The sequence below is a fragment of the Vulpes lagopus genome, chromosome 10, assembly GCF_018345385.1.
Source record: "Vulpes lagopus strain Blue_001 chromosome 10, ASM1834538v1, whole genome shotgun sequence".
Taxonomy (NCBI): Eukaryota; Metazoa; Chordata; class Mammalia; order Carnivora; family Canidae; genus Vulpes; species Vulpes lagopus.
Window position 1 is genome coordinate 33,553,230 of NC_054833.1, and position 1,066,424 is coordinate 34,619,653.

General features: G+C 47.8%; 8 protein-coding genes across 25 annotated transcripts; 3 read left to right on the forward strand and 5 right to left on the reverse strand.

Annotated features, from left to right (window-relative positions):
- Positions 1-235,049: 235,049 nt before the first annotated feature.
- Positions 235,050-775,994, forward strand: KIRREL3 (kirre like nephrin family adhesion molecule 3). Of its 2 annotated transcripts, XM_041772894.1 has the most exons (17): positions 235,050-235,344; positions 652,096-652,173; positions 683,066-683,215; positions 688,131-688,280; positions 732,209-732,366; positions 742,873-743,023; positions 748,801-748,906; positions 754,489-754,637; positions 755,865-755,992; positions 757,434-757,560; positions 761,335-761,435; positions 763,296-763,494; positions 765,021-765,056; positions 768,647-768,754; positions 770,630-770,739; positions 773,658-773,744; positions 774,374-775,994. In XM_041772894.1, the coding sequence occupies exons 1-17, from the start codon at positions 235,290-235,292 to the stop codon at positions 774,818-774,820; spliced, it is 2,340 nt and encodes a 779-aa protein (XP_041628828.1). In that variant the 5' UTR covers positions 235,050-235,289; the 3' UTR covers positions 774,821-775,994. The 2 variants fall into 2 exon arrangements, with proteins under 2 accessions (XP_041628828.1, XP_041628829.1); XM_041772895.1 differs by lacking the exon at positions 765,021-765,056.
- An 8,466-nt stretch (positions 775,995-784,460) lies between these two features.
- On the reverse strand, positions 784,461-816,016 carry ST3GAL4 (ST3 beta-galactoside alpha-2,3-sialyltransferase 4). 7 transcript variants are annotated; one of them, XM_041772018.1, is made up of 11 exons: positions 815,943-816,016; positions 793,240-793,315; positions 792,853-792,937; positions 792,376-792,456; positions 791,660-791,757; positions 791,364-791,424; positions 790,749-790,844; positions 790,464-790,653; positions 789,644-789,787; positions 785,424-785,567; positions 784,461-785,135 (listed from the first exon to the last, which is right to left on the reverse strand). In XM_041772018.1, exons 2-11 carry the CDS (start codon positions 793,253-793,255, stop codon positions 785,049-785,051), a joined length of 1,002 nt encoding a protein of 333 aa, XP_041627952.1. In that variant the 5' UTR covers positions 793,256-793,315; positions 815,943-816,016; the 3' UTR covers positions 784,461-785,048. The 7 variants fall into 7 exon arrangements, with proteins under 7 accessions (XP_041627952.1, XP_041627950.1, XP_041627947.1 ...); XM_041772016.1 differs by having other exon boundaries at positions 792,853-792,961; positions 815,943-816,008; XM_041772013.1 differs by lacking the exon at positions 815,943-816,016 and adding an exon at positions 810,975-810,993.
- A 3,894-nt stretch (positions 816,017-819,910) lies between these two features.
- On the reverse strand, positions 819,911-863,875 carry DCPS (decapping enzyme, scavenger). Of its 3 annotated transcripts, none has more exons than XM_041772076.1 (7): positions 863,642-863,875; positions 861,889-862,063; positions 836,389-836,534; positions 830,737-830,850; positions 825,540-825,650; positions 823,512-823,535; positions 819,911-820,301 (listed from the first exon to the last, which is right to left on the reverse strand). In XM_041772076.1, exons 1-7 carry the CDS (start codon positions 863,840-863,842, stop codon positions 820,257-820,259), a joined length of 816 nt encoding a protein of 271 aa, XP_041628010.1. In that variant the 5' UTR covers positions 863,843-863,875; the 3' UTR covers positions 819,911-820,256. The 3 variants fall into 3 exon arrangements, with proteins under 3 accessions (XP_041628010.1, XP_041628008.1, XP_041628007.1); XM_041772074.1 differs by having other exon boundaries at positions 819,911-820,312; XM_041772073.1 differs by lacking the exon at positions 819,911-820,301 and having other exon boundaries at positions 823,123-823,535.
- A 3,681-nt stretch (positions 863,876-867,556) lies between these two features.
- Positions 867,557-888,622, reverse strand: LOC121501005 (TIR domain containing adaptor protein). Of its 5 annotated transcripts, none has more exons than XR_005990476.1 (5): positions 879,085-879,367; positions 877,991-878,149; positions 875,757-876,353; positions 875,041-875,167; positions 867,557-867,614 (listed from the first exon to the last, which is right to left on the reverse strand). XR_005990476.1 is itself a non-coding variant. In XM_041773112.1 (4 exons), the coding sequence occupies exons 2-4, from the start codon at positions 878,055-878,057 to the stop codon at positions 875,148-875,150; spliced, it is 684 nt and encodes a 227-aa protein (XP_041629046.1). In that variant the 5' UTR covers positions 878,058-878,149; positions 887,965-888,622; the 3' UTR covers positions 873,062-875,147. The 5 variants fall into 5 exon arrangements, 3 of the variants coding, with proteins under 3 accessions (XP_041629046.1, XP_041629044.1, XP_041629047.1); XR_005990477.1 differs by lacking the exon at positions 867,557-867,614 and adding an exon at positions 869,474-869,530; XM_041773112.1 differs by lacking the exons at positions 867,557-867,614; positions 879,085-879,367 and adding an exon at positions 887,965-888,622 and having other exon boundaries at positions 873,062-875,167.
- A 2,701-nt stretch (positions 888,623-891,323) lies between these two features.
- Positions 891,324-898,763, reverse strand: FOXRED1 (FAD dependent oxidoreductase domain containing 1). Its single transcript, XM_041773104.1, has 11 exons — positions 898,615-898,763; positions 896,440-896,660; positions 895,439-895,549; positions 895,009-895,127; positions 893,840-893,934; positions 893,470-893,571; positions 893,059-893,135; positions 892,714-892,874; positions 892,469-892,598; positions 892,181-892,285; positions 891,324-891,972 (listed from the first exon to the last, which is right to left on the reverse strand). The coding sequence occupies exons 1-11, from the start codon at positions 898,697-898,699 to the stop codon at positions 891,718-891,720; spliced, it is 1,461 nt and encodes a 486-aa protein (XP_041629038.1). The 5' UTR covers positions 898,700-898,763; the 3' UTR covers positions 891,324-891,717.
- A 233-nt stretch (positions 898,764-898,996) lies between these two features.
- Positions 898,997-904,692, forward strand: SRPRA (SRP receptor subunit alpha). Its single transcript, XM_041773102.1, has 14 exons — positions 898,997-899,224; positions 899,721-899,804; positions 900,068-900,231; positions 900,381-900,541; positions 900,784-900,943; positions 901,056-901,209; positions 901,422-901,513; positions 901,614-901,732; positions 901,873-901,959; positions 902,249-902,421; positions 902,522-902,735; positions 903,133-903,296; positions 903,384-903,482; positions 903,611-904,692. The coding sequence occupies exons 1-14, from the start codon at positions 899,108-899,110 to the stop codon at positions 903,737-903,739; spliced, it is 1,917 nt and encodes a 638-aa protein (XP_041629036.1). The 5' UTR covers positions 898,997-899,107; the 3' UTR covers positions 903,740-904,692.
- Positions 904,693-904,941: 249 nt separating this feature from the next.
- FAM118B (family with sequence similarity 118 member B) lies at positions 904,942-951,304 on the reverse strand. 5 transcript variants are annotated; one of them, XM_041773107.1, is made up of 9 exons: positions 951,210-951,263; positions 937,315-937,479; positions 929,353-929,445; positions 924,728-924,980; positions 916,001-916,228; positions 913,145-913,273; positions 911,244-911,529; positions 905,723-905,782; positions 904,942-905,472 (listed from the first exon to the last, which is right to left on the reverse strand). In XM_041773107.1, exons 3-9 carry the CDS (start codon positions 929,436-929,438, stop codon positions 905,459-905,461), a joined length of 1,056 nt encoding a protein of 351 aa, XP_041629041.1. In that variant the 5' UTR covers positions 929,439-929,445; positions 937,315-937,479; positions 951,210-951,263; the 3' UTR covers positions 904,942-905,458. The 5 variants fall into 5 exon arrangements, with proteins under 5 accessions (XP_041629041.1, XP_041629042.1, XP_041629040.1 ...); XM_041773108.1 differs by lacking the exon at positions 951,210-951,263 and adding an exon at positions 941,731-942,416; XM_041773106.1 differs by lacking the exon at positions 937,315-937,479 and having other exon boundaries at positions 951,210-951,304.
- Positions 951,305-951,399: 95 nt separating this feature from the next.
- RPUSD4 (RNA pseudouridine synthase D4) lies at positions 951,400-963,308 on the forward strand. Its single transcript, XM_041773117.1, has 7 exons — positions 951,400-951,602; positions 951,993-952,158; positions 954,533-954,734; positions 959,762-959,855; positions 959,932-960,076; positions 961,409-961,506; positions 962,069-963,308. The coding sequence occupies exons 1-7, from the start codon at positions 951,411-951,413 to the stop codon at positions 962,306-962,308; spliced, it is 1,137 nt and encodes a 378-aa protein (XP_041629051.1). The 5' UTR covers positions 951,400-951,410; the 3' UTR covers positions 962,309-963,308.
- The last annotated feature ends 103,116 nt before the right edge of the window (positions 963,309-1,066,424 follow it).

Sequence of the window (1,066,424 nt, forward strand, 5' to 3'; positions counted from 1 at the left end):
GCCACCACCCACACTTTCTCCCCCAGGCTCTTATTTTCTGGTTTCACAGGAAAATCCAGCTTCCTTCCCCCTAAAAGCTCTCATTTGGTCTCTTCTCCTGATTAAAGTTCTCCATTGTTCTGGGATAAAATCCAAACTTTAGGCCAGGCATGCATGACCCTTTACCATCTGCCCCTTATACCATTCTGTAGCCCACCACCACCCCCCTTTTTTTAAAGATTTTATTTATTTATTTGAGAGAGAGAGAGAGAGAGAGAGAGAGAGAGAGAGAACACAAGCCAGGGCAGAGGGAGAAGCAGACTCCCTGATGAACAGGGAGCCTGACCTGGGGCTTGACCCCAGGACCCTGATATCATGACCTGAGCTGAAGGCAGACAGACAGTAACCGACTGAACCCCCCGGGCACCCCTGCCATTCTCCAGCCTTACCATCTATGTCTCACCTGGAGACACAGCACTGGGCATGCGGTGCCCTTTCAATCTGTCACCTCGATCCAACTTGTCTTCTCTGCTGGAAATACTTCCCCTGCCTCAGACTGAGGTGGAGGTTGTCTTATATGAGCTCGTTGCAGCTTTTCAGGTTCCACATGGTGGTGGCCTCTCTCTCTAATCTTAAGGATGGGATATTTGTCTTATTCACACCTGTATACTCAAAGCCTAGCACAGAAACTGTACATGGAAGTATTATGCGTGCACTCGCAGCGCACGAGCATGCATGTGTGTGCATGCACATACGCATACCGTACACACCAGTTAATTTGGATTAAATCATTCCTCCTGTCAAGTTGTAGACATATAAGACCTTTTTCAAATGTCACATCTTCTGTGAAGACTTCCTTATTCCATCAGGCATCCAGGTTTTTTTTTTTTTTTCAGGTCTGTATTATTTAACTTGCTACACTGCATTATTATTCTTTTTTAAAAAAAAAAATTCATCTACCACCAGAGTTCCAAAGGGATAGAGAACAGCCTCCCACACTGTCACTGGTTCAAGGTTGAGATTCAGACATTATCTGATGTTACAGGAAGGAACTCCAGGGTTTGGAGAAGTTGAGCATCTCGTGAAAAGCCAAACACTGGTAAATCTGGGCCTAAAACTCTTGGCTCTGGGTTCATAGATTTTTTTTCCTTGAAATCCCAAACTAGCATCCTGATCCCATCACACAGCGCCAGCTCTGCAAAGCCTCTCCACAAGGCATTACTCTTTTTCCTTCAGTGGCAGACTCTCCAACGGCACACAGGGCAGCCAGCCATCTGCAGCCTGGGGCACCTGCTAGTGACAGCCTTCAGAGTTGTGGGACAAGTTTTCCAAGTTCCTCTTAGGAAATGGTGAGCCTCCTAACAGATACATGGAGCCACAGCCTGGGCTTCTGATACTGAGTTGAAACCACGATTGACTCCAGCTCCGCCCTTCACCAGCTTTGTGACTTTGAGCAGATCACACATTACACTTGTATTTCCCCAACGACAGGAAGAAACATGACTACCCATCTCAATTGTGCAGAAGCCAGGTAACAGTATCAGTGATAGATACATTTTTCATGTACCTTGTTATTGAATCTTGTTTATGCCTGATAGCAGGAGCCAAACAAATGCTCACCACGAGTGGCATCAAGCTATGCTTGGTCTGTAAAACAATCTGTTCTCTTTTCAATAATTTTTTCTGAGCCCTGAATCCTCCTTAGCTCCCTAGGTTGGCCTCCTAGACCTTGACAGTGCATGGAAGAAGAATTCAAATCCAAATAAAGGAAAGAATTAGAATCTCCTCCGATACACTGTAGAACCACCATGGTCGTGTTTTGCGTAGCTTTTGTGATCCATATTGCGGTCATTTTTTGCAAGATGCCTTTGATAAACTCAGGGGGAAAAAAACATGCAGAGAAATCCCAGAGTAACGATGGGTAAAAGAAACCTACAGAAGAAGGTTCCTGGAGGATTCAAGGCATTTCCCCAAATGGACCCATGTTCATTCCACGGTTATCATGCTTCTCTTAAAGAAAGGGCCAGTCCACTGCTGGTATTAGAAAGCCAGCCAAATGGTCTAAGTATCCATTAGGTCTATTTCTAGGTCTATTTCATGTTAGGTCTATTTCTTGGGATTCCCACAGGTTTAGTCACCCCAACTTTTACATGCCTCCCATTACAATACAAAAATTTCCAACCGATGTGCCAATCCTTGAAGGATGTGTGGAGGTAACTGTAGGCAGTTCCAAATCTGAGCGTGCATTAAGTGTCCTCTCTCACCTACAAAAGATTAGTGTGTTGCAAATGAATCACAGTTTTTAGAATTTTCAACGGTATTTTTTAACATTATAAATAAATATATATCCACATAAGGCCATTTCTGAATTTATAAGAGCTGTTTGTCATTGTGCATTTCCCTACGAAATAAGTATTAAAAGGATTAATAATAACTTCAAATCTTATTGTGGAGGAATTGGCAAAGGGTGTGTTTTGCAAAAGGCTTGACATAAAAGGCAACGGCAGTGCCAGAAGTGTCTAGGAATTGCTCTTAGAAGTCAGAATCCAGGATCCAAGTGGACCTGGAAGGCAGCTTTCCCGAGCAACTCAGACATCTGTATGTTGCAGTGACCTTGAGAAAGATCTATCTGCTCCCGAAGATGGAGCTATTCGGGTCTCTCTGCCAACCTAATCCACCACACAGCCCTGGCACAAGATGCAGGGAGAGCTAATCTTTCCTCCTTCCATCTGGGGGGCGCAGGGGGTAGCACAGCAGCAGCTGCCAGCCAAGGGCCAACAGGAACATGAGCGGGGAAAGGGCAACCCAGCACCACCCAGGCAGACGAGCATCTCTCCTCTGTTCCTCCCGGATCCCTCTCCAGCAAACCCCCTGACAAAGTAGCAGCAGAAAGTAAGTCAGCCAACACGTGGCCGGGAGAACACGGAGGTAAAGAGCAAGGTGACTAACCTCATCAAGCCATCACAAATTAAATACTGTCTGTGCAGGAGAGTTCACCTCCCAGCTTGCTTTGGGAACAGGAAGCTGAGATTTTCTGTGCTCCGACCAGATAAGAGGCTGCAGGCCAGCTAGCCAGCCTAGGAGGGAACCAAAGGGGGAACTACACACATAGCAGGTGTGTGTCAGGTTGGCGACTAATTACCAGCAGTACACATGGGTCACCCAGGCAGGTGGCTGCCTGCCACGTCAGGTGACACAGACCCAGACCCGGAGAAACCGACCGAGGGCTCCCTTCTTCCCCACTGACCAGTGGTTCCAGAGGAGCATGCCACTGGACGAGCCTTTGTTTCTGTGCCAGACAAAGGGTGCTATTAATACCTGCTCACCTTCCACAGGGGGCCGGGAGCCTTAATTAAGTGTGGTTTGTGAAGTGCTCTGAGGTTGCCGGATGAAAGCCGAGCTCTGAGTGCAAACTATTATTGTTAATTAATTATTGTCAGCAGAATTATTTACTCTGTGTTTTCTGGTCCAGGAGCCCTGGTTTACTGCTAAAAGAGTGCTTTTGTTGTAATATTTTCCATCCTCCTCTCTCACCCACATCTGCAGCCTATGATCCCTCCAGTTCTCCTCTTTTTTCCCCCCTTCTCTTTTCTCCTGGCTCTGGCTGGGGAGCAAGGTACGTGGCTTCCCCCTTGCACCCTGGACATAGCAGCCTTTCGTAATGAGAGGGCGAGAAATCCTTAGGGATATAAATGTAAAGTGTAAACTCAAACATAAGAAGGGATCTAAGGCAAAATATGCGTAGCCTCGGCGGGGAAACACAGAGTCCCTCTGGGAAAAATATGCAATTAATCCCAGACAGAATATAGAACTGAAATATGGAGGTTTTTCTGCTAAGATGGTTTCTGCTGGTGCATGATTATGACCTCTGAGGGGCAATGATACGCATGATCAGAAGAAGGCATCGGAAATTCTCAGAGCAGTGAGCCTATCGGCAGGACCAGGAAGCCTCCTTTCTACAACTCCCTTCCCCTCCGAACCCCAACGCCCTCCCCACCCGCAAAAACACCACCACGGCTGGCTCAACTTTAATTTCTGTCTTCAATTAGTTAGGATAACAATCCTATAGAATTTCTAAAATAAAACGCGCCTCTGAGATTAAAAAGAGGGAGACCAGAGGCACGAGGGGGAACAAAGCAACCCGGATAAAACAATGCGTGTCTTCCCATCTTGGCTGCCACCTGGCGCTCGCCAAGCTGGCCTCTGAATCAAGGGCATTGTGGATGCAAGACAAGAGAATCCCCAGTGAACTGTAGCTTTTATGAATAAATTGTACTTGCCAAAATTGGTCGGTTGTTTGTGGACATTGATTTATTTTCTCTGATTCTTTCTGATTGTTATATTTTGGCTGGTGCTTACTGATGTGAAAAAGCCATCTCGTATTGCTGATAAATCTAGAGATAACGGCAGAGGTCAAAAAAGTGGGAAGGAGGGAAAAGAAGGTGTGCTGGCCATAGGACGGTGAAACTTTCTTACGTACAGAGCAGGTCTCTTAAAGAGCAACTCTCTAATGGCCATTTAGGTACCATTGCACCTTATTTCTTAATTGTGTAATTGGTCAGGTCACTGGATTTTTTTTTTCTTTTTCTTTTCCCTTTTGGAGTTAGGGATGGAATAGAGGGCAGAGTGGGAGGGCTTTGTTTTTATCTGAGCGTCCAGACATTTTGTTACATTTGACATTTGTTACTCCTTCTCCTCTCCTTCCTCTTCGAGAGAGAGAGAGAGAGAGAGAGAGAGAGAGAGGGACTGGTGGGGAAGGGTAGAGAAAGAAGCAGAGAGCAGGCTTTCAGCATAGTAACAGCACCATTGGAGACGGGGACGTTTTCCCTTGTTCTCCTTTGAGTGTGCACACCTAACATTTTCAAGGTCATGCGGATACGCACGTTCCCTGCCTTCAAGGTGAGCCCGAAGCTCTCTGATTCCCTGGGTCTGAGCGCTCTCTACACTGGAGTCCTAGTGCCAAGCTTGCATCTGGCGGGCTTTCTAAAAAAAGAGCATTGAACTCAGTTAAACTTCCAGGTGGGATGGTTGGGCCCTGAAGGAAGGAAATCTGGGGAGGAGGAGCAGAGAGGGAGTGGGTGGCAAGACGCCGCTGACCCACTCTGTTTCCACCTTTGTATCACAGCTCTTCAAACCTTACACCTAAAAATAGGTCGACGGGGATTTGGGATAAAGTGGGATAAGCTTTACTTAATTATCCCAATGTGCAGAATGCCTGCTTTTAAATCCTGAGTTGGATTTCATCTCAGAAGCTCAGAAGATCGCCCAACATCCAAACGCATTTGAAAATTGACCAGGGGGGCACTCAGCCCAAGGAGAGAAGCTTGTTCAGTAATAGTGTCACAAACGTAACAATCGCACGGAGACAGGAGCCTCCAATGGCTCATCTGTGTGCTGGCTCCTGGTGTCATTCAAACGAGCAGCGCAGCAGACGGGATTAAGGAGTGAGGCCCGGCTCTGATCATTTTTCCACATCCTCCCTGTCAGGCTGGGTCTCCTCAGCACAACAAACCTCAAATTCAATCCAACAGAGACACACAGAAAAAGACAAGGAACGTCTGCAATCAATAGGTGGAGAGATATTAATAATAGAGACGTGGAGGATGAGGGAGGGGAGATCCTTTAAACTTTGCTTTTTAGACCCCCATTGTAGTTTCAGTTATCTTTACTTTTCAGTGATCTTGCAGGGATGCGGGTGGTGCCGCGGTTTCTTCGTTGCAAAGAAGAACACAAGCCCTCTGGAGGTAAACTGTCACTAAAAAACACGAATTTATTCCCCTCCGTCTAACAGCAAGCTGGTTCATTTTGAGAACACGGAAAACGGTTTGGATTACCCTCCCCTGATCGCTTTTTAAAATCATCTTTCCACGCCCTTAGTGGAGCAGACGGATCCAGAACATAGCTTCCCACAAACTCTTTCAGGACCACAGATCCATCCTACGCCCTCCTCTCACGAAGGCATCGCCCGTGGGAGGGCTGGTGCTAAAACTCTACCATTAGATCCCACATTAAAGGGTTAGCTTTATATTTTAAATTTTTTTGTCATTTTGCTGTCACCTTGCTAAATGTCCAAAATCACATGATTGCACAGGGCAAGAATTACATCCATTTCAGTTTTCGTTGTCGGAAACCTCAAATACTATCATTTTGCAAAGAGCTGCAATATGGCTGATGTTCAATAAATGGTGATCCAAGACGCCCTTATTGAGAACCGAATATGCATGAGGCATGGCAATGTCTGCAAAGCCTCAAGAGTCCTTCCCCTCGGGCAGTTTGCAAGCTAACAGGAGGGAGGGCCATAAGCAGAAGACACTTGAATACGTATAACTGAGGTAGAATAAAATGGGCACAAATAGTACACTGTAAAGATACAGAACAAGAAGGGATCTGCCTGAGATGACCAGGTGAGAGGCCTCACAGAAAAGCCGACACATGAATCAGGTTTCTTAGAAAATTAGGATTTGGGTAGAAAAGGGCAGGAAAGGAGCTTGAGGCTGAGAAGCTGGATGAGTCCCAGCTCGGATCAAAGCGATGGTGAAGCCCAACCGTGTGGCATATTAACCTCTGCCTCCACAAGGGTGCCGGACCAATGTGGTGAGCTCAAATTCAAGTTTCCCTGCAGAATTACTTCACTTGCCTGCTTCTAGAATTAAGGAATGTTCTTCAATACCCAGGAATCAGATAAACCAGGTGGCTTGCAAAAATCACCTTCTTCCCGAAGGGCAGAGTCCACAAAGCGACCATGGGGTTCTGATTCCCAAATGTCAGACAGATGAGGGAGGGTCCTTGGTTTCCCAGATGTCACTACCGTGAAATTTCCACCCCGACCCCCCATGCCCACACGGACAGGTCATGTGAGAGGCCTCACACACTGACAGATGCAGAGCTTTCTGCCAGACTTTAGAACAAGACTTTCACCTCGGAGGTGAGAACGGATATGAGAAATTTCAGCCTAAAGAGTGATTTTTTTTCCCTCCAGGCTGTCATGAGCACCTGAAAACAGGGGTTTATAATGGAAGTGACATTGCAACTGTGACTACCTGTCCTCAAGTAGAAGCACTGTAATAAGAAGCAGCATTTAAATGGTGCTCGGAAGGATGGACAGAATAGGTGCTCATCTTTTCTAGATCATCACCACTCCTAATCTCTTCCATTTCCAGCTAAAAAGACATACAGGTTTCACAGGGGGAAAAAAAATAAAAAATAAAACAAACTTAGTGCAAGAACAGGAAGTTTGGTAACCGGAGAAAAATCAATTATGAAGGATTCTGGTCTCTGACTTGAGGCAGTTGTCACAAGGAAGCTGTGATAACCGCAGGGCTCTGGGAGAGTTCACCAGAGTTCAATTCCCTCCTGGCCTGCCCGGAGCCTCTCTGGGCAATTCCCAGGTATCGTCCCAGAGCCCATTACCTTAGCATTCCATTCGCGTGTAGAATCAAGGTGATGGGATTGGGCTCCATTAGCACAACATACACTGCAGCTCTTTGCAAAGAAGCCATAACCAATATGAACACAAAAGGAGGTTCTTTCATCAACAGTCATATAAACTAGTCCGTCGATCTGCTTCCACATGCTGAGCTCATACGGAGTATCATCAGATTATTAAAAATGTCCCAAGACACAGAAGGGAGAAGTTGAAATTCACATGGAACATCAGGTTAAAAGAAGGAAGAATGAAAGAAAGAAAGAAAGAAAGAAAGAAAGAAAGAAAGAAAGAAAGAAAGAAGAAAGAAAAAGAAAAAAGAAATGAAAAGAAAAGAAAGGAAAAGAAAGAAAAGAAAAGAAAAGAGAAACCAACCTAGCATAAAATAAAAATCGCCCACTCCGCATCAGAAAGCCACATGGGTGCACACACATACATCATGTATATATGGTTTGAAGTTATAAGCAAGTTTTTATGCGCCTCTGCCTATATAAATATCCTTTTGATACAACAGAACACTGCATCACAAGCTGTGAGTCTCTCTTTCCCTCCCGTGAAATGGGGGCAATCTAGCTGATTTAGCTTGACTTTCATTCTGTTAGTAGTTTTAACCCTCTTGGGTTTGCTGGTTTAATAACAAAACCCTTCCTCCACATTTAACTTAAGACAGAATGGATCAAGGTGTGTTTGATGCCCACCCCCCGGGCGGGGAAAGGCACACTGGTGTGGGGAAGCCTGTGTATTCGAACGCTGAGATATCCGGTAAAAAAAAAAAAAAAAAAAAATCCTCAGATTTTCCGAAACAATTTCCCCATAGTATTTAATATTAAATATTCCCCTGCTGACCTTAATTATTTTCCTAACACGACGACTATCTGTAGGAACACACTGGCCGATTCTGACACAAAGTCAGTGTGCGTCCTATATAGAGTGTGACATAGATTAGAGGCCACGGTCACCAGGATGGGCTGAGGGTCGAGGAGGCCATATCCACGTCCCAGGCTCATGTTTCTAGGCGGAAGTTCTTGCACAAGAGAGACGCATCTGGCCCCTACTCTCCCCTCACTGGATCTTCCATACTCCTACTAGGGGCAAAGACTGGAGGGAAGGGGAATTACGTCTGTCTAGCTCTATGCAGAAAGTTTCAGCAATTGTCCTTGGCAATAAGTCTAAAGTTACAGCCTCCAAACTGTTCCATCTCCAAACACGAAGTCTTGGAACTTCATCTCCGACTTCTGTATTGATTGTTCAAATGGTCCTGAAGTTGGGAGAATGGAAAGGTACTTTATTGACTCTCCCTAAATTTAACTAGTAACAAAAGGGCTTTTCCACCCACTATGCTCAGTAAATTGATACTACAGAACTGAGCTCACGTCACTGGTGCACCGTTCACATGGTTTCTTTTCCAGTCCACGGAATACTGTCAAGACCAGCACAGTGGCCTGTTAACGCTTAAAGTGAATTATTTGACTTAAAGCCCTTTAAACACTTTCAAATGCACCTGTGAAGAGTACATATTAAGTTGCACAGACATCCTTGCCGTGAATGAGCTGATCAGATCCCACCTTAGAGCAGGTCTAGGGCACGAGGAGAAAGCCACGAAGCCCTAAGCAGAGGTTTGGATGGTGGGATTCTGGGGGCACTGACATCGATAACGCTCCTCAGCAAGGGGACAGAGACAAGAGCACTCAAAAGAGGTGGTTGACCCAGGCAAGCCACAAGCCGACGCCCATTCCTGATCACGTGCCTGTGAATGCTCTGGAGAGAATCCATCACTACTTCTTAACTAGATGCCTGGGGTGCCTACTGTAGGGATGATGGCTCAGCAGGTTCATCTCTACATTCAAAAGTAGCATTAAGTCCATGCTTTGCAAATAATTACTGACCATCTACTACGTGTACCACACACTGTTTACTGCTTTATGTGCATTCGCTCATCTCATCCTCACATTGAATTAAATAATATCTATGACCTAGGTATGATTATTACTATTATGCCCAGTCCACAGGTGAGGAGACCAAGGCCTGGAGAGTTTAAGCAACCTATTCAAGGCCTACACTTAGTCTGCGAAGAGGAACGTTTGCCCCCAGGAAACATTTGGCAATGTCCTGAGACATCTTTTCTTGTGACTGGGTGAAGGAGGGTACCACAGGGGGGGAGGGCACTCCTGGCATCCAAGGGTGAGCACAGGGATGCTCAAAATCCTCTAATGCACAGACAGCCTTCTTTCCCCAAACAGAATCATTCGTCCCAAGGTACCAACAGTGCTCAAGTTTTGAAGCCCTCCACTAATATGTTATTCTAGAAACCTAAGATATTTGTAAAGCACTTCAAAATTTACAAAAGGCTTTTGACCATGTTTTCTCATTTGATCTTACAACATTTCTCTGCAGTAAGGAGAACACATTGCGCCGTGTTTGTTCTGCAGACACAGAATGACTCTCAAGTGGTGGCGACTTGCGTGAGGTGGTGCAGATGGGATGCCAACACAACAACCCGTGGATCCTAACATCCAGCCTATGGCATCTGGTGAGGAGCCAGGCTGTCAGACACATTACATGTGATAAGGCTGCCTCTTCCCAGGACAGTTTATGTCATTACAAACTCTTCCGATAGCCTATGAAAATCACAGGGACCAAAGGTTTATTTCCCTCTCATTGCTGTGATAGATAATTTGAAGTTTGTGAAGCACATCTTACGGAAATAAAAGACTACAATTTATCAATGACTACAGCCTGAGCAGTAAAGCACACACCATTTCCTACTTCCTTTCTTCTTTTGCGAGTGCTCAGTACCAGCAGGTGGGAGAAAGGAGAGTCATCTGTTCATCGGATTTTTAAAAATACCTATCTGCAAAAGGACTTTTAGTTTTAAAAGAAACCCAAGTACGTGACTTTTGTGATGACAGCCCACTCTCCAGATTCTTTAGTCAGCCTGCACACATCCTACCTGAATAGGTGGGTGACAACATGGAGAGAGAATCATGATATCGCCTCATTACCCTCAGCAGAACAGGGCTTTTCTGAAAGGGTTCCATAATTCTCATACTCTCACAGCCCATGAGACAGTCATGCAGAGGCATCCCAAGGGGAGAAGGGGAGCATAGAGGGACCCACAGAGCTCACCTGGAAGTGGAAGTGCAATGTGCACCTGTGGCTGGAGGATCTGCCCTGGGGATGGTCTCCAACCAGAGAGAACTCTCCTTCCTCAAGACTCTAGTTCCCATACCACTTTGTCACCTGTCTCATCTCAGATTTTCACTTTTAAGTAGTTCCTGAAAAAAATCATCACTCTTTCAGAGAAGAGGGTCATCAATTTAACGTTCAACAGAACCTAACACTCACGATCGTCTGTATTAGACAACTCACAGGCTTTTCAATCAAAGAGACCTCAATTCAAATCTGGTGTCTCCCACTTTGAATGAAAATCAAATTGCACACAGCTTGAAACAAGTAGGGATTGTGTGACGACATGTGACTCTCCACTCCAGAACATCGGAGTGAACGGATACATTAGGTCACCAGGCTCAGTGCCCCATCTTTCTCTCATCCTAGATTTAAAAAAATCTCTCATCCTAGATTTAAAAAAAAAAAAAAGCAGAAAAGGTCAAGCCCACAGGACCAGTTGGAGGAGCTCTCAGTGGGGCAAACAGGAGAGAGTCCCCGGTGAGCGCTCTCTGATAGGAAGTCCAAGCCCTACCCATCTCTTTCAAGACTCTGCCTACACAAATTCTGACCCATAAATGAATTCCTACCCCTCTGGCCACTAGGTCTTTTCTTAGGATGCCCAAGAAGGCTGTGAAAGGTATAATGACCAGTTCCAAACCCAACTCTCAGACACAGCTAAATATGGCCCTGTGCCCAGGCGAGCCAGGCCCAGCCTCAGGGCCGCCCTCCAGCTCCAGAACCTGGCCCATAGTGCCGTCAAGGACAGCAACAGCCCCGTCATAGGCAAGCATCACTTGCTTGCAGTGTATGTCACTGTAAGTCTGCGCCATCTGTTCTGGGCCCTCATTACAAATTCATAATGAACATATGTGACAATTACATCTGTAAAAGGAAAAATGGGATTTTTGTGATTTAGGTTCAAGTAAATGCTCTGTGTGCAAGGAAGCATGTATTTGAGGGCTTTCTTGATTTTCGTTTTGTTCTTCCTCCTAAACTTGAGAAACTGTTTTGCCACAGGTAAGTTTGTGTTCTAGGCTCAGCCATTGAGCTTAGAGTGACCAACAATAAGAGACAACAAGCTCCCTGCCCAAGAATAAAAAATGAAATGAAATGAAATGAAATGAAATGAAATGAAATGAAATGAAATGAAATGAAAACTAGGTTTCTCCCAGGAATTACAATCAAGTCAGGGCACAGTAAACAACCGTACTGCAGAGCATGGGCCACGCAATCTGATCTCTAGGGCTGAACCTTTGCTCAATCGCTTGTCCACTCTGTGACCTCAAGCAGGTTGCTCTAAATCTTGCTGTCTCTGCATGATGGAAATAATAGAGTCAGGAGGAGTAAGGAGAGAAGCACACAGAACCATCAGCCCAGTGCCTGGTACGCAGGAAGGGTACAGGGCACAAGGCACACAGGTGGTTTTATTATTGGTCCTCAGTGTCCCCTAACCTTCAGGTGGGAGGAGGCTTGATTTTTTTTTTTTTTTTTGAGAGAGAGAGAGAAAGAGAGAGCAGGGGAAGTGGTGGCAGGCAAGGGACAGAGAATCCCAAGCAAACTCCCTGCTGAGTATGGAGCCTGATATGGGGCTCAATCTCACAACCCCTGAGATCATGACCTGAGCTGAAACCAAGTCGGACATTTAACCCACTGAGCCACCCAGGTGCCCTAAAGCTTGACACTTTATAGACATATAACTGGGAGGAGGACAGCTGAGTAGTTCAGTTAGTTGGCCGTCTGCCTTTGGCTCAGGTCGTGATCCCAGGGTCCTGAGACGGAGCTCCACATTGGGCTCCTTGCTCTCCGTCTGACCTCCCTCCCCTGCTCATGCTCTCTCTTGTTATCTCTCTCTCTCTCTCTCTCAACTAAATAAATAAAATCTTAAATAATAATAGTTGGGAGTAGATCTGGTCCTCGCTCTTCAGAGGGATAGAGTCTTATAAGGATAAACTAGAAGCTTTAAAACTGAGATAGTTATTTTTAATCGTGTGTGCAGAGATAGATGGGAGAGAGAGCGATGACAGACATGGGGAACACAGGAAAAATCGGGGACCATATTTATCATTCTAATAACAATTTTCTCTGATAGTGTGATTAGAGAGTCCGAGAAAGGAGAAAGTTTAGAAAAACAAACAAAACAATAACCCAAACCAGGGGCTGTATATGAAGACCTTAGAGACTGTGTTCTGAAGCATTAGGAGGTCAACACAGAGATGAATGTAACCAAGGGGGGTCCTCAGCTCCTGGCTGACAGACAGCACAGGGAGCTATTGTAGAATGCCCTGGGTTTATTTGCATAGATGCAAGCCGGGTTAGGTTAAAATAAAATAGTTATGAAATGTGGGAAACAGAATTCACCACCTGCCTCACCTGCTCCTCAGGGGGGTTTGATAATTTGAAAAAAGCACAAGTTAATCCCCTCCTACTGACAGGCGCGGGCACCACGAGAGCGGCTGGGAGGCTGTCTGCACAGCCCACAGCAGCAGCAGTAGTCAGAACGCGCAAGAGTCCAGGAAAACACCTGTGTGCAGAGCCAAGGAGCTAGTTAATCCTATCTGAGCACTGCGGAGGGGGGAGACGGCTGCCCCCAGAAAGCAGGTAGAAAAAGCCCCATAACATGCCTGTACCACATGGGGTAGATTTAATGAGCTTAACACTTCAGTCAGTTGCTTCTTGCCCCTAAAAGCAAAGAAAAAGCTTAGGGCCACCTGGTGAATGGTAATTGCTAGCTCTCCATCCGGGAGCAGATCAGGCCTAGCAATAATAGATTTCTTTTTTCCTAGAAGAGATAGTAGTGGACAGCCAGCAATGCTCGGCCAATCCAAGCTCTGCTTAGTACGGGGCTCTGAGGCACCCGTGAGCCCAGAGGAGCACCGACTGCCCAGGCACAGGGGGCTGAGATGCCTCTCTGGCAATCAATGCACCTGAGGCAATGCATGGAGGGTTTGGAGGTGTACTCAGCCCCGTTTGGTATCATCTGGCAGATGAGGGGTAAGGGCGGGGGCCAATCCAGGAAGAGGGGGGAGTGATGTGTGTTAGTGCTTAGATGTCTCCTACTTACCCTTCACCTTGTTCCCTCTGGAGACACCACAGATCACCAGCCAACTGAGAACTAACTCAATAGCCCCTTTGGCAATCTGGGAAATTACCCCATAGCTCCCACAATGTCAGGCTTTGGGTAAACCCCACCGTATAACACAGCTTTTTTCTTTCTGTTGAGGTCAAAATGTGGTATCCTCCTTCCCACCCAATGTCTATCCCTTGTCCAGGTGTGTCTGCCTTGAAGAGGGAGGAAATGAGAGCACCCACTGGACCTAAGCCCAGAAGACCACCCTCAGGGAAAAAGATGCTGCTGGACTGATTCCTGACATCAAGGTATAGAACTCCATCCACTGGCAAAGATGACCTCCAGCACTAAACATTTGGCTTGACCACTTCTCCTGCACAGGGAGAGGGAATAGACAGGGGGATTGGAAGTGACTTCTCCAACATTTCTCTGGGGTGGGAGGAGGCAGGAAATGTTTTCTCCTTTCTAGAAATGGAAGGCAGGAGAATGAGACATGGTCACCCCAACAAGTGGGCAAAAAAGATAGGGGTTCACTAAGTCTTCCTTTCGTCTTGGGCCTCCCCAGGAATGGGATGCCGAGGGTGGCTTTGCTGCTCATAGAGCTATTTCAGGACTCTGTGCATTCTGACCTCCTCTGCAAGCCTGAACCCCTCACCTCCTTCTGAAGTGCTTTCATTGTGCAGCCAAGAAAAGGTGAGTGCGGGGAGAGGAGTCTGCAATATACCCGGGCGGCGCTGAGAAGACTGAAATTTTAAAGTAGCTCTGGTTTGTTTGGGAACCAATTCAAAGGTTAATTTAGAGAGAGCCTCCTGGTAGGCACACCTGCTCACACACAAAGCTTGCACCATCTTTTATGTTTTAACTTGAAATTGGGTGATAGGGCTACAGCCACGTCTTAAAGATCTTCTGGTTCAATCCTCCTCCCTCATTTTATATAGAAGAGAAATGAATGAATCCTCCAAGATGCAGGCTCTCTAAAGGCTGTGGAGTGTTTTCCCTCCTGCCTTGTCAATCTCTGTCTGTACCTCTCTCTCTCTCATTATTACCTTTCAGTCTGTAATTTCCCATTCTTGAGAGATTAAGTCTTGCTTATTTCAGGATGTTTCCCAATCATCTGCCCTCAAGTTCCTGCCCCCTACTTGGCAGTAATCCTCCTCACATGGAAAGGCTGGGAGGGGTGTAGCTGGATTAACGTGGGGTGGGGTCTTGGGGAGAGAGGATTACTGTTTGCACTCAATCACATTTTAGGATGATAGCAGAGATGTACTAGAAGGAGCCATGGACTGGATGGTTTTCAACCTCTTCCGTGCCTCCGGTACCCCATCCCCACAGCCCATGCAGATCTGATCCTGCTGGTCCCCTGTTCATTGACCTTTCATGGCACCCCCCCTTTGATACCTGACTCTTGGGAGTGGGGGGTTGGGTCTTTAGACATAATTCAGTAATGGGGGATGTTTCTAAGGTAAGTTTTCATCTCTGATAATATAAAAATTAACAGACGCATTTTCTGGGTCACTAGGATGCTCACCTCCTAACAGAATACTGCCAAGCAATTAAGTGTTTGTGTTTGTGTTTACGACAGTGGTGGTGACAAGCTATACTTGTTTAATACTGGAAGCTAATGAGAAAAGAGCACAGGCCAACCAAATACATACATCATGTTTTCTTTCAAAGTGAAGGTCAAATGACCTCAACGTTCACCGTATGAATGAAGATTTCCCAGTCACTGGCACAGAAGGTGTACCGGAAGAGCTCAGTCATCACACGGTGCCCAGCAAAAGAAGTATGAGAAACATATAAAGTCTATGCGGTGGCGGTCAGTGCCACACGACTACACAGACACACAACCCAGTGTATCACATCAAACTCTTGTTAATTCGTATTCTCTTGGCTTTTAGTTTCGTGCGTAGTTATCGTTTCTTTTGATTTTTTTTTTTGAGTTTTATTAGAACTACAAAGACTGCATTCCATACATCTGCACATATAAAGTTATGGTATAATAAAGATATTTCAATCAACATTGAGGATTGATGGGTATATCGGTCACGGGCCCTACAGGGAAGAGATGGCACTTAACTGAAGAAGGACTTAAATGAAAAGAATTTAGTGAAGGGGTGTGAACAGGGTTAAGGGAACGAACAAAGATCAGTTAAGGAATCGAAGAATTAGCAATGGTGGGCTGAGGAGCAAGCGCAGGTCTACTGGAATGCAGAAGGAGACAGAACATCTGGAAGAGGGGACGCTTGATGGGAGCTATCACCTAGAGAGGCTGAACTGCTTCCAGAACGTGGCTTGGAAGCAGGGAGGGAATAGAAGAATAAGTATCTGTTCTCTCTTCCCACCACTCTCGGATCACCCCAGTGCCTCCCACTGTCCCAACCACCTAGAAGCAGAGGAACCTGGATGGTGCAATCCACAGAGGACAGCCTTCAGTCCATAGGGAAAAGGCAAAGAAGGGTAGAGATGCAATGTGGGGAGGTAAAGAATAACCAGAATAATAGGGATTTGAATTTCTTCCTTTTAGAAGTGGAACATACACTATTCAAGTTTAGAGACACTGTCCTGAAAGTTGACATCCACAAGGTTACTGCGAAGATACTCCCTCACCTGAACTTTGCCCACCTCTCCATCCTAATCCCTAGCCACGTGAAATCAGCAATCCCAACCAACTTCAACCATGTTTCAAGCCTCCATTCCTTCTCTAGCATTAAATTCCCTGCCAAATCTTCATCCCACCTGCTTCTTTACCTTCAATCTGAAAACAGCAACTCAATTTGCAAGATTTAGCACACATGTCAATCTTTCAATAAAGCCCTTCCTGACTCCCTTTATCACAGATGAAACAATTACCTATCACTCCTCTGGACTCTTAGTCCAGCGTCTGCATCCTTGTACAGCAGCCTTTGAGATAGCACAGTAATGGTTCTCGTTAGCATAGACTCTATGTTCATAAGGAGCAAGGTATGGGTCTTATCTTTCACCCATTAAAAGAGTCTGTCATAAAACAGAACTCAGTAACTACTAGGAAGGAAGGAAGAAGGAAGGAAGGAAGGAAGGAAGGAAGGAAGGAAGGAAGGAAGGAAGGAAGGGAGGAAGGGAAGAAAGGAGGAAGGGAGGAAGGGAAGAAAAGAGGAAGAGAGGAAGGGAAGAAAGGAGGGAGGGAAGGAAGGGAGGGAGGGAGGGAGGAAAGGATGCATTATATAAGACCACATGAGCATCTGCGTTTTATCAGTATATGATCTTGGGCTTCTTTATTGGTCTCAACATTCTTATCAATAAAATGAAGAGACTAATACCAAGGTCCTCACGGATCCTGAGAACACTACATGAGGAAAGATAAGTACAAGCGCCTGACTTACTGAATAGAAGGAGGAATATTCTATTCTTACTGAATAGAACAAGGAAGAATATTCAACTATGCCACCAGTCTCCACTTACCCACTGTCTTTCAGGAAATGAAAACACTTGGAACTCTGATCCAGCCAGGTTTCTAGATCTACTTCTGAGCCTAATGGAATAAGTATGTGCCCCATGGACAAATCCATCCGTGGGTGCCTGTACTTCCTCCTAGGCACGAAAAATGCTGCTTGGCTGAGTAGGAAGGAAGAAAGTAAATTGTTAAAGATCTGTGGATGGAAACATGTGTTCTTCAGGGTGAAGAACAAAAACCTAGCAGATTTTTTTTTTCTTCAGATGACTGAATGACTGACTAAATGGATCGCTGGATGAATGGATTTTCTTCAGTAAGTGACTATGCTACTTGCATGACTGGTGTCCCTGCTACCCAGCTGATTTTACTCCTGGAGAGACATTTTAAACCAGCGCAGAACCCACAGGAACCCCCAACGCTATGAAAGAAAGAAATCAACACCCGCTGTCTAATATCAGCTCAAATCAACTTAACCATTAAGTTCTTAACTATAAGGTCATTCACTGCCAGAAGATAGCATCCTATTGATAAACCCAAAACCAAATTAACATAAATTGAAAACAAGAAGTATTATAAGAGGCTCTAACATCTTTCATGAGTTTTGATTTTCCACATAAATTCCCAGATGTCCAATGGACCTCTATTCACTCTTGCATTTCTGCCTCCAGGTCCTAAATGAATGTCAAGCATCATATCAGCTGATAGAAAAAGATTTGCTCCCAGGCTTGTTCTGTTGGAGACTTGGAGCCAATTTTATGAGTCTCTGTTTAATGAGGCAATTCTACAAATACCAATGTTATTTTTTTTTTTTTGTAGACTCAACATATTACAACTTTGCATTGTCGCAGTAGAAAACTTATTAGTTTATTTAACTTGGGTTTCAGAGGTGTGTAATCTACGGGTGAGCCAATAAGTTCAACAGTGGCCCATGTTGGGTTAGCATTCTGCAACTCAGATTTGCATGTACTCTTGTAAATGACAAGAGAAAGGGAATAAATGATCTGAGCAAGAGGGTTGAGTTGAGGACTCTCCAGGGTGGAGGAAATCCCTCTGACTTCCAAAGACATGTGAGGTTGCGACTTTTAAAATCTTCTCCAATTTTTCTGTCTCTGATTTAAAATGCAATATGTAAAATCCTAATAACATAGGGCAAGCTCTTGTGAATAGATTTCCTTAAGATTTTACAATATCCTAGTACTTTTATTTCCATCCCACGGTAGTGTCTTCTTGCTGCTTCATCTGCACCTTGTGCTTCAGTGTGTTCTTCAGATCTTTCCTTTGATACTTCCCTGTTTTACCACATCTTGGGTGTTTGGGTTTTCTGGATTCAAGCGTACTATTTTGTACCTCTTCAGTTTGAGTTTTACACAGCTTGTCAAGGTTATGTGAATGACTTTCAAGGTCGTTTTGAATTTTCTCTCTCTTTGCCATAAAGTACATGTTAGGCTTGTTTTTACATTTTCTCATTCTGTACTTGGAACCTGCAATGGTTTGACTATCGTCTAGGACCTCTCTTTGAAATGCCACTTGAAATGCACCTCTGGTTTGCTTACAAATTGGCAACAACTATCTTTTTGGCATGGTGCTGAAAAGGACCATTCATCCAACTAACAAGATCATAGTTTTTACACAATAAGAAACCATTATTGAGATTAAGAGACATCATTGTCTATTTCATCTGAGAATCAAAAGAGGAAGCCATATTGGTCTAGAAGCCTCACTTGTCAAAGTGTGGTCCATGGACAAGCAGCCTTGGCAGCATCTGGTAACTTCTTAGAAATGCAGAATTGTAAGCCCTACTTGAGACCTCCTGAATAAAAATCTGAATTTAACAAAACCTTGGTGATGCATATGCATATTCAAGTTTGAGAACCAGTGCTCAAGATGATTTATTTTTTTGATAAAGTATCCCATGTTTTCTTAGGTGATTGTAAATTGATAGGTTAATGATTTGCCTTATGATTGCCCAGATATGGATGGGGCTGCAATTTTCAGGGTAATCATTTTTCAAGGATGGCACCACATGTGCCCTCTAGCAGTCCTCAAAGAATTTCTACCTAGATGATTGCTTTATAGAAATATTTAGAAATTGCATTACCACCTCAATGTATTTCAAACTTTGCTCTTTCCCACTCCTCTCACACTCAAAGGAACACTTTGAATGGTTGAACAGTTAATATAAAGAAAAAATAAGATTACTGGCTTTCTTAGCAGGTACCAAGTGCTACATTCTTAACTGATTAAAAAATGCAATGTTTTGAGGGAAAATATAAACATAAATGCGCATACTCACATTTACACACAGTAATTTGGTTCTGAAGACACTGGCTCTTCAAATAAGCTGGTCTATGATCTCATGGGCAATTGTTCTACTTCTCTGGACCATCAGACTTCATTCACTGTGTAATGTAGGACGTGTGGGTTTGGACTGAGAGTCGGATTGCAATACTAACTCCATTACTAATTATGTGATCTTTGGCATGTTGCTTAATCTCCTTCAGTTTCAGATTTATCATTTGTAAAATGTCTCATATGCACTTATGAGAAATGAAATAAGGCACGAAAAAAAAGCATCTTCTGGACTATATGGAGTACACAACAAATAGTTGTTTTGTTGTTGTTATAGTGATAATCAAATGTTATCAAGTTTCCAAAGATTGAGACCCTCCCTCAAAGTCATCCAATATATTATCTCCAGTGCCTCATACAGGTTCATTAAATATGGGTTAAATTAATGACCAAATAAATAATAGATGGATGAATGGATAGATGGGTCTAGATTTCCTAAACTGCAAAATGAGAAAATTTCACTAAGTAATTACCAAGTTCTCTTCTAATTTTGAATTTTTGACAGATATTATACATAATCCCTAAATTTGTATTTAGCACTGATTTCCAGATAAATTCCAATCTTAAAAGCAAAAATGTGGGCATGTTCAGGAGAAAAACTTTGCTATGGCCAAGGATAAAGTTACTGAGCATGCTAGAGGAAGCCAGGGGACAAAACTGTGATATCCAAGGGAACACGTTCAGCCAGTCATTCTGGTTGTGAATGTCATCCATTGTTGCTTTCAGCAAACCAGGGATCCAGAAAATAGGTAAGTGCTAATGACCCCAAGGAAAAAGCAGCCTATCTATTTTCATACGCACACCTAGAAGAAATTACACCTTCCTGACAACTTGATTTAGATGAAATGTCATGAGAAAAAGAATGTGCTCAATTTTTCACAAGGGAAAAAAAATCCAGTAGGGAACTCTGTCAGGTCTTGGGGGTGAGATTTTCTTGATATTAAGCTGATGATGCCCTGTGTATAATTTCAAACTCTTGACTTTTATTTGTATAAAAATAGTTTTCTTCACGGGTTCAAGCATTTGTAATCATTGTCCATGCTTGGAACCTGATCCCATCAGGGCAGGAGCTTGGAAAATATTTCTTGAATGGAATTAACCCTCACAACTATAATTCTTGACAGTAGATAGAACAGGTTTGGGTATTTTTACTTTACGGAACAAGATATCAAGGCTTTGAGGGGTGAAAAAATGCTCAAGTGCACTTGGGAAACAGTAGTAAAGTTAGATCTTGAACCACTGACCATTGCCCCAAAGTCAATGCACTACCAGGACACCACACTACCTTTCTGTGGCTACAGAAGCTGGATTGGGACCAGGATCATTCAAACATGCTGGATATCAAATAAATATATAATGATAAACAAATCAAGCATAATCACCACCTCAGATAATGTTGTCGGGAGCAACTTAGGCTGGTAAAGGACAAAGATATATTGCCCATCCCCCACCAGGACTATCCTTTGGCAATTAGGTAACCCATTTTAAATATTTTGAAAAACCTATAAACTCTCAAAAGACCTGATAATAGACTTTCAAATGAAAAGGCTTTGTGACCACGGAGATATCCATGTAAATCTGTCTTTTACTGCTTGTTGGCTGAACAACTTGGGAACGGATGTTGGAAGGTTCACTTTTCTAAACATCAGCTTTGTCACCTGCAAAAATTGGGATATAATGCACATTTAAAGAAGTCATGAGAATTAAGTGAACTATAATGCAAGGAAGCCTGGGTGGTAGGCCCTCTCCTATAAGAGGAGCTCATAAAACTTCATTGTCCTCCTCTTTTTTATTTCCTATCCTAAAAGTCAATGGCAAACACCCTGTTTTTCTTCACAGACATAAAGTCCTATGAAAAGCAAACAAAAGAGGAATAGAAAGGAGAAACAGTGATTGGATACCTAAGCAGAATTTCAATTGCCTAACTGGACTCCACGTTTTAGCAAGAGACTGGATGAGATCTTACTAGCAGTCCCTAAAATATCCAAATAGGTGGCTCAGAGCCACTGAACATGTGGCTTATCTCCCTGCAAGAGCTTTAGCACAGGGGTAGCCATAATTGCATATATAAGAGCCTTAGGAATGGCTCTCACAAGAAACCAATGAGTGGAGTGGGCACTCACCATGGATTTCTGGCTCCAAGCATTCTGGGTGCCTATATAAAACACTGAGCATCTTTGATGAAAACGTGATTATTAAAAACTATTATGGTGCTTCTGTGATTTGTTTCCAATCTGCCTTTCTATTCTGTTCCACTATTCATTCCTCCTTAAACACCAGGCACTTAATCTAAGCTGAAATATTTGATTTTCCTTCCATTTGTTCTGAGTTTTTATGACTTGGATCATGCCGTTTTCTTCCCCATGGAATGACGTTTTCCCCTTTGAGACTTCAAATCTTATCTATCCAAGAAGACCCAGGCCAAACATTCCTTTTCCATCAAGCTTTCCCTGAACTACCCACCTCTTGTCCCACTGCCATCTGGAATTAAACTCTGTCTGTCTGGTCTCTCATGTACTTCATATCTATTTCTTGCTGTACTCTCACTTTCTATCTTGTGTTATTGTTATTTCTGTGTGTGTGTCTCATCTTCCCTTCAAGACCTGAACTTCTCTGAGATGGGAACCACACAGGATTCCGTTTTATATCCTGATGGAACAAAACACAGTGACCGACATATAATGTAGGCTAAACAAATACTCTGAAATGAGTGCAAATAATGGCAGCAGTGATGATGATGATGATGATGATGATGATGATGATGACAATGATGATGATAATGAGGAGCAACTAACACTAATTAAAGGTAACTTTGTGTCAGGCCTTCTTCTTGGGTTCTTTATATGTCATATCTGATTGAATCCATTTACTAAACCTATGTAGTGGCTATAGTTATGATTGCCACAACTGCAGAATTGAGGATCAGAGATACAGAGTCATCTACTGAAAATCCAAAGCTTGGAGCAAAAAGAAGTAAGATTAACCAAATTCTCCTCCTTCAGAAATAGTATTAAGAACTATAATAATTACTGTGATAGTTAATTTTATATGTCAACTTCATTGAGCCACAGGGTGTCCAGATTCAATATTGTTTCCATGTATGTGTCTATGAGGGTGTTTTCGGATGAGTAAGCATTTGAATCTGTGCACTCAGTGAAGTAGATGGTCTTGCTTGTGGGCATCCTCCAATCCCTAAAGGGCATGAAGAGAATCAGAATGTAAGGTAAGAGATGAGAAACATCTCATCTCATGTTCTACTGAGCTTGGACCGGAGTTTACACCATCGGCTCCCCTCGTTCTCAGATCTACAGACATGGACTAGAATTATAGTTTTCCTGGATCTCTGGCTTGCAAATGGAAAATTATGGGGCTTCTTAACCCGGACAATTGCAGGAGTCAATTCCTCATAATAAATTATATAGATATACATAATAGTTGATGGTATGACTAGATATAGATACATAGATAAATAGATGATATGAATAGATATAGATACAGATAGAGATCAAGATAGATGATGGATAGATAGATAGATGATAGATGATAGATAGATAGATAGATAGATAGATAGATAGATAGATATCCTATTGGTTCTGGTTCTCTTTTGCTGGAAAACCCTGACAAATATAATTACCTGGCTCACCTCCTCCCTTGTTCTTATGTTCTCATAATTTTAGGAAAGCATTCCTGTAATTTTAGAATTATGTAGCTTCTGAAGAAAACTTTCAGACTCATTCCTTCTTTACGTTCTTTTTCCCCCTCTCTTTCAAAAAATGAGGCTTTTAACAACCACTTAGTGAAAGGATATCTGTGGTTTATTCTGACCAGAGCAGAACTGAAAGGACACCCCCCACTGAACAGACACGAACCTTTGATGCATACTGAGTCCCAGCTGAATCAAGTGCTTTCAACTTCTTTTTAAAAGGAGTTATTCCCACAGGAGTCTATTTAAAGCCCTGTAGATATTAACAAAAGCAGACAGCATGGAGGAGCACTACATCCATTGAGAATGGTGAGAGAACGGGGTGGGGGGGGTGGATCCCCAAGTTCCTCCCTCATCCCACAGGTCAAGTTGAGGTGGTGAGTCTTCTTGCAGAGTGTGCATGCCCTTAAGAAGTGTGTCTATCTTCACCAGTTAGCACTCTAATGAGGAGATACGTGGTTACATATGATCAAGGGCTCAAATGTGTGACTGCCATATGCTTCACGCAGAATAACTGGAGAAGGGGAGAGAAATAATAAAAAAATATCCTGGGGTCTGGAACAAGTGTAAGGTGTGACAGCGAGAGAAGCAGGTGATGGGATCCCAGAATATCTGGATTCTCTACAGTTCATCTTTCCCTCCTGAATCATCCTCAGGGGTTCAAAGGCAAGCGGAAGCAGTACCAAGTTGGGGGTTCATTAAAGTTGGTATGGGCTTCATCGCTACTAAAGCTCTTAACACATGGATGGAGAATAAGGATCTCAGTCATTTCTCAATTTCACCCCCACTCTTGAATTGCCATAGCCCATCATTTTACTTTGCACTGGGCTCTCCGTCTAGTCCAGGGCACCATTTTCTCTGTATTCTGAATTTCCTCAGCCATTTCTGCTTACACCCTCCATCCACAAACACAACAATGGCCTTACACTTTATGGATATTCAAGAAACTTTTATGTGGGAGGGTTATTTTACAGAGTTAGTCTAGTCTTTTTATCTTTGGCACTTAGCACCTGATCAATAAGTGCTGGCTGGCATGGAATGAGGGGTGTGTGGCCAAAGAAGGGTCTTTTGAAGCTCAATGAGCTCAGTTGCCTGATTTCGGATAGCTGTTGTGCCTTGGCAAGAAGGTATCCATTTCCAAATTTGAAGCATAAATTCCATTTAATTAGTGACATGAACTAGGTACCCACAGCTGCTGTTTCTTGTGGTGGCCAAGGGCCTGGAGGGGGAATAGCAGCAATGAGTGCAAAATGAATCAAATGGGCAGGGAGGGAAGAGTGGGCACAGATGGGCTCTGCAGACCTCTTCCTACTCCACTGATTTTGACCCGATGGCAGTGCCATCAGAGATGCAGAGACACATAGCTCCTGGCACACTGGCCTCTCAATATCTCCAGTAGGGCTCTTGGGTGCCCAGTAGCCTTTCACCTTTTTTATTCTCATACAAATATACCAAGAGAAGCTACGAAGCAGCATAGATTAGTGGACTAAACATAGAATTTTGAATCAAAAGACTGTGTTTAACACTTGACTCCATCTGAAGATGTTAGCCTCTTGTCATTAAGCAACTCCCTCCCAGGCTTAGAGACTTAGTTTTCTAAACTGCTAAATGGGAATGACAATTCTGGTCCTGCCCATCTCCCATGAGTTCATTTATAGCAAGTGGTAAGTAAAAAGCATCATATCAATGCAAATGAATTAACACTTACCAAACAAGTGACCGTGGCCTATTGCCCTATTAGGAACTTTTCTGCTCAAAAATCTCATCTACTTTCAACAATACTCTTATGTAGTCATACTGCCCTCAGTTTGCATGGGAGGAAACTAAGGATAATTTTTATATTTGCCAGAAGTCAGAGTTCACACATCTCGATTCACAATCCCTTTCAACCCACTAACTCTTTTCATCTGTCCCTACTTCGACATAAGTAGTGCCACTGACCTTGACTTTAATTCCCCTGTGGCTCAGGTCTGGGCTTAAAACTTTATTTTTTATTTCAAAGATTTTATTTATTTATTCATGAGAGACACACAAAGAGAGGCAGAGGGAGATTCAGGCTCCCTGCAGGGAGCCGGATGCAAGACTGATCCCAGGACCCCGGGGATCACAACCTCAGTCAAAGGCAGAGACTCCACCACTGAGCCACCCAGGTGCCCCTGGGCTTGAAGCTTTATAGTGCAATATAGTTACTACCCTCTAAGCCTCCAGATTCAGGTGTGAGATTCACTCACACAATCCACACAATCAAACCTTGTGTAAAGCATTATTTTAGGTTTTATGGAATGTTTTAAAATGTTTTAGTTGTAGTTTTCTCCTTCATGGAGCTTGCACTCTAGAAAGAGAGACAAACCAGGAAAAAGGATTCATAATAGCACATATCAGAGACAGATGACAACCAATGGTATTGATTATTTACTATGTTCAGTATACACCAAACTTCTGTGCAGTTTACATGTACTAGTTCTGGAAATAAATGAAGACCATCCAAATGAGGAAAGGCAATTTATTCAGAGCTTACTATAGTAAAGAGAGTCAGGCGCCATCACCTACTTGTCAGAGCCTCCACTGCAGGCAGAGGAGCAAGACAGCTTTATAGAGGACGGGAAGGAATGCTGCAGGTGCTCCCCAACCAGAAGTTGTTGGTGTGGGAAGCTGGAGATTGGTGAATCAGAAGTAGGACACCTTATATGACCAGGGAGGGGAGCATATTTGGTTTTCTCCATTTGGTCCTAGGTTGGAAGTGTGAGCAAAAATCAGGGAAGCTGGTAATTATTGATAACTCTTGACCATTAGGGGCTGATGGTTTAATTTCCTGAACTAGTCACTGAAGATTGTGGGGTGTTCTATTTTTATATATATGGTCTGATCATTGTCTGCTTCTCTATTCAGCCTAATTCACTTAATCTCACAACAATCATGGGACATAGACACTGTGTTGGCCAGAAGAAACTGAGGCACAGAGAGATTAGTTAACCTGCCCAGAATCACATAACTAGTAAGAGGCAAAAGCACAATTCTAACCAGTTTCCTCCAGCAGCTGTGCCTGCGCCCACTATGCTAATTCAGTTGAATAGGAAAAGATCAATAACACAAAAGGAAATGGGCAAAGAACCTGAGCAGAGAGTTTACAAAAAAGAAATGCAATAACCCTTAATACAAAAAAGGATGCGCAGCCTCAATCAAATTAAGGGAAATAGAAACTAAATTACAATCAGAAACCCTTATTATTTACCTATCTAGTTGGCAAATATCAAAATTTTGATGATATACATTGTCGGTGAAATTGTAAATTGAAAAATCTGTGAAGGGGAATTTGACAATATCTATCAAAATTACAAAGATACCTCTCCTTGACCAAACAGTTTTATTCTTGCATATTTATTATACAGATATTAACCCATGAGTGAAATGACATACATACAGGGATATTCATTGTCACCTTTATCAGAGAAAACACTGGAAATGACCTAACATGACCACCAACAAAGGGATGGCACGTCCCTAACAACATGTGCACTTCTTGTTCCGGATGCTTTATGTGCATTAACTCATTTAATCCTGATAATAGTCCTATGAGCTGGGTACTCTCATTATATCCATTTATTAAATGAGTCAAGTCAGTCAAGGTAATGAGAGGTTAAGCAAGCTGCCCGAGGTCATCCAGAGGGCTTAGACTCAGGCGGTCTGGCTGCAGTCTGTCCTTAACCCTATGTTATACCCAACACCCATTAGGATACTGGGTAGGGCAGCCCGGGTGCCTCAGTGGTTTAGCGCCGCCTTCAGCCCGGAGTGTCATCCTGGAGACCCGGGATTGAGTCCCAGGTCAGGCTCCCTGCATGGAGCCTGCTTCTCCCTCTGCCCGTGTCTCTGCCTCTCTCTCTCTCTCTCTCTCTCTCTCTCTCTCTCACTCTCTGTGTGTGTGTGTGTGTGTCTCATGAATAAATTTTTAAAAACCTTTTAAAAATAGATAAATAAATAAATATTTGATTAAGTATTTAATTAATTAACTAATTAACCCTGTTGTTCACATAGAAAGAAACCCAGTGTGTATGGGGATTTAAAGGACAGGATATCCAATTTCAGCCTACACCATAAGTAGGAGACAGGAGGCTTTACAGGAACTGCTCCAGCCACTTATTGAAAGCATCTCCAAAACTGTTGAATAGAAATTGTTGTATGATCTGTGGGGGGAAGATAAATGCATAAGCTTTGAAGTTAGATAGGTCACCATTCAATTTATGTCTAGCTGCACATTCTGTGACTTTGGGTGAAAATCAGTTAACATCTATGAGCTCGAATTGTGTCACGTGCAAAATCGAGGTGGTAGAAATGTTGTGAGGATCAAATAAAACAAGAGCATCCATCTTGGTCCATGGTAGTCCCTTAATTATTGGTAATTATATGAATGCCACCTCCATCCCTCTCTTAAATGCACAGATGCCTTCAGGAGCCAGAGAGAGACAGCAGCTACTGACGGCAAAGCATGCTTGAAGGAAGGCCAGGCTTTCCTCAAAGTCTGGAAGGAGGGTCCTTCCCCCAAGCCTACTCTTACTGCTCTTTCTCTGGGCCTAGTGACAATGACGATGATGATGGGACAGTAGCAAACCCTAAAGCTCCTACCCTAGTCCTCACTATCCTGGACCCTGGTGTACTCTCCTGGCCTGGCGGCGCAGAGCTGCATTTCCATACAGTGTGGTGTGTCCCTGCCATTTGCCATTTCATTAGTATTACCCAAGTTCTGATTAGTAATAAATTTGGAGTACAATGGCTGCCTGCCAGGTCCTTTCAAATGCTTTGATGAAGGGGGATTTGGATGTCATTATTTTTCGTATTATTCCACGTCTCCTTGGGCTGTGGAACCAAAGTTGGCTGGATCCTGTGAAGCACCAAGGTTATCACCGACCTGCCTTTCCCCTCGGTCCCAGGAGATCAGAGAACTCGAGTGCGCGGAGGGGCAGACTCCTGGACTCCAGGCAGGGCCAGGCCCCAGCGGGAAGCTGTGCCTTTGAGGCCCTTGAGCCACTTGCACACACGTCACGCTTCCCCATGCCCGTCAGTCTGTCATGACTCACAGGGGTGATCCCAAGGAGCTCACCTGGCAGTGCCCTTGGAGATGGCATCCTTCTAGCCCACCTGGAGGGGTAGTCAAGATGAGAAGCTGAAGCCTCCTGAGCGGCTTTGTGCAAGGCCAGAGGAAGAATGTGGATGCCTGGCACACTGTTTTCCTGCGACACACTCCCAGGCCCCTCAGACTTCTTCCCACCAGCCAGGAGGACGAGCTAAGTTAAGCAGCTAGCCAGAGAAAGACAGACCTCTGCCAGCCAAACTCATCGGCCTGTCTTCGGGCTCTGAGAGTGTGAAATGGAAATGGATGGTATCCAGGGAACCTGCTCTGATTTTATTATTTCGAAATGCTCTGGACACAGATTAACTCTCTTTGCCCAGTGTTTGGCTCTTTTCTCCTCTTTCTTCTTCTAGGGGATGGGGAACATGAGGCTCAGTGATAAATCCATGGGACAGCAGAATGTCTCCACCGCGCCCTCTCGACATGCCTCTCTCGTCCCTTCTGGACAGAGATGCTCCATCTCAGAGCCATGGACCCACTGAATCAAAGCAGACACATTCCTTCAAGGCTGCCCCAAACAGCCCAGCTGCACTCGTCAGGGAGAAGGGAGGGGGGAGAGGGGCAGGGTGGCTATTCCTCTCTGTGCGGGGCTGGAGGGCACACATCAATCTCCCAGCGGTCGGCTTCCCATCCTTAGAGGGTTTCCATTCACTGTACAGTGATGCAGGCGGTCTTTCTCTGGCAACGTTTAAGCTGCTTGGCTTCCAGCACCTCAAGGAACCCTGGCAGGAGGTGGGTCACCTAGAATGAGTGATGATGTTGGCCTCCACCAAGCTGTAGCTGGAGAAAGTCTCATGAACTACTCCAGGAGCCATCTGTGCAGAACACAGACATGCAGAACGCAGGCAGCTCATCGCAGCCTTCGCAGTTTTGCAAGGGTTAATCTGCATAAGGCAGTGCTGGCCATGAAAGCACCTGAACCCCCACCCCCTACCCCAACCCTGTCTCAAGAATAAACACTCTTCATTCACTGCACACTTTTATCAGCCTTAGTTTTTCCATCTGTTCAATGGGATGACTCCTAGCTGAAAGAATGATGTTCTTTTTTTTCCCACATTTCTCGTACACTATTTTTTAAATCCTTTGGCCCCTTTGAATGTGTGCCATATCTTCTCTTCCAAGGCAATATGGTACAGTGAAGAAGCAGAAAGGTTACAAGAGAATACCAGCTCAGCTTTGTTTTCCGACATTGGGTAAGTTGCTTAACATCTCTGGTTCAACTTTCTCATTCATAAATCGAGGATGAACAGGGTCTACTCATGGTGAGATGAGATAAAGATGTGAAATAGCTTAACTTGGGTACTCACTCCATCAGTCGCGGCTACTACTGCTGTTACTAACTGCTGTCCAGGAATGCATTTTAGGGGAACGTTCGCTCCCCTTCCATGCCTCATACACAGGGTTGGCACAGAGTACGTAGACATTCAGTAAATATCTGCTAATTGCTATACTTTCAGGCTTCAAGACAGAACAGAACAGAACAGTATCCACTAATGGTGTTATTCTTGCAGAATGATTTTATAACCCCATTAGTCCGAGACAGCGGAATGGAGCTAAAAATGTTCACGTCAAGAGTTGTAGTAGCCAGGCCACTAAAACATTTGATTTTCTTCCTGTCTCCATCAAGTGCCAACATGTGAGTGAATTCATCCTAACTCTCCATTTTGATGTCTGTCTTGATGCGAAACACACTCTGGGAATGAGCTGATGACACCCAACCCGTATCCTATTAACACATCTTCCTTTCGGAAGCTGCTGCTATTTTACAAAATGCCTTTGGGTGCGTTGCAGAGAAAACGCCTGTGACAAAGGAATCTGGGCTTTGATCAGAATTGTTTTCCTTTGCACTTCTCTGATTTGGGGGCACTGCAGAGAGTTTCCACTAGCAACAGATTGACACAATTATCAGTGGTTCTCATGAAAATCAAGGTGAAATATCACTTCTGTTGTCCCTGGTCCAAAACACTGTTCTTGAGACCAGCAAGCGACACAAGAGCTTGTGTCCTGGCACATGTGTGGTCCAGCTCTGACCACCTTGCAGCTGAGGCTTTGACAGGTTAGTAAGGGCTGTTGTACGTACCAGGACCTGAATACCCCTTATCTGGGAAGGTAGGATCATTGTGCCTCCATTTGCAGGTTCAGTCCAACCCTAGCCTGTAAGATTGATCCTGTCCCCAGGCAGGGACAGTGCGAGTCCCCAGAATCAGAGTTTCTGCAATTCCTATTCTTTTTTTAAAGATTTTATTTATTTATTCATGACAGACACACAGAGAGAGAGGCAAAGACACAGGCAGAGAGAGGAGGCTCCATGCGGGGAGCCTGATGTGGGACTCCATCCCAGGTCTCCAGGATCACACCCCAGGCTGAAAGCGGCGCTAAACCACTGGGCCACCAGGGCTGCCCTGCAATTCCCTTTCTACCAATATTTATGAAATCAGACAGGCTGCATTATCTCATTCATTTTTCTCAACAGCCCTGTAAGGCAAGTACTACTGTGATTCCCTTCTTACTTATGAAGAAACAGAAGTGCAGAAAGGTTAAATCTCTTGTCCAGGTCCAAGAGCCAGGAAGTATTGGAGCCAACTGGTGGGGGACCTTTGTTTTTAACCCCTTACACACTACTATCTTCCAGCTCTGCCTCTCCTTGTCCTGAGGCCTCATCTACCCGATACTGCAGTCTTCTTCAGGATGAGGCTTCTTGATCTTGACCTCTAGACAGAGCTTCTCCAACTTGAATGTGCATGTCAACTACTTGTGAGTGACCTGGGGAAGGGGAGGACTTCACAGAGAAGGAGGAAGGGCATTCTAGACAGAGAGAACAGCAGAAATAAAGAATTATAGATAAGAGCAATGCCATTGGGAGACCTTCAAGTAGCCCAGCCCATCTGGCATTGAGTCAGTCTCCCTGGAAGTTTCCATTCTAATGACATCCTATGTTGCCAGGACCAGACTATCCAGATGAGGCAAGAGATACAGACGGGGACTTACCACCAGGACTGCAGGTGACAGGAAAAGAAACCAGATGTGGGTTACCTGAGAAGCATACATAAACCTGTAGGGAAAATTGCATGGACAATCTAGACATGAATGAAATGGACTAGAAGAAGAATGGAATAAGAACTAGAGTCCAAAGAAGAATGGAATAAGAACTAGAGTCCAAAGGTCCAAAGTGAATCCAAAACACAGCGTGTCTGTCCTTGCCAGCATCAGCCAAACAAGGTGCTAGGTAGCACGTCCTCCTGCCAGGGAGGCAATTGTTAGTTGAGCTTCTGGAAGTCAGCCTCGGTGTCCAGGCCTGCGTTCACTAGATTTTTGCTACTCAAAACATGGTGGGGGACACAATACCACTTCTGTCATATTTTTGCCAAAAATAAGTAACCTGAATCTAATTACGGAACATCAGTCAATCTCAAATTTAGAGGGATTCTACAAAATAAGTGGCCTATACTATTCAACATCATCAAGGTCAAGAAAGACAAAAACAGCTGAACACTTGTTCCAGATTATAGGAGACTCAGGAGACACAACCACCGATGCAACATGTGATCTTGAATTGTATCCTGGACCAAAGGGGAAACATTTCTGTAAAGAACATTCTTGAAATAATGAAAGAATATGGTCTGTATTAGATAATAATATTGATCAACCTTAAGTTTCCTGATTTTGATAAATATAAGAAAATACTCTCATTCTTAGGAAATATACCTATACTGAAGATTTTAGAGGTAGAGGGGCACAATGTCAGCAGCTTCCTTCCTTATAGTTCAGAAATATATTGTGATATAAATATGTGATGAGAAAGGACGTAGGGCAAAATTGATGAATTTTAATTTGGGTAAAAGTATATAGTGTTCTTTGCACCATTCTTGCAACTTCTGTAAATTTGAAATTAATATCAATTTTTTTAAGTTCCAGAAAGGAAGAAAGAAAGAAAGGAAGAAAGAAAGGAAGAAAGAAAGAAAGAAAGAAAGAAAGAAAGAAAGAAAGAGAAAGAAAGAAAGAAAGAAAGAAAGAAAGAAAGAAAGAAAGAGCAAGCCTGAGATAGAAGAAGACAGAATGGGTCTTCAACCAGGAATTTATTAGAATGGCTGACTCTCAGGCCCCATAGGGGACCCACAGAATTAGAATCTCCATTTTAACAAAGTCCCCATGTGATTTATATCCATAGACAAGTTTAGGAATCTTCATCCTTTTACACCCCAGACTGGCCACCTGGTCCTGGCTGTCATATATCTCAATCACAAATTACCTCTAAGCTATATCCCAAACTCCTATTCATCCCTCACAATACAGTTCAGAAATCATCTTCTGTATGAAAACGGTTTTCTTTTTCCCTTTGTCTACAACTCCCTTCTAAGATACTGTGCTGTATTCAGTGCTTTCTAAGGACATTTTTTATTGTTTCCCCATTTTCCATGTTACATTGGAATTCAGTTTAATTTTCCTATTACAATAAAATACTTATTCTTTGTGTATCCTCAGCCCTGAGTCAGGTAAATGCTAGTTTTAGGGAACTTTTGAGAGTATGAATGAATAAATATGTAAATGAATCGATACAGCTCCGTGTTGTCACCCCCTGTGCTAGATATTTAAGTTTCCAGGAATATACTGCTGGAGTCTCGGAAGAAACCAGAGGTAACTTAGATTTGAGCAGACATGGGGCATCTCACCAGCAGGGAACAAAGGAGTTGGTAGGAAGAGAAGTTCCAGCGTGTAGACATCCAGCCTCTAACCCAACATTGCTCCAGTGCTCACTGAAGATAACTAGTTTTTAGTTTCCTCACAACCCTTAGCAGTTGTATAAATTGCCACTGGCTTTATGACCCAGTAACACATTGTTATAGTAACAATTCATTGGTAATGCCCACTTGCCACAAGATGTGTGGGAGTTCCAAAAATACAATAAATAGCAAAAGATAAGCTTAGCCAATACAACGGTTTAATCATGGTTACTGGGGGGAAAAAAGAAACCCAAAGAGGCAGATATTAGGACGCCCTTGTTTGAAAGCCTGTAACATTGTTATCCTAATAGATCTGCGCCTTTAAGAGACAGCCCTTTCTCTCAGCTCCAGCAGGCGGAATTCAGGACAGAACATCAGAAAACTCAAATAACAGAAAGGAAAGCCGAAGCTTTGGTTTGGGAGGCATGATCTCCCCCTCTTGCCTTCAAATATACCATAAAGGATGGATTTATAATGAGCAGCTCCTATCCAAGAAGTAAAGCAAATTTAAAAGGACCTACTAGTTACAATCAGGCCTCCCCGGTGTTTTCAGTAAAAGGATAATTTCGAATATCAAACCGAAGCATCCTAGGGCATGTAAGGCGGTGTGGACTCCAGGTCTTTCAATACAGACAAGATCTGCTACCATAGCACTTACAGAAGAAATATTTTATTTCAACTCAACGTGGGACTTTTTAAGAATTCCCCTGGGAACAGGGTTTCGCCAAAAACTGGAGCTTAATTTAATGAGGGTGAAAAGTTTAAGAAAGAAATATAAAAGGAAAGTCTTGAAAGCACAGAAGACACTTGGAGCAGGAACCTGTGCCCAGCTAGTTGAAACGTATCAGCAATGGCAGTGAGCAGATTCAGCCCTTATGAAGTTCTGAGCCTCTCTAGGGATTTTCACTGAAACTCTCACCAGCCTGCTGTGTGTGCCAGAAGCTTCTCAAATGAGCAAAGAAGAGTCATGTAGAATTGCTTGACGAAGTTTATTTATTTTAATACCTACTGTGTGCTAGATAACTTCATCTGTGTCTTTGGGGGAGGCAGCCTAACCTCCATTTGGCTGATACAGAAGCACAGAGAAACCACAGTGGCCCACCCAAGATCACACAGTCTTCAGAAAGGTCCCATCTTCCAACTTGAGTGAGGCCACAGCAGCCCTTTAAAAAGCTGTCTCTGTTTATAGAGCAATCAAGTTACCTCTCTCGCACCTCTTCCTACTCAGCCTCTGAACCTCCCAGCCCTGCGTGTTTGCTCTCATCTTCACTTGGGACCCAGGTGCATCTGCTGGCCCCCAAGAGATGTATCATTTCAGTCCCCTCCTTTGATTCAAAGGCCATTTTAACTTATGATGTGCCTTCAATCCCTTCTGGTTCTCACTATAACAGCCCTGAGCCCATGTACCTGGCAACTTTGCCCATTCTTGGCTCCCAGAGTGCCAGCCAAGAGAGCACAGGTTCCTGAGCTACAGAAGAACTAGGATTGAAATCCAGATGTCTAACTCCAAGCCCAGGCTCATCCTCCTACACCGCAAAGCTTCTTCATACAGAAGACTTTGTTTCTGGACACAGAGAAAGTGATGCCATAATGGCAAGGAAATCACACAGGCTATAGATTCTAATGAAGTATTGAGACCTTAAATCTGGACTCCATCGATTAAGAATGTGACCTTGCGTTCCCCTTAGAATGGTCATCGTAAAGAAGACAAGGGATAACAAATGGGGGCATGAATGTATGGAAAAGGGAACTCTTCTGTCCTGTTGCTGGACATGTAAATTGATGCAGCCACGATGGAAAACAGTGTGGAGTGTCCTAAAAAAATTAAAAATAGAATTACCATATGATCCACCAATTCCATTTCTGGGAATATATCCAAAGGAAATGAGAACACTAACTCAAAAAGATATTTTCACCCCCGTGAACATGGCACCAGTATTTCCAACAGCCAAGACATGGAAGTAACCTAGGTATCCATTGAGACATGAATGGACAAAGAGGTTGTGGTATGTATATATATATATATATATATATGTATATATATATATATATATATATTAGAGTAGTATTCAGCCATAAAACGTGAGGAGATCTTATCATTTGTGACAACAGAGATGGACCTTGAAGGCATGATCTTAAGGCAAGTAAGTCAGAAAGAGAAAGATGACTACTGTATCTCACTTATATGTGGAGTCTAAAAATCAACAAACAAATAAAAACCACCAAACTCATAGAAAAAGGGATCAGACTTGTGGTTACCAGAGGCAGGTGGGAGGAAAAGGGGAATTGGAGGAAAGCAGTAAAAAGGGACAAATTTGCAGTCACAAGACAAATAAGTCCTGGGGTAGCAGATACCACATCATGACTGTAGCTAACATGGCTGTAGATACATAGCAAGGCACTAACAGAGTGCATCCTAGGAGTTCTTACCACAAAGAGAAATTTTCCTTTCTTTTTTTTATTGTAACTATATGAGATGATGGATGTTAACTAATCCTATTAAGGTACTCATTTCACCGTATATGTAAGTCAAACCATCATGCTGTTTGCCTTAAACTTATAGTGATGTACGTGAATTATTTCTCAATAAAACTGGCCGAGGGGGGAGAGACTTCCAACTGAAAACAAAAAGAACGTGTCATTACTCCATTGTTGACAGCCCTACAAATTTCCTTGATACCACATTTGAAGAAAAGACTGTATTAAGCAAATGAATGATACCAAGGGAATCAAAGGAAAGCTGGCAGGAGGGCCTGGGGGACACTCAGCCTGTTTTACCAGGGAAGGGCAATCTGGAAGCGGCCAGAATGGACTGGAGGAGTAAAAGGGCCCACATTAGAGTCCCATCATATCATAGATGGGGTGATGAAAAAGCAGGAAATCACGAGTAACTTCTTAACCTATTTCAGTGAGACAGATTCTCAAATATTGTGCATTCAGTGTCATAATTATTCAAATATTCTTTTTTTTTTACTTTTTTATTTTTATTTTTTTTATTTTTTTTAAATTAATTTTTATTGGTGTTCAATTTACCAACATACAGAAAAACACCCAGTGCTCATCCCGTCAAGTGTCCACCTCAGTGCCCGTCACCCATTCCCCTCCAACACCCGCCCTCCTCCCCCCTTCCACCAGTCCTAGTTCGTTTCCCCGAGTTAGGAGTCTTTATGTTCTGTCTCCCTTCCTGATATTTCCCAACATTTCTTCTCCCTTCCTTTATATTCCCTTTCACTATTATTTATATTCCCCAAATGAATGAGAACACACACTGCTTGTCCTTCTCCGATTGACTTATTTCAAATATTCTTTTTAAAATTATTAGTTCTAGGCAAGTAACTGAAGATTTTGATTTACACAGTTATTCTGTTCTGACATACGTGGGTGTCCCTCCGTGTCTACCATGCCCGTGGGACTAAGAGAGAGCCCGTATCTAGAGCGCTCACAACACCACAACGTGCCTGGCAAACAGCAAACACCCAGTGAGTGTGTAGATTAACACATGCATCATGCTTTAAGCTATGTATTAGTAATCATGTTGTTGATCTGATTATCTTCCTGTCTATATACCAGGCTGTAAGCTTCACAAAGTGAGGGCCCATGTCTTATTGGGTTTACCTCCCCAGAGCCAGCCAGAGTTACTATCTAATATAAAAACTATTTGTCTTATGTGCCAAACCCCCAATGACTGAGTCTGGCATTCATGATACTCAACAATCTGACCTAATCCAGCCTCACTAACATAATTGCTCACTAATCCATGACCCAAGTATTGCATTGTCCTCCCCCCAAAGTAGTGTTAGTATATGATGTATACTTAGCCCCCAAGGATATCACATATTCACAAGCATTATACTCCAAGGTAAGGGGCCATTTCCCTTACATTCTGTCCAGCAACACTCTGCTTTTTGAGTTCTACTTCCATGGGCTTCCCTGGACCACTCTTTTCAACATGACTTTGCAGCTGAGCTGTCTTTGCCACTTACTTTAACCTGATTTGAAAATTTCTTCAGCCTTTATAGCACTCTGGTCTTCTCAATGCTAATGGGAAGAAATACAGAGGCAAAAACCATGTCTTATATTTCTTTATACCTAACCATACCTGAAATAATAGAACTAAGCAAACAGTAAGGACTCAATAATGCTGTAGGGTTGAAAATGATAATAATACAACTATATTTATGTAATCATAAACTCAGAATGTATTGTGTCTAATGTATAAATAAGGACACCTAAGTGACTGAAAATTACCCCATGGTTCTGAAGAAGGACTAGCAGTTAGACCAGAGAAAGTTACTTATACTTCTGCTCATTGTTTAAATATACACGTTTGTTAGTTTTGGCTTTCTTAAGTTCCACATTCCCCTTTCTGTTCTCCTCAGTGTCAACTGAGGATGTTCTGTGCTCTCCTGTCTCTGTGGCTGGACAATCAAACATATTGATGTATCCATTTCTCTGCTCTCAGGAGGAACCCGTCTTCTAAATTGAGAAGCCTAATTCTTTCAAGATCCACAAATCAAATCCAAGAATTCTCCTGCTCATATCCCATTGTTCCACAACCAGTTTAAGAGCTAAATGATGCTCTGTCAGAGATAATGTAATATTCCATTTAATCTAGGCCATGACACAGTTAAAGTCTGTGAGAAAAGAAGATATATTCATCTCTATCAAATAATTTAAAAAAATGAGTGCATGTCCTTTGACACTCATGGTGTGAAGTAAGCAATTGGAAAGTGAGGCATTCACAGAATGGGAGAAAAACTGATGGTTCAGAACTTTATGAGTCAGTTTTTGTTTTCCAATGAACTCAGTGCAAACAAGCTTAGGCAGAATGAGAAAGCCATTGGCCCATTATAAGACCATATAGATAGGAGTATGTTTGGCAGCTGATCTAAGTAAACTCATATAAAGCCTAGATGCTGACTGGGCTCTTGCTCTCACCTTATTTCACTGTGAATATCACCTTCAATTTTTCATGCTAGACTTCTCCATGAGGCTGGACCCATGGCCATTGTCAGTTCTAGGACTCATGTCTTTTCACCTTTACTCACAGGTGTGTAAGGCTCTTTCTTTGGATTCATTTCAATAGATGGTCCCAGAGAGATTCTGATTGGCCTGGTGGTCACATGATCAGCCCTATGGCCAGTAAGACTCAAGAGTATAGTTGTCCGTGGATGGAATTTTAAATAAGCTTCTCAGGAGAGGAGAAGCAAAATGCTCAGAAAAAAAAAAAAATTGGTCTCTACTGTATGCTTAAAGAGAAAAAAAAATTAAATCCACAACAGTTGTTGGTTGGAATGAAAGAAAAAAAAAATTGATAATGTGAATTCTTTCCTCTGGTGAGCCCCAATACAGAGAGAAGTACTTTGCTATAATCAAAGAAAAGGCTGAAATCAATATCAACCAGAGCCCCCATCACATTACATTATAATTTCCTGTACAAGATCATTTTCCCAATGACAATTGAGCTCCTTATTTATTATACTCAAGACCCTATTATATCATTATTCCTAAGGCCAAACCTAGCACCAGAATATGGTAGAGAATTTTTGGCAAATTTATAGCATGGAAGAAAAAAGGAGGAGAGGGAGAGAAGGGATTCTTTATTCAAGTTTCCCACCACACACTGGAAGATTAGACATGATGCAAGCAACTACTACCCAAGACAGAATAATTAATACTAAGTAGAATTTCAAAGGCATCACTCAGTAATTCAGAAGAAATGATTTAATCTTCTGAGGAAAACCAGATAAAAATTCATAAGGAAGTTAACTTTTGAGTATTCCCAGAAAAACTCAATTGAGTGACCCAAAAGAAGAGATGGTGTTCAAGTCATAAACAACTCATGGAGACACTGCATTGCAGCCCTATATTGCTAACAGACAGCTGTCTTTTTTGCCTTATACATACATAGGGGGACTTCCGGGGTCCAAGGAAGATCTTTTCCCCATATCTTCGTTAAAAGATCACTTTCAACTAGTCATATTGCCTAAGAATTATTTTTGTAAGGAACGAAGCCTTTCCCTCCATAACTAGGGATACAATTTTATTTTATTTTTTTTATTCAAGTTTGATTTGCCAACATATAGCATAACACTCAGTGCTCATCCCGTCAAGTGTCCCCCTCAGTGCCCATCATCCACTCACCCCAACTCCCCACCTACCTCCCCTTCCACTACCCCTCGTTAGTTTCCCAGAGTTAGGAGTCTCTCATGTGCTGTCTCCCTCACTGATATCTCCCACTCATATTACTCAGCCATTAGAAACGACAAATACCCACCATTTGCTTCAACGTGGATGGAACTGGAGGGTATTATGCTGAGTGAAGGAAGTCAATCAGAGAAGGACAAACATTATATGGTCTCATTCATTTGGGGAATATAAAAAATAGTGAAAGGGAATAAAGGGGAAAAGAGTGATATGATTTTAAAATGCAAATATTCCTTGGCCCATAAGCAAGAGTTGTTTATGGTAAGGAGTAAATGACTGATAGCTCAGGCTTTCTTAGAAGCTAAATTGTACCAGAAGGATAAAATGGACACCCAAGGCTCTACAGATCAAAAAGACATTGCTGAGTGAAAGGAGATGAAAAAGAAGATAAAACCAATCCCAGGTGGGCAATCCTGCATTGCATATTGGGCTGGAAATGCACAGTGGCATTCTTCTGATGCTTGACCTTCTGCTAGGAAGTAAAACAAGCAATCACTGGCTTTGTTTTAGAATGTCTGAACTTTAGTAGATAAAACAGATAGGAGCTTGGCTCACCACTAGACTCTGCTGCACCATGTCAGTGGGAATCAGCCTTTTAATGAGAATCGAATCAGCCCATAAAAAGTAAGGAAGAGGAGCGCAGAGTCAGTTAAGCATCTGACTCAGTTTTGGCTCAGGTCATGATCTCAGGATCGTGAGATCAAGCCTTGAGTTGGCCTCTGCATTCCCCACCGAGGTTGCTTGATATCCTCTCTTCTCCTCTCCCTCTGTTGCTCCCTCTCCCGTCCTCCCCCTGGTCACCCATGAGCATGCACTTTCTCTCAAATAAATAAATAAATAAATAAATAAATAAATAAATAAATATCTTTTTTTAAAAAAGCAAGGAAGAATTTTGGTATAGTATATCAGCTATATTGGTCAATGTCTTAATAACAAATTCAGGAACTTAAAAATAAACTTCAATCAATGCTTACAGGACATGATATGATGGTTAATTTTATTTGCCAACTTGGCTAGGCTGTGGTGTCCAATTGTTGATCAAACCCCAGTCCAGATATTTATAGTCTCTAGGCTTTAAATAAAGTAGATTACACTCCATAATATGGGTGGGCCTCATTTGAGCAGTTGAAGACCTTAAGAGCAAAGACTGAGGTCCCCTGAGGAAGAGGAAATTCTGTCTCAAGACTACAACATACTACCTCTGCTTGAGTTTTCTCATCTTCTGCCACACCTCATAGATTTTTAGACTCAAGACCACATTATCATCTCTTATTTGCATTTCCAGCCAGCAGGCCTGCCACACAGATTTCAGACTTGCCAGCTGCCACAATCTCATGAGCCAATTCCTTAAAATCTCGCTCTCTCCACAGATGGATAGAGAGATGATGGATAGATAGATAGATGATAGATAGATAGATAGATAGATAGATAGATAGATAGATAGACAAATAGGTGGATACTCTATCTTTCCATAGAGTCCTAACTAATACACATAACTGGATAGGTGGGCAATTCTTTGGGTCCGCACCTCCACTGGGTTCTCTCACATGTGTGGGTGTCCAATACCTGCAGGCTTTTCTTTCCTGTTCTGGCAGACGAGCCTGGGCTTGTTCTCAGGGTTGTGTAGGCATGTCCTGCACAGCGAAGGTAAAGAAGTGAAAGAGAGAATGGAGGACCTTCTAAGGCTTAGACTTAGAATGAGCACCTCAACTGCATTCTATTGGTCAACACAAGTCACAAAGCCGGTATGAATTCAGGGGTTGAGACTATAGACTGTTTACCTTGGTTGGAAGAGAGGCAAAGTCAATCGTAATAGATGTGGATCCAGGGAAGCCACTAGTTGGAGACATTGATGTCATCAACTCAACATTCTTAGAGAACAGGTCTGCCAAGTCTTCATGATGATGCAGCTATGACTCATGACCTACCTTGATGACTACTAACTCTCTCTAGTTTATTTCAGAAATGTGGCTATTCTCTAGGTTTTTCTTAATATTTTCCCAAGCAGCCTGGAAGTTAAAAGGAGTAAGTGCAGTTAGATCAAACTATCCCGAACATAATAATCCACAGACTTTATAGTTCTGTATATACAGCACTCAACAACTTACAAAACATTGTTACATTCAGCATCAGTTTGGATTCATAAGACTTGGGAAATGCTAAGGGTATAAATGGAATTTAAAAAAATAAAGCAAAAAGGAGAGGAAGGAGTGAAGAAAGAAGGGAGTTGGAGCTTCAAGGCATTTCTGCCTCAAGACAAATGCAACACACAGTACTTCTGAGGGGAGTTTCTGGAACCTAAGGGACAATTCTGAATTAGATTTGGAGATGGATAGTGAGTCAACCAAGATGACAGATGATATTAGGAGGGATATATGGCACCAACTCCGGGAGCAAGAGAGCAAAACAATATCTTTGAAAGATGAATTTAGAGAAGAAAGTCTTCCAAGGTGTAAACAAAAGTATATTAAATGTGGATATGTTTTTGTTTGTTTGAAACACACTTCTTTGGACTACCTTCCCTCTCTTAGAAAAGCTAAGCAGTGGCAGGGGAAGAAAGGGGCCCTGAGAAAGAGTGCAGGAGAGGGAAAGAGAGGGAAAGACATGTAAAGGTTCCTCTGCAAATTACTTCCAAGGTGCATTAGGGAGGCTGGAGATGGAGCGGGCCTGTTGCCATGATCCATGCAGGTGGTACTCAACGTCGGAGCTCCAGTGAACATGCGAGCTTGGCCTGGCAAGACTAGGAAAACAAAAGCAGCCCTGAGACATTTACAGCCAGGCTTCACTGCGAAAAGACAAGAGATTTAGGCAGATGTGCTAAGAGTTTGAACATCACTGTCCCTGTTGGCACAATGACAGAATTCCCCTCACAGCTGTCCCTGGAGTAAGGTCAAGTGTTAAAAACATACCCAGGATTGAACGGTCTGATCACAGCAAGCAGACCTTTTCAACTGCTCAGGGATATCGGGGCAGCAGTTTGATATTTATTAAACATCAGTGGGGTCTCGAGTCGAGTACCAAACCCTGTGGAAGCTCAGGTCCCAGCTCAGAGGAATTTTAAAGGCATAGAGGAAAAGAGAGGCCGGGTCTGGGCAGTCACCATGACCATAGACTCAGGCTGAACTTTTATAATCTAGCCACTGTGAGAGGGAACGAGTCTGCTTTTAGCATGAGATGTTTTATTAATCTTCTCCCTCTTGGAAACTTTTCGACAGTCAGCCATCAGAGAAAACCCTAGATGATCAGGAAAGGCTGGAGTACTTTCTCCAGTGCAGAGTATAAAAAGAGATCAGAATAAATGATAGCAGAAGGCAGGAACAGCCACAATCCATCTGTTCCAGCATCTTTGCTAGTCACATCCATCAAAGGAAGTGGCTAGGGTAGAAGGAAAGGGTCTGACTGGGGACATGTAGAAGAAAGGAGACTCTGCTAAGTGAAATCAGATAAGGAAGTTTATGAAAGAATGTCCAAAGAATGAAAAGTAATTTTAAAAATGATATCCAATACCACAGATCAAAATAAATGTGAATCCAAGATGATTCTGCGGAAAGAGCACAAAACTGGAAATTTGAAGAAATTGGTTTAGCTGCTGTCTCAGCCACTTACTGGCTGTCACTTTATCTCCTCCAGTCTCAGTTTCTCCCTAGTGAAAGGGAGAGTAATCCTAACTCAAGTGATTTGGGGGAGCATCATGGAGAGAAGGCCCAGGAAGGTGCCTCCCAAGCTATAAATGTAGCTATTCAAATGTTAATGTCCATAATTGGCATTATCCTCCTGTTTGATAAAACGGGGATTCTGGTATGTAAATTTGCATATTCATTAAATGCTACAAAAATGCTGATGTTATAGCTGTAGTCACTGTCAAGGACTCTATAGTCATCTAGATCTATCAAAAGGAAAATTATAGAAACATGACTGAAGAAGACTGGCCCTCCCTCGAATGCTGATAAGGAAAATGAAAACCGGACCATATCCTTAGCAAGAATGTCCCTTTCACCGTCTTCAAACTACATATTCATTTGTGCCAATTCTCAAAGCTATTCTGAGACAAAGCAAAGATCAGTTTCTCTCTTGGGCTTTTAATAACTCCCATTTGTATGGATTGAAAAGTTGAGGCACATGGAAATACAAGACAGCTCGCACCAAATCCATGTCTGTTGGACATGGTCCAGGTCTTTCCTCTCTGAGAAAATAGACCCTGCAGAGAACCCAAGCTTCAGGCAAAGGACAAACCGCAGAAAAGATGTAAAATATTAAACAAATAAAGACCAAGTAGGGAAAAGAGAGAGATCATATTCTGAGACATACTTTTAAAATAAGAAAGATAAATTCTAAGAGGGAAACATGTCGGGAGAACAAGACAAATGTTGAAATAAATATGAAAAGGAGACAAATTTGGGCCATATAGAAAGTAACACTCTAAAATGTTAAACAATGAGAGAAGAAAAGGTAAAACTGGGAGAGTAAGATAAACACCAAAGGGCAATAAATCATAGAAATAACACTTCTGAGAATTATTCTGAAGACAACGCATCCCACAAAGTAAGTTGGGGAGAGTAAGACAAATGCAGTGTGACTCACAGATACAGATATCATGACAAGGATGAAAACCACTGTTGGGAAGATAAATGCCCCGAGTTTAACACTGACCGCCCTGGCCATCCATGGGGAATCCAACTTGTAGGCATTTCCCTAAACTCCTTCTCTTGGGTTCTTCTTCAGTCTCTGTCTTTTCAGGGCGGGAGTGGAGGTCACCTCTCCTTACCTGCTAGTGGCTCCCATTTACTTTGTTAAGTGACAGCTGGACTCAGTCTTAGCTGTGTCTTAGGAGAGATGATGTGCTCCTCCACCGCTGACAACCTCTCCCTTGGGAAAAAGCCAGAACACTGTTCTCTGATTCCCAGATCCAGGCGTTGTCACATGGACGTCAATGACCAAAGATGGCATTTGTCATCACACAATTTGCTCACCTTTTCCCAAAAACTCTCTCACTGCCTTCCCAGAGGGCTGTCAGGATCAGGGTTTTGGATTTAGACTCATCACCAGATTCTACTGTGAAAATCCTTGGACAAGATTGTTTCTTGTGATGAAATCGAGACAGGCTTTGGAATCAGACTAAGACTTGAAATAGTACGGGAGAGTAGATCCGCTCTGTGGCATGGGCTAATGAGTTAAAGTCTCTGAAGCCCCTGTTGCCTCCTCTGCAAAATAGAAATAATGCTTAATATTTAGGGATGGAGACAAGCATGTATTTTACATAAAGTATCTAGCTGCTCTTAGGACTCAACATCAGTAGCTTGTGGAATAATTACAATTCATCATAATCACCATCATTCCTACCTGCTTATAGGATCTGGGTCCAGATGGACTGGAACCTGGTCACCACAGAAAAGCCTGGAAATGGTGGAGATGAGGATTGGAAGCTTCGGCATCTCATCTGTGAGAGCAGGAATGAGTCAAATTAAGGACATATGAAACATCCAGAACACAGTGATAACCAATATATTGAACAGCTGTATCACACATTACAGGTTTATCAAGTGCTTTCCCTCTGGAAGGGGCTTAAATTTGGGTCCTGGGCAGAAATGACAGGAGGGTAAAGCCTACTTACTCTCTTTATAAAACACATTTTTGACTTTGTGAAGTAGTTTCACATCCATAATCTAACATGATCACTTCCACTCTGTAAAAGCAAATGGGTCAGGGACTGACCATCTCGTTCTCACAATGAGGAACAGAGGCCTGGAAAGATGGTGACCCACCCAAGGTCATGCAAGGTAATGCAACCAGTAGGTGGCAGCTAGTTAATGGCTCCAGCCGCACAGTGATGCTTGCTCCCAGCCTTCTCCAGCCCCATCCTTCTGAAAAGAGAAACATTGCTACTTAGGCTGCATCAAGAGGGCCCTCTAAGCTAAAAATACCTCATGCAAATGAATTCTCCTCTTCGGGGGAAGAGAATACACAACCAAACAATCAGTAAGGGAGTAAATGCAGTTAACATGAAAATGGAGACCAGGAAATTGGCTCTCCCTTTCCCACTCAAAGGCCTTTCTTCAAACCAGACAGCCCAGTGTCACTTGTTTGCTTGTAAGAAATGTAGAATTATGTGTCAATTATACCTCAATTAAAAAAAGAAGAAAAAAAAAGAAAGAAAGAAAAGAAAGTTTTTAAAAAATTCAGAATCTGGGGATCCACTGTAGACCCATCAAATCAGAATCTGCATTTTAACAAGATTCCCAGGTGATTCATATGCAGATTATCATTTGAGAAGCACTGATATAGAGTAATTCAGACAGGAAATCATTTTGCTGATGATAGAGTCCTGAATTCACCTTGTCAGGGATGAGCTCTGTTTTGCACTGCTGGACCAAGAACACTTTTAGGATCTACGAACCTAATTGCCTGCCTTCACTCCCTCCCTGAGCACATCCATCCAATTGCCTACATCAATTTGTCTTATCTCAATCCCAATTGGCTCTTACCGTGACAGAATGTATCCAAAGAGACCATAGTTGGGGGAAATTTTTGCTTCAGAAACAGACTTCATAGAGCAGGAAAGGGAGTGAACTTGACCTAACCTGATGATCTCAAAAGTCTCTTGCATTCCTAAAATCCCTAAAATCCCACAGTCAATGTTTCTATATCGAATTCTTGGTTTAAGCTCCTTGTTCTATGCAGGTTTCAGAACTTTTGCTTGCCCTGATATCAGACATTTCCCTGCCCTTTTAACCTATTTACCTGGAAATAAATCGACTTGCATTGCTGACTGGTCTCCTAACCTCTTCTGGCCTATCTTACCTGGAGTGTCACCCAATAGTAATTGTCTCTATGTGGTCAGTAGTAGAACTGTTACTTCTGGGGTCCAGAGGAATAGTTTTCTCATAATATTCTTGGGAGAGGCATTCTTAGTCCATGACCCATTTTCATTTGTTTTGCAAAAATAAGGCAGCTATACCTGACTCTTTCCCTTGGAGATGTGGGGACATATTACATCATGCACAGGGAGGTCTCCAAGGGTCCCACACAATGATGTACCATTATTGAACAGTATTATTATCCTATTGCCCCTCAATTAAAATAAGTGGCACTTAAAAATGCAGTAACAGCTGCTCCCAGCAGTGTCTCCTTGCAAAGCATTTGGGTTCTCAGTTTTTGCTTTTCCCTACAGCCTTTTACATCTTTGTTTAAGCTGTGCTTCACACTCACCATTGTAAAATCCACAGGAATCCCAAACATGAAATGCCAGATTCAATCCAAAACCAAAAAAGAGCTCAAGGCTCAAGAGAATGCTATACCTGGACCCTGAAGACCCTTTGCCATAAGAGCATTTTGTAGCAGAAGCTTAATGGGGTCTCCTTGTGATGCAGTCAAATCCACAGGCTTCACACTTGGGTCCTATAAGAAGCTAGTGGCATGCAGCGAAAGGAAACACAATATGTCAACTACATATGTTTACCACTGGGAAAAAAATCCAAATGCATCTGACTCAAAAGAGAAGGATTTTCATGCTTTTTTTCTAAGGTATATGTCATGCCATAAATTAATCAGTGTCAAATATAGAAAATGAAAAAATAATCAACAGAAATAAGTTAACTCTTCATATCTTCTACTGTCTTCTCAAACTTCCAACAACTCCTTCCTTCCTTACTCTTAGCTAATGACTTTCCTTCTTTCTCTGAGAGCTAGTGAAGACCTTCCATAAAGCTGTATCTACTTACATCTGAGCCCTTATTCTGACTTCCCTTATGTTAATCATTGAGGAACAGAGTTTACTACTAGCTCAAACCAGCTCCTAACCCTGGGTACCAGATCTCCTCACCTCCCCGCACTCATGAATATCCCTACACAAATTCTCTTCTCTCTCATTCAACACCCCTGTTTCCTCTCAACTACTGAACTATTCCCATGAACATCCAAGCATACTATATTATTTTACATTAAAAAAAAAGACTTTTTAAATTACACCTACGTCTTCTTCAACTTACTGGTCTATCCCCCCCCCCTTTTTTTTTACTATTCCATTAAACAAGACTCCCTGCAAGTATTGTCTGTATTCACTGTCTTTGATTTATTTTTTTTTCTATGCCTTATTGAATATTTTCCAGTCTGGCTTTCACATCCTCTGCCTATTTCCAATAAAACTGCTCTTATCAAGGTCAACAGTGAGCAAAATAAAGTTACATCAACTTCAAATTTTCAGTCCTTATTTCATTTGATCTATTAGCAGCATTTGATAGGATTGATCACTTCCTCCTTGATATATTCTCTTCACTTGACTTCCAGGATTCAAACATTTTGGATTTTCTTTTTACCTCACTGGTAGATCCTTCCTGTTCCTCTTCTCTGGTTCCTCCTCAGTTCCCTGATTTATTTATTTATTTATTTATTTATTTATTTATTTATTTATGATAGTCACAGAGAGAGGGAGAGAGAGAGAGAGAGAGGCAGAGATATAGGCAGAGGGAGAAGCAGCCTCCATGCACCGGGAGCCTGACATGGGATTCGATCCCGGGTCTCCAGGATCGCGCCCTGGGCCAAAGGCAGGCGCTAAACCGCTGCGTCACCCAGGGATCCCAGTTCCCTGATTTTTAAACATTTGAGTGTCCATTGTCTGGAGCCTTAGTCCTCTGCATTCTCTGTCTACATTCATTCCTTGGGTGATCCTATCTGCACAAGGGCTTTAAATGTCATGTTCATGTAGATGACAACCAAGTTTATATACCCAAACATGACATCTACTTTTAACTCCAAATATTGGCCATCTAATAGACATCTCAAACTTAGCATGTCCCAAACTGATATCCTTATGTTTGCCTTTTAAGCCACTCCTCCCTCAACTGTTTCCATGTCAGTTAAAGGCAACTCCTTTTTTTTTGTTCAGGCCAAAACCATGTTTTCATCCATGATATCTTTCCTTCTCTCATATCCCACAGCCAACTCATCAGAACTTTTGTTTTATTTTGTTGTGTTTTACCATAACTTTTGTTTTATTTTGTTGTGTTTTACCATCAAGCCATTGAGAACATGACAACTTCTCATCAACCATCTGTTCCAACCTTGGTTCAAGCCACTACTATTTCTCACTTCCTAAGCAGCCTCTAGTTTCTGTTCCCATTCCCTACAGTCCATATAGCAGCAAAACACATTAAAATATATTAATAGATGTCACTTTTAAAATAAATCAAATAATGTGACTATTCTGCCCAGCTTCTAAATGGCTTCAAATCTTGCTTAATGGCTAAGTCAAGTTATCATTTTTAGTATTGCATTTATGCACTTATGAAATCATGACCAGAATGCTACCTACCTCAACAGGATAATTGTGAAAAGTGAATACAATGATGTTTGTAGCTTGCTTAGGATAGTTCCTAGAATGTTCTAAAAGCCTCCAAATATACACTATCATCATCATCATCATCATTATCATCATCATATATGTATGCATATACACTGATAATAGAATCAATAGTATCATATGTCTACAAAATATAATAAGATTTAAAGATACGGGACACCAGGGTGGCTCAGCAGTTGAGCATCTGCCTTTGGCTCAGGTCATGATCCTGGAGTCCCGGGATGGAGTCCCACATCAGGCTTCCCTGTGTGGAGCCTGTTTCTCCCTCTGCCTGTGTCTCTGCTTCTCTCTTTCTGTGTTTCTCATGAATAAATAAATAAAATCTTAAAAAAAAAAGTTAAAGATAAAACTAAGAATTCTGTTCTACTTTCTGTTCAAGTATTCTAAAGAGCCAGACTTAACATCAAACACATCATAAGCCCTCTTAGGCATGGGGATAAATAAGATTGCTCAGCTGGCAATGAAAATTTCTAGTGGAGACAAAAAGGTGATGACACTAATAACAAAGCCAGTGAGGTAGAGAAAGTCAGTGACAACCCCCAAGAATTCGGACAGGAAATCTATCCTGGGCACATCCGTCCATGGGCATTCTGTCTCCCTGACTTTTCTTCTGCCAACTCTCAACTCTGCAGCCCTGCCTCTTGAACAGAAGGCAGTCAGACATTCATGACAATCTGCAACTGAACCTTTCAAGTCCCTCATGCTACCTTCCTGCTCCCTCTGGGTTCTGACATACCCATTTCTGCTCCTTCCCCAAGTCCTCCCATTGGGCCCCTCTCTAGCATTTCTTGAGGAGAGCTGTGTCAGCTCTGTACCAGCTGGCAGAGAGACCCGCAGGAAAAGGTGAGTGCATCTTTGTGCTAGCGTCTGGTGATTTTTCCCTGTGTGTGTGGTTTCTTTTTTTCCTCTAAATTGACTATTACCATTTTCCTATTTTTTTTTCTTTCCTATCTGAATGGTTCCACTAATGCAGTGAGAGAGAAAAAGAAAAAGAGCCAAAGCCCATTAAAATATAACAACAAAATAACCTAAGGCTCAGAATGCTGAGGTGGCTTCAAGGAGTCCTCCTTTCCTTTCTCATTATCTCTCTAATTCAGCCACCTTCCCCCCAAATCAAGGCCCTCCCTTCTCACTCTCCCCTAATGTTTTTATTTTCCACATTTGGCCTCCGAATCTCCCACATTCTCATTTCTTCCCTTCCATTGTCCCATCCTACTTTTCTCTTTCCCTCCTTCCCTGGAAGATTTCCCTTTACAGTCTCAGCCTCTTTTTTCAGCCATTCAGAAGCTATTGTTACAGGGTCCCTGTGCTATTCTCACAAGAGCAACATCCTGAGGACACAGTGAGGATGGGGGTGAAGGAAAACCAAAGGATCCAGAAGACTAGCTATTCCACCTCACAGCAACCCATTAGCAGCAGATGATGAGAGACAGGTAAAAAGCAGAACTGGGGACCCTGCTGGGGAGTGCAAAGATCACAGGGCTCTGAAGCAGCAAGTTGTATAGAATAAAATTTGGACCAGGAGAGAAGACAGGCTCTGCCATTGAGTTGCTTGGTTAACTATATACAGGTGATTAAACTTGTGAGCCTCACCTGTAAAATGGGCTTCATGAACTTAACCTACCTCTTAGCCTTTGTGAAGATCAAATGAATGGTATGTAGAAGAAATTAGTATAACTACAAACTGCTCTACAAAATGGGGTGGTTCTTATTATTCCATGGGAATCTCTTCTGAGGACAAGATGTGTGTTTATTTATCCTTGTGGCCCCAGAATTAACAGACAACCTTGCCCATGGTAGACAGTCAGTGAATTGTGGAATACAATCAAATTGAATTCCCATTCTTCTCACATACTCTGGAAACTCCCTTAATGTTTATTTCAACAATAGCCATTTTTTTCTACTTCTAAAAATTACCAAGACTAAATAAAACACATTATTGCGCTATCATTAAATAGCTCCTATGCAGCCATTAAAAATTACCTGTTTTAATGAGTTTGAATACTCTCACAAAATGCTCCTGTTATTTTGTTAAGTTTTAAAAACAAGATACAAAACTGTACATATGAAAACTATACATCAATTATTTGTGTCTCATATGCATATACTCCAAATATTACTATTAATATCCAAAATACTAATATGCTAAAATGGCATTACTCTAAAATATTGATAGCAGCTATTTCTGGATTGCCAGGTTATATTTGTTTTGGGTAACTTTTCACCCTTTATCAGTTTTCAACAATGATTAAGTCATATTTTCATATTTTAAAAAAACATAAAATGCTATTTTCAACAAAGATTACAACGGCCAAGAACAACTATATGTCCCTTTGCCCACTCCCACCTTCTTCATAGTTCTAGGTTCTCCCAAGATGATGAAAGAATGTAGGGTCAGAAAATTCATAAGACCCCAATGAGCAGATGAGTTACTTAATTTTTGGGATATCACACTTAACAATTTCATTGTTTCAAGTACCAAGAACTTCATCTCTCTTTGTAGAAAGTTTGAAGTGGAGTTTCATGTTGCTGAGTCCAAAGATGATTTACCATGAAATATAAGGCAGAGGAAGTAGGTGTCCATAGTCATAATGCCTGTGAACGTCTTGGGGTCTTCTCTCAATCATCTGAGGTCATTCAATTCTACTTCTCCTTGGAGATGTGCTTCTGATCACTGAGGGAGGGTTAGCCAGTTGTTTTAACCAGTGCAGAATCAACGGGGCTAGCGTATCAAGGCTTTGTTGGTGGTGTGCCACCTAAGGTAACTTAGGTATAATAGGGCACTTGATAATGGACAAAGAGGAGGTAAGATTTATGAAAAGCACCACCTTTCTGTGAAAAATCTGTATCTTGATGTGCTCACTCCTCTTCTAAAAGATATAACATCTATCCAAATACCCATGTATCCAATACCAAGCTCCCAACCTTCCCAAAGGCAGTGTGGAGCGTTTCCTCGCAATTGTTTTATATTTTTATATACTAAAGGCTTTACTCCTCTTAATCTAACCATCTTGGTCCTATTATTTGTTGGAGAGGGCTTGTATCCGCTTGTCTGGAAACTTTCCTGTGTTAAGTGAGGCATACCAAAAGTTTCTGCTTCAAGAAAACTAAACAAAGGTATCACCTTAAAGAGAAAAGTTAAACATTTCAACCTTCCAGATATTGTAGTATGAATCAGAAGGAATTACATAATGCAAAATCAAGGTCAAAAACTAGGTCTTCTATGAAGCTATGACTTGAAATTTAATACAACTACCTAATGGGAAACTAATGATTGGCAAAGTTAAGCAAGGACTCGGAAGATAAAGGGAAATTTCTTGGGCTCCAGGACTGAAACTGTTCCCCAGAGGTAGGATCTGTGCAGAGAAAGTTCCATTCCTGGAGCAGACTTTTTTGGAACTCTATCCCTGGAAGACAGTTTTTTAAAGCATCTAAACAAAAATGTGCTTATCAACTCTATTAGCCCTGGACTCATGTCTTCTAACTGGAAAAACACCTCCAAATGAAAGAATCTCAGGTAACATTCTCCCGTGTATGCAGACATTTCACAAATTTTAGTTTCCTAAAAGAATTTTATAAAGAGGATATAAATTTATAATATGGACCTAGAATTTATCCTAGGTCTTCTTTATATTTACAGAGCACATTTTCGTCTGATATGGCTGCATTTCACTGGACATTCCACCTCACCTGATCCTTTTCTTACACTGAATTGATGTATGGGAAATCAAATAAATATCTTATGCCAAAATCCCAGCCCCCATGAAGATAAAAGATATGGTGATCATTTTCCCTTAGGTTAATCTGATACCATATATCTACACACTACTCCCAGTATGTTATTTTTTACTTCAAACTTTTACCTGAGTTAACTCAGCTCTCACTAATACCTGAGTCATTTATCTTAGCATGGACTCTAAAAAAAATTTTTTTAAGCTTATAAAGCTTTCAAATTTTGGTTGAATACTGCTCCTTGGACACTTCTCAACCTTCATAATAAATCTTTCTTTTTGATATTGGGTCACTGGGTGCTTCATACCTTCTTACAAAGCCATTTATCTTAACCAACGTATTTTCTCATTGGCTGTATAAATACATATATGTTTTCTTGTTTTATTCACCTTGCAGTAGAGGGGGAAAAAATGAACTCTGACAATATAATGTGGTTATTCCTCTTCTGCCACAGTCACAGGAAGAAAAAGTAACACAGAGAATGTCAAAACCTGGAGAATGCCTGAAGTGCAAAGCCTTTTATAACTAGATTTCACAATATAAACCACTTTGAGAAGCTTCCAGAATGGCAAGCACAATAGTAAATCGACAGTGCCATCTGCCAAATGGCCTGGAGATGCAGAGAACCACTGGACTCATTAATTATTGATGACAATCAGAGTCAATTTGACTTCATTATGGGCCAAGAAGAGGAAATCATTAGGAGCTTGTTCTTAATGGACCTAAGTATAATGCGGGGTATTATGGGGGTGGGAGTGTCCATCTCCCCACCTCTTCTAGTCCGTCTCCTTGAAAGTAACATTGTAACCAGAACTATGTGGAGTGTCTAAATAATTTAGGCAAAAGTCAAGTGGCAGGAGGCCCTAAATTTCCAAAACCTAACATCTACCTGCATGCATGCATGGTTCACAGTTCATCAGATAATCATATTATTCTCTCTTGCAGGAGGGGCACTGTTTAATCAAAATTGGGTTTCTTCCATAATTTTTACCTGTTTTTATTTCATCTCTTCGGAGGATGATGCAAACCACCTCCTTGAAGCTAAGAATGAAGAAGTTAGGTCATGCCATTCAAGTATGGGGAAGCAGGGGTACACTGGGGCTCTTGGTCACACATACTCAGCTTCCTGGCCTTTTCACTCACTCTTTGCATGTAGCCTCTATTTATGATAGCACAGACTTTAGAAAAGAAATGAAGCTGAGTACCATATCTGATTGGAACTGCAGGGGGCTTTCGGTAGACAGGATGCAATTACCCAACTTGGATTTCAGCCAGAGCCAACACTCCTGTGATCACTCCGATTCCTTTGTATTTCTCTAGCACCTTCTCTAGCACAGCTCATTGCAGTTCTCCCATCTGAGCTTAAGAACTTCAGTGCTTCCCCAGCAGCTTTTCTTTGAAACAATTCACTTCAGCTAAACAACACAGAACCTGTGATATTCCCCATGCCGTTCAAGTCATTCTGGGAGTTACAAGCAAAGTGTAAGGCACAATATATGTGATCAAGAAGTTTAGTCTATTTGTGTGAACAAAATCCAAACCAAAAAAATAAATAAATAAATAATCAGAGAGCAAAAGAAAACACAAGAAAGTACAAAAACAAGGGGCCCCAAGCTAATGTAATTGTTATGCCCAGGTGGAAAAGGAAACGTGCACTCTCTTCTTGGCTCAGGGAACACAAAAGCTGATTTTGAATCTAGTTAATTTGTTAATGGACATATCTAGACATTGGAAAATTAATTGGGATAGCAGAGATGTGGTTTGATCATCTATACTATCCCACTTCATTTCTCAGTGTGTAGACCTGGATTTTGCCTCCATTCTAAAACAGGGGGTTTTGGGGCATCTGGGTGGCTCAGACATTGAGTGTCTCCCTTTGGCTCAGGTCATGATCCTGGGTTCTTGGGATCAAGTCCCACATTGGGATGTGTTCAGAGAACCTGCTTCTCCCTCTGCCTATGTCTCTGCCTCTCTCTGTGTGTGTGTGTGTGTGTGTGTGTGTGTGTGTGTGTGTGTGTCTCATGAATAACTAAGTAAAATCCTTTAAAATAAAATAATAAAATAAAATAAAATAAAATAATAAAACAGGGTTTTTTTTAAACATATTTTTCTAGAATATGGCAAATGGCTTGGTCACCATGATATTCCATACAGATCATCTTCACTCAAAAATAAATGTGTTTTGAGCTTCTAGCAACACAGATGCCCCTTGATCCTTAGCATGGTGTCATTTTACTCTTAAAATCTGATATATATGTATATATATATATACTCATGTACCTTTCTCACTAGAAACTATAACAAATTAACTCATAAAAATCTCTTCTGCTCATTTTTGAAATGTCCTTTGCAGTTCACTTATATTCATTCTTTAAAATTACTACTTCAGAATTTTAAATGGACATGAAATTTATTGTACATTATTATTCAGTCTAATAGGAAGCAAATCAAATGCAATATTGAGAAATTTCCATGATTGTTAGTGCCCAAAATGCAGCTAGTGTGGTCCTTCCCAAAATCTACATGAGAAAAAGCATGTTTAACTCTACATCTGGCACTAATGATGTTCTATATGTTGGCTAATTGAATTTAAGTTTTCAAAAAAAGAAAAAATATGTTTATTTGAAGAGTATTTCAGGAAGACTGATATTTTTCAGTATAATAAAGTACCTTCATGACTATTCAAAGTACTTGCACACACAATCTCATTTTTTATTCTTACAGAGATACTCTGAGGTAGATAAAGCATGTTTTATTATTCTCATATTCCTGGCAAAGAAACTGAGGGTTAGTATGCTTATGTGACTTGTCTAAAGCCACATTTCTAGAAAGTATCAAAACTAGCTATTCTGACTCCTGGTCCAATGCTCTCTTTGCTGCAATCTCTTGTGACATTCTTAGATTCCAGATGTCAAAAATGGAGAAATTAAATGAGACAGATTTTACACTATTTGTAAACTGACAGATTAGATTGCCACAGTTTCATGGATGATGGCAGAAAATATGAAACTCCTGTTTCGGAAACAAAGGACTACTACTCACACCAATCATCACAGTGAGAATAACAGCATTTTATCCTCAGTTGCCATAACCCAGTTCCCTCCATGTACTGGGCCAGATGACTCCTGAGCATGCAGAAAGCTCCATTATAGGAGAGTAACCCTAACTGTTGGGAACCCAAGGCTTTTATAACATGCACTAAGCATGTTTGACCTTTGCTCTAGAAGGAAACATTATCTCCATTATGCTAGACAGTAAGAAACCTCCCCTTCCCTTCAGATGGATGTTTGTTATACATAAATTCTTCTAAAAAAGAGTCTAGAACAAAGGTATCCAGAACCTACCCTTGCAAGCTGTGCAGGAATATAAGAGACTGAAGAAAATTGTCTCACAATACTAAGTTGTGCAGGAATTATGGTTGGTTCCAATTTAAGCAGCCTATTCTAAGTGACAGAAACTGGTAAGTGGTTGAGTGGCATAGGATTTCAACCTATGTCTTTTCACTCTGAGTTCCATATTCTATTGTTCTCTGCTGCCTGTCCCAGGATAAGGCAATATTTGGGGACAATGATTATCTCTACATGTGTTAAATCATACCTTTTGGTCAACCAAAAGGTCTTCAGTCCTGGTGTAGTGGAAATACGAAACATCCCCTTCCCATACATATATTCTACACTCTATATGTAGCAGAAAAATATATTATAACTCCAAAGAAAATAAAGATAGAAACAGATGGACTTTTGATTCTTTGAGCTACTTGTCAAAAGTGTAAGTCTAAGATTTGGAGCCAGAGAGAAGGATATTGCATTGAATTAAAGGGTAAACAGACATTGAAGTGGGAGGAGGTGGTCTAACATGGGAGAGAGAATACCCACCCACAGAGCCTGAGGGTTAAATGGAGCAAGGGCAGATAACTTAACATATTTATCTAATAGGAAGTTCATGCTTACATTGCACCCTAATTCTGTTAGAGGAGTAGCATCTTTGGGATGCTCAGCACTTCCGAGTTTCATTTCTGGGTCTCCATGGTTTAGGGACAGTGTCAATGAAAGTGTTCTGAAGGGAAGGGAACCAAAAGATCTCACCACTCCAGAAATTTTCCAAAGTCTCGGGAAGGCTCACAATGTTTCCGGAGATGCTTTGTGCTACAAAATGTTAACCTGTATGGCCTACATCAATTGTCTCCCGTATCTTCCAGTTTCTAGTTGGGTTCAGCAAATGGGATGAAGCAACCAAAGATCCAGAGTGCAAGAAGAGACTGTCCTTAGAGTATTAATTTCTCCAGCTCCTTCCACAGTTGACTATCTCCCTCTACCTAAGTTCACAGTTCTCATCAGGCCATCGTCTCCAGACACCTACTCTCTCTAGCTTCATATCTTGATCTCAAAGTCCAGGTGCCATCATGATAGAGTAAGGGGCCAATTCTTGTGTTCTTAATTAAGCTTCAGTACTTGCTCCCTGTGTAACTCTAGGCAAGTAATTTCTCTGTGCCTGACTTCTTTATGTGTGAAATTAGGCTAAAGATACTTCAGGGTGGGGGTGCCTGGATGGCTCAGCTAGTTAAGTGTCTGCCTTTGGCTTAGGTCATGATCTCAGGGTCCTGAGATCAAGCCCAGCATCGGGCTCCCTGCTCAATAGGAAGTCTGTTTCTCCCTCTCCTTCTGCCCCTCCCCACTGCTTGTGCTGTCTCTTGTGTGCTCTCTCTCTTTCTCAAATAAATAAATAAAATATTTTAAAAAACTACCTTAGAATGATGTGTGAAAACTAAATTAGAGAGTCCTTACCGCTGGCATTTAGTAAATATTGGATAAGCATTAGGTCATTTTTAATCATTTTAATTGTTGTTGCTGTTGTTATTGTTATTTTTCAACATCAACAGTGTGGAAAAGAAGAAGGAAGTTCTGCTCTCAAAGGCCCATTAACTTTTAAAACTGAAAGACCTAGCTAGGGACCCAGTAAATGTCAGTGAACATATGGCCCTCCTAAATAGAAAAATGTCTAGAACCTATCATATTCATAGCATATTCAGAGCATAGGTTGCAAATATTTCAATTGGTATGTCAAATATTAACAGCCCATGTTTGAATATGTTCATTCAGTTCTAGAAAGATGTCATCTCCATATCAAGGGATTAAAATCATTGTGTGAATGTTTCCTCTAAGCTGAGAATTCTTGCACATTATAGGATTCTCTATTATTAATCATTTTCTTTAATATCTTAATAATGTGATAGGAAAATCAAATTAGGCTGGTAGAAATTTCCCATCAAATCATATTAACTGTCTACTAAAGACTTCAGTTTTCTTCCTAATGAAAATGCTAACAGCCAGCTTAGTCTGCACATTGCATGGATTGGACAAGCTCCCAACCCCTCTTTTTTGGAGAATGTATCAGAGCCATCTTGGAATTTTTCTTCTTTGTTGCCGTTTACAACTGATCAGTTTCCAATGTTTGTCAATTCTGCCTTTATGCCAACTTCCCATTCTCTTTCTCTGGACAGCTGCATAGGCTCCCACTAAATCTTATCTAGGTGACTACCAGAGCCTCCAACAATGGTCCCTACCTGGTCTTTTAATGCTCAAATCAATCTTCCACAGTGTTGCCATATTAATTATCTAGACATATCACTGATTATGTCATTTCCCTGTTCAAAAGTCTTCTGTGATACCCCATTACCTACCAATGGAAGCAGTAGGACACATTCTTAGCATTTCAAGCACTCCACATTCTGGTCTTAAATTACTTTTCCAACCTCATATACTCTCTTCACTTTCTTTGATAGCCCAACTGGGTTTTTAAGCTATGCTGAACATTTTCACTTTGCATATTTGTTCAATATTTCCAAATTCACCCTACCTTTTCTGCCCTGCTCTGTGCACCAGGAAGCTAACCAATGGTGGCTTTCTTGCTCTGTAGTTTCTAACTGGGTTTGGCATTAGAAGCACAAACCAGAGATCAGAGAGTTGGGGGAAAATTAGTATAAGGTCCCTCTAAAAGCCAGAGGTGCTGTCAGGAAGCTTTCCCCATATGGCTTTCTCTATTGGTATTCTAATAACTTCCCTCTCCTTGCTCTCTAGGCAAGACTCCAGATAACTAGACTAGCCTTTGTTGGTCTCTCTAAAGCCTGTTCACACTTTTGTAGACAATTCCTTTATTAAACTCTCTTCAACTACACATTTCAGTATTTGCATCCATCTGTTTCCTGCTGGCACCCTGGATGATACAGTAACAGGGACCAAGAATGACTCCAAGAAATCAACCCTCAAGTGTGATTCAGGGGATGGATTTGAGGGGCACATGGATAACCTGGAACCAGGAAAGGGGACACTGGTTATCTGGATATCAGTGGCATTTAAATTTCTCAAGTTAATAACCACGATAGCATAGGACAGGTAACAATCAGGAAAGTATGGCAGACAATAGCAATTCTAAAGTTGTGAGATCAGATGACACCACTCCTGCCAGCCATAGAGAAAGTTCTCTGGGAAAAAAGATATATTGCAGTCTGATTTCCAGCTTAGTCCTTGAATAGAAAATTAGAAAGACTCCAGACAGCTTTGAAGGAGGCCCTTATCCCTTTAGTTGCAGGGCAGATATGGCTGAGCAGGGTCACAGTGACAATTAAACATCAAAATTTGCCAGGTATTTCCTGTTAAAAAAAAAAAGTTAAGGGCACCAGTGGAGAAGGAGTTGAATCCTGTGAAATAAGGTGAGGACATTTAGGCAGATGAATCAGAAGAGCCTGAGAACTCAACCAGGTAAATCCCCCTGTACCTCCCTTATCAGTAGAGGCTGCTACCCCTCATTCCCATCTTTCTGATAGAATCCACTTTTCCCTGTATACAAAATTGTAATGACTTACATGAGGCCACTACTTCAGAAAACAATTCTCCCATCACCACCACCTGAATTGCCTCCAGGACCATACAGAGAATCAGAGATCAGAAGGAGAAGCGCAAGGCCCAATTCAGGAAGGTATGGCCTGTGCAGAAAGAAGAGTTGAGGACTTTGCCTGCTAGTAGTGCACACGGTATAGAAATCTAAGACGGCAGGCTCTAAGGATATTAGGTCAAGGTTGCCATGGGTAACGCCATCCATCTACAGAAAGTTAGAGCTCCTGTCAGAAGAACCTCTCCCCCCAGCTTCTTTCCCTGGGTTTCAGTATAACCACTTCCTCCTCTTCCCCTTCAGACTCAGTGGTTGTAATGGCTCCCCATTGTTGCCAGCCCCAAGGGCCTGCTTTACCACCTCTTTGACTTCACTTAGTTCTGCCCACGACACTGAACTTCCCTTAATTACCCTGGCCAAGTGGGCTGATTCCTGCCAGGACCCTGGCTGATCCACTTTCTGGTTTCATGCTTTCTTGCCATGGTACTTCTTATTCATGCCATCGCCTCTGCTCAGAATTTCTGCCTACTCATCCTCCAAAGCCCAACTTAAAAATCAGTTTTGAAATGATGCCTTCCTGAAAGTGCTACTGATTTATTCCTCCCTGAAACCGTATTTGTCTTCCTATATACCTCTTTGATGTTTCTTAGCAATTTCTTCTTTGCACCGTTGCTATTTCTGAACATGACGTAGTTCCTTTCTCCATCAATAAGCTTCCTGCAGGCAGTATTCATGTTTAATTCTTGTTTTTATCCTTAATTGGCCTTGTCGAGCTGCTGATAAATAATAACAACCTTATCTAATTATTCCTGTGTTTCAGGCACTGCTCGATGCCCCTTGGATATATTAACTGATGTCATCCTCCAACAAACTCTAGAAGTGACTACTGTTATAATGTCCATTTTTTAGAGTAGGAACTGAGGCTTGAGCAACTTGCTCAAGGTCATATAGCCAGTCAATAGCAGGACAGGCTTCAAGCCTAGCATATACGTTTAACCACAGGAATACAGCCTTCATTCAAATGAGCAGACACAAGAAGGAAAGAAATTCTGACACACATGACAACATGGATGAGCCTTGCAGACATTATGCTAGTGAGATAAAGGATTCACAAAATGGCAAATAGGATTTCAGTTATATGAGATCAAAATCACAGGGAAAGAAAATGGAATGGGTGGTGTCTAGGGGCTGTGAGGAGAGAGGAAAGGGGATTTCTCACTTAGTGGGTATGGAGTTTCAGTTTGGAAAGGTGGAACATCCTAGAGACAGATAGTGGTGGTGGTGGTGGTGGGTTGCACAATAAAGGAAATGTACTTAACGCCATGGAACTGTGTTCTTAAAAATGGTTAAAGTGGTGAATGTGATGCTATGTTATAGTTTACCATGATTATTAATTAATTAATTAGTGAATTAATTTTAAAAAGTGAGTGGAAGGAATACATGAGTCAATTAACAGACCAACTAATTAATTAGTAATGAGGTAGCTTGTGGAGTAGACAGCAGCAAGCCTGAGAAGGTGAGTTAAGACCATCTCTCTGCATCCAGTCTCATCCCACAATCCAGGGTCAACATTGCTCTGGGTTAGGTTTCCATATAAGCACTAACGTTTATCATTTGGGGACCCTAAAAATAATCACATAATCACATAGCCTGAGGGAGAACCCCACCATTCACCCCTAACCAATTAAGAAAATGGTTAATTGTCCTAAACTGTGAAAGAACTAATTATATCAGATTTTTCTAGGAAAATTGTCTTATGACTAGGATCATCATGAGTAGGTTCCCTTAGAAAAAGGGAAACCACCAACTCTACATAATGGAAGTCCAGGTCCCACATTCCTTCTCCTTCTCTTGTTATTTACATTCTCTCCCAGAGTGTTAACTACCCTCTACATGCCAGGGATTCTCAAATCTATATCTTCAACCTTGACTTCTCCCTAGTTCATTCAGATTTCAACTACTTACTTGACACCTCCACATAGACATCTTAATACCTACCTGTTTTGGTCACAAAGTGACCAAACAGAATTCAGTTCTGCCCCTGTATCCTTCCCCTTGTGGCAGTCTGCTCCTCACCCCAATCCTCCCATTAACACAAATGCCGTCACTCCCTAAGCAATTGCTCAACCTTTAAAACTAGAAGTTATTCTAAACTCTTTTATTCACTGAATCTACTTGCTTCTATATTGTATCCAGGTTCTCTCTACTTCCAAAATTATCCAAAACTCTACTATTATCGCCTTTATCCAATTCACCTCCTGTTTCTCCCCCACACTACTGCAGTAACTCCTAACTGGTCTCGCCTCCACTCTGGGCCCCTGCGGATCATTGTGTACACAAAGAAGCCAGAAATGTAATTTTAAACAACTTAAAGAATACCATGGCAGTCTCATGTCTAAAATCGTCCAACCATCTCCATTTGAATTTAGAATATAATCCAAATTCCTAATGCTGCCTTACAAAACCCCATGTAATTCGGCCCCCACCAACAGCTCATACTTCACTTCTTATCACTTTTCTACTTGCCAATTACACCACAGCCTAGCTGGCCTTCTTATTATTCTTCAAATAAGATAAGCTTATTCTTGTTTTATAGCCAACTGTTCCCTCTACTCATACTAATCTTCCCTGTGATTATTCCATGCTGACTCCTTTAAGTGACTCAGACTTTGGCTCAAATATTACTTCCTCAAAGAGGCCTTCCTTGACCACTCAATCTAAAGTAGCCACTGACTTACTCATTAGTCTTAATTAATTTCATTGTCTCCATAATATTTTTCCTCATCTCCTTCCTTCCCTTTCTTCACTCTCTTTCTTTCTTTTTCTCTTTTCTTATTACCTATCTTCCCAAGTAGAATGAAGCTCTGTAATGAATAAAGACCATTTCTATCTTAGGTGTATTCTCCACAATATTAAACAGTACTTAGCACATAGTAAGCACTCGATATATATGTGTTGAATGTTGATTGTATATGGCATTGTCATTTCTAGTAAACCAGTTGTCCAAATGGAGTAAGACATTCACTTACACTTAAAAGTTTATTTGAATTTCATTGGCCTTCTAACCTGGGAACAAAGCAATAGGTTAAATTCCAGTGTAAGATGTTAATCATAAAAGTCAAACATGGAAGCAACCTATGAATCTACCAACTGGTAAATGGATGAACCAAATGTAACATATCCATGGAATGAAAAATTATTCAACACTAAAAAGGAATGAGATACTAAAACATGCTACAACATGGATGAAGCTCAAACATAAGATGCTAAGCTTGAAACATGAAGCTAAGTTTAAACATGAAACTAGTTACAAAGTGCCACTTACTACATAATTCCATTTCTACCAAATGTACAGGCAAATCTATAGAGACAAAGAGTAGATTAGTGGTTGCCTGGGGCTGTAATAAAAATGGGAATTAACTATCAATGGGCATGAGCATTCTTATCAGGGTAATAAAACTATTCTAAAACTGGGTTACATTGATGCTTCTACAACTTGGTAAACTTACAAAAGAAATCATTTAACTGTGCACTTAACATGAATGAATTTTGTTCCTCAGTAAAATTTTAAAAGAATAAAAAGAACTACTTGCCACTCATCCCTTCACTCCCTCCGGATCCCTCTTCCTCCCCCAGAAAAACCCCAGTGAAAGCATTTGAAAAACCATTCCCAAGTATTGCCTGTTTGGGGATATAGATTCTTTCCTATTTTTAACTAACTAAATTGATTTTTTTTTCAGTCAGAAATCTACAGTTTTTCCCATTTACAGTGGCATCATGCTTAGCTCATCAACTTTTTTTCAGCTCTTTTCTTTCACTGACACTTGGCACCTCTATTGCTGTAACATAAACACGGAGTAATGAGTTGTAGTTGCAATTTATAAGGCCCACAGGAGGAGCAAGAGATTCCCAGAAACAGAGATTTTAAGCAATAACATGTAAAAATATCTCACTCATAAACGGCACTTTTCTAATCTTATACTTACCAAATTGGTAAAGAGCTATTTTTTATTGCCTTTTTTTTTTTTTACCTTAAATAACAAAGATAAATTTTAGAGGGAGCACATCCTCTGTTAACACACACCTCTCCACCCCTCTCCACGATCAAACTCTAAATAACTAGACAAAAGTTTCCTAAATGCAGCTTCCCAGACTTAAGTAAGGAGAAGTGAGAGTGTCAGAAGCACATGACATCAAGCTATCCTGGAAGCATAGATAGCCTTATGCCCTGGGGATAATGTGATGGAAGGGCGAAAGGCTTTTAAGGTACATGGAACAAAAGAATCTGGAGGCTAGAGATTACTTTAAAAGTCAAGAAACAAGAGTTAGTCGTGAAAGAGAATCCAAGGTTATCGTTGGGTATTATGGTCCTTGTATATTACATTCTTGTTTTTTAAATCATAAGATAAATAGATCCTTACCAAAAGATTTCAACTCTGTCCATTGTTCATTCACATAACAAATATACACTGTGGCCCTACTACGTGTCGAACAATAGATCATGGAAAGCATAATGGTGCCCCATAGGGGAAACAAAGTGGCATGTTTGCTGGGTACAAGTTTCAAGGCAAGATTCCTCAAGGTCAGTTCTGGGCTATTCCTTTGATTAACTATAAGAACTGAGGTAATTTACTTAGCCTCTTTAAAAGCCTCATTTGTAAAGTGGTGATGATATATGACCTACCTCCCAGGAATATTTACGGAGTAAAACAAGAGAATATATATGAAAGTCTCAGCACAGTGTCTGGGAAATAAGCATTCAGTAAAAGTTACCTTTTATTTATTTCCTGAGTGTATGAAGAATGGCATTATTTTTTCTGTAAATGTTCAGAGAAATAGCCAATCTGGGCCTGGAGTTTTCTTCATGGGATAATAAATTGAATTGCTTTAATAGGTACAGGGCTATTAAAATTTTCTATATTGTGTTGCATCAACTGGTAATTGTATTTTTAAAAATATTTTTTTTTCTTTGGGACACCTGGGTTGCTCAGTAAGTGAAGCATCTGAATCTTGATATTGGCTCAGGTCATGATCCCAAGGTCATGAGAGTAAGTCGGGCTCTGTGGTGATCATGGAGCCTGCTTAAGATTCTCTCTTCCTCTGCCCCTGTGCACTCATTTGCACACTCTGTCTCTAACTCTTTAAAATAAAATAAAATCTTTGTTTCCTTCAACTAAGTTGTGAGTTTAATGACATTAGTTGTTTTTAATATTCCCTTATTATATATATATGACATGTTTTACATATGATACATATGTAATATCTATTATAATATTATACATTATATATTATTATATATCATATATTATATGTTTGTGTGTATACATGTGTATATGCATAAATATCCGTGTATTCCTGTTGTTTTTTTCTTCTTGGTGAGTCCAGCTAGAAGTTTATTAGTTTTGTTGCTTTTCTTCGTAGAATCAACTTTTGGCTTTGTTTTTCTCTGTGATTTTCCTATTTCATTGATTTCTGCTCTTATCTATTATTTCTTTTCTTACACCTATTTTGGGTTTACTTTGATCTTTTTCTATTTTCTCAAGATTAATCTTAGACCATTGATATTATACCTCTTTATTTTTTTTCTAGTGGAAGCATCTTAGTGTTATAAATTGACTTCTAGGCACTGTTTTAGAAACAAATTCTAATATGTTGTATTTTCATGGTCATTTACTTATATTTTCTAATGTTCTAGATGATTTCTTCCTTGACTCATTTATTATTTAGAAATTAGTTGTTTAACAAACATTCAAGTTTTCTAGCTACCTTATTACTGGTTTAGAATTCAATTCCATTGTAAAGAACATGTTCCGTATGATTCCTATCTTTAAATTATCGAGGCTTGATTTATGGCCCAAAATATAGTCTATCTTGGGGAACACATCATATGCATTTGAAACGAATGTTATCTGCAGTTATTGGGTATAGTAGTTGATGAATATTAATTAGATTAAGGCTGTTGATTGTGCTGTTCAGATATTCTATATCTTCAGTAATTGGGCAGTGGTGGGGGGCGAGTTTCAATAGTTTTGCCAATACTGAGGAAAGGATGGTAAAATCATCATCTGATATTCTGGATTTTTCTGTATCTCCTTCAAATTCTGTCAGTATTGTATTCATGCTTTTTAAAGCTGTATTGTTAGGTGCATAACCCTTTAAAATTGTTATATGTGTGTGGTCCTTTATATGGACCATATGTGGTCCTATATGAATTGATCCTTTTATCGTTATGAAATGTGTTGTTTTATCTCTGGTAATACTCTTTGTTTCGAAATCTACTTTATTTGATATTAATATGGCCACTCCAACTGTCTTATGCCTCCTCTATGTTATATCTTTACTGATCCATTTTCTTCCAACCCATCTGTATCTCTACATTTAAAATGCATTACCTAGCAAATAGCATATAACTGCACCCTGCTTTTTTTAAAAAATCCATTCTGCTACTCTCTGCCTTTAAACTGGAATGTTTATAGTCCACTTACACTTAATGTATATATTAAGTTGGTTTTAAATTCACAATATTATTTATATTTCCTTCTGTTGATATGTTTATTTCCTGTTTCTCACTTACTTCTCCCCAGACTTTTTATTATTTTTGTTTTAGACTCAATTTAATTTGTCTACTGGTTCTTTAAATTATGCCTCTTTTCATCTTATAAAAAATATTAATATTGCAACTATATGGATGTACTTATAACCTGTGCTATAAATACAGGTTATAGCGCAGTCCTTTTTGCTGCACTAAAGGACTGGTCCTTTTTGCTTTAATTGTCATATATATTATAACTACATATGTCATTAACCCTACAATGTAATTTTTGTTTAGTGACATGAACTTTTTATAACTATAGATCCAACTTTTATATTTATCATGTATTTAGCATCTCTATATCCTTCAATTCTTCCCGAAAGTCAAGTTTTCCATAAGATGTAATTTTCTCTCAGTCTGAGTAACTTCATTTAGTATTTTTTTGTCATGCAAATCTACTGGTGATAAATTCTTAGTTTTTGTTCATCTGCAAATAATCTTTATTTTGTCTTCATTTTAGAAGGATGTTTATACTGAAGGTAGAATTCTGAGTTGGCAGGTTTTGCCTTTGGCACTTTAAGGATGTCATTTATCTGACCTCTGGCTTCCATTGTCGTCTTAATTGTTATTCTCTCTGAGTACTATGACCTCTTTCTCTGGTTGCTTTCAAGATTTTCTTTGAACTTTTGGTTTTTAATAGTTTGTCTTGTTATATAGAGGTGTGATTTTCTTGATCTTTACCATCAGAGTTTTCAGAGCTTCTTGAATCTGTAATATATGTTTTTATCAAACTTGAATTTTTTTCAGTCTTTGTTTATGCAAATAGTTTTTCTTTTTTTTCTTTTAAAAATATTTTGTACTTCATTGGGGATCCCTGGGTGGTGCAGCAGTTTAGCGCCTGCCTTTGGCCCAGGGCGCGATCCTAGAGACCTGGGATCGAGTCCCACATCCGGCTCCCGGTGCATGGAGCCTGCTTCTCCCTCTGCCTAAGTCTCTGCCTCTCTCTCTCTCTCTCTCTCTCTCTCTCTGTGTGACTATCATAAATAAATAAAAATTAAAAAAATTAAAAAAAATATTTTGTACTTCAAATTAGATAATTTCTACCGACATATTTTGAAGTGTACTAACTCTTTATTCTGTTTTTCTTTTTTCACTGCCAGTATGCTCTTAGGCTCATTAAATGAAATTTTTACTGTAAAATTTTATCTTACTGTATTTTTTAATTCTAGAATTTTCATTTTCTTAATTTTATACTTATAGTCCCTCTCCTGAAACATCCTACTTATTCATTCATTATTTTTTTACACCCTGAGCTCTGTATCCGCTAAATAAAATATCTGGATCTATCTCTTTTAATTGCCTTATCTCTTTAATATAAGTTGCTACATTTTTCTGTTTTGTCCTATGTCTAACAAATTTTATTTTTATTTTGTTCCAGGCTTACTGAGTTATGATTGACATATAATATTATGTAAGTTTAAGGTATACACCATGGTGAGCTGCTAAACTTACATATAAAATAATCACCACCATAGCATTAGTTAACACCTTCATCATTTTACTTAATTGCCATTTCCTTTTTGTGTTGATTGCATTTAAGATTCTCTTTCAAATATATAATACAGGATTATTAACTATAATAACCATGTTGTACATTAGATACTCAGAAGTTATTCATCTTATAATAGGAAGTTTATATGCTTTCACCAACATCTTCCCATTTCCCCTACCCACCATCTCCTGGTTATAATGACCAATCTACTATTTTTGAATTCAGCTTTTGTAGATTTTGCATTTAAGTCATATCATACAATATTTGTTCTTTCTCTGTCTGACTTGTTTTACTTAACTTAATGCCCTGGAGGTTTATCCATGTTGTTGCAAATAGCAGAATTTCCTTATTTCTCAAGCTGAATAATATTCCATTGTACATTTATACATCTACTTTATTCATTCATCTGTTGGTGAACACATGTTTTTTTTTTTCCCATATTTTAGCCACTGTGAATAATGCTGCAGTTATCATGAAGGTACAAATCCTCTTCTAGGGTCTTTTCATTTCCTTTGGATATATACCCAGAAGGAGGATTGCTGGATCTTATGATAGTTCTATTTTCAATTTTTTGAGAAACCACCATAGAGTTTTCCAAAGTGTGTCTTGTCAAATACTTTTTCATCTATTAAGATGATCATATGATTTTTATATTTTATTCTGTTGATGTGGTATACTACATTTATTGATTTGCATATGATGAACTACCATTGCATTTCAAAGATAAGCTCCTCTTGACCATGGTGTATGTTTTTTTTTAAATATTAACTGTTAAATTTGGATTGTTAAATTTTGTTGAGAGTTTTTACATCCACTTTTTTTTTTTTTTTTAGTTTTTATTTATTTATTCATGAGAGACACAGAGAGGTAGAGACATAGGCAGAGGGAGAGGCAGGATCTCCACAGACAGCCCAATGTGGGACTTGATTCCAGACCCGGGGATCACAACTCGAGCCAAAGGCAGATGCTCAACCTCCGAGCCACCCGGACGCCCCTACTGGGGAAATTTTCATCAGGGCTATGGATCTATAATTTTCCTCTCTTGTGTCTTTATCTGGCTTTGGTATGTGGGTAAAACTGGCCCTTTAAAATAAGTTTGGAAATGTTCTCTTCTATTCAATCTTTTTGAAGTTTGAGGATTGGCATTAATTTTTTAAATGTTTGGTAGAAGTCACCACTGAAACCATCTGGTTGTGGGGTTTTCTGTGTTGGAGCTTTTTGTTTACAGATTCAATCTTCTTACTAATTATTGATCTGTTCAGATTTTCTATTTTTCCATGATTCAATCTTGGTAGGTTGGATTTATCTATTCCTTCTAGATCATCCAATTTGTTGACAAATAATTATTCATAGCAGTCTCTAACAATCTTTTGTATTTCTATAGTATCACTTGTAATGCCCCTGGTGTCATTTCTGATTTTAATTATTTGAATCTTCTCTTTCTTAGTCTGGCAAAAGTTTTGTCAATGTTGTTTATCTTTTCAAAAAATAACTCTTATTTTTGTTATTTATTTCTACTGTATTTCTGGTCTGTATTTCACTGCTTTGATCTTTGTTATTTCCTTCCTTCTTTTGATTTTGGCCTTAGCTTGTTCCTCTTCTACTTCCTCAAGGTGTAAACTTGGGTTTTTTTAATTTGCCATCTTTTTTGTTATGTAAGCATTTATCACTATAAACTTCCCTCTTAAAGCTGCTTTTTCAGCATCCCATAGGTTTTGATATGTTGTCTTTCCATTTTCATTTGTTTCATAGTATTTTTTATTACCCTTTTAATTTCTTTTTTTGACTCACTCTTGTTATGATTTCCAGTTTCATACTATTATGGTCAGAAAAGATACCTGGTATCATTTGAATCTTAAATTTGGCAAGAGTTGTTTTGTGGCTTATCTTATGGTCTATTTGGAGAATGTCCCATGTGCACTTGAGAAGAATGTATTTTGCTGCTGTTGGATGAAATGTTCTGTGTATTCCTGTTAGGGTTATTTGGCCTAAGATATTGTTTAACTTCAATATTTTCTCATTAATTGTCTGTCTGGATGATCTGTCATTGAAAGTCGAGTATTAAAGTCTTTACTATTATTGTACTATTGTCTGTTTCTTCTTCATATCTTTTAGTATTTGCTTGATATATTTAAGTGCTCTGATGTTGGGTGCATTTATAATTACAATTGTATCTTCTTGATGAACTGAATGCTTTATTACTATATACTGATTTCTTTGTCTCTTTTAAGCATTTTTGGCTTAAGATCTGTTTCATCTGATATAAATATAAATATAAATAATGCTACCCCGGCTCTCTTTTGGTCTCCACTCACATGGAGTATATTTTTCAATCTCTTCAATTTGATCCTATATGTGTCCTTAATGCTAAAGTGAGTTTCTTTTAGGCAGCAGTTAGTTATATCTTGGTTTTCTTTTCTTTCTTTCTTTTTCTTTTTTTGGTGTTTTGGGGTTTTTTTTTGTTTGTTTGTTTGTTTGTTTTGTTTTGTTTTTTAGACATCTAGTCACCCTGTGTTTCGATTGGAGAATTCAATCCATCTACATTTGACATAATTATTGATAAGTGAGATGTTAATACACCATCTTACTGTTTTCTGGCTGCTTTGTAGTTTTTTTCTTCCTTTCTTTCTCTTTTACTGCCTTCCTTTGTGAATTGATGATTTTCCATAGTGCTATGCTTTGATGTTCTTCTCTTTGTCTTGAGAGTACTTACTATAAGTTTTTGCTTTGTGGTTTCTTGCACAAAACACCTGACCAATATAATAGTTTATTTTACACTGACATACTTGTGATCACATATAAAAACTCTTCTCTCTCCTCTCTCTTTTATGTTGTTGATGTCACAATTTATGTCTTTTTGTATAATATGTCCATTAACAAATTATTATAGCTATGGCTATTTGTAATACTTTTGTCCTGTAACCTTTATACTAGATATAAGTGGTTAACACACTACCACACTACATTATTACAAATATTACTTTATTTGAGAATTCTGAATCTGACTATATCCTTACCTTTACCTTCACATTGTATATTTTCATATGTTTTCATGTTACTAATTAGTGTCCTTTCATATCAGCTCAAAGAATGTCTTTCAACATTTCTTGTAAGGCAAGTCTAGTGGTGATTAACTGTCTTAGCTTTTGTTTGTTAGGGAAAGTCTTTATGTCTCCTTTATTTATGAAGTGTAACTTTACTGGGTAAAGTATTCTTGTCTGGCAGTTACTTTCTTTTAGCACTTTGAATATGCCATCCCATTCTCTCCTGACCTTCAAGTCTCTGCTGAGAAATTTGCTAGTAGTCCTATGGGGATTCTCTTGCATGATATATTTTTGTTTACTTGTTGCTTTTAAAAGTCTCATTTTGCTTGATTTTGGACAGTTTTGTTATAATGTATCTTAGAGAAGATTATTTGGGATTAAACTTTTGAGGAGAACTATTAATTTCATGAACTTAGATGTTCAAATCTATTCCTGGGTTTGGTAAGTTCTCAACCATTATTTTTTTTTAAATAACCTTTCTAAAAAAATAAATAAAATAAAATAAAATAATAAATAAAATAAATAAATAAATAAATAAATAAATAAATAAATAAATAAATAACCTTTCTACCCTTTTCTCCATTCTTTCCTGCTGGGATGCCCTTTGTTTCTTTTAGTAGTGTCTTTAAGTCCCATAAGCTTTCTTCATTCTTTTTCATTCATTTTTTTTCCCTCCTCTGGAAAATTTCAATTGATGTGTCTGCTAGCTCATTGATTCTTTCTTCTGCTTGGTCAAATCTGTTATTGAAGCTCTCCATTGAATTCTTCAATGGAGGCATTGTATTTTTCAGCTCCAAAATTTGCATGGTTCTTTTTACTTTGTTGAATGTCTCATTTTGTTCTTGAATTCTTTTCCTGATATAGATAAATTATTTATCTGTGTTCTCTTGTAGCTCTCTGAGCATCTTTAAAACAATTATTTTGAATTCTTTGTCAATTGATTTCTGGACCCCCATTTATTTGGGGCCAGTTACTTGAGGTCACTATATTCCTTTGACAGAGTCAAGTTTCCCTGATTCTTCATCACCTCTGTAGCCTTGTGTAGGGATATGCATATTTGAAGAAGTCACCTTTTCCAGACTTCATGGACTGACGTCAGTAAGGCAAGACCCTACAACCTGTGGGTTGTAGCATTGTGAAGCATGTTGTTGTCCTAAGTTTAGTAGTGCAGGGCACCAAGTGCAGAAATGAGTGCCGGCACTGGATCAGAGGGGCAGTGGGTATGATACTCTTTGGCTCAGGACATTGTGGTCTACAGCATCAACAACTGTGTAGTAATTAGCAAGCATTGCAAGGTTCTGCAGTACCTGCAATGAGTGTTGGGATCTTCAATGGCAACCCCAAGTCCTGGCACAGGTGCAAAGGAAGGCAATAGTGATGGTCAGAGTTACTGGTGCACATACATTCAGATGCAGGGTCCAGCTGCAGGTGGCTGTGTAGTTCCAAGGTTTAGTTGCAAATAACCATGTAATGGTAAGGTAATGCCCAAGGTGGGCAGCAAGAGCAGGTGGCTATCTACAGGCTCATTGGTAGCTGTGGGGGCCTCTGCTATCAAGGTGCATTATCATGGCTGCTAGGTCTCACTGTGAGCACATGGTAGTGGAGGTCTGTAACAGAGGCCAAGCCTGGATTGTGCTGATGTATAGTTTTGCATGGGGTGCTAACTGCAGATGAACAAAATAGTGTAGGCCAATGACAGGAGACAGGGCCTGATCAGAGCCTACAAGCATCTCTGGAAGCCCTAGCTATTGGTGTGCTCTCCCATGACTATATATTCTTCCCCTCCCCCTTCCCCTTCCCCCACCCCCATGCATACTACAGTGGAGGCTGATAACAGGTATCCAGGCCAGCAGCATACAAGAGAATTTAAGAGGCCAGCCCCAAGTGCACATCTGGCAGTGGGGATCTAGATTGATGTCTTACATTGGCACAGCTGCAGAGGTCTGAGCTGCCTGCTAAGGCAATTCTAGGGCTAACGTAGGGGGGAGCAGGGACTCAGATGGATGGCATTAGCACATGCAAATATCTATGGGGTAAAATCTGATGAAATCAACAGGGAGTCCACAGCAGCTTGGATGGCCACTGACTTCTTTGGTGGTGAAATATGCTGGGTTTGTCTGCAAAACAGATCACTGGAAACTGCAATTGCTGTGATTATGTTTGTTACTGGTAGCCCTGCTCTCCTTCCTTGCTCCTAGTCATGTCTATACATCTCAGCTTTGTTGGTCTGGGTTAGGTGAAACCAAAGCGGGGCCTTTGTGCAGTGCCAAGAAAGGCTGAGGAAGCCAGTTGCTCACCCAACTCTAGCAAGTGGAAACCTTTCTAGCTGGGAAGTTCCCTCTTGGCACTGAACAATACTGGCTTGAGGGGTGGGATGATGCTGGCAAAGTGAAGTTATCTTCCCTGTACTATCCTTCCAGGGATTCCTCTCTTTCTTTCTTTCTACCAGCTAAGAATGCCCTAAACCCCATCCTCTGATTCTTTAAGACAGCATGATTATAGTCTTCTCTCTAAGCTTCTCTCACTTTACCTAGTACGTACTTGGGTCTGTGCTTAGTAAAAACAAACAAGTGTAAAAAAAAAAGTCATTTGAGAATCGATTGCATAACATTGCAAAAATTAAATTGAAAAACCTATCATCTAATTAGCAATAAGGGAGTGCGGTAGAAATCAAAGATATGCACAGTGCACACAGCTTCTCTTGCCTAGAAAGCCTCCCTGTCCTTCTGCACACATCAAAAGCCAATCCATCCTTCTAGGCACAGCTCAACCAGCCATGCCTCATCCACCATCACTTATTTCCACAAGACATCAAGGGGGCCTTAGATTGTGTAGAGCTGTGTGTGGTATATACCTCACACTATCCAAAGGGATTTCGAGCTCTTTGAAATTAAAAAAAAAAAAAAAGCTTTATTCATCACTGTATAGTCATAAGGCCTATCACAGAATAGGTTCTCCATAAATACCTTTTGATTAATTGATTCTCCCACTAATCTCACCTCACAGTGTCCCTGATAATAGAGAAATAGCTCCTAAGAATCTTTAATCCTCATCATGACTTCTTAATACTTGCTAAACCTCCTCTCAGAAGGAATTGCTACTCTTGCTATCAGATTTGCTCATCACTTTATAGTATCATGCCCATTTTAAAAGGACAGAAGAAATACTGCACTGAGAAGAGGAAACTATTCTTTTTGAGTAGCTAAAGACCTGAGGAAATATACTAGGCTGGTAAATATGTCCCTGTAGAATGACTCTAGCAGTGCTATGATTGTCTTTGATCAGAAAGAAAAGGAACACAAGGAAAACATTGTCTGTAGCCATAGGGCACTCCCTTTGGCCTTTACCTGTTGATACCAGTGCAAAGAAATTCCAACTCTTAAAAATGTTGATGCATTACATTGTAGGCATAATAAATGTTAATATGCAGCTGCTCACCCAAAGGCGTCTCAGTATAAATAACAAATGCAAAATTAAAATAAATAGAGGTCCTGTACTTCTAGAAAGTTCCCAGAGGGTGGCAAACTGAAACAGCACAAACCCCAAAGCAATAGTAACAGAAAGGAGAGCCAAGGTGCCTTGGGTCACAAAGCCCTCAAGAGCCCTAGCAAGGCCAATGGAGAGAGCAGATGGAATCTCGTATGAGAGAAGCCCATGACTAGCTGACAATTTGATGGAGCCTGTTTTAAAACTACGCACACACACATGCACTCACGCACCACGCACGCACGCACTTCACCCCTCCTGTAATGAATGGAAAGAGGCAAGTCCTGAGATACAGAAAAGTCTCCAAACCTTATTCACTTTATCTCTACAGTGCCAAGATTGGTCTGATTGAAGAGAATGAATTGTTTGGAAACTTCCATATTAGAAGGATGAGATTTAGGAGGCAAAGCAGAGATAAAGTAGGACCAGAGTAGAAGTAGAACAGACCAGAACAGAAGCTAGTTACTGCCCACTCCCCTGCCTTTACCACCACAGCTCTGCTTTCCACACCTCTCCTGGGTTTACAGGTGACAATGCAGCATAATGTGCCCTTCAGCCTCTCCTGGAATTTGACTCAAGAGCCCTGTATCCATTCTTTATTAAATAGCCCTGCAGTAGCACAGGTGCTTCCGAATCCCCTGAATCTTAACATCCCCGAAGCCTCCATGACCCTGGCCTGGGTCAGGGATGTAATTTATTTCCTAGTCTCACTCTGTTACTGGATTATGAGCCCCTTGATGATAGAGATGACACCCAAGTCATTCTTGCAACCCTCATGTTTAGGAATAGTGAGCTGGCACATAGCACACAATACATGCCTCTTGCTAGCTTTGTGCTTTGTTTCCTCATCTTTAAATAGGGATAATTAAAATACTTAACCCACAGTATCTCATTGTTATGAGATATTAAATGAATTTAAACATTTTTTTTTGAATTTAAACATTTAAAACATCAAACCAATGCTGGTCCATAGTAAATATCCAATAAGTGCTATTCATCATTATAATACTTGTTATCATAACATTAAATTGAATCATTGCAAGTGACCTAAAAAGACCTCTCATTTTGATATATTTTCCTTACTGGAATAAAAATTCCACATATAAAGATTCCATATATAAAGATTATATGTCTTTTATATGAAAAAAAAAGTTTCTCCTTTACTTACTGATCTTTTTGAACATAAAACCTCTGGAAGAACACCTTAAGCTCCAAGTTTGAGTTTTTAATACGGTTTTTCCCCAGGCAGAATGGAAGCGCTGAGAATCTTGGAAGGAGCCATGGAGCAATGCAAAGATAGAAACCACGAGTGCAAAAGAAGAAGAAAGACAAACTTCTCTGGGGTTCAATTTTTTTTCATTTATAAAAGTGCCTGACCTACACAATTTCTAATGTGCTTTAATTTCTAATAAGCCATAAGCTCATTTAATCAGCTAACCTGGTTGAACTTAAAATTTCTTCTACCCTCAGACTTGCCAGTTAGGATAAAATCCAGCTCTCCTGGCTTTCCTTCAGAAGCTAGCCTGAAGGGGCTTCCATTTTTTTTATCTTTAAAATGGGTTGAGCAGAAAGACAGGGAGCCTCTCTTACAGTATGGGTCACAATGAAGAAGGACAAGAGCTGTTCCCAGTCTCAGCAAGAGCCCCACACTAGGAATTCAAAGCATAACTACTACTATTATAGTCAATCACCTGCAAACCTCTGCCCATCTGTTCTTTCTTAGATCCCTGTACCTTTGGTGTTCTCTGTAGGCAAGTTCTTCAATACAATATGACTTTGCTCCTGCACTGGTTATATACGTGTGCACATGCATGCATGCATGAATGCAGACAGGCATGGCACATGCAGAACAATGTTACCTAAGAATGTATTTCCAAACATAGCTTTATGAAGACACGATGCATTATGCCCATTTTACAGATAGAGAAAGTTATCTACAGAGTCCTACCCAAACATTTCCCCAAGGGCCAATCCTGAAGATACTAGTTACATACCTGTGAATGGGTCCTTACATTCTTAGGAGTAGGCTTTCCACAAGAAGCACTCAGTAACATCTTGGGAATGAAATACGTATTCTCTTTTTTTCTTTTTAAGATTTTATTTGTTTATTTATTTATTTATTTATTTATTTATTTATTTATTTAAAAGAGAGAACACACAAATGCAGATCAGTGGGGAGGCAGAGGGAGAGGGAGTAGATTGCTTGTTGAAAAGGGAGCTTGTTGAGGGGCTCAATCCCAGGACCTTGAGATCATGACCTGAACCAAAGGCAGAGGCTCAACTGACTGAGCCACCCAGGTGCCCCTGAAGTACATATTTTTAAGGAGTAGAGATTACAGGGCCAACATAAAACTAATCAGAGCCTACATTCCCATCAATCCTAACTCAAGAGAAAACTTAAACTGAACTATAAAATATTGCACACTCCCCAAAGAGCAGTTCAACCATAAAGGCCAGAAATCCTCTGAATAGGAAAGATTTAAAAAAAAAAAAATCCCTGGGAGGGGCAAGATGGCGGAGGAGTAGGGTCTCCAGGTCACCTGTCCTCAGCAAATTACCTAGAAAACCATCCAATCATCCTGAAAACCTACGAATTCGGCCTGAGATTTAAAGAGAGAACAGCTGGAACGCTACAGTGAGAAGAGTTCGCGCTTCTATCAAGGTAGGAAGACGGGGAAAAAGAAATAAAGGAACAAAAGGCCTCCAAGGGGGAGGGGCCCCGCGAGGAGCCGGGCTGAGGCCGGGGCGAGTGTCCCCAGGACAGGAGAGCCCCGTCCCGGAGGAGCAGGAGCTGCACTGACCTTCCCCGCGGAAAGGGGCTCCCCGGGAATTGGAGCAGGATCCCCAGAAAGGCGGGGACGCCCTCGGGCTCCCTGGGACAGTAACAGAGGAACTGCGCCCCGGGGAGATGCGCCGAGCTCCCTAAGGGCTGCAGCGCTCGGCGGGACCCGGAGCAGCTCCGAGGGGCTCGGGCGGCGGCTCCGCGGAGGGGGCTGCGGGGCTCCGGGAGCAGCTTGGAGGGGCTTGGGCGGCGGCTCCGCGGAGGGGGCTGCGGGGCTCCGGGAGCAGCTCAGCGGCAGCGGCTCGGGCGGAGGAAGAAGCTCCGCGCGGAGGGGGCTGCGCGGCTTCGGGAACAGCTCGGAGGGGCTCGGGCGGCGGCTCCGCGGAGGGGGCTGCGCGGCTCCGGGAACAGCTCAGCGGCGGCGGCTCGCGCAGAGGAAGAAGCTCCGCGCGGAGGGGGCTGCGCGGCTCCGGGAACAGCTCGGAGAGGCTCGGGCGGCGGCTCCGCGGAGGGGGCTGCACCGCCGGGAGCGCGAATCCAACAGCGCAGGCCCCGGAGCACAGGGCGCCGGGACACAGCCCAGGATCCGGCCTCCCCCGGGACAGGCAGAGGCCGGGAGGGCCCAGGACAGCAAGGACGCTCCTGCCTGGAACTGAGCAGATCAGCGGCCCCGCCCCGGAGCCCCCAGGCCCTGCAGACGGAGAGCCCCGGAGCTACTGCGGGGGCTGAATCCAGGGTCCCAGAGCTGCCCCCGCCACTGTGGCTTCCTCACGGGGCCTCACGGGGTGAACAACCCCCACCGAGCCCTGCACCAGGCAGGGGCAGAGCAGCTCCCCCAAGTGCTAACACCTGAGAATCAGCACAGCAGGCCCCTCCCCCAGAAGACCAGCGAGACGGACCAGTTCCAAGGGAAGTCAAGGGACTTAAACTACACAGAATCGGAAGATACTCCCCCGTGGTTTTTTTTGTTTTTTGTTTTTTTGTTTTTTTGTTTTTTTTTTGTTTTGTTTTGTTTTGTGCTTTTTTTTCTCTCTTTCTTCTTGATTTCTGATTGCTTCCCCCACCCCCCCTTTTTTCTTTTTTCTCCTTTCTTTCTTTTTCTTTCTTTTTCTTCTCTTTTTCCCCTATTTTTTTCTTCTTTCTCTTTTTTCTTTTTCTCTTTTCTTTCCTTCTCTCTCTTTTTCTCCTTTTCCCAATACAACTTGTTTTTGGCCACTCTGCACTGAGCAAAATGACTAGAAGGAAAACCCCTCAAAAAAAAGAATCAGAAACAGCCCACTCTCCCACAGAGTTACAAAATATGGATTACAATTCAATGTCAGAAAGCCAATTCAGAAGCACTATTTTACAGCTACTGGTGGCTCTAGAAAAAACCATAAAGGACTCAAGAGACTTCATGACTGCAGAATTTAGATCTAATCAGGCAGAAATTAAAAATCAATTAAATGAGATGCAATCCAAGCTAGAAGTCCTAACGACGAGGCTTGACGAGGTGGAAGAACGAGTGAGTGACATAGAAGACAAGTTGATGGCAAAGAGGGAAACTGAGGAAAAAAGAGACAGGCAATTAAAAGACCATGAGGATAGATTAAGGGAAATAAATGACAGCCTGAGGAAGAAAAACCTACGTTTAATTGGGGTTCCCGAGGGCGCGGAAAGGGACAGAGGGCCAGAATATGTATTTGAACAAATCCTAGCTGAAAACTTTCCGAATCTGGGAAGGGAAACAGGCATTCAGATCCAGGAAATAGAGAGATCCCCCCCTAAAATCAACAAAAACCGTTCAACACCTCGACATTTAATAGTGAAGCTTGCAAACTCCAAAGATAAGGAGAAGATCCTTAAAGCAGCAAGAGAAAAAAAGTCCCTGACTTTTATGGGGAGGAATATTAGGGTAACAGCAGACCTCTCCACAGAGACCTGGCAGGCCAGAAAGGGCTGGCAGGATATATTCAGGGTCCTAAATGAAAAGAACATGCAACCAAGAATACTTTACCCTGCAAGGCTTTCATTCAAAATGGAAGGAGAGATAAAGAGCTTCCAAGACAGGCAGGAACTGAAAGAATATGTAACCTCCAAACCAGCTCTGCAAGAAATTTTAAGGGGGACTCTTAAAATTCCCCTTTAAGAAGAAGTTCAGTGGAACAATCCACAAAAACAAGGACTGAATAGATATGATGACACTAAACTCATATCTATCAATAGTAACTCTGAATGTGAATGGGCTTAATGACCCCATCAAAAGGCGCAGGGTTTCAGACTGGATAAAAAAGCAGGACCCATCTATTTGCTGTCTACAAGAGACTCATTTTAGACAGAAGGACACCTACAACCTGAAAATAAAAGGTTGGAGAACCATTTACCATTCAAATGGTCCTCAAAAGAAAGCAGGGGTTGCCATCCTTATATCAGATAAATTAAAATTTACCCCGAAGACTATAGTGAGAGATGAAGAGGGACACTATCTCATACTCAAAGGATCTATCCAACAAGAGGACTTAACACTCCTCAATATATATGCCCCGAATGTGGGAGCTGCCAAATATTTAAACCAATTAATAACCAAACTCAAGAAATACCTTGATAATAATACACTTATACTTGGTGACTTCAATCTAGCTCTTTCTACCCTGGATAGGTCTTCTAAGCACAATATCTCCAAAGAAACGAGAGCTTTAAATGATACACTGGACCAGATGGATTTCACAGATATCTACAGAACTTTACATCCAAACTCAACTGAATACACATTCTTCTCAAGTGCACATGGAACTTTCTCCAGAATAGACCACATACTGGGTCACAAATCGGGTCTGAACCGATACCAAAAGATCGGGATAGTCCCCTGTATATTCTCAGACCATAATGCCTTGAAATTAGAACTTAATCACAACAAGAAATATGGAAGGACCACAAACACGTGGAGGTTAAGGACCATCCTGCTAAAAGATGAAAAGGTCAACCAGGAAATTAAGGAAGAATTAAAAAGATTCATGGAAACTAATGAAAATGAAGATACAACCGTTCAAAATCTTTGGGATGCAGCAAAAGCAGTCCTGAGGGGGAAATACATCGCAATACAAGCATACATTCAAAAACTGGAAAGATCTCAAATTCAAAAGCTCACCTTACACATAAAGGAACTAGAGAAAAAGCAACAAATAGACCCCACCCCCAGCAGAAGAAGAGAGTTAATTAAAATTCGAGCAGAACTCAATGATATCGAGACCAAAAGAACTGTGGAACAGATCAACAGAACCAGGAGTTGGTTCTTTGAAAGAATTAATAAGATAGATAAACCATTAGCCAACCTTATTAAAAAGAAGAGAGAGAAGACTCAAATTAATAAAATCATGAATGAGAAAGGGGACATCACTACCAACACCAAGGAAATACAAACGATTTTAAAAACATATTATGAACAGCTGTACGCCAATAAATTAGGAAATCTAGAAGAAATGGACGCATTCCTGGAAAGCCACAAACTACCAAAACTGGAGCAGGAAGAAATAGAAAACCTGAACAGGCCAATAACCAGGGAGGAAATTGAAGCAGTCATCAAAAACCTCCCAAGACACAAGAGTCCAGGGCCAGATGGCTTCCCAGGGGAATTCTATCAAACGTTTAAAGAAGAAATCATACCTATTCTACTAAAGCTGTTTGGAAAGATAGAAAGAGATGGAGTACTTCCAAATTCATTCTATGAGGCCAGCATCACCTTAATTCCGAAACCAGACAAAGACCCCACCAAAAAGGAGAATTACAGACCAATATCCCTGATGAACATGGATGCAAAAATTCTCAACAAGATACTAGCCAATAGGATCCAACAACACATTAAGAAAATTATTCACCATGACCAAGTAGGATTTATCCCTGGGACACAAGGCTGGTTCAACACTCGTAAAACCATCAATGTGATTCATCATATCAGCAAGAGAAAAACCAAGAACCATATGATACTCTCATTAGATGCAGAGAAAGCATTTGACAAAATACAGCATCCATTCCTGATCAAAACCCTTCAGAGTGTTGGGATAGAGGGAACTTTCCTCGACATCTTAAAAGCCATCTACGAAAAGCCCACAGCAAATATCATTCTCAATGGGGAAGCACTGGGAGCCTTTCCCCTAAGATCAGGAACAAGACAGGGATGTCCACTCTCACCACTGCTGTTCAACATAGTTCTGGAAGTCCTCGCCTCAGCAATCAGACAACAAAAAGACATTAAAGGCATTCAAATTGGCAAAGAAGAAGTCAAACTCTCCCTCTTCGCCGATGACATGATACTCTACATAGAAAACCCAAAAGCCTCCACCCCCAGATTGCTAGAACTCATACAGCAATTTGGTAGCGTGGCAGGATACAAAATCAATGCCCAGAAATCAATGGCATTTCTATACACTAACAATGAGACTGAAGAAAGAGAAATTAAGGAGTCAATCCCATTTACAATTGCACCCAAAAGCATAAGATACCTAGGAATAAACCTAACCAAAGAGGTAAAAGATCTATACCCTAAAAACTATAGAACACTTCTGAAAGAAATTGAGGAAGACACAAAGAGATGGAAAAATATTCCATGCTCATGGATTGGCAGAATTAATATTGTAAAAATGTCAATGTTACCCAGGGCAATTTATACGTTTAATGCAATCCCTATCAAAATACCATGGACTTTCTTCAGAGAGTTAGAACAAATTATTTTAAGATTTGTGTGGAATCAGAAAAGACCCCGAATAGCCAGGGGAATTTTAAAAAAGAAAACCTTAGCTGGGGGCATCACAATGCCAGATTTCAGGTTGTATTACAAAGCTGTGGTCATCAAGACAGTGTGGTACTGGCACAAAAACAGACACATAGATCAATGGAACAGAATAGAGAACCCAGAAGTGGACCCTGAAATGTACGGTCATCTAATATTCGATAAAGGAGGAAAGACTATCCATTGGAAGAAAGACAGTCTCTTCAATAAATGGTGCTGGGAAAATTGGACATCCACATGCAGAAGAATGAAACTGGACCACTCTCTTTCACCATACACAAAGATAAACTCAAAATGGATGAGAGATCTAAACGTGAGACAAAAGTCCATCAAAATCCTAGAGGAGAACACAGGCAACACCCTTTTTGAACTTGGCCACAGTAACTTCTTGCAAGATACATCCACGAAGGCAAAAGAAACAAAAGCAAAAATGAACTATTGGGACTTCATCAAGATAAGAAGCTTTTGCACAGCAAAGGATACAGTCAACAAAACTAAAAGACAACCTACAGAATGGGAGAAGATATTTGCAAATGACATATCAGATAAAGGGCTAGTTTCCAAAATCTATAAAGAACTTATTAAACTCAACACCAAAGAAACAAACAATCCAATCATGAAATGGGCAAAAGACATGAAGAGAAACCTCACAGAGGAAGACATGGACATGGCCAACATGCACATGAGAAAATGCTCTGCATCACTTGCCATCAGGGAAATACAAATCAAAACCACAATGAGATACCACCTCACACCAGTGAGAATGGGGAAAATTAACAAGGCAGGAAACAACAAATGTTGGAGAGGATGCGGAGAAAAGGGAACCCTCTTACACTGTTGGTGGGAATGTGAACTGGTGCAGCCACTCTGGAAAACTGTGTGGAGGTTCCTCAAAGAGTTAAAAATAGACCTGCCCTACGACCCAGCAATTGCACTGTTGGGGATTTACCCCAAAGATTCAGATGCAATGAAACGTCGGGACACCTGCACCCCGATGTTTCTAGCAGCAATGGCCACAATAGCCAAACTGTGGAAGGAGCCTCGGTGTCCATCGAAAGATGAATGGATAAAGAAGATGTGGTTTATGTATACAATGGAATATTACTCAGCAATTAGAAACGACAAATACCCACCATTTGCTTCAACGTGGATGGAACTGGAGGGTATTATGCTGAGTGAAATAAGTCAATCGGAGAAGGACAAACAGTGTATGTTCTCATTCATTTGGGGAATATGAATAATAGTGAAAGGGAATATAAAGGAAGGGAAAAGAAATGTTGGGAAATATCAGGAAGGGAGACAGAACATAAAGACTCCTAACTCGGGGAAACGAACTAGGGGTGGTGGAAGGGGAGGAGGGCGGGTGTTGGAGGGGAATGGGTGACGGGCACTGAGGTGGACACTTGACGGGATGAGCACTGGGTGTTTTTCTGTATGTTGGTAAATTAAACACCAATAAAAGTTAATTAAAAAAAAAAAAAAAAAAAAAAAAAAAAAAAAAAAAAAAATCCCTGGTGTTACATCTAAAGATGCAAATGAGACCTCGTATATAACATCGTGCCTGGCTTCACTGATGGTATCCAGACTTCTGCTTGCCCATTCCAGCTGGTGAGGACCAACAGCACTGCTCCAGGCTGAGCCCTCCTTCTTTGTTCTAACCATTGGGAAGATGAAGGTACCCGGTAGATATTTTCAATCATGCAGTTTCCATACCTCCAAACTTAAGGAAAGGATGGGGGTAGGGAGAAGGTCAAAGTGTCAACCTTTCCTCTCTTTTCATTTAGCTTTTCAAATGGAAAGAAAGGGTAAAGGGGAGATGTTTTGGCTGACATCCAAGCCAGGAAAAGAAAGATCGGAGGCCCTGCTCAGGAGAGTAAAGAAAAAAGTGTCTTATACCTAGAGGTGAATAATGAGGCATTTCTGCTTGCCAATAGACCCTAAGGAAAACCCTGGAAGATGCCCAGGCCTCTGGGCTTCTTAAGTGGAAGAAACTAGCTCACTGACCTCCCATTGGCTGTTCTGGATAATTTAGAGAATTCAAACATGGAGGTGCTGTAAGTAGGAAACACCCCCTTCCTGGCCTGTGCCTTCCAGAAATGGCAATAAGAAACGGCTCCTGAGTGCTGGGGGCATGGAGCTTTGGGCCCCTATCATGAAGTATGTGAGGAGCATCTCCACAAGGAAAAAAACCGGGGACCTTAGGAGAGGAGAAAGTCTTGCTGCAATCCTTGGATGAATGGCAAAGCCCTGGCCATGACAGCAAAGGTGAGTCCACACTGAAGGGGATTCCAGACAGGCCATGTAGCTCCTGGGCTCCCAGAAAGTTTTATAGGGCTAGAATACAAAGTCACAAATTAATCTGGAATGGAGATGGCAGCAGTAGTGGAAACTAAGCCATTGCCCTGGAAGATCAGGGAGAGAAGGGACTCCATTCAGATGATAGCTGGCAGTGGGGTTGCTGCGGTAAAGAGAGGAGCCACGGACTGGGTCTCCAGGATACAGCTCAGACCAGAAGCTCTTGGATAATTCTTGGCAACCAAACACCCATGTAGAGTGAGCTCAGTACCTTGCCTGGAACCTTCCTCCAGATCAAACTGGCAAGGGAAAGGAAGGGATTTGGGATGTAGAATGACTTTCCAGAGGAAAGATACTATAGGGAAGCTTTTTAAAGGCCATAAAATTTGACTCTGTTCAGTAGATTCTTTTCAACAATGTGGTGACAAGCCACACCTTATTGAATTCAGGCGAATTAAGTAGATTTCTAATGCTGGAAAGTAAACAAACATGAGTGTCTATTTAATAAGTAAATTTTTTTATAAATTTATTTTTTATTGGTGTTCAATTTGCCAACATATAGTATAACACCCAGTGCTAATCCCATCAAGTGCCCCCTCAGTGCCCGTCACCCAGTCACCCCCACCCCCCGCCACCTTTGGGATGACACTGTTTCCTTGTAGACCAAGCCCTTGGTGAATGGCCCAGACCTGAATGAACTTTTCCATCTGAGGCCTTCTGACCTTTCCTGTATTCATCCAGTTCCACCAGGTGGTAAGAAAGGTAAAAACCTTTCTTACCTTTCAAAGTGTCAGCCTCTTCTCTCTTCTGTTCTCCCAATTCATCACCGTATCCTCAGTTCAAGTCTATTACCTTTGAAAAGATCATGAAGAATTATTTTCCTTTTGTCAAATCTAAGTTGAAGCAAATGCTCTTATTTAGGCTTTGCAACTTAACTGGCTTAATCTCCAGTATTACCTGCTAAATACCTATCATGGCAATTAATTACTGTCAATTTGTCAAGAGTTCATTTTTTTGTTGCTGTTAATTAGACAGTTGTTACCTTGGCACCCTTTACCACTCAAAATTGAAGGTTACTTGGACCAAATGTTATAAAAATGGGGCTTCCTTAAAGGGCTTCAGACATGTGTCCATCAGTCCTAAGGACCACTCAATCATGGAAGCTTTCAGAGAATGGCAGGAAATTTGCCTGAATTTCTGATCTTCCAGATTCTTCTATGGGTGCCTCCATTATTTGATCAAACACAAACGCTATCAAATGACATCTTTTTTACAAAAATGAATGTGTAATAGACTGAGTGAGTGAGTGAAGGAGCACATACATGAATACATAAACAAATAGAAATAGCAAACAAAGTGGATTAGACTAGAAGCATTTGAATTGTTCAAACTGTCCATTCCAGGGGCATCTGGATGGTTCAGTCAGTTAAGTGTCTGACTCGGTTTTGGCTTAGGTTATGATCTCAGGGTCCTGGGATCCAGCCCCATGCCGGGCTCTGAGCTCAGCGGGGAGTCTGCTTGAGAGTCCCTCTCTTTCCCTCTGCCCCTACCCCATTCATGCACACAGGAGCTCACCCTCTCTTTCTCTAAAATAAATAAATAAATATTTTTAAAATTGTCAATTCTATACTCTTACAGTTTAGAGAAGAAAGGGGTTGAGTATTGCTTGGGATAGTCCAAGAACTTTATTTCAGGAAGAAAACTTAGAATTTAAGTCATTCTCTTCTCTGTAGCACCATGTCACTTGATATTTTCTAGTGCTCTAAATTAAAGTCACCCAGACAAGACAGAAAACAAGGAAAGCACCCAGGTCCAATGCATTCACCACCACCACTCTCCCTAGTTAGAAAGGTGTCCGGGAATTTTCAAATATAGCAGTGTAAGGCGTTCCAGAAGCTACCTTACAGCTCTTTTTTTTTTTTTTTTAAGTACTCATTTATTTTTGTTTCCTAATGTGGATGCCAATCCACGAGGGATAATGCACCTTTTAAACACAAATTTTGCCTGACACTATATTCTCGGAGAACAGTCAATAAATACACATTTCTCTAAAACACATATAAATGGCAAAGAAAAAAATGATTATCTATCAAACTGGGTTGACATCAAGAAGAAGGGTTTACATTAAGCCTAACGGTCAATAGCCTGAAGTCATTCAAAAATCTAAAACTTGGACCTAAACACTGTGTTCCTGGAGGGAAAAAAAATACTGTTCAAACCAGTAGGTCTGATGGCAAGGTGCAGAGCACAGCGATGTGATTTGAGCCACACGTGTTCCTGAGACTGAGGGATGGAGGAAAGCAGGGAAAGGTGATTGGCCACTTGACAGATCAGGAAGGAAAGTTAAAATTATTGAGGGCATCTGGTCCACTGATTGTTGTGGGCAAATCCTATTCGCCGCCCACCAACTCCAGAAAGGCCGCTATGCACTCAGAGGCCTTCGATCAGCCTCGGCCAGCTCCACCACACCTTCACCAGAACTGACAGCTTGACAGACAGATGGCTCACATAGTGACAGCACAGACACCCGGCCCTGCCGCCTCACTGGTCAGCCATCAGCACTTTTAGAAAGGACGCAGAATGTCTCTTAAAGGAAACAAAGGAAAGAAAAGAGGGAAGAACACATCTTTAAAAAAAAAAAAAAAAAAACACAGTCATAGAATTTGCTCTGGTTTGAGCCCTACCCTTCCCTTCCCTTTTAATGCCAGTTAGATTTGGGCCCTCCTGCTAGCATGACCTTGACCAAGGGCTGTTTTACAGTTTGCAGGCCAGCATGGGCCGGTTCCTCATCCAACCAGTCATCCTGTGGGTGGCTCGAGTCTTCACCGCTTCCTGCCTTCTCCCAGCTGACCCAGGCATGCCCCAAAGCACGATCTTCACCACGATCTTACGGTCCGGACTACTGAGCCGTGTTCCTTCAGCCTGTGGCTCATAATTCTGCTCCCTGAGCCAGGAACCCTCACGATCCCAAGAGGCAGTCTGTACTTGCCGTGTTCGGTTATAACCGTGGTTAAAAGACTGTAAACACAGGCCAGATACTCAAATATTTCTTGAATGAATGACGGAATGAGTAAAAATGTCTGTGACAGTCAACTGCAAGACGGTCCAGAAGTCTTGAATTTACTATCTCACAATTCAACTGGGTCTGGATGGAATATCACCCCTTTGAACCCTCACTTCGTCTATCCTTTATAGGGCAGCTGCCACTCTGATTTATTATGGCAAGTTATTTTTAACTTAGTAATGAGCTCTTTAGAGCAGAATCTGGGCTTGCTTCATCTTATATCATGCATTCGACACATGTTTGTTGAATACTAAGTATTCTAAGAGTTCTAGAGAATAAAGAGATGAAATAGGTCTGTATTGTTTTCTCCAGCATGGATGTTGGTTGGAGGTACTAGAGGGAAAGGAGGTATGCCTGAGTTGAGAGATACGGGGAGTGGGTAGAAATGGATGAAAAACCGATAATTATGTTTACTGATTCGCAAGTATCTTGCAAAATGCTTTACAAGAATTTCCTCAATCCTTTACAAGACCTTCATGACATAGGCATTATTATTATGCCCATTTTACAGATAAAGAAACTAACCCAGGGTCACCCAAAATGTTTAAGTAAAGGGCAAGGCAAAAGAGCCAGGAAGACCTTTCTGATTGTAGAACCAATCTCTCTCTTGTAGAACCAATCTCTCTCTCTCTTTCTCTCTGTCTGTCTCTCTCAGACACACATACACCACATACACATTGGGGGTGAATTTATATTTTAGTGACAATAACTTCTCTATTACTTGAAAACCAGTCTCACATGTGGAACTATTTTATTAAATGAACTGGACTTAATAAAGTACATCCAAAAGAGCAAATTTATTCTTTCTTCCATAGTCCCTACCAAATCACTCTGGATTAGTCTTCTCTATCCCTGGGATAAAATTTCAGGGAAGTCTTAAAGCTGCCCAAGCTCCTTTTAATCACAAAAGTAGTCTCAATCCAGTAATTGAGTCCCCAAACATCCAGTGCATTGTACTCATCAAAATGCCCAACTTCATTCAACTTTGGGATTCTCCTTAAGCCCCAGTCTGAGTCCTTTACGGCTGGCAGCCTGAAGCGAGGCAGTGGGTGGTGCATTTCTCTACACCCCATCCCCACTGCTGTCTCACTGCTGTCCTCCTCCTCTCCCAGCCCCAGATCTTGCAAGACAAGAGGGAATTAGCAGGAAATAATGCCAGTTTTTACAGAAGGGGAAGACACAACTATAATCTGGAGATTATACCTGGGTATAATACCCATACCTGGGTATCAGAGGTATGGTTGGTAGTCTTTTTTGCTGTATTTGTTTTCTTTTGTTTTTAAAAGCCTCCTACTGGGGCTTATCACTACATCTCCTTGATATGAGCAAAGTCTCTCCTCTGGGGACCATATAGGAAGTCCCTTCCAGAAATCCAGCTCACCAACTCTAACTGTGTGTGTGTGGGGGGGTGCCCCTTTTAAGCAAAATCCCATTGAAACATTCTTAGGGCAGCCCCCTATCCTCATCTCTGTGGAGTCCACATCCAGGCCCTGGGACACATCTCTTTTTGTACTGGGAGAAGAGAAGTCACTCTCAAGAGCCTGTCTGTGCTGGCACCAGGCCATAAGCCAGATTGCTGGCCAAGGATAGTCTTCCCTGGCTAGAAACTGAAGACCAGTCCTTAGATTTTCCAAGCTCCAGAGGGCTCCTGACAGGCTTTCTGAGTAGCCCCTTTGAAGTTTTTCTCATTTGCCTTGAGATAAGAAGGAAGAATATTCCAAAACTCCCTCCCAGCCTCTCTAACCATTACTGCTCCTATGTGCTGGATGAGGTGGCCCCCTACTAATGAGGAAGCAGCTTTAGAAACTCCTAGCAGGGCCTTTGTAGGTGATCTAGCACTCCCTTCTGGAAGCAGAACTGTTTGGCCCTTATGGTATGATTCTCAGACTATAGGGCATCAGGAAAAATTGAGCCAGAGTCACTTTACCATCTTGTCACTCATTTCCATGTAAGACTCCCACATACCCCCATACAAAGATTTAAGCACTGGTAGCAAAACTGTCTCACCTTTACAAATAGATGCCCTTGCACTACCATGGTCCAGATTCTTAATATTTATTCTCAAGCCAGTTTTCCACAGGTCACAAAGGTCATTCCAACATGCTGAGTGTGGCGCCCATGCTCTAATAATGTCATACTAAGACCCAACTCTGGAGGGCTCTCCAGATGAGGCTGATTGTCTTCACATGGGCACAGGCAGTCCATGCTTCTAACCACCAACCAGGTGAGGTAGGGGTTACCAGTTTATAATTCTGGAATCTAGAAGGTGGACAGACATGAGAAAGGAAGAAAACACAATGAACAAGTATCTCGGCTAAGAAGGCCAAAATAACTAGGGGAGGAAGTTCAATAGAGGAACCATAGAGCAAAATAACCATAATAACTGACTTTAATCAAATATTTGTTTACCAGATATTGTTCTGGGCACTCTATGTGCTTTGATTTCTTTATCTCTTTGTCCACTCCGTAGAGGTCTCTACTACTAACTCCATTGTGCAGATGAGAACACTGAGGAACAGAATCTACCTAACTTGTCCCAAGTCACACAGAGAGTAAATGGAGAACAGGCCAGGGCTGGCTCCAGAACCCATTCTTGGAAGAGGTTCACTCATTTGCCTCTCATAGATAAAGTAGTGGGAATTCAGAGGCAGACAAGGTGTGCGGAATGCCGCTTGTGTGTAAGATGTTTAGAGTTATCCTCTGTAGGTGTTGGCAGATGATGGACTATTTTTGTACAGGCCATGAACTGATAACGGATCTTTATATTGTTAAGGGATTGTGAAAAGCAACTCCAATAATAATAACAACAAGAATATGTGACAGAATGACAGATAGTATGGTTATTGGCCGGCAAAGCCTAGAACACTGACTATCTGTCCCTTCAGGAAAGGTTCACTGAACCCTGGCTAGACAATGGTTCTCACATGTATCGTGCTGAGTTTGGGGTTCTGCTAGGATCTCAGTGAGCACTACCAAGGCAGAAGATAGGGAAGGCTACCAAACAGGAAATACTCCAGATTTCTCCCTCAAAATCCCCTAAGTGGAACAGCTCTGTATTTTTAAAAATTCAAGTTCTGCACTCATATATTTCTTTTTGAGGATACTAGCACAAAATGAAAACTGAAAACCAGTGCCCTGGCCTACAGGAAGCCATTGTTGGCCTGTACCTGGGGAAGGCGGCGACAAAGCAGAAAGAAACAGAGGCTGGTGGTGGTGTTCAGGACAGACTAGAGCAGGAAAAACTCAAAACAGGAATTAGAAAAGAGTTAGGAACCTATTTTAATAATACTACCTGAGCCTCAGGATAGGACAAGAGTGGCGATGACAGACAGGAAGGGGAGGGCCTGGGGGACGCCATGCAGGAGGAAAGATAGGCTTGTTCCTGCATGGAAGAAGATGGAAGTCTCAAGGCTGATGCCAAGATTTCAAATGTGAGTCCTTGGAGGAAAAGAATTCTGCTGATAGAAGTAGTATGACAAAAATGTATGGTGAGGAAGACCTGAGCTGGTTTGGGTGAAAACATGGAGCAAAATCCATGTGTGCGCTTCCTGACAGACCCTTGGAAACTTGGTGGTTGTCCCTTCTGTTGCCCAACCCGAGGCTCACAGGACAAGAAAGAAGACCTCGTGGAAGCAAACTAATTCTGCATTCAAAATCCAGTCAGCACAGGGAATTCACAGATATCCCAGCTCTAAGAGGGCTGGCCACAAGCATTCCCTCTTAGTCAACCTTTTGTGGAGGAAGACCTGGGATGGGCTTTGGTTGCTTTCCTTCATACCCTTTTTTCTCTTCCAAGATATGTTTCATCAACAGATAGTAATGCACAACGAGATCAGATTTTTTTTTTTTTTTGAGATCAGATGTTTTGTTCGCATATCTGAAGTGGCGTTCAGTGTGATGTGATCTTAGCCCTCACTCCCTCCAAACAATGAGCCTTAGAACTTTCTCTTCTTTCAGGGACACTCACAAGCTGCAATGGGTCCCTAGTCCTGGATTCAACTTCCGGTAAAGAATATAAACTTTGAGCCAGAAGACTTTAATTCTCTCCCATTCCTTCAGAGGAGTACTCTGTCAGCAGGGTACTATTACAAGAGACTTTATTACATTTTATCCAACTGTTGGCAAGTTCTGAATCTTAAAGAGAACGGTTTTGTAGTACAAAGATTAGAGTGCTCCATAGAATACTAAAAAGAAAAAGAGGAAAAAAAACTAAGTCATCAAGAAAGTTTCTAAAAACCTTCTCTGCATATGCTTATTTGAAGAGCCTGTATTATGCACTTGGAATTTACTTTAATTATTAACAGTGGAGGAAAACGTTCTTCTAAGCATAGAAACTTCAAAGGGTAAATAGTCATCAGGGTTCAGGTACCTTCTCCTTTAAGTGTCGCCTTATGGAGACAGCTATTATTAGCTGTGGCAGCGAGGAAGCTATTTGGAACTTTGGTTATTGTTATTGCTGGGTTTTGTTTTCTTTTGTTTTGTTTCACTTGGTGATTGCAAAGTGCTTTATAAGGAAAAAAAAAAAATCAATAGGGCTTCTACCTAGTTGGAGTAACTGAGATACAAGCTATGACTTGGCCCCAGGTCCTTCTGCCAGTCCTCAGAGAATGCCCTGTTCTCTACATTCATCACCAGTTGAGGAGCTAGCTTCCAAGGGGATGGTAAAAGAAGGGATGTATGTGTGACAACCTGCATGTGAGTATCTGAGACATGCCAAGGATACCAATGCCAGGAGGGGAGGGATTGATCAGTGAGACTCAAAGTCAAAAGGATGAAAACTGCTGTTGGAAACTCACAGCATCCAGCTGGATATACACACATGACCTTGGATGTCCTGTAAATGGCATGTAGTTCCCTAAAGCAATCTCCACCGTTGGTGTGGTTTAAACCTCAACTTGAGGACACGCTGGACCTCCTTCCCCAGGGACAAGAAAATGACCGACTAGCCTCTTTCAGTTTCACATCTAGTTACTAGGTAGCAGAAGTCCGACACTGGTGTGAAACCATGGCTCAAAAGTCAGAGAAGAAGTCATCGAGGTAATAGTGATCTCTTGAAAAAGGCCATTATCTCATGACCATTTTTCTAGTTAGGGAGCAATTATTTTCCCATCTGGCTCATATTTTTGCCCAGCGTTCCCTGTGCTCCTTAAACAACCATTTTCACCTAGACTGCCCTTCACCTTGTTATCCTAGGCTGAAAGAGTTCTTTTCAGCTGTAGTCTCTTGACCTTGTCTCAGCCAATTACATTCTATCTGTGTCTCCAAAAGTAACCTATATAGGAGAATGTAGCATTTATGCTCATATATCCCTGCAAGTTGCTAAGAGACCTGTCACTAGAAATCCACAAAGTCACCTATTTTTTATTTTTTGTTGGGAGACACACACACACACACACACACACACACACACACACACATACACACACACAGTACAACTCAACATTGGTGTTTTTCCAATGGAGTTTTTCCATGTGGATGTTGATGGATTATTTTGAACGTGGAAGAAGAATAAAGAAGAAATCAAGGCACAAGCAACACTGATTTGCTCACTAATTAATTCATTTAACAAAAATTTCTTGAGTTTGTAAACTTTAAATATTCATTTGTACACCCTTGTTCCTCAATGAACTTGTTTCTACACAGAGTTCGGCAGAACCAATTATCTAATGAAATCAAGCCTCACTGATTGACAATGTCAGCTAAGCCAACTCTGTCCTCTCTTTTCTTGAACATTTTGTCTTCATTTTTAGAGAAATGTAGACTCCTAAGGCCAGCTCTACTTCCAATAATTATCACACATTCAGCCTAATTTCAGGTTTCTCATCCCTAATAATGCCCATTTAATTAATGTCATCATTGCCACTGTCATTGTCATCAATAAATATTTATGGAGCAACCACTGGGTATCTTGTACTAAACCAAAAACCCTTAAGGATTTTATAACCCAGAGGATGTGCAGTCCCTGCTGTCTAGAAGCTTAAAGCAGTAGATGTTAAACAGATTAGCTAATTAATGGCAGACAGTTGTTGAGAAGCTATGGAGCTAACCAAACTTGAAAAAAAAAAAAAAAAGCCAAACACATTCTCATGTATAATCAGTTATTTTGGATTTGTGGAAAATATTCTCTCTTCCCTTCTCATAACAAGCAGAGAAATAGCTAGTTTCTGTTTCGCCCATAGGGATCTTTGCATACAAATAATTCAAACAAAACTAAACTTTCAAACTTCATGCTTTCCCAAGGGAATCATCTTTTATTAGAAATAGTCACTTCAAAGGTTTGAGTAAATGTGGGTTTTTTTTTAAGCACTGCAAGCAATTTACATTTTTGTGTGCACATTCACTAAATGATGCTGATCAGATTCAGGGAATTTATCCTGCCAGGAGTGCTGTGAAAGTGTGAAACTTCATAGCACAGCGATATCAACCAATTAGTGACAGAAATTGGCGGGGTGTTCAAATCCCCCAAATAAACTTTGGATCAGATGAATTTCTGACCCAAACTCAAGAAATGGTAGTAGGAGTGTGTGTGTGTAAAACCTCATCTGCAGCCATATCAAGGTCTTTTATTTTTTTTTTTTTTATTTTATTTATGATAGTCACAGAGAGAGAGAGAGAGAGAGGCAGAGACACAGGCGGAGGAAGAAGCAGGCCCCATGCACCGGGAGCCCGATGTGGGATTCGATCCCTGGTCTCCAGGATCGCGCCCTGGGCCAAAGGCAGGCGCCAAACGGCTGCGCCACCCAGGGATCCCTATATCAAGGTCTTTTAAAGACCTGCTAGTTTCTGACAAATGTCATTTATAACAATAAGAACCTGACACATTTTTAGCACCTTACCAAAGTTTACAAAATGTTTTTTCACCCAGTATTTTATGCATACCCTCTTTAAACAATTCCATAAGTGTAATCTTATTATTCATCTCATTTTACGATCAGAAAACTAAAGATTGAGCTCGACAAGAATTGCACAGCTAAAACATAAAGGAACAAGATCTTGAAGCCAGATTTTATTTTAATATATTGGAATCTATCCTAAGCTGTTTGGGCCTGAAATTTTCAGATGGTTTTATATCAAACAGTATAGGGAGAGTAATGGTGATGGTAAAAGGAATCTAAATTACCCAGAATGACAGTATATGCATTACAAATATTCTAGATTAATGGTGACCTTTTACATCCCTTGATGCTAAGCTGAACCACGTCAATAAAGACTTAAATCAAATTGCTAACTAGTCCTGTCTCCCTAACCACTAAAATCATGCAATGTGGATAAACTAACAAAGACCTGAGACTCAATTAATATCCAGAGCTGATAATAATGGGTACATGTTGGTACAGCTAGGCTAGTTCTTAATGACTAGCATCCTTTCTGATTAATGAGTACATGCAATTAAATCCTAAGTGCTTTATATAAGCCTGACTCTAAGTTGTGTTTTGAAATTATGGCTCCTAGAACACTTACAACACCACTCTGTGATAAGCATCAGCCTAATGTTTTTGTTCCTCTTTTTTGGGGGGCTACATCTTAAATTGCAAAATTTGTGATGATAATATTCTGTAACTCATGCAGTCTGTAGCTATAGGGACACACACTAAGAAAAGCAGAAGTCAGCTATATTTAGATGGAGGGGAGTGGCAGTAGGTATTTCATACTAGGGGCAATTATAACCTATTGTATAGTCATAGTAGGAGAAATGTGTTTTTTTAATCTGCTTATCTTCCACTTAGGCTTTACTTGCCTTTGACAAGACCTCTCTCTTAGCATAGTCTTGCATAATATACAGCAGAATGCCAGTGAAGCATGGATAGTTCTCAGTCCTAGAAATCCTTAGGAAATCATCAATTCCCCACAGACTGGAGTCATTGGTTCCCTCCTGGGAACTGCCTTTAGAAAGAATGATCTCAGAGGAACTTAGAAGAAGCATTAGCTCTGTCAGTGAGCCCAGAGGGGAAAAGTAGAGACAAATTCTACTTTCAATTCAATTCAATTCAGCAAGTATTTATTGAGCCTAACATAGTCTTCAGGATGTGAAAGTAGAAGGCAGTGCTTGACCTCAAGGAGTTTGCCATCTTAGAGGAGGGGGTTGGGAGGATGATCCCTACTCAACCTCCTTGAGCCTGTTTCCTACAGAGCGAACCTATGTTGCCCCCCAAACAAGTTTTCTGCTCCCAGTTGATCCACTGGATGAGCTCCTTACACACTTGCCCACCATGTTTTCCAAGCCTTTGCCCTCATTGGCACATCCCTGTAAGCGTTTGGGGCATATCTCACCATGAGCCATTGATACTTTCCAGCTCTCTCTACCTACATCCTCCCTCTACTCTGTTCATGATAATTTTTCAGCTCCCTTTTGTATATTATGCACCCTTGCTTAGCATTGCAAGCCGATAACCATCTCACTGTGGTCCCTGAACACTGCTTTTCTCATTGGCTTCTCTCTTTTTTGTTTTTCTTGGAAAGGGCAGAAAGATCAGAGTTGCTCTTTCCTTTGCACCTGTTTTAACTCTGGTTTGTGTTGTATCTACATACGAATCAAATTTCCTAAATAAATAAAGCTAATAAAGCTTCAGTAGAACAAAAAAGACCTGTCAGACTGGAAAAGTGCATTGGAGAAGAGGCTTATGGACCGATTAAGAGAATGATTTGGAAAGGAGGAAAAAATGACAACTTACTTTCTACCAATGAGTGTAAAATGTATGTGCAGGTCAGAAAACACTAGTCAGGGGTGCCTGGGTGGTTCAGTCAGTTAAGCATCTACCTTTGGCTCAGGTCATGATCTTAGGGTCCTGGGATCAAGCCCTGCATCAGGCTCCCTGCTCAGCGGGGAGTCTGCTTCTCCCTTTTCCTCTCCCTGCTACTGCTCACTCTCTCCCTCTCAAAATAAAAAAATAAAATTTAAAATAAATAAAATCTAAAAAAAAAACACTAGTCAGATAATTAAATCTATGTCAACTTCACATGCACACCCACATTCACATATACTTACACGTGCAAGATACAAATTCTATCAGCTGAAAGTACTCCTGCCTCTCTGCATAGTGGGGTTTATGTGAGAGGAGACCCAATACATGTCTAAATATTGAAAAGCTTTAAGCGAAATAATAATCTGAGTAAAATCTGTGCCATTTTCCTACCGTAATTCATAATGACCTGAAAGATCCGATTTGAATTTCAAATTGTGGCACTCCTCCAGTCCTATGTGCAACCTGGCAGCAAGGAGAGACCCCATGCCTAGACTGTACCCCTTCTCTTCTCACCTCTGGCTCTGATCCACAACATGAAGGGCCTCACACATGAGTCTGTGGAGTTTCTTTGAGTCAAGAAACTCAAAGGGGTCATCTCATGGACCCCTTCATGAGTCCATCAGATGAACCTAATGAACAGTGAGGCTTAAAAAGTGCTGCCTTAACTTGTGGAGCCCCAAAGCAGCCTATATACCCCAGGCTATACACCCAAGCATCATCCCTACCCACTTCCAACAGCCTCCCTTGGTTCCCCCGACCCATGCCTAGTATCTGCACATCAGTGGCAGAGTCCACCCTCAGAAGGACAGAGTAGGAAAGAGGCTCCATTCAGATGCAGTAAGTGAGCTAAGAGCCTTTTGGGAGGATCTGGGGATGCTGAGTAGCAACTAGATTGTATTTGGATATAAACCTGAATGCACTGTAATCTTAGCCCTGTTTCCCTCCATTAAAAGCCAGATGGCGCAAAAGGGTTTGGAGGGGGAAGAGTAATAAAATAATTGATAAAATGGCAAGTGGTTCCCTAAAGCCTTATCGGTGTGGTTTAAACCTCAACTTGAGGACACGCTGGACCTTCTTCTCAGGGACAAGAAAATGACCTGCTGGTCTCTTGCTGGTTTCACATCTTCCCATCTGCAGTACTAGATAGCAGAAATCTGACTCTGGTGTGAAACCTTGGCTCAGAAGTCAAAGAAGAAGTCATTTAGGTAACAGTGATCTCTTGAAAAAGGTCATGATCTCATGGGTAGCCAAACAATGATCTTCAAAGGGGACAAAGGCTTAGAATATGTACAACTCCTTTACCCCCGAGAGTCCTTCCCCATGGGGAGAAACAGGACTTTCTACTACCTCAAAAATTGAACCAGAGATTAACATCATCCTCATCACCTGGGAGATTCACACTGCATTTTCATGAGTCCATCAGATGAACCTAATAAACAGTGAGGCTTAAAAAGTGCTGCCTTAACTTGTGGAGCCCCAAAGCAGCCTATCTTGCCTTGGACCTCAGGTCAGCACTGACCATAAGCAGTGTCTGTTCCTCTCGTACTCTCCCACCCCAAAGATATACACAGAGTACAGAATCAATGGTCTGGGCTTCTACTCTCATTGCCTGACCACCTCCCCATACTGGATAATGGCTAATGGTAAATCTTGATCTCAGCTATGAAGCATTCAGCCACAAATGAGGCTGCCCACTTATTTCAAGTCCACTTTCCTGACCCTCAAATGCATGTGGGAGAGCCTCGGAGATTGTCACCAGAAACACAACTTCGATATCAAAGAAAGTGGCTTCTTTTGTGACCCCAATGCAAAGTAGGTCAAGAAACTCAAAGATAATCAACACATTTTAAATTGGAAATCAGCTCCCAGATACCCCATAATGGTTTGCAAATACAGGCTTGTCTCTTTCCTGTTTAATTCCTTTTAGTGGGTGCAGGTAACAAGAGTCTCCTTTATTCCAAAACATTCTTGAGCCAAAGCCCCTGGACTCCAGTTACCGCAAACATTACAACATTGATCAGAGCTATGATTTGGAGCTAAAGGGTGTCTATTATTGGAGGGCCTTGCTGCTAGGCAACATTAAGAGTGCTAGAGGGACTTTAGAAGGACATTAAGAGGCCCTAAGACAGGAAATGGTTCCCCTGACTGTCATGACTCCAAGAGATAGATCCCTGAGTGAGGAAAGGCAGAGAGAGAAACAAATGCGGTGTAAGAAAATGAAGACACAGGGCACCTGGGTGGCTCAGCTGGTTAAGCATCTGCCTTCTGCTGGGGTCATGAGCTCAGGGTCCTAGGATGGAGCTCAGAGTCAGGATTCCTGCTCAGCGGGGAATCTGCTTCTCCCCCTGCCCTTTCCCCTGTTCATGCTTTCGTGCTCTCTCTCTCTCTCTCTCTCTCTCATAAATAAATAAAATCTTTAAAAAGAAAAAGAAAATGAAGACACTAACTTGGGAGTTCCCCTATTTCAGGTAGTTTCCTTCAACCTGTTGAATTCTCAATGTTCCGGTTTAAAGAAATATCAAAAGGAATTGACCTCAGGTCTTAGGAAAATTTCTTTGTCTGCTGGGAATACCTCTTCTGATCTAGGTAAGGCAACAAGGCTGTTTTTGACACTTTTGCAGTTTTATCTTTATAAGGACTTTATATATGTTCCCCCAAATTCAGGATTTGTCATCTGCATTTTCCAACTTATCACCAAATAGAGACATTTGGAGGATGGGATTTTTGTTCTGATATTTAAAGTGGGAAGACATGTTCCAGAAAGTCCATTTTTAGGAAAATGACTAATTGATTAGAGTCATTACTAATAAAACAGGTTGACATAACTCAAAGTGGAAAGCAGGGAATTATCAAGATAATTTATAATTCAGCCCAAATGTGAGCTAGAATGTCTGCCTTAAAATCCCAATCCACTACATCACTGGTTTTCAAAGTATGGACCCCAGACCAGCAGCAGTGATACCACTTACTGAGAAATTATCAGAAACACAAATTCTCAGACCCCACCTCAAACAGGATCAAAATCTCTGGCCACAGAGCCTGATAATTTGTGTTTTTACAAGGTGATTCTGATGAACAATAAATTTCACTGTACTGGATCACTGGTTGTCAATCGTGGATGCTTATTAGGATTACTTAGGAAGCACTTAAAAAGTACCAATGCAGGGCCCACCTTAGATCAATTAAGATACATGGGGTGAAGCCCAAGCTTTTTGGTAGCTTTTAAGCTCCCCAGATGGTTCTGGCATGCAGCCAATGGCTGAGAATCCCTGTGCTGGATAATTTTAGTTTGATAGACCTAACTAACATGTACTTCTAAGCAAACTTTCAACTAAGAATTGGCAGGCCATTTACAAACAGGGGCATATTATAAAAGACCTATGCCACCAAGGTATGATCACAAAGTCCACCTGGGCTTTAGATATACCTCGCTCAAAACTCCTCTATTCCAGGCTACCGAGCATCATTTGCACAGCTACAATTATTTCAACCGTGGTTAAAAATGAGAAGGGAATTAAATTAGCTTGCAATCTTTTTACATGTTTCTGGAGAACATGTCACCTGTCACTCGGAATGAGATGTGCTTCTCCCTCTCTCAGGATGTGGTATAATGAGGTCTCTCTCTGAGCTCTGAATGCAGAAATGTATTTATGGCACAAAGGGAGATTTATGTATTTTCTAAAAATCCTGGCAGCCAATAATAGCCTTGACTGACTCTCTAGGGCTCCAAATGCAACTAGATTGTATTTGGATATAAATCTAGATGCATTGTAATCTTAGCCCTGTTTCCCTCCATTAAAGGCCAGATGGGGCAAAGGGGTTTGGAGGGGGAAAGTAATAAAATTATTGATAAAATGCATAAGAATAAAATACTAAGCCAGAGAAGGCCATTTCGGTATAATCTGTGCAAAATTCTCAGAGATATCATGCGCAAGTACCATCTTAGTGACTATGCTAATGAAGTCTGGGATAACAAGGATTCTATACAATCACAGCTTGGTGGGTAACATTTTTTTTCCCTTAATGTCATCGAAAGTTGTAAGGAAAATGTATTCAGTAAAGAATTTGTCCCAGGGTAGGGAAGAGATTCCAAAACTGTTTAACATCTGCCATCTGATATTTCCTCTCTCCTCAATCATTTCATCATTCAAGAAAGTATTAATAAGAGAATGAAAAGTGAGGAATAACATACTTGGTGCCCAGTCTGCAATTGATGGGATGGCCCTCAGTCTCAAGAAGGCTGGGAGTGAGGCAGGTGGAAGACAGTTCGAGAATCACTGGCTCTGCGATGTGACATGGATTTCAGCAGCTAAATATTAGTGCTCAGAAAAAAAATAACAACAACTTAGAGTTGTCACAAGGCAATCTCTGAAAATGTGCTAAATAAGTAGCATAATCACTATAAAAATTCAGACAAGGACATCTCAAGCTGTGTCCTAAATGGTACCAGAATCTGCCAGTTCCACGAGACCTAGCCCCTTCATCAGGACAGAGCATTCTTGGAACTAATTTGTTTTTAGAACTAAGAATCTTTCTGCACTGTTGAATCCTGATGAATTGTATTCATGGCCCATGAGTTGGAATCAGCTATAGATTCATGACCACACACAAGGACACCAGCAGAGGCCCAAATCTGTGGAAGCTGGGTGACAGAAGCCCGAGGGCCATTGTAAGTGCCCCAACAGAGAGTAGCAGGTCAGCACTGCCATAAACTGTTACCCTGGATGGTGACCTATATTAATTTTGGCTACTGCCATTTGGGGACTTGACTAAAAAAAAAAAAAGTATCTGTCCTATCTGTCCTATAGAGCTGAACCAAGAGTAGCACAAATGCCCTAAAGACATTTTTCCAGCTAAATTACATGCATTTATTTTTCACCATGGGGGTCAGAATCGAAAAAGCTAACAGGCTCCAGAGGGACAGTGCATGCTAATTCCACTCATGGTAAAGGTCCTTTAAAATGCCACTCATGCCCGAAGCACTGATGAGTTTGCGAGTTGCCAGGCTTGAGGTATGCTGCGCACGCTCCCATTGGAACCCATTAGATGGCCTACAGATAGATGAGCTCTGCACAACCGCGTGTGTATACCCACCATTCAAAAGTTTTTTAAAAAATTACTAAGCAATTACACAGATTTTCCAGCTCTAACAACAAGGCTAATGGCAGCCCATTTGCAATTGAGTACAGTAGATTAGTATGGCACTAAGAGAGCTAAACTGTTTAGCATTGAGCACAAAGCTCCCATGGACCATGTAAATTATATTCAATTGCAATTCATAGAAAATAACGGGAGGGATTGTGTTTGATGTCGAAAACTTTGGTTCCTACCCTTACCCATGTGGAAGCAGACCATCAGCAACCCCAACTGGAGCACACCAGAAGCTACAGAGATAGATGCTCTCCTAAACATCTTCTGGAACATATAGACTCATAAGCACGATCTTCAGGTACTCATAAAGTAGCATAGACATGCCAAGCTGAAAGCAAATCTAGTTTCCCTACCCTTCATTTTACAAATAAGGAAGACAATGAGACTTCCAAGTTTATACATTTGTATACATACGTGTGTATATACATACACATACATATATATAGACACGTGTACACACACACTCACACACACATGAGGGTGACTAACGGTCTCACTTGGTCCCAGGACTATCCAAGGTTCTGCATTCACAGTTCCATATGCCTCTCAGATCTGGGCAAACTGGGACACTTGTTTACTGCAACATACCTCTCTAATGAGCCCTGTCTAATGTAAAAAAGCTTAAAAATCTGAGTACTGTCAGAGACTCTCCCAAAGAGGTATCATGCCAACAAAATTCTCTTCATGGGAAACCTAACCCAATTCCCCAGGTTGGGTCCCTCTGGGAGCCAAAAGCACGAAATGCAGAGACACTATCTGAGTTTCTACCTGTCGTCACATAACTCAGGGCACTTACTACAATTGTAATTAATGATCTACTGCACAGCAGCTTGTTTAATATCTGCCACTTGCTGCTATAAATTCACGAGGACAAAGTGTTTGTCTACTATCTTGCGCCCAATGCCTAGAACAGTCTCTGAGCCATGATAGGCATTCTATAAATATTTGTAGCACTAAAATGAACAAATTAAGAAAAATCAGTGGGGGTTGTGGTGGGGTCATGAGGGGTGCTTACACTGGGCAATCCCACCAATGTATTTCTTTTCTTTACAAATGAGAAACCCAGAGAATATGCAGTTGCTCTTTCACAGGCAAAAATGGCCTCATCTCATCCTGCAGCCCTGATCTTAATCTTTGATTGCTATTAATAACACTATTACAGCTAATAGTACTAATAATAACATAGCAAGAAGGTTGAGTGTTTTCTACATATCAGTTAAGTATAAGGTACAAGTTTCATCCTATCTCAGGGCAGAACCACCATTCTCATGATGCAGGATATTTGAGGAAGGCTTTGTCACCCTCCACTGTGCCATTAGTCATTGGAAGGGACAGGCTGGACATATTTCAGGGAAGTTAAATCTATCACTGCCCACCTATCAAAGGGGTGGTGGGCAACGTCAGGCTGAGCTCTTCTCAGGGCGTTTGAAGAGCACCAGCACTGGGTAGGAGTTCAAGAATGTTTACTGGTGGAGAGTGGGAGGGGGGAAGGAAAGGTAATAATTAAACAAAGAAAGTGAATGATGACAAGGACGATGTCTTGCTTACTTTGGGTCTCCATTTCTACCGGAGAACTGGGAAGTTCGCAATGATAGAAAGGGAGAGTAGGGGAGATTTCCATTTTAAGCTCAAGCACAGCTTCCTGAAATCTGAAGAGAAGAATCCAAAGTGATGAATGCTTTGTTTCTTCAAGGAAAATTACCTGGTCCATCAGCTCAGCAAAAGGAGTGAAGTGTCCTGATGTAACATGCCTTGCCCATTGGACCCTGCCATTCCCTCCATCCTGTTACAAGAAAGCTCAGCATCCTGGGGCCGCCTGTCTGCTCTGTGTCTCCTCGTCTGTTTCATTTCCTCCTACAAGACCAGCTGCAGCTCAGTTGTGGACCATGTAATTCAATAGATTCACAGATACGTCTCGAGTCAATTTTAATTCTATTTAAAGGACAGTCGATAGAGTCATCTCTGGGGCTTCCTGAGATGAATTTTATATCCCATACGCTGAACGAAATGAAAGGGAAAAACACTTCTCTTTAAAGATATAACGACTTAAGTTTCTAAGGTGTTCCGTGTTGGTCCCACTTCTCCAATTCATCAAGACCCTGGTCACACTTAGGAGGTTATGCAGGGAATCTGAATGGCAGAGGGCGCATGCATGATGTATCCATAGAAAGTTTCGGGCTGGCCACTGTCCTTAGAGTTTGCCAAAAGGGAACTAGTAGTCACCGTTTTTCTCAGGGATTTCTCAGCCTTGTACCTTCCCCTGAATTGATGCTGTTCTTTCTGTCCAGGATGCCATTCCTTCCCTTTCTGTATGTTCTCATCCTTCCATGCTTCATGATCCAGCTCAAATGCCACACCCACCTCGAACTTTCCCTTGTCCTCCTCCCTTACCCTCATCCTCACTCCCATGCTGGAAGAAACCTCCCATGAGCATTGCCTCTTGGGCACTTACTCATGCTGTATCTCACACTTTCTCTATTAAATATATTTGTTTTATTTTCCGAGGTCAGCTGTAAGCTCCCTGAGGGCAGGGTTTATAGATTTGATTTACTTTTGTATCCTCCTGTATTAGGTTTCCAGGCTGTTCTGATGATGTATAGCAAATATGCCCAAAGTTTCACTGGCTTACAGCAAACATTGATTTTCCTCACTTGTGAGTCCAACAATCAGCTGGGGCAACTTTTCTCGAGACCGAGTTGAGGTCTGCACCAAAGGTCTCTCAGTCTGGGACCCAGGCAGGCAAAGCAGCAGGTACCTGGGGCAAGCTTTTCCTTTGGTGAATAGCAGGGGAGCAAAGAGTCAGGCTAAGCCACGCAAGTATATTTAAAGCCTCCACTCATGTCACATCAGCTCCCGCACCATTGGTCAAAGCACATCATGTAGCCAAACCTAAAGGCAGTGGCAAGGAAATGTATACTCTGCGCTGCAAAGTCACATGGATGCGTAAATCTACCCCATTTACCTCACTGCCACAGCCCGCCAGCTTCTCGTGATGCTTGTCTGAGTACCTGGGAAGCCCAGGGGATGTCCCACCTATTCCTAGGAAGCTTTTACCCACTGCCTGTACTTGGCTCTCCACAAACCTGCAAGTTGTTTGGGAGTTCAACACATAAGCATGCGAGTAGGACCTAGAAAGTGACTTTGTATGTGACACAGACTAGCCCTTGGTGACCTCCTAGCCCAACGTGAATATGCAAATAGGTAAAGGGGTGGCAGGAGAAGGCAGAAGAGCCATTCCTAAGTAATGGTGGAAAAGTTTTGGGGAAAAAGTAATCCATTGTAAGATATGAGTACCAGCAAAAATATTGCCACTGGCCCCTGTGGCCGGAATTCAGGAGATGAAAACAAGATCTTTGCTATTTAAGATTTTCATATGCTCCTGCTGCTTCTCCCCACCTGAAGCGTTAATCCTCTGCTGGCCTAGTCGTCACCATCTCTGTAGCTAGACTCGCTGCGGTGTCCAAATACTCGATTGTGGGTTCAGGTGGCGAATGACCAGCAGGGGTGTTTGAAACAGACAAACAACTATAATCCCAAAATCTCTAGGACTGTAAAAAAATAATAATAAAATAAAAAGAGGGAAAGACTCTTCTCTAGGGAAGAGCCTCTTGCATATACTTGACTTAGCCAAGTTCAAAGTGTTCTCCCTACATTAATTCATGAATACTGAAGAGGAAGTAGAATGGAAAGAAAGTTCACACACATCTGCTCTTCCTCAAAGGATAAAAAACAAGGCCCCAGAAGAGGCCAAGTCACTTCGGGAGGTCAGGGGGATTCAGTGGCTGGACAAAGGTCTAGCATGTCGAGATGGCGGATCCCAAAGGTGCTGTGCTTGTCGCCAGACCACACTCTGAAAACCCTTATTTTTAAGGCACTTATTTTGCTATTGGGTGTCATTCCAGCCAGTGTTCAAGCAAGTTGTTGACTGTACGATAAAGTCCATTTGTTCAACCCGCGATCTCCGCTTTCTAAGTTGTGTGTGCTCCTGTACACTCTAATGCACGCCGCTCACCGCTCAGCAATTAGTCAAGGCGGTCCCAGCCCTTAGTGTAAATTAATGAGCAACTACCAGAATGGGCTTCTTGAGGTTTTGATGAGACATGAGAATGGTTCTCCCTGCCCTCCTCCACTCCCATGATATATGATCAATTTATTTAACTCAAATTGCATTTTCAATAGCCCTCTCTTCCCAGAGTCAGCACGTCTGCTGTAACTTAGACTTGAGGAAGGGAGTGACAGGGTGGTGTGGCTGGAGAGAAGCCGAGTAGAAAATAGGAGTGTTTTCCCGTATGCTGCCTTGGAGAAGCACAGTGACACTTTGAGCACAAACAAGAATGTCAGTGGCAGCCACCGTCCTCCTCAGCCAGGAACAATTACCTGGGGAGCAAGGTGTTGCTTGGGCTTTCTGCGAGATCTCCCGATGTGATGTTATTGGAATAATTAATGGGGATCAAAGTGGAGCCCGGCCCAAGTGGATATTTAAACAGTACACCATGTTCCCTTGTCAGACGGTTTACTTTTAACGGCGTGGAAAGCCCAAGTGAACATTTACTTCCCTATTATGCCTTAGAAATGAACTTAAACGTCACTAATAATAGCATCACTTTAAAACATAAAGTCGCGAGAACATAGTCTCCAGTGTCACCACCACGGCATATTTGTCTTCTGCTTAATTTGCCCTCACTGTGTATTATTAGGAGTTAACACTGTAGTTTTGTTTAATAACTGGCTTCACCGCCCATGGCTGACTCCAAACTGATCACTCAGGCCTGCTGATGAAAGTCCTAATTCATCCTTGTTAGAGCAATTAGAGGGAAATTGGATAACCATGCCGCTTCTTGCAAAGGTCTACGTGCAGCTATAGCCTATCCCCCAAGAGGTTAAACAAACGCTCACTTTGGCTGCAAGTGGAATAGATACTTTCCTTGTAAGTGAGATAGTACCAAATTAATTTAGACTTCAAGAAGTTTTTAAGTGGGAGCTGGAGCTCGACTTCTATTCTCCTCCTTCCCCCGTTCCTCTCTCTGCACACAGCCAGGTTAAATGTTCTCTGCCATTAGAAATCAATTATGATTCCCTGCTATATTGCATATGCTGTTGTGGCATGAGCTACATCTCAGCATACTGCCTTCAGCTGCCTTTTCTTCTTGCCCTTGACATTCGAGGAGTAATTTGAAAGTGGAAAACTTCTCAGACCATTACGACACATCCTGTCTCAGACTGATTACATTTGCCCGATGGGAATGTAGCCGTACACGGCTTTGTCTCTGACTGGGAAGGTGGTGTTTCTGCTGCAGATGGATGGAACCAGGTTGGAAAGTTTCAGGGGTTGGGGAGACGGTTATGAGAGGCTGGAGACTTGGAACCAGAGTGGAAAGGTTCAGGGGTTGGGGAGAGGGTTGTGACAGCTCGAGACTAGGGATGGGAGAAGAAATGCAAAAGTCAGGTGCGGTGTGAGGAGACATGTCTGCTGGGTCGCGGCAGAGTTGGTGTGGACACAGGGCACAAAGAAAAAACAAGAAGCAAGTGCCACCAAAGTTTCATGAGGTCTCGAATCCCTGGGCCAAACTTGCTGCTAATTTTGCTGTGAGCCTTGGGTATGTCATTTAACTTCTTGGACCCAAGAAGTCATCTGTTTTCTTATCTGTTAAATGAAACGCTTATGATCTCGAAAGTTCCTACTGAATCTGCAACCATTAGGAATGCGTTTTGCCACAAGTTATAGAACAAATAGGTTGCTTTGTTTCACATCATAAGAAATCTAGAGATAAGTGGCTCTTGACATTAGTTCGGCGGTTTGTAGTTTACCAAGTTCAGCACCTCTGTGCTTTGGGGCTTTTTGTCATCTGGCCATCTGATGGTCACCCAGGTGGCTGCCGCCTTTCAGCTGTGACATCCAGGCTCCATCCACACAAGAATAAGCGAACAAGCAAGGAACCTCCTCTTCCTGAGGCTCTGTGTTTTTTAGGAAACAGATGCTCTCCCAGCAGATTTCCACCTATATCTGGTTTCCCTAGAACATGCGCCTGGCCATCCCTAGGTACAAGAGAAGCTAGGAAATGTTCCATTTTCCAGTCTCTGCAGAAAAAGAGGCAAAGTAGAAGGGTGTTGAGATGGGTGCTACTCAACCTGCAGTATCTGCCATGGGCTTGGACGGTGCCACCCCACCCCAGCTTGCCCATCACTTTGCCTGTCTCAGACACATGGAGTAGGGAGTGAGTAAGCATTGTTACTGCTCCGAAACATTCCCGAGTCTTCTTCCTTTCGGGCCACATCAGAGACAGGTGCAGCCAGGTAACTTGTTCTGGCCAACTTGTTCTGGCATGTGTGCAGACAGGACATGCGTCCATTCCGGACAGAAGCACTTGTGAGCCAGGGTGTCTTCTTAGTTGCCCCTCACCTCCCTACCCCTACATCTAAAGACTTTCCAGATGGCAGGGGCTCCCTCGGCCTGGGTCTGAGGCAACGGTGAAATGGAGCAGAGCCTCTGAGGTCACATACGGGATGCGCAGTAGGAGTGCGACTCAAGGACCTGCTAGTTATCGTAGCACAACCTAGGATGTCCCAACTGAAACAGCTAGACAGGGAAGACACGCTTATTCTCGAAAATTCCACAACCGCTGTCAGGCCCCCGTCTAAAGCCCAGCATCTGCAGCTTGTCCCCATGTGGATCCTTTCCTTGGCTCCTTCCTTCACTTCTGCACTGCAACCTTCAGAGCTCCCCAGGTGACCGAGGGCCCCAGGAGCCACGGAGACACAGTGACTGGCAGTCGGCCAAGATGCATGCCTCTCAGAGCCCTGCAGCTTTGTGCCGTGGTGGCGCCACACAGAGGCCTTCCTCTCGGCAGCTTTTTTGTGAGATTCCTCGTGGGCTCCTCGAAGCAGGAGACACTGGGGCTGTTTCCCAGGCCAGAGCAATTGAAATCGTTTTTGCACTACAGCAAATCAGATGATGATGATGGCAATGGTTTTGGAGCAAAGTTGAGTGTGATCCATTACCACCATCACCACCACCACCACCAGCACCATCATCATCATTATTGTCGCCTCTAATGGCAGTTGACACTCAGGGAGCATACCCACTGGGCTGGGGGACTGGAAACATACAATCTCTTCCCACCGCACGTGCATCTTTAAGAAGCCACCAGGCTAAGCAAGTCATCCAAACCCCAAGGAAAATGGATATTCCTCACTTCTAAGTGCAAAAAGAGACAGAAGGGCTGTGGGGATGGGGTGGAGCAGGCATTCAGGAAATCCATTCCTCACTCATTTGTAGACTAACCTCCGTGATCTAAACAAGGCTCTTCTCTTTTTTAGAGTACTATTTGTCTACTCTGCTATTAAAAATAAAGAACACGTCTATGCACTCAAGTCCCTCCTGTATTTCAATGAACCCAGAGAGGTCAACTTGCCAAGGCCAAGTGTACGGGTGCGGGGAGTGACATCACGGGCTCCTATCACCCTAGTTAGTGGAAGATGTGAGGCAGAGTCTGCTCGCCCTGCCCTGTGGGAGCTGTTTGCTTATTTGGAAGGAGAGAAGTGAACGGGCAAGTAGGAAATGGCTAAGTAGCATTTGGCTATTTATTTGCAAATATGAACAGTCCTGTGGTGTGTGCTATGCGGGAGCACGTTGGATGGGAAAGACACAGCAGGGCTGGCCGCAGTAGGTCACTAGCCTGGAACTCCTCATCTCGGGCTACAAACTGCCACACATCAGAGGACACATTAACACTTCACGGCCTTCCCGAGGCAGCTTGCTAACTGAGTGTGCTTGGCCCAGGACTTACATCTGCTCGAGGCAGGCTCTGTGGCCTCAGAGCACTCTGATGAGCTGTGGGCCTCTCCCCCCTTCCCTGTGCCATGGGCATATTTCGTGGGCAAAGAGACCACAAGCGTGCTCAAGTCCCCTCAGGGCCTATCATTTGGAGGCCAGCCTCCCCTTGAATGGAAGTATGGGCATCACGATGCCTTCCTGGGATGCTGCTTCTCTTAATCTGCTTTCCTTCACCGGTTTTTCCGTTCACATCATTTTTTCCATTCAAAGATACCTCACTGCATTTAGTTGTCATGTCTCCTTTGTCTCCTCCAACCTGTGATAATTTCTCGGTCTTTCTTGTTTTTCACAACTGTGGCAGTTTTAAAGAGCACTAGCAGAGGGTTCTATGGAATGGCCCTCAGTTTGGATTTATCCGAAGTTTTCTCATGATTTGATTGGAATGATGGGTTTTCATGACGAATAGCACTACAGGTTAAGTGCCCTCCCATCACGTGTCAGGGGGATACATGGTATTAACATGACCTATCGCCGATCATGTGAACATTGATCACGTGCTTTATATGGTAATGGTTTAGGTGGTCCAGTTTCTCCGCTCTAAAGTTATTATTGTTCCGTTTCTGCATAGTTGTCTGCTCTATTCTTTGGAGGTTCAGTCTGTACTCAAGAAGGGAATTAAGCTCCATCTCCACTTCCTAATTTACATATACTATTCAAAATTCTTTGGTAAGAAAGATCTGTCCCTTTGGCACCATTCATTTATTTATATTAGTATGAACTACATTTGTTTTAGCCTTTGGGTTATAATTCAATCCTTTGTTACTTATATTCTTGCTCAAACTATTCCAGCTTTGGCCATTGGGAGTGCTTTTGGGATGACTCCTGTGTCCTTTTGATAATGCCTCCATTTTTCTTCCTTTCTTCCTGCTTTCTACTCCCCTTGATCCCTCCTTCCCTCCTTCTGTCTCTCTCTCTTTCTCTCCATTGAATATTTTCAGCATTTCCTAGCTGGCACTAGAACATGCTCCAAGCTCACCCTGCACTATCAGCAAGCATTTGTCCAAGGAACCCTAGTTCCTCACACTGGAGAATGATATATAGAAACCAAATCTTGTCCTGAGTGTGCTCCTTGCCACTGGGATGTCATTGCCTTTGGACCATCTCTGCAAACTGAGCCTGGAAATATACATACGCACACTAATGCATGTATCCATGCACACATAGATCTGTCTGTATTTACACGTGTGTATGTAGACAAACATGAGTTAATACTGATGCCTCTGGCATGAGCCCAGCACCACGGGATTTGTTCTAGCCTTCCACCCTGACTTACTGGAAACTTGTTTCTCCAACAGTTATTCCCATTATCTAAAATCCATTAACTTATTTGTCTAACTCTTAACCTCATTTTAAGTCTCTCTAATCCTTCCCCCTCAGTTGGGTTCCTACATCTAACCTCTCAGCATGCCATTCATATCTTACTCATAATATGTGGCACAGAGTGACTCCTTGTTTGACATCTGCCTCCCTGCCACGTTGAATTACCTCAATGGCAGGACCATGCTGACTTGCTCTGTGCAAGAGTTTACTAAATGAATGAAAGAGTAAGGTAAGAAGCCTAAGGTGATGGTTGCCTTTACACAGGCCCTCCTGGGCTATAGTCCCATTGTATAGATGGAAGGATTCGTGACCACACTTCACTGGATCACATTACCATTTTCCCATCTTCAGAGCATTTATCTCCATTACCTCGATTGTTTTCTGTCTCCCCCTACTAGACACTAAGCTCCTCATAGGCAGAGACCTTGCCTGTCTTATTTACCTCTATATCCTAGAACAGTACATGATCCAAAGCAGATTCTTCATTTCAAAAAAATTGCTGAATTTGGGATACCTGGGTGGCTCAGTGCTGAGCATCTGTCTTTGGCTCAGGTCAACATCCTGGGGTCCTGGGATTGAGTCCCGCAACAGGCTCCCTGGCGGGGGGGGGGGGGGGGGGCTGCTTCTCTCTCTGCTTATGTCTCTGCCTCTTTTTCTGTGTCTCTCATGGATAAATAAAATCTTTTAAAAAATAAAAATAAAATAATAAAATAAATGAACAATTGCTGAATAATGAAAAAACTGCATTATTAGCCGTAAGTAGGAATGTTAGTAAGATTATTGGTTTTCTTAAATTATATCAATGCAGATATTCACCAGATGTGGTTAGTATTGTTATTTTTGAAAACTGTTTTGGTGACCTTATATCATACAGCCATGTATCATACAAACAACAACAAAAAAGACCTAAACAAAGGAAGATAAATAAAATAAAACAGAAGAAAGGAAAAATAAACAAAAGCCCTTAAGACCAATGTTAGGCTTTGATAAGAAAATAACTTTTTACAGATTGCAGGTTTTAGAGGTCAAAGTTCAAGTCGTTTACAGCCGGGTTGGGGTTTTCTGACATTTTTCTGTAATGCTCTTCATATTTATTTGTACAACATTGTGCAAACTGCTGGTTTATGCTCTTTCCCATTTCCCCTTCATCATCCATCTTTCCCTCTCACAAAACTTGCGAAACTTATGAAAAAATATAAATCATTCAAAACACAAACTAACTGGAGATGTGTTGGCTGAAGTAAAACAAGAAAAGATTTGCCCAGGGTGGCAATGGTGGTCAGGCTTGCAGATGTCCCCCGCTGATGACTTCAATCCTGGGTTCTACTCCCAAGTCCTTGATCTGCAAATGAACTCACTTTTAGAATTGAAGCTTATTAAACTGGACATTTTTGAATCAACTTTAGGAAATTTTGGAAACATGCCAAGAAAACCTTTACCACTCTTTGGAAAAATTGTTTTCTGCTCATGCTTCAGGGTCACCTGAGATACTCACTAAAATACAGATTTCTGGATATCACCCCAGACCGAATGAGGCCGACTCTGCAGAGATTCAGCCTCAGAACAGAGGCTTTAAACCCACTCCCTTAGGTGATTCCTATGCCGGCAGCCCAGACGTAGGCTGGGCCAACTACAGATAATAATACTATAAATGAGTTTGTAATAGTACTGCTTAAACTAAATAATACAGCCTGTTTTCAAGAAATGAAATTGTGTTTCTTCAAACCTCTAATTAATTAATTTTTAAATATTGTTGTTAAATAAAGGAAGCCAAATTGATTTTTTACTACAACCTACAGGAAGAAATATATTTCACTTTGTGTTCCACTATGCACACACATACACGCATGTGTAAGTATGTATATAGACCAATAGAAAATTCACAAAGTAATATAGAGCAAAAATGTGATTAATGCTAATTATGATTTTGATGTGATCAAATTTCAAGTGTCAAATAAAATACAGAAATAATCCCAAATAAACAATATAAGAATATTCTAGTTAAAAAAAACCGTAAATACTGATTTTGTTACCCACTAAGGAGATTGATTCTGTGGTTTGAAAAACACTAAACTAGATGTACCTGTGTGGCTCAATCATTTAAGCATCACATTCTTGGTTTTGGCTCAGGTTATGATACATCAGGTTCCATGCCCAGCAGGAAGTTGGCTTGGGATTCTCTCCCTCTGTCCCTCACCCCACTTATGCTCTCTCTAGCTCCCTTGCTCTGAAATAAATAAACAAAGGGCACCTGGGTGGGTCAGTCAGCTAAGCATCTGCCTTTAGCTTAGGTCATGATCTCTCAGGGTCCTGAGATTAAGCCTCTTGTGAGGGGTCCTGAGATTAAGCTTCTTGTGACGCTGGGCTCCCTGCTGAGCAGGGAGCCTGTTTTTCCCTCCTCTTCTGTCCTTCCCCCCTGTTCATCCTCTCTCTATCACGCTCTCTCTCTCTCTCTCTCTCTCTCATACTTTCTCTCAAATAAAAAAAAAAAAAAAGGTCTTTTAAAAAAAATCAAATAAATAAAGTTTTGGGGTTTTTTTAAAAGAAAAAGCACTGAACTAATCTGTATCCCCAGTATCCCTGTATATTATTCCAGGCATTACAAAGTACTTACAAACATCAAAACTGCATGTAAATAAATTTAAAATTTGGAAAACAAGCTCAAATTCTGAGGTGGTCTTGGATTTATGAAACTACTTCAAGCACTTTTGATAAAGAGAAACACACATGTTATGATGTTTGTTCAAAATACTCTTACCTTTTTAACTCTAAAAACTCACTTAGAGTTCTCTCATTTCCCATCATGGTTTTTCTGCTACTTATTACATTTCCTCCCTCAGTTTGGACTCTCAGTTTTCAGGTTATCATTTACTCTGTAGAGACCAGAGTAGAAGTGACTCCAGCCCTACGTCATAGACACACGCTGTCATAAACTGTTCTCTGCCAATGTTCATTGCAACTTGTGCTTTCTTGTTGGTGACTCATTTCTGTGAAACAGGCAGCAATATCCCTTTTGACGTCACCTATTAGCTCCAGAACTCCGCTGAATTCCTACCTTCTCTGCACAGTCTTAATCAAACAAGCTCTGTCCAAAGCAACTACCCTGGCCACAAATCTCTTCATTTTCTGTTCGAACACTGTCTTGTGCTCCTGAATGCTGCTAACTGTGTTCATCAGCCTGCTGGCCCTTGATTCTTCAACCTGCCCTTCACGCTGCAAAGTTCATGGCATCAGGGACAATCACTTCACCTTGTGGACTAATAATATCAGAGATGCTAATACTGATGATGATACAGTATATTTATTTCAATCCCTCCTCCAGCATCTTGGGACATCTCAAGCTTGCAAAAATACTATACACAGAGATTCGTTATTTTAGACTAGAGGAAATAGGGGGAAAAGGAAGCGTTCTTTAAAAATCTGAATTTTAAAAAAAATTTAAAATTTTTTTTAAAAAATAAAATAAAAAAATAAAAAATAAAAATCTGAATTAAAGGGACACCTGAGTGGCTCAGTGTTTGGTTGAGCATCTGCCTTTGGCTCAGATCATGATCCCAGGGTCCTGGGATTGAGTCCTGCCTGCATCAGGCTCCCCACAGGGAGCCTGCTTGTCCCTCAGCCTGTGTCTCTGCTTCTCTCTCTCTCTGTCTCTCATGGATACATAAAATCTTTAAAATAAATTAATTAAATAAAATCTGAATTAAATACATACAACAAAGAAGTTCAGCTTAATTTTTTAATACAATTAATAACAAAAACCAGGTTGAAAATTACTGTTGAATATAAATCCTAAGGGATTCGCTTTAATATAAGTAAATGCTATATGCTTGGCATTTCACATTTGATCTTAAACCAATGTTAAGTGCCAGTTTTCATAAGTAGTAATGGAAATAGCTGTTAGCAGATGCTCATTGCGAATTGCTTTATTTAAGCCTGTCTACAGTGCACTACAATTATACCCACTTACAGACTCAAGACTGAGATGTTAAGATCTAACCAGCTCAGGACACCTAGGTGGCACAGTTGGTTGAGTGTTGGACTCTTGGTTTCAGCTCAGGTCATGATCTCAGGGTTGTGGGATCGAGCCCCATGTTGGGCTGTGCACTAGGCACGGACTCTGCTTGGGATTCTCTCTCCTTTCTCCCTCTGCTCCTCTCTTGTTCTCTCTCTCTCTCAAAATAAATAAATACAACTTTTAAAAAAAATTTTAACTTGCCCAGCGGTGCACAGCTAAGACATCCGCTAAGACATCCTGGGACACAAAACCTAATTTCAGAGCCCTTGCTCTTAATCTCACTTCCTAAAACTTTATTTATTCTGTTAAATTTCTTTGAAACCCCTGTACAAATAGGCCAAGTTCCAAAGCTTTATCCAAATCATGAAGACTTTGGGAGAAGAGTGGTCACAGTTGGTGACAGGTTTCTGTAACCACCTTGGGATCTAGGAAATGAGGGACTGAATTGCTAAAAACAGCTCAATCCTTTCAGGCTTTGAAAACAATTCCTCTGTGCGCCTTTGTTTTCAACTCTTATAAATATTACCAGATCAATTCTGTGGGGATGCCGCTTGCTCCCGCCTCCCTTTGACTCAGAGGAGAGTCATTTTGGAAAGTTCCAGCCAAAGCGGTGGTGCCCTTTGTGAGTTATAGGCTTGAGAAAAATTAACGTGTTTGGGTTTGCTTGTTTTGTTTTGTTTTTAAAAAGTCAAGGCCTTTTTTCCCCCAGCTCCCCATAAGTCACAAATAGCTTTTCTTTCAAAGTTCAACCTTGTCAGGCCGTTAATCCTCCATGAGGAAAAGTGCATGTGATAGGTTTGGAAAGGTTTAGCTTTCAAATAAGGAAGTTATTAACTTTTACATTCCTGTTTGGAGCCTTCTCAATGGTTCTAGAAATCTCTTGGGGACTAAATATCCCAGAAGCTCCTGAACTGAGGCAGCTGCAAAAAGCTTTTCCCTCTATGACCACCTGCTCTTCGCTCTCTACTTTCCCCATTAGGAGAGAAGGCGTCCTGGCAGGAGAAGTCACCGCAGGGCACAGGGCAGGCCAGGAAGAGGACAAGCTTCAGAAAGGACCTTCAGGGGCTGGCCAGCCTTCCCGGATGAGACGCATAGCAGGTGGGTCTCAGGAGACTTCTACTCATGGAGGCTGAGGAGTGTGATTAGGCCTTAAATATCTTCGGGCACATTCCCCTTCAGCTTCATCATCCAACTGTTCCTAAGGATATTACTAAACCAGACTTTCCAAGGCTACTCTGGAAGGCATGTGGAAAACAATAGGGACTTTCAATCAGAAGACCTGCCTTTGGGATCCCTGGGTGGCGCAGTGGTTTGGCGCCTGCCTTTGGCCCAGGGCGCGATCCTGGAGACCTGGGATCGAATCCCACGTCGGGCTCCCGGTGCATGGAGCCTGCTTCTCCCTCTGCCTGTGTCTCTGCCCCTCTCTCTCTCTGTGTGTGACTATCATAAATAAATAAAAATTTAAAAAAAAAAAAAAAAAAGAAGACCTGCCTTTGAAACTCAGCTCCAGTTTCAGGTAAATCAACACTCCTGAGCTGGTATTTCCTTACCTATAAAAAGGGTATAATAAGTTTTTTATGAAATTAGTAATAGTTGGTGTTTATCGAGTGCTTACTGTGTGCCGAGCACTGGGGGTTTTTTTTTGCTGTTTTTATTTAACCCTCCAACAATCCTAAGAGGCACACACTGTCATTATCCTCGCTTTCCAGCTGAAGAAGCAGAAGTTCACAGAAAGAACTGTTTGCCCAAGAGAACAGAGAGCCTTTCCAGAATAGGGCAGTTGAGCCCATTCACTTCGCCATGCAACATACAGCCTCCTGAGGTAACGAATAGGAGAGTGTCTTGGACATTCTAGAAGGCTGCACAAAACCATTATTTTTCAATAGGTGGCATCCTGAGTAGAATTCCAGACTCTTGAAGTGACCTCAGATGAAACCCAGCAAGGCAGGAAGAGCCATGAAGCCCTGGCAAGTGATTTTGTGTAACGTGGTGCTTCTTAAACTTTAGCATACTTCCAAAGAATCACATGGAGGGGTTCCTAAAATATAAGTGATTGGGCCCCAAGCCCAAAGTCTCTGCTTTGGTAAGTCTGAAGTGGGGCCCAAGAATTTGCATTTCTCACAAATTCCCAGATGGAACTGATGTTGCCAACCAGGACTCCACTTTGGGCACCACTGGCATAGTGGTTTAGAACATGGTTCTTGGGACTAGGAGTCCATTTTGCTCCTTGCTGACTGCAGTTCTCCAGGTCTCGATCTTCTCGTCTACAAAATGTGAAGAAAACTAATATTTACCTTAGTGGTGAGATAAGGGTGAGGATAGAAAGCATATGACACCGTTAGACTCAGATCTAGAGTTTAGGAAGCATCATGGTGGCTGTTGTGCATGGGGGCCCAGCTTTGTATTCTTTACGGAATTTAACCATCAAATCCTGAAAGAGTTAATTAAATAGACCATTGTAGTTTTGCCTTTTAAGATCTGTAATTTCATTTTTCATTGAAAGGGGGACGAAGTAATATTACCATGTTGTATCAGTCAGGGTCTCAGCAGGAAACAGATGGTAGACTCAAAATAGGAAAGCTCCAGGAGGGTTTATTTACAAAGGGGCTTTTTCTAATGTGTGGGTTTTGGGGAACCACAAGGGATAGTACAGTAACCTGGAGCTTAATAGTAGGTAAGCTGATATCACTCCAAAGCCAGAAGGAATAAGGAGGGAAGAAGCAGTTATTGGAGCCATGGTGTGAAAGAGCTCTTTAGAGTATGCTGCTTGAAAGCAGTGATCTTGGATCAAGGAATACAATGAGTAGACTGCCCAGCAGGAAGAGAGCCCAGAGAATTAATATTCACTCTCCTCCCTCCCTCCAACACCTGCCAGAACTCCCAACTAAGTGCAAAGGTGGACTCTTTTCAGTCCAACAGAAACCAAACTCAACTGCAAGCTGGAGGCCATGGGAACTAAAGGAATCCAGCAAACATGTGTTGGCATGTATTATATCATTTAATCCTCCTGCCAGCCCTATTTTCTGCCCGTTTGACAGATGAGGAAACAGAGTCAAACTAGTGTTAAGTAACTTGACCAGTGTCACACGATTTGGAAGTGGCTGGGTACTCAAAGCGAGACAATCTTCTTCTGGAACCTGTCCATTCAGCAACTACAGTAGATGAAGCTTCTGGAGAAAAATAAAAGAAACGGAAATGTTTATTCTTGGTCAGTACAAAATCAAATACTGTAAATGGTAGATATTATCTAATAGTGGAATCTAGGGCCTCAGTGACCTCATCTGTCTTGTTCAGCTTTAAAAAGAAAAAGAAACAACTTTTTCTGTATACCACTATTATAGGCTGGTAAAATATGCATATGGCAATTGATAGAGTTGGCAATAATAGGACATTAGGATGATGAATGATTTTCTTTTTATTTTCCCCATTTCCTGGAGTTCTGTAACACGGCCAGATTGAACTTCTATATTTTAGCCTAAAAGCAATCAAATAAAAATTTTAAAAATAAGGTAAAATGAAGGCTGAACCAGACAATTGCTAAGTTCCCTTGAATGTTTTATGAGCCTACAATCTTGATGTCAATCTTTCTATCTCTCCTCTTTTAATATTAAAGCCATCCCACAAACATGAATAAAACTCCACAGAATCCATGTCAAGCCTGTAGGTCTGATTGTTTAAAAAATAAGATAAAATAAAATAAAATAAAATAAAATAAAATAAAATAAAATAAATAAAATAAAACAAAACAAGACAAAACAAAACTAGGGTGGTAGGGGTGAAATGAAAGAGGTAGGACAAAAATGCAATGAAGCCACCCAGAGTAGAAAAAGTTGTTTTTGTCCTCTGGCTACCCCTGATCCGTCTTCTGTAAAATTTCTGTGACTTTTAGAAAGGTCATAGAGATTTACAATAGGACTGGACAAAAGTAATCTGGGGAGATAGAGTGCTGTTGAGGCATCCCCAGTAGAAGCTGCTGCTGGAAGCTTAGTTCTTGAAATGGGAATTGGAGTGTCCTGAGATGGGCCTCTTGCTTGGCACATGGGCATCACTAACCATGGCAATAGGTTCTGGAAAGGCATCCGGGGGAGGTCTGGTTTGAGATGGACCTGAAGGGATGGATCAAATGTTGTATGACTGGTACACAAGTAAGAGAATTCCAAGTGGCAAGACTGCTACAAATCAAGAAAGGACTGAAGCCAGAAGCTTGGGACAAAGATTAGCTGGACTGAAATAGCTCATAAAATGCTTGCAGGTCATGCAAGGGAAACAAAGTCAGAGAGATTGGGTGGCACCGTGTTGTGGAGGAGCCCGAAAATCACAGCAAAGAATCATTGGAGGTGATTGAACAGAAGATCTGCACTCCGAGAAGAAAATTTGGACAAAATGTGAAGACCTGATCTATGTGGAGACAGTTAGGAGGCGGGGGGATACCAGGCAAGGTTATCTCACTGATCTTAGCAGGAAGTGGTATGTCCTGAACCAAGCAGACAACAATTAGATAACAACTAGATGAAGAGATCAAACCTAGGAGCTTTGACAGCCTCTGTATGTTTCACCATATTGAGTGACATCTTCTGACAGTCTTAAGTGGTCGAGATGTGTACATGGAGCTTACCAGGTAGAACTCAGCCCACGTTATTCTCAGCGTGGTGCGAGGTGAGAGAACATGAGCGAGTTGCTAATGGACAGGTATGTAAATTCTCCCCAAAGAAGTTTGCACCCACAGAACCAGTGACACAGTAGGTGACCACTTAATGACAGGCTTCTGATTCCCCACAAGGTGATCCCTAGGTGAAACTGACTGGGAGGTAGAGCAGAAATCCCATGTATATTCCTCTTCCTTGACACTTATGGTTGCTGGTATCTGTGAGGCTCCCATGAACCACCACTCACTTGGAATTCAACCATCTGCAAACCCGAAACCATATTTGAAATTGCTCCCACATAGTACACAAACAGGCCCTTAGAGCGATTAAAGTCCTGGGCCTCTGCTCTCTTGCAGACTAATTGGCCAACGTGCAGCATGCAGTGTTGTGAATCTAATTGCTCCGGGGGCAGCAGGCTCTTTAGGCCTCCTGACCTAGATCTACCGCATGGAGATTGCTCACCCACCACCATCTCTGGTGAGCACGTCGCCCCGGAGAGGTCCCGTACTTCATCGGTCAGGTGGAGACCTTGCCGCCCCGTGCTGTGGCAGGCAGCTGTTTTCCTCTTTAATTGTTGAAGATTAAGGTTTGCAAACCGAAAAATAAAAACACCTCCCCCAGGCAATTATAGCCAATCAAATCACAGGCTTTGGGAAGATGATGCATATACATGTATACCCTCACATTTCCTTGCGAGTCAGTAGCCCTCCCCTGAGTTCACCTGTCTACCGTGCGTCTGCGCTTCCTTCAGCACCTTGTTATCCCTTTATCTCTTCCAAAACAGCCAGGGAGGCTGGGGACTCTGTCCTCAGGGAATGTGTGTTTTTTCACTCCCTCACGTAGTCAAAAAACCTATATCATTCCAATGTCCCAGTGGTTAGCACCGTGTTAGACACAATGATGGATAAAAGTGGAGATTCAAGTGTTAGATCACTTCTAAATGAGAGGAATCAGGGAAGTCAACTTTGAGCTGCATTTCAAGACTAGGAAAGATTTTAACAGGCAAAGATGAAAAAGAGGACACTCTTTGGTGGAGAAATAGTCTACTTAAAAAAATGTCAGGCAAATAATTACAAGTCATATTTGGGGCCCAGTATGGTAAGCCAGATTGGGAGCATCACATGAGCAATTACATGCAGTTTATGCCTGAATTATGTGAATAGATGAATAGATAAATCTTGGATTGTTTGCATGACTGATAGAACAGCAATAACCCTTTTTATATTTTGTAGAAAATGTGCATGATCTAAAAACACTTCAAAGAGTTAACTTGGTTGCAGAACAATGTGCAAAATCAAATTAAAATTTAAAACACACACACATACACACAAATTCTAATTGTCCTATAAAAGGAAAGAATTGATTTATCAGCAATTGTTCCTAATTAGACAAGTCCACTCCACTGTCTGGCTACCCAGCTGGCAGACACAATAATCTTTATGCATCCACACTTGGCAAAAATGAGCTACAGTTCATTTTCAATTTCCAAGTTTGATTTGAAAATATATACACCCCTTTGGATCTAATGAGATACAATCTGAATGATAAATATCAGTTGATTAATGTATACAGGGCTTCGGTTTAATAACAGTTTAACAAAAAATTATTTGGTTATTGTTAAATCTTAATAAATGTTTTAAATAATAAATTGGCCCATATTAACGGCTGGCTATTAGCTCTGTTATTTGTTATTATCTGGTCGCATAGCGCTTTAGATTTAATACAGCATTTATCACTGTTTACTTTCACAGTTATTGCTTACACCTAATACTGCATTTCTATCCTCCAGATTTTCAGAGTTCTCTTCTAATATTAACAATGACTTCTCTCTTTTCCTAAACCTCTGATGACTGCCACCCAAACACAGCTATACCACCGGGCTTGTTCAAGTACCTACCTACTCAAGTGAAGAATCTGCTTCCAGAATTCTATCAGACTCTTATCTTTCTAGGTCATGGTTTTGACTTGGTTTCCATTTCAATGATGCTTCAGGATTTACTGCAACCTGCGTCTCCTTCTGGAGATAGGCGCCTCTTGAAAGGACTTCCTGCATGATGCTCACCGTGAATGCGAATTCCTCTTCTGTCCTCTTATTGTGATGAGGGGGTTGAAGGGCACATTTAATGAGAAAGAACCTGTGCTATCACAGCAGAGAAAAGGGCCCATCAAACACATGACGCTAGATCTGATGGGACTAGATCACAGCCCTCTACTGGAGCCTCTTTCTACTTGAACCCTTGGAACAGGTCTCTGTTCCTTTAAGAGCCTCCAGTGAGAATTCAATAATTGTCTCTGTGGAAAGTACGAGTTCCCCCTAGTGCAGCATGATAAATCTTGGATAATAATAGCTCTTTCCAAAATAATCCTTAGACAGAAGCAAAATCCAACTGAGAAGGTTGTTCAGAGTCAAAACGTGGGACCTGGATCTGTATTTTATTTAGCTCTATAAATACATTGAGTGTTTCTTTTGTCACTGCTGTTGACATAATGTATTATTATTACTATTCTGCTATTATTCCCTTAAATGCCTATATTTTTGTGTGTGTGTGTGTGTGTGTGTGTGTGTGTGTGTGTTTCTGTTTTTCTATTTCAGGTCTTCGTTCAATAGACCAACTGTCCACATTTACCCTTAGTCCTCTGCTGGCCAGATTGTAGTTCTAAGCCTCTCCACTTTTACTACCAAGAGTCAATAACAAATTTGGGGAGATTTCTAGAAACATTATCCAAAGGAGTGGTGGAGCAGACCCAGGTTTCAAAATTGCCCTGATTTTCACTCCATGATGGTGGGAATTATTAGGGACAGGTGTCTGATTATTTTCAGACATAATCTCCATATTTGTTATGTCATTTTCACAGTATAGAACAAATTGAACTTCTTGTGTCTATACACAGAAACCCTCAGAATGACTTCCAGCTCTGTTCTGACTATAACTCATTGTGATGGTTCATTTTATGTGTCAGTCTGACTGGGCTAAAGGATAGGTACCTGGTGAACGTTATTTCTGGGTATGTCTGTGAGGGTCTCTGGAAGAGATTACCATCTGAATCAGTAGACTTAGTAAAGATCTCCCTCACCAATGGAGGTGGGCATCATCTAATCCCTTGAGGGCTCAAACAGAACAAAAAAAGGCAGAGGAGGAGCACATTTTCCCTCCTCTTGGGCCAGGGCGACCATTTTATCCTGCCCTCAGACATCAGAGGTTCTCAAGCCTTTGGACTTGGAGACTTGACACTGTGGCCTTTCAACACTCAGGCTGAAGCCTTAGACTGAATCATATGATCAGCTCTCTTGGTCTCCAGCTTGCAGAAGGCAGACTGTGGGACTTCTTGGCCTCAGTAACCACATGAGCCAATCTCTATAATAAATCTCCCCCCATTGTATATCTACATGCATACTATTGGGTTTTTTTCTCTGAAGAATTATGACTCATTATCTTGGATTGGCTGGGATTGGTGATACTGTGATTTACTTGGCAAAGTTATGGAAGCTTTACCAATGGAGTGTGCAAACAGAGGGTGACTCACCATGCAGTTCACAATCACGATGCTCTGTGGATACGACAGCACCTTGAGGAAGACCAGGCACCCCATGCCGAAGACTTCATGTCTCTGACATTGCTATACCAAGATCCCCCTGCTGTCTCAGGGGGCACCGCTACCCATAACTTACCAGGTTAGGTCCCATCATCAGACACATTAAGCATAAAACCTAAGTTTCTAAGACCCTGGGTTATTACCTCATCTACAAGTTCATACTTTGCCTCTTTTTTATTTATGGGACAAACCAGAATCATAATTCTATTTTAAAATATCATAAGGCAGATTGTTTCATTTTCCTTCTTTAGAGTGTAATTATTCCTAATTCCACAGTTACTTTGCAAAGTGACAGTGTAGTGATTAAGAACACTCACTTTTAGAAAAATTTTTCCTATCACCAAACTCTATAAAAATTTAACTTCCTCCCAAAAATTATGACGTTGTTGGGTAGTTTTTATTAGACAATTTTGGGGACTTGAAAATTCTTTGTGACTAGTTCTCCCATACTCCAGCACATATATAATTATAATTAATTGCTTCTCTGCTCATTTCCTCTTTCTCTGGAAGGAAAGAAATAGTTTGGGGGAAAATAAGAACAGTAGGAAAAGCAGGGAGGGGGCCTTTTCTTTGTTAATTGTATGGGGCTGACTGCCTGTCTAGTGTACAATAAGCATTTCAACCAGTCCATCGTTTCAAATCCTGGCTCTACACAGCTGGACTGTGCTATGAGACACAAACTAGAAGAAAGGCCATGGTATTGCATGGCTTCAAAACTAGCAATCTGTGTCTCCCACTCTCTGTCTCTCTTTCTCTCTCTCTCTCTCTCTCTCTCACACACACACACACACACACACACACACACACACATACAGAGTACACACACGGATTAGGAATTGAACTATCCCAGAATCTGTCATGATGCTGGATGATATGTGCTTTATAAGCATGTGCGTTGGCAGGCCCATGCCCTTGGCCTTCTCTGAATCTCAAGTCAGACCTGAATCTGAAGCCAGGCAAAACCTTAGAAAACTAGAGGCTGATCACTACGTTGTGTGTCCCCTAGCAGCCCTGGGATTGTGCACACTCATGGTTTGGAAAATCAAGCTGCAGGTCTAGAGCTTCACCCCAGTGCGAGCCTGTGAAAGAAGATGAGAGCTAAGATTCAGATGCCCTAGGAGCTCATGGCCTCAGATGAATAGACTTACCTGGTCATCAGCTTACTCCCGTCACCACAACAGAATCAGCTCTGTTTAGGGGCAGTTGTCCCAGGTTAAGAAGAGACCAATAGGCCTTATTTATCTAATGCAGTAAAAGGTCTATAGAAAAAATACATAGTCTGACATTAGATGGAGACCAGAGAGATGAATACTTCCCCCTATTTGGGATTCTTAATTATCTGAGGCTCAATCAGATTTGGTTAACCCTCCCTTCATTATTTCTGACCCCAGCTTGCTGACTTCGGACAATGGAATTGGAAGCTGAAAGCTGGATGAAAGGCAGGGGTACATATCCTCAGACTATTTCTAGGAGGAAGTGCCAGGGAGAGCTTGTGAAGCTTCCGTTTTAGCAAGCCCAAGAGGTAGGATAATAATAGCTCACGGCTCTGTGTGTGTGCGTGTGTGTGCCAAATGCGCTGAGTGCTTCTTAGACATTAGCTCATGCAGCCTCCTGGTTCCCCTAGTGCAGCAGGTGAAAAGTTCTGATGCCTCTTCCACATGCATTGAACATCAACATCCAAAGTGGAAAACCTCAGAGAAAGTCACCAGTGCCAAGCGAGCTGTTTCCCTCAGCAACACCAAGATCTAATTAACAAACACGGATTAAATCTCTGCTCTGTGCCTCAAATTGCTCTAAGCGAAATAGACACACTGGGAAAATGGGAGATATAGCCCTTCTTCTTGATAATCCAACTCTTTGAGGTCAGGAAAGAAAGCAGTATATATATGTCAAGCATCTAGGGAAGAAAAGAAGACAACATGGCCCCATGTAGGAGAGCTGGGGTATGGGCTATAATTGCCTCTGAAATCCTCATGCTTTGGGCTTCAAGGGCGGCCTTGGTAGGAGACTGTTGTGTTTCTTGTTTGAATGCTACAAATAAGCCATGTGGGACCTGTGGGCTCCCGTGTAGAACTGCTATCATGACTTTGACTAGAGTAAGACTTGTGTGGTTTTGTTTGTGAGACTCCGAAACTGCTCTCAAGACTTGGTCTCCCTTGAAGTCCTCCAGCCCAGCTACCACAAGGACAAATGCACGTCCTGGAAACTGCTTATGGCCCCTCAGAGACGCAGTTGGAGCTCCAAATGTTCCGGGTGGGCAGCTGATGGCCTCCGGTTGGGAGGGCGCACGTCTTCCCGTGAACTTGCACGCCGCGGTTCTTCCATTAACGAGCCCGTGGGTCAAACCGGGAGGCAAAGGTGGAGCACGACTCTGCACCGCCCTGGCCTCTCGCCTTAGGGGTGCGGAGGGGAGCCCCAAGGGCCCAGCTGGGCGGGGAGAGGTGTTCCCCCCCTGTCTCTCTGTCAAAAATAAAATAATAATAATAATAATAATGTTGATGATGAAAAGCCCATTATGGCTTGAGGGTGAAAATAACATTTTCATTCTAAAGTCTATATGAGGCATCAAGACATCTTCCCGCAGAAAATGATGAACTTGCACATCGGGAAGTGCAAAGAGTATTTAATCAAAGCCTTTAAGAAGATCAAACCTAATCATGAGATGTTAAAAAAATATACAAAAGCAGATAAGAAGAGGTTTTGGCTGCATGACCAGAATCTAAAAAATCAGAAAAGAGCCTTTTAGGTTCCTCCATGAAGAGGGAAATATGTCATTTTTTTTTTCTCACTCAGCAATCCAATTTACTCACTACAGTGGGGACGAGATAGGACTTAAATAGCATGGCCAGCCAGACAGCCTGGAAAACTGAGATGCTCTCACCAGGCTCTTGTTCTCCACATGGTTCATTATCAACTGTCCCCCTTTCCCTATTTTGATTCATTTTATACATAATTCTTTAAAAGAGGGAAAGATAATAGAGACATTCCACAAGCTACCAACCAATGAGTAGGCTCCATGAAAAGCGTAAGCAAGGTCTCAGAAGGATGTGGGGGCCCATCCTGCTGGCCCCTAGAGAGGCCCCAGGGTTCAGGGCTTCACCTTTAGGACCAGACCAGGGTCAGCCTCACAGAAGACCCAGTCTGGACAGTGGGATACAGAAGCACAGAGAAAGCCTATGGAGCAACCAGGGGTGGAAACACCACCACGAGGACAAGATCAAGGATTTAGGGTAGGCCAAGATGTTAATGCAGTGATGTGTGGATTTGTTACCATTATTCATATGTCAGCGTGATCGAAGACCATTAGTACAAAATGAAGTGTACCAGGGACGGTTGTACAAGGGGGAACTATACCAATAGCTACCATCGAGCATTTACGATGCGCCGAGCATGACCTCAGCACTTCTGTACATCACATCTGATTCTGCCAACAACCTCCCAAAGTAAATGCCCTTTAACTCATTTTGCCCAGAATTAAAAAGTTTAAATTACTTGAATGATCTAAGTCATAGCTAGGAGAAGCAAGACCTGGAATCCACCGCAGATCTGCATCATTACAAAGGCTTTGCTCTTTTCCTTCCTGAATAATGCCCACCTCTTTTAAAACGTAAACATCTCTTTCTCTAACCACCTCCAAAACCAATTCTAGAAATTTTACAGAAAAGTAGTTGCACTTTCAAGCATACAGTCTGCAGGCAATACTTGATATGCATTCACCTTCATGGCCCTTAGCAATCTCTCTGCAGCCCCAGAGGCTGTCATTCCTCATTGCAAAGGACTGCTATCAGAAAAAAAAATCCTGAGGAAAGCAAACATGAGCAATGGGCAAGGCTTCACACACTCTGGCTCCCACGACACCGCTGAATAGAAGAGAGAAAGAGCGTCAACTAGCAAGTAGGCTACAAGATGTAGCAGCAACCTCCATCCCTCCTGGCATCCCCTCAAGCTCCTTACCCTTTTGTAATATCCTCTTCTTCCAACATGTGTTCCTGACAACTGCTTTCCTGCCATTTACTCGCCAGCCTTCCTTGATTAAGACAGCTGCTGTAGTTTCTTCTGGTTTTATGATCAGAAAATCATGGGGCGATTTCTCAGGCTCCTCAATCTGCTAGGAATGGCTCTGCGTCCAGTCTGGTGGACAGGTAAACACATAAAGTGCACACACGTAAAATCAGTGCGTATAAGGAATTTATAAACATATAGATGTGTGAATAAATAGAAACATATAAACCATATATGATATAAGCACACACATACATATATATTAATAGTACTAATTACTATAGCATAAAAATGTACAGAATTACATGACTAAGAGTATGGGGCAAATAGAAGAATGGAAGCCACATGAAGTTACTCAGAGAGGTTTTACTTATGGAAGGAAATGAGTTACGAGCAGATTTTGAATGGAAGAGAGAAGATAAAATGAACACTCTCACAAGTAAAAGTAATCACGTAGCGATTCAGGGAGAACGTAGAACATGAGTTTTGTTTTTTGTTTTTAATTTTATTTCTATATTTGAGAGAGAAAAAGAGAGAGAGAACACGAGTGATGAGAATGGGGAGAGGGATAGAGAAGCAGACCCCCCGATGAGCAGAGAGCCCGACTCAGGGCTGGATCCCAGGACCCTGGGATCATGACCTGAGCCTTAGGCAAACACTTAACAGACTGAGACACCCAGGTGCCCCAGAACATGAATTTTGATTTAGCTGAGGACAAATAAATAATCCACATTAATAGAAGAAAAATTAAAGGAAATAATATAAGGAATCCTATAAAATGCCCCTAAGTTTTGTTCTCTCCATGACCTCTTTCTTTCTGACCACCTCCCAGGGGAAAGACTACTCGATGGGGGTGAGGGAGAGGGGGGCAAAAAGCCCCAGAAAGAAGGCTGGGCTTTCGCCCTTCCTTAGCTTCCTGTTCCATCTTCTTCTGAGCCCAGGTCATCCCAGGGAAGGCCAGCAGGGCACACGATTTTTGACCCAACATCACTTTGGAAGTCACAGATGTGCCCCTCCTACTTGGAAAAGGGTAAAGGTGAACACAAGAGGAAGCACGTCTGCACGTGCCTCCATCCCTCTCCTGCTCACCCTGACACCTCTGAAGGAAGTGAAAACAGGCAGCAAGCAGCCTTTTGGAAGGAAGTGGGTGCTGGTTTGGCTCTGCCTTCTGAGAGCAGCAGGGTGTGACCCTGGTGCCTGAGCTCCCTGGAAGGACACAAGCCCCTGCAACTTTGAGATAGCTTTTTTCACTCTCCTGAGAACAACATGATCTTACAATGAGCATGATTTTATGATCAGAAACTATACCCGAGGGCTAGCACGCTCTAAAACTTTCATCGAGAAGCCTCCTACCACTTTGGGGAAGTTGCCTTTAATCTTTTCATATCATATATACAGACAGAAGCACTTAGAGATTAGAGACCCAAATCCTGGGACACTGGTGACCAGATTGGGGAGTTCTGGATACCAGGATATTTAGAAACTTGTTATCTCCACATTGCTTCTTGCTGCTTTCTCATTTCGGTAGCCAGATCTGGCTTGGGGGGAGAATTCTACCCAGGTTCACTGAGTGCCTCTCCATTAAACCCCTCCCACAGCCACAATCTGCCTTCAGGGGACACGGTACTACAATCATTATTTTACCAAGGAGGAAATGAGGGTACCTAAAGTCAAAACAGCCCACAGGAGTTTGATTCAAGGGCAGATGGCTCTGACCCACACCCCAGATTCCCCACCACAAGATGCTGCAAAGACGAGAACACAGCATAAAGAGGTGCCTCCTCTTTAGAAGGCTCATTGGATAAAGGGATGTCCAGAAAGCACAGGTTTGAGGAGTCAAGCATTTAGGATAGGTTGATCCACATTGTGGGAGCAGAACAGGCCGTTGAGTTGTTGGAGGGGACAGAGTGGTTAGGCTGGTGCCAGCAGCGTCCCAGGAACCATACAGTGCCTTGTTGGGTCCCATGGATGCCACCTGGCTAAAGACCCAGTCCCTTAGATCTTCTGCAAAATAGCAGAGCCGGAAACTGGCCTTGGTGTGTCCTTCCATCCACTTCACTTTCCTCTCCACCTTTACTTCCTCCCCCAATATGGATTTCAAACTCTTCCCCTATCTTCTTTCTCTCCACATTGAATTTCTTAGATGTGCATGGCCTTTGTTTATGCTCTTCTCCTAACCTTGGGTCTTCTAACTATTGCTCCTTTCCCATTCTGTAATATTCCCTTACTTCTTGCTCTCATTTCCCATCCATTTTTCTCTCCTAAGATAGCAAAAGAACAAAAGAATGAGAATGGGAGCGAGCCTTTGCATCTCCCTGAATGATTCATTGTTTGAGGTTTTTTATTACATTCTTTGAATGAGCTTCATAAGATCTATGGTAACTAGATACCCCATTTGTGTCAAATGTTCTTTTGATATGTTAGCACTGTCTCAATGAGCATTTCAGAGCATCTTCATCCCCCTTTTCTCTCTGTCACAAGTCCGATGGTTAGGCTTCCAGCTAGAGAGAAGAGAAGAAAGGAAAGAGAGAAAAAGATTTACAGAAAGGCCAGCCCATTCAGAGAGCAGGCCCTTGTATGCCCCAGGCTATTCAGGCCTTTGTATTCCTTTGGGAGGGCAGGTGGGTAGGGAAGAAGGTCATGCCACCCCAAAATATGGCACTTTAGTATATTGATTACTTTGAGCTGAAGACACTTGAGAAACTGCAAGTACAGGAAGGGCTCTCTGCCCTCCCCTTTTCTACCTAAAAGCAGGTCGTAAAATTTCCCATGAGACAGATGCCCTCCCTGTTCCAAGAAAAGAAGAACATTCTTATCGCCAGAGACAGGGAGTCAGCAACAAACTGGATCTGCCCAAACAGACCTATAAGAATAACCCTGATCTCCCATTAGTTTCTCCCACATATTTCCTAGTCACTGTGCCACAATTTTCCGCCCCTAAAAGCTTAAATCCCTTTTCCTTTGCCTTGCCACTTCTTCACAAACTTATCTTTTATTGTTAAAAAGGTATATAAACGCTCTCAATCCTAATTGCTCTTACCAGTCTTCATTCTTCCCATGAAGGTTTCCAGGTGCATGTAAAAGTATTTAATAAAATGTGTGTGCTTTTCTGCTCTTAACGTGTCTGTTGTCCGTTCAATCCACAGGCCCCAGCCATGGGATGAAGAGGGTAGAGGGAAATTCTCTTCCTCCCCTACAGCAGCTGTGCGTGTGTATGTGCACATGCACGCACACGTACTCCACAGAGTCTGAACATGTTGGAGTTAGAAATGTACAGAATCACGTGGATCAGCCCTTTCATTTCAGAGCTGCAGAAACTGAGACCCAGAGAAGCAAAGTGACTTGAGGGAGATCACACAACCAGCTTATGTTCACACTGGGACTGGAATCCGAGCACTCTGCCTCCCGTTGTTCAGTGTTCTTTCCACTGACTGACCCATCTAGAGATGGAGCTCGGAATCCTTCTGACTTTCCCTTCAGTAATCATTTTTGGCTCTATTATCCATGAACTTGTCTGAAGTCTTCTTGAAGCTATTTCTGTTTTCAGTGTCATGCTCCCGAGCAAGAGCCTGAAGCCACTGGGACAGAGGAAGAAGGGAATATGAAGGGTTTTATTTTCATACTCTCTCAGATCCACGGCCTCTTTCCTTCTGAGAGAGTCAGAGGCCTTGCAACTTAGGAGACAGATCTAGAGGTGAAGCACTTTGTTTTGGGGGGGGCCTCAGTGCAAGCTGTTAGAATTTCCCAGGAAAAGAGTTACCATTCATCCTGCAGGTAGAGGTTGGCAGCAGATAGTGATACAAGGGGTAATCTGGTCTGACTCTGCTCTTGGCTCCCTGTCTGGTTCTTACATTATAACCATCAACAAGCTTAGGGTCACAGTGGCTTGTCAATGGTTGCCTCAGCTGGGGACCCAATTTACATCAAATCTTTATCAGGCCCTGACAGACATGGGGCCAAACTACCCACACAACTAGCCTCTAAATACTATGAAAACTATCCAGTGGGAACCAGCTGGTTCTTTTTTTGGTACAAGATCCTGGAAGAGGCAGGAATACAACTCCAAGGTCCTGATTCCCAGGCAACCAGAGCAAGGAGGGCTTTGTTAGGGAGAGGTCTGCTTTGTCTTGGTCAGTAGAGAGATTTTTCAAATGTCTCTTAAAAATCAAAAGTTGGGAAAGGTCTCCTTTTTAATGATCTCAGCCTCCTCCTGTTAATTTCCAGGCAATGTGGTCTTTCATCTTAACTCAGGTTCAATATAAAGGGGCTTCAGATGGATGGAGAAAGAGATAGGAAGAAGATAAACCACAGGACCAGGATCTGGATTCTTTCCATTTAAACTATGAAGATCCTGGTGGCTTGGGAGACTTGTATAATTAAAGGACCCTATGGATCCAAAAAACTGGGGTGACCAGGGTGACCAGGGAGGAGGAAGTCTACCTAAGGGGTGGGGGTGGGCGGGTAAGAGACTGCGGCACTAAAGAGAGATGACAGGTCTTGCCACAGGTAAAAGAACCAAATTGTTCCCTTTCTTCTTAAGGAAATTATCATTTCAACTTTGCTCTGTCTTCTCTGTGACCATTTAGAGGGAGGAAGGCTCCCAATCTGCATTTAAATGGAATGATTTCAGGAAGCACAGAATAGAGTGTAGGCTTTTCACCCACCCCTTCAGGAAAGGGCCTTAGTCGCATTAAAATTGACAGCTGCTCTTTGCAAACGGAGGGCAACACTCACCCATTTCCAGTGGCCCTGACCGACCACAGGCTGTTGTGATTTGGTTTTGAGGATGGAAAAGGTCCTTTGCTCAAAGGAAAAAAAAATCGAATGCTGTCTGGAATCCCACCATTTAATTTAATTGAGCTTCCTCCTATGTTGCTTTGATCTGGTTTTAAACAGCAGATGTTCCAGAAGGGGTAAAACTCTAACCTGTTATCAGCCATTTACATCTAGGTATGATGGGGGAGGGGGTCGGGGGGTGGCTTCCAGAAAAGGTTTTCATTCCTTTCACAAATGTGTGAGAAGCAGCTCAGCCAGGCAGGCGTTGCGCTAGTTGCTGAGAATACCGAGGTGAGCAAGGCAGGCCCACAGCCAGGTGGTGGGCTTTGCTGCTCAGGGTAAGGTGAGAAAGGGAGTCTCAGCTCCATGGCAGGAAACGGGGAGCAGGAAAGGGGATCTGGGGAGCAGTGAAGACACACGTTTATGAGATTTTTATGATTTTTCCATTTTTGGCATGGGTTAGTGTTGTCTCTGATAGATGGCTCCCCGCCCGACTTCTGGGGAAGTAAGGCACCTGTCCTTACCCTGCTATCCCTGAAAGGAGAGCAAGGAGGGAGGGACAGCAGCTATTCCCATAAGCTAGGATTTTCTTTCTACGTCTCCTCCCTTCCCCCACCCTCAGGGCCAATTCTCTGCCCAACGAGAGTCCTGTCCTCTTATTAAAATCTCCCCTCCAGTTTGCTTGGTCAGCACGTGAAGGACCAAGGAATGTGCCTTTTCATTAAGATTATTTCTATTTCTGACAGGCCCCCGGGTGGGTCATGGGGACAGAAGCCTCTGTCCAGCACTGACGGATGTCCTCCTGCCACCATCGCTCTCGGTAATTACTTTCGGAGCTGGCACTTCACACACCTGCAGTGCCTGTGGGCCCGGGAGGTCCCGCAAAGGCCTCCGAGCGGCTGCTGGTGACACGGAGGCAGCGGTGGGTGGAGGGCTGTGTGGAGGGGCACGCACTGTGCGGTGCCAGCGTGAGGGCAGGGTGAGTAGGGGAGCCCAGGCAAGCACCGCATCCTTGGCTCCCAGAAGAGATGAGTCAGGGCTCCCTGACTCACACGACTAAAGGCCTGGAAAATTCAGCACAGAAACTACCTTTCAACAGGCCGGGCTTCTCATTTGCCCCCTAGAAAAGATCTTTATTCCATTGTTTCCTCCCAAGGAAGGAATTCTGAGCTCTGGCTTTGCTACTCAGGCCTGGGGAACAGTTAGAGGCGTATTTCAGAGTCATGCGTGGGGAAAGGCGGCTGGGCAGGGGCTGCTGGAGTGTTGGGGACAGGAGTCCATTCAGAACCGCCCAAGAGGGTCGCCATCCTTGCCCCTCGCCATCTGGTAGGCCATTGCAAGAAGTTGGGATTGGCCAGATAGATGAGTAGAATTTCCAGGGTCCAGGTTGACGGTCATGTGGATCAACATCTAGGCCAAAGCACGCCTCACAGCCTGATGACGTTGATCGGGGCCTGCGTTCAAGCAGGAAAGAGCTTTATTATGATTATTTTTCTTTTATAGCTGAGTTACGTAAGATCCCAAGCAACTACATGATTTTCCCAAGGCCTCTCCAGGTGGAAGAGGGGCTAGAATCCAAGTCTTCCACCAACCCCAGGACTGGGATCCTATGAAGCCCTCGCCTGTTTAGGGCTTAGATGATGAAGAAGTTCAGGACAGAGGAGCCAGGGCCGCTGAACAGCCATGCTCAGTTTCTGGGGAGGAGGAAGCCCCCCGAGGTCCTGCTCTCTCGGACCTGCAGCGTCCTACTTGCCCTCATTGGGCTGCAGTCTGTGGAGGCTCTGCGGGGAAGCAGGCATCCTCAAGTGAAGAGCCATGACGGAGCTTCTGCAACGCTCCTCTTGGGAACCAAAAAAGACATTTTTCACAGTTGTTTCTCCTCCTACAAATGATCTCTAGCTTAAGACAGGTGCCAGAAACTCACGGCCGCCAAGCCAACTGTGTTGGTTATCCATACGCTCATTTTTGAGCACTCTGGGGCGGAGGACAGCTGGGGGCCACCATGGGAGCCTCATGGGGGACCTAGAGATGAATGGGAGCAGACCCAGCCCACCAGGAACTTACCAACCAGCAGAGGTGATGGCATCACCTCCCTCTCTCTCCGGGAGCTAATCTTTTGGGAGCAAGCTCCCATCACAGACCGTCGTCTTTCACAGATGTCACGTCCTAACTCAGCTCAAGCCCACGAGGTCACACGATGTGCCCGAGCGGTGATGCAAAGCTGGTTCTCTGCTGGCAGAGCCTGTGCCTTTAGCCACCACACTGCACACAGGCAACCAGGCGATGCAGTGGGGTGGGAGCGTCAAGAGAGCATCGTGGTGTTCAGGAACCGGAACTATTTCTCACTCCCCAGTCTCCTGGGAGAGGACGTTGTCCCTCCTCTCCTTCCAGGGAGGAGCATCCCAGGTTCTCTGCCTCCTAGAAGTAAGACAAATATTTAAACTGAGAATGGGCCTTAGAGGTGGACTAGTCAACAAGACCACTCCCACCCCCAAGTTTACAAGGAAGGAAACTGAGGCTCAGCTCAACTTCTCACAGTCACGGTCAAAGGCAAAGCAGGAACCCCAGCCCAGCCCTCTGTGTTCCAGCTCCCTGCCATTTCCCCACTGGAGCTAAACCAGGGAAACACAAAGTCAGACTTCTTACGGAGACTGGCTGGCTTTAGCACGTGCCATCTAGTAGGTCAAACCAGGGATAAATAGAGAAGCAGTGATTTGGGAGTCTTAGCTTCTGTCAATCTCACCTTTTTCCCAAGCCTGACACTCGCCGAACATCAGATTCTGAAAACTCCCATTTAAAGGAAATCTCTCTCGGCTGATTAGCGCTGTGCTTTATCCTAACCAACAGCCTTTATTGAACACACCCTGCTAAGCTAAAGGTCTCTGGAGAATTGATTGTACAGTCCTTGCTCTCCTGTTCAAGGGAATGAGTCTTTGGGAACACCTGGACTGGAATTTCTCTCTATGGTCTGGTTTCCACACTCCCTCTTGTCAACCCATCAATGAATGTGTAGGGATGAGCCACTTGGGGATGCTTTGAGACCCACCAAATCTGGCAGTCTGGAGTGTGTGTGTGTGTGTGTGTGTGTGTGTGTAAAATTAACTCCTGCAGCCACAGGTTTTATGAATGGGGACCCAGGGTCATGCTGGATTTTGAGTTTGGAAAGGATGTATTATTACCTAGGGTCGCGTTCTCAGTAGGAGAGGTTGTGACAATAGGAGGGAATGTGGAAGGGACAGAGGTGGTGGAGATAACATCTCCACCCCGAAGAGCAAAGAGGATGATTTACAGGCCAGAGAGTCTAGTACCTGATTCAGCAGAAGCTCTTTGTTTGATTGCACCCAGTGAAATTCAATCATTCCCCGGACGGGCCTTTGCCCAGGAAAGGTTGGGGGTGGGGGTGGGGGGAACCAGGCTCTTGTTAAGTTAGGATGAAATTGCTGATTTCAGCAAATGAAAACTGAAGACCAATACTGGTCTCTCATTTGTGGGTGGGGAGCTGAGGTAATTCAGCCTCCCCAGTGAGGGGGGCTTCAGCGGGATAAGGGTCTGGCTGAGCTTCTGGGGGTGGTGATGCTTCAGGGCAACTCAGCCTTACCTCTTGTACTCTGACATTTCAAAGGACAGGTCTCTTGCTGGGGCTTATTTTCTTTCTGAGTCGGCACAGAGGGGAGAGAGAGGGTAAAGATGTGAGCCCAGGTTTCTGGAACTGTTCCCCAAGGGGTGTCTTGTGCAGGCTTTGGCACAAGTGGCAAATCTGTTAACTCTGGCCGTGTGCATTGGTGTCACCTCATCGAGCTTCGTTTTTGGAAAGCCTGGAAATATGTCTACCCCCTCCCAGCCCCCCAGCAGCAGATCCACCCCACACCACCACCACAAGGGCAAGGGCATGTCCAGGATCTGGGGTCCCCCTCTCCCGGAAGAGCAGAAGACGGCTGCCCTAGTATAGGGGCAGTATCAATTTTCTGTCTTCAAGGATCTCCATCTCAAACCCAAATGTAGCTTAGGCCAATGCCTCAGCAGGCAACACACTAGCTTGGCTAATAACAATCAACTGATATTAAAAATGAGGCTTAGCATCCACAATAATGATATTATCCATCGAATAATTATCATGTGCCAGGCACTATGCTAAGCTTTCCACAACAGTATCTTTCTTCCTTCTTCCCTTCCTTTTTTCCTTTCTTTTTTTTTTTTTTTTTTTTTACCCTCACCACAGCTCTGAGGCCGGTACTACATTTTATACTGGGAAAGGTTCTGCAGGACATCTGGGCTCACACACCAAATAAGTTGGAATCAGGATCGAGACTTAGGTAGTCTATCTTGCCCTTTGCTACAGGCGCTGAGTGTTGCAAAAAAAAGTTGGGGGGGGGCGGAGGCAACACCAGAATTGGGGAAATTTTGCCGCAAGGAGACAAGGAAAGGAACAAAAGAGAGCGTGATGTGATGGAGCAGTTAATGCGCTCAGGGTGGCACAGACCCTGATTCGAATCTCAATTCTGACATCCTTGTTTCTGCTTTGTGTGATCTTAGGTGACTGGCTTGTTCTATTGTCAGTTCCCTACCTGGTAGACAGGGATATTGATGCCGCCTTCCACCCACCTATTCTCAGGTCTCTGCTTAGGGGTTTCTTGCTCTTGGAAGCTTCCCTGACCTTTCACCCAACACCCATTTTACCCTCCTCTGAATATATGATCCATGCAGTAGACACATCACGCTTCCTCAAGCACAGTCTGTGAAGACAGGGAGTGGATCCTGTTCACTGTTCTACCCTCAGTACCTCCTAAACATGAATGAATGAATGAATGAATGAATGAATGAACTAACAAACAAGAAATGGGGCATAAAATAACCTGAAACACAGAAGACATTCAGGAGATTAGCTCCACCTGCCCCTTGGCAATTTTGCCTTCAACTTCAATGTCAAGGCTGAGAAATAGTGTTGCAAGGGGACAGCCATTAGGACAAAGAGACTTTCATTTTTGACGTTTCCCAGTGTTGGAAATTCTGGTTCTGGGACTGGGGCAGAAGTGTCCGGCACAGTGGCGATGTGGCACTCAGAGAATGGAGTTTCTCAGTGCCACCAGTGTCTTCTTCAGTCTTGCCCTTGACAAATCATTCCATGAATGTTGAGTTGACTGAGGTGACATCCCTCCCTTGGTGTGTGTGTTTACCAGGATGCTAAACTCATCTTGAGGCCAGAGAGGAGTCTACATGGTTCAGAGTTGACAGGCCACAGCTCATGTGTGAAGGAATAAGCACAGCCCGGGGTGCAAGGGGGTATCTGTGGAAGTGGATACAGGTGAGTTGGTGGGAAGGGTCTGACACACACAGACAACCAGGCCTTGACACTTTCTGAACCTGAAAAGGAAGAACCTACAGGTAGCACCCCAGGAAGGTGTGTGGGGCAGGTGGATAGGAGAGAGGATCAGGGCTGAACAGGCCCATCCTGCAAGAGCCCATGCTGCCTCCACGCAGGCAGAGCAACCTCATAAGGACCAATCCCTCTTCTCCACCTCCCTTTCCTTCCCAAATTGCCCCTCCAACCCCCAACTAGTTCACCTCCACATCATATGCTACCCATCAGGCTCTTGCCTCCACAAAGCGCTATGTGGTAGCAAAAACAATAAAAGCTAACATAGAGAAGAGAACATAATGTGCCATGTCCTGATCTGAGCTCCCACAATAACTCTCTGAGGTAGGTACTATTATTCTCCCCATTTTTACAGATGAACAGAAAACTGAGGCACTGAGAAGTTAATTAAGTAGCTTGCCCAAGGTCACACAGGTGGAGAAACCTGAAATCAAGCCCAAACAGTCTGGCTTGAGAGTCTATGTTCCCAGAAGATAGAGGAAGAGGGCACAGGAAAGGAGAGAGGAGATTATGTGTAAACAAGTAAATGAAGACGTCCCTGGGAGGGCAACATGGGTCTTTAAAGGGATGCGCACCTGTGTCTCCCACCCACTACCAGGGTCTTACGGTGGTGAGGGAGCGTGATGTCAGAAACGTGCTTTTCACCTGGAAGGCAGCTGGTGGTATGCTCTGTCCTCCAGGTAAGTGTCGAACCTGTCCCCTCCCCTGGCAGACCCAGGGTATAGAGACACCCCTCGGCCAGTTGGTCCAGGGTTCTTCAAAGATGATGTAAGTGAGCTGAGACAATGAACCTCCCAACACCCACCGTTCTTCCTCCTACACACACACACATGCCTGTGCACACATGTGCATACACATACACACGCACATGCACACATGCAAACACTTCTACCTTAAGCCTCGCCACAGGTGTCAGCGGCTCACCTTCACAGGGAGTGGAGCTGTTGCCGTGTGTCACGGGGACAGCCTCCCTCCCGTGCACCTTCCTCACCCGAGTTGGCTTTTTGACAATCAGGCAGATATTTTTCAAACCACTTTTGTTTTTTACTGAACAAAGAAAAAAAATGTTCCTGTCATTGTTCACTGTGCTGTTCCTTCCTCCTATTAGCTCTGCTGAGATGCACCCAAAGAAAAGAAAATACAATTGCATACAATTAGCAATGGAAATTATTAATAGGAGCAAGAGATTCAATCCATTCTACAAGTAATTCTGTAGTGATTTTAGTAATTGATAGTAATTAAACACTAATTAATTCATTTCCCAACTAATGTATTTACTTTATTTATGGGGTATTCACTTTAATTACATTTGTTTGCATTCCTTGGGTTAAGTAATACAAATTTGCTCTTTTCTGAAAATATTTATTTGGGCTTCTTTAAGTCATTCTTTGAGAACATGTGGGAGCAAAGACTAATTGCTTTGAATTGCAGCAAAGCACATTGATTTCTTCCTTTGGAATGTGGAGCTAATGGAAAGTGAGGCTTGCGGACTCCCCCTACCAGATGAAGCCTCACCTCTGTTCTCCTAATTTGCGGTCCAGCTGTCCAGCCACATTCCCCGTGAGTTCTCCTCAGAAAAGACCAAAATGATGTGGAAATGTTCCCCCAGGGAACTGGAATGCCAGGGAATGAAAATCCCATCCCTGGGCCTCATGTTGACATGAGTAGGATGACCCTACATAGCCAAGGCAGGCATGAGTCTGTTCTTTGGATTGAGTGGCTATTAGCTGTGTTGGCGAGTCTCCCAGGACCAGAAGTACAGCACAAGCACCTGCTGCCCATCCAGCCACTCGGCCGATGCTCACATGTCTCTATCAACTGGCCATATCTCCTGTGTGGACAGTTCTTCTGAGGGGGCACTCTCCCCACTCTTCTGTTTCTGGACAGCTCTAGCTATTAGAAATTCTCCCTCACACTGACCTCAAATCTGTTACTTGGAAAGTATCTTCTTCCCTGACTACCCCCTGACCCCCAACTATTCAACCCACAGGCCACAGAGAGTAAATTCAATCTCTTCCAGAGGTCAGCCCATCTGATGCTTGACAGTTAACATGACAGCACCAGATACTCCAATTCATTCAACCATTCTCATGTAGAATGTGTTTATAACCCTGCAGGATCCTGTGGACCAAAGGAGGTCTAGCCTCTTTTCATCTCCCCTAAAATATGCAAATGGCTATGGTCTGACGCTTACAATGGAAAATGGAAATGACCTCTCTTAGTCAAGATTCTGTACTTCTATTAATGAGGGACTTAGCTTGGGTTGGCCACATAAAATAATGACCCATTTGAGTTGTTGGCCCTGCTAAGAGCAAGAGTAGTGTGCTGAGTGTTTCTGAGGACTGTTACGAATACTGGCGAGGTCAAAGCGTGAAAGAGGCTCCCAGTCACAGAAGAGGTTTGGAAAGCCGAGCCCTGGCATCAACCATAGAAAAGAAGCTTGTCTCATTGCACCTTTTCATACAAACCATGTTTTACGTCAGACTGGCCGAGAGCAAAGTAGGTGAGAGGTCACCAAGGTAGACAAAACATGTAGGATGAGGCAGGCAAGCAGGCCTACACTCACAGTGCATTATTTTGGCAGCAGATTTGCCCTTGGAATCCTCATCATTCTGCACCTCAACCTCCCCTCTGTCCTGGAAGAGAAGGAGGATGAGGTAGGGGGGCAGCAGCTGAAGTAGGAAGGGATTGGATGGCTGGAGGAGGGGGATATGCCTTCTGAGAAGCCTTGTGTTGAATGAACGTCTGTGAGAAGTACATGACGCTGATAAGAGGTGAAGTCCCAAATACACTTCCATCCTACACTGAGGGGCAGCCTCATAAGACCATGATGGGATGTGTCTTTTTTTTTTTTTTTCACTAATTGTTCTGGATGGGGACAAAATGAAAAGCTGAGGCTGCACAACTGGCTCATTGCTCATTCACTGGCCCAGGGAGGCATTGGGCCCCTGCACCTCCCCCTGGAGCCTGGCTGCAGGAAGGGAGCTGAAGCCCTGGAAAGGCTAGGTCAGAGGGTTCAGCCCTGAGCTGTCCAAAAGAGAGTATGTTGCATCAGTCCTCACCGCTGAGCAAAGAGGGTCTGCGGCAGCTGCTGTCAGGATCTGACTTCTGGCAATTCACCTTTTTGCGGAGGGCAAGATGTGGTGGAAATAACCACACAACCAAATTATGACAGAATTATGATTGGGGTTTGAATTGCTAAAAGAATTGTGTCGGGTAGGGGATCCCTGGGTGGCTCAGTGGTTTGGTCCCTGCCTTTGGCCCAGGGCATGATCCTAGAGTTCTAGGATTGAGTCCCACGTCGGGCTCCCTGTGTGGAGCCTGCTCCTCCCTCTGCCTGTGTCTCTGCCGTACCCCCCTCCCCCGTGTCTCTCATGAATAAATGAATAAAATCTTAAAAAAAAAAAAAAAAGAATTGTGTTGGGGGGGGCGTGCCTGGGTGGCTCAGTCAGTTGAGCATCAGACTCTTGGTCTCCACTCAGGTTATGGTCTCATGGGTCACATGGGATGGAGCCCGTGTCTGGCTCCATGCTCAGTGGGGAGTCTGCTGGAGATTCTCTTTCCCTCAGCCCCTTCCCCCTTCTGAAATAAATAAATAAAAAAAAATTGTGTTGGATAAGGGGTTGAGGGAAAGTCCTCAAAGAAAGCCCCCTTCCTGGCCTGGAGAAACACATGCACGTGCCTAATAAAGAGCCATCATTCCCCTCCATGCCTGATCCAATGTCTTTTCCAGTGGAAGAGAACCTTAGACTTCCAATTCTCCCTATTATTGCTCCTTCTCTTATAAACCCCTTTCATCCTATTAAATCACTTCTGCCTTTTTTTTTTTTGAAACTGCAAAGAGGATTTTCAACTATGTAGAAGTGAATATATCAGAAATGTGGATGTATGGGATCTTAATGAAAATTGGGTGTGTGTATGTGCGTGTGCATACCATCTAGAGATACACACTAAGTGGGTTAGTTTCACCCACATGCAGTGTAGGATTTGCATCTGCTAATCAGTTCAGGATCCAGAAAAGTAGCTTCCGATAGAAAAATTCCATTACTAGTCAGCCGGCTGTGAAATACTGTACCTGTTCCATACCTTATAAAGAAAGGCCTGTTTTCATCTCCTGCACACACACACACACACACACACACACACACACACACACACACACACCACGTTATCCTGACATGCCACAAGGGAAATCAGCCAAGAATTCATGAAAAAGTCCATGAAAGGGAAAAAAAAAAATCAAGGTTCTTTGAATTTAGTTTTTCTATGAACTGGAATGAGATTTCAGGACCAGAATCTTTAACATGCTGTTTTATAATGAGGGAAGGAAGGGAGGGAGGGATCAAGGGAGAGAAGAAGGAAGGGCGGGAGGGAAGGAGAGAGAGAAGAGAGAAAGAAGAAGGGAGGAATGGCACTCTCACAGACACAGAGGAGTGAGAGCTCAATAAGAAGCTGCTAAATTGAAACAATAATTATGGGAATAAAGTGCATCTGACCAATAGAGGTCAGATCCCCTCATCCTTTTTCCATCCCTCGTCAGCTTTGGAGAAGTAGCATTTAAGTATTGACTGGAGTTGCATCCCCTAGGCCATTGCTCACTGGGATTTGGCTCTGAGAGTGTAATGTTAACTAAACTTTAAGAAAATGAGAGTATTAAAGAGAAATCAGATGGAATATAATGGGAAAAAAAAAATAGGACATCATCGAGGATGAAGTCTATTATCCTATTTGCTGCTCCTAATAATCCTTTGCCTTAGCTGCCTCTTTCAAAAATAGACCCTCCCACCCCGCCCCCCACATTCACTATGAGTTGTGCATTTGACTAAATTTAGGGAAGGAGATTCCCAGGCCCAAGAAAGTAGGTGGAGCACAGCCACCCCTCTTTAAAAGGAATAATTCAGGCAGCCCCAGTGGCTCAGCGGTTTAGCGCCGCCTTTAGCCCAGGGTGTGATCCTGGAGACCCAGGATTGAGTCTCACGTCAGGCTCCCTGCATGGAGCTTCCTTCTCCCTCTGCCTGTGTCTCTGCCTCTCTATCTCTCTCTCTGTGTCTCTCATAAGTAAATAAATACAATCTTTTTAAAAAATTATTTAAAAATGTTTTTAAAAAGGGAATAATTCAAATTGCCAGAAGAGCATCATCCCCACCGTTCAGCGTCTAGGCTGGAACTGGTGAAAGATTCTGACCAGCTTTCTATTTAAAGCAAATTGCATAATCAAGAGGCTAATTACTGAAAGGCTCTCGTTGACATGAGACGAGAACTGGGGCAAAGCAAGTGACCTGACAATTTTGTACCTAATAAAAGACGAGGAGCTGAAAATGAAACAAACCGAGCTGAGTCAAGCAGACAGAACCTAATCAAGGTTGGGAACCCAGTTGAGGGTTTGGGGTATCAACATAACAAGAAAACATTCAGTTAGATATACATTTGTTCTGATACGTGATGATTCCACTGAGTGCTCTCCACGCCCCTCATTACCAATCTCACCCCATCTCTTTCCTATTCCTTGCTTATATAATTGTCCCCCGTCCAGATGCCTGGATGCACACCCACACCCGTGTATGTGGCTGTACCCCTCTGAGCACACCACCTCCACCTGTGAAACCTGCTGTTTACTCATCCTCATGTGTTGCTCTCCTGCATTTCACACTGTTGATCATCCCTTTTCCCTTGATTACTGGCTCACTGCCTTTCCTGTTTTCTTTAAACTCCATGGAGTTGAATGTACCAGTGACCCAGGTGTGCGTGCATTTCAAACTCAACTGTGTACATGTGTTCATGTGACCTAGAGATACTCCTCATCCTCTTTCTCTGCCTTTTGCTTGAATATAAATATTTACCTCTACAGGTGCTTGAATTCTCTCCTGTGTGTCCTCTCATAACAATTGCATTCATTTGCAAGGATTCAACTATCACCTCTATAAATACGATTGTCAAACTTAACTTCCGTCCTGAAATCATCCTGAGAACCGCTTCCAAATACTCAGTGGTTTGCAGGACTTTGCCATTGGACTGTCCTCACCAGGACTTCACGCTCAATGCACCCCAACCTAAGTTCACTATTCCTCCTGTACCACCTTAAAAGGGAAAGCAGATTTTGAGTGTCTTGCCTGTGTCTGTTGTGACACATCCACCATCTCAGGTGCCAGGCCCTCATCATCCTCCTTCCTCCTCTACTCTGCAGCAGGTCCAACTTTGAGCTTTGTCGGAGTTGGCTTCATGATATTTCTTTTATCTGCCTCTGCCACCACCCTATTCAGACACTCATAATCTGCCCTCAGGTTCTTATAATAGCCTCTTAACTGCTTTCGATGCCTCTAGTCTTCCAAATCTTTAATTCATTTTACAAATCCCTGCCAGAATGATGTTCCTAAAGCCCTACTCTGATCACCTCACTTACCTGCCTGAAAACGTTCCACGTCTTCTGATTCTCGCTCAGTCCAGAAACAAACTCCCTAATCTGCATCCTCAGCCCTCGCCTCAGGTCCTCAAGATCTAGCACAAGCTGACCACATCTCCCAGGGATCCCTTCACCCACCCTGAGCATTTCAACCTGACGGAACCACTTACTATTCATTACCCACTACCATTTCTAGGCCTGTGCCTGCCTTCCTGGGGCTCACTTGGCTGGGGAGCTGGTGTCCATTTCTACAGATATGAATCTCCTACTCAAGTGCCATCTCCTCCTAGACAGAAGTTGTTCTTGGTCTCTGGCTGAAAGCATGTTCTATTCATCTGATCTCATCTACCTGTTTTGCCATGCCCCCCGTATAGAATTGGTATTAAAGTTGCAAAATTGTATCTTATCTCTCTCTCTTTTTTTTTTTTTTTGTATCTTATCTCTTTTAGAAAACTGAATCTCTTGAAAGTAGAGCGGACATGTTTACCCACACAGCAGTTGTTTATTGCTCAACACTTACCTGTGCCTTCTACACAATGAGTGCTTAATAGGCACTAAATTAATGCATACATGTACGAATAAATACAGATTTATAAATGCTCACTAAACATGTAGCCATTCATGGCGACAAAAATATGAATCAATCACAGCACAAATCAATCACTTGGCCACAAATTTACAACATTTCTGCCAGGTGTATATAATTGCATGCCCTCACGCACTCATGCTTAAAAAGAGAAAAACTAACTCTTCGAACAAATGGGCAATGACTCTTTCTCCGAGTACTGCAAGGCATCCTAGCATGAGCACCTGTGCAAAAGAAAAAGAAAACACTGGTGTTGCTCTGGAAATGCCAGACCAGGTGAGAAAGAGGCTGGGAAGGGAACAACTCCACACACACTGGATAGATCTGCAAGCCAGGACTGGGACCAACCCAAGCTGCCGCTGATGGGGTGAAGAACCCCAGCACAAGAATGCGATTATGGAAAGAAAGCTGAATTCTGCACACAGTCCCCAGATGGCTCCATGTGACACACAGCCTCCCAGATACACAGCAGACCACATTGACATGGCTGCATATGGGTGTGTGGATGGGGTGGGGAGGGATACGGGAATGAATGAATGAATGAATTCAGGGCACCCTGATAAAATCCCCCTGGGATAAAATCCAAATGTCTGCTTCTAAGAGATAAACAGAAAGCTCTGCTCCTCAGAGGCATGGCCAGTGGCTGAACACCACGCTAATCTCCTCTGCACCAGGTCCCAGGCACCACGGCAAATGTGTGTCAAAAGAGAGAGAGAGAGAGAGAGAGAGAAAGTGAAAGAAAAAAAGAGAAAAAATGGAGGCAAAAAAGAGAATCTCACTAAAGGCAATAATGTGAATTCAAATACTCTTTGCAGTCTGGATGAAAGCAACCAAAATTGATGTTGTTTCAAAGAGGGTATAGGAGCAAGAGCAGAGAAATAGATTAATTTGGCCACATAGATGAAGAGGACTCCCCAGCTAAGGGGTGGGGCCAGGCCAGCCGCCAATGAGCATAGAAATACCATACATTTCCCAAGCACTTTGTACTCTTCAGAGCACTTTCCCATTTATTGTGTCATTTGATCTCCCAAGCGCCGCAGTGAACAGCAGCACGGGTGCTATTATCCAGCCTCCCACCCTATGGAAAAAGTTAACTGAGCCCCAGAAATCCCCCAGACTGGCATCCGTCTCCTTTGGGCCGAATCCTGGGCTTTGGCTGGTACTTCTAAGGCTTTAATGTAAACATCACCCGGAGAATGAATTGAAATTCAGATTCTAACTCCACGAGTCTGAGGTGAGGCCTGAGACTCTGCACCTTATCACACTCCCGGGTGAGACCGAGGCTGCTTGTTCGGGATCACACTTCCAATAGCTTGGCTTTGGATGTCCTATCAGGGGGACTTGAAAGACTTGTCTCAGGAGAAGTCCAAGTATCGGCTCTTCATTTGGTAGGATATCATTTAACTCACTCTACTGAATTCTTAGCACGGATGTCACAAATAGCTCCGAGTGAGGACTGCGTGGCCTTCAGCTCTGACGTGCATCATCAGCTGGAGAAAATGCCCTCCCCTGCCAGATCGGGGACTCTACAAAGGTCATAGGCCCTCTCTAGGTGTCTGTTCTCCATGTGAACAAAACCACAGCACATCGTCTGCTGTACCTCAGGGATCACTCGGCAGAAGGAGCCCAGAGAAGACTCCCTGTTCTGATTGAGTTGGCTCTTGAGAAGCCCTCAAGATGTCCCACCAACACTGTGACTCCAAAGGAAGCTCGGGGCACCATGACACAAAGCACATTTGATCCTGCTTCCCTTTTTTGTTTTTTTAAGATTTTATTTATTTATTCATGAGAGACCCAGAGAGAGAGGCAGAGACACAGGCAGAGGGAGAAGCAGGCTCCCTGTGGGGACCCCGATGTGGGACTTGATCCCGGGACCCCGGGATCATGACCTGAGTCACTCAACTGCTGAGCCACCCAGGTGTCCCTGATCCTGTTTTCCTTCAAGAATCTCAACACTTCATCACCATCTTCATGCTCCTTGTAGGGTGAAAGCAGGCAGGTATCATTACTCCTTTCCCCTTTCCTGAAGAAGAACACAAGGAGGGAGTCCCCTGGAGCAGGGTCAGGCTAGAACTCTGATGCCCTGATTTCTAATTCTGTGCTTTTAGATCAAAGAACAGAGGAAAGGCCAGTTCCCTCACCTTTCCTTACTGACCAAGCACCATACCTGCATTCCATCATTTAAAACATATTCTTTTGGGATTGTAAGGGTTGGGGTTTTTTGTTTGTTTGTTTTGTTTTGGTTTGGTTTGGTTTTTGTTGTGTGGGTTTTTTTTTTTTTGAGCTTCAGAATATGGTATAGATATACAACAGAATGTTTTTTTTTTTATTTTTTAAATTTAAACTCTATTTAGTTAATATATACTGTATTATTAGTTTCAGGGGTGGAATTTAGTGATTCATCAGTTGCATAGAACACCGGGTGCTCATTACATCTCATGCCCTCCTTCATGCTCATCACCCAGTTACCCTGTCACCCCACCCACCTCCCTTCCAGCAGCCCTCAGTTTGTTTGCCCTCAGTCTGTTTCCTACAGTTAAGAGTCTCTTATGGTTTGTCTCCCTCTCTGTCACCATCTTATTTTTTCTTCCCTTCCCCTACGTTCATCAGTTTTGTTTCTTAAATTCCACATATGAGTGAGATCCTATGGTATTTGTCTTTTTCTGACTGTCTTATGTCACTTAGTGCAATGCCCTCTAGTTCCATCCACATCATTGTAAATGACAAGATTTCATTCTTTTTGATATTCCATTGTGTGTGTGTGTGTGTGTGTGTGTGTGTGTGTGTGTATACACACATGCCACATCTTCTTTATCCATTCATCTGTTGATAGACATCTGAACTCTTTCCATAGTTTGGCTATTGTGAACATGGCTGCTCCCAACATTGGGGTGCAGGTGCCCCTACAAATCACTATGTTTATATCCTTTGGACAAATACCTACTAGTGCAATTCCTGGGTCGTACCTTCTATTTTTAATTTTTTGACGAACCTCCATACCATTTTCCAGGTGACTTCACCACTTTGCATTCCCACCAACAGTGCAAGAGGGTTCCCTTTTTCAGCATCCCCACCAACATCTGCTGTTTCCTGTGTTGTAAATTTTAGCCATTCTGACCACTATTAAATGGGGTCTCCTTATGGCTTTGATTTGTATTTCCCTGATGCCAAATGATATTGATCATTTTTCACAGCCATTTGTGACACACAGTGGAATATTACTTAGCCTTAAAAAGGAAGGAAATTGTGTCACATGCTGCCACATGGATGAACCTTCAGGACACTATGCTGAGTGAAATAAGCCAGACACACAAAAAAGACACATACCATATGATTCCACTTCCATGAGGTACAGAGAATCCTCAAATTTGTAGAGACAGCAAGTGGAATGGTGGTTGTCAGGGGCTGAGGGAAGGGGAGTTAGTGTTTAATGGATACAGAGTCTCAGTTTTACAAGATGAAAAGAGTTCTGTGGGCAGATGGTGGGGATGGTTGCACAACAGCGTGGATGTGCTTAATGCTTCTGAATTGTACACTTCAAAATGGTTAAGATAGTAAATTTTATGTAATGTGTGTTTTATCACAGTAAAAAAAGGGGGGGAGCATTTTTTTCTGAAACCATAAACATTTCTGGGAGGAATGTTTAACACCTCCAAACGCTAATCATTTGACAACACTGGTAGGATTCATATGTTGGATTCCTTGCGACAAGCAGCAGGCACTAAGGTCCTACTAGAATGAGATGCGGGAGAGGCATCCCGGGGTAAGGGAGCAGTGCCACAAGCCGTGCTGAGAAGCCACCAAAGGCTACCACTGCCTGCCTCCCAGCCTTGCAGAAAGCCGGGCAAACAGGATCCAGCCTTGCCTGCCCCCAGGACCACATGGGCCCGGTTCTGGGTGCCCGGACTGACCTTGGATGTCTCCCCAGCCGGATGCGGTCCTCACCCCCTACCCCCACACTGCACCCACGCTGGGCCTGAGCTAGGATGGCTTCGGGCTGTGGGGCCCTGGGGCCTCCACGCTGCGGGTGGGGGAGAGACTGTTGCTCCACGGCGGCGTTTTGGGTCGGAAAGACTGGGTTCACTGATTTTGCAGCAGCTCCAGCCAAGCAGGCCCTGGTGGCCCGGCGCACTCTCAGCAGGCTCGCTGAGAAGATGACAAAGAAGGAGAACTCCAATATCTTGATTCCCCACTCTCGGGCCTCCTGCCTTGGCCTCATCACCAGCCCCAAATGCCCTTCAGAGACAGCAAACCTCCAGGAAAAATTAAAACCTCACCAAACACCCTTTAATTTTATCCACTTGGCTTAATGAAGGTTCCGGTATTAATGACCTCGGAGGCTTTCTGTCTGACAGTTCTGCTGGTAACTAAACCCTGTGCTATTTTCCCCCCACCCTGCAGCCTGAAATCTCAAGCATCGCCTCTAATCTTATTTTCTATTTCTGGGCTATATTGCATTAGCACCTTTTTATTTCTCCTGGCATGTTTGACAGTGAGTTCAGGCTAGTGAGAATCATCTCTTTGTGCTGGCAAATGGGGATTGCATCGGTTGTTTTAGAATAATGACTTATAGTTAAAATTACCCCCAGGATATCATAATTACATGGTTGCAGCTTTCTTCTTTGACAAGGTGGAGGGGAGGAGCTCAGGTGGCCTAGGGGAGGTTGCTTGGGGTAGAAGAGAGAAGGAGGGGATAAACACCTGTGTTTGCCGAGGCCCCCAGGAGGCCCGAGGGCAGGGAACCCCCATGATGGGGAGAAAGCTGTTCGTGCTCCCCAACCATATGCCTTCTGCCCATCCAGATGGAAATGGGAGACCCACAACCCCGGCCTCATGGAGGGCAGCACACTTTATAGGATCCCCCAAATCCCCCATAAGCACGGATATCACACCCTATGGGATGCACCAGGCTATCTAAAATTTACAAATGAAATTTCCATTTGACCTAACTCCTTAAACAAAAGGCCTCTGCAAAGAGGGAAATGTTATTCAGGAGGGGCCCCATTATTAACATTAATAGTTCAGCCCAGATTAATTCATGGATACTCTACAGCATTTTTTTTGTTTGTTTTTTTTACACACGGCTTCCAGTTGTGAGATAAACATTATTTTACGTGAACCGTAGAGTTGAAAGTCGTGGCTCTACGGTGCTGCGGAGAGACATCTGTCCCCTCAGCCCTCCACCCCCAGGGGCCTCTCATCTATGAGGAAGGGTGATGGGTTCCCACCTTGACAGCCATCACTCTGCTAAAACTTCTAGCAGGGTCCTGAGGGGGTGATGATATCCAGAGACCGGGAAAGAGAAAGGTTGAAAAAGCCGATTCTGTCCAGGTAAGAGGTCCAAGGGGAAGTCAAAGGTCTTGGCTTTGGCCTTGGCCAGGATGAGGAGGGTACGAGACCCAGGGGAGAAATGGCATTGGGCCAGAAAAGGAGCAGAAATGGGACCAGGGATAAGGTAGGTGCATCCCAGGAAGGGACAAGTCACACCAAGGGACCAATACAGCCTGCAGATCTGGACTTCGGAGGCGGACCTGGGATCTGGGATTATGACCCGTGCTTCAGGGCAGATGACCTAACTTCCCTGAGACTGAGTTTCCTCGTTTCTAAAGTGGAAACCATAATGGAACCTAAGAAAATAGAACCAAATACGTAAGTACAAGGCAACGTGCTTCAAACAGCACGTGGCTCGTGGCTTGGCCTTGACTACCCAACGCGACCCCATCCATGTGATTACTTCCATGTGGCTACTGTTAGCACTGGACCCCTCATGTGCCCCCCACAAATTGCCGTTATCTTGCTCTTCTCATTTACAAGTCCCCCAAATGCTGCTTTCAGCCCCTGGGAAAGGGGGTCAGGAAACTATCCCAGGGGAGAGGTGGAAGTTGAATTTGAGTCCGGACTCCTGCCAGAGTGAGGGCTGACCCCTCACCCGTACCCGGGGTGTATTTAGTTGCTCAGGAGGGTGAGCAGGAGCCCAACGAGTTCCTAGCAAGTGAGGCAGGGGCCCATGAGAAAGATGATTTTTTTTTTTTTAAACACGACTTCTAATCTGTGTAATTACTTCTAATCTGTGTAATTACTGCCACTGGGCCAAGGCACAAGAGAGGAGGAACCTTGTAGACCATCTTCTCTTTTTGTTTTCCTCTCCATCAGAGAGACCTTGAGACCTCCCCAAGGTTTTGAAACAAAATTACATTTTTCTCCTACCGCAGGGCAGACTCAGCCTGCAGGAAAGAGCGCGGCGGCCTCCCAGATTGCCAACTGGGGCTCCAGCAGAAGCAAGTGTGCAACGGGCCATTCTTCAAATGACACTAATTAATATGGGATTATTGGAAGAGCAAATCTACTTCTGCTCCTTGATTAAAACCCTCTGTGCTCTCCAGTGACCCCCGTCTGTCCGATGGGCTTTGGCAGCACTTGTGCTGAGGCCGCTGCCTGCGGAGGGAGGTGCGCTGTGTGATCCCGGGTCTCCTGCCCGGGTCTGCAGCTGGGGCTAGTCTGTCACCTGAGAGTCTGGCTCAGGTTTCATCTGGCCTCATGAGAAGGAGGGTGTGATCGGCATGGAGGATGGTAGCAAAGAGGCTGTGTGATCTCATGCAAGGACCCAGAAGACCCAAGTTTAAAGCCAGTTTGTGTTTCACTGGTCAGGCTCCCGAACCTTCGTGTCCTCCACGGTGGTGATGCTGGACACTGTCCTCCCTTCTGCTGGGGGTGATGGGTCCTAACCAGCCTTCTAAACCCCAAAGCCTGGCACAGAGTGATGCTCAGGATGGTACTCAGAGACCCAGGAGGAGTGGAAAATCCATCCAGAGCCACCATCATGTGCAGTGTAAGTCTCAGCACAGCACACTTGGGGGGGGGGGAGTGTCCCCGGCTAGCGGGCCAGTCGGGTTCACCATGAATCTCTCTGGCAACAGCTGTACAGGTGTGGCATAAGAAAGGGCTCCAGGCCCCTCAGATCCCTTTTCTGACTGAGGATGCTGCCCCTGAGAGATCCCCCTAAGCCCTGCGCCTCTGAGATGCAGCCCTGAGGACCTCAGGGCACAGGGAGCTCCAGTGCTCCCAGAACTGACTGCCCACCAATGGACTGTCCCTTCTCTTTCTTCATGTGGACGTCTTGCCTCTTCACCACACAGAAAGGTCTTCGAGACTGTCTGCAGTACCCTTGGCAACTGCGTGCCCTCATGGCTCGGTGCCCTTGGCCTGGTGCATTTATCGGCTCAAAAGCAGATAATTGACCAATAGAGCTGAGTTCTTCCCCAGTGATCTCAATGCCTGGCTTTGTGAGGACCCTCCTTGACTTCTTTGTTTTAGGAGTCAGGCTCCTCTCTGGCTGCAGGAGCCTTGCTGAGGCCCAGAGCCCCTCCGCGGTCAGGATGCCTGTGCTCCATCACCGTAGGGCCAGGCTGGAAGGCTGAAGGGCTCCACACACATCCTCTCCTCCTGAAGAGAAGTGGCACCTTTCCCCAACTGCCCACACCCAGCAGGGAAAGAACCAGGACAAAGCTTTGTGGTGCAGACATGAGAAGAAGCTGTCATAAAATGTGGCATCCTCAAGTCAGCAGAACTAGATTAGAATTCTCTTTATCATTAGCTACTATTCTTTTTATCTGTCCTGGCCTTGATTTCCGCATCTGTAAGGTAAAGGGCCTGGACCAGGTGGCCCTGCAGTCCCTCCCACCTCTAAGACACTAGGGCCCAGCTAGAGGACAGGAAGGCAGCCAGGATTTATATGAAAGAGGTAAGCCTCAGAACAGCCCAGAGTCTGTTCCCCCACACAGGGGTTTCAGTTCTGGAGAGTTCTCCATCCTACTCTCTTTCCTAACCACAGACAAGAAGAGGAAATAAGCAACTACTTGACAACGGCTGAGCATCTGGATCTAAGCTTAAAGGGTGAATGTGCTTTTATGTAGAAGGATCACATCAGCCCATGCCTTCCACATTGACCTACACACACACACACGCCCTATATTGTGTCAATTGTACCTTAATAAAATTGGTAAAATTTGAAAAAAAAAATTCTCAGCTTATCCGAGAACATCTACTTCTCTCTCACCACCTTTGCAATAACATTTTGCTGTTTCTCTACAGGAAAGAAAAAAAGAGAGGATTGTGCAGGAGGCTTTGTCTGGGTCCTGTTTTCTTGCTGTGCTGTAGTTCTGGAAAACAGTGCGTGTTATTCTAGGGGTGAAAAAAAAGAACATTAAGCCCTTTGATTTTAGAGTTGGCAGCCTGCATTCAAATCCTAACTTTGCCTCTTACGAGCTGTGTGATTTGGGCCCAGTGACACCTGCCCTGATCCTCAGTTTACTCATCTGTAGAATGGATGAGAGGTATGCTGTCAAATGTTCCTATGCTAATGAGGAAGTCATGCCCTTGGTGCCTGGCATATTGTTGGTACTCGAGCAGTAGTTGCGGGGGCAAAGCCGGGGTCTGCATGGGAAAGTCACACCCTGCTTCCAAGTTCCAGCCTGTTACTGTGAAATTTTTTAGGTCATTTTTTTTTAACTGGAAGAAATCTTCAAAATTACTCTTCAGGATCCAACATTATGAGACGTGACATATTGGGGTCCAGTGTTAGCGAGGCTGGCTTCTGTCTGATATCCTAGGGCTTCTTCGTGATTTTTTTCCCCCTCACACAAGTTCTTACCCTATTTTTTTTTCTACCGTGGCACCTTAAGCCCTGCCTCTTCCCAGTCTTCTGAGCCATCCTGCCTCGGAGGTACCAGCTCCCGGCGGCAACCCCCAATTCCAGGGTAGAATGCAAACAGTTTGATTTCTTGGCATCTTCAAGCTGTGTCATGCCCCTCTCCTGAGATGGCAATTTCTCTTCTGTTGTTCTGTTGAATACATTTTTTAAAAAAGATTCCCTTGGCCGCCGCCGCCTCGCTTTTCTTTGTGGTTAGGATGCAATGACTAGAATCTTGCACGTACTTACAAGTCAATTTTCCTTTAATGATGATTTTACCTGCTCTGAAGCTTATCAGAAGGAGGGTTCACGCACCCGGGGTCTCGGCTGGAAGCTTTCAGTGGGCCTCAGCAGCTGTTCTATAGGCAGTGCACCTGTTTTGAATGTCATCAATGCAATGCTAATATGCAAAACGATTTGTGGTGCAGGAAACCGGAACCAACAGCAAAAGACACTGTGTTTGGGATTATAAATCACTTCCCCATCAGCTGCTGAGCTTTCTTTTGGGATCCAGAGGAGGAGGTGCGGCGGGCAATGGGACCCTGTGACATCCCCTCTCCTGACTTCTGTTCTCAGAGAGAAGGATCCAGAGGGACATTGTTACATCTGGCAAGAAGGGATTAGAGGAGGTTACAGTGGAGGAGAGGTCTTTGGCAGAAGGAGGGAGCAAGGAGGAAGGCGTTTATTAGGCAAAAGGAATCAGACTCCTGCTTAGCTCTGCTTCGAGAGCTGTGGTCAGCAGCTTTTTCAGAGGTTTCGCATAGAGCATTCTGAAAGGGCTGCTCTATATCCTACCAAGAAGAAATGGTGCCATTAGGGTTCATTAGAAACTAAAGTTTATAATCCCCACCCCAGACAACCTTCCACTTCAAAGAGTTGCTCTTGTGATTTTGAATTAACCTACTCCCATTAGCCAAACAGGAGAGTGACAGCTCAGGTCCAGCGAGTGATAGAGATAGCCTGGCTCGTTCCAAAGCTGAGCATCCCTGAAATGCCGTCAGGGCTTGGCTGCCCCAGATGGTACATCTGTGAAATGGGTACAAACCATCTATTGAGGTCCCAGGCTGAAGGGTCTCTCTCTGATGAGAGCCATGCAGATTAGGAGGGCCGAGCTCACTTCCTCTCTTGTTCTCAGAAATTATGTGGGTACAGTAGAAAACAGTACCTGACCACGGGCCATAGCTCTAAAGACAACCGCTGCCCTTTCCTTGTCACTTAATGCGCAAGCTCATCATAATTGAAAACAAGTTTAGGACTAGGCTACAATTCTTTATACCAAGCCATAGAGTTCACACTGGGTTTGGCAATGCTGGCAACTGAGAATTTTCTAGAAAGTTGCAGAGGAGGTGTAAGTTTGGGGACCAGAGTATGGTAAGCTGGGGGTGGCAGCGGGTACGAGGGGCCACTTTATATCTAGGATGTTCCTATCTCTAGGATTAAATTGAAAGTTGCTGGAGGATGTCAGCTCTGTGGGATAAACAAGCCTGGGGCATCTGCTCCATGCAGGACGCCAGGCAACCATCCACCCTCAAAGAGTTTACATAGCCATAAAAAGCTAAATGAAAGCACAAGGTGGCATATCCCAAATGTAAGATCCTTAAATGCTGTAGGATTTCGAGGGAAGAAGAACTTATCACAGTGTGGGCAAAGAGATGAAGAAACTCAATCTGGAGCATACAGACCTGGCACGGAAGTAGTGGAGATCATTCTGGGCCAAACGAGTGGCAGGAGCAAAAGTGTGGTGATACATGAGCATCAGGGGCAGGGCAACAGGGGTGGAAGGTGAGGCCTGAGGAAGCAGCAGAGGCGAGGCTGCAGAGCAAGGGGGGCTGGTGAAGACCCTGTGTAGGGGGAAGCAATCAGGGGCAGGTCAGCAGAAGTGGAGTGGGTCAGCGCGGGACACCGAATTCTGACTCCCCGAACTGCTGGCCTCACTCCTGTGCGCCCGAGACACTGAGGACAAGGGAGCAGGTGGGGAACCCACCAGAAGTCCCATCACCCCAGCAGGCAGGTTGTGTTTTCACAGCTGCAAATAGTCTGTTTTCATCAACACTAGAGGGGGTTAGCTGGCAGCGTGAGAACCCGCAGGTGTCCCTGAAGAGCCTCTCCAGCACTGCTCTCTCCAGGGCCCAGCTGGGTCTCGTCCACCTGAGAGCGAGGATGAGAACCACCCAGGACAGTCAGAGTATGCACGTCCCCTGCTCCCAGTCTCAGTATCAACGTTTTCAAAGCTGCAATAGTACTGTGGTCCCTCTGGATTTTCTGGGAGAAAATAGTTATTTACTTCTGGGTTTATTAAAAATGCACCCATTACCTGAATGCCTCCAGGCAATAGAACAAAAAAAAAAATCTTTAAAAGGATGAGGATTCAATTAAGCAGGGATGCAAATGCATCCTCCAGCAAGAAGGCCAATGAGGCTGTCCCCCACCTCAGATGGATGGCAGCCCAGAGATGAGACATCCTCAGTATACTGAGGCTCCCCGAGCCACCACAAGGGGAACAGCCATGCAGATATAAAGGCCCACCCAGGTGGTTTATCACCTTCCGCTCTTCCCCATTCCAACCTGGGGCTTCTGCAGTGCTTCTCAGCCCAGATCTAGTGTCTTTAAGGCCGGGAAGGGATGGGAGGTCTCAGGGAGCTCAGATAGAAATGTCTAGGGATGGGATTTGGAAAATACTGTCTGTCCACTGCCTGTATATTATTTTAGCCTTCCTGCTCAGCCATAATCTGAACCAGGTTTGTGGAAAGGCTGTGGCCATTCCTGCAGAAATCTTGTGAGATAGGAAGTAATCTTTCTAAAACTCAAAGATGATGTCCCTAAGAATCTCCGTAGGTCCCCAACGTGTTAGGGTCCCTAATGCAGTATATGCAGTACTTTATGATCTGACTGCTGGCTGACACCCCTCAAGCCCCCACTCCCAGTCTCTCACAGCTCTTTATAGATCCTCAAACTATATTCAGCTTGTCTGCACCTCCAGGTTACTGAAACTCTCACATCTCTCTAATATCTGGGATGTGAATGTTATACTTCTGCAGCCAGGTGATTTCTCTCCTCTCTCCGTCCTTCAAATCAGTGGAGACATGTGCTCCGGGAAGCCCTCCCTGGTCTTCCCTTCTGGGATAGGAGCTCCTTCCCACACCCTGAAGAGCCTGCATCACACCGTATTGGGACTCTTTGCTTACCAGTCTCTTTCCCTCTAGCCTGAGTATGAATTACTCAAAGAGAAGATCCATCTCAAGATGTCACTCACCTTGTCTTCCATCTCAGGTGTCCCAATATTTGGCACCTCCCAGTTGAACATCCTAGTGAAAATCGAGGCCTGCCTCTGACCCTTGAAATCTCTAAACATGAGGCCCTCTTCTATGAAATGGAGGTGATAATAGTTTTTACCATATTTAAAAAAAATAAATTGTGAGGATGAAGTAAGACACTACATAGGACAACCCAGCTCCAAGTCTTGTACCATCACCATCCATGACCAGCGTTGACAGACAAAGGTAACAGAGCCATAGTTTATGTCCTTAACATTTTCAAAATAGGAGATGAAGGCTCAGAAAAGAGAACTTACTTGCCTAAAGTCACAAGGAAGGTAGGGAGGTGGCAAAACTGGAATACAAACCTAGGCTTAGCTAACTTCCAAGGCCCTGCCTAAACTTTGCATCACCCTCCCACCCCACCTGACCCCCTGCTCTGTACACCAGAGATACCACCCTGTGACCAGTCTCCACCCAGATGACAAACCCATCTCCCTGACAAGGGAAATGCAGACCTCTGGGTTCTTCAGGCTGAAGAATTCATGGAAACTTCTTCACCCTAATCATCTAGGGCAGTGATTCTGAGTTAAGTTGGCTGTAGACTTATTTGTGTATATCTGGAAAACATGATAGTTTAATGCAATGAGCAATGGACCCAGGTCAGCTGCTATCCATTGAATAGTGTTATCCTATTTGTTCCTTTCTAACCCTTCTTTTCTTCATTGTGAAATAAGGATTTTGAGGGATGCCTGGGTGGCTCAGTGGTTAAGCGTCTGCCTTCAGCTCAGGGTGTGATCCCGGGGTCTTGGGATCGAGCCCCACATCGGGCTCCCACAGGGAGCCTGCTTCTCCCTCTTCCTGTGTCCCTGCCTCTCTCTGTGTCTCTCTCATGAATAAATAAACAAAATCTTTCTAAAAAGAAAATAAGGATTTTGGAATAAATTACCTCTATCGTCCCACCCAGCTCTAATTTTCTGTGCCATATAAGTGAAATAAAAGAGCTAATGCATCCCAAAGTCAAAATTGGCCTTGGGTTGCCCAGTCTTGGATAATACAATGCTTCCATCCTTGAGTTTGGATAATCAAAAGCTGGCAGCGCATTTCTGCTGTCCACCAAGGTGAGTTCATGGCAGTGAGTGTGCCACCGGGAGAAAAACATTCGTGTCAAACAAAGATGGTTCAAACCTCCCTGAGTTCCATCAGTCTCTTGAGGAGAGGGAAGCAAGTGCCAGCTCCAGGGCCTGTATTGTCTCCCAGCACCCTGCTCAGAGGCCAGTCCATATCTGTCCCTCTGATCCAGGGAGGGACTTATCCTGGAGATAAGATAACTTCAGAAAATTGACACTCCCCCATCAGCTGTATGCAAGAGATTGATGAGCTGCTGGCCGAGCAGTTGCTACTAAGAGACCGTTCTCCACTGAGGATCGCAGCTGTGTTTACATTAACTGTCTAGGGTGACCTGCCTTCCCCAGAGGCTCCCTCGCACACTCAGCCCCACGGCTCAGCTCAGAGAAGGCTTTGCTTTCAAGGAAAGGCGCATGTTTACCATCGATGTGATCACGCAACAGGGAGCCTGAGACCTGCTTGGCTCTTGCTGCAGCTGTGCAAATGGCTATCATAAAGTTTTCTCTGTCTGGCCCAGATCACCTAAAGCTATTAGATGACCCTCCCTACTTAGCAAATGGTTAGGGTCAGGGAGCAACCATAAAGATGTCATCTCCACCATAGGCTGCCCTTGATTGACCCAAAGAGAAAGCCCCTGAGTATGAGCCCTGCCCTTGGAGCTGCAGGCAGATGGTGCTCAGCTGGCTTCATCTACCATCATTTCATTGCCATTTTATCCCCAATAGAACCTACCTCATAAGTTTGTTGCAGAGGTAAAAGGAATTAACACATAGGTGCCCAGGTGGCTCAGACAGTTAAACTTCCCACTCTTGATTTTGGCTCAGGTCGTGATCTCAGGGTCATGGGAAGGAGCCCTGTGTCAGGCTCCATGCTCAGTGTGGAGTCTGCTAGAGTCTCTCTCTCCCTCTCCCAGGGCCCCTCCCCCTGCTCATAATCCCTCCCTAAATAAATAAATAAATAAATAAATAAATAAATAAATAAAATATTTTTTTAAAAAGGAATTAATACATTCAAAGCCCTTAAAACAATGACCGGCACAGAGTATGTTCTGTGCAAGTATTAATTCTTATTTTCATTCCTTCAGCCCAGTGAATATTTAGGGAATACCTACTATGTGCCAGGTACCGACCGAGTCAGGTACTGGAGATAGAAAGTGGGAAATGAAGACCTATTTCCTTCCTGCCCTCGAGATGCTTAAACTCAATGGGCAGCATCCTCAAGAACCTCCTCCAGAGCACAGAAACCTGCCCTATGGGGAGGGAAGAGCGGTCATTCAAACTCCTGCTTTCCAAGGTCATATGTGAGAAAAGTCACTCACACTGACATCTGCCTTTGCAGGCAGAGGAGATTCCCACCTTCTGAGCCTCCCCTCCCCAGGGCCCTCTAAGGCACCAATTGTCAAAGCTGGTCCCTTAGACCTAAATCCTATCCCATTTTGTCTCAACCCTGTATTTATCTACTGAAAAACTATGTTTCGTCAAGGCTTTCAGATTTCATTTCCTAGCAAATCCATTCTAGTTAGAATTAATCCCCAACCCAACCCTGTCAGTTGTCCTTTGTCTATAAGAAACAGGCCAAAAAAAAAAAAAAAAATTAACACTGACGAATTCTCCCATAGGCTGTTTTAATCATCTAATTTTTGGTACAGCATAAAATCTTATTGTTAGGTGATGATGTGATGTTAAATGGCCAATCTCCCTACGGTAGCTAAAATATTTCAGCCTGGTCTCCTTCTCTGCAGACATGGAAAGTAGCCACCAGTGTCCTCATTGGATAACCCTGGGGGCGGTGGAGGTATCCAACTCTCTGAAATGCCAAGGACGTATAGAGGAACACCTAAGATTCCTCTTAGGAATTAATTTTAATTGATCCATTATTCAACAAATATCGACCACATAGTATATACCAGATAGAGGTAAAAAGGTTAACAAGAAACTCTCATTCAAGGAGTTCACAATCCTATAGGAGACACAAATATGGGAAAGCTACAATACAGATGGATGAGTCTGATGATAGAAATATGCGCATGGTGGCTACTTACTGCAGAGTCATTTGTTAAAAATGTTATTCTATTGCTAACAGGCTTTCCATCCCCAACAACTATTCTCATCTATCCTCTAGAAATGCCTTGGGTATGCCATGTTGATTAATTCCTTCACCTGCCATGCCCTTTCCTCCCACTCCTGGTTCATAGGACAAACTCCTATTCATCCTTTAAAACTTTCTTCAGACTATCACACGCGTTTTAAGCATCCCCTTCCCAATACCACTTCTCTACATTTTTTCATATTTCTCTTTTTTGCACATATTATTTTAGATTCTAATTAATCATTTGCACATACTTATTCTTTACTGGAACCTATGTTTCTTCAGGACTTTAATACAGTGCCTAGCCTGTACTAGATATTCTTAAATGTTCGTTGAGCTGAACTGTGTATAACAGTATAATGATATTAATACAATGGCCAACATCCTAACTCCTATTTTGAATATTTTTATGAATCAGATATTATGATAAGTCCTTTCCATACATTCCTCAATTTTTCCTCAAAACATCTTTGATGGTAGGAAGTATCACAGATGGTTTCTCCAATAAGCCATGCCTAACACCAAGAGTTCATTGTATGATTTGTTACTTTTCCTTCATTATTCCCTTCTCTCCTTCTCTGTCTCTCTCTTCCTCTCTCTCTCTCTCTCTCTCTCTCTCTCTCACACACACACACACACACACACACACGCAATCTGATAATCTTATACTATTTTGGAGTTGATAATGTGACTTGGAGATCTCATTTCTGTATTCCCATAGTGCCCTTCCTATGTCCATATAACACATATTAAGCTAGTACAACTATGGATTTGGTTGTTTGCAAGTCCTTCTTTAAATTATAAATTTTTTGAAGTCAGGCGTGCCTCATTCTTTTTTTTTTTTTAATCCCAAATAAACATCATGGTGACTAGAAAACAGTAAGTGTTCAGTGAGTATTTATGGTTAAAGAAAGGAATGAAGGAAGGGATGGAGAAAGGGATGAAAGATAGGAGGCAAGGAGGGAGGGAAGGAGAGAGGGAGGGAGGAAAATCAACATCTGACACATATCAGATGAGTTACCTAGGTAGAAAATACTATTTCTCATAAAATCCAAACACTCTTCATCTAGGCAAAGGAGAATCAAGATCAATGAGCACACTGGAGTCTGGAATTACTGAGTTGACCAACCACTTGATACAGGTCACTCCTTATAGTGCCCTCATTTTATAAAGAGAATGCTGGTGAAGTAAAAGGCCTTCAAATCCTCAATGGACTTTGGAATCTTTAACTTCTAGCCTGATGCTTTAACTATGGGACCCAACAGTTTTCAAAGACAGACCCATTGGCTTCTTGCATGCTCTAGCTCCGCAAGCAAAAGTGAGAAAGAATTGGAAATTGTACATCCAGGTCTTTAATAACATTTTTGTCCACCCATTCTGTGCCCAGTTGTCTTCCAGGCACCAGGGACACAGAGCCTGTCCTCTGAGGGCTCCTATTTCTAGACCCAGCAACCATACCACCATTTCATGCATGCTACTTACTACTCAACTCAAATCATCCAAAGTTAGCAGCCCAACATGTCAACATCTGTGTACTCAACTGGCCGATACAAAGTTTAGGCCTCCTTAATGGGTAAGAGACAGAAATAATAAATATCTGACGCTGCGTTGGACTCTGACTTTAGCCTAAGAATTGGAGTGACTTGGGGAGAAAAGTTATGTATAGCAACGAAATGTAAAATGTGCCCACTTTATTCTTTTCCTGCATCATATCTAACAATTATTCAGATGGTTTAAAAAAATAAAATTAAAATAAATGAGTAATGGAAAAATAATTATCTGTGAAAAATACTTCTCCAGAAGAAATACCTCCAGATTCATTCGAAGTCACCTGTGGACTAAAGGCAGGCAACCTGCCCTCCCTCCCCCCGACCCCCACCCCCTCTATTCTGTTATCTGACTTGCAGGTACAGCTCATGGTCACATGCCAAAACTCATCCTTCTCCTGAGATGGGGTGGGGTGTTGTTTGTGTGAAGAATTCTCACGGATGGGGATGCTCAGAGTAGTCCACCACCCTCCTTGATCTCTTTTCCTATCTTCTTCACTTTTCCGACTTCCATAGGAGAGTCACTCAAGGTCAGTCTAGATTGTCACCCACTGCCTCTCAGGTGGTAATAGTTTGAAGGATGAGCCAGATTCCCACATAAGCTGAGGAGGAGGAAATCCAGCTCCTTTGAGGTAGAAACAAGCACTGTCTCCCATGCAGAGACTGCGGCTCACTTTATCCTTCACCTTGCACCCTCCCAGCCACCTGTGGCTACAAAGCCCGTGGCAAGTGTTAGGTTGTCACACCAAACCTTGATGCCCAAAGTGCTCCCCACCTACCAGGGCTGCTCAAGCAGCGGGAAGGCGATTAGAACCTGTAATTTCTCATCTCGGTTAGCAGGTGACAGGCTCCGATAACATGGCATCCATATGGTGTCACCCCTTCTGTTGAGCACAATTTTAGGGCAAGATTCATACCGCTTCTCTCTGTGCTCAAAATAGATGCCCAAAATTGGGATAGAATTTACATAAGTTGGCTGAAGAGACTGTGTTCAATTAAAAAGCTTTTGTCGCCAAGAATTTTTTTTAGTTGATACATATGCTCCTTTATTGCAGTCCTATGGGGGGAAAGATTTTGGTTCTCTCTCTTCCCTCTTCCTTCCTCCCCTTCTCCTTCCATCAATTAATAAATTAAGGAGGGCGTGGTTATCTGACCCCAAGGCTAAGTGAGCAGCAAATGAGGATGCAACCCATATGGAAATAACAGAAACCTGGCCCAGGAGTAAAAGAAGCAAGTGGTGCCCTCCTGCCTAGCCCGGGGCAGGGCAGGCTGCAAGGCTCTTCTCTGTGTGTCATCTGGGCTCTGTCCCAGAGAGAATGGGTTGTCCCACTTTGCAGTCACCATAAATTCAATGAAATGTGTTTTCAATTGCACTGACGCTGAGGCATGAATTTAAAAATATAAAACATGGGTATTTTTTTCCCCATCCTGTAATAATAGCGTTCTTGGGCAAAAAAAAATTGGGAAATGGAAAAATATAAAGGAGAAGAAAACGCATTGGTGCTTTTACTTTTCAAAGATGAAACTCTGTTAACGTTGAAGTCTACTTCCTTCCAGCCTTTGCTACAACTGTGTTTAATCATACAAACTAGAGATTCCAATATACAAATCCTTTTGTATCTCTGCACTTTTGTGTTACATTGTACATTTCTAGGACACAGCATCACTTTTAATGGACATACCATCTATGTTTTGGATATTGATATCATTTCCAATTTTGGAAATCATCCTTCTACAAATTTTGCTGCAATTAGCAGCCTTGACTTTGTATGCACCTCCGACTACTTACCTAGGATAAATTTACATGGGTTGTGATTCCAGGTGTCTATTCCATAGTGAAGACAAGTTGTACTGAGCTTTTCACATGCTTTGGGACTGGTTCATCTTATGATTAATGCATGCATTTTTTTTTTACAATGCCTGTTTAGCATCAGAAATGAAATCAGTGTTTAAGAAAGTAATTTGTTTCGAGTGTTTTCCTATGGAAAGCTAAATAACTCTGGATGGGACATCTGTTGTTTTTGCCTGTTCAGCATCCACCCTCTTCCCTCCTTTTTCTACATAAGGAATGTATGTACAGTTGTCTCCAGTCTCCATTCTTGTGGCTCCAGTGGAGCTAAGGACCAATCACCTTTGGATTCAGCAGTGGCCAATCAGACTTGCAATGAGGGGCAGGCCTTGGGCTTTCATCAAAAATTCTCTCTTTCCTCTGAGTTTGATTAGTGGGTGGAATATATAATCCTAAAGATGCTAGGACGCATCTTTGTCCCACCATGGGAATGGTCCACCCAAGTATCAAGTTGGCATAGGAAAAAAGAAAAAAACAGAGATGGAAAAAAAAAAAATAGATTCCTGACAACATTTACAAATTCTGATCTACCTGTGCCTAAAGCTGAGGAAATTAATGCCACTGATTTTTCAGTTCTGTGAGTCAAAAAGTCCTTTTGATACTTAAAATGATGTCAACTAGGTTTCCATCAGGTACAACCTAAAATGTCCAGCTAGCAAAGGCCACCTTTGGGGAATCAAACTTAGAGCCTTGGGTTCATCATACTTATGTCCTCTGCCAATACCCTCACTGGCGAACTATACGATTATCTAACACCTGCTGTGGGTGGAGCTGTATGCTAATATTCACTGGCAAAACTCCAGTATGACCAGCTCCAGGCTTACAACAAACTACAGGGCAGGAGATAAAATCATGAGGGAGGAACCACTGGGGAGTTCAGAGGATGTGTAGGTCATGCCTTACCAAAAAGAATAGAAATCATTTTATTTTGATGGGATTTAACTTGAGCCTTGGGACATTGGTAGAATTTTCATGGGTGGAGCTTAAGAATGAGGAAATAACACACCCAATTAAAACAGTGTGGGTAGAAGGTCAGAAGCAGGAAAGCATTCATGGTAGGGTGATGGTGAGCTTGGAGATTTGTCCGTACTTCCTGAAGTTAATACACCATTAACTGAAGAGGGAGCTAACCATTACTTGTAGTGCTATAATTATGAATGATAATTACCCTGAATTACATCTTGCAATGATATATTCCAAATGTTTTTTCACCTACTGAAATGAAGGCTACTTGAGGCTGGGCACAGCCTTTCTTCTGTACACCAAGCTCTTAGCATATTGCCCCATTGTACTGCACTTATTCCCAAAAGACTCATTGACCAAAAAATAGCTTAAAGCTAATTGCAATGTTCGATTGAACATAATCTATTAGACATTGAGAGATAACATCCTCACCTGGTGTCAGTACCCTTCCTTGGAAGTAGGTCAGGCAAGTGAGTGCATTCATTGTTTTAAACCACTAAATGCTCTGCAACTCTGATAACTGGCTCTTTTGCTTTCCATGACATTCTCGACCTGACATGTGGGACCTAACAAGGCACCTTGCTCATAAATAAGAACTCAATAACTATTTGGAAAATTGAATTAATAAGTCCCAGACTTTGTTTGTTCATCTGGTCCCTCCAGCTAGCTATACTCTTCGCCTTCCCCCTCATGACCTTATCACATCTTCTGAAAACAGCTATTCTGATATTGGGGGCAGAGCTGACTAGTGAGGTTTCTTGGCAGAATTTTCTGGCCCAACATTTATTTCCCAAACTATTCTGATCACGAGAATCAGCTGAGGTGCTTGTTAAACACACAGATTATTGGGTCTCTCCTCTGGGAATGCAGGTTCATAGGCCTGGATTGGGGTCCAGAAATCAGGGTTCTGGACAAGCACCTGAAAGATGCTTTTGGCAATTTGGGGGAACCCTGCAAATCAACAGAGCTCTCCTGGCTCTGTTAACTAACCATAATCACAGCAGCTAGTTAGCATGTAGGAAAGCAGTCCTGTGAAGTAGAGAGACCACTATCAAGGGAATCCAATATCTTGGACTCCAATCCCAAAGCTGACACTTTCTAGTTGGGTGAACTTTGAACAAATTATGTAGCCTCTTTAAGTGTGTGCTTCTGCCTTTGTAAAATAAAGAAGGCGCTACTTGCCTCTTCCCTGCCAAGCAATCTAATTACATGATGCATGTAAAAGTGTATCATGTATAAGAAGAATTTTTAGTTTTATGTCTTGACTGTAGGCAAAAGCCAAAGGATGATCTGTCTGATGGAGGAGATAACGCTTGCCCCATTCGCCAGTTATCTGTAAATATTAGCTCCACAAAAGCACTCATTGCATGCTTGTTTGGTGCCAACACACCAAAGCCGGAAGGTCATTTCAATAAATAACAATTAGCATTTATTGAGCACTTACTCCATGTCAGGCATAATCCTAGATGAATTATTCAGACCGATCAATTTAATCCTTACAACTCTGTGAAATAGGTGCTATTTTTATTGCCATTTTTTTTTAGTTGAAGAAACAGAGATGTACTGAGGTATATTTAAATAATCTACCCAAGGTATAATTGGGGTATAGTTAAATAATGGGTGAGAGGTGACGCAGCTATTAAGAAGCAGAGCTGGGCTTTGAATGCAGACATTGTGACTCTATAGTCCCTGACCCACTAAACCACATGGCTTCTGAAGACGACGGGTGATCCCCATATTGATACCCAGAACATCCAAGGTCTCCACGAATTTACTTCATTATCCCTCCTTTAAAAGAAATGCAAAAGGGATCAAGGAAAGAGATAATTGGGCAGAACACAGAGGCTTTTGGGCACAGTGGCATACTCTGTAGGGCACGGTGGCAGTAGATACATGTCATTACTCATGTGTCCAAACACATAGAACGCACAACACTGAGAGTGAACGCCATTGGGAACTATAAACCGAAGATACTAATGATGTGCCAATGTCGGTTCATAGATTGTAACTAAGTCTCACTCGGTGGGAGATGCTGGTTGTGGAGGAAGTGATGCCTGCGTCAGGGCAGAGGACATAGGGCAACTCTCTGTCCCTTCCTCTTAATTTCACTGTGAATGGCTCTGGGAAAAAAAAAAAGTAAGTATTAAAATAAAATGCAAAAAAGTCATAGTTTTCCTACAGACCACTCCACTCCATCGGCCAAGAGTCATTATGGAATATTAGCATCTGATGGCATGTTGGCAGACATTGAATCTGGGGCGGAGGGCGGGGGGTCTCAGACTAGAGGCCCGCGTACCAGATGTGTCCCCACAACTCTGAAGTGCTCTCGAGTTCAGAAATGCCTTTCGGGACGACACACACTATGCGCTTGGGCATTGGCCACACGTGGCCATGCACACCTGCGTTACCCACCCGCCTAGCCCCTGAAGGCACTTGAGTTTGCTCCTTTAATCCAATCACATCCCTCCAAGGGGGAAACTAAGAGCCCAGACAAATGAAATGGATTGCCCAAGTTCAAAGCAAATTAACAGCAGCGTCTGGAATAGATCCCAGCTCTCCCAGTTCCAAACCACAGCAAAGGAGAGACCACAGCAACGTCCTGGCCATCAGAAAACACAACAAAATAAAGGAAGCATGAAGCACAGTGAGAAAGAGTGTGAAGATGGCTGGAGGGAACGGAAGCCACGTAATGGTTTCCAGGACTGCCCGGCTCCCTTCCGAGTGGACTTGTCCTGGCAGGGGCGGGGAGGGGTGAGGACAGGACAGGTGCCCAGAGAGACCGCTCTGCCCCCACAGCACCAGTGGTGGCATGTCCCCCCCACACCACCACCCCATTGTTTATCACAGCCCCAGGAAGGTGGGAGCACTGGGGAGGGCCCCTCCTTCCAGCGAGGCAGGAAAGGCCAGGATGCACTTTAATTGAAGCTGGCAAAGGAGGAGTCTGGGGCCTGGGCCTCTTCTCTTTGCCCGATGAAGAAAGGCGGGAGGGAGAGAGCAGCACAAAGCCGTGCTCCCTGGGCTGCCTTCGGATTGCCGCCTCAGAGCGGCTTGTAGCTCTGGAGAACTTTTAATAGAAATCTGCCGAGTGAAATGGGCTACAGCTGTTTGCCTTGATAAATATATTTTATGCTACATGCCTCAGCCGCCATCTGTTTGCTGATATGAGCACTTCTTCGTGGCAACTAAGGAGAAGTCATCAAAAGGAGTAGCAGGGGATGGGTTTCCGAGCAGGTAAAGAGGGTGAGGCCGGCAGGCCCGGGAGCTGGTTCCAGGCCGACAGGGACCAGCCCGAGGGTGAAGGAGGCAGCAGGGGGCAGGTGTGGAATTGAGGTGCACTGGGAAACTCAGAGAAGCCGCTCCCCATCCTCTCTCCCAGGATTTTCCAGCATGTTCTCCCAGAGTCCCCAGTCTCTCTTCCCTCCATCTTCCACCTGAGGTCTCGAAAACCCAAAGCAAGATGATGACAGGAATTGCAGGGTGTCCCCCAGGCCTGGCCCGTGGGAAGCACGCCCAGTGGCACCGACGTGTGGGCCGCTCACCCAAGTCACTCCTGGCCGGCAAGAGGCCTGGGGCCCCTGCGCCGATCCCACTGCCAGTGAGTCTAGCTCCTGAGCTGGGCTGGAGGGCAGGCCAGACCTGGAGAAGGTTCCAGGCTGGTGCCTCGAGAGTTCTATCACCCATTCGGGGACCACCCGAACCCGGGAGTAGTGGTGAAGGACCTTTGCAAAGCCCTGGGGACACACAGCCACCCAGCCCGGGAGCATCAGAGAAACCGATCCTCAGAAAACCATGTTTGCTTAGAACAGATATGAGGGAGGAGGGATTTACCTGATCCGGGTCTCTCAAGTATTTTGGTGAAAGGCAACAGATTTGTTTGCTCTCAAACCATCAAAGCAAGAGAAGACAGGAATGTCCTTAAGAGAAACCAGCATCTACAGGGACAGGCTTCAAGAGTTCGAGATTTCCGATTTCTGAATACCTCTGTGAACTTGTCTGTCTTCCTTCCTTCCTTCCTTCCTTCCTTCCTTCCTTCCTTCCTTCCTCCCTCCCTCCCTCCTTCCCACCCTCCCTTCCTTCCGTGCTCACGGACATATGTGAGAAGCCCATACGACTCACCGCTGTCCTCAGTGGCTCCTATTTCTGGCATCTCGTGGCATCACCTCTGTCTCCCACCCACCAGCTCTCCCGTTGCTCCACTAACAGAAAGGCAGCCTGGCTGGGAAACAGAGTGAGCACCACACGGGAGCAACCCCACCCCCAGGGGTGTCCATGGCCCCCTCTCCTTCTTCCACCCCTACCTGAGTCATGGCAGGGAGGACACTGCTCTGACCTCTCCCACCAGCAATAAAGGGGCCAAAGTATCACCACCGGCTGCATCCTGGCACCTCCCTCCGTATCCTCATGGGGCCTCGGAAATCCAGAACGGCCAGGTGGGAGTCGGTTTGGATGCTGCGGGGGAAGAGCAAAGGAACCACCCGGAGACAGGCTGGAGTGAAAGGAAAACGGGACCTGTGATCATGGAAAACAGGACACAAGCTTCCAAAGCATATTAGTCAAAAACAAACTGGACCGAGCACCTGCTGCTCAGTGCCACCTCCTCCCAAGGACGTGGGCAGGGTGACTGCTGGTGACATGCTTTGAGACACTCTGACAGAAGGCACTAAATCATTGTGTATTGAGGATTGTGATTTTCGGTCCAAGAAACCAAGTGCTTTGGACGCACTTGCAAACTGCTGGCTGTTAATCGGAGCCAGAGTGAGCCTCCGGCTCCATCGGAGCACCAGCCCCTGGTATTAATAAGTGTTTCCATGGCACTTGATATTTTACAATTATCTTTGCTGACACGTCTGCCTTAGCAGAAGTCGCTGGCCAAATGTAAATCCTTCTGCCCTCCCTGGCGCCTGCCAGCTTTGGGGGAAGTGGTCCCAGCTCGCTCATACACCTTGAGAGGAGATTCGTGGGTCCTGCCAAATCCCCCAGTTTGCAGCCCTTTCCGTTCACACCCGCTTGCTGGCTCCACACTCGCTTCTTCCACTCCTCTGTCCTCATTTCAAGTCCAACTCAAGGCCAACTCCATGGATCCATTCATTCATCCACTTCCTCATTCTGCGAATATTTGCTGAGCACCTACTGCGCGACCGGCATTGTTTTAGGCCCTGAAAGTACAGCAGTGAATGAAAGGAAGACAAAGTAAGCCTGTCCTTGTGTGACTTAACATCCAGACAGCAGGTGGATAGACAACAAGCAGGTAAGTATGTAGTGAGGGGTAGAGACTGATTGGGAAGGATATTGTCACAGATCTCGTGATCCGGCAGCCTGGCATCTGAGCAGGAATCTGGATTAAATGAGGGAGTAAGTCAGGCATCCAGGGAACAGCATTATAGGCAGAGGAGCCAGCAGGTGCAAAGGCTCTGAGGCGGGGACACAATGAGTGTTGAGAAACAGCAAGGAGGCCAATTAGGTTGGACTGGAGCCAGGGCGAGGCCTGGGTTGTCATGGTAATGTACGCAGTTGGGGACGGAGCCTGGCTCTGATCAGAAGCCCTGTCTTCTGCACTCAGTCCAGCCCCACTGGCTCACCGTTTTTGGGAATTCTATGTTGGCCCTGCCTGAAGTGGCTCCTTTGGACCTCATCAACACCTGTTTTATAGCATCACTGTCTTATGCACTTGTGTTTTCTGTACCCCCAAAGCACATGGAGGTTCTCCAGATTTCCTTCCAGACTCCTGTGTCTTCCCCGAGCCCCACGGTCAGCCTAGCCATTCTTCCTTTCTAACATCCCGAGCATCTTCCCATCGCCCCCTTGAAACCAGATGTTGTGAAAGAACCTCATGTCATCAGTTGTATGTTTCCAGGAACCCATCCGAATACTCCATTAGCTTTTTTTTTTTTTTTTAATCTGTATGCTAGACACTGTGTTAGATGCTGGGGATGAAGAGATGAGGTTTGCTCAGTAAGCACCAAGCCTAGTGGACACATGAGTCATAAATTAAAGAAGTAAACACTAACAAAAAAAGAAAACAACACAAAATAAAGGGCCCTGAGAGCCCAGAGGAGAAAGAAACTAGTTTTTAATTCTTCGTGGAGAAGACAGGGAAGGCTTTACAGTGGGGAGACCATATTGGCAGGCCCTGAAGGGTGAGGCAGTGTTTCAGAGAGAAAAAGGAAGGAAAGGTGTTAGAACAGGCGTTCTCAACCAGGGGTGATTTTACTCCATGGGGCATTTGGTGAGGTCTGGAGACATTTATGGTTGTCGTGGCTGGGCAGCGGGGCAATGCCTCTGGCTTCTATCGAGGTACAGAGCAGTCCCCCCAGCAAAAAAATACCCTTCCCCAAATGTCAGTAGCACCGAGGTTGAGAGATCCCCTAGTAGAAGCAAAGGGATCGCCATGAGAAATACAGAGCAAGTGAAGGCGGTGGCAGGACATGATGCCAGAGATGTAGTTTGAGCCAGAGGAAGGAAGGCCTCGTATGCCAAACTATGAAGTTTCACTCTGTAGACAATAAAGAGCCAACGAAAGAGAAGTCTGAAAGACACAAAAATCACAGCTGCTAGTTACTGAGCCTGTGCTCTGGGCCAGGTGCTTTACCGCATTACCTCTGATGAGAGAGAGAGAGAGAGACCCAGAGAACAGTCATTATTCTCTCTACTTTACAGGTGAGGAAACAGGGAAACCAACTCACAAAGGGGAAACTGCTTGCACAGAGATAGTGACAACAGATGATCCCGATTTGAGTGAGATCCACCAGTTCCAGAGCCAGGGACACTGGGACAAGCAGCCTCTTCCGAGCTGACCAGGAATCAGCTGACCAGCACCAGGAATCCACCCTGGCTACTCCGTGGACAGCTGCTCCCACCCGAGGGCTGCGCCCACAGTGCTCTGAACACAGCGGGCGCTGCATAAAACCCTTCTGAAGGAAGGGGGGCACTGGGTAATATGTAAATCTCCTTGGGAAACATGTGGCATGCTTCCATTCTTTCTACTCATTGGCATATTTTGTGGGTCTCTGGAAAAGTGCTTTGATTATTTCTAGAGAACAATTGGGGATTTGCTGATCTTTTCCTCCCTCCCTCCCTTCCCTTCTCTGTGTTGAAAGGATGTGCTTGGCAAACTATGAATATTCACTAAAATTCATTTCTGTTTCCTCCTGAGCACACCACCAAATGACATTTCCCAGCTGCCTTTGAAGCCGTGCGATGGAATCCCAGCCAACGAGACCTATGTGGAAGTATCGTAGTACTACTGACACAGCCCAGAAAGATCACCCACATGCTATTCCTGCTCAATCTCCCCACCCGCTGCCTGCATAGAGAGGACACAGAGCATATATAGTTCGGCAGAGAAGGATGTCTGGGGAGGCCTGCTTGCCAATCCCTAAGTTGCTGCATTAGGCCTGGTGTGAATGACGCCTATATTGGGTGAAGCCAGTAAGATTTGGAAGTGTGCTTGTCATGTAGTTGGATTTACCTGCCCCACCTAATTCAGGGAGCATGGGTGGGAGGGGAGGTAAATAACCTAGAACTGAGTTTCCCACATACACAGAAAATTCAAACAAGTGGTTTCTTAGGCAGAAGTCCCAAAGGTAAGTACGGGCAGTTGTAACAGCCACCCGGAAATCAGCGCTCTCGGGCAGCCTGGGTGGCTCGGTGGCTTAGCGCCGCCTTCAGCCCAGGGCATGGTCCTGGGGACCCGGGATCGAGTTCCATGTCGGGCTCCCTGCATGGAGCCTGCTTCTCCCTCCACCTGTGTCTCTGCCTCTCTGTCTCTCTGTTTCTCATGAGTAAATAAATAAAATATTAAAAAAAAAAAAAAAAAAAAGGAAATCAGCGTTCTCCTAAACGTCTGTCTCACTATCTCCAGGGATGTTATTCTGTGCTCATACAGGCCTCCAGATCCAAACAGATGTCACATTTCGGGCAGAAAGAAGGAAGAAGAGCACACAGGTGTCACACCCAGCTGAGTCAGAGCCCCATCAAAGGGCTCGCCTCACAGCCCCACCTAAGGGCTTCTGCTCAGGCCCGACGAGCCAGGCCTCCTTGCAAAGGAGGCGTCTTGTCACCTGGTGTCGTGTCACTCAGGATGAAATCAGAGTTTCTGAAGGAATAAGGGGAATGCTTACTGTGTGGGAAACTAAGAGGCTTTATTAAAAGAAGGCAGAGGGGCGTCCGGGGAGCAAAGGCAGGTAGGCCTCTGACTCTTGGTTTCAGCTCAGGTCACGATCTCAGCGTCGTGGCTTCAAGCCCCACGTCCAGCTCTGAGCTCCACACAGGGTTTGCTTGAGGTTCTTCCCCTCCCCTCACCTCCCCACGCTTCCCTCTGGCTCCTGCTCTCTCTCTCAAATAACTCTTTTATAAATGAATGAATGAATGAATGAATGAATGAATGAATAAATAAATAATAAATAAATAGATAAATAAAAAGATAAATAAATAAATAAGAGAATAGTGGTTTTGAACCAGAAGTTACTGCCCAGGCTGGCTACGTGACTGCTGGCCTCCCCCTCTGCACTGGGCCGTCTCTGGTGTCAGTGGCCCGTGGGGTAAACGTGTGGGTGTCTAAACTGGCTCTGCCCTGGAAAGGCCCACCCTCACCTCCCTTCCGTGACTGCCGCTGTGACAGGTTGCTTTCCCCGCTCAGCCCTTTGCACTTGGCCCACACCCCTGGGAGCCCGTCCTGCCTCTCAGCACCCCTGCCAGCAGATTCTCTCGTAGCGCAGAGCACCGGGGCTCTTGGGAAGCAGCCTCATTGGCGCTCCTGAGCACTGGCTGCTTTTCACCCCTTCACAGTTAACACCATAAAAACACACAATCTCCTGCCATCAGACGAAGCCAATTTCCAAGTCCTATGCGAAGTTAACGCTGCTCTCTGCCTCTCCCGCTCGGTGTTGCTAAACGCTGTTCCCTGTGGCACTCGGAACAGGCCTGCAGGGAGAAAATAACACAGAATTAGCCTTGAACATAGGTGTGGGGGAGAAAATACAGCTTTACCAAGAGGTGGATAATAAAGGGCCAGTAATCACCCCTTTAACGTTAGTGCTTTGGGGTGCCGCATGGAAAAAAATCATGCTGGATTTTTGAATTTTATAATAGGACTTACTGAGGTTGATTAGTCCCTCTTCTTCCCACCGGTGTGCCCGAGCAGCAAGAGCCAAGAGGCAAGCTGGAGAAATGGAAGTAACCTGCCCTGGCGTCTGTTGCCCAGGAAGCAGGCATAGGAGGGGGGCCACCTGACTCCCCGTGCAGCGGGTCATGGACCAAGGCTGACCCCCGTAGCCTGGGCTCTGATACCAGTGTGCTGGGATTTTAGAAACAGACTTTACATAGTTTGGTATAGTTCCATGATTTAAAAAAAAAAAATTAATGCCTCTTGTTTCCTCTACATCTATTTCCTTGATTCTAATTCCTTTCTCTCCCTCTTCTCTGAGGAATACCCCCATTCACCCATCAAGGAGACCTTGGTAATCCGGGATGGTGCTCCTCAAATGTGAATGTGCATATACATCACATAGGAGATCTTGTTAAGATGTAGAGCTTGGGGTAGATCTGAGATTCTGAATTCTGACGGGCCCCCAGAATGCAATGCTGCAGGTCCAGGGACCTTACTTTGCTTTGGCATCACTGACAAAGAAACTTTGACTGGTTTAAGCAACTGAGATATTAGAGGTATGTGTGTTAGACCATGGTCTAGAGCACAATCAGAACCTTGGATAGAAGACTCTATGTTTTTAAGTTTTTATTTAAATTCCACTTAGTTAACATACAGTGTAATATTAGTGCCAGGTGTAAAATAAAATACAGTGATTCAACACTTCCATACATCAGCCTGTGCTCATCACAAGTGCCCTCCTTAATCTCCATCACCTATCTCCCCCATCTCCCCACTCACCTCCCTTCCGGTAACCATCAGTTTGTGAAGACCCTATGACTTTTAGAATTGCTGATCCCTACACCTCAAAAGGTCACGAATCTAAGACTTTGAGGCATATTTGAAGTCAGAGCACTCTGACAAAGAACCGTTCACAATACCAAGGTACATAGCAGACAGATTCATTGTTTCCAAGAGGCACCAACTGACTTTACATAGACTATGAGCAGGTAACTCTTCGTTGTATGGTAGAGCACGCTGGAGAGTTTGGCTTATAAGTAGCCTCCCAAGCAGAGGGGCCAAAGAACCTTATGCTTCTTCCTCTACTTTGAGATCAATAAATGACTTGGTCAATAGCACCCCAAAGACTGATAATTTTGGGGAAACTAAGGCAGGACACAAGGTATTCATCTGGAGGTGATTTCCTTTTAAACTAGCCTCCTAGTGACCACCTGACAGTGTGAGCAATAATAGTGCCCAGCTCGGCACTGCTTCCCAGAGTGTCCGTGACCGTCTTCCAAGCATACACCGGGCACCACATGGGAGGGTCTCTCAAGTCTAGAGAATCCACAATGATAAACTGAACCGCTTTGTCCACCTAGCTCTTTGCCCCTCACCTGACCTTCTTTCTCTTCTCCTGGCCACATAACTACCTCTGTCTCTCCTTGGTTCTTCCAACTGTGCTTTATGTTGTCCTTTGCTTTGCTCTTTGAATAGGATACAAGCTAGTGCCTTTCCAATTACAACCGTGTAGCTTCCATTTCTCTTGTCTCCATTGCTGACTTTGAGGTGGGAAATATGTCCTTTGGCAGTGTCAGGTCAGACTCTTCCCCCTCCAGGTGATCCCCTCCATCCATGGTTTCAGTTCCCGTCCGTGTGCTGAGACACCCCAAATCTCCATCTCCAGACCAAAGCTATTGTCAGCGTCTCAGACACACATACCCACGGGCACATCAAGTTCAAAGTGTTCTGAACTGTGCTGATCTTTAGGTCTGAAAGAATAAAAGAAAGAAGCAGGGAAGGAACCTGTTCTTTTAATCTTCTGTCTCCTGAATTGACACTGTCACCGTCCCACCTGCTCTGGACGCCTGGGAGGCCCCCTTCACCCCTCTTCTTTCTCAGCCTCCCACACAGCTCAATCAATGGTTAAGCTCTGGAACTTCTTTCCTCCACATTGCTGGAGAACCTGCCATGTTTTTTTTTTTTTTTTTTATAATTCTAGTGTCTTCACACAACCTTTTCTCTCTGTTTGGGTACTTTTCATCCTCGTCTTAAATGGCTTATCGTTAGCCACCTGGAGGACTATAACCCCATCATCTTCGACTCACCTGGAGTGCTTTACTGTCTGTTACAGAAAGAATGGCATGAGAACACGAGGCATGAGCGACTGAGCTAGGAAAGGCTCTTGGGATGTCGGGAGTTTTACCTGGAGCGATATTGTCCTTGGCATTCGTGTCATCTCACCAGCACTGTCAAGGACACTGTATTTCCCGCAGGAGAATTATTCCCAATTATTCCAAGAGAGAAGAAATCACCCCCGTGACTCAGCATAGAACAGCAAACTCTTGTCCACTCGTGATGCTTTTTTTTTTTTTTTTTTTTTGTCTCCAGAGAGCATGTCCCAGCAGGTAAAAGTTTATTGCACAAATTCCCCTCTGACTTATTTCTTGTCCACAGAGAGATAGGGGAGATTAGAGGCTGTTTGGAAGAGGTTAATGAGTCCACGTGCTGGCTGTTCCAGGAGCATCGTCTTCCTCCCCTTCTTTTTGCCTCTTCTTCTGTCTAGTGCTTCTCACAAAAGGGTCCTCCTAGGCTCTCAGCTTTCTCCAATGCCTCCTTCACTCCATTCCCCAAATGCTTTGCAAAAGCTGCTGAACGATGCAGACAAGTTACATAATTTTGTGCGAACTAGAATCTCAAAATGATTTCAAAGCTCCGGGTCTGCCACTTGCCTGTGACACACAGGAGGGCAGGGGCACCTAACATCTCCAGGCCTCAGTGTCTTCATTTATAAAACAGATCCCTGCCCACCTCAGTTACTATGCTAATTATCACAAGTATTATCAGCATTTCACAAATTCTAGCGCATGCTGCAAAAATAAATGTTACTACCACTGATGACAGTCATAAGTTATAAACAGGTTTTTATTTGTGGAGGTGGTTACAAACTGCTCCGAAAGCATTAAACATTTCGAAGAGAAGAATAAAGCAGAGGGAGGATGAAAATAAATCATAAACAGAGAGTTTGGTGATGGGAAGGGGCCAGCACTTAGATTCTGGAAATTGACGGTGGCAGGAGGTAGGTGTGGGGGTTCTTGCAGACCTGTGGAAGCCACGTTATGGAATTGAGATGTTTTTCTGGAGAGTCAGGGAGTGATAAAAGTGTTTTAAGGAGCAGAGCATCACGAGGAAGTTTTTATTTAATAAAGTCTTTTGTGCTGCGCTGTGGATATTGGACGTGGGTGGGTCAACACTGAAAGTAGGAAAACCAACCTCGGGACTCTGGCAGTGACCCAAGTGAGAGGTGGCACTATCAGGGCTTGGAGAGTAGCAGTGGGGTTGGAGAGGGATGGATGGATTCGAGAACTGATGGGCAGTGGGACACCTGAGTGGCTGAGCATCTGCCTTTGGCTCAGGGCATGGTCCCAGGTCCTGGGATTGAGTCCCACATTGAGCTCCCTGCATGGAGCCAGCTTCTTCCTCTGCCTGTGTCTCTGCCTTTCTCTGTGTCTCTCATAATTTTTTTTTTAAACAACTATCTTAAAAAAAAAAAAAGAACTGATGGGCAGTATCGTCCACACATCATTATCTCATCTGAAATTTCAGCTCAGCAACTACAAAGGGGGCTGCCCCTAGGAAGGAAGACACTGGACTTCTAATCAAAAGATCTATGTTGGATCCCTAGACTTGCAGGTCATTAGTTAATTAATAATTAGCATCTGCTTTGGGGATTTGGGCAATCCACTAACAAGCCTCAGTGTTCCCATCTATAAAATGGGGATAATCATGCAGGCCCTGCCTCGTTTGTTGCATAGCTGTGACACAGGACTCAAATGTGACACGTGAGAACTGCTTTGTAAGTTGCCAAGCACTGGGTAGTTGTAAAGCAGCCACAGCATTCTCCAGAGACCCACACCAACCAAACACAAACAGGATAGACAGGAGAGGAAAAGAACATTCAGCTCCTCATCTGGGCCTCCTGCCTGATGCTTGCTTGGCCTACCTTGACTTGTATTAGGCCAGGGCTTATTTCCATCGTTCTTTAAATTTTATAAAGCCTTTCGTAATGAGAAAACTTTGCAAGAATCTTATTAGACACAGCAAAGACCGAAATCAGCACAAAGCTCACATATACAAGCTTTAGGAAAAAAATAAGGATTTCTCTAGAGGCTCTATATGTGCTTAAATGGCGCAGAGAGCTAAATTGCGAAATTACAAATGAGATGCGGGATGGCATATTTGATTATACGGAGTCATCTGCAATGCCTCATAACATGTAAGAAATTTGAGAGACTGTTTATGTGGCACTGAGCTCTGGGAGGAATCTGCAGGAGAACTGAATAAGCTCTAATAGGGCATTCAGAAGACAGAGGGTGTGCTTTGAGGAGGACCACATGGGTTCATCTTCCCAACCTGGGGCCCCAGATCCATTCCCCCTGCCAAATTCCAAAGGCTCACATGGACTTTATTTGAAATGCCACATTTAAGAAGAAATGGAAGGATTATCCCCGTTTCACAGGTAATGAGCCTATGTCTTAAAACAATTATAAGGCACGGTCTCTACTCTCAACCAGTTGACAATCTAATAGGGTCCATACGATAGGGGTCTGATACAAATAACTACCCTCCACGGCCCAGTGCTAACAAGGTGTTGTACATGCGGTGGCAGACAGGAGAGCAGAGGCTCCGAAGCCAGGCAAACCTGCAATTACATCCCGACTGCTGCACGCTGGCCTTGAGGCCTTGGATGAGTTGCCTTAACCTCTCCGAACCTTGATATCGTCTGCTGTGAAGCACAGAGAGCAAGGCCTTGTCCTGCAGTGTTGGTGGAATTAAATAACATGGTCGTGGAGGGTGCATACCCAGCGCCCCCCTCACTGGAAGGGCTCAATTAACATTCCGTGTGTGTCCTGGGTTGTTACTACTCTACTGATGTAGTGGAAAGCCAAGCAGAGAGCCAGAGACTGCACAGAAGGGAATACTGGGCCTTGTCTGATGCCTAGATCAGCACCATGCTCTTCATCAAGTCCCAAAGATCATTTAGGAACCTCGCTCGGGGCCTAGCTACGGTATCCCAAGATGCAGAGGTTACAGTAACAAGCAAAGGTTCTGTATTCCTCAAGCGCAAGGCAACAGGATCAGACAAAAGCAGGTGCCCCTGCTGACCCAGCTTCCGCTGGAGCACCCAGACCCGGTCTTGTCTCCCCACCCATCCAGGCCTCTGAGAGGCCCAAAGCTGTTTGGCCCAGCTGGCTTTGGAAGACTAGCTTCCACGGCTGCTGATGCTGCAACCAGTGCCCAGCAGGCAGGTGCGCTGGTGGGAGGCGCTCACAGGAGGGAACAGATTGAGAAGGGCTTCGGGAAGTCTCTGGCACAGATGCCAAGGCAGAAGGGAAACTCTTTCCTGTGCTCCATCAGCTTGCCCCTCCCAGCAATTCAGGCACAGGGGGCAAGGAATTTGAGATTGGAGCTGTTTGGATTCAGCAATGTCTGGTGGCTTCTCTTCAAATCCCGGGCAGCAGAGGCTGTGACCCTGGAGGCCAGCATCAAAGCACGTGTCAAAGCCCACGCGTGGAGGTCCACACCATTCTCAACCACAAGGATTTATAATCTGACTACAGAAAGCACAGATGACAAACAGGTAATCTGTGTGTGTGAGTGAGTGTGTGAGTGTGAGCATGTACTGGGATAGAGAGGATGAGAAGATAGGACACTTGCATATTTTAATTTGACTTAATTCTTAATCGCCATTACAAGGATGAGGATGGGACTCGGAGAGAATAAGGAAATAGGACAAAGGCATAAAGAGAAGGATTTTTTCCTGTGGGACCCTCTCATTTTCCCTCAGGCCATAGCTACCTCTCAAGGGGAGTCTATCACGGCATTTCCTAAAATTATTCCATGTTATAACTCACACAGACATAGGAGCACACATACAAGATTTAAGGAACATTTCTCAGTTTGGGACACACTGTTTGTTTAACCTTTGGCCTTAGAACTTGTCACAGAGGGGCACCTAGGTGGCTCAACCAGTTAAGCATCTGCCTTTGGGTCAGGTCATAGGATCCAGGGTCCTGGGATCTGCCCCGTATGGGGCTCTTTGCTCAGTGGGAAGCCTGCTTCTCCCTCTCCCTCTCCCTCTGCCCCTCCTCTACCTTCATACTTTCTCTCTCTCTCAAATAAATAAATTTTTTTAAAAATCTTGAAAAAAAAAAGAACTTGTCACAGAAGTATACTTTAAGAAACTTTGGCTGTAAGGTCATCCTGGATAATCAGACCGCACCCCTTCCTAGACTCTGCTGTTCCCCCCCAACTCAATCAACAGAGAGACGTTGAATGCCCACCAAGTGTAGTGTCCTATACAAGAACTTCCAGAAGATACAAGAAGGTCTGAGAGTATTTTCTCTGCAGCTATGATCAATCACAAAGCTCTCCTGACCTGCTCTGCTAAATGTATCTCTGACCTGCCAATTCCTCCTTGTTCCCACCGCCCTCATCTTCCTCCCAGACCTCCACCTGCTCAGCTCAGTTGCCAGGTCCTCTAAGGAACCTTCACCAACCCAACCCCTGGCTTTGTTCAATGCTCCTCGTGTGAGTCCTCAGAGACCTTGAGTTTACATTTTTGGTAGCACTTACCACATGATATTAAAATACAGTGCTTTTGGATCCGCCTCTGACACTAACCTGATCACAACCGCTGGAAGGGCTTTGTAACCCTTTAGGGTCTAACGCAGCGTCTGCCACTCAATGGATGCTCCAGTGATGCCTGCTTGCCTCTGTCACGGCATGCGTCACTGTGTCATAATTATGTAGCTGGCTGTCTCACCTAGCCCCCTGTGGGCCCTGTAAGGACAGTCGGGACAGATCCCCATTCATGGTGGAATCCCCAGCACCTAACACAAGGCTTTGTGCCTTATTACAAACAAATGGACAAATGAATGAATTACACATGAATGAACAAATCTCCAGATTATGATTTCTCCGTGGCTCTTCCTAATTCTAGAATAAGAGTTGATGTGTACCACATGAGTGCACAGACAAGAAGCACTATTACATTTCTCAGGAGGAGAAGATCACTTTCAGCTAGAACGATCACAGAAGATCTCAAAGAGAAAATGAGATTTCAGCTGGGGCTGGAGGTTGCATAAGATCTGGGTGTGTTGACGGGGTATGAGAGGGGGAACCTTCCAGGAGGGAGGAAGAGCAGGAGCAAGGGTGCTGAGTGGAGAAAGAACAATCCCAGTAGCCACTGGGTTTGTTTTCTGTGTCCCACCTGTATGGAAACTGGAGAAACATTTCCATTGTTGGCTATGCCTCTGTATGTGCTTCCAAGCTAGCATGTTACCTGATTTGCTCTTCACACTTGATCCTGCTTAACTGAAGTTCCTGGCGTGTGGGGTCGGGAGGGTCATAGGGTGACCATCTGTCCTATTTGTCTGGGATTTGTGGCTTTCTAGGACTCAGGACCTCCAGTGCTGAAGCTGGAAAAGTCTCAGGCAAAGAGGGATGAGGTGATCACCCCAGCCCTGGTGAAGATACAGAGGTAACTGGGAGCCACATGAAGCTCTTAGAACCTTTCCGCACCTCTCCCCCTACTGTAGATCCTAGCTCCCAGTTCATTTTCTCCCCTGAAGACAAAGGGAAATGGTTTTACAATTGAAGGGAAATGTTTTACTCTCTCCAGGAAACTTTCACACCTTCCCCTCCTGAAGCATGGGCACCACCTCAACACTCCTATAGGAAAACGGCTATCATGCATTTACTGGCTATTATGTGGTGGTGATCTGCTGTCTACGTTTGCCCAAAACATCAGAAACTCCTCGCTGGCATGGAACATGCCCATTTATTCTTGCAGCCTCAAAATACAGCGCCATACAGACCATCCAGTGCCTGTTTGTTGAGTGGATGAGTTTATTGGTTGGCTTATTGGAGGGCTAGATGATTGTGACTCATGATTTGAATACTCCACAGAAACCAGTGGATCCATCCTACCGTGACTAGTGTAGGTCTTCCTGGAAACAATAAACTCTACCTGCCATCGTCCATTTTAAAGGGAAGTCTAAGGCAGCTTTTGCTGTTGAGCAGAAATATGTGTTACACCAGCTCATAGTCTTAGGGACCAGCTCTCTGAGGCTGACGAGCCCAGCAAACCTTGGGCCACCGAGGCCCTATAACTCCCCAGACACTGTGTTAGGTTCAGTGATGAGCCCAAACAGCCTTCATAATGGTCCCTGCTGGTGTGGCAGCACACGCCTGGGGTGGCAGCCAGTGGCCAGCCCTCTCTGTTGACTTGTTGGAAGCCTTGTCCCCAGTGGGCCATGAGGCTCCAAGCAACTCTTGCTACATCATGCTAAGAATTGGGGGAAGGGATGAGCTGCAAGGGGAGGAATTTCAATTTGGATACAAGAAAAAGAGGATTTATAGATGAACTAACTTCAGCTAAGCATATCATCCCCAAGTTTTTATTTTTAAAATTTTCAAACCTCTAGAAGGTTGAAAGTATAACAGAAATGAAAATGCATATACTTTCTTTCCACTCCATTCACTAATTGCCAACATTTTCCTGTATTTGCTCGAGATGGCTCTTAATGTTTTTGCTAAACCATTTGAAAATTAGTTAAATTAGATGTTTTGAGATTTGACCCCGGAAACACGTTAGCACGTACCTCCTAAAAACTAGCCATTATCTTACATAAACACAATGCGTTTTTTTTTTCACTCCCAAGACATTTACCTCTAAGACACTGATACAATAAAATCATCTAATAGATTGCCCATATAAAAATGTTCCCACTCGCCTTAGTTAGTAACAGTCTTTACAACAGTTTTTTCTGATCCAGGATCAAATCCAGAACCATCTGTTCCATGTCATTGTCATTCTCTTTAGCCTGGTTAGTCTTTTGATCTAGGACAGTCTCCCACTATTTTGTTATTGTTGTTTTATGATGGGCAGTTTTGGCATCCAGGATAGTGTCTTGTAGAAGACCTTGTAGACTAGATCTGGGTGCCTCTTTCTTCACTATCAAATTTGAAGCAGATATCTGTGGTGTAAGTACTACATAGGTAATATTGTAGCCTTCTCGACGTCTCTGTATCCAGAAGCTCATAATATCATTTTGCTTCAGTGTTGACAATGATCCCACAAGGCATGAAAGCCTCCAGAGCAAGAATGAGAAAGGCATCAGTCAAGCTATTCTTTTTCTGTCACTTGGTTAAGGTGATGTCTGCCAGATTTTTCCACCACAAAAGATCCTCTATTCTTTGTAGATAATGAGTAATCTATGGGGTAAGACCATGTGAATAACATATTCTCTTAACAGCGTGCCCCCAATGGATTTATCATTCATTCATTAGTGGTCTTTGTTTCCACTAGTGATTCCAAGTGTTGAATCTTCAAATCCTATCACTTCTTCTATTTAGACAGGCTAGCATTTTTCTGTAAAGAACACCATCCCACCGTCCACTCACAGACATGCTTATCTGCTAACTTTTGATCTCAAAATAATGACAAACCTACGAGAAGTTACAAAAACATTACAGAGGCCCCATGTACCCAACACCTAGTGTCCCTCAGTGATAACATCCCACATAGTATATTATCAAAACCAGGAAGTGGGGATGCATGGGCAACTCAGTGGTTGAGCATCTGCCTTTGGCTCAGGTCATGATCCAGGGTCCTGGGATTGAGTCCTGCATTGGGCTCCCTGAAGGGAGCCTGCTTCTCCCTCTGCCTATGTTTCTACCTCTGAGTGTGTGTGTGTGTGTGTGGGTGTGTGTGTGTGTCTCATGAATAAATAAATAAAATCTTAAAAAAAAAACAGGAAGTTGACATTGGTGCCATGTGACTAGCATTACAGATGTCACATGGATCATGCTACTATATTTTAATTTTTTTAAATTTTATCTGAATTATGCACCATCACTTTGGACTCATTCTTTTCAAGATATTATAATCTATTACCATTGTTATTCTTTTCGACATTCAGACTGTCTCAAGTTTGACCTGCAAGAACCCCTTAGAGCCAGTTCATGCATCTTATCGTGAGCCACCTCAGTCTTTGAACTATATTCTTTGGTTTCTGGTACAAGATGTCTCAGGCTCCCAAGACTTGTAATTAGCCATTTCTCTAAGAAGCCTTGGTTTTTCCTTTCTTTTTTTTTCTCTCAGAAACTTGGTCCTTATTCCAAGCCTGGGTTTCTTTCATGGGGAAATGATATTTAGGTAGGGTAGTAAGATCTGGTTGCCAGGTGAGCTAATTGCTACTGGACTTTGGTCTTCGATGGGTAAACCCAAGTTCACACTGATTCCTCCTCCATCTCTCTCCATGCTATATTTGTATACCCCCTTCGGCTTGGTTCCTATCACCATCAATATGTTTAAATCATTCATTTAGTCCTACAATATACTCAAAATTACTGGACTTACTGTACTAATATATCACTGAAAGCAGACCTACTAAGTAAATTTGAGGTGTCCTTATGGATCTCTTTTTAAATAACCTACTCAGAATATACAGTTGGAACACTGTGCTTGAGTGTTTTGAATTAATGATTTATTTTCTGTAAGTTTGTGCTATCAATTTGATATGTGGTTGGCTTCCTTCATGTCATTACGTATTCTGTTTTAAGGCTTGCTTTGTATTTATCTCTACTGATTTGATTTTATTTTAAAATATAGGAAACATTTATGTGATTTATAAGTCAAAACTGTATGAAAAGATGTATTCCAGGAAGTCTCACTATTGCCTCTAATAATCCCTGCTCCCTTATTCCCACATACCTCACGTTTTCATTAGTTTCTGGCTCATGCTTCCTGCATGATATATATATATATATATATATTCATATATTCATTTATTTTAGAAAGGGCAGGAGGGGCAGAGGGGTAGTCTTAAGCAGACTCCCCATTGAGCACGTACCTGACACGGGGCTCAATCTCATGATCCTGAGATCACGAACTGAGCTGAAACCAAGACTCTACTGCAGCACCCAGGCACCACTCCTGCATTACTTTCTGGAAAAAACAAGGAAATAAGTACATGTTTCCTTGTTTCCCTCTTACATAAAAGGTAACATACTCTATTTACTCTTCCACGCCTAACCTTTTGCTCTTCACATATCCTGGAAATCATTCCCTATCATTTCGTAGAGAGCTTTTTCATTCTCTTTTACATTGTGCGTATTCTCTAGTGTGGATATACCATAGATTATTCACCATATCTTCTAGAAAAGAGCATTTAAGCTGACTCCAATGTCTTCTTACAACAAACAGCATCACAATAAATAACCTTATCACAAGTGGTTCATATTTGTGGAAATGGATCTCAGGGTAAATCCCAACAAGAATAATTGCTAGCTCAAAAAGCAAATGCAGAGTTTTGTTCAGTATGCCAGATTTTCCTCCATGGAGATTGATCATTTTATTTTCCCATCTGCAATTTATGAGAGTGCCCGTTTCCCTGCAGCCTCGTCAAAGTGTGCATTGTCAACTCTTTGAATTCTGTCAATCTGACAGATAAAAAATGGCATCAAAGTGTACTTTTATTTTGCATTTCGCTTATTAACAGTAAGTTTGAGCAGTTTTTAAAAATATGTTTAAAGACCCTTTGTGTATATTGTCCTCTGAAGTATCTGCTTCTTTTGCTCATGTTTCTTTCTAGTTTTTGGACTTTCATTTCTTGATTTTCAAATATTCTTTAATATTACAGAGGTATTAGCTCTTTCACTATGATATATATTGCATATACTTTCTCCAAGCTTGTGGTTTGTTCTTTTGGCTTTGTTTGTGCGGTTTTGTTTTGGGTTTTTTTTTCCTGCTATGCAAAATCTGGGTTTTTAAAAAAATATTTAAATATTTTTAAAAATATGTGACTTTTATCAATCTTTTTTCATATGAAATATGGATTTTTATTCATAATTGGAAGTACTTGCTCCACACTCAGATTATAAAGAAATTCATTCACTTGTATCGTTTCTTTTCTTTTTTTTTCCCCCACATTTAAATCTCTGATCCATGTGGAGGATATTTTAGAAGATGGTGTGAGATACGGATCTATTTTTATGTTTTCCCAAATGGCTATCCAATTGTCCAATCCCTTATTAAGAAGTCCATCTATTTCTCAGAGTTTCTTGAATCTAGAGGCCTTCTGCATCCAAGAAGTCCCACAGCCAATACTAGGCATATCAAAAACTAGGCATATCAAAACAGAAATTGAGGGGCACCTGGGTGGCACAGTTGATTAAGCCTTGGACTTTCAGTTTCAGTTCAGGTCGTGATCTCAGAGTTGTGATCTCAGGGCCATGAACTCAGGGTGCTGAGATCAAGCCCCATGACAGACTCTATAGTCAGCGGGGAATCTGCTTAGGATCCTCTCTCTCCCTCTCCCTGTGCCCCTCCCATCGTGTGCACTCTCTATCTTTTCTCTCTTTCTCACTTTAAAATGAATAAATAAATCTTAAAAAAAATAGAAATCAACAGAGAATTTTCTTTCTGTGTCTATTCAGTGTGATACTGCCAAACCTTGAAAGGAAAGGAAGATGCTGGAGATGGGGAAAAAACTGAGGGTTAGGAACTCAAGAGTTTCTAAATTATATATTTTGCTTAATATTTTTGAGAGACATATGCTAATGACAAAAATTTCAAGTTGAACAAAAGTTGTACATGGAAAGTAAAATCATCCTCTTATATCAGATCTCTTTAGAAGTCATGAGGGCTGCCAATTTTCTCCATATCCGTCCACATAGTATATGCCTGTGCAGGCAAAGAAAATGAGAGTGAGAGAGAGAGAGATGCTTTTAATGAAAGACGAGGAAGGTGAGCTCATATCTATTGAAAGACTCTTAAGTGTCAAGCATGGACAAGTTATAACTCTTTATCGGCAATCCATACCTTCCAACAGTTGTGTATTTTCTTTTTGTTGTTGTCAGAGATTTTGTTTATTTATTCATGAGAGACACAGAGAGAGGTAAAGATATAGGCAGAGGGAGAAGCAGGACCCCTGCGGGGAGCCTGATGTGGGACTCGATCCCAGGACCCCGGGATCAAAGGTAGATGCTCAACCACTGAGCCAGCTAGGCGTCCCAACAGTTGTATATTTTCATTCCACTTTGCAGAGGAGAAATTGAGGTTCAGAGTACCTGTCCAAAGAGCTAGTGGGGAGGAGCCGGGTTTGAACTTCCACTGTCCTCTCTGTACTGTGATGTGCATATGCAGGGAAGGGGTGGTCACCATAGGTAAATGTCTGCTTGGAACTCATAGTGGCACTCTCAGTAGCATTCACAGCCCTCAACAATGACTTGGCAGTAGGAGCAACGATTGCACCAAGAAATGAACATGTCATGTCATATTCACATGCTCCTTGACTGGGTGGGAGCTTCCCATTGACGGTAAGGGTGGTTCATGTATCATAGCAAAATCTCTCATCCCCAAACACTGAAATTTTTCTGTAAGCTCTGCTATCAGGAAAGAAAAAAAAAAAGTCAAAATAAAACTGGATCGTGTCAAGAAACGTTAGCAGCTATGACTCAAAGATACATGGGGGGCAGATCTGTTGACTCAGAGGGTCCATTTCTTAGTCACTTAGCAGCTTTTACCACACTTTAATCTTTTAGAGAAAGAAAGTGATTTGCAAAGTGGGGGGAGGTAAAAATAAAGGACTGCAACAGAAGGATTTGCTTCTCAACAGCAGTTCCGTGGCAGCATGCAAGGAAAATATAGAGGAGAAAGCATTGTTATTCTATTCCAGAGAGAGTGCTTTTGAATACCGAAGTAGATGGGTGTCAATTTCTGTATATTAAAACATTCAAAACACAACTCCATTCTCACAAAAGTTCCCTCTATTGTAGCAGAAATGTATTTTTTTCTCATCTTTATGGATTACAACTCTGTAGACGTGAACACGCTAAAAGGGGCTTGGGGGGCTGGAGGAACAGCTCTCCTGGAAAGTGCACAAGCTGTTTTCCATTTCCCTGGGGATTTTACCGCTTCTGGACTAAGACTTTTGAGCTGCTCCATTCCTTGAGATACTGCAGTATTGATTGGGTTGGGGCTCTCTGATAGGCACTTCATTAGTACACGGTAGAGTTCTAGTTCACGATCAGTTCCACCTCATCCCATCCCATCTCCTTTCCACTGCCCGCAATTGTCCCCACCAAAAAAAAAATTGGAGGTACTAGGACTCTGGATTCTGTACTTGAGCTAGACATATGTATATTTTATCTACTTTTTGATCACTAACAGCATACCTGCACTTCTCTTGCAAGAACAATGTAGGCCTTGCTTGGATGCCCATTCTTGCATGGATGCCCATTCTTGTACACATGCCCATGCATAGATGCCCATTCTTGCATGAATGTGCATCTTTGGATAAACGTTTATACAATTAGCTGTTTGCTTGAGAACAAGTTTCGCTCTAGAATCTAACCTCTGATCTCCCAGCTTTGCATTAATTCTCCTCCTTTTCTCCATCCTTTACCTAATTCCCTTCAACTTGTACTCTACTTGACTCAGATTCTAGCCAAGAAAATGTGCTGTTCCCACTCATCTCTATAGTCAGGAATATTCCTCTGCTCTTCCTAGCAGTTCTCCACATCCCTTCCCATTTAAAAATTCTACTTAAAATCTATGATTTATAACAAACCTCCTCTGAGTTTTTCAAAATGTTTCAAATAACTCCATTCTTACCCTTTAGCATCTGTCTATCCATCCATCAACTAGTGCATTTATTAGACATGTGTTATGCACTAGACATTGCTAATATGATGGAAAACTACATTTGTATAATGCTTTACAGTTTTCAAGGCAGTCTCACATCTGTTTTCCTATAGGATCTCCACAATAACCCCTAAAGTAGGAAGGGCAGACTTAGTTACTAATCCCATATTGCAGATCAGAAAACTAAGGCCTAGAGAGGTCAGGTGGGCACCTCAAAGTGACAAATCCAAAATTTCCAACACAGATTTTGTTCAAAAGCTTAGGTGCTTTGTATTAACCATAAAGATTATGTACGTGGCATCCACACATCCCTCCCCAAAGACTGCACACACCACAAACACACACAGAGTCTATCTTCGTAGCTCCAATTTGCTGTAAGCATGTTTTTCTGTTTTTCTTTTTCTAATGTGTTTGTTCTGTCTTCCCTTTAATCAATAAGGTCCCCACAGACTGGAGCCCAGAGTGGCTCTCTGAGCCTGGTGCTGAAAGGGGTAGGAAAAGTCACATAAATCCCCAATACTTAAGAGCAAAGCTGGATAAAGGTTTCGACTTCACAGATGCTGTCCCATCTGAAATTGCAGCTAGAGGCACCAAAAGCCCATCCAGGTGGGCTCCCTGGTGTTTTACCCATTTAATAAGTATTAGCATTTTTTTTTTCAAAGCAATCTCCATTCTGTCAACACAGCTTAGGATGACTCAGCTCTAACATCCCAGGCATACTCCCTCCCCGAACGCAAAAGCCAGTGCACAAGAAGAACCCCCAAGGTGGGCATATATCTACCATCAAACTGCACACCCATTTCTCAAGGATCCTTTTGCACTGCTAGAGACCGGGATTAATCAGCACAGGCACAATGGTTTTTGCATCTCTTAATTTACTACCAAACACTCCTTCTCTCCTGAGAGGAGATGTTTTGTTACGTGTAATTAGACCATGTACGCAATCCTACGTGGGACCTGTTATTTTGGCACAGGAGGATTACAGAGCTGTCTCCAGGTGGGGAATGGTGACACGCTGTATGAACAAAGGTATGCTGCGTGTTCATTTGCAAACCTCCTCTGGCTTGGCGCAGGCTAGAGTGGGGAGATGTTAGGGCTGGAGGCACACGTGAGCTCAGCAACTCTGACTAATTATCTGGGGCCTGGAGGTTCAGAAGATAATGGCTGAAGCATATGGTTTCCACTGCTTCTAAGGTTTACTGCCTCCTGAGAGCCAGGCCGGCAATAGCCACCTCAAGGCTGAAAGGCCTGGCAGTGACTTCAGAGCCTCTCCTTTGTTGGACACAGGCTGGGGACAAGGAAATCTCTACGCAGAGCTCCATCGGCTTTTAGGGAACCAAGAGGTGGCTGGACTTCAGAGAATGAGTGTCCTTCAGGGTCTGGAGCCCTGATCTTGGGGCTTTTCCTTGTGAAAGCCTGAAACTCATAATTCCTGGGATCACCTGAAATGAAACTCTCAAAGCTTTGCCTTATACCAGAAGCAAAATAAAAAGAAAGCAAGCACTGTTTCAAAAATTCTTCACTAACTTGCTTGGAACTTCCACTCATAAATTGTACTAGGAAAAGCTGTTCAGAATCCGAGTCAGTCAGGAAAAAAAACATACCACATTTGCATTTGTCCTCAGCTATCTTTTTTTTTTTTTTCTGTTAATAATGGGGAAGCAATACCTGTTGGAATGACTTAAGGCCAAGTATTTCACAGAAGCCAGAAGCATGCTGGTCAGATGGAAGGAGGGAGGTAGTTGCTGCCAACCACCAGACTCATGGCTAGGAAGTCCTAGAGCATGGGGATGCTTCGGACCAGAGGTTCTTGGTTCCTGCTTCATCATGTACTAGCTGTGTGACCTTGGTCAAGTCATTGAGCATATCTGAGCCTCCATCTTCTCAGATACCTGAGGGCGATGATAGCAATAACATCTGCCCTCCCTCCCAGGGCCTTGGTGAGAATGAAATGAGAAAGTGGCCATGAAAGAGCTTGGTAAACCATATTGTGCTGCACAGAGGGAAGGCCTTGTTATTAATAACGGTGACTCTTCCCGCTGGTGATAGCTCTAACCTGGGAGCTGGGGAGGCAATTGCTCTTCCAGTGCTGTCTGGCTCAATTGAGTCCCTTTGTGGAGGAACAGCACTGAGGAGCCACGCGTGTGCCCGTCACTCACCAAGGGACTGCTGCTGGAGGAGAGGAACCGAGGCCTTGTGTTCCTCAGCTTTGACACGGCATAATTGTTTTGACATATGATGGAATTTGTCCTCGCATGGGTCAGAAAAAAGCCCAATACTGATGCTTTTCATCTAATTTCAATTACAGTCATTAAAACCCTTACTCCTGAGTCAAACCTTCCAAAAAGCCATCAATGACAGCCCATTACAGATGAGTTATTTATAGCAGCGCATGTTAATTTTACAGCACCACAGACCAATGATTCATGGCTTGGCATTCGTGAGAGACATCATTCACTGGACTGAGTGATCTCTGACATCACAAGCACTTCTCTGTGTCTCTGCAGGGACAATTCAAGGCCTCGGACTCAGAGGCCAGACCCTGCACAGAGCAGAATAACCGGAGCATCTTGGCCTTGACCCATTCTACCCATGGAGAACGTCTGCCTTAAGTGGGGAAGAATGATATAATCTGCTTTGGTATTGGAGTGTAACATCTATAGGATTCTGGCCGACATGATCCTTGGCCTGGGCCAGAGTTTCTCTTTTCTTTCTCATAATCACAGCTATTAGTACAGGCATTCAGTAGACCTCATAGTATTTGCTGCTATTCAGTTACTCTTGGGGGATCTGATATTCACCTGGATTTGATGGAAAAAGATGGCTCTGGGGCCATCGAAAGCCCAGCATCCTTTTATCCAAACTACTTCAACCTCAAGTTTGTAAGTGCCACTTTGACCGATCAATATTGGGCCTCTTGATTCTTGGTCTATTTGTAGCTGAAATTCTCCCCCTTGATTAAAAATTCACCAAGAGGCTGCCTGATGTGACATTTATGAGTTCCTGGAAGTCCATAAATGTTGAATGTTAAAAATTAGCACCGAGTTGCTTAGATGATAAAAAGCAACAAGCAAGCAAGAGGGCTAATATTCAACACTCCTATATTTTTATTGTCTGTCTGTGGAAACTCGTGGCAAAGTGGAACAACTAGAGCTTCCTACAAAGCATTTCTGTATTTGATGAACCTTTGTACCAGTGCCTACCTCTAAACGAAGTCCCCTTCCAGTGAAACTGAGTTAGTCTCCATGAAACTGACTACCCTATTTCCTTCTGACTTCCTAACATTTTGGCAATGGGTAGCCTGCCCAAGTTCCCTGATCTGTTCTAATATGGGCCGTCATAAGCACTGAAATGAATTACTTTTGCTCTTTCTTCATATAATAGTAGCTCTGAAATCATTGGGAGGATAAGTTAGTTGGTAAAAATAAATCTGTGGAGGGGAGGGGCAAGATGGCGGAGGAGTAGGGTCTCCAGGTCACCTGTCCTCAGCAAATTACCTAGAAAACCATCCAATCATCCTGAAAACCTACGAATTCGGCCTGAGATTTAAAGAGAGACCAGCTGGAACGCTCCAGTGAGAAGAGTTCGCGCTTCTATCAAGGTAGGAAGATGGGGAAAAAGAGATAAAGACACAAAAGGCCTCCAAGGGGGAGGGGCCCCGCGAGGAGCCGGGCTGAGGCCGGGGCGAGTGTCCCCAGGACAGGAGAGCCCCGTCCCGGAGGAGCAGGAGCTGCACCGACCTTCCCGGGGAAAGGGGCTCCCCGGGAATTGGAGCAGGACCCAGGAGGGCGGGGACGCCCTCGGGCTCCCTGGGACAGTAACAGAGGAACTGCGCCCCGGGAGATGCGCCGAGCTCCCTAAGGGCTGCAGCGCTCGGCCGGACCCGGAGCAGCTCGGAGGGGCTCGGGCGGCGGCTCCGCGGAGGGGGCTGCGGGGCTCCGGGAACAGCTCAGCGGCGGCGGCTCGGGCGGAGGAAGAAGCTCCGCGCGGAAGGGGGCTGCGCGGCTCCGGGAACAGCTCGGAGGGGCTCGGGCGGCGGCTCCGCGGAGGGGGCTGCGCGGCTCCGGGAGCAGCTCAGCGGCGGCGGCTCGGGCGGAGGAAGAAGCTCCGCGCGGAGGGGGCTGCGCGGCTCCGGGAACAGCTCGGAGGGGCTCGGGCAGCGGCTCCGCGGAGGGGGCTGCGCGGATCCGGGAACAGCTCAGCGGCGGCGGCTCGCGCAGAGGAAGAAGCTCCGCGCGGAGGGGGCTGCGCGGCTCCGGGAACAGCTCGGAGAGGCTCGGGCGGCGGCTCCGCGGAGGGGGCTGCACCGCCGGGAGCGCGAATCCAACAGCGCAGGCCCCGGAGCACAGGGCGCCGGGACACAGCCCAGGATCCGGCCTCCCCCCGGGACAGGCAGAGGCCGGGAGGGCCCAGGACAGCAAGGACGCTCCTGCCTGGAACTGAGCAGATCAGCGGCCCCGCCCCGGAGCCCCCAGGCCCTGCAGAAGGAGAGCCCCGGAGCTACTGCGGGGGCTGGATCCAGGGTCCCAGAGCTGCCCCCGCCACTGTGGCTTCCTCCCGGGGCCTCACGGGGTGAACAACCCCCACCGATCCCTGCACCAGGCAGGGGCAGAGCAGCTCCCCCAAGTGCCAACACCTGAGAATCAGCACAGCAGGCCCCTCCCCCAGAAGACCAGCGAGACGGACCAGTTCCAAGGGAAATCAAGGGACTTACACTACACAGAATCGGAAGATACTCCCCCGTGGTTTTTTTTGTTTTTTGTTTTTTTGTTTTTGTTTTTGTTTTTTTTTCTTTTGTTTTGTTTTGTGCTTTTTTTTTTCTCTCTTTCTTCTTGATTTCTGATTGCTTCCCCCACCCCCCCTTTTTTCTTTTTTCTCCTTTCTTTCTTTTTCTTTCTTTTTCTTCTCTTTTTCCCCTATTTTTTTCTTCTTTCTCTTTTTTCTTTTTCTCTTTTCTTTCCTTCTCTCTCTTTTTCTCCTTTTCCCAATACAACTTGTTTTTGGCCACTCTGCACTGAGCAAAATGACTAGAAGGAAAACCCCTCAAAAAAAAGAATCAGAAACAGCCCACTCTCCCACAGAGTTACAAAATATGGATTACAATTCAATGTCAGAAAGCCAATTCAGAAGCACTATTTTACAGCTACTGGTGGCTCTAGAAAAAACCATAAAGGACTCAAGAGACTTCATGACTGCAGAATTTAGATCTAATCAGGCAGAAATTAAAAATCAATTAAATGAGATGCAATCCAAGCTAGAAGTCCTAACGACGAGGCTTGACGAGGTGGAAGAACGAGTGAGTGACATAGAAGACAAGTTGATGGCAAAGAGGGAAACTGAGGAAAAAAGAGACAGGCAATTAAAAGACCATGAGGATAGATTAAGGGAAATAAATGATAGCCTGAGGAAGAAAAACCTACGTTTAATTGGGGTTCCCGAGGGCGCGGAAAGGGACAGAGGGCCAGAATATGTATTTGAACAAATCCTAGCTGAAAACTTTCCGAATCTGGGAAGGGAAACAGGCATTCAGATCCAGGAAATAGAGAGATCCCCCCCTAAAATCAACAAAAACCGTTCAACACCTCGACATTTAATAGTGAAGCTTGCAAATTCCAAAGATAAGGAGAAGATCCTTAAAGCAGCAAGAGAAAAAAAGTCCCTGACTTTTATGGGGAGGAATATTAGGGTAACAGCAGACCTCTCCACAGAGACCTGGCAGGCCAGAAAGGGCTGGCAGGATATATTCAGGGTCCTAAATGAAAAGAACATGCAACCAAGAATACTTTACCCCGCAAGGCTTTCATTCAAAATGGAAGGAGAGATAAAGAGCTTCCAAGACAGGCAGGAACTGAAAGAATATGTAACCTCCAAACCAGCTCTGCAAGAAATTTTAAGGGGGACTCTTAAAATTCCCCTTTAAGAAGAAGTTCAGTGGAACAATCCACAAAAACAAGGACTGAATAGATATGATGACACTAAACTCATATCTATCAATAGTAACTCTGAATGTGAACGGGCTTAATGACCCCATCAAAAGGTGCAGGGTTTCAGACTGGATAAAAAAGCAGGACCCATCTATTTGCTGTCTACAAGAGACTCATTTTAGACAGAAGGACACCTACAACCTGAAAATAAAAGGTTGGAGAACCATTTACCATTCAAATGGTCCTCAAAAGAAAGCAGGGGTTGCCATCCTTATATCAGATAAATTAAAATTTACCCCGAAGACTATAGTGAGAGATGAAGAGGGACACTATCTCATACTCAAAGGATCTATCCAACAAGAGGACTTAACACTCCTCAATATATATGCCCCGAATGTGGGAGCTGCCAAATATTTAAACCAATTAATAACCAAACTCAAGAAATACCTTGATAATAATACACTTATACTTGGTGACTTCAATCTAGCTCTTTCTACCCTGGATAGGTCTTCTAAGCACAACATCTCCAAAGAAACGAGAGCTTTAAATGATACACTGGACCAGATGGATTTCACAGATATCTACAGAACCTTACATCCAAACTCAACTGAATACACATTCTTCTCAAGTGCACATGGAACTTTCTCCAGAATAGACCACATACTGGGTCACAAATCGGGTCTGAACCGATACCAAAAGATCGGGATAGTCCCCTGTATATTCTCAGACCATAATGCCTTGAAATTAGAACTTAATCACAACAAGAAATATGGAAGGACCACAAACACGTGGAGGTTAAGGACCATCCTGCTAAAAGATGAAAAGGTCAACCAGGAAATTAAGGAAGAATTAAAAAGATTCATGGAAACTAATGAAAATGAAGATACAACCGTTCAAAATCTTTGGGATGCAGCAAAAGCAGTCCTGAGGGGGAAATACATCGCAATACAAGCATACATTCAAAAACTGGAAAGATCTCAAATTCAAAAGCTCACCTTACACATAAAGGAACTAGAGAAAAAGCAACAAATAGACCCCACCCCCAGCAGAAGAAGAGAGTTAATTAAAATTCGAGCAGAACTCAATGATATCGAGACCAAAAGAACTGTGGAACAGATCAACAGAACCAGGAGTTGGTTCTTTGAAAGAATTAATAAGATAGATAAACCATTAGCCAACCTTATTAAAAAGAAGAGAGAGAAGACTCAAATTAATAAAATCATGAATGAGAAAGGGGACATCACTACCAACACCAAGGAAATACAAACGATTTTAAAAACATATTATGAACAGCTGTACGCCAATAAATTAGGAAATCTAGAAGAAATGGACGCATTCCTGGAAAGCCACAAACTACCAAAACTGGAGCAGGAAGAAATAGAAAACCTGAACAGGCCAATAACCAGGGAGGAAATTGAAGCAGTCATCAAAAACCTCCCAAGACACAAGAGTCCAGGGCCAGATGGCTTCCCAGGGGAATTCTATCAAACGTTTAAAGAAGAAATCATACCTATTCTACTAAAGCTGTTTGGAAAGATAGAAAGAGATGGAGTACTTCCAAATTCGTTCTATGAGGCCAGCATCACCTTAATTCCGAAACCAGACAAAGACCCCACCAAAAAGGAGAATTACAGACCAATATCCCTGATGAACATGGATGCAAAAATTCTCAACAAGATACTAGCCAATAGGATCCAACAACACATTAAGAAAATTATTCACCATGACCAAGTAGGATTTATCCCTGGGACACAAGGCTGGTTCAACACTCGTAAAACCATCAATGTGATTCATCATATCAGCAAGAGAAAAACCAAGAACCATATGATCCTCTCATTAGATGCAGAGAAAGCATTTGACAAAATACAGCATCCATTCCTGATCAAAACCCTTCAGAGTGTTGGGATAGAGGGAACTTTCCTTGACATCTTAAAAGCCATCTACGAAAAGCCCACAGCAAATATCATTCTCAATGGGGAAGCACTGGGAGCCTTTCCCCTAAGATCAGGAACAAGACAGGGATGTCCACTCTCACCACTGCTGTTCAACATCGTTCTGGAAGTCCTCGCCTCAGCAATCAGACAACAAAAAGACATTAAAGGCATTCAAATTGGCAAAGAAGAAGTCAAACTCTCCCTCTTCGCCGATGACATGATACTCTACATAGAAAACCCAAAAGCCTCCACCCCCAGATTGCTAGAACTCATACAGCAATTTGGTAGCGTGGCAGGATACAAAATCAATGCCCAGAAATCAATGGCATTTCTATACACTAACAATGAGACTGAAGAAAGAGAAATTAAGGAGTCAATCCCATTTACAATTGCACCCAAAAGCATAAGATACCTAGGAATAAACCTAACCAAAGAGGTAAAAGATCTATACCCTAAAAACTATAGAACACTTCTGAAAGAAATTGAGGAAGACACAAAGAGATGGAAAAATATTCCATGCTCATGGATTGGCAGAATTAATATTGTAAAAATGTCAATGTTACCCAGGGCAATTTATACGTTTAATGCAATCCCTATCAAAATACCATGGACTTTCTTCAGAGAGTTAGAACAAATTATTTTAAGATTTGTGTGGAATCAGAAAAGACCCCGAATAGCCAGGGGAATTTTAAAAAAGAAAACCATATCTGGGGGCATCACAATGCCAGATTTCAGGTTGTATTACAAAGCTGTGGTCATCAAGACAGTGTGGTACTGGCACAAAAACAGACACATAGATCAATGGAACAGAATAGAGAACCCAGAAGTGGACCCTGAAATGTACGGCCATCTAATATTCGATAAAGGAGGAAAGACTATCCATTGGAAGAAAGACAGTCTCTTCAATAAATGGTGCTGGGAAAATTGGACATCCACATGCAGAAGAATGAAACTGGACCACTCTCTTTCACCATACACAAAGATAAACTCAAAATGGATGAGAGATCTAAATGTGAGACAAGATTCCATCAAAATCCTAGAGGAGAACACAGGCAACACCCTTTTTGAACTTGGCCACAGTAACTTCTTGCAAGATACATCCACAAAGGCAAAAGAAACAAAAGCAAAAATGAACTATTGGGACTTCATCAAGATAAGAAGCTTTTGCACAGCAAAGGATACAGTCAACAAAACTAAAAGACAACCTACAGAATGGGAGAAGATATTTGCAAATGACATATCAGATAAAGGGCTAGTTTCCAAAATCTATAAAGAACTTATTAAACTCAACACCAAAGAAACAAACAATCCAATCATGAAATGGGCAAAAGACATGAAGAGAAATCTCACAGAGGAAGACATGGACATGGCCAACATGCACATGAGAAAATGCTCTGCATCACTTGCCATCAGGGAAATACAAATCAAAACCACAATGAGATACCACCTCACACCAGTGAGAATGGGGAAAATTAACAAGGCAGGAAACAACAAATGTTGGAGAGGATGCGGAGAAAAGGGAACCCTCTTACACTGTTGGTGGGAATGTGAACTGGTGCAGCCACTCTGGAAAACTGTGTGGAGGTTCCTCAAAGAGTTAAAAATAGACCTGCCCTACGACCCAGCAATTGCACTGTTGGGGATTTACCCCAAAGATTCAGATGCAATGAAACGTCGGGACACCTGCACCCCGATGTTTCTATCAGCAATGGCCACAATAGCCAAACTGTGGAAGGAGCCTCGGTGTCCATTGAAAGATGAATGGATAAAGAAGATGTGGTTTATGTATACAATGGAATATTACTCAGCCATTAGAAACGACAAATACCCACCATTTGCTTCAACGTGGATGGAACTGGAGGGTATTATGCTGAGTGAAATAAGTCAATCGGAGAAGGACAAACAGTGTATGTTCTCATTCATTTGGGGAATATGAATAATAGTGAAAGGGAATATAAAGGAAGGGAAAAGAAATGTTGGGAAATATCAGGAAGGGAGACAGAACATAAAGACTCCTAACTCGGGGAAACGAACTGGGGGTGGTGGAGGGGGAGGGGGGCGGGTGTTGGAGGGGAATGGGTGACGGGCACTGAGGTGGACACTTGACGGGATGAGCACTGGGTGTTTTTCTGTATGTTGGTAAATTAAACACCAATAAAAGTTAATTAAAAAAAATAAATAAATAAATAAATCTGTGACCTCATTATTTGGGAGTTTTCAACCACAGAACTGTTCCACACTCCATCCATAATTATTTCTTTCAAATTATCTCTTACCCACATCCCAGCACTTTTCTGAGACTCTGTTCCCTTCTTTTAAGCTACTTCTGCAGACATTTCTATAATGTCCTCCCTGTAGGCCCTTCTGGGCCATCGATCATGGTTCTTGGAGCTTTGCACACTTCCTAGGAGGCCTTGTCTAGTCGAGGCTGAAGTCAATGATGACACGGAGAAGGTTAAATGACTAAGACTCTAATCACTACCCTGAGTACCATTCTACTTTTACTGCATGGCCATCCAGAGAGTTTGTATCTGGAATTTCAATTCCGCCAGGTTGCTGGCACATTTTACAAAATATAATGAGATGCTCTTCTTGACTCCCGAATGGAGAAACCTAGAAATGTGCTATATTATGCATAGATGCAGGAAAGTGCAATGGGAAGAGGATAGAACCTAGAGCCAAGTTGTTTGACTTATCTCCAAGCTCGACCATTTCTGGGGTTTGTGACCTTGTTCTTTACCTTCTCTTTGCATCAATTTTTGTCTTCCATAAAATGAAAGTAATAATGGTACCTGTCTCAGAGGGCTGTTATGAGAGAGTAAATGAGCTAATATTTGAAGGCATTACCTAGCACATAGTAAATGCTGGGTAAGTGTTGGCTAAATAAGAGATTTTTTAATTTAAGAAATATTTATGGAATACCCCTATATAATACGGAGTTAAGCAGTGAAGAAAGGTAGAAAATGAACAAAGTATGTTAGCCTCTAAGGACAATTTGGGGAGGGGCATAGAAGTATACTCAAAAAAACAAGACAGTAGGGCTGAGACACTCTATTTGCACACAAAGGTGATGAGGGACATACAGTGGAAGGTGGGACCACTGTACCTGGGGGGGACACAAGACGAGATGATATTCAAATCGTTCTTGACGGAATGAGTAGTATTTCCAAGGGCACTTACTGTGGAGCAGTTGGCAGAAGGCTATCCCACACACCTGGCACCAGCGCAAAGCCAAATTGCTACCCTCTGTGTTCACTGATCCACTATTTGTCTCTCCTGTGTGCTTTGTTTCTCCAGGTCTACCTTCCTTTCTTCCTCTTATTCAAGCCCTCTCTCCCCTTGCAAAATGTCTACCACTGGCTTGTTTTTTTTTTTTTTTTCCTCCAAATGCTTTCTCCTTATTTTATCTCTATTTTAACCTCAAAAGTAACACAAGCAATTTTCAAATACATCAAGTAACATAAAGGCCATAAAATGAAAAGCAGAATCTTCCTCTACCCCCTACTCCCTAGAGATAACAATGGTGTGATGGTTATGAAATGTGGCCAAGAATTCTCGATACTTCTCCCTCTGAAAGGGAGAGTTTGGTTCCCACCTTGGGAGTTGGCTTACAGTGATTTCCACCCATAGAGAAGAACAGAAGTGACAGGGTGTGTCTCCCAAGGCTAAGGCATAAAAGCCATGGGGCATCCCCCTTGTTTATCCAACAGTCTCTTAGAGCCATGAGCTGCCCCCTAAGAATCTCGACTTCCCTGAAGTAGCCCTGATAGAGAGGCTACATTTGGATACTACGTTGGACACAAGCAATACTCTCGGCTGGGTTGGCCAATCTCTCAGCTTTCTCCAGTACTTACACAGCTATGTCTCTTAGTTAATGCACACCATTGCACAAGTTAACCACAATTTAACTTCACTTTTAAGGATAATGTTGTAGTAGCTTCTAGTTTCTTGGCATTACAAAAAAATCTGACAATGAACACTCTTATCCATATATCTTTGTGCATCATATGGGTGTTTCTGCAGGATAAACTCCAAGAAATAGAGTTGCAGAACCAAAGAGTATGTGATCTAAAAAAAAAAAAAATGTTTTGGTAGATACTACCAAATTGCTCTCCAAATAGGCTGTGCCAATTTAGACTTCTTCTGATGATGAATAAGAGTATCTGTTTCCCTGTAACCTCACCAACACTGAGTATTATCAAACTTCTTCATCTCTGCCATTCTAATATTGTGTCTGCCTTTGTTAGAATGTGCCCTGGCCATATACAGAATAAGCAAGCTATCCCAAAAACGTGTCTTGCCCAAACCTGCAAATTCGAGGCGCTGAGGTGCATGCAGAAATAGGGAGAGGGCATTCAGGATGGTAAAGGACAAAGATAACACAAAAGTGTAAGCTATTAATAACTTAAGGAGGGGAAGAACTAATTTAACATAAAGGTGAGCCACAGAACATCACAGATTTGCAGAACAAATGTGTCAGAACATAATGAAATTCAGCTCAATGACATTCTGCTAATGGCAGGTGCTATCGGAGGTCCAGAATGACCCAGTTGGAAGAAGAAGGTTGGGGGCTTATGAAATGAGGACAGAGGAAAAACAAAGTTCTCTCAGTTAATCAAAGTGCTCACTGGACAGCTGACTATAAATGGAACACTTTATAATAATTTATTTCAACTTGGACAATTCCACAGTGCAGTCAAGAATAGTGGTTCCCAAACCTAGCTGCCTAGCAATATTACCTAGAGTAGTTTTTAGAAAAATATTGATATTTCATCTTTCTTACCATCAACCCCAAACACATACACAGTCCTCATGGATTCTGATTCAGTTGGCTTGCCCTTTTGACCTACCCATCAGGTAATTCTGAGGCAGAGCAAAAGTGAGGACAAGTTTTCTGGAGCAGAGCTTCTTAAACTTAACTATAATCAGAATCACTCAGGGAGTGGTTATAAAAACGGAGATTCCTAGGCCCCACCACAATAGCTTCTGATTTGATAAACCTGCACTGGGCCTGAGAATTTGCATTTCTGACAAGCTTCCAGGTGATGCTGGTCCAGAGCCACAACTTGAGGACCACTGCCATGGTAGCAGCACCAGCACCAGCCACACTTGGGAGCTTGCTGGAAATGCAGAATCATAAGCCCCTCCCCAGAGCTAATGAATCCGAATCTACATCTAACAAGATCCCCCAGTGATCTGTGAGCTTATCAAAGTTTGGAAAGCAATTCCTTGTAAGTATTACTTCTATTGCCTTGGATACTGTCCAAAGGAGAGGAGGTCTGAGGGAGTAGAAAGCTGCAGGACAGACCTAGGTTCTGGTTCCAAAACAGATCACTCTATCTCTAATGGTTTCTAATTCCTTATAAATAAAATGGACATATGGGGCTAAGTGATCTTTTAGATTCCTTCCCTCTTCCCCTATGATTCTAATTTAGTAATTTACCCATTGTTATGGATGGAATTGTCTACTCCCAAATACATAGGTCATAACCCGCGGTACCTCAGATTATGACCATATTTGGACATAGGGTCTTTAAAAAGGTAATTAAGGTTAAATAGAAGTCCTTAGGTAAGGCTGCAATCTGATATGATGGTTCTCCTTACAAGAAGAGGCAATTAGGATGCAGATATGTACAGAGGGAACATCATGTGAGAACACAGTCAGAAGTTGGCCATATATAAGCCAAGGAGAGAAACCTCAGAGGAAACCAGCCCTGGCTGAGACCTTGATCTTAGACTTTTAGCCTCCAAAATGGTGAAGAGATAAATGTCTTTTGTTTAAGCCACCTGGTCTGTGGTTCTTTGTTATAGCAGCTCTGGCTGACTAATATACACATATTGAGCTTTGTAACTAAATCCAGATTAGATTCTAAAAACTGAAGTCCAGTTTCTTATTACAGCTCATTTTCCCATCAAACTGATGAGCTTCTGTAGGCAGGTTCTCTAAGAATGCCAGGGCTTTCCATATGCAATCCCTCAGGTTTTCAAAGCAACACCAGCACTGGTGGAAATTCATTTCCTTGGATTCCATATCCAAGAATGATGGGACCCCATTAACACTGAACACTCATCCCACTTTCCCTGATCTACTTGTCACTACCACACCTGCTCCCACCAGCCCTTCCTACTCTGCCTGGAATTAGCTTTACATTTTGATCTCTGACCTCTGATCTCCTTAAACTCCTCTTTTCACAAATCAAGCAAATGACACTACTAAGCCCTAATCCTGGCTGTTCCATCACACTTTTACCCAAAAACAGATTGATATTTATTGCATTTTCATTCAGATCACTTGTTTCTCTGCTAAACCAAGGTATTCTTACAGTGTACATAGAAATGAGAAATATGATGAGGACATGAACCCTCCAGTGTCGGGCTCCACTTCATTTTAGTTCCTAGAATAATGCAGTTAGAAATAGGGATTCTAGAATTTTTCTACTCAAATGCAAATACGAGGCATCAAAACATTAATAGAAGAATTGCCATTGTTTTGAGAGCCCTAACCATAAGGCTATTTTTCATAAGCAAAATATGTAGGTACCTTGGACATCTTTCAGTAGACACAAAATAGTCCAAGTCCCACAGAAACAAAAATGTTTAGTCCTTTTCTTAGCAGTGGGGAAAATGTCAAAACATTTTGTTTTTTTGTTTTCCCATCAAGATAGTCTAGAGCTGTGCTTCTCAAATGTAAATGTGCATGGCCATCTGAGGGTCTTGTTCAGTAGATCTGGGGTCTGAAAGTCTAAATTTCCAAGAAGCTCCTGATGGAAGCCCACACTGCTAGTCCATTGATTATACGTTGAATAGCAAAGACCTCATGGCAACAAGATTGGATCCATGGCTTTTGCAGATTCATTGACAGCTGAAGTTTAAATTCTAGGATTTTCTTCCAATGAGTATTACCACCTTACCTTGATAGAGGTGGGTGTTTAGAGACACAAAACCCTGACTCCATCATCTCAGGTTCTTGATATCACCTGAACTTTTAAGAGGCCAGTGAGACTGAAAGAAGGCATCCAGTTTGGTGGCTACTATGATAAGTGGTCTGTCCCAGCTCATGCTTCTGCACTGACATGAATAAAAGGGAAACAGATGATAAAGGCAACCATAAATTTAAGTTTTAGAACCTAATAAACATCCTTCCCTACCTTTCCTTGTCCTTGGAGACACACCCGACGCCTGGTTATAAAAGCTCAGGAGATTTCTCACCTGATCCCAGAGGGTAAAGGGACTACACTGCCATAACTAGAGGTACCCACAAGAAAAGGCAATCATAGATGCCCTTTGTAATTTACCGGGTTTCTTAGTAAACCCATAGAGCAGTTTTCGAAAGTTGTCCGTACATTGGGGTTACCTGGGGATATTCAAATATTGCTATTATCTGGTATAGCCCCAAAATATTGTGATTTAATTGGTCTGGAGTGTGTCCTGGGCCTTAGCACTTAGCACTTAGCACTAAAAAAAAGAATTTTTTAAAAGATCCCAGCCCCAACCCCAAGGTGATTCAAATGTGCAAACAAGTTTGAGAATCACTGCTATGAGTATATCGATTTGATATCCAATGATAATTATTTTTCTTTGATTGACTTATTTCACTCATATATGGAATTTAAGAAACAAAACAGGATCATAGAAGAATGGAGGTAAAAACGAAATACGATGAAATCAGAGAAAGAGACAAACTATAAGAAATTCTCAACTACAGGGAACAAACTAAGGGTTGCTGTAGGATGGGGGAGAGGGGTAACTGGGGGATAAGCATTAAGGGGGGGCATGTGATGGAATGAGGACTGGGTGCTATATGCAACTGATGAATCACTGAACTCTACCTCTGAAACTAGTAATACACTATGTTAATTAAATTTAAATACAGTAAAATTCAAACAAAAATTAAATTTAAAAAGAAGAGTATACTGATTGAGTGCAAGGATTGAAGTGAGAGAGAAATTAGTTTTCTGAAAGATTCAAGACAGCTGCCACTGAATTGTTCATTCATTCATGCATTCATTCATACATGCATGCAGGCCTATATGCAAGAACTAATTAGTGAGAACAGACTTTGCATCGGTGCTACGCTGGGTCCTTAAGATTCAAAGAGAAAACGCATAGCCCCTGTCCTTGAAGGGTTGAGAGTCAAGGTGGGAGAAGTAGATGAGTAAACAGACAACCAGATACAAAGTGAGATATCTACACCAGGGCCGCGGAATATCTGAGAGATGGGCACCTATGACACAGAGCGATGTCTCTTGTGCAATTACCTCTCTCAGGTTCAGGCAACCAGGTAGCAGTTCTGATGGGAAGAGCATGCTACATTCACTCAGGCAACCAATATTTAGTGAGCACCTATCATGTACCTTTCTTGGGAGTAGTTGCTCAGGAGATGATAAATGAAGTAATAGACTCAACAAGCACAGAATCTCATGCTCCTCTCAGAATTTCTGGATTTCATAGAAGGGCAGGTATCTCTTGCCTTTACCTGCTTGCCATCCATTCTCCTTTCCACTACCAGCACTCAGAACTTCCTCTAAGGAATGACTGCTCCACTAGTCTCAGTCCACGTTATCTGGGAGAGCTCCTCTTCTTTCTGTGGAGCATCAACTCTCCCTGGCTCTGATTTTCTCCTTGGACTTAAACCAGGTGTGTATATAGACATGAAGCTATTGGCCTCCATCTTGCAATGAAGGGATAGAAGCTGAGGATGAAGCCAACCTGGTGAAGAGAGCCAGGAAGTAGAGACTGCATCCGACTACACTGTTTGCCTGCATAGAGCCATGCCTTTATCCCTGCTACATATGCTCATAAATTCCCTCTGGGGCCTAATCCAGTTTGAGTTCGTTTTTCTGTTATTTGCCACCTAACGTGTCCTAGCTGCTACAGCTAAAATGGATTTTTTCAGAAACATTTCCATTTGTGATTAAAAAAAAATAAACAAACCCATTACTATCTGTTCATGAATTGCTCAGTTTCCTGTTTTGTGAAAATGTGTTTTTTAGAGATTCTATTCTAATATGTATTTAGGAGTATAAATGGAACTCTGTAAAGTAAGTCAGATCATGAGCTCAAGATGTTCTTCTGAAAGTATTTAAATGATGCTATACCTAGTCAGTGGCTGCCAACTCAAGACTCAAAAGAGCAGATGGAGAGAAAAACTTCAGGTTGTTCTATTCATCTTCTAACAAGTACCTGAGAAACCTTGGTTGAAGGGGTTTTTACTGTCTGGATAGCATTGCTGTGGGATTGGAATCACAGAGGAAGAGGAGCTGGAGAGTACCAAGGTCCTATGGCCAATCTAATCCACTTGGAATCCCAGAAGAGGGTGTGCTCAGCTCATAAAGGGTCAGGATGTCCCGAGCCCCAAAGTACACTGTGGTCCCCATGAAGGTTGCAAAGATTGTGGGATGAGCTGGAGGCTAGATTGCTGGACTGAGTTTATCTCTTCACCGAGTACTACTGGTCCTTCCAAATATCTCTAAAATTACAGTCTTGATTCCAAACATACTAACATTTTGTCCAAATTCTCATCATCATTAGCCTAGACAAATACAACCATCTCTTAATTGTTCTTCCTGTCTTCCATAGCACAGCCCACGTCCATCCTTCACCCTGCTGCCAGAGCCATCCAATCACACTACCTACTTAGGAACCTCCATGCTTGTCCCATTACCTACAGAATAAGGTCCAAGATCCCTGCCAACGTATATTTTGTCTCTACCTGCCTATCAAGGCTCTCCATTTGGTTCCCAGCATGTGCTGGGCTGTTTTAAGTATTTATACCTATGTCCTTCACATTTATCCTCTCTTCAAACCTACTTGGAAAACTCTTCTTCATCCTTCAAAACCACTTCCTTCTTCAGGAAGCATTTCTTAGAATCCTCCAACCTTTAAAGCCAATTCTTCCAACCTCTATACTAATTTCTAATTACTTTTATCCTCTAATGTTCTATTATACTTCTGTCTAAATTTGAGCCCCTTTAACATAGGACCAGTATTTTATTCATTTCCCTATCTCTACTAATAATCCAGGACAATGCCTGCCAGATAGTAAGCACTCAATAAATGTTCAATGAATTAAACTGATTGCCTTTACCGTCAAGTCAGTGTTGAGGGTAATTTAGAAAGAAGCCTCCTGATAACTAAGGATAAGATCCAAATTAGGTTAAGATGTGATATGTAATAGCTAAGAGATAATGTCAATATCTTTTCTTAAGCATTATCCAATTTAATATGTAAAACTTGCCATAGTTGTCTGTTGCATTCAAAGCAATATATTGTGACTAATATTGAAAGAACATATATTTATAAACTGTGTAGGTTTGAGTTGAAATCTCCATAGAAATCTCAAACACAAATACTTTTACCCAAACACCTTCTACTTCACTCTGGGAGAAAATGGGATTCTAATTACCTACCCTGAATTAAGTAAAAATGTCTAGGAGAAGAAGGAATTCTTTAAAAAAAAAAAAAAAGACATTCCCTAATTCCTAAATATGCAAAACTAAAATTAAATAGTTGAGCCAATCTAGGCTGAATCCCAGAGGGTCAGAGTCGGCAAAGAGAGAGGACAAATCCCCATCACCAGCCTGCCATCCCGACTCAGGCAACTGGGTCCCTGAGCAATGATTTCCAAACAACCTGGCCCAGAGCCAGGGGCATGAACCAGATGGCCCCTCAATTTGTTTTTCTGAGTCTGCATTCACCCTTCCTGGAGAAGCCTTGCTGGATGTGGGTTGTGTTTATTCCTAGTAACCATTAGAGTTACAACATCACTTCAAACTAGCTGCAGTAAAAGAAGAAGGGAAAAAAAGCAAGCAAGAGGGAGCCAGAGATTGCCTTGTAAAATTGGCGAAGTCTTTCACTTGCTTTTTGCTGGAGCTTTTAAAGTCAGGGCTAGTTTTCATGTTCTGTTTTGTTAAGGACTTACACTCAGCTGAAAAGATAGGGAACTAGGGCTGATGGGGGGGGAGGACATCCACCCCCACGCCCACCCCCATTTTACCTCTTTGTTCACATCACAATTTCCTTGTTAACACACAATTAGTCTCTCCCCACAGTACACATGGCTTCCTCCATGCCAAGGACACAATCGAGTTCATAAATACATTAAATCCTTTAAAAAAAAATAAATCAGCACTCAGGAGACAAATGTAACAATGTGGAATTTCTGGATTCTCTACCAATCTAATTACAATGGCCATGAAAGGACATGTGCCTAATTAAACTGCCAATCAAGCCAAAATTATACGTATCCTATTTATACAAATGTTTACTCGCGTGACTTGAACCAGTCCTTTTGATAGAGGAGGCGGCAACCAGTTAATGATTAAAAAGATAAGCAAGAGCAGGCATCTCCACCAACAAAGAAAAGTAACTCAGCTTTCCTTAGAGGCTCAAATACATCAGATTCCTTTTTATTCCTCTAGAAAGATCTTTTTATTGAAAATGCGAACATCATGTGTGTAGTTTGCCCAATGTCCCCTGATCAAACACATACATTTCTTCACACCAATCAGAGAACATGTCCAGCACCCCCAAAGTCCACCACTTTCCTCTTCCTGTAACTCTCATCTTCCCCCCAGAAGTAGCCACTATCCTCACTCACAGAGCTTAGTTTTGCCTGTTTGTGTCCTCTGTGTAAATGGAATCATAGAGAATATACTCTTTAAGTGCCTGCCTTCATCCCTTAGCAAGATGTTGTGAGAGCCACCCAAAAGGCTGTGGTCACATTGTTCACTCCTAGTGCTAGGTGGGGTGATTGTGGGACTGTACCACAATTTCCTGATCCAGTCTGTCCCAGTATTTGAGTTGCTTCCTGTTTGGAGCTATTATACATACAAGTTGACCCTTGTACAACACGGATCTGAACTGTGCGGGTCCAAGTCCATGCAGATATTTTTCAATAAATATACTGGAAAATATTTTTGCAATAAAAACAACCTCCCAGATGAACCACATAGCCTAGAAATACTGAAAAAATAAAGAAAAAGTTAGAGATGTCATGAGTGCATAAGCTATATACAGATATTGTCTATTTTATCATTTATTACCATAAGATATACACAAATGCATTATGAAAAGTTAACATTTATCAAGATTTACACACACAAACACTTACAGACCACACATCATCTTTTAATTTGTGATGTCTAGTGTTAGTAATGCATGTAACATCTTGCAAGGCTTTGTATCACATTAGTATTAATGTAGGTACTGACAGATGATTCATCTCGTAAACAAATGATGTAAACTTACAGTATTGATAAATACAGCACAGCACCACAAGTATATTTTCTTTACCTTATGATTTTCTTAGTAATATTTTCTTTTCTCTACCTTACTTGATTGTAGGAAGACAGTATAAAATACATATAATATACAAAGCATGTGTTAATGGACAGTAAGGCTCTGGTCAGCAATGGGCTATTAGTAGTTAAGTCTTGGGGGAGTCAAAAATTAGATGCAGATTTTCAACTGCGGGGGAGGTTGACACCTCTAACTCCTTTGTTGTCCAAGGGTCAACCATATTGCTGCCATTAACATTCCAGAATACGGGATGCCTGGGTGGCTCAGTGGTTGAGCATCTGCTTTTGGCTCAGGGCCTGATCCTTGGTGTGGGGATGGAGTCCCCCATCGGGCTCCCTGCATGGAGCCTGCTTCTTCCTCTACCTGTGTCTCTGCCATTCTCTATGTGTCTCTCATGAATAAATAAAAAAGAAAGAAAGAAAGAAAGAAAGAAAGAAAGAAAGAAAGAAAGAGAAAGAGAGGGAGAAAGAAAGAAAGAAAGAAAGAAAGAAAGAAAGAAAGAAAGAAAGAAAAGAAAGAAGAAAGAAAGAAAGAAAGAAAAAAAGAAAGAAAGAAAGAGAAAGAAGAAAGAAAGAAAGAAGAAAGAAAGAAAGAAAGAAAGAAAGAAAGAAAGAAAGAAAGAAAAAAAAAGAAAGAAAGAAAGAAAAGAAAGAAAGATGTTGAAGTTATAAGCCACTAAGATTACGGAAGGTGGCAGAGGGAGTACTTGTCACCTAGCATAACCAAACCCATTCTAACTGATACAATGAGAACATTTAGTTTTGCAAATCTAGTCATAACATATCTTGACAGTTCCTAAATTTTACCTCTTAGCTGATCCTAAGCCCCAACTCCAAGCCCATTTACCTTACTATCTTTTCTAAATTCTCTCCTGGAAAACTAATATATATCTCAAAATTAGATGTGTCCAAAGTGGAAGGCCTGATCTCCACTCTCCCCGCAGCCTGAACCACACATAATCTTCCATATCACCATGAATAGCAGCTACAATATTTCCATGACTCAGGACAAAAACCTTGGGAATATTCTTGTCTCTTCTCTTATACCCCACATTGACTCCATCTATAAATCATGCATGCTAACTCTCCTACCAAAATATATGCAGAATCTGACCCTCCCTTGGTTATATAATTTAGATACCATGGCCTTTCCAAAACTGCATTCTCCTGGATATTAGCATTTTTACCCCCCTTCCTTTGAAACTTCTCATAACACGCCCTCTCACCCTGTCCCCAACTCATTTGCCATGACATCACACCCTCTAGGTCTCCTATACTTCTTCCCTTGTAGTTCTCTAGCCATGATCTGTCCCCTACTTGAGCTTCTTGATCTTTCTACTCCTCTATTTCTATGAGAAAATCAGAGCTTCTTAAGGCTTTAATTTTATTTTTACCCATGTTTCACAAAGTGTACAAACCATGTGTAACAATGATGGTCCCGGGAATGATTTTAGGCGGTATATGAATGAATATTTCTATTTTAACAGTTAGTTTATTTTAATGTGTATTAGACAAAATATAATAAGCACATAAAGCCTGAGATTTCACAGATATTACTGCTCAGCTGAAGCCAAATAATTCAGCTCAAGTCAAATTAAAGTAAAATATTAAATAAACAATACTATAGGAGGTATGAAGTAGGGAGAGCTGTATGTATGCACATGAAGTTTAAAGAACAGAGTATGGATCCTCAAGTAATAAATGCAGTCAGTTCTCTTCCATGGATGAACACTTCTCCACCTGGAGAGCTCCATTTGCAGAAAACCACCATGCCTTCAAAATCACTAGATAAACCTCAACTGGATCTCTCCCTAAAACCGGTTCCCCTACTTCTTCAATGATACCCCCTCTTCCAGCGAGCCAAGCCCAATAACTGGACATTATTTTTCAATCATTTCTATCTTTATTCACTAGATTTTAAGATCCTCAAGTGACTGTCATGTTTATCCTTTCTCTTTTATTTTCATTAACATCATTCCAAGCCATGACCCAATTACCTCATAGCCAGATTACTGCAATGACCTCCAAACTTGTCTCCTGTCCATGTAAATTCAATTTTGTTCCGCCGCCAATGACCTAAAATCATCATTCCCACATTCGCTACCTTTGGTAGCATCCCCCAAAGGTAATGTTCAAGATCCGTAACTCTGTGCTAATAACAACTAGCATTTACTTAGTTTTCTGAGCTAAAAGCCTTACCGGAATGCTTTTTTTAAATCCTGACAACCCCATGAGGTTGGTCTTACGGACAAGGAAATGACTTACCAAGAGCTGGTAAGACTCCCATCCCCAGTAGCTTCCTGCAAGTAGCTTTAAACAACCACACTACATTGCCTGCTGGCAAATTTAAAATTATTTAATCATATACCAGCTTGGTGTCCTCTGTCCTCTTTCCTTTCCCCCTCATTCCTGCATAGATTGGGGCTTTATCAAGACCCACCTGGGCCTTGGTATTCTTTCTGCTGCTCCCCCCACCAGTGCACACCACCTTCTGACACAACATTCAAATGTACCTCCATGTTATTTGGGTCCCAACTCAAACTCAACCCCATACATGTCACTAAAGCCAGAATTATCACTGAAAGAAATAGATGGCTGTCTTTCCTGGTCTAAAACTCCTTTGCCTGGGATCTGAATGTCCGGTTCCATTGCCCATGTTAACTGGCATTATGGGCAAATGGCCATAAGGAAAAAGCCAACACTCCCACCCCATCCCATGAACAGGAGGTCCCTTCATCTCTGATTTGAGAATATTTCAAAGTAATGCAAGCAGACACAGTTTGAGGCATTGTTTTTCTTTTCTTGCTTTTTAAAGATTTTATTTACTTATTCAAGATAGAGAGAGAGAGAGAGAGAGGCAGAGACATAGACAGAGGGAGAAGCAGGCTCCCTGTGGGGAGCCCGATGTGGGACTTGATCCCCGGGCTCCAGGATCATGACCTGAGCCAAGGCAGAAGCTCAACCACTGAGCCACCTAAGCGTCCCCAACGCATTGTTTTTCAGTGTTTTATGTGCACAGGACCTTTGTCGGCTCCCTATTCTTTGTATTTAATAAACACTCAGTAATTATAATAATAGGCTGATTTCCAAATGTGCCAGGGTTTCAGAGAACAAAGAGTCCAGATATGCGTCCTGCCCAGAGAAATCATGGACTTATTGAGCATTTGGTCCATCAGGATATCTTCTGCTCACTGAGCTTTCTTCAGTTGGTCAGCTTGAGTTGCTGTGTTCTGCAGAGAGCAGGAAAAGAAACAAAGTTGATAAAGACAAGCTGTCTCTTCTGTTCTTTTTTGTATAATGAAAGGCCAGCAAAAAGCAAAAAGCAAACAAACACACAAAAATTTCTTGGAATTGGAAAGGAATTTAGACATCATCTAGTCCCACACATTCATTTCGGAGATAACAAAACGAAGGCTCTGGCAAGAAAGTGTTGCACACAGAGTCACACACACACATTCACACAGTGGCAGATCGGTTTTGGAACCTGGGACTTTGAGTTCCAGTGCAGATTTTATTTATTTATTTTTAAATATTTTATGTATTTATTCCTGAGAGACACCGAAATAGAGGCAGAGACACAGGCAGAGGGAGAAGCAGGCTCCCTGCAAGGAGCCTGATGCAGGACTTGATCCCAGGACCTTGGGATCATGACCTGAGCCAAAGGCAGACGCTCAACCACTGAGCTACCCAGGCATCCCCAGTGTAGCTTTTAAATTCCAGTTCTACTTAATGGGATTATAGGCTTATAAACATAGTTTAGCCACGTACTATTTCTGGGATTCTGTGTTCTTAATTTCGCAATGCAGAAAACAGGAATGATTACATCTATTTTGAAGGATTGTTGTAAAACTCAAAGTCAAATGGGAATAAGTAGTAAGAAAGAATCTAACACATAACAATTGCTCAGTAGAAGTTTATTTATTTGCTCAAGTGATTAAGTCAGCTGATATGAAGGAAGAATCTAGAAAAAACATATTTTAAGAAATAACTGAAAGATTGGGTATCTAAGCACACAAAGTTTCTGAGAAGCTGAGAGAGCTTTGGGATCAGGGTGGGGAGAAGGGGAGGGAAGAGGGGTATGTTAAATGGTAAAGGTGTCTCAGCTGTTTGTTTTTTAAAGAAAAGGTGTGTGTCAGCTGGGTGACTCATGAAACACTAATTAAATTTTTGCTTCTTTTTATCCCGCAAAACAAAACAAACCACTTTTAGCAATGCCAAGCTTTCTGGAGACCCAAGAAAATAATTGCCTGAGTCTCACATTAATTGCTTTAAAAATTAGTTCTAAGTTTTAGTTTTGGCTTTGTTTCTCAAGATGTTAAATGAGTACTAGAACCGAGTCGTGGGTTAGGTGATGACACCTAATCCAGAAGGAGGAGAGGCAAAACTGTGGGGACTTCTTCCCAATCCTGTCACCTTGTCTGAATATAAGATCTTGTCTCCTTGCTGGGGGTCTGTGCAGCACTGGTGAGTGCCATTCCTGGTCCCGGAGCTGAGATGTCACACCCAGCTCTACCCTAGATCTGCTAGAGGCCCTTGGAAAGCAGTTTCCCTGTTTCTCTTTCTGCCCTTGTCTGTTTGCTCTGGAGACTGTCAGGCTTAGACCAAAGTTTGTGAGTGCTGATGTTAAATGATCAGGATAATTCTGATCTTGCAAAATGTTCCGAGATTTTTAATTACGAAAAATGTATATATGCAGAAAAGTACAGAGACTCATTTAACAGATGACTCATGTGTCACTCAGACCTGACATGGTAAGGGATTTTTTTATTCTATCTACTTTAGAAAAAAAATAATTGAAAGCAAAAATTTAGATAACGCTGAACCCCCCACGCATCCCATCTCCCTCCCTCCCCGAAGATAATCATCTTGCAGTTGAAATTCAGCTCTATATTGTTTATACTTTCACTGTTTATACTCACGAACAATATAAGTATTAATTTATTCTTAAATTTTCTATAAATGATATCATCTGCACATATATTTTTGTAACTTGCCCTTTTCACTCAGCCTTCAGTGCTGGAGATTTATATGTGTTGACACATTTGAATCTAATTCGTTTTGTTTCAGCTACTAGAAAATATTTCTTTGTATGTACAGACTACACTTCACCCGTCACATTATTGATGGACATTTAGCTTGTTTCCAATTTCTACAATGACTAATAAGGCTGAAATGAATATCCTTGATCATATCGGCTGGTGTACATGTGCAAGATTTTCCCTAGGATATACATCCAGAAGTCAATTCCTGGATCATAGGGCATTCATATTTAGCTTTACTAGATATTGACAAATTGTTGTCCAAAGTGGCTGCACTAATTTATGCTCCCATCTCCAGTTTATGACAGTTCCTCTTTTCTTTTTGGTACTCGATATTACAAGAACTTTAATTTTTTTCCTAATCAAATTGGCATAAAAATGACCTTTCTTTGTTTCAACAGGTATTTTCTTTTTTACACACAAGTTTACACATCCAAAAATGTATATCAGCTATTTGAATTTCTTCCTCTGCATATTTTTTGTTTGTATTTTCTTTCAATTTCTCTCTTTTTTAAAAATATGCTTGTAGAAAGATATTTTCAATATTCTGGGAAATAATCCCTTCTTGGTCATGCAATAATGGTTTCCATGTTCCTGGATCTCTGTTATTTCTGCTGGACCCAAAGAGTCAAATGTGAGAGCAGCCATGGATTAGCCCTCATGTTCAGCTACCCAGGTACAGTCTGTATGGAATAATCACAAGAGATCTCTAAAGCAATATGGCAGAGTGCCTACAGCACTGGGTCTCAGAAGCCCTGGTTTTCTAGATTCAGTTTGACCCTTGATAATCTGAGAGTTTTCAGGCCACTTTTTTTCATCTATAAAATCATAATATTAATGCCAGCCTCAAGGAGTTTTGTGAAAAAAAATATAAAATATGCAAAAGTTAAAATACAAATGTTAGCCATTATTAGTAGCAATCATTCAAATACAAGGTCATTGTATTAGTCTGTGCAGGCTGCCATAGCAGAATACTATAGGCTGAGTGACTTAAATAATAGAAATTATTTCTCTAGAGCTTGAGAGGCAGGGGGTCTCAGATCACGCTGCCAGCATGATCTAGTTCTAGTGAGAGCTCCCTTCCTGGCTTGCAGATGGCTGCCTTCTTGATGCATCATCACACAGGGAGGAGTGCAAGCTCTGATGTCTCATCTCCTTCTTACAAGGGCAGCAGTCCTATCGAATTAGGGCTCCACCATTATGACCTCAATTAACCTTTATCTCCTCTTCATAGGCCCTATTTCCTCCAAACACAGTCATCTTGGGGGTTAGGGCTTTAGCATAAGAATTTTAAGGACATAATTCAGTCTATAGCAGTCATGGTACACTGATACCCACTCACTTATTTCCAGATGGACCTAAGTTTCTTAATTTTTCATCAGGACTAGTTGGGAACACCATTAATTTTGTGAAGAAGTTTCCTCTGGCTTTCTCTATTCAAAAGCATTACTGTTATCAAAGCAAAGGTTTGCCATTTCTGCGACTGTCGTCCATAAGAGACAACCCATGCCTGTCAGCTTAAAGGTGGTTGGCTAAACAGCAGAGCAGCATTATTCACAATAACGAAGATATGGAAGCACTTCAAGTGTCTGTCGATTGAGGAATGGATAAAGAAGAGGTGGTGTGTGTGTGTGTGTGTGTGTGTGTGTGTGTGTATACACGCACACACATATAATGGAATATTATTTAGCCATAAAAAGTAATGAAATCTTGCCATTTGCAACAACACGGATGGAGCTAGAGCGTATTATGCTAAGCAAAGTAAGTCAGACAGAGAAACACAGATACTATATGATTTCACTCATAAGTGGAATTTAAGAAACAAAACAAATAAGCAAAGGGGGAAAGATGAGAAAGAATAAACGTAAGAAACAAACTCTTAAAGAACAAATGTATGGTTACCAGAGGGGAGGGGGGATGGGTTAAACAGGTGATGGGGAGTAAGGAGTGGACTTCTTGTGATGAGCACTGGGTATTGTATGGAAGTGTTAATCATTATATTGTACACCTGAAACTAATATCACACTATATGTTAACTAATGGAATTAAAATAAGTAAAAACTTTTTAAAAAGTGATTGGGTAAAAATACTAGATCAGTACTCTCCAAGAGAACTTTCTGTGATGTTAGAAAGGGCCTATAAAACCTATACTCACACAGTAGCCACTAGCCACACATGGATCCTGGGCAGGTCACATGGGACTAGAATCACTGGAGAATTGTAATTTTGATTTTATTTAATTTTAGTTAAGTAGAATCAGACCAATAAATACAGAGAACAACCCGATGGTTGCCAGAGGGAAGAAGGATAAAGGGATGGGCAAAAAGGGTGTTGGGGAATGGGAGGTGCCAGCTTCCAGTTATGGGATGAATAAGTCACAGGAATAAAAGGCACAGCACAGGGAATACAGTCAATTTTTCTCGTAATAGTGTTGTATGGCGACAGATGGTAGCTATACTTGTGCAGAGCACAGCATAACGTATAGAGGTGTTGAATCACTATGTACACCTGAAATTCATGTAACGCTGCGTGTTGACTATACTCAAATAAAAACATTAAAAATAAGTGAATGAATGAATTCAATGTAAAGAGCCATACGTGGGTAGTGCCTACTGCAGTAGGTAGTGCGGATCTACGTCATTTGTACTCCCATTGTGAAGTTACTACTGCAGCAGCTGACTTTTCCTCCCTTATCGCGTGCTCTCAGATCCTGGATCTGGTGCCAAATGGTGCCTGGTGTCTCCCTGTTATTTAACGGGAATATCTGATGGCCTAAAGGAGCAAGAACAGAAGTTTGGGGCTCACAGAATTCCAAACTAAGGTACAGATGTGCAAGGGCTGAGGCTTAGAAGGTCAGGAGCAGTCGGAAGGAAGGAAGAAATTCTAAGGGGCACAGTCCCACCCAGAAAGTACAACACTGACGTGTGCCTTGAAGGTCAAGCATTTGCTAAACATCAAATTTTTACCTTTCTCAATTTTTCTTCTACTTTCAGGGAATCTGTGAAATAATCCTTAACCATAGAGGGTTTCCAGATTCATAATGGAGAGGCCCCCTTGCAGCCCCTCAGGACTAAAAATCTGATGCGCCTGAAATGAGAATAGAAAAAAAAAAAGAGTCACTCATTATTTCAAGTTTTCAGCTTTTAAAATGGCTTTCCCGGAGATCCCTGGGTGTCTCAGTGGTTTAGCACCTGTGCCTTTGGCCCAGGGCACGATCCTGGAGTCCCAGGATCGAGTCCCATGTGAGGCTCCCGGCATGAAGCCTGCTTCTCCCTCTGCCTGTGTCTCTGCCTCTCTTTCTCTCTCTCTGTCTATCATGAATAAATAAATAAAATCTTTTAATAAAATAAAATGGCTTTCCCTGGGTCTCAAACAGAAGAGGAACACAGAGCAGAGACAAGTCAGTCACCAGACCTGCCATCCCCAGTCCCTTCCACCTCAGGCTCCATAATCTGCTCCCAGCTCTGGTTAGGATGCCGCATGGAAGGTTTGCAAGTGCAAGTCTCCGGGTATCTGAAACCAAGAGCAATCAGTTCAAATGAGCAAGGTCCCCTTGGTTCATTCGTAAGAGAGAACAATATCCTAGATATTTATGGAAGCTGTGATTCCAAATCGTTAGTCAAGATGGAAGATGGGCTGGTCCAAATCTGGTCTTGGAGAGCAGAAAAGAATACCAGCTTTCTGACACAGTGTTTAGAATCTTGAAACCTACCTCTCCAAACACTGAGGAACCTGAGCTCCACCCCCCCCATCTCTTCTCTTTGGCACACACACACACACACACACACACACACACACACACACCCCAACACACACACCAACACACACTCCCAAATTGTATTTACTGGGTTCGTGATTTGGCAAATGCCTTTGTGTGCCTGACAACACAGGCGTTCGAATTATGAGAACTATCTATTGCGTTCAGATCAATAGGAAAAACCCACACTTATTTTTTTTTTAGCTCAGAAAAAGCTTTCCATTTGCTCCCCTAATAGCCTTGAACATTTGTGCCAATAACCGGGAGGCCAGGATGAACTGTCCCACAGACTGAGCAGGGAGGTGGGACAGGAGCCGCGGGTACACCTTCGTACAAGCCACCAGAGACTTAAAGGTTCGGAGGTCCCAGAGGAAATCTCCCCTTCCAAAGTGTCCACTCCCTAACGAAGTCACCCACACACTCCCTCCTGCATTCCAGGCATTTCCGAGGGCCACCAGGTGGCCTTGCCCAAGTGCCCTCGCTCATGGCTGGGGTTCTCCAAGGAGGTGTCAGGATCCAGATTACTACAGTGACATGATCTGGGCCATTTTGGAGAGTAACAAAGCCTGGAGAAATCCCAGTGAGTTTTCCAGAGTCTTATTCTCACCCTACTATTGACTTGGTGAGCCCCAATCGCTGTTGTTATGCCTCATGATATGTTCTGGCCCCCCCGCCCAAGAATAAGAATAGCCAGCCACATCTGTAGAGCCTGTACAGTTAATAACACGCTTTCCTGAGAATGGAAAGTGCCCTCTCCCACCAGCCAGCCCCACTTGGGCCTTGGGAACATTCCTTAACCTGCCTCAGCCTCCTATGGCAGGAGTCATAACAGTAACCCCTCTCATATGGTTATTGGGATATGTGAGGGAGAGTTCTCCTTCCAGGGGCCTCCACAGGCACGCGCAGGCGCTGAATGTGATTCCCTGCCTATATTAAAACTTCCAGAAGGTGAGGTAGCACTGTTTCTCACCACCTCTTCTCTCACCTAGACTCAATAACAACAAATCATGATGGGTTTAACACTATCCATGGTGGCATTTGGCCATGTCTTGCACCTGTAAGTTTGAAGAAAAAAAGAAAAAGAAAGGAAAGAAAGAAGAAAGAAAGGAAAGAAGAAAGAAAGAAAGAAAGAAAGAAAGAAAGAAAGAAAGAAAGAAAGAAAGAAAGAAAGAAAGAAAGAAAGAAAGAAAGAAAGAAAGAAAGAAAGAAGGAAAGAAAGAAAGAAAAGCAACGACCTCACTTGAGCCGAACCATGGAGTGAGTGGAGAAGAGCTCAGGGTGGCACCGTCTGTCAGCCGAGCCCAGTCTGGGTGCCTTTTGCAGCTCCCCATCACCTTATTAACTTGCTTTTTAAAGTCACCTGCACAACAGTGTGGGCCTCTGAGGGTCCAGCCTTGGGGGTCCCCAGGCCTCCTCGTGGCTGGCAATGACTCCTAAGCCTGGCCCTAAGACCCAAGGTGTCCCTGTCTTACCCACAGAACCACATTCCCATGAGCACTTCCAGGCTTTGTCCCCATGCCTGGCTGACCCCATAGCAACAGGCAGAGGCAGCTGGGAGCAACAAAACTGTTTTTAATTCAGAAGACTTGGCACATGTCCTCCCGGCCTCCTATCATGGCCTTTGGAGGTTACTAATCAACGGCCCACTTGGTAATTCTTCCTGGAGGTTCCTAAGACTGCATAGGGCATCCTAGTGAATATGCTAGAAATCCTATCTGTGCTGAGCAGGGCCGCGTCCACCTACTGGTGAAAAGCAGGAAGAGACCCTCAAAGCAAGGCCAACTCCGTGCAGGAAACAGCCAAGAAAACCAGCCCCGGATCATCAGAAGAGAAAGAAAACCAGACAGAGAAAGGCACTTTTAAAAGGAGAGATGCGATGCTTAGGGGTAAAATTCGCTTCCAATTATCATTGCACATGGGAGGTGTAGAAGTAGAAGGAGTTTCTTTCCAGAGAGGCCTGAATTTAAGACATCAGATTCAAATGTTAGAAATAAGGGGAGGTGCGGGGCGGAGGGGACGTGGGAAAATCAAGCAGCACAAAATAATTATGGGTTGTAGACAAGCTGATCCTTACTGTCTCCTTAGGTTTTGTTTTTTTTTTAATTGAAGAAAAATCGGGTCCAACTTTGTCTTTATGGGAAAAGGAAAAGTCTGGCCAGCAGCAAGGATTTACAAGGGACCAGTCCAAGGGACCTGGTGCCCTGTGTGCTGTGTGTCGTAACCCCAATCATGACACCCTACCTCGCAGGGGCCCAGCCCGCTCCCCACCGCAGATCTGCAAGCAGGAGAGCTATTTTTCCCAGTGCATATGTTGATATACAGAAAGGAGGGCAGCGCCACTCCTGCAACTCCTGCGACTCCGTGCAAGCTGTCCTATTGAAGCTCCGTTTCCTGTCAATCTTCCTTTTTTTTTCCCCCATGAAGCTTTAATTTTTTGCCACAGCACTTTCTGCGTTTTAGTTTCCTGCAAACCTCAGGAAATAGCCTGAAATTAATATCGTCAGATGCTTCTAAAAGTGCTGGCTTGGCGGCATCGCAGAACGCTTTTGGATGCCGGGTTTTTTTTTTTTTTTTTGGATTAAAATATACCAGTTATGCCCCCATTGTTTGTAAGAGAGGTCTGTGCGTAGCATTGTGTCTGGGATGGGACCGCACGGAAATGCCGGTTTAGAAAAGTGGGAATGGAGACCCGGCTTCTCAGAATGGGCAAAGGCGACAGGTATATAAACTGGAAGAGCCAGCCGAGGAAGACACACACCTTCTGGGGGGTCAGAGGGCGTTCTCAGCACCCCAGCAGTGGGGAAACTGAGGCCGGGACACCTTACTCTCATGTTCATGTAGAATTTTTAAGCCTTGGGTACGACCCTAGTGCTCTTGTGCTGCAGATCTGGCTCCAGAGGGAAAAAATGTGTCATGAGAAATAAAAAGAGTAAAGAGATCATTTATTAGCCCATATATTCTGGAGCTAGTATGGAGCTGGAGGCGGGTGCACCCAAATCCTAGCTTTTCTCACTTCTCGCAGGCCCTGGGGGCCAGGTTAGCAGTTGTGAGAGCCAGCCCAGCCCCTGTCTCGCCGGCCGTGACACTTTAACCACATCCCTGCTCCCTCGGACTGTAGTTTCTCTGCCCGTCCACTGGGGCGAGGTGACATGGTCTTCCCACCTCATCGTGCAAGGACATCACAACCATGAACTTTTCACAGCCGTGCAGGCATGCTGTGGGTTCTTGAGGGGGAGCGTGTGGCATGAATCGAAGTTATTTTTATTATTGTTGGCTTCTGTGTCTATGACTTCCTAAGAGTGTTAGATGAGGTCACACTATTTCAACATGTCCAAAAAAATCTATTTTGAAACCTTTGTAATATTGAAGAATACTCAGTCTTTTTACATCCTTTGTGTTTTATTCACCTTTCGGATCAGCCAGCTACAGCTTCTCCCTCTCCGGGACGCAGCCTCCATCCAATCAATCTGGGAGACCTATTGATTGCACAACCAACTCTTTGTTCTGTGTCTCTATGCCCCTGGTTCAAGTCCTCACTGCCTTCTTTCTCTCCAAGTGTAGAAACCACGTAATTGGCTTTCCTGCTCTGGGCTCTTACTTGTGTGGGCAGTGTCCACATTACCTCCTGCCATCTTCCTAATACATTGCTCTAGTAGGGAAACAGTGGGGCTCAATGGTCCTTCAGAGAGCTTCTAGGAAAACCCGTATATTTTTAAAAATGAGGACACTGTTCCCAGAAAGGCTACATGAATCACCCTGAGTCATCTTGCTAACCAGGGGTCAGAGCTGGCTGTACTAAAAGCAAAGTCCCCCTAATACCAGGTCCAGACCACTTCTTATCAGCCCTCGGTGGTGCCACATACCTCAGAGGATAAACTCAAGCACTCAGGCACTGGACTAGTACATATGCATCTTCATGTAACAGAAATAGGGTTATTGGGGCTTAAAAATCAAGGTTCACTTTTTTCACATAAAAGGAAGTTTCAGGGTGCCTTGGATGGCTCAGTCGGCAAAGCGTCCGACTCTTGAATTCAGCTCAGGTCATGATCTCAGGGTCGTGGAGATCGAGCCCCATGTTGGACTCTGTGCTGGTATGGAGCCTGCTTAGAGTTTCTCTCTCTCTCTCTCTCTCTCTCTGTCCCTTCCCACTGTGTGTGTGTCCATGCGCACACATGCCCTCTCCAAGCATGGGCTTTGCTTCATGGTGACAAGATGTCTGGTCCACCTTCAGGCCTCAAGTTCACAGTCTAGATGGGAAGAAGCAGAGGCAAGCAAAGGGCTAAAGGCATGAGCCAGATGAGTCCTATTTGATCAGTCCTACACTGGCTCTCCCAGAAGCCCAGCTAGTGGGCTTCTACTGGCCCATTGTAGGGCAGACTTAGGTCACGTGATGCTCCTCTAGCTGCAAGCAAACTGGGGAGTTTCATGGTTTTAAATGGAAACAAAACAAAATTGGGTTCTGTTAGTCAGGGTACGAGGATAATGACCGCTCAGCAGGTAACTGGCCATCCCAGCCCCAAATACGTTACTGCTGTCGCTCAGATATTCTCCGGTTGCACCCCCACCGACTTCCTTGGTCCCACTTCTTCCCATCCCTCGGCACCCGCTCCGTATCCCAGCCACCCCAAGGCTTCCCTGCCCCTCCCCGGCAGGTGCCGTGCCTTTCCCACCTTTCAGTTTTCTCTCACCGTGTTGCCCACCACTTCTTTAAATTCACCTCTCCTTTAAAGCCCAGCCAAGACGCCGCTCCACTCTTCCTAATGCTCGCAGGTGCAGTCAGATGTAACCTCCGACTTTTCTATTCTTTCGTAACATATTGTATTTATCTCTACGAAAGCACTAATCACATCCCACTTGGAACTATCCTTCGCCGTGCGCACATCTGCCTCATCCAGCAGAATGTAAGGCTCAGATGAACCAGGATCGTATCTTGTTTATCTTCCGCACAAAGTTTTAAGACACTGTGTCCCACAGTAAATGGCTCAGTGTTTATAATTGAAATAGTTTTTCCCCCCATTTTGCTTGCTTAGCTAATGACAGGTGCAAATGAACAGCTCATAAAACTGTCTAAATAAAAAAAAAAAACTGTCTAAATAGAAAGGCTGGGGCCTCTCGTCCCCCTGGGATAGCCTAGCACTGCCCTCTTGGAGGCAAAAGGGTGAATTCTGGAATTCTTGTCCAGCCTGTGGACTCTACAACCCTGTTGGACTCTACGATCAGGACTCTACAATTCAGTGACTGGTGGCTTATTCTGCATTCTTCAGGCTCTAAGCTCATGATGGTGACATGGACCACCGTGGCTTTGCCCTTTTGATTTGATCTGAGCCCTTGAACCTCTGCCAGGTTTTTCTGCGGTGACCTGCTTTCATTTCCAGTCTGAATCTTTATTAAGCTAAGTGACGGCTCTTCCCTGCATCCCCTTCCCACCATCACACCACCGGGACTCATTCTCTGACCTTCCTCACTTTGCTCTGTGCCCTGAGGTGCTGACTATGTGGCATTTATCTCCAGATTCCTTTTCCTCCTGATGTCCAGTTGGATTCAGCCATCAAGAGTCACCAGAAAGAGATGAGAGTACAGGAGGGGAGAGAGAAGGGACAGTATTTCTTCCTCTGCTTGCTTTCTTCTTCGGGGCTAGGTCTTGGTACTGGCAGCAGCCTGTCCCTCTAGGACTAGAGCTCCTGCCAAGTGGCACTCCCCATGCTTCGGTTGTCAGAGGCTCCAGTGACACTGGTTCCTCCATTCAATACGTCAGGGCTAGAGCAGTAATGGCTTCACCACTATTCCTCACCCCTGAGAGCCCTAATACCAGCTCTTACTGACTCCCTTCACCCTGCCCACACCTCTACACATAGTCTATGAAATTTCCTTTAGATTCCCAACTAAGCTATTTAACGCCAGGTTGCAGGCTAGTATGACTGCCTAGGCCTTTGCTCCATGAGTTGCAGTAAACTTCTTCAACATAACAACTAACCTGAATTTTTTTTTAAAGGTTTTAATTAGGGATCCCTGGGTGGCGCAGCGGTTTAGTGCCTGCCTTCAGCCTAGGGCGTGATCCTGGAGTCCCAGGATCAAGTCTCACATCAGGCTCCCTGATGCATGGAACCTGCTTCTCCCTCTGCCTGTGTCTCTGCCTCTCTCTCTCTCTCTCTCTCTCTCTCTGTGTGTGTGTGTGTGTGTGTCTCTGTGTGTGTGTGTGAATAAATAAATAAAATCTTTTAAAAAATAATAAAATAAAGGTTTTAACTATTTATTCATGAGAGACACAGAGACTGAGGCAGAGACACAGGCAGAGGGAGAAGAAGCAGGTTCCCTGCGGGGAGCCCAATGCAGAACTCTATCCCAGGACCCCAAGATCATGCCCTGAGCCAAAGGCAGACACTCAACCACTGAGCCACCCAGGTGCCCCTCGACTAATCTGAATTTTGAACTGGCTCCACAAACATGCTTTCAATGATAGTCTCCAGAGAAGCCCTGGGCAGTGTTTTCCTTGCATTCTCCAAGGACTGAGTGAAGCTTCACCGAAGACTCGGATCAGATGTTTGCTTCTACAACTGCACTATAACTTGCATATCCAAGAATTAACCTCCTTCTCTGATCAAAACAAACAAACAAACAAACAAAAAAAACGGCACCTGTCCTAGGATGGGGAGCAGAAGATATGTGCCCAATGGATATTAAAGTCTCTGGTTAATTGGATCTAAAAGCCAATGAATTAAAGAATGTTTTCCCAAAGATTTCATCTCTCTCCAGAGTCGAAAGGTTTGAATGTGGAGAGCTGATCTAATAAGCATCAGATGGTCTCTCTGAACTCAGGACAAATCCTTTTCTGCTTTGTTTGTGCACTCCTGGGTGGGCTGAGAGAATGGAAGATTCTCCCCCCGAGGGGCACCTGAGAAACTCAACCTCAGGCACGTAGAGGGTAGAGACAGTCTTTTTTTCTTGCCTCTCTCTCCCTCCTTCTCTCTTTCTTTCTCTTGCTCTCCTCCCTCCCCCCCACCACTCTTTCTTTTTGCAGAAAAGGGGCAGTGGTAGAAAGAATATGACTAAAGAACTTTGTAAAAAAAGAAAGAAAGAAAGAAAGAAAGAAAGAAAGAAAGAAAGAAAGAAAGAAAGAAAGAAAAGAAAAGAAAAAAAGAACTTTGTTCATTTTTGTGCATAGAAAGTGATGAATGATTCTGGGATTGATCATGATGAGTTCGAGGTGAAGGCTGTCTCGCTCCCTGAGGCCTGCTGATCATTGTTTGCCTGTGTGTTTCAGGAGTTAATTTTCGGTCCCGTTTTCATTTCTTATATTTTGGGCCAGATTTAAAAGCCTGGAGTCTCAGTCTGGCTCATATTTTCCCCTGCGCCTTCATCCTTTCCCTTATGCCCCCTCTCCCTGACCAGGACAACGATTGCCGCTTCACTGGGAGCCTGGATCAGATATGAATGAAAGAAGCAAGTCTTCCCTTGGAAAGCAGAGAACAAAAGGAAATGAACACTTCCATTTCTGTTTCCTTGAGGCATATTAAAGCAGACTACTATCTTTGGAATCTAAGAGATATATTGTTAAATACAAAGAAGACATAATTGCAGAATAATGTATATCATGAGTGGTGTCATTTATGCATGTGTATATCGAGCACTTGTTCTTAGATACATATATAAGCACAAAACAAAAGACTAGAAGAGACTACACAAAACAGTGGTTATCTCTGGGAGTAAATTTGGGGTGAGGATTGGTGAAAGAAATTATTCACATTTTACTCTGTATGCTGTAATATTTGATGGCTTAAAATGAGATTGTCTTTCTTAGCTTTTGCTTACATAAGTAATATATGACTTCAATCACCAGTGGTGCATTCTTTAAAAAAAAAAAAAGTTAGGTCTTTTCTCTTTTATGTTCTACAAGGAAGAACCAAATCAATTTTTTTAAGTTAAAAAAATTTGAGATTTCTTCACTTGAAATACATTCTCTATCTTGTTGGGGTGTCACCGTGCTTCCTGGTGATGATTTAAAATAGATAGTAATGAATCATCTTCCACAGCAAGTTTGACTCAGTCAAGTAAAAATGATTCAAAGGAAATCAAAATTAAGAATTAATCTCATTCTCTATTACAATTTTGCTTCACCTACCAAGTTTTCTGGCTTGTGTTCTGGGAGATGAAACATGAAGTGGGGAATAGGGGGCAGTGGGTATCAGTGTCTCTAACTTTAACTGGAATTCAGGTCACACTTGAACCCCGTCCCCTCCTGCTCCAGCTGAGGCCTTTGCGACACTTCCTGTCCACCCTGCCCACAACAGACACTCCCTTCTCAGAGCATCCGTGTCACTGGATGACTGTCAGTTTACCTCAAAAGCTCATATTATTGGCCTCTATGTCTTACTAGACTGGAACAGACTCTCTGAGGACAGAATGCAAATCCTCATCATCTCTATGCTCCACCACCTGCATCTAAGGCCTGATGCAAAGCAGGTGTTCAATAAATGTGCCACTTGAATATTTGAATAAGTAAATGGTTGGATGAACAAAACAATATGTCTGATTTGTGTCTCCACTTGTATTGGAAGGTACTTGTGGACAAGGACCAGTGTCTTCAATCTTCCAAGTCCTCTATAGTGTCCTAAAAGAGGTAAGCATTCAACAAATATCTGTTTATCAATCCCTCCTACTTTATTTTAAGATTTTATTTATTAATAGAGAGAGAGAGAGAGAGAGAGAGAGAGAGCAGGTGGGGAAGCAGGGGGGTGGTAAAGGGAGAGAAAAGAATCTCAAACAGACTCTATACTGAGTGCATACGGAACCTGACGTGGGGCTTTATCTCATGATTCAGGGATCATGACCTGAGCTGAAACCAAGAATCAGATGCTTAATTGACTGAGCCACCCAGGTGTCCCAATCTTTCCTGTTTTAAAGCACAATAAGAAACATTCACAGTGATTTATATTTCAATTTTTTTGGCCAACCTATTGACAAGCAAGAGAAAAAGAGATGTATTCTTTCCCTCATCGTAGATAATTCAAACGAGGTACGGAAGAGTAGGAAATGTTGACAAAAGAAGAGAATGGATATTCACCTCCTGACCTTTTCAGGCTATTGTCTCAGGACTTGCCTGTTCCCCTCAAGGCCTACTGCTTTCTTACTGTGTACTTTCTCCTCCCTTTCAGGAAGCATGTTAAAGCTCAGTAGAGAGCCTGTTGCTGAGTGATCTCTGAATTTCAGGTAGTTAAAGTAGAAAGTGGCACTTCATAATTATATAGTAATGGCATAATTATCTGAAGGTACCTTATAATTACATCCCTTCTCCCCAAGCTCCTTGAGCTACTTCAACTGGGATCCATGGTTCCTGTCCCCTTCCTGTCCTGTGTCAGTGCAATGCCACTGGGCCAACAGTAAGCATTTAGCAGGGATGGTTGTATCTTAATAAAGGGGGAACCCTCCAGTGGATTCTCTCAACAACTCAGAACTCATGGGCTATCATGGCTCCTATGTGGAAAATTTCATTTCAAGTCATTCTGCACATGGCGCCAGATAAATGAGATGGGAGGTTGAGAGATCATTGCGAAGCCATTAAATCTAGATGCTTCTTCAGTATTATCTCAAAGGGACTCTGTGACCTCAGTACAGCATCCTGAAGAGCACCCCCGGACTGCCACATGCAATTTGTCCTTATTTGTGATTTCTAATCCCTTGACAATCAGATTTCCTATCCGTTTAGCTTTGAAAGAAAAGAAAAAAAAATCACCACCATTCTCCACCAAAGAAAAATATCTACATTTTTCCTTCTTCCTGAGGTTGGAATATAGCTCCAAACTGACAACCTCTGAGCAAGCAACACACCCAAATATAAGGGCAGAGAGTGAAAACAATCAGCTCAGGGGGGAATAGCAAGGGAAATTTCAGTCAATAGCATACATCACCCGCTTTGAAAAATGGCTGTCTGAATGAACACCCCGTCTCAAGAAAGGAAGGGCCAAGGGAGTCATTAATGAAAGCAAAAAACTCAGTTTTACATCTCATTCAAAAGATGGATTCACTGTACTCCTCTCGATCCAGGTGGGTGAGTTAGTTTAGTGTGGAATTTGTCTGCCCTCGCTGAAAACTCCGGTTAGGCAATGAATTATTCCAAGTAAATTAAGTGTATCGATCCCCTCCCCTTTCTGACACTTTGCAGATATTGCTATCAAATCATGCTCCATGCAAGTGTCAGTTTTTGCCACACATCTGAAAAGGGGAGCAAATATTCTCTTGAGTTTCTCAGAGCCTAATAAGTACTCGTGAGTCACGATAGAAGTGGAGGAAGGACCAGACAATGAGATTCCCCCTATGAGGAGACTGGGTGGTTAACCATGGAAGGGTAGAGCATTCAGTTGATAAGAACAAGGTCATGGGTATACTCCCATACTTCTCAGGTAGTACCAGGCCCTGGGCATGGGTTGCATCTGGACTCTGGCCCATTTTCATGCAAATGCAAGTGGAACCATAGGGGAAGATCAGCCAAAGAATATGGAGAGAAATTGAGACTCTATCACAATTCTGGGAGAACGATCAAACCCCATAGGCTATGAATAGGACATAGCCTGAAACTTTTACCAACTGTTGTAGTCAGCCTCTTTCAAGGTGAAGGCGTGAATCATTTCATTAGGGGCCTCAACTAGGGTTTGCTTCTTTGATGATAATTTTTCTTTCCCATCATAATGACCAGACTCATCCTTTTCTGAATGATAAATTCTTAACCCAAAAAGAAAAAAATATATATATTTCTCTGTCTTATCTAGTTGAGCTGTCTTTTTTGGCCAAGAGCTACCATACAAAGACTGTGGAATGTATTTCAAGGATGAATTGTCTAAAGATGAATGGTCTGGCTCAGATATCTAACAAATGTATACTATAAAGTATTATTTTCATCCACATTAAAGTCCCTTATCGTGTTATGAAATACTTATGGATGAAAGAATGTGATGTCTGAATTTGCTTCAAAATAATCCAGTGAGATGGGAGGAAGCAACGAGGAGAGATGAAACAGAATTGGCCGTGGCTTGATCATTGTTGGGGCTGGGTGATGGTCCATGGGAATTCTAATACCAGTGGTTCTCAAACATTAGCAGGCATCCGAATTATCAGAAGGCCTGTTAAAACATGGATGGCTGGGCCCCCACCCAGGCATTCTGATTCCAGAGGTTTGGGGTGGGGCCTAAGGATTCGCCTTTCTAGCAAGTTCTGAAGGGGCTGCCGATGCCGCTATAGCACCCAGGAAACTCACACTGAGAACCCCTGTATTATACTATACCTTCCATTTCTATACAATTAAAAAAAATTAAGGGGGACTGAACTGGGCTGGCACAACAAAAAAGCCTGAGAAGGAGTTTCTGCGTTTTCCTGCTCTCACTCTCAGACAGACAGCAGCCTAAAAGAGACAGAAAAGAGACACAGACAGCAGGAAACAAAAAAACACTGAACAATCAACTTAGTTAAAACTGACTGAGTTTGGAGAAACCCATGTTGGCTTTCTTCATATGCTTTGAATCTGTGTCCATATAATTGTTATGGAATGTGCTAACCTCTCCACTGGTTTGGGACCGTGCAATTAAGTAGTCTGAATAACCAGGAATTCTAATTGTTCTTTTAGTACAGGAGCTAGAGTTGGACTGTGTTTTATACAGAAGGATGGCACCACTTCCCGTATTTGCCCGAGACTTGGGTTTAAAATGTATAGTCAGAGATCTTTCCCTCCGGTTTTTCAGATGTTGGTTATGTTCCAGATAGTTCTAGATGATGGATACGGAATCCAGCTCTCCTTGGGTCTAAAAGCATCAGAGGATGAAGAAAGAAAATCTCAAGCTTGAGATTGGACAGTCATAGGAAATACACTGGGACTTTTTCAGCCTACCTTCATTTATTTATGTTTTTGAGATCTTATTTCTTTATTTTAGAGAGAAATAGGGAGTGCAAGTGGGGGGAGTAGTAGGGAGATATGAGCGGGAGAATCTCAAGCAGACTCCGTGCTGAGCATGGAGCTCGACATGGGGCTCAATCTCATGACCCTAAGAAGCATGACCTGAACTGAAACCGAGAGTCGGATGCATAACCTACTGAGCCACCCAGGCCTCCCATTGGCCTAACTTTATTTTGTTTAGAATCAATTGCTGTGTGCCAGGCATGGAGCAATATAGTCTGCAAAAATAAATCTCCCCAAGTGGTCCTTGACCTTGAGGATCTGACGTATAGTGTCCAAGGTAGATATTTAAGTAAGTAACTCTGTTAATAGTTCTATAATAAGAGCTCATAAATGCTGTGGAAACTCAGATGAATCAGCTGCTCATTTTTGACTGAGGGGAGGAGGAGGGGAGCAAACTTCTCATGGGATGAGAGTCCAACTGATCCTCGAGCAATGGGCACCTATTATTAGGCAAAGGGGCCAGTGAAAGAGGAAAGGCATGCCAGGAGAAGAAATGGCATGAGAAAGGTAGATAAAAGTTTAAAGTGGCTTCTGCCTCTAATTCATGAAGAATCGTCTGACTTAAGGGTGGGTGGTGAAGGAACGGGCTGGCAGTGAGACAGAAACAGTATGTTTGTTTGACAAACCCCACATCACGGGATGGAGACTTTATCTCCTTTCATAGGGAGCACGCACATTTTTAAGCACAGGGAAGATATTACAGAACTGAATTTCAAACAGACATATGTGGTAGAGCAGTGGGTGAGACTAGGCAACGAGCTGAGGGGGCTATGGATTCAGGCAGAGGTGATGAAAACTGGATCTCGGGCTCCAGAGTTCAGAATATTTAGGGTAGGAGACCCATTGTGAGCATGTTAATAGGAAATGTGTGTGTGTGTGTCTGTGTGTGTGTAAAGGTTTGAACATCCATAAACATACATAACTTCATAAAGATGGATGTGCGACTTTTATATCTATCTATAGATAGATTTTTTTTTTTATGGACAGAAGGAAAGAAGAAAAGGGAGAGAGGAGGCAGAGAGAAACCCAGGAAGGGAGGGAAAATAGTGTACACAATAAGCAAACAAGAGAAAAGAAAGTTTGTCCCCAGGGAAGGAAGCTGGACGGACCTTTCTAGTGAGGTGCATCTGTTCCCCCGGCTGCTGTAAAGGTTTACTAAATTCTAACATCGGCCCAGGGGGTATGGGCATGTTTGTATGGGGAGGGGGTCATGAGATAGAATAATGGGGGAAAAGAATAAAAAGCAGCATAATTTCTGAGACTTTGAATACCACAAATGAGTCATCAAGTGGAATTTCACTTTGTCTTTCCATATTTCCACAATTAGCCTATTCATGTACACAAAAAGAGCACACGGCACATTCCAAAATGACACAAGACTTGTTCCAGGCACTGAAGAGGGATGCTGAGACTCGCCTTCCCTGCCATCCCTGGAGCATGGACAGAGGTCCTGGCCTCTGCACTCAGCCGGCGACGAGACAAGGCATGGGGGCACCACCACCTCCTTTCATAACGTTTCTCATATCTTTTCTTCCCTGTAAATTATACTCTCTAGGCGTTTGCTGGGAGAGATAATGCTGCTCCCATGTGAATTGAATACCCAGTGCCCTGCATGCATGAGTGTGTCAAGGCTAACCAGGTCTATTGTTCTTAAACAGTGCTGCCAGAGAATTGTCTCCTTGTGCAGAATGATGCTGAGGAGATAAAAATATCTTTCATTTCTATAGTGCTATGCATCTTAAAGTGTGTTCCACATTTTGCAAACTATATATAGGCTCAATTCATTACCCATCCCCATAAAATACAGCCAGAGCAGTGGCAGGCACATGCCAGATGTTTGACAATGGTTTAATAATGCAGCAAAGAATAAGTTAAATTGGATTCAGAAAACAGGAAATAGGATGTGGGGCACTAGGTAAAACTTTGCCATTCATTCACCATTATGTGTTGAGTGCCTACCACCTGCCAGGGCAAGAGCTGGTACACAGTTGTGAACTGGGGAGGCCCCGCCCCTGCCCTCTTGGACCTTCCTATCCAGGAAGATCCACGAGCAGACACATTTTCTAGTTAAGTATGGTTTGTATTAAGACCGAGTTAAAAATTCAAGGTGTCATGGTCCTTACTACCTTTAAGGAGAGTCTTTACAACTAGCCACCCTGGCACCAGCATTCCCTTCCTTTGATAAAAGGTTCACACCCAATGTAATTAAGGGATGTACGTTGAAGAAAAGCTGATTCTGGGACCCAGAATCCTGGCTGGATGTGGGGCACGGTTCTGGGAAAAATAAGGGGAGGAAGGAAAACACCAATTGAGCAAGTTGCAGAAAGACCTGAGGACAGAGTAAGAGGAACTTGGAAGAGTCTGGGGAAAAGCTGTACCCAACCCGAGCAGAGGGCTGTCAGTAGATTCCACGGTGGCCATTTGTTTGCTCATGGGCGAGGATCAGTCACCCCCAATCACTTGCCCCGACACTGAGGGCACTGTGCAAGTGCCTCCAAATCTCTCCAGCCCGAGAGAGGTAGCCTCTGGAGAGCAGGCAACAGAGTTTCAGGACCAGGAAGGATCCTAGAGAGCCACTGTCTCAAATCCGTCATTTTCATAGATGAAGAGAGACCTGCCAAGATTCATTAAGTGGCTGCAACAGTTCCGTGTGTCCAGGCCAGACAGAGCCCGGTCAATAGGCCCGCCTCACTTAGGATCCCCTCACTCAGGCTCGGTCTTAGGTGAATCAAGGGAGACAGTTTCATCGTGTCCTTGGGGGATGTTTTCAAAAGCTGCTGACCTGGTCCTCTGGGCCCCTCTGCATCCCTGTGAAGAGACTGACCACAGGAATCAGGGTTTACCCTCTTATAATCCACCTCCACAGATATTGTAAAGAAATCTGGCTCAGATAATGAAAAAGAAATCGGCTAGAAGATTGTGACTGTCCAGCTCAGGCAGGCTGCCACCCAGGAAGGACCCCTGAAGACCACTTGGTCTCTGGATGTATATGCGGCTTTGAGCTCTTATTAACTTACCCAGGACGGAGAGTCAGATTACCCTAAACTCCCAGAAGAGGCCTGCTCAAGATGAGTTTAAATCCCCGGACAAGAAGGTATTAGCCAGTACTGGCAGGATATATGAAAAACAAAGGGAAATGTGGTTTATAATGTATCTGCGCAACAAATATTGTGAAGAGGCATTAAGCAGGAAATTCTCCCCTCATGATGATTGCCTGTCTCGTACAACAGCCTCCCCCTCTTCACCTCTTTATTCAGGGTAAAGGCACCTCGAGAACACAAGGAGACAGAGAGAGAGAGAGAGGGTGCCCTGCCATCAAGAGCAGTGGTGGGAGAGCGAGGAGGGCAGAGCCGTACAAATACAGGACCCAAGGTTGGGGGTGCTGTCTGCACCTCAGCCCCGCAGCTTCCTGTAGGACCTCAGGCAAGTGGGCCTAGGCAGACGGACCTAGAAAGGATCCCGCCTGACAGATGACCTCCAGGGCAATTTCTGTCTTATTAAAAAGCCAATGAGATGTTTCATAAATTTTCCCCCAAAGTATCCACCTGTGTTTACTTCTTCCAGCTAGAAGACAAACTTCTTCCCAACTACAAGACATCTGTGTATTCATTCCACGCGTCTTTATTAAGTCCCCCCCACCCCTGCAGGCCTTTGCCCAAATGGAAGTAATAATAAATACTACAGATACTACAGACATCCAAGGGAAAGAGGTCCCTGGAAAGTAGTGACCAGCTAGGGTGTGCAGGGTCTGTAATGAACTCCGGCCTCCCGGGCACCGAGCTGCAGCACCTCCCACCCCCGCACTGCTGCACCTGGACCCCCTCCTGTCTCCCTCTCTTTGTCCCAGACCTCAGAAAACTCTGGGGGCACCCGGCTGCCAGGAGAGCAGGGCTTGGAAGCAGTCCTGCGGAGACTTGGCCCTTCCGAAGCTTCTTGGCCGGCGAGCTGCAGAATCTGGAGCCAGCCCCCGTTCCCTGCAGGCTCCGGCCTCCGCTAGCTCTCGGCGGCCAGGGCCCGGCGGCTCAAAGGACACAGGACTGGGCACCGAAGGCCGGGAGGGGGGTGGGTGGGGGCTGGGGCTGCTGGACTCGGCCTCCCGGGCTGCGGTCCAGGAGCGGAAACGCTGGAGAGGATGCCACCTGCTGGTGAGGGCCCTCGGCTCGCGCGGTGGGCGCCGCGGAGGCCGGCGCCGGGATGTGCAGAGCCAGAATTTGGGCAGTTTTCCAAGTGCTTGGTTTTCTGCCGTCCCTTTAGGGCTGTCACCTCCACCGGCCCTGCCCCGAGCCCCGCTGCCTCGAGTCCCGCGTTCGGGACGCGCAGGGTCCCACAAGGGGGTAGGTCTTCCTCCTCCCTTCCCTCCCCTCCTTTCCCCTCCCTGCGCTCCCCACCCCTCCCCTCTCTCCTCTCCCCTCCCTCCGCTCCCCTCCTCTCCTCTCCCTCCGCTCCCCTCTCCTCCCCTCTCCCCTCCCCTCCCTCCGCTCCCCTCCCCTCCCCTTCCTCTGCTCCCCTCCCTCTGCTCTCTTCCCCTCCCCTCCCCTCCTCTCCCCTCCCTCCCCTCCCCTCCGCTCCCCTCCCCTCCCCTCCGCTCCGCTCCACTCCCCTCCTCTCCCCTCCCCTCCGCTCCGCTGCCCTCTCATCCCCTCTCTCCCCTCCCCTTCCTCCCCTTTCCTCCCCTCTCTCCGCTCCGCTCCGCTCCCCTCCCCTTCCTCCGCTCCCCTCCCCTCCCCTCTCTCCCCTCCCCTTCCTCCCCTTTCCTCCCCTCTCTCCGCTCCCCTCCCTCTCCTCCCCTCCGCTCCGCTCCCCTCCCCTTCCTCCGCTCCCCTCCCCTCCCCTCTCTCCCCTCCCCTTCCTCCGCTCCCCTTCCCCCGCTCCCCTCCCCTCGGCTCCCCTCCCCTCGCCTCGCCGCGCGCCCGCAGGTCTAGGACTCTGCCCTCCTCTGCATCAGGTGGAGCCGTCCGCGCCGCCCGCCGCCCGCCGCCCGCCCCGCCCGCGAACCGCGCGCAGGCACCTTGCAGCGCCGGGAGGTTAACCGAGGCCCCGGAGGAGGTGAGGCCCCGGAGCGGCGGGGCGGAGGTGGCCGCGGCCGTCGGGGCTGGCGCCAGGGCCCGGCCGGCGGTGGGTCCCGCAGGTACCGCTGTCGTGCTCGCCGCCCCACGTGGTGGCTGCCGAAGGTTGCCGTGGTTTTTCCGGCACTCGGGCTTGAAACGCCTCCCGGTCCTTTTAGAGGCAGGCGGCTCACCACTTAATTCAAGCTTTTTTTTTTCTTTTTTTTCTTTTTTTTTTCCCTTCTGCCGGGGACCGGAGGCTGCGGGGAGGGGGCGGAAGGGGGTTGGGGGGGGGGGCTGGGAGGGAACAGGCCCAGCTGGCTTAGTGGGGATTTGAGCCAGCTGCAGGGTCGTGAGGCCAGTCTCAGGGACCCGTGCGAGGGCCAAACAAGGTCCTGCCAACCCCGGGTTCCCACCATCCCTCTCCTGTCCGAGACTGAGTGTGTGTGTGATGCGCACACGCCCCTACGTGGGCCTGATTTCCGTGTGTTGCACAGTTCACTAGCTTCACGACCCTGGTTTTGTAATATTTCCCTGGGGCCTGAATTAAGCAAATCTGGGCCCCAGGCCACTTAGGAATTAACAGACAAAATGAAGCAGCAGCTTAAAAGATAAATGGTAGTTAAAACGTCCGGTGTTGCTTTGCGAGGCACAATCTACATTCTAATATTATGAGTCTCACCCAGTGCAAGGCTTGCCTCAGGGCTGGTGCCCAGGGCTTCCATCCGCCCCCCCTCCCCCACCCACCCGGAGACTTCATGGAGAGCTCCTACTAAAGTTACAGCGCTCCGCATGCCATGTTCTCACTCTTAATATGTTGTCTGGCATAGGTTGTTAAGAATCATCCTCCGTCTTGTGCATGTGTTTCTGATCTGCCCCTTTTGTTTCGCTCTATTCTCTGTCATCGAAGCAGCGGGGCTGAGGCTGTGCTGACACTTTGCTTCTGTACCTTGTTTGCTCATTTAGCGGATGGGGGCCTCTTTGGGGTCCTCTTTAGTTTCTGTTGCTCAGCATTTCTTTTCTCCCTCAAAGCTTGCCTACACGTTTCCCTTTGATATGTTTAACAGCCTCGAAGGGATGCAGTTAAATAAACTATTAAGTTAAGAATAGAAAAGTCAACAAAGCAGACACCTACTAATTTGTAGATCTTTGATGTCAACTACCAGATGTAAGCTCCTACCAGCGCCCGCTTTCCTCACTTTTCCTCGTGGGGTCCTACTTCTCTTTTTCTTGTTCCTCACTACCAAGGGATACATTTTTAAAGTTAACATCCACATGGAAACTTGGAGTTGGAATGTGCCTCCAAGTCAGTAAAATCCCCAAAGTATGTAATAGTGGATGGAAGGAAGGCTGAGAGTTTCCCAAAAGACCTCCCCAAGGTCCAGTGAGTGAAGAAAGCAATGACTGATTGTATGTTGAAAGGCACACATCAAGAGGGCATCTTTCATTTTCCCCCCTTACTCTTTAGTCCACCCCTTTCTTCTGTAAAATGCTGCATATTATATGCAGTTGTAACTATCCTTATAGTTTGTATCTTAGGTGTATTCTCTGCTTCCACACCAAACTGTGAGCCCCTGAAGACATGGTCTGTTCCCTGTGATTTTCATTACCCCCAGTGCCTGCTTAACTCAAGTATCTCTATCTAAACATCCATCAAGGAAATAGATGTAGATAAATTCACTTTGTTACCCTTTAGGAAAACAGAGTTGGATTTGAGTGTGGGCTTCAGGACAGGGGACAGACCTGAAGCTTCTTCCCAGGCAGTTGCCTATGACCTTGGCCTCTCCTTCGCAATAGGATTCACAGCACCTCTTGGAGAAAAGACACTCTGAGAGTGATGGAGGGCTTATTAGAGGAGAGGCTGCAAACGCAAAGACAGACTGCTCCCCTCTCCTTGTTAGGAAATGCACAACCCAGGATGGTAATAATAATAAATGGGCATGTGTCACAAACCTGCTCTATTTCCCTCCTAGTTCCTTCATTTTGTTTGGGAGGAGTGGTGCAAGGCGAACCAAGGTCTAAACGTGCAGGCTTTATTCCCTTACCTCTCCCCCTTCTAGGAAAGTCTCCAAAAAAGGTAAAAAAAAAAAAAAAAAAAAAAAAAAAAAAACGTGCTTATCTCTTCCCCCAACTCCCAGACTCCTGCTGCACACATTGGCCAAGTCCTTCCTTGAGAGGGATGCATCCCACCCCCCCACCCCACCCTACACACACACACACACCCCACACTCGCCGCTCCGCTTTTCCCTTTCAGCCGGTTTCCAATCCACCACCCTCACCCCCCCCCCATCCCCGTGCAAAGGCAGGGCGTGCATATTTATAATATGCATCCTTAACTTCACTCCCGCTGCACAACAGTGTGTGCTGTGGACAAAAAGTCACAGTGGGCTCCCCGTGCCAGATGCCTGTGGGTCCATCATGGTGACAAAAGCTGAATTTCCCCCTCTTTGGGGGCGAAAGGGAGCAGGGAAGGGAGCGCGCAGCCTCCCCCCTCCCCTCCCCGCCCTCCGCGCTGCATAGATCTCCTTTTCTCCAAGTGTTTCCTCTTTAATTATGACCTGTTCCCCCTCCCTCTCCCCCCCCCCCACCCCAGCGTCAGTGAAAGGAGCCCTTCTGTCACTCGTCACTGGCTCCCTCGCCCGCCCGCCCGCCCGCCGTGGGAGGAGCCCGCCGGAGGAAGCCGTGCGCCGGGGCTGCACAGAATGGATCTGCTCGGAGCGGGGACGTCGCTGAGCAGCCCGGCTTCCCGCGGCGGCTAGGAGCCGGCCACTGGCCTGGGCGGGCTGCGGGGACCGGGCCCCGGGAGCACCGAGGCGCGACCCGGGAGCATCGCGGCCGAGGCTGAGCGCGGCCAGCCCCCGGGAGGACAAACTCACGGCCACCCCAAGTTGCGCCGCCGGCCCCCCCTCGCTGCGCTGAGGAATGAGACCTCTCCAGCTCGATCTGCTCTTCGTGTGCTTCTTCCTTTTCAGTCAAGGTAGGACCCCCCCACCCCACCCCCACCGCGCGGGCCTGAGTGGCCGGGACCGGTCCACGGGGCGGCGGGGAGCGCAGCCGGGGGCGGGCAGGCTCGGGGAACCGCGACCGGTCCTTTGCGCCCGGGATGCGCCGGCCGCGCGCCTTCGCGAATGCAACAAAATGGTCCCGTGTCTTCTCCTCCGGGAGCTTGGGGTGCGGGAGGGGTGGCTTGCTCCTCTCACTTGTCAACATCCAGCTCAAACTCTCCGATGCAGATGAGTTCTTTATGCTCCCGGAGCGTGCGGATGCTCCCGGTGCGTGCGGGAGGCAAGCCTCCCGGCGGGGACAACGCTCTCAACTTCTGGGCGCCTCCTCGCCTTCGGACTCGGGTGGCAGGAGGAGAGACAGCTGGGTCTAGGCGGCTGCTCCAGCTCCACCGAGGTCCGCCTCGCACGCACGGGTGTAGTCAGTTGCACGGCTGCAGAAGGGGCCGCGACTCGCGGATGCACCGTGGGGGTCGTTTGCAGCGGTTTGGAAAAGCGTGTAAAGAGTTTCATTGAATTGAGCCGGGGTTGTCTGAATAAGGCTGCATTCTGAATCCTACACAGCCCTGGATTGAGAGCCTAAAGTGAGCATTTGGCCGCTGGTGCTAATTGTTGACTTTGTGCAGCCTGGCAGGGGAGCAGAGCGGCTGGGGGGACTTGCCCTAAAGAACTTCGCTACCTCTGGGATGGCTCCCTGCCCCCCTCCCGGGAGCCCTGGAGCTGGCAGTGCTGGAGGGATGGGGAGAGAAATCTGGGGAGGCACCGTGAGTGCCTCCTTAGCCAAAGGCATCAGAAGTCACCTGTGGAATTGAGTTCGAAAGGGGATGAGTAAATCGGCTCCTTCCCACTCCTTTGGAATGCCCGAGCTGCCTCTGCCATCTGAGACAGCACTTGTGCCAGCCAGCACAGCTCTGAGAGGGACAGGACTCTCAGAAAAATCCACAACAGAGCATGTCCATCTGTTGATTAAATGAAGGGTAAAAGTTTTCAAGGAAGCAGAGCACCGCCATGGGTGGCTGGCTCTGCAAGCAAACAGCACGTCTCCTTTTCTTTCCCTGTCAGGGAGAAGCCAAATGTAAGCAGAAACCCACGCCTCCTTCCTCTGCTCTGCCATTGGTACTTGTGGTCACTGCAGATTTTCCCCTTGTCAAACTTTGCTCAGGGCCACCCTGACGAAACCGGAGGGGCCTTTCCCCCATAGCAGTGTGTGTACACCCACGCCTGTATGTAATTATAATGTGTGCACACACACACACACTCATGTATTCATAGGGTAGTGTGCATCTCACCAGGGCTCCCTACAACAGCAGGAAGATAAATTGCCTTCCCTAGAGTTTTCAGGCTGAATGAATAAGAACTATCTGAGAACACTGGTACAGAAACAGTTTGGGTTATATTACCATTTTTGTGAGATCACTCTCCTTGGATGCCTGTATGCTTGCTTATGGGCACGCGTGCGCGCACACACACACACACACACACACACACATGATCTCCTTTGCCTTTTTCCAATTTACTCAGGAAGTTGCCTGCAGAATCCCTAAAAGGAGGAGCCCGCCATCCCCCCCCACCAGCCGCCGCCCCGCTCCACAAATGTTCATGGGACCCATGCACATTTTAATCAGCCCATGTGTGGTTGGAAAGCTTGAGCTGTGATTCTCCTCTAGATTGGCATAAGAAGCCTTTGGTGTCTTAAGTGCCTCTCTGCCTGTCTGAATCATCACAGTGTGCATCTTCTGCTTTTCTTATCCCTTTCTCAGTACCGAGCTGTTTCTTCACTGTCTCATAGGAGTCTTTAAATATTTACCTATGGAGGTTAAACGCTCCGTTTCATCTGCCCTTAGCCCTGAGAGCCCTAGGAAGAAACCACCGCGCCCTGCAGTGCCTACTTGCCTGTTATTCCTGAGTGTTCTGAGCTTGGCCAGCACTGCCCACCCTACCAAATGGCAGATGTCATGGCCCACGAGGCTCCAGAAAGGGTCTAAAGAAAGACGATGGGACAAAGCGGAGGCAGGCGGTCCAAATGCCCTACAACACCGGACGCTGTGGGTTTCGCGCATAGACAGCCCCCGATGACCGGAATTAAGGGCCAAGTGGGATGATGTTTCTGGACTTTTGTGATATGCTACCTCTTGACTTGATCCATAAACCTGTGTTTTACTGTGGGTGTTGTTTTGAGTATCGTGAATTCCCCGGATGATTCCATTTGATGCTACACGTACGTGATCAGTTCGCGTGCTGTGCCCGCCCCTGCCTAGCGCCATGCATTTCTCAAGTCATCAGTTAGGGCGCATCCACTTCCGAGAGGTCGTGAGAGGACCAGCCCGCAGGCTCTAGGTGACACCCACACACGTCCCCCTCACCAAAGTGGCACCCTGCCTGGGATGCCCCGTCGAGCCACCCGTTTGACCCTCACATCCCACAATGCTTCCTCCTGGGATACTTTCCAAGGAAATGTGCAGAGACTCTGGGATGCCCCTCCTCTCAGAGAAAACAAATGTCCAGGGTTCTTTTTAAGCCTTTATCTGGCACTCCGGTGACACATCCATCTGCTGCCCAGCACCTCTCCCAGTGGGAGCCTATGTGTCATTTTAGAGTTTCTGGAAACACAATTCTCATGCTTCCTGCTCCCGTTGTCTTCGTTGCCTTCCAGAGAGTGAGCTCCAAACAGTGCTCTGAAGACTTGCGTGGCAAAACCTTTAAGGAAGAACTCTTAAAGTCCCTTTCACTTGTCTTTTCTCTCCTGACGTGTCCAATGTTTATTTACGTTCCCTTTTTCTTGTAACCCTTTAGAGAGTGAAATGCACGTATAAGTACTGTCAGTGCTGTGCTGTGTCCCCTCTCCCTTTCAAGTTTGGGCTTTGCGTGTAGACTGAGATGAAATATTTATTTATCTTTCCTAAGGTGGCAGTAGAAAGGCCAAATGGCATCCCTCCATTTCCGCCCCTGCCAGCGTCCCTGGGCCACAAAGAAATGGAGAGCTGCCAGTGTGTGCTGCTCGTGGGTTTCTCTCTTGCTGGGGATGCCTCTTCCATCAGCTGGCAGGACCCATGTGCTTTGTACAGAGAGGGATAATGTCACAGCACAATTTGCCTCCTGCAGAGAAGAGGCATGTTCTCTGCCCCTGGGTGAAAAGGAATCGATTCTCTTGTCATCCATAAACTTAGAACTTGCTATATTTTTTTCCCTTTATCATTTCCATTTGCCCACAACTATTTCCCTCTGTGCCCTCCTTCATCTTCAAGAGCCATGCCAGCCAGCCTGCACATCCACATCTTAAGTAGCTATGAAGGACTAGTGTTCCCTGCTTCCCGGCAGATCTCAGTGTTGAGACAGTCTGGAGGGTGTGCGGTGATAACGGAGTTGGTGCCTTGAGCTCAGACACTCCTCAGAAGGGTGTTCCCCTCCTGGCTCACTAACATTTTCCTCTAGCACTCCCAGACCTGGCCTGTCTGGCCTCATAACCTTGTGGGGTCTGAAAGCTTTAATCCCGGTGAGCCCAGATCTCTTGGATTTACACGTACTCCAGGCTGCTCTCGAACATGTTGGGGTGATAAACAAAAACTTATGCTTACCTGTCAATGACATCTCTGAGTTGAGGATTAATCTGGGGTGTCACCTCCCCATTGGGAAGAATCTGAGTGACTTGCTCTCCTGACCTGCTGGCAGGAATCACCGAAAGGGCTGTCAGATGGCTCCCAGAGGGGCAGAGGTTCGTGCTGACATGACTCTCCAAGGGAATAGAAGAACCTGAGGCAGACACCGGGCAAATAGCTTGTGAGTGGAGAGACCCAGCTAGGATGAGGGAAGCCACAGGGATGGCAGGGAGCTTGGAAAGGAAGGATCAACTGCAAGACAGCCTGAACTTGCAAGAAGCTCCTTTGGAGAGGGAAAGGAGGGAGAGGGAGAGGAAGCAGAGCACCAGAAGATACCATGAACACATAAGAGACAGCTAAAAGAATGGAAGGATCATAGGGGGTATAGGCTGGGAAGGCATTAGAACAAGGAATTGGGTGTGAACAGCAACTTAGCAAACAGTTAACCTTGCCCAGAACTGTCCTATAACAAAAGATGAGGCAAGTAATAAGGGTGTTGCTCCCCACACTGGCACCCCAAGTGGTATGACGTCTTGTGGAGGAGAGGAAGAATGGTTTCTTTTGTCCTGGAAGGTCAGTGCACAACTGCCAAGGGTGTGGAACCACTTCTTTAGCAACATCCTCCGGGTGAGGGGAACTGGGATGTGTCTGTTGGGCATGGGGGTGGTCTCTGTGTCTGCTGCCCAGCAGGGAGCTCTCTGTTTGCCAGCCAGACCTATTGAGGAGGGAAGAGAAACTCCCCAGGGGGAGAGGGGTGCAGGGTGAGGTCAAAGCCCACACCCTACACTTAGAGGATGCAGTGGGGGCCTCCCTCTTGGGTTACAAAGGAGGATCGCACTTGGAACATGGCAGCAGTGAGCTAGGCATGGTACCAAGGAGCAGCTCTCCCTGGTGTGCCTGTGTTGGTAGGAGCCAGGGCCAGCAGGAGACGGGGTGGAGCAGGGGATTAGGCCTGAAGATGCAATTTTTCTTTTTTGTTCAACCCAGTGGGGGTGACTTAGGCGGCATTATATTGCAGACCCAAAAAAGCACATGAATAATCCAGAGTGAATTCAAGAGATTTCAATAGCAAAATAATAACAATACTAATGATACCTTTGATTCGCAGGGTACTTTTCTTCCAAGGAGATAAAAAGATAAACTGTTTTGGAAACATGAACAAGGAAAAGAAAATTGCTTGTGATGGAGGAGTGGGAAGGAGGGCCAACAGCATTCATTTTAGGGTCTCATGTAAATCGGGGGTGGCCGGGATGGGCGGGGAAGGGGGATGTTATATGGGCATAGGCATCGTTTTTTCAGCTACAGTCCTTATCCTTCTAAAATGGTGAAATAACTTTTAGGTGAGAAACCGGCGCAGGCATTTTTAATAGGGGCCCACCAGAAGGAGCCAGGCCCGGTACCCGCCCCCTCTCCGGCCTGGGAACCGCTACCCTCTGATGCGCCCTCTGGTTGGGCAGGAAGATCACAGCAGGCCCGAACCTGCACTTGCACTTGGACTCTCAGGAGGGCAGCAATCCTGATTTTAATGGTGGTGCTTGCAGCACAGCGATTGGGGCCCCCATCTTCCCGCAAGGTCAGTGGACACCCCGGTGTTCATGGAGCAGAGTCTGGTGGGGGCTGCTGCCCTGGGGGACGTCTGTTCCCTTGCGCGTCGCATCACTGCTGTCCGCAGGGAGTGAGGAGCAAAACCAGGTGGGAATCCCCTGTCCGGCCACACTAGCTTCGTCCTGCATTCCAAATCGAGGGGGGTTTATTTCCAGCGAGGGGAGTGTTACGGCCCCCCCCTCCATCTGTGGAGGCACAGATGCCATTGCATCGTGTTTCCTTTTCCCAGGGGGACACCCAGAATGGACAGTTCGGTGTGCACGTCCAATATGAATGTAGCTACCGCGGATGATTGGGATCCTTCTCTCACCTTCACTGCAAAGAATGCTGCGTCCCGCTTTCCGCCCGGGCTTGAGGGTGCCGGGGTTTGAGGATGCTCTCTCCGCATCCACACTGTTGCCATAGAGGGAGGATCTCCACCACCATACTTAACGTGAACTTTCATTAACTTTCTGCTTCTGAGCTGCTGAAGGAGCTAGGGATCAAACATTGTGCTTTTCCCGCGCCCCCCCTTCCTCTTCTGATTGTGAAAATGAGTACTCTGGCTGTATATTTCTAGAAGTCAGTAAATGTCAATATTGGATAAGTGTTTCCTTTATATCACTGCAATTTAGCATAAGCTGCTTGGAAACAAATGTCTTCCGTAAGCATACAATGTTTCCGTGAGTACACAGTCAACACCACTGCAAGGATTAAATAAATGTCAGCTTTCCTCGGGTACACTGGTAACAAGTCAAAGCCCTGGAAGTAGTGGCCAGCCTGGGTGAATCCTGCTCCCTGCAGAATTATCCTGTTGCAACCCTGGCTGGGGCTTGGAGGGTGAGAGGTGCACGCTCCTCCATCCCATCCCATTCCTTGACAAGGAGGCAAGGAAGTAGCCAGACGTAGATGCCTGCCACAGGCCATGGGAAGGTTCCCTGCCCGCCCCCACGTTATCATGCCCTCTCCAAATCTTTCCCATCTGTGACCCCTCTTACTGCTGAAACGCAGTCCTGTCTAGAACTTAGAACAAATCCACCATCTTCCTCAAACAGCAGGTGAGAGCTCACCGGGTGTGGGTGTCCTCCTAGGCAGAAGGAGGTAGATTTACCTGAGGCCGTTTTTTTGTTTGTTTGTTTGTTTTTTCTTTTCTTTTCTTTTCTTTTCTTTTTTTTTTTTTTGAACTTTGAAACCAAAACTGCAATGGCACAGGTGGTCAGTATTAAAAAGATGCGTGACTATCAGGCTGAATGATCAGGACGGCCTACTTACTTGGCCTTGTTACCTGGACGGTTGTTGTAAGTTCATTGCTTTCTAACATATGCCTAGAAGACAGGAATTTGAAATCTGACCCTGACTGGCGGCAGTGACAACCAAGGCTGGCATTCATCATTCCACACGTCCTCCTCAGGGGCTCCATCAGAGGGCCACATTCTCTTGTCCGTCCTTTGTCATCAAATAGCACTTGAGGACACCAAAGCTCAGCCTTGGCCTGTCGGCCTGTACTCACTATAGGCCTACTGTGTGGTGGGCACCACACCAGGGGCTTCTGATGCAAAGACCCCTAAGACTGTATTTCTGCCCCTGGGTGGGGGGCTCTCCATCTGGTTAGGGAACAGACACTTTGACTCATGGTTCCAACATGATGGGCTCAGAGTTGTCAAGAGTATTCTTAGAGCAGCTGAAATGACCGAGGGCATCAGGACACGCTGCACAGAGGCAGTGACTTGAAGTCACAGGATGTCTGGGAGCCCTCCTGGGGAAGCACAAGAGCAGTGTTCCCAGCTTGCCTTGGAGTGTATGCAAAGGAAAGAAGGCAGGACAGAAAGCCATATGTTCAGAAGCAATGGGTGGTGTGGGTGGCTGGAATATGAGTGCGTTGAGGATAGTGAGAAGCTTGGGAAGGGATGGTCAGCTTGTCATAAATACCATGCCAAATGTTTTGATGATGGACTATCAGAGTTAAGTCTGTTCTTCAGAAACATTGCTAGTGGCTTATGGGCCAGTACTCCTCTCTCCACCCTGGGTCTTCTGGATAAAAAGAGGGAAGAATCCATATGTTACTCATTTTTTTTAGTTTGCCTTGTTTTTTTTATGTGGGGCTTTAAAAGTGTGGAAATGGATGGAACTATGCCCCTCCTTCCAGCCCATCTGCCTTCATAGTTGGTATGTAAAGGGGTGGGAAGGTGAGCAAGAGAGTAAGTGTGCAAAAACTGACCTTCACTGTTGGTCTGCACTCCAGAGGGAGGCAGACGAGGACAGCAGTTAGACGTATCCTTAAGGACGATCCGCCGGATAAAGAATGTGGAGAGGAACCCAACACACAGGAGCAAGGATGGCTGAGGTCACACTGGGTTGTTAGTTGGATGGTGTGTGCTGAGGAATGGGATTTACCCATTTCAGGGGTGCAGGGAGGCTGGCCTGACATTGAGGACGAATGGTAAACCTGGAAGGGAGTCAAGAGCAAGGATGAGATAAGTAAGAAATGCCTAGAGACATTTCGCTGATGATTCTTTGTTGTTCTGAAGAGGAAGCTAAGGTATGCTGGCTTTGGGGAAAACAAGGTTACAGCTACGTGACTCTACTCAGAGGATGTTAGACATGTTTATGAGTCTCTAGCATCAAGAGTAAAGAACGTCATCTGATCTACTTAATGTGTTCCGCGCTTGGGCCTGTTCTCCCCAGGAGTTGGTGAGGACTGGCAGGACAAGCTCAATAGTGAAGCAAAAACCTGCACTGCTCTGCAAGAAATAGGCAGCGACATGTCCAAGACCGTCGATATTTGATTCCAGCATCTGAGGCTAGCCCACTGAACAGTCTCCCATTGCTGAAAGTGCTCTAAGAGTAGAATTTGGGCCACCAAGATTAGAAGAGTCAATTCCCAAGCGGTGGATCAAAGAGTAGACAGTAGACTAGATGTCTACTCTTTTATCCAAATCCTCACCACGCCTACAATTTGCTGAATATTATCTATTAGCAACAACCTATTGATTTTAGATAATAAATCCCTAGGAGATTCACAGATGATGTGAAACAGATGTTTTTGTCCGGCACATACTCTTGTAAGTGCTGGGCAAATCCTTTCGGTGGTTGATTATGGTAGTGGTGGCAATAGTAATGTTTTAATCATGATGACGATGATGATGATGAGCACTGGGGTAAAGTTTCACAAGCTGTAGAATGCCCTGCACAAGCACTACTTCATTTCATCACTCTGATAGCATGCGAGGGAGCTATCATCACTGTCATGCCCTCCAGAAGGTCATGTCACTCAACCAAAGTCACTCTCATCTGGTTCACTTTTTCGTGTGCCTCGATGCTTCTCAAGATGCTGGTAGAAGCAGCTGCTCCAAATCATCCGCACTGAAAAATACATGAGAGGGATCCTAAGCTGTGGCATAAGATGGAACATGTTCTGATAGCTTGTGGGGATCCTCGATGTCTAGGCATAGCAAGGGATTTTAAGGATTTCCTGTGAAAACCAGGGAGCTGACCTTCAAACCACGACCTAGCCTTGCAGCTCTATCTTTTGATTCCAGACTCTTTCTGAGTTGGTTCCGTCATCTGTTGGCATTCAGCTCTACCTTGAGGGCACAAGGTTTCCAGGGGGGATGACAGGCCAGCCTCTTGGGCTGAATAGCAATCAAGAGGATGTTGCTTGGGTAGTTATTTTTGTGGCTGTGTTGACAAAAAAAAAAGAAAAAGAAAAGAAAAGAAAAAAAAGAAAGAAAAGAAAAGAAAGACAAGGGCAGGAACTTTTATTCTCTTAATTAGTTGATTAAACTATCCATTTCTTTTATCCACCACCCTGGTGCCAGGCATGCTACTCCGCACATAGAAGACTCTGAGTAAATGTTGAAATATTGAAATGAATGGTGAGAAACAATGAAAGGAAGAGAAAGCAGTGTTTCTGACATCACACGTGCGGGGGCTGACAGGCTCCCACAGGAGGGCAGAGGAAAGATCCCAACTATTCAGAGTGGGAAGTCGTTCCTGTCTGAGGGAGGCCTTGAATGACCAGTGGGTCACCAGGGACTCTGCCAAGAGAAACGTCCTCTGGCGAGCCACCCACTCCTCAGTTTCAGCAAAAAGGCAGCCTTGTCCTTCTGTTCTTTAATGCATGTCAGTGCCCATCTCTGTCAATCATCTGCAGGTGTCACAGGTGACTCGGTTCTGATGCAGTGTGACAGTCCACCTGTCACCCTTGGCGATGCTGGGAGCTATGACAGCTTCAGAGTAATGCTGGGACTCGGCTGGCTCATCATGCAGGCAAACCAAAGGACAGAAACTTAGAGCTTTCTCCTGGACTCCCTTCCAGGGTACCACGGGAGAAGGGAGCGCCACCCTCCCTGCCTTCCTGACCTCATGACAAAGAGAGGGGAAATTGCCAGTTAACTTCCCAGTGGCTTTACCCCCTATATTGTAGGACTGGCACTTTTCTGCGCCTCCCTGAGGGGTGCGAGGTCTACCCCCACGTTCACAGGGACTCCCATTTCATCAGAGAGCTGGGCCTTGGAAGCCTGTTTCTTACAGAGGACGCTACACCTGTGTGAGGGGCCACGGGAGCCAGAGGGCCTGCTCTTCCCTTAGGTCCCCGTAAGGCAGGAGCAGGTGCAGTGTTTGGGGATGCGAGACCCTGCGAGCGCTGCAGTTCCCGCAGCAGCCTGATGGTGGCAGCAGCAGCGCTTGCAAAGCCTGAGCGTGAGCAGAGCTAGGCAGCCTCCTCCTCCTCCTCCTCCTCCTCCTCCTCCTCCTCCTCCTCCTCCTCCTCCTCGGAGGCTGGTGGGCCTGGGGCAGCTGAGCCTGGAGCAGGCAAAAGGCATGGAGGGAAAGAGCAAGCCTTCGGATGGCAGCAGCCCCCCCCCCCCCCACAGCCCCCTAGGAGACTCAGGTGCTTTCTGCTTCTTTCTGATGGACGTGAGGGCAGAGTGCTAGGGGGCATGTCCCAGAAGAGGTAGGTGGGTACAATTTAAAATGCCCAGGGGTGTGAAGAGCTGCAAAGAGAGAGAGCAGGGGAGACCCCAGCCAGCCGTCCATTACCGTGTGGCAGGTGCTTTCCCATGCTGGCCTCTCTCCCGTGGGTGATGAACGCGTTCATCCCGCAGGGGCGGCGGGCAGCCAGGACCCTGCTCCCTCTCCCCAGCCTCCAACCTGGGCCCACTGCTCCCTCTCCCCCGGAGTCGCCTCTTTCATGATCCGGGAGCCAATATTTCAGCCTGCACCCCTCTCATGCTGCAAGAGCAAAACAAACAGATACTAAAATTAGTCCTCATTATTCCTGATATCCCGGGCAGGCTGAAGAGGTGGTACTCTGTTTTCATCTCTGGACAGAAACAGACACCATTACAACAAATCACCGTCAGCCGTGGTGGTTTGTTGCAGAGCGCCAACACCAGGCAAGGTAACCAGATCCTAATGGCAGGCCCTGGAAGCCCATGCCTGCCCCACTGGGGTGGCAGCCTGCCTTCTTCACCCTTTGAAGGTTGCAAGTGAGATGTGGCTCAGGCCCTGGCATCCATCTGTGTGCAGCATGGACCAAGATAGTGGGTCAGGGGGTAAGGGAAGGGTGAGGCTATCACCAAAGCTGCCCCTTTCTTTGTCTTCTCTGTGTGGCTCAACTGGACAGTAGACTAGCCGTTTATGTTGCCCGACATCACCAGATTCTGCTTGATATCCTTTGGGTCTAGGTGGCCTGTGGGACTTTGGATAAGGCTTGCTTAAACCCAAGCAGCCTCCCACACCTGACTCCCCACCAGAGCCCTTTGCTGCTGTGTCGCTAGCAAGGTGAGTTGCCGCTGGCCCGTCTGTCCATCCTCACCCTGTCTGTCTTCCCCGGGGGGTGGGGGAGTGGAGGGGGGTGCGCAGTGGGGTTGGAGAGCAAGTAGGACTGCTCTGTCCCTTTTATTAACGGAGCGCCACTGGCACGCGGCAGGTGACTTCTTGAGCATCTCACGTCAGAGAAGAAAACTCTTTTGCCTCAACTGTGCAAAACCTTATTTCAGACTGTAGATTTGATGCTGCGCAGGTCAGCCAGGCAGAATAGAACCGCAGGATTTGAGAAGTTGCTAAAAGTAATGGAGATTAATCTCCTCCCGGTAGAAAAGGATGTGATGCCAGCGAGGTACGTGCTGTCATTTCGGCTGCTTTCCTGGCCCCTTGGCTTGGCCACCTGCGCCCCATTCCTCCTTCACAAGCGTGACCTGCGTTACGGCTTTGGGAGTCCCCGGATGGACAGCTGAATGGGGGAGGAGGGGAAATGGTGAGACTAGAAGAGAATGGACCCCTGTGTTGGTCTCTAGGTGCCCACTTCCCAGTGGGTCTCTCACCACTACTGAAGCCTCACAGTCGCTGACATCAAGCCAGCCACGGGGAGGTGTCATTGAGACTTAGAGCTTCAAGTGCATTCCCTAGGTTGTCTTCCAAGCAACCCAATAGAGCAGGATTGTCAACCCACCTGCCAATGAAAACTACTGAGGCCAAGATTCCATAATTTGCCCACAGATTCCTTACATTGCCTCTTCCATGGGGAGTGATGGGACCGCCGTTTGGACACCTGTATGTACATCCCTCGTCCCTTGCTGCTTCCCTCTTGGGGATGAGTTCCCCTCACCCTGGTGGCTCCACAGCTCTGTGACAGGCAGTGGGCTGCAGACCCCTTGGCCTGGCCTATGATCCTCCTCTGTCATGACTTGTAGGACTTGGGAAGAAGAGCTGAGCAAAATGGGGGAAACTGTCTCCCCAAAGACAGAAGCTGAGTAAGGATTCATGAAGCCCTGCTCTGTGGCCGGCGGGTACTCGTTACTTTCCTAACCCAGCTCAGTTTAGCTGAATGTTTTGAAAGGCAAAGGCTGATTTCTTAACAGGAACTCATCACCACCTAACTTTCCGGCGGGGGATTTAAAGAAGAAGAAGAAGGAGAAAGAGAAGGAGAAGAAGAAAGAGGAGGAGGAGGAGGAGGAGGAAGAGGAGGAGGAGGAGGAGGAGGAGGAGGAGGAGGAGGAGGAGGAGGAGAAAGAAGGAAGAAGGAAGAAGAAGAAACCCCATCCTGCCCAGGGAGAGGTTAGCCTGGTGTTAGCTCTGCCGTGTAAGAATGGAGCTACTCTACATGAAAAGGCATTGCAGGACATCAATACCCTCCTTTTTGTCACATCTAGAATCGTCAAAATGTCAGGCGACCGCAGGGTTCTGAAGTGATTAACAACGGTCCTCAGGGAGAGGTAGGAAGGACTCTGGGAATGTAGGAGAGTCTGAGTGCCGCTCAGGCTCGATTCTCCTCACTTACGCTCCAGCAGGTACATCTTACCTGGTGACAGGAATCATTTCTGAATATGGCATGTATCTCCCTAGACCATGCTCAGGATCAGAGTATTAGTTTAAGATAGACAAGATAAACCAGCAAAACAGAAAAGTTCCTTGACGTTTTCAAAGGTCCTTTAGATTGAGTCGGAGGAACACGGAGCAAGAATGCAAGGCAGATAGATCTCTGCATGGAAGACATAAAATTCCTTCTTTTTATGCCACAATCTGAGCCTTTCAGCAGAACACACGGATCATGTCAGCAGGTGCATTGTCCGCTGTTGCCAGGGCTCCAAATCCACGTGGATGCCCCTTGCTCTGAGCATGAACTTTGCTTTGGGTTTTCTCTTCATCAAACCAGGGCAGGGGGATTCACAGATAGAAATCCATATTTTTATAAGTGAAAACGCTGAGCTGATCAGACTCAGAGAAATGCCATCCAGAAAACCTTCTTCTTCCCCTCCCCTGGGCTCCTGCTAATAATAATAGGAAATCTGCATTTACCTCTCATTATCCGCAGATATTTATTAACAAAGTTCCATACCACCGAATTCTTGCCAAGGAACGTGAAGCTATATGCACCGCTGTATTTTTTCAGTTAAATACTTCTTGTGGTGCATGGTCTGCCTTAAGTATTTGCTCAGTCAGGGCAGGGATGCTTAGATCATTCCTAAGGGCTGTTGCAGCCATATGAACCGAAAGAAATCTTTCTTAGTCAAAATAGGAATACCCTTTGCAGCAGGCCAGTTTGCCCCTTTTTACGGAATAGTATTTGGAGTATTTGAATGCTCACCTGGCACGGATGCATGGGGCTTGGAGGTCGCGACTTCCTTCGCAGTAAATGTTGAGATGCTTTAAAACAACTGCTTAGGAGAGACTTGTCCAGAGAAAGGAAGAAAGAGTATCTGGTGGGTGCATTTCTGGCATAGGAATCACTGGAAGCCCCTCTACACCCCACTACCCCCCATCCCGCCCGGCCTACCCTGCCAGTGCATACTGCTTATATTTAATTTGGCTGCACAAGCACGCCTGAGAGCAGTTTTATTTTATTTTATTTTATTTTATTTTATTTTATTTTATTTTATTTTATATTTTATTTTATTTTATTTTATTATTATTTTTTTATTTTTTATTTTTTATTTTTTTGAAAGCAGTTTTAACCAGAGGAGGTTAGGTGGCTCATGGGAGGTGCCTTGAAGAGTTTTCATGTCACATTACCTTAGGATGACTCAGGAATCACTGTGGGTCCTGAGCATAGGAAACCAAACAAATGATAAGGCCAGGAGCATACCGTTTGGAACATGATGGCTTTGCCAGTCTCTCACTGACGTCACCACTTTCCTCACTCACCACCGACAAGAGTGCGAGTCACTCCTCTCCGTGTGACTAGCAGCTTGTCCCACCTTAGGCGGGCCCGGGAAAGCAGTGTGACCGTCTGTGCTGACAGGGAGAATGTGGCTAAGAGCGGCCATAGATTTTCTTGCATCTGTACTTCAGAAGGTTTATTTTACAGTCAACGCTGCACCCCAGAGATGCTCATGTCCATAAAGGATGGATTTTCTGCTTTGCACAGTGAAGAGATTCAGAACGTATATAATAATGCACTCCGAGAATTCTTGTTCTGTTTTTTTTTTTTTTTTAAATCTTCAAGGTCAATACAACCACAGACATTGATGTTCACTTCGTTGTGAGCTGGGATCTACTAGCTGCATACTGTCATTTTATTTTTCAATTCATAAAAAAAAAAAAGAGAGAGAGAGATGTTCTCATCACTAGGCCTCTGGGCCTCTTTATTCAGCCCAGATCACCGGTGGGAAACCAAATGCAGGAACTGAGGAATCCAGCGAGGGAGAGGGGGAGGCAGAGCCAGCACCAGATTTGAAGCCGCCCTTGACCCCCGTCCTGGCTGCTGTGTACACATTGTGCATATTCCCGGATGGATGGTGTAGTGAAGGAAGAGAAGAGGAGGAGCAGAGGTGCCTGTGGCTGTCAGGCTAGCAAGGAGAGACAGATGGACAGACAGACAGATTGAGCGAGCTGAGATGTGCGTAGAGGACAGACATTTTCGTCTCCTGGAGACTGTAAGGCTGTCTTGGTCAGAGCTCCGACTCTCCCCCATCCAGATGGGGACCATGAAGGCACACTCTTGTACACAAGAAGGTTTTGAAGTTTCCATTCATCCGCTTAACCATGAAGATAGCCAGCGTGCCAGATTTCAGGGACACAGAGGGCTCTGTCTTTGGATGGTTGCCTGTTCCTTTGACGACGTCCCAGCACCTTCAGGAGAAAGCTCTCTCTTCTCCTCCTTTCTCACACACCCTTCGCTCCAGCCAAGCCGAGCTGCTGGCATCTCTGAGTGTGATCTGCTCCCTCATACCTCCCGGCTTTCTCACCCGTCCTTCTTCCCTCTGGAAGGATCTCCACTCTCCGCCATGTCGGTCTAGCTGACTTCTACCCTGGGGATCAGCTCACTTTGCCTCCTGGAGAAGACTCCTCATGTCTCTCTCCTCAGAAGCCAACTTAAGTGGCTGCCTCCTTCCTTCCACAGCCCTCTGGAAACCCCCTTGTAGAGCTTGTAACAATAAATTAAAGTGGCTTTTTCCTATCTCCCTTCCCTTCTAGACTGTGAGCTTCTGGGAGGCAAGGGCTGGGTCCTGTCGAGCTCAGTATGTGCAGGACCTGTGTGACTGGGTGCCCAGCCAGCACGTGACCAGTGATCCTTGGTGGCTTCTACCTTCTGTGCCTGGTATTTCACTTGCCAAGCTGTGAAAGTGCTTTATCAGAGAATACATCCTACTTACCATTAATATTGCCTTCTGCAACTAGAGTACCTATGAGCACAAAGTAATCCTTGGGGAAAAGGTGATAATAATTTAATCCCTCCTTGCATTTATATAGCACTTTATCCCTTCCCAAGCCCTTTCACATTTATTATGGGCGACTCTCATCCCGATTTTGAAAAATAAGAAAAATGAGACCAAGTGATGTTAAGTGGCTTCTCTTAGGTCACAGAGGTGGTAAGTGTCAAAGTTTAGACAAAAACCCAGGATTTCCCAATCCAGGCCCTGGATGGTTGTCCTAGCCCTTTCCCCCATCCCTCCCCCCGCCCTGGGTTCTTGCCTCTGAAGAGCACAGGCTTAGAGGGCATGGAGTGGGCCCCCAGGGGTGTTTCCTGCATCATCCCATGGAGCGGGATGGGGTGAGTGACTCTATTGAGAGGCAGGATAGCAATTTATGAGAAGCTCAGGCAGGGATGCTGGTGAAGTAGTGAGGACTAGTGGCACCTAAGGGACAAAGGTCTCTATGCAGAGTCTAGCAAAACCAACTGACCTTGATTGAGGTTCTCTCTTGTAAATGAGGAATAATAAAAAGAACAGTAGCTCCACTAGAGTAAGGACTCTACCAGTGCCCGGTAGTAGCCTGGAAGCCTCTTCCAGGGCCACCTTTCATTGGGCACTTTGGCTGTGACACTCCTGCCATGAAGTGCACCTGCCATGAAGTATCAGCCTGTCAGCTCTGCTGAGTCACCCTCCACAGCCCCTCATCCCAAGCCCATGACACAGGCCCTGCACCGGAGGCCAGGAGGCCATGGCCTGTCACATACCTGGGGCATGGCCCTGAGCATGGTCTCCAGGGGCTGAAGGGACTCTGGCTTTGTCCGCTACCTGCCTCACAAAGGAGTTAACTTACTGAGAGGTGCTTGGAAACATCATGGAGGAAACATTACAAAACACTCTGTGGAGGTGAGGTGCTTCCAGATGTGGTGAGCTGGTGCCCAAGGACAGAAGAGAACCATTCATCGTCTAGAGTGTCTGTTCAAGGTGAGAGACTGTGTGGCTTTCCAGGGGAGCAGGTGAGGCCAGGCAGCCTTTCTCAGCACGGTTCAAAGGATGAATCTCTAATGCCCTCAAGGCAGCCATCGTTTTAATGAAATAAACTGTTGGTTATGCATCTAAATTGATACCAGTTATGTGCTCTCCTTGAGAGAAGGAAAAAAAAAACCAGTTATTTGTATTATTTTCTGGGTTCTGTGGTTCAGAAGAGAAACTCTAGTTGAGTTTCTCTGCTGTGGCCACAAGAAAACCTACAGTGGCCTATGATGACATTTGTGTCATCCGGGTGTCAGAAGTCTCCAATGGGTCTTACTGGGCGGAAGCCTAAATTGGTTCTTTCTGGCAGCTCCAGGGGAAAATTGATGTCCTTGCCTCATCTGGCTTCCAGAGGCCACCTGCATTCCTTGGTTTGTGACTCCCTCCCTGCATCACTGCGACCTCTGGCTTATGCCACATCTCCTACTGGAGCTGGCCCTCCTGCCTCTCTTTTCCATGGATTTGTGATTACACTGGCCCATCTGTATAATCCCGGATAATCTCCCCATTTTGGGATCCTTTAACTTGACCACAGATGCAGTCTATTTTGCCTTGTAAGGTCACATCTTCACGGATTAGGACATGGACATCTTGCTGGGCTCATTATTCTGTCCATCACAGGAAGGAACCAGCAACTCAGTGGAGCTGAGTGGCCCCTTCCTTTCAGGAGAGTTGTAGCCATTCTTATCCTGTCTCTAGAAGAGAAATCTGTGCCTCCGTCTCTCTCTCTGTAGACAAGATGCTCTTTCTGCCCACTTATATTTATAAAGCACTTTGGGATTATCAAGTAAAAGGTGCATAGTATGAGATGGTTATTATGATATGATACTATGATTTGGTGTACATTATGGGTACATTAATCAGTGGAGCTACTACTAGATGCAACTATTGTTGGGTCCCGTGGGGGAGACATTAGGGGGAGCATCTATTAGATTCTGTAGTTAAACCTCACTAAATGATTCTTAATAGCAATTTACTTTGGCTTCATTAGCATGGAGTATGGGAACTCTCCTTTAAAATACCATATAGCTCAGCCTCCTCCTGTCTTTGGAGTAATTGAAATGAAACAGAGATAAACAACAACAACGATAGTGCAAGACAAAGAAATAGGCACTGTGTGTGTGGTTGAGTTTCTGGCTTTTGACTGAGGATCTGGCTAGGAAGGAGGCACAAGGGAGTGGATTTAAACTGTGTGGCAGTGAATGTAGGGCTGCAGGCTCAAGGATGAGTTTGCGTGTCCCACCATGTGACAAAGCAAAGAGGAGCGTATCTTATGATAGTATTGGATACTACTTTGGATCATTTAGGTCGTAAGATTCGGTTGACATGCTTTCAAGGCTTTATGAGGTCTCTCTCAGGTTACAGGTTGAAGAAATTTGGAAGCATAGCCCTTCTCTGCCCCCCCACCACCAGATGCCTCAGGATCCTGTGGGAGGTTTGGGACAGTGAGACTCCCTCCCTTGATGTAAGGGAAGGGCCAGACTGACTGACCCTGCTGGAAGCCAGCTCTTGGGCCTCCAGAAGTAGCAAAATGTGAGGCCCCCAGACAGGTGTCTGAGTCTGGCCCCACCCATCCCGTACTCACCCTGCCAGTTCCCCAAGAGTGTGCCTTGGAAGCCCGGGAAGAGACACAATCAGTGGATGATGATAGCATCTTTAAATAGATTTATAAAATGTTCAACCCTCGAAAAGCCTGTGTCCAGGAAAGGTTATGTTGCTGCTAAACAGTCCCAGGGAGAGCATCACAGCCAGCTCTGGTCCTCAGGGCTCTGGGGAATTAAAGGAGAGAGACAAGCCCTGAGAATGATTATAATCCCATTATGCAGAGCTCCCCCTATTTATTTCTTCATATGGATGAATTTGTATATATTTGCATTTTGTTCTATCTGATAATATGCATAGAATTCAAATTGAAATGACTTGAATAGATTTGAATATTAATGAGGCGTTTAAAGGCTGCCATCCCTGGCAAAGTCCCTGCAAGGGAGTGTGTGGCACAGAAGCTCAGAAATCTCCTCAGGCACCAGCACCACCAGGCAGTGCCACCAGAGGCCCAGCTGGGCCCAGGGCGTTAGAGGCGGAACACCCTCTGGGGTGGAGTTAGAAGTCTCCCCTACAGCTCCCAGGCACCAACCGGGAGCCTACTCCACTGAAGGAATGTGTTGAAAACAGCACCCCTCCCCCCAAGTGTACGTGGCTTGAGGTCTTTTCAGACATATGGTTTTAATAGTGCCATAAAATATAAGATGTTTTCCCATATTAAGAAAAGCCTAATTGCCTTCCCCTCATAACATTGGGTAGAAAAGGGCAGAGTCATGTTTCACCAAGAGGGGTACAGGTGTGGAAGGTGCTGGACTCTTTTCTGCCTGGAGTCCTATAGCTATAGTATGCCTAACACCTCCTGGTTGTTTTTCTGCAGGATCATGGCAATTGGTCAACCTACTCTCAGTGGGCGTGGAGGCCATCAGTCCTTGACGCCCTAGTAAGGAAATCACTTGATGTTGGTCACTGCAGCCCCTCAATATTAACATCTGTAGCATGCCTAGGCCCTGGGCTAAACTCTAAGAATAAATAAGATAGAATGGCTTGCAAACATGAGAAAGACCCACTGAGATTCAACTGGCCATCGTTTTCTTTTTATCAAGAGACTTCGGTAATAGCTCATCCTCTTAGGGCCTCTTAACTGGGCCTATGGTGAGACTTCAGATTACTTAGCCTGAAAATATGTAGGCCCATCATGTAAGAATACTGCTTTGTAGCAATTTCAGTTGGGTTACCAGTTGTCCAAAGTATAGAGCTCTAAACCCACCATCATTCACTGCTAAAAAACTAGGGATTAGCATTTCTAAGTGACCCCAATTGTTTTATCTTGCCCTATCGAATCTTGGTAGTACCAAGTTTACTCTCCTTGTACCCATTCTACTGGCCAATTAAGAGAGCAAGGAACAATGAAAATACACTTGTGAGTCATTTGGTTTCCTGCTCTATGAGAGTCTCGTGTCTACTCATTGTCACTTCTAATTCAACAATCTGAAAACTAAACTCCTCATTTTATCCCCCAATGTAGTCTCAGTCAAGAGGAGCCCCATATTCCCAATAACTAGTTCTGAAACCTGAGGCATCACCAGTCCCTCCCCTCCCTCCCAGTTCCTACACAATACATTTCATCTGCATTTTTCTCTATTGCCCTACTCATCCTCATCATTTTCTTCCAAAATATTAGAGCCTCCTATCGAGTCCATCACTTTTTCCCAGAGTCATCCTTCACCGCTGTCACTCCTCACTACTTGTGTCTTCCTAGGTCACCTGTCAGATTCACTTTTCCACATCTCACCCAGGTTCATGGGGCTAGCGTTGGCCTATAAACCAGGACCCAAATGCTTCCGTCTGGTATCTAGGGTCTAACCGTCACCCCACATTTAAAGTACTCTATAATCTGGCACTGACTGTCTTTCCAGCATCATCTCCTCTCTGTTCCTCCTGTTCTCCAAGCTTTAGGAAAAAAAAAATAATAATAATAAAGAAAAGAAAAGGAAAAAGATATTCCCTGGATGTACTATTCGTGACTTTATTTATGCTGTTCCTTGGGCCTGGAATATTCTTTCCTCATCATTTATTGAAATACTCTTCGTATTTCAAGGCTTGGCTCAAGCGTCTCCTCTTCCAAGAAATTATTTCCTATTTCCAGCTCAGAGTCGCTCTTTTCTTTGTCTTCCTGTGACATGATACATGTATTCTGTTGTATCACGTGTTCAATCCTGTCCAGCTTGTTGTTTACTTGATAGCTCACCAACTCAATTGCGAGTACCATAAGGAGAGAAGAAGCTAATGTTTTAACGCCTTCCATACATCTATGATCATCTATCATGGTGCTCAACAAGTGTTTAATGAGTAAATAAAATGAACATGTGGGAAAGTTTCGGTATTGCTTAGGGCATATCCAGGTCTCCACAACATCCTGTGAATTCAGCCCTTGCCCTTCTAGAGCCCAGCCATCTGGAAAAGACACTAACATTTATTTTTATTTTTTTAATATTTTATTTCTTTATTAATGAGAGACACAGAGAGAGAGGGGCAGAGACATAGACAGAAGGAGAAGCAGGCTCCTTGCAGGGAGCCCAATACTGGACTCAATCCCAGAATCCTGGGACCATGACCTGAGCCAAAGGCAGATGCTCAACCACTGAGCCACCCATGCATCCCGACACTGACATTTATTAAGCACCTGCTACATACACCAGGTGCTTCCCTTATGATCATTTGATTCACCGCAAAAAAACAGAACAAAACAAAACAAACAAATAAACAAAAAAACACTGTGCAGAGACCCTTCTTTCCATTTTGCAGGTGAGGAAACGGAGTCTTACTGAGGTTAAGAAATTTGCTCCAGGTCACAGTGGGTACTAGAGCCAAAGGGAAAGAAAGCTCAGGCCTCCTGACTCCCCATCTCCGGGAAGTCTCCCCATCTTGCCGGCACCTGGAAGCTGCTTGGCATCAGCCAGAGAGCAGCCAGGCTCTCCACTTCCCCAGACTCTGTGTCAGGCTTCAGTGCTCTGGGAGAATGAGTTTCCCTCAAATCAATCCTGGATGCAGTTATTATTTTATAGGGATGTTGTAAGTTGATAAGGTAGCTGTTATATGTTAATAGCTATTGTAATGTTGTTCTTAAGGCCTATTACTTGTGCTAGTTTGTATTTTAATGTGTGCAAAAGTGATTACAACTTTAATATGAATGTTAAACAGATTAGCTGATTTATATGTAAAATAAATAAATAAAGGAAACTCATACTCTCATTTCTATTCATTCCTCTGCCCTTCTCTATCCCCCCTCTGTCCAAAAGCAGATGTGGTCTGTGGAGCATTGACAATGGAACAAAAAGGGAGTGTTTTCTGGGTGATAAATAATGGTTATAGACGGGTCTTTTGTTCCAGGTGAATTTGGACTTTCTGTCCTTAATAGCTACTTGTCGGAGACATTGTGCTTTGGACAGTGTTTGGGAGTTCAGTGTTGTCTGAGAGGTGTGCATTTGCCATTCTTTCCCTTAAATCTTCTCTCCCACTTCTGCTAAGCTCCTGTTGTTTTCTCGTGCCCGCTGGAAAGTGTGCCAAACTTCCAGAAAGGCGCGTGTGTGCTTGTGCATCCCAATGTATCTGGGGGTGCAGGGCACAGAAGAGAAGACAGATAAGAACACAAACAATCAGAGTGCAAAAAGAAGGGGGGCAGGGGAAGGTCTGCACACAGTTGTTTCTGTGGGAGCAGGCAGGAGGGATGCTAACCTGCCTGGTGTGGGGAAAACGTCTTCCATGAAGCAAAGCCCCAAGTATGAGTTGAAGGTAGCTAAGAAAATGATCAGAGGGAGGGGTGGAGGTCAGGGAGGCAGAAGCTGCTTAGGGGAAGGAAAGGGCATTCCAGCCAGAGGGAATGGCATGTGCTAAATCAGGAAGCATGAGAATGCAGCCCATTCAGGGATGTGCACGGATCTCAGTGTGGCCCCAACCAGGGCCATTGGGGCCATTGGTTGCACCAGTGAGTTAATATACCATACACAGAACCAGAAGTCAAGAAGCCTCCCAGCCTGGGGAACTTGAAGGAAGATGAACACTAATCTTAGGAGTTATAATAAAAACAGACGCTGGGCGTGATCAGCTACCTTTCCTAGGCTGCAGGTCTATCGCTGAAATCCATAGAAAGAAAAGATATTTAAAAAGATGCGTGATCAAAAGAAAAGGTGGCTACAGAAAGATGGGAGCTTCAAACAACAAAACTGACTTTGATAGTACAATGTACATTATCTGATGAAGGCAAGGAGGCAGCATCTGAGGAAGACAGCATGGCGTCACAGACAACTGTCCAAGGAGCTCAGATTGTAGAAAGACATGTACAAAGGATGGAAGATGGGGCATCGAGCACAAGGTGAGGATAAAAGAGGAGAAAGGGGTCTGTAACAAAGGTGCCAGGTGATATAAAGAGCCAAGGTTGCAAAAGAAAGAAAGAAAGAAGATGACCATAAGAAACGACAAAATGGAGCTCTTTAGACTCTAAGAAAGAAGCATAATATGAATCAGTTGCAAGGAACTTCTCAACTTCTCCTGTGGTACTACACCTCTATGATGCTTTTCATGTTTGAGGGAGAATGACTTTGTGGAGAAAAGGAAAAACCTAGGATGGGCATGTGATAATAAGAGGCTCTTTAAGGCAATGGATGGGTCACCTGGATCAATGGTTAGGTGTCAGTAGTAACCCCTCCTGGCTCAGTGTAAACAGAGATAACAAGTATACGTAAGTCAAATGTTTGTTGAGTGGATTGAAAGATATGATGCAAGTAAGACACTCTATGTCTGACATATTAAAAAAATTCAATGAATGGTAGCTATCATGTTGTTGACGATGATGATGGTGAGATGCTTAAAACAAATCTGATTACCAGGTCCAGTGTAATTAACCTCCCAACATATTGAAATAATTTGAAGATAGGATCCAGGAACCATTCTGGGTGAGCAGTAGTCAAGAAATACAGTAGTCAAGAAAATAGGAGAATCTGGGGGAAAAAAATACAAAAGTTTCCTTTAAAATAGTGGTATAGATGGGAGTAGGTTCTAGAAACAGTGGACAGGTGGACTTCATATAGACCTCCATAGGAAAAAAAAATCTGCAAGAGACTAATTTCATGGTTCATAAAAACCCTGAATGTCACCCATGGTCATTGGAAACCACCTTGGGCTTACTCAGAGCAAATCATGCTAACATCTCATTTATGAAAAAAGAGTCGGCATTATAATTTCATAATCTGCCTCTCCTTTGTATGTTGTATTATTCACAGATTTGATAAACAAATCTTTCTCTGTCAGGTGTATTATGGAGTCTTAATTGAAGAAGGTTTATTTATTGAAATCTCAATATGAGTCAGCAGTGTGACATGGTTACAAATAATGGATGCTTTGGCTTTGTCAATAGAAAGGGCTGTGTTCATAGTGGGGACACTGGCAATCCTATGGTGCAGTCTGCTGATTTGACCACATCTGGGATATAAAGAAGGCATAGAGAGCCAAGATGGTAAAAAGCCTGGGAGTTATGTAATCTGAGGGAGGGTAGAAGAATTTAGCATTATTTGCAGAGAAGGCAAGACTTAGGGGTTCTCCAGTTTCATTGTGCATGAGAATCACCTGGGGTGTTTGTTTAAATTGCAGATTCCAGTGACTCCAATCCCTAGATTTGTAGAGATTCCGATTCATTAATCCCAGGAGGAGACCAGGAAATTACAATCGAATAAACATTCCAGGTGATGATTCTCATTCCAGTGATCTAAGGACCATATTTTAAGAAACATGACTTCGAAGGAATAAAATAACCATTCTCAGATAGAAAAGTTAGAGTCCCTGATGTATTTGGAGGACAGAAGCCTAACCAACAAGTAGTCAACTCTACTGTCAGCCATCAGAGGGTAGGAACATGGTGCTTTCATTTCGGTATCTCCAGTTCCCAGTGTGGTGTCAGGACTACAATAGGTGGTCAGCAAATCCTTGTTATTCGAAATTCTAAGAAGGTCAGAGAAAGAACCTTGCAAGAATGAAAGCATATTGAAAATGAAGCAGGTGGCCTTGCTGGGCAGCCAGCCTGCCCTCAACAACCATCTTTCTGGGGAGACTGGATAATCATGGGAAAGAGACAGCATAAAAGAGCTGGCTTTATTGGAAGAAGGGTTCACTAAGGTGACCACTGGCACTTGCCACACTCTTAAAACTCAGTTGAAGAAATAGAACAGATTGGAAAAACTCTTCGATGGCATGGTGATACAGGGATAATGGAGTCAGAGAGGTATAGATAAGAAAGAAAGAAAACACGGTGACATGCAAGATAGAAGAGTAAGTAAGCAAACATTTCAAATACAAAGAGATGATGGCGTCTGAAGAAGCACTGATCCTTTCAGTTGTGGATGTGGCACCTGCAGTATTTTACATCATATGTAACTTAGTTCAACTTCAGGCATTCATTGGGCACCTACGATGCACAGGTAGGAAGCAGAATGAGCTGGTCTCTGCCCTCGAGGAACTCATAGGATAAATGAAGAGATCGTGAGCCCTGGTCTGCCTCCAGGATCATAGAACATGAACCTAGGTCTCCTAGTAGGAAAAGACAATGGGAGTACCACAAGGGAAGGTCATTATCTGTCCTATAAATAGCCACACTCCCAACACTTAGAATGTACCTGGCATATTGGGGGCATCAATAAATATTTGTTGACTGAATCAGTGAGCCAGCGAATGAATCAATGAGTGAATGACACTAGTGTTTATTGAATCCCGCCTTGTCAGACAGCGTGTTGCACACTGTGTATGCATCATTGCTCTTAAGTCTTCCAAACTCTGCAAAAAGTATTACTATCCTTCTTTTACAGATGTCAGGAGGGAAGCACTGTTGGGTTATGTGCCCAAGGTCAGAGACTTCTAAATGACAGCTGAAGTTCTTGAACTTGAGCAGTCTACCTCCTAAACTTGTGCCATTCTCCTACACAATCCTAGTTTAGACTCCTTCTAGACCAGAGAATTGAGGCTCAGAGAGATGAAATTACTTCCTTGGGGTTATCCTGATAGTGTGGAGTAGAAGCGGGTCTGGCCCGAAGCCCATTGGTTTCGGGAGCTGCAGGAGCTCATCACATGGCAGCAGCTGAGCCTGCTCTACCCACTGATGTTTTTCCACTGACCTTCCAGACCCTCGGCCTTCTCATAGAGGACTGTGTGCTTTAGCCAGCTCTCTCTTTCAGACTGACTAGATGCACCCGAGGCTGCCTCCACATTGCTTGGGTCAGCTTGAACTTGGCAGGGGGAGGCTAGTAATATGGCAATGTAGAATTTCTAAGAAGACTCCCCCACCCTAAAAATGAGCAGATTTTTATGCTGGGGATGTTCAGCTTGTTACCCAGAAGACTGTGACTAACACACTCATGCAGATTGGCCTTGGGACTCCATTTCTGCCTCCGTTTTTTCAAAACTTTGAGTTAGCAGTGGGATAAGTTTGTATACTAAATTGTTCTCCAGTCTCTGTGGGTTCAGCTCCGCCCTTACTTATATAAACGTATTTCCCATTGACTTTGGCCAGCGTCCTCCTTGAGTGAAAGGGAAGGCAGATTTAAGGCTATCAACTCAATCAGTAGCATATTGTTCCTTCTTCTCTGTCACTTTATATGTAGATGATGGGGGGAAATGAAAAAAAGCCTTTTTCCCCTGCTGCTGTGCAGTTGTTTTCAGCTGGCTGTAGCATAATGTTTTTTCAACTTAAGAATAGGCAAGGAAGAGAAGGTGCAGGTGGTGTGGAGTGTGTATCCACAGACATGCATGGATATGTTCACACTGTATCGGTCAGGGGCCTTAGTGGCAAGCCACGGGAGCCATCTGGCTGGTAGAAACAAGCAAGAATATCAATCAGGTCATGTACTTGTCAGAACAGCTGATAAATCGGGCCCTGAGGTGGCCTAAGGAAGACCCTAAATCATCCTGCCAGCACACAGGGCTGACCCATGCATGGGTCTTGCCGCAGCAGCCAGCTCTGCTGGGAGGGATTCTCTGCCTGACCTTTTCTCAGCATCACTAAGTGTCCAGGGAGGCTGAGTTTCAGAAATGGGTCAAATTAACAGTGACTAGGTCCTGGGCCTGCCCTCTAGCTGCAAGGGAGGCGGGGAAAATCAGGACCTTCAATTTTGCACCTATTACCTGGAGCAGGAAGGAGCCTGTTTCCCACTGAGACTCATCAAATCATGAATTGCTCCCCTAGTATAAGAAGGGCAGACAAAAAGAATAATATCCACCATAGACACACCTGATGGGGCTTTTACTCTTACCTTTGGGCGAAACACAGTGTGTGAAGGAATATGTTTGCGCAATCCTCTCTACTAGGCCTTTTCTACCCAATCCTAGGTTTAGGAGATGCATACAAATTAATTAAAACCCTGTGATATATTTCAGTGAGAAAGGAGATGGGGTGTCATACACTCTAACTTATCTGGAGTTCCAAACTTTCCAAACAAAAGAAACCGGATTAGCTTCTGTGTCACTTCCACGCCATAGGTTTATAATCATAAATTGGAGAAAGGGTTGTATGAATTCTCTACCAGGAATCTGTCTATCCTAGACTGATTGAATTTTCATAAGTCTCTTATTCTGTGGGCTCCATTTCTGGCCATCCTGTCTGTACACTAGGACCTGGGTACAAAGCCCAGGTCATGCAGAACAGGCATGTTTGGAAGGATCACTGCAAGTGTATCCTTAGAACGTTTTCAAATAAATCACAAGATTTCCCTACCCCTTACCTACAAGCCTTACAGGATGGAGGGTAGGGAAAAACACAGAAGGACTTCCTTGGTGCCCTTTGCTCATTTGGGTTAGAGATGTTCATTTATTGTTAGGTGCCTTCTTTTATAACACCTTCAAGCTGAGGTCAAAGCAGAGAATCAGAATGATGTTTTCTCACTTCCATGGTTCTGTTGAAAGCTTTTACTACAGTAACACCCCCTTGTAGGATTTCTGGGTTGAGGCAATGTGATCCTATTTTTATGGGTGCAAAAGAGAAAGAGTCTCAGTGCTATGCCAAAGGTCAGATGACAGCTTAGAGAGACAACACCCAGAGCAGGACAGAAAAAGCCTGTCTGGCTCCCAGTGGCTTCTGACTTTCACTTTCCCATCTAGCTGCTATCTTGAGACTTTCCAAGCAATTTGTAATGATTACAATCTTTTTGATAAAGATCATTATTTCTGAGGTATAGCTGGGAAAAGTGGGATGCTGAATGGGTTGCCTCTGCAACCTTTTTCATTCAAGAATCAGAAACATACCTTGATGATTTTTCACTAATGGTTTAACCTCCCCCAAAGAGTGTACTTTTCATGATGTTTATTCAGTTTTGTTTCTGGGATTTATCTCACCAGAAATGTAGATTATACATTCAGTTCATAAATAGTCAAATACCACGTAAATAAGAAACTGCTTCTTAGAGGGACATGACAAAGAAGAGATACAAAGGAAGACAAAGGCTGTTGTGTTTGGGGGATAAACAATAAAGAAAAATTGAAAAGCATTATCTGTTTAATATTTCACATCCTAAAACTACCTGAGCCTTTCACAGCCACTGTTAAGTGAAGGAGGTAAGGGACCCTTGAAACCTAGGTAAAGGCCACAGCACCACCACAGTGTCTGTCTGCCCTTCCATCACTGTGTAGACACCTAATAGATACTCCTCAGATTCTAATGCAGAAGCATTTCTACTATTCCTTAAATATCACTCATTTGGAGCTCAGCAAACATTGTTTGCAGGGAAGCAGTGTTCTAAATTAAACTGGATTCCTTAGCCAGTCCATAGGTTCTTACCTAACTAGGAATGTGGTTGAAATTCTGTATGTTCATAATTTTAAATAAAATAGAAAACACTCCTGTCACATTTTCAGTAAACTCATTCACAGTTCAGTAATTGAATAAACAATAATGAACTCAAAAACAGTGTGTGATTTGGTATTTAATAAAAATCAGAATTTGTTATATGATAATATATTGGTGCAATATATTCATGACTTTTCTGGACCTTCTGAGAGGTTGACTGGCACACTTTTAAGGGTTTTAAAGATTGATGGTGATGGTTTCTTTCTGTATGATTTTGCTCCAAACCTACGGTTTTCTGCTTAATTGATAGAGCTCTATCCCTTAGCTTTGGACGTATCTGTCTGTAATTATTAGAATGCTGTTTAATAAAGACAATGGGAGAGAACAGAAGAAAGGGGAAGAAAAGAAGAAAAGAGGAGAGAACTTTCCAGGGAATTAAATGAAGAAAAACAAAAAGGGAGCTAAAGAGAAATGTGTATAACTACAGAAAACACAGTGACCGAGTGGAATTAATTGAGCTGTGAAGAGTGAAAACCAGGAAGAAGAGAGGACTTGTTAAGTGCACAGTATCCCTGAGGACACAAGGGTGAAGGCAGAGAAGGTGTTTTTTGTGTCCCATCCCCAGTTGACAGTGTCAACCTAGGGCATCTTGGCTTTCTGTGACTTGGGTAGAAGGAGGCTCTTTTCAGCCAACTTTTGTTTTGTATTGTGTTGTCTTAACTCAGGTAGAGTCTTACGTTCATCACGTTGACACAAAACTCTCTTTGTGTCCCCTCATCGGTTTTGTTGGAATTAAATGCCAATCCTCCAAAATTATTTTGTATATGTGTTGGGGCCCCAGCCTTTTGCAGTCCCTGGATGTCGATACTAGGGAAAAGGTAGAACAGGAGAAGACTTGGAAAGACTCTCCTGCTGCCTCTTTTTTCCACCCAACAAGAGAAATCCTGGAAAGAACTCATATCCAACTTGGAGTAGATCCGCCAAAGTGAGCCATAGTCAAGGATGTCATGTCTCTTCCTCAGTTAACTCAAATTAGCCTTGTACCATCAATAGTTGGGAAGAACATCAAGGCCACCCTGACACTTCACTGAAGATTCTTTCTCTACTTAAACATTTCTTCTCTTTATTCCCATAGGTGGGATTTGCCTAGGTGGACATCTCCATATTCTACTATGGGATTGGGTGCACTGCCATGTGCGCCATGCTGCATTGTCACCCTACTCACAACCCCCGAGTCCTGACAAGATGTTCTTACTCTCTCTGCCCTGATTCACCTCAGATCATTCTCCCAGACTCTGTACCTCCTCCGTAGATTTCTTCTACTCCTTCTGAGAGTCCCCAGAGCAGCCATGCTTCCCTCCATCTTAGTGCTCACCACACCACACAGAAGTACTAATACCTTAGCCCCAATGGACAGCCTCCTCTCCCTGGAAGACTAGTGTTTCTAAAGATAGACAGCTTCTTCTCTCTCCATCCCTGGTGCCTGTGGGAGGCACTCAGCAAGTGTTTACTGAATAAGTGAATGAAATGAATCTCCCTTGACCACAGCGATGTCTCCTGACCCTTTTGCTCCCAACCTGTTTTCCATCGTTTCGAGGTCGCTTACTTGGCCCCTGCAAGCCCTCCGCTGTCCAAGCAGAAGTTTGCTGTGCCGTGAGCCTGGCTCTCTGATGCATGGGTCACGGAGCACTGGTCTTCAGAAGCAGCCTGAAGCTGTTGCCTCCCTTCAGACATCCATTCAAGGATAAGGTAGTTTTTTTTTTTTTTTTTTTTTTGTATCTGATAAGACTGTCACAATAACACATCTAATCGTCACCTGTTAGAGCTGGAGGGACCACAGAGGTTGTCCAGTCACACCCTCTCCTTTTACAGAGGAGGGACCCAAGTCCCAGAGTCACACATCGAGCTTACCTGGCAGGCCTGTGACAGGAACTTTCGTTTTTCACCTTGTCTCATTTCTATTGCAAGGTCCTGGTGGGCCCAATTCCTGATTCGTGGGCTCCCAAGAGCCTTCCCTTAGGATAAAGTGAGCAAAGGAGTGCCGTCTTAGAAATGGACTAAATAATAAATATGGCAGCTTACCCATCTTCGAGCAGCTTTCTTCAGGAGGAGCCCAGCGCATTTAATAGGGTGCTTGTAAACAGGAGCAATTTGAATAGTTTCTCTGGCACACTGTTAACATTTATATGGGCCCCATTTCATCTGTAATCTGTTTTTACAAGGCGCTGGTGAGCCTTTGATGGCAGCACCGAATGACCCAGACGGCTTCATCCCAAATGTTCAAACCGAGCTAAAAATTTGGGAGAATCAAAGGTATTCATCTCCGTTAAAAAAAAAAAATCCAAATACATCGGCTGAAATTGCTCTTCTCCATCCAGATACATTAAATTTTTCTTCTTTTTCCCTTTCTTCCTCTTGCATTTTGCCATTACCATGTTCTGGTTATTGCCCACATCTGGAGCATGGCAGCTGTCCTGTAATGTGCAAGCTGCGGTATGTAATTTGGAGAACTTGAATACAAATATCTGTTAATTAAAAAAAATACAGAACCATGTTTGTCAGCTTGTAATTATGTAAAGAAGAACACCAACTCCCAAACTAATTTGAAAAGCAAAATGAAAATAACTTTACCAGCGGCTTTATAAAATCCAGCAACTCTACGCTTCGAGATTAACTTTCTTCTGAGCATCCCAAAGTCCTTGGCCGACGTCTGTAAAGTTTCTTTGGGGAGGGCAGGTGAGCCCAACAGGGCAGCCAGGAGAACTGGACTGGGGCTGACAGGCCATTGGATTTTGCTATTTGCCCCTTTCTGACCTTCTGATTAGTCTGGGGTAGGGTTTCTCCATCTTGGCACTGCTTTTACTTTGAGCTGGGTAATTCTTGATTGTGATGGGCTGTCTTGTGTGGTGTAAGATGTTTTGCAGCATCTTTGGCCTCTACTCACTAAATGCCAGTAACCAATAGATGCCCTCCTCCCCAACTTCTGACAAACAAATATGTCTCCAGACATGAACCCATGTCTCTGGAGAAGGAGAGAGTTATCACCCCCAGTTGAGAAGTGCGGTCATTTGCATTTGCTGTATAATGAAGGAAGGAGTCCAGGCCTTGGCCTTGAAAGACAGACTGAAGTCACCATCTCCCAATTCTAAGGATGTGCCCCTGACCAGATCCGCTGGCACTTCTCTACACCTGCTTCCCCATCTCGGAGGTGGATTGTCGTGGGGATCAAATGAGATGTGGCATATTTTCAAATATAAAAAAGGTCATTATGAAAATAAGTTTTATCATCATTATTATTGCAAGGTGGCCCCTGAAGTGAAAGGTTGGAGGGAGATCCTAAGACAGGTTTGCCCCAAGGGAAGCCACACCCTTTTAGGACTTGGACCTCATCAGGACAGAGCCCTCTGCCTTCAAGGCTTGAGAGGCAGGTGGAATGTGGCAATGGTCTGTGCAGACGTCTGTGGGCATCGAGGATTCCCTCGATCCTGAGGGAAATAAAATTGCTGAGGGCCAGCTCATAGCAGTGGAATAACTATGCACACAGGAGGGATTGAATGAGGTGCCCCAATCTCCTCTACACCTACTCTTCTCCCCAGACAGGTCAGGGGATGTTTGACTTATTCAGGCATCCATGGGGTTGTGTTAAACTCTAGACTTCAAGTCAGAGAGAATGTCAGAATCTTTTCAGTGGTCTCTTAAAAGTAAATAGATTGTCAGCTGTCTGGGCTGATGGGAGGGCAGGTGGATGGATGAGGTTGCTTCTTGAGGGCCTTTCCAGCCCAGGAACTCCAGGATTCTGGGTTTAGGGCTCGGTGTTCTAGAATCCAGGCCCTCCCTTAGTTAACCCACAGATTTCTGTAGAGAGCACTGATAGTAGCGGCTGCCACTCACGGAGTATCACTCAGTGCCAGACAGCATGCCAGGTGCTTTCCCTTTATTGTCTCATTTAATCTTCCAGATGGTTCTATAAGGTGGGTATTGTCCCCACTTCACAGATGAGAAGGCTGAGGTGTTGGCATGTGAAGCAACTGGTCACAGAGCGTAAGTGCTGCGTGCAAGAGCATGTTGGTCAGTATCTCATCTGAACTCGTTACAAGAAGGGCCTGTGCCTTGCCTCTGGACACCAGGCACACAGGCCCCTGAGGGAGGACCCCGAGGTGGGTCGAGAGGAGAATCACCAAGCTGCCACTCGCAGACAAAACCAGCACACCCAGGCATACCCAGGCCTGCTCCACTGACCACTCCCCTCGGCCCCACGGCCTCAGGTTTGAAGGCCAAGTGGTAATGTTTGGGTTTAGCAGGATGCTGTGATGTTAAAAATAAAAAATAAAATAAAGACAGGAGGGAGAAGCTGACAGCTTGACTGGAGCACACACAATCAATACACCCAAGATAACAATTTCTGCAGAACAGTGCCTTGCTTATCCAGACCCCCAGGAGACACGTGCAGCTCTGACAATCGGCAGAAATTCTGACTTGCTACAGATCTTTTCATCTCCTGCCTGCTCTTGCCGACTTTTTCATTTTACATTATTAAATATTAAACCCTGTAAACACTTTCGTTTGTCTGTACCACACTGTCAGTCAAATTACCCTCTTGTAGCAGTATCAAATCATATTGGTATCACTTACTTCCCCCAGTAATTCCAAAATCTTTTTGCAGGATGAAACAATGATGCGCCTTAACTGCTGGGGGTCAGGGATCCTAAGTTCTCTTTTCAGACCCTGGCATCAGCTAACGGTTTATAGCTCTTCAAGTCAAATTGTTTCCTTTCCAAGTGAATGGAAGGGACATGCTATTTAGACTCCACTCTTTCCCTCCAACTGATTTGAAGGCGATTGAAATAACTTTGAAAATTCAACATTCTAGAAGTTGAGCCCCATCAACTCAAGTACCTATCTGTGGATTACACAGAGCACCTCATCAAGGCTACTGTCTTGATACCCAGAACATGTCACATGCTGTCGCTTCTCTGTCTTTCATTTCATTTCCCTTCCTGGGCTCTGGAATTGCTCCTTATTTCCCCGTGTTTAAATATCCAGAGAAAAACAAAATGAGGCCAACTTGGGAAAATAATACATTCCAATGTCAAAAGGAGATAAGATTGTTGAAGTGGCTGCTGTTTCAGATTATCCATGTCTCTGTCCTCTCCAGTAGCAGAGATAATCAAAACTTTATAATATTTAAAATTCAATTTTGAGAGAGTACGAAAGAAAGGATAATTGGATCTGTGTGTTCAAATGCCAGTTACTTGCATGTTATTATTTTATGATGTTTCTCAGTACCAGCATCCCAGGACCCTACTGTGAAAGCCAAGGAAGTCTGGAGAATTGGAATCTGATGATAACTGCTGTACAAATAGAAGAATAGTCCATGAATCCATTCCCTCCCAATGACTACCAATGTGCTTTCCTTGAGAGTTGGGTACCAGTGTTCAAAGGGTAGAGCTTATGATATGTAAATACCTAAAATCATTCTTGTAAATAAGCAATAAAGTGGATCATCCTAAGTGTATTTGTCTACATTGGGAAATAAGTTGCCCAAATTGAAGTAATGAAATCATGTGGATTCCTGATTTTACCAGGAACTTTAATGAAGCACTGCCCTGTAGATCTTTGCTAGTTCCCCCACAACTCCTAACCCCTCCCCAATTGATCTTCCCATTCTTGTGCTTTTTTTTTTTTCTGTAGTCTAAGTAAAATTATTTAACCTTTTCTTGGCTTTAATGATCCATCTGTTGAGTTGGGAGAACAAGATGCTTATACATCTGGCAGAAGATGGTGCACTTTAATGAATGTTTGGAAAGTACTTTGAACATGAGTGCTCAGTATTAATAATGCTTTCCAGTGCCCTAGACAGTCTAATGAAATGGTGTCTTAATCTATGCCACAGATAATTCATTTTGGAACTGAGTCTACTGAATACAGATCTTAGTTTGGGGGTCACTGGGAAGATTTATCTTTCCTTGGGGCAAATATTGACCTCCTGAGCCTCCATTAATATTTACCTCCTGGGTCAATAAATCTCAGTGTTGACCTTGATAAAAGTCAACATCTCCCCAGAACCTCAGGGTCTTCTTGGTCTGTGATGCCTTAGCTCCAAGTCTGTCACTTGGCTCTGTTTCAATAAATCTTTATTTGCAGGACTTTATAACTCAAGCTGTTGGCATGCCCTCAGGGGTAAAGCTGTTGGGTATATCTCTGGGCACTAGTGTAGAAATGCTGAGGTGAAGCTATCAGAGTGCTTCTAAGAGAATTCCTGATTGTGAGCTCATCCTCTTCTTCTCACAGGGACAGATTTTCCAGGAGGGTGTACCTAACGTGCAATAAAGTGCATACGTAGACAAGCTCACAGTAGAGTCTATGAGATTGGATAGTTCCATTCACTGAATATCTGAAGCCTGTCCCTGTATTGGGGAGTAGAGGGCACTATGCAAATGCGACCTGGCCTTGGACGTTAATCTGGATACGCTGACTGTAATCAATAATGGCCTTCTTGACCAAAGAGTCCATGTAGCTCTTACTCCAAAACCAAGAGCATGGCTGGAGTCATCTCTTGGCTGGACTAAGGTCTATTTTTTTTACAGTGCAGATTTGTCGTCAGTAGTTGAATTTGTTGACTATTTTTCAAGAAATACTTTGCACAAAGAAAACTCTTGCCTCCTCTCAGCTTCCACACATACCCACTACCTACTAGGGGCTGAGAATACAAAAATGCATGACACGTGGCACTCACACTGAGGGAATTTTTCTCTAGGACACGGTTGGAGGTGAATGGCTTCCTCATTTTTTCTATAGCTCACCTCATGCGAATTCTCGCCCCCCGTGCCTCTCCCACTGTGAATGCAGACTGGGGAGCTGATGCACGTGTAAATCTTTAGCATTGGAGTCATGTGCTGACAGGACTGAGGAAGGCCATTCACTCCAGGGACCGCTCCAGGGACCGCTCCTCTAACCAGCTTTGGACATTTTGCCAGCATCACATCATCTTCAGTCTTCAGGGAATGGTTGGGGAATTTGCCTTAGCTGAAGCATGAGAAACACATTTTCTAAGAGTAGGAGGTGTCTGCCTTGTAAGGCCTGTGGAGGTGGGTGACCTGTGAAGGGGGTAAGGGCAGTGTGAAATGCCACGTGAGTAGTGTGGCTGCTGCATTCATCACGTATTGTCTTTGGGGTTTGAATTTCATTGCTTTCCGTGTAGATTTCAAGCAGAGAGGATGGTTCATCACAAAGTATTTTGTTCAGAAATGTTGCACAGATAAACAGATTTCCAAAATAAATGTATGTAAAAAAACCTCAAAATTCTGTCCAACGTGTCTTATGATAAATGAGACTTTTTAATGCATTTCCCATTGATTTATCTGCTTTTAATGGGCCCATTTGTAAACAGCTGTGCTTCCAAACTTTCAGGGATGAGGTATGTGTGTGTTTGGTGAGAGATAGTAAGGGAGAGGCTAGCAGATCATTCCTATCAGAAAGCTAACGTTGGATCCCTTCTATAACTGTTCTCCATGATTCTGTTGATGCTCTCAGTAACTCGATCTATCAAAGTCAATTCTTGGATTTGCCTAGACATTTCTAAATAGCTGAGGAAAATCGACTGGTGAGGAGGTGAAAGGGAAGGAGACTCTGGAATTGTTCACAAGTAGGTTCTATGTAATCTGCCTTTTTACCTTTATTTGCAGCTTTCCATCCTATGCTTTACTGGTGTACTGGCTGCACCATCTCTCCAGGAGCCAGCTCAGCAGTCTAGCCTCTGGACTGTTAGCAGCTGCCTGGAACCACAACTCAAATCAAATCCATCTTGATGAGTTTGATTAATTGAACTTCAGGAGTTTGCTCTGTGCTGGTCCTTTGAATCGAAGTCTTAAGATCCCAGGCGGCGTCTGTGGGGAGAACTTTAAATATACCCTAGGGTCTGTTTAGAGAGATTGGGTTTGCTTCGGTGTCCTAGACTCCATTTCTGAAAATGGCAAGCAAAAAGAAAACCAAAACCAAACAAACATAACCTCTGAGAGCAGAGCTTGTCTTATCCCACAGGGGGTACGCAGGATGTTAGCTATCTTGCTCTTAAGATAACTACTTGTTTTTGTTTTCCTCATTTCACATTTAATCAAGGAGAATTTGCCTTTTATTTATTTTTGAAAGTTAAATGAACTTCTTTTTCCCTTTCTTGTTTCCTGAGTCATGCCAAGCTCTTATCACATGCTCTACCTTCCTTCCTGCTTCCCATAGACTTCCAAGGGAGGTCTTTCATTCATTCAATCAATCATTCATCCTCAGACAATAGTCATGCCTTAAGTATCTGATAATTGTTGAGTACTTTTCTGGGAATTGAGGGGGGAAAAAATCAATCAGGATTTCTTCCCAGAAGGAAAAAAGAATCTAGCATAGAAAGATAGGTCTATTCAAACATGTGTAGGACACAATAGAAGAAATGATAAGGAATGACCTGAACCGGGACTAATGGACATTGAAGGTAGAGTTGAGATGTGAGGGGAGTCAAGAGGTTAAGGAGGTTAAGGGTACTGTCCTTGACTAGCTGGATTTAGGGAGTGTCAGATGGATGGCCCCAGAGTGGGAGGCAGGGCCTCTCTGAAATAGGGACCAGTGCAGTGAAGGTTAAGTCTGTGTAGACAGTGCTGCCCTCTCCTTTGGCTGGGGTGGGGGAGTGTGTGTAGAGACCTCCAAGGAAGGAGATTAGGGTGATGATTGAATATATGATATTAGAGCTGGAGCTCAGGAGGGATCTGGACTAAAGAGAAAGGTTTGCAATTTTTCAGCATATGGGTGGTGGGTGGTTGGAGACTTGGGAGTGGGTGAGACTATCTGAGTACAGCATGTGGAATGAGGAGAAAAAATGGTAAGACAAAGCCCCAGTAAAAACCAACATTTAGGGGCATAGTAGGGTTCTCCACAGAAACAGAACTCCACATATATAGAGAGAGAAGGGAAGAGAGGGGAAGAGAGGGAGAGATGGATTTATTACAAGGAATTGGCTCACTTGATGATGGAAGCTGAGAAGTCCCACAATCAGCCATCTGTAAGCTGGAGAACCAGCAGAGCCAGTGGTCTCAGTTCCTATTCAAAATCTAGTGGGAAGAAACCCAGAAAAGCCAATGTTTCAGCTGCAGTCCAAAGGCGGAGAAAGGTGATGTTCCATTCAAGCAGTCCGGCAGGCAGAGTTCCCTTGTACTCTTGAGAGGGTCAACCTTTTTGTTCTAGCCAAGCATTCAAATGATTGGAAGAGGCCTACCCACAGGAGGGGGGGGGTCTGTTTTACCCACCCTACTGATTAAAATATTAGTCTCATTGAGCAGTACCCTCACAGACACACCCAGAATACTGGGTTTGACCAAATATTGGGGCACCATGTGAACCCATAAAGTTGGCACATAAAATTAACCATCATGTTAACCATGCAGAGGAGAAGGGGCAGCAGAGACAAAGAAGGTAAGAGAAATAGAAGAAATGCTCTAATTTTTATGAATAATCCTCCAAATACCTTAAACCACTTTCTGCTAGACAGATTTTGCATGACTATTTGCATTCATGTGCACACATTTTCATGACTGAGCAAAAAAAAAAAAAAAAAAATGTGAAAGGCACTGGTAGGCCATCTAGGTATTGTAGGAGACTTCATAGATCCAGAGGATTCCATGCCACCCAATTTAGTGAATGGGGTAGGAGTGTACCCATAGGTAGAATGGAAAAGCAAATGAACATGCCCATGGGGCAGGGATGGGATTGATTAAAGTGCTGAGTGAGGGGCACCTGGGTGGCTCAGTGGTTGAGCATCTGCCTTTGGCTCAGGGCGTGATCTAGTACTGCATTGGGCTCCCCACAAGGAGCCTGCTTCTCCCTCTGCCTGTGTCTCTGTCTCTCTCTCTCTGTGTCTCTCATGAATAAATAAACAAATACAATCTTTAAAAAAATTGCTGAGTGAGGCTGAATGTCAGGCTACCAGGTGTCAAGCTCTTGATTGTGGGTCCCTCCTTGACCTCTCTATGTAGCAGTGGGGGAGTGGACCCCTGATCCAGATGCCAAGAGCTAGGCTCATGTGGAGGAGCTTCTCATAGACTCTTAACCAATGTGAAAAGGAGGATATTTCCATGGAACACCAGTCCGTGTGAACTTCATTTAGGATCTGGCCTCCTCTGGAGACCATCCCAGTGTTTTTAACATGCTGTCTTTGCGCTTGATGAATGGTTGTGATCACACCTTCATACTCACATTCCCAGAAGCCTTTTTATTTTATTTATTTTTAAAAACTCAAAACCATAACTACTAGAAACTAAGGTAAGTTAACATTTGTTAGGTGCCGGGTGCTGTGTCCCATGTACATACATGATCTCCTTTGTCTCTTGGAGCCATCCTTTGAAATAGTCCAGCAAACCTAAAACTCAATCCACTTGAGATCACGAGAAGCTTTAGGGCTTAAAGACAACAGAGACCTCTATTTGTTGTGCTTTGTAAACTGCAAAGCAGCACACAATTGAATAGTATTATTACCAAGGGAGACACAGCAGCCTTTGACAGAGGTGGCACCCTGCCCATTTTATAGAGGAAGAAACAAAAGTTCCTTGAGACTGATCAGCTCTAGTGAGTGTTAAGCTGGCACCAGACCCAGGTCTTTAGACAGCTAGGGCTGTTGATATAGCCTGGCCCTTCGAGTGACCCTATGGTCCTTCAGGTTGCTCACATAGGAAGAGGCCAAGGCTTGGCCTCAAATCTCTACTGTCCAAGCAGAAGTCAGCACTGACTCAGCAGGCAGCCTGAGACCTGCCACAGAGCCAGCCTCTCCTCTTGCTTCTTAGAAACTTCTCCCATCCAAGGACTCACTAGACTGCCACAGTCCAGCCTTCCTCTGCATCCCGTGCTGTCAGCCTCAGAAACTGCAGTGCTGGACGCTCTAGCCTTAGATATCCTGACCATCGAGGAAGGTGGGTCTGAGGTTACACCTTCCTCTGGCAACCTTTAAAAAGCCCTTGCCATAACAAAATCACATATTAATATATGACGATTAATCTCTGACTTGAAAGAGCCATATATACCATATGTGTAACCTCTGGACATTTCAATTTCCAATCTGCACAGTGAGATAACGTCCTGAAAATGGAATGTAATCATCAATTAGCAATGTTCCTGAGGACAGACCGATCTGCAGGAGTGAGCAGATTTCCTGATCTGAGCAATGGCCGATTGATTATAAGCAAGGAGCAGGACAGTGGCAGGAAGAAAGGAGAGATGAGTATTTGGGCCTTGTGATCAGTCCCAGAGGCCAGAAGGTAGAAGAACTCCGAGCTGACTCTGTCCTCGTGGGCCTGAGCTCTGTAAATTCATGTGAGCCATTGGCTTGGTCACAGTGGGGTTACCAGAGAGGGATGTCAAAGAAGCAGAAAATGTGGCCCCTGCCATGAAGATGCTGAAACTGTGTTGCAAAATCAGATCATATACGAGATGGGTTAAAACCACTGCCCAAGTTAGCACACACATGAGTATGAATTGATACCTGGCCTGGTGGTCAAAGGCCTGTTTTCTTGCCTCTGTGTCACCAAGGATGACACCTGGAATCTGCCTGGCAGCCGTTGTAAAAAGTGCTTGTAGATCCTTGGTGAGAAGTCAGCAGCCCGGAACGGTGCATTGTGTTTTCTTATTATATTTAATGGAAAATTGAAGCACTCGGATATTTCCAAAGTGTAATTTGTTCTGATGGGTAGGCCGACAGTGAATTGGGCTGCTTCACTAGGGGAGAGGCAAAAAAATAAATTAAACAAATTAATGACTGTGACGCATTCCAGGGGAAAGAAAATGCTGTTGACAGTCCGCCCCCACTGCCACCCCTAACCAAAACCATCATTTTTATTGCAGTCACATCTCCTTGGGCCGCCACTTCTTGTGGGTATTTTTCAAGAAAACTTCCCCTCCAGTTCTTTCCTTTAGCCCAATAAGCACAGTTGCTAATTTTCTCTCATTTGGAGATTCCCCCCTGGAACCATATGCCATTAAAATGCTTAGACATGTGGAAATGGACTGATGAAGATATGAGGAGACAGGGAGTTTCAGACAAGGAGAGACTTTGTCAGATGAAATGACTCTGACAGCAGATGCGCTAAGCAAAGGAGAAAGATGCCGCCACGGGAGGGCAAGGAGGAGAGCCATGCGTGTCTCTGGAAGGGTCCAGAAGGTGTTCTGTTCCCAGGGCGCAGCTCAGTACCTGGCCTCTGGCCAGTGCTCATGGGCTGAGTGAGTGAATGAATGAATGAATGAGTGAGTGAATGAGACAGATGAGCATCTGAAGCAGAGAGGCAGACCGGAGGGGTCTGGGAAGCTGGTCACAGTGGGAGGCCCAACCCACAAGCAGTGGGCATATGTGGCCTCAACAGCAATGGGCGACCCAGAGCACGGTGCAGAAGGTTTCCCATAGGCCTCTGGTGCCATGTGCACCTGCAGTTCCCTGTCCCCTTCTTCAGAGAACTTTTTTTTATTTTTATTTTGCATTTAGTTGTGTAGTGAACCAGTTTGAGTTTCCTGGGTAATATTCAGACTCAGGAAGGACCAGGGTAGTGATGGCATCAACCAACCAGAGTGGGTATCATCATTGGAGTGGACGCGGGCAGCCCAACACCTGGACAGACGGCCATCCCAGAGTAGATGCCCTCGGGGTGTCTCTCTCACTGGGCCTACGCTTTCCAAGAGGGGGTGTTGTGTTCACTTTTATATTTCATATGAAGTCTCGGTGCCTAGCTCCAGCCTTTGATAGGAATAGAGTTCCTCGGTGTAGACGCCGTGCCGGCTCTGTGTGTAGTAGCCTCTCAATAAATCCTGGTAGAAAGAGTGAATGTGTTACGTGAGGATAGAATGGACTGGGGCGGGGGGTGGTGAGGGATAGTAGAATGAGATGTAGCCTGGCCTACGGTCTCCCAGGCCTCCCTACACTGCACAGCCACCTGCTCTTCCCCGGGGGACCCCCTGGGACCACCCTAGGGCCCGGCACACGCAGAGAAGGAGGGCAGAGGCAGATTCAAGTCTAGGGGCGGCGGCCAGGGCACTTCCCGAAAAGCACCTTCCTCGATGTGGGTAAGTAAATCTGTTAATGCTCTCCTACTTTCTCCCCTTTGTTAGGGAGCCCAGTGTATTAATTAAAAACTGCAGGCAGCTGTAAGTCTCTCCAGAACAAGGATTAAGCCAGCTTTCTGTCAATTGCTTTCAAAGAGATTGCTATTTGCTAGAGAAATGCTTTCTTTAGGGGTTAAAGCAACTTGTTTTCTCTTTCCCATGTCCTCCATTACCTCGTTATCCTGCCAGCCCCTTTCCCTAATTCCTGCTGCAAACCACTGCAGCTGGAAGACCGGAGGGAAGTGGCACCTCTCTGTGGCAGTCCCCGCTCGGACACAAATGGCTGTCTGGGTGCCAATGTCATCAGAGAGAGGCCAGAGCAGTGAGCAGGTCAGTGCCCCTGCTCCTATCAACCCCTCAGCCCCGTCGGCCGGCTTAAGACACTTGGGACATTTCATTTCAACCGTGTTTAGGATGCCAGTAAGGGGGAAAGCCCGAGACAGGGTTGTCTCCTCCATAATGTGTCTCCATCAACGCTTCCTTTTTGCACCCACTCCATTAGAGTTACTTACTCTCTGGCAGTGAGCACATCAAGAGGGACATTTCTGCCTCGTACGAGGAAGAACTTCCTGATAGAGCCCTTTGATAGAGCCAGGCCATCTACAGAGATGAAGGCTACCATGGTAAGGCCTCAGTAATGACTGTTAAAATGAACTGCCCATGAGATTCAACTAGATGACCTTTAATGGCCCTTCCTGGGTTGAAATATAATGTTGTGAATCAGGCTGTCCCAGGAGGTTTTTGTGGAGTTGGGAAGACTATCTCCCCTCCTCCCTAGACCACAGACAGGGTTTTGCACTTTCTGGGCCATCTGCTCTGTCTGGCCTGTATTAAGGGCTGGAGGGGGACAGGGCGATGTGGGGTGGGAGATAGACAGGAGAAAGCACAAGAAAGGGCAGAAGCAAGCATTTCTGAGCCCCTCAGACAATTTGTAATTGCAGGATTCATGTAATCAGCAATGAATATCAAGTAAATCAATAAATTCTCCATTGAAGTAATAAATAATTGGCTATAATAGCACGAAATATGTCTGAACTCAACTCTAATGTGACTATAAAATAAAACGTCAAATTTGAGGCATGCTTTTTTTTTTTTTTTGAGAGAGAGAGAGAGAGAGAGCGAGAGAGAGAAATCTGATATGAACTTCCCAAAATGCCCTCTAATCTTCACTTGGGTACAAGCAGTGGCTGACTGTCCATCCTCTGGGCCCTATGGGGAGGACTTCGGTACCTCAATCCCTCTCATTTGGAAACCTTGAGAAATTATATATGATACAAGAGATGTTCACGACCCCTGGTGAGGATCCAGACTCTGTGTGCACACGCACACTTGCACACACGCACACGCACACGCACACGCACACACACGTCTGACAGACCTGCATCTCCTCTGTGTGCCATTTAGCAGATTGTGCTGTGAAACCTAGCCTCAGCAAAGAAGGAAAGGGGAAAAGAAAAGATCTAAATCAGGATAACATAAATAAGCCTGTGGCAGGCAGAGAAAAACCCAAACAACTAATAACACCAGGGAGAAGTCACTGCAGAATTTATATTTTTAAAAAAAGTGTATCAGAAAAGCTGTTTGAGAGACCTCTGAGAGGCAGAAATCATGAAAACTCTTTCCTGCTAGCCTGTGGCTTAAATGTGTAAGAATTACTCTTTTGTGAAAAATCGGTCACCAACTTGATTGTTTTCTGCCAACAATCAGCCTTTTTGTTTGTCATCATACTTGGTGGATTGGCTCTCAAATTGTGTGTATACACGTGCGCACGTGTGTGGTGTGTGTGTAGAGGGGGGTGTTTTTAACTCACATTTGCATCTTTGGTCTTCTCTTTGGTTCTACTCTTTGGATTGTCATCGTGTTTAAGTCTTGAACAAATAAATAACTGTTCCTCTCTTGTCTTTTTTCCACCTTTTACAAGACAAATGTGTAGGATAAATATATAGATAGTTGTTCTAGAAAACTTTGTTCTTAAAGCATAATTTTGGTTCTTTATTCCCTTTTCCTTTGGTCGATTGCTTTTTTCCTCAAGAAGAGCTCATCGCTACAGACTTCAATAAAGCAGAAAGGCTGTCCAGGGAGCATTTGGCCAATTCCTCTGCTTTTCTGCAGGATTGATTGGACCAGTCGATCTGTGGTTCCTGCTTTTCCTTCCATCACTCTGAGGCTTAGTTTTCCTTCTGGTTGCTTTGTCTTCAGTGTCTCATATGCCAACATAATGATTGGCACAACTGTCTTGACACTTTGAGTACAATTTCGTCCTTCCCATGAGGAGGAGAAGGTAGGCATGTGTTCCTCCTGACATAATCCAGTCTTTTCATTCAAGATTGTCTACTAGTTTGAGCCATTCCTAAGTAGGATGCACCCATCTACCAGTAGTAGATACCCCCGGCAGCTTCCTTGTTATGTCTAACACCCACATTGGTCAGTAAGGCATTGTTGAGCATCTGCTGTGTGTTCTACAGAGAGCCAGATGTTATGGGCAACAAACTAACAATTGTAAGACATGCTTTTTGCCCCTTTGATGCTTATGTTCCCCCCCCCCATTTTTTTGATGCTTTTGTTCTAATTAGAAAAAATCCAAAAATGTGAAAGCCCATTATCAAATGCCTGAAGTGTTTCTATTTTTTAAAAGATTTTACTTATTTATTCGTGAGAGACACAGAGAAAGAGGCAGAGACATAGGCGGAGGGAGAGGCAGGCTCACTGTAGGGATCCTGATGTGGGACTCGATCCCAGGATCCCGAGATCACGCCCTGAGCCGAAAGCAGATGCGCAACCACTGAGCCACCCAGGCATCCCACCCAAAGTCTTTCTGCTTTTAAACCTCAAGTTTCCAGATTATTAGGCCTTTTCTGTTTCTTTTTATTTTGTCCTGTGTAGCAAAAGGTATATGTGCTCCTCTATTCCAAGGTTATTCTTAGCACATGTGCTTTGTCTCTTGTAGTAGACAGATGATAACCCCAAACATGTCCACATCCTAGTCTCTTGAGCCTGTGAGTACATTACCCTATATGTCAAAAGTGACTTTGCAGGTGAGTTTTGGTTACAGATCTTAAAATGGAGAGCTCATCCTAGATGATGTGGGTAGGATTAATGTAATCACAGCAGTCATAATATAAAAGAGGGGAGGGCAAGTGGCAACAGAAGCAGAGCTTGGAATGATCTGACGTCATGAGCCAAGGAATGCAGGCAGCCTCTAGAACTTGGGAAAATCAAGGAAGTAGACTGTCCCCTTGAGCTTCCAAAAGATACCCAGCCCTTCCAACTCCTTTTAAAATTTTTTTATGTAAATTCAATTTAGTTAACATATTATTAGTTTATGGATTTCAGGAGTAGAATTTAGTGATTTATCAGTTGCCTATAATGCCCAGTGCTCATCACATCAAGTGCCTGCCTTAAAGCTCATCACTCAGTTACCCCTTCCCCTCACCCACCTGGCAACCCACTTTTTTACTTCTGACCAACAGAAATGTAACATAATAAATTGGTGTCTTTTTCACCTACTGAATTTGTGGCCATTTGTTGTAGCAGCCGTTGGAAACTCATAATACCAATTGAGTCGTCCCTGGTTACCTGACCCACATTTGCGTCTTTGGTCTTTCACCTTCTTTTCCACAGGCTGTGGGTGGCCAACAAGTGTAGGTTATAAATAAACACAGTTCCATTTGTTTTTAAACTTTCATGGTTCCTCTTCCTTCAATCCTTTTTCAACCTTTTACAACCAAGCTACTTTAAAAACAGTCTGAGGCAATGATTCTCAACTCTTATCACCAAAATCACCTGAAGAGTTTTTCAATAGTGCAACTGCCCAGGATCTTCCACAGACCCGCTGAATTGGAACTCTCTCACCCCATCCACTCGCTGAACTGTGGCACCTACCACACCAGTGAGACAATTCATGAGAAAGGGAATGTTTCTACTCTTGCCCCCCATCTTCATAATCACCAAATATTGGCACCAAATTCAGTCTGCAGACTTCAAAACTCAGCTTCATTTAACTGTACCAATATCTTCTTTCCGGAGATTCTTTCTTGGCTTCTAGGTCCAGAGGTCATATGTCCCTGTGAACCAGATTCAAAATGTACCCTCAACATTCACCAGAATTCTCAATTCTTCTTTTGACAAGTTTTCAAAATCTGTTTATATAGGGCACTTCTTTTGGAGGGCAAGGGGGCTCTGAGGGTCTAAGTCCATTACCATGCTTATGTTTCTTACTAAAGCAAAGAGTGAATATATTTAAGTGTGTACATCTCAAACATGAGCTGTCCATGAGAAGATATCAGCTTTTCTTGGGTGAAGTACTTATTTCTCTGTGTAAAAATTTCCTCAGTGCTCAAATGAAATGCTCATGAGGTCTCCTAGACCAAGCTCACACAGAAGAAATTGCCCTTTTTCTGCACTGGGGATTTTCAGGACAGGGACTATATAGAAGCATTTATGTCCACACCCATCCCAGCCCCAGGTATCTGGCAACATGATTCTAGGGCTTTGTCAAAGATGATTTGAGTGTTGACACACTATATAGAACTTGGGAATAGTTTGCTCTGCCATCCAGAAACTGGTTTTTCTGACCAGGACACATATCTTGGAGCTTTCTTATACCTCCCAGTAAGAAAGCCCTCTTGGGGCAGGAACCCTCTCTCTAGACTCTAGACTCTAGCCTTGGGAACTCCCCTTTATTGGGAGGATCAATCTTTCCTTCCCCAAGAAGCCTTTCAGGACAGGTCTGGTTCGTCATTTTTTCTACCAAGAAGTCTAGTGTCTATGCAAATGGAATGTCTTAGTATCCAGTCCTAGCACCCCAGAATTCCAAAGATAAATATGCAGATGGTGGCTTCCCCCACCCTTCAGTGTAAGGTGAGATGAGAAAAGAGAGAAGTCAGCCCAGATCAGCACCAGTTGGCAAAGGCACCACCAGCAGGACCTCAGAAAAGGATAGACCTTTCCACATGGAGGAAGCAAGTGGAAGCTTCCTATGTAATGCATCAAGCAAGAGTAGAGAGCTGCAGAAATAAGAATGCAGAATGGGAGAAAAGGGGCCACAGTGAAGAGACCACCCTGGTTGAGCTGGAGCATTTAAAAGACATGAAATTAGTTGAGTATCCAAGCTCAGATTCCAAAGGATCTTAAACACCAGCCGGTAGAGATTAGCTTTGGTGTTAGGGACACTAGGGATCTTTGTCTCTTTTAAAGCTGGAAAATGATCTAATGCTTAGGTTTCCATAAATAACCAACCAAAAGGAAGAAGGAAAGAGTGGCCAAATGTCTTCAGTTCCTCTTGGGCCTATTGCCTGATTTATCTTGGACCCCAAACACACAGACATGTGCAGATTTTCTTGGATTATTTATTTTGGTTTTAATGTACACAGTGGAGAACTCGATGTGAGCTTGGCTGGATGCTTCAGAGAAAAGGGCTGTGTTGTGTATGCATCTGTTGATGCAACTGGTGCAGACCATCTGTGGGTGGTTCCTGCCATTCTTAGCAGCCCTCCTTCTCTCTTGGAGAATGAAGGCTCCTACGCTGAGTCATTTGGTGGCCACTGAATTTTATTTTAAGAACGTGTCCTCAATACTGCAGGCTTCCCACTCACTATGCAGAAGAGAATGCCTTTGAGAAGAGGATTCCTATTTGTCTAACAACAGCTTGCTGCTGGGGCGATTTCTCTCTTTTGTCAACAGCTGAATGGGTAAAATGCTTAGCCTTTGATCTACAAGGGTGAGAGCATTTGGAGAAGAAGTTTAGCATCCCAGAATGGTTTGAGTCTGAAATACATCTTTATGTCGCTCCACGTGCAGACGCATGTGGATCACTATTGCAGTGTTCCAGAAGAATCAGAATCATAAAGCTTAAAAACTGGAAGGGACCCAAGAGTCCCAACTGCCTACAAATCACATGAAGTCCCTTTACAGCAGTCCTAGTGAGGGGTCACCCTGCTTCTTCTTGCTAGCTTCTTGTGACAGAAGACTCACTACCTTGAAAAGATTTCTAACCCGTGGTACCCAGGAAGTTCATAGACTGTTTCTGTAAGCACTTTTCAAGAGATTGAGTTATACATGTTAAAAGCACACCAGAAATCATCCCTGCAGAGCCTGCAAATTCATACCTAGGGATGTATCTAAGGAAATAAATGAATGAATGAATCAACATATAATGTTCCTCTCTGTGTCCAGTAGTAAGGAGATTAAATGAATTAAAAACCATGTTGTAGAATAATAAGTATTAATATGCAAAAGTGGTAATAGCTATCATTTTAAGTACTCGTTCTGTGCCATTTCTGAGAACTTTCCATGTATTATTTCACTTATTACTCATTTAGCCTTGGTGTTTTGTGGTGTGTGTGTGTGTGTGTGTGTGTGTGTGTGTGTGTGTGTGTGTGTTTGGAGGTTGGGAAGGTCAGGGATTCTGTGAACACTTTAGAGTTTATGAGGACGAGCTGGTGGTGTCTCCCCCAACACCTAGGCTAGCTTTTGAATTGCCATCCCTTTCCCAGCTGTGTGCCTCCCTAGAATTGAACAAGACATTTCCCCACTTTGCTTCTTATCCTCTGGTTGGTTGGGGTCAGTCACTTTTCTCCTCCCACCCAGATAAGACAGGTTCCCTGAAGAGTTAGGATTTTTTGGAAGACTTTGAAGAAGGCAGGGGAATATCATTGGGTAAAGCTCTGAAGAAGGGAAACTGAATAATGATGGGTCTTCTAAACGCATGCTAGTGCTTAATTGTTTCTGATGGTCTTGGGCATCCTGAGACTCTCCTAATTTTCTTGATCTCTCACCGCTGGGGAAGTGCTACATTATCTGTCACAATGGACCATGAACCTGGCTTCCTCATGGCAGTTCTAGAATGACTCTACTGTCTTTCTAGCTATGAGCTATGACTTTCCTGGACCTTAGCTAATATCACAATGGTTGGAAGAGGCTTTGGGTTTCCCTGGGCTCTCGTTTGCACAGAGAACCTTTGATAAAAGGGGCCAGATTGGTGCCAGAGAGTTTTTCTCATGTCTTGTTTGAAACTTGACCAGTTTTTTTTTATGATAAAGTATAATTTCAATAATATAGAGTTGGTTTCTTATTAAATCAAAGGAGAAAGATATCAAGCGTGATAGGTATTGTACTTTAAGTTGATTACAAAAAAGCATTTATTGAGGGTTAACCACTAGACAATGGATAGAAAATCAATTACACGGTAGTTAAACATCCAATAATATGTGTTTTAATGAACAATTCATATTTAACACCTCTTATGAAATAATGAACTGTGTTGGAGTTTTAGGGTAGCCAAGCAGCAGCTGGGCTAGAGGAATTAACTCTTGAGAAGCCTGACACCATGTTTTATCAAATAGCATCTTGTGGCATCATGGTATATGAGGGCCGTTTCACTTCCCACTCCAGCATCTTGCTTCCCAACAGCTTAAATGACCACATAGCTTGTTAAGAGTCACCCATCTGGACTGAGATCCAAGACTGCACTGACATCAGATTGGTATAAAAGAGCAGGTCATTATTTTGAGCTCACTAAGATGATGCCATGCATTATGAAATTAACATTTCTGTATTTCTTTAGATAATATTGAGTCAGAGGATCCTTTTTTCTTCCTGTCCCAGTCTATAGAGACCCATCTCTCTGTTGTCTGCCATATTGTCTGCCCCATGTAGGTGAGAACCTGACTCAGGACTCTATCTTTTTTTTAAAAAAAGAAAAAGATCTTATCTATTTAAGAGAGAGACAGAGAAAGAGAGAGAAAGCATGAGGAGACAGGGAAAAGCAGAAGCCCTGATGGGCAGGGAGCCTGATGCAGGATTCAATCCCAGGACCCTGAGATCATGACCTGAGCCGAAGGCAGATGCTCAACTGACTGAGCCATCCAGGTGCCCCAGAACTCTTTGTTTTTAAATGAGATTTGCGTGGACTGTGTTCATGACTAATTCAATTCAGTTGCTATTCATACTTTTCCTTCTTACTACGCTGCCCAATCAAGTATGATTTCAAGATAGGAAAGGGCCATCTAGTTTCAAAACCTGCCAAGCCACCCACACCTCTGGCTTCATTGAAAATTGTTCTGGAATTCCCTGTCTCTACTTCTGCTCTGGGTTCTATAATGCGCAGCTAGCATTTTCAAAGGAGTTCACAGTTTGTGCCTCTGGAATCAGACCATGGTAGTGTCCTTCGGTTTAGCCAATTCACAGATGTTTTGCAGACTTACAGGAGAGGTGAAGGAGAGAGCAAAGAGTAGAAGACAAGAAGGAAATAGCAGTGTTGAGGTGGCAATTGAAAACCAGAACCAGTGAGGCAGGGAGAATACAAAATGGCTATTTCATGGGTAGAAGAACACTATGGGGATGGTTTGCTCATGAGTAGAAGCTGAGTGAGAAAAGGACAGTAAGAGTGTGTAAGCTATTGACTCAGAAAACACTGGCTTTGGCTAACATTATGAGACTCAGAAAACTCAGCTGAGGTAAGTAGAAGGTTATCAGTTAGGAGCTTAAGCTCTAGAGCCCAGCAGACTAGATTTCTGGTTCTTTCTGACACTTGCTAGCTTATGTGGCTAGGAAGTCCTTTAACCCCTCTGGGTCTGGAGGTGCAAAACCTGGACAGTCATACCACATACCTAGTACAATGTCTGCCACATTCTAGTCACTCAGAACATATTGAACAACATGTGTACAGTCACTTTCTATGGTCATTTTATCCAAATAAATTGCAAAAACCCAGGTAGGACATTTAATGTAGGACATTTAAATAAGTTATTTACATTATTTACATTAAATGTACATAAGAAATAAGTTATTATTTAACTTATTTTCTTATAATTATGTATAAGTATTGTTATACTTATGTATAAGCATACGTAAGTATAACAATAATGAGAATTATAATTGTACCTATTTTTAAAAAATACAAACACTCGATTTTCTGTTGCCATCTCATCTTATTATGCAAATGACGTCTTCTGTTATCAATATTGGGACCTATTTTGTGAGTTCTTATCATAGTGACTGACATAAAACATGTTTTAAGATAGGTCAATTAAAGTAATCAATTGTAGAACTATAGAGTGCGAGGTCACGTTCCTGAACATCGAGTCTAGCCTCTAGATTTTATAGGCACAGCCTGTAAATCCTTTTCTTCCCACAGTAGAAATCCCTATTAGCAGAATGGCATTTGGTTCATGAGGATCCTGAGGCCCACAGAGGCTAGGTGGTTTGGGCTAGGTGATCAAACCAGAATTATATCCCTGATCATGCAGTTCCCAGTGTGGCAGCAACCAAGTCTTCCCTTCTAGGAGCAAAGGTGGCCACCAGTCGTAGAACCTGGAGGCCACTGTCTGAGATGTGACAGTGCCAGGGGCCTCACCCTCAATTCAGAGGAAGAACTATGACTTAGAGCCCCCGTGAGACCTGGTATCTAAGTTTGAGGTTCTTCTTCTCACAGGGGGTTGAACCCTGGTACTAGGGCACTGGGTTCCAGTGTCGAATTCTTGGCAGCTCTGGGTAGGATTCTGGACTCCCATCTGAATTTCTAAAATGCCAGCTCAGGCTCTGAGGTCTGAAGAGGCCCCAGTCTAGCAGCAGCTGCCATAGGTTGTGGGAAAGGCACATGACATGTGCCAGGAGTGAGCCAAAAAAGGTGTCAAGTAACAAGGTCCTTGTAGCAGGATTAAGAATCAAATTGAGGGACACCTGGATGGCTCAGTGGTTGAGCATCTGCCTTTGGCTCAGGTCGTGATCCTGGGTCCTGGGATCAAGTCCCGCAATGGGGGCTCCCCAGGAGGAACCTGCTTCTCCTTCTGCCTGTGTCTCTGCTCTGTGTCCCTCATGAATAGATAAAATATATTTTAAAAAAAGAATCAAATTTACATGAGACAGATTAACAGGAGAAAATCAAACAATAAGCGTATATATGGGGAATTCACATAGACATGGAAATTCCAAAGACCATCAGGCAAAATGAAGTATACATGTCATCTTGAACTAAGAAGGGGGTGGGGGGAAGGGTCTGGGACTTCAGAGAAAAGGAATGCACTTCATGGGACTCTAAGAACAGATGTTTGGTAATTAGATGTTTGCCTGATGTATAGATGGGTCACTCAGCTAAAATACATCTGTTAATAGCTCTTATTCTGGGAGAGACCCCCAATTTAGATTCTTCTGTGTGGTTACAGGAGGGACCCAAGTTTCTCCGGAGCCTTCAGGGTCTAGTTGCTTTCTGCTTAAAATAATCTACTTGCCAAAGTGACACACTCCACGTGGGGGGGCTGAACCCCATCAGAAGTCAGGGCATTTGGGGAAGGAAGTAGTAGTTATGTTCCTTAGACAGTGCATCCCTACTTTTTATGGCTGGTGTGCTGGCTTGATCAAAGGGAAATTTGCCTAGAAGCAGGAACTGGGGAGAGATTTGGTGCACAGAGCACAAAGGGAGAAGGGTGTGTGAGGACTTGCATCCAAGAAGCATTGGGTCCTGGTTTCCTGTAGCCGTTCTCCCCATCCCCCCCCCCCCCCCCGCCCCGCCTTCCTTCAGGACTTCAATCCCAGGACCTCTTAGCCAAAGTCCTGACACATGACCAGTACTCAATATGTGTCTGATGAATAAATGAATGAATCCATGCATGAAAAGGATTTTAGAGCTAGAAGGGACCTTAATGAACTTTGAGTGATGATTATAACCAATATCGTTGCAATTATTAATTCTGAAAAAACAACTCCTCAAGACCTAACAAAAGCTTGAAAATGAAGAGTTTATGATCATCAACATGCTTCTTGTTGTCACAATCATGCTGGTGGCCTGCATGGGACTTTCCTTCCTCTTTTCCAGATGTTTCAAGTTGATGGGAAGGCTTCAGTGTAGGAGCCCAGGGCAGGCAGTGACGTCTGTTGTGAGTCTCATGAGGCTCTTAGGCAGCAGTAGGGCAGCAGCTTCCTCTGACGGCACCAGGGGAAAACCTGAGCTCTGTTTCCCCACAGCCCAGGGGAGCATATCTAAAGATCTGCTACTTCTTGAATACAGATTTAAAGATCCTGAACAGCCCCAGGCCATATTCCCCCAGGGACCTTGTGGGGACTTGCAGGGTTAGGGGGACAGTGGCTTCTTTCCAAAGGACCAGAAGTGCCTGGTGGAAGGAAGGTGGAGGGAGCAGGAGCAGAGATGGGTCTGCAGTCCCTCCAGGAAGTGAGGGAGGGCCTCTCCCGCCCCCGAGGCAGCCCATCACATGGCACCTGGGCCTGAATGTCGCTGATAGTGGCCGAGAAGCTGCAGGCTGCAGACACCAGGATGCCCGAGAAGAGATAGTGGTGGCCTTGTCATTACAGAAATCACACCGGACAGCAGCAAGGTGGTGGGGGCGGGGTGCAGCAGAGAACAGGGCCCTGAGAATCTTCGAACGTGTCAAAGCAGTTTTGTCATTGTGAGAGCAAACCCAAAGCGAAGCATAATGGAGAACTCGAGGCAGATAGAGTCTGTCAGTGAGATTTAATTTGTTTCAGAACTGAGAGAGTTGCGAGAGCCCCCATTCTTGATTGGAGTGGACAGCAGAGAGGTGGGAGCATGCAGGGCTGGAGCTATTCATTCCAGATAGGACTCGGGTAAACCAATCGGATAAATCTCTTCATTAGGGTCTTGAGTAAAAGGCAAGTGGAAAGAGGGCAGAGCACAGCCTGTAGATTAAATTTGGTCAGAGCCAATATCTGACAATCCCCCATGCTGTTATCCAAATGAAAGCTAATGCAACTATGAATTAGCAGCCCCAGGAGCAATGGAGGAGGGGATTTGATTCTCTCCAGCTCTGCTCTAGTCTAGACTGAGAGGAACCATGGGAGGCTGGCGTCTCGCTCCTTCAAGACATGCAGGTATTGGCAGGGGGTGGCGGGGTGCAAGGTGCCCCACTTGGGCTTCCCCGCTCAAATCTCAAGAGTGTGGGCCTCCATCACGCCTTACCTGGGCTCAGCCAGCTCCGAGAAGGCCCAAGGTGAGCCCTACCTCTTCTGGAAGGTTTCAGCTGCAAGGGAGCCCTTCCCCTCTGTGGGAATTTGGTCATTCATCCTCTCACCTTCCTCTTGCCAACCTTGAGCATGACTCTCCCGCCGGTGAGCCCTGGACAGAGCTCTCTGGCTGGCACTTGAGATCTAAATCAAGAAGTCCCCCTGACGGTAGCTACACTTGTGGCGAGCACCGTAGAAGGTACAGGATCATCCGATCATTGCTTCGCACGCCTGAAACTAATGTAATGTTGTGTGTCAACGCTACTGCAATTAACAACAAACAAAATTAAGGAGTCCCCACCCTGCTTGAATCAGTGATAGTGTATCACCCTCCCCTGGTAACCTTGAGAGCAGCCATTCCCCCACTTTGTTTTCCACAGAACAGAATATTAATGAAACTAAGAGGACATAGGGGACCACGGACGGCCTTCCCTCCATTTATGGAGATTGCTCCACAATGCTTCCCTTAGAGGAGATGCCTGCCCTTGACCCCTCACATCTGTCATTCTGGTCCCATTGACCTTGCAGTCATGCCCTTTCCCCCGCCTTCCAACCCACATGACACTTACACTCAGAAATGTATTCGATATGAATGCATTATTATTCATTTATCTTTTAGTCTGTTGATTTAATCTTGTCCTGGGCTCGTCCTTCACCCGTGAGCCATGGTATTGTGTAAATAGGATCTTAGGTTCCTAATAGGCAAAGTCAGCCGTGTCTAGGCAATTCTGTTTGTACAATGCAATCTCTAAAGGAGCCTTCTTTTGATGATGTTGGTGATAATGATATCAGATTGTACCGAGAAGGGCAGAGAAAAGCCATGATTAGTTCCAAGAGTGAGGCATTCAGTGGCAGAGATGGAATGTCCCTCCATCCCTCCCTGGGACAGGGCTTTCACTCTCAGGGAGTGGGTAAAAGAAGAGAAAGGATGAAGATGAATGTTTTACCATGACGGCTGCTCAAGGCCCAAAGCCATCTCAAAAGCCAATCCCTGAGAACCCCAAGGGAAAGGCCCAGTGGAGCAGCACCAGGGCTTATGGCATTGATGGGAACATTTATCAGAAATCTGTGCAAATGAGAGCACTGGAGCAGAGGCTTGTCCCAAGAGACTTTGTCTACAGTGGGTGGGGGTTGGGGGATATCTTAGAATAAAATCTTTTAATGTTCCTCTCCACAGCAATATAGGCTCCATAATATGACAAATCGGAGCTCCTGCCGTACTTTACTGCCTGCATGTTAATGAGCCAATCCCATGTAACAGAGCCATGGGGAGGGGGGGCATTTACAAACAACTTGGCTTTGAGAGAGAGAGAGAGAGAGAGAGAGGAGATAAGATTGCATTGAGAGCAGCAGGCCTAGAGAGGAGGCTGCCTCCTTGTGATGCCTGGGACTTACAGAGAGCCCCCTAGGAGAGTCTCTGCTCCTGGAGTGGCCACATGGCGAGGGCCAGGGAGGGCTTCTGAGACTCTGAGACTGCATTCCACTGAAGGACCCCATTCATTAAAATAATATGCAAAACACCCTCCAGCACATGCCACCAGGCTCCCAGGATGAATGCAGGTCACTGTCGCCAGCCAGCTGCCACTCTGCAGTGCTTGAGTGACCCTCTCCAGCTTGGGAGAGCCAGGGAGGGAATGGGACCTAGGCTTTTCACAGAAGGGGTCAGCCCCTGTTCAAAAGCAGGTTTAGGGTTATGTCCAGATCCCTTATTAGTAGGTTCTCTTGGGGTCACTTTGTTACCTCAATAGGGTGATACAGTGGCCAGTGGGATTGGGCCCTTTGGAACACTAGAGATCTTGTTATAAGGACAATGATGATGGTGATGATGATGATGGTGATAATACATACTCAGTGCTTGCCATGTGCTGGGCTTGGCACCGGGGGTTTTAGATGCATGGATCATTTAGTCCTTATGCTTTTTTTTTTTTTTTTTTTTTTTTAAAAAGGAGCTCTTCTTTATTTATTTATTTATGATAGTCACACAGAGAGAGAGAGGGGCAGAGACACAGGCAGAGGGAGAAGCAGGCTCCATGCACCGGGAGCCCGACGTGGGATTCGATCCTGGGTCTCCAGGATCGCGCCCTGGGCCAAAGGCAGGCGCCAAGCCGCTGCGCCACCCAGGGATCCCAGTCCTTATGCTTAATACTTGTTAATACTGGGATGCCTGGGTGGCTTAGCAGTTAAGCATCTGCCTTAGGCTCGGAGTGTGATCCCGGAGTCTCAGGATCCAGTCCCACATCGGGCTCCCTGCAGGGAGCCTGCTTCTCCCTCTGCCTGTGTCTCTGCCTCTCTCTCTCTGTGTCTCTCATGAATAAATAAAATATTTTTAAAAATGCTTGTTAATAATGTTATTCCATTTTTATAATGAGTAAACTAAGGCTCGAAGACATTAATAATAGCTTGATCACAATTATAAAGCTCCTCCGTGATGTAGAATGCAAATGTATTCCTCATGGGAAGAGCCTGAATGGAGCTCCCTTGGAATATTCACATCACAGAATACTTGAACTGGAAGTTAATTTGGACATCATCTGGCCCAACCTTTCTCATTACTCAGGTGAAAAAAACAGCAGCCTGGAAAACACAGGCGATCTCTGCCAGGCGAAGCCACCAGGAAGTGGCAAAGTGGGTGTTAAAGGCCACTCTTCTGAATTCTGGTGCTTTGTTCTGTTCACTTTCACACATTCATTCTCTTTCAGTTTGGCGTATTGCGGGATTTTCGTTTTTAGGTAACAAGTTGATGGCTGGTGGTGATGTCAGTGCACGACAGAAATAAAACACCTAAAATTGGGAAATAACCAAGGGGACAGCTCATGTCCATTGAGCAGCTATTGTTGGCATGAGATAGAGACCTGGTATGCCTGCCGTCTCCCCAGGGACACATCACCTGAGATGGGAGCAGCCCCCTTGGGGCTGTGAGAGATGGAGATACTTGGGTCTGGTCCTGGGGTCCTTGTTCATCCAGGCTTATACCTGAATACTCAAGGAAGACCAAGGCCACAGAACAGGGAAGTGCCCAGAGATGGGCCTCCTCTCTTGTCCACCTGAGTGCACACAGCCTAGGCTCTGGGCTGGAGCGATGTAAACACCAGTTTATATAGCACCGTGGGCCTGGCTGCCTAAGGATCACCATGGAGAGTAATTTAAAGGCAGATTCCTAAGCCCTACTCCCAGACCGTCTGATTCAGTAAGTCTAGGTTACTATTCATCTCTATTTTTTAAATTGCCTCCCAGGTGATTGTGATTATCAGCCAGAGTTTTAGCCACTACTGAAGGCTCTGATGCCATCGGGCAGGAACACAGCAGCAGGCAGAAAGATCAGCTAACAAGGATGGCCAGCTAAATGAAAAAAGGTGGCAGAGGGTTTTGGGGGAGGTTTCTTGGTTTTGTTTTTTGCTCTAACCTCTGAGCTCCTGCCAACAATGATGCTGAGCATGGTTCTGATGTTGAGGAACCAGAGAAAATGGACTTATGAGTAAGGTCCATGATCTTGATGCAGATGAAATTTTCAATAATTACAACTTCTTGTCAAACATGAAGGCTCAATTGAAAGGAAATCATGGACAGTGTCTGAATCGTCTCGATCAATTCGCCTATGTGTGTGTTATCCCCGGTCGTCAACAGATAAAGCACCCATCATGCGAAGTAATTATCTGGATAAGTGAGGCAGCTAATAATAGCATAATAGCAAAGACCAATTCGGCAGTAACCCAGCCATGAGTGAATTCCATGGGACAACTCAGGCTGATGTAGCTGGAGGAGACGAGGGCAGAGCACAGTCCAAATAGCTCCATGACAATCATAGCCTCATTTGGTGCCATCAGCCATAATAAAGGGCTAAGTCACTGCCTATGGGAGCAAAGAGGTAGAGACAAGGGTGAATTAGAAGAATTGTGAGACCATCCCTCAGGTCTCCGGCTGACAATGTCTGTAAGGAAGGCTTTACGAGCCATGTGACCAGAAGAATATGGCAAACTCAATATTAAGAACATGGCCTTAGCACGTAGAATGAATGTCTGGCTCCTCTTGGTGAAGCAGAGGAGCATGAACATGCACATGCACGCATGCACACGCACACGTGCGCACGTGCACACACACACACTCTGTGGAAACGGGGAAAAGTTACTTCTCTCTGCTGTAAATTTAAATGAAGTCCGGAGTAGTGAAGGCCATTTGTAAGGTCTGCTGAGCTAATGGATTCATAATGACTTTTAAAGCTTCACTCGGGTAAGAAATACTGTTCATTTTTTAATTGCATATAATTATACTTTTTCATAATCTAGGGCAGCATAGCAAAAGTAAATCTACTGGCTTAATTATAAATCTTTTTATTATCTGGAACCCTGCTGAAATAAAAGGAAAGAAACAACTATTGTTTTATATATATATATATATATATATATAAAGTAAAAAGAATTTTTAAAAAAATACCCTTAATGTTAAATGAGTTACAATGCTTTTGACGGGAGAACACTGGTTTGTTTCAACATTTGATACTCCTTTGGGGGAAGGCTGTTTGTAGAAGTGCCAGGGCATTCTGACCTGCCTGTGGTCCAAACTGCTTCTTGTCCTAAGGGAGTGGGCATTTGCTGGTCTGTTCAATAAGCTAAAAGAGTCCCTTTTTATCTCTAGAGGCAGACTCTGGGAAAAGCTTCAAGCTTGAAGGGGCAGGAGGGGGGGCAGTGCAGTGCTCTGGGAAGAGGTGAAAAGTTTGAGTAGCTGAAGCTCCCAGGAGCACGATCAGTTTACTCTTCCCGCTGGGTTTCCCCCTCATCATCTTCCAAGGCCCTCATAGGAGCCTCGTAGGACCCTGTGGCTCACTCACAGTGACCCTGGGGGAAAAGATGCACCTCTGAAGGACACAGGATGAGAACTTGGCCAGGAACATTTACTGTCCTCATGGAGTTAAGATGTGCCGCACTCTTCATTTCTGGTGCAGTGGAAATGCGGAATCGATCCCATATAGGATAAGAGCACCATCTGGGAAGAGAGAGCAAGTTTGGGCCTACTCACCTGTGTCTGAGGGAGGGAGAGGAGGCTCACAAAAAACACAGGGAGGTTCCCCAAGTTCAGCTCTCTGCTATGTCCTCCCACAGACAGGTCAGAGGACCTGTGTCCAGGAGACAGCCATCCGGGTGGGCGCTCGAGCTCCCCGGCGGCACCACCTAAGCCCTTTGCTGAATAGTCCTGAGGACTTGGCTTCTCCTTGACCCAGAACTCCATGATCCCTTGAAAAGGCATCAATCCTTGGGTGCCCCTTGTTTAAGGGACTCGGTTATTCAGCCGTTGTTGGGGAGGCAGGGAACCCACAAAGAAAAACTAATGAAGCTCTTAAAGGCTGAGGAACCCATCTGGGCCGTGATAGAGACAGATGGTGGGGCAGCCCATCTCAGAAGGGGGACCTGACTTTCTGAACGGAGCCAGCAGGCAGCAGTTAACATGTCTAAATCCCTCTGAACTACTTTAGACAAGCCTGCCCCGATTCCAGCCCCCACGCACAAACCCCCATGGCCCCTCAAGAGCCCTGCAGGCTACCCTTCCCGGCCTCAGAATGACGAGCACCACTGGGGATGTGCGGCATGTGTCTGGTGCTGCACAAGAACTGCTTCTCTCTCGGAAGTCTGTGCCCCGGCAGCACCCCCGGGCTGCTCCTGGCCCCCCAACACGTAGATTCCTTTCTCCTCCTGCTTGCTCCAGGCTCCACACTGCTGTCCTCAGGCCTGAGCTGCCAAAAAAGGGGTGCTTTCACTTGAACCCCTCTCTGGAGAAAGAAGCAGAATGTCACCTCTCCTGGGGAGAACTCCCTTGACACCCTCTGATGCCTGCAATTGCTGTGGGTTTCCTGGAAGAGGTGAACTTTAGGGTACAGAAGTGGTCACGCACAGTGAAAGGACCATGGACAAGCATGTCCAGAACGTTTATGTTATCGTGTAAAGTAGGACCTTGGCCACACCCATGCAAGCACAATGAGTTTTGCTAGCCAACCTGAACCCCACTAGGAATCGCCCGGCCCCATTTCCTGGCATATCAGGCTTTTAATCACTGCTCACTTAATCCTGGGGAGCGTGCTTTTATTCCTCTAGGCTCATACCCGACAAGACACATGCCAGTTGCACTCATTTGGGCAATTTTCTGGGTGTTCCCAACCTCAGTGTGCCCATCCATAAAATGGGTGTCATCATACCTAATTTGCAGAGTTATAGGAATTAGAGAAAAGTCAAGTACCTAATGAAGTCTGAGGCCTGGCACCTACTCAGCACTCCACGGGTGGTTCCTGTTGTCGTCCCCGGTGGTTACCACGTTACTAGATTCAGAAAGCCAGGTAGACACACTTCCTGGCAGTCTGACCTCGGATGAGTGGCATAGTTTTCCAGAGCCTCAGATGGAGCGTCTGCAAAGTGCTCCTTATGATTTCTATCTTACCAGGTAGCAAGAGGTTTGGCAACAACAAACCAGACCCACGCGCAATGATTGAAACAAGCAGTGAGACTCATTCATCTCACTTAACAAGTCTTGTGGGGAGATGCTGCAACAGTGGGTTTAGCAGCTTCACCGTGTCAGGACGAGCATCTTCGGGACTCACTGGGGCTCTTAGGTCCTTTCGTATGGGCTCCTCCCTCCATGGCCCCAATATGATTTGCTGTCCTGAAAAGGTCCCATCCTTGTTCCAGGCACAGGGAAGGGGGGAAGAGGAAGGGACAGAGGACTTGCCTCTTGTGTCAGAAGAGCCAACGCTTTCCCCAGAGCCCACCCAGCAAATAGATGCTCACATCTCATTGCCTGCAACAGGAGGCGGGTCGGGCCAGTCCACCAACAGCGTTTGCCGCACAGCCACTGATGGGGCTGCTGGGAGAACAGATGGGCTCGTGTATGTTCAAGCATTTTGTAAGAGCTTTATACACTAAGTTATTATCCTTACTCTGGCTCTTGTACAGAGGAGAGGCCAGTCAACTGGTAAGTGATAACTATATTGGTCAGGCCTTTTAACCCCCACTGAGATAAATGGAAGGCATTCGGAAGGCAATGGTTGTTTTAGTACTAGCCCATAGGTCATATCCTCTTTCTGACCAAGCTGGGGGTTATCCTGTCTCACTCTGCTGGTGAGATGATGTTTGAATTGGGCTTGGTGACTTCAATTGTCTCTGCTTGACATAAGTAGGAGGCTCTGTCCTAGACAAATAGAGCGACTTTCTGGTACCAGCAGGAGGTATTCCTGAAAGGCTCGTTCGCCAGTAATGGGGTGATGTTAAATTAATCATAGGTAGTCTCCTTAATGTGTGCCCTCCCATTCACGTACCCTCCTGACATCCTTAATAAGGATCTGCTATTTTTAACAGCTTTATTGAGGCATAATTTACATACCATAAAATTCACTATGTGTACAATTGAATGATTTTTAGTAAATTTACACAGTTGTGCAACCATTCCTACAATCCAGTTTTAGAATAACTGAGCCTCCCCTGAAAGGTGTCCCCTGCCAATTTGCAGACAATCCCCACGACCCCAGCCACTCCCACCCTGCTCTAGGTCAACTACCAAGCTACTTTCCATCTCTGGATTGCCCTTCACTGGACATTTCACGTCAATGGATGGAGTACAACTATGTACTCTTCTGTGTCTGGCTTCTTTCACTCAGCGTGTTGTTGAAGTTCATCCACGAAGTTGTAGCATGCGTCAGCAGTTAGTCCCCTTTTGTTGCCAAATAACATTTCATTGTAGGGATAAACAGTGATAAACATTTCAGTTCCTTCCATTTTTTTTCTAATTATGACTATGAGGCTGTGAACGTTCACGTATATGACATTTTGTGGACACACATTTTCATTTCTCTTGAGTAGATATCTAGGAGATGAGTTGCCGCATCATATGATAACTTTATGTGTAACATTTTAAGAAACTATCAAGCTGTTTTCCACATTTTACCAGATTTCTGCATTTGTTACCATCGATGAACCTTCCTGGACACACTATTACCTAACATCCATAGTTTATGTTGTAGGGTGATCTTGGTGTTGTACACTCTATTTATGAGTTTTGAGAAACGTATAAAGACATGGATCCACCATTAGGGAATTATACAGAATAGTTTTGCTGCTCCAAAAATCCTCTATGTTCTACCTATTTATCTTTCCTTCTTTTCAACCCCTGGAAACCACTAATCTTTTTACTGTCTCCAACAGTTTTGCCTCTCCCAGAATGTCATGTGGTTATTCATAAAATATGGAGCATTTTCAGATTGGCTTCTTTCACTTAGCAATGTGCACTTAAGTTTCCTCCATATCTTTCCATGGCTTTTTCAGCTCATATCTCTTGATCCCTGCATAATATTCCATTTTATGGATGTACATTTATTTATCCATTTATCCATTCCTACTGGAGGACATCTTGGTTGCTTCCAAGTATCGCCAGTGATGAAGACAGTTGCTACGATAAAATAATCTAGGTGCAGGTTTTTGTGTGGACATAAGTTTTCAATTCCTTTAGGTAAATATGAGTATGCTTATTGGATCATAAGTATATGGTTAGTTTTATAAGAAACTGCCAAACAATCTTCCAAAATGGTTGTGCCATCTTGTATTTCCACGAGCAATGAAAGAGAGTTCTTGTGTCTCCACATCCTCCCCAACACTTGCTATTGTTAGGGTTTTGGACTTTGACCATTTGAATAGCTGTATAGCGGCATCTCTTTGTTGTTTTAATTTATAATTCCTTAATGACATATGATATGGAACATCTGTTTATAATTGTATTCACCATGTGTGTATCTTCTTAGGTGAAGTATCTCTTCAGGTGTTTTGCTTTTTTTGTTTTGTTTTGTTTTGTTTTGCTTATTTTTTAACCAGGTGTTGACTTTCTTATTGCTGATTTTCAAAAGTTCTTACTGTATTTTGGATAACAGTCCTCTATCAAATATGTCTCTTGCTATATGTTCTTTCAGTCTGTGACTTGTCTTCTCATTCTCTTTTTGCCCATTTTTAAATTGGGTTGTTTGCTTTCTTATTACTTTTTAAAAGAGTTATTTCTATGTTCTGGATACATATTATTTATCAAGTATATGATTTTCAAGATGTCCTCCCATTGTGTGGCTTATCTTTTCATTTTTGTAATGATATCTTTTCAAGTGCAGATGTTTTTAATTTTGATGGAATCCAGTTCTTTAATGTATTCCATTATGGATCATGCTTTTGCTGTTTATCAAGAAAGTCTGCCTCACCCAAGGTCACAATCATTTTCTACCATGTTTTCTTTTAAAAGTTTTATAGTTTTAGCTATAACACTTAGGTCTGTATCAATTTTGAGTAAATTTGTGTGGTGTGAGGCAGAGGTCTAAACTCATACTTTTGCATGTGACTATCCAACTATTCTAACACCATTTGTTGAAAAAAAAAAAAAAACTATGCTCCCATTGAATTGCCTTGACATCTCTTTAAAATGTCAGTTGGCTGTAAATGTATGGGTTTACTTCTGGACTTTGAATTCTGTTCCATTGATTTAAATGTCTGTCCTTATGTAGGAACCACACTGCGTGGGCTACCATAATATGTTTCAAAATCAGGAAATGTACATTCCATAGTACTCCAACTTTGTTCTTTTTCAAAATTGTTTTGACTCTTGTGGGTTTCTTGCATTTCTGTATAAATCTTGAGGTTGAGAGGTCATATTGCTGAAAAACAAACAAACAACCCTGCTGAAATTTTAATAGGGATTGTGTTTCTAATTAGAGTGATTTGGGAACAATTGTCACTTAATATTTTTGAATCTTCCTATCCATGAACATGGAATGTCTCTCCACTTATCTAGAACTTCTTTAATTTCTCTCAATGATGTTTTCTGGTTGGCACTGTATGATTTTTTCACTTCTTTTGTTAGATGTATTCCTAAGTGCTTTATTGTTTTTTATACTATTAAAAAGATTTTCTTAATTTTTGGATTTGGATTACTGCCAGTATGTAAAAAGAAAATTAATTCCTGTGTCTTGATCTTGCGTCCTGTGAGCTCAATGAAATCATTTATCCTAGCAATTTTTTTTGTAGACTCTTAGGATTTCTCACTGTAGAATGAGCTACAAGTAAAAAGTTATCCTTCCTTCTTCCTTCCAGTCTGGTTGCCAAGTATCTGCTATTCAATTTGGAATTTCATAAAACATTCAAAGAAAGTGTAGAGGAGGTCTCCAGGGAAGACCAGGTGAGGACTAGGGTGGGCGACAGGGCCTGCAAATTGGAACTGAGTGGCAAAAGATACAGGGAGTTTCTCATTAGGCTGCAATGAGTTTAGAATCCCTACTCATTTCCCAAGGAGCTAGCATGAAGGAACTGCCACACACAAGGCATGCCTGGGTTTGACGATAGGGACTTCGATGAAAAGACAGAAGACACGTTGTTGTCGAGGCCCTTTCAGCAAAATAAAACTACTCTAGGATTTTTTACTTTGTTCCATGAAGAAATGATTCATTCTTCTCCCCCATTAATCTGAATCTCCTTCTCTGCTAAGCAAGGGCTGGCTGGTACCCCATCACTTCCAAATAGAGATGGAGAAATAGTGACACAAAGGTGGCCAAAGAACAGTCGAGAAGACCTTGTGTATGTGAGTCTATCTGCCACCACAACAGTAATTCCAAACTCAGAACAGCCATGCTTCCTCCTCTCCAGTGGAGTGCCTTTTAAATAATCTCTCATTATTTAACATGCAATGGCTATTACTGCTATGTGAGCTGTTATCTATTTATGTTGACTATTAATAAATTATTAGACCATATTGTGTGGGTTTTAATAACTCCATAGGAAGAGAAGCGTGGCCAGGAGGTGAAATCTCAGGCAATTACAAATTCATAGGTTGAGTTAATTTTTTTCTAACACACAGAAGCTGTTCACTTACAAGTAAATTAAATACAGAAGCCTGTTGCCCTTACTTAGAATTCTGGTCATGCAAAGAGAAGAAACTCACAGCAGATGCACAGTTCCTGGTGGGGAGAACCTGCGGGGAGTAGGCCAGAGCAGGGACTGCCCAAGGCAAGCCCTGATGCTTGTTAGGTTGCATGCATTGAGCCTTGCCCTTCTGTGTGGTCCGAAAACCTCCATCAGGACATGAATGTTGATGGTCGTGGTCATATATGTGTGAGACCAGGCAGGGCTTTTAAAATGTATTCTTCTAAATCAGCCTTGAAATAGGACCCCCCAAATTGGCCCGCTTGACTGCTTCCTAGATGAGACCCAGGACCCCACTCACACACATGTCCGTGCTTATTCTAGACAAACCATGGAGAGGCCATTTGAAAATCAGGATTAGAGTGTCAGCCAGGGAGATTCTTGATGAACTCTGCTCTGAGAGGTCAGACAGAGGCAGAGAAAGCACCATGCTTCAGCCGCAAAATGGAAATGGACTCAAATCATTTTCTTGTCAGCCAGGATTTTAAAATCAATACCCAGCCTCCTTGATACATTCTTATTCTTTTTCTTCTTTTCTTGCTGTCTGCTGAGGGTGATGATAGATTTCCTTTTCCAAGTAGCTGTGGAAATAAAATCCTTCTCCTCTCCTTGGGACAAGTGTGCTGTGTCCACACCCATGGAGGTGAGAGCAAACCTACTTTCACAGCTCTCCAGGTGGTGGCATGCCTTGGCTGGGCACACCACTTGTCATCATCTTTCCCCCTTGCTGGGAGGGGCTGACTCTACTTTGCCTCCCCCGTTGCTTCCATCTGGAAACCGGTGACCATATTTCCTAAGATATCATGAGGAAGAATTAATACAGGAACATGGCTGTTTCCATTCCACACTCGAGTTATTTTGACAAGTGGTTCTACTCAAAGATCTTCACTCTTATCCTTTTCTGCTAGAAAACAGATTCGGCAATAACATGGGTTCATTCTCTAGGATAGCCATCCTAGGGTGTCTATGCAGGGGTACGTTTGAAGAAACCTATTAGAAGGTTGTCCTCGGCCTGGATCCCACAGGGACATGGGCTCCTGGAAAATAGGGAGGTTCTTTTTTGTAACCCCTTTCCTGTTCACAGAACAAAGTGAAAGTTGCAAAGTGATTGACAGGAAGGGAAGGAGGAAGGGAAGATGGGTAAGAGATTCTAGTCTGTCCATTCATTCACTCAGTCTTGATTGCAGGACACACCATGTGCCAGGCACTGATAGATAGGTGCTGGACAATACAGTAGCACCCAAGACATGGCCCCTTCTCTCAAGAAGCTTATTGAAGAGCTGGGGAGGCAGACAACAGAGGCAAGCAGACAAACATAGGTCGTACACCTCAGCTCTGTGCTGGGATAGCCATGGAGGGCTGCGGGTGCTCAAAGGGAGGGCATTCAGCCCCTCAAAGGTTTCTGACATCTACACTCGTCATGTGTGAGGGTAGGAGATGAGTGTGTACAGAAGCCTGGAGAAAAATGATTGGCATACCCTGGCAATTTCGAGTTGTGCAGTGTGGCTGGGAAAGAGCATGGAGAAGAGAGTGACAGATCATGAGGCCAGTGTGATACGCAGTCTGTAGATCATGAAGAGCCTGGTTAAGATGTGAAGGATTTGGAACACGGTTCTGAGAGTAAGGGCCATGGGGGCTCATAACAGGGGGAGTAGTGACATGGCCAGATAACTGTGCAGTAGGACCTCCAACTGCGTTGGGTGTGGGTAGAGAGAAGAGAGGTGGGAGGCTAGTGTGAAGGAGGAGAGTGGCCTGGACTGGGTGGTGGCCTGGGAATGAAGAGAATCCAGGGACCCAGCCCTCATCCTCAGTGAGATCCTGGGCATGGGGTCCAGACAGTCAAGGTGGGGAAGAACAGAAAACTTAAACCAAGCAACTAGATGTGTCTGACAGAGACAGCTTCTATACTTGGAGGAACTTTGAGGGAGGAAGGGGAGACCCCTGCCACGGGGCTCTGGGGAGCTCAGGAAAGTCAAGAGAGGCTCACCCCAAATGCTGGAGTAGAACAAGTAGGTCATGGGCACCCAGCATGGACTTGGAGACAGTTGGGAGTGGCCCAATTCCAAGGCACCGAGCACAGGGCTCAACAGGCAAGTGTAGGATCCAGATACTACAAAGACTGGAGGGAAAGAAGGCTTCGGAGAGCACAATGGGTTTCATTCATGAACTTACCAGGTTGCTCCTGTTACCACAGTAACATGTCAAGGGTTTTGCAGATCTAGGAGAATAAAAAAAAAAAAAATCCCTGAGTTACAGTACTCAAAGCAAATTAGGTCACTGTTACGAGTTATTAATTTTAATGTATTAAGAAAAGGGTATGGGGGGAGTCAAGTGTGTGTTTTTTTCAGACACAGCAAATGGGAAACAGCCAAAAGTACAACAATAATTATGCTGCAAGCAAGTGAAGTGTTCCATAAAATGTAAGGAATGAAGAAATTGTACACCCCTCCTCCCACCTCCCCCAAGCGTGGCTCGGATTCGGTGCGGGAGGTGAGCCACTCTCCTACAGCCTTCCCCTCCCAATGCAGTGACAATGAGCAGGAGCACTCATTTCCCTTCTTTGTGTGATGTCGCCAGGCGTTACTCAAGCCCAGCAGAAATGCAGGCTGGAAAGCAAGTGCACAGGGGCATTCTTCTTGGCTGAGTCATGTTGAGTGGGATGGCTCTCAGGCAAATGTGCTGTCTGATGAGGGAAACTGGAAGCCGTACATAGACTCTCCAGGAACTTGGGTGCCCACGGGGATTTGGGGTGAGCTAGGGTTTTTGGCTGACTTGCTCCCCTGATGAAGCTCTGCTCTGGGCCTCCCAGCTGCAAAACTGGGTCGTGCACTGCACCAGCTTGAAGAGGCGGCCTTGTGTGGTTTGGTCCTGTCTTATTGACTTCCTTTTTCTGCTGTTGTCTCAATGGACTCTTTTCTACCTGATTGGTTTTGCTTTTCAGTTTTGGAGACAAGTCAGAAACTCCTCCTTCCAGATGGTGTCGTGTGTGGAATCAACATCTTTTATTCTAGACACGGAAGGTCTTCCTCCCACCCCGGCCCTGCACCCTGCTTCCTGAGCGTGTCCTCATCACCCATGTGCCCACATCTCTCCCCCCTCGCTCCCCATATGGGTGCCCTTCAGGTCCTTGGGTGCATGTTAGGCTTGGGAGGAGAATCTAGGCCTCCGCGCTGCATCATCACTCCTGACCTCGTGGGGACTGAACACTCTGTCTTACTTCAAAGACTCTTCTCCTCTGCCTATAAGGAAATTTCCTCTCATGTGCCTTTTGTCGTCTCCCAGGCCACACTGTGCTTCCTCCCCACCCTTGGACTCCTGCTCCCTGTCCAAACTCTTCAAAGCCCCAAAAGGGATCTGCAATCTGGACTCAATGCCTCCCAACCCCCAACCTCCCAACCCCCATCCCCTTCTCTGTTTGCTCCTGCTTCCTTCCTTCCTGTATTCATTCACTCTCTTTACCAGACAGAGATTTTCTTGTGACTCGCAAGCCCCTGATTGGGCCTTAACCTTTGACCTAAAATCAGAAGAACCAAGGAGGTGCCACCATCCACTACAAAACCACTTGTTTTGAGACTAAACTTAGCTTCCCCTCTCCTCAATGGCCTTTCCTCCTCATTTTATCCTCCCCCAGCAAACAAATAAAACAAAGCAATATAAAAAAAACAATGACTTATCTTTTATTTCTTACCATCATTCAAAAACAGCCTCTCCCACCCCATTGCTCAAGTGACAGGCTTTGAGTTTAGCTGCGATTTCACTGCTCTGTGGGCACATGGATAATGTTTCTGAAGTGGCCCACCACCCTCCCTGGTCCCCTCCTGCCACTGTCAGGTCTGGGTTCCTGTCCTCACCCTCTCTCAGCCCATTTATAGCCTCTCTCTCAGACAGAGTCAGTCTGTAGGGCCTCCCATCCCTGAGCCATTCTCAGCACTAATTTCAGAGTTTTTTTTCCAAAACCTGGACCTGACTGGGGCATTCCCTGCCTTTGGGCCTGGAATAGCTTCCCGTTGTCTAAAGATGAGGTAGGAGGCATTGCCAGGCCCAGGGAAATCTGGCTTCCACCCGTCCACCTCCCCATTCTCATTTCTGGCCACTCGTCCCCACCGCATGATCTAGTCACACACCTGCTCTTCCCTAAATGCCCTGTGCGTGTGCATATGTCTGAGCCCTTGATCCCCATCCTCCCTCTGATGGAATCCATCCTGTCTCGAGGATGAGTACGTAGAGAACTAGCAAATTCTTACTCATCCTCAAGACTGCATGAAGCCCCTATGAAGACTGAGTCTCCCTTCTCCAGACTCTTGCAAAATACCTACACTATAGCACTTACCACAATACTTCGTGTGGGTGTACATTTCTGGCTCCCCCATTAGATGGTGAACCCCTTGAGAAGCACTGCCTTTGAACCCTCACCCCAAATGGGAACACTTAATTCTTAGTTATTCTTTATTCATGTCTTATTCTTTTCCTCAACTAAGATCTCCGCTTATAATGGAAAAGTTGTGAGATTTTATCATAACCTACTTAAGACTGTTGATCCCAAAGGTGGCAAGACCAAAATGGAATGAGAGACAGAAGGATTGGAAGTATGGCTTGGGTGGTCTCCTTCTGGATGACAGTCTCTCTCTAAGGTCACATGTTCTAAGAATGGATACTCTGAGATTCTGAGAACATGTGAGAGCTCCAGATGGGTGACAAAGCCATTTCCCGTGCTTGGCTCTTATGTGACTCTTGGTGGAAGTTCAGGGTCTGGCGGGTGAGGGAGTGAGGGGGAGAAAGCACTTGAAATCCTGGCTTCTCTCCTACTCTGTTCTTAAGTGGCTGTAGTGAAAGGCATGTCCACATTTTTCTGTAGAGTCACCCAAGGAGAGGGTGGTCAAAGGAGAACTTTCATTTTTCATTTATTAAAATAATGCATTGTTTTTATGACAAAGGCAGCAAGAAAAACGTAAGTTTGGTAGAAACTCACAGAAGTTGGATGGATCTCACGTCTGGCATTGCTGAATGGGAACAAATAGAGAATGGTGTATGCAATTGGACAGTACATAGAAATATATCTGTGTGTACACACGCAATCAGAAATCCACCCAATATTTATTGAGTAACCACATGATGAACCAGGAATGTAGTGTGTGCGCACACCTGTGTACATGTGTGCCCATGTGTGTGTGCACGCCCGCATGTGCTCTTCCTTTCATTGATTTGTACGACCCCATCTCATCTGTCTGGCACATTCTGGACACTGGGCACGGGGGAGCAGATTTTTATTTTTTCAGAAGCTAATTCACCTTCTGAGTGGAAAGCTCCATTTTAATTGATCTTATCTCTCAAGATCCAAGTAACCTATAATCTCAGCTCAGTTGTCAATATTTTGCCCGCATCATTCGTCGGCCTTTAACATGCAGATCTGGCAGGCAGAAAGTCGCTGTCACGGCTCCCAATGAAAAGCAGGAGCGGCTCAGGGTAATAATCTGCTTTTGATTCTTTTTCCCCTTCCTTTTCCTACATCCTCTCTCAAATCCACTAAAACGGAGGGGGGGGTGGATCTATAGTGATTAGAAAAACTTCTGACTGAGACATCGTTCTCCTTCCTCTTTCATTTTTTTCTTCCTGCCCTCGTTAGTATTCAGGAGCCTCCCAAACATCAGAGGTTTCCACGATGCTGGGCTGTGCTCGGCATCCCAACCAGAGCAGGAAAAGACATTCTCACTGGACATTTCGCAGTTCCTTCCAGGCTGGTGCCAGGTGCCTTCCAGCACACTCCTAGGTGAGGTTCTGGCAGCAGGTCACTGGGGTAGTGATGACAATGGTCCAGGGCCTTCTGTGGAGGCAAAGAGGGCATGTAGGGTTAGGAAGTCGGTGGGGGGTGGGGGACAGTCCCTGACTGTACACGCTACTCGGAGAGGGTCTTTCAACAGCCCCTCAGATCCATGGCTCAGTCTGGGCAGATCCTGAAAGGTGAGCCCTCAAGGTTTGGGGTGGCTTCACGGAGAACCACACAATCACCTATGACAGGGAAAAAAAAAACTTGGATTAACAGAGGAGGCTCTCTAATGATACCGGGTATGTGCTAGGAATGCTTAATGTTAACACGCATCCTCAAAAGCCACGAGCTAGACATTCGTCTCCCCATCTTCCAGAAGAGGAAACCGAATTGCTTGGCTGCAGTGGCACAGCTAGCACGTGGCTGATCCAGATTTCAAACCCAGCTGCACCAGGCACCTGGCCTTTGTTACGGGCGGGGCAGCGGGGGCCTCCACTGTTCTACTAAGCAGTCTCTCCTCCGCTGCTGGGGCGGTGGGCTGGGGCCTGTGATGTGTGCCGGGAAGTTTCAGGTAGGAGAAGGGGAGGGTCGTGCAGGGCTGGATGCCAGGGAAGAGAGCCAGAGCATCTCAGCACCACGACTGCCCGGCACAGGACAGGTTACACTTCTGGAAGTGCATGTCCCAGCTCCAGGCGTGTCTGTTTCTGTCAGCCTCCGCCTGGCAGAGAGCCCTGTTCTCTGATTGCCGTGGATACAGCAAGGAGGGGAAGTGCTGGAAACACACAGCGGCGGAAGGGGGAGGAGAGGACAGAGTCTGCCCTCATGGGACCTTGGCCAGGCAGCAGTGGAAGACATGGGAGGGAGGAGGGGGAGCTGAGAGGACTGTAATGCTCTTACCTTAGCCAAGTCCCTGGTGGAGGAGACTCTGGGAGGTTGGCCATCCTGAGCACTGTGAAGAATGAAGCTGGGAGACTGGCGGTCATTGACGCCGGAGGACTTAATGCCAGGGAGGAGAAGGCAGACCGGGCAAGCTCCCAGCCACTGGCACCTGCTCTCCAGCTCAGCCCTTATGCTGAGCTCAGTCCAGCCCGATGGCCTCTTGCGTTTAATCCATAAGTCCCCCTGATGGCTCAGGTGGCCTCTGTGACTTCTTACCTGCATCATGGGGCAGCCCCTGAGTTTTTCTGCTCCCCACTCCATCCCTTTTTCATTCTCAGGCTCCCATCACTGACTTGCATGCTGGAGAAAAGCAGATGCTTGCTGCTGCCCGGCAGACACGTCATGAGCGTGTGGCCTCCACTCACCTCTCAGGACATGTGCACATGCGCCGCAGATCCCGCAGCATTGACAGCTTTGGGAAAGGGCAGGAGAACCTCCCAGTTATCAGTGGGTTGTAATGGTGTGTGGCAGGGGGAGAGATGGCAAAAGTACCTTTGCAAGGGCCCACGTGATCCTATAAACCCTCACACTTTTCTTTGTGGAAGGAGGGAGCTCGGTAAAGCTGCACAGCTCTTTCTAGGACAGTGCCTTTCAAGACTGTGTGCACCCCCTTTTGCTTCCCCCTAGAGCATAACCCCTAGGGATTTCCTGTTATTCTTTTGCTGTCTCCTATGCCACACCAAACACACACATGCACACAGAGCCATAGCCTCCATGAATGTCCTTGCTGTTGCGAAGTGAAACCTGCTAACAACACTTGCATTCTCAACATCCAGAGAAGCAGACCAGGAGGGGTGGAGAAATGAGGTGAGCCTGTCAGTGGTACAGGGATGAGCACACAGCCGGTATCTAGTCAGTCACCAGAGTCGAACAATGGCAGGCGTGAGGGGGAGCATAAGGGCAGTCACATTTGCTTGGGGATTTTAGTGAAGCATAGCTTCTGTTTTTTTCTTTAACCCTTCTTCAAATCCTCAGATGACCCTGCCTTTAAATAAATGCTGCTCTGGGCCAGTTTCTGCAAGAGAGTAAACTGAAGCTGAAGAGTAGTCTGTGGGTCGGGCTTGTGAAGCCAAATATGTTCCTTATGGCAGAGGAGTAAATACAATAATGACATAACATTAATGGGCATTGGACTTCCTGTGTTTCTGGAAATTCTCTTATTTTTAGATCCAGATCATTTTTTCACTGAACAAATATTTTTGGAGCACTTGATAAGCATCTGGCACTCTTTTGGGTGCTAGGGGAAAACTCTCTGAAGGATATAAGCTGGAGAGTTAGAAGACCTAATTTGTGTTTTGAAAGGTCATTCTCTCTACCCTGAGGAGAATGGATGAGCCAGAAGAGGAAACTAAGGCAGGAAATCATTTCGGTGGATTCATCCCAGTGAGAGATGATGGTGGTCTGAGCTAGGAAAGTGGGGAAAGAATAGAGAGGTAGAGTCAAGAGGTGTCTAATCCACCAGCCACCAAACTATTTGATGACTATCTACTATCTATAAGGCACTGTGACAAATGCTTGGAACAGAGAGGGAGCAGTATTTATGAGTACAATAAGAAGAACGTAGTGATTGATTGGCCACAGGGAAAGGAAGGCATAGACACTGGGTGGACAGAAGAGCCACCCACGGTGATTGTGATCATGTGAGGAGGAAAATGTTTGGAGCAAAGCTCTGAGTTTCGTTTTGGACACATTGAACTGGATTTGCTTATGGGACCTTTACTAGAGGTGTCCAGGAAAAAAATTGGCTTTGTGGGGCTAGAGCTCAAGAAAGAAACCTGCTCTGGGCTTATAGAAAGAAATTCAGCAGAATTCTCAGTGAATGCAAACATTTAAGAAAGGGGTTAAAAAAAATAGGGGTCTGCAAGGCAGACTGGGAAGAAACATCCACAAAGTAAGAGGAAAGCCAGGAGAGCGTGCTGTCGCAGAAGCCAAGGCAAGAATGTTTCAGTGAAAGAGAAATAACTCTAGTGATACTGAGACAACTGGTGGCCATTGGAATTCAGGGCAATGAGGTCATTAAACCTCAGGAAAAGATGTATAGGAGGAAGGGTGGATATGGACTCCAGAACATTGTGAGTTGAAGAAGGAGTGGTGGTAAGAAATGCAACTCTTTCAAGACATCCAGTAGTAAATAGAGATGAGAAAATAGGGAAGTGACTGCAGAGGAGTACAGTGTGAAGGGACAGTTGTCGCTGCCCTGTTCCTTGGATGGGAGAGATTTTTCACATATATTAATCCTATGGAGAAGAAGGAGAGAGAATAAAATTGACAGGACAAGTGCCCTAGAAGTTGGAGGAAAGAGAATCCACAGCCTGGATGGAAGGATCAGCTTTATATAGACAGTGGTACACTTTTTTCATATAATGGGAGGGAATGTGGGAAGGATGAGTACAGGTAAAGTCAAGATGATGGGTTTGGATACAAGACGTTGAGAAAGTACTTATCTGTTGATGTCTGCTTCCCCTGGGAAGTGAGGAGAGGCCCAAAGTTTAAGAAGAGTGGAGAAGGTTTGATTCAGCCTTTGTGGGCAGCGACAGATCTGACCACAGAAGCACAGAGATGTTGAAGACAGTGTTGCAGGGGCCAGTGGAGGTTGCAGATCGTACATACAAAGGGGCCAATCTGAGTGTTGGGGTGATTATGTCCAGTTCCCCTCAGCTTTCCAGACTTAGGCACAGAGAAGGGAAATCATCAAGTGACCTGGAGTTGGGATTTTTCTAGGAAGGTAAGATTAAGGACAAGCCACTAGTGCAGTGGGCGAAGTGATAGACCAAGGGATCTGAGCTGGATTGGGAAGAAAGTGAATGCACAGAGGCCTGCAGGGAAGGTAAAAAGTAAGGAGGCCACAGAAGGAAGTGGTGACAAGAACATATCTGTCTTAAAACTTATTCTGAGAGGGGCACCTGGGTAGCTCAGTTGGTTAAGCGGGCTAAACATCCAACTCTTGACTTCAACTCATGTCATGATCTTGGGGTCCTGGGATCAGGCCCTGCATTAGGCTCCCTGCACAGCGGGGTGTCTGCTTGTCTCCCTCTTCCTCTGATCTCCCCCTTCCCCTTCTCATTCTCTCTTTCAAAAAATAAATAAATAAATCTTAAAAAAAAAAAAAACTTATTCTGGGAAATAGCCAAGTGAGATCAGGAAAATAGGAAAGTGTGAACAGGAAATAAAATGTCTGCATTTATCCTTCCAGAAAAAAAGGCCAAGGCACTGCCCCACAAGAAAAAAAAATGAATCCCAATAGTATATCCTCACATGATAACTTCTCTAATGGGAATCCCAAATCCAGATAGCAAATGGATTAAATTCCACAGTGAAGTGAAGAGGATCTTTTCATTTAGAGAGATTTAACTGCATTTTTTGTTTATCAATGCAATGATTCCATAACATTATAATGCTGTGCTTTTATCTTTGTCCAATCAATAGGTTTCTTGGGATCTATAGAGACATGTTATAGTGATTTAAAAAAAAAAAAAAGACATTTTATGGATGAGCCAGCAGTGGGAGATCATATAAGATTGTGGAAAGCCAGTTAAACATGGTAGTTACGAGCAGGAATTTGGGGGTCAAATTCCTAACCTGGCCACTTATTGTCACTTTGACTTCAGGGAAATGATTCAACCTTTTAGAGCTTCCCTCTATACAATAGGGAGAAAGAGTGCTTTATGGGATTGATACGAAGATTAAATGATATAACTATCATGAAAATAAATAAGAGAATTTTAAACACATTCAGCATCATGCCAGGTATGTAGTAATTGTTCAATAAGTGACAGTCAGTGATAGCGGTAGTTTTGTCACTGCTTACGGCAGAAGGAAGGGTAAGTTAGAGTCCAGCTGTCAATATCATGCCTGCGTTTACTGTTGCCAACTAAGCCAGGCCACACGTCCTCTACAATGCCACTCCTGCCTGCTCCAACAGCTCCTGCCTGCCCTTTCTGGAACCCTTACATTCCCCAGCAACCAATCCGAAAGTCACGTATTCCTGTTTAGTCCATATCGGGCCAACTGTTTCTCTTCCAGACCACAGCCAACTGTGTGAGTTCAAAGAGCTTCTGCACAACTGGCTTCGCAAAACTGAAGCCTGTGCTCGGCATGACAGGTTGAACAACCAACTAGCCCCATCTCAGCTCTGTTATCTGCTCCAGCCAGAGAAGCGGGCCTGCTGCTGTGTTGAGACCTTGGGTGGTGGCTCTACATCAAGGATCTGGGTATCAATTTTTCTAATTGTTATTCCACACCATGGCCAGAGCTGCCAAGGTTTAAAGTAGCTTCCATCCTCCAGATCCATAAACTTGCCCTTGGCTTATTGAGCCAACCATACTAGTTTAACAGAAGTGATTTTAATTACTCAACTGGAACTACAGAAAGGAGGAAGTGAGGAGAATATGTGGCTGTGATCAGTGTTTAACCAAAGGGCCTGGAGTTTCCCATCTTGAGAGTGAAGGCATTAATGATGGCTACACCACCCGCGGTGTTAGGTCCCACCCACCATGTGTGGGCATCCTCACCGAGGCATTGGGACTTATGGAAACTTCACAAAGCTCTTGTATCTCGATTCTGTAAGTTACACCACGTTATTTATTATTTGGAAGATGTGAAAACCTTAGTGCTTGCTATAAAACCATATTTCCTTTGGTCTGTAACAATATACCTCTTCCCCCCAGCTGGTGTCCTAGGAATGTCTTCCAGTTCTAATTCCCACTCTCTATATTGAAAGTAGACCAGGAAGGGCTGGCACATGCTTGCTACAAAGTAATCGGTAGTGCCTGCCTGGCGTTAATGTAGAAAAGGATGCTGATAAGGAAATCTATACTCGATTAGTAATGTCTGCCTTGGGCACAGGAATGAGAAAGGAGCAATCTTTAGCTTAGGTTATAAACTCCTTGGTGGCAGGGAATGGATCATCTTAGTTCTCTGTGGAATGTGCCTAACATATGTCATGAGTTACTGATGATGATGGTGAAGAACATGTATGCAGAAGTACAGTAATTTCACTAGTTAGCTAAAATCTGGTGATTTTAGCTCCAAACCATAAGCTTGTTCAACATCTTATAAGAGAATAAGCAAGTCCATTTACAAAGACGTCTCTCCTTACACTAAAACTACTTCAACAGCCTAAGCACTGTCATAAATATTAGACACCAAATTGTCAACATAAATGAAGGGGGAAGTTTTGTGGTGTAGCAAATTCTTCTCTTCTACTATTAAATCATGTTTATTTGCTTACTTGCAATTCACTGGATGTCCCCAGCTTCCAGTGATGTTTTGGAGGCTCAGCTGGACACATGTAGGAGAGAGAGCAGCATTATGAGCAAATGAATGACAAACATTCCTTTTGCTTCTGTACCATCCATCTCACTCAAGTTGTGTGTCCTTCAACAGCTGGGCCGTGGGTCTCTGTCTCTCCTCTGAGAGGCATGTATATCATTGTACACTAACCTCATATTTCTGAGAGTGCACAAGATCAGTTTCCCAGACAGCCATGCCAGAGATCCGTGTGGACTCTTACGGAAGCCTGGCTTGAGGAGATGGGTCACACAATCTAAATTCTTCCCTGGCCCCATAAGCTGCGTAATCCCACACCAAATGAGATAGAGGGTTCAGCCATTACCAGAGGCACAGCCCAGCTGGAAGGAGGAATAGATATCCCACTGCTTCTGTCTTCCCATTCTCCAGAAACTTCACCCTGAGTCTGAAGACAATGCCTAAGCTTAGGAAATTAGGGGAGGGCACAAAGTGAATATCTGTTGCAACCAGAAATCATGGAAACCACCAAAAATCTCATCGTGGGAGCTGGATTTTTCCAGATCATCATTTTTTTATCACCACAAAACTTCCATCTGTGTGGTGATCCATTGTCCCTGTGAGAGCAGCTGCTAGCGCAGCCCCGTCTGCTGTCTTCCATCATGGCCTGTAGCAGAAGCATCAGACGTCAGGAGAACCTGGCACTTCCAGTCAAGCATAATCATTTGTCTTCATCATCCTTTTTACAGGTGTAAAACTGAAAAGGTTGGATCAGGTGGCCACTAACATCCTTTCCAGTTCCAGAATGTCCATTCAAGACCTAAATATGTATTTGGAAAAGTCTTAGCTAACATTCATTCTAAGTTGGAATCCCCCATTCTGTGATCTACATTAGTAACTTTGTTTTACTTTTTAATGAAGAAGAAAACGCCTCCGGCAATTAAATTTCACAACCCGTTTTTCCATACTGGTCAGTTGAGTGTGATAACTTAGTCATAGTCTCAGAGAAGGTTCAGAAATGTCTGTCTCTCTCATGGGCCTTTGTTTTGCTCTTGAGAGGATATGACCTTGATGAGTCATTTTTCTATAGGATGCTCCCAGGACCTGCAGGATCAACATCACCTGGGAACTTACTAGAAATTCAGATTCTGGTGCCTCCCCCAAGACCTGTGAATTGACATCCTGGGAGCACTCAGCAGCCCTTGTTTTCATAAATCTTCCAGGTGATTTTAAGGCATGCCAAACCTTCATAAACAGTGACTTATTTGAAAAAAAAAATAGCATATGTTGAGAATCAGGTGACCTGTTTTCCCATTGACAGCCACAGGATCTTAAGTTAGGATACCTGGCCCTCAATTGCTTTGTAAGTAAACTAAGGGTGACTTTGCCTTTGTTACCCACTCAGAATATCAGCAGACTACAACTTGTCGGTAGGTGTGGAAGTGCAGTGAAAGGTTGAATATATTTTACATATGATTAGACTTTCATTCGTTCGTTCATTTAACAAAATATCATTCATCATCTATCTGTGCCAGACACTGTTCTAGGTGTGAAGGACGCTCCATGAAGAAAACGGATGAGCTCCTTGTTGTCATGGGGCCTACATTCTAGAATGGATCCTTTGTGAAACATTCTGATATCTGCAAACAGTTATATGATCCATTTTGAGATTAGGTTCAGAGCTCTCAAGGGAATGAGAAAACATGAAATGCACTCACCTAAGAAGAGTAAGATCAGATTATGTTAGGCATAACAAGGAACGAGTTGGCTACACTATGACTTAAGCAATATCATCCGGATGGAACACGGGGAGTGATTTAACACTAGTCAAGCTGGGCCTTGCCTTGATGACGCAGGAGACTTGGATGGATGGTACTCTAGGTTCCATCTAGTTTGTGATACCGCCATTTTACCCTCTCCTTGCGAGTCAACAATGCTGGCTTGTCTTGCACAAAACTGTATATTACAAAGTGTAGAACAAAGTGTATAGATAATTCCTGAGTTCTTTTCCAGAATCATAATTGGCCAGATCTCTACCATCTGAGCTATGAGCCCAATGAGAATACACAAATGTTCATCCAATGGATGGACCCCAAAACAAACTTTTAGAATTATGGTTTTAATCCTTGGCTACTATCATTGACAAGCAGCTTTTTTTCTTCTTCTTCTTAAATCCAGAGCTAAAATTCAATTTCCTAAATTTTCTGAAAAGAAATGAAAAATATGCTTGGGGGAAAAAAAGCGGCTCAGGAGAGTTTTTGGACTTCAAAACCCTCAAAAATCTTTTAATGATTTAACTGTAAAGGAATCAGAAACATACTGATGAAACCTCCCTTGATATCCACATGGTGCTTACAGATTCTGGAGGGAAGATTCCAGCAATGAAATCTGCTGTTTTTTATCAAACCCAAACCATTTGAGATGCCTGGTGAACTCCAATATGATGTAATCTTATCTTTTTCATAACAATCACTTCTCCCCAAAGGCAGAAGGGGAAGGAAAGGCCTAATTAAGGAACGTTGGTTTTTAAGGTCAGAGTCTTCGGGGGGTGTCAAGTTATCACATGCTGAGTTGCTTGTGATGTTTACACTGACCCGCAGATGTGCCATGAATCTACAAAATTAAAATGTTAATTGTCTAATCTTGTGCTACTTTTCAACATACATTTGGCAAGACTTGTTGCATGTTAAGTTGGAAAACAGTAAATTTCCAAGCTGTCATAATATTGAGGTCTCATGTGTATTGCTTGCTCTGCATAATTAATTGTAAAGTGATAATTTGTACACTAAGATATTTCCATTCAAACACGAAAGTGAAATCTCAGCATCTTCGCCTCCAGCAGGCAGAAGAAAAAGTGGGGTGGCATGGGGTTCCCCCCGGCTTTTGCAACACCCTTCCTCTCACTGAGGGCGGCTGATGAGGTGAGCGGGGAATCTGCAGGTGCTCAGGCCTTGGCACCTGTTGTCAACCCCACCACTTTCTAAGGCTTATACATTTTTGAAGCTTGTCCAGCTAGTGTGCTCACCTCTGGTCTCCTCTCTGAATTCTGGAGCCCCCGTGATCTGTGTGTGAGATGTCCCCAAATTCCGTACTCTATAATCCTTTCTGGTGCTTCCTGTGTTCGTAAACTCGGAGAGAACAGAAGCCGTGCTTCCTAATTCTGCATCTGCCGTATCACTTCATAGGGTCCTAAGAATATATCCTGCATTAGCTTGGCTCCCATAACAACTCCAGAAGCCCAGTGACCTGCAGCAAGAAAGATCTCCTGCTGGGTCATGTCACAAGTGGGCTGTGGGGCAGCTGTGGCTCTCCACCACATGACTCTTCATTTTAGGGCCATGGTTGAAGGAGTAGCACCTTACCTGAAATGTTCTTTTCTTACGACGAAGGGCAGAAATTGGCCAAGCCAAACTGGACAACCTGTCTTCAGAGTGTCTGCTCACAGGTGGCATGTGGCAGGCATCATGTTCACTCACATTCCATTAGCTGGAGCAAGCTGCAGAGTAAACACCAATGCCAATCTGACAAGCAGGCCAGGAAGAAAGCTTTGCCTAGAGGGAACACTACCAAGTCATATGGCAATGGCAATGGTTGGGAGGGAGGTCAAGTAGTTGGGAAGAGAATACAGTCTGCCCTAATCCTGCTGAATCAGTGTATTTGAGGTAGAGAGGGCTGACCTGTTCTTCATGAGCCTGGATTAACGTGCTGTTTAGTCATGAACTCCCTCTGATGCATGTCTAAAGGTATCAATCACAGAGAGAGACCCTTCCTCTTCTTCTCAGAAGTTCTCACAATCTGTGTGCACTCTGCTTTGCCAGACACTTCCAGTGCTCCTACATGATGGTTTTTTTCCCAAGCCAAGTTGGGAGGAAGTCCTTTTTCTTGGGAAGAGGAAAGCATACTTTGGGCTTCAAATAGTAAAATATTTAAATAACTCTTGTTGCCTATAGCCACAAGAAGCTTTGTTGGCTAACAAACCAGAAATCCAGATCTGGGTACTGTTGAATGAAGGCACTGGGCCCATTCTTCTGTCTTTATCTTAGCCCTTCTTCATGGAGTGCCTTTCCCCCATGCTGGCCTCTTTCATGGTCACAAGATAGCTACTGAGAACAAGTTAGGTGGTATGCTGCTAGATTTACATCCATCACTCTGCAAACACCCTTCAGCAACCTTGCATCTTATTGATCTGAATAGGGTCACTAGCCCAGTTTTGAACTGATTGCTGAGAAGGGGCATTGGAGACCCCTTCAACCAATCAGGCTCATTCAAGGAGCTGGCCATTTTTGTAAGCAATATTGCTGCTATTCAATGGAGGAGAAATGGAATGAATTTGTGGGAAGAAACTATATCCCTCAACCATTTGGAAAATCTCGTATCATCCGCAGTCACTGTTGGCCCCAGGTATCTCATGGAGAAGGGATATTATAGGAAGATGGGAACTATGAGCCCAGACTTCCCAGCTCCCGTGACAGGTGTTCAAGAACTGTACATTCTGATCTCATTGGCTAGGTAAGGCCAGAAGTGCATTTGAAATTTCACCTGCCTACCAGTCACTTCAATGAACCACATTCGCTTGGCTGAGAGCCTCTTCAGGAGAGCCAGTGATTCCCAAAGGCATTGCCTCTCCTGTCTGTGATGACTGGTACACCCCAGATGTCACCACTCAGCACCCTCTTGTGGATCATCCTGATAAATTGGCATCGGTAATTATAATAATGGGTGAAGTTCATCACTAGTTTCCATTATCCCATCAAGTCCATCTTGGCTACGCTTCACCTGCCAAGCCAGTGAAATGAAGAGAGAGGCTGGTAATTAGGTTGATACAGCAGGATACTTTGTGGAGCCTCGGATTCAAAACAAAAACCCTGGAAACATAATGAATGGCAGTAGCAGGAGCCCCATAGCTACACAGCATGGCCTCATGGAGGAAGGCACTGTTCTTCTCCCTTCCTCTGCTTATCAGGATCTTATTCCAAACTAATGGACGAAATGAGTTATTTCTATCTCACAGCTCATGGTGGGGTGCTTGGTGTGTATGTGGCGGGGGTGGGGGTGGTGAGTGAGATATCTTCTTGGTTGATGCCTAATGTGAGAGATGCCCAGGCCTGGAGCCACTGAAAATCTTAAAACAAGCTCACTGTAGCTGTGTGACATGCAAGGGCATGATTGATGTGGAGGGAAGTAAAGAGATACTTTGGAAGGCACCATAGATCCAGAAGACTGAAGACACAGAGGGTCTGAGGAGGGAACACTAGCTCAAGGCTAGTGTGTGAGCAGCACCTTTAGGTCCATAGAGCCACTCTGGGCCAGGTGAACTTGCTTGAGGGTACAGATTGTGAGCACATCTCCAGGGAGTGTGTCCATGCGTCTAAGACTAGTGCTTTTGCCCTATCTTGACTTTCTGAAAGGAGAGTTGGTCCCCAGACTCACCTTCCAGAAGTCTAGATTCACTTTGCTGGGCCTCCAGACTTAGCCTCACTCTTGCCAGTGGTCTGAATGATTATTTGGGCCTCTCCAGAAGCACCTGGGGCTGGAAGAAGGTCTGTGGGGTTCTTCCTCTATCTCTACTGAGTTGTCCCACATGTCATCCCTATTAAACATTCCACCATCCCCAGGGGGCTGGAAGAGGAAACTCCTTCATAATAGCCCCCTTGCCCCCCATCCCCACCTCCTACCCTTATCACTTCCTGGGGGTTTGTCCACATGTCAAATTATTTCCCTTGTGGGGAGAAATCTGGGCTGAGCCTTCCCTTTTCTGGCTGCCAGTGGCCAGCAAGGCCATGGAGGTAATTTAATGGCTGGGCAGCTTTAATACCAGAGTGCCCTTCTCTGTCTCTACAACAGCCTACATATTGGATCGGGCCATATGGAGACTTTATCAGCAGATGCATTGGCCGCTTCCTCTGTCTGCAAAATCTCCATTAAGTTTTTTTAATTAGGCAAATGTCAGTTTTTTATTCGAGGTGAGAAATTGTTTTCTGAGTTTGACAACAATGCCATTTTCAAAGAAAAATCTCAGTACCAACACCCTCTCTTTCTGTCATCTCTTGGAGTTTCATGCTTTGGGCTCCTTCCTCTCCTTCCCATCTCCTTCTGAACAAACTAACTTTCTCCCCCACCAAAGATAAAATACAGGGAGAATCACTGTGGCCCAGGGCAGTGGCAGAGAGGTATTAAAAAGCCTGCCCTTGGGCAGTCCTAGTGGCTCAGTGGTTTAGCGCGGCCTTTGGCCCAGGGCGTGATCCTGGAGACCCTGGATCGAGTCCCACATCAGGCTCCCTGCATGAAGCCTGCTTCTCCCTCTGCCCGTGTCTCTGCCTCTCTCTTTCCCTGTGTCTCTCATGAATAAATAAATAAATAATTTTTTAAAAAAAGAAAGAAAGCCTGCCCTTCTTTACTCCTGGCAGTTGGAACATGTATCTTCCTGTCTTGCTCACTGTTAAGCCCAAGGGGCTGGTCTAGAGTCACTGTTGGGTCTGTTCTGCTATTGACATCATCTGATTGTGAGGATATCCAATGGTCTCCTCCATCAGGCATGTTGGCTTCTGCCAACTGAATGTAACCTAAAGGGTTGACAATTTACTGTATTCTCTCAGAGTAAATATACTGTTTCTTGGGAAGAGAGGCATATTCTGGCATTCATGTAGATTGATTTGTTGGGGTTTGGGCCCTAACACAGCTGTTCTATTAGCCATCTGATTTTGGAGTCTTGGAGACACTGAGAAACATGTCCAAGTCTTCCCTCCAAAAATGGGAGAATCGATGTGATTTACCTCATGGGATTATGTAAGAATTGAATGGATTATTTTATGGAAATCTGTCAACATGGGATCTGGGCCTTAGTAAGTTCTTAGTAAATAGTAGGAAGATTTATTGTTAAAATTACCCACTGATGAGATACCACCTCACACCAGGCAAAATGGCTAAAATTAACAAGACAGGAAGCAATGAATGTTGACAAGGATGAGGAGAAAGGGGAATTCCTCTGACATTGTTGCTGAGAATGCAAGCTGGTGCAGCCACTCTGGAAAACAGTATGGAGGTGCCTCAAGAAGTTAAAAATATGTCCCAGCAATTGCACTACTGGATATTTACCCAAAGATACAGATGTAGTGATCCGAAGGGGCACCTGAACTTGTGTCCACGGCCCCAATGTCCACAAGAGCCAAACTGTGAGAAGAGCCCAGATGTCTACATCTACACACAATGGAACATCACTCAGCCCTCAGAAAGGATGAATACTTATCATTTACATCAACATAGATGGAACTAGAGGGTATTATACTGAATAAAATAAGTCAATCAGAGAAAGACAGTTTTATGGTTTTACTCATGAGAAATATAAGAAACATTGCAGAGGATCATAGGGGAAAGGAGGGGAAAACTGGGAAGTTATCAGAGAGGGAGAAAAACCATGAGAGACTCTTAACCATCCGGAGACAAGCTGAGGTCTGCTTGGAGAGGAGATGGGTGGGGGGATGGGGTAACTGGGTGATGAGCCTTAAGGAGGGCACGTGATGTGATGAGCACTGGCTGTTATACACAACTGATGAGTTATTGAACACTACATCTGAAACTAATGATGTACTATATGTTGGCTAATTGACTTTAAATTAAAAAATAAAAATAATAAATAAATAAATAAATAAATAAATAAATAAATAAATAAATCCATCCACTGTCTCAGGAATCTGACCATAGTTCTTCTCAAATCCTTGTTCTGCCCCTTGTCACTGCAAAGTCCCAATTAAGGATTTAAAGACCTCTTCTACTTGCTCGCCACCAACCCCAAAAAGGCCTAAAGATTTCCCAGATGATCCATGCTCTCGAAACAGACAGAGTGGCTCCTTGGTTGACCCCTCCTCTTCTTTTAAATGAGAGTCTTTCTACCAGGGGCTGTGTATGCATCAAATAGCTGCCTCCTTCTCCTTCTGAAGCACACAAAGTTCACCTCCTCCAGGAAGGCACGAGATTGGTCTTTTCAAAGCCTGGATGCTCCTGGGAGTGGACGATTGAAATGTGTGCCAGGTGTAGGGGAGTCAAAATACTATAAAGAAAGTGATGCCTGGTGACAGACTCAGGACTGAGTTAGGTTTGTTGCTTTGAGTTCAGATAGACAATTTAGGATGGTTTTAATGACTCTGAAATGTTTTATCTTTTACAACCTCTGGAACTGCTGCTCTGCAACCTTAACAAATTGCTGGCTTTCCGTTCCTCGCTCCCTGTCATCTTCAGTTAATACAGGCTCCATTAGGAGTTGAGAAACTTATTATTGCAATAAAAAAATATATCCCATCCATATCACAGACCATATATCTGAATCTTGCATAACACCCTCCCAGGGATTAATCCATATTTTAACCAAGTGTTTTATAATGGCGGTGCTTCGGCCCATGCACGACTATTCCCGTGAATGCCGAGAGGATAATAGCCAAAGGTCATCTCTGAGGTCTGGATACTGCCTCTGCTAGGTTTATGGAGAACGAAGAACATTTCTCCTTCCTCTGGCAGGCTTCCCAGGAGGCTCTTCACCTGCTGGAAGAGTGGAAGGCACCGCAGAGATGGGTACTATTGTGACCCCAGTCCCCACAGCCCATTTCCGGTTGTCAACTACCCCTGGATGCGGTATGAGAGGGGTGCTTACCTGAACTCAGAACACCCTCTCGTTGGCAGAGCCACACCCTGTGAGTTGGCACTTAGCAAGTGCTGAAGGAGCTGGTACTACCTTCACCCTGTGGGCATCTCTTGGGTGCACTTACCAGACATTTCTGTAATACAGTGGTCCATGAAAGAGTCCTTGCTCTCCTGCCTTGAAGAAATGTCAGGCTAGTGAAGAAGCCCACATTCAATCCCATGGCTATGGTCCTGGGATGTAAAAAGCTCTAGACTGAGAGACAAGTTTGGGTTCCATGACTTCCATTAACTCCTTCCTCTCCAACCCCACCCCTGCCCTGCCCAAACTTAGCTAGTGTATGCTCGACCTTCCAGTCTCCATAGGTATGCCATTTCTCCAAGGATGCCTTCCCACATCTCCTCAGCCTCTTGAGATTATGGATTAGGTTTCCTGTCCTTCAAGGTCATGGTGCCCCTCATGGCTCCCATCTAGATTGTGATTATATATTTAACCTGACTCTTTGTTTCACATCCATTACCCTACTTAGATTACAGGTTCCCTAAAAGCAGGAACTATCCTATTGAATCTGTTGCAGAATCCCCAGTGTCTGGTATATAGGAGGCATTTAAAAATACTTACTTACAAAAAAATACAAAAAAACAAAAACAAAAAACTTACTGAATGAATGAATGAATGAATGAATGAGTGAGTGATTTTGAGCCAATTACCTCTCTCTTATGGGCTTTGATTTTCTTAATAATTCTCATAATAGCCAGTTTCTATAAATGCTTATCCTACACCATGCTTCTTGTAAGTCTTCTATAATAATTATAATTATTAAGTTATTATAATTTATAATAAAATTGTTACAATAAAATTATCATAACTTAATCATTATAATTAATCTTCACAAGAATCCCATGGGAGGGTCTCTGTTATTTCCTCCATATTACATATGAGAAAACTGAGCAGAGGTTAAGTTATTTATTGAAGTTCACACCACAAGTAAAGCATTGTGCCCAGCTTTGAATCAAGGCAGTCTGGCTCCAGAGCCCCTGCTTTGGTTGCACTAAGATCTCCTTAGCTTTTGGTGTTTAGGAATTTAGAAGCAACCAATAGGAATGCCCACCTAGATTCATTTAGTTAGTAAATATTTCTTAAATGTCTATTCTGTGTCTGGAAACTGAAGGGAATGCAGTAGAAACAAAGATTCCTTGCTGTCATGAGACTGACATGGTCGTGGGAGAGGGGGTGGTATGGGGAGAATGGGATAAAGTAAACAATAGATCTGGTAGGTTAGATCCTCTGTGCTTTGGAGGCTGGAAAGAGGCTTGGAGGGTCTTGCAGGTGGTTGTGTTATTTCATATGTGGTGGTTCAACAAAGACTGTTGAAAAAGTGCCTTCTAACTAAAAGTCTGAAGACACAGAGTGAGCAGGCCCTGCGAACACTTGGGGGGAGAGCATCCCAGGGAGAGATAGGAGCAGTGCAGACACCTTCAAGAGGGATGGGGCTAGGGGCTCCTGGGTGACACAGTCATGAAACATCCGACTCTTGGTTTCAGCTCAGGTCCTGATCTCAGGGTGGGGAGATCCAGCCCCAAGCCCAGCTCTGTGTTCAGCAAGGAGTCTGCTTAAGACTTTCTCTCCCTCTCCCTTTACCCCTATCCACATGCCCCCACATGCTCAAACTATCTATCTCTGTCTCTCGAAAATAAATAAATAAATATTGAGAAAACAAAAAAGTTTTGTTGGCTGAAGGTCTCTTAATGCTTTTCAACCTGTCCTTCCAGTGAAATACCTGGCCTGGCGTCTGCAAGATGTCTTTTTCTTATATTTCAGTGTATTATGTGCCATTGGAAATGACCTTCCATTTCAATTTCCTCTCTATTGCAGTTGGCACAGAGTGCTGGGAAAACTCTGATATTCTTTGGTAAAAAGACTCATAACTATATTTGACACAGATAATGATTTGATAAAATGCAGACAGGCCCTCCTCCCCCACCCCAGGAGGTAGCACCGTGTTGAGGGCATCTTTGGCAGACGTGGGAGGCATGGGGAGCACGGGCTCCCTCTTTCCATGTCTGGGGAAAGAGTTCGGGGACATTTCTTGCTGGAAGAGAGGTGGTTTCACATTTTGACCAGGTCGCAGTCAAGTGCCCTCAAAGCAGTAGCAGTACTAAATGGTCACACCATTTCCTGATGCTTTCATTTGTTGGTTGCATGCCAGGCACCACGTGGAGTGATACTCATGCATGAGAGAGGTACCTGCGTTTGTACAAGACAAGGAAACTCCAGATTCCTTCTTAGGTTTGCTTCCTCTTCCCTTTGGGTGTCCAAGTGATGAACCTTCCTTCGTGCTTTTCCTCTGTCGAACAGAATAACTCAGAAGCAGAAGATTGGCGGGGTTTCAGTCAAACCACTCTGACTCCCTCCTGCGGATCTCAGAAGGGCAGAGCAATCCACAGTGAGGCAGACCCACCGGAAGGAAGCCAAGAGCTGCCTCATCTGGGGGGACTGCCCCCGAGAGCCTCAAGGTCCGAAGGGATTGTCAACTTCAGGATCTCATTTGTTTTGTAATGTGTGCAACGCACATCTTCTTTTTTTAATACTCTTCCTGATTTTTAGTAAATATAACGCTCCCCAAAGTGCTCAAAACAGTGAAAGGAAATGGTATTGGAAGCAAATAAAACAAAAAACAAAACACACACAAAAAAACACCTGATTCCTGGGGCAGGAGAATCTGCATAAACTTATCTGCGGGAAGGAGATCCAAGTTATTGGTCAAGGCAGCAAAGAAATCATTATTCGGGTCCTTGCCATCTCGTAGGGTCTACAACTCGTCTCTTTGGAGGTAATCTCCTTCTCTGGGCCTCAGTTTCCCACTATTGATAAAATACTAAAGATCTGGGTTCTCTTTCTTTATTTTTTTAATTTTTTTTAAGTATCTGGGTTCTTTCCCCACTCCTCCCTACCTTTTCACATGCTTCTCTTTAACAAAATTAACACCACCAAGGAAAAGCACCTCTACAGCCATGCGTGCCTGGCAGGATAACTGATTTCAGAGCCTGGAAGTCACGTCTTTGAACCTCCTGACTCTCCAGTGGTCAGCAGCAGAAAGAGGGTCTGTCAAACAGTCTTTAAAGGAAACAGAGAGCATGGGGAGAAAGAGGGCCAGGGTCTGCAGGGAGAGGATCAGGGAGGAGCCCACAGCAGCGTAAGTGGAGCCCAGGGCTCTGCGCACCTCCCAGCCTTGAAGTTGGCCTGGCATTTTGTTCTACAAAGTATCTGGTTTAGTAGATGAAATGATTTTTGACCTGCAGACCTGAACTGACAACTTTGTGTACAAGCCCTAAACAGAGTCGCTCTGCCTGTCAGCCTGTTTTGTTTCCCCACTTGCTCGGTTGTACCAGGAATTTTGCACCTGTTAGGTGTGGACAAGGGCCCCTCTAGAGCACGTTGGGGAGACACACACCCCACTGCAGCCACTCACCAGTGCACTCCTTAGCCACCCAGCCTTCACTGACAGTCGGCAGGTAGGGCTCCCTGTCAGGCCAAGGAGGTGGGCGACAACTCCATTTCATGTACATTCTCTGGGGTTTTGTTATGGGTTCACATCCAGGCAGGTTAGACAATGGAGAGATGCCTTTCAGCACACTGAAGCACATGCCAATCCAGTGCATGAGATGAGGCTTTCGATATGCTTGCACGTCACACGTGGGACGGGTCTGATAAGGCCCCTAAAAAAAGACACTCTCCCCACCATCTGGCCCCTGAGCAATGAACAGTAAATGCCACACATTCTTTCCAAGTTTTTGGAATCTCCGTGAAAAAGAGAATTATGGAAGCACCTACTTAGAGCACATGACTCTCAACTGAGTTGATGAATTGCGGTTCTCTAGGGCCACTTACCCTAGGGTGCCATTTTGAAAATGAGAAAACAGGGCACTTGAAAGTTAGAGATTTTGCATTTGTCTATAGGAAGCCAGTATACCTGGTTTGGAGTCTCAGGTAGCAACCCCCATATGAGCATCTCCTTTACTAAAAACATTAGCACCTCCCCGCCCTCCCCCTTCCACCTGCTCTTGGCAGTTTACTGGAAGCCAAGTCCTGCCTTCAAGGAGAAAGCACTCTGAGTCAAGCCTGCATCTTCTTCTGCAAGCTGAGCAGGGTGGCATCAGTAGAACCTTCCATGAATGATACAGGGTTGCTGTCTTCAGGACACTTCATAGCCATGAAGCCTAATACTGTCCTTTTTGCCAAACCAGGGAATGATCTAGACTCCCCCAGGTTATTTTCTTCCCTGAAGCATTTCCTCAAACACACCCAGCTGAAGATGGGTTTCTAGGTTACTTACTGTTTCTTCATCATCATAGCATCATCACCATCATCTATAGCCAAATATTTATTATGTAATTCTAGCTATATTGGGAGCTGTCTTAGACACCTTCAAAGAACATTTCATAGTTTCTATTCCCTGGGGTCTTAATGTCTCAGAGGGATAGCACTGATGCTTACAGACGCAAAGAGAATGTTACAAATATTGAGTGAACATGGAATGAAAATAGATAAGGCAAGATTAAATATGTACATTATGCATGCCTCCTCTCTTTACCCCATTCCCCCCAAGCTATAGATGTGCTAAGCAGTGGCAGGGGACAGATTTTCTGGGTCCAAGTAGGAATAGTCTTAAAACAGATTATTTCTTTGCCTGCTGTCAAAAACATATATTTAAAGTCATCAGTAGAAAGCTGTCAGCAGCTGAGCTAAGAAGTGTGGTTAGGAAATTCTAAGGACATGTTATTAGGAATGACCCCTTATTCATAAAAGGTTTCGTGACCAAAAGTCAGCTACATTGATGTTGCTCCAGACCTGGTCTCTTTTATCAGCTGTAATATCCCTACCAGTAACCAATCTGATTGGAGTTGGAACTGCAGTAAATATCAAGGCACAATTTAACCAGCAACAGCAAAATATCAAATAATCACAAGCATGGGGGCTTTTGGCCATAAAGATGCAGACATTTACCTTGAATGTTGATTTAAACCACCTAGATTTTGTGCCAAATGAAGCTTGAAATGTATCATCCAAAGTACAATGTCCACTTGATAAAAACAGTCCTAAAAGCTTTACCTTTGTATTAAAAAGAGGTTCCAAAAGGTATGGTCCTCTTAAAGCCAGGCAATTTGCTCACTGCTGTCTTCATCAAATCATAGCAAAAGACTTTCAGGGTCTTATAATCCAGCCCTCTCACAATGTGAAAATCCCTGCTTGAACATTACCTCCACGCCAGGTTGGAAATATGCTGCCTACCCAGGCCAGGGTCTTAGGGTCACCTTGGGGAGGATCCGTTTTGTTCCAGGGTGAACCAAGGGACTGCGCTCATGGTTGGGCACCGAAAGCCAATGCAAGCTCACCAAGCAAGATGCCCAAATAATCCAGTCTCTCTGGAGGAGATGGTAGTATGACTTGGGGTATATTGAATTTTCTTTCCTTTGGGACCATCCTCTTCTATCTTTAATAGACAGCATCCATTGTAATGTCGACCTATTAAGTTGACTCTGGGAAGCATTGGTGGTCCAACGTATCTCATTTTCATAATTGCCAGCCACCTGCAGTTGCAACCTTTTGAACATGTCATAAATCCAATAGACTGAATGACTTCAGGAGCTCAGCAAAGAGGCTACAGCTTTTTTGTTTCCACTGAGGCCAGGGTTATGAGTAGTAATAAACCCAGCAGTCGAGGTCAGAAACGTGATTATAGGGGGAAATGAGAAGAGGGACAAAGAAAGAAAAGCAAGGCCAGAAAAATGCTCAGCTCTCCTTGCTTTGCTGAGTTTTCAAATTCATTAGCAACCTCAATTATTCAATTCCTCAATTTTAATCTGTAATTAAACATTGCCACAGACACTGTATCTACCGAGGGTGGAGTTTGAGTGGCCTCTTAACAATCGTGCAACTATGATCCTTGCATTGTTAACCCAGGGGGGAAAAAAGAAAAACAAGTTTATTTAAAAAAAAAAAAAGAAGAAGAAGAAGAAGAAGAAAGAAAGAAAAGAAAAACATGAGTGCATAAACCTCATACCAAATGGTAATTGTAGAGGGATGTTATTTTCCCTCTAAATATAGCAAAGATGACTACAAGGCTTCCAGCATTTTTCTATAATAATTTCTTAAATCAAAAGCATATTTGCCGATAAGAGGGTGCTTTACCATAGCTATTCTTTTTCGAATAATTAGACAAGCAAGAAGCCAACAAGCAGAAGTAAAATATGTTGCTGGATGAATGTTGGTACTATTTTTTGCTTATTTCACAAGGTCAAAGAATCCTGGGCTCCTTTTTTAAAAGATTATTATTCGAATGAAGGAATGAAGTAAATATAGCAAAGACGTTGGATGGTAGCATTTTGGTAACCAGATTTCTGTTTATTTAATGCAAAGAGAGAAGGAAGTCACATCCACATATCCTCCAAAAGAAATGTGATTCAGACACAGGTTGGAGGAAAACATAACACTAAATTGCATCTCCTCCGTAATTAGAACTAGATTTTTCTGTGCAGAATATTGGAAGGAAACCATGTGCTGGTCCTTGCCCAGCTTTCCATCCACTTCCTCCCACACTACATCATTTCCGTTTTCTCGCTCACCTGCCCCAATAGATTGTGGATTCGTAAGGAAAAGTATGTCTTTCCCTTCTGTATCCACAGGAATTAGCACTTTACCTGACAACTGAGCAAGTACCAAACAAATGTTTGTTTAAAGAATTTGCCCCCTTGGGGTGGTATAGTTATGAGCACATTCTTTTAAATTCCCTTTTGTAAACCCATTGCATAAAAAATACATAGTTTAAAATTGATGAGCAAATCACATTATGTAAATACTGTGTGTGTGTGTGTGTGAGTGTGTCTGTGTGAGCGTACGTATTTCAAATAGAATAATTCTATCCAAAGAATCCAACTAAGAGTGAGCCAGAAAATTTTGAGCAATGGGAAGGATCCCCTTCTACTCTAGTAAAGACACAAAAATCTCTTTTCATCTGCCCAGGAATTGAGTCTCTTCGTCAATTATCTAGACCCGTCTACACAGGGGGTGTTCCCTAGCCAGTGTCAGCCACCGTACCTTTAGGTGGCACAGGTGGTTGGCCAAGAGGACCCAAAGCCCTCTGCATGTTCCACCATGGTCATGCCACCAGAACAAGGTTCTGTGGGTGTTCCTGACCAAAGGGTGATACCCAGAGTCCAGGATGTGCACTGTAGGCCAGACTGCTGGGCCACTGGAGGGTGTTATTCACTGTGCTGTGGAAGAAAAGAAGGCTGCAGAGGCTCTGCTACTCGTGAGATATTTCACACTGCAGTAGGGGTCCCAGAAGCCAGCTGTCAACCAGTGGGGTTCACTTGAGCTATAAACTCTAGGATGGCACCAGGGCCAGGTAAACTCATTGGTTGTCTCTTTGGTTCCCGAAGGACGGTGGGGTAGGGGGTCACTCGAGAAGATTACAGTTCCGTAAGGGAGATGAATTGAAATTACAAATCCATGTTTGGGGCCAGTCATCCTCTTGTGAGCATCATAGACAGTGGCTTCAGACACTCAGGTTGTGACTTCAGTAGGAAGGGCTGTGGTTCTCATGATCAGGTGTGGTATCGAGGGCTTTTAGCCCCATGAAGAGGTTCCCTTGCAGAGTCATGACTGTCCCCAGCCATCCCCTTTTCTTCCTCTGGTCACTATCCTATTTCATTACTAATTGAATTATCCCTGGGATCCTCCTGACTCTTCATGCTGCTTCCCAAGAGAATGGGGCTGCATTTGCTGAGACTGCACATTTTCCAGACTAGCAACTGAACTGTCTCCTCTTCAAGAAGCCACTCCTCCCCAAGGGAAAGGGGACAGCTTCTCACTGCAAGGGTGGCAACGAGTCCTTTGTCAGCTCTTCCCACAGAAGATAAAAATGATGAGAGCAGAACACTAAAAAAACTCTGTAACTAGAAGCGGGTCCTGTGTCCTGGTTTGAGCCAATATCCCGGATCCCGGTTCTTGGTTCCAGATTTTGGTCTCTGTCCCTGAGTTCCATATTGAGGCTCTTCCGGGTTCCTTTCTTGTCCTCTACCTCTCCCAACCCGCCCTCTTTCCCTACAGCTCCCAAGTAAAAGCAGTGGCTCCGCTTACCCTGTGACTATTTTGAAAGCGCCTTTAAATAAGTGCAGTGCATTCCCTCCAACAGAATACTCTGAAAGAGCTCAGACAGCCCTGAAGATATACAATCAATACTTCGCCTGAACCATTGATACCCTTGCCCATCACTTAAATATCATTACAGGAAAGATTTCAACAAGATCACGGCACATTATACTTTAAAGTTTGACTTTAAAGGATGCCTGGGCTTTGCTGAAAGGCATTAGTAATGGAATTCTTTATCTCTGAGCTTAATTTATTCTAAGGAGAATAGGGCCATTATCTTAAATCTATTTTTTTTTCCAACAGAGAAAACAGGCCTCAGAAGTCCAGCACTTATAAAGAAATCATTGTTTAATTACTTTTCTGTTTAACCCTTTGCAGAAGAGAGTGGGAGTGCGTTATAGGAAGATGAATGTGCATTCCTGTCGGGTCGCCATTGACAGACTTGCAGTATGCCTTATTTTTTTTTTCATTTCTATTCCTCTGCTTCTGTACATTTTTCACATATAAGGACCCTGCAGTCAAGTCGTTTGTGTAGTTCTGGACCCCAGCTGAGTCCACTGTGCCCCAATCATCAGTGATGGAGGGCTCTTGGGTTTTAAGAATGCAGGGATGGGTAACCAAAGGAGTGGTGTTCTGGTATTTAGCTACTTGCTATACATCAGGCGCACGAGAACTCTGTGTTTGCACACATGGGAACAGATACACTTGAATTTAGCCCCTTGACTCTGGCAGTGTGTCTCCACTGTGCAAAACAACTGGTTTGAAGGGTAGAGAAAATGATCTATCAAACGACTATTCCTTTTACAAAGCACCAGCCACCAAGCAATTAATATGACTCATTGTTGCTTCTCTCTACCAGTGAATCTGCAAAAACTGAAGAGTGGTTATAACTTTGTAGGAGGTTTGTGCTCTGGGAGTGTCTCTAAGAAGATGCCATATGTCTGTGACTACTTCCGGGGCCCCTACTTGCTCATTTTTTTCTGTTCTAGTGTGTAAAACTCTGCCACCAGGTCTCCATGACACATCTGGGGCCAGGTTTGGGGATGACCTGTGAACTAAATGATGTATCCAAATGTTATAGATCAGGGACAGCTGTTTCATTAGCCTTAGGCTTAATCAATATCCCTGCTCAACCCTTTGCTTGGTAGCACCTTTCCCTACCGTTGCTTCTGGAACCTCAGCCCTAGGATTCTTCTGCTTGGATACACCAGTTGGTGAGAATGTCATGGTTTTCCAAAGGCTGAAGGTGATCCAGCTTTGAGGAAGTTTTGTCTTTCACTGCATTCTTGCAAATTGGTTAGTGGGGGGAGAAAAGTAGGCACCATTATATTTCCAGGAACAGGAAGCGTATCACTGTTCCACATCTGACTTCTAACTCCTTCCTTTCCTTTGTCAGGATAAGTGACACTTTTCCCCCCTGTTATTATCAGAGATTTTGTGTTTAATGGTTACTGGGTCACATTTTCACAAGTGCAAATAACTGCTGACCTCCTTCTACTCGGCTGTCTTCATGTCTGCAAAGAGTGAAAGCCTATAAAGAATTCAGACAGGTTCCTGTTTTTATCAGTATTTCCAGGTGATCATTACACCCAAGTCAAAAAGTCAGTGCACTTCCCAAATCAGAGCCATATATATATATAGGAAATCTCTGTTCTACAAGAGTGTAGTGCTTCTCTTGGTTTTTTTCCATCTTGGTGGGTCAGTTGGTTTTTTATTGTCTCTAATTGACCTTTTACCTACTGTTAGCCTTTATTACCTCACTCACAGGGAGCTCAGGAAAGGGAGAGGATGTTCACCTGCTTTTGAATCCCCTCATCTCCTAGCATCCCCACTGATGGACCAGATACATAGATTTAGAGGACAGTTGAAAAAAGTGATCCTGGATTGTAGCCATCAGAACCACCATTTATGTTGGTATTTACTCTGTGTTGTAAGGTATCTGCTATTTGGGGTGGGATGGGGGGGGGTATGTGCTATTTTTAAATTGAATGTAAGTTGCAAAGACTTGGGTTAATCGTATTTCTCAGCTTATGGCACATTATCACCCATCTAAGAACTCTCTGCTCTAGATTTTTCTACCTTTATCTCTGGTCTTCATACCTATGTCTCTTCTCCTTTCTGCAGGCAACTGTTCTATGCTTGACATATGTCTTTGAATACATGTAAATGTATGAACAAGTGTAAAATATGTAGCATTTTCTATGTGAATGACTAACTTCCCTAAATAACACTCCACTATATATATATACAATATATATATGTAGTGATATATATATATATATTGTGTGTGTGTATATATATATATATATATATATATATATATAATTGCTTCTTCTTCCACCCAGCTCTGCTTTTAAGAATTGTTCATATGTTTAGATTTTTACTCGGTTATTGTCTCTAATTGATGTATTAACAAAGTTTTATTTAGCCATTCCCTTTTGTTGGATCTCTAGGTGGCTTCTAGTCCATTTTCCACTCCCATGAAACTATTTGACAATTCTGGCATTCTTACCACTGGATAAGATTTTTGCATCTTCAGATACCTGATTTCATTAGGTATTGCCAGGTATATTCTAAAATAATTGCTCAGTTTACATCCTTGCCATCAGTTCGCAAAGGTGCCAGGTTCCCCACGTGCTCATGGACCCTTGGCATCCATCCCCCACTTCTGTAATCCTTGCTAACCTAATTGGTACACAGCAGCCTTTCATCATTATCTTTATTTTCCTCATTACTACTCAAATAGCATCCAGGGATGCCCGAAATAAAATGCTTGGCTTCATAAGGCAACTCTTGGAGCTTCCCAACCTGTGTGAACTGCAGGGCCTCCTGAGAACAGCTCAGCTTCTGTAGGACATGGGGAACCCAGTAGTGTCTGAGAGGCTTGACAACCCGAGCATCTCCCCCTGCCTGAGCAGAGGCAACGACACGGCCTGCCCGTCCCAGCTGCATCTCGAGGTGTCATCCATCAGTGGATATGGGCACACTCACTTGGTTTAACGTTTCTGTCGAAGTGGCCCACAAGTGCCATCTTATCAGAGGATCAATTTTATATCAGAGGGTCATTAAATTCTTTTTCATGAGAATAAAATGGGCTTCTGCCGCTGCATGTTGTACCGCTGCTCGTCAGAAACTAAAGAGGAAATCACAGTGGAAGAGATTTAACCAAATTATCCATCTTCAGAAAATAAGCTCCACTGCAAATGTATTTTTGATGTGGCATTGTGCAGCACGGAGAGAGGAGAAATAAAAACACCCTAATGGGCCTGTTATACACAAACGGGAGGAGGCTGTGACTTTAACCCTCTGTGGCCGCACGGGGTTTCCCTCTCCTTCCCACTGGCAGCCGGGGGAGGTTCAGGTGGGGAGGACTTGGCTGCATGAAAGGCACGACTCTAAAGCTCCAGGTGGACTGAGGTCCAGGTGGTTTGCACGGTCATTTGTTGTCTTTGTTCCAGAAGCTGAGAACACTTGGGGGAGGCTTTTAATCTCCTCCGAGGGTTGCAATAGCTGGAGGGTCGCTGGTCCTTCCTGAACTGTGTGATCTCCCCCCATGGTCCACCCGTGGTCCACCATGAGCCTTTTCATCAGGGATTCCATGGGACCCTGGGTGGGAGCACCGAGCAGCCTCCCTCCTGCACCCACTGGGCCGCGCCCAAGCCCCTGTTCTTCCCAGCAGAGCCTTGCACTCAGCAAACCCACTATGGCCAAGCAGAGGAGTAGGTTTGGCGGTGGTGATGTTTGCAGTCCACATTCGTGAGATCGTTTTCTTTCTTCGTCAGTCACTTGGGGAGTTGCAAGAGCAGGGAAGAAAGACATTGAGACTCAAAAGGTTGGGGCAGCCTATTTGAGGGAGTTCAGCACAAGGCAAGCACTTGGGGGACACCTGGGGGGGCTCAGTCAGTGGAGCATCTGCCTTCAACTCAGGTCATGATCTCAGGGTCCTGGGATCAAACCCCAGGTTGGACTCTGTGCTCAGCAGGGAGCCTGCTTCTCCCTCTGCCTCTGCTGCTTCCCTTGCGCATTTTCTCTCTCTCTCTCTCTCTCTCTCTCTCTAGCAAATAAGTAAATAAAATTTTTACAAAACAAAAATCCAGGCAGACACTTTGGGCGCTGTATCCAGGGAAACAGGTACTTCCCTGACCGCCTGCTCCCAGGTGCCCCAAGACCCCGCGGGCGTGGAGGGCTGACCAGCAGTGTCTGCAACATCAGGCTGAAGCTGGGCAGCGCCTGTTCCAGTAGCCTCCGCTCGCGGGGTGCAGGTGTGATTGGGTTAGCCAAGGGTGCGAGCCATGAGAAAGGACAACATGTGTTTGGATAAGACCTAAGGTGGCAAACAGTTACACAGATGAGACCTTTGGTGTCAGAGGTGGCCAGGGTGAATGCAGGGTCACGCTGCCCCTCGCCCAGGCTCCGAGAAGGCCCTGGAGCCTCCCCAGCTACGCGGTCTCCCTGCGCTGGACGCGGGTGCTGCAGCCCAGAGGGGCCAGGCCTTGCATTCTCCGCTTCCCCAGGTTCTCGGGGCTGGGGTCCCATCCCCTGGGAGGGCCCTCAGCTCTGCCTCCTGGATGTTTGATGTTTTCTCCATTCCAGGTGAACAACAGAAGTCTTTAAAAAGCGTGCCTGGCCTAGGTTCTGTGACAGACACGGGTACGTGGAGCGAAGGTGAAGGAGAGCCATGAAGCCTGCGTCAGGGCCCCCAACCTAACCTTGAGGGGACTGTGAGAAGTCTCCTGACCAGCTCAGCTTGGCTCGCACGTGCTGCTCCTGCCCGGGGATCAGCCTCCTCCTTGCAGACAAGCCAAGGGGCAGGTCTGCCTTGGATGGTGCCGTGTTGGTTTCTCAGATAGGCAACTACCTGGCAGTGGATTAGAGGGCTCACAGTGTCCTGGAGAATGACTTCTCCGTGATTAATGGTCGCCTTGCCTTGAAAACAGCCCAGCTACATTTTCTATTTGCCATAAGCCGTGCATGTGCTCTTCAGAGAAAACAAGAATAGAAAAAACTATTTGCAAGATAAGTAAAGAGAAATGTAATCCCTGAGTGGAATGAAGGGTGCTTTGAAATGAATGGGGGATAATCCTTTTGTTGTCTATTACAAATGCACTTTATTTTTACATTATCTGGCTATGAGAATGTGCCATTCGCTCTAGTGACAAAGCCACCGCAGTTTCTTCTCTTTATGTCATATTAAGTGTGTACTGCAAGGGGCGTTTAGTGCCTGGGGCCTGAGGCCGCCTGCCCAACGCGGGCAGCGGAGCCATGTGGCCGCCGAGACTCCCGACAGAATGAGCTCTGTATCAGGCTCAGGATGGCAGTAAAAAGGAGGCTTAGGGCAGTGAAGGAACGAATGTCCACCCCACCCCCAACTGCTCCAGAGGCTGGAGAACCCAGCGCTCTACTCACATAGGTTTTCAGTAACTGGCGGAGTCATAACTCAGTCCCTTCCTCCGTCTGAGACCTGGGACTAATCTCTCCGTTTCATGATCTGACATTCAGTACCCTTAAAGGGACACCAAGAAAATTCCAGGGCCTTGTGAGACAGCATTGCTTTGGAGGGTCCTTGCTTCCTTCCCCCTCTCCCAGCAGCCTGTCTGCGAGGAACAAGCTGCCACACGTGAGAATGTCTGTCGCCGGGAATGACTTTTCAGAAGCTTATTTTTGGGGATGCCTTGCGTGGCTCAGTGGTTGAGCATCTGCCTTTGGCTCGGGTTGTGATCCCGGGGTCCTGGGGTCAAGTCCCGCATCGAGCTCCCCACAGGGAGCCTGCTTCTTCTCCCTCTGCCTGTGTGTCTGCCTCTCTCTGTGTCTCTCATGAATAAAGAAACAAAATTTTTTTATAAAGAAAAAAAAAGCTCCTTTTCCCCCTGTGCTGATCTGTTGATTCTTACAGAGTGCCTTGGAGTCCTGGACCCTGCACATTCCCAGAAAATGGGGCATATTATGAATAATCTTGATATATCTCACACTTTTGGTGGGTAAAATGACTCCTACGTTAGTACCTAGAACACTCGAGAGCTCATGTGATCACTGGTCAGGAAAATATTATGGGGAGGGCATAAGTTATCATGTCACTGTCCTGTTGAAATCCTTCAGGGCCACCCATGGCCAAGGACACACATGGAGGTCTGTGGCATGGCCTGCAGAGCTCTGCATGGTCCAACCCCAGCCTGACCGGATGGGAGCTCCCAGGGCCACCGTCCTCTTGTTCTTTCAGCTCTTTGCTACTTTCTGTCCTGGGGCCCTCACCCTTGCTACTCTCTCCCTACCAAGACTGCCCTTCCCTCCGTGTTCGTCTTGGAATCTTGACTCATCCCCCAGAGCTCAGCTAAAGCATCACTCCCTGCAGGAGTCCCCTGCACCCCACTGAGGAGGTCAGGCTATAGCCTAAATTTGACTTCACATGATTAAAAGTAAAGAATCGGGGGCACCTGAGTGGCTCAGTCAATTAAGCATTTGCCTTCGGCTCAGGTCATGGTCCCCGGGTCCTGGGATCGAGCCCCACATCAGGCTCAGTGGAGAACCTGCTTCTCCCTCTCTCCTGCTCGTGTGCTCTCTTGCTCTCTCTCTCTCTCTCTCTCTCTCTCTCTCTCCTCTCTCTCTCTCTCTCAAATAAATAAATAAAATCTTCAGGAAAAAAAAAGTAAAGAATCAGTTGGGGCATTGGCTGCTTGCTATGGTCTCCCCATCCTGGAAAGTAATCTCAGGAGATGGAGATCTTCCCACACGATAGACACTCACCAAGTGACTAAAGAAATTAAGACAACTTAGCTTTCTCCAGGTTGTGCATATACCCCTCATTTCATCACTCCCTTCACTCCCATAGAAGGAAGACAGGAAGGCTGATGCTCACCAGTGTCTCTCAAAACCACCTCGTCCTGAGGTCACCCCCAACATGATGGTTGGGGCGTGAAATATGTTTTGTCATGTCTTTCAACTGAACCTGGGGAGATTTCTGCTCAGCAGGCTGCTTGTACCTCATCATTGACATCTCCACCATCCCATTATCTACAGCAGTATCCAAAAGCCCACCCAGAACCACATGTGGCTGAGCCACATGGGGGCCGGGGGTAGCAGCTTACAGACACCAGCTAGTGGGTTCACATTCTGCCTCCCAGGAGCTTACAGTTTCGGAAGCAGAAACTCCATTTCAGCAAATACATCCCAAAATATGCTGACCGCATAATGGAAACATGAAACTATGGACGTGAAGGTACTTATAACATACCTAGTTTAATAAAATGATGTTTTTCTAATCGAGAAGAAGCAAGTTTAAGTGCATTTGGAGGTGGGAAATGAAAGTTGGCCAGCCAAAAAAAAAAAAAATTTTTTTTAATTTAAAAAAAAGGAAGTTGGCCAGCCAAGGCAATTGAGTAAAAAGGATGGGAGGCTTCCAAGTCTAGGGAAAAACAAATGATTTTCTAGCAATAACCCAGAGAGCCTGGCCTTAGAGAGGGTCGATCCCACTCCTAGACCTTCAGGTGGCTGGTTCACTGGTTCCATTTAAGGCATGAGCTCAGCAACAAATTAAGTAAAGTGTCCCCAATAAATGCTAATAAGCCCCAAGAGGAAACAGGGGCATTCCCATGCATACCAAATATACTCATTAGCATCCCTGCTATTATGAAGAATAGCAAAATGACCTTGCAATCATTAGAAGCTTAAAATGCTATGACTTAAGTTTAGAGGGACACATATTACATTGTAAAACCTAATTAGTGTTACCTTTGCTAATTGCCACCTAGCACTAAGCTAGATAAAATAAATGCATGATGGACGTTTGGGGACATCAGAGATAACCCCATCACCATTTTTAAAGGAAGTGAAATTATAGGAGAAGAGCCGTCTGAAAAGACGTTTATCTGAATTGTCGTGGGTGGTTTGAGGGAAGTGGGGGAAGCCTGTGCAGTCCGTATATTTATTTGTGTGAATCCTAAATGCTGAAATTTTCTCCCGAGAACACTGTTCTTCTCCTCCACTTCTCTAATGTGAATGCCGGGACGCCAAACAATAGGAGGAAATTACTCCAGCACCAGAATCCATCCCCGGCACGAAAACAGGTGCACGGGGATACAGTGAGGTTCTATCTCACAGGCAATCAGAAGATTCAGCCCTTTCCCAGCCCAGCCCTGCAGCCAGGAGGTCAGGCCGCACTGTGTCCAGGGGTGGATTTGTCCGCTAGACGAGCTCTATTTAAGTCTCCTGTTCAGCCCGGAGGCGGCTCAGGGAGCTCCATGCACTTGTAGAAACTCAGAGCACCTTCCCAGCTCAAGGTCCTTGTGGCCCTACGGCCAGAGGCACAAAACTCAGGTCAGGCCCTAGTGTCTCTTTACCCTGCTGCTGCAAACAAAACCAAAAATAGTCAGAAAGGTTGAACCTCTGGCCACGCCCGCCCACCCACCAGAAGCACACACACACACACACACACACACACACACACACACACATAGCTGTGCCTTCCAGCTGTGTTCAACATTCATAATAAGGCTGTGAGAGGGAAATTATTTTCCCAGGGTTGGCAGGGTTTCTTTCCTCCTTCGGAAGAAATGATAGCTGGTTTTTTTCCAGAAACTAGTCTGTCACTCGTGCCTCTCTCAGGGGCCCTCCTGAGTGTATCCTAAATGGTACAGATTAAAATCGAGTCGTAAAGTTTTACAGCCAGCCATAGTCGTAAAGTGAGTTTAGAGCTTTGTTTTCATGCTAGGTTCTGAGGAGGGCTGGGGGTCCTCTGAGGTCCCTCTGCCTCTGCTGGGGCAGGAGGGAAGGAGGGAGACAAAACCAGAGCAGGTCAGGCCTCCTTCCGTCCTGGTGTAGCCCCTCTTAGCCACTTTAAATATTGAGTTTTCACGTCCAATTTCATTTGGAGAAGCAGAACTTCCACTGCTAAAAATAGCTAGAAAATCTCTGAGAGGCCGTGGAGCACCAGGGAGGCTATGTGACCTCCCTCGTGTGCACCCGGATGCTGGCAGGGCCAGAACCAGAATTCGGGCCTCCTGGGTCCCCTGTTCTGTCTCAGAGGTCGGGGTTTGAGGAACATGAGGAGCAGCAGCTGCTCCCAAAGTTGGTGGTGCCTTCGAATCCACAGTGATGGACTTCCTGAAGGACATCACACTCCAGCCTCACTTTAACAGATAGTCTTGAGCATTCTTTTTTTTTTTTTTTTTAAGATTTTATTTATTTATTCATGAAAGAGAGAGAGAGAGAAGCAGGCTCCATGCAAGGAGCCTGATGTGGGACTCGATCCCAGGACTCCAGGATCACCCCCTGGGCTGAAGGCAGGTGCTAAACCATTGAGCCAGCCAGAGAATCCCAGTCTTGGCCATTCTTAAATAGGATTTCCTTTCACGGGGATCAATGTGCCAAGGATGGCAGGGACCTCACTTGGTGAGGCAGGGAGTCGTATTTTGCATCCTGTGGCCCCAACATCACTTCCAGCACTGCCCTAGCTCTGGGGATAGCAGATCCGGGTAGCCTTTTTTCTTTGACGCAGCTCCTCAGGGCTGGATTTTAGAAACCCAACCGGCTTGGTGTGATTTCTGGAGTCGATGCATTTACCTTGATTATTAGGCCACCTGGCTTCTCTGAGCTAGGCTCCTGTCAGGTGCTGCCTGACAGTGTTAGTACCAGCAGGACAGATGAGCAGCTTCCCCCTCAGCCCCAGAGGGCCTCTGTACAGGGAAGGCAGGACATTGTCCCGGGAAGCCCCGACACAAGACTTCGTAGCATTGCCCCTTCACCCTCCTCTTCCTCCTCCTCTCTGTCTTTCCTCCCTCCCCCCGTTCCTTTGTAATAGCCGAAGATTTTTTTTTAATGGAGCTGCTGATAATTAAAATTATCTTTATTCCACCAATATATGAAACTCTAGGAAGTCATTATCAGAGTCAGACAGTGATATTTTGATATTCTAGAATCTTTTGATATAGGGAATAAAGTTCTAAGGCATGAGGAGATAGAGCGCCATGCTATTTCTTAATCGCCCTTTATAATTTGCAGTATCTTGGGATGCTTCTCAGATGTTTCCACTGTGACTTCCATACACTTCAAACCCATGTGCCGTTAAATGCAGAAGCTAGGTACTGAATTAATGAAGGCAGCTTCAAAAGCCCACCTCTTTGGCAGGCTGAAGATCTAAGAGCAAACTCAAAGAGGGTGATGGGGCTTTGCAAAGTACTAAGCATAAACAATAAACCTCATTAAATAAAGTCAGCAGAGTGGGCTCAGAACTGTAATCAGGTAAGTGGGGGACAGAAGAGGTGACAGCCTGACGATTGACTGTGTCCAGGAGCTGCGGGCCGGGGGAGGGCTGGAAGGAGGGGACACTTGTGTTTGGGACACAAGTAGAAGCAGGGCTAAGGGAAGCAGTCAGAAGGGTGCTGGGAGACCACAGGGCATAGGCAGGCCATCGTGGTGACCGGCTGGGGCTGGCCTCCTGGCGGGAGAGGGACCTGTGGGCCGACAAGCACCCCGAGTCCAAAAATGGGGTCATTGGTTGCCCTTCCTTTACTTACCTCAGTTACTTTAGTAACATCTCAAGAAGACAGAGCATTTGAGCAAGGCCTCCAGAGGAGGAGAGAAGCTGACAGAAACTGCTCGGCCATCAGAATGAATTCCCCGAGACCCTGTGCCAGCACATGTGGTCACTCCGTCACACAGAAGTGGAGCAGGGGCTTCTACAACTCTCAAGGGACCTCTGCACACAGCCAGGGAGTAGGCACATTGGGGACTCAATCACTGCTAAATGGGAAAATTCTTCATGGGATTCCGTCGACAGCTATCAGCACAGCACGTTGGACAGTTACAGCGCCAGACCAGTGTGTGGGTTTTCAGCAGTGGGTTGTGGGGCCGCTGGGTGCATAAGGGGAGATTATATTAGGACACAGCAGAGGCAGGAAGAAGAGCTGTTCAGGGTTTGGGCCCCATGCTTTTCCCTCTAGACTCCTCCTGCAGAGAAGCAGACGGCCCTGCCCCAGCCAGGGCTGGCCCACTGGGATGGCCACTGCAGACCCTTCCTGGCCATCGCTGTCCCCAGGGCTGCCCATCCTAGGTACAAGGCGCTCTCTGAAGGCTTCTCCATGAGGAGCCTGGTTCTCTTTCGTGGACCTGCTGAGCACCACATCATTCACCTCCTGTTCCCACCCCAGTTGCCTCTAATAACTATGTCTCCGTTTTAATTCAAGAATTTAACTATAGAGATTACACTGACCCTTCCCCACAGAATGAAAAGGCATGGGATCCTCCACCAGATAGTTATTTGTGACTGCGGCTGGGGGTTTATTTAAACTAATTTTATTATTCATGACACTGACAATTTATTGCAGTGAATGCAATTATAGGCTACGATTGGCTGCCGCAGCTAAGGGCTAAAAGGCCACTTCCTGGGATATGCAAAAAAGAAAGGCAAAGGATATTAGAAAAATAGTCACAGCAATATTTTTTTATAAAGTGTTCCCCCCAAACCTTCATTTTAAAAAAAAAGTTAATTTCCCAAACACCCTGCAAAAGATATCTAATTATCCGCTTCTAAATTGCTTTCATAATTTTTCCAAAGTTCTCTATTGTTTATGCCTTTGTGATTTCGCCTTGTCTACAAGAAGTGAAGCTGCTGTCTCACTGCACGGGTCCCAACGTAACCTACTCGAGATGACTCCTGCCGATGCTGTGCTCAGAAGTCCTGATGCTGCTTCTAATTTGTTAGCTCATTGAATCAGGAAATATTTGCAACCTAAGACTTGAATTGTCATCATCTACAGTTGTAGGAGGCATGGAAGGAATTGACCATTAAAAAAAAAATTACTTTGTTCTAAGAGGAAAACTTTATTGGACCTCAAATCAGAAAAAGTTGTGGTACATCCACACAATGGCATGGTCCTGAGCAGCAGCAAGGAAGGAAGTCCTAACGCAAACAATAATGCAGACAAATCTCAAAATAGTTATGCCAAGTGAAAGAAACCAGCCCCCAAAAGGAGTTTCTACTATATGATTCTGTTTACATAAAGTACTCGAAGAAGCAAACTTGTTCTTTAAAACAGAAGGCAGAGGGGTGGCGCAGGTGGCTCAGAGGTTTAGCGCCGCCTTCGGCCCAGGGCCTGATCCTGGAGACCTGGGATTGAGTCCCATGTCGGGCTCCCTGCATGGAGCCTGCTTCTCCCTCTGCCTCTGTTTCTGCCTCTCTCTCTCTCTCTCTCTCTCTCTCTCTCTGTCTTTCATTAATAAATAAATAAAATATTTTTTAAAAAAGAAGGCAGAAAGTTGCTTGCCTGGTGGAAGGCTTAATTAAAAGGTAGAGATTACAAGAGTGCATAAGAAAACTTTGCAGATGATGGATATGTTCGTTATCCTGGTGACTGTGATGGCTTCGTGGTGAACTCAAGTCACAACTTCTAAAATTGTGCACCTTAGACAATGTACAATTTGCTGTAAGCTGATTATCCTTCAATAAACCTGTTAAAACAAACACACACCCTTCATTAAGTCCTGGTTCCACCGTTTACTAAGTATGTGACCGTAACTTCTCTGGACAATAGTTTACTCACCAGTAAAATAGGAAGGATAAGGCCTGCCCCACAGGGGTGTTAGGACCATCAACATGAGAAAACAACAATCCAAGTGTGTGTGTATATATATATATATATATATATATATATATATATACAGGTATGTGTGTGTATATATGTATACACACATCCGTGGACTGTTGTTTTATTTTAGTAGTGTATTATACATTATATATTAGCATATATACGTAATTCATTATATATATACACGCATTAGTATATATTACATATATTAGTATAGATTATTAGTATATATTGTTTTATTAGCATATGTTAGTATATATATTACATATTAGCATAATATATTTAGTATATTATATAGCATATTATAGTGTGTGTGTATATATATACATATATACTAATAAATTCATGAATGGCCTTCATCAGCTTGAAACACAGTAGAAGTAAAAGGATTCAAAGCGATTACTCCAGGGCCTAGCCTATTACCTTGCCGAGAGCCAGTACTCCCATCTTTGTTTAACTGAACTGAAGGACATGTAACACATAATAAACCTCAACTGGCACCACAGAGTCTAAATATTATCTAATCATTGAACATCTGATAGGAAATCATGGAATCCTGAAATGATACATCGCAAGATACAAGGGAGACAGGAGAGCCCCTGCCCCACATCTGGCTTCAGGTAGACGAGATGGAATAATGTCTAGCGCCTGATTCGGGGCCCCTGGCCTTGCCTTTACAAAGGATGCTCAATGAAGGAGAGAGTGGTGAATAGGTGATGGAGACGAAAGTTCTGGAACGTCTGCTGTGCTCTCCTTCACGCTTCTCTATTGTAGGAATTGATCTGTAGAGAGCCTGGTAAGAGCCCTTTAAATTCACAGCACAGCAAAGTGGAATTGAGGTGAGGGCTGAACTGAGCTCCCTTGCTTCAAAGACTCTTCCAGGCCCCAGTGAACTCTGAATTGTAAATTGTCTGATGCCAGCTTTTGTGGCTGCTGTCTGGATTAGCAGCCCAAACTCTCAGAATTTTCTCCCCAGCTTCCCGGCAATCAATTCAGCCCACTTGATCACACACCTGCCTCACTCCGGCCTGTACTCTGTTCGTTTATGTTGCCTTTTGCAGATTCCAAAATACTTTCACAAAGTTATCACATTTAGTCCTCACCTTTGTTCAGTGGGGTAGCTAGAACAGGCCCTACAGGATTCCTGTTTACAGTCAGAAGCATCAATGCCAGTGTCAGTACAAGATGTGCTCAGGATCCCTCAGTGAAGCCAGGAGAGAGAAGAGTCCCGTCTCTACCATCTCTCATCTGTTCCTGTGCTCTTTCTCCCGTCACCAGGGAGTTGAATGACATCACCCTTGGCTAACTGATTCTGAAGGTAACATTATGCCTGCTGCCATTTTTCAGATGTGGCAGAGAGAAGTCATGTGACTTACATAGGGTCAGGCAGTGACTGAGTCAAATTTAGATCCTGCCAAACGCAGCCTTTGGCCACGGTACCAATTTCATCTCCAATATTTGGTTCAATTCAACCATTATTTCCATCATGCGTGTCATTCTGTTGTCTCTACATTCTGGGCCACGGTTGGGGACACCTTGCGGTGTTCAGGGGTGATGGGGAGGAGAGGGTGAGAAACGCAAGCCTACTCCGTAGGCCAGCCCAAATCTGTGCCTCTCCCATTTCTTCCCTACAAAGATGGATGAGCTGTAGAATAACATACCTCACAAGTTGATGAGGAATAAGCAGTGACCCTTTTGACTTCATGAATTTGGAAAAAGACCAGCATGGAAGCTAAATTTGGGCAGATAAGAGAATCCTCCTTGGAAGGCATGCTGACCGTGACCATCATCAGTAATGCTTCTTACTCCTTAGCCTCCAATCCCCAAAGCATCCCCCCACCGTTCCACTGACAAGACATGCTTGTCTTCTAGTCTTAGGATGATGAATGCACGCTTGCTCTAATATTCATAGGCTACATTCAAAACTGAACCTGAGCAATTGTCAGGAGTTTTGGAAAGTCAGACTCAGATGTCGCAGATGACATGATACCTCAATTATTCCAAAGCAGCCATTTCCGAACCGCCTTCTCTAATTTTGTGCCCAGTTTACCTTGAGTGGATGCCTGCATGCTCCCCTCCACCACTGCCCCCTGCCTTTCCCAAATTCTTCTGGGAGGACAGTCAAGGTGAAGTGGTGTCGGGCAGGGAGACAGATCTCTGATTCCCATGCTAACCTCAGATTTTCACTTTCCTGAGCCCACTCAGAACCATGACCCTCTATTCTGAATGTTGAAGCTTTCTTCCTGCCCCCCCCCCCAAGGAGACATTTATAAAACTGATCACCACTGGAATGTGAATTTTCCTGTCAAGGGTGGGATAGAATAAAGAATGTGACCATTATTCTCTGTTCATAAAAGAGGCCTCCCTCCAGCTGCTATTCAAAAGCCAATCTAAGCCCTCCTGGCACTGGGTCACCCTGCAGACTGGCATTCCCCAGGCAAGGACCGGGCCAACGCTTAGTGCACGGGACCAAGGTGTCCACCGAAGGCAGAGCTTGGCTCTCCAGCCCAACTGCTCAATAATGCTCTAATTAACTACTGCAAACTTCAGAGGACCCAGCTAACTATAATTGAGAGATCAGTTGAGGCTGCATGGAGTCAGACATGCATACTAATTACTGAATTATCCAACACCTGTTTGGGAATGTAGCATGGAAACATGGCTGTGTTTTCAGGCACGAGACCTTTAGTTTAAGTGAAAAGTTTGTCTTTGCTGAGAAAAGTGAAGCCCTCTACTGTCCGATGAACCAGACCCTATTATTGGCACTTGTAGGAGATCAAGTGAGGACTAAGGGAGTCCACACAAAAGTATTAATGAAATATCCATACACTTAGACCTCAGGAGAGGGATTCTGAGGGGGAAGAAAGGGAATGCTTAAAATGGATGTAAATGACCACATTGATGGGCACCTGGGTGGCTCAGTGGTTGAGCATCTGCCTTTGGCTCAGAGTGTGATCCCAGAGTCCTGGGATTGAGTCCCACACTGGGCTCCCCACAGGGAGCCTGCTTCTCCCTCTTCCTATGTCTCTGCCTCGCTCTGTTTGTCTCATGAATAAATAAATAAATAAAATCTTTTTTTAAAAAAAATGACTACACTGATGTCACGAAGGAAGCAGAGCTCAGGGTTGGTGCATTTCTGGGCTCTTTTCATCTGGCTCCTCCCTCCCTCAGGACACAGGGTTTTCCTCACCATGGAAAGTATTAATAATGAAGGGTTCTTGATGGGTTAACACCACTTAGCATTTTCTTTAAGACCAGGTAGAGGGGAATGGCGGCAAGGATCTCAAACCACCCTGAGGAAGACAGAGTCTAAAAGAGTCAGGATCTGGAGGTGGAGAAGGGCAGAAGAGCAAGGGCCGAGGGAGAAGAGAGAGTGCAGAGTCAGGGTGAGAAATGAGTTGAGCAGGGGAAGGAAAGGAAGTCTCCCTTAGTCCCATTCCTCATTTTTACCGATTTGCTTCCATAACCCATCATCAATGAACTCAGACGGTGGTAAAATCACGCTTACCCTGTGAGCCTCACAATTTTTTAGATGGAACATTTGTTGCCAAATAGAAAAATGAAACCTTTTTTCAAAGCCCCAGATACCCTGGAATTACACAAAACAATGGGGCCATGCCCAGAGCCGAGAACCCGAGGTAGCCAGAGACCCAGCTGGCCGCCCTCTGCTCTGTGCTCTCGATCACGGAAGGTGTCCCGTTCAGAAAAAAAGGGACTCCCAGTTACCATGAAAGAATGAACAAATAAATAATTTTTAAAGAGCAGACTCAATAGTGCTGGCTTGTTCTCAGTTGGAAGAAGAATGCGTTATGAGGATAATGATGATGACAGCAGTAATGGAGATTATTAATATGATCACGGGCATTCACCACCAACACAAACAAAACTTAAATAGATCTCAGGTCTGCTGGGATCCTAGGGTGGTCTGTACTTCAGCAGTCTTTCCTAAGAAATCCAATACATTGAATAAAAAATAGGGCTGAAAATTTCTCAGGAGCACAGTCTAGGTATCCATTTGCCATCATTTCTTGAGGAAGGCTGTACGAATAGTGAAAGCCATGTGAAAAGGTTCTCATGGAAAAAAGAAAAAAATAACTTTAACTGAGGGTACTCCTTTAAGATGAAGCACCTCAGAGGGGTGGTGTGGGGGATGGGTGAACTAGGTGATAGGGAGTAAGGGGTACATTTACCATGATGAGCACGGAGTAATGCACAGAACTGTTGAATCACTATAGCGTACACCTGAAACTAATAGAACACTGCATGTTAACTACACTGGAATTAAGAATTTTTAAACTTAATAAAAATAATACCGAAGGCAGCGTGGACATAGCAAAAGATGTCACCACCCTGAGATTCCTTATGTGTCCCACCATATTCCTACTGTGGACCCCAGTGCTCTTGAAGGTGAATCTTTCCAGACTTGATGCACTTCTGCATTTGAAGTCTTTCTCACCGCTGAAATGTAAAAATGAAGAAGTGATTGTCATCCAAGGCTGAAGAATAGAGTTCCTCTGGACGTCCGATTCCTCTCTCAGATTCAAGGCCTTAGCAGTCTTTGAAATGACCTTCTATCCGACTACTGTCCAATCTCCATGTGGAGCTTCTGTACTAATTTTGAGTCTATGAAAGGGTTTATACATTTAAAAATAATACGGGGCTTCTGGGTGGCTCAGTCAGTTAGTTAAGCATCTGCCCTTGGCTCAGGTCATGGTCCCAAGGTCCTGGGATCGAGCCCCATGGTGGGCTCTCTGCTTAGTGGGAAGTCTGCTGCTCCCTCTTCCTCTGCCCCCACTCTTGTTCTCTCACTCTCTCTCTCAAATAAATAAATAAAATCTTTTAAAAATGGTAATAATATACTGTACTCTTAACTTATTGTCCTTTCACCCAAAATTTATTCACAAATAGGGTTGGTTGAATTATCAACTCCAAAAGACATTAAACTTTGCAGGCGTTGTCACATATTGCTCATTTAATTTGAAGACATCCTATTCCTAAGCAGCCACTTTACCTCTTGTTATTTCTCAGATGCTTCCTGACCACCTCACCTCTGTGCCAGAGTACGGTTGCTGTGCTTTTCCGGTTGACCTTTTCCACTTCGTTAGCCTCTCCTGAGAGGTGACATCATGGCGTCTGAGCTCTCCACAAGCTCAGCAAATCTCTTTATCTCATTTCTCTGGGAATACGCCTCAAAATCTGCCATCTAGTTGATCAGTTAATTAATTTTCTGGGTTGTGATCTTTGCTTGCTCGCTCATTTGTCATTTTACCCTGTGGACTTCTGTATCACTTTTGTGCGTGTGTCATTATCAACCCACCCAGGCTTTCTCAGAGCTCCGCAAGCATTTTTCTGAGATAGCCTTTCATCCCTGGCAATTTGGCTTTGTAGACCTACACTTCTCTCTGTACTTGAACCTTGAGCCCAAATTATAAATTTTTTTACTCACCCATATATCACGGGATACCTGCAGGTTGAGTTAAGTTCATGTCAACATAAAGAAAAATTGGTCTCATAAGAAGACTTAAGTCCATTGATTGGCACACTCTATCATTTCTCTAACGGTCGTCTTGGAGCTGCTTTCAACAAAAATATCTAAAGTGATTGTTTAAAATGCAGACTTCCAGTGACCCCCTCCACATTCCTGAGCAGAACTGTTGTTCAGAATGGAGTCCAGGATTTCTAACAAGCTTTGCAAGTGCATCTTATGCATCCTGAGAACCATGCTACTCCAGGACTTTTTTTCTAATTAGTAGACCCAAACAATTATGTACTCATTTATACAGGCCTAACACTTCATGGTTATCTTAAAATTGAAAAGTATATAAGTATTATTGAGGTCATTTGTGCAATGTCCCGAGGAGGCCAGACACTCTCCACTTTAATACCTGCAGAGCTAGGGACCTCATGACATCATGAGCTGCTCTAATAACCAGAAGCTTCTTTGTACTGATTCAAAAACCTGTATCTCTGCTTCTCAGTTTTTGACTCTGAATAAATGCATAATGTGTCTCCTTTTATACAACATGCTTTCTAATATTGGATCATAAACTCAAATTATCAAGCATCTTTGAGCACTTTTGATGAATCTGTAAACCAACCTATGGTAGGCTTTGGAATTCCAAACCTAAGTTTTGGACCTAATACTTGTCCATGAGAGCCTCATAGTGTGATGCAGGGAGGAGAAAGCTATATGCCTAGGGAAGAAAATGCCAATGTAGAGGTGCTTTGGGAGTACTAAGTGGAGACCAATGAATAAATGCCACAGAATTTGTGACATTCTAGAATACTCAACACGGAATAAGTGCCCTTCCCAAAACTTGAAGAGCGGTGGATTTTTTTCGAGGTGGAGAGAATGAGTAAAGGACATTCTAAGCCGAGGTGGCAGCGTGAGAGGAACCATGGAAACTGTGATAGTGACCGTGTGCTTGGGACCAGTACAAAGCTCTGTATGCACAGGATCAGGAAGATAGGGATGCAGGAGAGAGAGAGCTGAGATGCTCAGGAAAAGGCAAATTGCTTTAAATGTTATCCTGTTGGAAGATGCCTCTCCTGCCTCCTCTGGTCATCTGCTTGGCCTTTCCTGTTGGCACTTTCCTCTTAACTGTTGCTGGCTTCTCCAGGACTCTCTACAGCATGTGGTGACCTTCCTGTCTCCTGCTCAGCTGCCAGGAGTTAGGCCCCCGAGTCACTATCTGATTCAGTCCCTTTTTCAGAAGAGTAGAGTGAGGAACCTTCCAGTAACAAATCCTACTTGCTTTCACTTGAACCAAAGGACATTCATCCCCTTTAATGGAAATGATACTTGCTGTCATGGGAGAATCATGCATATCCCCTGGAACCAGGCTCTTAGCAGATGGACTCCTCAGCAAGCAGACCTTTGAGGTCTACCCAAACTCTTACCACTTGTCTTCACTGCTCGGTCACTGAGCATCTCAGCAGGTCGTATCAAGGCAGGTGAGGGTCTCTGAATCCACAACCCCAGAAACTCCAAAAGTTCCTTTCTTTGGGTGACTTTTAAAGTTTCTGTGGAATGGGAAAACTGCTGCTCAAAAAGCACCTATTGGTCTAAGCACATGATAGAAAGGTTCTCAACAGTCACTGTAGTCACAAAAGAGGGGTGAAGTTGGCTCTTCGTTGCACTTCAGGCAGGTGGGAATGTCAAAGATGGCCTGTTGCCATTGCAACATTTGTCAGCATCACCAGAAAGCATGAAAAGTCATGGAAGGAAAATTGCTAAGAGCAGAGTGTTTAGGGATATAGTTTGTCCTTTCATTCTGCTTTCTGCTGGGATGTCTCTCTGGTTTCCTTTTGTACTGAGAAACCGGAGCATTTCCTCTGGCTACAGCCGTACACTCACATAAGGGGCAGAGTGGACAAGCTATCCCAGCATTTTATAACAGCAAAATGCAAATAAGGAGTTGTGATTTGCATTTCGAGTTCAGTTAGGTGGAGACGTAAATATCAAAAGTAGAAGGTTCGATTTATTCACACCAGACAGCCCTACTGTGCATGAACAGGATGAAATTCTAAAATGTGTCCCATACTGCAGAGAAGGGCTGGAATTACTAATCTAAATGAGAAGGTGATGTGTGCACCTGCTCATACTTTAACAAGTGGTTGGCAATTTTTAGATACATTTGAAAGGATCCTTTAGTGAAAAGTGTTCTCAGAGAATGTCAAGAGGGCATGAGTCAGGGTGAACATGAGGTTTCCAGAACTAAAGTGCTCATTTCCCAGATGTTCTGCAGCATGAGAAAATGATATAGAAGATGACCTTATCAGGGGCCTATTTAGGACTTGACCCCAGGAAAGCTCCCGAGTGGGGGGCTTCTTATCTTCCAGGCACCGCTTAGCTCATCCTGACTCCTTAGCAATTTTGGCACTTGTTTTACAAAACAGGGCACCTTCCCCCGCCCCCCCCCCCTTTAAGTTGCATTAGGAGCTTTGGGTAAAAAGCAGCCAGTTGCTAAGCAGGTCCTAGCCTAGAACTTCTTGTCTCGGTGATCTCATGACCAAGGAAGATACAGCAAGGCTTATTCTTAATGGATTGAACCAGGCCCCTTGGCTGGGAAGCCTGGACTGAAAGGAGTTTGCATAATGCCAGCCCATCTTTGGGCTCTGCAGCCTTTAACACAAGGGCACTGCTCTGGAGGAGACCAGAGAAAGAAAATGGGATCGGCTGGCACCTGAGAGAGGCCCCATTAGCCGAATACGGGGAGGGGGAGAGGGAGCCACACACAAGGTTCAGCCCATTTATGCCACTTGGTTCCATTCTGGCTAATAAAAGATATACTCCCCTATTAGGTACATTACACTGTCACTGTGATTGGTGGAGGGAGCAAAGTACTTATCAGCTGAGTGAGTATTGGCTGTCACTCCTGTTATCAAGCTGCCTGCTTATTTGCGATTTTATTTTCAGATGTGATTGACAGCTGGATGGCTCTGACATTCTCGGCGCAAACATACAGCCTGTTATTATGCTTGCATTAACATTTTGATAAACACATGGTGCAGCATTGGAAAAGTAATTACATGTCATCACTTCAGTGCTTCATCAAAGAAAAGTTTACTGTGTAATTGCTCTGTGATTTACCTAGGTAGAATGTGTTACATTCCACAAAGGCTCTCTCTATTTAATAGTTTACATTTACTCTTTAAAATACACAATATCCCTTCCCAGGGGCTTCCGTGGTCTAAAATAAACTTGGCAATATAATTTAGCTTTCCATAAATATACTTAGATATTACCGTGAAGTACTTTTGCATAATAGTTATTTAATGCTAAGTGTAAATATGCAGTGCATTATATCGGCTGAGCTATCAAAAAAAAAAAAGAACTTTCTGACAAGGAAAAATAGAATATTGTTACCTTGGTTTTTGCATTGGGAAAAGGGCCTTTTGCCCTTATATTTATATCCATGCTTTTCACAATGACATCTAATTTTACAATAAAGTGACTTGAGCCGAAGCGCCTGGCAGTAGAATCTAAAATATTGGTTCTTGTTAGTATTTAAAGAGCTCTTCTGATGTGGCACTGAAAGGTGTGCTGGAGGAAAGCACAAATTATTACAGGGTGTTTGGGAAACCAAGACGAAGGGATGGTTTCAATGATGTTCGCTAGTGGGATCTGTCTGAACAGTTGGATGTCTAGGGAGCAAAAGGTGGGCATGAGTAGATCGAAGCAAACAGTTGTTGAAAACCCCCAACAGAATCTCAAAATATAAATTGCTTTTATGACTGATATTGGTAGGGCACTTTGAGTTGTCACGTGCTTTGTAATTATTGATGAGTAAATCCTTACAGCTGCAGCCAAGGTCAAATAAGCAAAACCTTTCTAGGATGTGTAATGATCACGTGCACATCTGGGTTAGTCTCCACCCAAGAAAGAACAGGCGTGGGGAAGCGTTAGAGAGGAGTGGGATGCACCAGATTACTCTCGCAGTAGCTCATACCTTTAGGTTTTGTACCCGCTAGTGTTCCTGTCTGGCGCAATGCTCCCCAGCAAATACCGTGGCTTCCTTCTTGAATGACTGAGATGGAGAGTGAGGAGCAGTGGCCTGTTCTGCGATGGAAGCCCCAGGAGAGGGCCAACCACTCAGGAAGGGGCATGGTGTTGCAGGTCTCTGGAAATAGAATCTTCTGGGTCATGAGATCAGTTGAGTCCTTGAGATGGCCTTCACCATTAATCTAAGTGATCTCCCTGCCAAAGGACTAGTCTCTCTGAGGATCCACTCAAGGACCAAAGTGCCAAGATTAAATGACTGAGTCACAAAAATCTGGGCAAAATGCAAAGCCTTTTGATTTTCTGGCTGTTTCTCCATTCTTTCGGGAGAACTCACGGTGGCGTGGAAAGTGGTTTGGCAGTGAGAGAATTGAGAGAAATGGATGAGATCGTAGCCTGATCTTAGAAATGAAGGTGGGAAACTTCCCTTAAGACGAAGACAAAGAGGAACAGTGAAAGGATCAGAAGGGGGTGAGGACCGTGGTCTGGACCAGAAGGGCCTGTGGTTGTCCCAACAGCATGACATCTGCTCAGCTGGGTCTAAAGAGCGATGGCAGTGTTCTCAGCTGCCTCTCCCGTGCAGCTGGCAGCCACAAAAAAGAAACAGTTAAAATACCCATTTCCAGATGTGTGTAACGGTTCAATAATTCCACGTTAGTGTATATTAATCCTCTCTGGAAATTGGCATTAACTCGGCTTTAGCACTAGTCTAAATAAACACATCAGCTCTTAGAGCAGGAGCTTCTTTGCATAACAGCTGCATATAGCATCTGCATCCTGGTTATAGGTTCCCTCTACATTACCTCTAAAATGAGCTCCCCTTTCCCTCTTTACATTTAGCCGGACTCCGAATATTCCCTCCTTCTGCTGTCAGCGATGGGAAGAAAGATGCCATTGTAATTGCCAGTTGGCCTGCGGAGTAATGCCCTATAATTGACAAAGATTGCTTAGCTACAAGGAAGAAAGATACACTGATTAGGAGAGATCGTTTTTAATATTGCATTTAACCTACACTTTTTCCCCCCTTTGCTTCTCACCTGAGCCCTGTGAAGGATGTCTGGCATTCTTTGCTGTGTCACTTCTCTTTGACGGAGAAAAAAGAAGTGCAGTGAAGTCCACAGGGGAAGACTCGGTACCTTGGGAGTCATTTCACTGAGTCGGAGGGCTGAAAAGCTTTAATATGGATATATGCTGAACTACCCAAAACGTGAAATTTGTTCCCCTTCACATGGAATGTAGCCCTTGACCTGCCAATCCCAGAGGTGGCTGAGGCCTTTTCGCCATTTTTTCATTCATACCTCAAATTACTGGGTCAGATCTTTAGATCTTCATTATTCTTGGGTGTTTTGGTTTTTGCCTTTGCTAAATTCAGGGTTTTGTTGCATTTTTTTTCCTTGAGAATCACATTGACTCTTTTTTTTTTAGAGAGAACTTTAAAAAATTGCACAGTTAGAAAAAATATATATATGGGTTCAAATGCATTTTTCATGTCCTTTCATGCTCTATTGATTTTTTTTCTCTCGTTTTTCTTACAAAAGAAAGTTTTAATGCAGTTTTGGGAAAAGAAAAATAGTCAGCAGTTGCTGCCTCCCCCAGGACTAAAAATACTGGACACCTTGCTTAGAAATGCCTACAGTGTATATCTCTCTTAGCAGTCTGCGCCTCTGAGGGTGTGGGAGGGGGTGAAATCCCATCAGTCACCTGTACGTAACACTGTTCTTCTCACCACACACGACTTAAATAGCTACAGGGAACTTCTGACTTGCCACCGTTTTTAACTCTGCAGTGAAGTTTAAATGTCCTACAGGGAGTTTTTGATGTAGCTATGGGACACTTGATCTGAAGACAGAATAATTGTGTCTAAAAATTACGCCACCTAGAGAACATGTATTTATCCATCATCTCCCATCCACATACCTACTTCTCTGTCTGTGACTGAAAGATTGTGCGTAGAGTAGAAAAGCACTGGGTTAAGAGTCCAGGGCATCTAGGTTTGAGTCTCAGCTCTAAGACCTTGAGCAAGTCACCTTCACTTCTTGAAGCCTAGGACCCATCATCTGTGAAATGAAAAGCTTGGGCTGTATCTATATCTATATTCCTAAGGAGGAATCCAGCCTTGACACTGCAACGGGTTAGCATCTAGCATGCTAATATTTTGTTTTCTCTTGCCTAAGAAAAAAATGTGATTGGTGAACTCAAGATCCCTCTGTTATTACATACTGTATGTTACTTCCTTTATGTATATTGTTTCCATCACCCCTGCATTTTTGTACAGCATTCTGCACCCGGGAGATATTTTGGCAATAATTCACCCAAGCTCTCTCCTATTCGAAGTTACACTTGCATATACACGGGTTACACCAGCCAAATCAAGTTGATAAATAGGGGTAATTTTCCAAATACCCAAGTCAAAAATGCTTTCATCTAAATCAATTGATGCTGAAATTATTTCCGCTCCCAGTATAATTTCCTTTATTTCTCTGGGCTAGACCTTGTGCGCATATAAGAGTGCCTGGGAAGTTGAAGAGGGAGGTGAGTGAAGGAGAGAGAGTCTTTCCATTGTAGGACTGAAGACTTGAAACAGACGGCTTGAGGTTCATAGATCAGATGATCTGCTTTCTCTGGCCCTTTACCAACCAAGCGCTGTCCGTTCAGACTTGCATTTGACCTGAAACCACAGGAAGATTTGGAAAATACATGATATATGCAATCCGAAGTTCAGATCCGAGCCCAGTTCCAGGTGTAATTTCAGCCCTCGGCTGGCTGTCTGTTCCGCGAAGAGAACTCTTCCCCCCAGTGCATCCAGCTAAGAAACATGACGGGGCTCCCTCTCTCTTAACAGAGCTGGACATCTGCTTGGCTCCCCCTTCCCGTTCGGAACAGCTGCCAAGCCTCCTATCTGCCCAGCAAGGGGTCAGCAGCCCTGCTTGGCCGAGTGCCACAACCAACTTTCACATTTATGCAAACTCCAACAGCCTTCCCGCCCATTTCTTATATGTTGTTCCTTTTTCTTTGTCCTCTCTAATCTTTTTTTTTTAAATCTTTGACATCATTTCTGTTAGTCCGCCTTAAAGGTTTCTGTCATTTACTGCACGAATTATCAGTTATGAAATATTCCGGCTTAATGACAAAGTCATTATTATTTTTCATTCGTCAAAAAATACTGACTGAGTGGGGGCACCTGAGTGGCTCAGCGGTGGAGCATCTGCCTTTGGCTTAGGGGGTGATCCCTGGGTCCTGGGTCTGAGTCCTGCATCAGGCTCCCCCAAGGAGCCTGCTTCTCCCTCTGCCTGTGTCTCTGCCTCTCTCTGTGTGTCTCTCATGAATAAATAAAATCTTTAAAAGAAAATTCCTTACTGAGTGGATACTGTGAACCAAACACTGTGAGAGATGCTGAACTCTAGCAAAGAACAGAGCAACATAGTCTGTGCAAACCAGCCAGCTCTGTGACTGTTTTTCCCTGAGTGTGGTGTGAGAGCAAACCATCCAGATGGCCGCCAAGCTTCTTTTTACTACATTGATGCCCAATTTCCACATTTTTCTTTTCTCTAGTCAATGCCTTTAGCCTGGGAAACGGATTCAGTGATCCTGCATCTGGCAGATACGTTCCTTCCTGGACGGCACCTCTAGCAGGCCAGCTACATAAAGCCTGGTCCATGGAACTTGCCAATTCTTATTCTTGGGAGGGAAAAAAAAAAAAAAAAACTCAAGCCTTATCTCCATTGTCTGTTGAGCCAGTAGTATCTAGGCCAGAAAATTCTGAAGGCTAGAACAGGTACGCTTAGAAGTGACTATTTGCCACAGGAGGTCCCCTAGCCCCACCCCCGTGTGTGCCCCTCCCATCATCAAAGTCAAGCAGAGGCCAGGCTGCCATGCTGTGCTCTCCACCTCCAGGGAATCGGAGATTTAATTTCCATTTCACCTCCAAGCTTTTGCCTGTTTCTAACATCTTATGGTATAGGGACAAGTTCTCCCATGAGATGTCATGTTTTCTCTCAAAGTTTTCATTTCATTAATGATCACACTGTGGTATTATGCTTTACCGGTCCTATTCTATAGATCATTTTTATTATGTAGATACAAACTCTTTGATATTGTAATTGTGAAGTACATATTATGAAGACAAATGCATTGGGCATAATGAGAATGGATTGCCAATAAAAGTTGAAAAACAATGAGCCATTTTTAAAAGCTAACCCTTATCCGGAGCACTGTCACTTTGAATGCTCTGTAGAAAGGCCTTTGGATGGAAGTAGCTTATTTTAATCTAACGTTGATAAAGGTTTGACTTTGGTAGCATCTTAATTATCTGATAAAAGCCAGAACCCTCTGCCGGGCTCACCTCTAATGTCTAATGCCTTCTGCTGGCATTAAAATTATTGCCACGACTCCAGAGAGAGAAACGAGAGATAGCAACGTCGGATTTCGGAGATGTGAATTAGAGTTTAAAGAGTCACTTGGTTTTGTTTAAACAAATTACAAAAATAATGGGTTGCCCTTAAAAGGTCTGTTTCATGTATTGTTATCCTTCACGCGTGACTCCTCTGACAGCGCCATTCCCCATATTATGTCACCCGCTAGTCGCCAGGGGAGAACAGTGATTTCTTGGGGTCTCATCTGTGCTTCTTCACTTTGCTTCTGATTCTGAAGAGCCGAGAGAGGATGAAGGCAAAGTGAGCTGATGGTCCTGTGCCCTGAATCGAGGGTCATACATGGAGCTGGGCTGAAGAATATATTGATTGATTGGTTGATGTGAATTCACAACATCTTGTAGCTTCACATGGGACTGGGGGAATGTGAAAAGGACCCAAAAGTTGAGATTGGTTTGCCTAGAGGACAATGGGTGCTCCTAAGACACGGAAAATAAAATAAAATAAAATAAAATAAAATAAAATAAAATAAAATAAAATAAAATAAAATAAAATAAAATAAAATAAAATAAAAAGCAGGTATAGACCTCTGCCAGGAGAGGCTGGCTGTAAGGTCACTGGAGGGCACGATGTAGACTGGGCTGTTAGCTGTGTGACTTTGCCCAGGTCACTTTCCCTCTCTGTTCCTCTGTATCTTAGCTACAGAACAGGGAGCCAGAATGGATGTTGTCCAAGATTGCTTTGCTTTTAACATTTCAAGAGCCTCTGAGGGCCGGGGGCTCTGCAGCCATGTCTCCAAGCACAGCCAGCCCATTCCGAAAACCTCCCCTCTCAAAGAGTTTAAATATTTGAGGAAACATTTTGCCAGGTTGACCCAATCCCCACATTAAGAAAATAATGCCCAGGCCCATATGGCTAATTCCTTCCCAACTGTTTATTTGCCATCATGCAGACCTACCCTGAAAATAAAGCGTCTACTCAAGTTTCAGAATCCAAATGGAGTGGAATGCAAATGAGGAGGATAATGGTGAAAAGTACATTTACTTTGAAAATTCTTTCGGGTGCAGTCATGAGCCGCAGAGGCGCCACCAGTGTTGATTTTTAAACTACGCTGCTTCGCGATTCGAGCGTGTAATTTTTACCTTGGAAAAGAGGTGTCTTTTACGAAACGCCTCCTCCCACTCTTATTTTTTTGACTTGTTAAATTTTTATTATTTATTTTTCACTTTCAGGTTTTTTGCTTCAGCCAGCATTTACCCTTGCTCGTAAGCAGTCAGAGAGCTGAAGTACAGGCTTTTCTTTGCTCCAATTCTGAACTATGACCTAGGGCGCCTGGGTGGCTCAGTGGTTGAGCATCTGCCTTCAGCTCAGGTCATGATCCCGGGGTCCTGGGATCAAGTCCCGCATCAGGCTCCCTGTGAGGAGCCTGCTTCTCCCTCTGCCTGTGTCTCTGCCTCTCTCTCTGTGTCTCCCATGAATAAATAAATAAAATCTTTTTTAAAAGAATAATAAAAACAATAAACTATGACCTGAGCCCTAGAAGGGTAGGAGAGCTCCTGAGAGCCATGTAGCTGCTTTGTCTCAGTGTCCTCCCTCTCTGGTGCCTATCAGAATAAGAAAGTGGAGAGGAAATTAGGTTTGACAAATGTCACCAGGCCAGAGGGTTTCATTTAAGTAATAAATAGTTGGAGTGGGTGCCCTGGTGTCACCTCGGTCCATCAGGAACACAGTGCAGAGGGATGCAATGCTACAGACATTGTTGGGTTAACCTCTGTAACACAAACCACCAGGCTGGAGAGATGGGATTCCTTAGGAGTGATTTCTGGCCAGGGCAGAGTGAGAGCTGGGCTGTGTGTCCCCATCTGCAGCCTGGTTGATTGGATTAACCTTATAATTTCAGATCTTGGCATCTTTTTGTACTCAGTACACCGTGCTGCTTTGCCTGGAAACAATTTCTGTCTAGCACACAGGTAGCGGAGTGAGGCTGGGCAGGTGCCTGGAACCGCCCCCTGCCCCCCTCTGGGGGCAGCAGGTCCTTGAGTGCACGGAGGTCTCCAAAAGGTGTGTTTGTTCTGGGTGTGAGTTACTCCTCTCCTTAGCTTTTAGTGCATTGGAAAATAATTTTCTATGGGCTGGTAATTATATAAAAATTGCTCTTGCTTTAAACAAGAATTATGCTTGAACCTTTTGAGCAAGAAGAAAAATGTGCAGAGGGAATCATTAATTTTGAATAAAAACACTTTACTGTAGCCAACAAGGGAGGGAAACGTGAAATTGGTGTTTTCTACAAACAGCCCAGCGCCGTTCCTGGATCTGTTTGCTTGATCTATTATGCAGTCACCTGCAAAGTTGAATGTCTTGTTTGGCCTGAATCTGACTTTTTATTCTTTTCCCTCTACCTATTTTTTAAGGGCTGTGCTCTATGCATACCTCAGCCTTCATTTGCATCACATTAGAGTAAAACATTTTAAATTTCTTCACAGCAGAAGTAAATCTGACAGACTTTATGAAGCTATTATACCTGCAGGTATTTTATACTTTTAAAATACATTCTTGTCAAGCTATCTTAATTATATTATTATATGTACTTTTGAACTTGTATCCGCTGTTCCGTGATATATTACACTTTTGACAGAACCGTCCTAAAAAGCTACAATTTATATCAAAGTGCCTTGGTGGAGCCAAGATGTATCTGTTATGGATTTGGGGAGAACTTGTTCATTTACACGCTGGCATGTGGCACCCGTGACAGAGCAGGGCAGCTTTAATGTCCCGTCCTGGTGCCTATGGAAGGGGGTGCGTCCCCCTCAGCCTTGGGGAGCGGTGGCCAGAGGAGGTCATGTCCAGCTGCCCGATGACTCTGCTCCAGCAGGTGAATGCTGGCATCCCCTGGATGCCCTCGGGGCCTGCTCCCGGAGCCAGGCATCCTGGGCCACTCTTGTCACAGGGGCATCATTCGGCACATCAAGGAAATACAGGGCTGACAGGTATCTGATTTGCTCTTTGCAGCACGGAGCAGAAAGGTGGCCACAGTCCCAGAGATGGAAACAAGGCTGAGGTGGGGTGCGGTAGGGTGGAGCCAGAGAAAGAAAGGCTACACGCTCCAGATAGCTTCTCCAAAGGTACGAGGGACTGAGGTCCCTCCAAGCGGGTCCCTGTGTAGCTGTCCTCTCTGTACGCAGGGCAAAGAGCAGCCCCATCAGATTGGGGGATGTCCTGAATTGCCCAGGTCATGCAGCCCGGTCAGATTGGGGGATGTCTTGAATTGCGCAGGTCATGCAGCCCGGTCAGATTGGGGGATGTCCTGAATTGCCCAGGTCATGTCTCCTTCTTGCTCCCTGAAGTTGAGGAGGCCAGGAGGGGGTAGGCCCTTGCTGAGATGTGCTGAGTGAAGGCAGAGCTACTTTCAGTTCCAGATGCACAAGGCTTCCAGACCATTCTCGGCTCAGGTCCTGTCTCCTCTCAGTGGCCTGCCTTCCCTCCCCTTACTGAGGACAGCACTCCCACTCCGATGGGTCCCCCCACACACACTCTTGACAGACAAGCTCATTATCATGGATGTGCTCGTGCAGACGCCACAGAGGTGACTCCTCCATCCAGGGAGAGGCTGGTGCAAATGACAAAAAGGCCCTTTTCCCCTCAGGTCATCTACATCCTTCCATAGCAGGTCTACAAGGTAGATCTGCAAGGGAGCTCTGGCTCTTCTGATGAGAGGCCAGGAGAATGACTATTTTAAGCTTCATTCAGAACCCTTATCCCTTCACTTGGGTAAGGTTTTATTCCCTTCTTTTTCATGGTCTCCCAAACCCTGTGAGGTGTGTCTGTATCTGAGACAATTGAAGGTTCAAAGAGAGTAGGAGACTGACAAGAGTCACACAGCATAATGTAGCATGACGTGACCTAAACAACCCAGCTTGCCTACCATTCATGCCATAGGCCTCCCCCTGGATTTCCTTTACTGTCAAAGGTGGCCCTACATGTTCCCCTCTCACTCAGAAGACTTATAAATGGTGGTGTTGTTTGGGGGGGGGGAGGCGATCACCTGTTCTTGCTTATTCTTCACACACACAACCCAAACCTGGGCATCAGAGCAGACCGTGGTATGCCCAGCGTACCCTGGCCGGCAGACCACAACAGTTTGAGGGCTGGAAATGGCTTCTAAAGAGTCTATTTGGACTGTTTTCGGTATCATCTTTACCAAAGAAGGCTCTTGATGTCTGCTCCTGGCTCTAGACCCCATGCCAGGCTGGCTTCCAGGTCAGAGGCAGAACTGCTAACCTAGAGAAACGTGCTCCATGCTTCTTGAGGGCAAGTGGAAGAATTTGGATCCAATGTCTCTCTGAGGCAGGGAGGAAAAAACATCCCATTGCCCTGTGTAGAGAGTACACATCGCAGTGTCCCAGTTGGCACAACGTGCATCACAGTCTCACATTTGATGAGCAGAGCTCCAAGGCCTGAACTGAGCATTGGCTGTGGTGAGGGCACCGGCTCCTACTGCTCTGCATGGTTCTCCCCCTCGGTGATAGCAGGAGGTGGGTACGCCCCGGGCCTCCTGGAGTTCATGCTCACATTATTGCTGCTGCCTTTGCAATGAGTGGAATTGGAAGTGAGGTTAAGGGAGCATCTGTCTGTCCAATTTGGGGCCTGCCAAGCCTGGCACGATGAGGGTGTGGTTGGAGCCAGGAGGGCTCATCGTGGGGTGGTGGCGTGGGCTGGGCCAGGAGGGGCCAGCTGGGCCTGGTGACTTGTTTGCCTCTCACAACACAGTGTCTGACTTTTCATGAAGGAGTCACTTTTCCAAGAGACTTAACATCTCTAGGGGTTGGGGTCGGAAGCCTTGGGGAGAGCGCTCCAGCTCCGATTTAGCCCTCTGGCTCTGACCCAGCCATGGCAAGCCGTCTCTGAGAAGCGATCCACTTGACTAGATGGGGCCTCCAGCCACCCTCGGCACCGGAAGCCAGCCCGGCTCGGTTGCCACCTTTGATAATTATATGCTCAGCAATAGCCAGCCATCTAATGGATCAGCTGTCAAGTGTGTGTGGCACAGGCAACCCTGGCATCTCAGGGAGGGCGTGTGGTGTGGGCTGTGCTGCAGGGGAAGGAGAAGGATGCACTCTGCGCCCTGGCAGGCTATGAGGCTAGAGCAGAGAGGACACAGCCTTGGCCTTGGACCGTGGACAGGAGCCCTGCTGAGGACAGTTAGCACCAGGGCCACACACACACCAGTACTCACTCCTGCTCGTTAATGATGGTACTCTTGGGCTCCAGTTTCAAAGGAGGTGCCAGTCTGCACACGGGCTGGATGAGCTTTATCAAGATGGGCCATCATTTGAAACTGATTGGGGAAAGGGCGCTGGTGAGACCATTTGAAAGGCCACTCAGGGTTGGTACAACAGGATAAATAAAATAATGAACTCATTATAAGGCATTGTGAGCCACTGTGGCTTTGGTAACTGAACTTCTATCACTTTGGAAGCCAGAGAAAGGCATAGGGATTAGCTTGCTTTTGGACAGAAGGGTATTTTTTTCTGCTTAACATGATCCAATTTAAAGACTATTCATGGAGCATCCATTCTGTGAGAGGGACTTACAGTAAAGACGTGATGTGGCTCAGCCCCTGCTTTCAAAGACTTGACAACTCTAGTTGGGAGTGAGAGGAGGTAGGGGGCTGATTAATCAGATACTCAGATGAGTGTACCAGAGAGGGGTACAGTCCGTGTCCTATGAGGATGCAAAACACTCAGGGCTAAGAATCTAGATATTATGAATGAGTTGACCTGGTTTACTATACTTGGACAGTTGGGGGAATTTATCTGTTGGCGAATATATATATATATATATATATATATATATATATATATATATATATCTGCAAAAAAAAATAAAGACTATGGTGTCCTACTTTGGTTTCTCCCAGAAATAGACCCCAAGATTCAAGAGTAAGCAGTTCATTTGGGAGGTGGTCCCACTGTAGGAGGGTGGATAGGAAGAGGAGAAGGGAAGACATCCAGGAGAATTCATCATCCAGCAAGTCACCATGGGGGCAGCCAGAGCTCAAGTCTGCGAGAACAGACCTCCAAATCATCCCAGCCAAGGGGCCGAGAAGCAAAGTATTTATCCCCCTGCCCTCATCTGTCACCGGTTGATGACTGCTTCCTCCTTGTCCTGGTAGGAAAAGATCCCTTAGGTCAAGGGTGCCACCATCCACAGCCTTCCGCATGTAGAGTTGAATGCTCCTAAGAGGACAGAGCAGGGCACTAGCAACCCGAAATATATACAGGAACTACGCTTACCCCCTATGCTACTGTTTTTTTATCATGCTTTACCCTTACAACCAACTGTAAGAAAGCCTGAGCAAGCACCATAGCTTGGTGGCCATCATGAGTAGTGGCAAAGTGCAAACAACTCCTGATCCCACCATTATGTTTCACTAAAGAGTGAAGGTGATGAATCAGGGTCAGTCTCTCTCTGGTGACCATGTTCTTCTCTCTGTCTCCCCTCCCAAGGCAATGTTGCCCATCCTCAAAGTCCCCACTGGCTCTACCTTCTCTTGAAGCTCTCTCCCACCACACCAATGACCTACATTGATCTGTGGGGTCTTTTCATTCCCTTTTCTCATGTTCTATGCCTTACAACCCCAAGCCCTCACCGAGGGCAGCCTTGCTTTGCTTTCTGGTTGCAACTGCCTCCAGCCTCAGCCTTGCTCCCTCCATGACAAGAAGGTTTTCCATTCTCTCCTGCCCTCCATATGTCTGCTGTGTCATAGTCCGTGCTTAATGGATGTCTGCTTGACTAGTTTGAAGTGGTCCAGCATTAGACTTCCCTGAAGAGAAACTGGTTCTGCCTTCCCACCTGGACCCACCAGTCTTCCTTGAGCTCTGCATTATTTAGGCCTTTCCATAATGAAGAGAGAGCAAAGTGCCCAAGTCTGGAAGCCATCTGGCCAATCGATGAATGATCGAGTTTCTATTGAAAGTCTGTTACGTGTCTAGTTCTGAGGTTAGGTGCTGGAGGGATTCAGAGCTATAAGGCACATGTGGCCTCCTTAGGGAATTCAGTTTTATTGTGGATCTAAACTAAAACCTAAAAACCAGTTACCTCAGAAGTTGTATTGGACTGAGAGGCAGTAAAAGAAGTGGTTAAAGACTCATTAAAAAAAAAAAAAATAGATGGGCAGCCCGAGTGGCTCAGTGGTGTAGTGCCGCCTGCAGCCCGGGGTGCGATCCTGGAGACCCGGGATCGAGTTCCACATTGGGCTCCCTGCATGGAGCCTGCTTCTCCCTCTGCCTGTGTCTCTGCCTCTCTCTCTCTGTCTCTCATGAATAAGTAAATAAAATCTTTAAAAAAAAAAAAAAAAAGGTAGAAAGTCTGGGTTCAGATTCTGGCCACCTTCCTTACCTCCCAGCTGAATCTTAGCCTTAGATAATGACCTCACATAGGCCGAACCTCCTTTCTGTCACCCAGAAATATCCACAGCACATCCTGCCATGGTTGTGAGAGCAGATAGAGGTGCTGCCTGGAAACCACCTGGGCGGCCAGCAATTGCTCAACGACAGTTCCTTTTTTTTTTATTAAAGATAGAATTTCCTTTTTTTTTTTTTTTTAAGATTTTTATTCACTTATTAGAGACAGAGAGAGAGAGGCAGAGACACAGGCAGAGGGAGAAGCAGGCTCTATGCAGGGAGCCCGATGTGGAACTCGATCCTGGGTCTCCAGGATCGCACCCCGGGCTGCAGGCGGCACTACACCTCTGAGTCACCTGGGCTGCCCAACAATTCTTAGTTGTGTTACCTAATGTTCATATTATTTCTTATCTAATTCAAGTCACTGCTGACTCAGAGTCTTTGGAAGTTTGGGGAAGCAAATAAGCAGAAAGAGGGGCTCCGTCATGGAAAGAGTAGTGGACGAAGTGGGTGTGAGCTTGGCCCTTGAAAGAGTTTTAGAAGCGGGAGCGATTGCAGGCAGGGAGAAGCTACATGGCAAAGGCAGGTAGTGTGCGGGCACCTTGAGGTGCCTGGACCCATGGGGCTTCGGGGTGCGTGGGAAGAGAGGCCCGAGAGCCGGTCCTACAGGCCCCACACGCCTGACAAGATTCACCTGGAAAATGGTTTTAGGCCCTTTGACGGGCGAATAGCATGATAGGTGCCAGGTTTCAAGAAGGTAATTCTTACAGGGGTGTAGGATGGTTGTAAGTTCAGGAACCTAGGAACAGGGAAGACCACACAGGCTGTGGCAAAGGAGAGGCCACCCTGCCAGGGTAGGTGGAAAGGGAAGCGGAATCTCCCTGCGAGACCCAAACCACTTTCCCCGCGTTCTTTCTCCTCCTCGCTGCTGGGAAATGTGGTTTCTCCCTATACTCAGATGAGAGAGAAACCCCCGCGTGCCCCCATACCCCAGTCACTGCCCTCCGAGCCCAGTCCGGATAGACAACAGAAGCATACATATTTCCCTTTCTTCTCTTTTTTTGTGTTCCAAAGACGGCCTGACATTGGTAAATCACTGCAGCAGGCTTTAAATGATGTATGAAATGAAAAATCCCTTCCCTGTGTATTGGGAGCCTCCTGCCTAGCAGTGGGTTGTCTCTGCTGGGCTGGCTACTGTATTATTCAGCTCAGAGGCAGCCAGAAACTCAGCGGAGGTGAGAAGCTTGGGATCACAAAGAAAAACAAAGTTTAAATGTAAAAAAAAGAAAAAAAAGAAAAATATCTACTGAAACATATACACGTTTCTTTCTCCTTGGCCTTCACCTTCTTAACTATTTCTGCTAAAGCTTTTTAGCCAGGGAAACTTTTTCTCTACTTCCTTGAACGTGTTTCTCCTCCTTGTTGCCTCGTCCCTTAGCTTTCGAGTTATTAACAGCTTCCGAGTCCTGTATTATTGATTATATATATATATATATTTTTTTTTAAGATTTATTTGTTTTAGAGAGAGAGTACATGCAGGAGGGGAATGGGGCAGAGACAGAGGGAGAGAGTCCTAAGTAGATTGTCCTCTGAGCACCAAGCCCAGCCCCATGTGAGGCTAGATCCCATGACCCTGAGATCACGACCTTAGCTGAAATCAAGGGTTGGATGCTTAACCGACCACATCACCCAGGCGCCCCTACAATTGATAGTATTTCTGTTCATTTCTCAATGACCTTTCTCAACTCCCGCCAGCAGCCCTGGATGGTCAAGGTGGGAGGGATATCCAGAAAGGATTTGCTCAGATGGGCTCCCCTCCCCAAGGAATCGTGCCGTGTGGCCCTGCAGGGTGTGCAGGACGGTTGTTGGTACAGCAACCCGAGTCTGCCTGGGGGAGCCGGGGGGGGGGGCATTGCCTGCCTGACCTCTACCTCCGGGTCTGCAGATCCCAGGCTAAATGCATCCGTGACCCACTCCCTGAACCCCGTCAGTGCAGAAAGCAGCAGACAGCCTCTTGCCTCTCAGACTGAGCCACAAATAGGCTGAGAGCCTCCTGAGTCTGCAGAGAGAGCAGGCTTGATCAATTTGCTTTTAGCCGATGAAATAATCATTGATGTTTAGACGGACTTCTAATCTTGGCGCAGAACAGTCAAGAGGCATTTTAGCTATGGATGGTAAAAGGGTTCATCCCGGGATATATTTAGCAGCATGGCCTGGGGGCAGGAGAGAAACAGGCCTTGGGATCCAAGAAACTTGTGGGAGCTGGACCCACTGTGTGCCCAGAGGCAAGTCCCCTAGTTGCCTCTGCTTTCTCTGAACGGGCCCTGGGCATGTGCGAGGAGGGCAGGGAGGAGCTCTGTGCCAGGGACAGGTGTGGGACCGAGACCACCTGTCCACGTCTACAGGCCAGGAGGGAAACCGGTGAGTAGATGATGGTGGGTGACCAGCGAACGGTGTGGGTGTGCGGTGACAGGGAGGAAGGGTCCAGAAGGCTCTGGGTGCACACCCTGGAAGCACATTGCCTGGACTAGAATCCTGGATGCACCAGTTTTAGGGTCGGATACCTGGGCAACCTTGCCCGTCCATCCTTCGGTTTCCTGATCCATAGGACGGGAATAAATCTGTACCAAAGTCATGGGTTTATTGTGAGGGACAAATATACGTAAAGCATGTCCTGCAGTGACACAGAGGTCGCTGCTTCTTATGGGGGGAAGAGCAAGCAGGGCTGATCCTGAGCCAAGAAGAGTCTACGCGAGACCAGTTCACACCGAGCTTGAATCTCACATTGTGTTTAACACAAACAAGGCTGCATACTTTCCGAGGTCAGGAATTGTTCGACTCCGTCACTGCTCTCACCAATACCGTGTGGCTGCACATGTCGAGGCGGCCGGACAGTTGTCATCAGAGCCATAAGTGGCCATGCGAGGGCCGCTTCCACCTTTCTCTAGACTTTACAGGGGAGAGGAGAGGGCCGAGGCCCCAAGATCCTCTCACAGGGAACAGAGATCCTGGGATGGAGTGAGAGACTGGGTTTGAATTAGGTGCAACTGGTTCCTTACTGGACTCGAAATGGGGATAACAACCCCATCTTCTTGACATCCCAAGGGAAATAGGGAGGGAGAAGGCTTTTACAAACTGAAGTGTGCTCTGTACTTTATAATATACTTTATCTGGTCAGACTGCTCCCCTCAGACAAATGTTTGGCTTCAAGCGGGCTGCTCAGGGAAGGAGGAGGGAAACGCAAGTCGGTGCCCCCTTTACAACCTATGTCATCCCAACCCAGCCCACAGTCAGTGGGCTGACACATGGGACAGTCAGGTAGCAGCAGTCCTTGTAGAAGGTGCTCGTGGCCCAGGGGTTCCAGCTTTGGCGACCAGTCACACCTGCAGGCTCGCTTCATTGTATGATCTTTGGCAAAGGACGGATGCAGGATGGAGGAATGGCAGCTGTGTAGGGTTTTGGAAAAGCCACAAAATCTCCCCTGAAAATCCAGTTTTGAGTGACTTCTGAGCCTCGCAGGCTCTATGCGGTTCCCCCCCAAAATGCATGCGCACACACACAGGCACACACACACATGCACATGCACGCCCACACACACACACCCCCCCCCCACCTCCACTGACCCTTCTGGGACCCAGACTTTGGGCTGCGCTGTCTTCCTGGGCAGCTGGTCCCCAGCGCAGAACAGTAGCTGAGCAATCCCGCCGTCTTTTCCCCAGGTAGCACGTTCCTAACTAGCCACCCAGGTGCTGCAGAAACACCTCTGTGCTTTCTTCCACACCTCTGTGCTGAGGAGGAAGGCGGTGAGGCCACAACCGCTAGGCATCAGCGGGAGTTGCTGACAGCCTTTCAGACGGAAGGGAGCGAAGAGGAAAGGGTGAGGGCAGTCCCTAACCATCACACTTCCTACGCCTTGAATTAACGCCTTGTCACTCACAGCTCCGTCTCCCAGTGCTGGCTGTCACGGCCACGGAGCAGGTGCGATGCCCAGGCTCTCTGTGGTCAGAGAGCCACAGCGAGAAACTGCCAGCAGAACTCCCACTCTGTCTGTTTCTTGAATGCCTGGCAGTGTAGACTCAGCCTCCAGGGTCTACACTGTCAAATGCATCACTCTCTGGCAAGCTGATTTCTCTGTGCCTTCTCTCTGTCTCAGGATCATAGAACGCAGAACTGGGAGGGCCCTGTGGTGTCACTGATGAAGTAATGAGGTCCAGTGGGGTTCGAGTCGACGGTAGGGGTGGTTGATGGAAACTAGAGGCCAGAGGTCAGATGTCTGCCTCCTGGTGCAATGCTCTTTCTGGGGCCTCAGCACGGAGAGCATCGAACCTGTTCATTCACCAGGGCTTCTCACTGCCATCAGGTGCGGGGGCCAGAGTCCCCTCTCCAAGCCTGCCGTGCGCGTGCCCATGCCCGTTAAACTGGCACACCTGGTATCTGCTCGGATGGGTTCAGATTTACCCAGTGGAAGAAAGCAGCAGCTCCCAGGAGGAACGGGGTTTTGTCAATACCCACAGCAGAGCGGGCTGGATTTCCAGTAAGAGTCAGTGAAGCTGGGAAAATGACTCATTACAATTTTATTGATATTCACATCACTCCGCAAATGACGTGGGACGGTTCTGACAGGATGTCTCCATGGGACTGGCTGAGAATCCATTTGGGTGGATGTGGGTTAATGGGGCTGAAGAACCTAAAGGTTTCAACTGAATTGGCCCGATTACTTGGGCATCTCTTTTGTCATCAGGAGCAGACGACATGGGTTGGAGCCCAGCGACATGCCCGGAAAGTCGCTGGTACTTTCCTTTCTCTCTCTCTCTCTCTCTCTCTCTCTCTCTCTCTCTCTCTCTCTCCACATCACCTGGATAATGTTGAACCTCTTCACTTGGCTGAGGCTCTATTCATGGGGGCTGCCCGCCACCGCAGAGGGACCCTCTCCAAGCCTGATGCCACCTGCCCGTGCAGGTTAAACTACTTCTACCACTAATGGTCTAGAAACTCATGACTAGATGAGGCACCCGCGTGGGTTGATCAGTTAAGCATCTGACTCTTGGTATTGGCTCAGGTCACGGTCTCGGTGGTGAGATCGAGCCCCACATCTGGCTCTGCGCTCAGTGCAGAATCTGCTTGGGATTCTCTCCCCCTCCCTCATACTCTCTCTTGTCCATCATCTCCCAAATAAATAGATTAAAAAAATTTTTTTCTTAAAAAAAGAGACACATCACTAGAGTCTCATCTTGTGCAGAAAGACTTGTCATCACCTGGGCGTGAGCAGAGGGCTCCCAGGCATGAGTGGCCGCCTGCTGCATGGACCTGTCCCACGGACAAGTGCTGGGCAAACTCTGCGAGCCCTTCCGGACTCCACATCCGGGCAGGGGGAGAATTAATGATGGAACAGTTAAGTGTGGGATTTCTCTAACTGCCAGACAACGCTCCACCATACCAGCACACCCAGGTTCAGAGCTACATTTGGGAAGCTTGCTGTAATGCACGAAGGGACTTGACATAGACCGTTGTTCCAGCTGGAGGATTTGTGTGAACCTGCTATATGGGTACCCCCTGCCCTTTGAAAGTTTGTGGGGTGCCACTTTACTTTTACTAAAGAGCTACATTAGTGCCTGTTTCCTAAGTGTCATGGAGGCGGCACAGGGGTACCCCAAGCAGCACGAGTGGCCCCATCGAGTCCTTCCCCAGGAACCACAGGCTCAGCATCTCAGCAGCCAGCCACCAAAGCTTAGAACTGTGTCTGTGATTCATCTCAGTTTATTTTGTGCATCCATTAGAAAGATGTGTCCTAAGGAATCAGAAAAGCCTAAGAGAAGATTGCAGGGGAGGGTGTGTGAATGCTCCGAATTTTTTTCTGTACATATTAATGGTAATCGCTGCTTTGCTTTATGTCATTTTGGCTTCTTAGGGTTTCCTAGAAATGCTCTGTTCCTCTTTCTGACGACAAGGGGAACCTGCACTGGTCTTACAAACTGATGTTTGCAAGCTCAGCTCGATTCCCCACCCTTCGCCAGCAAACTGTACTTTCCAGACTTCCTTCCAACCGACTTCCATGCAGATTTAGGCAGTGCAGGCTCTAGCGGGGCTTTGAGCGTGGTGGGGAGGGGCAGTCAGGTTCTTTTCATCCTGCCGTATCAGCTTGTGGGGGTCCCTAAGATGGCAGGTGTGCCTCGTTGATGGTCCCGGTTCCCACCAGGTGGCCTTACCTCTTGAGTTTGGGGACTATTTCTCTTGTGTCTCTAGTCCCAGCCCGGACGCCGCCTGTTGGTGTCCTCACTCTCTCTTTTTGGACTAGCTGGCATGGGCTCTGTTTCCCTGGCTGCAGCCTGAGTGATGCGTCCCCAGAAATGATTACAACAAACCCCTAAGGCAATCTAGGTATGAAGGGCCGTGGCCCTAGTGCCGAACAAGTTCTCATGCTTCCAGGCCCAACCCATGTGAGGGCAATCCAAGAAAAGGAGTACTTGAATTAGCACAAATATGTGGAACCCAGAGAAAAGCAGACACAGAACTGGGGAGCAGAGGGGATGGAAAATTTGTTTACGTCTGGGAGCATTGGTAAAGACTTAGTGAAAGAGGTGTCCGTCGAGCCTGGTAGGATGTGAGTATGCTGCAATTGGTGTGAGGAAGGTACTATTTCCGAACTGCAGAGGAGGATCAAGTGTAGGCTCACTCTGCTTTCAAAGTGTCCCTGGCTGTTAACATGCGTTCGTACTCCCAACATGGGCTCCCAAGATGCTCATCCTTTCTCACTTGGACCAAGGCTGCGGTCTCCTCACTGGACTGCCTGTCTGTCCTCCACCCACTGTCAGGAGTCTGTCTAAAACACACATCCTGCCAAACCAGTCTCCAGTCAAGAAACCTTTGGCAACTCCCTGTTGCTTATAGGATTTGGCTCCAACTCTGGAGCCCTTAATTCAAGTCCCTTGACCATCTGGCTCTTCTGTCTCTACACAGCCTGCTGTCTGGTCACACTGGGAGCAATGGCCAACTCTTGAGCAGGTCATGCATTTCCCTCCCTTTGCTCAAAATCTTCCCTCTGCCTGGACTGCCCTTCTTCATCCAACAAATTTCCTTCCCATCATTTAATGTTTCTTAAATGATATCACTTCTATAACTCTCCCTGGAACTTCTGCTCAAAACACATAAAGCACACCTTTCTCTATGCTCCCAGAACCCACTGCTCACACTTTCGTTATTTTTCTTATCAAATTGTCATATCGTTGTGTATTTATGTGTCAGTCCCTGCACCATAGAGCTCACAGCCTGGTGAGGGAGAGCTTGTCTTCTGCATTCCCCTGCACTGAGCACCAAGCAACTGGCACATAATAAATGCTTGTCAAATGTTTGTTGCCTTGAAATTAATTCCAGTGTCATCCCTCCTCTTCCTTATCTCCCTACTCCTTTCCTGAACTCCTCCTACTTCAGCCACAGGTCAAGAGCGTCTTCCTTCCAGACTGTGATGGGCTCTCAGGATCTGGGGGCTATGGTCAGATGAGAATGCTGAGCGACCAGTGGCCCAGACACAACTTTTGGGGGTTGTGCTTTCCCACACAGTCACACGTTATCAGAGTTAAATACAGCTATATGGTTAAGCTGGGGAGAACAAAAATAAGAAGAAAATTCTAAAAAAAGAAGATATTTGTTTTCAACTGAGATATAGGTACAGATAAAAAAAAAAGGAGAGGAGTAAGACAGGAAAGCTGGCAAGAGGTGCTTTGATGTATGAAACAGGAGTAGCAAGACTCAGGGTGAGGTTGGTGCTGCAACAAGCATCTCACACCTCATGCCCTCTCAGGGCATCTGCCTTTCTCTCTTCCACCCTGGCTCATTTGGAAGTTGCTTCCTCTTCCAGAAAGCTTGGTGATGCCTTGGGAAGAAACTTCTTTCCACAACTGGGTTTCTTCTCAGGTTGGGTAGTAGTTTTATCTCTAATGGCAACTAGACTTCTATATGTTTTAGTCCACGTTCTAAGTCTGTTCCCTGTGTATTTGCGTGTGTGGTTTCCCCTGTTAGATTATTAGTGAACTACACCCCTTTCCTTGTCCCTCCCTACATATGGCTCCCTCCCAACCCCTAAAGACTACTCTCCCCTGTCCAGTCCAGTCGCCTCTGTGTCCAGAGAGGTTTCATAGCACTGTGGCTAGAAACACAGACTTCTGAACCAGATTGCTTGTCTCCAGTCTGGGCAAAATGGAGCTCCAAGGCCTTGGGTGAATCTCCATGTCTCAGCTTCCTCCTGAGTAAAAATGGAGATAATGGTGGAAGCTCCTTCGTGGGTCCCTTGTGAGACTAGAATGAGCTAATATATGTAAAGTGCTGAGAACAGTACCTAACACAGGATGGCCATGTGTAAATATTTGCTTTTAGCATGATTATTATTTTACACCTGCAGGCAGCCTGTCTTCCTCTGCCCTTCCCACTCGAGGAAAGGCCAGGGACAAGGGCTTTGATGCTATACGCGGTCTCCTTTACGAGGCTCTGCCTGTGGGGGTAACTCAGCACACATTAACTGTTGTCTTTGTCTAACTTCTTTTAATAAAAAATGTGGGCCCCAGCAGGGGCCCAAATTCAAATGAATTTGAGGGAAACCAGAATCTCTCAGTGGCTGAGATCTCTGTCCTAAGACACTAGCCCTTCAACCCAAACCAGGAGCCCCAGCCGGACCAGTGCAACAGCCTTGTTCAAAGGAGGCTTGCTTCCCACTGCAAGTCTTCTCCCCAGCAAAAACTGTAGCTCCTTCCAGCAGCCTGACATCCAGCTAAAGAATGGTCTGCTTTTCCAGCCATAAAAAGAACTGTGACCGACATGGCTTGGAAGACAATCTTTCTGCCAGCATCACTTTACAGAAGACTCTGCATATTGGCTGCCTCTCTACAGGCCTTTTTGGCATGTCCTCCACCACCAGCAATCCTGCCCTTCCTCCTTCTCAGGACCCAATAGAAAACCACACACACACACACACACACACGCACACACACACACACACACACACTGCTACTGACCTGACCTTATAGGGGAGATCAGCTCCAAAAATGTGTCTTCCTTGTGGATGGTGGGTGAAGATTCATGCTGGTGCTGAGCACCTGTGTGTGTATGTGTGTGTGTGCCTGTCTGTGTGTGAAAGAGAGGTCGGGGCGGGGGGGGGGGGGTGAGAGGGGGAATCATGCTAATCTCTTAGGAAGCCAGAACTGGGAGATTAATCTCTAGCTAATGACAAACAACACCGAGCAGCACCTTGCCACATCATGCCAGCTTTCCCCTTCCTCGCACACACCCTTCTCAGCACTTAGGACAGCTCTCTAGTGCATTGAGAGGGAAAGTGCATTTGGCGGTGCTAATGTGTGCTGTTCAAGTCCTGTGGCCTCATCGAATCCAGCCGGGCAGTCTCTCATGATGGCCGACTCTACAGCAGCCTTCAAAAGGATGTGCATTGTCCTCCAAGGTTAATGAGAGAAAAACTCCGTTGGATGAATCTGGTCTATATTTGTATATTTTGCTGCCATGACATGATAGCTGAAATGGACCAAATTGCTTCCCAGCATGAGCCCACAGTAATATTTCTTGGGCTTTGGTACATGAGCCTCCTGGCCTGTTTGGCGGGGGCGGTTTGGGCTATAAGTGGGGCCTTGGCTGGTTGCCTGTGTGATAGAGTAGCAAGCTATTGCTTATTTCATCTTCAACACGAGCTCTGTGCCCTTCTACTGTCTGGAGCAGGACTGGGGCACCCACTTAGATTAGAGGAGGTTCATTTTCTCGAGGTGGGGAGGGGAAGCAGAGAAGGAGGGCTTCCCTCATCCACCTAACGGCAGCGCATTGCCTCTAGGCACCTGCAATGCTTCCACCACATCCCAGGCTCAGCTAGAGGGCCCAGCCTTGCCCCTGCAACCGATGACCAGGGCTGTTCAGAGGCTGTCCTCCATATCCATCTGCTGCCGCCTTTGGAATCAGACAAGGGATGGTGATAGAAACAGTGTCCACTCTGGGGTCTGGAGGATCGCCATTCACGTCCTAGATATCCTTCTTAAGAGATATAACCTTGGAGGAAGTACCTGTCTCAAATCAGAGGCTTAGTTAGATGCAGTCCCTGGACAAGGATTCCTGACTAAGTGCTCCCAGGAGAAGCCATATGGAGAAAGGGTAGTAGAATAGAGACAGGAAGAAGCCAAGCAAGAGTGGGATTTTAGGCAGAGCTGCAGAGTCCTGGTCTCAGCTGATCCTGCAGAGAGATGCTCTGGAATGTAAATGCACATTAGAGTGTATCTAACTCTGAGCAAATACTCATCCTTCACACCAGTCGTTGGCTGAGGGCCCCAAGGGGCATCTCAGGCACTTCTCATTCTCTGCAAATTGGGGCAAACAGGCCAGACAACTCCACTGACTCATGGACACGCATGCACATATAGAAACACACACACACACACACACACACACACACACACACACACACGCTCTGTAGTGCATGGAGAGTTGCAGGTGTGGGCCAGGGAAGCAAAGCACGCGGGTGGGTAGAGATGGGCACAAGGGGCCAGCTGAAGGACACAGGGATCTGGGTGGAGCAGCAGCTGTGTCCCTTCCAGCCCGATGCTCACTAGCTTCATGGTCCTTGGTGTCAATGGAAAATACCAAGTGGTACACCATAGAGTTGATGTGAGACTAACAAGCAGTCGTTTATGTAAATGATCCCACACCTGTAGGTGAGCGTAAATGCCAGCTCCCGTCTTTTCCACACACATTTCAGGTTTCCTACCTCTCTCCGACAGTTGCACGCAGTTAGGAAAGTGAATCCTCATGATACGATGTGCAGTGGGAAAAAATTTCATAATGTAAAATTGTGTCCCTGACATGCTCACCATCTCATAAAACATAAAAAACACATATGTACCTAGAAAATAGTATTAGAATAAATTCGGCATGCCCATAGCAATTATCTCTGGGTCCTGGAATTATGAGTTACTTATTTTATCTTTATACTTCTCCTGAGTTTTCTATCACAAGCCAGTGTTATTTTAAAAAAAAAAAAAAGAAAAAAGAGATACTTTAAAACACTGAGGCTTAGAAAGATCAAGTAGTTTAATTAAATACTGTGAGAAAAAAATTTAAAGGCCATCTTGTCTGCTTGTCCCCAACTCCTACATTTAGATGCAGAGGCAAAGTTGTGAGGTAGATAGATTTTTATCTTTGATTTTTAACTCCTACCCTAGTTATGTATTTGCATCTTAATGGTGATCTTGGTGGATACTGTGGCTTAAATGAAGTTAAACAGGTTTCTTTACTGTTTCCCGAGACTTCACTGTATGAAAGTGCATTAAAACTCTTCTGGATAGATGGATAGATCGCCTTGGAGGTATTCCCTGGGGAGCAGTGGAGGCAGTTTTATTCTTGGGACCAACTTCAGAACACCAGGCTTGAGGCAAAGGAAAGGTGGAGCTGTCAAGTGTCCCTTCAGGAAATTTTGGGGGACACGAGCAAAGGTGAAAGGAGGGAAGAAAACATGGGCCATCCTTCCAAGATGGGGCTCATTGTGTCCCGGCTAGACCTCACCCATACGGGGCCACAGAACCATGAGGAAGGAGCCTGCAGGACCAGAAAGCCTGGGGACAGGACCAAGGAGAGAGACAGAACCCCGGCTCTCACTGAGACTGGCCGCAAACTATGAACATAATGCTGCTTCTTCACAAAGCGATCCTTAGTGGTAAAATAGCGAATTTGTAAAATCCGGTTGCAGAGAGGCTGGCCTAAGATCAGTTTGTCTGACAGCCAGTGTAACACAATGGTGATGTGCCCAAGCTCTAGAGCCAGACTGCCTCGAGATGAGTTCTGTCTACACCAAGCTCCACACTCCCAGACAGGGACTGATTCACCTCTCTGCCTTGGACTCCTTGTCTGTATCATGGCCGTTGAGGACAAAGATGAGTCTACGTCTGTGGAGGATTATTTTAATTAGGGCTAGTTATCTATGTGGAAAGGGAGGAGGGCTGAAATGACCACAAGAAACAACATGGAACCCTGGGGCATGGCCCGTGGGGACGTAAGTGGTGCAACCATTGTGGAAAAGAGTATGGTGGTTCCTCTAAAAAATGAACATGGAATTACCATATGATTAACAATGTCACATTTGGGTATTTACCCAAACGAATGGAAAACAGGAACTCAAACAGATATTTGCACACCCATATTCATAGCATTCTTCACAACAGCCCAAAGTGGAAGCAGCCCAAGTGCCTGTCAATGGGCGAATGGATACACAAAATGTTCTATATGCCTACAATGGAATATTATCCAGCCTTAAAAAGAGGAAATTCTGACACGTGCTACCACATGAGTGAACCATGTCGTCATTATGCTAAGTGAAATAAGGCAGACACCAAAGGACAGATGTTATATGGTTTCACTTATGTGAGATCCCTGGAATAGACATATTTATAGAGACAGAAAGGACACTAGTGGTTGCCTAGTGCTGGGGCTGGGAGGGAATGGATAATAGGGAGTTGTTATTTAATTGGTAGAGAGTTTCAGTTTGAGAAAAAGAAAAGAAATGCATATAGATGGTAGTCATGTTTGCACAGCAATGTGAATGTACTTAATGCCACTGAACTGCACACTTAAAAATAGTTAAAATAGTAAATGTTATGTTATGCACGTTTACCATACTTAAAAAAGAAAGAGAAATAACATCAAGGAGAAAAATGCAATCTAAAAAAGTTTTTTAAAAAGCACCTGCATGAGGAGTTGAAGCCAAACGTAGGGAGAAGTTTTGCCTCTTAGAAGAAGCTCCCCCCTGTGAGACTGGAGGTCCCTCTCTCCCTCCATGTTTTCAGAATAGGCTTGTGTGACACAATTCCTGTGCATTATTTGCTGATGCAGAGGACTGAACTAATTGACCTCGGAGATCAATCGCCATGCATTTATTTTCTGCCCCATTATCAATGTCATTAAGGAAAGACCGAGAAGCATATTGTTAATGTCCGACATGCAAAGTCTCCGTCAAGTATATGGAATGAAACAGAGAATCATGGTTTCTGCAAAATTGGCCCAGAGATATTGAAAGATCCTAAAAAGTGGGTTTTTAAAAATCTTTGTAAAAATTATTTTGATAATTATTGCTCCAGTATTGTTACAACTCCCTAGGAAGCATATGCATGGTGACAAAAATTTGGTAAATATGAAGAGCTATCTTAGGCTGGCGGAACTGTGGGTGGATGTTTTCCATGTCTTAATTTCTTTTGTGGTATCAAATATTGTTGTAATAATAAATAAAATTGACAAAACAATAACATTTTGAGAAACTAAATGCATAAAGAGCATATTAAGACTGACATTGCTTGTCTTACCCCACTTAAAACCCCAGACATAGGAGTGGGGTAGGATGAAAGCAGAGGTACTGCTTATTACAAACGTAGACCTGTCTTCTCATATTAAAGATTCAAATTATGACCACAAGATAACTTCATGAGGTGGCAGTTCACAGAATCAATAAAACTCCAGTTTGTTTGGAAAGCCAACTTGCCCATATGCCAAAATACATATTTTGCAAATTGCTTAATTTACATTTGAAAGGACCAAACCTTAATTCTTCAAGAAGCTTAGTGGAGGGATTGAAAGTGAGGGGGAAAAAAAAAGAAAAACCACCATGCATGGCAATCTAAGCATCCTTTTATGGTTTTGCAATAGACGTAATTTGATTGAAGTTGATAGCGTTTAGGAAAAGGAAATATTTTTTCACGAGGAAGAAAAAAAACCAGCAACAACACGAAAGCCTTGCCAGAGTTACATGAAGTCTTTGTTGTCAGTGAGCTTTTTATGGACTCTAGAATGTAGACAACACATTTCCAGAAGGAATAACACCCCCACCCCCACCCCCTGGCCCTGCAGAAATTACCTCTTCCATCCAACAAGTGCATTTGGCAAAGGACATGGAAAGGGCTATTACTGCCTGGATCTTGTCTGAAGGCATCTTTGTTCCAGTCCAGTCCAAGGACGTGAGGCTTCTGCTCAAGGAGTCTGCTTCCCTTCCAGAACCAGGAAAGAAGCTAAGGGCATGGGGACCCAGGTTCAGAGCCTGCTGCTGCTTTGCTGTGGGATTTTTAGCACAGTGCTTTGACCCCCATCATCAGTTTCTTCTTCAACAATTAATATAATAAAAGCACAACAGATATTTTGACCTCAGATGTAATGTCTTAAATGTGTATAGGGATTTAGAATCCACCAGGTGCCTTCTCTGCTGTCACCATGTCATCGTGTCATGGATGTCCCCAACCGGTCATATTAATAGTAGACAGAGCTCAGGCTGTGGAGCACAGAGCTGGGTGACTTCTTATCTCAAGAATGAGTTTCCTGGTTGCAATGAGAAGTGAGAAAATATCTATTATGACGTCTGGCCCATAGTGGGTACTCAGGAGTAGTCAGTGTGTTCCTTTCCAAACCATGCAAGTTGAATATCCTTTGATTTTACAGATGGGCTTAAGGGAGATTAGATGATTGGTCTCAGGCTGGATAGCTAATAAATAGCAAGGCTGAGACTAGAACCACGAGCTTCTGAATCCAGCCAAGCCCAGTGGTTGTTCCACGTCTTCTTTCCTACCTTTTCCTCTTCCAATCCTATAAAGTCATGCTTCCTGAAAGAAAGGCAAGTGGAAAGCCAGTGCGGGCAGGCAAGGAGGTGGCAGCCACCGAGGACTCTGGCAGCCACCTTCTCAGTGGTGGAGAGGCCATGGCTGTTTTATAGCTGCTCGCCAGGCTCCCGGCCTGTTTATTGCAGCCACCTGCCTATGTGGGCTTGGAGGACCCCTAGGGAGCTCTGAAGAACTGTCCAGCTTTATGCTGTCCCATCAAAAATGAGCAAATAAAGAGCTTGCCTCCCTGTCAGGATGTCTCACTCTCTCTCACTGGGGACCTGAGTCTACGACTTGTGTCCTTTGGGCCAGAACACAGAGAGAAACACTCTAGGAGATTGGGGGCAGAGGGGGGGTGGCCCGAATACAGGCACTTAGGGCTTGGCAGGGCTACATATGCAGTTCCCAGGCCAGAGGGAGGGGGTGTTGAGTCTGCTTTCTCTGGCCGAGACAAACTGTGGGATGGGAAGACTGGGGAAAGGGTAAATAGCACCCAGATGACTCCCATAGGGTGCTGCAGAGTAGTTTCAATAATTACTCCCTTTCTCCATTTTAGCCACGAGTATCTATATGCTATATTGCTGAGGAAGCTTCCATGAAACCACGTAGAGCAGTGCCTCCCCCAAGCGTAGGAGTCACATCCTGATCCCTGGTCCAGGACTTTGAGGGCAGCACAGCCCCATGACCCACACACTCGGGTATCTGAAACATGACGCTTTCATTCAGTACGTCATGTAAAAACACTACACACACACACACACACACACACACACACACACACACAGGCAATCTGGTCCTATGTGTAATTGCACTTGGGCAAATGGTCTGAGATCAAAGTTTCCTCTGTTCAGATTCCTTCTTCCTTCTTCCCAACCCTCGGAACACCCACCAGGGCAGCCCCAGGCCCTGCCACCTTCAGAGAGGGGCACCAGGGACCTACATGGACCAGCCATATCAGTTATCTGAACTTCCAAGAGTGAATTCTGCTCTGCGTTTGACTCAGTCTGTATCTTATCCCCTTGCCTTCCATTCTCACTGCCTCTTTGGCCTGGCTGTGTATGTGGGGTCTCCCAGTGAGCCAGATGGAGGTCTCTCCTACAGGGCCCTAGTCTATCAGCCTTAGTCTCTCTAAACAGCTGGGGCCTCTCACAGGCCAGATTCCCAGGTCTGACATTTCCACCACTTGAGTCCTCCCTTGGTTTTTGGTGATGGACGTTGGCTGAAATACTGTCTTCTGGAGTTCCTGGCAGAAATATTCTCTGTTGGCAGCAGTGATGCCAACCAGGGGCAGTCCACTCACTCCCACCGCTTCACCCTTAGTTGAGATGGTTTGCTTGTGGTCACAGTGGAAGGTGCAGAGAACATGGCCCCAGTGAGATGCAAGAAGAGGCAGTAGTTTGAGGGGAGGAGGGGACAGACCTGGGTTAGCTTTGCTACCCCCAGCCAAGGGGGGAGCCTCCCTCTGGTGGTTGGGTCTGGTCAGCAGGGCAGGTGCTGAAGGCCAGGCTCCCCAGAGGCAGGGCACCACCCCGGGGAAAGGCTGCCACAGGTGCAAGACCCCTACCAGGTCCTCTGTCTGCCTCCACTTCCTCTTCTGAAAAGTGGAGAGAGTACAGGGGCCTGACAGGGTGGCCAGGCTGCTCACACAGGGTAGCATGGGTGAAATCTCTTCAGAAATCCTACAGGGTCCTGTCCTAACTCCGTCATTAGCTTATTACTTCTGACTCCTGCAACCCAGACTGGACCAGGTGGCAGGGTCCTCGCCTTCTGCTGGTGGCTGAAGGAAGACCCACTCCCACTACCTGACAAAACCAGCTTGTTTGTGATTACTATTCACCTCTTACTTTAGAAAACGAAATGCATAAAACGTATGCAGGTCATGGACACTAAAGAGCCTTTTCATATCAATTTGGGAGGAATTGTCAGTTTTGATTTATTAAGTAAAGTTCTGAGACAGGCTGCTGGCGTGTTGTCAGTCTCCTGATAATGGATGGGCCTCACAGCTGGCTGCCCTGTGACGAGGCTGCAGCCCAGCCTCTCTGTCTTCAAGAGAGGCCACCATGGAAAAGGCAACACACACATGAAGGCAGCCTCGCTGGTGTGGTGGGTGTGGTGGCTGCTGCCCACTCCCTTTTGCCCCTCTGCCTCTGGTATCTTCCCTTCTTTTCATTGTCCCCCACCCTCCCCCACATACCCCTTCTCCCTTCAGCCAAGGTTTTGTGACTAGAGACATCTCTGGGAGTTCCAACCCTGTCTCTTCCTCATCTGTTGGTTACCTGTCAGGAGGGACAGGGTGACTAAGAAGACCCAACCTGAGCAGGTTCCCCTTCAACCTGAGACCCCATTTCTTGGCCAGACTTTATGGCCTTACTCATAGTAGTCAGTACTCGGCTTATCAGTTTGGCTCATTAGGGGTTCATGGTACCACTGGTTGGGTTGTGAAGAGTCTCTGAGGGACGAGACTGGGCAAATCCAAACCAAATGCAGGAATTGGGAGCTAGAATTGGTCCCTGTTTTAATAAATAACGAAGTGGGTGAGCCACCTTCTCCAACACCTACCGTGAAGTCTCTCTCACTCTAAGGATCTCACCAAGACCTCTACACTTGGAGATCTTCCAAATTCCCTGTAGCTTCAAGGCAAGATCAAATCCTATCTCTAGACCTGCATGCTTGCCTTTCATGTGGTAGGGACACAGTTTATCTGTACCAGTGGATTTTCCATTAGTGTTTTTTTCTTGTTTTGGTCTCCCTCAGAGACTGTGTGTTCCTCCTGGAGAGCTGTTCTGTGTCATCTCTTCCTGGTCTGATCTTACAGGACATTGTCCTATAGGGCAGGAGAGAATGAGGAAGCTGCAGAAATCAGGACCGGCCTCTCAGTTTGGCTTTAGATTGTGCAGTTAGGCAGGGAGCCCATGGATCAGATGAACTCAGAGCTCTCAAGTTCTTAGAGCACCAAGTAAAGGCTTTGCCTTTGCAGACAGAAAAAAAAATATATTTATCTGTGATGCTTGGTCCCTCTGAACTTGACCCATATTCTCTCCCAACTGAGAGGCCAACTCTCAATCAGACTGAGAGGATGTCATACTGAGTCAAACTCATGGTCAGCCCAGTGTCTGTGGCAGGGGCTCAAAGGACATAGGCTCTGTGGTGGGTGGTAGTCTGCTTTCTGAGAACAAATCTATGTCCTCTTCACCAGTCACTTGCCCTTCATAGGTCCTTAGCTGTGGCTCTAGCATCTCTGTGACACCTTCTGTAGGAATGAGTTCCCTAACTTCATTGCATAAACCATCATGTGGGGCCAGAGGCAGGTCTGACCATGAAGCTCCCCAGATTCTTCTGCCTGAGCAGGGACCACCAGTCCTGTTCTAGCACTGTTTCTAGAATTAGATCCCAAGGGAAGGTGGCCATGGTGGATATTAGGGGACTTAATCTGAAAAAGAAAAGAGTGAGCCCTAATATAATCACCATCTTCCAGGGGATCAGTGCCTATTACAAGGAAGAAGTGCCCAGATGTTGGCTCTCTCCACTTGGAACAGAGGAGATAGAAAGGAATTTGCATCACAGCATCCCAAGAGATGTAGACTGGATACAAGGGATAGTCTTCTCATCACTGACAGAGTTAAGTCCCAAACCAAGTTTATAGAAGTTCACACATAGACAGTTGAGCAGATGGATCCATGTAGCAAGGGTCATACTGGACTCAATATCATCATTTGGATGCACTGTCTAGGCCTCTAGTCTGTTGTCCTTGATGCAGAGCCTGGATACAGTACCTTATGGACCTGAGCCTCCCCTCAGCAGCTATCGGGGCAGGCTCAATGACTCATCTCCCTTCCCCACCACCTTGTCCTGAAAGTGCGCTCCTCTCTCTTGTCCTGCCCAACCATTCCCCCCCTCCGCCCCCAAACCCCAGGGAGACCCAGAACTGGGGGAGGAAAGAGAGAGGGAGTGTTGGTCCCTAGGACTATACCTTATTCCTCCTTGTTTTAACCCAAAGGCCTTTGACCCTGGCCTTTGTCTTTTCCTGCAGAGCCTAAGTAGAAAAAAGACAGTTGTTGGTTAGGTACACCTAAGAGTAAAACCTTTCTGGCCAGTGGAGAGAGAATCAGAAAGACTGTTGTCAATAGTAATTAAAAAGGGTACCTAGATACTAAGCATGCCTCTTAGGAACAGAGATGATACTGTAGGATACAAAGGAGCTAGTTATTTTCAGATTTATTGTAATTAATTGAAATGTAATGGATATAACTTTCTTCCAAGAAATAAACATCTATCAAGTACTTATGGTGCTTGGTCCTAGGATCAGTAGAATAGGACTTGTGCCTTTGAGGGCCCAGCCGTCTAGCAAGCCAGACCCACATGGGGGCAAATAATGAAGTATAGTGACCTTACAAGTGCTATGAACAGATTTATATAGTAAGCTGAGGACACTAGAGGCAGGATTCATACTGTAAGGCCTTCTCCATGACTGGCACTGTTTTGGATGATGGGGATGTGTGCTAAAGACGTAGATATAGGCCTTGCCTTCATGGACGCTTATGGTCAGATGAATACACCTCACTCTACCTGAGGAGCTCAGACAAAGCTCCACAAGAGAGGGCCTGAGTCTTGAAGAAGAGGGTTTTAGTTGTACCACAGACAGACAAGGGGGATGAAGGCTGCCTAGACAGAGGAATGGAAAATACAAGAGCATATTGTACTCTTGTACCATATGCAAAGGCATGGCCTTCTCTATTATTTTGTAACCCCACCCACCCCACCCTCACCCCCTTCCAACTTGACCCTCAGATTCTGAGTCATGGGAAATAGGACAGTGTGCTGAGATGCAGCCTGAAAATGTTCACTGACATCCTTAGGCTTCACCCTGGCACTGGAATGTTCTGGAAAAATTTTGACTAGCATGAGCCAATCCTCATGTCCATGAGATGCCTACAGAAATCCTATAGAAACAGAAGAAACCCATCTGGATTTTAGTAAGTTCCAGACTTGAGATTTGCATGAGTTGCCTCTTTCTGCTAATAAGAGGGATAAAATAATAACTTTCTCCTTACACTCAAAAAATGGCATGAAAAGGACTGATTAGTAGTGTCAGTAGACACCCAGATAATTTAATCCCCATAGTGGATCTTATTTTTTGATGTGTCACTCTTCCAGGCCAGACTGCTCTGTAGGCATGTCCCTGGGGAGAAGTTGATTTTGTTGCTCTAGCTGTGTGCACTTTCCTTCCTGAAATCAAGACGGTAGAAATCATTCTGTAAGACACCCAACCGAAAGAGGATTCATCCTTGTCCACTTAAACATTCATGACAGCTTGCATTTTGGTTCAAAAAGACACTTGTTTATTTAGATAAGATTTAATTTATTCATAATTTACCTAAATTTGCAGGAGCGTGCATGTACATTTTAGCGTGTAAGTGGCATAATACATAAAACATTACCGAAGCATGCAAATAGTACAGTGACAGCAGCAGAACCTGCCTGGATGTTCTGGGGAGATAACACGTTTCCACCAGAGCAAAGACCTTAACACAATGGCCTGGGATTGTTTGCTGGTAATATGCTGACTCATCACTATCTTTTTACACAAGGCAAACTTCCCATTAAAAACTAAAATGTTTATACTATGGTGTGTTGTTGAAGACCAGCTTTCAGGAACCAGTGTTGTACTGTTTTCTCCCTGGTCAAGAGTCACTTCCTTCAGGGTTATATAGCCAGCCCCTTCCCCTCCAACAACCCACCCCCCCAAAAAATAAAACAACAAACTGGAATGCCCTCCTCATTTCCAGTTAACTAATGACAACTTTACATTCACATTCGCTTGTCCGTTCATTACTAATATGCATTGTTCACTTGTTGCATACCAAGACTATTCTAGACCACTTCACCAGCCAGGGCTCCCCACAAGACAATGATCTCTCCCAAGGCAAGTGCTGTGTCTCATTCACCCAGGTATGACAGCATGACAGCGGCTGACCCTGACCCTGGCATATTGTAGGTGATCCATAAATGTGTTCAGTGATCTTGGTCATTATTTTCAGCAGCATATGGAAATTCCTAGAAACAGAGGGGGGGAATAAGGAACTTGCCACGGAAGTTTTCTCCATGAAAAACTTTCTCATGGCTAACCGTTGGCTATGAGCCTGATGTGCCCTTCATCCTGACCCTACAGAAGAGGAACAGTCCAGTCCTAACATACAGCCACCCAAGGGTGTGGTCTTTCCTTCTTGGTATGCAGGGTCTCTTCAGCTGGAGCACCATTTATAGGCTTTGAAGGAGAAATTGGAGAGACACATTCTGAAGAGAGTATAAGAAGATTTAAAGGAAGGGGATTTGATTGGAGTCTTTGCTACCTAAAGGCATTAAAACTTTATAATGCCAAACAAGTCCCGTTTTTCTTTATTTATGGATCATATATTTTCCCCCTTTATTACTGCCATACATTTTTTCCAGCCTGACAGCTGATAACACCAAAAATTCCCTGCTAGCAAAAAATCCCATTTACCACTCTCCCCAAGATAATAATTTTTAAATTAAAGAAAAAAATACATATACATCTCTCTGCTAAAATCTCCATGTTTATGTTTAGTCCCAGAACCCACAATCCACATGGGATATGGATTTGGGGTTGAGAATCACATGTTGATCAGAGTTCAGGGGGATTCTTTTAAAAACACAACGCTCAAACACAACACTGAAACATAACACTCTCTTACCTGTTAACTATTAACTTGGGAAAGAAATATCGGAACAGGCCATCTTGGTTTCCCAGAGTTGGTGCAATTTAATTTCAATTTGTCAAACATGGCACTATGGCAGAGATTTGTTTTTTCCCTTTGATTTATTAGAAATGTTCTAAGAGGGGCAGTCTGTCACTTGGGTTATTTCAGCCAGTCCCCTTGAAGTTTCTTTTCCTTTGGCTCGCAATCCAGATCCACAGGAAGGGGAGAAACAGCCTAAGAGATAAAAAACCACAAGGGGGAAAAAGAGAGAAATCAATGTGCTTTAAACATGATGACAGGATGGGTTGTTTAAATTGCTTCTGCACATTGATTTAAAGCATGCCCAGTAGAAACCTCTATTATATTAACAATCTTTTCCCTTCATTTCAATCATTGTAGTTGCTGTATCTTATTACCTTCCAGACAGATGATGTACAAATATAATGTTGAGTACGATTTTTTTATTATTATTATTTGTTAGAGGAATGATGGGCAATGACTTAGAGGTCTGGGGACAGGATTAGTACCATAAAGAATGTGAATTCCAAATAACCCAAGGTAATGATAAATCAACTGCGCATTTAACTATAGATTATATCCCAGATGTGTTTCTGTAAATGGCAGTTCTTTCAGGCTTCAGAAGTGTAGAAAGATAGGATGTGACTCTGGCCATAGACTGTGAGTTGTTGGAAATGGATAGCAAGTTGCTGTCCTGTGTGAAATAGACAAAGCTTCCCGTGTGAGAGGTTGTGTTGTGCTTTGACAAAATCACCTTTAATCTCAATTCCAGACTGCTGACATCTTTTGTAAAATTACTTTGAGCTGGACTACCCGTAACTTCAGTTCTGAGGACACCAAGCCATTATCCCCCAGGTGGCTTTGATATTTTCATACCAGAGTGATTCTGTGATGGTCATAGGATTGGAAAGGGTGGAGAGGGGGCTTTCAATTCTGGACCTATATCTTAGATGAGATCTGGATCCTTCGTAATTATTACTAACTAATCCAATGATAGAGAATCCAGCCCCCCAATTCACTAGGTTTCTATTCTTATTCTGAGTCTCAGAGCATCCTTATAGATCAGGACCACAGATTTTCCATTCCAGGTTTTGAAATGTTTTCTGAGCTAAACTTGGAAGTTTTCTTTTTTGCACACTGAGTAAGTGTTTTCACATATGTTGTCTCCCTCAGTCTCACAAGGCTGGGTAGGTTAAACCCATTAAAACTCAGCTGAAGAAACTGAGTTTTAGACAATTGCCATTTACCCAAAGTCACACACTTGTAAAACAATGAGATTGGAATTAAACCAAGTGGTTTTATCTTACAAAACTTCTCTTCTTTCCTCTGTACTGCACTTGTCTGAAGCTGTTGTTTTGTTCATTATTTTTTTAAGACATTTTGTTTATTTATTCATGAGAGACACAGAGAGAAAGGCAAAGACATAGGCAGAGGGAGAAGCAGGCTCCCTGCAGGGAACCCGATGTGGGACTCAATCCCTGGGCCCCTGGGATCCCACCCTGAGCCAAAGGCAGACGCTCAACCACTGAGCCACCTAGGTGCCCTTGATTAATTTTTAAAAGTTTTTTTTGTTTGTTTCATTTTGTTAGACAGAGAGTGTGCACAAATGGGGGTAGAGAGGGTTAGAGGGAGAGAGAGAGAATATCAAGCAGGCTCCACACTCAGCATAGGGTTCAATCCCACAACCCTGAGCCAAAATCAAGAGTCAGATGCTTAACCAACTGAGCCACCCAAGTGTCCCTGTCCATTCATTACTTTGACAACAACAACACCAATAATAACAACAAAATACTCAATACCTTCCATATGTCAGGCACATGGATAGTCATGGTGCCTAAGATCAAAGCAAGGGCCCACGACTCTGCTATTAGGGATAGCAGGTTTTGTCAGGGGGAAGTACACAGGTAAGTCTGGTGTGTCCTTAGCAGCTGAGGTCTTCATGATCACTAGGGTCAGGAAGAACTTCTGGAAGGAGGGAACCCTATCTGAAATCTCATCATGAAACACTTGCATGCTTCATCCCTCAGAACAATGTCCATCTTGTACCCTTGGAGGTTATAGTTCATAACTAGGGGAACTATTGACTTGTTCTGCGATGAGGAGTCAGGTAAAAATCTCTGCGTGTTTTCTCTTGTCTACACAAGTCGTATACACAAAGAGGAAGTTGGCTTTCCTGCTATCATGTCCTTTCATGAGGTAAAAAAGGAAAGAAAGGTAGGGGAGGGGAGAGGGAGGCACAAGGAGAGAGAGAGGAAGGGAGGAAGAAGTGGAGGGAGGGAAGGAGGGAGGGAGAAAAGGAAAGAAAAAAAAACCAGCTCCATCCTCTGGGAGTCTGAGTCAGGCATCTTTAACCGAATTGTCAATAGGGTAAAGACTTTTTGAACCGTTTGGTTTAACTTAAGTTCAGACAGTCTGTTCATCTTCCTTTTATCTGCTTGGCTCAGATCCTTATCGTTTACCTTAGAATCCTGGTAAGGAGAACAAAGGCCATTTATCAAGGCTTTGTTGGAGTCAAGACTTCTGCCAGACGAGAACCCTAAACAGAGCAGGTGTAATGGTTACTCGGTGGCACCTTTATCCTCTGCCTACCAAACTCGCACTCACCCTTGAGCTAGTTAGACCACCTGAACAGTTCAAGGAACCAGTTCCCCCGAGAGACTACTTCACTTCTGACATCAACTACAAGTTCAGGAGTGTCCCCAAAACTACCCTCAGGTTTGATCATTTCTTAAAGCAATGTACAGAACTCACTGGAAGCTATTATACTCATAATTAAGGTTTTCTGCAGGGAATAGATTCAAGTCAACCAATGGAAGAAGAGCTCAAGACAGAATCTGGGCAAGTGCTAAGTGCAGAGCCTTCAGTTGCCCTTTTCCTGTGGAGTCAGGGTGTATTACCTTCCAGGCCTAACAACACACGGGGAGTATTACCAGCCAGGGGAACTCACCAGAGCATCAGCGTCCAGGGTTTTTATCGGGGATCCGTTACATAGGCATGATTGATTGATTGATTGATTGATCATTCGCATGGTTAATCTCAGTCTCTGGGTTCCCTGATGCCATACAACCTACCTATAGGGTCAAACACAAATTGAGTGTTTAATACATTTTAGTTGGGTTGAATTTTTCTATTTTATGAGCAAACCCATCTTTGCATGGATTTGTAAGGAGTTTGGGTCCTACTGGCTGGTTTTTATTTTTTCTTTTTTAGCTCTCTGGCCGACATTTGACTTTTGTTAGATGTAATTCTTTCCTTACATCCAAGTGCAGGACATCACACATTTTTTTAAATTTCTACCAGCCTGTAAAACCCGTGGCTGCCTCTTAGCGTCCACTAACGGTCACAGAACTTTCTTAAGCCTGAGCAAGTGCCATAGAGTTTCCAGAGCATGTCAGTGAAGTCTACGGGAGAAAATTATTTCCAAACCCTGGGAGATACAGAGTCCAAAGCAGTTATTCCTCGCTTTGTGTTGTTTTCATGGGGTGAAATTATTAAAGATAAGTCTGTAGGAGAACTCAACCCACTGAGAATCAATCACAGGACCTTGGGTAGAATATTCCACTATGATAGAAATGGAATATTGCAAACAAAATGTAAAAAGTAGAGAAGTGGCAGGGAAGCCTCTGAGAAATGCACAACTAGATGCACCTGGGTTTTTTTGCCCCCTGGTATCTGTTTGTTGTCCTATGTTTGTTGTCATGTGGGTGGAGTCGCTCTGTTCTGAACATGATCAGTAGGAGGAACGCTCACAAAAAAAAGCAATGATTTACTTGCACTGAGCTTCTAATTATGTGCCAGCTGTGGAATGTTCCTAATGTGTCTGGAAGGGAGCACGGACCAGGGCCACCGTGCCAGCTGTGCCTCCAAGAGCACTGCTGGCAGCGCAGGGCATGCAGCCTCTCGCGGCATGTGTCAGCGAGCAAGGACTGCGAGTCAGTGGCTGCCGAGACTCCTGTCATGAGAATGCTTTTCTTTACAAATTGGGATAGGGCAAGACTCTCAGTGGCAGGATTTTAAACCAACAGCATCTCCAAATAATATTCGGTAATGGCATTCAGAGTGCCCCTGAGTAATCTCATTTCTAATCTTTCCTCAATAGTGAGCTGCTGAGATGATCTACGGTGTCATTGGTTTGTTCTCTCTCCTGCCAAGAGCCAGAGTCTGATAGAGGAGATTTTTGGGGCTTCTAAAAGGAAAGTAACTTCTACATCATGTCTGTGACTCGGGCTTTCCTCTTAGCCCCGAATTGGATAAGGTGTTAACTGCTGCACCAATGAGTAGTTTCACTGTGGTTTTGACCTACTCTGATGGTCACAGTCAGCTGGAAGGTCAGCCCTTGAAAGATATCATTCCCCACCCAAATTCGATCATGTGAGCTCTGGCAGCCTCAGCACCCAGCCTGCAGTAGGAGGTGATATGATGGGATCCTAAGACCCTACAGAGTGGCTCCAGGAATTATAGATGATACAATGCCAAACTACAACTTGAAAATCCATATATATATGTATATATATGAGAGACTCGATCCCAGGACCCCAGGATCATAATAGATAGATGATAGATAGATGATAGATAGATAGATAGATAGATAGATAGATAGATAGATAGGTGGGTGCATTTGGGCTACCCTGGTACAAAATTATAACCTAGAAAAAAAATCTTAAGTAGATGGAAGACAAACTTTCTCACAAACACTCATACATTTGGGTAAACGCATTCAGGGTTGCAGACGCTGAGATCATAGAACTAGAAAGAAAAGATGAGGTGGGCCTAGAGGACTGAAACAAAGTGAGGATTTCCACCGGAATAACACCCCAGGAACCGACAGGGTATTTGTTCTTTCCCGCAAGTCTGGAGTCGGATGGAGGCTGAACATCATTTTCAAAAGTGTAAGACTTAATCAGACCTGTAAAAAAAAAAAATAAGGAACCAGAGAGAAATGTGGAACTCGGGAAGATGGCACAATCTGTGTAAGGATTTCAAGTCAGGGTTTGTGGAACAACGCTGAGAGCTCCACGTGTCAGCAGCTTGTTCGTCTACCTGGAGATAGGCCGTGCTTGGGGGGCTGAAGGTGTGAGGGCGGACATTCTTCAGACACGGGAGTGTGTCACCACCTGTCTTCACGGAGGGATTCCAATTTGCATGTTTCGATGTAAGGAAACACTTCGCAACCCATTCCACGGGTCTCCTCGCGGAACGCTGCTGCTACGCGGAAGGTTGCTTAATAAGTGGGAGCCACCGACGAGTGGTTAACAAGACAAAATTTAGCGACTACAGCAAATGTGCGGGTAGCGTGATCAGATGTGTTTCTTGGTCAGGAGGGAGGTGGCCGTGTGGACCTGCGGTGCAGAAGTTGGCGTCTGGACCATCAGTGAATCCCAGGATTTTAGCTGGCATTCGTGTGTGCCTTTTTGTGACATGTAGGTCTGCCTGTTTCATGCTTTCAAGGGCTCGTTACGTCTGTAAGTAAAATACTTAACAGAGAAAGGAAGATTGGGGCCCCACATTAAAGCTAGTTTGCTTTATCCTTGTGCTGTTTTCAGGAAGAAGGGTGGAACTGTGTGACAAATCACTTCTATTCGAAGTAGTCAGAGCCGAGCATCTAGGAGACTAGATAAGAGAACTTGAATGATCCTATTATAAGGATAACAGCAGTGAGAAGAGTCTACGGACAGCCATACATGGGCACATTTGGTTGATTTAAAGGTGGTATGGCAGCCCGAAACGTGGAAATGTCTGCTTTGGGTTGCTTCCATGCAGACCTTTAACATTATTTTAACATAGCTTGATCTGAGCACCACGGTGAAGTCTACTTGAGCAAATCTGTGTTCAAAGGAATGTGCCATCTGTGCACCGAACAGTAGCACAAAATCAAGCACTGTTAGGTCCTCGAAGAGTGAGGGTGCAGGGAAGGAGTCCAGACTTAAAGGGAAGAGGTTTTCTGTTTTCCCAATTGTTAAGTTCTGGGCCACGCTGACCCTTTCACAGCCCACATCTGCTCATTAAGACATTCCCAGCATGCAAGCCCAGCACTGGCCCGGAGAGCAGGGCCCTTCAAAATGAAAACCCTTTACGAGCATACATTTGCAAGGGTAAGACTGAAGTACCATGAGTTCATCTCTCCATACGGTTCTACCCTAATGAGATACACAGCCTCAGCTCTGAGTAATTCTGAATGTGCAAGGGATATGCTGTCTTGAAATATACTCCTGCCTCAAGCTTTCCTTAGGATAATTTCAGCTACTGGGACGGGGAGGAGGGTTGCCTTTATTATGTACATGCTCTTCCAGAGGTCTCTTTATAGGAACAGGTTTATTTTATTTATTTATTTATTTATTTATTTATTTATTTATTTATTTATTTAGATGTTATTTATTTATTCATGAGAGACACACAGAGAGAGGCAGAGACACAGGCAGAAGGAGAAGCAGGCTCCCTGTGGGGAGCCCCATGTGGGACTTGATCCCAGGATCCCAGGATCACGACCTGAGCCAAAGGCAGATGCTCAACCACTGAGCCACTCAGGCGCCCCTGAACAGGTTTATTTTAAAGTGATTAGAAGTTTCACATGTTCATTTATTGATTTTCTCCATAACATTTGTCTCTCTAGTGTGCAATCATTGTGTGAGCTTCACTTTGAAAACAAACATACGCTGACCCCTAGGCCTTACATTAGTAGATGCTGCTCATTCTCATTTGATACAGCACTGAGCCAAGGGAGAAACATTTATTCACACAGGGCACATACCTACGTTCATTCTGAACATACCATCAAGCACGTAAATAATTTGACCCTATTGTTTCATTTGGACCCTCATCTACTGTAGAATCTGGGACACATGGCTCTTTTTCCTTATGTTAAAAGAAAATGCAGGGACACCTGGGTGGCTCAGTGGTTGAGCGTCTGCCTTCAGCTGAGGGTGTGATCCCGGTGTCCTAAGATCGAGTCCCACATCAGGCTCCCTGCATGGAGCCTGCTTCTCCCTCTGCCTGTATCTCTGCCTCTCTCTGTGTGTCTCTCATGAATAAATAAATAAATAAAATCTTAAAAAAGAAAAAAGAAAATGCAGAAATATTGGATGGAGAAATAGCATTTAATCTTTCCCCAGGTTTAAATAGTATAAAACCAATTAAACTTCAAGATGTAAGGAGTATATTATTTGTGCGGTTTCCATAGATAGATAGATGAATTAATATCTGCGTGTCCACCAGTTTTATGCCATGGAGGCAATTTCTATATAATTTCTACAAATAATAAGACTTTCCAAATGCCTGGCTGGTAGTACACCATGAGTTCTTTGGTTACCTGCCGTGTCTACCCATCACCTTGAATAGTTTTCACAAACTTACACCTTGAGGTTGTTGATTTCATGGCAGGGTGTTAGGATCCCCTCAGGAAATATTCCAGCTCCAGCACACTTCAAAGACCAAAACCAAAACAAAACAGAAAATAGATATTTTCTGTCATGTGTAAACCCAACTTGTAAGTTTGGGGTGCAAATTATTCAGGAATTGCTGTGCCAATTAAGAAAGGTTGCCTTTGTTGCTTCCAGAAGTGCCTTGAGACCCTCAAAATTACAGAAACCAATTTGAAAAAAACAATGATTCCAGAGAATGCTTTCAGGCTGTGTAGAGGTCACCCAATGGCCTAGATGGTTATCCAGAATAGAAGAGAATGGGGGGATACATGGATGGTTGGATGGATGGATGGATGGATGGATGGAGAGAGAGAGAGAGAGATTTAACAAATAATGAGCATATCCCCTGAGAAAGCTGTGCCCTGACTTAATTGATTGAACCCAACATTCCTCCAGCCTTACTCCCCTCCTAGACCATTATCTTGGTGAAGGTGATCTTGCATCAGAAAATAGAGGGGATAGTGGCAATCTCAAAATTAAGCTTACCTGATAGCTATCAGATAGTACCTTACACCAGTTATCTGATACTAACCCGGCAGCCCTAAAGTAAACATCACTATCCATGTTTTACAGATGCAGACAGTGACCCATACAGAATGAACAATTTGCTTATGACCAGAAAGGTACTGAGTGGCAGTGTTCAACCCCAATTTTCCATGATCCATGCTCTTTTTTTTTAAGATTTTATTTATTTATTTATTTATTTATTTATTTATTTATTTATTTATGAGAGACCCAGAAAGAGGCAGAGACATAGGCAGAGGGAGAAGCAGGCTCCCTACAGGGAGCCTAGTGTGGAACTCGATCCCAGGACCCCCCAGGATCACACCCTGAGCCAAACTCAACCACTGAGCCACCCAAGCATCCCACAATCCATGCTCTTAATTCCTATTCCTAAAGCTCAGCATCTATACAGTCTGTGTGATTTTAATACCAGATTTTAATTAATATTTTCACACCTGGGCAGCCCAGGTGGCTCAGCGGTTTAGCACCACCTTCGGCCCAGAGCGTGATCCTGGATCCTGGGTTTCCAGTATCAAGTCCCACGTTGGGCTCCCTGCATGGAGCCTGCTTCTCCCTCTGCTTGTGTCTCTGCCTCTCTCTCTGCGTGTGTGTCTCTCGTGAATAAATAAAGAAAATCTTTTAAAAAATAATATTTTCACACCTATGGAAAGATGTGTGTGGATGTGTTCTTTGGCCATAAAGCAGCATTCCACTAGTTATAATGTGATCTTCCTTCTGATTGTTCTAATGAAGGACCGTCCAATGACAAAATGGATGGGGGCTTCAGGATCCAGTCATGGGTGACATAAACAATAATACCACTTCTTGGCGCAGGAGGTGTACTGTTTGGGAAGAAATCATTTCAAGAGCTCTCACACTTCAGCTGCTCTGCTAAGTTAGTTTTGCATCCAGGCAGTTAGACAATGAATGCATCTGGCACCAACACCTTCCTAAATGCCTGCCTGTCCAATCCCTGCCTCGCTGGCTCTTAACAGCCTCACTAAAATCGAAACACTAAGCGGTGACTGTCACCAAGCCACCTGTAGAATCCAGGGATGCAAAAGGATAAGCCCCTTATTTAATTGTAAATGCGAGCTCCTTGCAGTCCAATTCAGAGGGCCGTCACTTAGAAATGTTAATGCTATTTATTGTAGCATGCATGGGATAATGGCATTTCTCAACATCTGTTTTCATTTAAAATTTCCAAGTTGCCTTTGTGTTCCATTCTGCGGGCGCCACTTGGTAATGATGCTGTTCATACTTATGAAGCAGGAGGATGGAAAGTGGCAAGTGGGAACCCAAACAAAATATTATTAATGAATATTTGCAGCTGCTGGTGGGACTTGGTGAGTAGCTGCCAGCATCGATGACAGAAATGTACCTATGATAAATATCAACTAGGAGTGATTAGCAAAGGTTGTTCATTCATGAATGACTTGCAAGCAAACCAGCAATTTGATTGCCACCAGCAATGGGATGTATTTTTTTCTCCTTTGCCAGGCAAACCAGGGGCTTAAGATCGTAACATGGCCACCATTGCCACACTCTTGGCTTTCTTTTTTGTGCCTTGAGAGGTTGAGCCGGGAAGAAGAAAATAAGATATGCAGAAGCATCTGCGTGTTTAGAAAATGACTGTGGCGAGACCGTGCACATATGTCAAGGCTCAGGTCAAAATTTGTTTCTTCCCAGCAACCCTTTCGGCAACTTTAGCCTCATAGAACCCTCCATGCACGATCCCCCTGAACTCGTCTGACTCTGTTCCACTCATTTAGCATGTAATCATATTTTGCCTTTTTATGGTAAAGTCTTTCACTTGTGCAGTTCTTATCTTCCTATGTATACTGCAAGTTCTTAAAGTTCTCTTACCTTGAGAGGTTCTTTTACCTCTTCCCACCATCATCTTGACCCACCATAGGCCTCATGCTTGGCCCCTGGCACCTAGAAGTTCTCATTAACTATTTCTCTTTTTTTAATTGAAGTTCGATTTGCCAACATATAGTATAACACCCAGTGCTCATCCCATCAGGTGCCCTCCTCAGTGTCCATCACCCAGTCACCCCATCCCCCACCCACCTCCCCTCATTAATTATTTCTTAAATGAATAGCTATGTGAATAAACACATGAATGGTCTTCCCAAGCCAAGCTGACCAACGAGCAAAGGTTTTTTAAAAGATTTTATTTTTAAGTAAATTCTATACCCAACATGGAGCTGGAACTCACAAGATCAAGAGTTGCATGCTCTATTGACCGAGCCAGCCATGCACCCCTACAAGCCAAGGATTTTAAGTAACTTCAGGATAGGCAAGAAAGTGGTTCAACAGCTAAGGAATATAGTCAATAATGCTCTAATAATGTTGTTGGTGACAGGTGGTGACTACACCTATGGTGGTGAGTGTAATGTACAGGATTGTTGTTGAATCACTATGTTGTATACCTAAAACTAACATACCACTGTATATCAACTACACTTTCATAATAAATTTTTTTAAGTAGTTTGAATTCCGAGGCCCTTGAAATCACACCTGAAAAGCAAATAGCTTACTTCTGACCTGTATTTTAATGCCTGTAGAATCTAAGAGGTGACTCTTCGTCAAAAAGATTGACCAAGATCTTTTTAATCACCCAGGAGTGATTAACAAAGGCTATTAATTCATGAATGACTTACACACAAATTGATTTCTTTTCACATCCATTTCTACATCTTGTGACTTTTAGTCTTTGTCCTTTCTGGGGTGGAGGAAAAGTGTCTTAGCTTGCCATTGGTGCCTGGTGACCCATCCCATAGTTCTAGCTCAGATTTTTAGCCCAAACTGGTCTGAACAGTTTCATGGTTGCTCAAACTCCCCTCTTGCTTCCATCCTACCAGATGGCTATTTAGAATAGAGGAGACCTCAGAGCCTTTACCAATACCACAGGAGCCTCCTCAGCCTGCCTCCAAGTAGGCCTGGAAGTGTCAGGAATTCACCACTCTTGGGGATACCCCCAACCAATGGGATATGGGCATAGGTGGGTAAACCATCCAGCCTCCTTGCCTTTGAGGACAAATCTGGGAGGCATTTCCTAGGAGGTCCCAGATCATCATTCATGGCAGTAATCTCAATAATGTACTCCCCTACTGGCTTTCTTCTTTGCCATCTCATGTTCCCACTCCTTTATACCTGCTTTGGGGATCCCCTCTTAGTAAACTACTACACTCAAGCCCTTGTCACAGACCTACTTCCAGGGGAACCAAACTATTCAATGTGGCCCATCTCTGACCTAGGAAAGAAAAGAAATAAATTAATTAAGTCCCAGAACCTGGACATCCACAGGAGGATGCCCTTCAAATTCAGTACCTTTAAAGGCTGTTCATCCATTCCACAAGCTGCCATTGGCCTAGGCATTCCTGAGAGTACCTGCAGAGCCTCTTTACAGGGCTGGGCAAGGGTGCAGCAGTGAGGCACCTAAAATACCCCATGTAAGTGCAGATTGGCGCTCGAGAGTGGGGGGCTCTCCTTAGGTACTCCAGTGCTTCCCCTTGTCCTTGCCATTTACAAAGCACATTGGACAGCCATTCCTATTCTTAGGATCTCTTTTTATTTTAAACCGTTGCACTCTAAGAAATTCCAAGCCTTTATGCAAGGACTTCCAAGATGCCTTCTCAGCAGAGAGCAAAGGCACATGTGGGGACAGGAGTCCCAGAGGCCAGAGGCCAGGAGAAGTGCCTCCTGGTGTGCCCTCCAGTCACTAAATATGCAGCCTCCAATAATCATGCCACCTGGCTGTTCTCAATTCCAGGTGGGAAAACCATGTCCATTCGATAGGGTGGGTATATGAATTACCTAGGAGCCTATAAGGTAAAGCATACAGAAACTCTAAGAGGTAAACCAAGATATAGGGTGAGGCATTGGATGAATGACTCATTTTTAAAAATGCTGTCATTTGATGAATGTTTACCAGGTATCGTGCACTTGACTAAATACTTTGCATACTTTATTCCACCTGGTGCCTATAATAATCCTCTAAGGTAATTAATAGTATCCTCATCATACAGATGAGGACCTAAATCAGAGAATAAGTAACACTTCCCTGCCAAGGTGACATGTCAGCTGAGATTGGACCCGAATCAGTCTGATTCAAAAGCCCAATGCTCTTAACATATTGTAATTTGTTGGAATTTTATGCAGGGAAGACCACATGACAAGAGGGTGCCAGGTACTCTCTCGGCGTAGTTCAGGTCCAGGCAGGAAGAAAAGTGCTCCCCTCTACCACCTGTAACTTGAGGCTCTCCTTCCACTCCTGGCACCCCTTTAACTTATGCAGGTGCAAGTCAAAGAAGGTGACATGGACCAGAACTTATGCATCCTCTCTAAAGCCATCACTTCCTATTTAACGGTGCAGCCTATACCCTTACACGGTTTCAGAAATCCTTTAGCATTATTTTAAAAACTGGTTCAAATGAATATCCTCTCAAGTACATTACTATTTATGTCAGCCCCAGAAGAGACAACGCTATCACCTTTAAAACAGTCCAGACTGTCCAAGGCAAGAAATTTAATGGAGCAACAGAATCTGGGAAGACTTTCAATGGACCGTTTCCTCAAGTCAGTTCTTAATATTCAGGAGCACAAAGAGGTGGATGACATTTGGTTCTTCTCTGATATTTTTCTAAACACTGCACCAAACAGTAAAACAGGAAAAATTCAAACTAAATCAAAGGCAGCTAGGACAGTGAGCACCCCAAAACTAATGCAGGAAAGCCCCAGTCCCTACCATAATCATAATAGAGGGTGTTCCCTGCTTTTGCTGCTTCGTTTCAACATAGCAGCAAAGAAGCTGTGACAGAAACTCTCCCTTCCTGGGTCAGAAATGACATGCCCTCTTGCAGACATTGTGTTTGGGGGGGGCAGTGCCTTAGGCATGATGATAGATACCTGTTTGTTGCCTTCCCATCTTAGAGCTACATTCCTAGAGCAAAGTAGAAATGGTAGCATCAGGTTGAAACCTCACAGGCTCCCGCCTTTCAGCAGAGCAGAACACATACATTTGGAAGAGAGCCAGCATCCACATTGAGTGATGTCTCCCGACACCTCAAACAGATATTTCCCAGAACATCCGAATCCTGGAAGTTCAAAGCAGAAATAGCATTTGAAAAAATTGGAGGAGATTCAGAGGAGAGAAAGAATGATGATCCAAAGCCCTGAGAGACAAAAGGACCCATTTCATAAACAGCCATCAAAGAATCTTCTGATTGGTTACCTGGCAATGTGCGGGCAGGGTCAAGTGAGTCCGTAATCATAGTGAGGAAAGACTGATACCTCTAGGACAAGTGGTTCATTCATTCTCCATTTGTTCCTTCTGCACTCAGTTCTGGGCACACAGGTTAGGGGTTGGGGATCTAAGGGTAATCAAACCCAGGTAGAGACCCCACTTCATGGCACTCACTATCTAGCAAGAGAAATCAATGTTAATGGAATGATCACAAAATTAGAAGTTCACAAATAGAGTAAGTACTAGGAGGAAGAGACGTCCAGAGCTATGGACAAATGTAAGGGGCGCATGTCTATTCAGGGAAGACTTCTCTGAAGAGGGGAGATCTGAAGGATGACTATGAGTTAACCAGGCCTAGGGAGGGAAGAGCACTCAAAAAAATCTGCAGGAGGGGGAGTAACTAGGAAAGTAGATGAGGAACAGAAAAGACCTTGGGAGGAAGAAAGAATAGGAAGCAGATCCACCTCAAAGGGGGTAGGGCCATTGGGGTCCACCCCGCCATTCTCCTTGTGGTTTCTGACCCAGGTGAACTGGCCAGAGGAAGACTGGCAAAGCTCCTGTGAGGCTGAACCCAATTAGGGAGAACCCAGAAGGAAGATTGTTTTTCATATGCTATTTCCCAAGAGAGCTGCTGAGTCCGCCATTGGAGAGAGGAAGAGAGGAAGAGAGGAGATGACTCGTGTCAACTCTGATCTTGGGCAAGATTTTAATCTCTCTGTGGCCCATTTTTTTTATCTGTAAAATGGGGATGGTAGGAGTACCTACCTCACTGAGGATTAAATGTGTAAATACATGTGGTATGCTGAGCCAGGGGACTTCAAGGGAGCCAATGAACTTGAATGGGGGAAGAAGTCACATTCTGTTTTCACTAACTTCTAACAGAAGCCTATCACATCCCTTTAAAAACAAAACAAAACAAAAGACAAAAGTCACAGTAGTAACAGCACTTAATCGTCACCAATTAAAATCTCAGATATTTTCATGACGCACTATATTCTTCACAAAATTTCAAAATACTGCTTATGCTTGTCGCTATTTGAAATCATAGTAGATATTAGGCCTTTATTAGATCTTATTGTTTACTGTATTGACAAAGAAGCACTTTTCCATACCACACATTTGTTTTCTAGTATTTTTATGATCGTATTTCAGTGTAATTGCTTTCTTTGGTAATCCTATATATTTTGTTTTATATCTGAAAACATTATTCCGAGAAGAGGTCCACAGTGTCACCAGACTGCTAGTCATTTAAGAATTCCCGCCCTGGGTCAAGTGTTCAGATCCTAAGTATAATGTTGAGGGTATTTCATCCCCAAGAGCCCCATCTTTATTGTCCTACCTAGACCACAGTGAAGGTAGCCACTGGATGGTGGAAAGCAGACTAGACTCAGAGGCGGAAGGCCCAGATTTAGATCAGGGAAACTCCCTGTGGCTACATGTCTGACTTTGGGCAAGTTATTGACCCTCTCCAAATATAAGTGTCCTCATAACAAATCTAAGGTAATATACTCTCTGCCTCACCCAGTTGTCATGAGTATGAAATGAGGGTATTTCTGTGAAAGCTCTTGGCAAAGCTAGGCCCTCTGTAAACACACTTTGAATCTGATTCAAGGCTGTGGGTTTCTGGGTCATTTGCATATGCAGACATCAGCTTGGTAAGTTGAGAATGCTTTTCTGTCTCCCTCCTGCTGGGACTGGGGGCCCCCTGGGATGCTTGGGGATGGCTCTGACAGCTAGGTGCCAAGAGGAAACCTGTGCTTCCATTTCCAGCCCTGTCCCCATGGGCGAACCACACTGAGCCAAGGAGTTCACAAAGATCGGCATGAAAAGGGAAAACAATTTGTTCAGGGACCCTAGAGTCAGGCACTCAGCATGCCAAGCTTGTGGGGTTTTTCAGCTTTCATCAGCATCAACTTGATCTTATTTTGAGGGATGCTAACGAGTCCAGAATATCTACAGGTAGCTCTGGCCAGACACTCTAGCTCTCCACCTGGTCCCTCCCCATTCCTGCTTGCCCTCCTGAAGGCTACTTGGCACCGGGGTGCCTGGATTGCTCTTCTAGAATCAGTTGTCAGCATCCTCCTCCGTGGCTCAGTTGTCATCCTCCTCCACCTGGGGACAGCATGGCAGTAGAAATTCTGTTTTCTCTTTCAGGCTTGTCAGGTTGGTTGTTTTTTTGTTTTGTTTTGTTTTTTGTTTGTTTGGGTTTTTTTGTTTGTTTGTTTGTTTTCCCCCCCTCTCTCTCTCCTCTCTCTTCTTTTGCTAAGTTCCATTTTTCTGAAAAATAGTTTATCGTGGCTGAAAAGACAGCAGACAGAGAACCCTGGAGACTGATTTCCCCCTATTTATCCAGCCTGGTGCTAGAGATGACAAAGCCTGTTCCCCATTGCAGGGACTCACCAACGAGACCATACGGGCTCAGGAGTTACATAGGTTCTGTTCTCTGAGGGACTCAAAACACTTTAGAAACAGAAGTTCATTTGGGGTCTGTTCTAACCTGGATTCAAAGTGCTCCAGGATCCTCCCAGGATCCTCTAAGACCTCCTGCATTCGAGCAGAGGTCACTCTGTGGGCCCTAGAGTCAGAAAAATGGAGGCATAAAGCCCAGGGCTGATGAGCCTACAATGAAAAGCAAATGCCCTGGGGGTTAGATGAGCAACTTTCAATTGGCACCCCATGGCCTCCAGGCTCTGGTTTGTGCCTTAGCTGAAGCATAAAGCTTTCTTTTCAGAGAATCAAAATAAATCATGAATATTCAAATGCCTAGCACAATGAGTTGCCAATAGTAAATACTCTATGTTAGTTGAATCCAGCTTATTTAGGGTGGTACAATCCAATGAGTTCAGTTGTATTGCTGAGAACAGAGCTTAGTCCCATACAACCATCTCCCATTTCTCTTTCTCTGGGTTGTCTCTAGTGAACCCTGGAGACTTGTGGCCAGTTGGAAAAGGCCCCAAAGTGCTTGACATCCTTCCCATTGAGAGGTGCCATCCTTGGATCCCATTGAATCTGGGTGGGACCTCTGACTGGTTTGACCAGTAAGAAATGGTGGGTGTAATGCTCTGTATTTTCTGGCCCAACCATTTAGAGACTGCGTCTAGAAGCCCTATTCTGAAGAAGTCCAAGTTAGCACCTGCAGAGGCCGTGGAGAAAGAACCACGCCGGCAGCCCCCAGCTCATTCAGCCAGCCCAGCACAGGCACCAGGCACATGAGTGAAGCTGACTGAGACCTTCCACTTGGACCAGCTGAATGACTCTATGGAGCAAAAGAACCACTTGACCAAGCCCTCCCTTCCTGTCTGAATTCCTGACTCATGAACCATGAGCTGTAACAAAGTGATAGTTATTTTAAGTGTGGTTTGTTGTACAACAATAAAAACCTCAGTGTTAACATGAGTCACAGAATTACCCAGGGTCAGACCACCTTCCTTAAGGAGACATATATTAAAATTAGATTAAGACAGGAACGGGATAACGAATGTAAGTGCAAGAGCCTCTGAAAGAGCCATCTGTGCCCAGCTTGTAACTGGGGCCCCCTGCACTTAGGGGAAGAAAGGATCCTAGAGCAATAGCCTTGTCCCTTCTCCCTTCTCGTCCCCACGAAACAAAAATAGTCATTGTTGTTATATTTGAAAACATGCTCCGTGACCAGGCTACATGCTTTATGTAATAGTAATGCCATTAGCCAACACTTACGTGGCCCTCCCCATGTGTCAGGAAGTATTCTGATCCTCCGCACATATTAGCCACTGGTTCCTGGTAACAGTCTCACCAATTATTATCACCCCCATTTTACACTTGAGAAACTGGGGAACAGGGAAGTTAAGAGCCTTGTCCAAGGTTATAGATCCAGAGTACATTATAATATTTAATTCCTCCTTTAACTGACCATATTACTCTGCTACGGTTGCTGTAACAAATTGCCAGTAGCTTATTGACTTGAATCAAACAATCCAAATTTATTATCTTATAGTTCTGGAGGTCAGAAGCCTAAAATGTATCTCACTGGGCTAAATTCAAGGTGCCAGCACGGCGGTGATCCTTCTGGAGGCCCTAGGAGAGAATTAGAGTTCTTAGCTCTTCCAGCTTCTAGGGGCTGTGCACGTTGATGCCTGGTGTGTGACTCCCCAACTTCACCTGCAAAGCCAACAACGACCAGTCAAGGCTTCCTCATGCTTCACCATTCTTGAAAGAACTCTCCTGCCTTCCCCTTTCACTTATAAGGACCGTGGTGATTTCACTGGGTTACCTGGATGATATAGGATAATCTCCCCGTCCACCTGATCTAGCAACCTTAATTCCATCTGTAACCTTAGTCCCCTCCTTACCATGTAACATAACATATTCACATGTTCTGGAAATTAAGATACAAACCTCTTTTGTGAGGGGGGCATTAGTCTGCCTACCATTCCCTATAAGAAGGGAATGATTTTATCTCTCCTGTTATAAATGAGGAGGCTGAGGATTGTGGTAGTTGAAGAATTTTTCAAAGGTCGCACACACGAGATGCCAGTTCCCCCAAAAACTGTCAGGTCTCAAGCAAAAAAGTATTCTGGAAAATGGCCAGATAAGCCCTTCCCAGAGGCAGGCATGTTGTTTGGAAGTAAACTAAAAGATCCTCTCCACCAACTCATGGAAATATAATTTTCTATCAGCTTTATAGTGGTGAGAAGCATGATTGGGGCTTTTCCCCCTACCAGCTCGTCCAACCGTAACAAAAGAGACAGAAGGCTTGTCTGGGAAAACCCCTCTGAGATTGCTTGCTTATCTGTCCCCGAGAATTGAAGAAACAACATTTCTCATATCCAGTAAAGCCTTCTGATAATGAACTCTCTGATAAGGAGCCTCCATTCATAGTGAAGCCACAAATCGTTGCAGTGCATCAACCCTTTCAGTCCCAAGAGATAAAAAGGCAATGTTTTGGAGTTCTTTCGAAACATTTTATGTGCCCATGGTATCACAGACATAAAAACTCAAAATGTGCCCCACGCCGTACTTGGCTAGCCCTGCCCCCAGACACAAGGCCTCACTCTAGCCAAGCTGCTCTACTCATCCTCCTGTGCATGACATGAAATGGAGGCCACTCACTGACCACTAGCAGTGAGCCAGGCACTTGAGATGTGGGACCCTAAATCCTCACCAAAACCCCTCGACGTGGGTGTTAACCTGTCTCACCCTTAGTTTTCACATCTGAAAAATGGGGCTAAGTAAGATCAAGGCTTACTTATCAAGGCTGTTGGTCAACAGCCAACAAAGGGCAAAGGTAGGGTTTGAACCCAGGTGGGTGTTGGGCCGGGGCCATTTTCCATTCTGCCTCTAATTTTCCTTTCTGCCTCTAACTTTCCATTCTGCCTATAGCCTGGGCTCTGTGCCTACTCTTCACTTGTCCTTCCAGAGGGCTCTCCCTACATGTGTCATCTATCAGAACTCCTGGCCTGTCTACCCCTGCCCCACCCACCCATGAAACCTGCCCGGGATGCTCCAAATTTGCTTCTTCCCTGCTTTAACCAAAATCCTGTGCCTCTTAACAATGTGAGTCTTTATTCTTCTGTATTCCTGGGTTTTATTCATTTCCCAGCACAGATTGGGAACTCCTCTGGGACACAATATATACCTTACACAGTATCTCGCTTGAGACTATCATGGAACCCACCATAGGATTCGCTGCAGTTGTTTGATAAGGATACCCTGACCCGCAGATTGACCGACTTTATCTTCAGCATATTTTTATTATTATTTTAAAGAGGTTTACTAAGAAGTGTCATTCAAAAAAATTAAGAAGCACATCTTGCATCCATGCCCCGTTTATTGTTGGGTCAAACTTGGAACGTACATGTTCCATATCCCAACTCCCTCTGCAACATTCTCTCTACCCCACAGGCTAGCTGTCATCTTTTTTTTCTTCCTTTTTTTAAAAGATTTTATTTATTTATTCATGAGAGATACAGAGAGAGAAGCAGAGACACAGGCAGAGGGAGAAGCAGGCTCCCTATTGGGACCCAATGTGGGACTCGATCCTGGGACCCCAGGATCATGCCCTGAGCCGAAGACAGATGCTCAACCGCTGAGCCACCCAGGTGCCCTCATCTTTTTCTTAAAGATAATTACTACACAGATATAATGAGACAGGGATTGTTGTGTGTGTTGTTTGTTGGTTGTACCCAGAACAGTGCCTAGCCTATGGGAGGAGCTCTAAAAATATTGCATGAATGAATGAAAACTGTTGAAAATGTTTTGAATACAAACTCCAGATGAGTCCTTTAATTAGCTATTAATTAGTCAATTAACATAATTATCCCTGATCAAATGCAATTCAGGTGTTCTGGACTCCACGCAAGTGTAGAAACCACTTCTGAGTGTTTGGAGTGGGGTCTAGAAAATGCTATTCTGAGTGCCCTTCCTGGATAATTCTGATATTCTCTGAAGTTTAAGAATTGCTGCTTTATTAGAGGATTGTTCGTTGTTGGTTCTGAACGTGGCAAAAGGCTGTAAGTCACACTGATAACTTGTCTGCAGGTAAAATCCTTTGGACGGGGTTGGCCGATCGGACTCTCTGACCCGTTTGCACCCTTATGCTCAGAGAGGGGGACTGCATCCTCTGGGCAGCCCACCGAAGTTGGACCCAAGTCCCGCCCAAAAGAGCTGGCGCGGTTGTAGCTGCAAGAGGAGCGCCCGTGAAGGGCTCCTAATTGGGGCGGCTGCACATGTCTAATTGGGAGGCAGCGTGGAAGAACCATCTATCAATTCCGCCAGTGACAAATGGCAGGAAGGAGCAGCCTCCCACACAATGGGCCTGCCCACTCTGGTGCGTCCACACCTCATTATGCCTGAGAAATTAACATTCGAGTTGCTTTGTCTTGACAAGCAGGGTGGGCCAGTGTCAGGTAGATGCTTCCTCTTTCTTTGTCCTCATTCTGCATCTTGCCTGGGTGGCACATGGGGCCGGACCTGTACTCAGAAAGCTGAGGGCATGCGGAGGATCCCCGATTTCCTTGCCACCCATCTGTTGATGTGATCTCCTGAAGCCTCCCTGCCTCTCCCTGCTCATCCTTCCTCTCCTCTCCCACTGGGCTGGTGGGAGTCCAGACACCTCAAGATGCTCCCACCTCTTCACCAGGAACTGGGCCATCCTCTGGCTCATTTTCCCAGGCCCACCAAGTAGATTCAGTTCAGGTGAACAACATGTAATGAGGGTTCACCATGGACCGGACTCTGGGCCAGGGTAGGAATGTGGGGACACATCCCCTGCCGTTGGGGGACTCACCCTCTCATAAATATCTCCTATCTAAGGAAGTTGAATGGCTGTGAAATCCCTGCAGAATTTGGAACCAGAGACGGAGGGAGGGATGGACTCCAGGTTGAGGCAGACCTAGAATCAAGAAACTCAGTAACTTTGTAAAATCTATACGAGGTCGAGGGTTGGGGCATGGGGGGATCCTGTCAGTCAACAGGGACTTGCTTCTCCGTAATAATTCTTAAGCCTCCAGGTAAATCTGAAGAACCCCCTCCCCGCCCCACACACACACACTTCAATTTCTACTTTAAACAGCACACGTGGTAGAGTGGTTAATCTTTTATTGATCCCTACAGCATTCTATGTGCTTTGTGTACGTGCTTTTATTTAATATGTGCAACAACTCTTGAGACAGATGTCACCCTAATTGGGTGAGGAAACTGGGACTCGGAGAGGTTGGGGAACTGGCCCAACGCCACACAGCTAGTAAATGGCAGAGGCAAGATTCAAGTGTCCTCTGCCTTCCTCCAGAGCCGGTTGAGGCCCTCGTGCTCTGCCACACTGCCTCCCGAAAACACTTTCTTCCCCATTCACTCTTCCTAAGATATCTTTTGCCTTTTTAATGAGTCAGAAGCAACTGCAAAGAGCTGGCCTGTAATCTGTGCCTTTCCTTCCTACTGAAGTCACCCCCTGCCCGACCATCCCAACTAGGAACACACTCTGTCTGGCACCTAGCTGACTGCACACACACACACACACACACACACACACACACACACACACCTCCCGGCTGTGTGGCACGTCTGGCTCTAGACATTGAGACTTACCTCTCGAGCTGATCTTAGGCAGATGCTCTTGCCCACCTGAGAGAGCCACTGTTCCCATTGCATGCTGAGTCTCCACATCCTCTAAAGGTTCCTGATTGCCTCCTCAAGATTGATCCACACTTGTGTAAAGCACAGTGACCTAATCAGCTTGAGCTCTTCCGAGGTCCTCCTTCTGCAGAAGCCAGTGATTAGAAAGCTGACTGGCTCACCAGAGGCACTTGGGAGGAGAACTATCCCACAGCCAAGCAGAAGGGACACCGAGGTCAAGAGTCTGTGCCCTTGGGTTGTTGCTGGTGAACAAGTCAGAGCTTCTCCCCTATAGGTTATCAGTGGGTCAACATAATGACCCCTGCAACCCTCAGATCAGGGTGGAGCTGGGGCAACCAGAGCCCCAGAGAGTTAAATCCAGGTATGAGTCCATCACCTGCTACTCCATGTGCCAGCATACTATTATTTTTTGTGGGTGTCAGGACATGAACAAGTTTGGGGAGCTCTGAGCACAAACTCTGTGCTCAGAGCTCCATGTAGTCTTCCGATCCCTTTGAGAGCTGACATTTGACATTGGATCTGTTTGCACTTCTGCGTGTCATTTCATGAGTGTCATTTTGCTGATTCTTGGACTAGAAGGGATGAAAAGGCAAGGCATCTTCACCTGGTTTGGGGGATGGGTGGTAACTAATGCAAGGCTGCCACCAATGGGGCATCAGAGGCTTGATGATGTGGATGCCTGATTGGTCAGAGGTGTGGGCAGAGTTGGCCCATCCCTCCTCCCGCTGGCCCTTCTGTTGAGAGAACCAGCAAGCAGCATCGCTACCCCATCCTCTTCTACCTCTGGAGACCAGGAGGCAGAAGCCCCTGGGCACCTGCAATTCTTGGTCAACACACTGTCATCTAAGTCACCATCAGCTTTTGCTAACTGGCCACCACCCTCAGCATGTCACATCCTCCCTCCTTGGAAACCCATGGTGACTCAGACAAATCCTCATTTCCTACCTTTTCAGTTGACAGATGCAAAAGTAGACATCTTAGACATAGCGTGAGTTGTTTATTTCTCCTACCTTGTCTGGTCTCAGATGGGCTGCTTTATATTCTTGGCTCTTTTGCTATGTATCTATGGTCCAGCCATTTATTTATTTTTTCTCTTTCCTGTTAATTTGAATAGCGTTGGCTTTTTCTTGTTTGGTCTTTTTTTCCCCTGCGCTCCCACAACTACATGCTCCTTACCTTAGACCTATTTTTAATGCAGCAGGTTCTACCTTTCATCAAGTAACATGTTCCCTGTAACTACTTTTGATTGTGCCCAGTATATCTGCATTTGTTTAACGAGGCTCTGCTCAGCTACTCCTCTTAGGTGCTAAGCCTATGATTAGAAGGAATGTCATGCTCATGCCATTTCCAGGTGCCTTTTCAATAAATCAGTTATTTCTCTTCTCTGAGTTTGTTTCCTGGACAATTATTGATTGTGGTGAGCTTCCCACAGCTCCTAGAGTGGCTTCAGTCTGTAGGCCTCAGTCTGGAGAGCAAGACTGAGCAGAGTCTTAGATTTTGCTTTCCTGGAGCCTCTGACCTCCCAGCTCGGAAGGTGAGGCTGAAAAGGAGAAGATTGATGAGCATCCCCGAAACTTTGTGTGGGAACACTTAACAGATCCCTGGTTTCAAGATTTGTACCTATGTCTGACCTTAACATTCAGCCTTGGGGATTATAAATAAAACTGTAGCCAGGATTATCTTTTTCAAGAGTGGGTCTCTACCTCTACAATTCAAAGCAGTTTTAACACAGCTAATTCAGAACTGAGGCAAAGAACCCAGGGCAAGAGAGAGAAAACCTGCCATGAGCCCACTCCTGAAGAGAGCGGCCGTTATAATGCCATTGGCTTGTCAAACAATGGATTCCTCACTCAACCTCAGGAAACTGTAAACTCAGAAAGAAGTCTTCCCCAAGAGGAGAAAAACAATTTGCCTATTGTCTCTGCAATTTTAGGATAATCGAGCTGACATTCATTTGAATGATAATGAATAAATACTATTCTTATTTGTTATTTATCTACTTTCTCATTTTAACACATAGCACTAGTGATAATTACCAAAGTCTATATTTATAGAAAACTGACTCTTTCTTAAGAATCCAATGGGGCAATTATCTCCATACTGTATGTGCTGTTTTTCTGTAAATGTTGAAAATTCAATAATTACTGCTAGAACTCACTGTGGCATTTTGAATACAGATACATAATAAGGAAGGAGGTCATTTATTCATTAATATTCAAAACACACACTAATTCTCCCTTTTCTGTGGTGGATGAGCTCAGCTTTGGGTTTTGTAAGAACTTTTACATAAGTCAGTTAAAAACTCTGCGATCCTGTGGCTTTTGTTTATTGAGAGTTGATAAAAGCTGTACCAAAGGGAAAGTAGAACAAGAATATATCTTATAATAAAAATAATAGCTCACATTTATTGAATACTTAGTATGTGTCAGGTATTGTGTGATTTCAGAAATTGTTCTTTTCATTTCCTTGATATCTTTACAAAATAGGCACTATCCTTCCCCCGTGTTACAGAGAAGTAGACTAGGGATTCAGAGAAGTTAGCGATGTGCCTGGGGTCACATGGTTATGGGGATGAAAGCCAACAACAAGGCAAGGTCTATGTGGTTCCCATAGCCTTGCCCCTTCTGTGGGAATCTAGAATACACCCAGTCATCTCAGTGGCTGAAGTGGAAGCTTGATGCACCCAGATTTGACTCAGTCAGGAGATATATATAGCGTGCTAAGGGTTCTTATGGAAATGAACTCCTAAGGGCCACTTGCTCCTTATGTTCCTAGAGAATGATGAAAGTGTCCAGAGACTTACGTTGTCTGTTTCAAATAAGCCAACACCATGAGAGTAGACTTTCTTTTTCATATGGTTTTGGAGCCAAAAGAATGAGTCAACAGGTTTAGATGCTTCCGTGTCACTGATTAGTCCTCTGGATTTAGGGTATAGTTGCAGGAAAGCGACCTAAGAGAATCCACTCTTTTGTTTTGTTTGGGCTTTGGTTTTCTTTTAACACTTCATAGATTGTGAATATTAAGCTCTGCGTTAATGACCCTGTTCACTTGCTCATGATTGAGACCTCTTTGCTTGAAGTTCATCATCTCTGTATACCTCAGTGTCAATTATCTGTACTTATGGTCCTTTTTTTTTTTTTTTTTTTTTTTTTTTGTACTTATGGTCCTAATGGCAAAAGGGTTAATGGTAGTCAAGACAGTTATAAAGATACTAAGCTCTAAATGAGCTAGGAAATTCATTCTTCAGTCATTCTCTGGGCAGAATTCCCACACACTGCAGTGTGAGTCAGGTGGGCAAACTCTCAAGGTAATATTTTGGTCCAGAATATTTATAAGTTTTTAACCAAAAATATCATCTTGGCAGCGTGGATGTAAGATCAGGGGATAAGTGAGGAGCAACCTGAGGAGATGCAAGCAACAGGAATCAGAGGTACCACCAATTTATTTGCTTCATATGCAGGTGGTGAGAGATGCTTTGGACTAATGAACATGGTTTTAATGATTTTGAAGTGAATCCCAATGCCTTGTTAATACTCCAGTCACAAAGGGAAATAAGGCTAAAAATGCCTTCATCTCCCTGAGTCCTGCGTCTCTGAAGGCACAGTCCTTGAATCAAGTTATTTTCAGCTCGAATGCATTGCTGAATCATTTCATCTAAATTTCCACCACCTCCCTAAAGTCTTGCAGTTATTACAAGGAGAGGCAAGTCCTATTTCAATGATGGAAGTCAGTTAATGCGTCTGAACTGGGGAAAACAGGCCCTGACACATAGTGAGCTGTGGCTAATGAAATGGAGAAGAGGCATTATTGCCTTGATCTGCTTATTATGTGCACAGTGTGATCCCACCTGGCCATGAGCTCCAGTGGGAGCCCAGCTTCCTGTCAGTGCAGAGGTGAGCAGGCTCCCCAGCCCTCTTCCTATAGGACACTCCATGTCCTCAGGCAGGTGAATGGGGATTGTTCACATAGCACCAGAGCGACAGCGCTCTGCCCAGAACCTGGATTAGGGTAGAGGTTGACCAAAATGCACGGGCTGGTTGATTGAGTCTAGGTCTCAGGGAAGCAGTGACATAGCTGTTCATCTCAACCCAAAAGACCTGAGCACCCAGCACAGAGTGAGAGCAAACTAAGACACCTAATCACTAACCATGACCTCTCAACCTGAGACCTGCCAGGTTAGAATCTAGTCATTAAACAGTTGCTGGCATTTGTGCAATGTCTACCATGTGCTGGATGCTGAGAACTGGGGATGCAGAATGGACTCGTGTAGATGTGTTGTCCTACCTTCCTAGCGGGTAGGACACTTCCTACTAGGGATGTATCATTCATTCCCTTTCCTAGGCAGTATTCATCATGGAGTACTGTGAGAATCCATCAGGAAATGTGAAGAAGTTCTGAAGGGAGTCCTGCAGGCCACACCCAGAAATAGATAGCCTGGGGGCACACCTCATCCCTCTACTTGTTGCCACTATCAATATCAGCTGCATCTTCAAAGCATAATGTATTAATGAGAGCCTACTAGATACACAGCTTTATCATCATTGCCCCAAAGGTCCAAAGTTGGGACAGCCAAGGTCTTTGGTCTTCTATTATGATCATAATAGAAAAAATAAGTTAAGTGCTAGAAAATGACAAACTGTGTGCTTAATAGGCAGAATCTATTATATCTGGTCATCAGGATAAAGGATTCACACATCAGTTGAGGTTGAAAATTCTCCAGTTCTGCAAGTGCCTTACCCTCATCTCTACCAGTGGCCATAGAAGGTCTGTAGCGTGTCAATATCAACACTGGGATAGTGGGAGGACTGGATTCAGAAATAGTCTCGACTTTTAATTAATGTCTTGACAGCTTGGTCTGATTTATTTTAGGCCTAAAGGAGTTCATTGCTAATGCTGAATGGTTTTAAAAGAAGGCTTAGTTGTAGCTGGCCCCATTGCTGTCCAATGAGCACTGGTCTGCATTCACTTATTCATTCATTTTCCACCATGCCTTCAGTCAAAAACAAGTATTTATTGAGAATTCTCAATAAATGTACCAGGCACTTTGCAAGGTTCTAGGGGCATGGCAATAAGCAATCCAGACACAATCCCTTCACCCTTTTGGAGGTTACAAGCCCGCAAACCCCCCCACCCCCGAGGGAAGTCCAGACAAGGACTGCATGATTCCATAAGAAAGTCATTTGCTTTCTCCATCAGAGTTCTCCCTGGAGAAGAGGGATGATGGAAAAGAGGGGACAAGAGGAGTTAGGGAGCACCTCCTTGAGAAGAGCAGCTTTCTCAGAGCAGGACAAAAGAGGTGATCATGCCAAGGGGTCCTGGTGGTACCCCAGGCATGGAATTCCTTGCTGGCTTCTCAGAGCCTGCCCACAGCAGGAGCCTAGAACATTCCCTCCCATTTGACCCTCACCAGGGACCTGCGCCTTGCCCAGGGGTGCAGCCCCAGCCGGGGGAGAGCCTAGGTGGCCAATAGAATGGAACAGATGGAGTTGGTCCAAAGGGCTGCATGGCTCATTAGTGCACCCCCCTTTCCCGCACAGGCTCCCGGGCACGTGCAGACACCTGCAGCTGTCAGGGCTGGAGCTCGGGGCTTGGGGGGCTTAAGACAACCTCCAGAACAGCGATTACACTCTGGGGTTCACAGCCAGGATGGCCACAAAAGGTGGAAACTGCTCTCTCTTGCTCAGCCTCCCTGATTAATTTGGTGTTTCAGACCCAGTAGCCCATGCAGTCTTCATCCCTCTCAGTTACTCCTCCAAACAGATGTCCACGTTATGAGCCAGTCCCGAGCCTTTCCTTGGGAGCCAATTCCCCTCCTCCGCATTAATGCCTCTCTGGCTTCCTCCAGCCTCGAAAATGCTAGAGATGATGTCCGGGTGCAGGGCTGAGCCCAGAGAAGATCCCAGGGCTTATCATTCTTCCTTGGGGTTCCCCACTCCCGCCTATGGGATGTTTGCGAGCCACTCAACCTAACGAGAGAAAGCCCGTTACAGCTTGACAACGTGTGGAAACTGGACTTTCTGGAGGGAGACCCTATGGGCCTTGGGGGTTGGCACGACATATTTTTTCAGTGCTGTCCAGAAAGAAGCACCCCCCCAGAAAGGCCTCGCGGGTGTGCAAAATGCTAATACATGGTAATCAGGGCAGTGCAGCGCGGCTGTGGGTTTCGACAACATTACAAGGAACTTATCGCTGTTTTCCGCTGTTGCTGCATATTCCTGGAATCTTTGCTCGATGGAGAGGCGTGAATAGAAGATTTATTTTGTATTGTTAGACTGTCAAGGCACTCCGGAGCAACAACTTTCAAATGATAACTTTCTAAGCTACAGAAGTTGTGAATTACATGCTTTTAGTCCGGTGTGAGCTAGGGGCTGACAGCTCTCCCTCGCCCCATCATCCTTCACTTTGCCACTCAGTGCCTTATATGATCAGTGACTCAACACGCTGCCCTTCCCAGACCCCAATGGGGCCATTATTAAGAATGGCAGAAATCTATTTCTAGCCATGAAGCAAGCCGCGGAGACTGACATGTCATCACAGAAAGGGAACTTTTTGACCCTCGGCCCCCAGAGCCCCAGGAGAAACCTCTTTGCCAAAATTCAGACCATCTCAAGTTAAGTGGATGTGAGAAAGGATTCTGAGGTTGGGTGGGGAAGGGAAGCGGCGGGTAGGGGTGGGGGGAGATGTGATGAGATGAGAGGAAGTTTCAGGGATGTTTTTTCTCTATAATGCCTTGGCCGGTCACTTAGATCTTGGGGAGAAGACAGTGGACGTGAGCCTTGTATGGGCCAGGACCTGAGGTGCTTTGTCTCTGGCCTCTGAGCAGCTGAGGACTGTGAAGCCTCTAGCTTCTCCAGCTATCAAAGTGTTATTGAGCTAGTTAACTAAGTAGCAACGAATTTCTCAAATAGGGTTACCACTCAATCATCCTTCTAAAGACAAGGAATGAGAAAATGTAATTTTCTACTCCTGCCTCTCTTTTTCTCCTCCTCCTCCTCCTCCTCCTCCTCCTCCTCCTCCTCCTCCTCCTTCTCAACTGCATAGCACTTAGAATCTTTGTTATTCCAACCAGTGCATAGACATGTACTGACATGACTATCTCTGCCATCTGCCCCCCCGGATTATAAAATCCCCTGGGCGCTTGGTCAGGACACTAACTTGTCCTCTGTGTCACTCAGCACATGGTGCACACCTAGATAAATGGCATCTGGTTGAACTAGGGTCCCATCCGAGAACAGGGCTGATGGTTTTATGGTGCTCCTTCTTGAGCACTGAGAATATTGCCTTTTCCCCTCAGCTTCTTGCTTTAATTTCATTTGCTCTTAGGGCATGTGAGTCAGGGCTCGTGTTCAAGACTGGGTGATCTTCTTCTTCTCCGCTGCCCCTTAATGAAGGTTCTGCTGAAGCCAAGGGCTCCGTGTTGTGAAACTGTTATTGTAGTGTTACTCGGGACTGCTGAGCAGCTAGCCATGCATTTGGGTTTATTATTAGAGTCCTGTACACAAGGGCTGGCTCCTTGCCTGTTGTTGTGTTTTTTTTTTTCTTTCCTAAGGCAGTTGAAAACAAAATAGTTGCATTTGTTTTGAGGGGAAAAGAGAACAAGAGACTTTGCAAACAGTTATGAAAAAAGCAGAATTGGTCCATTTTGGAACCTCCCGACCTTGACAGTGTCCCTCTAATGCTATATAAACATTTGTTTTCAGTATTTAATAAGCTGCCAGCTGACAAATTGCAGAACTTTGTGCAAGAGCCCCTTATCTTTCCTAGAACCACTGAGATGGCAAAATATATTCTCTGTCTCAACAATTCACTCTATATTTGCATGTGGAAATTGGAAAGCAAGTTGTTTTTCTTCGTTTGCATGACAAAACTCAAACCCCAAAATACAATTCAGCATTTAATTTGAGCTAGTTAGGGAGTGCAGGAAAGGCCCCCAGCCAGTTTGGCTCAGGTTTGCTGCCTGCATTTCTGTTGTTACAATTAAAATTGATTTATAACGCTAAGGACATGAAATACCTCCTTGAGTTGCACCGCGGTGAACCTGGGGAGTTGGCTGCCTCAGGAGGTCACTAGGAATATAAAAAAAAAAAAAAAAAGAAAGAAAAGCCCATGAGAAACCACCTTTATTTTAAGGCCTTAATAACTCAAGTTACAGCCTGGCAAAGGCTCGCCCACAGCAGAGAGGGTGGCCAGTCAGCCTGGGGCAAGGATAAGCTGCCAGTGTAACCCCATGGAAGCTGCTCCTGATTAAACTTGCCAAAAGCAGATCAGGGAAAAGAATTTAGGATATTTAACTCTTTTTTTTTAAAGATTTTATTTATTTATTCATGAGAGACACACAGAGAGAGGCAGAGACACAGGCAGAGGGAGAAGCAACCTCCTTGCAGGGAGCCCGATGCGGAACTGGATCCCAGGACCCCAGGATCATGCCCTGAGCCAAAGGCAGATGCTCAGTGCTGAGCCACCAGGCACCCTCAGGACATTTGATTTTTAAATCAGTGCCTGGTTCCTTTGCCAGTGTCTCCTCCTCTTCCCTCCTTTGCCCTCCCAGGTTCAGGAGGGAGCTCCTTCTCCAGACTGCACACTCTTGTCCCTCACCCCCAGGGTGGGACCTGCATCCCTGCTGCTTGCAGGGGGTTGGAGGCACCCACCCTTTGCCGTGAGCCCTCCTTGCTCACCTTCCTCCTGACCCCAAGTCAGGACCTCCATTCACTGTGTCTGCTGGGTGCTGACTGGGGGCACCGTGTGGCCAGGCACAGAGGGACACACACACACACACACACACACCGTGCCCTCAAGCTCTACAGTGAGACACTGGCAAACACACAGGCACTGGTAACACTAAGCTAAGAGTCTGGGAAGTGGATCCTTGGAATCAGAAATTGATTCAGATTCTGACTGACACACAGAGGGCAGGTTCCGTCCCTAACTTGAGCTTCCTTCCATCGTCTTCCTCTGAGAGCTGTGATGAGCATCACTGGAGACAATAGACACGAACCAGATGACCCAGTGTCTGACACCCGGCAAGCCCACAAAGAAGGGTACCCGTGTCTGTACCAATAAAGAATAGCAGGGCCTCATCCTAGGGCCCCCCGCCCCATCCCCACATCTCTGAATAGGCATGTTGAACAATCCCAAATGCCTTCTGGAAATGGCTTGAAAGACCGTTTTGCAAAATCCAGGTGATGGGTGAGGGGAAAAAACAACTCAAGCAGGAGAAGCAACAAGTTTCAAGACACGAAGATGGGGAAACAGCACAGTATCCTGTGTCCCCAAAAGGGGTTTCATGGGATGACAAACGGGGGCACCTTTATTCTCTAGTGTGGTGTGGACATATCACAAGGGGCAGGGGTCAGAGTGACCATTTCAACTTTTTAATCGAAACACATTTTTTAAAAAATATTTTATTGATTTGAGATGCAGAGAGAGTGCGAGCCCACCAGCACATCAGAGGCAGAGAGGGAGAGGGAGGGCCAGGATCCCCCGCTGAGCAGGGAGCCCGATGCGGGGCTCGATCCCAGGACCCCAGGGTCATGCCCTGAGCTGAAGGCACACACTTTCCCAGCTGAGCCACCCAGGCTCAGGGAAAGACTTTTTTTTTTTTTTAAGATTTTATTTATTTATTTATTCATGAGAGACACAGAGAGAGAGAGACGCAGAGACACAGGCAGAGGGAGTAGCAGGGGGAGAAGCAGGCTCCACGCAGGGAGCCTGATGTGGGACTCGATCCCAGGACCCCGGCATCACACCCCAGGCTGAAGGCAGGCGCTAAACCGCCAAACCACCCAGGGATCCCAGGGAAAGACATTTTTAAATTTTTCATGGTTATATATGCATTTGAGTGGTTGGACCTGGTGCTAAGGAGAAGGTCTCCGACCCGGAGGCCAAGGGTCAGTGTGAGTGCTGCCTGCCAGCTGCACGGAGAGGCAGGGCCCAGCAGCCTCATCCACCAGCACCATCCTTTCCCCCAGTGTCTCTCCCCCTGCGTGGAAGTGCAGCCAGCGTTCACCCGAGCCATCTGGCGGCTTCCGGCCCTGCCCTCTGCGATCTCAGCGTGGGAAGTTCCTTCATTAGATGAGGAGTGGAAGGTTTATCAGTGGGAGTCAGTGTGGTCAGAGGGAGGAAAGCTCCAGCAGGGCCTGGGGTGGGCTCTCCATCCTTTCGCCCTCCCTGGATCCTACTCGCAGGCCTGCCATGGATGGGATAGACTCCTGTCTTCTGTCAGGGACACCCCCTTGGCAGTGATCCTTCCTTGATGATGCTGTTATTATTCCTAAAGGACAGGTTTAGAAGCCCGAGGCATGAGGGAGCTCAAGTGACTTGCAGGAAGTTATACACAGCAGGGTACTCACACCATAGAACGGGGAGCTCAACCCCGAGAGCAACACTCCACAGCCCGCGGAAAGTGTCTGTGCCCAGAGCTCCATCTCTGGCTGATAAAAGTCTTCTCTAATTACAAAAACTATCAGAGCTCCCTGTTGTGGGATCGCAGACACGGAGGTCTGTAAAGGACCATTCTCTCCCCAACCAACCCCCTTGTGTCTACACGGAGATCTGCAGGAACAAGTGACTGCTTGCCCAGGGCCCCAGGGCTACTCAGGGGCAGTGCCAGTCGAAGGACTGTATTTGGAGGCAATATATTCCTTTTTTTTTTTATTACCATCACTATTAGTACTCGGATTGTTGTTGTGAGTACATGAGGGAGAATATTATTCATGTTTTTATTACCTCCATGAGGCCTATCAAGGCTGAAGAATCAAGACAATAGCTTTCCCCGAAGATCTTAGCTCGGTTTTCCTCTTACTTATTTCCCAGCCTGTCTTTTTGTCTTGTGGAAGTCTGAAGTCAAATTGGGAGAGTCAAGGCCTGAATGTTTGCATAACTGCTAGGCGGGTGGCTGTTCAGGCGTTTAATTTGGCAGGTGATATGGTGGGTGTGGATTTCTTTTAATGTGTTGAAATGGTTGAAGGGGGAAGCTGGGGACTCAGGCATGTGAAGGGGACAAGGAAGGGGCAAGTGATGCTAAGATCCCCAGGCCAGTCAACTCACACTGCCCAGGGGGTGGGTTGGAGCCTCTGGTCTCCTTGAGGTGGGGGGTAGGGGCATACGGAAGAAGCTGAGCTGAGAAACTCAGGAATACCAATAACTCCTCCTTCCCTCCCTCCATTCCTTCCATCTTTCTTTCATTTACATACTAAATAGATATTTAATGGCTATTGTAAACTTTGTAGTGTGGACATGAGCAATCACCCCAACAATAAACCTGCTCTAGATGCCAAGATGACAGAGCGAGGAACTACTGTTTCATTTATTCACTAATTAGTGGATTAGAGATGACAGTTTGCAATCCAGTCAAGGCTTCTTTTGATGGGAAACCACACCACACCAAACATGGGAGTTCAAAGGGAACCAAAATGGTGTGGGTGGTGGTGGCTGGTGCAGGAAGTTGTCCAAATCGTGCACCAGGACCTTTGAGGTAGATGAGCAGAACATCTGAGTCATTAAAGCCACTCCATCCTGTATAGTTTCTGATGGGTTAATGTCTTCCCCCGACCAGGCCTGTTTATTAGGGAGAAGTAGGCCTTCCTCAGACCTGCAGTATGAGACCTAAATCTATAAATAGGTCTTTTGATGGTTTTTAGAACACTTGTCATCACCACATTTTTTTTACATATTTATTTACAAAAGAATCTGAAAGCAATGATGCTGTTTTAGTACATTGATGTACACATACACAACTCTTTCATTTCAAGAATCATCTCCTAAAACTCATCAGACCTTGAGAACTGCGCTCCTTGAAATAAGCTCACCTTTTAAAAATCTCAGTGCCTCGGGGCGCCTGGGTGGCTCAGTCAGTTAAGTATCTGCCTTCGGCTCAGGTCATGATCCCGGGGTTCAGGGATGGATCCCTGTGTCTGGCCCCCTGCTCAGGAGGGGAGTTTTTTCTCTCTCTGGCCCTCTTCCCTACCCACCCCTACCACCTTGCTTGTGCTCTCTCTCTCTCAAATAAATAACATCTTTAAAAAAAAAAATCTCAATCCCCTGTAACCCCACCCACAATCACACATCCATCCAAACACACTCACCCTCTGATCTCAACCCTTAGCCAAGAAATGTCCAGTCACTAAAGTGTGATTGTTGACCTTTTATGTATTAGCAGTCTCTTTGAAAACCTAATTAAATCCTGGAGCTCACTCCCTAGAAAAATGCACCCAACATTTGCTGATGGCTCCAAGTAGTTCCTCCACTCAGAGAGATGGAATATTCCCAGGCGGGGAACCCCTGCTTGGAGAAGAGACTGTTGTACACCAATGACTTTCTCACTCATTTCTGTTTGTTACTGTTGTAAATGTGGTCTGTCTAGTTTTGTTCAGTCTAAAATGCCCATGTATTTTTTTAAAAAAACAAAAAGAAGTGATTAAGCAGGGAGGTATATTACACAGTTTCTCTTTCACTAAAAACTTTTTTCGTCAAAAGATTATTTACCCATATATCACCTCCTCCCATTTGTCCCCAACCAGAAACCAGTGTCAGATCTATTTCTCAAGGTGAAGTTCATCAGAAGACTCAGCTTCACTGCCTCTGACATCTTCCCATAAGCCCCTAAATGAATGGCTATCTTCTGCTTTCCACAAACAAGGGAAGATTTGCCATAGGAGAGCACCTTTCAGTTTATAGACATTTCCTTTCCACCCTTATGTATTTAAGGAAGAAAATTGCCACTTATTTGTACAAAGTAAATTGGCTTATGCTCCATAATAGGCTTCTCCACTCTTTCCTCTGCCTGGAAAAGGTCATCCTCAGACTTTTGCACTCTGCAGAACTCAGAGATTCTTGACAGTGAGTAGAGAAATCACACACTCCTAAACTGTAATTTCCTTCGTGGATTAAGACCTCAGTGGTCACAGGTTTTTGGTATCAGCAAGTTCATTTCTGAGCATATTGCTGGCTGTTGAGTGGGAGATAAATTGTACTGCATGTGCTCTTAATGAAATACAGCCAGAGCATCTGAAAAGTACACACACACATACACACTCAAACATGTAAGTATGCTCCCAGGCGAACACACATGCATACTCAGAAACATAGACACGTGCATGTGTGCGCAGAAACACAGACATACATGCGAGTTCACGTGAAACTTGTGGTTCTTTTCAGTTTTGATAACTTTTTAAAGATTTTATTTATTTATTCATGAGAGACATGGGGAGAGAGAGGCAGAGACACAGGCAGAGGAAGAAGCAGGCTCCATGCAGGGAGCCTGACGTGGGACTCGATCCCAGGACCCCAGGATCACAACCTGAGCCAAAGGCAGATGCTCAACCACTGACCCACCCATGTGTCCCAATAACTTTTCAATGTACCCCTCAGCTGTGTCCTACTGCAAAAGGCCCTGTCCCAGCTTGTTATTAGCCATCACCTTAGCAGCAGATACAGATGTTGTATGTGGGGTGATATGATCCCAAGTTCTTAGGTACCTCTGACTCTTGAGAGTAACTAGTTGATAGCTGAGACAAAATGAACATAAAACAAACAGATTAGCAAAGAGGTAAAAGCCCCACAGCACAGTGGACAGCTAGCAATTCCTCAAAGAGCATATATAGAAAGCTGGCCCTGCTCATAGCGGGATGGAAGGTCCCCTTTGATTAAGAGACCATCTTATCCTGGGGACTTAGTGACTTATAAGAGAATCTCATAGTAGCCAAACATTATAATTTTTAAGTATCATAAATTTAACTAACAGTGAGTTTATATGCTCTTCCAATCCCTTGGGAGGAGGAAAAGCTTCCTCACTGAATCCTGTGTTAACATTCATGGGACTAAAAAACAAAACAAAACAAAAAAAAACATTCATGGGACTAGATGCTGTTCCCAGAGAGAGATTCTGTGCCTTTGCATATGCTGTTCCCTCTGCTGGCAATGCTGTTCCTTCAAATCCGCCCTGGCTGGTCTCTGATGCTCATTTTCAGGGCCCAGCCCCATGGAGTTCATCTCTGCAAAGCCTTTCCACACCCCTCTAAACAGGATGGATGCATCACACTTTCTTTGCAGTCCCACTGCGCTAGAACATGCCGCCATGGGAACTTACACTACATTTAATCAGCTAATCCCTGATTCCTCGGACTGGGTGTTTTGGAGAGCCAGGTGTGCTCCTCAGGCTCCTCTCTGCTCCCCTCCATAGGATAGCACCTGGCACCCTGTCTGGGCCAGCACTTTATTTTCACATGCTCAGTGTTTCGGAATTGATGAATGAAGGAATCAATGAGGTCACTCCATAATAGCCATTTAGGAAGCTCCCAGGGAGTACAGCTCCCTTCTATATAGGAACTGTTTCTCTGTGCCGTGTGAACAATGAGCTCTAGTACTAATGCTCTCTCCCTTGGCTGATACTCCTTTGTTTCTGCTTCCACCTGCCTGCACCATGCCCACTCCGTGTGTAGGACATTCAACCTCTCACTGGTTAGCTCCTCCAGTGGAGGTAGGACTGAGAAAGAAAGCAAGAGAAACCACAAGCAGATGATTAAGGAAGGAGGTAGAGGGGAGTCTTAACCGTGACAGGGAAGCAATTTCTGAATGTCTGCTGGCTTTGTGTACTTCTCCATCATGGCCACAAACTACTGGTTGGTGGTGTCATTTGCCTGCCGAATAGCAGTTCATCAGGTTGTGATCAACTGATGGGGACTTGGGGTGTTCTGGAGCCAATAGAGTGGAATCTTGTTTTATTTTTACTTCTTTGAGATTGAACTTTTTATTTTAAACTGATGTTGCCGGGCAGCCCAGGTAGCTCAGTCGTTTAGCACCACCTTCAACCCAGGGCATGATCCTGGAGACCCAGGATTGAGTCCCACATCAGGCTCCCTGCGTTGAGCCTGCTTCTCCCTCTGCCTGTGTCTCTGCCTCTCTCTCTCTCTCTCTCTCTCTCTCTCTCTGTGCCTCTCATGAATAAATAAATAAAATCTTTAAAAAAAATAAACTGATGTTGCCTAAGAATGTATCCCATGACAGGCACCATGCAGGCACGTGTGTCTCTTCTTCCTGTCCCATGTTGTAGGGTCCGTGTTTTGATTCCATCTTGTAGGTGACAAACAGGTAATGGAGGTAAAGTGCCTGGCCAAGCTCCTGCAGCTCGGTGAGTGGCAGCGTGAGGATCTGAACCCAGGGCTTCTGACTTGGGGCCTTATGCTCTTTGGACTGCATTCCAGGGCTCACATGGGTCATATTGGAAGAGAATTGTTCTCTCATTTGATTTCCACATGTTAGAAATCTAGTAAGAGATACCCTACACAGAAAACTCCATGAGTCATGGAGTCTCTCTGAGGCTGTGTGCTCAGGGGTTCTATCATCCACGTCCGTGCTGGTGTCTATGGCAGTGACGTCCCAGCACCTTGCATGGTGTCCGACTTAGAGTGGAAACTCAAGAAATGTTTGATGAGAAATGGTGTATTGTCCGAAGTCCCCAAAGACTCTGAAATCATTAACTCTCTGCTAATACTTAGGATAGGAAATAAAGCAAAGCAAGTATGTTTTGTTAAAAAGACATTTGTCTATAAACAATGGAAACTATGAAGGGGTGCAGTTTCTAGTTAATCTTCGGTTATGCCAAATAAACCTTGTTAACCAGAAATCCGTATCTTTTTCGAGCATGTGAGTGAATCAGAGTTTTATTAAAAATCAGAAAGCGCAGTAAGATGGAAGTTTGGCAAACGTCAGGTCCGTGGGCCTGCATGCACCACAGATATGAGGTGTTAAAGCAATGTGCACCGTGTCCTCAGCCCTAAATGGGCCTGTCCCTCACCAACCCCCGGCAGCCAGCAGACATCCTATTAACTAGAGCTTCCTAAAGCCACAGCTCAGACCCCAGCCACTGCGCTCTGTCATCCCATTATCCCCGGTCTCAGCCGCATCTCCTCTATAATGATCCCTGGCTTCCTGTTCGCTCCTTCGTCGTCCAGGGCTTGGAGAGGTCTGTTTGGTCAGAAAGCCTGGGGTTCACGCCTGGCCCTCAGAGTGTGGCCCGTTTATGTGTTGGGGCCTGAGTGTTGCATCTCAGTCACTAATGGAGCTGAAAAGGTGCCTGGGGCTCATTATTCTTGAGGTAACCCTGAAGGTCACATTCCCACAAATGCTGTCTGCAGGCAGAAAAGGCAGGAGAGAAGCGTATTTAAGATATTTGAGAATCCTAGCACTTTTTTTTTTTTTTTGCACATACAAGAGGTATAAGGTTTCTGATATTCTGCTGCAGCTGAATTTTAATCAAGGGAGAAATCCCTCCCCGGAGACCTCTGTACCTGCCGTGTGTGCCATTTACACGAATACCTAGTCAGGCTTGATTTCTATAGGGCCCCGAGCCCCTCCTGCCCAGATTCCTGTCGTACAAGCCCCTGCTTCATTGTGAAAACCTGGCTTTCCCCAAACTAAAAGGTGGAGCAGGAGCTCGGCAGTGGGGACACAGGGACGTGCCAAGTGAGATGGCAGACAGAGATAGAGGCTCTGGGTCCCACTGGGTCAAATTCCACATGGCCCGACCTAGTTTCCTGTTAGCCTAGGCCACTTCCCTGAAGTCTCCTGGGAAATTCTTGACGATGCCAAGCCCGTGGGCACCATAGAATGTGGCCTGCCTGCAGCCCTTGGAAATCTGGTTACGGGTGACCTGGGGCCATGTAAAGAATGGAATTTAAGAAAGAAAACAGAGGAGCAAAGGGGAAGGGAGGGAAAAATAAAACAAGACGAAGTCAGAGAGGGAGACAAACCATAAGGGACTCTTAATCATGGGAAAGAAATTGAGGGTTGCTGGAGGGGACATGGGTGGGGCACCGGGTCACTGGGTGATGGGCATTAAGGAGGGCAGTTGATGGAATGAGCACTCAGTGTGATATGCAACCGATGAATCACTGGACTCTGCCTCTGAAACTAATAATACAGGGCGTGTTAATTAATTGAATTAAATTTTTAAAAATAAAGTGGAAACATTTGGGGGGGGGGAAGAATGGTCCTGAGTCCCAGCTCCCAGAGCTTAGACTCCCTCCCACAGACACTCTGTCCAACTGGTCTGGACCCCGCCTGGGGATTACTTGTTTTAGCTCCTCCTGTGATTCAAAGGACAGCACAGAGCGGGGACACTCCTCTGAAGCCTTCCCCAAGACTCAGTTCAGTCTCTCAGGCTCGGCTTCAGTGCCCCTAGGCCACCCCCTTGCCCAGGGCAGACTCAGCTCCTTTAGGTGTTCCCATAAGAAATCTCTCACAGCAAGCCTTCTGGCATTCTCCTGGAAGTTCATCAAAATTAGGGGCAGAGGGCTTTCCAGAAGCAAGGGAGAATTTCTGCCCTCTTGCCAGCTCTTCCCCTTCCTCCTGTCTGACACCCATCCTTCCTCCTGGCTCCCCTCTTGCTTTAGAACAGCACCAGCTTCTCCCCTAAGTCTCTGCTGACTGGGAGGCTCACCTTCATGGAAGTCTCATGGTTTCCCTAGCTCTTGTCATCTGGTTTTCATGCACACCCAACAGAACTCTTAAGGGCACCTGTTAATATAATAACATTTCTTCTTACACACACACACATGCACACACACACCCCTCTTTGCAGTTCCCAGGACACTGTCATGTAAGTCCTTACAGGGACCCTTCTGTGGCAGGCTCTACTGTAATCTTCATTTTACAGATAGAGAAACTGAGGCGCAGGATGATAAAACCACAGAGCCATTGAAGATTTGAACCCAGCTTTAGACCTCAAACCGAAGCTCCCTTCTCTTAGAGCATTTGCCTCCTCAATTAAAAAGCATTTCTTAAGCTAATGCTACTCCACATCGTTTCTCTTTAGGAGATGCCCCGTGCTAACCCTGAACACACGTCCGCCCAGCCAGTTTGGACAACAGCAACCAAAAGGACCTATGGGATCCTGGAAGGGCAGGACCAGAGCCAGATACTTAGAGACTCTACATGTTGAGAGGGCTGTATGATGCCTTCCTGAGCCCCAGGCCAGTGCAGATGTTTAAATATCACTGATCCATAAAGAGCATAAAAAGGAAGACCTGCAACGCTCTGTTTTCCTTGATGGTGATCTCTTCAGTTCTTCTAATGAAATATCAAGTGGCAAATTCTTTCCCCCAAAAGATGTTTTCCTAATTCTTTAGTTACCTCTGCTTTCCTGGGACCCAGCGCATCTGTTTCTGTGGCTCACTGGACGCCCAGCCCTGGGCTGTCCTCACAGGAGGCTCCCTAGACACCAGTCAGCAGGTTGGGAATTCCAGTGGGCAATAAACTCAGGTTCTGGCAAAGGAGAAAGCTGAGACAGGGAAGGAAGGAATGATAGATTTTCAGAGAGAAAGGGGCTGCGTGCCAGGAACCTTAGAATGGGACCTCTGGGCGTCTCTCCAGGCCCCCTCTTGGAGGGGCATGAATTAGGGAAGTGGAGAGGGGGCTGCACAGATGACTACCCAGGGCCCCCAGCACAGGGAGATTTTTCCTCTCCACCTGGCTGTGATGGGTGCAATGAGCCATGGCTTCCACAGTCATCATATTCGCACAGTGGGGAGTGGAAATCCACCTAGCTCCAAGATAGCTGCCTTCCTCCTCCTTTCCAGGCACACACGGGAGGTGGAACACACAAAATCCAGGCAGTGCATTACTTTGCAGTGTCCACATGCCCTCAGGATTTGCATGTACATGCAGACGAATTGTTTCAAGTGAGTCAGAATGCAATTATTTCATTTTCCTTCCCATTCCAAATTGTTGATGTTTAGAAATAAATTGCTCCCGGTGCTTCTGATTTACAAGGACAAAATGCGAATGCAGAAAACAGGTTCAGTGGAGTGATTTGAATTTCCATTACAATTACAGTTCTTTTCAACCATATGATTCTGTGCTTTCCTCATATACATCAGCCCAGAGCTGGCTGCGCTGGGTGGGGGCAGAGGCTGTCGCTGCCACGGGCCATTGGCAGCTGAGTCATACAGCCCCAGCTGTCGCAGGCCACCAGGTGGATTAGCACGGAGCTCCCCAGGCAGCGGGTAATAAAACAGGAGGGCCCAACAGGGCTCACCTTTGGGGCGGGGCCAGCAGCGGGAGGGGGCGTGGTCAGCAGGGAGAAGGGCCGGGTCAGCGGGGAGGAGGTGGGGTCAGCGGGGAGAGGGCGTGGTCAGTGGGGAAAGGGGGCGGGGTCAGCGGGAGAAGGGGTGTGGTCAGCGGGAGGAGGCGGGGTCAGCAGTGAGAAGGGGCGTGGTCAGCGGGGAGGAGGCGGGGTCAGCGGGGAGGAGGGCGTGGTCAGGAGTAGAGGGGCGTGGCTGAGCTCCCTGGAAGAACAGGTGAATGTGGCCCCTCTGTACCCAAAGGTTGGAGGGCCCTGGACCCTGACAAGCAGATTCTGGCTTCCATCCTGCAACAGCCATGCCATCAGAACTAGTAAATCGAGGCCTCCTCTGGGCCAAGTGTCGTGCTAATAACTTGACATATTTTATGCTCACAAAGGCTCTCTAAAATAAGATTATTATTAATTGACTTTATGGATGAGAAACTGAGTCTCAGAGAGGTTGGTTAAGTGGCATAGGCAGGGGATGAATGTGAATGGGTCAGATATTCAGAGCCCAGGCTGGTGATTTCTGCACAATGCCACATCCCCCAAATCTGGTGGCACAAGGTCCAGAAAGCTACAGTAACACCCCCAGAGTTCTAGGTTGCTGATTCCAGGTCGTCCTGAATGTGGGCTTCAGGGAGTCTGACTAGCTCTTTGCCCTTCCCTTTTCTCACAGGCACCAAGTCCTACCCCAGACAGGATGCAGAAAGGCTGCAGGGCATCAGCCTTTCTGACCCTGGCCCTGATAGGAAGCATCGAAGCAGTGCCTTTGGTATCTGTCCCCTCTCAGTTCTGCACTACTCACCCCCACTATCAGGCAGGCCTTTCTCTGAGTCCCAGCGCTCCATCAGACACCTGGGGGGGGGGGGGTGGGCTCTAAGCTACAGTCTGCTTGGGAGCGGCGGCCTTTAAAAGTAGCAGGGGAGAGGTCAGTGCCTAACACGGAAGGAACCCGTGCAACTTCTCTAGTCAGCAATGTCTTATCCACTGGGTACCCGCTCATGCTTCCCACAGGGAGAAGGAGAATTTAGTTTTCGGTGGCAGAGATGCCAGGGCTTTCTGATCACATCACTTACGCAACCTGCTGTATTCAAGGCGAGGGCCAGCCATGCTAGCATGGTTGTGGGATCCCTCCTTCAGCCATTCTGACCAGGCTGTCCCTGTGCTTCCTCCTCTCCTGGAGATGCAGCACTGCCCACACCCAGTGCAACGGAATGAAATCTCTCCGTCCAAGACAGTCTTCAGCCGGGGACCAGGAAGCCAGGGAGCTGAGGGATGGAGCCCCTCCTTGTTAGTCCTAATAACCAGGTCTTTGGGGTTTTGTTCACCATTTTAATATATAAACAGGAAGGTCTTATTTTGTGTCTTGCTTTTGATCTTTTTCCTTCCCCCAGCTGCTCCCCTGGTCACCTGTAGGGACAGAAGCATGTGTTCCAGATTTCAACTTTATTGCTTTAGCAAAAATAAAATAAAGCCTATGTCCCCTCCTCCCGGAAACAAAGGTGTCCCAGTGAAAGGTTATTCTAAATAACAAATTAAGTGAAGACATGATAGCAGAGTGGCTTATTATTGGCTGTATGAATAGCAAAATAACCAGACAAGGTAATAGTTCAGCATGAAAAATGTGCTGTCATTTTTGATTCATGCTTTTCCCAATGCTTGTGTGAGTCTTTACCCGGGTGGAGACGAGCCTGGCATCACAGAGGCTGGGCTGCCGTGGGACAGCTAGCATACTCCTTCCTAAGAGTTGTTTCTCTTGGGATACAGGGTAGAGAAGAAGAGTCAGTGGTTCAAGAAGCTCCATAATTAATTTTTTTAATTAATAGGCTTTGTTCCTTAGAGCAGTTTTAGGTTTACAGAAAAATTGAACAGAAAGTACAGATAGTCCCATCTACTCACCCCTGTAGCTTGTTTCCCCTGTTCTTAGCATCTTGCATTAGTAGGATATATTTGTTATTACTGATAATCCAATACTGATACATTATTATTAATTAAAGCCCCGGGTTTACATTAGGGTCTACTCTTTGTGTCATACAGTTCTGTGGGTTTTGCCAAATGTGTAATGTCATATATTCACCATTAGTGTATCATACAGAATAGTTTCACTGCCCTAAAAAGATCCCCTGTGCCCTACCTGTTCATTCCTCCCTCCAACCCCCCAAGTACTAATCGTCGTACCATCTTTGTAGTTTTACCTTTTCCAGAATGTCGTGTAGTTAGGATCATACAGTATATAACCTTTTCAGATCGGCTTCTTTCACTTAGCAAAATACATTTAAGCTCCTCCGTGTCCTTTCATGACTTGAAAGCTCATTTCTTTTCAGTGCTGAATCGTATTCCATTGTCTAGATATACCACAGTCTGTTTCCCCATTCACCTACCAGAGGACATCTTAGTTGATTCCAGTGTTTGGCAATTATGGGGGGCAAAGCAGCTGTCAACATTTGTGTGCAGGTTTTTGTGTGGACCTGACTTTTCAGCTTCTTTCAGTAAATACGTCACGAGTTCAATTGTTGGATCAAATGGTTAAGTGTGTGTTTAGCTTTGTAAGAACCTGCCACAACTGTCTTCCAAAGTGGGTGCACCATTTTGCATCCCCACCAGCAACGAGTGGAAATTCTTGTTCATCCTCACTAGCATTTGGTTGTAATTTATTTTCAGAAACATCCAGATGATAATACTTTTGTATTCAGACAGACCAACATACTGTGACGTTTTCCCATGCATTCCTCTTTTGATTTTGTTCCCACCTTGTGAGGAAGCTTCTGCTATCCCCATATTATAGATGAGAAAACTGAGACTCAGAAAGATTGTACAGAGAGCCCAAGGTCACACGCTAAGTGACAAGGGCAGGGGCTGGGGTCTGGTCTTCTAGGCACAAAGTCTGTGTTCTCTTGCTCCTATCCCATCGAACCAGCGGAGGAGATGGTACCCAGGAGGGAACTATGGAACTGGGCCAACATGCTGTACCAGAGATAGATGACCCAGGACATAGACTGAACGTGTCCTACAGGCACCTAAAACATCTTTCGGGTATAACTCTGGCCGTCGTGACAAACCTCAGAATGTCATTGGACTTCCTCACCACTGGTTTATGTCTTAAAACTATTTGCACTTTAAAATAACATAGGCAGATACCCCTTAGCCTCCCCACCCAGCATCAGAAACTCAGTTATTAGAAATGCATTCATTTAGGCCTTTATGCAACTCTCCACATTTTTCAATAAGCACCTATTAAAATACAGGTACTGGTTGACAGTGAAGAGAAGCAACATGTGCATTCGGATTGCAAATTTATTCACAGTAGAGCTCAGATATGCAGAGGAACTGGAGTTATTCATATCTGCCTCTTCCTTATCTGGACTTCTCCCGAGCAGGCGTCTGGTCCACTCCAGTACACTCAGTCCAATGTAATAATTTACACATTTTCCTTAGTTAATTCTCAGCCTCTTTGGGTGAAATTGTTTAGTCTTTCAAATTGTGCCCTCTTCTGCAGCTCCTATCACACCTTCTTGGGAAAAACTCACATTGATTCTTGGGCGAGGGGGTGGGAGGGTCACTGCAGGTCAGAGAAGACCTGCACCTGGTGCCACGCGAGCCTTCTGCTGAGCCCCCTGGTGACGTCTGGGGCTGGTCTACCTCACTGTCATCTGTGCCCCCTTCTCTTTCTCCCTCCCCTCTGGCTAACTCAGCAGACCCTGACTCAGCGTCCCTGTCCAAGAGGATTCAGCGAGGCCTGAAAGCCAAAGTCAGTTCTCCCACAACCCGACCTGGGGTCTGGCGGTGGCACTCAGGAGGGGTGGGGGACGTTACTCTCAGATCCTTCTGCCTACGAAAGGCTTGGTCCCAGTCTCCTGTCGCCACTCACTCATTTTTCCTAAGTGCCCTAAGAATTCATTCCTTTTGAGAGAAGACTACGAAAAGGAGATAGATTTGCATGATATATACAATTTTCTGCAAATCCTGTAAACGTCAGGAGTGGCTGGGCTTTCATTTCCCATGAGCTGAGGCCCAGATGAAACTCCTGTGAGCAGAAAAGCCTGGTGAGTTGGTTGCTAGCTGCATTCGACCCGGACCAGAAACGAGGAATTGCAATTTTTATTATAACAGTGTCTGCTCTCCCTTTAGGATTTAATACCTGAACTATTTTCCTGTCTCATCAGGTCAACAAATAACAACAAAATTGTCAGCATACCCCCAGCCCCCGCCCGCCCCGCTGCACCAGCACCACCAAAGTGTGCTCTTCCTTCCGTAAGGGCTTTCCTAACCACAGACCTTTCTTCTGAAGCAGACAGACAGTGCTCAGGAGGCAATTTCTGATCTTTTGTTCACAGAGATGGCTTTCCCCTCACCCTCCTAGCAATAGACAGAGGCCATTCCAAGGACCTCTCTTTTTTTTTTTTTTTTTTTTAGCCTCCCCAAACCTAACAAGTTAGCTCATTTTCATTTGCATTCTCATTTGTGAATCCTCCACACCACCCGATTTAGTCAGTGTGCTATTTTATTCACAATTTTTAAAAGAACACAGACTGTTTCTAAGCAGAGCACAATAGGCATTGTTCTTGTTTATGATGTTTCTATCCATCACTTGCCCCTCTGGGAGCTGGAACAGGAGCAAGAGACAGTGGCAAAGCCCAGCTGGTGGTAGAGACAGACAGGGACGGCAGATGAGCGCCCCCTACCTGCACCGAGCCCCCAGGGTTCCCACCGCCTCTGGGCTCAGGTCTGAAATCACTCTTTCCTCTCATGCGTTGGTGATGATGAGTACTCTAAATTTATTCACTTGTTTGTATGCTGTTTAGGTTTACCTTGGGCTGAGTGTAACACATGCCAAAACAACAGGAAAAAAATAATCAAATGGTTGGGTTATTCGTAGTATAGGTTTTTCTTTTTTTTTTTTTTAATTAAGCATGAATTGAGCACCGTGTGCTCATGCTATTGGATCCTTATAATAATCCTATGAGTTAGATGTTACCAGACTCTTTCTATGGAGGAAGATACTGAGTCTGAGATTAAGATTAAGTCCTGTGATCAGGGGCACCAGATCAATCAGGGGAGAGCCTCTGGCCATGACTTTAAGGCTGCAACTTCTGATGGGGAATCTAAGACTCCGGACCTTTCCTTCTATTATCCACCTGTTCTTTCATCCATTCATCACCCAACATACATTTACTGAGCACATGGACCAAGTCTGTCCATTAACCAGCATCTACTTTGGACCAGGTACAATGGACCAAGTCTGTCCATTAACCAGCATCTACTTTGGACCAGGTACAATGCCTGACAATCTCAGATGAGGGGGAGAGAGACAAGCAGACAAGCGAGAGGTTCAGTGAGAGGCCCCCTCAGGGCGGGCAAGGAGGGGAATCAGAGATGGCACTCAGATTCCTGGCTTGAGTAGCTAGGTAGACACAGTTTTTAGTTACTAGGATTAAGAAGACTAGAACAGGATGTGGTCTGGGAAAAGCAATGAGAATTAAAAGGTTGGTTTGGAAGATGGTCAATGTGAGTTGCCTGGGAGACATTCAAAGGAGGGTGTCAAGTAGGCAGTTGGATATCATGGCATGGTTTGGGCTGAAGATCTAAATATGGGAATTATCAATCTTGTCTGATGGAATTGATGAGATTCTTAAAGAAAGCACAGCATAGAAAGAGAAGGGTCAAAGCAAGGGTCCTGTATTTAGGGAGTGGGAAAAGGGAGACCCTACCAGGGAGACCAAGAAAAAGCCAAGAGACAGATGTGAGTGGAAAGCAAGAGAGTGCACTGTCTCTGAAGAAAAATGCATTCGGAGAAGTTGGGAGGAGGAACATTTCCTAGAGCCACACAGGATGGAGACAGAGGTAGACAGACCTCAATATTTGGCAACTTGGTCTTGACAAGAACACCTTTTTGTAACCATACCATATAAACCAGAAAAGGTTGGTTCATGTGTGAATGGGGGAAGGCAAAGTGGAGCTACTGGGTATACACAGCTTCTTCCAGAAGTTTGCTTGAGAAAGATGCAGAGGAATGGGATGCTGGCCAGAATAAGGTGTGAGGTTTCAGGGAGATTTCAAGAGTGGAATATCATTGAATATGGGTTGGCTTGCTTTTTGCCTAATGGGGATGACGCGGGGAAGAGAGAAGGAGTTTCGGGACGCAAGAGAGAGAGAGGAGATAATTTGAGGAATCCTTGAGAAGGCAGGAGAAGGAATGCAGAGCACGTGGTGAAGAGGTGGCTTTTGCCGTGAGACACTATACATAAGTGGACAGAAGAAAAAGATGAATGCAGGTGTAGGTTTGTAGATCTCGTGGCAGAAATATCCAGTTTCTCCATAAAGCAGTAGAGTCATCAACATTTAACAAACTCATGTGAAAGGCGTACTGAGTCCTGGAGATGCAAAAGGAGATGAAGAGTAGTCTTTGCCCCGAAAGAGCTCTTGGTCACATGGGGGAGATCGACACCTATATTACAACCTCATTACATGATTAAGTTTGTCATCACAGGGTGTGGAGTGCGGGGGAACTGCACAACCCAGGCCATCATAGGGTCAGAGGAAGCTTTTTGGTTTGCTTGGCAGGGTGCCCAGTCTCACACACTAATAGATGCTTGATAGATGTCAGTCTTTGTTGATAACGATTATTTAGAATTCTGATTTTTTACGAAAAGAGGTCACATTTTGGGAACTGAAATCTACAAAACAGCTCATTATTTCTCCCTCCTCATCCTATGACCCTGACAGTGTACTTCAGATGGAACTCTGACTATCTCCAGATCAAAACAATCAGTTCCTCTGATAGTGATTGTAAATCCTTTGGGGTCAAGAAGCTGCAGACCTGGTGATGGTGAGTCCAGTAAGGCTAAAGCGAGCTTTTAACCCAAACATCATAGAAGCTACAGTGTGATGTGGGCAGAACAGAAGTCCTCCCTCCATCCTTAAAGCAGGCCTCTCCAGGTGAGCCGAACTCCATGTCTCGCTCCAATGCGGCATCCCCAAGAAGTGGCCATGCAGCCCCCTGGGATCTCCTCGATGAGTGGGCTGGCACTCTGCAGAGCTACTGCTAGGCATAGGTCAGGGGAGGCAAGACAGGGAGCCCAGCCCCACCTCAGCCTCAAAGCCAAGGGCCACAGACCCTGAAGCACTGTGGACTGCAATTTGTACTCTGTCTGTGAGTTAACACAGTGAGCACAATCAATCATACGTCAGCCAGTGGGAGTGGAAGCCCAGTGAGACTGAAATGGATGCTAATGAGCTAGGATCTGCAAGGCAGCCCTGGGAGCTAAACTCTGTGAGAATGGAAAAGAAGGACACCTGAATGGCTCAGTCAGGTAAGCATCTGCCTTCAGCTGAGGTCGTGAAATCGAAGTCCTGGGATCAAGACCCAGAGTTGGGCTCCCAGCTCAGTGGGGAGTCCGCTTCTCCCTCTCCCTCTGCAGCTCCCCGCTCTTGTGCTCTCTCTCACTCTCAAGTGAATAAATTAAATCTTTTTTAAAAGATTTTATTTATTTATTCACGAGAGACAGAAAGAGAGAGGCAGAGACACAGGCAGAGGGAGAAGCAGGCTCCCTGCAGGGAGCCCAATACGGGACTCGATTCTGGGTCCCCAGGATGACAACCTGAACCAAAGGCAGATGCTTAACCGCTGAGCCACCCAGGCATCCCATAAAATCTCTTTTTTTTTTTTTTAAAGAAAAGAATGAAAAAGAAATTTCTCACCTTTCCCAGCCCCAACGCCATCCCCCACTGCCCCGCACCCACAGTGCCTAGCCGATGTTAGGTGCTAGGAGGAGCAGGGTATGGTCGAGGCTGAGAGCGTGGGCTGTGGGGCCTGGCTGCCAAGTTTGTCACAGATCAGCTGTGGCCAGCTCTTGACCTCTTGTTTCTGTGTCCCATCTGTAAAATGGGGAGGAGGATGATGATGATGATGATGATAAGAGAAGCTACATCATAGGGCTGCTAAAAGGAGGAACTAGAATAGTTCCTGGCACTTAGTAGATACTTAATGAATAAAAACTGGATAAATGCAGAAGAGGAGGATTTGTCAGAGTCGACCTGCTGCCATTGTTAGGAGACGATCCAGGGAGGCCAATTCGTCAGGAGTTCTCCCTCCAAGGCAGGCTGTCTCCGCTGGCTGAGGGTAAGGCAGGATCAGAAACAAAGGCCCAGGCGAGAGCGTTTGTGCTTCCCTGGGCGGTGAAACGGAAAAGAAATAATAAGAAGCAAGTTGATTGTATACTTGAGACCCGCTGTCCAAGCTGTACGGGTCCCTTCCGCCAAAAGTAAGGAGCTAAAAGAACATTTACATTTATTAAAAATTTATCTTTCCAGGGGGATGAAAAGGACCAGTCTTCTTTTCCTCTCACGAAAAACATGAAAAGAAGATTCCAGGAGTTGGCACAAAAAGTTGGGTCTCCCTCCTTCAGCTTGGGAAGGAAAAACACTGGGGAAAGTTGTGTTGCGGGTTTGGGGTGTGATTACGTTTATTGGGGTGGGTTTGGTGTGGGTTTATTGTTCTCAGCATTTGGCCAGGATTGAAATGATGTGAGTGGCAGACACCATAAGGCCACTGGCCCTTGCGATACTATTAATTGTGCCAACTCCCCACACATTAAGCAAGCTGTTTGCTTGTGGTCCACACATTGCAAATCAAAGAGAATCCTGAGAACATGAACCACGGGGGGTGATAAAACGTGGGTTGGTTGGCTCCATTATTCCATCATTCTGTCATTCGTGACATCAGCCATTCCCTCCTGTGAATGGCCCCCTGGCTCAGCTAAAATTGCATCTGGCCCATCCTCCTACTGATAGCATAACCCCCCTCCCCACTCTGCACACACCACCACCCCTAGCCCCTTGCTGGCCCTTTCCTTGCTTTTAATGTGGACAAAAGCCCAAAGCCCAACATGCTCCAGCAGCCAAGATTTCCTCTAACTGCAGATGAGGAGATACAGAAAGAGCCACTGCCTCCCCCTTCAGACCCCCACTTGCAAGAACACCTGCTATGCTGATTGCTCATTCAGAACCACCAACACCATTTCCTGCTCCCCTTCCCTACTAGCCTCCTGTGACTACTGGCCACCCGTCCGGGAGCTGCAGCCCAACTAGGGAATCAAGCGAGGGCCTCATCCATGGCCCCCTGCAAGCTGGATCAGCCCAGCTAGTGCTCCATCGCTTCAGCCCCAAAAGCCCGGAGGCGGGCGCATGGGCACAGGGTGAGGCAGGGCATCTGCTCCTTGGCTGCCCGGCCGTGAGCAGCATGCAAGCCTGCAGTTGGCCAGCTTCCCCCAATCAAGCCCAGCTTGACCAAACTCCAATCACTTTGATAAGGAAAAACCACCCAAACCCGATCCTGGAGGAAGTCAGTACATCCGTGTTAAGAAAGCATTAAGCCATTCTTGCTCAGGCTGTGTTTCTTTGGATGTTATTAATTTTTATGAAGGTGCTTTTATTATCAATGGCCATTATTATGCTTTTCTACGCATACAATGGAACCCCTTTCTGCTCTTCATACGCATTGGGGGACGGGACTTGACATATTTTTAAAATAATTTCTTCCATTAGGATGTAATATTACCACATCACAGAAAATTTGGAAAGTAGAGAAAAGGAAAAAGAATCAGCTCAAATCCCACCAGTCTAATACAAACACTGTTAGCATTTTGGTGAATTTCCTTTGAGTCCTTTTCTTATGCATATTTTAACATAATGGTAATTATCTTTACTTATATTTTTTATCTTCCCTTTTTTTCACTTAGCATAGCTATCATATGCAATTTTCATATTACATAATTCTCATAAACAATCATTTTAAGGGTTCCATAATATTCCATCAAGTGCTATGAACCATAATTTGTTTAACCATTTCTCAACGGTTGAATATTTAGGCTGTTTCCGCTATTATGCTTATAGATGTTTTGGTGTGTAGAATAATTTTCTTAGAACAGATTGACAAGGGTGGGATTATTGGAGTCAGAGGGTCTGAACATGTTTTTGAGTGCTGATACACATCCCCAGCTTGCTTTTTTGTCAGCGTTGTTGCTATTACATTTGGGGGGACATAGGACCTGTGCATTGGACTGATATGGTGACAGTTTGGACTATCTTGCCCCTACAGAAAAGGCCCCTGAAGAAGCCCCTTCTTACTCCCCTAGGCTGCTTCACACCATTGGGCAGTGTATGGACAAGCAGAAGAGATGGGTTCCTTAGCCATGCTGGAGGTGAAGACAGCCTTGGAAAGAAACATATCAGTGCATTTCTTTGTTAGGGTGAAAAGCTGAAAATTAATGTTGGACTTGTCATGTGTAGCTCCGAAACATTGTTTTTTCTTTTTTTTTTTTTAATTTTATTTATTTATGATAGTCACACACAGAGAGAGAGAGAGGCAGAGACACAGGCAGAGGGAGAAGCAGGCTCCATGCACCGGGAGCCCGATGTGGGATTCGATCCCGGGTCTCCAGGATCGCGCCCTGGGCCAAAGACAGGCGCTAAACCGCTGCGCCAACCAGGGATCCCTATATTCAGAGATTTCCTTACAGATACCTGGCTAGCTGTCATGGGACAACATGGAAATAATAAAGAACAATGATCTGAGGACAGAGCTCTGGGGGGATACTTCCCTCCACCTCTACCCACCGCCCCACCCCACCTCCCCTACTTCTTTGCCCTCATGGGGGTTTAGTGGAGTTTGGTATAAGAGTCTCTCCCTACTTTATTTTGGTGGGTAAAATGTAAGTTAAGAATGCCTTTTCTATAAGAACATCAACCTTTTTGATACACCTGGTTCGTCTATTCCCGAACAGGCAGAAAACCAGAGCTATAATTCTCCAGGTTTGGGAAAGCAGTGCTTTCCTGAAGATGAATCCATTGACCATTGGTGGCTTGTGATACTTCTCCCGGAAATTCATAGATGATCCTTCTAGTATACCCATTTATGATGGAACTGACTCTTCTTTTGTTTTTAGCACAAATTAGTAGTACGTTCAGATGCAGGATAAGCTCAAGGCAGAACGATGATAGAGGGTAATTTTGACTTTAGGGCTGCCACATAAGGTTATGAAGGCTGTTCACTGCCAAGAGCAACTGGTTGGTGGGGATGGGATGTAGAGTAAGTTGAGATTGATACTCCACCTACTAAAACAATTGATACTCAATCACTATTCAGTTCATGTATCAGCATGAGGTGATAACCACGTATTACTACTATTCTAGAAATATCATTTTTTACAATGAATTTTTTATTTGAGGATAGTTTTAAAATTACATAAAAGTTGCAGAATGGTTTGAGGAGTTCCCATATACCCCATGTACCCCTTACCCGGCTTCCTTTATTGGTGACATCTTACATTAGTATGATACACTTGTTACCATTAATGGATCAATGTTGATACATTATTATTCTTCACTAAAGTCCATACTTCCTTTAGATTTCCTAGTGTTTACCTAAAATCCTTTTTCTGTCCCCAGATTCATCTAGGATACCATGTTGTCTCCTTGGACTCTCCTTGACCGTGATGGTTTCTCATATTTTGTTTTTGATGACCTTAACCACTTTGAAGAGTACTGGTCAGGTATCTGATAGAAAGTCCCTCGAATGGGTCTGATGTTTTCTCATGACGTAGGCTACCAATGGGTTTTGGGGGAGACCACAGAGGTAAAGTGCCATTTTGATCACATCCTATCCTGGATACGTTCTATCACCGTAATTTGTCACTGTTGAGGCTAAAATTGATCACCTGGCTGAGGCCATGTTTGTTGGGTTTCTCCACCATGAAGGACTCTTTCTCCCCCCTTTCCCTATTCCTTTAAAAGGGCATCACTCTGTGCAGCTCACATTTGAGGAGTAGGGTTTCTGTTCCACCTCCTCAAAGACAGAGTATCTATAAAAATTATTTGGAATTTTCTGCACTAGAGAGATTTGTCTCTTCTCCTCTATTTGTGTACTTATTGGTGTATTTATCCAATCATTTATTTACAATATGAGTCCATACTGTAGCTACAGGTCAGTATGGAGTTATGGATATTTATTTTATACTTTGGGTTATAATCCAACACGACTTAATTTATTTTGTTGCTCATTGTTGAATCTTTGGACATCAAGCGGTCTTCCACTTGGCCTCTGTCCCTTTGGTATATGCCCCATCATTGTAGGGTTTTGGGACTATATTGAATTGTGTCCCCCAAACAAAATATGCTAAAGTCCTAACCCCCAATGCCTCAGAGTATAACCTTGGTTTGAAATAGGGTTGTTGTAGATGTAACCAGTTAAATTGAAGCTATATTGGGGTAGGGTAGCTAATTAATCCAACGTGACTGGTATACTCATAAGAAGAGGAGAGAGGGGCACCTGGGCAGCTCAGTCTGTTAAGCATCTGACTTTTGGTTTCAGCTCAGGTCATGATCTCAAGGTCCTGGGATGGAGCTCCGCATTGGGCTCTCTGCTGTGCTTGGAGCCTGCTTGTCCCTCTCCCTCTGTTCCTCCTCACACACACATACTCTCTCTCTTTCCCTCTGTCTCAAATAAATAAATATTCTTTAAAAAAGTAAAGAAAAAGAAAGAGACACAGGGAGAAGATGCACATGTGGTGACAGAGACAGAGATGAGAGTGATGTGTCTACAAGCCAAGGAACACCAAGGTTGTCCATAAACACCAGCAACTAGGAAAAGGCAGGAAAGGATTCTCTCTTACCGGTTTCGGAGGAAGCAGGGCCCTGCTAACACCCTGATTTTGGACTTCTGCCCTCTAGAACTATGGAACAATCAACTCCTACTGTTTTAAGCCACCCGGTTATTATGGTAGCTCTAGGGGCTAACACAGAGCACTCCCTTATTTTCTAGCACTACAAGACGCTCTAGGCTCATCTTGTATGTGATTTCCCTCAGTCCTAGAATCAGCCACTTCTTCCAAGGATCTCTGGCTCCTTATATTAGTTAACAGTATTAGAAGCCAAAATCTGGATGCTAGCTATGTTTTTTGCCACTGGAGTGTTGTTGCTTCTAGGCCTTCCCAAGAGACAGAGAGAGGAAATATGCGTGTGAGCTAACCCTCGCGTATATATATATATATATATATATATATATATATATATATATATTATCTATAAATATTTAATATGTAATGTCTCTATTTTTATGACGCTCAACATACATTCATGCTGATGTCTCTAGCTCTAATCCATTACCATTTTTTAGCCACCTCCTTCTGCTTATCTGTAAGTTTTACTCCAAAAGTGAGAAACCTTGTTTCCAACTAATTGTTTGACTCCAGCGTACAAATAAAGCAGATCAGAATTGTTAACCTGGGGGTTCCTCTTTAAGTTCACGTAAAAGATGCTATATAGACTGGTAGCGTCTCTGCATCCCCTCCAAACTGCGTTTGCTCCCTGCAACCTCTGTACTCCCCTCCCTCCACCCTGCTCATCTTCTTTAATATCAGACCTAGTCTTTCAGGGCACCTGGGTGGCTCAGCGGTTGATGTCTGCCTTTGGCTCGGGGCGTGATCCTGAGGTCCTGGGATCGAGTCCTGCATTGAGCTCCCTGCAGGGAGCCTGCATCTCCCTCTGCCCCTCCCCTGACTTGTTTTGTCTCTCAAACAAACAAACAAATAAATAAATATCTTTTTTAAAAAAATTAAAAAGCTCCATCACTTGTTCATGACTCATCAAAAGCAGTTCTACAATCTGTTTTTATTCTCCAGAGTTCAGGTGGCAAATGAAAAGTGGGTAGGCCAGGTGGGTCATGGAGCCATCTGATATCCTTGTATGAAGCATGAGCCAAAGGGAATTGGGGGTGCCACTCAAGGGCACCTTCCTTCACATGATTTCTGGTGTGTCATGGGAGAATAAAGGTTTTTAACAGAAAGGAAGCGAGCCCCATTCTTCATAAAATTCTAGTCCCAGAAGGAACCTTAAAAAAATTAGGTCTAAGTAATTTTTAAGGACATGAAAGGCTTATGGTCATTGAACTTAAGGGGAAGAAAAAGTATGAGACAAACCCCTATACATGGTAAGATTTCCCTCTGCAATATATTGTGTACAGAGAAAGCAGAATATACCAAAATATCAACGATGGTTTTCGCTGGGTGGTGGGGGCATAGGTGTTTTTAACGATCTCATTTAAACTTTTACATATTTTCCAAGCTTTCTGCACTGCATATACATGACCCTTATAATGTGAAAGGGAACACTGAGAAAAAGATTTAAAAGATGCCCAGTCCAGCTCACTTCCCCATCATGGGTGTGGGAAAACCAATGCACAGAGAGATTAAACGATTTGTTCAACATCACACAGATACTAAATGAAAAGATCACGAAGCAAAGTGCTAGCATAGCACTTTATTCTTCTCTAAAACTCCCTTTAGGGAGGACAGCAAATGTAGGCTCGGCCCCAGGGGACCCTCGCCCCCCCTCACACCCATGCCACATGCACATCCACACACACCCCTTCTCACTCCCATCCCAAACTTCCAGAGTTAAAAAACGTTTCTGAACCCTCCTTCTATTGTAGTCCAGAGGCCTGGGAGCTCTTGCAGTCTCTAATAAGGCGAAAGGAACTTTTAGCATCTGAGATAGGCAGGCACTGCACTGGAAGTTTATAACTCTCTGAGGCCCAATAACAAAAGCAGGGAAAGAAGGATAGGGAGAGGGTGACCAACGTTTGAATTTACAACAAACCAAGCCATACGGCTGCTTCATCCGCATTTTATAGATGAAGAAACCGAGGCACACTCAAGGCTATGAGTGGCAGAGCAAGGATGCAGACTCATCCCAGGCTTTCTGGCCCAAGGTCCTCGTGCGAACATCATTACCACTGAATTTCACTGCTGTACTATGTTTCAGGTGCACATTAAAAGCTCCATGTAAATTAGTGGGATGCATGTAAAGACCACAGATTGTATCCTATGCCTGGGATTTCAGTACACCTTGCCCTGGAAACACCTGTCAGCATAGCAGATGGCCTGGCCTGCGTCCCGAGGTGATAGACACGATGCCAGATGCGGACATCTGGCCACTTCTGGGTACCCGTTTACCTTTGCACAGGACATCCCCCAGGCTTGAGGCCCTGTCAGAAGGCTGCTCGGGGAAGATATATACTGATGAGAAATCTCAGCCCCCAAATTCATTTTTCAAAGAAGCCAAGCAAATCTAGTGATTTATTCTCTGTCATTTGGATCCCAGCATATGTTCCACATCAGGTAAGTGAGATAGAAGGGATGGTTCAGCAAACATTAAGTTAAAAGAAACCCTGTCAGGCTTCCCCCGAATAGCTGCGTTTTATTTAAAGCCACAAAGTAATTAATTACATTGAGTAAAAAGCTAAGGCGCTCTCCTGCACGACACTTCTCCAGTGTTTTCAGCAGAAGATGCTGCGCTTACACAATCGTACACACGCCCACACTAACTTGAGGCCGTGTCTCCTCCTCTTTCTCTTCCTTCTTGTCTGCAGCCTGTCCCGGTTTTCCTATTTAAATCCACATCCCTCCCTGCCTGTCTCCCTCTGTGCTTCCCGTCCGGCTTCCCTCTCCTAATCCCTTTCCCTCTCTGCCCTTCCCTGCCACTCCTGTGTCTGGGCCCCGAAGCGCATTCCTCCCTTCCACCCAGAACAGGACGGCTCCTGTTGGTGGATGAAGCCGGGCCCAGCCCAGCCTCCCCCTCCAGCTCTGCTGCTGCTGCTACTGGCCGAGAACTTGTTCTTTCCAGCCCAGCCAGCCCTGGCTCCTCCTGAAGGTACATATGGTGGCAGATCCCTTGCTTCCATTGATTCTACTTAATCCTGGGAAGGGAGTGGCATGGCATGTGACTAGTTCCTGGAAGCTGGAAGACCGTCCAAGCTTGCTAGCCTAATAACTGTTGTGGAGGGAGCCCTATAGATGGACAGATGGAAGGAAGGGAAGAAGAAAGGATGGAAAGATATCGGTCCATTCATACAGTCATTCAAAAAGCATTTATTTTAGGGATGCCTGGGTGACTCAGTGGTTGAGCATCTGCCTTTGGCTCAGGGAGTGATCCCAGGGTCCTGGGATCGAGTCTTGCTTTGGGCTCCCTGCAGGGATCCTGCTTCTCCCTCTGCCTGTGTCTGCCTCTCCTTCTGTGTCTCTCATGAATAAATAAATAAAATCTTTGTAAGATAAATCTTATTTAAGATTTTATTTATTTACTTTTTGATTTTATCTATTTATTTGAGAGAATGAGCCTACGGTGGGAGAGAGGCAGAAAGAGAGGGAGAAACAGGCTCCCCGCTGAACAGGGAGCCCAATATGGGGCTCCTTCCCAAGATTCCGGCGTCATGACCTGAGCTGAAGGCAGATACTTAACCAACTGAGCCACCCAGGGTCCCCTCAAAGAGCACTTATTAAGCACCTACTGTACTGCTTAGCTTCATGGCAGGTGTTGAGAGTAAAACATAAAGTAAAACAAGGTTCTGCTTCTCAACAGTCTAGTTGGGGAGATACACACGCAAACAATCTTTACAACAAGAGGGGAGATTTGTTACAAACAGTGATGGTGCAAGATTCGGGGTCTACAGAAAGAGAAGATACTATAGCTCAGGCGGGGCAGGTAGAAAAGAGAGCAAAAATAGGTTTCCTGGGAGACACTTCTGTGGACAAACAAGGTAGGAAAGGAAACAAGTGTGTTTCAGGAAGAGAGACTAGCCCTGTCCCAAGCCACAGAGGACTAAAGAGCTGAATTCTGTTCAGAGACCCGATAGTAGGGAAGGGCTGGGGCACAGGTGCATGGGTGATGAAGCCGCAGGTCTCAGGACCAGATCAGGGGACCTTAGAGGCCTTACCAAGGAGCCCAGACTTTACTGTATGGCCCGTGGGAAGCAGACAAACACGGAAGCAAGAGAATGACATGGTCCATCTTCCATTTTTTGATAAATCACTCTGGCAGGTGTATATAGATTGGCTTGTTGGTGGCTGCAGACAACTGTCCAGGTGAGAATGATAAGGGCTCTACCCACATCAGCAGTGACGGGCACAGACGGCAGGGGCATCTGTGGAGTGCTGGGCACTGGGCTAGGTGCTTTTATACCCATTACCTCGTGTGTGTGTGTGTGTGTGTGTGTGTGTGTGTGTGTGTGTTCAGAAGCACGTAAACAACTGCACAGCTTATCGTAGCAACACTGGGAACACACATCTGGTAGACTATCGAATAATAAGAACGACAGTTCTTCTCCGCTGAAATGATATAGATGGGTCCTTTAATGGAATTGAAATAGCTTGTCTTGGTGTTTACACAGACTAAGTGATAGCTTTTGTTCAAAAAAGAGCTAACGTGGCACTCGTCATGGGCGGCTTGTGGGAATCTATGTTGGCACAACCTTTCTGGAGAGCATGATGGCCATACTTTGCAAACGCTGTAAAATATGCAACTTTTGTTCCAGTGATTCCTATTCTAGAACTTCAAACTAACAGAAAATTAGGGAGGAGCAAAGATTTAGCTAAAAGGATATTTATGGCAGCGTTGTTGTCGTTGTCGTAGTAAAATACAAATTGCAACAGTCCGAGGCATGGTTTCCTACACTGTAGCCTAACTGCATAGTCCTCAGACACGAAATGCCATGGGGTGGAAGTATATTCATAGACATGGAAAGAACTTCATGTCGACTTAGCCCCTCTTCAAAGATGCAGTCTAAATAAAAACGGGTGATCGCTATGCAAACACGGCTTCAAGACAAACTCTTTGCACTAGTTTCCAATGTATTTTTAAGTGAAGAAGCAAGATACCGAACAACATATATAGTATGATACCATTTTAATTAAAAAGAAAAATATGCGCATGTGAACCTCATGAATATACAGCCCCAGAAAGGGCGGCAGGATATCTACTGAAATGTTCTCTGTGTTTATCACTGTGCAAAATCATAGAGGTTGGGTGCTTTTAATTTAATCTTTTGGGTTGTCTGTAGGGTTTTTACAAAATCTTTTTATACCATGAGCATGCATTTCTTATATTTTTTTAAAAAATGGAGAACGAATGGGGGAAGGAAGCCCTCGCAGTCTGTACGGCCGGGCAGCGCGTCAGTCTACCCTCCCCCGTTGCTTCGTGTATTCGGCTGTCCTGCTTGATGTGCCTGCTATTTCTAAGCACCCAGGGATGTGCCGGGGATACACAGATAATCAAGCATGGGTCTTGGCCTCAGGGAATTCATAATCTAATGAGGAAATTGATTACTAGATGAATAGTTATGACGCTCTGACTTGTTATGACGTTATACATGTTATAATGGCCTGGTAGGTAAAGCAGTGATAGAACCATTTGCATGGGGGCACCTGGGTGGCTCAGTTGGTTGAGCATCTGCCTTCAGCTCAGGTCATGATCTCAGGCTCCTGGGATGGAGCCTTCGGCTCAGGTCATGATCTTAGGCTCCTGAGATGGAGTCCCGCATCGGGCTCCCTGCTCAGCGGGGAGTCTGCTTCTCCCTCTCCCTCTGTGCTCATGTGCTCACTCTTTCACTCTCTCTCTCACTCTCTCTCTCAAATAAATAAATAAATAAAATCGTTTTTTAAAAAAACCATTTACATGGCTTTATGGACTCACAAATGAGTCTGATTTTTATCTTGTAGGTGGTAAGAAGTGACATGCATTGGGTTGCTAAAATTCTACTCTCCAAGCCTCTGCCCGGGTCTGATCCAAGAGTGGTGTTGAGGGTAGGGAGGTTTTGTGGGGCGAGCACTGTGCTGGGAGTCAGCTCTAGCCTGGCCCTTCCGCTCACCCAGAAAGTCTTTGTTGTCTGTGGAGCAAAACTTCGTCGTTGCTGTACGAGATCTTTTCCTGGCCCCACCTCCATTTCCAGCTTCGCCTGCACCGTTGCCTTTGTTGGCTCCATGTTCCGGCTCCACATCTGAACTGCCACTGTCCTGTAGACCTTCCAGACCCTTGAACGACTTGATGCCTTTGAATATATTGTCCTCTTCACCTCTACCCCAGGGGTTTTCCACCTCTCGACACCATGGGCATTTGGGGCCAGACAGTACCTGACTCTGGGAGTCTGCACTGTTTGCAGCCTCCCTGGCCTGCACTCACTAGAAGCAGGAGCATCCCTCCAGTCATGATGATCAAAAATGACTCCAGACCACATCAGATGTCCCCAGGGGAGCAAAATTGCCCCAGATTGAGAAGCACTGCGGTCACTAACCATGAGACCTTGAAAAGGTCAGTGACCATCTCTGGGCCTGAGCCCCCCTCCAGAAAGTCAGCCCTTAAAATTAGACATCAGCTACATTCATGCCTGTGGCTCTGGGGGTCTGTGGTTCTTTCTGTGCTCACTGGGCTCCTCTCACCTGCTCAACATCATGCTGTGGATGAAGGGGGCACTGGAAGAAATCGGGATCCTACCAACAATTTTCAAGCAGCAGACTGCAGCGTGGGCGTGGAGTCCGGCTCGGAGGCCTCGAGTGTTCCCGCACTGCAGTCTGGCTGGTGATGCTGCTCCGGGGTCCTGCCGAGAGGAGACAGTGAATTTCTCTCTTGACATCTGAAGTGTGGTCACACCCAACAGATGGCAGTGCCAGCATCTCTCAAGAAGCCACACGGGGCACCTGTGGTTGCAAATCCAAATTTCTAAGACCTCCCCAAAGGCCTCACATGGACATTGCTCTCCTGGGCTTCATCTTGGCTGCTCCGGGCAATGCCAGGAAGGCTAGGGCGCTGCTGGCCGAGTGTGAGCCCCCAGCCCCAAGGGCCCACTAAAAAATTCTTCCCATGGGGAGAAACATTAGGCAGAAGACTTGGTGAAGCGAAAAAAGGGCATTCCACTAAGGAGCCTTGGTGTTCTTGTCAGATGACTACAAAATTTTAATTGTTTACTCCTGCAACTCCAAAATCCTCGGTTTGTCCCAGAGACTGGTTCAGCTTATGCGAGCTTTGGAAGGATGCCGTACATTGGGTCAGGTGAGGCCCTATGACTAGGAGAAGACTCAGTCTCTCTTAAGGGACCTGAATTTACCCTGTTGTTTGCTCACCTGGTACTGAAACCCCAGGTGGACCCAGTCTTGCAGCCAATGTCCTGCAGGGTATGTTGTTATGACACCTACACATCCTCTCATCTGATTCTCACCAACACCCTGAGAAGTAGGTGGCAGTGTCTTCATTCAGCCGTTGGTTCTGTGAGGCTTCATCACCTGCTGAAGATGGCACAGACGCCAAGACCCCAAACCCAGGTCTTCTGACTCTTCCCGTGCCCGCTGCCCAGTATCTCAGGAAACTTCATCTGGAACTTGCAGTCCATTCCCCAGGCTCTTAACCCCACCCTGTCTGAAGTATGAACAGAGCCTCGGAGAGACCGGAGCTCCTTCTTGCAAAAAAAGCTCCTCTTTTTTTTTTTTTTTTTTTTTTTGTTGCTAGGTGAATATATATTTATATAATAAATCCGTAAGTTAATAAAGTAAATAGTAATTCTCTGAAAGTTTTTAATTCCTTTTTTTTATAGATTTTTTTTGTGTATTTTTTGTTTTTGTTGTTTTATGGTTTTTTTGTTTGTTTTTTTGTTTTTGTTTTTGTTTTTGTTTTGTGGTCCTTAGAAAATCTGCGAGATACATGTGTCTGGACAAAGCAAGGTGGGGGCTCGCAGGGGGTGGGGGTGAGAGGCTGGTCTGCCCAACCCTACTCCTCTGTGGCAGAAAACGGGGGGTTTGAGTTGCACCCCCTCACCTCCTGGCAATCGCCAAGTGGGGGAAGAAGGGAAGAAGGGAGGGGCGGGGTCCTCTTTCCTGTCGGGCAGCTGTGTCGCCCTCTGCTGGGCCCACTGTGGGGCCCATGCAGGCCCGGGCAGCTCCTGGACAAGGCACGTAGGGCTTTGGCCTGGATGTGGGAGGCCTTGAAGGGACCTCGTAGGGGGAGAGGGGAGGGGCCTAGGGAGAGAAACCCCCTGTACACAGGCTGGGTAAGCTTCTGGAGGCCAGGGTCCCAGCAGGGCTGGTGAGACACAGAAAGCCCCCAAAGAGAAGGGGGCTCCACAGGCCCCCAAGCCAGCTTGACTGCTCTCTAGGGGCGCTTCTCTAGAGAGCCCCTGGGCCTCTCTGACCCATAGGAAGGGCTGGTGTTCTCCAAGCCACAGAAGTCAGGGTTCTTGAGGCAGCCTGTTTGTCCGAGTCCTGTAGGTAAAAAGAACAGGGACATTGCCAGTGTGGTGTGAGAGCCCCCAGACTTTGCTTGAGAGAAGACAATTCAAATCCCAGCTGGGCTCCCTCATCTAGAAGAAGCAAATTACAGCATTTGCCCCTCCGGGTCCATATCAGGCTGAAAAATAAAAATTTAAAAATCCCATCCACAAAAGGCATTTTCTAGGACACGAAAAGCAATCTCTATTAGGAAACATTTCTTGAGCACTTTCTATGCAGCAGAATGACTGGGACAGGCTCAGGGCTGCCCCCGAGGCCTGGACACTGGACAAGGCCTGGCTGGGCTGCTCGGCTGAGTTTTGAGGGATGGATAGGGGATGCTCAGAGGAGGGACATGGCCGTCCCGGGAAGAAAAGGGAAGTGACACTGTCCCAGGACTCCTTTATCTCCTAGGGAGTTAAGATGGGCACCTCAATGAAGGAGTTACCACTGCCTGTGTACCTTAGACAAAGTTAACTTAATTAGACGTGTCCGTGCTGCTGGGAGAGATATGTGACTTGGTGCTTAGCTGAGTGGGACTGGGGAGATCCTATTTTGCCATCGGGCACCAACGTCCAATCTATCTGAATTTTTAAATCAATAGACTCCTTAAGTGAGTGCATCTGGCAAACAGCTTCTTTTGCTCGCCTCCCACGGTTTTGCTTTTTTTTTTTTTTTTTTTTTTTTTCAGAACCACTGGAGGTGGAGGCAGTGATTTCTAAGAACTAGTAGCTGTTCGGGGACCTGGGAGTTGGGTATTTGTTGTTTGCCCCAGCTGCGTAGACATACTCAAGTGCACTGGACAGCTGGTTATCAATAGCATGTTGAGAAGTTCGGTCATTATTTTTTTAAGATGAACCACATGCCAGAGTTCTGGGGCCCAGCAAGGGGCTCATCCCGGGGTGCTGTGGGGGTCAGGAAGCTTACAGACCGTGTCCAGGCCTTGTTAATAGAGCAGCACCTTTAAAAATAGAAGCTTTGCAGAGTGTGAAGCTGTGTTGCAGCAGGAGCCGGCTGTCAGCTCGCCTCCCATTGAGGATGGCAGATCCCATTGGCTCGGAAGATAGGTCAGCGTCTCGGAGAGAGAGCCCTGCCCTGGAGAAATCCACCCAGCCCAAGGGCCCAGCTGTCCAAAGGAGAATCTTTCCAGCTGGAGCTGAAAGAACTTGACGGGAGCCCCGGTCTGCCTCTGGGGGAGACGCAGGTCATGCAGATGCAATATTGGGGTACAGGAGGCCAAATCCACCCTCGGCCCTCCCCTGTTTGTACACTGCAAACATGCACGCTGCACTTGGTTTGGGTGAGGGCATGCATGGTGTCCTGGGTATGAGTATCCCAGAGCTCTGAAAACCAAAGCAAAATGCCATAATTCATAAGTCAATCCTAACCCCTCCTGAGGCCCCCTCCGCCTGTGTATCTGAGGGCAATGCCCATCCCAAAGGCCCCAGAGGCCCCACTCTGCTGCCCAGGGGACCGAGTGCATGGGCTTTGGACACCACAGCTAGAGGCGACTAAGGTGACCTAGCATGGACCCCGAGCCCCTTCTCCCTCCTGGTATACATGAGGTATTCCTTCCGAGGGCTTTATTTCCTGCAGGGGTTTGGGTTAGGCTTTAAGGGCCCTTGCCCCTAACTCCCATCTCTGTTTCCTGCCCCTTCTTCATTTATTTTTGAGAAAGAATTAACGTCTACTTCATTATCTTCATTATCTTGACATGTCAGACCCTGTACACACGTACCTAGCAGAGCACCAGCCACAGAGAAGACATTTGGTAAAAGGGGCTTTTGTGTTCGCTCTGTTACCTCCAGGACCCCCATCATTTCTGCATCTGGTCAGAGGCCCTACAACCCCTTTCCCCGGCCTCTTTCCTATCTGTCAAGATACCTGAGGGGGACAAGGGGCAGGGAGCAGAGGGAATGGACTAGAATGTGTCCTGCTGCCTGAAGCTTTGGAAAGTGCCCAGAGGTATCCAAATCATGTAGAGTCACAAAAGTTTTTGTTTTTCATCTGTCACTCACTAAATACTCTCTGCAAGGTTTCTTGTTAAGGACTAGGACTATAGAGACAAGCAAAGCATGCAGGTCCTGGGCTCCAAAGAGCTCACAGGGAAACACACAGGTTTGCATGTGTACACACACACACACACACACACACACATGCACAAGCCTGACACCCTTCCTGTGACAGAAGCTAGTGCTCTCCCTGTAAGGAGAACTGTGAGTTGTTTCCATCACTTTTGCATTTCTGCCCTGACCTAGGTTCTAAACCCAGCTTTAATTTGCATATCTCATTGGACCTTGAATGAGTCAGGGTTCTTCAGAGAAAGAATCGACAGGACATGTGTGTGTATATATATATAGAGAGAGATTTATTTTAAGGAATTGGCTTACATGATTGCAGAGCCTGAGAAGTCCAAAGTCTTCAGGGTGGTCCCAGAAGAGTTACAGCTCAAGTCCAAAAGTGGTCTGCTGTCAGGACTCCTTCTTGCTCAGAGTGGGGTCAATTTTTGTTCAACCTGGGCCTTCAACAAATTGGATGAAGACCATCACAAGTAGAGCATATAGGAGGCCACTCTGCTTTACTCCAAGTCCACCTACTTAAATGCTAATCTCATCCCAAAACATCTTCACAGAAACATCAAGAATATGTATGACCAAAATTCTGGGCACCATGGCCTCACCAAGTTGACACATGAAATGAACCATCACAGCCCTATAACGTCAGGAACCTGAATGGCAGTGATTTCAAAGATTCCTTCATTTTCAGGACTTTAGGAGTCTGACAGCTCTGGTAAATGAGATGCAGAGAGTCCTTCCCCTGTTGGAACTTTGCAGAGAACCAAACTACCCTTAGCAGTTTGCCCAAGATCACTGATGCCACCAAATAATTGCCTAGCTTACTCCACATGACAAAGCTGCAGGACGTAACTTAGCTCGGTGGCCCAGTTCTAATGTTTGTGAGAATCTCCTGGGGAGTCTTCAACCAGGCAGACTCCCAGCCCTGATCCTGATTCATTAGCTGTGGAATGAGCACTGGGGGCCTGGACCCTGCAACCTGACCAATGAGGAAGTAGCCACTTGGAACCTGGGAAGAAACACACCCAGAGCAGGTGGCAGGAGGCACTACGACTGTACCCCAGGAAGCTGGGTTCCTTTAAGGGACCCCCAGGTGACTTCATCACAAGTGGTCTGTCGGGACACTTAGAAATGCTGGCCTGATGCTATATGTTGGCAAATTGAACTCCAATAAAAAAAAAAAAAAAAGAAATGCCAGCCTGGACACTCCAAGGTATCCCCAGTGGAAGCATTGGGGGTGGGGGAGTGAGTACAAAGAAGATACGCACCTTTTGAAAAATGATTAAAATCCGTTAGCAGCTTGCCCTTCCCCTTTGCTCTTTCCTACCTGCCTGACCATTGACCTGCCCCTTTCACCCTGTGACTGAAGCTTCCTCCTCCCAAACCTCTTCAGATTACAAGCCATCCCTGTGAGGCATGGCGCTTGATGCTTCACCTGCATACTTGTTCTCTATCTCAAAACTGTCACAGCAGCCTCAAGTTTGACGGTCTGCTCTTGCAAAAAGAAAAAAAAAAAAAGACCAAGAACAATTGGTATTCTTCCTGAATCCCCCTACCCAAAATCTTACCGTTGGTTTTTGTTTTTAATATGCAGTACATCTTTCCTCCCAACTAACACTTGGAGATTTAGTCAAACCTGCCCCGGCAGGTGTAGTAGTCTAGGACAGATGAGAGCCTGCGCTGGTTCTCTCTGCCCAGGGAATCCTCTGGAGTCTCCCTGCCCTCCAAGCAGGTGGAGAGATTGTGGTTTCCAGAAAGTAGCCCCTCCCACCACCTTAGACGGGAAGCAGGTGCAGAAGAGGGTTTTCAGGAGGCAGGACTGCATCTGAGGATATTATGATACAGCTGAGGCAAGAGGATGCTGTTTTCTCTTCATCAACACTAAGCCCATCAACTGAAGAATTGTGGAGATGGGTCTCAGGTCTTTGTTTCAGGGGTGGATTCCTGCAGGACAAAAGCCATGTCTAGCTAGATTAGTATGGACCGAATCTGCTGTTGCACGTGACAATGTCTTTGAATAAAGATGTTGATTGACCACCAGATGATCTTACATCGGTCACTCCTAACGTTCATGGCTGCAGAGGAAGCCAGTCATTCATTCAGCACAGGTACTTGCAAGCATCAAGGCAGACGCGGGCAATACAGCACTGACTATGAAAGACAGCGACACCCTACCCCGGTAAAGTCAACCACAGAGCTAGGAAAAGAGGCAAACAAGTACTAGATGAAGGGATAATGAATAACAGTTTTAAACACTGAGAGGGAGAAATGCAGGCAGCCCCGTAGAGTGCTGGGCTCTCTGGGCGCTTCAAAGTATAATCCTCACTTGGGCCTAATGGCCTCAAGCAAATCATATAACCTCTCTAAACCTCTGTTTCTGCCTCTGTTAAAAAAAATAATAATAAAGCGGGAGGATAAAACTTTGCTTGCCAGTTTGGTTAGGGATGTCGGCGATCACAGGAGCAAAAGCCACTCACATGAGACTTAGCATATAACCCTTTGTGGAAAATGTCAGTTCCTGCCTCTGCTCCTTCCGTCTTTGAAAGGTGCTGACCAGCCCTTCTCCTTCATGCCCAGGATGACAGGTGGAGCCAAGGCCCAGGCTTCGGGAAGAAGCCAAAGGGGGTCTTCCTCCAGCATCATCTTTGAGGAGGAGATCCCAGGATGAGAGTTGAGGGACTCTTCTTGTTCGGCATGACTGGGTGGAAATATCAGGTCGTTCAAAACCTGTACATAACAGCCGCCTCCGTAATTACTTGCAACAAGAGGCATGATGGGTTTCGCCTTCCATTTTATAACCATCAAGGCATTTTTAAAAAGATTCTGTTAATTGCCACTTGCAGACGATTATTATCTATTCAGAATCCCCTGGCGCAAATGAATCACACCATACATGTGTCTGAGCTCTTTCAACCCACTCACTGACCTCACGTGCCACTGAGGCTGTAGTAAGGAGAGGAAGTGACTGACGGGCGGGGACAGAGCAGAAGTCTTGGAAGCAACCAGAAGGCTCTTCCGGGTGTCTGTAGGTCAAGGGGAATATCAATTTATGATCTGTCTGCCGCACCCTGAAGGCAAGAGAAGAGAAGGGAAGTAAATGGGCGGATTCTGTTCATAACTGGAGAAAGAAGGAAGGAAGGGAGGAAGGAAGGAGCTGGATGCATGTGCAAGGAGTCTAACTAGGAGGGTTTTTTTTTTTTAAGATTTTATTTATTTATTCATGAGAGATACAGAGAGAGAGAGAGAGAGAGGCAGAGGAAGAAGCAGGCTCCATGCAGGGAGCCCGATATGGGACTTGATCCTGGCACTCCAGGATCATGCCCTAGGCCTACAGCAGGTGCTAAACCGCTGAGCCACTCAGGGATCCCCTAACTAGGAGTTTTTAATGGGATCTGCAAATCCTCCCATCGAGGGATCTAGGAAGAACAATATCAATCAACACAGTTACTCACAGAGCTCTAGCTGTGTGCCCAAGACTCTGCTGAGTCAACCCTACTAAGTATGTATTACTACCCTCATTTTATAAATGGGGAATTCAAGGCTCAGAAAGTTGGAGTCAATTGTCCAAGGTCTTACCACTCATCAGAATCCATACTGAGACCCACCTCTTCTGATTCCAGAACCCGGGCTGGAACTGATTGTATTCTTTCTCTCTCTTCCCTAGGAGCCATAGCATATGAACTCACCAAGGACAAATTTCTACTTCCTCATCCTTCACAGGGCCTAGCATTGTGCAGGAGATTCAGGAGACACTTAATTAAAAGTTGCTAGATGGAGGAAGGAACTAGGAGACTGAGAAGTTTGTGCATTTCAGTGTTAAATGGAAATATGCAAAATGCATGAAGATCATATGCAAATCAGCATCTATCACATTCATTAACTGCTGTGTGGTGTTATAGTGGAGAGAGGGGAAGATTGCATGGTTTCACTGGGGTGGGCTCCCCTTCTTGATGACAGTATCTTCCCAAACATGTCTCATGTTGACTTGAGCAGATATTGCAAGATTTGTATGACGCTGACCTCTCTTTATCATCTATCAAAATTCTATCCATCCTTCAAGATTTACTTCCATGAAGTCTACCCTGACTGCTGGCCCTTATCAAATCTATTAAGCCCCTACCATGTTCCAGGCCCTTTGCTAGAGGAGACACATGTAAGCTGGCAATGGCAGTGTATTAGACTTTGTGCAATATTAGAGGTGTGTATGAAGCACAGGAGAAAGAAAGAGGAGGGATTGGCAGGAGTTGGGCCTACGGGAAGGCCAGGGAAGGCTTCGCAGAGGAAGAGATGCCTGAGTTACCTCTCAAAAGTCTGCATAGGAGACTGATAGGTAAACAAGATGCAGAAAGGAGATCCCAGGAGACAGCCAATGCAGAGGCATGGAAATGTGTATTTTGGAAACTATAAGTACTGCTTGTTTTGAAAGATTTTGAAACTCAAAGCAGATCACATTACTTTTCTGCTTAAAACACTTCACTGGCTCCCACCCACTTAGAAAGCAGTGTCGACACCTTGCCATGGTTGGCATGGCCTGCCACATTCTAGCCACTGCCTTCTGCTCAGACATCATGCCATGCCACCTTTGCCCCAGGCTTATCAAGCTCCAGCTGTGGCAGCCTCCCTGAAAGACACCCAGCCCATTCCCACCTCCAGACCTTCATTCATGCTGGCTTTTCCACCCACCTGGAACTCTCTGTCCTCAGCTCTACTCTCTCCATTTTGGGGAGAGGACTCTCCCAATTCAGGTCTCAGCTCAAATGTCCTATCTCTACCCCATCCAAAGTAGACCTCCAACCTATCTCTAGTCACCAATTACCCTGTTTTACTTTGTCCTTTGCACTTTTTGTTGTTTTAATCTATCTTATTTATTTATGTCTGTCACTTCTCAACACATTAAACCAAGTTTATAAGACCTATAGCCTGCCTGAATAATCACATGTCTTCTCAGAGATGTGAGATATACAGTATCTGCACATAGTAAGCACTCAATATTTGTAGAAAAAGTGGGTGGATGGATGGATGGATGGATGAGTGGATGGATAGATGGATGGGTGGATGGGTGGAAGGATGGATGAGTAGTTGGATAAAATTTTTTTAAATGAGTGATAGTTACTGGACAAGGCTCATATAAGAAGCCATAAAGTTTTGAAGTTTTGAGGGGGTTTTAAGTTTTAAAGTTTTAAAGATGGAGAGATATTCAGGGAACTGTGGATCCCATGAAGATTATTTGGACTTCATCTTATTGCTTATGGGGACATTAGAAAATTATCACTAGATAATTTAACATTTGATTACCTCTTGCCTTGCACTGGCTTCTGAGCATTTCTTATGTCTGAACCTTACCTCACCAATTAAATTGCCAGCCACAGAGTATTGATCAATTTTTGCAGCAAATCCTACTTAATCTTTTACATTCATGACTTTACTGGGTTCTTACTGGCAAGTTTCCTTTCTTACACCTCTCTAGCACTGGATTGAACATTTAGGAGGTTCTTAACCTCCTAATAAACACCTGTTGATGGAATGTCTGACGTGGTCCTTTAAAACAGTAAGAAGAAAGAAATCGAAGGTCAGTAACAAGTGTTGGTGAAGACGTGGAGAAAAGAGAACCCTTCTGCATCGTGGGTGGGAATTGGTGCAGCCACTTTGGGAGCAGTATGGACACTCCTCAAAAAAAATTTAAAAACCAACAACCATATGATCCAGCAAAACCACCTCTGAGTACTCATCTGAGGAAATGGAAATTAACTTGTCCAATGCATGCACTCTCATATTCATTACAACATTATTTACAATAGTCAAGATATGGAAGTATCCAAGTGTCCGTAGATGGATGACTAGATAAAGAAATGTGGTGTCTACATGCAATGGAATATTACTCAGCCACGAGCAAAGGAAATCTTGCCATTTGTGACAACATGAATGGACTTTGAGGGCATTCTGCTAAGTGAGATAAGTCTGACAAAGAAACACTATGAGATCATAAACCGTATGATCTCACTTATATGTGGAATCTTAAAAAAAATCAAAAAGCCAAATTCATAGATACAGAAAACAGATAGATGGTTGCTTGTCAGAGGTGGGTTGGGAGACACAAGATGGGTGAAGGAGGTCAAAAAGTACAAAGTTCCAATTATAAAATGAATAAGTCCTGGGGATATAATTATATCCTGGGGATATAATGGTGGCTATAATTAATAATACTTATTGTATATTTGTATATGCTAAGAGTAGATCTTAAAAATTCTCATTAAAATAAAAAAAAATAATAATAAAAAATAAATAAATAAAAATAAAAAAAATAAAAAAACACACACTGTAACTAAATATGATGATGAAGGTTAAGACTTACTGTGGTGATCATTTCACTAGGTACATCAATATTGAATCATTATATTGTATACCTGAGACTAATATAAAGTCTTATGTCATATATATATATATATATATATGTATATATATATATATATATTAGATTGGTGAAAGAAAAGAAAAAGAAAAGAAAAAAAGAAAAAGAAAGAAAGAAAGAAAGAAAGAAAGAAAGAAAGAAAGAAAGAAAGAAAGAAAGAAAGAAAGAAAGAAAACGAACATGTCCCCAGCACTACGATACTGCAATGTATCTGGGCTGGGTGCTTCCAGAAGCATCGGTTCCCACCGCTGCCCTGAGCAGCATGAGTTACTCTCCCCATTCATGGGTAAAGCGGTGCTTCTAGAGGACAAGCCGCCTAAACAAGCAGTGAGGCCACGATTCTGACCTGAGGCTCACGACTCCCTCCGTCATTCCTTGCTACCCTATAGTCAGTTGTCGGCCCAGGTTTCTGGCTTCAGCAGGCCCTGGGAATGTCTGTCCCCAAAGCAGACTCAGGCCACAAAGAAACCAAGAGCTCAGAGGGGCTCCCTCAGGTCTCTGGAGCCTGATTACTAATGGCAGGAGCTACCCCTTGCCCCAAGCATGGTGCCACCAGCCCCTTCTCATCAGATTTGGTAGAAAATGCCCTTGCCCTTTCCAAGAGGTCCTTTGACCCTTGGGCTGGGTGCCTAGTAGAAAAAAGCACAGAAAGCGAGGCTGATTCCTAGGCTTGTTGTCTCTTCCTGTGTCCTAGTGTGTGCCACTGGTCCCTTTGTCTCCCCATTTGAACCGATACCCCCTGGGAAGCCCAGCACTTCCACCGATAAGCTTCCAGCATCGTTCCTCAACATCCACATGCAGCAGGAGCTCCAGGGGTCTCTGGGCAGCACATCTCTTTGCTGCATTAAACCAGCCCCCTGTATCTCGTGCTGAATGTGCACCTTACCCAGGAAGCAGCCCCTTCTGCACCCCCTCCTCGATGCAGAACCCTCAGTCTGTGCACCTGGACCAGTCTCTGTGGCCGGACAGGACCGGTACTTTGTCTTTGACCTCAGCCCTCTTTGCCTCAGTTTGTCCACATGCCAGATGGAACATTCCTTTTCTCCTACCTCCACAAGGGAGTCCTAGGGACTAATTACTGTAAGCAAATCACTTTAATTATCATAATTATCAACAGCACTTTATGATCCCCAGTCAGAAAGATGATCATTAAATTTTGCAGCACCCCCTCCCCCTGCCCAAGGCAGAAAGTTAATTCCATAAGTGCCTGTTGAGATCATGAAAGCCCCAGCAAAGCACGTCCGTGAGCCTGCCCCGGTTGGGGAAATGATAATGGAGCAGCATTGCTAGCTCCACCGTGAGGCACAATAATCTCTTGGACGGTTCCCCAAGACCCAAGTGAAGCCACCTCCTTCTCTGAAAACACATATGCTGGTTCGGGGATACACGGTTGCACGCTTGCTTATCTTCTTAATGGAACATGAGAAAATGAAAGAGGAATAATGCCATATCCCAAGAGGAGAAAAAGAGGAAGAATGCAAAGTAGCACAAGATTCCAGCCCTGCCCCCTCTCTCCCCCATTTTTTCTTCTCTATGTAGGAGTGAGTGTTCTAATTCTGCAATGCTGTCATTACTGTAATGGGCTTGGCAGGCCCATATTATAGCACCGAGGCTGTCAGCAATGGATGACACGCTGTCTGTTATGGGTTCCTACTGTTCTCAGCCAACCGAAGGCCAGGAAGATAGGGGAGGAAGGGGGAGGGGGGAGGTGTGGGGGAGAGAGGCTCCATTAGTTTAGGCATTCTAAGACATGATCCTTTTAACCCACTCACAACATTAGAGATGAAATGATACTAGATGCCACCCCTGGTGGGCTGGGATGTAGGAACTGGAAGTAAACACTAAAACAAAGGGGTGAATTTACTTGGCTGAGAACATCCTTCTGGTGTGGCCGAGCTCAGATTGTTGGCAATGGATTCTGTAACATAAAGTTAAAAGGGAAATCACAGGGGCTTCTGGGTGGCACAGTCCGTTTTTGCATCTGACTCTTGACTTTGGCTCAGGTCATGATCTCAGGGTCGTGAGATGGAGCCATGTGTTGGGCTCCACGCTCAGCAGGGTGTCTCCTTGAGGTCCTCTCTCCCTCTCCTTCTGCTTGTGCACATACGCATGCATGCACACTCTCTCTTTCTCTCTCAAATAAATAAATAAATCTTAAAAAAGAAATCTATAACATGGGGACGCCTGGGTGGCTCAGTGGTTGAGTGATTGCCTTTGGCTCAGGTTGAGATCCTGAGGTCCTGAGATCGAGTCCCACATGGGGATCCCTGCAGGGAGCCTGCTTCTCCCTCTGCCTGTATCTCTCACTCTCTCTGTGTGTCTCATGAATAAATAAATGAAATCTTTTTTAAAAAAAATCTATAAAATGAAAACTGCAGAGCACTGGATTATGGGGTTTGGCAAGAGGAATGCTTCCCTATTCAGGGAGAAAAAAAAAAAAAAACACTTAACTGGGAAAAGAAATGGTTAACTTAAACCTAGCTGGAGTACCCAGCTCTAATCACTTTCTCACATTTCAGCCAGGCTACAGGATCCAGAACTAATTCATCACCCCGAGGAGAGAGTTATGTTTAACTGTCCCAGCTGAGGTCAACTTTGTTGCTGTGTCACTCCTTCTAAAACTGCCTGACTCCCTTTGCCTGAACTTAGACCTCATTAGAGGGAGACAGTGAAGAAAATTATAGGAATGCCCTCTTCCTGGAGCCCAAAGAATAAAAGGGCTTTCTTAAATAAAAATAACAGTAGAAGTAAACAGTGATGACCCGACAATTACCAGAACATTGTTTATTCCGTGGCTAAATGCGGAGCCACAACCCCACCGAGACACAGTGTCACAAACACCTATGATCAGAAAGCTCACAAGCCGTGTGCTCCATGAAGGCTGGTTGAGCAGCTGCAGCCGTGGGTTTGCTCATTTTGACGCCGCGCCTGGGCCTCAGGAGAACTCGAGCGGTGTTGGCACCAGCCTTTGCTCTGCGCTGCACGGCCTACCATTGGGAGCTTCCCCACAGAGGAGAAATGCCAGGAAGGGAGTGGGGAAGGGCAGGGGCAGGGGGTTCGCTTTGTGGGATTGCAGCAAGGAGATAAATCTGTAGATAAACCTGAACCCAAGATTCTCCTTATGCCCGCCCTGCAGGGTTGTCCCGCATCATGGTCTCCATTCTACGGATGGGGAAACACTCATCTGTAGTCACTAAAATGACTAGTCACTAAAATGAGTTTGTAAAACCACGGAATATAATTGGGCCAGGGGGTATGTGGGGATGGTCAAGGGGCTTTTCCATTACCAACCTGTGGCCACAAAAGGCTTGAGCATTCCAGATGCTTTTATCATCCTCTGACCTTTAATGAATGGCTTCCTTCTTTTATGTCTAGACAGGCCATGATCATCCCCCTCAAGGGGTCTCCAAGCTGAAACCTTACTTTCCTTTACTTTGTGTATTGTTTGTACCCTTGAGTTCTTCAAACTGTGGCAAGGAACTCTTGTGCTTGGCAAGAAAAGCTGAGCCCTGGAGGGAAAGGACATTGGATGACTCATTGGAGAGGGCCCAGGCCTGGAGTATGGGGCTTTGGACCCAGGGTCCTGTCTAAAGGGGAGCTACCCCGGGGTGCCTGGAGGTATATTTATTGAGCGTTATATTTATTAAGCATCTGCCTTTGGCTCAGGGCATGATCCCAGGGTCCTGGGATCAAGTCCTGCATCAGGCTCCCCACCGGGAGCCTGCTTCTCCCTCTGCCTGTATCTCGCCTCTCTCTCTGTGTTTCTCATGAATACAATATTTTTAAAAATGAACAAATAAAAGGAAACTACCCCTTGGAAACTAATGCAGGATGGGAGTAGCCATGTGTTTGGGTCCCAGCACAAGCCCTAAGCAGCTGAGTAGTAGTTTGCACTTGAGTGTGATGTAAGAAAACCAGCATTCAGAGTCTGCCTTCCCAGAGAGTAGAGGAGTAAGGAAGGATCACATAAACAGAGATGGCAAGGACGAGTGGGGAATTGTTGTAAGGACTGAGATCCTCTTGTCATGGGCTCCCTGAGCGGCTGAGGAACCTCATGAGGCAGTGGGGTGCCACAGAGGAGGAGGTGGGCATCAGAGCTGGATGGGAAAGAAGAAGGTCTTCTGTGCTTCTGGAAAAGATGTGTCTGCAGAGAGCAGCATGGCCCTGCGTCCACACGCCACGGCCCTCCACCCCCTCCAGGAAGGACAGAACTTTGTAGGTTTTGTTGAAGGCAGAGAGCGGCACTCAATACAGTCACTGTCTCTGATCTACATCCAGCTAAGAAAGAGATGGTGAGAGGCATGACACACGACAGAATCGATATTTGCCAGGGCTGGCGGCACTGCTGCTGGCGGCCCGTTGACCAGAATGACCTGCTGTCTGATGCCTTTCGTGGAGAAACTGAGTTATGTTTCATTTTGCCCCAGGGTGTGTGGGTGAGTGGGTTAGACAGGGGGAAAGTGAGCATTTTATTCATTCTGATCTGAATCCCTTTTAAAACTCAAATGGCATGCATAATCTTCCCCTTAATTAAAGCTTCTGAAATATCACTGGGCATCTGTAGAACCCCACCTCGCCTTGGCCTCTACAAGGCGGGATGATGGGAGAACGGTACTGGAGCGGGGGTGGGGGGAGCAGGGTGGCAGGAAAGGTCCCAGAGGCAGAAGGCAAGATGCTGGGAATGTCTGCGGGAAATGAAGTGGGAAATTTAATCATGTAGAACGGGGGCGGGGGGGGGGGGGGGGATGGGGGGGGCATTAGGACCCACTCTCACCTACTGTGTGCTGGGTGCGTAACCACATCCCCTCCCCATGTTTGTACATGGGAAGGGCTATTTCTCATCTCCTGATTTTACAAGGGAGGAGATTGAGGCTCACAAGCTCGTAAACTCACTCAAGGTCAGATGGCAGGAACGAGGGAGAGCAGGCTTCATGACACACTTGCCTCCTGCCAAGCCCCACCTGTGCTTTGGTCTCTCCGTAGGGACACATTGCTTGAGTGACTTACTAGGCTGTTCTACAGGCATCATGGGGCTCTACAAAGACTAGACTCCTCAAGAGGAGCACCCCCTTGTCTGTTGCCTCCATAATGCCTCTCGCTTCCTCCACCCTTCTGCCCTCTCCCTCCCCGACACCAGGCTCTGTTCAATGCTGAGCAAAAGATGAGATGTGAGGGGAACTGCTGAGACCTTAGCACAGACATGGACGTTCCTGGGGTCATCTGCTTCATGTATTGAAGATGATGCTGCAGCCACAAGCCTGGTCGTGGAATTGTCACTTTGCAGCATGCCGAAGTTGGAAGGAATTCCAGTCGTCATCCAGCCTGACTGGTTCCCTTAGCACCAGGTGGAGGGGAGTTGTGCAAGATCACACAGTGGGTGCATGGCGGAGCCAGAATCAGCTCTTGATGGGGCCCCTCCCCTCTTTCCTCTCTGCCACATTTTGGGAGGAGTGTGTATAGACATTGGGGTGATCCTCCTAGGCTCCTGCCTCTGTCACAACTTTCAAACTTGAATCCCCAGAGCCCTGAGTAGGAGTGGCCTCTGAGAGTCTGTCTCCAGAGCTGTCAGCCATGACCAAAGGAGACAGAGAAACAAAGCAGAAAACCAGGACCAGGCATGGATTGGAAGGGCCTGTTGCAAGATGACCCCAAAATTCAATCACATTTTTGTCCCTGGTCCTCCTACTTGACTTTTGGCCAAGAAGAGCCTGCAGAGCAGGTTGATGAAGCAGAACATGACAGGGTTCTCCACTCCCAGGCCCTCTGCTGACGACCCAGTCAGGGTCATGTGGCAAAGGCCCAACTTAATGTTACAAACCAAAGTAAGAGTTCATTCCTCTGTCACAGGCAGCCAGCCGGTGGGCCACCGAGCACAACTCCCAGCTCTAGTCCACAGAGATTGCACCAGCTCCCACTGTCATGCCCAGATCTCAGTCCACGGAAGGAGGACACACTGAAGGAAAGCATCTATCTTTCTTTAATTCAGGGGCCCAGTCCAGAACTTGTGCCCATCCCTTCCGCTCACACCCCATTTGCCAGGACTTGATCACATAGCTGCAAGGGAGGCTACCAAATGTGGAGCTTTTTCTGAGCAGCCATGTTTTCGCCTACACACAGTGTCCTTTGGTCGTAGCTGAAGAAGAGTCGGAGAATGGAAAATAAAAGACAGCTAGGAACTTTTGTTTCAATGGACCCGGTTTCTAATGAATGTTGCCTGTCTGCTTCAGCAACCAGCACAACCCTGCTCCCCAGCCAAGGGGTCCTGTCCCAGGATGTAGCACTCACCAGGGTAGCCACAAAATGAAAGGTGAGCAAAGCCAAGATGAACCACCAGGAGACCCAGACGAAATTCAGTTATGGGAAATTCAGAACTATGTATCAGAAAATGAGATTGAAAGCAGGGAGCTACCTCCTGGGGAGGCTCCCCAAGAGATTTTATAGTAATGAAGATAAAACCAAAAAGAAATAGTGCAGATGATAACTCTGCTCAAGCCCCCAGGGGCTGAGTGGGGGAGCCCACTGGTCTACCTTATAAGATCTAGTGATATACAGAAACTACACCATAATTACATTTCTACAGGATTAGTCCACATTAAGAGCAACTATGTCCCAAAGTAATAACGGTATAACCAAATAATCTGCTCTGTGAGTTAGGATTGCATTTACTTGCTAAATCTCTTCCTATTTACTAATCTTGACACCTCAGGCATTTATACTGAACTATCAACTGCTAATGTCCCATTAAAGGACAAAGAGCAGGGGATGGGATGGGGCTTGTGTTGGGCCCAGGAGGAGGCAGAGGAAATGGACTCTAGACCCTGCCCTCTGCTGGTGATCTGCAGGCAAGTCACCATACACGGCAGGCCTCAATGCGTAAAAAGAAGTCCTGAAGGATAATCTCCCAGGGTCCCCTCAAGTGATCCTCCTGAAAGGTCTCTCAATAGTCTTTGCCTGGAAAGAGCACAAGGGCCTGACAGTCTGATTACCATCCTTCTTCCTTTGGGATGCATGGCTCCAAGCTCCTGTCAACCCCATTGCTACCATTCTTTTCCGATGGGTTAGGACAGGGATTCCAAACCCTAGCCAGCTCTCCAGAAGAACGGATGGGGTGAAGTGAGCCACTTCCAGGCCCATCCCTGTGTCTCCCATGGTCCAGCATCAAGGAATGTGCAGAGGAAGTGACCTTCAGCTTTGCACTTGCAATTATATTCAGCAGTATTGGTCCTAGATGAGTGGGACTCGACAACAGCGCAGAGCCTTCCTTACTCATCCTGAAGTGGACTAATCACCCTCCTTTAGCAGTAATTCCTGAAGTGTGTATAGCACTTTCCAGCTTATAAGGCATTTCCACACACACTGTTTTACTGAATCCTCAAGAGGGTCCTGTCAATAGGTATTACCATTTTTACTCTATTGATGAAGACACTGAGACTCAGAAAAGTAGTTTGCGCAAGGCCATAACAGTAATAAATGATGGAGCCAAGACCAGAATCATGGCATCTGGCTTCAAGTCCTAGACTTTCTCTAGTATTTCACAATGGCCTCCCAACTCCTTAGCAGATCCTGAATAGCCATCTAGCCCTTGCCCATGTCCTGCCATGTGATAGTGTTCCTATGTACCACAAATTCTTCCAACCATGGTATAAGCTCAATGAGATTAGGCAGCGACTCGGAGGTGCTTCTTTGGATTGTTCCAGCATCAAGCCCAAGATCGAACAAGAAGGAGGTCTTCAAAAATAAATGAGATACTTGTTGATGGCCCATAGAATTGTAAACTATAAGAACACACTAGAATATAACACTCTGAACGAGCCAGCTACCAGGGACAAGTGAGGACAATGCAGATAGGCTGGGCAGAGAAGGCTCCCTCTCTCAATGAGAGGTCTCACCTCTCCTCCTGCTGTTAGCTCTCTGTCTGAACCCGATTTGATGATCCAGACTTCTCGGTAGGGGAGCAGTGAACAATAAATAGCAGCCATGAGTTGGCAGCCTCCCAAAATTCCAGCGTGGAGACCTACGGCTGACCCCCCCCAGACAGAGAATAAGTGGGAAAAGAGAATCTCAGGATTGTCAGGACCATGTCTGGCACATCTTAAACACCCAGTAAACATTTGTGATTCAGTGAATGGGGAGCAAGAGCAAAAGGCTAATGGGAATAAGGAGAACTATACTAGATAAAAATCAGTTGCATGGGAAATCTCTGAGGTCTTTCTGTCTACATAAGGAGTGTCTGGGGGTGGGGGTGGGGTGCCTTTGGACTCTAGGCCAAAGTGTTTGAGCTTGCTTATCTGGTATTATTTCCCACTACATTTTCATCTTGACCATTCTCTGAAAACACCTCATCCTATCTTATTCTGGATGTATTGCCCTACCTCCAAAGGGAACTGAATCTATCATTCTTGACTTGAAGAGACTATATGGATAACTGTAGTTTTTCAGAAAAGCATATTTCTTTATTGTCTGAATAAAAAGATGTGTGAAATGTTAGATATAGTTTACATCCAATGCTTATAGTCTGGCTTCTTTATAGTATAGAAGTATCATCTCTGGCAGCATTTTTGTAGATGCAGCTAATAAGCTTTTCCTTCTAGAAAACCCTCCGTAACAGTAGGTCATCCTCCTGGCCAGCATAATATGTGTTGTTTGCTAATGATCGCCAAAGATTTTTCTTTTATCATTCACCTCCATGAACAAAAAGTTTCAGCATTCACACAGAATGTATGCATTTTCGTTTAAATTATATCTGTGTATTCCAGTCCCAGTGTATTATATATATAAAATAAAACACTTCTGCAACACAGGCAATAAAGAAGTAAGAGAGAAAATACTTTCTTCCTGCACCCCAAAGGGTCAAATGACTTCCTGGGGTGCCTGCAACCCACTTTGGAGGCCACTTGCTTACACAAATGGTACCCAATGCACCCAAAGTAAATATAATCAAAGAAGCTCTCTTGTTTTCTTGGGTAGTTCCTGTTTTCCAAATCATTGCCCAAACATCCCACTCTGAGATGTTCCATTCCATCTTATAAGGGTTAAAAAAAATAACAACATGCCACACTTCATATCAGTCAAAGCTTTTTTGCCACAGAAGCAGTTTTGAGGGAGAAATTGTCATCCAGCCCCACAGTTATGCAAATGTGATAGTTATTTTTGACACTGGTAAATAATAGTTCTGTATGCAGAGACACTGTTTTCTTACCTTATCATGCGAGGTCTCAAGTCATAATTTAGATGTTCGTAAGTGATTAGCATTTTGGGGCGATGGCAAGTAATTTGTGCAGTGTTTCCCATCTATCTTCTACCTCGAAAAGGTGATTAGCACTTTGGGGGCGGGGGGGGCATGTCTAACAAATTGCTTCTCTGATCAAGGCAAATCAAGCTGTCTGATGGGATGATTGGCTGACATATGTATACAAGCCATACCCTGGGCTATCCCATGTTCGCATTAGAATCAACAAAGGCCGCCTTTGTCAGAAATTTATCCGATTTCTCTTGAGATGGTGTGAAGATTACTACCCCTCAAAATAGTATTACTACAAATTATTTGAAGCAGAACAAAAATAGAATGAAAAATATACATGTGACATTGGTAATACAACAAGCATAGTACTGTTATAAAAATCTTCAGAAGACTGCAAGACAGCATTTCCAGCCCACTCTAAAAATAGCTAATTGAGAAAGATTTCTTTATGCTAATGCTCTTAATTGCCTGGGCAGCTTTCTAGAGAAGTCAGTTAGTGGCTAGTACTTTGAGAGTCTTAATAGCCCAAACCAGGAGCCCAGTTAAATAATGTCACAGCGGGAACCCTGGTGGCTTCCTGCAAGGCTGTACTAGAAGTCTTTCTGGCTAATTAGTGAATCGCAGCCATCATGCAAATGAGCACGTCCTGATTGGCAACAGCTTATATCTTTCTCCACCACCCATGCAAATGAGGCCAACAGAACAGTTGTTTGTAGTCCAACGCAGAATAAGAGAAAGATAAAATTTTAGAGCAGTCTCCTTCAGAGATCACATGGTCAAACTTCCCAACGTATTAGATAAGGAAACTGAGACTTCAGAGATTAGGATTCTTGCCTAGAGTTCCTTACTTAGCTAGTGATAAAGCCAAGCTTAATTCCAGGCTTTTTTTTTTTTTTTTTTTTTAATTTCCAGTAGACTCTTTTTCCCTCCTCCTTTAATTTTTATTTCATCTTGTAAACTTTGAGATTTGCACATAGAAACCCATGAGATTCTATTATAAGGATAGAGAGACTAAGGTTGATGTGTGTAATGAAGTGTCACCAGGTCAAGTTTTGAGGGAACCCAGGGACCCCTGTACTCACTGCCCATCATGTGAATCTTTTTTTTTTTAATTTTTATTTATTTATGATAGTCACACACAGAGCGAGAGAGAGGCAGAGACACAGGCAGAGGGAGAAGCAGGCTCCATGCACGGGGAGCCCGACGTGGGATTCGATCCCGGGTCTCCAGGATCGCGCCCTGGGCCAAAGGAAGGCGCCAAACCACTGCGCCACCCAGGGATCCCCCATCATGTGAATCTTAAGCCTTCTCCCACGGGAACACTCCTGTGTCTTTAACCCCATGGAAAAGGACATGAACATGACTTTCAAGAGCCCTTGAAAACACCTTCCCCACGTTACCTAGGAAATCCCCGAGGTTTTTCTCTTTTTCTCCTAAAGGCCCGAGCTGAGGCCAATGGCTTCAGTCATAGCAAATTTGTGCGTTGAAGTCTCTGAGCTTCTGAATTGTTGGAGCTGTCCTTTCCTTCCCTTTGTTTTCCTTTCCTTTCCTTTTTTTTTTTTTTCCTTTTTCCAATTCCTTTGTAATCATCTCAAAGCCAAGTGCTCATTTCCACCAGAACTTTAAACATTGTGCCTTTATGTAGCACAGCTTTTAATTTTCCTCCCTAACAGAAGTGATTGTTTATGTTGTAAATGCCACATTAGTCTCCATGAACTGGAGATAGAATTGATTTTCATTTCAGAGATTTCACAGCTTGCCCCAGAACTTTATGCTTGATTGCCAATGCTCAGAAATGCATGGGCTTCTGAGAGGTTCAGAAATGATGTGTGTAACACGGCATATAAAAATGTGAGAATTGGAGCTGCGTTCTTTGGGAGACAGCCCCCCTGTGTCTGCGTAGCGGCGTCTGGCCAGACGCTCAAAGGAACCAATGCCTCGAGTACAGGTGACACCTTCAAGAAGCAGACTTCCAGTCCCAAGTCAGCTCATCCGCGGTACCACCAACTTTCCCCGCCAGAAGGCTCTGGAACATGTACTCTTTGATCCCTTCTCTCAGCGAGTGTTTCCTGAGCACCTGCCCAGAACTGCTTAGGCATCGTAGGAGTAAACGGAGGGGTGGCACACACCTTGAGAAGCTTAGGGTCTAGCTGGGGAGAGAACACACAGGATGCCACCCGCGAATTTGGCAGGCACATGTGGATTCCAAAGTGAATTCCGAGTATAAGCTGCTCAAAGCAACAGGAAAGCTACACGCACACATCGGGGATGGAGATGGAACGGAAGGCAGATGTCACACTGACCCGAAGGAAAGGTTTTATTTTTGTTTTGTCTCCCCTGCCACCTACAGAGCCGCAGCCCCCTCCTCCTTGGGGACACTGTTGCATAGAACTGCCGAAGCCAAGATGACAGATGGTTCCACTCTCTTCCAGAGATGTGAGATAATGCCAGTGGCATCCCACGGGCCTGCACCCATGCTGCATCTGTCCTGGTCTTGGCCAGCTGTTGACCTGATCATCCGCAGGACACCCCCCTCCCTCCCGGGGGCTCTTCATCCTTTCCTAGGAAGCCCCTTTCCTCCTCACCAACTCCTCCCAAACTGGGGTTTTTAGAACTTGGTGGACCTTTAATACAAATAAGTTAAGACATCCACTATCGTTCCAGTGACCATTTACTGCATTTGACAGACCATTTCAAAGGGTGCACATTTAATTATGGGGTGGGCAGAGTAGCATCTCAGCAGCGCGCAATTCACGTGGCAGGGCTGGGGGTGGCGTAGGCTGCTGGAAAACATCAAGAGGATCTTATTTTGAATGATTACCATCATTGTTATTGTGAACATTTCTACTTAATTATGTCTAGCTCCATCGAGCTATAAATATGTATATATTAATGTTAACAATATGAGCTTTATTGGCGAAAGACATAATCGGTGATTAAAACAGAAATCTCCTGATATGTCTAAAACTGCTACCCTAAATTAATGATAGGGTATAAAAGAGCTCCAATTCCGTTGCTACTCAATTAACGAATATATATATATATATATATATATATATATCAAGATAACGGACGTGATTTCATATTCCTCGGTGAGCCTCCCAGATTGGGTGGCTGGGTCACTAAGGCTGGTGGGTAGCTCTCTCGCACTCTCCCTGTCTGTCCATCTGTCTGTTTGTCTGTCTCTCTGCAAGTGGCAGATGGCAAGCACACATGGAGGGTAGGAGTGAAGGGAGTGGGAAAAAGTGCAGATAAGTGGCATGGAGAAGAGTTCCTTCAAGCTGTCAGGGAGAGACTTTTGAACCAGGAGAGCTGGGATGAGGGGCTGCCAGGGAGAAGCTCTGGAGCCCTGGGATGGGATGGGGTTGTGAGCTGGGCGCGGGGCAGGGGGGAGGTGGGCTCAGTATGCAGACTTTTTTGATGCAGGCCATTTCGTTCTCCTTTTCTGTTTTTTGTCTTGTTTGGGTCTCTCTCTCTCTCTCTCTCTCTCTCTCTCCTTTTTTTAAACTTTCTGGCATGTTTCTCTTTTAAAGAGAGCTGGGATAGGAGGTGGCTTTATCAAGCCGAGTTCTCATTTTGCATCAGAGAGCAGTATTGATTTTTCCACCCATGACTGCTGAAAATTAGAATTTCTTCATGAAGCTGGGTTCTTTTCTTGTCGTGTTCCTTATCTTTTAAAAAATGATTACCTGCACTTTAGGGCTTCATGGCTAAAATCATAATGAACATGCCCACCCACCACAGTGGCAGGGACCCAAAGGGAACTGCCTGCAGGCCCCTGGTTGTGGCTATAGGAGGCCTGTGCTGCCAGAAAATTTTTTCCCCGCTGGTTACTTAAGGCCGTATCTTTGGGCCACAGGCTTATTGACTTACTACTAATTTTCTTGTCAGGATAATTCTTCCAATCAAGATTTAAAACAAACTAGGAGGGTACTAAAGTGCTGGAGATTAAACCCTAATGCTTTTTTTTTTTTAATTTTATTTGATTAAGATACTCTTATCTGGGTTCTTTGGGCCCAATTTAAACTTGGCACAAACCTTCCTTAAAGGGCCAGGCTTGTTTGTTTCAAGCAAACACGTTTCCTTCACATCTGCCTCTCCTGCTGTGTATTTGCTCGCTAGGAAGAAGATATAGATTATTCCCACTGCATCAACTTTTAGGCAGCTGCTCAGTGCAATTTTCTTCAATGTCTTGCCATGGAAAAAGAGACCAGTCATTTCCTAAGTGGTGATTTGAGGTGACCTATATTTTAGGAAACTGTTGGATTCACCATCAGCTCTACTCCTGCCAACCTGTAGGCCCAACGCCTTGCACAGAGAACCACGTTGAGGGGAGAAATTATTGAAAAGGGGGCAATAATTCAGGAAGAACACAGCAGAGTCACCCGACACCACTAGATGCCCAGACTCACTTTTAAGGTGATCATTTCATTTATTTCTGATTCCCATGCTCTGTTTCTTAAGGGATCTTGATCCCCTACATCGGGATCCGGTGAAGACATTCCCTAGCTGATATAGCCCGTAAACCAAGTAGACTTCCCCCTTCCCCTTCTGACATATTCCATGCATGTGAATCAGAAAGAAAGCTCTCCAAGTAAACATCCAACCCGACTGACTGCGTGGTCTGAGTTGAAGACCAGAGACAGACGGTTCGGAGAGCGTAAAGCTGTAGAGGTAGGTCTCAGGGATGTTTTCAGCACTGAACATCTTTATTTCCCATCAAGTTTTCTTTTAATCTTGCTTTCTATTAAAAGTCTTCTCAAAGCTAATGCAATAAATTTAGATCTGTAGCCAGATGCAAAGCAAAACTTTTGGCAGGGAATACTCTATCAAAAGACATTGCAAATGAAATATGCTCTCCCTTGGGGATTATTCTACAGTTTAATTTAATTTGATATTTCAAATTAAATTAATTCAAATGGTTATGCAGTTTCCAGGGAAAACAGACTTCATTTATGATGCTCTGCCACCAAATTGTTTAGCAGCCATCATATATCTTACATTGTTAACTAAGAAAGATAAATAGTGACAAGGTAGGCTCTTACCCTCATTTCTCAGTCCCGGCCTTAAATAGCACACAAGCAAATCCTCCGTCACCATGTACTCCCTTACTGGGTAGCATACATATTTATTAAGACCATTATAGTTAAGACTAATACTAACTGTGGACTCTGCTATCTAATCATTTCCGTGCATGTAATGAAAATACAGGGAGCCTCCTGAGAGGAACAGATGTGATGATTCCCATTTTATAGACCAGGAGACAGGTGGTGGGGGGATTGGCCCAGCCTCATACGGGGAACCGGGACGAGAGGCAGGAGCTCAGATCCAGTGCCCAGTTTCTCAGCCTGCTCCTTTATCAAGCTTTGCTCTCAGTCTGTATCTCTGGAGTAGGTCTTCATATAATCTGAACTAGGTCTGTGCCGTCCAAGAAATCAGAAGATCGGAATCATTCCCGAGTAAATGAATCAATACAGACATTCCATTTGGGCTGCTGGAGAGAAGACTCATGTCCCACAGCTGCCTTTTATCTACTTTTATCTTTAAAATGACCATACAGTAGAATTGCCCTTTTTTTTTTCAGTTACCTTCCTCCCCACCCCACTCCCCCATAATCTAGGCTAGCAGCATTCTTTTGCAAGTGTGTGTAGCCGGGAAGGAGGCCCTGTGTCCCCGTGGTACAGGATGGAGGTTTTCACTCCCTGGGATAACTAGAGGGCCTTCCTGTCTGGTTCTGGAAAGTCTAGCTTGCTGAGAGCTGGAGAAGGCACAAACCCTCTGAAGCAGCAAGTGATCCTTTGGTCTCTGATGCTAGGTCACTTTAATTTGAGAGGCCTCCTCTGGTGTAGACAGTAGGCAAGTAAAAATCTACCAACATGTGATACCTTGGGGAACTGTTTTGCCTGTTTTCTTCTCTGTTTGTTGGATGTACACTGTCCCTTGGTTCCACTGTCTTGTCCCTAAACCCTCTTGTCCATATTTACATGAAGGAAGAACCTTTGGCAGAGGACTTATCTCTGCCACAGCCTGCCATACCCATTGGCCACATGGAAACGTCAAGGCTTTTCTGCTAACATAGAATTTAATATTCTCACAAGAGACTCTGGGAGAGCACAAAGAGCTAGATTTACTGCAGTTCATTGCTACTTTCTTCCACAAAATGTGCACATTTTAGAGAAAGGTTTATCTCTACTGATATCTCCTCACCACCTCCAACACCACACATTCCAGCTCCATTTCCTAAGACCCATAAGGCAACATGTAGAACCAATTATTCTCTTTCATACTCTCCCCTTTGAAAGAGTTCTCCTTCAGGGGTAGAGTTAGGAGAATCCATGGCTTTAGATTTCTTTGTCAGAAGAAATGGAATTTGCATTCCTTTGACATGTGAACCTTTTGGGGGGGGGGGCAGGGGAGTATATTAATCATTAGAACAATGATGATACTTTACACAATAGATGCTTATAATTTGTACCTAAACTTGAAAGGGTTCAGGATTCTATAGTTCTGTGTCCGTTTTCAGGTACAACACCCAGTGGGCTTATTCTTCTGTAAGGATAATGCTATTATGCTATCATTATTATTAGCACAGTAATGATCATGTTAATTCTACAGCTACATAATTAACTCACCAACCAGTTAGCACCTAGGATCTCTTGAACTCATAAATGCCTAACTAATCCTCACAGTTTTTAATCGTTTCAGTTCTTAGGAGAGGAATCACAGAAACCGAAAGTGAGGAGGCTCTTAAAGACTTCCTATCTAACCAGTTACACGGCTGTGTCCCTAGTCGGCTACAAGGTCTGGAACCCCTACCATGAGCCTGGAGAATGTTTAAATACAATATCCATGTTCTTCTTCACAACCCAGTGATAGAGTTTGGTTTTCTTCTTTTTGTTTTTCTTTTTTCTTTTTCTTTTTTTTGCAAAAGAAGAAACAGAACCAGAGGGAGATGCGAAGTAACTTGATCAAGGTCACATCACAGTCTAGGCAGAGCTGGGATCTAAAACTAATTCTTTCTTGCTCTCAGGCTCCTATTCTTACTGACTGTAGCACTCACCCACACTGCCTTACAGAGAAATGCTAATTGACAAGGGTGGCCTTTTGTCTCTCTTTTACTATTCATCCTTTTTCGCTTTACTGTTTCAAGTTATTTCCTCTCTGGCTTTCTTCTTATTATATTCAGACAAACACTGGGATTTAGCACTAAGTTCATGCTCTTTCTTTTCCCTTTTGCGCTCAATGGAAATGTTTCGTGAGAATCCACTTGCAGTGGGTATTGTAATAATTACTGTGCACAGCTTTTAACCAATGGTCAATCTTGCACCCTAAGATCTCACATTCCAAAATTATTGTAACTCTCTTCTCAAAGGCCTGGTTGCGTAGAAAATGGTCTCTCTCTGTGACAAATACTAAACGAATCAAGTTTATTTAGCCAGCGGAATAGAGACTCGAGGAGTGTTTTTAAAACAGCTTTCAAGTTCATAACAGAGATATTGAAAACTTCCCAGCTGTTCTCCATTGCAAGCAAGAATAGAACAGAAGGAAAAGTGGTTCGCTCAGAGCAATAGACATTCCGATTATGTATAAGAACTTTCTGGCTGTGAAGAATTGTTAGACAAGGAGGTGGTTTACTGAGGAAGATTGTCCTTGAAGACCTTTAAGAATAAGATGGTTTGTTTCCTGGAGCATTCAGTTCTAGGGAGTGGGCTGAATGAGCGGAGTAGAAGGGTCATCCACTCGGAGTCCCGTGGTTCTACAGAATGCTTTCAGGCAGCTTGTCTACACTGTCAGCTTGAAGTGGGAGTTCATCAATATTTTGGTAAGTCTCCAGCACCGACGTACGATAAAATACACTTAGTCTAAATGATCCAGATTGATTTCCCTGTCCATATCACATGTATACACCTCCATGTGGAGAAACTAGACAAGATCATATTAAGATAACAAACTTAATTGGATTTATAAAAATCTATAAATGTTTTTAGCTCCTTAGAGATAGGCACCATGTAAATGAAAGCCATCTCTAGAGTGATAGCCACTGAGTATTTTATTAGCACACTCAGGAAAATGGAAAGAGATAAGCTTCATTCACTAAGGACCTGGGTTCTAATTCTTATACTGCCATTTGCTTGTGTATACATTTCATACGATGTATCTGAGCCTCCTCTTCCTTATCTACAAGATGAAAAACATTGCACCTACTTCCTGGTATGGGGAGTGGGAGGTTAAATTAGACAGTGTTTGTAAATCACCCCGAAGAAGGGCTCCTGGGGGGCTCAGTTGGTTAAACGTCCAATTCTTGGTTAAGGCCCAGGTCTCATGGATCGTGAGATCGAGCCTGGAGTCATGCTCCGAGCTCAGGTGACAGTCCATGTGGGATTCTTTCCCTCTCTCCTTCCCCTGACTCATGCATGCTCATGCTCTCTTTCTCTGTCTCTCTAAAAATAAACAAATAAGTCATCAATAAATCACCCAGCAGAATGTTTGGCACTACAGGTGGTTCCTTCTCAATGAAATGTTCCATGGAACTTCTTCTATTCTGGTGACCCTGGTCCAGCCCAGTAGGGCTCTCAAAGGCCTAGCTGCTACAGTCACTAGGCAAGTTCATACCATATTTCTAAAGCTCTTTCAGCCAAACCTCTCTAGTCTAGGCCCTTGTTTCCTAAGAGGCTGGGATAGGAGGACATCCCTCTAGCTAACCTCACTTGTAGCTCCAGGGTGGACTTGGAGCCCCTCTGCATTTGAGCATCAAGCACTTATACAGCCAGTGTGTCCTAATAGAGAACATTCTCATGGCACCTTCAAGGAGTAGATGTGTGTTCAGTGGGGCAGATATTGAGGAGATAGCACCAAAGTAGAAGTGCTGAGCCAGATAATAAAACACCCCAGTTCTGGCCCCAGGGTGACCAAGGTGACTTTGAGCAGATCATTCCCCTGCTCTGTGCCTTAGTACCAATTAGCGTGTATTCCGTGCCTATGGTGTGCCAAGGACCGATTGATTACATTCATTATTTTCAATATCCACAGTAAGCTCCAAGATGGAGAGTTCGACCTTCATTTTACAAAAAAGAAACTGAGCAAAGTTGGGGAGTTTAATGAAGGACCTCTGAGAGCTCAGCAATAGATGAGTAGACACTAGCATGCAAGACACATGACATCAAAATACACTCATACTCGGCTAAGCAGCCCTGACTCAGTTTCCTCATGTAGGAAATGAGGGTGGACTGAGATCTCTGAAGTCTCATATAGCCCAGATAGTTGATAAATATCGTTCTGGACTTCTTCCCAGCCTTGGCAGCCAGCCCAAGCACATTAAGGGTAGAGTTAGGGAAACGATCACAACAATTTCCATCTCTCACTCCTACCTTGTGATTTTCTCCTTTCCCCTGTAAAGACTATTTGGGAGTTCTCCTTTATTTCCTTCTTGGGGAAATAATTTGTTGACTTTTCTTTTCTTTTCTTTTTTTGACTTTTCTTTTTTTTAAAAAAAAAAAAAAAGAAAGACTGTTCAGTAGAGAGAGGGCAAGAAGAATTGAAACAGTACATTGGTGAAGAAGTCACTTGAAAAATGATCCTATTGCCTTTGGAAATGCTCTTGTAATATAATTATGAGCCATCTGCTCATCTCCTCTCCCCTTGTACCATCATCCTGGTTTTCAGCCCCTGGTGTCCCTCAGAGAAAACGGGCAGGGCTGGGGGGCCTGGGGGTGCTGAGCCCTTCCTGTGACACATGGAAGAATCGGCTACTTGAGCAAGACTGCTTGGTGCCGTTTAGCAAAGGTGTAGAAAAATCTCAGCCAAGCATAAATACCAACAAATGTTCTAGGGATTAGCAGATAAGTCGTATCAGGAGAGAGCAAGAGAGCCAAATTTATATAGTTGAGAAAGGATCTGGCTCCGAGGGAACACAATCATGGTCTATAAATACCTCCATGAAAACAGTATAAATGAAGTAAGGGAATTAATCACCGTCTCCAAAGCCGGGAGGACGAGGTGCAATGGCCCTCAGCGTGGCGCGGGAGATGGAAAGCACAATCGTAGGAAGTTCAGAGCTTAGAGAAGCAATTGGGCACAGGCCCCGGGCTCTCCAGGGGAGGTGGCCGCGCTCCAAGAGGCCTGGGGACTAGAGGCAGTGGAGATTAAATGCTAATCGGAACGCAAGTCCAAGGAGGCCCAGGGAGGCTAGATGGAGGTCAAATAAGATGACCTAAGTGGTTCTCCCACCTATGATTCAATGAACGGAGGAGTAATTACTTGCTCTTGCAAATTGCTTGGTAAATACGCTGAGTAAATCAAAGCAGCCCGTCTCAACAGCAGCGTCGTGGGGGCTGAGCGGCGACTCCGCAGAGATCCCGCAGAGAGCTGGGTCCGTCCCTGGGCCTTCCAAGCCTAACGGTGGATGGCACACCTGCCCCGGCTTAATCCAGGTTTATTCACCTGAGAAGTAGCTTCCCTTGTCAGATGGCAGGTGCCCCGCCAAGGGCCACACCACCACGGCCTGCCCACCCCGACCCCCTTCTGGAAGAATCTTCTCCTTCCCTCCCGCCCTTCCTGCCCAGCCCTGTCCCTTCAGCAATATTAATGGCTCCTGCCTAAATCCTGGGGGCCTCCCCCCCCCTCACCCAGCCCAGTTAGAGGAGGCCTGAAATGCCTGCAGGGAATAGTTCTGCCTGGAGGTGAGCTCAAGAATTATTGATGAAATAACCTTTTGGGGCATGAGTCCGGGGTTTTGCAGATGCAATGGCAAGATTATTGTTTAAGTGGGGACTTGATCAGGCGGTGACCTAGAAAACATTTAGTTCTTTTATTGCTTCCATAGCTTCCCGGGCTAACGCTGCCTCTGCCTTGGACGCAGGGCAGCTTAGTGGAAGAGGAAGTGACGGGGGCAGGCAGTGAGGCCTGGAGCTTGTGTGCAGGCCCAGAAGACCAGAAAGTACCCGGGCAGCGCCTTGCCCCCGGAGGAGAGGGCTCTGGGACCCCTGGGAGTCACCAGACCTGGATTGGCAGAAAACGATTCAGCATTGCAGTGACTTGCTGTTTTTGCCTTGAAAGCTCCACCTCACCAGATTCGAGGAACAGACTGATTGATTGATTGATTGATTGGGAGGCAATTATTAACAGAGCAGCCCCTCACAGGGGCCACGGTGCTAGGCATGGTTTGGTTGGAGACTAAGACATAGGAGAGAAGAAAGTGATCTGGGCAGGCCACAACCACGGCCAGAGGAACAGGACAAGAGGGCAGTGTCTTCTCTAACATAGGCTTCGGGCTGACCACTGGCCACTCAGGGAACCTTCTGCAAAGAACAGCTCCATAGCACGTGAAACAGGGTGCAAGGGTCCTTTCTCTACTCTCTGCATATAGCTGTTCCCTCTCCCCACTCATTCATTCCATGCATTTTTAATGGGCACCTCTCCCGTGACAGATACTTCACCAGGTAGAGAGATTCCAGAATAAATAACACAGCCTCTAGTTTCAGGGAGCTTGAGGGAGATGCACTCTCAGTCTTACCTGGTACTGATACCACAATAGAGGATATCCGAAGCCTTCTTGGTGAAGACAGTGGCAACTGCAGAAAGCACTGCTTTGCAGAGAGGTAACATGTGAACGGGCCTTTGAAGGCTGAAGAGGAGTTTTCCTGTTAGAGAAGGGCAATCTACATTGTGGCGCTGAGGTTGCATGACTTAATCCAGGAAGAGTAAATGGGATTTACAGTGATGTAGAATGCCTAACGGAGAAAGGGTGTGAGATCATGAAGCTTTCAGGATCGAGGTCTTACTGCATGCTGGATACTGAGCCAAGAGCTCTGCTGCCATTATTCTAGTTAATCCTCGCCACACTCAAAAGTGGAGAACTATGTATGACTTACTGAGAGTCACTGCTTGTCAGGATGGAGCAGGGAGGTGAGGTCCGCTGGCCCGGGATGAAGTCACACACCAAGCTGTACAATAGAAGTCTGGCAGGAGGGCTAGGAGGCCTGAGGTTTTAGAATCTGGTGCACGGAGCTGCAAAGCACTTGGAGGCCACCGAAGCTGAACCATTCATTGGGAGGGAAGGAAAGCTAGTTTCACTTCTGAAAGGATTCTGGTCATGTTATAAAAGGCAGTTAGTGCCACGGTAAGTAGTTCAGAATCACTGGAGGTTTTTAAATCGACACAGGACATGGGCGACACTGGGTTTCAGAATACACCCTGGCGGCAGTGTGGACTCTTGAAAGCAGAACGGGGCTGAGGGCAGAGAGACACCACCACTCCAGGGTGTGGTGCAAACCACCCATCTAAGGCCCTTTCCCAGACCCAGCAATCCAGCCTCGCAGGTGAGGGGCTGGAGAATATGCTTGTAATAAGTTCCCCAGGTGGTTCATAAGCACAGAGGGGATTGAGGCCAATGCACTAGGAAGCAGTCACGACACTCAAAATACTCCAGGTGAGAAATAGCAAGGGCTATTTCATGGCACTGTAGGAAGGAGGCAGATCAGAACTTACACAGAGATACAGTCATCAGGATGTGGTTGGGTGAGGGAGAAAGAGAGAGGTCCAAGATCACTCAGAGGCTCCCCCTTGGGTGGTTAGGTGGCGGGTAGTGGTGATGCTCGGAAGATGGAGTTCAGTTTTTAAAAAGTCAAGTCTGATGTAGCGGCCGGATACACCAGTGGAGAGATCTATTAGGTCGTTTGAAATTCAAGTGTGGAGCTCACCGACAGGAAGTAGGTCATGGCTGGAGAGCTGACTTTGAGAGTCTTGACATCTCACCACCTGCTGCGTAAAGTCGGTCCTGATGCACCAGGCAAATCACTTACTCCTCTTCCATAACGCCTCGTACAGCATATCACACCACATTGTCTGTGTTTTATGAATCTGCTCCTCCACTAAACCACAGGCTGATTAAGGGCAAGGACCCATCATTCGTTTTCATATCCCCAAATACACAGCACCGCGCCTGGCACATATAAGGCCCTGTGAAAATATTGCCGAGTAAGTCTAAGAGAACAGAGAATGTAGGCAAACTTGAGAACCGTTCTGAGGACCTAATCTCAGGGACCAGCAATGTTTCCAGGGTGGGAGAAGAAAATAAGACTGCAAAGAAGCCTGACAAAGAGTGGCTGGAGTGGGATGAGGAAAAGCAAAGGAGAATTAGGACAGGCCGCAAAGAAGTAAGGCTGGGGCTGGTACAAAGATAAACACCCAACTCCAGGCCTGGCCTCCAGAACTTCTGGATGGTTCTTTGCTTGCACACATCATGAGGGTGAGTGGTGAAGCCAGGAAAACTGCTTGGCATTTTTGATATTGCCCCTTGACATTGTGTCAAGCAATTAGGGGCCAGAAGAATCCAGAGGCCCACCACGGGCTCAGCTTTCACTCCAGCCTCCCATGGCAGTGAAGTCCAGTGCTTAGACCACCTGAGACTATCTGGATACTTTTTTCTGATCTGCTTATCTGCTTTTCTTTTCTTATCCAGTTTTGGCCTTGTAAGCTTGTTTTCATACAGGTCTTGGGGATTTGAGGGAAGAAACAAAGAACCACCAGGAATGGCCATAGCAAGTATACCAAGTATTTACTGTAATACAACCAGTTCTCTGGGTGTTCTATTTTGTCTTGTTTTGTTTATTTTTCTTTTCTCTTTTCTCACGTTGGTCATGTTTCACTGGTCTCAGCTCATGTGACCACACTGTAAAATTCCACTCTGTCTTCTTTTTCAGATGTTGAAAAGTGAACCAAATGCTGTTTTTAATGAGCTAGGAAATTGTTCAGGCTTCTCTCTCTCTCTTTCTTTTCTTTCTTTTTTTTTTTTCTTTTGAATTGCTGTAGGGTGTACCTCAAAGCTTCAGTTGGAAGCCTGCAATTTCAGAGTGCTTTTCTTTAGGCAAAAGAGGCCATCGTGTATCACAGAGATATCACCACAGCTCAAATTCAAAGAGTCTCTAGTGGATGAAGTAGGATACGGGGCTTGGAAAGTGGGAGGGTGATGTTGGGGGAGGCTCCATGAGAGCCTCTCAGGGGGATGGCCAGCGGCAGGGTGAGTGGCCAGGGATGGCAGAGGTGCCCACTAGTTCCCAGGGGTTTCCCTCTAGTCCAAATATCCAACTGCCCAAGGGACATTGCCACCAGGATGAATTCCATCACCTCGACCTAGTATGTCTCGAACAGACTCAATTACTTCCCTCAGGAAACCAGTTCACAGTTATTTTTTCAACCTTTGTTTCATGTCCACTATGTAGCAGACATGATTTTAAGTGTTGGGGTCATGGGCAACAGACAGACCTGGTACCTGCCTCCGGAAGCCTACACTCCGGCATAAAAAGCAGATTTGAAATGTTGACATGGTCATGAGTGTCATAGATAATAGTAGTAAGAGGAAGGTTTATGGCGTCCTTACCGTCTACCAAACACAGTGGCCAGTACCATGGGACATAGGTCAAGGAGCCCTGGCATTGTCTAGAAGGTCAAGAAAGGCTCTGAGTCCATTTCCTCAGCTCTGTTTAGTGATCCCACCGGCCCAGATAATCTTCTAGATACACACACTGGACACTGAGGTTTCTGCTTCTTCTCACACCCTGCCCTCTAATGTGTCACCAAGGCTGCTTCTGTCACCTTCCCCCCCACCCTAGTCCAGTAGCCTGTCACCCATCCCTGGAATATTACAACAGCCCTGGCCTCCCTGCCTCCAGCCTCCTTTCTATCCTCTCTGGTCTGCCTGTCTCCAGATGCACTTTCCAGAAAGGCTGCTCCCTGCTTAACATCTCCATCAATTACTCAACAAATACTTGTCAAAAGGCTTACCTCTACCCCCCCCCAAAAAAAAATCAGATGTGTTTCAAAAGAGAAATGGATGCCAGGTGTGTCCCTTAACTAAAGATAAGCCAGCCTCCTTAGCCTGGCACCCAAAGCCATCCCCGCCAGGCCAGCTTCCAGGTGCGTCTTCACAAGGGGCCTGTTCGCCATTCCCCCCAGCACAACCTCTGCCTTCCTTGGCCCTCTGCCCCCCTCCATGTCGAAATTCTACCTGTCATCAAGATCCCAATCAAATGCCACCTCCCCCACGGAGCCTGCATATGCATGCCTGTGTGTGTCGCACTCTCTCATGTATGTGCCCCACACGCTCCTGAGAGCGTGCAAATCCGTGTGTGTACCTGCCATTGGTGAGCCTTGGTATTAAGAAACTCAGCCAGATTATCTCATTACATTATCTCATTAATCATTACAACCCTCTTATGCAGAGGGCCCCATAATAACACCCCCACATTATAGATGCGATCAGAGGTTCAAGGAATCACATAAATAAGGTCACACAACTTGGAAGTGGCAAAGCAAAGGTTCAAACCCGATTTTGACTAAATCCCAGGCATGTGATACCACACTGCCATTCACCAGGAGAGAATTCTTCTTTAAAGAATTATGGACCCCGGTTGCCTTGTGTAGTGCTTTGCATGTAGTGTGCACTGACGATCCTGTCCCCGGGACCTGACGCGAGGTCCAGAGCATCTCCTGCATGTGCAGCACACCTGTGAGTGAGTGAACGGAACAGTTGCTGGGCGCCTCCACAAACCTACAGAATCAGAATGGCTGAAGTTGGGACCTGAGAGGCTCTAGGGTACCAAACAATCCGGGTGGTTCTTATGCAGCCGGCCAGTGCCTGTCTACAGAATGATATTCTAAAAATGAATCCAGCCATCCTGTTTCATGAAAAGGGAGACTGAGGCCCACAGTACTTAACTGACTTGCCCAAGATTAGCAGCCTGCCTCCCATCCCCAAGCCATCTCTCTGGCTGGACCTTTTATAGCCAGCTCCTCTCATTGTCATCTTAGCCCTAAGATACTAACATAGGGCAGAAAACAAGTGCATATCTCCATCTGCTCTGTCTCGTAAAGGGGATCTTAAATTGGTTTTCCTGCCCCTTCCCTCCGAGGAGGTCCATAGTGAGGACCTCATCTTCGATAAGCTGAGCAGGGGGACAGCCTCTGAGCAGCTGACCTAGAAACTCCAAACCACAGTAAATCAAATCTTTGACCTGAAAGTGCTTCGCTTTTGGGTTTTGCTTCATGCAGATCCATCATCGTTGGGATCCCCTTCTTGCCTCTTCGGAGAGGAGCCATGTTGCTCAGCAACCAGTGTGGCAGTGATGTGGCCAAGCTATTGATCGATAAACTTCTGGCCGTGTCACCTCTCCCTAAGCTGCATTTGGCCTAGCAGGTTCTAAAAACCGCTGTGTGATCATTTTGGAGCAGCTGAGTGTTGTTTTTGAAAGAAAGTTTGGAATTAGGCATACCTGGTGTTGATGTCCCAAATCAACCACACACTGGCTGTGTGACCTTTTTTTTTAAAAAAAAAAAAAGATTTATTTATTTATTCATGAAAGACAGAGAGAGAGAGAGAACGAGAGAGGCAGAGACATAGGCAGTGGGAGAAGCAGGCTCTCCGCAGGGAGCCCGATGTGGAACTTGATCCTGGATCCCGGGATCACGACCTAAGCTGAAGACAGGTGCCCAACTGCTGAGCCACCCAGGCGTCCCTGGCTGTGTGATCTTGACAAACCACTTGCCCTCTCTGATCCTTGGCTTCGATATCTCCGTTGTGAAGGGGAGTAATAGTGGAAAATCTCTGGCTCCTTCCAGTTCTGACATCTGTGTTCTGTGTTCCATGACCTGGGGTATGAGCTGCTCCCATGATCCAAGTTTAGCCTGATGAAGACATCCAGTTCTGTTTCATGTTGGTCATTCCGTGTTAACAGTCCAGCCCACTGAGGCATGAAAATAAATCAGAACTATCGAGAGGCTCGGATTTATTATCCTTCTGTGAATACCACCCTCCTCCCAACTCCCAGTATTGCCTTGATAATAAAATTCCTTTGCGTACAGACAGACAGCACGACTCCCTGGGAAATCCTCAAGAAATGTCGTCCATATGTTTTTAAGTCATTTACACTGAACCCATCATAATATTGTTCTTTGAAGATCCATTTACATTTGTTCTAAAGGCTTATTTTAAAGCTTATGCAAATGAACTAGATTAAGGTTGCATTCTGGAAGCTGAAGCTGGAGAATGGGAAGTTCATTTTAAGGCTTGGTGTAAATAGAGTTTCACATGTGTTCTAAATAATTCTCCCCTCTTAGCCCACGTGTGACCGGAGGTTCTCTGTGAGGGAAATGCTAATTGAGGGCAGTTAGGAGAAATGGAAAGAACAAGGGAATGGCAGTCTCATCGTCCCCCTTCACTAGCCTTATGGCTTTGCCTGAATCACCCAGATGTTCTCAGTTACCATTTCATCATTTGGGACCCACACAAGAACTCCCTGGTTCCCTGGTAACAGCAGCATTAGAATTCCCTGAGGACCAGATGCTGGACCTCTCACCCCGACCTACTGCATTAGAGTCTCCAAGAGTGAAGAAAGACCCAAGAGTCTGGGTTTTTCACATGCTCCGCAAGTAATTCTGACGTGTGCCCGGTATGAGAACCACCAGACCGGGGAATCTGCATTTGATAATCCGATATCTCCTCTCTACCTGCAAGATTCCACAACTGGTTGCTGAAATACCCTTCCCATTCATCCCATTCATATGGCCCCTGTTTGGACTCTCAAGTGTTTGCTCTGAAGAATCTCGATGCACTTGCTGAATTTCAGTTAGATGTATGAAACCATCACTTATCCCCCTCAGCACACCCTGATAGGGAACCGGAAGCTTCGAGCTCAGTATCTGGCCGCATTATAGGCCCTTGAAAGAATCATCGTACTTGCCCTGTGGAAACTTGCAGCAGACCCACGGGTGAACAAACAATACCGCGTAGGTGCAATCACATACGTATTAACATCCATATGCACATGTAGGCGTTGGCTGAGTAGCATTTGGGGGATCTGGATGAGAACTTGGATCTGTGCTCCAGAGGGCTGGCAAAAGTGGAGATGGGGGGAAAGCACAACTCAAGGTCAGAAACTAGGGAAGAAAAAAGAAGCCTGTGCATAGCAAAGAACGCCTTGTCTTTGACCTAAATTGCTGCTTCCTACCGTTGAGAAGCAAGGTTGGCTTGTGTTACATAATGCTCAGGGGTGGTTTGCCATTGAGCGCCTGCAGAAATGAGCTCCTCGTGGTGAAACCTTCTCCCTGGCCTGCCACTTCCCCTCTTCTCATAGCCCCAAAGTGAGTACTGTCGGGTAATATTTCCAAGAGCTTTGTCACTTGTTATACCGTGGGGGACTCTCCTGGAACAATGTACATCTTCTGCTCAGTGAGTCTGGCTTTTTCCAAGGAGCATGACCTCATTTTCATGTAAATCGAGCCGGAGCTACCTTCTCTGCTCCCAACAAGAAAAGGATATATCTGAGCCCAGTGAGGCGGAATTAGGGATGTGTCTCAAATGGTCATTCGTTTCTGTTCCCTACCCCGAACCCCTTCCTTGCCTCCCAGCTCCATCGAGGCACCAAGGGCCCCTCTACTGGTCCTCCATCTCAGGAGTCTCAGTCAAGCTTTAGAGTAGAGTCTCATTAGTCTTCTCTTCCAAATTAAAAGAGGATGTTGGCAGAGAGCAATGCTTTGCCCATAGGAATAAATTGCCAATATAAGCAAAGGGCTTCCCAGGTATGAGAGAGATTTATAAGCAAGGGGCTCTCATGTCTCACCCACAACAGAGTGCAGAGTGACCGCTGAAGGCTCGTCAGGGTTGTCCAGATGGGCTCTTCTCCAGACGATTTCCAGATGATTGCAGCACCCACAGTAGAACGACTACTATCTCCATTGAATCTAGAGATAGACCACTTGAGTCTCTTTCAGTCCTATTTATAAAACCGTATTTTACAACGTTGCTTCAATTCAATGCCATCTGCATTTTCTCCCATTAATCCCATAGAACTCCCCACCGCAGCTTTCATTACCTGCTCAAAATGAATGTGGAGATAAAATATAATTAGATGCCACTTTTTAAAAAATAATACCTGGAAAACAGCGATGACTTAAATAAAATAGGAGGGAGGGAGGAAAACACACACTCACACAATTTGAACTAATGGGCAAAATTAAGTTGGATTTTAAACCGGTTTTTTCTTTCTCTCCTTCCTTCTCTGCCCCCACCCCTCCCGCGCATCATGACAAACGTAGAGTTCGGCTGGATGGATGATTAGATTTCTCTGTCTGCACTGAAACAATGGAATATTTCTATGATATTAAACCCGTCAAGCTGATCAAAGGGCAGTGTCAGAATTCTAAGTGCTCCTTCTTGCCAAATCCCCTCAGCTCTGGCAAAATCCAGCACATTTTATTTGCTGGCCCTTAACTCCCTGGGGTTTTTCAAATCCGATACACGGTGCCTGATTTGCAGGTTTTCTCTATGTTTCTACTGTAGGCCAGCATAGGAACCGGTGGCAGGAATAGTTGTTGTGGGCCCCCCGCCTACCGACCACCACCCCACCACCACCCCACGCCTCTTGCCTCTTGCTTCTCCTTCTCGGCCCCACTTAACACACAGAAGTCACAAGGATGCTGTCATACAAAGCAGCTGAGCCAGGTGACAAATCCTGGGGAAGAGAGTGTTAGCGGGCATAAGACCCGGGGAGGGGTCCTGATGGTGCTGCTTGGCACCCTGACCGCCAGCCCGAATACTACTCTAGAGCTGCTCAGCTGCTTTGTCCATAAATTGAGAGTAACCCCGAGATGCCACTCCGCCTGTCCCACAAGGCTGCAGAAACAGAGGAAAGTAGAGTGATTTAGGGACACACCTGGAACTGTGCCAGTAGAAGGTGGATTCAATATTATTGCATCATCTGATGCTCTCAAGTGGGCAAATCCCATGTTGGGTGATTCACCTGGGTGGGACCCACAGACAGACGGGGACATGAAACACCGGTTAGAGCCCAGCTTTGGAGCCAGACAGGCTGGATTTGGGTTTCCGCTCTGCCGCTTGCTGGCTGTGTGGCCTTGAGTGAGTTACTTGGGAGCTACTTGGTCTTTCCGAGCCATGCTTCCTTTGTACAATGCAGATAATACACACCTGCCGTTCCAGGTCACCGGGGTGTCATGAGAGCCAAACGAAACCTATATTCAGGCGCTCGGAACACAGTAGGCACTCAATAAACGATAGTTTTATCACCGAGAGGATCCAGTCTACCAGACACCGTCTGGGAGAAAGAAGAAACAGGAGACGCTGCTCTCCCTTTTAGGGGCTTCTTGTCTGACCCCAGATCAGGCCTAGGGGAGGGCGGAGAGGGGTAGGTAAGGGAGTTCATTTCTTTTCTTTTTTCATAAACTTTTTTCTCGGGCACCCACTTCACAAATGCAGCCATAAACCACTTTCTGGGGTGGTTGCTGCTTTTGTTGTGGTTTTTAGGTTGGGTTTGTTGTTGTTGTTGTTGTTGTTGTTGTTGTTGTTGCTTCGTCTTGTTTGAGCCTTCTGTTCCTGAGACCTGTTAAGGCTGAAGTAGGAAAGGACATTTCTGGGAAGGAAAAAGGAGGGAAGGAGACAAAAAATGGGGTGAACACAGTGATTTCATTTCTTAACAAATGAGAAACAAGCTCGAGATGCACAGATTAAATGCTATTAATTACCACCCAGCAAATATTGAACCACAATGTTGCATGCCTAGGAAAAAAAAAAAAAAACAGGACACTCAGCCTGAATATTAACTACAGGGTTCCATTAGCGCGCTGTGCAAATCCCGCATCTCGCTCACACAGCACGGAGGCCACCAGGGTAGGCCCAGCCACAGCAGGCTGGGTCTGGCCCGGCCCTTCTGGAAACCCACTTCCATCTGCTGCTTGTGTCTGGGACCCCGGGTGAGGAGCGCAAGAGAGAGCCCCCTGCCCAGAGGATAGGCAAAGGACCTGGTGAGGTGGGGGAGTAGGGTAGGCTCCTGGGGGCTGCTGACGGCTTCTCACCTGGGGATGAAAGACATTCCGAGTTTTGTTCCTGGGCTTACAGTTGGCCTTGCACACTTTGTAACTAGCACGCAGGACGCCGTCGGTCTGCTAGTTCATTTTAAATCTCCTGCCCTGACCGATGTTCTGCATCCCGAAGCCTCCCGCAGCTCTCCATGTCCACAAACGCCCTCATATGCTGGAAGACTCGAGGTTGGGTCGGGGGGCAGGAGGGAGCACCAATGGGTTCCCTGCGTGGTGGCCGTGCTAAGTGTTCAGGTCGGTGATCCCACTCCGCCTGCCACTGGTGTGATCGCCGTGGTTATACCAGCAGAGACACTGAGGCTTCGAGATGCTGACAATTTGCCCAAGTCCTGCACCAGCATCCACGGGTGACCTAGAAGCTTCCTCTCCACATGCTGCCCCCCGCAGAGCCCCGGGAATGGGGGAGCTGCTTGGGTGGCTGCGCACAGGGGACAGGGTCATGAGAGTGCCGCAGGGCCACCCAGACCCCCTCCGCCTTCCCCTGGCCCACCGTGCCCTCAGTGCCCTGCTGCCGAAAGCGGGCGGCGGGCACCCTGCCCTGAAGGTGTCCTGCTTCCCTCCCGCGTTCCTGGGCCCCAGCCCAGTGCACTGACAGCTGCCGCCACCTCTAAAGCAGCCTCCGGGGAGGAGGACACCCTCATCCTCCCCTTGGCAAGCACCTGCACTAGACAATTGCTAAACGGAGCAAAGTAAGAATCTTACTACTTGAGAAAACTTTTTTCTGGTTGTTTTTTTTTTTTCCTGAATTTTAAATAAGGGCACTGCTCCTGAGGATAATGCTTTCTGATGTAACAAATCGCTGGTTCCCTCGGTAACTAGATAATGCCTTTCCATGCCACGCTGCCTGACAGCCAGGGTAGGGCACACCCTCGGAGCCCTGCTCCCGGAGAGCACAAGGTGTGCGGGAAGGGCTGTGGGAGAAAGCCAGGGGATGCCCATGGGCCTGTGTCCCAGTGAGGTCAGCGTGACCTCTGGCCCTACCCTCACCCCAACTCCCACCTCAATTTCCTTATCTGTCAGTCAGGAGATTGGTCTGGATCTGGGTTTCTCGGCCTCAGCACTACTGACATTTCCAGTAGGCTGCTCCATTGTTGGGGCGGGGGGCTCTGTGGGGTGTTTGGCAGCATTCTTGGCCTCTACTGACTAGATGCCAGTAGCACGCACCACCCACCCACCCCTCCACCTCGTTGCGATGACCAAACATACCTTCAGACACCGTCAGATGGCCCCTGGGGAACAAAGTCATGTCTTACCTGAGAACACTACCCTAGATGATCTCCCAGGGTCCTTCCAAATCTCAAGTTCTCTCTTTAGAAGGTGACAAAAAGGGACACCTGGGTGGCTCAGCAGTTGAGCGTCTGCCTTCAGCTCAGGGCATGATCCTGGGGTCCCGGGATGGAGTCCCACATCGGGCTTCCCGCAGGGAGCCTGCTTCTCTCTCTGCCTGTGTCTCTGCCTCTCTCTGTGTCTTTCATGAATAAACAAATAAAATCTTTAAAAAAAAAAAAAAAAGAAGGTGACATAAACACTCAAAAGAGCTTGGGCTGGGTTGGTTGACAAGACATGGACCTCCATTCAAATCCCAGCTCTAGCATTGACATTTGAGCTTCTTACAACTGGTCAGATCACTTCTCTGAGCCTCAGTGTGCTTATCTGCAAAATGGAGATGATACAGTTCCTGTTTCGTAGGACTGATGGGATGATTAAATGAGAAAATGTATGTAAAACTTCTGGCACTTAGTATATTGCCCAATAAATGGTGCTATAAGATTGTTGGGATTATGATTGAAAGTAAAGCAGACCATCTGCTTTTTCTAGACAGTCCCTCCTAAATGACCAAATCCACACGGATGCAGGGTAGCCAGCCAGCGGTGGCAACTATGCAATGGGAGAAACTAATATATGTATTGAACATCTACTACATGGTAGGCACCGTGCTAGGCAGTTTCCTACAAATTTCTCCAGCTAAATCAGGAATTGAGACAGCAGTGGGAGCTAATAAATGCAGGATAGTACATCCAATAAATGGACGTACCCACTGCGCTATCAATTGCTCATGCCCACCGTCAGGATCTGGAACTATTGGGCTGTTTATTTTGTACCTTCATCATCAGGAGTAATTCCTTTCACTCTCACCATTAAATTAAGATTATCTTACCCATCTGCTATCCACGATAAATGCCGTGTATGAGAAGGGACAAAACGGAGAAGCCATTTCTAGCTGGATTTATTGACTCATAACAAGTTCGTGTCTTCTCTTTGGTTTGGTTCTGCCCAAAGGGCAATTTACTTCTGTTCATACAGAAAGAGATGAGGAAGTAATATCTGTCCTTAAATCTGAGTTACAGGTTTCGATTATCTTCTGCTCTCTTTTCCCATTTTCCGGGTCCTTACAGCTGTCTGTTGCCTCCAAAGCCACCTTCTCCAGCAAGCCCACGTTGCTGAGAGCACATCCCTGGGCTGGCCTGCCCCTCAGAGAGGTTTTTCTCTTCTGCACAAGTGTTGCTCTGTCGCTGGGCACCAACAAAGAGTGGGCAGAGGCAGCTGGAAATGGGACCCCGAGGAAGCTGTTCCTTTCTTTCTCCCTGGTTGGTCATCCGGCAGGTGCCCCTTGCTCCGGTGTCCCAGTGATGCTTACCTGGCCCGTTCTTTTCCTCGTCTTTGCTCTGATCCACTTCCCTGCCCTGCGCATCGACCTCACATTCAAGCTCAGGTGCAGTCAAGTTGCAACTCGCCTACTGAGTGCCAGCTGCTTTCACATCTTCCATCTCATCCAGCCTTCCCAGGAACCCATTTTACAGATTTTACAGACAGGTAGAGGGTACTCGCCAATAAGCCGCCACTAGTAATTGGTAGAAAAGGGGTTGATTCGTTCCTCCCAACTCTCCAGTTCCAGCACCAATCCCTCTGTCCGGAAGCAGACAACCATAGTCCCAATGGGAAAACCCTTTTTTTTCCCAAGGATGGGGAAGCACCCCCTGAAGAGCCTCTATGCTACAGCTGCTCTGATCGCTCCAAGCACTGCCCTTGCTTGACTAGCACCAGAAGCAGGGCTGGACCATACTATAATGCCAAGCCAGCCATAAACTCCACCTGAACCTTGACACATCCGTGTCTTTTAGCCATTGCCCCTTGGCTTCAATTAGCACTATCCTCTCCAGCCACCCTTGTCTTCCACCTGGTGAACACCTATTCATCTTCAAGAATCGGTTCAGAAGTCACCTCTGCATTGACAACCTCCCTGTCATCTCCGTTAGTCTCCACCTCTGTGTGGCCTTAGCGCCTGGCACACGTGGCTGTTACAAGAGGTGGCACTCTGCGTCTTACCTGTCACCTTCTGTAACTCCTAGCAGGTGGCGGCACTCAATAAAGGTTTCCTAAATGAAGGAATGGATGGACAGGAAAATGGGGGCAGTCTTGAAGCAAATAAGGAACACGGTGATGGAAGCGTTCATTTAGAAATGGGCCTGAGAATCTGCCATAGGTCCTGGGGGCGTAGATTTTATTCCCATAAAAGCCTGGGAATTTTGAGAGAGAGGAACCCAATCTCTCGCCACCCGCTGACTGATTTCATGTAGTGCGATGCTACGCCAACTGTACTGTGCACACCGATCCCCCAGGGATCTTGTTAAAATGCAGATTCTGAGGCAGTGGTTCTGGGGGTGCCGGGGTGGGGGGCACTCCCAGGTGAGCCCGAGCTACAAGACCACACTCTGAGAAGCAGACTCTGATTTCTTATGGTCTGTGTCCTACGTCATCTGAAGTTGCTGGCCTGTCACTCTGAGCCCCCAGCAGGGCCAGGACACCCTGGCATCCCTGTGCCAGCTTGGGAAAGCAGCTGTCTGCTGGTTTATTTATTCCCTCCCATTATCACCAGGGGAAGAGAATCCGTAGACATGCCACATCTTGTTTACAGCGAGCCTCAGAAAAGTTAACAGAGCAAGTTAAAAAAAAAAATTGCATCAGCAGCCCCTTAGAATCACACATATTAGGGGAAAAACGGGCTAAAGGAAATTCATAAAATATTAAATGACACTGTGTCAAGACACAGATAGGGGCAGAACAGTAATTAAAGTAAACAGCACATCAAAACTCCGGCTAAAGCCGTTATTTAAATTGAAAGTAAATGTAGGAACTGATCATGTAGCCTTGTATAAATGTGTTTCCAAGAGCCTTTTAGGAATATTAATGATTATGGAAGAATAATGGCTGAATATCAATGATCATTTTTACAGCAAGTGACAGCTCAGAGGGAGAAGAAAAGAATCTGGATCCTTTAGAGGATACCCGCGGGTTTGATCTGCCCAGCACATCAAGTCCCTCCAGGGAACAGAGGGAGGAGGATTAAGGTGTCCTGAGCTCACGACGCCGCTTTCTGGCAGGTCTGAGGGATGGGAGGCTGCGTGGACGGGGTGCTTTGGCCATGACCCTGGTCCTCCTCCTTCTCGTCCATGATGCCTGCTGAGCTTCTGCTGTGTGCGTGGCCCCTGGGTCCTTACCATCCCTAAAAGTACTTTCTCCACCTTGCTTTAAAGTTTCTGAGAAGTTCAGCAGCCCAAAGCCAAAAGTGAGACTGTCGAGGGCCAGAACTGGCTTTTCCACAGAGGTCCTGGAAAGTGCAGCTCTGACTGGTCAGGTTGTACTTCTACCTCCAAGGTCAAGTGTGTCTCCATGTGTCTCCAAAAGCCACCAGAGCCCAGGGTCCGATTCCCTCACTACTCAGGATGGGCTCCAGTCCTCCCCCTTTGACATTGGATTTCACCAAAATGGGAATATGGGGAATATCCCCCAAATGTTTTGGGGGCCCGAACTGAAACACTCAAGCAGGGCTGTAGACCTTAGGTTCAGCCTCATGCTAACTTCCGGTGTGCTTGGTTTTCTGGTGACACAAGGAGCTCCCACTGCTGCCTTTTCTGGCCTAGAGCCCTGTGGGGTCAGATCCCAATGCTCTCCTGAGCATTCTCCGTAGGCAAAATCTGCTGCCGGGCAGCATCCCAGCATTCAAAGGTCACCTTCCTAAAAGTATCTCCCCTCTCCTTCCCTATGTTCTCCCAGATGGCAGCCAAACCAGAAGTGGTGTCCTGGTTCTAGGCCAAGCTTCCCAGGCCAACTCCAGCCCAGGACTCAGAGGGAAATGCTCACTATTCATTGTCTTTCTGTCTCTGGCTCCAGCCTTCCAGGGGCTGGTGGGGCATTGGATTGGCCATTGGCGTGAAGCTGCTTAGGCCTGACTTGCTTAGTAGAAAACACAGTCCCATCCGACTGACCAGAGAACCCCAGAGTTTAGGCCAAGCCCAGCTAACCCTAAAGCATTGCTTTGCTTTCCTTTGTGTGCTTATATTTTCTCAGTGTGATCTCATGAGGAGGAGGAGCTACTTCAGCAGTTGGGCATTCGTGCGTCGCTGGGCTTAATAGGATAATGTCTTAAATTATCGCATTATTATAAACTATAAAATCATTTCATTGTTAATAAGAGTTTCATAGTAATTACTGTATGGTTCTAGCCATTGCCTGTAATCCTCCTTCCCAAATTTCCGCCTCTGATCGGCATTCCTGTAGCAATGAATCCTCAGTCTCCTAATGGAGCAGATTGCTGAGGCTTCAGGACAGGGTGGCAAGGAGGTGAGATTAATGAGATCCCCCCCATTCCTGGTGCTCCTTGGAAAGCCGCCACCAAGCAGCTAGTGAGGCCTTCTCTCTTCATGATTTCATTCAGCCTTCTGGCAGCCACTTCTTTCTCTCCTCCCTGCTGGGGGCTCAGTCCTCAGTTGCTCCCTCAAAGACTTGCCTGCATCAAAGTAGCTACTGTTGCCAGCATCTTTCTTTCATAGGCCTTTTTGTTCTTTGCTTTTGATCTGGCATATGCTGGGGGGCCAGGCTTTTGTCTTTCAGCTTGTGAATAAATGGAAGCGCTTAGGGAGGCAGCAGCAGCCAGACATGATTCATTTCTTATTCTTCTCTGCCTGGGAGCTGGGCAGCAGGGGAGGGTCAGGGAGCAAAGGACCTACCAGTGGCCTCTTTGGAGCCATCGAGTCTGACGAGCAAAGCATCACTTGGGAGTCCAAAGACCTGAGTGCCAGGTGTGGTCTTTCCAGCAACAAGGTATGTGAAGTTGAGCCAAGCCCACTTCCTGTACCCATTCACTCACCAGGCATGGTGCAGGGCACCACGTCTGCAGTGCTGATGAAGTCACCTCAAGAAGACTGCAGAAAAGTGAGAAGTAGACTTCAGAATTCATGCAAGATGTGGTGGAGATGACATCCAGCTGAGTCTTGAAGGATACATCAGCAAATGCCAGCAGTGGGCAAGATGTAGCGGACACTGGGACAGGGTCCTGTGGGACTTGAGCAAAGGCCTAGGGGCAAGAGAGAGCACGATTTACTCAGAGAACTGTACATTATCCAGTTTTGCCAGAGCAGGGTTGGGAGAGAAATGGAAGATGGGGCTCCAGAGGGGTCAGCAGGATCCAGGCCCCAGAGAGATGGCACACCACGCTGAGAAGGTGGGAAATGGAGCCATGCAGACAGATTTGATGATCAATTAAGAATTCTCTTGGCAGGCAATGCTGAGAGTGGCTTGAAGGGGGGATCAGAAGGCAGAGAGACCAGGTAGAAAGTGGGGCAGAGTCCCAGCCGGGGGTTCTTTAGCTCTGCACCGTCGACATCTTGGACTGTGAGCTCTTAGTTTCAGGGACCATCCCGTGCACTGTAAAATGCTCAGCATCTCCGGCCTCCACCGGATGGATAGATGCGAGTAGAGCCACTCGGTCATGACAATCAAAATTGTCTCTCTTACTGTGTTTTGTACCAAGACTAGAAATCTGCATTTAAACAAACACCTCATCTAATGTTTGAAGGCCATTGGCTTGGAAGAGCTGAAATTGAGCAAAATCTGATGTGAACGTTAAAGCAGTAAAAACCCATTGGACTCAGATGCCCTCTCAAGACAAAATATAGGGCAATATATCAGTCGCAGGGTACTATGTATACAGATGCAGGTTTCAAGATAAATGGATATACCTTGTGATAAATAGATGAGGTAATTAAGTTAGAAACCAAATGTAGTTGTATCATGCCTACACAAAACAACCAATTTTGTCCTAGAAATGATAGCACGTACTCTTTCATGTGGAAGATAATTACACAAGCCTCTTTGGCTACTCAGTCTGTTCTTAATATGAATAAAAACTACATTCTTTACCAATTAAAAAAATGTCAGGGCACCTGAGTGGCTCAGTCAGTTAGGCATCTGACTCTCGATTTCAACTCCTGTCACGTTCTCAGGGTCACAAGATGAAGCCCCAAGTCAGACTCTAAGCTGGGTGTGATGCCTGCTTCAGATTCTCTCTCTCTCCATCTCCCCCTGCCTCTCTCCTCCCTCTATTAAAAAAAAAAACTGTCTCCAAATGTTGCTAAATATCCCCAAGAATGAGCAGTAAGATTCATTCACTGAAGCAAAGATGGCTTCGGTGGCTCCTGAGCTAGGGTATGAGCACAGGTGCATGGACAGGCACAGACTGAAGGCACATTTGGGAGTTCGGCTGGGAGGGTGACTGCCCAGATGTGCAGGGTGGAGGCAGGGCTGAGGCCAGGAGGACCCCCAGGTTTGGAGTGGACAACTAGGGCATGCTGGCGATGCACTGGGACGGGGGGAAGCAGAGGTGGACCTCACCTGGTGGGGAAGGTGATTTGGTCGTTTTAGGCTCATCACTCGTGAAGGACTGTGGGTCCCCGGGGTGGAAAGATCCAGAGGCAGCTGGCTCCACGGGGCTGGGGGCAGAGCCAGGCCGTGGGTGAGAGACAGATCTGAAAGTCTTGGTGCCTGCCGAGACTACCCCAGGAGGGGCATTCGAGGGGGAAGAGGGCCAGTGATGGCACCTGGGCACGTCAGCATTTCAGTGGCTGTACCAAGGAAGGACAGGCCACTGGGAAGAAATGGTCAGAGCAGCTGATGGAAAATCAGGAGGACAGTTCCCAGAAAGAAGACACCAGAAGCGTGTTTTCAGAGGAGAGCTGTCACGGAGCCAAATGTCACAGAAATGTCAAGGAAGGGAAGGGCAGAGAAATGTCTGTCGGATACCTCAAAGGATTGTTTTCGGAGCAGATGAGCTTTTGGATGTGAAAGACCTGGAAAAGGTTAAAAGCACTAGACAAACATGACATGCGATCAGTGATTATTAGGTTTCCGTCGCTAACCAGGAGCTCCCTGGGCTCCCGGCCGCAGGGATCTCCCATCAAATAGCAGGCGTGTCCCCTAGGGGCTGCGCTGCACACTATGCTGGGCCCGGCGTCCACGGCAGCACCCAGGCCCACGACCACCTGTGTGCTCCCCGCCATCCCTGCAGCCAAACCCGGGGAGCTGTTCCCTGTTTCCTGTCGTGGCTTACAGGGAAAATCCCCAGATTCAGGTGAGTCACTCCCTGGTACAGCAAGAAGCACCTGCTGACCCGCTCATTCCCCCTGTGGCCGCAACCCGGGCTCAAATTCCAACCGTCTCTCCCACCATATGTCCCTCAACTGACCTCAGCAGTGGGCATCTTCTGCTCCACTGGCAGCTCGGGCAGAGCCCAGGTGGGACACAGGGAGAGAGCCCCTCGGGTCTCCTAGCCTGGGACGTGCAGCCCCCACCTCGGCCCGGGGCAAGCCTACCAGGGTGTACCAGAGTGTATGCTTGCTCCAAAGCCGCCCCAGGAGCAGCCCAGGCCCCACACCTCCCTTCCCATCTGTCCTGCTCTGAACCTGGGTTCTGCCCTGGAGACAGCACCCAGGGAACAGGGGGGGTCCCTGTGAGACGTGTGGAGCTCAGGGCAGTGGCCTCGGGAGAGGAGAGGGGCCGTGGAACTAGCACAGAGGGCTGGAGGGCCTGGGGCACAGAATCTGTTATCCCAGGGGACCAGGTGACTTACTAGACGGGTCTGCCCCCTAAACCCTTACAGAACCTCACTCTTTTGAGGGCCTCGGGGCTTCCTCTGCCTCTCTTCCCCACCCTCTTATAAAGTCAGTGTGGTGCAGGGCTTCTTGGATCCTACACTGGCATCGCTCATCCTGGAAGCTAATAACTGTGTCAGCAGGTGGCAAACGATTTAACATAGATCATGTCAGCTCAGGTCAGCGAGCGCCCCTGTGCCCCGATGGGCCAGGCAGGGTGCTCAGCACTGGGAATAAAGCAGTAAGGGAGACACACTTGCCCCTCTGGGGGCCCACGTTCCCGTGGGGAAAACACCTCCACGGACACCTCATTTCAGCATGGGGGTCAGTGGGACCCGTGGAGTAGAGGCATGCACGGGGTGCTGCAGGAGCGCATCAATCCATGTAACACCCCCACGCCCATTCTGTAGAGGGGAAACTGAGGCTCGGAGGCTTCCAGTGACTCACCCAAGGTCACGTAGCTATTCAGAGGCCCTCTGCCCCTGCCCCTCTGTGTTTGTTTCACTGGGGCTGGCTTCCCTGGTGTGATGACCACAACCTATGGGTGTGGCCCAGGCCCGCAGCGTCACTCCCCCTCGGCATCGCTCCCCAGCGCCTCTCATTCTGCCCCCTTTGTGATTCTGCTGTGCCCAGTGATGGACGGCCTCTGCGGGATGTGCCGGGAGGCTCCCAGCAGCTTGTCCTGCTCCTTCCGGAGCTGCTGCATGTGAGGTCTGCCGGGGGTAGGGGTGGGGGGATGCTCACACCTGGGGTGGCTGACCTCCAAGTTAATCTTCTCTTCCCTCTGGGTCTCCTCATCCCTGGACTTGGAGGACCCGAGGCAGCAAACCAGCCTTGTGCCGCCTGCAGATGTCTTCACGAGGGTCTGTATAGGAATAGTCCCTCTGACACCGCCGCGCCCCCCAACGTCCCTCCCCCCCTCCCATTGGAAGTCACAAGTTTGGCCCTTTGTCCTCACTCTTACCGTGTTTCAGTAGCAATTGTGGAAATGCATCGAGCTAAGTCAAATCTGATTTTCTTTGGGAGGAAAATCAAATTCTCCCCTTTGTGAGGCAGACAGAGAGAGATGGGAAGAGGGAGGACCAGAAAGACACAGCTCACCCAGGGTGGATGGCCAGGCACCCAGAGGGGCAGGAGGACGGGCAGTGTGGAGGGGAAACACCAACCAGGCAGCGTCAGGCACTCGCTGGGGAGCTCTTGGCCTTCGGGCCTCCGAGTCAACACAGAAGCCAGGTCTTCCAAATTGAGACTCAACACCAAGCCAAGGGACTACTTGTCCATTCACTTGTTTGACTTTAAGATCTGTCAACTCTGTAGCCTTTGTTCTCAGGCTGAGGCAACCAAAGAGGAGTAGAACACTTGCTTAGCGGGATGGGAGGTGAGGAGGAAGAGAGGGGGCATCTGAGCCAGGCCTTGAAGGATGAGTACGGTTCTCCAGGAGGAAAGTGGAAACAGGGTGTTCCTAGCACACGGGTAGCGTGAGCAAAGGCACAGAGGCACAAAACGCATGGCAAGTTCAGAAATGGTGGGCAGTCCCGTGCAAGTGTCCCTGGGAGACGGGGGTATGGGAAGAGGCTGGAAAGGTGGACTGGGGACATTCATAAAGAGGCATCCTGAGAAGTTTGAACTCTGCCGTGAGGCCAAAATTGATCCCCAGAGACGTCATAAAGGAAACACAAGGAAATTTCTGAAGGAAAATTCTAGAAAACGTGTCAGAGGTCTTTCCTAGATTTGTGAGGGACTTTAGGCTTCATGGATCCCCTGGGATCACTGGATGTCAGCTTGAAGAAACCTAAGTTAATCGGCATCTGTGGCTGTCAAGTCGGGTTCAGGGAGCCTGAGGGCTCCAAGAAGGGCCTTAGGGACCCACCCCACGAGGCCGACACCACGAGACAGGCCTTTGATTCCTGAGTCAGCCAATGTCCACTTTGGAGGGCTTGCCCCCAAGCCCTCACCTCTCTGAAGCTCAGTGATTTCATCTGTTAAGACAAGAACGAAAATATCACCACTACCACCGAGCACCGTGACGCAAGCTATACGCATTGGAAAGCTTTATCAAATGAATGATTCATTGACTGGTTGATCTGTGATAAAGAAGAAAGCAGGATCATTGTTATTACGGTTATTCAGAGTCTAGTAAGAACTCTGGGTACGTAAGCAGGTGTTGGTCTTGCTTTTCAAGCCCAGCATTCAAAAGACGACTCATTGGAATTCAAGAGGGGAAAAGCCTCCAGAAGGTAAAACCTACACCTGGATTCAATTTTGGCCTGACATGTCTACTGAGCCGCCGAAGAGACCTCAGCAGCCCTCAGGGAGAGAAAGGTTTTGCTCCAGCTGGAAATGCATAGAGCCCACCTCTCTCATCGGCAGCCCCTCCCAGATCGGGCCTGGATCTTTGGGAGAGGGCTGATCGGGAGTGACATGGCTCGGAACCTCCGGGGTGCCCATCTGCTAGCTCATTCACTCCACATCTTGTCCAGGAGAGGAATGAGCAATGACAGTACATCTGCCTGTACGTGTGCATGTATGACGAACCAGCGTCAAGGAGAGAGAAACAGGAAATCTTACACGGGAGCCAGTCTTCCCCCCCACCCCCCACCCCCCCAGCCACGGCAGAAAAGACACCAACCTCCAAGGGGTCACGTGGGGGTGACTTTCTTCCCCCCTCACTCTCTCTCAGGTCTATCCCCGAGGCCAGTCAGGGTAGGTGCAATCTCTGTCTCTGTCTCTGTCTCTCTCTTTCCTAGGCAAAGGCCTTGGTTTTGACAAAGAACCAGGCAAGACACAAAAGGCTCAAAAGAGAGCTTCAGCATTTCTGTTTCCATCACGCGTGGCCACGGATCCGCCTCCACCTCCCATCATCATCATGGAGCTTTGTGAAAGCAATCAGATCAGCAGGCTAGGTTTTTTTTGGTTGTTTTTTTTTTTTTTTCAGCCGTGTTCTAGAATAGAAGAAAACTCCCAGGGACCCTCGATGGGGAGACAACAGTGATGGTTTTTATCATCTTGTTTGCCAAGTTCCAGGTCCCAGCAAGCGTTCATGCTGGTCCCTTCCTCCCTGCTTCCCCTTCTCCCTCCCTGTCTCAGCTCGTGCCATGCTATCATGTAGTCCAGCAAAAATTAATTGAGCATCTACTATGTAATCAGGCACTGATCTCAGAACTAAGACTATAAATAAATAAGATGCGCTCACGACTCTCAAAAAACTCAGAATAGATAATATTATATTCTCTTTGGTTGCTCTCCGAGGGCCTTTATTTTAAGACCATGGAAAAGAAGCATCCAGGGAATGCTTAGCCGCGAGGCACAGAGACGGCTTGCCCCAACTGCCTCATGATCACAGAGCACGTGAGGCAGGAGGCCAGGGACAACTGGTTTTAGGACATTGTGACTTCTTCATCCTGGAGTGGGATAAAATAGAGTATGTCCCCTCCCTTCTCTACTTAACCATCTCTGGCTCCATCGCCGTAGCCCCCACCGGAGCAGCAGCCTCTGGTTCAGCCCTGTTCCCTTTGCCTTCCGTTCATTCCGTTCACAGACATGGCTGAGCCCTCTTGGGGTGCCTGGGGGCAGTCAGTGAGACGTCTGACTCTTGGTTTCAGCTCAGGTCATGAGCTCAGGGTCGTGAGACGGAGCCTGACATCGGGCTCTGTGCTTAGTGCAGAGTCTGCTTGGGAGTCTCTCTCTCCCTCTCCCTCTGCCCTGCCTGCTCATGCATACTCGCTCTCTCTCAAATAAATAAATAAATCTTTATAAATAAGTGAATAAATAAATAGGAAGGCTACCGAGGTTTCCATGAGCAAGTCCCGCTGTGTTCGCTGAGCACCACCACGGACCAGTGCCGCAGGCTCTGAGCCGGATGCCTGGGACAGGATGATAAACCCACAGTCCCTGCCCATGAGGACATCAGTCAACTGAAGAAGTCTTCCATGTGCCAAATACTCAATACCATATTCCATGTGCAGCCACAGAAAGCTACTTGAGAGCATCCTGTCATCAGCCCTCCTTCCGTGCTCAGGCCTCCCGACCAGACCCTCTGGTTCATCCCCCCCACTTCTCCCAACGTAAGTCTCAGTCTGCAATTCTATCACCATCTTCTTGAGGAGCAGGTTCCTTCTCTGTTGTCAGAGAAGCACTTGTCCTGTGCCGTGCATGCACCGTGCTGGATGCCTGACAGGCATTATTTATTCCCCAGATTTCCTTAAGGATGGCGCTATCACCCCTCATTTTGCAGATGAGGGAACCGCGGCAGAGCAGAGTCAGTGACACCCCCACAGTCCAAGTTCCTGAGCGCCAGGATGTGAGACTAAGTCTGTCCGGACTCCGTGTTCTTTCCAAACCACCGTGCTGCTCCTCATTCAGTTGGCCCCAGAAAGCACTTGGGCTCCCTGCCAAAGCTGTTCTCGTTTCATGGCCCCACCCCTGCCAGCCTGGCTAGTGTCTGATGAGCTTCTTAGGAATTCCATTTCTCTCTCATCTGTCAGGCCTGGGAAGCTGACCCTCTCCCAGAACTGCTTCCACCCCCCACCGTTCTGATGTGTCAGACCAGAGACGCCCCAGCACTTCTCTGCCCTCTCCCAGATTCTCCCCCTCTCTCCTGGTCCCCTCTCTGCTCCCCACCCCATTTTCCTGAGCGTCTTCCCCAACCCCAGTCCTCCAGGATCATCTCCATACCTAGCAGCCCTGGCCACAAGCCAGCCCCTTCCTCCCCGATTCAGGTGATCATACGTGGTGTGCCCAGGACAGGCCTGGCTGGTGCTTATTGTCCTGGGATACTTATTAATAACTCCCCGTTCACTCCCCAAAGTGTCTGTGTCTATACAGTGAATGTCTCCACCCGGACTGGACAGGAGAGGGAACATGAATTTAAGCCCCTTGGATTTAAGCTGAAAATAATTTTCAGTTCGTCCCATGTTCTATCCATCTAATGCTCTTATTTCCTTACATGCATCCTGAAATCTAGCCGATTTCCTTGGGGTCTGATTTCCTCGGGGCTACTACTGTGGTGACGTCCTCCTTGGAAGGATTTGGGGCCTCATTGGCAGTATCCGCAGGGAGCCAGGCATCTGGCCCCATCTCGCTGGCACGCCCCCTTCTGCACGCAAACAGCGCTGTGCAGGGTGGTGGAAGAGACGAGACTCCAGAGTCACCCTGAGTTTCTCCCTTCAGCAGATACTCACTGGGCACCTCCTATTCTGAGCCCTGGGGACACAGTCATAGCCAAAACAGACAGAGCCCTGGCCTCAAAGAGCTGACATTGCAGCAGGAGGCGAGAGAAAATTCACAAATAAATATATGATGCCGGGTAATGGCAAGTTCAAGGAAGAAAAATAAGGCAACGTAAAAGAGATGGCAGGCAGGAAAATAAAGAGCGAGGATGGAGATCCTGAGATGAGAGCCCACGTGGGGTGTTTGAGACAGATCGAGAAGGTTAGGGCAGCTGAAGCAGAGTATGTAAAGGGGAGACTCACGAGCTGAGACCATAGAGGGAAGGGGGCCAAATACTGACCCTGAGCTTTGAACAGAGGAGCAACAGAATTCTGTGAACACCGCACAAGGATGGCTCTGGCCGCTGGGCCCAGGAGACAGTAAGGACAAGAATAGAAGCAGGTCACCTCATAGGAGCTAATGCTCTGTTCCAGGTGCAAGATGCTATTGTCTGGAACCAGGATAGCAGCAGCAGGGAGGGTGGGAAAGAGTCATTTTCTGGATAAAAGAGGGAATGGGAAGTGTTAGAGAAAGAAAGGCCGCGAGGATGACTTGTGAGGTTGCAGCTGAGCAACAGAAAGGACCAAGTTGCCATCAACTGCGACAGGGATGGGGCAGGGGGCAGGGGGTAGAGGGGGCAGGCTGGGAAGCAGCAGGTGGTTTTGGATGGCTTACATTTTCCATGCCCATGAGACATCCAGATGGAAATGTCAAGCCAGGAGAGAGTCTTCAGCAGGCAGACGGTGCCGAAAGCCTTGGAACTGAATGAGATCATCGAGGGAGTGCACAGGGACAACGCAGAGAAGCTCAAAGTTCCTCCAGCACTTGGGAATAAGAGGGATGGGGAAGAACCAAGACTCCCACTGTGAGATAGCAATGAACCCAAAAGCAATCGCTCTCCCAAAAGAGACTGCTCTCCCAGAGGCTAAAAAAAAAGAAAGCGTTCAAGTGGGAAGAGCTGATCAACCATGTCAACCAAGAGTTGACCATTGGATCTGCCAGTTACCTTGAAAAAAGCTGTCTCCGTGGAGTGCTGGGAGCAAAATCTGAGTGGGTTCAAGAGAGAATGGATGAAGGGGAATTCGAGGCAGGGAGAGACAGCTCTTTTGAATTATATAAAAGAGAACACAGAGAACAAGCTGTCGCGGGAGGGAAACCAGGGTCAAGGGAGGTGTCTCCATTTTTAAAACTTAGAGATATTACAGCATTTTTGTAAGAAGGTGGTTGAATAGAGAAGAGGGATATGACGGTGCCAGAGGGAAAGGCGACATATATTTGGATCAATGTCCTTGGGTGGGAGAGAGGGGCTGGGTTTCAGCACCAAAGAGGAGGGTGTGGCCTCGGGGACAGGACAACAGAGTGATGCCCCTCTAGGAGCTCACCCTACGGTTGGGGGGGGGGGGGGCGGCTGGCCAGGCTGGTGTTTCCAGAGCCCAGAACCTCTGTGAGAGCCTCTGGTGACCTTGATGAATCACCTATTATCTAATTATCTCCTTCATTGTCTTAAATATCAGCTCACCAAGCCCACCTCCCATGATCATTGGGAAGGGTAAATAGAACAGTGCAGAACACAGGGCTTATCCCATTGTAGGGGTTCAGTAAAAGCTAGGTTCCTTCTACCCTCCCTCCCTTGATTTTCCCTCCAGCAAATCCTCCTCTGGGGACCTGAGTCATCCTGAGAACCTGGATGGCCCTTCCGCTTCCATTGCTGCTTAGAAGGCCAGTGGAGCTGAAAGCAGAAGCAGCCATGAGCTGTAGCTCCTCCCCAAACAGCCCGTCCCTACATTTCTCAGTAGATTTGTACCTGCGAGTTTGAGGAGTTACTTTCCCATGGATATTTTTCATTTCTGGGCAGCTGGGCTCTGTAACCCGCACCTGCCTACCACTGGAATCTTCAAAGAGCTACTGCCCCCCTCCCCGGGGAGCCCAGCCAAGAGCCCCTGCCCTCCTGCCAGGGCCACAGTGCAGGAGAGGTGGATGTCCAGCTGCAGTTCCAGGCCGGCCTCTCCTGCCCGAGCCAGGGACAGAGGACAGAGGGCAGACACACAGATGCAGGTGGCAGAAGTGTCCCTCCTGACACAGACTCGGGCAGCCCCAGTGCAAGGGAGGCCCAGACCCCAGGATGCTCCCCTTCTCTCTGCCTATGCTGAGCAATGCTCCCCTGCCCGGGTGGGAGATCCATGAATCCATGACCCAGAGAGACAGGGCCCTTGTCACAAGGAAAGAGTCATTTTAACTTCCAACCACGAACTTCACAAGGGAAAAAAAATGTAAAGTTCTGTCAAAACAGGTTAGCATATTAGCAATCATGGCTCACTACCATCTGTATTTGTTCCATTTGAGGCGTTTATGACGGTTATCCACATTAATTATTTCGCTGCTAAAGTCCCTTCTAATTTCTGAACGCTGTTATTTCTAAGAAAGATGGATATTAAATATGCCACACATCAGCACAGGGTGGCATTACAGCATGCTATTAAGTTCAGATGCTGAAGCTCGGCAGAAAATAACTTTGCTATTTGTAATCACAATAAAGTGTTTTATATCGTGGCTCAAAATGAAGAGCAGCATTGATGGAAGCTGATTTCTCAGTTGCGCCATTAGCCTGAAGTCACCGAGAGAGGCAGGGGCCAGAGGGTGGGGTGGGTGGCCACCCCCAAGGACCGAGATGGGTGGGGATGGAGGAGAGCTGTGCTGGAACAGTGAGTCCCAAGCCTGACTGCACCACAGACCGCCCAGGGGGAGGTTTTTAAAGGACCAAGGTTCCAGAGAGAACTCCCAGAGATCCTGGTTCAGTAGGTCTAGGGTGAGAGGTGGTGAGAGGTAGCCAATGACCAGAACATTCTGTGGCCCCTGGTTCACACAGCTTCTTGAGCCCTGATGAGAGAATTTACAGAAGGGTGAAGAACAGCGGTGCTCCAGAGGACAGCCACCACGTTCACGTTCATGATGCCTTAGTTTACAGACTGCGTCCGCGCATCCACTGTTCTGCTGGACATCGTGACAGCCTTAGAAGGGAGCTTTTATTATTATCATTAACTACCAGGACAAAACAAGACCTGGGGTCTTCCTCCTGACTCCCACCCCCACCCGGGCCCCACCCCACAAAAGGACACCATTTAGTTAAACAACTAAAAACACCAAGAAGGCCGTCTTGAAGGCGATGTCCAACGTGAAGATCCCCAGTAAGCAAGGCAACATTTGAGGGGCACCTGGGAGGTTCAGCGGTTGAGTGTCTGCCTTCAGCCCAGGGCGTGATCCTGGGGTCCTGGGATCGAGTCCCACATCGGGCTCCCTGCAAGGAGCCTGCTTCTCCCTCTGCCTGCGTCTCTGCCTCTCTCTGTGACTCTCATGAATAAATAAATAAAATTAAAAAGAAAAAAAAAAGCAACATTCGAGACTCCCATCTGACTGGGGTTTGGTAGGATTAAATGCTTCTTGAAGATCCCTTCCTGCTCAAGCGTGCATCCATCCTCTCACTTGCTCGTTCATTGATTAAAAATGCACCTCACAGCTAGGACGCAGGCGCTGGGCCAACAGAACTGAATGAAACAGGCACACCCTCGCCTTCCCAGGGAGGCAGACAGAGCCCAGAGCCCACCAGCGAGCCCATGAGTGCAAGACTGAGCCGGGGATGCAAAACAGACACTGAATGAGAATTAACAGGTGAATCCCATTTAGACGGGGTCCAGGATAAAGTAAAAGCTGCTATGATTCAGCTTCCTCGGCTGGCGCCTCCCCATCTCCTCCCCCACCAAGGCAAGCTAGCAAATAAATAACTTCTTTGCCTGATTTGGCTATTTCTTAGAGCCGGTGGGTTCCAATTTCTGCTGGGAAGATAGTGCCCCCTGGTGGGTGGAGGCCTAAATTGTTATATGCACCGTAGGAACGAGGGTCCTGAGCTTTGGTCCAGAGCCCAGAGATGCAGAAAAGCAGGAGCGAGCCTCTTCCCCAGGGTTGGGCCCAATCCTGGATCGTCTCAACCTTCCCGGGTTTGAATCCCAAGCTTCCTACTTGCTCCATGTAGTGACCTGGGGGCAAAGTGAGCTTAAATTCTCGGAGCCCCCAATTCCTCACTTATCTAAAAAGGAGGGTGATAGCATCTCAGTAAGGTAAGGAAATGACACCTGGCTCCACGTGTGGCACCTGGCAGGGCCTCCGTAGATGTCAGCTGCTTCCTTCTTCTTAGCTCAAGATTTCCTAAGTCTGCCTTTCAGCTCCTGCCTCTCCTCTCTCCTTACCTCTTACTCCCAGGTTCTCACTCTGTCCTCTTTTTCTCTCCTTCCTGTCTCCCTCCCTCTCTCTATCTCCTTTGTTCTCTCGGCTTCTCTCCCATCCCTGCTTCCCCCGCCCCCCAACCTTCCCTTGCACGCTTCTCATGCCCGACCCCTCGCCCAGACACCTGAGAACTAACACCGGGCCTGCCGCCGGCCTGTCCAAAGGTGAATCGCATCCTGTGCTGAGTCAAGGAGGAGCGATTTTTCTGTTAGTCAAGAACACCGCAGGTTGCTCTTGGGGTCTTCAGAGGGGCACCAAGAGCTTTTTTGCACACTTCACACAGCACCACTAGCCCCTCGGCCACCGGGCTCATCTTCAATGAGGCCTGCACACGCTCTGGCTTCCCTCTTGCTTTCCTCTGCCCGAAAGGTTCTCTGAAGGCTGCTGCTCAGGCTTCCTCCTCCGCTCCTCCCTGTGCCTGCCCGCTCCATCCCTGTTTCTCACCTCATCTCGCTTCCCATTTTTGCACCATTTCACCTGCTCTCTGTCCCTTTCCTCGTGTTTTTTTTTTTTAATTTGCAAAATGGCCCATGTTTCCCTGGATCCCCAAACTGCATTTTCTCAAGCTGCCTGCGATCTCTCTTCCCTGTCACTGTAAAAGCTTTTTCATCTCCATTTGGAGCCATTTGCCTTGATCATTTCTCTCTTTGAGATCACACTGATGAGCCCATGTGGTCTTTAGCTGTCAACAATCCCCAGGAAAGGAGAGCACTTACTTAAAACTCGTATTTTAATTTGGGGACCCATCAGGGGCTGGCCGGGGTAGGATGGAAGCCTAGTGGTTGCCCAGAATGGCCAAATGTGCACGGAGAACTTTGAGATGGAAACTGAAAAACACAGAAGAGTTGAGTTTCTTTCCAAGACAGATGGATGGAAGGAAGGAAGCCAAGATTGCTTTTCTCAAGTGATTCTTCCTCTGCTCGGTTTTCTTTAAGGAGGAAGGAAACAGAATTATCAGATGATGGAACAGAAACTGTATCAGTTGTCTGGGCCTTTTTCCTGGGGTGGAAGGGAAGTAGGCTTGCACATGGAACCAACTGTTAGGAGTGTAGAGTCCACAGCAATGCAGTCACACAGAAGGGTGGCATCTGAGTTTAGAATTCAAAACAAACCAAAAAAAAACTCAATAAAACACATTAAGCCCAGGTCTTCATTCTGTGGCTTAAGGCCTAGGGTAGGAAAAAAATCCAAATAAAACTCTGCTAATTATCCAGAAGGTCTCCTCTCTGTACAATGGGATTCAGTACATGTCCCTTCTCATATCTTTGGGGCAACTGAGGGACATCCCACAATCTCAGTTGGGTCCCCCAAAAGCAGAATCTGGAACAAAGATTCAAATGCACATAGTTGGGGGCACCTGGGTGGCTCAGTCGGTTAAGTGTCTGCCTTTGGCTCAGGTCATGATCCCAGGGTTCAGGATCGAGACCCACATTAGGGGTCCCAGCTCAGCAGGGAGTCTGCTTGTCTCTCTCCCTCTACCCCTCCCCCTACTCATGCATGCTCTCTCTCACTCACTCACTCCCTATCTCAAATAAATAAATAAAATCTGGGATCCCTGGGTGGCGCAGCGGTTTGGCGCCTGCCTTTGGCCCAGGGCGCGATCCTGGAGACCCGGGATCGAGTCCCACGTCGGGCTCCCGGTGCATGGAGCCTGCTTCTCCCTCTGCCTATGTCTCTGCCTCTCTCTCTGTGTGTGTGACTATCATAAATAAAATAAATAAATAAATAAATAAATAAATAAATAAATAAATAAAATCTTTTTTTAAAATCCCCATAGTTTGTTTGGGGAGTAATGCCAGGAAACACTGATGGCGGGGAGCGGGGGGTGAGCAAGAAAGGAAAGGAAAGGAGCCAACGGAGGGTTCATTGTCAAGTTAGACCCCTCTGCTCGTGGTTGTATTCAGTCCCACCAGGCAGCTCTAGGGCATGGCCTTCTCCCCACTGAGAAGCAAGGAAATTGGGCTATTTATCCCCACAAGCCCCTTATCCATCATTTGTTGAGGGCTGCTTCCAGGGCAGCAACTGCCCAGCACTTCCCACCTGCCCTGTACATGAACTGAGCATGTTCCTGCAGCTGAGGACTATGCCCCCCTCTGCCAGCCCCCTGCAGAGTCACACGTGTTCGCACAGGTGCCCTCTGCCTGTAGAGCTGAGTGCAAAAGGGAGGTGGGCTGCCCTCCAACAGCATCAGTTTGGCTGGTACCATATGACCCCCCCAAACCTGCGCTCTAGGCCAGAGGGGACAACAAGGTTTTTCTTATTATAAAGGACCAGAGGGGCATCTGGATGGCTCAGCCAGTTCGGAATCTGCCTTCAGCTCAGGTCAGAATCCCAGGATCCTGAGATAGAGGCCCGCGTCGGGCTCCCTGCTCAGTAGAGAACTTGCTTCTCCGTCTCCCTTCTGTTTGTCCTATCTCTCACTGCCTGTTTCTCTCAAATAAATAAAATCTAAAATAAATAAATAGCTAGACAACAAATACTTTAGGCTTTCCCACCAGAAGCTCTTTGTTTCAATTTCAGTTGACCTTTGAACAACACAGATTTGAACCACACAGGTCCACACATACACAGGCTTTTTTTTTTTTTTTTCTATAAAGGAGTACTATTTTGTAAATGTGTTATCTCTTCATTATGATTTTCTTAATAACATTTTCTTTTCTCTAGCTGGCTCTGTTGTAAGAATCTAGTATATAATATCACATACAAAATATGTGTTAACCCAGTTTATGTTATTGGTAACAGTAGGCCATTGGTAGTTAAGTTTGGGGAGAGTCAAAAGGTGTGTGTGGAGTTTTTCCTACATGGTGGAGGTCAGCACCCCTAAACCTAACATTGTTCAAGTGTGGACCATACTCAGTTCTGCGCCTGTAGGGAGGGAGTAACATAAGGCAAGTAAGGTGCCTCGTGTACCGAGCAAGGGACATGCTGACTGCCAAGGTTGGGGCTGGGTGAGGGGAGGTCCTCCTTAAATACTGCACCCCGGACACCTCCCTTCCCTTATACTAGTCCTGGCCTGACAGTGTGAAAAAGCCACATCCAAATGTGTGCATGGATGGGTATGGCTGTGTTTGGCTGAATGTCCGTTGACAAAAGAGGCAGACAGCAGAATGGGCTGACAGGCCGAGGTTGGCCCACCCCTGCTCTAGCCAGACTGGCCATTAAGGTCCTCCAAGCACCACACTTCCTCCTGCCTGCCCTTTCCACATGCGGCTCCGTGTCCCACCAGCCACCTCACCTCAAGGAAGCCTCCCCTGTGCCCTTGACCAGAGCCCATCCTCCACTAATGGCCCACACGCCCTTCTGCTCTTCTTCAGAACACTTCTCACAGTGGTAATTGCAGAATTAATTGTGTAATTAGTTGTCTAATGTCTGTCTCCCTCTCCAGAATGTAAGCCCTGTCACTTTCCAAGGCCTGTTAAGTGTGTCCTCACCCATCTGGAGTCCTTCCCATCCTCACTGCCTCTGCCCATGGTGCCCTGGGCTAGGCCTTCAGTATGTCTCTCCAGGCCCCTGTGATGCTTCCTGACCAACTCCTGGATGTGTTGCTCCTCTACTTGAACGCACCCAGTGCTCCCCTGTGCCTTGTGAGAGTGTCCACACATCTAAGAACCCATCCAGCCCTCGTGTCTCTGCCAACCTCGGCCAACTCCCCTTGCTTCCACCATGTTGGTCTACCAGTTGTCCTGGACTTCCTACATGAGAATGCCTCCCTTTCTGTGTTTCCTAACATCGGTACAGGCACTGGGCTTCCCTAACAGACCCTTTGTCCTCACCCCCCACACCCCAGCCTCCGTTAGCTCCCAGCACCTCCACACCCCCTTGTGCTTACTCGATTTCCCCTTTCTTACACTGCATTACAATGGACGATTTATCTGACTATCATCCTTACCAGACACTGAACTCCCTGAGGCCAGGAGCCAAGAATCTAGCACCCAGCACCCATCACTCAGCACCTAGCACCATGCCAGAGCTTAGGAGATAGTAAGTGTCTGGCGAATGACCAAAAACCCTTGGAACACCTAAATTATGGTTTCTCTACAGATGGATGACAGGGCATTTGAGTGGCCTCTGGACCACCTGTTAGTTTGTGGGAGGAATAAGGATTGGGAAAAAGGGGGCCTTGCCTGAAATGGAGCACTATCCCCTCCTGCTTCTTTTCTCTACTGTTTGGAGGGGGGCAGACTTTGGGTTGTCACAAACCTCAGAAAGACCCCTACTGCCTTCCTCTCCTTCCCACAAGCCCCAACAGAGACTGGACAGAAGCAGTGGCTTCTGATGTCCAGGGTACAGGACCTGAGGTAGAGGTGTCAGCACCAGGAGAATAAGAGTAGCAACCATGGGCCTCCATTTTACCTTCTCCTACATCCTTAGGAAATAGAGTTGGGACAGGCAGCAGGAGGGGCTCCTTGGCTTGAAGAGGTGCTGGCCTTCTGCTGCCCTAAGAGCAGACAGACAGAGCAGACTCTAAGGGACTCGTCCATCTCAGGCCTTTCCTTACTCAGAAAGCTCCCCTCAGGAATTGCTTTGGTGAGGACAGCCTGGCCCCACAGTGTGCACACACACACACACTCACACACACACTCCCCACCCCCTTATCTGCACCATACATTTCCTCCTCCAGGCTCCCAGCAGCCAGCTGTACTGTCACTTTTATGATTGCAGATAATTCACATTCAAACAAACTCTGACTCACCAGAGACATAGAAAGGAAAATGCTCGTGAAATAGGAACATTGCAGCTCACTGTTTGCTTCCCCCTTCCCTCCGGCATCTTTCATATCCAAAGAGGACCATTGGGACAGGGGCCGGGCCAGCGATGGTGAAAGCCAGCGACCACTGCACTAAGGAAAAGTAGGTCAGTGCCACCAGGGAGCAGCCTTCCTGAACCCCAAGGGAGGCATTTCCAGTGGAACATTAGCTCTTTCATGTCCCTGGAATATCACCCTCTTTGAAATGTTATTGCTTTCTACGATGAAGCACTTCATTGCTGGCCATGTGGCATGATCACCTGGAGAGGTGCACCTGATGGGAGGTGGCTCTGTGGCTTAAAGAATTCCTGGACTTTGCCAACAAAGCATCATCAGGCAATGGGGCCTATACTGAAATCCCCCCTTACTAAATCGGACCTCTTAGCCCATCTCTTCTAGATCTGATTTTCTATGGGACAGGACTAAAGTTTTCCCCTCCCCCCCTTAGAGCAAACACGATACTAGTTTTGCCAACTAGGTGGGAACTGTTGATTTAATAAACTAGTTCAAGAAGTCTTAAATTCGGGTGGTTACTTGCTCATGCATCAGGCAGGACGGAGATGATTTTGCAGAAACTCACCATCTCTGCCACCCACTTGGTCCATGAAAAGATGGAGCAGGTCTTTTTCTCTAAGGATGTAAAAGCACCTCAGAGTCTCTTGGGGTTGGCGTTTGACGCTTGAAGGTGAGAAACCTGTGTGTGTGACTATTAAACGGTTAACTCGTTTAGTGTAGACCACTGATTTCTCTTGAGGGAAAGTGGACTTGGCCAGTGTCTCACCATCATCAGCCAAGCAGAGGCACCGTCCCAAGGAGGGGGCATCTGGAACCCAGGGCTCCCGTGCCCGTTCTCCCCCATGAATCTCCCCCTCGCGCCCCGCTCATTGAGAAGAGATACAGCCGGGTGAGACTGTTGCCAGGCATTAATTAAGGCCTCGTTAATTATTAAAATGGTATTTATTGAGGTTTAGCAACTCTGAAATAAGATTTCACGTTTGTGTCCTTGGTTGAACTTTGGTAATTCTGTTCTTAATAATCGATTGTGATCTGTTTGACTTGGAATCACTTTTCTTATTAAACCTCGACCAAGCCTTTATTTGAGACACTTAATTATAAGTGAAACTAATGTGCTTCCCCTCAGGGCGCCAGGGACTCTTAAGTCCACACTGGCATAGGGGAATCCCACTCTGATGACAGAGAAGGGCGCCCTCCCTGGTAGATGGGAAGGGTGATGGTTATTCAAGGAGAGCGCCATTTAGAGAAATATCCCCCCAAGCTCCCATCTGCATACACGTTAGCTGTGTTCTCATCTCATTAGAATGTCAGCATGCCGTGGAGGGGTACTTGAGTGATACTGAGCTGTCTCAGGAAGCTAAGGCTGGCTCCCCATTTGGTATTTCTGGGACCAGGCTGAATGTAAATACGAAAGGGAGGTGGTACCGTGTTTTGGTGGAACGAACCCTGAGCTGCTTGTCCTTTCCTCAACCCTGTGAAGTCCTGTGTTTCTGCCCCGTGAACTTGGTGGGCACGCCCTCCTGGACAAGGCACTGCTCCCAAAGCCTACCTGATGGTCAGAGCTCTGCTGCCTGCGGACGGGTCTGGGATCCACTGATGCCAGTCCACCTGCTGATTAACACAGCGTAGCACAGTAGAATGAGCACAGGCTTCATAGGGAGGGCCCTGGGGTTCAAATCCTAGAGCTGGTGCTCACTACCTGTGTCTCCTAGGGAGATTTACTCTCATTCTGAGCTTTGGATCCCACAGCTCTGAAATGGCTTTTGACAGTAACTACTTTGCAGGGTTCTTGTGAGGATTAAAGGTAACAAATGTGAGATGCTCATAGAGTCATGTGGCACTTGGCATATAGAAGATGCTCAATAAAAGTACTTCTTAATATCATCACCTACCTTCATACCCCATTGCCCCCCTCCCTTTCTTTGGCCAGGACCTGCACGGGCTCCTGCATTGGTTTTCTGGGGCTGCCATAACAAAGCACCACAGACTGGGTGGCTTCAACAAGAGAAATTTATTCCCTCACAGCTCTGGGAGCTAGAAGTCTGAAGCTGGTTTCTTCTGAGGCCTCCCTCCTTGGCTTGAAGACGTCCATCATTTCCCTGTGTCTTCACACGGTCTTTCCTCTTTATGTGTCTGTGTCTCTAGTGCCTCCCAATGTGACACTAGGCACTAGGGTTAGGACATCAACACATCAATTCTGGGGGACACAAATCAGCCCATAACAGCTCCTATCACCACCATAGCCACTCATTGTCTGGACTTTACCCAGTTAGGTATGAACTCTGCCTTTTATTGCTCGATGTGCTTCTGCCATAGGCCCTGCACTTCCACCCCTCTACTTCCCCTAGAGAAGAGATAGGTCTGATTGGAACCAAGTTCCACTTGGGATATAATATTGATAAGGCCAGATAGTCAAATCAGAGCCATACTATGGGGAGAGTTTCAGATGCCAGGAATGGACATAGAATTATTCCAATAACTTCTTAGTCTTTTTGCTCAAAGATAATAAAACACATTTCATAAGGTTGCTGACAATATTAAATAAGTGAATAGTATAACACAGTGTTCAATGCAATGTAGGCATCCAAACATTGTTGTCCTTCTCTTTTGGCAGGAGGGTATGCTGAATACAGTCTTAAAGAGAGGTCCATCTGACCATGATGACAAAAACTGTAATGGGGGTGGGGTGGGGGGCAGAAACTATTGGATTAACAGGGATCAGGGCAATCACCGTGGGATAAAGAAGAAGAAACATTCAAGAGACATCTGAAGGAGAAACACTGACTATAGGGGCAATTTAGATACAAAGGAGAGGAGAATGAACAAGAGAGATCATAGTTGATCCCAGGGTCTTAGGCCTGGCTTAGTGGAGAATGGTGCATTAGCCAGCAAGCTGGAGAACCAAGAGAGAGGGTGCTGATGAAAGCCACAGAGGTCATGCTGCATGTGAGGCTAAGATGCAGGAGACACTGAAGAAACGGAGAAGGAGGTTTGCAGCCATCCGCTGAGATTGCTGCTCTTGGGGGCCTCTACTAGACCTTGAACCACATACCTTTCCCAACCAGAGGAGGCCCAACTGGGAGCTGCAACTTGTTAATTAAGCTGTTGTTACTGATGATCATGACTGTGGTCTTGTGTGCCCTGGGCCAGGGTTTGAGACCTGAGATAAAGGACTCCATTTCCAGTCCTCCCCTCCAGTGATTCCCTGTAAAAAGAAAATAGGGTATTCACAGCCGAATTACAAACCTGATTTCCCATTTTCCAAGAGGAAAACAAATAGAATTCCTAAGCAGGAGAGCCTTTCTAGCTAAATGCTCTTGGTGAGTAGGACATTGTTATTCCAATATTGTTTATTTCAGACTTTCCAGGCCTTCTCAGATGCTTGACTTCACATCTCATTTTGCCTGCATTAGTGGCAATTTAACATTGTAAACTGCCAGGAAGAAAAGGGAAGTAGTAGGCAGATGAGTTTTCAGGAGACATGAATATTTTCTGACTCCGGCCAGGGATTTCTTTCCCATGTGAAAAGTAGGTGGAAGAACGAGACAGTTTATTTCTTGATCATCAATGACTCACGGGTACTTTAGGACCTGTGGCAATCATCACCTTACTCAGGAACACCTACACCAGGTCCATCAATCTCCTGGTTTACTTTCCACTTACCCGCCAAGCTACCCCATGTAATATTGCAGGTGAGTTAACAGGCAAGAAAATGAATGAGTCCATGGATGGCCCATGAAAAGAGAACTATTTTCCCAGAGGAGGCAAGGAGAGGGAGGTGTTGGCTCGGGGTGGAGGTGTTCCAGGAAAGCAAGAAAAGCTAATCACATTGACCAAGAGGAAGAGCTTAAGAGCAACTATTGAAAGGCATTTCTCTACTCAGGGAGAAATGATTCCAGCGAAGGGAAACTTTCTAAAGAAGTGCTGTAAGGAGGCTATGGAGGAAAAGAATGGGTTAGAATAGAATGAAATGGAAGCATTATATTTGGAGCTGGCAACAAAGGCCGAGTACCCTAGATGCTAGCTCCAAGAGGAAACTGCAGTCCCAGAGGAAATGCAGGCTGCAAGAGCTGAGAAGCAGACATTAGGTACGGCTGCCAGCAGAGAGATCAAAGGAACAAAACAGAGCACGGAAATAGACTCAAATGTCTATGTGGGCAGATAGCAGATGAGAAAGGGGTATTGCAAAGCAGTGGAGGGTAGGGGGAAATCAATTAATAAGTGCTCTTGGGCAACTAGCTAGATAATTGGAAGAAAAAAGTTAAATAGAATCCCTTCCTCACTCCTTATAACAAAATAAATTCCACCTGGATAAAAGGTAGACAAATAAAACCATAAGAGAAAGAGAAAATGTATCGTGTGTGTGTGTGTGTGCATGCTTGTGTGTGTTTGTACACAGTCAGAGGCTAAAAAAAATCATCTGTGAAAAAAAAAATCTGTAACAGAAATGATGAAGGGCTAATTTCTTTCATTTTGTCATCTGAGAGTTCTTAAAATTCAATAAAGGAGAAAGTTCTTATGAGCCAGTAGAAAAACTGGGCAAAGGACATTCACCAAAAAAGAAAAGAAAAAAAAAAAAGCTAATAAACATATCAAAAGATGTATCACTTCAGTCATCATTGAAGAAAAGTAAACTAAAACACAACACGGTTGAATTTTTTTTTAATCTGTCAGACAAGAAAGATTAAAAGTTTGATTATATCCCCATACCCTTGTAGGCAAGGGTACAGAGAATCTGGCTCCTTCATACATTTCTGGTGGAAATACAAAATGTGGCAGGACCCCTTTGGAGGATGATTTGGCAATATCTACCCAAATTTTAAATTCACACATCATTTCATAAGAATTTTAATTTTAGGAATTTAACCTAGAGATATCTGTTTGCCCAGGTGCCCAGATACACGCATATAGGATGTCTATCACTCTGTCCCTACAAGGATATAGACATAACATAAATGCCCCCTTTCTTATGACATGAGTTTTAGCTATTTGATGAATTAGTAGGTGATTATTAAAATGAATAAAATCAATTGACATTGTTTTAGTTTTCTATTTCTGTGCAACAAGCCACTCCCAAACATAGTCACTTAAGACCAAAGCTGCTATTTGCTATCTTTTGTGGTTCTGTGGCATGGCTGGGTTCAGTCGAGTGGTTTATCTGCTCTGTCTGGTATCTATAACCTGGGGTGCTGCCATCATCTGAAGGCTTGGCTGGGCTGGAAAGCCCACTATGGCCTGGAGCTCAATTGCGCTATCAGCCGACTGCCTCATTTCTCCTCCTTGAGTCTCTCCGTGTGATGTGGGCTTCTCACAGCGTGCTGGCCAGATTCCAATAGGAAGCACTACGAGCACCTGAAAGCAGAAACAGCAGATCTCTTAAGTCTGTGTCTCAGATGTGACACAACATTGCTTTCTCCACCTTCTGTGGAGGAAGTAGCAAAATTTTGGGGGCCATCTGTAATCCTCCATGGTGTGTTTTCCAGTTACACACATACACACATACCTATCTCTACCCATATGTACCTGTAGATACGTAGATGTAAGTAAAATTTCTAGAACGATGCACAAGAAACTGGTTATAATTTTGGCATCCATGGAAAAGGACTTACCTCCTCATATTATTGTATTCTTCCTATAAACCTGTATCTTTCTGGGTTAAAAAATAATAATAATAACTTTTTTTTGGAAACCAAATCCATTTATTGACCCAAAGCAAACTATGCTCAGTGGCAAAGCTATCAGTTTACTACCCCCTTATTGAATTTGGTCCTGGAGTTCCTCCCACTCTGATCGTGCAGCTTTATCTTCCAAGGAGTTGGGTGATTATTTACAGAGGCAGAATACTGGCCTGTCACAGAGGATAGAGACTTTGGCCCAGGGACATGGTTTGAGGAAGAGAACATTGTTTCCCTGTGGGTGATGGCCTACTGTGAACCCCCAGTGCCTGCTTTTTGAGGGACCCCTGACTATTTTTGTCACCAATTTCAATGTGGTTTCTGTGGAAAGCTTCGGGACTGGCATAGGTGATGAGGCCAAAAGCACCTTGCTGGTGAAGACATCCAAGCAGTCATGGAAGCCCGGGTGTCAGGAGAGGCTCAGACTTCCCTTCTTAGCTCCAGCTTGTGGAAACCAAGACATCTTAAAATAAAGTGCTGTCAGTGTGTGGAAAGTAAGTCTGATACACGCGTCTACACCTGCAGCCAGATGGGATGGCCTCCAGCGGTAGAACCGTGGTCCCAAAGCTGAGACTGTATTCTGCTGAGATCTCTCAGCCAGGCCCTCTAAGGAAGAAGACCATGAGCCCCCATCTTCCGGGGCTGACCCCTGAGGTCCTTTCCAGGCCTCCATCCTGATAGTGCTCATTCCTTCCTGCCCCCCATTTCCCCCTCTACTTCCCCCTTCACACGCACCTCTTCCTAGTGGTTGCTCTATGCCACTGTGCTCGTTTGGTTCTGCAGTTAAATGGACATACATGTTCAGTTTACTGGGCCTATGGATCAAGGAGCAGATGCTAAGTGACACATGTAAAGTGTGCAAATATGTGACTAGAGAGTCTTATCTAATTGAGTGTATGAGAGAGAGAGAGACAGAGAGAGAGAGAAAGAGAAGGAGGAATGAGTCTGGTGCCAATCTCTCTGGAATAACAGGCCTGGCAATTTTGGAGAATTGGTCCAAACTATCTGAAAGCTCCATCTCTCCTTCCTTTTTGAGAAAGGGGAATGAAGCAAAGAATACATATGCTCCCAGCACAGCCACTGCCAACACTGGTTCCTGAGTTAAGATTCATGACCTGTGTTATTGGAGGAGCCCAAGACAAGGATGACGGGGCCCAGGGAGAAGGGATCTCCTCCCTCCTTCCTTCCCTTGGAGAGATGGGGTTCTGATGTAAGGGCACTGGACCAGGCAAAGGGCCCAGACTCTGGAGTCCTGGCTTCATGCTACCTCTCAGTCTCTTGCATAGTAGAGGAGGATCAGGAGCATAGACTCGGGAATCCGCTGGCCTTGCGTTCAGATCACAGCTCCATCACTCCTTGTCTGACCAGCCTGAGCAGGTTGCCTAATCTCTCTGGCCTCAGTGTTCTGGTCTATAACTTGGGAGTAAGGTAATAACAGTACCTACCCTATGGAGTCTGGGGGAAGGTAAAATGTAATGGAGAGCCTGACACAGAACAGGTAAAGGACACGCAGGTTGCTGCTGCTGCTCACAATGATTTTGTGTGTTCCTCACCAGAGCCCTGTGAGCAAAGCTGTTGCATGGTACAGCCCTCTGAGGCTCCATTCATCCGGTCTGTGCAACTGCCAACCTTTACACAGCCTGCACAACCATCCATGGTGGCCTGGCCTGTGAGGTAGGCCAGACGAGGTGAACAGGCAGGAAGTGGCGCAGCTGGAGAGAATCCAGGCTTCGTAGCCCATTATAGTGGTTCCCCCTCTGCCCTAGCCGCCACTGGCCCCATCGGTATTCATAGTTTGGAGACTCTACCATCCGTAGCCCTCCTCCCTTCGGCCCGCACTCACCAGATACCACCCTTTGTGCCACTCTGAAAATCAAGAGGCTTATCTAGAGGAAAAGCAGAAATTGTCCACAGGAGCTCCAGCCAGAATGAGAGGTTGCAGCTGGTGCGACCCTTCAATAAGCAAGGCGGACCTGGGCCTTGATTCCTCCTGCAGGCTGTCGCCTCCTGGGGGACAGATTGGACATGGGTGGCACCCCGATCCATCAGCCCCCGGCCGGGGACGACATGCTCCCTATGCGATGGAGCCTTCTAGGGCAGGCATCCACGGCACACACAGAGACACACGGGGGCACCCCCAGGGGGCCTGGCAGGGAGGACCGTGGCTGTTCCCCAAGCAGGAAGACACAGGGAGCCTGCTAGCCTCCTAGAGCCCGAGCACCTTCCACCCGGCAGCCCATGGGTGTTTCGTTTGCCCCTCTTTTTTCTGGAAAGTGTCTGCCGAGGGCAGCACTGAAAGAGGAGCCCGTGGCCGTGCTCCTGCTCGCCTCGGCTCCCTGGCGCCCGCCGATCAGAGGAGGCTCCGCTGAGCGGCTGCCCGGGCCCTGAGTCACGTGGGGATGCCCACTGCACCCGGACTTCACAGGGTGTGACATACACCATAATGATGACAATAATCATACTGTCATACGCCCGTGAGTTCCGGCGCCTTTCCGAGGAGATCTCGCTTGCCTTCATTTGTTTTCAGTGCAAGTACAAGCTCGTGTAAATACCTGCAGCTACTGGCCCTCCGTGGGCACCCTGTGCATGACGAGCCCCCTGCCAGGCGTCTTCTTCTGTGTCTGTTAGCATTTGGTTCTAGCAGCAAATCTAGGAGGCATGTATCGGTCCCCCCCCTCCGCCTTTTTACAGATGCTGATCTCGATGGGGCACAGGGTCCTAAGGAGGCCTCCCCAAGGCCATGTGGCTGGTTAGCACAGAGCCCAGAGTCAAAGGCGGGTATCTGCGACCCCACGCCCACACTCGCAGTCGTCTCGCTTTATTTGTAAGTTCAGTAGGGACATGTGTTATGACTTTGTTATGGAGGAAGAAATCGAGGCCTCACAAACATTAACGAACTGACCCAGGATGACACAGCAAGCTGATGACGGCTCTAGAACCCAGGACCTGGCCAACACTGACCAGGCTAAGGGTCTTAACAAAATAAACTAAAAAAAACAACAACAAAACACCCAAGGGGTCATTTATGGCACCTTCTAGGATGTTTGCCTTCCCTCCTTATAGGGCAGGACCAGAAGATTCGCCCAGATTCTCCCAGTAAGGATGGTGCTTGGCTGCTCAGGCGGCTGGGAGCGGACTCCTGGAGGCGAGGCTGGTGGGGTCCCCCCCCCCACATCCCCTCTGCCTTTCCTGTCTTCCCATCTCTCTTCCTCTCGCAAAGGGAGTTCTCTGGTCCCCTGCTCCCCTTTGCTCACTAGCTCAACAGGAGAGAAGCTACTTTTAAAGGTGCCCAACCTAATGACTTTCCGAGGAGTCTCTGTTTCAACATGACGGGCCGTAGGATGACAGGTTGCAAGCTCAAAGCCACCGAGGAGAAAGGGCCATTGATTCAGAGCGTCCTGCCTCCCTGCTGCTTCTCTTGGATGTCCTTCTGTAGCAGTGGGAACACAGTGCCCGCTGCCTCTCCCACCATGACACAGAGCCCAGGGGAGGGGGGGTTCCGTGTTTCGGCCTGTCATGTTATGTGGCGATGGGCGCACAGACCAATCATGGGTGACAGCGGCTCACCCAGGAATCCGTCATAGGAAGGGGGGTCCTCACGCGTGCAAACACATACACGCACACCGATCCCACCACGCAGCTCATTTATTGTCAAAGGGGCTGTGTTACTGAGAAATGAACCTTGGTGTTGGGAAGTGATTGAAATACATTGAGATAATTTCTCTGTAGCTACTTTGTTCAAATGGCTCTTTTATGACAATACAGTGTGGTTTTTGCAAAGAGACACTGACACATGCCCAGGCTTTCAGAGGCTATTTTGGGATGAATGGACTGCTGGGCTGGCTTTTGTGGGTTCTCGTTAAATGAAATGAAGCTGGAGGCCTTAATTCTGGGCTTTGTCTACACGGCCGGACACACAAAGCAACGAGTTGCTGGAAGGGCTGAGACCAGAGCTGGATTTAAAAGGATGGAGCTCATTAGCCCGGCACTGGCGAGGAGGTGTGCACATGAATCCCCTGTCTGTAAGGAAGGTCTCAGGGTGGTATTAGCCCACCACAGATTTAGGCCTATTGGTCATCATGGGGCCTATTGGTCATCACGGTTGCAGGAGAAGAGATCGAATGTGGGATGAATGGTGGGATGAAGACAGACAGACAGACAATACCTGGCCCCACCACCCCCAGGTCCCGGCTGCTTCTTGGGACCAAGAAGCCCTTTGAGAATGGTACCCACCACATTCCCTCTGGGACTGGATCCAGCCAGGGAGCAATTCATCCTGGCAAGAAGGCCAGCATAGCCCTGTGTCATCCAGAGGCAGAAATTGGTAGAAGGACATCATGGTACATGTAGCACAGTGCGGTGACGTCTACTAGCTTTCCAGGCGTGCTGCTCACAGGCCCTGTGCTGGGTGCTTAGGAAGGAAGGGGCCAAAAGGAAGGGAGAGCAAGCAAAGGAAGAGTGTAGGAGCTAAGGAGATAAGGCTGCTGTGGGAGGCGGCCTCACGGCAGTCTACACAAATGGCAGAAGGGTGTTTTCCTCTCAGGAGTGTAAGCATCTCCAAGCTCCTGTGAGATACGCTGCTCATCCCTGGAGCTGGAAGCGGATGATTGGAAGGGATCATGGCTGTAACCCATATTCCTTAATCAGAACCACAAAAGGGTGGGTTTGGGACCTTCATGGGCACCTGTGGGACCTCGGATTCGACATGTCAACTCCGAGCCCCTGTCTCCAGGAGCAGTGCCTTTGGCATGTGGTTCTTTTTACAATGCTCATTCATTCTGCCGATGTCTCCTGAGTAGCTCGTGCGCATCAGGCACTGTGCCAGGGCCTGCGTGATGCAGTGATAAGCAGTGATAAACAAGACATTTCCCCTGCCCTTGAGGAGTTCCCAGTCTGGGGACAGATATGGACACTTGAGTCATTAAAATTCCATAACCAATTGTAACAAATTATCATAAAAGGCAGAATGGGGTGCTGTGACACTCCATTGGGTGATACCCCATGGGGCAAGATCTAGGAAGCTTTAACAGAAGAAGAAACTTTTGAGCTGGTGTTTGAGGATACACAGGAGCTAGTGAGGAAGAGGGGAAGGCGAGGTCATTCTGACAAAAGGGAGCACGTACGAAATATCAGAGGCAGGAAAGAGCGAGACGCTAGCAAGATGCCAGAGGCGGCCTTCTTCCTGGCACTGTTCACCCACCACGAAGGAAAGGCAGCAGCCAGCAAGCGGCCTTTGAGGGATGCTCCAGAGCCTTTCATATCCAAGATTTCATTTGGCTCTCCAAACAGCCCTGTGGGTATTAGCCCCATTCTACAGATGAGTAATGAGCTTGGGGTTGCACACAACTCATTAGCTGCAGTGCTAATGAGAAGGGCGGAGGGGAGGGAGCCGCGTACAATCCATCCAGTCTTCTCCCACCAGAGTTGCTGCAGAGGGAGTGGGAGGGCAGGGGGAAGCAGGGGAGGAGGAGGGATTTAGCCAAGCTATTCTTTTCATCAATCCCAAAAGGAAACGAACTCCACCTTATCCAAGATCCGTGGCTCCGAATTACCAAACATAATCTATACGTTCTCTAGACCCTAGAAGCCGTAAGGCAGACAGGGAATGTTAGGATGTCCCTGCACCTGCCCTTCTGCCTCGAACCACCTTGGACAGACCCTAGAGCCTCCCAGGGAAGTGTTCACTCTCAGCGGAGCAATCATCCCTGCTTCTAGACATGATAGCACTGTCCCTCCTGTCATCCAAGCTCAAAACCCTGGGAATCAGGTGTGACCACTGCCTTCCTCCTGCACCCTCCAAGTCGCAACAGTGAATGTTTAATGCCGCCTACCTCCATCCATGCCTTTCCAATTCCATGACCTCCATGCTGCTTTAGATCTTTAATTCATCAACACTGTCCACTTCTCTGTGTCCACTTCTGTCCCCTTCCCCTAGTGCAATCCACCCGGTGTGACACCAGGAGATCACAGGATTGTGATCCAAGGCAAAGCTTTGGCCACCACGCTTCCCTGTTTAAAACCATCGTAGTGGGCAGCTGGGGTGGCTCAGCGGTTTAGCTCCGCCTTCAGCCCAGGGCCTGACCCTGGGGACGGGGGATCGAAACCCACATCAGGCTCCCTGCATGGAGCCTGCTTCTCCCTCTGCCTGTGTCTCTGCCTCTCTCTGTGTGTCTCTCATGAATAAATAAATAAAATCTAAAAAAAAAAAATCGTAGCCCGTCGTAAGTGCTCTGTAAATGTTGCGTGAGTGAAATACACTTGAGCATGTCTACACTCCCTGAGCAGTAACATGCATATCCCTCCATCTGCATGCAGAGCCGCTTACAACCCAGTCTCAATTCACCTTTTCAGCCTTATCTAAAACTGTTCAGTCACACTTGGCCCTCCCTATGGATAATTGGGCCATTGTCCTTCTCCATAAGGAGCTTGTGCTTTTCTTCTCTACTGTGATCGTGGCTGGTCTTCCAATAAGAAATCCCCTCCTCACTACCCTTGCCCATTTCTCTGTGGCCTAGCGTGTCCCATCTGTCAAGACCCCGGTGAGCTGCTCCTCTGCCAGCCATATAAGGTCAGTCCTAAAAGATGTGTTTAAGGAAGAGGGAAAGAAGCATGTTAAGTTATTTCCCAGGTCACAAAGTCACTTTAGTTCTCTCAATCTCATTTGTATTCATCTGTTTAAAATTTTTTTAAAAAATGATATTGACTGTCCTTATCTCAGAAAACTGCCAGGAAGATCAAGTGAGATCATGTATGTGAAAGTATTTAGCAAATGATTATCTGGAGTTAAACAATAATCATTACTATGCACATATTATAATGATTAGTGTAAATACATTTTTCTCTCCCTGATAAGCTCAAGATTTGCATTAATACAGTAACCACCAGCCACATGTGGCCAGTGAGCACCTGAAATGTGGCTAGGCCAAAGTGAGATGTGCTGTAAATATAAATACACCTACAAGATTTTCAAGACTTTACTACAGAAAAAAAAAAAAAGTAAAGTATTTGATATTTTTACTGATATTTTAACTGATAATCTTATCAATAGCTTTTATAATGATCACAAGTTGAATTAATATTTTGGATACATTAACTTAAGTGAAACCTATTATTGAAATAAAAGCCACAGTCTCTTTTTGCATTTAATGTTTCACATTCTGTATGTAATTCTGGTTGGATTTCTCTCAGACATCACTGCCCTAGAGAACTGGAGGCGTGCTGTATCATGTCCTCTAGCACCTGTGGGAACACCATCCCTATTTGTCAGATGGATTAAGGTGTGAGTGCCCTCTTCCCTTCATCCACTCGGGGATGCTCTGGTAGAGGCTTGCAGATTAGATTGTGTGGGGACGAGCTGGGCGGAGGGGCCACCTCTTCCTCTGAAATGTCCAGTCTGTCTGTGGCTATAGGTCACGCCCCACTGGTGCCCACCCCGCCGCCCCCGCCACCGCACCTCTCAGGCCTCAGAAAGCATAGGCACCTGACCTCACTTCTCCTTTTCCCTGGCCGCCCTCTCCATGGTTAGGACCCACTTACTGGAAGAGGAAGGGAGGTGAATGATGGTGGGATCTTTCACGTGCAGCTAGGATGGAAACTCACCGATGAATCACCTGCAGGCACCTCCCAAGGAGCAGCATCCTGAGATCACAGCACCCAGGCTTCGCTTTTTAGGCAATGGGAAATGGCAAGCACTTGCCCCCCTGCGGGCAAAGAGGCAGTGACTTGGGCGGGAAACCTGGAGCCTTTCCTACTGGGGTACATGTTGAGGCCACCTGTCTTCTCTGGGACTCACTGCCAGAGCAGGGAGAGAAGCCAAAGGCAGTTGGAGTCACTCAGACGTTGGACGGGAACCTGGGCAGCACTCCCCAGCCCACATTACTGAGCCACCGACCGGAGCCACGGGCCCTCCCAGTCCCTTCCAGCCCCTCCCAGACCCGTCCTACTCACTTCTCCCCTTCCGTTTGGGTTCTTCTTGCTCCTCGGGCAGCAAAACCTTGGCTTTGACACTGGAGACACAGTAAAGGGACAGCCCTGAGCAGATGCTTTGGCAGCCGGCCACCTTCGGGACACATGGGCCAGTGTCTCCACCCAAGAGCATCACCGCCAGCCCCCTCCTAGCTGCAGCCGGTGATGACCTGTCATCTACTCAGGGCTGACCCACCAAGACAAGCCTGCAGACGACAACGCCCAAAGTGGGGGCGCTGTGTGGCCCTGCCTCTTTCTGACTCCGTAATAGCATTTGAAGAGATTATACGACTTTTTAAAATAGAGTCTTAGCAGGCCTGGGAGAGGGATTTGTCTCTCCTGAGTGTCTTTTCTTCAGGATATGTGTCAGAAGGATTCTTAAATCTTCAAAAAACCTTCATCTCTCCGTGAGATGAGAACGTGGTAGCAGTAAGGCACAGTAAAAAACCTGCTGATAGACAGATGGAATGGTGTAATTATACGCAGGAGGGAGAGAGGGAGCGTTTGCTGAAATTATTAGTGTGGGCAGACAATTAGAGGCTTTTCCAGAAGATTACACTTTTCCCTCCCATCTGCGCTCCATTTAGGAGTTTTTACATTCACAATGCTATTTCCTCCTCAGCTGTGCCATTTGCCATTTTGCCCAAATTATTATTGTGCTTGACTTTGCGTTTGTTCAGACTTCCCCAGTATCCCGTCTCCTCTTCTTGGCACACGCCGGCTCTCGGAGCCTGCTCCTGCTCTCCTTCTCGTCCTCCCGATGTCTCTTCCCTTCCCCTTTCCCCTCTTCCTACTTTTCTTGCCCCTCAACGGAGACTTGAAAATGTCTACCAAGAGTAAGGCTGCTTTTTGGAGGTTGGGCAGGACGTGATCTGCTGTAAAATAAGAGAAGATGATCAATGCAGTCTGTGGCACTGCCTTCAGCTCCTGGGGTCCCACCCCAGAGCCATAGGGGATGCTGAGCCTCCCAGGAAAGCAAGACCAGATCAACATTCAGAACCCCATGGTTTGAATGCAGAGGAAAGAACCAGTGTCCTCTTTCCATCTAGTTTTACTTGAGTTTGGGTCATTGGGATTGTATTGAATCTTCTGACCCTTCCATGGGCACATGGCTCTCAATTCCAGCCCCTCAATTATAATCCCTGTTCATTCATTCATTCATTCATTCATTCATTCATTCAATACAAAGGCATTGAGCATCTATTGTGCCCCAGTCTCAAGACTTAACCCTGGGAGGGTCAGAAAGAACCAACGTGTATTCCATGGCTGCTCTGAGTCAGGGCGAGTAGGAATTATTGTCTTCACATTCCAGATGGGAAAAGAGGTTCTAAGAGGTTGAGTTACTTACCCAGGTCAGAGACAGAGTGCCACAGCCTAGATCTCTGACTCCAAGACTGAGTGCTCTCTACCGTATACGTTTGGTCCCAGATAAATAGGTGAAGTCCCTGCCTTCTAGTACCACTGTCATCGGCTGGATAAACAAGCACATAAACGATTGCAATAGTAAATAGGGAGGGCCATGAGCCAGGGGAGCAACAGCCTGCAGAAACCAGGAGGAAGAAGTGACTGAGCATTTACAAGGGAGCCAGAGGGGAACATGTTAGAGCAGCAGCCTGAAGGGTGAGGAAAATTTGGCGAGGGAGAGGAGCAAGGAAGGGGCATCGTGGGCCAAGTGGGCAGCAGGTGTGTAAGGCAGATGACTGAAGAGAAGGACCCAACAACACTTTTCTTGAATGCATTTTTTAATCCATCCTCTTCCCATTCATTATACCATTTTATCCTCAGACAACTCCCAGATAGCCATCACTGTCTCCGCTCATGTAGATAAAGAAACAGAGGTGCAGGACGGGTGAGTAAGTTGCTTAGAGAGGAAGTAGCACAACAACCCCATAGTCTGAACCCTGGGCAGTCAGAATCTAGTCTAGCTCCTGAACTTTGTCTCCAGAGAGCTGAAGTATGTTGGGATAATGGGAGTATATTTGGTGTAGCCAACACGTAGTACACATGGTGCATGCGGGAGGATGGCGTGCTTCTGAGGAAGGAAGGGAGCCACATGTCCACTCACCAACAGTCATATGGACGGTGCGACAGGTTTGGCCCACCCTGTGGCGATGTGGCCCCATTATGGGGTGTGGTGTGTTGGTGGTGTGATACGTTGGTTGGCTGGCAGTTAATGGAGGATGGCTGGGAGGGAGAACCAGCCCTGAGGTGGGGAAATCAGTTGGAAGGTGGTCCAGGGGTCAAGGTAAGAGGGGATGTGCCTGATGGAAGGCTGTGGAAGCAGAGGCAGGATTTGGAATCTGATTGGAGGTTGGGAAGGAGGGAGTAGCCGAGTCTGAGGACAACTAGAAGTTACAGCCTGAGAATCTGGGTGGGCAATGTTGTCGTTAACCAAGCAAGGGATTCAAGGAGGAAGGAGGAAGAGAAGGTTCAGGAAGAAAAGGGAGAAGAATGAATCAATCAAGAAGGAAGCTTTAAGCAATCAAGGCTTTCCTAGTCAAGGCATCCGAGGAGACAGCAGTGCCAGAGAATTGGGAATGTTCCCATGAATCGTAGATAATCTCACACCATCCTACTAAAATTAAATTAAAAAAACAAAGTTTTCCAGCTGACTCTACATCTGGCCACCTGCTTGCATGTTTCCATGGGAGAAGGAGAACTCTCCTCCACTTTCTTCTCCTCTTGCACCTCTACCTCAGCTCCCCTTGGCAGTGTTGTGGAGCCTCAGAGACATAGAAGCCTCCAGATAGGCAGGCACGTATAGACAACATCAACCAGCAGGCCCCACACTGGGGAAAGGGCCTGGCCCTCTCAGAATTCTGGAGGATGAGTGGTGGCCAACCCTACTGTCTGATGAAGAATTCAGGAATAAGGGGACCCTAATAGTTCTGGAAGGGTTTGCAGAGCCCGGAGAGAAGGGGGTTGCACTGACAAGGGGTATGGAAGGTGAAGCCTTGGGAAAATGTGGGAGGGACGGATGCCAACTTTGCCAGCCAGTGGGATTCAGGCTGCCATGTGACTGAGAGACGTGGGCGGTGGATGGCCACAAAGCTGATCCCTGTGGCTTTTAGGTCTCTGCAACAGTACGGAGACCACAGCAAGCACAGGGCCAGGACTCAGGAAAGCTGATGGCACTTCTAACTCAAAGACGCTGGCTTGGTGATCTTGGACAGGTCACTTTTGCTCTCAGATCCCACTGGCATTTTACAGATCTGTGATTCCTCTGATCACACAGATGAGAGCAACCCCAGAAATACCCACGAATAGTGGAAGGGTCGGCACACTTTCTCTATACAGGGCCAGATAGGAAGTATTTCTGGCTCTGTGGGCTGTACACGCTGGTTCACAGCTAGTCGTCTCTGCCTTCCTAGTGCAAAAGCCGCCACAGACTGAACACAAACAAACAGGCTTGGCTGTGTTCCAATACAGCTTTATTTACAAAAACAGACAGTGGCCAGATTTGGCCATTGTTTGCTGACCCCCCGACATAGAGCATTCAGGGTGCAGGGACCCTTGCCATCTTCCAATCAAAACAAAGAAGTGAGGGAGACCTCATCCCTTGGAGAGCCTCTGGGCATGCTGCACAAGTCCAACAGATGAGGTTAGGTGGGGAACTAACCTGTCCCTTCTAGCTGTCCTTAGATGGGGGCTTTACATTTGGTGAGCACCTACCTATCCTAGGTAAGTCCTTCCACATATACAAAAGTTCTCCATCCTCAGTATTAACAGCAGGCTTAGGGGCACCTGGGTGGCTCAGTTGGTTAAGCCTCCTGAGTCTCAGTTTCAGCTCAGATCATGATCTCATGGGTGGTGAGATCTAAGGAGCCCTATGTCAGGCTCCGCACTCAGCACGCAATCTGCTGATCCCTCCCTCTCCCTTCCGGTCTACTCCGCCCCCAACTCACTGGCTCTCTCTTTCTCATAAATAAATAAATAAATAAATAAATAAATAAATAAATAAATAAAATCTTTTTTAAAAACCAGCCCTCTATTCATAACCTCTTTTACAGATTTTTTTTTTTTAAGTGTGGCTCATAGAGATTAGGCAACTGTCCTAAGATCACATTGCTTAGGGTAGAACCCAGATAAAACTTCAGAGACTCGGAAAGGCACACCACATTCGTTATCCAGAGAAGCAGACTCTTCTCTGTGTGAAAGCCTGGTCACAGCCCCCAAACCTGCCCTCAGAGCAGTCTTCTCCACACCCACCCAGAGCTGACTTGACCCAAGCAGTCGTTCTCCACACTTTCCTTGCTTCCTCTGCAGTATTTTCCGTCCCCTTTTCTGAATGGCGTGGAGCGTGATGCTGACACAGTCACTCAGAATCCCCAGTTCAGACAGCCCCACAGCCAGGGGAGACACAACTCCGGCACACATGCGCTGGGATACACTGGGAAAGTGCAATTCACTCTAAATAGATTCCCATAAATAAGCAATAAAACAGGAACAGCCATTTGCAGTGAGCATTTCCAGGGTTTGATGAGCTAGGAGTTCGGACGAAGGGGAAAACCGAGTCTTTTTCATTATTTCCCCATCCCTGCAATTTCCCTTTACTGCCTGATGACTTTGAAAGGGGGGAAAGTGAATGTGGCCCCTTAGGGATGGAGCCAGAGTGCCCATCTCCTGCTCCAGCCTGTCAACTTCCCAACTGTCCTAGGGTTACTTTGTGAGCTACACCTCTGTCCTTCCACTTCTTTGACCTGTGGCTGCCTTAGCCTGCCTCCCTCCACCAACAAGGGTGGGGTCCCGAGGAGGGGCAAGAACTGGGGACTGCGACAGGAGAATCTGAGTCTTATAAAGGTGTATCTAGAAGGTAAAGGGGGACGGGTCCAGCCGAGGCCAGAGCACGGTCAGAAATGTCTTCATTTCATTTCTCTTTTTCTCTGAAATCAGATGTGATTCCTTTGCTAGGAGTGAACTCTGCCTCAGTTTATCCACTGGTGGACAGTTTTACTTTTGTAAGCTCCCCTGAGTTAAAATGCTACACTCTAGCTATGGGCATGTGTGTGTGTTGGCATATGTGCCCGTGTGTGTGTGTGTGTGTGTGTGTCCGTGGCTCAACACACTGGCATGTTCAGTCTGTTTGGAACCATGTCCCTTACCATGAGCTACATGTTTCTACAACATTCCAGCACCGTCTCTCTTCCCTTGTGGACTTTTCAAGCATTCTTCCCCTCCCTATAGGAAGTTTCCATCTTATGACTTCCTGCCATCCATCCAGTCTTACCCTATATTTCAATCATAGCCCGCTGACAACCTCCTTTGACTTTACTCCTCACCTTGAGTCCCAGCCGTGCTTAAAACCAAAGAATCAGCTCTAACCAAGATCTGAGTTTTCTACTGGTATCAAGCCATTCTTTCCATTCCCCTGAAGTGACTGCCCCTCGCAGGACTGTTTAGTGGGTGTGGAATCCCAGCAGAGTGGCTGCTCGGTCAAGCTCTCCTCAACAGCCATGCTGTAGATCGACACTCCACATGGGTCACACAACTTAACATTTGATTTTCTATTACCAGTTATTGTTCTCACATTGTTGTATGTGTGTTAGTCTGCTAAGCTGTCTGAATACGAAAACTACACACCTTCATACGCACATTTCTCAATCATCCTCTCAGTATCAGTTAGCTATTGCTGTGTAAGAAATAATGCCAAACATAAGGGCTGAAAAATAATAAGTATTTCTTATTGCTCATCTAGCTATGTGTCAGCTGTGCAGTTTTGCTAACCTGGGCCAAGATCATCTAAACTTAACTGGACTCAGTCACCTGTCTGTTGTTACCTAGAGGGTCATCTTAGGTGTCTGGTGATAGTGTGGCTGTTGGCAGCAGTGATAGAGGTCACTGGGCCATATATCTGGCATCATCCAGCAGGTTATCACAGGCCTGTGCACATAGTCCCAGCAGGGCTCCAAGGGAGTGTGGGGAAGCATGAGACCTCTGTTCAGAATGAGAACACCCTTACCTACCCCCCAGTTCCATCGGCCACAGCAAGTCATAGGACTAGTTCAGTCCAAGGAATGATAAAATAGACTCAGCCCCTTGATGGGAAAAGCATCCAAATCACATTGCAAAGGGATACAGGAAGAGGGGAGAATTTTCTGCCATGCCCACTACAGGTCAACTCCAAAAATTGGTTCTGATAGAACTATACCCATTTATGTGTTATCATCCTTGGTATCTAGCTCGGATCTCTTCCAAGTTTGGCCATGGTGTAATCATCCCAGGACCCAGCCCACAGGGGGCGGGGTGGGGGGAGGAGGTCTTTGTTACTGCCAAATAGGTAATCCAATTGAATAGGATCATCTATTGTTTGATAAGCCAACTTGTGAATACATAGGATGACAGTAAATAAAATATGAATCCAATAAGTTTCATTACTTCTTTTAATAAGCAATAAACAAGCATTCAAATCTTCTTCAGTCAAAGATACTAGCCTAATCTTTAAAAAAAAAAAAACAAGATTTTATTTATTTATTTGACAGAGAAAGAGATTGCACACATACAAGCAGGGGGAGAAGCAGAGGGAGAGGGAGAAGCAGGCTCCCCGCTGAGCAGGGAACCCAATGCAGGGTTCATGGGGATCATGACCTGAACTGAAAGCATACACTTAACCAACTGAGCCATCCAGGTCCCCCAATTCTAGCCTAATCTTTCCCAGAGAACAGCGCAAGGATCAAGGAGAAAAGACACAGATGGGACTGTAGCTTATGGCCTCTAGCCAGTCTCCTGCATGCTCAGACTAAGTAATCATGTGCTCCAAGGTTTTCTTTCTTTTTTATATTTTAAAGATTTTATTTATTTATCTATTCATGAGAGACACAGAGAGAGAGGCAGAGACACAGGCAGAGGGAGAAGTAGGCTCCCTGCAGGGAGCCCGATACAGAACTTCATTCCAGGATCCTGGGATCACGACCTGAGCCAAAGGTAGAACCTCGACCACTGAGCCACCCAGGTGTCCCTCCAAGGTTTTCCTCACTCCAGATCAGGGTCATCTGGGTGGTTTCCATTTGTGGCCTCCCTCTCTTTCATCAGTACCAGTGACTCACGTTGAGACACAAATGAACTGAATATAACCTCTCACATACTCTCGTCTTTAGTCCATGAGTGGCTTGTTTTATTTTATTTCTTTCTTAATTTATGTTTTTGTTCTTATTTATGTCTTTTTTCACTTATGGATTTCTTTTGTTTTTGTTTTTATTTTGTTTTGGTGGAGGAATTTTGGTTTATTGGTATATTGGAATTTTGTGTAATAAAATTTTTTTAAATGTTGAACTGAGCCAGAGATCCTTCTCTTGAACCTTTGGCAGTAATTTAGTGAGTTCTTATAGTATAGCTCTTGCCTTTTCTTTTGATTGTAGTAAAGAAGCATAACGTAAAACTTACCATCTTGGCCATTTTTAAGTGCACGGTTCAGTGTTGTTAAGTCTGTTCCCACTGCTGTGAAACAGAGCTCCGGAACTTTTTCATCTTTATACCCAATAAATAACAAACTCCTCATTTCTCCCAGCCCCACCCCCTGCTAACCACCATCCTACTTTCTATTTCTATGAATCTGACTACTTTAGATATTTCATATAAGTGGAATCATCCAGTGTTTGTCTTTTGGTGGTTGGCTTATTTTACTTAGCATAACATCCTGCAGGTTCATCATGGTGTAACTAGTGTCAGAATTTCCTTCCTTTTAGAATAGTATCCCATTGTATGTATCTCCCACATTTGTCTATTCATTCATCTATAGGTGGACATTTGGGGTATCTCCACCTCTTGGCTGTTGTGAATACTGCTGCTATGAATGTGCTGTGCCCCTACTTTCAGATGTTTTGAATAAATACCCAGAAGTAGGATTGTTGAATCATATGGTAGTTCTATTTTTAATCTTTTATGGGAACTCCATATTGCTTTCCATAGCAGCTGCACCATTTTACATTCCCACTAACAGTGCCCAAGATTTCTGATTTCTCCACATCCTTGCCAACACTTGTATTTTCTGATTTTTTTAAATAGTAGCCATCCTAATGAGTGTGAGGTGATAACTCGTTATGTTTTGATTTGCATTTCTCTGATAATTAGTGATGTTGAGCAGCTTTTCACATGCTGGTTAACTATTTGGATATTGGAGAAATATTTAAGTTGTTTGCGTATATTTTAAATTGATTCTTCTTTTGTTTTGTTTTTGTGGTTGCATTTATGTATTTTTTAAATACTTTCAGAAATGTCCTTTCAATCATCAACAAACAAGAAAACTAAAGTATTGATCTCAACCTGTATTGGATCTCCTATCTTCCTCTGCCCGAAGTAACTAAGCGCTATCTTGAATCTTATATTCGTTATTGCCTTGTTTTTCTTTTCTTTTTTTTCAAATGAAGTTTTATTATAGCTACATATTTTCTTTTAAAAAAATAATATTTTGGTCTGGATTGATTTTAACTTTATATAAAGGGTAACATGCAATATTTATTATCTTGGGGCTTGCTTTTTTTTTACTCAAATTCTATTACTAAGACTAATCCATATTGTTGCACGTAGCAATTGCTCATTCGTTCTGACTGAGGTTTATTATTGTATTATATTACCCACACCACAATACATTTATCCATTCTCCTGTCAGAATACATTTGTATGGTTTCTAGGGTTTTGCAGTTTATGAATAGTGCTGTTGTGCACATTTTCATCCATATCTACTGATGGACATGTGCATAAGCTGCTCTTGCATATTTTTTCTAAGAGCAAGATCACTGGGTTGTAAGGTATTTGAATGTTCAACTTCACAAGATGATGCCAAACTGTTCCCAAAGTGACTGCACAATTTCACACTCCCACCAGCAATGTGCAAAAGGTTCTGTAGATCCACACTCTACCAACACTTGATATTGTCAAACTTCTTAATTTCTGACAGTCAAATGGGTGAGGATGGTATCTCATTTGCCCTTGATATGCATTTCCCTGATCATTAATGAGGCTGAACACCCCTTCATATGTTTTTTGGCCATATGTGTTTCTTTAATCAAGTTGAGAACTTCTGTTCATCAAGACACTGCGAAGAAAGTGAAAAACAAGTTACAAAGCGAGGCGAGTTATTTGCCACACACATAGCTGACAAAGATTTAGTGTGAAGAATATAGACAAGAGGACAACTCACTCAAAAGAAAATGGGCAAAAGAAATGACAGGCATTCACAGAAAATCCTCCTGGTTATTACTGTTAACTATAAAGATGTGTTTGGATCCATACCAGCAGCTAGTTATAGAGTGGAGTTTTCTCACATCAATGGAAACTTTCTTTAGTGTAGACACAACTTTCTAAGGCCTTGTCCTTAGCTAGTTCAGAGATGAGTCAGAAAACCCTGCTACTTTCTCCCTTGCCAGCTAGAGAATTCATCTGAGTCCAGAAGAAGTGTTCACAGGTACAAAAGCTCAAAGCCAAGAAACTCTCACACATGTTTGCCTAGGGACACTCATGCCTTTGAAAAACCTATAAATTAAGGTCTGAAATTATCATCTCTCCAAAGGGAACTACTTAACACTTTCCCCATCGGCAACCTTCCAGAGTATCCCCAGGGAAGGTAGGGAATCTTTACCTCACTCTTCATGCACCAAGGAAAGAGAGACCATTTCTCTTGCTCTAAAACTGCTCTCAGACTAATGACAAAAAAAGATAATAATAATGATCATCAAAAAATAATAATAATCATCATCATTACCATCATCTCTATAGAACTAATTTCTGGGACATGTGGGTGGCTCAGTGGTTGAGCATCTGGCTTCAGCTCAGGTGGTGATCCCGAGATCCTGGGATCGAGTTCCACACTGGGCTTCCTGCAGGAATCCTGCCTCTCTCTCTCTGAGTCTCTCTTGAGTAAATAAATAAATTTTAAAAAAAAGAACTAATTTCTTTCTAACATGCTATGGAGCCAAAGAAATGGTTAAATATTTAGGCTTTGAAGGACTTTCCCTGCCTGGATGTGTGTTTCTGGTGAAGAGTAAGGAGAAGGACCATCAGAGGTCAGCAAATAAATGAATTAAAGGCAACAAGCACTAGCTGTCAATAATCTTCAACATAGGCTGCACCGCCACGGAAGCCACGGGGCTCCACTCTGGGGTGCAGCCATGGCTTCCTTACCAGGAGTCCCCCCATGCCTCAGGAGGGACTTGGAGAAGGAGGGTCCAAGGTGCTCCAGGACAGCATGGAGGGACAGAGGTAAAGAGAGTGAAATGAGAGTCTGCTCTCCTGCCCCTGCTTCCATGTCACTAGCCAGCTTCCTAACACCTTGCTTGCCATTTGCGGTTAATAGCAAGTGTCTTTCCATATTTATTCACTTACCTGTCAAGGGTACCTATTCCCCGTGCAGCCGTGTGAAATCTGAATCGCAGATTATGCCTTCGGTGCTAACCTGTCAGTCCCAGGATATCCTCCGCTGAGACCCAGGCAGCCACAGGAAAGTGACAGGCAGACAGCTAGCTAGTTGCACTGACTGGAAGCAGAGCTGTAACTAAAAGCTGGACCCTTGCGATGGAAGCTACCAGAAGAACTGGCTAACAAGACATCCTTTCCAATCTCCCAGCTGGGTCGGGATGGGATAATTAGACATGTCTACCCTGGGGAGTGTCAAGGTAAGACAGAGCTGGGTGACAAGACAGGCAGCTAGAGAGTCTGAAGGCTTCTCCTTCAGAACAGAGGAGACATCCTCTTTGGAGCTTGGAGGAGCTGGCGTGGCCCAGCTCGGGCTCTCCAGCGCCTACACACTGGAGGCGGGAGTGTTAAAGCACATGTCACCCGTGCAGGGTCCCTGGATTCCTGTGTGCAACGTGCAAGACTGGCTGATGCAGGTCATCCTCCAGGTGACCCGTTCCCCCCACGTCTAGACCAAGCAAAACCTGCACCACATGTTCATCTCAGAGGCCACCGGCAGAACAGTCTGGCTCATTTGAAAATCATCTTAACTATTCCAGGATGCTTTCCAGCCGCTAAAACAGCGAGTCACGGGTTGTTGACATTTCCAGCAAGATCCCCGATCAGTTTATTCACCTGGTGAAGCTAGGGCGCTTCATCCCCAATACATTATTACAACTCAAGACTGTAAACAGAAAAAAAAAAAAATTCCCCTGTCCAAACTTTTTTTTTTTTTTTTTTTTTGGCTTTTATTTCCTTCTTCATCATCTTCCCACTCTTGTTTGGGGCCTAGAGAGTTCTGGGTAGTTAGCATTCAATGTTCTTAAGCAGAAATTTCTTGTGACAGCCACCATGTCATCTTGTGGTCTTTTGGCACTGGCGGAGACAAGAACAGAGCTTATAAAATACACACATTTCCTTCCTTATAGGAAACTGGGACAGCAAGAGAGCTTCATAAAATACACACCGTCCTCTTTACCGAAAACTGGCACTGTACTGAAAGCAAGTAACAACACTTCCTTCCTGTATTGTTTAATTATGAGTTGACGCAGCCAAGATAAAGGCCCAGCCAATCTAGGCCTCAAAATGCCAATCATCCTCTGAAGAAAGCTGAGGTTTACTCTCTCCTTTTATTATATTTGTTATGATTTTAGTTTGTTCAGCTGTAAATGCAATATTGACATTTAGAACTCCCAGAAAAAAAAAAAGCGAAAGAAAGAAAGAAAAAGGCAACCAAAACATTGCTAGCTTCAAATATTTGAGCAGTTTCCAACCGGAGGCCATGGGTTTTTCTCACTGGGTTTTTAATTTTATTTCCCTTACCGCCTCCCTCCCCAACATTTCCACGGAGGCATATCTTCCAGTCAACAATGTATTTGCAATCAATATTTCTTCTGTACAGCATGCATGCAATCATGTTCTAAATGGAAAATGAAGGTTATTGAGTGCACTCGTTGAGATCATCTGACTGTGGCCAGAGCTTCGTGAGGAGCTAGTCAGACAGTGGAAACCGGACAGCAGGGAGAAGAATGGTCTCCCCGTTACTAATTTACGGTGCTGGCAATCCTGCTGAGCTCTCCAGCTACATCCATCTTTAAAGCCCAAATTATTTTAGGTTTCTTGGTATTGACATACTAGCAGAGGCAGGAGTTGTTCTCAAAAAACTAATGCATCTCCTTCTCCTTGACATTTTCATAAATATAATTATTTATCTCCCAAATCTAACTAGTGCCAAGGTTACCTTTTATAGGCATTGAACCCTTTACTTTATTTTATTAGATTTTTTTTCTTTTTGGGTAAGTAGGAGGGCTTCTCCTCTGCCATTGGTGGCATCTGTGGCTCAAGACTAGGTCTCCTTAAAGTCCTGCTCACCCAGTGATTACCCTGCTTCTCCCTCTGCCCCCATTATCCATGGACTTTTTCACTAGACTATGAGCCTCCTGGGAATAGAGAGGCCTTGTGGAATTCTTCTTCATATCTCCAACACCCAAAACAATGCCTCACATGTAGGAACAATGTGAATTTGTTGAATTAAGAAATGAAAAAAATGCATGGATGAATCAATTAATCAATCAATTAAGTGAACATGTAAGAGATGGTAGCAGGAGAATGTTGTGATTAATTGTAAAATCTGCTTGGAGCTAATAGACAATTGTGTACCTTCCACCCACTCACCACCACCACCACCCCCAGTACCTCCACCACCATATTGTCTCCAGAACTGACAATTCCAAAGGGTTGGAGGAATTCCTAGAGGCCTTGGTCTGTATTCTTGTGGTTTTCCCACACAAAAACTTTCACTGGGAGGGATCACCTTGTTTCTAAGGTGTAATAGTTCAAAAATTAAAATATTAAAATAGCTCTGGGCCAGGTGAATTGGGGGCTGTTATGTTTGGGAGGCAGTGAGCCTTCTTTCCTCTCTCTGCCAGTCTGAATGGGATTTTTTATTATTATTAAATATGGCCCCTAAATCAGGGAAACTGTCAATTAGCTTTGGCAAGAAAGCTAGGAGAGAAAATAATGGCTAGCTCATTGCCTAGCACGAAGCAAGACCCAGCAAGTGTTTGAGATAATGCCATATAAATTAATCAGCTCTCTTTCTGTGGCATGCTCCTTGCACATACCCATTCATGAACTTGAGCCCTCTTGGGCATGTCTTGAAGTCTGACATGCTCTCACTACATCTGCAGCTTCGTCCTTTGCCACTTGTGCCCTTGACTCCAATGGCCAGACACACTCATGACTTACAACTCCAGGAATGCTAAGCCCTATTGGGCCTTCATGCTTTTGAATGCAGTGCTTCCTTTTGTCGATGTGACCATTCTGCTATTATCATCCCCATGATAGCTCGTACTTATCTCTCAAAATTTAGCTTAGGGTCACAAGCCCAGGAAACTGTCCCTCACCCACGCTCCTCTTTCTTCAATGACCCACCACCCCACTGTTGTCATAGCAACCAGCACGGTTTCCCAGAAACTCTCAGCACACAGGACTCCCTTTGTCTGTATGCCTTCCATTCTGTTGGTTGGCAAGGTCTTGTCTCTGTAGCCCTGCTCCAAGCACAATGCCTAGAATGGGCCATAAGTGATTACTAATAAACAAATACATGGATGAATTAATGAAAGAATGCTAGACCCTGAAAGAAGTCCCGAGATGACCTTGGAGAAGCTACACAGTAGGCAGAAAGCTGCATCTAGGCATGAACATGAGTCAGAAAACAAGAGCAGATAGATGGGTTGTGAGGGAGAAGCTCAAAGTGAGGAGGAATGCAGAGGGAAAGGAGAAGTTCATGGAATCGGGGGTGCCTGAGGTGGGCTTTACTCCAACTGCTGGGATAGTGCCCACAGAGCCAGAGCAGAGAACCTTTCCCTGAGTTCTAGAAGGCTTGAGAATGAGCTATCACATAGAAGGGAGGTAGAGATGGAGTGGCACCAAATGACTGAGGCTTTCCTGTGGGAACTGGATTTAGCACTCATCGGGTACAAGCTGCTCTGTGAAGAGCCAGCATGAAGGAAGAGGCTCCAGTGGCCTCTGACTCCAGTGAGCTCGTCATCCCATCCTGAGGGGTGTAGAGTGCCTCTGGAAACTGAATGATGTGTGGGCAATGGCTCTGAACAGCCACGATGCTGCTAACAGTGGGGAAACATTCACCGTCATAAGCAAGAGATCAAAATGAGATGGAAATAACATGTCACAGCATTTTAATTCAGCCTTTGTATTTTGGAATGTTTTAATTAAGGTTTATCTGTTACCATTATGACTGTAATCCTGAGAAGCGCCAAGCCTGCCCTGGCAAGGAGAAGGGAGGAGGAAGACACGTCATCATTAAAATAATTATTAATCTAATCTCATTAAGTACAGATTATTAATTATTGTTGCTATTATTATGCAGCAGGGGCAGACCCCTTTGTGAACCTGTCTCATCTGTTTGTGCGGAGGTAGAGGTAGAGTGCAGCAGTGCCTGGGAGAGCCTTTCTTTGGCAAGACAGCTGCTACCCCATGTCTTTCCCATGGAGTTTCTCCCCCCAGATCTCCTTTGAGAAGTTCTGCACAAAATCCACACCGTGCTGGGCCTGAGAGAGGAGTTCTGTGTTTGGTTGTGTACCCACCACCCTGCCCTTCACTCCCCAGTGTGGAGTTGGACGCTCACTCTGCTCTCAGGGTCCCCTGCAGCCACCTTACTGCACCAGGCTTGCTTCCAGGTCTCGCTCCCACAGCGGGCTGGGAGCTCCTTGAAGAGATTTACTGTGCTCTTCCTCTTGGCATCTCTGCCAACATCTCTTACCATCTCAATATCTGCAGAGAAACTGTCTAATACTGCTTCAACATTAGAAGAAAGGAGGAGGAGGAAAGGAGAAGAAGAAATGGGGTGGGAGGATGGTTGTAAGATTAAAGGCAAAGAAACCTGCCCTGCTGAAGACCATTGGTGACCTGGACCAGCAGCCTCTCCATCTTCCCAAGGGTCCGTCCACCCTGGGCCCAGCACCCACACCACACACATACCCACGTGCTCCTGTACACACACACACACACATAACCTGCTGTATCTTTCCATTCTTCATAGGTGTAAGTGACTAATGAATATCAAAGCAAAGTGATTAGGTGGCCTTTACAAGCTTCAGTACCTACCAAGATAACTATAAGTCAATCTGGCATCATAAATGCCTGCTTGGGAAATGTAAACAAAAGAGGAGACCAACCCAAAGAAATGAATTTAATTCTAATTTTAGTATATGTGCTGCCGAAGCAAGCACATGAACTTAATTCTAAAATGTGTTCTTTGAACAGGATCATCTTTTGAGCCAAGTGAGACTTGCCTGGATTAAAGGGTTCTAGACCCAATTCCAATGTGTGGCAAGGAGGGGGTCTCCCACACCACCAACAATCTGTCCTATGCTCCAACTCAATTCTGACACTATCTACCTGGAGACAGCTTCAGATTCCGCAGGTTAAGGACTGGGTCCCATGAGACTGCCCCACTTCAGATGCCAATCACAAGTAGCAGGTCCCCAGGTTACCCACAACTCTCTCTCATGTGGTTATAAATCAGAGGTCTCCACGAACCCCTCCTTGCGTTCTATTAATTTGCTAGAATGGCTCACCAAACTCAGGGAAATGCTTACTTAGGTTTACCTGTTTATTAATGGATATGATAAAGGGTATAGGTGAAAGCTGGATGAGTGGAGCAAAGTCTAGGAGGGTCCCAAGCACAGAAGGTTCTGTGCCTATGGAATTGGGGTGCATCACCTGCTGGGGTGGATGGAAAGATCAAGCTTCTGACCATGGCTTGACCTTCCCAGGGACTAGCCCCCATCCAGGAGCCCACCCAGAGCCTCCTCATTAGAACAAAAGACACTCTTATCACTTAACGAAATTATGAGGGTTTCAGGAGCTCTGGGGAGTTGCTGTGCCAGGAACTGAGGGCATAGACCAATATGCTTTTTTTTTCTATTATCTCACAGGGATATTCATCAAAATAATGAAAGGACACAACTAGTCAGATGAAGTCATACAATAATGGATACAATTTACACTGATGGTTTCTCCAATGTTCCTCAGAGCCCTGAGGTTTCATGGAAGTGCCTTAGAACCACAGCAGTGGGGGAGGGAGGCTGGCGGGGGAGGCTGGCTTAACCAGTCTTGCTTTCACTGTTTTATGTAACAGTTCTTTGTTTAGACCTAGTTTGTGAAGAGAGTTCTCAAAGCAGCCACTCTGAAGCCCCTAATCTAGTCCCTTTCCACCTTTTGAAGAAGGGAATTAGGTCCTCAGGCTCAGGGGCCCCATAGCTGGGCAGTGGCAGAGGTAGGCATAGTGGCCACATCAGTGGGCCCTGCAGCCCCTCCCTCCCCTCCAGCCTGCATGTGTGTCTTGTTCCCCGGGCTCTCAGCAGCTCTCCCAAGAAGGCGGCCCACTGACCAGGCGTGAGGTTCAACTCAGCCCTGGGCTGTCAACAATCGAGCTGTTCCACAGGACCTGCCCTCAGAAGGGAGACCCAGAGGCCCAAAGACCCAGACCCACACCCCCAGGCCTCAGCCCTCCGCAGCTCCTGCAAGGGGCCAGGCAGCAATCACCTCCTGCTCCCAACAGACTGATGATTGACCCACTTGTCCGGGGCCTGGCCTGTGTTTCAAGAATACATCTTGTTTCTACTCTGTAAGCAAGTTTACCTCCTGAGAGAAAGGAGGCTGCCCGTCGCACTGAATGGAGCCTAATTGGCTACTTTCACTGCTTGCAGACAGAATGGAAAAGGGGCTGATATCAGCATACTTATTTTCAGCTCCTGTGCTTCAGACCCACATTCCTGAGGTCTCTGTGGTCCTTGTGCTCTGCAGCTGAGACCCTAGCAGCTAATCACTAACGTTCGAACGAACACTGCGTGTCAGGCAAGGTGCAAAGAGCATTACGTGTTGTCTTCCCGAGCCTCCTTAAGATGGGAACCACTGGTCTTACCATTTTGCAGAGAACGGACAGAGGCTTGAGAGGTCCAGTGACCTACCCAAAGTCAGAGATCTTGTAAGTAAAAAGCACTGGACGCTCCAAACCCACAGCTCCAAGTGAGACTCAGAAGGGTTTCCCCTTGTGGATCACAGCTATCTGGAGGAGACTCTCATGATGTCACATAGTCTGTTCCACTTATTTACAAACCATCACACTCTTCAAACATTCCCATGCTTCAGAATCCCATTTCCACCTCCCGGATCCAGTTTATGCCCTTGGAAGTAGCTCCTAAGAACTCTTGTCACACCATCTGTCCCAGTGTTGGGGTCAGGAAGTTTGCATCATGGTACCCACACAACATAGACCGAAGGGCTTGACATAGATTCTTATCTCTAAAAATATCTCATAGAAAAGTATCTGAAATTATATCATGAGTTCATCTTTTTTTATAATCTTAAACATTAATCCTTCCTGCAGTATTTTCTTAAAATACCAATACCACTAAAGGGTAACATAGTAGCTTCATAGCATCTTAGACTGAATCATTGACCGGATTTCCTATCCCCTCTGAGAAGGCTGACCAAGGAGCTCACTACTCAAAGATGGTTGCTCATCTGTGGAAAAGGGGCCTCATGCCCATTTCATTTCATCTTGGTGGCAGCCCTAGGAGGGAATATTAGGATCCCACTTTACAGATGAAGACAGTATAATTCAGAGAGGATGCAGTACCCTCTCATTGTCACCCATTCTGGGCTAGAAAGAAGAGAGAGTGACTGTGGGGCTGGTTAGGAGAGATGTTCAAGGAAGGCTTCAGGAATAGACTACAAAATTTTGAGTCCTAAGGACCCATGGACCTAATGCACATAATTTGGCACCCACTCCATACCTACTCTTCTTTCATACAGGTCCTACAGATTACTTTTCCTATGGTTATAGGAGGGAGGAATATTTTACTGCTTTGCATCAAATAATAGATAACACATAGCTTTAAATCCAGAAACGACTGTGAAGATTTAGTCCCATCTCGACATCTGATCTCCTGATTCCCAAACTAATATTTTCTTTCTTCCTACCAGGTTGTATGACGTTTGAAATCTAATGTATAAGAAAAAAAACCTTCTGAAAAACCTTTCTGTTGCATGATTTCATTTTTTTAAGGTACATTTGATTTGCTTGCAATGTATTTCTTGTCTCTCAGGACCCAGGATTCTGAAAGGCAGGTTCCTCAGGAATACTGATCCAATATTATTAGCTTTGCAGGGCCCTGAAACAGAAGAGAATGTAAGTGGGATTAACACTAAAAGAAACCCAATAAACAAATGTCGATTGAGCACCTACTGTGTGTGAGGCACCATGAGAACTCCAGTGACAATAATTTGCAAAGCTCAAGCTTTGACCTCCAAGTTATATGGCTGATCAGGAGTGTGTGTATGTGTGTGCACGTGCACATACATTTCTGTGGGCACACACGTAAGCAAGTTATTGCCCCCCTCGGTTCTCCACTTTTCCCATGGTGAACTGAAATGAAGAAATCCCCATAAACTGCCTCCCTCATGAGCTACCTTGAAAATAAGTCCTATTTACAAATATTTCATCAGCCCACCTACCTCCAGCCCTACGTTCCCTTGATGACTATAGAATAACATAAATAAAACTCAGAATGAGTTCCTTCTGCTAGGCATCAATCATAACTTTCCTGGGCAGATAAGAAAGGCCAAGGCTACTCTTGAAGGTGTTAGGAAATGTCTGCAAATTCTGAATGCAAAACCCCACAATTTTTGGGCCTGGACCCTAGAGAGTCAGTCTGGAGAAAGAAGAAGCCGTATCCAAGCTGGGGACAAGGGGGGTACCTTTGGCAGGCTCCTGACATCATTTCTCACATTTTACCACCTAGGAGGGAGCTACAAGTCCCTTTAGTCATTGCTGCAGGGAAACGTTTTGACATGAACTCTCATACATCATGACGGAGGTTAGTTACCAAAATGCACACATTTGCCTTAGCCGATTTCATTTACTACCCTTTAAATTATTTCTCAGCCTTGCAAATCTTGCTGTGACAGACAGAGCGAGGGGGGAACCACTAAGTGTTCATTTTTCATATAATATATTCCAATCCTGTTAGGTCGTGCTGCTGAAGGTAATATTTCTGGCATTCATTTAATGAAATTGACATTGATGAATGGTTAATTATACAAATTACATTCTTATTAAATCCCCTAGAATCAGTGCCTTAAAATTTCCTAGCTATGGGCTTCTTATGGTTGATACCCTTTTTTTTTTTTTCTCTGAGTATCTCCTCTGTTGGCTGCTATAAGACTCATTCTGCATATTTTTCCCTCCTCTAAGAAACTTTGAAAAGCATTAAAAATCCCCTAGTTAAGGCAATTACTGCAGATAAGTTAATCTGCACGGGATGTTTAAACCCCAGATCTTGCATATGTTTATTTGGATTTGTTTCCCCTCTCTAGACACTTTCTGCCCTAGAGGTGGTAGGAGGGAGGGGAAAACTTTACCTACTGCTGAATAATGGTCTGATAGCTGGGAGGGGGAGACAATTAGCTGTGTGGCCAACACCCTCCATTGGCTGCTGGCTCTGTATATATAGATCTACTAGAATAGCTGATGCATAGTAGGCTAACAGGAAAGGATCGATAAGTTGTCCCTAGCAGGCTAAGTATCATTGGTTGACACATGTTACCAAGAGAGCAGCCTGTGTTTTGCCTTTTCGTTGGGGAATAGAAGGATGAATCCTATTCATTAAGAGAACATTTTTTTTCTATCACCCTGAGTGGTCACAAAGGCAGCAGATTTTCACTGAGCATCTGCTACACAGCCGGCATTGGAGTCGTAGGCACCTCAGGGAATTGGGAACAGTCTCAAGGAATTCATGCATTTTTCAGGGAAATTCTTGTCAAAGAACAATTGCAAACTTGGATTGTTTCCTCCAAAGTAAGAGAGGCAATGGAAGTGTGTCTGGGAGAACCAGACCCAGTTTGCAAAGCCATCTCAATCTTCCTCAGTGCTCATGCCATGGAAGGAGCTGCTTCTTGCTCTGTACTCGCAACCCACTCGCTAGGTGAGCTCGATGGGCTCCACAGGCTCCCTGGGCATCTCAAGGGCATTTTTCTCCTTGCATCTGTGTTACTCTCCTACTGTCTCATTGGCTGGGGCAGGATATGTTCATTTCAGCCTGTAAATAAATGTGGCTTGCTTGGACTCTTTGTGGTAGGTTGGGACAGGTCACATCACCCGTTAGCCTGAAGTACACCTCATTTCAGTAGGTCAGGTGGACCAATTCTTTGATTTATGCTCAGTGCTATTACATCAGCCAGACTCTAAGCAATGCTCGTTTCCATGCACCAGTACTCAGGTGAACGATCTGTGAGGTTACACAGTACAGTTGACTATTAAACAACGATGGAGGGGTTAGGCACGCCAACCGCCCCCCCCCCCCACAGTTGAAAATCTGTGTATTACTTTTGACTCTCCTAAAACTTAACTACTAGTAGCCTACTATCAGTCAGAAGCCTTACTGGTAACCCAGTCAATTAACATGTATTTTGTATGGTATATGTATTATACACTGTATTCTTAGAGTAATCTAGAAAAGGAAGATGTTATTAAGAAAATCATAAAAGAAAATACATTTATATTGAAATGTATAAATGAAACAATCCATGTATAGGGAGAGATGCCTGGGTGGCTCAGTGGTCAAGTATCTGCCTTTGGCTCAGGTTATGATCCCAGAGTCTGGGGAATTGAGTCCCACTTCAGGATCCCTGTGAGGAGTCTGCTTCTCCCTCTGCCTGTGTCTCTGCCAATCTCTGTGTGTCTCTCACGAATAAATATTTTTTTAATCTTTAAAAAAAAAGAACAAACAATAAGAACAATCCATGTATAAGTGGACCCGCGCAGTTCAAACCCGTGACGTTCAAGAGTCAACTGTCCAACAGTTAATGGCGCTAATTCGGGTATAAATCCAGCCTCTGCTATCTCCTGGCTGTGTGACCTTATTGCGCATAAAGCCAAGTGTGCTCATTTACAAAATGGAGGTAATAATAACACCTGCTTTGAAGGGATGTTGCAAAGCTTCAAAATGAACATAAAGCACTTAGCAAAGACATCCACGTGGGTCTCAATAAGAGTCATTTATATTATTTAGGAATGTTTTTCAACTAAAAGGAACACAATGCCCTTCAGACTATGGCTTAAACCATAGGGACATATATTGTTTGCTTAACAAAAAGTCCAGAGGTAGATGGTCTTACAGTTGATCTACCAGCTGAGTAATGTAATCCAGAGCCCAGTCTCCTTCTATTTCATATTGTACCATCCATGGCCTGTCACTTCCTCTATTTTTTTCTAAAGACATTATATTTTTTTAATAAACCTTATTTTTAGAGCAGTTTTAGAATCACAAAAAAATTAAAGTGGAAGATACAGAGATTTCTCATGTAACCCCCAAACTCCAAACATGCACTGCCTCTTCCATTAGCAACATCCACATGCTACCTTTTCATCCTCATACTTACAAGGTGGCTGCCAAAGTTTCCAAGCATCACATCCACATTCAGTTCAGGAAGAAGGAGGAAGAAGCACCAGCAAACTCTCAGAGCAAGCCTTTCCATTTTTTAAGAAAGCAAAATATCTTTGTTAAAAATCCCTTAGCAGATTTCTCCTATCTCATTGCTCAGAACTTGGTAGGGAAAGACTCCTAACTCGGGGAAATGAACTAGGGATGGTGGAACGGGAGGGGGCCGGGGGGTGGGGGTGAATGGATGATGGGCACTGAGGGGGGCACTTGACGGGATGAGCATGGATGTTATTCTGTATGTTGGTAAATTGAACACCAATAAAAAATAAATTTATTAAAAAAAAAGAATTTGGTAGGGAAGAGGAAGTTGGGAGTGGCTTTTGAGTAGCTCTATCATTCATATCATCTAATTCAGCTGTCACACCTTGTCTCAGTCGGTGAGGTTAGGCCCAGACATCTTTCTGCTGATTCAAGGGTACATGGCCACCTCCTTAGATATGCACTCTCCGAGCAGGTTTTGCCACTCTCCTGCCAGGAGCACAGGGATGGGTAAGACCAGGGGAAGGGCACCAGGCTCCTTTTCTTTTACTTCCTTAGAAGTTCATTTACTCGAGTTCATTTACTTCCTTAGAAGCAGTTCTCATATAAGCTTCAAGGGATCTGACTCCACCACTCTGACCCAGGAAGAAAAGTCCTTTTCTACTTATTCTCTTAGCCTCAGAACCCATGTCCATCCGTGCTGGCGTCAGCCTGTGCAATCACACATTACTAGTTTTAATTGTCTAGCAAGGGGGAAGATGGGAGATATTAATCAGGTGCTGTAAGCTCAGAGAGTGAATGTAATAAATAGACTATTAAGTTAACCAAGTTTTCGGCTTCACTAGTGAAAGCTGCCATCTATCTTGTGTGGTTTTCTGCATGCTTCATTACCACATATAACCATACTGAAAAAATATGCCTTATCCCTTATAATGAGATGATAAGTTCCCTGCGGTGGATGTAGCAGAGCTCTGATTCTGAAGCTCCAAGAAGCTGGAGCGTGCAGATGGGGTGTCTAGCTGTGTCCCAGGGCCTGGCAACCGAGGCCGAAGAAAGACAAGGGCTTGGTGGTGACAACAGCCTGAGTCATCTGCTCCGGAATATTCCCAGGGCACCAGGGTTCCTACCACTCCCTCCCTGTCAGGGAGAAGCAGTAAAAGAGGGGAGTTCACTCCAACCCCTGGGTAACCATCCAATTGTTGTTAGAATCCTCCTGCTGCTCTGGTCCAGCAGCTTCCACGGGACCAGGCGGGGGAGAGCCCACTTGTGCAGGCTGCTGTGGGGTGCTCGTCTTCTGTTTCCCACTCTGTCCTCCTACAGCACTAGGCTGAGCGCCAATCTGACACTACTGCTCACTGTCTGGGGGCCTTTGGCCAAGCAGTTAATCTCGTTAACCTCGGTTCTCTCCTCTGTAAAATGGAGTTGATAAGTCAACCTTTCCAGAGAGGTAGAAAAAACTAAGTGAGATCATAGAAAAGCTCTCAGCACTGTGCTTAATAACTATAACCTTCCTCCAGAGTGAAGATTAAGTTATCAGATGGGATGGTGAAATCTGTAAAAATTATAGTAAACCACATATTGTTTGGTTCCGTTCATATAAATGTCCAGAACGAGGAAGGCTACAGAATCAGAAAGTAGAATAGCGGCTGCCTGGGCTGCGGACACAGGGGTGGAGGCTAAGTCTAAAAGGATAGGAAAGGGGTTCCAGGGTGGCTCAGTTGGTGAAGCATCTGACTCTTGATCTTGGCTCAAGTCATGATCTGAGACTCCTGGGATCGAGCTCCACAGTGGGCTCTATGCTCAGTGTGGAGTCTGCTTGAGATTCTCCGTCTCCCTCTGCCTCTCCCCCCACTCATGCTCTGTCTCTCTAAAACAAATAAATAAAATCTTTTTAATTAATTAATTAAAAGAATAGGAAGATAATAGCTAAACAGAGTAGCATTTTTCAGGGCGATGGTGAAAATGTTCTAAAATTGACAGTGGTGGTGGTTCTACAAATCTGTGAATACACAAAACCTGCAGACTTGTACATTTTAAATGGATGAATTGTATGGTATGAGGACTATATCTCAATGCAACTATTTTAAAAAATAATAAAGCCAGGGATGCCCGGGTGGCTCAGCGATTGAGTGTCTGCCTTTGGCTCAGGTCATGATCCCAGGGTCCAGGGATCGAGTCCCACATTGGGCTTCCCGCAGGGAGCCTGCTCCTCCCTCTGCCTGTGTCTCTACCTCTGTGTGTGCCTGTCTCATGAATAAATAAATAAGATCTTTTATATATATATATATATATATAAAGCCATCAGCTCTTACTAGAGAGCCATCTCAAACCCAGTGTGCCCCAAACCATACTCATCATGGTCTCCCTTTCTCCTACTTCCTTATCCTATGCATTCCTCACCCCATGTGTTAACCTCATGGTGCATTCAGTTTCTCAGACTAAAAGCAGAGTCATCGCCAGCACCTCCGTCTCCTGTCTCTTGGTCAACAAGTGTGTTCTCTTCAGCCTGCTAACTCTCTTCCTCTTCTCTGCTTGGATTACTGCTGTGGCCTCCAGGCTGCAAAGCTCTCCTCACTAATCCATTACCCATAGAGCTGCTGGAGGGATCATTTCCCCCACTTCAAATGGCTTCCCGTTGCCTACAGAATAAAGTTCAAACTCCTATGCATGGCTTACTAAACCTTTCATGAACTGACCCCGTGCGCTCATCTCTTTTTACTTCCTGCCTCCACCATGACCAGCTCCCAGTCAGCCAGCAAGCAGGCTCTTTGTTCCTGGGAGTGACAAAGGCAGACAGTAGGCATCGGGATGCCCCCCACCACATGCTGGTGAGTGACCTCTTTGTCCCCACCACCCCCAACCAGAGAAAAATTGTCAAGTACTGCTGCCTGCAGGCTCCAATCTTATGATAGCAAAACGTGTCTCCCCCCACAAACCCTACTCCATCCTTCGCCCCCATGTGAAAGCAGACGTAAGCCAATGCTAAATGTTTTTCACTGAAGCCTCAGTCCAAAATTGTGGGCTTTTAAAATATAGAATTGAGCCATAATTAGTGATATGCCAAGTGTATAATCACAGAGCAAAGCAAGGAAGGCCCAGCCCATTAGGTCAAACATGCTGAGTGCTGCGGACTAGCAGAAATCCATTTCTAAAGACATGAACAGTAGCTGGAAACATAAAAGGTCAGATCATTGGCTCAGTTGGACTTGATTATATGAGACTAGCGTGTAGATAAAGGCCCCAAAACTGGGATGGTGTGTTTAAGAGATAAATGAAATCAGCAGGAGAGGGGTGGTGCTGGTGTCATTCCCTCAGAGGATCTAAGGGGCCAGCTGGAGTGGGCAGACAGCAAGCCTGGAGGTGAGGGCTGTCCATAAACACTGAACTTGGAAATGACCCAATAAAGCCTCTTGACCCAAGGTAGACCCCTACGTGTGTTTTGTGGTTAACATACCGTGTGCAGCACTTAAACCCATTCCCTACTTTTTTTTTCAGGTAGAAATAAAACTCACTCTGGCATCTCCACAAGCCACCCAATGGTATAAACAAGAATAACATGATTTCATGGCTGTGGAACTAGAGGGAAGGTTCAGAAAAAGCAAATCAGTTTCTTAGAATCTATGGACTGTGACGGTCGCTTAAACAGAAGTTCAAATTCTTTGCCCCCAAGCAAAGCCCCTGCCATCCTTCCTCACTAGCCCCTTGGAATGCCCTTGTTGCAAAATTTGAAAGAAAAATAAAAAGAATATTTCCCTTTTGTGGGACCCCAAATAGTACAAGGGCTTGGGTAATCTCAGTATTTGGGGATGGTTTCTTGTCTGGGATGAGGAAAGAAGATAGAGTCTAAGCCATAGCGTCCGGGTTCTGAGAGCAAAGGGGCAGACTGTTGGGAGCTCTACCTCACTGAATACACTGAGCACCCGCCCTCCTCTTTACTGTTGACAATCTGAACCTGTCCTTGGTGCCACTGCGTTGTCCAGACACCTCATTATGGAATCAGGACTTTCTAGCACAGGGCCTGGCACGTAGTAGATGCTCAGTGAGTACTTGTAAAGGCTGTGAAATCCTGAGCAGAGACTACTTAGTCTGCCTGTGAAATCCCCCACCTCCACCCAAGATATAAACTGGGGATAAATCTCACATGCAGATAGAGTCTTTCAATTCCCAAAATATTGCTCAGAAATGGGAGACCTGGGTGGCTCAGTCAGCTAAGCATCTGCCTTCAGCTCAGGTCATGATCCTGGGGTCCTAGGATGGAGCCCCACATCGGGCTCCTCTGCTCAACGAGAACCTGCTTCTCCCCCTCTTGCTGCCTGCTGCTCCCCCTGCTTGTGCCTTCTCTCTTTTTATGTCAAACAAATAAAATGAAATCTTTAAAAAAATATATTGCTCAGAAAATAGTTGCCCCCCTTTTTCTTCTGTAGCATTCCACAAGAGCCAGACCATTTCCAGGGCAGACCCAGCAAGCACTGAAGATTGGAGCTTACATGTCCTGCCATGCACGCCTCTCCATCAGTGGGTGAGGACATGGAGATCCAGAAAGAGTTAAGGGGTTCACCCAAGAACACACAATTAATGGCAGAGTCGTGACCAAAAGTTAGCTGCATTCTCAGAGAAGCCTTCAAATAGATGAGCCCTACTGGTATAAACTAAGCTCGGTATCCCTCAACCCTCCCCGTTGTTGACTAGTGAAAAAAAATTAAATAGGGAAGGAGAAAAATCTGTCCTGGTGTTTAGAGCTTCTTTAAATGCTTCTATGAGCAGAGCAAGGTTTGATAAATTTCCCAGCAGAGGAAAAGCCTACAGACCCCAACCTAGAATTGTTCCTGGGTTAGGAGACTATTCCAAAAAGTCCTCGCCATTCTGCTCCAGGAATCTCATATAAGGCACATGTGTGATGAGTGATGCCCTGGGCTCCTCTTCGTTTTTCCTTCTCCAGTCCCTGTGCCAGCCCCGACTGTGGCAACGAGTGAAAACACAGATGAATTTTGGAAACATATTAAGAAGCAATTATGAATTCCTTGCCTTTAGATGCTTCCCTTTTCCCCTTGGGTCCCAAGAATTAACATAAATTCCTTGGTCAGGAGAAGCTATCAAAATACTATCCATCTGGATCTAATTTCCAGAGCTGCCGGGCTACAGAGTGACCAGAGTTAAAGGTCTATTCATAAATTTCCCTCCCAGTGCTGCCTGCCTGAGCCCAAACTCTGCCCACAATCCGCCTGTCCGGACCAGATAACAGATGGGACTGGCTCAGATTCTGCACACGCAGCACAGCTCTCTCGCTGACCAACTTCTCTCTCTGCCCTTCTGAGCCAAATATGGCCTTGTTTCCTTGAACTTCATTTGTCTGGGTCATCTCCTTCCCTGCACATCTTTGCAGGTGTGCCCGTCCAGGTTAGCTGAACACAGCCGAATACCCATTGTCCAGATCTGCTTCTCCTTGGCTGTTCGAGCCCTCAGCTGCATTTCTCCTTCCCAGCTCCAGCTCTACACAGGGGGACCTCTTTTCTTTAATGCTGTTCCCAGAGAGTGACAAGGTCCAGAAGAGGAGGAAACCCAATCCTCTTTATTATATATTCTACGTTCTATAACTTGATGAAGGGAAGATTACTAAAATTCGACTAAAAATTTTTTTTGAGACTTAAGAAAAGGTTAAAACAAGACAATTCAGACATAAGACAGGGAGTGAGTTAGTTGCTTAGCCCATTAGTCAAGCGGTTTATTAATTTGGTCAGGTGACAAGTAAAGGAGGAACTCATTGCTATAAATATAAGAAAAGAAATACTGTACCAGTCATCTAACTAAATAACAAATTCCCTAGGTACTCTTGGGGCTGTTTTTATTATCTTTGTGTCCTCCTAGCTTTGTGCCTGGAACCAAGGATAAAGATTATATATATATATATATACACATTTATTTATATTTTTATATTTTATATATTTATAAATATTTATATATTTGTTATTATACCACACTGCTATTACAGTATCATACAGAATAGTTCCACTGCCTTGAAAAACAAATTCCCTGTCATTCATCTATTCAACCCTCTTCCCTACCCAAGCCCTTGGTACCACTTATCTATTTCCCTTCTCTATAGATTTGCCTTCTCCAGGGCCATATAAATGAAATCCTATTGTTTATGGATTTTTCAGACTGGCTTTTTCCACTTAGCAGTATGTATCTAAGACTCTTCCATATTGTGGCCTGGTAGCTCATTGTCTTGTATCACCAAATGGTATTCCATTAGATTGATTTACCCAAGTTTGTTCATCTATTCATTTATTGGAGGACACCTTGGTTGGTTCCAGTTTTTGATGGTTATGAATAAAGTTGCTATAGGCATTCACGTGTTTTTGTGTGCAGAGAAGTTTTCAAATCCATTGGGTAAAGACCTAGAAGTGAAATTACTTGATCCTATGGTAAAAGTATATTTAGCTTTGTAAGAAACTTCTGGACCATCTTCCAAAGTGGCTGCGCCATTTTGCATGTCCACCAGAGAATGAGAGTTCCTGTTGCTCTACGTCTTTGCATGGTGTGGTCAACTTTTTCAATTGTAACCATTCCAATGAGTGTGTAGAGTATCTCATTGTATTTTTAATTTGCATTTCCATAATGACAGATGATACTGAGTATCTTTTCATATGCTTACTTGCCATCTGTATGTATTCTTTACTGAAGTCTGTTCAGATCTTTTGCCCATCTTTTTAATTGGGCTGTTTGTTTTCTTACCAATAAGCTTTAAGAGGTTTTTATATATTTTGGGTACACGTTCTTTATCCGATATGTGATTTCCCAATATGTTCTCCCAATCAGTGATATGTCTTTTCAATCTCTTAAGGGTATCTTTAGCAAAGCAAAAATTTTTAACTTTAATAAAATCTAAATTACCCTTTTTGTTTGTTTGTATAATAGATCTTGCTTTGGTGTTGTGTCTAAAAACTCATCACAAAACCCAAAGTCACATGGATTTCCTGCTATATTTTCTACTAAAAGCTTTATAGTTTCGTATTTTACATTAGGTGTCTGTCCCATTTTGAGTTAATTTTTATGTAGGATATAAGACCTGTGTCTAGGTTCTTTTTTTGTATAAAGATGGCCAGTTGTTCAAGCACTATTTGTTGACAAGACTGTCCTTTCTTTGTTGAATTGTTGCTATGCCTTTGTGAAAAAATCAGTTGAATATAATTGTGTGGGTCTATTTTGTCTATTCTTTCCACCCATCTATTTGTCTATTCTCTTACCAACACTATGCTGTCTTGATTACCTCAGCTTTATAGTAAGTCTAGAAATAGAGTAGCGTGAGTCTTCTAGCTTTGTTCGTCTTTTTTAGTGTTGTGGTGGCTGTTCTCAGTCCTTTGCCTTTTGATATACATTTTATGTTCAGTTTGCCTCTATCTACAAAATAGCTTACTGGGATTTTTATTAGAATGGTTTCGAATTTATAGATAAAGTTGGGAAGAATTGGCATTTTAATAATACTGAATCTTCCAATCCACAAACATGGAATGCCTCTTTATTATTTAGATCTTCTTTGATTTCTTTCATCACTTTTGTAGTTTTCCACATAAAGATCTCGTACCTATTTTGTTAGGTTTATCCCTACACCTGTCTGTTTTTCTTTTTCTTTCTTTCTTTTTTTCCTTCTTTCCTTCTCTCTCATTCTTTGCTATTATGAGTTGCTGTTGTTTTCATTTCAAATTTGTAGAGTTTGTTGCCGGTAGATAAGGAAGCGGCACTTTTTTTGTTTTCATTAAAGGTATAAATTTTATTTCCTGCCATTCAACTGTGGATTACATGCCATAAGAGTTAAACTGTAGTTTTCAAGAGTGAGCCAAAGTAGGCAGCATGCCATGATTCTGACTTCCTACTGAAAGCAGTTAACTTTTGTATTTTCACCTTGTAGTCTGCAACTTGCTATGTTTCCTTATTAACTCCAGGATATTTTTTTTATAAATTCCTTGGGGTTTGAAACAAAGACAATTGTGTCCTCTGTAAATAAAGACAATGTATCTCTTCCTTCTCAACTGTATACTTTTTTCTTTTACTTGTCTTATTGCACTAGCAAGGACTTTCAATGCAAAGTTGAATAGAAGTGAATAGATAGAAGCATTCAGTCTTTCACTATCAAGTGTAATATGAGCTCCAGGTTTTTCTTATTTTCCTTTTGTTAAAATTATGATAGTCTCTTCTATCCCTAAGTTTTTATAGCTTTTATTATGAATGGACATTGAATTTGGTCAAATACTGTTTTGTTTTTAAAAGATCACTGTACCTGCTGTGCAAGACATGAAATTTCAGGGAGCAAGAAAAGTAACAGATCAGTTAGGAAAACCAGCACAAGGGCCCACACAAGAGTTGGTGGTTTGAAGTGGAATGTTGGCAGCAGAGAGAAGTGAACAGATTCTAGATGCATCCTGGATCAAGAGCTAATAGGACTTGCTGACATGTTGAATGTGGTGGGAGAAGGAAAGGGAGGAATCAAGACACACTTTTAAATATGAGGCTTGAGCAGTTGAATGAATGGTACTGAAATATACCAACACGCCAAAGACTGGGGTGGAGGGTGGAGGTGAGAAGTCACTTTGGACATGTTACAGTTTTCAATAACTATTAAAGCTCTCCAAAAAGATTCAAAATGGCAGTTAAGTACACAAATTTGGAACTCAGAGGACAGGTGCATGCTGGATTTATAATTTTAAAAACGATTTATATATTAATGGTGTATAAAACCTGGGGATTTCATGCTGTTACCTTGGGAAGAAAAAAAATTAAGTGGAGAAGAAGGGAAAGCCCACAGCTGAGCCCTGGAGTCCTCCAAAGTTGGCTTGCTGGCTGTGTAGTCTGAATCACAGGAGGGGTTGAATGAGTCAACCACGGAGCTTGCAAGTATTCAGTGTATGCTGCTGAGACCTATAGTCATGTGCTAGAAAAGATGGATTAATTCCAAACCAGGAGTTAAAAATCTCACCATCCACAGTTAAGAGAGGAGTCCTTAGATACACATAGCTAATACAAGAATTAACTAAAGATATGGAAAGATGAGAGAATATGGTAGTGGGTTAAAACCAGATGGGATTCAGGGGCGCCTGTGTGGCTCAGTGGTTGAGCGTCTGCCTTCAGCTCAGGTCATGATCCTGGGATCCTGGGATAGAGTCCCACATCAGGCTCCCTGCAGGAGCCTGCTTCTCCCTATGCCTTTATCTCTGCCTCTCTCTCTCTCTCTCTCTCTCTCTCTCTCTCTCTCTGTCTCTCATGAATAAATAAATGAAATCTTTAAAATAAATAAATAAGATGGGGTTCAGTAGGGGAAGGTTGCAGAGGAGGTGGCCCAAGATCTAAAAGCTAAAGTAGAGGCAAGGCCCTGAGGAGGGGAAAGACCACATAAGTGTCTGAAATCACCTGGGGTAGAGCTTGCCTCAGGGTCAGGACACTAGATCTAGAAGCTCCTTTTACTTTCATCTGTATAATAGGTCTATCAACTTCCCCTAGTCATCAAAAAAGGAAAATTCTGCCAAAACAAACAAGAGAAAGATCCACGTGGCCATGTAGGAGAAGCAAAAGAACAAAGAGCCCACAAGTTGGGGTGATGAAAAATTCTCTGCGTGGCTCGGTACCAGAAATCTTTTTGCCAGGAGGAGAGATGGAAAATCCTAACATGTGAATAAAACCTCAAGATATCCCTGGCAACTGCCCCACCCTCACCCCCACTTCATCCTAGGTGCTCTGGCTCTTGGTGTACATAACCTCAACCATGGGCAAGAAGGGAAGGGAAAACCTTTCTTTAACTCTACAATAACCTGATGCGCACAGGAATAGATTTTTAGCAGCACTCTCAGGGCTAGGGGGTTTAAAATGGAGTGGAAAGTTATTAAAAACCCAGGTGAGTCACCTGGGGGAATTAAATTTAAAAAAATGAATGGCCTGCCAAAGGCTCTTTATAGATTTGAGACTGCAAATGGCACATTGCTGGCTGATTCTTAGCCATAATGAAAACCCAAGAAGGGATCCTTCTGTCCTTCTGGGGAGCTGGGAGAAAACTAATGAGGAAGAGTAGGAGGAAAGGCTTCCACGCTACCAGTTGACAAGGCTCTTCTCCCCTGGGGAAGCTCCCCAAGCGTGGGCAGCCGGTCAGATTATGGGGGAGGAAAAAGCAGTCTGGGCAGAGGAAAGCTCAACCCCTTTCCTTGGCTGTGGTGCTGAGGTTGCTCAGAGACAAGATTCCTGACATCCGTGATCCCTAAAGAGTGTGACCAAACAGTCCTGGAGAGCAGAAGCTACACGGTTTCTATCCAAGATGCAGGGGTTCTAGGATGTTAACAGCTTTGTCCCCAGATCAGGAAACACCAACATCCCCAGACCAGACAGATCCAGGACTTCAGTGCAACGTGTGGAGGGTTGCTGAATCTGCTCCCAGTGAGGAGGCTTCCCTAAATATCCTCAACTTGATTTGTTCTCTGAGAAAATCACACACACACACACACACACACACACACACACACACACATGCACACTCACACACTTGTCAGAAATGTTAGTTGTGAATATCTTCAATGAGGCCCCCAGGAGGGGGTCTCGAGATTTGGGTAGAATGACTAGCCATCCAGCTGAGCCAGCTTGAGCTGAGATTCTGTTTGGGAGCAGGAGCATGGACCAAATTGTTTGCTGAGTCTGTCCTAGCAAAGAAGTCATTATAGCCATGACCCTCAAGGGAAAACAGGTTCTGAAGAGGCTGCCCTCCTCTATTCTCACCTAAACTTCCTGCCACCTTGCTTCCGGAGTTGAAAATTCATCCTTAAAAACCTGCTGCTTTCCAGGCAATTCCCTTCTGCAAAACTCCGTTAAACACATAAGCTACAACTGTGTGCAAACAACCCAGCTCTCTCCACAGCCACATTATTGCTTTTCCAGCAGCCACTTCTAAGGCAGGCAGTTTTGATCTGAAATGTTTGTCAAGCAACTTAATATCCAGCCTTGTGCATACAGTACTTCTGAAAGATATTTGCAACTGGAAATTGTTTGTCTAGAATTCAAGGGAATAGAAATGGACTTTTGCTGTGATTGAATTCATTAGAGGCACATTCTCTGATTTTTTTTTTTTAATTTCCTATAACTCTCGACTTTCAAAAGTTATTTCCTTGAGCTGCTCCATCCTGGAGTGGCTGGAGCTTTTTTTTTTCTCATTGTTTTTTTTTAATCCAAAGTGATATCTTTCTGTGAAATAAATTGAGCAAAAAGATACAGAGCTAGTGACAAATGAAAGTGCTTTGTTCAACAAGCTTCTTACTGACTGCAGTAGCGTTTCCTAGGATCGATGTCGGGGATCTGAATCTTGTAGGACTGGGGGGACCCTGGCCCTGAGGCTGTTGATCAGGACTTCTCCCTCCCCAGGAATCTTTCAGCAGATATTTGTGTGTTCCAGACCCAGAACTCACATAGTCACCCCAGCACTGCCCATTGATCAACACATAAGCTCAGTGACTAGCTCAAGAACATGTTCTTATTTTTTTTAATCCTTCTGATGAAAGACTTCACAGTCAATACAAATAAAAATGGGAAAAGCAAAAACTCACCAGAGAGAAGAGAGCCACATTCAGCCCTAAGTGTTCATATCTCACAGCAAGCAAATAAGCCAAGTTGGTAAAGAGACTGGATAACCAGGCAGCACAAATCACTGATATTGTCTTCCTTGTGCTATGGAAGTGAGAAAAATGTGTCTTCATTGTTTCTAAATGAAAGAAATGGGTTATTGTTCAATAAGCTTTGCTGTAACTTTCTTCTCATTAGATTTGTCCCATCTTGGTAAACCCTTGGAAGGCTCAGCAGCCCCCAGAGCTCTCACAGCCGCCAGCTCACTATTTCTCAGTAGCTAGTTAGGCGGTGGGTGGATTGCACCCACACATCCCTCCCTCGTCTCCTTCATCCCTGGAGCTCTTCCTTGCTCACTTTCAGCCCCTGCAAGAAGAGGAGCTGCTGCCCTCACAGGAAGTGAGACCCAAGACTGTTAGCGGTAGGAGGAGGAGGAAGATGGCAAGCCAAGCTGAATGAGTTTGCCAGTGAGAATTGGATCCCAGGAACCTGTGCTCTTCCTGGTTAATCAGGTCCCACTGCACTTCACGTTTTCTCATATCTATGAAACAGACAATCCAAGAGACAGTTGGTTCTGAACCAAGCATGCAAATCGGAATCTCCTGAGCAGCTCTTCCAAACCAGAAACATCCAGATCATACCCTCAGGGATTCTGATTCAGTAATAACAACAGTAGAGACAATAGGGGTTTACACTTACATAGCAGTAAGTAGAGGCTATTCTAAATTCATGCAAATTACCTCATGTAATCTTCAATAACAGCCCTAGATAGTAGGTTCTGTTATAATCCCATTTTGCAGATGAAGGAGTGGATGCATGTAGAATTTAAGGAATCTTCCCAGCGTCACACAGCCGGTTAGTGTTGGAGGTGGGCCTCCAACCCATGTATGTTCCCAAACTCTACTGCTAGGGCTTGATCACTAAACTATCTCCTGAATACATACCTGCCCAAGAACCACCATCCTAAAATGTATTTTAAATAGTCCCATAGTAGAATTTTTCCATCGAAGCTGGCAGCCCCACATGGCAGGACACACGAGTGGCACAAGTAGAATGCATCCACTGCGTTGTCCCACAAACGCCGATTGCAGACTGGATTGGCTTTGTTCAGATTTTCTTATCAATGCACAGCAATTGCTTTGTCAGAAACAGCGATGAGGTTCACTGCAGATAGGGGCAGGGGAGTTTACAACAATTCAACAAAATTTAAGCAGCTATCAGTTGTTTTATAAGCCCTGCCAGTTAACATGGAGGATACAGGCTGCATAAAATATGGTCTCCGCTCATAGTGAAGGGAACAGAGACACATGCTCAGATCTTCATGATATTACAAATGATATGTTGAAGGTTATGGAAACCTAGAGTAAGATCTCAGCTGAATCTGCCTGCAGGGCAGGGGATGGCAGCTTTCCAGCTGGCCACTGAGGGATGAGCTCCAGCACCTATGGGTGAAGCCGGGAAGGCATTCCTTCCTAAGAGGAGAGTATTCATGTCTAGGAAGCAGTTTCATGTGGCTGCAGCTAAGGGTAGAAAGGGATGCAGTTCCACAAGGTATCACGGAACTGACCTTTCAGGGACCTGAAACAGGTTTCCAAGACAGCCCACAGCTCAGAGAACAACAGCAGGCATCTCCAAGAGGTAAGTGGCATTGGGGCTGTAGAAAGGGCACAGCAGAACTTCCAGAGGAGAATAGCACTGATACAGAAATGACCCCAAGAGGATGAGGCCTGAGTTCCCTCATGCCTTCCAGCATCCCAGCCCCAGCAGAACACCTGCTGGTTTCCCTCCCTGAGATGGCTGCAGCCCAGTGATATTTAGAGTACCCGGTTGGGACAGAGAAGGGGGTGCGAGGAGCAGCTCATCTCAGTGCTGAAAAGCCAAGTCCGCCCCGTGAGATGTCGCCGTTCTTCACACTTCTACAGGCCTCCTCTTTTACTCATTTCCTGTCCGGCACCTCAAACAAGGGCAGGCTCTGTGTGATCCTCTCCGGACCTCACCCGCTGTGTGTCATGGGTGCTGGGGACAATGATAATAATGTTGGTGAGATTAGAACTAGCCCCAGCAAAAGTACACGACTTCTCCGTGATCCTCAGATTGGTAACAGGGGCAGGGGGGGAAGGTGCATTACAGATATTCCCACTCAACTTGCTCTAAACAGCTCTAGTATTAATGGAAATTTTAATGAAAAACTAAGCCTTGATTAGGTTGCCATGCAGAATTCCCACATAGGCAGAGTCTGGTTAATTTCCCTTGTGCCAGGGACATGGGCTCAAATGCACACGCACACGCACACACAAATCTCTCAGCAAATTCCCTCCAATCTCCAGGCCAATGACCCTCATGTTTTCTTCTGCTGGCCTACTCCTAGAGTTTTATACAGGGCTGTGGGGCCTCCCCCATGCTTTCATCGGAGCAGGCTCAGAGGCTAGGAATTGCCAGAGAGCTCCAAAGAGAGTGTCCAAGTTCTCTCGGCCTCCTCTAGCTGCTCAGATGGAATCCGCCAACTGGCTACAGGGAGCAGTGTGTTTCAGAAACGGAAATGCAAGAGGCTAGGTGCTGTGTCCCCTCCTAAGCTGGGCAGCCTGGTGCTCCACACTCCCTTGGGACCCAGCTAATTGAGTAGCTTCCAAAAAAATAAAAAGAAAAGAAAGGAAAACCAACACACACACAAAGGCATGCACTCCCCTGAGATGTTTTAATTATGACAAGCAACTCCGTCTATCCCTTGTAGTAGAAACCGGCACCCCCCTAGGGAGAACCAGGAGTTGTAGGAGAAACTCAGTCAATGGCTTCATCTTGTTAAAGCCAGCAGATATGGAAACCTCCCCCCCACCACTGCACCCTCCCGTCTCTGGGTCCTCAACCGTCTCGCAGGTGGACTCTCACTGGCACTCTTCCAGACGCTTCTTCCTGAGCCAAGCCTGAGCGGCGCCCCGACACCTGCACGTTGAATCATCTCTGCTGAGAGGTCAGTGAAGGGAGAGCAGATCCCCGGCTCCTGCTCTGAGTAGAAATAAATGAGCAATTAGAGAGATGAAACAAAGAAAGAAACAAGAAGGAACCAGAAAAAAGTTAACTGCTGCACTCTAGACAGCTGAAGAACCCGAGTGAAGCGGAGGGTCTCCTCCTCCCCGGCCCTTACGGTGCCTCCTGTCAAGTCACACATAATTAATTAATTTCTAATGTCACCTTTCTCCAAGGGGCCTGTCCCATTTTCTGGTTTCTTTGATGGTCAAGAAGTCACTCACAGCTGATACGATAATGGGCTTTTGGTCAGAGCCGTGTGTTTTGAGGAGTCCCCAGTGCTCCTGTCCACCAACTGCCTGGTTCCTCTGTGACCGGCATGGAAACACTTCAGTCACTATGAGGCAGCAACTCTTTCCAGGGGGTGAGGTGAACACAGCTTTCACCTTGCAGACCCTGGTTGCAAAAATCTCTTCAGGGAAATCAACCTTCTTTCTCTCCTCTCAATAGGCTTTTGGCTCTCTCTCTGTTGCGCTCTTTCCCTCTTCCCTTCCCACCTGCACCTCTGTCCCCCCACTGCCATTTATTTCCTGGCATCCTGTAAAGATGAAGAGCGCTATTTCAAAGGCTGGGTTTGATCCTCAGCTTTGTGAAGTCAGCCGGGGCCTCCCGGTTCACTCCTGTCACAGTAGAGCCTCTTGCCTCAGACTTTCTCACCCTGCTTGCACATAGAAACTTCTAGGTACTTTTTAAAATTACCTGCATTCGGGGCCCACCTCAGACCAATTAAATCAAAATCTTTGGAGGTAGAGCCTGGATATTTGTATTTTTTTATGCTCCTCTAGGTGATCCTGTGTAGCTAGTGGTGAAAACCACTATGTTTAGTCCCATACCCACAGCTATCGACAGACAGCTGCCCTCAGAACCCTCCCTGGCAATCTTCCCAACTCACCCTCTGGTTCCGATAGGAAGCGGGGCGAGGGGGTGACCTAGAAGAAATCAAGTCAGCAGAGCCCCAGGCTACCAGGAGACCTACTGAAAAGACCCTATGGGACCAGAGTAACCCCAGACATAGGCTTTCTGACCCTCCTGAGTAATGTATCCCCTCTTTCAATTACCTGTCAGCCCAGGTGATTCATCTCTCATTAGTTAGGACAGGACACAGAATTGTAAAAGTTGTAGGGGACTTCTCTCCTTCTTGCAAAAAGCAGCTCATGAGCCTGTCTGACAATAGTATCTGTTCTCTTTGTGATAAACAGCATACAACCAAACAATACTTATCAGAAACCCACAGGAGGCATGACCTACTGCTAGTTGCTATTTATTCTAAGAGACAGCGTCTGTGCCATTTGGGAGTTTATGTCATAAGAAAAATGACACCATCCAAAACACAGTTACCCAGAAGGCAGTTACAACTTTGTGCTGTCTTTTCTCTTTTTTCTTTTTTTTTTTTTTTCTTAGTATGTTTTGGTTTGGAGATCTGTATGGGGTATGTCACCAAGATATTAAGTGACAGAAGAATGTGTTTATGGCACATAAACATTGGTGGTTTCTTCAGAGTCTGGTTTCTACAGAAACTTAATCCTTCCAAGCCTTTTGTCGGGTCTTAGATGCTCTCCCCACTGGCCCCTATCTCATCCTTGCTATGCAAAAGTCAAAGCAAAAACAGAGTCGTTTGCCAAATTCCCATCCCCTGTAGCTTCCTGGATGGTGTTAATACACAGCCCGGGGAAAACCATATTGCATCTTCTATTGGTTCTTGGAATGGCTTCATCCTTTACTAACCAAGCCTCATCTTTCTCAGAGTCACTGCATGTTCTAGCTGTGGGACAGTTTTATGGTTTACTGCCTTGGCAATCAATGTAACATGCTGAACAAGATTGCTTTCCTCTGGCCTGGTAATGGTCAGCTCATCCTTAAAAGTTTGCTCCTCCTTCGATGAGCAACAACCTGACATATCCAAATGTTTACTTGGCACTCTCGAGGAACTCTTATCATCCAGGCAATGGGTTCCCTTCTTGGAAACAGTCCAAGACACACAGTCAGTTCTCAATTAGCCATGCTAATGAAGATGAGCAATGGTGCAGATAATCCAAAATAGCAGATTATCTGGAAATCACTTTTATTGGCTTTGGAATAAATGTAGTGATGCAGTGCATGTAAGTGTGTATGCATGAGTGTGTGTCCCAGCAGTGTCACATTTTCTGTGGACTGTCTGTTTTATATGTATCGGAGTTTGCGTTCTTGAGGTAGCATCATTGGAAATTGTAGTAAACATCCCAGCTGCATCGTGAATAACAGAGGGAAACTAACATGGAGTTAAAAATGGTACTTACAGAGGCAATGAAAATAGCCATGGGCCTCTGTTTCAGTAGCTTTGTGGTGGACACTGCAAGGCTTATCCCTTCCCATCAGGGGCCCCATTTTGCCCTGCATGCCCCCTGTGGGGTGACTACTGCCCACTATGTGCCCCAGATCCTGGCAGGGCATCTGGAGGAACTCCAAGCCATAATCTCTCTACAGGCTGCAGAGTTGCCCCTGCTTGTTGGCACACTAAATTTGTCTTGCCCCCCTGTAACACCGGAATGCCACCTGGTGCTCTTGCAGAGTAAATACCTCACAACCTCCAGCCTTCCTTGGAAGTTTATTGCAAGCTCTTGATGGTGGACTTGAAAGGAGACACTTGGTGGAAAATGGTTCTCAAACTTTAATGAACATATAAGGGGCTTGTTTTAGTTGCAAATACGTGGACCCTACTCACTCAAATTCTAGCTCAGATGTCTGGGGTAGACCCTCTAATTTGTACTGTTGTTAAGTGTGCCACCCTGTCAGAGATATTCTTTGAGAACTCTGTTTAGAGAACCATTCTGACTGCTGCTGATCTGATGTTGGGCAGTAGCTTGAGCGTAGATGAATTGGCCTTCTCCTCCACCAACTACTGTGCTTTGGTTAAAGTCTAATTTATGATGAACCTGTAGAGACTATAAATATGGGAGTGGGACAGTCCTCACCAGGTGGGTTGGGCAAAGTGTACAGACACTTGGGCCAGAATACAGTCTTCCCAGCCTGTGTCCAGAAAAGCATGGCCAACCCATAAGTCACAGAGCTTTCTTAGATGATATAATAATAATAATAATAATAATAATAATAATAGCTACTGTTTGTTGAACACTTACTAGGTGGCCAGCATTATTGTAAGTGTTCCACATGAATTTTCTGATTGAATTCTCTTAATCCTATGAGGTGTTGTTCTCATTTTGGGAGGCCCTGTGGAGAAGCTATCTCAGTCTTTGTAGAGCCAATTTTAAAATAAGAGAAAAAAATAAACAAACCCAGCATGTTTGAGATTCTTGAAGAAAAGACAGCATGTAAATCAACTAATTATTATTAACATTCATGACTATATCCTTGCAGGCAAAAGGAAAAAAGTATGATTTTCTGTAGTGTTCAAAGAGGTGGTTCAGACCAGAGCAATTAGTTAGCTAATTGACCAGTTGAAAGGTTTTCAGTAATCCTCTTGATTTTTGCCCACTGGCCTATTCTCCTTGTGAGATATAAGGGTAGGTCAAATCCAGCAGCTGTGACCAACTGCCTAAAATGAGGTTACTACTCCAGACAATTTCCCACACCCCAAAGATCAGAGTGGATAAAGTCATAGTAAGTCCAGTTGTTTATGTGATCATCAACTTTCAAAAATAAGCAGTAAGATCCATGGTCACATAAAGTAGGGTCACATCTACCGTACTCCTGGTAGATTAACCAAATATTATCAGGCTTCAGGCAGAATCAAGCAGAGTCTAAGTGAAGGAGAAGCAAGTGGAATAAAGCCTAGAGGCAACAAGAAGAGAAAGCTGTTGATAGTGAAGCCCTAAAGACAAAGAAAAGATCTTAACGAGATGCAAATCCCATTCAGGAAAGCTCTCCAAGTCAGTAATTAAAGTACATCCAGGAATGTAGGTCTGGCGGGGTATAAGGGATCAATAGGTTAAATACTTTATGTTGTTTAATCAGATACTTAGCACAGATCAAATATTACCTTATTGAGGTTATTAGGCTAAATGAGGGCACTGTGATGGTGAGCATTCATTACAGAGATGCCAATGGATCATGAAAATAGCAAGGTACAATCCTGAGTCACCTCTAGCCCCAAGATGAGGAACAAGGAGGCCAGAAAGCCTGCACAGGACTAAAGTGGCATCTGTGCTCTTCCTGAGGAGTAACTTGGGAAGTTGGGGGTGATAAGTTTCCCCAGGGAACTAAGGTACCAAGTCTTGAAATGGATAAAAATAATGTTCTCCTTGAAGCTGGGTGTACCTAGTGTGCAAAAGTGAAGCAGGTAGCCGCGTTATTCAGGACCATGGAAAGTACCCTTGTTCTTGTTCCTCCTTATTCTGTTTATTTGTATCATAACAGACATGACTGTGTTGGGGGATTGAAGCCTCAACTCTTTTTTTTTTTTAATTTTTATTTATTTATGATAGTCACAGAGAGAGAGAGAGAGAGGCAGAGACACAGGCAGAGGGAGAAGCAGGCTCCATGCACCGGGAGCCCGATGTGGGATTCGATCCCGAGGCTCCAGGATCGCGCCCTGGGCCAAAGGCAGGCGCCAAACCGCTGCGCCACCCAGGGATCCCTGAAGCCTCAACTCTTAAACATACTTTCTTGAGAAGGGACCCCATGGCAAAAGAAGCCTATTAGACTTCTCCTGAACTGGGAGAGCTGTGACTGAGCCACAGAGGGACCGGTAACCCTTCGGCTTTGGCAATGCCCATCTTCTTTGCTAAATGCGTGGATATGAAGGAGAGACCTTTGAGGATTGATCGTTAATTATGCTCTGCCGATGTTGTTGGCCTTGATCCAGTCAGACCATTTCCTTATCTTTTCCAGTAGGTAGATGTAAAGCCAGATTGGAACTTTGCTGAAAACCAAGAGGGAGCAAAAAAAGGAAAAAAGCAATAAATTTACAAAAGTATCACTAAAACAGGTGGCTGCATCAACAGAGAGTCACACAAGCTCCACCTGACCCCAGGTGCACAAACCCCAGCTGACCCTCATTCCTCTCCAGAGCCCACTCAAAGTCCTCTCTGGGGTAGAAACAGATTGTCCCCGTATTATTGTCCCATTCTCTTATTCCATCTCATCCCCAGCCCATCTGCAGGCCCTGAGTTTCCACAATTCCTGGTCCCCACTCTGGTTGGGAAAGGGAAAAATATTCTGCTCTTTCTCTTCCAAAATGTACATCCTTGGGCATCAGTTCCACCAGCAATTACCCGGCAAATCTGTCTCCTGCCCCACCTGGAGGTTGTTTTGCTGTTGTTGTTGTTGTTGTTGTTGTTGTTTTTGTTGTTTTTAAGATTTTATTTATTTATTCATGAGAGACACAAAGAGAGAAGCAGAGACACAGGCAGAGGGAGAAAGAGACTCCCTGTGAGGAGCCTGATGTGAGACTCAATCCCAGATCCTGGGACCATGCCCTGAGCCGAAGATAGATGCTCAACCACTGAGCCACCCAGGCGTCCCTCCACCTGGAGGCTTCTGATCCATTTCTCTATGTGTTGCTGTGCTTGCTTAACTAAAATAGTCTAACTAGCTGGATGTTAGGCAGAGCTCTACTTTTTTTTTGGAAATAATCCACCAGTAAATTTAATAATATTCCAGTTTTCTGACTGGGCCCCTCAGAGCCTTATGGTTCCCAAAAGGTCCAAACTGCCTCTACAGACAATCAGAGGGGAGACTGAGTAGACAATGCCCAGGACCTAACCACTGCCTCCCACTCACTGCTTAGACCTCACTTGTGCCAATGTGAAAAGTTGAAATTCCATGTAAAATATCATCTGAAAAATAATGTACTAAAGATAAAAAGGTTTGAGGTCATTATTCAAGTTTTTCTAGAGGTTTCAATGATAGTATCTTTTATTCTATTTCCTTCCCCAAACATAATAAAACAGCAATGATACAATGATAATTGTTGAAGGCTTCTTGTATACTAAGAGTTTTCAATACATTGTCTTATTGAAACCTTTTTTTGCAAAGGAAGATACTTTATTCTACAAATGAAGATGCACAGAGACTGTGGTTAAGAAACTAGCCCAAGATCTCACAGGTCTGAATGACAGAAGACACAGGCATCTTTCTGACCTCAGAGTCCAGACAGCATAGTCTTGCCTGACCCCACTCACATTCAGACACCGCTCCCATGAGAGTGGAACCTACTATGTTCCCACTCCAGAGACATCTCCAATTCTTGACTTCTTGGCAGAGCATAGATAATGGACAGTTCCCCAGTCCAGGGAACCCACCTCCCCAGGTCAGATTCTCATTTCCACCCACTCTGGAGAGTTCTAATTAGCTTCTGACATTTCCTCTCGCCCCTTCCCTGGCCCCACCCCTCCTCAAGGGCCACCGTATTTTATTATGAAGATACTCTAGTCACCAACAGTATCAGGAACAAAAAGAATAAGAGAAAGTTAATTTTGTCCTCAAAATCCACACAAGGGCTAATGTTTGTTGCTGCCGCTGCTATTGTTCTGGGTGGGTGGGATTCCTACCATGTTATTGCCACACAGAGACCCGAGCCCAGACAAGCCTAAGAAGACCAGGCCACTGGGACTCTCCCCCTCATTCTGCAGCCCACTGACACGTCTAGAACACAGCCTTCATGGAACTCTCCAGGGTAGACCAGCACACCCTGCTCCCGAGACCACAATAGTGCTGTGAAAATTGCAGAGCCACTCTCTTCTCAGAGTGGCTTCTAGTCCCCAGAGTGATAACACAGTAGCTTCTTTCCCTGGGTAGGAAATGAAACAACTTGATAGGAGGAGGGAAAGTGTTTGAGTTGACAAGTGAAGTGATTTTTTAACCTTCCAAATTCAGTTGTTTGTGGGGGGAGTGCAAGGGTGAAGGAGAAAAGAGGCAGGCGTGAAGGCTTCAGCAAGTCAGACTTTTCAGGGGAACAAAGAAGGCATTTGTCAGAGCAGAGAGCTGTGTAAACCCACCGAGAATTCAGACAGTTAGCACCTTGGCGGGCCCCTGCCTTTGCAAGCTGTGACCTAATTTTGAGAGATGCTGCTCTTATTGTTTTCCAGATAAAAGCAAGCAACAGCAAAAGCTCTCCCAGATGAGGCTTTGACATCAGGAAAAATTATCCTGACTCTAGTGACTAATCCCCCTTAGCCCTCCTCCTGCACCCCAATCCGACACCCTTCTATCCCTCTTGCGTTTCCCAAATCTTTGGCAGAATTGTTGCCAGATCCCCAGCCATCAACACCAAGAGAAGGACAGATGTGCACCATCACCACCTGTCCACTCTGGGTGGGACCCATGTTTAGCGTAGTCTTTGCCAGTGGGTGAGCTGGGAATGTCTCGCAGGGCCTTCTCCCATTCCAATTAAAATCCAGCCATTTAGCTGCCATTTTCAAAAGGCCAGGAAAGAACAAAGGGTTACCTCTGGGGTAAACGAATAGCCTTCTGCAAACCCCTGTCTTTTTACATAATAGGTCAGAGATAATATGTAGGGAGAGAAGGCAAAAACTTCAGAAAAGCAAATCCTTAAGACACTCAACATGTGAAATAAAATCGGAAGCAGTGTGGAAGGCAGAGGGAGGAGAGATTCTACTGAAGTTCAAGAGTCAAGAGTCTGTGCTTCTAAGGGGCTCTGACCTCCCACGACATCAGGCTCTGTGGCTGTCCAGTTGGAGGGACATGGTCCAAGCGAAACAACCCCTCCAGACAGAAGTGGAAGGGAAAGTGGGGGCCATCATGTGCTTAAGTGGGCCAAGAGAAGCGCATCCCTCCAAAACAGTGGAGCCTCCTAGATTATACAAACTCCTCTTCATCTTCAAGTTACCATAGATAGTCTCTTCTTAGTGGAAATTCCTTCCTCAGAGTTCTCCCCAGAAAGACTAATCTAATCCTCTGCCCATCTTTAACATTTTAGAGGCAGATGTGCAGAGGTTGGAAAAAAAGGACATGTCACTCCCTTAAAATTCCTTTCAGGTTACATATTCTGGATTCATCAACCTGAGATTGATTCTTCCTCCTAGCTCTGAGGTAGTGAAAAATCTTGGATGCTCAGGAGAAAATATCCTTTTGCAGCGTTTAGAGAAACAGTGTCCCCGGTAGAGAAGGTCCCCCACCCCCGACCCCTGCCAGGTGACCTAACCACGAGCCTAATGAAACTGAATGCAGAGATGTGAAGGCAGACAAAGAGATTTTCAGAGGAGAAGTGAATGGTTCAGGCCCCCTGGGAACCAGAGGCCCACGGTAGGAAGACTCAAGGCCATTAAACACTAGAATGGAGGGTTGTGGCCTCACTGTGATGGAGATTGAGATATGTGCTGGGCTTTGGGCCTGGTGGGACAGGTGATAAAGACACAGGGCCCTTACCCTGAAGGCGGTCCCCCTATGGGGAGACATTGTGGGATCTCCCCCTGGGTCCCCATAGGGGCATTTACAAGATATCTTTTCAACCCTCCTTTTCAGTATGACTGAATACGGCTAGAGTGGAACAAAGGTGTCATTTCCATTTGATAGCACAGGAGATGACAGAAATGTCAAGGGCCTCCCTGCCTCTGACTAATTCCATCTCCAGGGCTCATCATGCACCCCCTCCTCAAGTCAGCAAACCTGCAAGGTCGGGCCCTGGTCTCATCACATCTCGCCCAGCTTCTCCCACTCGTCAGATGGGCTCCACTCATTGCCCTGGCCGGCGACGTGGCACCCTGCACGCTGCAGGGACAGAGCTGGACCCCAGTGTCCAGTGATCTTGCAAAGAACTCCAGTGTGGTGCCTGGAGATGCCTCTGGGTCAAATGCCTGCCCCTGGGATGGTTTTCTCCGAGATCCAGAGGCAGCAGCACATTTTGCATCCACCAGAGCAGTTTCCTCTCCATTGCCCTGCTTGGATTTCATGGCCGCCCCTGTGAGGTGTCATTATCTCCATCTTCCAGGAAGAAAACAAGGCATCAGAGGGTGACTCCCCCCGCAGTCAAACACCTTCTCACTGATTGAGCCCAGGAGCCTCTCCTGGAGTACCCCTCCTGCCACCCTGTCCCTGCCCACCCTTCCCTGAGCACCTCACATCCCACTTCCTCTAGGCAGTCTTCCTGGACCAGGTCCCAGGACTGGCTCCTCCGTTTGACCACAGAGAGCTCAGCGCATTATTATTATTCACTCAGCTGCCCAATTATTCACTCACTCTCTTGTTTACTTACCTTCTCACGTGTGCACATATATTCTTTCCAAGAAAATTATAAACAAGGTGTCTGGCATGAGCTTCATTATACCTTTATCCCCTCCCCCAACAAAACCCAATTAAGAATGTAGGAGACATTTAACAAATGCCGCTGCTGGATGCATGAATGAATGACTTTTTTAATCAAATATAAATTAAACTGGCGCCTCATCCAAAGCGGAACTTCTTTTTGTGTTAACCCCTGTAGAGCTTTTGCTCATGGCAGGAGGACACCCATGAGGTAGCTGGTCCTTACGTTGCTGTTGCAAAGAAGAACCCCTAGGGGAGGAAAATCTAGAGGCCTCTGACCTGGTGGGCTGCCCATGGAGTGAAAATCTAATATTTGGGTTTTTGAGAAATGTCACTTTTGAGAAAATTAAGATTTCAAAAAAGAGTAACTCTTCAAAGTTCCACATTTGGAGAAGTGATAACAGAGGCAGTCATGTTGAGGTTTAGGAAGAGCCTTGGTGTTTGGGACAAATAGAGGAGGCTGTATTGCCTAATACTATGTGCAGGGCTGCAGAGTCAGACATCCCCAGAGCTCCAGCCCCACTGTGTCCTGACCGAATGGATGGCTTTGAGCGAGTTACATGACCTCTTGTCCACACACTCCCCTGACTTGTGAAGTAGAGGCAATGAGAGCATCCACATCACAGGGCCGGCGGGGGGATGAAAGGATACACTGCGTGCAAAGTGCCTAACACTGTGCCTGACTTTACATCGTGTCCAAGGTGTGGTAGTGATTGTGACTACTGCCATAGACTCCCTGAGCAGTCGTGATCCGGGCCCCCTCTCCGGCCTTGGTTCCTCCTCATGCCCTAAGGAAAGGAGTTTACTTCCCATCAACCCCCAGAGACTCCAGCCCAGGCTCATTGGCCAGAGGGTGTCAATTCCACATAAGGAACCAAAAGTCATCAAAAATACTGAGGCCCAATCTGAAGAAGTCCATCCTTCCATTCTGAGGAACTGAAATCCCAGTTTGCCGGTGATCCCCAGGAGCTTAGGTTCTTTTATAGGAATTCTCTGGACAGATCAGACACCATGTATGCCTGTCTCCCTCCTGACCCAGAGCTAATATGGCCTTGCTCTTAGAACAAGGTCGACTTTCCCTTTCCGCTTCTTTCTCCCCATGGCACAATGACTTCCTCTACCTTCTTTGAAATATCTGAATTCAAAAATGTTAATTAGGGACTTCCCATGACTTTATGGAGGTGTCATGATTAGACCTATTATTACCACCCCAAATGGGGAAATTGAACATCTACTGCTTTATGAACCCTTTATCACAATTAATGCTGCCTCCAAAGCTTCCCATTTATTGGGTTCTCTAGTATAATCATTCCTTATATGTGTTTCAAGACCTTGTACAAGTACAAATAATTTAAACTAATTAGCTTATTATAAAAAAGGAATGAAAACAAATGGCACATGAATGAATTGTGAAGTTTCATATGGAATTAATATCTCCCTAATACCCACAAATTTGGTAAATTCATTATGCATCTATAATCAAACCTGATGAATCCCCTAGGTAATTCAGAAGTAATTATGCATGAACTGCTGCCACTTATTTTAAAGTGCTACCAAAATAAGAGATTTATCCTCAAGATCCAGTTAGGCTCCAGGATAACTAGCACTAACCGGACATGTCCTGTCAGAATCAGCCATTAGAAATTACACTGTCTTTGCATCCCCCGGATACTTCCCCCTGAAATCTATAGAAAGCAGCACGAGCCTAAAAAACATTCCCTGCTTGAAACATGGAGGTGACTTTTCCCTAGGATTTGTTTGTGAGATTTGGGGGAAGGACAGAGAGGGATCCCCAGTTGGAATAGCTGGCAAGATCCAGGGAAACCTTGCCCATCATACACGGTCACCAAGTTCTCAAGAGCCAACCTTGGTCTAGTTGAAGGGTCCTGTAGCCAGGGGGTATTTGCATGGATTCCAGCTCTTTTCCAATAGTAGTCAAATCAGGACCATGATTTTCACAAGCTCATTCAACCAGGCCAAGTGAAATTTTCTACCCTCTGAGCTACCATAGCTTTTTATTTCTAGCTCTCTTAAAATATAACTCATAATTTATTTTCAGATATAGCTCCTATTTGATCAGATGTTTCTCTTTTTTTAAGGTTTTATTTATTTATTCATGGGAGACACAGAGAGAGAGGCAGAGACACAGGCAGAGGGAGAAGCAGGCTCCATGCAGGGACCCCAATGCAGAACTCGATCCCAGGACCCCAGAATCATGTCCTGACCCAAAGGCAGACGCCCAACCACTGAGCCACCCAGCTGCCCCAGATCAGATGTCTCTCGAAGACTATGACAGTGCTATTTATTACGTTTATTTATTATACATATGTATGTATCTGTATATAACAAATATTTATTAAATAAATCAGTAAATAAAGCAAACAGGTATCTAAGTCTTCATGGAGTTGACATTCCAGTTGGGGAGACTAAAAGATAGCAAATAGGTAGATAAATAATATATCAGATGGGAATAAGCCCTGTCAGAGAAAAATAAAGCAGGTAAAGTGAAATGGAAACAGGGATGCAGTGGAGGAGTGGGGTTTTATTTTTAAATAAGGTAGTCAGTTCCTGAGAAGCTGACATCTGAGCAATGTGCTGAGGAAGTGAGGAACTGAACCACGTGGATAACTAAAGGCAGAAGGAACATCTCAGACAGAGGGAAGGGCAAGTGCAAAGGCCCTGAGGCAAGAGCATGCCTGGTATGTTTGAGGAACAACAAAGAGGTCAGAGTGATTGGAGCAGAGGCCACAAAATGAATAGTAGGGGATGAAGTTAAGAAGGGAACAAGGAGGCAAGACCATGTAAGGTGCTGTAAATTATGAAAAGGGTTTTAGCTTTTACCCTGAACTGAGAAACCTCTGGATGCTTTTGAACAGAGAAATTACACCATTGGACTTCAGTTTTGTTTTGTGGGTTTTTTTTTTAATATTTCATTTTTTTATTCATGAAAAAGACAGAGACACAGGCAGAGGGAGAAGCAGGCTCCCCGTGGGGAGCCCGATACAAGACTCGATCCCAGTACCCCAGGATCATGCCCTGAGCTGACAGCAGACACTCAACCACTGAGCCACCCAGGTGCCCCTGGACTTCAGTTTTAAAGCATCACTCAGACTACTTTTTTGGGAAGAGAGTATTGGGAGGCATGGGTAGAACCAGGAAGACCAGGTAGGTAGGAGGCTCTGGCAATAATTTAGATGCAGGATCGTCGTAACTTGGCCTAGTACGTAGTAGCAATGGGGTGTTGGGGGGGCGGGGTGAGAAGATCAGATTCTGAGTTTACTTTGAAGAAAGAGCCAACAGGATTTGCTGACAGATTGCATATTTTCTGTAAACTTTTCAGCTCCCAGAAGAGCCCCTTAAGCCTAGAAGGTGCCTGATAAATGTTTGCTGAATGAATGGAGTAAACATGTGCATAAATGAAGTATTCATATACGTTGGGCCTCACTTAGAGGGGCTGGGGTTGAATTTGATTAGAGGAAAAAAGCATACCTCATACAACTGAGTCTCTCTCCCGGGGCTGAGTTTCCTTACCTAGTAGAAACTCATTAAATATTTGTTGAATAAGTGAATAAATGAGTTAATTAAAATAGGTGTGCAAGACCCGGGACTTTGTTCTGACTTGCAACTGAAACCCCAGCAGATAGGCCCTGGGTCTGGGGGATTTTCTTTTTCCATAGCCCTCGGCAGAGTTTCAGGGTAAGTCTGGGTTCCATAATTATGGCGAAATGGTGCCGAGGCTGAGATCCCCATTGGACTTGCGCAGAAAAGTGTCTAAAATGATCATCTGGCCTCCTGTTTGTCAGTGGTGGGAAGATGAGAAATACTTTCTAAGTGCTTAAATGTCATCATCATTACTAAATTGCTGTAGGAATAAAAATTCAGTTTATACTATTGAGGATCATTAAACCCTCTTCTGAATCTGATGCCAAAATTGAAATAATTGGCTCGTCGATGGTACAACATGGAATATAACTACATCAGCTGGTGGGAAAAGTGTTTCAACATGAAGAATGGAACAGGAACTTGGGTAGGTAGATTGGTTTTGTTGGCAGGGTGTTGCTGTGTTGCAATCACAATTGACAGCACAGATCATGATTAAAAATACTTGGAGCACAAATTTAGAGTTACAGGAAAATAAATGGATTTTGCAATTAAGCAAGAGTTTTAAGTCCATTGGATTTTTCAAGGCATGGCTAAATTCTGTTTGGGGAGGTCAACTGCAGATCACACATCCTGATACTGGGCACAGGGAAGGTCCTAAACAAGAATAAAATAAATAAAGGAAATAATAGATGGAACTACAGTCCAAGAACAAAGATGTGTTTTAAATGAAAATCATTACTCACAGATGCTGGAGCACAAACCCAGATGGATTCAGTGCTGACTCTAAGGTACGAGAGAGACCCACTGGGCGATCATATCGCTAACCTGCAGATGCTAATGCTGACCTGGGGAGGTGGGGGTGGGGGGGCAGGTTAATTAGCTGCCGGTTGTAAAGCATTATTGCTTTGCTGAGTATTATTATTTTAATAAAAGAGGCTCATGAAAATGTCTCTGGTGGTAACTCATGAGGAATCATTTTGAGGACAAGAGTACTCGTACATCATTCTGAGTGCCGCCTATGTATTTGAGTATCAACAAAAAATTTACTGTTTAAACATAAATCTCTGGAAGAAGTTGAAGTTAATTAAAAAGGTTTAACAGCATATGCATTAGTATTAGTCCTGGCCCTCTTTAGCATGGAAGGAAGGATAGGAAATAAAACAAGGTATGTGAGGAAGCAGTCAATGTAGGCATTTAATTAAATGTGGTCCAAAGCATAGGCAAAGATACCACCTTATCTGCCATTCAGTCCAAGGAGAGAGAATGGGAGGCAGGGAATGTTCCCTGAAGAGCTATTCGTGTTTTTAATTAACAAAGGCTCTGAGAGTCCTTCCTATATTCTTTTCTTTAGAAACCCAGAATTTCACCTTGTGCCATGATGCTTTCTGTCCGGGTGTGAGAGGCCCTTGGCTGAGCTCAGCAGCCCAGTTTAAGTGCATTGCCTCTGAGTCATGCCCAACAGTTACTCATTGATTGGCTCCTCCATGACACAAATATTGGCAGAGCTCTCACTCTGTAGGATGCGTGGAGCCCTGGAGACTGAAGGGGTTGCCCACCTGGTGGTCTCTGTCCTACAATGACTGACAGTAGAGCAAGAAGGACCAGCTCACCAACCAGCCGCGCCAAGTGGCAAATACTTGGAGACAGATACGTATTCAGGATCTGGAGATCATAGATGAGGATGTTCAGGGTCCATGTTAAAACGAAATACCTCAGTCAGCCCAAGTGCATGACCACAGGAAGACCCACCTGGGGATAGTTTTTTCATTGTTGACTTCTTATAACATCAGCATGCCTGCCTCCATCTTCCAGTCCCACTGTCTTTACTCTTCCTTCCTGCGTAACTCCCAGCCTACACCCCTCCTATACTAGTTTCAGAATATGCCTTGTTCATTCCACTTCGGTTCATTGGTTGTGTCTCCTACTGTTAGGAGTGCTCCTCTTCCTTCACTTCCTACCCCTCCCCTAAGGTTCACGGGAAGTCGGCCTCTTCCATGAGGTGTAACTTGACTCTCCTGGGCTGGAAGCTGCCTTGTGAGATTTGGAATGTTTGCTGTTTATCAAGTGGCTGGTCAAAGGCACCAGACTCGAGCTACGTGTGGCCAGTACTGCACATTGCAGCACTTAACATAGTTAATGTTTTTATAGCTTACTGATTATTACTTGTTGCATAGATATCCTTTGACCTCCTTCAACTTCAGGCTTTAACTCTTTGAAGCATTTAGTAGGAAACCAAAAACTGGCTGGGAATATTGTTTTCCCCAGCATTAGTTCAGTTTAAGATCTTTGCCTCAGTGATTCCATCCATTGTACCATCTCTCCATCCTTCTCACCTTAGCCCTCCCCTCGCTTTTGTCTCATTTCCTTCACCTTCGGCAACTGCCAATCTTCCCAAACTCCTGACTCCTTCAGTTTCAAGCTTTCTTCACTGCAGTGACCTCTGTCTCTACCCCTTCTGCATCCTGAAACACACAACTCAGAGCTACTAAACATTCAGATTTTTAATTGTCAAAATCACCCTCTATCCTCACCTATTTTCTCACTCCCTTTTGACCGGCTATCTGGTTTTCCCTTGGCCTTCGTACTTCCCTCCCTTGCTTTCTTCAGTCTAAGCCCTGTGACCACACATTTTACCTGGACTGTTGTGAACACTCTCGAATCCCTCATCTTTTTGTCCTACCTACTTGGCTTTCCAGTCTCCTATTCTCAGGATCCTCGGGATCCACCTCAAGTCCAGCATGTTAGTCCCATAAACTAAGCATTATTTTAGTGACTTCTCACCCATACCCTTCCCTCACATTGCCAGTCATCACCTCTGAAATGGCTCCACATTCTTATCTCCGTTTGTAGACTGCGGCCCGGCCTTCAAGCACTTGAGAGAGAGAAAGAAAGAGAGAGAAAGAAAGAGAGAGAGAAAGAAAGAAATCCAGCTACATATTGAATATCTGTACATGGATTTCCTTTTTTTTCTTAAAGATTTTATTTATTTATTCATGAGAGACACACACAGAGAGAGAGAGAGAGAGGCAGAGACACAGGCAGAGGGAGAAGCAGGCTCCATGCAGGGAACCTGACATGGGACTTGATCCCGGGACTCCAGGATCACGCCCTGGGCTGAAGGTGGTGCTAAACTGCTGAGCCACCCAGGCTGCCCTGTACATGGGTTTTCTATAAGATTTCTAACTCATCATCTAGAGCATAGCTTATCTTCATCCAAAAACTAGCTTTTTCTGTGTTCTATGATCTGTAGTTAGCCTCATGGTCTTCTAATTTATCTCTCCCTAAATGCTCAGGGTCAGCTTTGATTCTATCTCTCCTTCACTACATCCCATTGGTTACCTTCTATTGACTCCGTTTCCCTTCCCTTCATTTTTACTATCACCAGTTTTGTCAAGATCCTCATTTAAGCTCACTGAGATTATTGTTACCTCCAAAGTCATTTCCCTGTCTCCAATTAATCTCTATTACAATCCTACTCTTTAATTGCCACACTGAACTTCCTGAAAAATGGCCATTCCGTTCACTAATGATACACTGTTGCTTGAGGATCAAGCATATACTCTTCAGCATAGCAATCAAGGCTCGGCCCAGTATAGCCTCAACCCATATCTCAGTCTTATTTCCCACTACTTGCCTCTCCTGGAGGTGTGACCTACTCTTTCCTGCTTCAATGCTCATGCTGTTCCCTCTGTCTGAGATAGCTTTCATCTACACCTATCAGGATTTTCTTCACCCTTCAAGGCTATCTAAAATTTTGTCCCTCTCAACTGTGGACCTCTCTGCTGTTTCCCTAACATTTCTGTATTTATAATTCATTTGTTCAATGAATATTTACTAATTACCTACTATGTGTAAAGAAATTTAGTATCTATTTTTTATTTAATCCTCACATTAGCCCTATAACATAGATATCTGAATATTCTTGTTATATAAGTAAGAAAATTGAAGTTAAGTGAGTTTAAATTTCCTACCCAATATCATGGAGTTAGTAAGTGGCAGAGCCAGTTTGCAAGCCTAATTCCTGTGCTCTTGACATCAGCCCAGAGCTACCCCTCTTTTTGTACAATCTACCTTGCCTTGGATGGAAAGAAAAGAGGGAAGGAAGGAAGGAGGGAAGGAGGGAAGGAAGGAGGAAGGGAGTGAGGGATACCCAAATGCCTTTTTTTTACTCCTCTAGAGTATAGGGTCTTTGAACTCAGAATCATACTTAATTACTTCACCTTTGAATTCTTCACTTAGAGCCTGACACAGAGGAGATGTTTGATACCTAATAAATGATGCATGTACTGTTCAGAATTTTTCACATACAAAATCATAAACCTGGAAGGAACATAAAGACACTCTGTCATTCATCCACTGCCTCAGAAACACTGTAACTATGCTGCTTTCTGATCCCATCTACTGCCTTCTGTGTCATTACTCCCTAAAACTCCAATATGTCCATAACCACTTTTCCTGTCAGGTGCTCTTGACTTTTCTGAGGTTTCTTGTTTGCTTCTGGCCTATTCCCAAGTCAGACCTCTTCTTTGTAGACTGAGAGTTTGCTTGGAAAAGACAGAGAAGAGGAAGAGAATAGAAAGAGGAGGACAAAGTTCACATTCTGTGAGTTTAGCTCAAGCTGGGCCACATGGTGGGTGATCTCCTCTCACAGAGAGACAATTTCATCCTCCCCCTGTTCCCTGTTGGAGTCCTAAAGCAAACTCAGTGTTGTCTCCCATGAATGCTTTGCCTGGATGGGCATAGCCACAGTATCTACAGGGAGGCTTGGCACAAATAGAGCTTCTTGCTGGTCTCAGAAGAGGGAACAGTGAGAACTAATCACCAACCCCAGGGAGATCGGCACAGGGAGGATTTTGAAGTTGGTACTAGAAAGCAAGAAAGTATATGTCAAAATCGGTTCCTTGACATGCTAACAAGATTGCTGGCACTCCCTCTGCTCCCATGGGCTATGGAGATCTTCCCTTTCCAGAAAGACCTTTGACTGTCCATGAATGGCCCAACAGCTGCCTGCTGAGACCAGGGCTTTAGATGAAGCATCTAAGGACATCTGCATATTTCATGGGGAGACTCCTCCCCACTGAACACCTGCCTTTTGTATAATGGAGAGAGGGCCCTTTCAGGGATGCCACTTAGAATTGCAGAACTGACATGTTAGCCCTAAAAAAGAGTGGAAGCTGAGGATATGCACATCCAAGCAAGACAACTGGAGGGGAGAAGTTCAGTAAGCACTGTATGTTCTATATAGAATTGGACTTACTCTGAGTCCTAAAATATCCTGTAAATTAATATTTAAATGGCATCTACCATTTAAATATGGTGAACATTCTGGATATTGGAGGAGGGAAGAAAGAAGTCAAAAATGACAGAAAGAGACCTTTGTTATAAATTAGGGAAATGAAGCTAGCTGCTAGGATGAGGTGATTCATCACATAGTCCCAATCTCCCCTTAAGAAGACCTTGTTGAGTACAGTCTTGGTGAGATATATCCCACCGGCTGGGACTTTCTTTGTCTGCAATCTAGATGGGAATAGCAACTTCCTACTTTCCAACCGTTACTACTATCAAAAGTGTCCTTTTACCTCAGATTTTTGTGACCAAAACCTGTAAAACTCCACATGAGACCCTGAACCCTGATCTGATAAGAATGACAGAGAATAACTTTGTGACCACTAAGAGGCTCCTCTGAGGCAAGATCTGGAGTAGATATGTCCTGCTCAACCCAGAACCATGAAGAGACTACAGCAGTCATCTGGACAAGAATGATGGTGGCTTGGACCAGGTGGTAGTAGAGGAAGTGGTAAGAGGTAGTTCGTCTATGTATGTATTTGACAGATTGGGCATGGGTATGAAAGAAAAGAGTTGAGGATCATCCCAAGTTTTCTGGCCTAAGTAACTAGAAGGATAAAACCACCATCTAAAAGGTGAGGAAAACTGTAAGAGGAGCAGGTCTGTGGGAAAAGGTCAGTTTTCTTTGGGGCATGTCAAATTTGAGATGCCCACAGAGATATCCAAGTGGAGATGAGGAGTAGGCAATTGGAGATATGAGTCAAGTTAAGGGGAGCAGTCCAGGCTGTGGATGTAAATATGAGGGACATCAGAGCAGAGTTGATGTTTAAAGCCATAAGATTGAGTAAAGGCCAAGAGAAGACATCTAAGGACAGAGCCCTGAGGACTGTGCTGTCAAGGGGAGGAGGAAAAGCTAGCAAGGAAGAGAGTTCTGTGACTTAGGAAAACTGATCAGAATAGGGAACTCAGAAGTATTTTTTCATACTTGCCTCTCTCAAGGGCTACTCCTCATGTAGTGAGGCATAGTCCTAAATAAGAATGTCCCCGTGGTGCACACTGAGCTTCAGGAAGAGCCTATGTGAAATAGCACCATGAGAGGGTGTACCTTTAAGACCAAATTGCATGGTTCAGACCAAGGGCTATAGGTGTATTTATCTGACTGCTGGACCTTCTTAGCCATACTTTTCAGGTGCAGACAGCCCAGGAGGAAAAGCTGACTTAATTCAGAGGCCAAATTCTTCCCTCAGATCTATGCATGTAATGTATGCAGGGAGCAGATTGGAATGCTTTTGATGTTGCTAATCTGAACTGACAGCCTGTTTGCTAGTTCCAGATGAGGACGACTCTCAATTTGTGTGTGTGTGTGTGTGTGTGTGTGTGTGTGTGTGTGTGTGTTTGCAATGTTCAGTTAGTCTTGAAAGCCTTCTTTCCCACACCAAAGTGGGACCCTAGGGCTGCCACCTCTCCGCTGTCCATGTCTGTTCCTCAGGGTGGCCCAAGCCAATCTCCATTCTCCAAATGATAGGTCCCCTCACAGGGACCACTCCGTAGCTGAAGGGAAGTTATGGCCTCAGAAAAATCACAGAGCTTCTATGCCTTATTTTTTTAGTACAGTGCAGGGGAAAATAAAACAGTAATGGCTTGGAAGGTGGGAGATTAATTGTCTTCTCTGGGCACGTTCATTTCATATTCATTGTCACAGTACTGATCATAATGAACTTACTTAGTATTCATGCAGATGTCACATCAAGTTCCCCCATAGATGTTTTACTGTAATTTAGCATAAGTTAATGGATATCTATATTAAAGTGTTCCCAATTAAGCAAGCGGCCTTTCTATTCTACAGGCCAGATTGGATTGGATGGCCATGAAGTGTAAGCAAACTAAGCCTTCTCAGATCCCAGCCTCAGAGGTCAAACCTGAAATGAGTTTAGCTCCTTCTTGTGTCTATTTCACAAGAATCCTAGTGGCTCAAAAATAACTTTGTAATTGACTGATCCAGACAGATGAGTTGGAAAGTGGGTGATTGATGGGCCCAATATATTTGAACAAAATCAACACCACGGAGAATACTAATTGCACCAGGCAGGCCAGCTAGCACAGCGGACATGAGAATAGAGTCAGGATTAGCTGATCACATCTCCAGCTTGCAGAACCCTGAGACTTGCCAGCAAGTGTCCTGGGATGCAATTGGTGGTTGTTTAGCATCTGCCTTCTGAACTCTCCTGGATTAGAAGCTACAACGTTGGAAATGGTTTATTGAGCTCAGTGGAGGTTACTTTTCAAGGCTTAAGGGATTGGGCTCCATTTTTTTAAAAAATACAAACAACTTTTAAATTAGGTTTGGTCAAGCAAAGGAATTATTTTTTCCTTCATGCTTACCCAGAAGTGGAAAAAGAAAAGGACCAAAAAATTCAAACAGAAATACAAATAGCTATCTAGACTTTCATTGGAGATAGAACTGATTCAGTCAATACATAAGGTTTCTTTTTTTTAAATGTTATCAAAAGGTCAGAGCCAGTGGCCTTTGAAGGCAAATCTCATCTGACAGAGGTGGCCCTCCAGAGCTTTAGTCTCCAGATCCATTAGCACTGAAGTGTTGCATTTGACTGGGCTTTGGGATGATTGGGGGCTGGCCAAGTCATAAAGAAACTGCAGATTTGAACAACACAGCCTAGGACTGAGAGACACCAGCAGGACAAATGGAGATTCTTCTTATATTACTTCAGAGTCTTAATTCAACGAACAACAACAAAAAATCATTAAACTGCATTGTCCTGGGCCCTGGCGATACAGTAGTGAGCAAAACAGAGCTTATATATTCTAGGAAAGGAGATGGGTAACAAATCAATATCCAAACACTATGCCTTCTATCGCTGGGGCAGTGGGAGACTGGATGATGCTTCAGGCACCACCCAGCTTGCTTTTGTACAGTGCCCCACACACACACCAGCAGCCTTCTCCTCGAGGTTCCTACACTGAGTGAATTTCAAGTAAATTCCACTCACCTGGACTTCCACTCACCACGGCTGAAGGCAAAATGGCTTCGCCTCATTTGAGTGCCTCCACTTTTTGCTAACGTTGCCCTATATCCATACAGCAATTATTTGTCTTGTGTAGACACTGTGAGCCCACTATAGCTGTACAGATCAGCTCTCAGAGTCTTAAGCTTAGTTGAAAAGGAGGGTTGGTGAAACATGAACAGTTTCTGGGTCTCCTGAGGAGACTGACTTTGGTTGCAGCCAGAGGACAGACAAGTTTTTCCAACAATAAGAGGTGATGGAATAAAAGAGGAAAGTGGTGAAACTTTGGATTCTTTGAGAGTAAGCAAGATGTTTCTATTCCAATGTCTCTGGCATGTTTTAGGAAAATCCTGTCAAGGGGAAGTGATATTACCTCAATGTTCTGGGTTCTGTGATTCTGAGGAGTGAATCTTGCATTCCAAAGTAAAGTCAGTAATCATTCTGTGGTGATCTCCCCATTCCCACTACATTATAATTCTCCCCACACACTGGAGAAGGTATAGGCATTATCAAGATTCTGGACCTTACTGATCCTGGGACCACACACGTGCTAGTGAATGGGGACTCTGCCAAGCTAAATTCTCTTCATTCCCCAATTTTATTTCAAGTGTCCCCTTCCTGAGAGAAGCTATCCCTCTCTGCCCACTAACTCAGATGTCTCTCCTCATGCTCCCAGTGTACTCATAACATGTGTCGCACTGTGCAGTGATCATCGATTTACTTGTCAGTCTTCCCAGCTACCATCTGTGTGTCCCCAAAGCCCAGTGCTAAGCTTGGCACATTGTAGACACTCTGTAAATATTTATTGATTACATGGAAGGGTGGATGGGTAGATGGATGGATGGATGGATGGATGGATGGACAGATGTTGGAACTACTGATTATTAGCTTTTGCTAAGGAGAATCTTTCTCTGCATTTTTATCCTTTTTTTAGTGACCAATATTCAGAGGCATCCAGCCTTAGGGAGAGAAATAGGTCCCCATTCTCCAAGGAGGGTTTTATTAACCTAGACACGAGTAAGCCATATTTTTTTATCAGGATTTAGACATGATTCATTTTTTCCTTTCTTCTAGCACTAAGAATTGAAATAAATCCATAGGTGGAATTTGCAAGAGGACAAACTAACTAAGTGTTCCTGCTGGGTTCCGGGCAAACAAGTAGGCAGAGGCTTGGGTAAGAGGTTAGAGAAGAGATGGGAGGAGGCTGACAGAAACTGACCCATTGTGCTAAGCAGGAAACATGGCATCTGCAGTGGGAACATGAGGCCAAAGGCCAGAGGAGGGTAAGACAGTCTTAGCAAAGGCATTTGGAGCATGCAAAAGAGAAGAGGAGAGGGTGGTTCAACATGATTCACTAATGTTGCTACTGCTAATTACTGAAATTTCCCAGTTACTCTGAAATCAGCCCATATGGAAATCAACACAGCACATCCATGAGGAAGCTCTGTTTTCCACTCCTAAAAATAGGTCCAGCTAAAAATCCTACTTTAGGCTGGATCTAGGTTTTCCAGAGTATAATGAGGAGATGAGAGTGATGCTGTAAAGGATGAAAAGTAGGTCATGAGTCATCGTAGAGGAAAGGCAAGCTCCCCACCTTGCCCTTTACCCCTCCCTTAAGCAGGCTTCTGGACAGGAGGAATAAGAAGAGAAAAGAGGTATTGAGGAGGGGAATGAGGAGGAGAAAGGTAGTATTTACCTACCTACCCTCCTAGATTCTTTCATGTTTCTCTTTTATCCTTCAGTAATGTAATGAGGAGAGTGTACATGTGGTGTACATTACCCTCAGTGTCCTGATGAGGATACAGACTCAATGACATTGAACAACTTGCCTAAGGTCATCCAATAAGTGGTTAAGCCATGATTTAAATCCAATCCCAGGTTATCTGGATTCCCACTATGGTATTATCCCCATACTCCCCCACTCTTGGGAGGCACAGAGAGACCAGCAATTAGGCCAAGACCATAACCAGCAGCAAAAAGGGGATCCTAGGCAGGTATTAAGACCAAAAGAGCACTGATAAGAGAGTACTGGTAAGGGAGCACTGGTAAGGGGTATAGAAGCACAGTGGACAGAAAGGCTGGGTCCAAGAGGACAACACAGAAGACAAGAAGCCAATATAAGAACCAGAAGGCAATGAGATCCAGGAGGCAGGATGAGGTGCAGATGCTCAGCATTCTGCAACGTGAGCCCAATATTAAGGCAGAGCTTTCACATATCCCATGACTTCATACAATTTCTTTACTAGGGCCAATTCCAAGGTCTGGGCAGCACTGAGTCCCCAAAAGAGCAAGTGCAGTAAAGAAGAAAGAAGAAGACAACCCATTTATAGGACTCATAGGTGCTACTTATTCTCATTTTAATCTTCCAACTCTGAAATGGGTACTTTTTCCATGTTAGGCAAAGATACTTAGCTCAAAAATAACAATAATGGTCCACATTTATTGAGTACTCAGTAATGCCATTCCCCATGTATACCTGTACATCCCTGTCATAACTCCATGAATATATAAAGATAGTGCTATTCCCATTTTTACAAATGAGAAAACTGGAATTTGGAGTTTTATGTGATTTTCCCAAGGTCATAAAAATAATAAGTAGCAGAGCTCCGATTCCCTTGTCTGCCACGTGACAGGAGCTGGCTTTTGAGAGCAGACTTTGACTCAGACATATTCAAGTGTTACAGGAGGCCCATCACTTCCTACAATGATTCCTCTCACTACCTGCAGGCTTGTTGGCTCCTCCTGTGAGTTAAAAATATACAAGTTATTCCCCAGAATTCTTTATTGTTTTCACATTCTTTATTGTTCTTATTGGAGATGAGAAACAAAGGAGGACATCTAAGAGGAGAAGTCAGGACCTTGCTTTCACACCTCATGCCTGGCCACACTGCTCTTTACAAGGTATTTTGTGCACTCATTGGCTCTTCAGACTCTCACAAGAACCTCCTGCAGTGGGTAGAGCAGGTACATCCACCCACATTTTACAGATGAGGAAGCTCAAGCCCCAAGAGATTTCACAGCCTGACCAAATATCCAGCTGATGTCAAAGCCATGTCTTAAAACCTAGACCTATATGACTCCTTACATAGAATCTCTGCTGTCTCTACCATCTGGCAGGGGTGCCCATCCCTAGGGATACACAATGGCCAGCTTGGAAGGTATTTCAGCCTCTAGCTTTCTCTACCCCTTCCTAGTCTCTTCTTCTCCAACCACCTCCTGCACCAGGCCTTTGGTTATTGTTCAGCCCTCCAGCCTTACTCTTCTGTGGCACTTGAAGCCACCCATCCCCCATCCCTTTTTTTAAAAATATTTTATTTATTTATTTGAGAGAGAGAGAGTGAGAGAGTGCAAGTGGCGAAGAGGGGTGGAGGAAGAGGGAGAAGCAGACACTCTGTTGTGCAGAGAATCTGACACAGCTCAATTCCAGGACCATGAGATCATGACCTGAGCCAAAGGCAGACAGACACTTAACCAACTGAGTCACCAAGGTACCCCCCAATCCGTTTTTGTTTTCTTTTTTATTTTAAAATTTTTATTTATTTATTCATGAGAGACAGAGAGAGAGGCAGAGACACAGGCAGAGGGAGAAGCAGGCTCCATGCAGGGAGCCCGACGTGGGACTCAATTCCTGGACCTTAGGATCACGCCCAAGCCAAGGGCAGACACTCAACCACTGAGCCACCCAGGTGCCCCTCCTCAATCCCTTTTAATAAAAAAGATTCTCTGTTCCCTCTAACCCTAATGTAATCCTCAAATCCAACCTCTATAGGAGAAGGGAAGGAAAAAACCGGAGATAGTGATTTGCTCTGGACTAGAAGGGGATATGCCGCTTGTCTTTGAGATTTAGAACTTCTTTTAAGGTGAGGAAAAGTATTCTTTGTGCTCATTCTCAAACCTAGCATTATTTCTGATGTATTTCAGAACAAGTAGTCCAAAAGCTGGAACTGTCCCTACTTCCTAACTAAGTGTAGCAGCTATAGGGACTGCATGAAGGGCTGTGCTGGCTTTCTTCCCTGGATGCATAGACCCTCTCCTCTCTGCTCCTCAAAGAAAAATGAGCTCCTCTTGAAGACTAGAGAGGTAAGAGGCATGATAGGAAGAACACCATTCAAGGCCCACCATAACCAAGAGGGGCCAAACCTGTAGCCCAGTGCTGAGGGTAGGTTTTTTTTTTTTCTGAGAAATCTGTTTCCTGAACAAGGAGAAAGTGGTCACAGCTGGCTCAAAATATGATATGAGGAGGACTGAATGAGGGAGAACTTTGACCTGCCAACTTTGATTGGCAGGAGCTTTGATGCCTACCAGTTGTACCCAGGGCAAGGCTACCCAAAGATGCCTGTTTGGCATCTCTCCCCCCCACCAAAAAAAAAAAGAAAAAAGAAAGGCAAACCATAAACCCTTGGGATCCAAAGGTCAGGCCTCATTTCCTACATGAAGCCACCCAGCCTTTGTCATTCAAGTGGTCCTTCCCTCAACTCCACAGTTGTTGTACCCTACCCATTTTACTCACCCTCTGAGATGATCACCTGCTTCACCTTGGTTAGGTCACTCAGACATATGAGTGAGGGCAGATATTCACCCAGAGAGGCCATCAACTATACTATCGTGAAGAGCACAGGCTTTGGAGTGGAGGCCCCTGGCTCTGTCCCTGGCCAGCTGTTAAAAAGGGAGAAAAAAATGCACCTTCCTCATTTAATTATTGTGAAGACTAAATGGAAAAATTCATGTCAAGTGCTTATCACAGAGTCTGGTACAAAGTTCATGCTCAAGTGTTAGCTCTCACCACTCAGTGAGGGGAAGTAAGTCAGGTCCAATTCTGCTCTATCAGTACAAGCAACACACACATACAATCTGCACGCAAATTGACCTTCTACACTGGATCACTCCAGAAAAAGAGACTGTTTCCCCTTTGAACAGGAGCTTTGGAGGAAGCTCCAGTTCACTAAACCAGACCTCTGCAGAGCAGGAGAGAAAGGTTCTCCTGTGGTCAAGTTTCACTCACATGGAGTAGACTGTATTTCCTGACAAGGTGAGGATACAAGAAATGGTATCTTAACAAGGACCTTGCAGCATGAGCATGACTGAACCATGTGAAAGAAAATCTCTACGGGATACATGCATCCTTTCTGTCCTTTCTGCATCTACACTACAGATAAGTTGCCAGCACCCAAGATCTGCCTAAATAAATATATTTGCTGGTACAAAAATATGTACTGATGGATGATTTTAAAAGAAGACAAAGTAGTGTTTAAATTGAAATTTAACAGCTAAGGAGTGATTTTTCAAAACAAAACATTTAGATCCCAGTGGCGCAGAGAAAGAAGGACCAATGAGGAGTCCTAAGTATACTCCTCACACCTAGCACTGATGCACTTGAGGAGGCTGGGAGCTGTCCGAGGTTATGACAACTTCCCTGTGTAGCCTGAGTGTCCAGAGCTCCTGGGAGCAGAAATGCGGAACTCAGATGAGTAACATGTTTTTTCCAGAACTGGCCAGTGAGAGACCGAAACTAGCTTCAAAAGTATTGAAAATGGATACAAAATAAGAAATCACAGATAATCCCACCTTTTGGCAGGTTGTATCGACCCTGTCACAACACCACACCCGCTGCCTTTTTGCATTGGGTGCGTGTCCAGGTCAGCTCACACTTCTTGTGAACAGCTGAGCTGTAGTGTGCTGCCCCTGAGTGGACATACAGGGGACTTGGGAGAAATGGAAAGTGAGGAAGAAGTATGTCAGGAGGCCTCCCGAGATCTCCCATCAGTTTGACCAAGGGGCCTGGATGAGGTGCTCCCCCGTGGCTCCCAGGACTCACTCACTACGTTACTTCCTCCACAGTCCCTCTCTGTAGGCAGAACAGAAAAGAAGCAGCACAGGGAAAGGGGCTGGCAGCAGGGAGGGGGTGAGCAGGAAAGGATGCAGATAAGAAAGTAAACGCACTGGGAGCCGGGAAATGGGAGGGTAGGGAAGGTAATCTGTGTTATTGCCAATGTGTCAGTCACAATTACTCACCAGCGAGAGAAGTAATAAAGTTACATTATTCACACATTATGTGCAACAAGCTATTCAATGCTGCCTTCCTCCCAGCCAAATATTGTGATAATTTTAGAGATCATAACTTAATTGAACAATGAATTAATAATCTCATGTGTGGACATTTTCCTTTAGTGTGTATGAATCAAAAAGCCTGAGGTTTTCTTCCCATCCTCTGGGCTACACAGCAGTCAGTCGCTGAAGCAAGACACACACAAATTTCTCACCTCCAGGGGAGACCCATAGGGGCAATTCTTTCTTTGTCAGGGATTTTCTTACCCCACAATACAAGCACAGGTGAGAGAAATCCAGATAAATATCTACAGGACATTTCTTGATATCAGTAGTTCTCTAAGTGTGTGGTCCACCAACCAACAGCAGCACCTGGATACTTTTAGAAATGCAGATTCTCAAGGCCACCTGGGTATCTCAGTCCCTTAAGCATCCAACTCTTGGTTTTGGCTCAGGTCATGATCTCAGGGTTGTGAGATCAAGCCCCTAACCGGGCTCCACACTGGGCATGAAGCCTGCTTAAGATTCTCTCTCTCCTTTTCCTTCTGCACCTCCATCCTGCTCTCTCCCCCCCCCCCAAAAAAAAGAAAAAATAAATAAATGAAAGAAAAGAAATGCAGATTCTAGGGTTTCCAAGACCTCCTGAATCAAAAAGTCTGGGGTGGGGCCCAGAAATCTGTGATAGCCTTCCAGGTAATTCTGATGCCTACTAGGATGTGAGAACCACTGCTTTATATAGTCTTGTTGGCCTGGAACCCAGGAAGAAAGGGTTTCTGGGAGTCTAGGAAGCCAATTCTTTCTCCAGATGGTTCAAAATCAGAATGTGATGAAGAAGAAATCAAGGCTCAGATCATAAAACTAGGAGTCAGTGATCCAGGTTTTCACCCAGGATCCTCCACTGGGGAAAAATTATATAACCTCACTGAGCCTGTTCATCTGCAAATAAGGATAATAATTCTTGCCTCTTTGCAAGACTGTTGTGGGGATAAAATGAGCTAATGGGTTTGAAAGTGCTGTGAAAACTACAAAGTGCTACACAAAAGTAAGGGATTGTTATTATGTCAATACAGGAAAAGCCTGTGACAGCGTGACATGTACTCCCTTCAGCTATGGATGCAAATCATCTCAGGGCAAAGTGGCTCCACCTGCACCTGCCCCCCCCCACCTCTCTCTCATCTCTCTCATCTCTCTTTGTGCACACACTAGTTACACCTGCTCTGAACAGAGCCTATGGCAATGTGGCTTAGGGAAGAAGGAGAGAGGGAATCTGCCCAGGACCCTTTTTACTTCTACACAGGAGCAATATCAAGTTGTCTACAAATAGAAACATCATGCTAGGGTTTGAGAGGACAAGTTCCAGTATTGGACTACTGGCTTCAAACCCTGCCGTCCAATCCTTGACAGATTTGTGGCCCTCAGCAAGCCACTCCTGACTCCCATTTCCTCCTGTGTAAAATGGCAGTAAGAAAAGAACATACCTGATACACATATGTGAGGATACGATGAGATAATGTTTGCAAATTCAGGTGCCTAGAGGTTGCTCGGTGGCAAAAGAATAAATGAATAAGCCGATGAGTGAATACTGACCGAATGTACAGCCTGCTGAATGTAGGGTAAAATGAAGTAGGTACTGTGGCGTGGTGGATAGGAAGAAAGGTTCATTCTGTATTTGGTGTGGCAAGTGCTGGGCAGCGTAGAAGCTCACATTTTTGGCAGGACACATCCAGGAGGAAGTGTCTCCTTCTCCCAGTTGGTCAGGGAACCCCCAGTTGGGTGAAGTGGAGTGGAAAGAGGTATGTTGAGGGATAAGCAGACCTACAGTACAGCCTATCACAGAGTCAAGCTAGGGACAGGCTCACCTTGTTGGGCCACTGTGGATGGTACCAAAACTTGAGTCCAGGACCTGTAGGGTTGAGGACACTAACCCAAACCACTGGCCAAAAGGGTCAGTCAGGAGTCAAAGGTGAGCCCTTGACTGGGGCAGGGCATGCTTCTAAAAGGTCAAGGCCCTGGAATGAAGCAATCAGTCAGCTAAACCAAGATCAGAAACCCTACACAGGGGCTGGCTCCAGAGCAAGGTAGGGAGGTAAACCATCGCTGGATGAGAAGAATCTGGAAGCCTGGCTGAGAGGCTCTATCTCAGTAGAGTCTTTCATACCCTGAGATCAATGCCCTTATTCACTTCCCCACAAAATCCTTGAAATCAGTCTTCATAGTTGACAGGGAGCAAACAAAAGAAAAATGGAATGGAAAGGGGAGAGATTCCCACCAACTGTCAGAATACTTGCTTTAGTTCTTTGCTATATATGAGTAAGCCAGACCTCAAATTCTTGTCAAGTCACTCAATGGCAATGGCCTTGTCTATAAATAAGAATAGAACCATAGCCTGCATAAAACATTCTGGGGAAGAATGAACCCCATTCCCACCCACCTCACCCTGCACACACACACACACACACACACACACACACACACACACAGGGCTTATGTCATACACTATAAAGACCTTTGGATAAGTTTGGGGACTAGCACTGGAAAGCAAACTCACTAGCATTTTTCCAAACCCAATTCGTCTATCTACTTGGAAATGGGTCCCTTTATCACCAAGACTTTGCATTTGGTTCCACATCAAAGCTGGCATCCCAGGAACAAGCTGAAGCCAACAGGATACTTCTAACCATGTGTCCGGTAAAAAAGAGGGGACTGGAAGAGAAGAGATTTTTGTCAGGGTCCTGGCAAAAAAAAAAAAAAAAAAAAAACAGATGACATATGTGAATTGGGTAATAAGGAGGGCGTTTAATAAAGGAAGTGTTTCCAAAGTTGTGCTCGGGGAGTACACAAGGAGTGACAGAGGACCCTGGGGCTAGGAAGAGAGGCAGCGCCTACCACCCCATGCCTATAAGGATGAGGGGGGGGGGAGTGGTTAATAGAACCAGGGAAGGAGAGTATCTCTTAGGGTAACCACCTAAACAAGAAATTGTGAACTTCAGTCAAGAGACGGACTAGCCCCTGATCCCACAGAGAAAGATCCAGGGGAAGCAATAGTTCACTCTTTTCTTTTCTTTTTTTTTTTCTTTTTTTTTTTTTTAATTTATTTATGATAGTCACAGAGAGAGAGAGAGAGAGAGAGAGAGAGAGGCAGAGACACAAGCAGGCTCCATGCACCGGGAGCCCGACGTGGGACTCGATCCCGAGTCTCCAGGATCACTCGATCCCGAGTCTCCAGGATGGCGCCCTGGGCCAAAGGCAGGCGCCAAACCACTGCGCCACCCAGGGATCCCGGAAGCAATAGTTCAGCCTCATTATCTTGCTTCCCTCCAGTATCCTACCAAGGCCTCCATATTGGCCAGACCCAATCCAAAGACTCTGGCAAGGAATTGTACTGATGGAGTCCACACGGTCCGGATCCCCAGGGCACAGGGTAGAGTGAGTGAATCAGGAGAGCAAACAGAAGGTATTTGCAGCACAGCAGGCCCTCCACCCCAGAGAAAGCAATGCAATGCCTTTTTCTCACAGCTGCTTTTGCTCCCCACTCTATTTAGCCATTTGGAAAGAAAAGTGTCACGAGAGGCCCAAGAAACACCCCTTTGGCCCGGAAGTCCCTCAGCTGGTCCCCAGAGCTTCACCGCAGGAAGCTCACGAGGCTGGCAGCTGCCACTTATTCATGAGCCACTTGGATCCCCACTGTGTTTCCTGGGGTACAGACATCTGCTTGGCTGTGGGCAGCACAGTGAACTCCTGGTCTGCCTTCACCCACTTGTGCATAGCCTCTGTCAAACCAAGCCTACACAATGGGCCCATGTTAAAGAAGAGCTCTAAATCCCCCAGAGAGCAACTTAGTCAAAGGAAATATGAGACACATTCCTTTTGCACAGGCCTGGTCCAGAAGCAAGAATTATGCACTATCAGGGTTTAGGGACAAAGGGAAGGAAAGGGGAAAACTAAAAGGACAGAGGAGTTTTAATTAAAATCTTTAGTTTGCATTCCATGGCCGGTCATTCCCAGCTCCATTCATTAGGATATGCCCTGTAAATGCTCATTATCAAAGATTTACAAATTGTATAGGTTGGGTGGCTCTGCTGGGTTGAGAAAATCTGCCTTCCTGCTATAACCAGACACTTTCACAACATCCTCAGTTGCTCAGACTTTACCCAAGATAGACCCTGCACAGGAGCAAAGAGTTGAGGCTGGCAGCAGGGGACTGGCACCAGATTATAGGCTAGACTCGGGGAATCTAAAGTCTAGGGTAAGATGGGATGCTCAGTATCACCCTTCCACTATACGGGAAGAGGATGGCAATCCAGTTTCTATCTTCTGGTAGAGACAGACAAAGAAGAAACAGATATACACTGCCCCAAGGGAGATATAGATTAGCCCTCAAAAGGAGTTCTATAGAAAGGTCAACGATAGATAAAATTGTTGAGAAAAATTGTGAGATCACCCACCATTGCTGTGAGAGCTTCAAGAATGAGATATACCTCTTTTCCCACTGCCTACTATATGCTGCCAGGGTACAGAGTCTAGACATGTGCTCAAAATCCAGCGTGGGGGGTTGCTAAGTATGTCCACAGTCATGGAAAGGTGGGCTATGTGCCCCCAAAGCCCAGGGTGGTGCTCCAGCAGCCAGAGGAAGGAGAGCATTTCCTTCTGAGAACTTCTCATGTTCCTTATCAAGGAGACAGCGAGGGTGGATGAGGCCTGTGAGGAGGGAGAGAGTTTGGCAGGATTTAAGAGGGTTGTTACAATGAGTGATGAGATGATACAGGCAGGAGGCCCTGGAAAGAGAGGCAAAGTATGTTCAGAGAAATGCCATAGAACTGATCTTGCCGGAGCAAAGAATGCTCCCCAATATCCCCACATTAGAACCATGCTTTGGACTTGTAACCTCATAGTATTTAGGGGTTTTATCCTTCAGAATGTCTGTTTTCTCTTTAGAGCCACTCAGCAAGCCTGCAAGGGAAGTTGGGCTGCGATCATCCCCATTTTTCAAATGAGAAGACTGGGCTTTGTCTTGTCTATTCAGTCTGCTGTAACAGCTTATCATAGACTATGTGGCCGAAGCAACGGACATGGCCCTGGCAGCTGGAAGTCCAAGATTAGTGTACTAGCATGGTTGGATTCTCAGTGAGGACCCTCCCTTTTCCTGGTTATGGCTTCATGTGGTCTTTCCTTCATGCATGTAGAGAGAGATCTTGTTTCTTCCTCTTATAAGGGCTTTAATCCCAACATAGAGCTCCACCTCGTGACCTTATCTAAACCTACTCACTTCCCAAACATCTACCTCTAATACCACCACATTGAGGGTTAGAGCTTCAACATATGGAAGTAGGGGGACACCTAGCCCTGCTAGCTGGTAAGAGAGATAGACTGAGGATCCAGACCTCCCAATTCCTGGCCTACTATTCTAACTACATTGCCTCCCCCCTATCCTGTCATACACCAAGGAAAATAGAAACCCACGGCACTCTGAGTTGTAACTTCCACTGCACCCTGAGTTCTCTCTGAGCATCTGACATCCCTCTAAGCCTGCCAACACCTGCCCACCCCCCACCAAAGAACATCCCTCTCCCTCCACCCTGCTGCCTGTGCCATCTCCCTTCTCTCGAGCTAATGAGGCAGCAGGCCCCATGCAGGGTCCCAGTGACAGCTGCTAGGAGCATGTTTACTGAAACCAACCGCTGGACCTGACAAGACGTGTTAATTAGGAGATGATGTACCGTGGTAGGACACATTGGCCACATGGCAGCCGGATGGGCAGTGTCAGTCACCATGGAGCCAAGGAGGCTGCCATGACATTCCTAATTAAGGAGAAGCTTGTCTTCCTCACCAGGTGACAGCCTCAGCCTGGGTGAAGACAGTACCACTGGTTGTCCCAGCAAGGGACACCCCAAAGCCTGCCCAACAAGAAGATTTGGCTAGAGGGCTCCCTGTGGGAACAGAGGTGAGCTAACCATGCTTCTACATGGCTTCCAAGGTCCTCTGCAACCTGGCCTCAACCTACTTCTCCCTCCCCACAGTCCCCAGTGATTCCAAGCATCATCCAACTGCCTTTCCCAAACAGGCTCGTTCACACTTCAGTGAACTCACTCCGTTCCCTAGGCCTGAAATTCTTTTCTCTCCACCTCCTTCTCCTTATATTGAAATACATATATAAGTCAAAAGTTCAGTTCAAATGCTTCCTTCTTATAAAAGCTTTGTCTCATTCCTTTATACACATGTACACACACACACACACTCACACAACTTCCTTTGAGGGTGGGTTCAATATTTTGCTGTTCTTTAATTGTATTTACCAACAGGCTAGTATGCACCAGTATGGCAGTAACAGGGCCAGTTGTTACAATTCTGTGATATTTTTATACTGACAGGTAAAGAGTGACTATTCCAAGCCCCTTCACCCAACATGGTTCTACTGTTCCCAGACCTTCCTTGAAGACATCCCTTACTATCCAAGACCTAAAGAGCTATGCTTTCCAGAAGGACTTCTCTTTGGCCAATGCATATACCATGCCAGTGAATAAATATTTGAATATCAATTGTGCTCATCGGTCTGGTGTCTATCAAAGTAGGGTGTGCTGATTCCTCTGTTGGAATATCAGCCCCTGTTCCCCAAGGGGTCTTTGGTTGTACTTTAAGCTAAGGCCCATTGTTTTCAATGGTGGCCCATACTTTAAGCTAAGGCCCATTGTTTCAAGGGATAAGAAAGCACACCCCTCAAACCCCCAAATGATGCTGAGTTGAGGCACTGCTTTTCTACCTCTAGGTCTCAATCCCATGTGGGTCCATCCTGGCCCCAGGACTACAGAAACGTGTGTTTCCCAGGGCCAACATATATGCCCTAAACCTTACTGATAGTTCTTGCCCCAACAGCTTTCTATTTGAATATACATTCTCCTATTCATTGAATAAGCACAAAGAGTACACCAACTGTGTGCCAAGAAGTAGAACGTAGAAATGAGAAAGCCTGGGTGGCTCAGTCAGTTAAGCATCTGCCTTTGGCTCAGGTCATGACCCCAGGGTCCTGAGATAGAGCGCCGCTGAGTAGGGAGCCTGCTTCTCCTTATAGCTCCCCCTGCTTGTACCTACTCTCTATCTGGGTCAAATAAATAATTAAAATCTTTTAAAAAGAAAAGAAAACCAATACAGTACAGCAGGAAGGCTGTTATAATGAAGATACGATAAAGGATGTGCAAGGTTCTGTGGGATCTCAGAGGAGCAGCTGCTCCTCACTACACAGAAGAGGCAGGGTGGTTCGCAGGGGCAGGATGGGACTGGCTCTTCTTAAGGATGAGTAGGAGTTTCCTCGGTAGCAGATGGGGGAAAGCCACTGAGGACGGAATTTCATATATAAAATATGCAGTGGCTAAAAGGGCATAGAATGGCGGGCAGTCTCCAGAGTGACCTGGAACAGGAGGAACAGGACATCACACTGAAGACAGGGTGATGTTGTGAGGATCATGCCAAGGAGTTTACCCTGTCAGCAGAGCGGGGTTGACGGAGGTCTTTAGGCCAGAAGTGACAAGATCAGATTTGTCTTGTAGCAAGATAATGTGAGTGGCAGTACGGAGACTGAATCGGAATGTAGGGAAAGATGGGGCAACCTGCGGAATTCAACTGAAATGGGGTTTGACTGTAATTGATTTCTTACAATTATTAACCCTGAGGTTCTCGCCGAGCTGTTTTAGAAGGAAATATTGCGTGTTTCAGGTCATATATTAAAAATAGTTTTCAGAGATCCTATCTAAAGGTGACTGGGAGTAGACCTGGATGCTAGCCCAGTCCATGACTGCCTCACTGTGTGACCTTGAGCAAGAAAATTAACCTCTCTGAATGCAGTCACCGGAATCACACACTAAAGTAGTCATTTGCTCACATCAAGCAGGGCACTGGGTGGGAGCTGTGATCCGACGGCCCGCTCCTGCAGGAGCAGAGGAGTTGTGCTTCATTATTATTGGGGACACATAGTGTTCCCAGTTGAAGGAGGGAGAGGAGATTCACCCTATCTTCTGCAGCGAGGTAGGGTCTGACTTCCCAGGGCCTGGCAAGCTTTCGAGCTAAGAGTGTAGGTTGCCCATGCTTTCTAATAATCAGTGACCTTGGTGATGAGTCACTAGGAAATGCTGTCAACAGTCACCTCTGCTTTGACCGCCACCACCCTGCCCCACCCCGGTGCCCACCCTCCTTACCTGGTAAGGTCTCGAAAGAGTGCAAGCCACCTCCCAAAGCCTGGGGTCAGCAGCCAAGGGCCCCTTATGGCAGCCCTGCCCTCACAGTTGGCCTCAAGTCAAGCATTTTGAGGTCGCCCCACATTACATCATGACAGGTGTTATTGATGCTTGGGAATTACTCAGCCCTTTGAAAAATCACAGCCACAATATTTGTCTCCATTAACATCCATGGCAGCACTTCAGTGAATCAATAGGATACTTAATGCTGAATTACACCACATGCCCAGGCAGCCTGCCTCTGCGGAGCATAATCTGTCAGGTGAATAACATGAGAGAGTGTTCCAAGATCACTGTGAAGGCACCCGGACCGGGAAGGGGAGACCTGGATTTTTATACCAGCATAAGTATGCAACTGTTTACCTGCTATAAATGAACCACAAATTCTTGGGCTTTCCAATTATAATTGCCTTTTCAGCACCTGATGGTGTTTTCATCGTCGTTCTGGTGTGATTCATGCTTCGTGGTCTAAGACAGACCTGGGGTTTTGTTTTTCTCCTCGTGGAAATCAGACAAGAAGAAAAGAATAATCTGTTTAGTGAGAATAACAGATGATCCCAGCTGCACAAACTTATCACCATTCTCTGACCCTCCTATCTTTCATTCTGGCTTTTTCCCTTTGCGTGTCCTGGTCCTTCGTGCCTATTGATTTGACTCAAAATGCCATTTTCCTTGTTAGTAGCCTGACCTGTCCTCCAGGGATCTCAAAGCACTAAATCAACGTCCATCACCAGCAAGGATGGTCCTTCCTCCAACCAGGCCACAGGTGAAAAAGCAGCCATTGCAGATAAAGCAGAAACTAGCTCCTCCCTCTTCATGTGAGCTTCTGTCTCTTTGATTCTGACTAGTACAAACATTATTTACTGGATTCAAACAGCTTCTCACTATTAACTTCTGCATGGGCTGAAATATCTTCGTGCCAGCTCTTCTGAACGGGGCTTGGAGGGGGTAGGGGGAGGCAAAATTGGTATTGCTGGATTCAACATAGGCCCAAATACATGGAGAAGGACTTTATTGGCTGGTTTGTTCATTTTCTTGAGGACCTAGGATTTCATCCTGTCTTTGCATTTAGTCAGTGACTTTCTCCTTACCTCTGTTGGCTGGTCTGTTGCTTTAAAACAGAAAGAGGGGATGCCTCACACACTGCCAATCCTGACCCCAGGTACCCTCTCCTTCCTTGTTGGCCCATCTTCTGATGTGCTTTTTACCTTCCTTGTTGCTCTTGGCTCATTTCTCTTCCTTCTTCATCATTCAAGAATCACACAGATGCTTTTCTGATTATTCCAGTGGCTGCAAAAAATCTCATCAGCACATCAAGCAGTCAACATCAAAAAATTCCAACATAGTCTCTTCCTTCAAAGACCTTGGAATTATAGTGAAGGAGCAACAAGCTGAGAAAAGCACATTGGAGGGGATGCCCATGGAGATGCAGGAGAACTAAGAGCCCCCCTTCCCCTTGATCCATTTGTGCACAATCCAGACTGAGACCATTTGCTGCTCCCCAGGGGACTTGTCTCATACACCATTAAGGAGGGACGTGATTTCTAGTGAGGCAGACCGCGCATGTGTAGAGGCCCTTGGCTTCTCTTTTAAATGACATGGTGGTGTGCCTTTCTCCCCCATGGGTATGTTTAGGAGAGGAAGAAAGCTGTCCTGCTAGTCAGTCTGGGTTGTGTCGCTGTAGACAAATGACTGCCTATTTCTGTTATCTTGCCTCTACAATGGAACCAAAGGTTGTCGGGAAAATCAATGATATAATTGGCGGGTAATACTTTGTAAACTATAAAAGTGATATAAATGTAAAATTAAGAACCTGGACCCTTGAAATCCGATTGCCTGGGTTTGAATTCTGGATCCACCACTCCCTTAGTTGTATGAACTTGTACAAAATACTTAGCTTAGATATTTGGTGCCTCTGTTTTCTCCTTATAAAATGAGACCCGAATATCTTCTGCCTTATAAGACCCGGTGTAAGGATGAAAAAAGAAAGAATATAGATAAAATACTTAGAAAAATGTCTGGCCTGTAATTAACACTATAAAGAGTGTGGCTGTTGTGATTATATCCTGCTTTCAGAATTTGAGGTCCTGGGAGTCAAGGACTAGTCTCCCCTCCAGTGTAATGATGGTGCCAACTTAATTGCATTGATACCTAATGAAAGCGTGTGACATCTTGCTGTGATCACAGGAGCCCCTGATTGCTGCCCTGCAGACAGTTTTTCAGTAGCTTCCCTCCCTCCAGGGAGATCAGTGGCTTCATCCCTCCAGAACCACCAGAACCAGCTACTCTCCTCTCACCTGCAGCAAGACCTTTATCCAGAGAATGGGTACTCAAAGATCAGCATGTGATAAAACTTGCCACCATTTTTAACAGCATTTAGAAGGCAACTTTAAGAAGAGTAATTAAAATAGCACCCACAGGTGGTAACTTTCTTTAAGAACACCAAGTTCTCTGCTGGAGGGTTTAGCATGTGAACAACTGCTGTCTGCAAAGTACCTGGAAGATGCAAGAAGGAGCCACAAACCCCAAGAGAGATTAGCAACTGTAGCAAAATTGTGACATAAATGCAATCCCAGGTGTCATCTCTAATCTGCACCGGGGGCCCGATCCCCACACCCACCAGCACCCAGCCGGCACATGGACAGCACTCCGAGCTGTCCACTCCAGAAATAACACAACCCACAATTCCAGGGACTGCAAACCACTTCCCTCGCCCCTCGGTCCTCAAGTCTGTCAGCAGCCAAAAATTTGCATTTTTCACCCATGTTGGACAAGATAATTATCTCCATAAGTTTTGAGAAACGTGATGATGTATCTCATTTTATATAGCACATTAAGGTTAGAATTTAGTGCAAAGCAGTAAGACAAATCTAAAAATATAAGGTAATATAGTAAAATCAATAGGTATTATTAGGAGCAAAGTGTTATATCTGAAGCGATAAAGCCTTGGAAATGCAAGAAAACAATGTTCTAGTAAAACTATAACAAATGACTATGATTTAATCACTTGGCAAATAACTTGGTATTTCGATGGGTTTTATAGTTTCACGGTGTAAAAAAAAAAAAAAAAGTATGTTAGGGATTCATCCAGCATGGTTCTTACAAAGAGTGTATCCAAGAGTAGTCTCATTTTGACAATTTATGCTTTTAAATAATAGTATATTATTTTCTACGTAGATCTACTTTTTAAGCCTCTCCCATGCTTTTAAGATTTCACTTGCCATTAGGCTATCATTCTGCAGATTCAAGTCTTTGAGCACATGAAATTATATTATTCACTACCTTCTCCCACTTCATAGAACAGGCAGGCTTGGGAATTCCTAGACGAACATGATCTTCCTCTTTTTCCTTTAGCTGGATACTAATTCCAAATGTTAGTTTAGAAACTACGAAGTCATTTTACTTGAAGTTCCCATCCCCTCTTTAAATAACCCAAATCAAAAGGGGCTCTCCCTCTCCCCCACTCAGAGCTATCCTGAATAGTCAAATGAAGATTAAACTCTTGATTTAAGTAGCTACATCTTGGCAGTAATTAACATGTACATCAAATACTTTTTTTCCCTTTGATATGATATGGTACTAGAATTTAAAACCTGATGAAGGTGCCAAAATTAACTGCAATGGGAAATGAATAATAATTCTTTCAAGATGACTTTGCCCTTTGCATGAGCTCACATTCAAGCCCTTTACCAGACTCTGTGCTCTGCTCTTAAGAAATCTGCAAGCCAGGCACACAGGTCAGCTCCAAAGATGTATGAGTCCAGAAAAAAAAAAAAAAAAAAAGAAAGAAAGAAAGAAAGAAAGAAAGAAAGAAAGAAAGAAAGAAAGAAAGAAAGAAGAAAGAAAGAAAGAAAGAAAGAAAGAAAGAAAGAAAGAAAGAAAGAAAGAAAGAAAGAAAGAAAGAAAAAAAAAAAGAACCCTCAACTCTATGCCCATTTCTCTATATGTTCTCAATCTGTTCCTTGGACACAGCTTTCGTCGCTAGTCTCTTCTCTAAGAGAAAAAGCAGAGCTTGTCTTCTCTGGGTTTGGATGATTTATAAGAAGCTAGAGAAGGAATTTAAAGTGGGGTATGAGGCAGGAAGAAGAGATCAAGAGAGTTGTAAAGGCATTTGAACAGGCGGGAAGGGAATGCGTGTGGGACTAAAGAAGAGGCTAATTGTAGCTTCTCCTTAGTGTAAAAAATCCCTTGATTTAACTTTCTAAAGCAGTGGTTCTCTATTTTTTAGGGTGATGACAATTTGAGACTTGAATGAAAGCTATGGCTTCTTTTTTGCCAGAAATGCATACAGAGCACACGTGTGCCTGCACATGCATCAGCATCGTGTACGGGGCATGTAGACCCCTCCACGAACCCAGAACCCCCATGTGAAGAAAGATTAAAGATTTGGCCTACTACTCTTCATCGGGGATGCCCTTGGAATTAACAGTCCCTCTGAATCCTGAGCTGGCCAAAAATGTGTTTGATTTTGGATACCACATTTTTTTTTAAGATTTTATTTTTGTTTGAGAGAGAGAGAGAGCATGAGCAGGGAGGAGGGGCAGTGGGAGAGGGAGAAGCAGACTCCCCACTGAGCCAGGAGCCTGACTTGGGGCTCGATCCCAGGACCGCATGATCATGACCAGAAACGAAGGCATATCCATGACACTTAACTGACTGAGCCCTCCAGGTGCCCTGGGTACCACATTCTTGAAAGGACAAACAAGAGGCTGGTGAAGGAGGAATCATCACGACAGTGATGAGTGTAGAATCCAGGCACCAACTGAAATAATGGGGGAAGTATAGAACTGAGAGGAAATGTGATGGCTGATAAAAATTTAAAGAGCCCCGTTTGGGGTTTTGTTTTAGTTTAGTATAGTAGTCATTACTAGAGAAACCACATTTGATCAGTAGAAGGAATAATCTCCCCAACAATTAGAAGTGCCTCTTTGCAATCCAGAGCATTGTTCTAAATTATGAATCAGATCATGTCACTTTCCCATTTGCACCCATCCAGTGGCTTCCCACCACTTAGGATAAAAGCCCAAGTCCTCACTATGATGGGGGTGGGGGCAGGACCTAGACTGCCCGGCCTCAGCCTTCCTCTCCAAGCTCTGCTCCTCCCATCCTCCTCCTAGCTGACTGAACTCCAGCCCACTGGCCTTCTTTAATGTGATGAACTCAGGCTCACCTCAAAGCCTTGCCATCTCCTGTTTCCTCGGCTTCAGATCCTCTTCCCCAGGCATTTGGAGGATGGATCCTTCTCAGCTCAGGTGTCACCTCTTCAGCAAAGTCTTCCCCTAACAGTTCAATCTCAAGTGGTTGCCATGCCCGGGCTCCCTCTGCTGCTCTGTTCCATCACTTCCAATGCATTTATCATCACCTAAAACACTTGTTTATTTACCTTTTAAATGTCTGATACTTGGGTGCCTGGATGGGTCAGTGGTTGAGCATCCCCCTTCGGCTCAGGTCGTGATTCCAGGCTCCTGGGATCGAGTCCTGCATCAGGCTCCCTGCGAGGATCCTGCTTCTCCCTCTCCCTGTGTCTCTGCCTCTCTCTGTGTCACTCATGAATAAATAAATAAAATCTTTTTTAAAAAATGACTAATACTTGCTCCCCCAAGCAGAAATCAGGATCTGTGAGAGTTAGGCCCTTATCTGGCTTGCTAGCTTCCAGAATCATGTCTGACACATAGTAGGCATTTATTAAATATTCCTTGGGTGGTCAAATGAAGGATCAAAGGTAGAGTAGAACTTCTACCTCATGGAGATAACTAATGAGTCTTCCACTAGGAGAGGCAGACAGATCAAGACACAGCCCTTCTTGGGGATACTCTGGGAGGGTTCCTTGCACTGGATTGGTAAGTCGAGCTGAACTCTAGCTTTTAGTTCTAAGGTTTGCATATTTCATAGCCTCATGCCACAGACAACCCAGAGCATGAGTTTTTAAGTCAGATAGGCTTGGGTTTAAATCTAGGTTTTATTGCTTATACATGGTGGGCTCTGGGCAGGTCAGTTCATCTCTCTGGATTTCAGAACTCTTCACTAAAAACTGGGAATAAAAATACCTATCTTGCTGGGTTGTGAGACACATTTAAGAAAATACTATGTGTGGGGCATCTGGGAGGCTCAGTGGTTGAGCATCTGCCTTCTGCCTCTGCGTGGAGCCTGCTTCTCCCCCTGCCTGTGTCTCTGCCCCTCTCTGTGTGTGTGTGTCTCTCATGAATAAATAAATAAAATCTTTAAAGAAACAAAGAAGAAACTATATGTAATGTACCTAATACAGTGCCACACATCTAGTAGGGACTTCACAATGGCAGGGCTAGTGGTGCATCATCATTTGCTCAACAATCCATAAACATTTGATAAGCAGGCCAATTTGTTGGCAATATTCAAGCTAGGAGACCTTTTAGAGAGTGCCTTAGTTTCCCTAGAAAATAATATGCCTCTGCAGATTCTTTTTGAAAGCAGGTAAATGTAAATTCTGAAAAATAGAAATCAGAATGAGTGTCCAGCCTTGTATTTCTGTTCTAAACATCAGCTTACCCATGCCCTAGACAAAGCTCTGGACTTCTCTGCAGTAAATCTGGAGCTCCTCCCCCTACCTCATGCCCTCCCTCAGAGTTAAATGAGAAAAGGGGCTGTGTTCCTTCAATGACCCACCATCTAACTTCATGGCACACCTCCCAACAAAAATCCACATGTGTTTGGTGATGGGGGCACCTTCCCATCCTGCAGGTGTCCCAGATTCTCCCATCCTGTGGGTTGAGAGTATGCCTTAGCCTGGCTGGCCTGGGAGGACCTCCCCCTAGAGCCCATATGGAAGATCCACTGGGCTATTGGCCTGTGAGAGCCTCTGCAGAAAGCATCCTCCCAAATCCCCAACAAGAGTCCAGGCTGCCTGGAGTAGGTCTCGTCTGGAAGAGAGTATGATATAGTGAAATGAACACAGGGTTTAAGTCACATTAAGATAAGACTCTCACTCTTGTTTCTAATTAATCTTCAAACCACTCTGAGCCTCAGTTTTGTCATCCATAAAATGGCAGTCCTACCACCTGTCCCATCCATTTGTGATCAGTAATAAATGGGCTAGTGCATTTTAGATGCCCAATTCTCCCACGTTCACTGCTTTCCATGTCCTTACCACCTCATCAACACCCCTCCTGGCCCTATACAGAGAAGGGGTTTTCTGGGACACCTCTCTGCCTACCCAGTCTAAGAGGAGGGGCACCACTGTGTCTAACTAAATTCCCTCTTTCTACGTGAGGCTTGATGTTGGCCATGTGAGACAGCAACGCCACCACCTTTAAAGCAACACACATCATGAAGGAGTCCCCCTGTCCCACCAGCTCCTCCTCCCCCTTTCTCTCCCTCATCTCCCCTCGCCCCATGCTAGCCCCTCTCCCGCCCATCCTCCCAAGCCTCCATCTCCCGTAGCTTCCCACTAATTGGCAGTGCCATCTCCGGGATATTATTTCTCTACCTCCAGCTACGCCATCATTTTGATGGAAGACTCCCTCGGAGCACTCCCTCCTTCATCAGCTGCTTCGACCCTCTGCCTTGCACCCCAAGCCACACAGCGATGCAATCACTCTGCCTTTATGAAATGAACAGAGACGCTAACACAGAGTGTCATAGCCCAAGCGGTCCTGCGGCTTCCCTCACACACCCCGACTCCACTCTCCACTCTGCCCCAACACCAGTGGCATGCAAAGGAGTCTGCTCCCCTGGCTTGTGACCACGGGGCTTATTAATGAGTGCAGGCAGGTGGCTAGAGGGGGCCGTAATACCTGTTCCCCAAAGATGACCTCAGCTGCCAAGGGAGCAGTTCCTCACAGGGCCCGTGGGGCCAAAGGTAGTGAGATACTGCCTCTGGACCAGGCCCACAGCATGCTTACTGTTGGAGCTGGGGTAGGGATTGATGGGAGAAGTTACCAGAAGACCCTGGTAACTCTAGAAATCTGCCCCACTCCTCGAGCTAACGTCATCTGGGCTCATTCTAACTCAGTTCACGCTCAGCCATGGCAGACGAGGTCATTGGAATAGTTGTCTGCCTTCAACCTGAATCCCTCCAGAGTTGGGGGAGCCCCCATCTCCACACACAGCCCACCTGGGGTCCCGGCAGGGAGGGTAGTGCAAGAGTTAGGAGCATGTGTTTTAAGTCAGACAGGCTTGAGTTCACATCCCACCTCTGCTACGTACTGGCTGCGATTTTGCACATCACTTAACCTCCCTGGTTAGGAACCTCTGGTTCCTTAACTGTGGAGTGGAGGAGTAAATATACCCACCTCTTAAAGCATTGGAAGGGTCAAAGGAAATAAGCAAGAAAAGTGCTTTGCATAATGGGTATTAATGACGATTGTAGACATGACAATAAACATCTGTTGAGAACCAGGCCAGGAACTGGATTATGTACTGGGAACACAGAGATGAAAAAGATAGAGTCTCAAGGTGGAGAAGATGGTCATAAAAGCAGGTGATGGGGACTATGGGAGCACAGCTCTATATTACAACAATTCTTCCTTATAATGCAACAGAATCTGTTTCTCAGCCCTCCACACACTGCCCCAAGTTCAGCCCCCTGGAGCATCGAAAATCACTCCAATCCCTCTTCCACATGACAGCCTTTTAGCTTCTTGAGGATGGCGAATCATGTCCTCGAAGTCCCCTCTTTTCCTGGCTAAACAGTCCCGGTTCCACTTTAAAAGTAATAAGCCTGCCTTATCTTCCTACACGCCTTTCTCCAAGGAACAAAAGGTGTTTTAGCAGCCCTGGCTCATCCATCTGCTCAGCACCACAGGCCCACAAAGAAAGGAAGATTTACCTGCCCCAACCCAGGCCTGATACTGAGAGAAATTCAATTCTGCTTGGGATCCCTCCAGGGGCCCCCAGCTCAGAACCTCAAGGGCATGACTGTGGTCCACCTGGCTGTGAGCACACCTTACCGACCATGACTGATGAGGCATCACCACCCAGCTCATAGCATCAGACAACCAGAAATCCAGGGGAAACCTTGAGATCATCTGAACCAAGGATTCTCAGCCCTGGCTTCCTGTTAGAATCACCTGAGAAGTGTTTAGTAGAGACAACAATGTCCAGGCCCATTCACTCACCCACAAGAAATTCTGATTTAGGGATACCTGGGTGGCTCAGTGGTTGAGCATCTACCTTCGACTCAAGTCATGATCCCGGGGTCCTGGGCTCCAGTCCTGCATCAGGCTCCTTGCAGGAAGCCTGCTTCTCTCTCTGCCTGTGTCTCTGGGTCTCTCTTTGTGCGTGAATAAATAAATAAAATTTAAAAAAAGAAATTCTGATTTAATTGATCTAAGGGACTGAGCATGAAAATAGTCTTCAGAGCTCCCCAGGGTATTATCATGCACAGCCAGGATTAAAAACCCATTCCTCTAGGGCAGCTTTTGCGCTTGCAAAAATAATCCAATGAGCAGAAGTGATCTGCCCAAGGTCACAAAGCTAGTTAGAGGGGGAAGGGAGATTAGCAGTCCTAGCTCCTGCCTTACAACCTGGCATCTTTTTCACTAGGTGACCTAGAGGTTAACATTCTGACCTCAAACTAGAATCCCAGGGATGTGCCACCAGATGCCATAGAGAAATAGATCATTCGAGCTAGCTCTTCCAGCCCCTAACCCCTCTGTGTTAGCCCCTCTCTCTAGGTCTGCTTTACTTCTCCCTCACCACTGAACCCAAGTCTTAAAACATGGTGTCAAGGGGTGCCTGGGTGGCTCAGTGGTTGAGCCTCTGCCTTTGGCTCAGGTCATGATCCTAGGGTCCTACAATCAAGTCTTGTATCGGGCTTCCTGCATGGAGCCTGCTTCTCCCCTGCCTGTATCTCTGCCTCTCTCTGTGTGTCTTTCTTGAGTAAATAAGAGTAAATCTTAAAAACAAAAACAAAAACAGAAAACATCTTGTCAAAATGCCATCCTCAAAGGGAGAACTCTCTTCAGTTTTCAGCCAAAAGAACTACACAGGAAAGAAACTCATTGTGAATCAAGAACCAAAAGCAATTCTTAAAACCAAATTAAGATCCTGAGCATTCGGCAATGCCTTTTTGGAAATCAAGCCTTCATGTCCACTCCCCAGCTAGATAAAAGCTATGGGGGGGGGGGGGTGTTGCAGAGTGTGGGTGGGGAGTGAGGGGAGGAATGGTATTAAAATCCCAGAAATCTAATGTGAAATAAATAAGTGATATTTTCCGGCCAAGGTAATGCAAGGGTTTTAGTTCCCAATGTGATAGAGCTACTTTACATTTTAATAAATGCACATTGAGAAAATAATATTATTGCTCTGATATTGGGAGATTATTTGTGAACATAAAATATTAGAACTTGTCAGGAAGGCATTTATTTTCTTTTTCTTTCTTTCTCTACTGTAATATTCTTTCACCTAATAGAAGATGATTGCAAAAATAATTATATCAAACAGTGGCCAACACACACAAAATAAATGGGAAAAAATGAAGGTTATCTGGCATGAGATTGCAAACATGAGAAGGGGAAGCAAGTATCGGAGCAAGGGGAGATAATTGCACATCAATCAGATGATTAGAGAGTGGGTGGTAAAAATTAAGGGGACTGATTGGCTGCTGAATGTTCTGATCCCAGATGGAAATCAGAACATGGATCGGAACTCATTAGTCAAATTATCCATTTCCTATATTCATGTGGAAAAGCCAAAAATGCGGATAGAGTTCTGTCTGTGAAAATAATCTAACCTTAAAATGCTGCCGTGTGTGAGCCTGTAATCACAGAACATTGGGATCCAAAGCCAATTTCTGATGTTTCTTAAACCTCCGGAATTACATCTTCACATATATACATGAAAAGGGATCCTATGGTTTTTAAAATATTTCTAAAAGAGCTGTTTATCAAAAATAAGTAAAAAAAAAAAAATTAAGAACCAGTAAACTGGCCCATCCCCTTCATTCAATAAATTAAAATAAATAAAGAAAACTATTCCCAGAAAACACTTTGGCATTTCTGCCGGAAAATTAAACATAGCGGTACCAAGTGACCCAGCAATGCCACTCCTGAGTATATACCCAAGAGAAATGAAAACCTATGTTCATGGAAAAACCTTACACAAATGTTCATAGCAACTTTATTCATAATAGCCAAAAAAGTAGGAACTCGAACGTCAATCTCATGATGAGCAGATAAGCAAGATGCAGTCTACACGTATAATGGAATATTGTTCAGCCATAAAAAGGAATGGGATGTTGATGCATACTCCAATATGAATGAGTCTTGAAACCATTACGTTAAGTATCAGAAGGCAGTCATAAAAGGGCCACATATTATATGATCCCATTTCTACAAAATGTCCAGAATAGTCAAGCCCATAAAGAGAGAAAGGAGATTAGTGGTTACCTACCGAGGGGTAGGGACTGAGAGTGACTGCTAATGGGCACAGGGTTATTTTTAGGGTGAGGAAAATATTCTGAAATTAGCTAACGGTGATGGTTGCAAAATGTTGTAAGTATACTTAAAACCCATGGATCCATACATTTTTAAAGGGCGAATTTTATGTTATGCGAACTATATCTCATTTTTAAAATGAGCATCCTAAAAAGAAGAAGAAGAACTATCTCCAATAATCTACTCCCACATTCAGGGGACAGTGGCAGAGCCAGGTAATAGGGGAGGAGAATGAGAACAAGTGTACGATAGAGAAAATTAATCCAAATTAATGTCCTATGTATTTATTCATGCAAAGTTTGATGGAGCACTTATTATATGCCTGGCATGCCTGGGCCCCTGTGACACTGTCGTGAACACATAGCCATACCCTTGCTCTCTTAGACTGACATCCAGAGAGGGTGGAGGAGACAGTTCACCAAATACACAATTATTGTGTGGTTACAACAACAATGGGAGAGGCAAAGGCAAAGCACAGGTGAAATGAGAATGTATGACGGGGTCAGGGGCAGGGGAGCCTTCCTGGAGGAGGTGGCTCTGAGTAGGGTAGGACAGGCATGTTAAGGAACTGAAGAGCCTTGCAGCCACAGGCACCAGAGGAGGACAGAGGGGAGTAGTGAGTTCTAGAGAGGCAACAGGAGCCTGTAGCTGGGTTTAAGGACTCGGTCTTTAGCCCACACTGACTATGATCTGTCCCCAAAGCATCTGACTGACTGATGTCTGGAGAACGGTGGGGGCGGGGTGGGGGGGTGCAGCTCTGACGTGTGCACACAGAGCATGGGAGGCTACCGTGGTCAGAAAAGTAGTCCAGGGACAAGGTGTACCCCACATGCAGACAGCCCAGCCCGGAGAGCAGCCAACTGTGGGATAATTAGGAGGAGGACCCAGGAAGGCAAATCTGTGCTGATTCTGTTACAACGTCTGGACTCGGCCACGTCGTTCTGCCTGCCACAGCTTCAGGAGAGAGAGGGGAGCCAGAGCACGGTAAAGTGAGAATAAGGACAGCGAGGTAGGGCCTTGAAGACAGCCTGCAGTCCTCAGAACCCGGTTAGAAGGCCCCACAATTCCACTCCTGAGTGCTGAGCAGCACCCAAGAGAAATGTTGGGTGCTCAGCAAGGAGATGCACAGAGCGAACACGGGCTATGGAATCCATCAAATAGAGAACTACCTTTGAAGTTTGCAAGAAGCCGAAACCCACAAAAGCCCTTCTCCCTCCAAGCTGTTAGAAGCTGAACATGTAAACAGGTTATAGAAGGAAGATAATGGAGAAGGTTTCCTTGATGCTAATAACAAGAGCCAGGGTTCATTGAGCATTGTGAGCGAAGACTTGGGCCAAGTGTGCCACGCGAGCCCCCCTCCCATTTAATTTTCCCCTGACCCTTGGAGGGAGGCCCTATGGCTATTGTCACCTCTCAGACCAGGCCATTTGGACTTCGGTTAAGGCACTTTCCCAAGTTCACAAGGCTACGAAGAAGAAGAGCCAGACGTCCCCATGGGCGTCCCCTCCACCCACCCCCCTGCCCCTCCTGCACCTGCTCTCAGCCCCCAGGCAGCCAGCTTTTCCCTCTGAGTACCTCCATCGCAGGCTGCCAGAAGTGTCTGGGCTCCTCCTGAATTTTAGAGCTCTGGGACCAAAAGTCCCAACCTTCAAATCCCTTGCCAGAGTCAGGCCATGATGTCCCAAAGCATCTTAGGCTCTGTGAGGAGCTGATACTCTCTGCAATCTGAGGGTGAAGCTCCTGCCCGCACCTGCAAGAGCCAGGGAGCCCGCAGGCAGCTTCAGATGGCCATGAAGGAAATGGTCACCACCAGGTGACCGCAGGGACAACTGCTTCCTCTTCCCCTTTGCCCCGTCTGTAGTCCATTTGCCTCCAGGCTCTTGTGGGCTACCTCATCCCCTGGTTGATGATAGCCCCAGGGCCTTATATTTGTTCGAGTACTTTAGAGCCCACAGAGCCACATGGCAAATATTCTGTCCTGGCGAGTGGAAGGTGGTCAAGGAAGGGAAGGAAAAAATTCCTCTCTACCCTCAAGGTTTCCCAGCTGGACTAAGAATCAAATCTGTGTGAGACAGATGAACAGGAGGGGAGAGAAACAGTTTTATTATGTGGACAGGGAGGCCAGTTATGAAATCGAGACAAAGAAATGACCAGGACAGGTAGTGTTTATACATTTTAGACAGAAAGGAAATAAATTCATGAGGAATTTACAGGATAAGGAAAACAGGTGTTTGGCCTGAGGTAGTAGATTAGTAAAAAGGAACCAGGCCCAGGTCGTGATCTCGGGGTCCTGGGGTGGAGTCCCCTCATTGGGCTCCCTGCTCAGCAGGGAGTCGTCTTCTCTCCCTCTCCCTCCGCCGCTCCCCACTCTCCAAAATAAATAAATAAATCTGTTTTTTAAAAGAGTAACAAGGGTCATTTCTGCAGTATTTTGACTTTAAAGTCATTATCTCGTGATTTGGATATCTTTTTACTTCTTTTTTTTTTTAATTAATTTTTATTGGTGTTCAATTTACCAACATACAGAAAAACACCCAGTGCTCATCCCGTCAAGTGTCCGCCTCAGTGCCCATCACCCATTCCCCTCCAACACCCGCCCTCCTCCCCTTCCACCACCCCTAGTTCATTTCCCAGAGTTAGGTGTTTTTACTTCTTAATATAGGGAGGATATTTTCATATGGGAGATTTGTGTCCTGCTTTCTGGGGGACAGAGGAGGGTCTGAGGGTCCTTGCACCAGTGTTCTCTTAAGTAACTTTCATTTAAAATAATCAATAAGCCAAAGTGGAACATTTTGGGAGCCTGTCCCTGACCCCCACGTCAGTAACCCCGTCTCGCTGGCTTACTCTGCGACCCAAAGCATGTCCCTTTTGTCCTGGAGCCCAAAGGTTCATTTGTTAATACGAGATGTCACCTAGGAAACTGCTTAACAGGACAGACAGGACATCAAAATGCCCCTCAGCCTCTTGCCACCATTCGAATCCTCTTCTAAAGTGGGATGTGGTGTCATAGAAAGGTTTAAAAGCACAGGTTTTAGCAAAGGTGGCTCAGTTGGTTAAGAGTCTGACTCTTGATTTTGGCTCAGGTCATGATCTCAGGGTATTGAGATCGAGCCCCACATCCAACAGGCTCCCTGTTCAGTGGGGTCTGCTTCTCCTCCCCACCAATTGTGCTCGCTCGCTCTCTCTCAAATAAATAAATAAAATATTTTAAACATTCAAAAAAAAAAGAGTATGGGTTTTAGAGTACAGCCTAGCTTTGCAATTGAATAAATGCATGACCTTGGGCCAGGTTACTTCCCTCCCAGGGAGTGGGACTTCTTCATCTGTAAAACAGAAATGATAGCATCTTCCAACAACACTGGAATCTGAAGATTTGCCAAAACTACCTACATAAAAAATCTTATCTCTATGCCTGTCACGTAGTAATATTTAGTGAATATTAGCTGCTATTATTAGTAATGATTAACAGGGAAAAAAATGGTCACAATAATGAGTTGGAACAGTGATTCTCAACCTTTGCTGCGTTTTAGAATCACCTGCGGAGCTTCTAAATTCTCATTGGGAGTTAACCCCATGCCAATTAAATCAGATCTCGGTGAGAGGAGCAGTTGCCAGTATGTGTCAAACCTCTCAGATGATTCCAACAGGCAGCCAAAGTTGAGAACCACTGGAACAGACTAACCCAGATTCCAGGTCTTTCTCGACTCCTCCCAGCTGAACGAAACAGCAGTAAGCCTACAGGGAGGTTCCCTCAGCTGAGCTGAACATGAGGCTGTGCCCTCAATCGCAGGCACATTCAGACACCTCCACCCACCCCTCTCTGCAGCCTGCGCCCCAGCATCTGCCTTTCAGGGAACCACTCTTGGCCTCAGAGTCACTTCAAGTAGGGTGAGAAGAAAATCTTCCGTCACACATGTCCCCAGGCAAGGCGGGAATCACTCAGGTCAGGTAGCCCTGATGTCAGGCTCAGGAAAGACAATAGGAAATCATTAGTAATTGATGCTACATAAATATGCAATGAACCCAGCCCCCAGTCCCAGGGGAAGAAGCGCATTAGCCCTCCTGGCTGGAGGCTAAACGGAGACACGAAGGAAGCCGCCCCTTTCCTCGCACTCACCCCCACCTTCACACACCCCCAACCCCCGCCTGAGGTCCCAGGCTCAGCAGGAGTGACGTGCACCAAAGCACGTAGACCATCCTCAATTTAGCACAATTAAACGTGGAGTCCGAGTTGGCAGTAGCTCAGTCCTGGCTGTCTCCATGGGAGATTTTTCCAGTTTTCCTATAAGACTAATTGCACTTCTCGTCCCGTAACTGACCCGCTGGCCTGAGCGTTTCTGCAGCGAACCCCAGCAGTGATCACTTGTGTATCCGGGGCTCAGAGCATCCTTAGGCTCTGGAGCTCAGGAGCTGCTAGGCCTGCGCCCTCTCCCGCCCCAGGCGACGGTCTCTCCACTGCGCATCTGCACTGCCCATGCCTGCACCAGAAGCACACCCCACGCACCACTGCCGTTAGGCCCCCAGGAAACTGCAAATCACACGCCCCAGCTACCAGCTTGCAAGGGTGCCCATCGCCTCCCCCCTGGTTGAGTTCCCTCCACCACCCAGGACCACCATCCCCGTAGGCAGTGGGGTGGAGGGAGCCCGTGAGGCTGTGTGGATGGATTGTTCGGGATGATTACTGGCTCAGAAAAAAAAAAAAATAGCTGTGATTAAGAAAGCCATTTTGGGGAGGGGAGAGGTGTGTTCCTAGAACACCTGCCTGGGAACGCACTCTAGTAAAGCCAGGCGCGCACCGCCCACAGACGGAGGAAGGGCACCGAGGGCTAAACACAGTCAAAAAGCAAGGTTAGTGAATTTAATGAGGTGATCTTAGGCAGCTTAATTCAGCTGGATAGCCTGAGCTAGAGGAGGAGCCCCGCACGGGAGTCAGAAGTTAAGGCTGTGCTAATGAGATTTCACAAATGCCTGTTACCCAGCCTGCCCGGTGGAGGGGAGGCTCCCGGTGGGGGCTCCAGAGACACCCCCACCCCACTCAGTTGTCTCCAACCTTTCTCTCCCACCTGCCCGGATCTGCACGTTCCCACCCCGACCGGTTTTCCTGGAAGTGGCACCCAGCTCCGCCCATGGGGTGGTCTGCAGGGTGTGGATGGAGCACAGCCACCCAGCCTTCTCCCCTGGTTGCTAAGTCGCTGGCCCGGCTGGCAAAGGGGGAGGCAAGAAAGGCTCAGGAGATATCTCCGTGGCTCATCCTGGCCCCGGTTGCTGCACTGGGGCCGGGTTCCTTTCCCCAGCGGTGACCTTGACTGTCCTGTCCGAGGGCCCTGTTGGTTGCAAGCCCTGGAGGACAGCCCCCCCTCTCCGTTCCCCTGTGCGCCCAGCAGGCCTAGGACTCAAAGAGGAAGAGGTCCCAAAGGGGAAGGAAGAATGGCCCATCCGGATGGATTTGGTCCTTAACTAAGCAAGGAATGGAAGACTCAGTTTCTCCATCTGTAAAATGGCTCATTGCAGGAGGCCTGCAGGGAGGAACCTAAGTTCAGACTCTTGCAGGAGTGAAGCCTTGTTTTGACCTTGCTGCTTGAGGGTTACTCCTCTAAAGACTGGGGGGGGGGGGGGGAGCCACTCGATGCCTACGTGATAATAACAGTGAGCAATTAATAAGGACAATAATAGTTATTTGAACACAGAGGGCTGCCTATCTGCTGGCTTAGAGCAGGAGCCGAGTTCCCGCTCCCCGGGGACAGCCCCACCTGTGGAGAGGCTGCTCCCTCCAGTGGAAGGCGAAGGTTATGGTCAGCAAACTCCAGCCTCCTGGCCTCCCCCTCCTAGCGCCTTCTCTCCCAGGCAACAGTGTTCAGGGTCACATCAGAAAACCACTCGGACCATCGCAAGGTCACTGGGTCTGAAACCAGCATGTGATAAAGCAACCTGAACCCTCCCCCTTGCCATCCCAGCCTTGGTTTCCTTTCCTGCAAAAGGAGGAGATGGGCCAGTCTCAGGCTGCTCCATCGTTCCCCTGGGCTACGGAGCCAGAGCCCCCACCTGTCCCCTTGGCCTGGACCCCCACCCATTCCGATGGACCCCTGGGAGGCGCCGGCTATCCCTAAGGCCCAGTCCCGCGGCTAGCTTCACGGCCACCCAGGAGAGCCCCTTGGAAGCCCCTAACTGCTCACAGGGGTAAACCTGCAGCGGGCAATGACAGAGCCCTGAAATGACAGGCCGTGTCGCACGCAGGTGCTCAAACTGCTTACTTCTGCTGGAAATCACCCCGCTGCGTGGATCTGAGCTCCTTCCTCCCACCGCACTCAGGGTCTCCCCACCCCCCCCCCCCAAATCCCTCCCTTCTTTGCAAGGTCTAAGCATTTAGGAGGTGAGGGGGGGAGAGTGCGGAGGAAAGCAAGCCTGTTGGTGAGTGGCACTTCAGGGAAGCTTTAAGGCCTCTGCAGAGCTAGAGGCAAATGTCCCCAGAATGCTAAAGGTGCCGCCGGGCTCCCTTCCCCCACTCCCCATCGCTGCCAACCTTGAATCTCATCCCTGGGCTTGGGAACTCGGTCTGGAGGTCTCGCCCTGCTGTGCAGCAACCTCACGGCAACGTCTAGGGTCTCGGCCTCGATCGGCTCTGCCAGGAGTAGGGCCTCCTAGGATGGGACCCGGTGACCACCGCTAGGGTGGTGAAGCCAGGACTCTCCTTCCCATGGCCCTCGAAACCAGCAATAACAATAGGAATCACTCCTCAAGTGTCAGGGCACCTGGGTGGTGCCGTTGGTGATGCATCCAACTCTTGATTTCGCCTCAGGTCATGATCTCGGGGTTGTGGGATTGAGTCCCGCATCGGGCTCTGTGCTGGACGTGGATCCTGCTGGAGATTCTCTCTCTCCTCCCTCTGCTCCTCCCTAAATTGCTCCTATGTGCTCTCTCTCAAGTAAATAAATAAAATCTTAAAAAAAGAAAAATTATTCCTAAAGTTTCATTACAATGTCCAGGGCTGTTCTAGAGGATTTACACATCTAACTTATTTGATCCCCACAATAAGCCTAGGAGATGGGTGTTGTTTCTTCCCTGCATTGTACAGACTAGGAAACGGGGACACAGAAGAGTAGTGTGACCTGCCTAATATCACACAGCTAGTAAGTGGTAAAGCCAAAATCTGAATCCCAGGGAGTGCAGCTCCAGAGCCCACGCTCTTTCTTCATAAAAATAACATTTTAAATATTTAATTATGTTAAATACCATGTTTAAAATATTTTAAAATTAATCTTGCTGGCTCTGCCTTGAGTGCTTCAGATGCGGGGCACTGTGGCCATGCCCGGGGATGCTCACGACAGTCCCGCGGGGCAAATGCTGGTGTTGCCTCGGGCCCACAGCTAAGGCAGCGGAGGCTCCGAGAGGAGGAACCGCTAGCCCAGAGATGGTGAGTAGCCGACTGGGGTGCCTTCCCAAGTCACCCCGAGTCCAGAACCTGAGCCCACCTGGCCATTTGGGGTGCTCCCCTGGGAAGGACACCGTCTCAGTGCCTGCTTCCCCTGCACCAAAGGATGAATGCAGGGTTCTCTGGGGCTCCCCGTGTGCCTCTGATTTGACCCTGGAGGGAAGGTGCAGGGAGAGGAAATACCCTGCTTCACGCCCAAAGAGCCTGTCCTGCTGGCCCAGACCTTCACTCTCTACTAAGGCACCCCATGTTTGCGACCCTCTCCCCCATTCTTTCCTCCAGCTCCCAACATGCCTGCTTAACCGGGCGGGGATGTGCAACTCCAGCCCCAGCATGACAGATATGTATGGCCAAGAATGGTGATGTATCTATTAAGTGAAAGCGACAACTTTCATTAACCCAAGGAGACATTATTAAAACGCGCTCGTTGTCTCTGGGAAACGAAGTGCCCGGCGCAGGCTGGAGCACAGCCCCTACTTGTTTGCTGCAAGCTGCCGGGTGCAGGCCGGGCCTCCCTCTGGCATCCTGCATCTCATCCATCATTTCCCAGGAAGCCGGCCCCCTCCGAAGCCCCCACGTTACTCCCCGGACGGCGCTCGACACATGTCTTCTTTCTTCTTTCCCTCTGGAATACCCGTCAGGAATCCCAGACCCAGGTGGCTGGAGGTCCGGAGCCCAAGCGCACCCCATTACTCCCACTGCCCACACCTGGAGATGGAGCTACCCACCACCCCACCACACCCCTGGCTCTCTGATTGACCCCATCAAATGCAGAACTCTAAACCTAAACAGAATCCTGGCCGTGGCTCAGGGGGCATCACTGGAGATGTGGCTTGGTGGGGTCCCAGCTTTCAGAGCCACTGGAATCTGTTACAGGGTAGAGTTATCTACGGGGACCCCAATCGGGGCAGTTGGGAGACCAGGGATGCAGGGCGAGGCAAGAGGAGGGGAGGAACTAGCTTAGAAAGGGTGAGCCTGGGAAGGGTGGGAGTCAGGGCTGGCGGGGCAGGGCCACCCCTGCCTGGTGTCTGTGACTGCGGGTCTTTGCCAAGGTCGGACAAGTGGCAATAGCCAGACCTCCTTCCCTGCTGAGTGGCAATCGCAGCCACCTCATAGACCGTCTGGTTCGGGCCTCCCAAGCCCTGCCGTGAGGGAGCTAGCACCGGCCTGCTTTCCCTTCTGTACGGTGATGAGAGGCGGCGCGGAGGGGTTGAGTAACACAAGTGACCGTGACCGTGCAAAGTTGTAAGCGGCAGCTCCCGGCCAAGTGCCTGGGCCTCTGACCCTGCGCCCAGCGCTGTTGCCAGGCTTCGCCTCATCTTGCAGGTCTTTTCTTCAGTTCCACACACTGCTGCCCAGCGAGGTTGAGATGCTCCCGTTTGGAGTGCACCATTCTGTGCAACCTTGCTCCCAGGCCCTGGTGCTCTACGGGTCCCAGCCATGTGCCGGGCACACCTGCCTACCTGCCCCTTAAGGCCGCGGGTCAGGCGCCCATGGCCACAGAAGTAGCACAGAGGAGTGCGGGGGTCACGGCTGGCCCGTGGGGACGGTGCTACCACTGACCGATCACAGGACACCACCTCCTTATCTGTGCGGTGGGTTCTCTGTGCACTTGTTGGGGTGGCGGCGGAGGGGACTACACAATGGTGCAGGCCTAGCACGTAGTAGGTGTTTAACAAAAAGTGCTCGTAATGTTCTTCTTAAAGAACAGCAAAACCACTGGACAAGAGTGCAGTGTGGCCAGGATTTATTGAGTCCTCGGGTTTCATCCCCGGTGAGGACTAGCATGCCCCGTACTTTCACAGATGGCCTCCATACTTGCTCCCTCGTGTGTGCTCACTCTTGTCACCTCCGTGTCCTCCTCTTCGGTTCAGAAATACAGTCGTTATAATCCTGGACACCAGGAGGAGACAGAGCAAGGACAGGGGCTGTAGCTTCTTCACCTCTTATTTCTACTGCCTGGCATCTTGCCTGATGTGATGGATTATCAATAAATGTTAATAGATGGACAGGAGGAGGGAGGCAAAGGCCATAGAAACAAAAATCAGAGGGGTGATAAAAATCATGACAGTCTTTGGGGCCACTTGGCCATCTCAACAGACTCAAGCTCCTTGGCAAGACAAGACCAAACAGCTGGTCTCTGGGCCAGCAGGAGGAGGGGTATCCACTGGGGGAGCATGGGCAGGAGCCCTGTGTTGGGGGACGGCAGGGCCCATCCCTGCTCTCTGGCCTGTACCTCTTTTCTCTTATCTTCTGCTGGCCTGGCTGATCCAGAGCTGCCAGGCCTCCAGGGCCAGGACAGGTGACAGCCCCATATCACCCACCGGGTGGCTGCAGAACCCAGAGACCATGTGGCCTGTGCTGCCCCCAGCAGATGCTGCTGCCACGTTAGTGTGGCTCCAACCCAGTGGCTCAGACAGCCAAGACCCCATGTTCTTCCCTCCCATCGTGTCTGTGGAGAGAAGGAAACAGAGGCAGGACTCGGATGGGAGCCATTTGCTGAGATTTCTGTGCTTTCCTCTCCCTTTCTACGTCCCTCTCTGCTTTGTCGAGGCCTCCTGCCCTCGGTGCACTTCAACACTTGGCCCTAGTGCTACCCCTTCCCATTGATGTAGGAAAAGATGTTAGGGTTCAAAGCCAACAGCCAAGAAAAAATTCTTGAGACATCTTTGGTGCAAAAAGGTGAATTTATTAAAGCACAGGGACAGGACCCGTGGGCAGAAAGAGCTGCACTGGGGTCATGAGGAGCAGCTCAGTATATACTTTCAAGTTGAGAGGGGGGTAGGGAGAGCTTAAGTCTCTAAGGAACTTTGGACGCAAGGTGTCCAGGACCTTGAGGGGGCTAGCTGTTGTTGGGAAAGGTCGTGTATTACCGTCCAATAAAGCCTGAGTCCTGAGGCCCTTCGGGTGTCTATCGGTGGGCCACATGCTTGGGGGATGATGGCCAACATGTATCTTGGGGGGTAGAGATAAAGGACGTTTCTAAAGGAATCTTTATATGTCAAAGTGAACTCACAGGATCCTGGGGGTCGGGTCCTTAGCAAAGTATTAACATGCAAGAACGTCACTCTGCCTGTTCCAAGGACTTGTCAATGGGCTGGCTGTAGGTAGTAAGGAAATTCAATCATCTTTCTTCTGCCTTTGTTTCCCACATCACCATGATCTCTCCTTCCCCAGGCTCCAGGGTGGCCATTGCTCCCTTATTTATCAGGAGCTAGGGCTCTCGCCACAGGCAAGGAAGATGTTTCTCCTCCGAACCAGCTGCTATGAGATGATGCCAGGAAGGAGCGGGAGCTGGTGGGAGCCCCCACCTGCCTGCCCACTGGTACACAACGTGAAATTATTGTTTTAATCAAAGCACTGAGCTAAACAGGGAGCCCCGGTATCCTCACCCTGGCATGGGGGCTCATCAGCTCTGGAAGGTTCTCAAAATGACAGCCTACCTAATGCAGAAAGGATTCCTCTCTGAGTGTAGCCAGACCTCCTCCCCTGCTGAGTGGCCAAGAGTAGGTGTGGAGAACCCCGAGGTAGGTTCCTTGGCATCAAAGCCTATAGGGACAGCATCTCATGCTGGGCCCTGCCCCCCACCCAGCCAGACCTTCAGGGATCCTTTATTGAGACCCCTGCACACGTGGCTGAGAGAGGCCAGCCCTGCGCTTGGCGGAGCTTCCTCGCGTTGACCCTCACCGTGGCCTTGAACATTCCCAGAGCGGTTCCTGAAAAGCTCAATGAACTGCCCCCAGACAGAACAGAAAGCTCAGGGTCAATGAGTTCATATCAAGGCTATGGTTCCAAGGTCACCACTTGGAACCCAGCCCCAGTGATTCAGGCCCAAAACTGAGACACAGCTTGCACACTGATGGTGCAGCCAGCACTCCCTCCTTTCTGCAAGGCAACTGTGATGGAGTGAAGAGATCAGAGGCACCGAAGTCTTTTGGCTTCCGACTGACAGGCTGTGTGACCTCAGGCAAAGAGCTTGACCTCCCTGAGCCTATCCCTCATCTCTCTGATGGGGATGTGTTGGCGGGATGTGCTGCAGGATCCACGATGGCACTCGACAGAGGCAAGTGTTGCTAGTTCTGTGGCATCTGTGGCCCAGCCCGAAAGTACAGAGGGCCAGGGGCTGGGCCTGGGGAGAGGAGTTGAGAGGACCTGCTGCCGCCAGAATAACCCCATGCACCGCAAGCTCCGTAACCCTAGAAAGCTCCGAGGGCTAAGGTCGCCCAGCTGGAGCCACCTCTGAGGGCGGCACACAATGAGCTCTTCTTCAGAGCAGCGGGCCGCATTCATCAAAAGGCAAACAGAGATGCTGCTGGGCCTGACCTCTTCGCCACCGCTCCTGGGGAAAGACTTTGTTTCGTGAAGAGGGAGGGGAGCCATTCCTCATCTCGGTAAACAAACTCAGGCATTCAATTAGCTCCTGCCTGGTGCTGAGGCTGCAACAGGAAAAGGCCGCGGCCCTGCGCTGCTCACCTCCGAAGGACCAAAGAGGCAGCCTTGGGTGACCTTGTCTCATCTCAGCCGCCCCCAGGATCCCTTGTCTCCTAAAACTCCTGCTGGCCCCTGTGCATGCTCTCCGGCCAAGGTGTCCACTTCTAAAATGCAGAGTTCTGAAGGGGGGAGGGGGCAGATGCCAAGGGGCCTGGGAGGGAAGGCCCTGGCTTTGATTGGGCACCTATTGTGTGCCAGTCCCAGGTGGGCCTGGAATAAAGAGAAAGGGAGCTGCCTGGCGCCGACGGGCAGGGTGTGGGCCAATGGCTGGGTATGCCTAGCTCGCCTTTCTGCCCCCTGGGATCCTGCATCCTCCCTCCTCCATCCCACAAGTAAGCCTGGGCCTCCGTTTGAGAAGATAGGCTGCATTTGGAGGGGAAGGGGGTATAAGGGAACCTAACTCCCCAAAGGGAGCACAGCAGGGGAATCTGTGGCGTGGGGATGAGCAGGAGGCAAATGAAACTGCAAACAGGTGGGAGGACTCATGGCATCGCGGTGACAGAGAAGACTGGACAGGGCGCTGACAGCCCAGACCAGGTGGGGAGGCAGGGAACATGCCAGGTTCTCTCAGGTGCCACAGGGAGAAAGACTAGAGACTGGTGAAGTGGAAGGCTTCTGTTTACAGCCATCTATCTCCCATAATTAGCCATTTAGGAAGAAAATAGCCTTCAAATTCAAAGGTAAATTGACTTACATTGGGATAATAATGTTTGATTGAGCACAGGAAGTTCATCTTTAGAGTATGAGAGCAAACAAATTGCTTTTCTTCCCTGGCGCTGGGGAAGAAAGTAGATGAGATTGCAGGTGTCCCCGGAGCTGTGTTCCCATCGCCTCGGGGCATTAGCAGGCCCAGGGCGCAGCCACCAAACCCAAGGTAGGCACAGCTCAGTCCCTGCCACTCGTTTCCTGATCCTTGTTTTAGAGAGTTTTTAAATTATACTGCATCGCATTGATGCAACAGCCAGTTATTATTGTCAACAAGAGCATGAAGAGACATAAATTTCCTCCCTTAGATAGAAACTGGTTCATAAATACATTTCTTTATTGCTTCCCAGATTGGAGAAATTGCTCTGCTTTGGCTTCCTCGAACATCGGGGTGGGGTTGGGGGGTGCAGAGGGGCTTAGATTTTGCTTCTGATTAAGGTTGTGAAATCCTGGATGATTTCCTCTAGAAGGCACTGCATCCTGAGCTTCCTGGACTGGGATGGGGGGGGAGGGGGTGGAGAGGAAGGAGGGTGAAGAGGGAGCACACAAATAATTAAACTATAACGTGATATGTGCAGGGCTAGAAATACGAACGGATGTGGGACTCAGAACTCGCTGGAGAAGTCAGGTAATTTTTTTTTTCAGGGGAGGAAAGTTTGAGTCAAGCTTCGAAAGGCGAGGTGTGGGAGTGAATTATCAGAGAAACGCAGAGACCCCCACGGCCTCCTTGGTCAAGCCCCTTCTGGCACTTCGGGTTCTGATGGAAATTCAAATTTTACTTTGGTTACTAATAGAAACCAAGAATCACCTCAGTAGAGCTTTATCTCAGCTATGTCTTTCTTCCATTTATTCTGATAATGTATTTTTGGGATAGGGGTGAAGGGATTCAGGCAGTCCTAGATTTGAGAGTGTGTGTGTATGTGCGCACGCGCGCACAAATGTACCGCCTTGGTGGCTCAGAGACATGAAAGGTTTTATGTCCTTGAGTCTAAATATAAAGGAGCAAATCAAAGACGGACTTTTAAATTATTTTTAATTTAAATTCAATTTGCCAACATATAGTATCACACCCAGTGCTCATCCCATCACGTGCCCTACTCAGTGCCCGTCACCCAGTTACCCCATTCCCCTCCCCTTAACCCTTTCTTTGTTTCCCAGAGTTAGGAGTCTCTCATGGTTTGAAAGACAGACTTTTTTAAAGCTAAGGAGGACTTGTATTAGTTATCTACTGCTGTGTAACAAGTTACCCCCAAATTAGCAGCTTAAGACCATACATGCATTTATGATCTCAGAGTCTCTGAGGGTCAGGAATCTGGGCATGGCTCAGCGGGGTCCTCAGTTCTGAAGGCTGCAGCCAAGGTCCTATAGTCCTCTCAAGGCTCACCCAGGGGAAGGATCTGCTCTGGAGCTCGCACACATGGCGATTGGCTGGATTCGGTTCCTTGTAGGCTGTTGGATTGACGGTCTCGGCCCTCACTGGGTGTTGGCCAGCAGCCCCCCGTGCCCCCACCACATTGTTGCCACATGGGTCTCTCCAACCTGGCAACTTTCTTCTTCAAAGTAAGCAGCCCAGGGAAATTCAATCATTCGTTTATGTTATTAATCTATTGTGTGCGCTGGGGATAAAGGAGGGAACGGAGTTCCTGATCTTAGGAACTTACCATTTAAGGAGGCGCAGCCTGGGACACCTGGGTGGCTCAGCGGTTGAGCGTCTGCCTTCACCTCAGGTCGTGATCCCGGGGTCCTGGGATCGAGTCCGTGTCAGGCTCCCTGCAGGGAGCCTGCTCCTCCCTCTGCCTGTGTCTCTGCCTCTCTCTCTGTGTCTCTCATGAAAAAATAAATACAATCTTTAAAAAAATAAAATGAAGTGAGCAACCAGGAGACAGGAGAGAGTGTGGGTGCCAAAAAGACAGGATTCAGAAGTCACAGTCTTTTGTGACTTCATTCCCGTTGTAATCTCTCATCCCTGGGGTTGTAGTGTATTCGCTAGAAACAAGCCTCGAGGTCCAGGCCACACCAAAGGAAGGGAGCACACACACACACACACACACACACACACACACACACACACACACGGGCTTGAAAACCAGGAGAGAGCTCATTGGGAAGCTGCCTCCCGCCCGACCTTGGCCATCAGGACGAGTCCCCTGAGTGCAGACTAAGCCGGTGGAAACCCAGCCGAGAGTGGGAGCCAGGAGCAGAGCCCCCTTGGAGCCCAGAGAAGGTCGCATCTCAGGAGGGCAGCCCGTGGAGGTGCCAGAGCCAGGGGAGGTGTCCCGGAGGAGCAAACCCAGAGCTCACGGACCCAAGGGCGTCGGCAGGTCCCTCGCAGAGGCTCCTGATGACCCCTGACTCCTCACCGGGCACGACAGGCCCCCAGAGGTTTTCATTTGAAGGAAAAGCCGAGGGGGCCCCGGTCCCCCTGCAGGCATCCCCATGCCTGACCCAGCTGCAGCCAGGTGCCGGGAGAGAGGGCGAATGAAGAGCCACCCAGGGGCCGGGGGGACAAGGGGCCCAAGGAGAGCAGTCCCCTCGTCACTGCAAGGGGTAAAGGCAACAGAGAAGAGGAAGAGGCAGGGGATGAAATCACAGGCGCGGCCTAGAGCATGCCTGCCTGAGGAACAGTCCATCAGAGGCCAAGCTAGGGCTGCGATCAATCCAGCTGAGGGGGCGGAAGCAGCCAGAAAGCCCCTGCAAAGAGGGTGCCCAGACTCCCGCTCTGGGGCGTCTTTGCAGATTAATAAGTCTTTTGAGGATTTCCAGAAATGTGTCCATGAGTCAGAGCTGAAGAGGGGCCCACGCGGGGCTCTTTGAAGCCTCCCTTTCAGCAGCTTGAAACAGCAGCCGTCTCTGCACCCGGCAAGGAGGGCCGAGGCCCGGAGGAGCCCAGGGAAGCTATTGTGTCTCTAGAAAATGGGAGCCCACAAGGGGGCTGTCTAACAGGCCTGAGCCAGCCACCGAAGCTGGAAGACAGGCACAGGCCTCAGTCCAGGAGCAATGATCCCGCACAACCATGGCAGGGCGGTGGCTGGCTTGCATCCGAAAGCCAGGCTGCAGCTGAGGTGGGGTCCACACTCGCAGGCCCTGGGAGGAGGCCCTCGAAGTCACAGATAATGTTTCCGAGGGCCAAACAAGAATTATGATTTCCATTGAAGAGGGAAGCTCAAAGACATTTAATGACTGACCCAAAGTCTCTCACCAATAAACGGTGGTAGGAGTGGGTGGTCATTAGGCAATGGTTGGGCATTCAGTTGTTAGCAGCAGGGATCCAGAGCGCCCACGGCGTAGACAAGCGAGGGGTTAACTCTATTTTCAAAGAACACAAAGTCTAGAAGCAGACAGGCAGCCCAGCCTGAGCACTGGCTTCTGGGTTCCGGTAGCTCCTCATGGTCATAAAATGGCTGCTGAAGCCCCAAAGCATCAGCTTCACATTTCAGGAGGGAAGAAGAAGAGGAAAGAGCAAACGCAGCGCACCCCCGGGGAGCTGGCCACCCAGTGGTTTCTGGTTGTAGCTCAGTAGCCACCTTTCACTTTTCAAGGGAGGCTAGGAATCCGTATTCTGGTAGCTTAGTGACATTCCCACTTCAACAATATAAGGATTCTGATGGCACATAAATGGGAGAGTGTAAATTACATAGGCAAACAGTCCTTTTTGCCACAAGACTCTAATTTCTTTTTTTTTTTAAGATTTTATTTATTCATGAGAGACACAGAGAGAGAGAGACAGAGACATAGGCAGAAAGAGAAGCAGGCTCCAGGCAGGGAGCCCCATGGGGGACTCGATCCCAGGACCCCAGGATCACGCCCTGGGCCGAAGGCAGACGCTTAACCACTGAGCCACCCAGGTGCCCCAAGATTCGAATTTCTTTAATTGAAACCCAGAATCTTTCCACTGTCTAGACTGCCCATGGCAAGCATGAATCGAATGGCCCAGACCACTAGGCACTACCATGTGCCCTGGCCCTAGCACAGAGTCACTGTCTACACTGAATTATCCACTGGATTATCCAGCATCCTACTGCCCAGCATCGGGGCTGAGTCCGGGGCCCTAAGTATGCATTTTCATGCCTGCTGGATGTCGCCTCTCCACGCTGTCCTGCTTGAAGACACACGAGCCTCAGCTTCTCTTAGGGCTTTGTCAAACCAGCCCTAGGTCTTTGCTTTTACTGCAGGATCATTACGGGCTGTCGAAGGGGAATTCAGTGCCTGTCGTGCTCCGTTCTTAGACACAACAGTGTTCCCCAGTCATACAGTGTTCGGTCGAGTTATGTTAAAAGAAAAAAAGTGCATGCAGGAGTGAGAGCAACAGGAAGTCAGTTACACATTTATTAATTTTTTTTAATTCCCCAGAGATCAGAAACAAGTGGCCCCATTCTACCCCACTGATACCAACTTTTATTCCATGTCAGGGAACACAAGGGCCCCGTTTTTCTCTGGTGCAGCAAACAACCCCAAGACCATCGTAGGGGGAGGCTCTGGAGAGAGCAGAGTGGGGCACTTGCCCTCTGAGACCAAAATAGTTTGGGGCTCCGAATGGAAAGTGTGAAGCTGATGGCGGAACAGTGTGACAGGGCCATCCTTCCCACTGCCTCCCTGTTGCCCCGTTTCCAAATTTCTCCCTCTGACATTTCAAGTTACAAGGCTCCCATCTCAGAACTTTGACTTTGAATGTCTTTTCATATTGGCCTTAAAGAAGATGGTGTCATCAGTGACCTTTTTAAAAGACCACGGGGGCTTAATTAAAAACTAAACTTGGCCACTTAATTCAGACGATCCTGTCGAGTCCTCGGCACTGAAGTGAACTCAGCCTTGTCAGCGGGCTGCAAGCAGGCTGCTGGCACCGCCCTGTGGTGTCCCGGCCCTGCCGAGCCGCAGAGTGACAGGTGGGTGCTGGCCCCAGGCCCGGGACCACCGACCAGGCTCTCAGTGAGACGAGGGCCCGGCCACTGAAAGCCCCGGGGGCTCTGTGGAGAGTGTAGAAGCACTGCGGGGAGACTGAGGCATCTGTGCAGGGAAGGCCCTCCACGGAAGAGAATGGGGACCACATGATTTTCTGGTGACGGCGGACTAGAGCAAGGGAATTTCTCCTATGACCTCTCCTCCCTCTGAGTGACTTAGAGGGACCAGGGCCCACATAATGACTCCATCCTGCTCCCTCCTCCTGCTTTAAGGATCCTTTTCTGGCTCTGCCTCTCTCCCCCAGCCCCCATCACCAGAGGTCATCAAGCTCATCCTCAACACTAAACTGGAGGGTGGTTTCTGTTCTTCATTAGTAGTGGCTTTTAGTGCCCCTTCTCCAAAGACGAAAGCAGGAGGGGCTTCTGGGGGGGCTCAGTGGCTGAGCATCTGCCTTTGACTCAGGGCGTGATACCGAGGTCCCAGGATCGAGTCCCACATTGGGATCCCTGCGAGGAACCTGCTTCTTCCTCTGCCTGTGTCTCTGCCTCTCTCTATGTCTCTCATGGATAAATAAGTAAAAAGCTTTTTTAAAATGTGGGAGGAAGCAGGGCCCAAGGTGCGTAGGTTAGCTGGGAAGAGTGTCATGCTCCCCGCCTCAGGTCTCTGGAGCCAGTCTGGAGAGGTACCTGACACCATCAACTTTGCCCGAAGTAGGCGTTCACCCCTTTCCGGACCCTCCTTTCTGCTAAGTGGGTTAAGAGCCTCTGAAAGAGAAGAGGAGGTTGATAAAGTAGATCTTGAGTCCTCTCCAGCCGGCTGTCAGCCCAGGGACCTTGTCACAGCCCCCCCAACCCCCACCACTGGCTGGGAGGACACGATGCCACCAGTAGCCGAGGGCAACTCTGTGCCCGTCATCAGTGCCTGCTTGGGAAGGGTCCATCATTCACGACAACCAGGAAGACCTGAGGTCCCAGGCAGCTGCAAAGCGGCTGTTGCCAGGAAGTGCCAGTGGTACAGAGGATGAGAAACGCATGACCGGAGGCTTGCAGCAAACACCCAGCAACTCCTAAGCACAAGTTCCTTCTCTGAGCCCCCCGGAATTTTTTAGCTCTGTGGGACGATGGCTTCTTCTCTGTTCTTGAAGAGCACCCGCGGCTGGAGGGAGAACGGAGTTGGCCAGGAGTGCGCATTAGAAATCAGAGAATTTTAGAGTTGGCAAAGTCTTCAAGAGTTTCTGCTGCTGTGTCTTTGGACCCTTGAGGGTCCCACTCATCAGGCCTCTGAGGCCCAGAGGGTTAAACAACTGGCCTGGCAGTTCCAGCAGTCATTTGCCGCCCTGCTTGGGAAGAAAGCAAGTGCCCGTGCGCACCCCCACACACACACACCAAGGGCTGCCCTTCACCTCCCTCCTCAGTTTCTAGCAGGTGCTCCATCCTTCCCAGCCCACTCCTCTGCCTTCCTCCTCCTCCAGGTGAATGAGCCCCGCATCCTCCTGCAGGTTAGCATCATACAGGCCCCATGACCAGTGTAGGGGATGAGGTCTTGAAGTGGAAGGGAGGTACCTTGTGCCGACAGAAGGGGGTCAGCCAGCAGAAAGGAGAGGAGGCAAGGGGTTCTGCAAATGCAAAGTAACCTCCACCTCTTCTTGTGGTTTGTCAGTCGGCAAACATCCACCCATCCCGGAGCGTGGCTGAGGAAAGCACAGGCCTGGCCTTGCCACCTGTGGGGGACAGTCAGATAGCATTGCCTGACGCTCTGACCACGGAGGTAACAGCAACAATTGGTGGGCTGACCTGCAGACTTCCGGCCTCGGGGGCAAGGGGAGGGCAGTCACAATTCCTCTTGAGAATCTGCTCAAAGCTATGATGGGCTCTGAACATTCTCCTTCCTCAAAGTTAGCATGCACACTCACTCTAGATTAAGGCATTGCACACCTGCTGCCAGCCACCCTACTATGTGCAGATCTCCGCCCCCTCCGAGTTGAGGACACTGTTCTAGATTGTCTCACCCATACAGGCCCTGAGCAAACCAGCGACAGGCCGGCCAGTCAGCCGATGGGTCAGCAGGCAGTGGGGCCAGGAGGGCCTTCAATCACCCCCCTGAACCCAGAGGGGAGGCGGCCCGCTGGCAAGGCCTGGCCTGCCCGCTGCGCCCACTTAGCACCCCGCCCTGTGCCCGCGGCGAGCAGGGAGGAATGAGGCTGGGGGCTGGGGACCATGTGACAGGCCTGCTTGCTGCCGTCAGCCAGAGAGCTAGTGGTGTGGAAATGCGGCGCCCCTGCGGCCTCCAGATAGCCCTGCGCAATAAAGGTGATTTTCAAGTTACCGGTTAACAATAGCTGAGCGCGCAGGCTGTGACCGAAGGGTCGGTCCATTCCGGGCGAGCTTCGGGGACCTGCTCGAGGAGCCACCCGGCCCGCAGTCCACATGCACACAGGGATGGCCTTGGAAGACGCGTCCTGGCTCCGAGGGAAGCCAAGCCCACAACATTTGCTTCTCCAGCGCCGTGGCATTTTTTTCCTATTGAAGAATCATCGGGATAAGCCACACGTCTGCAGAAAGGCTGGGCCCCGAGCGCTCTGGCTGCGAAGCTCCTCGTCCAGCCTCCTATGTGGCTCCAGCCGGTACCTCCTCCCCGTTAGCCGCCCCCAGCCCCAGCCTGCCCCTGGCTTCTGTGCCCTCTGCTTCCCTGAAACAGGCCTCCCCACACTCAGCCGGGATTCTCTCTCTCTCTCTCTCTTTCTCTCTCTCTCTCTCTCTCTTTCTCCCTCTCTCGGGGCCCCCTCCCCCTGTACCGCAGCTTCCCCTTCCCAGAGCACACACACCCTAACCCGGGACTGCTTCCAGACTCACTGCCTCCCAAGGCCTCCCCAGTGGCCCTGCTGAGCCCATTCCCTGGGCTTTCTCGACCCTGGCCGCCCCCCTCAGCCAAAGGACTACTCCCAGCCTCGGGCACGCTTGTGCAGGATGCTTACAGGAGGTACTGAGTTTTCTTTGCCATGATCCTTTTTATTCTTATGGGGTCTGTGTCCTCCCCCTGGACCAGACTCCTCAAGGACACTGCCTCCTCTAGAATGCTCTCTCCCTTGGGAGGCTACACGGTGTAGGAGAAGGAGCTAGAGCTTTGGAATTAGTTGGCATTGTCAAATCTTCACACACATACACACACACCCTGCCTACTTCCTAACTGTGTGACTCTGGACTTTGTTCAGCCTCGGTTGTTCTCATCCATATAAAGGAAATGAGGTTTACAATAACCATTTGAAAAATACCTACAACAGAGCCTGAGACATCATAGGCGCCCAGTGCATTTAAGTCCCCATTTGAGGGGCCCAATGGAAGGTTCTGGAATTTTAATTCATGGTTCACATCGGGGGCTGTGAAGCCCTTAGCTCTATCTCAGGGACTCATCTCTGAAGGATCCAGGGACAAAGAGCCCCCAGCCTAGCACTGCAGGCCCCTAGAATGTCCATGCCCTGAGGGGCCCAGCAAGAGGCCCCAGGGCTGCTTGGACTTCAGAAATGATGAGCTGTGTGACCTTGGGCAAGACACGAAACCTCTCTGAGCTTCCATCTCCGCATCATAAGGGACATCTCAGGCGTTACTGTGAGGAGCAATGGGAGCATCAAGAGTCAAGAGCTGGTTCCATGAGAAGCAATGCCCTGGACGGCAGAGGCACTTAGGATTTGCGCTGCCGGAACTCGTGCAATTTCACCCTGGGATTTATGCCTTTAGGTTAAAGGCTTCTTTTGTTTAAGTGTTTATACCCTTGGGTTATGGCTGGTTCCAAGCATTAAGCCAATTGTTTGACTTTAACACCTTAATACCACATTAGTGCATTAGATCACTTTCTAATAAGGCAAGTTCTCAGGGGAATGGGGTGAAATGAGACTCGCAGGATAGATCAATCGTGGTGAGGGAAGGAGGGAGACAATAGGGAAGGAAGGCCTGGGTGGGGTGCCCAGCAAGGCGGGGTCCTGGCTCTGAGGCCCTGGACACCAAGGTGGGGTGAGGGAAGAGGCAGAGAGCAAGCAGGGAAAAGGAGAGGGTAACACAGACAGCTTTGCTCCCCCTCCAGCTTTCCTGGGGCGATTTCCTACCTCACTTCATCTCTCTTCCTATTGCCCATCCCCACTGCCACCCTCACACTGCGGGGAATGGTCAGGGGCTCGCAGTTACCCGGTCAGAGAGCCTCCTGTGCGGCTCCCCCTCGCGCTGGACAGACTGGCGCGCTCCTCCCTCCACCCAGGAGGACAGAGACTACTGTCTGTGTCCCCAGCCTCCTTGAGCAGGGGACGGCAGCCCTACAGGCACCGCTCGGGCCCTAATTACACCCTCCATCACTTCCCCACTGAGGCTGAAATGGGGACAGATCGCTCACCAAGCAGTGGCAGTGACCTTCACAGACCATTTCACCTCCATCCAGCCCCCTCCTTTCCAGGACCACGTTCTCTTTCATCTGGAGCCTTCACCGAATGCCTCCGCAGGGCCAAGTGCAGCCATCGGAGACGCAACCCACAGGGCGTGAGAGGGGGCCCTTGGCCACACAGGACGGCAACAAAAACACATCTGCCCATGGTGGCTAATTTCTGGAAGACTTGGAGCCTTAGGACTGGCTGAAAAGCCTAACAGTGGCCAATCCTGGAACATGCAGACCAAAAAAAAAAAAAAAGTCAGTGCAATCTTTGGTTGCATTATTTGCAAAATGATGTTCAAAATGGGGAGGTGACGTGCTCAGCTGAGTCAGGCCGCATCTGGAGTTTGGCATGTAGTTCTAGAAGCCTGTTTGAAAAGGGATATTAAAAAAAAGAAAAGAAAAGAAAAGAAAAGAAAAGAAAAGAAAAGAAAAGAAAAGAAAAGAAAAGAAAAGAAAAAAAGAAAAGAAAAGGGATATTGACAAAACAGACAACCCCACGGTGGTTTAGGAAAGGACTATGTCACTTGAGGAAGAGGCGGGCCGTACAATGCTTGAGAACACGGATCCCAAGAATCAGCTTCCTGGGTTCGCATTTGAGACTCAAATAAGCTGGTATTTGTATTCGTATTCGTTTTTGCATTAATATGGGTACCCAGAGGGCATGCTCTGCTGCAGTTGGGCCTTGGCTGGTATTCAGAGGGTGAGCTCCCATTCCTGAGGATGAGACACCCTAGAAAGAGGGGAGCCCAGCTGCTAACTGAAACAGGCCCTCAGCGAGCAGCAGGTGCACCGGGACGGGACTGGCCCAGACCACCCTGGCTCGGGCAAGGATGCTTGCACGGCTAGGCCGGGGGCAGGACCCCAGAGGCTGAGGCACAGGGCTCTTCTCCCAAGTATCAGTAGCTAGTACAGCAGTGGAACCTGGGGCCACACTCATCCCCAACTGGGGCTGCTAGCACCATGCGGGCCCCCCGGTGCCTGGAACGTGCTTTGAGTTCAGAAACACGGGAGTTCCTGCCCCCACACTGCCACTTAAGGAGCCTCGTGACCCAGCGCACATTACTCCACTTCCCTGAATTGGCTTCATTTGGAAACAGCAGTGGGTGCTTCGCAGGGCAGGAGGAAGGGGAGAGCACTTAACAAGACCAGCACCCCCAGACCCTGAAGGAATGCCAGCTGCCTCTCCGTGCCGCTTAGCAGTTTCCCAAGGACCCCGAGCCATCAGCGGTACAGCTGGCGCCAGCCCAGCCTGCAGGTGGGTTGGCGGATGGCTGGCTGCCGTGGCCCTGCTTCCTTGGCTCAGAGTGACAATGGTCATGGACAAAGCGGCCACAGCCCAAGTCCTAGAACATTCAGAGGGAGTCCTTTTTCTTCCCCTCCATGCAGGCGCGGAGGTAGCCCGGACTCCTCCAGCTCTGGAGGGCTTGGAGGGCCCTTCGTCTGCCGTCCTGTTATTTGTTGTCCCTGTTGTCATGAGGAACAGGAGAGAAATATCGTCTCCAGCCAGAGCCGCAGGAGGCAGACACCTCAAGAGGCAGCGGCTCAGGGCTGCAGTAATTGCTCTGATAGGAAGGCATTGTGTCAGGTTGCTGGGAGGGACCGGGGATGCGCAGCAAGTGGCAGGTGCCCAGGGATTCAGGGAAGATGCTGGGGGCTTACAGCTCCCTTGAAGAATGGGTGCCGGGTGCCAGGCGCCAAATTGCTCTTATTTCTTTCTCCCTGCAGCAAGCGCCCTGCTGGAGTGACTGAGGCTCTCCCGTTTTCCCTGGTTCTCCCACCATCTCCCCAAACTCACCTCAGCTGTTCTCAGGAGACAGAATTCTAGCCTCGCTCATAAATCCATTCATTGGACATATTTCCTGAGTTCCTACTAACTGCCAAGCTGTGTTCTGGGTGCTTGGGAATCTATCAGGGAATAATAGGGGTGGGACGGACCCTGGGTGGCTCAGATGGTTAAGCAGCCGACTTTGGCTCAAGTCATGACCTCAGGGTCCTGGGATCCAGCCCAGTGGCAGGCTACTTGCTTCTCCCTCTCCTGCTCCCCTGCTTGTTCTCTCTCTCTCTCTCTCTCTAATTAATTAATTAATCAATCAATTAATTATTTTTAAAGGTTCATTTTGTAGAATGCTACAGTGTGCCTCATGGAGGAGGAAAGGCTTTGGACTCCAAGGGAAACCTCCCCGGAGGGCTTCTCCTACCCACCCCTCCCTGCAAAGGGCCCCCAAACCACTCGAGGTTGTTATTTCAACGAAGGAAACCCCAGCCTTCCCCAGACTCCTATTCCCACCCCTACCAGCCATGGCAGCCCTTCCAGGTGCCCAATATTTTGCAAGTCACTTTTTTTAAATTTTCCTTTCAAAGATCCATCCACTTAGTTTGGAGAGAGAGAGCACCTGAGCAGGGAGAGGAGCAAAGGAAGAGGGAAAGCAGACTCCCTGCTGAGCGGGGAGCCCAATAAGGGGCTCTATCCCAGGACCCTGAGATCATGACCCTAGCTGAAACCAAGATCTGGGGACATCCAACCGACGGAGCTACCCAGGTGCTCCTGCAAGTCACCTTTAACATGGAAAATCCCATTTCATCCTATGCCCAAGGATACGCATGGCCAAGTACACTTATTTCCATGAAACTGGGACTCTAGGAGGCTGAGTAATGAAGGCCAAGGTCACACAGTTCTAGTAAGTGTGGTAAGAGTCTAGTCTAGTGACTGGTTGAGCTGGAACTTGACCAGGACTTTGGTTCCCCATCTGCACTCTGGACGATGACACCATGTTGCTCTCCCATTCCTGATCACATTCCATCAAAACCATCCCATGAGCCAGGAATGATAAAGCCCATTTTGCTCTTGGAAAAACTAAGACACAGAGGTGTTGTTTTTTTTTAAGTGTTTATTTATTCATGAGAGACACAGAGAGGGAGGCAGAGGGAGAAGCAGGCTCCCTGCAGGAAGCCCGATGGGGGACTCAATCCCAGGACCCCGGAATCAGGACCTGAGCCAAAGGCAGATGCTCAACCACTGAGCAAGCCACCCAGGCATCCCACTCAGAGTTTAAGTAACTTGCCTGAAATCACAGAGCTAGCAAATGGCAGAGCCTGGACCTCTCTCAGCTGTGCTTCCTGGGCCAGTGGCCTCTCCCTGCGCCCCAGATCCCACATCTTCTCAGGTCAGCTTCACCCCCCTTCTCAAAGCCCTCCAAAGCCAGACCTCAGCCCATCTCCACACCCAGACCCTGGCTCTCCTTCCTTCATTCATTCCTTGCAATCACCACCATGAACATGAACAGGAAAAGATAGACGGCAATGAGGATTGTGTTCAACTATTTTACTTAAGTCATAATCATTCCTAATCTAAATTTGCAGGAATGTATTACACAGTCTAATCATTCACATATATTGTACTGCGGTTCCAATTTAGGGAAAAGTAAAAGCCATTCAGAAGGCAGAAGTATGTTAAATGAACAACTCCCAGATTACCCTCCTTCAGTTAGATAAAGCACAACCCCAGGTGGGGGGGGGTGAGGTTTGGGGGGTTTTTTTCCCCTGGGTTTTGGGGTTTTTGGGGGGTTTTTTTTTGGTTTTTGCTTTTGGTTTTTGGTTTTTGATTCAGGGATTGGTGCTGCCTACTCTGGTTTTGGTGCATTTCTGGCTCCTCCTCCGTGTACAATTAAAGGCCGAGGAGTCCAAAGCAAAATGAAGACCCTCCAGGCTGTGGGTCAATGTGACGAAGTGGCAGTGGTTTGGGAGACATGGTGGCTCCATGGGCTCATACACCTGATGGAGAAGACACATAGTTGGGGTCTGCTAGCTGCTCTGGGCTGACCTCTCAGCCTGCCACCCCACCACTCCCCCTCCAACTCCTCTCCAGCCCGGATGGAGCATGCCATCACTGACCGTCAGGTGCTATTTCTGACTTCTGCATTTGCACGTACTGTCTCCCCGGCCTGCGACCTTCTGCAGCCCCATCTTCATTAGCTGGTTTCCTATTCGTCCTTCAGGTTTCAGCTTGGATGCCACATCCCCTGTGAATATTCCCCGAGAAGTGCCACGTCTGGTTAGCCCTCTCCCTGCACGTCATCAAGACACCCTAGACTCATTAGGGCATTCATCACACTGTATTGTAATTATCTGCTGCCCTGTCTCTCTCACTAAACTACCCATTTCTTGAGGGCAAGGATTCTGTCTTGCTTACAGGTGTGTCCCTCAACCTAGCCATAGCAGGTGCTCAATAAACGTTTATTGGATGGATCAGCAGCCCCGAGCATTCACACACTGATTTGGCCTTCTCCCAACACTCTCAGAGCCTTTGCCGCAAACCCGCTTCCAGACCACACTGTGAGCTCGTCAAGGTCTCCCCTTGTCTAACCGAGTGACCTCAGTGAGCCTCCAGCAGATCAGTGGCCCAGTGATGGGAAACCAGGGCCGAGCTTTCACATCCCTTGTCGTGTGATGCACCGCCTTGTGTGCACCAAAGTGCTCACGGCCCAGAAAAAGGTGATGAGGCTTGATGTGCCATCGTCAAAACTGGATCTGAAGCCAAAGAACCAAGTTCAGTCTCAAGTCCACTGCATATGCTGTGTGACTCTGAACAGGTTGTCTAATTAATCTCTTAGTTACAGGTTAGTTATAGGTTTATAAAATGAAGGCTATCTCAGAGTGTTGTTATAAAGACCGAATGATAAGCAAAGCATGAGCGTAGTTATACATTCTCATACCCATTTGAGCAGAGAAGCTATAACACACACACACACACATCCTGCCTGCCACCACCTCAGATGCATGCTCAGCAAGAGTGGTCCTCAACTTTGTACTTAACTCGACTACTTTGTACTTGACACCGAGCGTCCAGCTCCGGTCGGATTACCTGGCTACCTAATTACTCCATGATGATTTACACCTGGAACATGGTGGCACTAAGCAATGTGATTCTTATTGATTTTGGCTCTGTGTCCCTCATGAACAAGGACACGTGAAGAGAGGCCTCTATAATTCAGGATCCTCAGGTGCCTTTGGGGGGGGGGGGGCAAGCGCCTGGCTGTGTTTTCCCAAACGTGTACTGTAACCTGAGTTCATCCTTCACATCCCGTCTTGGAAATGCAGCCACGTCAGGGGAGGGATCCTGCGGCTGAGTAATGCTCTCCAATAGAGAGTTTGTTTTTAAAGAGAGGAAGTAAAGAATAATGTTCCTGTTCCAAGCTGCTGAGGGAATTAGGTAGGCAGACGGCCATTACTCAGGTTGGAATCCTGCCAGGGTTTATGATATCATATTTATTTGCCAAGAAAAACACCTCCTTCATATCTCTCAGGCAGTGAAGGGAAGCCAAAGCCCAACCCCAAGCACATTTTTCGCCGAAGGTTTAAAACCCACAGACGGGACTTAATGATAACGGCGGCCATTTACATTTATGTAGCCCCTCTTAGCTAGATGGACCCCCAGAGTTTGACAGGCATCATGGACAGATGAACAGACAGGCGTGAAGGGCTACACAGATCCCTCCGTTCCCACATTTCTTACAGGCAGCCTCCCTGGAGCCCCCTTTGCCATTTGGCATGAAGGTGGAAAATCCTATCTAGGCCTCTGCTTCCAAACACCATTAAGAAAACAGGAGATAAAAGTACCTCCTGTCGATAACATTCCACACACTGTCTTGGTAAAGGTTAATTCCTTTGCAGTGCCTTCCAGAGAGCTACACAAAGGAATGCAAAGTTGTCTGGTAGCTGATGTTGTTGAGCTAAGTGGCGGTGATTGGGGTTCTGGCCCGTTGCTTGTGGGACACGCGTGGTGGTGGCATCTGACCTGCAACTCTAATGGTGTCAGGGTGAGGATGCTCTTCCCAGGCCTGAATGAACCTGCCCGCACCCCCCTCATCCAGTTCAAGTCCAGGGAGACAGGAGCAGAGGAGCCGGTAGGGCCAACAGCTATTTTTCTGAGCTCCCTGGTACCAGGGGACAGTTGAGCGCACATGGAAAATGTGGAAAAGCCACCTTTGCTCTACTCAGCTTACCTGGGCAGCAAGGCTGGGCCAAGCTCGTGGGACTGTGGCTGAGCCAGAGAAATGTGTGGAATATGGATTTTCGGACCACTGAGAGCTATAGGATGGGAAGGAAGAAGGGGATCATCTAAGAATCCAGAAGCATGAGGAACAGCTGTCGGAGGGTGAGCTTTGACAAATGCCAGGGACGGGCAGTGATGGAGAACATGAATAGGAGCAGGCCAGACCATGTAGGGGTATTATACAGAATGTACATCTGGACACTCAAGGGATGGGAACCCCAGCACCCCACTTCTGGGCCACCAGGAGCTGGACTGGGCCCCCCGGGGCCGGGCGGATTGTTTTACTTTCCTCACCTGAGCCCCCAGCCCACTCCCCAAATCACGCACCGGGGGCCCTGATGGCCGCTGACTTGAAGTTTGCAAATTTCCTGCGTGAGGACAGGCTTTGTGGCGGAGACATCATCTCATTTTCCTGGAGGTCCTGAGGGGCAGCCACCAGACTGCACACGCTGAATGTCAGCTACATTAAGCTAACACATTCGCATCATTGAAAAACCCTATTTACACATAATAAACATGGGGATAGATGCCACAGAGGAAATAACACAGTATTGATTAAAACAATGGCCGGTAATGCCTTCTCAGAGGCTCTAGCCACCGGCAACTTCCTCCGAGGCCCGGCTCACCGCCTGCGCGTCCCTACCCGGCAGCCTGAGCTGTCCTCCTCCAGACTGAGAAGACAGGCCTTTCCTCCTTGCACGGAGGCCTCCTCCGTGTGCCACGCACTGTGCTAAATGCTTCATCTCAGAGCAGCTCTTTGGGGTGGGTGGTGTCAATGGTTCCATTTTACAGAGAAGGAGCAGGCCCAGAGAGGAGTTCAACGTCTTGCGTAGGTTTGTACAGCTGACGAGGGTAGAGCTGGGACGTGAGGCTAGGTCCGTCGAACGCCGTAGCACCTGCTACATTCATTACGCTCGACTCCCTTGTGCATTTGTTGTACTACTATGGATGTGGATACACAGACGGGGAGTGAGAGCGCGGCTCGTAGCAGGCCGGGCATGAGGGGCTGGGGCTCCGGACAGGACCGTCGTCACCAATTGGTGGGGGGTGGCCAGCAAGCAGCTCAACACTGGCCGTGATCCCCGCTGTCCTGGGCCGTGCTAGGAGAAAGGCCTGCAGTGTCGCAGCTCTGGGGGTTTCAGAGACTCAGAAATGGAAAACCTCATTTTGGAAAGATAACTCCTTGCCCTAGAGCTACTGGCTAGTCTAGAACAGGACCTTGTTTTCCCCGAGGAGGCTCACAAGGAGTCCACCACCAGCCAAGGACAGCAGGAGGGTCTGTGACCACAGATCCGTGTGCCCGATGGAGGAGGCTCTGATTGCACACGGGAAGTGCCAGGCAGGGGAGGCCAGGCTAGACTTGTCAGGGTAATTTCCCCTGATGGTGAGGAGCTGGTGTCGGCAGGGGAGAGATGCAAGAGTCTGAATCCCAAGACCAGAGAGCTGTATCCCTGGTCAGCAAGAAGCAGCCCTCCTCTGCTCTGTCATTTACCGGTTGTGTGACTTTGAGGAAGCCCCGTGAGCCATCTGAGCCTCACACCAACACTAAGGATAATCCTGCTTCTGTGTCAGTGTTGTGAGGACTTAATAGGAAAATGAGTGACTGCAGGGAGCACCGGCCTGTTGTGTGGCCAGCACTCAGTAGCGTCCCCATGTGAGTGCAGAGTCCCTCTCTGTCCTCACGGGACTGTAGGCCAGGAGACCTCTGCATTCAGCCCTCACCCCTTGGGGAGACCTGGAATGGAGGGGGTCCCGCTGCCTCTTAGCCGTTCCCGCTGAGCCTAGAATAGGAACATAAATGGGCAGATGTTGCATCTGCCAAAATCCTTGCTTTGCCAGTTCACTTTCCTCGGCTGTAGCGCAGTAGCGGGGGATTTCTCCTAAAGCCTCCAACCGTGTCTGGATTATTGCTTCCGGCAGCATCAAGGGAGCGCGTCCTGATACGAAATCTCATAAAACACTGAAGGCAGAAGCACAGACCAGGGCTTAGAAGGCTGGGAAGAGCGGTCACAGGCGCTGCTGGAGAAACCCAGGCCGCCTGGCAAACAGCCCGTCCTCGGAGGGGCAGTCGCGGGAGAGGGCCCCCAGTCTGCTGCAAGGAGGCCAATGGAGAGAAGAGAAACTTGAAGTCCAGAGAGGGTCGATGATTTGCTCAAGATCCCCCGGTTAAGGCCAAGAGGAACCACACAGGCTGACCCGGCCAAATAAAGGGGAGGAGTCTGGCTCTGGAATCAGGCAGAGGGGGGCTCCAAGCCCCCTGCCACATAGCTGTATGACTTTGGGCAGGTGCTTGATTCCCAAGAGTCTCCGTTTCCCCCTCTGTACAGTGAGGTAGAACCCCTACCCCGTACAGCCAGGGAGCCGTGAGGCCGGGTCTGGTTGTTACAGGTGCTCAGTGAGCACTCAGTCCCCTTCCCAGCACCATCCCCCATCTCCCTCTGGATGAATCTTTCCCTTCCTTAGCAGAACTCCAGAGGCTGTCCATGCACAGGTGTCTTACTCTGGTTCTGAGACCTAATCCTGGCTCAAGAGGAGACTCCTGCCTTAGGCCCTGGCCAGGACAGACAGAGGGTCCCTGAAACCTGAAGAGTCCATGGCTGTTTCTTCCTTGCTGGACTCAGAGAGGAAGACAGAGCAGAGCAGTCCCAGGTCTCACGTGACCCTACTTGTCCACGGTGCACGGATACCATGCCAATCATCTTGCCCACAGGAGACTCCCCGGGAGGGGGGGGGGCAGTGCATGATCATCTGGAACCATGCAGGGTGTGGTCTGGGCAAGCTGGAGACTCTCCATCATAAGAGGAAGGGAAATTCCGGCTCCACCCTCCGCATCCTCAGCCCTCCACAGTATGCCTCAACCTCCCTTTCCAGATGTCCCTGCACAGAGCCTGCCTTGCTCCCCCTTGCCCATTCCCACCCTGAACCTTTACCCAAGCCATTCCTCCAGCCTTGAAGGCACTCCCTCCTCTCCTAGCATCTTATGTGACCCAGCTCTAGCTCCACCTCCTCCATGAAGTCCTCTCTGGCCAGCCCAGCCCAGTGACTGCTGGTTGCCCTTTGGGTGTACATCCTGTGTCCCAGCTGTGGGGGCCCCTGGAGGGATGAAATGAGTCCAGTGCATCTGTATACTTTATACTTTCATTCAATGTCCTGGCCCATCAGTATGTACCGCTTTTATTTTATTTATTTATTTATTTGAGAGAGAGACTGAGAGAGCAGGGGCAGGGGGGGAGGAGTAGAGGGAGAAGCAACCTGGGGAGAGTCAACCCTGATGTGGGACTCAATCCCAGGACGCTGAGACCATGACCTGAGTCAAAGCCAGATGCTTAACCAACTGAGCCACCCAGGCGCCCAGCACGTACTGTTTTTGAAGACTTCAAGATCCAAGGCAGAAGAGTTGGACAGATAACTTTAACACAGAGGGAGAAAGTAGGAGGGGCCATGGGAGCAGAGAGGGTGTTTGGGGGACCCAGGGTACCAGCGGTGGGAACCTGCGAGGATCCTCCAGATCCAGGTGCAAATCCAGGTGTTAAGAAAGACACAAATGCCATCCCGCTCAGGGAGTCGTCCCCACCGGGCCACCTTGTTGTCTCTGCTCCCTCTCTCCATTTCCCCACTCCTGCCTGCTTCCTGCTTCATCCTGCGCCCTATACGGCTCATGAGAGAAGCTACTGGTTCACTGAGAGCCTGGGTCCTGGGGACCTGAGTGCTCTGCTGAGCAAGGACCCCGCAAAAATCTAGTAAGTCGATCAGAGGGATAAAAGCTCAGACAACAAGCAGGAGGGTTTAAGGAAATGAGGATCTTCAGTCCTGGGTACCTGAGGAGGTTATAATTGACAGAGCAGCCTGAGCTCCCCTGGCCCCGCGTGGAATTTAAGAAATTGGATTTTATACTCTCCTGTGTTTGGGAACTAACTACCTTCCCAAGTGATAAATCCCAAGGGCTCTTGGTGGAAATCTCTAGAAGACACACTGCCATCGTCTGTTTAGTCTCTATCCGTTGTCTGCGGGAGCCACGGAGGGCTGGCAGGGAGGGAGGCCCCTCAGAGACATTGGTGAGTTCTGGCATAGACCTTCCCTGGCTACAGCTTCACAAGGCAGCCAGTGTCAGAGGACAGGGCCCAGGCTTCAGGCTTGACCCAGATCCAGTTCTCCCGCTCTCTGGCCGTGTGGCCTGAGTCAGTCATGCCACTTTGCTGCTCTCGCTGAAGGCAGGGATGGAGTCTAGACAGAGGAGGGGTGGCCGGTCTCCAGGATGCTGGTCTCCAAGTAGGACACCCCCTCCAGGGTAGTGGACGCACAGTGGTCCAACGGATGCCCCGATCTTCTCCTCCCAGAGCCTGTGTTCCCTGGATCCTGCCCCTGCCCTCTGCCATCGACCCGACTAAGTGCAGAAGTCCAGAGACTGAATTCCTCTCAGGTGACATTTTGATGAATTTAGACCCAGGCTCACTCGGCTTATTGATCCTAGAGAAAATGTTCATCCTTTAAAGACCACCCAACTGCATACTTAATCCATGTGCCACGCACCGGGTCGATATGAAACGCCGCCAAGACAAACATGATGCTGAGGCCTTTATTGAAAGAAGACTTGGTGACACTCTAGTCCTCTCTTCCTTCCCACTTCAGCAGAGCCTCCCCGCCACATGGGCAAGTGGCCCTCGGAGGTTGAGTGGCGGTCGGCCGAAAGCCGTGGGTTCCCAGCCCGTTAGCCTCTCTGCACCTCAGTCTTCTCATCTGAGAAATAGGAGACCGGCAGCTCCCTCACCAGTGGAGTGAACGGCATCACTGTGTGGAACAGAGCCCGGTGCAGGCTAGATGCTCAGCAACCCCTACCCACCCTGCTCCCCGTGCTTTGGTTTACTTCCCGACACCGAGAACTTAATCTGTGGCTCTGAAGTCTTCTCCGGCTCAGCTGATAAAAAAGAGCCCTCTCCATGTGCCTCCAGGAACAAAGCATGGGGAAGAGAGGGAGCAAATTAAGGAGCCCCCACGAGCGTGGGCACCCACAGTCAGAGCAGCCACACACAGGGCCAGGCTGCGGCTCCTGACTCGCATTGCCAGCTCGGGCTGGGCTCTAGTGACAGCATGTTGCAGACGGAGATGCTGAGACCCAGTGACTTGTCCAAGTGATGTGACACTTTCCCCCGCTAAGTGATGTGTAAGGGAAAGAAACTAAATAGATGCTGTCTAAAACAGAAGCTCGGGAAAGCAAAAATCGTCCGTCTTGTTCACACGGTAGCCATAGCAACCAGAACCCACGCCTCGTGAGCGCTCAACAACTACGGGATGAGTGACTGAGTGAGTGAGTGATGAATAGAAGAAAAAAAATCAAAGATGTAAACCTGAATGACTCGAAGCTTAACCGCATAAGGCTGACCCACATCCGAGGCTGACGTACGACGCGTTTCTGGAAAACGGAAAAGGCATATGAAAGCAGAAGCTGTGAAGAGTCTGGTTCTCAAACCACCAGATATATGCTCTGACCTGAGCCCCCACCTCGGCCCCCAGGGCTTGGAAGGGAACTAAGGTGCCAGATCAGTTGGCGATCCTTCAGACCGAAGGCTAGATTGCCCCAGTCTGTTCGGTCACTCATCCAGGATAAGCATTTATTGAGTGCCTGCTGTGCGCCAGGCTGTGTGCCAGGTAGTAGGGATGCGAGGATCAGTTGAACCTGTCCCCGTCTCACAGGCACAAGGTGGAGCAGGGGATGATGAGCCATCGTGTCGTTCATAGGGAGCCTCCTAGCAAAGGGATGTGTGAGGCGTGGAGGTCCGGAGGAGGGGGTGCCCACCTGCAGGGATGGGGGGAGACAGTCACAGGGAGTAGGAGCTTCCCAAGGGGTCTTCTTGAACTTGGGGTGGGATGAGGTGTCTGAGGGCAGTGCAAGGACCCCCTGGGAGAAGGGTGACGAGGTCACAAGCACAGACCTGGGATCAGCAGTGCCTGTTCTCAGACCTACTCACCAGGACCAGCCCAGTGGGTAGGGGAGAGGGCCCACTAGGAAGCAAGACTGGGGAGGAAAGAGGGCGCCCCCAACACAGGAAGGGGAAGGGTGAAGCTCTGCAGCAGGTGGAACAAGTGGCTCTGGGGAAATGACTTCACCCCTCTGAGTGGTAGTTTCCTCCTCTGTACCAGGTTGAATGAGGTGCCAAGTTCCTTTCCGGTTCTAATACACTATGACATTTCTGACTGACGCACAAGATCAAATATGTACACAAGACCAGAGGCATAAGAAAATACACAAAGAAACGTGGGTTAATGTAGTGCAAACAGGAGAAGAACTGAATAGGCTGGCTACACAGGCAGGGCTTGAAATACCTATGGACTCGTCCCTCCAGGCCGCACGTCCCGGCTTCTGGCGCCAGGGTTGGTCCCCAGCCGTGGAGGAGCTGGAACGTTCCCAGCCGGGCCCCAGGGAAGTCTGGCCCTGCATGACCTGAGCGCTCCCCAGTTGGCAGTACAGAAGGAAGCACAGGAGAGCCGCCTGGCCTTTGTGTGGTGCCAGAGGCCGAAACTGGGGTCACAACTCACCCCACAGAGCTCCCGACACGCAGAAAAGAAAAAGGCTTTGGCAAAAAGTAGTCAGAGTCCCTCTGTGGCCCTCCGTCCCCTACAGGCAGCTTCATTTCTGAGCTGTGGTCATGGAGCAAGGGGGCATCTCAGACCCAGCAAGTCCTAAAGGTAGCAAGATCTTAGCGGTCCTTTTGGTGAGAGGTTTGGGGCTGGGGGGCATCGGCCCCTTCAAGAATACACGAAAACCACGATTCTCTCCTAGAAGAATGCATACCTGCTCAGTTCTGCATGCATATTCAGAAGAATTTAATAACCCCTGATCGAGGTCCCGTAGAAGCCCCCCCCCCCCCCCCCCCCCCCCCCCCCCCACACACACACACACACACACCGCGTTGAGTCTCCTGGCCTAGTTCAAGCTCTCTATTTTGCAAATGAGGAAATTGAGTCCCGGAAAGAGCGGGTGACTCACCCAAGATCACCCAGTTAATTAGAGCAGAGGCAGGTTCCCAGGAAAACCAGGCCAGCGTCTGCCGCAAGCGGGGAGGCCTCCGGCAGGGCACAAAATCCCTAGTGTCTGACGCGGAGCTCGGTCCCTGCAGATGCCATGGCTCAGCTCTGGCAGGGGACCCCAGAGAAGGAGAGGGGCAACCGGGCTCTGGCAGCTGGTCCCCTGCCTCCCCTTCCACAGCAGCCAGCCTTCCCTGTGGAGGAGGGGTCGGATTACCATAGTGCCTCTCCACAGGGCTGGGCTAAGAATGCAATGGGGGAATTTCTGTGAAGTGCCAATGAGACCTGTTAGCTGCCTTGTCCCACTGCCTGGGGGCTGGGGTGGGGGGTGGGGAGTCACCAGGGTGGTAAAGCCTTATCTTCAGGATCTCACTCCCAGCTACTGACTGATACTCTGGTCACAATAGATAGAAAGAAGTCCCTCTTCCCACTCTTCCCAGTATTTGCTTGAGAGTGCAGCAGAAGGCCTCCACGGAAGCGTCTAGAAGAACTTGCTGCCATTAGCAGATGCTGCCCATGCAGAGGTTGTGAGTTTGCCCTCTCTGTCCTTTCTGGAATGGTGGAGTGGCAGTCCTGCTAGGAGCCGAGGGAGTGAACTGCAGGAGCTCTCCATCCACCGGGCATGCTTCTCTGGCCGGACTTCAGGAGCTTCAGCTCAGTCAGTGGTCAGCAAAAGCAGGATGAGACACGCAGGGATGATGACCCATCAGATGTGAAGCGGAAACCACAGGTGGAAGCCCTCAGTCCATGTGTGAAAGACCTAGAAGCCAGAACCAGGCTAAACCGGCCTCTCCTCAAATCTCAAAGCTCAGCCAGCCGTGTGCTGGTCAACCAGCCCTCTGGAAGGAGAGCGTGCTTGGCGAGGCGGGGAGCCTTGATGGCCGTGTTGTCACTTTCCTTGCTGTAAATCCTCTCACCGTGGCCAACGTGAGGATGCGGATGAGACAGCACGGGATGCGGAGCTGGGAAGAAATACACAGTCAGCTCTTCCAAACTGGAACTAGAGCAGATCTCCACGGCTGCAGCCTCAGCGCCAAGACGGGACAAAGGCCTACGGTCCCTTGGGCTCCAAGTCTGGCCCAAGTCCTTGCGAAGGGACTAGTACCTGGAACTAAGGACAATTTCTTCCTTCTACTGAAATGAAACCCACCTCCTTATAATCCCCACCACCTGATCCAGACTCATTCCCCTGTCAGGCCCCAGGGTCAGTCTTTTCTCTTTCCTACCTGGACAACCCAGCTCTTCCCCCTGCGCCTCTCATGGCAAGGCTTATAGACACCGCTGGCCTGGCACCCTCCTCCAGTTGCTGCCGGGTTTGTCCGGTGCCCCTTAAAGAATGGCTGGGCTCCTGGGTGGCTCAGTGAGTTGAGCGTCCGACTCTTGGTTTCGGCTCAGGTTGTGATCTCAGGCTCGTGAGATGGAGCCCCGGTCAGACTCTGAGCTGGGCGAAGAGTCTGCTTGAGAGTCTCTCTTTTCTTCTCCCTTTGCCTCTCCCCCTCCCTCTCTTAAAAAAAAAAAAAAAAAAAAAAGATTGGTTTACAAAGTTGGCCACCACCTTCCATGTGGATCTGAGCAAGGCCAGGTAGGCCCTTTCATCACCGCTTGAACTGAACGAGAAGATCTCTGTCGGGGTCTTTCTCCGGATTTAATTCCTTGGTTGGTTTCTAAGACTCCAGAGGTAAACCTTAACCTTAACCTTCTTTCTGTCCCAATACCCAATAATGCCCTGTGCTCACTCCATAGCCACTGGCCATGTTGACAGTGACCATTTTCAGGCCTCTCAGCTCCTCTGATTCTACAAAACGCCAGCCCGAGACCGACACTGCCGTGCAAGCCAGGGCTGGGAGGCCCCCATCGGGCCACCACGAGCCAGCCCCTTTCTCAAGAGTGGGGTGTCACCGTCCACTGAGCGGCTCTGGATTTGTCATTACAGCAATATAGGTGTCTCTGCTCAAACCAGAACCAGAGCCCTCAGGCTAACCTGCAAGCCTGGAGTATTTTATGCTTGGTCTGACATTCAGCACATTCGTGCTCGTTATAATAATATATTAGGTTGTTATTTTCCTGACTCCTGTTTGTGGGGCACTTACAATATGTCCAGCCTTGGTCCCATATGTGTGGACGGGTCATAGGGACACACTTGTACTCACCTTCACCTCCAGCTTTCTGCACAAATCATCCCCAGTCCTCACCGCAGCTCAGGAGTCTCCATTTCAGAGACTGAGGAAATGAAGGGACACCTCAGATCAAAAGGCCACATTACCAGGAGTGCCTGGGTGGCTTAGTCAGTTAAATGCCCAGCTCTTGGTTTCAGCTCAGGTCATGATCTCAGAGTCAGGCTCCGTGCTCACCTGAGTCTGCTTGAAATTCTCTCCTCTCAAAAAAAAAAAAAAGAAAGAAATTCTCTCCTCTCTCTCTCCCTCTGCTGCAGCCCCTGCTCTCTCACTCTCTCTCTCTCTAAAACAAATAAATAATCTTAAAAACATTAAAAAGGCCACCCTACTGAGGGAGAAGTCCCAAGGGCTGTGGGGCCTATGGTCTAAGCTTTCTCTGCTGGCTTCTCTCAACCTCAGGAGCTGGGGAGGACCTGGCTGTACCATCCAAACCCTGTCAGCCAGGAGAGCTGTGGGCATCCTACCCTCCAGACCCCTTGCCTTAGACCCCTTGTTTCATGGTGTCCTCCAACCAGAGAACCTTCTCCAGACCAACAAGAGATATAAATCCTTCTGTAGCTTAGGCCTGGGCCACCAGCCTCCTTCACATGGCTGTGACATCCTCTGTGATCAGGACAGAGCCTGAGTCAAGGTCCCTCATGGTTTCTTATGGGGACCCGGGTCACAGACACACATGGTCCACCAATGCCTCTATGCACTAAAATCTGTGAGTTCCCTTGCTCCAGAACAGACCATGGAGTGGTCAGTGTGAACGCAGGTCTTCTGGGGGCACCACCCAGCAGGTTGGTGGGGACAGGTTGGCAAGGTGAAGGGGGTGAATGGTGGTGAATCCCATTTTCTCTTCAGGGGAGATTTGTCTAAGCTGTCGGCTGGAGTCTGGAATTCCTTTGCATTCTCTCACTGTACTACGGGAGCGTGTGCATTGTCTCTGTCTCTCCCACTATCAAAGCCATCCTCATCCTCTCTCTAGTAGGGCTGCCAGGTTGCATGGCCCGGGATGGGGGACCCCTCTCTGGAACTCAGCTATTGATGTGCAGGGTTTGTGTTGTCCCCCCCGTGCCTGATAGCAATCAGCTTCCCACTGGGATGGCCTTGTGGTGAGTAAACTTTCACGTTCTTATTAAGTGATGGCTGGTGGTTCGGAATCACCTCCCTGGATCTGTTTGGGGTTGATTCCTAATCAGAGCTCTCGGGCTTTCATTTGCTCCCTCACTGCCGAAAGATTAGCATTAAAGAGAGGAAAGGGGCTCTGATTTCTGTTGCTGGGCTGCCAGCTTGGATAAGGGGGGTCTGGGGAAGATGTGGGGCTCGGTTTACCCTCAGCCTCGTGTTCAAATCCCAACTCTGCCATGACCGCCGGGTGACTTCGAGCAGGTCTCAGAACCTCTCTGATCCTTGGCGTCCACTCCCAGGAATGTCTGGTGTCCTGTGAGGGCTCAAGAAGAACTTGTATCTGGCCTGGAAGGACGTCAGAGTCCTATGGCCATTGTCAGCTGCTGATACGACCAGGTCTTCCCAACCGTGTTCCAGTCCCTCGGGGGCAAGGACCTGCCATGGAGCTTTCTGGAATTCTCGGACCTTCCTTAAGGCAACTTGAGCAAGAACAAGGAGACATCCCCCAGCAGCAGCCCACCCCACTGGCCGGGCCCCTTTTAGCCCCACACGCCAAGTGAGAGAAGACTGCATCTGCACACCCTTATTTTCGAGGGCAAAAGAAACGTGGTACGAGGGCCGCCGTATAGCTACATGGATAGCTAGATAAATAATTACTAAATAAATAAATAAATAAATAAAAATAAACAAAGAAAGCCTCCAATGAGCTTGAATTGCTGCCGTGCTGAGAGGTAACTGGCAGATTCAATTTAATTATAAGATACAGAGTTGTAATGGGGTGTGTGAGGCTCAAGGAGGATTTCAGTAATAGGAGGACAGCAGGGGCTCCCTGCCTTCTCCACTGGCCTCCTCCCAACCGCACCGCCTCCTTTGCTTCCTTGCCGTGTGGGCTGGGGCAGCGGCGGGAAGCTCTGCACTGTCCCGGAGGACCAGGCCTGGCCACTCCGGGGCCTCGGCTCCTCTCTAGCCTCAGCTCCCAGGACCCCCCAGGCTCCCAGGCCCCGGGCTGGGCCTCGCTCAGGACGCCCCGCGAGGAGGGGCAGAGCAGGGAAGGGCTCCTCACTTGCAGCCCCTGGCTTCTTCTGCCCCAGTGAAGGGGTGAGGTTTCTGGGGGTCACGACCCCTGCTGCAAGGCAAGGCATCTCTACCGACCTGTGATAAGCCGCTCCGGTTTATTTGCCTGGAAGCAAAAGCATGCCATCACCTGGCCTCCCTCCGGTCCAGCTTTCTACCCAGAAAGTGGAGGTGGCACTTCCCAGCCCACAGAGACTTAGCCAGTCTCCTTCCAGCTCCAGGACCCTGTAGTCGGTGAGCATGTGCTCCCTTTCTCTCTCTCTCTCAATGTCTCTCCCCCTCACATCACCCAGCCTCCTTCATCCTCTGCTCTGGTGGGGCTGCCAGGTTGGATGGCCCTACACTCCCTACACTCCCCCCAACTCCAGGACATCGTGTCCCTCTCCTGCCCTCTTCCCTTGTGCCAGATGAGAGCAGGGGTCTGCCTCCGCCCCTGCTCTTTTCAGCGGGACATGGGCTTGAGGGCAGAGGCTGGCCACTCCTACCTAACTCCACTGATAAATTCCTTAAGGCCAGCTTGCGGCCCTATGGGTCTCCCGTGGTTAATCCTCAGCATTTATGATTTTATTGAGGCCATAAATGGGTGACGAAGAGGTTTGTGAGCACATAAGTAAACAGCAACTGCTCTCGTGCTGCCCTGCCTTGCCCTCACCTCCCTGTCTCCCCAGGAGGCAACCCATCCTTCTCCAGGCATGGACTCTCCAGGGCCCTGGCTCCCACAAGGACTTCTCAGTGCCCCCTGACCACCTGGCAGGAAAGCCCGTGACTCCACTGGCCAGCACCCTCTGAATGCACAGGGTCCCCTTCTTCCCACTGGTCATCTAGGCTGTGTGCTCAGCATCTAGACTACATCCCAGCAAAATGGCACATGCTGGGCTCTGGGGTCAAATGGGCCTAGGTTTTGGTCCTGGCTCCTACACTTCCCACCTGTGTCACTTCGGCTAAATTACTCAACTTCCCTGAGCCTCACCTATATGATGGGGTTATTAACCATATCATCAGGAATCCATGTGAAGATTAAATCCCTGTATGAATTTTATATTCAGAGCATTTTATTGGGCCTCTAACTTCCCAAAGATCTGGACCTCAAGAGGAGTACAGGGGATGGAGTGGTGGTGCCCAGAGATAGGGGGGACTTTGAAGGCTTCCTTAAGGCCCTCAATCTTAGTCCTTTGGGGACTCTGTTGGTCCTAAAAGGAAAAAGAGAAAACATTCAAACATTACTCACCAATTCCAACTTTCTCTTAGGAAAAGTCTAAAAGCCTTGCAGGCATATGGCCTTCAGCAATCCCTGTTCCTCACAGGATAAGTAGGGTGATGACAGGCCAGGGGGAGGAATGGCCTTCATGATCCTGTTTCTCTGTCGTATTCCCTCACAGAGCAATTAACCCCCTGGGATCAGATATCTTAAACAGAGATGGCTGAGGTAATCTTGGACATGTGATAAAACTGTTTCCATAAAATTCTTCAACCAGCATTATTAAACTCTCCCGATCCGTGCACCTCTCACGAAGATATTATACCAATCATCCAAAGAACCTCACTTATAATCACATTTGCTGGCTTCAACACTTACTAGCTGTATGACCCTGAGTGAGTTATTGAATCTTTTGGATTATCAGTTTCCCGTTTTATCAGATAGAAATAATAATAATACTGGTAGAATTTTTATGATTTAAGAAGATAATGCATACAAAGCACCTAACCCAGAGACTAATAAATCATAAGCAATCAGTAAATGGCAATTTTAATTATGGTAGTGAATTAAGTGAGCTTGGCTCCAGACGATACCATCCAGTAGAGAGGGGCAAGGCTATGCTGCATCCAGCCCCCAGAGGGGTGGGGGAGCCTATGTCCCAATTCCAGGGTGCACAGGAGTGTGGGAGACTCTGCTAACCGTGAGGCCTGCACTGATGCCCTAGTGGCCCAGAGGAAGGCCACATTCTAAGTCATTTGGTGGCCACACTGGAATTCCAAGCGATGAATTTGTTGGGAGAAAGACCCCAGGCAGTGTCTGAGGGTAGAAGACGAGCCCAACCTTCCATGAAAAGAAATATGACAGGAGCCGGACCATGTCTCAGAGAACCAGCCCCTGGTGGGCTGAGACTCAACCTTTGAGGAGCACCTGAGACCAGAGCATGGCAAGGTGCACCAGGCATGCAGTCAGGCAGACAGGTGGACTCCAGCTTCGCCACTCAATAGCTTAGGGACCCTCGGTATACTCCTTACCCCTTCTAAAATGTCCACTTCTTTATAAATAAAGGGAAGAATAATGGCACGTGTCTTTCCAAGGTCCGTGTGAAGGGGAAACAAGATGAGAAAAGTAAAATGCCCACTGCTGCTCAGTAAATGTCTGATTTGTCTTGACCACAGTGTATAGAGTCAGGCCAATGGAGAAGGAATTTGGGGAAGCCAGAGGGAGCAATGACCACATGGGCACCACACTTCCTGCAGGCACTTGGGACCTGGGGCCAGCAGTAACACAGAGGACCATGGGCCCCACCGCTGACAGTGAGGAGTTGCTGATAGACTGCCTGCCTTGGCCACCCCGTGGAGAGGGCCATGCCAGCCAGTAAATGGAGGGCAGGGGCGGGCAAAGGGCTTCCCCCATGTTAGTGCTTGCTATGGGTGCCAGAAGCTGCACGCTCCTTGCCATCAGGTGTCTGGGGGAGCCCCGCTCCCCGTGGGAGGTAGCGAGGATGGGCTGGTGGTCACAAAGACTCTTTGGAGCTATCACAATGATTGTCAAGCCTCCTAAAAGAGGGTAAGTCCACTTGAGCTTTTGATGTAATTCATTGTCTTAAAAACTTAAGACGATAGCTGTTTCAGGTTTCTCCTACAAGAATTTAATTGGGACCTAACAGCATAGTTAATTAAATATAAATCAATAGTTTAAAACAACTAATTGATACTTAGTATGAATGGGGGGAAACTTAGTTCTAATATAATTAACTCATATTAGGTAGGTAATGAAATAGTCATTATGTCTTTACAACAATGTAAAGTTTATAGTTCTTTAATAAACTTAGAGTTAGCAAGCAATGAGAGTCAAAAATTATGAAACAGGTATTATTGGGCTATTAAACATTTATTACTTGTCCTCGAGGGCCAGAGGCAGACACTACTCAGGATTAATAAACCTTTGCTATTCCTCTCTTCAGACCTCTTAACTGGAGAGGTTGATCAGAAATCTGTGGTCTCTGTATGACTTATGGGCATCAGTATTGCCTGGGATGGGGATCCCTGGGTGGCGCAGTGGTTTTAGTGCCTGCCTTTGGCCCAGGGCGCGATCCTGGAGACCCAGGATCGAATCCCACGTCGGGTTCCCGGTGCATGGAGCCTGCTTCTCCCTCTGCCTGTGTCTCTGCCTCTCTCTCTCTCTCTCTCTCTCTCTCTCTCTCTCTGTGACTATCATAAATAAATAAAAATTAAAAAAAAGTATTGCCTGGGATGTGAGCAATAAATGCTGAAAACAGAGTGAGGCAGAACTGAAGCAGAAAGCAAGAGTTTAGCAGAATCAAGGTGAGAACTTTCCAGACATGAGACTCCTGAATCCTGTGACCAGCCAGGCATCCCGGCAAAGTGGCTTTTGACAGGGCCTCTCCTGTGAGTCAGGCCATCAATGCAGAACCCAACAATGCCAGACATCCAGATAAATCTCCAGCCTTCAGGTCCTGAGGGAGGGCCACTCCATGACCTGCAGCTCCTTTTCCTCCTCGGGGCTCCCGCGACGATTGCCATGCATGTGGAAAAAACTCGCATGCTGCTTGTGACACTTTGTTTTCCTGAACTATTTTTTTTAACATTTGTTCTTATTTAAGTTCATTTGCCAATACGATATGTTTTCCTGAACTATTACATTTGATTTTTGTTCACCTCTTCGCAAGTATATCCCTGGCCTAGTCAACTGGACTTTAATCTCATTGTGAAGGGAAGCTGGCCTTAAGTGTTTTTGTCTTGCACAGGATGCACTTAGTGGCTACTCTTTTTCTTTTGATATTTTATGTATTCATTTGGGAGAAAGACAGAGCATGAGTGAGGGGAGAGGCAGAGGGAGAGGGAGAAGCCGACTCTCCACTGAGCAGGGAGCCCAATCCCAGGACCCAGAGACCATGAGCCAAAGGCAGACACTTAACCACCTTAGCCACTCAGGTGCCCACATTCAGTAGCTTCTTGATGAGCATCTGTGGATCCAATATCATACCTGTCACATCTTATTAATACATGCTGGTCGCGCAAGGCTGGTACTAACGCAGTGGTGTCGTCTACTCATACCATCCCACTGCTTTTTATGTCATTCGTTACGTAACAAATTGGTCTACAGACCAAGATATCTGGTCTCCGAGGTCAATAAAGCTGATTACAAATGTATTTCTTCAGATCTAAACTCCTGCTTGTGTAACCATCTAGGACCCCGTCACTTGGGAACCCTCACCTGAAACACAAGGAGTCCAAAAATGCACCATCATCACCCCGTGAGCGGACTGGCTTCCTTCGTCAATTACTTCTGTCCCAGAAGCCACCCTCCCCCCTTCTGTCCAACCAAACCCACCATGGTCACCTGCCCCCTTCCTCTGTTTGAGCCATTCACTCAGCCCATTGTCTCTTCCCTGAATGTCTTTCAGATTCACCACTTTCTCTCCAGCCCTGACCTCTGGGCCCTTGGCCTTGAGGCCACACCCTGCGTGGTTGGCCTTCCTGACCGGCTTCCCCTTCTAGTGCCTCTGCTGGTGGCTACCACAGTAGCTCCAGAGAATGCCGCCCGCAAGTTCATTGTATCACCTTGGATGAGTCTTCCCTTTCACACTTGTAAAGAAGGGGGAGGATGAATTTGACGGTCTCTAACCCCCAATCTGATATTTCATTTCTATTCGTTGAGCTCGCCTTCTCAGCTGCTTGATCCTAGGCCCACTTCACCATGTGCCTCTGATTTCCGTACTAACCACTAGTGGAGGGTCTTACTGTCAATATCCACATTTTATAAATGAGAACATTAAAGTACAGAGAAGCCTGAGCTTTGCTCAATCTGACTCACTGGAGCAGGGCTCCAGCCAGGACTGATGGTTTCGAAGCACACATGGCCTCCCCGTGACTCCAGCCAGGTCCAGCTGACGCCTTCTCCATATGGTCTCAAGAACCATCTGGTGAGCTCTGTGCAGCCCCTCCGCTGCTCTCCTGTGTCAAGGTGGCAGGGATACAGAGCCTCTGAACATCCCCCTGAGAAAGCTCAGGCTCCTTTCACTTGCTTTCTGATCTTAGGCTGTCTTCAGAGAACAGGGACAGGGAGCAGATGTCAGCCCATCATCACTCACTAGGAGCATGGCAATAGCCGAACAACTGTGCTCTCTTGTCTGGACCTACCCCCTCTCATCCGTCGTCTGCACCATCGCTAAAACGATCTTTATAAGATGCAAGTCTGGCCCGTTGGTTCCTTCTGAGGCCTGGGAGAGAAGAATCTGTTCCAGGCCTCTCTCTTGGCTTGTAGACGGCCGTCTTCGTGTTCATCTGGCATCTTCCCTGCATGTGTGTCTGCCTCCAAATTTCTCCTTTTTATGAGGACACCAGTCACTTTGGCTTCGGGCCCCCTAATGGCCATTTTAACTGGATTATCTCTGTCAAGTCCTTATCTTCAAACAAAGTCGCATTCTGTGGTATAGATTAGTGGGGCAGGGGCCAGGGGAGGGACGTAGTCGGACCCGGAACACGGCCTCAGCCAGAAGCACCGACCTGTGTTCCCTGTTGTCTTGAGTCACAGCATCAGCAGCCCGGGGATCCCAGGCCGTACCCCGAGAGCTAAGCTGGAAATCAGACCTGGATTCTAGCCCGAGCGCTGTGGTCAGCTAGCCTGAGTGCTTTGGCCTTGAACTGTCCTCTTCCTTTTCTTACTTTTCTGAGCCTCTGATTCCAAAATGGCGGAAATAGGCCATTCTTCCTCGCCTACTTCACGGAGCCGCTGTGAGCCTCCAACAAAGGTGGTGAATGTGACAGCAGCGTGAAAAACCGAGAGCCCCGCAAATATGAAGTAATAGCACTGTATCATTGTTATTACTACTAAGAATAAAGAAATCCTAGGACTAGAACAAGTCCCATCTTCACCCTGTGAAACTGAAGGAAAACGGTTTCATTTATAAAGTCATCCCTTTTTATTCCTCCCAGAGGAAATCTCACGTTTCCCAGACTTCTCTTCCAATGAATTACAGCCCTCGTTCACTCGGCAACCGCCCTCACCAAACATGGTCCTCCGTGGGATGTCTCAGCTCACCTGATTTGATTCTCCCCTGACGGGGAGGTGGGGTCACGACCCAGGAGGCTGTGGTTGGCACCTTGCATTGAATCAGAAGACTGTTCCTGAGCTCCTGCCAGGTGCCGGGCACTGGGCTCAGTCCCAGAGGCTCAGGGCTCAAAATGGCACCATCTTAACCTTTCTGTTGCTCACAGTCTAGAGGCCAGGAGTTCCCAGGGTGCATACCCTTCGCCCCAAGAAACATGCCCTTGCCCCATAACTGTTTCCTTGCACGGTTGTATTTCTTAAGCCATCGCTGTCCTCATCTGCAGGTGACCCTGGACTTCTTTGCTGAGAACTTTCCTGTCAAGCTAGGATGACTCGACTCATGTTAATCAATTTCTTTCCTTTTTTTTTTTTATGATTTTATTTATTTATTTATTTTGACATAGAGCACAAGCAAAGGGAGCAGCAGGTAGAGGGAGAGGGAGAAGCAGGCTCCCCCACAGAGCAGAGAACCAGAGATGGGGCTCGATTCCAGGACCCTGAGATCATGGCCTGAGCTGAAGGCAGATGCTTAACGGGCTGAGCCACCCAGGGGGCTCCATCACGTTAATCACTTTCCAATGACACCTTTGGTGCATCTCAGGGTTCTGCTACTGATAAGTGCTCAGCCAAAGGCTGCACCCCCAAGGTCTATGTGGAGAAGACCCTGATATCTTACTGTTAAAATGGGCATCTGTGATGTGACTCCACCGTCCGACCCAGTGCCCTGTGACAAGGACGGGGACGGTCTGGGGGCTGGCCTAGCTCTCAAAGTGAAGGATTCCTATTCTTTGGGTCATATTCTATCATCTTCCCCCTAAGAGCCTGGTTAGTCTAGAGTTGCCCCGAGACCAAGTGCTTACTTCTTGCTTCCCCCGGCCCTCCCCCTGCTCAGCGCCTCTGACAACCTTCCCACCTGGGCTTCCACATTCTCCCCACCTCCCCCACTTCATCCCTGCCGGCCTGCTTCCTCATGCGGACCCAGTGACCGCATTTAGCTCTGCAAATCTCTCCGAATAACGTCCCCAATTTTCATATGTGGATAACTATCTAATTCTCACTTCACTGATTCTCCAACCTGCTCATTCTTGCAAAGATCCCAGTGGCTTCTCCCCACTTCTCGGTGAGGACTCAGCCAGAGAGCACTCTCACTCAATACATTTCTGCAGTGTGCTTATTAGCGCCTTGTAATATAGCTGCCTCAATAATTAAGACTAACCCACACGTGTCAAATTAAATGAGCCAAATACATTGAGAAATTGCCTCGTCCTCCATTCCTTTTATTAATCAGGTTTTTAAAAAGTTCTTTTCCTACTCATTTGCAAAAATCAAACATGGTCAGTGAGACTCTTACTTATAATGATGATGCATTTGGCCTCTTTCCTCAGGGCAGTCACCTCGGGGGCAACGCATTATGTGACATAGGATGGGTTGAGTTGGGGTGGCAGAGACGCAGATGAGCTGCTGGCAACAGGTTGACTCTCTAAACCCGTAGGAGGATCATGCCCCATCCGCCTCCCTGAGGGCTTAGGGGAGGGTCCAACAAAACCAACAGAAGCATCTGGCCCGAATCCATCCAACATCTTCTCCCCCCCCCCCCCCCCCCACTCCTCTGTGCTTCTCTGGGCTCTGTGCAGGAACCCTGGCTCCTCTTCTCAGGAGTCGCTGCCCACGTGCTGGGCATAAGGAGTCAAAAGAAAATAAAATAAGACCTGTCAGCAGTTGTATGGTTCTGGCGATGCACAATGCTCGTGCAATTATAACGGACTAGTTGGCTCTGCCGGGTGTCAGCGTGTGGAGGCTTCTGGACAGTCTCAGAGTCTCAGGCAAGAGGCTATTGTTCCGGGGAGCTCTGGGCCTCCTCACCACCTGCGCCTCCGCCGGGCCCCTCCAGCAGGCTGCATTCCTGCCTCTTGAAGGTGGTTGTTAGAAAGAATCCACAAATACAGTAAGTAAACATCAAAGGGGCTTTGATCCGCCGGGCCCTCGACAGAGCAGGAGCCCTTGAAGAAGGGGCCAAGGCCTTGGATGAGGGAACTTAACATCATCAATTTGGGCGCCGGAGATGTAAAGCTGTTTGAAGTGAGGTTGGCTTGGCCGCGCCTTCAGACGAGCGCACAGAGAGGACGGGAGAGAAGTGAGCGCCTTTGGAAAAGGCACGCTCAGATCTGCTTCTCTGCTCTTTACTGATAGTTAATAAACCCCTTTAAAGAATCGGGAGATCAAAGCTTAGCAACCTCCCAGGGCCGTGGCATTCTGCTACCATCCGCCACGCTTTGTTTTTCTCTAGGGCAAGAGCCCCTAAGCTTGACTTATCTGCCTCTCATGGGCCCTTTTATCCTGCAATCCATGAAGGGTGGACCCGGGTGACAAGAGGTGCACGGAGACGTGGGGAGGAGAAATGAGCCCGCTGGGCGGCCTCAGCTCCGACAGCCTAGATGCTCACCGGCCAGGGCTCAGAGAAAAACACCCAGTGTCTCTGGAGGAGTTGCTGGAATGCACCACCCAGGGTGGTTCTCCCCTGAGGACCCCGTGGAGGGAGCCCCTGGGTGCCCAGATAGCCTGGCGAGCCCTGGGAGGGGATGCAGTCACATGTCCTCTTCCCGAAATCCTAACCCCTTGTCTATTCACCAAGGTGAAAGCAGCTGTTAGGTTTGTATGAGTCCTAAGCAACGAAGTAGGGGCGGGGAGTCTATAAAAATTCCCCGGAAGTCATTTAGTGTCTTTGAATTTGGGATTTCTCATCTGCATAGTATGAATAGCAGTGACCTGTCTGCAGGCCTCAGGGGCTGCCGTGGGGTCAGCAGAGGGATTTGGTATAGAATGACTTCACAACCTGTAAGGTGCTTACGACGAATGAGGATTGGAAGATACCTCACGCAGGTGAGGACACCTTGCCTTGTCGTGAGGCAGATGTAACTCCAATCCGACACCCACACACAAGGGGCACTCATTTACTAAATACCGTGCAACGAGTCTCTTGCATATGCTACCTAGAATTGTTCCGCCTTGCTTTTCCAGTCGCGTCAAAGTCTTGCAGGACCAGAATCTACACCTTGTGTCTCTTAGCCATCCCAACCCCTGCTCCACCCTTGAGTCCACACCTGAGTGCTTGAGGGTGGGGCTACATTGGGCCTGAATATGAAAGCTCACAGGAATCCCCAGACCCAGAAACTCACTGTCTCCCAAAAGGTAGACGTCTCTGCATCTACCTCTACCTCCACCCCTGTGTCTTCCCCCAAATTCACCTAATCACTTCCTCATTCCTCAGGATCACCCACTGTGTCTGGTTGCCCCGCTCCATCCTGGATGCCACGAGCCAGACTCTGCCTCTGCTTTGGCAGACCTGACCACGGTCACGGAGTGATGTGGATCTAGTCCCCAAGCCTGGGGTATATAGAGCCTCATCAACCTATAGTGTCATGGGTATGAGCATACTGCCTACGTTCAAACTTCTGGTTCGCCCCCTGCTAGCTCTTCCATCTAAGGCCCACTTAATACCTGCTTAATACCTCTGTAAATGGGGATGATATAAAATGGAGATAATACTGGTATGCACCTCATAGGGTTATTGTGGGAATCAAATGAGATGTTATCAGCTTAATATGATGCCCGGACCATAGCAAGTGCTATGTCAATGTTGAAGAAGTAGCCCTGTGTAGAAGAGCAGCAGCTTCACATCCCCTGCAAAGGGACCTTCACTGACACCTGATCCATTCCCAGCTCATCCGCCTGTGCTTCTCTTCCAGAGCTGGGCCTCCAGAAGAGAGGATGCTGTCTGGTGCTGGGCTACATGGCCAAGGACAAGTTTCGGAGAATGAATGAAGGTCAGTGAGAACCTGCCCACCCTCTTGGGGAGGCGAGGGAGGGGCAGGTGATGTGGAGGGTGGAAGCTATGCCCTGCAACTATGGTACCAAGAGAAAAACCCTGGGCCAGTGGACAGAGAAGTTTGATTTCCAGAAGCTATTTATATAGAAATGTGGGGCCTCTAGAGTAACTAATGCCTGAAACACGGTATGCCGATTCGTAAGCACGTCTCCTCACACTATCTTCCCTGCTCCCTTCGTGGCCTCTACTTCTCTTCCTCTCTCTTCCCTACCTTTGTTCCCCAACCACTCACCCAGCACAATTAAATCTGCTTCTATTATCTTTTTTTAATCCAGACCTCTTTACCTTTTTCTTCAATCCTTCACAGTTTTTGAATGCCTATTGAATAAACAGCCCCTTACAGAGCACTTGGGGAAATACTAAAGAATAAGGCAGAGTTTTTATTTTCAAAGAACTTATAGAGGGAAACCTGCCCTCTCTGCTGAGTCCACCGACCCTATCTCTCCCTCTCACTCCTGGGCCATTATACCTTCTTCTTGCTCTGGGTCTCTCCTCTGAGGCTTGACTGGGCCACAGAAGGCTACAGGAAGGTGTTGACATTGATGTGGAGGCGGAGAAGTAAAAGGAGCACTGTCACTTGTGGGCCTGCTGTAATAAAGAGCCAATCCCCTCATCCCCAACCATCTGTCTCCATGCAGCTAATAACCCTCTCCATCAGATGCCACAGACTGTTTGTCAGGATTCAAAAGTAGATAAACAATGACTGGGGATGCCATTTATTCATTAAATGAAGCCCTGGCTCCCCACCAGCCTGGCTTGCCATGAACTGGGCCCCTTGCTTCCCAAGGCCCGGAGCCCCTGTACCCTCACTTCCGTCCAGGCATGGAGAAGGCAGCTCACCTGTACCACCAATATCCCCAAAGTTCTACTAAAGTTCTGATGCCCTCTTCTCATCACTCTTCAGCTGGCTTTTCTCCCAACCCACAGTCCATGACACTAATACCCCTTGGGCTCCCCACACCTAACACCTTGCCAGCTATAGGTTTGTTGCCAGCACCGATCATGGTGACAACTTGACAAGAGTTAGATCAGCACAATGAACTACAAGGAGTATGTCCTCCTGCATTTTGCAACCCGACTGCATGAGGAGGCAGGAGCATCAAAAGGCATTGGTCATTTGTAGGGATCCCATGGCTGAGCACAGCCAGGGTTAGGGGCTTCACTGCATCCTGCCAGGCGGCCTTCCTCCCTGACTTGTCTCTGCTCAGCCTACCTCCTCCCTTCCCCAACACCACCGTTGTGAGAGCGCTAGGCAGTAACTTCTAATTTGTAGGAACTGACAGGTCCCTTTGTCCGTAGTGCTGAATAGACACATTCTCTCGCTGGGCATTGCTCATTAGAGAAGCTGAAAATGAGGTTCATGGGGATTGGGAAGGCCAGAAAGTCGGGAGCCAGCCTGGATTTGCAACCTCAAGCTCCAAGGGTCTGACCCCAGTAGAAGGATACTGCCTCTGGATCCTGGTGCCTGGAAAGAATCATATCACAAGGCTGATGAACATGATTTGACACCACCACCACCCCCACCAACCTTTCACAGATGGCTAAGGGAGGGGTATCCTAGTCAGCTCAGGCTGCCGTAACAAAATACCTCAGACTGGATGGCTTACACAACAGGAATTTATTTCCTCACAGTTCTAGAGACTGGAAGTCCAAGGTCAGGGCACCAGCATGGTGATGTCCTGGTGAGAACTCTCTTTCTGCCTTGCAGATGGCCACCTTCTCACCGTGTCCTCACCTGGAGGAGAAAGAAAATAAGCAAGCTCTCTAGTGTCTCTTCGTATAAGGATGATCCTCCTATCAGATCAGGGCTCCACCCTTTTATGACCTCCTTTAACCTTAATTCCTTTTGTAAAGGCCTTATCTCAAAATATAGTCACATTGGGTGTTAGGGGGTTTAATATAGAAATGGGGTCTGAATGCATTTGCCATAACAGAAAGTTGTGATGGTGATATTCTGAACCAGGGATTAAGAACACAGGAGGAAAAAGAGGAGAGGAGATATTGTTTAACTAAAGAGGGAAGGAAGGGGAGTCAGGGGAAACTACAGGAGGACTTGGAACCAAGACCAGGGTCTGGCTACTTCTAAAGATTTTATTTATTAATTCATGAGAGACACAGAGAGAGAGGCAAAGACACAGGCAGAGGGCAAAGCAGGCTCCATGCAGGGAGCCCAATGTGGGACTCGATTCCGAGACCCCAGGATCACACCTGGGCCGAAAGCAGATGCTCAACCACTGAGCCCCCCAGGCGTCCCAAGCTAAAACAGCATTCTAAAGAGGTTTTCCTTCCTAAAATGGAAAGATACCAAAACAATGCCTGTTCTCTCTGAGCCCCTTCTCCAAACACATACAACCCACACAAATGTGTTATTCCTTCCAACTGATTATGGTCGACGTGGTTAAGAATGAGTGATCCCAGGTGCCTTACCCCTTCTAGAATCCTCCCCCCTAGTGTAGACTAACTGGGAATAGAGCAAGGTATTCAGAAAGAAGTAGGGAACGGAGGCATTGGCAATAAGCCATCGGGTAACAGAGCAGCGAACTCCCCACCCTGCCCTCCCCCTTTTGCATGTGGCTCTCACCCCTCCCAACCACCCCAATGCAGAGACTCCGGCGCATACACACAACGACATACACAGGAGCTGCTGCTGGGTAAACGAGGAGACGCAGGGGCAGCAAGCAAGCTAACCCACCACATAGGATGAGTTACGAAGCTCAACTAGCAAACAGGAGACCAGAGAGGAGGAGAGCAAGACAGAGGGGCCAAAGGAGAGATGCATGTGGTGGGTTGGCTTTAGCTCTAGAAGGTGGAAAGCACAGGAAGCAAAGGGAAAGGACCCCCAGGGAGGGCTCCCCGGCTCCCACTCCAGCCAGTCGTGCAGCCCCAAATGCCACATTATACATGTGCTGCTCTCTCTCAAACGCACAAGCCCAAACTCCGGCGCGTCTGAATCTGAGAAAAGGCATCAGCACAGGGAGCTGTTTTATGGTTTATAATTATCTTGTACCCATATTCAAAATAATTATAACTTCCACATATTAATAATTGAACTGGAGTAGCAGCCATGGCATAGATCAAGAAACCGAAGTCTCTGTCCACGCTGCGCTATACACCTAGGCATACATCGAACAATTGATAAAATGGAAAAAAATAATTTTCTCCCAGATGCTGGAATTAGTGAGATATTGGAACAATTAGCTGCTTCTTCCATTAAAGATAAGGCAGTGATCATTATGTCTCCAATTTAGAATAAATATAAAAGACCTACTTGTTCCATTTTAAAGCGTATTTGTTCTGTTTAAGAGTATCTTATAGGGTGTCTGTCACCCGAGGAGAAGCGGTCCCCTATTTCATCCGCTTCCTTGTTAATTTGGGATATTTTTATTTCTTCCGTCCTCCTCCCTCCCCCTACTCCTTGTTACATTCCAACGAAATAACAGCTCAAGAAGGAGCAGGAGAAAAATAATGAATGAACAGGAGTTTTATAGATCTGGGGTTTATCATAAGCTAGAGTAATCGCAATTGGAGCTGTTAAACTTCACAAAGCAATAAAAAGAAAACACTATTCAAAAGGTCGTTTAAGGAGGCACGTGATAGTCAATGAGAGGTTTGCTCTATTCAGGAGGGCTTAATAGCTTCTCGGATAAAATCTGCAGCATTGGCAGGAATGGAGGTGGTGGGTAATGGGCGTGGGGGGTGGGGGTGGGGGGGTGTTCTCCTGTTCGGACTCCACACATCCGAGGCATCACATAGAGCCACGACCAACAATCAATGAAGGGCAGACGAGAGAGGAAGAAATAAAGACAGACCAGGCAGAAGAATACCAGGCGTGTTTGACATAATTGTCTTCATGTGATTAAGTCCACGGTGCTTTAAATAGGAACTGCTGGAAGGAGATTATTTATTTATTCATCAAAAGTTCATTGAACACCTCCCGTAAAAATAATACCAGTTTCCATAGTGAATGCCAGACAGGGTTCTAAGCGCCGGAGCTTTCAGGGTAAATAAGACAAAATCCCTACCCTCGAGGAGCCCACAGTTAGAACACCCGGGTACAGCTCCGTGCTACTGTCACCTCCGGGGAGAAATCCTGCCCGCCCGCCCTACTTCGTTAGATGCCCCCCCTCCCGCACCAGGATGCGCCAGCGTGGCACCCAGCCCATTCGTTTCGGGGCGCTTCCTCTATCTGGTGATTACAGACTAGACTGCCTGCCCCATCTGAGAGGGAGCCTCCGGACGGCAGAGATGATGCTCCCTCCTTTCCTCGCCTCTCCCTGGGCCTTCGCCTGGTGTCTCATACGTAAGGAGTAGTCAATCAATTTTAATTGAAGTAATTAATTAGTGCCCTGAGTGACAACAGCAGAATGCACGAAGTCATCCACAGGTGCAAGGTGGGTCTTGAGAAAGAACCATCAGGCAGCACACACGGATGAGGAGCATCCCACAAACAAGTGTCCCCATCGCCAGCAATATTGCTCCGTCTTAACCTCAGCGTCTCCTCTCCTGGAGGCCAGGGCCCAGGCCGGTCAGCAGGTGGGGGCGCCCCACAGGTGGGTCTCCCTCCTTCCACAGCAGCGCTCCCCCCTCACCCCATCTCCCGCTGGGCCACGTTCCCCGAGCATCTCCAGACAGACCTGTCCCACTAGATATACAAGGGGAACTGTTCCCCCTGTTTCCTCATCCCCCTCCCACCCTCACCCCCGCCACACACACACACACACACACACACACACACACACCCCTCTATTCCCTTCCCTCTTCCTGACTCTCCTCAATTACCCAGTTTTCCTGGAGATCCGAGAACCACTCACCTTCTCCATGCACATCGCCTGCTGATACTCTCTACAGGTGGAATGGAAAGCTCTCACGTGGTGTCTGGGGAGGGGCTCCCCCAGCCTTGAAAAGCTCCGGGTTCCTCTAGGTTAGAACTTAAACAACCCTCGAAGTTATAGCACACACACACACCCCAACTCAGGGAGGCCCGGGGTCCATGAATGACTTGCCCAGGGTCAGTAGGAAGGTGCTGGAAGGAAGGTGCAGGACCACCTGCTAGGTCTCCTGAGCACCCAGTCCGCTGCTCCGTGAAATCCGAAAGAGGAGGCTCAGACCAGGAACCGAAGGGAAGCCTGTAACACTTCAGCTTGGTTCGCTTGGCAGGGCTAATACAGAAGTGGAAGGGGCTGGGGGATGAGGGGACAGAAACGCAGGAGTCTCCCGGTGCCTGGGAGAAAATCCGGAAAGGCCTGGAGTCAGACACATGGGCCAGGAAAGATCATTTCTGAGCAACCAGAAAATTCTCTCAGCCCCTAGGACTTGAGAAGGGGAAATGAGGAAGAGGGTGTTGAAGGGAGCCAAAGGAGGTCCTGCAGCCCCGCCTCCCTTCCTGCCAGCTCCCTGCTGCCAGGGCGCACCTGCAGGAAGGCTCCCCCCACCCCCCAGGGCTCACTCTCAGGCCACACATCTGGAGGGTGGCAGCTTTCCCAGACCCTCTGCATCGCAGCTCAGAGAAGGGAAGGCAAAAATGCCTCCAGCACTGTGGTTTTCAAGTCTTCCCGGGAAGAAACAAAATGCAAGTGATTAGTCGAGGCAGCTTCTGTTCACTGGACGCCTCCGGGCCTCCTGGGGCGGGGCTTGGGTGCCCAGAAAGGGGAAAGTGGGATCCACGCCGGCAGGCCCCATACAGTGTCCTGCACCGCCCACCTAGTCCAGACTCTGTGCAAACACACCTCCGCCAGGATGCGGGACCCAGGCACCCGCGGTGGCTCTGACCTCCTGGTGATGGCATGGAGCCTGGCCCTTCTTTCTGCTCCCCTGCTCCCCAATCCACAGAAATGAGCTCCAGCGCTCCCTGTTTCTTGCCTCTCCCCTAAAAGAGTCGATAAGGAAAAAAGGTTCTGGGACACCTGGGTGGCTCAGTGGTTGACTGAGCGTCTGCCTTAGGCTCAGGGTGTGATCGGGCTCCCTGCAAGGAGCCTGCTCCTCCCTCTGCCTGTGTCTCTGCCTCTCTCTGTGTGTCTCTCATGGATAAATAGACAAAAGCTTTAAGAAAGAAGAAAGAAGAAAGGAAAGAAAGAAAGAAAGAAAGAAAGAAAGAAAGAAAGAAAGAAAGAAAGAAAGAAAGAAAGAAAGAAGAAAGAGAGAGAGAGAAAGAAAGAAGGAAGGAAGGAAAGAAAGAAAGAAAGAAAGAAAGAAAGAAAGAAAGAGAAAGAGAGAGAGAAAGAAAGAAAGAAAGAAAGAAAGAAAGAAAGAAGAAAGAAAGAAAGAAAGAAAGAAAGAAAGAAAGAAAGAAAGAAAGAAGGAAGAAAGAAAGAGAAGAAAGAGAGGTGCCCCATTGGTGTAGCAGGAGCACCTAAAAGTAAGGAACCAGCTGTATGACCTTGGGCCAGTCAGTGAACACCAGATGTCAACCTTCTCATGTATGACCTTGAATAATATTGGATAGGATCATCTGTGATGACTCAAAAATCTATCTTGGCTCAGGATGCCTGGGTGGTGCAGTTGGTCAGACGTCTGGCTCTTGATTTCGGCTCAGGTCATGATCTCAGGGTCCTGGGTCGAGCCCTTGTTGGGCTCTATGCTCAGTGGGGAGCCTGCTTGAAGATTTCTCTTCCTCTCCCTGTGTCTCCACCCTCCCCCTCCACCCGGGCTCATGCACATGTGTGCTCTCTAAAATAAATGGATGGGTAAATCTTTAAGAAAAAAAAAAATCTATCTTGGCTTTCAACACCCTGCCCACACCCTATTCTCACCACTCATCCCATAATTTTAAATGCTTTGGTCACCAAAGGAACCAGTACCAGGAAATTGACTGACTGGCTTTTGCTCAGCAGCCTCAGAAGGCAGATCTGTGTTCCTTTTCCTCGTCTGTCCCCTGGGAGTGAATTCAGGCCCATGCCAGCTGTCCCCTGGGTGGCCGTGAGGGGGTGGAGCAGGCCTACGGGACATGCTGCACTTTTTTCAGAGCAGAGGGGCAGCCGACCCTGGCCTGGGGACCTGATGCAGCAGAGAATGGGCCTGATGACCCGTGAGCCCCTGCCCCCTGACTGCTGCAGCCGTGCAGGCCGGCTTACGCTAAGGGCTTATGATTTCCAGAGACCATTCTTTCACTGCCTGCAAGAGCCCCCAGGATGTCAGCTAATACCGTCATTTTGTTAGTTGGGGCTTTTGGGTGCATTTTTTTTCTTATTTCATTTTTCTTACTGATGTGTTTTCTTCCACTGGGGCTACAAAGCTAGTTATTTGTATAACGTCCCTGTTTATTATTTATGGCAAGACGCAGATTTCCAGGGCACTTTATGATTGTTATTTAATTCACTTGGCGTCTTGGAACAAGGGACCCGCCATTTCCATTCTCCTTCCTCGATCTGATAGAGAATTCCGGAGTCTTTCCCGGGCCCATTCCTCCAGCCAGCATTCCTACTGGGGAACCTGCTTATCTCAGGCAAGCTGGGGGCCCCGAGACCACAGACCCTGCCAAGCTCCTTTTTAAACCTCCTTTCTTCTCATACCCATATGCAGTCCTCAGCAAGAACTAGAAATGTCACCTCCCAAATATCTCTTGAATCCATCCACCTCGTCCACCTCACGGCCACTGCCCTGTCCCCGCCACCGCTCTTGCTCACTGGATTATAGAAGTGCCTTCCTAACTGGTTCCTTGTGCCCATCACGCCCCTGCCTCCTTACCCAATTCTTTTTCCACACTTTAGCCAGAGCAGTATTTCAAAATGCAAATCTGATAATGTCACAGTCTTCTTGAGAATATTTCAATGGCTTTAGGTTGCTTTTAGGAAAAATACCCAAATCCCTGGCATTTTTTATGAGGCTTTACATGATCGATTGGTTCCTGCCTACCTCTTTGGCCTCATCTTGCCCCCTTAACACTATGACCCAGACACATCAGCCTTCTTTTGCTCCTCAAACAGGAATGTTCCCATCTGCCACAGGGATGGCAGATGTCTATACTGGTCTTGTCTATACTGGTCCCTCTTAGCTCCATCTATACATATAATTTTCTTATTACCATTTTTTAACTACTTGGCTTCCCTACCAATCTGTAAGCTCTGTTGGGTCTCCAGTATATCCCAGCACCCTAGTGTAATGTTTGCGCAGAGTAGACCCTGAAAGAAGAGCAAGGAAAGTGACCTTGTCTGCCTCTGGTCTATGGCTCCCAAGACGCTGGGACTGGGTGATCTGAGAACCATGGACTCCTAGAGCCAAGACTCGAACCTGGACTTCTGATCCAAGTGCAGGTATCTTTCCTCTTCACCATGCTAAGTCCTTGAAGTCTGGGACAGACAGGGTTGAGTGGATCAGCCAGGAAAGTCTGCCCTCTAAAAATGTGTTGAGTCTATGTTTTGAAACAGAGAAAAGCACATAGAAAAGGAAGGGGAGTAGGTTCTTTGATATGGACGTGCCACATAAGGAGTAAAGCCATCACCCTTTGTGAGCCCAGCGGTTGTGCCGGGCACAGGAGCCTCAGGGAGGCTGGACACAGCTCTGTCCTCAGGAACTTTGCCCTCTCCTTGGAAGAGACTGGATATATTTCATACCAGGTTGATTTTGTGGTTGTTTTGGTTTTGTTTTTCCTTTTAGCACTGTGGTTAGCTGCTTAATGGTCAAGCACTGTTGCTGGGGCGTCAGAGAAACCTAGATTCAAATCCTAGGCATAGTCAGTGCGGGTTTAGAACCACAGCATCAAAGGTTCTCAAGGCCAAAAGGGACCAAAAGTCATTGAGGTCACACCCTCTCCTGATGGCTCAGTCTCCCCACCGAGTACCAATGCACACAAACACTTTTGAATACCAGCCAATGGTCCAGTACCTACGCTGAGCCTCACGGTGTGCTAGGACACTTTGACCTGCAGGGACACAGTCCCTGCCCCCAGGGATATCACAGCAACCCAATACAATGTCATAATTGCTGTAACCAGCTATGCACAAGAGCTACGGGAGCAGATAAGGGGAATCCAATCAAACTGTAGACCAAGTGAGTAGTGCCCAGGAGTGTCCTCATAATTGTTTATATGAGGTCATTGCGACCTGTGCTTGCATCCCACCAAAGACAGAAGACTTGCTGCCTAGGAAGGCTGTGGGCCACTCCTCAGCCAGGCTCTCAAAAAAGGTTTTCAATATAACACCCCTTCAACCTCGCGTGTCTACAGCTTTATCTCCTAACTGCACTGATGACCACGGGACCATAGGACTTAGGTGGCAGCCACCAGCAGGATCCTGGGGTCACACCCTACGCCTACTGCGTCCTGAGGAGGCTTCCTTTCTTCTCTCTGCCTCCCTCCCCTCCAGTGAGCCTGAGCTTCACCGCTGAATGCTGAGACCCTCCCTCCTCGCCCCTCCCCAGGGTGAAAGAGTCTGAATAAATGAGCGTGCTTAATGGCCTGTGGTGCCATAAAGTTTTTAGAGCCGTGTGCTGGAATGAGCAGGTTCAGGCTGAGATGAATTATCCACGGCTTTTATCAAAGGAGAGTCAATAAAAACCTGAAGGAGCTTGCCCCATCTCCGTAGAGTGGCCATGTCACATCACTGGGTCCTGCGTTCTGGAAATAATAATCGGACGGAAGCGTTTCCCTCCACCCCCCTCCTGCCCGTTCCATCTGCTTCCTTCCCTATGCCTTCCCTTCTCAAATGTATTAGTTTCTATGGAAACTGTGTTGTTACTGGTATGGGAGGAGTTTAATGACATTCAGAAGTACCAAATCAAGTCCATTTATATAATGGTTTGAAATACACATAATGGCCTATGGAATATAGGACACGGTGACAGTTTCAGTAACTGCGTACAGAGTGTGGGATAAATAGAGCAATGTAATACTCCCCACCTCTAAGTCAAATGTGCCAGGAATAACTACTATTCTTCATACTAAAGAACAGCACTTCTCAACCATTATTCACGAAAGGATCTCAAACACTACGCCAGGCTGTTCTCCGACCACTGAGGAAGGACGCTGGCTGACCACGGGTCCTCTGTGCCCAGGACTTGGGCCAGAGTCAGCTGGAGCAGGTACAGAGGAAGGGAGTAGCCATCCCACCCTGGGCCCCGCGGGCCCTGCCCCCTGCCCCAACTGCCGGCCTGTTTCCTCCTCATCTATTCATGTGGGCCGGTCCCTGTCCAATTCAGAGATTTATCGGGCATCTACTGTGTGCCTGGTACTATGAGAGACGTGGACATGAACGACACATGGCGGATGCCCTTACCTTTGCTCGAGTGCCACCAACAGCCAACCCTCAGCAAGGTCTTGCATGTAACGGTCCATCCGGGAGGTCCAGAGAACGCCAGGAGGGTGGCAGAGACTTGACACAGGAAAGGGAGTGCATCTAGCACGGGGGGTATTATCAAGGCTGCTATCTGGAGCCCAATCCCAGTGGGAAACTCTGAGAAGTGGAGTGGAATTCACACCTCAAATTCAGACCACCAAGGAGAGGGTACGTACGGACCTGCCAGCTTCCGTCAGGAATTCGTTGTGGCCTCTTTGGGTGCCGTATCAAGTCCCTGGCACTCCTGGCCCACTCTTTGTGAGGCCGAGTGACCCTTGCCTCAAGAGAAATACCTCAAGTTGCAAATACTGGGGGGTCAGGATTTGGCCTCTGGGCGCTGAAGTGGTCAGGCACCAGGGATTCGGGGAGGGAGGGGGCCCCTGACAGACTTGGCTAAGTTCTCAGAGAATTTTGAGTCCAATAGGAAGATAGGCGAATAATAAAATAGCAGAAGGCGGGGTGATGGGAGAGCTACAGAAGCGTGTAGGTGATGTGTTCTCGGAGCACAGAGGTGGGGCAAGCCATTTGTTCTGACCAGAGTGATACTGGGAGGCTCCAAGGAATTGGGAGAAGGGTGGGGAGCAAATCAGCAAGGACACAAGGCGCTTTCACACACTTAAATCATATAATCCTCATCACATCACAAGGTAGGTATGTTATCCCCATTTTGAGGTTGAAGAGCCTCAGAAGGATTAGGTCATCTACCTAAAGGCATCCAGCAATTACCTGATAAAGCTCAGGCTCAAACCCTGGTCTTTTTACCTCTGCTCTGCCTGTGTTTGGGAGATGAGGGTCGGGTGATGCCCTCCATCACCATCAAGGGAAGACATGGCCGAACTTCTGTTGTGTGTCCTTGTAGACTCCTCCCCCATGGTCACCATCCGCCATCTCCCATATCTCCCCAACATCGTGTTGCCCACAGATTCCCCTCAGACACCCTGTCAGCCAGCAAGGTGCCCCTCTGATCCTGCCCCACATGTAGACTGGGCTGACTGTACCTAATACTGAGTGAATTTTCTGGAATTCACTGCCCTGAGGGTATAGGACGGAGGGGAAGAAGCCTGGGGAGGGTGTGCCTCAGTTCTGGTGGCCCCATCAGCATGCTTTCTACCCTGTCTTCAGCCTCCGCTCTCCCAGCCCTGCTCCAAAGCCCATTGCTTCAGAACGAAGGAGAGGGACCAGGCATTCACATTTCCCTTGAGCAGCAATTTCTATAGCATAATAATAGGTTTTCCATGAAATACAGGTTCCATGGTTAAATACGGTGGGGAGACACTGGTGATGCTAGCCCTCACCAAACAGGTCTGTCCTACAGAACGTCTCAGAGATTTCAGTACACCAGAGGCCATGGTGAACCGCCAAGAGGGTCTGTGGTTCGCAAAGTTTCCCAAACTTACTTGACTACAGAACAGCTTTCCTTAGAGCACATTTTAGGACTAATGTTCCTCGGAATCCATTTTGAGAAATGATGGTTTAAGGCCCAGATCTGCCACCAATTTGCATGAGTTTTGTCAAATAAGAATAGCCAAAGCCCACCTGTGAGGACCAGCAAGATAGCATGGGGGCAAACACCTTATAAACTACAAATTACAATACAAATAAGATGGTGCGGTTATTAATTTACATGAGACAAACACACTGTTTCCCAGACTTTCATTAGAAGTCAAACAAAAATACATAAATAAATGCCTTTAAAAATAAGTTCAGGGACGCCTGGGTGGCTCAGTGGCTGAGGCTCAGGTCGTGATCCTGGGGTCCCAGGATTGAGTCCTGCATTGGGCTCCCTGCAGGGAGCCTGCTTCTCCCTCTGCCCATGTCTCTGCCTCTCTCTCTGTGTCTCTCATGAGTGAATAAATAAAATCTTAAGAAATGATAATAAGTTCAGTTCCTGACCTTGATCTGTCTCTTGACTTACCTTTTCTCATCTGCAAAATGGGTAGATTTGTGACACCAGCACTCGGTCTTCTGTGCATATACTGCAAAGATAAAATATGCACGATGGTTGTACTAGCACTTGGAGAAAGCATAAAGTACCATAAAATGCAAGGCATTATTATTGGTATTCCAGGCTACAACCTTCAATTCCATCCCATTTTGCTGAGATCAAAACAGGAGGTGTACGAGGGGAAGGGACTGGCTACTGGAAGAAATAACAATGACTAATAATTTTCATCCATATGTATGATGTTAGGAGCCTTGTATGAGCATGTCGCTGAGAGGAGAAAATGAATATTTCATGAGTAAACACTAAAATGTAGTATTAAGATGAAATGGACAGAAAGGCCCCCATCTTACCTCTGCCACCAGGTTCAACTAGGAAGGTCAGCCCGGGCTCTGTGATCGGGCTCCAGGGAGCAGGGCAGCTCAGCCTCCCAGCAGAGATGGAGAGCTGTCTGTCCCCCGTGACTGGTGGAGACGATCCTGCCCTGGGAGGCCGAAGAGCCAATGCCCACACATAGACCAGCTGAGGAGCCTTGGGCAAGTTACCATAACCATGTCCACATTCTGAAATGGGGATGATCTGATCGGCCTTGCACGGCTGTGAGGTCTCAATCCAAGCCCAGCTGTTTGGAAGAGGGCTTTGTAATGCACACAGGTGGGAAATGTTATTACTCATTAATTCACTCCACAGACATTTATTGAACATCTACGAAGTGCCAGTCACTGCCACAGCCACTTATTTATTATTTACTGGGTGCCAAACACCATGTTCGTCGTTATATGCACATCACCTCCTGTAATCATCACTACCACTCTGAGAGGCATCTGTTAGTACTCCCGTTTTCCGCATAAGGAAAGGAAACTCAGGAAAGATGAATAACTTGCCCAAAGCCAGATAGCTAGTAAATGGCAGAGTCCAGAGCTGTATGAAGCCAAAACCCTTAATTCTACATGAAATGGCCCCTCCTTGTCCGTGGCACTTCTGCAGAGCCAGTGGGGCACCCTGCCTCCAGCTCTTGCCAGCTCTTCCCCGTTCTGTTCATGCTCTGGGCTTCCTACCACCAGTGCTTGCTTCCTTACCCAAAGGAGAACATCTTGCTCTTCCCTCTTTGGGCTCTCCGGGTTACCCTCCCTTTGTTTCCTAACCCCACGTCCCCCTCCCAACCTCTTTCTGATCCTCTGCCCTCCATAATACAGTCACCCTGGGGTTTTCATGTCCATCCCCAACGAACAGGGCTTTGGCCTCCGAGACCCTGATCAGCCTATATCTCTTATCTGAGCAGCCCACCGGGGGGTGTGAAGATGGAACGCCTCCCACCCCTGCAACACCCTTAGAAGATGGAGCAAAGACATCAGATGGGGCAGTGCCAGGGTTAAACCCAGCCAGACCTTCCCTGGCCCTCTCCACCCACCCCGCAGCATGAGGACACCACCATCTCCGCAAATCTCTTCCCTACAGGGCAGTTTCCTGTTATCTTGGCTCATTCCTTCTCCAGAGATGAAGAGATTGTTTTAAACCTGCCGCCCCACCAGCTCTGCTCCTGGCTTCCAATGCCATTAAGTTTCATTATAACAAATAAACACCACAATGACATTTATAAGTTACCACTGAGCACAGAAGCACAAATATGAAGCAGATAAACTGCATTTGATCCAAATAATTACTGCAGGCAATATTGGGCTTAGTCTGAGCTGGCAGCCGGGTACCGAGTAATTTATTAGATTGCGTAAGGCAATGTTGCACGTTGAGTTTTTTATTATTGTGTCTCTTCCCCTCTCCGTGGTCTAAATAGGTTAGAGGAGTTTAGACAGTGCGTGGCCAAACAAAGACAGACTTTGCTCAAGCCGATTAAGGCTGGGAATTAGAGCCAAGTGTCCAGGAATGGCTGCTTCCCAACCAACATGGCACTTGAGAGAGAAGAGAGGGTGTAGGATTATCTTGATGCTGTCAGCCAAGGACAGTTCCCTGCACGTACTCCCCACCCACTGGCCCAGATGCAGAAAGAGGCCCACGAAGGAGTAAGTGGAAGGATGGATGGAGCCCCCAGGACACCAAGCCTGAGTTCCTGCTGGGTGCCTTTGTGCTCAGCCAAAGACCCTCTCTACCTCTACCAAAAGGCCCTCCGTAGCTCCGGGCAGCCTCAGACCCCAGTCCCCAGACCTCGCCTGCAATAAATAAAAGGAAGGAAGCTAGTGTGCCAGCCAACTCCGCAAAACAAAGCAATGAGAGCTGGGCTATGGGCAGCCACCTCCCTGCCAAACCCAAACTCATAAAGTTTGATTCAAGGGGTTACAATGCCTCCTATTCAGAGTCCCTCCTGCCCCATTCCCCCAGCCTTAGTAAATTACCCAATAAGCAGCAAGGACCTGTAGTTATTGTGCAGTTAAATGGTATTTGCCCAGTAAATCCTGAGCAGAGTGCTAACGGTGATATACAGTAACTAATTACAGGCATGAATTCTCTCCCCAAGACGCCAAGTGTTACCAAATATTGTTGTGTTTGGGGGAGGAGGCTTGAAAGCTGCTCTGTTCCCTCCAGTGAAGCCGGGAGTAACTCTTCTATTAGAGGAGCTATGGGCACACCCAGTGGCATCCTGGAAAATAGAGATATCTTGGGGGCAGGGCCAGAATGGGGCCAGAAAAAGCACCCATTCGCTGCCCCCAAGCCCCCGTCCCCTCCCCTGCAGAGGTCCCTCTCCGGGCACCAGCTGGTCCTCGTTGGGCCATCTCACACAGATAAGAGGCTGTCGCAAAGGCCCAAGACCCCAGCAGTGCGGGGAATGGAAGTCATTACTCACGCAGCCCAGGACTGAGCAAGAAGGCTATTGCAGGGGACGGGCCTTTGCAAAAAAGCTTCTGAATGGGGCTGCAGCAGAGTAGGATACAAAATGCTCGTGCCTCTGCCGAGCTGTGGACAACTCTTGCCCTAAAGTATTGTTCGTGGACTTGATCTCAGCCCCAGGGGGGGCCTGGGAGCGTCCGAGGTTTCTCTGGCTGATTGTGGTCTGCAGGTGGAGCAGAGCCTGTGCCCAAGGCAAGAAGCAGATGTCCTGTCATGTTCATATCTGTGTTTGAAGCACAGCTGGGGGACACAGTAGTCAGTCTCGGCTTTCTGAAGAGGAAATCACACACAGTTCGAACCTTCTCTGTGCTTGCTGGGCACTGTCTCGTAAACAAAGGCTGCCAACTCCAGCACACGCCGACCTTGGACAGGTTACCTAACCTCTCTGAGCTTCTGTCTCCTAATCCATAAAATAGGAGAGATGCTCTCTATCTCTCAGACTGTTGATGTGAAAGTGGCCAGCCTGGAGTTGCCCCTGCTTCCACGGAGCTCCTCCGAGGAGCCGGTTCTCCCCCTCCCGCCATAGGCTCATCTTCTGAGATGGGCTCAGTGACCCAGCAGAGGCCTCCTAGAAGCTAAGAAAACCCCTCGGCCCCTCCAAGGTGCCCCCAGCAGCATGCACGGCCCCTCTCCTTCCTCTCAAGGTGATCATAGCACAAAATCTCTCCTCTACCAGCATTTCCACTTCAGACAGTCAAAGGCTGGTGCGGTTACTGCAAGTTTGTTTTGTTTGGTTTTGTCTTTTGTTTTTTTGTTTGCTGTCGCATTTTCAGGGTTGAAGCAAATGATCTGAGCCCTTGCCAGGGCCACAGTTAGGTGGTGACAGAAGAGGCCGGGTGAGCTGACAGCGGGCTGGGTTAGGAGGTGTCCTCTTGCTGTGGGACACTGAGCCAACTGGGGCTGTGAGTCTTGGCATTCAAGTCTCGACATCAGGACGGATGTAACCTTCTCCACGGGGTGTCGGGAGGGTAGATTAAGTAAAATAGCACAGGCAAAGTTCTTTGTGGAGGATAAAGTGTACACAAGAGTTAGCTGTGGTTAATATCCTGAACCAACCAGAAGAACGAGACCCAGAATCCCAGGGCAGTGAGAAGAATCCCTTTTTTAATTAGGACACATATATAGTCAGCTCTCAATTATCTGCTGGCAAATTGTCCCCATTCCTGGCAAATTCTATCACCAAGATTGCTTAATGAAGTCCTCTGTTAACATTTCACAGCTTCTTATTTTGCTCTTATTTGCATGACACCCAAAGGGAATAAAAGTCCCTTAAAGGCAAAATCAGCTAATATTCCTGTCCCCTCCTAGGGAAGGTGTTGAGCCATAAAAACAGCGAGCTGGGGTGGGTGGCGTATGGCCCAACTCTAGCCATGAGTCAGTACCAGAGGTGGTACTGGCTGAGTGGACGACAGGAGGGAGCTCTGTCGTTGGGTTTTGTTTTGTTTTGTTGAGTATTAAAAATTCCCAGAACATCAAACACATCCATATTCAAACGTGCAATACAAAAATGCATTCCAAAGTTGAACATGAATGTTACTTAGTATTATTCATTATTTCAGAATGTCCATCACTTTGGATTATTCACACCCTTGCTCTTCTCCATTAACAAAGATAATTAAGAGCTGATTGTATTTGGGCTCCAAGAAGGGAGAAATTCAGGACATTGTGATCTACTCCCTGTCGGGAACAAGTCCAGAAGCCATGAGATTTCTCTATAAACGCCAAGGCTAAGTCGAGGTCCCCCATGCAGGGCTAGTAGGTGGCACAGAAGTAGCTCCTGCTTCGAGAGCAGACTGCACTATCTACACCGGGCACCTTGGCTCCCAGGCCGGCTTCTGTACCCGTCGGTGGGAAGCAGCCACGTTGCTCTTCATGCAACACCTGGAAACCATTGACAACTGCGCAGGACGTTCTGATTCCTGGAGCATTTCACAGAGGGACCTTGGGGTCCACTGCATGGGGGCTCAGGGGCTGGACTTACTCCCTCAGGCCTCACCTAGCCTGCCTCCACCCACTTCACACTCTGGCATTTCATATGAGATTCCACTGGCAAAGGGTTGCGTGCAATGGGGCGGGGGAGGGGGGCAGTAAAAACCACTGACTTCATCCAATGCCCTCATTGAGCAGCCGAGGAAACCATGGTGCACCCAGAGAGAAACAGCAGCCGGACCAAGGCCACACAGTGATAGCCAAAACCAGAAAGGACTCAGTTTCCCCGAACCCGCGCTGTTTGCGTTCAACAGTGCCTCCCAAACATGTTCCAACACCCACCGGCGGTAGGATTGCCCGCACAGCTGTGGAAATACAGACCCCTTGGCCTGCCTCCGACCCACTAACTCAGAATTTCTGGCTTGGATCCCAGGAAACTGTATTTCTGGCAAGGTCCCCAGGTGATTCTTATACCTCTGAGAGTTGTAGAACCATCTGCTGGCAAGGTCTATACCAGGATAAGATGATTATTTTAAGATGTTCTTGAAGGAGAAGGAGAAGGAGAAGGAGAAGGAGAAGAAGAAGAAGAAGAAGAAGAAGAAGAAGAAGAAGAAGAAGAAAGAAGAAGAAGAAGAAAGAAGAAGAAGAAGAAGAAGAAGAAGAAGAAGAAGAAGAAAGAAGAAGAAGAAGAAGAAGAAGAAGAAGAAGAAGAAGAAGAAGAAGAAGAAAAGAGAAAAGAAAAGAAAAGAAAAGAAAGAAAAGAAGAAGAAGAAGAAGAAGAAGAAGAAGAAGAAGAAGAAGAAGAAGAAGAAGAAGAAGAAGAAGAAGAAGAAGAAGAAAAATGAGGGGGTTAGGACATGGATCTTCCCCCAAACAGATCAAACGTCCTTGAGAGATTTGCTTTTACTTCCTTGCTTCCTTGTACCTTGGCTTTGTTCTTTACAGCCTTGGGTCCTCCCCACCCAAAAATAAGACTTCGGATAAACCAGAACAAAGAACCTTAGGGCTGAAACCGAAGGACCTAGTAGATTTTGTCTAGACCCTGCATTTTACACACGGGGAGTCTTGGAGAAGGGAAACGTCAGGCCCGAGGGCAGCCTGCTAGGAGGTGGAAAAGGCAGCATCAAATTGGTAGCTTCTGAGCCTGGGTGCTCGGGGAGAGGACGCTGCTTCCTGTGGCCTTGCAATATCCCCCATAAAAGGGAACAGTGATGCTGGACACCATGGAGTCAGTCCTCCCAGGGGCTCCCACTCTGATGCACTCCAAGACGGCAACTGTATAAGCTGGGTCTGCCCGCAGCCATTGCCTTCACGTGCTTCCAGGCTAGTGACTTAGCTCTAGCCTGCTCTTCAGCGTCACTTCTTCCCCGCATACCTCTCCACACTGTTCCCCAACAGCAGTTCAGGGAACACACAAGACCCCGAGGCTCAGAGAAGGAAAGGGGCTTAGCCTGGACCCCCATGGCCAGCCTGCAGCAAGCCCGAGACGGCAGCCAGGCTCCGAGCCTGCATGGGCTGGCTGCCCCAGGGTCTCCCCTCTATACTCTACACCCTCCCCCACCATCACCCCCAAAGCCCGCATCGCTCTGCCCTTCCCATCTCCGTCAGACCCTGGGATGACCGCAGGCAGGGATGGATGGGCTCCTTCACAGGTTCAGATGCACCACTATTTCCAGAAGCTCTTATCAGTATCCTGTTGGCATCCAGAACTTGGCTGAATGGATGGAGGATTACCTCCCCTTCCACTAATGAGGATAGCACAGGCTCTGGCCGGGGCCACAGGCTGATCATCAGTAGGTGAAGGATTTATAGTGACTTTGGAGTCACCCTGCCTCGGCCAGCCCCATTGCTCTTCATTACAGACCCACGCTGTCCGGGACAACCTTGGCGGATCATGCATCCCGGGGAGAGGCGAGTGAGGCCAGGAGAAGCACAGGCTACCTGGGCGGCCCCAGCTCAGACAGGGAGCAAGGGCGGGAAAACGTGCCCTCGAATTCCTTGCCGCACATCCAGCCCCGGGAAGAGCAGTCCGGCTCTCCTGTGTAAGCCCAAACAAAAATCCAGTGCAACTTCTGGAATGTTCGTGATGTTGGCAAGCTTCTCCTCACCTGTGTAGCAGAATTAAGTTGCTAGTGGCTGCAGATGGTAATGTTGAGGGTGAAAATGCTTTCAAGCCTCTCTTCTGGCAGAGAAGTCTAGAAGAAATGGGGAGATGGCCCCTCTTCCATCCCTGTCTTGTCCTTCTGGCTTCTCTGTTGGTATTTCCAGTCCCAAACCAAAGGATGGGGATAGATGACCTTGGGCCGTCCCAACAGGGCTCTAAGCCTGTGCAGAGCTTGACAGGGGTTAACTGTGCCACCCAAGACAGCTGCTCCCAACCCACCCAGCCTGGAGTCACCGTGTCCCTCTTAGCCACATCGACATCAGTAACTTCCCATATTTGGAGATGAATTCCCAAGTCAACACCAGAGGACGTACCGCAGAACCACTTCTCCTGCTACGTGAGCCACGTGAATGCTCCACAAGCATGAGTTTTCCACAGCAGCTCCCTCCAGACCCACGGACCCCAACTGCACCCAGGACACCTTCTCCTGACGATTCGGGGCTCCTCTCCATCAAAGTATTTACAACTGAAGTCACTGCCCCCCCAGACGTGCATCCCCCCCCGATGCAGAAATGCTCCGGCAAGCCACCCCCTCACCCCTTCCTGCAGGCCAGGGGGAAGCCACCTTGTATGCCCCCATCTTTCTCATCCCTGTCAAGAGCTACCATTTCTACTTCCAAGTGGCTCCTAAATTCCACTTTCTCCTTTCCACGGATGCGACATTAGCCTGAGGCCTTATGACAGCAAAACCTGCCCGATGAGTCTTCCTATCTTCAGATTATCCTCCTTCATCCCCCCTCCTCACTGTCACCGCTGTGATCTTCCTAAAACTCAGACCCGAGCCTGTTGATGATTCCGCATTAAGTGCAGACTTTGTAGCCTGCCTTCGAGGGCCCACACCGTGAGACCTACCATGATTCTCTAGAAATGCGCCCTACTGCGCACATCCACATGCACGCGTGCCATGCGCCAATCACATCAGGCTCCCAGGGACAGTAGCCGCTCCCATGAGGCAGGTAGGCAGGGCTCTGCACGGCTCTGCACTAAATGCCCTGATTAATTCTCACAAACAACCTGATAAGCACCGACTACCATCCCAGGGGGGAAAGCCAGGTTCGGGGGCCCGAGGAACGTGCCCGGGGACACACGGCTATAATGACAGAGCCAGAGATCAAGCCAAGATCGTGCGGCCTCAGCTCTTAATCCCTGAGCTCCTTCTGACCTCCTTGTTCTACTTACGACATTTCCCATCCCGGGGAATGTCCCCTCCCTGCCCTCGTGTCCCTTACCCTGGAGGTCACTTCTGACGACTCCTTCCCTCGTTCCTTCAGAAGGAAAAAAAATCTGTGTTCCCTGGGACCTTTGTTATACTTCACTCCTGGGCTTGATTGTGTAAGGCCAGAGACCCCAGTTCTTTGTGTACATAGTCGTCTCCTCCTTGTCATAGGAAATATTTCAGTTCCTCGTCTGCGTCCCCACACCCAGCCAGAGGCCCTGGAGATGCTGGGGTGAGCCCTGCCCCTGCCCGTGGCTAGAGCCCTTACTGGCACCATTTCACCCTCCATAAGCCTGTTTTGCTAGTCAGTGGGCTGGGGCTTAACCCCATCACCCCCAGTCCCACTCCCCTGGGCAGGTCATGACAGGGCATTCTGGAAACTTCCCAAAACTCATTCTTCTGCCTTAGGAGCTGGTCCTGTGCTGAGTCGCAGGAAAGCAGCAGGAGTCAAGATCTGGGCTCCCGGGTACGACCTGCATCATCCTGCCCTGGTCCCTTGCCACCCGCCTGTGTTGTTCTGGTGTCCGCTAGGGGCCTCTGAGCTGGCTCCTTCCTCCCTGCCCCCGCTCCCATCTGCTCCCTTCTCCGGAGCAGGGCAGCTTCCCTCAATCTCACAAGAGGCAGTGTGCGTCCTCCAGGCTGGGAGAAAGCTGGCGATAAATATCTCCCGGACAAGTATTCTTGAAGCCCTCGCCAGTCGGTCCCTAATAGCAGAGCAGACGCCGACACGCGAGCCTTTCCTGCGTGGCTGACCAGGCCGCTTCCGGAGGCGGACGTTCGCTGGAACCACGGCACTGGCACAGCTACAGGGACCCCCACACGCTCCCTCTCACCTGCATGACTCAGGGGGAGGGGCAGGTTCTTATCGGTGCAACTTCAGATGTGCAAAGCATCCTGGGATCCCTCATTCCAGGTACTGGGTGGCCCCACTTTTTTTTTAGATTTATTTATTTGAGAGAGCGAGAGCAAGAGTGGGCGAGCGAGCACAGGGCAAGGGGCAGGGGGAGAGAGAATCTGGAGCAGACTCCACCCCCGCATGGAGCCAGTCGCATGGCTCGATCTCACGACCCTGAGATCGTGACCCGAGCCGAAACCAAGAGTCAGACACTTCACTGATGGCGCCACTCAGATGCCCCGTTGTGTGGCCACTTTTAGCAGTCCTGGGCTCAGGAAAGACTCGGAGATGGTGATGACAACCCTTTACGAAGCACCCCGTGGGCCAGGATCATTGACACACGAGTCCTCTACCCTACAGCGAGGTAGGTGTGTCACTCCGATTTTATAGATGAGGGTGAGGAATGTGCCCCAGATCCTGCTGCTGGTGACAGAGCCAGAGCTCCTTCCCAGGCCTGCCTGACCCTGTGTCCCTTCTGCTCTCCAAGACCCAGGCCCTGGCAGGTACTCAAAGCAGGGACCTGGGGTCACCCATCTCCATGCCTTTGCTTGCATGTTTTTCCTAACCCAGAATGACATGTCTCTGCCACCACGTTCCCCACATCATGATTCCTCCTCCAGGAAGCCTCTGGGTTTCCTCCCTTCAGCCCTCTTGCTTACAAAAGGCCTTTATCGAGCCCAGAAAGAACTTTATGTGACCTCTTGATGAGACCGAGCACTTTCTCTCTTATAATCTAGTGACTCGTGGTCACGTCCTGAGAGTGGAGGCAGGGAGCATTTCAGCATTTCGGCAGGGCCGCCCCACGCTCAGGCACAGGGGTGGTGGTGGCTACTTCCCCAGGGCACCGGAGTTCTTCCTCCACCTGCTCTCGGACCGCTGGGCATCCGCGGGGCATCCCTCCGCCTCTCAGGGCCCTGCTCCCGTAGCAGCCCTCTCCGCCTCCGAAGGACGAGGACAACAGTGGTGGCTGTGTGCACGTGTTGGCAGAGCACTGGACTCCTGGAAGCCAGGGCAGGCGTTCCAAGCAGCCTAGTTCCTGTCCAGGTGTGGCCGGGATTAACCCTAAGGGCAGTGGTCACCTCTCCGTGACATGGGACAGCTTGGTTCTTGTCTCACGGAGTCGAAGAATGAATCTCGCGGACAACAGAGAGTGAGCAAAACCATAGAGGTTTATTAAGCAGAGATACAGAGAAAGCTCTCAGCAGTGAGGGGGTCCCGGCAGGGTGGCCCCTGAGGACTTCCAGGGGCGATCTTTTATTGCGAACCTAGGCAGGGAGCCCACGGCCTTGGGATTCTTGTGCAGTCTTGGTTTGAGCAGAGACTATTGATAACACCTTGATGACGTGTTTCTTTTGGTCTCATGAGTTTCTGGGATCACTTAGTAGCCATCGAAGGGAGATACTCCGTAACATTTTGGAGCTAGGGAGCCAGGTTGTTGGGGTTTTTGTTTTGTTTTGTTTTTTTTTCTCTTTTTACTGTCTTATCTCTGTTTTTTGGGATGGGTAGGAGCCTGACCTGGGGCTCCTTGGTGTCCTTGGGGTTTATGGGAGCCCACAGATTCCTGGGAGCCTGACTCTGGGCCTTTCCCTTATCTCTCCCTGCTTAACCCCATCTGCCCCTAACTCGTTCCTACATCACCCTTAACCTGCTGCTGGAGCAAAGGCTTGGCCAAAGTGCCCAGTGTGAGGGAGAGGGGTGGGAGAGAGGGAGCACACCCCCATGCTATCCCCGAACTGCCTCCGATCTGACCTCTGAGCACAGATCCTGAGAAAGGGATCAGCAACCCTGCCCCCAACATCAGGCTACAGTGTAGTTTGCACTGAGACTTTCTCTCTTCGCTACAGTAACTAACCCCAAACCTCATGCCATTTGCACCAGTCCATGCTGACCCTGTGCATATTCCCTCTCGCCACCGCCATGGAACCACCTAAGCACTAGATCGGGGACTGGGAGAGAGGCACAAACATATATGCTCATAGAGGTGGCAACAGGCTTGGGGCACTAAAGCACAGAATGTACGTCATCCTATGACATTCTACATTTAGTGCCCAAGATATCTGAGGCTGACAATTATGGGTGGCAGGGGTGGGTGACCTGAGCCTGCTATTGAGGACCTGACCACTATGCACATGGGGCCACTGGGCCCTCTTCCTGCTTGTTTTACACACACACACTCACAGTGTCAGGGTCAGGCCACAACACCATGGGCTCCTGGGACCTTAAAGATCATCCAGGGTCTCCAGGGTGGCCCTGACAGCAGCGGGGCCTTGGCCTTCTCTGAACATATTTTAGGCCCAGAAAAAAAAATGACATTCCAAAAATTCTAAACCAGGCAGGGACTTTCAAACATTTTGCAAGAATAATTAGAGTCCATTCAAGCAAAATCTCAAGTGGCTGACGAGGAATACAAGCAGAAGAGGTCTGGCTGGAGAAGATGGTGAGGCCTGGAAGCCAGTTCACTCACACATGTGCACACGTGCACACACATGCACATGCACACACACATGTCCGCATACACCAGCGGCCAGGTCCCTGGAGCACTGCTCTAAAACCATCCCTCTCGGTGGTTTGGCCCTAATAACTTCAGTCTTCCATACAAAATGCCTCTTCCCCCCCCAAGAAATAATCAGGAGTTGCAGGGGTGACCTCAGATCAGGGGCCAGAGGTATGTGAGCTCATAGAGAATCATGGGTTCTTCGGCATTTTAAATATTTTACTGGAAGAGAGTGGGGACCTCCCAGAGACAGATGGTGATGGTTCACTCCATGCTAATGTGTCCTGCAAGTCCCAAAAAGAGTCTAAGGTGAGGGGCCATGCAGTCAGGGCTGGGAGGGAGGGGGCCCTTCAGGAAGCCTGCCTGCTGGGCTGATGGAGAGGCAGGAGGGGGGACGATGGAGATGAGCACTCCCATCTGGAGGCAGGGGGTGTATCCCCAGAAAGCAGTCTGGAGAAGTCAACAGGAGAGAGGAAGCTGAGCTGCACAGCTCCTGAGCAGAGAGCAGAGGGAAACAGCTGGCAGGAGGGCAGGGCAGACAGGGTGGCAGGAGGGGAGGACTCCCAGCTGCAGTGGCGCAGGGGGGCGGAGGGAAGCTGTGCCCCAGGACCAGAGCCCAGGGGCGTCCCACTGCTGCCTCCCCCACCCCTCTCTCTAGGCCAGGCTGCATCTGCACCTGTCCTCTTCAGCACTGAAGAGCTGAAAGCCCTCCTGCCACCTGCCGATGCCGCCCCCACACCTCCTCCCACCTGCCAATCACCAGCCTCCTTGACTCAGAGCCCACCACGTGGGGTGTGCCCTGACTCATTAGGATGGGGCGCCTCAGAGCCCAGCCTCCTCTGTATCCTTCCCAGCCAGATAAGGCTGCTGCTTCCTGCAGTTTGAAGAGGACGCCCCAAAAGGCCCCACCAGCTGAGCACGTCTGCCCCCAGGCTCCTGCTCTCCACCTGCTAAGCCTTCAGAGCCAGACTCTAAATCCAACTGAGCCCTGTAAAGCCTCGAGGCTGGCATCTCTCTTCTCTGAGCTCAGTGGGGGGAAATACCTCCCTCCCCAATGTCAGAGTCCTAAAGGTCTATTTGGGGAGTTGGGAAGGCGCCCTCTTGGCCTGCGAAGTCCACAGAAGCCTGAGCATGCAGGGAGCATGCAGGCCGTGGATGGTCACCTCTGGGGCTCCACAGTGACCCCTGGGCACCGCCTCCCCGACTCTGCAGGGCCCCTCCCTTCCTGAGACAGCCAACAGGAGGAGCCCTGCAGCCACCAATGGGAACATCCCCCTCGGTCTAACCCACCAAGTGTTTCCATCCAGGCCCTCCTGAGAGTCTCCCTAGGCTTTACAGTGCTGGCCAAGGGCAAGGAGAGTGGGGTGTCGGGTGGGTTCTGTGAGACCCCAGGGGCCGGGCACCCTGCAGCCAAGGACCTTAGGATGCAGCCCGGGAACAAGACTGCTAGGCCCGATGTCCATCCTCCACCGCTCAGTGCCCGGGGCCCCTGGATGGCCTCACCTTCACGGGGGCCTGAAAGAGCACCTGCCACACAGGCCTGGCTATGATGAGCTTTCAGTGAAATAACCCACGTAAAGCTCTTAATCCACGCACTACATGCAATGAAAGTTAGCTATTATTAATTCCACAACAATAAAAGGCTTATGACATATACCTAGTTCTATATATTTATATAATAACACAGTTATATAGATAACAACTATTTATATAATGCAAAGTACCAATAATTATCACAGCTCCTTTCTCTCATACCTCCCCGCCCCATGGTGGCCAGTCCTGGGCTGCACCCTGAACCCTAACTCAGCATTGCTGACCAGCAGCTGGCAGGCAGCCAGGTAAACCTAGGGAAGAACCAAGAAATTGCTTTTCACTCCGGAGATCCTTTACCTCTCTTTAGATGGTCTGAGGGCAATGGTTGGTGGGGTTGGACGGCGGGGACGGGAAGGGGGCAGAGTACTGGTTTGTGGATAAACATCCGAGTCTAGACCCTCAATTCAACAACCAACGTGGGAGAGTGGCAAGAAAGCAGGGTTTGCAACCAGAGATATTTGGCTCTTTCCTGGCCCCGGGCCCACTGTGTGACCTTGAGTTCCCCCCGGGCCAGCTGGGTGACCTTGGGCATGTCACTTTATTTCTGGGAGCCCCAGTTCATGCGTGAAAAGTGGGTAGTAACATCTGGCCAGCCTTGTCTCATATTCAAAGACTTGGTTAAAGCAGGTGTTCCATGAATAACTTGGTTATTTTTGTCCTGTGAAGCCTGACTCCTTGAGACTCTGGCCCTTCCCCTTAATGTCTCACCTCATTCTTTCCGTGTGGTGTGCTCAGCACAATATAAAAAGTTTTCCTCCATGACCACAGATCTCAGGGGACAAACTGGAGCAAGTAGGCCTCGAGGTCTAAGTCCAGTTCATCCAGGGCTTATACGCTAGACCAGGCGCGGAGAACACAAGGTGAACACGACGGCCGTGGCCCCTGCCCTCAGTTTACCCTCCATTCCTCGTTTACCCTTGTTCCTTTGGTGTCTGATGTATAGTAAATGCTCGATGAAGGTTTAAAGACATTAAGGGGGGATGAGAAGGAAGAAAAGTGGGGAGGAGGGGAGGAGCAAGAAGATTCCCCCTCCTGGCAGGATGCACCTAGAGGAACAGACAAAGCTCATGTAGAGGAGAACTTGGCGTTTTCTCTTTGAGGGCAGGGCTGGTTAGGGGGCCCCGGAGAGAAGAGGGATTCCAGAACGGTGGGACATCCGTGACATGGGGCAGGTGACGTGAGTGGACAGCCGGTACGGGTTGCTACGGAGCACCCGGGAGAAGGAAGCCAGCTTTTGGAGAAGCTGGTCAGGTGCTGTCCTGCAGGCAGCGGAGGCCATTAGACCTTCCAGCCCCTGGAGAGGGAGACAGCACGAGGAAAGCGATGGGTTGAGGGGAAGACTCGGGGTTGGACCAAACAGCGCCCACAGGCTGTCAGGAGAACCCAGGAGGAGGGGGTGAGGCCCAGACTTTGGGTTGCAGCGGCAGGGACGGAGAGAAGCGGGTGGGTCCAAGAGATGCTGTGGGCGAGGGCCTGGACCTCACTTGGTGATGGTGACAGACTGCAAATAATGCAAGAAAGGGAGGTCGTGGGGATCCCTGGGGGGCTCAGCAGTTGAGCATCTGCCTTCGGCTCAGGGCATGATCCTGGGGTGCCAGGATCGAGTCCTGCATCGGGATCCCTGCTTCTCCCTCTGCCTGTGTGTCTCCCTCTCTCTGTGTGTCTCTCATGAATAAATGAAATCTAAGAAAGAAAGAAGAAAGAAAGAAAGAAAGAAAGAAAGAAAGAAAGAAAGAAAGAAAGAAAGAAAGAAAGAAAGTGAGGTCTCACTAATGGCCACGCTTCCCAGCAGGAAACATCTGTGAGCACAATGGGAAACTGAGGCAGAAAACTCGGGTGGGGTGGTGCAAGCACACACTGTGTGGCCAGAGCAGGGCTGTCCCGCTGCGGCGGGCGCACACACGTGTTAGCTCCTGGAGGAAAGGACCACGGCGGATCCGGATCCGTCTGTTTCTCATAAGATAGTGCGATGCCGGCCTCACAGCAGGTCTTGATGAGCGTGTGTTGAGCAGACAAATGTTCGCAAGGAGCTTCCTGTCTGCTTACCATAATGCCCAGAAGGTTCTAGAAGAGATCCCAGGCTCACTCACAGTTCCCTGCGCACCGTGTCCCTGGGAGTCCCCAAGCCCGGAAGAGAAGCCTCAAGGGTGTCCTGTGGGTGAGAAGCCCGCGTGCCCTGTCCCCCCACCCCCCTCCCCCACAGCACTGTGACTTTTATCTACGCTACATAGTGACACTCAGCTTATGATTCTGTTTGAAAAAGCATCTCATTGATTTGAAAGAGAAAGTCTTTCCAGTGGCTGGTACTTAATACACAGAAATGAAAAAAAAATTTTTTTTAAATACACAGAGATGAAAATGGGATTGGAAACGAAAATCGCCGGCGCCCCAGTCATTCCCTCCCAAAGCATAAGGGGTGACTAACGTCCTGCGGGGGTTTTCGTGGAGACCTTCTGGGTATCCTTCTCCCCTGCCCCCGCCCCCACCCCAAGAGAAAAGCCTAAGGGATCCAATCCCAGGCCCAGTGGGGGAGCCCAAGCTCTCTGAAGCCTTCGGGGCTGGATCAGACTGTCCCTCGCCCCGGCCTCCCCTGCTCCCCCCAGCACCTCGGGGTGCTCAGGCTTATTGGGGGGAGCTTGTGGCTGCCCCAGCCCCTGGCTCAGACCCTGTCCACAGTGAGCTGGTGACCACCCAGCGTCCTCCTCCACGGCTGGCCTGTCTCTGGTGGCAGCCCCCCTTCTCCGTCAGGGCACAGGCCCACCCACCCTGGGGTCCCCTGCACCCAGCAGGGCTCACCCCTGCCCCCCTGTCCCCCCCCTGCCGGGGACGCCCCCTGTACCTCAGCTCTGTGTCACCCTGACCCTCACCCGCCAGAGCGGGACGGGGTGGGAGGAGGGGACGCTTCTCGCCCAGGGTCACACCACTACTTTAGGGCCTCATTACAGGCCCGCCACCCCCAGCTGACAACCCGCTAATTCCCTCTGATAACGCCATCCCTGGCAGCGTCCCCGCTGTCTTGACACTGTCCTTCTTGCAAGAAAGATTTTGAGATAAAAGGAGCCGTGAAATCATCATTGGGCCCGGAGGAAAGAGCCTCCGAAAGGAGGGCCCCCCACAGCCCTCCTCCTCCGTCTTTCCCCTCCTCGCTCTCTCACTCCTGCCCTTCTCCTCCCCTCCTCTCTCTTCCCCTCCTCCCTCCCCCTCCTCCCCTCCCCTCTCTTCCCCTCCCCCTTCTTCCCTTCCTCCCTCTCCCCCTCCTTCTCCCCCTCCCCGCCTCCCCTCCTCCCCTTCCTCCCCTCCTCCTCTCCCCTACTGCCCACACTCCCCTCTTTCTGCTCTTCCCCTTCCTCTCCTCCCTCTCCCCCTCCCCCCCTCCTCCCCTTCCTCCTTTCAACCCCTCCTCCTCCTCTCCTCTTCCCCCTCCCCCTCCCTCCCTGCCCTCCTCCCCTTCCTGTCCCCTTCCTCCAGCCTCTCCAGCTCCCTCCCAGCTCCCTCCTCCTCCTCACATCACCCCATATTCTAGCTCTTTCTCCAACCCCCCCCACACACACACACTTCTCCTTTCTCTCCTCTCTTCCTCCTTCTTTCTCCCTCTTGTTTTGGTGCCAGAAACAGTCTAATTACAACAGAGAACTTGAAGAGACTGAGAGGAAAAAAAAATAAATAAACCCACCACACATAGCTGATTAAAATGTCCTATGAAATCTAATTTGTAAAGCTCAAATCAGAATAAAAAGTGTTACTCCCACAATTCGGGGCCAATTTGATTTTTAATGAGACTCCTCAGAGACCCAGCCAAGATCTCATCAGGTTGCAGGCACGGCCACCTTCCCACCTGCCACAGGCTCTCTGACCCGGCTGCGGCTGCGTCTGCGGCTGCTCTTGGGGAGCCCCACCACCTCGGCCACCACCTCGGCCTCCACCTCGGCCTCCACCTCGGCACCCCCTTCTCCGGGCACCTACCGCTGACAGCTGGGCCTTACTGGTGGTGCAGCCTGCAGCCCTGTGCCCCAGGGTGCGCAGCAGCCGGTGCCCCCCCCTCCGTGTGGCCCTGACTGTCCTGCGTAGGGGAGAAGAGGCGGAGGCGAGGCGGCAGCTTGCCTGCCAGGCCACCCTTCCTGAGCCGTGTTCTGTATCTGCCGGGCAGGGCGTGGGAAAGAACGTGGCCTCGGAGGTCACAGGGAGCCCTGTCAGACCCCGACTCCACCACTCATCAGCCCTGGGATCTTGAGCAGATGGCTTTGTCTCTGATCCTGCCTTCTTTGCTGTAACGTCGGGATATTTCTGCCCTGACCCGTAATTGCACGGGTGACAGGAGGGAGGGTGTATGAGGCACCCCTTGCACCGTGGACCGGGGGCTCAATGTCCCGTTGTCTGTGCAGCGGAGGCCTCCCGGGAACACGGGTCATGCGGCCCCGCTTCGTCAGCATCTCCACCAGGACCGGCTCAGGGACCTGGGTCCAGCACAAGTCAGGAGGTGAAAGTCTTGGATTGCAGCCCTTGTCCTGCCACCAGACACTTCCGGGGCGGGGGGTGGGGGGTAGTTAACCTCCGGGGGCCCTGCAGACGAGTTGGCAAGCTCCAAGTGCTACGGCTCCTGTCGAGCCAGAGGCAACGCATCCCCACATCCCCGGTACTCGCACAGTCATCTGTCACTCCCTTGGGCCTCATTTCCTCACCCAGAAAACGGGGAGCGAAATCATACCTACCTCGTAGGTTGCTATGAAGATGAAAATACTCATGAGCTGATATTTTAAAATCTTAGAAGAGCGCCCGGCGCTGGTGGGTGTGTTCAGGTAATGAGACGTGAAGTGGCGGCTTAGATGCAGAGCTTGGGGTCACGCTGGTGACGTTCTCCTAGGTGAGAGGGAAGCCAGAGCTGGGTCGGCGGCCTGGGAAGAGAGGGACAAAGCAGGTGAGCTCCCTGCTCCTGCCAGCACACTGTGCCACTCTGTGCCACCCCACATCCTGTGGAATCTGGCCCTAGGCCCATCCTGGGAACCACTGAAATAACCATATTTTCCCTGGATTCTTGGGTTTTTGACCAAACCGCCCTACTCCCGGCCCCCTCACCTTCTCGAGGGGTACACCCTCACAGGGTGCTTGCAGCTGGAGGGCTGTCTCCAGCCTCTGTTGGGGGAGTAGGTACAAGCAGGTGGCAGTGAGTTGGAGTTTGCAGAAAGGAAAGTGTCAGAGCTCGTCCCAAGCACAGTGGACAAGGCCCCTTCGGGGGCAGGAGGAGGCCGGAGGGCAGTGTGCCTGCGTGGGGAGGCCTGACCAGCAGGGCAGCTGAGCAGCGAGCCAGCTGCTAAAAGCAGGAATGAAGTGGGGGGCAGGTAGGAAGACGCTGCTGAGCCCCAGGCAGGAGGTAAGGCCCGGGGGTGGGGGGTATCCCCTGGGGTAGCCTCTGCCCTGCTTCTTAACTGGAGGAGTCCTCTAGGCCTTGCTGCCTGCCAGAAGCTGACCGCTGTGCTTGTCTCCTTCCCAGGCCAAGTATACTCCTTCAGCCAGCAACCCCAGGACCAGGCCGTGGTGTCGGGCCAGCCGGTGACTCTGCTGTGCGCCATCCCTGAATACGATGGCTTCGTTCTGTGGATCAAAGACGGCTTGGCTCTGGGTGTGGGCCGGGACCTCTCAAGTGAGTACCCCCAGACCTCCTTGGGAAGGCCTGGGACCAGTTCCCGCCTGACCCACCTGCTTCCTAGGGAACCCCATCTTCGTAGGCATTCGGAGATTCAATCCCCAGCTTTCATTGTATATTCCCCCTGGGGCAGAGGCCACTTGGGCAGGCTCTGGGTCCAGGACCCATAGGACCTTGAGAGCCCTCCTGACTACTGGTAATGAATTATAAGTAAATTGTCAATTCCAGTAACCCTAAACAATGTTGCCCTGGAGGGTCTGTTCTCAAGTCAAACACAATTCATGTAAAGTCAGATCCCTAGAAGTAAAGTGTTCCTGTTTCTTGGTCCAAAATGTATGCCCCCCCCCAAAAAAAAAAAGTATGCCCCGCTTAAGTCACAGCCTGGCTTTTCTCGGCTCCCATCCTTTAAAGGGAGCCAAATAAATTGAACGCTCAGAAAGGAACCCACCCAGTTGGTTTTAGGGGTTATCGTGTGATGGGAAGAAAAGGAGCGCTTAAAGTCCAAACCTCGCTGAGCCCACCCAGGCTGGTATTGAGCAAAGATGTCTTGGTACGCTCCTAGAGCTGGCATCTGAGCTCCCCGTCATCTGCTAACCATTGTGAATGTCAACCTTTAAGCTCATACAGATGTCTTCCCAACCCATCCTGGTCACTCACCCAGCAGCAATTATTATTTTCCCCTGGGGAGGGTAGGCAGGTGACTGCTTGCTAGGCTTAGCATAACCTGGAAAATCCAGAACAAGGGATCGGGGCGTCCCTGCCCTTGGGGGGGAATGGCTGAGGGTAGAGGAGGAGAAAAAAAAATATATGTATTCAACTGAGAGGTAGCTTTGCTTCTCTCATGGTGTACAGCTGCAAGAAAATAAAAATCGAAGTGCACTCAGGAACACGATGGTTGGGAAATTAATATTTTAAAATGTGAGTTATGTCTTGCCAAAAATGTATATTGAAACATTATAGCCATGGTCAATAGCATCACCGGGTTTGAGTGCTGCAGCCCAACTGAGCATGGATAAAATACACAATAATATCTCCAAAATATACTGTGCTGCCATAAAATTTAAGTATTATGGGAACCAGCCAATTTCAGGGGCTCTGAACTTCCTTACCCTAGAGAAACTGGGGGAATGATATCACCTTCCCAAACTAGAATCACTCATGCTCCGCGTGGCTCTGAGCTTGGACCAGCATCCTTGCTGGCGAAGGAGGGACTCCAGGCTCCTGGTCAATGGTTTGCAGCCTTTGGTCAAGGACTGGGGTCTTTTTGGGTTGATGGCCAAGAGGAAGCCCCAGGTCACCACGGCCATTCAACACCACATGGAGAACTGACCCTCTGGCATCCAATTCCATGCATGGCTCTCTGGGATCAGGATTGGGTCCCACTAAGTGAGGTACAATGGGGTTCTGATGAGCTGGGGTCTACTTCCTCTCTGACCTGACTCCACTCATACAAAGAAGGTTGCCTGTCTCCTTGCAAAGCCAATAAATTCAAATTCCTCGTAAAATCTTTTCTATATTTGATCACCTATCCCCAAAAAAAGCATCATGGCGACAATGACAGAAACTCACACGCTCAGTAAATACTGTTTCCTAGCCTTACAAGGAAAGGACAGTAATGGATCTCGATTCAGTTCAGCACATATTCACAGGGCACTTGGTCACAGGTTTTCCGGTGGGGGAACCAAGGTCCAGAATCGTGCCACAGTTCTATCACCCTCCTCTGATTTAACTTCATCCTTTTCTGTGTGGCTGTGCCCAGTCGACCAGGAATCACACCCTAATGGAAGACCTAACCGTCTTTCTGGTCACCAAAGCTGGAACACACATTCAAAGGACATGATTTATAAACGCGTGGCCTCCTATAGATAGACCACTCTTCTTCGAAGAAGCTCTAATGAGTTTCAGACATTATGTCCTAAATCTATAATGATCCACAGGGAGAAAAAGAAGGATTCCCTCCCACCCCCCACTTCCATCACCCCCCCCACACACGCTTTATTTGACAGGCAAATAAAGTCACCATCAAGAAAAAAATTGATCTAAACCCAATGTGTGGGCTCCTAACACCCAAAAAGCCTGGCACCCTGCATGTTCTTGCTTCTAAAGATGGGGACGTTTAGGGGCTCCTGGGTGGTTCCATCGGTTGGGCGTCTGCCTTCGGCTCAGATCATGGTCCCAGAGTCCCAGGATCGAGCCCTGCAGCTGGCTCCCTAATGAGCGGGGAACCTGCTTCTCTCCCTCGGTCCCTCACCCTGCCTGTGCTCTCGAGAGAGCACTGCTCTCACTCACTCTCTCTCTTTGTCTCTCAGATAAATAAATAAAACCTTAAGAAAAAAAAAAAAGGCCAGGACCTTTCTGGCTATCCCATCTCCCTGTCATTTTTCTTCGAACCATCATTTAGAGACTGCGTGCCACACACTTAATATGGATGATCCCACTTCTCTTCACCTTGACTCATGGTGGTACCGATATCATCCCCATTTTGCTGAGGTGGGGACCGAAGCTCGGGGAAGTTAAAGTACCTCCCCCAAGACAGCAGAGCTAGGGCACGATAGACCTGGCCCTCGAACTCACGCACTGACAGTAGAACCCAGACTCGCAATAGTGTTGCCTCCCCTGGGCGTAGCGAGAGAGAGTAATGATACCATGGAAGGAGCTAGAACTTGCTCAGAATCGATGCTTCTGGGCTTGTGTTTTTTCCAAAGATCCTGCCAGTCCTTGGGATAGCATTGCAGCTCGTTGCCTAATTAGGCAAATACAAACAAACCCATCACTGATGTTTTCAGCAGCTCATGAGAGCGAAATCCTGCTGCTGATAGCTTGCAAGACAACAAAAACACAAGCTCCAGCCAAGATGCCTGCAGGAGACCAGGGACTAATCAAGGACAGCGGGATCCAGAGGCTGGGCCGGAAGGGCTGGGGGCGGTGAGCCAGCTACATTGAGGGCAGCAGCGGGGAGAGGGCTGGACTGGAACCCGTTTCCAGCCCCTTGTCCTGGCCCTGGGGAGAGCCCGCTTAACTTACCTGGGCTTCTTCCCAAAGCCCAGCAGAGGGCAGGAAGGGCGGGCAGGAGGGGAGGTGGCGCTCTGGGGGTGGGGGGGGACAGCTGACGGCCTTGTGAGCATCTCTGGTGGGGTCGGAACAGCTGTGCAGGGCGGGGCCCTTTGATTGCATGACAGGGACAACGCCAGCCACGAGGACACCCGCCCGAAGGGCTCAGTACACAGGAAGCCCCCAAAACACATCCTGGGAAGGATCACGGCTCCCTCCCTGCCAAGGAATGGGTGCCAGTGGCCCCTGCACAGCTCACCCCAGGGGAGCCCTGCCCCACCTCTGCAAGACCCTTAGCTTAGGATAGGAGGGACCTTAGAGCTCCAAGATCCCTTCTAGGGTAGAAACCTCCTCTGTGGTGTCCCTGACAGGTGCTCACCAACCTCTGCTTGAATACAGCTCCCCATGGGGACCTCACTACCACCTCTGGCAGCCCAGATGCTTGTTGAATATTTCATTTTTTTTTAAGATTTTGTTTATTTATTCCTGAGAGATGGACTCGATCCCAGGACCCCAGGATCACGACCTGAGCCAAAGGCAGACACTCAACCACTGAAGCCCCCCAGGCGCCCCTTGTTGAACATTTCAAATGAAGAATATTCTAAAGTATTTCCCCGTATTAGTTCTATCCAATGGTGCTAGCGCTGTCCTTGGAGCTACTTGAACACATCCAACCCACACCTAGAGACTGAAATATTTGGAGAGCTAGTGCATGTGCCTCTGTCTCTCTGTTTCTCTCTCTCTCTCTCTCTCGCACACACACACACACACACACACACACTTGCTTAAGCTCTAGTCTTCTCCTTAAAAGGCCACATAGGCCAACCCTCTTCTCCTGTGGCACATTTCTGAGAACTCACACTGTCCTGGTGAAGGTCTTCTAGAAAGAGCAGTTTGGAGCTGCCAGAGGGTGGGTGGCCCTCTGAGGAGAGAAGGGAAGAGAACACAGAGGACATTCCCTGTAAGAAGCTGAGGGAGGGGCGGACAGAGCTCAGGTAAGGGGACGATGGAAAAAAGATCCTTCCAGGAGAGACTAAGGGGGTCTAGGGCCCGAGGCCCGGGACAGAGGATCTGCCCAACCTGGCCAGCCGCGAATTATGCTGGCATTCACATTCCGCAGCAGCAGGAAAGCTGATTAATGATTTATCATTCTCAAATTTTTATTTATCCATTATTCATCACCAGTAGTATAAGGGACCCCATATTCCTAAGCGTCCTGCAAGCCTCATAAGTGCTTAATCAGGCCCTGGGGTCTGAGCAGGGAGTAGCAGTGACCAGGAAAGGGCCCAGTTTATGGTTCCAAGTGGCCACACGTTCCCGGGCACTGATAGGCTGGCCTAGATCCCTACTTCCTGTCCATCCCAAACAAAACTTTCCCCCCCAGAGTCATTCTTGATTCTTTTCCAGAGATTTCTGTTTTCCGCCCTCTGTCTCTCACTCTGTTTACTGTGAATCGAAGCCTGGGTCTCTGTCTCTCTGTGTGTCTCCTTATCAAAATGCATGTCCGCTTGGTAAACCACGGCGCTGAGCTCACCGCCTGCCAGAGTACTGGCCCTGCTGTGTCTGCCCACACTTAGCATTTCCATCTCTGTGCTCTCTTTTTCTCTCTGCTAGTAACTACTCCAACATTCGTAAACCTCAATGCACACACGCACACATGCACACACACACACACTGCCCAATACCCAGGGAAAGGTCTCATTTTTTGTGCTCCTTACATGAAGGTCAGGGTCCCGAGTAGCTGCCCGCCAGACCAGCCTCCAAGACCAGCCCCAGCCCAGGGTCCCCCCACGGTGCCTGTGGGGCACGCATGCCTCCACCGCGGCCCCAGCCCTCCCTGACCCGCCTCCTGTCTCCACAGGTTACCCCCAATACCTGGTGGTAGGGAACCACCTGTCAGGGGAACATCACCTGAAGATCCTGCGGGCAGAGCTGCAGGATGATGCCGTGTACGAGTGCCAGGCCATCCAGGCCGCCATCCGGTCTCGCCCCGCACGCCTCACCGTCCTGGGTAAGAAGCGTTGAAACGCGGGGGTGAGGATGCTGTGGGAAGCACCACGGGCTCAGTCTCAGAAGGGCTCCCCGCTGGGCAGAGTCCACGTCTGGTCTGGTGGTCGGTGTCACCTTCCCCACCAAGAGGGGGAAAGAGGGAAAGGGAAAGTTCCCGCCCTGGAAATTGGAAGGTCACCGCTAACCCACCTATGGGCCTGTCCGACCCCAGTGGCTAAAGGGGGCTCCGAATGCTTATTTATTCAATCAGGAAGCATGTTCTGCGCACACGATGGTTGTCAGGCCCTGTGCTAGGTGATGGGGATACCGAGAAGACCACGACACATCCTGGAGTCGCTCTTTCTCCCGTGAGGTGCCAGGAAGGCCTAACTTCAGCATCCCTAGGGCCCTAGGGACCACCTGGGACCACCCAGGACCATCCCTGCACCTGCTCCTTCCCCTGCTCCCTGGGAACCTTGGCTCTCAGGCGGAGGACTGACTGCCTCAATCACCCCCAGGGATAATTCATTTCGGGCCCTGACGCCAAATCAGACCTTTGCCCCCTCGGCCTTTCTTCATCCTCTTGGCTTCCCAGGAGCCCAGCGCCCCTGGGACACCCGGCCTGAGAGGTCCCTGCTCCTTCACTCAGACAGACCTGCCTGAAGCCGGGGAGTGAGCCGGGCCACCTCCCAGACTGCCTCCTTCTGACTTCGTCCAGATGCTGCCGAGGACCCAGCCCCTAGGCAGCAAGCCGCGCCCATGGGGCAGCACAGCAGACACGGGCATATGCTCACGGCACCTCTCCACGCACTTCCACTTAGGTTGGCTCAGCTGTGCTGATGCAAGACAGTGGAACAGGTGTTGTTGCCCCAGATGAGAAACTGAGGCTCAGAGATGCCAAGGGCCTGGGCCTGGGGGGAGGGGTCTCCCGAGTTGGGCTCCTGCGTCACCCTGCCCTGCCCCGTGGGTGAGGCTCCTCTAGCCCATGTGGGACGGGGACCCAGGCCGTGGGAGAGGGGAGCCTGGGCTTCACCCTGCCCTCCTCTCAGCAGCTGCCATGAAGCTCTGAGCACAGGTCAGCAGTTGGGGTGCTGTGTCCTAACCTGGCTGCTCCCCAGTGAAACACTGAAGAGCATGTCAGGTTGTCTTCACATCTACACGGCCACGTACGGGCAGATTGCCCCCCGCATGGCAGCAAGGACAAGGACGCTTCCCAAGCCCGGAGCTTGGCTTCTTGAGACAGCAGGCAGGGCTCGGGGCCATCCCCCGAAACCCCCCTCAACCTCTGATTCCTGTCTAGCCTGCAATGAAGGAAAGAGAAGGGAACCCGGGTTGGGCAGGGTCAATGAGCTGGGACGGCTCCGTCCAGAAGGGCCTGCAGGAAAGTAATCAGGGATGTGAAAGGGGGCAGACATCCTCAACCCTCCCGAGACGATGGCTAAAGTGGGAATGGGCGTGGAGTTTGGTGTGGAGATGGAGGGAGAAGGGTCTCATGTGGCTTCTGATTCTTGAGTGTGGGGCCATGCGGGACAGATTTGTGCACCTCCGGAGATTATTCAGTTCCCCGTCCTCAAAATAATCTGCCTTCTGCTGCCCCCCCGCTGTTCCCCTTCTAGAGGGTACCGAAGAATGCTAAATTCAGAAGGGCCTAAGCCCTCCCCACTCCTGACTTCACGCAAGACCTAAACAACGTGGGAACGCATCTCATCCTCCAATTCTTGTCCTGGTGTCAGAGCTTCGCCCCGGGGGGCACCCGACCATGCACAGCCCCCTCCCCTCTCCTATCTCGGGGAGATAACCGAGTCCAAATGTTTTACGGGTGAGGAACTTGAGACTCAGAGTGCAAAACCACTCAGGGCTTCATTACCACTCAAAATAGACCCCAGCTTTTCCAGCCCCAAACCAGTGCCATCTGCGTTCCTAAATGCCAGCAGCATCTCCTTTGTCTGGTGGCTTAAGGACCAGGCTTCTGAGAGCGGGGCCTCAGCATCTGATCTGAACAGACTCAATTTTGTCTTAGGTCACGTCTCGAAGGCATTCACTCCCCCGTCTCCCTCTCCTGAGGCCGCACCTGGCACTGCCTCCTGGGCACAGCGCTGGTTTGCGTGGGGAACATGTTTTACATGTCTGGAAGGCAGTTGAGGAGCAGGAAGGGGGTGTTTCCAGGTGACCCCGGCAGGATAGCCTGCTGGATTCCTGAGAGCTGGAAAGGGAGCCTGAGCAGACATTTGTCCAGCAGCCTTCCCTGAAGACTTCACTGCCTCCACTCCTCCTAACAAACTAACCCCGGCAAGAAAGAACTGCCCCAGGGTCTGCCTCCCACCGGTTCTGATCACCCTACATCCACCCCTGAGCTGGTCCAGCAGGTCCCCACCCCTGAGCTGGCCCTGTAGGGAACCCTCCTGCCCCTTGGCTGGTCCAGCAGGCCCCACCCCTGAGCTGGCCCTGTAGGTAACCCCCCTGCCCCTTGGCTGGTCCAGCAGGGCATGCCTCTCTGCCTGAGCACCCAGCCTGGCTGAGTGTCTTTGCGGTGTACAGCCCCACCTACTGCCTTTGGAGAGAGGCCCTACGTGCTAAAGCTGACCCAGCCTTCTGGAAAGGGAGCTCTGGTCTGCTCACGGTGCTGAATAGACACAGCGGCTGTTCCGGCGGAGGGAAGGGGGGGTGTTTCTACCCTGGCCAGCCAGCTTCCCGACCAAGACCCCATCTGCTTTGCTGTGACATCTCAGCCCGGGAATATGTCCCAGCCAGCTCCCCAAGGAGGGGGGCTGCCTTCCCTGTGTTCCAGGAATGAGAGAGCTTCCTAATTTAGTCTGTATTTGCCTGAGATAGATTTTTAATTAAATAAAGTAAGAGCCTGATTAGAACCTGCAGAAGATATGAGAGCAGAATCAGATGGTATTCCAGCAAAATTGCAAAGCAAACACTTTGCCTGGAACAGAGGGAGACCCCTGGGGGTCTTCCATCAAAGCACCAAGTGAGGAGGGCAAATATGAGAGATTATAGAGCCAACAGATGTGCATTGTTAAAATATGCATCCGCCAGCAGCCTGCTTGGAGAAGCCAGAGGGCCAGCTCACAGGGCCCCTGGTGCTCCAGGGAGGACATGGGGACCCAGCCCCAGCGGCCAAGCCTAGAGTCACAGACACATTAATTAGCCTTGTATTTCCAGCTCTCGGATGCAATCAGGCAAGGAGCAACTTGGAGCTGAGCATTTACTATCCTGGGAGGCAGCGGGAGGGAGCTAGGGGACCAGGAGAGGAAGAGGGGGAAGGGGCAGAGCCAGGCAAAGACACCGCAGCCCCGGCCCAGGTTAAGGGCCAGGCTGCATTCCCTCTGCGGCACGGAGGCCCACACCTTAACTCTGGCCAGGTCGAGACAGGCATCTTTCCACCTGCAGAACTTCTCAAGAACGGCAGGCTTGGAGGCCACTGTCATGGTCCTGCCATTAACCAGCTGTGTGATCTTGGCCCAGTTGCTCAACCTCTCAGGGCCTCAGTTCCTCATCTGTAGCATAAACGTGGTGATGAGTAAGATGCTCCCTAAGAACCGCCGGGCTCCCAGGAAGCCACGACTTCTGCAATAAGGAGTCCAGCTTGCGGCACCAGGCACCAACTAGTTTAGGAAAATGCCCTCCCCCCGCACCACCACTGGAACCAGAATTCATGGGGGTGACTGAGGCCCAGAAGGGAATGGAGTGTTTTGTGCACCATCCTACTCTGAGGACCTCTCAAAGTCCTGCCCAGCCCTGGGACTCTGGACTTGGCTGTATGTCTTAACCCCAGAGCCCGCCCTCTGTATGCAGCTTCCAGGCAGGGACTCAGCTTAGCTGGACGTCATAGGACCCCCACAGACATGTGCAGAGCTGCGCTGTAGGCGGAAGAGCACGGGCTGGAAGCAGGACACCTACATGCAGCTTACTCGCTGTGTGACCTTGGGCCACGTCCTTAGCGCTCCCAGGGGGCCTCTGGTCCAACTCTCTACAACCAGCACTTAGGATAGGGTAGGTCCTTAATAATTGTTGGAGGGTTTTTTTTTTTTAATAAATGAATGAATGAGTGAGTGAATGAAGTTTCTCATCCTTCATCTATAAAATGGGGACAATAAAAATACAAATCTCCCAGAATTGCTGTGAGCCCCAAACTAACACACACACACCTCAACGCTAAAGTGCCACACACTCTAAAGCTACGTGCACGCACACCCATGCACCTGCAGACAACTCCTTCTCCCACCTGCAGGAACCCCAGGGTTGACAATACGTAAGGATGAGTCTGCATTTGATCTTTCTAGCTGCCTGAAAATTTGAGAAGCAAGGAGTCAGAGGACCCAGGACAGGAAGGCAATGGGAGGCAAGGTTTTGATCCACAAATATTTCCTGGGCACTGATTAGGTGCCAAGCACTGACCCAGTCATATGGGATTTATTGGTCAGCAAAAGAGAAAAGCAGCCCTGCCCTGGTGGAGTTTGTGTTCTAGCAGTGAGAGGCAGGGCGGGGGGTAGAGAGAGAGAATGAGAGCCAATAAGTAATCCACAGATTAAACAGGTGCATTGTGTGGGTCCGTAGGACATCGGGTGGTAATGATCGCTGTGAAACAGAGAAAGCAGAGCAGAGTGAGGGGGCTCGAAGGAGGCAGGGAGGATGGTGGATGGCGGCTTAATTATTAAAAAGGGTGTTCTCCTAGTCTTCCTCCCATCTCCCTCGTCTTCCCAGCCCGTTCTAATATTAACTCTGCTGTCTGGTGGCTCCCATTAGAAACAAAGCTTTCTAAATCAACATGAATTATTTAATGATGGAGACGAAGTCAATTCAAATAAAAAGAGCATCTTTAAAGTGATGTCAAGCTCCAGACACTGAAGGGGCAAACAGAGAGGGTCCGGATGGGTCCTTGAGTCTTCAGAGCCCCCACCCTGCATCTCTTCTCCGGGGCAGCTGAGTGGCACAGGCCCCCCGAACCCCCCGTACTGGAAGCAACCCCCACCCCAGTGCCCCATCCCCTCACCCTCCGGGTAGGTGGGTCCAGAGAGAGACAGTGATAACCTGGGTCGTCCAGCCGACACGCAGCCTGAGAGCCTTTAAAAGCTCCCCCTCCAAAAAAAAATAAATAAAAATAAAAATAAAATAAAATTTAAAAAATAAAAGGGCCCCCCCAGAAACAGGCGGCAAGAAACCCAGCGGCAGTCACCCCGTCGGGAAGGAACAGACCACGCTGCTCTTCAGGTCCCTGGAAGGCACGTCCAGGAAGCAAACCCTGGGCCAGGGCCGGGGGGGTACTCCGGAGCCTCTGAGGCTCTGTCAGCCCCTGCTCCAGCCCCCTCTCCGCCCACCCCCCCTCCCTGCCCCAGGATGAGCACTGGCTGGGGCTCCCTCCACCGCCCACACTCCATGCCTTCCCTCCTGTGCGCTGCTGCCACTGGCTCCCCTGTCGGGGTTCATCTTGGACATCACCACCTCCAGGAAGCCCTCCCTGAACCCCACACAGCCTGGCTGTCCCACTCTGCTCCCTTAGGCTTCCATCCACATCACAGTCACAACACAACACTTTATACTGAAAGTAACCGTTTGCGTGTCTGTCTCCCCCACGGGGTCTCCGGGCACCCCCCAGCCTAGAACAGCCTGTGGGCACATGCTCGGTGCTCGGTAGAGCTCGTCATGTAACTGTAGCAGCAGGGCTGCAGCAAAACCCCGAGGACAGGCGACAACTGGGTCATATTGTGCCGTATTATGTTGTGTCTAGAGGGGCGACACGGCATCAGGGTAAGAGCCCAGGCTCCAAAAGCCAGACTGCCTCCCCTGGACACCTGGCTGTGTCACTTTACAAGCACATGACCCTGGACGAACGAGTCACCTAACCGTTCTGCCTCAGTTTCCTCATATGTAAAATGGGGGAGCAGTCCTACCTGCCCTCTTAGGCTTATAGGGAGGATTTAGCAGGACAGCTGATGTAGGACATTTCTCAAAACAGCACCCGGTAAGCAGCAAGGCACAGACGCTCCGGCTGTTGCTAGGGTTCCTCCTGTGATGGTGATTACTGTTACTTGTGCCGCGCTAGGCAGCACCAGCAAGCAACTGTTCCTTCCTGGGGGCTCAGGCCCGTGTCCTGGGGAAGCCTTGCCATCCAGCACGCGAGGCCGAAAGACGCGATCCCTGCAGGCCCCTCCGGCTCGCACGCCTGGGAAGACGAGTAGAATTGATTTCCTTATCTCCTTATTAAGCGTGTTTTGCCTGGGCCCCGGCCTGGTCGTAGGTGCCGTATCTCATTTGTGCTGTGTGCCTGCTTCCTGCCACATTCATTACCCTGCAATCACCCCCAAATAGGGGCAGCAAACAAACCAGAGATGGGAGAGAGGAGCAAAGCAAGCATCTTTATCTCCTGCAGTTCCAGATGGGCGCCGGCGTCTGAGCTATTGTGCGCCTCAGGCCCACCCCCGGCCCCCACCCCAGCAGCCAGCTCCTTCCTGCTCCCCCCGCCCCACCATTCCGCCCTTCTGGGGGGGACCCAGGCCAGCATTTCCCTGGGGGCCGGAAGCAGAGTCCCCTCCTCCGTGTCTCTTGGACCACTGCACTCCCCTCCTGATCTAACTGGGTGCCTACCTGCTTGGGCAGGTGACAAGGTGAGCCACAGGGCATTGAGTCACCATAAGGTGACTAATAGTCTCTGCCTTCTAGATTATATTATAACATAATATAATTATACTAGATTGTATTGAGGGTCGTTAGCCATATGCCCCCCTGAGTAGCTGCCCGTGGCTGTTGTCGGCGGCAAGTGGAAGCTGGCAGGAGGGGCAGGGATGGAGGGTCTCTCTGGAGGTCCCTGTGGCCACCGGGTCGAGTACCCTGACTTCAGAGCTAGGCCCTCCCCCATGCCGTCCCCCCCCCCCCCCCCCCCGACCCTAGCATTCTCCCTGGTTCTCTAATCTGCCATGGAAAGGAACGCCCCCACCCCCACCTGCCATCTCCCTGTTCTTCGTTTCAACCTCAGTGTCAGAACAACTTGGAAGGCTCCAGAGCGTTTGCGGGTCCGTCAGGGATGGAGGCAAACTCAGTGCTCCCCTCTCGGCCTGTAGGCAGGAAGTGGGGAGACCTGCTGCAAGGGACACTCAGCTCTGCCTTACCCTACCCAGACTCAGCCAATGAGAAGGGAGCTAACTGGCCTAATCAAGCATCCTTGGTGGGGTGGCCCTGATGCCCAACACTGCCCTGGGCTGGACGCAGCATCCCAAATGGCCAACCCAGGGCCAGCAGCCCCCCGCCAGCTGCCAGCATCTCTTGCTTTCAACACCAGCACAAGCAAAGGCAGGGAGATTCTGCAGGATCCCACTGGGTCTGCTGTTCCCGGCCTCCACCACCCCATGTGTGGTTCTGCTGACCCCTCAGGGACCCCATCACTACATGACTGGGGCTCCCCCAGGCAGCCCCGCACCCCTGAACGGTGCCACCATCACACTCAGGGCACTGGCACTTCTCCGGGTCTAAGCAGGACAGGGCCATCACCTGAGGTGGAAAGACGTGCATCATTGCCCCAGTTCTCCCCCAGGGCAGGCCGGGATCCTGGCCATGAGACCCGGGATGATGGTGTGTAACCATCTCTGGACCCTGACCTCTCCGGGAAGGACGTGCAGATCCACACCACGGTTTGACTGTGATCCCCCTTCATCTGATGGTGGTTTGGGGGTCGCGTCAGAGGGACACTTGCCCCATTGATCCCTGGCCCCCCCGCAGCAAAGAGAATCTGTTCGTCCACCGATTTAACCCTGGGAGATGCTGAGCAGCCTCCACTGGCCAGCAAACTGGAGCAGGAGCCCAGCCCATGGAGATGTGCACAAGCCGTCTCTCACCATCCCTGCCAGGCAGGCCTTGATCCTCTGGCATCCCCTGTGGGCCATTCGGTGTGGAACCAACAGCTTTGGGGCTTCCTGGGATGCTAGAGCCACTTTCCTGTAGCTTTCAGGGTTGGCTGCCTTGAGAGGGCCCTCGACTCCTCTGCCATCACGGGGCCACGTCCTCTGGCTTGGGCTCAGCTTCCAACAGCCCTGCATGCCTGGAAACGCTCGGGCAAGAGCCCACTTCTGTCCAGGTGCTGGAGTCCTCCGCCAGGGAGACAGGCCGGCCAAGTACAAGGCTGCCTCCCTGTTCACGCATCAATCTTATCCACACACAGACACCTTACCTCAAGGACAAATGCACCGGTGCGCACGCACACACACGCACACACGCTATTCAGAGCACGGCCGAATCATGATGGAAAGGCACGAGGGCACTCAGTCAAGAGAATCTGTCACTGTTGGGAAGTGGACAAATCTTGGTAACTCAAAAGTATTGACCCTCCCTGCGTGTCAGGCCCAGGAATGAATGTAGTAGGTGGAGCATGATAGCCACAGCGTGAGGCCCCGCTTCGCTATTGATTCCTCCTAATGAAAAACGAAATGCAAGGGGGAAGAGAGTCACAGTGAAGGAGAGGGGGGGCCGGGACCAGCGGGTCCCACCAGGAAGGACTCACCTCCCTCCTGACTCCTGACTCCTGGCTCCGGGGCACCGTGGGGGTGACACCCGGACTGTGGCCCAAGCCAGCCCTGGGAAAGCCCAGCCTGGCTGAGCTGGCCAGGGAGACCTCCGAGGGTAAAAATAGCTCACCACGTCTCCGCTCCGACCTCAGCCGGGCCTGAGACGAGAGTTTCATGGCAAATTATGGATTTAAAACTAGCAATGAATCTCCATTACAGCATGAAATGAGAAAGGAAAACACCACTAAATGAAAGCCTTCCCGGGCAGCCAACGGGCCAAGGGAGGGGTGGAGTTTGAGCAGGGCATGTAGAGCCCCAGTTGCAAGCCCAAAGCAGACTCACAGGAGCAGGCCCAGAAAGGAGGTCCCGGGGGGTGCGGGCAGAGGCAGGAGCTCCAGGGAGACCCCTGCTATCCTAGGGAAGTGGAGGACACCGCGGGGGCAGAGGCCCGGCTGCCAGCACTTCTCTGCAGAGCAAAGAAGCACAGCTGCCTCAGGAGGGGGGGACAGCCAGAGCTTTGTGATTTGGGGGCCGTGCTGGGATGAGACCCAGCCGGTAGGTCCAGCCGGCAAGGGGCATTTCGGGAGCCCTGACCCACTGCCTGGGTAGCCCACCCACAGGCCTGTAGGCACCTGCTCACCGTCTCTCACCATCCCTGCCAGGCAGGCCCTAAATCTCCTTTCATGGATGAGAAAGCTCACGCACAAAGAGACCCATTAACTTGCCCAAGGTCATGCAACAAGAAAGAAAAAGGGCTAGAATCTGGATGCCAGTCTCTCCAGCTCCAAAATTCTTGCCCTTTCTGCTAAGCCATGCCCTTCCCCTCTTCCAAGTCCGGCTCCAACTTCCTGCCGCCTGACTCCTTGCCTTAAGATCATGGACCTCTGGGACACAGGTCTCTTTCCAGCCCCATGGAACTCCAGGAGCCCTGTCTGAGCCATCAGACCGTCCTAGGGCCCTCTGACTCAGCGAGGAGGTGAAGACTTTCTGGCACCCGCCACCCTGACCTCCACAGATGCACCTTGGAAGCCGGGGCCCCTAGACCCCCAACATCCATTTTCCATCCCATTAAGTCTCATTATCAGAGGACTGCCCAGCGCTTCTTGGCCCACTGCTCTGGGCCTCGACATTACTCTGTCTGCTCAGAGGAGGATTTTCTAGGTGGGAGCATCATAGGCGCCCAGAAGCCCACACATGTGCTCCCATTTCACAAAAGTAAGTAGCTGAGCCCCACAACCCAAGAAGGCTGGCTTCCAAAAGAGTGTCACATTTTCACAAGTTGATCAAGGTGTTTGTAAATGTTTATAGAAAGGGGGAACTTTCCATATGTAAATATGTCAGGAACTGTGTTAGCAGCTGAAAAATCACCCGGTGCCTGCTGTGAGCATCATTGCAGCCGCAGTGATATGAGGCAAGAAACAGAGGAGCAAGCCAATGGCCACACAGCCATCTCGTCGGAAGAGCTGATAGGGTGGCCCCACCCAAATGCATCACTTCCTCTCCACTCTGCTCGCTTCCTCTCTGTCGACACACATTCCCTAGGATGATGGACCTCATTTTGCAGATGGCTCAACCGCCATCAAAAAAGAAAAGGAAAAGAAACATGTTACAGGCTACACAACGCATGGAAAGAAAGAAGAGTCTTCTCCACGTCTATAAGACAGAAAGTGGGGCTCTAATGAAGGGTCACCTGGGACAACCCTGGCCCTCCTCCAGCCCCAGCCCCCAAATACCAAGTTGGTCTGGACAACGGTTCTGCGGAGGATGGAAACCTAACCTTGATTTAGAGAACCAGAGCTGGAAGGAATCCACCAGTCGAGGGTCCTTCCTTGGTTCCATTTTGCAGCGCGGATCTGTACACCTTCTGTGTGCCAAGTGCTGTCGAATATCCATCAGCGTGTGGCCCGATAGACTAACAGAATAAAACCTCCTGCCTTCGTGGGACACGTGTTCCAGCAGAGGGAATTAGACAACAAACATTTCAACGATGCGATCGTCTCTTAGAAGGTGGTAGAGCAGAGAGTATGGAGTGGAGTTTCTTAAGGAGAGGACAAGTTGAGCCATCAGGGTAGACCTCCCAGAAGAAGTGAACTTTTTTTCATCTTTCCCTTTGTTTTTTAACTGCTTTCTTGAGGTGTAACTTACATATCATTAAGCTCCAACCATTTTGAGTGTATGGCTCAATGATGGTTAGTAAATTTATGGAGTTGTGTGATCACCACAATCTTTGGCCATTTCCATCAGCCTATAAAGATCCCTTGTCAATCCCTGTTCCACCCTCAGTCCTTAGGAACCCCTGATCCTCCTTCTGTCTCTATGGATTTGCCTTTTCTGGACATTTCATATGAACAGAATCATACAGTATGTGGTCTTTCCGTCTGGCTCCTTTCACTCAGCATAGTACTTTTGAGATTTGCCCCTGCGGTAGCAGGTATCAGTAGTTCATCTCCTTTTCTTGCTTTTTATTGATAAACATTCTGTTTACCCATTCATCACTTGATGGACCTTTGGATGGTTCCAGTCGTCAGGCTGTCGTGAATAATGCTACTATGAACATTCATATACAAGTCTATGTGTGGGTATATGTTTTCATTTTTCATTTTTTTCTTTTTTTGAAAGAGAGGGGTTGGGGAAACAGGCAGAGGGAGAGAAATTTCAAGCAGATTTCCTGCTGTGCGCGGAGCCCAATAGGGGGGCTGTCTCACAACCCTGAGATCATACTCTGAAGTCTCATGACCCTGAAATCATAATCTAAGCCAAAATCAAGAGTCGGCCACTTAACTGACTGAGCCATGCAGGTGCCATTTTTTATGGGTAGATTCCTAGGAGTGGAACAACTGGCTCATGTAGAAAGGTTATGCTTAACTTTTTAAGAAAGTGCCAAACTCTTTTCCAAAATGGCTGTGTCATCTTATTCCATTCTCACCGACAATTTATGAGAGTTCCAGTCTCTCTATATCCTCACCAACTCCTGTTACTCTTTGGCTGTTCTATTATGGTAATCCTAGTGAGTTTCGAGTGGTATCCCATTGTGGTTTTGATTGCCTTCTCCTAGTGACTAATTATGTTGAGCATCCTTTGATGTGATAATTATCAATTTCTTTATGATTTATTTATTTGTTTGTTTATTTATTTATTTATTTGAGAGAGAGAGCACATGCACAAGCAGGGGAAGGGCAGTGGGAGAAGGAGAGAGAAAATCTTAAGCAGATTCCACACCCAGCATGGAGCCTGATGTGGGGCTCGGTCCCAGGATCCTGACATCACCACCTGAGCCAAAACCAAGTGACGGACGCTTAACTGACTGAGCCATCCAGGCACCCAATAATTATCAATTTTTATCTCCTTCAGTGAAATGTCTATCCAGACCTTTTGCCCATTCTTAAATTGGATCATTTGTCTTATTGTGTTAGAAGAGTTCTTTATATCTTCTGGGTATAAGTCTTTTATCAGATATATAATTTGCACATATTTTCTTCCGGTTTGTGGCTTCTTTCTTCATTTTCTTAAGGGTGCCTTTTGAAGCACAAAAACCTTTAATCATAATCAAGTCTAATTTCATAGGGTTTTTGTTCTATTTGAATTGTGCTTTTGATATTATATCTCAGGGCACCTGGGTGGCACAGTCGATTAAGTGGCCATTCTTAGTTTTGGCTCAGCTTGTGATCTCAGGGTCATGAGATTGATCCCTGTGTGTCAGGCTCCTTGCTCAGCAGGGAGTCTGCTTCTTATGACTCTCTCTTCTTCTGCCCCTCAATTTCTGCTCTCTCTCTCTCTCTCTTAAATAAATAAATAAGTCTTTAAGATATCTAAGAACTTTGTCTAATCAAGGGCACAAAGATTTATTCCTTTATTTTCTTCTATAAGTTCTACAGTTTTAGCTCTAACATTTAGTCTGTGATTCATTTTAAATTAATTTCTGTGTAATTTGTGACATAAGGACCTAAATTCATCATTTTCTCATACAGTTATCTGGTTGTATCTCAGAATCATTTGATGAAAAAATTTTCCTTTCCTCCACTGAATTGCCTTAACATCTTCATCAAATATCAACTGACCAAAACTGTAATGGCTTATTTCTGAACTCTCAATTCTGATACATTGACCTATAAGTCTCTTCTTCATTCCAGTACTACACTGACTTAATTATTATAGCTTTATAGCAAGTTTTGAAATCAGGAAAAGTAACTGCTCCAATCTTACTCTTTTTCAAAATGATTGTAGCTAATTTGACTCCCTTGCATTTCCATTTAAATCCTAGGATCAATTTATCAAAATGGTTGCTGAAATTTTGATACAAATTGGGTTGAAGCTATAGACCAATTTGAGGAGAACTGTCACATTAATAATATTGAATCCCCTAATCTATGAACATGGGATGCCTCTCCATTTATTTAGATCATTAATTTTTCCCAATAATTTTTATAGTTTTCAGTGCATGCTCTGTACTTTTTAAAAATTTATTCCTAAGTATTTTACTCTTTGTGATGCTACTATGAATGAAATGGTTTCCTTAATTTCTTTTTCAGACAATTCATTGCTAATATATAGAAACACAACTGATATTTATATTTGGAGCTTGGATCCTGTAACCTTCCTATAGCCACAGTTTTAGATTTTAATAGTTTTTGTGAATTCCTTAAGATTTTCTGCATATAGGATTATCTTGTCTGAGAGTAAAGATAGTTTTACTTTTTTTCCAATCTGACCCCTTTTTCCCCTTGTTGTATGACTAGAACTTCCAGTACAGAGTTGAATAGAAGTGGTGAGAGTAGACATCCTGGCTTTACTTCCAGTCTCTTTCACCATAAGGTATCCTATTTGTAAATTTTACATAGATGCCCTATATCAAGTTAAGGAAGTTTACATCTCTTCCTACTTTGTTGAGAGCTTTTACCATGAATGATACTATGTTTTATAAAATGCTCTTACTGCATCTATTGTGATGATCGTGCGGTTTTTGCTCTTTATTCTATCGATGTAGTATATTACATTAATTGATTTTCAGTTATCAAACCAAGCTTGCATTTCCAGGATAAATTTCAGTCATGTTGTATAATCTTTTTCATATATTGCTGGCTTCAGTTTGCTAATTTTTGGTTGAGGGCTTTTCATCTGTATTCATAATGGACAATGGTCTGCAGTTTTCTTTTCTTGTGATGTCTTTGTCTGGCTTTAGTGTCAGGGCAATACTGGTCTTATAGAATGAATTGGGAAGTGTTCCTTCCTCCTCTGTATTCTGGAACGTTTTGTGAAGGATTGATATTATATCTTTTTTAAACATTTGATAGTATTTATCATTTCTTTACTTGATTTACTACTTAGGTTTTCCATGTAGAAGGTGGCTTCTTTTTAAAGATTTGATGTATTCATTTGAAAAAGACTGTATGTGTGCACATGAGCGGGGATGGGGAAGGATAGAGGGAGAAGGAGAAGGAGAAGCAGACTCCTGGCTGAGTGGGAAGCCCAATGCAGGGCTCAATCCCAGGATCCTGAGATCATGACCTGAGCTGAAGTCAGATGCTTAATTGATTAACTCACCCAGGTGCCTCTAGAAGGTAACTTTTTGAACAAAGATTTGAAGAGGTGAAGGAGTTAGCTATGACTCTTATAACAAAATCCTCATATTAAGTGCAAAAGCAGTCACTGAAGGTTGGGTTAAACAGAGGAGTGGATGATCCAAGCTCTATTTTTAATGACTGCTGGATTGAGTACAAATTACAAGAGGACTGGGGTGGTGGTGGGGGAACCTGTTAAGAAGCTCTTACAGTAATACAGGTGAAAGCTGAGGGGACTCCGACCAGAATGGTGGTAGTGGAGGTAGTAGGCAGCAGGTGAGAGAAAAAGAGAGATGTCTAGCAGTGCCAAGGTTTCTGGTGTGGTGTCCTTCAGCCCCATATACTTGGATGCAAACATCTGAATGTAGATGTGCATTTCTAAAATTTTTTTTTTTAATTTTTTATTTGTTTATGATAGTCACAGAGAGAGAGAGAGAGGCAGAGACACAGGCGGAGGGAGAAGCAGGCTCCATGCACCGGGAGCCCGATGTGGGATTCGATCCAGGGTCTCCAGGATCGCGCCCTGGGCCAAAGGCAGGCGCCAAACCGCTGCGCCACCCAGGGATCCCTAGATGTGCATTTCTGTGTGATGTTTCACATTCTCACAGGAGTCAGTCAGTACTCTCCCTAAAGCTTAATAACTAATATAGACCAACTTATTTATTTTTAGGAAACTATGGCCCAGAAGGGCTGTGTTACTTCCCCAAGGCCACTCAGCTAACTAGCAGCAAAACTAGGTGCTTTTTTCACTGCCTTGCATAGGAGAATGTGTGATCATATCCCCCCACCCAGTCTAATGGGACCCCCCTCTCCCCTGCCTACGAACACCTGGGGTGAGAGGACAGGTGTGCTCAGATGGCCTCTCTTCTATTTCTAGCTTCTAGTGCCCCCCTGCCTCCCAGACCTGGGTGGTCCTCCTCGTGCCCACGCCTGCCTTCACACTCACCTCCCCATCTTTCCCATTGCCCTTCGTCCGTCTGGGGTCCATGGGCTCTGAAACCTCCCCAGGCAGATGTGGGAGGAAGCCTTGCTGCCATCTGCAGCTCCCTTTGTCACACAGAATGGTAGAAAAGCAGCAGCTTATCTGTGGAGGAGAATGAGGGCCCTTGGCTTTTATCTGTGCGGAATCTTATCTAAACAGGCTCAGGTAGCAAGAGCGAGAGAGAAAAATAATTAAGGGAAAGGCAGGTGAAACGCTGACATTATTATTACTTAAGTGCTGCAAAGCTTTTAGTTCTTGTTTTTATACCAGTGACACCCAGTGAGGGGAAATCAGCTCAGCCCATTATCTGAGCCACACACCCGCTCACCCCACCTGCCTGCCACCTATAAATCTTATTCAACGGCTTCCATTGGCAAGACAGAAAAATAATTAAGGCGAAGGTGGGTGAAATGTTGATGTTATTACTGTAAAGCAACAGCCTGTTTAGTTTCTACACCAATGAAATGCAACCGAGGGAAATCACTTTTCAAGATTACCTTCCTGAGATGCAAATCCGAGAGCCTGAATCTGGGCTCAGAGGAGGCGGGCGCCAAACCAGGCAACATTTTCAAGTCTGTGGCAGTCTCTCCGGGGCTCTTAAGCTCACAATTTACCTTTTGACTGCATCCTATTTTCTCTCAAATCCTTTATTTCTCACTTATTTATTGACTAGAGACACAGTACCAAAAGGAAAAAAGAGAGAGAGACAGAGTGATTCTCCAACTGCTGGTCTTAAAAATCCATCGCAGGAGATGGCTCTCTGGAGAGAGGATTTCAGCACTCTCTGTGAACCCGTGCTTAATTGAATCACTTTACTCCAAGGTGTGTCCACCGGCTTCTTCTGATTGCCACTGGACAGGGGAGTTGGCCCATCTTATCTGCCCAGACAGGTGGGCTAGAGGAGCTATGGGCAGCACTCCTGGGGCAGGCGTCTAGGCCTCACACACAAGACCAGCTTGGGACTCTGTCTTCCCTATAATCGTGTTGCTCCCACAATGTGTGTCGAGTGCATTCCCTATGCTAGGGGCACCCTAGGGTCTACCAAAGAACGAGGGACTGATAGAGTGGACGGGGGTGGCATGAATCCCTCAACCCAGCTTCTCAAGAGGCAGCTGTCAATAGGCAGGCCAGGTCTCACACACACAGAGACGTGTCTGCTTAGCTCCCAGAGTATCTGCAGAGTTTTTGAAATTCTTTGCCAACATTTTAAGATTCTGAAGGGTTTTGTATTAAAAATTCAGATTTCTGGCTTCTCTTGCAAAGACCTGGCAATATCAGGCCCATTTGCCTGGTGTGGCAATAATGGATTGGAAGCTCCCATCAGTGTGATGTGGCTCACTGATCCTCACTCAGCCACTCGGTGCATTCACATTACATTGAAATCTGCTGTCCCCATTGAAATCTGCTGTGGACCTGCCTTGAGGGAACTCGCAGTGTGCACCTGGCCCGAAAGCAGAAATGGAAGCAGGACAAGGACAGGAAGGGAGGCTGAAGGCCAGCAGCACCCAATCTGCCAACAAAGTCACCAAGGTAGGCTGGAAGGAGGGTTTTAGGTGAAGTTTGAAGCATGAATGGAATTTGGACAAATTCACCAATTTGTCATAGATGAGTGGACACATGTTCCTTCCCTGCTAATGGCTGCTCTATTGTAAGGAGCCCAGTACTTATGCCTGAGCTCTCTCCTGCCACTCACCGCCTGGTGTAAAAACACTCTGTATGGAGCGTGGCACATAAATGGGACCTGTGACGGGCTGGAGCTGGAGAATTTGCTCAGCAGGCAGTGAATTAAGTAAAATTACACTCACATTTCCTGACATGGTTGGGGAGTGGCGTTTCCCTCATTAATCTTGTATTTTGTTTAATAGAGTTATCAGATCAACATCATACCCATGTCAGCACTGAAAAATATAAGAATGAATTAAAAATATATCCCATTTTCCAACTGAAGCTAATATGAGTCTCTGGAATACCTTGTGGCCAGCCTCATTTGACCCAAAATAGTCTTTGGTTCTAGGTTTTTCATGCTGCCCTGTATAATAGGGTCTCTGAGGACTCCCAGCGGAGCCTCTAGAGCTACACTGTCTGATATAGCAGCCGCCAGCCACAATGGCTATTTGATTTTAATTTCAAGTTAATTAAGTTCAAATAAAACTAAAAATATAGCTCCTCAGTCACACTAGCCTCACTTCAAGTGCTCAATAGCCATATGTGGCCTTGGGAAAGCTGGTTTAAGTGGGACTCAGGCATTCCTGGGTCCTCTCACCAAATCCCATCTTTTCATACTCCAACAACCCAACAGCATCCAAGGTTCAAAGGCTTGGACCTGGAAATGTAGAGGTTGGTTTCCCATAAGAACTAGCAATATCATAATGCAGTCACTGAGTGGAAGCTTCTCAGTAATTCATTCGCTCCTTTATTCAGCAAATCTGTATTCAATTCCTACTCGGTGTAGAAGTGTCAGGTACAAAAGGGAGATGCAGAAATAGTAAAGCATCATCTCTACCCTCTAGGAGTTTGTGGCCACAGGAAGGAGAAAACATATAAACCACTTAACTGTCATATGAGGCAGAATGAAAGAAATGTTTGAATACATAAGCAAAATACAGAGAAAGTGTTCATTTCAACTGAGAAAATCTGGGAAGACTTCACAAGGGAAGTGGTTCCTGAACTCTTCCTTGAAACAATCAGTAAGATTTTAGTAGAAGGAGGACGAAAAAATAGTCATCATGGCACAAGCAAAAGCACAGAGACATCAAAGAACAGCACACTCTGAATGAAGAGCCAGGGCTCAGGGGTGATGGGAGTGGGTGAGGAAGGAATGGATAAGTGAAAGGTGATGGAATAGATGGGGAAGTGATGGAGTGGGTGAGGAAGTGATGGAGTGGATGAATGGAAGCGATAGAGTAGATGAGCAGAAATGATGGAGTGGATAAGGAAGTGATGGAGTGCGTGAATGGAAGTGAGGGAGTGCATGAGTGGAAATGATGGAGAAGACGATTAGAAGTGATGGAGTGGGTAAGGAAGTGATGGGGTGGGTGAGGAAGTGATGGAGTGGACGGATGAGGAAGTAATGAAGTGGATGAGGAAGTGACGGAGTGGGTGAGGAAGTGATGGAGTACATGAATGGAAGTGATGGAGAAGACAAGTAGAAGTGAGAGAGTGACTGAGGAAGTGATGGAGTGGGTGAGTGGAAGTGATGGAGTGGCTGAGGAAGTGTAATGGGAGGCGGAGCTCCCCATCAAAGGGCTTGAACTTTGGTTAGGAGCAGTGGAAACCATCGTAGGTGTTTGACTAAGTTGGTCTCCTGACCGGATGGCCCTGGAAAAGAGCAGCAGGTGCGTGGGGCGTGGGTCTGAAGGAGGAAAGTGCCGGCTAGGTTAGTGGAACAACCCCAGTTTGATGAAGCCCTTGCTGGAGACAGGAAAGGGGAAGAGCTGGGGCGAAGAGGCATCCCCAGGGGTGCTCAGCCATGGGACTCGCACCCCATTCAGTTCAACAATGATTCTAGCAGCAAAGATCCCGTGATGCGTGATGCCTAAGAATGCACAGGTTCTTTAGTAATCCAGAAGTTTCCATCCCTCAAGGTCCCAAACCTTTCTGATAATTGGTGTTTGCTGAAGGCCCACCGGGGGCGGCCGTGCGAGGCAGGGACCTCCACCTGGGACCTAGGTGGGAGAGTGCAGGCCGCAGGAGCCCGGTGACCTGAGCGCCAGCTCCGCCCCCACAGAGCCACCCACTTCCCACCTCCGGCCCCTGAGCCATGCGTTTTCTCAAAGTCTCCGAAATCACGAATTCATGAGAGGGTTGGAGGGATGAAAATCACGGGTGCGAGGTCGCCTGCGCCAGGCCAGCCCCTTCCCTGTCGGTGGCACTCAGCGTGCCCCGGAGACTATTAGCACCTCTCTGGGAATATTTAACTGAAAACAATTTCTAGTTGGGATCTGTTATAATTACTAATTAGATCTGATTATAATTATCTCTCGCTGCCATCCCTTACCTGACACACAGGATAGCACAAGGCCTGGCGACAATTAGCAGTGAGCCTTTCCGGATACACTGGCTGATTAGGAACACAATTGCAGGGTCGGGGGGAAGAGCCTAGCTTATTAAGGGAGGCTGCTGTTTACCAAGGAATGTTGTGATCAAATTAGATTAAAATTAATGAGGGGGAAACTCAGAGTGTGGAAATGTGCATTTTTTCCCTCAACTCTCTCCTTTTTTGTCTCAGCTGGTGACATCATTTGGGGGGAGAAGCTGAACTCCCCTTTGTGGTCCCTATCTTCCCCCTACCTCGGGCTTTTGGGGGTCAGATGGCCACCCCGCCTCCTGCCCCCTTCTTCTCACCAGCCCGGTCCAGCCCCGGTCTGATTAAGAGATTTGGGGCAAGTGGCCCGAACTCTCTGAGCCTCAGCTTCCTCGTCTGTAAAATGGGGAAAACACTTGTCTGTGAGCCAGACACCCGCCCCGGGTACCAGCAGGCCTCTGGTGGTTGGGGCGGGCTGCGTGCACAACAGGGGTCTACGGGCTCTGGGAGCCAGAGACCACGGGCTTAGTCATCTGGAAACTTCTGGGCTCAGCCCCAGGCTTGGCTCACAGAAAGTGCTGGTAACTGCAGGAGGAGCTTCACTAGACCCCCATCCAGCACCAGTGCAGGAGCCCCCCCCCCCCCAAGCACGGCAGGCCCCTCATGGAGAAGAGATGGCACCCCAGGTGCAGCCGCCCTGTCCCTGGGCACTCGCACAGGTGCCCTCGGGTAACGTTCCCATCAGAGGGGTCCACCCAAAGAAAGGTAACGTGGGTGCCAGCATGAGATCGGTCTGGTGGCTGCGGGCTCGGGCTCTAAGGAGATCCAAATGATTTGTTTCAACCCCCCTGCACCCCTTTGACGTGCTACATGCTCTGGGGGAGCCAGCAGAGATGCTGGGCAACAGAAGTGGGGAGGAGGGGACCTGCACACTCACATGCACACACACACGCCCCCCAAACAAGTCCTTAAGCCCAGGTACATGCAAAGTACGTTCCCCTATATGAAGTATGCTAATTTATGCAGCTGCTCTGGCTGAGTATTTGACCTGCTGTCTGAAAGGATTCTCAGAGGGATCCAGGAGCACATTTTCCTCTGCCATTGCCCCCACTTGAGTACGCCCAGCTCCCCCTACGGCTTGGTTCCCTCCCCAGCAGGTCCCGCCCACCCTCCTGGGCCTCCAAAAAGCCCTTCAAGATGATCATAGCACTGAAACTGGGGCGGCTGGTGGGGGGGGGGCTGGCCCCAGCTTCCGGGGGACCAGAGATAAGTTTCTGGGACTTAGGATCTGTGTCTGTCCCAGTCAGCCGGGCCCTGCTTCACAAGCCCTGACTCCCAGCCTAGCACACCTGGCATGGAGTCTTCCTGTTCTTCATGAGTCTTCATGTCACCCCAGCTTTTCTGGGGGCTTCTGTTCAGGGTTCTGACCTGGTGAAAGAGAAAGCCAGGACTAATGATGTACTCTATGTTGGCTAATTGAATTTAAATCAAAAAAAAGAAAGAAAGAAAGAAAGAAAGAAAGAAAGAAAGAAAGAAAGAAAGAAAGAAAAAAGAAAGAAAGAAAGCAAGCCCGGGGCCAGCCTCAATGCTTTGCAACCTACCCTAGATTTAACCTCCTTGTCCAGGAATCGTCACTCTACCCGACCTCCTTAGAGGTCCTCCCTCCTGTTGCCTCCATCAAACCCACCCCTCCCTCTGAACTTGGCCAAAGACTTGGATTCCCACGTACATGAGAAGTGAGCCGGCCAGGAGCCACGGTGGCAGAGAAGACACTGGACTCCTAGTCAGATTCCTAGGCCATACCCCCATGTGCCTCTCTGACCCTCAGCGTCTTCTTCTCTAAGAATTCAGAATACCTGCCCTGCCAGGCTTCACAGCTATCGCCAAGAGGAGGAGGAAGGTGTACGGGAAAGCCTGTCGCGAACAGCACGGTGCCTCACCGTGGTCGGCGCACAGGCCCCTTGGAGAAGTGGTTGGCCATTTCTGCAAAATCTGTTCCCGTCATCTATTGCTGGGTAACAAATCACCCCGCACTCAAGGGCTTTCGATATCGGGTATCACTTATTAGCTCTCACAGTGTCTGCAGGTCAAGGAGCTAAAACCAGCTCAGCAGGATGGTGGCTGCAGGACGGTGCACGTCTTGCACAAATGCTTGGGATTCCAAAGTGCATGTCCAGCCCCCGCTGGCCAGCGCACTGGAAGTGTACTGCTGCCCCCCAGGGCGCCCAGAGCAGCGTGAGGCCTCGGCCCATCTGCCCCTTTGTTAGCCATCTGCGTGTGGGAGCCCCTACCCTTCCTCCCCCCAACACACTCACAGCCTGCCTGCTGGCTCCCCACCCCCCCACCCCAGCGCTGGTGTCTCGTGGCCAGAATCCACGTGTGGCATCCTCTGAGCCCACTCCACCCCTGCCCCGTGGGGAGTTGCTCCCTCTCTGGGGGCCGGAGGGCAGGGCAAGGGCAGCAGACATCTTTCCTGCCCCTGCCGAGCTCTGGGGAGCCAGGGATTTAAGACCAGCAAACAGGAGGTCAGTTTGCCAAGATCCGGAATCCAAATGTGGCTTTGACTGACTCCGGCCGGGCTGGCGTCTGCCTCTTGGCACTCGGGATTCTCGGATTCTGGCACACTCACAGGGACTGAGTACACTCCGAACATTGGGCCACGGGGCATCAGAGCTGGAAAGGCCTTGGGGACCCACTGATGCAGAATCAGAGGCCCTGGGCGGGAAGTGTGTGACTTAACGCACTCCGGCCTCCAGCCTCAGTGACCCTCCCCCCACCCCACCCCACCCCATGCCCTCCCTGGCCTCAGTGACCCCCTGCATGCCCTCCGCTCACTCCTCTTCTCCCAACGCTGGGCACGCATGACCATCTCTCACCTTCCGCTGCAGCAGATTCCTGTCCCTCAATGCCTGCCACGCATGCTGCAGAGGCCTGTGAGCGTTCCCCGGGCCTCAGCTTTGCCGGGGCTCCCCAGGTCCCTCCTGGGTTCCCAGGCACCCTGCATCTCCCCATGGCAGCACCTGCGTTGTGTGGGGCCCTCCCCCACCTGGACTCTATGTCCCCTGCAGTCAGGGTCCGGGTGCCCTTGCTGTCTGCACCCAGCGCCTAGCATGGACCCAACAGAGAGCAGCGCTCAGTAAAGCTGTTGCGACAGATGAATGAGCATCGCACTCACCGCAGGCTCAAGCAGCTTTACCTTCAGCGCCACCGTCCAGTGTGCTCAGGGGTCCAAGGACAGAGGAGCCACTGGAGGACCTGCCAGGCAGGTTTTCCATCCAGCGGTCCTTCCCTGGCCCCGCGCGTTCCCAGCAAGGGAGCAGAGCCCTCCCCTCCCACCGCCAACAAGTCAGTTCATGGTTTCTCATCTGATGATTGGACATAGTAACTGCCTATGTAAACGGGCTGTTATGAAAATCCGAGGGGTGGGGGTGGGGGCTGCGGGTCAACGTGTTTCCCAGGCGGTGAACTTCTGGAGGGAAGTCAGAAGCCGCCTCCCTGAGCCAGTGGTGGGCTGGAGGTGGCCTGCGCTGCCCGTGAGAGCCGACGGTGCATTCCCTCCTGACTCTGCCATTGGCGGCACGTTGGTAGCTTGAAATCCGCCGTCATGGGAGGGTTCACACTGTAGAAATTGCTGAACACTCCAATCAGGGTTTTGTTTGGTGGTGTGTTGGCTTTGGAGAGCTGGTTTGCTGGCACGCCGTTGCCCTAGACCCTCCCCTGACTTAAGCTGAGTCCTTCGGCAAGGCAAGTCGTTGTACCCGTCTCCGTCCCTGTTTCCAGCTAGAAAATAGGAACACGTATCCCTGGCTGTTGTCCCCACTATTCAGAAAGGCTGTTGGAAGTGAATGGAAGCACCCTGAGCTCTTTAGCAGAACCAGGCTGGAGAACTCCCGAGTGTGAGCCATCATTCCCGGTGATTAATGGCCTTTATTATCATCACCCTTCGTTGTAAAATAAGCCAGAGTAGTGACTAAGCAGTGACTCACAACTGGAACTGTGCCCAGACTGGAGAGACAAGGCTTGTGCCCAGCAGCCTCCAGGGAGCTGGCCAGGGCATGGCCTCCACCAGGGCACCCATGAATCAGGCCACAGGGCCACCCTGGAGAACTGGACCAACAGGACGGGGCCCCCGGGAGGCCTGACCTCTGACCCAGGCTCTCCCCGTAACTCACAGGTCAACTCAGGCTTCTCCCTGGGAGCCCCCAGGGATTGCCAAGCAGCTGGAATAAGACCCTGTATGCAAAAGCTATTGGGAGTATGAAGTGCTCACCTAATGCCAAGTAGGGACCATGGGGCGCAGAGGGGGCCTCTAACCAGAGCCTGAGAGCTGCACGTGTCCTGCTGGGATGGAGGCCCCTCTGCAGATGGAAGAACTCTTCCCCCACCACGCAGTGGGAAGCATTCATATTAAGCACCTACCATGCGCCCTCGCTGTCCTAGGCATTAAGGATACAACAGTGAACAAAACAGGAAAAGTCACTGTTCTCACAGAGCCTCCATCAGGGGAAGGAGACAGACAACAAACAAATAATTCTATAATGTCGTGGGTGCCATAAAGCAACACATAGCAAGGTGAGGAGGTGGAGAGGGGTGCTGCGAAGGTGCAGTTTTATCTGCATACCTGGGGAGGGCCTCTTTGAGTAAGTACCATATAGCCAAAGATCCGAAGAGACAGAGAGAGAGTGAACCAAGCAAACATTGAGAGAAGGAACATTCCAGATGTGGATCATAGGACATGCAAAGGCCCTGGGGCAGGAGTGTTTGTGTAATTCTCCAGAAACAGCAAAGAGGTCTGTGTGGCTGGTGCAGAGTAAATAGAGGAGAGACTGATAAAAATTAGGTCAGAGGGAACAAGGGGCCAGACCTTACCGGATCTTGCAGACCACAGTAAGGGCTTCAGATTTTGCTTGATTCAGATAGGAAACCACCAGAAGCTTTGAGCAGAGGAGAAGGCTATGAAAAGGACTTCCCAGGGGAAGGGGTGGGGCAAGAATGATTGCAGGAAACAGATTCAGAAGCTGCTGACAAGTCCAGGTTTTAGGTCGTGGTGACCTGCCAGGTAGCAGCAGCACAGATGTGAAGAGCGATGAGATCTGTGCGTGTTTACGCAAGGGGAGCCATGGCAAATGGGGTGTGAGAGGCAGAACTAGTCAAGGGCACACCTGCGTGTCCGGCCTGAGCTGATGAGAGGTCAGGACTAGCAGAACCCCAGTGTCCTGAGCAGAGGGCACCCACACGGGCTCTGGGGGGGAGCGGGTGTGCTCTCCGAGCTCCCCTCCTGCCCCGTGGTCCTGACTGCCTCCCGTCCACCCCTCAACTTTGGGAACCACAGGTCTGAGGGCACACACAGGGTCACCTCATTGCTGAGGCACTGCCACCAGGCTCTGAGGAGGAAAGGCCAGACAGAAGCAGTGGTGCAGGCCCTCGGAGAACCGAGTCTGCTCTGGGAGGTGACCTACAAACATACGAGATGATCCCATAAGGAGACTTGGCCAGCAAGAGTAAGTGGGATGGGGAGGGCTGTGGTCAGTCAGGGGAAGCTTTGGGGATGAAGCAGAACTTGGGTCTGGAGGATGAACCACTCTGGGGTCACCCAGGGAAGGCAGAGAGGCCCTGGAGGCAGGAGGAAGGGTTCATAGAGAGGACCTCTGGTGGGTCAGAGGGCAAGAGAAGCTGCGCCAGGTGACAGAGGGCCTTGAAGTCGGGCTCCATTCTGCAGACAGGGGGAAGCCGCTGTGAGGACAGAGAAGAGCCCATGTGCAGGCCCACCCCTGAGCTGTCCCCCTCCACCTGCTTCATTCCCCTCTGCCTTCCCGCAGCCCCTCCCAGCCCCCAGCCCCCAGCCCAGCCCAGGGTCTGAACAGCAGAGCTGGGTCCTGCCTGGAGGACAGAAGCTAAGGGGGACCAACCAAGGGAACAGCACTCCCCCACCCCCGAATTGGTCAGTGCACAGCCTGGCCACCCTGGCTGAGCCTTGCCCCTTCTAGGCACTAGCTCAGAGCCTGCAGGAGCCTCTGCTCACCTGGCTTCTCCCTGCCCCGTCATCTCAGGGGGCCCCTGGCCTGATTAACGTGTGTCATCGCACCAGGAACTTGATGAATGGCCTCGGGAATGGCTGCCCATCTCTATCCGTAGGGCCTCTGGAGCCCATTTATCTTCCCTTGGCAGCCTGCTCCCACTCCAGTGCTCACGTCCCCTAGGACATTTCTAGGCCTGAACGTGCCCCAGGTGGGTGCCAAGAGCCTGAGGGGCCAGCCTACATTTTGTCCCTACCAGGGACAGGAAAGCGGGGCAGCTTCCCTCTCTGGAGAAGCAGTTGAAGCAGGACCAAGGTTGGGGGGAGGCACAAAATTTAAGGGACATCAAAAAACTCAGGGATCTAGATAATATTTTAGTGTAAAAATGTCCAAAATCAGCATCAATCCCAAAGAAATCCTTAATTTCTGAATAAAATATCAAATTACCACATAGAGGCGGGACCAGTAACAGCAGCAGCAGAGCCAGCCTGCAGCCTGAGGCCAGAGAAATGCAGGCCCCAATACACATGATCATACGTCATTTTTTTAATCGTTAATTTTCTCATTAGAACATTCCAGCGCTTGAAAAAAATATTGAAACATTGAAAAGTCGGCTTCTTAAAACACGCAATATTATTTTCAGCCTCAATACTTCATTTACAACAGAGCTGGTCGTTCTCCTTTCCCGGCTTCGATGGGAGCAAAGGCATCGATAATATCGTCTTGCCCTCTCTGCTTATTTCATTTTCGCTTGAGCGAATTGCCATGTTTGATCACCTCCCTCCACCAGGTGATCACCTTAAATCATTTTAAATGGATCTCAGCTTCAAAATCCTATCTTTACTTAAAATCGTGATAGTTGGCTCACCATGGATCTTTCTGCATTCATTCGGATATTTTTTAGAAATTTTTATTCAACTATTATCTATCTCCATGATGCAGGTTTGAGTGGGGGGCCGGTGGCAGGAGGCACACCCTTACGTTTTGTACCCGGTCCGGATTTGGAGGAGAGGTGTGGGAACCCCACAAGGTCCCAGGACCCAGGGCTGGAGGGCGGAGCCATAGGAGCAGGCCAGCTCTGGGTCGGGAGTGACACCCGGCGCTTGTCTCCGCGGGGCCAGCTGGGGCTGGGTGAGTGCATGGTGTGCATGGCTGCACCAGGGTGCTGAGGGGAAACTATCGAACTCAACCTCATCACACAAACTCCCGAGGGGTGACGTTGGGCAGCTCTGATCGCTGAGGGGCTCTTCCCTTCGGAGTCCAGGAGGGCTCCTGGGGTCCCCGCAGCCTTGCCCACCTTGCCGAGTTACAGCGAGGTGCAGGGTACGTAACCCAGGGGGAGATGCTGTGCAGCAATGGGTGCGAGCGGCCACCCCTGCCAGCCACCCAGAGTACCCCACAGGCCACCGCCCTTCGGGTCACTCGGTGAAGCATCAGAAAGCGCCGCTTCGGGTGGAGCTTGATTCCCGCACCGCCTCTCCCTGGTCCTTCCCTCCTGGAAGACCAGCTGCTTCTCCTGCCCGCAGGCCTCTCCCTTAGTGCTAGGCCCCTGGCTCCCCGCCAAGGCTCTGGGGTCGCATCTTGACATCTCCCCCCACCCCGCCCCGAGAGTCACAAAGGCAGGGAGGAGCTGGGGGTTCGGAGCAGGTGAGAAGACCAAATCTGGCCCTGTTCACGGCACCCACCTGGCACAAGGCACCCACCTCCGAGCCCCCTGCAGCATCTGGATGTTCCACCATTAACTGCTGTCGGAGGCACAAACCATTTGTAAAGAAAAGGCCCTTTCAGAGCCAATTGATCAAAGTTTGATGGGAAGCTGTAGAAATTGCCTGGTGGTTGCTTCCCCTCCAACAGCAAGAGCCAAGCTGGGAGCAGAGGCGGGTTGCCTGATGGGAAATGCGTAGGCTCGCCCTCCCCTGCGTCCTGCCCCTGTACTCCCCTTCCCCGCCCCTCCCCTCCAAGTAGAAACACCTCTTGGAGAACTGGATGGACAGAGGCTAATTGGGAGCAGGGAAGAAACTGCAGGGAAACTAATAAGCAAGTGTGTAAGTGGACGTGAGCTGAGATGGGCTTTGAGAAGCCATCAGGCCTGTCTCCCTGCCTCAGGGTCATGTCTCCACGTCACACTCAACTCATCCCTGACCTGGGAAGGTGGGGTGCGGGGGGGCACTTTGGATGAAGAGACCAGATCTCTCCCCTGGCTGTGTCTCTAATGCCAATAATTTTCCCTGACATCTAACTTCAGTCCCTCCTGCTGCAGCGTGAGCCCATCCTCCCCTTCAATGACCTCTCTCCATGTATCATGGCCTCTGCTACAGGATATCCATCTGTAAGCTGTTCTTGTACTTGGTAAGTCCTGTGGAAACAGGCAAACAAGTAGGGAGGGCCATTTGGCTCATTGAAGACAAGAAATTAAAAGTCTGGATTCTGAAATCATCCTTTCTGGAAAAAAAAAAAAAAATCTGTACCGCCGCACACCCAGAGGCAATAACTTGCTGTTTTGCCCGGAGCGCATCACTCACCTTCTCTGGGCTGGCTCGTATATCAGTCAAGTAAGGGAGGTGGGTGGGATCCAACAGCTCTGAGGGCCTCCCACCCTGACAGCCTCCTCCCGGCCCACCTGAGACACCTGGGCCTTGGCTCCCGGGGGGAAGGATGTGAGCAGGTGCTCCTGATACGGCCTCCGGCCTCCGTACCTGCCGCAGACCTTGGCTGGAGAGCCAAACAACACAGGAGCCCAACAGCTGAGCTGAGCAGGAAACCACGTGGCAGCCTTTAGCCAGAGTCCTATGGCCTCGAATTAGTCCTCAGCAGCCTTGTAGAAAGAGAGGCCTTAAAAAAAAAAAAAAAAAGAGAGGCCTTTCTTTTCTCCCATAGAGAAATGAGAGAAGTGTCAAAGTGCCCTCATTCACCCACACTTAGCCCCATCCCCTGGGGCACCTGGGTGGCTCAGGGATTGAGCATCTGCCTTCGGCCCAGGGTGTGATCCTGGAGTCCTGGGATGGAGTCCTTTATGGGGCTCCCTGCAGGAGCCTGCTTCTCCCTCTGCCTGTGTCTCTGCCTCTGTGTGTGTGTGTATCTCATGAATAAATAAATAAAATCTAAAAAAAGAATTTTTTTTAAAGAGCCCCATCCCCATTCTGTGACAGACCACACCCTCCTATGTTTTTCTAAGATTTTATTTATTTATTTGAGAGAGACCACAAGGAGATAGAGAAGCAGGCAGAGGGAGAGGGAGAAGCAGGCTCCCCTCGGAGCAGAGAGCACAATGCCAGGCTCGATCCCACCACCCCTGGGATCATGAGGCAGACACCCAACCAGCTGAGCCACCCAGACATCCCCTAACCCCTCTTCCTTCCTAAATCCCCTCCCTGGGAAGGTGGGTTGTGAATTATTCAGCCTTCTGCACCCCCTGCTTCCTAAAAAGCAAGTGACCATCCCTGCCCTACCTCTGACTCCAGAGGTCTTCCCGTCTGACCACAAGGACTATTCCTGACTTTGCCCAGCCTCTTGGAAACCCCCAAACTGGGCAGCCCAGGTGGCTCAGCAGTTTAGCGCCACCTTTGGCCCAGGGCATGATCCTGGAGTCCCCGGGATGCATGGAGCCTGCTTCTCCCTCTGCCTGTGTCTCTGCCTCTCTCTGTCTCTCTGTCTCTCTGTCTCTCTGTCTCTCTCTCTCTCTCTGTGTGTGTCTCTCATGAATAAATAAATAAAATCTTAAAAAAAAAATGAAACCCCCAAACTGCCACCTGGCAGGGGATGGAGAGGGCAGAGCCACTCTCTGGGGGATGAGGTCCAGGGAGAGAGAAGAAAGGGCACATAGAATTCCGTGTCACAGAATCAGCCCACGGGCCATTCAGAGGAAGTGGTACGACGTCTCCTGCTTCGTGATAAAGACACGGGCTCAGAGAACTAATTCGATGACCCCAGGCCACACAGAGAGCAGCCCCGGGCCTGACTGCAAACACAGCCCTGGCCCGATGGCATGCCCACCGAGGCCGCCCGTCAGTCCTCCGGGGCCCAGCGGCCTGCCTCTCCAACGAGCGCGGGCTGAGGAACATTCCATGAGGAGTAAGGCCTGCCAACCTCTCCCAGGGATCACATCCAGTAAATGCAAATGAGCCCTAACGGGGTCTAAAATAAACATGCTCAAAAAGTACAGCTGCCCCTCCCCTTGTCCCCCAGCACACACTGGCCCACGATGCACTCCAAAGTCAAACGCAAATGGTATTTTCAATCACATACGGGGTTTGGATGATCCATGCCTCTGGCCACGAACAGTAACGCCCATCGCAGGCGCCGACTGGCTCATCCAACACATTTCACCCCCGATGAGCAGTGAGGACCTTACCCCCTCCAGCCTTGGAGCAGCTGATGGGCTGTTCCTGAGCGGTCTGCTTGCACCCGGACCATCCATGCAGCCCTTGCCCCTCCAGACTACTGCACGTGGCGGTGAGGCGGATCCGAGCTGAAACCCAGATATTCTGACTCGGGCTGCTCCAGGACACTCGCCGCACTTGCAGCCCCATCTCTTTTTACAAGCACTTTGCCCCAGGAGTTGGTTGCTCATCACAGGAGAGGGGGAGCCTGGGAGGAGTGACAGCAAAAAGAAGGGAGGTGAGTAAGGATCCAAGCGTCACCAGCCTAGAGAAAAAGGGGTGATGGGAGGTGGACAGTGAGGAACACAGGGTAAGAGACTTGTCCGAGGTCTCGGCAAAGCCCTGGGACCCCGGCTGTCATGGGTCCCAAACTCAGTGATTCAAATGCCTATAACATCTCCAAACAAGCCAAGTTCTTACAAGCCCCAAATCGCAGTATCTCCCCAAACTGGCCCATGAGATCAATGTGAAGGGCCAGTAGGACCACTCGGGACCTTCTGGAACATAATAGGTACTCGATACACCATGGTGTTTAGTAGTGTTTTCTAGATCTGTCCCCCCTCAAAGCATCCCCATAGTTTTTCCCTCCTGTAACCCCCCTCAGGTAGGCATCTCTCTTACTCTCCTCTCATTTATTCAGCGCTCATCTGTTGAGCAGCAGCTCTGTGCAAGCTCTCAGGAGAGAGAAGGGAATTAGGACAGGGCTGTGCCCCTCAGGAAGTCACCCCCAGCACGGCTCCTCCACCCAGCCACCCCCAAATCCCATGCAGCAGGACTGGAGGGGAGGCTCCGCCGCACAGCCCTGGCTGGGGCATCGTGCAGGACAGCGGGACACGCAGACACGCAAGACTGGTCCCTGCCCTGCAGACATTCAGCCACTGTCCAGTGGAGTCCAGAGGAGGCACTTCTGCAAAACCTGAAGGTCTCACAGGTGTTCACGAGTCAGAAGGGGAGGGACAGGCACCCCAGGAAGGGAGAGCAGCCCCCGCCGCCACCACCACCACCTTCTAGGGATGTGAGTGTAACCACACAGCGAGTTAACTCTGGGGACAGAACCCGGCCCAGTGGCCGGAATCCCGGAGGTTTGTAACCACTTCTGCTCTTAAGTGGGATGTTAGTAAGAACATTAGGAAAGTCTGAGGAGCATCCTTCTCCATTCCAGTCCCCCCACCCCCCGAGTTTGCACCCTGTCACAACTTGCATGCCCCGCATGGCCTTCGGGGCAGATCTCATAAGGCCACTCAAGGCCGCTGCCAGCAGGAGACACCGGGGCTCTCTCTGTCTTGTTTCTCCTGGATCGCACATTAGCCTCTGACTTGAGCTTTTCCTTCCCCAGCTTTATTGAGCTGTAATTGACAGAACGTTGTGTGTGTTTAACGTGTACAATGTATTGATTTGGTGCATTTAGTATATTAGGAAATGATTATTACCACTGCGTTAGCTGACACCTCCAACTGATCCCGTAATGACCGTTTTCCTTTTTGTGGCGAGAATACATAAGATCTTCTCCTTTAGCGCCGTTCAAATATATAATACGGGATTATTGGTTATAATCTCCACCCTGTCTGTGAGATCCTCAACCTGTTGATAACTGGAAGTGTGTCCCTTTGATGCATATCTCCCCATTTCCCCCACCTCCAGTCCCTGATGACAATCACTCTACTGTCTCTGAGTTTGGTTTATTTATTTATTTATTTATTTATTTATTTATTTATGATTTTGTTTACTTACTAGAGAGAGCGAGAGAGAGAGCATGAGGGGCAGAGGGAGAGGGAGAAGCAGACTCCCCGCTGAGCAGGGAGTCCAGTGTGGGACCTGATATCAGGACCCCGGGATCAAGACCTGAGTTGAAGGTAGACGTTTAACTGACTGAGCTACCCAGGCACCCCTGAGTTTGGCTTTTTTTAGATTCTACATATAAGTGATATCATGGGATTTGTCTTTCTCTGACTTATTTTACTTTGGCAGAATACCTTCTTATTTCACCCAAGTTTCATCCTGTCAAAAATGCCAGGATTTCTTCTTTCTCATGGCAGAATAATACAGCTCCACCTTACAAATGAGGAAACCGGAGCTCAGGCAGGCTTGGAAACTTGTTCAAGGTCACCCCGTAACCCAGTTCCCAGCTCTGTCTGACAACAAAGACTGTGCTCTTTCTTTATCCCACTCACACTGCTCCCCTGGGGTTGGAGATGCAGGGCTTGGGTGGCCCTGACCACTAGCAAACAATGGCCGTGGGGATGACCAGTTAGATGGGAAGTGCCCCCCTGCCCTGGTGAACCAGAGCATGTAGTAGAGGTCCTCATGTCCTCCTTGCCAGCTACCAAAGCTCTTCTTCTGAGGGGCTGCATTCTGATACAGACCACCCGGGTGCCCAAACCACCCCTACCCCCATCTCAACATTGATGGGAAAAAGGTGACACTTGCAGAAGGGTCCATGCCCCCCACCTCCTGTGAGCACCATCCTTGCAGCAGATGCCATGATGTACCCCCCCAGATTCCTCTTCCCGCTTCAGGACAGGAGGACAGGAGGACCCATTCCCTGGTTGTCGGAGTGTCAGAGACGGCCGGCTCTGCTGAGTCCCTCTCTAGGGATTACCTGTGACGACAGGGAGGAAGCCCCCTTCCAATGACCGGCCCCCACAGAGTATAAGGCCAGCCCCATGTCCTAGAATAGCATGACCCTAAGGGCTGTCCAGAGCCACAGCCCTGTATGATCTGCTGAGACCTTCACGGTGCCACCATCGCCGTTCGGATGGCCCCTCTGGCCAACCTTGCCTCTTCACTCCCATCAGACAGTGGTCCAGAGAGGCACTAAGCTCCCTCAGATCTCTATCTCAGGGTGGGCTTGCAAGACCCCAACCTGCAGTGACCCCAGCCGAGCCCTCCACAGGCTGCACATACCTGCATTTCTCCCAGCGATGCCCTGGATTTGCAGGGGCAACAGACTTTACGTCTTCCACGGCAGCATCCTGAAAGATTGTGAACACTCACCCATAAAATGGACCCTCTCTACAGAAAATGAAATGCGACGTTCACCAACTTCTGAGGAGAAATGTGGTCTCGGCGGAAAAAAAAATGAGAAAGATAGGAGATCTCAAAAATATCTATGAGGCTAAACTATAGATGAGCATTAAAACGCTCTTTTATAATGAATTCTAAAAGCGTTGCCCTTTCTCAGATTTAGAGGCTGGTGCCTTTTCAAAAACAGGCTCAGATCAGAAAAAGACTTTGACTTTTCCCTCTTAGGATTCTGGCAAAGAGTGGATTTGGTAAATTTGCATAAAGTTGAAAGGTACATTTAGTGGTTTTCTGGGATTCCCTGAAATGAATTTTTGTGGCAAGAGGCCTAGAGAAAGCACTTCGCTTTTCTCCTTACTTGGCACGCTGCCCCTGGCTTCACGGCTCTCTGTAGCAAGGCCCGCGTATTTTCTCCCCTCGCATTTATCTCTTCCCCAAGCAGGTGGCTTGCACATCTCGGCCCTGTCTCTTTCGCTTTTTGCCTGTCTTTCCCTATTTGCATCCCCCCCCCACCGCCACCGGACTTCTCGGTCCCTGTCACTTCTCGTCTCCTCCCCCAGCCTTCCTCTCGCTGCTCCTACCAAGGGCGACAAGGAACACATGCAGGCTGTCATAATGCAAAAGTGGCGCTCCGAATCTCTCATTTTAAAAGCCAATTATTGGAATTTCTTTTTTTGTTTAAGATTTTATTTATTCATGAGAGACACAGAGAGAGGCAGAGACACAGGCAGAGGGAGAAGCAGGCTCCCCATGGGGGACCCTGATGCGGGACTCGATCCCAGGACCCCGGGGTCACGCCCTGAGTCAAAGGCAGATGCTGAACCACTGAGCCACCCAGGCATCCCAATTATTGGAATTTCTTATGTTGAGTTTGTAAGTCCCTTAATGAGGTGACCCTGTCTCCCGCATCCCTCTGTTCTGAGGCTCCAGGTGCTGGGAGGGAAGGCTTCCTCCTGTCTTCCTTTCTGTCCTTAGCGAAAGGCATACAGCTCCTTGAGGAGGTCGATTTGCCAGATGGGAGCCGTAGCAAGACCAACCGTATCAGGGCCGCTTTCTATTTATGGGACCAACTGGGACACTCCTGAGGCCCACCAGCCTTCTGCTGGGTCAGGATGGCTGCCTTGAGGCTGCAAAAGCAACGAAAAGCACACAGAGGGTTCTCGTTCATGAGCAGCCACACAGCACTGAGGTTAGGAGTGGGCCGCTGGACTCGCAGGGGCCTCCGCGGGATTCCTGGTTTCCCCACTTGTCAGTTGTGTAACTGGTCCCAAGTGGGTTGGCCACTGGGCCCCAGTTTCCCCATCAAACATGTAAATGGCACAGCCCATGTAACCATGATAGGTTTGTCCCCCCGACCCAGCCATGGTGAACAGATGAACCCCAAAATCAAGTCAAGGTCAGAACTAGCCGGAGAGCTTTGCCAGACACCGCGAGGCAGCCACGTGCCCATGTTTCCCGCAGACACACCGAGAAGGGCTCTCATGTTGCCCCGGGGCCACCCATCCACACAGGAGCGGAGCTGGGGAAAGAGCAGGTCCCTTCCTTGGGGGACAGCCCGCATGCCAGGTGGCCCATGGAGGATACCCGCGCCCAAGGCTGGCCTTCCCCTCCCGCCCTGCCTGTGCCCTGCCTGCACACAGTTCCTTTTGCTGCTGCTCTCACAGGACACCCTTTCCCTGGTGGTTTCTCCCTCTGGCCACCAGAAGGGCTACCCCAAGCCTGCCTCACTGGTTGTCCACTCGCTGGTCACCCATCATCCACCATCACCCAGTGCCAGGCACTCCTGTGGACAGACACGCGCATGCACACAGGCACACACGTCTCTGTTTGCAGGGAGCCTGCCGCCTGCTGTCCTCTCCCTCCCCCCCAGTCTACCCTCCCTCCACTCTGCATACATCCTGGGACTTATTTTTCTGCTCAGTATTAATGAAACATCCGTCTCCTCACTGATGAGATGGCTCAGATCTTCTTATCGGGTTTAATTGGAAATAAACAGAAGGCTCACCCTTCCTAATTTGTGGTTTGACTTGGCCCCTGCCGGCACCTGTCTTCGCTGCCCTCACCCCACTACTGTAGCCCCCTCCTCCCTACAGGATCCCCTGCCCAGCCCATCTGTCTCTAACCTCCTCCTCATGGTTGTGGTTTCGTGGGGAGGCAAGGTGCTGACTGTGACATCTAGGGAGGCTGAGGCCGGGGCACAGAACGAGTATAGAACAAGGGGTTCACACAAGCTGTTTCCCGTGCAGTAGGCTGCTCTCTGTCTCCACGCAGTTACTTAGTGAACAGACAATGGTATCGAGAGCTAGCACCTCCTGTGTTCTTACCACAGCACCACGCTTTGAAACAAAGTGCTTGGGATGCCTGGGTGGCTCAGCAGTTGAACCTCTGCCTTCAGCTCAGGGCGTGATCCCGGGGTCCTGGGATCGAGTCCCGCATGGGGCTCCCTGCATGGAGCCTGCTTCTCCCTCTCCCTGTGTCTCTGCCTCTTTGTGTCTCTCACAAATACACAAATAAAATATTTTTTAAAAAAGAACTTCTTTAAAAAAGTAATAATGAAACAAAGTGCTTGTATTAACTCACTGAATCTGCACTATGGCCCAGTGAAGTAGATACTATAATATCTACGACAGAGACAGTATCTTGCAAAGAGAATTAAGCAATTTGCCCCCAATCATGCAGCCAAGAACTGGGAGCCAGGAGCCAAGCCCAGCAACCTGCCTCCCTTCCTACCCCTGCGGGTCAGGAGCTCCATAGGAGAGGCTCCCCAGTGTCCTGAGCCTTTACAGGTCACTGGAGTCAGGGGACTTCAGGGATGAGCTGGTGCCTCAGTTTCTACTTTTCTAAAATATGCATAGTGAGTGTATCTACCTTATGCAAGGTTGTTGTGAGGCTGTACCAGAAGGAATCTAGAAGTATTGTAAGTTCTGGAAGGACTGTAAGCCCTCTGTCAACCAGCATTAGCTATTACTCGTTATTTTTTATTGTCTTCTTATTGTCCAAGGTAATGTGCTAGGTGGTGGGGAAAATGCACAAAGCATCAGGAGTCCTGCTCTGGAGGGGTAGAGAACCTGAAACAGGTCCACAGATAGATGTAATGCAAACTAGTGAAGAGGGGGAAATTTGCTTCTAACTCAGCCAGGTCAGGCAAGGCACCAGTCAACAAATAGTGACCGAGCTCTCACTATGGGCTGGACACTAAACACAAGGATGGAAAAAAAGAACCTAACCAGGACTGGCCTCAAGGACCTCACAGCTATTGGGGCAGTCAACAGCCATGGCTCATGGAGGTGGCATATGGCCTTAGGGCAGTGTGAGTTGGGGGGGGGTGCTAAGCCAGAGGGGGCTTCCTAGAGGAGGTGGTAAGAACCTGAGGCTTAAAGAATGACCAAGTGTTAACAAGCCAAAGGTAGCCTTTGAACTGATTGGAAAGAGGTTGGGATTCCAGCCAGTTAAGATTCAGAATAAGGACATTTCCAGCAGAGGGAACTTCACAAGCAAAAGCATGTAATTCTAACAGGGCAGGCTGTCCTTGCAGAGAGGTGAATGGACCAGTCCAACTAGAGCATGAGAGAAGGAGCTGGAGAGACGAGGTCTGATTTGGACAATCTTGCAGGAACAAGTCAAACAGTAGGTAACTACTGGGTATATCAGTTACTTCCGCTGTGTAACAAAGCACCCCAAATTTCCGGATTTAGTGAGCCAGCAGCTTGGCCAAGCTGAACTGAGATGGCTCATCTCTGCCCCACCTGGGGTCGGCTGGGCTCATACATGCCTTTGTAGCCAACTCGCAGTAGTGGCACAGAATGTGGGGGGACACGAGGGAGGAGAAGCCAAGCCAGGAAGAGCAGCATGGGATTACCCTGGGCAGGGGCAGGGGGGCAGCAGCGTCTTCACCCCATGCCTGACACCAGACTTCTAAGCCCCAGGCACTTTTCCCATGATCTTTCCAAGGGAATGAGCCCCGTCTGCTTGGAGAACCAATAACGTACCACATCCATACAACGTTGGACCATTTACACAGTGCTCTCCTGCACTGCATCTCACTTGGTCCTGGCAACAACACAGCGAATCTGGTTTTATTAAATTCCCTATGTTACAGATGAGGAAACTGAGGCTCAGAGAGGCTAAACAACTCTCCCAGGACCACAAGCCCAGGATTTGAACCCAAGCTGCTAGACCTTCAAGTTAACCAAACAAAGGGAGAGGGACAATTGGGGAAGAGTGACTTTTTCCCAGAATTGCGGGTCATTCTTATCCACGAGAGGAATTTGAGCTAAAAAGGAGTGAAAAAATGAGCCCGGAGAGGTTGGCAGGAGCCAAGAAGTTCAGACGTTGTCCAGATGGCACTGGGGGGACCTTCGAACTATTTTAAACAAAGGAACGCTATTCAGCAAATGGCAGGTAACGGATGGGCAAATGGATGGGTGACCAAACGTTTGTAAAGGTCACTCCGGGACCATGTGGCTGGAGCATGGGGGAGAAGGGCTGAGAGTTCTAATCCAAGCAAGAAATGCTGAGGGCCTGAGCCAGGAAGAAGGCCAGGAATGGAAAGGGAGAAACGGATGTGAAAGCTGTCTCAGAGAATTCACCAGGACGGTTAGCAATGCGCGATGGACAGTAGAATCCAGAAAGACCTGCAGATTTCTGGCTTCTCTAATTAAGTGGTGGTGCCCTTCCCCAAAATGGGGACCAAGCATTTGGGGATTTATCCACACCCAGAGGTCACTTGCATCCTCAGGAAAGCGATCTGCTTCTCCATAAACAGTTTAGAAAGGCATGGGCTGGGCAAGAGCAAACCCTTGTTGGCAAGACCAACAGTTAGGGCTGGAAAAAAGACAAAGTAACATCCAGGAAGGTCAGGAGAAAGCAGAAGAGATTTCTGGAGGCCGACTGAGGATCTCGCTAGTCCCCACCCGCTCTGTTTCTCTGCTTAGTACTTGCCAGCATCATATTCCATCAACCCAACATTATATCACGTATTCATTCGTGTGTGGTCTTCTCTCCACCAGGGAGGAGCTCTGTATCCCAGGGCCTCACACTGCGTGGCACCTAGTGGGCGCTCAATGCAGATTTTCTGAATGAAAGTTGAACCAGTTCTGAGAAGCAGTTCCTGCAAAAACCCCGTGCCCCACCCCCAGTCCTGTGTGGACATTCTGTGGTTCTTCTGAGCTTTGGCCATGAGGTGGCACGTCCACGTGGGTGAGGACAGGGGAGGCTGAGGCTGCCTGGGGCCCAGAACCTGACAACAGGGCACAATGACAGAAGTAAGCAGTGAGCAGACAGCAGAAATCATTCATCCACCCCTATAAGGGACCTCTCTCGAGCACCAACTGCAAGCCGGGCCCGTGCTTCTGGAGCCCTTTGAAACTGGGTTGGGAAGGGGAGCCCACAGGCAGAGACAGAGCCCATCCGGCATCAACATGGGGCTACAGGGCCATAATGAGGGCAGGAGGGTTCGTGGAAAGGGTTCTGAAGGGTTACTGCAGCTTCACGGGCAGGTCTGTGGGCTGCTCTGACTCCAATGGATACTGTTATGAGGTCAAACAAACCAGGATCTAAATTCCAACAGTACCACCGCGGAATTTACCTGCTGTGTTACCTCAGCCAAGTGATTTGTCCTCTCTGAGCCTGTTCCCTGCTCTACAATATGAAGATCCCAATAGTAACTGTCTTCAAGGATAGTGAGTATAAAACAAGAGGGCCCTTGGCACAGTGTCTTTCACATAACTCCCCAACTAAATATTATTCTTAAAACTTGGACACAATAACCAATATTTGCATAAGGCTTTACAAAACTCTGTCTCTCTGCATTCTTCATATCATTAAAGTAATCCTCGTGATCATCCTGCAGGTATCTTTATTACCCCACTAACCCAAGAGGACCAGGGTTGTCAGATTAGGTACCTTGCCCGCCATCACACAGCTTGAGCCTGTCAAGGCTGTGACACAGCCTTGACTCAAGCCAGGTGCAGCTGGGCAAACATATCTGGGGGATCCCGTGCGAGGCAGGTGTTGTGTCAGGTGATGGGGTCCAGGATGGATGGGGCTGCAGTCTAGGGGAGGACAAGTGATCTGCAGATCCCTCCCATAGACTAGGTTAGCTACTGAGACAAAAGGCTGCCCAGGATGCTTCAGCCTCATAGACAAAAGTCACAAGGCTCAAGCAGAAGATTCCTCAGGGACCGGGTGACAAACTGCAGCATCCACAGAAGGAATGGTGCTACCTCGAAAACTGGCTGAGAGCTGCCCCTGCTCCCACCCCCACGCCCTCCCAGCCCAGGCTCCCCTCTCCAGAAATGCCAGCCCCCAGGAGCCACACCACAGAGTTTCTGCACTGCTGTCCCAGGGAGGGCTAGCAGGATCCCCCTCTTGGCCACCCCCCAATACCCCCACCACACACACACACACACACACACACACACAGTGCTGACCCCCAGACAGACCTCCCACCCCGCAATCTCCTGTTTATTTACTCAACAAATTCTTGAGCTCCTACTCTACGCCAGGCACTGATCCAGACACGGAAATACTGCAGTGACCAAGACAGACAAGGTCTTTCTTTGTTGTCAGGAAGCCTCCTTTGTAATAAGGGGAGACAAACAACAAGCGAACTGGGAGATAAAGAAAATAAAGTGTGAGGAGCTAGCAGGGAGTCACTGAGGGGGGCTGTTCCACAGGGTGGCCAGGCCGGCTGCACCCTCGACGACAGGAAGAAGCCAGAGGGACAAGAAGACGGACTAGAGAGTCCAGACAGAGAAGAAGCAGGGCAAGGCCTGGGTTGGGGCTGAGCGTGGCTTGTGAGGCGGGTAGGGTTCGGTGTGTGAGGGGGTGGGTGAGGCCAGGGCTGGAGGTACAGGGGCTTGTAGGCAGCAGAGAGGGCTCCCAACTATGTTCTAGGAAGAGGGCGAGCCCCTGGCAGGTTTGAAACCCAGTGGGCACACAACTGGATTCATGTTTTGGGTTTTTTTTTTTTTAAGATTTTATTTATTTATTCATGAGAGATACACAGAGAGAGAGGCAGAGACATAGGCAGGCTCCATGCAGGGAGCCCGATGTGGGACTCGATCTGGGGACCCCGGGATCACGCCCTAGGCCGAAGGCAGGTGCTAAACTGCTGGGCCATCCAGGGATCCCCTGGATTCGTGTTTTTAATAGAGCGCTTGTGGAGGATGCGCTGTGTGAGGTGACGAGGCCCAGAAGTCCCCTCCGAAGGCCTTAGTGTCTGTGGGGGGCGTTCTCCGTGCCGTTGGGGGCAGGAAGGTGGCCTGGCTGGCCTCCCGCTCTCCCCCAGGGGCCACCAGGCGGCCTGGCCCTCCGTGTCCCCACTGCAGGCCTTTGTGGGCTGATGCGCCCCATCGGCCATCCGTGGAAACCAGCCATCTGGGCTAACAGAGCCCCCGAGGAGGCCCGGAAGCCCGGCGGGGGTCCCACTCGGGGGACCTGCTGGATTTTGGAGGACGCTCTCGAGGTGCCGCCCTCGGCCTGGCACCCGGGGACTTTTCCCAGCCTGCTCTGGCAAGGTTGGCCAACCGGGCGGACCAAGACCAATGAGTCAAACCAGTGTGACACCGTAAAGCCACTGGGCAGAGGCGGTGAGCAATTCCAGAAAAGGGCAGAAACCCTCTGAACCCGCTCCACTTTGCCCTCCGTCCAGCCGCGGTCCAGCCAGCCGGTCACCCCAGAAGCTCAAGGCCTCCTCATCACGGGACCCCTTCTCACAGACAGCTGGGGCCGGGTGGCACCTCAGCAGCTTTTCGCCACAGAATCTCCTATTTCCTAAGAGAGTGCGAAGAACCTTAGTACCTGGAACGTGAGTCCCGAGCCCATCCCCATCCTTCGTTGCCCTCCCTCCCCCATAACGTTGGGCAGCACTTGCACTCTCTGGCCTCAGTTTCCTTTTCTGTTGATGCGGAACTTGACAGTGTCTCCCTAGCACACCTTGCCACTCAAGTCGCCCCCGGGAGCAGAGCTCAGAGAAAAGTCCTCAAGGGCCCCTCCCAGGAAGGGAGAGGCATGTGCCCCCCATCACACCCCCGCGTGTGTGGCCCAGTCTGCAAGAGGGGAGCCCCCCAACTGCCTGCTGGAACCCTGGATGACAGGCGAGCAAACTGCGAGGACCAAGCACCCCTACAGGTGTGGGGCTAGAATTGGCTCGAGCTGTCCTTTGGCAGGCAGTGCCCTGGAGCCGGCCCCCCTCTGAGCCCACCCCCCACCCCCCCCCACCACCACCACCACCCCCACCCCACCCCCCACCCCCCCCCACCCCCCCGGGCCAAATATCCAGCTCTGGGGCCCGGCTCTCCCGGGGGCTTCCGCAGGCCTCAGCCACCCAACAGTTAATGCATTTCTTCTTGACTGACAACCAGCACAAACACCAAAACAGTCAACTATTTTTATCTCCGGATTAATCACAAAAGGCTAACGCTTCCACCTTCCCTGTGATTAAAAATTAGGAGACCAAACTCTATAGTGGTTCAGGATAATAACCAATCCTGGGAGGGCGATGTATGAATAATGCATCTCCAGGCTCGGGCTGCGCGCGCCTTCCCCCACCCCACACCCAGCAGCCCCAGCCTTGGGCCCGGTCTGAATGGAGAGGTAATGAGTCGCCCCCTTCCATCGGCGCTACAGCTGCCAAGAGCTACTGTGATTTCTATTCAGCCTCATGGCCCCCAAACATCCCCCCTCCTCACCCACTCCCACCCCGCACACCCCGGCCCCATCCGCACCCCCTCCTACCCCATCTGGTGTGCAGCGAGGCGAAGGCCAATCAATAATGCATAGCTACATGAATAACCGCATGATAACCACTTATTTAGGAAGATATAATCAGGACCCATTCTGAGGATGGATGTTTGTGTGTGTGAGCGTGTGTGCGCACCCGGGTACTCGTGAAGCAGCGTCCCACTCCTCTCTCCCCTCCTCTGCGCTCCCTCTAATCCAATATTCCAAAACACAGGACTAGAACAGCAAGAAGGAAGCCTGGCCCCTCACCGTATTTGGTTTTTAGAAACACCTCCTCAGGCTCTGCACCGTGATCACAGGGGCCACGCGCCTGAGCAAAGGCCCAGGGGTAGCTGGTTCTCAAACCCGGTCATGCACTGGAATCCTCCTGAGGCTTGGGGTCCACCTCCAGAGACTGGAATTGAGTGGGTCAGGGTGTGGCCTGCCAACAGGATTTCTAAAATCTCCCCCAGAGTATTGTACTATGCAGGCAGGTTGAGAACCACTGCCTCAGACCCAAGAAATAATCGGTGCCAGAAGGAACTTTCCAGATCTCCTGTTGTCCTTTCATAGTTTGTGTCTGGTGCAACAAAACCAGGAGGTGGGATGGCCTTGCCCGATTCACCTTCTGACTTAGGGCACTTGCCACGAGACCACATCCCCTGGCCCCTCGCTGGGGAGTCCCAGAGACAAGGATGGCCAAGTGTTTCTTCTACTCCTGGAGCGCCAAATGGTTCTATCCAACTTCTCTGGCTCTCTCAAGTCCAGCCGGAGTGCCTCCATCCTGGACACCTCCGGGAGAGAGAGCTGCCAGCCCAGAAGAAAGGGGGCAGGAGCCCCAGCCCCGGCCCTCCCTGCTGGAAGGGGCCCAGCATTGCAGAGAGAGAAAATTCCCCTCATCAGCAACTGTCACACACACACCCCCAACCCCGCGTGTGGAAAGCCCTCATTAGCCTCCCTCGTGCTCTCTGGCCACAGCAGCACCAAGGAGGCCTCTGGCACTAATGAGGGAGTTGGGGGTGGGCGGGGGCTGGGGGGGGTCGTCCCCCACCGTCCAGCGCACAACCAACATCTGCCTGAGCCCAGAGCCCCCTGGGGAGACAGGGCAGGGTCGGATGAGGCCAACTGCCTCTCCGGGCCAGGACCCCCGGGGGCCTTCTGGGGCTGCTGATGGCATCTCGGAAGCGCTGAGGGTTTGTTTTTCCTCAGAAAAGAGAAACTTGGGGCTTGGCACTCACTGGGCTGTAGTTCTAAACCGGGGCCCCTCTGGGCCAGGAAGGAAGGAATGGGCAGCTGCAAGGGTGCTGCTCGGGTGTTTACCTGGCCCCAGGGCCTCCTGGAGTTTCCCGGGTGCACCAGGAGATTGGCAGAGGAGGGGAGGCCCTGAGAAGAGGGGGGAGCCAGGCAGGTTGTGGGCAGAGGCGGGAAGGCATGGCCTGCTGGGACAGGCCTGGCCTGGCACTGCGGTCTGCAGCTGCTACACCTGTCTTCCCGGATCCCACAGGGCAGATTCTTGCACAGGGCCCGGACGGGAGCATGCGCTTTCTCTGGCAACTGGGCAAAGAAGGCCTTTTGTGCTAGGACCCCAACCCACCATCACCCAATTTCCGCTTCATCTATCTGCTGAGCAAACACGCAGCTCAGCCCTCCCAGAGCCCCCAGAACTGACTGAGCCAGCCCCTCCCTCGGAGCGGAGTGGAGTGGGAGAAGACCAGGAACTTCTCAGGTGGTCTCCAGGGAGCCTGTCCCCTTCTGCGGTTTGTCCAGGGAGCCGCAGAGACCTGAGGCCCTCCAAGTGACCCTAAGCACCAACATCAGAAGAGGCTCTGTGAGCTTAGGCCAGTCATTAAACTTCTCTGGTCCCTCCTTCAAGTAATGGTCCTCTATCATCGTAAGTGCTCACCCTATATCCCAGGGTCGTCAAGGGGATCAAAGGGCTGACTCCAATGGACTTGGGAGATGTTTATGGAGTGTTCGCCAGGGACTGGGGCAGCACCCCCCACCTCCGGCCACCCTGCTATGAAACGCAGTGGGACAAGTGGACAGCAGAGATGCATCCCAACTCTGGGATGAGGCAGTTGGAGTCCCTCTGGAAGAATCAAGTGCTAAGGAGGTGCCGGGGTGGCAGGGCCCTCTGAAACACTGCCTCAGCCTTGCGGGGTCGCCTGTCCTGTCACCTGCCATGCAGGGGCAGGGGCTGGCCCGGAGCTGCAGTGTCAGAGGCCTTGGCTCTGGCGCCCATTCCCAGCGACCTTGAGCAAGTCATTTAATCCTGCTGAGCCTCAATTTCCGGACCTGTGTAATTGGGATAATAACAACGTTTACCGTGCAAGACTGTTGTAAGGATTAAATCAGACCACAGATGTGACTGTGCTTTGTTAAAAAAAGAGAGAGAAGTTAAAAGGAAAGAAAGTAGAGATATTATCTGGCAGCGGAGCTCTGCTTCCTGATCAGTGAATCAGAGCTAATGATGCCTGCCCTGTCCCCACTCAGGCTCCGCGCGAGCGTCAGATGAGATGATGGCATGAACATCGGCTGCAAATAAACATGCAGTGCATATGTCAGGGATTATTGCTGTTGTTGCTATTATTGTTATAATACAAGGGGATTATACATTTTATTAAAGTACGATAATTATTGTTTGTCATCAGCTCCATAAAATCCACCCAGCCCAGCCTGCCAGCCCTGCGGAGGGAAGCAGCGCCCTGAGTCTGACCTCTCTACTCCTCTCCCCCCTGCAGTGCCACCTGATGACCCGGTCATCCTGGGGGGGCCTGTGATCAGCCTGCGTGCGGGGGACCCCCTCAACCTCACCTGCCACGCAGACAACGCCAAGCCCGCGGCCTCCATCATCTGGTTGCGGAAGGGAGAGGTCATCAATGGGGCCACCTACTCCAAGGTGAGGCCTGGGGCAGGGGGAGGGGAGGGGCCGCGCGGGGAGGGGCGGGGCCTGCGGGGAGAGGGGAGGGCGTGGCCTGTGGGGAGGGGCGGGGCCTGCGGGGAGAGGGGCGGGATCCGCGGGGAAGGGTGGGCCCGCGCGGAGAGGGGCGGGGCCTGCGGGTGAGGGGAGGGCGTGGCCTGTGGGGAGGGGCGGGGCCTGCGGGGAGAGGGGAGGGCGTGGCCCGTGGGGAGGGGCGGGGCCTGCGGGGAGAGGGGCGGGATCCGCGGGGAAGGGCCCGCGCGGAAGGGCGGGCCCGCGTGGAGAGGGACGGGGCCTTGGGGGGGGGGGGGGAGGTGCCCGCGGGGGGAGAGGGGCGGGGGCCCGCGGGGAGGGGCGGGGCCTTAGGCGGAGGGGCGGGGCCTGCGGGGAGAGGGGCCGCTGGGGAGAGGGGCGGGGCCCGCGGAGAAGGGCGGGGCCTTAGGCGGAGGGGCGGGGCCTGCGGGGAGAGGGAAGGGCCCGCACGGGGAGGGGGGCCGCGCGCTGAGAAGGGTGGGGTCTTAGGCGGAGGGGCGGGGCCGGGGCGGGGCCGGGGCGGGGCCGGGGCGGGGCCGGGGCGGGGCCGGGGCGGGCCAGCTTTCCCCTCCTCTGCCCCTCCTGCTCTCAGTGTGCTTCTCTCTCTCTGCGTTACCTCCCTGTGTCTCTTTTTCTCCCTCGCCCCATGCCACTTTTTCCCTCTCGACCTATGTTTCTATTTACCTGACCTTTTCTGTCTTGCGGACTGTGTAAACTGTCTTCCTCTCTTCCTGGGGTAATTGCTGGGCTTGGTCAAGACCCTGCGGATAGGGGCTCCTGGGTGGCGCAGTCGTTATGCGTCTGGCTTCAGCTCAGGCCAGGGTCCCCCATCAGCGGGGAGCCTGCTTGTCTCTGTCCCTCTGCAGCTCCCCCTGTTGTGCGCTTTTGCTCTCTGACAAATAAATAATTAAATCTTAAAAAAAAAAAAAAGACCCTAAGAATAGAGAGATAGGTGGGAGGAGGAGACTCAGGGACAGAAGTGGCCAGGGCCAAGGGTTGCCTGATTAAAATACAGGACAACCAGTTAAATTTGAATTTCAGTACATCTCAAATATTGCATGGGGCATAATTATGTGTCATACTTACACTAGAAAATTATTCACTGTATATCTGAAATTCAAATTTAACTGAATGTCCTGTATTTTTATTTGCTAAATCTGGCCAACTTTTGAGGGCTGCCAGGTAAGGCAGTTTAGTTCTTCCCAGTCCAAGATGCCTGGCTCAGGGAATATCCCATAATCCCTTCCATACTGGCACCCTGCTGTTCCCGCGTGCGAGGGTGCCTTTCTGTAATTCACACAAGGTACCATGAGCCAGAAATGCCCTGAACTGACCCCTGTATTAGTTAGATTTTTATTTTTCTATATTTTATGATGCTTTGACATCTCAAAGCCTTGCCTGTGAGGGACTGCCACTCCCAGGCTTAGCTAATTTCTAGAGACAGCAAACAGCGTGCTGTGAACATGCCTTTGATATGCAAACAATCCTGCATCCAGACCCTCACCGCCTCCTTTTATCAAGCTAGCAGTCCCAGGTGCTATCCTCTTACCCTAAATGCTCAGGGCCAGATACTGGATAACTGGAGATCAGCCCTACAGCCTAGAGCTTGTGGAAATTATTCAAACTACCCAATCCTAAAACCTTTAGCTGCTCACCCTGCTTTGTCCATTCTGTCCCCCAAACCACAATAAAGGCTTGCTCCATGTTTTCCCCTTGCTCTCTCTGCCTCCTGACCAACTCTGAAGCATACCTCTGGGACCCTATGTGGACCAGAGAGCCCCTCCTCTTGGGAACTGTAACAAACAACCTTCTTCATGGCAGTCATCTCATCATCTGCTGGCCTCACCCTATCTGAATAAAAATAAAATCCCAGGTGCATTTTAAAGCAGCCCCCACCAAACATCATTCAAGGAAATTGTAAATAGAGTCCCAGACAGCGTTTATATACCACAGAGCCTTTAAAGATGAGCAGGACGGTGGAGGACAGCCGGTCCAATTCCCTTCATCTACAGATAGAAAACCAAGGCCTGAAAGAGAAGTGACTGCCCTTCTCAGTTGGTGAGTGGCCCGAATGATAGCCCCGCAGTGCCCAGGGCTGTGCTCCTTCCTCTGTTCCTCTCAGCACAGCTTCAGACAGATGGGCAGCTGCTGAGAGGTTGTGTGCGGCCCCAGGGCCAACTAGCACACCCAGGCTCTGAAACTGGAGGTCCAGACCTCCAGGACCCCAGCTCTCCTCTCCCTGTGGCTCTCCTTGACTTCAGAAAGTAGAGAGATGCATGACCTGCTCCCACCCCACTACCAGCTCCTCTTCCTGGGTCTTTTTTTTTTTTTTTTAAGATTTATTTATTTATTTATTCATGAGAGACGCAGGGAGAGAGAGAAGCAGAGACACAGGCAGAGGGAGAAGCAGGCTCCCCATAGGGAGCCCAATGTGAACTTGATGAGGAACTTGATCCCGGATCCCAGGATCTAGCCCTGAGCCAAAGGCAGACACTTAACTGTTCCAATGAGCCACCCAGGCATCCTGTCTTCCTGGGTCTTGAAAAGATAAGCAAGGCTTTCATCACCAGTGGAGGATATGAGGCAGGACTGATGCTTCTCTGAGGGAGTGTCCTTCCTGTCCAAAGCTGACTGCCCTACCAAGGAGTCAGCCCCAGGGCTGCTGATCAAGGCCCCACCCGCCTCTCGACCCCCACCCAGAGCCTGATGCCAGAACCCAGGACAAATGCCTTCCCTCCGGCACAAGTCCGCCCAGGGGAAAGCTGCCCATTGAGAAATAAATAACCTCACTCACATCCTGGGCTGGAGCCACCCTGTTGTATTATGAAGTACAAAAATATGGCACAGGGAGTATCATCCAGACAAGGATGAAAAGGAAGGCAAAGGGTGTTCCTAACTGGGCGTCTATCCAGTTCCTCCCAGAAGTTGGGCCAGCCGGGCCCCTGCCAAAGTTTGTGTCCTGCAGAGGAACACTCCCCAATCTAGTGAAGACAAAGGTCAGAGTCCCCCTGCTGAGCCTGCCCAGAGGTCACTTTGTCCAGCACGTTGCCTTCATCCATGTGGAAAAGGCCCCTCCAAGAGCCTGGAATGGTGCTGCAACCGGCGGACCAGAGCAGGGCAGCCATGCTCACCCTCTGCCCCACCCAGCCCGGCTCACCCTCCTGCAGGCCTATGACCAGTGTGACAACCCTGGGCAGCGACAGGCCGAGGTTCCAGAGCCTGCCCTCTGAACCTCGGGAGAGTCATTCTTTAAGCCTCCGTTTCCTCTTCTGTAAAACAGAGGGGTTGGATGAGACATTCTGTATTAGAAGGCTTGCGCTGCCATAAGAAAATACTACAGACCAGTGGCTTAAACCACAGACATCTATTTCCCCCAGTTCTGGAAGCTGAAATCCAAGATCAGGGTGCCCACAGGGCCGGTTCCTGGTGAGACCTCTCCTCCTGGCAGAAGGCACCTTCTCTCTGTGTCCACACATGGCCTTTCCTCTGTGTGTGCAAAGAGAGACAGATCTCTGACATCTTTGCCTCTACTTAGAAGGACATCAGTCCTATTGGATTAGGGCCCCACCCTCATGGCCCATTTAACCTTACCTATCTCCTTAATAGGCCCTTAATAGGGCCTATATCCATATATAGTCACACTGGGAGTCGAGGCTTCACCATATGAATTCTGGAGGACCCAGTTCTGTCCATAACAGGCACCTGCCAGCTCTGACGAGCTATAAAATTAGGACGTGGAGCACACAGGGAAGGGTGCATGATCCAGCAGTGCTCGGTGAAACCCCCTCTACGGGCCGTCAGAGCTCAGCCTCGCCACTCCTACTCGGGGACTGCAAGGACCATTATTAATGAACACAGGCTTTTCCCATGTCCCGAAGGCAGAGCAGCCCCAGACCAGTTTTGCAGGAGGAGGGGCCAGGGGCCGTGAGCCTCTGACACACGGAGACAGAAAGAGAGACAAGTTGAAAGAGCACACAAGTGCACACAGTCAAGCAGCACCCAGTGTCCACAGGAAAGATGGGCCAGGGCAGCCCTGAGGGGCACGGAGGTCCGAAGCACTCAGTATTTGTCACATGGTCCCGGTTAAGTCCCCGGCCTGGCCCCGGGAGCTGGGCAGCCTCACTTCGAATCCAGGCTCCACCCCCTCCCAGCTCTGTGATGGTGAGCAAGCAAGCTGCCTAGCCTTGTGGTACCTCAGCGTCCCCATCTGTACAGTGGGAGCAAGAATAACACCTGCCTCGAAGGATGGCTGTAAGGCTTGAACGAGAAGAGTGCCTGGCTGGCAGGATCTCTGCCTGGCCCTCACTTGATCCTCACGGGCCCCCGGGGGCACCTTGCTCTCCCCTTCCCTAGATGGGAATGTCAGCATCACTGTAGGGCTCCATCACATATTGAGGCAACTAAATCTCTCTGCCTCAGTTTCCCCAGCTGTGAAGCAAGGTGCTGTTAGGCACCGACACCCGTCTGGGTCACAGGAGAGTGAAAAGAAGCCATGCACCGAAAGCACCTGGCAGAAAGTCCGAGCGCCAGTCGGGAACATTAGTCCCTCCTCTGGGAGCCCTGCCTCACCCATCCCAGGGCCCCTCACCAGAGAGGTCATCCAGCAGCCCGGGGTTCCAGCAAGTGGCCAGCAGGGGATGGGGGAGCCGGCAGGATGGAGAATGACCTCAGGCCCCTTGCCCTGGGAGGAAAATCAGAAAAAAGAAGCCCTCTGGCCTGCCCCCCAGCACAGGCTGTGGCACCTCTCCTTAAACACGCTGCCACCGGAGCCTTTGGGGCAGGGGGTGATGTGACCCGACGGGTGTCTGGCTGCGGGAGTACAGGAACTGGCAGCAAGGCCTCTCCTCCAAGTCCTCTCTTCCTGAAAGCCTGGCCTCAGGCCACCTTCCCTGGGCCCCGCACCTGCCTGGAGATCACATGGCATTCACCTGGAAAGCCAGCAGATACACAAAGCGGGGGAGGCAGGGCAGGTGAGGGAAGAGCGGGGAGGGATGGGCCCCACCCAGAGAGAAATCTCAGGGGAGCCAGCATCACAGCCACCTGCTACTTCCCGACAGCTGCCAGGTGGCAGGATGAGGCCTTGACCCAGATGAGGGCGGGGCCGGGTAGGAAGATTGCTGAGTCTCAGGACTGCCCCCCACCCCGCCCAGTCCGGTGTGTATCTACCCCCAAGACCCTGACTCTCCACCCTACCTCTCTGCTCCTTCCAACTTCAGGAAGCTGCTAGTCCAGGGGCCACCCGCCCACCCCACACCGGGACCAGGAGCCTCATTAGGGCCCATATGCTAGGGGGAACTCTGGAGCAACACCCCCTAGAGGCCCTCCCTGGAGTCCAGCTCCCTCCACGAGGCCCTTCCACTGGGTCTTCTCTCCCCATGAGTCACCCCAGCACCCACCCCATCTCATCTGTTTATCTTAGGGCCTAGGTCTCTACCCAGCATGGCAGCCCCTACCCATCCTGGCTTTCTTTATGAAGGGCACCCAACCTCACCCAGAGCACAATTCTGGGGTCCCAAAGATGTGTATGGAGTTGGAGGCAAATGGCATTGGGCTTCTCCACCTTCCCTAACAGCCCCCATTCAAGCCACGTGACAGCAGGTCCTAACAGATCCCCCAGGCAGCTATAAAAAGGGGAAGCAGAGAAAAGATTTAAAAAAAAAAAAAAAGGACACAGCAGGTGGGGGAGGTGAGGGAGGGAGGGAGAAGAGGGAGGCCTTGTTGCCAGGCAATCAGGCCTCACTTGAGGACTTGCTTGGCTATTTGCATATCAATGAGCTTCCCAGATTTAGCACTGGGGTGGGGGCACCCCCCACTGCACCCCCTCCAACCTCCACACAACACGTCCTGCTCCACCCCTTCACCTGTGGGTCCCACGCAGGCATCACCGGGCCTCCTGCCTCTTGGGGTGAAGCCTGCCTCTCCACTGCCCAGCCGAGGCCCTGCGGGCTCTGGGAAGAGCAAAGCGGCCACGGATGCCCGCACTGGACAACCACGTTCCGGGGACACTCCGTCCCCCCAGCCCTGCCTCCAGGCCACCGCCAACTGAATGCCCAGTGCCCGCCCTCAGGGATGGCTCAGTGGGCTGGGGACACAGGAAGCTGCCCAGTGGCAGGGGTTTGGAGACGCCTCACACAGCCGCTGGGATCTTCTGGAAAGCTCCTTAGGGCTGCTAGCGGATGGAGGCCCTGGGACACACACATGCACACACACACACACACACTCACAGGCAGAGGGTGGAAGCCCACCCACGAAGGCTCATGCTCTGACGCTCACTCCCGTGCACCTGCCCACTGCTCCGTTTCCGTGCGCACAGCTGGACTGGGCCCCGGGAGGGCCGCGGGAACCGCCCTGGGGTCACGTGAGCTGGGCTGGACGACTCGGACCCGATCGGCAGCAGCCCACGGGCGGCCCCAAGTGCTGGAGGTGGTGGCCCCACAGACGGAGTGGCTGCCGGGAACACGCAGTACCCTCCCCGAGCTGATTTGCATGCTAATGAAGGTTTCCGGAGCAGGAGCAGGGAGGCCGGGGCCCAAGGCGGGTCCCCAGAGCCAAGTTCAGGGGAGGGAAGCCCGGAGAAGGAGCTGGGAGAGGAGGGGAGGCGGGCTGTGACGAGAACCAGCGAATGATGGAATGTTCCACCTGGCCTGTCCCTTCAAGGCCACAGGGTCCAAAGGAGAGGCGGGGACACTGGGAGATTGTGAGGCGGGAGTGAAGGAAAGACCAGGGAGAAGAGGAGAGAGGATGAGGAGGGATGGAGGAAAGAAGAAAACCGAGGCTGAGAAGAAGACGGAGGCCAAGCCGGCCGCTGCGCAGACAGGCCACAGGCCGCCGGGGGCCCAGCTGTGCGCCTGCCGGTGGGCCCGCCTCCCGGTCCCTCCCAGGAACATCCCACATCCTAGGCGGCGTCCCTGCCCACGGGCCTCTCCTTGGGGACGCGCCTGGGGTCTGATCCCTGGGAGCTGGGGCCCCGGGTGACACGCTCAGCCTCCCCCCAGGGCAGCCAGCTGCTGCGGCCGCCGCTAATGAACACATCTCCCTTTTCTCTAATTAGGTGGAACAAACAACTTGAACCAGAATTTTTATTTCCCAGAAAAAGCACATGCCTGGACACAGTAAATATGTCATTAATCATCATTCGGAGACGCAGGAGCACCCTGGGCGGGGGGGAGGAAGGGAAGCCGTCAGAGGGCCTAATTAGGGGCTCAGGCCTCCCCCTCCGCTCCCGCCAGCACCCGGCAGCCCTGCTCCCTCCACCAGGCAGAGAGCAGATCAATTGGAGAGGTTCCTGGCAGAGTCAAACTTAATGTAAATGTTCTTGTTAGCACAACGTAAAAGTAAAGAAAAGGGGGTGAGGAAGAAGGATACTGACCTCCCTCCCCACCTCCCTCTCCCTCCACCCTACCCCAGGTCTTATTTCCATCCAGGAAATTGTTCTTATTAGTGCTTGGCTATTTATAGACACATGAAGTCTGCTGAAGACTCTGGAACCATTTCCGTGCTAGGCTGTCGGTCCCTCCACTCAAGCTGGGCTTGGGGCTAAACCACACTCACCCCACCCACCCACCCACCCACCACCTCTGTGTGGTGGCCCTCACTTGAGCTCCTGGCCCTGAGGCTGATCTGAAGACCTTCATCCCACTGATGGCCCAGCCCTGACGCTTGGCTTGGTGGGATTGACATCACTACCCCCACCGAGCCCCGCTCCAGGACCCCTCTGCCCCTGGCTGAGGCCACCACCCCACATCCCAGGAAAGAATGTGCCTTGGGAGCCTGCCCAGGCCCAGGTGGTTCTAGAACGTGCGGCAGAAATAGTCCAGACTACTGCCCTACCCTGTGGCTCTCCCTGGCATCTCTGATTCTAGCTTTGTCTGCAGCAGGGAGCACTTGTTCTAGACGGAGGCACAGGTCACGGTCTCCTGGTGCCAGAGGCCACAGGCTTTGGCCCAGGATGACGAGGACCACACAGAACTGAGGACCTGGAGAGAAGGTTCCAGCAGCTGACATGTTGCTGCTGTTCAGCAACAAAAATTCCACTAAGTAAATTTGGAGATCTAATTGTCTTTATCAAACGATTCATGAATCAGGTGACATCTCCTCTAGTAGGTAGAAATGAGCTCCAAGGAGATGTACGAAGTGGAAGGTTTTTAAAGGCAGAGACAGGGGATGGGGGGCGAGGGACACCTGGGTGGCTCAGCAGTTGAGCATCTGCCTTTGGCCCACCCAGGTCGTGATCCCGGGGTCCTGGGACGTCGAGTCCCAGATCAGGCTCCCCATGCGGAGCCTGCTTCTCCCTCTGCCTGTGTCTCTGCCTCTCTGTGTGTCTCATGAATAAATAAAATCTTTAAAAATAAAATAAAATAAAAGGCAGGGAAGCCCTAGTGGCGCAGCTGTTTGGTGCCGCCTGCGGCCCAGGGCGTGATCCTGGAGACCCTGGATGGAGTCCCATGTCGGGCTCTCTGCATGGAGCCTGCTTCTCCCTCTGCCTGTGTCTCTGCCTCTCTCTCTCTGTGTCTCTATGAATAAATAAATAAAATCTTTAAAAAATAAAAAATAAATAAAAGGCAGAGATGGGGAGTGAAAAGGAAATGATTGGCAAAGAACCTTACCTTGTTTCAGGCAAGGTCACGCTTAGGGGGAACAGAAGGATGACCTCCTCGTGTGGACCAGGAGCTTCCAGGTGGGCCCCTTAAATGCCCCATTAAGGGGGGCTGGAGTTTGTAACTGCATGAGGCGAGGTATCAGGTCTTGGTTTGCTGAGGTGGGGCCCTTAACATAAGTGACTCCATTTTGGGGCCTGCTGTCTCGTTTTTTGCACTGCTAAGTAGCTCAGTGAACTTAAAAGTCTGCTTAATCCCTCAAACTATTCCCGCCTTTAAGTGAAGATCATACTAACCACCGTCTAGCTCTCAGGGAGCAGTGGTGGGAGGGTCACGGCCTCTGGGGTCACCATTCTCAAGTGCAAATCCCAGCCCTGCCTGGCAAGTTCCTGACTCACTTTGAACTAAGTTTTCTTTTCTGCTAAATAGAGCTAATGCTCCCTTCCTGTCAGGGTCTGCTGCGAACAGTACCAGCACTATCTTAAGGGAGGTTTTGAGGAGTGAAGTCTATTCATCTGGCTCTGAGCAAGCGTCCAGCACCCTTCTCTGGAGGGTGTTACGTAGCTTCCCAGGATCAAAAGCCTCTGAGTATTGAGCAAGTCCAGTCCCATCTTGGAAGTGGCCCCCCCTACCCGACACCCCTCCCTAGCACCTACCTTACTGGTGAGCTCAGGATCCTGGGCGCCAAAACGACTGGGAGGTAGCTGCAAGGGGCACAGCAGCCATGGGGACCTGGATGCAGCATGGCCTCATGGGACCCAATGGAAATGGAAGGAATGGAAGGCAGGAAACCAAAGGCTTTCAGACTTCCCTTTGCTCCCTAGGGCAGCCCTAAGGAAGTCGTGCAACCAGTCCCTAAAACAACCAAAATGTATTGTCCTCCTTTGTGGAGGCCAAAAAGTCTGAAGTCCACGTGTCGTTGGGCTGTGCTCCCTCCAGGGAGAGTCCTTCCTTGTGGCCTCCACCTCTCAGTGGCTCCCAGAATCCCTTGGCTTGTGGCCATATCGCTCCCAGCTCTGCTTGTCTTCACATGACCCTCTCTTCCTTGCTCCTTTGTGTGTCTTCCCCTCTTCCTCTAGGGACACCAATCATCGGACCTGCCCTCCCCCCTAATCCAAGATGGTCTTGTCTGGCCAACCCTAACTCCTTCCTAATTACTTAGCTGACCTCTGAAGACCCTGTTTCCAAATCAGGTGACACTGTGAGACTCCAAGAGGACATGAAGTTTGGGGGGTCGCTCTTCGGTCCACCGTAGGACCCTCTTACTTAACCCACCTCCAACCTGAAGTGTAGCTTTGGTAGAGCTCGTAGCCTCTCCTGGTCTTGCCCGTTTTCTCATCTGTCACATGGAAGATAATGGCATCTACTGCCTACGATTGGTCGAGGCTCTAATGGGGTCAGGAAGTGAAATGACTTGAAAAGTTGGAAGGGTTTCCATAGATAAAGCAATACAGGGTCAGAGAGCGTTGGCTCTGCCTGCATCCCCAGCCCTTCGCTGCCTTCGGGGCCCCAGAACCCCGGGGCTGCATGCATCTCAGTGCTGCCTGCAGACCCAGAGGCTCCCCCAGACACCAGAGGAGACCTGCAGCCGGATTCCCTCTGAGGCATACAAGTCCAGGCTGGTTTTCCCACATGATGGAAGACCTTCTAGTTCCTTTTTCCTGCTGCAGCCCAGGGCTCAGCCAGGTGAGGGAACCACAAGAGACTCCCCCTCAGCCCCCCCGCCCCCCGCAGAGACTTGCACCCCTGGGTGTCCTGAGCTGAGGGCTTCTTCTCGGAGGCTGGGGCATGTCTTCCCCAACCCCCGTCTTGTCCCAGCCAAGTGACATGGGGCCTTCTCTCCCTGCTCCCCCAGACCCTGCTTCGAGATGGCAAGCGTGAGAGCATCGTGAGCACCCTCTTCATCTCCCCTGGCGATGTGGAAAATGGCCAGAGTATCGTGTGCCGAGCCACCAACAAAGCCATCCCCGGAGGGAAGGAGACGTCGGTCACCATCGACATCCAGCGTGAGTACTAACTCGCCCGCCCAGCCTGGCCAGCCCAGGGCAAGAGGAACCCCCTGGCCCTCCCTGCTGGAGCCTGGCTTGGGCGGAAAAAGGCAGGCCCGGACCACCAGCTCTGCGGAGCCACACCACAGCTTCCTCGTGCTCCCTCCCTGCGAGGCGTCTGAAGACAGGAAATGGGTCCGACAGCTCCCTGGACCGGCCAGGTTGGGATTTATGGGCACCCAAAGGTCTGGTCCTTCTTACTGCCACAAGAAGCAACAACATGAGGATCTTTGGACGATGACACGTTCAAGCCACATTTCCAAACTTGTATCCCATACATCTTCCACCTCGATAAATAGAGTCAGTCCCTGGCCAGTGTGGTCCCACGGCACACCCCCACCCCGGAAAAAAAGCCAGAGCAGAGATACTGGGGGCAGCAGGGTGCTCAGGGCTCCGGAGGCTTGGGGGGCACATGCCCTACAGCGGGTAGATACCTGGGGAGGGGGGCGCCTCTCATGGGAGGGTTCATGGAGAGAAGAAGGGGAAGGAGAGTAGTCACACAGCCCATACCTGCCACAGATTATTTCAGCTTCACCACAACCATTTACGTAGGTATACAGGCAGTCCCTAAGGGAAACTGAGGCACGCAAAGGCCAGCCAGCTTGCCCAAGTCCACATAACTGTCCAATATAAGACAGCTGAGCTTTCCAGAGTCCACACTGGTAAGCCCTTTCCTACCCCCGTGCACAGCGGGCCCTCAGCAGGTGTCATTTCCACAGTCAATGTCAACAGCCACGATGCATTAAAGCTCCACCAGCATCATATTCCAGAAGCCTAAAAAGATTCCTAACTGCCTCCTAAAATCTCCTTAAAGTGCTTGTCAGCCCCCAAAGAACGAAAAAAAAGTGCTCCAAAAGGTGGTCTAGTGTGGCCTTGCTCCCAGTACTGGACTAGCTCAGGTCTGAAGTATCAGCACCCAAAAGTGGACTCTCCTCTTAAATCCCACTCCTGCGGTGGAGCATGATGCCACCACGGGCTGGGGGCTGCTGGGGCGGCAGGCTAGAGCTGAAAGCTGGCATTCATTTCCTTCTTCTTATTCTATTCATTTTTAAATCAAATTTATTTGCAAACGCTGCCCACCAGCCTGGCTCACGCAAGGCTTCTGGGCTCTGCTTTCCTTCCACGAGGTTCTGCAGGGAGCTGGAGTCCGAGGGGCTGTCCTGGCGTTTCCAGGGCCCATCTCGGGAGCCTAGCGAGCAGAAGTCCCTACTCTAACTACAATCCTGGCAGCTACCACTTCAATTCCAGAAGGCAGAAGGCACCGCTTGTAACCCTGAGACAGGCTCTAGACACCCCGACACAGCAGCCGAGTTCTTGGGAGAAAGCTGCATCTTTACCATCGTCACCAGCTAGTAGCTCCTACTCCCTCATCGCCACCAACTGGAGGCTTCTTCTTCTGTTCCTCATTTAATGAGAGCTGAGAACAGCAGGCTCTTGCAGACCTAGGACCAGGGTGATGGGCGCTCACCCTGGGAGGGATGAGAGGGAGGGAGGCACTCACCTGAGGGCCCTGTGAATACAGGGCGGCCCTGAGGGGGACCCCTCTGCCTGGCTGTCCACACCCACCCACTTCTTCGGAGCAGCATCTGCAGGCCCAGCTCCGGAGAGGAAGCGAGATGCTCTGGGGATCAAGCAGTCCAGCGCCCAAAAAGGCTCCACCACCCATGGGCTGTGCAAGCCCAGGCTTGTCACTTTACTCCAGGGATGCCAGTTCCTTGTCCTTTGACCAAATGATGTCTGGAGTTTCTTCTTGCCCTTCGACTGACCGTGAGCAGAGTTGTCTCCAAACACAAGCCAAATCGGGGAGGAATGACTGGGGGGGGGTGGGTACACAAGATATCCAAGCCTCCCACTGCCAGCGCCCCCGCTGATCCCCAATCTGGGCAGGAGGCCGACACCAGACACCAGCTAGGAATCCCCTGCACAAAAGGAGCCCCCCCGCAGCAGCAGCAGCAGCCTGGGCCCCGGCAGGGGAGACCCCACAGCAGCCACGCTCCCCTCCGGGCCGTTATCCATCACACCAGGAGAAGCTCTCCTGTCAACAAGAAAGTCCTCATCCTAACACCGGCCCACCTATTAAAAGGCGCTCCTCTAATGCACTCTAATGAGATGATCAATTCACCAGGGCACACAGATGAGAGTGCACCTCAGAGGAGGACTCCAGCCTTGCCAGGTCCCTGCGTCCCGGCTGGCTCTCCTCCCAAGGACACGAGGAGGGAGGCATCAGGAAGGAGACCAGAGAGAGGCTCAGTCCCCGGGGGGCCGTCACCCTGGCCAGCCCCATCTGAGACAGGACAGGGAGGCGGTTAAGGCCACTGCATTCCTCCTGGTTGGAATTCCGGCTCAGAATTAACCTCTGTGCCTCGGTTCCCCCATCTGTGGAAATGACAGTGCTTCCGTCATATGCTGGCTGCAAGAATTACATTAAATCGTCAGGGCAGGGGGCGAGGGCCGGGGGGCCGCGTTTCTAGCACAGGGCCTGGCACAAGGTGAGTGCTCTCAGCCCTGAGAGGGGAGCCCTCTCCCGCCCTTGTCTCCTCTCTGGAAGGTGTTTGCATGTGCCTGCCAAGTCAAAGCACACGCTCTGCCCCCCACCTCCCCCCGACTCCTTCCTCCTCCGTTTATCCATTCGTTCATTCAATAAGCGTCCAACTGTTTACTGTGGACACCACAGGCCGGATCGGAGCTGCCTTTGCAAACCTGCTCATTTTCTCAGTCAACCAAGAAGCATCCAAACTCAGCAAAAGCGCATTTGTTGTTTGTTTCCCTTGGTCTTTATATGTTACCCAACGGAAGACAAAGCCCCCAGATTGAGTAATGGGAGAGAAAGCTTAACACCCCCAAAGTCTTGCTACATCTGGACGCTGCATCCAGCTGCCAAGTTTCAAATGAATGTGCTATAAAATCACTGAGTCATGGAGTTTCTCTCTCTTCCACCCCTCCTCGATGTAATACCTCCCCCCCGAACACACACGCACGCACACACACACACACGCAGGTTGCTGATGGAAACACTAACAGACTCTCAGCTGTAACATCTGTTCAATATGATCTCAGTTCCACCAGCTACATCAAAGCTGCCCTCCTGCAAGCTATGCAGCCGACATCACAAGTGGGATTAAAATCATGTCTAATAGTTGGATGTGACATAAACTATTTATACCCCAGGAGCTTGGTAGACTCCTGAAAATTCATATCCTGCTCATGCAGAGGAGGGGGTGGACAGAGGGACACGGGCACCTCGGGGTCCGGGGTGGAGGTACAGATGAGACAGGTGTACAAGCCTCCCAGGGACCCATTCTCTTGGGGCCCTTCAAGAAAGGTGGGGTACCAAGGATTTTGCAGAGGTAAAGAAGCTGTAGGAGAGGGGCACACACAGGATGAACTCAGAATGGCGGGCAGACCATGGAGAAGGGGAGCGGGCAGCGGAAGGGTCCCCCAACAGGTATATGCTCCATCGCCCTGCTCCCCAAGACTCAGTATTCAATGAAGGACACCCAGGTGGGGTGGGGCCTCCTGGGGCTACCCCCCCACGCTCTGGGGCAGGTGGAGTCTAGATTCTCTCCAACTGGCACCATCACCGCCTTGAGCAGGATTGAGGGACTCCAGTCCGCCTCTCAGTACTGAATTTCATGATGGGAGGACATGAGCCAGCCATGCATTTGGCTCCAGATGGCACTCACCAAATCCCCATGCCTCGGGACATGCTTCTCCAACGCAGCAAGATGCAAGTTCCTCCCTGGGTCTCCACATCTCTAGGGGTGGTGCCATCAGAGCCCTAGGGTCCCTCAGATGCCCAGGTTAGCCAGCTGGCCCTGCAGAGAAAAGAGGGCTGGGACTCCTAACAGTACTGGCCCTGGAAGCTGGTGGCCCTCAGCGGGCGGGGGGGGGGGGGCAGCCAAGGTGGGGGCAGCTGATGGGCAGGAGCTGGGGAGAAGCTACAGGGTTCTGGGCATCTTAGGTTTCCTGGGAGGCGGGAGGAGAGCTCTCGCGGCCGCTCCTTGCCATGCTCATCACTGCTTGAATCACACTTTAAAGACAAAGGCTGAGATCATTGCAATACCTGTCACTTCCCTTGTAATTTTCCATGAAAATTCTCCACTGCTGCCGTAGCAGATGCTCTCAGGATCGTGATAAGCATCTGGCACTGGGGGCGCACGTGGGGAGATCAGGGTCTGGGGACGAATGTGGGGAGATCAGGGTCCTCAGAACAGTCAGCTACCTGCTGCCTGGGAACCAGAATTCTCTCCCCCATGTCTTTCAAGCTGTGTGCAGATAGGGGCGCAGCCCCATGGGCCCTGGCACTGTGCGGGGGGCATGACCCAGCTTGAGCACCAGCGGGGCAGAGAGGAGCCGAGTGGGCCAACGATCCCAACTCCTGGTGAGCTGGACTGAGTTCACCGCAGGGATGCTGTGCGTGTGACTCTCTGAGGGTCTCAGAGACTCTGGCCAGGCAGGAGGGGTCCTGCTCCCCGGTGGTGCCCTTCGCATGCTCCCCAGAGAGGTCAGCATTTGTCTCCATGGCCTCTGAGAAACTGGCTTCCTCTTTTGCTGAAAATGGGCTTGACGGACCCCCTAGAAAGTCCTGCAGTTTGCTGTGATCCCAAGTGAGGACCGGCCTGGAGAGCAGCCCAGGACCCTGGCTGGGGGCGGGGACCAGCTGCCTCAGTGGCTCAGCCCCGGGTCTCCCGCCAGCCCTGCACACCCTGACGGGGGTAGAAGGGCGCTGGCCTCCCACCCACCCTCCTAACTCTCCGCGTCTCTCCCCCGTGTCTCTTCTCTCGTCCTCCCTCCCACCTGGCCTCTGTCCCCGACGCCCTGTCACGTTCTGTCTGTGTGTTTCTGCATCTATGTCCATCTCCCTGTGCCCTCTCCAGCTCTCTGCTCCCTGCTTCTCTCCACTTCTTTCTCTTCCTCTGCATTTCTCAGTCTCTCTGTGTCTCTCATCCTCCGCCCCTCTTCCACGTAGGTGTCCTCCGCCTGCTCCCATCCTTCTGTCTCTGTCTCTGTCTCCAGTCCCCCTCTCTTCCCTCCTCTCCTTCTCTGTCTCCCTCCCTCCCTCTCCTCCCCCTCCTCATTCTCTCCCCCTCCCCCTCTTCCCCCCCCTCCTGTCTCCTCCACCTCCTACCTACCGTTTAGCACTTCAGAGCCGGGCTTCTCATCCTATTGAGGGGGGGGAAGACGCCCCCAGCCTGGGGGGCCGAGGGCTGGGTGACACCAGTCAGGGCGCAGCAGAGACAATCAGACTGATGAAGGGGTGTAAACACCACGTTCAAGTTAACAGATGCACCAGAACCGTTACACAGGCAGATATGAAACAGATATTTCAGACAAAAAAAAATGTGTGTTTAAAGGGGGTTCAGTGTCCCCGCTTCCCCACGCACCCTGCACCCCTCTGCCCAGCTCTCTTGTCTGAAGCATCCTATGCTCTCTATAGGCTGGCAGGTGGGCAGCGGGGGGCCCGGGAAGCCCTGCCTCCTGGCCTTGGACCCACAGGGGTAGCCCTGACCCCACCACCGAGGCAGCAAAGCAGGCACCTCCAGGGAGCAAGGGCGCCTGCTGCTGAGGCCCCAACTTTCTGGGGGCCTCCGGGTGATGCTGCTCTCAGCAGCCCTGGTGATAGAATCTCTACCTTCACCTCCCCCATGTCACCCAGGGGACCTTCCTGCCCCATTTCTTTCCCAAAACCATGGACACGGCTCCCCAGTCTGCAAAGGAATCTCTTCTCTCTGCAGACCCCCCGCTTGTCAATCTGTCGGTGGAACCGCAGCCGGTGCTGGAGGACAACGTGGTCACGTTCCACTGCTCTGCGAAGGCCAACCCAGCTGTCACCCAGTACAGGTGAGCGACCCACTGGCGAGGCACAGCCTAGCTGCTGGACCCCCCCCCCCCACTCCCGCCTATCACACAGGGTGTCAGCTGTGGTCCTGGGCATGCAGCGCACGGACTGGTCCATGGCGGATGCCCAGGATTCTCCTGCCCCCACACACCCATCCATCCCTGGCCAGGCTGACTCGTCCCTTTCTTTCATGCCCGTGGTGCCCCTTTCCCGTGGAAGCAGTAGGTATAGCCTCTGTTCGGAGACACTGTTTATCCCTTCTTGCTGAAAAGAGGCAGAGAGGCTCAGGGGAACAAAAGAGAGAAAGCAGGAGAAGCAGGACGATCAGAACGTAGGTTCTAGCCGTGAGCCACATGCTCACCAAACCGTTCACCTGTGTAGGGGGGGATTTCTGGGACAGATGGCCCTGGCTAGCAGGTGCCTAGGATCATCCCTACCCACGGCCCCAGCGCATCTCTTGCTCACAACACTGATAAAAGCACCACTTTTACACGCTTGTCTTTCCGTGTTGATGGAGCTTCTCGAAGGCAAGGGGCTTTTCTTGTGTAGCCCCGTCTGGGCCTCCGCGTGGAGCTCAGGGCGGGGCTGCTCCTAACACGGCCTGGCTCCTCCCGCACCTTCGGCAGCACAAGATCTCAAGAGATGGAGTGTCCTAGGCGGTGCTCATGGGCAGACCCGCCTCCTAGGCCTCGTGCAAGTCCCGGGGTCCTTCTGCACCAGCCAGACTTGATGGTGGAGCCCAGAGCGTCGCCTCTGCCATCGAGATGGGTTATTACGTCGCAGCATCGCTGGTGCCAGGGAGGCTAATGGTCCCAGACCAGACCATCAGCCGGCCAGTGGGAGTGGAGGACGGGACGGCAAGAGGCAGCACAGCCCGGAGGGCTCAATGAGAGGAAATGGGCCAAAGAGGCAGCCAGAGATGCAGGTTGGATGGCAGGAGGAGCTCCCTGCGGTGCAGATGATTGAACCACACTGGCACGCTGGAAGCAACACCCAGGAAAGGCGCGGGGTCTTTATCCTCGAGGCTGTTTGAAAAGAGGATGGAAACCCATCTGTCCTGTCCAGTGTGACCGTTCCCCGGGCTGGAGGCAGGAGAAAGATTGCTGCAGGGGCACGGCACTGTGGCCCTGTGGGTCCCGGGGGCAGCTCTGGTTTGTCTGGGATCTGGCGTCCGTCTGGAAGTGACTAAAGATGCAAAACAACCACCCAGAGAGAATCGCTTTTTCTGGGCTTCTGCCCCGCACCTGCGATGCCTGCGCTCCTCTCCACAGAAATCTGCTTATTGTCCCTAAACACTGGGCCTCACGTGCCCAAAGATACCTCGAATGCCCGTTTCCCTGGGAGCCTTGGACGCCCACAGGCCCCCAAGCAGACGCACCCACAGTCACCCTCACAGTTGCCCTAGGAATGCCTCCTGGACCCGAGACCAGAGGGTACAACTTTGATTTCTCTTCGCTGCCAGGCTCCAGGTCACCTGAGAGCCTGGTTATGGGAGGGCTGGGCAGAGGGCAGGGCCATGCTCTGGGACCCAGCAATGTCCCCCCCCCCCCACCCTTGCCTTCTGACCAGGACGGTGAGCTAATGCCCAAGCAGCCAGGCTGCTGGGCCTGCCATTTATTTATTTATTTATTTATTTATTTATTTATTTACTTATTTATTTGTTTATTTACTTATTTATTTACTTATTTATTTATTTATTTGTGATTTATTTGCCCATGAGAGACACAGAGAGAGAGGCAGAGACACAGGCAGAGAGAGAAGCAGGCTCCCTCTGGGGAGCCCGATGCCGGACTCGATCCCGGGACCCCCATCACGTGCTGAGCAGAAGGCAGACGCTCAACCGCTGAGCCACCCAGGTGCCCCTGGGCCTGCCTTCTAGAGGCATCACCCTCTAATAGCAGAACACCAGTGATGATGGTGATGGTGAGGTTCAAATCTCCTCCTGGAGAGGTCATCGTAAGGAAATGTGACAATATGGGGGCCTGGGTGGCTCAGTCGGGGAGTCTGCTTCTCCCTCTCTGCCCCCCCCCCCGCCCACTGCTCAATCTCTCTCTCTTTCTCAAATAAATAAATAAAATCTTAAAAAAAAAAAGAAATGTGACAGTATATTAAGAACTAATGAATCTAGGTATAGGGAGTATGGCATTAGTTAATTGGCCTATTCTTGCAATTTTTCTATAATTTCAGAGGTTTTTTTTTTTTAACTAAAAGTTAATAAATAAACACACAAGCACAGAGCATGCAAGTTTCCCTCCCCCTCCACCCTGCCCCTGCATCTCCCCGGGGGTCCCAGGTCAGCCCCTGGTTACAGAGGGACAGCCTTGGGGTGCAGGGGAGGGGCGGGGCCCCCTGCAGGTGTTCACTCTTGTTGCTCACCCCCTCCCCTCACGGCCCTCTGATTAGCCGAAGCCCTGAAGCACTTCAGCATGGAGCACACTCCCTTCGGGACTCCAGAGACTTTGTGTGGAGGGGTGAGGGGGCCCTTATGGCCAGGAGGAAAATCTGGGAGAGAAAGGAGGGGAGGGGTACTGGAGAGAAGAGGTGGCTGGCCCCTGCGGCCACCCTCGCCACCCTGCCTTTGAGGGAGGGCTCAGTCAGCCAGCAGCCCCCCCCCCCACCCGTGGTTCTAGATGTGGTGTTGGGCTCTGAGAGCAAAAGCTTTAAACAAATCTCCTCACATAAGTACATTGATTTTTCCCAACTGACTTTGACAGGATTGCAGGGACCTGTGTTTCTTTACTTTCATATTCGTCTTGATTGCTTCCTTCTGTGCCACCACCAGGCTGTGATCTCAGAAATTAGAGACCTGCTTCCTCCACCCCAGCACCCAGAAAGAGGCCCCGGGTGGGCGCGGGAGCAGGTGCGGGCGACCCGCCTGTCCCTTCAGCTGCCCCCACCCCCCACCCCAGGGCTGGGAGCCCAAAGTGGGCAGACCCGGTCCCAGGGGACCGGGAAGCGGATCTCTCCCCACCTGCTTCTCCCCACTGTCCTCAGAGGCTCCCCTGCACCCCCAGGCCCCCCCCATCCGAAGGTCCCGAGTGGGACCAGCGTCCAGTGTGAAACCGGGCTGTTTAAGGACAGCCTGTCAGCTGTGACAGCCAGGCCTCTTGATTCTGTGATATAAATAATTAATCCTCTTACATTTGCTCCCGCCAAATTAGACATTGATTAGGAAAAGCTTAATCTGACTCCTTTTCAGACGGGGCTGGGGGAGGCGAGGTGCGGAGGGAGGCAGGGCTGGGGGGAGGGCGTCTCGCAGGGTCCAGCTAGAAGCAGGAGGAGGCAAAAGCCAGGCCGGAGAAGGGAGAGGAGAGGGAAGGGCTGACACAGGTGGCCTTGCTCCAGGTCACCCTTGACCCCGTGGCCCACGGCTTGGAGGAGCCGTCTGAGCTTCTGAAAGGGGTCCCTGCAGAGGGTTTTATTGGTATGGGAGCAGAATATAAAGAAAGGTACGAAAAAGGCTGAGCAAGATAAGAGCCGGGACCTTTGGGATGTCCCACAAAGGCCTGGGCCCCATGAGGTACCAGAGGGCCCAGCCCCCATAGCCAGCTCCTGCCCGTCCCGAGGAGAGGAATTCCTCTTGCACCCCATTCCGCCTCTAAGGACGGGCCTGGGGGGCCAGGGGCAACGACTGCCAGCGGGCCAGGCTCAGACAGTGCCTCCCTGCCGGGGACCAAAGCCATCCGTGGGCTCCCCAGCCGCTGTCCTGAAGTCCTCAGCAGGGAGCCAACAGAGCTCCATCCTCAGTGGCCTATACCAGGAAGGGCCCAGAGAAGAGGAGGAGGCCCCACATTCTCCAGGAGCTCAGAACAAAAGAGGACGCCCCATGAGGCCCAGCTCACCCCGTCTCCCTAGCCTCCCTACCCCAAGCCAGCAGCAGGCCTGGGAGCAGGAAGGGGCTCAGCCCACCCTCCTCGAGGTCCTGCCCCCTGCAGCCCACACCCCAGCCTCCCACCACCTGACCCCAGGGCGGAAGGAGCAGAGGCTGGACGCAGATCCCCAACCGTGTGTCTGGGACTGAATTCATCTGCCTCAGGCAGGGGCTACGCCTGACAGTTAAGTCTGGTCATTAAATTAAAGTTAGAAATTGAAATGATTCATGAATAACTCATAATGGTTTGTTGGGAAGCTCCTTAAGCTCTCAGGGAGCTATGGTTTGCTCTGTTGTTAAACTATAATTGTTATTATTAATCATGTTCTTAATAATTATGTGATATTAACTCACGATAATAACTGCATGGTGCCAGCCCGGGCTCTCCATGTGATGCCAAGACTCGGCCGTCTCTCGGGGCCGGACGGGCCGGCCTGAGCGTGAAGCCCAGGGAGGGAAGGCAGGAGATGGTCCTCTGTGGTACCAGTGAAGGCTCCAGGAAGGAGAGGCAGAGGAGGCGAAGGCAGCGGCAGCAGGGAAGCTGCGGTTCCCGGGTGTCATGGTCAAGGGGTGACACTAAGCACAAACGCCCCAAAATAGGCTTGGAATAGGAGGAGTCTGGTTGGAAGTTTCATAATTTAAAAAGCAAGTGTTGTCCACAATGGGGTTAAACCGGGGGAAGTTGTTAACTCTCTCCCTGGGGACCTGTAAGGAAAGGCCCCACCCCTGCACACACACGGGCGCACACGCACACACATGCACGCACACGCATGTCCCTGGGGGCTCCCAGCACTGCCTCATAGATAGCAGTCACCCGGTCACTGGTCCAGTGCAGTGATCACCGCCCTAGGACCAAGACCCCGGGCGAGCCCAGGGCCCTTCAGTCTCTCCCCTCTCGGGGTACCCAGTGGCGGATGAGAGATGTCCGCGCAGCCGTCTTCTGGCCTTTCTGACCAAACCAGGACTGATGAAGCCGAAGCCTCCGAGGAGTGAAGCCTGGATGGGAGGGTAGACGCTGGGCAGGAAAAAAGAGAAAAAAGAGCAAATGCCATCCCTGGGAGGCGAGAGAGGGCACCATGAAGGGAACCACCCTGGGGGCAGAAGTCAGGACAGGCCCAGTGGGAGGAAGGGCCATCGGGACCCCCTGGCTGAGACCCTCCCACAACTCCCCACCTTGTCTGAAGTTAAGTTTCTGTATATATGTGCACGGCTATACGTGTGTGTGTGTGTGCGTGCACGTGGATATGCACGCATATATGGGTGCATGCCTTTAGGCCTCGGTCGGCCTCCTTCTCTTCCAGCGTGGATCCCAATAGACAGGGCCCTCAGCAGAGCCCAGGGCAGGATGGCCGAGTGTCCAGGGACGACGGTGCGTTAGTCATTTCCCAGCCAGTCAGATGGGCGGACCTTCTGAGTAGTCCACCCTCTCTCTCCAGGATCACCTGCTTGTCCAGTGCCACGAACTGCCTTGCCTAGTGGCCCACGGACCAAAGCCCACTGCCTCCAACACCGACTGTTCCCCTAGTCCTGGAAGTTACCCTCTGTGGCAATGCACCACCACCCCCCCCGGCACTGAGGGACCCCTGGGGGGGCTGCCCTGTGCCACCCATGCCACAATGCCTCGCTTTCCTGTGGGATGGGGGTACCCAGCTCCCAAGCAGAAGCACCCTCTGGTCCACAGCCTCACATGTGCACGGGGGGTCTGTGTTACAGGTGGGCCAAGCGGGGCCAGATCATCAAGGAAGCATCTGGAGAGGTCTATCGCACCGCCGTGGACTACACGTACTTCTCGGAGCCTGTCTCCTGCGAGGTGACCAATGCCCTGGGCAGCACCAATATCAGCCGCACGGTGGACGTCTACTGTGAGTGCAGCCGTCGGGGTGCATCGCGGGCCAGCGGCCCTGGGGTGTCTGTGCCTTGCTCAGGGCGCAGGAAACCTGCTGGGCTATTGCACACAACAGAGCAATGCCTCACAAGCTCACAGCGCTGCCTGCTTCAAGACCAGCTCCTTCGTGGGGGGTCTCCGGCTTACCCCGACCCTGGTGTAACCCAGGGAGGCAGGAATTGTTGTACCCATCCCTCAGATGAGGGGATGGAGGCCCAAGGTCACTCACTGAGTAAGTGGCAGAAAGAGAACGGAGGCCAGGTTCAAGTGATTCCGGAGCCCAGAACGGCCCCGGGGCCTCCCAGTAGGGACCCGAGGACACCTCCCTCTGGCGGCCAGCAGGGACCGCACCCCCTCCCCGGTGAACCAGCCCATCACTGACCAGCAGGTTGGATACGTTCAAGCAAAGAGCATCAGCTCATCTGCTGCGGGTTACATTTTTAGAAGCACTTTCCGCCTGAGCCCTCCCCAAGCCCCCAGCGGCCTCAATAGAAAGTGCTGTGACTCCCCTTTTGGGGGGACTAATCCGGGCCTCCTGACCCTGGTTTTCACATTCTTCTGCTCCTGGAAAGCAGCTAAGCGGCTGTCTGCACGCCCTCCTGTCACTCTGCCTGAAATTCCACCTTGGCACCCACTCTGGGGACCGAGCCTTGGTTGGCAGGTGCTCTGGTTACAGGCGGCGGGGAGGGCGGAGAGGATGCTCACCAACACTTAGCAGATAACCCTGGGGCTTGGAGGCAAGGGGAGAGCATGGGGAGAGGCAGGGCTTCCTCCAGGCCTTATCTCAGAGCCCCCTGGAGGACCCTGGGGGGGGGGGGGGGGGGCTCAGGGAGGCCAGGGGCACAGGGTAACTCGACCCCAGGTCACAAAGCTGAAGCCTGGAGGAGGTGGGCCATTGACCTGAAGGCAGACACACGAAGATCCCAACACCCAGGATTTGAGGGGCAGGAGGGAGTCCTCTCTGCCTGCAGGCTGGGGCGGAGGCTTCCTGGAACCAGGACATAGGCGTGGAAATGGGAGAGCCCTGGGGGCGGTCCCAGCAGAACTGGGGCCAGAGCCCTTTTGGCTAGGGCTACTGCTGCCCGTGGGCGGGCGGGCCTGAGGGAGGCCAGGCTGGGGGCAGGGGTCTTTCCTTCTCCCCGACCCCTCTCCCAGAGCTCCCGGCCCACCAAGAGCCCTGTCTCTCCCCTTCCTGCTCTCACAGTTGGGCCCAGGATGACCACAGAGCCCCAATCCCTGCTCGTGGATCTGGGCTCCGATGCTGTCTTCAGCTGTGCCTGGACAGGCAACCCATCCCTGACCATCGTCTGGATGAAGCGGGGCTCGGGCGTGGTAAGTGCTCAACGCAGACCCCACAGGGGCTTCAGACCATGGGAGCAGCCTGCTGGGGCCCCCCCTCACTCTTCAACTGGGGGCATCAGCCTCCAGGATAAGCTGAAGGGGGAGGGACCCCAGAAAGAGGAGAGGGAACCCCAGATACCCCCTCAGTCCTAAACACATTCAAGTATTGCAGTTTTGCCCTATCACAAACCTTATAAGAAGAACAGGTGGGGAAAAAAAAAAAAAGAAGAAGAAGAACAGGTGGTCGGGGTGTCTGGGTGGCTCAGGGGGTGAGCCTCTGCCTTTGGCTCAGGGTGTGACCCCAGGTCCCGGGATCCAGTCCCACATCAGGCCCCCCCATACGGAGACTGCTTCTCCCTCTGCCTATGTCTCTGCGTCTCTCTCTCTGAGTCTCTCATGAATAAATAAATAAAATCTTAAAAAAAAAAAAAGAAGAAGAATAGGTAGTCACCTATATGCAGGGAGTAAAAAGTCTCTAGAAAGGCATTTCTACTTTCCCCAAATAGTCAAGTTATCCTTCCAATTTCGAGTTAAGCTCCGTGGCCTTCCTGTGTTCCTCTTTTAAAATATATGTGTTTTTTAGTGTGTGTAAGTTTAGCAGACATCCTTCCCCTCAGGAGGACGAGCGAGACCCTCGAGGAGGGAGGTCAAGGCAGGACAGACCTCTGTGTGGCCTACTATGTGCCAGACACGACACCACCCTATGAGCAGGACCGCCCCATCGTAGAAATAAGGCAAGAGCATCAGAGCAGATCAGTATCGGCCCAGGGCCACACAGGAAGTCACCGCCGAAGTCAGGTTTCGAACTCAGAGCTAGCTAATGCCAAAGTCTTTGTTTTTGTTTTTAAAGATTTTATTTATTCATTCATGAGAAGCACAGAGAGGAGAGAGAGAGGCAGAGACACAGGCAGAGGGAGAAGCAGGCTCCATGCAGGGAGCCTGACGTGGGACTCGATCCCGGGTCTCCAGGATCACGCCCTGGGCTGAAGGCCGCGCTAAACCGCCGAGCCACCGAGGCTGCCAAAAGTCTTTGGATCACCCCAAACTCTTTCCCAAAAAAGATCCTGAAAATGACTCAGAAAAGACAGATGCAGGCAGTCTCCAACAAGTTCAGTGGGGCCAGCCTGGTTCGGGCTGGTGGGCAGCCCTGCCTGCGTGAGACAGGCTCCGGGCCCCAGCCAGGGGAACCCACCTCCTTCCACACACTCCTCTCCCCCAGGGGCTGGACCCTTAGGGCTGCCAGCTGGTGTGTAGCTGCAGACTGCCCCTCCCCAACAGCTCACTGGGCACATGGCCTCCCACCCCACCCCTGGTCCTTCCTGACGTGCTGAAGCCCACGTCACTTAGCGCAGGCCTGCCTCTCAGCCCTCCTGGTTCTGGGAGACAGAGCCCAGCTCTGCTTTCCGTGTCTGATCCTCTGCAATTCTCGCAGGTGCTGAGCAACGAAAAGACCCTGACCCTCAAAACCGTCCGCCAGGAAGATGCTGGGAAGTACGTGTGCCGAGCCGTGGTGCCCCGGGTGGGAGCCGGGGAGCGAGAGGTGACCCTGACAGTCAATGGTAAGCCCCTACTCATGCGGAGAGGCTGGGAGGGAGCAGAGCGGGCTCGAGGCACCTCTGTCCTGGGCCTGGCCTCAAAGGGACTGTCCATGGTCCTGGGCCTTGCTTCCACCTCCCACCTGGGTCCATCCAGTAGTTCTGTCCACCTCTTAGAGTCTGTGTCAAAGCCCAGCTCTGAGGTGAGGAAGGACCTCGCTACTTGGGTCACCCTCCTCCTTCTCTGCTAAGGGGCCCCAGCCTTGAGAGTGGGTGCTGGCCACGAGGAAAGGGTCAGAGGATCACTAGGCAGCCAACTATCCCTTATCTACCCTCTGACCTCGACTGTGGGCCTGGAGGGAATTTAAGGGAGCATCTCTGGGACTCCTGGTTGGCCCCGTCCCATTGCATGACAGCTGCTCAGTCAGAGAGACCTGTCACAATTTCCATAAGACCAAGCATTCAGGGGGTTCCTCTTGAGGGCAGAGAACGTGTCTTATCACCTACCATAAAACCATTACAGCAGGAGAGGGTTTCAGATTTCTCCAAGAGCACAGATGATGGTCAGATGAATCATTTAGGGGACAGAGTATCAGATGGGCCTGGATGTTGGCATGTAGACGGTCTCGGAGAAGCTGGGTCAGACCCCAAGAAGGCTGGGGCACCAGGATGGAAATCTGATGTCCCTGCCATGCTACGCACTCGGGCCATGCTGGGCAAACAGAGCTGCTGGTTGGAGAGAGAGAGAAAAGCTCAGGCCAAGTCCCTCTGGTCTTTCCAAACGTCCTCACTTCCCTGGATTTTTGGGTTCCCTCTTCTGGGGCCCTGGTCCCACCAAGTCGGCCTCTGGTCAAAGCCCCGAAGCTCTGAGCCCCTGCAGGACCCAAGCCCCAGACTCACATTTGTAGGGCCCTGGGTGCTGGCCCCAGATCAGGGCCCTGAGGGAGGTTGCTGAGCTGTGTTCTAGAAATCTGCCCTCCCGGCTTCATCTGGATCCAGGAAGCTGCCCACAGGCAGCCTTGTCTCTTCTCCCCCTTTGCTAGGGAACTAAAGCCAGCTTGGTGCTTCCTTGGCCGCCCCCCCTCTGGCTTCCCCATCAGCCAGCCCCCCTCCACCTATTTCTTTTCCTCTCCTCCTCCCCCAGAGTCTGACAGCCCCAGAGGGAGGGTGAGTGTACTCGGACTCCGGGGGCACCTGCAGGCCACCTGTCCTGGGCAGACTCCCCTCCTGAGTCAGGAGTCTTGTGCTTTCCCCCTTGTGTCCCCAGGATGCCACCAATAAATTGGCACTGCAAGGCTAAAAATAACATCATCTGATCGCGCCTCCGTATATCCATGGCAACGCAGGCTGCAGCCTTTTCCTGCTGCTCTGGTGTCTGACACTGGGCCCAGGCGCCAGGCCCTGGTGAGAGCGGTGGCCTCCCCGCTGTCTGCTCTGGGGGCTGGCCCGTGACGGGCGGGGCTGGGGACCCCCAGACTCACGAGTGGTCTCCAGGGGCCCCCAAGCCTGAAGCTTTTAAAGGAACATCCTCATTTTAGGGGAAAACAAGGCAGATAAAGGAGGGACTGACGTTCCATTGTCACTTTAGACATTCAGGCATTTCCCAGCAGGGATTCAACGTGGTCTCTCCAGGAGGGAATGCAGACCTCAGAAGGACAGTTCTCCTGGAAGGGACACCCCAGCCTGGGCCCTGGCGGCCACGCAGGGTTGGATCTCCACCCCCTTCCTCAAGGATGGTGTTTAAATCCCCCTCCTCTGCCTCCAATCCTCCAGGCACAGGCTCCCCTAGGGCACCAGGAAGAGAAACACCCGAGGGATTGGAGTGAAGCAAGGAGCCGGTGTGTGTGTGTTTCTGCTGAACTGGGGTCATCTCGCCCTGATGCAGGGGGATGGATTAATGCCGAGGAGCAAAAGCTAGCAAGGAAGAGGAATTTTCTAGAGAACACATGGAGGGAAGATCTATGGGAAGGGGCCTGGACTGGGCTGACGGGACGGACCTTATGAAAGGATCCACAATGAGATGGGCTTCTCCCCACAACAAACCCCAGCTGGTGGGCGACAGTGACCCCTTGCCCTTTGGGGAGTAAACTGGCACAGGTCCTCATCACTGGTTTGGCTCCAACCCGTGGTCTGCAGGAAGGGGGAGAAGAACCATACTACCCTGTGCTTTGGCCAGCTCCACCTTTATTCTGATTTGGTTTTTCTTCTAAGATGCCGTTAAATGCTTATGCATTTGTCCAATCGCCCGAGAAGCCCCCCAGAGAATCCCTAGCTCCTGGGAAGTGAGGGGGGGTAAAGGGAAGGGTGTGCCCGTATCATCCCTTTCAGCCGGCAGCAAAACAAAGTGCCCTCCGAGTGCCTAAAACATCAAGCCCTCCTGCCTTTGGGCCAAAGGCTTCTTGGAGCAAGAATATGTAAGAGAGAGACTCGCTGGGCCCACGCTGGGCGCCGCCTCCAGTGGAAGCCCTTACCTGAAGGGTCCCCCCATCAGCCACACCAGCTCGGAGCTGTCAGCCGTCCTAAATGCAACGACAGTCACCTGAAAGTCTCCCAGTACGCACCCCCAACCTTGGCAGAGAGCTACTCATAGAAATGCAAATCTGTTTTAATTAAGGTGGCTAATAAACAGCAATTATGTTTGCAGCAATTTTTGTTTTGTTCCCCCGCATAATTTTGCCTCTCCTCCCCATCCCTTGCTCCAGCTCTTTCTCCTCTGTTTTCCCTCCTCCCGCCCAAGACCCTCAGGGATTGGGAGGGGCCTCGAAGGTCTCCATCCCCACACCCCTTGCTTCAGGCACCCAGTCCAGCCAGGAAGTTGGCTGAGCCAACAGCTGAGTCCACCTCTCCTCCCTCCTCCTCTCTGTGCCAGGTGGGCATTGCATGGGAAGGACCTAGGTTAGATGAAAGGGAGAACCGGACGGGAAGCTCTGCTCTTCTGGACTTTGGGGGGCTTCTGGACGTCAGGCTCCCTGTAGGCTCTCTAGGCTGTGGGACAAGGTGGATGAGACAGGTGCTCCTGGAGAACATCCATAACCATGTTTTTCTCTCGCTTCCCCATCACACACACACACACACACACACACACACACACACACACACCCTGGGTGGGATCATGGTCAGGTGCAGGTCAGCTTTGCAGCCATGGTCACGACACCTGGGCCGTCTGGGTACAAATGTGGAGGCAGGCAAGTCCGTGACCTGCGGGATCTCCTAAGACATGTGCGATGAAGGCTGTGTCCATGCCCAGTGCACCCCCCTACCCTGGGCGACCCCCTCCCTGGGTGGAGAAGCAGCAGCAGCAGCGTTAGGGCCCCTCCTCCCCGGTTCGTTAGGCAAGCGCGCCCTCTCCTGGACACGGGGGAGACTGGCTCGAATGGGACTCCGCCGGAGGCCGAGGGGATACTAGTTAGAGAGGTAACATTGCTTAGGTCCCTCAGTCTCCCACACTTCCCTTACTCCCTTTTTAGGTTTCCCACCTGCTTCATAAAGCTTTCCCCCATCCACCCGGCTGAATTATTCTCTCTCCTCCGAAGTCCGTTAGCACTTCCTCTGTCCTGCTCCCCGGTCCCGACACTCACATTTTATGACGGTTATTTATGTCCCCTGGGCTTTCTGACTCGCCATCCCTTGAGAGGTTTATGACTGAACACTTAATTTATCTTTGAGTCCCCTGCCTTGCACGTTACCTTGCACATACCGGCCTCCAGTAAATGTTTGCAGAACCACTGCCTTGATGGAGTGGTTCCAGCCGGGGCCCGCCTTTCCTGAATCCCTGATGTGATGCTATCTCCCCAACAGGACCCCCCATCATCTCCAGCACGCAGACCCAGCATGCCCTCCACGGGGAGAAGGGCCAGATCAAGTGCTTCATCCGGAGCACGCCGCCCCCCGACCGAATCGTGAGTGCTCTGGGGCTGGGAGGGGAGGCCGGGGGCACCGTGAGCACAGCCCGCAGCTTGGGACCAAGCCCGGGGCACACTTCTGAGCTTCCTGTCCTCCGGGGGGGAAGCTGTAAGAAAGACATCGTGAAGACGATGTGCTCCCAGGGTTGGTCTGCAAATGTCTTAACTCTGCTCTGCTGTCCAGCTGTGCCCCCAATGTAATGCTTCCGGCCAGATTCTGCGGCCTAGGAGCAGAGGGCCACACAGGTGAGGGGAGCAGAAAGGAATGACAAGTGATTGCTTCCCTTTCCCGGGGTCAAGGCCAGGCTTTGGCAAAATCTTAAACAGAGTTTGTGGTGTATGGTCGGCAATCCCCTCTATTTGCCCCCCAGGGTCATCGTCCTCTATTGGCCCTCACAGCCCTAATGCCCATGGAGAGCCCTGCCCCACTTACCAAGTTTCTCCCCTCACCCCCACCCCACCAAAAGTATTATTCTGTTTGCCCTCCCTTCTGCAAAAGTCATCCCCCAGGTGCCCTAAGGCAACCTGAAGAGTTCACGCTCTGGCCCAGAAACGGAGAAGGGTGAGCACTTCTAGCATTAGCAGGAGTCAGGAGTCAGATGCTATTTTTAGTAGTTCCTGATGCCTAGAAGGGTTCTGATAGAAGACTACCCCGGGTCAACTCCCCAGAGCCTTTGCAGTGGTGCCAGGGAGGGCGTAGGGAGCGCACACTGAGCAACAGGGGCGCGTGCGTGCTGAAGCTGTAAACGCTAAGGCTGTTGTCCTGTAAACTCCGATACTGTTAGGGCATTACTCATGTTACACACTTTCTCAGGCATTCGGCTCACTCACGGTCTGAAAAAAATTCAAATACCAACTGCAAGAAGTCATACAGAGAACTAATACCTATGCCTCCTCTCCCGTTCCCTTTGCCCTTTAATTTTTTTTTAAGTTATAACTGTAACCCATGCCTATCGCAGAATAATCCACTGCCTCTTGAGCATATGCACACCATCCTTCTCTTCATAGAGATCCATGCTTGGCCAGCGGTTCTCAACTCAGAAGACTTTGGCCCCCAGGGGACACTTGGCATTGTCTGGAGATGGTTTAGGTTGTCACAACAGGAGGGGTGCCACCAGCATCGAGTTGGTGGGGGCCGGGGATGCTGCTAAACATCCTACGATGCACGGGACAGCCCCCCTCCCCCACCGCAGTCCCCCCACCAGGAATGATCCAGTCTAGAATGTCCCCAGTGCCAAGTCTGAGAAAGCACTGGCACCTCACCCATGACCTCCAAGCATTAACCTGCACTGATTGCCGCATTCTCACAAACGCTGCGAGCCAGGGTATATGTGCCAGGGGCTTACACACTGAGAATTGTGAAACGGCTCCGAGAAAAATTAAGCTGCCAGCTAAGACAGCTAAGATGGTCACAAATACAAGTCTTGGAACATATCTTTGTCCAAATGAGCAGCGTAACAAAACTAGGCTCAGTGACTCCACCTGCCAGGGCAGCAAAAGGCCAGCCAAGGGAAGGGCTCTGATCGCTGGCACGGAGTTCCCTGTTCGCCCAGAAAATGTCCCAGGGCAGAGCCACATGAGGCCTCCCGTTGATGGAAATGCCCTCTGGGGCGGCCCCACCTCCTTCGTGTGTGCGTACATGGGTATGAGTGTGTGCGTGCGTGTGTTGGCGCGGTGTGTGTACGCGTGTAGTGACGTGTGTTTGTGTGTACTGTGTTCACACACATTTGCAGTGTGGTGTGTTATGTATGCACGTGCCCATTTGCACACATGCCCGGGGGTGAGCCCGGCAGCACCGGCCCTGGAACAGCAGCCCTGGTGGGAAGGTCTGCTCCTAACTCTGCGCATCTCGGACAGGCCTGGTCCTGGAAGGAGAATGTGCTGGAGTCGGGGACGTCAGGGCGCTACACGGTGGAGACGGTCAGCACCGAAGAGGGGGTCATCTCCACCCTGAGCATCAGCAACATCGTGCGGGCCGACTTCCAGACCATCTACAACTGCACCGCTTGGAACAGTTTTGGCTCCGACACAGAGATCATCCGGCTCAAGGAGCAAGGTGGGGGCCGCCAGGGCCACCAGGGGATGAGGGGACCAGCAGGCCCCCTCCCCGCCAAGGGCAGGGCCCCAGGCAAGGTCTTCCAGGCTCCTGAGCCTACAGAGCCCAGTTGAGGTTATAGGCAGTGTGAGCCTGGGGACAAGTCACGGCGCTCTTCCTGACGTGCTATGCAGCCTTGGTCGGGTCACCGAAAGTGGCCCTCCTGGGTCCAGGTCCCCCGAGGTGAAGACCTTAGCCCACACCAGGAAAGGAGAGAGAGAGAAACATGCTAGGGTTGTGGTTCTCCAGGGCAGTGTTTCAGGAAAAGGTGACCACAGAACAAGGCAAGCTGAGTGCCATGATGAGCCTTCCAGAAGCTTCTAAGGGCCCTGGATTCTGGGCACTGGGCATTTCCCTAGCGTCCTTAAGGGTGTGTGTACAGCCCATTGAGGGGTTACACCAGGACAGATATGTTGGGGAACGTGGCCCAGCCCATTAAGACCACAGGCCAATCACGTTACCTGAAAGTCCCCCAGCCGGTGCTCATGCCAAGCTAAGGGGTAACGCTTGAGCTGCCCCCAACCCTGGTGCATGGGGAGGTCAGGTTCAGATCACGGGCAGTTCCTCCGGGAGCACAGAGGACATATGGAGCATTGTGCTCTGCAGGGGGCTCCAGCCAGAGGGCAGCGCTGGGCAGGAGGGCTCAGAGCTGCTGGGTGGGCGAGAGGGAGGAGGAGGAGGGAGGAAGGCCCATCCCCGATGAGACCCCAGGTACAGAAGGCCCAGCTCCTGCTCAGAGAGATGCTGAGAACTCGAGTCCCTGCCTGAAGGTCTCACGTGGACCACGCGATGGGGCCCTCCGAGGGGCCCACAGCAGGGTGGTTTCGAGAAGCTTGGCAGACAGCCAGCAGCACAGTGGTCCTGAAATGGGCTCCAGATCTTGCCCCTTTGCCGGGGGGTTCAGTCTACGGCAGGCAGGGCGGCCCTGGCAGTGTCCCTCCCCTCTAAGATGAAGGCTCACCCACAGACTGTCAGGGCCTGGCAAGAGATTCTGGGCCAAGCAGGTGGTCTCAGCTGGACCCCTGGGTCCTCAGCGCTACCCTGTGGATCCGTGTCTCCCTATACCTCTTCACTAATAGGTGCTGCTTTGCATAATGCTTTGCACATAATTTGCATACTATCATCCACACATCATCCTAAACCCTCCCAGCACCCCCTCCCCGTTGCTGTCCTCCATGTCTTCCCCCCCAAGTACCCCACCCCCATGCCCTCCCTTTAGTGTTTTCACCCCAACCTCCCCAGACAACCCACACCCCGTCCCAAGCCCTCACTTCTCTCTCCGGTCCCTGCCCCTCTGGGGTCTCTTCTAAGTCAGCCTGAAAGAACGCCAAGTTCAGTTCAGCTAGCCTGGGTCCGTTGGGCGGTCCCGGAAACACGAGAGAGGAGGGAGCCCCTCGTCCCGATCCCCACCAGGTGGCCGGCCCCAGGCCCACCCCACCCTGGCCGGCCAGGCCCTGGCTGTGGACGCTTGCTTTATTTCCAAACAGGTTCGGAAATGAAGTCGGGAGCCGGGCTGGAAGCAGGTACGGAAGGAGACATGAGAACTCCCCCGGGCTGGGAGGAAGGGACCTCTGGGCTAGTGGGGGAGGGACCCTGAAAGGGGTAGGGAGGCCGCTGGAGGCCACTAACTTCTCTGCCCTCCCCCCACCTCCAGGCTTTAGGGCAGCCAGAGCAGAGAGAGGGCTTCCCGGCCAGTGGGGGGGCTAGAGACCCCAGAGACCTGTCTCCTCTGCAGCCCCTGAGCTCCTTGCTCCTCCCCCTCTGCTCCTCCCTCATCCCTTCTCTTCGAATCCCTGGGCTCCTCCCCTCTGGGGTCAGCTCGGCCCTGGCCTGGCCTCCCTCTGGTTCCAGGCTCTCCCGGACTTTCCCTCCCGCTTCTCAACATCATCACCAGCTTGGCCATGCTTCCCCAGGATGCCAGGGCGCCCAGCCCCTGGGCCTGCATCATCCATGCCAATCCATGCTTTCCACTCTCCTGCCTCCTCCCCAGCCTCCTGCTGCTCCCCACTGAGTGATCATCCAGCCCCCCGTGGGGCTGAGGCTACTGGGCAGGGCCTCCCTCCCCAGGCACCCGGCAGCAAGGTGGTCTCCAGGCTCCCAGGGTTGACTTGACCCCACAGGAGACAATCGCCTCCACTCTCTAAGCAGAAACCCAGAAGGAGAATCAGGACATTGCAAGCCAGACTCCATGGGGCCGACAAGGACCATGAAGAAAATTAGGGTTGGGTGGGGGTCCTCTACCCCAATGACCCTGCAGGAGCTAGGGCCCACCAGTTCCTCCATCAAGCCCCTTGTGGGGTCCACAGCCCCATTCCTGGGCAGACATGCACCTTGAGAGCAGCAGTCCGCCCGGAGAGCTCCTAGAGGCTGTGCACGGGGTTATCAGCTCCTGCTCTGTCCTCCCTCAGCCCCTCCTGGCGCTGGAGGTAGTGTCGCCCTCCTATCTCCATGTCACCTGTCTTCACACTCATCCACAGCTCCCTGACACCTTCCTTCATGGCTGAGATTCCTTGTGCCCAGTTCCTCTCCTTGGAAGGAGGGGAGGCTGGGCAGGTGGACAGCACCCTCCTCCAGCCACTCTCCAGGCAACGCCAAGAGGGTCAGCCCGAACGGGCGGCCTCGGCCAGGCCTCAGGTAGCCAGGCAAGGAGGAAAGACACACAGGCGGGCTGCAGAGGGACCGCCACCCCAGAGGTCCCCCTGCCCCGAGCAGACCCTCGCTCTCTGCGCCTGGCCCGCCCCCTCAGAGACAGTTCCCCAGAGAGGACGGTGTCCTGCTGGCTGTTAACGGAAGGAAATGTGGCCTCCCGAGATGCCAGGGTCAGAAGTCACCTTAGGTACTGCTGCCTGGCCCTCTAGTTTGGCGGAAGGGACATCAAGGCCTGGAGTGCTTATGGAACCTTCCATGGTCATCCTTTGGCTTTGAGCTCAGCTGAGACGAGACTCGGGTTTTTCCAAGGAGACTTAGGAGGAATCAAGGAGGAACTGAATCGAACCCAAATGAATAAAGTTCAAAAGTACGGAACCAATGCGTTTCCAAAGCTATTAAAACCTAAAGACAGAAATCACCTATTTACCAAAGCAAGCTCGCAGGTCTGACTGAGGTCTACTGAGGTCAGGTCCCCTTTCTCACTCCTGACTGTGGAGACCAACCCGGACACCCCCATGTTGAATCCCGGAGTGTTGTCGGCACCCGCCTTCTCCTGTCCCCTCCCCTGCCATTCTTACCGCGGTCTCAGTTTCGGCCACAACAGGCAGGTGATGAATGCACTGCTGTGCACGTCCTGGGGTGGAAAGAAAGTAATGGCACAAAAAATTAAAGTAGTGGCACAACCACCAACACTGCAGGCCCCAGGCACCTGCTCCTCCCGGAAGGGGAAAACCATGCCACCTCCCAGCTACATCTCCAGGGGCCAGGGCTTGAGGGTTTCTTCCTCTCTTCCTCCTTTAAAAGCAAACAACAGCAATGAGAGACTAACCCTGAGCCCAAGGCAAATCCCCCGACGCCCTGCAGTCGTCCACACTGACAATACAGGGCAGGTTAGGGGGCAGGGAGCTCTACAATGAATTTTCTTCTTCCTAAAGGTTCTGACCTGCCCGCTACACTTCTACCCAGACAGAACCAGGAGCAAATCCTTGACTAGGGCTCAGTTCCAAGGCTTTTTCGTGCATTCACTCATCTGAACCCTGTCCCAACCCCCTGAGGTGGGCACTATAATTATCCCGCTTTAGAGATAAGAGAGGTGAAGTAAGTTGCTCAGAAAACGTGCTGGAGTCCGTGCTGTCCGGAGCATGTGAACTTCGGAGGATACTGTGTGATGCAGCAGACGGGGCTGGGAAGCAAGTGGAGGCCTGGGTTGGCCCTGGCCTTCTGCAGCTGTGTGTCCTTGACCCAGTCATGCGACCTCTCTGGACCTCACTGCTTCCATCTATAAACAGGAGGCTCGGACTCAGCAGACCATTAGGTCTCCCTGCCCCTAAATTTTCTTTCTTTTTTATTTTTTTAAGATCTTATTTATTTATTCAGAGAGACACAGAGAGAGAGAGAGAGAGAGGCAGAGACACAGACAGAGGGAGAAGCAGGCTCCCTGTGGGGAGCCCCGATGCGGAACCCCAGGATCACACCCTGAGCTGAAGGCAGATGCTCAACCACTGAGCCATCCAGGCACAGGTGTCCCTGTATTTTCTAATTCTATTCCCAGTGGACAGTTCAGGGTTCCAAACCCTGTGCTCCAACCCATCTGCAGCCACAGAAGGGCCAGGACCGTCTGAAGACCACTCCCTACACGCATACGCACCCCATTAGCAGCTCTACTAGGCCAGGGCACTAAACAGCTACAGAAATTCTGCAGGGAGCGAGGACTTGCCTAGCTAGAGTTCTGGGCCTCTCTCAGGGAGGGCGACCAGGATCCCCTGAGGTCTGGCCGCGGAGGGAAAGGAGCAAGACTAGGCGGTGAAGGGCCCAAGGAAGGGAGCATTTCTCCTTAGAGAGCTGGAGGGAGCTGTGATCCCGACCACCCGCCCCCACCAGCCCACCTGAGCATCTAAGACTTGGGCCGCTGGCAGCAACGACCCTGATGCCCAGCAGGTCAGTGAGGAGAAGCTGTCTCGGCCTGAGAACTCTCTAGAAGCTGGTTGTCCATGTCCATCCTCTGTACCTGGGAACAGGGAGAGGAGGAGAGCTCAAGCCAGGCAAAGGAGGGAAGTGACTGTAGTAAAATCCAGGGCTTTCTACCGTCCAGCCACCGCATGATGCAAATTCCTGGTTTAGTACAGAAGGGAGTCACGCGGCACCCCCGCGCTGCTTCTCATCTCCGGGTGGCCCTCCCTGGCCCTCCCCACCCCGTGTGCGCTTGCCTTCGTCTCCACCCACCACTGCTCCCTCGTCCCCACTTCCGCCCACCCCCTCCTCCATCCTGAGCCCCGCTGGAGCTGACCCCTGTTGGACTCCACCTGGGGGAGTCCCACCCCGGGGCACCCCCCAGGAGGGCCTGAGTGCAGTGTTCTGGCCCCAGCCTAGCAGGGGCCGCACCCAGGGAACCTGGGTAAAGGCCCTGATGGGGAGAGTCGGGGTCCTGGGTTTCTCATGGGCGGTGCCTGCTTCTCTCCCGCAGAGTCTGTGCCGATGGCCGTCATCATCGGGGTGGCCGTAGGAGCCGGCGTGGCCTTCCTCGTCCTTATGGCAACCATTGTGGCCTTCTGCTGTGCCCGCTCCCAGAGAAGTACGGGAGGGAGACCCGGGATCTCAGGGAGGGGGACAGAGAAAAAAACCAGGCTTAGACTGCCCCGGAGAGCAAGTAAGCAGGGGGCAATGAGCAGGGGGCCCTAACAGTGCCGTGAGCTGCTGGGGTAGGGATGGGGACTTGGCATCTCCTACGGGCAGAGCTCTGCGTGGTGTCTGGCCCCTAGCGGGCACTCAGCCCTCGTGGAACTGGACTAAACTGAGCTCCATCTGACGAGGCCCCAGCCAGCACTTTGGATGGAACTCCTCGGGCTGGATGGAACCGGAGATAAATCTGAGAGGGGGTTGGGGGGAGAGGGGGGTTTGGTCCCTGCCCTCCAGTTTCTACCAGTCTAACCAGAAGAGTAGGTCACCCACACACAGCAGGGACAAAACATTCAAGGAATCCCTTTCTGAAGACTTGAAGAGGTCTTGAGTCACCAGCATTGAAGTTCTGGTGCTGTGCACTCCTGAAGGGTCGCGTGTGCCCGGTTCCATCCTGGGCACAGCTCTGACGTTATGTGTGAAAGACAGACCCGCGGGGTGCCTGAGCAGAGGCAAACACCGGGCACCGGCTTCTGGCCTGACCTTTCCTTACTGTGTGAGCCTGGCCAGGCCACAGCTACTCCCAGCCTCAGTTTCCCTATGTGTGATAGTAAGGGATTGCATGATGGGACTTTTAGGACTCCGCTGGTTCTAATGTTCAATGATCTTTTTTTTTTTTTTCTTTTTTAAAGATTTTATTTATTCATGAGAGACACAGAGAGAGAGAGAGAGAGAGGCAGAGACACAGGCACAGGGAGAAGCAGGCTCCCTGCGGGGAGTCTGATGTGGGACTCGATCCCGGGACTCCAGGATCATGCCCTGGGCTGAAGGCAGAGGCTCAACCGCCGAGCCACCCAGGCGACCCGCATTCAATGATCCTAAGGCATAATATGAATAGTCAGAGGAGGCCTACTCCCTCCACCACTTCGATGTATCGAAGAAATCTGGGTGTCCCCACTAGGTTTCCCCCTCTCCAGCCTCAGCTCTCTTGCCTGCCCCCAGTGACGTGGCCTTGGAAGCTCCCCCACCACCCTTTCAATGGAAATTATAGGGGAGCATGTTTTAGTGAGAATTGTTTTTTTTACGATTTTGTGGCAGAGAGATAGAGCCAGAGAGCACAAGCGAAGGGAATGACAGAGGGAGAGGGAGAAGCAGACTCCCCACTGAGCAGGGAGCCCGACCCCAGGACCCTGGGATCATGAACCGAGCCAAAGGCAGATGCTTAATCGCCACCCAAGTGCCCCACAAGCAAGAGTTTTCTAACAGAGTTTCCTAACTCTAAATTGACTGCCTCCCCCAGAAGTCATAAAGTCACCACCACGGAAGCATTGACACAGGAGCTAGACCACCACGTGTCAGGGCTGTGAGGGTTGACCCCATGGGACCTTGGGCAGGGGTACGTTGACCATGGGACCTTGAGGCCCTTTCTAACAATAAGATTTTGTGATTCTCTGAATGGAGAGACAAGAGCAGGCCTGGTAGGGCAGGCCAAGGAAGACTTCTAGAAGGAGGATAAAAAGGACAGAGCTCTGTAAGGGAGATGGATGGATGAGGATGGCCCCTCAAGCCAGGGCGGCAGCAGTGAAAGGCTGAGGTAGATGTAACCCGGCCAGTAGAGAAAGCGAGGTGAAGCCCCAGCAGCCCACAGCACATCCAGACAGGTGTTCTACTGGTGGGATGGGGGGTGGGTGGGGGCAGAAGCTACTGAGTTCAGGGGTTGGAGGGTAAATCTTGGGGGCGGCCGGGGCGGTGGGGGCTTCACGTCTCAGGCCCTGACGCCCGAGAATGAGGACTGAACTTGTCATCTACACTTTTCCTATTTTATGTCCAGATCTCAAAGGGGTTGTGTCAGCCAAGAATGACATCCGAGTGGAGATCGTCCACAAGGAGCCAGCCTCTGGTCGAGAGGCTGAGGAACACCCCACCATCAAGCAGCTGATGGTGAGAGTGCCACGTCTTCTCCCCACCCCTCCCCGACCTGTGTGCCCCAAAGGTCCTGGTTCTGGAGGCCTCTGGGTGGCCCGGATGCTCCCAAGAAGCAGGGCCTTGGTCAGAATGTGCCCTCCCCCATAATCGGTCAGGCGCCCACTCTGAGCCCACAAAGAGTCACTGTCTGTGTCCCACATCGCACATGGTGTTCGGGGGGACTCAGGGCCGTCTAAGATGTGGCCCCAGCTTTCAAAGAACCTGACTGTTCAGAAGAGAGACAAGCCAGATGCATAAGGCGCCGTAATACGTTGTTACTTAACACAGAGCTCTGTGCACACGTATTACAGCTAGTCAGCGCGCCCTGCCTCTCCCCCAAGCCCACCCCACCCCTAAAAGTCTGCAAGACACATTGGTTCCTCTTCAGGACCCGGAGTGCTTACCAGAAGCAAGCTCATAACTTCTGCAGCAAACCCAAGCCTGCCCCTCCTTTTCCTGATTACTGTTACTAGCCCGGAATCCACCCAGCGTACAAGCGGGAGCCTGGAAAGCCGCGCTAGAGAACTCTAGCGTGTGCTGTGTCCTGGTGAAAATATGCTGGAGTCCTGGCAGCAAGCACGGGGGTGAAGAGCATGTGCCTCAGTCTCCTCACCCGTGAAGTGGGGCTGAAAGCCATAGCACACGGGGCCGTGGCCACGGCTCAGTGAGTAAACCCATAAGGGCTGCAGCCCGCGGGACACAGTAAGTGCTCAAGAAATGTTAGCCGCTGTATTGCTCTGAAATCACCTCCTTATTATTATTATTATTTTTAACCACCCTCCAGAGACCCACAAGAAGGGTCCTTCTAGAACACAGATTGGATCCTGTGACTGTCCTCCTTAAAATCCCTCAGCGGCTCCCCGTGTCTACTAAAGTCCAACCACCAGGCATGTCATCAGGCCTGGCTTGATGCTGCTGGCTTCTCCAGCTCGGTCTTCCTACCGAATGCACCCGGCCCTCCAGACCGCCCCCTGCCAAAAAATCTCTGATACCTCCGAGGCTTCACACAGGCCGTTACCTCTGCCTGTTGATTTTGCCCGTTAAATTTCACATTCTCCTCTGAGAATCAGCTCAAATGTCACTTCCTCCCGGTCCGTGCTTGTCCCCACTGCTGCTGGCAGAGCTACGCGCTTCCTGCTCGCCTCACACGCTTTGCATGCGTCTCTTTTTTAGTGCATTGCTTGGATTACATGTCCGCTCCCCAGTTATCTCAGAGTTCCACCAGGGCACGTTCCCAAATCTGTGCGTGTCCGTTCCCCCAAGGCCAAACACAGTGCCTGAGACGGTCGAGCAATTAATCTTACAAGGGTGGAAGCCAGAACCTAGATCCAAGAAGAAATGGATGTCTCTGTAGATAAACTTCATCGAGGCCGCTGTGGAAGTATCCTGGCCTGTCCTTCCTCCCAAATAGGACCTTGAATCCCCTCCCACTGGGACATTCTGACTGCCCCCAGACTGTCTCCAGTCCAAACCCTGGAGAACGAGTGGGAGTCACTCAGTCCTCAGTGAAGAGGGGGTGTATGGTTGGGTGGAGGGAGGGGGATCCTGTTAGAGGGACCTGCTGAGAGCTCACACCACTAAGTCTCCCTCCCCCCACCCCCTACCCCTGACCCCGGCCACTGTATGGCCCCAACATTGATGAGAGGCAGGCTTAGAAGTTCAATCTGCTGGGAAAGCACTCCAATCCAGGCAGAACCAGAGCATTTACCAGAAAATGAAAAAAAAAAAAAAAAAAAAAAAGGCAGCATTGGTGAGGGTGAAACAGAATGGAAGCCCTCTGGCTGATTCCATGAGGCTCCAGAGAGAGACCAAGAGAGTGAGTCACAAGGGAGAAGAAACATCCCAGCTCAGAGAGTGGTTGGGAGCCTGTCCCAACCATGTCAGGTGCAGAAGTGACACCCGGGAAGCACAGTGTACGGCTATTCAGATTCATGTGCCCACTGTGTGCCAAGTATGCTTTATTTTCCACCTTCCATCTAACTGTCTTAATTTTCAGTGATTTAGAGGTATGCCGCTTCATTCATCCAGCCAACATAACATTTGTTTTTTTTTTTTCTTTCCAACATAACATTTTTGACGGCTCTGCCGTCTCTCAGGCACTGTGCTAGGCATGACAAATCAAAACAGGTACAAAAAAAAAAAAAAAACAGATACATGTGATTCCACCCCAAAAGCATTTTGGTCAATGACCACGATATACAAGGGGCTGTGCCAGGTGTGCTGGGGACCCAGAGAGAAGCTAGAAGTGATCCTGGCCCCGAGGCCCTTTGGCCTCTTGTAAGAAGGTAACTTTTAGTACGCCTAAGTCATGGCTGTAAGTAACAGCGTGGCCCACGTTGCCAGCATCTCACAGGCAGTCATGCATTGTGATTCTCTCCTGAGACCTTCATTGAGCCTGGCACTGGGTGATGAGCTGCCTGCTAGGACCCCGGCCTATGCCCAGTGGTTCTGTAATTATTTATCTACAGATCTAGCTCCCTGTGGTGCACACTATATCTTAGTGCACTTCAATGTGCGTATGCCTGACCTGAAATTCAGTAAATGCTCAATGAATTTGAATTGAATCATCCAAGTGAGATCTCTGGAGGTGATGCACGAGCCCAGGGGAAGAAAGTGTGGTCTTAGCAAACTGCCCCTTCTCCACCCACCCCCTCTGCTCCTCCTGTCTCTCCCAGTCTCTCAGGACGGGGGTCCAGGAACAGCGATGAAGACATGGGGAATCTCCTCCTGCCTTCTTTACCTGCCTTCCATGGGCCAGGCAGTGAGAGGCGGCGGCGAAGGGGAGGCACAGATGGGAGCCTTCTTTTGAGTTCATTCCTCGATCTTTCCCGTGGGGGACGTGGACGCTTAGTCCACCTCCAGTCCACTGAGCAGCCGTTTTTGGGGGGTTGTAGATGGACCGGGGTGAATTCCAGCAAGATTCAGTACTGAAGCAGCTAGAGGTTCTCAAAGAAGAGGAGAAGGAGTTCCAGAACCTGAAGGTAAGAGCAGCGCAGGTTCTAAATCACAGCTGGGAAATCCTGCCCCACCCCTAGACCCAAGCAAACAATAACGCAAACAGGGAGGCCAGAGGTCACCTTGGGGACAGGTGTCTGTTCTCTTGCCAAGGTGGGCCGCCCACCTGCCCGATGAGGCCAGAGAGTTAAGGCTGAGGTCCCCCGCTTCTCCTCTCCCACAGTTTCCCCACAAACAAGAGTTGTTGGGGTTATTTTTTTTTTTTTTAAGATTTTATTTATTCATTCGTGAGAGACACAGAGAGAGAAAGGCAGAGACACAGGCAGAGGGAGGAGCAGGTTTCCTGCAGGGAGCCTGATGCAGGACTCGATCCCAGGACCTGGGGATCACGACCCAAAGGCAGATGCTCAACCACTGAGCCACCAAGGCGTCCCCCAAATAAGAGTTTTTAAATTAAGTATCCATGTCCGGGACGGAAAGAGAGAACACTTGGAGGGTGGTTCTCAGCTGGCTCTGCAGTGCCCCGACCCCAGGACATGAGACATGCAGCCCCCCCACCAGCCCCCTGCTCCCCATCTGGGCCCCACCCCTGCATCCCTGGTCCCCCGCGGCCAGTGACCAGTGATGCTGCCCTCGCCCCGGCCCCCACCCCCAGGACCCCACCAACGGATACTACAGTGTCAACACCTTCAAGGAGCATCACTCGACGCCCACCATCTCGCTGAGCAGCTGCCAGCCGGACCTGCGGCCCGCGGGGGGCAAGCAGCGGGTGCCCACGGGCATGTCCTTCACCAACATCTACAGCACCCTGAGCGGCCAGGGCCGCCTCTACGACTACGGGCAGAGGTTCGTGCTGGGCATGGGCAGCTCGTCCATCGAGCTGTGCGAGCGCGAGTTCCAGAGGGGCTCCCTCAGCGACAGCAGCTCCTTCCTGGACACGCAGTGCGACAGCAGCGTGAGCAGCAGCGGCAAGCAGGACGGCTATGTGCAGTTCGACAAGGCCAGCAAGGCCTCGGCCTCCTCGTCCCACCACTCCCAGTCCTCTTCCCAGAACTCCGACCCCAGCCGGCCCCTGCAGCGGCGGATGCAGACTCACGTCTGAGGACTCCCACGCCGGGGCTGGGGCGGGGAAGGGGTTGCAGGGGGTGCAGGGGTGCAGGGGTGCAGGGGATGCAGGGGTGCAGGGGGTGCAGGGATGCAGGGGTGCAGGGGTGCAGGGGGGCCGGGCCACCTTCCGGCTCTGCAGAGACCGTGGACACCTTGTGGACGACCCCATGACCCCCAAAGCGGCATCTGCAGCCGCGCTGCTCCTAAGCCCCGATCAAGCACAAACCCGGGCCGGCAGCAGGGAGCCAGAGGCGGCGAGTGGGGACGCCGTGGGAGGCTGCAGCTCGGTGCCCTGTGCCCTGCGCTCCTGCCTACCTGCGGGGCCCAGCCCTTTCCCGGAGGCCCCTCCCGCCGGCGCTCGAGGCAGCTATCACTCTGCTTTAATCAAACTGCCGACCACTCTCCGGCCTCCCCATGAGCCCCACCCCTTGCTGCCCACTGCCCTACCCCTGTGCCTGTGCTCCTCCACCACCCTGGGGAGAAGGGGGGTGAAGCGCTTCCCGGCACTGAGCTGCCCCCCACCTTGCACACCCCCACCCCAGGGCCCCGGTGCCCCCTGCTGCGCAGAGCCCAAACCCTGGATGCTGAGAAGCCAGCAATGGCCCTGGAGCATCTCTCCCACCACACTGGCCGTGAGCCCACCCCCAATTTGTTCGGTGTTTTGTGTCCATACTCTTGCAGTTCTGTCCTTGGACTTGAGGCCTTTGAGCTCTGAGGTGGGACTGGCCCAGTCCAAGACTGGTGTCCTGGGAGGGCGAGGCAGGGGCAGGAGGGAACATGGGAGCCCTTGGGGAACCTCACCCAACGTTCCTCCGCTTGCCAGGCTGTGTGATTCAGAGTCTCCCCACCCTCCCCTGCTTCGTGTACTGCCCTCCTCTCCTACAGCACAATCAGAATTAATATAAGAAGTGTGAGAGCTTCTCTGGCCAGGGTTCTTCAAATAGTCATTGCAGAGAGTGTTTCCTGGGGCATGTAGGGTTTGACTAGATGTCAGGTCTTTAAAGTGATGAGACTTGCCTCCTCAGCTGATGAATCTCCAGGGGCCTAGATCCACGCAAGAAACAATGGGCCTGCCTTCAGTAAGACTTGACCGGCAAGAGAGAAAGTGTATCTACACATCACCCCGCCTACTCACCACCTGAAAATAAATGTTAGGGCCGTTACTCCAACATATCCGTTCTGTGCTTTTGTTCCTGCAGAGCCACAAGAAGGAGCCAAGAGCTCAGACTATGCTCTGGAAACATGAGGTTCTTTGCTGTTCTCTGATTGAATTTTCCTAGATAAGGACAGCAGGTGATGGCTCTGGCTGTGGTGGCAAGAGCACTTGCAGGCAGGCTCCTCTCCCCGCGCGGACGGGCTCAACCCAGAGGGTGGGCAAAAGCAGGACCCATGCCAAAAACAGCTCAGAGGCAATGTGGTCATGCTGGGCTTTGGAGAGATCATCCCAGGCCTTTCTTTCTCTCAGCAATGTTCTGCAAGGGAGGCTCCCTCTGTTCGGGAGGGGTTCAGGGCAGGAGGCTGTCTTCAAAGAGCCTATGCCACTGAATACCCTAACACCCTGAGCCTCAAATAATGTAAGAATTACCTTGTTTGAATGGAAGACTCTAGGTAGTGATGGAAGACCAGAGAGGATAGATAGGGGCCAGTTAGAGTGCTGGCTGAGGAGTGGGATCCAAGTGAAACTTTGGAAAGCCTGAAGTGTCCCTAAGGTTGGAAGTTCCTCTTAGGTTAGAGTCCTTCTTGTCCAACCTTCCCCAGTAATCCTTAGCCATCATATGAACCCGTACCTCAAAAGTCTGTGCTTCTTTCCATATACTGATTCATGAGAGACACACACAGAGAGAGAAAGAGAGAGAGGCAGAAACACAGGCAGAAGGCAGGCCCCATGCAAGGAGCCCGACATGGGACTCCATCCCGGGACTCCAGGATCATGCCCTGGGCCGAAGGCAGGCACCAAACCACTGAGCCACCCAGGGATCCCCCAACCACAGATTCTGTATGTAACCTTCACGACGCCTCCACCCAGTGGAATGTCCTGCTTCTACCATATTTCCTAGTACTTCAAAATTCCCCGGTTCCCTCAATAATTTTCTTTACAGCCCCCATGCCCAAAAGAGTAGGAACTGTTAAGAAATTTAAGTGTACATCCCAGTCCACTTCCTGCTCCTAGTACCATTCAGGCCACACGTGGATGCCAGGATATTGGCTCCTGTGCACACTAGTTTAATCTTGATAAGGCTGCTTTGTTCCGGTACGTGTTTTGCCTTTGCCAACAAGGAACAAGGATCTAAGACCAGATGCAAGGTACCATGGTGTATAGGAAGAGGATGACTCAAGATTAGTCTCTTGATTCCTCCCAGCCTTCCCTACCTTGGAGGTGGGTGGCACAACTACCTCCTAACCTTTGCCACACCTCCATTGCCTTCTGGCCCAGTGCCACACACGTACACAGTTCTCATTATAGGGTGAAGGTGCCCATCCTTTTCTGGAATCTCGGATTATGACACCATCACCAGAAGAACAAGTGAGAAATCTGTTCTTCCATGGAATGGAAGGAACTCTATCTCCCTGTCAGGTGATTGATAATCTGGGTAAGAATACGGACAGGTATGGCAGCAAGCAGAGATTTGACCCAACCCCCGGAGCTCTGTCCACTGTACGAATACAGGAAAGAATCCCTGAAGAGCTAGGAGGTCATAGTTAAGGCCTTGGCGGAAGAGAAGATGGCCGGGAAGGGGGACTTGTAACACCTGGAGGGGCCTTTAGAAGGAGGCTAGGCCGCACTCTGTGCCCCCCTCGGTTGTCCCCAACCCTATTTCCTTCTCTAGGAAGGGTGGGAGGCACAAAAAAGCTGGTAAAGGGAGGGGTTAGAAAAAGTTTTGAGGCAGAGGGAAGCCCTGACGTCTCCTGTAGGCGATTTCATATTAGCTGAAACGAGTACCTTACGTGTGTAGTCTTATTTAACCTTCACAAAGGAAGTGGGCTTTGGAGAGATCATCCCAGGCCCTAAGAATGCAGCTTCAAGAAGCCAAAAGACTTGCCCAAGGTCACGGGGCTGACAAGTGGTGAACGTGACATTGATACACACACGGTTTCCCCTATAAAATGTTTCTGTCCAAAGCACTGCCATCAAGGCCGCTGCCATCCTAGAACATGATGAAAACAGCCGGAGGTGAAGGCCACCTGCTACTCCCTACTCGGGGACAGGCTAAGCAAGGAGGGAGCACAGCTCCGTGAGGAAGGCGGAAGGCGGGTGGGACTGGCATCCTCCACCTCGAGTCCCCAGGCGACCTGGAAAGACTGCACTCCTGGGAAACAAAGCCATTCTGTGCAGCCAGCCCCCCACCGCCTCCCCCACCAAGACCAGTATCCAGTTTTTTGATAGCTTTCAAATTCGTTATTGGCTCCAAGTCCCTGGACAGGAGCCTGGTTTCTGATTCTCAGGCTCGCTATCAGTCTGGAAAGCCGGGGTCATTTCCAGGACCCCCTCAGCTTTCATGGAACAGGAAGCGCTCTCACATCATGAGCAAGAATGCCACAGCGAATCCGGTTCTGGGGAAGCTGATTGAAGCAAGTGCTCCAAAGGAACAGGCCTCCAACTCCAAGCAGACCTTTGAGCTTCCAGAGTGGAGAGGAGGGCCTGGAGGGGGGTGGATAGAAAACAAACAGGAGGCCGCAGTCCCTGGGAGGCTTCTCAGAAGGGGAGCAAAGGAGCCACCGGGAATTCTGCTTCTCACCACCTGCGGGACAGGCAGGCGGGCCTTGGGGCCAGGCATGTGCCACTACAGAATCTGAACCGAAACCCCAGCCAGCACAGCCCGAGTTGCATCAGCTCCCTGCCCAGGTAGCCTGGGTGCGCTTTATGAGGGCACCAGCAGGAAAAGACCAAGGGGCATCCTGCCATTAGTGTATGCTCTACTCTAGGAAAGTTTCCCTACAAAATCAACTCTTTATTAAAATTAAAAGTACGAGTAACTTAAATAAAAAACGATCTTAATTTGCATAGAGATTTTTCTAATCTAAAATACCACTTGCTGTGCCTATTTGGAAGAACCGTGTAGACCTAGACTAATGACATCTCAGCTAAATCCTACATTTTACTTCCCTTTTACAAGTATTTTAGACACCTCTTATCTAAAGTTGTTTTGGGGAGGTGTAACCGTATACCAGCCATTTATTTGCAGCTTAAGCTCAAAATTACCAGCAGTCTTTGAGAATCACTGATAAAGAGCTCTCACTCTCACAGGTTGAGATGAGATGGTTACTTCTCCTTCGCAGTAAGGATCCAATCATCTTTTCCCCAACCCGTTATGTTCCAGTCTTTCTAACTAGGTCATAAACTGGGGAAAATGAGACAATTTCAAGCCAGTCATCTTTCTAAAAATAAAGATTTGTTTCCCCAGATGAATACATTTTTGGTGTAAGGAGAGGAGGACCATCCGTTCCATCTCTCTCTAACTGCTCTTCCTCCTGGGTCCCTCTCCCCCTCCTCTCTGACGGCTCGGTCTTGGACATACACTAAAAGCTTTCATTATTATGGACCCTGTAGGGCTTTTCACTCCTACACAGCCGTCATCTTTAAAAGGCCTTCTGTGAACACACGCCATTCACAAGCTACATCGTTGAACCGTGGTCTCCGTCCCCAGTACCACTCTATGTTCCCAGCGTTCCTCTCTGGGACAGTTCACTCAGCCCACCCCCGGGCCTAGGACACCCTCACCCCCCTAGCTTGCTAATCAGGGAGCCCAAGCTATGCAAAGACATCTTTTTCCATTACTTCTTAACCTATGGCCCTTGGAAATATTTTGGAGTGCTGGGAGACCATTCAAATAATGCTCCCTTTTAACTGTCCTCTGTGCCATGCATCTAAAATATTAATGTTCAAAGCCAAGATAAACGAAGTCTCAGGAAACAGGTCTCCTTTGGGAGAATTCGGGTCTTCGTTCACTGGGGCTTCTGTGAAATCTGTTACCAATAATGCAAGGGGAAAAGTGCTCTTTGGGATAGGAGCTGAATATGGGGATTCATCCCCTTGAAGGTCACCCTCAATCAGACAAAGACATTGTCAGGGGGATTACATTAAAAGATACCACTTCCACCCCCTTCGTAAAGAATTTCAAGGGCCAGAGCCTTGCTGCCTGACCAGTAGGCAGTGTATTCGTGACACTGATGGACAGTGCGCTTGGGAGAAATACTGAATGAAGAAGGAATTTTCAGAGAAGAACTTCCTCTCTGGCTTTCTTCTTCTTCTTCTTCTTCTTCTTCTTCTTCTTCTTCTTCTTCTTCTTCTTCTTCTTCTTTTAAGAGATTTAAGAGATTTTATTTGTCTATTCGAGGCAGAGACAGGCAGAGGGAGAAGCAGGCTCCCTGTGAGGACTCGATCCCAGGACCCCAGCATCACGACCTGAGCCAAAGACAGACGCTCAACCGCTGAGCCACCCAGGGCCCCTCCTCTCTGACTTAATTTAAAAGTTTCTCTAGCTCTCCTGCTATGAGAGGCTACAGCAGTGGGACATAAATCCTCAAGAGAAAAAGAACAGAACTGGAGTGAAATCTCAGACTCTAATTTCTACTTTTGCGAATTTTTTTCCTCAGGAGAGAAACAAGCAAGAGATGATACTCCTTAAGTGTTAACGTTGGTGATGTATGTAAATAGTGTTTTAGGAAGCCTCAGAATAATAGATGGTTCTGGAATAGCTTAGTTCTGTAATTCCAACTTCTATTCCCTTAGGGTGATTTCCACATCTGAGCCTTCTCTCATTCCCTCCGCCCAGCTCCACCCTCCCAGTCTTGCAATATTCTTGAGAGAAACTGTGCCTCTGTTGAGGGGTGGGTGGGCTTTAAATTGTTGGTCTCCCCCACGAACCTGAAATCAACCCCCAAAAGTTCATTTTTCCCTAAAAACTTTTGTCAAATCCTATGTATTACCCCCCCCCACCCCTTCCCCCAGACAGAACTGTGGTCTCTCCCACCTGCTCCCAGCTCTCTGTAATCCCTTTTCATGAAGTGGAGCCTTCTGATACATTCGGGGTCCCCTCACCCTCGCCAAATCTGACACCTAATGAGATTCAAGTTTCATTTCTCAGGCACGGGATCCCCCAAATCTCTCACGAGCGGTAAACTCACAGCAAAAGACCTGGCCAGGAAAACAGGCTCTCACTACAGACGCACATACATGCATCCTTAAACTTTTAAGTTGGAAACATTTCCTGGAACCATGTCTGGGTGCAGAACCATGGGAATGCTCAACACTAACACATAGTTTTCCGAAGCTATAATTAAGGCATCGAAAGGTCAGAGGGTCTAGAGGAGAGCATCCGGACGCTGAGATTGTCCTTGTCAACCTTAGTTTTAGGAACCTCCTCCTGCATGCCCTCAGAATGGATCATGTGGCCCAAGAAACCACTTTTCTCCAAAAACCCCTCAAGGCATCTGACTTCGATTTAGAAAACCACTGCCAGAGAGCAGTTTGAGCTCATCGTTCATTGTTTGATTATGTCAAAGCCTGCGTGTGAGTCATTCCGCCAATGTCTTAGCTTCTCCGACTTTGTGGGTGATTTGAAGACAAAGACTTTCCTGGAACCAGCCACAGCCACGTTCCCCCACCCCCACCCCATACCTGGGCAAATATTTGGCCCTCCAGATGTGTACCTTCCCTGCTTCCCATGCTTTCCCGTGTTTTCTATTATGCAAGGCAGCTTTCCAGCCTAATATTCATATCATCCCTTACAGTCTACACAGTGTTTTCACAACCGTATTCCCATTAGATCTTAGAACCCCGTTGTGGGAGAGGCGTGCACAGCGCTCTTCTGCGGATGCACGAGCCGAGGCGAGCCTGGCTGGCCACACCGGGGCAGGGCCGTCCCGCGAGCCCAGCGGCCCTGCCAGTGCCCCACGCCTTGGGGTCTCCAAGACAGAGCGGTTTCCAAGCTTGACTTCTCGCAAGCTAGACAGCCTCTGGGGTAAAGCAACTGGATGTACTTCTGTCCTCAGAAAAGTGTAAATAAAAACCCGAAGTGTCCGAAATCAAGGCAACGCCATGTGATGTGAATATAGGATATTTATTCAAACGTGCTCCTGAGCTAGGTAAAGGGTCTCGCAGCCCGGCGGTGCAGCCGGGCGTCCCTCCCCTCCCCTCCCCTCCCCTCCCCGGGCCTCGGCGTCCCCCTCTGTGGAGCAGGCTGGACCCCCAGAGGCCACACTGGAGGGAGCTCGCCCCGCCCCCGCAGCCCGAGTCACTTTTGCACGGGGATGGGCGGGGAGGCACCGCAGGGGGCGGGGAGGAGGCCCAGCGGGGGCGCTGAGCGACCCCGGGAGGAAGGGCGCGGCCCCTCCGCTCCCCGCCCAGCCCGCCGCGGCCTCCCCCTGCAGCGGTCGCCGGGCCCTGAGCCCTCGGCCGGGAGGCGCGGCCGCTCCCCACCCCGTTCCCAGGCGGCCCGCGCCCAGGACGCATGCGCGCCGCAGGCCCCGCCCCCGGCACTGGCCCCGCCCCCGGCCGCTGGGGGCGGGGCGGGCAGGGCCCGGGGAGGACCGCGCGTGCGCCTCCGGGGAGCGGGCCGGGGCTCGGGAGCGGGCCGGGCCGTGCGCGCGGACCCCGGGGCAGGCGGCGGCCGGGAGCCCGTCGTGACGTCCAGGCTGCCGGAGCCGCGGTTCCCGGGCCTCCCCCCCGGCGCCCTGGATGGGACCCAGGAACCCATTTTTAGGGCACCCCCCGATTGCTCTGGTGCAAGTGGCCCCTGGGGTGCCCTGGTCTCGGTGAACCGAGGAGGTGGAGCGCAGACCCGCAGACACCACTGGCCCGGGCCGTGCGGAGTGCGGGGGCCGCGCCCTGCGCAGAGCCCAGATGCGTAGACCTGCGCCGGGGGCTTCCCCGCGCCCTTCCCTGCTTCCCCCCCTGCCTCACTTTCGGGACATGTTTAATCAGCACCAGGCCACTGGGAGGCAGTTCGTTCCTGATGAGTGAGGGTCCCTTCCTCGGGACACCGGAGGGCTCCATCCAGTGGCTCCACATCAAAGCTCCACTCCCGGCTCTGACCTTGCGCCAGCACTGACTCAGTCTGCAACCTGCGTTGGGGTTGCAGCACCCTGGCAAGAGCTGAGCTCACCCAAGGGAACAGCGGCCAGGTTAGGTGTATATGCCCTCCCCTCGTGCGCACTCTTTATCAGTATGCAGTCGGGAGACCTCCTGCCTATGGCATCAGGGGCATAGCCCAGCAAGAATGTGGACTGCTCTCGTGTCTATACCCATGTGTGCGGAGTTTAGGGAGAGGGTCTGACCCATCCCTGTGTGCTGGATTCTGGCTCAAGCTGAGGCGTGTTCGGTAACAGGCGGTGGCCCCAGTCCAGGACAGCTGGATCATATGTGCTGACAGCCACTTTCAATGGCTTGGATGGGGAAATGGACACTCCCTTGCATACCCTCACGAGAAGCTGCTGGGGAAGCATCAGGGATAAGCAGAGCTAAGATCCCTGCACACATTCACACCCTTTGGAGTCAGCAAGTCTCCCTGCAAAGGCTGGGAGACAAGGCTTGCCTCTGTAGAGGAGAGAGGGCTGGGGGCTGCAGGTGCTGGGGCCCTATTGCGGAATCCCCCCTCTCCCCTGAGGGGAGGGCAGCTAGCAAAGTAATGTCACCAGGCTTCTGGGAGAGCAGGCAACGCTATTCCCAGGGATGGTCCTCAGGACCATTCCGTGGCATGAGGTCGGGTGTTCTCAAGGCTGCTCCAACACACGGTCCAGAAGTGTGTCATCTTCCTCTGCTTCTTCTGCATCTCTGCCCCTCTTTATCTGTCCTGTCCCAGTCTAACTGTCTCAAAACCTCAAGGCTGCAACTCTTTCCGAGAAAGCCAGGAACACAGCTGTGAGTCCCATTCTCTAGGGGGGAGTTCCAGCTCTCCCTCCTGGCTCCAGATGTAAGGGAACAGCTGTGGGGGTGGCAAGATGCCCAGTTGGCAGCTAAACACGGCCTGGGAAGATGGAGAACAAAGCAGGGAGATACAGGCAAATGGCAGGGCGCTCACAACTCTAGAGACCCGGGGAAAATGGCATTTTGTCCCCTGGCCCGGCAACTGGCTGGATAGGCCTTGCCAGATCCCTCAGACGTTGCCCAAGCCCTGCCCATCCCAATCCTGGCAGCCTGGGCCACTGGCAGGACCTTCTGTAAACTCCATTTTATGATTCCCACTTAATCTGAGAAAGGAAACTTGGCTTCCATTGTCTGACTCCACCCCTGTCCTCAAACACACACCTCCCAGCAGGAGGTTTTAGAAAAGAGAGACTGGAGAGGGAAGGAGGAGGAACAGGGAGAGGGGAAGAGAGTGCTGCCATTTCCATCTGACATGCTCCTGCCTTTCTCTACCTCTGCAAGTCAACCAGGATGGAGAGTGCCAGGCTGGGTGTCCAGCAGTCAGCCCGCTCTGACACCACCTGCCTGCCACACGGGGTGACAATGAATGACTTGGCACCAAGCGCTGTACCCAGTCATCATTTCCTGAATGACCATGGCCTCTTCTGGGTCCCACTGGGTCCCAGAGACACTGCCGGTCTTTAACAGGCCTGCCTAGTGCTGGGACAGGGGACCCCCTCGCCCCCTCCATGTCCTCCCCAACCTGAAGGACACAGGGTATCACAACCGCTTCCGTTTTAGGAAAAAATAGTTTAATGTTAGGTTTCAAACCTCTTTTCTACATGAGGTCCCATTCTCCGTGGGACCCCATCCCAATGCTCTTCCCATGCCCGCTGGGAGGTAGCAGCCCCTCTCTGGAGGGCACCCAACCCGCTCCGGACGCCCCTGCCCTCCTGGGAGGCCTGCTCTGGCTCTAGGCTCTAGTGGGCCAAGCACTTGTGTGTTTTTATCCACAGTGGGCAGACCACTGTGCTATGCCCCCGTTTTCCGGATGCCATGGGACCAGCCCGAGGCACATTCCTACCCTTTTAATTAAATAGCCCATTAAATAAGCTCCCGGGGCTGGTGAGAAGGGGTGCCTCAGCCACACACCCCGCGCCTCGGACGGCCTCCCGCCACCCGGGGCCTCCACCCTGACTGGATCCGGCCACCCCAAGAGCAGCCAGGGGCGCGGCCCCATCTCAGGCCCGGCCTGTACCAGGCCCCCTCTCCACACGGGGAGGGGGAATCCAAGCAGGTCACGCCGGCGCCCCCACAGCCGTGGTTGGTCGCTCAGGCGGCAGGGCGGGCAGACTGACGGCTAGAGCTCCTGCCCCCGTCAGAAGAACGTGAGGTTCTTGACTGCTCCGATCTCCAGCATCCGCTTGATGGCCAGGGCCTCCTGGGAGACGTTGTGGCCTGACCCCTGCGGAGACAGCCAAGGAAGCAAAGTGAGGGCCTCTCAGGGACCTCCCCGGCCCTAGAAGGCCTCCCTGTGCCCCCCATAGCCCCCACGTCCCTGTGCTGGCCCTCAGGAGGAAGCCAGGACCTGTGTGGTCAGATCCAGGGGGACTCAGGCCCACAAGTCCAGGGGGCTGGGTTCCGGTTCTGACCCTCTGAGTGACCCCCTCACGAGCCGCCTCGGGGCCCCACTTTCACTCACCCAGGGTCCCCCACCTCCGTCCCACCCAGCTCGGAAGCGGAGGCCGCTTACCGCCATGGACTTGAGCGTGATCTGTTCATAGTAGTGAATGGTCTGCTTCCTGTTGTGGGCGTCCGGGTAGCCAAAGCCGGCGATGTGCACCAGGTCGCAGAGGTGGAGAGCCAGCGTGATGGCCAGCAGGCCCGTGGTGGGCTTCTGGGGGACAAGGGGTGCGGGAGGTATGAGAGGGAGCCCTGCTCCCTTCACCGCCTTCTCGGCCTGCTCTGCCACAGACTTTCTTTTTCACGGAAACGTTCTTCATCCGTGCTGCCCTGCACTGCAGTCACGAAGCACATGTGGCTACTGGGCTTGCGAGTGGGGCTGGCATGGCTGCACTAGAACTGAATCTTTTCCTTAAAAAAATGATTTTATTTATTTATTTGAGAGAGAGCGAGAGTGAGCATGAGCTGGGGGAGAGGCGGAGGGAGAGAGAGAAGCAGAGTCCCCACTGAGCAGGGATGCAGGGATGCTCCAATGGATGCTGGAGATTGGAGCAGTCAAGAACCTCACGTTTTAAAAAAAAAAGAAAAAAGAAAGAAAGAAAAAAGAACTTCACGTTCTTCTGATGGGGGCAGGGGCTCTAGCCATCAGTCTGCCCCCACCCACCCCAATGTGGGGCTCGACCCCAGGACCCCGGGATCATGACCTGAGCCGAAGGCAGGCACTTAACCGACTGAGCCACCCAGGCGCCCCTGAATCTTTTACTTGATTTAATTTTATACTTAATTTATTATTTTTTTTAATTTTTTTTTAATTTTTATTTATTTATGATAGTCACAGAGAGAGAGAGAGAGAGAGAGAGAGAGGCAGAGACACAGGCAGAGGGAGAAGCAGGCTCCATGCACCGAGCCCGATATGGGATTCGATCCCGGGTCTCCAGGATCGCGCCCTGGGCCAAAGGCAGGCGCCAAACCGCTGCGCCACCCAGGGATCCCTATACTTAATTTATTATTTTTAAATTTTTTTTTTTTTTAATTTTTATTTATGATAGTCACAGACAGAGAGAGAGGCAGAGACACAGGCAGAGGGAGAAGCAGGCTCCATGCACCGGGAGCCCGATGTGGGATTCGATCCCGGGTCTCCAGGATCGCGCCCTGGGCCAAAGGCAGGCGCCAAACCGTTGCGCCACCCAGGGATCCCAATTTATTATTTTTTAAAAGATTTTATTTATTTATTCATGAGAGTCACAGAGAGAGAGAGAGAGAGAGAGAGAGAGAAGCAGAGACACAGGCAGAGGGAGAAGCAGGCTCCATGCAGGGAGCCCGACGTGGGACTTGATCCCAGGACCCCAGATCATGATAGAGCCAAAGGCTCAACCACTGAGCCACCCAGGCGACCCTAATTTAATTAATTTAAATTTAAATAGCCACAGGTAGTTCACAGCTATCAGGCTGGATAGGATAGCCCAACACATCTCAAGGAGGGTTTGGGTCTTTAGGCGTGATGATGGCAATCAGTATGACCATGACCATGGGAATACTCATCATCAGCTATTAGCTTTGAGCACTTCCTATGTGCCTGACACTATGTTAAACATTTTACTCCCTATAATACATGAGTGCATCCAGTCTTCACAAAAACACTTTTGAGGCAGACACTATTATGGGCCCCATTTTACATATGGGGAAACTGAGGCTTAGGACTCTTTGCTCAGGGAGTGGAAAGGTCCTGCTCTCTGCTTTGGAAAACCTTACCTCTTTCAGAAAACCTGGGGCTCTCGCACGGACTGTTGTGCCTCTTTAATGAGGGCGGGCTCTCCCCTTCTGTAAAGTGGGGACAGCAATACTTTTCCCCACCCACCTTATGGGCTGCTATGGAGGGAGGAGGTGGGGGACTCCTTTCTCCATCCCTACTTTATCCACGGGGACAGGCAACCTGGTACTCTAACCTCACAAATCTTGCCTCTGTCAGCTCCCACAACTGCCTTCCCGATCACTTCAGCTGCCCACTCCCCGGCCCTTGTCAGGTCCCCTCTGAGCTCTCCTGTCATTTCATCTGTCCCTTCCTGCCTGGGCCTTCTCTTTCACCTGCTGCTTTATTTATTTATTTGTTCTTTAGATTTTATTTATTTATTCATGATAGACACACAGAGAGAAGCAGAGACACAGGCAGAGGAAGAAGCAGGCTCCCTGCGGGGAGCTGGATGCGGGACTCGATCCCAGGACCCTGGGGTTACGACCTGAGCCAAAGGCAGATGCTCAACCACTGAGCCACCCAGGCGCCCCTCACCTGTTGCTTTGATCACCACTACGTTACCTTATCTATTTCACATTTGCCAAACCACATTTCCATGGCCACTGGCCAACTGTGCCTGGTCACAGGCTCCTGAAACATACCAGACTCTCCTCTCCCCCTGTATCCCCTGTGTTCCTTAAGCACATTACCATCCAGCCAGCTGTCTAAGCCAGAAACCTAGAATTGCTATACATCTCTCCACTTCACCTGTAAAATAAATGATGTAGCAAGAGATCCCGAAGATAACCCCCATGACCCTTGAGTGCATGTGGAACCCACAAATCTGAGACGTATTACATTACATTCTATCGCTCTACAGGTTCCACTGGCCATAAGATAGATAATCCCGGTGGGCTTGACCTAATTACCTGAGCTTTTGCATCTGGGGCTAGAGATCGGCAATGGAGGAAGTCAGGGGTGTGAAGTGCAAGCAAGATTTATCATGCCGCTGCTGGCTTGAACCACAAGGAACTGAATGCCTTTGACAAGAAAGATCCTGGAAGCACGTCCCCCCTCGCCCCCAATACCCCCAGCCCCCAGCCTCCAGATTAAGAACCCAGCCAAGCCATGCGGGACTTCCGACCTCCAGAACTATGAGTCCATCAATAGGTATTCCTTTAAACCACTCAAGTCTGGTGATCTGTTAGGCAGCAATGGGAAACTACTACGTCAAGTGCATCCCTTCCTCTTCCCCTCCCACCGCCAAAAGCTGGGTTCTGGTTCCTTTTCTTGTCTCCCCACTCCAGCACTTTCCCCTCTGCCTCACATCCCATCAGGGCCATAAAACACCTCCTGGCTGCCCCCTCAACATCACTTGCGCTAGAACTCAGTGCTGGAGAAGCTGGCTGGTCTTGCCAAAGGAAATACCTCTTCCCCAAGTTTCTGCCTGATGGGCCCCATGACCCCTCAAAGACCCAACTCCACGACCACCTCCTCTGGGCGGGGACATCCGAGCCAGCCCCACACAGAGGTCGGTACCTCCTCCCAGATCCTATAGCATCTGGAACAACCCTCCACTAAGGCATTGTACCACTCCGTGTTGCAACCTGTATGTTTATTTTGCTAGATTGAGTGTCCTTAGGGCAAGGTGCCTGTCTTACTCCCCAAGCGTGCAAATCTGCAGCCCCGGACTGAGCAGCCACAAAAGGAGACATTCAACCTATGAAGCTGAATCACAGTGCATCCTCGGTGAGGAATAAAATTATTGATGCAAAATTTGGCAAATACAATGAGTATCCACTATGTACCAATCTCCACGATAGGCATGTTATATAATTATGTTTTTAAATTCTACAATGGCCTTAAAAGTTCAGTACGGACCCTATCCCCACCACATAGATAAGAAAGGCGAGGCTCCAAGTGGCCGATTTGCCCAAGGCCCCAGAGTTAAGCAGGACAGCCGAGACCTATCTATGTTTACTGGTCACCTCTGACAACTATCCCATACGGCCTCTCTGGGGGCCCCTGAGACATGTGTGGCTGTCCTTGGGAAGGTGCAAAAACCAGAACTTGCAAAACTGTACCACAACTCCCCAAAACTGACACATCGCACCAAACCAGGACACACAAGACACACTGAGCTCAACTCATCCTGACCAATCTGTTCCAAGATAAGATCACAGACACAGTGACCTAAGAGCAACTGCACAGACTCCAGTAGCTCTAAAGTCAAGGCCACAGACTGTCCCAGCAACTCCCTGGTTTATAAATCCTGACCAGACCTGCCAAAGCCTCTAACCCTAAGCCTTATAAAGACTCGTCCCTACCACCTCCCTGCTGGGCAGAGGCCCAGGGGGTTTCAAAAGCACACACACCCCCTTCCTGCAGCCAGAGAAACTGAACACAGGGAAGGTGAGGCCAGGAAGCAGTCCCAGGTGCTGTTCAAATGCAAACGGATGTCTCTTTCATTATTTCCCTCTCCTGGGGTCCTCCAGGGCTTCCCAAGCCTCTAGAAACTTCCCACCCAGCCCTCAGGCTTCCCTGCCCATCACCTGCACCTGCTTAATCTTGCGTGGCTGTTTCATTGGCAGGCTCAGCAGTTTGTCAGCTGCAATCTCCATAAAGAAAGGGTTGAGAATCCGAATCTGCCGGGGGTTGACGTCCCAGATGAGGGGAGGCTGCTTCCAGAAGCCCTTTCGTACCTGCAGGGCACAGGATTTGGAAGGGAGACATGAGGGTGTGCGCAGGCCTGTTTCTCAAGTCCAGCCTGGTGGGGTCCCCGTGTCGGCAGAGGCCCTCAGGAATGTGGGGGTGAGAGGGGAGGGAGGTGGGGGCCAGCCACGCAGAGGGGAAAGGCCACCAGAGGAGAGGAGCAGGGAGAGAGAGGTTCGAGGGCCCTGCTCAGGGGGAGGCCAGGTGACACGGCATGTGGTCCCCTCCCAAAGATATCGGAACAGGTGGAAGGGGAGTGCTTACGTTTGGCAAAATGCTAGATGGGACCAGTCAGCATTTGACTGGGTGCAAAACAAGAGTGGATACCACCTAGAAGGACAGACTCCTACCCCACCCCCGCCTGCAGAGGACTCCTGACCAGGGCTCTGCTCACGGGTTTCTCCCCGGCAAACCTATATCCTGGCAGTTTCCCTGTCCCAGCAGCCTCATGCTTGGGGTGCCACCTGCCTCCTGGAGCCTCTGAGGCCCTGGCTGCCGCGGTGGCTTCTCAGAAGCCCCGCAGGACATGGAGGTGACACCTTCCCCATGTGGGCTCTTTGGAACCATGGGGCAGATGTTGTGGAGCGTGAGGCCCTGAGACAGGCAGTGGCCCACCCCTGAGCCTTGACCCCTCGCCAACCTCTTGGCACTCAGGATGCCACTTACCCTCTTCTTATCACTCAGGATGGTCTCAATCCAGTGGAAGTCCATTGCCTTGAAGGCCACCAGGACGAGGAGTGTGTCTGGGTTGTTCTCCACTTTGGGGTTGAAGTGGGCTGACTCCGGGTAGAAGAGACGCATGGTGGTCTTCGAGCCCACATCACCCTCGTAGCCAGCCACGGGGGCGTTGTTCAGTCTGGAAGGCGGGGAGGGGATGCCCGTCACCCAGAGACCCACGAGCCCGTCGACAGTCACCCCCCAACGGAAGGGACGAGGGCCAGGCCTACAGACCTGATGACCACGTCGTACTTGTTGATGGCATCTCCCAGCGAGCTGTTGCGCAGCCGATGCCCGTTGCCCACCACCACGCAGCGGCGACACTTGAGACTGCCGTGGGAAGAGGGTGATCAGCCCCAGGCGTGAGCCCTGCTCCGGCTGCACTGAACTCCCGCCCTGGGTCTGCCTGGGGCTCGGCTCAGGACTCCTTCCCTGGCTGCCTCGCCCCTGATCCCCACGGACCAGCATCTCCAGGCAGTCCTGCTTACGGTCCTGCTGACTCCGCAGCCCTGGGCTTTGATGGGAGAGAAGACTGAGCAGAGCACAGCAGACAGAGGAGGGGAGGAGGGAGATCCCCATTTCCCAGCACCCCCCCAACCCAGCCTGCTGCCAGGCGTGCCTGTTGCCACGGCGAGACCCCGCCTGCTACGGCACCCGGATGTCCGGGCTCAGTTGCCGGGGACACTGGCGTCCCTGCCTCTCTGGAGACGGGCAGGCTAGGAAGATGGGTCAAATTGGCCACAGGGGACCAGAGGCAGGAGGGCCCGCTGGGAGGCGCTAGCCCATGACTGTCTCCCGGGGGCAGGAAAGAGGGGGTGCTCAGACTCCGTGCAGGGAGTGTGTCCTCACCTCTGGATGCTCTCTGGAATGGAGTAGCTGGTGATGGCTAGAACCCGGAGGAGCAGGTCTTCTGCAAAAAGACACACAGGGGAGGGGCCCATGACAACCAGCGAGCTTGCCAAAGGCTGCCAACTCTCCCTCCACTGCTGCTCCCGGCCCCCGCTGCCCCCTCACCCCACCACCCCTCGCCCCATCCCAGCATCAGCCCGGCTCCGAACATAGGCCCGGGGACCGCGGGCTGCAAAGAACAAGCAGCAGCGTGGCCGAGGGGAGCCCACCGCCCCCACGAACCCGGCACGGCTTACCGCTCCCCTTGGTCCCATAGGGCAGCTCGTAGGCAGACGGTGTCTTGACCCAGAAATAATCCTTCAGCTGCAGGAAGATGGGCTGATCTCGGGAGTAGCTGCACAGAGGTGAAAGCAGGGTGGGGATGAGAAAGGGATTAATCTTTTGTTTTTTAAAAAGATTTTATTTATTCATGAGAGACAGAGAGAGACAGAGAGAGAGAGGCAGAGACACAGGCGGAGGGAGAGGCAGGCTCCCTGCGGGGAGTCCGATGCAGGACTCGATCTCAGGACCCTGGGGTTATGACCTGAGCCAAAGACAGGTGCTCAACCACTGAGCCACCCGGGTGCCCCGAAAGGGACTGATCTTGAGGAAGCCAGAATCAGGGGCAGGTCAGGCCTCTGACTAAGGTTATATATATTATACATAACACACATAATATAATGTATTACATGTTACATATACAATGTGTAAATAATGTATAAGATATAATATTTGGGGCCCCTGCAACCTCCAACTCCATATATAATTTATATTTACACATTATATAATATTGTATATAATGGTTATATTGTAATACAGATATAGAGATTCAGAGGCCTCTCCTCCCCTCACGGGCTCACCTCCCCATGCCCACTGGCATGTTCCCCTCCATCTAGCCAGCACCGGGGCCCCCACCCTGTGGCACCATCCACCTCACCCCGTGCCCCGCCCCACCTCACCCTCAAGTACTCACTTGCCAAAGAGCTTAGAGGCCTTTCTCTCTGCTTCACCCTGGAAGCACGGTTCCTTCTTCTCTGGGATGGGAAAATAAAAACTAGAGACAGAAAAGGAGAGGAGAGAGGAGCTTCGGTCAGACCTCTCAGGCCCAGGGGCCAGCGGCCCAGGCCGCCTCCACCTACCCCCACGGCAGTGGTCCCAAGGTCCCAGGGAGTGATGTGCTGGATAGAATCATCTCAACCCAAGTTCGCTCTGACACCAACTCTTTTCTCCTGAGCTCCCTGGGTGAGGGCCCTGGGGACTCATCCCAGACCCTGGCCCCCAACCCACTATCTACCCTCCTGGAAGGATTTCGTGCTAGCAGCTGAAGGGAGGGGTCATGCCCTGGCCCTCTGAACCCTCTGGGCCCCACTAGGTCCGCCACCCCATGACACTCCGTGCCTGAGCCCATTCCTGAGAAGAACCAGTGGAAGGACATGGAAGCTGGACTCACAGCTCAATGTACCTGTCTTCTCGGGAGATGGAATACCACACCATGACGACCAGGACCAGAGCCAACATGGCCAGGAGCTTCCAGCCTGCAGGGCGCATGCACAGAGGAGCTAGAGGCAGAGACAGGCAGGTACAGCCCCAGTCCACCTACCCTGTTTTGGGGCCCTGCAACCTCCAACTCAAGCAGCCCCGGTTCCTGGCCCTCACCTGGCCATAGTTTTCCAGCACGGGGCTTGGGCCTGGGTTTCTACTGTCCTTCAAGATGAAGAGAGGGCCCCCTGGCTATCTGTCTGTCCCTCTACAACCCGCAGGGGGTCCCAGGATGGTGCTGAAGACTGCTCCTGGGGGCCCAGCCTTCAGGGTGGGGGAGCCCTTGGACAACACTCACGGGACTTGCTGATCATGTTTCTCAGAGGGTAGCAGGGTTCCTGGGGAGAGCTGTCATCCCGGCTGCCTCGGGCCACCTAGGAGGGAGGAATGGTAGGTGTGTGGGCAGCTCTGCAAACCTCCTACCTGGATACTAGAGCAGGACACCCGCACAGCCGGCCTTCCCTTCTCCAGAAAACACAGAGCTGTTTCCTGGGTGGCCATCCGGACAGCGGACATCCCGCTAACCCTTCAAAGGCAGCATCAAGGGTCCAGGAGGGGCCTAAGCCACAGAACAGGACCCCAGGTCCCACTCCTCAAAGATGAGGCCCCAAGGCCGGCCAGGCTACCCCAGCTTCCCTGGCGTGCTTTCTCTGTCCCCTTCCTCACCTGGACCTGGGAAGGGCCAGCTCCAGGCGGATGGGAACCTCGACCCACCTTTTACATGGAAGTGACCTGTACAAGGGTTGTGATCTGTATCTTATGCAGCTGAGGTTTACCCATTCTCTGGCGTCCAAACCATTCCCTTGGTTCTGGCTCCCACCCACCCCTCTATCCTCAGTCACTCACTACTCCAGCCAAACAGATCCACTCAGCTCAGGCACCGGGGTGAGGGTGGGCTGCGGGACGGTCCTCCGGCCCTTGTACACCCTGACTAAATGCAGCGTCCAAGCCCTCATCGTCCCAGCGCTGGGGGGTGGGGGGTGGGGGGAGCTCCGAGAAGCCAAGGGTGTGAATGGGAGCATGGGGAGGGGGATGTCTGGTTGGTCACAGGAGATGGAGCCGCTCTGGGGCAGGGCCAAAGCCGGCAGGACAAGGACGGGCTCTGTAAGGGGGGCAGCTGCTCCACGCACAGGAGCAAAGAGGCCCCTACACACAGACAGCCAGGGCCACGCTGCAGTCACCGGGAAGCAAGGTCGGCAGCTCGTATGGCCACGTGAGGAGGTGCCATTTGGTCCTCGCCCAGTGTCCCCCAGTCCCCTGGATCCAAGGAACTAGCCCGGGCCGCCTCCTAAAACCAGTGACTGCAGGGCCCTTCCCAGGACGGCTAAATCGGCCAGGGCGGGACGGGGACAGGCACTGTTGCCAGCCGCCCGGCGATTCCTGCGATTCACTTGGAGAGGTGGGGAAGCTCTAGTGCTCCTGCTCTCTAGGGCGACCTGGAAAACCTCAAATTATTTCTGCAGGCCAGGAGACAGCATCAGGATGAGGGCTGGTTTTTGTTACAAGTCATAAATCAATTATCCTGACCGTTGTCCTATTAGGGAGTCCATGTCCTGCCCCAGGCTCTGCTCTGAGTCCCCAAACACCAAAGAATGAGTCTTGGAGGGGGTGGGACGAGGAGTGGGGGCCAGAGCCAGCCGCCCTCAGGAGGGTCAGGAGCACCCATCCCCAAGCCCCAGGAGGGATGGAGGGTGACCCTGTCCAGTAGAGTTCTGGATTTGTAGTTAGAAGACGCCAACGCAAGTCGGGGTTCTAGTAACTTCCCTGACCACTCTTCCCCAAGTGGCTCGCCTGCCTTCTTCAGTACCTACCTACCTACAGCCACTGCCAAGTGGTTCCTTACCCTGGCACCGGCCGAAGCACTTCCCATCTGCAATGAGCTTACTCACTGGCTTGCCTTCCCCACTGGAATTCGAGCCCTGTGAGGGTGGCGGCGAAGTGGGTCTTGCTCCAGTAGCCAGCACCCTGCCCGGCCATAGCCCATGCTCAGGAAGTACTGACTGCACGTCGGGTTGCCTCGGGGGAGTCACTTCTCCCTCTCTGACCCTCAGTTTCTCTGGTTGTAAAACTGGGAAGTTAGCCTAAGAGGAATCTGCAGCCCCAAGTATATTTATCAGATCAGCACCAAGGGCATCACTAGCCACCTTATTAGAAATGCATAATCTCGGGGCGCCTGGGGGGCTCAGGGGTTGAGCATCTGCCTTCAGCTCAAGGGTGTGATCCCGGGGTCCTGGGATCGAGTCCCACATCGGGCTCCCCTCACAGGGAGCTTGCTTCTCCCTCTGCCTCTCTCTGTATCTCTCATGAATAAATAAATAAAAATCTTAAAAAAAAAAAAAAAAAAAGGAAATGCATAATCTCAGGGCGCCTGAATGGCTTTGTCAGTTGAGTGTCTGACTCTAGATTTCTGCTCAGGTCATGATCTCAGGGTCATGAGATGTTGGCTCCGCAGTCAGTGGGGAGTCTGCTGGAGAGCCTCTCCCTCTGCCCCTCCCCTCGCTTGTGCACGCTCACTCTCTCTCAAATAAATAAATAAAATCTTAAAACTGAGCCACCCAGGCACCCCTCAAATGGATAAATAAATCTTAAAAAAGAGAGAGGGTGGCCCGGATGGCCGTCTTCAGCCCAGAGTGTGATCCTGGAGACCCGGGATCGAGTCCCACATGGGGCTCCCAGCACGGAGCCTGCTTCTCCCTCTGCCTGTGTCTCTGCCTCCTCTCTGTGTGTGTGTGTGTGTGTGTGTGTGTATATCTCATCAATAAATAAATAAAATATTAAAAAAAAAAGACACACACACGCATTTCAGGTCCCTCCAGACCTACAAAATTGGGATCTACATTTGAATAGGATCGCCTGATGAATGAAACACGGGTTCAAGTGGATGTTTTTGACCTTGACAGAACAGGAGACTCACGTGGGGTGCTAAAACATTTAAAAAATAACAAATAATTAAGAGCGTCTGGGTCGCACACCTAGGAATTCTGACCTGAAGTGACCGGCCCAGCCCTGGAGTTTGTTTGAGCACCTCAGGTGATTCTAACCTGCAGCCTGGGTTCAGAATCTCTGAGGAGGATGACAATGCAGATGTCTGGATGATGGCCAGAGCAGGGTGCTCACGCTCTGATGTGTGCATTCTGACTCAGTGGGTGTGGGTGGACGTGAATTCTTACCAACTCCCAGGTGGTGCCCCACTGCTAGGCTTGGACCGCATTATTGTGTTGCAAAGCTCCACACCAGGATCCTTCCAGCCCTAACATCTGCTGACTTTATGAGCCACACCCTCTCCTACCCTCCACTCTTTCTCAGTCTTCGGGACCAGGATTTCCTTCATTTCGTGGCAGTTCCCTTTGTACCAGCAGGGTCACAACACTGGTGCCCTTCAGAATACAGACTTTCAAAATACATAGATGCCTAGGGTCCCTTCTCCAAGGTTTTTACTTAATTGGTTCAAGGCAGGACCCAGGCATTCCTAAGTGAAAACCAAACCCGAAACCACCACCCCTACCTCCCTTCCACAAGGCCAGGGTGGAAAACGCCATGTAGAGCCAGCTCCAGGGTAACTGAAAGACACACGCTCGGCCACCCTCCAGGCCTCACCTGGGCGCAGGAGACCCTTGGCGGTGGGAGGTGAACGCAGCTCACTAGTCCAGATCCCGAGCAACAAGGCAAGGAGCCCTCTCTGCCCTCTTCCCCAGAAAGCCTGCACTGGCGGGTCTCTGTTCCCAAACTGTGCTGGTTTGTGGGAAGCAGACTGCCTGGGCTTAGCGCCTGCTCCGAGACACCCGGGCGGGGATTACATCAGCCTGCCCCCCTCCCCTGGCTGGGCCCGGCCAAGACCATAGCTCAGCAGCCGCTGACATTCCCGGGGCACGGGCTTCTTGGGTGGCTGCTCCCTGGGGCCCACCGACAGCCTTCTCCCAGCAGCTGGCCGTCCCACATCACTGACCAGGCCTCCGGGTGCAAAAGGGCGCGAGAAAAGTCACCGACAGTACCTGGCTAGACAGGAGGGATCGGATCCACTCACATCCTGCAAGCAGCAGCCCCAGCCTGCTACCAGCCGCCGGGGAGACCAGCTCCCCCAGCGCACCAGGCAAGGCTGACCCCAGGGCAGGAAGCCTGCCAAACACCAGTGTCCCTTGCTGAAGTGAGCCTGCGAGCACCACCCCAGATCTCGCCGAAGGGCAGCCCGGGGGCACGGAGGTGAAGAACCAGGGCTCACCGTGCCTCATGCTGCGTGGACACTCATCCATGCTTCACACTGCATAGACACAGCAGGTACCTGCTGAAGCACAAGGAACAGAATGCCTGTCCCCCGGAGGCCACGGCATGATGCCAGGTTCTCTGAGCCCTGGGGCCCATCACAGGGTTATGGCTGAATGGCCCTGAGAAGGGGTCTGGGAAGACCAATGAGGGGGGAGCACAGGCCCCGTTCTGATTGGTTCAGAGACCCCGAACAAGTCGTGTCATCGAGGTCACCGTCCCTCAGTTCTGTAGGGAGACACTGGAGCTGCCTGCCTGCCGCCTCGGGCTCGGCCGCCCCTCTTGCTCCCCGCAACCCTTCTACCTGGGCACCGAGGTCCGCTGCCTCCCCAGTACTGCTCAGATCGGTGATCCCCCTTTGCCCGGTTTCTTCCCACTCTCTCTCCTTCACTCCTCTCCAACAAAGGTACTTAAATCTCCAGCCTCCTCAAAGGAAACAAGGCCCCTCTCGGCCTCTACGGCCTCCCCCAGCCACCCCTGCATCTCCACCCTTCCCGCCAGTGGTCAGACTTCTGCATCCGGGCGATGCCCACTTGCTCCTCCCCGCCGCCCACGCCCCCCCCCCCCCCCTGTTCTCACCCTGAGTTTTAGGCAGAAATGCCTCCTCCTGCAGAAGCCATCAGGAGCCTCCTCACCTTGAAACCTGCAGAAGGTCTCTTTTCACTCTTCCAACTCTGAAGCCTGATACTGTCGGCGGATGCCCATTTCTTGGCTTCTGGGTCAGGACTCTACCCTGCTTCCCTCCTACCTCTCGACAATCCCTCCTCACTCGCTCTAAGTGCTGTCCTCTAAGTGCTGTCGGTCACCGGAGATCTGTCCTTGAACCCCTGCTCTCCCTGGCCAGGGTTCATTCATTTTCAGAGGTCTGTCCATCACTCCCACCCTGATGATTCAGACCTTTGGATTCCTCCCCAGAGCCCATCTCAGTTATTTCCTGTTACCTGCTGCAGTCCCTACCTGGATGATCATTAACTTCAAATTTAACAAGTCCCCAACTGGATATGTTTCTCCACATTTCCCCTCTCCTGGGCCCCACATTATCAGAAACTCAGTCTTCCAACATCTGTCTTCCCTCACACCCTCCCTACTAAACAGTTACTAAATATGACCGATTCTATCCTATTTCCTCATTCCAACCAGTGCTCACTGAGCTCCTATTGAATGCTCCGCATTGTGGGAGGCACTGGGGATGTAAGGCTTTACAAAATTCAGCTGAGGGGTGCCTGGCGGGCTCATTTGGAGGAGCATGTAACTCTTGATCTCGGGGTTGTGAGTTTTAGCCCCACGCTAGGTGTAGCTGTTTTTTAAACAATAAAATAATAAAATAAAATAAAATAAAATAAAATAAAATAAAATAAAATAAAATAAAATAAAATAAATAAAATAAAATAAAAATAAAATAAAACCCAGACATAGCACGAAGACCACATGGTCGAGAGCCTCAGAAACACTTTAGAATATAGTCCTCCATCTCCTCTTCTTGAGACACCCCAAGTCTAGATCCCATCCCAATTTACCTGCTTCCTAATTGGTCTCTTTGTCAAAAGTCTTTGCTCATTTAACCCCCTTCTTTGGAACTGCCAACATGGAAGGCTTCTAAAAAATAATTTGGGTCAAACCACCCTCCTGCCTCAATTGCTCTCCATCCCTTAAACGACAAGCCAAAGCTCCTTAGCAGCAATCAGGGACCCTTCACCCTCCGGCCACGTGCACTGGAGATGCACCTCCTACCCTCTTCCCAAGCACGGAAGGAGAGCTGCCTTTCCCCCTCCCCTCTTCCCACCTCTGCAGCAAGATTTATATCCTAAGCCCCCGCAACCCATTCACAAGAACCACCTCACTCCAGCATCAGCTCAAAGGGCTCCTCCTCTATGAAGTCTTTTCAGACATTTCTAAGCAACCGATGTTTGTCTTCCCACAAAATATCATTTATAACTTGCTTCTGGCACTTAACAGGTAATATCATTTCAGATGATGTAATTACTGCTTTTCATGTCTTGCCCACTATCTTCTAACCTCTGAAATTGGAGGCTTGTTTATACCAAGAGTCTATCAGGGTACCTGGATTACACAAGATGCTTTATCACATAATATAATTTTATATTATATTATTATGTGTTTTGTATCTTGTCCCTGAGACTATGACCTCTGTGGTCTGGGAGAGGTCTTTATATTTTCAGACTCTATTATAGAGTTCGGAAGGTAGCCGATGTTTTGTAAACATCCAACACACAAGCAGTAAAATGAGATTAAACACGTATTACATCCCTTATTAATTACTAAAATGTACAGTGCACTGACCATGTGGGATACCAGGAGGATCCCCACCCCATGGCCACTGCTTTAGGGACCAGATAAGTCACTGTGGTGAGGAGTTGTCCATGCACCATGGGATGTTAGCAGCATCTTTGACCTCTACCACTAGATGCCAGTAGGAATCCCAGTCCCCAGTGTGACAACCAAATTGTCTCTAGACATTACCAAATGCCTGAGAACTGCTCTGCTAGACACTTTTAAGGACTGTCCAAGTATGATCTCAACCCTACGAGTTAAACACAATCACGACCTCCGACGTAGAGGCGGGGACCCAGTGTGCAAGAAGGGCCAGCAATTTGCCCAGGGGTGTAGAGCTAGTGAGGACGAGGACTGGGACCCGGGCTGCTTAGCTCCAGAGCCCACAAGGTTGACCCCCACCCCCTGCTGCCTCAACAGCCTCCTGTGAAGGACTGGCTCCCTAGACTCCAAGATCGCTGGAACTGTCCACCTGCTGCCCTTAGTCGGAGCAAGCAAAGGAAGTCAGCCCTTTATCAGATCAAAGTCCCTCGAATGCTTACAACAGCTACAAGCAGCCTCCTGTGCTCCTTCTCAGGCAGCTTCCTCATGAGACACAGTCTCTATCCGCAGCTACAGCCTGGGGCTCCTCTGGAAGCTCTCCAGCATGCTTCCAATGCATGCAACTGTATCCACAGGATTAGTACTGCCCTCCATCTGGACACCAGACTTCCACGAATGCTGGCTAAGGCTGTGCTCACTTTCCTGCCATCGCATCACACCCCTGGCACGGAACTAAAATCCTTCAGCTAGTAAGCCAGGCCTCCTGGGCCCTGAACTCGTGTGACTACCCTTTGGAACCTAAAAGCAGGACTGTACTACACCTGCTTACACACATTTCCCCTTAGGAATCTAGGGTCAAGGTGGGGGACTCTCCGTGGTGGCAGCGAGCCCACAGTGTTTCCTCCCAGCTCAGAGTCCTCTGCTCATTTTCCAGAGGGGTCTCGAGCTGGACTGTGAAGTTAATGTGACTAATACAATCACTAGGTAAGGCAAGATGATGACACAGGCCACTGGGGGTATGTAGGGCTATAACCTACTTCAATCAATCGCTCTTGGGTGCAGATGGCCAACTAATTGCAATTCTCCAGAGCAGGTCAGTCACCTACATCATCAAAAACCCTCCCTGGGCTCCTTGGACAGGACAGAGACAGGGCCTTGGCATCTCTTCATTGATCTCTTTATTCACCTTCACTACCTGCCATCAAAAATTCCCTACACACCCAACATTTCTGATCGCCCTCCCCTTTTTGTTCCCTGCTCTATCACCAATGTCTAGAATAGTTCCTGGCACACAGTAGGCTCTCAATACAAATCCACCAAGTTAATAAATGGATCTATTCAACAGGGATGTCACTGGAGCAAGAGAGGAAGAGGCAGCAACAGTGAGTCCTCTACTCGCTCCATCCCCTCTGGCCCGACCCCTGGCTAGACACACAGCCTGCAGACTTTGCCTTCTCCCTATCAGTGCACGGCACGCCCAGTGGGGAGTGAGGTCTGCCTTGGGCTCAGCTCACATGAGACAGCAGAGGGCTGAGTAATTGGCCAACTGCCTCCAGGCCCATGAGTGGGCAGATGGGACCATGTGTCTGGCCATCCAGGCTTGGAGGGAGAGGGGCTTGATAGGCTTCCCACTGAAGCACAGAACGTTCTCTGTTCCCTACCCTTGGGGTCCACAGGCTGCCCCCGCACCTAGCAGACGCCCCAATCGGCCCAGCACTGCAGCCTCCTGTACAGAAACACTGTATCATCCACTTTATCAGCTGACAGTCACAAGACACCAGAGCGAACCACTTGAAAATCGTATTTCTGGTGTCTGCCCGGGTAGGGTAGACGCTTGGAATTCCACTCTTTGGGGAAGAAGGCTGAAGCTGTGTGACAGAGTCGAGAATCAACAGTACAGACTCATAGCTGGGATAGGAAAAGGAAAAATCTGCTGTGGCTGTGGATCTGCTCCAGGTTCCCAGGCAGGGGCTCTGGGGCAGGTTTCCCTCCTCAGACATCCCACCCAGGAGTCGACGAATTTGGCCCCAAGAGGCCAAAGCTAAAGGCACTATTCGTGCACCCAATGTGGGGCTTAAACTCATAACCCCAAGATCAAAACTGGCATGTTCCTCCAACTAAGCCAGCCAGGTGCCCCAACTGAAGATTTTTTTAAAGATTTTTTAAAACTATATTTATTTATTCATGAGAGACACAGAAAAGAGAAGGAGAGACACAGGCAGAGGGAGAAGCAGGCTCCCTACGGGGAGCCTGATGCAGGACTCGATCCCAGACCAGGGGTCACGCCCCAGGCTGAAGGCAGCTCAACCACTGAGCCCCCCAGGCATCCCCCATTTTTTAAGATTCTAAAATTACACAAGGGGCTTGCCTGTGCAGCTCCCATGGCACTGCAGTGGGACAGCGCTGCGCCAGGCAGCCTCTGCCATCGGACTGGAAGCAGGAGACACTAGGCCGTGCTTCCTGCTCCATCCCGGGGGACTCAGCCAGGGGGTGGCTGCGGGCGGGCCACAGCTGACCAGATTCCACTCTGGCCCCGTCTGTCCCCCGCGTCCTGGCTGTGTCAGGGCTCCGAGTGTGCGGCACAACTCAGGGTGACACTGGCCCGGGCCCCCAGGCTCTGCGTCTGCCCCCCACCGCGCCCGAGCAGGGCCTGCTGCCCGGCCAGGCCCCGGCCCACACCTCACCGCCCACACCTCACCGGCCGCCCTGCCTCTGGCCTCGGCCACTTAGCGCCACTAAGGCCGGGTCACCCCCTGCAGGGTGGAGGCGGAGCCCGCCGCCCTGTCCTTGGCCTGGTTAGCAGACATCTGGAAGGAGCCTGGCAAGGCCAGGATGTACCTGGCCCCCTCCTTCCTGCGCCGAAGCAGAACCCCAAGGCTGCGGCTGTCCGGAAGGTGGGGTGGACCAAACATCATTTACGAAATAGTATTTTGGGGGGCTCCTGGGGGGCTCCGTCAGTTGGGCGACTGCCTTTGGCTTAGCCGTGATTTCAGGGTCCTGGGGCCGAGCCCCGAGTTGGGCTCCCTGCTCAGCGGGGAGTCTGCTTCTCCCTCTCCTTCAGCCCCCCACTCGTGTTCGCTTGCTCTCTCTCTCTCAAACAAATAAATAGAAATAGTATTTTTTTTTTTTTAGTCGGTTCTGAGACCAAAAGAAATAAACACCGAGCTTTACATGATGCACGAATGCCTATCTGCTGAACTGACAAAGTCCCGGAGGGCCCGGGGCCTCCCCAGTGCTTCCCAAACACACCCCCCTCCCCCCAGAGGTAAGCATTCTAGCTTGCACGCCCCCCCACACACACCCCGACCCCCATCAGAGAATGAGGCAGGACCCCACGGGGTGGGGTGGGGGCGGTCAGTGCCAATAGTTTCACATCGGAGCCCTTGTCTGGGGAGGGGGTGACTCCAGTGTAAATGGTGTGGAATCTGGAGTCACAAGCCCGGATCCCCCTCCCTGGCTTGCCCTTGTCCTGGCCACTCTCCCATCCATGCTCCCCCCAACCCAGGGTCCTGACTACCCAGTCCAGGAGAGTCCCCTCTCCCCCCACACCCCCCGTACCCCATCTTCTTTCCTTTGTAGCAGTGACACCACGCTATCTCCTGTACTCATGAATCTGGACACCCTAAGAAAGGACTTTGTAGGGCACCCAATATCTCCAAATGTAATACCTGTGGCATGGTAGGTAATTGACAGGTACTGAAATGGACAGATGTCTTTTTTCTTTTTTTTAAAGACCTTTTACTTTTTGATTCATGAGAGACACAGAAAGAGAGACATAGGCAGAGGGAGCCCGATATGGGACTCAATCCCAGGACCCCAGGACCACGCCCTGAGCCAAAGGCAGATGCTCAGCCACCGAGCCACCTGGGTGCCCCAAAATGAACAGATGTCTAAATGAATGAGCCAATAAGCAGAACAAGTGGGGGCCGGAACAAGTGTGGACCGAAAGTTTCAAGTTAAAGCATCTCAGACCCTTATTTTGCAAAGACCTGAGCCCCCAAGGCACCAGGGTGGGCTAGGGAGCATGCCGACCCACCAAGTGCCATGCTTCTTGCCAAACACACGTGCTGTGCTCACAAGCATACCCTTATCACCAACCAACCACGAAGGCAGAGGTGGCTGTTACCACCTTTGACCCACCTTAATCACTATTGGCTTCGGGGCTACAGGACCACACAACATGAGCTGCTATCATAAGCCCGCAAAGCTGGTGTGGTCTCCAGAGGGCTCCAGGCTGGAGATGCCCTATTACCCAGGAAACCTCATGTCCTCCTTATTCATTTCCCTAGAGGGCTGGTCTGAGCCAAAACCCCAGCCACCCCTCCCCAGACCTCCAAGCACCTTTAGCATCTGCAGGCAAAGGAAAAGGAGCTGGACACAAACCTGACTTCCGAGCCTGCCTCTGCAGTCACAGGCCGGGCATCCCCAGGCAAGGTCCTACATCTGTCAGTGCCTCAGATTCCTCATCCGTGACATGCAGGTCACAAGGGCAAGTTCTGGGAAGTGCATGAGCCTCGAAAGCCATCCTGAGATTGAGAGCCTGAAGCCCTAAGACAGGACAGGCTGACACCAGGCACCTGGCAATGGGAGCTGAAGGGACTCTGGCTGGGCCTGCCCCAGGGCGTGGGAGCTCGGCTCCACTCAAGGTCTGTCCCATCCCAGCTGAGGGAAGAGCTCACAGACGCAGCTCCCACCTGCCCACCTGCCGCTACAACCGCTACAACCACAACCGTGCTCACCTCTCCTCCTGGCTGCCGGTCCGTAGCACACGTCACACAGGACACATGTAGCTGCTTGGGGGCGGGGGGGTGGGGCAGACACTGTCATCCCGACTCCACCCCCGCAGTAAACTCAGGCCCATGTGCTAGCCAGACTCTAGGTGCACTGCTGGGAGACCGGGGAGCATCGGGTGGGAGACGGGAGCAGGCCTCACTGGAGGAGCCGCCCTCTCTCTCTCTGAGTACATCATGTCCTTGAGAAGGTGCCCGGGGCCCTGCTGGACTCCCGCGGGGTAGCCATCCCAAAGGCATCGACGTGGGCCCACGGGCAGCACCCCCTGTCCATAGCAGCTCCAGAAGCAGTAACCCTCCTCACTCATCTGATGTTCCCTCTGCCGGCCGTCCCCTCCTTTCCAGGGCAGGTCCTCCTAAAGTCCCCAAGCAGGGACAGTACGGGACAATGTTCAGTCCCGGGACCTCCAGGGAGGTGAATAAATTCCCTGCTCTGGCCCCAGAACGGTGTGGTTCTCAGCATGGCTGGGGACAGCAGGGGACCCTCTCTCCCCTGGCTGCACGAGCTGCCACAGTGGTTTGGGAACGTGGAGGTTTCGGGGTGTCAACAGGGGAGGACCCACCCCCAAATTTCTAGTAGGAGCACAGGGGAGTTAAGAGGCACCGAAGGTGGGGTTATGAGGAAAAGAGGGAGGGCTGCGTGTGCAGAGACGGGCAGGCCAGCACCCGGTGGGACTCTAGAAGACCAAGGAAACCACGAAGGAAGAAAAGCGAGCCTCCATTTCCTGCGGTAGCCTGTCCCCTGGGAAGGGTGAAGTCAGCAGGCCGAGCCCTTTTAAGACTGTTTCACATCAGTAAGACTCTCGGGGAACCGACCCTTCCAGCAAAGGTTAATAACTCTGGGGTAAAGGGAGGGCTGGCAAGCGTGCTAGGTGCTGCTGGGGAAGGTGGAGACCCCACCCCCACCCCACCCCCCCTAAGCACAGGTCCCTGGGGCGGGCCCAGAGCCCAGCAGGTGGGAATGCAGCCTGCCCAGGTCATCAGAATGAGCCAGGGCCGCCTGCGCCCCCGGGGCTCCCCCACAGGGGAAAGGTGTGGCCAAGCCGCATCCCCAACCCAGCGCCGGGAGGCACCAGAAAGACTGGGAACCCCTTCCCAAGCCCACCCTGCTCCAGTCCGCTCAGACCCTCCTGCTTCAGAAACCTACAACGCATCCCTACAAAAGCGCACCCACCTCCACTGGAACACAGGCACCCCCAGCCCCGGCACTAACCGCATGACCCCTGCACACGCGTGACCACAGTGGCACGCACCCCTCATTCCTTCTCCTTCCCTGCCCATCTCAGCCCATCCCAGCCCGCTCCCCCCCACCAACATACGGCTTCTGGGGCCTGCTGGGCCTGCTGGGCCCCCTCCGCCAGGGCGCTCTCGTCCCCCATCCTGTGGCTGCGGGCTCTGCCCCCGGGGCTTCAGCTCCAGCCCGCTCCAGCCCAGTTTGTTTGTCAGGCTGCAGGTCCCTGGAGCTCTCAGCCAGGGAGCACGAGCTTCCAGAGGAGCGAGGAGTGGCTGAGCCAGCCCTCTGGGGACCTCCTCACCTCTGAAAGTTGGGTGAAGAGCAACCCTGGACTCCTGGCCCTGGGCCCGGGGCCAAGCCCAGCTCCTGGCAAGGGAGCCCCACTCCTGTCATGCCCAGAGGTATTTGGGGAGGTGGGCACTGGGGCCAGGGATGCAGGAAAGGAAACAGGAGGGAGACATGTGGCCCCATAAGGCTGTCCCCAGCAGGGCTGGGGGGCATCCCGGGGCAGCCTGGGGCCTAGCAGCTGCCCAGGTGGAGGGCATCTCCCGGCCCGGCGCCCTCACAGCCTCACTCACCATCCTTCCGGCCTGGGCTCTATGCAGGGTCACCTAACCCTGACCCTGAATGGTGGGAGAGGGACCGTCCTCCTGGCCCACCCACACACAGACCAGAAATCCTGGGCCCTCCCCGAGCCATCCCCCGGACCCACGCAGGCCTCCTTGTCCCTGGCCCTGAGGCATTAGTGATTTCAGGATCATCCCAGCACCCAGACCTGGGGGAGGAGGTGGGAGTTAGAGGCACAGACTGGTCGGGGCCTGGGGACTGAGGATTCCAGAGTGCAGGGCTTGTTCAGCAGGTTTGGGCTTCGCCCACGCCGGGCCGCAGAGCTAGGGCTCAGGTCCTCCAGGACACCTCTGGGGCAGGCCCCTAAGTCTAACCGAGGGCGGTGCCAGCGGTCAAGCCAAATGCCAGAATGAGGAAAATCTGGGGCCTCGCCAGCAGCTTCTCCAAGGAGTCCTCCTGGGCTTCAGGTTAGAAGAATGCAGCCCTGATGATCCAGGGGACAAGCACTACCCCTAGGGCCAGATGGAGAATCCAGAAGCTTTTCTCAAGGAAAACTGGGCGCCAGGAAAGGACTTGGGGAAACTGAGGCCCAGGGAAGACACAGGCCCTGAGAAAACCCAGGGGACCACTCGGTCAGAAAATGTTCTCTTACCGGAACAGCTGGACTGACAGGCTGGGAAGGCCAGGTTTGGGGGCGGGAGGTGCCCGGTCCCAGTTGCCCCTGTCCTGCCCTCCGCCAGGTGTCCGTCTTCTGCCGGGGAGCTGGCAGGATCGGGGCAACCGGGACCGGGCACCTCCCGCCCCCAAGCCTGGCCAGCTCACCTGGCCTTCCCAGCCTGTCAGTCCAGCTGTTCCGGTAAGAGAACATTTTCTTCTCACTCTATTTGGACAGCTGCAGGGATAGTGATGGTGAGAAGAGAACTGAGGGAGGGGGCAGTGCGAGGCCACTGGGCCCTGCTGGGGTGGGCAGAAGGTCTGGAGCTGGGCAGGCCAGGGTGGCTGCCTCCACCAACAGGGCAAATCAGAGGGGCCCTGGGGCCCGCCTGGGGCCCGGGGCAGTGAATGGAAGCCCAAGAGCAAAGGAAGAGAATGACTCCCTTCATTATGCAAAGTGCTCAGTCACAGGGTGGGGCCAGGGTGGCCCCTTGGGTCCAGCCCCAAACCCTTGCGCCCCACAGAGCCCCAGCCCCTCCTCAGTGGTCCGGCTGGTGGGTGGGGCTCCAGGAGAGGAAGACAAGGCACCAACTGGGCGAGAGTCCCAAGACCTAGAGAGGCTCCTTCCCGGTCCTGCAGGCAGGAAGTACACTGTAGGGTCCTCCTCTCTCTCCTTCCCAACCGTCTCGCTCTCTCCCTCTCCCTCCCCGGTCCCCTTCCCGCCATCCTGTCCTGGTGTCTCCCTGTCCCCATCTCCACCTCCTCCTGCCTGCCTCCCCCCACTCCCCACCCTCGGGTTATGTAAGGGGCCTGAGAACAACACAGAGGGAGCTTTGTTGTCAAACCAAATCCATACGGAGCCGGAATCGGCCAACGCAGCTGTTCCCCATTCCCTCCGCCTTGGCAGAGTGGAGAGGCTGGGCAGGAAGCCCCCCCACGCCTCCATTTAGGGAGGTGGGGGGCAAACGCTGGCCCCGGGGCCCTAGGCGGCTAAATGGGTGGCCAGAGATCAGTCATCATGGCGTGGGACCACAGCAGGGGACCAGCTGGCCCCCAAGACCGAACAGAGCCCCGTGCAAAGCAGAGGCACAAAGACCACAGACAGCAGAGCTCCGGGCTAGCAGCCGGCCCACGCGGTGACAGGCCCGGGAGGGGGGACACACACCCACCCGGGCCTACCGTGCTCTGGCCCACACAGCGATGCATGCCCACGCACACCTGTGTGCACACTCGTCCACACACAGCCTGCACGCCCACACGCACACACACCGGCCCAAGCACGACATGCCGTGGAGGTTTCTGGACAGAGGCTCTTCCCGCTCAGGCCAGCCTCCTGCATCCCAGCAGGTAGTTCTGGGGAAAGAGCTGGGGCTCCGGGGAGAAGCGGGGAGGGCGGAGGGCGGACAAGCTCCACCAGCCAGGCCTTCTTCGGAGACCCTCTGGCTCCGGGACAGTTCCCACCTTCTGGGCCAGGACAAGGTCCAGGGAGGTGGGTGAGGGCCTAGGCGGCAGAGGTTACGTTTCCTCTGAGCTTACTCTGGGTGGCACCGTCCCTCACCAAGCCCGACTGCTGAAGAACCTGTGTGTCCCCCCCCCCCCCACCGCAATGCTGGCACCGCCAGCAACGGCAGGCGCTCCTGAGCAGGCCGCGTCCTGGACGTTGAGGCAAGGGGAATGGGGGACCCCTGATGACACCAGGGGAAAGAAGAGGTGTCAGATGCGAAGGGAGAGGGAGGTAGAGGGAAGAAAGGGAGGCAGAAAACGATCAGAACAAGGAAAAGGAAGAAAAGGAGCAAGGAGCCGCCGAGTGAAGAAGTGGGACAGTGGTGTGGGGAGCAGGGCCCACACAGCCGGGGAGGACACACTCTCCCCCGCCAGGCCCCAGCGAATCCCCTCGGAGGACAGGGCCAGTCCAGGAGAAGCAGGATGGCAGGGGACGTTTCCAGAGTGCGTCCTAGGCCACCGGGTCCTCCACCTGCCATGACCCCGGGGCTCCAGCCTCGCCCATCCCCGTCCCCGGGGCCTGGAGTACATCCGGCCTAGATGATGTCAGGACCCCAGAGGAAGGAATGAGATGGAGGCAGGGGCTGGACAGAGAGGCAGAGACCCAGGGTCACTCCTGAGACCGTCACCTGTCTGTGCGGAGAGACGCTTGGGGACCTTGGGCAGCAGGTTACCTGTTGAGTCTCAGCAACCTCATCTGCCAAAACAACAGTTGCTGAGCGGCTATTGTGTGCCAGCGCGGTGCCAGGTGCCAGGGTAGTGCCTGGTGCCCAGAACACCCACAATCTTGGGTCCTGCCCTAGGGTGACATTTGAGGCTTCTCCCAACCTGCAAATGTTTACCTCACTTGTGCCTCCCAAACCTGTAAAGATGCCACAGCCCAATTCACAGGCGTGCTGATGGAGAACTGTTAACAACCTGACACCTGCCCGAGGTCACAGGCCTCACAGGCCTGGGAGCAGACGGAGAGGAGACAAAGGGCGCCATCAGCGCTCCTGCCGGGCAGCCTGTGGGCCAGCCGTCTGACACTCCTCAGTGTCTGGGCCCCACCTCGCAGAAGACAAGCGGCCGGCGTGCAGAGTACTGGACTGCATGCACTGGGGTGTCCCTGGAAATGCCCTCCTGTCCAGAAGCCTGAGCTCCTCGGGGGAGGAAACCGGGGGCCCAAGGCCAGGCAGCTGAGAAAGGAGACGAACGTGGCGCCTCTCCCCCCACACCCCTCCCAGCAGGTGGCCGGAGTGGGGACCCGAGGGCAGTGGGGCGTGTGGGAGGACGTGGCCGTGCACCGGTGGCCCGGCAGGCTTCCCAGAGCAGAGCCTCAGCTTGGAGGCAGGAGGACACTCACAACTTAGGCAGGTGGTGACCAATGGCACCCAAGCCATAGTGGGGGGACAGACGGAACAGAGAGGAGGAAGTGAGAACCCAAGGGGCATGCTACTGGGAAAATAAAAGTCTTAATGGGGCCAAATGGGGGTTTTCAAATAAAACTCTTTAAGGCCAGGAAACCCTCTGTCCTACTTTGAAATGAAATTTTATGTGGAAACCCAATATGGGAAAGCAAAGTGCAATAGTTAGGTTGAAACAAGAACAAGGGCGAACCCCTCCTCCTGAGAGAACATTAGGGGGGATCCCTGGGTGGCGCAGCAGTTTGGCGCCTGCCTTTGGCCCAGGGCGCGATCCTGGAGACCTGGGATCGAATCCCACGTCGGGCTCCCGGTGCATGGAGCCTGCTTCTCCCTCCACCTGTGTCTCTGCCTCTCTCTCTCTCTCTCTGTGACTATCATAAATAAATAAATAAATAAATAAATAAATAAATAAATAAATAAATAAAAAAGAACATTAGGGGGGTCCAGCTCTGCGGACACCTCTCTTGGGCCCGAGTGGAGGAGAGGACAGATGTCAGGACTGGAGGGGAGATTAGGACCAGGCTGTGCAAAGACTGGGCTGAGGAGGGGAGAGGGGAGCAAGGAATGGGTCTGGGGTGGGTGGTACAATGGGTATGCCCTCCTGGGGGGGCAGACAGCGCCCCGACAGGCCCCAGGGTGGGGTGGGGGAAGCGAGATTGTTGGCTGCCAAGCCAGGTCCTCCTCTGACAAACAGCTCACCTGTCAAAAGTCAGCTTTCTTCCGTGGCCCCAGGAAAAGGAGGAAGAAGAGCAGGGAACACAGTGAACACACACACACACAAAGAACCCAAGCTACATCTTCCATTCATTTATCAAATATTTACCGGGCACTTATTATTTGCTATAAATCATTCTAGGCATGAAGAGTATAGCAGCGAACAAGATAGGCAGGTTCCTGGAGGTCACACTAGAATCCTAAGATCTCAGTGAAGAAAATACCTTAAAAGTTTTCAAACCCGCTCCACACCATGAACGTGCCCCCTCGGACCGTCCCCGTCAAGGTCACCCGGTCTACATGGAAGCATCTTTCGGGATAGGGAACGTGCCCCCTCCAAGGGCAGAAGCAGGTTGCCGGGACTCTCCAGCCGGCACCCTCCCCTCCTGGCCTCAGCACCCTCCCCACCGGCCTCCAGAGAGCCCCAGGCAAGGCAGTCAACGGAGCATCCAATGCACTGCGAGAATGTGCGGGTTTTATTTTCTATCGACACAAAATAGAAGGATGCTTCGCTGGCTCCGCTGCCCGGTCAATGCCCGGGACCGAGGCAACAAGCAGGCCCCATCCTCACCTGTCCAGGGCTCCCGGGCCCTCGCTCGCTCCTGTCCTCAGAGCGTGCCCTCGCCGGACCCCACATCTCTCTCGCTGTCCCTCCCAACCAGGCCTCCCTCACCCAGACCTGAGTCACCTGCAAGAGGCCAAGGATACTGGGTGGGAGGGGCGCCCGTGGGCGAGGCGGAGGGAGGCTCCCCGCTAGCAGGGGAGAGCTGCCCCGGGAGCCAGGCCAGGCCGGGTGTGTCCAGGAGGACCCAGGAGCGCGAACCGGGGGAGGCTCGACCCCGGCAGCTCGAGCCTGTAGGGCCCCTCCCCTTCCCCACGGGTCCCCACAGTCGGGTCGCCACAGTCAGTGGATGAGGCCTCCTGTGGGCGGCTGCCGGGGAGCCGCATTTCCAAAGGACTAGGAGCAGGCAGCTAGGCGGGCCAGATGGAAGCAATTACAGGGGGGAAAGCAGGAGAGGTGGGGGCCAGAGGGGCTGGGAGGGCCAGGGCAGGGAGGGAGGGGGCGGGAGCAGAGAGCCCGCCCGACCAGCCCTGCCCTGCCCTGCAGAACCACAGAGGACTCCCCAGCAAAGTGCTGACCCGCACCCCGGGGGGAAGGGAGCCCCGACAGGCAGGGCAACGTGTGGGGCTCGGGCCAGCGCCAAGGGCTCCGGGCTGGGAACCAGGAGGCTGAGGTTGTGGTTGGCCTTGTCACCAGCACACTGTGGCCTTGAGAAGCCCTTCACACCTCTGAGCCTCTTCAGGGGCCCAAAGCCCAGGAGGGGTGCGGAGAGCCTAGGGGAGCAGTGAAGAGCGCAGCCAGGAAGGGCAGGTTTCCAAACCATCCCTCTTGATGAGCTATGACCTTGGCCAAAGTTCCAACGTGCAGAGCCTCCATGTACTCATTTATAAGTGGGCTGAACAGGGACCCCTGGGGGGCTCAGTGGTTGAGCATCTGCCTTGATCCCAAGGTCCTGGGATCAAGTGGCGCATCAGGCTCCCTGCAGGGAGCCTGCTCCTCCCTCTGCCTGTGTCTCTCTCTCTGTGCCTCCCATGAATAAATAAATAAAATCTTTTTAAAAAATAGTAAAATAAAATAAAATAAAATAAATGGGCTGAATGAATGGGTGTGGAAGGCTTATGTGAAGCCATACAAACGTGTAGGGCACACCTTTTCTTTTTTTTCTCGTTATGTTTATGGGTCCAGGCTTTTAGTATGTGCTTAACCGACAAAGGGTAGGTGCTTGCTTGAGTTATTTGCTAAGTCTTTTTTTTTTTTAATTATAAGCACAGGTGTTGGGTAGCCCCGGTGGCTCAGAGGTTTAGCCCCGCCTTCAGCCCAGGGTGTAACCCTGGGTTAGGCATCGGGCTCCCTGCATGGAGCCTGCTTCTCCCTCTGCCTTTGTCTCTGCCTCTCTCTGGGTCTCTCATGAATAAATAAATAAAATCTTAAAAAAAAAAAAAAAAAAGGACAGGTGTTTACGGAGGCCGCACAGGCAGAGGACACAGGGCAGATGGCGCAGAGGACACGAGGAGCACTGCGGCAGACCCTGGAACCCACACCCTGGAGGAGGGTTGGATCCAAGGCAGAAACAAGAGTGTGAGGGCCCAGCACGCTGCAAATGGGTCCTGTCCTCTCCACCGGACCCGGGAAAGCCAGACCCCGGAGTGCCTGGCCCACTCGGCTGGGCTGCAGCGGGAAACTCCAGGCAGGAGGAAGACACCGTCCTACCACACAGGGACACCTGCTTCTGGGCTTCTGCAGCCGGGCCGTGCCACACTCAAGGCCCAGGTGGATGCTGGCGGCTCTGGGTGGCCCGCACCTCCCCTCAGCTCTAGCAGCAGCACCTCCGCCCCGCTGGGCAGGAGCAACGGCCTCAGATTCTAGAGTCGTCACATTATCTTCCTGCACACAGGGCAGCAGCGGTGGGGTGGGCAGAAACAGTGTCAGGAGCTGCCTGTATGTCTCCGGGTCCCAGGCAAGGGGCCAAAACTAGAAGAAAACCTGCAGTTCTGGATGCTGCTGGCCCCTCTCATCCTGAAAAGCAACCGACCCCATGCAACCCGGTGGCAGAGCTCAGCCCCTGCTGGGCTCAGGGGCACCAATCGGAAGCCCCGTGGCACCTGGCTGGGTCCCAGACATCAACACATCGCTGCTCCCACTTGCAGCGACATTCAACCACTTCCTGCATCTGTTAGCATAAATAATGTCACACACACACACACACACACACACACACACACACGGTGGGAATGTAGCAGAGGTCGGGGGTGAATCTGAGGCCAGGGATGGCCAGCAGCCCACCCAGGGGCCCTCAGAACACTCATGCCAAAGGGCTGAGCACCTCTGGAAGGGAGCAAAGGACAGATGTCAGCAAATGACCACAGCCTCCAAAAAGCCTACCCTCGTCATTTTCTCAAGGAAACCAGAAGTTTCAGGTCAAGGTCCCAGACCCTGAGAAGGAAGGGGGGTGCCCAGGGGTGAGGGAAGCACCAGCTAGCTGCTGCAGAGGGAGACGTCTAACCACAGGGCAGCTGAGGAGTGGGCACGCAGGGCCAAGTCCTGGATGTCCCCCCCTGGCTACCCGACCACCCTGCTGTCCAGGGCCCAGGCTCCATCTCCCGGGGCTTGGAAGCTCAGCCGGGTTCTGGTGCCTGCCTTGCTCTCCAGCTGCAGAGCTGGCCCTCAGCCCCTGGAATGCTCTGTGACACGGCTCTGGAGGGTCCCTTTCAGGAGGCTGGAGCTCTCCCTCCCCTGTGGGCTGGAACCATTTTGTATTATTCCAAGGTAGAGTGACTCCTTCCCGGAGACAGAAGGTGTGAGCCTTTGAGCCATTCTGAGAGGAAGAATTCATGGGTCCACGGGATAGCCGCTCCGAGGTGAGACCCAGAGAATGTGCCCAGGCAGGGTCCGAGAGGGTGCCCCAAAATGGAAGGCAGATGCCAGGCCAGGGTGAGATAACCACAGAATGACCACAGGTTAAGGTGGAACAGAGAGAGGGGGTCCCACTTCTCTGCTCCTGCTGGCGAAGGGTTCCAGGATTTGTTACAGTTCCAGACAAGGATCGGATTCTTGGTTCTACCCAGCAAACTGGATCCTAAGAGGGCTGGAAGGGTGGAGGAGCCTAACAAGTCTGTTTCTGAGGAGTGGGGCGCGAGTCACTGCTCTGGGTGGAGAAGGTGGTGAGGGAGAGAAGGGAAGACAGCCCAGAAGGCACGGTGGGCTTCCACGGCCTGGGCCTCGGCCTGCAGGAAAGGGGGTCCCTGTTGTCCTGAGCAGTAACCCACGCCTGAGCGACACACGCCCTCTGAGCCCGCGTCCAGACAGGTGATTCTTGTACTTTGCCTTCCCAAACTCTTCCAGCTATGCTCCCCTCCTACCCCCTCAGTGTGGCCTGGGGAGACGAGGGGGCAGCTGGCCCGACTCTCCTGCAACTGTGATGAAACCCAGGGCCCACGGGGCAGCGGAGCTCGCCCACGCAGGGCAATGATACCGAGCGACGGTCTCAGGGAGCCTCCAGCAGAGCAAGGTCAGCGCGCCCACCGGCTCCGGCAAAGAGAAGCAAAACAAAACCGCACAAGGTGATGTTCTAGGCTCCCGAGTAGCTGGTGCCTCCCGGGCACCCTGTCTGGGCTTCCGGAGCAGCTCTGGAGGGTCAGAGTGTGGGAGAGACACTACCAGCAGCACTTACACGCCTCCTCCTCTGGGCAGGCACCTTTCAAAGCACTTAATGCAGATGAACGTTATTTGAAATCACCCCAGAAGGTGGGGGACAGCAGGCGGGGGACAGCGGCCGGGCCCCAGCGACCAGCTGGCCCGCAGCAGGCCGGCTCCCAGGGCTCCCGGGCTCCGCGGGGACTAACTCAGCCGCAACTTGCCTTCCACGCGCGCCGGCCTCCAGCCGTGGGAAGCACAGGCTTCCCCGGGCGCCCCAGGGGTGCCAGCCTGTGGGTGGCCGTGAGGTCGGGCCAGCACCAGCACCAGCACCAGCACCAGCACGGCTGAGCCCCTGCACGCGGCCTAGAAGCGCCCCCGGCCTTGCAGCGGGAGCCCCCTAAGCCGGCCCCGGGGGACCCGGTGGGCGCCAGAGAGGCCTCGGATCGCCCGGACCCAGCTTCCCCCCGAGACTGCGAGCCGAGTGGGCAGTCCTGGCAGACATGTTGGCGACTCCGGGCGGGCAGGAGGTGGCTGCGGGCAAGGGCACCGGGGCACATGCGCCCCCGCCCCCCAGGCGGCTCGGAGGCACGGCCTGGGCCAGGAGGCCCCCACTACGCGGGGCGCTGTCCTGCACCCCGGGCCTGCCCCGCGGCCCTGCGACTCCCGCACACGGGTGCCCGGCGCAGCCCGTCACCTCCAGCCCCCGCGCCCCCGGCCCCCGGCCCCCGCGGACCCCGCACTCCACGGGGCGGCTGTGCCCGGCGCCGGCGCTCGGAGGATGCTGAGGGCGGGGACGCGTCCGCACGCGGGGCGCAGGGTGGGGGCGACAAACTTTCGGGGAGGACCATCCCGGGGCGCTCGCTGCGCGGCCGGGCAGGGCACCGGCTTCCCGCGAAAACCCTCCGGAGAAAGGGGTCCGGGGCTGCGGCCGCCCCAGCCCGGCCCGCCCCGCGCTGCGCCCACGTGCCGGCCGCCCGGTGCCCGTCGCCGCGGCGGGGAGGGCGCGGGGGGCGCGGCGGGGAGGGCGCGGGGAGGGCGCGGGGGGCGCGGCGGGGAGGGCGCGGGGAGGGCGCGGGGGGCGGCGGGGAGGGCGCGGGGCGCGGGGGGCGCGCGGGGCGGGGGGCGCGGCGGGGAGGGCGCGGGACTGGGGGCGCGGGGCGCGGCGGGGAGGGCGCGGGGCGCGGGGGGCGCGGGGCGCGGCGGGGAGGGCGCGGGGCGCGGGGGGCGCGCGGGGCGGGGGGCGCGGCGGGGAGGGCGCGGGGCGGGGGGCCCAGGGACCGGTCGGCGCGGCGCCCCCTCCCCCCTCCCGCCCCCCGGGCCCGTGGGCCGCCGCGTACTCACCCCCGCGGGTGGAGCGGGGCGGGGCGGGGCCCGGCGCGCGGCGGGATCCGCTAGGCGCGCGGGCTGGCGGCGGCGGCGGCGGCGGCGCGGCTCGGCCGGTCCCTGTCCCGGGCGCGGGCCGGCCTGGCAGCGGGCGAGGCCGCCTGCGGGGAGGCGGGGGCCCGGCCCGGGCGGGGGCGGGGAAGGGGCCGGACACGCTTGCGCACACGGCCGGGGCGCCGACTCGGGGGAGCGGGCGGAGGAAGGGCGGGGAGGCGGCGGCGGCGGAGGGGGAGGAAGGGCTGGGCGCTGCGGCGCGGGGCGGGGCGGGGCGGGGCGGGGGCGACGCCCGCGGGCCTGGACGGGGTGGGGGCCGCGGGGGCGGGGCGGGCGGGAGCCGCGGTGGAGGGGCCGGCGCAGCCCCGCACACTCTCCTGGGAACAATGAGCCCCGACAAAGGGTTCTCCGCTCTCCCACGTGGTGAGCGCGTCCCTCCATCACTCGCCAAGTGCGGCACGGGAGGGGGCGCCGGTTCCGGGAGCCCCTGCCCTCCCCGGGCCTCTCCTGGGCCTTTGCTCGGCCCTCGTCTGCACCTGCAGCTCCCAGGCTGCACCCTCGGCACCCCTCTTCTGCACACCTTTGGCCTGGAGAAAGCTGCCCGGTTTCTGTTCCTTAGAGAAGGCGCCAGGCGACCCAGCCGGGCTCCAGACCCTACTTCCTTGGGCTCCCCCCCGAGCAAGCCTGAGAAGTGCGCAGGCCCAGAAACAGTAGTGGAGAAGTCCACGCCCCCCCCCCGGCCCTCCCCTTGGTAGGTGAGCGGCTCCTCCCTCCGGCGGGCGACTCGTGGCTCCAGCCGCTCGAGCAAAGGCTGAGACCCAGTGCCTGTCTCCAGGAAGCTTACCGCGCTGCCTCGGAGGGGATGCTCACAGTGGACTTCTGCTCAAGCGTAAGGCAAGACAGGATGTGACTAAGCATGAGGCGTGAGTAACAGCAAGTGCACAGGGGCTTCAGAGGAGTGCCAGCTCCAGGTTCACTTCAGATGAAACTGGGGGGCTGATTTGCTGAGAAGATACCTCCGGAGGCTCTGTGGGAGGGCTTGGGTGAACAGAGTCGGCCTCTGGGTTCTTCCACAAGTGACTGTTCCATTCTCGATCACACCTCGCACAGAGGTTCTTCGTGCATTCCACCAATGCCTGACTTAGGTTTGAATGGTGCCTTTGGCTTGGTCTGTCAAGCATTCAGTCAACAAATACTTACCTCGTGCCAGCTCCAGGCCTGAACTAAGCTAAGTGGAAAGAATCCAGTAACCAAAGTCCTTGCCCTGAGCAAGTCAAGGGGAAATGGGGATATCCTCCGTGTCTAACAGCCAGGAAAACTGGCCCAAAGAGAGTCAAAGCACATAGGTGAGTCTGGCCGAGCTAAACTGAGAATCCTCAACTTTGCTAACTCTTTGAGGAGCAAGATCTAAACACAGTTTGCGTTTCTTGGCTGTGACCCACGTAAACTTCACTCGGCCAGCGAGTAGAACTGAAGGACTAACTCTCACTCCTGGAGACCCGACTCCCAAATCTACCTCTGTCCCTAAATTGCTTTAGTTTTCTTACTAAAAAAAGAAAAGTGGAAATGACTTATGTTTAGTCAAAGGGTATTGTTGGTATTAAATTAGGTAGTGGACAGGAACTTGCTCTGAGAGTACAGCGTGCTGTGTAAGCATGTGTTACGTTATGCAAGTGGCATCCCTTCTCTAGCCTATAGGAGTATTCAGCCCCCCCCCCTTCCCCAGCCCTCCCCCAGCTTATCCCAGGCCTGGTCACTGGGTGCCCAGAAGCTGTTATTCTGACTCCTCCCCTTAGGCCACAATGTGCTTACTCATAATCTTTCCCCTTCGGTTTCTTAATGACACAACCAGATGCTTAGCTAGCTGCCTAGAAGCCATATCATCAGTGGAGCAGGAGGGACACAGTTCTGGTGCATTTTGATCCCAGGTGGGGGCTCTGGAAACTTCTGAGCACCACCCAGCATCTTGCACCCTCACAAGACACTGCAAGTCGCTGAGCAAGAAGCAAGAGGCAATGCGACAGAGCGAGCTGGGATTTGGCTCCTTGGGACTGTCCTTCCTGCGCCAAGGACAGGTCAAGACGACCTGACAAGCAGCCATCTGCGTTTGCGGCCCCTTTTGAGCCATGCTGTTTCCATTCCTTAGTCCTCTGCCTCCTTCTACCTGTCTGGCTCCATCTCCACTGTGGAGGAAGTGGGGCAACCAGAGGGGCCTCAGGAGCAGAGGGGAGAGGCAGCGGAGTGAGGGGCACGGCAGGGGCAGGTGCATGTCGGGCCGGGGAAGCCCTGGCCCCCGGAGGCTCCTCCTTGGCAGGCAGTGGGTGTGGGTAGGAGGCACGGAGCCGCTCGACAAATGTGCCTCACAGGCTTCTGGCTCCTGTCCCTCACATGTGCCACGTTAGCATCCTGCCCACCAGGAGGAGGGAACAGCAAGATGCCGTGTGAGGAGGAAATAAACCCAATCCAGCATCTCAGACGCTTTTAAAAATAGCAACTCTGGGAGGGTATTTCAGCTCCTATTTTTATCAGATTTATATGGCCGGACCACAGAGCTGAGCTGTTCCCAGGGTTCTCAATAGCAGAGGACATCAGTGTTGTAGTCTTAGAAACCTGCCGGTAGGCCAAGGCATTCCAGGAACCTTTACGCTGGAAGAGATCCCAAGAAGTCATTGTGCGTAGCCCTCGCCTCTGTGTAGGGCCACAATCAATTAACCACAGATAGTTTATGGTTTGCTTTTTGCCCAAAAGTCACTGGGTTGTTGTGCCTCCACCGCATAATCTAGGATTTCAGGGCCCTTCTAAGGAGGAAGTTCTTTTTAATATCTAGCCCAAATATCTCTGGTTACATCCTCTGTGGTCCTTCTCACAGTAGAAAAATAGCTACCATTTACCCAGTCTCTACTCTGTCCACAAAATGTTCTTTAATCCCCACAAACCCCTCATGGTGGACACTCTTTTCATACCTAATTTGGGAGCCAGTTATGCAATGTGCCCACACTCCTCCCTGGGGGATGGTGCAGAGTCTATGGCAGAGCCATCTGACCACACTGCCTCTTGGACGCTGCCCTTAGCTTTGACCTTCATTTCTTCATCGTGGTCCTAAAGGACAAACTGGCCAGTTTTCTTCTTCTTCTTTTGTTTTGTTTTAAGATTTTATTTATTTTTTTGACAGCACACACGGGGGAGCAGCAGGCAGAGAGGGAGCAGCAGTCTCTCTGCCAAGCAGAGAGCCAGACATGGGGGCTCCATCCCAGGACCCCAGGATCAGGACCTGAGCCAAAAGGCAGACACTCAACTGACCGAGCCAGCCAGGTGCCCCCTGACCAGGGCACGTGTGCTCACGCTAGAAGCTTGGCTCAAGGTCCCAGCGTGCGGGGCCATGGTCTCCCTAACTGCTGGGCCTCTGCCTGTGTAGGCCGTTAGGCTATCAAGTTTAGCCTAGAAATCTGGCTTCGCTTTGCCTAAGGTCTCACAGCCCCCTCTGCTTTTCTGAAGGCATTCACGCTCTTGTAATGACTGCGTAATTAATGCCTGTGGTCCTCACTAAATCATAAGCTCCAGATTCTCCCTTATTAAAAAAAGTAGGGTAGATGTGCAAACCCTGTGTATAGAATTCAGAAACACTTTAAACCGATTCAGTTGGGACCCCTGGGTGGCTCAGTGGTTGAGCCTCTGCCTTTGGCTCAGGTTGTGATCCTGGGGTCCCGGGATCCAGTCCCGCATCGGGCTCCCCACAGGGAGCCTGCTTCTCCCTCTGCTTGTGTCTCTGCCTTTCTATCTCTCACGAATAAATAAATAAGAATAAAGAAAAAAAACCTGATTCAGTCCCTGCTTATTCTTTAAATGGTTAAAACATGGTAACTTCAAGTTTGAAGTTAGATTAGATTTCAGAAGCTAATACTGTCTCACTAGTAATAGCACTTGAACAAACACAGGGTTGCCAACATTTATTTTGCTGAGTGAGGATATTTTAAAAACAATCACGATCCATTACTACCATCTTTAAAAAGGGACATTTTAACATTATATATACGTGTTTGGAATGAAGATTTTTGCCCTTTCTGAGAAGGAAGAATTGGCAGGCCTACACCAGTGTATTCAGGAAGAGATAGGCTAAAATGTTTTGGAGGTGGAAGTATTACAGGAGAAACAGTTTCAAATATTACTTTGTACATAAATGTTTCTTGATTTATTTCTCAGTACCGGGATCTGTGTTCAACAGAGACACTGCAGAGCGGAGCTTACATGTCCAACTTGTTCCGGAATGTTTTCTCGGCTTCAGGAAGGAATGTTGACAAATCCAGGACACTCGGCAGTTTTACTCTATGAGGAAACTTTTGGGCAAAATGAGAGGAGCCAAGGAACAATAGCAGTCATGCCTCCAAAATGCTTCCTTCCTTCTCAGGCCATGCCGAGGAGATAGTAGGCCAAGTACTGGGGGCTGACAGCCAGTTGTGGCCGCGTCCAGGATTTTTCTGGGAAGGGTGACCTGTACCACTGCTCCAGCAGGTCAGGGACACATCACACATGCAGGGGGGCGGAGGGTGGGAACGACACAGAGGCATTCTTTGCGCATGCAGGACAGATGGATCATGCTGCCAGAGGCGCTGGCCTTTGCTTGCTGGTTAAGGTGGGGTCAAGGGACACTGGATCTTGCTCAGGAAGTTTTCTTGGGGGAGACAGGATATGGGGTTCTGCAAAGTGGCATCAAGAGTAAAGTTAGGGGGCAGCCCTGATGGCTCAGCAGTTTAGCGCTGCCTTCGGCCCAGGGTGCAATCCTGGAGACCTGGGATTGAGTCCCACACCAGGCTCCCTGCATGGAGCCTGCTTCTCCCTCTGCCTGTGTCTCTGCCTCTCTTTCTCTCTCTGTGTCTCTCTTGAGTAAATAAATAAAATCTTTAAAAAAATCTTAAAAAAAAAAAAGAAGAGGAAAGCTAGGGCAGGGGCTCCTGGGTGGCACAGTCAGCTAAGCATCCAACTCGGTTTGGGTTCAGGTCGTGGGATCGAGCCCCGCCACATTGGGCTCTGAGCTCAGCTCCGAGTCAGCTTGGGATTCTCACTCCCTCTCCCTCTGCTCCACTTATGCCCTCGCTCTCATCTCTCTAAAATAAATAAAAGTCTTCTATTTTGTTCTTTAAACAAAAAGAAAATAAGGTACGCCTGGGTGGCTCAGCGGTTGAGAATCGGCCTTCAGCTCAGGGCGTGATCCAGGGATCCCACATTGGGCTCTCTGCAGGGAGCCTGCTTCTCCTCTGCCTGTGTCTGTCATGTATAAATAAAAACTTTAAAAAAAAGAAAAGAAGAAAGCTAGGGCAGAGAGGGATAGCTCTCACTCTGCATCCCCTGGACCGCGAACCAGGAGACCTGGACTGAGTGGGGTCCCTTTACTTGAGGGGAGAGCCCTGGTTGGGGGGCAGTTGCTGCCCCCTGCTGCAGGCCCATGAGGTCTGAGGTGGAGGGAGCTGCACGTGGCCCCTGGGAACAGAGACTCCGCAGAACTGACAGGAAGTGCCAGGTGTGGTCAGAAAGCTTGGGTCTTAGAGAGGCCCTTGAGTTGCGATGAGCTGCCTTCAGCTTCTCCCCCAGCTTCCCTCCTCGGCTTCTCCCCCAGGCTTCTCCCCCTCGGGGGCAGGCAGGCGGCTCTCCGGGAGCCGGTCTTCTCCCAGGACAGGAGCTGGGCGGCCGTGGCCCCACAGGCCTGTTCCTCTGTCCTCCTAGGGAGCCGTTCGCCACCAGCCTCTCCCACATACCTGTTCCCAAGGTAGCTCCCAGCTCCCAGTGTGGCCCTCTTACTCCTACGTTCGCCTGGCTGGCTGCCCCAGTAGCCCGGAGGGTAGGAGCTTTGTTTTCCCAACATTTAAAGCACTGTCTAGCTTAAGAGTCGCTCAGTAAGTCCAAGTTTACCGTAAAGCAAGACTATCACGTGTTCCCTTTACACAGCAGGACGCTTCATGGATGATCCCGGAGCCCTTTTACAAATGGCTCAGGGACTCCCAGGGTCTGGTCCAAGGTTACAGAGGAAGGATTGTTCACCAGCGGCCTTTAGGGCAGCACTTGGCCCACAACATGCTGCTTAATAAACCTTTGACTCTGAACTGTCCCCTGGTCCCCTCTCCATCCCTGGGATTGCAGAGGAAGAGCCACCCCGGCCTTCAGCGTCTTCCCTCTCATCACTTAGCAGAACCCAACATCCTGTCCACCCCCCCCTCCAGGAAGCATGATCCAGCGGGGCCAAGGGACAAACCAGCAAAGCCAGCCTCCCTCCAGCCGTCGGACAGATCTGTCCTCTGTGCTGAAACAGGGGCCTTATGTGCTCAACTGCGTGCTCTCGCGTGTGCACCTGTGTCCCTGTGCGGGCGGAGCAGGGGTAGGTGTCACCCCCCCCCCCCCCCAATAAGCCACCAGCCTCAGATGCTTAGGAGCCCCTTCCTGGCCTCCAGAGTCTGTGAACAGGGCCCCGAGTCGCTGGTCACACCTCGAATCCGAGCCCCCTGGAGCTCTGGTCCCCAGGACCCTATCAGTTTGCCCTCGTTGACAGGCTGTTTTGTATTTGGTCTTTCTGGCTGCTGTGTGAGTCTGTGTTGTCTTCCTGCCCAGATAACAAACTCAAGGCCAGGGGCTTGCTGACCAAATACCAGAGGCAAAGGCAAGCTTTTGGGGGCTTGCATCATCTGATTCCTACTAAAAGTCTCCCACTTCCAGGCGGCAATCCTTCATTCTTGTCAACAAGAAGTTAAGGGGCAGGGCTGACTCATGCACGGGAGGTGCGACCGCAATTCTGGGGACGGGAAGAGGAAGCGCTGTCAAAAACTATACATTCCTTCCAGAAAGTTTTTGTCTTTGGTTTTTTGGGGGAACTCCTGGACACGTGGGCCTTGAAAACCATTAGGAAGATGAGGAAAAGGGGAAGGAGGAAGGAGGACGTGAGAGCAGAGTAGGAAGGGCGGGAGGCAGAGAGAGATCCTGAGGGACCCAGGACACGGAAACCACCAGGGACGGTGCTTACTGGGATCTGTGGAAAGCCCGTGGCTGCTCCCAGGTCAGCGGGGGCCACCGCCCCAGACGCGGCTCCTTTCTCAGGATCTTCCGACCCCGTTCTGCTCACTCCACCTGCCTCCCCCAGCCAGGGCCATCAGTCCACACGGAAGGAGACCAGGACTTTATTCACATACTAGGAAGGAGCCAGTACAAAATACGTTTTTTAAAAAACTCACTTGGTGGTAAAAACCCCAAGGTCCCTCCACCGATCCCACACCTGGGCATTCTTCTCCCGACAGCCCCTGGGTGGACTCAGCTCTTCTGGGCCTCCTGCAGGAGCCTGAGCAGGGGGTCATCAGCCCTGAGGGCAAAGGTGAGGGTGCGCCGCTGGTAGTGCTCCGGGTCATACTCTAGGTTCTCGATCACATCCGTTAACAGATGGGCCCGCTCCACCCCTGAGCCCGGGGCCTCGAAGCCCAGGGCTGTGAAGTGCACATGCAGGTGGTAGTAGGAGGGCAGGTAGTGCAGGTACACACGGAGGCGGTCTCCCCTCACCTGGTAGCGCTGCAGGATGGCTTCCTGATGAGGAAGGGGAGTGGCAGGAGGGGTCACTAAGCTGCCCACAGGCCCGCACCCCCAGGCCCCTGCTCTGGCCCTGATCCCTGATTGGCCTCTGGACACCTGATAAAAACCCTCTGGACAGCTCCCTCCCCACTGTTTGCTACAGGCCCCTGCCTTCTGTTCTGGGGCATCAACAAAAGCAGGTGAGAACGGCTAAGCAGAGGCTTTTCTCCCAAATGAAGGGAACGGTGGCTTCCGTTAAGGCTCCAACCTGGATAAAACACTGAAGCTCCTCCCACAATCACTGCTGGGAGTCTAGAAGTCCCAGTGCCTAAGGACAGGCCCCAGGTGTCCAAGACCATAGTGACTATCCTCCCCCTGGCTGGCTGATGCAGACTGCAGTCAGTAAGCAGGTGGGAGGGAGGCTTATACCCCCTCTTGGCACAGAACAGAGAGGAGCTGGGGAGCAAGGGTGACAGGGATGGGGCTGAGCCGAGGCTTGGTGGGAGAGAGAAGGTGGGCAGGGCACATGGGAAGGGCCACCCCTTCAAGACCCAGGGAAGGTCTCACGGACTCCTGGGGGAAGAGGAAAGCATTGACTCTGACCCCAGCTCCCTCCACCCATCCCCCACCCTGCTCAGGGCTTGGCTTTAACATGAGACTCCAGTGAATCCCTGAGGTGGTCAGAGGCTAAGAGAAAAAGACGAGGGCCCCACTGGGCTCAAGATACACCTCACAATTACATTCTGCACTTGCAACTCTGCCTGGGGGATGTGAGGCCAGGGCCAGGGCACCCAAAGGCCTTCCGGGGATAAGTGCTGCTGGCCTGTCTGGGTGAGACTGCCCCAGCTGCCAGGGCAGGTGAAGTGGAGGCCCAGCATCTCCCCGAGAGAAAGACGCCACTCCGCCATCCAGAGACTGTTTCAGGAGAGAAATGAATGACTCCAAAAAGAGACAGGTGGCCGGAGAGGCAGTGATGTGGGCAGGCAGGAGGGCGAAGGCTGGGGAGGGCGCAGTGGTGCGGCAGCTGGGGTCCAGAGGTCAGCAAAGAGCAGGTCCAGGAAAGCCCTTCCCCCAGGCCCACTGCAGAGCCGCAAGCTTTGCTCCTGGCTGGGCACCCTGGTGACTGCTGGGCCCAGCAGCAACGCTGAATGTCTGAGCAGAGAAAAGGCTGAGAACCGCCCCCCAGAATGGGATTTGGCAGCGTCTCATCCACATCCCGAGGCCTAGGGAGGTGAGATGATGAGTCCTGCCCAGAGTCACTCAGGTGGTGAGGGTCAGACAGTCAGAACCAAGACCACAACCCAAGATTCTAGACTCTCTTTCCTCACCTCCTTCGTGTGATTCAACAAATATTCCCATACAAGGTACTCCAGAAGGCCAAGGGGCTACAGAACTCAGGCCCTGGCCTCGGGGCAGATGAGGAGGTACGTGTGTACACACATAGGAGTCGGGGACCCAAATGCCCAAGAAACACGTCTGGTGCGATGTGGCTGACATGAGCAGACATAGGGGATCCTGGGAGGGGAGGGGGCCCCTAAAGAAACCTGCAGGAGGAAGGCAGGGAGGCAAAGCAGGAACCCAGGCAGAGGAAAGGCGGCTGAAAGTTAGAGCTGGAGGGAAGGGCAGGACCAGGAGACAAAGGCCTTGTGAGTCCATCTAAGGACCTCCGCAGGGTCCTGGGACGGGCATCCGCGGGGTCCTGGGACGGGCATCCAGAGAGAAGCCCTTTCACAGAGGACTTCTGTGAAGGGTGAAGAAAGTGGCCAGAGAACACACTGGAATGGGACTAGAATTCCTGGGCTTGGGCCACCTGCATGGCTCTGCGGTTGAGCATCTGCCTTTGGCTGAGTCATGATCCCAGGTCCCAGGATCGAGTCCCACATCGGGCTCCCTGCATGGAGCCTGCTTCTCCCTCTGCCTGTGTCTCTCCTTCTCTCTCTGTCTCATGAATAAATAAGTAAAATCTTTTAAAAAAGAAATCCTCTGGGCTTCCGTGTGGATTTGGCGAGGGCAACTCACCTGGCCCTCCCGGAGGATGTTCCTGAGCAGCGGCAGGTGCTCTGGAGTAAGGTCCCGAAGCGATCTGATGCCCCGGCGATGGCAGATGGCAATCAGGTACAGGTCATCGAGCTGTGCAGAGATCGGCAGGGGTAAACTATGCTCAGCGACGAACAGAGCCAGAGGAGGCAGCTGATCCTGGAGTCAATCCCTCATGGAAGCCAAGAAGCGCCTGCCCCCAGGCCTGCCATGGTGCCAGCCACAGGCAATCCTGGGAAGCCCATGGCAGGCCCGACCCCCAGGCCATGGGGGCCTCCACAAGCTTGGGGTGAGTGGGACAGTCTAAGGACAGAACTTTTATTTATTCTCCCTACTAAAGAATATCATATGGGAGTATTTATATACTCACAGAGCTGATGCGGTGGTGGGAGGACAGGGTTCAAGTAAGGGCCAAGGACAACTCTCCCCCCCCCCACGAGAGTCAATGGGCTAAAAGCATGTATGTAAGTAGCTACTATAAGACATAAAGTGATAAAAGTACAGAAAAAAAGAAGGAAAGACTAGCAAGGGTGATCCAGACAGGCTTCCTGGAAGAGGAGGCAGGGGATCCCAGTCTTAAAGGAGAGGCAGTGTTTAGAGAAAGGGCATTCAGGGAGAAGGAACAGTGAAAGCAAAGGCTCAGAGGCAAGAAAGTATAGAGCATGTGAAGGAGAGAGCAAGTAACTTGATTTGTCGGGCATCTAGAGCAGGGGAAGGGGTGTAGAATGACCTGAAGGGTGAAGAGGGACCGAGCAGAGCAGAGTGCTAAATCTTTTTCTCTCTTCCTGTAGCACAGGACCCACAGAGCACCCTTCCTGCCGTCCTTCCTGAAAACAGCGCCTGGCTGAAAATCTGGAGGTTACAACAGTGCAAAGAACCAAAGTCAACAAGATCTTGTGCCAGAAGGCAAACGAACTCTTCCTCTGCCCAGAAAACCTTCCCACCCCTCCCTGCTCACTCAAACCCTTGGCCTGGCTGATGATCACACATCCATGAGCAAGGCGGGCCCCAGACACCAGGGCACCACAGAGCAAGGCTTGGAGGGGACCCTGCAGCACTCGGCTGGGCAGCCTGAGCTGCTACGTTCCTCCCGGGGATAATCTGGGGACCATGAGTCGCCTAACCAAATCCCCAAGGGGCTCAGTTTGAAAACCAAGAAGGAGGTTTTCCATATGGTGCCTGTTGTCCAACTGTGCCTCTTCATGCCAACATAGTCTCTTCATCCCATAGACATGCTTCTCTGCCGGAGTTCCAATGGTCTGGGCTCTCTGCCTCAGACCTGCTACAGATGAGCCCCGTGGGAACCTCCCAGCAAACAGCTAAGCTGTGCCTAACTAAGGCTCAGTTTTGCTCGGAAGGCCCTTCTATACTCTCCCTTCTCAGGGCCTGTGCCTGGGACATTCTCTCTCTCTCTCTCTCTCTCTCTCTCTCTGTCGGAGCCAGAGGAGAAGCAGGAAATACAACTGCTTGAACTTGGGATGTCTTTGTGCCTGTTGGTATCTTCAGCTGTTCTTACGTGTCACTGTCACAGGCTCTCAGGTAATAGTAGCATTGGTTGTAAATGATGCCTGCTGACAAATCACAAACATGACATTAAATCACACTTCTCTGCTCCACAGGCCTCGAATGAGGCATGAAGCCTGGCGCTGGGTGAGAGAGGGAAAGGAAACCCATTCTTTGATAGCAAACATCAATCCAGATTTTCTGTAGGCAGTTCTAGGACCCCCGGCTCAGAGAAATGGTCTGAAGAAAGCTAGACAAGGAGCTGGCAAGGGTCTCAGACTGGTATCCGAGAAGGTGGCCCATTGCTCACTCTGGGCAGGCTAGGTAGGCACTCATAATCTCTTTTTAAAAGACAGGCTAGGGCAGCCCGGGTGGCTCAGCGGTTTAGTGCCGCCTTCAGCCCAGGGCCTGATCCTGGAGACCCGGGATCAAGTCCCACATCCTGCATGGAGCCTGCTTCTCCCTCTGACTGTGTCTCTACCTCTGTGTGTGTGTGTGTCTCTCATGAATAAATAAATAAAATCTTAAAAAAACAACAAACAAACAGGCCCACAGAATCAAAGTTAACAGATTCCTGGCGGGGGCGGGGGCAAGATGGGGAGTGGCTGGAGCCTTGGCCATCTCTCTACCTCTGGAGTGACCCAAAGGAAGAGTTTCTTGGTCTGGGCACTTCAGATCAAAGAACATACCTTAGGTGAACTGAAAGGCGCATCGTGTCCATAGACACATGTACATATGTACCTACGTACACAATGTGCAAGGACTATACCTGGAAGGAGAGACGGAGGAATGTGGCATGAGGGAAACCCTCTCACTGCTCTATTCGTACTACCTGCACTTTTACCATGTGCCTGGGATGAGGGAGCAGAAGGCAAGCTGAGGACAGAGCACCCCCACGACCCCCCCACCCTCAGGTGGAACATGGGTGACATTCCTCAGCCTCTCCGGGCTGCCCTAAAGCTGAGGGAAGGAAAAACAAATGGTTAACTACAGAGAGCAAGTCCTGAAAAACCGCATTCTCCCTCAGTTTATAAATGTCTTTGTGAATTACAAGAAAAAAGCATTCTTATCAATAACCTAACTTCCAGGTGGAAGTTCCCAACTGTCTTAATGTTAATGCCTTGCTAGAGGGAAAAAGAACCTTAGACAAGGGCAAAGCCTCCAGTCTTGTAGGTCTCCTTTAGCATATGAAAGTCCTTTTGAAAACGTTCCTTTTTCCTTGCCTCCAACTCCCAAGTATATAATCAGCCACTCCTCATAACCCGGGGGCAGCACTTGCATCAAAGATGTCTCAAGAATTCTTTCTTAGTGTAGGTTCGGACTTCACCTACATTCTCAAACTACATCACATGTATTAACTGGACTTTTAAATTAAAAAAAAAAAAAGTTAAAAAAGCAAATAAAAGAGAACATACAGGCAATTTTTTAAAACAACTGGGGAAAGGATATTATAAGCTCTAGGGAGGCAAGATTCTCTAGTAGACATTAGGCATTTGATAAATATATGTGGAACGGATAGATGGATAGACAGCTGGACATATGGACAGACAGTCTCTTTAATCCTGGGCCAGGAGGTGAGAGGCAATACGGTTAGACCTTTGGGGAAAAGGGCAGCAGGAAGAGACTCCCACGTGGCAAAGAAGGCTCCTTAAATAAAGCAAACACCGGAGCACTTCTTCCTTCAGTCCTCTCCTGGTATAAGGAAAAAGAAGAGAAGTCCAGGCTCGCTCTGTCTCGCCTGCTGGCTGCGCTGCCAAATTCTAAGGGAGCTGTCGATTTCAGTGTTCTGTCACAAGCCAAGGATTTGAGACAATGAAATATGGCACCACCAAGAGACACGCGCTAATTAAGCAAAGGTTAAGAACAATTGCACCTGTATGGCCATCAAAAGAAGGCTGACATTTAAGCTGCCTATTCACAAGCCCCGAGGGCCAGCCGCCCCAGCCCTGTGGCTGGGAGCCCAGTGCAGTTCCTGAAGACTTTTCTGTCTTAAAGGGGACAGACAAGGCAGTTCCACTGGTAGGCCAAGCAGGATGCCTGCCAGCACAAGGTCAAAAGGACGATGCATTTTCGTTTTCAGTGCCGTGGGCTCAAGTGTGTAGCAGGTCAATCTTTTTCGTCCCTGCATGGCCCTTAGACCACTGCCCCTGCAAGTCACGAGCTCTTTGTCTTTGTCTAGAAGTTGTTCCTACCTCATATACCATCTCTCATGACCCAAGGGGACAGACAGGGGGTTTGCAGAGCTGCACAAAGGCATCGCCCAGACCTGTCACCAGCACACCTATTCTGTGGTCTTGTCCCAGCTCCCTGACAACTCCAGAGCCAGGCCTGGCTTCCTCCATCTGGGCCTGTGGTGGGGATAAGCTGCAGGGCTGGGGGTGGTGGGAGTGGACACCAGGTACTCTGGCAGCCTCCCTCCACTACACCACTGTACCAGTGGCCAGTCACCTCCTTTGCTCTTCTCTGGCTCGAATGAATCATCACACAGTGCTACAACTTCTGAAAACCCCCTTCAGATTCGCTACCATCCCTCAAGGCAACTTCAGTAACTCCCAAGAGCCTCTCTTAAGAGGCAGCTGGCACTCACTTGCCTGTGTGCCTCTGAGCTGAAATCCTGTCCCTTTACCCCAAACCATAGGCCCTCATAGGCCCTCCCCCATTCATGAAGGAGTGGCATGGTAGGTCTAGAAATCACCAAATCAAAACCAAGTCAACTGCTGATGAGCCCAGTGCAGGCCATGACTTAGAAAGGAGGGAAGGTGTGCATGGAGAGGCGACAAGCCGGGCTCTAGAACAATGCCTCTGTGTGAGGAGCTCAGGAACCAGAAGGATCCACCCCAGGGCAGCACCGCAAACTCAAGCTCGGATGACTCAAAGATCTGAATTGGGAGACAGTTTCCCTACTCTTCACTCCCTACCTAGCAATCCCTCACGGTGGCTCCTGGCCCGCCACAGGCTGAGTTTGTGGGGTGGTGGGGTGGTAGTGGTGGTGGTGGTGGTGGTGTGTGTGGTGAACAGCACTTCCCACAACACAGTGCTCTGCCTGTTGCTGATACTGTCGGTACAAAAGTCCACCCAAAGAGGTGGTGGTCCATGATGGCTTTGGTGGTGGGCTACTGTGATGGCGGGGGGGGCGGGGGGGTGAGGCGGCTGCAGAGAACCAGAGACAGGGTGAGTGAGGTCAGCTCTGCTGGAAACCTGCTCCTTAGGAGGGTGGAGGTGAGGAGTATGGAGACCAGAAAACAGAGCTGAGAGGCTAAGGTGGAAGCCTGGGCCACTGGGACACTGCTCTTAGCCCCGGGCAGTGGAGGGGGACCCTTTGGGTTGGCTACCATGGCTCCTATCAGTGCTTCAGACCAAGGGCCTGCCCAGATCTGCTGTTCTCCAGGGGCATGGGAGGAATGTAAACTGTCCTCAGGGCTCCAGGGGCTCCTCAAAGGGAGGATGGAGGCCAAGCCACTTGGATGCAAACATTACCCCATGCTTTACGCCTGGGTGGAAGGAGTGCCAGGAAGAACTCTAAGCAGGCCCATTATGGTGTAAATGTTTGTGCACAGCTCAGGCTTCCACTGTTGGTTCATTAAAACCTGCTCGGAGAGACCAGTGTGAGAAAGAAGAGCAGGGTAGCCTGCAGTGAGTACAGGGCAACAGAGAGCCCCAGCACGGAAGCTCTTACCTGCTGTTGGTTCCACTTGAGATCGGGGATGAGGACAAAGCCATCGGAGGGATCTGGGTTCTCAAAAACAATCCGGTCGGTTTCTGCCTTCTTATCGAGAATGTTGTACACCCACTGGAAGGAGGGGGGAGAGACAGTGTTCACATAGCTGCTCATGACCTCCAGGGAAACACCACCGACCGGGCTAGGAAAGCTCTCTTGGGCCAAGCCACAAAGGGCCACTCAGCTCGGGGCAGAGAGGGGGGGTTCTACACTTGGGCTGCCTTGTCCCCACTGCTCTGCTCTTGGGCATCCAGAAGAGACTTCCCCTCTCCCACCATAGCCATCCCCTCAGGGCCCCCTGAGCTGGGTCAGGGCAGCTCTTCAGGTCCTTCCTGTGGACACACACTGCTCTGGCCTCACAGGGCCGGTCTATACCCGTCCCCTCCACTGTCCCCAGGACTCAGCAGTAGCATCTCCAGAAGCCCCTTCCCACTTTCTTCTGGACCACAGGCCAAGATGGGCAGGGTGGGGGTTCCTTCTACCCAGCAAGGCAGGGAAGGCCCAGACATAACTGTGTGGCTTCCCATCGGTCTGGGTGGGACTCCCGCTTGTGCTGGGATTAGTACCTCTGATGCTGACACGGCCCCCGTGTGACCAGGAGATGGCAATTACACACACCTCTCCTGCCAACCCAGGGCCTCCAGCCAAGCCTCCACCCCCTGAGACCTTTTTATCAGCTGCTGACAGTCTTCAGAGAACCCCTCCTTGAGTTCTGTGCAGATCCCAAGCATGTCCTTTTACAATTAGGGTCCTGCTGGCCTCTCTGAAGAAGCCACGGGGAGGTTAAGATAAGAAAGGCCCTCTTCTCACAGGGCTCAAACCCACAGACCTCCTCTCTTCACTTCCCCAGAACTCTGAGTCAACTTTCAGCTTGAAACCCAAGAGAAGAGCCTGCTGGAGAGCCAGAGACAGGGCAGTGGCTGGGCTCACACTCAGGAAGGGCCTCCCAGGTCACCAAGGGGGTGGATCAGGAGGCCAGGGCATGGAAAACCGACACAACCAGGCCAGTGGAGGGTCCTTTGGCCGCTCCCAGAAGTTCTGACACGAGGGGTATCTGCAAAGGCCAGGGGCAGGAGGGGGTGCTCTGGAGTCTGCACACCTCATCCCAAATCCACATCCTCGGCTCTCAGCCAACATGGCTAAGGTCAAATGTGCTTTTGTGAGAGAGAGGAGGGAGCAGAGGGTCCTAGCCAGGGACTACCTAGGGCTCCCAGACCCCCTGGTAAGGCCCACAGGTCAGTCACAACATGGCCCACCCACTACAAGAAAGGAGCCTTCCCAAGAAGGCTGGCTGTGCCACTGGGAGTGGATTGGAGGACAGCCAACAGCGGCTTCCTTGAGCAGCACAAGGACCACAGCAATGTCCAGCCCAGCAAGTGGAGTCTCTCCCAGAGAGGCATTTCCTTTTCCACTGGAAAGCTCACTGGGAATGAGCTGCAGGAAAAAAAAAGTCAGCAGGAACCTGACCCAAAGTACTTCAAAAGTAAAAAGGAGGGACGCCTGGGTGGCTCAGTGGTTGAGCATCTGCCTTCTGCTCAGGTCATGATCCCAGGGTGCAGGGATGGGTCCTGCACTGGACTCCCAGTGGGGAACCTGTTTCTCCCTCTGCCTGTGTCTCCACCTCTCTGTGTTTCTCATGAATAAATAAAATTAAAAAAAAAAAAAAAAGTAAAGGGGAAGTGTGAGGTGATTGATGATACTCGTTGGAGAACCCTGGAGTGGCCTCCCTGGGGCCCCGGCTATCTCCTGCCCACCGACAGGCAGCCCCAACTTGGACTGGAAAGCTGTGTGGCAGTAGATAAGAGAACAAACCTGTTCTGGGGCCCCCAAAGCTTGGTTACTCTCACACCTCCTCACTAACCAGTTGATACCCTGGGAAGTGGTACACTCTATCTGAGCCTCAGGATCCCCCTCTGAGAGGGGCTGACAATACCTCTATGTTAGGGTGGAGTGGGGTGTAAATGACTGTCAGCACCCAGCACCGTGTAGGCCACAAAAAGCAGAGGAAGGTGCTTGGAAAGTCCCCATGTGAGGTGGCGTCAGGCTGTGGCCCCATGATGACCACAGGTGCTCTGCTGGAGGCTGCAGCATCGAGAGAGGAGGGGGGCGAAGGTGTGGTGGTGGCCAGCAGCCCTACCACAGGCCAGGCCCGGTCCTCAGGGCCTCAGAGGGACTATCACTCACATGCACTGGTGTCCCCACGTAAGGAAAAAGCAAGCACAAGAGTCCACCCAATTCCAACCCAGAGTCTGGCCCCAGAGCCCACACTCTGAGCCACATGGGGAAGGCCTCTGGGAGAGTGGGAGGGATGTGAATCTATGTGAAGCTCCAGGCCAGCAGCCCAGATGAGAAAGGGAGGGGACCACGGAACAGAATTCACATGAATCACAGGGTGGGGGCACATGTAACGGGCAGAGAGCCCATCAGAAAGCCAGCCTGGGAGACTCAGCCAGTTCTGGCTTCTGGAATGCATCTGGCATGGCTTCCCTGCAGTAGGTGATACTGGCAACTCCCCTCCCCTGGGATATCTCACTCCCTGTCCACTCTCTTTTTGCTTTTCTGCTCACCCACCCGCTAGGTGCTCTCCTCCTGGCCACCCTTCACCTGCCCACACCTCCAGCTGTCTCAGCTCAGCACTCCCCCTACCCTGTCCCTGGAATGAGACCTATGGGTACCCAATTGCAGCTACCATTCTGGTGCCCCCTGTGTGCTGGTACATGATCTGTGGCACCAATCTCAATCCCCACGGGGTCTCTAGTCACACTTTCCAGACAAGGGGCTGGGGTCAGAAGTGCGGGGCACTCACACTGCTCTGAGACAGCAGAGTAAGAATCCGAATCCTGGGATGACACTAAACTTCAACCTGATGATTCACAGACCAACAGTTTGAGCTTGAGGGTCGTTAGTGCTCGGGACCCAGAGGTCTGATGACATTATTTACTGAGGAGTTACAAGCACCACAAATTTGAGGAACCAGAAAGGTCAGCTGACAGCACAGGTGCCAGAGTGACACTGCTGGCTGTGAATCCCATCTTCAAAAAGCTGCAGAGATGATTCAAGAAGGTGATGCAGAGAGAATGCTGCAACAGTCCCTGGCACCTGGTGAACACTCACAAGTCCCAAACTGAACGGATGGTTTCCCACATTAAACCTGTGCATTGTCCACGCCCCCAACCTGGTTAAAGATCCCACCACCTATGCACACATGGCCCATGCTGGACCTGGAGCCACCCGGCTTGCCTCTCCAAATCCGCCACCTCTAAGCCCTGGTTCTCCAATCATTGCCGGAGCCCTCTACACTGCCTCAGCCTTGGTCCAGACCTCACACCAGCCTTTAGAGCTTTCCTGCTCCCATACTCACGCTCACCGGACTCCAGCGATTCTTTTAAATCTCATGAAAACCGTATGTTTAAAATCGTTTAGGGGATGCTCATTGCCTATGGCAACTGTTCCGAAATATGATGATCACTAGAAACAGAATTAAAAAAAAAAAATACAGATTTTCCAGCTCCACTCCCTGAACATTCTGATCCAGTAGATCTGGAATAGGACCCTGTGCTTTGTATTTTTAATGATCTTCCCAAGCAATCCTGATGATCAGCAAGGCTTGGGAGCTCCTGGTCTCCTGAAGGCGCACACACCTGCTCCTGGCCTTGGCCCACCTGCTCCTCTTGTCTCCTGCCGATCCTCCAGCCCACTGAGCCTCTCTACTTGCTCTTCCCTTTGCCTGGAACACCGTTCTCTGCCTCGTCCCCCTCACAAACTTCTATTTGTCCCTTAAAACCCAATGGGAGGATCCCTTCCTCTGTGACGTCCCCACTGTCTGAGCTGATCACTTCCCTTCAGGTCACCACAGAACCTCGGATACAAACCACCGTGGGATAATACTTATCCCATTAAATTTTACTGGTCAGACTCCATGTCTGTTTTCCCTACAAGACTCCGGGGGCATTACAAGTGTTTACCCTGGTGACCCTCCAGAGCCTAGCACACAGCCTGGTACAGAGTAGATGTTCAATAAAAATAATGACTGTTGTCAGTTGAGCTAAGTGCTTGTAAACTTCCTAGATACAGTCAAGGAAAAAAATACCGCAGCCTCCAGCAGAGCACCTGTTGTCATCACCGGGCCATGGCCTGATGCCACCCGGTGCCTGAGTCAAACAGAACTTGGTAGAGTAGTGGAATTCTATTGTATTATTTTCCAAGAGGAACTAGGCGGTGGTGTATAAAAGGAGGGACACATATAACTCACACCGACTTTAAGAGCTTCCTCGTTTGGATCCCACATGTATGCAATTGGTGCCACAGAACATTTATTCCAGGAGATTCCTCTAAGGCCCTGGAGGGCAGCAGCTATCTAGGAAGATGGAGACACATCTCCTTTCCACTTAGAGGACAGAGCAAGTGCAGGGCCTTAAAAAAAAAAAAATAAATAAAATAAAATAAAATAAAATAAAATAAAATAAAATAAAATAAAATAAAAAAAAAATATATATCTCATGCCAGCGTAAGCCAGAGGAGTTGGTGCCAACACAGCACAGCAGGGCCGGAGCTAATGGCCCGGGGTCCACCGTGGGAAAGCGAGCTGTTGGCACACAGGGCCTCCCACATGACTGCCTACCACCCTGCCCCTGCTTCTCGCAGGTACAACTGACCTGGCAGGGACCCCACACCCGGGACCCCTCCCTTCTTCTGGCCAGGGAGAAATGGCCACGAGTGCCCTGCATGTGAGTGCCCGCCACCGCCACGACCGGCATCTTGGGAAAAGCGGGTGAGACATGCTCAAAGAGAACAGGGAGTGACGGAGAGACAGAGATGGTGAGAGCCAGTGAGTGAGTGAGGAAATGCCTCATCCATCATATTTAATGCTGAGCATTCACTCGGGGCCAATTCCAGGCATAGGCTCAGACTGGCACTGGGCCTCGGCCCAGGGAGAAGTCGTGATCTCTGAGCTAAATGGCCTTGTGTCTGGCCTAGTGGCTGAAGATGCTGCCAAACCTCACATCAGCTCCTGGGAGAAGAGGTCTTGCACTGAGTTGCCGAGGCCATCAGGAACCTGCCCTCTGGGGAGCGAACAGCAAGGGGAACAAGTGGATGAAGTTTTTACTCTGGGCCTACATTCCCAGAGGTGGAACCAGGAACAAAAGTCTGGAGCAGGGTAGGGGGGCGACTCTGGCTTCAGTCCTGATCCATTCACAGACCCAGCTGAGGGCACAGCCCTCCTGAGACGGTCTCAGTGCAACTGGAGACACAGGTTCTTCAAAAGCCCAGAGGCTGCACTGAGAGTCCTACAGAGCCTCAGTGGCACGCCCAAGACCAGGAGGAACTCCCGTCTCATGGAAGTCTTCTCTGGCCACCCTGGATAAAAGAGTGACCACCTCAGCCCAGAGCGTCCTGTGCCGCTCATCCTCTCCTATCTCATGCAGCTCCTTCCACATTTGTGTGCTGACCCCCATGCTAGGAGGTACGAAATCCCCCGGAGGATAGGGCTTTCCACTGGGCTCTCTGCCTGACCCCAAACCTATGGGAAGGCAATGGCCCCTGACAGGGCCTTGAGAGAGACACTGCCCACAGGGAGGTACCCTGTGACTGCGCCCCTGGGCCAGTCACCTGGATGCTGAGGCTCTGGGACTCCAGGTAGGGTAAGGTGATGTTCTTGTAATCACTTCCCGTCTCTTGGACCAGGCGGAGGTCCTGGCGCAGGTACTTCTGTAGATGCTTCTCTGTGGCCGGGTAAACCACGGTTGCCTTTACATCTGCAGATGACAAACACAGCACAGGACTGCAAGGTTAGGTGTGCTCTCTGCACAGGCCTGTCACATGCTGGTCCCCAGCACAGGGCAGGGACTGAGACCCCGTCTTTGATTCCCCAAGGAGCCAAAGAGGTTATAGTCACCCCATGAGGAGCCTCATGCCGGTCAGCTCATGAGGTGAATCACACTCAGCATCTGGAAATCACAGGGTTTTCGCTGATGGGTCATTGGGCCCCTCCTCATCCTTCCCCCTCTATGTTCTTGGCACAGAAACAAAAGGTTTCTGACTCTTGTCACACAGCAAATTTGTTGGTATGTGGCTTTCGGGACCCAAAGTTGAAAATGAAAGGTAAGCAGCCTCCCCTCCTACAAAGTACGGCATAGGACCATGGTTCAAGGTACAGACTCGGGAGCGGGACAGTCTGGGTTCGAGTCCTGGCTCTGCCCATCCTTTCCTCGGGACCCTGACCCCGGCCCGGTTATTTAAACTTTACAAGCCCCGACTTCTCCATCTGTCCACTGAGGATAATAATAGCTCCTATGTCCCAGAGTTGGGAGGATTAAACAAGTTAATACCTGTGAAGCACTTAGAACAATGTCTGACATAGAGTAAATACTATGTCAGTGCTGGCTATTTTTAATCAGCCTGTCTCAGCCTGGCACCATCGACATTTTGGCTCAGATACTTCTTTGTTGGAGGGGCCATCCTGCGCATTGCAGGATGTTTAGCAGAACTGCAGGCTTCTACTGGGACGTTAGTAAAACCCTCTTTCCAGCTGTGACAACCTAAAATGTCTCCAGACATTGCAAAGTGTCTCCTGGGGGACAAAATCACCCCCAGGTGAGAACCGCTGTTTTCATCAGCAGGAAATCTTGAAGTTTTCCCAAACAGACTCTAGGCTAGGGTCCTGGTCCAACACCACCTGGTTTCGGTTAAATGCTTTTCCCAATTTTTAATAACATCTGCTACAACTATTATCATTCATATGCAGTGCTTCAATGTAGACATTAAGGGCAGGAAAGGAAAACGGTATTCTGAAATCAGTTGAGACGTTTCTTCAAAGACCCACGTCCTCCCTGACTCCTCTACCTTCCATGCAGAGCACTCTCCCAGGGAAACCTGAGGAAGGCCCAGCAGGCATATTTTAACAGCCCAGGAAATTCCCACACCCACCACATACCTGCAGACCCAGCTAAGAACCACCAGCCTATACTTTCCTACTTGGTCTAAGAATGTAGGTGGCTAGGATCCTCATTTCACAGGGGAATGAGAGGGTTCACAGGAGTCAGGACTCACTAGGTATCACGCCATGAGGTGTGGCAGAGGCAACACTGGACCTGGGGTCTCCTTACCCTGAAGCTGGTGATCTTCTAACACCTGCGTACCAGCCCCATATTACTCCAGCGGCCAGGTAGAGAAGGCCAGAGGTGCTACACCCAGCCCACGACTTCTGGTGAGGATCAGAGGCCCTGGCCCATCAGCCCTGGGAGGCGAAGCTGCATGGCACAAAGAAGGCTCTTGGATCTGAACTGACACAACACTCTCCCCCTCCTGTGTGACCTTGGGTGCGCTCTCCCCCTCCTGTGTGACCTTGGGTGTGTTACTGAACTTCTTAAAGTCCTAGTTTCCTCATTTGTTAAAGAGTGGTCATAAAATCTGCCCCATGGAATTGTACTCAACATTAAACAAAACATGTCATCTGGACCACTGGAGGCACCATGTCACCCCACTTCCTGGGAATCTCTGGATCTGACCCAGAAAGGGAGGCACAAAGGCCTCCTCGCAACCCTCTGGGCAGCAGCAAACAGATCCCCACTCCTCACTCTCAACACTCCCTGGGTGACAGGCTAGTGGTTGAGTACACCAAGATCCCAAGAGGCAAGAAAATGCCACAAACAGAGTGAATGGCATCACCCTGACTCTTGCAGTGGGCTCTAGATAAATCCTATATCTGAGTGTAGCTCGGCAGAGAACAGAGATTCTGGCGCCAGTCAGCCTGAGTTCAGATCTGCACTTAGCAGCTGTGTGACCAGGACCTTGTTAAAGGAAGTCAGTGAGCAGTAGGTGGGAAGCCTTCAGAGAGTGAAGGCCCACCCCCCATCACACACAGAAAAGTGCCCTTCAGGTGCTAGCTCTTACTTTTGTTGTGTTTGCTGTTACTTTGGTAGCCTGGGGCTGGTATAGCTCTAAATGATGGCCCCCTCAGTATGGGGGAGATGGCCTGGGACAAAGGCAGCACTCACGTTGGAGAACAGCCTGACCCGCTGGCAAAGAACGCACAGCCCTGGGCTCACAGCCTGGGGCTCCCTGGCTGTTCCAGATCAGAAAGTGCTGGGCCTGCGAGCACGCCCCTGTCTGCCAAGGCTTGTCAAAGACTGCCTAGCCACCCAGGGTGCTGGGAAGCAGGGGCCTCCCCAGGCCAGCCCCTTCCTGCCCTCCCTTCCAGCGGCTGGGAAAACACAAAAACATAGTTTCCAAATGCTCACTTCCTGCCGCCTTTCTTCCTTTTCTGAGAAACTCCTGCCTGGACGCAGAAGCCCCACTGGTGGACTCTAGGCCCTCTCAAAGCTAGTATCACCTCTCTGTTAGACCAGCACCAGAAGCCCAGGGCAGGGGCAGGGCGGCCTTACATGCAGGTATCAGGGGCGAGGGCTGGTTTCCATTCCTCCTGAGGGGCTGCCCCCCTCAAACCTGGACCACTCCCTGGCTTCCCATTATGATCCTGCCCCAGCCCTCTCTCCAATCTTGATATCTCTGCCTGAGCCCCCAAGGACCTCCTCACACTCCCACTAATTCATATCCCATCTCAAGACCTAAGATCAGCTGCTCCCACTGCCAGGCAGTGTCTGACCTCAACCAACCTCCTGACCTCCAACAGCCCAGCTGAGAAGCTCCCCTTACTGCTTCACTGTCTGTCTTGCCAATTCACTTTCCTCATTCCTCACTACCTGACAATATAATATGGATTTAATGTCTGATTTCCCCATTAGAATGTACCTTCCGGGAAGAGAGGGGTTTCTCCTTAAAAAGTTTTTTAGGGGCACCTGGGTGGCTCAGCTCAGGTCATGATCTCAGGGTCCTGGGATTGAGCCTTGCATTGCTGAGCAGGGAGCCTGCTTCTCCCTCTCCCTCTGCCCTCACCGCCCTACTCGTGCTCACTCTCTCAAATAAGTAAAAATCTTAAAAAAAAAAAAAAAAAAAAGTTTTAAAATGATTTTATCCCCAGCACCTGCAATAGCACTTGGCTTAGCACTTGTTCAGTAGGCACCCAACAAATATTTACTGAACAAGTGGATAAATGAATCTGACTTTAAGCCTAGGAAGAGTAATTCTGAGCCAATTTTGAAAAAAAAAATCTCTCTGATAAAAATCAATATGTTTCCCAATGCTAAGTTTCTCACTGGCAGGCAAAAGCAAACTTTGGTGTCTATCTAAATGCCAAATCAAGATGTTGACTTGCAAGTGAACCTCACGAGAATTTTGGTCAAGTGTCAGTGCCCAATAAATGCTCAATTCACCAGGCGAAAATATGTTGGGGAACAGGATATCCACACACAGTCTCAAAAATCTCTCCCCAGAGATTACTTATTAATGATGAAGGGACCAGGTGACCTGAGTTAACCTCATTCCTAATGGGACACACGGCCATCAAGCCTCCGGAGGGATGTGCTGTGGTATTCTGGCCAAAAATGCATGGTCTGAATCTCATCATGAGGAAGTACCAGCCAAGCCCAATTTGGGACGTCCTATAAAACAAGTGGCTTTAGGGGATCCCTGGGTGGCGCAGCGGTTTGGCGCCTGCCTTTGGCCCAGGGCGCGATCCTGGAGACCCGGGATCGAGTCCCACGTCGGGCTCCCGGTGCATGGAGCCTGCTTCTCCCTCCGCCTGTGTCTCTGCCTCTCTCTCTCTCTCTCTCTCTGTGTGACTATCATAAATAAAATTAAAAAACAAAAAACAAAAAAACAAGTGGCTTTATAACCCTGCAAAAAGGTCGAAGTGAGAGAAAACAAAAACAGAAGGACTGCTCTGGATTACAGAATGCTATTGACTGGACTGGATCCTGGACACGAGAGGGGAGTCCTGCTGGAAAGATGGTATTGGAACAATTGATAAAATTTCATAACTGTCTCTGTATTATAAACAAACTTTGTATAAATGTGAAATTTCCTAAAACTGATCACTTTACTCTGGTTCCTAGGAAACAGAAACTAAAGTGCTTAACAAGGAAGGGTTATGATGTCTGCAACTTACTTTTCAGTAGTAACATTAGCAACAAAATATGATACATGTGTGTGGAAAGAGAAAAGGCAAATGTGGCAAAATGTTAACAATAGGGCTTTTATGAGGGAGTTCTTTGTACCATTCTTACAACTTTTTAGTAGGGTTTAGTAGGTTTTCAAAAGTGAAAAACAAATAAAACAAAAACAAATGTTGCTGTTCTTTGGACCCTCAGAGCTAACTGCTAACAGACAAACCAGGTACTGTTCCATGCCCAGGCTATACATGAATTCATTCACTCCTCACAACCAAGGTGAGGTGGGTATCATGATGATCCCCGTTTCACACAGAAACTGTGGCGCCCTTGCTCCCTCAGCTCAGTCTGGCTCAGGACTGGGCTTCAGCGGTGGTATCATGGTGCCAACCTCGTACGTCAGCACATGAGGCTTGATGACCTTCCTGGTGCCCTCTGCCAGCCTCCACTTGGCAAACTGACTTAAGGGGGCCACCTGTCCAGAGTGAGCAGTCCCTGGCACCTCCCCACCCAGTTTTTCCCTGTAGTAGAGAAACAACAAGGAATGCCCCAATCCTGCCCTCCTATTAGCATTCTTTTAAAAGAAAAGTGTGAGTGTGGGGGGTACCATTGGCTAGGGTCATGATCTGTGTAGGTTGTGGGATGCAGCCCTGCATTGAGCTCCTGCTCAGTGGGGAACCTGCTCCTCCCTCTCCCTCTTGCTCTCTGCTCATTCTCTCACTCTTTTTTTTTCTTTCTCTCTTAAATAAATAAAATCTCAAAAAAAAAAAAAAAAAAAAAGCCTAGCACGGAACAATTTCAAACCCCTCAAAAACCTCTCTTGATAATATTTACAACACAGCTGATCCTTAAACAACATGGATTTGAACTGCATGGGTTCACTTACATGCGATTTTTTTTCAATAAACACAATAGGTGACTGTAAATGTATATTACCTTAGAATTTTTAAGATTTTATTTGAGAGCGAGAGAGAGAGCAAGTATGGGCAGAGAGAAGGGCAGAGGGAGAAGCAGGCTCCCCAATGAGCAGTGAGCTCGATGTTGGATGTTGGGCTTAATCCTGGGGCTCTGGGATCATGACCTGAGCCAAAGGCAGACACTCAACCAACTGAGCCACCCAGGCGCCCCCTTATGATTTTCTTGATAACATTTTCTTTTAAGCTTATTTCAAAAAAAAATTTTTTTAAAGTTTTTTTTTAAATTTATTCATGACACACACAGAGAAAGGCAGAGACACAGGTAGAGGGAGAAGCAGGCTCCTTGCAGGGAGCCTGATGCAGGACTCAATCCGTGGACCCTGGGATCATGCCCTGAGCCAAAGGCAGAGCTCAACCATTGAGCCACCCAGGGATCCCTTATTTCAATACTGCAAGAACACAGCATAGAATATGTACAACATACAAAATATGTGTTAATCAACTGGTTGTATCAGCAAGGCTTCCAGTCAACAGTAGGCTATCAAGTTTTAGGGGAGTTGGAAGTTATATGTGGATTTTCAACTGCATGAAGGGTTAAGTTTGGGGAGAGTAGTAAAGTTCTGCGGGAGTTTTAGTGGGGAGTTAGTTTGGGGGGGGGAGTGGATTCACTGCATGGGGGATCGGCACCCCCAACCCTTACTACTGCTCAAGGGACAATTATCCATTAAAACGACCTCCCTGATACTCCTTATAAAACTTCCCCACCTACCATACTTTATCAAACTTTGCTTTTATTTGTAATTGAAGGTGTGCTGGTACATAGGTTAGAGTCATATGAAGTTTGGTTTTTAAGTTTCCTGCTCTTCCCCATAGACCACTTTCAATTCTTCTTGCCATTTCTTTGCTTGTGTACTTTCACAGTTCTAAATTACAAATATTTTTCTATCTTGTTCCCCCTTGACTTTTCACTTTTACTTATGGACTTCCCATTATGGAAGACAGGATTTAGCTTTTTTACCAGTGTGCATACACATGCACACACATACAACCCCCGTCCCCTGTCCTCACAATACAACTATATTACAATTGTGGATGTCAGTATTCAATGTCAACACTACCATGAAATGACATAAATGCTGTGCAGTGCTGAATACTATTTTCCTTTTTAGTACAATTTTTGGTATATGCAGTTATTATTCTTTTATTTGCTCACTTTTCTACAAACTTGTCACTAATTCATCCCCACATCCATGTCTGTTTATAGAAAATTTTTTTTAATTGTTTAAGATTTCATTTGTTTATTTGAGAAAGAGAGAGAGAGCACAAGAGCAGGGAGGGCCAGAGGAAGCAGACTCCCTGCTGAGCAGCTAGCCTGATGCAGGACTCATTCCTGGTCCTGGTCCGATCCTGGTCCTGGTACCACAGGCAGATTATTAACCGACTGAGCCACCCAGGCGCCCTTTTAAAAACTTCCTTTTAATGTTAAAACTGACTTGCTCCAGCAGGTAGAGCTGTGCTCTGGAGCTCTGTGTACCACCATCCTTCCTGGCACTGCCTCTCCCTCTCTCTGACTGCTGGGTACTCTAGCTTCCTCTTTCCTGTTTGCATTTATATTTTACTAAAGCAGTGGTTCTCAAACTTCACGGTGCATCAGAACCATCTGACGAAGGACATCTGGGGCCAGGCCCACCAGTATGCCTTTTTAAGAAGTTCCCAGATTGGGCAGCCCAGGTGGCTCAGCGGTTTAGTGCCGCCTTCAGCCCAGGGCCTGATCCTGGAGACCCGGGATGGAGTCCCATGTCGGGTTCCTTGCATGGAGCCTGCTTCTCCCTTTGCCTGTGTCTCTGCCTCTCTCTTTCTCACAAATAAATAAAATCTTAAAAAAAAAAAAAAAAGTTCCCATACGTAGCTGTTGTCGCTGGTCTGGCAACACATCAAAGACCACAACACTGAAGCACAAAGTCAAGCTGCTTCCAGAACTATGGTACAAGGGAGATACATTTAGAGACCTAGATCATCTGAAAATGCCTTTATTCCACTGTCACACGTAATTGAGAGTTAGGCAAAAGAATTCTACAATGGAAAGCAATGACCCTCAGAACCTGAGAGCTCCACAATCTTCTAGATTGCGATGCTACTGTTGAGAAGTCTGAGGTCATTCTGATCTGCAGTCCTTCGTATTGACCTGTTTTCTTATTGTCCTCAATATCCCAGTCATGTTGATGGGTCTTGGAGTGGTTTCTACTCATCCCCCAAACTGGGTAATGGACCTTTTCTTTTTTTTTTTTTTTTTTAAAGATTTTATTTATTTATTCATGTAGTCACACACACACACACACACACACACACACAGAGGCAGAGACACAGGCAGAGGGAGAAGCAGGCTCCATGCACCGGGAGCCCGACGTGGGATTCGATCCCGGGTCTCCAGGATCGCGCCCCGGGCCAAAGGCAGGTGCCAAACCGCTGGGCCACCCAGGGATCCCTTTTCTTCTCTTTTTAATGATTTTATTTAGCCACCCAGGGATCCCCGGTAATGGACTTTTTCAATCTCAAACATCACGTTCTTCAATCCTGGGAAGCAATTTTATTTCTTTGGTCATTTTCTTCCCTGCTTCCCCTGCCCTGTCTTTCTGGAACACCTGTGGGGATATTCATCTTCCACTTTTCTCTCCTCCTTTTCTGTCTCTGTATCTCATGTCTTGCTGCTCTGCCTCTGAGGAAGTTTTCTTCAACTTTCTCTTCTCTTCTGTTGAAGTTTTCAGTTCTGCTACATATTCAATTCCTAAAAGCTTTAAAAAAAATTCCTCAATGACGCCATCTTGTTCTTATGCATTTGATAGATCATTTGTCTCAGATGTTAATGACCATTTTTTGCAAATTTCTTCTCCCTGCAGAGTTTGTTTCTTCCAGGTTCTTTTCTTTTCCTTCCTTTCTTTGATCAATGGGTGTTTTACTCAAGTCACTCAAGTTCACCCTTGCCTGTCCACTCACTCACGTTTGAGGGCAAAGCACTAAAAAGCCAATAGGAAGCTCTGTGGACATAGGTGTGTTCACCTGGATCTTCATTTTAGGATGATCAGGCTATGTATGCCCTTCAGGACAGAATCCCCAAGAGTTCGCCTTCTCTCCTGGGCTGGTCAGATTCTCCATGCATGACTTCCAATTTCACACATGGAGGCGTAAGCCTGGTTGACAGCATCCTGAGAGATGAGGAGAAGGAGCGGGCGGGCGGCAGGAGAGAGCATGGGGTGATCTTAACACTGAATATGAAAATTTCTCCTTAACCCTCTATATTTCAGTACCCTGAGTCCCGCTCACCGTACCTAACCTCTCTAGATCCTGTCTGAACCTCTCCAGAGGCTGGATCTCTGGGAGGAGCAGCTCCTAGTTATGTGAAGTGGGACAGGATTTATGGGACCTACTGGCTCAGGCTTCCTTCCTACATATTTGCTGGGTCAGTCACTCCATCCCTCCCACACCACCCCCATCATTTCCTAGGCTTGTCTCTTCTTCCTTCTCTAGTCTCCATGGCATCATTTTTTGTAAGGTAATTTCTTTAATGTCATTTTTAGTGTGGTTTCAGAGGAAGCGGATGGGCAAAATGTTCCCTTTTTTACTGGAAGCCCATGTCCCTGTCCTTCTGTCTCCCTTATAATGATTAAAAAAGAAAAAAAAAAAAGTATTACTGAGGGGTGCCTGGGTACTCAGTCAGTTAAGCATCTGACTTCAGCTCAGGTCATGATCCCAGGGTCCTGGGGCTGAGCTGCATGTCAGGCTCCCCATGCAGTGGGGAGTCTGTTTCTCCCTCTCCCTCTTCTCTCTGCTTGTGCTCTCTTTTCCTCTCTCAAGTAGATAAACTCTTAAAAAAAAAAAGAAAAAGAAAAGAAAAAAATGTATCACTGAAGTATAGTTGACATTGTATTAGTTTCATTGTACAACGTATCAATTTGACAATTGTATACATTACTCAATGCTCCCTAAGATAAGTGTAGTCACCATCTATCACCATAGCATGTGACCCAGTAATTCCAATACTGGGTTTTAAAATTTTTTATTTAAATTCAATTTACTAACATTGTATAACACCCAGTGCTCATCTTATGATGTGCCCTCCCTAAAGGCCATCACTCAGTTACCCTATCCCCCTACTGACCTCCCTACTACTGGGTATTTACTCAAAGAAAATGAAAACATTAATTCAAAAAGACATATGCATCCCTCCGTTTAGAGCAGCAGCATTTACAATAGCCAACAGATGAAAGCAGCCCAAGTGTCCATCGACAGATGAAGGATACAGAAGACGTGTGTGTGGATGCATGTGCATGTGCATATGATGGAATATTACTCAGCCTTCAAAAAGAATGAAATCTTGTCACTTACAACAACACCAATGGACCTGGAGGTTACTGTGCTAAGTGAAACAAGATAGTCACACAAAGACAAATACTATATGATTTCATTTATATGTGCAATCTAAAAAACAAAAGGAACTAACCAGAAAAAGAAAAGTTTGTTTCAGTTATAAAATAAAGAAGTCATGAAGAGGAAAGGTAGAGCATAGGCAATACAGTCAGGAACGCTGTAACAACATTGTATAATGCTTTCTTTTTCTTCTTACCCATTTATTGCCACCTGACCTTTTTTTTTTTCCTTTCAAGGCTTTATTTGACACACAAACAGAGAGAGAGAGAGAGAGAGAGAGAGAGAGAGAGAGAACAAGCAGGGGGAGCAGCAGGCAGAGGAAGAGGGAGAAGCAGGCTCCCAGCTGAGCAGAGAGCCCAATGTACAACTCGATTCCAGGACCCTGACATTGGTCCTGAGTCAAAGGCAGCCGTTTAACCAACTGAGCCACCCAGGCGCCCGCCACCTGACCTATTTGTTTATTTATGGTTCATCTCCTCCAACTGGATGTAAGCTCCTTGAGAGTGGAGACTTTGTTTTACGTTCTGTATGTGCAATGCCTAAGACAGCACCTGACACATATCAGGCCCTAACAATAGAGTTACAGAACAGTAGATTATGCTACTTTAGTTTTTAAAGAGCATATGCACGCACAACTGCATACACATAAGTGCAGAGAAAAGTCTAAAAAATTCAGAACATAGCCCAAGATGTTGAAAGGCTATCTCTGGGTGGTGGAGTTATAAACTATAACCTTTTGAGTTAGTTTTTGGGGGACATTTATTACATTTTCCAATAAAAATATGGATCACTTATGTAGCAGATACATTAAAAACTGAAAAATACACTGTTCCTTAAGCCCCAAAGGGACACCTGGGTTGCTCAGTGATAAAATGTTTGCCTTTGGTTCAGGGTGTGATTCCGGGGTCTTGGGATCGAGTCCTCCATCGGGCTCCCCACAGGGAGCCTGCTTCTCCCTCTGCCTGTGTCTCTGCCTATGTCTCAAACAAATTAATTTAGTTAAAATAAATAAATGGGCCGGAGAGAGGTTTGCCTTGGGCAAATTACTAGTAAGGGGTGGAACTGAGATTTGAACGTGAGCAGTCTGACTCCTCTACGCAATATTGCTTTCCCAATGCCACAGGGCCATTCTTTCAGACGTTTCCCTGAGAAACCTGTACTACGGCCAGGTTCTCCAAAAAGCAGCCTTATCAGATAGGAGAAACATGATTAGCTCCAAGCTCTCCCAAGACATGTAAACAGCTGTCAGCAAAACCAACGGGCATAATAAGGTGCCAGAGAGACTGGGGCTGCATCCTGGGAGGTCTGCACCAGGACCTGCACAGATCAGCAGCACCACACTCTGCCATGCTTCCCCGGGAGGGAGGGGGGCAGAGGCATGTGTTCCGCAGCTCTGGGGGTCCACAGCAGCCAGATGCTGGGCTGCAGCAGGCTCTGATGGGGCATGCGGGGACCGAAGATGATCCCGCTTACAACAGGGGACAATGGCCATTTCGATTTAAGAACGTTGTATTGCCTCCCACCGCTCCCCACCAAAGATGCCAGCGCTGGCTCTCTGGGAGGCATGCCCGTGGTGGGGCCCAGGGAGAGGGGCCTTGCAGTGGTCTTGCAGCCCTGGTGGGGCTTGGGGCAGCAGGGATGTTCTGGCAGCAGGAGCGGTCATACCGATGCATCCCAGATGAACACTGGTCCCATCCACACACACTCCTTCTCTCTGCAGCACAGGCGGGCAGGCCTGCGTGCCTCTGGCTGGGACAGCTCTGTTCTGCCTCCTAAGACCCTTAAGAGTCTCCGGAAAGGCTCTCTCCAATAAACAGACCCACCCCCTGTTCTCCACCCAGACACGAAAGCCCAACTGCTTTCAGAGGTGGAGGCTGGGCTGTGTGGAAGGAAAGAGCAGCTGCCTTTCTTGCTCTCTGCCAAGGTTAGCTTAGCCAAATCCCCAGGAAAACGCTGTTGCACATGAAACATGAAAATGCAAACCACAGACAGTCTGCTCTCCTTCTCATACACATGTTCAAACAAGACTGCTTTCCAGCCGTTACTGATGACTTCTACACGATGAGGTAATTTCTATGGCTCAGTCTGTGGCTTTTGCTCTCCTTTCATTATGATGAGCCAGTTTCAACTTATTTGACCCAGATGTGTAGGATCAGGGCAGCCGGGGAGAAACAAGAGCAAAGCATGATCTGTGGGTGAAGCCCCCCACCCCCCAACCTTCCACAAGGGCCAAGCAGAGCCAGTCAGGTGACGGAGCAGGTGACCCAGACTGGAAGGGCACTCCGTCAAAGGGCCCAGACAGAAGGGCTGGCAAGGGAGGGAGGCTGCAGGGTCTCCTGAGGACTTGTATTATCTTCCCTCCTCCTGGGGATTTCCCCTGATGAGGGGACCCTCTCCTCAGCCCAGCATCATGGTGGCCAGAGAGCAGGCCAGAGGCTGGAGAGGAGGCGGTCACGTCCTGCACCGCAGGGATGCTGGAAGTACTCAAGGGGAGGCCTGAAGAGACCTTGAGATCAGAAATAAACAGGGATGAAGGGTGTGGTCAGGATCCTATTGGAAGCCTTGGCCACTCCACAGCAAACCTTCACACCACTAATTACCTGTCTCAATCACAGCACAGAGATGCTATTCGAGGCAGAGGAGAGGCAGATGCTGATTTTAGCCAGGCCCTGGATCTGACAGGCTCCTTCCCTCCTTCTCTGAGGCCTGGGAGGGAGAGGACGGAGCATATGACCCGATGACCCAGAAGCAAATTCGGTGACTCTGAATGCTGTTCCAGGGCTGTTGGGATGGCCTTTGGTCACATGGTAGCAGAGGGGGTCCTTTAGGAATGGGAAATGGTGCTATACGATGGCTGTGGGGCTTTCAGCACTTCCCAGAGTTCCATCCAAACAGAAGGACTGAGAACTGGTACTAAATGAGACAAGGGAGCCACTGACACACAGTCCTGCCCTTAGAGCTGAGACCCCTATGTCCCCACACACAGGAAGAAGCTATTCTGAAGTTAAGCAGACCAGTCTACAAAAGCTATTGGACCGAATACTCAGGAATTCTAAAACATGGCCCTGCTCTCAACTTCCTGTCTAAAGGTATTTCCTTATTCACTCAGAGAGGAGCACAGGTACATGGCGTCAGTGCAACATCCAAGGACACGGCCATACTGTGTGTGCTGGTCGGATAGGAGAGATCAAAGGTACAGGACACATCCCCCACTGAGAGGGGCCCAGGACTACCAGGATTCTAGGCTATCACTCACTAAGAAGTCTGGATCAGAAGAGGACAACAGAACCAGGCTGCCACAGGCTGGCAGGCACAGCCGGAGCCAAGCAGTGAAGTGGAACCAGCTATCCTGTGGGTAATCTGCCTTTGCCCACTGGTCATGAGTAAGCTGACTTTTCTGCTGACTTGAGCCTCAAGACTGCCACAGAGCCTTGGGACCTTGCCCCATCTGGGAAGGAGGGAGGGAGGGGGGAGAGAGGGAGAGGGAGGGAGGGAGAGAGGGAGGGAGAGAGAGAGAGAGAAAGAGAGAGAGAGAGAGAGAGAGAAGGAACAAGAACACCAGTCTTGGGGTGGTGATTACATCTCAGTAGCTATTCACTTCTCGCTTCTGAATGCAATGGCTTCTCTGAGCTCCGTGGAAGCCATGAGTCTAAATGGAGAACCGAACAGAGGGCCTCTGCTCTCAGCTGAAGGGAGGAGATGGGGACACAGAGAAGGCAGGGTGCAAGGGTTCCCTGAGCTAAGGTGGCAGGGAAGGAGCGCACCAGCCAATTAGACCACAAGAGAAAGACAGAACCCAGATTCTGGACCGAGAATTTTACCCAGGTATTAGGACCCTTTCCATCTTGAAATGTCTGCTTGTTGTTATTCTACTGTCCCTCCAAACCCCAGAAGGGGCTTGGCTCACTGGCGTGTGAAGCAACCAGAGAGAAAAGTCGACAGAAATCTGCCATTTTAGGTGGCCGCAAGTGATGACGCCAAAGGAGTAGATTCCTGTGGGCTCACTCACCTTTTCCCCTGCCCCATCTCAAAGCCCAGCTAATGCTGGGAGCCCACCCTATAGCTCTGTCCACAGTGTTGCCCTCACCCAGAAACCCCTTCTACTTCTCACCCCGCCATCATCAAGTCCAGCCATCCCAGGAGCTGCCATGTCCCCAGCTGTTGCAGGAGCCACCTCTGCACACCCTAACCCACCAGCTCCCAGGGTGCGCTCCTCTGCAGCTGTGAGCTCTTTATTAGCATCTTCCAGGTGTGTCTCCATAGAGAGATGTAATTCACCTGAGTTGAGGTCCAGTACTTGGGGGTGTGATGCAGTACTTGTTGATGAAGTGGCAGGTCCCACACAATGAGGGTCATTTGGGCTGTGAAGGAAGGAGGCAGAAACTCCGATCCAGGCTAATTTTATCATCTGCTCCTTTGTTTTATTTGGGGATGAGGTTAACATCCTAAGAAATATCTATCCAAGCATCACGTGAATAAATTCTCAAATAACTCGTAAGTCATTGAAATAAACACTAATTAACAAAGTTGGTTATTTACTATCCTGGTCTTTAAAGAGTTTACATATATATGAACATATCTACACAAAGGTCTTTTTTTAAAGACTTTATTTGAGGGAGAGAGGGGCAGGAGAGAGAGGGAGAGAGAACATAAGTGAGTGCACACTCGCACACAAAGGTGAGAGGAAGGGCAGAGTTTTTTTAAAGACTTTTATTTGAGGGAGAGAGGGGCAGGAGAGAGAGGGAGAGAGAACATAAGTGAGTGCACACTCGCACACAAAGGTGAGAGGAAGGGCAGAGGGAGAGGGAGAGGGAGAAGTAGGTTCCCTACTGAGCAGGGAGCCCAACACCGCAGGCTTGATCCCAGACCCCGGCGAGCTCGATCCCAGAACCCGAGCTGAAGCTTGGAGACTTAATCAAATGAATCACCCAGACAGCCCAGGGTCTTTTTCCTCTTTTTATTTTTTTTATTTTTTTTTTTATTTTTTTTTTTATTTATTTATGATAGTCACAGAGAGAGAGAGAGAGGCAGAGACACAGGCGGAGGGAGAAGCAGGCTCCATGCACTGGGAGCCTGATGTGGGATTCGATCCCGGGTCTCCAGGATCGCGCCCTGGGCCAAAGGCAGGCGCCAAACTGCTGCGCCACCCAGGGATCCCTTTTTTTTTTTTAAAACACAAATGGGATGATCCTTTATGTGACCTCTAGCCTGACAGTACATACCTCAATGGCTCTGAGCAACTAGCTACAGAGGACCAGAATGGAAATGAAACTGGAAGCTGGGACCAATCAAGGGGCTATCTAGAGAACTGTTGTACTAACTGGTTCCACCCAATGCCACACCCTCATCCCAGGGGCAGGCTCATAATGATGGAGGAAAACAAGATGGCTATCCATCCTCCCAAGACAGAAAACCATGGGCTAGAGCAGTGGCAGGCAAGCTTTTCTAGAAAATGTGACAGTAAATATGTTAGGTGTTGTAGGCTATGCTGTCTCTTTTTCATATTCATCTTAATTTTTTCTATTTTTTAAAACAACTCATTAAAAATGTAAAAACCAGGGGCGCCTGGGTGGTTCCACTGGTTAAGTGTCTGCCTTTGGCTCAGATCATGATCCAGGGTCCTGGGATTAAGTCCCAAATCAAGCTCCCTGCACGGTGGAGAGCCTGCTTCTCCCTCTCCCTCTCCCTCTCCCTCTCCTCCTTCCCCTGGCTCACGCTCTCTCTCAAATAAATAAAATCTTTAAAAAAAAAATGTAAAAACCATTTTTAGCTCACCAATCATAAAAAAGCAGCAGCCCACAAACTATAGTGGATGAGAGAGCGTGAGCGCTCCAGAGTGGGTGCTGGTGTCTCCAGTGTGCCAGTCAAGCTGCACCCTTAGGCAAGGCCAGCCAGCCAGCCAACAAGGCCCGCTCCCAATCCACACAGGATTGGGCCAGCTACTCATCCAGGAAACCCGTTGTGGAAACAGACCTACAAATAGATAGTGGACAAAGTCCACCAAAGTATAGTAGATTATCAGCCTGTTTCTTCATTTTTAAACACAAATGAGCTAACATTCACCAGATGTTAAAAGAAAACCAGCAGCCTGAAAAAGAATGACCAAAATAAACAACCAGAACCAGATCTCAGAGGAAATGAGATCATGGAAGGGTCAGGAGATAATTTTTAAAATAATTCTAATTAGTGTGTCAGAGAAAATGAAATAGAAAATCAGAGGGAAGAAAATTAAAAATATGATTGCCAAGTTAAAACCTTCACTGGAAAGGTCTGGAAGATAAAGTTAAGACAATCTACTGGACTATAAAAAGAAAAGACATAAATGGAAAAAGCAGGAGAACAGAAGCAATACACAGGAGCACTTTAGGAGACGAACACCTAATAGCATTTCCAGTAAGAGGAAATAAAAAAAGAGGAAAGGAAATTATCAAAGTGACAGAAAAAAATGTATAGAGTGAATAAATGACATAAGACTATAAATCAAAAGGATCTAAAAGTACCAGGTACAATGAATGAAAAAAAAAAAAAATCCAACCTCAACACAGCCTTACACTATTTCAGTTCACCTGAGATAAAGAGCATACCACGATAAGCTTCCAGAGAAGGAAATTAACAAAGCGGGGGGGGGGGGGGGATGAAGATGAAAAACCAAGTTAACTGTAAGAAAATGAAAATCAAACTGGCATCAGAAGTCTTGTTGACAACAATGGATGCTTGAAGTCAAGAGATCAGTGCCTTAAATGTTTTGAGGGGAAAGAAATTTAAATTCTGTATTCAGTCAAACCATCAATCAAAAGCAAGGGCACAATAAAGGATTCAAGGTTTACCTTTCATGTGTTCTTTCTGAGGAAGTACTTAAGACTGTATTTCAGCTAAATAAGAGACTAAGACAAGAGAAAAAAAAAGACATCACATCCAGAAAAGAGTGCATCTAACCTAGAAACACTGTGACAGGAAGTCTTAAGTCAAGAGCCATGCAGCATGCCTAAAGAATCAGCTGTCTAGATTGGAGCAGCAGGAAAGAGTGTTCTGAAACAATATTTCCAGGAAGGAAGGACTTATCATGTAATGAATTATCAAACTAAGTGGCTGGATAATTTCAAAAACAGAGTAAAGGCTCACCGGATTCTTTTAACTACAGTTAAAAAAAAAAAAAAGAGGCAACTAGAAACTTTATGAAAAAGGAAAAACATAAAATAATGATTCAAATAGGAAATAAATTTAAAAAGCAGCATGACTTGGAGGAACTGCTGGGCTGTGAGAACAGAGAATCCATTTGACTTAGACATCAGATGCATCCTTCTTACGGGGACACAGGGGTGTCATGCACTGGGCAGGTGGGAGAGGAACTAGAATTCCAGCAGTGTGCTTGAGTGTGTAGTGCACATTACTGTGGCCACCATAATGTAAACGCTGTTTACTGGCGAGCAGCTCAGAATCTACTTACAGACAAAGCACACAAGACTTGATTACAATCATGCAACAGAACATACCGTGACAATGTAAAATATAAGCATGGCTGACAGAGAAGTCAGGAGACAGTAAAGCAAGAGAAGGCTAGAGGCACGGATGGATGTTCTTAACCGAGAGAGTGACAACACCTCAAGGAGAGGGATCAAGGCCTAAAGGTAAGTATATTTAGGATTCCAAAGGCAATTGTTAAGAACCCTAAAAATAATAATATAAACATAAAAAATTGGAAGGAAGGGGAGGGATGGTGAGAAATATATAAAGGAGCTAAATCTTTCCATTTCCGCTGTGGGGGACTGAGAAGGTCAAAATGTGACAAATCAAGAACAAGCTGCATTATCTTCTTTATCAGTTAAGGGTCTGGAGGCAACTACCAGAAGCACTAACCCCAGAAACTTTCTTCATGGTAGTTGTTTCTGGAAAGCAGGACCAGGGTGGGGCAGAGTGATACAAAAGCCTATTCCTGGCTATGTATGTAAGCCCTTCAGTGCTATTTGATGACTTGACCATGTGACTGTATGACTTTGATAAATGGCCTACCCCTATCACAGAGACCTATTCAGGAGGTCCAGATTCTGTATTCGAGAGAGCTTTGTAAGCATTCATGATGAATAGTTCTAGTTAAGAATCACATTACTGAATAAACCTCTAGAGTTCCATTCAAACCTGAGATACTGTGGTTCTATCCTCTAATATGATACCGAAGCCCAGTGAGTGAGGTGGACTAGCCAGCTATCTGATTCCTCATTTTTCATCCAGAGAAACTGAGTCTCAGAGCAATTCCACGACTTGCCCAGGTGTCACCCACTGGCAGCAAGCCTAGGGTATTTCTCATGTGATATGATAGAGCTCTTCAACATCCTGCTCAGGAGATAACCTGTCTGGCAAGACTTTTCCTACGGGTCAATGTTCAGAGAACTCTTGCCCTTCAGCTCAGCTGCCATGGGAGGCCTGCCGAGGACACCCACAGGGAATAGGGTGATGGGCTCGTGCCAGTATATGCTGGAGTGGAGCCCACAGAGCCTGGTACCGAGCCCTTGTCTCCAGTTGCTGGAGGGCCTCCCCACACTGCTCTATTCGGCCAGGGCTGGCACCATGCTGGAGAGTGCTCCAGGACAGCACAGGCTCCCTTGTCCACTGGACAGAAAAGAGTCAGGCCCCACCACTTCTCTACACCAGAGAAAAGGTGGTATGCAGAAACAGAAGTCGGCTAATGCCTAAAACCCAAAGGAAGGAGGCCTTAATCAAACACTTTCAGTCAGAGTGACTGGAAACCAAATTTAAGAATGAAGGCAGGAGGGATCCCTGGGTGGCGCAGTGGTTTGGCGCTTGCCTTTGGCCCAGGGCGCGATCCTGGAGACCCGGGATCGAGTCCCACATCAGGCTCCCGGTGCATGGAGCCTGCTTCTCCCTCTGCCTGTGTCTCTGCCTCTCTCTCTCTCTCTCTCTGTGACTATCATAAATAAATAAAAATTAAAAAAAAAAAAAAAAAAAAGAATGAAGGCAGGACCCTAGAATTTAGTGGGAGAATATTCTTAGCTCTTCTAAGGACCTGCTGGTTTTTCTTAACTTTTAATTGGGAAATACATTGTACAACGTAAAACTTGTGTGTATATACACATGTATACATACTTTATACACATACACACACGTATATAAAATAGGCACCATTTAAGGACCTAAAATAAAACAAAAGAACACCCATGCAAAGAGCATGCAGCCCAAGGAACAGAGCATTACCAGAATTTTGATATCCTCTCTGCCCCTGCCAGGGATAATCACTGTGCTGAATCAGGCATTAATCATTTCTTTTTTCGTCTTATTTTATTATTTATGCATGCATCACTAAGCAGTATATTGTTTAGTTCTGCTTGTTTTTCAACTTTATCTAATTGGAACCACACTCTGTATTTTGTGTCTTGCTTTTCCTGCTCAATATGGTGAGATTCTTGACATGTGTAGCTGTGGCTCATTCATTTTCACTGCCTGAAAGAAGTAGTCCGGTGCAAAAAAACACTTTGATTTACTTATCTATTCTATTGTTAGTTGATATCTAGTTTCTAGATTGTTTCTAGTTCTTTCTATCGTGAACAATGCTACCAGAGGAAACTCCTATGGGAATGGCTAGCTTTTCAAATGCTCCTTCCAAGCGAGCCCTCACTCAAGATTGCAGAGGTCCCAGATTTGCTTCTGCAAGGAACACGGAGGAAAACCACACCTGTAGCTAAAGCACCTGGAGTTCTCTGCGACCAAAAGAAGATGTGATTCCCAGCTTCCCTCTACTCCCTGCCCTGGCCTCACTCACACACAGACGCCTTCTCCTCCTCTGAACCTGAGATTCCACACCCCTGCTCTACATTGGGGAAAACAATTGGCCTTTTTAGGCATGGTCTGGATTTCTGAGTCACACCCCTCTCTCTACTATCCCTCCCCCCTCCTCCCCCAGGTAAGAGAGAACAGAGATCTTAATGAAAGGGCTCCATTGATGGGCCACAGGCACGGAGAGCGTGAGAGCTGAAGAAGCAGATGATCCAGGCTCTGCCCTGCATGGATGGCTGGGGCAGCACTGAGATGCCAGCCATCTGGCCCACTCAGCCCTCACTTTTGCCACATGCCACAGGGGGAAGAAAGGAAACCTGACCATGGTCAGTGCTAGGCATTTTCCCATGTTATCTATACTGTTCCACTTAAGGTTCATGCAATCTTAATGGGAAAAACACAATAATAAAAAATAACTAACACTTACCAGATACACATCATATGCCAGTCACCGTGCTAAGTGTTTTATATACCTTATTTCCATGGGTCATAACCCATGACAGTCATGATGAAATTAATTTAGGAAGTTAAGACCAGCATTTAAAAGGAAACAGACAAGGAATGCCTGGGTGGCTCAGTGGTTGAGCAAACACACTCTTCAGCTCAGAGTGTCATCCCAGGGTCCCACATCGGACTCCCTGAAGGGAGCCTGCTTCTCCCTCTGCCTGTGTCTCTGCCTCTCTCTCTATGTCTCTCATGAATAAATAAATAAAATCTTTAAATAATAAATAAATAAAAGGAAACAGACAAGACAGGAATTAAGTTGAAAATATTAACCAGTGTCTGGTAAAGTAAAGGTAAGTGTTATTTTGTAAACCTTTTGTTTCCTTTTTTCCCATGTATGTTTATTCACATGTCCTGGGTCACAATGTAAGATGTATCTCTCACTGTGGGCAGAGGCTAAAACTTCTTTTTTTTTTTTTTTTTTTGCGGGGTAGTGGGGAGGGAATGGAAAGAGAGAATCTTAAGCAGGCTCCATGCCCAGCATGGAGCCGGACATGGGGCTCCATCCCATGACCCTGAGATCATGACCCGAGCTCAAATCAAGAGACGGATGCTTAACCGACTGAGCCACTCAGGCACCCTTTAAACATTTCCTTATGCCATTTGTTTCGCAACTGTCCCAAAATATGTTCACTTACTAACCTAATTTAACAACATAACCGAAGCAACTTCCCCAACATGTGTGTCACACACCACAGCCATCAACTGCCCCCTCAAGCTCCCGACAAAAGGGCCTCTTTTCTGTTCCTCTTTCCTCCTCCAAGACACATGCTATTCCCTCAGCCACAAACATTCTTTTACCGCCCCTCACCAGCTCTTTGCACAGCTGGTTCCTTTTCATCGTGCTGGTCTCGGCTGGAGTGTCACCTCCACAGAGAGCCCTGCTGGACCCCCAGCCCAAGCACCCCTCTCCCGCTCATCTGTTTCCTTGTCTGGTGTCTGCCGTTGTCCCGCAACTACAACTCCAAGACACGGCGAATACCTAATACGCTCACCGATACCTACCTCGCACAGCACCGAATATGTAGGAGGCACTTTGTCTCTGTTAAAAGAATACAAAAACTTACCAAGTCTTTACAGCTGGTGCAATGGCAAAGCCAGGAGTCCAGCACAGATGATGGCTTGCTTTTCACCTCTACACTAAACTGAAACTCAGAAACAGCTTGACACTACCAATAAGTATTAGCACCAGGACAAGACCTAAGCCTGTATGACTCCAACTCCCTGCCGTCTTTATTGTGTCAACAGGGTGGGGGGCCATGAGTGGCTTCAAAGGGCAGCCTCTTGTGGTCAGCTGAGAATTTAGGAGGGATAAAGGAGGAGAATGCAAAACCTTCAGGCTGGAAGAGAAGAAGAAATCTGCCAGTGAGTAGAGAGATAACCGGAAGAAATCGGGAGAGCAGTTGGCTCAGAAACAGGGGGCAGGGGGCCTTCTGTCAGCAAGCAGTATTATGGGAAGGACGTCTGGAGGAACAGTCAGAGACGGCAGGAAAACTCAAAAACTGTACAGGGTGCTCGGGGCGGGGGGGGGGGGGGGGGGGGGGCGGCTGAGGCTGCAGGAACCATGCCTTAAGGCCTCTCCAGGCAGCGTTAAGAGCCTGTGATGGACTCTTAAGACTGGAGAGGTGGGGCCCAGGCGGCTCTAGCACAGAGGCCAAAGGAGCTGGCCACAGGAATACTTGGGCAACGCCGCCACCTTGTGGCTGAGGAACACTTGGCCCACAGGAAAAACAGCCGAGTCAGTTTGTGGGTTCATTTTCCAGCAGCATTTAGTGAGCACCTACCATAGGTCAGGTTGCTGGGGAACGGAAACGGGTCAGACATGGCTCCCAATTTCCAGGATCCCTGTTCCACACATCCAGGCAGCGACCAAACCCTATTGAGTTTACTTCTCTCTTTCATAGTAACTTGTGGGGTATCCCTCTCCAAACAAGACTGCAGGCAGAGCGGGTGTCTTATTCATCTCAAGCTGCAGGACCTAGCATAGGGCTCAGCACATGAGAATAATTATAGCTGCTACTATTCAAGATGTGCTAAGTATTTTTTTTAAAGATTTTATTTATTCACGAGAGTCACAGAGAGAAGCAGAGACACAGGCAGAGGGAGAAGCAGGCTCCATGCAGGGAGCCCGATGTGGGACCCGACCCTGGGACTCCAGGATCACAACCTGGGCCAAAGGCAGGCACCAAACCGCTGAGCCACCCAGGGATACCAAGATGTGCTAAGTATTTTTAAAGACATTACGGTGTCTGAGCCTCACATTTTACCTAGGATGTACCTAGGACCTCCAAAGAGACAGGTCAGGTAGGTGCTTATTCCAATGAGCCTGGAGTTCTTGGAGATGTCAGGGGATGCAGAAATAAACATGGGCATCCCTGCATACAGGTGGTATTTAAAGACCAGCACCTCTCAAAGTCTGATGTGTATGTGACTCGCCTAGGGGTTTTGCTAAAATGTAGACACTAATTCTGACTTCTGGAATGGGGTCTGAAGATCCATGTGTCTAACAAGCTCCTGGGTGACAGCAATTCAGCTGGTCCACAGGCCACACTTTGAGTGGGAGAGAATCTGAAACAGGGGTTAATGAACAATGGCCAGAAGATGAGCTCCATGGCCTGTTTTTCTGCATCCAACAAACTAAGAGTGGCATTTTCTTTCTTTCTTTCTTTTTTTTTTTCAGACTGGCATTTTCATTTCTAAAGCAGTTAAAAAAAAAAAAAAAAGGAAAAAAGATCATGTGAAACAGACCATTGATGTGGTTCATAAAGCTTCAAATATTTCCTCTCTGGCCCTTTACAATAAAAGTTTGCCAATCCCTGATCTAGACTATCATCCAGGGACAGGGTGTATAGCCCATACGAGAGAGAAAGAGAGAGAAAGAGAGAGAGAGAGAAAGGCTAAGCCCTGAAACAAATTTTTAGGACTTCCAATCACTGTGCCTAGTTTGGCGAGGGAAAATAAAAGTATAATGTGCTGCAGGTATACTAATGCTTCTGCAAAGACAGGGAGCCCCAGAAAGGAGAAATTCACATCTGAGGCTCCCTGGGGGGGGGGGGGGCAGTAATGGGGAAAAGGGAGAAAACAGGGACACCTGGGTGGCTCAGTGGTTGAGTGTCTGCCATCAGCTTACTCGGGTCCATCGGATCCCTGGGTCTGGGGATCAAGACCCACATCGAGCTCCCCACAAGGAGCCTGATTCTCCCTCTGTGTCTCTGCCTCTCTCTCGCTCTCTGTCTCTTATGAATAAGTAAATAAAATCTTAAAAAAAAAAAAAAAAAAAAAAAACAGAAAACAGGGGCACCTGGGTGGCTCAGCAGTTGAGCATCTGCTTTGGCTCAGGGTGTGATCCCAGGGTCCAGGGATCGAGTCCCACATCGGGCTCCCTGCAGGGAGCCTGCTTCTCCCTCTGTCTGTGTCTCTGCCTCTGTGTCTCTCATGAATAAATAAATAAAATCTTAAAAAAAAAAAAAAAAGCAGAAAACATTTTGGGTTCTGAGTGGGAAGGAAGAACTGGAATGAATGGATAACCTGACCGCCTCTTTCAGCGCTTAGCTTAGAAAAAAAAAAAGACAAAAATAGAAAGCCAGGGCAAGTGGCCACCACCACTTGTGTGCAATATCACAGAAGTAGTGGGAAAATAAAATGAAAAGGAAAGGCTGTGAATTCCACAGGGTTTGTGTAGCAGAATCCTCTGTATTTTGGCTGAGGGTGAGGAGCGTGGACAGAGGCGTTGGGAAAGGCGAGAGGAAGAGGTGGCAACAGAATAATGACCCCGGAGCCTATGGTTGGGGGGCTGCCCCGAATGGTGTTTGGCTACCGAGCCTTCTGTCGTGCCTTCTGCTGCTCCGGGTTGAGGGCTACGTTTGCTTAAATGTCAGCGCCTGAGAAAGTAAATACAGCTGTCCATTTCCATCAACTTGAACCAATCAATCTGGCTCGCTTTCAGCGGAGGACCCGGCTATTTTGCCTTCAGTTGTGAAAGGTTGGTTTGTTCCACATCAAGTGTTCACACATACTTCCAAAGGACAACAAATACCGGCACCCTTTCTTGAGGGTGCAGAAAAGATTAAACCTATCAAAAAGACTGTGGCGGGGTATCCGTAAAGCCAAATTATTCTTAAATGCCGGAGGACAAAAAGATAGAAGGGTAATACAAAACTGCCACGTGCTACAAAGTCGATCCCCAAATTTCCTACTTGGATGGAACCTTCAAGGTCAATCGGTCTCCTTCATGCTTCCAACAAAGCTGCCTTTTAAACCTAACCACCTAAAGGGAAAAAGCCCATATCACGCCTAGCTTTTGACATGGAAGCTAAAACAAAATAAAGAAAATAATAAATTCTTCCCCTTCGTTTTAAAATTTTATTTACCTCCTTGAGAGAGAGCTAGAGTGAGACTGAGAGAGAACATGGAGGGAGAGGGGAGAAGCCGACTCCCTGCTGAGCAGAGAGCCTGAACTGAGGCTGGATCCCAGAACCCCAAGACCATGACCTGAGCCAAAGGCAGACATTTAACCGAGCCACTCAGGTGCCCCAAATTCATTCTCTTCTTAATGAATAAAAAAATCCTGGCAATCCAAAACAAATCTCTGCCTTTTAGCCCATGAATTCCTGCCTTTCCCAAATCTATTCCCCTGGATCCCACTCACTGTCTCCCAGACTAAAAGTGAGTTCCTTCAAGGGGAGTAATTGATCTTTGCAGCACCCCACACACCGCTCATCCCACAGCAGCATAGTGAGTCCTCTGTCTACTGAAAGATCTTAGTTTTTCTGCCACCTACTGGCTGTGTGATCTTGGAGAAGTTACTTAACCTTTGAAAATCTCAGTTCCCTGACCTATAAAGTGCTGTCACTATCAGGCTACTCTGAGTATTATATACGATAATACATGTAAGATATTTAGAATGGTAATTAGCACAATATTAAGAGTTTAGTGTTAACAACCATTATTATTATTATTCAGTTAGTAGATGAAACTGTTCTTTTTTTTTTTTTAAGATTTTATTTACTTATTCATGAGAGACACGGAGAGAGGGAGAGGGAGAGACACAGGCAAAGAGAGAGAAGAGAGAAGCAGGCTCCACGCAGGGAGCCCGATGTGGGACTCGATCCCAGGACTGCTGGATCACACCCTGAGCCAAAGGCAGACGCCCAACCGCTGAGCCACCCATGTCCCGATGAAACTGTTCTATACCATGAATCACACTCCCTTCCCAATATTCAGGAGCATCCCTGGCCTCTACCTTCTAGGTACCAGCAGCAGCCCCATCTCCCCAGTTCTGACAACCAAAACTGTCTTCAGAGATTGCCAAATGTCTCCTGGGGAGGCAGGGTGCAAAACCCCATCCTGCTTCCACTGAGAGAGGTACTGCACTAGAATGTACAAATCAGTTTTGCAGAGGAACCACCACACCCCCTCATTTCCCCCCGTCTCCCCACAGGAAGCCACCCCAGCCACCACTCGCTCACCACTCAGCTGCCGTGGAGGAAACAGGTGATAGGTGCTGTAGATATCATTGGAGAACTGCAACTGGAGTTCGGGGCGACCCATCAGGAGCTGGGCCACCTGCTCCACCTGAAACGGTGTCTTCTCCAGGATCACAATGGCATCCTCTCCACCTCCATCTCCAGAGGCTTCATTCACCTGCAGGCAGAGGCACCACCGGTGAGCCCAGGAGCAGAGGCAAAAGCTATGGGGCCTGCTGTTTCTTCTTCCAGAGCAGCCCTTTCATTAACCCAAATCCTCAGGGCAGCATTCAGATGTAAAGCTTCTCCACTTACTTCTATGTTGGGCCTGCAGGGCCTCTGCCAAATTCTCCCCACTGTACAGATGAAGAAACATGTGTAGAGAAATTAAGTCACTTGCCCGAGGTCACATGAACAGTCAGTGTTGAAAAAGAAAAAAAAAGAGAGAGAGAGAGAGAGAGAGAGAAAACTAGAATCTGTGGGCAGCCCAGGTGGCTCAGCGGTTTAGCGCCACCTTCAGCCCAGGATGTGATCCTGGAGACCCGGGATCCAGTCTCACATCGGGCTCCCTGCATGGAGCCTGGTTCTCCCTCTGCCTGTGTCTCTGCCTCTCTCTGTCTCTCATGAATAAATAAATAAAATCTTTAAAAAGAAAATAAAACTAGAATCTGGGTATCCCCAGTAACTCCTAACTCACAAGTTCTCATAGCTAAAATCTTCAACAGGTGTTACAGATAGAAGACAGGTGGGGGGTCTAAGAACTAGAGGGAACCTTCCAAACAGAACAAGGACACTGAGGCACGGTCGCCTAGGCCCAGGTTCCCGGGATCCTCCCAAAATGAGAGCTCCTGCTAGTTCTCAGGAACCCTAATACCTCCCTGTGGCTGGGCCTCCTCACTAGTTCCCAGGACGGGCTCCAGTCTCTCCCCGGCCCCTTCTATAGAGCCGAGCACAGGGTATTAGAGCCAGCTGTAGGCATCTGTCAGCCAGAAGGTACTCTGGCGTTCCTGAAAATCAAGGACGGTAGCTTTCATGTCTACATCCCGAGCACCTAGCTCAGTGCATGATGCGCGCCACTGAATTTGCGATTTAAATAAACCATCTCGGGGTAGCCCGGGGGGCTCGGCGGTTTGCACCTGCCTTCAGCCCGGGGCGTGACCCCGAGATCCCAGGATCGAGTCCCACGTCGGGCTCCCTGCCTGGAGCCTGCTTCTCCCTCTGTGTCTCTGCCTCTCTCTCCTTCTGTGTGTCTCTCATGGGTAAATAAATAAAATTAAAAAAAAAAAAAGATAAAAATAAACGGTCTCCCCTGTTAGGGCTGGAACCCCGCACAACGGGCACCGGGGCCTCCAGTCCCTACGTCGTTCCGCAGAGGATCCAGCAATATTTACTGGGTGCCTAGCACCTTCGTGCTAAACGAAGACATCACGAGTGGCTGGGAGAATTCGACACGTGATCTTCAATCTGCAACACTCGGTGCAAATGCGAGTTACCTGTAGCCAAGGAGGACTTGGGGAGGTTGACCTGCCCCCCGGCTGCTCCCGCCCTGAGGCTGCGGGTAAACTTGTCTCCCGTGGGCCCGGTCCTCGGCCCAGCGGTACTACCCGCCCCCCCCCCCCCGCCCGTAGTGTGATTGGTAGATCCCGGTGGAGCGCAGGTTTAAAAAAAAAAAAAAATCAAAACAAAAAACCCCGCCGCCCGCACGGCGATTGGCTCACCGCGGCCTCCATACCCGCCCCGGGCTGCCCGAGGCTACCTTCCCGTGGAGGAAAAGGATTTTGTCCCTCGCGGACTCCCTCAGCACTTTTTCCACTCTGAAGCCAGAGAACGGTAACTGCACCGGGGCGGAGGTACCATTCCCGACGCCCGCTTGCTCTTGGTCCGTGCTGGCGGCGGCCGCCTCCTCGGCGTCCTGTTCGCGCTTTCGCTTGCCGGGTTGAGGGGCTAAGTCCGCCATGCTGCCCAGCCGAGGCAGTGCGCCTGCGCCAACCCCAGCCGCGGCCCCGCCCGGCTAGGGCGCGGGGACTACAACTCCCGACATGCGCCAACACCGGCCGCGGCCCCGCCCCGCTCGGCCAGGGCGCGGGGACTACAACTCCCGACATGCTCCGGGGGAGATTCTCCGAGCGGTGGGTCCCTGTGGCCTGTCTCCACGGAGCGTTCTTTTTTCCTTTTTTTCTTTAAAGATTTTATTTATTAGAGACACACACACACACACAGAGAAGCAGAGGGAGCAGCAGGCTTCATGCAAGCAGTCCGACGTGGGACTCGATCCCACGTCTCCAGGATCACGCCCTGAGCTGAAGGCAGCGCTAAGCCACCCGGGCTGCCCTGCGAGGAGCGTTTCTTAATTCAAGCTGCTGCCCCTTATCCCCTTGCGCTGCCGGGTCTGAGTTGAGGCTGGTGCTGAGGGAAGAGAAAAGAAGACAGCGAGTCCCTAACCAGGCCGGATAACGATGCTGCAGTGCAGGGGGGGGCACCACCCTCCCCCCGGCCTCCCCGGGGAGCCGGAGCTCCGAAACACCCTTGGACTACGCGGATGCTTTGACCCCTGACACCCTGGGTTGAGTACTGACGTTTTATTTTATTTTATTTTATTTTATTTTATTTTATTTTATTTTATTTTATTTATTTATTTAAAAGATTTTACCCATTTATTCATCAGAGACACAGAGGAGAAGCAGGCCCCATGCAGGGAGCCCGACACGGGACTCGATCCCGGGACCCCAGGATCACGCCCTGGGCTGAAGGTTGCACCAAACCGCCGAGCCACCCAGGGATTCCCAAATACTGACATTTTAATGAGAATTATGCCCACATTGCTTAAGTAGCATGGAAGGAGTTTCTTTTTTTTTTTTCAATTTTTATTTATTTATATTTATTTATGATAGTCACAGAGAGAGAGAGAGGCAGAGACACAGGCAGAGACACAGGCAGAGGGAGAAGCAGGCTCCATGCACCGGGAGCCTGATGTGGGATTCGATCCCGGGTCTCCAGGATCGCGCCCTGGGCCAAAGGCAGGCGCCAAACCGCTGCGCCACCCAGGGATCCCTGGAAGGAGTGTTTCTGAAACAATCTGTTGAGCCAGTCTTATTTCTTGGTCGGTTTTTTATGAGGGTCATTAAACCATTTCCATTTGTCACCCATTTTCACAGAAATCTTCATAGTGTTCAGTGCTGAAAAGAAAGGTAAGCGTACAGCCCTGGAATACATTTCCATCACCTCCTCTTCTTCCAGGCTGGAGGCTTCTGTCTCCTCTGCTCACCTAGTTTGCTCTTGTGTCTGCTGTGCTGCACAGAAATGTGATTTGCAGCTTGAATAGGAATCATCTGTCAGAGTTTCTGTGCTTTATTATTTTTTTTGCCACATAAGATTTTTACTTATAATTTCTTTTGTGGCTATTATTCTAACTAGTCCCGGGTGTTTTTGGACAGATACCAATTTTTCCAAATTTAGTCAGTCAAAAATTGTGTTTTTTTCCCCATGTTAGCTTTGAGTTTGGGTGGACAAAACTATCGAAGGAGGCAATTTTTGCGATTTTCAGTCCATCAATAACAAAGTGTGCTGTATGTCAGTGACCATTTGTTTTTGGGTTCTTTCTACTGGAAATATTATGAATTGGATAAAAGGGCAGTGGTCTTGTGAAGTAGAGAGGATTAGTAGGGAGACTTAGGATCTGGAATGATTATCTTCAGCCAAAAACATGCTGCTTGTCCACAAGTGTCCTGGATAACATCCCCCACCTTCTGAGAGTATACTGTAGGAGGTCATAAACTATGTGCAAAACTAGAACAAATGTATTTTGTGGTTGAATGGCTATAGCAAAATTCAAGGCATAGATCTTATGGAAATTTCTAAGTATGCATTCTCTTTCCCTTTTTTCCTCTCCCCTTCCCCACGCCTTGAGCAGCTTCCTGCTCCCCTCCCCACGCCCCCACACCCTTCTTGCCCTTTTTCTTTCTCTTCTCTCTCTGAAAGAGAATTTAAGCAGAGTATCATTTTTTTTTTAAGATTTTTATTTATTCATGAAAGACACAGAGAGGCAGAGACATAGGTAGATGGAGAAGCAGGTTCCCTCGGAGGGAGCCTGATGCGGGACTCGATCCACGGACCCCGGGATCACGACTTGAGCTGAAGGAAGATGCTCAACCACTGAGCCACCCAGGCGTACTTCAAGCAGAGTATCTGTGTTTTAACAAAAAGAGCCCAGGATTAGGAGCCATGAAGTCTGGCCCCAACACTGACCAGCTGTGCAGCTTTGGGGAAGTCACTCTAGTCTCTAGGCTTCCATTTTCTTTGTGTCAAACACTGTCCATCCTGAACAAGCCAAGGGGGAATCTCTATTTTTATAGAATTCATATTCAAATGGGGATGAGGTAAACAAATAGGATAATTTTATTTTATTAAAGATTTTATTTATTTATTTATTTATTTATTCATGAGAGACCAAGAGAGAGAGAGGCAGAGATGCAGGCAGAGGGAGAAGCAGGCTCCATGCACCGGGAGCCTGATGTGGGATTCGATCCCGGGTCTCCAGGATCGCGCCCTGGGCCAAAGGCAGGCGCATAACGCTGCGCCAACCCAGGGATCCCTGGAAGGAGTGTTTCTGAAACAATCTGTTGAGCCAGTCTTATTTCTTGGTCGGTTTTTTATGAGGAGTCATTAAAAAACCATTTCCATTTGTCACCCATTTTCACAGAAATCTTCATAGTGTTCAGTGCTGAAAAGAAAGGTAAGCGTACAGCCCTGGAATACATTTCCATCACCTCCTCTTCTTCCAGGCTGGAGGCTTCTGTCTCCTCTGCTCACCTAGTTTGCTCTTGTGTCTGCTGTGCTGCACAGAAATGTGATTTGCAGCTTGAATAGGAATCATCTGTCAGAGTTTCTGTGCTTTATTATTTTTTTTGCCACATAAGATTTTTACTTATAATTTCTTTTGTGGCTATTATTCTAACTAGTCCCGGGTGTTTTTGGACAGATACCAATTTTTCCAAATTTAGTCAGTCAAAAATTGTGTTTTTTTCCCCATGTTAGCTTTGAGTTTGGGTGGACAAAACTATCGAAGGAGGCAATTTTTGCGATTTTCAGTCCATCAATAACAAAGTGTGCTGTATGTCAGTGACCATTTGTTTTTGGGTTCTTTCTACTGGAAATATTATGAATTGGATAAAAGGGCAGTGGTCTTGTGAAGTAGAGAGGATTAGTAGGGAGACTTAGGATCTGGAATGATTATCTTCAGCCAAAAACATGCTGCTTGTCCACAAGTGTCCTGGATAACATCCCCCACCTTCTGAGAGTATACTGTAGGAGGTCATAAACTATGTGCAAAACTAGAACAAATGTATTTTGTGGTTGAATGGCTATAGCAAAATTCAAGGCATAGATCTTATGGAAATTTCTAAGTATGCATTCTCTTTCCCTTTTTTCCTCTCCCCTTCCCCACGCCTTGAGCAGCTTCCTGCTCCCCTCCCCACGCCCCCACACCCTTCTTGCCCTTTTTCTTTCTCTTCTCTCTCTGAAAGAGAATTTAAGCAGAGTATCATTTTTTTTTTAAGATTTTTATTTATTCATGAAAGACACAGAGAGGCAGAGACATAGGTAGATGGAGAAGCAGGTTCCCTCGGAGGGAGCCTGATGCGGGACTCGATCCACGGACCCCGGGATCACGACTTGAGCCGAAGGAAGATGCTCAACCACTGAGCCACCCAGGCGTACTTCAAGCAGAGTATCTGTGTTTTAACAAAAAGAGCCCAGGATTAGGAGCCATGAAGTCTGGCCCCAACACTGACCAGCTGTGCAGCTTTGGGGAAGTCACTCTAGTCTCTAGGCTTCCATTTTCTTTGTGTCAAACACTGTCCATCCTGAACAAGCCAAGGGGGAATCTCTATTTTTATAGAATTCATATTCAAATGGGGATGAGGTAAACAAATAGGATAATTTTATTTTATTAAAGATTTATTTATTTATTTATTTATTCATGAGAGACCAAGAGAGAGAGAGGCAGAGATGCAGGCAGAGGGAGAAGCAGGCTCCATGCAGGGAGCCCGATGTGGGACTCGATCCCAGGACCCCAGGATCACACCCTGGGCCCAAGGCAGGCGCTAAACCGCTGAGCCATCCAGGGATCCCTAAATAGGATAATTTTAGATAATGAATGAGTGTTAGAATAAAACAGGACAATGTGATAGAGCCTGGGGGTAGGGAGGAGATAAGGTGGTCATGGGTGGCTTCTCATGGAGGTGACAGTGAACTGAGATTTGAACAATGAGAAGGAACCAGCCTGTGAAGAGACCAGGGAACATGTATTTGAGACAGAGATGTCGGAATGTTGACGACTCTAATGCAGTAATGAACTAAACACATTTTGGAAACAAAATGGCCCTTGTGCCTGGAATGTAGTGAGCGAAGAATAAATAGAAAATGAAATTACAAGATTTAATTCATTAGTGGAAAATTCACCAACACAGGTATAATTGTGATTATTTTTTTTTAAAGATTTTATTTACTCATGAGACACACAGAGTGAAGAGAGGTAGAGACACAGGCAGAGGGAGAAGTAGGCTCCATGCAGGGAGCAGGATGCGGGACTCCCGGATCACACCCTGGGCCGAAGGCAGCACTAAACTGCTGAGCCACCCAGGCTGCCCCGGTATAATTGTGATTAAAATATTTAGGACCATATAATGTTTGTCCTCCGATTGACTTATTTCACTCAGCATAATACCCTCCAGTTCCATCCACATCGAAGCAAATGGTGGGTATTTGTCATTTCTAATGGCTGAGTAATATTCCATTGTATACATAAACCACATTATCTTTGGGGTAAATCCCCAGCAGTGCAATTGCTGGGTCGTAGGGCAGGTCTATTTTTAACTCTTTGAGGAACCTCCACACAGTTTTCCAGAGTGGCTGCACCAGTTCACATTCCCACCAACAGTGCAGGAGGGTTCCCCTTTCTCCGCATCCTCTCCAACGTTTGTGGTTTCCAGCTTTGTTAATTTTCCCCATTCTCACTGGTGTGAGGTGGGATCTCATTGTGGTTTTGATTTGTATTTCCCTGATGGCAAGTGATGCAGAGCATTTTCTCATGTGCATGTTGGCCATGTCTGTGTCTTCCTCTGTGAGATTTCTCTTCATGCCTTTTGCCCATTTCATGATTGGATTGTTTCTTTGCTGTTGAGTTTATTTATTTATTTATTTTTTGTTTTTGCTGTTGAGTTTAATAAGTTCTTTATAGATCTTGGAAACTAGCCCTTTATCTGATAGGTCATTTGCAAATATCTTCTCCCATTCTGTAGGTTGTCTTTGAGTTTTGTTGACAGTATCTTTTGCTTTGCAAAAGCTTCTTATCTTGATGAAGTCCCAATAGTTCATTTCTGCTTTTGTTTCTCTTGCCTTCATGGATGAATCTTTCAAGTTACTGTGGCCAAGTTCAAAAAGGATGTTGCCTGTGTTCTCCTCTAGGATTTTGATGGAATCTTGTCTCACATTAAGATCTTTCATCCATTTTGAGTTTATCTTTGTGTATGGTGCAAGAGAGTGGTCTAGTTTCATTCTTCTGCATGTGGATGTCCAATTTTCCCAGCACCATTTATTCACCATTTATTGAAGAGACTGTCTTTTTTCCAGTGGATAGTCTTTCCTCCTTTGTCGAATATTAGTTGACCATAAAATAGTGAAAGGGAATAAAGGGGAAAGGAGAAAAAATGAGTGGGAAATATCAGAAAGGGAGACAGAACATGAAAGACTCCTAACCCTGGGAAACGAACTAGGGGAGGTGGGTGGGGGTGGGGGGTGGGGGTGACTGGGTGCCACTGAGGGGGGCACTTGATGGGATGAGCACTGGGCGTTATTATATATGTTGGCAAATTAAACACCAATAAAAAATAATTTATAAAATTCAAAAATAAAAAAATTTTAAAAATTAAATATTTAGGTCAGCGGTTGAGCGCCTAACTTCAGCCCAGGTTCCTGAGATCCCAGGATCAAGTCATGCGTCGGGCTCCCTGCATGGAGCCTGCTTCTCCCTCTGCCTGTGTCTCTGCCTCTCGCTGTGTCTCTCATGAGTAAATAAAATATTTTAAAAAATATATTTGTAAGGTCAGAATTGCAGTCGTAAGAAGTCCTGGCTCAAGGAAAGGACGAACTCCTAGGAAGCCTCAGCCTCCAAGAGGACCTATTAGAATACCAGACAGCAGAGTGCAGCAGACCTTTACAGCAACACCACAGGGCTTCACTCGGCTCATAGGCATTTGTCTGTTGATCATTTTTTAGTTCCTTTTGTTTGGAAACATTAGAAGGCCCTGCACTGTCCCATCTAATAGCCACTAACTATATGGAGATATTTACATTTGAATTACTTAGAATTAGATAAAAATAAAAATTCAGTTCCTCGGTCATGTGGCCATGTTTCAAATGCTTGATAGCCTCATATGGCTACTGGCTATCACACTGGACAGCACAGACATGTGGATCATTACTACGATCACAGAAAGTTTATGTTAGATAACTAGGTTATTACTGGCAAGACTTCATGTGTCAATAAGGATTAATCTTTCAGTCTTCTTGAGGAATCTCAAAACTTCTCCCAAATTTCAGGCCTTATGATAGATGAGATATTCTAAAAACAGGTCAGCTAAGAACACCTGACTTCTGGCTGCAAAATTAAAAACATCCATTTGGTTATACTGCTGCTCTCTGAATAAAATTTTCAGAAATGAAAAATGTGGGAGCATGAATCTATAGAATGGTTAAGTGGACACTGAAGCTTAAGTTCTAAGAGTGCTTGTTTCTAGAGCCTTGGACTTTCAATGTGATGTTTAAGGCACAGGAGACAAGCCCTTGGGGCTTGTGCAAGGTGAGGGATTAGAAGAGAGGATTTCCCTTAGGGCCAAGATCTCTAAAGGTCCACAACTTCAACGAAAGGGCCAACTATTAAAAACAAAACCAAAGCTTTCCCACTAAAGGAGACTAAGATATTTAGGAAGGTTATTTGCTGGGGCACCTGGGTTGCTCAGTGGTTGAGCACCTGCCTTTGGCTCAGGTTGTGATCCTGGGGTCCTGGTATTGAGTCCCGCATTGGGCTCCTCGCAGGGAGCCTGCTTCTCCCTCTGCCTATGTCTCTGCCTCTCTCTCTCTGTGTCTCTCATGAATAAATAAATAAAATCTTTTTAAAAATTAGGAAGTCAAATATTGGGACGCCTGGGTGGCTCAGTAGTTGAAGCATGTGCCTTCAGCTCAGGTCATGATCTTGGGGTCCTGAGACAGAGCCCCTTGGTGGAGGGAGGTCCCTGCTCAGCGGGAAGCCTGCTTTTCCCTCTCTCTGTGTGTGCTTGCACCTCCCCCCAAATAAATAATCTTAAAAAAAAAAAAAAGAATGTTATTCATTATATTAACTGATTTAAAAGGGGGGAAAAACATACCATCTCAGTAGATGGGGACACTGTAGACTAAATTTAAAATGCATGCATGATAAGTAAAACTCTTAACCAGAAACAGAAAACTTACAACTTGTTAAAGAAAATTTGTGCCAAACCAAAAATTGATAACAAATATCACATTTAATGGAGAAAAGTTGGAAGCATTCCCTTTAAAAGCATAAATGAAACAGATAGTTGCTATTGTCACTTTCAACATACTGGCTGGTGGTCCTAGGCAGCACAGAAAGACAAGGAACTAAAGTTTTTTGTTTTGTTTTGCAAATTATATGATTGTCTTTATAGAAACCCAACAAAGTCTGTGGTTTTTTAAGTAATTCAGCAGGTTGCTAAATATTAGATCAATATGTAAAGTAATTATGATCCTTTCTACCAGTAATAGATTTAAAAAAAAAAGTACCTTTTACAGTGGCAACAGAAAATATGAAGTACTAAGGAATATATCTAATACAAGTTACTAATTATAAAACTTTACATTTAAAGATATCAATAGGGCAGCCCCGGTGGCTCAGCGGTTTAGCGCCACCTTCAGCCTGGGGTGTGATCCTGGTGACCGGGGATTGAGTCCCACCCCACGTCAGGCTCCCTGCACGGAGCCTGCTTCTCCCTCTGCCTGTGTCTCTGCCTATCTCTCTCTCTCTCTGTCATGAATAAATAAATAAAATCTAAAAAAATATAAAAAATAAAAAAATAAAGATATCAATAATGAAGACATAGCATTTTTATGGAGAGAAAGATTCAGTATAAAAGACCCAATTCTTCCCAAATTAATCTCTCATCTAACACCAATGAAAATACTAATAGGCATTAAAACTTCTTAAAAACCATAGTTAAGTGAGCCAGCGTGTCACTGATGCAAGGATACACAAACAGAAGAGACCCCCACGTGTGACAATATAATGGCAGCAGTGACATCACAACTGGTGGGAGGAAAGGATGGACGACTAGTAGTTAGTAAAGAATGGCAATTCAAATGGGAAAACAAATTGGACCTTTGACTTAGAAACCAAGAACAACATAATCAAACCCAAGCAAAACATCCTGGTGGGTTAAAGACCTAAATGGGAAATAACTCCAGAAGAAATTATAGGAATGGGGAAGGATTTTGTAAATAAGACAAAAGCACAGGTTACAGTAAGAGGTAAAAGCTTTTATATTAAAAAAAATAAAGCTTTCTGTTTTTTAAAAAATATGTGTATATATATATATATTTTAAGACTCCTAAAAACATACTCAGTTTTATTTTTTAAAGACTTTATTTATTTATTCATGAGAGACAGAGAGAGAGAGAGAGGCAGAGACACAGGCAGAGGGAGAAGCAGGCTCCATGCAGGGAGCCTGATGCAGGACTGTAAGATCACGCCCTGGGGCGAAGGCAGGCGCTAAACTGCTGAACCACCCAGGGATTCCCCCATACATAGCTTTAATACGCAGGAATAATGCCTGGGATTTGCTTCAAAGGGATCTGGTGGGGAGGGAAGTGGAGTTATTGTTGATAGAAGCTTAGCTGAGTTGGTAACTGTTGAAGCTGGGTGATGGGTATACAAGGAATTCATCAGATTTTTCTATTCCCCTTTGGTATATGATATACATAGAATTTTTCATAAAAAAGGCTAAAAAGGGGGGATCCCTGGGTGGCGCAGAGGTTTGGCACCTGCCTTTGGCCCAGGGTGCGATCCTGGAGACCCGGGATTGAATCCCACATCGGGCTCCCGGTGCATGGAGCCTGCTTCTCCCTCTGCCTATGTCTCTGCCTCTCTCTCTCTCTGTGACTATCATAAATAAATAAAAATTAAAAAAAAAAAAAAAGGCTAAAAAGAAAAAAAGAATATGGCAATAGACACCAGTTTTCACCCGCCAGATCAGCAAACATTTTACAATCTGATGATTAAGTGTTAGAACATGAAAAAGTGGGAAATCCTATACACAAATGGTAGGAATATAAATTGACAAAACCAGTTTGGAAACAAAGTTGGTATTTTCTACCCAAACTGAAGATGTGTATTTACTACCCAGCTGTTCCTCATCTAGGCTAAATCCTAGAAAATCTCGCTCATGGAAACATGTACAAAAATATTCATGGAAACATGTACAAATTATTCATAAGCTCATTCACTTTGATAGCAACAAATGGGAAACAACTAAATGTCCGTTTGCAAAAGAATGTGGCTAAGGGGATGCCTGGGTCGCTCAGCAATTTAGCGCCTGCCTTTGGCCGGGGGCATGATCCTGGAGTCCCGGGATCCATTCCCATGTCGGGCTCCCTGCATGGAGCCCGCTTCTCTTTCTCTCTCTCTCTCATAAATAATCTTTAAAAAAAAAAAAAAAAAAAAAAAAAGAATGTGGCTAAATAGTGGTCTGTTTACATACTGGAACAAAAGTGAATTTCCTGGCGTTATATACATCCACATCGATAAATCTTGCTATGTCGTAAATGAAAAATTTGTAGAATACAAACATTATAATGCCATTTACATACAGCACAAAACCATGTAAAGATAAACATGTTGTCAGGGATGTATAAATGAAAAGCTATCAGTGATAAAATTAAAAATTCAGAATGCTGATTAATTCTCAGAAGAGAAGGGAGAGAAGGGGATTAAGGGCACACAAAGGCAGCACCATCAGGATTGCAAGATTTTGCTTCTTAAGCTGCGTGGAAGATACATGAGTGAACATTATAACTTTTTTGTATGTAATGAAATAATCCATAATTGAAACAAATTTTTTTCATAATATATTCAAATGCCGACTCATGTTTTACACCTGAAACTAATGTTAATATGTTAATTATATCTCAAATAGATCTCTCTGTGAAATGAGGGAACATGGCAGGGGGAAGTGAGAGAAGAGGCATACAACTATAGATTGGGGAAAAAGTTCATTTTGGTTCAACAACAGACTTATTGAGAGCAGACGAATGAAACTTTGTCCTACAAGGTACACAATCATTGGCCAGAAGAAAGCTGCTGAGCTCTCTTAGTACAGAGGTAAAGAAGCTTGTAGAAGCCCGAGTTCTAGTCAGACATTTGATGGGGCCCCCGTGAGTCAAAGCATCAGTGGGTGTGCTCCTGACCCAGGGCTAGGGGCTGAGCTTTTCCTTTTCTTCACCCCACCTGCTCCCTGCCCACATCCTAATTCAGGATGCTTTCTAGGTCTGTGATACACACGGAATAGCAATAAATACAGTACGGTGCTGAGTGCATCTTTCATGTAGGCTTGTGAAGTGAACAATGCCACCGGGAAAGAGAAGGGCAGTAGTGTGTGAAGGACTTGGTACCTGTTGCTTTCTCCTAATGCCAAACAACTGGTGAAACCATCCCTGCTGAAGCATGCAGTATAGGCTTCTAGGTCATGAAAGAACCAAGTGAGTCACCTCTTCAGGGGGGGATGTATCTTTATAGCAGCCAATTCTAGGGGAAGAAGATGTAGGTACGTGCCAGGCGTCATGTGTCCAGTTAGACAAGAGGCAAAACACTGGTGATCATCTTGGTATCTGGACCTCCTGCCACCTACAATTTCTGGCTTCCCCATGGCCTTCCTGGGGAGTCCCCAGTTTCCTCATGCCTTCCTGGGGGAGTCCCCAGCTTCCCCATGACCTTCCTGGGGGAGTCCCCAGCTTCCCCATGACCTTCCTGGGGAGCCCACAGTAAGGGGTGTCTGATAGCAATCTGACCCCAGGATCACATATAAAGTGCTACAAACTCTGTTTCCTTACACCTCGTCACATCTGCTGGAATCCAAGACCCTGTGGGGCCCTGAGCTCTCTAACTCGATTTCCAGCTTCACTCCAACTTTCTGGGTTCCGTGGTGATGTAAGAAATGTCAGCTGATGGTCTGCAGATCTGAAAGAGCAAACAGAATCACAGGGCTTGTCACCCTTCCCAAATCCCAGCATCTATTTCCCCCAGTAGGCCTTGCCTCTTCTACCTTTTCACCTATTTTACCTGCAAACCGATTGTAATGTAATGCCCACCCCCACCCCCAGATACACAATTGTTTTCTATTATTTTGCACCATTTTGCCTTACTAAGAGCCAGTGTCCCTCCTGGCATTTTCCTGGCTCTGGGTGGACATCAACCTGACTTCCGTGAGAGAAACCTAATACTAGTAATACTTATAATGATAACATCTGATATTTATTGAGAACTTGGTATGTGGAAGGCTTTGCCTATTATGAGTACTTTACAGGTGCAGGGCCTGATCTGATCACTTGTATAGTGAATATACTTATTTAGGTACTTAGTATCATTCTCATTTTACCAATGGGGAAATCCACATACAAAGGGGTCAAATGACTTCCACAAGTAACAGCCTTTTCCAGAGCCTGCATTCTAAGCTACTGGGCTGCAGTGGCTGTGTCCCTAAAGCCAAAGTAGATCAGCTGCTGTGGCTGAGCCACCTTTCCTTTCTCCTTCCTCCCCAATAGCTTACAGCGCATGACAGCTTCCTTGACTTGGTGAAAGCCACCATCGGGTCCCCGGCCATCCACGAAGTACATGAACCGGAGCTCAGCAGGGTAGGCAGCTCTGGTGAGGCCTGACATCAGGGGGATGGTGCGGCCCTCTGCCCCAGGGGCCTCACTCAGGGCCTGTAGCATCTGGTACTTGCACCATGGGTCCTGCAGGAAGCCCGGGGTGATGAGCAGTACGCGGCAGTGACTGCTGCTCAGTGCGTGGCACAGCTCGGACACGATGGCGCCGCCTGGGGTCGAATCCCGAAGCTGTAGGAAGCAGCGCAGGCTGGCCGCGCTGCCCTCCAGGTAGGAGACCAGCTCCTGGGCGGCCACCAGGTCCTCCTCACTGTGGCACACACACACATCATAGTCCTTGCTCCAGCGGCCACTACTGCCACTGCTGCTGCTGCTGCTGGCACCCACGTGTGTTGATGGGGAGTTGGGAGACACGGCTGAGCTGAGGCCCAGGGGTGGGGGGTTGTCCTTGGACCTGGGCTGTGAAACATCACTGGAGGTACTTTCTGCAGAGTCAGACAGCTTCTTGGAGGTCTTCGACAGGACCTGCCTGAACCAGTCTGTGGAGACAGAAACACTGCTTGGGCCGGGTATTCTTACCAGATTGCGTCCTCATGGCCTTGCACAGAGGACCCCACCCAGGCAGGCCCACCCATCTCCCCACACTGGCAAACCATGTCACCTTACTCTCTCAGAGACCTACTGCTCTGCTATTTTGTACATGCTTCAGGACTTGCCTTAAAGGCTCCATTATCTTTAAAGGTTTGCAGAAGTCATAAAAACTCTGGCTGTTTTATGAGTCATGAGAATGCAATATATAAGCATACTGGCTATAGTTAATAATACTGTATTCCATATTACAAAGCTGTCAAGAGAGGAAACCTTAAAAGTTCTCACTACAAGAAAAAAAAAGTTCTTTATCTATAGTAATGGATGTTAACTAAATCTTGTGGTGATCATTTCACAGTATTTACAAATACTGAATGAATCATTATGTTGTACCCCTGAAACTAATATAATGTTGTATGTCAATTATACTTCAATAATTAAATAAACAAAACACCTTTGGTATAACAACAATATGGGGGGGGGGGCGGAGAGGAAAGGAAATAAGTCTGACTTTCACCAGCCTGATTAGGAAAGATGTCTTTGCCCTATTCCAGAGGCTTATTCTGCCCAGAACTTCCAGCTAGTGCTGACTAACCAGCCATCTGCTAGTCGGTAAGTAGAGCCATGTTAAGCTGGTAAGGATCAATCAGTTCCCAAACCCACTTTCTGCAGTGAGGGGAGGTGGATTTAGATTAAGGTGGGCTACCCGTTATGGGAGGGAAAGAGGAGACGGACTGGCATCTATTTGGCCCTGAGAAATCTCAGAGTGTTTCTGAATGATAAAACAAAAGCAAGTAAGAGGGTTACTGCTCAGAGCTCCCGAAGAGCAGAGAGCCTAGTGATTCAGCCTGTACTTTAGAGCCAGGCATAGATTTCATTGGGAACCTGCAGCCTGCAGCTCTATGTCTTCCGTTTCCTCATCTGTAGCAGATTCATTTTAATTGTTGAGGGGGCAGCTGGGTGGCTCAGCGGTTGAGCATCTGCCTTCGGCTCAGCTTGTGATCCCGGGGTCCTGGGATCGAGTCCTGCATCGCACTCCCTGCATGGAGCCTGCTTCTCCCTCTGCCCGTGTCTCTGCCTCTCTCTGTGTGTCTGTCATGAACAAATGAATAAAATCTTTAAAAAAAAATGTTGTTGAAGGATAACTGAAACAATGCAGTGTCTGGTATACGGTGAGTATCCCTCAGCTTCCCCAGCTTTTGGTAAGGTCACAGAGTTCAGTGTTCTGGAGCTTGATTTTTCTCACTCTGCTTTGCTCCCTCCTCTGAATGGTTCTGAAGGACTTAGATGACAAGAAACATAATGCCACGTGCTCAGCACCCAGGTTTCCATGTTGGGAAAATTAGCGGAGCGCACATGGAAGAGCTGTGGGTCCAAAGGACTGAAGGTTCTGGTGCGTGCCTCTCCCGTCGCTCACCACGAACACCTGGGCTCTGAGGTCAAGGCCAGCGCCCACCATCGTCGGCCTCCCTGCACCTCCTGCCGCCTGAGGGCCGGGCAGCCCTGCCACGTGGCCCACAGGAACACGGCGGAGTTCGCCCATCGCCACGAACAAGAGCGGAGGGAGGAGGAGTCGGCTTCCACTCACCAGCCACCTTGCCCGCAGGCTTCCTGGACCGGGAGCGAGGAGCTGGGAAGGAGGTTGACGATGCCATAGTGTTGGGCTCAAAACTGACCCCATGAGACCAGGCATTGGTAAAGCGAGAGAAGGGAGCGGACTCAGTCTTGACCTTAGGGAACAGCCATCCTGGAAGAGACGGAGAGAGGGGATCACAAAGGCGTCCTTACCTTACTCTGTCCCGGCGCGTGGGCCCGAGATGTTCTCTCCCGGTGCCCGACGGAGGCTCGGCCTCCCTCCCTACCCCGTCCCACCTCTGCCACGGCGGCAGGTCTGGGAGTTCAGCGAAGGAGGGCAGCTGCGCGAGGGACGCTGCGCTAGGGACGCGCCGCCGCCGCCGCACCTGGCCGGCGCACCTGGGGCTCGGGGGCGGGGCAGCCGGCCGGAAGCTCTGGACGCGCACTTCCGGGGCGGGAGGACGGGGAAGATGGCGGCCGCGCAGCAGCGCCCTGGCTCGCGGCCGGCGCCGCCACACGGCGAGGGGGCTCTGGAGCCGCCCCGAGGACCCCCCGGGAATCGCCCGGAGGACACGCCCCGCACCTGCAGGGGTAGAAGCGGCCACACCGAAGTCGGCGGGAAGTGCCGAGGCTCAGCGCGCGGAGAACAGGCCCAGAGCGCCGGGCTGTGGAGGTGAGGGGGCGGGGGTCTGCGAGGTTCTGCGGCCCGCCCGGAGGCCTGAAGGCCGGAGCCCTCGGCTGCGGTAGAGCCCCGCGGGCGCGGCGCTGCTCCCGGAGAGAGGGCAGAGGACGGGACGCGGGCGTGCGAGGGGCGCCTGGGGCCTGGCCGCGTTCGCCGAGCGGAGACTCCCGTCCGGGAACGGAGGCCGGCCGCGGCAGGGCCAGCAGCCCCGGGCAGCTCCGCGGGGCCAGGCTGCGCAGCCCGCTTACACCCCGCCCGCCCCCCACACCCCACACCCCACACGCGGCGGCCCCTCCGCCAGAACACCTACACGAACCCCTGCCCTCGCCGCGTCTCCCGACGGGATGCCCCGCGGCCTTCAGCCCTCGCGGAAGGAGCATCAGGCCTCTAGCAAGCGAACCAGAGCACACCTGCTTAAAACTCACCACAGAGCCTCTGCAGACGCCTGGTGTGGAGGGAGCGGCCGCCGAAACGCAGCCGCACGGTGCACCCCGCACTCACCAGACACACTAACCAGAAGCCAGGCCGCGCGCGCGCGGGCCTACACGACCTCTCCTTCACCAGGCCGTCGCTTTCAGGAGCAGGAAACAACTGGCTTTTTCTAACAACGGAGAAGAAGGCGGAGACTCGGACAAAAATGCAAACACAGAGGAATTTATACCAAGAGAAAGGACGAAATAAGGCCATGGCCAGAATAAGAAAAACAGAAGTAAGGATGTCTGATAGAATCTAAATGAGAATTTAGAGGAGCACTCGTAAGCATGCTGTGTGGACTTGAGATGGCAGTCAAAGGCTTCACGGAGACCAATGTGGCACAGATAAGACAGGATTGTCGAGAGATAAAAGAGTTGCCAATAAATGAGGCTGGAAACAGGAGGGATGCAATGAACAACAGGATGAAAGAAGCAAAGGAACAAATTATTGACACAGAAGATAAAGTAACAGAAGGTAAGCAAACTGAACAAAAAAAAAAAAAAAGGATTACACAAAACAAGGGTAGACTTAGGGAACTCAGTGATTCCATCAAATAACACACAATGACATTTGTATGCTAGGGATCCCAGAGGGAGAAGAGAGAGAAAAGGTGGCAGAAAATTTGAAGAAATAATAGCTGAAAACTTCCCTAATCTGAGGAAGGAAACATATCCAGATCCAAGACTCGGAGAACCCCCAACAAAGTCAACAAAGGCAGATCCACACCACAACATATTATCATTAAACTGGCAAAATATGGTAATAAGGGGGGGAAAAAATCTTAAAAGCAGCAAGACAAAAGGAGATGGTTACTTACAAGGGAAAAACCCATAAGTCTAGTCGCAGATTTTTAGCACAAACTCTCCAAGCCAGAAGGCATGATATATTCAAAGAGCTGGGTGGGAAAAAATCTCCAGTCACAAATACTCTATCTAGGATAACAAAACTATCCTTCAAAGTAGAAGGAAAAATAGTTTCACAAACAAACAGGGACTTCCTGTGTCAGTGCTGAAATTGGAGAACAAATAATTATGTACCCAGATAGACAGATGCTGGGTAATAGAGAGCACATGCAAGAAACCTTGGGAGACTTTTCTTCTAATCTACCTTCCCCTAAATAGTTCCTCCATCCACCTATCCATCGGCCCATTGAAACACCCCTATCTCCCTCCTTTCCCTTCTCCCTTAGCTATCAGCTCAGGGAGGTAGTGTCACATAATGAAGTCTACAGACTACCAGCAGAATGCCTGGATTCTCACCTCTTAACTGTGTTCTTTGGTAAGCTACTGAATCTTGCTAAGCTTTGGCTTCTCTGTCCTTGAAATGGAAATAAAACTAGACTTCTCAGGACACCTGGATGGCTCAGCGGTTGAAGGCCTACCTTCGGCTCAGGGCATGATCCTGGTATTGCAGGATCGAGATCCACATTGGGCTTCCTGCATGGAGCCTGCTTCTCTGCCTGTGTCTCTGCCTCTCTTTTTCTGTGTCTCTCATGAATAAAATAAAAAATAAAACTAGGACTTCGCAGCTTTATTGTGAACATAATTTATGTAAAATGCTAATGATTCATGGCATATAATGTTCAGAAAATAGTATGGGTTAGTATGTATTTTAAATAATCGAGAGATTGGAGGGATATATTATGTTCATGGTTTAGAAGACTCAGAATTGTAATTTTGCCCAAACTAATCTTAAAATCAGTGTTACCAAATTATGGGATTTTTTTTTTGTAGGGGGGTGGGGATCGTCAAACTGCTTCTAAATTTATATGGAAACGAGAGGACCAAGCATCTCTTCAATGGGCAAATTATGTTTCCTTCCCACCACAATGACCAAGATGTCCCTGTTGGTGGAGTCTCTTTCAGCTTAGGTTTCTGAGAGGACACTATGTGGAGCAGAGCCCTCCCTCCTCTGAGATTGGAGCCTCAGTGTTTCAGTAACATTCCTGACATGAAAAGCTGGTCAAGACTTGGCTCCAGAGCTGGAGCAGTGGGCAGAGAGTTGCTTTCTCACTCTGACCTATCCACAGAGGTCAAAACAGACCGCAGGGAACTCACAGGAAAACAACTTATTTTGTGAAAAACATAAATTTCCAAATTGAAAGAATGTTATTTAATGTTGAGGATGATTCTCTATTCACTGCTAAATGCTATACACCTTTATGCCAAGCCAGTGACAATCAGATGTGTTACTGATGATTCATGAAACTGTATCAAAGTTCAAAAAAAAACTTAAACCACTGCAGCAAGGGGACAGAAAGAAGAAGTGCAGTGGGCACAGGATCCAGAGACAACTTGAAAGAGAAGAGAAGTTGGCTGCTAGGCCAGCCAAGGGGACATGAAACAGGGAACATTGGCATGTATGTGTTTCTTTTCCCACCTCCTATTCTTTGGGTTTCAGACAGCCTGAGTGGTACACTGAAGTTAAGGCAGTGCCCGATAACCATCGATTTTGAAATCCTTTTCCAGGTCTAGGGTGGCTGTCCCTCAGCATCTTCATTTCAGCCATTCCAGATGTCCTTTCTTATCCCCCAGCAATAGACATAATGTTTCTGGGTTTTTATATTTTTTAAATATTTTGTCAATTTTGCTTTAATTTTCAAAATTCATTATTTGGCTTTGATAGACTTACAAACTGGAGAATCATTTGATACTCTTAATGTAGTTTAAAGATTAGAAGTTAACATCATACTCTTAACAGATGTAGGTTAAAAGTTTCAGTTTCTCATTTTATGGTGTGACTTGCCCATTTGGCCATACATAGATGCTGGTTTTAGGTAATTGCCTTTTTCATCGCTTGGTTAAGAAGCAATCCAGTTGCCCGAAGGCATATCCCACTGTAAGTGGGTTGGTATAAGCCCTTGTGACTAATGGTATGGAAAAGTTTAAATACAGGAAAAAACAGCATCTTTGACATAGGATAATTGAGCAAGATGGCAGATAAATTCCATTAACCCTCTACACTGTCTACTTAAAACTATGAGCTATCACACCAAATATGCTTTAACCTTTACAAGATTTAGTACTAGTCATGCCCTGAACCAACAGCAGGCGCTAAACCACTGAGCCACCCAGGGATCCCCAGGATTAAGGATCTTGAGATGTGAAGAATATCCTGGATTATCAGAGAGGGCTCAATGTAATCCTCCTTTTAAGAGGAAGGCAGGAGGGTCAGGGTGAGAGAAGTGACAACAGGTTGTGGGGCCATGAGCAGGGAATGCAGACAGCCTCTAGAAGCTGGAAAAGGCAAGTACATTGATTCTTCTCTAGAGCATTCAGAAGGAACGTAGCCCTACTGATCCATTTTAGACTTCTGACTGCCACAACTGTAAACTAATAAATGTCATATTAAGCCACTATGTCTTTGGTGATTTGTTACAGAAGCAGTAGTAAACTATTAAACTATCTTTGTAGGTCATGCTAGTGAACTGAAGAAGCATTGAATCTGAGTGCTAAAGGCTGGGCTCTTTAAAGATTTAAAAATTGTTTGAAATAGTTTTTCACTTCTTTGATCAATAAATTATCCTTACACTTGATTTTGACTTTAAGAAGGTTAAGTTTGGGGCAGCCCCGGCGGTGCAGCGGTTTGGTGCAGCCTGCAGCCTGGGGCGTGATCCTGGAGACCCAGGATTGAGTCCCGCATCGGGCTCCCTGCATGGAGCCTGCTTCTCCTCTGCCTGTGTCTCTGCCTCTCTCTCTCTCGCTCTGTGTCTCTCATGAATGAATAAAATTAAAAATCTTAAAAAAAAAAAAAAAGGTTAAGTTTGGGGTAGCCCCGGTGGCACAGCGGTTTAGCGCCGCCTGCAGCCTGGGGTGTGACCCTGGAGACCCGGGATCGAGTCCCACATCGGGCTCCCTGCATGGAGCCTGCTTCTCCCTCTGCCTGTCTCTCTCTCTCTCTCTCTCTCTCTCTCTCTTTCTCTGAATAAAATAAATAAATAAATCTAAAAAAAAAAAAAAGAAGGTTAAGTTTGCTTCTCAAACATTTGCTAAAATACTTGTTTGGCAGGATTGTTAGGACTTGCAGAGCAGTGTCACTTACAATGCTCAGTTTAATTGTTAATAACTTGATAGATACAATACTGTGTTTTAAGAGTGGTCTGCAGACTAGTAGACAAGCCCTAGGGTGGCCCCCCATGTTCGCACCTGCAAGTGTGGGCCAGAGTCATAACCTGTAACCAACTGAATATGGCAAAGATTATGGAATGTCTCTCACCTGGTTACATTACTGTATACAGGAGGTGTATGTGTGTATATGCATTTATATGTATATATACATACACTGGGTGTATTTATTTACTACGTAAGATGTGAACATGTGGAGTGCCTGGCTGGCTCAGTCGGTTGAACGTATGATTCTTGATCTTGGAGTCCTGAATTTGAGCCACACATTGGGTGTAGAGATTACTTAAAATAAAAATGTATTAAAAAAAAAGATGTGTACATGTGAATATAACATATATATGAATATTGTGTCATACTGACGTATGAACGTGGGTGTGTTTATTTTTTATTTTTTTTATTTTTTTTTTGTGGGTGTGTGTTTAAATTCATCTTAGCAGACTGGAAAGAGATTCATTTACTGACTTTGAACAGTTTGCCAGTTGTGTTGTGAGAGGGTCAGTGTCAAGAAATTGCACAGCGTCTAGAAGCTGCATGATCTCTAGAAGTAACCTCTAGAGGAGAAGTGATCTCTGGCTGACAGCCAGCAAGAAAACACGGAGATTAATTCTGCCAACAGAGAACAACCTATGGAAGCTTGGTAGTAGATTCTTCCCCATTTGGATCCCCAGTGGCACTGTAGCCACAGCTAATACCTGGACTGAGGCCAGGTCAGACCCCAGCAGACGACTTAGCTAAGCTTTGCCTGGGCCCTTGACCCACAGAAACTATGAGATAATAAATAGGTGTTGGTGTATACTGCTGCATTTGTGGTAATTTGTTTTGCAGCCCAGAAAACAAATACAGGGACTAACTGCAGTTATGGTTTAAAATGCCAGTTCCAAAAAAAATAAATAAATAAATAAAATGCCGGTTCCCGTGCTCCGTTCCCAAATCTACTGAAGTAAATCTCTGGGTAAAGCTTGGGAAATTGATTTTTAAACACGCACCCCAGGATTCTGATGTACCTAAGAGATTGGTCTAATGGGTTATGTCTGTGGTTCTCAAGCTGCATATCATTATCACCTAGAGAGCTTTTAAAAAAATACAGATACTCAAAAGATATATATATATATATGCATATATATATATATATAGAGAGAGAGAGAGAGATACTCCTAGAAAACCTTATTCAGTATTTCAGAAATGGGGCCTGAGAATCTGTTTTTGAAGAGCTGTCTAGGAAACTTTGATACAAGGAGCCACTAGTCTCAATTTATATTGTTACTTAACATTTATAAGCAGTGAAATGATTGAAAGCAGCCCAGTAAATCTTGGGATTGAATTTATGAGATAAATTCCAAATGACTGACTCTGCTATAAAGTGAAATTTAAGATGGGACTCTAGCAGGCAGAAAACAGTCACCAAATTCTGGTTAACTAAAGTCTTATGACCTGTATTAAAATAAATCATGTTCTCTGGCACACATGCTTTCAATACTATATTTTGTAAATCTTGAAGACTTTAAAAATGTCAGAAAGTATATACATGTGCATGTGTGTGTATAACAGCACCTATTTTTAAAAATTGAATTATAGGGACGCCAGGATGGCTCAGTGGTTAGTTGAGCATCTGCCTTTGGATCAGGTCGTGATCCCAGGGGCCTGGGATCGAGCCTCGAATTGGAGCCTCAAATCCCAGGGGCCTGGGGATGCTGAGCAGGGAGTCTGCTTCTCCTTCTCCCTCTGCCGTTCCTCCTACTGGTGCTCTCTCCCTCACTCGCTCTGTCAAATAAATAAATCTTTTTTTTTTTCAAATAAATAAATCTTAAAAAAAATTCTCTTTGTTCTGAAACAGAATCATACAGGTACTAAAGCTCATTTTAACTAAAAGGATGCAAATTTGTATTTACTTTGCAGTAGATCTGATGTAGATACACAGCACTGGATGTACTATAGATTGCGTCAGCAGTAACTTTATGGATGGATATGGTTTACAAATTCTGCATAACCTTTACATTAGTGCCCTATTGAGCTTACAAAATAACTACTTTTTATACATTTTTTCCTTTTTATATATATTTCTAAAGGGCTTTGGGAGGCATAGTTAGATTAAAAAAAAAACCTTAAGATTTTAAAGAAAAACAATGCTGAGAGCTTCCACCACCAGAATAATCAAGACCTATCACATATTGGCGCACAAGTACACAGGGTGGACAGAAGGACAGGGTATCCAAAACAGACTCCCATCCATAGTCTCCTGATTTATGACAAGGCTGACACTGCCATGCATTGGGGAAAATGGTGCTGCATCAATTTTGATAGGCTTGTGGAAAAAAATAAATCTTAGCCCATATCTCACACCATACAAAAAAATTAATTTCAAACGGATGGTAGATACAAGTGAGAATCACAATAAAGCTTTTGAGGAAAATACAGGAGATTATCTTCCTGACTTTACCTTCTGATTATTTAAAATTGAGATGTAATTGACATATAACAGTTTCAGGTGCACAATACAATCATCTGATAAATGTATATATATGCTGAGATGATCACCACAGTAAGTCTAGCTAACATCCATCACTACACAGTTACACATTTTTTTCTTGTGATGAGAATAAATCCACTCTGTTAGCAACCTTTAAATATGCCATACAGTTTTGCACTCTAGTCACCATGCTCTAGAGTTACATCTCCAGGATTTCTTTATTTTATAATGGGAGTTTGTACCTTCTGATCTGACCACCTTCACTCATGCCCACCCACTACCCTGTGGGGTAAGCAAAGGTTTTTTTCAACTGATCATAAAAAACACAACCATACAAGGGGGGAAAAAGATAAATTGGGCAAGATGAAAATGAAGAACTTTTGTACTTTTGTTCATCAAAAGACATCTTCAAAAGAGCGAAAAGGCAATCTGAGAAGAGATTTCAAAAATGCATATCCAATAAATGTTTCATAACCAGAATATTTAAGAACTACTGCAAACCAGTAAGTAAGAGAATCTACTGAAAAAAATGGGCAGAAGAACACTTGGCAAAAACGATATCCAAATGTCCAATAGGCACGAAAAGATGTGGATTCATTAGTCATAAAAGAAAAGCAAATTAAAACCTCAGTGCAACAGCACTGCCTACACTGAGCAGAATGGCTACAATGAAAAAAAGAGACAATATCAAGTATTGTTAAGGATGTTGAGGAATAGGAACTCACTGCTGGTGGGAGTGTAAACTCGTACAACCACTTTGGAAAGCCGTTTGGCACTAAAGTATGCTAAAGCTGAACAGAAACACACCCAGCAATTCCACTGTTAGGAATATACCCAAGAGAGCTGCTACATATGTCCACCAAGAGACAGCCACAAGAATCCTCCCAGTACTGTTTAAAAAAAAAAAGCCCAAACTGGAAACAACCCACGTCCATCAACCCAAGTGTCCAGCATAAAGTAGAAATAAATTGCACAGTGCAAAACTACAGGTCAGTTGAGATAAATGAGCCACTGCTAAGGGCAGTATGGCTGCATCTCACAGGCTGAGACTGAAGTACCGGACACCAAAAGCAGGTACAGGAGCCCATATTATCAAAGGTCCAAAACCAAGTACACTTTGCTGTGAGAAGCCAGGATAACAGTTCCCTTAGATGAACGTCAGCGCTGGAAGCGGACACGGCTGCTGGCGAGCCCGTGCTGTCTTACTGACCCTGCACGCAGGTTGCACAGAAAACGTTCACTGTGTGAAAGCCGGGTAAGCTGCACACTCACGATTGTGCAATTCTCTGAGCGCAAGTCGTATTTCAAGATTTTTTTACAAGGTAAAAGAAGTAACTCGACGGGACCTTCCCTGACAGCCACACTCGTGGCTCTAGGTGCCCTCCGGCCCGGTAGTTCTCGGCGCTGCCTCCCCGCGACTTACCAGGGCTGTTGGGATTCCTGATTCACCCTTTCCGGGGGGGGGGGGGTGGGGGGGGGGAGGACGGTGCTGTCACCCGGCACCGCTCGGCGCCAGCCCAGACACCCCTCCCTGGGTCGGGAGCCCGACCGCAGCCCTGCCCTCGCTGGGCAGGAAGCGCAAGGGATGTGGGGAGGCTGCGGCAGAAACACCGCCGGGGATCGCGGGCGCACCGGGCGCGGCCCTCCCGCCGCACCGAGGGCCGGGGGCTCCCTGCACGCGCTCCTCGGCCCCCCACAGGCTGGCAGCCGGCTAGGAGAGCCAGTGGGCCCCGTTTCCCTGTTCCGGGCGCGGCGGCAGCCAGCTACGGGGGCCACAGAGAGGAGGCGGTCCTCCCAGGCCCGGGGCAGGCGTGCCGCGACCGTGCGCCCAGTCCCGCAGGCACGGCCGGGCGCAGGGTGCCGCGGTCCCTGGGGGCCCGCCCCCCCACCGCGGGCACCCCCTTGCCCCCCTCCCCTCCCCCGGCCCTCCCCACCGCGGGCGCCCCCTTGCCCCCCGCCCTCCCCACCGCGGGCGCCCCCTTGCCCCCCGCCCCCCTCCCCTCCCCCCCCGCCCTCCCCACCGCGGGCGCCCCCTTGCCCCCCGCCCACCCCTCTCCTCCCCCCGCCCTCCCCACCGCGGGCGCCCCCTTGCCCCCCGCCCCCCCTCCCCTCCCCCCGCCCTCCCCACCGCGGGCGCCCCCTTGCCCCCCGCCCCTCCCCTCCCCCCGCCCTCCCCACCGCGGGCGCCCCCTTGCCCCCCGCCCCCCCACCGCAGACACCCCGCCCCCGCCCGGGCTCACCTGCGCGTGGGCGGCGGCGACCCCTCCGCTGGGCGGGGGCTCGGGCTCGGGCTCCCGCGCTGCGGCCGCCGGGGCGAGGGGAAGTCGGCGCGCAGGCCCGGCTGGCGGCCGCCCGGCTCCCCGGCTCCTCCGGAAGCGGCGAGGCGGCCCGGCCCCCGGCCCCCGGCCCCTCCTCCCGGCCCGCACCCTGACCCCGGAGCCGCCCGAGCCGCCGGCCGCCGGCACCCCGGGCACGGCCTGCAGCCTGGGCGCCGTCCCGGGTCGGGGAGGGAAGCAGCCCCGGGCCGCGGCCCTTCCCTCCGCCTGCCGCCCTGCCAGGCCGCCGGGGCGCCCCTCTCCGTCCCCGGCCAAGGCGGAGGAGCGCCGCGCCGCGCCCCGGATTCCGCGCACGTCGGGGCGGACCCGGGGTCCTGGCGCCCCGCCGCGGCCCTGCGCTCTCACTGGCTCCACGCGCGCTGGTCGCTCGCCCTCCAAGAGAGAAGAGAAAAAGCCAGGGCTTGACCTCGTCCGAAGGCCACGCGGTGGGCGGCGGCGGCCTCAGGTGCGGGAAGCGGCGGCTCCGCGGGCGCCAGCGGGGCCCCTCCCGCGGGGTAGCAGAGCCGCTGACATGCGAGGAGCGCGGCGCCGGCCCGTCCAGGGGCTCAAGTGCAGGACTTGTTTCTTCAAAGATTTTATTCCTTTACTTGAGAGAGTGAGCATGCCCGGGGGGAGGGGCAGAGGCCAGGCCGAGGGAGCAACCGCCGGGCAGGGCTCCATCCCAGGGCAGCCCAGAGGCAGCCCCTTGCCTGCTGCGGGCGTGGTGAAACTCCGGGCGCGGTGGGGTGGAGGGAATACACGGGGCATTTCCCAGACTTGTTTCACCATAGCAGAAATGGCAGTGGCCCTGAGCAGTGTTCCCCGCCCAGCCGTGTGGAATCCCGGGCGCTGTGCCCCGGAATCCTGGGGCCGGGAGTTTATAGGCCCGAGGAGGGCTCAGCCCTCCCTTTCAATCAGTTCCTACTTTTCTCAGCAGCGGGCAGAGCTAAGGAGGGACTAATCCCGGGAGGCAGCGTGGTCTGAGGCGGTGCTGGAAGGCTCTGGAGGGAGGCCGCTGGGGTCCAGGCGCACAGCTCATCACTTACTAGCCCTCGGGCCTTGGGGAAGCCTGGAGCCTGCCTACGTCCACTTTATTCAACGTCAAGTTACATGTCTGGTTCCCAGTTTTGCCGTGAGCTAGAGGAGATAAATTAGGAAGTCCGAGGGTTCTCTTAGCCCTCATCAAACACACCCGCTTTCCCTGCTGGTGCCCGACCTCTGCTGTTCCTCCGCCCACCGTGGGCACCTGGGCTCCTCAAGCACCCCCCTTTTGGAAAGGCTCACTTCTGCAGCTTCTGAAGAAGCATTTCTTAAGCCCTTCCCAGCTTTGCTCACAGTTCCGGTAGCACCTTGTGTTGCTGGGACTTGAGCCTAGGAGGGTTGACCCTACCACTGACCCCAGAAGTCTCCGAAGCCAGGGGTCTGCTTCGGGCCCCAGGAACTCAGGTAGACACTGGCTGGCGCGGTAAGGGACACGCAGGCCGCAGCCTGCTGCTGGGGCAGAGGTGGAGGAGGCCGGACTCCAATGCTCAGTCTCCTGGGGGAGGCAGACGGCGTGACAGCGCTCTCCCTCAAGCTTGAGGAAAGCCCCGTGCAGGTGCAGAGGCTTCCCGAACGCATTCCTCCTCAGTCCTCTGTGTCGTCTTGAGGTAGATTCAGGGTGAGCGGCCAGGTGAAGGCCCCTCTCCTCCTGCCCCACAGAGGGGGGTGAACACAGGGCAGCCCACGAGGCTAGCTCACAGCCTTCGCTGCAGTTGTCCCTACCCAGGCCCCTGGCAAGTTCCTTCCTGTCTTTCAGCACCAGAGGCTCTTCCTCTTGCTCACCTTGTGGTTCCTGGCTCTTGGCCACACCCACCCAAGGGCTTCTCCAGTTCCCTCACCTCACAGCGCCCCGCCCCGCCCGTCCTCCTCCCTCACGCCTGGTATCAGTCAGGCCCACCTTCTGTTTCATTCTTCTCCCCCAAGACCGCTTTTGAGGGGGAATGAGCATTTTACTAGCTGTCTCTACTCCCACTCACTTCTTCCCAACAACTGTCACCTCAAACCCCACGGGGGGTTTCTTCCAGAACTGCTGTCCCTGGGGTCCCCACTGACACACTTGGTACTGGCCCAGCCTGTGCGCATGTGTGGCTACTGCTGACTGCTCCTTCTGGCTTCTTGTGACTCCTCACGCTCCTGGCTTTTCTCCTGCCTCTCTGGCCAGCTCTTAGGCTTCCTCTCCTTTGGTTCAACCCCTAAATGTCAGAGGGGTCCTGCAGCTTCCCCCCTTGGTCCCCGGCCCCCTACTCTTCTCCCACTGTGGGGCAATGCCATTCTTTTCCACAGTGTCCATCTCTCGACAGCCCAGATCCTCCTGGGAGGCCGCAAAGTTCTACTCCCGGTTAGACATCTCCTCCAGGTGTCCTGTGGGCACCCTTGACTCAGCGTGTCCCAGACACCTTGTCCCTCGTGCTGCTCCTCCCTGGTGTTCCTTACTCTGTGAAAGGCAAGACGTATAGCTAGTGTCTGAGCCAAAAACCTGAGTCTTACTTGGCCGTCTCTCATCACTGCTGTCACTTCTTAGACGCACATGCTTCTTGCCAGGACGGTGCAGGCCCCCTTGTCCCTGCCATGTGGACTGAAGCGACGGCTCGCATCTGCCCTCCTGGCCTGACATCATAATCTAGTCTCCACAAGGCAGTTGGGGTGATTTTTCTAAAAGGAAAATTGGAGTGTGTCGCTTCCCTGTTGAAAGCGCACAGAATACACCCCAAGCTCCGCAGATGGCTCTTCAGCCCCTGGCCCTGCCCTGCTTCTTAGTACTCCTCTTCCTTCACCCCGCAACCTTGCTCGGACGAATCACTTACTGTCCCTTGAACCTCACTGACTCTTGGTCCTGGGCATTTGTACTGGGTTTCCCCACAGCCTGGAATCACTTATTCCCGGCCCTCCGGGGCCTGCACTCCATCTGACCTGGGCAGAGGGGCAGGGCGGAGATAAGAACACTCGAGTGAAGACCTACAGAATGCCTTGCCTGGTTCCCCTAACATGTAGCCCTGGGCCCGGCCAAGGGTTGGAGCTGAAAAAATAGTCCATACACGAATGAACCCTTCCCTTTCCTCCATGGCCAAACCCCTGCAGGAACTCAGGAAGAGGAGGCATTAGTCTGCAAACAAGATGCCTCCACCCAGGACTTAAGAATGGTCCCGCCAGGCGGCCGTGCTCCTCCCAGCCTGGCGTCAAGGGCCAGTGGGTGCTTCAGAAGCATGTGCCGTGACGTGAGGCAGAAGGGATGGAGGACTGGATGGGAAGAGTAATCACATTTATTGGTTGATGACTAGGGTAGACAGTCACTACATCCGGGCCAGGCTGCCCGAATGCTCCCTGCCTGGGTACCAGGAAGGAGCCGGTCTCGGTCACATGATCAGGTATACTAGTAGTCCAGCTGTACTACTTCGGTGGGTGGCCTCCACCCCGGCCAGAGATGGGTCGTGCAGTCTCACCCATCACTCTGTTGGCCTGGGCCTCAGGTGCAGTGCCTCAAAGCCCGTCGTCTGCCTGCCTGCCCCGCCTCCGGATGAGCAGGGTGCGGGGACAGGAGAGCCTGGCTTGGTGCTGGGGAAAGCCACGGTGAGGAAGATGTGCATGTGGGCCAAGGCTGACAGATGGGGCAGTGGGGCCCATCTGAGAGCTTACGGTTCAGACGATATTGTGCTCCTGGACCTTCTCTCCCAAGTAAAAGCGGCTGAAGAGAAAGGGGCTCAGGTCGATAGTCTGGAAGTGGCCTTGAAGCACCATCTCCGCCACGGCTCGGCCCACGGCAGGGGCCTGCTGGAGTCCATGGCCACTGAAGCCCGTGGCAAAGTACATGTTGATGACTAGTGGGTGGGGACCCACCACACCATTCTGGTCAAAGGTGTTGTAGTCGTAATAGCCAGCCCAAGAGCTCCGAGCCTGCGGGTGGACAAGATGCTGGGGTGCCCGGGAAGGTGCCGGCACACGCCGCCCTCACTCCTGCCCAAGAGTCAGACACGGTCTGACCTCCCAGCTGCTGAGGGGTCAATGGGATGGGTCCTTTGCAGCTGTGAGGTGGAGGGCGCGTGACAGCGGACAGGCTCTCCAAGGGGACCGAGGTGGTCAGGCTCACCGGCCTCCCACTTACCTTCAGAGTCTCAAAAGCCGGTACCCTCTGGGCCAAAGAGGGCCACACCTTGTCCTGGAAGAAATCATGGTCCACTTCCAGGTTCCCTGGGTCCGGTTCCTCCTCCTGCGGTGAGAGGTGGGGACGTGGCTTATTCTGCCTTGGACAGGAGGGCGGGCCCCACTGACCCCGTTACTCCCCTCAGTAGGGCTGGCACATCAACAGGAGTGCTGGCCCCCCCAAATAGCCTGGCTCTTTAGTGATGACTGGCCTGTCTGCTGCCCAGCACCCCAACCCCACCTAGCTTACCTCGGTGGGGCTACAGCCGCCCAGATAGTTGTTGCCCAGTCCTTCCCGGCGGAAATAGACCCCACTAGGATCTACGACGAATGGGGTCTCCAGGCCCGGTCCCTGGGGGCAGTGCCACACGTACACGTACCTACCATGACCAGCAGGTTAGAAGAGCCCCTCCCCTTACCACCACAAGTAACAACCCCTTACACTGCCTCTTCCCCTCTCCCACCAATCTCCTCAGCTGCCCTGAGGGGAGTCACCTTTTCCTCGGCTCCACAGGTAGCTTGGTGCCCTGCAGGGTGCCCGGTGGCCCCTTCCCGATACCAGCCAGCTGTGCGATCTGGCCAGACCAGGCCCCCGCTGCGTTGATCACGATGGCACATTCCACAGGCTGGTACTCCAGGCTACGGTCTACCTTCACCTGCAGGCACCAGAGGGGGAGGGGAGGCAGGGCCCGGGCCATACGCCGGGCGCCATGACAGGTGCATTTCTTCCTGAGCCTTAGTTTACCCAGACTGGAAGTAGGTAGAAAAAGAACGAAGTGACAGCTGTTGCCTTTTGTGCCCCTCCACTTGGTAAGGAGGACGCAGAGGCTGGGAACTTACATGGACTTCATGGATCCTTTTCAAAGTCACCTCTTCCCCGCTCCTGGTCTCCATGTGGTCGGACGAAGAGATAAAACCTGCAGAAAAAAGAGAGGAACTCCTGAGGCCTGAAAAGGACAAGATTGGGATAGCAGGGGTTTCATGAGGGGAGCAGGTTGGAAGGCTGGGGCTTTCCCACAGAGATGGGGGGACCAGGATGAACCTGGCCACACGCAGGACAGGAGGGTGCTGAAACCTTCCAGCACGAGTAAGTCATGCAGAAGGCTAGTTAGGAGCCAGAGTCGGGATACCCAGCCCCCGGGGAGAACTCCCTCGCCCCCCAATTCTTGCTTATTAGCTCGTGAATGAAGCTAAGACCCCATCTACGCCGGCACCCCGGGGAGCAGAGCAAAGAAGGGACCTCAGACTCACGTGTCACCTCTCCTTGGCAGAAGAGGACCCCCATGGACTGAACCTTCCGCCGAAGCCCCTGGAGCAGACACCAGGGGTCAAACCAACCTTCGTGCTCCATCCCTGTGACGAGCAAGAGGACTCATGAGGCGGGGTCAGGACCTTCCCCTCCTACTGGATTTCCTGTGCCCCTGACCCCTCTTTAGGGCTTGTAAGCCAGGGGAAGTCCTGCTGCCTGATGCACCAGAGTCAAATCCTGTGGAAGGACACAGAGCTAGCACGGCCTGGGGGGTAGGGGGGCAGCACTGCTTCTTGGTGTGGCTACAGGGTGCTGAGACTCCCTACCCAAGGTGCCCCATGAACCCTGAGCCCCTCTGCAAGCAGGCCTCACCGTAAGACGCCAAAGCCACGCCGTCTGTGTTTATCCAGGGAAATTTGTTCCGAAGCTGCTCAGGAGACATCAGGCAAACTTTGGCTCCTTCCTGCCTGAGAGAAATGCATGTGCATGTGTGTCAGAAGGGGAGTGAGCAGAGACGGAGAAGTATAGACCCCACTCTACAAGTGGGGGTTCCGCCTCATTCGTGTCACTTCTCTGCCCCAAACTCCCCAAGTTCTCCTCCTTGCTGAGTGGGTGGAGACCAAGCCTCCCAGCCATGGCTCTTCACCTGATCCCTCTTTCCTTGCCTACACCCTCATATCCCTTTGGCCAGGCTGAACCCTGTCATCCCCTGATTATTCCACGTCCTTTCACGACAGCGCAGGTCACTTTCTCCACTTGTGCCTGGAAGGGCCTTCCTGCCCACTTTCTAGTACAGTCCCATCCACCAGCACAACCCCCCAAAGACAGCAACACAGATCCTAAGAGGACACACTCGCAAGCAGACTGCCTGTGTTGAATCCCAGCGCCACCACTAAGTGCCCGTGCCTCAGTTTACCCACATATAAAATGGTGGCTATTTGGTGGCTAAATGAATAAACGCTGCATCTGAGACATCACTTGATGTCCCCAGTGAGACTTGCAAGTCGATCTGTTGAACACGTGCACTCCTGACCAATCGTGAGACTCACTCAGGAGAGGGGCTGCCCAAACCGGCCTGCTGCCTGCATTTTTGTATGAGTCACACTTGGTCGTTTATATTTTTGCCCATGTTTTGTCTATGGCTGTGTTTCTTTCAACTGCAGAGCTGGGTGACTGCAACAGAGACCCTATGCCCCCAAAAGCCTAAAATACCGACTACCTGGCCCTCACAGGAAAAATGTGCAGATTCCCGGGCCCTTCCCTAGAGGTTGTGGCTTATTAGGTGTGGGATTTTCCAGGTGGTTCCTATGATCTGGCAAATCTGGGAACCACCACAGCAGCGTGTTGGTCCACATCTGTTATAGCACCTGGCACAGGGTCCTGGGGGTCTGCATGTGTCTGTGGTTCCCGACAGGCTGCGCTACCACACAGTAGGGACCTGTCTTAGCAACTCGCCCATCCCAGTTCCTAACTTGGAATCGGAGCTTGCCGGGTGTACGCAGCTGAGTGAGGAGCAGCCTGCTGGTGTGCCAGGTACCCACCTCTGCACCTTCACGTTGCTCTCCATGAGTGCGGCACCCTTTTCTGAAGCCAGCAAGAGATAACCTGAGGGGTTGAACTGGATGTCCAGGGGAGGGTCATCGACTACAGCCAGGTACTCCTGTGTGCAAAGAAAAAAAAAAAAGGCTCTGTAGAGAAGCTGATTTAAAGAATGGAGGGAAAAAATAAATAAATAAATAAATAAATAAAGAATGGAGGGAGAGCTCTCCTGGCTTCTTCACCAACACCTCCCAAGACTTAGAGGAGTCCCCCTCTGGGTTCCACCACCGGGGTGTGGGGGGAAACTAGAGGTTCCCACTCCTAGGTGCCTGAACTGCTTCTGCTCCTTGATCCCCTGGCCAGGGGGCTACTCCAATTTCTGGGCTAAAGGCATGGTCCCCACCCCCCACGCCCAAGTCTCTCTGCACGTACATTGATGTTGCGTAGAAACTCAATGGAAAAGAGGGAGAGCTGGATGTTCTCGGGCATGGAGAACTGCTGGCGAATGCCGCCCACAGAAAGCACGGTGGATGCCCGGGAGTACTGTGGGAAGACAAGAGAGGCTGAGGGGGGCCAGCACCCCGTCCGTGTGAGCACCCTCCTGTAGCAGAAGCACCTACAAGTAGAGCACAGTACTACCTGCGGGCTTAAAATATAAGAGGAGCAGAGGCAGATAAACCCACATGCAGGCCAACCAGCACCCAAAGAGGACAGTAACCACTAAGATCCTTCTTAGCAGATGGGCCATCTAAAGGGCTGGGCACGTGGCACACATGGGAATGGTCTGGAAGCTCAAGGGCAGGAGATTAACATTTCATCTACTAACTGGAAAATGGAAGGATGTGACCAAACTAGCAAGATTCGTAGTTAACTGGCAGTGGCTTGACTAGGAACAACAGGGGTGCCTGCGTGGCTCAGGTGGTTAAGTGTCTGCCTTCGGCTCAGGTCATGATCTTAGGGTCCTGGGATCGAGCCCCGCATCAGGCTCCCTGCTCAGTGGGGAGTCTGCTTCTCCTTCTCCTTCTCCTTCTCCCTCTCCCCCCTATTATGCTGTCTCTCTCTTTCTCAATCAGATAGATGAATAAAATCTTTGAAAACAAAACAAAAAGAATAGGAACAACTGAAGTGCAAAACCTGAGAAGTCATAGAACCAAAAGGGGGATGGGAGAGCTGTCTGTTCATGACAGCTGGAATACAGGCTCTCTTTGCGCCCAGAAGATCCAACATGGTGAAATTTGCTTTTAAGAGCAAAAACCATACAGCCAAAGTCTCTAATTCATGGGAGGGAAAGCCTGGGACTATTCCTCAACAAGACCCAAAGTACAGTTTCTGCCCTTTGGACCCCCAAAGACTGACGTCTTTCCTCCCACTTGCCCCTGAGTAAGATCGGAGTCAGTGCCCCACTCATGACGCCACCCTCCCCCAGACCTCACCGTGTGGTCCCGTTCCACCACCAGCACCCGAATGGCACCTCGTGGCTTCTCCAACCTCTTCAGCCAATAGGCCACAGACAGGCCAATCACCCCACCCCCCACAATCACCACATCCGAGTGTTCAGGGGGCAGGTAGCTGGTGTCGTACAGTGGATTCCAAGCTCCTCCAGGAAGGACTGACTGGATCTTCTTCTTAATCTCAGACACCATTCCGTTCTGGTCTGTGGGACGCAGTTATGGTCAGAAGGCCATACGTTTTCTTTCCAGGTGGTTAGGGGTTAGAGGATGGGCTAAGTGGACCCTGAGCAGGCTGTGCCCACAGCTGGCCTGTCTCATAAGGTCAGCTTCACTATGTGGTCTGCGTGCCATTAGGCTCTCTGCCTTCTCATGTGGTGTGCCCAGCAATGCAAGAGTCAGCTTCTTAAAATGAACACGCTATCCTCTCTCCCTAGGCGAGGGGACTTAGGCAGGTTTACCTCCCGTGCAGGCTGCTCTCTCCTCTGGGCCCCAGGCTCACAGATTCAACTGCATGGTCCTCTTGTCTTGGATGTCCCAGGCTCCTGGGCCAATGGGTCCTGGCACATCCCAAGCTGCAGTGCCCTCTGAAGCATGATACTCCGAGGGGCATCTTATCCTGGATATCCATCGCCACCAGCAAAGCTACATTCATGTCCTATTTATCATCAAGTCCTGATGTCTTTGCCTCCTAAATATCTCCCCAATCTGTCCTCCCATTCCCCCCATCTCTGCTACCACCACCCTAAGCTCTCCCCTAGACTAATGCAAAAGCTTCCGAATTGTTCCCAGTAATTCTCCTCTTGCCCACCCAACTCTCTTCTGCGTGCTAGCTAAAATATTTTCTAAGCACTAATTTAATCACATACTTGGTTGCTTAAAACCTTCCAGTGACCATTACTCCAAGGATAAAAGTCCAAAGTCTTTAACATGGCCTGTGAGACACTGCACAGCCCGGCTCCTGTTTACCTTGTTCTCTCCCTCCTCCCCCACTCCAGCCCTCTGACACCTTGATGGCGCTTTCTTTCTTTCTTCCCACCACAGGGGATCAACATGTGGGTTCTCTCTGCTTTGAAACTCTGTCCAGTGGCCCAGTGGTTTAGCGCTGCCTTCAGCCCAGGGCGTGATCCTGGAGACCCGGGATCAAGTCCTGCGTCGGGCTCCCTGCACGGAGCCTGCTTCTCCCTCTGCCTGTGTCTCTGCCTCTCTCTCTCTTATGAATAAATAAGTTTTTAAAAGTCTTTTTAAAAAAAATGAAACTGGGTGCACTTCTTTGCTGTTAAGGCCCTGCTTCCCTTCCCCTTCAGCTCAGTTATCATTTTCTCAGGAAGGGCTTTCCTGCCCCCCTACACTGTCCAAATCTCCTGTCCCGCCATCTCATTGCCTCACGCAGCGCATCTGCAACTCTGAATTTCTCTGTGATTGCGTCTGGCTGTGCTATGCCTGCTTTCTTGGCCTCTCGATCTCTGACCCGGCACAGAACCTGGCGCACCGTTAAGCGCCCTGAATCAACGAATCCTTTTGTCTTTCACACCTAACTCACGCATCTCCAAGTCTTTCCACGGACTCGCATGTTCTCCGACCTGGGCTTACCTCCGCCGTCCACGCTGCCTTCCCCATGTCTACACCAACTACACGGCTTCTGCTAGCGCCTTGCACAAAACCAATGCTTCTCTTAAGCTTTTGCTCGGGTTCCTCAGGACGTGGGACGCACATCTTCCTTGAACCCATCTGCCCCCTGCGCTCCTGCAATCACGCTGGCTGCGGGGCCCAGCGGGAGTCTACAGCTCCCCGGGCGCCTGCACCGACGTGCGCGCTCTGCTCCTCCCCCCCCCGCCCCCCGCAGCCGCACACCTGGCACCGCACCCTGCCCGCGGGCGGGGCCTCCTGCACGTCTACCGCTGCGACCCCCCAGCCTGGCTCTGCTCTTCGGTGGTTAAGTCGAGGCTTGCAGCGATGTGGCAGCTGTCGCCTGAGAAGGCACCCTCGGCATCCGTGCGGCGCTCGGGCCTCACGAGCTCGGCGCGGCAAGCTCAGCCCCTTCTCCCGGCCGACCCGCTGCCCTTGCACGGGGGGCCGGGTCCTGAGTCCCGAAGGCCGCACAGCCGGCGACCGGGCCCACCCGACCCCCGCGATACCCTCCGCTGCCCTCAACTTTACCCGGAGCGGAGCCTCCGCGGCGTGAGCCCAGCCCCCGGGCCAGCAGGGCCCGGCCCCAGCGCGGCCGCAACGCCGTCCGCAGCATGGCCTCTGCGCGCCCCGCAGCTCCACACCGGACCCTGCCCCTTCCCCGCGCCCCGCCCCCCGCCCCCTCCGCCGTCACTGCTGCGCGCCCCGGGCCGTTCCGACGAGCGCGCCCATTGGCCAGCGGCGCCCCGGGCCCCGCCCTCCGCGCTAGAGGCGGCGGCTCGCGGGCCCGCCCCCATCCGCCCCCATCTGCCCCCACCCGCCATTGGCGAGCCTGGCGACGGCGTCAGCACTGCGCGCCCTCGGGCGGGGGCGGGGGCGGACCCGGCCGCGCGGAGCGGAAGTGCGGCTGAACCGGTTTCCGGGGCCGCTGGTGTGACGTGTCCCGCGCCTGGCGCAGCAGGAAGCGGCGGCGATCGCGGCCTGAGCTCCCGGCGCCGGCCCCGGCTTCTTTCCCGCTGCCGCCATGCTCGACTTCTTCACCATTTTCTCCAAGGGCGGGCTTGTGCTCTGGTGCTTCCAGGGCGTGAGCGACTCCTGCACCGGGCCCGTTAATGCGTTGATTCGATCTGTGCTGCTGCAGGTATCGCTCCCCGCGGGGTCCGCCGGCCCCACCTCCCCCCGCCCCCGCCCCCCCAGCGGGCGCCCGGCTCGCCCCGGGACTCGGCTGCCCGCCCCCGCCCTCGGGTCGAGTCCCCGCAGCGCGCTCTCGGGTTTCCCACGGTTCCCCCAGCGGCCTGACCCGCTGTTTCCGAGGCTGGGTGGGATAGTGGAAAAACGCCTTTGAAAGCCGTAGATAAGTGAACAGCGGCTGGTCAATCTGATGCTATGACTCCGGCCCCCCTGGCTTGCACGTGTCTTGCCTTCCCCTGACCTGTTTCCCTCCCCCCGACTTGGTGCCTGCGCCTCTCCCTGATGGGATGGATGCTGGAGAGCAAGGACCCAGCATCCTCCGGGCCGTGGCGGGGCCGGGGGGCGCCTGGTTCCTTCCCACGGGGAATCCAGGGTAGTCGCCGAAGGGCGCAAGCCTGGGGTTTCTGGGTGGTCTGGACGTGTCTGAGACCTCCTCTTCCTTCCAGGAAAGGGGAGGTAACAACTCCTTCACCCATGAGGCGCTCACACTCAAGTATAAACTGGACAACCAGTTCGAGCTGGTGTTTGTGGTAAGTGGAGGTACTCCCGAGACGTCGCGGTCACACTTTGAACACAATTCTGATTACTAAGAGAATCCTAATTAATGGCACCCAGTGTATATGATGAAGTAACTGAGAAGCCGGGGAGGGGGGAGGGGGAGAGGGAAGGCGCTGCCGCCAGCTTGGCTGCCCCTCAGGTCAGGGAAACCTGCCAGGCCACAGAGCTGGCCTCTGGAGGCCTGGGTTGAGTTGGCTTGTAAGCAGATCTGTTGGCTCCGTTTCTCCCTGAACAGGTCGGTTTTCAGAAGATCCTAACGCTGACGTACGTAGACAAGTTGATAGATGATGTGCATCGGCTGTTTCGAGACAAGTACCGCACAGAGATCCAACAGCAAAGTGCCTTAAGTCTATTGAATGGCACTTTTGATTTCCAGAATGACTTCCTGCGGCTCCTTCGGTGAGTGGCCTCCCCTCTGCAGAGTCGATGCCTGCGCCCTGATGAGCTCCCTTCTTTCCCGAGGGTGGTTCAGGGTAGCACGTTGTACTGAAACACATTTCTAGATCTGATTGACCTCTTGGTGTGAGGGTTCTTTCTCTTTTCTCTAGCGAAGCAGAGGAGAGCAGTAAGATCCGTGCTCCCACTACCATGAAGAAATTCGAAGATTCTGAAAAGGCCAAGAAACCTGTGAGGTCCATGATTGAGACACGGGGTGAAAAACCCAAGGAAAAATCAAAGAACAGCAAAAAAAAGGGGGCCAAGAAGGAGAGTGAGTTTGAGCTCCTTGGACATAAGAGGGGCATGAAAAGTTAATGGCAGTAAGGACTGAAGTTGTTCCCTGTCTTTCTCTCTGTCATTGCTTGTCTCCCCTGCTCAGTGCCCATCACCCTATCACCCCCGGTCCTCGTGATCCCCAGCATGTTTGTTCCTAGCTTCCTCTCAAGGACTTGGAAGACTCTTGCCCATTGTTCCAATTTGGTCATCTTTCACCAGAGAGTTTTCTCCTAACAGGCTCTGACGGCCCTTTGGCTACGGGCAAAGCAGTTCCTGCCGAAAAGTCCGGTCTCCCAGCGGGGCCAGAGAACGGGGTAGAACTTTCCAAAGAGGAGCTAATACGCAGGAAGCGGGAGGAGTTCATTCAGAAGCATGGGAGAGGTCTGGAGAAGTCCAGGTGAGCATTCTTTCACCATGAATCCTGGGATCTCACCACACTGGGAGCAAAGGGGCTCCTGGGTGGATGTTTCTTCTTCACTTATAAACTTTGGTGCTGTAACCCTTTACAGCAAGTCCACGAAATCAGATGCTCCAAAGGAGAAGGGCAAGAAAGCACCCCGGGTGTGGGCACTGGGTGGCTGTGCTAACAAGGAAGTCTTGGATTATAGCGCTCCCACCACCAATGGAGCCCCTGACGCTGCCCCGCCTGAGGACATCAACTTGGTAAGAGAAAACGGGCCAGTAAGGATTACCTTTATTAAGAAATGGGAGGAGGTAGAGACCAGGAGGGCAGGCCCTTTAGTGTCTATGAACAAAGGGAGTGGGTTATGTTTGGAGTTTTCTGAATAACAGAGTAGTGAGGACATGGCAAATCCCAGGCTGCTCTGCCCTCAGTGTTCCCGATCCCATCTTGTTCCTTTCCCTGTACCCTCAAGATTCGAGGGACTGGGCCTGGGGGGCAGCTTCAGGATCTGGACTGCAGCAGCTCAGATGATGAAGAGACCGCACAAAATGCCACCAAACCCAGGTAGGGGAATTTCAGGTGGCGGGTGGTATGTGTGGCTCCAGGAGGGATGAGCCTGGACTCCCGCCCTTTTCTATGGATCTGTGATCTCCTGTGCCTGCAGTGCTACCAAGGGAACTCTGGGTGGCATGTTTGGGATGCTGAAGGGCCTTGTGGGTTCCAAGAGCTTGAGTCGTGAAGACATGGAATCGGTGCTGGATAAGATGCGTGATCATCTCATTGGTAAGTTCTGAAGAATAGGTGGACTCAAGGTTTATGGGCGAGGGGTGGTGGAGAGTAGAACCACGCAGAATTCTCATCTGTACCACAGGGTTGTTTACTGTTGACGTGGCTGGCCCTCACACCTGTCCCTGTCTTTCCAGCTAAGAATGTGGCAGCAGACATTGCAGTCCAGCTCTGTGAATCTGTGGCCAACAAGCTGGAGGGGAAGGTGATGGGGACATTCAGCAGTAAGTATCCCCCTAAACCAGAAAATGCTCAAGGCATAATGTGTACCAGGAGGTTAAGCACATTGATGTCCGTTTTTACTAGGTGTGTGGCTTTTGGCAAGTTCCTTCACCTCTAAACATCTACTGTGTAATTTAGACTTGAAGTTATCGAGTTAACACTTGTAAAGTGCTTGGAACAGTGTCACATGTGGTGTGGATTCCTTGTATCCTCCAGATCCTAGTTCCTTTAGGTGTTGGGTGTTCTTGGGGTACATTCCTTGCGTTTCACAGATCCACTGCCCCCTTTTAGCGGTGACTTCCACAGTAAAGCAAGCCCTGCAAGAGTCCCTGGTGCAGATTCTGCAGCCACAGCGTCGTGTAGACATGCTCCGGGATATTATGGACGCCCAGCGTCATCAGCGCCCTTATGTTGTCACCTTCTGTGGTGTTAATGGAGTGGGGAAGTCTACTAATCTTGCCAAGGTCGGTACAGCCGCCCATCACCTCTGACGTCCTTTTTTTCATGCTCTAAGTCTTAGCCATTCTCATTCTAAGGGACTGATTTCTTTGCTCTTTTGCACAGATTTCCTTCTGGCTGCTAGAGAATGGCTTCAGTGTCCTCATTGCTGCCTGTGACACATTTCGTGCTGGGGCTGTGGAGCAGCTGCGCACACACACCCGGCGCCTGAGTGCCCTACACCCCCCAGAGAAGCACGCTGGCCGCACTATGGTGCAGTTGTTTGAAAAGGGCTACGGCAAGGACGCTGCAGGCATTGCCATGGAAGCGATTGCCTTTGGTACGGCGCACAGGACAGGGGCAGGGCTGGGGGGCTGCTGTGGACCCCTTTCCTCCTTGGGATTCGTGGAGGATCAGGGTTCCCCTCCTACCAACTTACTGCTCAGTAGCAAGTCAGGCTGGAGAACTTGCCTTCAGGAGTGGCTAACTGCAGGCAAAACTAATATATTCCAATCAAGAAAGCCTGTTACACATCTCTTTTATCCTGTGGGCAGGACATTCTTGACCGCAAAACACAGAACAGGTTTTTGCTCACACTACCTTATAACCAGATCCGGAGCCCGAGAAAGTAAACACACAGGCTTTTAATATATAGTCAGGTTACCACTTCTTGAGAGAAAGCTGGGATGAGCAAGACAGTCTAGAAGTTTTGAGTTGACCACTTTTTTTCTCTCTAGCACGTAACCAAGGCTTTGATGTGGTGCTGGTGGACACAGCTGGCCGCATGCAAGACAATGCCCCTCTGATGACTGCCCTGGCTAAGCTCATTACTGTCAACACACCCGACTTGGTGCTGTTTGTGGGGGAGGCCTTAGTAGGCAATGAGGCCGTGGACCAGCTGGTGAGGGCTAGGGCCTAGTTCTTTTCCCAGCCTGAGCTTTGGGCAGCTGGGTACTTCTTGTACTTACACCATGTTTCTCCCTTACAGGTCAAGTTCAACAGAGCCTTGGCTGACCATTCTATGGCTCAAACACCTCGGCTCATTGATGGCATTGTCCTTACCAAATTTGATACCATTGATGACAAGGTAAATATGGATGCATGAGATGGGGAGGGGCATCCTGCTCAGGGGGGTGGGCTACAAGGCTGCCTGTTACTGAGGGGATGGAAAGAAGTGGCTCTGAGTTGATTGGGTATCCCCTTTCTCCACTTCAGGTGGGAGCTGCTATTTCTATGACCTACATCACGAGCAAACCCATCGTCTTTGTGGGCACTGGCCAGACATACTGTGACCTACGCAGCCTCAATGCCAAGGCTGTGGTGGCTGCCCTCATGAAGGCTTAACATGGCTCTTGCCCAAAACCAAATCACTGCTTCCCCCAAAGCCCCTCTTCCTGTATCAAGAATGTGCTTTAGAATACGTGAGTGATTTCTCTTCAGTGTAGTACAGAGGCAGAGTGAGGGGAGCTCTAGGGGCCTGCAGCTCCCCCTGCCCCACTCCTTGGCAGCCCAGCCTCCACCTGCGAGGGCCTAATCATGTTACAGTCCACTGCCCATCACCCCCTTCCCTGACAGTCGTCCTTCCTACTCAGGCATTCCCTTCTCTCTGCCTACACACTCAGTCTCATTATAGCTTTGACCAACGGTTGGAAGATCCAACACCAGAGCTTTGCTAATTCACACGGTCACAGGGATGTCTGAGCACAATGAGCAGTCAAGACTTCCACAGCCAGCTAGCTCTCTGGGTTATCCCTTGGATCCACAGCTTTCAGGCCCCTGGGGCCAGGATGATACCCATCACACTGTGGCAGTGTATGGCCTGTTCTAATTGCTGCTAATTCTGATGATGACCCCATCCCCATTGTTTCCTCAAAGCATTAGCTAGGCCAGAGTGATTTGTTAGAAATGAACAAAAGGAGTTCCTGCTTCCCTCAAAAATAAAGGGAGCTGAGCTGCAGTGTTGCATTGGGCTTCTCAGCCTTCCAACTCTTCCCTGCTCCCAGAATCCAGATGTAAGCTTTGCATGTTCCCTTTCCTGGGAGAGAACCAACTGTCAAAAGGGTATACAAGTTGCCCCTCTCCCCCACCCCACTCTTCACCTGAGTGGATCCTGGCTTTTCCTCCTCCTTTCTACAGTGCCTGGTAGACAAGTGCTACGTTGAAGAATACAAACCTCTTGTTAAGACTTGTCCTGTAGCTTGGTATTACAGATGTGCTATTAGTGCAATAAGGTGAAGGCTGTCTGCCCAGAGAAATACATAATTTATATAAGAAAATAAATTTCATAAGTAAATTGCCTTTTACGTCTCAGAGTTATTTTGTATACGATTCAAAAAGTAAGATTCCCCCATCACACTAACTATGCTTCTAGGCCTTATGGTAAGAAGGGAAATAAAACAGGAATTGATAATGTTTGTCCAGAGAGTAAGATCACCCACTTCAGTGCGAAAGAGAACTTTTAAATTGAGTTACGAAAATTAGGCTCATTTTGTGCCTTTGCAAGTTTTCTAAAGGGACTCTAAAAGTAGAGCCAGGGCCCTGGGAAGTAAATGAACAAGCTTTTAATACAGCTCAGTTATGTAAAATACTGTACACTGTAAAAGGTCTAGAAAACTAGAGCTTCAAGTCATGTTTTAAAAAAGCCATTAAGCTTAATTGAAAAACCAAGTATAGAGTACAAAACAGCAACAAGGGCCATGGTGATCCCGCGGCATCTAGCTCCCAAGTCCTTCATGCAGGGCTGTAGCCATAGTCAGTGGTGGTGTCACACTGATGTGTTGTGTGGACACAGGCATGTCCAACCCAGGGATGGGGGGGCTGCATTGGGTCCCGTTGTCACTGGGGGATCCTTGAACTGGAATAGGCCGCAGAAGATCAAGAACCAGTGGGCATGAAGGATTGAGCTGGAACACCCCCCGACCCCCAACTCTACCGCCAACCTTCAGCCTCTGGGTTTTGGTACTTCCATGGAGCTGTGTTGGGCTCTTGTAAGTTTAACTGCTAAATATTCTCCACAGTCGGGCCTGACAGCTTGGTCTAATGGTGATGATTTCTCTAGCCCTCTCATGTTCTACAGTCTGTGGAGAGAAAAGAGAGTAAGATGAAGGCTCACGAAACACATCTGAAGCTACAGATATTTAAGTCAATCTTAACTCTTCAGAAGACAAGATATCACAGATACTAGGAATCTTGTGATAGACTCAATAGGAAAACACAGAATCCTAACAGGCAGGAGGTAAGTCACTTCTCCAAGGTCCTAACCAAATCCCTGGAAAACATTTTCTGCCAATGAAACTGACACAGACAGTAGAACAGGAAATAGTATACCTCTTATCTCACTGTGTGCAGCCGATGAGCCATTTAGCTGACCTTCTCTCACCATCCCTGCTAAACAGAATGCACAGTCAGCATCGGATATTAGACCAGAAAGACAAAACAATAGAAAACCAACCAACTAAAGGGTAATGAAATGATGGTCTAGAAAGGATGGCATTATTTAGTAATGAAGACATCACAGAAAAGAAGATAAGGAGGTGAGCAGAAAGAACTGGGTTAGTCTTCGGATTATATTAAGTAACAAGGAAGCAGTATGGTCCCTGAGCACACCAACATTGTAAATAAAACATTAAATGGGCAAGTGTGCCTGCTGTCCCTAACTCACCTTAAAGGCCACATTTAGGTAAAAATCCAGGAATGGAGACAGGGAGCAGCATGCAAAAATACATAAAGTGGGCAAATTCAACCAAGGAGAAGAGTGGAAAGTAGCAGATGCTCTCACAACACAAAATGAGTTAAATCTGAGCTACCCAATATGGTGTCATTAGCCACATGTGGCTAAATAGTTTTATGTTAAAAATTCTGTTCCTCAGTCACACTAACCACATTTCTTTTTTTTTTTTTTTTTTAAAGATTTATTTTTATTTATTTGTGATAGACATAGAGAGAGAGGCAGAGACACAGGAGGAGGGAGAAGCAGGCTCCATGCACCGGGAGCCCGACGTGGGACTCAATCCTGGGGCTCCAGGATCGCGCCCTGGCCCAAAGGCAGGCACCACACCGCTGCGCCACCCAGGGATCCCCACTAACCACATTTCAAATGTCCAACAGCCACATGTGGCATTTGGTTGTGGTACTGGACAGGGAAGATAATAGAATATTTCTATCACTGCAGAAAATTCTATTGGACAGCCCTGGGATAGGTAATAGCATAGGAAAAAAAAAAAACTTTAAAACTGAACACATGGAAAACAGGAATCAGAAATATGACCAATTAGAGTATAAATAAATAAAAGGCCACATTCCTACATACAGATTGGTATTGGTATTCCCCCCCGCCTTGGAAAGAACTTTAGCAATTGTTATCAACCACTAAAATATTCATGCCCTTTGACCTAGTAATTACACTGAGAACCCATGCAAAGGAAATTACTGGCAAAAGGAAAACTGTAGGGATGATGATATAATTCATTGCAACAGTACTTACAATAGAAAAACAAAACAAAAATTAGGACTTGCCTAATGGGAAATACTGGGTAAACTAACATCCACATTGGATTGTAAGTCATTAAAAATAGTGGTTATGAAGGCTAGCCATGTGGGAAAATGCATATGTACCACTGAATAAAGTAACACCTCTTAAAATTTGTTTACATCTATGAAAAAATGCATAGGGAAAATTAACTGGAAATACACCAAAATAACTGCTTATATTATAATGAATTATAAAAATTATTTTTCCTTTCCCCATTATTTGATTTCTCTGAAATAAATGTACTAGAACCTACAGAATCTTTTGAATCCAAGTAACTTTCACTATTTAATGGCGAGTACACTGTACAATGCCAGGAGCATAGCAAGTGTTCAGTGTTTAAGAGGAAAAGACTTCTTACCTCTTACCGGTATGTATCTACAGAGACTCAAATCATAACCAAGGACAGAGAATAAGCTTGACTTGTCTCAAAATGCTTTTTAACCTAAAACTGCTCTGCTAGATTTCAAATCACAAACTCTGCTGACCATTTTAATAAAGCTCTTTGGCCATACTGAAAAATCTTTCATTTTTAAAAATTCAGAATTCAGATAGAGATAACTCTGGGGAAAACTGTTTTGGGAGGAAGCCCGTGAAACTAAGAAAAGAATGTGTGCCACTCTACAATACTTCTGATGCTTTTTGTCAAGAAAAGAATTCATTTAACAGCAACAGCTGTCCGAGGGGATTTTGTTATTTTTAATTTTAGCAACTTTCTTGGGTAGAAGATCTCAGAACACAGATCAAAAGAAATATGCAAAGCTTGGGTAGGGTACCTTTTATTTAATGAAAACAGAGTATGTATAATGGAAAAGCCTACTGCAAGTCCTAAGCATGGGCTGACAAAAGAATCTGAGATCCTGTAGGACAGCAAAAAATGTATCTCCAAGAAAGAATAGCAAATTGTTTTCACAAAAGCGATAAACCCAAAGGTTTTTTTTTTGAAAGGGTTTTATAAAAACCATAAAGATCTTAGAAAAGAACCCAGGCAGTAACCTCTCTGACATTGTCTGTAGCAACTTTTTTCTAGACGTGTTTCCTGAGACAAAGGAAAACAAAAGCAAAATCAATATATAATTGGGTCTACCTCAAAATAAAAGGCTTCTGCACAGTGAAGAGAACAATCAGCAAAACTGAAAGACAACCTACTGAATGGGAGAAGACACTTGTAAACGGCATATCTAATGAAGGATTAGTATCCAAAATATATAAAGAATAAAACTCAAGACCCAAAAAACAATCCCGTTAAAAAATGGGCAAAAGACATGAACAGGTATTTCCCCAAAGAAAACATTCAGATGGCCATTCAGATAAATGAAAACATGTTCATCACTTACTCTAAGGCAAATGCAAATCAAAACTATAATGAGGTTATTACCTCACACCTATCAGAATGGCTAAAATCAACTATAAAAGAAGTAACAGGTGTTGGCGAGGATATGGAGAAAAAGGAATCCTCATGCACTGTTGGTGGGAATGCAAACTGCTGCAGCCACTGTGGAGAACAGTATGGAGGTTCCTTAAAAAAGTTTTAAAAGTTTTTTTAAAAGTTTTTTTTTTTTAATTTAATTTAATTTATTTATGATAGGCACACAGTGAGAGAGAGAGAGGCAGAGACATAGGCAGAGGGAGAAGCAGGCTCCATGCACCGGGAGCCTGACGTGGGATTCGATCCCGAGTCTCCAGGACCGCGCCCTGGGCCAAAGGCAGGTGCCAAACCGCTGTGCCACCCAGGGATCCCCTAAAAAGTTTTTTAAAAAGTTAAAAACAGAACTACCTTATGGTCCAGCAATTGGACTTCTGGGTAAATACCCAAGGAATAGGAAACACTACTTCAAAGGGATGCCCTTATGTTTATAGGAGCGTTATTTAAATAGCCAAGATATGGAAGCAGCCTACATGTCTATCAATAGATGATGAATGGATAAAGAAGAGGTGGTATATATACACAACGGAATATTACTCAGCTATAAAAAAGAATGAAATCTGGCCATTTGCAATGATATAGATAGAGCCAGAGAGTATAAATGCTAAGTGAAATAAGTCAGAGAAGGACAAATATCATAGGATCTCACTCATATGTGTAATTTAAGAAACAAAATAAATGAACAAAGGTGAAGGGGGAAGAAACAAATGAAGAAACAGATTCTTTAAGATTTTATCTATTCATAAGAGAGGGGCAGAGACACAGGCAGAGGGAGAAGCAGGCTTCCTGCAGGGAGCCTGACCTGGGACTCGATCCCAGGACCCCGGCATCATGACCTGAGTTGAAGGCAGACGCCGGATCACTGAGCCACCCGGCCATCCCAGGAAACAGATGCTTAACTACAGAGAACCAAGCAGGTTACCAGAAGGGAGGTAGGTGAGGGGATGGTGAAATAGGTGATGGGGATTAAGAAGTGCACTTGTTGTGATAAGCACCTGATATTGTATGGAAGTTGTGAATCATACTGTATACCTGAAACTAATACTACACTGTAAGTTAACTAACTGGAATTAAACACATTTTTAAAAAGGGAATTTCTAAAGTTTTCTGGAGAAATGGCTGATATAGTTTTTAGTGTTCAGTTATGGGGATGTCTTTTATACATCTTGTTCCATCAAAGCACAGCCATTGATAGAGTTTGTGGAATTTCTCATTACAGGAGAATTCCTCTTGAAGCAACCTGACTCAGAAAAGAAATCAGGGAATAATATTAGGTTTAGGAAAAGTTTTCTCTGTATTAAATTACTGTACTTTATTAGCCCCCTACAATGCATTCGGATTGACAATAAAAATACATATTAACATACAACTTTTAAGAATATATACTACACAACAGCAAAGTTTTAAAAAGCATTCTTCAATTTAAGCTGATACCAAGTTTTACATTTTGTAGGGTTATTGGGAACTTGCCTGGAACAATTAATAAACTGAACTTTGGCTTTGTTAGAACCTGGAGCTAAAATGATACAGAACTGTTACCCCTAACATCTATCTTTAACAGTTTCTTTTCTTTTTTTAAAATTATTTTACATATTTATTCATGAGAGACACACAGAGAGAGGCAGAGACACAGGCAGAGGGAGAAACAGGTTCCCTGCAGGGAACCCGTTACGGGATTTGATCCCAGGACACTGGGGTCATGCCCAGAGCCAAAGGCAGACACACTCAACTTCTGAGCCACCAAGGCGTCCCTATCTTTAACAGTTTCCAAATAGTATTTAATTTTTTTCCTAGTTATAAAGATAATACATAATTACTGTCAAGAATGCTAGCACAGGCCAGCCCCGGTGGCGCAGTGGTTTAGCGCCTCCTGCAGCCTGGGGTGTGATCCTGGAGTCCCAGGATCGAGTCCCACATCGGGCCTCCTGCATGGAGCCTGCTTCTCCCTCTGCCTGTGTCTCTCTGCCTCTCTCTCTCTCTCTCTGAATAAATAAATAAATCTTAAAAAAAAAATTATAAAAAAAATGCTAGCACAGAAACAAATTACTTAAAAAAACCCTAAACCCCAAAACCAAAAAAAAAAAAAAAAAGCCTTAAATCCTATCACAGAAAGATAATCATAGTTAACTTGTCATTCTAGATATTTTTGAGAAATGTCTATCTGTGCACACACAAACAAAAACAGAATACATCTAAAATTTTGTACAAGTGGATTATGTGGCATTTACAACCTCATGTTCTTTACTCTCAATATTATGTCTCTGATGTCTTTTTGGGCATCTTAAGGCTTTATTGTGTTTCATCAATTAAATAAATGCTGATATACTTACAGAATCCCCATTAACGTGAATACTTTAGGTTGCTTCCATATTTTTTGCCATTATATTCTCACACCTGTATCTCTATGCAATTGTGTAGTATAATTGTGCAACTGTCTATCTCCTTAGGAGAAATTTCTAAGATAAATTGTAGCAAGTGGGATTTCTGGGTCAAAAGTTTTCTTTGAAAAGAAAATTTTCAAATTTTGAACATATTCCAAACTTCTGCTTCAGAAAAGCTGTACTAACTACCTTCCCATCAACACTACATGAATATATTTATTTCCTCATAGCTATAGTCACAACTGGGTAATCCTTCTTTATGATTTTGAAATCTAAGTTTTTATTGCATTTCACTGATCATTATTGAGACTGAATATTTTTTCCTTCTTCCTATTTCTATATTGAACTGCTGGAATATGCTTCTGTCCTCTTTCCTATTATCCAAATGGCATTTTAGTCTAACCGGAAGCCTGACCGTGACCTCCCTTCATAATATGGTTGGGATTATATTCCACATCACAAATACATAAAGGGCTGAAGAGCTACTGCACTCAGTCTCAAGATGCATCTTACCTGATCTCCCCCGCGTGGAGATCTCACATGTCAGGCGCTTGAAATATTCTGGGAGATCAGCATATTCATTTCCATAGGAGATAACTTTAATTCCTTTGTCCAGCATGTTCTCTCGGAGCTTCTTGAACTCATCCACGTCTCCTCTCCGAACCAACATGAAATGTTCTAAGTCAGATTTATGCTTTACAGCCTCCAGAAAAAGGGCTTGGAAAGTGGTGTCATCCACAGTCCAGCCGCAGCCCAAGAAAAGAAACGACTTGTTTTCGTAGAGTTTCTGAATCTCTCTCTTGCAGGAAAAGAAATAACATGTTAATGACTCCATGAAGACACACATAAGGCATGTCCGAAACAGAAAAGTCAGCAGGTCTTAACTACAACATTTAACAGACTGTGATGACCAATTAACCACCATTTAAGAGGGTATATTCATCCCACGAAGGAGTCTGATCCTATTTTTTCATTCCTAGAACTTGATGACTGGTCTAAAATTTTATCTTTACCTGCATTCTACCGGTCTCTCTTCAGGCTATCACTGGGCAGGCCTGGTTACCGGCTATACAGTTTGTCAGATCCAGAGACCAGAAGGCATTGAGAAGTTTTCAATATATTCTACTCTTTCCATTTTCTGGATCATATTTTCCCTTTTTGATTTACACACTGAACCACAGATCACCAGAGAAGACAATCCCATCACCAGATTTGCCTGCCCCCCCCCCAAAAAAAGTCTACATACTTACAACATCAATATGTATGTGTGTATCTGTACCTATATATGCGTATACGTATACATAAAAACATTAGAAATGATTCTGCTTGGGACACCTGGGTGGCTCAGTGGTTGAGTGTATGCCTTTGGCTCAGGGCCTGATCAGGCTCCCTGTGAGAAGCCTCCCTCTCCGTTTCTCTCATGAATAAATAAAATCTTTAAAAAAAAAAGGCAGGGGGATGCCTGGGTGGCTCAGCAGTTGAATGTCTGCCTTCAGCCCAGGGCGTGATCCCAGGGTCCTGGGATCGAGTCCCATATTGGGCTCCCTGCATGAAGCCTGATCCTCCCTCTGCCTATGTCTCTGCCTCTCTCTCTCTCTGTGTCTCTAATAAATAAATGAATAAAACCTTAAAAAAATTATTCTGCTTAAGGGATCAATCACTCAATGTCAACGATAGATGCAATTAAAACACACGTCAGGGAAAGTATAGGTGAAAAAATGTTCTGTATGCTTTAGAGAGTATCACATTTTCCCGTCTTTCTTTTGCTGCACTATGTAAAGATACTATCACTCTAAGTGACCCCATCCTGAAAACAGCCAGTATATGCTGTTCTCAGAGTTGGGGGCCAGTGAATTTTCCCCACATGTTGGGGAATGTTAGAGTGTGCTTCTGGTGCTAGAGAGCACTCTACACACACGTATGAACAAGCCTAAAACTTGTATCCCCAAAAAGCAACAAACTTTTTCACAAAGGTTTTTTTTTTAATCCTGCCTAAAATTAAAAAAATATTTTTGCACTGAGCCACAAGTGTGATAATTTAATATAAGCCCATTACCATTCATATACAGTGTCTTTAGAATGTATGTTCTACGAGTGACTGGTCAGTAAAAGGTGCATATGTTGTTACTGGCAGAGGGGTTTAATACTATCATAAACCAAACAATGAAGGATAATAATGCAAGGATGATTCCAAGGACAGAGGGTCAACCAAGAACAAAGTAAAACCCTCCAGCTTGACCCCTGAAGAAATGTTCTACATTTCCTAAGCTAGCATGCAGGACCACAAGCTAAGCAGCACAGAAAGAATGTTTCAACTTCCAATTTTAACTCATGGGGAAAATGTTATACTGTGAAGACCAACTGTATATTCAGAGGTTTCCTGGGAAGGCTTTCTGGAGACCAGCAGCACTCACCATCACTTCAGTGTTCCTGAGCACATTCTGATACCCTGCCGGATGGAGGACAATGCCACTAGGATTGGTGTAGACCCCATGGATGTGTAAGACACTCAGCTTCCGCTTCTCCTGAGCCCACTCTAGAACCTGTATAAGACAAATACAGCTCAACCGAGTTGGCAGGGCTGAGGTTGCTTAAAGCTCCCCACGAGCGTGAGGCTGCTTCACAGACTAGGCTGCTGGTATAACTCTTTATGATTCTGTAAGGGAAGAATGCAAAACCCAGTGTGGACTCAGTTTCCATTCCAGGCACAGCTGCTGGGACTGATGGCAGCATGTCTGGTGATTTCTCTTTGAAAGTAACCATCAAAAACCTAGAAATTACTTGTCATTATTTGTGGAAATGCTAGGGCTCTTACCATGGGTGACAAACATGACAGCTCTGCATGACTACGACTGTTTCAGTAACGATCCCCAAGGAATCAAGCCTCCCTATATCCAGGCCCTGTGTAGTCCCTTTCCACACTTACTCCAGGCTTGGCCATTGGCTTGCTTCAGCCAATGGGGCATTAGCAAACAGGATGCAAGCAACAGCCTGAAAAAAATGCTGCCATGACCCTCATTTCTCTTTTGTTGCTTTTGGAATCTGGCACCACGTAAGTAGCCTTGGCTAGTTTGCTAGAGGTGCGTGCCCTAGACAACTGCCTGCACCAACAGACATGGAAGCAGGGTCATCTGATACCACCAAGCCTTGGTCTAGTCGCCAGATGACGACAGCCACGTGGGTAAAGAACAAAACCAGCAGAACCCCCACCTCACTTCTAAGCTTAGCTCATTCACATTATCACGTGCAAATAAAATGTTTGAAGCCCCAAAGTTTTGGGGTGGTTGTTTATGCAGTTGATAAGCAACAGAAGAATCACTTCAGTTCCCTGAGTTACCTAAAAGGCTACCAATGAAGAACAATCATTTAGATGACAATGAGGAAAAACGGCCACCTGGATGCCACCATTCCATTTTCTCAAGGAATTGAGAAACCATAATTTCATTCTCATGACATTCTAAGGAAATGAGGTATGGGTTAGGAAAAATAGTGAGGAGGCACAGAGATGCTGAATGTTACTAGGCCCCATTCTAACCATCTGTCAATGGCTCTATCTACGAGATCTCAATACCGCCCTCTTGTGGACTAAAACTACAAAGCAAATCTTGAGGTTCCACGATGAAAATGCTAAAGAGGGACCCTGGTTGGCTCAGTGGATTAAGCATCTGCCTTTGGCTCAGGTCATGATCCCAGGGTCCTGGAATGGAGCCCTGCATGGGGCTCCTTGTTCAGCAGGGAGCCTGCTTCTCCCTCCTGCTCCCCCTGCTTGTGCTAAGTAAATAAAATCTAAAAAAAAAAAAAAAAAATGCAAAAGAAAGGAGCGAGTCTGAGAAATACCCTTAACTTTGAAAAGGCCCTTATGCTTCTATTGCTGCTCATAATCTTAGGAGATTATATCAGAAACATCACAGAAGTTGTATCTTGCCATTAACTTCTGAATTTCATTCAATCATCTATGGATTCAGAAAAGTATTTACTGAACACCTGCTACATGGCAAGTACTGTATTAGATGTTAGGGTAAGAAGGGCTGACATGGTATCTGTGAAAATGCAGTAGCTATTTCCATGAAATAAACAGCGAGAAAACAAACCAAGATAAAAACTGAAAGTTACAGTAAGTGCCATGAAACAAATGGGCAAAAAAATAAGGACAGGTCCCTTCAAAAAATATAAGGGTCAGAGAGGCCCTCTTAGAAGTGATACTTGAGACTTACATGTGAAGAAGGAGCTTACCATACAAAGCATGGGCTTATTAGTAAGTAGAAAACATGCCAACCAGAGATAACAGGTCTTCACGGCACCATTTCTTTAACTTTTATTTCTTTTTAAAATTTAATTTCAAGGTCAGCAAAATCACAAGAACAGTATTGTAGCTACTACTCTGGCAGAGGCAGCACTGTGACAATAAATGCCAGTGGGTAAATCAGTTTTCTATCCAAACTCTATTTATCTGGGCTCTAAGTTGAACACAAAGGCAGGCTTCTTGGAAAACAAAGTGGAGAAGGAAAATTGCAAAAATGCAAAGCAGGACAAACAAGACTTAGTGGCATTTTACAACCTGTTTTTTTCTTCTTCAAACACTGTCTCTGACATCTTTTTATGGCAATGAAAATATTTTCCCTTTCATGGCTTCACCGTATTTCATCAATTAAATACAAGTTAGTATATCTACAATCCCCTATTGGTGCTAAAGTTCAAATTACAAACTCAAATGACCATTTTAATAAAAAAGCCTTATGTTGTTAGTTGACAGATCAACAGCTATAATTCAATATTATGGTAAATGGCTTATGTATAGCGTAGGCTATATTAAAAATAACAAAACAAAACTCTCTTGAGGTTCCTACTGAACATTAATTAACTTCAACCCAGCTATCACTTGGCTTGAAAGTTGCTCTTCAGACATAATAGTTTTCATACATTTCCAATAGAGGGCATGAAGAATATATCGTAAGAAAGAACCCTAAATCAGTATTATACTTATCTGATATTAGCAAATCTTAAGGAGATCTTATGGCTCAAATGACTTCCTATAACTTTGCTCTGACATTGCGTGAAATTGTCAAAACTCACAGAACACTTTTAAGAGCTGTGAATTTGACTGTATTTTATCTCAAAAACCAAAACTAAAAATCCAACTACGGACAAGAATCTTCCTTTCTACCTCAACATACAAGCCAGCAGTGCACAATATACCAACTAGAAAACACTTTTTCTGATGAAGATACAACTCACTAGCCTAAAAAAGAGATTATTCCTTTACTTTTTACCTTTTTCTCATCAGTAAGGTCAAGGGATTCAAGTTGCTTTCCCTGATCTGCTGCATACAGTTCCAGGAGATTATCAAAATTTGTAGTTAATACCAGGGCTCCATTTTCCATCAGGTGGAGAACTGACTGAAGGAGCTGTTTTCCAGAATCTTCCATCTTTGACTCCAAGTCATCAAATACTTCATATAAACAGTCCTTGAAAAATGTGGATCGAACATTACTAGTTCGCTGGGGAGGGATTGGAGAGAGAAAAATTAATTCCATGTGTTTTGGTAGGCCTTTTGTTTTAATTACAATAATATAGCAAAATTTTGAAGAACACTTGTACTTAAAATAAGGATAAAATATTGTCTACTTCAGAGAGTTACAATAAGAAAAACAGGATGAAACATGGCCAAGTGCTTATTAGCACAATGCCTAGCACATAGTAAGTGATCAGTACTATTACATCATATGCAAATAAGCATAAGATCTCCAAATAAGCAAGTTTATAGATTGAAGAAAATGGCCTTGTTCAGGAGATGTGAGTTACTACCAGGACTAAAGAACTGGGGTGGAAAGCACAGCACCTACTACCCTCTAATTAGGCCTCAGATAAAAAGACAATATTTTCTGCTAAATTTTCCTCATCCAGGGAATAACCAATAAAAGACAGCTAGCTCTAAAATGTGCTTAATGTCTCTTTTTCTAATTCTGGGTATATTTTATGGTTGTTGATAGATTTAGGAAAAACAGCTTACCTTCTCCCTGCCTGTTTTTTCCCCCTAGCATAATTCAGGAGTTTGTTCACAGGTATGCTAGGAAAAATACTTGCATATAACAAAGGTTATCCAAAATCTGCATTTTGTATCTGTTTTTAAAAATACCAAACACTAATCAGCTCTAAACAGACTTCCTCCTTCTTTACATATAGTTTATGAGTAAGTGCTTTCCCAGTTTCATTCTGAGTGTACGTAAGTATCACGAGGACTAATGAGGAAACAGAATACAAAACCTCAGGTAGGAAGACGGTTTTATAACTTAGAAGACAAAGTGGCCCCAGGGACACAGGATTTTCAAGTGGGAACCTAACTGTGTAATGTGCTGTAAAAAATTTCTGATCCCTATCTTGTTCCTGCAAATACCACCCCATTAAGTAGTATCAGAGCAAGGATCAGTTCATAAAGCTCCCAATACTTCCCAAACTCCAAGTAACCACACTTAGTTGCTAGACATGTGGATACTGAGCTCCTTCTGTTTTTCCTCAAAGATGTTCCCCTATCTTAATGGCACAATGCCCAGAGAAAGTCCTGTTTCCATGGAACTGCGTAAGCAGATTCATAAGATATACTTCCATTTGCCAAATTCCTTTCCTAATTTTCAAGTATTTTATAAACCTACCCAGTCTTTAAATTATACCTACAAAATAAAAAGGTAAATATTTAAACACTGGAAAACTAGAACACAGAGGTGAAACAGTACCTCTGTTTGGTGGTGACATAGCTTGGAGTTTATCTGGTCTGTCAATCACTATTCCATGCAACATCTACAACTAGACAGGCTTCTCATTATACCTTGTTGTCAGTGGGCTCAAAGATTCTCTTCTAGTGCTAAATAGGTGGCATAGCTCATATTTATGTGGCTAAGAATGTGCGTCATGTTTAACTTGTCCATTTTCATTATATAATGGCATTAAGTAATTACATGACATATTAGCAGCTCATAGGCAACCAAATGTTCAATCAAAATGAATGATCAGAAATAGTGAAAAATTTACAACTATACTTACTGAATTTTACCACATACATGAATCATCAAAAATATGATGTCCCTTTAATGTCTACCAAAATAACTCATTTACCCTACAGTCTTACAATCCCATTTCTGGGACTATATCGCACAGACACACTACAAACAAATGAAATGACATATACAAGGTTATCACTGCTCTGTTATCTGTAGTAGTAAAAGACTGGAAACAAGCCATGTATCTGTGTGTGGAGACTGAAATGGCCAAGAACCAACATAAAGGAGGCTGGTATGGGAAGATCTCTAGGATATACTCTTAAGTAAAAGAAACAAGGTGCCAAACAATATGTTTAGAATGCTACCTCTTGACATGGGGGATGGAAGAGGTATTGAGATAGAATAAATCTAGTCCTATTTGCTTGTTTTGCAAAAAAGGAGTACTGAAAGGATACTCAGAAAGCTAGTACGATCAATAAAAATACAAAGAAATGGTTAAAAAAAAAAAAAGCTAGTACGAGTGGCGATCTATGGGAGAGGGGTGAGTATGGCAGAGGAAGTAGACAAAGATATGGCAGGAGTGAGAGGTTGCAATGTATGTAAACCTTTTTTCATCATTTTCATTTCTGTAATGTGCATAAATAATAACTATTCAAAAAAAGCAAAACTAAGCTTAAAGTTAAACAATAACTATGGTGATTTTTAAGAACTTCCCTGTTGTGTTTTATGTCTTCCTTTTGTACTCTGATTCATACACAGAGTTATACAACACCATATCCCAGCACCAGTTTAATCATTACACACACAGATAAAAATACCTGAGTATACAATCAGGTAATCATGGGTGTGGAATATTTTCTTGCTTCTAAGGGAAGAAATACAAAAGGTTAAAAAGCCTGGGAAGAAATGTTTTAAGTCACTTATTCTAGTTTTTCTATTTCTTCGAGTTATTACATCTTGCATATCAACGCAGAGAGTTGTAACTGTGCAGATTTCCTCAGGCTTAAAACGAACATCTCTCTCCTGAAATATGTGACGCTAGAACTAAATTTCCCACCAGTAGCCTAAGCAAAGACAAAGGAATGAAAACAAACAAGGAGGTTCCATAGTCAAAAGGAAATGCCAAACTCCCACACAATTTTACGGACATTTTCTTATTCGTTTAAAACAGTGAACTGAATCCAATGCTACTTCATTTCCTTCTACTCTTAACTCTCTTCTTTCTGACCCCAGATACAGTAAAAACAAAATCCTGACTCTTTCCCACCATTGTTATTCACATTTATAGTGCACTATGTGCCAAATACTTTATACACATTAGCTCACTTTTTCTTCACCTGACTTAAGTGGTGTTAGACCAATTTTACAGGTGCAAAAAGATTCTGAAAACTTAAGTGATTTTCCCAGGGTTGTAGTGCATTTAAATGGCAGAGTCTGATTCTGGACTCCAAGTTCTCTGGACTGAATGCACAATGTCATCCCCCTACTAGAAGAAACTGGCTCAGTAGATAGGCCTATTAACCCTGCCATATTACTGCTGTTTTATTCTTTAAATGACAATAAAAGGACAGTTTTAAACATATGTAAAAGTAAAAAGACTATAAAACCGTGTATATACCCATCACCCATTTTCAGTCATTATCACACAGGGCCAATCTTATTTAACCTAAATTTCCCTCCAACATACCCCTGCCACCCTCTCCCCTTGAACAGATTTTTTCTGAAGCAATTCCCGTGCATCATACTTCTTGCACCTACTTCAATTAGAATTTATAAAATAAAACGTTAACTGAGATACTACCTATTACACCTAAAAGAAAAAAGCAGTAATACTAATTCCTATTTATTTTGTAAAGATTTTACCTATTCATTCACAAGAGACAGAGAGAGAGAGAGGAGGGAGAGGCAGAGACACAGGCAGAGGAAGAAGCAGGCTCCATGCAGGGAGCCCGATATAGGACTCCATCCCGGGGACTCCAGGATCACACCCTGGGGCGAAGGCAGGCGCCAAACCGCTGAGCCACCCAGGCGTTCCTTTTATTTTTATTTCAAAAAGATTTTCTTTATTTACTTGACAGAGAGAGCGTGCACAAGCAGGGGAGGGGACCAGCCAAGGAAGAAGGGGGAAGCAGGCTCTGGGATTATATAATGAGCAGAAGGCAGATGATTAACCGACAGAGCCATCCAGGTATCTCATATTAATTCCTTAATATCAAATACTCAGTGTTCAAATTTTCCCAAACGTGTGTGTATTTCAAAGCCTTGGTTTGCCTGTAATTTTTTTTTTCTTACATATCCTCTATTAAAGTGGTTTACAAAATGTGGCCTGTGGACCTTGTGGATCTCTAAGATTCTTTAAGGAATCTGCAAAGTAAAATTGTTTTCATAATAACGTTAAGGTAATTTTTGTTTTTTAAACTGTGCTGATATATGCACTGATGGTACAAAAGCAATGGCGGGTAAAAACTGCTGGTGACTTAGTGTGAATCAAGACAGTGAAACCAAGCTGTGCCCAAAATCACTGCATTCTTCACCACCAAAAACATATAGAAAGAAAAAAAAAAAGTCCAGTTTCACTTAAGAATGTCCTTAATGAAGTAGTAAAAATTATTATGTTAAATCTTGACCCTTGGGTGCCTGGGTGGCTCAGTGGTTAGGCATCTAACTTCAGCTTAGGTCATGATGCTGGGGTCCTGGGATCAAGTCCCTCATCAGGCTCCCTGTAGGGAGCCTGGTTCTCCCTCTGCCTATGTCTCTGCCTCTCTCTGTGTCTCCCATGAATAAATAAATAAAATCTTTAAAAATAAAAAAAAAATAAAATTTTTTAATAAAAAATCCTTAAAAATCTTTAAGTAAATCTTGACCCTTGAGCATATGTCCTTTTAAAATATGCACAAAGCACTTCTGCCACAGACTGAAATATGATGGTTGTCTCCAGGCAAAATACTTGTGTGATTGAATTGTAAGCTCAACAATGCACGTTTTTTCATCAAACACTATTTTTATTTGAACAAATGATAGACAAACTATAGTTATTCAGATTTGGGCATTCTCAGGCATTTTTGCAAAAATAAACAAAGTGGAGTCTGCCATTTTGAGGAAAACAACTGAGGACTGCTGCCATGGTTGCCAATGACAAAAGTTGAGCTTTCATCAAAATCAGAAGTAAAAAATTTATTTAAATTCAATTTACTTAACATATAGTGTTTTATTAGTTTCAAGGATAGAACTTAGTGATTCATCAGTTGCATATAACACCCAGTGCCCATTACATCACATGCCCTCCTTAATGCTCATCACCCAGTTATCTCATCCCTTCACCCACCTCCCTTCCAGCAACCCTCAATTTGTTTCCTCTAGTTAAGAGTCTCTTAGGGTTTACCTCCCTCTCTGTTTTTATCTTATTTTACTCCTCCTTCACTTCTATGATTGTTTTGTTTCTTAGATTCTACCTATGAGTGAGATCATATGGTATCTGTCTTTCTCTGACTTATTGCACTTAGCATAATACCCTCTAAGTTCCGGGGCGCCTGGATGGCTCAGTTGGTTACATAGCTCCCTTTGGCTCAGGTCATAATCCTGGGGTCCTGCGATCAAGCCCTGCATCGGGCTTCCCTGCTCACTGGGGAGTCTGCTCCTTCCTCTCCCTTGGACCCTCCCCCCCTGGCTTGTGCTCTCTCACATGCATGCACACTTTCTCTTTCAAATGAATAAAAAGCATAATACCTTCTAGTTCTATTCAGATCGCTGCAAAAGGCAAGATTTCATTTGTTTTGATGGCTAATATTCCATATGTAATGGAATAGATATATATATATATATAATGGAATGGATAAAGAAGACATATTTATATATCTATTTATCTGTCGATGGACATCTGGGCTCTTTCTGTAGTTTGGCTATTTTGGACATTACTGCTATAAACACTGGGGTGCATGTGCCCCTCTGAATCACTATTTTTGTATCCTTTGGATAATACCTAGTATTGCAATTGCTGGGTTTTAGCAGAGTTCTATTCTTAACTTTCTGAGGAAATTATTACATAATATATATTATTATATTTCTGAGGATATATTATGAGACAACAATTTTGTGTTTTTTTAAGACATAAAAAGTTTTCTTTCCTCTTTGTTCTCAAGTGCATCATATATTCATATAGCCACTCTCACTTTCTGATTAGGGTTTAGATTAAAATGTTTTTCAGCCTTTTATTTTTAACAGCTCTACTGAGATAAAATTCTCATAACATATAATTCACCTATTTCAAGTGTAAATTCAATGATTATTTATAGATTCAGATAATGCAACTGTCACCACAGTCAATTTTAGAACATTTCATCATATCAAAAAGAAGCCACATACTCTTTAAATATCACCCTGCCCTCCATCCGTGCTCCAGTCCTCGGCAGCTACTAATGTACTTTGTCACTAACAGATTTCCCTCTTCTGGACATTGTGTATGAATGGAATCATCTATGTGGTATGTGGTCTTTTGTGACTGGCTTCCATTATACTAAGGGTCTTTCATATCACAGCACGTTATCAGCATTGAATTCCCTTTTACTGGCAAGTAGTATTCCATTGTATGAATATGCCATGTTTTGTTTATCCACTTGATAGTTGATGGACACCTGGTTTATTTCCACCTTATGCCTATTATGAATACTGCTATCAATATTTGTTTGTAAGTTTCTGTGTGGACATATGTTTTCATTTCTCTAGGGCACATCTAGAAATGGAACTCCTGGGTAAGATGGTAACTCTATATTTAATTGAGGAACTGCCAGACTGTGCTCTGCATTGTCTGCACCATTTCACAATCCTAGGAGTGTATGAGGGTTTTAATTTCTCCACATCCTTGTCAACACTGAACTATCTGACTTTCTTGACTCGAGCCATTTAAGTGCATGTGAAGTTGGTGGTTTTGATTTACATTTTTCTAATGACTACTGAAGTGGAGCATCTTTTCATGTGTTCATTAGCCACTTTACTTGGAACAATGTCTATTCAAATCCTTTGCTATTTAAAAACTGAATTGTCTTTTTATTATTAATTTATAATAGTTCTTTATAGTCTCTGGATACCATACCCTTAGAAGGTATATGAATTGCTAATATTTTCTCCTGTTCTGGGGGAACTGTCTTTTTACTTTCCTTATAGTGTACTTTGAACCTAACAGCTTTTACGTTTGGTAAAGTGAAGTATATCTATTGTTTCTTTTGCTAGTTGTGCTTTTGGTGTCATATTTTTAAAAACTGCTGCCAGATCCAAAGTCATGAAGACTGAAATCTATTTTCTTCCACAAGTTTTATAGTTTCAGCTCTTATATTTAGGTCTTTAAACCATTTTGAGTTAATTTTTGTATACGGTATGAGACAGAGGTCCCATGACCTCTTTAAAGTCTACTAATTAGGGACACCTTGGTGGCTCAGTGGTTGAGCATCTGCCTTTGGCTCAGGGCATGATCCTGGGGTCCCAGGATTGATTCTTGCATCAGGCTCACTGTGAGGAGTCTGCCTCTCCCTCTGCCTGTGTCTCTGCCACTCTCTTTGTCTCTCTCAGGAATAAATAAAATCTTAAAAAAAAAGAAAATCCTAATTTTTTACAATATTCTAGATTAGTAACAATTTATCACAACTAAGGACAAAGAAATGAAAAGAGGAAGTAAAAGGTACTACGTTTCTGAAATGAATCATGAACCAAGAGGAAATTACTTTTAAGTGGCTCTCTTTTAGGCTAATTCTTAATGACACGTTTTCCTTATAGGTCCTACGGCCTAGGAGGAGGGAGTGGGAACCAACTAATAATTACTTTATAAAAAGTTATATTTTTTCCAAAAAATATACAATTTATTAAGATTTAGAATATGCTCTGGCTACTCTATTATTTTTAAATATATCTTAAATTAACTCTGATTTTTTTTTTTTAAGATTTTATTTATTTATTCATGATAGACGTAGAGAGAGAGAGAGAGAGAGAGAGAGAGACAGGCAGAGGGAGAAGCAGGCTCCAGGCCGGGAGCCCGAGGTGGGGCTCGATCCCGGAACTCCAGGATCACGCCCTGGGCCAAAGGCAGGCGCCAAACCGCTGTGCCACCCAGGGATCCCCTGAACTCTGATTTTTGAAGGCAATCTGAAGACAATGCAAGAAGGCCCTTATCATTCATGAATTGGTATCCAACTAAGTTTGACAAACAAGACAAAATTCTTTATAAATATTTTGAGTGATCACCTTTAAAAGGAACATTAAAAAACCAGTGTTGGAACACCCGGGTGGCTCAGCGGTTTAGCACCGCCTTCAGCTCAGGGCGTGATCCTGGAGTCCTGGGATTGAGTCCCACGTCCGGCTCCCTGCATGGAGCCTGCTTTTCCCTCTGCCTATGTCTCCGCCTCTCTCCCTCTCTCTGTGTTTCTCATGAATAAATAAAATCTTTAGAAACAAACAAAAAAAAAAAACAAAGTGTTGCTTCATTTAAAAAGTGATAAGATTTACCTCCAATCTTTTTGGGGTTCCCTAAAAAGACATGAATGCCAAGGAACAATACTTTTATAGTAATGAGTATAGAAAAAGTAAATTCAAAAACACAAATAATGGGACAGTGGTCTCATTTTGGTATATATAAGACCTCAACAACACCATTAACACCATCATCTCACACAGAAAGACAGACACACACATATACACAAATGGATCAAGATAACTACCCTGAACAGGGTCCATAAGCAGACCTTTTGCAGAAGAACCAAATGTTATGCATGCAAATCAGTAAACCAGAGGGGTACCTGGCTGGCTCAACTAGTTAAGCCAACTCTTGATTTCGGTTTGGGTCAGGATCTTGGGGTCCGTGAGATCAAGCCCCATGTGTGTGGAGCCTGCTTAAGATTCTCCCAGCAACCCCGCCAAAATCTATAAGCTCAAAATGAACAACCTTACTACATTCAGCATGTGTGTCATGGTTTCCCCGGAAATATCAAATGCCAGGATACACAGGAGGATACTCACAGGTGAGAGTTTCTGGATAAGGTCATGGGCAACATGGACAAGGTTCTTGTCTTCATGGAGACATTTCTGAAACTTTCTGCTCTCCTCATCTTCTAGAAGATCAAAATCAATGGCAGCATCCAGTAAGGCCTGAATTAAGCCCTTCCAGGATTTCAGGGCTGGAACCTGAGGTGCAACCGCAGCACTAATGCCTGTTCCGATCACCAGCACAAGTTCTCGAGGCTTCTTAGTTTTTAAGCTTGGAAGCAGCTTCCTGATAAAGTCAACCAAATGAAGAGGATTAGGAACATCCAACAGATAAGAGGGACATGGAAAGGCTGTCAAAAATCATGGTTTTCAGCTATCATTTTCATCATTGCAAAGAGGACAAGTACCAGTTTCTGAGACCTCTCCTGCAAGATGACCAGAATATTGGAATGGTTGGGTCGCTCAGTGGTTGAGCATCTGCCTTCGCCTCAGGGTATGAGCCTGGGGTCCTGGGATCAAGTCCCACATCGGGCTCCCCATAGGGGGCCTGCTTCTCCCTCTGCCTCTCTCTGTGTCTCCCATGGATAAATAAATAAAAATCTTAGAAAAAAATAAAAAAGAAGACCAGAATATTGTCCCAGGGCTTGCAGAAAAACCTATATCAGGAATCCTTAAAGGCAATCTTAAAGTCAATTTTCTCCCTCAAAGTTCTCTCAACCTAAGAAAACCCACTAATAGTAGAAAAAGATCCAATTAAATTGCAGCCCAGCTGAGTTCTACTAACTAAATTATATTTTAAACCAATGTTAAATTTCAAAAAACATGGATTCCAGAGAGAAAAGAAATACATACAAATTAAGTTCCTATTTTGAGGGCAGCCTGAGTGGCTCAGTGGTTTAGCACCACCTTCAACCCAGGCTGTGATCCTGGAGACCCAGGATCAAGTCCCACGTCAGGCTTCCTGCATGGAGCCTGCTTCTCCCTCTGTCTGTGTCTCTGCCCCCTCTCCTGGGTCTCTCATGAATAAATAAAATCTTTAAAAAAAATTCCTATTTTGAGAGATATAAAACAAGAGATGAAAGAAAGCCAAAGTTAAGCCCAAATTTTGTAAACACTAATAAGATAAAATTGAACATGACTAAAACTGAGAATGAGACAATCAAATATGGAAACACATTTCACTTTTTGTTCTAGATACCTTCGGGGGGGGGGAGGAGGAGGAGGAGGAGGAGGAGGAGGAGGAGGAGGAAGAAGAAGAAGAAGAAGAAGAAGAAGAAGAAGAAGAAGAAGAAGAAAAGAAAGAAATAAAGAAGAAGAAAAACGAGAAAAACAGAATTCTGAAAACATAGTGTTTCACATTACCTAAAATAAACAAAGAAATAACTATTCAACAGCTATGACCAGAAGCAGAACATAGTCCTTTCTTCCCATGACAAGCACAGAGCTCTGTCTTGGAGAGAGAGCAATGGCACAAGTTCTGTGTTTCAGTTCTCCATCCTCCCCCCGCCCCCCACCTCAATCTGGAAACATGTTAAAATCTGCTTGACATATGTTTACTCACTTTAATTTTTGCTAATAGCAGGTGCTTTCTCAGATATTGCCGTTCTCATTTTTTTTGTCAAAATCAGAGAAAAAGGATTTGGATTTTGGCATAACATAAGAAGCCGTACTTTAAGCCTTGGAAAACCTGTTTTAGGGAAACAAACTTTAGAACTGCCTTCTCTACTTCCAACTCCTGCCTTCAGTCATTTGACAAATATGAAAAACTTATAAAAGTACCAGACACTGTGGTAGGCACTAAGGATGTTTCTATGAATAAAATGAAGTTCCTATCTCAAAAGTTTAGTCTACTGGAAAAGACTGATAATAGATATTAGAAGCAAATGATGAAAATGAGTTTCAGTTCAAGGCAATCAAGATATTGAAACACACACAGAAATATATACTCACAGAAAATTTCTAAAAGGATTCAAAAAAACTGTAAATAGTGGCTAACTCTGGGGATTGAAGAGAATAATGGTTTTTACTTTTCACTTGACTGTGCTGTATTATTTGACATTTTTGCCTCATCCGTTATAGGCTTAAGGTGTAATGTGCCTAATTTAAAATTTCCAGTTAAAAAGGAAAAAAATAACAGTTGTGTTTCACTTTTGATTCTTCCTAAAACCACTAAGTAATTTTTTAGAAGACATAAATTCATAAAAATCAGAACAGGAAAGGATGACAGCAGACAGCACAGGTCAACAAAATTTTAGGAGTTGTAGAGTAAGAGCTGATTCCCTTTATAGAACTTTGGGAATGTTCAAATATATCTGAAGGTGGAAGGGCAGGTGGGGCCAAAACACAGAATTGTTGCATGGCCGTATAAGAAGCAGTTAGAACTCTAGACTGGAGGCGTGCTTTCCACAGAGGTTGAACCACAGGGTTCTGTATTTGAGAACATTGTGCACAGCTTGGGAAATGCAGGTAAATGAAAGCCAGTATGTGAAATATTAAGACTCTCCCCTGCCTCCTTTTCCCAGAGGAAGACTCTCAGATCTTGGCAGTCAACCTTATAACTGTACCTTACTCCTCATCATCTTCTTTTGGGGAAAATGGCCAGCATGAGAGAAAAGACCCACAAATTCTGATAGGTGGGGATTTCTCAGCTACAGAATCTGGCCCATACTTGACACCCACAGTGAAGCCCATCAGTGACCAAGTCCTTGATGCGTATACAGATTTTCCAACTTGTCTCTTTACTCTCTTAAATATGAGCAAAGAAAGGTCACCTTACATTTGAATAAAGCCTCCAATGTGAAAGATACACTTAAACAAACTAGCAGATAGAAAGGAACCTGCAGGAAACAAGCGACAATACAGGAAAGCAAAATGGAAAAGAAAACGGTCTCTCGTACAGATTTTTAAAAAAGAGGCATCTGTGAAACATGAACAGAATGCTATAAAAAAAACAGATGGGCAAACAAAGATTTCTTGGAAATTAAGAACATAATAAAAAATGTTAGATTGGAAGAAAACAAAAAATCTTTGAGAAAGTAGAAGGATAAAAACAAAAGCAATAGAAAAATATAAGAAAACTAGAGTCTTGGGGCACCTAGGTGGCTCAGTTAAGCACTGGACTTTTGATTTCGGATTAGGTCATGATCTCAAGGTCATCAGATCAAGCCCCGCACTGGGCTCTGTGCTGGGTATGGAGCCTGCTTAACATTTTCTCTCTCTCTCACCCCCCAACCCCTCGTGCTCTCATACACACTCTGTCTCTCAAAAAAAGAAAAACTAGAGTCTTACTGCAGAAGGTCCAACATCTAAATACCAAGAGTTTTACAAAGGCACAATATAGAAAAAGTATAAAGGAAATTATCAAATAAGAAAAAATTTTCCAAAGTGAATTATCAGTAGCCAGCTTGGAAGGGTGGCTGATATCTAGACTGATAATCTAGACTCATACGAAGGTATACCAACTGTGAGATTTTTAGGTTGCTAAGAATAAAATAACTATTCTTATGAGCTTCTACTGAGAAAAGCAAAGGTCATATAACACAAAGGATTTGGAATCAGAAGAGTCACTATTCTGGCAGCAACACTTAGCTGCTAGCAGAGAATGAGCAATAATTTCCTAACTCTAAGGACAATGATTTCCTATCCCAATTCTACACTCAGCCAAATCATCAAATAAATGGACAGATATGATAAGGACATTTTCAAATGTCTCCAAAAACACTTCTCTGGTGAATCCTTACTAAGGAAGCATACTGAGAGTGTTTTTCAGCAAAACGAAGGACCACACCAAAAAAGGACAAGACAGTATCCAGGAAAGAGAGGATCCAACACAGGAGACATGTACAAGGAATGTTTGGGGTCATGGGAAAGGAAAGCGGCAACTCTCAGCAATGTAGCAGGCCTGGAGAACAGGAGTCCAGGGGAGGACACTCCGGAAGGAAAAGTCCATCAAAGAAGTCAACTAGTAAATTACTGATGGGTGTTAGCATATCTAAGAGAGGTACTCTTCTGTTCCAGAGTGTGAAGAAACTGACAAGTACACACAAAACAAAGCAAACAAAAAACAAAAAAACAACAAAAAAGGAAAGAGATAATCTTTAATAACTTGGAGGGAAAAATGGACAAAAAAGTATAATCAAGACACTGTTAGGCTCTGCTATAAATACAATTCATACAGTCATATATGTAACTACTAAAAAACTGACAACCAAAAATTGGGATATAAAACACATGGGGGAAGAGTATTTGCTGTGTACGTGGTGGGGGCAATATGTAGGGAGAGGTTTCAGGAGAGCAAGCCTAATCCTAATCTTCCTTAACTGGAAAATAGATAAAACCAAAAAACTAAAGAATAGCAGTATATACACAGCATTTAAAATATGAATGCAGGTATTAGAAGAAACAGATAAAAAAGTTGAAAGTGATTATCTCCAGAGAGGGACAAGGCATTATAAGCTTTGAAGTACTAACTTTTAAATTATGGACATTTATGATCTTGATAAAAACAAAAATTAAATCCAAAATAAAAACAATTTTTAAATGAAGGTCAATATTAATTTGTAAAAACAACTGGGATGTAGGGCAAGTTTGTTATTTTTTGTCATCTACCATTAATGGTAATTTACTAAATGTTCCTCGGATTCCCTTCCCTTGTTTACCTGGGCTTTTTGGTGGGGGGTGCGCCATCACTGAAGAATCCAAGAATCTTGTCTATATCAGAGGCCTGGCTCCCTGTAGAAGCCATCCAGTTTCTAAAATAGATTAAACACCACAGACCACAATTAGATCTGTAATATATACCATTCAAAATAGCACACACGTTAAACAGTTTTCACGAGCTGTATACCCTAAAGGTGTTCTAGAGGTATTCCCTGCTCAACAGAGATTCATTAATTAATGAGCATGCCGAACTTAAAGAATTAAATTCATCTCAAAGACATTAACCTTGAAATTATGACTTTCGTGCTCGATACTGTCATCCGGTTTCTGTTCCTGAAGGTTCTCCCTACCCCCTATCACCTCTCCTCAAAACAAAACAAAACAAAACAAAACAAAAATCAAGGTCAATTCATGTCAATTACTGGCTATCACTTTGTGGAGCCTAAGAGACACCTGCTATTCTCCCTTGATACAGGCTTGGGAAGACCTAGAGGATAAAAACAATCCGTGGATAAGTGTGCTAATAGCCCCCAATTACCATTTACTATCAGCTAAAGAAATCACTTAGTCAAGAACAGAACAATCAATACTAATTTGCTGATTGTTAGATACTCCTTGTTGCTGAACAACTATGTCCTCACAGGCAGTGAGGCATGTGTCCCTAGCTGATCAGAGTGGACTCGGAGACACTGTGATAAATGGGAAAGGTATTATCAAGCAAAGATCCATGAAAAATGGCCAGTTATGTTCAGGTGATGGGATAACTAGCAAAAGTAAAAGAATTACATGGATTAGAATGAAAATCCCAATGAGAAGTTTTAATTGCTCAAAATTTTAGCGAACTTGCTAACTCTAAGGATCATTAATTCGAAAATAGCAATATTTTGAATAGTGTGTATACAGACATACACACATATACAACAAAAGACAATACATAGTATCAGAGTCGTGGGTGTTTTATTATCCTTTCATCATCAATGTTTAAAAATAACTGGGGTTGCCTAGGTGGCTCAGTTGGTTAAGCATCTGACTCTTGTTTTCAGCTCAGGTTGTGATCTCAGAGTCTTGATCTCATGGGTCATGGGACTGAGTCCTGAGTCGAGCTCTATGCTCAGCAGGGAGTCTGCTTGAGGTTCTCTCCCTCTGCCCCTTGCCTCACACATCCCCTCTCTCTAAATAAATAAATCTTTAGAAATAACTGAATCACTACTGGTTATTCAGGTTTACAATTTTAATAGACATTTTTTTTCTTTATGTAAACATCTTCTAACGTTTGCTGAAAATAATTTTTCTGGTAAATAGAAAGGTTCAGTTCCTTACCCCAATTACTGCTTCACACATAATGGAATTCTTTGATATCATTATCATTAGGAAAACAGGAATCTCAAAAATCATAAAGTTAGGAAGTAGGCCATCTACCTGGTCAAATCTTTGATTCCGTTGGTGAGAAAGCTGGGGCTCAGAGAAGGCACATGAATTACTTAACTCGGTAAGTTGTGCCTTAATAACCAATGGAGATTTCAGTTACACATACATGTTCTTAAAGATACAGTCTATTAATTAGCTTAAAAGACAGTATATACTCTTGGGCTCTAAACCCAAATTACTGAGCCAGAATCTCAAGAATCTTCAGGAAATTCTTATGATGAGGCAAAAAAGAAACACCCAAATGAAATACAATTTTTCTGCAATCCAGTTATTCTGTTAAATGTAGGATATTTAACATAGGCATACCATCTGCCATCCTCCTTTCATTTAAGTCTATACATTATTTATTACAGTCAACACCATTCCAGTTTGCTAAGAGTTAATCCATTAAAACATTAAAATATTTCCATTAAGTTTTAATCTATGTGAAGTCATTTCCTAAAGTCTAGTTTATGCTCTAGATTGGCGTGGTAGAAGAGTGGTTACTTCTCCCATATATGGGACAAGCCCTGAGCTTGGGAATAGTTTTTAAAAATATGCAATAAAAATCGTGCATGCTTCTGTTCTTTCCTTAAATATGGTTCTATAAAGCCATCATCTGAACAAATTACACCCACCCATGAAAAAAATACTCCGTATTAAGAGAGATTAATCTTTAAGTATAAAGGTTAGTAATTTAATGTACACCAAGTTTTGAAGATGGACATCTTCAGAATTCAATGCTCGGTTCAGCTACTAAACCAGAGTTTTAACAAACTCTTAGTGTTTACCACATGCCAAACCCAATTTACAATACTATCTCATGTAATCCCTATAACCTTGTGAAATACCATTATACCCTACTTTAGGGATGAGAAAACTGAAGGACCGAAAGGCTAGGTGCCATAATTCAAACCAAGGCAGTCTGCCTCCCAAGACCATAGTCTGAACCATTCTATTTATTACAACCTAAAAATGTTCTCCAAGTATTGGCATCTCACCTTTCTGTTTGTTTTAATCTGTAGGCCAAAAGTATCAAAAAAAGATCCCACATTCCAGACAGATGCACTTGAAATAATTCTGTGCAATGCTTAACAGCTGCTACATGACCAGGCACTCTGCTGATGTAATCATGGCACTCACCTAAATTCAGAAACTGAATAAAACAGCTTTTTCTGGTGACAAGTGCTATTTGCTCTATACCCCCTACCAACCACTAATCTACCTAGACTGATCCTATCACTCCTGGAAAATATGCCAGGCCACTTTTGCTGGATTCTAACAGATGGTAAATTCTTAATGTCTACACCTGAATACTAACTAATAAGCTTCTTGTTCTTTTTTTTTTTTTTTTTTAACAGAGTCAACGATTCTGAAGGTCTGTTCATTCTACATAACTTGAGAGAATTAAATATGGCCAACAACTCTCAACAAGTTGTTACGGCAATGTTTTGAGTCCTCTTACTTAATAAGACTGAATAAGAAATTCAGTATCACCACATTATATTTGATTATATACACATCCTGTTTTGTAACAGGATAACATCTTTACTTCAGGCTAATGGATGCTTCATATGCTACAGTCTTATATATACACCCCAGTGGCATCAAAGCATAAACCATATCTTATTTCTTCTAGAGTACTGTTTCAGAAAAAAAAATCCACTTTAGTGTTTACCCTAAACAACATCCAGTTACTTATAAAAAAAATTCCACACCGATTGTGAAAATCTTACAAAGAATTCCTAACAAGCATCAACTAGTTCACACGTTAATTTCTTCATGTGATCACTATTCGAGGTTTTCATTTCAGTGGGACTTGCTCTGTGGGAATAGCAGAGGTGGGAAAAACTTTTCTGCCACAAGAAGACAAAGGCAATTATCTGTGGCAGTGTCTTTGTTCCTACAATTAGTGCTAAAGTAACCAAAAAAAAAAAAAAAAATCCCTCAAGACCAAGAGAGTTCAGCACAATAAAAGTCAGATATTTGGTAAGTTCTGAGAAAAGTAAGAGCAGCCTCATTAAATTTTTTAAGGCCCAAGTCTGCATATAAGATAGGACACTTATACTTTGAAACTTGTCAGCCTGGCAGGAAATAGAATGCTTCCATCTGGTGAATGAAAGGGAAAAAAATCAAGGCAAGCATTCTGGGAAAAATCCATTAAGAAACACGAAAAAAGGACAAGCGGGAAGGGGGTGGTTATAGGACTGAAATTAAATCCATAAACCAGAGAACTTATGCCTCTGAAAACATTAACAAATCGCAGTAGCTCTTGCTTTCCTGGCATCTTGGTGCTGCAATGATAGCAAAATCGAGTTCCTTTTCCCACTCAAGTATCAAGAGTGAGGTCACCCTGTGCTTCCAGTATGTGGTGTTCAGCTCAAACAACTGCAGGCCACAAGGAATTCAGGATAATACATTTTGGATATGGGTAGATGGAATAAATCAAAAGGAGAAAAGTTCTGATGATGGCATTTTTGCCTGGAAATAAAAAATCTACAAATGATTAGCTTGAGGAGGCCTTTCTTGACTTAAAAGATCAGTTGTATTTACAGCAAGTTTTCCCCTATTCTATTAAAAATAAATAAATAATGGGTGGCTCAGTCAGTTAAGCATCTGCCTGTGGCTCAGGTCATGATCTCAAGGTCCTGGGGTCAAGCCCAGGGTTGTGCTCCCTCTTCAGCGGGGGGTCTGCGTCTGTCTCCCTCTGCACACCCCCTTGCTTGTGCTCTCTTTTGCTCTTGCTCTCTCTCCCCTAAATAAATAAATAAATAAATAAATAAATAAATAAATAAATAAATAAATAAATAAAATCTTAAAAAAAAAATCCAAAATGGTATCATAATGTACCCAACATGGGGGGGGGGGGGGCTGTGACTGGAATAAAGACTGGCTTATTTCTCTGGCATAAACACATCAAAGGGTTAACTTCATTTTTTAAAGAAAAAAGAGAGTCATCCTCTGACTTGGAAGAAACCAAAAATCCCTCTAGTTGTGGCTTTTGGACTAATTCCAACACATCTGGTTTTCAGCAGCTATGGGGGAGGGAGAAAGGAAGAGATATCCAGCATAAATACTACAAAAGCAAACTCAACAAACTTGTTGACAATTAACAAACCAAATATTTTACTCAGATAGTTGATGAATTCAGTTCTATAATGTAGACTGCACCCTTTCTGATCAGTGTATAAATCAAATTTTCCATTTTCTTCCTACACACACACACACACACACACACACACACACACACACACACACGAAACTGATATACAGGAATTACATCTACATGTTGCTAGGGCTGGATTCTTCTGTGTACCCAAGACTTGACGCATTTCCTCTACCTTTGGTTAACTCAGTTTGCTCTTCTACATCTTAATTTTATGCGCCTGACATCCTCTATCTTCTGTCAGGTAACATCAGCATCACACTTACTTCCTGAAAATCAGCTGTAACGTAGTCACTGGTAAAATGCCACATTGATACTACTCTTGATATTTTATTAACAAACACCGATGCATATACAAGAAGTATACAAATGACCTCATCAGAGGTAGGTTTCTGAAAGACTTTAAAGAATGAGAAGTTTACCCCAGATTCTAGAAAGTATTTTAATTCAAGTCCTAAGATCAACCACATCAGTATTTTGGGCTAAAGAGCTCAGATGTTGTTTATAGCAGTTATTTTCAATTATAAAACCAAAGTAACACATAATGTGTAGGAACAAAACTGATTTAAGAAGGAAAAGCAGGATGCCTGGGTGGTTGAGTGTCTGCCTTCGGCTCAGAGTGTGATCCCAGAGTCCCGGGATTGAGTCCCATATCATGCTCCAAAGGAAGGTTGCTTCTCTGTCTATGGCTCTGTCTCAGTCTATCAAATAAATAAAATCTTAAAAAAAAAAAAAAAAAAAAAAAAAAGAAGGAATAGCATTACATCCACATTATGATTTCATTTGAATTAGAAGTTGGTGACTAAGATGATGTTACCATGCAAAGAATGATAACTTCCTTTCTTTGTCCCTGCTTTCCCTCCTGTGAAGCTTCTGAAAAAGGTATACCCTGAAACAATGACACATGTTGCTAAGGAGGGACACTTTTTTTTTCTTTTCTTTTTTTCTTTTTTGGAGGGACACTTTTTAATATCTTCCATGTATCAAGTAGTACAATCATACAATTTCATCCCAAATGACACAGGGTATTCATTGAAAATGAGATTAAATACATCTTCAAGGGCACAATTTTATGTTCTAGGGAGTCCTTGAAAACTAAATCCCTCCTCGGAAGACAGTGTGGGTTATGTATGGCAATACTGCCAAGGGCTTACTTTTCATGCCAAAAGAGTACACACAATACTGCTACATACAAATGCAGATTCATCCAAGTTTGGGCAATCCCAAAAGATCTCATCACTATGGAGAATCTATAAATTAAAATTTGACAAGGCTTAAAGAAGGGCAGACTTTTCTGCCATAACAAAAATAAAAATGTTATTAAGAATATCCTAGTTTCCACCCCTTTTCACTTTCTTGACGATTTCTGACTCAAACAGTACTGAGTTTGACAATTTTGAAAAAGTTATATTTTGACAGCATAAAGCTTGGCAAATGTTATGATTAAAGACCCTAAGTGTACCTGAATGTTAACAGTGATTAAGTGAATACAGGTCAATCTGAGGTGAAACACCTCAGAGGTCCAGACATTGTGGTCATGGAATCCAACAGCATTAAACAACAAAACCAGGACAGAATATAAGTTACAAAGTAAATTTGTTTTGCAACTATTCTTAGAGTTAACTAAAAGGAAAATAAAATGTTCTTCAACATTAAAATAAAAGAGATCACTCAAGTCCAATTTATCCATTACTTTCAAGTTCATGTTCAGGTACATAGTTACCTTAAACAGAAATAACAGATAAAAAAAATAAGGCAATAGACACCATCTTAGGTTCTTCATTATGCTTAAAACTCAGTTATCAGGGACACCTGGGTGGCATCTATCTTTGGCTCAGGTCAGAGTCCTGCATCAGGCTCCCTATAGGGAGCCTGCTTCTCCCTCTGCCTATGTCTCTGCCTCTCTCTGTTTTTCATTAATAAATAAATAAAATCTTAAGAAAAAACACAAAAAACTCAGTTATCAGAATACCCAATGAGTGACATAACAAACTTGCTTTGAGTGTATCCAATTTCTTTTAATCTTGTCCTATAACAGCTATTATGTCTACTAAACGTAAGGTTCTTAAACTTCCCACTTAGAGAATGGCAATGGAGGGATGCCTGCATGGCTCAGTCAGTTAAATGACTGACTCCTGACTTCAGCTCAAGTAGTGTTCTTGGGGTCGTGGGATTGAGCCTTGCACTGGGCTCTGCACTCCACGGAGGGTCCTCCTGGGATTGTCTCTCTCCCTCTGCACCTCCCAACCACTCTCTTGCTTGAGCTCTTTCTCTAATAAATAAATCTTAAAAAGGAAAAAAAAAAAAAAAAAGAATGGAACTAGAGGCTTAAAGGTGTGACAGTATTTCCTTTAAAAGAAAAAGAAGGTAAAAAAAAAAAAAAAAAGAAGGTAAACTACTAAATTTTGGGGTGATTCACATGTAGTCCTATCTGGAAGAAGAGAAAAAGCCCTGCAATGTTTTCAGAGAAGAAAGTACAGTTGACCCTTGAACAACATGGGAGTTAGGGGCACCAACCCCCTCCATGAGGTCAAAAATTCACATAAAACTTTTGACTCCCCCCTAAATTACTATTGACCATAAGCCTTACTAGTAACACAGTTAACACATATTTTCTATGTTATATGTATTATGTACTATATTCCTTTAATAAAAGCTAAAGAAAATAAAATGTTAAGAAAATCATAAGAGAAACTACATTTTTTTAAAAATTTTTATTTATTTATTCAGAGAGAGGCAAGACATAGGCAGAGGGAAAAACAGGTTCCCTGCAGGGAGCCTGATGTGGGACTCGATCCCAGGATCACAGTATGAGTCAAAGGCAGGCAGGTGCTCAACCACTGAGCCACCCAGGTGTCCCCATATGTGGAATTTAAAAAACAAAACAAAGAAGCAAGGGGCGGCGGGGAGACAAACCAAGAGGCAAACTTTTTTTTTTTTTTAAGTAAGCTTCATGCCCAATGTGGAGTCCAGCTGGGGGCTTGAACTTACAACCCTGAGAGTAAGACCTGAGCTAAGATCAAAAGCCAGATGCTTAACCAACTGAGTCAACCAGGCAGGCACCCCACAAGATTCTTACATATATTTTTTAAAGATTTTATTTATTTGACAGAGAGAGAAAGAGCACAAGCAGGGGTAGTGGCAGCCAGAGGGGAAGGGAGAAGCAGACTCCCTGCTGAGCAAGGAGCCCAATGTGGGGCTAGATCTCAGGACGCTGGGATACTATGACCTGAGTGAAGGCAGACACTTAACTGAATGAGTCACCCAGGTGCCCCACCCCAACAGACTCTTAACTATAGAGAACTAACTGATGGCATGCAGAGGGGAGCTGGTGGGGGGGTGGGGGAAGGAGGTAAAATAGGCGATGAGGATTAAAGAGTATACTTACATGCTGAAAAAAAAAACTGCATATAAGTCGACCCATGCAGTTCAAAATTGTATTATTCAAAGTTCAACTGCAGAATGTCCTGCTTCGGAAACTCAAAGATCCATGCTTCTAAGCATTTTCTTTAGTGGTCTTACTTAAGGAACTTCAATCTCGTGGAAAACTAGGCTAGAAACAATGAACAGCAATTCACAGATAGGACTCAAATGTAAAAAACCAACCACGACAAACTGGGAAAGAAACCAATGAGAAAGAAGTTTAAGAAACTATAAAAAGATACTCTATGAAAAATAAAATTCAGAAACATAGGAAAAGATTATGGCAAGTATGGCTGGAATAACTCCAGGGATCACACTGGATAAATCGGTTCTTTATAAAGTACTCTGTGCATCTGAAACAAAGGACACTGAATCATACACCAGTGTAATACATCTGATATGCAACACTCTCCTAGACTGTCATTGATTAGGACTTTATGAATATAGTGTGATGTTTAGACTGGAAACTTAAGAAACACAAGGAAAACTTCACAGAGCCAAACAAAAACCAAAAACAAACCACAAAAAACAAAAACCCTAGAAAATCAGACTACCTAATTAAAAATGTTGAAGACTTCGAACTACTGAGCTTGAAAGAAATAAGGAAGGGAAGTAAACCAAACCTGCTCGTAAAGGGCAGTTTCCCCCTGACCAAGCCCGATCCTCAACACTATCAATCACTGCTCCTCTTAGAGACCAGTACATTTGGCACCCTTGCCATCTTTTGCTATAAAACAAAGGTTTTGGCTTTCAACCTGGAGATCTGTAAACTGGAATGGTAAAATTTCAGCTTTACTAAATGCTAGGTCTCAAGAGCACGTGCTCCAACATAATTTCCTATTCATAGAAAAAATATTTTTGAATGTTTAGCTGCTCTATGAAATAAACTTAAATTTTGTGTTACTTTGGAATTACCTAATTCAAGACATGAGTCTAGGTGTTCATCAATTACCATCTACAGAACATTCACAGGATGGAAATTCTTGACCTATTTTTCACGTATTTTGGCTTATGAACTTTTTTGAAATTGAGAAACTCGTACCTAGAAAGCCAAGAAACTCTGTGCCTCCCCTGGACACACTAGCCTCCTTCCTGGTACTCAAACAGGCCTGGTATACTCTGGCCTAGGAGCTTTTCTCTGTGTTGCTTGGTTCTTCTAATCTGGTATTCTCTTCCCAAGGTTCAAGTTTTTGCTCAAATCATATTTTCTCAATCATGCTACCCCAACCACCCTACTAAAATCTGCAACCTCTCCACTTAATGCATTAACTGCTCTACTTTTTAAAGACAGATACATCATTCATTCATTCAATCATTCATTCATGGCGAGTGCACAAGCAGGGGGAGAGGCAGAGGGAGGATGAAAGAATCGCAAGCAGACTCTGCACTGAGCACAGAGCCTGATGCAGGGCTCAATCCCAAAACCCTGCGATCACAACCTGGGCCAAAACCAAGAGCCATCTGCTCAACCGCCTGAGCCACCAGGCTCCCCTAACTGCTTTACTTTTTATTTCAAAGCCCACACCACTCTCTAACATACTAATTATATTTATCATTAGTATAAATACAGTATTTATATTTATTATTTGTCATCTCTCTCCTTCCACTGGGAAAGTAAGCTCTTCACAGACAGCAATCTTTGTTTAGTTCACAATATATCCCAAGATCCTAGAACTGTACCTGGCACATGGTAGACATTCAGATACTGACTGAATGAACTCCCTCAAATGCAAAATGCTGCTCCTGATTAGAATTACAAGAAAGAATTTCCTGTATTACAGACAAAGCATTTTAAAATAAATACCCCATTAAATGCTTTTAATGTAGCAAAACCCACAAAAAACCATTTCTTTTTTAAATGGAACATATGGGAAAAGCCACATTCCTGTGAACATTGTGTGCACAGTAAATCAACATTCAGACTATTATTTTTCAGATATGGCAATGATCGTAACAGTGAGTGATGGTAATCTGATTCTAGCAGGCAAAAGAAAGATTTCAGGCTTAATGCTTTAATAAGACTATCCTCTGACATTAATTGAACATTCATATATATAAATTTTATTTTTGTAACTCGGATTTCTGACATCTAAGATGTAAATTGATTCTTAGAGTGGATTCTAAAGGCAAGAACTCTTTCTGGCAAATGACTCAAACACATCAGTATTTCAGGCTAAGAAATCCGTTTCTGTATTTTATATATTAAATCTATTTTCTTTACACATGACTAGAGAAGAAGAAAAGCTTATGTAGTGGCAAAAGGGATTTCAAAACACAAATTGGATTAAGTCACAGTTTAAAACCACTCAATGGCTTCTCACTGTGGTTAATAAAATTAAAATCCTCACATCATGGCTGCAAGACTCAGCTTGATCTGACACCTGCAGTCCTCTTTATAACATCCCATCCACCCCAGCCCTCATTCACCAGGCTCTAGAGCCACACAGGACACACACACCTTAATGGCTCACACATAGAACATGGCTTAGGGTGGTATATTCTACAAGTATTTCTGCCTCCCTGCCATCCTTGAAGCCTCAGCTTACATATTTACCTTAGGGACTCATGTTATCCATCCGCCTCAACCCCATTTATACTTCAGCTCCTTATCTGCATCTCTTACACTTGCAATGTATGGCCTCTCCCATAGGAATAAAAGCTCTTTTAGGACAAGTCAAGTACAGTCTTATTTAGCATCCTATCCCCAGCCCCTAGCACAATCTCTGTTATATAGTTAAGCATCTATACAGCACAGTGGATGCTCAAATACTTGCTCAATGAGTATGTACCCACTATGAGTTAATTTGAGGTCTAAGAGGGACACCTGGGAGGCTCAGTGGTTAAGCGTCTGCCTTGGGCTCTGGGTGTGATCCTGGAGTTCCAGGATCCAGTCCCCCATGGGGATCCCCGCAGGGAGCCTGCTTCTCCCTCTGCCTATGTCTCTGCCTCTCTACCTCTCTGTGTCTCTCATGAATAAATAAATAAAATCTTAAAAAAAAAATCTGAGGTCTAAAAGATCAACTGATACCTTTTTATAAGCTGTAAAAACAAGATGAATGGGCAAAGTTGTAGTCTTGTATCTTTCATGCCAAGCAAATGCATTCTGGGACTCATCCCCACTACCCACTTGCTTATACTACTCAGCACTACACATAAAAATTCTCACCTGCTTTGGAAATCTTCATCTTTTGGTTTTCTCCTTCACCACATGAAAAGAAACTAAGATTACATAGTGCTTTTGTGAAAAGCCTATAGATTTGTTTTATAAAACAAAGCTATATACCCTTAATTCTGTCCACTTCTATTCCATAGTTTTCCTAAGGCCTGATCATGACTACATTCTGTACATGCTTACAGAGTTTAAAATGATAGGGATTGGGGATGCCTGGGTGGCTCAGTGGTTGAGCACCGGCCTTTGGCTCAGGTTGTGATCCGGGTTCATGGGATCAAGTCCCACATTGGGCTCCCCGCATGGAGCCTGCCTCTCCCTCTGCCTGTGTCTCTGCTTCTGTGTGTGTGTGTCTCTCATGAATGAATGAATGAATAAATAAATAAATAAATCTTTAATAAAATAAAATAAGACAAAATGGTAGAGATTGTATTAGTCCCAAATTGTTGAATTTTCACATTCAAATGACCATTAAGAAAAAAAAATGACCATTAAGGGCCAGGTACTACAGTAACTATATTCCTATTACCACACCACTTCATGTCCAACAAACACTATATTGTATCTATGATCTAGGCACCGTCGTCTACACTTTACAAATGTTTACTCTTCTATGAAGTAGCCACTATTATCATCATACACCACATATATCATAGATAATGGAATTGAGGCACAGAGATGTTAAAAAATTTGCTACAGGTCACACAGCTATTGACACACTAGCTATTAACACATTTAGAGGCTGACTCTGGAGTACATGTTGTGAAGACACAATGCAATAGTATCTCACCAAAGATGACTAAGATCATACCCTGAAGGGCCATACCCTTGAAGGGTCTCCACCTTTTAGGGGAAATAAGGTGAAATAGAACCGTAAACAAATATTTATAACACATTTATGCTAAGTTTAACATACAAGGTACAGGAAAGATGAATTTTTTTTTTTTTTTCTTTTTATGATAGTCACAGAGAGAGAGAGAGAGAGGCAGAGACACAGGCGGAGGAAGAAGCAGGCTCCATGCACCAGGAGCCTGACGTGGGATTCGATCCCGGGTCTCCAGGATCGCGCCCTGGGCCAAAGGCAGGCGCCAAACCGCTGCGCCACCCAGGGATCCCGGAAAGATGAATTATTATGCTCAAGGAAGATCAAGAAAAGCTTTATGGGAGATAGATACCACCATGGCAAAATTAAGTAAAATAATGAGTATTTACCGTCCTTTAGGTCTTGGAAGCATCTGACACTGAACTCTGTTCTCTTCCGGATATCGTATTTTTCTGATTTTCCTCCCGTCCCTCTAGGGGAAGCTCTTTTCCCTTTGTCCAGTCCCCCAAAACTGAGAGTACTAAAGAAACAGCTTTAGGCTCTCCGTCCAATCACTTTACATATTTCCTCTCCTCCCCCTCCAGCTACTCCAATGACTTAAAATACCAACTAAATGCTAATGACTCCCATATCTCAATTTTTAGCTCCAGGCTCTCCTGTGTTTCAGACCCAGGAGATACCTAGATTATACAGCCCTTCACAACCCAAAGGTACTTTCAGACATACTTCAAGCTTAAAGGTCAAAAAACAGTTCGACAATCTGTTCCTTATCATCTGTTGTGAGGTTTTTGACTGGCAGAAATAATCTCTGGGTCACAGGGTTATAGATGATTATTTCCCTTTCTCGGTTTCAAGCACCAACACAAGTATTTACTGATTTTGAAAGAAGGGTCATATACTTTAGGAATGTACTTGTAAGTCAATTTCAATAATCCTTAAAAGCAAGCGAATGATGGATGAAAGGCAACTCAGGAAAGTGGTTTAAGCTTTGTAACCTTAATCTAGCTTGATGTTCTTTACAGGATATTTGTTTTTTTTTTTTTTCCTAATAAAAATTAACTGAAAAATATTCTCTTTGATCTGGAAATGAACTGAGAGATAAAAGCATTATTTCGACCTGAACCAAGAATCTGAGAGCTAAACAAACAAAAAGAGGCAGGATCTGCCACAGAGGCCACCCCACCAACTAGAAAGATCAGGCTAAATTAGAAGAAACCGGTTTAAAGGCACTGCTTTTGCTGAACGGGTAGCATCAGTTTTAAAAAGTGGTCAGTAAAAATAACTGAGGAAAGAAATAGGTGAGAGAAAAGCAGGTTAGGAAGACCTAAAAACATACTTTGTTAAAAAGCGAAGGAGGTCAGTGCAAGACGGAGGGAGGAACTGGAGGGAGCAGAACAGAGGGCTGAGCGGCTGGAGCCCAGGGGACGTGGACACTTGATCAGAGGAAAGCAAGCACCTCTCCTCCTTGACTAGCCAAGGAAAGGTCCCCAGGAGGCGCTGCAGAAATATGTCAAGTACAGAAAAGTACAAAGAGCAAACGAAAACCACCCTGTAATCCCACCTGGTGATAACGACCGTTGATACTTTGGTTTCCGTGGAGAAAAACAGTTTTCAAGAAACTCTTGAAAGAAGTGCAAGCATGCTGGCTTCTGCGCATCAATTCAGAAAACCGTATTTGTTAGTTTGCCCCTGTCTTTACCCTGTAAATTTTCCATATTACGTATAAGCTCCTCTTTTCGTTTTCCTTTCAACTTTTCTTCCTTCATTTCTCTTAGTAAAATTAACTTTCAACAGTACTCAGATAGCTCATAGATTCATCAAAAGAGCAGCAGTATATGTATCCATAGTAAAATAAAGTAGTAGTACATTTATTTCTAGTGCCTGAGGGAAGTGAGGAAATACAGGGAGAATGGGAACAAGGAGGGCCTGAGCGGAAGGCTAGACCCTCCCAGTACCGGTGTACATGGCTTAATGGTATCTGTCAAACTGTAGGGGGAAGCAGTAAGTTCTCATTACATGCAGGGGCTTGCCATTATTTGGGGGTTGATATTCATTTCAGCAATAGATTGTAAAGTTGCTCTGATGCAGAGAGTGAGAACTAAAAAACTTCAATGGGTCCTCTTTGAAGCTATCATATCCATATAACAAGTATGGATATTATGAAATAGGATCAGAGAGAAAGAAAAGAGGGGAGGGAGGTAGAAACCAGAGAACTAGAAGAAAATGTCCCAGAAAATGTCCCATTCCCAAGAAAATGTCCCATTCTAACTAATGTTTATTAGTTAGAATGAAAGGGTCCACTGAGGGCAGCCCGGGTGGCTCAGCGGTTTAGTGCCTGCCTTCGGCCCGGAGCGTGATCCTGGAGACCCGGGATCGAGTCCTGCATCAGGCTCCCGGCATGGAGCCTGCTTCTCTCTCTGCCTCTCTGCCTCTCTCTCTCTCTCTCTCTCTCTCTCTGTGTGTGTGTGTGTGTGTGTCATGTCTCAGGAATAAATAAATCTTTAAAAAGAAAAGAAAGGGTCCACTGAGAACCCATATACTATAGTACATCATTAAGAAATGATGTGTGTGTGTGTGTGTGTGTGTGTGTCATGTCTCAGGAATAAAAAAATCTTTAAAAAGAAAAGAAAGGGTCCACTGAGAACCCATATACTATAGTACATCATTAAGAAAGTCCAAAATGCCAGGGTCAGAATATTCTAAAAGCTCCCAGTAAGAGAGGAAAGAGAAAAATAAAACTAACGAAACAAGGTCTCATAAAAAAGGATTTGATTGCTAGGTCTCCAGAGCAATTACACATACCAGTAACCTGGCACAACCGTGCCTTCAAAATTCTGAGGGAAAATTATTTTCAACCTAGAATTCTGTAACAATTCCAAACGGTCGGACAAGTTTGTGGGCATTCAGATACTTCTCAGGAAATAGAAATGTAAGCCAAGAAATGGGACATGGATGACAACCCAGGAGGAGAGTGAAGGGCAGTTCCAATGATACCTGGGTGGTAGTTCTCGATTGGAAACATCAAGTGACACATGTGAGCTTATGGGAAATGTTACTCATAAGAATGTGGCAATTATGCTGGAGCATCTGAGAAAAAATTAACGGTATGTAGGTATGTGGAAAAAAAAACAGGCAAAGGTCAAGCTAAACACAAGAGTGGAGCGGAGACAGATCAACTAGCTCAATAGGCCAAACACTGGGGGGAGAAAAAAACAAGAAATAACATATCAAATGATTTAGAAATATGAAGATAATGCCTGAGGAAAGAGCAAAATAACAGAGGCTGCCTCTAAAGAATGAGATTATGAGATGGGGAGAATGGAGGGACTGGCTCCCCTCCCCCCCACACACTTCTTTTAGCACTGTTTTACAACATACATGTGAATTACTTTAATAAAAAAAAAGGGGGGGGAATAACAATATTTAAAATCTGCCATTTTTCTCTATATTTTTTAATACAATTTTTAAAAAAAGATTTTATTTATTCATGAGAGACAGAGAGAGGCAGAGGGAGGAGCAGGCTCCATGCAGGGAGCCTGACGTGGGATTCGATCCCGGGTCTTGAGGATCACGTCAGGGGCCAAAGGCGGCACTAAACCGCTGAGCCACCTGTGCTGCCCTTCTCTCTATATTCTTTAGTAACCTTACCCTTCTTCTAGTCTATTCATAAACAGAAGAACTTTTAGCTCAAAGTCTTATGGAGCAGGGAGGAGGGAGGGCAAGAGATTCCTGAGCTTTAATTCAGCATTTTCCTGAATCAAAATTTCTAGAAGAGGGATCTGTAGATTTAAAAGTACGATGGAGGTGGCTCAGAGGTTGAGCATCTGCCTCTGGGGGCGTGATCCTGGGGTTCTGGGATCGAGTCCCACATAGGGCTGTCTGCATGGAGCCTGCTCCACCCTCTGTCTACGTCTCTGCCACTGTGCCTCTCATGAATAAAAAAAAAAAAAAAAAGTACGAAGGCAATTCTTATAGTCAAGCAAGTTGGGGAAATGCTGCCTAGAACATGGGGATCAGTAAACTCAAGCGTGGATTTGGTTTTCCAACTCAGCTATCAGCGCAGCTCTCCTAATAGCTAGTGGAGGTTATTTTCATTCACCTAACAATCTCATTAGAGTAAAATGCTTACAGCATATTTCAATCACCACCAAATGAAACACACACAACAATCCACATCTTTCACTTACTGTTGTTCAAATTTTCAAATAAATGCAAAAAACAGGTTTATTCAACTTAAGCAACTATCTGTTGCAAATACCTTCTTGCATTTCTCTAGGGATCCTGATATCCTCTGGCTTTTATCCAACCACATGGTTGAATAGTCCCTCAATTTTCCAATGTTCATGTTCTAGAAACATGGTTTTTCATGTTCACCCTTCCAATGAGTATTCCTTTTCCCTGAAGATACTTTGCTCATCTTCATTTACATAGATGCCCTCAAAATATATAGTTCTTCAGTCTTGAAAATGCTGTAATGCAATGATCTTATTTTAACTTATAATCACAAAATGCTGACTAATAAGTTGAGTATCTTCTACATGATAGGCATCATACACATTGATCTTGTCTCTCACCACAACAACCTTATTAGGTATTATTAATTCTGTGATACATATGAAAAAACAGAGGCTGAGAACAAATGCTTATAAATGGCAAAGCCTGATGCAAACCTCAGTGTTTTCAAAGCTCATGCTCTAAAAATACCATGCTGCCTTATTTCTAGCAAGCACTGGAATTTCAGAAATCATCTAATTGTTCACCACACCTGCTTTTTGGGGTGAGAAATTTAAGGTCCAAAACACTGAAGTTAATCACCTAAGTAGCAGAATCAGACTAAATTCCCTACCTCTTGATTCTTACTCTATTTAAGATTTACTTAACAAATCTATGAACCTCGTGCTATACTAGTATGCAAGACATATCTGATACTTTTTGAGACTTAACTATGTGCTAAGTTCTACACGAGTGCTTTAACCTGCATTAACTCACTCAATCCTTACAGTAGTCCTAAGGCAGATATGATCCACATTTCACAGGACAAAGAAGCTAAAGTGAGAGAAGTTAAGCAACTTGCACAAGGTTACACAACTAGCAAATTGCAGAGCCAGGATTCTGAAACCACCTTTCTGTCTCCAAAGTGCAAGCTCTAATCCGATGTGCTCTAAGCATCCTCAGGTACAGGCTGCATGTCTCTTCTGAATGCCCACAGTTTTATTCTTCTAATTAAAAGAGCATTCATGATGTGTGGATTTTTCTTGAGTCTCGATTCAAACAAATCAACTACTTAAAAAGAGAGACCAACTGGAAAATTTGTCGACTGTTTGCTCAGTGATACTAAGAAAGTGGTGTGATAATGGCATTGTAGTTTTTGTCAAAAATCAGTCCTTATCTTTTACAGACACATACTAAAGTGTTTACAGATGGTTCAACACCGTCTGGGCGGTCAGGGTGCAGTGTAGAACAAGAGTGGCCCCGAGTTGGTTGGTAGAAGCTGGCTGATGGAAATCTAGGGTTCATTATCTTCTCTACTTCTATAAATGTTTGGAATTTACAATTAAGAAAAAAAATGCATGATAAAAGAATTGAGGAAAAACATGGTATCAACAGTATTTGGGGAACAGTTATGAATGACTTTTTTCCCTACTCTATCTTACATATTTTCTGTATTACTTTTTTTAACGGAAAACAAACTATTTAAAGAAATTTTCTCTCTTCTCTAAAGCGGCAGAGCAAGATTGCCCATAATCTAATGAGGTCAAAGCACTGTGACAAAAGCATTTCCCATCTCTTCATCAGTTAAGGACTTTTCACAAACTTTTAGAAAGATCACTTTGTAAGGATAGGTATGCTCTTCAAACACAAACTAGCCAACACCATAAAGGCACATAAAAAAGAAATAAATTAGAGGCAGATTTAACAAACACAGTTAACAATACAATTCCTTGGATAGTTAGAGCCTGGGTAAAGACCTTCATTGTGTAATACTGACTTTCCTAAATGGTCAAACAAGTGACGGGCTAGGGATCTCCTCAGACTATTGAAGGGTCAGGTGGGGACCGGGCTCAGCTCAGCAACCAGGCCAGCTGTCTTCTGTGGGCAGGCTCCAGTTTTCCTCCACGAAATAATTATTTCCACATGTACCATGACATTAAAAAGTTGAGAAGTACTGGTTTAAGCCAGACCTGTCTTGAGCATCACTCAAAAGCCGAATAAAAATATAAGGAGGGAAATTAGTATAATGGAATCTCTTTAAAATGCAGACATGGGGGGACCCCTGGGTGGCTCAGCGGTTTAGCCCTGCCTTTGGCCCAGGGTGTGATCCTGGAGACCCGGGATCAAGTCCCACATCGGGCTTCCAGCATGGAGCCTGCTTCTCCCTCCTCCTGTGTCTCTGCCTGCCTCTCTCTCTCTCTCTCTCTCTCTCTCTCTCTCGGTCTGTCATAAATAAATAAATAAATCTTTAAAAAAAAGTAAAATGATGACATGGAAAAAAGAACTAACACCCATATTATGGGTATATAACACAATGTTTTAGAAAACCACTGTTTTCTAGTATTTTTTCTTTTATCTGCACTCCCTCTCATGGAAATCTTAAGGTACATTCCAACACTACTCAATAAGGTGACCTCCAAATAATAAATGTTAGCTCAGTGGCATAAGGTTAAATTCTGGGGACAAGAGCAGAATCTTGATTCTCTGTGGTTATGCTAAATGTATGCAAGATAAATCTGAAATAAATTCCACTTAAGAAAGTTCTTAAGTGTCACTAGAAAATCTTCAAAGAATAGAAGCTTGGAGCTATAAGGATCTTCTTTTAAAAGACAAAAAACTGAGTCCAAATTACTTGCTCAGGTTCACAAGCAGCTGAGCTGGGACTAGTCCCCAGGATCGCAGCTGCCAGTAACTGCACTTCCCAGGACACCTCCAAGGCGCTCCTGCTAATTGCTTCTTTGAATCTAAAACCATAAAAGGATATCCAAGTACTTCCTGCTCTTAACTGAATTGTTGGTTAATCTGCAACCCGCAAATCAATGTTTGAGAAGCCAGAAACCAACCTCATGCTGCTAATTAATCTTAACTCTGTGATATTTAAACACAAGTTCTTTTATTAGTCACTCGATGTTTTTGAAATAAAAAGGCGACTGTGTTCTTGCACAGATCAGGAAATAGCCTCAAAAACAAATCTTCAGATACTTCTTTAAATAGTTATGTTGGGGGAACACATTATGACTTGTCAAAATCTATGTAAATAAGTCATGTTTGTACTCTCTAAGAAAGAAGATACCACTAGACATCACTATAGAATTTTCTTCCTTGCAGTAAGACAACAGTACAGACAAGAGCAGTCCCCAACCAAAAAGAGACTGTGACATTGGTGAAGTAGAAAAATGAACTGCCTAAAATAAAATCAATTGAACGAGAAGAGGAAGGAGATAACATTAAAACAAAAGACAGCATATTTGCATAACTTCTTGTATATACAGAAAGCAACACTACTTTAAATAACCATATACTAAAAACATTAAGATGTAACTTCTGTACCCATTTTGACTAAAGCTGTACTGATAACAAGCAAACAAAACCTTTGAATCCTTCAAATATTTTACAGTTTCAAAAAGAAAAACCTGAAAGATCCTTCTCCAGAAAAAAAGTGACCAGTGTTTTTATTCTTAAGCACTATAATGTGTACCTTGGTTACCCTGAAACCCAAGAACACAAGCTCTGTGTCACCAGCATTGACATCTGAGTTGTTCTTCATTTGTTTCCTGACAGAGAACGCCAATTCTGCAAGAACAGGTGTCATTTCTTGAATGCCACTAAGCACAAGGTAAGGGGGAAAAAAGCCCTTACACAAAAAACATAAAAGTCCTATACCTAAAACAAGTTTGAAATTAACAATATAATTTTAGACCCTCACATTCACATTTCAGAGCCTTGGAAAAGGAGGCTTCCCGGACCTAAGCGAAATTAGTAAAATCAGAACCTGGGTCTGTAGCATATCATTAAGAGGTAACAATTTTCAAGTATTATAGATCTGTATTTTATCTGTGAATTTGCAGAAGAAAAAAAAAAAGATATAGTTTCCCAACCTCCCTCAGGATTCTTCGAATTTATATCCTGATCACCTGTCTTATTACAGAAACATACACAAGCCTTCCTCCCTGCGGATTACAAACACTTTTCCTTCTACCTCCTTTCTTCAGATCAAAAACTTACAGAAAGAAGACAATTCAAATGTTCAGACCCATCTAACATATCTCTGTGATGCACTGCGGCCATCTAAGGAATGAGTATTTGTGAGTTTACTCTGTGCCTGATGTGGGTGGGGATTACAAAGAAACCAGGAGCGAATCCTCAAGGGACTGAGACTTCAACAGCAACTTCAACGATACAACCTGACCTGTGCTCAACATCAATTCAGACTCAGGGACGCCTGGGTGGCTCAGCCTTTGGTGCCTTCCTTTGGCCCAGGGTGTGATCCTGGAGTCCCAGGATGGGAGTCCCACGTAGGGCTCCCTGCATGGAGCCTGCTTCTCTCTGTATCTCTCATGAATAAATAAATAAATAAAATCTTAAAAAAAAAAAATCAATTCAGACTCCAAGAACGGTACAGTGTTGGAGGGCATAAGACCACTGGATGAAGCATCACCTCCTTCCCGATCCCCTAGACTGCAGCATCTCCGCTCATCCACCGGCTCTCAAAGCCCTCTTCAATCTGTCCTGCGTTCAGTAACTGCCAGATTCATTTCTAGAATTCAAGGAGCCTCTCTGCTGCTCAAGAAGCTTCAGACACTCTTCATGACTTCCAACATCTAGCTCAAACCCTTCTCCAACTTACGAAGTCTCCTACCCGTCAGCTCCACTTCACCTGTTCAACTTTATTTGCTGCCCAACATGGTTCCCTTCTGCCAATCCCTTTCGGAGGGGTGTCACGCAAACCTAGTCCCACCACCTGCTGGAACTCAAGGAGTCTCCATCCTCCGCGGTCTTAAAAAAAAAAAAAAAATTGTGTCCTCTAGTGTCGGTACAGGTCCATTCGTTTTCTGAACACCCCCTCCGAGCTCGCCGTTAGGTTCCTTAACAAATGGCAGGTAGGTCCCACGGTGTTTTTCACATTATCACCCCAAACAGAGGTTCATCCTTCCAGGCACCCCTCGGTGAAATCACAGGGCAACTGCTTGCACTGGGGCGTGCGAGTTCCAACACTGCACCTCGTAAGAGAGGGAGAGAGGGGGGTTTGGGGCGGTTGCAAAGTAGGGAGGGGGGAAATGAAGGAGGGAGGGGAGGGGAGGGGAGGGGAGAGGAGGTCCGCGCTCCGTATTGTCAGTGTTTTCTTTGGAAGGAGCAAGGAGAACGTAAGGAGAGAGGGACTCCAGAAAATGCATTCTTGAGGCAGAACAGAAGAAACTCAAGGTACGCCGCAGGTCGGAATACGGGCTGGGGGGGGGGCCTGGCTTAACGGAAGGGTTCCCCATCACCCCCGGGAGAGCACAGGTTGCAACCTGAAACAAAGAGGAGGTGAGGGGTGGAGAGCCTACAGAGATCCGGGCATCTCCGAAGGTCGAACGGCGAGGAAATGAGAGGCGACACGACGCGTCCCCCGGGGGCCTGGCCGGGCACCAGGGATGTGGTTGCCAAGAGGGACGAGGCAGGCGCCCGGGAGGGCTCCGGGACGAGCGTTTATGGGGCATCGCTTCCACGGGGCGCGGGGGCGGGGAAGTGGTTTTGAGCGCGATCTTCTCCCAGAGGGACAAACGGCTCCCAGTGCAATGCTCTCCGAGAACGGAATCCCCGGACACGCGAAAACGTTAAAGCGTTGGGAGAACCGGCATTTCCCAGCCCCAGCCCGGCTTCCCAACACACTCACCGAGTCTCCTCCAAACGCCACCGCTCCAGCTGCAGCTACCGGCCGGCGCAGCCGCACTCAGCGCGCACCGCCCCACGTGACTGGCCCAGGCCCCGCCCCGCCCTCCCCCACGTGATCCCCAGGCCCCGCCCACTCCATCCTCCCTTCAGCTCCCCCCTCTAAGGCACGTGGTCTCGGCTCGCCCCGCCCCTTTTGGAGAAGATGGCGGCGCCCATGTGTAATGCGCCGAGCCTCTGGCTGCGATGCTCCGGGCGGCGGCGTGTCGGCGGTCTCTTTACTCTCGTCTCAAAGCCATTTTGTTCGGCCGCTGCTGCGCCTGGGACCCTGAGTGCCCAGCGATTAGCGGAGAAGCTTCGAGCCCAGAAACAGGAACAGAAGACGAAGAAGCAGCTGGTGAGTCCGAAAGGACCACAACTCCCAAGAGGCATTGCGTTCGCTGGTTCCCAGCCTGGGGGTGGGGTGGGGGAGGTAGGAGGGTCCTCCGGCAGGTGTCAGGTGTTAGGTGGCCGTGGAAGACCTGTGGGAGAGCGGGGGGAGGAGGGGACGGGAAGGGATGAGGACGGCGCCGCGTCTTTCCGCGGGTGGGGTCTTCGGCTTCTGCCACGGCCCTGCCCTCTGCGTGGAGGCAGGTGAGACGGGCACCGCTGCTCCCGAAGCGTAGGGGGAAGGCGCCGGTCCCGTGCAGAGGCAGTCATCCCCAACCCCAACCCCAACCCCGGTTGTCACCCGGACTTCTCCAAGGTCTTCAGCAGCCTTTCCCTGTGGCTCCTTCTCTCTCCCTAGGCGCCCACTAGCCCTGTTCAGCGGAGAGTGCACGAACTGGTGCGGTTCACTCAGCAGCTGCAGCGAGTCCACCCCAACGTGCTGGCCAAGGCGCTGAGCCGCGGCGTTCTGCACCAAGACAAGGATCTCGTGGTCATCAATAAACCCTACGGTCTCCCTGTGCATGGTAAGGACCACGCGGGAAAAGGAGTTTGGTGCGGGGGTGGGGTGGGGGAGCTGCTTCTGTTTTCAGTACAACTAGGGACAACTCTGACACATCACTTGTGGGGCTCCTCGAAGCCTTGCGCTCAAAAGAATTAAGCTTTTGTGGAGCTGTATATAAGGCACTACTGAAGACGCAGAGATAGGAAAGACGGTCTCTGCATTCCCAAACATTTGACAGTCAGCAGTGATTTATGGAATGCCCTGCGTCCAGACCCCTACAGAGATTTTTACAGAGAAATACTAAATGTGTGGTTCTTGTCTTCATATTATTTTCCATCAAGACTGGGAAAGAATGGGGCTCCTGGGTGGCTTAATGGTTGAGCATCTGCCTTTGGCTCAGGTCATGATCTCAGGGTGCTGGGATCGAGTCCCTCATCCGGCTCCCCCGCAGGGAGCCTGCTTCTCCCTCTGCCTGTGTCTCCGCCTCTCTCTGTGTCTCTCTCATGAATAAATAAATAAAATCTTAAAAAAAAAAAAAAAAGACTGGGAAAGAAGAAATGATTGTAAGAAAAAAATATATGGTACTTAATATATTAAGCTTCCTGTTATTTCCCCTTCCAGCAATGACACCACTATATTTTAGCCTTTTTTTGCAATTTTCCCACTTTCACTAAATTGCATCAATACGCTGTTCTGTTTTCAGCCTATCAATCTTCTGTGTTCTGATAGTTAATTAACTTCTATAAATAATAGTATTTTCATGTAATGGCTCCGAATTTGCTTCATCAAGTGTCTTTTTTTAACATGGTGATTTATTGCACAATTTTCTTCACATGATCCAGACTCTAATTTCATCAGTTAAGTCCAGACCAACGAAAATAGTCTGTCTTCATTGAACAAAGATCAGAAAATCTCAACCCACAAGCCCAAAACTGCTGTATAAATCGGTCAGCCACCTCAAGCCATGAGTGGAAACGGAATAACTTGAGAGAAATCATATCTTATCCTGTACATGAGCAGGGATCAAAGGATCAGATAAGGACCACCTAAGCATGCAGAAACTCCAATTACAGAGACCAACATGAAAACTCTTATAAAAGTGGAATTTCAGTTAAAGCAAAAATTAAACTGCCCTGTAGAGAGGTGTCCAGTACTGAAAACATATGCAGGATCCATGTACACAGAAACATATAAACTTGTATAGAAGATAACTTCCTTTAAAGAGTTCATAGAAATTGCAAAATACAGAAGATATTCATGTTGTAAAATCTAAGGGCCAAAAAAAAATGTTAACAAATTATGTATTCGTGATATGATACTAAAAAAGAATATGTGTGAGTGTGCACATAGGACACCCACAATGCCCAGAGCTTAATGGACGCTGAAGTGTTTCTGAATAAGTGTTGAATGTAGTTGTCTAAAACAGCTAAATGCGACAGGAAAGATTGACAGAAAAAAATGCATTTGGGAGAGAGATTTGCTGGGGGAAAAGACATAGCTGAGCTAAAAGAATGCTTTTTGGGGAGGTATGGAGAAAAGCATAAAGACGAGTTAAGTCATACATTGCCAAGTGTTCTGTGTGTTTTCTTTTTCTCTCTTAATCCTTTTCTTTCCATTCCCCATGAGACAATTATCTAGATATGTACAATTTATAGATGAAAAAACAAGTTGGAAAGATTAAATAATCTATTCAGGGTCAATAGCTAGTAGGCATAGAATAGAACTGGAACATCTCACCTAAAGTCCATCTTCTTAGCTCTTCTGTAATGCCTCAGGAGAACCTCACAGTTTTGTATTTATCATTCACGTTTACTTGGTAAATTTTCTTTTCTTTCTTTTTTTTTTTTATAAATTTATTTATTCATGAAAGACACAGAGAGAGAGGCAGAGAGACATAGACAGAGGGAGAAGCAGGCTCCATGCAAGGAGCCTGATGCGGGACTCGATCCCAGGACCTCAAGATCAAGGCCTGAGCCGAAGGCTCAACCACTGAGCCACCCAGGTGCCCCCTTGGTAAATTTTCAAGCCTTCGTTTGTATAGTAAAATATCAGATCTCCTTATTTTGATTGCTAATTTTATTATGAGTATTCAAGTAGATAAATAAGTAGGTGTATGTCTGAGGAAAAAGCCACATGCTGGGACTGTGCTTCTCAAACTTTAATCGGCATGTGAGTCCCTTGAGTATCTTGTTAAAATACAGAGTTTGATTTAGTAGTATGGATTGGGGGCCTGAGATTCTTTTCCAGCAAACTCCCTGGGCATACTGATGTTGCCAGTTCCTGGACCACATTTCAGAAATAAGGCTCTTGAAAATAATTAACTTTTTTTTCCCGGGTAGAATTCTTTGGTGGGATCTTTTACTAGCCACTAAAACCTCTGGCTCTTCCCTTTTTAGGTGGCCCTGGGGTGCAGCTCTGCATCAGTGATGTATTGCCTATCCTGGCAAAGATGCTTCATGGCCACAAGGCAGAGCCCTTGCATCTGTGCCACCGGCTGGACAAGGAGACTACAGGTGTAATGGTGTTGGCCTGGGAGAAGGAAGTGGCACATCAAGTCCAAGAGTTGTTTAGAACCCGTCAGGTGACAAAGAAGTACTGGTATGAAGCCCATCGCTAGTAGTACAGTTGATGTAAATGAAGGCATCCTTTTATCTATTTGTCCATTCATATGGAAGGACCTCCTATTAAAGAGAAGGTACCATGATAAGACATGTGGGCCTATGAAAAGTATAGGAAACAGACTGAGTGCTTAAAATATTGGAGCACCTAGGTGACTCAGTTAAGTGTCAGCCTTCGGCTCTAGTCATGATCCTGGAGTCCTGGGATCGAGCCCCACATCCTGCTCCCTGCTCAGTGGTGAGTCTGCTTCTCCCTCTCCTGCCCCACGCCCTGCTTGTGCTCTCTTGCTCTCACTCTCAAATAAATACATAAAATCTTAAAAAAAAAAAAAAAAAAAAAAGAACATTGGAATCTGATAAAATAGTGGTTCCTAATTATGGTCGTACATAAAAATTAATGAAAATTAGTTATACAAATAGTACACATTTCATTCCTGTGGTAAAATAGTCAAACAACAAAAATAAAGCCAAAAACTTGGAGAATCAACCCACTCTGTCATTCTAGGCCCTTCCCTTGGGATGGTTTGGGTTTTATTCCTCTGGTCCTTACCCAATGTATTTATGTACAGGTCTCATGTATAGAGTGTGTGTGTGTGTGTATGTGTGTGTATGTGTATTACATTGTACTTCTTCCCCCCATTAACTGTCTTGGGAGATTTTTCCATATTAGTGCATATAGGTGTATCTCCATTTTTTTTTTTTTAATAGAAGAAAGATAGATGAAAAAAAGTGAAACCTTACTCCTGTCCCCTGTCTAGTCAATTTTCTTCCCCAGAGGTAATCACTATTCTACTTTCTTATGTAAACTTTGAGTCATATAGGCATGTGTAGGTGAATTATTATATGGCAAGATATTTTGCACTGCTTTCCATCTTGCTGCTTTTTACTTGGACAATATATCTTGAAGAGCCCCTTGTATGTACACTTAGAGCTCTATAGTATTCTGCTGTATGGCTATCTCATAATTTTCTTATTGTTGGTTATTTATTTAACTTCCCATTTTTCAGAGTCTATTGCAAAGAATATGTGATCATATCTTTTAAGACAGATTCCTAAAGATGGAATTGCTAGGTTAAAGAGTACACACATTTAATATTTGTTTTTTTGTTGTTGGTGGTGATGGTTTCCCTTTTTTTTTTTTTTAAGATTTTATTTATTTATTCATGAGAGGCACAGAGAGAGGCAGAGACACAGGCAGAGGGAGAAGCAGGCTCCCTGTGGGGAGCCTGATGTAGGACTCAATCTCAGGACCCCAACATCATGACCTGAGCTGAACACTTAACCGACTGACCCACCCAGGCTCCCCTCACACATTTAATATTTGAAGTAATTACTATTAGGTAGGCCAAGTTTTCCTCCCAATAGAGTAGTTGACCCCATGGGTTTTTTTTGAAGGTTTGCCACTATGATGAGTAAAAAAAAACTGTTTTCTATTTCCCTGTGTACTAGTGATGTTATTTGTTTGCATGCTTATTTGGCTCGTGTTTTTTGAGTTTCCCTTTTTGTGAACAAAATTTATTTCTTTTGCTCAGTTATTTTTTATTTTCTATTTGATTGTAAGTATTCTTTTTTATCTTTTGGATGTCAGTACTTTTTGTATTATAGATTTTTGTAGCTACTTTGTGATCTTGGGAACCTTCAAAACAATCTCTATGCTGAGACCCACCTACAGAGGTCCTGATTCTTAAGTCTGATGGGTGTGGGCATCTCTATTTTTTAAAAGCTCCACAAATGACTCTACTGTGGAATCAAATGTGTAAGAAGCACCGTAATAAGAGATTATAGATAGTGGAAGAGATTTAGCATAGTATCTAAGAGTTCAATAAGATCTTGTAGAACTGAGGATACCTGGGTGGCTCAGCGGTTTAGCGCCTGCCTTTGGCCCAGGGCGCGATCCTGGAGTCCTGGGATCGAGTCCCACATCGGGCTCCCTGCATGGAGCCTGCTTCTCCCTCCTCCTGTGTCTCTGCCTCTCTCTCTCTCTCTCTCTCTCTCTCTCTCTCTCTCTGTCTACCATAAATAAATAAATAAATAAAATTTAAAAAAAAAAAAAGATCTTGTAGAACTGTTAGCCGTGCCATTTACAGCATGGGTCCTAAGGCAAGTTATTAATTAAACTTCTCTAAGCTTTGTCTTCATATGAAAAATGAGAATAATGTAGTTTAGGAGAGAGTTAAATGAGACAATGCATGTGAAGTGTTTAACACAGTGCATAGCTCCTAGTAAAAGCTGAAAGACAGAAAACTGAGACTATGTTATGTATGCAAGTAACCCAAATGTAAGGCTGTCAGAAGTGTTGGGGAGCCTGGGTGGCTCAGTCAGTTATGTCTGATTCATTTTTTTTTTTTTATTGATTTTATTTATTTATTCATGAGAGACACAGAGAGGCAGAGGGAGAAGCAGGCTCCATGCAAGGAGCCTGATATGGGGCTCGATCCCTGAACTCCAGGATCACTCCCTGATCCAAAGGCAGATGCTCAACCGCTGAGCCACCCAGGCGTTCCAAGTGTCTGACTCTTGATTTGGGCTCAGGGTCCTGGGATCAAGCCCCTTATTGGGCTCCATGCTCAGCAGGGAGTCTGCTTCGGGATTCTGTTTCTCTCTCTCTCCCTCTGCCCCTCTCCCTACGTGCATGCTCTCTCTAAAATAAATCTTTTTAAAGAGCATTATATTATTTGTGAGAATTGTTTATGAAAGTTTAGAATCGATAACCATTCTCATCATGTTTCTTGGAGGAATTGAAATCCATTAATTGTGTCTTGATGAATGAATAGGATTTGATAGATGAGCTGGAGAACTGTTATAGATTGTGAGAATGGCGTACACAAAAGAATAAGGCATGCGGTCTAGTTTGGAGGGGGGAATGGTGACAGATAATGCTGGAAAGGTATATCGTAGCCTAGTTTTTTTTTTTAATTTTTATTTATTTATGATAGTCACACACACACAGAGAGAGAGAGAGAGAGAGAGAGAGAGAGGGGGGCAGAGACACAGGCAGAGGGAGAAGCAGGCTCCATGCACCGGGAGCCCGATGTGGGATTCGATCCCGGGTCTCCAGGATCGCACCCTGGGCCAAAGGCAGGCGCCAAACCGCTGCGCCACCCAGGGATCCCTGTTGTAGCCTAGTTAATGATGGCCTTAAATACCAGGTGCAGGAGGTAGAAGTCAGAAGTAGACCATAGTTGGCAACTGATTAGCATTTACTGACTTACTATGATAATGACTTGTTACAGTTATTTGTTTGAATCTTTTTTTTAAGTATTTTATTTATTTAATCATGAGAGACACAGAGAGAGGCAGAGGCACAGGCAGAGGGAGAAGCAGGCTCCATGCAGGGAGCCCGATGTGGGACTCAATCCCGGGTCTCCAGGATCAGACCCTGGGCTGAAGGCAGCGCTAAACCGCTGAGCCACCTGCCCAGTTTGATTCTTACTAGACTTTGAATTTCTTGAAAGTGGGGATGTTTGTCCTCTTCATCTATATAGAACTAGTACCCACTTAAATCAATGCCTCCTTATATGTGTGGAGAATGTAGTAGGTAAACGTTTTAGGGCAGTAGTGTAATGTCAATTCAGAAGAATGAGCTAGCAGTTAAAACTCAATTTAAGTATGAGAAAATATATCAAATAGTAGCCCAAACTGCTACCAACCTGAAGTGAGGTGTCTAGGGTGGGAAATGTACGAGTGGGCTTTTGACGTCTTGGTCAGTGATTCTCTGATAGTCTACCGGGTACTCAGGAGGACTCCTTTGTGATTGACCTAGAAGAGACATAAACATTAAGGATAGACTAAAGGGTCTTCTCTACCCATCTCTGACATGACAAAAGATGACTTCCAACAAAAGTGATTTGGAGGGGCAGCCCCGGTGGCGCAGCAGTTTAGCGCCGCCTGCAGCCCGGGGTATGATCCTGGAGACCCAGGATCGAGTCCCACATCGGGCTCCCTGCATGGAGCCTGCTTCTCCCTCTGCCTGCTTCTCCCTCTGCCTGTGTCTCTGCCTGCGTCTCTATGAATAAATAAATAAAATCTTTAAAAATAAATAAAAACAAAAGTGATTTGGAATGGTTATTGAGTTATGGTGGTCGTTTCTGTGACTTTGAGCAGAGTTTCCCTCTATTTGTCTACCTGGCAAATTGGGCAGGAGTGGTTCTGTGAATTTTTCATCCTGTTCATTCGTTTCCTTGTTCATTTGTTTCATGTGCAGTCAGAAATTGACCATCTTTTAAAAAACAGGTTATAAAAAATAAAAAGAAACGGGATACATGGGGATCCCTGGGTGGCTCAGTGGTTGAACGTCTACCTTCAGTCCTGGGGTCCCGGGATCGAGTCCCACATCGGGGTCCCCGCATGGAGCCTGCTTCTCCCTCTGCCTGTGTCTCTGACTCTCTCTCTCTCTCTCTCTCTCTGTGTCTCTCATGAATAAATAAATAAAATCTTTAATTAAAAAAAAACAAAACAGGATACAAAACCATATTACCCTAACTTCGTTTTAGACTATACATACTCATTTTGGGATTGCCTGGGTGGTGCAGTTGGGTAAAGCACCTGACTCTTGGTTTCAGCTCAGGTTGTGATCTCAGGGCTGTGAGATCAAGCCCCACACTCAGCTCAGAATCTTCTTGGGGTTTTCTCTCTCTTCCTTTGCTCCTCTCCTCCCAAATAAATAAATCTTTTTTAAAAATTAGAAAAAAACTATACATATTCATTTTTTAAAGGCTGAAATGAAAGACCATGTTATTAATATAATTATTTTAGTTTTTCTGGGTTTTTTCCCCCAAATATTCTATAATTAGCTTACATTACCTTAGTAGTAAAAAAGATAAGCTTATAAGGTGAGCACCCAGCTCTCAGGCTATGCACTGTGACAGGAGATCACTTGGGATGCTCCAGTCTTAAGAACTGCGCACAGTAGTGCAGAAGATCCAGTGTTAAAGCCTCTAAGTAGCCGAATCTGAGGTGATCCCCCCTCACCTGTGGCTTAGACAAGGGTCTGTGTGTCGTCCCCAGGGCCATCACTGTGCGCGTCCCGGTGCCCTCAGCAGGAGTCGTGGATATCCCCATCACCGAGAAGGCGGTGCAGGGTCAGCAGCAGCACTACAAGGTGAGTGAGCCATCACCCAGAGGCTTGGGTTTTCTGCGCTTCCTTTTCAGCCATATCTTGATTTCTTTGGCTTCAGATGACGCTGTCTCCAGACTACCGCATGGACAATGGGAAGATGGTGAGAGTACGCAGCAACTGGAACGCACATATTGCCGTGACTCAGTACCATGTGCTGAGCAGCACTCTGTCCTCCGCCCTCGTGGAGCTCCAGCCTATTACCGGTGAGGGGCCACCTTTCCGCAGTGGGACGGCGGACTCCCAGGGCCACTGAGCTTCATCCAGGGCCTTGTACTGGGTTCTGCCCTTCTTCTGAGCAGCTAGTGTTGTGAGAGGGCTGGGATTGCAGCTGACATGTTGCAGAGTGTGCTTCTGGTGCCAGTCTGAGGCTGGGAACTCCAAGAGGGATGACTGTTGAAAAATAGGGGGTTGCAGAAAGATTTAAATAATCTGCTTACATTTATTTAAAAATTTTCAAAGTGATTCCTCAAAAAATTAAACATAGCATTACCATATAATTCAGCAATCCTCAAGAGTACCCAAGAGAATTGAAAGCAGGGATCAGAAAGATACGTGTACACCAGTGTTCATGGCAGCGTCACTCACAGTAGCCAAAAGGTGAAGCCAACCCAAACGTCCATCACCAGATGAATGGATAAACAAAATGTGGCCTACACATATTATTCAGTCTTGAAAAGGAAGGAAATTCTGACACCTTCCACAACATGGATGGACTTTATGCCAAGTGAAAGAAGCCAACACAGAAGGACGAATATGTCATGATTCCATTTATGAAATACCTAGAGTACTCAAATTCAAAGTAGAAGGGGGAAGGAATGGGGAGTGATTGTTTAATTAGGTCAGGGTTTCAGTTTGGGAGGATGAAAAAGTCTTGGAGATGGGTGGCGGCAATGGTTGCACAACAATGTGAAGGTACCTAATGCCACAGAACTGCACAGTTAAAAATGGTTAAGATGAGAAATTTTATGTCACGAATGTTTTCCTACAATGAAAAAATGTGCAAAGCGCTACTATTTAGTATAATTTAATAGTGTTATTCAAGGAACAAAATAAAACAAGGGGCACCTGGATGACCCAGTTGGTTAAGCATCCAACTCTTGGTTTTGACTCAGGTCACGATCTCAGGGTTGTGAGATTGAGCCTCCCCAGGCTCTGTACTGGGCGTGGAGCCTGCGTGGGATTCTCTCTCTCCTTCTCCCTCTGCCCTCCCCTCCACCCCTGCTCTCTTGCACACGTGGTTGCTCTCTCTCTAAAAAAAAACAAAAACAAAGCAGAGAGAGATACCAAGTTGATGATACTGGTTATCTGTGGTGCAAAGGGGACTGTGAGGGGGAGGAGAACTTACAGGCTCAACAGCATGTAGAATGTTTATTTCCTCATAGCTTACAGTTTGTTCTGTTATTCTTTATACTTTATGGCAGGGTGGGGCTTTGCCAGTTTTACCATGCTTCAATTTAATATGGTGAGAAACAGATGTGACCCACAGTATGGTTACTGTAGCTACTGAAGTTTTCTCTCTCTCTTTTTTTGTAAAGGAATAAAACATCAGCTTCGAGTTCATCTGTCTTTTGGATTGAATTGCCCAATCCTTGGTGATCACAAGTACTCAGACTGGAATAAGCTGGCCCCCCAGGTGATATTGGTTTGACCCAATGTACAACAGATAAGGGGGGTGACTTATGTTTTCCCCTCGTGGAACCCTGAAGCGAGTCACCACAAGGCTGTACTGATTGTCTTTAGACCTGGTACTCTACTAGTTACCTCTACTAGTTACCTAGATAGAGAGAAACAGCTACTATTCTCATGGAGCTGCAGGATCTATCAGAAGAACCCTTACGTGTCAGTCCTTAGCCTCAGATTTTGTTAGGAGGCTGTGGGTGGGTTGGTAGGGGGGACTTTCTGCAGGCTTCAAGCAGCCTTTCATGCTATTGCAGAAGATCCATGGTGGGAACTTTTTTATCTCATGATGTTACAGCCCATTCTCTAGGGCAGCTAGAGAACTGGCTGATAAGAGCTTCCCTGGTGTGGTGGTTTTTGTCTTCCCTGGGTTTTGAACTCTTCCTGGAAATGTCCCTGCAGCAGGCTGTCCACCTCTGTTCTTCCGGGGGAGTTAGCGCTGATTCCTTTAAGTGAAAGACCTCTGACCCTGTGTGCTGCTCCCGGCTGAACTGTTGGCTTGTCTTGTCTTTGTACAGAAGCTGTCTCTTGGTACCCTCAAGAAGCTAGGGCTGCAACAGGCGAAGGCCCGCCACCTCCCCCTTCACCTGCACGCCCGCCAGCTGATCCTGCCAGCCCTGGGGTCCAGGAAGGAGGAACTCAGCTTGGTTTGCAAGCTTCCTCGCTTCTTTGTACTCTCCCTGAGACGCCTGGACTTACAGATGCCAAGTCAGGATCAAAATGGGGATGATGAAGCTGGACATTTGAGAGCACAGTGAAGACCTCTGGGCAGTTTGGCCGTGAATCCTTCCCTTTGTTTAATGAACTTTGCTCACTTCTGACTTGGGACAGACTCCAGAAGACCCAGGTGTGGCAAGTGGAAGAAACCCAGCTGCTTCTGGACACTAAATTCCATTTGCTGAGACTTTGGCCACACTCTGGAAGAGCCTGCGGGAAGTATCCTTGCCTCAGAGTCTCCTCGCCCAGATGGAAGGGAGCCGAGGACCAGACAGATGGGGTCAGTGATTGGAGAAGGAGAAGCTACAGCACAGAGTCTGTGCTCAGAACTGTTTATATCCAACAATAAAGCTCTTGATCTTTCAGGAAGGTTCCTATGGTTGGAGAGGCACGATGGTTATCTAACTGCTAGAGATTTAGAAGCAGTACGTCACTGTCCTTATGGACACTCAGGACCTATTAGCCAACCTCTCTGCTCCTGTTCAGTCTCGGATTTTGTGGACCCCTATCTAGAAGGCAGGATTCTCTCCAGCTGCAGCACGGGCGCCTGCTAAGAGGTGTTCGATAAGCAAGCAAAGGAGATGTAAATGGCAGGCCGGGTGTGAGGCCCTGGTGGGGAGCACAGTGTCCACAGAGGGCAGTTGTTAGCTCTAGCTGGGTGTGGCTCTGCGGAAGCAGCTTTTCTCTTTTTTCAGTCAGGAAACCCAGATAGAGTTGAGCCCTGAACAGCATTGAGGGGGTTGGGCGCACCGACCCCCCTGCATAGTCACAAGTCCATGTATAACTTTTGACTCTCCCAGAACTTAACTACCAAGAGCCTACTGTCGACTGAAAGCCTTGCCAATGACATGAACAGTTGATTAGCATGCATTTTGTATGTTATATATATTATGTGCTGTATTCTCACAGTAAAGTCAGCTAGAGAAAAGAAAATGTTATTAAAATCATAAGGGGGCCCCTGGGTGGCTCAGTTGTTTGGCACAGGTCGTGATCTGGGGTCCTGGATTCAAGTCCTGCATCGGGCTCTCTGCTCAGCAGGGAGTCTACTTCTCCCTCTCCTTGTACCCCTTCACCCCACTTGTGCTCTCTCTGGGTATCTTTCTCTCTCAAATAAAATCTTTAAAAAAGAATCGTAAGGAAGAGAGAACACATTTACTTTACTATATTTATTGAAGAAAATCCGTGTATAAGTGACCTGCATAGTTCAAACCCACGTTGTAGGTGGATCAGCTAGCTGTACTTACATGAAAGCTCCAAGTACATTGCTCACTAAAATGTGTAAAAAATAGCTGTCCCCAAACCCAGGAGGTTACCAAGTCTGCCCGGTTTCCCTCTAGAACCCCTCTGAGGACATGCTTTCCTCTTTAACCTCACTACCTCTTCCTGAGAATCAGCTTCACTCCCTCCCTTCAACTAGGATAGGATAGTTCCCCCCAGAGACCAAACACAGAGGGGAGTGTTGAGACCTTCCCCAGGTCTCTAAGGTCAGAGCAGAGCAGGCTGGTTCTTAACTAGGACAGGGACACTGCAAAACACACCCTGAAGTTTCCTCAGTCCGCCGCCCTAGGCTCTCCGGGCTTCCGGGCTTCCGGGCTTCCGGGCTGCTTTTAGCTAGAGTGCCTTGTAGGATATACAAAGACAAACCTTATATTCGTTCTTGCAGAGCATGCCACGGGGATGCACACTCTATCCCAATGGGATGGAAAGTGCTGCTTGGTGCAGTGTAATTCCAACATTAATGGCCCGGGGGCAGGTCACACACACAGCTTAGGGCACAATGCTCCACAAGACTCCTCTCCAGACACCAGCTGCAAGCTCAGGCGTTCCAGACAACCCCCCACCCTTCTGACCAGTCTAAGGGAGGAATGTTTTCCTCAATCTGTAACTGGGGTTCAAGGGATACAAGACCACCTGGCTCCAGGTTCAGACCAGGTTCAGCCCAAAGGCAGCGGTGGGGAGACAAGACAGGAATTCACCTGGGAAGACAGGGCTGACGTCACAAAGTCTGTCTCTCTGAAGTGCCGAAAAATCTTTCAGGTTTATATAAGGAAAATATGGGACAGAGGTCAATGGGTACGTGCAGGTGGGCAGTGAAAGGTCAGGTCGATCATTTGGGGCCAATCACGTGGGGTCTTGCTGGTGTCAGGGCATTTGTCACTGCTTGGGCGTGGGAGTAGTCTTGGTTCCCATCAGGGGATGCTTTGCCCGCAGGGGTCCTTTGTCTGAGTTCAGAGATAAGCTGGAAAGAATCAAGAAGTACCAGTTGAGGTCGACATAGAGGTAGGTAGCAGCCCTCTTTCAAACCCCAGTCCCCGACTGGGTCTAAAAATTAAACTGACAAAATAATAGGAGATAAACATACAAATTTGTGTGATGTAAGTTTTATGTGGCACGGGAGAGGTCTTCATAAGGAAATGAAGACATGTATTCTTTTTTTTTTTTTTTTTAAAGCAGGCTGCACACCCAGCAGGGAGTCCAACACAGGGCTTGGACTCCTGACCCTGAGATCAAAGATCTGAGCTGAGATCAAGAGTTGGATGCTGGGCCCCTGGGTGGCTCAGTGGTTGAGCCTCTGCCTTCGGCTCAGGTCATGATCCCGGATCCTGGGATCAAGTTCCACATTGGGCTGCCCGCAGGGAGCCTGCTTCTCCCTCTGCCTGTGTCTCTGCCTCTCTCTGTGTCTCTCATGAATAAATACATAAAATCTTAAAAAAGAAAAAAAAAAGTTGGATGCTTAACTGACCGAGCCACCCAGGTGCCCCAGCCTTGTGTATTTTTCTGCTGGGTGTGATGAGGAGTGGACAGTCACAGAATATGGTAGGTTAAGGAGTGTGAGGTAACTGTACCCTGAGGGAAACTTAGCAAAGCCTGTTTGTTGGGATTCTTCTTGGCATCTCATTGTCTTTGGACAAAGGGGATTCTCCTTTCCTTTGGTGTAGAGAGAGCACCTCTCAGCGGAGGGTATGACCTGTTCCAGGGAAGAAGAATGAGGGGGTGAAGGGATCAAAGTGACCTTCCTGTTTCCTACATTTTCTCAAACTTCTTCAACTTAAAATATTCAGTGTGCCAAGGTGCCATATTTTGGGGTAGCATTTCCTGAACCCCATTGCCGAGTAGCTACAATTCAGGGTTGCCCGGTCTCCTCCTCAGGCTCAGTTAATCACTGGATTGACCCCCAGAGCTCAGGAAAGTGCTACTCTGGCTGTTTTATTAATAGCAATAAAAGGATGCGATTTGGGACCAGCCAAGAAGAAAGGGTAAGGTCTGGAAAGGCCCCAAACTTAAAGCTACTGTCCCCTCCCTGAGGAGTCAGGACACAGCACACTCTTCACACATGGACGTGTATTACCAACCAGGAAGGTCACTTAAGCTTCCATGTGGAGTTTTTGTTGGGGCTCATCCCTTCGGCATGATCCATCACTGGCCAGATTGAACTCAGTCTAGTTCCCCTCTCGGTCTCAAAGCCTCACCCTCCAATCACATGGTTGATCATTTGGCAAGGCCAGCTCCCTTCCTGAAACTACCAGGGAGGTCACGGAGTCACTTGTTACTACCAACCACCATGGTCCCCCGTGATGGGGGACCCATCATGAATAACAAAGCTTCCTCCCAGAGACAAGAGACAAAGGCCAACAAATTCCTTGCAACATTCAGTTTCCTCTCTCCGCCCCCAGCTCCCTTCCCATCCCTTCACCTTCCTGCCTTCCTGCCCGCCAGTGACAGCCTTGGTGGCTGTCTATACAGATGTCCCCATCCGCTGGGGCCTCAGGGTCCTTCAGGCAAGCACCCTTGAGATATTTCTGTTCACTTCCTCCCTCGCATCCCACTCAGCACAGTCCTATCTGCTACAGTCCACAGCAGTGAGGGCTGATCCTAATCAGGAGTGAGCACGCAGTAAGGGGAAGCTCTTCTTCCATGGGCTTTTGCACTCGCTGTGTAGACGCAGTCAGTGACTCACACCCAGACACATCCTAAAAGCACCTGTAAGCCATGCCTTCTAGCCCGCATCGGCATGTCCATATGCACAAGTCAGAAGCCCCATGTTATTCATACCACCTCTTTAACAACCCTCTGGGCCCCCCAGACTAATTCCCACTCTCACCCCTAGGGCGTTATTTGCCTGTACCCAGCTCACTGTCTGGGACTCCTCAATGGGCATGTGCAGAATGTTTTGTGCAGAGACAGACACAGAGAAGGGAGACTGGTGAGGGGCCCATGCAATAGTCCAGATGAGCTGGGACAGGTTTAAAATGCAGCTCAGAAGTCCAGTGGTTAGTCCTGGGTGGCTCAGTGGTTGAGCGTCTGCTCAGAGCATGATCCCGGGGTCCTGGGATCGAGTCCCACATCGGGCCTCCCTGTAGGGAACCTGCTTCTCCCTCTGCCTGTGTCTCTGCCTGCCTCTGTGCATCTCTCTTGAATATAAGTGAAAATTTTTAAAAAGTCCAGTGGGTAGAACTTATCAAATATGGGGTAGAGGTTGAATCTAGGATGACCCAGGGAGTCTCTTTGACCAATTAGATGAGGTGAGTGGGCAAGAGAGGGAAGGAACAGGTTTTGGGGTGGCCCTCCCAATCCCATGTAAGTGCTTTATACTTTCACTCATCCACAGAGGGAGGAGTAGAGGATGGTCATTACCCTGGTGTTCCCAAAGCACCAATTGAGCCTCTGCCTGTCTTCATCATTGAGCACTTACTACAGAGCATCTTAATCGTTTCTTCTAATTGTATCTGCCTCTTTCCATCTGTGACCTTCTTGTGGGCAGGCACCAAGTGCTTCAAATTAGTGTCTCTAGCCCCCAAGCCCGGCACCTGTAAACCCTCCAGAAGTACCACCAACCAGAGGCAGCTGTAGGAGTGGGTGGGGGTGTAATTCTCAGGCTCTAGAGCCAGATGGGCTTTGGGTTCAAATTCTGACTCTGCTGTTCATTTGCTATGACAGTGAGTAATTTATTTAACTTACCTGAGCCTCAGTTCACTCACCTGCAAAATGGGTATAATAATAGTACTTGAATTAGTTATTTTAAGGATTAAATGAATTTGTATTAAATTCCTGACGTATTGTAAGAGCCCAATTAATGTAATATACTAGGTTGAGACAGATTAGATTTGCCATTTGAAAAACATCTGAGATAAAAGTTCACATACTATACACTTCATCCATTTAAAGTGTATAATTCAATGGTTTTATAGTTACAGAATTGGACAACCATCTAACCTAATTTTAGAATATTTTCTTTTTTTTTCATTTGTTTTTAATGAAGTTCAACTTGCCAACATATAGTATGACACGCAATGCTCATCCCATCAAGTGCCCCCCTCAGTGTCTGTCACCCAGTCACCCCATCCCCCCACCTACCTCCCCTTCCGCAACCCTTTGTTTCCCAGAGTTAGGATTCTCTCATGGTTTGTCTCCCTAATTTTTCCCACTCAGTTCCCTTCCTTTTCCTTATAATCCCTTTCACTATTTCTTATATTCCACGTATGAGTGAGACCATATGATGATTGTCCTTCTCCAATTGACTTACTTCACTCAGCATAATACCCTCCAGTTCCATCCATGTCGAAGCAAATGGCTTCTAATGGCTGAGTAATATTCCATTGTGTCTATAGACCACGTCTTCTTTACCCATTCATCTGTTGAAGGACATCGTGGCTTCTTCCAGAGTTTGGCTATTGTGGACATTGCTGCTATGAACACTGGGGTGCAGGTGTCCTGCTGTTTCACTACATCAGTATCTTTGGGTAAATACCCAATAGTGCAATTGCGGGGTCATAGGGTAGTTTTATTTTTATTTTTATTTTTATTTTTATTTTTATTTTAGTTCTATTTTTAACTCTTTGAGGAACCTCCACACAGTTTCCCAGAGAGGCTGCACCAGTTCACATTCCCACCAACAATTCAAGAGGGTTCCCCTTTCTCCGCATCCTCTCCAACATTTGTTGTTTCCTGTCTTGTTAATTTTCACCATTCTCTCTGGCGCGAGGTGGTATCTCATTGTAGTCTTGATTTGTATTTCCCTGATGGCAAGTGTTGTGGAGCATTTTCTCATGTGCTTGTTGGCCATGTCTATGTCTCCTTTGGAGAAATATCTGTTCATGTCTTCTGCCCATTTCATGATTGGGTTTTTTGTTTCTTGGGTGTTGAGTTTAATAGAGCTCTTTATAGAGCTTGGTTACTAGCCCTTTATCTGATAAGTCATTTGCAAATATCTTCTCCCATTCTGTAGGTTGTCTTTTAGTTTTGCTGACTGTTTCTTTTGCTGTGCAGAAGCTTCTTATCTTGATTAAGTCCCAATAGAATATTTTCATTCTACAAAAAGAAACCTTATACCCATTTAGCAGTCACTCCTCATTTCCACTCATTCCCAGCCATACCAACCGCTAATTTATTTTCTGTCTCTATAGATTTGCCTATTTTGGATACTTCCTATAAGTAAAATAAGGTGATTTGTAATCTTTTGTGTCTTTCCACTCAACAATGTTTTCAAGGCTCATCCATGTTATAACATACATCAGTACATCATTTCTTTTTATTGATGAATAATATTCCATGGTTTAGGGACATCTGGGTGGGTCACGGGTTGAGCATCTGCCTTCAGCTCAGGTCATGATCCCGTGTGGGGCTCCTTGCTCAGTGTGGAGCCTGCTACTCCCTCTCTCTCTGCCTGCTTGTACTCTCTGTCTCTCAAATAAATAAAATCTTTTAAAAAATTAAATAAAATCTACTCTCTTAGCAACTTTTAAATATGCAACATGGTTTCATTCACTAGAGTCACCATGCTGTACATGACATCCCTAGGCCTTACTTATTTTATCACTGAAAGTTTGGTATCTTTTGCCCCCCTTCACCTATTTCGCTCACCCCCAACCCTGGCCTCTGGCAACCACCAGTCTGTTCTCTGTATCTATGAGCTCTTTTGCTTTGTTTTAGAGTCCACATATAAGTGAGATCATACAGTGTTTGCCTTTTTCTGTCTGACTCGTTTCCTTAGCATAATACCCTGAACATCCAACCATGTTGTTGCAAATGGCAAGATTTTCTCTCTCTTTTTTTAATGGCTGGGTAATATCCCACTGCCTATATACACTACATTTTCTGTATCTATTCATCTATCGATAGACACTTAGGTTGTTTTCACATGTTGGCTTCATCATTGTGGTTTTGATTTGCGTTTTGATGATGGCTAATGGTACCGAGCATTTTCTCCTGTACTTATTATCCATTTATATATTTTGTTTGAAGAAATATCTATTCCAACTGTTGCCCATTCAAAAATTGGGTTGTCCTTTTTATTAAGTTGTAAGAGTTCTTTGTATATTCTGGATATCAATCTCTGATCAGATACATTACTGTAAGTATCTACTTGCCTTCTGTTGTCTTTTCACTTTCTTGAATACATCGTCTGCAGCACAGAAGTTTTTTTTAAATGTAGTCCAATTCATTTTTCCTTTTGTTGGGTGTAATTTTGGTTTTATATTTAAGAAAACATTGTCTAGTCCAAAGTCATGGAAACTTCCTCCTATATTTTCTTCTAATAGTTTTCTTTCTTTTTTACATTTTTTACTTTTTTTCTTTCTTTTTTAAATTTAAATTCAATTTTCTTCTAATATTTTTCTAGTTTAACTCTTGCATTTAGGTCTGTGATTCATTTTAAGTTAATTTTTATATATGATATAAGGAAGGTGTCCAATTTTGCATGGGGGCAGCAGCCCATTGCCCCAGCACCGTTTATTGGAAAGATTATTCTTGCCCCCCATGGAACTGTTGAGGTCAATTTCCATTTTTGAAAGTCGTGCTGGGTCGAATATTGATAATTTCACAGGTTACAATTTAGTTTTATTACAATATTAATGTGAGCAAAGAAATAACTGCAGTTTCTGACTTGGCCACCAGATGGGAACAGTCCCCCAGACTTTCTTCCTCACCAGCGGCGCTATCTCGGAAAGTAGGAACAGGTTTTAATAAAGAATCAAGCATCCTCCAGAAGACTTTTGCTGTCTTTAACCTTCTGAGAACACCGACTTTGGTTACCCCAATCTTGTAAATCTCGGTCCCCTGCTTTTTTTTAAAGTAGAAAATCTGGAGTTTTCTGTTCTCCGGTGGAGAGAGATAGTAGAGGGAGACCATGGGTTTAGGCTCCCCTGGTGAATTTGAAATAGACTTAGATTCATAAACACCCAGTTGTAAGAGCACTACAGGATGGTTACAGAAATGTAGAACAACGTATCATCAAGCTGTCCTCAGCCACCAAAATGCCTAATGGTAACACGCATTCACCCACGTTGTGGTCACACAGCTTCGCTGACACGTCAAGAGTTCTGGGGCCTTGGCTGATTTTATTCTGGCTCAAAGCAGTAAACAGTCTCAATCTCTTTGATCACAAGCATCGACTGATAGTTAAGTATGATTCTGACTAATAAAAACAGGCTGATGAAATATCATTTAATAAATAAGGGAGGAGGGAAAAGGGAGGTAATGAGTTTGGCAACTTGTGCTACCATAATGTGCTTTAAGGCTCATCGATCATGCGAGCTCCTCCCTCCTCTGTTCCTCCTGGGTGATAAGCTCCTCCAGAAGGGGCCTCACCCCTTCTTCCTCCACTGCCTCTCTGACCCTGATTCGGGGTCCCCAAGCCCCTTGCCCTGCCCTGTGCCTTCCGCTGGCACCTGTGGGCCTGTGAGCCATAGCATCAGAGCCAACGGGGCACCCCCTTGGCCCAGCCCAGCCTGCCCAGGGAGAGCTGCAGGGGCGTGGGGAGCGGGCGGCGGGCCACCGGGTTGGGAGGCAGCCTCCCCGCACAGAAAGCCAGCAAAGGCCAGCTCTGACGGTGGGGGTGTGCACCCCAAGCCTTCCTTCAGCACTCTGGGAGCGATTAGGGCCTGTCTGTCAGCAGCGCCCAGGGCCCCAGCAGGGCAGCCTGGACCCCTTCAGGGAGGAGGGCAAGGGGAAGAGGCCCCCGCTTTGATGTGAGCCCTGAGGTCAGGCAGGGAGCAGGAGGTGAGGGCGGGGGTTGGCCTGCTGGAGACAATCTCCTCTCCCATCTCAGGCTTCTGCGGGAAGACAGGAAGACACCAGCTTGTCTTGTCGCCCCTTTCATCTGTCCCTTGTCTCTGGGGCCACCAGGTCTGTGCCCGGGCTCCTGGGCTGCTCCACGCCCCTTGTCCTGCACCTGCGGCCCTCATGTGGCCCCGTGGCCTGCCTTCCACGCTGTGCCCTGGGCCTGCTTGCATGCCCTCTCTGGGGGGACAAGAGGCACCGCGGGGACACCTAGCATGGGAGCTCAACCCACCCGCTTGGGCTGTGGTTGATTCTATGGAGCCTATGGCGATGACCCCAGGCAGCAAAGTCCGAGAAGGGAGTCCTGGGAGTCCGGGTGCTGGCGGGGCCTCTGGGGTCACAGTGTGATGGGCTTGCACTGCAGGTAGCTCAGCGACTCCTGAGGGTTCCCGCCCCCCTAGGGGGAAGGGAGAGAAGAGGAACAGGCAGGGAGGAAGGAGGAGGACAGGCAGGAGGAGAGAGCCACCAGCCCCCCTTGAGCTCTTTGAGCAACTCCGAGTCACATGCATGCATGAATGTGCGCGCGCGTGCACACACACACACACACACACACACACACACACACCAGGGCCTCCTCCAGGCAGGCCTGAAAGGCTGCCAGCCCATTCTGGCCCAGCCCTGGAGTCTGGCCTTTTTCCTGTCTAAAGTTACAGAATTTTCCAGAAGTTTCCCTGTGTGTGTGTGTGTGTGTGTGTGTGTGTGTGTGTGTGTGTTTCTGGAGTTATACACCAGACTTCCCCTATCCCCTGACTTCTCTGGCCTAGGGAAGAAAAGCCAAAGAGGGAAAGAAAGCAAGGGAGTGGGCCGATGATTGGACTGAAGGCTTATCCTTCTTTCTTTTCTTCTTTTAGGAGTTCCAGAAACCTACTTGTTTTTTGTTTTTAGATTTTTATGTATTTATTAATGAGAGACACACAGAGAGAGGCAGAGACATAGGCAGAGGGAGAAGCAGGCTCCCCGCGGGGAGCCTGATGTGGGACTTGATCCCAGGAACCCGGGATCATGACCTCAGCCGAAGGCAGACGCTCAACCATTGAGCCACCCAGGTGCCTCAGCAACTCAGTATTTGGATCCAACTGAGGAGTCTTGCCTGTCATTGGAGATGGAGCCTTCTGGAAGGATGGTGGCATCCACCATTCTCCTGGGTGGTGAGTGATCACTCCAGCCATTCCAGGTAGAGCCACAGCCACTGGCTTATCCTGAGCACTTAGAGGCCCCAGCCAACCGTGCCATGTATTCTATGTGATCTTACTAAATCCTCAGAATGGCTCCCCGAAGTAGGTACTTTAGAGACTAGGAATTCAAGGGAAGCAGCTTGCCTGTGGCCCATAAGTGAGGGGCTGAGACCTGGGCCCACCTTCTTACCTCTCATCACTGCCCGACTTCAGATGCAGCCTTAGATTTCCAGTGGTGGTTATGGAGAGGAAGCAGGTCTCATGGTGGGCTCTTTGGGCCATTTGTATGTTTTCTTAGAGTCCCCGGGTGTGTGTGTGTGTGTGTGTGTGTGTGTGTGTGTGACAAGAGCCTCAACTGTGCCATCCTTTTTTTTTTTTTTTTTAAGATTTTATTTATTTATTCACGAGAGACACACAGAGAGGCAGAGACACAGGCAGAGGGAGAAGCAGATTCCCTGTGGGGAGCTCGATGTGGGACTCGATCCCAAGACCAGGATCATATCCTGAGCTGAAGGCAGATGCTCAACCATGGAGCCACCCAGGTGTCCCAACTGTGCCATCCTTACTACAGTTTAGAGAGAAGTAGGAAGGGAGCAGGAGGCAGGTCCTCCCTTCTCCCCTCCACGGACAGACATTGGAAGTCCAGGCTGGACGTGGGGAGGCCTTGACTTGGGAGCCACCAGGCAACACCTGAGTGGTCAGAGTCCCAGGAACCAATATGAGGAGCCTCCAGAACAGCTCAGGAGCTGCTCCTGAGGTCAGGGAAGAATGCAGGTGTTCCCTGATGGGGTTGTCCACCGAAGATGCTGGCTAGAGAGCAAAACGCAGGGAGAGAACACAGCAGACAACCCGCCAGTGCCCGGGCCGCAGGGTCAACCCTGGGTTCCCTGAGGAGTGTGGGGTGGCCTGAAGGTGCTCACAGGAAGCCAGGGCTCTTTGGCTCCTGACCCGACGGCGAGAAGCCCAGCACACTAGGGCTAAGGGAACCCTTCACGCCCTTTCTCTGTCCCAACTTCAGGGTGGGGGGAGGGTCGAGGTTGCTGTGTTGAGCTTGCTTTCTCCCCCCCCAATCCTCCCAAGCCCAGCGCCCAACATCACTCATCCCTGGGCAATTTAGCTGCTACCAGTGCCTGCTATTTGGTGCAGGGAGGGGGTAAGCGGAGGCAGAGGAGGAGGGAGAGCAGAGGGGGGAGCCCTGGGGCATGAGGGACACCAGAGGCTTTGTCCCTGTGCCCACCGTTCAGGAGGGAAGGGCAGGGGTCAGCGGTGGCCCCACACCTATTGGCAAGCAGCCCTGTGTCTGGGTCAGGGAATTAAGCTGTCCTCACCTCTGCAGCATGAATAAGAGCTGTCAATGCTGGTATCCTGTCCTAGCAATTGTTGACAAGGCCAGGCAGCTCAGGACACCTGGGAAAGATGGGCCTGGCAGGGTAGGGTCCAGGGCCTGCTGGGGGGAAGGGGCAGCTGGGGACACAGCAGCCTTTGTGTGCACCTGACCAGCTGGTCACGGGCTGCTTCCTGTCAGGGGGCTCTGTCCCTGTCCTGCCTCCTCACACCCGGACTCAGCGCACTGTCTCTCCCTGGACTTGCATGGCATCTGCTCAGGGCCAGGTACTAGGCTGCTCTGGAGAGCTTGTCCTGGGGAGATAAGGACAGGGACGGGCTTCAAGGTGAACCTGATGACAGTGACTATCTTGACATTGGCTCAGTGTCTGCCCTCCCCTGTCCTGCCCTCTCGGTTTTCTGCTGGGCAGATGCTGACCAGCCTGCCAGGTGCTGGAGGCCAGTTAGGAAGTGTGCAAACCAATGAGAGGTGTTCTTGTGGGTGGGCACCTGGGTGACCCCCAGAACCCCACATAGGCCTGTCCCAGGAGCATCTGAGCCTCTGTGGGAGCTGAGCCCCACCAGAGAGGGGCAGAAAAGCCTCGGGCCAGACCTGCCCAGGCCCTGAGTCCTCCTGGGCCTTCTGGCCTGACTCCCCGATCATTGACCTCAAGCTTCTGGGGACTGAGGTGCTGGGCCCGGGGCGTCAGCCCAGCTCTTTCCAAAGGCACCCTGGACAGCAGCTGCACACAGCCTCTCTCCGGACCTGCTGGCATGTGGGGGGAATGCGGGCACTGGCTTGGCAGGAAATGTGCATCTGAACTGTTCTCTGCCTCCGTGAACTGCCTCAGAGTTTTCCATGGACCAGCACCCTCGTGACCAGCTCTCCAATTCCACCCTCTCCTCTGGCCTGTCCCGAGATCAACCTGGAGGGGCTCAGTGGCTGGGGTTTGGGGTCCTGGGAAGGCGGGGAGCATCTCTGACCTTGCTGTTCCTGGAAAGGGGTGAAGCCCCAGGTGGAACCTGGAACCTCGCTGGCACCTGTGAGCTCTGGGTGAATGCCCTGAATTCAGGTGGGTCCCTGGGGCTACTCCTCTTCTAGTCCACAGGCGTCTGAAGCCAGACAGAGGCGTGAGGAGGGTGAGATACAGGCCCTGCACCCAAGGGCTTCCATCCAGCTGGAAAGCCAAAGGTGAGGTGGCAACCAGTTCCCAGGGTGACTGGTGAGCTGTGGCTTACAACCATCCCCCCACATCCATCCACCTGACACCCGCTGTGCCCGGGCTCCGCTGGGCACTGTTGGATGCACACACCATGCTGCAGCCTCGTGCCCACTCCACATTCCTGACTGTGTGGGCGATGCATACGGGGGGTTAGGAGCCCATGAGCAGGTGCAGGTGCAGGCTGGGCAGCGGGGTCGCCAGGTGGAGGGTGGGAAAGGGCATCTGGAGGACAGAGGGCAGGTTTAGAGCTGGGTCTGCGGGCAGTTTGGTGCAGCCTGAGTGCAGAGCCTGGGGCAGGAAGGGGCAGGGCTCGGGAGGAAGCCTGGGCCTGGCAGGCGGGGTCCACTAGCTGGGTCTCCAAGCTGTAGATGGGGGAGCCAAGGGGACAGATGCAGGGAAGCCTCGGTGGTGGGTGGGGCAGGGGCTGCCATGGGTCAGCACTGTGGGAGCCCGGGGTGGGGGTGCTGAGGCCCCTCAATGATGCCCTTCTTGGATCTGAGGTCCCTGGTCAGCCCCTCTGTGTCCCAGGTGCACCTGGAAGGAGCCTGGAAGGGTCTGTGTGACAGGCAGGGTCAGGGTCCCGGTACTTCCAGGAGTTCTTGCCCTGATCCCCAGAGGCCGCCTTTGGGTGGGCTGCTCCCACACCTGGGGGCCCAGCCGGCCTTTCCCGGGGGGTCTCCTCCGTCTGCACCTGGAGCCTCACAGAGCGGATGGGGCGGCTGGAAGCTGCTCGAGACTTCCCGTGGAAACACGGAGGGGAGGCGTCTCCGGAGGGGCGCACAGTCTGCTCGGAGCCCCCCCTCCCTTGGGGCTCTGGCGCTGCCCTCCCCGTTGTTCTGCCCCTGCCCTACTTCTGCGGGGTCTCTCTCCCCCTCTCTTCCTTGGTCTGTCCCTCTCTCAGCAAAGGTGTGTGTCCATCCTCTGCTATTTTCTCTCTGTAGTACCTTCTCCTTTCTCTTTACACCTGGGGCCTCCCCCCTGCGGCTCGCTCTCCGCCTCTTGCTGCCCCATTTCCCTCTCCTGGGTCTCTATCCTTTGTGTTACTGCCCTTCCGTCCTCTGGGTGGCAGCTTGGTCCACGTCCTGTCCTCCCTCAGCCTCCGGGTCCCCCGGAGCAGGGTGCTTGCCTCCTCTGTCCATCCTTGCCCGGGGATGCCTTCGCAGGGACCCCAGCACGAGTGGTGCTCTTCTCCCCAGGCACCCCGAAGCTGGGGGCTCTTAATGTTCATCTGTTCCACCCCGGATAAGCAACCTGAGTACAGACGCGCTGCGCTGCCAACGTTTCCAGACCAGTCCCCCCGCCTCCCTTCCAGGAGGGCTGCCTCCCCTGAGCCCTCCTGTGCAGAAAGGCTGCATCCCCACCACATAAAGCCTATCATCAACCCTGTCATGAGTCCTGAGGTCCCACAAACAGAGCATCCGGCCCTCTGCTGTGGAGGGGTGGGAGTGGGGGTACATGGAAGAGGGGGCTCCGTAGGCCAGATCTCGGCCTATCCTGAGGTCTGACTTCAAAGCTGGGTTCCCTCCATGGCTCACACACCGGCTGGAAGACTGGAAAGAAGGATGGAGCACGTGTAGCCTTGTCATCACCCCGCTTCCTCAGAAGCTTCTACTCTTCCTCAGATAGTCTGGAATATTCCCTGTGTCCTGGAGGGGACCTGCCTGCATCCCGCTCACCTCTCTGCTCACCTCACCTTGTTCCCTTCACTCATGGGCACCCCAGTCTCGTTCCCCCAGGTCCTCAGGTGGGCCTGGCCCCTCCCCGACTCAGGGCCTCACACATGCCTCTCCTCCTTTGGCTTCTCTCTGCAACCCCAATGCCCCTTGGCCTGTCTGAAGCTCCTCCTCAGGCCTCGACTTAACCATCCATGAGTCCAGGAAGACCCACCGGCCCTCTGTGTGGCTCCTGGCCCTTCCCTGTGGTCTGACAGCCTGTGCCAACTGTCACACCATTGACACCACTGAAGCTAACTCTGTGCCTCTGTGGCTTCAGGGAGAGAATGTTCTGGGCACCTGCAGCGTGCCAGCAGCTCAGCTGGGATCTTGCGTGCGGCCTACCTTGTTGAATCATTGCAGGGACCCTCCTTCTGGAGAGGAAGAAGCTGAGGATCAGAGAGTGGGGGAGGCCAGCCCAGGGCTCACAGCAGAGCGCTGGCGTTGAGGGCGCTGGCTCTGGACGTGCGAGCCTCCTTCACACCCACCTCCTCCTCAGGATTCCGTCCGAGGCATCAGCGCCAACCGCCAAGCACAGGTGCACCGCGGCTGCTAAGATCCCAGTTGCGTGCACTTGTTAATAATACTCAAGTTTAACAGACATTTGTGACAACGATCTCTACACCAGCCGTTGGGCCAGTTTGGAGGCCCGGCCTTGCCAAAGTGGACGTGAGTAGGCATCTCCAGGAAGTCACCTGTCTGCCTTTGGACCACTTGCCCTCCAGCCAAATGTCTATGTGGACGCCTGGCCAGGGCCAAAGGGAGGAGAGGCAGGCGTGGGCATGTATGGGGTGGGCTGCAGGGTGCGGGGGTAGGGGTGGAGGGGGGGACCGGGTTTAATGAGATGACTGCCACTTGTAAATGAAACAGAAGGCGGAGCAGCTTGTGTGAACTTTGACCTCTCCTGTCTGTCTTGCCTTTCAACGGGAGCTTTACGAGCAGCGGCCTCACTCAGAAGGGACCCACCACATGCAGCCCCGGGAAGGCAAGGTTGGATGGGGGGACGCTGGGTCCCAGGGTGGAGACAAGGAAGGCTGGAGTCAGGGGTGCCAGCTAGGTTCACTGGAGCCGTGCACCTCCGCTCTCCCTATCACGAGCTTTGGGCAACAGAAGCAGGAGGCTGGATCCGAGTGGTATCCGTGGCAAACCTGGAAACTTCTAAAAATGCACATTTCCAGGCCCCATCCCCGCAGTATCTGGTTTGGTAGGTTTGGGTCGGGGCCTGGAAAGCCGTATTTCTGAAAGGCTCCCTCAGTGATTCTTAGACTCAGCTGAGCTTAGCAAACACTGTCTTGGAACACACAGTAACGTCAACGGGCAACAGAATCTTCGCTCACCGGTGGTGGGAAACTCTTGTTCGCAGAGACTATCATTGGCTCCATTTGCTGAGCGTCCACCCGCCACCCCAGACACTGCTGAGTGTTTTACCCCACTGGGCCCTCCCCACGATCCTGCAAGGGAGAGGGCATTACCTACGTTTCACATGACGAAGTGTGAATTACAGGACAAAGATGCAAGAGCTTGCCCAAGGGGACACAACAGAGATTTGAAAATGGGTCTGACTCCAGAAGTTCTGTGTTTAAGCAGATACTACCCCGACTGCCCTTATGGGACCTATGTAAAGGTCGCCATTAACATCAAGGTATCCAGTAAATAGGAACCAAGAAATCATTGTCTCATTGCATTCCAAATAGAGTCTTGGGGCTGGCTTGGGACTTCATGGTTAAAGGTCACCCCACTGGGCAGAGACACTTGCCTCTCTTATTCACGAAGGCATTCATCCCCAGTGCATAGTACAGGTGAGGTTTGTAGAAAATGCTTTATAAATTCTTGTCAGTTGGGTACTAAATACTATCTAAAAAAAGAAAAGCATTCTCAGTACAAAGTACAAAGCATCCTCTTCTTCACTGGATGCCCTTTCAGACAACAAAAGAGTTTTTTTCCTTTCTCTTTGGAGCAGCTGGGTTTAGGTTTAAAAAAAAAAAAAAAGAAGAGTAAGGATCTGGGGAAGGGTCCTGGGTGTGCAATTGGAGAGAGAGACAGCTATAGGAATAGAAGGAAGTGCCTCCTTCCCTCTACCCTGCTGACCTCCTGCCTGCATCCACCAGGAGGGGTTTCAGTGGGATCCACCATCCCCACCCCCAGTGCTCTTCTGGAAAGGGTCTTATCAAGAGCTGCCCACTCCCAAGGCCCAGGCTCTGCAGGGTCCCAGTGCAATGTGTTGGGCAATGGCTTTAACTTAGTTTTGCTCGTGTTTCATTCACTTAAAAAACAACTTACCAAAAATAATTATGTTTTTTAAAGATTTTATTTATTTATTTATTTATTTGACAGAGCATAAGCAGGGGGAGGGGCAGAGGGAGAAGGATGAGCAGACTCCCCACTGACCAGGGGGCCTGACGCGGGCTTGACCCCAGGACCCCAGGATCATGACCTGAGCCAAAGGCAGACGCTTAACTGACTGAGCCACCCAGGCGCCCCTTGTTTTATTTCTTAAATAACATTGTTATATAACGCTAAACAGTTGTGCTTTGCACATTTTTTTCACTGTAGCAAACTATTCGTAACATACAATTTATCATCTTTAACTGGAAGTCAGAATTCCTGGCTTAAGTAGACTGGATGGGAAAGGAATGAGGGGAGGGCTTTCCCTCCCTGTGATTCCCACTCCAGGTCAGCCTGAGAGCAGGGCTGCATTTCACCACTCAGACCCTCTGCAGAATCTGATGAAAGCCACTGGTCCTCTCAGAAAATGCACCAATACCATCCCACATCCTCTTTTGCAATTCCAGGGGATTCGTGGATGCCACCTTATCTTAGGAAACGCAGTTCTCCCTTCTCTCTCTCATCCTCCCTCCTTTTCCTTTCCCCCCTCTTCCTTTCTTAAACACACACTCGCAGAGCTTTATGAGAATTCACAATACCATAAAATGCACCAAATTAAAGTGTGTAATTCGGTGGTTTTTTTTGTGTATTCACAGAATTGTGCAACCGTCACAATTAATTTTAGAACATTTTCAACACTCCGAAAAGAATGCCCTCAACCCTAAGTCGTCACCCTCAAAGCCCCCTTTCAACCCAGCCCAACCGCTAATCTAATCTACGTTCCGTCTCTAAGAATGGATCAGTGAATTCCACTCATACAAATGGAATCATACAGTATGTGGTCTTTTTTTTTTAACAGGCTTCCATCACTTAGAGTAATATTTTCAAGGCTCATCCTGCTGTAGCATGTAAGACTCCTTGATTTCCTTTTATTGCTGAATAATATTCCATTATATGGATATACCAAATTTTGTTTATTCATTCATCAGTTGATGGACATTTGGGTTGTTTGCACTTTTTGACTTTTATGAAGAATTCTGCTTTGGACAACTGTATCTAAATTTTTGGGTGGATATATGTCTCCATTTCTCCTGGGTACATATGTAGAAGCAGAATTGCTGATCACATGATACCTCTATGTGGTGCCTTTGAGGACCACTGCCAGACTCTTTCCCAAAGAGTTGCACCATTTTATAATACTGCCAGAGGTGTAACTTCCAGCAAAAAGAATATAGCTCCGCCAGAGGTGTAGGAGGTTTCCAGTTTCTCCACATCCTTGGCAACACTTGTAATTATTGTTTTTTGTTTTTTTTTTTTTTTATTCTAGATATCCTAGTGAATGTGAAATCGTATCTCATTGTGGTTTTGATTTAAATTTTTATGACTGCTGCTGATAAGAATCTTATCATGTGCTTGTTAGCCGCTGTATATCCTCTTTGGAAAAATATCTATCCAAATCCTTTGCTCATTTTTAAAGTGGATTGTCATTTTATTACTGAATAAGAGGTTTGTTTTTTTTTTAATGTAAAAGTCTTTTATCAGATATGTGGTTTGCAAAAATTTTACCCCATTCTATGGGTTGTCTTTCACTTTCTTGATGGTATCCCCTGAAACACAAAAGTTTTTGATTTTGGTGACACCCATTTGCCTATTTTCCTTTTTGTTGCTTGTGCTTTTGGTGTCATATCTGAAAAACCATTGTCTAACCCAAGATCACAAACATTTATGCCCATGTTTTCTTCTATGAGTTTTCTATTTTTAACTCTTACATTTAGGTTTTTGATTCATTTTGAGTTGACTTTGTATGTGGTGTGAGGTAGAGATCCAACTTCATTTTTTTTTTAATGTGTGGACATCCAGCTGTCCCAGCATTACTTGTTGAAAAGCTCCCTTCCTCTCTACGTCTCCCTCTTCCTCTCTTCTGCCCAGGTCCCCACTCCTGAGCAAGGAATGTGGGGTCATTGATTAGCCATGTGGCTTTGTCCAGAGCACCCATGTCTCAGAGACTTAGTTTTGTCCTTTCTAAAATTTGTGAGATGAACATCTCTACAACTCTTGTCTCAAAGAATATGCTGTGAGGGGTAAACCAGATGATTGAGTAAGTTGTAGAACAGATTTTGTGAGCACTTATTATCAGGTGCAGAATCCTGTGTTTGATGAAATGGAAAGATCTCTACTTTCTCTGTCACATCTGCTCCTTGTGATTTTATGGCCATGTCCTTGGAAAACTTGGTCCGTTCCACTTTGTATCTCCCCGCTCCCCAGCAATAGAACATCCTTCTATGCTCTGTCTTGAGTCAGTCAAAAATGAGGTCAGGCAGTCTTTTGCCTCTTTTTTTTTTTTTTTTTTAAACATCTCCAATGTGTTGGGATTGTTCTAGACTCGGGGACCATCAGAGTGCTGAAATAGCTCTTTTATGAATAAGAGGGGTTGCACTTTATTCAGAGAGGAAGGGGAGGTAAACAGTTCAGGCACATTAGTAGTTGCCCTACCCAGAGGACAAAGGGAAGCCAGCTTTTACACATCTTGGGTATTTGTGAGCTCCTGAACCTGTGGGTTTCAACCATAGCTTCATGCTGTAGGAGCCACTCATGAGAGGGAGAGAGAGAGAGTGTTGCAGCTTTGTGATCACTGGCGTTTCTTGAGAGGAGGAGCTTGAAGGCAAGGAATGAGGGGGTTTCTGAAGGACATGCTAAATTCTGGGAGAAAAGCCAATTATGCCTAGAGCCCCCCAACTGTACCCCACAGGACAGTTTCTGATCTAATTACTGTAGTGGCTGTAAGTAGGACTGATTCCTGGTTAGTGATGGCAAGAGGGCTGGTCTGAAAAAAAAGCAATGAATGAGCTGATGGGAGGGGGGGGGGGGCTGCAACATTCCTTCCTGAGTTTTTATGCGATTGCTTCCTCTATTTGCTTGGAATGGTGACTAAATCCTGCCCTTTCTTTCGGGAAAGAAAAAGAAAGGAAAAAAGAAAGAAAAGAAAGAAAGAAAGAAAGAAAGAAAGAAAGAACGAACACAGTTGCCCACTGCACACTTGCCTCTGGTCATGTGTCTTCCGACACTAGCTCTGCCCACCATCTGTGTGTGCAGAGTGGTGCAACTTCATCCTGAGATGCCACCACTCTAGCCCTCACCTCTGGCATATACACCTTTTGGAGTCAGCTAGTACCCCTCAGACACTTGTTCTCACATTGCCTGCCAGGGCTGATTCTGCAGAAGTCTCAGTGGGTGGTGTTCTCTTTCTGTCTCTTCTTTTGTGATGGGTAGACATGAAGATGAATCCCATTTATCTCTGTCTTTTGGTTTCCACACCCCTGTGTAGTCCCCTCCCCTTGAGTGTGGGCAGAGACTATGACCTAACTTCCAGCAAAAAGAATATAGCAAACATGATAGAAAGTCACTTCCCTGCTCATGTTACATAAGATGTAACTTCCCTCTTGCTACCTTCCCTCCATTGCCTTCTTGGCTTGCATAGATGCAAGTGGCCATGTTGAGGAGACCCACATGACAAGGAACTGAGGGCTGCCTCAGACCAACAGCCTGCAAGGAATTGAACCTGCCAACAATTGTTTTTGGAAGTGAATCTTTCCCAGCTGAGCTTCAGATGAGATCCTAATCCAGGCCAACCACTTGATTGCAGCTTTGTGAGAAACCCTGAACCAGAGGGCCCAGCTAAGCTCTGCCTAAATCCCTGCCACACAGAAACCATGAGATAATAAATGTTTGTTGCTTTAAGCCACTGAGGTTGTAGTCATTTGTTATACAGTAGTAGATAACGAATACATCTTTCATGTTAGCCCTTCCTGGTGCTATGTCACTCTGTCAAGAAGGGTGTTCTGGGGATCCCTGGGTGGCTCAGCAGTTTAGTGCCTGCCTTCGGCCCAGGACGTGATCCTGGGACCCGGGATTGAGTCCCACATCGGGCTCCCTGCATGGAGCCTGCTTCTCCCTCTGCCTGTGTCTCTGCCTCTCTCTCTCTCTCTCTCTCTCTGGGTCTCTCATAAATAAATAAATAAAATCTTAAAAAAAAAAAAAAAAAAAAGAAGGATGTTCTTCCCAGACAGTGGAGTATATTCTCAGATTCTGAAGGCCGTAATGGCTGCCTGTTATCATCTGCAGAAGTATACATCTTAGCCTGGGAGCACCTGTCCGAGGGAGGCTTGTGCTAGCATAGATGGACACCCCTAGCATAGGGGATAACACCTTGGAATTGACAATTGGCAGTGGAGAGACACTAAAAGACAAGAGAACACACATCTCCCAATTGTCCATGCCCCTACTCACAGTAGGGACCACTCATATCCTTTGTTAGCCCCCTGGTCTCTAGCATGTAGATTTACAGTTAGTAGTTAGTGTTTGCTGACTTATTTGATCCAATTCCTGATGAAGAAGTGCCAGACACCATCAAGGACATCTATTATATAAATTCTAGGACATCTGACACAAAGGGCAGGAGCAATGTTGGACCTTTGAAGAGGACCCATGGTGTTGAGAATGTAGAGGGAGGAGTCTGGGCAAGAGAATCCAGATGGGAGACTACCCGAGCAGGCCTCCCAATCAGCAAGGAAAAATCTGCCTCGTCTATCCAAAGATTTCATGAGTCTTCATCTTAACCCGAAGGCCCAAGGGAAACACCAGAATGGTTTTGAAGAGAGATTTCACTGTTTCCCGGGGTCCTCCCTTCTCCTTGGAAGAAGAGAAGTATAAATCAGACTAGGAGATTGGAAATCTCAGCTGTTGGGCTGTAAGGTTGTGTTCATGTTGGTAAACTTTTCCATTTCCTTCCTCAAAAATTAGAATTGGATGGAAGAAATCTTAGAAATCCAGAATCCCAGCAATCTTATTAGATAGGAGAGGTGAACTGGCTCATCCAAGGTCGTACAGCCAGGTGGTTGCAAGACTGGTCTAGAACCCAGTGCCCTCTCCTTATCACTCCCTTGTTGCTTTGCCTTGTGAATGGGGCAATTTATAACCATGGGAGCCAGGACATTATAGCAACCGCAGCCAGGGACTTCCCACACTCAGGGTGAAGCCCAGCTGAAAACAAATATGGGAGTGCCTGGGACAGTGGCCCATCTCCCTGCCTTCCCTGGAGCTGTTAAGAGTTGGGAGTTCATCGGCGGCATGAAGCATCTTGTTCATATTTTCTCGGCTGGGCGGTCCTGGCAACATCTCTTCATTTCCTGTAAGGGAATGAGTTTTTAATCTCTGAGCTCAGCCTCACTTAGGATGGGGTGGGGGTTGGGGACAGTAAAACAGAATCCTCAAAAAGTAAGCCTTCTCCCTGTCCTGGGGCACTTCGATGAGCTGGTGGTGCTGGCAGTTGCAAACAAGGGGCCCTGTCCACACTGGGTCCAGGCGGAGACCCGGGAGGCCTGGAGGACAACAGCCAGAGTGGGGCCACTCCCCTGGGAACTTCTACCCAGCCCTGGGCTCGCAATAAAGAGCCCGTGTCTTTCCCCTTCCATTTAGGACTAGCTGGAAGTTCAAAATCATTTTCTCCACCCTGGCCATGCTCCATGTTGGATCTCATTTCAGAGTATCTCCCCTGGGAAACCTCCTTGAGCCCCAAATCTACACTGGGGGTGCCTCCTAGGTGCTTCCATAGCACACTGCATGGTGCCTATTCCTAGCTCCGTCAACTATTACAGTTGCCTGCTTGCTTGTCTGCATTCACCCACTGGCCAGACTCGAATGGAGAAAAGTCCCTGTAAGAAATGAGGATAGTGGGCAAGAAGCTGATCCCATTATCACCTCATCTGGTCCCATAAGGCTCTCTGGAACTGGGATGGCCCTTCAGAGTTGTACCTGATGTGGTAAGGTGGCCAGCCTGTCCTTTACCCACATTAGGCCACCCCACCGCCCCCCCCACCGAGGAGGAAGCACAACCATGAGTGGGCAGTTCTCAGGGAGGGTGCGAGCCACCAGTGCCCCACATTCTCAGTATCTGGGGGTGGGTCTGGCAGTCGCGAAGAGGGGACTTGGGCTGAGCACCAGAGTACCACCTTGAAGATGGAGGCTCTTTGATTGCCATGGTAACAGAGACACTACCTGACACCAAGGGGCCTTCTATAAATTTTTGAATGTTAAATGAAAGATAGCATTTGGGGGGCCTTTTCTTCTCTGGGCTAAAAATGCTGGAACCTTCAAACATTCATCCTGTAACATGGTTTCCACTGCTTGCATCATCCTTGTGTCTACTTGGAGTATATCCTTTTTCATGTAACACCCAGAAATTACAGCAAGACTCCAGTGGAGCTTGGCCTGAGGAGCAGAGCTGCATTATCACATTCCTTAATCTAGATACTGCTTTTCTTTTCTTATAAAGATTTTATTATATTCATGAGAGACACACAGAGAGAGGCAGAGATACAGGCAGAGAGAGAAGCAGATTCCCTGCAAGGAGCCCAATGTGGGACTCGATCCCAGGACCCCAGGATCACACCCTGAGCCAAAGGTAGATGCTCAACCACTGAGCCACCCAGGAGTCCCTAGATACTACTTTTCTACATATAATGCAACCTGAGATTTTTAGGAGCAGCCTCCTATTTTTCCTACAGCCTACTAAAAATCCAGTTCTTCTTCCCAAGTATGTTCTGCTGGCTTCCTTGTCTCACCATTCCAAAGTTCTATGGAGTGTGTGTTTGTGTGATATGTATGTGTGGTGTGGTGTATGTAGTATATATGTGGCGTGTGGAGTGTATGTGTATAAGAGAGAGATCTAATGCAGGATCTTGTATTTATTCCTATTAAATTTTATTTTGCCTGATTCGCCCTCTAGGTCCAACCTACTGAGATCTGGATATTCTTGATGAAGGAGTTTTTGGTTGTTCTCAGCCTCATCTAAGAGCTTCTAACTCTGTCCAAAATAGCCAGCACACACCGTGGACTCAGCATGTGTCAGCACTAATCTGATCACCTAGCACGGAAATTTCCCCTCAATCTTCACAACAACCTGTAGGGTAGGCACTCTTATACGTCCCATTTTACAGATAGTGCAACGGAGGATTAGAGACCAACTCGTTTTCCCAAGGTTACAAGATTTCATATATTGTGCAAAAGGGATTTGAACTCATCTATCTGATTCTAGCACATGCTTCTGTGACAGTATAAAATCCCTATGTTTTCATCCAAATCATTCATTTAATTACAGAAGGAAAGATGTAGGGACGATACTGTTGAGGAGATGAACATGAAGAAGTATATGTAAGTGGGGATCTCCCTGTGTCAGAGTGAAAATTCTAGTATGTGAAGTGAGGTGCCATCGTCTATCCCAACTCTATCTTGCCACATAGACCAGCCTGCAAGGGACCCAGGAACCCCATGGAGAAGAACTCAGATATTTGCATACAGATCTATATCCATCTGCAAACCTGAAAATGCAGGGAGGCAAAAGGGAGCCAAAAAAATAAAAAACAAAAAAAATCTTTCAAAGTCAGTGTATTGACCAGGGCCTTTGTCCCTGCATTTCTCTTTATAGCTCTTAACACTCCCGGCCTTCTCCTCCCACACTCCCCCTTCCATAGCCCTTTGCCTAGCAAACTCCTCTTGATCCTTCAGTCTCAGCTTCAATATCACCACCTCTAGAAAGCCTTCCCTGATTACCTAGACCCCAGTTGGCATGTGTTCCTGGAATACCCTCCCCACCTCCTTATCATAGCACCCCTGAAATGACTCATTTTCTTGTCAGACTTCTGCTAGACCAGAAGTTTCATGAAGGCAGGGGCCTTATCTGTCATGCTTTCCACTCTGACCCTGCTCCTATCCTAGCCCAGAGCAGGCTGGTAAATAATTGACCAACAGATGTTGAAACTGGTGGCTGAAGGCAGAAGGAAGAGGCAGCTCTCAAGTCTTTCCTAAGCCACCCTACCCCTAGCTGTTCATCATCTTATGCCCTCAATCCCTGCCCTCATCCCACCTCACCCCCACGGCCTTGCTCGGCTTTGCTTGATATTCGTTTGAACTGGTTTTTACCACCACCATATGTTAGTGGGCAGGAAGGGACCACAGAGCTCGGGTCAGCACCCACCGGGCCCTGGGCCTTTCTTCCGCCGTGGAGTATCTGGAGCCCAGCGCCTGAAGCCACACCAGCTTTGTCCAGCTGTGTCTTGTCCACCAGAGCAAGTCAGCACTGGAAGAGCTTTAAAGATGATGGTCAAGTCACAGCCATGGACCAATGACTCTGACGGTGAGCCTAGACCTTGGGAATGAAGGAGGTCACTGCACTGGGCAGTCACTCCCAGAGCTCTGCATCTCCACGACGGTCGTTCTGTGATCACAGCACCAAGACAAAGGCCAAGTGTCCTGAGTTCTCCTGCCATCCACAGACGCTGTCTTAATTCCTCCCACTGGAAGAGAACAAAAAGAGCCAGCTACTGACTTATACCCCCATAGAATGTTAAGACTTCCGGTGTCCTCACCTTCGTATGCATTTCAGAGTCAGGTTGTGTTGACTATTTGTTGTGTGATGGACTCTATATTGTGTGTCACCTCATTTATCCTTACAGTGTGATCATAGCCAGAGTGGGATCCTATCTCCATCTTGTGAGTGAGAAAAATGAAAACTCAAGAGACCTCATAAGGCCTCTCCAGTGGCCGATCTGGCCTAGCATAGCATCTAGGCCTCCTGATCTTCTTGACATCCTGTGCTTATCCCACTAAACTGCTGCCAGCTCCAAGAAGGCATTCGCTCCTGCCCTGGGCCTTTGGGGCCACTGGGTGTGGAATTTCTTTCAGGCTGGGAGGAGATGTAGAAGCAAGCAAGAGCACCACTAGGCACATAAGTGGGTCGGGGAGGTGGCAGTTTCCTTCCTCGGCCACGTGAAAATTTTCCAAATATGGGGAGCCATCTGTTGATGATGTGAGGATTGGGCAGCTTCTCCTCTCATCATTAGCTTGGCAGCAGTGGAAAGTGAGTCCAGAAAGCGCCCTTGTGTATCATAAAGGAAATTTAAGCCGTATGTTTCTCATTCATTTACTCTTAAGTCATCAAAATGTTGGTTTTAAAGGGGCTTTTGATGTCCAACTTGCTCTCTGCTTTTTTATGGAGGCGGGGGGACAGAGGAAGTCATGATCCCATGTAAATTGCCAGTTTGGGGAAAGCTGGAGATGATCCAGTACCCCAAATACTGGGAGGATAGAAGCTCCAGGCAGGGGTCTGCTTTGGGAACCCAGACAGAGATATTCATTTTAATCTAAAAGAAGCCAAAAAAACCATATATTGAATGCCGTGATAAAGAAACTGTGGCTTTGACAGCATGTGACATGCTCAAGGTGGTGAATATAGTCCTGGAGCTGGGATTTGGATCTAAGTGCTCTTGCTCTAGAGCTCTGAACCTCTACTGCCTCTTGGAGAAGAAGGGGAGGTGTTCCTCAGGCAGGGAGAGAAGGAAAGAACTCTCCAGGTGGAGGATGAGCCTTGGAGAAGGCCCCAAGGAGGGAAGGGCTGGGCACATGTAAGGGACAGAAGGGGCAGTGTGTGGAGCACAGGAGAAGGGCCCAAAGGGAGGCTGGGGTGGGTCTTGGGGTCAAGACAAGGGTGTGCTCTCTAACCTAAGAACAGACAGAAATTGCTGGAAGGTGGAAAAGCTCTCCAGGTGATACTCAACGTGTGTTCAGGGCTGAGAACAACTGGTCATTGAAGCAAAGAAAAGTGGACAGACTTGTAAGTACCTCGGGCTCTGATTTATAGAATTTGGAGTATCGCATGGTGGGGAGGGAAATGGGAGATTTTATTGAGAATGAAGAAGGAACAGCAAGTGATGGTGTTTGGGAATCCTCAGGGGAGGGTCCAGGGACTTGGGTTTCAGTGTCAATGTTGATACTTTTATTAACCCTGGAGCTCCTGAGTACGTGTGAGCTCTGCTATGCTCTGAGGTTGCTCAGGCTCCGAAGTCAAGATCGCTTTTGTCCTTGAAATCCAAACAGCCTAATCAATATGCTTGCAGTATAACATGGTAGGTGTCACAGCAGAGATAGAAGTCAAGTGCTGGCGTTGCTAAGAAGGCCAAGTGGCTGGCTCCACAGGGGCAAGTCAGGGAACACTTTCCTGAGGAGGTGACATTTGAGTTGTTCTTAAAGGACTGATTGTCCTTAAAGGACTAGTGCTGGACTGATTCTTCACCTGAAGAAGAAAGAGGATGTCCCAGGCATGTAAGAGGGTACAGGGTTGTGCAGGACGCATTACATCTGGGGACCAGTGGGCATGCCAGGGAGAATAACCAGGAAGAGACTGGAGGGATGGGTTGGCACCAGCCAAGAAGAGCTGTGGAAGCCAAGCAAAGGACTTGGATTTTATTTTTCCCACATGTAAATTCTCCTTCTCACAGGATATGTCTTTGGCTTTTTGTTGGGGGCCTCTGAACACAAGGGGATCCTTGGGCCTAATCCTTGGAAGTTCATCTAATCCACTGTCCTTAGGGGTGCCATCTCTACACTGCCACCAACACACGAGCAGCTTTCCTGCATTTGCAGCATCTCAAAGAAGGAGCTCCCACAACCTCGCTGGGTCATCCACTGGTTGGCCCAGGAGCCCTCATCCTAAGTCTTTCCCCCACAGTTTCAACTTATTATTGTAGAGTCTCAAAGGACTCCAAACTGTCACCATTCGCTCTAATGCAACTTGCCCACATTCTTAGGCAATCGCCAATGAAAAACATTTCTTGGACTCTCAACTGTGTGAAAGGTTCTGTGACGATGGGAATATAAAGATGCAGAAGATATTCTTTGGCTGCAAGTTGCTCATATCTGGAGAGCAAGGAAAGGAAAAAAGCAAACTAGTAACACAAGGCGCTGTGTGCTAAGTGCCAAATAAAATCTTCTGATTCCCCCCTAGGCAGACCTGGATTGTTCTCTGCTTGTGCTCCGATTACTCCCCGGATCTGTGTTACTTCCACACAGGAGCATCCCATGCAGCTGTTCGTTTCCATCCTGTCTCCCCAGCAGACTGAGCCGCTTCAGACTGAACTGTGTCTCTTTTCTCTCTGAGTGAAACCCTCGTCCCTACCTCAGTGTCCAGCTTATAACGTGTGCTCAATACATGTTTGATGGAGTAACCAACCAATGGTAGACAGTAAGTTTTTCTTAGGTATTCAGAGGATAAAAAAAAAAAAAGCTTTCCAAAGGCAGTGAAGCACCTACCATATGCCCAACGTTTAGTGGTGGCCAAGGAGAAGCAAAATGATGAAGTAGAAAGTGGTTGGAAGAAGGTCTCCCATAACCAAACTCCAGCTAATATCTTCCAGGTTGTAGCCATGGCCTCTAACTCGAAACACAATGGATTCTGGGAAAACTGACGAGTGAATTGTTCTAATCTGTGGAAAGTGCTGAGTCATGGAGATCCCGAGTCCATCCTGGGCATTCTCCTGGGTGCGGGAGCACCAGATGTTGCTGGTTTTTTGGAGTTTCTTGGGATCCTGCTCTCTCCACTAGAGACTGTGCCCCCTTCTGAGATCGTCCCTTTCCCTCTTGCTCAAATTAAAACAGCTAATTTTAGATGTTTCCTGATTACTCCTAGCTGGCTCTCATTAGCAGAATTAAAACAGTTGGAACCTCAGCTGGAGAAGGAGCAGCTTTCATTGGTCCTCGTCTGTTTTTCATCTCCACATTGCTGTTGATGTTGGCTGCCTTGGAGAAAAGCAAAATGAACTCTCTCCTAAGAGAGTGGACCACAGGCTGTTGGCTGAGTGCCTAAACCAGTGGGTGAGGGGTGAAGGAACACATGTCCAAGGGAATGTGACCACCTCTGGTGGCAGGCACATGTTTTGCTCGCAACACATCTCGAAAGTGCATAGGCATTCGTTTTTTCATTTATACATTCATTCAACATTTAAATGATCACTTAGCATGTGCCAGGCTCTCGGCTATCCCTTAATCCCAGGTTCTTAGGATACAAAAGCATTTAATGGATGGTTCCTGTTGGCCGAGAACTCACTGTCAGGTGGGTACAACAGACAAGCATATGACTACCAACCCATCAATCCGTGGAGAGTATTGTTGTAGAATAATAATAATAACCAGTCATCTCTGAGTGTTGGGTTCCAGGTTCTGTCCAAGGATTTTACATAAAGCAATTCACTGAATCCTCACAAGAAACCTATGAGTGGAGAGAAGCCCACTGATCTTAGTGGAGACAAAGAACAGGCACGTAAAGGAGGGGAGGGCATTGCGGGCAGATGGCCACCGCACACAGAGGGACCTTGGGGATCTCCATACTTCTTCCTGCAAACATCCTCCCACAAACATCTTACGGTCGGTCATACTTGTTGACTGTGAGCTGGATTTCAAACATCTCCAGGGCGTTTTTATTCCACTGAAGGCGATTTTGTGCAATAGCTCTGGTCTCCTGCTGGCTTTGCACTTTATCTAATAGGACCGTGGCTGGGAGCCTCTTAATCTGCCCACCTCAGTGTCATCACTCTCCTCTCTCTGGCACCATAAGATCCCAGAAGTGTTTTTCTCACTCTTAGCTTAGAGCCTCTTAAGGGGGCTCTTTTGCCTCCACTAATACAGTTAATTTCCTGATGTCACTGGTCACTGGGGCCTCTCTCATCTCTTCTCTGAGAGTCCCAGTCATTCTGAGACTGTCCCTAAGCAGAATCAAGAGCAAGAAGACTTCAACTAGTACAAGGTGCGCCAGCAGTGGCGGCCAGAGCCTGTGTCTGCCCATGCACAGCTCGTGCTGGCCGCCCTAGAGTTCAGCGTCTGCCTGCCGGACAATCTGATGCCCAAATGGGGACTTGTGTGCAAGCTGAACCAAAAGATTGATGGGAAACCCAAATCCTAGTGTGGACAGCAAAAAGAAGTTGGAGAGAGAGGGGGAAATGACAACACCACTTGGGTCACAGAGGAGACGGTTTTGGTACAACTGAGAAAAGTGATCCTGAAGAGACAGCAAGGTGACAAATAATGACTTTTCCCATCCCGAGTTGGATGGCCTGAGAATCTCAGCACCTCTGACCCTCACTGCCACTTTTCAAGAACTTGAGGTTCCTTCTTGGGCTCCAGGACCTTTCCCTCTCTTCTGTGTGTCCTTTGTCCCAAGTTAGAGAAAGAGAAGTTCCAAGCCTGGGACAAGGGGTCACAGAGCCCTGAGTCTGGCCTCAGAGGAAGGGACAGGACAGAGCCTCTCAAGAAAGCCAGCTTTCTTTCCGCTTTGTGTCTTGGCTCTGGATAACGATCCTTTCCAGAGCACTTGAGGCCTAGAGTCTTTTTTAATGGAAACAAGAGACTTGTAAATCCCCAAGCCAGACTCCCTTGGAAGCTCCTGGCTCAGCCCCAGCGTCCCAGGCTCCTTGCCATGGGGAGCGTCTCCCAATCTGCTCTCCCTCTCCCCAGACAGACTTCACACATTGACTTCTGGCTCTGGCGGGGCAGCCTCTACCCATCTGGCTGGAGGCCTTGGGCCTGCTCTGGCCACAATGGTTGAGCAACTTTGGGATGCACTGTAGCCCTCAAACCCTTCTGAAATTTGGGGTTGCTGGATCCAGAGATGCCGACCCAGCATCCTGGGAAGAGTCTTATAGATTAGGCTTTGGAGAAGTCCCACATAGCCCTCAAACCCAGAAAAGTTGAGGCGGAATCTGCCCACAGTTACTCTAAGTGGAGGCCCCAGCGCCCGGGTCCCTCCACTCCTTCTGTGGCCCCATCCCAGGATGCTGGTCCAGCCAGCTGTCCAGGAGCCTGTCTTTCTTCCACACTGATAAGGAGACTCCTGGTCCCTCCCCTCCCCTCTTCCTTTTCCAGTCAACCTTGTCCTTCGTCTAGAGGTCATGAGCAGAGACCTCCAGGTGCAGCCAGCGCTGGGATGAGAGGAGTCGATCCCACACTGTCAGGCAGATCTGTCAAGAGGGCTTTAGGGTCTGTAATTAGGAGGGCCAGCTGGGCTCCTTCTTTAGTCTCCCCCTCCCCCCACCCCAGCCTGGCTGCTGGTAACTTGACTTCTTAAGATTAAACCAAAAATAAAATAAGAAAGAAAGAAAGAAAGAAAGAAAGAAAGAAAGAAAGAAAGAAAGAAAGAAAGAAAGAAAGAAAGAAAGAAAGAAAGAAAGAAAGAAAGAAAGAAAGAAAGAAAGAAGGAAATAAAAATCACTAACACTCGCTTCCTTGCTATGTTCCAAAAATCACCTTGTCCTGGGTCTCTCTTCCTGAATCCTAGGGTGTTAGGTCTTTACCTTCAGGACTTGCAGGAAAAGGTTTCTGAGGGAGGAAACCATTCCTGGAAGTTGTCAGAGGAGGGGAATTTCTTTCTTGTGTTATAGTAGGTTGGCCGTGGGGCGGGCGCTGGAATCCAAGCATCCCCACACTCCGTCCTTGACTGGAGCCCAAGGGGTGGAAATCACCTAGAGGGCACTGGGACCCCTGGAGGCTGGCCAGGTTCCAGGCCTAACTTGCAGGTTGACCTCGGATCCTCTTTGGGTCTCAGTTTTGTCACAGGTATAGGGGAATTCTCTCTGCTTTCGAGGCACTCCAGAAAAGCAACTGCAGGAAAAGAAGAAATTATTACTAATAGCAATTTGTGTCAGAGGCAGAGGGGTCCTCCAAGGATTTAGAGGGGGAGCTGGCCTGTAGTGTTGTGATTTTAACCTGGAGAGGACATTGGTCTTGGGGAACGAGAGTGTTGCTATGACACTGGCATGCAGAAAGTCACAGTCTCCCAGCAGATCTGGGCAGGTCCCTGCTCTGTTCCTGAAGATTCATTTCCTTTCTCAGGCCAGTTCAGAGGAAACTAGAATGTGTGGGCATGGAGTTCTAGAAAAGTGTTTCTTGACTCTTAGGGCAAATCTGATGCCCCCCGCCCCCAGGAGGAGTGGGGGTGGTGGTGGTGGAGGGGCTTTCTTCACCCTCTCTCCCTCTCCCCTGTGGCCCTCTGTCTGCACCCCCTGGGCCTCACTGTCTCCAGATTTCACTCTCTCTGTGGGAACCTCCCCCTTCGGGACTCAATTACTGGAAACTCCAGGAAAGTTTAATTGAATATTTGTATGGAAAACAGGAGCCAGGGCCCATGTCCCTGATTAGAAGATGCTGGAGACAAGAGGAGAGGCTGTGTTGACTTTTCATTCTGGATCAGAGACCTGTAACTGTTCTGAGAGCAGAGAGTGGGGCTGAGGGCTAATGGGTCTGAAGTTTGTTTTGTCCCGGAGCTGCCCCTCCTTCTTCCACTCCAGCTGCAGAGCAGGGGTTAGGACAGTCCGCTGGGCGCACTGGGCTCTAGGGCCCAGCCTGGCTCTCGGGAACTGGGGTGACCTGCAGCTCTGCCCAGTAGGGGGGCAAGTGTGCGGGTTCACGTCAGGCAAGCACGGTGATGAGCACCTCTGCGAAGGCCCCTGGCCAAGCGTGTGCGCCTCTGGGCGTGTGAGACAGATGCATCACGAGCGACTGCAGAACCCACCTGCCAGGTGGCGAAGCTGGCCACGTGACGGTGCGATTTTATCGAGGCCTAAGAAATGCCATCCATCTCTCTCTCCCTGGAAGGTGCGAGATGCCATTCTGGTGAGCCATCTTTCATCTCCATCCTCCTCACAGCTGGGACCTGTGCCATTTCTCGGCCTGGCTCACCCCCCTGGGGCCTTGGAGGAGTTGGAGTAGGGATGGATCGGGCTCAAGAGCTAGCATGGATCCAAATCCTGGTGTCCTCTGGTCCTGCCCCTCATCCTGAGGCCTCTGTGAACATTATTCTTCATTATCTGAGCAGATTCGAGAGAGGCTTCCCTCTTTGAGAGGCTGGGTGACCTGCCCTGAGGGGTCCGCTGCCCCTCAGGGACACTCACATGTAGGGTCTTACCTGGTAAGACAGATCCTGCTGGCCAAGGACTGTTAGGTCACATAAGGCACTTTCTTCAGGCCACACAGCCAGCTCCAGCTAGGATTTCAGCCCATGTTCCAAAACCCACATTCCCCTCTACTCCATTCAGAGAAGCAGAATCAAGGGGTGAGGGGCAGAGGCTTTGGGGTCAGGCTACAGACAGGGAAATGCAGAAATGGAAATGCGGTTCTTCTACTTTTTCTGAAGATCCTGAAGTGAGGCGTGAAATTCCTGGAGGTGACTCTCACTCAAACCTCCCTTTCCACTCCTCCCCATCCATCCTCAGAGGCCTGGCCAGAGTTGAGGTAGCCGCAGCCGACGTCACCGAGCGCCTACTAGGTGTCAGGACCACTGTCTGTGCTTCATATGGGTGACACGTTTCGTCCTTGTCACAGCCATAGGAAGGGGGTTCTTCACCCGGTTTCAGAGGGAAGCAGAGATGCAGGGACGTTGAGTGGCCTGTTCACTCACTCAGGGAGCCTGGGGTCTGCCTCCAGGGACCTGGCAGTGATCACCTAGCAGCCCAAGGGGACTGCTTCCAGCCACCTGCATGGCCACCTCACTGCCTCCCAACGGGGCCTATGCTGCGGTCCGAGGGGGAAGGGGGAGGGTCATCATTCTCTGGTCCCCAGGGGTAGTGTCTCTTCTCAGCTCCTGGCAGCCCAGAAGTCGCAAGAGGCGAGGTTAGACCTGCTTTGGACAGAGAGGCACCTCGCTCCCCATGTGGCCTTCGGGGCCTGGTAGCAGCAGGGGGACAAGGGGACTGTCTGGCTAGGATTCTGGGGCAGGGAGCTTCCTTGGCACATCCCAGCAGGGCCCGAGTCGGGCCGTCTTGACGCAGGCCTAGGGCCTTGGCTGTGGCCTTGGTGGTAGGGACGCATGGAGAGGGCAGGCTGCTGCCGCTCTCGTGGGTTATTGGACCTGGAAGGGAGGGGACAACGCATGGAGCCACATCCTAGGCGGGTCCTCGGCCCAACCAATGCCCTCATTGAATCTGAAACGGCCCGTCTCCATTCTCTAGGCCTCTGCCTGTGTTTCTGAGCGGGATGGGGCGCCCAGGAGAGAACCTGGGACTCGGGGCGATGGGAACACAGGAGGAGCCCGAGTGACGGACCCAGGATTCGGGGCCCCGCCTGAGGTGTTCCCTACGCCTGGGCTCTGCAGCAGCCGCGGAGCTCGAGCCCAGTGCCGAGGCCAGGTGGGGCTGCGGGGTCCGGGGCTCGCCCTTCGCCGTAAGCAGCGGTGGGAAGCTGCAGCAGTTGGGGCAGAAACTAAAGCTTGCGATGGTCCTGGAAGCTTCAGACCCAGGGCCCACAGGCTCGGAGTGGAGAAGGTCATGGGGAGAAAAATCATGCGTGAGCCGTGACTACGGGGCCCCAACCATTCTGCTGCCCCCTTGCCCCCCCTCCACCCTCTGGACCTGCCTCGCTGACCTCCCTCACCCCTGCCAGAGTCCAAGCCCAGCCCGGCTGCCGGAACACTGGCCTCCAGGGGCCGACAGAGCAGGTCTGCGGGAGCCCCTGCAGGGGCCGGTGAGGCTCTGTGCAAGCTGGGATTTGACTCTTCTCCTGGTGCTGTGAGCCCTCCACCCCCACCCCAGGAGGGGCACCTTCCAGACCCTTGCCATCCAGAGGGCTACTCGGAGAAGTTCCCTACCCTAAGGGTGGGGGGGGGGGGACAGGAGAAACCAGATCTGGACCGCAGAAGCTGGAGTTTAGCTACAGGCTCAAGCCCACTGTGCAGTGGGGGAGAAGAGGCTGGGGACGAGCGCCTGTGGACCCTCTGGGCCTTAACCGGTTATGTAAATAACATGCAAATTGGTCCTCGATTGTGTTTTAGTCAATAGCCAGGCATTTTTTATCTTTGACTGGAAGCTTTGGTCTCTGTAGGTCCCAGCAGGTCACCAGGTGGGAGGGCACTGTGGGCCTCAGCCCAAGGAGGATGGGAAGGGAGGAATCATCACTTGTGTCTGCCCGGGAGCTGTCACTCAGAAGGGGCTGCCCGGGGGCCAGTGGCGGCAGAGAGACCCTGGGAGCCCCTCCTGGTGGGCCCTCCTTGGAAGGCAGCGCTGGCATTTACAGGCCTGGTATGGGGGGGTCGGGGGGGGGGGGAGGGCGGGTTGTGCAGGCCTGATGGATGGGCCCTGGCAGCGGCTCTGGCCACCCTGTTGGGGGTCTGGGGCCCGGGCTCTGCAGAGCAAGGTCAGGCTGAGGGCAGGGGGAGCTCCTGGTAGGGGGTGTTAGTAAGGTCTGGTGATGGGAGGTGGGTGTCTGGGTGTTTCCCAGCGGAGAGGCTGGGGGGTGGAGGGAAGAACGGGTCCCTTGTTGGGGGGGGATAAGCTATACTCTGGGGAATATGGCCAGAGAGGACCGTGTCGGGCTGTGTTTTTAGCTTCCTGGAGGACTGATGTTCTCGTTATTTTGTACAGATATCAGGGTGCTTGTGTCCGGGAGGGATGGGGTCTAAATGCAAAATACAGGCAAAGCAGATAATGCATTTGTCAGGATCTTCCGCCCTACCCCAAACACACACACACACACACACACACACACACACACACACACACACCTTCCTTTCATTAGAAAAGGAATCTGGTTTCCATGGAAACCTGGCCACATAACTAAAATGTCTGAATTTACATGCTTGAATGTAAAATAAGGTCTCTCCTCCCACCTGTGTGTCCCAGTGTTCCAGAATGCAACACTTGGATTCTCTCCTGCTCAGTCCCAGAAAGTCCACCCTCTCCTTTCAAGCAAGCGCATCCCCCACCTTATATCTGAGAATTGCTGGGTGGGAAGGGGGGGGGCGGTCTGCCCATCCCAGCCTTCTGGTTGCAAAACTGCGACCCACCTGCCTGTCCTCAGAAGCAGGTGACGGCCACAAGCATTATCAGAGGCGGTCCCAAATCTCAGGATGTCCTGAGCTGGGCCAGATCCGTGAGTCTGAGCTGAAAAGAGCTAGGTAGTGTGTGGTGGATGGTTCTGGACTTTGGTAGGAACGCAGGGAAGAGTGGTCACTGCCTTCTCCCTTTCCAGCCCATCCTACGACCTGTGTCTCCCAGGGGCCCCTCGGGTGGACTGGAATCCTGGGGATCTGTCCTACGTGCTGCTGGCAAGAGCCCTGCTTCATCAAGGTGAAGGTTCTCTGGGACGGTTCAGGGGTTGAGGCAACGTGTTGGGGCAGGGGCCAGGAGACAGCTGTCAAACGGGCCACCTCCTCACTTCATAAATTCCCCTGCCACTTCCCCGGGATACCTTGAGTTTGACCTCGGTGTGGGGAGCAAAATCCTTTCTTTGTCTCCTAATAAACAGCCTCAGCCACTGCTGGTCTCCAGCTGTTCAGCAGCCCCTCGGGCCCCACCCCCACTCACCCTAGAGGCTCTTTCTCCCCGTGAAGTCTCATTAACGGGAGGCTTGGGGCCAAGGCAGGGTTCCTGCAGACCACCTTTTTCCTTATTAGCGCAATCATCCTGTTTGGCGTGATGGCCCGAGCTTCTGGAAGCCTGTCGGCTCGGAGGCCCCTCTGAGGCCACTAGAAAACACTGCCTTGTGTCCTCAGTGACCAGGGCATTTCTCCCCTGCTGGGGCTGCAGGGGGATTTGCTGGACCTTTTCAGGGCCCACGGAGGGCAGCTACTGTTGGATCAGATCCGAGATCGGTGGGTCTCTCAACACCTCCTCCCTAAAAGCTGGCTCTGGCCCTCTTTGCAAGGAGATTCCTCTCCTCACGGCCTTTGCCCGTGGGAGATCTGTAAACTCAGTTTACCCAGAGGGTATTTCTCTGTGTGCCCAGGTTCTGTTCCTTGCCACAGCTCTTTGCCTTCCCTAAAATTCAGGGCAAAACCTGAACTGGGTGAGAAAAATCTCACAAGGAGACTTGGAATATTCTTTGCAGGTGGTGTTAAAAAAAGAAAACCCCAGGCCCGAGATGGTGTCACTTAGGCCAAGTCACCAAACTGGGGCTTGTAACCTAGACTAATTGCAGTTTCAACCTTCCCTAGAACCCTAAGTCCTAACCGGTCAGCTAGGAATTTTCTGACCAGCACCAGTGAGGTAATCTGGCACGTGGGCCCTCTGGGTCCCTCAAAGGGAGATGAGGAAATTTGCCCAGAAGACCTCCCTGCCCTTCCCCACAAAGGAAGGTGAGCTGGAACAATCCTTCTTTTTCTTTTGCTAATAACTTTCTTGCCCCAGAATCCTCTCTATAAAAAATCTTCTATTTTAGACAGCTCCTCAGGGCTCCCCTCTACTTGTTAGATCGGGGTGTTGCCCGATTTGTGCATCACTTAACAAAGCCAACCAGATCTTCAGAATCACTCAGTTAAACTTTTGTTCTTTAACAGAACAAATTTAAATTTCTTGGGCACCTGGGTGGCTCAGTCGGTTAAGGTCATGACATCAGGGTCCTGGGATCGAGCCCCACATCAGGCTCCTCACCCTACGGGGAGCCTGCTTCTCCCTCTGTCTCTGCCTCCCTCTCTGTCTCTCATGAATAAATAAATAAAATCTTTAAAAAAAAACAAACAAAAAATTTCTCCCAGGACATCTGAGTGGAGACTGGATTTTAGGCTCTTCTCTGTGCGACTTCCTCCCCTCCCCTCCCCATAAGAATTCAGTCTCCAAAATCCTACCTCCTTTTCTTAGAAATAGATGAGTAGCATTAAGAGTCAAAGACATGCTGTTGGACAGGCCTGGGTTCAAATCCTGATGCTGCCACTTACTGTCTGGGTGGCTGGGGGACATTTCTGAACCCCTCTGAGCCTCGGTTTCTGTATCCAGAATTGGAGACAATGAATGTTACACTGACTATTAGGTTCCTCTGAGCATTACACGAGAAGGCACGTAACACACACAAGGTTGCTCCTATTATCCCGAGGACACACCTCATGCTTGTGTCTGGAGAGTCCCAGGGAGGATTTTTGCTGCTATTTAGGCTGGGAATTAATATATTTTTCCCTCTTGCCCACATGCAGGGAAGTCCCAAAAGAGCCCAGAAAGTTTGTTTCAGTAGAAAAAGGTATTTGTCAGGGCACCTGGGTGGCTCAGTCGGTTCGGCATCTGCATTTGGTTCAGGTCATGATCCCAGGGTCCTGGGATTGAGTCCTGTGTTCGGTTCCCTGCTCAGTGAGGAGTCTGCTTCTCCCTCTCTGTCTGGCCCTTGCTCATGTTCTCTCTCTCTCTCTCACTCTTTCTATCTCAAATAAATGAATAAAATCTTTAAAAAAAGAAAAAGGTATTTGTCTTCTAAAGAAGACATGCAAGGACGCAGCCTCCGAAAGGCTCCCCAGGCCCTGGGAATATTGGTTATACTGGGAACAGGAAGGAGAACTCAGGGTGAGATGCAGGGAAGGAGGGATACTTTTCATCCTATGTCCTTTGACTCCACTGTTCTATGTCTACCTCATATAAAACCTATTTTAAAGAATCAAGAAAATTCAAAATTTAAATGTTAGAAAAATTAAAAAGGAGACATAGTGGGAGAGAAATTTTCCAAGCTTTCTTAATTCCTGAGCCTCAAGGGGTTTGGGTGGCGGAGTTAGGCAAAGGGCTCATTGTGAGGGGTTCTTAGGAGGAAAGTGGTGAGGATATGGGATACAGGGTCCAGGGCCCTTGGGAGGTCTTGGGGATCCGTGTGGAGTAGTTTCCTCAGTGGGTTATTGTTTGCCCAAGTGCCTTGTCCTGGCAGCTCCTGCAGGAGCTGGACACAGGCCCTTAGCATCGGTGGGCTGTGAGTGATGCACTGTGCCAGGGCAGGTGGCAGGGACATGCATATGAGGGGAGGTGGGTGGGCATGGGACGAACATCCATTGCTCTCACCCACCACTGGTCTCTGGGCTTGCTCCTGGTAGGACCTCACAGGTTACGCTGAGTGAGAAGAGGCTCCTTCTAATCCCATCGATCATTCCATCCTGGTCCTCCTTGGTCTGTCACTAAGAGGCCCGCTGGAGTAAGGGTCTGGCCGAGGTTCTTCTGTGAGTAGAACATTTCTGTGTAATGGGTAACAGGGCCTTAAATTTCATGTCTACGGAACCCATTAAGGCTCCATGAAGTGAGACCCTCAGTCCTTTTCTCAGAAAGAGGGCTTCTTCTTAGATCTTCATAGATCATAAGAGTCCAGTCTCGGGGTTGGGGACATGCAATGCAGTGTCACCAAAAGTGGGACTAGACCCATCACAGGGCTTCTTCTTTCCTTTCCTCAATCACAGAACAAACCCTCCGATCTCCCCAGGGCAGAAGCAGCAGCTGCTGATGATGGTGCCACACCTGGCGTCCACCACCTGCCCTGGGCAGCTTCCTTCCTTTGGCCTCTTCTGTATCTGGTCTGCAATCCTCGGCCGTAGTGGAAGTGCCTTCAGATTTATATGGTGCTATTTACTGGCCCTCTGCCAATTAGTGACACTTTGAAATTCCCTTATATGACGCACTGCTGCTCTGACAATAAACAAGTCATTAGCTGGGTCGGAGGGCAGCTTCCAGCTGGATTTGATTCATTGTTTCTGAACCAGCTCAAGAGGCTCATTAAGATGCAGGGTCCCCAGTCCAAGGCTCAGGAAACCCCTAAAACAGGGGGCAGATGGGGCTACTGCACATCCAGGCACTGGGTCACTATGTCATCTGCTTTCCCCTCTGATCCCCCCTCACGCACACAGCCAAGGGGCGTCACCCCACTACTGGGGGAGGGGATAGTAATCACCACCACAGCCTCCACCCTCCTTCCCTAAGACACAGACACAGGCCTCAGCAGGGAGTGCCCTGGAGGAGCAGCAGGGGGCCGGGTGATAGGAGGCTGGGTGGGAAGGAGAGAGAGAAACCCCAGTGGGTGATCTGGGGTGGGGAAAATCTGGGAGACACCTGAGCATTTTACCCACTTTGTGTTCTCACTTTGCAGCTTCACAGGCTGTTGGATCTGGAGGGGTCTTGGAGGTCACCCAGGCTACCCCCTTGCTTCCAGTTTACAGACACAGAATCTGATGCTCCAGAAAACTGGAGTGATTTTCCAAAGTTCACCTGGCTCATAAGTGCCTGAGCTGAGACTAGAACCAGCTCTAACTCTTGGTTTAAATCTCAATCTAAGACCTACACTGCCTCCTAGGGAGAAAAGGTAATTGAACAAAAACAGGCAAGTGTCCTACTCAGGCCAGTGTTTACTTCTTCCTTCCCCCTCCTCTCACCTCCTCTCATACACCTCCCCCTTCAATATGGCTCCTGGGATTCTGCATAAATGAAAGGGTATTGTGTGGGTGTCCAAGGGTCTTCTATGTTTGAGTGGATAAATGAAGCAGCCTTGCCACAGAGCGCCTGGCTAGGTGCTGCAGGAGAAAGAAGATGAATTCGACAGGCTTGGTCTGTTTGCAAAACCTCATGAACTAGAATGCAGAATACAATGAAGAATTACCAGGAGGTAAAGACAGACCTTAAAGCCCAAGTGGGAAGTTCCACACACCAAAGTCATGATGATTGTGCCATGGGGGATATCAGGTTGGATATAACTAGGTGGGAAGGACTAGGGTCTTGATGGTGAAATGGGGGCAGGTGACCTGGTTTCTAGCTCATAGATCATTAAGAGGCAGGCAGCTAAAATTAAGACCTCGGCAAAAGCTGGGACCTTGGAAGGGATGCATCCTCAGAGAATTCAGGATTAGAAAAACATCACTCATAGGTTCAGAGCAGGACAAGTGCTCTGCATAGACAAAAGTTCTCCAGTGAGAAATAGGAACTCTAGGCCCACCCAAACCACATGTAACTACAGTGTCATAGTTCTCACTATTGGAATTTCCAAGCTGAGAAATCAAAGTAAAAATAGGTTCCAGGCCAGTAAAAGTCATAGGGTATTGGGAGAAGGAAGCATGAGACTATTCTGGAAGAATGTGTTCCAGAGTGACAGCACTCTCACAGCAAATTATACCCCCCCTTTGAAGTTGTACTGACAATAAAACAAATTTCAAACCACATGAGGAAGCGATATGCCATTAAGAAGAGTCGGCAAACATATCAAGTTAGTTTAGCATTCTAAAACATAAAGTGGTACAACAATCTGAAAGAAATTTTAAGAGATCTGTTTCAGATGGTTAAAAAGTTGAAAAAGGAATACAAACAGTAAAAATAGGATATTTTGAAAGACGGCAGGCCAACTGGTGAAATAAACAAACAAATATATAATACTTTCCGGAAATGAAAAAGATAGTCATGGAAATAAAAGTCCACCGGATGTGCCAAACAGCAGATTAGACAAAGCTGAACAGAGAATCAGTGAACTGAAAGGCAGATCAGAGGAAATGACCCCAAATGCTGCACAGGAAAATGAAGAGAGAGAAAATATGAAAGAAGCTAAGGGCACAGAGGGCAGAACAAGGGTGTCCAAATCCAAACAAGGGGTTGCACAAGGAGAATTGAGAGAATGCAGGAATTGGCAATGCTCAACTTTACAGACTTGATGGAAGACATTCATTTTCAGATTGAAAAACTATCGGGAGTTCTCAGGAAGACCCATAAGAATAAATTCACACTCAGATATGTCATCTAAGGGATCCCTGGGTGGCGCAGCGGTTTGGCGCCTGCCTTTGGCCCAGGGCGCGATCCTGGAGACCCGGGATCGAATCCCACGTCGGGCTCCTGGTGCATGGAGCCTGCTTCTCCCTCTGCCTGTGCCTCTGCCTCTCTCTCTCTATCTCTCTGTGACTATCATAAATAAATAAAAAATTAAAAAAAAAAGATATGTCATCTAAGTGCAACTGGATTCAAGGGGGCACAACCAGTGTGTCGAGGGAGAAAGACAAAGGAGGGTTTAATTTTGTGCAGGAATGTCTGGGGAAGTTCATGGATCACAGAGGCTCCAAGGCCGAGTAGAACTTTAGGAGGCAGAGAATATGGTGAGGCTGGCAAGGAGACCTGGAAAATAGGAAAATAGAAAGTTCCAGCTGTTCTGACTAGCTCCTGAGCAGGCTTTAACCCATTTAAATATATATATATTTTATTATTTATTCATGAGAGACACAGAGACATAGGCAGAGGGGGAAGCAGGCTCCCTGTGGGGAGCCTGATGCGGGACTTGATCCCAGGACCCCAGGATCATGACCTGAGCCAAAGGGAGATGCTCAACCACTGAGCCCCCCAGGTGCCCTAACCCATGTTGTTTTGAGTAAGGTTACCCACCCGGATTCTGGATACCTGCTAAATAAAGATTTTGCGGGGCCCTCCCTGCTCTATGCCTTCGCTCAGACCTCTTTGTTCATTCTGTTTGGGTCCCCTCCTCTGTCCCTGAGGTCATCATGACTCCACATCCTGGGGAAGGTAGAGGCCTCCCCACCCCTCATCTTCCTGAGACCACTCATAACCACCTTGCCCTCTGAGGCCTCCCCCTCCTTCGGGGGCTGGCATGAAATTGGACCCTGCAACCTTCCTTCTGTCTACTTGGGGTCCTTCAGGCCAAAAAAAAAAAAGGCCCCCGCTCTGAAGTGGACAGCAGGGGCTTGCCCTGCTGCATCTGTGTCTTGTTAGCAGCACCAGTGGCTTCAGAGGAACAGAAAAACCTGGCCATGGTAATTGGCTCATGAAAGCTGCATGTTGCTGCAGGGGGAGGGAGGGTCTGCAGAGGAAGGGGAGAGGGCTTAATGGGAAGCAAATGCCATGGAAGAGCCTAGTGAGGACCCTCCCCCAATTCATGGCCATTAGCATTCCTCAGACACCTGCAGGCACTTGGCCCTGGCTGGGGATGGGATGTGCTGACTCCTCCCTGCTGGAGCACAGAACAGAATGCTGAAGTTTGGTTCCAATTAGGGGGGCAGAGAGCAGGGGTGGATGGGGGGCAGGAGACCCCTTCCTTGTATCTTTTGAGAGCATGCGGTTTTATTTGTCAGTTGTCGGATTCTGTTGCACCTATGGTTGTTTATGGTGTCGGCCAAAGAGCAGCGGCCTTTGGGACCCGATGAACCCGGGTCTGTATCCCAGATGATCCCTTCCCTGGCTTTGTGACCGGAGACAAGCACAGAGTCGCTGGGGTCCTCAGTCTCCTTCTCTGTGATAATGAGGGAATAATATCTACCAAACTGGGTTACTGGGAAGAATAAATAAGACCATTTGAAGGCACCTAGCAGAAGGCCTATTATGGAATGGATGCTCGAAAAATATTCATTTCTTTATCCTTGGCTTGAAAGTAGCTTTGGGGGGAAGGGTAGTGTCTTACTCCATCTATAATCTCTGAGGTGCCTGATGCAGTGCGGGGCACACAAAATCCACCAGAAGGGAGTGAATACCCTCCCCTCGGAGCTCCCCTCCTCTCCCACTAGCATAGGTCAAAGGTCAGCTCAGAAGCCCGAGATGCAGCTCCCTGAAGAGTCCTTGAAATGACCACGGTGGCAAGCTGTTGACCAACCAGGAAAAAGGCATTTCTCCTAGAGGCCTCTTGAAGAGCTTACTCCATCCAGAGACTGGGAGACTCCAGATGCCTCTTGCAGGGACCGGGGGAGGGCTGTGTCCAGGGAGGAGGAGGCCGCCCTGGCACAGGGGCCTGGCCTGGCCCAGGGAAAGGCACCATCTTACTGTCGCATGTCCTACCCTGTGCTTGCAGGTGCCGGCCGGAGGAGGGCGAGAAGGTCCCTGGGGTTGGCTCCCCTGCAGCCGCGAGGGCCCCTCTGGCTGGGGCTCCTGTCCACCTGCTCTCCAGCTGCTGGCGGAGCTCTGGTCTACTGCAGCATCTCCCATGCATCTTGAATCTGTCGCCCTTCGGTGCCAAACATCTGCAGAGTGGATCTACTGGCCGTTTATTTTCTGTTTGTCTTGGGTGTGACACAATCTCCATTCTTCACTTTAATGACTCCTTTCTTTATTATTATTGTCTCAACCACTCTGTTTATTTGCTTTCCCCTAGCCCCAGCCACTTTCCCTCTCTGCTCCCAGATTGGCCCAGGCCCATACCAGCCCTCCCTGCCTCCCTTCCTCCCTGGCTCCGGCCGGCCACCTCCTCTGGCATCCCAGGGCCCTGCTCTCCCTGCTGGGAGTCTCACTCAAACCAGATGTGACTTCCTCCTCCTCTTCCTCCTCCTTCCCCTGATTTTCCAAGGGCTGCAGGGGGCAGCGGGGGAGGAGAGGCTCTCCCCCCCAACATCCTGCTTCCCTGCCCAGCTCTGCGGCCCATGCCAGGGAAGGGTGGGAGAGCAGTGCACCACAGGACATCTGTTTAATGCCAAAAGTGATGGGTGGTGGGTGCTGCTGGGCAGGAATGCTATCCCTGGGAGCTTAGTCAATAGGGCGCCTTGGTCCCCTCTGCAGCACAGCTGCACCAGAGCAGTTGGGACACTGTCCATGACATTAAATGTCCCAAACTCTTTGTGCATTGTATCAAGTCTCCTCTGCCTAAACATTGCCCGATTAGCAACATCTTACAACTGGTTAGTACTTATGGGCAGGAAAGGCCTTTATATCCACTGCCTCAGCCACCCTCTCCACAGCCCTGGGACAGAGGAGTCTCCAGCACCACTTAGTTGATAAAGGCCAAGGAAAGATTGGAGCCCAAGTCTGGTCTGATGTGAAGAATACCTGATTGACTCCCAAACTGGGCCTGCCTTCTCCACCTGGCCCTGTCTGACCCTGTGCCAACACCTGAGAATGAAATTTGTTTGAGTTTGGAGGCCTCAGCCAGCCTGGGAAACACCTCTCTGTTTCTGGAATCATTTCTACCTCTGGCCACAAAGCGTCTTTGGAATTTGACCTCTGGTATTATCGTAGTGATTGTCAGAGGTGAAGTTATAGCTCCCACTGCGTGAGGAATATCCGAGAAAGCAAGAGAAGCTGGGGATGGGTCGGTCATGGGGAGGGGGGGTGACTAAGACTTCACCCTATAAATAGTTACCTACGAGGAGCCTGACCAGGGGCCAGGCCACATTTTTGGGGTGCCTGAGCTTTTATTATGTGGTGGTAGAGGGGAGGCTCTCTTTAAGAATTCACAGGTATGAGCACAAAGTTACCAGGACCCCTTACAAGGTCTTGCAAGGAGCCTGCACAAAGATTATTCACTTCTTGGAAAATCCACCCGCAAACAGAGCCTGAGCAAGTTCAGACTGAGCACAGAGGTGGAGTCTCAGGGAACGTTGTCATTTGGAACCGACCAGAGCAGTGCTTGTCAAGCCTTAGTGAGCCTAATGCACACCCGGGGTATGGTTAGAACGCAGGCTGTGCCTGGTGCCCAGAAATTCTGCTTTAGTGGACGTGGGGTGGAGACTGTGAGCCTGTATTTAGCAAATCCTTCAGAGGATTTTGGTCCTGGACACCCGGGGATTACACTGTAAGAAACACTAGTCTAGTCCAACCATGTCACGAGGAAGTGATGGTGGAGGACGGGAGGACCAGCCGTAGAGCACATCGGTGGCCAAGGCCGCACTGGAATCCAGGTCCTGGGTTCCCGGTTCTCTATTCCTTCGGCTTGCCACGCTATTCCTGGCCAAGCTCATTTCCAGAAGAAGGTGGGTTATTAACACAGGGGTAGGGGTAAGTGGTGCGAAGCGGGGAAAGCTCTGTGAAGGGAGGTCGCTTTGTGAGACACGCATACCATCAGGCCGCTTGGGGCTCTTGAAAGGTGACAGACCCAGGGCCTAAAGGCAGCGCCCAGGTCACCGGGGAGGGGACCTTTAATTGCTGACAGGTGCGTTAGGAGCCGGGCAGAGCATCTCCGAGGATGGAATGTCAATGGAATGGTGGCTCAGAGCCTTCCAGAGCTCCCTAGGTCAAAGGTCACCATCAAAGGATCCAAGCCTCAACTGTGAGTCAACGTGACCCCTCTCATTAAGCCAAAATACAGATTCTTCTCGATATGAACTTTGTTTGTTTATTTGTTCCAGCTGGAGTTTGGGCCTAAGTATGTAAATGACTCTAATCTGCTGATGGATGAATCAAGAGTCTCTTCACCAGGAGGAGGACGAGTCTCCCTGGGGAGGGGACCAGAGGCAGGGGCAGGCCAGAGGTGGGCTCCCAGAATGACAGAGGGGATGACGGAAATGCGGACCACAGAGAGTGCCCTCGACTCACCGCAAACATCGCCCCTGCTGTGTCCTGGCAGAAGTCACCCCGGCACAGGGACCTCACGCCTTATTTGCCCTCCTCCCTGCCTTGTCCGTGAGGACCCTTGCATGTGGCGTCCCTGTGACACGGGGTTCTTGGTTCTTGTCTCACGGAGTCGAAGAATGAATCTGGCGGACAGCAGAGAGTGGGCAAAGCCACAGAAGTTTATCAAGCAGAGATACGGAGAAAGCTCTCAGCAGTGAGGGGGTCCCGGCAGGGTGGCCCCTGAAGGGCTTTTATGGTCTTTTATAGGAAGCTGACCAGGGAACTTGGCAAATTTCTTGCCAATTATCAGGGTGGACATTTAGAACAAACAGAGGGGACTTGTAACCATCAGAATAACAGACAAGATGTTTTTTAATAAATATCCCCAAACAAGGGGTTCCCTTCTCTCTGGTTAATGTCTCCTCCATATTATTTCTCTACATCTGTGATTTCTGGGATTACTTAGCCATCAAAGGGAGATACTCCCTAACATTTTGGAGCTAGGGATCCAGGTTGGTTTTTTTTTTTTCTCTCTGTTTTTACTGTCTTATCTCTGTTTCTCGGGATGGGTAGGAGCCTGACTCTGGGGCCTCTTGGTGTCCTTGGGGTTTATGGGAGCCCACAGATTCCTGGGGCTTTTCGTTATCTCTCCCTGCCTAACCCCGTCTGCCCCTACCTCATTCCTGCATCACCTCTCCTTGAGGTTCTCCACCAACCCTGCCAGGCCTGGGCCTGTGTGGCAGGCTGACAGCCCCCCAAAGTGGACGAAGCCCGCGAGGACTCCTCTCAGATTAGGATAGCAATGACATTGCTCAAGGTTTTGAGAGGGAGCCTAACAGGCCTGAGAGTCAGGGCGACATGCTCTTGACCACGGCCTTTTCAGGGCCCAGCCCTGGGGGTGCCAGCCACAAAGCCTCCTAGAGCCGTGTGACCAGGTGGCCTGGCTCCTTCCCACTGGTCTCCTGTCGCCTGCTCGCAGGGAGGAAGGGCGAGGGCAGGGGAGAGCGCAGGCAGGAAGGGGCGAGGTGGCGGCAGGCCCTGGGCCGGGACGTCCAGGTGGGCAGGCCCAGGGAGGCCAGAGGGGAGGAGGGGGGCCAGGGCGGGGCGGGGGCGACGGGGACGCCGCCAGAGGAGGGCCAACCCCCTTGAAAGCTGCTATTGTTCGAGATCTCTGCTCAGAGAAGCCCCCAGTAAAAAGAGCTTGTTAGAGAGGGCCAGGCTGGAGACAAGCCGCTCTCAGAGAGCCAGTGAACCGTGCGAAATGACTTAAACTAACATCCCTGACTGCACTGGGCTGGGACCCAGGAGTCAGTGCCGTGTGCTCATCAGAAATTCATAGAAGGTGCCCCGCAGCTCGGCTTTCTCTGGCCGCCTTGTTCATTGAGCGTTTTTTTCTTTCCAGTCCTGCGGCTCTGAAAGGGAGACAGGGGCTGCCTGATGGGGAAGATCAAGTGGCCTTTGAAAACCTCTCTCGAAGTTTATTAAACCCTGGGGCCGGGGCAAGCCGACCTGGAGGCCCAGCCAGGCCCGGCTCCGCCCTCCCCGGGCTCCCCACCGGGAACCTGGCCGGTTCTCATGTCCCACACTTGGCAGGCCTGGGCTGGGGACCCACGAACAGGAGGCAGGGTGCGAGGGAGACAGGGTCCTGGAGGAGCTGTAGCCAATACACTCATCTTTTCCCAGAAAACGTGGGAGAGAGTGTGTGTTTGGGGAGGGGGGGCAGTGGGCCGGGGTGGAGGCCCTTCACCCCCACAAATGACACAGGCCTTCCCTCTCTGACCCCCCCTTCCCGGACACCCTCTTGCTTGGACTCTTCACGCCAAGATTTCTCGAGTGTTTGTGCCGAAGGACACACGGAGGGTGGGGGCGGGGGGGAGTGGGAGGAGACAGGAGTTGGAGGGTCTCTAGGCTGGATCACAGCTCAGTGACCAAGTAAGGGCAGGAATGAGGCTTCGCAGAGGCAGGCTCAAGTTTCCAGGATCTGGAGCCCCTCAGCCATGGAGGCGCAGGAGATCGCACCTGCTGAGGCTGGGTTTGCCCCCCCACCTCCCAGCTCCCCGGGGACTGGCCTGGGCGGAGTCAGCTCGCCTGAGCCCCGGGGCTAAAGGTAGAGGCCCCACGAAGGTGCTTTGTGAACCTGCTTTGTGAACCGGGAAGCTCTGAGTCAGCGTAAAGACAGTTACGGCCCGGTGCCTCCTTCTGCAAAGACCGAGGGCCTCGCACGTGCCAGACACTATTCTAGACGCTGCACAGACTTGGGGAGCAGAGCATGGTCTGTGCTGTTGGGGACAGGGCGGGGAACTGTAGGAGCATCAGCTCTGTAAGACACACGTGTGGTTTCTAAACCCGGCTGAGCGGCTTCCTGGCCTGGTGACCCCAGGCCATGACTGCACTCCTCTCATCCAGGGAAAGGGGTGAGCCAGGACATTCAGGCGGAGCCGCTCCCTTTACCAGTTCCTTCCTTCCTTCCTAAAAAAAAAAATATATATATATATATATATATATATATATATATATATATATATTAAATATTTTATTTATTTATTCATGAGAGACACAGAGAGGCAGAGTCACAGGCAGAGGGAGAAGCAGGCTCCCTGTGCGCGGAGCCCGATGTGGGACTCAATCCCAGAACCCCAGGATCACAACTTGAGCCAAAGGCAGATGCTCAATCACTGAGCCACCCAGGTGCCCCCCTTTACCAGTTTCTTTCCTGGGGGTCCGAGTTTGATTTCTTTTGAAAAGACAGTTCTGCTTACTGCAAACGTTGAACATCATCCCTCTACACCCCTTCCCCCCATTTTAATCTTTTGGGTCTTGTTCCGTGCACTGTGCTCCCTTTCCAGGTCTTTCCAAGGTGACTGACTAGCTTCCTACCACCTTGCTGGATGCCTCCCGCAGAAGGAGACTGATCTTTTCCCGAGCCAGCTTTGGATGTGGACTCCAGCTCTGTCTCTGCCCCCTTTTACATTTCCCCTTTAAACAAGTTCAAAGTCCTTTAAAGTTTTTCCTAAGGGTCTTTTTCTCAGTTACTGTAGAGAATAAACAGGTGGGAAGGGTCTGCAGACATAAAGCTGTCCCCGGACCTCAGGAAGGCTGCAGGGTGCGCGAGTGGAGTGGTGTATTCCTCACGTTTGCAGCTTCCTTCTCCAGGGTCCAGGCAGCCAACAGGCATGTTTGAAGGTCTTACCTCCCAAGTCAAGGCCAACTCTGGTCTCCTGCTGGAAATACGGGCCTCACCTTGTCCTGTAGATCCAGGAACCAGGAGGAGATTGGGGTGGGTTGTAGTGCTGAGTCAGACCACCAACCCAGTCTGGGCCGGCACAGAGGTTTCAGCTCTTGTACCACCTCTTCCCAATCTGGGGGTAGCTGCCCGGAACACTCCCTTTAGGCAGATCCTGAGACACTATTGCTGTTTCATTATTATTGTTGTTATTATTATTATTCATTATTATTCCCAGAGTGTTACTATTGACTCGAGATGCCTGCCTGCGGGGGGCACAGCCGGAGGAATGATACAATCGGAGCTGTTTCTCCCTGAACCAAATGAACAGGGCGGAGAATTACCAACACCCCCACTGATCATATTTTTTCTGACCCAAAATGTAAGAACAAGGGATCTGACACCAGGCCGGAATACTTGAACTTGGGAACTGTGCCCAAAAGCTGGTACCTGTGTTCATGGCATGTCCCTTCACAGAACTGTAGTTCTTAAAAAGCTGGTGGGGGCTTCTCCTAGAAAGTACCCCTTAGTGGTTTCCAAACTATTCTTTTACAGGTTTGTTATGATGGTCAGCCTTGCTTCCGAGGAGCTCTTACGCAGAAACATAAACAAATACAGCAGATGACCCTGAGCGGCTCTGATCGAAACGGGGAGTGGGGCTCAGGGCCCTGCCTGCTGCGAGCCTCTTTCCACCCACCTGCCCAGCCAGTCCTCTACTTGCTCTCTGTTGGCTTCCCAGGAGCAACCTGTGCTCCTGGGAGCCCGTGGGAAGCTACCAATGTACTCCTTTCTGCTTTTAGGATAGTTTAAAATACTTCTGGGGACACCTGGGTGGCTCAGTGTTTGAGCATTTGCCTTTGGCTCAGGGCATGATCCTGGGGTCCTGGGATCGAGTCCCACATCAGGTTCCCCGCAGGGAGCCTGCTTCTCCCTCTGCCTGTGTCTCTGCTTCTCTCTCTGTCTCTCTCATGAATGAATAAATAAAATCTTGAAAGAAAGAAAGAAAGAAAGAAAGAAAGAAAGAAAGAAAGAAAGAAAGAAAGAAAGAAAGAAAATCTTAAAAAATAATATAATAAAATATTTCTGGAGAGGTAAAGGAATTGAGACCCAGGGGTCTGAGTTACTCGCTCAGTTATACGTTCACATACCGGCATAGACTGACCTGCACCCTCAAACTCTCTAGGCCCCTTGCCCCCAAGCAATGAAGGACCTCCTGCTTTTTTCTTTTCTTTTTTTCTTTTCTTTTCTTTTCTTTTCTTTTCTTTTCTTTTCTTTTCTTTTCTTTTCTTTTCTTTTCTTTTCTTTCTTTCTTCTTTCTTTCTTTCTTTCTTTCTTTCTTTCTTTCTTTCTTTCTTTCTTTCTCTCTTTCTTTCTTCTTTCCTTTCCCCGCTCTCTCATCCTGCCTGTGCTGGCACCTGGCTGTGCACACCCTGATGACACGGCCACGCTCCCCCTTCCTCTCCATGCCCACAGCTCCTTGGGGATCCCAAGTCTTGGTCCTCGGCCTGGGCTGCTTCTTGGTGTCCATGGCCCCTTCCTCTTTCTATCACATGTCCACCTCCCCTCGCTCTGTAGGGTCAGAGTGACCTCCAATTCTCTGCCTGTGGGACGGGACTGGGGGCACAGCAGCCCAGGACTCGAGCCCTCTGCTACAGTTCTGGGACAGGCTATGTGCCCAAAGCCCACTCTGCCTTCCTCACCTCCTCCATCTCTGAACCTGTTCATCACCTGTGCCCACACTCGTTTTCAGGACGCACCACCTATCTGGTTCTCTTACCCTAACTCTGTCCTCTGTGCTCCCCAAAATGCCCTTCTGTCCAAACTTCTCTCCTCTATTTCATTTTAAGAGCCTTTCAGAAACCATTCTCTTCCCAGGAGCCTCCCCGGATCGAAGGGAACTAAAGCTATTTTTCCTTGAAATTTCCTTTTTTAAAGATTTTATTCATTTATTCACGAGAGACACACAGAGAGAGGCAGAGACACAGGCAGAGGGAGAAGCAGGCTCCCCGCGGGGAGCCCGATGTGGGACTCGATCCCGGGTCCCTAAGCTCCCGGGATCACCACCTGAGCCAAGGGCAGACGCTCAACCGCTGAGACACCCAGGCGTCCCTTCCCTGATATTTCAACCCATTCATCCTAACTTAGCCCAAAGCCTACCGGCGCATGGTGCTGGGCATCCGGCCAGGGTTAGTTTATTTTGTTCTTGGGTGCTGAGCTCTGGTGTCTTCCTGATTTATTTTGTGGTCTTGCGTCCTCTGCATCTGTCCACATACGCACGGCTGCTTGAGAGCCCGGCCCCGCAGGCGGGCATTAATAGAGTACAATGAGAAAAGTAAACAGGGCAGCCGCACTCGCGTGGGCCGAGACCCCTGGGTGGGGGGGGGGGGCTGATGGGGGGCTCGCCTGGAGCTGCTCCTCGACGGGGAGCTTCGGGCCCAGGCCAGCCAGACTTGCCCGTCCCCATCCAGGTCTCTTGGGCCAGGGTCGGGGTCAGGGACTCCTGGCGTTGCTGACAACAGCCCTCTCCTCACCTCCCCACCCCTCACCTCCCCAAAGACAGCAGGGCCTGGCTGCACTTCAGTGCCTGTCAACTAGTGCAGTGGGAGGGAAACATTAAACACTGCGAACAGCGCTTCTCGGGGCTGGGTAAACTCAGCACACCACAGTTTACTTTGCTGTCAGAAATCCCTTAGCTTACCACAGAGCAGAACCCGGGGGACCAGGACCCCCGCTGTTGCCTCCCTCCCCCTTCCCCCCGGGGAGACCCACCTCTCTCTCCTTCCAGCCCGGGACCCTTCTGAGGTCCCAGTCCTGCCCTGTGGCCCCCACCCTACCTCTGCCTGTTGCTCCCCACCCTCCTCCTCCTGACACTTTCCACCTGACTCTTTTCTTCCCCATTCCTCCTCTGCACCTGGTGTCTTTCTGCAGCCGAGGCCAGAGGAGCTGGCCTCCCTGGGGGAGACAGGGGCAAGGGGAGACGAGGCCCAGGCAGGCACCTCTGAAGGGGGGAGAGAGAGACCAGGGCTCACCCTCCTTTCCCTCCCTCCTCACTCTGGGTTAAGAACCATGGAGGGGGTGGGGTGCAACAGATGAGGCAAAGGTGGGGAACTGGCATCAAGGGCTTGGAGGACGTGCAGGGAGCAGGAGGGACCTTCAGATGAGAGCTGGGGGCAGCAGCTCCTCTCGGTTTCCCCGGGGAGGGGCCTTGAGGTATTTTGAGTTAGTAATGAGGGCGGCACAGATTCGAGACCTAGCTGTGCATTAACTCAAATGTTCCTCAACACGACAGCTCCAGCCTCTCTGGCGGCCTCCCCCAGCCCCCAGCTCTCCTAAGAAATTTGCAGCCTGAGCCAGGTTTTCTCTTTGGCTCCACTTGGAAGCACAAACCTTCTGGGCTTGAGATGAAACACATGGTGCTCTGGAATGTGGCCACTAGCCAAGGGAATGCTCGGAGGCCCCCACAGAATTTGCAGCCATCTGCCTGGGGTTGAGCTGGGGGTGCGTAACAGACCATTTGGGGCTGGGAAGGAGCGGAGGAAGTGCAGGGCACCTTTCTCTCTACCCCACTTAGAACCAGTACCTCTTTCAACACTCGAGTAGATCCCAATGTGCTGTGTTTCCGCCCCGGGGGAGACCCAAAGCCAGGCTCAGCCTCGGATGCCACAGGCCCAAGCCACTGGCTCCAGAGTGAACAGGTGCTGATTAGCACGGTATTTTGCATATTCTTTGAATGTCATTCATTTCCTGCCAAAAGACACAAATGATTTCCCCTGCCATATTCCCCCTGGATCCCACAATTTCTGTTCTTCCTCCCGGACACCATGTGACTTGTCCTGGCCCTTCTTAGGCCTGTCGCTGACCCTGCTCCTATGGATTCCCCTGTCCTCACAGGCCCTGATGGCCCGGCAGAGAACTCTCCAGCTGGAAACTCCATGCCCAGCCTGGCCCCCCTGATGTTGCCGAAGTGAGCCCTCGGGCCCCTCCTCAGCCTTTGGGAAGCCCAGAAAGAAATTTGCTTCTGGAAGTCAGGATTCCCGATCCCTATCTGCTAGGAAGGCCCTGCCTTGACTTTCCTGGATGGCTGCAGGGCCAGGCTGGACAAAGTTTAGTGGGAACTGATCACCCGGGATAGGTGGTTTGTCATGGAAGAGAGGCAGCTGATAGAGACCCCACCAAAATCATGGGTCAAAGGGCTCCATTCTATGTGTTTCTGGAAAGTTTGGGGATGAGGAGCAAAGAGATAGGCTTAGGGATTCTTAGAGGGTAGAAAAGGGTCTTTAGATGATTTAATTCAACACTATTTATTATTATTATTTTTTAATTATGGAGAATTTAAGACCCAGAGGGTGAAAGCAATTTCCTGAGGCCTTTCTGTGGGTTAGTGGACAGAAGCCAGGACACTTGACTCCCAGTCTGGTGCTATTTTCACAGGACATTCTCTCTGTAGGCACTCTTTTGAGAAATTTCACCATGTCCCAAGAATGCCATGAAGGTGGCAATTGCTTCAGTGGAGCATATGCCTCCCTAGCTTTGGCAGCTCCATCGACCCCCCAGCCAGTACTGATGGATGGATTCATAGAGGATGAATGTTACCTCAGAGCCACAGTGGGTATCAGACACAGCCTGGGAGGGATATGTCAGGTGCTCAGAGAGTTGTTTCCCCTCTTCCAGTCTTGGGTACCTTAAGCACATTTTGTACCACATGTTCCACTATTCAGCCATAGTTAATTCGACCAAGAATGAGGTGGCCAAGGCCAGCCAATGAATTGGCTGGACAAGAGCCATTTGATTTTTCTTCTATACGAGTTTGAAATTAAAAAGCACAGACTCTGTAGCCATTTAGTTGTTGGGAGCTAAACTAGACCTTCTTGTTCAATGAGGACTTGGGTTAGGGCCATAAAATAAAACCAAAGGCAAACCAAAGTTATGCAGAGAGAAAAGTGGAGATAGTAGCCCAAGAGGAGAGAGAACTTTGGGGTCTGGTCCTTCATTTATTTGTGATCTCTTTGTCCCTACATAACTGTCTCTCTTTGTATCAACTTTTTATATGTGAATGGGTTTCTGTCCTTTGTGAGCAAAAGCTTTTTGACCAGAAGAGATGAGGTCAGGAACATTTTAGCTTAAAAGTCCCCAAACGAGCCCGACTCAAATGAGGTTGGAAAACAGTTGCTAACAGGCAAGGCATATTCTCTCAAACAGAGATGGGACTTCCAGGGGTGGTGAATTAGGGACTGCTTCTATCCGATGTGAGGCCGTGAGGGGAGAAGAATCTAGTCACCATACGTCCCTCCCTCCACCTTTCAGGGAAAATGCTCAGATGCAATGGGGTACCTTGGCTTGACAAGCCCTCTGTATCCTGTTTCACCTCCTTGAGAATGTTGTAACTTTCCACCTGATGGAGAAACATCCAGTGTACCCACTGCTGGTGCCCAATATTTCCTCCTGTCCCCTAGAAGTACCTGTGTGTGTGTGTGTGTGTGTGTGTGTCTGTGTGCATGTTTGAAGGGATGATGGGGTTGATGAAGGCAATGGAAAGATGCTCCACCGATTTCTAGAATGTGGGCTTAAGGGGACAAGGACACATTCAGCTCTACCTAAGTTGGCTCAAGAACTCAAGGGTTGGAAAGGAGGTGACACACTCATGAGTATGCCCCCAGACTGGCTCTGAGCAGAGAGGAACCAGTCCCGCCTCCAGATTCGCAGGCATCCTCCCATCTGGAAGACAGAGCTGCGTCTTGCTGCAAAGCTCCATCTGTCAGCCAGATGAGTGGTACCTGTAAAAACTTCCCACATCAAGCCTGTGGGGCTAATGCCTCTTCCAGAGCCTGCTGACAACAGGAAAACGATCCCAGAACTACGTTTCCCAAGAGACTCGGTGGAGATTCCTGCCCTTGAGGAAGGAGCGGGGAGTTTGATGTTGTCCACAGACATCCCAGCAGTGGGAAAGGGCCGGGACCAATGAGGCAAGAGATTAGGAAACAAGAGCAGGTTCCCTGAGAACAGGTCCTCACTCTTTACCTCTTTGGGAACGTCAATGCCTCTCATTTGCAGAGAGCCTCCAGCATGCGGTGCCTCCCACTACAGGGCTGCACTGAATTCTCAACCCCTGCAGAGCATGCGTGACTTGCCTCATTTTATAGAGGAAGAAGCCATGGCTCTGAGGGGTAGGTAGGTTTTCCAAGATCACAGGATTGGCACCAGGCCTGTTGCTTCATACCTGAATGAGACAGAGCCATCTTCCGGATACTGGGAGATCGAGGTGGGGAAACAGTGATCAAACTTGAGCACAAAGAGGGAAAGTCAACCCAAACCTTGGTCTTGGCATCTTGGGTACTAATCGTCTAAATACACCAGAAAGGCTAAGGGCACAGGTCCTGAAAATAACATGAGTGTTGGGTTTTGTTTTGTTTTGTTTTTTTACCAAACACACCAAATCTTGACTATCCAAACACACATGCCATTCCTTTGCCAGCAGGCCTCTTGGAAAGCTGTGTTCTAGCTAGCAGAGCTGCTGTTGCTCAAGACCGTTTCCAAGCTCCTCTTTAGCAATGGCCTTTGGAGCTGGCAGCACATTCCTCTGAAAGCCCCCAGTTGTGGCAAATCTCTCTCTTCAATCTTCTGGGGCAATTTTTATTTTGGGGGGGGGGGCGAGAGCCAGAAGTCATTTCAGATATGGGGGAGAGTAATCAAACTGGGTAGTATTATTACTCGTGTAATTTGGGATCCAAACGAGGGCAACTCCAATGCGGGGAAAAATCCTGAAAATGGTGGAGCCTTTGGGGTTCTCTTGAGAGATGAGCCCAAGAGTCCCCCAGTGACTGAACTGCCAGCAGCTCTGCAGGGGGCTCGGGGGTGGGACTTGGGCAAGATCTGAAGGTTCTTCAGAGGGAGAGGCATGATCAGACCCAATCAGGGCCTAAGTAGAAACACACACGGTTCCATAAAGTGGCCTGGGAAAGATGCCACGTTAATAAAAGGGAAAAATGCAGAGGAATGTGTGAGGAGGGAGCCGTTAAGAAAATGCAAGAGCCTATAAACTGTGCTCTGCGAGTGCCCCCCACCCCCACCCATCATGGATCCAACTTGTTTCTCATTAGAACTCAAGAAAAGCCTTAAAGAAACCAGCCTCTTTGTGGAGCAGCGGAGGGTGGAGCTGGACACCTGGCTCAAGTCTCGCCTTTGCTGATCTGCTGCGTGTCCCCTGCCCAGCCACCTCTCTTCTCTTCTACATGTCTCTGGGTCTGACTGCCCTCGAGTAATGAAGTTCCTCCTGGGGCTGTCTTATTAGTCCTGCAGCCTTGGCAGGCCAGGGTGCTTGGTGTAAGGAAGAGGGTAAGAGGGAGTTAGGAGCAGCAGGGACCATTGTTTCCACTCTGGTGCATTCTGAAATACTATTTATGTGATGGGGGTCATTTTCCCCTTCATCTCCCCAAATTGGCCTTGGGGACCAGCTGGCCCGTTGGCAATTAGCCAAAGCCTTATCATGTTTCCAGGCCCCAAGCAAACAGGAAATGGGCTCCAACCATAGTCAGGGTGTTAGCTCTCAGGTGGAACTTCTTGATAGTCAGCAATCAGCAGTGTAGCACCAGGAACAGTTCAGAAGAGGGGGAGGAGCCCTGGACTAAAGGCTGGAGGAGCGGCATGATCAGGAAAACAAAACTGAGAGAGAAAACCTGCACAGGTAAGTAAGCACGTTGGCAAAAATGCTCAAGCACTCAGTATCTAGGAAGCTGGAAGGAAAGAAACAGGAATGACCAGACTAGCTAGGGTCTCATGGTTTCACTTACCACAGTTTGGGGGTTGGGTGGGGGTGGTGATAAATCTTGCAGCAGAGATCCGAAGCCAACAGAAGGCTTCGAGTGGCTGTGGCAACGGTGTGGGGGTGGGTGGGTGGGGGGAGTGGTATTTGAGCTTGGGTGACAGCATTCACCATGGGTAGAAACAAAGGGGGACAGCTGGGCTTGGGAGACACGCAGTAGGGGATGTCTTATCGCAGTGGAAAGTTCAAACTAGTGCAAGTAGTACAAATAGTCTGTGCAAATGATTTGGCTACAGGAAGGATGGTTGTTAGGGGATCCCTGTTGGAGTGGTTAACGCTGGAAGAGGTGACCTAGGAGGCCACCAAATCACCCAGAGTTTTGTGAAAACTGAGTGTGCTCAGTGCCTGGAAGCAGAGACCCAGGTGCCTTTGGTCCATGGGATTCCTTCCAGCGTAGGGAGCATGACTGCTTGCTCTGAGATAGCTGGTGGCAAAACCCTTCATGCCCCACTCCCAAATTCGGGGGGTTGAGGTCGGATGCAGAGCAGGACTGATTGTGCTTAGGAATCTACGCTGGGAGCCAAGGAGCAGGAAGCAGCTGAGATGCCTCTCCAATTAATGCTGCAACTCGAACACCCCCTCAAAGAAGGCTCAGCCGGGAGACCTAATAGAATCTGCATTGTTCGTCTGGACAGCTGGCAGCAGCTGCAGGGCCCCTGGGTCTCCCCAAGCGCGGGCATGGCGAGGAACCTTCAGCCCAGGCTCGCAGACATCCTGTGAGCTCAGTGAATTGCCAGTCTGTCTGGTACGGTTACTGGGATTGGGCGGCAATCACCAGTCGGAGAGAGTTCTCAAGAGGAAGAATCAGAGCCTTCAGGAGCTCACGTTCTCACCTGAAAGAGGTCACAGTGACATGTTGTGGGAGGCTGGAGAAAGGAGCCAGGAAGGAAGGGACCTGTTGGGTGGCATTGGGCGACAGGGTCCTTCTATTGTCTCTGGGGCAGCCAACTGGCCACGTGCTCCCCGCTCCGGGCCCAAGCTCCGGGCGGCATTCACGGTGCACCAGGCCAACTTTCAAAATCACTCGAGGAATTGTTCCTCCCCAACAGGGAGCCCAAGCAGGAACTGGATCAAAGAACCACATAGCATTGGAGCTAGAAGTGACCTCAATGGTCATCCAATGCATCTGTATCACATTGGGGTGCCTAGAAAAGTGAGGGGAGCCAAGCGGAGTCACACCTTCAGTAGTGTCAGAGTCAGAGCCGAACGCTCGGGTCGCCTGACCTGAAGGCCAGCGGTCAGTCCATCACTGATCTGGGTAAAGCCAATCACCCCAGCTCTGCAGAGGCTGGCGAGGGCCAAGACTAAGGTAAAAGGGGCAGGAGTTGGGCAATACAGCATATTCAACAGGATAGGATTTCAGCGGAAGGCGATCAACGTACAAATGAAATGCCACGTGAGCGTTACAGACCGAGCCCAGTGAGCGCAGTGGACAGAGCACGGGGGCGTGGGTCAGCAGACCTTGGTTTAGGTTCTTATTCTCCCACTTGTTCACCCTGTAACCTGGAAAACATCACTTAATCTCTCGGAACCACGGTTTGGTCACCTGTTAAGTGGGGCTAAAGAGACTGTGGGATCCTTGGGAGAAAGAGCAGATGTAAAAGAGTACTTTGCACCCAGAACGGCCGGGCGAAGACTCGCTGTTATTCCGATCATTGGGCTTATCAGCTGCTGCTCCGGAGGCTGCAACAGCTACAGTTGGGATTCTCCAAGGTCTTCTCGGTGGAAGAGGGAAATCCAGTCATTGACGAGAGTTTCTGCTTCCTCTTAGACATGTTCAGATTCCGCGGTAGAAGCTGAGTTGGGTAGGGTGAAATCCGAGGCCCGGTGGAGCTTCTGCTACAGTGAGGAGCCTTCGAGGTGAGGGTGGCAAGCTCTGGTTTCTGCCCCAAGCATCCATGCCTTTCCCCAGATGACAACTTTTGCCGAGAGTGTGAAGCCCGAGGCCTTTCAACCTGAAAAGGATCCCTTTCAGCTGTCTCAAGGGAGAGATGAAGTCGGAAAAGAGGAAAAAAACAAAAAAAAGGAGACTGTCAGCCACCAGGCCACGTGCTTTGGCCAAAGCGACTTGGAGGCACTTGGGCAAAGGCACCCGCAGCGTCCTCTCCAGCAGGCGGGATGGCATCGCCCTCCTGACTTTTGGTACCAGCCTTGGGTGGGAAGTTATGGCTCAAGCATTACTACACTGTGGGTGCCGCCTGGGGTCCTAGAAGGGGAAGGGCTGGGCGAAGGGAGGGTCCTGTTGTGATCCAGCCCAGAGCAGCAGCTTTTCATAGGTAAAAGCCCTGCTGTGCAGGCTGAGGTCATTCCTGGCACGAAGTCCCCACTCCTTGCAGACGCCTGCAGGTCTGTTTTAATATCTGCAGCAACCACATTCCTAAGTAGGGTGGGTAACAGGCTTTCTGGACAAGACTGCTTTCCATCAAAAATTCTTCCAATTCACCAGGGTCAGATATTTCAGAGAGAGAGAGCTGCGGGTTTTTTTGTTTTTTAGGAAGAAAATAAGAATTTGTAGGCAATGACTAAAAGCAGGAACCAGAGCTGAGCAAGGTCCTGAGAGCTGGAGCAGGGAGGAGGGACCTGGGGTCATAAGTGAGCCCGAGAAAGGGACAAAAGGTTTAGGCAATGGGAGCTGGGAAAGAGCCCTGTTGGGGTCCAGCCTGGCCAGGTCTGTCTCAGATCCTGATGAGTTTACCTGTTTCCATGATTCCTTCATCCCTCCACTCAACCCACACTTGACTTCTGCTCTATGCCAAGTGCTGTGTTAGGAATACAAAGAAGTTGTATGAGTTATCTGTTTCTGTGTTGACAAATTCCCATAAAATTCATTGCTTAAAACAACACATGTTTATTATCCTCAGTTTCCGTGGGCCAGGTGTCTGGGCCTGGCCTTGCTAGGCCCTCTGCTTCAGGATCTCTTACAAAGCTGTAATCAAGGTTTTGACCCAGGCTGGGGGATGGTCTGAAGGTTCAACTGGGGAAGATTCTGCTCTCAGGCTCACGTGGTAGTTGGCAAAATCCAGTCCCTCGAAGGCTGTCACACTGAGGGCCTTGGTTCCTATCTTGCTGTCATCCAGATACTGTCATCAGCTCCTTGTCTGGGCCTCTCCTTGCCTGGCAGCTGGCTTCATCAAATTGTGCAGACTGAGAGGAAACAGGGTCTGCTAGCAAGAGGGGAGGCACAATTTTATGTAACCTGATAATACAAGTGACATCTTATCCTCTTGGCCATATTCTATCGAATAGAAGCAGGTCACAGCTCCCACCCTTGTCTCACAGGACTGTGAAAACCAGGACCCAGGATTGTCAGGGACTGCCCAAGCATCCACCTGACACAAAAGTCAGACTCTTTCCTGTCTCCAGGTAACTCAGTAAACAGAGGTGGTTCTAACAGTACAGAGAATGTGATGTACTGAACACTCACAGTGTGCCGGGAACTGTGCTAGGTGCTTTTACACACACCTGCTTGAGCTCCCTGGAGTAGATATAATTAGTGTCCTTTTTTTGAGGTAAGGGAACCGAGTCTTAGTGAGATCACAGTAGCAAGAGATGAAGACTTTTTTTTTTTTAAGATTTTATTTTTTTTATTCATGAGAGAGACAGAGACACAGGCAGAGAGAAAAGCAGGCTCCCTGCAGGGAGCCCGATGTGGGACTCAATCCCAGGATCCTGGGATCACGCCCTGAGCTAAAGGTAGATGTTCAACCACTGAGCCACCCAGGCGTCCCTAGATGAGGACGATTTGAACTTAAATTTGTCAGACTTCAAAGGCTTTGTTCTTACCCCTTCATTATAGGCTTCCCAGATGAGTGGTATAACAGGGAGAGTGTTCCAATGGTCCCTCTGTTTGGGGGCACAGGGCAGGCTTTCAGAGGTGGTGATGTGGAAGGAGCACTGGACATAACAGCCTCAGGACCCTGGAAGGGGTCCAGGGAATGGAGTCTGCATCTGAAAGAGGACCTTCCTGTCTTTAGACATCCTCCCAGCCTTATCTCCATCTTTCCCTCTTTCATCATCAACCAGGGCATAAATATTTACTTTGTCCCCAGATTTGGAGTACGGTGGGAGAAAGTCATAGAGTCATCCCTGATCGAGGTTCCCAGTGCATCAGGTTTCCCGGGCTGGAGCCGTCTTCTTCCCTCTGCCTGTGTCTCTGCTCTTCTCTCTCTCTTGTGACTATCATAATTAAATAAAAAAAGTTAAAAAAAGATAAAATAAAATAAAATTAAAGATGCCTACAAAAAACAAAACAAAACAAAACAAAACCCCAAAACAAAAACAAAAACCATCTGATTCAGGGAGTCAGGGAACCTGGCCTCACTACTGCAGAAGCCCACGATAGAGTCAACATGTGTTCACGCTCTTAAGGAACCCTTGAGGCTCAAGTGGGGAACCAGACCCAGGAAGACGTCTCCGGGCACTTGCTGGGAAGGAACAGCAGCAAGTGCAAACCCAACAGCTGTTTGAAAGCGCTCTGAAGAGATATGGAAGCCAGTGGCTGTTTAGATTAGCTTTCTAATTGGCTGAGTGTTAGCAAAGCCTCTTGTGTATACAATGGGAATAGTTAATCTTGTCTATTTGTGTATCCACTCATGCTCTGTCACTCCCTGAGCTTCTTAGCTGTCTGCCTCTTGCTGTCAGTTTTAGACCAAGAGAGGGTTTACATCGAAGGGACTCTTTCTACGCCACCCCCAGCACAGCTGGGCAGCAGGAGGGAAGCAAAAGAAGAGGACAATGATGCCAACAAGGGCCTCCGATGGCCCCCCTCCATCATCACAGCCTGCCTGGCCTTGCCACACACATCCCAGGCCAGAGACCCTTTCTGCGGTGCCCACCTCCCCTCCCACCCCATCCCGGTCATCGAACCCATCGTGTGCATGAAGTGGCCTCACGTTATGTCATGCTTCATGACACACCTGGAAGTTAGGCTTCATCGTCCCAAATGAGAGACCCAACAGAGAGGTTAGGTGACTTGCCTTGTGTCACCCACCCAGCTAGCAAGTGGCTGAGCCAAGACTGAACTTAGGTCTCTCGGGCTCCCTTATATTGTCTCTGTTGGCCGGATCTGCCCCCACATCATGTTCTTCATATAACGTCCTTGCTCAGGAAGCCAGAAGGGCTCCCTTTCGCCCACTGTATCAGTTGTCCATTTGCCTTTGTGAACGTCTCAGGGTCCTTCGGTCCTCTTGCCCTCCCTCCCCCTGATGAACCCATGTCAACTCTGCTGTGGGCTTCCACAGTAGGAGGCCATTCCCTGACTTCCCGAATCAGTGTGAGCACCTTTAGATCAGCAACCAAGATATGAACTTCTCCCATCAGACCCAGGTCAGGTACAAGGTAAATATTTATGCCTTGACTGATAGTGAAAGAGGGAAAGATGGAGATAAGGTTGGGAGGACGTTGAGGGTATGAAGGTCCTCCTTCAGATGCAGAAATGACCCCTCTGGCTGAGGGGCCTCCTGCCTCTGTCATTATTCACTCACCTCTGTGTATCTCTGGGCCACTTCCTTCCCTACGTTTGGCTTCTAGGTAGCTGTTAAAGATTTTTCTTTTCTTTGTGAGCTAAGCATGGCCAAAATTCCTCCTCAAGGGGCTCCCAGGTGGCTCGGTCAGTTAAGCATCTGCCTTCAGCTCAGGTCATCATCCCAGGGTCCTGGGATCGAGCCCCACATCCGGCTCCCTGCTCAGCAGAGGAGTCTGCTTCTCCCTTCTGTTCTTCCTCTCTCTCTCTAATAAGTAAACCATAAAAAAAAAAATTCCTTATGAGTGCTCTAGGCTCAGCTAGTCAGAGGTGCTTAAACACATGCATTTGGAGGGAGAGTGGAGGAGGAGGAGTAATTCTTTTCATATGGTGATCCTCATGGTAAAGATTTGGCAAGGTGTGGCCAGGACATGTCCAGTCTTCCAGGACGCCCGACAAATGGGACCACGTCATATTATGGGAGCTTGATTCAGAGAATTCTAAGGTGATGGCCGTGCACATGGAAAAAACAGGAAGTCGGAGAAGTGTTAGTTTCCCCTAATCTCTACCAATCTCAGATATGACACAGCTACTACTGATTAAGCATTTCCTACGTGCCAGACCGCTTTACTAAACACTCTATGAAGAAGATCACATTTAGTCTTCAAAAACGGTTCTATAGAGTAGCATTGGGATTATCCCTGCTGGAAACTGAGGCTCACAGAGATTACGTCACTTGTTCAAGATTACACAGGAAGTATAAGAGCCAGGATTTGAACCCAGGGTGCTGAACCTTGGCCCTTAATTTCTGATCTCTTAGGGGTGTGTGTGTGTGTGTGTGTGTGCAGAAGGATTCAATAAAAACTCCCTTCTCCTCTCAGGCTGGGACTTGCGGTAAAAGAGACAGAAGGCCGAGGTTGAAACGAGGTTCCTCCTACTTTTCTAGGAAGGGGCCTGGGGTGTGGGTTCCTTCCCCACCTAGCACAGCCCTTGGCTTTGCAACTTTGCAGAAGTGGGCAGCTGGCAGGAGAGTTGCATTTTTTAGGCCCCAGGCGGCCTTCTTATCTCAGGGAGTCTTGATTTACGTTCCTCTATCTTATCTTTGCACAGGGCCCTGGTGATGGATTTCACCTTCGGCATTTGGAGGCTTGCTCCTTGCCGAGAGCACTGCTCCCGCCCCCCATCCAGAGACATCCACGAGACAGCCCTGAGCTGGCTCTTCCATCCGCCCTTCACTTTCAGCTTCCCCGTTCAGGTGGAGAGAGGAGGAGGACGCTCTCTCTGATTGGAGGAGGCCAGGGGGGACCTGCAGCTGAGCAAGGGTAACACTGCCACTCCCGAGATCGGCCCAGGCCTGTCCTTACTTGAGATGTGTTCGGGGAGCGGGAGAAGAACCAGGGAGCCACCTAGGACTTTCCTCTTTGTTATGACTGTTCACATGTCTTTTCACATTTAATCTTCACACCTAGATGAAACAGCTTTTGCATTCCCTTTTTGCAGATAAGGAAACTGAGGCTCAGCAAGGCTAAGGTCACATAGATAATAAACGAAGAGTTGAGTGCCCAACATGTATCTTCTGACTAAATCCTTTGCATCTTTCATGAAACATCAAGGAGGCGAGAGTTTTATCTTCTTGGAGATATGTCTCCCCCACACCTTCCCTTCATTTTTTTTACTTCTTCAAAACAGACTCATAGGTTAGATCAGGGCAGCGTATACTTTGGCAGTGGTGGACTCCAAGGGAGGGAGCACAGCAAGCAGGAAGGGGAGCGGGAAGGCGTGTGGTGTTGAGTCAGGGCCTGAGGGTCTGGATAAGATACACTTGAGGTGGAAGCTGTGCTCAGGAGATGGTGGGAAGTCAACCCCTCCTTGTGCCTGAAAGGGAATCCACAGCGAAGCAGTTTCTAAACCAACAAGCACTGAGACCCTTTAGTAGGCATCAGGCAGGGTGACCCGCAGTCATATAAGACCAAGACTCAAGAGAAAGGAAGGCAAGTAACATTTACTGAGGTTCCCAGCGTGCCAGACATAGAGCTAGGGAATTTACTTATTTGATTTGATTTGCCTAATAGTCTTATAAAGTGGGTTCTGTGATCCTCAGTTTGGAAAATGCTGTAGCTCAGAAAGATTAGATAATGTGCTTATGGGCTTAGAGCTGCTAAGTTGTAGAACCATGATTCAAATCCAGGTTATCTGGCCCTAACTCGGTTAGTAAGCTAGAAGCCTCTCTTTTGGGATCCCTGGGTGGCTCAGGGGTTCAGCGCCTGCCTTGGGCCCAGGGCGTGATCCTGGAGTCTCAGGATCGAGTCCCACTTCGGGCTCCCTGCATGGAGCCTGTTTCTCCCTCTGCCTGTGTCTCTGCCTCTCTCTCTCTCTGTCTATCATGAATAAATAAATAAAATAAAATAAATAAATAAAATAAAAAAGAAACCTCTCTTTTGTACATGCCGTGGGCGGGCTTTATCCTGCAGATCCAGAACTGCACCTTACAGATGGCAGCCTAACTCAGTGATCTCTACCTCCTAACCCACCCTGCATACGTCCTGAAAACCTCAGAGGGAGGATAGAGGTAGTTAGCAGAGGCACTCGGGTTACCTGCAGAAAGAACTCCAGGTACTCCCTTGCTGACTGTGGGCAAACCTTTAAGGACTCTGACTGTGCCTTGTTCATTTTTGTGTTGCTGGTGCCTAATGCTGCTCCTGGTCAATAGTGGGGGCTCAGTAAATGTAGGCAGCTGGCTTGAACGGAGGAAACTAAGTTTGGGGGTTCAAAACCATGGAAGCAGGGCACCTGGGTAAGGGTCCAACTCTTGGTTTTGGCTCAGGTCTTGATCTCAGGGTCGTGAGATTGAGCCCCATGCTGGGCTCTGTGCTAGGCGTGGAGCTTGCTTGAGATTATCTCCCTCTCCCTCTGGCTCTCACCCCCACCTCTTAACCCCCGCTCGTGCATGCGTGCACTCTCTCTCTTAGAAAAACCAACCACAGGGACGCCTGGGTGATTCAACCAGTTGGGTGTCTGCCTTCAGCTTGGGTCATGATCCCAGAGTCCTGGGATCGGGCCCAGTATTGGGCTCCTTATTCAATGGGAAGTCTGCTTCTCCCTCTGCCCCTCACCCTGCTTGTGCTCTCTCTCGCTCTCTCAAATAAATAAATAAAATCTTAAAAAAAAAAAAAAAGACATAGAGACTATATTTGCAGACTGGCCAAAGATACAGAGATTCATTGAGTAGAACTGCGGGAAAACGAATGAAGGGACAAGCAGTTGGAAGAAGGAGGAAAGGAGGAGGTCGATGGGGGACTGGGAGATGCTAGTTTTTTAAAATTTTTATTTATTTATGATAGTCACAGAGAGAGAGAGAAAGAGGCAGAGACACAGGCAGAGGGAGAAGCAGGCTCCATGCACCGGGAGCCCGACATGGGATTCGATCCCAGGTCTCCAGGATCGCGCCCTGGGCCAAAGGCAGGAGCTAAACCGCTGTGTCACCCAGGGATCCCTGGGAGATGCTATTATAGAAGGTTCAGCTTCACTGGGGTCGAGGACATGTGGTGTCTAGTCCCCGCTCCTTCATTTACCAGCTGAAGGACCTCGGCCGGGTTGCTTCCTGTCCATGAGGCTCACTTTCCTCATTTGCAAAGTGAAAGATGGGACCAGTGTTCTAATAACCCTTTCAGTTCTTACCATGCTATGAATTTTGACTCTAGCGAGATAGTTTCGCCTCTGACCAGGATGAGTTAGGGGCTGTCGGACCCAAAGGCAAGAATGGATGAGATGGCATTAGCAAGGTCTTGCCAAGCCTGGGGGGCTGGCTGGTTTTGCAGTGGATGTGGCCTCCCGTTTCTAAACGTCGGCTCCATAGACCATTTGACTCAGCCTTCAGCGCCATCCGAGAAGCCGCAGTGTGCAAAGTGGCTCATCCCAGGGTGGGGATCAAGAGCCGGGAAACCACCACTCTTGTGGGGAATTCTCAGCTCCCCAGTGTGCTGGCCATCTCCCACCCAGGACTAATTTGCACTACTAATCTGTTATGTCTTTCTTGGTAATTTAGCACTTTCAGACAGTTATGGTTAGATTCTGTTTATTTTTCTAAACCTCACAAAAGCCCCATAATACAGCAAGGGAGTTAAGCGGAGAGAAAGAGGGGGAGGGGGAAGTTTTTCTAGAAATATAAACTCAAGGTTCAAATGCTCTTCCCCATCTGCAGGACAGCTGTTGTGGCACCCCGTCCATCCCGAAAGCTCCAGCATTCCATTTCAAGGCTCTCCTGCTGGCCCCCCTCCCACCATCATTCCTCTGAGAGAATGTGGCCTTGAGATCAAGGGATGGAGAGCGGCCAGCTACAGCCACCTGACACCAAGCCTCATCACCCTCGCCTATCTCTTTCCCCTCTCTGTCCTCACTGTGGGGTCAAGACGTGGGTCACTCCTTCCTTTTGTCCCAGGTAAGAAGAGCGGGGAAATGAGGGCCTGAAAAAGAGGCTGCTTCTCCCAGATGTGGCTGAGTAGGAAGTGTGGGGACCAACTGGGCCACCTAACCTAACCCTCATCTGCGGCCCCAGAGGGACTTCTTGTTTTCTTCCCCAGGAGGTGGCCATGTGTCTGATTTCCCAGCTCTAGCTGGAGGGGTGGGAGAAATTGGTGTCAGGGCATTTCTGCTGGCTGGCTCGCTGGCTGGATGACAGCTTAGAGAACTGATTGAAGTTTGAACAAGAAACCGGAAGACAAGGTCATGGCCATTTAGATCACCAGACACCCTGATGGCCCCTGGGAAGCAGAAAGGTGACATGGAAGAAGCAGACAAGGATAAGTTTTAACAGAGGCATAAAGGACTCAGAACTAGAGAAGTAGGATCTCAAAGACCCTGAGTCATCATCTAATCCAAAGTTTAGGGGATTTTTTTAGGGGATGGTACCCAAACTCCAGGGGAGAGTGACTTTAGTGATCTCCTCAAGATCATAGAATGAAAGTGAGGACATAGGTCTCTTGATTATTTGGTCCCTGGCTGAATGTTGGTTGCCTCTTCCCCACGTCACCTCCAAATCATTCATTCCAGAAAAGCCCCTGACTAAGCCTAGGGATCCTCTTTTGGGGGCTTCTTAAGACTAACATGATCTGAACTTCTCTGGAGCTTGAGGTCCTGGAGGCTGGCATTTGCCTTGTGGTCTCAAGGCTGCCCCTCGCTTAAACAGAAAGGGTGGGTGAGGATAACAGAAGCCAGCCCTACAGGGCCAGGTTTCCCCACCCGCTTGGCCCCATCAGGTTTGGCTTGGGTTGTTCCAAGGTGCCAAGCCTTGCTTCCTAGAAGTTTGTCCCAGTGGTCCGCAGTCATGGGAATTTATGCAGCCTGGAGCAGAGGTGTCTAGACCACGCCCAGTGACCAGGAACTTGGATGGGAACACATATCTCCCTCTTGGTAATGACTTGGGTGTCCCAAACAGGACCCATCACTCCCAAACCCCAGTCTAGGATGTTCTAACCAAGTATATAGTTAGAGGAAAATGTAATCCACATGTATCTGACTCACTGGTCTCTAATTTATACTGGAGTTTGATTCTGGGAATGGTTTGATATGTATTCTGCTTTTTTTTTTTTTTTTTCCAACTTTTGGATTGGTGAGTTAGCCAAGACAGCTACCCTGAGAGAAAGAAGGAAGCTTCAAATACAGACACGGGGGCTCCTCCCCTAGGCCCACCTTGGGACAGGAGGCACAATAGGGCAGACAGCACCAAAACCCCAGAAAGAGCCTTGAATTCATGTCACTCCCAGCTCCCCTTCCACTTGTCCTTCTCATATGCTGAGCCCTACTGAGGACAATCGCCTGGCCCGGAAGATGGTGTCACCGCAGATTTATGGCACCCCCAGAAATGCACAGAGGTGAGTCCCCCAGGCCAGTCCAGATCTTCGCTCCTCTTCTCAAGACCCCAGACCCCCTTTCTCAATGATTTTCTGTCTTGCAGGGAGTCCATCAAGAAGGAATTTCTTCCAATGTCCAACACCCTTTATAAACCTCTACGCCTCAACAGCGCTCTTCCTCATTTAGGGCCATTTCTGAAGGGCCGCCCCAGCTTCAGAGTGCTCTGTTTTTCCAACTGTGTTGTTCTTCAGGTTTTCTCTCTGCTGGTTCTGCTTCTTTTGCCGGCTCCCTCAGCAGGTGTCGTGCCCCAGTAATACTCCTCCGTGAAAATCTCAGAGTGTGTTTCTGGTAGAACCTGACCTGACCTGAGACAGTGAGTTTCAGGTCAAGGGGTCCTGTCCTCTGGGACCTTGTTCCCTTATCCTCTCTTTTTTCCTGAATCTTCAAACTCCATCTCTCCTTAGCATATGCACCTATGTAACAAAAAAAACAAAATTAGACCTTCCTTCGACCTGAAGTCCCTGTCCAGCTATTACCCCGTACACCTTCCCTTTTGGTCATGCTTCTCCAAAGCACGCATCATGACCAGCCCCCCTACCCCCTCCCATCTCGCATTATCTCCTCAACCCTCTGAGTCCAGCTGACACTGGAAGGCCACCCTTCCAACTCACCACTGTAGGCACTTTTCAGTGCCTTGACTCATCGATGGCATTTGACACCATTGACTTTTCTCTCAATCTTGTCTTGCTTTGCTCTGTTGGTTTGTGTGCTACTGCTCTTTCCTGGGTCTCTCTGCTACTTTGGAGGATTCTTTTTTGTCATTTTTATGCCCCATGCCCCCACCCAATCTGTAAATGATGGATGGGATCACCCATGGCTCCATGGCTATCTGTGGGTTCTCCTTTCATTCTACATACTCTCCACCTGCAGCTAAGCTGCACCTTCATGCCCATGACCCCACACCTGCACTTCCAAGGTCTCTCTTCTCCACTCCACCTCAAATTCTCAGGGATGAAGCAGGACTCAGTAGCAGGTCTCTCTGCTACCCTTGAATCTGCTCACCATCTTGGAGATGGGTGTCAATATTTCCCCAGGGCCTCTGCCTTATCCCCAACATCCACTAAGTCACCAGGTTCTGCCAATTTGACCCCTGAAGTGCCCATGCCCTCTGCTCTGGCCCCATTTCTACTGCCTCACTTCCCGATGGCGGTGGTTGTGGTCTCCTCCCAGGTTCCCTCCGGCCAGTCTTAACGATGCTCAGAGATACCCCACACAGCAGCAAGAGTGATATTTTCATGAAACAAATCTTGTCCACCAGTCCTTTCCTGAATGTTCTTTGGTGGCTTCTCATCACTCTCCGGATAGAGTCTGTATCCTAAAGCAGGGCATAGAAAAGATCCTGTGTGATCTGGTTTGTGTCCGTCGGCTGAGCCAGCACTCATTTCTCCTTCCCACTCCTCCTCGTCATGCTAAGGCAACACTGAAATTCATTGTTCTCTCCCAGAGCACAGCAGGTTTTCTCATGGCTCTGCATCTTTGCACTTGCTCCTTCCTCTGCCCCCGTTCCCATTGCTTGGCTTGTCTGCCAGGAAGACGCCTGTGCATACCTCGGGGTACAGCTCATGCACTGTCTCCCCCTGGGAGCTCTCCTGGATTTCTCCAGGCCTGGTTAGAGCGCCCTTTCCCTCGCTTCCGCCTACTGCACTTTGCACCTGCCCCCAGGGGGACAATCATCTTACTATACTATAATCGCTAATTTGAAGCAGGAGCCTCTGCTCACCTCTCTATGTCTACATGTCTTGAGAGCAGTGTCCCTATTTCCCATCTCTCTGCCTCCTGTACAAAGCACGGGGCCTGATGTGTAGCGGGCACTCGATAAAAGTTTAATGAGCAATAATGCTTAGCTTTTATTGAGCACTTTCAATGAGGCTGGACAAAATGCTCAGCACTTCAATATCCATTACGCCACGTAGTTCACACAGTTACAATCACCTTACGAGGTAGGAGTCACTACCCCCGTCTTAAAGTTGAGAAGACTGAGATTCAGAGGACCGGGCCGCTGCCCAGGCTGGAAGGCGTGCAGAACAGGGGGTGCTGTTTGCGTCGTCCGTGCTGGTGAACGTTCCGTGGAGACACCCCGCCTCTCACGCCGTCCCCCAGGCCCCGGTCCAGCCGTGCTCACACAGGCTCCTGCCCCATTAACTCGGGCCCTGAGGCCTGCACTTGGCCAATAAGGATCTGGCATTCCCAGTTCAGCAGTCTCTTGTCCCGTGTCCAAATCCTCTCTTGCTGCTGGAGTCCCACTGCCCTGCGCCTACTCTTCCAGATCTGGTGCCCGGTTTCCTGGTCTCCGGGCCGAGTTCGGCTTCCCAGCCAGTGCATACTTGGAGCCAGCAACGCCCAACAGTGCTTGGTTTCTCAGACTTGGCCGGCTTGCTAGGTCTGACCTGGGCCTTCAGTGCCAGCACGCACCCCAATCTGTACCCTTAGCTCTGATCTGAATGCTCCCCGTGGGGACCCAGCCCTCTCATATGCCAGGCCCTAACTGGGCACCCTTCTTGCCGTGCACGGAGTCTCCTGGTCCTGAGTCGAGAACTCGCTCTCCACTCACGCTGACAGCAGCTCAGGAGGCAGACAGAGAAGGCAGAGGAGTGGGGGAACGCATAGAAAGTTCCAGGAGTGCTGAGGAGGGATGTCCTGAGGCAGATGGGCAGTGGGGCTACCCTGGAGGTCCTCGTCCTCCACACCCGGGGTTGAAGGAAGAGCTCACACCTGAACGCTGGAGCCACACGCCCACTTTCCAGGCTTTGCTCAGTCCCTGTTTGTTTCTCATTATGGCAAAGCTACGATGAAAGTACGTGTTGCAGACAACACGTACACGTCTCTGTTGCAGACAACAGAGCTAATATTTTGTGTTCCATTTCTATTGCTCTGTTGATGATCATTTGTACCTGCCTGTAATTAATTGTAATTATAATTAACAGTATGGAATCATTGAGGAGTAAGACCTGGAAGTTAGAAATCTACTGGGGCCAGACTGACCTGAAGCTATTTTAAATGATAGTGCCTCAGTGTTGTAGGACATTTTTAACAGAATGCACGTTCACACATGTTACCTTGTCCCGACTTGGTTAATGTTTTTTTTTTTTTTTCTTTCATAAAATAAAGGAGAGCAGAGCAGGGATGTAAGATCATGCCACGTTCCTCCACTGCTGGGGAAGGCAGCAGTGCTAGTGCTGGAGACGTAGAATACAGCATTTGATCGCTCTCTACAGCAACCACAAAAGACACGACTTGTAGAGACAGAAGAAGTCAGGTAAATTGCCTGCTGTCCCACAGCTAGTAACAGAAAAGCCGGGACTCGAAACCAGATACGTCTGATGCTGACGCCTACGTGGGTCTGCTGTGCCGCGCTGCCCAACGCGAGGCCTGGTCTCTGTCTGCGGCTGTCACCACTCGTCTCTCACTGTGATCAGGGCTTCAGCGCAGCATTAAACACCACCACCTCCTCACTCCTCGGTTGTCCTGGTCTTATGTATCACACACAGCTTCCCGCTGGTAACCGCCAGTTCCTTGGGCCTAAGATGATTTTGCTTTAATTAATTGTTCCCTGGATGGAACAGACTCTGACGTCCCCATCTGACTTCCTGATGAGGGGGTACCTGACACTCGGCTGTGAGCCGGATGCCACAGGAAGTCACCCTTCTCAAGGAGAAGACAGGTATCTCCAAGGTTGTGGCAAAGGCCGTGGTGACAAAACGGCGAGAGGGCTCCTCGTTGGTGTTGCCCAGGCCTCGGTGAGAACGTCATTCCAGGGGCCCCTGGGTGGCTCGGTCAGTTGGGCGTCTGCCTGTGGCTCAGGTCATGATCCAGAGGTCCTGGGATCGAGCCCCATGGTGGGCTCGTGGGGAGCCTGCTTCTCCTTCTTCCTCTGCCCCTCTCCCTGCTTGTGCATGCATGCTCTCTTTTCCCCCTCAAATAAATAAATAAATAAAATCTTTTTAAAAAATCTTAAAAAAAAATAAACATTGTCCTAGAACTAGGCAGAGGTTTTACTGTCTAAGTGTCATGTCTTGATCCTGCTACCCAGATGGTGCTTGTCCTCTTTAAACTGACGATAAAGGGTGGGCAGGGGAAGGGGCCTTTGGGGGGGACGTGGAACAAGCTCTGGCCAGGAGCTGCGACCCTGCCTCTGAAAGGCCCAGTGCAGGTATCTCCAGCAGGCGTCCCTGTCCCCTTCTTGAACTAGTTACTGTGTCGCCCCAAGGGTCCGCTTACCCTACTGTCCCGGGGTCCCCGGGGCTGCGCTCCGTGCTTCCTCCACCCGAGCCTCGTGCACCAGCTGCGGGCTAGCAGAGCAAGCCCCGAGCCTGGATCCGGGTGTCCTTGCAGCCGAGGCCCCAGGTGGCCCCGGCACCTGGCGGCAGGTGGCAGTGTCTGCAGTGAACGTGGCCCGAGGGAACCAGCGGACGTGGATGAGTGTGTGCAAGCGTGCAGGGCGGGGTGTTTATTTATTGTAGGAGCGGTTGCTAAGTCGGGGCGTTCGCCAGCAGAGCTGCCTGAGTGCCGTGTTTGTGCACTTAGCGGAGCGCAGGGGAGGCCGAGCGCAGAGACAGTGAGAGCCGGGCGGGGACCACTATGAAGGTCCCAGGCTGCGGGCGCCCCTGGCTTTAGGGAGCCCCCACCCGCCCCGCCCGGGGTCGCAGGCTCCGGGGTGCCCCCCTCAGCAGCCGCTCCTCTCCGGACGCTGCTCCACCACTTGTTCCCCAGCAGGGCAGCTGGCCCGTCTTCCCTTCATGCTGGGGGTCTCCGGGTCGCGGGCCCCCGAGAGAAGGTGGAGGATAAAAAGGAGCAATAACTGGTTCTCACACTGCCCAATCGTCGCGGGGCCTATGGCAGGTCACGTAACTGCCCTGGGCTTCCCGTTCCTCATCCACAGTGACTTCAGGGTCCCCTTGCAGCCACACACTCAGTCGTCTCTTTTGAGAAGACTTGCAGGTACAGACTGGTTTCTTCTCATCCCACTGGGCCCGTAGGTGGCACGTCCTGCTCCTGGAAGGTCAGACCCCTCCCATCCCTGCCCGACAGCATTGCCACCCCTTAACTTGGACTTGGTTTTCCAACTGGTGCTACATCTGTGCAAGATGGGGGTTCACAGCCTCCTGGGCCCCTGAGCTCGAGCTTCCAGGTTAAGTATTGGTCCTATATTCCCCGTCGTCGGGGGGGCGGGGGGGCGTGTGGAGAGAGAGAGAGGGAGAAAGAGAAGACACAGCAACAAGTGACCCTCCCGACCCCCTGTCCACCCCCAGCCCGGGGCCAGGAAGGCCTATCTCCCCTGTAGCTGAGCTGGCTGGACTTCGCGGTCAGCATGTCCCTGCTGGGTGGCCCGAGGGACTCCCCAGAAGCCTCTATCTCCCTCTTCCTGTCCTCAGGCCCCAGCAGTGAGTCTGCGAGTCTCTGAGAGAGCACTGGCTCCCCAGACACAGGCTGGCTGGCAGCCAGGGGTGGTGTTCTGGCTCCTGCATCAGCCGGGGGTGGGGGTGGGGGTGTGGCAGGAAGGCCCTATTAATCCCCTGGAGAAGGCTTCTTGGCCAACAGAGAGGAGTGGCTGCCTGCATGCTGCCTCTACCCCAGGGCCAAGCAACACCATACCCGAAAGTCTTTCAGGCAGGCTTTGTGCTTTGGTGCTCTGCCCACACCCCAGGGGTGCTCGGGCTGGGATTCCAGCTGGGTCTATGGGGGACGGAAGGAAGGCTGGCTTCTTCTTTCTCAGGTTCAGGCTCTTTTGGGATCTATAGCTTATCCCTGTTCCTCTGGAAACCCCTGAGGAATTACCAGGAAAGAGGGTAGGCGGCCGCTTAGTCCCCCCCACCAGGCTCCAGCCCTCCCTGGCTCCCGTTTAGCCCTTGGACTTCCCCGGCGACATTTGGAGATGCGACCAGGACTGCCAGGCTCACGGCTACTCATTCCTTCTGTTCCTCCTTATGCCATCACCCCGCCACCCACCTCTGCCCCCAACACACTCAGGCACACACAGAATCAGCCTTCTGTCCCTGAGCCTGCCTGTTCCACTGGTGCCACAGAGAAACAGATGAAGAGTTGGAAAAAATTGCCCCAGGGCCAAAGAGAATCAATATGGAAAAAGCAGAGAGAGAGTGAAACCAGATACAGAAAAGGCAGCCAGCTGGGGAGGTGGTGGCCCGCCCAGCAGACCTCCTGCTGTCCTCCGAGGGAACCAGGGCCTGGTGGGGGGGGGGGGGGGGTGGGGGGGGGGCTTGGTCTGCCTTTCTCCCCCTCGCTCAGCTGGCATGCCACCTGCGAGGCGTTGCCAGGTCCCTGCTCCTTCAGGGCTTCCTGCCCTAGTCCTGGATCCACGACATGCCTCCTCCCTGGGCCGACCCCTCCCCGGGCGGGGCTGTTACTGGGTGAGCCAGACACCAGGGATCTAGGTGGTCTTGCGTCCCCTTCCTGTCCTTCCGTCCACGTCCCTCCCAGCAGGGGACCAAAGTAAGACTTTGCATTTGGGATGTGAGTGGGGTGGATTTCATTCTTCTCAACAGCAAAGAGGAAGCAATTCTGACCTCAGTTTGAGAGATCTCTATATTCCCAAGGAAGCTGGTACCATCCGCCTCGTTTTTCTTCTTTAAAATTTTATTTATTTATTCATGAGAGACACACAGAGAGAAGCAGCCTCCATGCAGGGAACCTGATGCAGGACTTGATCTCAGGACCCCGGGATCATGATCTGAGCCAAAGGCAGACGCTCAACCACTGAGCCCCCCAGGTGCCCCGACCTCAGAGGGTCATTTAAGGGCTGCTTCTGGGCCTGGCTCAGCGCTCTCGATGCAGGAGGGACCGATGCTATGGTGCTGAAGAGGGTCAGGAGCAGGGGTCAGCAGATAGAAGTGCCCCCTGAGTCCCCCCAGGCCACAGTTAGGTGGTGGCATTCCCAAGGGGAATGCTCCAAGCCAAGCAAGGTCCACTGCGTCCAGGTGGATCCTTCCCAAACCGTTTCTATCACGGATCATTTCCCAGAAAGTTTCCAAGATGGGAAATCACAACTGAAGCTGGTTGTTTAGATCGGAAAATCTGGGTGTAATGTCATTAGGGAAACCAGAAATTCGCCTCACATGAACCCCGGTGCAACCTCTCCCGGGCCTGTCCCCTCCTCTCCGCCTGCATCACGGCAGCCACCAGCCGTGAAGGCAGAGCATTACCAGGTGCCACCTGCTCCCTTGTGCGCCACGACCTTGGCTCCTCCTAAGGCCCTTGGAGATAAGCTAGTGTCCGCTCCGTCCCACGGGAGCGAGAACTCGGGCCCAGGAAAGTCATGCAGCCTGCCTGGGATTGTGCAAGCCGTGGGCCGCGGCCCCTGACGGGGAATCCAGGGTTCTCACTACGGGATCCTTCCTGTCAGCAACCCAGAGACATGGGGTCGGGGGTCGGGGGGCGGTGGCGGGAAGGGATGGACTCGCTTGGTCTCCAGCTGAGCCTCTTGTGGTGGCCTCAGGAGCAGAGGGGGCCGGCGAGGGCTTTCGGGGAGGCACCCCTCTCCTCCGTGGCTCCCCTCACCTGCTTCCACCCCCGGGGTCTGCCTCCCGAGTGTCTACCAAGCCAAAGCAGCTCCTTTTCTTCTTTCTCTGACTCTCCTGCCCTGAAGAGCCCCTGTTCCTCCCCTGCTTCTCCACGTCCTCCCCCCAGAGACCCTCGCCCTTGCTTTGGGAGAGAGGGCAGGGGTCACCTGCAGAAGTGCCAGCTTTCTCGGGGCACCTGGCTCCTGCGCTGCGCCCACACGCCCCCTTTTAGCTTTGCCCTCACCCCACAACCTGAACCCTGTCACGAGGCTTCTCAGGTTTGCAAGGCAAGTACCCAGGCCTCGGCCCTCAGACTTACACCTGACCTCACACAGGAATTCACTCTTCCGGGTCCGGAGCAGAAGGCTGCGGGAACCCAAACCTGGACTCGAAGGCGAGAGGCATGAACTGTACCCCATTTTCCCCAAGCAGAAACCTCTCCAGGCCTGTCGGTTCCCCAGGGCAGCGGGTCCTTTCACCCGATGACCTCGGCATCCCCTCCGCCAGGCCTCTCAGGGAAGGTGATTGCAAAAGCCAAGTTTATCCCGAGTAATGCAACGAGTGCATTGGGGGGTGGGGGGGAGCGGAGGTTTTATACAAAACACATGTTATTGCCACTATTCTAGTTATCTTGGATATTTCCTGCATGTTTGTCACCATGGTAACTGACTCAGCACGAAACCTTGTTTGCTGGGCCCTGGGGTCCAGCGTAACGGCCATGTGGTGTCAATTTGGACCTCTTGGTGCTTTTCTGTCTCTCTGTCGGTCTCCCCCAGCTCCTGTCTGTCTTTTCATCTTTGCCTCTGTCCTCAGCCTGTCTCGGGGCCTCTCCGTGCTCTCCTTCCCAGAAAGAGCTGCTCCCCCGTCCCCGCTCTACCCTCCTGGGGCTTTCCCCTAGCCTCTCCTGGGAGCCCTCAACCAAGGATGTCCCAGAATGGACGGGGGCTGCATCCCATGCGACAGGCAGGGGGCCGGCCTTGGGCTGACAAAGGGCTCAGCCCAGCTCTGGGCTGTTGGTTTGAAATAAATCAAGGCTACGTACGGGCTGGAGGCCCCGCAGGAAGGGTGGGCTCGGGCCTGGGGAGCCTCAGTCAGGGGGAGGTGGGCTTCTGCCCCCGACTTACCTGTGTGTGTGATGGGGGTGCGGGGTCCCCACCTCTCCGGCCCTCGTTGCCTAAGACTTTTGGGCAAGAGATCAATATAGAATGGCAGGAGAGCTAACACCATGTGAGAGAAGCAAGAAAAAGGCGAGGGTCCCCCAAGAAGGGCGAGGCTTGGCAGCCAAAGGGCTGTGAGGCCTCTGGGCTCTCTGGTCCCCCGGGGGCTGTCACCATTCCTGGGCTGCGGCAGAGCCACGTGGACAGCCGTGTCCCTCCGTGGGGGCATCAGGCGACGGGGAGGGTGTGGACAACAGCACAGTGTGAGGAAGCCGGGCCAGCAGTCTGGAAAAAGCCATGGAAGCAGACGGAATGTAAACAGGCTGCTTCACAGGAGGTGAAGGCGTCTCCTGGCCCCCTGTCCACTCCAGCTCTCGCTCCCCTTGCGCCCAGGGAGCCGGGCCTGGTCTCGCCAGCGTCTCTCTACCGAGCTTCCTGCGTCCACACCCTCACAGAGGCTTTTCCAGACCAGCTTTCCAATCTCCCCATTTGTCCTGGGTTCTTATCAGGTTGGATCCCCACTCCCCGAGCAAGGTGGGCCCGAGGTTGTAAGGGACCCAGGTCTCTGGGAGGGGCTGGCATCTCCACCCCGGAGGAGAGGGGAGGAGGAGAGAAGGGAGAGGCAGGGCTAGGCAGCCGTGAGGCGCCCCCAACCCCACCCCAGAACGGTCTCCCATTGTCCCCAGGCCATGTCCATAAGGTTGCAGCAAGTCAGCCTTGTTTGGGGCCAGTGTCATTCAAGGAGCTTCAGTCCTATGGATGGGTCGGTGCAGCAGGAAAACAGGGAAAAAGGGCAACAGCGACATGGTTTGAAGGGTCAGTCAGTTGGGTACAGGGGCCCTGAGGGCTTTGGGGGTGGACCCAAGGCCCAGAGACCCATCCCAGGAGAAGGGAGTGCCAAGAATTAGGAGGTGTGTTGGGGCTCTAGTCATACAGAGAGGGATTCAGGGTGACCTCTAGTCCCAGTGGGGAATTGGAAAGCCAAATGGGAGGCTGAGGCAGGACCAAGTAGGTGGAAACTTAGGGGAGGCAGTGGGGTTGGCAGGCCTGAGAGTGCCTAGGGTCGGGGAAAAGCATGAATTATGGACCCAGACAGACATGGCTTAATGTCCAGCTCCGCTCCTCAGCCTTGGGCATGTTAGAGAACTCTCTGCAGCTCAGTGTTCTCACCTGTAAAATGGAGAAAATACCAATTTTGCAGGTTCTTGTGAGGAGTAATCAAGAGGTTCTCCGGAAAGTTCCCTGAACAGCGTCTAAGATGGTGTGGAGGGTGCTTGACAGCGTTCCCCTTCCCCTGGAGAGAGAGGATAGTCCCCTCCCCTCCCGCTAAGGCTACTACGCTTCTTGTTTTTGCCAGGACTGGTTCTAACCCTCTGGCTCTATGGTGGGAGAGACCGGTGCCTTTGGCGAAGGGGCAACTCCAGGACTGTGAGCCTCGGGAGCAGCGGCAGGGGGTGGGCTGGCTGGCTCCTCCTGGGAGGACAAGAGGGCAGCTGGGAGAGTAGTTCGGGGGGGTCCCTGCCGGTTTACTGGAAACCAAGGCACAGAGCCCAAATTCACCCACTTCCTTTTGGGAGCCACACAAGCCTGGCTGAAGAGGGCTCCATGGATGGCAAACGAAGGGGAGTCCCCTCTCCCAAAGCTGGAGACCCTAAAACCCAGCCAACAGCCAACCCAAGGCCCAAGGTTAGAGAGTCCCAGGGGACCAGGGGACCGGTGGGGGGGAGGGGAGGTAGACACATGACGCAGGCAGCAGGACCCAGCGTGTGAAGCCAAGGGTGGAGACAGTGACACATGCCTGGGACCGGTAGCCGACTCTGGCAGAAAGTTCTGGGCAGGCATCAGGCAGGCCTTGCTGTGGGAATTGGCATCGTGTCACTTGTGCCTCTGGCACTGGGTGTGGGACATCCGGTGTGCCAGGCTGGGCAGACCCACGCAGGGCCATTCCAGCCTCAGGGACACCCCTCTTTCCAGGGCTCAGGGTCCAGCCAGCACCTCCAATTCTGCCCAGAGCCCAAGGCAATAGGCTTCACTCGTCACGCTGCCCTGCTACCTGGCATGAGTCAGCAGCCCTCTGCAGGCCAGTTTTCCTGTTGGACCAATGACTCTGGGTGAGAGAGAAGTGAGTTATGAAAAAGAAGGTTCTGGTGCTTCCAGAGAAGGGGGTGGGCCCGGGACACAGAGCACAGGGGACCAAAGAAGGGTGGTGAGGTGTGAGGCACAGCAGGGCTCCACTCACCCCACTGTGCTGCTGAAGGGATGCAGGCCTGAAGGAGGGCCTTTCCACTCCTCTCTGTCCTCAGTCCTCCCCACGGAGACCACATCTCAAGACTCAACTGTCCCCTCCCAGTGACTCAGGCTTTGGCTGCCCTCCTGCCCACACCCAAGGCTGGGTCCAGTGCCCCATAACAGGAAGGGCTGTGGTGAGGGTGCAGGGGTCGGGGACTGTGCCAAGAACCCCCAAGGGCCTTGGTATGCAAAGAAAGGCCTAGGCAGAGAGGGCCTTTGCACCTTCCTGCCGTGTCACCCCGTGCCACCTTAGGGATGTGAGTGTGGGTGGCGGTGGGGATCTGTCCTCCTCTCCCTGCACTGAGCACAACAGGCCGCTTGTTTCTCATTAACACAGTGTAGGACGTCACCACCACAGAGGGGAGGTGCATTTTTGTTCTATTTGCTGGAGCGATGGGTAGATAGCAGGAGGGATGTGCGTGCTGAGCCAAGGACAGGGCCTGTGGGACGAGGGCAGGGGCTGTGGCTATGTGGGGCAAAGCCATTTGGAGGCTACAGGAAACCACTGTCCCTGCTGGAGCCCGAGGGCAATGAAGCAAAAATAGGAGGAGGGTGGGGGCAGGGAAAGGAGGAACCAACGACACATGATGGTAGCTATCGTAACGCATTCTATTATGCTCACTGAGGGACTGTGACGATAGTTATTGGTCATAATTGTTGTTAATAACCAAGACTGCTATTTATTTACTGAGGACCAGCCTGTGCTAGGTGGTTCGCATGTATAACTTCTTTCATTCTCTCAGAAACTCTATTCTAAAGAGGAGGAAACGGAGCCTCAGAAAGGTTCAGTGATTGATCTCGTTTGCACAGCAGTGAGGCACTAAAGCTGGCGTCGGAACCCAAGGTAACTGATACCCTGATGTCGTGTCCATTGTGGCCTGTTGCTCCTACCAGGCTCTAGCCTTTTCATCCAAGAACGCAGTCTGGTAGATCCGAGGAGTGCTTTCAATAAGGGTGTTGTTGTTGTTGTTTTAACTACAGTAGGGGTGCCTGGGTGGCTCGTTGGTTGAGCATCCAGCTCTTGGTTTCAGCTCAGGTCGTGATCTTGGGGTCATGGGATCGAGAGCCCTGCATTGGGCTCCATGCTCAGTGTGGAGTCTGCTTGAGATTCTCCTCCTCTCCGACTACCCCTCTCCCAGCTCGTGCGGGCTATCTCCCTCTCTTTCTCTCTTAAATGGATAAATAAATATACTTTAGATTTACAAAGGAAACCAATTATAATAAAATATAGTTGTCGAAACATTAGAAACACATATAGGGCAATACATGTGCTTCTTTATTAGCACATTAAATAATAATATTTAAGAACTACCATAATTTCAAAATAGTGATGAATATAAAAAATATTTTGTGCTATCAGCAGAAGCTGCTATGTGATTTCTATTGGTAACAAAGTCACAGGTACTGATAATACCTATATTCTTTTTTTTCTTTTTTTTTAGATTTTATTTATTTATTTGAGAGAGCAAGAGAGCACGAGCAGGGGGGAGCAGCAGGGTGAGGGAGAGGGAGAAGCAGACCCCCCCTGAGCAGGGGGCCTGATGCAGGGCTCAGTCCCAGGACCTGGAGATCATGGCCTGAGCTGAAGGCAGATGTTTAACTGACTGAGCCCCCCAGGCGCCCCTGATAATACCTATTTCTTAATTGAAGGAATATTAAGTATCAGAGGACAGTGAAAATAAGGGTCTGATTTTTCTTCCCATCAAGGTTCCCAGACCCCTAGAATTTTATCTGTGGATGCCCCAGGGGTCTAGACTCAAGGTTAAGAACCTTTGCTTTGGAGGGAAATTGTTACAACTTGTGTGCAAGGTGTTGGCCAGGTCCCCTGGAAACCTTTTCTCTTGCTTTGGTGGTAGCGGGTGTGCAGACCCTTTCCGGCCCACAGAACTCGGTGCCAGCCAGGGAAATCTTAGTTGGCTTCGTGGCCCAGCTCTGAACCGGTCTATCCTGGTGACCTACCTGGGATTTAGGGTTGTTGGATTTAGCAAATAAAAATACAAATGGCAAAAAATAAAAAAAAAATACAAATGGCCCACCTAAATTTGATTTACAGAAAAACAATGATTTTTTATTTTATTTTATTTTATTTTTAAGTAGGTTCCACACTCAGCATGGAGCCCAATGCAGGGCTTGAACTCATCACCCAAGATTGAGACGTAAGCTGAGATCAAGAATTGGACCCTTAAAAAAAAAAAAAAAGAATTGGACGCTTAACTGATGAGCCACCTGGGTGCCCCTTAAGTTTTGGTTTTTTTTGTGTGTGTGGGTGTAAGTATACCCCATGCAATATTTGGGATATACTTATATTATTTTTCTATTGTTATACAACAAATTGCCATAAAGGTAGTAACTTAACACAAACACATTAGCTCATAGTCCTGGGGCTCAGAAGTTGGCACAGCATGGCTCATCTGGGTCCTCTGCCCAAAATCAAACAGGCTGAAATCAAGGTGCTCTTTCCTGGAGGCTGTGGGATGACTCTGCCTCCCAGTTCGGGTGGGTTGTTGACTGGATTCAGTTCCTCCTGGGGACGGCCTGAAGTCCCTGTTGCCCTGCCGGCTGTCAGCCAGGGGGTGCCCTCAGCTCCTAGAGAACATCCACGCTCCTTGTCATGTGTCCCCTGCCATATGCAGGCCAGCACACCATCATGAGATCCTTCTCCCGCTTCAGATCTCTGACTTCCCCTGTGCCCCTGGCGAGGGGTCACACTTTACTTCTGAAGGCCTCACTGTGCTTATATTCTGCTCATCTCGATCATCTCTTCTCCTATACCACGTAACAGAGTCCTGGGGGCAACACCAAGAGGTGAAAGTCCTGGGGGCATCCTACGCGCTGCCTTCCACACTGACACTGAAAATGTATCTGTGGTTTCTCGGTGGTTCCAGGGGTCTGCGAGTCCTGGGTGCTACAGGCGGCCTGGCGGGTTGGACCTGTTGCAGACTTAGCCTCAGGACCAGGGTCAACACTGCTCTCTCCTCGAACTCAGGTTCCTCCCCGGGGGTAACGCTCTGGAACCCACCTGTATGACTGGGCACCAGCCGCCACGCGCAGCCTTGCCAGGCCGCAGGTGCCCCTGTGCCCTGCCAGGTCGCAGGTGGAAAGGCAGAGACCACCACATGCAGAGGTCAGGGTTGGTGAGTGAGAGCTGGGGCATGGGGGGACGGGGGGCGGCCAGGGAGGAGGGGAGAAGGAGACAAAGTAGGGGGGGAGGCGGGGGTCAGACGGGAAGGTTGCAAAGCTCCATTAGCAGGTGTGGGCAAGGCTCCTCGAGCCCCAGAGTGCCCAGTGAGGAACACAGCTGCCCCCTTGGCTCTGGCATCGAGGAGGGTTGTGACAGGGCAGTGGGGAGCCGCCCCCCCTTTAGTGGACAGACACTGGCCCGAGAGCAGGGAGTCCTGGGGGCTGGCATTCCCAGTTATTCATGGACAGATGCTGGGCCACGTTTGGAACATTAAGGAATGGAAAGGAGCTGGTGTGATATGAGCAAAGTGGGTACGGGGTGGGGTGTGTGTGTGTGTGTGTGTGTGTGTGTGTGTGTGTGTGTGTAGGAGGACATAGGGCCTTGTAGGCCATCAGAGATGTTGGCTTGTATCTTGAGTGAGCCGGTGAAGACTGGCTCACCCTCAAGTGCCTGACACAGGGAAAGACAGTGGCTGGCGTGATTATCCAAATAATAGTACCAGGTGGCCTTCAGCTCCCCATCAAGGAGCGCAGATGATGGCAGCCAATGGTATTGGAGGCTGTGACCTCCTCACGGTAGGACAGACAGGCTAGTCTCAAAGGTGCAAGGAATCAGGTGCAGGGTGACTGGACCCAGCCAAAGCCCAGAGGCAGGAAGAAGCCCAGTGTGGTCTCCACCACGACTTACAAGAGCTCAGAGCGGCTGGGGAGCAGGGAAGCCATGGTTAGCTGCCAGATTAGGCTGGTGGGAAGGCCAGATTCAGAAAAGCTTGGACATGAATTGTCTAATCAGGAGGAGACTGGGAGTGAGAGAGAGACCAGCCTCTGGCGGGTGAAAGGGAGGAGCTGGACAGACCCACAACTTGGCTCAGGCCTTCCCCATGGTGGCCAGAGGGGCTTGGGATGGGGGTGGGCCCTTGGCAGGTGTCCCCATGCACAGGATTGCCATGTAGGAGGAGATGGACCAGTTTTTCCTGAAACCTGATCTTTCAGGCAACTGTCCCCTCAGCCTGAGGGACCATGGGAGGGGACAGGGGATGGAGAGGCCATTCCTTCCCAGCGTGTTGTTTCTACCAGCTTCTCACCAAGACTGACTCTCTTGGCAAGACAACGAGAGCTGGCTTAGGGACAGGGAGTGGGGGAATGGCGGGGGCCCCCTCATATCCCGGGAGTACCCTCAGGGGACACTGAGAGGGTTCCACCCCCAGTGGGTACAGCCCCCAATGTTCTCTCTTCCAACCGTAAAGCGGGACAGAAGAAAGCCTCAGACCCTGCATTTGGGTCTAGAAGCCTCTAAAGAGCTCAGGGCTGGTGATTCCCACCCTGGACACACCAAGGACCCAAGTGTCTCTGGAGTTAGTAAGGAGGTTGAGGAGAAATAAATACTATTCTAGTATTTATTTTAAAAACTCATAGAAATCATACATCTTCTGCAATAAGGCCAAGTCCTACCCATCCTTCAGATATCAACCTAAACATCACCCCTCTGGGAAGTTTCCTTGACTTTTTTCCCCCAGATTTTATTTTTAAGTAGTCTCTACACACCCAGTGTGGGGCTCAAGCACAACCCCCAGATCCAGAGCCACATGCTCCACTAGCTGAGCCAGCCAGGCACCCCCTAGACCCATTGTATAAGTCAGGCTCCCAGCAGGAAAAATGGCTCATTCAAACCCAGGAGTTGAAGAGTCTAAGAAGGATATTTGACAAGCCATTGGCAGGGTTAAGGGACACTAACTAGGGGTGATAAGATGAGTAGTGATAGGATCCCAAGCTTCACTCTCCATAGGCCTGATGGGACAAAGGAAGGGGCGGTTACTGGAAGCCTGGGAGCCCTGTAGCCATAGGAAGGGGCTGCCTGACAGGCACTGTGACCCTCAGTAGAGGACCAGAGCCTCAGCCCACCACGCTGGCCGACCCGGAAGCGAGCTGACTCACCCTCCCAGGGCCAGGGCCTCATGTTGGTAAAACCCAAGTCCCCTGCTCCCCAGGGCAGGGGAGCCTCCATGGATGCAGTCCCCCACCAGTTAGGACATGGGGCACAAAGCAGGATGATACAGCTGTAGAAGAGATCTGGAGGGACCAAAGGGGAATATCTGGCACACCTCCCACGTTAGTCTGTTCTAGGGTCTGTAACAAAAGACCGTGGACTGGGTGATTCAAACAATAGAAATTTATTTCCCACAGTTCTAGAGGCTGGAAGTCCAAGATCAAGGTGTTGGCCCATTTAGTTCCTGGTGGGGACACTCCTGGCTTCTTGGGGGTTGCCCCCTTCTCAGTGCGCCCTCACATGGCCTTTCCTCAGTGGTGGAGAAGGTGAGTGGCTCTAGTGTCTCCTCTTCCAAAGGCACTAATCCCACTGTGTGGGCCCCACCCCCATGACCTCATCTGACCCCATTACCTCCCAAAGGCCTGCTCCAATACCAGCACATGGGGGGGGGGGTGGCAGATAGGCCTTCAACATACACACTTGGGGGACACAACATTTAGTCCATAGCACCTCCCAAGGCTGCAGGTCATGTGTCCTGAACCTCCCGGTCCCCTTGTGCTTACCCAGAGCATGGTTCTTGTCTGCACCTCCTCCAAGACTTCAACCTTCTCCAGGCTGGGGTCTGTCATTTATCCATATGTATTCAACAAGATTCATTGGGAAGACGAATAAAAAGGGGGCTCAGACTAATGAAAACATCACACTTCCTTGCTTCGGCTGGAATTAAATTATCTCAGTGTGGCAACAGCAATTATCTCCTATAATCAGAAGCTTGGCTGACCAGCTCTGTAGGCCTCGATTGGTAAAACATGGGGCAAAAGTTAATTAGTAATTTAATGAGTTCAGTTTGTTTTGCGGATGAAAATCCTTCAAAAACAACCCATGGGGTTGACAGTGAGAAAAGAAGGAGGCCTTGGTGCTGAAAATCTCTGAAAATACCCCATTTGTCATGATGGGTGGGCCGCTCTAAGGGTGTTCACGTTTGTTGTATAACTCAGACCAGGCTGACGGGTGGTCCTCCAGGCCAACGAGGCCCCGTTACAAGTGGTGTTTGTGGAGCACTCCCTCTGGGCCTGTCCGGCTCCCTCTGTCTCCACCATCGCTCTGAAGCCCAAGCCACTTCAAGTAGGAGTGACGTCTTACCACCCCGTGGCTTCCCCAGGCTCCTCCTTATAAGAACATGGGCTTGGAGATCTCACCCACCTGGTTTGAATTCTGGCTCTGCCACTTACCTGCTGACAGGTAAGTGGCTTTGGATGACTTACAGAACTTCTCTGGGACTCGATTTCTCCATTTGTAAAACTAGGATAACCGTGCAGATGAAACCAAAAAAAGGTATTATACCTCCAGCCTGGACATCCGCGCCAGCAGCCTGAGAGGCCCCACCATTTCCATTCCTGGTCACCCCACCTCTTCTTTTCTCTGCCCACTCAGCCCAGGGTTTACCGTTCCCCCTGCTCGAAACCTCACCCTGGCTCCTTATTTCACTTGGAATATGATCCAGGTTTCTTATGCTCATGGCTCTCACACCTGCCCTTTGGGGCCGGGACCCAGTTTCCTCCCACTCAAAGGCCATTTACTCAGCCCTCCCAGAACCCCAATGTCTCCCCTTATGTTCTCATGAGGGCCTAGACTTTTCTATCACAGCATGCATCGCGAGTAGGGAAAACTCACTGCAGCTCCACGCAGGATGGATCAGGGCCTGTCTGTCCACCCCACAGGGGGCTTGGAGAGAGCAGGACCTGGACTGTTTCCTCCCCTGCCGGATCCCCAGTGCCCTGTGCAGCGCTCTGCTAACCATATTTGTTGAACGGATAACAAAGTGAAAGGCTCTCCTGGAAAGCCAACAAGTGTGTTGGCTAGACTAAGACTGACATAGAGAAATACTCAGAGCAACACGGGATCATTTGTGTAGACCTGCCTCCAGATCTGAGCTTCACGCTCACTCTTGGGCTTGAGGAATTCAGAGTAAAGACGAAAGGGTGTTGACTATCTCATGAAAACTGGGGAGCACCTTGGGTGGCTCAGTGGTTGAGCATCTGCCTTTGGCTCAGGTCATGGTCCCAGGGTCCTGGGATCGAGCCTCACATGGGGCTCCCTGCTCAGCGAGGAGCCTGCTTCTCCCTCTCCTTCTGCTGTTCCGCCTGCTTGTGCTCTCTGGCTCACTCACTTTTCTCTCTCTCTCTCTCTGTCAAATAAATAATCTTAAATAAGAAAAAGAAAAAGAAACCTGGACTTAAGGGCGCTCGGTCTAGGGGGAAGCACATCCAGCAAGCATCTACAACATGCCAGAAACCTCTCATACAAAACCATCTTTCGTGGTTATCCTCGTTTTACAAATGAAGAAACTGAGGCCCTGATGAGTAAAGTCGGTCATCCAAAGTTGCACAACAAATAAGTGGCACAGTCAGGATTCCAGCCAGGCAGGTGAGGTGTCATGGGCCAAGTGTCCTTGAAGGAGGCCTAGGAAGGTGTGGCTGAGGGGGGAGTAGGATGGCACTGCCAGGCAAAGGGGGCAGTGTTTTAAATGGGGCTTAGGACAGAACAGCATCTTCTCTATGAAAATTGGGTTTTTCTAATGCTGAGCCCAGGTCTCCAATGCCACTTTGTTTCTGGTTGTGCGGGTTCTGAGGGGTCCCCAGCATGCAGGGCAGTTGGGCCACCTCCGAGCAGCTGCAGGCCCATGGAGATGGCCTGAATTCGGACAGGCCCTGGAAGGAGGGTCTGGGCACTGCTCCAAGCATCTGACCTAGAAGGAGCAGCACAGCCGTGGTCTGGGAGTTTCTGTCCCCAGCCAAGACCCACGGCAGCGTGCTACAAGGGTACAGGTAAGGAGCAGGGGGCTGTGTGGTGCATGGTGGGGGCTGCGGAGCAGGGAGGAGCCCATTCCTGCCAGGCTGACCTCAGCTGGGTAATGTGATCAGCCTGTCATGGTTCTGAGCCCTGATTTGGGAAGAACAAAGGGGCCAGGCCCCTCTGCCTCCTCTAGCCCAGGAATGCAGCTGGGGCCAGGCCATGACCAATCGGGAATGCAGGTTGGGAGCGCGGCGAATGCAGTTTGTACAGCGAGGCTTTCATGCACTGATGGGAGCGGGGCTCACAAAGCCGGGCTGACATGCCCCTGCGCTCCCACTTTGACATCTCAGCCCGCCTTGGGGGAGCCTCGCATCCCCAAGCTGTCTGGCCCTCACCGCCCTGCTGTGGCCCTTGAGGAGGTGGTGGGGTGGGGGGTGCAGGGTCCACACCCCCCACCCCAGCCCCAGCAGTGTTCCCAGGTGCCGGCATCTCCTTGGCCATCTCTCTCCAACTCGGAAGTCTGAGAGATGGACAGCGGGGGAGAAGGGAGCTCCCTGAGCCTCTTGCCTGCCCCTCAGGGCTGGAGAGACATGAATGCATAGACAGAGGTCCCAGGGGAGAGGTTGCCAGCCTCGGGCAGACACTGCCGGAACAGGTCATGGAAATCTCTCGAGGCCACCCCCTCCAGGGAGATGAACAATGTTGGGGTTGGGGGGTCTGACTCCTGGGTTGGAGGCTGAATGCCTTCTGCATTCCAAAGTTCGTCACCTCCCCTCCCCAGCTCCTTCATCTATTCCCACTGGTCAGTTCTATCAGTGTGGGGTCCTCTGGGCCAGCCCTTCTCCGCAACCCAATTATCCACAGTGCCCTCCCTCTGGCCTCCTCTATGCTTCCTCGACTTTTCTCGTCCTGTGGGTTAGTAGCAGCCGTGCTTTGCTATTTACAGAGCACGGTCATTCCCACTAAATGGTTTGATCCTTAGAAGAACCCTAGGGGTACCTAGAAGTAGGTACTCTTATCCTCATTTTACGCAGGAAGAAAAGAAGGAAGGGAGGAGGTGGAGGCTTTTGGAGGGAAGAAGTTTAAGGATGTTGGATGGCATGTTCCCATGGATATTACAGTTGCCGTGGATGATGGCAGGAGTAGAGATGGAGAGGATGTCAGGGAGCCAGGTCCCCATGACGTCAGGACCAGGAACGTGGGAACTTTCTATCCCTATGCCTGGAGCATGGCAGGTATTCAATAAATGTTTGTCAACTAATTGACCATATCCAGGGTTTTCCTGCTTTTATCTCTCCTGCCTTATGTTGGCCTTCGTGGAAAGACCTGGAAAAGCCACGCGGAACTATAAATCACCGATAATAGCTATTGAATGGCACTTCTCAGAGAAGTGAGGCTCATGTTATAGACGTGGTCTCGGGGAGACTGCAGACTCTCCACAGTGAGTAGAGCCAGTAAGAGGACAGGACAGAGCAGGGGGAATCCCTGGGTGGCTCAGTGGGGGGGAGGGGAACCCTGGATGGCTCAGTGGTTTACCGCCTGCCTTCAGCCCAGGGCATGGTCCTGGAGTCCCAGGATCGAGTCCCACATCAGGATCCCTGCATGGAGCCTGCTTCTCCCTCTGCCTGTGTCTCTCATGAATAAATAAATAAAATCTTAAAAAAAAGAGGACAGAGCAGAGGATTTCCCAGGGAGAGTCCTCATCTTCCAAGGGTTCAGAAGCCCCCAGCCAGGGTTCACAGGGAGGAGATTCTGATGAAACAGAAATCCAGCTTGACAAGCCCTGGTGTCCCCTCCATAATCACTCTTCCAGAGTCTCCCAGATACAGAGGGGCCTTAGAAATGATGGAGACACCTGAGTAGAGAAAAAGAAAGTCTCCCTCATTGCTGCTGTTCTGTGGGTTGATGCAGGCTCTCTGGCAGCTCCTGGGGTCTTGCCTTCCCAGTGGCCCAAGCAGAGAGAAAATAGGGCTCCTCTGTCCTGCATCCCGTGTGAGGATTCTGGGCAGAGATCCTGTGCTGGTTCAGCCCTAGGGATTGACCACCCTTGGACCAGTCACGGTGGCCCTGGAAACAGGATGTCCCAGCGCTTAATCAGACTACAGGTTAAAGCGTGCGGAAGGAGGGAACGGTTCCCCAAGACAGACGAGCATCACAGACGTGGCCACTGTGTGAGTCACCAGCTGGGCAATCACACAAACTGAGTCTAATGCAAAGCAGTTCATTGTAGCATTATTTATAAGTAATGAAATCTTAGAAACAACCCATGTGTTTATTAATAGGGAAACAGGTGGATAAATTCTAATACCTCTTATGAAATCCTATGAAGCTGTTAAAAGATTGAAGTAGAATTATACACCTCTGGATAGAAAATATTTATAATCCAGTAAGTTTAAAAATGTATGTTCCAGAACAGTCTGTATAATATTATCTCATTGATGTAAAACAAAGTTCTATGTATTTCTATATTTAAAACTCACTTTTTAAAAGTTTCAAAGACCGTACACCAATCTGTTATTAGGTTGACCTCTACATTCTGATGCATTGAAAAAAAAAAAAGTTTATCAAAGGCATGTACTGCTTTTGTGTGTGTGTGTGTATGTGTGTGTTTTTTAAAGAATATAAATGGAAAGGAAAAGAGTCGAGAATACACAACACAGAGAAACTTAATGACCGGTATGAGATCATACCCAGGAAAATAAGTGATATTTAGAATCCTAATCTTTATTTTTTTAAAAATATTTTGTTTATTTATTCATGAGAGACACAGAGGGAGAGGCAGCGACATAGGCAGAGGGAGAAGCGGGCTAGATGTGGGACTCGATCCCAGGACCCCGGGATCATGACCTGAGCCAAAGGCAGAGGCTCAACCCCTGAGCCACCCAGGTGCCCTAGAATCCTAATCTTTAAATTGCCCAGGGCACTGGGGGCACTTGGGTGGCTTAGGTGGTTAAGTGCCTGCCTTCAGCTCAGGTCACAACCTCAGGGTCCTGGGGTCGAGTCCTACATGGGGCTCCTTCTTTGCTCAGCCTGCTTCTCCCTCTGCCCGCTGCTCCCCCTGCTTGTGCTCTTTCCTCTAACTAAAAATAAAATCTTAAAACATAAAATAAAATAAATGAATTGCCCAGGAGATGGACTTTAACTATCTGTCAGCCTAGCTACAAGGACAGGAAAGTATGGGGTGACAAGGGGAATCCAGGCCAGATGGCGTTGGTGAGGGAGCAGGGAAAGCCTGAAGCAGAGGAATGGAGGGGTGTTCACTCTGCATTTTGCTGATGCTGCGAACTCCTCCCTACCACCCCCCACTCCGTGAGCCTGAGCTGGCAAGTGACACGTACACCCGAGGGCCACGAATGGGTTAAGCCTGAGCCTTGCTGGAGACAGGGAGTTGGCTCTCCTGGGACGTGGAAGGGACTCTGTGACTCCTGGTGGTGATGAGAAATGAAGAGGCCCGGGTCCGACTCAGTTAGAGTCTCCATCTGAAATGTAAACCAAGTTCCCGACTGCATGTCCCCTTTCCCTCGTCCTGGTCCTGGAGTCCCAGAGGATGCAGAGAGAACAATTCAGCCCAGCTGTTTGCTCCGCTGGCACTCAGCCCTTGGTAGCCAGGTTGTGTCTGGGCACACTCCCGCCAGCTGCAGAGCCTCCGCCCAGCATCTTCGGGTTGGGCCGAGATTTGGGGGCTCTGATAGGCATCAGATGCTTGGGTCATTGTGGGAGTAGAAGCCCCCAGTACTAATCCCAGATGCATGAGATTCCTGCCACCCGCCCCCCCCCCCCACCTGCTGCCATGTTTTTACAATTCAGGGTGCTCGGATTACAACATCCAACCAGCCTAATGTGGTTTTGTTTCTATTACTTCTGCACTATTCCACTTTTTGGGGGTACTTCTGAGTCTCCTCATCATAAGCTTCCCCCCAATCACCCCCAGGATCCTATCTCTTTATCCACTATCACTTGCTCTGAAATCAGATGTGAGGGCAATTCCAGTTCCAGTGTTTTCCAGCTGGGTGACCTCACCGCCTGATGACAAGTTTCTTTCTTTCTTTTCTTTTTTTTTTTTTTTAAGATTTTATTTATTTATTCCTGATAGACACAGAGAAAGAGAGGCAGAGACACAGGCAGAGGGAGAAGCAGGCTCCATGCCAGGAGTCCGACGTGGGATTTGATCCCGGGTCTCCAGGATCGCGCCCTGGGCCAAAGGCAGGTGCTAAACCCCTGCGCCACCCAGGGATCCCCGACAAGTTTCTTAATAAACCTTTATGGGCTTTGGTTTCTCACAATATAGAGATTAGAACAAGGAAGAAATGAAGTAATGTATGTGAAGCCCAGTGGATGGTCGAGATGAGCATCATACCCCAGCCCCTGCTCCTCTGCATCTCATTCCTACAATCATCAAAGGGAAATCATGGGACCTGCTAAAGGGCAGGGAAATAGCTGGAGAGAGAAGACCATCACGGAGCTTAAATAGGGGAAGACATTTACTGATAGAAAAGGCAAAAATTGGGATGGCTGTGTGGCTCAGTAGTTGAGCGACTGCCTTCAGCTCAGGTCGTAATCCCAGGGTCCTGGGATCAAGTCTTGCATCAGGCTCTCCACCGGGAGCCTGCTTCTCCCTCTGCCTGTGTCTCTGCCTCTCTTTCTGTCTCTCATGAATAAATAAATAAAATTAAAAAAAAAAAAAAAGAAAGAAAGAAAAGGCAGGAATTCTGGTTTACAATGATCCCATAGGCCAGTTATCCCAAGAGAGGAGACATGTGAATGGTCTGCACCAGAGCTCTTCCCACCTATGTGACCAATTTTCTCAGCTGCCAGGAGGTGGGATATGACATCACAAGAAGAACACGTGCTGGTTATACAACATGTACGAGTTACCTGAATTAAGAAGACAAGCATACACGGAAGCTGCTTGTGGCTGACATGGCAAAGTCATGAGCTCTGCAGTTAGTCCACTGGCAGACAAATGGGAAGATTTTGAGATCCCAGCTTATGGTGGAACCAGGATGGGGAAACAGTAGGAGAGCAGGGCTCCTCCGTGTACCTACTGTATGACCTGAGCCAAGTAGCCTCTTGATGTCTCCTCTGTGAGGCCAAGTGAGGCAGGTGCTCCAGGATAGCAGCTTTCAAACTGTATCCGAGGAGGAATTCCTACAGCCCTATGGGGCTCAACTTCTATACATTAAGCTTCTCAAAGCCCAACTTGTTGGAAAACCCCATTGGGAGCAAGATAAAAGACAAAGTGATGAGCGGGGAGGTTCATGCCCAAGAAGGGTTCATGGAGGAGAAAAAAAAAATCTAACGAGAATGAAAACAAAATAGTAGGGTTGTTGGTGGAAGAGAGAATGATCCAAGAAACAGATAGCGGCACTTTGGTGGCTCAGCTGGTTGAGTGTCTGAATCTTGGTTTCAGCTCCAGTCATGATCCCGGGATCATGGAATCGAGCCTCACGTGGGCCTCCATGCTCAGCAGGGAGTCTGCTTGGGGTTCTCTTTCTCCCTCTCCCTCTGCCCCTAGTCATGCTTTCTCTCTCTCAAATAAATAAATAAATAAATAAATAAATAAATAAATAAATCTTTTTAAAAAAGCAAAACCCAAAAGCAAAAGCAGACAAGTGAGCCTCTTGAAGACAAGGCCAGGGTGGATGAAGAATCAGATCTAGTGCTGTGGGTCCTGCTTGCAACTCTGTGATTTGGGGCATGGCTCCCCTCTGTGCCTCAGTTTCCTAGTTTGCAAAGGGAGATAAAAATGCTTTCTTTATAGGGCATCCATGCTGGTTAAACTAGCAAATGCATCTAAAGACAGAAAGATAATCGCACAGGGCTTGGGACACCAAGGGAAGAAGTAACAGTTAGGAAGAAAGGAGAGACAGAGAGACACATGGGCGAATGTCAGATCACAGGGGCAGAGGGACACAGGTGCAGATTTGGGCATCTCAGGGTAGGCACTGGGGTCTCAGGACATCAGCTTCCTCCTCTGCCCCAGGTCTGTCTCCAGGACAGCGTTCCTGAAATCACACTCACTCCTGACACACTCTCTGTCTCTTACACACACATGTGATTTCTTGTGGGGGAGGGTCCTTCTGTTCTCTCCATCCTAGTGCATTTTTTTTCTGGATATTTGCTATTTGCTGGACACCGGGCTGAGAGCTTTACATGTGTTATATAATCTGCACGATAACCCCGCAAGGCAGGTAAGTACTATTTAGTCGCTACATTCTACAGATGTGAACACTGAGGCAGAGAGAAGTTAGTTATATAGCTACTAGCGGTGAAGCCAAAAATTGGGAGACCACCAAGCTTTCACAGTGACCCCAGCTAGTAAATGGTTAACATCCACATACGTAAAATAGTATTTGATAGATCATAAAAGCTTAACAATTGTTATTATTAATTGATTGGGGGGGCTGTTTCTTGGTGGGTGAACAGTAAGAGTTCACATTCAAGCACTGGCTTGAACTTCCAGTTAAAAATAACAGATTAAATATACTCTTTAACCTCATTCCTCTTGAAACGACGTTAAGATAAAAACTAAAGGAAACTAAAAAAGAAAAATGCATAAACTCACAAAAACATGAAAAATGAGACAACAGCAACAAAGTTCCAGAGGCCAGAAAGCGTACTTGGTACACATGATACTTGTAAATGGAAACAATCGAAGCCTGGGAAGGTTAAGTCCCAGCTCAGATACAAACACCCCTCTGAACCCCCAGAGACTCAGGAATTGATGATATAAAATGCTTCTAGAAGGAGAAGGATGAAGTAAGCAGTGACCAGAAGATTGGTTAAGGGGCACCTGGCTGGCTCAGTTAGTAGAGCATGCGACTCTTGATCTCAGAGTTCTAAGTTCAGACCCACGTTGGGTGTAGAAATTACTTAAAAATAAGAATAAAAGAAATCTTAAGAAAATGAAGATTGGTTGAAAGTTTGCTTGAAAGCAGGTAAGCCCCAGATCCTTCCCCCTACTCCTTGTTCCCGTCCCTAACAAAGACTAGACATCTCTGGAGGAAAGGTCTCCTTCCCTAGAGGAGATAGAGCAGATAGTTTCTAGGTTGAGGTATATAAGGCACAGAGGTATGTGCAAATAGGGGAATTAAGTGCAAGTTAAGTTAATTAAGTTAATTAAGTGCGCAAGTTTGCACACTGGATTTTGAGACCACCAGCCTTCTTCCCCTAAATGGTGAAAGCCAGGCTTATGCTCTCCAGGCAGGAGACCAGATAAAGTTTCTCTGGGGTGCCTGGGTGGTTCAGTCAGTTGGGCGTCTGCCTTCTGTTCAGGTCATGATCTCAGGGTCCTAGAATCAAGTCCCGAGTTGGGTTCACTGCTCAGAGGGGAGTCTGTTTCTCTCTCTCCCCCTTCCCCTGCTCACACTCTCTCTCTCAAGTAAATAAATTTCAAAAAAGTTTCTCAAATGACATCAAGAGTCTCCCGAGGGAATGGCCCAGCCAGCTCACCTACAGTGGAATCTGCAATGACAAGCCTACCTATGCACTGATAAGCACCATCATACAGCTCGTTGGTGCTCTGTCATATGCAGCCAGCCGAGAAGCACTAGATATCTGAAGAGAGCTTCTAACATGAAAAGCAAAGGCTCAAACAAACCAATAAAAGACAAAAAAGATCTTAGAAAAAACAGAGACTATGCCCAGGAAAGGAGAACCTCATGTACTTAGAAAGAGGTGATATTGCACCTAAAAGACAAGAACATGATACTATTTTTTTTTTTTAAAAAAAGAGTTTTAAAAAAGAGAGAGAGAGAGAGAGAGTTCTCAGGAAACAAAAAAAGCGCTCCTAGAAATTAAAGATGACGGGAGAAATATTTTTCAGTCAATAGATGATTGAAGTTAGTCAAGGAAATTACTCCCAGAGTAGTTAAGAGAGAAGAAAGGAAGAAAATTGGAAGACACATTCAAGATAACTAATACCTGAATCATAGGAATTCCAAAAACGGGGAAGACAGAAGATGGAGGTTAAACATAATCAAAGGAGGATTCACAAAAACATCCCCAGTCTTAAAGATAGGTTTCCAGACTGAAAGAGCCCACTGACTGTCCAGAGCCACCAATGGGGGAAACATGGAGAGGTACGTCATCATGAGATCTCCTCATAGGTGAGACAAGGAGCACCGTCCAGGTTCCAGAGAGATTAAAGAGGTTTTACACGAGGGAATCAGGACAGCAGTAGACTTCCTGACAACACCAGCACTGGAAGCCACAAGACAGTAGAGAAGACCACTACTTCCAACCTAGAATCTTCTGCTCACCTTAACTCTCAAGCAAGTGTGAGCGTAGGGAGACATTTTCAGATACGTCTCCAAACTTTGCCTGCCATGTACTCTGTCTCGGGACGCTACCATGAGCTATATGCTCCACTGGACACTGAGGAGTGAACTGAGGAAGAAGACACTGCACCCAGGAAAAAGGGGACCCTGTAAGGAAGGAAGGCAAGCCCTGCTTGCTGATGGAGGGAGGTCCCAAGGCAACAGCTTTGCCCACAGGCCTGGGGAGCACCCCGTCCGGCCTGGCTGAGCCAGCAGCCCCAGGAACGGTGTTTGCAAGAAAATGAGATGGATAAGACATCTAAAGAGTTTCAATATTTGAGATGATTGAGAGGCAATCACTTAATTTGGGGAGAGTTTGGCACGAAATTAGTGACAAATATATAGAACACCGAACCAGTAAACGGAACCAAAATTGATTTTAACTCTGGGAGGAAATTTCACAGAAGGAGGAAAATAATCATCATATACTTAAGACTTGGTGTGAAGAATCCTTCTATAGTCATGATAAGATAAGTGTTGAATGGTGATCTAACCAAAATCATGCTCTAATTACAACGGGGAAATGGGAGGCTGAGTGGGGCAGGGACCATGTGTGTGTGTAGGTGTGTAGGGGTACGTGTCAGGGGCAGTGAGACTTGGTGAAAGTGAGAGAAATCCTCCTCCCCCACAATAAGGAATCAAACGATGTCTAAATTAAGGAAATTTAAGACACACCTAAACGTTGAAAAATGTAGAAGTCGTATATATGCTTGCTCTTTAGCATTCTGAAGCTAAAGAATCCGTTGCAAAGAGTTGAAGAGGCTAGTTCCGAGAAGCAGGAGTTGGCAGGGGCAGGGGCCCTGCTGCACCTCTTACCAAGGCTTGCAGAACTCTCCGTATCTTTAAGCCACGTGCAAGAAAAATTTCGATTAGACAAAAAACATGATGGAAGATAGAAGGAGAAACAGGAGGTCGAGGAAAAGAAGAGAGCTCAGAAGAGTCCGGTGAAGACTGGGCTCTGGTGTATTTTGGGCAAATTACTTCCATTATTTAATTTCTCTGATTTCCTCCTCAAACAAAGGAGGATAATACTACTTAACTCATAGTGCTCTGTCTTTACGATATAGAGTAACCGTCATTATTGGAACCACCAATGGGTTAACCCTAGTGGAGGTAATCACCTGCCTCATTAAATGGTTGAGAGATTAAGTGAAGTAACAAAGTTAAACCTCAAAGTCATTCGGAGCCAGGCAAAAATACAACTTCAGTAACGCATCCGACATAGTGCCCAGGGATGTGTATAGAGTTTTCTCGATGCAGTTCTCCATGTGAGATGTTCTGCGTGCATCTCAACTGGTAGAATGGTCTTCAATGACCAGAACAGCTGTATGTTCCCGGGGAAACAAATAAGCAACAGCCATCAGGGCGCAGGAGAGCAATCGCATCTGGAAGTGCGGAAGGCCAGAGAGACCCAAGGAAACATTCTCCCCAATTCTGCACACAGCGTTGGTTCATACCTTGTCCACTTCCAAAAAGATCGGTGAAGGGGATCCCTGGGTGGCTCAGCAGTTTAGTGCCTACCTTCAGCCCAGGGTGTGATCCTGGAGAACTGGGATCGAGTCCAACATCGGGCTCCCTGCATGGAGCCTGCTTCTCCTTCTGCCTGTGTCTCTGCCTCTCTCTCTCTCTCTCTCTGTCTCTATCTCTCTCTCCCTCTCTCTGTGTCATGAATAAATAAATAAAATCTTAAAACAAACAAACAAACAGATCAGTGAAGATTCAAGGACAAAAAATCTGGCTTCAGATAGCTACTTCACTTACTGGCAAGTCGTTTTGTGAGATGCAATTTCCTCACTAGTAAGTTGAGGTTGATGATAAGACTATTGACCTTATTATATGGTTATCACGAAACATTTAAACATGTGTATATAGGTATAATATATATACGTATGGATTACAATGTGTGTGTGTGTGTGTGTGTGTGTGTGTACCCTTTCTATGGTAAGTTACTATTTTCAAATAAAAAAGAAATCCAGACTTAGTAAGGTGAGACATTTACTCTGAAAAAACTATCACGAGTCTGGGGCAGGAGATGGAATTTTGCAATAGGGAGAACACTGTGGACTGTAAGGTCTGGGAGCACCTCAAGAGTTCAGCGAAAAGGGATTTTCTTCTATAGAGAGCAGTAAATAAGGCCAGAGAGAAGGAGTAAGAATGTGGGATGGACGAAGGTGGCATAAGGGATAGTAAGAGTGCGCCCCACCCCCCGCAAGCCTATTCTCTTTTTTTGTTTGTTTTTATTGGAGTTTGATTTGCCAACATGTAGTAGCACAGCCAGTGCTCATCCTGTCAAGTGCCCCCCTCAGTGCCTATCAACCAGTCACCCCATCCTCCCATCCACCTCCTGTTCCACAACCCTTTGTTCATTTCCCAGAGTCAGGAGTCTCTCATGGTTTGTCTCCCTCTCTAACTTTTCCCACTCAGTTCCCCTCCTTTCCCTTATAATCCCTTTCACTATTTCTTATATTCCCCGAATGAACAAAACCATATACTGTTTGTCCTTCTCCGATTGACTTACTTCACTCAGCATAATACCCTCCAGTTCCATCCACACTGAAGCAAATGGTATTTGTCGTTTCTTTTTTTTTCTTTTGTATTTTTTGTGTATTTGTTGTTTCTAATGGCTGAGTAATATTCCACTGTATACATAGACCACGTCTCATTTATCCATTCATCTGTCAATGGACATCATGGCTCCTTCCCTAGTTTGGCTACTGTGGACATTGCTGCTATAAACATTGGGGTGCAGGTGTCCTGGTGTTTCACTGCAGCTGTATCTTTGGGGTAAATACTCAGTAGTGCAATTGCAGGCCAGCCTATTCTCGGGACACTTGTAGGCTGGTGGTAGGTAGGCTAAAGTTCAGAGACCTGGAGGAGGGTGAGCAACCCACATCCGAGTAACAAGCATTTCTTGGAGACAGGCAGTTCAGATCATTACTTATAAGGCAAAGAAAGAGAATTTTGAGGGTCTACGTCCAGCCTTGCTGTAGGTAAACAGCAAACAAAACATTGTCCAGTAGATGGGGAAGGGTGGTTCTTTGCCGTAAGCCATTTCCTTGAGCAGGAAAGTTGGGCGGATTTCTCAACATTCACCGTTTTCCAGGATTACAGGGTTGAGGTAGAACTTGACATTGTCACTGTCTAAATGCTATGTACAACCATTATTACTACTACTAGTAATAAAAGTATTAGCAGTATAAAATAAGGCTTAAAATCAAAGTAAAAAACCCAAAACCATACAGGAAGAGGAAAAGCAAAGGCTCATATTTAGTTCTGGGCTTCCTGGCAACTAAACAGAAATGAAAACACTAATCCTCATTGATTAAAAAAAAAAAAAAAAAAAAAAAAAAAAGCAAAGAAAAAGAGAAAAACGTATTCTGGCATGAAATTCAAAGCAATTTGTCGGATCCAAGCAAAGCGTCACAAGGATTCTGAATGGACAACATGGTGAACTGTGCCTTCAGCTAGAGTTTGGCAAAAGATGCAGAATTCTTATGATAACTTCTTGTGACAATCCTCGACAAACCTTGATATCAAAACACTAAAATGCTACCTAATGGAGACATTCCTCTGGGAATTAGAGTGTCTTGAAATGAAGCCTTGAAATATCATCTGCCGGTGATGAAAACCATGGTTTCTTTTAGCACGCTTTTATCAGAAACAGGGCCAGCATCCTAATGCATTATCTCTAGTCCTCCTGACTGTCTGCATGTTGGGTGTTACTATTGTTCCTTTACAAGTGAGAAAACAGGGAGGGTAAACGATTTTGCCAGCTGGAAGGTTGGGGAATCCACATAAGGCTCATTCTCATTCTGTGAAATTAGACCACATTAGGTGATGCCTGGATTAGGTTTAGGGTCTGAGTGACAAGCCCATCATCTTCAAATGTCAGTGGTCTCAGGCAGGCTGAAGTGGATGGCCGTTCAACGTTCAACGCTCACCTGAGTGTCCAGGGCTCAGGTTCTCTCTTCTAATCGGAGGGAGACCCTATAGATTCTTCTTTGCTTTCATCTCAGTCACCCTTTTTGGGGTGGGTGTTGGGTGGAGAGGCAGCGTGTGATGAATTGGATATCCTTCCTGTTACGGACACACAGTAAGACAAATTGTATTTACTAAAATTATGCACACTGTCTTCTTAGCAAATTGTACGTTTGTGTTTCCCAGGCCAATATTTTATGTGGGGGAACAATTGGGGTTCTCAAGCACAGCCATTCCCTGTTGATGACAGATTTTCTCTCTATGGTTGTGAAGGAATCACAAAGCCATTTGGGGTTTGAGGTTTTTACTAGCCTTTCATTGCCTAGACTCAGTGGACAGGAGACGGACCACATAAGAACAATACGGATCCCTCGTTGTTGGTGTTCATATAAAACCTGCATTTTGATGCCACCGTGAGAATCCAAGTCCACAGGAATCATTTCCTGGCAGAGCAAATAACAGTCTAGAACATTCTAAACTGGAACACCGTTCTGATGCCTTTTCCCCCCCTTTTATTCTCCTTTGTCCTGCTCCTTGCTTTAAATTTCAAAAATGTATACCCTGATGCATTTGGATTAGGGTGATCTATAGATGGATATTCCTGCTTCAGAAAGAGGAAGGTAAGACCTCTACAAGGAAATACGATACACCTTCTATTTGACATGATCTGGGAGCATGCCAGGAGGTCATCCTGGCATGTCACCATGCTCAGAAAGAGCAACTTAATGATGTTCTAAAACATAATTGTTATTTTTGGCAGATAAAGTCCTCTGAAGTTGAATTGGCTCACATAGTGTAATCCCACAGATCAGGTTAATCAATCCAGCAGTTTAAGAGTACATTTACGATTAATTTTCCTCATAGAATGATCAAACCACTGCTCTAAGCTAGATACTCTAAGGGGGCATTTTTGGGATTTTTCTGTGCCTAGGTATGGTGGTTGACTGGCAACATTCCCTCTGGGTATTGTCAAGGCCCAAGCAGTTTCACTCATTCTTTATGGCCAGGCTTTTCAAATGGAGTTCATTTATCCTGAGGGAAATATGCAACATGCCATAGGGGTCGATAAAACTGCAGGATAAATATGGTTCATTTTTCTAAGAATATCCTTTTTATTGAAGACTTTCAGTGAAAAGAGTAATTTAACAGCTAAGTAATTTATCAGAAATATGTTGTAGAGTATATACATATTTGCATGAAATTTTAGGAGAAAATGTGAAACTTTTAGGAATTTGATGCTAAGGAAGAGCTGCTTCAGATACCTCTCTCAGACTCCTCAGGCTGCACAGAAGGTTCTCAGTATTAGAGGGCAGAGGATCCTGGAAAACGGTCATTTAAAGTGAATCCATTCAAGGGCTCCTGGATGGCTTGGTTGGTTAAGCATCTGATTCTCGATCTTAGCTCGGGCCTTGATCTCAGGGTCATGAGTTCAAGCCCCACATTGGGCTCCACACTGGGCACGGTGTCTACTTAAAAATAAGTAATTAAATAAAGTGAATCCATTTAAAAGGAAGACCAAGCATTTCATAGTAAATAGTAGGGAGAGAAAGTGTAGATTAGAATTTTATATTGAAATTAAACTAAAAATACAAAAGATAGCTTCATTTTACCCCATGTCTAATGGAACTGAAGTTATCATTGCAATCATGCAGTATTTCTTTAAAAAACAAAGGATGATTTATGTTTTGGGAAGATTTTTGGCATGCCACGGTATGCAAACCTGCAGCATGATACATTATCTTTTTTTCCCTTTTGACTTTTACAGCATGACCATAAAGTAGATTAGGTTCACAAGAATGTTCCAAAGGTCCGTCAGTGTTCTCAAGGGAGTTAAATCCTTGTTATTCAAAAATTCTCTTGCAGAGCACTTACCCAATCAAGAATTTTGTCAATTTTCTCTTCAACTATTAGCGATCTGTCGTTTTAAAAGGGCTTTGTGCGTGTTTCAGTCGTTTACCTAACACTACTTCTTTGACTTCATGAAATCCTGCATTGCACCCAAATTTTGTCATTGTCTTTACATTGTTTTGTCAGGTATTCACCTGAGAGCCTGATAGGGGAAGATGCACAAGATATACAAGGTGGGGAGGGTGCCGTATAGAAATGAATTCTAGAGTTAAGCAGGAAATCAATTTTATAAGTAGTTCTAGTGAATATTTTACATCTTGATGACATTTTTCTTTCTTACATAGCCTTAGAAACTACAGAGACTCAGACACACTTAAACAATGGAGACTCCAGCACACATGCCTTTGTAATGAAAGATACTTTGGGGAAGGTGGAAAAGCACTTGATAGTGTAGAACTTTGGGAAATTAACTGATCACTTGTTCATGGACTATAACAAAATGAGATTGGTTTCTTAGAAGAACTCTGTCTTTACTGGCGGGTACCCCTCCAGCCTTCCTCTGCACAGAGCTGGAATGGCCCCCCACACAGGTAGGAGTCCTGGTTAGACACTTTCAAAACAAGATCAAAAGTATTCCCTGCTCAGCTGGTTTCCGTGCATATGGATCTATTCTCATTCACCAACAAACCTGCATTAGGGTCTCTTCATGGAATATAATGTTGATTGATCTGCCATTTGGCTGTCACCAAAGGTGACATTCATGACAGTTTCTCTGAAGAATGTAGACTTCACCCATTCCTTCAAATTTCAAAGCTTCTATCTTTTTGAAGCAAGGGTTCCAGGTCTGGTCGAAACTGTATGTACCAAGGCAATCTGAGACATGTCTAAGCAAATTTGGCAAACTGGTAGGCTAAGTCCTTGAGAAGTCTATTTGCATGAAGGACCAAGGAGCCTTGCAGGAAATAATCCCAAGGGAAAAGAGAGGGTGACAGGTTTGGCCCAGTAACAAATCTTGGTGTTGAAGGGCGCGGGACATAAGACTACCTAGCTTTAGTGGACCTTGAATAGAAAATCCTGTTAAGTGGAGAGAAAGGCATTTTCTGGTTTCCAGTTGGGAACACAGTGTGGTGTTCCGAGGGCCTCTGGGAGTTCCAGCTCACTCTGGAGGGAAAGGGTCTCATTGTCCACCAAGGCCGTGGTACTGAACAGGCCTGGTGCTACCTGTGATGCTCTCAGGGCCCAGCAGAAAAGGTGGCTGAGGAGACACCTGGGTGGCTCAGCAGTTGAGTGTCTGCATTTGGCTCAGGGTGTGATCCCTGGGGTCCAGGATCCAGTCCCGCATTGGGCTCCCTGCATGGAGCCTGCTTCTCCCTCTGCCTGTGTCTCTGCCTCTCTCTGTGTCTCTCATGAATAAATAAATAAATAAAATCTTAAAAAAAAAAAAAAAAGAAAAGAAAAGAAAAGAAAGGAAAAGAAAAGAAAAAGCGGCTGACCTGAGACGTACTGCAAGTGGTTCCCAGCAGAGGTAGCAGTGCCCAGTAGATGCCTAGGGCTGGTTTATGAGCACCTGAGAGCCACTCCCTGAATTCTCCTAGGAATAATTATGGGAAGACTTTGTAGAGAACTGGAAGTCCTGCATTAGCAGATCTGAGCAAGAGCCAGCGGAATAGACTGGTGTTAGGGTGTCACCATGTGTCCCCCAGTCTGATGTGCCCAAAGCAGGATAGTGTAGTAGATGCTGTCAGCACTCTGCCCGTGGGCACACTGGCCCATCTTCCCCAGCTGGCACCTGCATCTCTTTCCTGCAGGCTTCCTCGGGAAAGGCCAGCTGGAAGTGCCAGGTATTAATGCTCCCCAGGAGCAGTCTTCAGGCAATGCCTGATGGGAGTATAAATGCCTCAGCTTCCACCCCTCAGAATAACTCAGGCTGTTTAATACTCCTAGCACCCCCTCTCCAGGGGGTAAACTCTAATTTCTCTTAGTACTAACTAGCCTGATAGCACCCTTTTGGGGGCCTTCTTATCCTCCTCTGTCTCTCACCCACTCCCCTGCCAGTGTTTACTGGGATTCTATCTCAAACAAATGACTTGCATTTGACTCCTTTTCTTAAGGTCTGTTTCTAGGGGAACCCACGCTAAAACGAATGGGCTATGCTAGGAGCAAACCAAGCAGTACCAGTCCACTCTTTGGGCTGTTTTATCTTGTGTCTTCACCAACCTGTTTTTTACATTTGCATTTTGGTGTTAATGCCTTTGGTTTTTACTGACCATGCCCAGCATCAGCCACAGGAGTCTATTTCCATAGGAAGCAGCTAAAGACCTAATTCTGTGACTCATCCCTTCCTATATGAAATTCATTGTGAGGAATTTCTTCTAAAATTTTTTCTAAGAGAATTTTGCTTAGCCTGAGAAGCTGGTGTATTTTCTTTACTGTGGTAAAGAGAATTAGGTACCAGGTTCTCTCACCTCTCTGTCTCTATCTCTCCCTCTCTCCTTGTCCTGACTTCCCTGCCTTACAGGAAGCTCAGAAGCCAATTTGGAGTCCAATAACAGTAAATACATAGAACTTTATCACCTGCATATGTGTGCTTCTCTTCACTAGTCTTTTTTAAAATTTTTATTTATTTATGATAGTCACACAGAGAGAGAGAGAGAGAGAGGCAGAGACATAGGCAGAGGGAGAAGCAGGCTCCATGCACCGGGAGCCCGACGTGGGATTCGATCCCGGGTCTCCAGGATCGCACCCTGGGCCAAAGGCAGGCGCCAAACCGCTCCGCCACCCAGGGATCCCTCTCTTCTCTAGTCTTGATTTCACTTCATGTATTTTCTCTAGTCCTGGTAATTTATTCCCAATTATACTTACCTTTGTTTTTATTTTATTTTAATATTTTATTTATGTATTTGAGAGAGAGAGAACATAAGCAGGGGGAGCAGCAGGCAGAGGGAGAGGGAGAAGCAGGCTCTCTGCTGAGCAGAGAGCCCGACGGGGGGCTTGATCCCACAACCCCGAGATCATGACCTG

What these genes read in the sequence shown, in the direction of transcription:
- DCPS (XM_041772073.1), bottom strand. Translation starts at nt 863,842, where the DNA reads ATGGCGGACTTAGCCCCTCAACCCGGCAAGCGAAAGCGCGAACAGGAC. An exon ending in TCCTCCACGGCAGCTGAGTG is followed by an intron (nt 836,535 to 861,888) that starts GTGAGCGAGTGG and finishes TGTCATCTGCAG; the next exon opens with ATGTAAAGGCAACCGTGGTT. An exon ending in CCCAGAGCCTCAGCATCCAG is followed by an intron (nt 830,851 to 836,388) that starts GTGACTGGCCCA and finishes CCCTCCTTCCAG; the next exon opens with TGGGTGTACAACATTCTCGA.
- LOC121501005 (XM_041773110.1), bottom strand. Translation starts at nt 879,346, where the DNA reads ATGGCCTTATTTCGTCCTTTCTCTTGGTATAAATTCCTCTGTGTTTGC. An exon ending in GCGTCTGCAGAGGCTCTGTG is followed by an intron (nt 878,150 to 879,084) that starts GTGAGTTTTAAG and finishes CGTCTCTTCCAG; the next exon opens with GATGGCTGTTCCCTAAGGTC. An exon ending in GCCTGCGGGCAAGGTGGCTG is followed by an intron (nt 876,354 to 877,990) that starts GTGAGTGGAAGC and finishes CTGTCTCCACAG; the next exon opens with ACTGGTTCAGGCAGGTCCTG.
- FOXRED1 (XM_041773104.1), bottom strand. Translation starts at nt 898,699, where the DNA reads ATGCTGCGGACGGCGTTGCGGCCGCGCTGGGGCCGGGCCCTGCTGGCC. An exon ending in AAAGGATCCATGAAGTCCAT is followed by an intron (nt 892,875 to 893,058) that starts GTAAGTTCCCAG and finishes TGGTGCCTGCAG; the next exon opens with GTGAAGGTAGACCGTAGCCT. An exon ending in CGGCTTTTGAGACTCTGAAG is followed by an intron (nt 891,973 to 892,180) that starts GTAAGTGGGAGG and finishes GTCCACCCGCAG; the next exon opens with GCTCGGAGCTCTTGGGCTGG.
- FAM118B (XM_041773106.1), bottom strand. Translation starts at nt 929,438, where the DNA reads ATGGCTTCTACAGGGAGCCAGGCCTCTGATATAGACAAGATTCTTGGA. An exon ending in ACCTTACTGATGAGAAAAAG is followed by an intron (nt 913,274 to 916,000) that starts GTAAAAAGTAAA and finishes TGTCTTATACAG; the next exon opens with GTTCTAGAGTGGGCTCAGGA. An exon ending in CTCCACGCGGGGGAGATCAG is followed by an intron (nt 905,783 to 911,243) that starts GTAAGATGCATC and finishes CATTCTGTTTAG; the next exon opens with CAGGGATGGTGAGAGAAGGT.
- SRPRA (XM_041773102.1), top strand. Translation starts at nt 899,108, where the DNA reads ATGCTCGACTTCTTCACCATTTTCTCCAAGGGCGGGCTTGTGCTCTGG. An exon ending in AAAGGGGGCCAAGAAGGAGA is followed by an intron (nt 900,542 to 900,783) that starts GTGAGTTTGAGC and finishes TTCTCCTAACAG; the next exon opens with GCTCTGACGGCCCTTTGGCT. An exon ending in ATGAGGCCGTGGACCAGCTG is followed by an intron (nt 903,297 to 903,383) that starts GTGAGGGCTAGG and finishes TCTCCCTTACAG; the next exon opens with GTCAAGTTCAACAGAGCCTT.
- ST3GAL4 (XM_041772016.1), bottom strand. An exon ending in GCCTCTAAGCTCTTTGGCAA is followed by an intron (nt 791,758 to 792,375) that starts GTGAGTACTTGA and finishes ACCTCTGTGCAG; the next exon opens with CTACTCCCGAGATCAGCCCA. An exon ending in TCACGCTCAAGTCCATGGCG is followed by an intron (nt 785,136 to 785,423) that starts GTAAGCGGCCTC and finishes CTGTCTCCGCAG; the next exon opens with GGGTCAGGCCACAACGTCTC.
- RPUSD4 (XM_041773117.1), top strand. Translation starts at nt 951,411, where the DNA reads ATGGCGGCGCCCATGTGTAATGCGCCGAGCCTCTGGCTGCGATGCTCC. An exon ending in CTACGGTCTCCCTGTGCATG is followed by an intron (nt 952,159 to 954,532) that starts GTAAGGACCACG and finishes TTCCCTTTTTAG; the next exon opens with GTGGCCCTGGGGTGCAGCTC. An exon ending in GTCAGCAGCAGCACTACAAG is followed by an intron (nt 959,856 to 959,931) that starts GTGAGTGAGCCA and finishes CTTTGGCTTCAG; the next exon opens with ATGACGCTGTCTCCAGACTA.
- KIRREL3 (XM_041772894.1), top strand. Translation starts at nt 235,290, where the DNA reads ATGAGACCTCTCCAGCTCGATCTGCTCTTCGTGTGCTTCTTCCTTTTC. An exon ending in CCAGCTGTCACCCAGTACAG is followed by an intron (nt 748,907 to 754,488) that starts GTGAGCGACCCA and finishes TCTGTGTTACAG; the next exon opens with GTGGGCCAAGCGGGGCCAGA. An exon ending in CGCCGCCCCCCGACCGAATC is followed by an intron (nt 761,436 to 763,295) that starts GTGAGTGCTCTG and finishes CATCTCGGACAG; the next exon opens with GCCTGGTCCTGGAAGGAGAA.